The sequence below is a fragment of the Callithrix jacchus genome, chromosome 11 (assembly GCF_049354715.1).
Source record: "Callithrix jacchus isolate 240 chromosome 11, calJac240_pri, whole genome shotgun sequence".
NCBI lineage: Eukaryota > Metazoa > Chordata > Mammalia > Primates > Cebidae > Callithrix > Callithrix jacchus.
In genome coordinates, this window is record NC_133512.1 from 106,306,329 (window position 1) to 107,343,249 (window position 1,036,921).

The 1,036,921-nt window shown below is 43.1% G+C and overlaps 11 protein-coding genes, 3 long non-coding RNA genes, 5 other non-coding genes and 8 pseudogenes across 55 annotated transcripts; 14 read left to right on the forward strand and 13 right to left on the reverse strand.

Annotated features, from left to right (window-relative positions):
• Nucleotides 1-14,316: 14,316 nt before the first annotated feature.
• On the reverse strand, nucleotides 14,317-14,477 carry LOC118143896 (U4 spliceosomal RNA; annotated as a pseudogene).
• A 32,519-nt stretch (nucleotides 14,478-46,996) lies between these two features.
• MRPS33 (mitochondrial ribosomal protein S33) lies at nucleotides 46,997-59,069 on the forward strand. 2 transcript variants are annotated; one of them, XM_035254580.3, is made up of 4 exons: nucleotides 46,997-47,049; nucleotides 48,617-48,730; nucleotides 51,181-51,422; nucleotides 55,539-59,069. In XM_035254580.3, the coding sequence occupies exons 3-4, from the start codon at nucleotides 51,208-51,210 to the stop codon at nucleotides 55,642-55,644; spliced, it is 321 nt and encodes a 106-aa protein (XP_035110471.1). In that variant the 5' UTR covers nucleotides 46,997-47,049; nucleotides 48,617-48,730; nucleotides 51,181-51,207; the 3' UTR covers nucleotides 55,645-59,069. The 2 variants fall into 2 exon arrangements, with proteins under 2 accessions (XP_035110471.1, XP_002751975.1); XM_002751929.7 differs by lacking the exon at nucleotides 48,617-48,730.
• A 4,469-nt stretch (nucleotides 59,070-63,538) lies between these two features.
• On the reverse strand, nucleotides 63,539-144,739 carry LOC118143765 (uncharacterized). Of its 2 annotated transcripts, none has more exons than XR_013524210.1 (7): nucleotides 143,492-144,739; nucleotides 142,367-142,486; nucleotides 131,352-131,447; nucleotides 79,007-79,437; nucleotides 78,664-78,757; nucleotides 78,408-78,533; nucleotides 63,539-64,559 (listed from the first exon to the last, which is right to left on the reverse strand). It is a non-coding gene; the product is annotated as an uncharacterized LOC118143765 (long non-coding RNA). The 2 variants fall into 2 exon arrangements; XR_013524209.1 differs by having other exon boundaries at nucleotides 78,401-78,533.
• LOC118143889 (U4 spliceosomal RNA) lies at nucleotides 99,804-99,942 on the forward strand. Its single transcript, XR_004728378.1, has one exon. It is a non-coding gene; the product is annotated as a U4 spliceosomal RNA (small nuclear RNA).
• A 109-nt stretch (nucleotides 144,740-144,848) lies between the features above and the next one.
• Nucleotides 144,849-351,610, forward strand: BRAF (B-Raf proto-oncogene, serine/threonine kinase). 12 transcript variants are annotated; one of them, XR_013524207.1, is made up of 20 exons: nucleotides 144,849-145,191; nucleotides 226,561-226,662; nucleotides 241,256-241,519; nucleotides 273,923-274,026; nucleotides 274,878-274,980; nucleotides 276,113-276,261; nucleotides 277,274-277,393; nucleotides 282,402-282,561; nucleotides 289,219-289,255; nucleotides 293,260-293,396; nucleotides 294,366-294,483; nucleotides 297,864-297,948; nucleotides 299,131-299,307; nucleotides 316,049-316,095; nucleotides 316,886-317,004; nucleotides 321,121-321,252; nucleotides 323,076-328,290; nucleotides 329,204-329,338; nucleotides 334,773-334,926; nucleotides 344,371-351,610. XR_013524207.1 is itself a non-coding variant. In XM_078343622.1 (20 exons), exons 2-20 carry the CDS (start codon nucleotides 201,491-201,493, stop codon nucleotides 344,391-344,393), a joined length of 2,187 nt encoding a protein of 728 aa, XP_078199748.1. In that variant the 5' UTR covers nucleotides 144,849-145,191; nucleotides 201,337-201,490; the 3' UTR covers nucleotides 344,394-351,610. The 12 variants fall into 12 exon arrangements, 9 of the variants coding, with proteins under 9 accessions (XP_078199748.1, XP_078199752.1, XP_078199745.1 ...); XR_013524206.1 differs by having other exon boundaries at nucleotides 323,076-323,157; XM_078343622.1 differs by lacking the exon at nucleotides 323,076-328,290 and adding an exon at nucleotides 201,337-201,511.
• LOC128928367 (aldo-keto reductase family 1 member A1 pseudogene) lies at nucleotides 145,244-201,330 on the forward strand (annotated as a pseudogene).
• Nucleotides 183,665-183,771, reverse strand: LOC118143912 (U6 spliceosomal RNA). Its single transcript, XR_004728397.1, has one exon. It is a non-coding gene; the product is annotated as a U6 spliceosomal RNA (small nuclear RNA).
• A 5,767-nt stretch (nucleotides 351,611-357,377) lies between the features above and the next one.
• On the reverse strand, nucleotides 357,378-366,544 carry NDUFB2 (NADH:ubiquinone oxidoreductase subunit B2). Its single transcript, XM_009002966.3, has 4 exons — nucleotides 366,419-366,544; nucleotides 360,885-361,029; nucleotides 359,227-359,330; nucleotides 357,378-357,461 (listed from the first exon to the last, which is right to left on the reverse strand). Exons 1-3 carry the CDS (start codon nucleotides 366,514-366,516, stop codon nucleotides 359,256-359,258), a joined length of 318 nt encoding a protein of 105 aa, XP_009001214.2. The 5' UTR covers nucleotides 366,517-366,544; the 3' UTR covers nucleotides 357,378-357,461; nucleotides 359,227-359,255.
• Nucleotides 366,545-368,139: 1,595 nt separating this feature from the next.
• On the reverse strand, nucleotides 368,140-392,369 carry ADCK2 (aarF domain containing kinase 2). 6 transcript variants are annotated; one of them, XR_004728174.3, is made up of 9 exons: nucleotides 391,098-392,369; nucleotides 390,310-390,456; nucleotides 385,835-385,963; nucleotides 383,902-383,997; nucleotides 379,326-379,577; nucleotides 378,042-378,170; nucleotides 377,081-377,178; nucleotides 376,317-376,370; nucleotides 369,322-369,767 (listed from the first exon to the last, which is right to left on the reverse strand). XR_004728174.3 is itself a non-coding variant. In XM_002807064.6 (8 exons), exons 1-8 carry the CDS (start codon nucleotides 392,028-392,030, stop codon nucleotides 369,627-369,629), a joined length of 1,881 nt encoding a protein of 626 aa, XP_002807110.2. In that variant the 5' UTR covers nucleotides 392,031-392,369; the 3' UTR covers nucleotides 369,322-369,626. The 6 variants fall into 6 exon arrangements, 5 of the variants coding, with proteins under 5 accessions (XP_078199753.1, XP_078199754.1, XP_002807110.2 ...); XM_002807064.6 differs by lacking the exon at nucleotides 377,081-377,178; XM_078343627.1 differs by lacking the exons at nucleotides 377,081-377,178; nucleotides 385,835-385,963 and having other exon boundaries at nucleotides 368,140-369,767.
• Nucleotides 392,370-398,241: 5,872 nt separating this feature from the next.
• Nucleotides 398,242-433,125, reverse strand: LOC144578246 (uncharacterized). Its single transcript, XM_078341990.1, has 8 exons — nucleotides 433,089-433,125; nucleotides 408,261-409,178; nucleotides 407,967-408,150; nucleotides 407,657-407,801; nucleotides 404,041-404,195; nucleotides 403,308-403,461; nucleotides 399,393-399,581; nucleotides 398,242-398,373 (listed from the first exon to the last, which is right to left on the reverse strand). Exons 1-3 carry the CDS (start codon nucleotides 433,123-433,125, stop codon nucleotides 408,098-408,100), a joined length of 1,008 nt encoding a protein of 335 aa, XP_078198116.1. The 3' UTR covers nucleotides 398,242-398,373; nucleotides 399,393-399,581; nucleotides 403,308-403,461; nucleotides 404,041-404,195; nucleotides 407,657-407,801; nucleotides 407,967-408,097.
• Nucleotides 407,562-519,444, forward strand: DENND2A (DENN domain containing 2A). Of its 7 annotated transcripts, XM_078343629.1 has the most exons (21): nucleotides 408,385-408,700; nucleotides 436,493-436,594; nucleotides 436,705-436,894; nucleotides 441,570-442,706; nucleotides 454,099-454,226; nucleotides 456,535-456,656; nucleotides 466,486-466,686; nucleotides 471,275-471,368; nucleotides 472,293-472,343; nucleotides 473,494-473,681; nucleotides 482,757-482,866; nucleotides 484,186-484,255; nucleotides 486,443-486,520; nucleotides 491,371-491,511; nucleotides 493,377-493,525; nucleotides 505,665-505,842; nucleotides 507,629-507,670; nucleotides 511,597-511,714; nucleotides 515,614-515,859; nucleotides 518,127-518,213; nucleotides 519,097-519,444. In XM_078343629.1, the coding sequence occupies exons 3-21, from the start codon at nucleotides 436,845-436,847 to the stop codon at nucleotides 519,126-519,128; spliced, it is 3,222 nt and encodes a 1,073-aa protein (XP_078199755.1). In that variant the 5' UTR covers nucleotides 408,385-408,700; nucleotides 436,493-436,594; nucleotides 436,705-436,844; the 3' UTR covers nucleotides 519,129-519,444. The 7 variants fall into 7 exon arrangements, with proteins under 7 accessions (XP_035110479.3, XP_078199755.1, XP_017831071.4 ...); XM_035254588.3 differs by lacking the exons at nucleotides 408,385-408,700; nucleotides 436,705-436,894 and adding an exon at nucleotides 407,562-407,805; XM_017975582.4 differs by lacking the exon at nucleotides 436,705-436,894.
• Nucleotides 464,853-465,547, reverse strand: LOC108592931 (large ribosomal subunit protein eL21 pseudogene; annotated as a pseudogene).
• A 7,925-nt stretch (nucleotides 519,445-527,369) lies between the features above and the next one.
• On the reverse strand, nucleotides 527,370-554,338 carry LOC108592932 (large ribosomal subunit protein uL23 pseudogene; annotated as a pseudogene). The gene has a single exon (XR_013524211.1). The product of XR_013524211.1 is annotated as a large ribosomal subunit protein uL23 pseudogene (transcript).
• Nucleotides 553,830-577,626, forward strand: MKRN1 (makorin ring finger protein 1). 3 transcript variants are annotated; one of them, XM_035254592.3, is made up of 8 exons: nucleotides 553,830-554,034; nucleotides 561,966-562,094; nucleotides 571,064-571,293; nucleotides 571,764-571,990; nucleotides 573,893-574,107; nucleotides 574,857-574,967; nucleotides 575,524-575,662; nucleotides 576,031-577,626. In XM_035254592.3, the coding sequence occupies exons 1-8, from the start codon at nucleotides 553,850-553,852 to the stop codon at nucleotides 576,241-576,243; spliced, it is 1,449 nt and encodes a 482-aa protein (XP_035110483.3). In that variant the 5' UTR covers nucleotides 553,830-553,849; the 3' UTR covers nucleotides 576,244-577,626. The 3 variants fall into 3 exon arrangements, with proteins under 3 accessions (XP_035110483.3, XP_002751978.5, XP_035110484.3); XM_035254593.3 differs by lacking the exon at nucleotides 553,830-554,034 and adding an exon at nucleotides 554,067-554,366; XM_002751932.7 differs by lacking the exon at nucleotides 561,966-562,094.
• A 22,599-nt stretch (nucleotides 577,627-600,225) lies between these two features.
• Nucleotides 600,226-620,614, reverse strand: RAB19 (RAB19, member RAS oncogene family). Of its 2 annotated transcripts, none has more exons than XM_035255131.3 (4): nucleotides 620,401-620,614; nucleotides 615,873-616,085; nucleotides 610,699-610,882; nucleotides 600,226-607,079 (listed from the first exon to the last, which is right to left on the reverse strand). In XM_035255131.3, exons 2-4 carry the CDS (start codon nucleotides 616,071-616,073, stop codon nucleotides 606,811-606,813), a joined length of 654 nt encoding a protein of 217 aa, XP_035111022.1. In that variant the 5' UTR covers nucleotides 616,074-616,085; nucleotides 620,401-620,614; the 3' UTR covers nucleotides 600,226-606,810. The 2 variants fall into 2 exon arrangements, with proteins under 2 accessions (XP_035111022.1, XP_078199757.1); XM_078343631.1 differs by lacking the exon at nucleotides 620,401-620,614 and adding an exon at nucleotides 620,060-620,394.
• On the forward strand, nucleotides 620,386-623,055 carry LOC128928454 (uncharacterized). The gene is made up of 3 exons (XR_008473462.2): nucleotides 620,386-620,608; nucleotides 620,941-621,126; nucleotides 622,483-623,055. It is a non-coding gene; the product is annotated as an uncharacterized LOC128928454 (long non-coding RNA).
• A 5,143-nt stretch (nucleotides 623,056-628,198) lies between these two features.
• Nucleotides 628,199-715,956, forward strand: SLC37A3 (solute carrier family 37 member 3). Of its 6 annotated transcripts, none has more exons than XM_078343632.1 (15): nucleotides 628,199-628,295; nucleotides 646,551-646,712; nucleotides 649,062-649,170; nucleotides 658,623-658,715; nucleotides 661,735-661,818; nucleotides 664,516-664,661; nucleotides 667,638-667,734; nucleotides 671,502-671,586; nucleotides 672,196-672,371; nucleotides 674,852-674,993; nucleotides 677,588-677,689; nucleotides 678,292-678,339; nucleotides 679,881-680,032; nucleotides 711,424-711,563; nucleotides 714,471-715,956. In XM_078343632.1, exons 2-15 carry the CDS (start codon nucleotides 646,624-646,626, stop codon nucleotides 714,571-714,573), a joined length of 1,566 nt encoding a protein of 521 aa, XP_078199758.1. In that variant the 5' UTR covers nucleotides 628,199-628,295; nucleotides 646,551-646,623; the 3' UTR covers nucleotides 714,574-715,956. The 6 variants fall into 6 exon arrangements, with proteins under 6 accessions (XP_078199758.1, XP_002751980.2, XP_078199760.1 ...); XM_002751934.6 differs by lacking the exons at nucleotides 711,424-711,563; nucleotides 714,471-715,956 and adding exons at nucleotides 684,270-684,335; nucleotides 686,383-688,066; XM_078343633.1 differs by lacking the exon at nucleotides 628,199-628,295 and adding an exon at nucleotides 628,412-628,680.
• On the forward strand, nucleotides 655,496-655,599 carry LOC118144010 (small nucleolar RNA U13). Its single transcript, XR_004728480.1, has one exon. It is a non-coding gene; the product is annotated as a small nucleolar RNA U13 (small nucleolar RNA).
• Nucleotides 715,957-721,814: 5,858 nt separating the features above from the next.
• On the forward strand, nucleotides 721,815-722,571 carry LOC118143766 (U1 small nuclear ribonucleoprotein C pseudogene; annotated as a pseudogene). The gene has a single exon (XR_013524214.1). The product of XR_013524214.1 is annotated as a U1 small nuclear ribonucleoprotein C pseudogene (transcript).
• Nucleotides 722,572-790,455: 67,884 nt separating this feature from the next.
• On the reverse strand, nucleotides 790,456-790,609 carry LOC118144037 (U1 spliceosomal RNA; annotated as a pseudogene).
• An 18,682-nt stretch (nucleotides 790,610-809,291) lies between these two features.
• LOC118143870 (developmental pluripotency-associated protein 3 pseudogene) lies at nucleotides 809,292-809,783 on the reverse strand (annotated as a pseudogene).
• Nucleotides 809,784-823,251: 13,468 nt separating this feature from the next.
• On the forward strand, nucleotides 823,252-823,346 carry LOC118143952 (U6 spliceosomal RNA; annotated as a pseudogene).
• A 16,117-nt stretch (nucleotides 823,347-839,463) lies between these two features.
• LOC118143979 (small nucleolar RNA SNORA57) lies at nucleotides 839,464-839,612 on the forward strand. Its single transcript, XR_004728453.1, has one exon. It is a non-coding gene; the product is annotated as a small nucleolar RNA SNORA57 (small nucleolar RNA).
• An 18,258-nt stretch (nucleotides 839,613-857,870) lies between these two features.
• Nucleotides 857,871-954,846, forward strand: KDM7A (lysine demethylase 7A). Of its 2 annotated transcripts, none has more exons than XM_002751936.6 (20): nucleotides 857,871-858,170; nucleotides 897,883-897,968; nucleotides 903,358-903,475; nucleotides 907,318-907,478; nucleotides 909,285-909,426; nucleotides 910,076-910,262; nucleotides 912,085-912,247; nucleotides 916,010-916,097; nucleotides 917,362-917,468; nucleotides 925,163-925,254; nucleotides 929,149-929,238; nucleotides 938,506-938,715; nucleotides 940,289-940,413; nucleotides 941,283-941,437; nucleotides 942,670-942,767; nucleotides 943,259-943,407; nucleotides 943,543-943,751; nucleotides 945,378-945,460; nucleotides 947,557-947,830; nucleotides 948,433-954,846. In XM_002751936.6, the coding sequence occupies exons 1-20, from the start codon at nucleotides 857,977-857,979 to the stop codon at nucleotides 948,525-948,527; spliced, it is 2,826 nt and encodes a 941-aa protein (XP_002751982.1). In that variant the 5' UTR covers nucleotides 857,871-857,976; the 3' UTR covers nucleotides 948,528-954,846. The 2 variants fall into 2 exon arrangements, with proteins under 2 accessions (XP_002751982.1, XP_078199761.1); XM_078343635.1 differs by lacking the exon at nucleotides 857,871-858,170 and adding an exon at nucleotides 858,566-858,852.
• On the reverse strand, nucleotides 861,712-861,771 carry LOC118143984 (small nucleolar RNA Z39). Its single transcript, XR_004728457.1, has one exon. It is a non-coding gene; the product is annotated as a small nucleolar RNA Z39 (small nucleolar RNA).
• LOC144578438 (uncharacterized) lies at nucleotides 901,161-919,394 on the reverse strand. Its single transcript, XR_013524218.1, has 3 exons — nucleotides 919,201-919,394; nucleotides 903,533-903,605; nucleotides 901,161-901,296 (listed from the first exon to the last, which is right to left on the reverse strand). It is a non-coding gene; the product is annotated as an uncharacterized LOC144578438 (long non-coding RNA).
• Nucleotides 954,847-994,790: 39,944 nt separating the features above from the next.
• On the forward strand, nucleotides 994,791-1,034,020 carry PARP12 (poly(ADP-ribose) polymerase family member 12). 2 transcript variants are annotated; one of them, XM_002751937.7, is made up of 12 exons: nucleotides 994,791-995,226; nucleotides 999,308-999,443; nucleotides 1,000,232-1,000,529; nucleotides 1,002,608-1,002,709; nucleotides 1,010,427-1,010,550; nucleotides 1,015,212-1,015,407; nucleotides 1,019,289-1,019,430; nucleotides 1,022,546-1,022,642; nucleotides 1,028,902-1,028,977; nucleotides 1,030,220-1,030,350; nucleotides 1,031,272-1,031,423; nucleotides 1,032,888-1,034,020. In XM_002751937.7, the coding sequence occupies exons 1-12, from the start codon at nucleotides 994,895-994,897 to the stop codon at nucleotides 1,033,211-1,033,213; spliced, it is 2,112 nt and encodes a 703-aa protein (XP_002751983.1). In that variant the 5' UTR covers nucleotides 994,791-994,894; the 3' UTR covers nucleotides 1,033,214-1,034,020. The 2 variants fall into 2 exon arrangements, with proteins under 2 accessions (XP_002751983.1, XP_009001225.1); XM_009002977.5 differs by having other exon boundaries at nucleotides 1,000,328-1,000,529.
• Nucleotides 1,034,021-1,036,921: the final 2,901 nt, after the last annotated feature.

Consider the following 1,036,921-nt stretch of genomic DNA (forward strand, 5'->3'; position numbering starts at 1 on the left):
GTGGTATGTAGCATGTTTACATACATTATTGTAAATTTAGGGATGTTGCCTACAGCTCCTGTTTCTTTTTCCAGACATGGAAAATTCTCTCAAACCCACTACAGTTATTTAAAGGAAAAACTGCTTATTGTAGAGTCGGCCTTCGGAGGGGCCGAGCGAGCTCCCTGCGTTTCGGTTTGGGCCACCGTTGTCTTGGTATGCATTCGATCTTTTTTTCCCACAGGGGCTACCTTGCTAGCTACAGGCGTTTCCACCGAGGGCAGAGCTGAGAGCGGCCACGGAGTTAACCCGCCAGCCCCAGAGCCAGGCACCCCGACACACACCCACCTCCACCTGCCCTCCCTTCTCAGCAGGAAAAGAAAGAAGAAATTTGGCAGATCCACTCAGGACAACAAAGAGAGAAATTTAATGGTGGATGGTGGGGGGGTTGGTAGATATTTTGAAAACGCTGGAGAGCTCGAGCACTGAGGAGGGGAGGTGGGGTGAAAGGAAACCTCGATGCGGGATTTGTCATCTTGTAAGGGTGGCCGCTGGATTTAGGCTCTGCAGAGGCTCTGAGAGGTAGCGCCAGACCCCAGACCTTGAGCGGGTGGGCCCCAGGCGAGCCCCGCTTCATCCCAACCTCAGCCCCCCTGCTCTGCTCACGTGAGACAGCGCCGCAAAGGCTGGGAGCCTCCCTCCTGGCATCAAACGCTGGATTTTTCACTCTCTTGCTCACCCCTCGTTTTCACCCTCACTCCAAAGTCGAGGTCCGGCACTGCCAGGTAAAGAGTTACCCTGGGGGAAAAGAAAGTGCCCCACACCCTTCTTTGCACAACGGGGCTTGTGAGCCAAAATGAGCACACCTCCACCATATTCTTTTTGTCTTTTTTTTTTTCCTCTCTCCCCTTCCTGCATTTTGAAAACCTCGAATGAGGCATATCAGTGCCATCTAGTGGGGGAGGGGCGTGCCTCGCTTTCGCTTTTCACCCCTGGATTGATTCTTCAATGGGATTTGCCCAAGGGACAACAGAGCCTGATGCGGCCCGCTGGATTCTCGGGTGCCTGGCTGGTCGAGGGACTGCAGGTGTGCGCCCTTGGCCAGATCTCTGCCCTCTGGCTTCCCTAGGATATCAAGACAAAGCCAAGTGACTCTGGCCCCAGTGTCTTCTCACCTTTTTTCTAGCCCCATCCTTAATCAGTGCACCCTCCCCCAACCTTGAAACACTTTGCACTCATGCAAACAATATCTTAAATTTCTGAAGTTATTTTCCTCACTAAAGTCCAGAGCACTTTTAGACTAACAAGCTACCTGCATTTAATAACAGGGAGGAAGGAGAGGGGTGAAATGACATCTACAAGGTCACTTGGGAAATCAGGGCACAGAAGGCCTTCAAGAGCAGTCTCCTGGTTCCAAGATTTCCTCTCTCCTTAAACCCAGCTGAATGGGTTGCCCCTGAGACCAGTCCAGGCAGTTGATCATTCCCAGTAAATGTACCTGTTTATTTTGTCCTTATCTTTCCTCCCTCTTCCATTGTGCCACCCATCTAGTGCTCTTGATTTTAGCATTTTCTCCTGACCTGTACCTGAGAGCTGCTTCCAAGGATGTGCCTGGCCCATTCTCCAGGGTCCTCAGCAGTCATGTATTTGGGGCCCTGCTTGCAGTGGGAACCCAAACAGTACACTATCCTCTTCCTTACTGAACATCATTAAAATTCTATTTTGAAATATTTGTCCTTGATGAAATCCCCAAAATCCAATAAAGTTATGGATTTGCGGCCTCCTTTGAAGTGCAGTTATGTTGGGCAGCCCTATATCATTATGGGATGATCCTGGTCCTTGAGGCTAAGATGGTTGCATGACTATCTTTTCTTAAGTGGGTGATCTAAGTCTCTTCCCACTGTCTGCTTCCGATTCCTTCCACTCTGCTGCCTACAGCAGCATCTTTGTGTTTCCAGCCTATTTCTTCCCATTTGCACCAATGCTGTCGCAGATCATAGGATCTCAAAATCAGAAAGACTTTAGAGTTAAACACACATGTAATAATGCATGAATCTCTTTTAGAACATTTTCCAAAAAGTGAATGACCAGCTTCTGCTTGCACACTTGAAGTGATGGGGAAATCAGTTTGCAAGCAGCCCATTCCACTTTAGACTGTGTAAGTAGCTAGGCAGTTCTTCCTTATACTGAGCCTTCTCCTAAGTGTCATAACTTATACTCATTGGCCTTTGTTTTTGCTTTCTAAAGGCCCACTGATGGGGCCTGATTCATCTTCCATTTAGTGGTCCTTCTTACACTTGACATAGCCATCATGTTCTCCCTACACCTTCTTTCCTCCAGACTAAATGTCCCTTGTTCATTCTCATGCTTGCTCTTCTCTGGCTTCTGATGCCTCCCGATGGTTAGTGTTCCTTTTGGGTAATACCTCTTTGATCCATCAGTCATGCAAACCTATGAAGAAATTTTGGTAAATCTGTCATGTTTTTATGTGACTTATGTGCAGTTCTAATGGTCCTCACTTCCCCTTTTGGGAGCCCATAAGTCATCCCCTTATTAAGCCATTCCTAGAATCATACTCCAAAATGACATTAAGATCACTGATCTGTAGTTTGTGAAGTCTGTATTTTTGAAATTTGGAGTTTCATTTGTTCATACCCACCCACTCCCTGTTTTAAAGTGTCATTAACATTCTGCAGGCTCTCTCTAAAGTCGCCAACAAAGGTTGAGACATCCTTGAAAGTTCTCTCCATTTCCTGGAATACATTTCACCTGGAGCAGATGGATGTTTTCCTCCAACTTCTTCACCCATTCTGAACTGTCTTCAGTTACCATATTGTTCCACCCTCTACCCCATCTTCAGCCTGAAAATCTCTCTTTGACATTGTCAATTGTCAAAATAAGTTCATGAGGGGTGTACTTTCTCTTTGCCATCTATTAGTACAATATTACACAATTTGGCCAGGCGCAGTGGCTCACACCTGTAATCACAGCAAGACCAAGGTGGGAGGATTGCTTGAGCTCAGGAGTTTGGACAAGTCTGGGCAACATAGTGGGACCCTATGTCTACAAAGCCAGATGTGGTGGCATGCAGCTGTCATCTGAGCTACTCAGGAGGCTGAGGTGGAAGGATCACTTGAGGCTGGGAGGTCGTAGCTGCAGTGAACCATGATGGCATCATTGCACTCCAGCCTGGGAAACAGAGTGAGACCTGTCTCAAAAAAAAAAAAAAAAAAAATACACCATTTGTCCAGAGAAAAGTCTCCCCACATATATTTCTTTTTTCATAATTAACTTTGTACAATTTGGACATTATTTGTAACCCAAAAGTTATTTTGAGCTCTAGCTCTCCTGGCATAGTTCCCAAGTTAACGACATGCTGGTATTTATGGGGGAACAGGTATCCTTTTTTCTCATGCAGATCTTCTAAATCTCAGCTTTAAGACTGGGCGGGGTGGCTCATGCCTGTAATCCTAGCACTTTGGGAGGCTGAGGCGGGGGATCACTTGAGGTCAGGAGTTGAAGCCCAGCCTAGCCAACATGGTGAAACCTCATCTCTACTAAAAAATACAAAAATTAGCCAGGCATGGTGGTGGGTGACTGTAATCCCAGTTACTTGGGAGGCGGAGGCAATTGAATTGCTTGAACCCAGGAGGCGGAGGTCACACTGAACTAAGATCCACTGCACTCCAGCCTGAGCAACAGGGTAAGACTCAGTCTCAAAAAAAAAAAAAAACCTAGCTTTAGAGAGTCCTATTAGTTTGTTATTAGCTTGTTTAACTACCTTCCTTCTCTTCTTCCTCATTAAAATCATTACAGCAAAAGGCTCTTTCATCTCACCCCAGGGCATCTAAGTCCTCTCCTTTTATTTTTTTTCTTCTTCCACCACCATATTAATCTTCTAAAATTCCACAGTTATCCTTTAAAATTCTGTAATAGAGCTGAGCACAGTGGCTCATGCCTGGAATCCCATCTTTGGGAAGCCAAGGAGGGCAGATCACTAGAGGCAAGGAGTTTGAGACCAGCCTGGCCAACATGGTAAAACCCCATCTCTACTAAAAATACAAAAATCAGCCAGGCATGGTGGCACATGCCTGCAATCCCAGCTACTCAGGAGGCTGAGGCATGAGAATCATTTGAACTCAGGAGGTGGAGGCTGCAGTGAGTGGAGATCGCGCTGCTGTGCTCCAGCCTGGGTGACAAAATGAGGCTCTGTCTTTAAAAAAAATAAAATAAAATTCTGCACTAGTTTCACCTTGTCTTTACTGTAAAGCTCAGACCTTTTACATCCCTATAAAACCCTGCCCAGGGCTTTGACCTATCCTCCAAAGATGACTTCCTCACTCTCAAAGATACATGCTCCAAACATGTTTTGAAAGCTCTACATTGGCATCATTCCTCTTGCCCACATATTTAACTGCTCTGGTTTTTGTTTTTGTTTTTGTTTTTTTGAGACGGAGTTTCGCTCTTGTTACCCAGGCTGGAGTGCAATGGCGCGATCTCAGCTCACCACAACCTCCACCTCCTGGGTTCAGGCAATTCTCCTGCCTCAGCCTCCTGAGTAGCTGGGATTACAGGCACGCGCCACCACGCCCAGCTAATTTTTTGTATTTTTAGTAGAGACAGGGTTTCACCATGTTGACCAAGATGGTCTCGATCTGTTGACCTCGTGATCCACCCACCTCGGCCTCCCAAAGTGCTGGGATTACAGGCTTGAGCCACTGCACCCAGCCCGCTCTGGTTTTTAAGATTCTTACAATTACAGGTGCCTCATATCAATAGGTCAAATAAACATCATTTGATTATCTCACTAGAAGCTAAAAAGACCACCAGTTAAACCCAACAAACATTCTTGAGACGTAAAAGCTCTTCCTAGAGATAATTTTAAATTAATAAGATCATCTACTGCATAAAGAAATATTTCAAACTAGTAGGAATAAAACAAATAACACAACAGAAAAAAATGCAAAGTTTATAAAAAGAGAATTTATAGAAGAATAAATTCAGATGGAAAATTAACATATAAAAAACTTAGCTAATAATCTATGGAATACAAATGTTTTTGAAAGACTGTTTTTTTACCCACCAGATAGGGAAAATATGTACATGTTTGTTACTATCAAGTGTTGGCTGGACATAGAGAAACATACTCTCATGCACGTCTGGTGGGAGGATCAGCTGATAGAGCCACTCTACGGGGCAATTTGGAGTCACTGTTAAGATGAAAAAGATGGCTGGGCATGATGGCTCATGCCTGTTATTCCAGCACTTTGGGAGGCCAAGGCGGGTGGATCACCTGAGGTCGGGAGTTATAGACCAGCCTGACCATCATGGAGAAAGTCTGTCTCTACTAAAAACACAAAATTAGCTGGGTGTAGTGGCTCATGCCTGTAATCCCAGCTACTTGGGAAGCCGAGGCAGGAGAGTTGCTTGAACCCGGGAGGCAAAAGTTGCAGTGAACCGAGATCGCACCGAGCCAAGATAATTGCTCTCCAGCCTGTGCGACAACAGTGAAACTCCATTTCAAAAAAAAAAAAAGACACGCCTCTATGACCCAGCAGATATCCTTCTGTACTTGCCTGCCCATGTTGTCACATGCCTATCTTCTCATGAAATTCACATCACTCCTCTGTGCATCTCCATCTCCAAATTTCCCTCTGCTTATGGGGACAACAGTCATATTGATATACAGACCTACCCTACTCTGGTCTGACTTATCTTAATTAATTACATCTACAGTGATGCTATTTCTTTTCCTTTTTCTTTTTCTTTTTTTCATAGAGTCTCACTCTGTCTCCCAGGCTGAAGTGCAGTGACACAATCTCCGCTTACTGCAACCTCTTCCTCCCAGGTTCAAGTGATTCTCTTGCCTCAGCCTCCCAAGTAGCTGGGAATGTGTGCCACCACACCCAGCTAATTTTTGTATTTTTAGTAGAGATGGGGTTTCACCATGTTGGCCAGGATGGTCTCGATTTCTTGACCTCGTGATCCTTCCACCTCGGCCTCCCAAAGTGCTGGGATTCCAGGTGTGAGCCACTGTGCCTGGCCACAATTACGCTATTTCTAAAGAAGATCACATTCTGAGGAACTGGGGGTTAGGACTTTAACCGGTAACTGTACTTTTCATACAGAAAAAAATAAGGAGCATAAGAAAATATACATGTGTCTACTTATTTGTGCAAAATCAAAGGGTAAAACGTCAAGCAGGCAATAGTAAATTGACAGCAGGAAGCCACTAGCTCCCTGGGTTAAAAGCAACATTGAGATATCCCACAGCAAGCATACAAATAGGGTCCACATACCATATGCCTCAATGTTTAAATTACGTCAAATGACAGTGGGACGCAGTGGCTCACCCCTGTAATCCCAGCACTTTGGGAGGCCAAGGCAGGCAGATCATGAGGTCAGAAGTTTGAGACCAGCCATGACTAACATGGCAAAACCTCATATCTACTAAAAATACCAAAAAAAAATTAGCCAGGCGTGGTGGCGAGTGCCTGTAATCCCAGCTACTCAGGAGGTTGAGGCAGGAGAATCACTTGGACCCAAGAGGTGGAAGTTGCAGTGAGCCGAGATGGCGTCACTGCACTCCAGCCTGGGTAACAGAGTGAGACTCCATCTCAAAAGAATAAATAAATAAGTCAAATGACAAATTGTTAAAGTGTGTTCTATCCTTCTATCTAACAAATGCCGTTATGATGACAAAATTTTGAAATATATGGAAAGTTATTTTTTTTAATAGAGACAGGGTCTCATTCTGTTACTCAGACTTGAATGCAGTGATATACTCCACTGTAACCTCAAATTCCTGGGCTCCAGTGATCCTCCCATCTCAGCCTCCTGAGTATCTGGAACTACAGACGTGTGCCATCACGCCTGGCTAATTTTTGTATTTTTTTGGTAGAGATGAGGTTTCACCACATTACCAAGGCTGGTCTCAAGCTCCTGGGCTCAAGTGATCCTCCTGCCTTGAGCATGAGGATTACAAGCATGAGCCACCATGCCCAGCAAGTTATGTTTCTTATGTAAATAAAAATTGGCAAAATAGCATGTGCTGGTGAGCTATGATTGTTGAAATAAATAGTAAAATAAAAGTATTTCATAACTCATAACTAATTATACATATATTTTTGTTATTTTTCTTGAAGTTTACTCCAGAAAAATCATTAATCCTTTTGTTACAATCAAGATTTTCACATAACTTATATTCTGCTGATGGTAATGCCAAATGTTTTTAACAACTTTTGATTCATTGTAACTTTTAGATAGTTTTTTGTTTTGTTTTGAGACAGGGTCTCTGTTGCAGAGGCTGAAGTGCAGCAGTGCCATCACAACTCACTGCAGCCTTGAACTCCCAGGCTCAGAAATCCTCCCACCTCAGCCTCCTGAGAAGGTGGGACTACAGGTGCATGCCACCGCATTCGACTAATTTTTATATTCTTAGTAGAGATGGGGTTTCACCATGGTTCCCCAGGCTGGCTCAAACTCCTGGGCTTACGTGATCTATTCACCTTGGCTGCCCAGTGTGCTGGAATTGCAGGCATGAGCTACCATGCCCAGACAGATAGGTTCTTTATTATTATTAACTTCAACTTGGACAAATTTCACTCTACTGTGACGGCAACACTTTTATTGAAAGTATTGGTAAAATTTTTAAAGCATACTTATTTTGAAATTTTACATGTTATTTTCAAGCACTGTAACAGCCATATATAGAAAGTTCTTATTAGTACAGAACAATACTATATTTTACTCTTATTATATAAATCATGATCACATATACCATTATTTTTACCACCTCTTAAAGTAATATCTAGATCCATACAACATTTCTTAAGTTCTTCTTTCAAATATTCCAACGTTAGGATAAAAAAAATCAAAACACATTGCTTAATTTATTAAAATCTCTCTTTAATTAAGACCATATCTTTATCTATAATGATTGGAAAATAGTTTTTATACATATTACTTTGGGATAACAAATCTTCTCCTCAAGTCTTTCTTTTTTTTTTTTTTTTTTTTGGTTCAAGCGATTCTCATGCCCCATCCTCCCAAGTAACTGAGACAACAGGCATGCACCACCATGCTCAACTAAAGCCATAAAAACATTTTCACTTTCTTGTTCTAACGTCCTAATATTTTATTAAAATATCATTTTTATTTCACATGCAGTTCATTTCTATTCAGGAAAAACATTTTCTTTCAAATTTAAGAATATATTTTAAAAATTAAGTGAGAAATTGCCAAACAGATCTGAATTTTTACAGATTTTTGTTTCTGTACATTATTTTTTTACATTTTTTTCAATTTAATCCTTGGATTTTCTTTGGCTTATATGTTAAAAATCCTTAAAAGAAAGGAAACTAAGCTAGAAACCTTTTAAGGAAGACTCTCTTTCAGGACCTCCTACCTAGTTTGTTTACATTATTAATAACAAGAAATAGTTCATATCAAAGAATTGTGGATAGCACAAATCCAGAATTAATTTCCTTTTCCACCAAAGACCACATTTTGCTCTGTATCTGAGCATCATCTGTTGTTTCAGGTAGCTAGCACACCTTATAGCTAGTACACCTTGTGTCTTATCTAAATAAAATTCAATGGCTTTGGCAGCATTTTTTAATCAGCATTTCCATCATGTGTCTTCAGGGGGCTATAAGATCAAACCTAAATGTGTTTTGTCTGTGGATAGATCCAAGATATATCACAAATACCTATCATCTTTTAATTTCTCCAAAGAATATTATGACTATTGGCTCAAGTTGAGGCCACATCTCTTAGTAACGTATTAAACCATGTGCCATATGTAATATTAGCGTGTTTCTGTATTTTAGGCCAAAATTCAGATTGGGTTGAGAAGTATAGTTAAGAGCAACACAAATTGCTTAATATTGCAAAACAGTCCTCTGTTACCATGTACAACTGTTGCAAAATATCATCCTAATTCCTGTGTAACTCCAGAACCATGAATTGGAGCACAAAAGGAAGACAGAAAATGAATACCCATGCCTTCTGGGAAATTACACATCCTTATCCAAAAACCTACTGAACGCATGCTGTTTGGGACAAAAGATTGACAAGTTAATCATTTTGTCCTCTTTTGTGTCTAAGTGCTTCTACTCTCAGATCCTCTCAGCACGAAAGCAGTATCCATCCCCAACATCCGCAGCAGTACAACCCAAAACACTTAATGGCACTCAGATGCAGTTGTCTTTTGTTTTGAGGACATAGGCCAAGAGGCATCTCAGAGCATTTCCCTGGGGCCTGTTCTGTGTTAACCAAAAAAGCAGAAGTTTAGGGTCACAGTCCAGGCTGTGCAGCTCGGATGCAGGAACTCAACACACAGAGGCAACCATGAGATCTTCAGTTCAGTTATTTGAGTGTGTTTGGAATATGCAGAGCCCTCTAAAATGTGGAGCTGGGAAGGGACCCTCTTGCTGGGGACTATGGGCAGCCTACCTGAAGAAACAAAAAAGGCAGGAGTATTTCCTGAAACTAGGGACCAGCTTTGCCCAACAGAAGCTGGAACCACAGAGACACCTGTCTGGCCAGAGCTGAAGCCATAAAATAGATGCAGCTGCTGCTAGAGTTGCTACTTGCGGCAGAGAATAGAGAAGGAATGCCTGGGCTTCTCCCTTTCTTTTTTTCACCAATCTCTTGCCAGGACCTCCCACTGCCTGCACTCAGCGGGAAGGCAGCTGACATGGGAACCTTGGAACATGCTGATTTCAGCCTACTGCAGTACAATAGAGCAGGAAAGGGCAAGGAAAAATGTTAAGGCAAATGGGACAGGGTGGACTGGCATGCAGTGAAACTTCAGAGACATTTCCACAAAATCAGGACCAAGATAAATATGCTGTCTCACATATGTACATACATGTTGGTTTCTGAGACAGGGTCTCCCTCTGTCACCCAGGCAGGAGTTCAGTGGCACACTTACAGCTCACTGCAGCCTTCACCTTCTGGGTTCAAGCGAGGCCCCCACCTCAGCCTCCCTAGTACCTGGGACTACAGGCATGCACCACCATGTCCTGCTAATTTTTTTTGTAGAGACGGGCTTCTGCCACGTTACCCAGGCTGATCTCAAACTCCTGGGCTCAAGCGAGCTGCCCGCCTCAGCCTCCGAAAGTGCTGGGATTATAGACATAAGCCACCACACCAGGCTACTATTTAATGTATTAGAGGTCAAGAATAGGGCAGGAAACAAAAATAACTGTTATAACCTTTGGAAAGGAGGATGCGAAACTATCATTATATACAAAAATATGACTGGAAACTCCAAACAGAGTTTAATAAGATGGCTTAATATAAGAAAAATAAATAGATATCAATATTTTCCAATATAATAGCATTTAATTATTAGAAAATATATTGGAAAACTCTTCCATTCAAGATAACAACAAAAACTATAACACACTTAAGAATAACTGTTACAAAGAAAGGAGAGGATACGAAGAAAACTACAAAACCTCATTGAGAGACTTAAATGATATAAACAAAAGGTAAAAACCCGCCATGTTCCAGCCAGGTGCAGTGGCACATACCTGTAATCCTAGCACTTAGGGAGGGATTGGTAAGAAATTAGACCTGTAAGTGACTACAATTCCTCAAGATCTGGAAAAGTGATGAGTAAACGGCAGTCTCCCAGCCAGGTTTTGACCCAAGTGAGTGCACCGTGAGGCCTTCGGCCCATGCAGTGCCTCGGTGTTTCCCAATCATTGAATTCCAGGCTGAGGAGGCATGGATTACATGGACAGCATCCCATTCTGCTTCCAACCTGACTCCTCCTGAGGCTAGATCCTGAAAGTCCTAATCACCTGCTACACCATCTCCTATAGACTGAATTGTGGTCCCCCAAAATTCATATATTGAAGCACTAATGCCCAGTGTGATAGCATTTGAAGATGGGGTCTTTGGAGGTAATTGGATTTAGATGAGGTCATGAAGGTGGGGCCCTCAGGGGATTAGTGCCCTTATAAGAAGAAGAAGAGACACCAGAGTTCTCTCTCTGCTGCATGAAGACACAGTGAGAAGGCAGCTGTCTACAAGCCAGTAAGAGAGCCCACACCAGAAACTGACCATACTGGCACCCTGATATTGGACTCCCAGAACCGTGAGAAATAATTTCTGTCATTTACACCACCTGGACTGGGGTATTTTGTTATAATAGACTGAGTAGACTATGGCACCATTGCCCCCATAGCAACACAAGGAGACACAAGTCTGAACTTGTGTTCTCCCCAACATCCTGCCCAATCAAATGATATTTTCACATGTTGCAGGACAAGGTATTGACAGTTCTAGAGTAGGATAACTCTCAATTCCCCTTCTAGATATCCCGTATTTTGGGAGGGGGAGGATTTTATACAGATTACCAGGACTTCGTTGTCTCCTTTTCTTTTTTTACACCCCTACCTTGACAGCCATGGTTGCTGACCTCGATCATTCATTTTATACTTACTAGGTGCAGGTACTATTCTAGGTTCCTGGAAGATATCCATGAATAACAAACAAAGATCCCTGCCCTCCTGGAGCTTATACTCTACTAGTAAAGAATAGGTAAAAACTAACTTAATTTTAAAAAAAAAAAAATGTTTTTGAGACAGAATCTCTGTTGCCCAGGCTGGAGTGCAGTGGTGTAATCTCGGCTCACTGTCACCTCCACTTACCGGGTTCAAGCAATTCTCCTGCCTCAGCCTCCTGAGTAGCTAGGATTACAGGCATGTGCCACCATGCTTGGCTAATTTTTGAATTTTTAGTAGAGATGGGGTTTCACCATGTTGGTCAGGCTGGTCTTGAACTCTTGACCTCAGGTGACCTTCCCACCTCAGCCTCCCAAAAAGCCAGATTACAGGTGTGAGCCACTGTGCCTGGCCATATTTTAAAAGATGATAAATGCTGTAGGAAAAACAATAGAGCATAATGTAGGTGTTACGGACTGAATGTGTGCCCCACTGAAGTTCATATGTCAATGCCCTAATCCCCATTGTGGCTATATTTGGAGACAGGGTCTTCAGGAGGCAACTAAGGTTAGGTGGGTGGGGCCCTGACCTGATAGAACTGGTGACCTTATAAGGAAAAGAAGAGATTTCTCTTTCTTTCTCTCTCGACATGAGCACATGTGAGGACACAGTGAGAAGGAGGCCATCTGCAAAGAGATATGACAAAGGCCAGGAAGACACACCTTAGCAGAAACTAAACCCACTAGCACCTTGATCTGGGACTTCCAGCCTCCAGAAATGTAAGAAAACAAATAACCGTTTAAACCACTCAGTCCACAGTGTCCAAATAAAAATCATCAAAGCAAAGCAAAAGGGAAGTCATCTCAGAGAAAAAGACAAAGGGGGAATCATCTCAGAAAAGAGATAATTGTACAGTCCTCGGAGGGTGTGTGAGAATTTTGTGGTGGACAGCCTTATTGACCTATGCTCTCTCAGACACACACAGACACATGCACTCACCCACAAACACACCCTGGCTCACTACAATACAGCCATATTAGCCCAGCCAATCCCAGACTCCAGCTTGCTTGGAGTTACCCTTTGATTACCAAGGGGAATCTTGAGTGTGAGGATTTCCATTCCTCTATCACTTCCTGAAGATGCTGGCCTTACTAGGAAGTGCCCCACTCTGGAAAAGAAATTACTTGTCCTGGTATGATGGTGCACGCCTGTAATCCCAGCACTTTGGAAGACCAAGGCAGGCAGATCAAAAGTCAAGAGATTTAGACCATCCTGGACAACATGGTGAAACCCTGTCTCTACTAAAAATACAAAAATTAGCTGGGTGTGGTGGTGCACACTGTAGTCCCAGCTACTTGGGAGACTGAGGCAGGAGAATCGCTTGAACCCGGGAGGCAGAGGTTGCAGTAAGCCAAGATTGTACCACTGCACTCCAGCCTAGCAACAGAGCGAGACTCTGTCTCAAAAAAAAAAAAGAAAGAAAGAAAGAAAAAAGAAATTACTTGTCAACAAAGGCATATGCAAGCCTCAGAGGCACAGTCAAAGGCATTGCATTACAGGATGCTCACATGGCCACAGACTGCAACAGCTGACACAGGCACAAAAAACAGCTCATTCATAACAAACCAGAGGCTGGCTGAGTAACTCATAAGATCGTCATTTGATAGCATGACAAGCAGCCATTAAAATTAACGTCTTGGCGTTACATTTAAGAATGTAGTGAAACACTCAACAGATACTGCTAAGTGCAAAAAATAGGATGTCAAACTGTGGGTAAAATCTGATCCAAAGTTTGTAAAGAAAAATAAATGAAAAGGAAATATATCAAAATGTTAGGATTATTTCTGGGTTATTTTCTCTTTAAGGGTTTTTGTATTTTCTAGATTTTCTATAATGAACATGTATTACCATCTGAAAATAATGGCCATATTAAGATAATAAAGGTACTCACATTCAAAGACTTACCTGTATGATTAATTCTCCATGTAGCCAGCCTTCTTGAAATTCCTACTGAAAAAATTCATTCAAAAGCACAAAATCTATAAAGGAGCCATTCATATCCAAAATTAAAAGTACTCTCCTTAGAGATAATTCTGCTTCTAAGTGCTTTGAACTATATATTTTTTGCCTTACTCTTTTTGACAGTGAAGAGTCTTTTCAGGAGAAAAAAAAATTATTATTTTCCAAGGTTCTCTGTTCATTGCTTTCAATTCTCCATCCTTTTATGACATTTGCGAGGCAAAGGCCATCTCCTCCCTCAGCTGGTCATTATGTTTCGGTCTGATGGGCATCTGCTGTAAAGAAGCACAAGTATGGCACAGGACTTTATGTGACTTTGCCAAGTTTACAAGGCCAGCGATGGCAGGACCTGACGGGGTGGAGCTCAAATCAGAACAAGCCGGGGCAGTGGAGAGGGTAAGTCACCACTCCTGAACTAGTGGAATCACAGACAGAATCAAGAAGTAAAATAATGGGACCTCAAACATCCACATGAGGAAAGAAAAAAGGCCCGAGAGGAAGCAGGAATTATAAACAGAAGGCAAGATTCTGGACCAGTGAAAGGATAGTCCTGCAAAGAGAACCAGAATCCCTTGAACTGGCTCAGATACCTGAAAGATAGGGCAGGTCAGAAGAAAAGCAATGACCCAGCTACTAGGGAGGCTGAGGCAGGAGGATCGCTTGAACCCAGGAGACAGAGGTTGCAGTGAGCTGAGATCCCACCACTGCATTCCAGCCTGGGTGACAGAGTGAGAGTCCATCTTAAAAAAAAAAAAAGTTATGAGCATCCAGCTCACATTTGTAGTACTGCTTTTTCACAACAGTCCTATAACTGCTATTATCTTCATTTATCAGATGAAGAGAGTCAGACACTGGTTTGCCCAAATTTATCCAACTGGTAAACAGTGGGGCGGGGATTTAAAAATCTAGATGTAGCTAACTACAAATCTCACTCTCTGTGCACAATGACTCTGTTTCAATGAGCAATAATCATGCCTTGGATAAACCTCATTGGCTGTGATACTGCCACTGCACAAAGCTTATGAATCTGTTACAGGATACAGAACCAGGCAACAGTGGAAAGGAGGCTGACTCCTTAGAGTCAGAGATGAAGAAGGCATGGTAGGATTGTGGCTATGTTATCTATCATAGGCAACCAATGAAGCCCAGGAGGAAATCATCCGACATAACACGTGGTGACTTTTGAAGGATGATGATGATGAGTCTGTCTGAAGTCTTTCCTCTTTGTCTTTGACTTTCTGCAGTTTGAATACAATATGGCTACATGGAGACATTTTTATATTTATCCTGTTTGGTGTTCCCTGAGCTTCCTAGATCTGTGATTTGATGTTTCAGAAAGTTCTCAGTCATCACGACGTCACATAATTTTTTTTATTCCTTTCCCTCCTCTCCTTCTGAAAGTCTCATTTTGCATACAATACATCTTCTGTAATTGTCCTACAGTTCTTGGGACATTAAGTTCCAAGTTTTTATTATAAATATTATTATCGGGCCGGGTGCAGTGGCTCACACTTATAATCCCAGAACTTTGGGAGGCTGAGGCGGGCGGATCGCGAGGTCAAGAAATCGAGACCATCCTGGCCAACATCGTGAAACCCTGTCTCTACTAAAAAAAAAAAAACAAAAATGAGCTGTGTATGGTGGTGCGCATCTGTAATCCCAGCTACCCCAGAGGCTGAGGCAGAAGAATCACTTGAACCCAGGAGGCAGAGGTTGCAATGAGCTGAGATCATGCCACAGCACTCCAGCCTGGGTAACAGAGCGAGACTCCATCTCAAATATAAGTAAATAAACAGTATCATTTTCCTTATAAACATTAGTCTAAATAGTGCTATTATGAACACCCTTTTGCTATATCTTTACATAGATCCCTGATTTGTCCTTAAAATAAAGTTTCGTCAGAGAATTGATGGATGAAAACTTCAGATCTGTTCCACAGGGGCTTCTGAAGCTAGGGCTTTCAGTTCTTATGTTAGGACTCATTATCTTACAGTCTGCTGTTCATTTTAGTGCTGTGCTAAAACTGCAGATGAAATTACTTGTATCCTTGTCACGAAAGCCTTGGGACCTGTGATGGTTAATACTAAGTGTCAACTTAATTGGCTTGAAAGATGCCAAGTATTGTTTCTGGGTGTGTCTGTGAGGGTATTGCCAGAGGAGATTAGCATTTGAGTCAGTGGACTGGGAGAGGCAGAGCCACCCTCATTGTAGGTGGGTACCATCAAATCAGCTGCCAACATGACTAGAAAAAACAGGCAGAAGAAGGTAGGATACAGTGGCTTGCTGAATCTTCTGGCTTTCATCTTTCTCCTGTGCTGGATGCTTCCTGCCCTCAAATATCACACTCCATGTTCTTCAGCTTTTGGACTCTTGGACTTATACCAGCAGTGTGCCAAGGGCTCTTGGGCCTTCAGCCACAGACAGAAGGCTGCACCATTGGCTTCCCTATTTTTATTAGGACTTGGACTGAGCCACTACTGGCTTCCTTGCTCCTCAGTTTGCAGACAGCCTATCATGGGACTTCAGTGTGTGATCCTGTGAGTCAATTCTCCTTAATAAACTCCCTTTCATATATACATATATCCATTAGTTCCATCCCTCTGGAGGACCCTGACTAACACAAGACCCCCACAAGGTACCTATGAATAGCAGACAACTGCAAAATGGTTTTATTCCTCTTTCCAACGGGCCAACTCCTACCCCAACTACACCCCACTGTCAGCAAGAAGTTAAAGCAATCGCTAGCCTTTTCCCATCTCTGTAGCTAACAGCTCAAGAATCAGGTATGGTCAAGCTCAAAGAGGGGAGGAAAATTGTCTTTACAAAAATTAGAAAGGTGAGGGAAATCTGACATACCTGACTCCATCTTGCTTCTAACCTCTCAAACTAACCATCTTTGCTCTTTCCTTGGGCATAGGCCAAGCTAACTATGGGAGAAATTCAGTTTATAGTTTAACCTTAAAAGCAAGGATAATAATATAGTTTAACCTTAAAAGCAAGGATAATAATGGCCCCTCCTTGTTCAAGGATAGAATTGCCTTTGTAAAACTAATGACAGGCCATAAGGTTAGAATTACGGTAGGGGCCTGAATTCTGCTAAGACCCATGCATAAATGATAACTAGTCATTGTTTACTGCTCAGGAGACACACGGCATGGGCACAAAATTTGTAAGTTCCCTAATCGCCCCTATAGATAATGTTCCTATTGTAAAACCCAAGACTGGCGGTTGAGGTGTTTTTCAGACTTTGCATTCTAGGAGAATAACTAACATCTCCCAGACTGATGACCCTCACTCAGGAACTGACTCACTGCACAAAGACAGTTTTGACAGCCCTATGCTTCCATCCCCAGCCCAACCAATCAGCATTCTCCATTCCCTAGCCCCCTGCCTATCAAACTATCTTTAAGAAACCCTAGCTTTCAAATTATCTGGGAGACAGATTTGAGAATTAACTCCCATCTTTCCACTTGGCCAGCCCTGTAATTACCCTTAAACTATTTCTATGAAGAAAAAAATATATATATGGATGAAATAAATGACATGCAGAATACTAAGGCCCTTCAAACATGTACTAATAAATTTCATACCAAGTTTATAGCAATTTCCATTTCCATAGAAGATTGTGAACATTCTTGGTCCTTCCCAGCTTCCTGTGTAGGACTCACCTACCCTGAGTAAAGTATCATTTAAGAACTTTCAGAGTTCTTCATGAATCCCTAATTATTAGTTGCCTTTGCAGCATATAATTATTTCCTAAATCGGAAATGTCCATTGACACTGTGGACAATGTCTCACCTATCCTGAGTAAAATCTCTTTTTAATCTACACCAACTTGATCACTGGGGGGTGGAATCATATAAAGTATTAAACATACCATATGTTTAATGCTAAATGCTATATATACCTATTTCCCATTTCTTCAGAAAGCATGCTAAATATACCTGTTTCTCATTTCTTCAGAAAGCATGCAGGTGAACTCTCCATCACAAAAAAAAAGTGTTTCTGAAAATGTGTCTATAGAGTAGAGGGGATATGTCTTAATCAGAAAAAATAAAAGAACCCTTATCAGTTAGTTTAAACGGTATTAATAGCTCACAAAATCATTTGGAGAGCTGGAGCAACAGTCTCCAGGTTCAGCTTCGGTGCCACAGAATTGGCCTGGTGAGTCAACTTTTGCCACCACCAGTGACCAAATGCCAGCTGAAATTCCTGATTTAGAAGTACTGATGTGGGAGTGGTTGAGGAAAAGTCAGAGTTCAACTCAACTCAGCTTTGTCTCAGAAGTGGTACATTTACTGTCTCTTCCATTGACCCAAGTAAGTGACATGGCCAAGTCTGAAAATGGAATGGGGTAATGTTCTCCATCTATACAGAGGCACGAGCAGACACAGGTGACAGGCAGGGCTGTGTAATCCTCTTACAGGGACAGGAGCAAATACTCAAGAAAAGTAATATAATCTACCTATTACCAATCTACCAACTATTAGTAACCAGCCATTAGCTGGGGGGAAAAAATATATATATATGGAAAGGGAGGGAGGGAGGAAGGGAGGGGGGAGAGAGAGAGAGAGAGAGAGAGAGAATTCCTCTGTCACCCAGGCCGGAGTACAATGGCAGGATCTCAGCTCACTGCAAACTTCCCCTCCTGGGTTCAAGGGATTCTCCAGCCTCAGCCTCCTAAGTAGCTGGGATTACAGGCATGCACCACCATGCCCAGCTAATTTTTGTATTTTTAGTAGAGACAGGGTTTTGACATGTTGCCCAGGCTGGTCTTGAACTCCTAACCTCAAGTGATTCATTCACCTCAGGCTCCCAAAGTGCTGGGATTACAGATGCGAGCCACTGTGCCCAGCTGGGACAAAATATTTAACTTGTCTCTTTCCTTGACTTCCTCAAATATAAAAGTATCTTCAAGTACTCTTCTTGCTCTGAAATTCTAGACTTTTAAGTAAAATTTTATACATTAAGTCAAATAGTTAACTCACTAGGGTGAATATTAATAGGAAACATAGAGAAAGCTTTGTTTAAAGTGAAAAATAACTTTACATGCAAATAATCCCTCCTCAAATAGACAATCTTACTTCTCAAATACCAGCTTCTCTTAAATGTCTCTGCTTTCACTGTATCAACAAGTACAAAAAATCTAAAATGTAAAGGTCAATAAACGGTGGACTTTAGGGAAAGATTAAATTTCTTTTAAAATAAACCAGGAGCTAGAACATTTCCAATATTTTTGTTTTGCTTTGGTGGGTACCAAATATAGTTAGGCTACAGGCTTATTCAAGAAACTTGGATCTTAGACAAGAAGGCTTTTGAAAGAAAATTCTAGGCTGGGTGCAGTGGCTCATGCCTGTAATCCCAACACTTTGAGAGACCAAGGCAGGTGGGTTGCTTGAGCCCAGGAGCTGGAGACCAGCCTGAGTAACATGACAAAACCTTGTCTCTACCCAAAAAATACGAAAAGTACCCAGGTGTGGTAGTCCCAGCTACTCAAGAGGCTGAGATGGGAGAATTGCTTGAGCCTAGGAGGCGAGGTTGCAATGAGCTGAGATCATGCCACTGCACTCCAGCCTAGGTGACAGAGCAAGACCCTGTCTCAGAAGGAAAGATGGGTAAGGGAAAGGGAAGGGAAAGGGGGAGGGAGGGAGGGATTCTGTCTTGATGAAATGACAGAGAAAGGAAATAAATTGCAGTAGGACAAATTAACATAGTAAGGAAATAATAGTTAATGTCTGGCATCGAGGATTTAGCACTGTAGAGTGAGTCTACTCTTTATTCTGAAGTCTACATCATATAGCAATAAAAAAAAGCTGAACATTAATTTTGAGAATCCTGTGCCCCAAGTCTCTGGTGCATGACCCAAGCATCCAAATCCCACTGCAGCATTTCTGTCTTTGATTTGTTGCTGTCTCATGTGGACATTGCTGATTTAGGGAATAATTATATGCTATAAGGGTAACTAATAATTAGGGATTCATGAAGATCTCTGAAAGTTCTCAAAAATCACAAAGGTTTATTATATTTTTTAAGAAGACACAAACAAGTTTTTAAAGAAAAACAAATCTTTAGAAATGAGACATAAGCTACCATGCATGATACAAAGGTCCATAGTCCAACTGTCAGATGCAACATCAGTTAAGACTCTTCCTGTTGCAAGTGACAAAAACTCAATTCAAATTGCAGGCAAAGGGTTTGGGGTTGTTATTGAAAAGTCTCAGTGATTGTATTAACCTTCTCTCACATTGCCATAAAGAACTACCTGAGACTGGGTGAGTTATAAAGAAAAGAGGCTTAACTGACTCGCAGTTCCACAGGCTGTACAGGAAGCATGGCTGGGGAGGCCCCAGGAAACTTACAATCATGGCAGAAGGCAAAGGGAAAGCCAGCCTGTCTTATCATGGTGGAGCAGGAGAGAGAGTGTGTGAAGAGGAGGTGCTGCACACTTTTAATCCACCAAATCTCATGAGAACTCACTCCCTATGGTGAGAACAGCAAGGAGAAAATCCACCCTCATGATCTAATCACCTCCCACCAGGTCCCTCCCCCAAAAATGGGGATTACAATTCAACATGAGATTTGAGTGGGGATGCAGAGCCAAACCGTATCAGTGATTTTCAGGTTTGACTCCATCCAGGAGCCCAAATGATGTCATTAAGACGCAGTTTCTTTCTGATTATCATTCCGTTGGCAGCTCCCTCCGCTCTCATCCTCCCAGATTATATTTCAGCACAGAAGAGACGCCTTTACTCAGTGTCTCAGGTGTAAGTCCCTGGATTTATATTGATTGGATCAGTTTAAGTCACCTCCCTGCTCCTGATTAATCAGGCCTTGATCACAGGTGCTGCCTCTAGAGAAAGGAGCGAGCCCTCACCCAATCCATAATCCACAGGGATGGAGTCCTGGAGAAATGGTTCTCCAAAGGAAATTCAGGGTGTGCTAATCCAGAAAAAAATGCAAATTGTAATAGGTGATCAAAACAGTAAATGCTGCCTACGGATGCTGATATGGTTTAGCTGTGTCCCCACCCAAATCACATCTTGAATTGTAACTCCTACGATTCCCACATGTCATGGGAGGAACCCAGTGAGAAGTGATTGAATTCCGGGGGTAGGTCTTTCTTGTGCTGTTCTTGTGATAGTGAATGGGTCTCATGAGATCTGATGTTTTTAAAAACGGGAGTTTCTCTGCACAAGCTCTCTCTGTGCCTGCTGCCATCCACGTAAGATGTGACTTGATCCTCCTTGCCTTCCACCATAATTGTGAGGCCCAGCCACATGGAACTGTAAGTCCAATAAACCTCTTTCTTTTGTAAATTGCCCAGTCTCAGGTGTGTCTTTATCAGCAGTGTGGAAATGGACTAATACAGATGCTTAAGATAAAACTGAAGGGCTCGGTGGCTTCAATATACAAACGCCAGATCCTAAGCAAGTGTAGGTGCAGCGTCAAACTCTCCCTGTTTGGAAAGAAAGGGAAAGTCCCAGGACTCCGACTGAGGCAAGTATTCTAGCAACTGTGGTGAAGATAGCTTCTCCATGACTCCCCCAAAAAAACAACCTAGAAGATAGCTTCTCCATGACTCCCCCAAAAAAACAACCTAAAATTTCTGTAGTATCTGTTACCTTTCTGCCTTTGGAAGTTTAACCATTAATGTAATTGTCAGAGAAACAACACCACCAGCTCCATGTTGTGTCTGAATTAATGACCTTATTTTTCATTGAGCCAGCCTTGAGTACATCCAAATTTATTCCTTAATCTGTTCATTTTGTGTAATTACCCGGACCCAGGAGTGCTTGCATTCATCAGATGTTCATTTTTGTGCTTTTTTTTTTTTTTAGACAGGGTCTTGCTGTGTTGGCCAGGCTGGAGTGTCGTGGTGCAATTAAAACTCATTGCAGCCTCAGCCTCCCAGGCTAAAACAATTCTCCCACCTCATCCTCTCGAGCAGCTGAGACCACAGATGCAATCCATCATGCCTGGCTAATTTTTTGTAGAGACAAAATCTCACCATGTTGCCCAGGCTATTTTTGTGCTTTTAAACTTACCTTGGAATAAACAGTGCAATATATTTTGAGGGAAAAAAATTTGATTTGTGCTATTGGAATTTTTGAACTAGCGTTAGATTATGTAGAAGATAAACACTAACCTAAGTGTGTACATTCTTCTGAGGAGAGTCCACCCCTATTTCAAAGGGGTTGATGACTCAAAAACTGTTCAGGGCACTGGCCTATGCCCATGACCTGCAGAGCACATTTTGCCCATATCACTAAGATATGGAGCATGATGAGGACATTCCAAGGCAATGAAGTCAGATTCAGTTTAACCCCTGGCCCTACTCTGTGACCTCAGGCAAGTTACAGAGTCTCTCTGTGCCTCATTTTCCTCATCTATAAAATAGGGATAATAATAGCTCCTACCTCAAAGGCTTATGGTATAATTAAATGAGATAATTTATATCAAGTATTTAAATCAGTAACTGATATGTAATAAGTAATGAATAAATATTATTATTATAACTATACAAATTTGGTTTTCATATTTCTCTTCCCTAAACTTTCAAACTCAACTTGTTACAATACAATTAATCTACAGTTTATGCAACCTCAAGATGTCACTCACTCACTAAATAGTAATATATTTACTTAATAAGGACATATACACCTGGAATTTGGTACCAAAAATTTACAAATTAAATATCTTCTATTTACTACATATGTATATAGCACTAACTCTGTGTTGAGGCTGTTATTAAATACTTTACTAATATTAACCCTTTTAATCCTGAGAATAATCCTGTGAGGTAGGTTCTATCAGTATCATTCCTTTACAGATGAGGAAACTGAGGCACAGAGAAAGTAAGTAACTTCACTAAGGTTACATAGCTGGTAAACATTAGATTTAGAATTTGAACCCAAAGAATCTGGTTCCAGAGTCAAGGACTTTAACTATTTTGCCATTTGTGTTTCACTTTTGCTGCTCATTTGACAGAGAAGGAAGGATTAGAAGAGAGATAAAATAACAGTCGTCAACTTCCTGCATTTAGCAAGCACTACCATGTTGCAGCTTTCACATTTACTTTAATAATTTCATCTCTGTTAAGACTTTTATGAACAATCATAAAAATATTTTTATAGAGCACTTTAATACCAGAGTTAATCTCATTTAATATTCTAATAGCACTACAAAATAGGTGCCATTATTACTGCCATTTTATAGATGAGGAAAGTAAAGCTTAAAACAATTAAGTGATATATCCAAAGTCACATGGCGGTAAATAGTGGAACTGGGCTTCAAACCCACGGTCTGGCTCTGAAACTCTTAGGCTTAACCACATCACTCTCTCCCTCTCCTGACTCCCTAACCCCCTAGGGTACATATTATGATGCTATTATTAATAAATCACATGAAGTTGTTTGGCCTCCATTCAGAGGATACCGAGCACTGACACTGTTGTCTATCACTTTGGAAATGGGAGAGTGAAGCCACAGAGACTAAGGAGATACTAGAAAGACCCAATGAAGTGTCAGTCTTGTCACTGGGAAAGCTTACTGCAGTCCAATTTGGGAAGCAAATGAATGTTCCTCGAGGGTTTCCAAGCTCTCTTTCATACCTATCGTTTCATCCTGGAAACTCTGATTCCCCATGGTGCTGTTGGAAAATAATACATTCTCTCCAAATTCTTATGACTCGATTAAGAACTCAAAATGGGTTAGGGAAGATATGATGAAATATAAATGTGGAATTTTCAGAATGCTAATCCTATCATTAGGCTGCTCAAAGGCAGGGCATTTCCATTAAATAAGAATTTCTACCATTCTGGTGTGTATCCGAGGACAAGAACTCCCTGTCATCACCCAGGGCAGAATTGTGGAGAAACTTTGAGAAAGCTTTTGGATTAAGAAATTAAGAAATATTAAGAACATTTTAAAAACAGACTACTCAGGGGTCTGCTCTAATAGTAATAAATGCCATAAATAGAGTTTAATTTATGCAATTTCTTTCCCTTTTTTTGAGATAGAGTCTTGCTCTGCTGCCCAGGCTGGAGTGCTGTGGCATGATCTCAGCCTACTGCAACCCCCACCTCCCTGGTTCAAGCAATTCTCCTGTCTCATCCTCCTGAGTAGCTGGGACTAGAGATGTGCATGACTACATGGGCTAATGTTTGTATTTTTAGTAGAGACAGGGTTTTGCCATGTTGGTCAGGCTGGTCTCAAACTCCTGACCACACGTGATCCACCTATCTCGGCCTCCCACAGTGCTGGGATTACAGGCATGAGCCACTGTGCCTTGCCTTTTTTCTTTTTTTAAGATGGAGTCTTGCTCTCTTGCCCAAGGTGGGAGTGCACTGGTACAATCTTGGCTCACTGCAACCTCCGTCTCCTGGGTTCAAGCAGTTGTTCTGCCTCAGCCTCCCAAATAGCAAAGATTACAGGTGTGTGCCACCATACCCAAGTAATTTTTGTATTTTTAGTAGAAATGGGATTTCCCCATGTTGGCCAGGCTGGTCTTGAACTCCTCACCTCAGGTAATCCACCCACCTCAGCCTCCCAAAGCGCTGGGATTACAAGCATAAGCCACTGCCCCCCAGCCTAATTTATGGAATTTCTGTTGACCAAGTCCAGAGATATTAAGTTTCTGGTAACTCCTAGGAGGACAGTTTCAACTTTAAACTGAAAGGAATGACTAATGGCAAACACACACCATGTAGTTCACATATCATGCTTTTCAGTTTTACAATTGCTTTGCTAGGTAGCTATGACCAACCTGTTTTATTAATAAGGAAGAATATCTAAGTGTCATTGATAGGAAAGATAAGATTCACACATAGTTCTGATTCCAAAGACTTTTCTCTTTAAATGCTGCTCTTGGGTGCAGAGAGAGAATATGCCTCTCCCAGGATTGCAAAATGCACCCCAGTCATGAAGTAGAAAGGTAAACTACCAAAGACCAGGCTGAGAAAAGCAGCCAGTCTGACACAAGAGTGTGTCCCTGTAATTTACATATAGTATTATGCCCCTTAAAGGAGAGTTCTTCTACACGGTCCACTGGCTATGCTAGAATCTGCTAATTTCTGGGACACTGCCTCCTGCCCACGTGATCTAAATGCTAAGATTTCTGGATACTGATGGGGATTTTTTCCCAATGATCTCTATGACACCAACATCTTTGTCTGGATCCTTTCCCTTTGGTATTGGCAGGTGACTTTCTGCTCTGTCTGAATTGTAAGTTCCAAGATCTGAGTTGAGGTTTCGGAGTAGGCCATGTCAGCCCAAATCTTTACATTCATGAGTCTTTAGGCCAAAGTACCATGACAATGTCACTCATCAGCACTTCATTACAAGGTCCCCAATAGGCTGGGGTTTTTTGTCTTTCCTTTTGTTTTTTTTCAAAACAATACCTGTACTTCTCAAAATACACTTTATATTTTAGAACAGCTTTAGGTTCACAGCAAAATTGGGCAGAAAGTACAGAGAGTTCTCACATGGCCCCAGTCTCCCAGAGCACAACCTCCCCCATTATCAACACCCCACCCCCCACACCAGCCTGGGACATTTGTTACAACTGATGGAGCTGCATGGACATGTCATTATCACCCAGAGCCCAGAGTTTGCATTAGGGTTCACTCTTGGAGTTGTTCCTTGTGTGGGGTTTAGACAAATGTATTCACCATTGTAGTATCATAGAGAGAAGTTTCACTGCCCTAAAAATTATTTGTATTCTAACTATTTATCCCTCCCTCACCACAGCCCCTGGCAACCACTCATCTTTTGACTGTCTCCATAGTTTTGCCTTTTACAGAATGTCATATAATTGCAATCATACAGTATGTGGCCTTTTCAGATTAGCTTCTTCCACTCAGTAACATGCACTTAGGTTTTTTCCAGGTCTTTTCATGGCTTGACAACTAATTTCTTTTCAGTGCTGAGTAATATTCCATTGTCTGGATATACCACAGTTTATTATCCATTTACCTACTAAGAGACATCCTGATTGTTTTCTGGGTTTTTTTTTTTTAATGAAGAAAAAAGAGTCCAAATCATTTGACAGGTATATTGAAATATTTGTTAATGAAATTGTACTATTGTATATGATGTTTCCATGGTGTTTCTAGGACTAGCTTCAAAATAATAATCATGTGAAACAAGAAGGGCAATGGGTTGATGTTACCTGAAAGTACGTAATGAATATGTAGGGATTCATTACATTATCATCCACTTGCATATATGTTTGAAATTTTCTATAATAAAAACATTTAAATGCATTCCTGGAGCCAAGATTTTGTTTACAACATTCTCACAGACTGTTAAACACTTCCCTTCTTCTCTCTGAAAACTCAGTCCCATTTCTTTGATTATTTCCCTAGCTACTCTAGTCTCCAGGGTAGTCTACAGGGTTATCTTCTTCCTCAAAAACCATCTTTTTTTTTTTTTTTTTTTTTTGGAGATAAGGTCTTGCTGTGTCCCATAGGCTGGAATGCAGTGGCATGATCAGAGCTCACTGCAGCCTCAACTTCCTGGGCTCAAGTGATCCTCCTGCCTCAGCCTCCCCAGTAGCTGGGACTACAGGCATGCATCAGGATGCCTGGTTAAATTTTTTTTATTTTTTTATAGACATGGGGTTTCCCTGTGTTGCCCAGGCTAGTCTTGAACTCCTGGACTCAACTGATCCTCTCACCTCAGCCTGCCAAAGTGCTGAGATTACAGGTGTAAGCCACCATGCCCAGCCCATTTCTTTAAATACATGTATTAGAAAAGAAAGCCAGGCATAGTGGCTCACACCTGTAATCCCAGCACTTTGGGAGGCTGAGGCAGGCAGATCACCAGAGGTCGGGAGTTGGAGACCCACCAGACCAACATGGAGAAACTCTGTCTCTACTAAAAATACAAAATTAGCAGGCATGTTGGCAATGCCTGTAATCCCAGCTACTTGGGAGGCTGAGACAGGAGAATCACTTGAACCTGGGAAGCAGAGGTTGTGGTGAGCCGGGAACGCACCATTGCACTACAGCCTGGAAAAAAGAGTAAAACTCCATCTCAAAAAATAAAAAAGAGAGAAAGGAAGGAAGAACATTTGAAAATCAATGCACCTACATTAAGCAGTTATCAAAGAATGCAGCAAACTCAACCCAAATAGAATAGAAAGAAAATAATAAAAAGATAAAAACAATAAAATAGAAAACAAATACATAGGAGAGAAGATTATATAAACCAAAACAAGTTTTTCAAAAAGTGATTCATGGCATATTATGCCAATAAACATTAACATTTAGGTGACATCAGTAACTTTCTACAAAATATGCAACTTACCAAAATTGACATAAGAATAAGGAAAAATCCAGAATACTATTTATTGGGCAATGAATGGAATTGGGGGGGGAAATCTTAAGAATAATGATGTATCTTTTCTACAAAGGGAACTCCAGGCCCAGATGATTTCACCAGTGAATCATATCATACCAACATCTATAGAGGAAATAATGCTAATCTCAAAACTCTCAGGGAATAGAAAAAGCAGGAATATGCCCCACAATGTTTTATGAGCTAGCATAACTTTGACACCAAAACCTGATAAATACATTTTGAGAAAGTAAAATGACAGGCTAATCATACTCATCAAAACAGATACAAAATTCCTAAACAACACATTTGCAAACTAAATACAGTAATGTACAAGAAGAATAATGGGGCTGGGCACAGTGGTTCACACCTATAATCCCAGCACTTTGGGAGGTCAAGGTAGGTGAATAGCTTGAGCCCAGAAGTTCGAGACCAGACTGGTTGATATGGCAAAACCTCATCTCTACTAAAAATACAAAAATTAGCCAGGCATGATGGTGGGCATCTGTAATCCCAGCTATTCAGGAGGCTGAGGTATGAAAGTCACTTGAATCCGGGAGTCGGAGGTTGTAGTGAGCCAAGAACGCACCACTGCACGCCAGCCTGGACAACAGAGTGAGACCCTGTCTCCTTCCCCCACCCCCTGGCAAAAAAAAAAAAAAAGCCGGGCGCAGTGACTCAGGCCTGTAATCTCAAAATTTTGGGAGGCCGAGGCAGGCAGATCACGAGGTTAGGAGATCGAGATCATCCTAACCAACATGGTGAAACACCGTCTCTACTAAAATACAAAAAAATTAGCTGGGCATGGTGGTGGGCACATGGTGAAACACCGTCTCTACTAAAATACAAAAAAATTAGCTGGGCATGGTGGTGGGCACCTGTAGTCCCAGCTACTCGGGAGGCTGAGGCAGGGGAATCGCTTGAACCTAGGAGGCGGAGATTGCAGTGAGCCAAGATCGTGCCACTGCACTCCAGCCTGGCGACAGAGCAAGACTCGGTCTCCAAAAAGAAATAAACAAAACTGAAATATGCATACATTATGGAATGACTAAATCTAGCTAATGAACATATGCATTACCTAACATAGTTATCGTTTTTATGATGAGAATATCTTACATGCACTCTCTCAGCATTTTTCAAGAATATAAAATATTGTTAATGATAGTCACTTGTTGTACAACAGATCTCTTGAACTTTCTCCTATCTGAAATTCCATATCCTTAACCATCTCCCAACCCCACACTCCAACTGCCCCAGTCCCTGATAAGTACCATTCTATTCTCTACTTCTATGAGATCAACTTTTTTAGATTCGACACGTGAATGAGATGATATTTGCATTTTTGTGCCTTATTTCACTTAGCATAATGTCCTTTGGGTTCATCCATATTGTCACAAATGACAGAATTTCCTTTTCTTAGAGCTAAATTGTATCCCATTTTGTATATGTTCCACATTTTCTTTTTCCATTTATCCACTGATGGACACTTAGGTTTGATTCTATATCTTGGCTACTGTGATTAATGCTTTAATAAACATAGCAGTGCAAATATTCTTTCGAATACTAATTGCATTTCCTTTGGATATATACCCAGTAGTGGGATTGCTGCATCATATGGTAGTTCTATTTTTAATTTTTCAAAGAACCTCCATGCTGCTTTCCATAATGGCACATACAACCATTTTTTAGATCAGTTTAGTGAGCCTAATAAAGTTGAAAGTTATATCCTTTAAACCAGTGATAACATTTCTGGGGTGCCTTACCTAAAATTCTTATGCATATACTAAAGGTGACTTATAGAAAATGTTCATTGGATCATTGTTTCTGATAATAAAAGATAAAAATGGAAACAACTGTCCCCTTGGTGTAAAAAATAACTAAATAACTGTAATTTATTCATACAGTGGAATACTCTACATAAATTTAAATGGATGAATTAATCTGTATATATTAACATGGATTAATCTCAAAAACACAATTTCAAATGATTAAAGCAAGCTGCAAAAGATTCATACAGAATAATATTATCTACATAATTTTTAAATAAAAATAGTTGTATGTAAATGACTTATAGATACATACATATGTCCTAAAAGTAAAAATACCCACCTGAGAATAATACACACCAATTTCAGAACAATGCTTATCTCTGCAAAGAAAAAGTGAGAGAAAAGGGAGGAGGGATAGACCTTTAGCTCTATCTGTATCGTATTTTACAGAACAAAACTAAATTTTAAAAAGGAAAAAGTAAAGGAGGTGGATGGATTCATTCAAAAAGCTATAAAAAGAATAACTTTTTTTAACAATTCAGGTTTCTTGTGATATAATTCCATACCGTAAAATTCAGCCTTTTTAGGTATACAGTTTGATAAGTTTGGGGAAACATATACTGTTGTGTAACCACTAACATAATTGAAAAACATTTCTATTATCCAAAATGTTCCTTCATGCCCCCTTTGTGTTCGATCCCCTCTCTTCATGTCCAGCCATTGACAACCACTGATGTGTCCCTACAGTTTCCAGTCCTTACGGTATTACCTTTTCCAGAATGTCATATAAATGGACTCATACAGCAAGTAGCCCCTTGTGTCTGGTTTCCTTCACTTAGCATAATCATTTTGGGATTTATTCACATTGTGGTGATGTATCAGTTTATTCCTTTTTATTACTTAGTAGTATTCCATTGTATATAGGTACTGCAATTTGTTTATCTCTTCACCAGCTGATGAACATTTGGGATGTTTCTCAGTTTGGACTACTATCAATAAAATTGCTATAAAAATTGGGGTACAGGTTTTCCTGTAAACATATTTTTTCATTTCTCTTGGGTGAAGTGGAATTGTTGGGCCTCTTGGTAAGTATATTTTTACCTTTATAATAATCTGCAAAGTGTTTTCCAAAGTGGCTGTACCCTTTTTCAATCCCATTAGTTACACATCCACATCAGCACTTTTTATTGTCTGTTTTTAATTTTAGCCCTTCTACTCAGTATGTTGGCTTTAATTTGCATTTCCTTAATAACCTATGATTAGGCATCATTACATGTGCTTATTTCTCATCTGTACTTCTTTGGTGAAGTGTCCACAGAATTTTCCCATGGTGGTGGTGGTGGTGGAGTTTGAGAGGGAGTTTTACTCTTGTTGTCCAGGATGGAGTGCAATGGCACAATGTTGGCTCACTGCAACCTCCACCTCCTGGGTTGAAGCAATTATCTTGCCTCAACCTCCTGAGTAGCTGGGATTACAGGTGCATGCCACCACGCATGGCTAATTTTTTGCATTATTAGTAGAGATGGGGTTTCACTATGTTGGCCAGACTGGTCTTGAATTCCTGTCCTCAGGTGACCCATCCACCTCAGCCTCCCAAAGTGCTGGGATTAGACATAAACTACCACACGCAGCTTGCCCATGTCTTAGTTGGGTTAATAATCGGATTGATTATCTTCTTAATTTTGTGTTGTAAGAATTATTTATATATTCTGGGTACAAATCCTTTTCAGATATATGTTTTGCAACTATTTTCTCCCAGTTGTGACTAGTCTTTTCATTTCTTTTTAGCAGTTTATTTCAAATATCAGAAGTTTTCAAATGTTGATAAAGTACAATTTAACAATTTTTTCTTTTATGGTTTGTGTTTTTCCTGTCCTATCCAAGAACACTTTGCCTAACCCAATTTCACAATAACATTCTTATATGTTTTCTAATAGAATTTTATAGTTTTAGCTCTTACATTTAGGTCTGTGATACAGAACTGTCTGAATCAAACAAAGTTGTTAGCCTGCTAAAACAAACAAAAATCAACATTCTCTAGAGAAATTAAACAGGCCCGAGAGACCTCACAATATAATATTCAGATTTTCCAGGATATAGTCCAAAACTATTCAACATGGAACCAACAAACTGTGAACAATCTCAAGGAAAAAAAGAAATCAAGAGATCACAACCTCAAGATGACCCAGATGTTAGAAATACCAGACACAGACCATAAAGCCTACCACATCTATGTTTCATGAGGTAAAGGTAAACACTTCTTAAGTGAACAGAAAAACAAATGTTATCAGAGGTTAAGTGCAGTGTCTCATGCATGTAATCCTAGCATTTTGGGAGACCAACTGGGGAGGATCACTTGAGCCCAAGGGTTTGAGGCTCCAGTGAGCTATGAGTGTGCCACTGCACTCAGCCTGGGCAATAGAGTGAGACCTTGTCTCTAAAAAGAATAAGAAAAAAATAAAAACAAATTTTAGAAAGCTAACAGAAAAAAATAGAATAATAAATAATTGAAGATAAATTTTAGGACTAAAAAATATAATATATGAAAAAGTCATTGATTGGGCTCAATAGCAAAATGGAGATAATGACAAAGAAAAAGTCGATGAATTTGAAGGTGGATTAATAGACATGATCTAATCTGAAGGACAAAGAGGTGGGGGGAAGAAATGCATGGAACATCATCAAATGATCTAACATGCATTTGACTGGACTCCAAGATGGAGAAGAAAAGTAAATTGTTTCAGAAAGAATATTTGAAAATACAAAGGTCAGAACTTCCCTAATTTGATGAAGGACATACATTACAGATTAAAGCAGCTTAGAATCCCAAACAAGACTCCTGCAAAGAAAATCAACTGTGGCCAGACATATCAAAGTCAAACTTCTGAACACCAGGGTTTTATTATTCTTGTTGTTGATCTTGAAAACAGCCAGAAAGAAAAGTGGCACATTATATAAAGGGGAAGAACTATTCAAATTGACTGCTGATTTTACCTCAGAAATCATGGAGACCAGAAGACAGTGGAACAACATCTTTAAAGAACTGAAAGAAAAGAACTGTCAAACCAGAATTCTACACTTGATGAAAATATCCTTCAGGAATAACCTGAAATAAAAATATTTTTACATGAAAGAAAAACAACAGAATGTGTAACCAGCAGACCTGCTCTTAAAGAAGTGTTGAAAGCTGTTCAGGTTGACAGGAAATTATATGATAGGGTCACTTGAATCTTTAAGAATTAAGGAAGAACAACAGAAATGGTAAATATCTGGGCAAATATTTTTGTCCTTTAATTTTTTTTTTTCCTGAGATGGATTCTTGCTTTGTTGCCCAGGCTGGAGTACAGTGGTACAGTTTCAAATCACTGTAACCCACTCTACCTCCTGAGTTCAGCTATTCACCTGCCTCAGCCTTCCAAGTAGCTGTGAGCCACTACTCCTGGCAAATTTTTGTATTTTTAGTAGAGACAGGGTTTCACCATGTTGGTCAGGCTGGTCTCAAACTCCTGACCTCAGGGGATCCACCCGTCTTGGCCTCCCAAAGTGCTGGGATTGCAGGCATGACCACCATGTCCATCCCCTTTAATTTATTTAAAATAGATTAGACTATTAAAACAGACTGTTGAAAGCAAAAATTATCACATTCCCTGGTGGGTGTTTTAATATATGCAGATGAAATACTTAAGACAACACTAGCATATAAAGAGTGGAGGGTAAATGAAGTTTTATGGTTTTAAGTGTTTAAACAGAAACTGAGGGAACATGAGAAATAAAGTATCTATGGGGTCTGCAAAAACCCTTTGATAATGTTCTTTATATATGTACACACTGTTAAATCCTTTCACAAAAATTTGACATTTTTAACTGTGCTGATGTAAGAGAAAATGTATTTAAATTCATTTGATAAAATAATTTTTCCTACATTGCTAAGTTTTATTTCTCCTTTATTTGTCAATGTCTTTGTATAAAATAGTATGCAACAAATATATGAGAAGGGAGTAACAGAAGGAACAAGGAAGAAAAGTCACTCATAGTAGCATGTGCCACCAGAAGAAAACTTTGCTTTCCTGTGTCCATAACTTTTTTTTTTTCTTGAGATGGAGTCTCGCTCTGTCACCCAGGCTGGAGTGCAGTGGTGCAATCTTGGCTCACTGCAACCTCCACCTCCCAGGTCTAAGCAATTCTTCTGCCTCAGTCTCCCAAGTAGCTAAGACTACAGGTGCGTGCACCACACCCAGCTAATTTTTGTATTTTTAGTAGAGACAAGGGTTTCACAATATTTGCCAGGCTGGTCTTGAACTCCTGACCACAGCTGATCCACCCGCCTCAGCCTCCCAAAGTGCTGGGATTACAGGTCTGAGCCACTGTACCCGGCCTCCTGTATCCATAACTTCGATTAAAACTACATAAGGGCCAGTCATGGTGGCTCCCATCTATAATCCCAGCACTTTGTGAGGCTGAGGTGGGTGGATCAACTGAGGTCAGGAGTTCAAGACCAGCCTGGCCAACATAGTAAAACTGCATCTCTACTAAAAATACAAAAATTAACTGGGCGTGGTGGTGCATGCCTGTAGTCCCAGCTACTTGGGAGGCTGAGGCAGGAGAATCACTTGAACCCAGGAGGTGGAGGTTGCAGTGAGCCGAGGTCATACCATGCACTCCAGCCTGGGCAACAGAGGTAGACTCCATCAAAAAATAAAAAAAATACATAAGTATTCAGATACATACAAAAATGAGACAATTACAGATAAGTGACAGGTATAAAACTCTTTTCCTCAATTAGTTCTTACAAAAAGAGATACTGGAAAATTGTAATTAAGCCAAGAGAATTGCCTTAATTCTCCAATTAGTGCTTGTGGAAATATCCTTAGTAAATGTTAACATAAACTATAATACCAACTGTCTTCAAACCTTTTGCTTATGAACCACCTAAAAGAATTTGCAAAAACATATGCTCCCTTGCCCATTTTTATCTGACATGTTAAAATTTTCATCAGAAATATAAAGAGTAGCAAAGGATACAATTTCTAATATATTACCAGTATTAAAATTTAAAAATAAGACCATTATATTATTTTGTCAAGGTCTAATGGAATAGTAATTTCATAGCCATCATACACTGTTTTTAAACTACATAAAGAGGGCCAGGCACATTGGCTCATGCCTGTAATCCCAGTACTTTAGGAGGCTGAGGTGGGTTGGTAATCTGAGGTCAGGAGTTCCAGACCAGCCTGACCCATATGGTGAAATCCCATCTCTACTAAATATACAAAATAAATAGCTGGGCATGCTGGCATGTGCCTATAGTCCCAGCTACTTGGGAGGCTGAGACAGGAGAATTGCTTAAACCTGGGAGGCGGAGGCTGCAGTGAGCCGAGATCAGGCCACCATGCTCCAGCTTGGGCGACAGACAGAGACTCCATCTCAAAATAAATAAATAAAGAGGCTAGGCATGGTGGCTCACACCTGTAATCCCAGCACTTTGGGAGGCCGAGGTGGGAGGATCACTTGAGGTCAGGAGTTTGAGACCAGCCTGGCTAACGTGGTGAAACCTCGTCTTTACTAAAAATACAAAAACTAGCTGGGCATGGTGATGCACACCTGTAATCCCAGCTACTCAGGATGCTGAGGCAGGAGAATTGCTTGAACTCAGGAGGTGGTGTTGCAGTGAGCTGTGATTGCACCACTGCACTCCAACCTGGGTGACAGAATGAGACTCCATCTCAAAAAAATAAATAAAATATATGAAGAGAGGCTTGTGGGATAATGAGGAATAGGAGACAGGACTAACATGCATCTACCACTTGGACAAACAGAACAGCATGTGGAGATTCACATTGTAAACTTTTGCTCCAAGAACCACTGGAAGAAAATAGTAGAAAACCAAAAGAATTTACAGACCCTTTGAAAGAAGCAGGTTGTTGCTGCAAACTCCACAAAATAACCAAAAACCTGTGAGTTTCCAAAGTGTGAGAGGGGGGAAAAGTTGGCCCCTGAACACACATCCCCACTGGGGAACCTGAAAACCCAAATCACAGAAGGACTTAACCATACCTAGAGCTGAAACAAATTTAGGGAGCTGAGCAAAATCTAAAAGTAGAAGCAGCAGGAAGAGCCCTGTAGGCACTCCTGGTCCCCAGCTCAAGCCCAGGGAAGCCATTCCTAGCTTTATCTCCCAGGGATCCTTGGGGAAGGCAGCCAGCTAAATTGAGGAGGGGCCCTGGGGTGAAGGAAGCTTCTAGCTGAACTTTGTAATAATTTCAACTGAGCATGAATTTTCCTAAGCTGAATCCGGGTGGGAGTGGGCAAAAAGGAAGTCCAAATACAAGCACAGAAGCCACAGCTCAGACAATGGCGTGGGCAGGGAGGAGGAGCAAGTCCTGAGAGCCCTGCTCACTTTCTTAGCAGGGAGGCTAGTAGCCTGGGCCAGGATCTCAGCCTTACTTGCCAGCTGTCTGGATATAAATTCAGTGTTAGGTGGGGCACAGAGAGAGTGAGACGGCCTTGCTGGCTGCAAGGGAGCTGGGTGAGGCCTGTCACTACTGGCTTTCCCCACTTCCCTGGTGACCTATATGATCCAGCAGAGACAAATATAATTCTTCTGGGAACATAACTCTATTGACCTAAGAAGCACCCCGCTATTCCCCACAGTGGCCACAGCAAGCCCTGCCCAAGGAGAGTCTGAGCTCAGACATGCCTAACCCTGCCCCCTCCTGATGGTTTCTCTCTACCTGCCTTGGCAACCAAAGACAAAAGACATGAACTCGTGGGAGCTCTGTGGCCCCACCCATGACCTGAAAAAGCTGATTACTTATCTGGCCAACATAGGGCGAGCTTATATCCCCCTCCTACTACTGCAGATGTGGCTCTCTTGAAAGTGCCACCTCCTGGCTGGAGGTCAACCAACTCAAGCCATTACAGCAACTCATAACAGAACAATCTTGTTCCCAACAAGTAGAAAACAATAGCTAATTCCACCACCTACAACACCCTGGCTAATTAGAGGTCCCAAGTCTATGTACTACTTCACTGGTAGCATAACCAGCATTCAAGAAAACCAGCACACTAAACAAAACTACAACCAAGGACTTTAACAGATGTTAGTCTGTTTCACTTCCCTGCCACCTCCACCAGATCAGGTACCAGTATCCATGACTGAGAGGCCTGAAGATGGATCATATCACAGGACTCTTTGCAGGCTTTCCCCAGCACCAGCCCAGAGCTCAGTAGCCTTCTGGGTTGGCAGACCCATAAGAGCAATTACAATCACTACAATCTGGCTCTCAGGAAGCCCCATTCCTAGGGGAAGTGGGTGAGCACCACATCAAGGAATTACCCTGTGGAACAAAAGAATCTGAACAGCATTCCCTAAGTTCCAGATCTTCCCAGTGAAACAGTCTACCCAAATGAAAAAGAACAAGAAAGGTAAGTCTGGTAATATAACAGAACAAGGTTCTATAACACACTCAAAAGATCACACTAGCTCTCCAGCAATGGATCCAAACCAAGAAGAATCTCTAAATTGCCAGATAAAGAATGCAGATGGTTGATTATAAAGCTACTCAAGGAGATAATACAGAAAGGTTAAAAACCAATTTAACCAATTTAGAGAAATTTTAAAAAACAAGCTGGGCCAGGCACAATGGCTCATGCCTGTAATCCCAGCACTTTGGAAGGCCAAAGTAGGCAGATCATCTGAGGTCAGGAGTTCAAGACCAGCCTGAGTTCAAGAAACCCAGTCTCTACTAAAACTACAAAAATTAGCCAGGTATGATCATGGGCAACTGTAATCCCAGCTACTCAGGAGGTTGAAGTAGGAGAATCACTTGAACCTGGGAGGCAGAGGCTGCAGTGAGCTGAGATCATGCCACTGCACTCCAGCCTGGCAACAGAGTGAGACTCCATCTCAAAAAAAAAAAAAAAGAAAAGAAAAGAAATGAAATGGGAGTTATTACAGCCAATACCACAGAAATGCAAAAGATCATTCAAGACTACTATGAACACCTTTATGCACACAAACTAGAAAACCTAGAGAATATGAATAAATTCCTGGAAATATACCACCTTCATAGATTAAATCAGGAAGAAATAGAAACTCTAAACAGACCAAAACCAAGTAGTGAGGTTGAAACAGTAATTTTAAAATTTCCAACCAAAAAAAAAGGGTCCAGGACCAGATGGATTCATAACTAAATTCTATCAGACATTCAAAAAGAATTGGTACTGATCCTACTGAAACTATTCCAAAAGATAGAGAAAGAGGGAGTCTTCCCTAAATCATTCTATGAAGCCAGTATGACCCTAATACCAAAACCAGGAAAGGACATTATAAAAACAAAAAAGAAAAAGGCACTACAGATCAACATCCCTGATGAACATAGATGCAAAACTCCTCAACAAAATACTTGCTAACTGAATCCAACAGCATATCAAAAGGATAATACACCATAATCAAGTGGGTTGTATACGAGGGATGCAGAATGATTTAACATATGCAAGTCAATAAATGTGATATACCACATAAACAGAATTAAAAACAAAAATCATATGATCATCTCAATAGATGCAAAAAGCATTTGACAAAATGTAGCATCCCTTTATGATTAAAACCCTCAACAAAATTGGCATAGAATGAATATATCTTAAGGTAATAAAAGGCATCTATGACAAACGCACAGCTCATGTTATACAGACTGGAGAAAAGTTGAAAGTATTCCCCCTAAGAACTGGAACAGGACAAATGTGTCCATTCTCACCACTTCTATTCACTGGGTCCTAGCCAGAGCAATCAGACAAGAGAAAGAAAGGCCATCCAAATTGGTAACAGGAAGTCAAAGAGTTGCTGTTCATTGATGATATAATAGTATACCCAGAAAATCCTAAAGACTCATCCAAAAAGCTCCTAGATATGATGAATGAATTCAGTAAAGTTTCAGGATATAAAATCAATGTACGCAAATCGGTAGCACTGCTATACACTAACAGCAACCAAGTTGAGAATCAAATCAAGAACTCAAGAGCTGTTTTACAACAGCTGCAAAAACTAAAATAAAATAAAATACTCAAGAATATAACTAACCAAGGAAGTGACAGATCTCTACAAGGAAAACTACAAAACATTGCCGAAAGAAATAATAGACAATACAAACAAATGGAAATACATCCCATGCTCATGGATGGATAGAATCAATATTGTAAAAATGACCATACTGCCAAAAGCAATCTACAGATTGAATGCAATTCTCATCAAAATACCACCATCATTGTTCACAGAACTAGAAAAAAGCAATCCTAAAATTCATATGGAGCAAAAAGAGGAGCCCACATAGCCAAAGCAAGACTAAGCAAAAAGAACAAATCTGAAGGCATCACATTACCCAGCTTCAAACTCTACTATTAATACAAGGCTATAGTTCCCAAAACAGTATGGTACTGGTATAAAGAAAAAGGGACATAAACCAATGGAACAGAATAGAAAACCCAGAAATAAAGCCAAACACTTAACAGCCAACTGATCTTCAACAAAGCAAACAAAAACGCAAAGAAAAGAATACCCTGTTCAACAAATGATGCTGGAATAATTGGCTAGCCACGTGCAGAAGAATGCATCTGGATCCTCGTCTCTCACCTTATACAAAAATCAACTCAAGATAGATCAAAGACTTACATCTAAGACCTGAAAACAAAAACATTCTAGAGGTTAACATTGGAAAAACTCTTCTAGACATTGGCTTAGGCAAAGAGTTTATGACCAAGAATTGAAAAGCAAATGCGACAAAAACAAAGATAAATAGTTAAGACTTAATTAAACTAAAACGCTTCTGCACAGCAAAAGAAATAATCAGCCCTGTAAACAGACAACCCACAAAGTGGGAGAAAATATTTGCAAACTATGCACCTGAAAAAGGACTAATATCCAGAATCTACATGGAGCTCAAACAAATCAGCAAGAAAAAAACAAATAATCTCATCAAAATGTGGGCTAAGGACATAAACAGACAATTCTCAAAGAAGACATACAAATGGCCAATAAACATATGAAAAAATGCTCAGCATCACTAATTCTCAGGGAAATGCAAATCAAAACCACAGTGCAGTACCACCTTACTTCTGCAAGAATGGCCATAATTTAAAAATCAAAAAACAATAGATGTTGGCATAGATGTGGTAAAAAGGGAACATTTTTACACGGCCAGTGGGAATGTAAACTAGTACAACCACCACAGAAAACAATGTGGAGATTCCTTAAAGAATTTGTTTATTTGTTCTGTGTGGGAACTATTATTTGTTCTGTGTGGGAAACGCACTAGGAGAGAAGAAAAAACCCACACACACTATCTTTAAGGGTAAACAAGATTTATCCCATGTAAATGGCAATGCAGATATAATAAGCAAATGATATAATAAGCAAATGGCAATGGGAAGGGGAGAAGGGAAAATAGATACACATATTTACACTCACCAGATTATGGAGGATTTACCACCAGACTGGGAAGCAGCAGCCTGGGCTCCAGTCGGCCACTCGTCCATGCACAGACAAGGAGAGGTCTCATGAAGCTTCAGTGTAGTCTGGGACTCTAGCTCTTTTTGTAACAGGTTATTTGGCATTAGGCCCAGTCACAAGGGCCCTTAGCGACTGGGCTCAAGGAACACAAAAAGGTCAACTTGTTTTTGCAATTGTCTATTGTTTTTCAATAACTAACATAGAGGAATAGATTGAAATAGAGATTTCTCAAAAACAGCACTGGAATAATGCCTGAAGGGGCTCCCACAACCTATTCCAAGACTTGGTGACCACTGTTTGTGTCCATGTTCCATTGAGTTCAAATTTAATATTTAACTTTTCCTCCACACCCGCAATCTCATCACTGGGTATCTACCCAGAGGAAAAGAATTCATCATAGGAAAAAGATACTTGCACATGCATGTGTAATGTAAGACAATTTGCAATCGCAAAAGTATGGAACCAGCCTAAATGCCCATTGATCAATGAGTAAAGAAAATGTGATATATATATTGTATGTATATATGTGTGTGTGCGTATAATAGCATAATACATAGTCATAAAACGGAACAAAACAATGGCATTCGCAGCAACCTGGATGGAATTGGAGACTATTATCCTAAGTGAAGTAACTCAGGAATGGAAAACCAAACATCATATGTTCTCACTTATAAGTGGAAGCTAAGCTATGAGGACACAAAGGCATAAGAATGATATAATGACTCTGGAAACTCAGGGGAAGGGAGGAGTGGGGGTGAGGGACAGAAGACTACACATTGGGTACACTGTACACTGCTTGGATGAAGGGTGCACCAAAATCTCAGTTATGCATGTAACCAAACACCACCTGTCCCCCAAAAACTACTGAATTGAAAAAAAGATCTTACTGTGTTGCCTAGGCTAGTCTCAAACTTCTGAGCTCGATCCTCCTGTCTCAGCCTGTCAGAGTGCTAGGATTACAGGCATGAGCCACTGCACTTGGCCAGTTTACAACACTGCTTTTTCTCCTTGAAGTTATATTCCACTTCTCTCACAAAACATTACTTTACCTTGATATGTTTTTATGCTTGAAAGTTTTAACTGACCATGTGTCATATTTTCCTGCAACAAAATATTTGTAAATTAAATTTCAACTTTTTTAACTTCTATGACTTAAAGTATGTGCTAGAAATATTTTCTCTTTGGATTGAGTTATTACAATTTTTTGTACACGAATGATCAAAATGAATTAAATATATTATGAATTTTGATGAATGCTCACAAACAAAAATGTCTTAACATATCCCTTAACAGATGAAGTTTTCCCCATTTAGTTAATATATTCAAATATGACTTTTTAATTGCTCGAAGGGGACAGCATCAATCCTATTGCTATTTTCACTTAAATGGATGTAAACACTGAGAAAATGTGTTCACGTAAGTAGATGGAAATGGGAAAACCTGTGTTATAGCAGAATCACACAATTTTTTTTAAATCATGGTGAAAACCAGGGAACATAAAACTTAACATCTTAACCATTTTTAAGTGTACAGTACAGTAGTGTTGACTACATGCACATTGTTGAGCAACAGGTCTCTAGAACCTTTATTTATTTTTTTTTTTTTGAGACGGAGTTTCGCTCTTGTTGCTCAGATTGGAGCACAATGGCACGATCTTGGCTCACTGCAACCTCCACCTCCCAGGTTCAAGCAATTCTCCTGCCTCAGCCTCCTGAGTAGCTAGGATTACAGGCACATGCCACAATGCCTGGCTAATTTTGTATTTTTAGTAAAGATGAGGTTTCTCCATGTTGATCGGGCTGGTCTCAAACTCCAGACCTCAGATGATCCACCTGCCTCAGCCTCCCAAAGTTCTGGGATTAGAAGAGTAAGCCACTGTGCCCAGCAGCTAGAACTTTTTTATCTTGCAAAACTGTGACTCTCTCCATGGAACAACTCCCCTTCCTCTCACCCTCCACCCTTGGACAACCACCATCGGACAACCACCATCCTACTTTCCATTTCTAAGAATTTGACTACTTTAGATGCCTTAAACAAGTGAAACCATGCAATGTTTGTCTTTTTGTGACTGGCTTATTTCACTTAGCACAATGTCTTCAAGGTTCATTCATGTTGTAGCACATGACAGTATCACCCAAGTATTTGAACTCTTTAGGAGTTATATGACAAAGGTACATAGAAATCTATCACAAAATCATTTAATTATCTGTCAGCTAAAAACTTACATGCTTCCTTCTTCTTTTTCTGAAAACAAAGAATGACTTTCAATCTGACTTTTAAAAGAACGTATTATATAGTACATACACTTTCATAATGTTTAGAAAATACACCAAAAAGGCAACACCAAGATTTGCCAAATCTATACTTGTTCTGTTTTCATTTACAATCACCTTGTTTTTTTTTTATTCAATTTTCTCACTTCAGAGGACCCCAAAAAAAAAAAACAAAATAAAAAGAATCGTCTTGTTTTGTCCAGGCACAGTGTCTCACACCTGTAATCCCAACACTTTGGGAGGCCAAGAAGGAGGGATCACTTGAGCCCAGGAGTTCCAGGCAAGCCTAGGCAACATAGCAAGACCCAGTCACTACAAAAACTTTAAATAGTAGCCAGGCATGGTGGCTCACACCTGTAGTCTCACCTACTCGGGAAGCTGAGGTGGGAAGATCCTTGAGCCCATCAAGGGGTTGGCAAAATGGAGATACTGTTAATTTTGATACAAAATAGTTTTATAACATGATTTTATCTCAGCATGTACTTCATACATTTTTGCCAAACCTGAGAGCTGTAGCTATGGCTTATTTAATTTATAGAAAACACCCATTACCCACATAGTCTAATTAGTAAAACTAATCGTCATTGTCAAACCCATCATCTAGGTCAAATTTACTTTCTAACCTCATTTTTAACTCAAATGTATTAGAATATGTATTTTTAGTTTTTTTAAGCTAGGAAATTATCAAATACATCTCATAAGCTCAATTATTAAAAGCAGTCAATATTAAAATGATATCAAAACTATTAGAATTGGTTTATCCATGTTTATAATAAGTCATAAAACCAAGAATAAATCTATATGGTTTTTCTCATTGCTTACTTCATAATAATAAAACATAATGTCCAGCTGATATAAATGTTATTTATGAATTAGAGTATATGAGACAGTATTTCTTCAGTATGTCTATGTGTATATTGAACTTTGGTTTTCAGCTTTTAGGAATAACTGAAGAATAATAATATATAAATATTCTAGAATAGCTCTAAACATTTTTTGGAAATCATAATCAAAACGTTTCCTATATATTTAATGAAGAATAAAAGAATATGTTATTTAAAAAATAATTACCCCAGAAGCTACAGCGTAATTTTATTTTTGTTAATAAGAGACAGAAAAAGTCAGGATTTAAGTATTTCTCTGATTCAAAATAGAACTTGATAAACTAAGTGTATCAGATACAATAGGCTAGGTCATGCTCCAGTAACAAACAACAAATTTGTATGACTTATTAAAACAACAATGGTTCATTTCTAATGAAAGCTGTATTTTCATTATGGCGGGCGGAACAGGATCAGCCCCTCATGATGACTCAGGAGCATGGCCTGACAGAGCAATGACTCTGTCTCAGAGGGAAGGAGAGCTCTGGGAGCTTCATCAGGGAAAACAACCACCCTAATCAGAAGATGACGCTTCACTTCTGCTTGTATCTCATTGGCCAGAAAGAGTCACATGGCCCTAACCAATCTCAAAATTCCCATGAAATACAGTCTAGCCAAAGTGGAAGAAAATGGAAAAGATTTGGGGAACTGTATTAGTGATTATCACAACATATTTTAACCTTCATTGAACAACACATACCAAATCTAAAATAAAATTATGTATGACTTTTGCACAGTTTATTCCAGTGCAATGTGAAAAATATGAAGGTCCCTGAAAATAATCTGTATAATATTTATAATGATCAGTGTCCCGGTCAGGTGCGGTGGCTCACATCTGGAATCCCAGCATTTTGGGGACCAAGGCAGGTGGATCACCTGAGGTCAGAAGTTTGAGACCAGCCTGGCCAACATGGCAAAATTCTGTCTCTACTAAAAATATAAAAATTAGCTGGGCGTGGTGGCAGGTGTCTGTAATCCCAACTATTCAGGAGTCTGAGGTATGAGAATCACTTGAACCCAGGAGCCGAGATCATGCCTCTGCACTCCACCCTGGGCAACAGAGTGAGACTCCGTCTCAAAAAAACAGAAAATCTGTCAGAAAGCTCCACTACTTCAGCTGTTTAGAGCTGCTTTTCTTTCCAGATAATGACACATCCTATGGAGAAGTACTGAGAATAGCTGAAAAGAATTGCTTAGGTTTAAATACACAGGAAAAAAAAATTGGCTTTGATACTTTCTTCAATGCTGCTTTGCTCTGCTCTCGCTAAACTCTCCTTCAAAAACAGTGTATTTTTCAACAGAAGATGGAAGAGATCTGATGATTAAAGGAAAATTACTGTTGCTCTCACCACTAACATTCACACAGTATATCTGATTTCAGAAAATCACAACAAACCAATTACCGTACTTCTGACAGTCATACTTCACCCCTAAATGGAATATATGTACAATGGGAAGGGACATGGAGCCTAAGAAGGGTTGATGGTGCCTCGATTGATCATTAGAGGAAACTCCCTCCAAAACATTTTTAATTGTCCTTTTGTTTGTCATCCTGGAAGGTACATCCCTCACACCTTGGGTGATGGATATATCTTTCTTTTGCAAGCTGCAAGAACTATTGTAAATGCAGAAGTAAAAAAGAACCTACATGATGCTAAGAAAGAGTACTTACGAGCTAGGCACAGTGGCTCAAGCCTGTAATCCCAGCACTTTGGGAGGCCACGGCAGGCGGATCACAAGGTCAGGAGTTCAAGACCAGCCTGATCAACATGGTGAAACCCTGTCTCTACTAAAAATACAAAAATTAGCTGGGTATGGTGGCACACACCTGTATCCCAGCTATTCAGGAGCCTAAGGCAGGAGAATTGCTTCAACCCAGGAGGCAGAGGCTGCAGTGAGCCGAGATTGTGCCACTGCACTCTAGACTAGGCAACTGAGCAAGATCCCATCTCAAAAAAAAAAAGAGTATTTATGAAAATAAGGTATCTGGCTGGGCATGGTGGCCCACACCTGTAATCCCAGCACTTTGGGAGGCCAAGGTGGGAGGATCACCTGAGGTTGGGAGTTCGAGACCAGCCTGACCAAAGTGGAGAAACCCCATCTCTACTAAAAATACAAAATTAACTGGGCAAGGTGGTGCATGCCTGTAATCCTAGCTACTTGGGAGGCTGAGGCAGGAGAATCACTTGAACCTGAGATTCAGAGGTTGCAGTGAGCCAAGATCACACCATTGCACTCCAGCCTGGGCAACAAGAGTAAGATTCCATCACACGCAAAAAAAAAAAAAAAAAAAAAGAAAAGGAAAGGAAATAGGGTATCTGTAAATTTATTTACTTAAAGCAATAAATATTCCCCTGGCCCTTGGACTATGCCATACCATAAGAACTTAAGTTGATGTAGCTTTAATTCTTGCTCTTCCTAATGACAAAGAACATTTGCCAAAGAGTATGATGAATAATGAAATCACTTAAAGTGGAGGCTTTCCATTTTACCACAACCTACAGCAAGAAATATATTTACACTATGATTCAATATGCATATACATATTTTTTCATGAAATAATAATTACCCCTACTACATGTGATGCATTTTGATATTTTGTATCCTGTCTTTCTTTTAATGCTGATCTCTATTCACAAAATTGATTTCACAGCCAACTAATAATTCACAACCCACTAATAATTCACAGCCCATAGGACTATAGAAAACAGAAATATATAAGGCAATATCTGATTTATAGAACAATCTCTGACTATAAAGTATTCTTAAAAATACCTTATCCTGGAGGTAAAAGTGGGTAAGCCAAGGTCTGGTGAAGTCAATATCCATAGGAAGTTCGATTTTATTTTATTAATTTCATTTTTCCATCCCTAATATTCCAACTTTGCTTTTGGTCAGTAACACTCTCTGGCCAATTTCAGGGGTTTGCTCCTTCCATTCCTGTGGTAGGCTGAAACTGTTCCCAAAGATAACAGATTCTAATCTCTGGGACCTGCAAATGTTACCAAACGTGGAGAAAGGGCCTTTGAAGATGTGATTAAATTAAGGATCTTCAGATTGAGAAAGTATTTTGGATTAGCTCTGTGGGCCCTCAATGCAATTACACATATCCTCAAAAGGTGGTAGTGGGAAATCTGACACATATAGAGAAGGTAATGTGAAAAGGGAGTAGAGATTTGAAGATGTTGGCCTTGAAGTCTAAAGTGATGTGGCCACAAGCCAATGAATGCCAGTAGCAACCAGAAGCTGGAAGAGTCAAAGAACTGATTCTCCCCTAGAATCTCTGGAGGGAACGCAGCCCTGTCAGTATCTTGATTTTGGCCCAGTGATACTGGTTTTGAATTTATGGACTCTAGAACTGTGAGAGAATAAATTTCAGTTGTATTACACCACCTAGTTTGTGGTATTTTTATTACTGCAGCCTCAGGAAACTAATATGAACGCCATAAAATTGACTTAATAAAAGTGATAGTGCAAAGTACCTAACAGTCACCTGAAACTCTATATACCTAGCTATGTTTCAAGAAAGATTTATGGTAGCTTATAGTAATTCACAAAACACTAATAACACAATTCATAGGTGAAAAGGGAAAAACAAGATGGCTATACAAAACGAAGCCAACAAGGTTTATGCATACATATGTAAAATAAATATATTATGCATAATATATATATAATAGCTCTTGCCTCTAGCCAATTAAAATTTCGCTTTAAACCAGCAACTTACACGAAAAGGAAGTCTTCTTGTTTATATGATTCAGTGGCCATTAGATAAAAACAAGCCAACTCCACAGAAACTAGTACAAAAGACAAGATCAAATTTCTCCCAGGAGTTTCGTTCCTTAGGACTTCCTTTTTGAACTGTAGCCATGCAGAGTATACTCACTACCCCTTTGTAAACGTAAATGTAGTCACTAGACCCAACTTTATAAGGTTTTTTACTATATCATATAGATAAATAACATGTCAAAACTTGATAAAAGCAAATCCTATAGCATAGATTGATTAGACATCAAATTCTAACTCAAAAGTAAATTCTATAGGAGGAAAGAGGGTGTATATACAATACCCCGTAGGTAGGTATATTTTGGAATATTTATGAAATACCTTGAAGGATGCTCAGAAAACGAGTACTGTTTCCTCAGCCAAACTATCAAACATTGAGTACGTGCTGCATACAATGCCTATGGGATGTGGCTTGCTTGAAAACATTTAATACGGACTGAAATACAGTGCTTTCTACTATCTGCCCAGCGATGTCTAGATAACTACCGGGGAGGCAAATGTTCCATCCCTACTCCATGAAGAAGCTCCTGGGCCACTGGGGAAAAGTGCCCCTAACCCAGCGTAGGGGTAGTAAGGAAGGCTTGCACCAAGTGATCCTATTTAACTATTAGAGGATGAGCCGATAGATAGAAGGGAAGGGGAATGGCGCCGAAGATCGGTCAGAAAGACCACACAGCACACGCATCGCCATTGCTTCCGAGTATTTAGGGGCAGGTCTGTAGCCATTCCCAACAAAATATACTACCGAACCCTGCAAGCCCTTCCAAGACAGCCAGTCCTCCGTAACTCTCCTCAGCCCACCACCTCTCGGGGTCCACCACACAGGCGGCGGCGCTAGCTTCACTGCGCAGGCGCCAAGTGCAACTCGGCAGCCTCGAGAGGGGGCGATAGTAACCCCGGGTCGTTCACTAGGGCTCTGCTCTAGCCGCCAAGCTTCCGTTTCTCTACTGCTCCCCGTAGTAGTCGCCGGCGCGAGTTTGGCACCGGATAGGGGGCGGGTCTTCCGGGACAAGGACGCATGGGTGAGGAAGGTCAGGTTCAGGTAAGGCTGTCGGTGATTTTTGGGGGTCTGCAGTGAGGGGCGATGGCTATAGAGATCTACGGGAGTCTCCAACCTTGTAGAGTCGCCAGGAATAGGACGAATCCATTTCATTAGTGACCAGCTCGGACGGTTCACGTGCGTCCAACAAATAACTTGGCCTTTTCCTGCTTCATTTAGGGGATTTGTTAAACGAAGGACACCCGTGTTACTGCTACCGTAATTTCCTCTCAGGCGTAGTTACTCTCTTCCAGATTGGTGAACAGTAGAACGCTCAGTTTCTCTGCTCACCATACGGCCTTCTACACTGTAGCTTTGGGTGGTAGGCTGCAGATTAATTTTGTAACCACCTTAAGAAAAAGACAGTAAGGTGATATTTAGGAAAAATATTTGCGAAATGCGCTCCCAAGTCAAATGTCGGTTTACTTGACACTACTACAGTTCCCATCACATGCAGGTCGAGTCAGGTGGAGGGAGGTGAAAATTGTTCTTGCTGAACTGAATGCAGCTAATACGTTTTCAATGCCATCGATGCCTCTATGACCCCGTAAAATAATCGGTACCGGGCTTTTTAAGCATTCTGTTTAGATTGTTTTTATGTTTAGACTGTTTCTATGACAACGTGTGTACACTGTATGTGAGTTCCTTGGATCCTAATGATTATTAGGGTATGCACTGTGCCGTGAGTTTTGCACGTTAGCCTCACAGCGCAGGTAGTATGACTGTCCTCGTGTGGTCGATGAGAGAACCTGGCAGAGGATAAGCACCATTACAAAAACGTCGTGGCCATTAAAAGGCAGAAGGGAGACTCCTACCAGCTTTTTTCTTCTGCAGGTGGTGCGTTCTGTTAACCGATGTTTTTTGAGAAAATGGAGAACGCTCTCTCAGAACAATTTACGCACACACACGTACATACACATATCAGCATACCGATTTACACTTCCACAGTTTTCAAAATGCTGAAGCACACCCATATTAAGAACTCTTGCACTTCATCTTTACCTGTCAAGGAGAAAAGGCAAACCTAAAACAAAGCTACTTATTGAAATAAACTGATCTTTTCAATGCATCAGACCTATCAAAAAGGTTTGCCCTTTTATGCCAAAGTAAAAATATGGGAATTTTCTTCCCATATGGGCTTAATTTGTTTTTCTCGGCACATTTGAGTAATTTGGTTTCGCTTAGCATTTTCAGCTCCAGTTAACTATTCTTCATGATATTACAGTTTTCTTTGGTTCACATTTTAAAAAAGGTAACACTTAAAATGATTTGTATCCTCTGAGAATGGTTTCATGTGAATCAAAATGTAATTGACATGCAAATTATAAGAAAAGCTCCCTTGTCATTCTTCGTGAGAGAAATGTGTCCGTTCACTGTGGAAGGAAAGGACAAAGCAGTGTCACTGCTAATTGTTAAAACCACTTTCAGTTTCCTCCTGTTTAGCAAGTGGGCCTTTGTTTCCAGTAAGGGATTCAGGTTTTTTCCTTTGTCCAACATAAAATTTTAGGACTTGGATTTTATGATATAACCATGTTCCAGCAGATTCTAATGTGACCTTTTTACTTACAAGTTATGTGTCCCAGTAATTTGCCACATTTCCGAAATGGGCATGGAGATAACAGCATTCTGTGGTGGCTTCAGTGACTACTGCCCTACTGAGTTCCCTCCTCCTCCGGCTACCTTTGTAAGTGAGGTCATCATTCCAGGGAGGCACAGAGTTTTACTATCTGGAGTATGTCTGTCTGTCTGTCTCTTTTTAATGTGATTAAGAACAAGGAATAAACAAATTTGTCTGTGTAGAACATATGAACACCATACTTACAGTTCTAAGTTCTTTCTTTTTTTGTAAGTTACTGTTTACTGAGTGCCACTGTTACTCATTCTCACGCTAGTCCTGCAAGCTTTGTTTTCAGAAAAGGAAACTCAGATTTAGAAAGGATGAGTAACTGTTCACAACAACCCAAGGATTAAGTGACAGAGCCAGTAGTCAAACCTAGACCTCAGGATTCCTTGTTACCTCTTTATTTGCAAATAAAGTGACTTGGAATTCAGAAGATATTTTCCTGAAAACACTGTCACAAAATGATAGTTCCCAGACCAGCTTACAAATAACTAACTGTGCACATACCATGCAATTACAGCAGAAATGTATTCTGATGCCACAATGGTAATTAAGCAAAACAAAGCAAGTTGATGAAGAAACTGTTGTTTTTTAACATAGTGTTTGGAAAAAGATAACTTTAAAGGGCAAAGGAAGAGAAAAGGCATGCAAAGAAACTAGGTGACTTTCAGACATTTGCAAGGCTTTTTAGAGGTTTATGGCACTGATTTGTTTACACATTAAACTGTTAAATGACTTTCTTTCACCTTGAGAATATAACCCTAGATCGAACAACCCCACCCTGAACCAGAATTGGGAAAGAAGTGAATCAGGGAACTGAGAATGCTGAATGGAAAAGGAAGAACCGGCTTGTAGGTCATGAGATGCTGGGGAGGGAGGGGTGAACCTTGGATCTGACAGTTCTACCATTGCCAGCCTTCAGGTGGCACTATTGACCCAAGATTGCTTGGCCGGTGTTCTGAATGGTTTTGAGGTTGACAATTTGAGATCAGCCTCTGCTTTTTTTTTTTTTTTTTTTGAGACACAATCTTGCTCTGTCGCTCAGGCTATAGAGTACAATAGTGCAGTCATATCTCAGTGTAACCCTCAAATTCCTGGGCTCAAGCAATGTTCCCGCCTCAGCATCTACAGGTAACTGGGACTACAGGTGTACACCACCATACCAGACTAATTTTCTTTTCTTTAATTTTTTTTTTCTGTAGAAACAAGGTTTCACCATGATGCTTGGGCTGGTCTTGAAGGCCTGGCCTCAAGCAATCCTCCCACCTCAGCCTCTCAAAGTACTGGGATTATAGGCATGAGCTACCATGCCCAGCCTCCTCTGTTAATGGATCTTGAAATAGGCATTAAAACTTCCTTGATTTAAAAACGGTTTGTTTTCTTGCAAGAACTATTTTGAAATTCACTTGGCACCATTTTTATGTAGGAGGGTTTTTTGGTACATTCCTCCCATTGGTTTTTCAAGGTTTATGCCTTTATCCTGCTTGAATATCAGCACCTTTTCATCTCAGCTGAACTGTTTCCCAGGATAATCTTTGAGTCAGCAAAGATTCTCATCTCACTACTAAAATTTCTCATAAATTGGCATATTCTGCCAGCAGTAACCCCTACATCTGGTTTAAACTGAGTTGATATATTTATTCCACCAGCAGCTTTCTTGATTTTTACGTATCCCCTGAATACTTTTTTATATCTATTAGCTGTAATTTGTGCATGTCACGGATATCATTCTTATACCTGTTTCAGTGTTGTGTGCCTCTGAAGAAAAAGCTACTGTTTTCAGCTGATAAAAAGTTAGCTAGTTTGCATTAAAGCAGAATATATAAGATGGAAGCAACCTCACAATTCATACATGCCTTCTGTTTTTAAGAAAATGAATCTTTTGAGCTATTGGATTTATTTCTATAGGGCTACTGTCTATTTGTTTTTCCCAAATGGCACTCAGTCTCTAGGCAGAATTCACTTCAGTAACCTAGAAGCCAAATGACCTCATAACTCATTAGCAGTTCTCAGAGCCATCTGGAGCACTTGAGGAGAACAGTGTTCAAAGGACTGATAGTAAAAACAACAGCATAATTATGTCTTTGCCATGATTACACCTTTTGATGGCAAGCAGTCAGCATATTAATGCTGCAGATTGCTTAGGTGGGTGTTTTCTGAAGGTGTAATAATGCTGGACTAGGATAACTTGTTTCCCTGTCTTCTTCATCCCCAGCCTACAAATAGGTAAACAGTCAGTCAGTTAACCTGGTGAATTACAAAATAGTTGGTTGTGAAAGAGGCAGTACAGCAAGGAAGTAACAGCATATAAATACAAAATGCAAACATCGCAGATGTCAAGCATGGGAAGGAAATAGCCATTTGAACTGTGGCTATTCTCCACTCTACGGCATATCCTGCTAACACTGCACTCATCCATGAGTGGTTTGCTGTGTTTTCATTTTCTAAAGTATTCATTAGATAATCTTGGCATTTCTCACCCTAACCTGTATCTTTCTTCTCATTTTCTATAGGAACTCTAACTCCTTGCCACTCAAGAAATGTCCTCCCTTTCAGAATATGCCTTGCGCATGTCTCGTCTCAGTGCTCGGCTATTTGGTGAAGTCGCCAGGCCTACTGATTCCAAGTCTATGAAAGTGGTGAAACTGTTCAGTGAACTGCCCTTGGCCAAGAAGAAGGAGATTTACGATTGGTATCCAGATCACCACATTTACTCTGGACTCATGCGGACACTCCGACTTCTGGGACTCTACAGGTGATGACAAACACAAAGAGGGACGTATGAGAGGCTTTTTTTCAATAGATCAGAAAAGGAAAAAAAAAGCCTTTCTTATACTAGAGCCCAGGTAGTTCAAAAGGTACAGTTTGCAGGAGAATGGCTTCTTTCAAAATACCCATAATGGAGAGACCAAAAAAAAAAGAAAAGTCAGGCTTGTTGGAAGACATATTTTAATTATGTCTACAACATGACTAATGTTGAATAGATACTGAGCTGTAGAGAGGTGTTTAATTAATTGTTAATCTAAGAGCACTCTAAAAAGGATGTAGAGAGGCCAGGTGTGGTGGCTGTAATCCCAGCACTTTGGGAGGCCGAGGTGGGTGAATCATGAGGTCAAGAGATGGAGACCAGCCTGACCAACATGGGGAAAACCCCTCTCTACTAAAACTACAACAATGAGCTGGACTTGGTGACGCGCGCCTGTAGTCCCAGCTACTTGGGAGGCTGAGGCAGAAGCATCACTTGAACCTGAGAGAGGTTGCAGTGAGCGAAGATCACGCCACTGCGCTCCAGCCTGACGACAGAGCCAGATTCTGTCTCAGCGGTTGAGGGGGCAGGGGAGATGCAGTAAAAGCCCCAGAAACACCAAGGCTGCCAGGGCAGTGGGCTCTTGTTATCAGATGAACAGAGTGTCTGACCCACACCTGATGTGCTGCGTAACTGGTATGTGGAGCCTTTTTTCTCTTCTGGTAGCGTTTTTGTTGACATTGTAATTTCTTCCTCTTCTTTTCTGGCATTTTTCTTTTGTATACTTTTTGATGTATTAACTTGGTCTTGATAAGCTGTAGTTTGCCTTTAAGGATAATATGTAAATCACACAGGCTCTTAATACCATGTGTTGGTACTGGGAAGTAAGTGCTTAGGACTGTATGTTTCTCTAGAAAGAAAAAAGGTCAGGCCAGGCACAGTAACTCATGCCTGTAATCCCAGCACTTTGGGAGGCTCAGGCAGGCAGATCACATGAGGTCAGGAGTTTGAGACCAGCCTGGCCAACATGTTGAAACCCCATTTCTACTAAAAATATAAAAATTATCTGGGCATGGTGGCACGTGCCTGTAATTCCAGCTACTTGGGAGGCTGAGGCAGGAGAATTACATGAACCCAGAAGGCGGAGGTTGCAGTGAGCTGAGATCATGCCACTGCACTCCAACCTGGGCAACAAAGCAAGATTGTGTCTCAAAAAAAAAAAAAAATCAAATACCTATGTGATCGTTTTCATTAAATTATTTCTTTGGCCAGGTGTGATGGCTCACACATGTAATCCCAGCACTTTGGGAGGCCAAGGCAGCTGACCACTTGAGATCAGGAATTTAAGACCATCCTGGCCAACATGGTGAAACACCGTCACTACTGAAAATACAAAAATTAGCTAGCCTTGGTGGTGCATGCCTGTAATCCCAGCTACTTGGGAGGCTGAGGCGGGAGAATCACTTGAACTCAAGAGGCGGAGGTTGCAATGAGCCGAAATCACACCACTGCACTTTAGCCTGGGCAAGAGAGAGAGACTTCGTCTCAAAAAAAAAAAAAAAAAAAATATTTTTTTTTTAATATGTGCATTACAAAGAATTCAAATAGTACATAATTGTATAAAGTTAAAATACCTGCCATCTTATTAAAAATGAAACAAGTTGTAATTGGACTTATTTTGGGCAACAGTACTAAAATTATTTGGAACCACTTACTCTAATACAATAGAATTAATAGTACAGGATGACATTCATTCCAGATAGCGAAAGATTGGTACATTCACTATCCAATGGATATTTTTTAAGTACCTTCCATGTGCAGGCACTTAAGATGACACTAGGGGAATAGCAGTGAACAAAATAGATTTGCTTGGCTAACATATTATTATAGGATACCATCTATGATATGTTTTGAATGTTTGGAATTGCTTTGGGACTACCTCCAGGCTTAGAAAATAAAAACTAATTTTATTATAACTCAAAATAAAATATTGGGAGACGGATATCCTGAGTAGAAGATTATAACCCATGAAAAAATCAGATTCAGTTATTTTAATTTATGTTTGCTGCTGCTCTCTGTTTGTTTGAAAAAATAAAGCTTAGCTATCTTTGGAGACAGGGAAAAACTACTTTATCCATAGAAAAGCAGAATTATTTTCATGTACTCATTAGGTATGGTAAATGGCACCTCTAAGATGCTAGACCTCCTGTGGCATCAGGCGGGATGAAACTAGACAGTCTCCAATAAAGAAAATATTATTCAGAGACCTGCACAAGAGGGAGGGAAGTACCGGTTCTCAGAAACAATTGATTCACTCAGTTAACCAGGTGCCTAGCTTATATCATCAACAGAGACAGAGTCACCAGAAAGCTATCTTTCTGTCCAACGGTTGATGAGAATGAGGGAGAGGTGGAGAAGAGGGGAAGGAAAATAATAATAATAAGTAAATTTTATGATCTGTTACAAAGTTGAATGTACTATGGAAAAAAATAGTAGAGCCAACTGAGCAGGATCCAGAGTGCTGACAGGGCCTGCGGTGGGTGGGGAGAGGCCAAGTTACAGGATGAAACAGGACAGTCAGGGTCAGCCTCGTTGGGGAGTTGAGGTTTAAGCAGAGGCTTGAAGGTGGCGAGTGAGCCGAGTAGGACTTGGGGAAGAGCTGGCAAGGCAGAGGGGCAGGAGCACAGCGAAGACCTTAAGGTGCGAGTGTTCCGTTCCAGGAGGAGTGTAGGCTACTAGGAGGGTGTGGGATTAGAGACAGATTGCAAGGGGCTATGAGGCCATAGTAAGGACGATGGCTTTTTCTCTGGGTGAAATGGGGAACCATTTGCAGAGCTATGAACAGGAGTGGCATGACCTGACTTATATTTTGGAAGAATTATTCCAGCTGCACTGTTAAGAATTGTTTGGGGATACTCACCACTAATCCCAGAGAGTTGTATACTGTCCATGATGTTCATGGATAGCCTAGAGACTTAGAAATTAAGCTCAGCAAACTCCTCTCTTACATTTCATTCATGCACTGTTATTATCCATACTTTCCAGGTGAGGAAACTAAGGTGCAAGGAGGTAAAGTCACTTATTCAAGGCGACAGATCTAGTAAATGGTGGAGCTGTGATTTGAACCCAGGTTTACGTTCCAGAGCTTACATGTTTAAACATCGTACCATTCTTTTTTTTTTTTTTTTTTTGAGACGAAGTTTCGCTCTTGTTACACAGGCTGGAGTGCAATGGCGCGATCTCGGCTTACTGCAACCTCTGCCTCCTGGGTTCAGGCAATTCTCCTGCCTCAGCCTCCTGAGTAGCTGGGATTACAGGCACGCGCCACCATGCCCAGCTAATTTTTTGTATTTTTAGTAGAGACGGGGTTTCACCATGTTGACCAGGATGGTCTCGATCTTTTGACCTCGTGATCCACCCGCCTCGGCCTCCCAAAGTGCTGGGATTACGGGCTTGAGCCACCGCACCCGGCCCATCGTACCATTCTTTAGGTATCTGGGCTTAAGATGTAGACTTCGTTTACAGTAGAAGCAGTCTTCAACTTCTACACCATCCACATACTTACATAGTCCTGGGTGCCTTGATTCCTTTAGTATCTTTTGATTTGGCTTCCTTCTGCCTGAGCCTTTCCCTAGCAGCCTTTCTGTGTGAGTACCCACTGCCATTAAGGTTTCACCGTGTTGGCCAGGCTGAGCTTCCTCTGGACCTCACCCATTCTTAGTAGATACTAGTTCCTAGGGCAGTCAGGGTCTCCGTGTAGCTATTGAAACTGATAACCAGTTTTTTCTCCTCTCTGTGTTTAGTCTTAGTACTGCAGGGAAATTGGGGATAATCATTAGTGTTGTGTCATTGTTATGTAGGTTTACATGGGCTGGCCTGAGAATTTCATTGCAGCTTGTGGCACTGTTTCTGTGAGAGGAAACGTATTCATAAGCGAACTTTTGGAATGCACCGCATTTGTATGTTAGGGACCCCCTGTACTTTTTGTTCACCAAGCTGAGCATGTGGCCATCTTATAAACATCAAAGATTGATAACCAGAATGACCTAAGAGCAGTGCTAGATTGGTATACTTTTCTACTCTTGTAAAAACAACTGGTTAATTGTTTTTTCCTTCTTCATTCAGAGATGAGCATCAGGATTTTATGGATGAGCAAAAACGACTAAAGAACCTTCGTGGAAAGGGGAAACCAAAGAAAGGAGAAGGGAAAAGAGCAGCAAAAAAGAAGTAATGTTGGTCCCTCAAGAGGGAGAATTTCTTCCTCAGTGACAGAGAGAAAAAGTGCATTTATTGTCTTTCCACATATTGGAGGAATGTCATCTTCCTAAATGAAGGTTATTTGGAGGAACACAGTCGTACCCTTGTTGAAATCTAATCCAGTTAAATTGTAGCTGGTTTCTTGAACACATTCTAACTGTGCAAAATTATTTTGGCCTTGGTCATGTTATGTGATGTTTACCTAGTTCTCTAATGAAATGAATAAATAAGTTATTGTTTGATGATCTGTTTGGGGTGAGGCAGGATGATGAGGAATGGAGGGGAAACTTATATTAAGTGAGCATCCTATGGTGTTCCCATTTCTCCCTTCTTGCTTACTAACCCAGCCCTAAACTTCTTTCATCTCGGGCCCTTCAGCCACTGTCTCCACCACCAAGCTCACAAACTTTCAGTGCCCCTTTGCCTACTCCTCTGAGAAATCTATTAAGATGAATTTGTAGGGTAAATATCTTTTAAAAGGAAGTATTGTATACCTGCTCTATACAAGATACTGGTGCCCTGGTAATACAAGTGGTTAGCAAGAGAAATACTCCCTACCTCGTATAAGTTTCAGTCTTATGGGAGGGACTGAATTACATACAATTGTATGCACTACGTAATTACATATAATTGTATTACATGCTACAAAGGAAAAAGTCAGCCTTTGTAAGAGCATGGATGGATGGATGGATGGGTGGATGGGTGGAGGCAGAGGGAGATAGCCAGCAGCCCAAACCACATTAGGGAATTTAAAGAAAGCTTCCCTAAAGAAATGATATTTAAGCTGAACCTTGAAGGATAAATAAGAGGTAGCCAAAAGGAAAATAGTGAGAAAGGTGTTTGAGGCAGAGAGTACCATTTCCAAAGCCCAAAGATATGAAGAAATTGTCTGTTCAAAGAATACTGACTTGTTGGCCAGGTGCAGTGGCTCATGCCTGTAATCCAGCATTTTGGGAGGCCAAGGCAGGTGGATCACAAGGTCAGGAGTTGGAGACCAGTCTAACCAACATGGTGAAACCCCATCTTTACTAAATATAGAAAAATTAGCCAGGCATGGTGGCGCGTGCCTGGAATCCCAGCTACTCAGGAGGCTGAGGCAGGAGAACCACTTGAACCCGGGAGTTGGAGGTTGCAGCGAGCTGAGATCACGCCACTGCACTCCAGCCTCAGTGACAGAGCGAGACTCCATTTAAAAATAAAAGAACACTGACCTGTTCGTGGTTGGCCATAAGAAAATAGAGGCCAGATCATGAAGGGCTTTGCAAATTCTGTGAAAAAGCTTGAACATAACCAGAAGTTATTTCTATGAAAAATGACTGTTGTATAGATTTGAGTAGCTCACTGCTGATTTTATTGTGTTCCAGCAATGAGTTTCCAAAGAGATTGTGAGGCCTTCTCTGATTTTTTTTTTTCCAAAAGTTGTTCTGAATCTTTAGCATGTCCAGTAAATTTTTTAATAACCTTTTTTATTGTGATAACAACATAAAATTAGTGATGTTAATCACATTTAAGTGTACGGTAGTGTCAACTATATGCATGTTATTGCACTCACGTACCTTTAACCCCTGTTTCTACTTCTCAGGTAAAGAATACAAAGTGCATAGGCAGGAGTTTGTATAGTATGTATGATTTCTAAGGTAGAAAGAATTCCAGTACCTATGTTTAAATGAATGTTACTTTAAAGATACCTAATCCAGATAGTATGCCTAGGGCCTATTTTATAGCCTGTTTTTTAGAAAAAAGAATTAAACTAAAATTGGGTGGTTTGTGTCTGATAGAAGTGAATTCCTAATAGCTTGATGGTGTCTAAAAAAAATTAAATTTAAAAAGAAGTGAATTCCAGCAGAAGGCTTGAGAATTCATTCATTCAGAACTTTTTACTGAGCACCTGCTGTGTGCCTGACACATAATAGGTGTAGAGGATACAGAGACAAATAGACTTAGTCCCTAAGATTGTGTGAATGAGCATGTGTGTGTTACAGAGTATTGGCAAGATCACAGAAATATGCTTAGAAAAGTGCAGATGCACTGTTATTCTTGGCCAATGCAGCTGAGCCAGGTGTAGGTAGATGATTACCCCAGGATATTGGATTGAGAAACAAGCTCTCAGCCTGACCCCAGTGTAGCTAAGTAGACGTTTGAATTATGTGATCTCCAGCTTTTGGAAAAGATCTGAATGTAAGAGGAACTTAAGAGAATTCACATGATAATTTAGAGAGAATAGTGCATTACATTCTAACCGCAGACTTGAGTCAGAAAACAAAGAATCGATGTATTGGTTTGCCAATGAAAGAACTTCAGTGAGATCTCAGACCCTGACCCTGCAGTGAGCCTTAATAATGGTTGACAGGGAAGTTTGTAGATAACGCAGCAGTAGATCAGTGTGCCACTGCTCCAGGCTGAAAATCAGAAATGAAAGCTAAAATATATTTGTACATAAGCTATACCTTCAACTGATAGAGCAAGCTGTATGACTCAAAACAGCCTGTACAGAACTACGATGGACCAGCTAGAACATATTAATAGAAGATAAGGAACAGTTAACTCTTGAGAGCAGGGAAGTCAAATTTCAGGACACCAGTGAGCAAGGGTTAAGATGAAGACTAATCAGAAAAAATCTTTAACTCCAAGTTTAGACTAGCTAGTTTGTTTAATTGGATTTCTCTGGTCAAAACCTAAACTATTGGTGCTTTCTAAGGTTTGGGAATTAGTATGCATAGGCCATTTTGCCTTCTATTTCAGCATAACATATTAAAAAGACTGGGTTTTGGATTCAAAAGTATAGGTTTGTGACATAGTGTACTTACTGGTTATGTGACCTTAATTCAGTTACCTTCTTTGAACCTCTTTCCTTCTCTATAAAATCATAGTACTTGATTAGATTCATGAAATAAGATATTTGTGAAAAGGACTCTGTAAATTACAAAAAGTTAAAAACTTAGCCGGGCGCAGTGGCTCAAGCCTGTAATCCTAGCACTTTGGGAGGCTGAGGTGGGTGGATCGCCTGAGGTCAGGAGTTCAAGACCAGCCTGGCCAACATGGTAAAAGCCCAACTTAAAAAAAAAAGAAGTTAAAAACTTTTACATACAGTGTACTGTGTGACTAGTAAGTACTGCTGTATCTTACTAGCACGATTTTCGTAGCAGCGTTGACACATATCTGCTAAAAATATAAAGTTCCCCACAGTTACAAGCAGCATGATAGGTTCAGGAAGAGGAGGTAGATGAGAGGTAACATCTTATTATTTACGTAATTTTGGGCTCCAGAAGTTTGTTTTTTTAAGCACCATATATGTTTGTGTTTCAAGACAAACATAAGGCATCATATATTTAAACATAACCATAATGCTTGTATTTGTAAATCATCTTCCAAGAAAGAATAAATCAAAATTTGAAATTCTGCCTGCTTCACCCTGTCTCTCTTTTATCACACGCTTCTCCCAAACTCCTGTGTGCCTAATTTTAGAGATTTAGAGCAGGGAACAAACCTCAGGAGCAATAAATAGGGGGGAACATCTGTTATCCTGCCAACCCTGTCTTCATGGCTTTCCTTAAGTACTCAAGAAAAACTCAGAAGAAAGCATTTCTTTAAAAAAAAAAAAAGAGAGAGAGAATCAGCAAGACAAACAATATCACATTCAAGAAGACTTAGATAAAACAGAGAGACTGTCCAACCCTGGATATTAAGATAACTGGGAAAACAGTAAAACATTTATGCTGAAGATAAAACAGTGAAATGTTTTTTAAATGCCATAAAGGCAGCAAAATGGAGAGAAGGGTTATAAAACTACCCAGACGCAATTTTGTAACTTAATTGGAGATGTGGCAATATTACAGGTTCACATTAAAGTAGAGACTAGAGTTAAACCAAGGTAGATTCTAAGACCTTTTTCATTCTACTTAAGGAAATGTGTGTTTTCTGAAAGGACGGATTCGTTTATGGAGAACTTTCTGTGTCTCTGATGCAGAAGACTGAGCTCTACCTAGCACTGTCTCAGTAAGACAATCTAAATCAGTGCTCAATGCAGAATCATTTTCCTGATAGAGCCACACAACTATTGATTGGCTCTTTGAGTTTAGAATAAAAACTATTCTAAACAGAAATTGAAAGTTTTAGGATACAGATAAATCTAAAAAGAGCTCCAGTCTGAAAATATCTGAGAAATGGCCAGTGGGTTAAGTACTGAACTAGTAACAAGTTAATATTTAATAAGGGAGTTAGAGATAAAAGAGGTCAATGTTTGCATCATCAGGAATGACTTCCCAAGCAGGAAAGCAATAAATGCAGATAAGGCCAGCATTTCTGGAGTGTTTAATACATTGTGCTTTGTAGGCTATATCTTTTTTGGCCTCCCTCATATGATAAGTATCCCCATTTTGCAGATGAGGAGACCAAGGCCCAAGACCACACAGCTATGAATGTCTACCCCTCGAAGTCCCAGTGTCTTCATGACCTGGTGATATAGCTCTAATCTCTCTTGAGTATCATTATATCAGTATCATTTTCAAGTGCTTCACCATTTGCTAGACACCCTGCTTCACTCTTTTTTTTTTTTTTTTTTTTTGAGACAGCATCTGGCTCTGTTGCCAGGCTGGAGTGCAGTGGCACAATCTCAGTTCATTGCAACCCCTGCCCCCTGGGTTCGAGTGATTGTCCTGCTTCAGCCTCCCGAGTAGCTGGGACTACAGGTGCTTGCCACCACATCCAGGTAGTTTTTGTGTTTTTAGTAGACGGGGTTTCGCCATGTTGGCCAGGCTGGTCTCAAACTCCTGACCTCAAGTGATCCACCCACCTCAGCCTCCCAAAGTGCTGGGATTACAGGCGTGAGCCACCCGGCCTGCTTCAATCTTCAATCCCTACAACAGCCCTAAGTATTATTTTCCCCCATTTTATACACAAACAAGTTCAGAGCTGTGGTTTTCAACTCTGATTATGCATTAGAATCAAGATCCCTGTCACTTGTCGCATTCCAGACCAATCACAATAGGAGTGGACAGAGAAAAGTTCCTTAGGTGGCTCTACTGTGCAGCCGAAGTTAAGAAATATGGTTTAACACAGTATTTCTCAAACTTAAGTATTCATCAGTATCATCTTGAGGGTTTGTTCAACATAAATGGCTGAGCCCCACTCCCAGTTTCTTATTCAGCTGGTCTCCAGCAGGGCCTAAGAATTTGTATTTGTAATAGGTTCCCAGGTGTGGCTGATGATGCTGGTCTGGAGATCATGCTTTGAGAACTATGGCTTAAAGTAACTTGGCCAAAGTCCCCCTACTGGTAGATTCCTGTGCCCCCTAGCTCCCTTGCGAAATTCCATAGCCGTCCTGGAGCCTTTCCCTAACTCTAAAGGAGCAAAGCTTTGGAACCTAACAGCAAAACAAAAACAACAACAACAAAACAAAAGATGTAATACATGGAGAAAGTTTTAGTTACCATGCCCAAGTAAAGATGTTACTTGGATTATGGAGCAGGGCACCTGCCAGGGCTGCCAGCTGCTGTGTGAAAGTTGCCTTTCAGGGACATGATAAGCTGGCGGAGGTCTGGTTCAGCAACATCACAGCCAAAGCCAAATCACTGCTGCTGATTCTATTAAAACAAGCCTTGGACCAAAAGGAATGGAAAAAAGATTTGAGGTGGAAAAGGCAATGTACCACTGCAAATGCTGGCGCCACCATTCTGAAACAAATGCAAGTGTCACATCCAGCAGCAGAATGCTGGGAGAGCTGAGGCTCAAGATATAGAAGCCAGAGATGGCACCGCATCAGTAGGCGCTGTTGCTGGCTCTCATAGGTTTCCGGGCCAAGCTTCTTCAGCAAGGGATTCATCCAACCATTACTTCCAAGTCATCCCAGAAGTCTGTGGAAAAGTGTATTGAGATCCTGAGTAACCTATCTCAACCTGTGGAACTGAATGACAGAGAAACTTTGTTAAATAGTGCAACCAGTTCACTGAACTCACAGGTTGTCTTTCAGTGCTCAAGTTCTGCTTTCTTCAACGAATGTAAATGTAGTGATGAAAGTGACCCAGCCACAGCTACTGCTGTAAATCTTAGAGATATTAAAATATAGTCATGTGCCATATTAACAGTATTTCAGTCAATAACACTGCATATATGACAGTGGTTATATTTGCTGTACCTTTCCAATGTTGAGATACGTAGTATTCAGTATAGTAACATGCTGTACCCGTTTACAGCCTCCAAGCAATAGGCTATGCTACGTAACCTAGGTGTGTAGTAGGCTATACCACCCAGGTTTGTATAAGTACACTATGATGTTTGCACGACAAAATCACCTAACAATGCCTTTCTCAGATGGTACCCCATTGTTAAGCAATGTATGACTGCAGTTAAGAAAGGTGGTGGAAAAAAATTGATGACTGTGAGTTGGTGGAAGGTCTTGTTCTCACCCAGAAAGTGGTAAAATCTGGCATAACCCAATTTGAAAAGGTTAAGATTGGGCACATTCAGTTTTGCTTATCTGCTCCCAAACCAGATATGGAAATCAAGTAGCAGTTTCTGACAATGTTCAGATGGACTAAGTGCTATCAGAGAGAGAGCCTATATTCTAAGTTTAGTTCAGCAAACTTTTACAAATGAGATATAATGTCCTTCCCATATAGAACACTAAGAGATGCTCCTAGTGATCTGGCATGACATTTCCTGAACAAAATTATTATGGTGTTAAACTCTCTTGAAAAAGAAGGGCCAGGTGTGGTAGCTTATGCCTATAATCCCATCACTTTGGGAGGCCAAGGCAGGTAGATCACCTGAGGTCAGGAGTTCGAGACCAGGCTTACCAACATGGTGAAACCCCATCTCTACTAAAAATATAAAAAATTAGCTGGGCACCTCTAATCCCAGCTACTCGGGAGGCTGGGGCAGGAGAATCACTTAAACCCAGGAGGTGGAGGTTGCAGTGAGATGAGATCATGCCATTGTACTCCAGCCTGGGTGACAAGAGTAAGACTCCATCTCAAAAAAAAAAAAAAATGAAAAAGATGTTTAATTCATTTGTAAGACAATTGGAACCAAGCCAGCTGCTCATATTGACCGATTCACACTGACATGCTGGGTTTTGCTGAGTTAGCTAAGGAAGTCAGTTTAAATGGTTCTGAAAAACTGCTCAAGATTACACACTGTGCAAGTGCTGGAAAAACAGTTAAAATTGTCACAGGACTGAAGAACTGAGTCCTCCATTCATGATATACTATGTGTTATTTGCTGTTTGGTGAAGAGAGCTCTTACTGCAGAAGGTGGTGCTCCAATAGAATTGGCCGTATGGTTAACTGAATGTTTGTGAACATTCATGGTAAGGAATTGTACTGTGTTCATGTTTTGCAGATGCTATGGAGGTCATCCAATTACACTAGCTGAAAATGCTGGCTTTGAATCCCATTTCTACAGTAACAGAACTAAGAAATCAGCATGCCTAACAAGAAAAAATTGCAGGCATTAATATCAAAAGGGTGGTATTTCCATTTTGAAGGAACTGATTGCCCAACTTTTGTGATTCCATTCATTGCTCTGACCCTAGCAAATGAAACTGTCCAGAGAATTCTTAAAACTGATGATTTGGTAAATGCTTAGTAATCTGGATAACACTGACTGACTTACACTCTTATAGCTACTAGTAGTGTGGCTGAAGAGGACGATCACCTAAGTGCTCCTTATTATTTGGAAAATTGTTTCCTCTATGAATTCCTTGTCTTGGTCTTCCAATTGGCATTAGCTTGAAATTGTATTGCTACAATTTAGTGAACACATTAAATATTTGGTTTCCAGAAAAGATAATTATTTACATTTAATTTATATAATTTATTTTATAATTTTTATCCAAATTTTAATCGACATTTTTGGAGTGTGATAAAATCATTCACATTTTCAAAACCCATTTGGAAAAACAAATAGGAGAGGACACAAGAGACATTCTAAAATGCATTCTAAAATAATGTGGAGACCCATATGAGATGCTGAAAATTATGTGATTAAAATTGATTTTTAAAAATCAGACCACTGGCATTGGTGGTCTCAAAGAGATATTTGTACACTCATGTCTATAGTGGCATTATTCAGACAAATGGTCAGCTTCTGAACACAGAAGTACACACACACACACACACACTCACAAGGAAGTGAGAAAGAAATTTATCCATTTCTCTAAAAAAAAAATCAATTAAACACAAGGACAGTAATGTAAAAATTGAAAGAAAATGAGGAACTGAAAAGCTATAAGGCATGTAGAAAACAGCAAAATAACAGAAGTCCCTCCTTATCAGTAATTAGTTTAAATATAAGTGGATTAAAGTCTCTAATCAAAAGACAGATTAAAAGAATGGATAAAAACACATGATCTTGGCCGGGCAGGGTGGCTCATGCCTGTAATCCAAGCACTTTGGAGGCCAAGGCAGGGGGATCACCTGAGGTTGTGAGTTCAAGACCAGCCTGACCAACATGGTGAAACCGCATCTTTTTAAAAAAAAAAAAAAAACATGATCCGGCCAGGTACAGTGGCTCATACCTGTAATTCCAGCACTTTGGGAGGCCGAGGCTGGATCACCTGAGGTCAGGAGTTTGAGACCAGCCTGACCAACATGATAAAACCCTGTCTCTATTGTAAGAGAGACAAAATGAGTGTGTATGTGAAGAGGAAAAGAGACATAGAGACACAAAAAGCCAATCCCAGAAAATGTTAATTTGCGAATCTAAATAAAGGGCACATGTGTCTTTACAGTACTTCTTTTTCAACTTTTCTGTTTGAAGTTAAAAGTTGGAAGAATTTTTTTAAAGGCACTTGTTTATTTAGGGTGAACATGATCTTCAAATTTCTTTGCTAGATGTTGGTTTCATGTAGTTGTTAATAGTTGTTTGCCACCTGAGAAAATAAACTTTGCTCTGAAAGAAAAAAAAAAATACAAAAATTAGCCTGGTGTGATGATGGGTGCCTGTAATCCCAGCTACTTAGGAGGCTGAGACAAGCGAATTGCTTGAACCGGGGAGGTGGAGGTTGCAGTGAGCCAACATCATGCCATGGCACCCCAGCCTGGGTGACAGTGAGACTCTGTCTAAAAAAAAAAAAAAAAGATGTAACTATATGCTGCCCACAAGAGACTCACTTTAGAGCCACAGATACAAATAGAATAAAAGTGAGAAAATAGAAAAAGATATTCCACTTAGAACAGAAAAAGATATTTCATGAAAATATTAACCAAAAGCAGACATCTCCATTGCCTAGAACCTGACTCAGTTGGCATCACTAAATTTTTGTTGAATGAATGAAATAGCTAAACTCACTTGGATTAAGAATAAATGAAGTACATTTTTTTCATTATATTAGAAGAGAAAGAATAAAAAAAAAGAATGGGAGAGAGAGAAGGATGGAGGGAAGAATAAAGAGAAAGTTAGATGAATGATAATTCATTTGAATTCACAATGTAGAACTGGAAAAATTTAGTAGAACTGGTGGCAGTGTGTTTAAAGTTACTTAAAATAAATCTGGCAACATGTATGCTTAGCTGTTAGTAATAGCCATGTTTTTTGACTCCAAAATACAAGTCATAGACCTTGTTTTCTAAATACTGTTCTCCAACAAAAGAAATTGTGGCTCCTTGGGAAAATAGTGGATTCCAGAGCTGGGAGAGGTAAGACACAAATTATGCTAAAAAGTAATGAAGTGTCCCCCGCTTCAACAAAAATAGGATGGGGATCTTGTTGATCTCTCATGAAAGCCAACCTGAAAGAGCCCCTCTGGCCAAGGCTGAAACAATTTGAGTGACAAAATAAATAAGAATAGTACTGGATTAAGCATAGTACTATATTACAATAGTACTAGATTAAAATCCAATTATTAAATAAAAATCTTTGAGTCCATACAGTATAAATAAATTGAGGAGAAGGTACAAGTTTACCTTACAGAAGAATTCCAATTTTAAAATGTAAGGTATAAGGAAATAGAAAATCACAATTAGAATACCAGAGTAATAATAGCTACAAGCAGTATCCACTGATGGATGCTAAAATTGATGGGCAAAAGTTTTAGAAGAAGCAGGATATGCTCTCAAATTATCTCCCCACCAAAAAAAAAAAAATTACTTACAAAGAGAAAAGTAGTAACTTTATGGTGGAAAAAGCTGTCAGATACCACCTTAAGTAAGTAATCCAGGTTAACATCAATTGTGGGTAACACCCCCCATGGGCACCAAGGAAGGAGAACTGTCCAGACCCCAGGCACAATTAGTGCCTGAAGAATATCTTAGTTTGAAGTGTTATTACTCAGCTATTTCCTTTATATAATTCTTTATATAGAATCATATATAAGCTTATAGAATTAGTGCCTGAAGTATAACTTACTGCTTACATATATCTAGCTTATATAATCATACTTAATACTTAAAGTCTAGCATACTTAGTTCTATATAATCTTTCTATATAGTCATAGAAAGAGCTATTGTAGTCAGAGCTGTACTGACACATTTAGTGCTGATTTATAGAATTCTTCTATATAACCATAGAGTAGTTTGTAGTAGGAGAAATGCCTAGAGCAGTCACAGAACAGAAGCAGTACATGGGAAAACAGCCAGACCAGGAGGACAAGAACCAAAGACTAGTGTCCCTGCCTGAAAGGGCACACGCTATATGGCAGGCTTGGAGCAAGCGCCTCTCCTCCTGATAAAGGAGTTGTAGTACCTTGCATCCAGTTCCTGTGGAAAGTAGGCCTCAGGCCTGAGATCCTGGAAATAACCAAGGAAGAAGAACCCCTCTGGTGTGACCAGTCACGGCAGCTGTACACCCTGTCAGTCTTTTCTCACTTCTGTGCTAGCTCAAATCATCCTCCCATAAATGTCTTCAGAGAAGAGCACAAGGCTGTCAGCTCCCACTGCACGGGCTCACAGTATCCTTCTATTAGAAATCCTTTGAAGTTTTCAGCCTCCAGATAAGAAGTGTTGCGCCCAACACCTGTTGCACACAGCCCACCTCCTCGGCTCGGTGACCTAATGGGGGTGTACCCCTTTTCTGTACACAATCCTCTACTACTGCGCATGGCATAGCCCCCTACTGCCCACCTCTCTGCCCAGGTGGCATAATGGGGTGGCCCCCTCACTTGTGACTCAAGTGATGATGTACGCCCTATTACTAAGCCTATAGATGACGACCTCACTTACGACCCTGCCCCCTGCTTGTACCTAATAAATACAGATGCTTCTGGGCATTTGGGGCTCTCACCGATCTCCACTCACAGGTGGCGTGGCCTCCCGCATCCAGATGCTCTTCACCAGCTCTTAAGTGTCCTGTCTCTTTACTTCTCGGATCCTGTACCTCAGCACAGCATAAGGGACACCGCATGACCTTGTGGGGCTCTACAGCCCTACAATCAATAATTAGACATACTGACATTTTGTGTACCCCACCCTCAGTATTATGCCCTGAGAATGCTACCTCTGCTGAATTCTCTCCAGTAATCAGATCCTCTATCTTATCATGAGAAAACACTGGAAAAATTCAAATTGAGGGACATTCTACAAAATACCTGGCCAGTATTCTTCGAATATCTCAAAATCATCAATGACAAAATTTTTAAGAGTGAAGAACTGTCAGATAATTAGAGACAACTAGAAAGATGTGACAACTAAATGCAATGTGGATTTCAGATTGAGTTCCAGAAACTGAAAAGAACATTAGTGGGGAAAAAAACCAAAATGATGAAATCTGCAGAAAGTCTGTAGTTGAGTTAATAGTATTACACAAACGATAGTTTCTTAGTTTTGATAATTGTACTCTGGTTATAAGATATTAACATTGAGGGAAGTGAGGTGAAGGATATACAGGAATTCTCTCTACTATTTTTGCAACTTTTCTGTAAATCTAAAATTTTCTTTAAAATTTTTTAAACTATATTTTCAAAAAAGCTTTTTTGGCTGGGCACAGTGGTTCATGCCTATAATCCCAACACTTTGAGAGGCAGAGGTGGGTGGATCACCTGAGGTCAGGAATTCGAGATCAGCCTGGCCAACATGGTGAGACCCTGTCTCTACTAGAAATATAAAAATTAGCTGGGAGTGGTGGCACACACCTGTAGTCCTAGCTACTCAGGAGGCTGAGGCAGGAGAATCGCTTGAACCTGGGAGGCAGAGGTTGCAGTGCCGAGAATGTGCCATTGCACTCCAGCCTGGGCAATAAAGTGAGACTCCCCCTGAAAAAATAAAAAGCTGTCTTAAAAATATGTTTCAGGAAAAAAAATTGACTCAGGATCTTGCTCTATCACCCAGGCTGGAGGGCAGTGCTGCAATCATGGCTCACCACAGCCTCAACCTCCCAGGCTCAAGCAATCCTCCCACCTCAGCCTCTCAAGTACCTGGCACTACAAGTGTGTGTGCCACCACATCCAGCTACTGTTTTACTTTTTTGTAGAGACAGGGTCTTATTATATTGCCCAGTTTGATATTTAAGACTATCTTAAGACAACATAGGCCAAACATGGTGGCTCATGCCTTTTAACCCAGCACTTTGGGAAGCCAAGGTGGGAGGATCACTTAAGCCCATGAATTGGAGACCAGCCTGGGAAACAAAGTAAGACCCTGTCTCCACAAAAAATTTAAAAATTAGCTGCACATGGTGGTGTGTGCCTGTGGCTCCAGCTACTCAGGACACTGAGGTGGGAGGATCTGGGAAGTTGAGGCTGCAGTGAGCTGTGTTTGGGCCACTGTACTCCAGCCTGGGCAACAGAGACCCTGTCTCCAAAAAAACTTTTTTAAATGAATATAAGAGTTCATGTATAGAATGCTGTCAGTTATGAAAAGAAAATGCAAATGAACAAAAATACTGGAGGAACTATGCCCAAATATTAATATTTGTTGCTTATGAGAGATGAGACTATGGTTGGTTTTCTTTTCTACACTTTCTGAATTTTCTATAATGAATGTTTATTGTTTCATACTAATGTGTAAAAAAAAAATAACATTAAAGAGCTAAAGGAAGGCAGAGCGAGGTGGCTTATGCCTGTAATCCTAGCACTTTGGGAGGCTGAGGCAGGCGGATTGCTTGAGCTCAGGAGTTTGAGACCAGCCTGGGTAACATGGTGAAACACTGTCTCTAGAAAAAATACAAAAATTATCTGCATGTGGTGGTGCATGCCTACAGTTTCAACTACTTGTCGGGGCTGAGGCAAGGAGGATTGCTTAAACCCGGGAGGTCGAAGCTGCCGTGGGCCAAAATCACACCACTGCACTCCAGCATGGGTGACAAGGTGAGATCCTTATTCAAAAAAAAAATAAGGCCGTGAATGGTGGCTCACGCCTGTAATCCCCATACTTTGTGAGGTCAAGGCAGGAGTATCTCTTGAGTCCAAGAGTTTGAGACCAGCCTGGTCAGCATAGGGTGATCCTATCTCTACAAAACAAACAAACAAATTAGCCAGGCGTAGTGATATACACCTGTGATCTAAGCTATTCAAGAGGCGGAGGCAGGAGGATCACTTGAGCCCAGGAGGTCGAGACTGCACTCCAACCTGAGGAATAGAGCAAGACCTTGTCTAAAAAGAAAAAAAAAAAAAACTGAAGAAAAAGAAGGCAAGAGGGATAGAGCAAGACCTTGTCTAAAAAGAAAAAAAAAAACTGAAGAAAAAGAAGGCAAGAGGAACAAAAATGGGAGTAGAGAACATTCCAGGGTGAGGACATAACATGAGCAGAGACACAGATGTGGCATTGGAAGATGGCACAGTCCTAAAAAGAATAAGATGTTGGCTACAGCCAGAGCGTAAATCACATTGGGGGGAAGATTACAGAGAGAGAGACAGAGAGAGAGAGAGAGAGAGAGAGAGAGAGAGAGAGAGAGAGAGAGAGAGAGATCAGGCTGGTAAGATAGGGCCTTGTGGGCCATTCTGAGAAGTTTAGGTTTTACCCTCAGATAATGGGGAACTATTAAAGGGATACGGCAGGGCAATGATGTCAGTAAATCCATAGTTTAGAGAGCTCCCTCCGGCAGCCAAATGGAGGGTGGATTAAAAGGGACTAAAAGAAGCTGGAAGGAGGAAAAACAGGAGAGCACCAGGTGGTTCATAGGACAAATAAAGAGAGACTGATTTGAGCAGGGACAGTGGGAATGGCAAAAAAGATCCTCTTAGGTTGGACCCAGGACCAGGAGGACGGACCAGCAGGAGCTATAAGTGCTCCCATGACAATCAGGTTCATTTATATTTCCAGGGAAAATAGCCCATATCAGACTCCTAGAAGGCTGGTGCTCTCATGTTTTTCGAGAATCCCAGAGCCAGATAAATGGCCAGCCCCACCAGGGCAACCAGTCTGACAGGCGATGTAGGAGCTGGGTTACTCTGGGTCTCCTACTGCAAACTGACAGGTCAGCCGGGGAACAGTGAAGCAGAGCCCCAGAAGAGCCAGGCCCTCGGGCAGAGTATAATAAATTCCACACAGGGATGCAAGAACCCAGAGAAGAGTGATCCCTGAGAGATAAGAGGTCCACTCTGTCAACAAGGGGCTGGAGCTCTTGATAAACAAGAAGCTCTACTGCTGTGAAGCAAATGGCCCTGGGTGCTCTCTGTAGCTGGTTCACAGGCAGTTACATTCTGGATGGGAGGCTGGGCGTAAGAGTGGAAGAGAAAAAAAAGGTAACAAAGTCACTACCACATGAAAATCAAAAGTGGATACATTGTTAGGATTTAAGGGAAATTAAAGATTAACTCACACAAATTTGATCATACACAGCCTTTTAAAAATACCCCTCTGATGTAAACATTGAGGTTTGTCTATTTTGTGTTTTCTCTGCTTTGGATCTCTTCCCTTCTTTGTCCTTAGCTCTTGGTGGGAGACCAGCAGGGGCAAAAACATGACTTCCTTTCCTAGTGTCACCAGACCTACCCTGTTTCTTTTTTTTTAAGTGCCTTGTCAATTAATGTGAATTCACTAAGGCAATTATGCTCAGAGGATAGGCTCAATCCACCTACTGAGAATCATCAGGGGTTTCTCTGAGTCAGCAGGCTGGATTGCAGCCTAGGAATCTGCATCCCCAACAAGCTCTTCCAGGTGTTAAATATGCCCCTAAAACATGAGAATCCCTCTTTTAGGAATTCTGGTGGGAGCAAAATTCAAGGAGATAGACTCTGGTTCCAAGCTGCTGATTTACTAAGCCCCAAGATGCAAGCATCCCGATGACCTGGGCTCTTGACTTGTGCTTGGGAATATATCAAAGACGCCTTGAATTGACTTTGCATTGTGGTGTCATCACCTAGTCTCCTTCAGCCTCTGGTTTTATCATTCTCTCCAACAAGCTCAGACATCAGTCTAGATTTATTCTTGGCAAGTCCTTGGTGTTAAGAATTGTTTATCCTTCTAATATAATCTCTTGTCTCTGCAACAGTCTTTATGTGGGGATAGTTTGGGATACAGAGGTGGTAAGCCTATCCCAATTCCTGGGTGCTAAATTTTAGCCATGTGGTCTGCTCCAGGCTATCTGTGTAGGTCGCAAATGTCATTAGGGAAAGGAAGACATGACCAGAATGATCCTTCTTGTGAAAAATAATCACCTGATCTCTCCTCCTCCTTTATTAGTCTTAAGAAGACTCCGATTCCATTTCACAATCAGCATAAATAGCAGGGAAGATGAAAGTGAAAAAAAAAAAACTCAGTGACCTCATTTTGAGATCACATTTGTCTCCAGCACAACAGGCAGGCCCCCCAGCTCTTTTTCAGCTACAGAAAATTATTTACCATAGTACCAAACTCTCACTGGTGCCAACACCCCAGTGAGGGTGGGCAACTGGGTGACGTAGGGAAATCAAAGAAAGGAAATGAGTCCAAATCATCTACTGAACTATGACCACCTCAAAATGTTGTTTTTTTGTTTTGTTTTGTTTTGTTTTTTGCCGAATGTTCTGCCAAGGACAAGTGCCTACTTCTATAATTTTTTAAAAAGGTTTTTTTTTTTTTAGAAAAAAAAAACAATGTTATGAATATAAAACAAAGCAGTCAAGTGATGTAGCTGTTTTCTCACTAAAATCTAAATACCTAAGAAAGCATCATCAAAAAAACTCAAACTGGCGATTGGGTTTTTTTTTCTAATTATTATTATTATTCTGAAGGAGCTGCAACCAATTTAGATCTTGTGAAAATACTATGTGCCTGGCTTTCTTTCCCACCTCCTACCACACAGTCCCCACACACTAAGGATATCACCATTGCCCTGGATGCACAGGAACCAGCCAGGCCTGTCAGGACCTTTCCCTCACCTTTCCTGTAGTGCTTGCTCCCATGTCATCTGGACAAGAGGCCTCCAGGATGATTCATTCTATTTACACCCTGGGCTAGTTCAGGTACAGTGCAGAATCTGTTTCTGAAATACCACAGTCTCAAAAAGAGAGCCTTCAGATACTCGCTATAAATTTTTTCATGGCAAAAGACAAATGTGTGATCTCCATCTTGTTTCTAGGTTGTGCCAAGTAGCAGGCCTGGCTGAAACAGACAACAGTTTACAGTGTTTAGAGCCTTTCTGCTCAAAGTGTGGTCCATAGGCCCCTGGGAGCTTGTTAGAAATACAGAATGACAGGCTTGCTCCAGGCCTTCTGAATCAGAACCTGCATATTAATGTGCTTCAGATGGTCTGTATACACAGAAAGTGTGAGAAGCACTGGCCTAGGATTTGCATTAACTTTCAGAGTTCTTAGAAGGGATCCAAAAGCCTTTCTGCCTTCGCTCATGCAAGTCATCATTCTCTTTGCCTTGAAATGTCTTCCATTATGTCTTACCAACCTGGCAAACTCCTACTCATCCTTCAAGGCCCAGCCCAAAGATCATATCTCCATTGAAATTGTTTGGATACCCTCAGTTAAAACTAATTAGTTCTTCTTCTCTGCTCCCTTGATATTTTACATCTATATCCAGTGTATGTCAATATTACATAGCCTTCACATCATAACTACGTACTCACTTGTCTGTGTCCCACAAAAATGTATTATTCAAGGACAAGGAACATCAATGTCCTTGTTCATCTATATTCCCTAGCACCCAGCCCAGGACTTGGAAGAGAAAATCAATAATACTATTTGAACACAATCTTTACATCTTTCCTTCCAATGTTGTAAAGTCACATAATAATAAACCTTATGTTGCCCAAAGATTTTCGCATTTTAACCTGCTATACTTTAAGAACTATTCTTATATTTTTAGTATGCTAATTTACAGCAATAATTCAAAAACAATTCCATTGGCCTGGAAACAATCTCTTGAGTATACATGTCATTGGGATAACTTTTCTGCCCCCTTTCCCTCACACATACACCCCTTTCACAAAACATGACATATTCATTGCAGATGAAAAGCCAGACAATTGGATAGGACAGATATTTTTAGGGGGAATTATGGGTGGAATAATTTTTAAAAACTATTATATTTATTCATTTATAGTAAGCCTTTCTCAGTACCTCTGATATTTTCTTATAGATATATAACTGATATTACTGCATCAATTGGGACTAAAAGATGAGAAAATAGTAAAGAGAAGAAAGTAAAGTAGAGGGTAAATACCGATCCAGTGTTGCAATAATTAATAGCTGTCTGCATTCTTAAAATAAACACAACAGAAAACATGCAGGTAATTATGGGCACTTAACAGAGTTAGCATAACCCCTCCGGTTAACAATTAACTCTTGGGGGACTGTAATCACGTATGTACCAGCCTGCATGAGATAAGACATAGTTTACAAGTAATAAACAAGGGCAACTCGCCCTTCTCTGTGATGATCAGCAATGCACACATGGCTGATTGTCACTGCTCTGTGCTGGCCAGCAAGCAATGCACAGCTGTAAGCTGTGGGCCGTAAGACTCATCCAAATGACCCACAGATCTGACTTAAGTCATCGTTCACACTTGTTCCTAACATATGGTTCTGCCTGTGGTCATTAAGAGAAGCCACTTAGCTGCATTTTGTGTTTTCTACAGTGCAATGGTCCTTGCAATTTTATCAACAGGTTAAATACAATTAACCTTTGACTCAAGAATTTCACATCTATACCACAGAAAATAGATGCAAATGCACAAAACTGTTAGTTCCAGCTTTTTATAGAAAAAGAAAGCAATCCATATGTTCATCAATGGGAAAATTATTACATGAGTTATACTACATCCATACCCTAGATGGTATAGAACTACATTAATTTAAAAAAGAAAAGAGGTATATGTATATGTACTGACATGAGAAAATGTCAGTAATATAGCATTTTAAAAATCAAGCAGTAGGCCAGGCACGGTGGCTCACACCAGTAATCCCAACACTTTGGGAGGCTGAGGTGGGTGGATCACCTGAAGTCAGGAGTTGGAGACCAGCCTAGTAAAACCCCATCTCTACTAAAAATATAAAAATTAGCTGGGCGTGATGGCAGATGCCTGTAATCCCAGCTACTTGGGAGGCTGAGGCAGAATAATCACTTGAACCCTGGAAGGTGGAGGTTGCAGTGAGCTGAGATCACGCCACTGCACTCCAGCTGGGGTGACAGAATGAGACTCCATCTCAAAAAAAAAAAAAATGCAGCAGAATTCTGTTGTATAGTTGAGTATGAACCTACTAGAAATTGTGCAGGAACATACATAGATACACATACATATTCATGTATTTGTACGTGCATAGCAAAAATTTAGAAAGCTACTCACCAAATTATTCATTATGATAATATCTAAGGAAAGAATGAAACAACAGTAAGAAATCACTTCCCTTTTTTAAAGAGATACACTTTTATATTGTTTAAATTTTGTTAAATTTTTATTTTGACAAAATTTCAGATTTACCCTAAGTTACAAAAATAGTAGGAGAAGGCCAGTTGCAATGAATGGCTCACGCCTGTAATCACAGCACTTTGGGAGGCTGAGGCGGGTAGATAACAAGGTCAGGAGTTTGAGACCAGCCTGGCCAACATGGTGAAACCCTGTCTCTACTAAAAATACAAAAATTAGCTGGGCATGGTGGCACATGCCTGTAATCCCAGCTACTCAGGAGACAATTACAGCAGGAGAATTACTTGAACCCAGGAGGCAGAGGTTGCAGTGAGCTGAGATCGCATACTGCACTCCAGCCTGGGTGACAGAGCAAGACTCTGTCTGGGGGGCGGAAACAAGTGGTATAAGGAGTTACTTTGTAACCTCTACCCAGATTCCCCAAAAGTTAATATCTGTCACATTTATGACAGATATTTTATCTTTCTCTCTCTCTGATTTTTCCCCCTCTCTCTCTCTCTCTCTCTCTCTCTCTGTGTGTGTGTGTGTGTGTGTGTGTGTGTGTGTGTGTAAATTTTAAAAACTCTTTGAGGGTAAGATGCAGATATGAGTCCACTTTACCTCTAAATACTTCAGCATGTATTCTCTAAACACATTCTGTTACATAACCATAGCATAATACCAAAAGCAGGATAATTAAGACGTTAACATTGATAAAACACTATTAGCTAATCTATAGACCACATTTAAATTTCACCAATTGCCCCAATAACGACTTTTATAAAAAAAGAAAATCCCAGGTAGTGCATTGAATGTAGTTGTCAGGTTTCTTTAGTCTCCTTTAATTACAAACAGTTTCTAATTTAGTCTTTCTTTGCTTTTCATGATCTTGATATTTCTGATGAATCCAGTCCAGATATTTTGAAGAATGTTCCTCAATTTGGGTTTGTCTGATGTTTCTTCATGATTCAAGTCAGGTTACCATTTTTGGCAGCAAATCCACAAAACTGTTGTTGTGTTCTCAGTGCCTCACGGCAGGAGGCACATGATGTCCCATTATAATTAATGTTAAACTTTCAACACTATTGGCTGGCAAGGTGGCATGCACCTGTAACCCCAGCTACTCAGAGGCTGAGGTGGGAGGATTCCTTGAGCCCCAGAGTTAGAGACCAGCTTAGGCAACATAGCATGACCCCCCCCCCCCACTTCATAAACAAAAGAACAGAAAATACTTTGAACACTTGGCTAAAGGGATGTCTGCCAAGTTTCTCTACTATTAATTTGCTACTTTTTCCTTGGAAATGGTGATTTTCTGATTCCATCATTCCTTCTACATTAATTAGCTGGACTTTTACCATCAAGGAAAAATTTCCCACCATCAAGGAAAAATTTCCCCTTTCCCCATTCATTCATTATTTCATTCATTCATATCAGTATGGGTTCTTTATCCTCATTATTTACATTGATGCAGAATTATTCATTTTGATGCAGAATTCATATTGGTATGGATTCTATAACCTCATTATTTATTTTGATGCACAAATTGCCCCAGATTTGGCCAGTGGAGGACACAGTAGAGCTGGCTCTCACATCCTTTAGACATGTCCCCTCTGTCTTTGAGCACGTCATTACTTTCTGACACAAAGATGCTCTATGCCAGCGGTCCTCAACCTTTTTGGCACCAACCTGAGTCAGCCATTTCTCCAAAGGTATTTGCTTCTGTTGGAAATAGAAAGATGCTCTGTGCCACAAAGAAAAATTGGCACTGAGACAAAGGCTTTTCCAGCAGCATGAGCAGTAGCCCAGGGCAAGAGCCGCTCCAGCCAGCAAAATGCTAAAAAGAAGGAAAGTAAAGGTATGTGAAAAAAATGATAAGAGAAAGTGTGTGTGAAAGAGAGAGACAGGAAGTAAAACTAAAGAAAGAAATCATGTCAAGAGAAAAGAGAAGCTTTTTCTTTTAAAAACTCAAGTAGAACAACCAAGCCAAAACATGTTTTAAAAAAGAAAGTTTAAAAAGGAAAATTATAAAATAAAAGAGGAGGGAATTGTGGGAAGTAGAAAAGTTCCTTTTTAAAGTTACCTTTTTTTGTTTAAGAATAGTGTGCTAATAACTTTGTTAAGCCCTGTCCTACAGAGCTGTTAGACATGCCGTGCTTACAGGCACGTAGTACTTTCTATGTCCTTGTACTTTAACCAAGATATCTGTGCTGAATGGGCTCACAGTTACGTCCCAGTTCTCCATTGCTTTTACCTGTTTAGAAAAGTTTTAAGTTATTACCCAATCGGGTTTTAGTTTAGATTGTGAGATCTGGCTGCAACCAACAGAGAACAGACACAGCAGTAAGGATGACCCTAAATGTGTAAGGGATAAATTCGTCTGCTTTCCTTTATTCACTGTAGTCTCGTGGCAAGATGGCTAGTGGGAGTACCCTTCCTGCAATCCAGGAAGTAAAAATTGCGTTTCTGAAAGATCCTTTGTATGAGTGCTGATTTTCCTCTGCTGCTCCGAGCATCGATTTCCAACAGGTTTTTTTAAAATGAAGAACGACACTTGGGAGTTCATTGCTACTGGGTTTCATTGCTTTTAGGCCTCTTTTTTTTCTTTTTTGAGACGGAGTCTCTCTCTGTCCCAGGCTGGAGTGCAGTGGCACGATCTTGGCTCACTGCAACCTCCACCTTGTGGGTTCAAGCTATTCTCCAGCCTCAGCCTTCCAAGCAGATAGTTTTCCCATGTTGGCCAGGCTGGTCTTGAACTCCTGACCTCAAGTGACCCACCCATCTTGGCCTCCCAAGCTGGGATTACAGATGTGAGCTTTTTTTTTTTTTTTTAAGATGGAATCTTGTTGTGTTGCCCAGGCTGCAATGGCATGATCTCTGCTCACAGCAACCTCCACCTCCTGAGTTCAAGCGATCCTTGTGTCTCAGCCTTCCTAGTTACTGGGATTACAGGTGCATGCCACCATGCCCAACTAACATTTGTATTTTTAGTAGAGACGGTGTTTCCCCATGTTGGCCGATCTAGTCTCAAACTCATGAGCTCAAGAGATCTGCCACCTCAGCATCCCAAAGTGCCAGGATTACAGGCATGAACAACCGCACCTGGTCTGCTTTTAGGCTTTTTAGCAGACAGAGTTAAAATATATATACACAAACACCTACATAAGTTCACCCCCAACACACACATATCTAAAGTTATTTTTTTTTGAAGTTGCTTCATATTTTATTTTCTAATTGCAATAGTTTGTATCTGATTTCTTTACATCATTCCATATTATGGGAAAGGAAACCTCTAAATCAGTTAGTACTAATTAGCTATCATGAATCTACAGTAAAAGGATTCACTGAAGACTTAAAATACTTTCAGAGGTATCAATATTAATAACTACAATCTTTCTCTAAAGAAATATAGAGCAGTTGGTATTTTGTAAAGTATCTTCAAACAAATGAGAGACTTCATCTGTTAGTCGTATGCCAAATTAAATGAGGTTGGTAGCAACTTTACATACTGTGTTGTCATGAATATACGAATATATATTCTACATGTTCCTTCTATTGTAAGACTCAAAGACTGCACACAAAAGAAATGGGGAGTACAGAATATAGAAGACATGCATCTTCTATCTTACATAGTACTAGACATCAAGTGAAAAGAGGCAGACACTGCTCTAAGTACATTACATGTATAAACATCTAAATTATCAATCGTCGTAATAATTCTGCATGACAGGTACTGTTTTCATCAACCCCATCTTACAGGTGAAGAACCTGAAGCTGAGACAAGCTGGAGAATGTGCCAGTGGTCACCTGCAGGTGGAGGGCTGAGTAAGGGTAGGATACAGGCCCTTCGACCCCAGGATCCATGCTCTTCCCTCCCCAGTACATTGCCTCACAAGTACCCAGTACATTGCCTCACAGTACTTGCAGGGCTGGGAGGGTGGGATATATCTAAATTTATTTCTATACCTATTTGTCTAAATATGTAAAAAAAAAAAAAAAAAAAAGCAACAACCATAAATTCATACCTCATACCTTCCGATTCTAATCCAACACCACTGGTTCACTTGAGTCTTCCACTTTCCCTATTTGTAACTTTTATCTTTAACACTGGAATGCATGACTCCCGTTAATCACAATGTATTAACTTTGTTGCTGAATCTTAGGATACACAAAAAGTAGCTTTAGAGTTGTTTTAATTTTTTAAAAGAATGTATGACATTTACAATTTGAAAGTAAATTTAAAAGCAATGAATAACTTAGATCTGTTTCTGGAAGTATTGATTGGTACCTGTTCTTTCTTTGAGCATTTCCTTACTTTCTGATTCAAGGCAATTAGATAATGAAGTTCACTTGATCCTCGATTTTACTTCTCAGAATTTAGCCTAAGAGTAGAATGATATATGTTTACATAAATTTAGCCACAAGACTGATCATCACATTATTATTTATAATAACACTAACTTAGAAACTACCTAAGTACTCAAAAATGAGTACTTTGTTAAATTAATTATATTCAAGTAATGGGCAACAAAGAAGTGGTAGAGTATAGTGGTAAGGAGCAGACTTTAAATCCACACAGACAAGATTTGAATCCTATCTCTACCAGTTATGACAGTGGGTAATTTACTCACCTTCTGTGTGCTTCAGTTTCCTCGAGTGTTAACACGAAGCCGATAATAGTACCTTCCTTATACGGTAGCCATGACGATTAATGAGTCCAAGGCACTGCTCCCAGCCAGATACCTTCTTAAATATAAATTTGAAGGACCTTGTAGGATTAAAACTTTGGCCAGCCATGGTGGCTCACGCCTGTAATCCCAGCCCTTTGGGAGGCTGAGGTGGGCAGATCTCTTAAGCTCAGGAGTTTGAGATTAGCCTGGCCAACATGGGGAAACACCATTTCTACTAAAAATATAAAAAGTAGCTGGGCGTGGTGGTAAGTGCATGTAATCTCAGCTATGTGAGGCTGAGGCAGGAGAATGGCTTGAATCCAAGAGGCGGAGGCTGCAGTGAGCCTAGATCATGCCACTGCACTCCAGCCTGGGCAACAGTGAGACTCCAGCTGGAAAAGAAAAAAAAAAAACTAAAAATGTATCATCAGTTTTTAATTTTACTCATTCAAAAAGCTGACCCTTTTTTTTTTTTTTTTTTTTTTTTTGAGACAGTTTTACTCTTGTTGCCCAAACTGGAGTGCAATAGTGCAATCTTGGCTCACTGCAACCTCTGCCTCCCAGGTTCAAGCAATTCTCCTGCCTCAGCTTTCGGAGTAGCTGGGATTACAGGTGCATGCCACCATGCCTGGCTAATTTTGTATTTTTAGTAGAAACCGGATTTCATCATGTTAGCCGGGCTGGTCTCAAACTCCTGACCTCAGGTGAATCCACCCGCCTCAGCCTCCCAAAGTGCTAGGATTACAGCCGTGATACTTTTCTTGATACTTTTCTTGTAATTAGTCTGTGCCATCAGGTGGGAGTAGTGCCTTAATCATGGCCAGTTTCTTTGCCTAGTAAGAATTTACCATAGGAAGATGTTCTAATATGTATGTTTTTATTATTTTCAATATTTTAATTCTTTATTAAAATCTTTGAATTTAATTGAATATGATAGGCATTTCTCATACACAGTCATATTGGCCAGGCACAGTGACTCACATCTGTAATTCTAGCACTTTGGGAGGCCAAGGCAGGCACTTTGCTTCAGCTCAGGAGTGTGAGTCTAGCCTGGACAACACTGTGAAACCCTCTCTCTACTAAAATGCAAAGAATTAGCTGGGTATGGCAATGTATGCCTGTAGTCCCAGCTACTCAGAAGGCTGAGGCAGGAGAATTGCTTGAACCCAGGAGGCAGAGGTTGCAGTGAGCCAAGATCACGCCACTGCACTCCATCTTGGGCGACAGAACAAGACTCATTTCCAAAAGATACAAATAAAAAATAAACAAACAAAAACAGTCATGTGTTGCTTAACCATGGTTATATATTCTGAGAACCACGTTGTTAGGCAATTTTGTAGTTGTACAAGCATCACAGAGTGGACTTACACAAATCTAGATAGTATAGCTTACCACATGCCTAGGCTGTATGGTATACCCTATTGCTCCTAGGATACAAGTGTGTACAACATGTTACTGTACTGAAAACTGTAAGCAACTGTAACATGATGATACATATTTATGTATCTAAACATAGAGTAATATATTGTGCTACCATGTTATTACAGCTGGGATGTCACTAGGTGTTAGGAGCTGTCATTATATGTGATCCATCACTGACAGAAACATTGTTATGAAGTACATATTGTATCAAGATTTTTTATAAACAAAGAAAACAGAAAAAGCTATCTAAAAAAGAGAACCAACACAGTAAAGTCAGAGACAGCCTATTAGAGTTACTGAAAGGACTAACATAAATTTGTCTTTCTAGTATTCCTAATTAACTAAAAAGTTCTGGGCTGCTTCCTATGACTCTTCTAAAATGTCATTTTTATATAGGTAGAAAAGAAGAACAAGAAAAGCTATGCTTGTTAGATTTTTCCTAATTGCAGGATTTTTTGAAATTCAAGTTTTAGAGTTAGGTGGGACCTTAGTGATTTAGCCAAAGCCCCAATATTACAGCTAAAGAAATTGGTATACCAAGAGCTGTGTTTTGCCCACCATCTCTTGAAGATGCAGAACTGAACCCCAAGTTTTATTATAACAACCCTTGACAAGCGAGCTCAAACAGGGCACATATGTCAACTTGTGAAATTTGTGGTCACTTTATAAGGCTGAGTTTACAAAGCCAGTTCTTTACAAACCAAGCAGTTCCTTTTAGTCACTGTGCCTACAGTTCAGATAGGTTAAAGAATAAAACTGGCCAGGCACAGTGGCTCACACCTATAATCCCAGCACTTTGGGAGGCCGAGGCAGGCAGATCACCTGAGGTCAGGAGTTTGAGACCAGCCTGACCAACACAGAGAAACCTCATTTCTACTAAAAATACAAAATTAGCCAGGCATGGTGGCACATGCCTGTAATCCCAACTACTCAGGAGGGAGACAGGAGAATCGCTTGAACCCGGGAGGCAGAGTTTGTGGAGAGCCGAGATCTCGCCATTGCACTCCAGCCTGGGCAACAAGAATGAAACTCCATCTCAAAAAAAAAAAAACAATAAAACCTAGTTGGTAGCTATGAGACCCATCAGTTAGGCATTTTCCAAGTGAGAATGATTATGAGGACATATGTCATAATTTCAATTTTTAAGGAATGTGCTTGCTAAATTGGTAATCAAAACAAATATTTAAATAATCCACAAAGGTAAAACAAAAATAAACAGGTCCACAGTATAGATAAAATTTTATTAAGTATAAATTTTTACCTTTCTCATGTTGAATTTCAAATAGCATGAATGCATAATCTAATTATGATATCTCTTATTTCATGTCAAAAGGGAAACTTCCAACTTCTTCTCCCTCTGGCTTCACAACTACAGAGGCCACCTTCCGTACTGAGACTCAAGTTTTCCATTTAACAACCTGCTTCTGTTATCACAGGAAAAGATGGGAAGAGACTCCTGGGCATTCCCAGACAACTTTACTCCAGTTCTCTAACCTTTTAGTTTCTCTCAGCTTCTTTTGAAAATGAGGAACTTTGCATTCTGCAACCCACAGCTACTTTAAGTCATCAATCCTTGGATTCAAGGTTGCTACAAATTTATTCTAGAAACTAAAAAAAAAAGAGAGAGAGAGAGAGAATGGAGAACATGAGGAGGCCTCAGAAAAAAAGAAGAGAGTGGAGAACATGAGGAGGCCTAAAGCTCAATGTAAGAATGCATCTTTGCAGTCAGGAGAAGGATTCTCTAGCAGCCTCCTCTTTGTCATCCTCAACTCTTCATCAGAAGCCACTCATCCACAGTAACAAGTGTTTCTTTCAAATGCTCTTATTGAAATTTGTGGTCCAACTGGTTCTTAATAAAGGACAGCTTTAACTTCTTGGTGAATCACTACCTTTGCTTTCTTTAAGTTGATTGGTATACCCTCTGACTTTGAGGTGTATGTGTAGGTGTCAGGTACATGAGTAGGGGTGTGTGTGTGTGTGTGTGTGTGTGTGTGTTACATTCTAAATAGTTTATATAGAGCAAAAGATGCTAGGAGGAAAACTTTATTAAATTTCAGGACTGGAGATAACTTTCGAAGGTTAAAAATAATAAAAGAGGCTGCGCATGGTGGCTCACACTTGTAATCCCAGTAGTTTGGGAGGCCTAGGTGGGTGGGTCATGAGGTCAGGAGTTCAGGACCAGCCTGACCAACATGATGAAACCCTATCTCTACTAAAAATGCAAAAATTAACTGGGTGTGTGGCACACACCTGTAGTTCCAGCTACTCAGAAGGCTGGGGCAGGAGAATCGTCTGAACCTGGGAGGTGGAGGTTGCAGTGAGTGGAGATTGTGCCACTGTACTCCAGCCTGATGACAGAGCAAGACTCTGTCTCAAAATAATAATAATAATAATAATAAAAGAAAGCAAAAGATTTAAAAGTTGGACTGCAGCAAATATTTAAACTTCTATGCATCAAAAAGATAGGTAGGTTTGAAACATAAGCAATCATTTCAGGAAATAGGAAAACAAACGTTATGGACTAAGTACTAAAGATCTTACAAATGAGTAAAATTAAAACAATTCTAAATTCTCAATCATAATGGACAAAGAATATGAATACACAATGCACATGTGATTAAATGATCAACATCACTAATAATCAAGTAACTGATAATTAAAACTGCAAATATGTAATACTTTTCCTCCCTACCAATGTAACAAAGATGTACTAAAATGTGAATGCCTCAAACTGAAAGTGTACTGAAATGGTTTCTTTCATGTACTGCTGGTGGTAGGAATAAAAACTAATATCTCCTTTCTGAATAGCAATTTCATAATGTGTTTAAAGAGGCTTTACAATTGCAACAAAAACAAAAGCTGACCAAAAAAAGTGATAAAAAAAAAACCTGACAAATGGGAACTAAATTAAAACTTCTGCACAGCAAAACTATCAACAGGGTAAACAAACAACCCACAGAATGGAAGAAAATATTCTCAAACTATGCATCTGACAAAGGACTGATGTCCAGAATCTAGAAGGAACGTGCACAATTTAACAAGCAAAAAAAGCAACCCCATTTAAAAATGGGCAAAGGACATGAACAGACAGTTCTCAAAAGAAGACATACAGGCAGCCAACAAACGTGAAAAAATGCTCAGCATCACTAATGATCAGATAAATGTGAATCAAGACCACAGTGAGATACCATCTCATACAAATCAAAATGGCTATTACTAAAAGGTCCAAAGAATAACAGACGCTGGTTAGGCTGCTGAAAAAAGGGGAACATTAATACACTGCTGGTAGGAATGTCATTAGTTCAGCCACTGTGGAAAGCAGTTTGGAGATTTCTCAAAGATCCTGAAATAGAACTACCACTTTACCCATCAATCCCATTACTGGGTATATATACAAAGGAAAAGAAATAATTCTACCCAAAAGACATGTGTGCTTATAGGTTTATTGCAATTCTATTTGCAATAGCAAAGACCTGGAATCAACCTAGGTGCCAATCAATGGTGGATTTAATAAAGAAAATATGGTACATATATACCATGGAATGCTAGGCAGCCATAAAAAAGAACAAAATTATGTCCTTTGCAGCAACATGGATACAACTAGAAGCCATCATCCTAAGAGATTTAATGCAAGGACAGAAAACCAAATACCAATGTTCTCACTTATAAGTGGGAGCATTAGGCACACATAGGCAAAAACTTGAATATAATAGACCCTGGGGACTTCTGGAGGTAGGGGGTGGGGAAGAGGGGAAGGCCTGAAAAACTACTTATTCAGTATTATGCTCCCTATATGGGTGACAGGATCATTAACATTCCCAAACCTCAGCATCATGCAATATGCCCATGTAACAAACATGTACATGTACTCCCTCAATCTAAAATAAAAATTTTGACATTTATTTTAGCTTCATAGGGGGTACACGTGCAGGTTTGTTACATGAGTATATTGTTTGACACTTGAATTTATTTATTTATTTATTTGTTTGTTTATTTATTTATTTGGAGACAGAGTCTCACTCTATTGGCCAGGCTGGAGTGCAGTGGCATAATCTTGGCTCACTGCAACCTCTGTCTCCCAGGCTCAAGCAATTCTCCTGCTTCAGCCTCCTTAGTAGCTGGGACTAAAGGCGTGTGCCACCACATCTGGCTGATTTTTGTATTTTTAGTAGAGATGGGGTTTCACCATTTTGGCAGGCTGGTCTCGAACTCCTGACCTCAAGTGATCCACCCAGCTTGGCCTTCCAAAGTGCTGGGATTACAGGCATGAGCCACCGCGCTTGGCCTAATTTCAGTTTTAATAATCCATACTAAAGAAGTGACTCCAAGGAGGCACAAATATTTTGACATTAAGATGATCAATGTGGCCAGAAGCGGTGGCTCATGCCGGTAATCCGAGCACTTTGGTAGGCCGGGGTGGACAGATCACCTGAGGCCAAGAGTTTGAGACCAGCCTGGCCAACATGGTAAAACCTTGTCTCTACTAAAAGTACAAAAATTAGTCAGGGGAGGTGTCACACACCTGTAGTTTCAGGTACTTGGGAGGTTGAGGCACAAAAATTGCTTGAACCCGGGAGGTGGAGGTTGCAGTGAGTCGAGATGGTACCATTGCACTCCAGCCTGGGAGACAGAGTGATACTCCATTAAAAAAAAAAAGAAGAAGAACTTTCTATATTCATGTATTATTTTTCTAATTAGAATAAAAGATAAATTAAAATAAGAAAAAAAGCCAAAGAACAAAATATGAATTAATGAAACTACTGGGATTTCCCCATCTTCTGAAAAAAAATTCTTTAGAAGACCCTACAAAGCCACCCTCTAGGTAGTCTTTACCCTGATGTTTACAGAGAGGAGTTGGTTTATTGCAATATTAATGTGGTAAATTGAGACATGCCCTAGTTCCTGCCACATGACTTTATAGGATGTTGAGTTCTCTGCAATAACATGCATACTAATCTTTTTAGCAATCCCTGCAATTAGGGGGTTGCCAAACTGGAATTGTTACTTTATTTGAGACAGGTACACACACATATGCACGCACACACAGTACCGAAGATGCAGAACCAACTACAGCCTTGACGAAAAACAATGTAATTAGATTTCCTTTAGATGAAAAGACATTCTTCAACAGCCTACATGCAAACAGATTTCATACTTATTTTTCATTTGAAAAACACAGATCGCCAGTTTCTACCACATATTAGTGAGAGGTCAGGTAGATGACACCACATCTCATTGGTATCATAGGGGCTTTGGATCTTAGAATGACAAATTAAATTGGTGATTTATAGGACACAGAGACCCACTCAAGCTTTGAAGTTGAAGAAGCCATGAAGGAAGTTCTCAGGTTGCACCGTGAGAACCAATTTTCTCAAGCAGAACTTAATTATAACTGTACAACTATTAAAGCATTTATGGAGAATGCTAACCTTACACCCACAGCTGGGCTTCTATTAAACTGATTTCTTTGAACTGAATTATCCCCATGCAGTGTTCACATGTGTGCATGTGAGAGAGACACACAGAGAGAGAGTAAGTGACTTGGAATAACTACTGTTTCTGCTCAATATCAACAATTTGCCTCCCCTGTCTTGTTTATAGCAGAATATTTTCTTTGCTTGTCAAGAATTCAAACAGAATAATATCTTAGCACCTAGTACTAATCCAACTGTTGCTTTAAATATAAGGGAATCACTTTTGGGCAGGCACGGTGGCTCACGCCTGTAATCCCAGCACTTTGGGAGGCCAAGGTAGGTGGATCACAAGGTCAGGAGTGCGAGACCAGCCTGACCAACATGGTGAAACTCTGTCTCCACCAAAAATACAAAAAATTAGCCAGGTTTGGTGGCACGTGCCTGTAGTCCCAGCTACTGGGGAGGCCAAGGCAGGGGAATTGCTTGAACCCAGGAGGCAAAGGTTGCAGTAAGCCAAGATCACGCCACTGCACTCCAGCCTGAGCAACAGAGCAAGACTCCATCTCAAAAAAGAAAGAAAAGAAATGAAAGAAAAAGAAAACCACCTTTTCCAAAGTTCTACAGCTAATTAATTAGTGATAGTGGTTTTATTGAAACCCAGTTGTATTCCATTGTTCCATTGCTTTGCCAAAGAGAAAACTAAGATATGAATATTTAGATTGTGTTTTTGAATGCAAAGAAAAATAAAAAAGCAACACAATGAATTAAATTATTCTGTAGGGGGAAAAATAGTCATTTATGATGTGGACTCTTGCCGTTCTGGGGTGACCTTGGGGCTGATTCAGAGATGGTTCCTGCACCAAGAATTACAATCCATGCAAATGAGAAGGTCGTACCCACATAGTGGCAGGAAAGAAAAGGAGTCATGACCAGGTAGATACCAGCATCAAGGACAATCAGGTGATCTGGGAGAATGGATGGGAAAAGGGTAGACAGGGGTTAAACATTCTGTTTCAGCCCATTATTTGAACATAGAGTCATGAGTCTTTGAAAAACCATGGGAGGGAAGTGAATAAGCACCAGTTGACCTTATCAGCCTAACACACACACACACACACACACACCCAGAGCACCTCTTAGACTCACTGCCTTAGAACAGTATTGATATACAAACACACCCTTTGGCCTCTTTCCCTATGAACATGCAGTTGCTTCTACTTTACTGTTCTGACCTGGATAATTTTAAATATCCTTAAACATTTAATTCAAGCAACACTCCTCCTGGACACTGTCTCTAAGCTCCCTCATTTCCCCTGATTTCACCCAGGGTAGATTACATACTTCTCTTCTGTGTTCCTGAAACAACTTAGACATGTCTTACTAAGTCCTTTTCACACCCATGGCAATTGTCAGTCCATAGGTCTGTCACCCATAAAGGCACCAGAAGCTGTTGAAGAAGCAGGTACCCTGTCCTTCCTCTTTATATCCCAGTATAGAACACTGGGCTTGTCACATATTATTGAGTAAATGAGTCCATTCATTCAACCTGTGACCACTGAGCATCTACTCTGTGCTAGGCCCTGGGGATACAGCAGCTGTGAGATACAAACGGTCCCTGCCCTCAAGAATCTTGTTTTCTGCTACGGGACACTGGCCACTCCAAAAGCTTCTCTGAAGAAATTCTGTTTAGCCTAATGGATGAATGTCAGATTAGTCTGACATATAAATAGATAAATGTTTATTCTGCAGCACTATCCTACTTCAATTGTGAAAACAGACCCAAAGAGAAGCATTTACCGTGACTTGGGTTTTCTTAGATGTTGGAAACGGGCTTAGAAAGTTGGGAAAAATCCACAGCGAGACAATGCATCACTCAGCAAGGGTAGTTTACTCCCTGCAGGAAGGGTGCAACTCACTGGCAATCTTGCCATGAGAGCACACCTGAACAAAAAAGACAAGAACATTTATAACTTTCATAACCTGGCACAATTACCCTACTGCTGTGTCCAGTTTCCATTAGCTGGAACGGGACTGCACATTCTATGCTTGACCCGATTGGCTAAAAACTTGGAAATTTCCTGAATAGATAAGGGGGAATGGCATGAACCAGGGTTTGGAGCTTGCCCAATTCTGTTCAGACATGCTGGAGCGAATGAAGGTAGCTGACTTAAGACATAGCTGATTTAGAGAATATATACATGGGTATACGTTTATGCTAATAGGGAATAATGGCCTTAGAGCGAGAGATTGTCACCCCTTATAATGTATCTAAAATATAAAGAACTTGAAGAACTTTCCCATCTCTCACAATTCCCTCCTCTTTTTATTTCATAATTCTTCTTCAGACTTATCTAATAGGTGTGGTCTTCCAACAGAAGTAATTTCTCTGGATAGGATTGAGGAAGAGTTGGAGATAGGCTAGCGAGGGTAGTATTAATGAACCTTTGCATGAGTCCTCGAACACAGGGTATATATAACATAACATCCTACAAATAGAAGTATACCTAATACCGCTACCAGGGAGGTGAGGACTGATGTCAAAATGTCCTTCCATTTGCCAAACCAGTTCTCTAGCCAGTTTGAAATGGGGTTATTTATTCCTGAATTTTTGGCTAGTTCATTAGATAGGGCTGTAAGTCCCTGTAAGGCTCTCGTGATACTTCCATCTGGAGTTGTGTTATTTGGAATGAAAGTACAGCATTGGATCTTAATCATTATGCAAATGCCACCCTTTTTGGCTAACATCATGTCAAGAGCAATCCGGTTTTCCCATGCTGTTTGGCTGGTAGACCTTAACTGTTCTGTGATTCCCTTAACAGCATCCTTGGTATAGTTAACAAATCGTTGTTGATTATAATAAATATAATTTATCCAGTCTACATTTTTATTTGTTGTCACCCACCAGAGTAGTGTTGATTCAAATCCAGCAGCTATTTGATCTCTGGCTTTAAATTCATCTGAAACTCCTCTTGGGACCCCAATTGCATTTAAGTACACATGAGAATCAAAGGACCCATAAGGGGGTCCTCTTGTATGTAATTGGTTGGATTTCCTCTACCTTTGGCTAATGAAATGCCAGGGTAAAAGAGATAGCCAATTGGACTAGAGGGCAAGTACAACTCCAGTTATTTGGCAGTGTCTAGTAAGGGTCCCCCACAATACCACCAGACGTCTGGTCGAGGATGGCTGATGGAAGACTGCTGGGTTAGCTCTCAAAAGTGCCTTACTTCACTGCATCCTGTGAAATTTCCAAGGAATATTGAGTTCTTCTCCTCTCACGAGAGACACAAGGTGAACTTCACCTTGAGAGATGGAGGCTGTATGGCCCTTGGGGGCTGATCCCACAGGGTGCTGAAACTCGGAAAATAGCAGAGAAAGAACTTGGAACAATTTGTTATTCTAGGTGTTGGAATCCTGAGAAAGAGCTACTATGCATTCCATGTCCACTTGATTTGAGGACCATCCATGTGGAAAGGGGACAACCTGGGCCTCTGGCCTACCGTGCACACAAGCATAACAGTCACTTTTATTTAAGATGCAAATGGAATATTGAATCCATTCTAACCAGGCATTTGCATCCTTATAACCTGTTTCAATGGCTATGGTTTGCCTTAGGTCCTCTACTTCTACCATTGAGACTTTGGTTTTGTCACTGTGTCTAGGAGGAGTGATTGAGGTTGAAGGAGCAATGAAGTGTGTTTCAAAAATTTCTTTAGGATCCTTTCCTGAAATGTTGGTTCCTATACCATAAATATGACTTAATGAAGGGGAAGAGCTTTCAAATGCTGCACTAATATAGAATTACACTGGTTATATTGACAGCTAGAAGGAGTAATTCCTTTGGTGAAATAGATATATGGTTTTAAGGACTGACAAAAACCTGTGGAAGCAGTTTATCCTAAACCTTTAGTGTTCCATATGACATTAGGCTAAGCAGAAAATAGAGATTCTGTTTTAGAGGGACTAAAGTCTGATTCCTACCAATTAATACAGCTACTATTCCTTGGATTACTAGTATCCTTAGAGGAACTCATTATGTCTTCCTAATCTGAGGAAGTCCAAGAAGGACAGAGACAATATTCTGAAGCAGTAAGCTGTCTTTGGTCATGTAAATCTCCACAAGGTACAACTAAACAGGCACCAAAAGTAATAACTTGAGGTGAGTTACATTAATAACAAGATGGGGAGTAGTTAAACGGAAGACAAGAAAAAGATAAGATAGACTAAGCTTTTCTTAGCTTTAACTTGCTAGGGTCTGATCCTGGATTCTAACAGTGATGCCACTTTCTTGACTCAGGTGTGATGTGCCCATCTCTTTTCCGCTGTATGAATGGTAGTCTCAGTGGGTAGCGGCACCAGGTAGGGTAGTCTCCAGGCTGGTGCTGGTGTACTGGAAATTCTAGGAGTGGTGCCTGTGCTAAGAGACTGTTTATAATCTTTGTTAAAGAGCAGGTTAGTGTTTTTTAAAAAAAACCTGTTGACCAGGCAAGGTGGCTCAGGCCTGTAATCCCAGCACTTTTGGAGGCCAAGGCAGGCAGATCACAAAGTCAGGAGTTTGAGACCAGCCTGGACAACATAGTGAAACCCCTTCTCTACTAAAAATACAAAAATTAGCCAGGCATGGTGGTGCATGCCTGTAATCCCAGCTACTTGGGAGGTTGAGGCAGGAGAATAGCTTGAACCTGGGAGGTGGAGGTTGCAGTGAGCCGGGATCACGCCACTGCACTCCAGCCTGGGTGACAGTGTGACACTCTATCTCAAAAAGAAAAAAAACAAAAAACCTGTTGTGCTTTTACTTTAATGTCCAGTTTACAGAAAAACTAGATGATACCAGTTAACTTTAGCCAACATGTTTACACACAGAATTTCCTTTACAATTAACATTTCAAAATTTGCTTACACTTTCAAAACAAAAATTATATATTTCTTGCATAAATTCCTTTTTATAACATTTTCACAACTATCAAAGATAATCTTAACTTTCTTTGTTTTATATAACTTTCCTTACTAAAGGTGCATTCTTATATCTGTAACTTTCTTAATATGTCTTTCTCTTCTTCCTAATTTCTCTACTTTGTCTCTCCTTCTCTTTGCGTAGTGTGTGTATGTGTCTCTCTCTGCCTCTCTTTCTCTCTCTCTTTGACTCTCTCTCTCTTTCTGACTCATTTTTCTCTCTCTCTCTTTGACTGTCTGTCTCTCTCTGTTTCTCTCTCTCTCTCTCTCTCTCTCTGGCTCTCCATGTCTACCATTTCTTCCCTCAAAAAAAGAATGAAAACTGGGACTTCTGCCAAGATGGCCGAATAGGAACAGCTCTAGTCTACAGTTCCCAGCGAGAGCGATTCAGAAGGTGAGTGATCGCCTGCATTTCCAACCAAGGTACCAGGTTCATCTCATTGGGACTGGTTAGACAGTGGGTGCAGCCCAAGAAGGGCAAGCTGAAGCAGGATGGGTCATCACCTCACCAGGAAGCACAAGGGGCCAGAGAACACCCCTTCTAGCCAAAGGAAACCATTAGGGATGTTCTCCGACACTCTAACACTCTGGCTGAGATACTGCGCTTTTCCCATGGTCTTCACAACCCACAGACCAGGAGATTCCCTCTGGTGCCTACAACACCAGTGCCCCAGGTTTCGAGCACAAAACTAGGCAGCTGTTTTAGACCCTGGAGTTTTGTTTTGTTTTTTTTCTCATACCTCAGAGGCACCTGGAATGCCAGCAAGACAGAACCGCTCATTCCCCTGAAAAATGGGGCTGAAGCCAGGGAGCCAAGTGATCTGGCTTGGCGGGTCCCACCTCCATGAAGACCATCAGGCTAAGATCCACTGGCTTGAAATTCTTGCAGCCAGATAGCAGTCTGAGCTGGACCTGGGACATTCCAGACTGGTGGGGGGAGGGGCGTCTACCATTGCCGAGGCTCCAGTAGGCAGTTCTAAACTGCCTGTGTTAAACAAAGTCACTGGGAATTTTATGCAGCCACTGGGCAGAGCCCACAGCAGCTCAGCAAGGCCTCGGCAGGCATACCGTCAACTAGACTCCCTTCTTGGTGGGCAAGGCAAGTCTGAAAAAAGGCAGCAGCCCATCAGGGACTTATAAATAAAGCTCCCACCTTCCTGAAACAGAGCACCTGGGAAAAGGGGCGGTTGTGGGTTCCACTTCAGCAGACTTAAATGTCCCTGCCTGGCTGGTACCTCTGAAGGGAGTAACATATCTCCCAGCACAGCATTTGAGCTCTTATAAGGGACAGACTCCCTCCTCCAGTGGCTCCCTGACCCCCATGTATTCTGACTGGGAGACACCTCATACAGGAGAGCTCTGGCTGACATCTGGCAGGTACCCTTCTGGGACAAAGCTACCAGAGGAAGGAACAGGTAGCAACCTTTGCTGTTCTGCAGCTTCCGCGGGTGATTCCCAGGCAAGCAGGGCCTGGAGTGGACCTCCAGCAAACTCCAGCAGACCTGCAGCAGAGGGGCCTGACTTTTAGAAGGAAAACTAACAAACAGAAAGAAATAGCTTCAACATAAACAGAAAGGATGTCCACTCAGAGAACCCATCCAAAAGTCACCAACTTCAAAGACCAAAGGTAGGTAAACCCAAGAAGATGGGTAGAAACCAGTCCAGAAAGGCTGAAATTGCCAAAAACCGGAACACCTCTTCTCCTCCAAGGAGCAAGGAAACCCCCCACCAGCAAGGAAACAAAACTGGATGGAAAATGAGTTTGAAGAATTGACAGAAGCAGGCTTCAGAAGGTGGGTAATAATGAACTTCTCTGAGCTAAAGGCGTATGTTCTAACACTCCATTGTTCTAACAATGCAAGGAAACTAAGAACCTTGGACAAAGGCTACATGAAATGCTAACTAGAATAACTAGCATAGAAAAGAACATAAACAACTTGATGGGGCTGAAAAACACAGCACGACAACTTCGTGAAGCATACACAAGTTTCAATAGCCAAATATATCAAGTGGAATAAAGGATATCAGAGATTAAAGATCAACTCAATGAAATAAAGTGAGAAGGCAAGATTAGAGAAAAAGGAGTAAAAAGAAATGAACAAAGCCTTCAAGAAATATGGGACTGTATGGAAATAAACAAATCTACATTTGATTGGTGTATCCAAAAGTGACAGAAAATGAAACCAAGTTGGAAAACACTCTTCAGGATATAATCCAGGAGAACTTCCCCAACCTAGTAAGGCAGGCCAACATTCAAATTCAGGAGATACAGAGAACACCATAAAGATATTCCACAAGAAAAGCAACCCCAAGGCAGACAATCATCAAATTCACCAGGGTTGAAACAAAGGAAAAATTGCTAAGGGCAGCCAGAGAGAAAATTTGGGTTACTCACAAAGGGGAGCCCATCAGACTCACAACAGATCTCTTGGCAGAACCCTATAAGCCAGGACACAGGAGGGCCAATATTCAACATTCTTAAAGAATTTTCAACCCAGAATTTCATATCCAGCCAAGCTTCATAAGCAAAGGAGAAATAAAATCCTTTAAAAACAAGCAACTGCTGAGATTTTGTTGCCACCAGGCCTGCCTTACAAGAGCTCCTGCAGGAAGTAAACATGGAAAGGAATAACTAGTATAAGCCACTGCAAAAACACATCAAATTGTAAAGACCATCGACACTATGAAGAAACCACATCAACTAACAGACAAAACAACCAGCTAGCATCAAAATGTAGGATCAAATTCACACACAACAATATTAACCTTAAATATAAGTGGGCTAAATGCCCCAACCAAAAGACACAGACTGGCAAGGTGTATAAAAAGTCAAGACTCATCAGTGTGCTGTATTCAGGAGACCCATCTCATGTGCAAAGACACACATAGGCTCAAAATAAAGGAATGGAGGAAGATTTACCAAGCAAATGGAGAGCAAAAAAAAGCAGGAATTACAGTCTTAGTCTCTGAACAGACTTTAAACCATCAAAGATCAAAGGAGACAAAGAAGGCATTACATAATGGTAAAAGGGATCAATACAACAAGAAGAGCTAACTATCCTAAATATATATGCACCCAATACAGGAGCACCCAGGTACATAAAGCAAGTTCTTAATGACCTACAAAGAGACTTAGACTCCCACACAATAATAGTGAGACATTTTAACAACCAACTGTAAATATTAGGCAGATCTATGAGACAGAAAATTAGCAAGGATATCCAGGACTTGAACTCAGATCTAGACAAAGTGGGCCTAATAGACATCTACAGAACTCTCCACCCCAAATCCACAGCATATACATTCTTCTTAGCACCACATCACACTTATTCTAAAACTGACCACATAATTGGAAGTAAAATGCTCCTCAGCAAATGCAAAAGAATGCAAATCATAACAAACCGTCTCTCAGATCACAGTGCAATCAAATTAGAACTCAGGATTAAGAAACTCACTCAAAACCACAAAACTACATGGAAACTGAACAACCTGCTCCTGAATGACTGCTGGATAAATAATGAAATGAAGGCAGAAATAAAGATGTTCTTTAAAACGAATGAGAATGAAGACACAATGTACCAGAATCTCTGGGATACACTTAAAGCAGTGTCTAGAGGGAAGTGTATATAGCACTAAATGCCCACAAGAGAAGTGAGAAAAGATCTAAAATTGATACCCTAACATCATGATTAAAAGAACTAGAGGAGCAAGATCAAACAAATTCAAAAGCTAGCAGAAGATAACAAATAACTGAGATCAGAGCAGAACTGAAGGAGATAGAGACAGGAAAAAACCCTTCAAAAATCAATAAATCCAGGAGAACTTGATTTATTAAAAATCCTTCAAAAATCAACAAATCCAGAACTGGTTTTTTGAAAAGATGAACAAAATAGACCAATTGCCAGATTAATAAAAAACAAAAAGGAGAAGAATCAAATAGATGCAATAAAAAATGATAACAGGAACATCACCACTTATCCCACAGAAATACAAACTACCATTAGCGATTACTACCAACACTTCTATGCAAATAAACCTGTAAATCTAGAAGAAATGGATAAATTCCTGGACACTTACACCCTCCCAAGACTAAACCAGGAAGAAGTTGAATTCCTGAATAAACCAATAACAAGGTCTGAAATTGAGGCGGCAATTAATAGCCTACTAACCAAAAAAAGTCCAGGATCAGACAGGTTTACAGCCAAATTCTACCAGAGGTACAAAGAGGAACTGGTACCATTCCTTCTGAAACTATTTCAAACAATACAAAAAGAGGGAATTTTCCCTAACTCATTTTATGAAACCAACATCATCCTGATACCAAAACCTGGCAGAGACACAACTAAAAAAGAAAATTTCAGTCAAATATCCATGATGAACATTGATGCAAAAATCCTCAATAAAATACTGGCAAACCAAATCCAACAGCACATAAAAAAGCTTATCCATCATGATCAGGTCAGCTTCATCCCTGGGATGCAAAGCTTGTTTAACATATGCAAAGCTATAAATGTAATCCATTACATAAACAGAACCAAACACAAAAACCACATGATTATCTCAATAAATGCAGAGAAGGCCTTTGACAAAATTTAACAGCCCTTTATGCTAAAAACTCTCAATAAACTAGGTATTGATGGAACATATCTCAAAATAATAAGAGCTCTTTATGGCAAAGCCACAGCCAATATCATACTGAATGGACAAAAACTGGAAGCATTTCCTTTGAAAACTGGCACAAGATAAGGATGCCCTCTCTCACCACTCCTATTCAACATAGTATTGGAAGTTCTGGCCAGGGCAATCAGGTAAGAGAAAGAAATAGAGCATATTCAAATAGGTAAAGAGGAAGTCAAATAGTCTCGATTTGCAGACGGCATGATTGTATACTTAGAAGACTCCATCATCTCAGCCCCAAATCTCCCTAAGATGATAAGCAACTGCAGCAAAGTCTCAGGACACAAAATCAATGTGCAAAAATCACAAGAATTCCTATACACCAACAACAGACAGAGAGCCAAATTATTAATGAACTCCCATTCACAACTGCTATAAAGAGAATAAGTTACCTAGGAATACAACTAACAAGGGATATGAAGGACCTCTTCAAGGAGAACTACAAACAACTGCTCAAGGAAATAAGAGAGGACACAAACAGATGGAAAAACATTCCATGCTCATGATTAGGAAGAATCAATAACATGAAAATGGCCATATTGCCACAAGTTAATTTATAGATTCAATGTTCTCCCAATTGAGCTACCATTGACTTTCTTCACAGAATTGGAAAAAACCACCTTAAACTTCATATGGAACCAAAAAAGAGCCCACATAGCCAAGACAATCCTAAGCAAAAAAACAAACAAACAAACACACAAACAAACCTGGCAGCATCACACTACCTGACTTTAAACTATATACTACAAGCCTACAGTAATCAAAACAGCATGGTATTGGCATCAAAACAGAGATATAGACCAATGGAACAGAACAGAGGCCTCAGAAATAACACCACACATCTACAACCAACTGATCTTTGAACAGAGGCCTCAGAAATAACACCACACATCTACAACCAACTGATCTTTGAACAGAGGCCTCAGAAATAACACCACACATCTACAACCAACTGATCTTTGAACAGAGGCCTCAGAAATAACACCACACATCTACAACCAACTGATCTTTGGCAAGCCTGACAAAAACAAGCAATGGGGAAAGGATTCCCTATTTAATAAACAGTGTTGGGAAACTGGCTAGCCATATGCAGAAAGCTGAAACTGGATCCCTTCCTCACACCTTATGTAAAAATTAACTCCAGATGGATTAAAGATTTAAACATAAGACCTAAAACCATAAAAACCCTAGAAGAAAACCTAGGCAATACCACTCAGGACATAGGCAGAGGCAAGCACTTAATGACTAAGACACCAAAAGCAATGGCAACAAAAGTCAAAATAGACAAATGGGATCTAATTAAACTTAAGAGCTTCTGCACAGCAAAATAAACTATCATTAGAGTGAACTGGCAACCAACAGAATGGGAAAAAATTTTTGCAATTTACCTATCTGACAAAGAGCTAATATCTGGAATCTACAAAGAACTTAAATTTGCAAAAAAAAAAAAACAAAACATCAAAAAGTGGGTGAAGGATATAAACAGAAACTTTTGAAAAGAAGACATCTATGCAGCAACAAACATATGAAAAAAAACCTCATCACTGGTCATGAGAGAAATGCAAATCAAAACCACATTGAAATACCATCTCACGCCAGTTAGAATGGCGATCATTTAAAAATCTGGAGACAACAGATGCTGGAGAGGATGTGGAGAAATAGAAACACTTTTACGCTGTTGATGGGAGTGTAAATTAGTTCAACCATTGTGGAAGACAGTGTGGCAATTCCTCAAGGATCTAGAAATAGAAATACCATTTGACCCAGAAATCCCATTACTGGGTATATATCCAAAGGACTATAAATTGTTCTATTATAAAGACACATACACATGTATGTTTATTGCAGCACTGTTCACAATAGCAAAGACTTGGAACCTACCCAAATGCCCGTTAATTATAGACTGGATTAAGAAAACGTGGCAAAAATACACCATGGAATAGTATGCAGCCATAAAAAGGACAAGTTCATGTCCTTTGCAGAGACATGGATGACACTAGAGACCGTCATTCTCAGCAAACTGACACAAGAACAGAAAACGAAATACCACATATTCTCACTCATAAGTGGGTGTCAAACAATGAGAACACATGGACACAGGGAGGAGAACATCACACACCAGGTCCTGTCTGTGATAGGGGGCTAAGGGAGGGATAGCAGGGGATGGGGGGATCGGGGAGGGATAGCACTAGGAGAAATACCTAATGCAGATGATGGGGTGATAGATGGAGCAAACCACCATGGCATGTGTATATCTATGTAACAAACCTGCACGTTCTGCACATGTACCCCAGAACTTAAAGTATAATAAATACATTAAAAAGAAAAAGAAAAGAGAATACTTAGAAAGGACATTAACTCAGTCTAAATACATTACTGGGGACCTAAAACTGATCAATCTGTTCTGCTGCCCCATCAGGCTCATCTAATAATGGCTTAAGTTCTCTCTTTAGACTCGGAACTTAAGAAGCAGTTAAGGGAGCATTCAAAAGGCCAACTGTGCCTCCTCCTTGAGGCTTCACAAAACTAACGGTGCCTCCTCGATGAGGCATCTTCTTTAGAGAAAAAAAAGCTTTGAAGCTGAAGCTGATTCCTTGGAAGACGAGGGAAAAGGAAAACTCTAAATATCTCTTTTGCATTGCTCTATCTCCCTCTGGAGCTCTTTCTTCAAGGAAGAACACTCAGGCTGGCAATGATCAGGTCTTTAAGACACTAGCTCCCAAGAGCCTGGGTTATACCGAGGAGTAGGGAATTCTGGGTTGGGTTCTGGGGTGGCAGCTTGGGGAGGAGAGGGAGGAGCTGGAGCGGGAAATTAGGGAAGATGGTCTAAAGGGTCCCATTTACATGTGGTTTGCTCAGGGGTCAAAGCTCCACTCTTTTTAGGTGAGACTGCTCCTGACTTTATTCTACTCTCTTATTGTTTTCCTCCTCCTCTTAATGGGTAGAGGAGAAATGGCCCTTGCTGCCAATAGAGAGCATAATCTGTTTCTTCTTGTGAGACAGGGCTTTTGTTGTTGACATACATTATTAACAGTTGACAATCCTAATCCTCACCCGACCCAAATTTTGGCCAGACAACTGTGGTCTTGAGGATTGGTTCTTTAGTTCAAATAAAACAGTAATACTTTATCATTTGTTACAGAAGACTCAAACCCCCAAGCTGGGACTCTCTTGCCTATTCTGTTGTAAAAACTTAGAGCTTATAGAAGACTCAACTCCTCAAGCAAGGAATTTCTTTCCTTCGCTGCCCTGGGAGGTTGACCTGTTTCCTCTCTTCCCCCTTCTGAGGGTCCCTTACACTGAGGGTGCGGTCAGGACTTGTCACCATTCACACAAACAACACCACGTTCACACACACACTCCACACTTCAGAAGTTGACCACCAAGGAAGTATTTTGTTGCCCCTTTGCAATGTTTCCTACCTTGGCTCATGCACGAGATTGCCTGGCCAAGGCCCCTGGTCGCTGCGGTTAATCTGTTTCCTCTGGGTTGCTGCGTCCTGGGTCTCCGCTCCCCCACCCAACCCTGCCACCGCTGTAGGGCATGATGGTGCCTCCCCACAAGAGAGGAGCAAGGACTGCCCCAGAGGGGAAACAGAATCCCAGATTTGTTGGAAACAGGTTTATAAAGTTGGGAAAAATCCACACCAAGACAATGCATCACTCAGCAAGGGTAGTTTACTTCCTGCAGGAAGGGTGCAACTTGCTGGCAGTCTTGCCACGAGAGCACATCTGAACAAAGGAGGCAGGGACATTTATAACTTTCATAACCTGAAGCAATCACCTGACTTCTGTGTCCAGTTTCCATTGGCCAGAATGGGACCTTACATTCTATGCTTGACCTGATGGGCTAAAAACTTGGAAATTTCCTGGATAAGGGGGAATGGCATGCACGAGGGTTTGGAGCTTGCCCAATTCTGTTCAGACATGATGGAGCGAGTCAAGGTAGCTGATTTAATATGTGGCTGATTGTTTATTTTTGGTTTTTTGAGATGGAGTTTCACTCATTGCCCAGGCTAGAGTGCAATGGCGCAATCTTCTAACCATGACCTCTGCCTCCCAGGTCCAAGCGATTCTCCTGCCTCAGCCGCCCAAGTAGCTGGGATTACAGGCATGCACCACCACACCTGGCTAATTTTGTATTTCTAGTAGAGACAGAGTTTCTCCATGTTAGTCAGGCTGGTCTTGAAATCCCGACCTCAGGCCCACCTTGGCCTCCCAAAGTGCTGGGATTACAGGCGTGAGCCACTGTGCCCAGCCAAGAAGTAGCTGATTTAGAGAATATATACATGGAGCTTTGCACAGTGGCGGTATCATAGTCAATGAGGTTTATCTGAGGCGCGATAATTGCTAATTGAAAACTTTTCCCAATACCCCGCCACAACGACTTGAAATATAGTCGGCATTGGCAATTTTGGGGTCTCTATGGGGACTGAATTTAAAAAAAAAAAGAATATACACATGGGTATATGTTTATGCTAATAGTGGATAATGGCCATAGAGTGAGAGATTGTAACTTCTGATAATGTAGTCCACAATATAAACTTCAAAGAAGAACTTTCCCATCTCTCACATTAGATAAGCTAATTTTATAAGGAGTGCTCACAGAGAGATAGCACAGATAATTGGCCTGAGGCTGGCTATTAATCTTTCACAGCAATTCCTAACAAGACCAGCGTGCTACACATACAGGAGAATAAAGATAGTCACGGTCAAACCTTATTTTATTGAATTCTGCTAATTTTGAATGTTCAAATTACTCAGAAACTTGGCTGACCTGTTCTTTGACATTGCGTACAGAAAATTTGGTTTTTAGAGAAAATTAATAATAAAAACAAATACTTAAATAGCTCTTCCAAGTTTGTCTTGCATATGTGTTATTTTATTTGATAATGAGAATGTAACTACTGCCACCTTGGGAATCTTTACCTGTGAGTTTTAGCTCTTCTCAGTAGAAGATATTGAAGCAAGTGAAGTTTGATGAATCATTGTCCTCTCTGAACTGAGTTGGCCATCGCTTGGGAAGGGCACTCAGTTCAGGTGATGATCCCAGTTTCGACTTCTTCCTCACACCATTCCCAAGGATCCCAGGGGTTTGGGTTTGAAATGTTATATCCTTTTTGACTATTTACTTATTTTAATGTATTTATTTAGAGACCGAGTCTCACTCTGTCGCCCAGGCTGGAGTACAGTGCCACCATCTCAGCTCACTGCAACCTTTGCCTTCCTGGTTTAAGCAATTCTCCTGCCTCAGCCTCCTGAGAAGCTTGGATTACAAGTGCATGCCACCACACCCCACTATTTGTGTGTTTTTAGTAGAGATGGGGTTTTGCCCTGTTGCCCAGGCTGGTCTCGAACTCCTGGGCTCAAGCAATTCACCCACCTCAGCCTCTTAAAGTGCTGGGATTACAGGTGTGAGCCACAGTGCCCAGCCTATCTTTTTTTTTTTAGAAAAATGCAGGCTCATGCCTCTAAGAATAGAGCTGAAGAATCTTAACCGACCACTTATTTTCTTTTACCAGGTCCAAATCTTTGGAGAAAAGTAAAATGTAGCAAAATGTTTAAGTGGAATTTTCCCTGAGAGCCCAAGGCTCTAGATATTAGATACAAAAATGAGTTTCTTTTCTTTAAAAAAAAAAAAAAGGCATTTATTCAGTGTCATGGTCAGATTATTACATTTAGCAATCAACAGCATGGATGCAAAAATAAAATTCTACATTAAAACCCTTTGTTGGAATGTTTTACACTTTCCACAGAACAGAAAATAAAATAACCTGTTATACAATTAGTCACAAATACAGTCCTCGAGTTTTTTGCCCATACACATGAGAATTGTCTAAAACATGTCTTTTTAGCAGCTAGGCCCCGTCACCACTGTGCTTGGCTGAGTTCACAAATCTGTTGTAACCTGTAGCTTCCCTGTCACTTCTCTGGCTCTCCTCTCCTGCTAAGCTTTGTTTCCTAATTAAAATCTTCTGCCACTGCCATAGCTGCTGCTGCTACTGGAACCGCCATAGCCACCTTGGTTTCGTGGTTTGGCAAAGTATTGGCCGTCACCACCATAGGGGCCAGAGCTTCTGCCTCCAAAGTTTCCTCCCTTCCTGGGTCCAAAACTTGAAGACTGATTGTTGTAACTGCCAAAATCATTGTAGCTTCCACCACCTCCAAAATTGCTTCCATCATTACCAAATCCATTATAGCCATCTCCACTGCCACCATATCCACCACCACCACGTCTGCCACCAAAGCCACTATGACCATGACCAAAGTTGTCATTCCCACCGAAACCACCTCCACGACCACCACCAAAGTTTCCAGAACCCCTTCGACCTCTTTGGCTGGATGAAGCACTCTCCATCTCTTGCTTTGACGGGGGCTTTCCAAACTTCACAGCCGTGGCCATTCACAGTTTGGTGTTTCTGAATGACAATCTTATCCACAGAGTCATCGTCGTCAAAGGTTACAAAGGCAAGGCCTCTTTTCTTGCCACTGCCTCTGTCCATCATGATTTCAATCACTTCAATTTTTCCATACTGTTCAAAATAATCTCTTAGGTGATGTTCTTCAGTGTCTTCTTTAATGCCACCAACAAATATTTTTTTCACAGTTAAGTGGGCACGTGGTCTTTGAGAATCTTCTTTTGAGACAGCTCTCTTTGGTTCCACAACTCTTCCATCCACTTTGTGTGGCCTTGCATTCATGGCTGATTCACCTCCTCCACAGTTGCATACGTGATGAACCCAAAGCCCCTGGAGCACTTGGTGTTTGGATCTCTCATTACCACAGTCTGTGAACGTTCCCCATTGCTCAGAATGGCTCCTCAGGCTCTCATTGGTTGTTTCAAAGCTCAACCCTCCAATGAAGAACTTCCTCAGCTGTTCAGGCTCTTTAGGAGACTGACTTAGACATGGATCGCAGGGAGAAGAGAGACTTTAACGATACTTCTTCAGCATCATCCACAGGCAGAAAGGAGCAAACTGACAAACATATCTCCCAAAATAAGTTTTGAGATGAACCATCCTAAAGGAGATTTAAAGTATATATATGAAAACTGGTAACATGGCTGGTAACAACCCTTGACCTATATTGAGAACATAAATGAAGCAAATTGTTTTAAAAAGGGGAAGAACTTGTGGTACATGTACTTGCAGAAAATGGTTCTGTGTTTGTCTCTCTGCCCACCTCAGGGGAGTAGTGGAGGGTCCTTCTCACTTTACATCAAGTGAGTAGACGGGTGCCTGACTCCCACCTGGAAAGTCCTGAAGCCAGAGAAGGGCTGGCATTAGATGCCGAAGCAGGAAAAATACAAGGGAGTGAAGGGCAAGTGTCCTGTGCTCCTACAGTGTCAGAGTACAGGATGTGTGAGTGCTTTTAAGGCTCACTGAGCCCTCTCAGTAGACAGCCAGACTGCCATTTTAAATCCTGCCCCAGGGACATGAAAAGAATGAGAGGACATCTGAAGACAAGAGTCTATGTGGCATGAACTTCTGAAAAACAAGAGAGAGAATTGGCCAACCTGTTGAACCACTACTTTCACCCAAGTCACAGGAAATGCAGCCAAATGTTCCATGGACAGCCTCCAGAGAACCCACCCGAGAAGAGTCCCAGGAGAGAAAAAGTCAGCTTTAAACCCCTGCCAGATCCAGAGTTGTGAAGCCATTTTCCAAGTATACCAGTAAAATATGAACTTTCCTGCAGTACCGTGCCAAGCCTTATTGGAGCCTGAGGCCGCAGGGAAAATCTGTACCCCTATATACACACACTTACCAAAATACCCTTCCATATTGTGAACCAAGTGGAAAAGTTAATAAAGACTCTCCAATCAAAAACCATGATTCCACATAATGTCCCAGATTGCCCAATCTGTTCACATGCCATTGTAAATCTTTATAAACCCACCCATCAAAGGACACCACGGCCCTGCACCCCGTGAACCTCAGGCTGATCAGAAACACTGTTCCCTTTGAGCAATAACTCGAGGTCACAGAACAAACAGAAACAGGCCGCCTTTTTTTGTGTACATTTTTGGTATTTTGTTCATCCTGGATGTTTTTTGCCTTTAGACTTAAAGAAAAATATTGCAGGGCTGGGAGCAGTGGCTTATTCCTGTAATACCAGCAGTGTGACAGGCCGAGCCAGGTGATCGCTTGAGCCCAGGAATTCAAGACCAGCATGGGCAACATAGCACAATTCTATCTCCACAAAAAAACAAAAAAATGTAGCTGGGCGTGATGGTGCATGCCTATAGTCCCAGTTACTCGGGAGGCTGACCTGAGAGGATTGCTTGAGCCTGGAATGTCAAGACTACAGTAAACAGTAATTGCATCACTGCCCTCCGTCCTGGGTGACAGAGCAAGACCCTGTCTCAAAAAAAAAATTGCATTAATCTTTATCTTGATTCCTGAGCCCCCTTAAATTTTGCACAAGGTGAATGCTTTACTGCTGGCCCTACTTTTCTACAGTTTTCCTTCATTCATCATCTTAGCAAGGAGGAAATCTAAAATGAATAAACTCACGGAAGCACAAAGTAAAATGGTGGTTGTCTGCGACTGGGGGAGGAGAAATGGGGAGATATTGATCAAGGGGTACAAAGTTTCACTTATGCAGGATGAATATGCTCTGTAGACCTAACCCACAACAATTGCACTACGTTAAAATACTGTCTTGTATACTCGAAATTAGCTAAGAAGGGAGATTTTAAGCGTTCTCACCACACACACACACACACACACGCACACATGCACAAATAAAATAGTAACTATGTGACATGATAGATATTAATTAGCTTGATTGTGATGATTATTTCACAATGTATGCATATATCAAAACAGCAACCTGTACACTTTAAATATATACAATTTTTATTTGTCAATTATACATGAACAAAGATGGGGGGAAGGTTAGGTATGGTGGCTCATGCCTGTAATCCCAGCACTTCAGGAGGCCAAGGTGGGCAGATCATTTGAGGTCAGGAGTTCGAGACCAGCCTAGCCAACATGGTGAAACCCTATCTTTACTAAAAATACTAAAAATTAGCTGGGCATGGTGATGCTCACCTGTAATCCCAGCTACTTGGGAGGCTGAGACAGGAGACTCATTTGAACCCAGGAGGCAGAGGTTGCAGTGAGCCAAAATCATATCACCACACTCCAGCCTGGGTGACAGAGTGAGACTCTGTCTCAAAAAAAAAATGGGGTAGCTTGGAGGAAAGCCATAGTAGCTTCATTAATTTAATGGGCAATAATATGCTCTAGTTAAGTACCTTATAAACAGAAAAGTGCTAGAGAATGTTGACAATGATCATCCTCTTTGTGCTCTCCTTGCTGTTGTTCTGTTTCTGCAGGCCAAGCATCAGGGCTGCCAAGGACATTCGTGTTGGTTACTTTCTGCACACCAAGATGTGTCTTTCATATTGTAGTTTTTGTGAATGGCAGCCCCTGGAATTGGGCAGCCAAAGATAGTAGCCCTGCCAAAATTTAATTTCAATGACAATCAGTAAACCTTAAAAAGTTTCTGGTGTTTTTAAGAACATGGTAAAATATGCAAGCTTGTATTTCTTAGGCATAGGACATTGGAGTCTTCTTTGATCCCTGCACTTCCCAGCAGAAAGCAGATAAAATCTAGAGAATGGGCCTCAAGGTGCTTTGGGTCCAAGCTGCCCCTAATGAAGGGGGTCAGGTTATGAAAAGACAGGGAATGCTCGGCAGGTGAGAAACACTAGCATTTGGATTTGGCTTTCTCTTGTGGACATCCTTTAGTTTGTGCAGGGCCTGCCCATCCTGAAGGCATCTGAGCCGTGCTGTGTTGCACAGTACCTGTAAAACTGACTGCCACAGCATGTGGGTATGACCTGCTCAAAGGCATTGCCAACCCAGACGGTGTGTTAATAGGATCTGGGATGTTCACATTATCCTCATTGGACCTTCTCTTCTCCACCAAATATAATTGTCCAGAAATGAAAGACAGGGCCCAAGAAAGAATTTTAGTCCAACTTCCTCTGGGCCAACATCATGGGAGGAAGCTTGCTTTAGAGGAAAACAATTGATCTTCCTCAGTTAATCATGGTAAGCCCAAATATCATGCAAAAAATGTTAAAATGGTAACTACTAAAACTATAGAAACAGAAAACTTCTTTAAGGTAGAGTAAGAAATCTTAAAATATACAGAATGTTAGGTACACCATAATTATAAGTGAATAAAAATATGTGTGTACCTGGTTAAGGCCTAAAAGGAACACCAAACTAAAAAACTTGTACCTGGTCAGGCATGGTGGCACCTGCCTGTAGTCCCAACTACTTAGGAGGTTGAGGCAGGAAGATTACTTGAGCCCAGAAGTTTGAGGCCAGCCTGGGCAACAAGTGAGACCCGCATCTCAATTAATCAATCAATAGGATTAAAATCGTTGTATTAGGCTGCTAATGGGTATGGAGTTCCTTTCGCGGTGACAAAAATGTTCTAAAATTAGATCTTGCTGATAGTTGCACAACTCTGTGAATATGAAAATTTTATGGCACATGGATCATGTCTCAATAAAGTACTTGCACGCACACACACAAAATTTTGTCAGGGTAGTAGGATTGTGGATCTTCATCTACCTCTCTACTACCACAACTTCATCCCCACTCCTCCCCCCAAAAAGTGGATTTTGAGCCTCAGGTTCAAAAGAATGAGTGGAACATGGGAAGATGATGGGGCCACACTGACAGAAATAAAGAGTGACTAAGAAGAGCAAGTCACTCTCTTATCTCCAGGTTTGCATTCTACTTCTAGGATCCCCTATTGGGGAGAGCCTGACATGGGAGCCAGCGAGCACAGGACAAATGTGGTTTGTCCTGTGTTTGACCTACCCGTAACATAACAGGGCAGACAAAAGAAGGGTGGATTTTGAACTAACAAAAACTTTTTTTTAGGTGGAATCCTTTTGTGGTGATGAAAATGTTCTAAAATTAGATCATGCTGATAGTTGCACAACTCTGTGAATCTACTAGAAAACTAATTTTAAATTAGTTTTAACTGTTAAACATTTTAATGTTTAAAAAAATTTAAACATTTTAAATGGGAAAATTTTATGGCACATGGATCATTTCTCAATTTTGTATTTTTTTCTAATTTTGTAATTTTTGTATTGTTCTAATTTTGTATTTTTAGTAGAGATGGGGCTTCACCATGTTGGCCACATTGGTCACAAACACCTGACCTCAGGTGATCCACCTGCCTCAGCCTCCCAAAGTGCTCGATTATAAGTGTGAGCCACCACACCTGCTAACACTCAGTAAATTAAATATGACTAACTGTAATTTTAAAATAACTGATTTCTTTGTGTTTAAAAAAGATAATGCAAAGCTATTCAAAAGTTAAAAGATGGAAGAGAAAGATTATAGTTAGAATACAGAAGATCTATATTGTTTTGAGAGAAGGATAAGAATACTGAACAATTTTAGACAAATACAATACTAAACAATTTTAGCAAATGTGTTTTATATTAAACATGTGTTTAAGCATGTAGTACTGGCATAAAGACAGATATATAGACCAATGCAATAGAAAAGCTATCCCAGAAATAAACCCTTACATCTATGGTCAAATTATTTTTGAAAAGGGTGCCAAGACCATTCAATAGGAAAAAAGGTGGTCTTTTCAACAAATAATGTTGAGAAAACTGAATATCCACATGAAAAAGAATAAACGTGTATTCTCATCTTACACTAAATGTAAAAATTAACTTGAAATGGATCAAGGACCTAACTACAATAATTAAAACCATAAAATTATTAGAAGAAAACATAGGAGAAAAGCTTCTTACTGAATTTGGCAGTGATCTCTAGGGTATGATGCCAAAAGCACAAGCAACATAAGTAAAAATAGATAAATTGGACTACATCAAAGCCTAAAACTTCTGTGCATTAAAGGACACAATCAACAGAGTGAAAAGTCAATTCACTGAATGGGATAAGACATTTGCAAATCATATATCGATAAATGGTTATATCCAAAATATAAAAGGAACTCCTACAACTCAACAACAACAAAAAATAAACCCAGAGGCTCACTGCAGCCTCCGCCTCCTGAGTTCCAGTGATTCTCCTGTCTCAGCCTCCTGGGTAGCTGGGATTACAGGCACATGCCACCACACCAGGCTAATTTTTGTATTTTTAGTAGAGTTGGGGTTTCACCATGTTGACCAGACTTGTCTTGAACTCCTGACCTCAGGTGATTCGCCCACCTCAGCCTCCCAAAGTACTGGAATTACAGGCATGAGCCAATGCTCCCAGCCTAAGATGGTACATTTTACATCATGTATATTTTGCCACAATTTAAAAAATAGTTTAAAAACAAGAAAGATAAACCATGCACAAAAAATTTAAATAACTACAAGAATAAAAATATAATCTGCAATTTCCAAAACAATGGAGAAAAAATAATATAAGAAATGTTATCAATCTGAAATAAGGCAAGGGAAAAAAAAGAAAAAGGATGGTGGCTCATGCCTATAATCCTAGCACTTTGGGAGGCCAAGGCAGGAGGATCACTCGAGCTCAGGAGTGTGAGACCCGCCTGGACAACATAACAAGACCTCATCTCTACTAAAAATGTGTTTAAAAATTAGCTGGGCATGGTGATCCATGCCCATAGTCCTAATTACTTGGGAGGCTGAGGCAGGAGGATAGCTTGAGGCCAGGAGACGGAGGCTGCAATAAGCTATGATCACGCCAATACACTCCAGTCTGGATGACAGAGTGAGACTTGTCTCAAAAAAAGAAAAATAAAGTAAGAAAGAAATACAAAATAACTGGGAGAAATAAATCCACTGTTAAGATTACTCAAAGACAAACAGATTAAACATATCTACTAAGATAAAGAAATTTTGAGACTGGACTAAAAATGAAAATCCAGGTTTACTCTTTCGACAAGTAATAACCCCTAAAACAAAAGCATGAGAAAGGCTAAGAAAATTGATAAATATATATGGTGAGTCCATATTAATGGCATAAATAACAGATTTTAAATTAAAAAGCCATAATGAAGGCCAGGCAAGGTGGCTGACACCTGTAATCTCAGCACTTTGGGAGGTCGAGGTGGGTGAATCACCTGAGGTCAGCCTGACCAACATGGAGAAACCCTGTCTCTACTGAAAAATTACAAAATTAGCCAGACGTGGTGACACATGCCTGTAATCCCAGCTACTCGGGAGGCTGAGGCAGAAGAATCGCTTGAACCCAGGAGGTGGAGGTTGCAGTGAGCTGAGATTGTGCCATTGCACTCCAGCCTGGGCAACAGGAACGAAACTCTATCTCAAAAAAAAAAAAAAAAAAAAAAATATATATATATATATATATATATGTATATAAAAGATTAGCTGGGTGTGGTGGCATGCACCTGTAGTCCCAGCTACTTGAGAGGCTGAGGGAGGAGAATTGCTGGAACCCAGAAATTGAAGGTTGCAGTGAGCTGAGATGGCGCCATTGCACTCCAGCCTCGGTGACAGAGCAAGACTCCATCTCAAAAAAGAAAAAAGCCTTAATGAAAATAAAAGGGTTAATCATAATTTTTAAAACCCATCAAGAATATTCAGTCATTATGAACTTGCCTTCACTAAAACCCAACCCTCAAAACATAAAACAAAAAAGTTATAGAATTATTAGAAAAACTAACAAATCAACAATCTTCGTGGGAAAATTTAACTTCTATCAGATGAATAAATTGAGCAGGCAAAATTAGTTAAAAATATAGAATGTTGAATAATAGCAGGCTTGACCAAACAGAGATCAATACCATCTCCAAAGGGTACCAAAGTATTCCTTTATACCACAGTATCAATGGTACACTTATAAAAACTTATAAAAAGGTCACACAGGGCCAGGCGCGGTGGCTCAAGCCTGTAATCCCAGCACTTTGGGAGGTCAAGGCGGGTGGATCACAAGGTAAAGAGATCAAGACCATCCTGGTCAACATGGTGAAACCCCATCTCTACTAAAAATACAAAAAGTTAACTGGGCATGGTGGCGCGTGCCTGTAATCCCAGCTACTCAGGAGGCTGAGGCAGGAGAATTGCCTGAACCCAGGAGGCAGAGGTTGTGGTGAGCTGAGATTGCGCCATTGCACTCCAGCCTGGGTAACAAGAGCAAAACTCCGTCTCAAAAAAAAAAAAAAAAGTCACACAGTAAGTCTTAACAACAAAAAGTTTTACAAACCATTCTTTCTTAATATTGCTAAAAAATAAAAATAAGGGTCATGTTTTAGACATACTTCAAGGCCAATAGCCCATAACCATGCAGCTAAAACTTGTCATCCTGATTTCCCTGAAATGCTAACTAATCATAAAACACAAAACATATGCTTTATGTCCTTGTCAGCATAATTCAATGACATTAAACCAATCAGCTATAGACAAATCGGCTCAACCATCTCTGCTTACCTTAAAAAGAATGTTAATCTACAATAGGAAACCATGAAAAAGGTCAAAATATAATACTTCCTCCTTCATGCTTTCTCAACTGTGCTGTAACTACTGTGAGCAGGACTGTTCTTTTTGGTTTTCTTTTTCTTTTCCTCTTTTTTTTTTTTTTTTTTTTTTTTTTGAGACAGACTCTTGCTCTGTCACCCAGGCTGGAGTGCAGTGGCACCATCTCGGCTCACTGCAACCTCCACCTCCTGGTTCAAGCAATTCTCTGCCTCAGCCACCCAAGTATCTGGGATTACAGGTGCCTACTACCATGCCTGGCTAATTTTTGTATTTTTAATAAAGACAGGGTTTCACCATGTTGGCTAGGCTGGTTTTGAACTTCTGACCTCACGATCCACCCACCTTGGCCTCCCAAAGTGCTGGGATTACAAGTGTGAGCCATGGTGCCTGGCTTTTTTTTTTTTTTTTTTTTTTTTTTTTGAGACAAGGTCTTGCTCCAGCTCTTGCTCTTTTTGCTCTGTTGCCCAGGCTGGAGTGCAGTAATTATCAAAGCTCACTACAGCCTCCAACTCCTGGGCTCAAACGATCCTCCTGCTTCATCCTCCTGAATGGCTAGGACTACAGGTGCTTGCCACCTCACCTGGCTAATTTTAACTTTTTTGTAGAGACAGGATCTCACTTTGTTGCCCAAGCTAGTCTCAAACTCTGGGCTTCAACTGATCCTCCCACCTCAGCCTCCTGAGTAGCTAGACTGCATATGCATGCCACTGTACTCAACTAATATTTTAATTGTTTCTAGAGATAGGGTCTCATTTATTGCCCAGACTGGTCTTGAACTCCTGGCTTCAAGCCATCTACCGCTACTGCCTTGGCCTCTCAAAGGCTGGGATTACAGGCATGAGTCACTGCTAAGTATTGTCAAAATTATTTGTAAAATAGCTCTATTTAATTGGCTTTCATAATAATAAGCTCTTATACAAATAAATTATCCCTAAAACTCCCAGGAAAATATAAAATGACTAGAACACTTTTTAAGTTCATTTGGGAAATGACTTGGAAAACTTTGGTAAACAAAAATATTGTTGGTTTAGAAAAAAACTTTAAAAACACCAGACATCTCTTCAGAGTAATCAGCATTAAATGTAATATAGGCACACAACTTTTTTTTTTTTTTTTTTTTTTTGAGGCGGAGTTTCGCTCTTGTTACCCAGGCTGGAGTGCAATGGCACGATCTCGGCTCACCGCAACCTCCACCTCCTGGGTTGAGGCAATTCTCCTGCCTCAGCCTCCTGAGTAGCTGGGATTATAGGCACGCGCCACCATGCCCAGCTAATTTTTTGTATTTTTAGTAGTTTTACTAGTCAAAAAAAAAAAAACAGGTGGCTGGGCCTGGTGGCTCATGCCTATAATCCCAGCACTTTAGGAGGCTGAGGTGGGCAGATCACCTGAGGTCAAGAGTTTGAGACCAGCTTGACCAACATGGTGAAACCCCATCGCTACTAAAAACACAAAAATTAGCTGGGTGTGGTGGTGGGCACCTGTAATCCCAACTACTTCGGAGGCTGAGGCAGGAGAATCACTTGAACCTAGGAGGTGGAGGCTGCAGTGAGCTGAGATCACACCATTCCACTCCAGCCTGGACAACAGAGTGAGATTCCATCTCAAAAACAAAACAAAACAAAAAAAAAAAACAGGTTATCTTCATGCTATAAAACTTAACAGGAAGAAAAATAAAACGATGCTAGTTGTTCAATATCTCATAAAATTTTCATGAGCAATCCAAGCATAATTGTTAAAAATAAGTGAATTAGGCATATATAAAATTAAAGCTTATAAAGAAACTTTAAAAAATTGTTTCAGAAATCTCTTTGCTAACATATACCTTGCAGTTATAATAAATTAAATTAAATGATGGGTAGTCATTGAATATTTAGATCATTTCCAAATAAGATAAAATTCTGAAATATTAATTGCTGAGCACGTTTATTTACTGTTAGCGTTGAAGGAATTTGGAACATGCCATCCCAAATATTCCACTCTGGCATGTTGACTATTTTGATAAAAGCAGTTAAAAAATGGGAGACGCAAAAAAACAAAACAACAACAAACTAAATTTCCATCTTTTTCTTTAAAGCTAAAGAAAAATTATATTTTAAAATGCACTTTTAAATATATATATATTATAAAAATTGACTCAAGAAGATACAGGAAATTATTCACCATCAACAGACACCATGCACATAAATTTTACAAAAGAATGTTACCGAATCTCCAGGGAATCTCTATCTTCTACAAACTGTTTCAGAGAATTAAAAAAGCCCGGACTCAGAGAATGCACTGTATCATATCGGGACTGCCTACCTATCCTCAAATGTCCTGTGGCTTGAGACAAATAATGCTCCATTTAACAGTCACATTGAAGTTTTTGATTACTTGTGGATCAAAATCTTTCTAACTGATTATGAATTTTGTCAGAAATGACAAGCTGCAAGGAAAAAGAAACTAAATTGGGGAATTAGCTAAGAGAAAGTAGGCCACAGGGTACCAAGAAACCAACCATTTAAGGCTGAAGAGCTGGTGAAATTTGGTGTGTGGTGATCAAACATTTGAGCAGATTGTCATTCCAAGCCATAGCTTGGAATATATACCATATGGGCTTCTGACTGTCAGTTACTAGGGCTTCTGACTGTTAGTGAATAGTAAGAAAATTTCAGAATGTTGACACTGCAGTATTTTTTTCTTTTTAAGTTAATATTTGAGTTTCTACTATGTGCTGCTACTACCACATACCAGGCATTGTTCTAGAAACTGCAGATAACTAAATGAATGGTAAATAAAACTGACCAAGGCCCCTGCTCTCATGGAGTGCAGTGGCACGATCTAGGGTCACTGCAACCTCCATCTCCCAGGTTTAAGTAATTCTCCTCTCTCAGACTCCTGAGTAGCTGGGATTACAGGCATCTGCCACCACACCCAGGTAACTTTTGTTTGTATTTTTTAGTAGAGATGGGGTTTCACCATGTTGGCCATGCTGGTCTCAAACTCCTGACCTCTCAAGAGATCCCCCCAAACCTCAGCCTCCCAAAGTGCTAGGATTACAGGTATAGCCACTGTGCCTGGCCTCATGCAGTTTCTATTCTAGTGGGGGAAACAGGTAATAAACAAATAATATATAATCTAAGAAGTCCTATGGGAAAAAAATTTCACAGCGTAAGAGAGATAGGTAGTTCCCAAGATGAGGTTTGTTTTGTTTTGAGACGGTGTCTCGCTCTGTTGCCAGGCTGAAGTGCAGTGGCACAATCTTGGCTCACTGCAACCTCTGCCTGCTGGGTTCAAGCAATTCTTCTGCCTCAACCTCCTGAGTACTACAGGCGTGTGCGATCATGTCCAGCTCATTTTTGTATTTTTAGTAGAGACAGGGTTTCCCCATGTTGGCCAGGATGGTCTTGATTTCTTGACCTTGTGATCTGTCTGCTCTGGCCTCCCAAAGTGCTGGGATTACAGGCATGAGTTGGCCAACAATTGCTATTGTATATGAGGAGTCAGAACTCCGATAATTTGCCAGGTAAACAGATGCTTGAAGCATGCGAGAGAGGGAGCCAGGAGGAGACCTGGGTGCACTGGCTAAGCTGGGGAAATAGCAGGAGTGTCCTTGCAGTGTTCCTGAAAGAAAATGGAGAGAAACAGGATAGCAAAAAGTGATGACACGGGGTATGTCTTGGGGGAGGGGAATGAGATCTGGAAAGGCCTTTGAGGCTGAAAAGTCTTTGGCTTTTCCTCCAAGAGTACTGGGAGGCTGTGTTTCCTGCCATCTTCAACGAAGACCTTCCTAAGAAGAGCCAACTGAGACTCAAGCCAGCTGGAATTCCAGCAGAGAGAAAAGGGAAGATGGAGAACTACACGTTCAAGAGGGGCTCTTTCTGCAGAGAGCCTCCATTCCTGAAGTAGGGAGACTTGTGAGACTGAAAAAGCCTAATGCTTGAGCACCTCACCCTGAGGTCCAACCAGTGGAGCTTTGCAGCAGCAGACCTGCTAGGATGGACGCCCAGGCGCCAGGAACTTTATCCAGTACCTTCACCTTAAGATTGCTTTGCCAGGCAAAGAAGCAAGACCAGCTGAAAAAGATGGGATTAAGGATGTTGTCCTCCTGATGATAGTAAGAATGCCTCAATGCAGTGGCCATTAAATTCTGGGGGTAGGAGATTGGCAGAGCAATAAGGCCAGCCTAACAGCCAAACATTCTCATGTCTGAAGTCTGTCTAGAAAAAATTTTGGCTCTGGTTACTTGCCTGTAAAATTAAATGGAAAAAGATTATCCAAAAATCGACTGAGTTTGAGAGAAAAGTGTATTGATTAAAAAAACAAAACAAAAAAACACTGAAGCTTGTAATCTGGTTTAAAAAAAAAAACACCAAAATCTGATAATAGCCTGTGGCTATTGAACCCTAAAGAAAGCTATGGGCCCTCAAAAGTACCAGCAGGTGGAGAAGGGTACAATCTCCAATGCAATTAGGGGATGGATAATGGGCACAGGGAGAAGACTGGGGCTGCCAGATTGGCTAAGCAAGGAACTTATTTCACTACCAAGGCCAAGAGTCTTCACAGTTCTTGTCCAGCAGGATTTAGTGATTGCCCAGCAGGATTTGATAGTTTGTCAAGATTGGTAATTGCTGTAGTTTCCCATTCTCCCCTTTTCTCTAAGCAGGAGTTTTTGTTGCAGTTGTCTTCATTTTCTTTACCATTGTATATTAGGTGTCCTGTACATTGGAATTTGTCTTTAAGCCTATGGGTTGCAGGACTATGGGAAGCCAAGTTCACACCTGATAAAGAGGACAACACTCCATCCAGAGATCCCAGATGTCAGGCTGGACATGGTCCATGGATAATATCTTTTTGCTGCATAAGGGAAGAAGAGTCTGTACCGGAAGATATGAGGTAGCAATTGGAGGTGGTCTGACCCAGTCTCAATCTCTAGCCTTTTTATCTCTTGACTGCTGAACCACACAGGCTGTAAAGCTATTTCTACTGTTAAAAATTAAACTTTAGACAAATTTAACAGTTTGAACAAAGAGCAACTCATTAATCAGGTAGCACTCAAAACTGGGAGAGGTTCAAAGAGTGTTACTCTAAGAGTGTGAGCAGTGAGCTTTTATAGTCTAGATGCAGAAGTTAGGAAATTACTTAACTGGCTGTAGCTAGGCCATTGCCTTATTCGAGTATAGCCCAATGGGAGGTCACTCCCATTCTATAACCATGTGGCTGGTTGAGTTGTGATTGGCTGAGGCTGTTGTTTTGTTCTTGTTGTTGTTATTTTTAAGTCAGTTACAAGAACTGCTTCCAGGTTAAGTTTCAGTTTGCTTATGTTAAGGCTCTAGGTACAGAGATAATCTCAGGCTAATTATCTTATTTGCTTTAACACTGGTCTTTTTTTATGCCAAGGGTGGCTATGTAACAAAAATTTGACTAAGGCTTAAGTAGAAATCTTCCAGGACTTTCAGAAAAATTTTGCTTTCTTGGTACATGCATCCTGTTTCTCTTTCTTAAATGGTGTTATTAAGTAGTTGTACCAGCCTAAGACAACTTACCTATGAACTTATAGGAAAACACAACAGCAATAATGACTCCTTATATTTAAACCTAGTAAATGTATACATTCAACACTAATATTCAGGGAAACGTAAATGAAAATAGTGAGATATTCTTTTATGCTCATCAAATGGGCAGATTGGAAAGTCTGACCACATCCAGTGCTGGCAAGGAAGTGGAAAAACAAGGACTTTCATACAGTACTGGTAGGAGGGCAAATTGGTGCAACCACTTTGAACAGCAATTTGGGAGAAGCTAATATAAACCCTAGACTCTTGCTATTTCTCTCTCTCTCTCTCTCTCTCTTTTTTTTAATGGAATCTTGCTCTGTTACCCAGGCTGGAGTGCAGTGGCATGATCACATCTCATTGCAACCTCCGGCTGACAATTCTCCTGTCTCAGCCTCCTCAGTAGTTAGGATTACAGGTGCCCACCACCCCATGCCCAGCTAATTTTTGTATTTTTAGTAGAGATGGGGTTTTACAATATTGGTCAGACTAGTCTCAAACTCCTGACCTTAGGTGATCCACCTGCCTCAGCCTCTCAAAGTGCTGGCATTACAGGTGTGAGCCACCATGCACAGCCAACTCTTGCTATTTCATATGCAGTCAGTCTGTGAAATCCAAGAATCCCTTGTACTTGGGCACAAGGAGATAGAGACAAGCAATTTTATTGCAGGATTGTTTGTAATACAAGAAAAAAGGGAGACAGAAGACTTAAATACTTATCAAGAAAAAGATTAATAGATAAATGTTGCTATTACTCATTAAAAGTAAATGTTATATTCAATTAAAGTAGTAAGTATATTATTATATCATTTATATAAGCTTATAAAACTTGTAAAATCAATCTATATACTACTTATGGATATTTGTAAACATGAAGTGCAAGTATAAAAAATGCATGACTGGCCGGGCACAGTGGCTCATGCCTGTAATCCCAGAGCTTTGGGAAGTTGAGGCGGGCAGATCACGAGGTTAGGAGTTCAAGATCAGCCTGGCCAAACGGTGAAACTCTGTCTCTACTAAATATACAAAAAATTATCCAGGTGTGGCGGTACACACCTGTAATCCCAGCTATTTGGGAGGCTGAGGCAGGAGAATTGCTTGAACCCAGGAGGTGGAGGTTGCAGTGAGCTGAGATCATGCTATTGCACTCCAGCCTTGGTGAAAAGCTAGATTCTGTTTCAAAAAAATGCATGGGAATAATAAACATGAAATTTAGTATAGTGGTTGCCTCTGGAAAAGGAAGGGGATAATGTCAGAAGGGTTTCAACTATGTCTCTTTTCATTGTTTTTTAAACATAAATTTGAAGAAAATAGGTAAAATAGTAATCATTGATACAGGTTGGTCATGGGTGACCTGGTGATTTATTATGCTCTCCATTTTTCCTCTGTGATGATAATATTTCATAATTTAAAAAGGAAACTAAAAGAAAAAAGATTCAAGGCAAATACTAGAGCAGAAGCAAGGTAGTCTCAAAAAGAAAAATAAACACAGAAATATCAGATGGAGAAAAACATACTGATTAGAAAAATGACAGTCATGGCTTCAGATGCCCCTGCTTCAAATGCTTAAGTGCTGCAATCCACTGTCTGCCTTCCAATTGATACACCAAGTCTCTTTCTGCGGTTTGCTAGATCAGAAGGAAGAATAGAGGTCTTTTGATGCTAAGTTTACTTGATACTAAGAATACTTGAGGCAGGAACACACCAGGGGAGTTTTTAGATGAACTGCTTTGTTCAACAAACTCGGTAACTACTAACATTTCTTTTGTACTCACTATTTTCCAGCCACTGTGCTAAGAACTTCGTATGCATTATCTCATTCCACCCTCACGACAACCCCATGTAATAGGTAGTATTATTATACCTATTTTACGAATGAGGAGATCAAGGCCAGTCACAAGCTAGTAAGTGGTGGAGCTCTGATACAAACTGAGCAGTTTTCCTCCAGGGGGCTTCATCCTTAACCACCTTGCAATGTGCCATGAATCAGGTGCTGAGGGTCCAGGACTTCATAGAGTTGCATGCAAAAAACAATTTTATTATTTTGTCCAATTCTACATCACAGAGTCCTGCTTGTTCAATGGAATAGTTACACAAAGTATTTTTAATGTCCCCCTTTCTCTTTATTCAGTCTTATTGTAAACTCAGGGATCTAAGATACTTTTAAAAATATGATGTTTGAAGATAGTGTGAAATTGGACCAGAACAATAGAACAGAATCAAGAGCACAGGCCATAACAAAAACAGCATTAGTGAGATTTGAAAATATATATAAATGTGACTCTCTCTCTCTCTCTCTCTCTCTCTCTCTCTCTCTCTCTCTCTCTATATATATATATATATATATATTTTTTTTTTTTTTTTTTTTTGAGATGGAGTCTCATTCTATCACTCAGGCTGGAGTACAGTGATGTGATCTCAGCTCACTGCAACCTCTGCCTCCTGGGTTCAAGCGATTCTCCTTCCTTGGCCTCCTGAGTAGCTGGGGTTACAGATGCCTGCCACCATGCCTGGCTAATTTTTGTATTTTTAGTAGAGATGGAGTTTCCCCATGTTAGCCAACCTGGTCTCAAACTCCTGCTCTCAGGTAATCCACCCACTTCAGCCTCCCAAAGTGCTGGGATTATAGGTGTGAGCCACCTTGCCCAACCAATGTGACTGTATTTTTAAAAAATAAAATAAACAAGCAAAACTGTTGTTATTTGTAAGACGGTTTTAAGAAAATAAAAAGGCCAGAGTGGGAAAGGATATTTTCAACACATATAACTGAGAATGAGCTTGTATCCAAAATAAAAATACTCTTGCAAATCAGTAAGAGCCAGACAACCCAAAGAAACATGGGCAAGAGAGTTGAACAAACACTTCACCAAAAAGGCTATCCCAATGGCTGATGAACATAGGAAAAGCTATTCTCAACCTCATTAGTAATCAGGAAAATTTAAACTATTGTGATGATTATTTAAAATTTTAAAAATAGATTTAGGGGGTACAAAGTACATTAGCACTCGGTACTTATATGATTAAAATTTTTTGGCCACGCACAGTGACTCAAGCCTGTAATCCCAGTACTTTGGGAGGCTGAGGCAGGAAGATTATCTGGGGTCAGGAATTTGCAGCCAGCCTGGCCAACATGGTGAAACCTCATCTCTACTAAAAATACAAAAAGTTAGCTGGGCATGGTAGCACACCCTGTACTCCCAGCTACTTGGGAGGCTGAGGCAGGAGAATGGATTGAGCCCAGTAGGCAGAGGTGGCAGTGAGCCAAAATTGCACCACTGTGCTCCAGCCTAGGTGAACAAGCAAGACTCCATCTCAAAAAGAAGGAAGAAAAATGTAACATTAGGAAATTTGTGGATCATCAACTTAAAACTCTCCTACACTGGCATTGTAAGTCAGTAAAGAGGTTTAGAAAAGAACTTGTGTTATTCACTGAGTTTGGACATACCCAATCTTCTGACCCCAAAGTTAACATTCCTATGTACATACCCAAGAGAAATGTTTTCATAGGCACGAGAATGTTAATTGTAGCACCTAATAGTCAAAAACTGGAAATAATCCCAAAGTTTATTATCAACAGAACAGATTTTTTTGTTCAGAATATATTACTTGTGGTATCCATGCAATGGACTATTGTGCAGTGATGACAATGAACTGTGGCCACATAAAAAAATAGAGATAAATCTGACAAACAGCATTGAGCAAAAGCAAGATTCAAAAGAATCTTGTTTATTTCTCCAGTTTATTTACATAACGTGAAAGACAGATTGGGCCAGGCACCATGGCTCATGACTGTAATCCCAGGATTTTGGGGAGCTGAGGAAGGAGGATTATTTGAATCTAGGAGTTCAAGACCAGCCTGAACGACATAGTGAGACTCCACCTCTACAAAATAATAAGAATAATGTGGTAGACAGCTTGATAAAGATAGATAAATAGACAGAGAATAGGTAAATGATAGGCCAGTCCACGGCATTAAAACAGTGTGAAATTTGAAGGGATAAGAGTGCACACAGGAAGCTTTGGGGGAGCTTCTGTTGTTCTGTCAAGGTTTTATTTTTGTCTGAGGAGCCATTAGGCAGCAGAAATACCTGTGCAAGAATGGACAAGAGCCACATAAAGAGTAGGAGGAAGAACCATGACCTGCATCGGGGTGGCCCTGTGTGAGTCTAAAATTTTACTTTTTTATTTTATTTTACATTATTTATTTATTCATTCATTCATTTCTGAGACACAATCTTACTCTGTCGCCCAGGCTGGAGTGCAGTGGTACCATCTCAGCTCACAGCAACCTCCACCTCCCAGATTCAAGTGATTTTCATGCCTCATGCCTCAGCCTCCAGAGTAGCTGGGCTTACAGGTACCTGCCACCATACTTGGCTAATTTTTGTACTTTCAGTAGAGACAGGGTTTCACCATATTGGCCAAGGTGGTCTCGAACTCCTGACCTCAAGTGATCTGCCCACCTCTGCCTCCCAAAGTCCTGGGATTACAGGTGTAAGCCACAGCGCCTGGCCAAGTCTAAAATTTTAAATACCATACAATACCATAATACTTAACAATTTATTTGTGGTAATAGAACAAATAAATGCAATAAGTGAACTTCATTTAAGGTAAACTTTTTTCTCTCCCTCAGGTGATAGATGGTAGTGGGAAAAGATAATCTGGGTTGACTTCTGTTTCTCCACTTTCTCCTTCTTTTTGCTCCCTAATCAACAAGACATGGTTTCTGCCCACTCCAAATTTAGGGTAAAAGAAAGGAAGGGAAAGCCAGACACAATGGCTCACACCTGTAATCCCAGCACTTTGGGAGACTAAGGCGAGTGGACCATGAGGTCAGGAGTTCAAGACCAGCTTGGCAAGACAGTGAAACCCCATCTCTACTAAAAATACAAAAATTAGCCGAGCATGGTAACGGGCACCTGTAATCCCAGCTACTTCAGAGGCTGAGACAGGAGAATCACTTGAACCCAGGAGGCAGAGGTTGCAGTGACCCGAGATCACACCACTGCACTCTAACCTGGGCAACAGGGTGAGACTCTGTCTAAAATAAATAAATAAATATTTACCTATGCAGTTACCTTTATCAGCACCCTTATTTTTTTAATGTGGATTCAAGTTCCCATATAAGGTCCTTTTAGTTCAGCCTGAAAGACTCCTTTTAGTGTTTCTTATAGAGCAGTTCTGCTCCCGACAAATTTTCTCAGTTGTTGTTTATATAGAAATGTCTTAAAGCCTCTTTACCTCTAAAATATGTTTTTTTTAATATATAGAACTCTTGGGTGACAGTATCTTCTTTTAGCATTTTGAGTATGTGATCCCAGGATCTCTAGGTTATCTAATATGAAATCAGATGAAATTTTATTGAGGCTCCCTTGAGATGAGTCACTTCTCTCTTGTTGCTTTCAAGATTCTCTCTTTGCCTTTGCCTTTTGAGTTTGATTGTGATGTGTCTAGGTCTGACACTCTTTTAGTTTATCCTTCTTGGAGTTCATTGAGCTTCCTGAATGTGTAGATGGATGTTCCTCATCAAATTTTGGGGAAGTTTTTGGCCATTATTTCTTCAAATATGCTTTCTGCCTTTTCTCTGTCTCTTCTCTTTCTTGGCTTCCCTTTATGCATATGCTGGTGTATTATATTTCATGGGATCATAGAGATCTTTGGGAGCTCTGTTCATTTTTCTTCATTCTTTTCCCCTTTTCTTTCTCTTCTTCATACTGGGTAATCTTCATTAAGCTATGTGTATTTATTTAGAGGTAGAGTCTCACTCTGTCTCAGAGGCTGTAGTGCAGTGGTGCAATCACAGCTCACTGTAACCTCGAATTCCTGGGTTCAAGTGATCCTCCTGCCTTAGCCTCCTCAGTAGCTCAGTCTACAGGTACACACCACTACCATGTTGAGCAATTAAAAATTTTTTTGTGTGTGTGGTGACAGGTACACACCACTACCATGACAAACAATTAAAAATTTTTTTTTGAGACAGGATCTCACTGTCACCCAAGCTGGAATGCAGTAGTGTGATCATGGCTCACTGCAGCCTTGATCTCCCAGGCTCAGCAATCCTCCCATCTCAGCCTCCCTAGTAGCTGGGACCACAGGCTTAAGCCACCACGCCCTGCTAATTTTTGTATTTTTTGTAGAGAGGGGGTTTTTCCAAGTTTCCCAGACTGGTCTCAAACTCCTGGACTCAAGTGATCCACCCACATTAGCCTCTCAAAGTGCTGGGATTACAGGGGTGAGCCACCATGCCTGACCAATTTTTTTGTAGAGATCGTGTCTCTTATGTTGCCCAGGCTGGTCCCAGACTCCTGGCTTCAAGCAATCCTCCAACCTCCCAAAGTGCTAGAAATATAGGCATTAGCCACCTCACCCAGCATTAACTGAGCTATCTTTAAAAATCACGGATTCTTCTTTCTGTCTGCACAACTGCACTGTCGAGCTCTTCAAGTGAAATTTTCATTTTAGTTAGTTTACTTTGCAATCCCAGCGTTTCTAGTTGTTTCTCTTTTATTATTTCTATCATTTTATTGGTAATCTATATTTAGTGAGACATTATTCTCACACTTTCTCAAGTCTTTAGTCAGGATTTTCTTTAGTTCTTTGAACGTATTTATTTATTTATGTATTTGATAGAGTGGCACTCTGTCTCCCAGGCTGGAGTGCAGTGGCACAATCTCAGCTCATTGCAGCCTCCACTTCCCAGGTTCAAGAGATTCTCTGCCTCAGCCTCGCTGGTAGCTGGGATTACAGGCGTGTGCCAAATGTCTGGCTAATTTTTGTATTTTTAGTAGAGACAGGGTTTCTACTGTTGGCCAGGCTGGTCTCAAACTCCTGGCCTCAAGTGATCCACCCACCTCAGCCTCCCAAAGTGCTAGGATTACAAGCATGAGCCACCATGCTGGCTGAACATATTTTAAATTAGCTGCCAAGTGTTTGTCTAGTTAAAGTCCAACCATCTGGGCTTCCCCAGGAAGTTTCTATTAAATATTCTTTTTCCTGTGTATGAGCTACACTTTCTTGTTTCTCTAAATGTCTCGTAATTTTGGTTGTAAAACTGGACACTGATATAACAGAATGTGGCAACTCTGGAAATGAAATACACCACCCCCTTCCCTGGGCTTGTTTTTATTGTTGTTGCTATTGTTTAGTGACTTTTCTGAACTACGTCTGTAAAATCCGTATGTGTTGTTATGTGTGGCACTGAATTCACTTCTCAGTTAATTTAGTTTTTAGTGACTGAATGTCTATTTTTTTTAATGCCTGGAACCATTAAATCTCCCAGTGTTTGCTGAGGGGCTTTGTATAAGGGTTGGGGCATGCCTTCAACACTCAGTGAGGCCATCTGCAGTTCTTCCTTTGCCTTCATTTCATGTTTGCACAGAGCCCAAGGTCAGCCCGAGATGAGAGCCTAAGGCATTCTCAAGTCATTCCTGAACAGGCACACATCGTAGGCCATGTGTATAGCCCTACACACACTCTGACCTCTTCCCATGAATCAGAAATGTTCTTAATGGTATCCAGAATGGTGAATCCTTCCCAAAATATTTTCAATTTACTTTGCCCAGATTCATCAGAGGAATCACTATCTAGGGCAGCAACAACCTTACAAAATGTATTTCTTAAATAATAAGACTTGGAAGTCAAATTACTCCTTGATCTGTGAGCTTCAGAATGGATATTGCATTAGCAGGCATAAAAACATTCATCCCCTTGTAAATCTCCATCAGAGCTCTTGTGTGACCAGGTGCTTTGTAAATGAGCAGTAATATTTTGAAATAAATCTGCTTTTGAGCAAAGAGACTATATATATATATATATATATATATATATATATATATATATATATACACAGAGAGAGAGAGAGAGAGAGAGAGAGAGAGAGAGACTATGCACACACACACCCCACACACCCCAAGCGTTACCTATATGTGAATTACTCCTGGTTTTCATTTTCTCCATATTCTTGCTCCTTTTTGGTCAACAATCTTTTCAAACTTATTGGAAAATTTATGGGTTTGTTATTTAGTTTAGAACAAAGGTGTAATAAGTGCAATCTACTTATCTGCTGATGATAAAGATTAATTTTAGAACATCCTTTGACTACAAAATAAGAAGAACCAAACACTATTTCACACAATACTCTTAGACAAGATACCTTCACAACTGAGGAAACATTTTCTTGCTTAGTATAGGTTTGACTCCATTTTTCCTCCAAAGTGGAGTGCTCTTGGTGCATCACCTATGCTTACATGATCACATCTGTTTGCTAAAGGCATGGCGTTTATTTGAAAGTTCTTATTTTGAGTTCATAATTGATAATTAAGACTGAATTAACAAAACTTCATTTCTTGTCTTTCACCCCATTGTTTTGCTGTCTGCCATATAATTGCTTTCTTTGCATATTCTGTGGCTTTTTAAAGAAGCTTCTTTGATATTTCTCATGATGCCCTTCTTTATCATCAGAAACAATTGAGAGATGTGTAATACCTTGTAGCTTCAATTGTCCACTCTTAATAATATAAAACACATGTTCTTTGAAAAGACCAATAATATTTTTAAACTCTTACACGTCTAACTAAGGAGAAATAAAGAGAATAAACATATATCGATACAGGATTAGGAATGAGAAAGGAGACATACCAGAAATAAAGGGATTAAAAGAATTATAAGAGATACCACATAGACACACACACTTTTGTGTCAATAAATTTGAAAACAGGTGGATAAAGAGATGATTTCCTATATAAACAAAACTCACCCAAGAAAGAGAGTAAACATAAATAGAACAATAACCATTGATGAAGTTGAAAAAGTGTTAAACTCTAACACTGCAAAAATGCACCAGAGGCAGATGGGATCCCAGCTGAGTTTTATCTATTCTTTAAAGAGCACAAAAATCTCAATATGATTTATACTATTCTAGGCTATTCAAAAAAAGATTAAAAGCCTATCAATTTATTTTAAGAAGTCAGCAAACTGTAAATCTAAACCCAATAAAGACAATACAAACAAAACAAAACAAAACGGGACTGTAGATCAGTCTCGTTTATGTGTTCAGATGCACGTTTCTAAGTTTATGAATATAGATGCATGATTCCACACAATTACACTGAATCCAGAAATGTAATCAAGATTTTTTAAAGGTGGCTGACAGAAAACCTGTCAATATAACCCAATAAATATATCAACAGATTTAAAAGAAAAACTATACAATCATGTCAAGACATATATATGATCATGAAAATATAACTGATGAAATAGCCATTCCTAATAAAAAATTCTACATAAATTAGATATAAAAGAAAATTATTAATATAATAATATTTACCAAAACCCAACAGGAAATATCCTAAATAGCAAAACACCAAAAACTGTGTTATTAAAATCAACTAGTTATTGTGTTATAATAACACAATAACATGCTATATCAGCAGTGTTATTACTTAACACTGTCTTGAACAGTCTAGTACCTTCAGTAAGACAGGAAAAATGGTATAAATATTAGGGAACAAGGAGAAAAAACTTAAGAGCTACTGGTAAATTTTTTAAAAAGTATTCGCATTTCTTTATTTTTCTTTCTTTCTCTCTGTCTTTCCTCCTTTCTTTCTTTGTAAGAGACAGAGCCTTGCTCTGCTGCCCAAGCTGGAGTGCAGTGGCAAGGTCAGAGCTCACTGCAGCCTTGAACTCCTAAGCTCAAGTGATCCTCCCACCTCAGCATCCCAAGCAGCTAAGACTACAGGTGTGCGCCACCACACCCAGCTAATATTTTTTTAAAAAAACCTTTTTGTAAAGACAGGGTCTTGCTATGCTGCTCAGACTGGTCTTGAACTCTTGGCCTTGTGACTACTACAGAATTAATAAGAGAATTTAGTAAGATGACTGAAGACAGGATAAATACACTAGTTAATGACTTTTCCCTGTTCTTTTATCATGTACCTAGAGGCCAGGAGCAGTGGTTCACACTTGTAATCCCAGCATTTTGGGAAGCTGAGGTGGAAGGACTGCTTGAGTTCAGAGCTGGAGACTAGCCTGGGCAATATAATGAGCCCTCATCACTACAAAAATTTTAAAAATTAGCTGGGTTTGGTGGTTCACACCTGAGGTCCCAGCTAACTGAGAGGCTAAATTGGGAATATCACTTGAGCCTGGTAGATTGAGGCTGCAGTGAGCCATGACTGCATCACTGTACTTCAGCCTGGATGACAGAGCAAAATCCTATCTCAAAAAAAAATTAATAACAATAATATGTACCAGGCCAGGAACAGTGGCTCGTGCCTATAATCCTAGCACTTTGGGAGGCGAGGCCTGTGGATTGCCTGAGCTCAGGAGTTCGAGACCAGCCTGGGCCACATGGTGAAACCCAGTATCTAGAAAAATACAAAAAAAATTATCCGGAGGCTGAGACAGGAGAATCACTTGAACCTGGGAGGTGGAGGTTGCAGTGAGCCAAGATCGTGCCACTTCACTCCAGCCTGGGCAATAGAGCGAGACTCTGTCTCCAAAAAAAGAAAAGCATTCATGTGCTTGGATGAGAAAACTACTATGAAAAAGTGGGAAAGGACCTGGAGAGATGTAGATCAAAAGATACAAAGTGGTGGATATGCAAGATGAACAAGCTTCAAGATTTAATGTATATGAGGACTAAAGATAAAATTGGTCAGGTGCAGTGGCTCATGCCTGTAGTTCCAGCACTTTGGGAGGCCAAGGTGGGCAGATCATTTGAGTTCAGGAGGTCGAGACCAGCCTGGCCAACATGGTGAAACCCTACCTCTACTAAAAATACAAAAACAACTAGCCAGGTGTGGTGGCAGGCACCTGTAATCCCAGTTACTCAGGAGGCTGAAACAGGAGAACTGCTTGAACCTGGGAGTTGGTGGCTACAGTGAGCTGAGATCATGACACTGCACAACAGCCTGGGCAACAGAGCAAGGCACCATCTCAAAAAAACAAAAACAAATAACAAATAAAGTTAATAAAATTGTATTCGGTATGCTTGTTAAAAAAAAAAAGTAGATTTTAGCTGCTCTTGTCAACAAAAAAGAAACTGTGTGAGATTACAGATGTTAATCTGCTTCACTTTAGAAAACATTTTACCATCTATTTGTACCTCATAACATATTTAAACCTGAAATATATGCAATAACATCTATTTGTAAAAAATAGATAAGTCAATTTTCCCAAAAGGATGTATAAATTTAGTTAAATTTTAATTAGTACTCAAACAGGCATTGGGTATAGGTTGGATCTGGATTAAATATCTTTAAGAGTTACATGGACAGGACAGGCATGGTGGCTTATGCCTGTAATCCTAGCACTTCGGGAGGCCGAGGTGGATGGATCACTTGAGGTCAGGAGTTTAAAAGGAGCCTGGCCTACATGGTGAAACCTCACTTTACTAAAAACAGAAAAAAATAGCTGGGTCTGGTGGCAGGCACCTATAATCTCAGCTACTTGGGAGGCCGAGGAAGGAGAATTGCTTGCATTTGGGAGATGGAGGTTGCATTGAGCTGAGATACACCACTCCACTCCAGCCTGGGCAACAGAGTGAGACTCAGTCTCCAAAAAAACCCAAAAGAGTTACATGGACAAATAAATGACTGAGAATAGCAAGATAAAAAGTGAGGGAAGATTTGGCAGATACTAGAACAATCTGAAAAGTCACTGTTACCAAATCATTAAAGAACTCTAGAAGATTAGGCAAACATCTTGATGGAATGGAATAAGGACCAACAAAGAGAACTCAGTATATATACAAAAAGTAATATGTGATAAAGGCAGTAGTGCAAATCCTTGTGAAAAGCTGAATTATGTAATAAGTGGTGCTGGCGCAACTACCTGTATCTAAAATAAAAAAAAACTTAGATATCTAGCTTATGCCAGACACATAAATAAATTACAGATGGATAAAAAATTTAAAATCAAACAAAATCTTTGAGGGGGGAAATCCAGGAAAATATTACTTAGGCAGGAGAGACACAAAAGCCAGAAATTACACATAAAAAAAAAATTAGACTCTATAAAACTTTAAAACTTTTTTATGAGTATATGTAGAAGAGATATAGTAATCAAAATTCATAGATAATAAATGCAGATAAAATATTTATGATACACAGGAAAGGTAACTATTCAATAATAATACTATACAAGGAGTTTTTACAAACTGATGCAAAAGAGAATAAAAGACTAGTAAGAAAGTGAGCAAAAGATATAAATACACAATTCACAGAAGAGAAAAATCTAATGCCTAATAAACATTTAAAAATAGAGTAAATGGGCCGGCACAGTGGCTCACACCTATAATCCTAGCACTTTGAGAGGCCCAGGCAGGCGGAGCACCTGAAGTTGGGAGTTGGAGACCAGCCTGACCAACATGGAGAAACCCCATCTCTGCTAAAAATACAAAATTAGCTGGGTTTGGTGGCGCATGCCTGTAATCCCAACTGCTTGGGAGGCTGAGGCAGGAGAATCGCTTGAACCCGGGAGGCAGAGGTGTGGTGAGCTGGGATCGCGCCATTGCACTCCAGCCTGGGCAAAAACAGGAAAACTCTGTCTCAAAAAAAAAAAGAAAGAAAACTATTTGTCAAAAATTAAAAAGAGTGATAGTGCCTATCGTTAGCAAGACTATGGGGAGAAGGACATTCTCATACATCGTGGGTGGATACAAGAATTTGAGCCTTTTTTTAAAAACAATCTGGCAATGTCTATTCAAATTACATTTACTTGTACCCTTCCCAAGCAATGACAAACCTGCTTTATATCCCTTAGGAGTAAAAGCGTGGAGAAGTAAGATCACACATAGAAGGATGTTCTCTTTGGCTTTGTTCATAGTAGAAATAAATAAATAAAATAGAGCTCTACAAGCTGACTTTGAGGGTTATAAGATATTCCTGGTACTATAGAGTAAGAAGAGCAAGATGCCCAATGCGATCAACTTGCCATCAAGTTGCTAATGAGTCTCCTTGGTAAACAGTGCCCTATCAGGGGCTCAGCACTGGTCTTCCTAGCTGGCAGGTTAGACATTCAGTGGCAGCAGCAGTTAGAGCAGACTTGCAAAGTAGGAAGTCATGTCATTGGGCCCATGCCTAACCTCAGAATATTGTTTAACCAAATGTCTAGGCACCCCATGGTCTCACTCAGGTTGACACATTAAAATTAACCATCACAAGTATGCCCCTTGTCAAATTGGCACCCAATATATCTCCTTAAACCATATTTAATCCCCAAATAAAGACAGAACCAATGTCATAATTCCACCTAACATGACACAACTATCCTGCATACAACTGGAAACACATTAATCCTATTCCCAGAAGAGGAGGTAAAGTCCTGGAATGACATTTACTCTTGTCCTTGGTACCCATAACTTAAATACTATGATGTAAAATTAACAATCCTTAAATACTGTGATATAAAGCCAATACATCTTATGTTACATGAGAAAGGAATAAAAGAGGAAAGAAACAAAGATATTTGTCATACACATATATTCATAACAAATAAAAGGGATATATGCATGACAATTATAGTCTTCATTTTTGTACCTGGTCACATGATCGTAGTTGGTATTGATGACCACCTCCTTCCACTACCCATTGTGTATTTCTTTTGCCTTCAGTGGGCACCTTGGCTGGCTAGGGTACCTCACCAGTGGTGTGACCCAAACTTTCGATCCTGAAGGGTCTGGGCTGTTACTGCTGTCTGGATTGCATTGTTTTAGTTTTCACTGACCTTAGTCTCAGGGCATGGTAAAAAGAAGATTGCCTGTATTTCTGACATTCTTTCCCTTATCTCCATTGTGGAGTAGTAGTCCAATTTCCCCCTTAACAATCAGAATTCATTATTCCGGCCAACAGAGATACTCCCTTCTTAGTCTGTCAGTTCAGAGGCATGAGGAACCCAGAATGTCTGGGCTATAGTCTTAAATTCCAGTGGAATGGAATCATTGTTGTATCTCCTGCTGGAAACATTTCTCCCTATATCTAGGCACCCCATGGTCCAGTCAGGTTAACACATTAAAATTAACCATCACAAGTGTTCCATGTGAATACTTAACAAACCAAAAGGTAATGTCAGCAGAGGAGGATTTTAATTGAGTAAATAGAATAACCTACAAATGGATACCAGCTGTATTAGTCTGTTCTCACGCTGTTATGAAGAAATATGCAAGTCTGAGTAATTTATAAAGAAAAGAGGTTTAATTGACTCACCGTTCCTGGAGAGACCTCAGGAGACTTACAGTCATAACAGAAGGTACCTCTTCACAGGATAGCAGGAGTGATAAGGTTCCATTCATGTGGAACAACTAAAACCTCTAGGCAAGCAGAGCATAAGGTCATGGGAAGAGGTAGCAAAATTTCGATAGTGGATTACTAGAGACAACAGTGAGTGGTGCCACTCCCATTTCCACCTACTGATTCATAGATAAATGAGTCCTGGCTAAGGGAGAAACAGTGCTATGTATTGGATGCTGATTCAGAGCATATACAACTTCCTGGAGAACCTTGCTTCAGCTCTACCACCCAAATGGATCTGTAACTGTGTCTTCAAAAGGCCACTCCACCACTCAGTCAAGCCAGCTGCTTCAGGATGGTGGGCAACATGGTAAGACTAGTGAATTCCATAAACATGGTCCAATTTCTTTATCTGTTTTTCTGCAAAGTGATTTCCTTGATCAAAGGCAATGCTGTATGAGATACCATGACAGTGGATGGACATTCTATAAATTCACAGATGGTAGTGTTGGCAGAAGCATTACATTCAAGGAGGGCAAATCTGTATTGAGAATAAATGTCTGCTCCTGTAAGAACCAAATGCTGACTCTTCCATATGTCCAGTGATAACCTGCTATCAGGTAGCTGGCTGATTACCCCAGGGAATGGGACCATACATGGGGTGTTCAGTGTTGGTCTCTGCTGCTGGCAGAATGGACACTCAGCAGTGGCTACAGCCAAGTTGGCCTTGGTAAATGGAAATCCATGTTGCTGAGCCCATGCACAACCTCTATCTCTGTCATCATGGCCACTTTGTTTATGAGCACATTGGACAACAATGAGGTCTCTGGGGAAAGAGGCTCACTGGTGATATGGTTCGGCTGTATCCTCACTCAAATCTTATCTTGACTTGTAATCTCTATAATCCCCACGTGCAGTGGGAGGGACCCAATGGGAGGTAATTGAATCATGGGGACTGTTTCTCCCACACTGTTCTTGTGATAGTGAGTGAGTTCTCATGAAATCTGATGGTTTTATAAGGGGCTTCCCCCTTTGCTCAGCCCTCATTCTCATGCTGCCTTATGAAGAGGTGCCTTCTGCCATTACTGTAAGTCTCCTGAGGTCTCTCCAGCCATGTGGAACTGTGAGTCAATTACCAGTCTTGTATATTTCTTCACAGCAGTGTGAGAGAAAACTAAGTATATTTCTTCACAGCAGTGTGAGAGAAAACTAACAAGCTGGTATACATACGTGAGTTATTCTATCCACTTGATTATTAAAATCCTCCTCTGCTGACATCATCTTTTGGTTTGGTGAGCATTCACATGGAACACAAATATCTTTAGAAGTTTTTTGCCCAGAGATGCCCACTCAAATATCTCTTCCCCAAATTTCCTTGTCACCAATTTTAAAATCACGTTCTTTCCAAGTCCCTGACCATCCAGCCAAACCACTGGCCACAACTCATGAACTGATAAATAATTGCACATCTGGCCATCTCTTGTTACAAGCAAAGTGAACAACCAGGTGCACTGCTCAAAGTTCTGCCGATTGGGAATACCTTTCTTCCCCCAGTCTTTCAGGGATGTCTTAGAAAGGGACTGTAGCATAGCAGATGTACACTTTTGAGTCATACCTGCATAGAATGCAAAATCATCTATAAACCAAGCCTGAGTCTTCTCTTCCTCTGTCAACAGATTGTAAGAACTCTCTGTGAGGCCACAGGTACAGGCTGTAAGAGAGAAGGTAATTAGAAGTAGTGGGGACCATGGGCATTTTGGCCACTTCTTTTTTTAATGTTTCTTTCTTTTTTCTTTTTTTTTTTTTGAGATGGAGTCTTGCTCTGTCGCCCAGGCTGGAGTGCAGTGGTGTGATCTCGGCTCACTGCAACCTCTGCCTCCCAGGTTCAAGCAATTCTCCTGCCTCCCAGGTTCAAGTGATTCTCCTGCCTCAGCCTCCTGAGTAGCTGGGATTACAGGCGCATGCCACCACACCTGGCTAATTTTTGTATTCTTGGTACAGACAAGGTTTCGCCATGTTGATCAGGCTGGTCTCGAACTCCTGGCCTCATGATCCACCACCTTGGCCTCCCAAAGTGCTGGGATTACAGGCATGAGCCACTTCTTAAATAACTTAATTGTACCTTCAGGGCCTATATACATATATCTCTACAAGATCTATCTATCTGTCTGTCTATCATCTATCTACCTACCTACCTACCTAGAGATAAAGAAATGCAATTATGGAGGCTGAAAAGTCCCGAGATCTGCAGTTGGCAAGCTGGAGACCCAGGAGAACCAATGGTTTTTTCAGTCCAAGTCTGAAAGCTTGAGAACCAAGAGAGCCAATAGTGTAGTTATAGTTCAAAGGCTAGTAGACTAAAGACCGGGAAGAATCAATGCTTCACTTCAAGTGCAGAGGCAGGACAAAACTGGTGCCCCAGCCCCAAGTAGTTAGGCAAGTATTCAGGCAGAAACTCCCCCTTCCTGAGGGAGACTCAGTCCTTTTGTTCTAGTCAAGCCCTCAACTGACTGGACAAGGTATACCCACATTAGGAGGGCCATCTGCTTTACTGAGTATACCAAATGAAGAGATAATCTTACCCAGAAACACCCTCACAGATATACCCAGAATAATGTTTGACTAAAGTTCTCAGCACCCCGTGGCCCAGTCAAGTTGCTACATAAAATTAACTATCACATGCCTTATCTATGTTGGATGTCAACATCTGGTGGATGTTAACTTTTTTTTTTTTTTAGGAGATAGAGTCTCGCTCTGTTACCCAGGCTGGAGTGCAGTGGCATGATCTTGGCTCACTGCAACTTCCACCTCCTGGGTTCAAGCGATTCTCCTGCCTCAGACTACTGAGTAGCTGAAATTACAGGCACCTGCCACTTCCCGGCTAATTTTTGTATTTTTAGTAGAGATGGGGTTTTACCATGTTGGTCAGGCTGGTCTCCAACTCCTGATCTCAAGTGATCCATTCACCTTGGCCTCCCAAAGTGCTGGGATTACAGCCATAAACCATTGCAACCGGCCTGATGTTAACATTTTGATATAGGATCTGTACACTTTGTGCTTGCACGTGTCTCTTCACACACTTCTTCCCTAGATTTTTTTGTCTCCCATCTGTCAATCTATTACTTCTAGGCCCCTGATCACTGGCCATTGTTCAGGAATCTGCATATATTCTCATCCTGGGCAATTCTTCCTTCCACACAAGGTACATGAGCAGTTGCACCACTCACAGCTTGCCCATTGGGAAGACTTTCCCTGCTCACTATTGTTTAAGGCCACCTCCAAAAGTGCATATAATCCAGTCACATACATATTCAGTTTGCACCCATGTATCCCAGCAGACACATCTGTAAACCAGGTTTGGGCTTTTTCCACTTATGTGACTTGGCTGTATCCTCATCTAAATCTTATCTTGAACTGTAGCTCCCATAATTCCCACATGTTGTGGGAGGCAACTGGTGGGAGATAATTGAATCAGGAAGTGGTTTCCCCCTTACTGTTCTCATGGTAGTAAATAAGCCTCACAAGATCTGATGCTTTTATAAGGGGTTTCCCCTTTCACTTGGCTCTCATTCTCTCTTGTCTACCACCATGTAAGATGTGCCTTTTGCCTTCTGCCATGATAAGACGTTTCCCTAGCCACATGGAACTGTGAGTCCATTAAACCTTTTTTTCTTTATAAATTATCCAGTCTCACGTCTTTACCAGCAGCATGGAAACAGACTAACACATCCTCCTTTAGCTGGTTGTATAGGAACTCTCTCCACACACCATCATAAATAAGTGCGAGTTAGGGTAAGGGTACCTGTGCATCTGTGACAGCAGACATCAGTCCAGGCTACCTTTCCCTTCATCTTACTTGTGCCCTCTGGTCTGCTTACATTTGACCCCAAATGTACCATTTCAATTTTTTGATGAACTTCTCCTGGGCCCACCTGTCTTTATGACTTGGCAAGTCTGGCAAAACCCCTAATGCACATTTCTGGACCTATCACCCCCTGGCTCCCCATGATCAAATTTCTCCCAGTAATGTGCCAGAAAATGTTTCTATAATTCTCTTCTTCAGATGGCATGTCTTCTCTCCAGAACAATCTACACTGATTTTCCCACTAGAGCTTGCCATAAGCTTGATCCTGAACATATTTAAATTAAATATGACCTTTTGGCAGATTTATCTCAAAACCCAGGTATGAGTAGGGATGGAAAACAATCTGAATGATAGATATTATACTATTCTGAAAATCAATCTAATTAACACAGTTTCATAGTCTTTGACCCACCTACAAGCCATCCCAAACCCTCATGCAATGCATGCTGCCAGGCCTATCTCACCAGTCCTCCAAAAGCACTTGAATCTGGAACACTGCTTAGACTCCAGCTGGCCCCTATTATAAGACTACCCAACAATCTCTGATAAGAGCAGTAAAAACTAAGTAATCAGGACTCCTAGAGGTTATCAGACCATATGAATAAAATGAGGATGTATTAACTCAAAACTCAAAATCATAATGGCTTGGGTCCCTACAAGTTTGATAGCCTGAAACTCAGCAGCCCATGAAAAGCAGCCTGTAATTATTTCTGGGAGTCTCCAAAAGGCATGCTTCCCAAGACCATGCAGCCACATTGCCCAATTCCAGGATGCATGACTGACATGGCATTCTGGGTGAATGTCACTCCTAGAGCCCAACTGAGAGTTACAGTGAATAAAATGGTGTAACATGAGCCCCGAACCATTCAGGTATTCACATGCCAGTTCCTACTCAGGACTACCATGTTCCTTCTCTTCTACTTTGGTCAGCCCTGGCTACTATCAACTGCCCTTGACACTGCCTTAGGGGGGATCACTAACACTAATGCTGACAGCACCCTTTGTGGGATCCCCACTAGCAGACCAAGGTTGTAGCCCCCTGATACTTCCAGAGCCATTTGTTTGCACATTGCCAGAACAGGGCTGGGTCCTGTGTGGATACAGGGAGAAAGGCCTGTTCCCTCCATTCATGACACTTTGCTTCCCAGATGCCCAAGCCCAAACCTCACAAGGTCTCTCACAAAGTGTCCTGTCGACTTCTCCTCTCCATTCATTCATCATCTTTTGCAAGCTTCTCTTAGCACTAGCTCCCTACCAATCAGAGAGTCTGCCTTAGCCATAGAAGTAAGCAAGTGTTTTAGTATACTCTATCACCATTCCTAATAAACAACATCCCCATATGCCTTCTCCAACCTCCATCCAAAAAAACAAAGAAGCATGGACCTAAGTCAGAACACTTCATTTCTATGGTTATTTTGATGATGACTTTATTTTTTTATTTGTATTTTTTTTGAGATGAGGTCTCACTATGTCACCCAGGCTAGAGTGCGGTAGTGCAATTAACTCCTTAGCTCAAGCTATCCTCCTGCCTCAGGTTCCTGAGTAGCTGGGACTATAGGCACATACCACCAAAACCGGCTAATTTTTAAAAAACTTTTTAGAGCCAGGGATGATCTTGCTGTATTGCTGAGGTTGGTCTCAAACTCCTGGGCTCAAGTGATTCTCCTGCATCAGCCTCCTAAGTAGAGGCGCACACCACAGCACCTACCACAGTGACTATTTTCTGAGGAAAAACAGTGTTCAGTGTTTGCTTATATCTAGACCCATTCTAAAAATGAAGAGTTGTAACTTAATTTTTAAAACTCCTGAGTTTACCAAGCATAGTTCATATTTCCAAAATGATTTTCCTAGGACCGATTTTCCCATGGAGAGTAATTAAATAAATCAAACCAAAGATGTGCAGTTGCCTGTAGCTGAAAACATGACAATAAGGGACAGAGAAAACAAAACTGGTTTCACACCTCCTATAACTTGAAGTTTCCAGCACCCAGCAAGGTCAAATTACAAGGACATGTGCCTTGAGGAAAATTAAAATTAAAATGGTTCTGAAGTAGTTGTTCCAGTTCCACATTAGCAAGAAAACTTCAACATTCAGTGCTCACAAACACTTTGTAATGGACATGTCAGTTCAGCAAAGGCAATTAATGGGTATCTTCAGGCTTTGTAAAAATAAGCTAGTTAAAAAGATGAATGATCCCCACCTTGGTAGCTCAATTCTTAGCTATATTCATTCTTGAAGCATAAGGCTTTTAACTGTTTTTATTGTGTCCATTTTGCCTTTAACTTATTTATTTTTAGCTAGAGACTTCTCTAAAGAAAGCCCCAACCCCCCCGAGACAGAGCATCTGAGAAAAAAGGGTTTTTTTTAATGAGTTCTGCTGCAGCAGAATGAAACATAGCAGCCTAACAGTCCTGAATGAACAACAGAGCTCACAGCTCAGCACTTGAGGTCCTATAAAGTACAGACTGTATCCTCAAGCAGCTCCCTGACCCCTCTATATCCAGAAGACTGACATTTGGCAGGCATCATTCTGGGACAAAGATAGCAGAAAAAGAAACTGGTAGCATCCCTCACTGTTCCACAGCTGCTATAGGTGCACCCCAGACTAGCAGGGCCTGGAGTGGACCTCAGCAGTCGTACAGTGGAGGGGCTAGACTGGTAGAAGGAAAACCAAGTAACAGAAATACTTCATCATCAACAATCTGGGCATCCACTCAGAGACCCAATCGAAAAGTCAGCAACTACTCAGACGACAGGTGGATAAATCCACAAAGATGGGAAGAAACCAGCGCAAAAAGGAGGAAAACACCCGAAACCAGAACACCTCGCCTCCTACAAAGGACCAGCAAGGGAACAAAGCTGGACAGAGAATGACTGTGATGAAATGATGGAATTAGAGTTCAGAAGGTGGATAATGAGAAACTTTTGGGAGCTAAAAGAACATGTTTAACATGTTTTAAATCAATGCAAAGAAACTAAGAACCTTGAAAAAAGATTCGAGGAAATGATAACAAGAATGGATAACTTAGAGAGGAATATGAATGAATTAAAGGAGCTGAAAAACACAATATGAGAACTTCACGAAGCATGCCAAAGTTTCAACAGCCGAATTGACCAAGCAGAAGAAAGAATATCAGAAGTCGAAGATCAACTCAATGAAATAAAATGAGAAACCAAGATTAGAGAAAAAAAGCTCACAAAGGAATGAACAAAGTCTCCAAGAAATGTGGGACTATGTGAAGAGACCTAACCTATGTTTGATAGGTGTACCAGAATGTGACAAAGAGAATGAATCCAAGCTGGAAAATACTCTTCAGGACATTATCCAGGAAAATTTCCCCCACCTAGCAAGACAGGCCAACGCTCAAATGCAGGAAATACAGAGAACACCACAAAGATATTCCTCAAGAAGAGCAACCCCAAGGCACATAATCGTTAGATTTACCAGGGTTGAAATAAAGGAGAAAATACTAAGGGCAGCCAGAGAGAAAGGTCAGGTCACCCACAACAGGAAGCCCATCAGACTTACAGCAGATCTCTCAGCAGAAACTCTAAAGCCAGAAGAGAGTGGGGGCCAATATTCAACATTCTTAAAGAAAAGACCTTTCAACCCAGAATTTCATATCCAGCCAAACTGAGCTTCAGAAGTGAAGGAAAAATAAAATCCTTTGCGAACAAGCAAGTACTCAGAGATTTTGTCACCACCAGGCCTGCTTTACAAGAGCTCCTGAAAGAGGCACTACACATAGAAAGGAACAACCAGTACCAGCCATTCCAAAATCACACTAAATGCTAAAGAGCATCAACATAATGAAGAATCTACATCAACTAACAAGCAAAATAGCCAGCTAGCATCAAAATGGCAGTATCAAATTCACACATAACAGTATTAACCATAAATGTAAATGGACTAAATGCACCAATCAAAAGGTATGAAAAAATATTCACCATCACTGGTCATTAGAGAAATGCAAATCAAAACTACATTGAAATACCATCTCACGCCAGTTAGAATGGCAATCATTAAAAAATCTGGAGACAGATGCTGAAGGGGATGTGGAGAAATAGGAACACTTTTACACTGTTGGTGGGAGTGTAAATTAGTTGAACCATTGTGGAAGACAATGTGGCGATTCCTCAAGGACCTAGAAATAGAAATTCCATTCGACCCAGCAATCCCATTACTGGGTATATATCCAAAGGATTATAAATCATTCTTATATAAGGACACATGCACACAAATGTTCATTGCAGCACTGTTTATCATAGCAAAGACCTGGAACCAACCCAAATGCCCATTGATGATAGACTTGACAGGGAAAATGTGGCACATATACACCATGGAATACTATGCAGCCATAAAAAATGACAAGTTCTTGTCCTTTGTAGGGACATGGATGAACCTGGAAACCATCATTCTCAGCAAACCGACACAAGAACAGAAATCAAACACCACATGTTCTCACTCATAGGTGGGTATTGAACAATGAGAACACATGGACCCAGGGAGGGGAGTATCATACACTGGGGTCTGTTGGGGGGAAATAGGGGAAGGACAGCAGTGGGTGGGAGGTTGGGGAGAGACAGCATGGGGAGAAATGCCAGATATAGGTGATGGGGAGTAAGGCAGCAAATCACACTGCCATGTGTGTATCTATGCAACAATCTTGTATGTTCTTCACATGTACCCCAAAACCTAAAATGCAATTTTAAAAAGCTTTTAAAATTAAAAAAAAATAGAGTAGCACTACAAACAATTACTGTATACTTCATCTAGATTCTCCAATTGTTTTTCTTCCCCATTAATATTTTTTTACATTTTCTTTATTTCTCTGACTCTATTTTTTTTCTGAACTAGTTAAAAATTGAAGACATGATATTTCATCCCTAAACACTACTTCCTCATAAAATAAGGAAATGAACATTAATTAAATTAATTATCATTAATTCAAAAGTATAACTTGATATACTGGCCATATTTAAATTTCCCCAATTGTCCCAAAAATATCTCTTGGAGTTTATTTTCTATCCAGGATTCAGTTGTTTCATGCATTGTATCTGGTTCTTACATCTCTAATCTTTTTTTTCTTTCTTTTTTTTTGAGACAGAGTCTTACTCTGACACTTGGCTGGAGTGCAGTTGCACAATCTTGGTTTACTGAAAACTCCGCCTCCCCTGTTGAAGCAATTCTCCTGCCTCAGCCTTTCAAGTAGCTGGGCCTACAGGCGCGCGCCACCACGCCCAGCTAATTTTTGTATTTTTAGTAGAGACAGCGTTTCACCATGTTGGCCAGGATGGTCTCGATCTCTTGACCTTGTGATCTGCCCACCTCAGCCTCCCAAAGTGCCTGGATTATAAGTGTAAACCACCTCATCCAGCCTTAATCTCTTTTAATCTAGAATAATCCCCCTGCTTGACCTTTTTTGTTCCTCATAATATTGAATTTTTAAAGACTTCCAGTGATTTGTCTTGTCCCACATTCTGGATTTGACGATTTCCTTATGGTTATATTCAAGTTAAGCACTTTTTTTGGCCCGAATACCTCCACTACATAGGTGATGCCTCCCACAAGTACTTAAATAATGTTGAATTGTATCCCTGTTTGTGATGCTAAATTTGTTAGCTTGAGGTGACAGCCACATCTCTCCATTGTAAAGGTACCCATCTCCCTTTGTAATTGATAAGCTCTGTGTAATGGTACTATGAAGCCATGAGACTGTCCTATACCTCAAGAGCCTTTTACTCAATAATACTTTTAGCAACTCTTGATGTTTCTGACCTGGAGTAGTTATTATATTGGTGGACCACAAAGGGTGATTTTTCTAAATCCATCATTCCTTTTCTCTATAGTAACTAGAATTCATCCTTAAAAGAAACTTCACTTCCTACCTTTCTTTCAACACTTTTCTTTCACACACTCTCTTTTTCTCTCTCATCACTATGGATTTATGGATTTTAAAAAATTAAATACATTGCAACCCATTCCTGTCATTATTTTTTTTATCTTCCTATTGTCCCATTTTGGACCAATGGGGTCTTGTAGTTGGCTCCTTTTAACATGACCTGGTAGTCTTCTTTAATAAAGTCCTTGCTCTCAAGTATACCAAGGCTCATTATATGCAAGCTCAATTTGCACATTTCTTGCCCCAGATCTGGAATGAAGCCACTTCTCAAAGGAGCCCTGGTTACTTTTAGTGGAGAATGGCATTTCAAAATCAAGATGCAGGCACCAGGTGTACTTATTGTTACTCCTAAGCACCCCTTTCAGTGGGCAGAGCTAAGAATACCTGAATACACACTCTCTCTCTCTCCTATGTTCATATTGCTACCTCAAATTCAAATACAACACCAAAGTGTTCTCCCTCAATTTCCCTTTTTCTATATCTGTTTCTCACTTTTTTCACAGTAAAAACCCTGATTCCTAAGTTTGATACATGCACCCATTTGTTCTATTCCACAACAAATACAAAATTGTTTCAGAATTTGGTTGCAAGACACCAAATTTGTAAGGACCAAATTTGGAAGAGTATTAAATTTATGGGTCTACGTTTTAAGAGGAACATTGAGAAAGGTACACAGAAAGAAGAGAAAATGCTTGGAGGAGAGCACTAAAGGAAACAGTTCCCTTCAAATACTTGAAAGTAGTTACAGAGAATAAGAAATAGGCTCATCCTATGTTCCTCTAGAAGGCAAAACTCAGACCAGAATATAGATGTCATAATGAGGAGGATTGCAATTCAACTTCAGAAACTAACTGTTCATTAACGTATTTGGACACAGTCTGGAATTCCACAGAGGGGTGTCTCTGAGCATTTCTCCGGAGAGTTGTGCTGAATCAACTCTATAATTCTGTTTTCCGTTCACACCTAAATAGCTTCTGGAAGCAGCCCTCTATTAAACAATGCAGGAAGTATTGTTATTCATAATAATGACCTTGATTCACAAAGAAAATATTGAACTATGATCAGTTATACATCATTGAATCTGGTTGGAGCTGCAGAAGCTTCCTAGAGGAAGCTTATTGGTTTTCCAGTAGTTGATCATATCAGTGTGGGATCAGACCTAGCTAGGCAGGCCTGGCTGGCTGGTGGGACTCTCCAGGGTCTATTATAATAGAATGCATAATTCGAGATAGAAATGCTGGTTGGAAATAAACTCGTGTCTGGGGAAGAAAGGGTCAGACCTAGCAGTAAAGCTCTAAACAGTGTCTCGTCATCAACTGAAGCAATGCTCAGAGCAGTGCCTCTCACCTAGATTTGTTTTCCAGCTTCCTGTGAATACACGAATGCCTTAGGGCAAAAGGGGATTTTGAATAAAACCTAAAAGAGTTGTGTTGATTAAAATGTCCCTAAGACTTTAGAATGCAAGATAATGCTGCTTTGATGCCCATATGGCACACTACAACACAAAAGGGAGGTGTTCAGTTTTGGCTCAGAACACACACTGGCTTAGCTCATTACTGGCTGAAGGAACACTGTTTTGTTCAGGGTTTTTTGTAGAGGATTTCAGCACATCAACACGGCCTAGGGCAGCACTGGGGGTTTGGTGGAGGTGCTCAGAAGACAGGCTGTATCCAATGGCAAAGGCCTTGCATCTATTTTTGCATGCAGTAGAGGCCTCAGAAGCTGAAAAAATAAGGTAAGGCCTTGTTAGCATACTGTATTAGTCTGTTTTCACACAGGTGATAAAGACATACCCCAGACTGGGCAACTTACAAAAGGAAGAGGTTTAATTGGACTTATAGTTCCATGTGGCTGGGGAAGCCTCACAGTCATGGCAGAAGGCAAGAAGGAGCAAGTCAATATATTACATGGATGGCAGCAGGCAGAGAGTTTGTGCAGGGAAACTCCCATTTTTAAAACCATCAGATCTTATGAGACTCATTCACTATCATGAGATTCATTCACTATCTTCACTATCATGAGAACAGCACAAGCAAGACCTATTCCCATAATTCAATCACCTCCCACGGGTCCCTCCCACAACACGTAGGAATTCAAGATGAGATTTGGGTGGGGACACAGCCAAATACTGAGATGTGTCTTGGTGATTCCTAGTAATAAAGAGGAGAGAAAGTTGACTGGTATAGAATGCTTTAAAAGAAGGTATGTGTGTGGCTATGGAGTAGCCAGTTTATTATTCTAAACACAACCTATAGTGGTTTTGAAACATGTCTGTAAACTGTTTGACAATTCATTGAGAAGTGGGCTCTAGATTCCCTCTCCTTGAACTTGAGCGAGACTTAGTGATTTGCTTATAATATAAAATGATGCAGCAGAAATCATGCTGTGTGGCTTTGGAGACTAGATTATAAAATGCAATACAGCTTTAACCTTGTTTACTGAAACACTAACATTTGAAGCCCCGAGCTACTTCATAAAAAGTCTGACTACTCTGAGGCAGCCATGCTAGGAGGAAGCTCAGGCTACATAAGAGTAGGTTTAGGTATTCCGGCTCACTGCCCCACCTGAGGTCCCACCTTCGACCACCAGCCATGTCAGAAAATATGCCTCCAAAGGCTTTCAGTCCAACCACTGACACATTGAGTCTTCCCAGCTGAGGCCCCACACATCATGGAGCAGAGATAAGCCATCTTTGCTATGCTCATCTGAATTCTGACTGAGGGTAATTTTACACTTTTTAGAGAACAAAAGTATAGTGTTTAATCCTCACAGTGATAAAGTTAGGCAGGTTGGACTAGCATTATTATAACCTTCATTTTATAGATTAAAAAACAACACAACAAACAGGGATTTAAGCTTACCTGCTTGAGATTGTATAGCTAAGGTGTGGAGTGCTGACACTAAAATCCTGATCTTTAGAATCCAAAGTTTATGCTTTCTCTGTTGTTTCTCATCTGGATACCATAGGACTGTAGAGTGGCCTAAGGAAGTAAAATAGGATATATCCAGAATTTTAAGGCAAGGTCAGAAAATGTCGAATGAGTAGATGCTAAGAAGAATCAATATTAAATGCATGAGACCAGTCATCCTGTGGAGAAATAATCACAGAAGATCTGAACTACAGATTGATGCTGACAAATAAGGCTAGAATTCAAAATGGAACCAATGGGAGAAAAAAAATCCTTAAGACATTTAATGTTATAAGGAAGTGTTATAATGATATAACATTTTTAGTAGCTAATTTTTTTTAAATGAAATAGGACAGTTAAGAGAATAAAAAATTCTTGCCAGTTGTGTTTCTGATGAATGGGTAATGAAAGGAGAAATGGTGCCAGGACTGGCTAATGGTGCTATTTCAGTCTGCTTCTAAGTATGTCTTTATAGTAAAGAAGGGTGCTTCAGATTAGTTTAGCTTGATGACATCATCTTTTGCAATCATTTACTCTACATTTACCAAGCCACCTTTTGATTTACATTTATTTCATCTTTTTTTTTTTTTTTTTTGGAGACAGAGTCTGGCTCTGTTGCCCAGGCTAGTCTGCAGTGGCACGATCTCAGCTAACTGCAACCTCTGCCTCCCAGGTTCAAGTGACTCTCCTGCTTTGGGCTCCTGAGTAGCTAGCTGGGATTACAAGTGTGCACCACCATGTCAGGCTAATTTTTGGGGTTTTTTGAGACAGAGTTTAGCTCTTGTTGCCCAGGCTGGCGTGCAATGGTGCAATCTTGGCTCACTGCAACCTCCACCTCCCATATTCAAGTGATTCTCGTGCCTCAGCCTCTCAAATAGCTGGGATTACAGGCAGGTGCCACCACACCCAATTTTTGTGTTATTGGTAGAGACGGGGTTTCTCATGTTGGTCAGGTTGGTCTTGAACTCCCGACCTCAGGTGATCCACCCGCCTCGGCCTTCCAAGATGCTGGGATTACAGGCGTGAGTCAGCACGCCAGGCCAATTTTTTGTATTTTTAAAAGAGACAAGGTTTTACCGTGTTGGTCAGACTGGTCTTGAACTCCTGGCTTCAGGTGATCCACCCACCTCGGACTCCCAACGTGCTGGGATTACAGGTGTGAGCCACCATGCGCGGCCTACAATGTTCATCTTACAGGTTATATTTTTTCAATGTAGAGGAATATTAGTATTCGGATTCATCAAGCAGCCTCACACACCATTCTTTACCTTGAGAGTAAACATCAGCTCTCAGGCTTATGGTGACCTTAATCAATATGCAGACACCGTGTTTCAGAAGTCAGTAGGACAGTTGTTTTCCATCTCTTGAATCATCCAAAATACACTAAGGAGGTCGCTGGTGACTTCCCCCATCATGGGAAATACTAAAAGGCAGAATTCACTTAGCTTTGCCTGACTAGGTTACTTCGGTGATTCACTTCAAGCAATTGGGAGCCCACAGTAATTGTTTCTCGTTCCCATTTCACTCCTCCTTAAGCTTTTCTTTTCCAAGTATTTATTAATTTTATTAGATACATGTATTTTTAATAATGAATTGAATCCCATTCTGTAATTGAGCTTCTCAAAGATAATTGACCTCTTCTCTCCCAATTGTTTTCATGCATAGTTTGCAGAGAATGCTTGGAATGTTCTGTTCATGAAAGGCACAAAGTACATAAAATATTTTGAGTGGTTTTCTTCAAAATAAAAATGATTAGTTTTGATGCTTCAGATGTCTAGAATGCTATGTGCCTTATACAGGCCTTGCAGCATGGAAAGTGCTCAACTGTTATTTGTTAAATGAATCTGGAAAACGAAAAATACATGAAAACATTTTATTCCTCAACAGTGAAGAAAAAGCTTTTAGACTTCCATTTAGACTCATTTTAACTAGCCGAATTCTTCAATGAAAAGGAAACAAGCGTCGCACTGCTAATTTAGCTGTTCCTAAATATATTTCCATCAAATTCTGTTTGGCTGTTTCAGCCTTGGGGTTGAAGTTCTTATTTTTATGACACGGAGACGTTCATTGCAGTGAAAATAGCAAGTAGTATGGGCTTCCCCGCCTTCCTCCCTCTAGGATTTCAACTTCTCCTCGAACACGAGCCCTGCTCTTCTAGTAAATCCCACATTACAGAACAGGCTGAGGACGGAGGAGACGAGAAGAAAGTAGGAAATCGGAGCCATGGAAACGGCAGAGCGGAGGCAAAGTGTGAGAGCGCGCGCGGGTGGTTAGAAGGGAAGGAACCCTCTCCTGACGACGGCGCGAGGGCGCTCCTCCGATTACGTCACACACCGGGGTGACGTCACGACTGTGACACGCGGGTGACGCCGTTGCCGCGGCGACTTCTCGTCGTCTCCGCCCCCTTCTCCCGCTCCCCCCGCCCCACCGCCTAGCGTCCTTCCCCCTATCCCCTCAGGCTCGGCTGTGCCGGGGGCCGCGGGCCGGTACCTGAGGTGGCCCAGGCGCACTCAGCCCGCGGCGCCGCCCGGGCCGCTCCTCCCGGCGCCCCCCGCGCCTCCGCCTCCGCCTCCCCCAGCTCTCCGCCTCCCTTCCCCCCTCCCCGCCCAGCAGCGGCCACCCGGGCCCCAGTTCTCGGTTATAAGATGGCGGCGCTGAGCGGTGGCGGTGGCGGCAGCGCGGAGCCGGGCCAGGCTCTGTTCAACGGGGACATGGAGCCTGAGGCCGGCGCCGGCGCTGCGACCTCTTCCGCTGCGGACCCTGCCATTCCTGAGGAGGTGAGTGCCGGCGCCACCCTGCCGCCCTTCCGACTCCGGGCTCAGTGGCTGGATGGTGTTTATTTTGGAAAGAGGCAGCAGTAGGGGCTTGGTGCCCTCAGCCACCTTCTCCGTCCGGCTCCGCCGGCTGAGAGGTGGGCATCGCCCCCGCGTCCCTCTCCGTCATGCGGCGCCTTCCTACGTAAACACACACAATGGCCCGGGGGTTTCCCTGACCCCCCACCCCAGATGCGGGGATTGGGGCAGCGGTGGTTGAGCCGGAGGCGGGAGGCTATCAATAGGGGGCGAAACTCAGGGTTGGCCCGAGAAGGTCACGACTGGCTAAGGTATCCAGGTCTGCATCTCTTAGATGTGCTCGTTATTTGAGGGGTGGGGGCGGCGGCGGCCTCGAGGTGGAGGATATAGGTTAGCAGCTGGGGCTGGGACCACAGCCCGAGTTACTGTCGCGTGTAATTCTTACATGGTCGTGGGGATGATGGGGCGCATCATTTTCTCTCGCTACTCTCCCCGACTGCTCCCCTTTCAGGCCATTGCCCCTTTTCACTTTCTGTTTGGGGATTTCTCTTCACCTGTTTTACCCAGCAGATGATTTTGATTTTGTCTTATTTTTTCAATCCTGAATCGCAGTTTCCGTTGCCTTTTCTATTCTCTGGTCCTCTATTCCTAATGTTTGTCAGTGCTTTGTCGCTGATTAGTAACCCTCATCGCATTCCTGTCTACTGCCCGCTCATTTTCCAGTTGTCCGACCTGGCTGCCTTCTAACCCCAGCTCCCACCTAAGAGCATTTTTGCACTTCTCTTACGCTGGATCTCTCGAGGCCTTCTACTTCATCTCACCACTCCCTAACATTGTTGTCTGTTATCTTCAGAAATCCTCCTGGACACTTGGGAACTACTTATTTTCTGAGCCCAGAAGCTGTCAAGATTCCATCAGGTTTCTGTTGGCTCTTTTCGCCCTTGCACTACTGGCACTTTTTGGCTAGTCTTCCATTGTGCATTCACACCTCTTTTTTCCTACCCATTTTTATAGGTCTGATTGATTTCTTCGTGTTGTCCTCCTTTTTGTCCTATTTTTTTTTTCTCTTAGTTTTTCCTCTTCAGTCCTTGCTTCTCTCGGCCTGTTTTTGCATTACTCGGCCTCTTAGCACTGTGTCAAATTACTTAGTTTTGTTTTTTATTACATAAAATTTATTACAAGTATTTGGTATTTTATTACATAAAACAATATACATTATTATGCTTTACAAATAATATACGGTATAGTAATTGTGGTTTACAACTGTTGATTAGGTAATGTGGCTATTCTGTTGACTTTGCTCAAAGTTCTCTTTCCTACCTACTTCTAAGATCTTACTTCTCGATTCTCATAACGTTCCATTCTTCTCTATGCAGTTTTTTTTTTTTTTTTGCATCATCTTTGGAAATTCATTCAATATGCTTGCTTTATTCAGTATCAGCTTGTGTATGATAATGTTTGTTTTCTACTCTTCTAGATAAAAATTATCTTTATTTACATGCCCAGATGTGTTCTTTATCATCATTTGTTCTGTTCTAAAATTTCTCATTTTTAAGTTTCTTAAAATCATTCCACTTTCCAGTTTGTATTTCTGTTTAGATCAGTTTTCTGTAATACCTGTTCCTCTACCCCAGCTTCTTGGATTCTAAGGAGAAAGCTCTTCACTACAGTTTCCTAGTTTATTCTGTTTCCCATGTTTCCAGTTACCATTCATTTTGCCTTGTTTCCTGGCTTTTGGTACTTAACTTTCTGAAGCTTCCTCTTGTCTTCTCCACACCTCCACGTTTCTTCTTATTTATACACATCTTTGTTTCCCTTGACATCGAAATTTATTTTTAGGATACATTGTTTTTAATGGATAAATAGTAAGGGGCACATCTGCTGTCTGTTTTCTCCAGGAATCGGATATGCCTTTGTCTTAACCAGGCACAGGTTCCTCTGGGCTTTATTTTACTCTGTAATAGATGTGTAGTTTTGTTGAATTGTATCTCGTTTGAAGACTACTACAGAGTGAAACAATGAGTAAAGTAATGGGGTTATGAAATTGTAATTCTCTGATTATAACATTGTTTATATCGGGAACTTTGTTGCAGAGTTAATAGAACAGTTTGCAGTTCTGTAAAGAAGGCTTTTGTGGAGAAAAGCTCTACCATTCTATTTTATTTGAAAGGGCCAGAGTATTTGGAACTCTAGTGCCTTGAATATTCTGATTTAGTGAGAGGCCATGGGTTTCTGTATTTGGCACATGTCTTGAGCAGTTCCCATGTGCAAATGCTTGAGAGCATCTAGGCTAGCTAAATTTAAGTATAAATTGCCAGTAATTGGAAAGCATATTCATATCCCCTGAAACTATAAGGATCCTCTAATTTTATTTGGTTAAAAGACATAATGTTTCCCACTGTCCCTTCTACCCAGGTTTTAATGTTTAGCGGTGAACAGTAGTTTTCCCTCTATATTTTCTTCTGAACTGATAATAAATGTATTTGGCTGGGAGGGTGATGTATGATTAGAAAATGTTATCTCTCAAACATAACTATCAGCATTACCCATGATGACAAAATAAATTCCTCCAAGAAATCATTTTAAATTTGAAGTTGATGTTAATTCAGTGGAAACTGAAATGTACTGTGGTCTTTTATTTGAAGTCTTCATTATGTACACTTAAAGGGATCTCTTATTGCAAATTACACGGAAAGAATGAGAAGGTTTGCTTGTGTGTAATGAATGACACAGTTTATTCTGAAGATTTATTTTACCTGACAATAAAATACAGGTTTTTTTTTTTTAATAAAGTTTTCCAGAGGGAGATTTCAACTAAAAAAAAAAAAAAAAAGGTCTAATTTCAAAGGGAAAGCAAGTTCATTATCAAAATTTTTAAAAAAAAATATAAGTACAGGCTGGGCATGGTGGCTCACGCCTGTAATCCTAGCACTTTGGGAGTCTGAGGCAGGCAGATCACCTGAGGTTGGGAGTTCGAGACCAGCCTGACCAACAAGGAGAAACCCCCGTCTCTACTAAAAATACAAAATTAGCTGGGCATGGTGGTGCATGCATGTAATCCCAGCTACTCGGGAATCTGAGGTAGGAAAATTGCTTGAACCCGGGAGGCCAAGGATGCGGAGAGCCAAGATTGCACTATTGCACTCCAGCCTGGGCAGCAAGAGCAAAACTCCATCTCAAAAAAAAAAAAAGAAAGAAAGAAAGAAAATATATAAGTACAAAAAGTAAAAAATCGCCGGTAATTTTGCCACTAAGATATTATTACTATAAACATTTTGGTGCATTCCAGCTGTTATTTTTTAATGCTTGTATAACATAGGTAGTTTTGTATTTTTAAAAAACTTAATATAGTGAAACTTTTTGTGTGTTATTAGATATACCATGATTTATTTAACCAATCATTTTTTGGGGGTGTTAAGTTAATTTTTTATTGTTACCAAACATCTCGAACATAGGAAGTAGATTTTAATGTTTTTAAAATATGTTGGGAAATGAACAAATTTCATGTCCTATATTTGTAGTATTAATATTTTGTAGGTGCTCAAAATAGAATATTCTGTTAAATGACAGGTGCTTATTAAATATTTGTCAAATGAATGTACTTACACTTTTGGCATTAAACATTTACATCTGACCATTTATATTTACCTGATTTTTTTTCCCTATGGCCGTATGGTATGATATAGTAGATGGTATAATATAACCATATGGTATAATTAATACTTTTTTTTTAAGTGTGATACCAGAGTGTGATATTTACTATTATTCTTGTGCTGTTTCTGTAGAAGGGAGCTTCTCACAGTTGCATTTACAATTACAATTTTCTTATGTTCTGTGTTCAAGATCTCTGATGGTCAATCTTAGTTAAGCTGTTTAATTATAATGCATTGACTAGGGAATATTATGGCATAGAATCTCCTTTATAATGAGGTCCACTGCGTTAAAATACATCTTTGTGAACCATGCCAGGTTGGATTGCATCATAACCCTGAAAAGTGATATTCCCATTAATGTAGGTGCTTGTGCAGTTCTGGCTATTACCATTAATACTTACCAGATATATTCAAAGGTGCTCTTTTGGCAAAAATCATAAATAGCTGTTTGTTATTTCTAGCATTCCCTTTCTATATTCTTTTCTTTCTCCCTATTTACCGAACTCCCTTCTTTAGGCATCCACTCACCCCTCTTTCTGTTTAGAATACTATCTGTCAGTCTTTTATATATGCTGGCCATTAAAGGAATCAGTTGCCAGTAAACAGCTAAGAAAGGAATTTTGGACTGGGTGCTTGAATCCTTGAATGTAGTAAATGTGAGTGCAAACTTGATTTAATTGTACATGTATTTGGATAATAGGCCAGAAAAATTACATTAGGATAACAGGCTAGAAGAGTCTGACTTTTCTTGTTTTTCTATTCCTTGCTTTCTTGATTAGGATGAATAGGAGGTGGATCTGGATATAGCAGCTGGAAGCCTATGTTCCATGAGTGATGGGAAGAGAGGGAGAGAACAGGTTCCATTGCTTTTTGGCATTTTCTAAGATCTGATGCCCACCTTGTCAGAGAATGCAATGACTACTTTTGTGTTCTTCCTTTTCCCTTTTTCTTCCAATTGTAAAATTGTTTTTTCTTTCAGAACTGCAGAAGTGCATTTTGTTTCTTTGATATTTTGATGTTAATTTAACTGAATACCTATTGAACATTTTGTGTCATAATCCCCTTGTTTTCTGAAATCCGGTATCAGCTAATCACCTTACTTTTCTGCTTCATATTGCCATTAAAATAAGCTTTTTCTTGGTAGTAGCTCTTTCTAGATTTTGCCTTCATCAGAAGTTAAATTGTTTTAAGTCCTTTACTCATTCTCTATGTCTATTTTACCTACATTGGTTATTCTGTAAAGTCAGACTTGGCAGTAGAGCTGGGAGTGGTAGCCCACACCTTGTAGTCTCAGCTACTTGGGAAGCTGAGATGGGAGGATCACTTGAGCCCAGAAATTCGAGGCTGCAGTGAGCCATGATCGCACCACTGCTCTCTAGCCTGGCAACAGAGTGAGACCCTGCCTCAGGAGTGGGGGAAAAAAAAAAAGCTTTGGTTATGGAACTTCTGAATTCAAAATAGGCGAGCCTACTTGGGAGCTTTTCTGTTTTTTAGGGTGTTAAGTAGTGCTTTTTAAAATAGTATAGGAATAAAAACTATAGCCTCATTTGTTCCATTCTTTCTTACATTTTTTGTTTTTATTGCCATGTTCAATTTCTTTTGGCTACCAACTGAATTCACTATTATACTTAATTATCATGATAGAAGAAACTTTTTAATACAGTCTCTACCCTAACATTAAGCAATTATTATTTGTTCTCCCCTCTACCCTCTGAGATTATTTTTGTTTCCATGTTTTCTCTTGGGATTAAAAAAAAAAAAAACTCCAAAAGTATTCTTATTCCTTCCCGTATCAAGGCTATGCATATAGAGGGAAATCGATGCCCAGTAATTTCATTTTCTGGGCCCTGGAAATGTAGAATATAAAAATTGATACAGAACAAAAAATTGCTTTGAACTCAGTTAACTTTATATCTTCTGGAAGCTCTGTAACGTCAAATAAAACATCGTTTTTGACTGGCTGCAGTGGCTTACACCCGTAATCCCAGCACTTTGGAAGGCTGAGGTGGGTGGATCACCTGAGGTCAGGAGGTCAAGACCAGCCTGGCCAACATGGTGAAATCCCATCTCTTAAAAAAAAAAAAAAAAAACCCATCCTATTTATTCTTGTAATGTAGCTGCAGTTCGTGACAGCACTTTTGGGAAAAATATACTATGAGACGGTGGTTTTCAAATTACACAAGAGGTGGAGGACAGTTTTTCAAAAACATTCTATTGCTGTAAATAATAAAAATTTTAAATTAAACTAATACATAGGTGAAACTGTTTTTGTCTCTTTTGTACTTTTAAAATCTTCATCTAATAATACCTGGCACATAGGTACTAAAATATTTGGTGAAAGAATTAGTGGATAAAGCCTTACTAGGTATGAAGTGATCTGATTTTCTATAATATTCAGTTCTTTTTGTGTGCTAGTCATAAAATCAGCTTGTTGAATTGACAGCCAAATTGGCTGCAACAGGCAGTTTGAAAAACACTGTTTTCGGGTTTCAAGGACCTTCTTCAGAGGTTATCCCAGGGCTCTGTTTAGTGCCTCTATACCAGGGGTCCCTAATCCCCTGGCTGCAAACTGGTACCTATGAGTCTGTGGTCTGTTATGAACCAGCCTACACAGCAGGAGGTGAGTGGCAGGCAAGTGAGTATTACCTCTGGAGTTCTACCTCCTTGTCAGATCAGCAGCTGCATTAGATTTTCATAGGATCATGAACCCTGTCAGGAACTGTGCATGTGAGTAATCTAGGTTGTGTGCTCCTTATGAGAATCTAATGCCTGATGATCTGAGGTGGAACAGTTTCATCCTGAAACCCCCCACATGCCTGTCCATGGAAAAATTGTCTTCCGGTCCCTGGTCTCAAAAAGGTTGGGGAGTGCTGCTCTATACCATATAACTATTGAAGTTCTTCATTTATCTGCTTTACATGTTGGTTTCCTTGAAAAAAGGGTTTTAATGGCTGTGAAAATTTTAGAGCTACTATTTATAGAAGAGAGGTTTGTCCCGGCATAAATCTTCTCAGGTGTCACAATCTGTGTAGAAAATTTCAACAACTTGTGTCTAAGGCAGAGGTCAGCAGTCTTAAGGGTCAGATGGCAGACATTTTAGGCATTGTGGTCTAACATACAGCCCCTCTAACAATTCCTCAACAAGGCTCAGAAGTAGCTAATAGGCAATATTTAAACAAATGAGCCTGACTGTGTTCCAGTAGTCATTTTCAGAACACTGAAAGTTGAATTTTGTATCATTTTCACATGTCATGAAATATCACTTTTGATTTTTTTCAGCCACTTAAACATGTAAAAATTATTCTTAGCTTGTGAGCTTATACAAAAGCAGAATAGTGGGCTAGTTAGTTCATGGGCTGAACTGTTCTGACTCCTGGTCTAAGGGAGACAAACTATATATATTGTATTTGAGGTTCTGAAAGTAAGATGTAGGTTAGAGGTCTATAGAAAGTTCATAATTGTTTTAGTAAAAAATGAGATTTATTTATTTATTGAGACAGAGTCTTGCTCTGTCACCTAGGCTGGAGTGCAGTGGAGTGATCTTGGTTCACTGCAACTGTCGCCTCCTTCCTTAGCTTCCTTGTTGCTGAGATTACAGGCGCCCACCACCATACCTGGCTACTTTTTATATTTTTAGTAGAAATGGGGTCTCACCATGTTGGTTAGGCTGGTCTCAAATTTCTGACCTCCAGTGATCTGCCTGCCTCACCTTCCTAAAGTGCTAGGATTACAGGCATGAGCCACTGCTCCCAGCCAGAAGTTTTATTTTTTGATGAAGTCAGGTTTATCAAGTTTTCTTTTATAGTTTACGCTTTTTGTATCCTAGCTGATAAATTTTTGCCTAATTCAAAGTCTTAAAAGTTTTCTCCTATGTTTTCTTGTATGGGTTTTATAGTTTTCGCTTTTAAATTTAGGTCTGTGATCCATTTGTAGTTAATTTTGGTATATTGTGAAACAGTGGTTAAGGTTCATTTATTGTTTTACATACGGCTGACCGGTTGTTTAAGGTTTTCCAAAAGACTAACCTTTTTCTTTTGAATTACCTTGGAACCTTTATTGAAATCAATTGCTTATGTTTGAGAGTTTTGGATTCTACTGTTTTATTGATCTATATGTGTTTTCTTTTTTTAGACTAATACCCTACCACCTTAATTACCATAGCTTTATAGTTAAATTTAAAATTAGGTAGGTGCAGTTCAGAAGATTTTTAGAACTTTGACTTTTGAATTTCTTGTGTTGCCATACTTTTGGAAGGAGAAGACCCGTCATTTTCTTCTGATTTTCAAAGATGTCTTCTACCCAAAAATACTTTAGACTTCAGTATATAGTTAATATATCTCTGTCTTGAATTACATGGTGGTGAGGTTCATGAAAAGTGGCAGGTAAAAGTTGCATCAAAATTTTTTTTTTTATAAGAAAGGAGATATTGTAGTAGGTTGCAACAAGAGTCAGTCATGTCCTTTTTATCATGTTTCAAAATTATGAGGTGTAATCAAAATGTGTATAGGGAAAAATGAATATGTTAACATGTTTATTAACCAAAACTCACCTGAAGCGTCAATTAGGCTGGGAAAGACGTGTTATTCTCCATCTTAATTAGAAGAGTTCTTCCGTTTGAAACCTGTCATGTTCTGTGGTGTTTCAGAATTAGTGTCTTTATTAATCTTAGAGGCATCATTAAATCATTATGTTTCTGCTAAGGAAAGGCATATGGTAGTAGTTGGTCGTGTTTCTACCTTTTCCAGTGGCCTATAGGGCCCCTTTACTTTGTTTTAAATTGCACTGATAATAGCTTTTTACTGCTTAGCCCAGGGAGTTTCCCTACAGTATAAAATAATGTTTCTCATCATGATTTTCATTTAATAATTTAAAAAACAAAATATCAGGAAACACTTGTTTCTAGAGAAGAAGTGTAGAAAACCTGACCGGTAGAGGGTCAGGTGACAATTGGGAAGGTAGAAACTGACCAGGCTTTTGATCACGTTGCAAGGAGTATCGTTCCGGTTTTTTTTGGGTCCCCTTGCAGAGTCTTTTTTTTTTTTTTTAATTATTGGGTTTTTTGGTAGAGATGCTGTGTTGCCCAGACTGCTCTCCGACTCCTAGGCTCAAGCGATCCTTTCACCCCAGCTTCCCGTATTGCTGGGATTACAGGCATGAGCCACCTCACCCAGCCTCACCTTGCCGATTTTAAAACTGCACTTCCATGGAGGAAGTAATACAATATCTTGGCAAACTATTTTTAACTATTGTTTCAAACGTAATGTGTTTTTAAGATGTAAAAAACTGTGGATATCTTTAAAAGATACTTTAATTATATTTAAATTGGGGAATACTTTTGTTTTATGTTTTCTCTTGCACTAATATATAACCTTTAAGTTAGTAACACCGAAACATTTTTACTTTATAGTTTTAGAACTGCTTAACTAAAATAAAATGTTAGGATAGGATACTTTGAATTAGTCACTTATTTTGGAGTATTTAAAACAGTTTGGTTACTGCTTCGGGTTGTTTCTCTATTGATTTAATATTTTTAAACTGTGTTTTCTACCTTATACCATTTATTTTGCAAAATAAATTTTTTTTGAGGGTTACAGAAGTATTTTTAATATTAAAGCAGATTATTAAGTGGCAGAAGTGAAATTATAATTATGTCTTAAGTAGGTGTGATTATTATTATTAATTTTGAGACGGAGTCTTGCTCTATTGGCCCAGGCTGGAGTGCAGTGGACTATAGGCATGTGCAGCCACGCCTGGCTAATTTTTAGTAGAGACGGAGTTTCTCCGTGTTAGCCAGGGTGGTCTCAGTCTCCTGACCTCATGATCTTCCCATCTCGGCCTCCCAAAGTGCTGGGATTACAGGCATGAGCCACCTCTCCCAGCCAATTATTTTTATAGAGTTCTTGTTAGGCTAGTTTCAGGTAATGTTTTATGAGGGTAACTTAATTCCCATTATAAAAATAGCCAATCTTTTCTGTCACTAGCAAGCAGTTATTGCCTTTATAACTTTTTTTAATTGTAAAAAGATATAGTATTATTGATAATTACTCCTAAATAACTCATGACATTTTTTTACACACATTACTATATGCTTCCATGGAAATAATGTCAGAGAACATCAAATAGGGAAGAGATTATTCATAGTAGGCTTTATATATTCCTATTTCAGAGCCACTGAAAATGTTCATGTCCCTTTAGTTTTGTCTATTTTTTTTATTTTCTCCCTTTAGTTTTTACATGATTGCCTCTAACATTGATGATATTCCATTCATGTTCTTCCTGAGCATGCCTTCTCATATTAACAGTAAGGACACCGTCTCAAGTAAGTTTCATTATACATGAGAACTTAGTTGAATGCTTGCCTTTCACTGGCATCTCTTTGATTCTCCTCCTCCCTCCTTATGGTGTGCTCTGAACTTCTAGTCGGCCAAATGTGTTAAATAGATCATAGGAGTGGTATGAAAATAAAGTGAGATGATGAATATATAAAAGCCTTCACAAAATTATAGTAGTATTTTTCTGTTGATTTTTAAGACAAAAGATAAATACTATATATGTTATGTAAAATTTTCCTTTCAGAAATCTTTGTTCTTTTTTTTTTTTTTTTAATGTTGGACTAATGATTGTCCTAGAACTGTTTCAGTGTCAACTACATTCTATTAATGTTACTTGAAAACATTATTGAATTAAACAAACATGAAGTGGCAATATATTGATTCATGTGTTCAGTAAGCAATTCATGGGAAAGAGGTAAACTTTCTAAATACAGCAGTAGAAAGACTGATCATTTATAGGAAAACTGATAATTATGACTTGTATTTTGGTTTTTAAAAGCTGTGGTTACCATTTGCTTTGCCATTCATCCAAAACTACATTGATGACTTTTGTGTTGAGTCATTTCGTAGGACAACAGGTATTCATGTAGTCAGTAAATATTTGAGGGCCTGCTCTATGCCGGGTAGTGATCTAGGTGCTTAGTAGTACACTTGAGAACAAGGCCAGGCACTGTGACTCACACCTGTAATCCCAGCACTTTGGGAGGCCGAGACGGGCAGATTATGAGGTCAGGAGATCAAGACTATCCTGGCTAACACAGTAAAACCCCATCTCTACTAAAAATACAAAAAATTAGCCAGGTGTGGTGGCACGAGTCTGTAGTCCCAGCCACTCAAGAGGCTGAGGCAGTATGATCACTTGAACCTGGGAGGTGGAGGTTGTAGTTAGCTGAGATCTCGGCACTGCACTCCAGCCTGGGTGACAGAGCAAGACTCTGTCTCAAAAAAATAGAAAAAAGAAAACAAAGGTCTCTACCCTTATCTAGCTACTGTCTGGTGGAGGTGTGTGTGTGTGTTGGGGGGTGGGGCTGAGAAACTAGAGACATACAAAAAGGAAATTATATGGTATGTTCAAAGGTAATAAGTTCTGTGGAGCAGTGAAAGCTAAAACAGGATAGGGTTGGAATGGGGGTAGGTGGCAATTTAAAATAGGGAGATCGGGGTAGACCTCACTTGAGAAGTGGGGATTTGAACAAAAGCCTGAGAAAGGAGAGGCCAGCATTTCAGACAGAAGGACTCATTAGGTCAAAGGTTCTGTGTCAGGAATGTGGCTTGCCTAGTCAAGAAACAGTGGGCGGCCAAAGTTGCAGGGGCAAGGTAGAAACCAGGGGATCAGGGAAGGATCTCTTGCGGTGATCTAGGCCAGATTGGTGGTAGCAGAAATACTGAGAAGTAGTCAGATTTTGGATGTTTTGAAAGTAGATTTGGCCTGGCACGGTGGCTCATGCCTGTAATTCCAGCACTTTGAGCGGCTGAGGTGGCCACCTTACCTGAGATCAGGAGATCGAGACCAGCCCGGCCAACATGGTGAAACCCTGTCTCTACTAAAAATACAAAAATTAGCCTGGTGAGATGGTGGGCACCTGTAATCCCAGCTACTCGGGAGACTGAGGCAGGAGAAACGCTTGAACCTGGGAGGCGGAGGTGGCAGTGAGCTGAGACCTTGCCGCTGCACTCCAGCCTGGGCAATAGAGTGAGACTTCGTCTAGGGGTGAGGGAGTAGATTCAACAGTATTTGTTGATAAATTGAATGTGAGATATGTAAGAAAATGGTGTGAAGGAGGATGGGGGAGGGCACAGATCAAGAATTCAGTTCTCGGCATGCTAAGTTTGAGATACTATTAGCTGTTTAAGATGTTGAGTAAGTAGTTGGATGGATCAGTCAGGAGGTTGGAAATGAAGCCTTGTGTCAGAGTCTTCACTGTAATACATGTCTCATTTTCTTCTTGGGTATACAGCTAGACACCATTTTCCCTTGCATGAGTTGTGTTCATGTGATTGAATGGAATGTGAGCTCATGGAATATGAGCACAAGTGATGTGGGCCGCCAGTACTAGGTCTTGCCCATGCAAACGTCATCCTGTTTTCTCCTTCTGGAGGCTGGTATCTGGAACTGAGATGATTACTGGAGTATGCTGGAAGCCGTGTGTCCAAAAAATCAGCTTAGGTTCCTGAATGACTGTGTACATAAGGACCACCCTATTAACCTGTTCAGCCACCTAGTACTGTTAGATAACTAAGAAATACACTTTGTAATGTTTGAATCCTTATACTTTTTGGGTGTTATAACCATTAGCCAGCCTTTAATTTGGGCATTTAGATGGTACTTAAAGCTGCGAAGCTAATGTGTGCTCATCACGGGAATGAATGTAGATAGGAAAAAGAAAAGAACCAATGTTGGAAAAAAAAAAAAAAAAAGAAAGAACCTGAGAAGGAGCCACCAGTGAGGGAGGTAATAAAATGAAGAAATTTTATTAGTAGAGAGTGGTCAGTTGTAAAAAATGCTACTGCTAAGTCAAGTAAGATAAAAACTGAGAATTTATCATTGGAATTAACAAAGTGGAGGTCCTGGAATCTAATTAAGAGTAGAGCATTGAGATGAAATGCTGAGGGAGATGTTTTGATTGAAGTGATTTTAAGAGAGAAGAGAAGGGGACTTAAAGCTGGTGAGTAATTATCTTGTAAAGGGGAACAGAGATATGGGGCTAGAGCTAGTGAGGAAATTAGGATCATTAAATTTTTAATGATAAGAAAAATAACGGCATAGGATGATAGGAATGAGCCATTAGAGAGTAAAATATCATTTCAGGAGGGAGAGATAAGAATTGATGAAGCAATGTCTTGAAAGAGGGAAGGGGATTTAGTGTGTAAATAGGAAGGATTGGCTTTCTATAGGAGCATCTATACTTTATGGTAATAGGCCATAAAGCAGAGTATGTGGATACAAATGCTGCTAGGAAGGTAGATGTGATTGGTGGAGTCTGTACATGTTCTCTTCCAGTTGCTTTGGGTTTTTTCAGTGAAGACTTGAGGTTATCAGCTGAGAATGAGGATTGGGGATATGTTAAAGTAGTTCTTGAGAGTTAATGAATTGGGGACAAATAGTAAAATTGATAGGCAATTTTTTTTCTTTTAAAAGATGGGGGTCTCACTCTGTTACCCAGGCTGGAATGCAGTGATACAGTCATAGCTCACTGCAGCCTGCAACTTCTGGGCTCAAGTGAATTTCCCACCTCAGCTTCCCGAATAGCCAGGACTACAGGCTAATGGCAATATTAAGTTATTTTATAAGTTGCCTAGATAGCATTGTGGGTCTCCTAACTTTTTGGTACTGATCTTTAGATCAGAGTTAAATGCAACTTGCCCAGGCAGTTTAAACACTCAATATGAGTCGTTTTCATTTGGACCCATAGATGGAATCATTGGGAAATAGAACATGAATTATTACTCCTTCATAAAGTACCTACCACTATCCTGCCATGAACGTCAGCTAAATTTAGAGGGGTCTGGTAACTACTTTTCTTTTTAAAAATTTTTCTTCTTCTTTTCTGTGTCAAATACCTATTGTTTTTTCTATGTAGAATGGCATATCCTCATTATTACTTTCTTTCAAACACTCTCCAAATTTGACTTGTCTTCGCTCATGTTTTTCCTACCACCTGAAATACAGATTTTATCTTCCTCCCCACCCGCCAAACCTTCCAGACTTAGCTCACCTACCATTTATTATAGGAAGCTTTTCTTCTTTTTTTTTTTCTTAGAGACGGGGTTTCACCGTGTGGGTCAGGACAGTCTTGATATCTTGACCTGGTGATCCGTCCGCCTCAGCCTCACAAAGTGCTGGGATTATAGGCGTGAGCCACTGCACCCAGTTTACAGGAAGCTTTTCTTAACCTCTTTCCAACTCCTAGTTTGACACCTCTGCTTTGTGCTTTTGTAGAATCCCAGAGTTTACCTTGTTTTACTCACTATATCATAGTGTGGTTTTTTTTTTTCTTTTTGAGAGACTCTCACTCTGTCACCAGTCTGGAGTGCAGTGGCACGATCTCAGCTCACTGCAGTCTCCACCTCCCTGGTTGAAGTGATTCTTCTACCTCAGCCTTGTGAGTTGCTGGGACTACAGGTGCACACCACCATGCCCAGCTGATTTTTGTATTTTTTTAGTAGAGACGGGGTTTCACCATGTTGGCCAGGATGGTCTTGATCTGCCCACCTTGGCCTCCCAAAATGCTGGGATTACAGACGTGACTCACTGTGCCCAGCCAGTTTTTTGTTGCTAGGTATTTCCTTTTCCTCTAGACCTGAATTGTTCAGTCATACTTTCTGTGTTGATGAAAATGTTCTGTGTCTTCTTAATATGGTAGATAGCCATATCTATGTGGTTACTGTGCACTCAAAATGTGCATAGAAGGACTGAGGAACTAAATTTTATTTCATTTTAATTAATTTAAAATTAAGTAGCCTCATGGTTAGTGGCTACTTTGATCAGTTCAGTTCTAGACCCCTTCAAAGTCAAGAGTGTGTGGAATTCATACTTACTCCGTCATTGCTTAGCGATAGTACTGTCCGCTACTTAAATGACTGAATTCTTTTTCAGTACTCTTAGTCTGCATAGTTATTACTCACTTGGAATATGGCAGTTTTCTTCTCTAGACTTATGTCTTTAACCACAGCTTTTCAGTTTATTTTCAAGATTATGTTGATACACAGCACTGAGTTCTTCAGTCCTGTAAAGTTAGGGTTTTGGCTGGACGTGTGGCTGGCATCTGTAATCCCAGCACTTTGAGAGGATGAAGTGGGAGAATTGCTTGAAGCCAGGATTTTGAGACCAGCCTGGGCAACATAGCAAGCCCCTGTCTCTACAAAAAATTAGCTGAGTGTGGTGGCATCCACCTGTAGTCCCAGCTACTTGGGAGACTCAGGGTGGGGGGATTGCTTGAGCCCAGGAGTTCATGGCTGCAATGAGCCGTGATGACACCACCGCACTCCTTCCTGGGTGACAGAGGGAGACCCTCTCTTAAAAAAAAAGTTATTTTTTTCCCCTTTAGGACTGAAAAATTGGGTGTTACAAGATTACCTCAAGGACTGGTCTGACGACTGGCAATCAAGTGGCCAGGCTCTGGTTCGTGGGGGTAGATGGGCAATTTCTGTTTCAGCCAAAGCAGTTCTACTTCATAAATTAATATATTGGAATTGTGCTTGGGATTTTATTGGGAAGGGGGAAAGCCTTCTAAAAGATAACACTGTTAATTAAAGAGACAAACCATGCATATGGCCACATATAATTAAGCACCAAAGTGGTTGCAGAGATCAAGAAGACATAGGAGGTTGTTATGGGCTATTGAGGGCTTGATAGAAGTTAAAGTTTAATTTAGGTAGGTAGAAGGAAGACAAAAGGATGTAATAAATAGGCTGTGGGAATAGAATTTGCGAAGAATTGGAGTTGGAAGTATATATGTTAGCTTTATAGTTGAGTAAATTGTATGAAATAAAATTTGATGAAATTAGATGGGACTGGATTATAGAAAAAAGTGATAGACTGACAAAACAGTGCACTTTATATTGCATGCAAAGGAGTGAAATCCTTGGAGGTATTTTGGTTGTTGCAAAGATGGAGGAAGAGGACACTACTAGTATTTAATGACAAAGAATCAGGGAAGTCAGACATCGCACAGTGGTCAGGACAGTTTGCACATTTAAGAATTGTTCTAAATAGCCACATGACTTAGGATGACTTATTGGACTTCGATGATGTAGGTTAAAAAAAAAAGTGATCATAATGATCTGAGCATAGACAGTAACTCCATTTTATGTATGAGGCATATTGTTGTTGATGTTTTGAGATGGAGGTTTGCTCGTATTGCCCAGGCTGGAGTATTTCGGCTCACTGCAACCGAGGCACTTTTAATATACACTACAATTTTCAGGAATTCAGTTACCACAGTATTGGAGGAATGTTAAAGTATTTGTTCAGAACTTTATCAGGAGTACTTCACCACTTCAGAAAATCATGTATTGATGACCATGTCACTTGCGCAGTATGGTGACACAAATACTCTTCAGTCTGCAGTTGTAACTGCCACAGTCACAGTGCTTCTATGTGTATGTACAAACAACCCTCGATATTGTAGTAATTTATTTATTGTAATAATTGCCTAAGTATTATAAAATTGCACTAAAATAGATTATCTCTGAATTACATTTAAGGGTAGTATAGAGACTGTACAAAATAGTTGTTGTAAAAAGGGGAAATTAATTTCTGTTTTCAGTAACGGAGGACTGGATTATTCAGATGAATCCTTTTGATGAAAACAATTGAAATTCTTGGAAACAGTATTTAAAAAAAAAAAAAAAGGAATTGCAGAGCTGAAAAGATAGTGGGAGCTGCCAGGCCAGATTCTAGGAATAAACAAGAATAAATAAGAAGCTGATAAAGTAGTTTTTGCCTTAATGGCAGTTGCCAATCTGTACAAATTGGGCTTTGGTTTTGGTGGACCCTTGGGGTGAAGAGGACAGAAATCAAGGCCTAGAGTTAGTCTGAAGTGAGAGTCGAAAAGAACAAGCTCAGTTTTAAATGGGACCCCAAGGACTCTATCATTAGGTTAAGAGTGAAACAAACTGTCTGCCCACTCCCACATCCAGGTGATTGTAGGGAAGGTTGAGTGGAGCAGGAGGAGAAAAAGGAAATTAGGAAAAATAAACGCTTTAAGTTGTGACCACAGTTTTAGCCTTCACAGTGATTTGCCTTGCAGGTTTGCTCTGTCTGGGTGGTCCAGGAACCCTCCATGATAAATTGTCCACTAGTCATTTATCATGGTTACTGGTTTCAGACTAGTGTTACTTCCATGGCCTAGCAGACAGAAAGGCAAATCATCTGTGGAGAAAGGCCCTTCATTTTAGGGAATTGTTACCAGTAATTTTTCAAGGACAGTGAACAGTACATTGACACAAGTAATCAAGCATAGTAAAAATAAAATTACCTGAGAGTTATGTATTATATAATATGTAATATATGTGTAGAATTCTTTGAGCAATGTAATTAAAATTTATGTAGTTTTCTTTATGTATATATACCTAAAAGTAAGTTTACAAAGATAAAACATAACTAAGCATGCATCCAGTTGGCAGTGTGAATAAGAGAGCAGAAATAGATCTATAAAATCTTCAAATGGTGCAAATATCAGATGGATTTAAAGCAATCACTATTACATTTAAGAACTGGGTCAAACTTGAAGAACCAAAGACTCATAAAAAGTGACTTAGGACTGGCTGGGCGCGGTGGCTCACATCTGTAACCCCAGCACTCTGGGAGGCCAAAGTGGGTGGATCACCTGAGGTCAGGAGTTCAAGACTAGCCTGGCCACACATGGTGAAACCTCATCTCTACTAAAAATACAGACATTAGCTGGATGCGGTGACACGTGCCTGTAGTCCCAGCTCCTCAGGAGGCTGAGGAAGGAGAAACACTTGAACCTGGGAGGCGGAGGTTGCAGTGAGCCAAGATGACACCACTGCACTCCAGCCTGGGCTACAAGAGTGAAACTCTGTCACACACACACACACACACACACATGTACGTGACTTTGGTTCATGCCTGTAATCCCAACACTTTGGTGGGAGGGTCACTTGAGGCCAGGAATTTGGGACCAGCTTGAACCCAAGGCTGCAGTGATCTATGATGGTGCCACACTGTACTCCAGCCTAGGCAACAGATTGAGAAATTGTCTCAAAAAAGACAAAAAGGCAGGGGTGGGGAGAACAACTTAATAGAGTTGCAAAAAAATAGAAATTTCAGAAGTGAACACTTTACCAAATATACCTAAAAGAAAGGTTTAACAGATTATACCTAGTGAAGAAAGAGTTAATGACCTTGAAAACAAGACAGAATAAACCATTTAGAATGTAGCACTGAGAATCAAAAGATAGGAAATAGTAAAGAGACATGGAAGATAGGATGAGATCTAATTTATTTAATCAGAGCTGTGGAAAGAGAGGAGAAAGAGAATGATACAGAGGTAATATTTGAAAAGACATTTCTGGCTGTAAATTTTGTAGGTTCAGTGAGAAACCAGTTCATTGATTTAAGAAGCTTAATGAATTTCTAGCAATATAAATAGAAATCTACACCCAGACAAATCATAGGAAAATTGTATAAACCCAAATACAAGGAGAAAAATCTTAAAAGTAGCCAGACACAAAAAAGATGTTTTTCAAAGAAGCAACTCTGGACTGATGGTTGACTTTTCAACTGAAAATCATGTATCTTCTCAAAAAAAACTGCCAATCTAGAATTCTATAATTAGCAAAAAATATCCTCAAGAATGAGGATAAAATAAATACTTAGTTGAACAGACTCCATCGGGTCTTTCTAAAGGAAATTATGAAGTATACATTAATACTTAAGGCAGAAAGATTTCAGATAAAAGTCTGAGGTGCAAAATGGAATGAAGAGCAAAGAGAGTGGCAAATATGTGGATGTATTGAAAGATACATTGACTGTATAAAGTAGTAGTAAGAGCTAAATTAAAATATGTGACAGGAAGCTGGGCATGGTACTTTGAGAGGCCAAGGCGGGCCAATTGCTTGAACCCAGGAGTTTGAGACCAGCCTGGGCAACATAGTGAAACTCCATCTCTACAAGTAATATAAAAAATAGCTGTGGTGGTAGTTCCTGTCCATAGCCCCAGCTACTCAGGTAGGTGAGGTAGAAGGATCGCTTGAGCCCAGGAGATTGAGGCTGCAGTGATCCTTGGTCATGCCACTGCACACCAGCCTGGGTGACAGAGTGAGACCCTGTCTCAAAAAAAATAGATGACAAGTGTTCATAAATGAAAGCAGTGTTCTAAGATCTTTGTATTGTCAGGTAGAAAGTATTAATGGACTTGACTTTGATAAATCACATGTTTTGATTTCTAGGTTATCTTCTAAAAGTGTAGAAACCAGACTTTTCTAAACCCACAGAAGAGAACAAATGATTAATAAAAATTAATCCCAAAGAAGTGAAGAAAGGAAAGAACCAGTAGGACAAATAGCACAAAGTAAGATGGGTAGATTTAAATCTAAACATATCACCAGCTACGTTAAAAACAAAATGGATTCCATTATTCAGTTAAAAGCCAAACATTGTTACACTGAATTTCCAAAAAAAGTCAATTATATGGAATTTATAAGAAACATATCTGAAACCTAAGAATAAAGAAGATCAAAGTAATCATCAATATAAGACATGTCATAAATATTCTAACAGACAATATGATACAGTTAATATCAAAGGTAGACAGTAAGGCAAAAAGCATTGGCAGAAGAGTCACCTCAAATGATAAAATGACCATATCTTTGTGAAGATTTAATAGTCTTAATAATGTAGCGTAGCCTAAAAATAGCCTTAGAATATTTATAGCAAAAGTTAATGAAACTAGAAGAAAGACAAATCCACAGTCATAATGGGGTATTTAAACAGCTAAGTAACTGATTTAAGAAGCAGTTAGGTAAGTTAGGATATAAAATACTTGTATAACACAGTGAAGAAGTTTAATCCAATGGGTGTATAGAATCCGTTCTACCCAGCAGTGGCAGGCTACACATTATTTTCAAGCATGTAGGATTTTGGGGTTGGGGGCAGATTGTGTAATAGGTTGTAAAGCAAGTTTCAACAAATTTCAAAGGATTGAAATCAAAAAAGCCTTTTTTCTGTCTATAATGCATCTTTATTAAAAATCTCTATTAATAATTTTTAAAGCTTCATATGTTAGAAATTGAGCAACTGTTAATACTTTGAAATAATCCTTCCAGGTGTGGTAGTTAATGCCTATAATCCCAGCACTTTGGCAGGCTGAGGTGGGCAGATCACAAAGTCTGGAGTTCATGACCAGGCTGGCCAGCATGGTGAAACCTGTCTCTACCAAAAACATAAAAATTGGCCAGGCTTGGTGGCGCGTGCCTATAGTCCCAGCTACTCAGAAGGCTGAGGCAGAAGAATCGCTTGAACCAGGGAGGCCAAGGTTCCAGTGATCCAAGATCGCACCATTGCGCTCCAGCCTGGGAGACAAAGCAAGACTCTGTCAAAAAAAAAAAAAATGCTGGGCAAGGTGGCTCATGCCTGTAAGCCGAGCACTTTGGAAGGCCAGGGTGGGCGGATCATGAGGTCAGGAGATCGAGGTCATCCTGGCCAACAGTGGTGAGACCCTGTTTTTACTAAAATACACACACACAAAAAATTAGCTGGGTGTGGTAGCACACACCTGTAGTCCCAGCTACGTGGGAGGCTAAGGCAAGGGAATTGCTTGAACCCGGACAGCGGAGGTTGCAGTGAGCTGAGATTGCACCACTGCAGTCCAGCTTGGTGACAGAGCAAGACTTTGTCACAAAAAGAAAAATAATCCATGCATCAAAGAAGAAATCACAGTGGAAGTTAGAAAATGCCTTGAACTGGATGATTAAAAATTTTCGATTGATCAAATTCCACAACTTGGTATGTCTTAGACCATTGAAAGTGAGAGAATCTTTCCTGGAATAGGCGGTTAAAAAATAAATAAATAAGAAAGTGAGAGAATCAGATGTGATGTCCTTAGATATGAAGGTTCTTGATGCCCCCACCGCCCGAAAAAAGAAATACCCACCACCTATACAAGATTCTTGATTTGAAAAAAGCATTGAGCTGGAGTTTCATTAAACTTCTAGATCTACTGGGAAATTCACGATCATTTGATCCTTCAATGATTCATAATTGTTTTGCTGTGGACAGTCTTGCCTTGATGTTGATGGCTGCTGGCTCATAAGTGGTGGTTACTGAAGGATAGGATAGTATGGCTGTGGCAGTTTCTTTAGACAACAATGAAGTTTGCTGCATTCATTAACTTCAAAAAAGATTTCTGTGTACCAGGTGGTGCTGTTTGATAGCATTTGAACCACAGTAGAACTGCTTTCAAAATTGGCATCAGTCCTCTCAAATCTGCCAGTGCTTCATCAGTTAATTTTATGTAAGATTCTAAATTCTTTGCTGTCATTTTAACAGTGCTTGCTCACAGCATCTTCAGCAAGAGTAGAGTTCATGTCAAGAAACCACTTTATTTACTCATCCATGAGAAACAACTTCACATTTGTTCAGATTTTATCATGATATTGTAGCAATTCAGTCACATCTTTAGGCTCCACTTCTAACTGTAGTTCTCTTGCTGTTTCTACCACACCTGCAGTTTCTTCATTGAAGTTTTGAACTCCTCAAAGTCATCCATGAGGATTAGAATCAATTTCTTCCAAACTCCTGTTAATGTTGCCAGTTTGCTGCCTCCCATGAATCACAAATGTTCTTAATGGCATAAAGAAAGGTTAATTCTTTGCAGAAGGCTTTCAATTAATGTTGCCTAGACATCTGTGGCTGCTCTAGCCTAAGGAAAGGTACTTCTTAAATAAGAAGTGTTGAAAGTCAAAATTACTTCTTGATCCATAGGTTGCAAGATTATGTGTTAGCAGGTGAGAAAACATTAATCTTCCTGTATATCTCTATCAGAGCTCTTGGGTGACCAGGTACATCATCAATGAGTATTAGTGTTTGGAAGGAATCTTTTTTGCTACTGAGCGGTGGGTCTCAACAGTGGGCTTAAAATATTCAGTAAACCATGGTGTAAAATAATGTGCCGTCATCCAGGTTTCATTGTTCTGTTTACAGAACACAAACAGTAAATTTTGCAGAATCGAAAAGGGCCCTAGAAGTTTTGGAATGATAAATGAGCATTGGCTTCAACTTAAAGTCACCAGCTGCATTAGGCTCTAACAGGAGCCTGTCCTTTGAAACTTTGAAGCCAAGAATTGACTTAGGAAATGTTGTGGCTGGTTTGATCTTCTATCCATATCACTAAAACTTTCTCCATATTAACAGTTAGGTTGTTTTGCTTGCTTGCTTGCTTTTTTTTTTTTAAATTCTTGGAGAGAGGGTCTCACGGTGTTGGCCAGGCTGGTCTCACATCTTGGCCTCAAGCAGTCCTCTCACCTTGGCTTCCCAAAGTGCTGGGAATACAGGCATGAGCCACAGTGCCCGGCCTGTTTTGCTTTCTTATAATTCATCTGTTCACTGGAGTAGTACTTGTAGTTTTCTTCAAAAACTCTGCCTTTGCATTTTACAATCTGTTTGGTATAAGAGGCCTAGCTTTCAATATGCCTTCTTCACTAAGCTTAATCATTTCTATCTTTTGATTTCAAGAGAGAGACATGTGAGTCTTGGTTTCACTTCAACACTTAGAAGTCACTGTAGGATTATTAATTGGCCTAATTCCAATATTTTGTCTGAGGGAATAGGAGGCCTAAGAAGGGGTAAGGAAACAGCCGGTCAGGGGATCAGTGAGAATACACACAACATTTATTGAATATGTTAACTGCCTTATATGGGTGTGGTTTGTGACACCCCAAAACAATTATAATAGTAACATAGAAGATCATAGAACACCAAAATAGACATCATAATAATGCAAAAGTATGAAATACTGTGAGAATTACTGAAATGTGGCAGACATGAAGTGAGCATATGCTGTTGGAAAAATGATGCCAGCAGACTTGCTCGATGCAGGATTGCCACCACTCTTCAGTTTGTAAAAAACAAACAAAAACCATTATCTGCTAAGAGCAGTGAAACAAAGTGCAATAAAGTGAAGCATGCCCATACTCAATAAATAGTGTCCTTTTCCTTATAAGACAGTTTATACTTTACAGTTATTGGATAAATTCACTCATTCCTTTTAAGCATAAAAAATAAATATTTAGCTCCTTTGTGCTGAGTTGTATGCTAGGCACTGGGCTATAGAAATGAATGATAGTCTGTCTTCAGGGAGCTTACAGTTTAGTGGAAGAAGCAGACAAATAAATCAAGAATTAAGGACAGTGTACTATGATGAAAGTGCCCCAGATGCAGAAGAATCACAGAAAAGGAGCAAATTAATTCAATATGCTTTTAGGGAATGGAAGACACATTTCCTAGGAAAGGAGATACTTAAACTGAATTTTAAATACTTAAGATGTACAAAATCTTTGTAAACAATTATTAAACCTTATTTAGAGACAGACCACCTAAATAAATCGTATACACCATGTACTGAGTGTGTGGATTGGAAGACTGAGTATGTTAAAAATGTTAGTATTTCTCAAATTGATAGTGGATTTATTGAAATTCAAATGCAGATTCCAGTAGCTTTTTCTACGGAACCTAATAACCCGATTCAACAATTTCTATGGAAGTTTAAAGAGGCAAGAATAGCCAAAATGCACTTTAAAAACAATAAGGTGGGAGAACTTCCTTTAATTCCTTTTTCCACTCAACAAATTTTGAATGCTATATGGTAGGCAGTGCTCATTCCTGGTTATTACCTTGGTGAATGTGAGATCTGGCTCGCACCCAAAGCTCACATTCAAATCCACTTGTAGTGGTATCTAGGGTTTTGAATAGAGTACTTCATGAAATGTTGGTAAGTACTGGGAGTACCAACAAACAAACTTACAACTAATTTTATTATGTTATACTTGTATTTAAAATTTTTTTTGATCATGTTTTTTTCATACAAACTTTCCTTAGTTTCCGTTAATTTCTTTTTACAATAGGGAGCTTAGACAGGCTTTGTTTATAACAGATCTTTAATATGGTGTCAGTGGACTATGGCTTTGTTAGAAAGGGAGAGGAGAATCTGCTGCTGAGTGATTTCCAAAGAGCAGTTACCCGACTGAGGAGAGAGGGACGATGGATAATCTTGAGAGTCTCAGAGGCATGGTTCTTAGGTATAGCCTGTGGAGTTTCTGAGGGACTTAGAAAAAGGCATCGAGTGGGGTGGCTCATGCCTGTAATCTCAGCACTTTGAGAGGCCAAGGTGGGCCGATCACTTAAGGCCAGAAGTTTGAGACCAATGTGGCCAACATGGTGAAACCCCGTCTATACTGAAAATACCAAAATTAGCCGGGTGTGGTGGGGCATGCCTGTAATCCCAAGTGCTCAGGAGGTTGAGGCCTGAGAATCACTGAAACCCAGGAGGTGGAGGTTGCGGTGAGCCGAGATCGTGCGATTGCATTGTAGCCTGGGTCACAGAGCAAGACTCGGTCTTTAAAAAAAAAAAAAAAAAAAAAACAAAGACAACAACAAAAGGGGAGATAAATAACAAAATGGCACTAAATAATGTGAATGAATTTGATATTCTTACATAGGGGTAGCTGGATGGACACCTGCTGTATGGCAAATTAGTTGGGAAAGGATACATTTACTGGAATAATTGCCCACCATCTTAAATAAATGAAGCTAGACCTTCCCATCTGTCACACATAAAAATCAGTTTCTTATAGGTTAAAGATTAAATACAAAAGGGCAAACCATGGAAGCTGTTAGAAAAATAAAGGAGCAGGCCGGGCACAGTGGCTCATGCCTGTAATCCCAGCACTTTGGGAGGCCGAGGCAGGTGGATCACAGGGTCAAGAGATCAAGACCACCCTGGTCAAGGTGAAACCCGGTCTCTACTAAAAATACAAAAAATTAGCTGGGCATGGTGGCGCGTGCCTGTAATCCCAGCTACTCAGGAGGCTGAGGCAGGAGAATTGCCTGAACCCAGGAGGCGGAGGTTGCGGTGAGCCGAGATTGCGCCATTGCACTCCAGCCTGGGTAACAAGAGCGAAACTCCGTCTCAAAAAAAGAAAAAGAAAGCATAATTTTATGAGCTCAAGGCAGGGAAGGATTTCTTTCTTTCTTTTTTTTTTTTTTTTGAGACGGAGTTTCGCTCTTGTTACCCAGGCTGGAGTGCAATGGCGCAATCTCGGCTCACCGCAACCTCCGCCTCCTGGGTTCAGGCAATTCTCCTGCCTCAGCCTCCTGAGTAGCTGGGATTACAGGCACGCGCCACCATGCCCAGCTAATTTTTTGTATCTTTAGTAGAGTTGGGGTTTCACGATGTTGACCGGGATTGTCTCGATCTCTTGACCTCGTGATCCACCCGCGTTGGCCTCCCAAAGTGCTGGGATTACAGGCGTGAGCCACCACGCCCGGCTGGGAAGGATTTCTTAAGACTGAAAATACCAGCCATAAAAACTGGACAAATTTGACTACATTGAAAACAGAAACTTCTATTCGTTAAGCCGCATTAAGACACTGAAAAGACAAGGCAAGGAATAGAAGATACTTATAACAAATGCTATTAAATCGTTGTGTAATTATCTAAGACTTGGCAGTTTGAAATAACATTTATCTCACAGTTCTGTGGGTAAGGAATCTGAGAGTGGTTTATTTGGATGGTTCTGGCTTAGTGCCTTGAGGCTGTCATCAATCAAGGGCTGCAGTCCTCTGAAGGCCTGACTTGCTTTGTGCTCCCTCATGTCGATGTAGCAGGCCTCAGAAGATCCACTTTCAAATTTATTTAAATGGGCCTCTTCATAGGGTCACCTCATAACTGGTAGTTGGCTTTCTAGAAGACAATAAGGGAGAACACCCAAGATGGAAAACACAGTATTTTAGTCTTGGAAGTGGCATCCCATCACTTCTGCCATATTCTTTTTGTTAAAAGCAAGCCAGTAACTCCAGCTCACATTCAAGGGGAGGAGATTGTACAAGGCACGAATGCCAGGAGGGGATGATCACTGGGAGCCATTTTAGAGGCTACCTACTACAACATATAAAGAATGAACTAGTATGAAAAATAAACATAAAGAATTCCTATGGATTACTAAGACAAAGAACACAAAATTGACAAAAGGACAAAAAACCTGAGCAGGCATTTGAATTTAAAAAAAAAAAGAAATTAAATGATTAAGAAACATATGAAATGATCCTTAATCTTGTTAACAATTAGGGGAATAGGAACTAAAACAGCAATGAGATACTGTTTCATATAAAGTAGATTGGCAGAAATGAAAACACCTGACAATATCAAGCATTGGTGAAGCTATGGAGCAGTCTGAACTTTCTTCCACTGATGAATGGGAATGTAAATTGGGGGAAAATTCTTTGGAAAATAATAGGATATCCTATAACCAGGAATACCACTCACTCTTAGACATTTACCCTAGAATAGTGGTTCTTGAGTGTGCATCAGAATCATCTGGAGGGCTTGTTAAACCCGACTGTTGGGTCCACCTCTAGAGTTTCTGGTTAAGTAGGAATGGGGTAGAGCCTGATAGTTTGCATTGCATTTTTATCAAGTTCCGGTGAGGGAGGCGGGGTTGGATGTTGATGCTGCTTGTCCAGAAATCATAATTTGAGAATCAGCCATTGCCTTAGACTTAGAGAAATATGTGAATATGTGAAGTAGGAAGCATATATATATATATATATATATATGATATATATATATATATATATATATGAATTCTTATAACAGCATTATTCATTTTAACCCCAAGAGAGGAAGTTCAAATGTTCATCAGTAGTGCAGTATGTATCATTGTGTATTTACTTGCAGAACAAAAATCTAGTTCAAATAGCTAAGGAACAAACCAAACTACGGAAGCTCCTGCATCAATATGTGTGAATCTCACAAATATATTAGTCATACATTAGAACCAAGTCACAAAAGATTACATACAACATGATTCTATTCATAAACAGTTTAAAAACAAATGCAGTTAACTGTATAGGAATACACATATAGGTAGTGGAATTATAAGTAGAGATACTGGGATTATAACAAAAATCAAGGGACTAATGATCGCAAGAGTGAGTGATAGTGACTACCTGAGAGGAAAGTGGATGTGATTGAGGAAGAACAAATGGGAGGCTTTTAAGATAATTGGTAATGCTGTTTCTTACCTTGGGATGTGGTTATATAGGGTTTGCTTTACAGTTACTTTTTAATGGAATGATGTTTTCCAAACTCTTCTCTACATAGTTTTATAATAAAAAGGAAAAATTTATCTTACTTTAATTTTCATCTCTGATGACTAGTGAGGTTGAGTATGTTTCCAAATATTTATTAGCCTTCGGGTTTTTTCTTAAATTGTTTGTAGCTATCTTTTGCCATTTGTATGTAGATTATCTTATTTGTTTTTAAAACTTATTTTCAGATGTTCTCTTATGGATAGTCTTCTTTATCCATTATATGTCAAGCATTTCCTTCTAGTCGTTCATTCATTCATTCAGAGACAGGCCTCCCACTCTGTTGAGGCCCAGGCTGCAGTGCAATAGTGTGATGATAGCTCACTGCAGCCTCCTGGGCTCAAGCAGTCTTCCAGCCTCAGCCTCCTAAATAGCTAGGACAAGTGCACACCACTGTGCCCAACTAATTTGAAAAAAAATTTTGTAGAGACGGAGTCTTGCTGTGTTGCCCAGGCTGCTCTCAAACTCCTGGCTTCAAGTGATCCTCCTGCATTGGCCTCCCAAAGTCCTGGGATTACAGACATGAGACACTGTTCCTGATCCAGCCTTTCCTTATAAAGAAGTTTATTGTTGTTGCTGTTTATGTGGTCAGATTTAGCAGTCTTTTTTCCCTTATTTTTCTTTTAAGAAATCTTTCATATCCAGAGTTAAAAAGGATATTCTCTATATTGTCTTCTGATAAATTTAAAATTACAAAAAATTTTGTTTAGGTATTTAATCAGTATTTGTTATATGAAGATATCTTGGGGGAGATATTACTTTCCCAACACCATTTGTACCTATGTGCATAGTCTTTTTCTCACTTATTTATAAAGCAAGTTCTCATTTCTCCCAGATTGCCATGGACCGATGTCTGGGCTATTTCTTAACCTTTCTGTCTATAACAGCATCAAGTCCACATTACTACCTTATATCTTTGGTTTTGGTAAATGCCATTCTCTTCTCTTTGTTTGTTTTGTGCAAATATATGTTCATTTGGCCATTAGAATTAGATTGTTAGTGTCCTTGAAGTCTAGGTATTTGGTTTAAAAAATATGTGACCATTAGAATTAGATTGTTAGTGTCCTTGAAGTCTAGATATTTGGTTTAAAAAAAAAAAAAGGATTCGGTTGTGAAGTTCTGTAAAAAGTAGTACTGGGATTTTCATTGTGATTGTATTAAGTTTATATTTTAATATAGAGACATATATATTAGAGATTTATAATCATAATATTGAGTTTTCCAGTTCATGAACATGGTTATCTTCATTTATTTAGGTCTCTTTTTTTTTGAGACAGTCTTACTCTGTCATTAGGCTGGAGTGCAGTGGCACAATCTTGACTTACTGCAACCTCTGCCTCTCGGGTTCAAGCAGTTCTCCTCTCAGCCTTCTGAGTAGCCGGGACTATAGGTGCAAGCCACCATGTCTGGCTCATTTTTGTATTTTTAGTAGAGACAGAGTTTCACCATATTGGTCAGGCTGGTCTCAAACTCCTGAGCTCAGGTGATCCACCCGGCTTGGCCTCCCAAAGTGCTGGGATTACAGGCATAAGCCACCATGCTTGGCCTACTTGTTTGTACTTTTAGTAGAGATGGGGTTTTACCATGTTGGCCAGGCTGGTCTTGAACTCTGGACCTCAGGTGATCCACCCACCTCAGCCTCCCAAAGTACTGGGATACAGGCGTCAGCTGCTATGCTGTCTCTTTTTTTTTTTATCTTAAAGGTTTGTAGTTTTCTACATAATTTTTTCATCCTTTTGGATATGGAGGGTTGGTTTTATTTCTGAGAATCTTTTTGTGCTATTGTGAATGTGATGTTTAGAAAAATATATATTTGTTTTACTGGATATTCATATGCAGAAGAATGAAACTAGACCCCCCACCTCTCACCCTATACAAAAATCAACTCAAAATGGATCAAAGACCTACCTGTAAGACCCAAAACCACAAAATGAAACCACAGTTTAGTATCATCTGGCCCCAGTTAGGATGGCTGTTATAAAACTACTAGAAGAAAACTTGGGGGAATGCAAATCAGAACCACAGTGAGGTATCATCTCACCCCTGTTAGGATGGCTGTTATAAAAGAGACAAAAAATTAAAAATGCTAGTGAAGATACAGAGAAAAGATAACTCTTACACGCTTTTGATGGGGATGTAAACTCGTATAGCCACTATGGAGGATAGTATGGAGGTTCCTCGGAAAACTACAAATGGTTGCAAAGGTTGCAAAGGGTAAAACAAGAAATAAAAAATAAGAAGAAGAAAACTACAAATAGAGTTACCTGTGATCTAGCAATTCCACTACTGGCTATTTATCCAAAGGAAAGGAAGTCAGTACATTGAAGAGACATCTGCATTTCCATGTTTATTGCAGCACACTATTCACAGTAGCCAAGATATGGAATCGGCTTAGGTGTTCAGCAACAGAAGAATGGATAAACGAAGTGTGGTTATATATGCAATGGGATGCTATTCAGCCGTAAAAAGAAAAAATCCTGTTGTTTGCAGCAACATGATTGGAACTGGAGGACATCATGTTAAGTGAAATAAGCCAGCAAAAGAAAGATAAACCCTCATGTTCTCACTCTTATATGGAAGCTAAAAAGTGTTGATGTCATAGAAGTAAAAAGCAGAACAGAGGATACTTGGGGCTGGGAATAGTAGGGGTAGAGTGGAAGCCCTGGGGAGATTTGTTAATGGATATAAAATTACAGCTGGATAGGAAGAATAAGTTCTAGTGTTCTGTAGTAGTATAGGATGACTATAGTTAATAATACATAGTTTCATAAAGCTAGGAGGAGGATATTGAATGTTCCCAACACAAAGAAATAACGAATGTTTGAGATGGTGTCTGTGTTAATTACCCTGATCCAATCACTGTACATTACACATCACTATGTGTACATTACACAAAGAAGTGACAAATGTTTGAGATGGTGTCTGTGTTAATTACCCTAATCTGATCACTGACATTACACATCTGTAAATATGTACAATTATTATGTACTAATTAAAATTTTTAAAAATTTCTTATTGGTGATACGTAGGAAATCTTTTGACTCTTTAGTACATGGATGTTATATCTGATTGTTATAGAATACTTACTACTACTAAAGTTTATCAATAGATTGTCTTGGATTATTAAGTAACACTTACAAGTAAAAATAATGATTGTTTTATCTCTTTATCCTCCTATCTTTGTCTCCCCTTTGCCACCACTTACTCTAAAGCACTGGCTAGTGCCTCCATTATAATATTTGATAATTGTAATGATAACAGGCATCTTTATTTCTCCTGTCTTTAGTGAGAATGCTTCTGTTATGCTTGGTGACCTAAAGACTTCTTGTAGATACCCTATATGCAGTTTAAGAATGTTTCTTCCATTTCTAGTTTGCTGACAATTGGGTATTTTTTAAAATCGTAAATGGGCATTGAATTTTGTCAGATTTTTTTCCCTACATTTATTGAGATAATCATGTTTTTTTCCTACATTGATCTGTTCATGCAAGTAATTGTATTGGTAGACTTCCTAGTTTTGAGTAGGCAACTCTTGTGTGACTGGATACATTTTATCACAGTGTGTATTCTTTTAATTGATTGTTGAATTAGATTTGCCTAATACAGGTTTTTATTTAGGAATTTTACAGCTGTATTCATTCAAAGTGTTCTCCCAAAGATAGTTTCCATAGTTTACAATTTTGGGAAATTTTAAATGTTCCTCATTGCCTAACCTGTTGAGTTTCTAAGCCTAAATGAGGGATACCGTGTCATCTGAATCTTACTTGATTTCTGTATTTCGCATATTAAGGGATTCATCTAAAAAGTATCTGAATTGATTTGGCAAGCAACTGATACCCTGTACAATAATATATAGCTCCCCTTTTGGGGTTTCATAATTGGATATTAGCATAGTAATGGTTGAGAAGAACTGCAGTAAAGTAACTTACCTTTGTTTATTTTTTTATTTTTATTTTTTAAGACAGAGTCTCCCTCTGTCACCCAGGGTGTAGTGTAGTGTCACGATCTCAGCTCACTGCATCCTCCACCTCCTGGGCTCAAGCAATTCTCTTGCTTCAGCCTTCCAAGTAGCTGGGATTACAGGTGTGTGCCATCACACCTAGCTATAATTGTTTTTAAATATTTTTAGTAGTGATGGGGTTTCACCATGTTGGCCAGGCTCATCTTGAACTCCTGACCTCAAATGATCCACTCACCTTGGCCTCCCAAAGTGCTGGGATTATAGATGTGAGCCACTGCACCTGGCCTTACTTTTGTCTAAATTAGAATTTTATAAACTTCCTTGACTATGGAACATTGCTTCTGTGTAGTATATGCTAATATTCTCTGAAACATTTTAGGGAAATGCTGTTTAATTCCAATTAAACCCTTGCATTTTTCATGATTGTTTCCTGTTGTTTCTGTCCCTTTGTCCTAGAATGCTCTCTTCTTCATCTTTTCCCCACCACCCAATTTTTTTTTCAGTGGTTTCTGAGGTGATACTTGCCCTGCTGGGAGGCATTTGGAAATATTTTGATTGCCATGACTGGAGGATGCTATTTGGATTTAATGCCCACAGATCAAGGAACGCAATGCACTAGAAGTCCTACACAGCAAAGAATTGCCCCACCCAAAATGCCACTTTTACAGTGGCCCTCCATATCTACAAGTTCTGCATCCTAGGATTCAACCAACTGCGGATCAGAAGTATTAGGAAGACAATAAAAAGTAATACAATAATACAAATACAAGATAATATAGTATAGCAACTATTTATGTAACATTTACATTATATCAGTCATTGTAAGAAATCTGGAGATGATTTAAAGCATATGGAAAGTATAAGCTACATATAAGTACCCTCCCTTTTTACATAAGAGACTTCAGCATCCAAGGATCATGGTATTGTAGGAGAGAGTCCTGGAACTAATCCCTTGTGGATATGGAGGGATGACTGTAGACTCCTTTGGAGAATGCTGAACTCATCAACTTTTACTCATCCTTCAGAATTTAGTTCTGGTTATCTTTTCCAGAAGCTTTCTCTAAGTACTTTTGTTTTCCCCTCTACTCCACACCCTATCATCTTCTCTGCTTGGTACTCTCATAGTATTTTAGGCACATCTTGATTATTCGAAGTAACCACTTTGTAGTATAGGTGTCTCTAATACCTCTACTGTACTATGAGCTCAAATCTTTGAAGGCAAAGATACTTTGTATCCTTAGTTCATGATATATAATTAGTCTTTTAAAAAATGCATGTTACATGAATACATTAATAAATAAGTTATACTTTTAAATCAGAAGTGTGATATGCCTCTTAAAAACTGTTTCTTAGGCTGCATTGATAATCTTGGGCAATTGTGGGAAATAATCTCATTTTACTCTCATACTAGATAATTAAAATACGCTTCCTTTCATTCAGGTATGGGTGATGATGTTAGAGTAGTGTTTTATTTTGGTTTTGACCTTGGCTGCACATCAGAAGTACCTGGAGAACTTCAAAAAGTACAGATACCTGGGTCCTTTACCCACAAGTTCTGATTTTTGAGGGTGAGGCCTTGGCATCTGGATTTGTAAAAGCTTCCAAAGTGATTTTTAATCTGAGGTTAAGATGGAAAACTCATTTAGTGAGACACTGATATGTAGCATTTTGGGAAGTCAGTACACTTAAGAGTGAGAAGTTACTAAATCATTTGAAGAACAGTGAAAGGAGTAGGGATTTTTAGCTTAGAAAAAAAAATCTAAGTGGCGTATGTGAGTTCTCTGAGGGCTACAAGAACGTGTTAGTCTTGCTCATCCTCAACTCTTAGCATGAGCCTGAGCACATAGTAGGGATTTAGTAAATATTTATTGGCTAACAGAAGAGTATCTATTGTTAGGTGTTTGAAAGATAGTCGTTGTGGAACTACAGAGATTATCACCAAAAAAGTTGTATAGTAATAATGTACCACTTAATTTTATGATTAAATATAATGAACTGGATATCTAATTCATTTATTATTTCAGTTTATTATTTAATTTGTGCCAGGCACTGAGGATTCCATTTGATTCTCTGGTCAAATCTATGAAGTTTGTATTACTCAAATAATAGGGATATGTCAAGAAACTGACACTTGGGGGTTAAGTAATTTGCCTAAGGTTACAAAGCTAAGTGACAGAGCTGGAATTCTTATTTTAAAGTCTGTACTCTTATTCACTATGCCTTACCATAAATCTTCACGCAACCCTAAGAGTTAGATACTGTAATTCCCATTTTGTAGTGGAAGTAGGTTTAGAAAGGTTATGCAGCTTACCTAAGGGCACACTGCTTGAGTAGAAGATTTGGGACTTGGACCCAGACATTGTGACTCTAGAGTCCATGCCATTAACTTCCATGCTATTGGAGCCTCCTTGCTTCCTACCATATAATGTACAACCATCTGTTTTCTTGAGATTACTAACCAAAGTTGACAGCTTGTGTTGCTCTCCTTATACCTTTCAACTGATGGTTTGAATTTGGATATTGTCTTGAATCTGCTCAGTACCCTGGACTGTGGTAGCCCTAGAAAATAAAACATTGCGTTACCAGGTTCTTTTTCTTCATTTCTTTTTTCTTTTGGCTTGGATTTTAAATCTGAATTTTAATAAACTCACTTGTATTAATATACTGATATCTGTTAGCTTCAGTATTTGAGTTAGTAGTCTTCAGACTTAAAAATTTTGTGTTCTATCATTAAAAAAGTGAGCTCTTACCCCAGTATATATCTGTTTTATTTATGCTATACGTGTGCCACTGAAGAAAATGGTAATACTTTATAAAATATGAACTTGTTAACATGAATTTTTATTTTATTTTATTATTATTTTTTTTTTAGATGGAGTTTCGCTGTTGTTACCCAGACTGGAGTGCAATGGCATGATCTTGGCTCACTGCAACCTCCGCCTCCTGGGTTCAAGCAATTCTCCTGCCTCAGCCTCCTGAGTAGCTGGGACTACAGGTGGGCACCACCATGCCCAGCTAATTTTTGTATTTTTAGTAGAGATGGGGTTTCACCTTTTTGACCAGGATGGTCTCAATCTCTTGACCTCGTGATCCACCCGCCTTGGCCTCCCAAAGTGCTGGGATTACAGGCGTGAGCCACCGCGCCCTGCTGAACATGAGTTTTTAAAAAGCCAAGCTAAAAATGAAATTATAAAGTGCTTTTTGGTCTTTAGCTAATATTTCAAATTATAACATACTATTAGGCCAAGGTTGATCATTATAATAGTGTGTACAAGTTCATATTTTAAGTAATTTGGGTAATTTTTTAAACAGCCAGTTTCTTGTCAGGGATTATTAGGTTAGGGTTTCTCAACTGGTGCTGTTGATGTTTTTGAAGTGGATAATTCTTGCTTGGCGGGGGCAGGGCATTCTATGCATTGTCGGATGTTTAGCAGCTTCCCTGGCCTCTACTCACAAGATGCCAGTATTACCCCCCAGTAGAAACATAAAAAATGCTGTGAGGCATTACCAAATGTCTTGAGAGGCAAAATTACTTCTGGTTAAGAACCACTAGATTAGATCATTGTTTTTATCCTGTATTATGGATAAAAAACAAACAGCTTGTGCTAGAGTAAGGAAAGTGTTAATTTTGATTTTTTTTTTCTCTAGCAGCAATAATGTTTTCTTCAGTATGAAGTTTAAGATCTGTTTGTAGGAATTCTTTTATTCACTTGTTCATTCTACAAGATTTAGTTCAAACTTGGTAACATAATCCACATTTACTTAAATCCAACATTTACTTAAATCAGTATATGTGAGTCACAGTATGTCACAGTAAGACAAATGAAAGAGGAGAGTGCCACTGTCAAGTGTTCTGCCGTATGAAATGCCCAGTCTTCAGTAGACCTCTTGACTATATGTGTCACATCTCTGATACTAACCGTAAGTTAGGGTACCTATGTAAATATTAAATGCTGAGGCCAGGCACAGTGGCTCACACCTGTGATGCCAACACTTTGGGAGGCCAAGATGGGGAGGATAACTTGAGCCTGGAAGTTTGAGACTAGCCTAGGCAACATAGCAAGACTCCCATCTCTACAAAAAATTTAAAAAATTAGACGAGCATGGTGGCATGCACCTATAGTCCCTGCTACTTGGGAGGCCAAAGTGGGAGAATTGCTTGAGCCCAAAAGTTTGAGCCTGCAGTGAGCTGTAATCACACCACTGTACTCCAGCCTGGGCACAGAGTGAAACCCTGGATCTCCAAAAATAAATAAATATCAAATGCTGACTTTTTCTAATTTTCTAGATAAACACATTAACTAAATCATGTAGCCTACCTATATCCCCAACAAAGAGTCTTCTACAGGTCCTCAGGTGTATGTGCATACCTATTTGTAAACCACTCATTTGGCCATCACATTGTAACTTACTGTTCAATTTGTGTCATTGCAGCCATGGTACTCAAAAAGGAAAAGTAATTTTAGCTCTCTGAACTGACCTCCACCTAAGCAACTCATCAGGTTAACTGGTGTTCTCCATTGATGTGAATTATATTTAAAGGAAGAATGTTGGTCCTGTATCAAAGATTAGAGAATGAATGTTCATTTTACAGTTTTAAGTATTTAAAATGTTCAAGGCCTGTGTTTACTGTTCCTCATGATTCCCTGACCTTTTCAGTTAATTAGCCACTGGACATAATTAGACTGACTATAGAGGCTTCTTTTGCACCATACCAGTGTTGGAATTCTGATGACTTACTTGTGGAGTTGGAACTACAGTTTCTCTCAGCAGCCTACTTATTTGGTTGTCTAAACAACCAAATAATACAAAGTTTTCAAACTTTCTGTTTTGGAATGGTAATTTACTCTCAAAACTGTAGCTTCCTCCTTGCTACCTTACAGGTTTGTTGTGAGAGTATTCCTCAACAGTAGTTCAGACTCTCATTACTTCTTGCCTATAATTGTAGCATAGTTTTAATGGGATTCCCTGCCTCCAGTACCTCTCTGGCTTGTTGGTTAACATAAACATTATTGCCAGATTAGACATCCTAAAATCTAATGTCTAATCAGAGCAAAAGCCATTTATAACAATAAAAACTACATTAAAAAGTTACCTTGTCCTGGGCTTAGATGTGGTCTCTACAATCAGTTGTTCATTTAACAAATTATTTTAAAAATACATACATATACACACATGAATTCTGAATTGTGATATGTGACAAAATAAAAAATATGGGGTGATGGGAGAGCTTAATGAGAATCAAATATAGATTGGGAGGAGGATGATGAGGAAGGCTCTTTTGAAAAAGTGAGATTTAAACTATCTGAAGAAGCCGTGCTTAGTTTAGAAAGGTGCTGGGCAAAGAGTATTCTAGGAAGAAGAAATAGCATGTGTGAAGGCTCTGCTCTGCAGCTGAAGTTGTGGTTGAGCTTATTGAGTATGGCTAGAGTGAGTAGTGCCCGATGAGGCAGGAGGTAAGCTAGGATGAGATTGTTTCAGATCTTGCACTCTAAACCAAGAAGTTTAGGTTTTATTCTGAGTGACTAGGGAGACATTAAAGGGTTTAAGCAAGGGGAGTGTTGTGAATCAGTTACGTGTTTTATAGATTCCACTCTGATTACAGAATGGATGAGAGCAGAATAGGAATTAGGTCAAAAGAAGTGGGGAAAGCAGTTAGGATGCCTTTGTAAGTAGTAGTAGGTCAGAGAGAAAGGATTGATAATTTTGACTAGAGTCATGACAGTAAACAAGGTGACACATGAAGTGATTATGTCATAAACTATTACCATTACCCTGTGAAGGAGGTATGAGCAGAATAAGATTTAGAATAAACTTATCCAAGCCCATCTAATAAATGGTAGTGTGAGGAACTGAAACAATGGGTGTTTCAGGACATTTGATCCTTGTCTCTAAAATAAGATCCAAACTCCGTTGAAGATTTTTCAGTCTCCTCTTACTAACTTTGTCTCCTCCTAAACGCCTACTCACCTATGCTATAAGCATACCAAACTATTGCAGTAAGTATCATGAACATATCCTCTACCTCGATGCCACTGATGATTGGCTGAAATACTCTTGCTCCCACATACACTTAACAAAATCCTACTCATTGTTTAGGATCCGGATCAAATACAAATGAAACCTTCGAAATTTGCCTCCAGATTGATATTGCCCATTTATCTTCTTTTAACCATAGTAGTTTATATTACTGTCATAGTATAGTATATTATTCAATAAATGTCTTGTAATTGATTATGTGCCAGGTACTATGTGTAGACAATATGGACATATCCACATATAAAAATAGACACAATTGCTGCATTTGTGGAATCTACATTGTAACACAGACTTTGAACAAAATCTGGGCACAAATATGTAACTAAATATTAGTAAGAGGTATGAAGGAATAGTAAAGGGTGCCTGCAGGTTTCTGAAATCCTAATATGGCCCTTGAGGTCAAAATTATTTTTATAATCCTACTAAGATATTATTTGCCTTTTCATTATGAGTATATAATATTGAGTATTATATACTCATATGAGTATATAATGGTGATAGGATGTATGATATTGCAGCAAATTGAATACAGAAGGCACAAGAATCCAGATGTCTTTTGTTAAGGCAGACATTAAAGAAATTGGCAAAAAAATATTTTTTTTAAGCCACTTTGGGGCTGCGTGCAGTGGCTTACACCTGTAATCCCAGCACTTTGGGAGTCCAAGGTGGGCAGATCACTTGAGGTCAGAGTTCAAGACCAGCCTGGCCAACATGCTGATATCCCATCTCTACCAAGAATCCAAATATTAGCTGGACATAGTGGCACACGCCTGTAATCAGGAGGCTGAGAGGCAGGAGAATTGCTTGAACCTGGGAGACAGATGTTGAAGTGAACTCCACCCTGCATGACAAGAGCAAGACTGTCTCTCAATCAGTCAGTCAATCAATCAGTCCCACTTTGCCTTCTCATTTTTTGTTGTTTTGGAAAATGTGGTTGGTTTTTATTTTTTTAATTTAAAATAGATCACTTTTGTTAGAGTTTTTTGTTATTTTAAAATGAGTTTTAAACATTTCTTGGTTATAATTTTTAATGTGGTAAATGCTGATAGTGATAAACTATGTAGATAAAAGCTTTCTAGGGTCCTCCATACTTTTTAAGTGTATGAAGGGGCCAAGTGTGGTGGCTAACACCTGTAATCCCAACACTCTGGGAGGCCAGTGCAGGAAGAGCCAACATAGCAAGACCCTGTCTCTACAAAAAAATTTAAAAATTAGCCAGGCGTGATGGTGTGTGCTTGTTGGCTTAGTTACTTGGGAGGCTGAGGTGAGAGAATCACTTGAGCCCAGGAGTTTGACATTGTGTGAGCTGTGGTTGTGCACCAGAGTGAGACCCTATCTCAAAAAAAAAAGGTATGTCTGGTGTGTGTGCACCTGCAAGCGCATGTGCGCAAGCACAGAGAGAGAAAGAGAGAGAGAGAGAGAGAGAGCCTGAAACCAAAATGTTTGACAACCCTGTAATGGGGATCTGATTTAAACTGGGGGCTTCTGGAAAAGTAAAAGATAATCTTATGCCTCTGTTATTTCTTATGTTCTTCTAAAAATTAGGAGTATGGTTTTCTCTGTATTTCCAAAACCTACAATTCTTTTTATAAAATGGGTGTGTTGGTCGAATCTAAATTTATTTAAATTTTTTTAATTTTCAAAAAATATGGAATGCTTCATGAATTTGCATGTCATCCTTATGCAGAGGCCATGCTAATCTTCTCTGTATTATTCTGATTTTAGTATATGTGCTGCTGAAACAAGCACCAAATTTTGTTATCAAAGTCTACTGTAGATGGCCATTTTTTCTTGGATTTGTGGTTTCATTGAAACCTTTGTTGGAAATACCACCTTACTTCTGATTACTGTAGGAAATAGATCTAGATTCAATAAATGATTGAATCAAAGGAATTTAATTCAAATTCCTCTTGGTATGAAGCTGGGAAGATTACTTAACCTGCTAAACCTTACCATTATTCATCTGTAACGTGGAATACATATTATTTTACTGTGGTGTAATGATTTAATGAATGAATGTTTGTGACCTGATTAATAACAGAGACTCCATAAAATGATAGTTCTTTTATATACATAGCACATACATATTGGGGTTAGTTTCAGTTAGTGAGCAGAGAGGTCTGTGGATGAATCAGGATATAAAAATCATCATTTAAGGACATATTTACCATTCAAACAGTTTATCAGAAGGGAGAAAGCCAGAATGATCTATTGTGTGATTATTCATCTTTAGAAAAAGGAACAGAAAATATGGGCTTAGATAAATATTTTAAAGAAGTAGCTCTATGTTGCAATGTAGATGTTTTAAGGATGGGGTAGAGTTTTATATGTCTGGTAGAGGAACAATGCCTCACATTTTACTAAATGTTTGAATAATATTAACTAGAGATTCTTTAAAACACATTTTTAGAAGCCTTGAAAAAGATGTATACTACAGATTAAAGGCCAAGCCCAAGAAAGCTTACATGGCTAACTGGAAAAATAAATAAAGGTACCGTAGAAGAAAAAGAAAATTGCCCTATGGGGAGAACATGTGGTGTCATATGGTATGACTAAATAGGATCCAGTAAGATAAGACATGGTAGAGCATCTTCAGAATGATTCCATGTTCCAAGGTTAAAATATTAACTATATTAAAGATAGTAAGCCAGTGAAAGAATCCTTAAGATCCTAGTGCAGAATGTTTGACAAGAGATAAGATCAGCTGACTGTTGTGGTATTCATAGCAGAAAGCCATAGGAAACTTATCCTTTTTGATATTCTTTCTTGAAGAAGATAAGGTCCTTTTTTTTTTTTTTTTCTTTTTGAGGTGAAGTTTCCCTCTTGTTGTCCAGGCTGGAGTGCAATGGTGCAATCTCAGCTCACTGCAATCTCTGCCTCCCGGGTTCAGGTGATTCTCCTGCCTCAGCCTTGAGACACCTGCCCTGGCCTCCCAAAGTGCTGGGATTACAGGCATGAGCCACTGTGCTTAGCCGAAGATAAGTCCTTTTTTAAGATAGATAGTTAAGGCTGGGTGCTGTGGCTCATACCTGTAATCCCAGCACTTTGGAGGCCAAGGCAGGTGGATAACCTAAAGTCAGGAGTTCAAGACCAGCCTGACCAATATGGTGAAACCCCATCTCTACTAAAACTATGAAAATTAGCTGGGCATGGTGGTGTGTGCCTGTAATCCCACCTACTCTGGAGGCTGAAACAGGAGAATTCCTTAAACCTGAGAAGCAGAGGTTGCAGTGAGCTGAGATCACACCACTGTACTCCAGCCTGGGCAACAAAACAAGACCCCATCTCAAAAAAAAAAAAAAGATAGATACTTTGAAAAAGAAGTAATAGTTATTTCTCATTGAGATGAACTCAAAGTTGGCTAGAGCAACACATAGGTTTGGACCTATAACTTGCTTACATTTATAATACTAAGTTGGTGCAAAAGTAGTTGTATTTGCTACCCAATAGAAATGATTGTAGACATTTTTTTCTTTGTACAACTGTAAAGCATTGCAGAAATTATATGTAGAATTATAAGCATACTTTTATTGTGTATAATTTTATTGTACTTCAAAGATAATGTTTTCTTTTTTTTTTTTTTTTTTAACAAATTGAAGGTCAGTGGCAACCCTACATCAAGCAAGTCCGTTGGCACCATTTTTCCAACAGCATATGCTCACTTTGTGTCTCTGTGTCACATTTTAGTAAATCTTGCAATATTTCAAACTTTGTCTGTTTTGGTGTTCTATGATCTTCCATGTTACTATTGTAAAATTGTTTGGGGGTGCCACAAACCACACCCATATAAGGCAGTGATCTTCATCAGTAAATGTTGTGTGTGTTCTCACTGCTCCACTGACTGGCTGTTCCCCTGACTCTTCTCCGGCCTCCCTCTTCCCTGAGACACAGTAATTTTGAAAGTAAGCCAATTAATAACCCTACAGTGGCCTCTAAGTATTCAAGTGAAACCAAGAGTCACATGTCTCTCTCTTGAAATCAAAAGCTGGAAATGTTGAAGCTTAGTGAAGAAGGCACATTAAAAGCTATGTCTTTTGTGCCAAACAGCCAGGTTGTGAATGCAAAGGCAGAGTATTTGAAGGAAATTATAAGTGCTACTCCAGTGAATACATGAATGATAAGAAAGCAAAACAGGCTGGACATGGTGGCCCATGCCTGTAATCCCAGCACTTTAAGAGGCCAAGATGGGAGGATCACTTGAGGCTAGGACTCCAAGACCAACCTGGCCATCATAGTGAGACCTCATCTCTGTTAATTTAAAAAAAGTGAAGCCGGGCACGGTGGCTCATGCCTGTAATCTCAGCACTTTGGGAGGCTGAGGCAGGCAGATCACCTGAGATCGGGAGTTCAAGATCAGCCTGACCAACATGGAGAAACCCCGTCTCTACCAAAAATACAAAATTAGCTGGGTGTGGTGGTGCATGCCTGTGATCTCAGCTACTTGGGAGACTAAGGCAGGGGAATCACTTGAACCTGGGAGGCAGAGGTTGCGGTGAGCTGAGATTGCACCATTGCACTTCAGCCTGGGTGGTAACAAGAGTAAAACTGTGTCTCAAAAAAAAAAGGCAAGCAAATCAACCTAATTGCTGATTTGGAGATAGTTTTAGTGATCTGGATAGAAGATGAAACCAGCCACAACATTCCCTTAAGTCAATGACTGGCTTCAAAAGACAGGCTGACTCTTGTTAGAGGCTCATGCTGCTGATGACTTTAACTTGAAGCCAGTGCTCATTTATCATTCCAAAAATCCTAGGGTCCTTTGGAATTCTGCAAAATTTACTCTGTCTTTGCTCTGTAAATGGAACAATGATGCTTGGATGACAACACATTCTTTTATAGCATGGTTTGCTGAATATTTTAAGCCCACTGTTGAGACCCACTGTTGGAAGAAAAAAAGATTCCTTCCAACATATTACTACTCATTGACACCGTACCCAGTCACCCAAGAGCTCTGATGATGTACAAAGAAGATTAATGTTCTCTTTTTTGTTTTGAGACAGGGGTCTTACTCTGTTGCCCAGGGTGGTGTGCAGTGGTGTGATCATAGCTCTCTGCAGCCTTGAACCCCTGAGCTCAAGCAATCCTGCCTCAGCTTCTGGAGTAGCTGGGACTATAGGCACATACCACCATGCCCAGCTAATTTTTTTTTTTTTTTTTTTTTTAAGAGAGATGGGGTCTCACTATGCTTCCCAGGCTAGTCTCACAAACTCCTGGTCTCAGGTGATCCTCCTAGGTCAGTAAAGTTTTCTCAATAACTAATACAGCATTCATTCTGCAGCCCATGGATAAAGGAGTAATTTTGACTTTCAGTTCTTCTTAAGTATCTTTCATTAGGCTATAGATGCCATAGATATTTATTCCTCTGATAGATCTAAGCAACATTAATTGAAAATTTTCTGCAAGTAATTCACCTTTCTAGATGCCATTAAGAATATTTGTGATTCATGAGAAGTCAAAATGGCACCATTAACAGGAGTTTGGAAGAAGTTGATTCTAATGCTTATGAATGACTTTGAGGGGTTCAGAACTTCAATGGGGGAAGGAACTGCTGGTGTGGTAGAAATAACAAAATAACTAGAATTAGAAGTGGAACCTAGAGATGTGGCTGAATTGCTGTCATGACTCATGACATGAAGGAAACTACACGTGCTACTCCAGTGAATACACGAACGATAAGAAAGCAAAACAGGTCAATAGCAATGTCATGGTAAAACTTGAAACATGAGAAGTTGCTTCTTACAGATGAACAAAGAAAGTGGTTTTTTGAGATGGAGTCAACTCCTGCTGAAGATGCTATGAACACAGATAAAATGACAGCAAAAGATTTAGAATTTTATATACAATTCATTGATGAAGCACTGGCAGATTGGAGAGGACTGACTTCAGGTTTGAAAATAGTTCTACTGTGGTTCAAATGCTATCAGACCGTACTGCCTGGTACAGAGAAATATTTTGTGAAAAGAAGTCAATCAGTACAGCAAACTTCATGGTTGTCTTGTTTAAGAAATTGCTGGCCGGGCACAGTAGCTCTCCCCTGTAATCCCAGCACTTTGGGAGGCCGAGGTGGGCGGATCACCTGAGGTTAGGAGATGGAGACCAGCCTAGCCAACATGGTGAAACCCCTGCTTTACTAAAAATACAAAAATTAGCCAGACGTGGTGGTGGGTGCCTGGAATCCCAGCTACTAGGGAGACTGAGGCAGGAGAGTTGCTTGAACCTGGGAGGCGGAGGCTGCATTGAGCCAAGATTGTGCCACCGCACTCACAGCCTGGGCAACAGAGTGAGACTCCATCTCAAAAAAAAAAAAAAAAAAGAGAAATTGCCATAGCCACTCTAACTTTTAGCAAGTCCTGACTTGATCAGGCAGCAGCCATCAACACTGAGGCAAGACCCTCCACCAATACAAAGACAATAACTCATTGAAGGCCCAGGTAATTGTTAGTGGTTTTTGGCCAGGCCCAGTGGCTGTTGTCTGTAATCCCAGCACTTTGGGAGGCCGAGGTTGGGTGGGTCACCTGAGGTCAGGAGTTCGAGACCAGCCTGTCCAACATGGTGAAACCCCATCTCTACAAAAAAAAATACAAAAATTAGCCAAGTGTGGTGGCACTTGACCGTAATCACAGCTACTTGGGAGACTGAGGCAGGAGAATCACTTGAACTCAGGAGGCAGAGGCTGCAGTGAGCCAAGATCGTGCCACTGCACTCCAGCCTGGGTGACAAAGTGAGACTGTCTCAAAAAAAAAAAGTAATTGTTAGTGGTTTTTAACAACATTTTAAAATTAAGATATGTACTTTTTAAGACATATGCTACTGGACATTACTAGACTACATTATAGTCTACACTGGTTTTTTTTGTTGTTGTTAATTTTTAAATTGTGGCCAGGCACGGTGGCTCACGCCTGTAATCCCAGCTCTTTGGGAGACCAAGGGGGGTGGATCACTTGAGGTCAGGAGTTTGAGACTAGCCTGACCAACATGGTAAAACTCCATCTGTACTAAAAATACAAAAAAATTATCTAGATGTGGTGGTACATGCCTATAATTCCAGCTACTCAGGAGGCTGAGGCAGGAGAATTGCTGTAACCCAGGAGGCAGAGGTTGCAGTGAGCCAAGATTATGCCACTGTGCTTCAGCCTGGGCAACAGAGCCAGCTTCCATCTCAAAGAAAAACAATTTGATACATAATGATTATACATATTTCTGGGGTACATCTGATATTTTCGTACAGGTATACAGTATATAATGATGAAATCAGGGTGATTGGGATACCCATCACTTTAAACATTTGTCTTTGTGTTGGAAATGATACAGTTCTTCTCGCTATTTTGAAATATACAATGTATTGTTAACTATAATTTCCCTACTATACTATCAAATACTAAAACTTATTCCTTCTATCCAGTTGTATGTTTGTCCCCGTTAACCAACTTCACTTTATCCCCTTCTCCCTCCATTTCTTCCCAGACTCTGGTAACTACTACTCTACTGTTTACTTCCGTGATAACCTTTATGTATTCTGGATTCTAGATCTAATACAATTCCTGACTTGCAGCTATTTTCTTGCATTCTGTAATTTGTTGTTTTTTTTTTACTTTCTTGGGAATGTTCATTGCACAAAAGGTTTTAATTTTGTTAAAGTGTGATTTGTCAGGTTTTTTTTGTTGCTCATACTTTTAGTGTCATAGACCTAAGAATCCATTGTTAAATCCAAGGTCATTAAGATTTACCCTTTGTCAGATGGGTAGATTGCAAAAATTTTTTCTGATTCTTTTGGTTACGGGTTCACTCTAATGATTGGTTGCAGTGTGGAAACTCTTAACTTTAATTAGATCCCATTTGTCTGTTTTGGCTTTTGTTGCCAATGCTTTTGGTGTTTTAGTCATGAAGTGCTTGCCTATACCTATGTCCTGAATGGTATTGCCTAGGTTTTCTTCTAAGGTTTTTATGGTGTTAGGTCTTATTTTTAAACCTTTAATCCATCTGAAGTTGATTTTAGTGTAAGGTGTAAGGAGGGGGTCCAGTTTCAGCTTTCTGCACATGGCTAGCCAGTTTTCCCAACACCATTTATTAAACAGGGAATCCTTTCCCCATTGCTTGTTTTTGTCAGGTTTGTTGAAGATCAGATAGTCATAGATGTGTGGCATTATTTCTGAGGCCTCTGCTCTGTTCCATTGGTCTATATCTCTGTTTTGGTAACAGTACCATGCTATTTTGATTACTGTAGCCTTGTAGTGTATAGTTTGAAGTCAGGTAGTATGATGCCTCCAGCTTTGTTCTTTTTGCTTAGGATTGTCTTGGTTGTGCAGGCTCTCTTTTGGTTCCCTATGAAGTTTAAAGTGCTTTTTTCCAGTTCTGTGAAGAAGGTCAGTGGTAGCTTGATGGGGATAGCATTGAATCTATAAATTACTTGGGGCCGTATGACCATTTTCACAGTACTGATGCTTCCTAACCATGAGCATGGAATGTTTTTCCATCTGTTTGTGTCCTCTCATTTCCTTGAGCAGTGGTTTGTAGTTCTCCTTGAAGAGGTCCTTCACATCCATTGTTACTGTATTCCTGGGTATTTTATTCTCTTTGTAGCAATTGTGAAAGGGAGTTCACTCATGATTTGGCTCTCTTTGAGTCTGTTATTGGTGTATAGGAATGCTTGTGATTTCTGCACATTGATTTTGTATCCTGAGACTTTGTTGAAGTTGCTTATCATCTTAAGGAGATTTTGGGCTGAGACAATGAGGTCTTCTAAATATACAGTCATGTCATCTGCAAATAGAGACAATTTGACTTCCTCTTTTCCTAACTGAATACCCTTTATTTCTTTTTCTTGCCTGATTACACTGGCTAGAACTTCCAATACTATCCAGAATCTACCAAGAATTAAAGCAGATTTTCAAGAAAAAAAAGAAACAAACCCATTCAAAAGTGGGCAAAGGATATGAACAGACACTTTGCAAAAGAACACATTTATGAGGCCAACAAACATATAAAATAAATGCTCATCACCACTGGTCATTAGAGAAATGCAAATCAAAACAGATTGAGATGCCATCTCATGCCAGTTAGAATGGCCATCATTTAAAAATCTGGAGACAACAGATGCTAGAGAGGATGTGGAGAAATAGGAACACTTTTACACTGTTGGTGGGAGTATAAATTAGTTCAACCATTGTGGAAGACAGTGTGGCGATTCCTCAAGGATCTAGAAATAGAAATTCCATTTGACCCAGCAATCCCATTACTGGGTATACACCCAAAGGATTACAAATCATTCTGTTAGACACATGCTCACCTGTGTTCATTGTGGCACTGTTTACGATAGCAAAGACCTGGAACCAACCCATATGTCCATCAGTGATAGACTGGACAAAGAAAATGTGGCATGTACACACCGTGGAATACTATGCAGCCATAAAAAAGGATGAGTTCATGTCCTTTGTAGGGACATGTATGAATCTGGAAACCATCATTCTCAACAAACTGACGCAAGAACAGAAAGCCAAACACCACGTGTTCTCATTCATAGGTGGGTGTTGAACGATAAGGGCACAGGGAGGGGAACATCACAAGCGGGGGTCTGTTGTGGGGTGGGAGGCTAGGGGAGGAACAGTGGGTTTGGGGAGGGATAACATTGGGAGAAATGCCTGATACAGGTGACGGGAGGATGGAGACAGCAAACCACCATGGCATGTGTGTACCTATGCAACAGTCCTGCAAGATCTGCACATGTACCGCAGAACTTAAAGTACAATTAAAAGAAAGAAAGATTGACCCTTATATTTTCTTCTAAGAGTTTTATTATTTTAGCCCCTATGTCATTTATTCATTTTGAGGGTTTTTAAAATATGATGTAAGGTAGGAGTAGACATTTATAGTTATAAATTGTCCTCTGACCATTGCTTTTGCTGTATTTTATAAGTTTTGGTATGTGTGTTTTTTTGTTTTCATTTGTCTAAAAGTATTTTCTCATTTCTCTTGTGATTTCTTTTTTGACCTTGTATCTATATTCATGAGAGATACTAGTTTATAATTTTCCTTTTTTGTACAATCTTTCCTATTAAAGTAAAGGTGATGTTGGCATCATAAAATGAGTCGTAAATTATTTACTCCTCTTCTGTTTCATGGAAGGCATTTTGTAGAAGTGGTCTTAATCTTCTTTAAATATTTGATAGAATTTGCCACAAGAGATTTATTTTTAGAAAGGTTTTTAACTATGAGTTTAATTTCCATAATAGTTATAAGTTCATTCAGATTATTTGTTATATCTTGTGACAGCTTTGTTTTTCTTTGGTATTTTAGGAATTGGTTCATTTTTCTAACATTTTGAATTTATGTAGAGTTTTTCTTAGTATTCTTATTAACCTTTAAATGTCTGTGTGTAGGGCAGTCTGTAGTTTTGTTTTGTTTTTAATTATTAGTATTGGTAGTTTCTGTCTTCCCTTTTTGTCAGTCTTGCTAGAGATTTATAAATTTTATTGGTCTTTTCAACCAGCCAGCTTTTGTTTTCATCATTCTTTTTCTGTTTTCAATCTCATGAATTTCTGCTTTTTATTATTTTTGTGTTGCTTTCTTTAGGTTTATTTGTTCTTCAAGTTTCTTAAGATAGATTTGAGACTGTTTTCCTTGCTGATATAATAGTATCAATTTAAGAGCTGGGCTTGGTGGCACATGCCTGTAATTCCAGCTATTTGGGAGACTGAGGTGGTAGTATCACTTGAGCCTAGGAATTTGAAACAAGACTGCACAACATGCGAGGTGGTAGCATCACTTGAGCCTAGAAGTTTGAAACAAGACTGTGCAACATGCAAGACCGCATGTCTTAAAAAAAAAACTGAAAAATAAAATAATTGTATAAGTTTAATAATATTAATTAACTGTAGCACTACTGTAGTTGCATCCCACAGATTTAGTATGTTCTATGTTCATTCAGTTGAATATAGAACTAGCCTTGTTCAGATTAACCTTATTGTCATGTATATTATGTGTTTTAAAATTGATGGATTTCATATGCTAATATTTTGCCAATGATTATGAGGAATATTAGTATGTAGTTTGGGACTTCCACTTGACCCAAAGATTATTTAGAAATGTGTTGTTTAATTTCAAAGTGTTTGGAGATTTTCCTTTTAACTTTCTATTTCTATTTTAATTCTACTATGGTCAGAGATACTGTGTGTGTGTGTGTGTGTGTGTGTGTGTGTGTGTGTTTAAACTTGTGAAGGTTTGTCTTATGACTCAGAATATGGTCTGTTTTGGTGAGTGTTTCAGGTGCATTTGACAAGAATATGTATTCAGCTGTTAAGTAGAGTGTTATGTAAACATCGGATCAGGTGGGTTGATGATGTTCATTTCTTTCCTGTCAGTCTGCTAGTTTTATCACTGAAAGAAAAGTGCTGAAGTCATCAAATATAATTAAGAATTTATTTTCCTATTTTTAATGTTCTGTAAGTTTTTACTTCATATTCTTTGAAGCTCCATTATTAAGTGCATATGCATTAGTTATGCTTTCTATTATGTGAATTATATTTGAAGTGACTTACTTATAGACTACATATATATATAGTTGGGTTATTTTTAAAATCCCTTCTAACAATCTTGTCTTTTAATTTGTATCTATAGACCATTTACATTTAATGTAATTTTGGTATGTTTAGATTTAGCTTTAGCAGTTTCATAATTTGTTTTCTGTTTGCTTCTTCTGTTTTCCATTACTCTGTCTTTTCTGCATTCTTTTAGGCTATTTGAACAATTTTTAGCCATTCTGTTGTAATTTACCTGTCGTAGCTTAAAAAAATCTTAATTCTTCGTATAGTTTTAATGATCACTCCAGAGATTACATTAATCAGATTTAACATTTTCACCACCTGCTTAAAATAAATTTATTTCTTTAAGTGGATTATGTCCACTTAAAGAAATATTAAAACTACATAGGTCTCTTTATCTTCTCTTCCCCTTTTCTTTTATTGTTGGCTATAAACTACATTTTCATTAATTGAAATCTTCATTAGGCAGTGGTATTGGTTTTACTTTGAACTATTAAACATATTTAAGGAAACTGAGAGGAGAGGGTTAATGTATTATCTTTGTCTGCATGTTTACCATTTTGATTACTCTTCAGCCTACTCTTCCAAGTTTCCTTCTGGTATCACTTTTCTGTGTGAGGAATTTCTTTTAGCAATTCTTTTAGAACAGGTCTGCTTCTGCTGGTAGCAAATTCTCTTAGTTCCCATTTATCTGAAAATATCTTTATTTATTTGTTATTTATTTTTAGGGAGGAAGGCAGGAAGGGAGGAAAGCAGGAAGGGAGGGAGGGAGGGAGGAAGAGAAGGGAAGGAAGGAAATCAGGCAGTGAAAGAGACATTGCTGACCTGGATCTAGAGGTCTACAGTTGATTTCTTTTTTCTTTTCTTTTTTTTTTTTTTTTTGAGAGAAGGAAAGAAAAAAAAAGGAGTGAAGGAGAAGAAGAGGAAGAAAAAGAGGGAGAGAGAACGGAAATGTTGCTTTATTCTAAAAAAAAAAGGGTATTAATAATGGCCAATCAATATTTCATTTAAACCTATGAGTAGGTGTGATGTGGTATTGACAAGAATGTATATTTTGTGTATTTAAAGTGGAGAGCTCTATAAATATTTATTAAGTTTACTTGTTCTGGATCTGAGTTGGAGTCCTGGATATCCTTATTAATTTTCTGTCTCATTGAGTCTAAGTCTCTATGTATCTGGGTGTTAGGATCGTTAGCTCTTATTGTTGCATTGATCCTTTTACCACTATATCTTTGTTGCTTTAAAATCTATTTTATCAGATATGAGAATTGCAACTCCTGCTTTTTATTTATTTATTTATTTTTGCTCTCCATTTGGTTGGTAAATCTTTCTCCATCTCTTTGTTTTGAGTCTTTGTGTATCCTTGCATGTGAAATGGGTCTGGATGTAGCACACCATTGGGTTTTGGCTGTATCTTTCGATTACGGAATTTAGTCAATTTAAATTTAGGATTACTGCCATTTGATGTTAACTGGCTCTTTTATCCATTCGTTGATGTAAATTCTTCTTTATATTGATGCTCTTTACTTTTTGGTATATTTTTAGAAAGGCTAATACTGGTTGTTTCTTTCTGTGTGTAATGCTTCTTTCAGAAGCGCTTATAAAGCAGGCCTGGTGGCAATAAAATCTGAGTACTTGCTTGTTCATAAAAGATTTTATTTTTCCTTCAGTTGTGAAGCTTAGTTTGGCTGGATATGAAATTCTGGGATGAAAGTTTTGTTCTTTAAGGATGTTGAATATTGGCCCCCTCTCTCTTCTGGCTTGTAGAGTTTCTGCTGAGAGATCTGCTGTAAGTCTGATAGGCTTCCCTTTGTGGGTAACCTGACCTTTCTCTCTGGCTGCTCTTAGTATTTTCTCCTTTGTTTCAACCCTGGTGAATCTAACGATTATGTGCCTTGGGGGTTGCTCTTCTTGAGGAATATCTTTGTGGTGTTCTCTGTAGTACCTGGGGTTGAATATTGTCCTGCTTTGCTAGTTTAGGAAAATTTTCCTGAAGAATATTTTCCAGCTTGGATTCATTCTCTCCGTCGCATTCAGATACACCTATCAAACGTAAATTTGGTCTTTTCACATAGTCCCACATTTCTTGGAGACTTTTCTCAGTCCTTTTTATCCTTTTTTCTCTCATATTGTCTTCTCGTTTTATTTCATTAAGTTGGACTTCGACCTCTGATATCCTTTCTTCTGCTTGAACAATTCGAGTGTTTAAATCTGTGCATACTTCTCGGAGTTCCTGCATTGTATTCTTCAGTTCCATTAATTCACTTATATTCCTCTCCAAGTTGTCTATTCTCATTAGGATTTCGTCAAACCTTTTTTCAAAGTTCTTAGTTTCTTTACATTGGGCTACAACATGTTCTTTTAACTCACAGAAGTTTCTTATTATTTATCTTCTGAAACCTGATACTGTTAATGGGATGCGCTTGTTCTCCATCAAGCCTTGTTCCCTTGTTGATGAGGAACTGTGATCCTCTTTAGAGGGAGAGGCGTTCTGATTTTGAGTATTCTCAGCCTTTTTACGCTGGTTTCTTCCCATCATTGTAAATTTATCCACCTGTCACCTTTGTAATTACCGACTTTCAAATCAGGTCTCTGAGTGGACGTCCAAGTTGTTAATTCCCAGGGCCGAAATATAAGCAACCCACTGCGCCAGACAAAACAGCGGCGTTGAGACTGATGGTGCTTTTCTGCCCTGGAATCTCCAGTCTGGCTTCCTTCTTGAGTCCGAAATAGGCGACTCTGCCTTCCCAGAGCTCCAAACATCAGTCAGAAGGGGAACCAGTCCCGTTTACTCTGCACCAAGAGCTGCTGCACCGAGGTGCCCGCCACAAGAGTCGTGCTGGTGACCCGTGCGGCTCCTCCACTGGGAATCTTCTGCTCCATGAGCGACAAAATTTTGAAAGTATGGAGTCCTCTCGTTCTCTGCGTTTTCACTGAGAGCTGCAATCCCGAGATGTTAGCGATCAGCCATCTTGGATCGTTGGTCTATCTTTGTTTTATGATCATTCTGAAAGATACTATGTTTTAACTGGATATAGAATTCTAGCTTGATAGTTTTCTTTCTTCCAGCACTTCATAATGTTGTGTAACTTCCTTCTGGCCTTCTGCCTTTCTGCTGAGAAACCTGTTTTCATTTGAAGTGGTGTTCCCCCCTATATTTTATGGATTGTTTTTCTCTGTTTTCAGGATAATTTCTAGGTCGAGCACAGTGGCTCATGCCTGTAATCCCAGCACTTTGGGAGGCTGAGACAGGTGGATCTCCTGAGGTCAGAAGTTTGAGATCAGCCTGGCCAACATGGTGAAACCCTGTCTCTACTAAAAATAAAATGTAGCTAGGCCTGGTGGTGGGCCCCTGTAATCCCAGCTACTAGGGAGGCTGAGGCAGGAAAATCGCTTGAGCCCAGAGGCAGAAGTTGTAATGAGCTGAGATGATGCCATTGCACTCCAGCCTGGGCAAGAGAGCAAGACTCTGACTCAAAATAATAATAATAATAATTTTTTTGTGTTTCATTTGCAACACTTTATGATGTGTGGGAGTGTGGAATTCTATATATTTGTTCATTTTGGGAGTCACTGACCTTGAACCTGTAGTGTTATGTCATTTGTCAGATTTGCAGAGGTTTTTGACATTAATTCTTCAGATATTTTTAATCATCCTCTTTTTCTTTACTTTTAGAAGTTCACTGACACAGATGTTAGATCTTTTTGTTACCATCTCATAGATCCCTAATGTATTACTCCATTCTCGAATTGCTATAAAGAAATGCCTGAGACTAGGTAATTTATCAAGAAAAGAGGTTTAATCGGCTCATGATTCTGCAGGCTGTACAGGAAACAGCAGATTCTGCTTCTGGGTAGGCCTCAGGAAACTTAAAATCATGGTGATAGGCAAAGGGGAAGTAGGCATATTTTACATGGCTGGAGCAGGAGCAGGAGATGGGGAGGGTACCACATACTTTAAAATGACCAGATCTCATGAGAACCCACTCACTATCACAATGACAGCACTAAGCGGCGAGGTGGTAAACCATGAGAAATTGCTTCCATTATCCAATTATCTTCCACCAGCCTCCACCTCCAACATCGAGGATTACAACTGAACATGAAATTTGGGTGGAAACATAACTTCAAACTATGTCACCTAGGTTCTGTTCATTTTATTTCAATCCCCACAGATCCATCAGTTGGAGACCCTAGTTCTTTTCCCCCTTTCTCAGAGTATTGGCTCTTGTGAAGATTCTACGGTTGCTGCTGCCACCATGGGGTTACTTGAGGGTTGGGATGAGAAAAGTGAGGGGATAAAACTGAGACACCATCTTTGAATGTTACTTTTTTCTTTGAGCTAGAACTGGCGGGCTTCCCCAGAGCTCTCTGTACCCTAGTGTCCCCTTCTGGGTTGGCTGGGAGACACTAGCATTTCTCTTAAAAAGTAAAATCACCGATGATTTGGCATTGATTCAGATCCTTGTCCTCTATCCCAATCTGGGATAGGCTGCATTCCCAGCTACTTGCAGCTACTAGCTAATATACTGGACAGCACAGAAAATTATATTGCATATAGTGCTATTCTAGAGAAGCTGCGCTCATTAAACAAAACAAAAATAATAAATTGTAAAGAGGTCACGTGTAGTGGCTCATTCCTGTGATCCCAGCACTTTCGGAGGCTGAGGCAGGTGGATCACTTGAGATCAGGAGTTCGAGATTAGCCTGACCAACATGGTGAAACCCTGTCTCTACCAAAAACACATAATTAGCGAGTCATGGTGGTGCATGCCTGTAGTCCCAGCTACTTGGAAGGCTGAGGCAGGAGAATTACTTGAATCTGGGAGGCAGGGGTTGCAGTGAGCCGAGATCGTACCATTGCACTCCAACCTGGGCAACAAGAGTGAAACTCCATTTTAAGTAAATAGATAAATAAGTAGCACAGAACAAGGTTGAAATTTAAAATCTTTGTTGAAATAAACCTAAATGAAGAGTTAACTAGCAAAATGGACAAAGCTAAATTCCAAATGGTACTTTGAAGAAAAAGCAAAAAATAAAAAATATGAAGTAAAATGAAAGCTAAAATTGTGAGAGTAAAGTTAATATCACAGAATACACATTAAATGATCCTACATACATCTAGGAGAAATTTTATGAGAATACAAAAAAGAAGAAATAACAAAAATTTCAGAATTTCTCTTGAGTCAAAAGGCAAATAAGAGTCTTTTGAATCAAAGTTCCTTTTTTAACAAAGAAAGAATAAGAACCGGACACGGTGGTTTATGCCTGTAAGCCCAGCATTTTGGGAGGTTGAGGCAGGAGGATTGCTTCAGCTCAGTAATTTGAAACCAACCTAGGCAACATAACGAGACCTCATCTCTACTAAAAAAAAAAAAAAAAAAAAAAAAAAAGTAGGTATGGTGGCACACCCCTGTAGTCCCTGCTGCTCAGGAGGCCAAGGAGGAAGAATCATTTAATCCCAGGAGGTGGAGGCTGCAGTGAGCCATAATTATGCCACTGCACTCCAGCCTGGGTGCTGGAGAGATACAAAATTAAACATATCCTAGTAAATTGAGGGCGCAGAACCGAGCCCAGGCCACACTACACTATTCACGCTCTGTGCTTGCACCAAAGGGACAGTGGCAGCTTCCTGTGTTCTGTACACTGGGCAGAAGATGCCCCTAACTGGTCTGGGTATCTGGAAGAGTTAGCCCAGTCAGCTAAAAGCAACTGTTAAGTATACCTTTAGTGTAGGCTACTGCCACATTGACTGTGCTATCTACATCAGTGAGCCTGAGATTGGGGAGGCCCTGAAGGAGGACGTAGGACCAGGCAAGGTGGTGCCTTGGGAGGAGCTGTTTGTGACATCCAAGCTGTGGAACACCAAGCACCACCTAAGGATGTGGAGCGTGCCCTCCGGAAGACTGGCTGACCGAGTATCTGGACCTGTACCTGAGGCACTGGCCTTATGCCTTTGAGCAGGGAGACAACCCTTTCCCCAAGAATGCTGATGGGACTATATGCTATGACTCCACCCACTGCAAGGAGCCTTGGAAGGCTCTGAAGGCACTGGTGGCTAAGGGGCTGGTGCGGGTGCTAGGCCTGTCCAACTTCAACAGTTGGCAGATTGACAATGTACTCAGTGTGACTTCTGTGCCTCCAGCTGTCTTGCAGGTGGAATGTTACCCATACTTGACTCAGAATGAGCTCATTGCCCACTGCCAAGCATGCGGCCTGGAAGTAACTGCTTATAGCCCTCTGGGCTCCTCTGATCATGCCTGATGAGATTCTGATGAGCCTGTCCTGCTGGAGGAACCAGTAGTCCTGGTGTTGATGAAAAAGTATGGCCAATCTCCAGCTCAGATCTTGCTCAAGTGGCAGGTCCAGTGGAAAGTGATCTGCATCCCCAAAAGTATCACTCCTTCTTGAATCCTTCAGAATATCAAGGTGTTTGACTTCACCATTAGCCTGGAAGAGATGAAGCAGCTAAATGCCCTGAACAAAAATTGGCAATATATTGTGCCTATGCTTATGGGGATGGGAAGAGATTCCCCAGGGATGCAGGGCATCTTCTGTACCCCTTTAATGACCCATACTGAGACCACAGCTTCTTGACCTCCGTTCCAGCTCTCCAGTTAATGAGGTCCTGCTGCAATGGAAAGAGGGAGTTAATAAAGCCATTGGAGCATCCAAAACAAGCATCTCCTGCCTCAACCTCCCAAGTAGTTGAGATAGGCATGCACTACCACGACTGGCTGATTTTGTATTTTTAGTAGAGACAGGGTTTCACCATGTTGGTCAGGCTAGTCTCAAACTCCTGACCTCAAGTGATCCACCTGCCTCGACCTCCCAAAGTGCTAGGATTACAGGCGTGAGCCACTGTGCCCACCCTCTGTGCAATTTATTGTTGTTGTTTAATGAGTGCAGCTCCTTATAATAGCACTATATACAATATAATTTTCTGTGCTTTTCAGTATATTAGCCAGTAGCTGCATGTGGCTGAGAATGTAGCCTATGAGACTGAGGAACTACATTTCATATTTTATTTAATGTTAATGTATATAAAAATAAAGAACCATACATGTCTAATGACTACTAGATTGGACAGCACAGCTCTACAATTGAAAAATTCTTATACTTTTTGGCTTTTAAAAAATTCTGATGCCTTAGCTCATCTCCTCATTCAATTGCATGTCTATTTTTCTGCTCTTGGTTTTTTCTTAGGTGTCTAAAGATTAATGAATGTTAGAAATTATCAATATTGGAAGTTAGAGTAGGTTTCCTCAATTCTTAAGTGAGTTTCCTCTGGAGAAAGTGAATATTGAGTATAAAAATCCATGAATTTCTATTTCTAAGTGAACAAGACAGTCCTCGCTTTAGAGAATATGTGTACTTCTTAATATGTGTATGTGTATAGCCTGTGTCCCCATGGTGGCCAGAATTTACTATGAGTAATTCTGTCTCTGGCCGTAGTGTTCAGACAGAAATCCCTGTACACTGATTACCCTTTTCCACCAGGTTTAGACCAGATACAAATATTTGGGAGTAAAGACTGAGTTTTTCTTGAACATGTGATTTGCATCTAAACAAAATGTGTTAACAGTTTTTGTTTGTTTGTTTTTAGTGAGAAAAGGCAGTGATTTTGATTTGTAATGTCTCTTGTTAGGACAAGTAAAAGGGAAAAAAAAATACTTGAAGTGAGCCAGAATTACTGCCTAGGGAGTGGTAGTATATAGGTTCACAGTGAAGCTCAGAAATGTTTTTATGGTTCTATTTCCTCTCTCTTTTGCTTTAGCTGTGTTCAGGAAACCAAAAACTGGCAGCCAGCTAGTTGGAAGATAGACTAAGGCTTTTTTTTTATAGTTAACCTAAGAGGATATCACTAGAGACTTGGAAGTAAAGAGAGCTACCTGCAAAGACTTCTAATGCTAAGATTACCTGGAACTTGAATGCCCTGTGTTATTCTGCAGGTAGGCATTTTCCTGTTATGAAAAGACAATAACTATTATAAATAGTCTAATATTAATGAGTAAGTATGGAATTGGTGTTTTTCCTTTAAAATTTTAGCATATAATTTTGAAATGTTTTAAACATACTTTTGAAATCTGTTTCTAGTTTTGAGTTTCTCTTTTAAAAGTCAGTCTAAAGCATGTGTATCTTACATGTTAAGAATTATTAACTTGCATTTTTTCATAAAAATAAGCAGAGTTAAGACTTTCAACAGATGTCAGAGAGTTGAAGTTCTCCATCACTATCATAAGTTTCCTTTGTGACAGGTTTGTAATTCCTGTTGGGAATGTCATCTATGTTCTCTGCATCTGGTATTTTCTCCTATACTTTCATGACAAGAAAAAAAGCCTTTGATTATTTCTCTTTTCTCTCCATTCAGATGTTCACCACTGCTTTCCATGCTCAGATGTGATTTACATGCAATGATGAATGCTCTTTCCTTCCTTTCCTCCTTGCCCTCTTTTATCCTCTTTCTTCCTTTTCTTTTTTGATTGACCCTGTATGGGATCTATCAAATATACCAAGTTTCAATGAAAGTTATCTCCTTGTGTTAACAGTCATCACGTTCTCTTTTTATTTATATATAAAAATTGATTGTGTATACTTGAATTTTGATTTAATGCAGAATCATACTGTAATCTTTTGAAGGTATTTTAAAGTGGCAGTTAATCCCAACATTTGTAATGACAACAGCATGAATAGCCTCGATTAAGTTGTACATGTCCAGACGGCTACTGTGTATATCATCCCTGCCATCTGGACGACAGTGATTTTTTTTTTTTCTTTTTTTTTTTTTTTTTTTGTTTGAGACAGAATCTGGCTCTGTCACCCAGGCTGGAGTGCAGTGGGGTGATTTTCGCTCACAGAAATCTCCATCTCCCAGGTTCAAGCAATTCTCATGCCTCAACCTCCTGAGTAGCTGGAATTACAGATGCCTGCCACCACACATGGCTACTTTTTGTATTTTTAGTAGAGGCAGGGTTTTACCATGTTGGCTAGGTAGGTCTTGAACTCCTGACCTCAAGTGAACCACCCCATCTCCTCCTCCCAAAGTGCTAGGATTACAGTTTGAGCCACCTCACCCGGCCAAGTTTTTAATATGTTTTATAGCCAGAACTTATAAACTACCTGCTTCATGCTAGGTAGTATACTTAGGTGCTAGGTGTAAAACAGTGATCAAGTGCAGTGGATCCCAAATTCACACAGCTCACAGTCCTAACAGGCTGTCATGCCTCGGTTATTTGTGACAATGTTTCCCACAGACTTTTAATTTTGGGATGATAGGATGTGGTGCTCTGGAATGGTATCCTAGGGTTTTGGAGAACTGAGAGTAACTTGGGAAAGCAGGTTACAGTGAGAGAAAGTTGTGACCGGGAGTTGTACCAAAAGGCAGAAAACCAGTGTGTATATTGTTAATGGTGCATAAAAATATTTACAATTAGAAGTCCTGAACCTGTACGGCATCTATTGTTTCACATATTTCCATTCAATTTAAATCCTACTCCAGATACAGCCCCTTTTTTTTTTTAGTTCTGTGTGACAGAAATCTGATCTGTTTCACTGAAGACCCATTTGAATAGTAATTGTGAGCAATTGTTGAATTTGTAAATGTTAAGTAAATTTAGTGATTGATTTTGTGGACAGTGTGACATTATGGACAGTCATTCATGCTACTGTTTCCCCCCTACCCTTTCCCCTGCCATTCCTGGAACTTGAGGGTATAATCTGTTCTTAATTAGCCAGAAAAAAATGTTTGATCCTCTCACTCAGTTTTAGATCATTTTAGATGATTTCTAAGCTTAACTCCAAGTTAGAATAGTTTCTGCTTATTGATTTCATGAATATCACTTCTCTGTTTCTATTTCCCACCTTCTACCAGGCCAAAGGATTGTAGAACTATGATCAACAAACTCCTAAATCATCAACCTTTTCCTTAAACCTTAAAAAGTTTCCATCTTTGTAGACACTTGTCTGGCCCCTGATTACAGTTTTACCATTCTCAAATGAAACTGTTTGTTTCATCACAATCCACATACTTCAGGGCCAAGATACTATTATTAAATGACTGTAAAAATTACTAATCCCTTCGACTCTCTATTTCTTCTCTCCTTTTATTATACAGGGCTGACAATGCCAACTACCTGCCTGTACTTAGGCAGTTGAATGTAGTCCTTTAAATTTATACCAAAACTCTCAACAGGGTATCAACAATGTCTGGCAGTTCAGTTGCTTCTTCACTTTCCTGATTAAGAATGCATTTCCTGGCTGGGCCAGTGGCTCATGCCATGTAATCCCAGCACTTTGGGAGGCCGAGGCCGATGGATCACTAGAGGCCAGGAGTTCAAGGCCAGGCTGGCCAACACGATGAAACCCTGTTTTTACTAAAAATACAAAAATTATCTGGGCGTGGTAGCACATGCCAGTAATCCCAGCTACTTGGAAAACTGAGGTAGAGCACCATTGCACTCAGGCCTGGACAACAAAGCGAGATTGTGTCTCGGGGGGGAAAAAAAAAAAAAGAATGCATTTCCTCCAGTCATTGCAAACCTCCCACAGCTCCTACTCCTATCTGTGGAGTTAACCTCAAACTTTACTGAGAAATTGAATGCAGCTGTTGTCATCTTTTCACACCAATTCTACAGACCTATCTGCATTGCTTCTCTTGTTCTGTCTTCCTTTCATTTGTTATCAAAGACCACTCCCGACAATCTGATTTCTCTACTTGTGACTCAGATTTCATCTTTTCTGCATCTCACTCTTCTATATCATTTTTCTCTCCTCTATAGAATTTTCTTTTCAACCACAAACATGCTCTATTATCTCCTTCCAGTTACATCTGCAAATGTGTGTAAATATGAATGACCATATATGTACGGATATACGAATCTTACCATTCCTAATGCCTTCTAGCCACTGTTGTATGTTCCTATTCTTATCTAATAAATTTTCTTCACAAAGTGTTTTTTCCTCCTACCTCATTGTCTATTTCTTTCTTTTCAGCCATTTTTGGTTTCTCTTGTTTATGGCCCCCACGGCTGAACCTTCTAAGCCTGCACGCCCTTGTAGCTTTGCTTCCCAATAGTGACACCCAAATATGTCTCTCCTCCTGGGTTCTAAACTTGCATAACCCGCTGCCTTCTTGATCATTTAATCAGTCTCTCCTGTTGATGATGTAATACTTCATTTCTCTCCCTTATTGCATCACTGTCCACCCCTGTTACACACATCAGAATTTCAGAATGAGCCTTAATTCTTAGTTTTCTCTCTCACTCCTCCTCCATGTCTAATCCAGTAGCCCTACCTCCACTGTTTTCGCCTTGGTCCAAGCAATGATCTCTTGCTTAACAAAACCATAGTCTCAACTAATCTTCCTCCCTACATTCATTCTTGGCCCACCATAATCCATTCTCCACTAGAGGGATATTTAGAGTACTATAATATATACTGCTCTAGAGTTATATTGTCTAGAATTAAATCCTGACTTCATCATTTACCAGCTGAGTGGTCTTGAGCAGTATACTTAACACCTGTGCCACAATATGCTCATCTATAAAATGGGATAGTATATTTTTCTGTTCTTTTATTGCTATAAAGGAATACCTGAGAATGGGTAATTTATAAAGAAAAGAGGTTGAATTGGCTGGTGGTTCTGCAGGCAGTACAGAAAGCATGATGCTGGCATCTGCTCAGCTTCTGGGTAGGCCTCAGGAAACTTATAATCATGGCAGAAGGCAAAGCAGGAGGAAGCATGTCTTACATGGCAGAAGCAAGGGGTAGGGGAGATGCTACACACTTTTCATAATCAGATCTTTTGAGAACTCACTCATCACAAGGACGGCATCAGGAGGATGGTGCTAAATTACTCATGAAGGATCCACCCCCATGGTCTAGTCACCTCCCACCAGGCCCCACCTGGGGATTACAACTTGGCATGAGATTGGGTCAGGACACAGATCCAAACCATATCAGATGTTAATTGTTAGTAATTAAAATATAAATCAGATTATGTCACATGTACCTGTTTTTGAAACTTTAGATTCTCATTGCTCTTAGAATAGAATTCAAACTACCATGGATTTCAGGACCCTTCATAACCTGGCACCTTGCCTAATTTTTCTGATATCCATCTTGTTTCTACTCTCCCCTTGCTTACCATATAGCCACAATCACTATCTTTAACTTTCTAGTTAGAAACATGGCTTTTCGAGGGGTATATTTCCTATTATTTTTTCTTGGTTTTGGACCAACTTATTCATGTCAGTTTTGTGTTTGTTATATGTAAAAATGGTACCTTAAAAAATCAGTTAATTTTTTTTTAACCTGGTGAATCATTTGTTTTATCTCTATAAATGCTGGGACCAGGACCCACTCATTTTTCCAATTTTGTGAGAGAATGGTAAAATTCCTAGAAGTGGAATTCCTAGGTCAAAAAATAGGAATGTTTTCAGATAAATGGTTTCTATTGAGTTAAATTATTTGAGAACTTAACATGTCCAAAAAGTGTTTCATTTGCCCTCACACTTGTCTGGTAGTTTGCCTGGATGTAAAATTCCAGATCCAGAGTCATTTTTGCCCAGACAATGAAGACATTATTCCACTATCTTTTAAAAAAAATAACAGTTTTATTGAGGCATAATTCATATACCATACTATGTGCACTTTAGTGGTTTTTAATATATTCATAGAGTTGTATAGCCATCACCCCAGTCTGTTGTAGAACATTTTTATCACTCATTAGCAGTCATTCTCCATTCCCACCAATTCGCCCACCCTGCAGCCTTAAGGCAACAGGTCCTTTCTGTCTCCATTGTTTTTTAATGTTGCTGATGCCAAATTAATTCTAGTTACGTTATAGGAAGCTTTTAGAGTTTTCAGTTTTGAATTTCTGAAATTTAATTATGTAAACTAGGATTTATGCAGCTACAAGTCTTTCATTCTCCTTAGCCTCAGTGAATGTGTTTACTCAGAACATTGATGTTTTAACTCCAAATATTTTTAGCATTGTCTTTATTTCTTCTATTTTCTCATTTGGAACTCTTATTAAATTTATTTTGAACTTTCCAAGTGTATTTTTTTCTTTATATCTCTTCAACTTTTTACTTGTATCACCCATTTCTCTCCCCCACCTCTTTTTTAACCTGTGTACCTTCTGGGATGTTTCTTTGTATTATATATCTCTACTGTGATCTTTATCAATACTACTTCTGTTATTTACCCCTTCTCCTCAAATGTTTTCTTAATAATTTCAGTTTTCTCCTTGCCCATTTATTCTGTTTGTTCATTGCGATCTTTTTCTTTCCTCCTGTTGGATATTCATAGTTGGATATTCTTCTGATTCTTGTTTATTGGTATTTGTGAATAAGGACTAAATTTTTTTTTTTATTGCATTTTAGGTTTTGGGGTACATGTGCAGAGCATGCAATACAGTTGCATAGGTACACACATTGCAGTGTGTTTTGTTTGCTTTCTCCCCTTCACCCACATTTGGTATTTCTCACCTGGCAATCCCTCCCCACCTCCCCCTCCCACTGGCCCTCCCCTTTCCCCCCTATAGACCCCAGTGTTTAGTACTCCCCTCTCTGTGTCCATGTGTTCTCATTTTTCATCACCCGCCTATGAGTGAGAATATGCGGTGTTTCATTTTCTGTTCTTGTGTCAGTTTGCTGAGAATGTTCTCCAGATTCATCCATGTCCCTACAAATGACACGAACTCATCATTTCTGATTGCTGCATAGTATTCCATGGTGTATATGTGCCACATTTTCCCAATCCAGTCTATCATCGATGGGCATTTTGGTTGATTCCAGGTCTTTGCTATTGTAAACAGTGCTGCAATGAACATTCGTGTGCATGTGTCCTTGTAGTAGAACGATTTATAGACCTTTGGATATATGCCCAGTAATGGGATTGCTGGGTTAAATGGGATTTCTATTTCTAAGGCCTTGAGGAATCGCCACACCGTCTTCCACAATGGTTGGACTAATTTACACTCCCACCAACAGTGTAAAAGTGTTCCTTTTTCTCCACATCCTCTCCAGCATCTGTTGTCTCCAGATTTTTTAATGATCGCCATTCTAACTGGCGTGAGATGGTATCTCAATGTGGTTTTGATTTGCATCTCTCTGATGACCAGTGACGATGAGCATTTTTTCATATGATTGTTGGCCTCATATATGTCTTCTTTCGTAAAGTGTCTGTTCATATCCTTTGCCCACTTTTGAATGGGCTTGTTTGTTTTTTTCCTGTAAATCTGTTTGAGTTCTTTGTAAATTCTGGATATCAGCCCTTTGTCAGATGGGTAAACTGCAAAAATTTTTTCCCATTCTGTTGGTTGCCGATTCACACTAGAGACTGTTTCTTTTGCTGTGCAGAAGCTGTGGAGTTTCATTAGGTCCCATTTGTCTATTTTGGCTTTTGTTGCCAATGCTTTTGGTGTTTTGTTCATGAAATCCTTGCCTACTCCTATGTCCTGGATGGTTTTGCCTAGATTTCCTTCTAGGGTTTTTATGGTGCCGGGTCCTATGTTTAAGTCTTTAATCCATCTGGAGTTAATTTTGGTGTAAGGTGTCAGGAAGGGGTCCAGTTTCTGCTTTCTACACATGGCTAGCCAGTTTTCCCAGCACCATTTGTTGAACAGGGAATCCTTTCCCCATTGCTTGTTTAGTCAGGTTTATCAAAGATTGTATGGTTGTAGCTATGTTGTGTTGCCTCTGATGCCTCTGTTCTGTTCCATTGATCTATATCTCTGTTTTGGTACCAGTACCATGCTGTTTTGATTACTGTAGCCTTATAGTATAGTTTGAAATCCGGTAGTGTGATGCCCCCCGCTGTGTTCTTTTTGCCTAGAATTGACTTGGCTATGCGGGCTCTCTTTTGGTTTCATATGAAGTTCAAGGTGGTTTTTTCCAGTTCTGTGAAGAAAGTCAATGGTAGCTTGATGGGGATAGCGTTGATTCTGTAAATTACTTTGGGCAGTATAGCCATTTTCACGATATTAATTCTTCCTAACCATGAACATGGAATGTTTCTCCATCTGCTTGTGTCCTCTCTGATTTCGTTGAGCAGTGGTTTGTAGTTTTCCCTGAAGAGGTCCCTTACGTTCCTTGTGAGTTGTATTCCAAGGTATTTTATTCTTTTTGTAGCAATTGTGAATGGCAGTTCATTCTTGATTTGGCTCTCTTTAAGTCTGTTATTGGTGTAGAGGAATGCTTGTGATTTTTGCACATTGATTTTATATCCTGAGACTTTGCTGAAGTTGCTTATCAGTTTCAGGAGTTTTTGGGCTGAGGCGATGGGGTCTTCTAGGTATACTATCATGTCGTCTGCAAATAGAGACAATTTGGCTTCCACCTTTCCTATTTGAATACCCTTTATTTCTTTTTCTTGCCTGATTGCTCTGGCTAGAACTTCCAGTACTATATTGAATAGGAGTGGTGACAGAGGGCATCCTTGTCTAGTTCCGGATTTCAAAGGGAATGCTTCCAGTTTTTGCCCATTCAGTATGATATTGGCTGTTGGTTTGTCATAAATAGCTTTTATTACTTTGAGATACGTTCCATCGATACCGAGTTTATTGAGGGTTTTTAGCATAAAGGGCTGTTGAATTTTGTCAAATGCCTTCTCTGCATCAATTGAGATAATCATGTGGTTTTTGTTTTTGGTTCTGTTTATGTGGTGAATTACGTTTATAGACTTGCGTATGTTGAACCAGCCTTGCATCCCCGGGATAAATCCTACTTGATCATGATGAATAAGTTTTTTGATTTGCTGTTGCAATCGGCTTGCCAATATTTTATTGAAGATTTTTGCATCTATGTTCATCATGGATATTGGCCTGAAGTTTTCTTGTTGGGTCTCTGCCGGGTTTTGGTATCAGGATGATATTGGTCTTGTAGAATGATTTGGGTAGGATTCCTTCTTTTTGGATTATTTGGAATAGTTTCAGAAGAAATGGTACCAGCTCCTCTTTGTGTGTCTGGTAGAATTCGGCTGTGAACCCGTCTGGACCTGGGCTTTTTTTGTGTGGTAGGCTCTTAATTGCTGCCTTGACTTCTGCCCTTGTTATTGGTCTATTCATAGTTTCAGCTTCCTCCTGGTTTAGGCTTGGGAGGACACAGGAGTCCAGGAATTTATCCATTTCTTCCAGGTTTACTAGTTTATGTGCATAGAGTTGTTTGTAATATTCTCTGATGATGGTTTGAATTTCTGTGGAATCTGTGGTGATTTCCCCTTTATCATTTTTTATTGCATCTATTTGGTTGTTCTCTCTTTTCTTTTTAATCAATCTGGCTAGCGGTCTGTCTATTTTGCTGATCTTTTCAAAAAACCAGCTCTTGGATTTATTGTTTTGTTGGAGGGTTTTTCGTGTCTCAATCTCCTTCAGTTCAGCTCTGATCTTAGTTATTTCTTGTCTTGTGCTGGGTTTTGAGTTTTTTTGATCTTGCTCCTCTAGCTCTTTCAATTTTGACGATAGGGTGTCAATTTTGGATCTCTCCATTCTTCTCATATGGGCACTTATTGCTATATACTTTCCTCTAGAGACTGCTTTAAATGTGTCCCAGAGATTCTGGCATGTTGTGTCTTCGTTCTCATTGGTTTCGAAGAACTTCTTTATTTCTGCCTTCATTTCGTTGTTTATCCAGTCAACATTCAGGAGCCAGTTGTTCAGTTTCCATGAAGCTGTGCGGTTCTGGGTTGGTTTCTGAATTCTGAGTTCTAACTTGATTGCACTATGGTCTGAGAGGCTGTTTGTTATGATTTCAGTTGTTTTGCATTTGCTGAGCAGTGCTTTACTTCCAATTATGTGGTCAATTTTAGAGTAGGTATGATGTGGTGCTGAGAAGAATGTATATTCTGTGGATTTGGGGTGGAGAGTTCTGTAAATGTCTATCAGGTTTGCTTGCTCCAGGTCTGAGTTCAAGCCCTGGATATCCTTGTTGATTTTCTGTCTGGTTGATCTGTCTAATATTGACAGTGGAGTGTTAAAGTCTCCCACTATTATTGTGTGGGAGTCTAAGTCTCTTTGTAAGTCATTAAGAACTTGCCTTATGTATCTGGGTGCTCCTGTATTGGGTCCATATATGTTTAGGATCGTTAGCTCTTCTTGTTGTATCGATCCTTTTACCATTATGTAATGGCCTTCTTTGTCTCTTTTGATCTTTGTTGCTTTAAAGTCTATTTTATCAGAGATGAGAATTGCAACTCCTGCTTTCTTTTGCTCTCCATTTGCTTGGTAAATCTTCCTCCATCCCTTTATTTTGAGCCTTTGTGTATCCTTGCATGTGAGATGGGTTTCCTGGATACAGCACACTGCTGGGTTTTGGCTTTTTATCCAATTTGCCAGTCTGTGTCTTTTGATTGGTGCATTTAGTCCATTTACATTTAGGGTTAATATTGTTATGTGTGAATTTGACACTGCCATTTTGATGCTAGCTGGCTGTTTTGCCCGTTAGTTGTTGTAGATTCTTCATTATGTTGATGCTCTTTAGCATTTAGTGTGATTTTGGAATGGCTGGTACTGGTTGTTCCTTTCTATGTGTAGTGCCTCTTTCAGGAGCTCTTGTAAAGCAGGGCTGGTGGTGACAAAATCTCTGAGTACTTGCTTGTTCGCAAAGGATTTTATTTTTCCTTCACTTCTGAAGCTCAGTTTGGCTGGATATGAAATTCTGGGTTGAAAGGTCTTTTCTTTAAGGATGTTGAATATTGGCCCCCACTCTCTTCTGGCTTGTAGAGTTTCTGCCGAGAGATCTGCTGTGAGTCTGATGGGCTTCCCTTTGTGGGTGACCCGACCTTTCTCTCTGGCTGCCCTTAGTATTTTCTCCTTTATTTCAACCTTGTTGAATCTGACGATTATGTGCCTTGGGGTTGCTCTTCTTGCGGAATATCTCTGTGGTGTTCTCTGTATTTCCTGCAATAGAGTGTTGGCCTGTCTTGCTAGGTGGGGGAAATTTTCCTGGATAATGTCCTGAAGAGTATTTTCCAGCTTGGATTCATTCTCTTCATCACATTCTGGTACGCCTATCAAACGTAGGTTAGGTCTCTTCACATAGTCCCACATTTCTTGGAGACTTTGTTCATTCCTTTTTGCGCTTTTTTCTCTGATCTTGGTTTCTCGTTTTATTTCATTGAGTTGATCCTCGACTTCTGATATTCTTTCTTCTGCTTGGTCAATTCGGCTATTGAAACTTGTGCATGTTTCGCGAAGTTCTCGTATTGTGTTTTTCAGCCCCTTTAATTCATTCATATTCCTCTCTAAGGTATCCATTCTTGTTATCATTTCCTCAAATCTTTTTTCAAGGTTCTTAGTTTCTTTGCGTTGATTTAAAACATGTTCTTTTAGCTCCCAAAAGTTTCTCATTATCCACCTTCTGAAGTCTAATTCCGTCATTTCGTCACAGTCGTTCTCCGTCCAGCTTTGTTCCCTTGCTGGTGAGGAGTTTTGGTCCTTTCTAGGTGGCGAGGTGTTCTGGTTTCGGGTGTTTTCCTCCTTTTTGCGCTGGTTTCTTCCCATCTTTGTGGATTTATCCACCTGTCATCTGTGTAGTTGCTGACTTTTTGATTGGGTCTCTGAGTGGACACCCAGATTGTTGATGATGAAGTATTTCTGTTACTTGGTTTTCCTTCTACCAGTCTAGCCCCTTCGCTGTACGACTGCTGAGGTCCACTCCAGGCCCTGCTTGTCTGGGGTGCACCTGTAGCGGCTGCGGAACAGCGAGGGATGCTACCAGTTTCTTTTTCTGCTATCTTTGTCCCAGGATGATGTCTGCCAAATGTCAGTCTTATGGATATAGAGGGGTCAGGGAGTTGGCTTGAGGAGACAGTCTGTAGGAGCTCAAGTGCTGAGCTGTGAGCTCTGTTGTTCATTCAGGGCTGCTAGGCTGCTATGTTTAGTTATGCTGCAACCTAACTCGTAAGAAAACCCCTTTTTTTTCCTCAGATGCTCTGTCTGGGGTGGGGGTTGGGGCTTTCCTTGTGAGTGTCCGCCTCACTGTCCTGCCCAGCTAGGAGGCAGTCTAGTCACTTTTTGCCTGCCGAGGCTCCGCCCTGCTGGTGTGAGGTTCACCCTTTTCCTGCAGGCTCCGCCCTTCTGCTGTGGTCTCCGCCCTGCGGGGTGGGGGGGAGTCTCTCTGTTGTACCTGGTTGCCTCGGCAGCGGCAGGCTGCGTCAGCAATGGGCGTGTACCTCAGTAGGGGCTGATTGCCTCGGTAATGGCTGACGCCCCTCCCCCGGGGAGCTGCGCTTTAAAAAAAAACCTATTCACCGGGAGCCTTTGGAATCACCGTTTTGTTTGTCGCACTGCGCTCCCCCAAACGCTGAGTCCCTGGGATTTCCTGGGCTGGGTCACAGTTCAAGACCCGTTCAGTCTCAAGTTCAGCCCTCTCGGGTCTTAGTTTGCCGGTTCAACAGGGCACCCGTAACAGTGCGCTTTTGTATGGAGCGCTGTGGAGCGCCTCTGCGCTCCGGCGCGGGCCGGAGCCACACCGGCTGCCGGCTACGCCAGCGGAGACCTCTGCCTGGCGTCCCGAGTCTCTTTTATTCCTGGGAATTTCCCCATTCTGTGGGCAACTAAGATCCGTCTGGAAATGCTTCCCCAACTCACCCTCTCCGTGCGTCCAGCGAGAGCTTCAATCCTGGGTTGTTCTCACAGCGCCATCTTCGATATTTTTTTATCAGGACTAAATTGTTAAAAGAACTTTGCAGTTATATAGGTCTAGGATTCTTTTCTAAATGGTAAGTGACTACCCGTGTTGTATATTCATTGACTGGTTTTCTTCTGGGGTACAGGGATTTTAGGAGGCAGACTTAAGGCCACCCCAGTTACAAAAGTAAGGGTAATTTTAGTATATTTATTTCTAGAAGGAGCTAGCAAACTTACTTAGTATCCTTCTCCTTCAGTATCTTCTCTTTCCGTCTCCCTCCCTTTTCTTTCTACTTCAAATATATAGTAAAGTATAAGGAATAATATAATATCTATGTGCCTATTACTCAGTTTTATCGAATTGTCTTATATATGCATCAGATTTTTATAAACAAAAAAATTATAGATAGACAAAGCAGCTTATAGGCTTACTTGGATACTATTCTCTGCCTTGTGTGCCTTTTCAGAAGTAACCATTATCCTGAATTTAGTGTTTATTGTGCCTATGCACATTTTAAATATTTTTGCTGTGGGTGTATATCCATGAACAATCTAGAACATTGATTGCATGTTATTGTGAACCCCGAAAGAACCAATCCTTTAAGACAGATCCTGAGTGGCTAACAGCCCAAATTCAAAATAGAGCCAAGCGATCATTTGCAGACATGTAGAGGTCACATGTGGACCCTGCATTCCTGGAAAACCCACACACACAGTAACTTTAGGACTTTCATAGCTGTCGGTTTCTGTTTATGTCACCTGAATCAACAGCTACGGAAAATACCATTTGGCCTTTTGAACCTAACAGAGTGTGAACTGCATCAGCCAATCAGAACTGAACAAGTTTGCACCCTTCATTTGCATAGTGGACCAGAGTAGGAACCTGGCTGTGAATTTTGTTTGTAAATGACCGACCCTTTTCTTTGTTCTCTCAGAAGGCTCCTTATTTTATACCAAGGTACGTCTTTCTGGTTTGCAGACTGCTGAAATGAAGTCAGTTTCCTTTTTTAAAAGAAAATCTTTTTCAGTAGATTGTTGACATTTTAAAGTTGTATTTATCCTGAAACTTGCTTTTTCATCAATATTGTGTTTTTGAGATACATTCATGTTGATAAATATAGCGCTAGCTTTTTGTTTTGACATATTAATGTGGTATTTTGTTATACAGATATACCAGTTTGCCATTTTTTCTGTCTTGTATTTGAGTTGGTTCTAGTTTTTTGCTATTATAGACATTGCTGCAGTGAAAATGTCTTGTACATATGTGAATATAAGTAGTTACATGATAGGATATGCTCATCTTTTGCTTTATTCTCAAATATTTATATTGTACCACATGTAGAATATGGGAGTGTTTGTTGCTACATGTGCATGATAGCCAACTCTTTATATTATTAGACCTACTTTTTTTGCAGTCTCACTTGATTCTTCATATGTATATATGTATTTTTTTGAGACATGGTCTTGCTCTGTAGCCCAGGTTGGAGTACAATACTGTATTCCTATCTTATTGTTGCCTCAAACTTCTGGACTTAAACAATCCTTTCACCTCAGCTTCCTGGTAGCTGGGATACAGACATGCAGCACCACACCGAGCTAATTTTTTTTATTTTTTGTAGAAATGAGGTTTGCTATTTGCACAAGCTGGTCTCAAAATCCTGGCCTCAAGCAATCCTCGCACCTTGGCCTCCCTAAGTGCTGGGATTACAGGCATAAGCCATCGTACGAGGCCTGACTTTTCATTGCATTTCTTTGATTACTAATGAGGTCATTTATTGTATGTGTTTATTAGATATTCTAAATTCCCTATAGTGAACTACCTATTCATGAATATTTTGCCCATTTTCTTTTGGATTTTTAGTTGACCTTTTCCAAAAGGATGTCCACTTAACCCTGGCAATATCTATCATATAGTCCATTCTGTCCCCCACTAAATTATAATGCCAATGTGAACCATATGCTGTGTAAATAAATACCTTTGCCTCTGTTTCTGAGCCTTCTATTCTGTCCCTTTGGTCTTTCTGTCTCTGTGCTAGTACCATTTCTCTATAAGTTGTTTCCTGGTAACACCAGTGTTACCCTCCTTATTATTCAAAATGGCCAAAGGCTACTATCATACACTGCTTCCATAAAAATTTTAGAATCAGTTTTTCAAGTTCCATGGGGGAAACATTATTTTTGGAGTTCTGTTTATTGCACTACACTGAATTTATTTGTGGAAAATTGACATCATTATATTGGTCTTCCCATAGAAGGATATTTATGTAGGTCTTTGTGAAGTGACACATCAGCATGCACACATGCATGACATTTGGTATAAATGTGAAATAAGGTTTAGTGGAGAAAAAGAAGTATGAAAGCACATGCAATTCCCTAAGGTCTGTTATCCCCATATAGATGTGTGCATTAGCAAGACACAACTAGGACTATGTACTGTGGAAAGGGCTCCTGTGTAATAGGAGCTTTAAGGTTAATGAAATAGCTTTATTAGGAAGGAAAGTCTTCTGTACTCTGTGGCTGACCATTCTTTTCTTGCATTAAACAAACTCAGACCTGGAAGCCAGCTTGTATTTTATTATTTATTTATTTATTTATTTTGAGATGGAGTTTTGCTTTTGCTGCCCAGGCTGGAGTGCCGTGGCATGATCTTAGCTTACCTCAGCCTCTGCCTCCTAGGTTCAAGTGATTCTCCTACCTCAAGCCTCCCTGGTAGCTGGGATTACAGGCATGCACCAACACACCCAGCTAATTTTGTATTTTTAGTAGAGATGAGGTTTCTCCATGCTGGTCAGGCTGGTTTTGAACTCCCGACCTGAGGTAATCCACCCACCTCAGCCTCCCAAAGTGCTGGGATTACAGGCATGACCCACTGTGCCCAGCCTGAGCCAGCTTTTTGATAGGCTACTAAAACAGGGGTGGAAACCTCTAGAGTCATTTGAGTCTGTCTTTTTTCTTAGTAGTCTTTAATGTACTTGCACATTATTTTGTTGTTCCCTCCACAGAAGTCTTGCAAATCTTTTGTTAGACTTTTCTTCTAGATTCTTTATAGTGTTGCTTTCATGAGAAACATCTTTTTTTAATTGGCTCTGGCTAATGCGTTGGAATACCATGTAATTTTGTTTCCTTCATTTTATATCTAACAAACCTTGCTAAACCCTTCCATTAGCTTTTATAGTTAATGGGTATTAGCCCTGATGGTTTATAGATTCTCTTGGGTTTTTCTGTAGATAGCATGTTTCCTACAAATAAATTTTTTGTCTCTACAATTCTAATTCTTAGGCCTCTTTTTATGTCTTATTCTATACCATTGGCTATAACCTCCTGTACATCACAGCAATGATAACAGGCACTCTTTTTATTTTTATTTTTTTTGAGACGGAATTTTGCTCTTGTTACCCAGGCTGGAGTGCAATGGCGTGATCTCAGCTCACCACAACCTCCATTTCCTGGCTTCACGTGATTCAGGTTCAAGCGATTCTCCTGTCTCAGCCTCCTGAGTTAGCTGGGAGTACAGGCATGCACCACCACACCCAGCTAATTTTGTATTTTTAGTAGAGGCGGGGTTTCTCCATGTTGGTCGTGCTGATCTCGAACTCCTGACCTCAGGTGATCTGCCTGCACTGGCCTCCCAAAGTGCTTGGATTACATGTGTGAGCCACCACACCCAGCCTTTTTTTTTAGATGGAGTTTTGCTCTTGTTGCCCAGGCTGCAGGGCAGTGGTGTGATCTTGGCTCACCACAGCCTCTGCCTCCTGGGTTCAAGTGATTCTCCTGCCTCAGCCTCCCGATTAGCTGGGATTACAGGCATACCCACTATGCCCTGCTAATTTTATATTTTTAGTAGAGATGGGGTTTCTTTTTTTTTTCCTCTTTTTTTGAAATGGAGTCTCGCTCTGTCCCCTAGGCTGAAGTGCAGTGGCGCAATCTCAGCTCACTGCAACCTCTGCCTCCTGATTTCAAACAGTTCTGCCTCAGCCTCCCGAGTAGCTGGGACTACAGGCACAGCCACTACGCCCGGCTAAGTTTTGTATTTTTAGTTGAGATGGGGTTTCACCATATTGGCCAGATTGGTCTTGAGTTCCTAACCTTGTGATCCACCCACCTTGGCCTCCCAAAGTGCTGGGATTACAGGTATGAGCCACCGCACCAGGCCGGTAACAGGCACTCGTATCCTATTTCTAATTATTCACCATGACATTTTCCTGTGGGTTTCTTATAGACATTCTTAAGTTAAAAGATTACCTATTTCTAACATTTTAAGAGTTTCAAATGAATTAATCTTGAATTTTTTCCAAAATAGCTTCAAATTTTATTGATTGCTAAATCAATTGCATTATGGTAAGGAAATATGATCGTATGATAACTTTTCCTTGTATTTATGAAATGTGCTTCGTGGCCTAATATGTGGCCATTATACAGTATATAAAGAGAATACCAGAACTTGAAAGTTCAGTAGAAGTCAGAAAAGCAGGAAGAAGCACAGAAGGAGTGTAAGTAGAAAGCATATAGTAAGATGATAGAAATAAATCAGCTACAAAAATGTAAATGAAACAAAATCTGTCGTCAAAATACAGCCAAATATCTTTAAAACAAAACAAACTAACAACCAAAAAAATCTGTTGTTTCATTTATAAGAGACACACAGTAGTTGAAGGTAAAAGAATGAGAAAAGTCATACCAGGCAAATAGTAGTAAGACCACTGGTATAGATGGGCTAATATCAGATAAATTTGACTCTAAGAGAAAAAACACTGTTGTGGAAAAAGAAAAACACTACTTAACATTAAAAGAAAACTAAAAGGTTTTGGGGAAAACTCAACAGAAAAGTTGAAATAATAGTGCATTGAATACATATAAACACTATGCTATGAAGATTCAGTGATTGTCAACATTTTACTGTATGTATATCTCCTAAGGAACAGGAAGTTATTTAACCAAAATATTATATCTAGGAAGATTAACAACTTCATCATCTTACATCTGCTATGTGTTCAAATTTCTACGATTGTCCCAAGAATGTTTCTTACAGCTGTCCTCCATCCCTAAACTAAGAGCCACTCTGTGCATGCACTGAATTATTTGTTGTCTTTTAGTCTTGAACTGACCACCCATTGATTTGTTCTCCCATGACATGATTTATTAAAGAGTCCAGGACAGTTGTCTTAGAATGACCCAAATTTTGGACTAGTTCGATTGTCAAGGCTTTGACTTTCAAAGAGAAGGAAAATGGTTTTATAGAATGTCCCACAATGTATATTTGATTATTTCATCGTAGCAGTTTTAGCATTTTTTCTATGCCCTGTATTTCTTCTAAACTAGAAGTTAAGTATAAAGGCATGATTAGATTCAATTTAAATGTTTTGCATGTATACTTCATGGGTGATGTCTCATTTATGTTGCATCATATCAAGAGGCATATGTTAGGTTTTCCCACTATTAATGGTTCTAAGTCACTTGAAGGTATGTTTTCCCCTTTATCTTTAATATGTGGGAAAATACTTTGGCACTGTGTAAGTGTCCTGTTCTTCACCAGCTTTTCGCTTAATGATTTTAGCATCCTTTGATCCTTTCCTGAACCAATTATTTTGTATTAGCTGGCATTCTTTTGTAAAGAAGTATTTCCTCATATCAAATGGGAATAACTAATTTTTTCTAAAAAGTCAGGATACATGCATAATTTTTTTAATTTAAAGCTCAGTTTTCTAAGGATGTAATGGTCATCTACAGTGTGAGCAAATGCTCTCCCACCCTTTTAATTTTTATGGAATTAGGAAGTTTTTGTTTTTGCATACTGTCTGTTATAGTCAATTATTTGGTCAGTAGGAGTCACTTCAAGCTGGCCTCTGATGTTGTTCTGATATCTGGCACAGGATGTTCCTAGATCTCTCTTCTTGAATAATAATAGATAAGTTTTGAAATGCTGTAATGCTGGCCCTTTCCAGAATTAGTTGTAGTCATTGTTTTGTTATTTTATGTAATCTATTATACTTATATTAGAACCTAATATACTTATTGATAAACTTATCAATCAAACCTAAATGCTTATTTATATTTAGGTTTACTTTCATGTGTAGTAGTCTCTAGATTCTCCATCTTCTCCATCTGTGTTCATTTCTTACGTCTGCAATAACAAATAATAAACTTGGTCACTTACAACACCACAAATGTACTGTCTTACATTTCTGGAGGTCAGAAATCCAGAGTGAGTTTGTTTTACTGGGCAAAAATCACGGTATCAGCAAGGCTGTGCTCTCTCTAGGGACAATAAGGCAAAATCCCGATTTTTTGCCTTTTCCAGCTTCTGGAGCTGCACTCCTTTTATTTTTTGACTCCTGGCCACCTCCTCGATTGTCAGGGTCAGCAGGGTAGCGTCTTCAAATCTTTCTCTGCTAGGTTTTTAATATCGCCTAATCATCTATAGTAAAATTCCCCTTTATTTCCCTCTTATAAGTATGCTTGTGATTGCACTTAGGGTTTACCCAGAGATCCAGAATAATCTCCCTGTTTAACAATACTTAATCACATCTACAAAGTTCCTTTTGCCATAGATGGTAAAATTTACAGGTTCTTCTGGGTTTTGGTATACTGTATAGTTATCTTGGTTGGGTGGGGGGACACTATTCAGCCCTCTCATGCCATTCTTTCTTTAATATTACTTCTTGATTCAGTTTTCTTTTTCTAGATTTTTAGTTATTTTCTTCTTGCGTCTTAATATCAGTTCATTATCTTCTTGCTTCTTTTGCTGATATTGAGACGTATTGCCATCAGTCTACCTTGTCTTTGCTTTCTGGTTGACTTTAAGAACTGAATTTTTTTATTTTCACCTGTTTTGGAAAATTTATGGCCGTTTTCTGTTTTTTATCTCTCCTATTCCCTGTTTACCTGCCAGATTAACTGCTTCTGTGCTTTATGTCTTTAATATTTTCCATTCATTTATCTCTGCCTTTTGGCTGATTTTCTCAGTCACCTTCTAGTTCTTTAATTCTCTCTTCAGCAGTAATCTGTTTTATATTACCTGAGGTTTTAATTTGATGACTATATGATTCAAAATTCAGGTCTTTATAATTTCCTCATGCTTTCTCTTTATGTGTTGTCTTTAAGCTGGCTGTTGTTCCAGAGTTATCTCATTAGAAATGTACTCTTGTGTTTTGGAAATTTACTCCTTTGACTTAGGAGAAAACTACAGGAATAGCCTGAGAGATTCCAAGAAACAAATTATTGGATTCAACATTGCGGGATTCCTAGTTAATGATTATTCTTGCTTTTAATTTATATACTTATATATTGTTATATACGTTTATATTTCAGAGTTTGATGCCTTTCCTCACAGATTGGATTATTTTGTTTTGTTTGTTTTGAAATAGAGTCTTGCTCTATCACCCAAGCTGGAGTGCAGTGGCGTGATCTTAGCTCACTGCCACCTCCACCTCCTGGGTTCAAGTGATTCTCCTGCCTCAACCTCCCAAATAGCTGGGACTACAGGCACATGCCACCATGCCTGGCTAATTTTTATACTTTTAGTAGAGACAGAGTTTTGCCTTACTCCTGGCCTCAAGTTATCTGCCCACCTGGGCCTCCCAGAGTGCTGGAATCACAGGCATGAGCCACTGCACCTGGCCTGTTTTTGTTTTTGTTTTTTGTATTATCTTTCTTGAGTTTTGACAGCTAGATTTTGCTAGCTTCTTAAAAGTAATTTAGAAGATATTTATGTATCTATCTATATATTCATATATATCTATATATATATGTAGTCACCTATTGCTAATTGATATTTTAATTACATTTTCTCTAAAGGTTTGGTAGAAACCATCCTAATCTATACTGGATACCTTTTTATAGGGATGAGGGGAGCCAATGGCTGTAGCTTTTTTGTGTGTGTACCATAGCTGCTCTTCATGTCCTTCCATTACAGTTTGTCTGCATTTATATTTTAACACAGACATCTTCTAAGCTGGGATTTAAAAAAAAATTCTCAGTCTTTTTTTGGAGAGAGAGTTTTGCCATTTGTAAAGTCACTAAAAATGATCAGTTATTCACTAAGCTTGCTTGATTGTAATAGCTGTGGTCTACTGAAGAGATCAAAACAGAATAGGAAATCTTTCAGTGACTTTCTTGAAGTTTTTAGGGTTTTTTGTTTTTTTGGTTTTTTTTTTTTTTTTTGAGGTTAAGATTCATCCTCATTGTCCAAACTAGAGTGTAATGGCAGGATCTTGGCTCAACAAAGCCTCCACCTCCCAGGTTCAAGTGATTCTCCTGCCTCAGCTTCCCAAGTAGCTGGGATTACAGGTGCCCACCACCACACCCAGCTAATTTTTTGTATTTTTAGTAGACACTGGATTTCACTATGTTGGCCCGGCTGGTCTTGAACTCCTGACCTCGGCCTCCCAAAGTGCTGGGATTACAGGCGTTGAGCCACTGCACTTGGCTTGAGTTTTGTTTTTAATTTGTTCATCTCCCTTTTAAGATTATGATAACAGATTTTTCTTTTTTTCTCCAAGAAGATGTTTTAACTGTGTACCCACTGTTAGCTTTACAGTATCTTACTCTACTTTTTAGTATATCTCTATTTTATAAGAGTCATCAAAGTTCTTTCTCTAGCTGTTCTGGAGATTCTGAAAGACTTTTCTCTCCCAAACTCATTCTTTAAAATTCCAACAAGAGTCGTTGTGACTTTTGTTTATTCTTCGAATATAAAATTATTCTTCTTTGGGGACATAAGAAACCTGACTTTCAGACAGTCATGGTCTGGCCCCACTATACCTAACCAATTTTATCTTTTTTGTTATTGTTTTTTGTTTTTGTTTTTTTGAGACAGAGTCTTGCTCTTGTCACTCAGGCTAGAGTGCAGTGGCACAGTCTCAGCTTACTGCAGCCTCTACTCCTGGGTTCAAGCAGTTCTACTGCCTCAGCTGGGATTACAGGCATCTACCACCATGCCTGACTAATTTTTTGTATTTTTAGTTTCACCATGTTGGCCAGACTAGTCTCGAACTCCTGACCTCTAGTGATTCACCTGCCTCGGCTTCCCAAAGTGCTAGAATTACAGGCATGAGCTACCGCACCCAGCCCAATCTTAACATTTTCTATACTCCAGCAAGAAAATTTTATTCTAATCAGCTCATTTTCTTTATTTCCCTTCTCTGTTATTTTCCCCCCATTTTCTCTCTCCCATCGCTTGGGAAAAATAGATCTTTATGCTAACTGCATATTAGTTTTTATGGAACATTAAAAAAAGGGGGAGTATGGGTAATGTTGTCCTGAATTTACTGGACCTAAGAAAGAATCACTGAACTAGGATGACTTGTTTTCTCTCTATTACTGTGTTCTGAAAACAGCTTAAATCTTCAGGTTTGAGTACCTATTATGACTAAGACACCAAAATAAGTCATGAGGGGACAAAAAAAGAATAAAATGTTTTTGATCTTAAAGTAGCTAATAGACATGGAAAATATAATCAACTTTATGTTATCAAATTATGACTTAGAAAACAGTTTTGCCCAGTTGGTCAGTGAACACATCATAGAGGGATGCTCTAAGGAAAGATCCAGCCTGGGCAATGTGGCAAAACCCCATCTCTACTAAAAATACAAAAATTAGCCAGGTATTGTGCGCACCTCTAGTCTCAACTACTTGGGAGTCTGAGGTGGGACAGTTGATGCCAAGGAAGCTGAGGCTGCAGTGAACCAAGATTGTGCCACTGCACTCCAGCCTGGGAGACAGAGACCTTGTTTCAAAATAAATAAATAAAATATTCTTTTTTAAAACAAATAATGTTTGAGTGCTTACTATATGCTAGGCACTGTTCTAGGCCCTAGGGATAAATCAGAAAAAAATAAGACAAAAACCCATGCCCTTCTGGACTTTATTCTGTTGGGGAGTGGGGAAGATGCACACCAATAACAAAATAAAGTAAAATACATATAATAAGGTGGTCACATATGCTGTAGAACAAATAAAATTAACAAAGGGTATAGAAACTGATTCTGTTCCTCTAAGGAATGGGAGGGATCATTGCCTTTCTTTTTTTCTTTTTTCTTTTTCTTTTTCTTTTTTTTTTTTTGAGACAGAGTTTGTTCTTGTTGCCCAGGCTGGAGTGCAATGGTGCAATCTCGGCTTACCGCAACCTCCACCTCCCAGGTTCAAGCGATTCTCCTGCCTCAGCCTCCCGAGTATCTGGGATTACAGGCATGCACCACCACACCCGGCTAATTTTGTATTTTTAGTTGAGACAGGATTTCTCCATGTTGGTCAGGCTGGTCTCGAACCCCCGACCTCAGGTGATCCGCCCACCTTGGCCTCCCAAAGTGCTGGGATTACAGGCGTAAGCTACCATGCCTGCCCAATGTTAGTTGCCTTTCTAAATGAGATGGTAAGAGAATGCTTCACTGATAAGGTGACACTGGGATTAAGAGATGGATGAACTTCTTGGTGAGATAGTAAACCTTGTAGAAATCTTAGGGGAAGGGCATTCCAGGCAGAAGGAGTAGTAAATTCACAAGTCCTGCATTGGAAGTATACTTGGCATGTTCAATGAGGCCAAGTGTGATTGGAGAGGGATGGGTGATGGGAAGAACAGTAAGAAATGAAGATAGACAAATGGCAGAGGGCCAGGTCATGGCTTTGGTGATTTTTAGTGGGGAAGCCAGTGGAGGGTTTTGAGCAAGAGAATGACATGTAATCTGCAGTTCTAGTTTTGTTTTTGAAATGGTGGTCTCACTCTGTTACCTAGGCTGGGATGGCGTGATCACAGCTCATTGCAGCCTCAACTTCCAGGCTCAAGCGATCCTCCTGCCTCAACCTGTGGGACCACAGGCACGCTCCACCATGTCTGGCTAATTTTTTTTTTTGTAGAGACAGGGTCCTACTATGTTATTATCCTCCTGCCTCAGCCTTCCTAAATGCTGGGATTACAGGCATGAGCCATGCACAGCCTGTAGTTACAGTTTTTGAAGAATAGCTACTGTGCCTTTCTAGGTATGAAACAGGAGAGACCATTTCAGAAACTGTAGTGATAAGCTAAGAGGGAAATGAAGGTGGCTTAGACCAGGGTGGTAATGGTAGAGGTGGTGACTATATCTACATATATTTTGATTTGGAGATGGATTGAGATGGATTGTCAGATGTGAGAAGAGTGAAGGATGATGCTGAAGTTTTTGGTTTACTTGAAGAGCGGAGCTTGTCATTTTCTGAGGTAAAGAGACTATAGGAAAAACAAGTTTTGTGAGGTGGTAGGGGAGATCAGAAGTTAGCCTTTGATCATGTTAAGTTTGAAATGCCTATTTCAAACTAGTAGACATATTCAGCAGGCAGTTGGAGATCTGGTATTGAGAGGAAAAGGTAGAGTTGGATTTTAAATTTTGGGCATCATCAATAGGCATACAAAGATAGAAGATTGGATCAGATCACCTAGGCAGTAAGTGTTGCTAGATAAAAGAAGCCATCCAACACTTTGTGGAGATGTGAGAAATTAGCAAAGGCATCACAAAAGAAAACATTTAAATATCTGACTGGAAAAACAATCTGGAACCTCTGTCATTGCTTCTCAGACTTTTAATATGGGTATTAATCATTTTGTTAAAGTTCAGTAGATCTGAGACGGAGCTTGAGTTTCTGCTGGGGTTTTTGTTTGTTTGTTTGTTTGGCAGATTGCGGGGTGGCGGCGGTAGAAACTGAGTCTTCATTCTGTTGTCCAGGCTGTAAAGCAGTGGGGCAGTCACGGTTCACTCAGCCTCCTAGGCTCAGGTGATCCTCCTACATTAGCCATCTGAGTAGCTGGGACTACAGGCATGCACCACCATGCCCGACTAATTTTTGTATTTTTTATAGAGATGGGCTTCTACCATGTTGCCCAGGCTGGTGGTGAACTCCTGGGCTCAAGTGATCCACCTGCCTTGGCCTCGCAAAGTGCTGGGATTACAGATGCGAGCCACTATGCCAGGCCAGCTTCTACTCTCACAATCTTTAAGAAGATGCTGATGCTGCTGGTCTCTGGACCACACTTTGAGTAGCAAGATTTTATATGACAAGAGACATGAAAAACAATTGAAAAACCTTAACATTTGTAGAAGAATAAAGATTAATATCCAGAATAAAGAGTATCTCTAAATGAATAGAAAAGAAACAACTTAATAGAATAAAAGGGAGTACCGGGTAAGGGAATTTTCCAAAATCTCAAATGGCCAGTAAGCATAAAACTGCTCAACTTTGTAGGAAATACAAATTAAAACATTATTATTACCTTTTCCCTTTCAAATTGGCAAAAGTTTAGAAGTGTGATTATGCTGGGTATTGGTGAGATTGAAGGGAAAAGAGTAACTTACCTGCAGATAGGGACTTGGCTTGATACATTTCTTCTGTTGGAAGACCATTTGGCACATTTATTAAATTTTAAGTTATGTATACCCTTCAATCCTGGAATCGTATACCTAGATATCAAAAAATAAAACTTGTACCTTTACCCTGAAAAGCAGTTCAGAACTATTTTGTTGAAGTATTGTTTGATGTTGAGGAAATGGGATAATCTAAATGTTCTTTAGTAAGGGAATTATTAAATAAACCAAGAGACTTGGAACCCCCCCCTTTTTTTTTCATTTATTTCCCTGTACATTTAAAAATTGATATCTGACATTTTTTCATTATAAATTTAAATAGTTTTAAAGGCCATAATTTCTACTGTGTATTATATTTATGTTAAGTACATTTTTTGGACAAACCTTAAAACTGCAGATCTAGATCATTCAACTTAGAAATAGAATCTGCCATATAACCTAATTTTTGTAGCCAGTTCTCACTATCAAACCAGACAAATTGAACTCGGTTGTTTCCTGGATACCACTGAAGTCTGGAGACTGTTGAAATAGCAGTGCATGCTATATAACCATTAGGGAGTAAAATGTATACATATTGACGTGGAGAGACTTCTAAAGCATTATTATTCTGTGAAAAAAGCAAGTGTTGAAAGTATTTTATATATAGTATTAATTTATATTTGTATATTTCATATATATATGTATGTTTTTTCCATGAATAAAAGGGAGCCATGGAAGGCTGCACACCAAACCATAAACAGAACTTAACTTTTTCGAAAGGGGGCCTGGGAATGTGAGGAAGATTAAGAGAGATTTTCATGGTTTATTCTGAATAGTCATGTATTATTTGAATCTTTTATAGTTGAGAATAAGTTGTATTGCTAGTGTAGGAAAAAATTTAAAGATGTATAATAATAAAAGAGAAAAACCACTTACTAAATGATCTCTAAGCTCAAAATTTGAGGAACACTGGCAGTTACTATAATGTAGTTGTCTACATTAAAATATTTCTAATTTATATCCTAAGTGATTTTTGTTTAAACTCTTTTAAAATATTTTTTAGGTGTGGAATATCAAACAAATGATTAAGTTGACACAGGAACATATAGAGGCCCTTTTGGACAAATTTGGTGGGGAGCATAATCCACCATCAATATATCTGGAGGTAAGCTTTTGAGTATCATATCTGTAGTAATTTTGGAAAAAAAATGAATTTATAAAAACATTTGTACTGATAATCTTGATTATTTTAGGGGATGGGATTAGGAGTAGATTTGGGAAGAGAATTCGATTTGCCTGTATTATACTTCTTAATCTTGTTTTGTGTCACTTGTTATAATGAACGTGTATTTTTATAATTTGGAAAACACCAGAACTAAGGGGGATGTCATATAATTTTAAGATATTACTCTGAATTTAAAAATATTTTCTTTTTCTATGTGAGATGGAGTCTCGCTCTGTCACCTAGGCTGGAGTACAGTGGTGCAATCTTGGCTCACTGCAACCTCTGCCTCCTGGGTTCAAGTGATTCTTCTGCCTCAGCTTCCTGAGCTGATGGGACTACAGGCACACGCCACCATGCCCAGCTGATTTTTGTTTTTGTTTTTGTTTTTTTGAGACAGAGTTTCGCTCTTCTTACCCAGGCTGGAGTGCAATGGCATCATCTCGGCTCACCACAACCTCCGCCTCCTGGTTTCAGGCAATTCTGCCTCAGCCTCCTGTAATTTTTATATTTTTAGTAGAGACGGGGTTTCACCATGTTGGCCAGGCTGGTCTTGAACTCCTCACCTCGTGATCCTCCCACCTTAGCCTCCCAAAGTGCTGGGATCACAGGCTTGAGCCACTGCACCTGTACAATTTTATTTTTTTAAAAAAGAGAAAGCACACAGTTTTGGAGCTCAGCAAACCAGTTACCATATTGGAAAATGGGACAATTTTGTAAAATATTTTTTTCCAGAATGAGTCCCCCCAAAATTGGTTTCCGCTTCCTTATAGGAAAAATTTATAATTTTTAAATAGCTCACTCAACATTGTTTAGCTTTACTAATAGTGCTTTGAGGTTTGTGTCAAGCCTTCAGCATAATTGTAAATTTATATTCATTGCTCTTAATCCTGTGAGTTAGTAGGTGCTGTTATAATCATAGATGAGCTTTCTTAGCATTAGTCGCTTTATGTAGTCAGTCAGACTCCACAGCCGACAAGCTGTTACAGAATCTAGGTGATCAGACTCTACAGCCCACACTGCACACCACTACTGTACACAGCCTTTCTCTATAAAAACTGGCTCAGCTGTCATCACTAGTGATGCAAGGAAATGGAGAACTCTAAATTTAAAATGATCAGGTTGCCATTTGGCTCCAAATACCAGAGATTTTTAAGCCCAGGTTGAAAGACTTCTAAATTTTTAACTTAGTAATTTAATTACTTTGTGAAGGGCAAGTTAAGTCTTAAGTATTTTAGGAGGAAGTAAATTTATATTTCTAAAGTAAACTTGGAAGTTTGGGAATAATAGTTAATATGCTGTTTTCTTTCTTCTCTTCTTCATATGGCTCATCCCAGATAACACTCATAGTTAATATCAAAAGTAAGACTATAATGCTTATTTCTCATTCGTAGTTTGTACACTTCCTAATATCCTGTGCTATCTTCTAGACATATATTATTGGGAAGCTGATCAAAGGTGTCATAGGAAGCAAGTACTCTTAATGAGAATGGCAATTTTTTATTAATCAGAATTAGACAATATAACCAGCAATTTTTCTTCCAACCATTTCTGTGTCTTGGAGACTTTCACCACATACTGAGATGTAGTTCATTGGCATGAACTGTGCTTCACTATAGCAGTGATCTACTGCCTTCTCACATATCTCTTCAGGCTTTTTACTATTTGAAGATTGATCACTAACAACAACACACCTGAGAGCTTCTTATTCTGTGCCCAGTACTGTGTTAAATGCATTTTATTACTGAATTCATTCCTTATAGTTACTTTGAGCAAGATACTAGGTACTGGATATATTTGTTACTCTCATTTTACAGGTGGAAAAACAGAGGATAATTAACTAAGGTGGCACTGCTAGTTAGGGGAAGAAGGCAGGTATCTAAGTCAGAAGTCTGTGTTCTTGATCACTATCTTATTCTACCTTTATCATGACATTGTCTTTCTCTTCCTCTACCCTAACCCCCCAGACAGCTTCTCTTTTTTTGAGATGGAGTTTTGCTCTTGTTGCCCAGGCTGGATTGCAATGGTGTGATCTCAGCTCACCGCAACCTCCGACTCCCGAGTTTGAGCAATTCTCCTGCTTCAGCCTCCCAAGTAGCTGGGATTATAGGCATGCACCACCATGCCCGGCTAAATTTTTGTATTTTTAGTAGAGTCAGGGTTTCTCTATGTTGGTCAGCCTGGTCTCCAACTCCCGACCTCAGGTGATTCACCTGCCTCAGCCTCCCAAAGTGCTGGGATTACAGGCATGAGCCACCATGCCTGGCCCAGCTTTTTTTATTTGGGCTAAATATTTCTAATTCCTTCAGCTATTCTTTGTGACATGACGTACAGACCTTTTATTAGATACGGTCTTTTGGGTTGGTTCTTTTAGAATTAGACACACAAAATTGAACTACTTATTAAAATTAAATCTGACTAGGACAGCATATATCAGACCGTAACTCACAGGTTATATTATTAGCATGTGGTAAAACAAATATTTATTCTTGGGGACTTGTGCTATACAATGTGTGTGTATTTGTGTGTGTGTGTGTGTGTGTGTGTGTGTGTGTGTGTGTAGTATATAGTATGCAAATGTATGCATAGACATGCATGTACGTACACAGACTGAAGGCGGCAGTGTAATATAATGATTAAGATTAGCCATGGAGTCATACAGACTCCATGTTTGAATTCCAACTGTGGCTTAGTTTCTGTATTCAAGATATCCAGTCTTCTTACACCCCACCTGATTAGTAAAATAGGAATAATATCACACATTTGGTAATTTAAGGATTGAGTGTATAATTATGAAATAGCATAGTTCTTGATACAAATACTAAGAATTCTATAAGTAGTTTATTCATCTTGTACTGTTTTAGGCCTTGGGGAATAGCAATTTTCTCTCCCCCCACCACCCCAATGGAGTCTTGCTGTCTCCTAGGCTGGAATGCAGTGGCTCAGTCTCGGCTCACTGCAACCTCCAGCTCCCAGGTTAAAGCAATTTTCCTACCTCAGCCTCCCAAATAGCCAGAATTACAAGCATGCACCACCACACCCAGCTAATTTTTGTATTTTTAGTGGAGGCAGGTTTCACCATGTTGGCCAGGGTCGTCTCAAACTTCTGACCTCAAGTCATCCACCTGCCTTGGCCTCCCAAAGTGCTGGGATCACAGGTGTAAGCCACTGTACCTGGCCATCACCATTTTATATACTGTGAATAGGCTCTAACCAGCCCAAGAGAAAAGACCTGTACGTACTGATATTCGAAGGCCCATCAGTGAAGGGCCAGATCTACTGATTACCTACTGAGACCCACCATTCTGCAGGTTTTTAATCTGCCATTTAAGATTCCTTAACACATTTTTTTTAATTAGGGTAAAATATGCCTAACAAAATTTACCATTTAAACCATTTTTAAGTATATGGTTCTATGGTATTAAGTCCATTCGTGTTTTTGTGTAACCTTCACCACCATCCATCTCTAAAAATTTTATCCAAAACTGAAACTCTCTAGCCATTAAACACTAAATCTCTATTCTCTTCTTGTCCCAGTTCCTAGCAACCACCATTCTACTTTTTGTCTCTATGATCTATGAATTGGACTACTCTAGGAACTTCATATTATTGGAATCATAAAATATTTGTCCTTTTGTGTCTGGCTTATTTAGCTTAATGTCTTTGAGGGCTATCCATGTTGAAGCAAGGATAATACATATATCAACATTTCTTTCCTTTTTAAGGCTGAATAATAATCCATTGCACGTATTTACCACATTTTGTTTATCCATTTATCCATCAGTGGACACTTGGGTTGCTTCCCCCTTTTGGCTATTATCAATAATGCTGCTGTGAACATAGGTGTACAAGTATCTGAGTCTTTTTTACTTCTTTGGGGTATATACCCAGGAATACAGTTGCAGGATCACATGGTGATTCTATGATTATTTTTTCTGGAGTTGCCATACCTTTTTCTGTAATACCTACGCTGTTTTATCTTCCTACTGGCATTGCACAGTTCTAATTTTTCACATCCTTATCAATACTTACTATTTTCTGTTGGTTTAAAACAACATAGCCTAATGCATGTCAAGTGATACCTTCTTATGGTTCTGATTTGCATTTTCTTGATGACTAACAATGTTGAACCTTTTATTATGTGCTTATTGGCCATTTGTATATCTTTTTTGAGAAATGTCTAAGTCCTCTGTCCATTTTTTAATTGGATTTTTTGTTCTTGTTATTGAGCATAGTTCTTTATATATATATTCTAGATATGAGTTCTTATTAGATATATAATTTGAAAATGTTTTCCCCATTTTGTTGGTTCCCTTTTTACTCTGCTTATAGTTCTTAAGTCCAGATTATGTATTTTTCCTTTTGTTGCTCATGCCTTTGATATCGTATCCAAGAAATCATCACCAAATCCAATATCATGAAATTCTTCTCCCAAATGTTCTTGTATTTGGGTCTTTGATCCATTTTAGGTTAATTTTTATATATGATATGAAATAAGGGTCCAACTTCATTCTTTTGCATATGGATACCCAGTTTTCTCAGCATCATTTGTTGAAAGACTGAATGGCCTTGGCACCCTTGTTGAAAACCATTTGACTGTATATGCAAGTGTTTATTTCTGGATTCTCTATTCCATTGCTCTATGTTCGTCTTCATGCTGTCATCAAACTGTTTTGATTACACTGGCTTTGTAGTAAGTTTCGAAATCAGGAAATGTGAATTCTTCAACTTTGTCTTTTTTCAGGATTGCTTTGGCTATTCAGGATCCCTTGAGATTCCATGTGATTTTTCTTTTTTTTTTTTTGAGATAGAGTCTCGGTCTATCACCCATGTGGGAATACAGTGACATAATCTCGGCTCACTGCAGCCTCCACCTCCTGGGTTAAAGCGATTCTCTTGCCTCAAACTCCTGATTAGCTGGGATTATAGGTGCATGCCAGCGTGCCTAGCTTTTGTATTTTTAATGGAGATGGAGTTTCACCATGTTGACCAGGCTGGTCTCAACTCCTGACCTCAAGTGATCCGCCTGCCTCGGCTTCCCAAAATTGTGGGATTACAGATGTGAGCCACTGCTCTTGGCCTCCGTGTGAATTTTTAAAAGAATGTTTCTCTTTCTACAAATAGGTCATCTGGATTTTGATAGGGATTGCATTGTATCTGTAGATTGCTTTGGTTAGTACTGACATCTAAGACCTCTTAACTCTTAAATATGAATGAACAGTTAAGAATAACCAGATATTTAAGGAAAGTTTTCATCAGGAAAGACAGCAGCAGAAATGGTCAACAGAAACTCAGAAACAGTGTAGAAAGCAGAAGAAAACTTGAAAATAACTATAATTGGCATCAGAGATAAGATATATTAATTAGTCCAGTCTTGCTTCGTAGCAGTACTAAAGAAGCAAAAGTAACAGAGAACAAGAAAGACCTCTTAGAAATTAAAAATACAATAGCCAGAAAGTTTTAAAACTATATGTATATACAGACATATAGGTAATATATATGTGTATATATGTATGTGTTGTATGTATATAAATAAATATTGAAAGGTAGATAAATGTTCCAGAAAGCAGAGTAAAAGCAGAAAAATAGGAAATTTTAAACAAAACATGAGAAGAATTAAAGAATAAATCCAGATCCATAAAAATTATAAGTGCTTTTAGCTGCAAGAAACAGAACCCTTAAAGAAAATGTTGCTGGAACAAATAGGGATTTTCATTTCCTTTCGCATAGTAAGAAGCATAGAGGTAAATTATTGTAAGACTAGCTTGTAGCTCAAAGTTGTCAGATACTTGGTTGAGTCTCTATAGTCCCTTTGGCTTTTCTGTCATGACTACAGGAGATTTTAAGATCTTTCCCTCATACAACTACCCAAAGTAGAAAGCAGAAAACGGAGAGATTCTCTTGTGTACTCAGCTTTTGCTAGGAGGAAAATCTTTCTGAAAAATCCTCTGTAACTCTTCCTTTTATATCTCACTGACTAGAATGAGGTCACATATCACCCCTAGACCAGTGACTATGCTTACATTTCCTGAAATAAGAGGGGAATGAGTCAAAATTCTCCAGTGTTCACAATTTTTCTTCAGATTAGTTTGTATGCAGGGAAGTAGAAGTTGTTCTATGATTATTTTATTCTATAATTCTTCAACAGAAACCCCTTTTATGTTTCTAAAGGAAGATACATCTTCAACTACTTATTCTTCTTCTCTTCGTTGTAGCAAAACAGAGAAATTGGTTACACTACCATCAGAAATCCTCTTTATTTTCTTTTTCCTATGTACTAATTTCTTTTAAAACTATCTTTCCCGTTCTAAATGTTCCCCTACCATCGGATAACAGTTAACATTCTGTTGATTCCCTTGATGATAACTATAGTGAAATATGAGGTGCAGTACTCTAAAGTTTAAATTTCAAATTTGTCTCCTCGGTCGATCTTTGGTACCCTTTTCTCTACCGTCATCCAAAAAAAAGATAAGTTTACCCTGAAAAGTTGTTCCCCATAGTTTCTTCATTGCCTCTCTGTGTTTCTGTGTTCATTTATCCAAAAAATTATTTGAATGCCTTCTATGTGTAAGATACAATGCTGTATGCTTTTCTAGTAGTAGATTCTTTATTCTGTACTTGATTCATTCGTTGGAGCCCAGAGGTGAAGGGATACTGTTTCTGTAATTGCCCTACACCTGAGTCCTAACTGCCTTAGAATTTACGGTTGAATCATAGAGTCCCCTGTAGATTGATGAAGACAATAATCGCTCCTGGCATTTACTGAATACTTACTATATACAAGGTACCAATCATATACTAGTTCATGTAATCTTCAGCCTACCCTTTGAGTTACACTTAACTATTCTCGTTTTCATTTTATAAATGAAGCAGTTGAGGCACAGAGGGATTTAATAATATGGCCAGGGTTACACACCTTGTAAATGGTAGCCAAGGTTTGAATCCCAGACTTTCTGAATTTACAGCCGTGCTGTTAATCACTGTATCATTCTTCGGCTTGACAGCCTTTCTGATCTTTAGTCTATATAGAACTTAGAATCTAATACAGAGGCCTCGTATCAAATCTAGCAATGAAATGAATACTGGAAGCTGGATGCTTTCTGTGGAATGCAGAATAGTCCATTATATATGATATGTGGGCAGTTTGTAACATTTCATTGTATCACATTTCATTGTGAGAGCAAGAATAATAAGACTAAATTTTATTAACTAAATGATAAAAAATAAAATTTTTATTTCACTGATTTTTCTCATTACATTGAAATTAAATAGATCCCTAGATTTTTTTCCCTTCTATTTTAATTGAAAAATAATTCACATAGTATATGGTTAACTTTTTAAAGCTATGTAACTTAGTGGTTTTTAGTGTACTGACAAAATGGGGCAACTGTCACCAGTATCTGATTCCAAAACATTTTTATCACTCCCCAAAAGAAACCCTTTATGCATTAGTAGTTATTCCCTTCAGCTCCTGACAACCACTGATCTACTTTTTGCCTTTATGGATTTGCTGACTGAAATATTTCACATAAATAGAATTACACTATGTGGCCTTTTGTGACTGGCTGCTTTTACTTAATGTAATCTTTCCAACGTTTGTTTATGTAGTAGCATTTATCAGTACTTTCATTTCTTTTTATGGCTGAATATTTCATATACACACACATATCACGTTTTATCCATTCATCAACGGATGAACGTCTGGGCTGTTTATATGTTTTGGCCATTATGCATAATGCCACCATGAACATTCATGTACAAGTTTTTGTGTAGATATGTTTTCAGTTTTCCTTGCTGTATGCCTAGGAATGGAAGTATACTGGGTCTTGTGGTAACTCTGTTTTTCATTTTGAGGAACTGCTAGACAGTTTTTTAAAGATGCTGTACTGTTTTATATTCCTAACAGCAATGTATGAAGGTTAGAGTTTTCCCCCATCCTCATCAACACATTATTATCCATTTGTTTAATTAAAGCCATCCTAATAAGTAAGAATTGGTATCTCATTTGGTTTTGATTTACAGTTTCCTAATGACTAATGATAAAGAGCATCTTTTCATGTTCTTGTTAGCCGTTTGTATATCTTCTTTGGAGAAATGTCTATTCAAATCTTTTGCCCACTTAAACAACTGGGTGTGTCTTTTTATTACTGAGTTGTAAGAGTTCTTTAGGCCAGGCATGGTGGCTCACACCTGTAATCTCAGCACTTTGGGAGGCCAAGGAGGGTAGATCATCTGAGTGCAGGAGTTCGACACCAGTCTGGGCAACATGGCAAAACCCCATTTCTACAAAAATTATCCGGGTACAGTGGTGCATGCCTGTAGCCCCAGCTGCCCAGGAGGCTGAGGTGGGAGGACTGTTTGAGCCTAGGAGGCCAAGGTTGAAGTGAGCCAAGATGGCAGAGTCACCCAGGCTGGAGTGCAATGGTGCCATCTTGGCTTACTGCAGCCTCCGCCTCCCAGGCTCAAGTGATCCTCCCACCGCAGCCTCCAGGGCAGCTGGGACTACAGGTGTGCGTCACTGCACCTGGATAATTTTTGTATTTTCAGTAGAGACAGAGTTTCATCATGTTGTCCAGGCTGGTCTTAAACTCCTGGACTCAAGAGATCTGCCCACCTTTGCCTCCCAAAGTGTTGGGATTACAGGCATGAACCACCACCCCAGCCGGGAGTTCTTGATATATTCTAGATAGTAGATCCATGACTTAGAACTGTTTTCTCCCATTCTATGGTATTTTTTTTTCCACTCTTTCGATATTGTCTTTTAAAGTACAAAAATTTAAATTTGGATGGAATTCCAATTTATCTGTTTTCTACAGTTGCTATGCTTTTGGTGTATTATATGTAACAGACCATTGCCTAATCAAAGGTCAGGATAACTTCTGTGTTTTTTCCTAAGAGTTTTATAGTATTAGGTTTAGTTGTTTGCTACCTGCAGAGCTCAATTAGTAAGAGCAAAATCTAGTATAAAGTGACTATTTATTCCAAAGTTAGATTAAGGGAAGAAGCAGCACAGGCTTCCTACCTTAAGGGTACTGCTTCCCTTTTGGAGCAGAAAGTGGGCACTTTTAAAGAAGGTGTTTACACACAGGCAGAAATGAGCAGGTGGGAGATCAGCATATTCCCTTCAGTGCCTTATCTATCAGACAGTCAAGTTGGTGGCTTCATGGGCAGAAATACCTCATAGAGGTGGCTGAAAACTCTAGCAGGCATAGTTTGGGTTCTAAATTGACTGTTATCTCTTGAGGCAACCTCCTGATAGGTGAGAGTTTCGCTCTGGATTGTCTAAGCACATAGTTAGATCAACTTGCCCTGTAGGGAGTGTCTGGTGAAGAGGAGATAAAAGGCTGTAATTGTATTTCTTTTATTCTTTTATCTTTTTCTTTTTCTTTCTTTTCTATTTTTTTTTTTTTTTGAAACAGAGTCTCATTCTGTCACCCAAGTTGGAGTGTAGTGGCATGATCTCGGCTTATTGCAGCCTCTACCTCCTGGGCTCAGCTGATCCTCCCACCTTAGCCTTCTGGGTGGCTGGGACTACATGTGCATGCCACCATGCCCAGCCAAGTTTTTGTGTTTTTTTAGAGATGGGGTTTCACCAGATTGCCCAGGCTTTCCTCAAACTCCTCGGCTCAAGTGATCTGTCTGCCTTGGCCTCCAAAAGTGCTGGGATTACTGGCATGAGCCACCACCCCTGGCCTATAATTGCATTTCTAAAGAGCTAAATAGGAAGTGGGGAGGAGAAAAATGGTGGTGTTCAATTATATGATAGGCATATGACCCATTTTGTTTTATTTTTAATGTTTGTAAAGATGGAGTCTATGTTGCCCAGGCTGGTCTTGAACTCCTGGCCTCGAGTGATCCTCCTGCCTTGGCCTCCCAGAGTGCTGGGATTACAGGCATGAACCAACGTGCCTGGCCTATTTTGAGTTAGGTTTTTGAATATGTTGTTAGGTAGTAGCTCAACTTTATTCTTGTACATGTGGATATTCAGTTGTACCAGTGCCAGTTGTTGAAAAGACCATTCTTGCTTCATTGAATTGTCTTGCCAACATTGTAAAAAAAAAAAAAAAATCAGTTGACTGTAAATGTAAGATTTTATTTCTTTTTCTATTCATGTTCTATTGAGAAATAATTCACATTATTCATATAACACTATATGATTCACTTTTCTAATGTGTGTAATTCAGTGGTTTTTGGTGTATTTACAAAATGGACAATTAGCACCACTATCTGATTCTAAAATATTTTATCACTCCCAAAAAGAAACTCTCTATGCATTAGAAGTCATTCCCTCGAGCCCCTGACAACCACTGATCTACTTCTTGCCTTTATGGGATTTAGTGGTTGCAACTTGTTCTATTCTATTTTATATGCGTGTCCTTATTCCAATATTATTACACTGTCTTGAATATTATAGTTGTATAGTAAGTTTTAGAATCAGGAAGTATAAGTCTTCCAACTTCTTCTTTTTAAAGATTGTTTTAGTAATTCAAAGTCCTTTGTATTGCCCTATGAATTTTAAGATGAGCTTGTCAGTTTCTACAAAAAAAAAAAAAATTGAGATTTTGATAAGGATTGCATTGAATCTGTAGATCAACCTGGGAAGTGTTATCATTTTAATGATATTAAGTCTTCTTAGATTTTTTTTTTTTTTTTTGAGATGGAGTCTTGCTCTTGTTGCCCAGGCTAGAGTTCAGTGGCTCAGTCTCTGCTCACTGCAACTTCCACCTCCCGAGTTCAAATGATTCTCCTGCCTCAGCCTCCGAAGTAGCTGGGATTACAAGCACCTGCCACCACGCCCAGCTAATTTTTGTATTTTTAGTAGAGATGGTGTTTTACCATATTGGCCAGGCTGGTCTCAAACTCCTGACCCCAGTGATCCACCCACCTCAGCCTCCCAAAGTGCTAGGTTTACAGGCATGAGCCACTGTGCCCAGCCTCTTTTTTTGAATTAAAAAATAAGACATGGTTTGTGCCCTTAATTAGCTTACAGTTTAGTCATGACAAGAATCAACAAAGTAATAACAATGAAAAACACAACAAGAATTATGAATACTGCTTTTTTTACTACCCATTATTACTAATACCAGTGGTAGTGTCTAGAATAATCTATTTTACTTGTATTATCTCATTGAATCCTCACAAAATTATTTTGAAGCTGAGAAAAATTAGCCATATAAAGAAGAGTATGATAAATATTCCAAAGGAGATAAAGAGAAAGGATACCTCTTCTGGATTTTAGCAAGGAGAGCTTAGAATTAGATTGCTTCCGAAATAAGTAGAGTTTTGATTAGAAGGAATAGGGTTTTTGAAAAATTGTCTCCTGAAGAAGTGGTATGTGGTATCTGCAGCATTTTGAATAACCAAAAGAACTTTGGTGATGATAATTGTAAAGTTTGCACATATTTTGGAGTGGCTTGCTCAGATTACTAGAGTGAGAAAACAGAGGAAAAGGGAAAGGTAGATGATACGAGGGAAAATGGCGGGAATGGTAGACTAAGGCCCTAAACACGCAATGTTAGCACTGAAGTGAGAGTTAAAGAAGAATGGGGAAAGATGTGGAGAATTATGCAGATAAAGAAGTAAACTTTAATTTGATGACTTTGATTTTCAGAGTGGATTTGAAAGTAATATTATTTTCAGAGTGAATTAAAAATTGAGGGATGAAGTTAAGATCCAGAGAAGAATTAGGAAGGTTGGAATAACTGTTGTGACTATGATATGATGTTAAAAATAAGCATCATTTTCAGGCATAGTGTGAAGAACCAGGCAAATCTAAGTTTCATGAATAGATCATGGAACTAATTAGACTAGTTTTATTATTTTCTCCAGCAATGTGTGGTAACCTGATAGGAAAAAAATAGAATAATTGAATGGTAAGATTTACCCAAAATTTGTATCTGGCAAGCAAATTGATAAAATAACAAGAATTAGCCAGAAAAATCTAAGATATCACCAATGGCATTGTTGCAATGGTGAACCACAAAGTATATGAAGGAAGACAATGACAAAGCTTAGTAACTGTTCGAGAGGTTAATGTTGACCTTGAACAGATTAATGTAGTGAGATAGAAATTTAAGAAGGTGGGATAAATATGTGTGCCTAGTGATGTGTGAGGTTCTAAATTGAGATATTTTTATCATTTGTATTTCTTTCGTAAAGACTGTGATGCTTCTCTGTGTCTTGAAGGTAGGATGGAAATAAATGCCTTTAGAGATGAGAGGTTTAGAGAAATCTATGGCAGGAGTATTAAAAGACTAATTGAAGTTCATACTGAACGCAGCAAGGGTAGTAGGTGAAATGAGCCAGGGGCCTTGATAGATTGCAGCTTTGAGATGGAGAGAGATGGAATAAGTCGATGTTTTGTGCTTAACAAAAGGAAAAGCTGTTGATAAATGCGGTGAAGTGATAGTTTATAATCTGTCATAGAGGGATCAGTATAATTTTTTAAATAAAGTCTAACATTTTGAAAAGGAAATAATGTTTGGAAAATTGTATCTGTTAATTACTTTTCCTAAGGTTTATTTTGTGTAGTAACTATACTTGCTCAGGTGACAGTAAATAGGAATATTTTATCCATGCAGGAGGAACCTTTGTGTCCCAGACTGCATATATGTGATCTTCAAAGAGTAAGAATTGTGTCGGTCTTATTTGTGTTTGTAGTCTGAGCACTAACAGAGCCAAACATGTATATCAGTATATATTTACTGAATGATTGAAGGTTCAATAAGTGGATTGTATTGAGAGAAGTACATTTAAATAAATGAGGCCTTAGTACTGAAAGCTAAACCGAATTGCAGCTCAGAAAATTTGGCATCTATATGTTTTTAATGCCCTGATCTGCTGTGAAAAAAGGTCTTGGTAGGGCAACTAATAGGCTGTAAACAAAGAGGACATTTTGATGTAGTTTAAATCTCTTACCTCAGTAGCTATTGTTACTATTCCCCGCCCCCCTTGTTTTCTTCTACATTATGTGGTAAGATGTAGCATAGCAGAGTCCTGTGGCCTTTATTGAAATGAAATTCCTCTTTCATTCTCTGCAACATCTTATAATTCTCCCTTGCTCCCTTATGTTCAGACTTCATAGCATGGCATATACACTCTACAGTCTAATCCCTTCCACCTTTTCAGCCTTTTTGTTCTTCTATCTACCTATTTTTCATTTAAATTTCTTTCTTTTTTAAGAGAACAGGTATGCTGCTAAAGTTTCATTTAAATTTCACAAACATATATTGATCCTTTGCTGTGTCCCAGGTATTGTATGACATTGAACTATACCAGTCTGTGTCTTTCTCACCTTCATTACAGAAAAAACAGACTCTTTGTTACAGAATTTTTCCTGTATACACGACTCCCTCCTCCCCACTTCCTCTGTCCATCTAAACTGCCAACTTTTCAAGGTCGTCTTCCTTCCTCATTCTTACCCTATATCAAGAATACTGTGTATTTCTCATGTACAGCAGTTACACGAATAAAAATATATCCATCTCCTACTCCACTGCCCAATAATAAACTCCTTGAGAGATGGGACAGAGCATTTTACAATCTTTGCTTCTCCCTTTCATAAATGTTTGTAGTATTGTATCTATTTGAGATGGTAAGTAGAAATAGTAGACCATGGTGTGAGTGAGGGGATTCCTAATGCCTGAAAGAACTGTGGACTTGTATATCCCAATTCATTCAGTGTCATTCTGTTCTTTCAAAATTTGGTATCTTGTATAACGGTTGCTTGACTTTATAGCCTTCATCAAATAAAACTTCTAGGAAGATACCCTAAGTAGCCCTGGAATTTCTTGATTGTAGGGTTTAAGCCACATTTTCAAATACAATTGTTTTGTTTTTCTTTTTTCACAAGGCCTATGACTTTTCATACAAGTCCTAATCTCTAAGCAGCATTTGGTGCAGAAAGAAGTCATCAAAAAGCTGTAGTGAGAAGAATAAAATATTTTAACTGATAGCTATTTCAGAAAGAATGTGGCAGTTACACATCTTCTAAAGCCTATTGAGGAGGTTTTGGTGCCAACAGTGAGATCTGGTACTGTGTCCTAAATTTTGTGGGGGTTTTTTTGAACAAATCTTCTTTAATACCTCATGTCCTTTTCAACTTCTTTTTCTGTTGCGAGAGATAATGGAATTTATATGCTTACAGCTTTTCTGGAACAAAATAATTCTTTTAATGGGAGGAAGACTTATCCTTTATACAATGTGTTGTGTTAGACATGGTTTGGAAGGTAAATATAATTGGACCAGAAAATTGGAAATACTGTACTTTTTAATTATTCATGGACCATCTAGATATCACATATGTATAAGTCAGATTTCTCTGGTGTAATATAGTGTGGTGTCTAATAACAAAGAATTCATCAATTTAAAGGTAAAAGTATTCATTTATAGTATTTCTAGAACTTATTTTGTAATTTGAAACTTAAAATCCTATCAGCTGGTAAAAAGATTATAATCGAGGGCTAAAATTTTATATTCTCTTTTGTTAATGTCAGGGCAAAGTCCAGATTGAATATAAGTCTACTTTATTTTATAGGCATATGAAGAATACACCAGCAAGCTAGATGCACTCCAACAAAGAGAACAACAGTTATTGGAATCTCTGGGGAACGGAACTGATTTTTCTGTTTCTAGCTCTGCATCAATGGACACCGTTACATCTTCCTCCTCTTCGAGCCTTTCAGTGCTACCTTCATCTCTTTCAGTTTTTCAAAATCCCGCAGATGTGTCACGGAGCAACCCCAAGTCACCACAAAAACCTATCGTTAGAGTCTTCCTGCCCAACAAACAGAGGACAGTGGTGAGTCGGTTTTAGTATCACCATTTTGCTGTTTCTTTGTATTTTTCAGAAAGATCAGTTGTTGAAATTCAATACATTATTACTTCATAGTCAGAAGTCATGCAAATAGAGGCATCCATGCCATGCAGGAATGAAAAAGACATAATTTACTTGGTGCCAAAGTCCAAGTTCCTTAACTGAAATAAATTGTATTGTCACCAGTGTTGGATTTGACATTTAAACCTGTCTGCCAAACTTGAACCAAAGTCATATGTAAGCACTAGTTTAAAATAAATCAGGATTTTCAGACTTGAACTTGTTCGTTGTCTAATGTGCGTCAGGTAAGTTTCTTTCTTCACCCTTGAGAAATCTCCTTTCTGAGTTATATTACCAGATGTCGAACTTGCAGTGTGATTGATGTGTTTTTTTCCCTCATCTACTTAACTTTTCGTTGTTGAATATTAGTATTACCATTGGAACAATGAACCCTATAAGTAACATTTAAAGCAGAGAAATCTGTGGAATTATTGTGGGTGATCTATAATTCTTAAGTGCAACAAATAGTAGACTTAAGCAGTGCATCTATATACATCACTACTTTTTTAATGTCTATGGGTACTTTTGACAATAAAAAAAATTCATTTCCAAATACAACTGAAGTCAAAGTTTTTCATTTTTCTCTCTGACAACAGAAATTAAAAGTGCAATTGCTCATTGTTTAATGTTCCAAAAATTCCTTTCTGACTTAAGAAAAAAATGTTATTATAAAAGCATTTTACTCTCAGAAGTTAAGAATTCCTGCATATGAGTTTAGAAAATTAATGGAGTTGGCTGAGCAGGGTGGCTCATGCCTGTAATCCCAGCACTTTGGGAGGCTGAAGTGGATGGGTCACCTGAGGGCAGAAGTTTGAGACCAACCTGGCCAACATGGTGAAACCCCACCTCTACTAAAAATACAAAAATATTAGCCAGACCTAGTGGCACATGCCTGTAACTCCAGTTACTTGGGAGGCTGAGGCTGGAGAATCTCTTCAACCTGAGAAGTGGAGGTTGTAGTGAGCTGAGAATGCGTCACTGCATTCCAGCCTGGGTGGCTGAGCAAGACTCAGTCTCAAAAAATTTTTTGAAAACTAATGGAGTTAGAAGTTTTCAGCCAGTAAGTTTTTATCTTAGGAAATATGGCTTTCTAAAGACATCATGTATTGTCGGAATAAAAAGTATGACCTTCAGTCATACTTTTCCTGCCCATTTTCCGTAAACAGAGAGGGTTGGTTGTAAAAAATGGACTCTATTTATTATGCAGAATTACAAATTGAGTTCTCCTACCCTTTCTCTTTCTTCTGTTGGGTAGAATGAAATTAAAATGATTTTTTTCCACATTAAGATGGGGGAATTATCAAGCAATATCTTTCCAGGGATGCCCCACTTAAAAGGGGAATATCAGGTAAAATTATGTATGAATTATCTGTGAATAGATATTCTATCTTTGAAGCAGCCTGTGTTAACAAAACTATGGCAAACATCCCATCCCCAGTAGATCTTAAATTAATTCTTTATTGTCTGTATTCATGAGCAGAAAGGAGGAAATGTGTTCTTCAGTCCTAGGCATCTCCCTTCTCTTCATCAGGATATTCTTGTTCCTTCCAGGTACTACTAAACTTAGTAATTATATGAGTTCCTATATACAAATGTAAAACTTGAGTTGTTGGAGCCTTTCAAATTTCTCAGCCTAATGATTAAGGTTAACTAGCCTCCTCATATTTATGAGAGAGGCCAAGAGTAATTTATAAGTATCACTAAAACTTATAATTTCCCTTTTAAAAAGAAATAAAAAACAACTGAGACTCTTAACAATGTAAAATGATCATAAATGAATAACTATTAGGGAATTGACTAGGCTTACCATAATTATTCTGGCTAGGCTTAAATTAAATAAGTAACTTGTTCTGTCCATCATATTCCCAGTTTAACAATTTGCATTTAGTACTCAGAAAAACCATGTATCATAAACTCATCAGTAAATGGGTTTGTGATATTAAACTCTGTCAAGCACATTATTTTGCCATTCTCTCTTTTATCTGAATATGTTAACCCTTTACTTAACTACCTCTTCTCTCCTTTTCTTGCCTCAATTCTTATTAACATTAACAGTTATTATTTGAGCATTTGCCGTGCTGTGTTCCAAGTTCTGTGCTAAGGACTTTACATATATAGTCTCAGCCAGGATAATTCACATTCTAAGTAAAATTGTTTGTGGTAGTGAATGACAGCTCCTCCATAAAAATAAATATATTTCTGTTTGTCCTGAACACTCAGGAACAAAGGGCAATAGAACCTACCAGCAGTAAATGAAATCAAGTACCAAGGATGAGATTATATTTTTTTAAGGTGGACTTAGATTTGTAGTCCAAGATAGCACACTTGCCTTTCTATCTTTGTTCCTCTCCAGAAATTTCATTGACATGATAGTAAAGATATGTAACAAGAATAATAAAACAGGATAGGATTCTGTCAGAGAACTAGAAATTTTTAAGAATTCCTGGAAGATGGTAAATATATGAATGGATACACGAATAAGCCAAAATAGAAAACCAAACAAAATACTAGGAGCTGGATTCTTACATGAAGGGAGCCATTCTTAGCAAAATCTTGATGAAGCAGATAGCATAGTCAGCAGGTTACAAATAAGTGGATTTACCTGTTGGGTAGTCATCAGAGTAATTAGTCAAAAGTCTTGCTCTGGCAGGAAGACAAAGTCATAGGTCTTCATAAATGGGGCAGGTAATATAAATTTGAATATTTCGAAGGTGTGTGTTAGTTGTGAGTCCTGTGGAGAACCAAAGCAAACCAAACTCAATTAAAAACACTGAAATTCTGAATTCAAAAAAAGTTGTTTAATATTAGCCAGATATTTTGAGATAATGGGCTGCTGAGTCCTGAGTCCCCAGTGGCGCCTTACATTTCACGTGTCCATAGCAATGTGAATGTTGTCTCCTGGAGTTGTACAACAAGGGGATCCTGTTAGTTCGTCGTCTGCATATATGGAACAAATAATTTATAGCATTTGTTCCATGAAAAAGCTCTAAAAATTGTTTTCTAAACAAAATTTCTGCCTGGAGAGTTGTGTGTGACTGCTGTGTGTGTTTAAATGGTGGAAGTGAACATCAGCTGTCTCTGAACCTCAGATAAATCCAGTGGGGTAAAAAGTAAAAGTTAATCTACCCAGGAGTAAAAGAATACTCTGTTTCCATCTGAAGTATACCAGACTTTTTCTCACCTCTATACCCATCGGTAATCTGTTTGGAAGACAAACTGCTTTCTCCTGCTATACTGTCAACACAACACATTTTTGTGACCAGATGTATGGGGATGTTTTTCCCCACCAAGCACTCTCCAGTTCTCTGTAGGTAGCAACTAGGTTTCCATACCCAGTTGTCTACAATTGTTGTTAAATTGCCTTCAATTTAACTCATCTCTGACACTATCTACCCAGGGATAGTGTAGACCCCACAGGTTGAGAGCTCAGTCCCACAAGACTGTCCCCCTCTTGAGATGCTAGTCGCAAGTTCCAGGTTGTGACCTATACTTCTGACCAGCTGGCTATAAATCAAGGATTCCCACATCTTCTAATCTTTGATCATTTGCTGAAATAGTTCACAGAACTTAGAGAAACACTTATATTTATTTACTGGTTTGCTGTAAAGGATGTTACAAGAGGTAAAAGATGTTACGATGACAAACGGCCAGGTAGAAGAAATGCATAGGGAAAGGTATGTGGGAAGGGGTGCAGAGCTTCTATGCTCTCTTTAGGAGCCTCACTCTTCACTATCTCCAAATGTTAAGCACCCTTGAAGCTCTAGGAACCTTGCATTTCAGTTATTTTTATAGAAGCTTCATCATATAGGTGTGATATTTACTAGGTCAATCTCCAGGACCTCCTCCCTTCTCAGAGGTTGATGGATGGGGCTGAAAGTTCCAGGCTTCATATCATGGCTTGGTCTTTCTTTTGACCACCTTCCATTCAGGAACCCACCAAGAGTCACCTGATTAAACAAAAGATGCTTCTATCACCTAGGAAATTCCAAGGGATTCGGAGCTCTGTATCAGGAACCAAGGTCAGAGGCCAAATATGAGAACAAAAGATGCGCCTGGCACTCTGATCACTCAGGAAATTACAAGAGTTTTAGGACCTCTGTACCTGGAACTGGAGTTGAAGACCAGAATATATTATTATAAACCACAATATCACAGTTTGTCAATATAACAAACCACTTGCCATTTAGAGGATACATTTATTGGACTTATACAACTGTATAGGAGTAAGTCCATACCAAATCAGTCTAATTTTCATTTATAAATGTGACTAGAACACCAACAGCAACAGAGAAAACTCAAGAAATAAAGCAAGTAGAACGTGTAAAAATGTTATTGCTCAGGATGCACTTCATTCTTGAAGCCAAATCAGTTTGGTTTAAAAATTCACAGAATTCGTGAAAATTAAAAGTATGATTGTTGACTTTTGTTAAACAGAAAGGCAAAATATTAAGATAGAGTTAATGAGTATTTTGGAAAGTAGAGCTAAAGACATACCTTTTAAGATATTAGATAAAGGGGGCAAATATGAGAGAAAAGATAAGAGACATGAAGAAAGCAAAAGTTCCAACTTCTGTTTAATAAAGAAGCAAACAAAAATAGAGGGAAGATGTATTCACAGACATAATAAAAGAAAATTTTCCTGTGTTGAGGAAAATACCAGTCTTCAGATAGATTGGGGCAGCTGATTGTCAACAGAAAAAGGAAAACAGAGATTGACTGGACACTTGCTGTATAATTGAATAGTTGAAAGAGAACATCTTAAGCCCTTTCAGAAAGATAAACTAGCAATCTGAGAATGAAAATTGGATAGGCTGGGCACGGTGGCTCATGCCTGTAATCCCAGCACTTTGGGAGGCCAACGCAGGTGGATCACAAGGTCAGGAGTTCAAGACCAACCTGGCCAATATAGTGAAACCCCATCTCTACTAAAAATACAAAAATTAGCTGGGCGTGGTGGCGAGGGCCTGTAATCCCAGCTATTCGGGAGGCTAAGGCAGAGAATTGCTTGAACCCAGGAGGCGGAGCTTACAGTGAACCAAGATTGCCCCACTGCACTCTAGTCTGTGCAACAGAGCAAGATTTTGTCTCAAAAAAAAAAAAATTGGATAGTTTTCTCATTGGCAAACTGAGGGCTAGTAGGCAGTGGATCAGGGCCATTAAAGATCTGATGAAAATGAATATCCAAGCTAATATTCAAGAGTTGGGGGAAAAGTAAGACACTTTGAATCTCTAGGGACTGAAAATTATTTGTAGACTAGAAATAGATTCCAGAATTTTGGAAAATTTAATATGAAAAAATGGTTCAGTCAATAAGAAAAAAGTAAGTTATTTAGTTTTTGGTGCTGGCATATCTAGGAGTAAATAAAATTGGGCCACATTTTAGACTTCTTACAAAAGTGAATTCTATTAGAATCAAGAGATTAAATATAAAAAAATGTAAGTCTTTTGAGAAAAATCTAGTAGGTTGCATGTAAAATCTAGGAGTTGAGGTCACTATCTTAAAATTTAATTAGCTCAAAATCTATAAGAGACATTGATTAAATACAATTTTAAAATTATGTGTGCCCCCTCCCCCAAAAGCCTTAACAAAGTCAATAATCTGTAAATTTGGAAACAGCATTGATGCCTAGATAACAAGTAGTAAATAGTCTTATGTATACAAGAACACTTCAAAACTGACAAGAAAAAGACAAACCCAGTAGAAATACAGGCAAAAGATATAAATAGGCAATTCATATAAGATTAAATCCAAATGAACAGTAAAGCACATGAATACTGTTCAGTTTCAGTTGTGAGTGTACAAATTAAAACAACTGTGAGATCATTTCATCTGTCTGGCAAAATATCAATTATTATTGGCAGGGATGTAGTGAGAAAACTGCTCCCTTAGTTATGGATAGAAATGTGAAGTATCACAGCTTATTGGAAAGCACTTTGATAATATCTGTCAAAATTTACAAGAACTGTATCTTCCAAGCCAGTAGTACTCCTACTATTGGGAATTTCGTACATAAAAGCACCAATATATATATATAGGGACATTTATATAAGGATATTTGTTAAATTATTGTAATGAGGAAAAAGTAAAGAATGTCACCAGTAGGGAAATGATTGTATAAATCATGGTACAGCCATACCATGTGGTACAATGCAACCTGTGAAAAGACTTGTACCTGAAGGGTTTTCTGAGAGGTATTATAGTTGAGAAAAGGAAAGCTGTAGGAAACGGTAGTATTACTTACTTAGTCTTTATGTATACCACATTGCAGTATTCTAGTAGGTCCAGAAATATCTCTCTCAACTAGAAATTCTGAATCAAATATGTTTATTTAAATGTATAGCTGAACTCACTAGGAAGAAAAACCTATAGAGGGTGAAAACAAAGAGGGAATTGGAAAAACCAGAGAAGTATAGGGGCTGGTATGTTAAAGTATTGCTATACCTTCTATAGCCTTCAAGCCAAATCTAACCCCACCGCCTATTTTTGTATAGCCTCAAAACTAAGAATGGATTTTACATTTTTAAATGCTTGAAAAGGTCAAAGGGATAATAGTATTTTATAATCTATGTAAATTACATGAAATTCAAATTTCAGCCAGGTACAGTGGCTCACACCTGTAATGTCAGCACAGGAGGAGGTGGGTAGATCACTGGAGGGCAGGAGTTTGAGCTCAATCTGGCCAACATGGTGAAACACCATCTCTACCAAAAATACAAAATTAACCAGGTGTGATGGTGCATGCCTATAACCTAGCTACTTGGAAGGCTGAGCTAGAAGAATCGCTTGAACCTGGAAAGTGGAGGTTGCAGTGAGCCAAGATTGTGCCATTGCACACCTGCCTGGGCAACAAGATCAAAACTCTGTCTCAAAAAAAAAAAAATTAAAATTTCAGTGTCCATAGATAAAATGTTATTGGAACACAGCAATGCTAATCTGTTTACATGTTGTTTGTGGCTGGTTTCATGCTTTAGCAGCCGTGTTGAGCATTTGTACCTCACAGTGTGGTCTCCAAAACCTCTGGTTCTTTATGGAAGAAGTTTGCTGACCTCTGCTGTAGTGGCCTTCGGTGGGCCAGTTTGTCACTCTGTAACAAAGGATATGGACATCAATGTGTGGGGATGCAACACTGGGCCTTCAGCCTGTGTCACAAAGGTTGTTGGAACGCAGATTCTCACATAAAGCTGACCCTTTGGAGGACATTACCTTGAGTAAAGGGATGAAATCGATTCAGCAGAATACGTAAAGATAACAATAAACCTGACTGTTTTAGTACTCTAAATAAAGTTTCCCCTGTATCTTTTTAACTATGGACCTATTCTCATCATTTCTCATCATTGTTTGGGATTCATTTTTTTTTTTTTTTTTGAGATGGAATTTTGCTCTTGTCACCTAGGCTGGAGTGCAGTGGCGCAATCTCGGCTCATTGCAACCTCCGCCTCCCAGGTTCAAGCGATTCTCCTGCCTCAGTCTCCCAAGTAGCTGTGATTACAGGTCCCCACCACCACGCCCAGCTAATTTTTTTGTTCTTTTAGTAGAGATGGGTTTCACCATGTTGCACAGGCTGGTCTCAAACTTCTCACCTCAGGTGATCCACCCGCCTCAGCCTCCCAACGTCCTGGGATTACAGGCGTGAGTCATCGCACGAAATTTATACCACCTGCATTGTCCAGGAACCCTCAAGCCATGAAATGGACATAACAGCTGGTCTTGGAGTGGTAGTGGCACTCAGGCAGTGCACAGAAGAAATCCACACCCTTCCTCGGCCCATCTTGGTCTCTAAGAATTCACAGAGATAACGATCTCAAGATCTCAAGTTATAAGACATGCAAGGAAACAGTCTGCCATCAGTGAGTTAGCAAACTTAAAACCAGCAGGGTTAGACTCCTAAGAAAGAACCAAATAGATCTTGATTTAAACCTCATCATCTATGAAGTATTCTTTTTTTTTTGAGATGGAGTTTCGCTCTTGTTACCCAGGCTGGAGTGCAATTGCGGGGTCTCGGCTCACCGCAACCTCCCCCTCCTGGGTTCAGGCAGTTCTCCTGCCTCAGCCTCCTGAGTAGCTGGGATTACAGGCACGCGCCACCATGCCCAGCTAATTTTTTGTATTTTTAGTAGAGACGGGATTTCACCATGTTGGCCAGGATGGTCTTGATCTATTGACCTCGTGATCCACCCACCTCGGCCTCCCAAAGTGCTGGGATTACATCTATGAAGTATTCTTGCTCGGTTTAGGACTTTCTATTTTATAAGAAACACAGGGGATAGAGGAAAAAGGTAAGCACCATGAGGAAACAGACAGTTCCGAATGTTGACTTCCTGTAAGACAATAGTCCTGACTCTTTGATAAGTTAATGTCGTGAACGATAAAAAGGTTGGGGATTATTCCGCAATAAACAAAACCAAGTGCACATAACAACCAAATGCAGTGTGTAATCCTGAGGGGGGAAGAATTATTCTTGAGACTTGGGAAATTTTTAACATTGATTGAATACTAGATACTGTTATGGAATTATTAATGTTCTTAAATGGGAAGATGGTAATGTAAATATATAGGAGAATGTCCTTGTTCTTAGGAATTACATGCATAAGTATTTAGGAGTAAAGTGTTTTGAAGACAGCAACTTCCCCCCAACCCCATACTTTTTTGAGATGAAACTTATACACAGTAGAATGTACAAATCTCAAGAATATAGCTGAGTTTTTACATGTATAACTACCATGAAGATGAAAATGTAGAACATTTCCTGATGCTTTAGATGGTTCTCCTGTGCCTCTTCCAATTCACTAAAAGTAACCACTATTTCATTTCTATCTCTGTCAGTTACTTTGGAACTTAATTTCAAGTGGTGTGATGGAAATCAACATGCAGAGAAAGAGAAAAAGCAAATATGAAAAGATAATCTTAGAATCTAAGGAAGAATTTGAATGTTAATTATACCATTTATTCAGATTTTCAGTTTGAAATTTTTCATAGTAGAGTTGGAAAAATTGAAACAACATAGGAAAAAAGCAGCATAGAACATTCAGAAGAAACAGTTGTCTCTAGGAAAAGAGTGAACATACTGGTATTCATTTGAGGATGTAGCAAGATAACACTTTAAGTATGTCAAGTAATTTATAGCAAATTACAGAGCAAATGTTTAAATCTGTATAACATGTTAAATATTATATAGAAATTAAAATATTTTATTTCTTTAAAACACGCAGTGAACAAGGTAAAGCTAGCTTAAACCCAACCAAAGAATGAATTAGTGTACTCTGGAAAACAAAGGAAGAGAAATATAAAAGAGAGGTTAAGAGGTATGAAAAATGGAATGAACATTATATGCCTCAAAGGAGTTCCAAGGCTGGGCGCGGTGGCTTAAGCCTGTAATCCCAGCACTTTGGGAGGCCGAGGTGGGTGGATCACGAGGTCAACAGATCAAGACCATCCTGGTCAACATGGTGAAACCCCATCTCTACTAAAAATACAAAAAATTAGCTGGGCATGGTGGCGCGTGCCTGTAATCCCAGCTACTCAGGAGGCTGAGGCAGGAGAATTGCCTGAACCCAGGAGGCGGAGGTTGTGGTAAGCCGAGATCGCGCCATTGCACTCCAGCCTAGGTAACAAGAGCAAAACTCCATCTCAAAAAAAAAAAGGAGTTCCAAAAGGTAAGAATAGAAATAAATGATTAGAGAAAAATTTAAATAAATTAGGGCTAACATTTACAAATGACATGAATCTAATGATTTGGGAAGCCCAATCTCTGAGTTGGACAGTTTGAATCCAGTATAGACAAAATAAATCGAAATAATACTGTTTTAAAAGCACTCAGGGAAAAAATTATATACAAAAAATTATAAGTAGGAAATGTTTTATGGCAGCTGTAGAAATCAGAAGACAGTAGAATAATATACTCCAAGTGCTGAGAGGAACCTGTAAATCTCTCAGCTAAGCTATAAATTTAATTAGGTTAACTTGGACAAATGCATCATAAAGGCCTTTCCAGAGAAAGAATTTACCTTTCTTAGGCTCTGCTTGAAGGAATTGTCCAAGAAGGTTTACCATATAAAGGAAATTGAACACAGAAGAAATGAAAAGTAAAAACTAAACTTAAAATATGCGGAAGAAGGCCGGGCGCAGTAGCTCACGCCTATAATCCCAGCACTTTGGGAGGCCAAGGCGGGTAGATCACGAGGTCAAGAGATCGAGACCATCCTGGTCAACAAGGTGAAACCCCATCTCTACTAAAAATACAAAAAATTAGCTGGGCACGGTGGGCGTGCCTGTAATCCCAGCTACTCAGGAGGCTGAGGCAGGAGAATTAATTGAACCCAGAAGGCAGAGGTTGCAGTGAGCCGAGATCGTGCCATTGCACTCCAGCCTGGGTAACAACAGCGAAACTCTATGTCAAAAAATATATATATATATATGTGGAAGAAAACACAACAGAAAATTTTTGTGACCTGAGGTTTGGCAAAGATTTCTTAAATATGACACCAAAAGCACCATCTATAATGAACATTTTAATTTATTGGCTTAATTGAAATGTAAAACTTCTGCTCTTCGAAAGACAATGTTAAAGGAATAAAAAGAGAAACCACAGATTGGTAATCTTTGCAAGCCATATATTTGATCAAGGACATCTAGAATATATAAAGAACTCTGAAAACTCAATAAGAAAACAACCCAGTTAAAAATGGACAAAGGATTTGAACAGTTTCATCAAAGAGATATATGGATGTTAGTAAACACATGAGAAGATGCTCAACAACGTTAAGTCATTAGGAAAATGCAAATTAAATAGGCACAAGATACCCTTACATGCCTCCTAGAATGGCTGAAATTAGAGTGGCCATACCACATGTTAGTGGAAATATGAAAGAGCTAGAATTTCCATACATTGCTGATAGGAGTGTTTAATTGATATGGCCACAAGAGTGTTTAATTGATACGGCCACTTTGGCAGTTTTATTTAGTGAAACCTTTTCAAAATCCCAACAGCTTTTTTTTTTCCAGAAATAGAAAATCCATTCTAAAATTTAGACAGATTCTCAAGGAATCCTGTATAGCCAAAACAGTCTCAAAAAAGTACAAAGTTGGGGGCATGATGCTTCCTGATCTCAAAACTTAGTACAGAGTTACAGTAATCAAAGCTAATAGTACTGGCATACAGATAGATGAGAGTCCTGAACTAAATCTTCACATGTATGGTCAAATGATCTTTGACAAGAGTACAAAGACCACTCCATGGAGAAAAGAGAATCTCTTCAGCAAATGGTGTTGGAAACTGAATATCCTCAGGTATCCTTCCCTTAAACCATGTACAAAAAGTAACACAAAATGGATCAGAGACTTGAACATAACAGTTAAAGCCATAAAACTTTTACACGAAAACATAGGACAAAAGCTTCATAACTGGATTTGGCAATGATTTCTTGGTCATAATGCCAAAAGCCCAGGGAACACAAGAAAAATAGAAAAATTGGACTGTTTACAGAATTTAAAACTTCTGATTATCAAAGGATATAATCAACAGAGTGAAAAGCCAACCCGGAATGGGAGAAATATTTGCAAATCAAACATTTGATAAAGGGGTTAATATCCAGAATATAAAACACTCCTGTAATAGCTTACAACCCGGCTTAAAAAAAAAAAAAATGAGCAGAGGACTTGAACAGACATTTCTTTAATGAAGATATCCAGATGGCCACCCTTATATGAAAAATGCTCAACATTGTTAATTATTAGGAACATGCAAATCATAAACCACAATGAGATACCAACTCACACCCATTAGGATGTCGGCTATCAAACAGACAGAAAATAACAAGAATTTTAGACCTCTGGTACACTTGGTGGAAATGTAAAATGACACAACTGCTATGGAAAACAGTATAGAGGATCCTCAAAAAACTAAAAATAAAATTGCCATATAATCCAGTAATTCTCCTTCTGGGTATATACCCAAAATAATTGAAAGCAGGATCTCAAAGAGGTATTTGAACACTCATATTCATAGCAGCATTATTCACCATAATTGCCAAAACACAGAAGCAACCCAGGTGTCTGTTGATGGAGGAGTGGATGAACAAAATATGGTATGTATATACATCGGAATATTATTCAGCCTTAAAACAGAACATTCCTGTTTTATTCATGTTGTAGTATGAATACTGCAACATGAATAAATCTCCAGGACATTATGTTAAGTGAAATGAGCCAGTCATAAAACAACAAATACTGTATGATTCTACTTACTGAGGTACCTAGAGTATTCAGACTCAGAGAGAAACAGAGTAGAATGGTGCTTGCCAGGGGTTGGGGGAAGGGGTGATGGAGAGTTGTTTAATACCTATAGAGTGTTAGTTTTGCAGGATGAAAAGAGTTCTGGAGATTGGTTGCACAACATTGTGAATGTACTTAACACTACTGAACTGTACACTTAAAAATGGTTAAGATGGTAAGCTTTATGTTAGGTATATTTTAGCACAATTTTGTGAAATGATAGTATGGTAGTTAAGTAAAACGTTAGGCTGGAGATGGTGGCTCACACCTGTAATCCCAGTGCTTTGGGAGGCCAAGGCAAGAGAATCACTTGAGGCCAGGCCTTCTATACCAGCCATGGCACCATAGTAAAACCCTATGTCTACAAAAAAAAATGTTTAATTAGCCAGATGTTGTGGTGTACATTTGTAGTCCTAGCTACCTGTGAGGCCGAGGCAGGAGGATCACTTGTGCCCAGGAGTTAAAAGCTGCAGTGTGCTGTGTGCACCACCGCATTCCAGCCTGGGTGAAAGAACAAGACCCTGTCTACTCTTCTCCACAAAAAGTCAAACATACACTTAGCATATCAACCAGCCCTTGTACTCCTTGGTATATAACCAAGAGAAAAGTGAGCATATGTTCATACAAAGATTTGTATCAATTTACATAAAATTCTAGAAAATGCAGACTTCTATAGTGACAACAGATTTATGTTTGCCTGAGCACAGGGCTATGGCAGGATGGAAGGTTTACACAGGAGCACAAGGAACCTTTCAGAAAGTGTTGGGTATATTCATTATCTTGAATGTGATGATAGTTGCATGGGCATATAATCTCAAAATATATCAGATATCTCAAATTATATACTCTGAATCATTGCAGTTTATTGTCTGTCAGTTATACCTAGATAAATCCGTTGGTTTTTTTTTTTAGAGTTTGTATATTTTTTATAAGAAAGTACAAATAGAGTTTGTATATTTTTTAATAACAGAGTACTCTGTGAGTTCGTATATATTTTTTGGAACAAAAGAGAAAAAAAGAATGAAAGAGAGAAAGAAAGAGGAAGAGAAAGAGGGAGAGAGAAGGGGGGTCTTGCTTTATTGCCCTGGCTAGAATGCAGTCTAAAAATGGGCATTGAAAACCTCTTTTATGCCAATAATTGTGCTTAACAATGGAGACAGGAAGGAATAAGGGAGGAAGATAACAAACAAGCAGCCACCCAATATTTCATTTAAACCTGTGAAATGCTATGCAATTACTGAGGAGTGATTTACTTCCAATTATGTAGTCACTTGTGGAGTAGGTGTGATGTGGTACTGATAAGAATGTATGTTTTGTGTATTTGGGGTGGAGACTTCTATAAATGTTTATTAAGTTTACTTGTTCCGGGTCTGAGTTCAAGTCCTGGATATCCTTGTTAATTTTCTGTCTCATTGATCTGTCTAATATTGACAACATAATGTTAAAGTCTCCTACTATTAATGGGAGTCTAAGTCTCTTTACAAGTCATTAAGAACTTGTCTTATGTATCTGGGTGCTCCTGTATTGGGTCCATATATATTTAGGATCGTTAGCTCTTCTTGTTGCATCGATCCTTTTACTGTTATGTAATGTCCTTCTTTGCCTCTTTTGATCTTTGTTGCTTTAAAGTCTATTTTATCAGAGGCGAGAATTGCAACTCCTGCTTTTTATTTATTTATTTATTTATTTATGCTCTCCATTTGGTTGGTAAATCTTCCTCCATCCCTTTGTTTTGAGTCTTTGTGTATCCTTGCATGTGAGATGGGTCTGGATGCAGCTTACCAATGGGTTTTGACTTTTTATCCAATTTGCCTGTCTGTGTCTTTTGATTGAGGGATTTAGTCAATTTAAATTTAGGACTAATAATAATATATGTGAGTTTAATACTGCCATTTGATGCTAGCTGGCTGTTTTGCCCATTAGTTGATGTAAATTCTTCGTTATATTGATGCTCTTTACCTTTTGGTATGTTTTTGGAAAGGCTGATACTGGTTGTTCCTTTCTAAGTGTAGTGCTTCTTTCAGAAGCTCTTGTAAGCAGGCATGGTGGTGATGAAATGTCTGAGTATTTGCTTGTTCACAAAAGATTTTATTTTTCCTTCGCTCATGAAGCTTAGTTTGGCTGGATATGAAATTCTGGGTTGAAAGTTCTTTTCTTTATGGATGTTGAATATTGGCCCCCACTCTCTTCTGGCTTGTAGGGTTTCTGCTGAGAGATCTGCTATGAGTCTGATAGGCTTCCCTTTGTAGGTAACCCAACCTTTCTCTCTGGCTGCCCTTAGCATTTTCTCCTTCATTTCAACCCTGGTGAATCTGACGATTATGTGCCTTGGGGTTGCTCTTCTTGAGGAATATCTTTGTGGTGTTCTCTGTATTACCTGGAGTTGAATATTGTCCTGCCTTGCTAGGTTGGGAAAGTTTTCCTGAATAATATCCTGAAGAATATTTTCCAGCTTGGATTCATTCTCTTTGACACATTCAGGTATACCTATCAAACGTAGATTAGGTCTTTTCACATAGTCCCATATTTCTTGAAGACTTTGCTCATTCCTTTTTATCCTTTTTTCTCTAATCTCATGTTCTTGTTTTATTTCAGTGAGTTGGTCTTCGACCTCTGATACCCTTTCTTCTGCTTGATCAATTCGACTGTTAAAACTTGGGCATACTTCGTGAAGTTCTCGTGTTGTGTTTTTCAACTTCATTAATTCACTTATATTCCTCTCTAAATTGTCTATTCTCATTAACATTTCATCAAACCTTTTTTCAAGGTTCTTAGTTTCTTTGCATTGGGTTAGAAAGTGTTCTTTTAGCACACAGAAGTTTCTTATTATCCACCATCTGAAGCCTGATTCTAACAATTTATCACACTCATTCTCCATCAGGCCTTGTTCCCTTGCTGATGAGGAGCTGTGATCACCTGAAGAAGGAGAGGCATTCTGATTTCGGATGTTTTCAGCCTTTTTGCGCTGGTTTCTTCCCATCTTTGTGGGTTTATCCACCTGTCGTCTTTGTAATTGCTGACTTTCAGATTGGGTCTCTGAGTGGACTTCCAGCTTGGTGGTGATATTATTTCTGTTTCTTTGTTTTCCTTGGGTGGATGCCCCTCTCCCACAGAGCTGGACCTTCCCGGGTTCAGCTGTGCTTGCTGTGAAACTCAACCGTCAGCGTTTACAATTGCTGTTTTTTTGTGGGTAAGGGACCAGCTGAGCCCAGTCACCTGGCTCCCCGCCACAGAGCCCCCTTTTTTTCTTTTCCTAATTGAATGGTCAATTCTCTCCCAGGTGCCCCTGTCGCCAGCTGAAAAGGCACCAGGATCTATGCAATTTCCCGTGCAGCGACTGCACCGGCTCAAACAGCGGTGCTGAGATTCGTGGCGCTTTTCTGCCCGGGAATCTCTGGGTCTGGCTCCTGCCTTCAGTCCCCCTCTCAGTCAGCTGAATGGGTGACTCTGCCTTCTCAGAGCTCCAAACGCCAACTAAAAGGGCACCCAGTCCCGCATACTCTGCGCTGAGAACTGCTGCACCAGGACGCTGGCAAAACAGCCACGCCGGCCAAGAGAGTCGTTCTGGCGACCCATGGGGCTCCTCCATTGGGAATCTCCTGGTCTGTAGTCAACAAAAATTCGTCTGGAAGTCTGGCGTCCACTCACTCCCTGTGCCTTCACTGGGAGCTGCAACCCTGAACTGCTGCTAGATGGCCATCTTGGATCTCTCTCCTGTTTTTTTTTTTTTTAATTAGGAGCCTTTAAGAAAGCTGGTAGTACTGTGGAAATATTATATGAAATAGACTTTGAGGGAAATAATAATTATTAAAATTATTTTTTTACAACTTTTATTTTAGATTCATGTCCAGCATTGTTATCTGGGTATATTGCACAATGCCAAGGTTTGGTGTACAAATGATCCCATAATCTAAGTACTGAGCATAGTACCCAGTAATTTTTCAACCTTTGCCCTCCCCACTCTGATAGTTTCCAGTTTCTGTTGTTGCTGTCTTTGTGTCCATGAGAACCCAGTGTTTAGCTCCTACTTATAAACGAGAACATCTGGTATTTGGTTTTCTCTTCCTGTGTTAATTTGATTGGGATAATGGCTTCCAGCTGCATCTAGGTTGCTGCAAAGGACATGATTTCATTCATTTTTATGGCTGCATAGTATTCCATGGTGTATATATACATTTTTCTTTACGCAAACCACCATTTATGGGCAACCAGGTTGATTCCATGCCTTTGTTATTATAAATAGTACTGCAGTAGACATGTGGTTTTTTTGTAGAATGATTTGTTTTCTTTTGGATATATACCCAGCAATGAGATTGCTGGATTAAATGTTAGTTCTATTTTAAGTTCTTTGAGAATCTCCAAACTGCTTTCCACAGTGCCTAAACTAATTTACATTTCCAACCAACAGTGTATAAGCTTTGCCTTTTCTCTGCAGCTTTGCCTTTTCTCTGCAGCTTTGCCAGTGTCTGTTGTTTTTTGGCTTTCATAATAGTCATTCTGACTGGTATGAGATGGTATCTCATTGTGGTTTTGATTTGCATTTCTCTGATGATTAGTAATATGGAGCAGGTTTTTGTGCTTGTTGGCCATTTGTATGTCTTCTTTTGAGGTATATCTGTTTATGTCTTTTGCCCATTTTTAATGGGGTGTTTTGGTTTTTTTGCTTGTTGAATTGTTTAAGTTCCGTTTAGAGTCTCAATATTAGACCTTTTTCAGATGCATAGTTTGTGAATATTTTTCTCATTCTATAAGTTGTCTGTTTACTCCATTGATAGTTTATTTTGCTGTGCAAAAGCTCTTTAGTTTACTTAGGTTCCGCTTGTCAATTTTGGGTTTTGTCATGATTGCTTTTGAGGACTGGATTACAAATTCTTTCCCAAGACCAGTGTCCAGAATGATGTTTCCTAGGTTTTCTTCTAGGATTTTTATAGTTCGAGGTCTTACCATTAAGTCTTTAATTCATCTTCAGTTAATTTTGTATATGATGAAAAGTAGGGGTCCAACTTCATTCTTCTACAACTATACCAGCCAGCTTTACCAGCACCATTTGCAGAGTAGAGAGTCCTTTCTTGATTGTTTTTATCAACTGTATTAAAGATCAGATAGCTGTAGTTGTACAACTTTATTTTTGGGTTCTGTGTTGTGTTCATTGGTCTATGTGTTTGTTTTTGTACCAGTACTATGCTGTTTTGACTGCTGTAGCTTTATTTTATAGTTTGAAGTCAGTTATGCAATGCCTTTAGCTTTGTTCTTTTTGCTTAGGATTGCCTTGGCTGTTAGGGCTCTTTTTTGGTTCCATATGAATTTTAGAATAGTTTATTCTAGTTCTGTGGGGAAAAAATCATCGGTAGTTTGATAGGAATAGCATTGAATCTGTAGATTGCTTTGGGCAGTATGGCCATTTTAATGATATTAGTCTTCCAATCCTTGAGCATAGAAGGGTTTTCCATTAGTTTATGTCATCTAATATCTTTTAGCCGCATTTTGTAGTTCTTCTAGAGATATTTCACCCCCTTGGTTAAACGTATTTCTTGGTATTTTATTTTTGTGTGTGGCTATTGTAAATGGGATTGCATTCTTGATTGGGCTCTCAGCTTGAATGTTACTGATGTAAAGAAATGCTACTGATTTTTTATCTTGAAACTTTACTGAAGTTGTTTATCAGTTCCAGGAGCCTTTTGGCCAAGTCCTGAGGGTTTTCTAGGTAAAGAATCATACTGTCTGCATAGAGAGAGTTTGACTTCATATTTACCTATTTTGATCACTTTTATTTCTTCCTCTTGTCTGATTGTTCTAGCTAGCACCTCCAGTAGTATGTTGAATAGGAATGGTAAGAGTGGGCCATCCTTGTTTTGTTCCAGTTCTCAAGGGGAATACTTCCAGTTTTTGCCCATTCAGTATGATGTTGGCTATGGGTTTGTCAGATAGTGCTTATTATTTTGAGGTATGTTCCCTCAATGCATAGTTTCTTGAGGTTTTTTTAAAAATCATGAAGCAGTGTTGTATTTTATGGAAAGCTTTTTCCACATCTACTGAGATGATCATATGGTTTTTGTTTTTAATTCTGTTTATGGCTGGGCACAGTGGCTCACGCCTGTAATCCCAACACTTTGGGAGGCCAAGGCAGGCAGATCACAAGGTCAAGAGATCGAGACCATCCTGGCCATGGTGAAACCCCGTCTCTACTAAAAATACAAAAATTAGCTGGGCATGGTGGCGCACGCCTGTGGTCCCAGCTACTCGGGAGGCTGAGGCAGAAGAATCGCTTGAACCGAGGCGGAGGTTGCAGTGAGCCGAGACTGTGCCACTGTGCTCCAGCCTGGCGACAGAGTAAGACTCTGTCTCAAAAAAAAAAAAAAAATTCTGTTTATGTGGTGAAACATTTATTGATTTGTATATTTTGACCCAACATTGCATCCCTGGAATGAACTCAACTTGATCATGGTGAATTAACTTTTTGTTGTACTATTGAATTCAGTTTGCTATTATTTTATTGAAGATTTTTGTATCTGTGTTCATCAAGGATAATGATCTGCAGTATTTTGTTTTGTTTTGTTAATTGTGTCTTTGCCAGGTTTTGGTATCAGGGTGATGCTGGCTTCATAGAATGAGTTAAGGAAGAGATCCTCCTCTTCAATTTTTTAGAATAGTTTTATTCGTATTGGTACTACTTCTTTGTATATCTGGTAGAATTTGTGTATTCCTCTGATCCGCAGCTTCTTTTGCTTGAGGATTTTTTTTTTTAATTATTAAATTTCAGAACTTGATATTGGTCTGTTCAAGGTTCCAATTTCTTCCACATTCAATTTTGGGAAATTGTGTGTTTCCAGGAATTCATCTGTTTCTTCTAGATGTTCTAGTTTATGTACACGGAAGTATGTATTTTAGTCTCTGGGGGTCTTTTGTATTTCTGTGAGACCTTTGTCATTTCTGATTGTGCTTATTTGGATTTTCTCTCTTTTTCTTTGTTAATCTAGATAGTGATCCGTTGATCTTATTTATCTCTTAAAAGAACTAACTTTTGGTTTCATTGAGTCTGTATGGATTTTTGGGTGTCAGTTTTCAATTCTACTCTAGTTTTAGTTCTTTATCTGCTGGCTTTGAGGTTAGTTTGTTCTAATTTTTCTAGTTCCTCTGGGTATGCTGTTAGTTCATTACTTTGATAATTTTCTGACTTTTTAAGGTAGGTATTTAGCACTATAAACTTTCCTCTTAAGACTGCTTTTGCTGCATCCCAGAGATTTTGGTATGTTTTGTCTCTGTTTTCATTTACTTCAAAGAATTTTTTTATTTTTGCTTTAATTTCATTGTTTACCCAAAGGTCATTCAGCAGCAGATTGTTTAATTTCCACGTGATTATGTGGTTTTGAGACACCTTCTTGGTACTGATTTGTTTTTATTTCGCTGTGGTCCAAGAGTGTGGTTGGTATGATTTTGATTTTTTTTTAATTAATTGAGAGTTATTTTATGGTCAAACGTGGTTGGTTTTGGCTTATGTTCCATATGCTGATGAGAAGAATATATATTTATTGGTTGATAGGTGAAGTATTCTGTAGATGTCTATTAGGTCCAATTTGTCAAGTGTCGAGTTTAAGTTCAGAATTTCTTTGTTAGTTTTCTTTCTCAGTGATCTGTCTAATGCTGTCATTGGGTCATTGAAGTCCCCCAGTATTATTGTGTACCTGTCTAAGTCTTTTCATACATCTAGAAGTATTTTGCTCCAAGGTTGGATGTGTACATATTTAAGATAATTAAGTCTTCTTATTGACTTGAACCCTTATTATCATGTAATGATTGTCTTCATTTTTTTTTTTTTTTTTACTATTGTTGGTTTAAAGTCTGTTTTATCTGATATCTGATATAAAAATAGCGAATCAGGTGCTATGCCTATAATCCCGGCACTTTCGGAGTCCAGAGTCAAGGAATCACTTGAGTCCAGGAGTTTGAAATCAGCCTGGGCAACATGGCAAGACTGTTTCTACAAAAAATACAAAAAAAACATTAGCCTGGCATGCTGGCACACATCTGTAATCTTAGCTACTTGGGAGGCTAAAGTGAGAGGATCAGTTGAGTCCGGGAGGCGGAGGTTGTAGTGAACCAGGGTTGTGCCATCTCACTCCAGCCTGGGTGACAGAGTGAGACCCTGTTAAAAAAACAAAAAGCAAAACAAAACAAAAAACAGGAATCCATGTTCTTTTTCATTTTCCATTTGTGTGGTAGGTCTTTCTTCAGTCCTTTCCTTTGAGCCTATGGACATCATTATGTGTGGTATGGGTCTTGTTTTAAAATTTAAAATTTAAATTTAAAATTAACTTTCCACTGTGTGCCTTGTATGTGGGGTCTTTAGACTATTTGTATTCCAGATTAATATACATTCCAGACTGACGAATAATAACTAACAAATGAGGTTTTGATTCTGTCATGAAGTTGTTAGCTGATTGCTCTATAATTTCTTTTGTGTGGCTACTTTATAGGGTGTGTGAACTGTGCACTCAGGTGTGCTTTTGTGGTAGCAGTTGTTCTTTTGTTTCCATGTTTAGAACTCTCAAGAATCTTTTAAGGCTGGTCTAGAAGTAACAGACCTTTAGTTTTCCTTTATTTGTCTGGAAAAGATTTTATCTCTTCTTCACTTATAAAGCTTAGGTTGGAGAGAGATTAAATGGTTAGTTGGAATTACTTTAGGAATGCTGAAAATAGGCTCCCAATCTCTCCTGGCTTGTAAGGTTTCTGCTGAGAATTCTGCTGCTAGCCTAATGGGATTCCCTTGGTATGTGATCTGACTAACCTTTTACTTTATACCTAATACCCTTATTTCACATAATGTCAAGGTGTCTGTTTTTAATGATTGTTTAAGGTGATTATATCTTTATTCATGTATTATTTAATTATATCTCCTTTAGCTATTTCTTTCTTGATAGATATTTAGGTGATGTTGCATTATTTGTTTAAGTACATATATCCTGAAACATTGTGGGAATATTTTTATTGGGGAGGATAAATACCTTGAAATAATTATTGGGTCTTAGAATATACACACCGAAAACTTTGCAATAACTTAATATCAGAAAAGATTTTGATTCTCAACAAGTGTATGAGACCTCCTTTTCCCACAAGATCCTGGTAAACATAGAATATTAATAAATTTTTAAAAGCATTACCAATCTACTAAAATTTAAAGTATATTTTACCTGACCCCTGTGTTTTTTGTTTGTCTGTAAATTATGTGACAATAAAAAATTAACCAAAACAAATGTTAGACTCACCTGATTACCCTAAAAGATGGCTCGTTCTAAGCCTGCCTGTTTGGGCTTATAAACCAAAAGAAAATTTATTTAAAAAAAAATTTTTTTAATGGCTTATTGGGCTATAATTCAAAAACCATACAGTCAACCCATTTAAAGTATAAAATGTTTTTGTATATTCACAAAGTTCGGCCATAATTTATTTTAAAATATTTTTTTCACCCCAAAAAGAAACACTGTACCCGTTAGCAGTCACTTCCCATTCCTCCCAACCCTAGGTAACCACTCATTTACTCTGTCTCTATGGATTTGCCTATTCTCTGGCATTTCATACAAATGAAATCATACAATATGTGTTTATGACTGACTTCTTTTACTTAGCATAATGTTTCCAAAGTTCGTTCACATTGTACCCTGTGTCAGCCCTGCATGCTTTCTTATAGCTCAATAATATCCCGTTGGATGTACATACCACATTTTGTTTACACATTTATCAGCTGATGGACATTTGTGTTGTTTCTACTTTTTGGCTATTATGAACAATGCTGCTGTGAACATTCATGTTCAAGGTTTTGTGTGGGCATATAATTTCATTTCTGCCTCTAGTAACCTTTTAAGAGACTGGCAGAATGTTTTTCAAAATGGCTACACCATTTTACTTTCTCATCAGCCTGAGGCTTCTGTTCTTTGTTTTTTTTTTTCTCACATCCCTGCCAACACTTTTTTATTATTTGTCGTTTTTATTATAGCCATCCTAATGGGTATGAAATGGTATCTCATTTTGGGCTTTATTTGCATTTACCTGATAGCTAATAATGTGAAGCATCTTTTTATGTGATTGTTAGCTTCTATATGTCTTTTTGAAGGAAGAATTTGCTTTTATAAATAGTTTTACATGCAATTCGTAGATAAATATCAAAGACATGAGACAAGAAAAATTACAAAAGTTAGTGCTCTAATAATTGGACAGAAAAGAGAAAGTAGCCAACATTATTTACTGTAGAGGTGGGAAAATGTACATGTTCACCAAGGATCTATGACACAACAGGAGAAAGAAGTGGCGATAACAAGAATAAAACTGAATGCTCTAGGGACCCAAAAGGGAAATACCGATGATAGGTAAGCTGTCTTCAGTATAAGGTAGGTGAGGTAAGCTATCTTCAAAATAAGGTAGACTAAATGAAAGGATTGTAATATCAAAAAATGTGATAGTAGCTAGCCCCGGTTGTGGCCTTTTACATCACTAAATGAAAACCATACTTGTAAGTTGTATATAGTGTTGTAAAGAAAATTGCCTGTTTTAGGTATTTCAAAATTGGTGACTTTGGTTTAGCATTTAGAACAGATTTTTCATAAGGCTTTTAAACTTTTTATTTAAAAAAATTTTAAACACTTGGCTGGGCACGTTGACCCACACCTGTAATTCTAGCACTTTGGGAGGCCAAGGTGGGCAGATCACCTGAGGTCCGGAGTTCGAGACCAGCCTGGCCAACATGGTGAAACCCCGTTTCTACCAAAAATACAAAAATTAGCCAGATGTTGTGGTACACACCTGTAATCCCAGCTACTTGGGAGGCTGAGGCGGGAGAATTACTTGAACATGGGAGGCAGAGGTTGCAGTGAGCTGAGATCATGCCACTGCACTCCAGAGGAAGACTCCATCTCAAAAAAAAAAAAAAGAAAATTTAAAACACGTATATGGAAAAGTATACAAGACAACATATTAAACAGCTGTGTTTAGTCACCTACAATGAACAAACACGAATTTTTTTGTTATATTTGCTTCATATTATACATAGATGTACAAATTTAGGTTCCTTTACCAGTCACGTTTCTCTGCTGAGCATTCATCATCCCATCTTGTCCCCAAAAAGTCACTATGATAAATGTTAGTTACCTTCAATCATATTTTTTAATTTTATTACATATATGTGTAGCCATAAACCAGTTTTTGTTTTTTTAGTTTGTAAGGTGGTATGATACTATATGTAATGGTCAGCATCTTATTCTTTTTATTCAAAATTATAATTTCAAGGTGTATATATTTGTGTGTGGATATACAGATATATTTCATTCAATACTGTTTTCAAGTATTCCAGCTTCTTAATATACTGCAGTTTATCTTTTTCTCCATTGATGAGCATTTAGGTTATATTCAGATGTTTTTGTTATGACAAACAGTGCTGTAATATGAACATTCTTGTCCTAGTTTCTTTATACACACGTAACAAGGTGTCACAAACCTGAAAGTGGAATTCCTTGGATAGGGAGTACCATTTGAAGAGACTATCCTTTCCCAATTTATGTTCTTGGCACCTTTGTCAAAAATGAGTTCACTGTAGATGTGTTAAATTATTTCAGTGTTCTCTATTCTGTTCCATTGGTCTATGTGTCTGTTTTTATGCCAGTACCATGCTGTTTTGGTTACTATAGCTTTGTAGTATAATTTGAAGTCAGGTAATGTGATTCCTCCAATTTTGTTCTTTTTGCTTAGAATGGCTTTGGCTATTCTGGTCCTTTTGTAGTTCCATATAAATTTTAGGATTATATTACTATTTCTTTAAACAATATCTTTGGTATTTTCATAGGGATTGCATTGAATCTGTAGATTGCTTTGGGTAGTATGGACATTTTAGCAATATTGATTCTTCCAATCCATGAACATGGAGTGTCTTTACATTGTTTTATGTGCCCTCTTCAATTTCTTGCATCAGTGTTTTATAGTTTTCATTGCAGAAATCTTTCACTTCTTTGTTTTTAGGTTAATTCCTAGGCATTTTATTTGTAGCTATTGTAAATGGAATTACTTTCTTGATTGTTGTTTCAGATTGTGTGCTGTTGGCATGTAGAAATGCTACTGACTTTTGTATGTTAATTTTGTATCCTGCACCTTTACTGATTTTGTCAGTTATAATTGTTTTTTGGTGGAATCTTTAGTTTTTTCCAAATACAAGATCCTATTATCCACAAATAAGGATAATTTGACTTTTTCTTTCCAATTTGGATGGCCTTTATTTCTTTCTCTTATCCGATTACTCTAGCTAGGACTTCAAATAGTATGTCAAATAACAGTGGTGAAAGTGGGCATCCTTGTCTTGTTCTGGATCTTAGAGGAAAGGCTTTCAGGTTTTTTTCATTAATTATGATTCTAGCTGTGGGTCTCTTGTCTGACTGATGAAAAGTCTGAAATGGTACCTAAAATTACTAAATTAGTAACTGTGAGATGATTTTAGTTCAGTGAGAACAGCTTATCTATTTTGATTTACTCAGTGAGTAAAGTAGTGTCTAATACTGAGTAAATGTTCTATAAGTATTTTTGAAATAATGAGTCTTTGGGTTTACCATAGCCTGGGGTTTGTAAACAAGTTATCTCTTGATTGGTGTTAATCCTGATGGTATCCAAGGTAAAGGAAGAACAAAGGGAAAAGATAGGACAATACTGACTGGATGCTTCAAAATCATGCTCTAGTTGTGCTATAATCAAACAAGTATTTATGGAATAGAAAGATTGAGGAAAAGGTATGTTCTTGTTTTAGCCAGTCTGGGAATAAAACTAATACCAGAAACTTTTAACTTTCACTATTATAAATAAATAGCTCTAATGAAATAGGTTGAAAGTAAAGGGACATCATTAGAGTAAATGCTAGACCTTTCCTTCTCCTTTTATTTTTAACAACCGCAAAGTAGAACCTAAGATCTACAAGTGATAAAAGAAAGTGATCCATTCAATTTCTGTGTAGACAGGAAGAATAATAATACCTTTTACATAGTAGTACAGTTTGTAAACTAAAAACACTTTCACTTACTCTCATTTAATCTTCATAGCAAATTGAAATACTAGAGGAAGCAGTATTAGCTCAGGTTGGTACTTAAATTACTGTGTTTAAATTTCAGTAAAATAGCTCTGGAATCCAGAACATTCTTGGCTCCTAATAAAGTATTTTCTTTGCCAACAGTGAAAGTGCTTCTCTGTTGCTTGACAAATTTTTTCCCCTTAGAGTACTAATAGACTAATTGATTAACTTTCATTTTTATTTTGATTTGATTGGGACAGCAATTTAACAGTAAAAGATGTGACCTTTATATATCCTCTGGTTTCTGGTTCTTGGCCAGTTAAATTCAGCCTGACCAGGAGGCATGCTTAATTCTAAAATTGCTTTTACCTTCTGAAGTTTTTGTGATATAGACATCCTCCTTTTTCTATTTTAATGAAAGCATGTTATAAGCAGACCATAGCAATTTTTTTTTCTTTAAACCAATATTGTAATTAGGCCAGGTTCAATGGCTCACTCCTGTAATCCTAGCACTTTGGGAGGTCAAGGCAGGCAGATCACTTGAGGTCAGGAGTTTGAGACCAGCCTGATGAACATAGTAAAATCCCATCTTTACAAACAATACAAAAAAATTAGCTGGAGGGGATGGGTGCTGGCTCCTGCCAGTAATCCCTGCTGCTCTGCAGGCTGAGGCATGAGAATCGCTTGAGCCTGTGAAACAGTTTGCAGTGAGCCTAGATTGCACCACTGCTCCAACCTGGGCGACAGAGCAAGACCCTGTCTCAAAAAAAACCACAAAATTATAATTAATGTAATCATCCCAAAAAAGGATTTGTCATTAAGTTAAATTATCATAAAATCAGAAAGTGATATATTTAAATTGGTATTCAAAAATCTATATTGGCATGTATATTCTGTGCCAATGTTATTTAAAATGTTACTGTATCATGAAGTTTATTTAAAACATGTAATAGTCTGCACTATAAAACAAAACTACCAAATTAATGTACTAGCTCCAATAACTGAACATATAATGACCACCTGAATTTTAGAACAACTGTTTTTTTAAAAACTTTTTACATGGAAAATGTGTGTGTGTCTGTGTGTGTGTGAGATATATATATATATATTTTTTTTTTTTTTTTTTTGAGATGGAGTCTTGTTGTCATCCAGGCTGGAGTCCAGTGGCACAATCTTGGCTCACTACAACCTCCACCTCCCAGGTTCAAGTGATTCTTCTGCCACAGCCTCCCTAGTAGCCCGGGTAACAGGAGCCCACCACTAGGCCCAGCTAATTTTTTTTTTGAGACGGAGTTTTGCTCTTGTTACCCAGGCTAGAGTGCAATGGCACAATCTCGGCTCACTGCAACCTCCACCTCCTGGGTTCAAGCGATTATCCTGCCTCAGCCTCCTGAGTAGCTGGGATTACAGGCACGCACCACAACGCCCAGCTAATTTTTTTTATTTTTAGTAGAGATGGGGTTTCATCATGTTGACCAGGATGGTCTCGATCTCTTGACCTCGTGATCCACCCGCCTCGGCCTCCCAAAGTGCTGGGATTACAGGCTTGAGCCATCGTGCCCGGCCTAATTTTTGTATTTTTAATAGAGATTGAGTTTCACCATGTTGGCCAGGATGGTCTTGAACTCTAGAGTCAGGTGATCTGCCTGCCTTGGCCTCCCAAAGTGCTGGGATTACAGGCATAAGCCACCATGTCTGGCCAACTATAGAAAATTTTAAACATACACAAAAATAGACTAGTATATGAATCATGATGAGCTCATTAACAAAAGATAAATTCATTTTAAAAACTGACATGTGAAAGTTTGGACTCATACATTTTGTTTTGGTCTAAAGTTTCCTTTGGCAAATAAATATTCACATGATTCCATTGACTCTGGCTCTTTTTTAAGGTAGGATGCTTTTTTTTTTTTTTTAAAGAGAAAAATTACTGCTCTGACAGCCTAATCAAAGATATTTAATTTTGGAATTTGGAGGAAAGGCATAAACCTAGTTTATTGCAAAAGTACATCTTTTTAGTTTTCCTAGCCTTAAAATATAAGATAACCTCCCCCCTTTTACACAGGTAATAATACTTTCACATGGTATTTACATCAAGAAATCTGGTTTTCACCCCTGCCTAAATATACAAACAATTTTCCTTGAATCTTTTAGGATACACTTTCTATTTTACTTTTTTTTTTTTAATTGTACTTTTAAATTCTGGGGTACATGTGCAGATATAGCAGGATTGTTGCATAGGTACACACATGCCATGGTGGTTTGCTGTCTCCATCCGTCCCTCTACCTACATCAGGCATTTCTTCCAATGTTATCCCTCCCCAACCTCCCCACCCCACAGCTGTCCCTCACCTAGTTCCTCACTCCCCAACAGACCCCAGTGTGTGATGTTCCTCTCCCTGGGGCACTCTTTCTGAGGGAGGGAGGGAGGGAGAGAGGGAGGAAGGGAGAAAGGGAAGGAGGGAATGAATGTGTGTATGCACACGCATGTGTATATGAATTTTCAGCGTTTTTAAAATATAGATGTAATTACAAATACATTTATTTCCCCACTTTTCATATATAAGAAACAATACTGTATGTATTATTCTGCATTTTGTTTTTTGTTTTTAATGTTTATGTAGACTATTCTGGGAATTTTGTTACCATACATAAAGAATTTTTTTTATAACTGCAGTTCCATTGTATAGATTAGTTTATTTAACCAGTGCTCTGTTTATGGGCAATCAGGTTATTTCTAGGCTTTTGATATTCAATCACTACGTAGTGAATAATGTTGCACATACATTATTCTTATGCATTGCAGGCATATCTGTGAGATAGATTCCCAGAAATGTGCTTGACTAGGTCAAAGAAAAATTTGCATTTGTGACTTTGATAGATATAAATTTTGCTTCATGAGTCTTGCTTAATTATGAGATGTGTCTTTACCTATAGCTTCATCAGTAGAATATGTTGTCAGATTTTTGGATTTTTGCCAGTCTGATAAATGAAAAATATCTTCACAGGTTTGGGTTTGCTTTCCTCTGAGTGAGACCAAACACATTTTTATATGTATGAAGGCCATTTATACTTCTGCTTCTGTGAGCTTTCATATCTTTGTCCCTTTTTCCTCTTGAATTGTTGGTTTTCATCTCAATTTTTCAGGAGCTCTTTGTATATCAGGAAGCTAATATACCTGCTAAATGAGTTGCAAATACATTTTTCACCTTTTGTACTGTCTTTTGACCTCACTTTTAATGTGTTTGTTTTGCCATCCAAAAGTTTTTTTTTTAGTTTTACGTAGGTGAATTTAATATTTTTTTCTTTATGACTTACAAATTTTGCATCAGAATTATAAAGACCTTTTTCATTTGAAGGTGCCATGTTTTCTTCTAGTTCTTTTAAGGTTCGTTTCACTCTCCTTCCCTTCCTTCCTTCCAACATTTAAATATTTGGTTCATTTGCAGTTTATTCTGGTATACAGTATGAAGTGTGGGTGAACCTGGTTTTCTAGATTCATTCCAGTTGTCCCAGCATCAGTTACTTAAAAGTTTATCTTGGTGGCTCACGCCTGTAATCCCAGCACTTTGGGAGGCCGAGGCGGGTGGATCACGAGGTCAACAGATCAAGACCATCCTGGTCAACATGGTGAAACCCCGTCTCTACTAAATATACAAAAAATTAGCTGGGCATGGTGGCGCGTGCCTGTAATCCCAGCTACTCAGGTGGCTCAGGCAGGAGAATTGCCTGAACCCAGGAGGCGGAGGTTGCAGTGAGCCGAGATTGCACCATTGCACTCCAGCCTGGGTAACAAGAGCGAAACTCCATCTCAAAAAAAAAAGTTCATCTTTACCCATTTCACATGTTGCCTTTATCTTATTTGGAATTTCTTTATGTGTTAGGGTCTATTTTGGTCGTTCTGTTTTGTTCCATTGATCTCTTCATCTATTGCACAGGTACTATCATGAAAAAACAAATAGTATAAAAATTCAGCATACAAAAGTGGAATAAAGAAAGACTGATAGATAGCTTGTCTTGGTAACAGAGAAGAAAACCAAATTTTTGCTTGTCGATGAAATATACATACAACTTAGGACCAGCATATGCAGAGAAGCATGAGGGAGCATAGCCATATCTGTAGTGCACTACTGGAGTGCCTGTGGCGAATTACCAAAAAGGCAGATTTTTAGCCACTGAGAGCCTGCCTACTTTGCAGTCCACACAAAACTGCTTTGTACGCAACATCATTAGCTATAGATAAGATCAGATCCCAGGGATATGAAGATTATAAGCTGCTCCCTTTGGAGCTCTTTGATACATAGACTCCCTGCTGGGTTGTCTAGCATTGTCAGCTAGACATATGAACTCCCTCTCCTATTCCCCTCTCCCCTGAGAGTTCCCTATCCCACATCTTCTGGGTGATAGCCACTTCACCCCAGCTTCTGGCCAGTCTTGTTTTGGTAGTGGCCACTCTGCCTTAGCCTCTGGACTATATGCTGTAAGGACATCCTTTGCATGCAGACCTGTCAGTATCACCCACTAAAGATTATACATGCTACTGCCACCTTGTGGTTATGTCTTTTTCTTTGTTCAGACCCCAAATCCCTCAAATTTAAAATATAGTTAGGTTCCTACCAGCCTCTAGTCATATTTTCATGAGTCAATACATAATCTTGTTTTGTGTGTTTTTCTGTTTAAAGAAATATTGTTGATTGATTAACATTGAATTCACAGCTGACATTACTATAACTCATACCTGAAGGAAGCTGGCCTAACACATGTACTTACTCTTCCAGTGACATTACAGCCTTCTTATGCTTACCAGCCCTAAATAGCACTTGAGCACTATGCTTAGAGGATATTGTAAATAGAATCATCAACAAAAAGCACAGAAGTGAGAAAAACGTGGCACCGAATAGGCTCTGCCCAGGATACTTGTTTATAAGTGTGAAAACTGAAACAAGAAGGCATAAGGTCATTGTTAACCTCAGTTGGAGAGTTACATGCATTAGGTAACTCAAATATTTCACTACTCTGTGCAAGTCTATGAAAGCACTGTATTGACTTTAGAGTTACAAATACATTTTAGCAAGTAGAGAGATTTGCAAGTATGCACTCCACAAGTAATGAGGATCAACTGTACCAATCCAGTCTCCTCTTAAATACTTCCAGTGATAAACCCACTCCCTCCCTCTTGACAAACTTTTGTCTTGCTGGCTAGGCAAAAGTTTGGGTTTTTTGGCTTATAGCCATTATTGGAGGGAACAAAAAGAAAAAAAGGTGGGTATTGTTAGTTGGTTTCTTTGTCTGTTTGTGGCGGTGTCTCACTCTGTCACCCAGGCTGGAATTAAAGTGGCATAATTTCTGCTTACTGCAACCTCTGCCTCCTGGGTTCAAGCAATTCTGGTGCCTCAGCCTCCCAAAGTGCTGGAATTACAGACATCAGCCACTGCACCCGGCCTGGGTGGTTTTAATGGTTATATTGCACTACAGTCTGTATCCTACTATTTTAGTCACAGATCCTAATTAGGCTTTCTGGACCCCTCTTCAATATATTATTTTAATTCAGCTCTTATATTCATCTTTTCCCCCATTTTTCCTCTTTAGCGTAAAGATCCCTAATTTCTTTGGAAACTTTTGATTTGCTAAGCACCTGAATTTAAATGAATGGAACTTACTGTTACAAACTAATACTTCCCCTTCTTCTGTCTTAACCCTCCTCCCAATAAAAACTGTATCCTCTACTCTCACTGCCTCACTTTATACCTTCAGTTCCAAGTTATTCAGATTTGGGGGATGAGGCCAGAAAAAGACTAGATATGTGGATAACTTTAAATATACAGAAAGATTGCTTTTTTTTTTTCCCCTTTCCCTCTCTCTTCCCATGCCATCTCTACTTCTCCAAATGTTGGCTTCATTCTGTAACTAGATTTTCTCAGTGTGGTAGAGAATATGGCCACTGAGGGCTCCAGATTTGTATCTTCTCGTCACAGATGTAACTACAGTAGAAACAAGGACTTCTCTCAATTAATGTCCATGTGTCAGTTTAGGGAAGAACTCAGGTACAGTTTGGGTCATATATATAGCCCTGGACCAGTTGCTCTTGCCAGGGGTATGGAAAATTGATTAGCCAACCTATATCATCTTTAGTGACACAAAAGTAATAACCCTTGATTGATAGCTTTTCTAGTACCATGTGGATTTCTAGAGAAGGGAATATTCCGGAGGAAACAGGGACATTAAACAACAATGTCAAGTATACACATTAAGACAGTTATTTTCTTCCTGCTATGCTTAGAGCCAGTAAGATGTCTCTTAAGGACAATTAGTGTGATTTAAGGATTATACAGTTTTCAGCTTTGAACAATGTTGGATCAAAATTGATTTTGCTTTTAATATTAACATCTATTATTTCTCAGTGGTGGATATACTGTACTGATGGGTGTATTATAGCAATACTGTTATATTTTCTTTTTATATGTTTAAAGTATTTCTTTTTTTTTTTGAGACAGAGTCTCACTCTGTCGCGAGGCTGGAGTGCAGTGGCGCGATCTCTGCTCACTGCAACCTACACCTCCCGGGTTCAAACAATTCTTCTGCCTCAGCCTCCTGAGTAGCTAGGACTACAGGCGTGCACCACCACGCCCAGCTAATTTTTGTATTTTTAGTAGAGACGGGGTTTCACCATGTTGGCCAGGATGATCTTGATTTCTTGACCTCGTGATTCACCTACCTTGGCCTCCCAAAGTGCTGGGATTACAGGCTTGAGCCACCACGCCTGGCCTGTATTTCATAATTTTAATAAAATAGCAGAAAGTTAATTTTGCTTTGATTTAAGTTGGTGAATAATAACAGATTATTTGGGTTATAATTTCCCTTCAGCATTAAGTTAGCTGTAGAAATGGTTTATCTGACCTAGTAACCCATTTGACATTTTAAAGATGGTATACTCTAAAGGTAAATTACTAAATTTTTTTAATGATATGAAAAAATGTAATTGCTTTTTTTACCTCATATCAGTATATTTATGATACCATAGGTACCTGCAAGGTGTGGAGTTACAGTCCGAGACAGTCTAAAGAAAGCACTGATGATGAGAGGTCTAATCCCAGAGTGCTGTGCTGTTTACAGAATTCAGGATGGGTATGGTTTGTATGTGATGTGAAATTTTGTTTAAAAAGAAAATCACACATTAAACTTTGGAGTTTTCTTAGGATCTTTACCCAAACCTGGAGAATCAAAAGTCTACTTTAGGAAAAAGTATTAAATTAATACTTTTTCAGTTAGCCTGCAGAAATATTGCAGGCCATATGAGGAGTTAAATTAGATAATTTTATATGACTGTAGTGTTTGTTACTCTGATCAAATGATTTTATTTGGAATTTGAGATTCTTACAATTTTTGAACCATTGAGTGTGATTTATTTGGATAATGGACTCTTATACCCCCTCCCATTTTTAATACAAAGTCATAATTTCACAAAAGGTATATCAAAATTAACATTTTATATTGACCTACTTTTCTTTCAGAAAGAATCTAACATTGTTCCAAGACCCTCACATTTTGAATCCTGTTGCTTTTTTTTTTTTTTTTTTTTTTTTTTAATCATTTTGGGGGCATGTTGTCCTTGTCCCTTGAGTACTCTTTTTCCTTTAATGGATAGATAAGTCCGTACCTGTGATATTTTTTTTTCTTTGTTGGGGGGGACCCCAGGAACAATCCATTTTCTGCTGTTGTAGGTCTTTTCTGGAGCTGACTTGAAGAAAAGAGTACATCTCTTTACCCTGCTGTTTGTCCAAGAGTGATACATTTATTTGGGGTAAACTTAAAAATTAATTTATTGCCATTTAAATTTCTAACAATGGAATACTAGGGAGCCAAACCTCCCTCACTGTTACTAGCCCCTCGATAACCAATGTTCATTTCTTCAGCATAAGGTATATGAATATTTTTAGGTGTAATAACCAAGAAAGGCTTATGTCTACATTTTTCAGAGAGAAGAAACCAATTGGCTGGGACACTGATATCTCCTGGCTTACTGGAGAAGAATTGCATGTGGAAGTGTTGGAGAATGTTCCACTTACAACACACAACTTTGTATGTATCTTTACATTTTTTGGGAATGTCAAAAATGTTCAAATTTTAATGAATGCATTTTTATTTAGGGAATGTGAAATATAGATGAGTAATATTTTTAAAAGTAGTATGTATGCCTTGCTAAAAGAAAATACTTTTTGAATAACGCAAAAGTATATCAAATAAAAAAAGTGAAAATACCCTTCTAGAGGCCAACATTTGTGTAGATTAACAGATTATTGTTCTGTCTTCCAAATTTTTTTCTATGTATTCAAACGTGCTGCTTACACCTGTAAACCCTTTTTTCTTTTTTTCCTTTTTTCTCCCTTCCCTTCGTTACCTTTCTTTTCCCTTTCTTAAACCTAAAATGGAGCCATGTTATGTGATATTCTTTGCTTTTTTGTACACCTGGCTTTATTTTTAGTATGATTATGTGATAATTCATAAGAGTAGGAATTCAGTATATTTAACCATTTCTCTGTTGATAGACATTTAAGTTTTAGTATTTTTAAAAATCTGTTACATATAGGGCTATACAGGGTTTTCTGCATATATCTTGACACCCTTTTGCTTTTATGTTGTCAAGTTTGAAATCAGTTGCCAGCCTTTTATTCATTTCTCATTTTTTAACTTCTGAGTTTGTTTGTTTTTTGAGACCGAGTCTTGCTGTGTCACCCAGGCTGCAGTGCAGTAGCACAATCTTGGCTCACGGCATCCTTTACCACCTGGGTTCAAGCGATTCCCCTGCCTCAGCCTCCTTAGCAGCTGAAACTACAGGCGCGTGCCACCAGGCCCAGCCAACTTTTTTGTATTTTAGTAAAGATGGGGTTTCACCATGTTGGCCAGGATGGTCTCGATCTCCTGACCTTGTGATCTCTCTGCCTTGGCCTCCCAAAGTGCTGGGTTTATAGACATGAGCCACCATGCCCGGCCAACTTCTGAGTTTTTAAGTTAGATATTGGGGTGGAAAATAAATATATGTGGTCTACTATCTTGGACCCCCTAGTTTTTATTTTATAATAGTACCTTAGTGTATGAGTTTCATGATATAAATATATTAAAATTTTGTTACTTTAAACAACAGAGTAGATACATCAGTTTCTAGAAAGTTTCTTGTGAGTTTCTGAAATCTCTGTGATTTTTTACTTTGCAGGTACGAAAAACATTTTTCACCTTAGCATTTTGTGACTTTTGTCGAAAGCTGCTTTTCCAGGGTTTCCGCTGTCAAACGTGTGGTTATAAATTTCACCAGCGTTGTAGTACAGAGGTTCCACTGATGTGTGTTAATTATGACCAACTTGAGTAAGTAATCCAAAAATATCTGTCTTCTGTCTACCATTTTACCCTTAAATTTTCATAATGCGAAGCTACGATATCTTAAAGTCTGAGGGTTTTTTTCTTCTATACAATCATTACAGATAATTTTTTTTAAAGTATAGTTAGAAAATAATATGTAGAATGGCCAGTATTTCTCTCCCAAGTTGTAATTCTGGTTCAGGTATACAGTTAGTTTATATTATATTAATTATATTTATTAATTTATATTTATTTTATATTATCTCTAATTTACATTTATTTACAGTTAATTTATATTTATTTTATATTATCTTTTAATTAATCGAGACCCCTGACCCGTAGAAATCAGTTTTGGGTAGTTTCTAGGAGGAGAGGGAGAGCTGTTTTAATTAAATTAAGCATTATGATTTTGTGCCACGGATCAGGTGGTCTGATTCTGTTAGCTATTTGTAAATTACATTTATATTCTTGCTCTCTCTCTTTCATCCCCATTCAACTCCCTTCCCCTGATTTAAGATATAAAATTTTTGTATCCAGTATATATCTCTTTGTAAAATTTCTCTTTGCTGTATGCCAGTTTTTCTGATAGATTAGATTCGAGTCTATTATAATCTCTCTTTATGTCATTGTTGCTGCTGCTGCTAAAGTCTTACTTTTTTGATCACTTGAGCAAATAAAACTTAACTCTGTACTTTCAGTAAATCATAATGTCACCTAATTTACAGTACATACTTTTTCTTCTCATTCTTTAACCATAAGCCTGATTTTCATCTTGTAATATGTAGAAATTTGCTGAATAGAATGATTAGTTTTAGGTTATGAGCATGCCCTTGAAAGTGCAATATAATTTTTTTAAATAAGCTTTTAGACAAAAATGCAACTAATTGAATTTTAACAGATGTTTCTGAGAATGGAATTTGATCTCAGGTTTTTCTGTTAACTATGTGTTTTGGTATATGAAGTTTCTGGGTTTTGCACAAGTTAGGTTTGTTTTGTTTTGTTTTGTTTTGCCTCACAGTTTGCTGTTTGTCTCCAAGTTCTTTGAACACCACCCAATACCACAGGAAGAGCCTTCCTTAGCAGAGACTGCTCTTACATCTGGATCATCCCCTTCCGCACCCCCCTCAGACTCTATTGGGTATGATTTGACTTCTGCTCTTCAGTGATATGCTACTTGAACTGCTTTCTTTTGGATCTCCTGGTTAATTAGAAACCTTTCTAACATTTAATGGTTAAATTAAGGATTTTTTTCCCCAAATAACTTTTTTTATCACACCAATAAGATATTTACATGCATTTGGTACAAATAAATGGGATTAAAGCTGACATAGACTATTTTAGAACCAGTCCTGAAAAAATCAAGCAACAGTTAATTTTGGGTCTACACCTTGAATTCATCTTTTATTAGGTACTGAAGTATATGACTTCGACCTATGAAGAAGCATTGACATATGAGACAATGGCAAACAATGTAAAAATAGTATATAATTATAATCTATTTATGATGGAGTTTATTAAACTATGTGATGAGGACATAATTGTTTTCATGTTTACAGAAGGAAGAATAGTGAGAAAAAGAGTGCTCAGGAAAACTTAATGAAGAGGTGGGATTTGAACTAGACTTTAAAGAATTACTACAATCTGAATGGGCCTAGGGAATAGAAGTATGGTGAGAGGGGAATGGAGAAACAACCTATATAAAGGGAATGAGGATGTTAAGTTTAGGAGCTAGTGAAGAAAGGTTTATCTAATTTAAGAAGTACCATATATAAAACCAGATTATAGAGTGTCTTGGAATTGAGGCTGGAATTTAGACTTAAATGTCATTAAGTAGATTACTAACTTGATGAAAATGGTTTTAAAGAAAAAATCAATTAGCAGTGAAATACAGATGGATTGACAGAAAATTCGGGGTGAGGAAGGCCAACCTAGGATGTTGTTGGTAGTGAAGACTGAGAAAGGCATGAAGAGGAGTTCAAGTGGTAGAAGTGTGGAAAAGGGATGGATATTCATAAATACAATGAAAGAAAAAATGGATGGTATTATTAATCAGTTGTGGAGGATAAATTTGAGAACTGACTTTAAAAATAATGCAAAGACATCATATATTTAAGCTTTATAGTAGGAAATAAAAAGGAAGACACAATAAAGATCAGTTTAAGTGGATGTCAGTTTGCTTCGGAACATTTCTCCAACTCCTAGCCTCAGGTGATCTTCCTGCCTCATCCTCCCAAAATGCTAGAATTATAGGTGTGAGACACTGCACCTAACTAGCTTTGGAACATTTCTGACACAGGTTTGCTTATTCTTTCATATTGGATTTGGGCAATATTATTTAGGCTGCGTCCGGCCATATATGCTTAAAAAGAAAGAAAGAAAAAAAAAATACCCACATACAGTGTTCCTGAGATGTTAAGATTAGAAATACTTACTATCAGTTTTAACCCTGCTTCCTCCCACTCTACACTATGTAATGCTATTTCTTTAGATTTCTATCTAGAGAAGTTTTTTCAACATCAGTTGACATTTTCAGTACAACTTTGTAATTTTTACAAAGCCAACCTTTCTGGTGATCTCATAGGTTAGAAAAGTTTGCAAAAGAATTGTTTATTAAACAGTGGGTGTTCTTACCTATTTGGAACACTGGAAAATGCAGCCCTTGTTTTCTCTTGTCAGGTTGTAGCAGTTCTCTATTCTGCTGGAGTAATTTTATTCCTGTTGGTTTTATCACTACTTGTGTGCAGCTATGTGTTTTTTACATGGTCAAATCAAAATGTTCTTATTGTTTGTTTTGGTTTTCAATTAATCTTTTGGTTATAACATTTTCTCCTGACAGATGCTATAGACCATGATACCTTTCTAATGGCAGGTCCCAGTTCTGTGAGCAGTTATAAAACACCATAATGAAATTAGCGTGACCTCTCTGAAGGTTTATAATGGTAATGATCGAGGACATTTGCCTTCCAGTGAAGGAATGCTATCTTAAAATTAAGAAACCATTTGCCTGTGCCATGAATATTTTATTGGTAACAACTGAAATCGATTCTGATCTTGAGCAAATTGTAAGATATTCAAACTTGTCTATAATTCATTTTCCTGATGTTTTTATGACATAACTGTATATGGTTGTCTCTATAAAGATAGAAGCCAATCTTTCTCAGTACCAAACTCTTTGGCAGTTTGTTACTAGTCCTCATAACAATAATAATGGTCATGAAACAAGTGTAATAATGGATATAATCAAGAAATACTGGAGAAGTGATACATTGCCTAGTTTTAAATACAAAATGAGAGATACCTCCTTTTCTACTTTTTAAAAATGCTGTAGAATAAATAAATTTATGAAAGGTCAACATTTAAAATGTGCGTATCACCAAACCAAAGTTTTCAAAACTTTTAAATATTATAGTTAAGAATGAGATCTAAATTAATTGTTAATTTGCTGAAGGGTATTAGAATTTAAGTTTCTTTTATCTTTAATTTGATTCTGTTTTAAAGAGGTTGGCTGCAGGATAGGCACAGGTATCATTGGGAAAAAGCCAGTTTGCTGACTGCCAAGATACTTCATAGGGTATAAGTTACCCTGGTTAATGGAAAAGATTTCCCAGTATAGTAACATAATTTTATCAATTACCAGAAGTGACGAAAATAGGAGTTATATTGGTTTATATTAACCAAAATAAGAAAAATAAATAAATCAGGATACGAGGTAGTATTTTTCAGTGAAAAATATGGCTGTTATGTGAACTAGACTTCTTGTATATGCCAGCACTCACTCTTCTTTTGGAAGAGATTTGTGGGAAATCAAATTATAATCAGAAGACTGTTTTCCTTAGGCATACATAGAGTTAGGACATGGTTCAGATATTTAATGACATCAGGTTATTATCACTTCAAATGTTCCCCTGTACTTGGCCTCAAAGCTAGACAAGTTGACTTGGTGGACCAAGGCACAACTATTAGCTACCAACTACCAAGCTGAGTTTCTCTGAATTTGTATCATACAGAGATATCCTCATTTTCTAATATATGCATTCTTTAGATATGGTAATGAAGTCTGTCAGATTAAATCAGGTTTTTGTTTTTCTTCTGGACCAATGTCCTTTGCATACATATTTCTGATTTATCATCTACTACTTGTTTATGTCATATTCCTAACTTGATATGTTTCAGAAATGACTTACTGCCTTCTTTGCCTATACTAGATTAATTATACAATTGTAGTTAATTAACACTTTTTCCAATTTTAAGCCTTTTTTTTGAGATGGGAGTCTCGCTCTGTCACCCAGGCAAGTGCAGAGACATGATCTTAGCTCACTGCAGCCTCTGCCTCCTGGGTTCAAGTGATTCTTGTGCGTCAGCCTCCTGAGTAGTTGGGATTACAGGCCCTCACCACCATGCCCAGCTGATTTTTGTATTTTTTTGTAGAGACAGGGTTTCGCCATGTTGGCCAGGCTAATCTCGAACTGCTGACCTCAGGTGATCCACCTGCTTCGGCCTCCAAAAGTGCTGGGATTACAGGCAGGACCCACCATACCCGGACTGCCTTGAGACTTTAAATCAGCCTATAAATAGTTGTCTGACAGTCAGTGCCCTTTCTAAAATTTTATTGACTAATGTCATTTTTGTACTCTTTTTTCTGCTAAAATTTTCTGGCAATAGACAAATATTTGACTGCCTAAAGCAAAAATAAAGACAGCTCTGTCTCAAACCCAAAGTTTCTCAATAATCAGAAAAAATAAAAAGGACATAGGTGGAACATGCTAATTTTCCTAAAGCCTTGTTTCTTCCCTATAATTCTCATTGAGCCAATACCAATTATTTTTTTAAGTACATACTATTTTATTATTGGCATATCAATTCTAAGCAGATTCATTTCATTAATATAACACATGAAGTCAAAGCTTCTTTCCCCATCTTTAATAATGTGCTTCAAAGAAGTAAAATTGTGAACTGGTATGATTCAGATTCTGGCATGTTTTATTCACAGTCTGATTTTCACTGTTTAGCTCCCTTTGCTCTTCAAACCTTTATCCATTCCTTTCTTGCTATATATTTTTTTCCCACTCCTCTCCTCACAAAGTGTCTTTTTATTCCCTCAACATTGTTCTTCTAGCTGTGTCTTAGTAGCCACTAAATAATGCTATATATAATAATAATTAGAACATTTGCATAAAATGGGGTGGAATCATAACCAGTGTGTGAAGAGAGCTTATTAGCACTTAGCCATTCATTGATCCTGATGGAGTTAAGTGAGACAGCTTACCTCATCTGTCAAGTGACACTCACTTCCCCACTTCTAGGATACCCTTTTTGAGGGGTAGAATCCTTCCAAGTGTTTACAATATATTCTCAAAACTTTGGTGTTCTCTGTGAGTGCCAGGTTCATTTTAGGGTAAGATATCATAGACTATGTTATTTAGCTACCATACTGAAATAGGTTACCCTGGAACATATTTTGGTGGGCTTTCAAATAGCAGTTTTTAAAAATATTTGCTTTAATGGTTAATGTGTGATTCTCTTGTGCCTCTGGTATCAATAATGTACATGATAAAAATCCAGAATATGAGAGATATTGGCACTCTGAGGATCATCTTCTGAATTTGGAAAGGATTTTTCAGTATTGTTCTGGATTTTCACTCAACTCCTGTAAAGGAACAAGTACATTATTCAGGTCCTGAAACATGCACATGTGTTCTCAAAATATTTATAATTTCTTAATATGTAAAATTTTCATTTTAGTAAATTCAGATGTCAAGATAAAGTTAGAAAAAAATGGAAAATTATATTCAGTCAGTCTCAGAGCATTTTTATATAACTTAAAGAATAAACTTCTTCAGTTGACAGCCTCAGGTAATTTCTAGCCATTTGTAAATTTCCCTAGTGTCTTCTGGATAAGAATCAGTGTTCTTATCATTAATAGTTCCTGGAGGGTCTGCTTCAGCAAAGCAGCTTCGGCAGTATTAGTTGAGGCACGTATTGGATTTTTAAATTAGCACTTTTAAAAGTCATTATTGCTAGGTTTTTAATGCTTTAACAATTTTGAGAATGTAAAAACAAGAAAATCCTTTTATCTTCCTTTTTAAATATTATTACCTTTATATAGTTGCTCTGAATCTTATCTTCCAATGACTTCCTTTTTCCAGGCCCCAAATTCTCACCAGTCCATCTCCTTCAAAATCCATTCCAATTCCACAGCCCTTCCGACCAGCAGATGAAGATCATCGAAATCAATTTGGGCAACGAGACCGGTCCTCATCAGCTCCCAATGTGCATATAAACACAATAGAACCTGTTAATATTGATGTAAGTATCCAGCATTGTAGAACTAGAAATCAAGTACAAATGTCTATTTTTCTGCCACAATTATGACTTAGATCAGAAATTAGTACCATTTTTCATTTATCACATTTATTTTAAGTGATAAGCTTCTTGTGAATCACAAATCAGAAAAACCTCCTTTTATCTTCTCTGATGGCAGTAAATACTGACACCAAGTTATAGAATTACTCAGATTTTTTTTGCCTTATGATATCATCTCTGTAAAAGTCATCTTCAAATGAAAATGGTTTAAATATCAAAGGACTGATAGAAGCACTTGGTGGAATTGATAAAGTCCTTTAAAACTTTTATAAAAATGATTATGATTGTGCTATAACAGATGAATATGAAATTAAGAATTTCAGGCCAGGCATGGTGGCTTATTCCTGTAATCCCAACACTTTGGGAGGCCAAGATGGGAGGAATGCTTGACCCAGAAGTTAGAGACCAGCCTGGGCAACATATTGAGACCCCATCTCTACCCAAAAAAAAGAAAATTAGCTATGCATGATGAGGCATGCCTGTAGTGCCAGCTACTCAGGAGGCTGAGGTGGGAGGATTGCTTGAGCCCAGGAGGTCAAGGTTGCAGTGAGCTGTGAGTGCACCGTTGTACTCCAGCCTGAGCAACAGAGTGAGACCCTGTCTCAAAAAAAAGGAATTTCAATCTGTGCTATAAGCTTGGCATTATGACTAACAAAAACTTGATTTTTTTCTGTGTTTATTTTTAAATTAACATATAATTGGAACTATAAATTTTATTAAATATTAATATAAAAGAAAAACTTATAAATTTTAATTTTGTTAATGTAAGATATATTTGCAAATCAGACTTCCCACTTTTTACTAAGAAACTTTTCTCTGTTTTTATTGGGTTCATTTTAAGTACTTTTTTCCAGTACTAGTTTTCCTCAGCTAGTAAAGTTTACTTCTAGCAAGGCCTAAAAACAAAGGAAGAAAGGAGTAGGAGAGGGAAATACATGGGGAAACGGAGAGTGTGAAATAAGAAATCAAACCATATGTCTGGGTTAGGGCTTTTCTCAGTTCTTTCCAAAATGCAACCTTCATCTTTACTTTGAAAACTATCATCCTTTTAGACTATTCCCTTTTTCTTTTATTGTTACCACTGTTCCCTGGTCTGTTGGGCTTCATTTGGAGTGTCATCTCTGTATCTTGCCTTTTCATCCTCTCCCGTAACCAGTCATAAGATACCACCTTTTTATGTGCATCTCGAACTGGCTTTTACTTATTTCTGCCACCATTTGGAATCATTTTTTTTTACTTGAGTTATATACTACATTAATCTCTTAAATGGATTTTCTGCTGTTGATTTCTCTCTATTCATTTCCAATCTTTCTGCAACTGTCAGAATAATTTTTTTTTACACCTCCAGCATCGTCTGTTCTCTTGTTCCAAAACTTTTAGTGACTTACCATTGATTACAAGATAAGAGTTGAAACTGTAGCATTTTCATTCATGCTCAGTCACCTATTATTCCATTAAAAAGATTTACTGATAACTCTGGGCTCTGCATTGTGTTAGGCAATTGGGAATTACTTATGAATTAGCACACAGCCTTTGCCCTCAAGGAAGTCACAATCTAATAGTTGAATCAAACATTTAAATAGATAATTACAAAACATATAAAGTTAGTTTAGAGAAGGGAGTAAGAAACTCTATCTGGTTGGACCTAGAAATATTGAGCAGAGAAGGGACAACATTTAAGCCAGATTATGATGAATAAGTAAGAGTACAGTAGATAGGGGAGTTAGGAACGTCATTTGTTAAGGAAATAGTATGTGCGAAGGCATAGAATTACCTTTACGTGGAATGTAATTAATAGTTGATAATGAAGTGTTAGGTCCAGGAGAAGGCTTAGGGAATGGTGGAAGGTGAAACTAGGTAGGTGAAATCTACAATGAAAGGCTTCGTGTATTACTCTAAAATCTCTAAAGTAGTCCTAGGGAATCTGAAAAATTTTGTGTGAGAGAAAGTAATCAGCTTTATATTCTAGAAAAATCTTTGATGGTAGTGTGGAGAATAGATAAAACGGGAAACATAGAGGCGGGACTGTCAATGTGGCTTTTGCAGTGTTTCAGACAAGAAATGATAATGGTTTAAACTCAAGTAATAGCATTGGTGCTGAGAGAGAGAATGTGTGTTGGGGTAAGGGAGACTATGAATTAATGAATTAGTGGTAAGAGTCATAGGAATCATGTTGAAGATGGCTACAATTTATGAGTACTTATTATATGTCAGGTACTATGCTAAGTGCTTTACATAGACTTTCTATTTCCATCCTCATAAAAACTCATAGGCTATGTACTATTATCTTTATTTTACTGTTAAGAAAATTAGATTTACAGAGGTTAAGAAATATGCCCAAGATTACACTGCTGATAAATTATTGAAGTGGGTTTCAAACCTGGCCTTTCTTTCTTAACTGCTATACTGTTCTGTAGTAGAGGAGAGGAGTGAAAAACATGAGAAGTAGAGGATAATACCAGGTTTCTGGCTTATAGATACTTAACTTATAGACCAGGTTTCTGGTAAATAGCACCATTTGTTAAGATAGAAAATGCCAAAGGAAAACAAGGTTTACAGAAGCAAAAATTTTAGCTTTTGAGGGGGGATATGTTGACTTCAAGATGTCTGTGGGACTTTCAGGTTTAGAAATCTAGTAGCAGTTGGATATAAGAACCTTGAGTAGACGTACAGATTTAGGAGTAATTAGCATATTTATGTCAGTTAAAGCCTTGGATATAAATTTCTCAAAGAGCATATGTAAATTGAAAAGGGGAGAAAAGGCAACCATGATGAACATTAACATTGGAGGTACAGGCAGAGACTCTGTCTCCTTTATGGCCTGGCTCTTCCTAAGTCGACAGCTCCAGGTAACTAAGAAAAAGTTTTGCAGAAGCCAGAGGGAGAAAAGGCATTTCAAGAATACTGAAGTAGTTGGTATCAGTCACCATTAAGATTCAAATGAGTCAAGAGATGGAGACCATCCTGGCCAACATGGTAAAACCCCGTCTCTACTGAAAATACAAAAATTAGCCGGGTGTGGTGGCCTGTGCCTGTAGTCCCAGCTACTCAGGAAGCTGAGGCAGGAGAATCGCTTGAACCCAGGAGGCAGAGATTGCAGTGAGCCGAGATAGTGCCATGGCACTGTAGCCTGGCAACAGAGCCAGACTCTGTCTCAAAAAAATAAAAAAAGAAAAGATTCAAATGAAATAAAGACTAAAATGACTATTAAGTTTGGCAATTGAAGTGTCATCTTTACTTCACTGAGAGCTGTTTTAGAGGGCCAGTAAGAGGAGAAAGCAGCAAGTGAGGAAGTAGGATTAAGTGTTAATTTTGAGAAGCTTGGCTGTAAAGGAGTGACGTAAGAGGATAGATAGCTTGATGCAGAGTTGAAGTACAATTTTTTTTTTTTTTGCTGTTTTTTTGGTTTTGTTTTTTGTTTATTTGTTGTTTGAGACAGTCTCGCTCTGTCACTCAGGCTGAAGTGCAGTGGTGCAGTCTCTGCTCATTGCAACCTCCACCTCCCAGGTTCAAGCAGTTCTCCTGCCTCAACCTCCGAGTAGCTGGGATGACAGGCTCCTGCCATCACGCCTAGCTAATTTTTTTATTTTTAAAGACAGAGTTTTGCTCTTGTTGCAATGACACAATCTTGGCTTACTGTAATCTCCGCCTCCCTGGTTCAAGCGGTTCTCCTGCCTCAGTCTCCCCAGTAGCTGGGATTACAAGCATACACTGCCACGCCCAGCTAATTTTGCATTTTTGGTAGAGATGAGTTTTCTCCATGTTGGTCAGGCTGGTCTTAAACTCCCGACCTCAGGTGATCCATCTGCCTCAGCCTCTCGAAGTGCTGGGATTGCTGGCGTGAGCCACCACGCCCAGCCAACTTTTGTATTTTTAGTAGGGACAGAGTTTCGCCATGTTGGCCAGGCTGGTCCTGAACTCTTGACCTCAAGTGATCCACCAGCCTCAGCCTCCCAAAGTGTTGGGATTACAGGCGTGAGCCACTGCACCCAGCCAAGGAATAGTTGTTTTTAATGTAGGAGACATTAGTTTATTTGTAACTGGAGAGGAAGAAGCCAGTGAAGAGAAGTTGAAGATAACAAAAGAGAGAATAATTGATGGAATAAAATTCCTTGAACTTGGAAATTCTCTCAGAGACCGAAGAATTAAAGATGGACATAGCTTGCCCTATAACTGTTTACAGACTGTATGATGTTGGCCAAATTATTTAACACTGGGGCTAGTAGTGTCTACCTTCTATAGTGGTTTGAATTGCTTATTATGCAGAAATTATAACTAATATTAAAATGTAAATGTAGATATTAGAGTAGGAAAGTTGTTTGATGGCTTTTGCTTTCTCTGTTATGATGAAGGGAAGGGATATAAGAGAAGGAACTACAAAAGAGTGGAAAAAAAGTTTGAAGTGTCCAGTTTTCAAATGCCAAAAGAACTTTCATAACCTAGAATGAGTAGAAAAGATTGTCAGGGAGCTTTAAGAACACATTCGAAATTGAAGAATCTTAAGTTTATCTTGTTACTAGCAGTAACTTGTAAGAGTGGAGGAAGCGAAATTTGGTTCATCCATACTAGTAGGGAATTTCGGAGCTGATACAACAACAAAGAAAGGGATATGGCCTTTCTCCTGTAGTTCCTTCATGTAAGACTCTGCTTTGCCTTTCTACATGCCTATCTGTCTCTCAAACCCCAAGTCAGAGTAATTCTTTGACTGCTTTACTAGTGACCAAGTCCTATAGTTATACATAGCCCTAAAAATCTTATCACTCGTATCACTTAGTTGCTAATCAACTAAGCAACAAACTTCAGCATCTCTTTTATTATATTCTTATGAAGTTATTCTTAAATTATTTGATTTTCACTTACTTCCATCTTCCAACGTGTGCATCTTACTTCCAATGAGATGGTAAGCTCTCAAGAATGGAAAATTTAATGACATCACTAGGATTTTTATTTGTTGGTAACCACATAACTCCTACCACCTTGTTTTCAGGTATGTATTTGATTATTCTGTAGAAAATGTTGAAGGCTTTATGTGATACATTGAGCATAATAGAAATAAATCTTTAAAGAATTTGCTTTAGCCTCTAAACAAAAAGTTATCTATTTGCAAAGACTACTTAGAGACATTTGGGGCCATTCAATCCCTCATATTTAAGTTAAACTAAATAAGCAGGCTAATGCAAATTCTACCTATCAAGGCCCAAATTGCATTACCGGGAGAGACTGTCCCTGCTACCAACATTGTTATAAAGAGAGATACATATATTTTAATATATATTATATAAATGCTAAATTATATATTAAATATATTTATATACTACATATAAATATATATTATAAATACATATATTTATTCATATATATATATATATATTTTTTTTTTTTTTTTTTTTTTTTTTTCCTGTGACAGAGTCTTGCTCTGTCACCCAGGCTGGAGTGCAGTGGCACAATGTCGGCTCACTGCAACCTCTGCCTCCCGGGTTCAAGCAATTCTACTGCCTTTGCCTCCTGAGTAGCTGGGATTACAGGTGTTCACCACCATACTCAGCTAATTTTTATATTTTTAGTAGAGATGGGTTTCACCATTTTGGCCAGGCTAGTCTCAAACTCCTGACCTCGTGATCTGCCTGCCTCCCATAGTGCTGGGATTACAGGCATGAGCCACCATGCCTGGCCCACAAAGAGCTATATTTTAATAATAGAGATGAATTTTAGTGACCAGGAACAGTGGTCCATGCCTGTAATTCCAGCACTTTGGAAGGCCAAGGTAGATAGATCACCTGAGGTCAGGAATTCAAGACCAGCCTGGCCAACATGGTGAAACCCCGTCTCTACAAAAAAATACAAAAATTAGCCGGGCATGGTGGCATGTGCCTGTAGTTCCCAGGTACTCATGGCGCTAAGGCAGGAGGATCACTTGAGGTTGCAGCAAGCCAACATCATGTCACTGTACTCCAGCCTGGGCAACAGAGTCAAAAAAAAAAGGCCACTCAGTCAAAAAAAAAAGGACAAACTTAAGGACTGATGAAGCCATTTTTTAAAACATTTATTTCCAAAGTTCAGGGTACATGTGCAAGATGTGCAGGTTTGTCACATAGGTCAATGTGGGCCTCGGCAGTTTGCGGCACAGATCATTCCATTACCTAGGTATGAAGCACAGCATCCATTAGCTATTCTTTCTGATGCTGTACCTCCTTTCACCACCCACCTTCCAACAGGCCCCAGTGTGTGTTGTTCTCCTCAACATGTCCAAATGCTCTCATCATTCAGCTCCCACTTAAAGTGAGAAAACATGGTATTTGGTTTTCTGCTCCTGTGTTACTTTGCTGAGGATAATGGAAGCCATTGGTTTTGAATGGCCTGAAATGGATTTCAAGATTTGATCAGGACTAATAATTCTTTCATTATAGATTTACATTGGCAAGTGCTTCAAAATTTAGATTTTATATTTACTAGGTAAGTCCAAATTGTTTTATATAGTAGTTATATGACATGCTATTGTAATTATTAAAAGAATTCTGTTAATGTTAGTGGAAAATTCAGTGTTACCACTACTTTCTGACTTTATGCTTTGAATAAATATACATTACTATTTATTTGTAGGACTTGATTAGAGACCAAGGATTTCGTGGTGATGGAGGTAAGTAGTGATTTCAGTGTTTTTTTAAACTCAGGGAAAATGCAATTGCTTTGCTGCTTATCTCCTTTATACTTGCCTCTTTCATGAAACACAGACACAGAGAAAAACGTGTAGAGAAACCCAAAATTTTTTTGTTTTTCTATAGTATTTGTCATTTATCTTTAATAAAATGTTAACTAATTTATAACATGAGTAGAGAAGATGGACATAAAAGGAAGTCTTAAATGTAGTACCTACATTTTAAAATATCTTCCAGTATCAGACAAGATCGGGTACCCTCAGGATGGTATGGCCATAGACTACAGTTTTAAAATATCTTACCAAGGAGAGATCCTTCTAACCACCTCCAAAGCTATTGTTGATAAATTTCCTTTGTGAGGCTCCACTGATACTTAAAGACTGAGATTAGAATCAGATAAAACTTTACTTTGCTAAGTCATTCTGAAGAGGGGTTTGTGAGACATTATCAACCACTTCCTTTCAACTTTCTGGAAGTGTTTTAAATGTACATTTTATAGAACAGACCCATAATGGCAAGGCCCATTTGCCCTCTTATTAGTTCAGTAAATAAGCAAATGAGAAACTGAATTTAGATTTTCATCTATTATTTACTCTAGCACATAAAACAACATTGCTTCAGAAAATACTTTTTGTAAGCAATACCCCTATATAATGTTTTCTAAGAGGTGATATTTGAGACTATCTTGAAGTTTTCTTAGGAGGTCCTTTATACTTACCTTCTCTGCTGTCTTCTGTATAGTAAGGAAGACGTGTAATAACTGCTTATCATGCTTAGAGTTGATCTCTTAACTCTAACCTTTATCTTCAGAATATCTAAGCCCAGACTCAACAATATTTTATATTGAGTAAACATTGTTATAAACCTTCTTTTGTTATGTTTCTGTATACCCATGAAGCAACCAAAATAATAATAAGCCTGCATTCTATACTCTGGACTTGGTATTGATGATAGCACATAGTTACACAAGCTTTTTTTTCCTGTTTGTTTCTTCATGAACCTGCCAATTAATGTTGCTGACTTTATATGTCTTTGACTTTCATATGTCTTAATAGCTGTGGCTTTTGATAATTTTGCCTCCTAATACATCCAGCATTTAAATGTTGCCATCATGTTAGCATCGCAAAATTAACTTAGTCCTAAACACAGCCTGCTTAGTACCTAAAAACAAGTGGCATTTCTTGTTCTTTTCATGAGTCACTTTTAAAAAATATCATTGGGATTTTGTGAAAATGAGCAGATTTTTTTGGTCCAGAATTACTTTATGAAGCAGGCTTCGATTCATCTTGTTTATTCCCCATGACTTCTTTCATTTCTTCTGTGTCTGTCTTCCTGTGTTTGCCTGCCCCTCTCTTTCTCTTCTAACAGCCCCTTTGAACCAGCTGATGCGCTGTCTTCGGAAATACCAATCCCGGACTCCCAGTCCCCTCCTACATTCTGTCCCCAGTGAAATAGTGTTTGATTTTGAGCCTGGCCCAGTGTTCAGAGGTAGTTGGGCTCTTCTTTCTTGTTTTCACCCAAAGCAAACTAAATATAAAACTACAGATGCTGTTTGTGCCTCACCCTCACAGCGTGTGTTTGTAAGTGTGAAAGTTTTCAGTACTAAATTTCTGCTTGGCCTGGCTGGAATGCTCTGAATGTGCTTCTCACACATACTCACTGCCACAAGCTTTCTGTATGCTGTCTGTCATAAATTTTTTAAAACAAGAAAATACCGACCTGAGATTTCCATCTTGTTTTTTGTTATTTTATTACTTCTTGGTCTTGATAATTTCTTAAACTTAGTGGGTGGGAATAAATAAGGTGGGTGGGGAAGAGCTTATTGGATTCCTTTGATTTTAATGCATTTAAGTGATTATTCTTGGTGACTTAATATTTGTTAATAATTTTTGTGGTTTTTAAAAAAATTAAAATGTCAATGGAAACTTCTGTTAGGAGATTTTATTAGGCTTTTGGCCTTTTTTGAGATTCTGTAATACCAGCAGTGTTTTTTGGATTTTTCTTTCCCCCAATATGGGATATATATATTTTTGTCAAAGGTAGGGAGCTGTTAAAAAAGATTTATAACATATTTTAGATATTTTAGTATACTTCAGAAATTTGAGGATTTATCCTTTAATTATGTCCTAATAGAAGAAAGTTTACAGTATAATTTCATTCTCCCATTTCATCTTGCCATGTTTTATGTAGTAGTTAAACTGATTTATAAAAACTTAAGTCAGGCCGGGTGTGGTGACTCATGCCTATATTCCTAGCACTTTGGGAGGCCGAAGCTGGCAGATCACCTCAGGTCAGGAGTTCAAGACCAGCCTGGCCAACGTGGTGAAACCCCATCTCTACAAAAATACAAAAAAAAAAAATTAGCCGGGCATGGTGGTGGGTGCCTATTATCCTAGCTCCTTGGGAGCCTGAGTCTGGAGAATCACTTGAACCTGGGAGGCAGAGGTTGCAGTGAGCTGAGATTGAGCCACTGCACTGCAGCCTGGTGACCTAGCATGACTCTGTCTCAAAAAAAATAAATAAATCTAAGTGAAAATTGGGACAAATGTCTTGCTATAAATATTTTTAAAGATTTATAATTACTGACTCTTGCTAGTTAGTATCTGTTATTTATTCTGAATGTAGTAATGATGCCTTAGATTTTTGCTCTCTCAGCCCTGCTGTTTCTCAGAAAATCCATAGAATGGGATGGAAGTCGTACAGTAGTGAGTAATACAATTAAGTAATACAATAAAACTATCTGGTAGATCATAACTGTGAAGCCTCAAGCAGTTAAGGCTTTATAATGTTGAAAATTATCAGTGGAAGGTAGAAAATGGATTGTGTTCTACTTAATAGATATTCTGGGTACCATTTTATTTCAGAAAATTGCATATGAGATTATGAAAATTCCACGTGGTGATACAATATGATGTAATAATATTTTTAAATTTTTCTACGGATTTAACATTTTAAATGTGATTATTGGTACCCTTGTTAGCTGAAAGATAAAAGATAGTGGCCCTTTTTTTCCTTAAGGGTAGCAATTATTTTTTAAAAACATTTTCTTGAGGTCATTTTGTTGTTCTGTGTATAGAACTACTACCTGGACATCTCAGTCCTACTCAGCTGTACTAAGGCCTCAGTAAGAGTCACTGCCCTGAACCAGGTGCTACTATACCTTAACTCAGGATGTTTGCAATGAGAAAGGTATGCAACCCTGCCAACTGAGATCACTTCCAAAGAGTATACTCCCCAGGCTCACTCAACCTATAGAATATTTGTATTTATAGTAACTTGGCTGACAGGCCATAGCACTTACTTACAAAGCTCTCACTTACAAAGGCAGAGATTTTTTAGAAAGTCTTGAGAAATATGCTTGGCCTTATTTACATTAACTTTGTTTTGTAGGTAACAAATAATCTTTGTTTAATAGTGTAAGCCTCCAGGAACCAATGATACTGACCAATATCTCTTAAGTAGTAGAACACATAGTTTACTATTGTATTTGAATTTAGTAGTTCATGAATAAGCCAGATATTTTCAACATTATGGCCATTATTAGAAAATGTTTTCATTTAGGGTTTCGGGTTTTTTTTATATTGATTGGCTGTTGAGGTAATATTAAATAATTAATTAAAACTTTACTTGTTATGTAGGCTTTTACATTGATTTTGCTTTTTGATTTTTTTATCAAAGAAACAAACTTGGGAGGTTTTTTTTTTTTTTTGATATTTTTCTCTTATTTTAGAGAGACTGTTTTTCTCCTAGACTTTGTACCAGTAAACAAAGTATGTGTTTATTATCAGATATCTTAAAGGTCATTAAATTGGCCAGAAAACTAAAAGAAATTATAGTTCTAATCACCAAATGAGATCCAAAAGGTCTATATTTAAACATGCAGTAGATTTTAAAATTAAATGTAAATATCCCCCACCTTCTGCCCCTGATAAATTAACATACTTGCTCCTCCTTAATGGATACATTTTTCTTTTCACTAATTTAGGATCAACCACAGGTTTGTCTGCCACACCCCCTGCCTCATTACCTGGCTCACTCACTAACGTGAAAGCCTTACAGAAATCTCCAGGACCTCAGAGAGAAAGGAAGTCATCTTCATCCTCAGAAGACAGGAATCGAATGGTGATTGTATATGATATCTTTTTTTCTCTAGGTTCTTTCTTCTTAGAAGTCATAGCCAAATGTAATACTATCCTTTAGATATATTATGTCCATGTGTGACACAGAATTCCCATAATCAAATAAATTTAAGAGCTGATAGTTTTTTGCTTAAAGCATATTTCCACAGGACTGCTTTTTGCTCTCATCTGTGGTATAATTTAGTAAAAGGCAGTTTTGGAAGAGTAACAGCAGTGTTGTTAGAGAGAAAGCTAGTATTAGAAGGCATGAAAAGGCTACTCCAGAATTCAGATATCTACTGAAAGGCATTCTTCCCTTCTGTTGCAAAATGAATTCACCATGGCACATGTATACCTGTGTAACAAACCTGCATGTTCTGCACATGTATCCCAGAATTTAAAGTAAAATAAAAAATAAAATTAAAAAATGAATAGTTTTTAGCCACAGTATTGCTACTAATTGTTGAATAAGTGGATCTTTTAGCCTACCAAGTAATTTTAGAGGTTGATTTTTTTTTTAAAGACTAAATTAGATAAGACACATGAAGACATTAGCACTGATTGAAAAAGAATACTTAGATAAATTGTCAATAGTTACCATAGGTTAACTTAAATTTTTTGTGATTTGGAGTCAAAACTATTTACAAATATAGCAGCACTTAACTTGCGCCTTAAAGTCTTCCAGATGTTAAAAACATTTTTACTTTCTTCAGTAATATACATCCCTGCTCATACCCCATAAATAATTTCTATTTTTTAATATATTGTTTCCAAGTTAATACTGACTTCAATCTTAAATTTAAGTTTTGTATTTTAAGAGTCATACTTTTAACTGTTGTTCCTCCAGAATGTTTTTTTTTTTAAGGGTATCTCTTCCTATATCCCTGTCAGGCATAAGGTAATGTACTTAGGGTGAAACAAGTTTTTCTTTTTTTGTTTGGTTTAACTTGATTTTTGTACTATTTTTATCAAGAAAACACTTGGTAGAAGGGACTCGAGTGATGATTGGGAGATTCCTGATGGACAGATTACAGTGGGACAAAGAATTGGATCTGGATCATTTGGAACAGTTTACAAGGGAAAGTGGCATGGTATGTATGTAATATGGTGACATTGTGACAAATCGTAATATGATGTGTTAAACAACTTTTATTTTGTAAAAAAAAAAAAAAAGTCAAAGGAAATATTCACTGTTTGTATCAATAAGCTATTTTGGTTAGATTCAGGAATCCTCCCAATGTTTCTAACAAAAATTATGGGAAATAAAAACTGTTCACAGCAATCAGGACTCCTATTTTTATATTACAGTAATAATTTTTAAAAAGGAAATCCTCCAGGTTAGCTAGTCCTCAAAAAGATTTTTTTTTTCTTTTAGAAGTCTTTCAGCTGATTATTTGTATTATCACAAGTAAACATATTAAAAATGTACCTCATGGCCAGGCACAGTGACTCACACCTGTAATCCCAGCAGTTTGGGAGGCCGAGGTGGGCAGATCACCTGAGGTCAGGAGTTTGAGACCAGCCTGGGCAACATGGTGAAACCCCATCTCTAATAAAAATACAAAAATTAGGCCGGGCGCGGTGGCTCACACCTGTAATCCCAGCACTTTGGGAGGCCGAGCCGGGTGGATCATGAGGTCAACAGATCGAGACCATCCTGGTCAACAAGGTGAAACCCCGTCTCTACTAAAAATACAACAAATTAGCTGGGCATGGTGGCACGTGCCTGTAATCCCAGCTACTCAGGAGGCTGAGGCAGGAGAATTGCCTGAACCCAGGAGGTGGAGGTTGCGGTGAGCCGAGATCGCACCATTGCACTCCAGCCTGGGTAACAAGAGCGAAACTCTGTCTCAAAAAAAAAAAATAATAATACAAAAATTAGCTGGTCATGGTATCAAGCATCTGTAGTTCCAGCTACTTGGGAGGCTGAGGCAGGAGAATCACTTGAACCCGGGAAGCAGAGGTTGCAGTGAGCCAAGATCACGCCACTGCACTCCAGCCTGGCAACAGAGTGAGATTCTGTCTTAACAGCAACAAAAAATGTACTTACTAAAGGGAGAAATATAAGTGGCCAGCAAACATATATAAAATGTTCAGCCTCACTAGTTAACAAAGAATTACAAATTCAAAAAATAGGAATCCTTATTTGCTTCTCAGTTGGACACAAAAGCTTTTTAAATTTGATTATATTTAGAGTAATGAACATATTTTTATCAAATATTTAACATTAGTGAAAAATAAAAACATGTTTCCAACTAATAGAGAATTGGATAGATACCTTTATATATGATTATGTAGGAGTTAAAATGGCATTAGTAGGGCTATTATTGATATAGAAAGGTGTCTTTATTGATAAAGAAAATGGCATAGTAGAGCTATTTATTGATATATAGAAAGGTGTCTTGGTATATGAAATTTTACAAAGCAGTATGTATAATATGCCATATTATGAAGCTCATGGAAATATATAACAATTTTTTATATGACAGTATTTTAGTATGTGTCTTCTTAAGCTGTCTTTTCACAGATACTCATAAATATTCTCACTGCGTTCAGGTAAATGCCTAATAAGATATACATTAGTATAATGTCACTTATAAGGGAATTTTTTTATACCTTCAAAATGTCTTTAAACATTTAAGTGCTGTGTGGTATTTTAGGATACAAACAATAGAATAAGCACTGTATTACTCTGAGAAAAATCAGTGTTGATTTAACTTATTACAATTTAATATACATACAGGTTGAGTTTCTTTCCTTCCCTCCCTGTCTTCCTTCCTCTCTCTCTCTCTCTCTCTCTTTTTCTTTCTTCCCTCTATCACCCAGGCTGGAGTGCAGTAGCATGATCTCAGTGCACTGCAACCCCTGCCTCCCAGGTTCAAGTAGTTCTTCCTCAACTTCCCAAGTAGCTGGGATTACAGGCACGCACAGCCATGCCTAGCTAATTTTTGCATTTTTGGTAGAGATGAGGTTTTGCCATATTGGCCTGGCTGCTCTCAAACTCTTGACCTCAGGTGATCCACCTGCCTCAGCCTTCTAAAGTACTGGGATTACAGGCATGAACCACCACGCCTGGCCAGGCTGAGTGTCTTTAATCCAAAATCCAAAACTTTCTGAGCATTGACATGATGCTCAAAGGAAATTCTTCTGGAGGATTTCAGATTTGAATTAAGGATGGTAAGTATAATCTTAGTAAGTATACTAAATTGGTAAGTATAATCAAAAGATTCCAAAATCAGAAAAAATTTGAAATTTGAGACACTTCTGGTCCCAATTATTTCAGATAAGGGATACTCAGCCTGTGCATAAAAGTGCACGTAAATTAGCCAGGCATAGTGGCACATGCATGTAGTCCCAGCTACTGAAGAGGCTGAGGTGGGAGAATTGCTTGAGCCCATGACTACAGTGAGCCATGGTCATACTACTGTACTCCGTCCAGCCTGGGTGACAGAGCAAGACTCTGTCTCTAAAAAAATAAAATAAGCAGAACATTACTAGCACCCAAGAAACATCTCCCTATGTCCTCTTCCAGCCAGTCACCCCTCTACCAAGGGTAACCACCATTGTGATTGCAACAGGAATCGAATAGTTGTGTACTCATTGTGTCGGTCCCTTTCACTCAACAGTGTTTATAAGATTCATCTATATTGTTATGTGTAGTTGGAGGTCATTCATTCTCTTCATAGTATTTCATTGTGTGACTATAACATGATTTCTCATTTCATCTATTGCCATTGGATCCTTTCCAGTTTGGGGCTTTTGTGTATGCTGGTGCTGTAAACATTTAGATTTAGTAAACATCTTTTGGTGAACATGTATCCACTGCTGGGTATGTACCTAGGAGAGACCACAGGATATTCATGTGTCCAGTTTTAGTAATGCTGCCAACAGCGTTACAAAGTAGTTGTACCAATTTAAACACCTACTGACAGTGTTGAGAGTTACAGCTGTTTAACATAAAGTTTTTCTTTTATCTTAGTGACAATTTTAGTCATTTTCCTAATCCAAAGCATCCTAAGTAATCCATAAATTTGAAAAAAATTTAACTACTCTGATTAAAAAGTTTTATAGTTTCCTACTTTTAAGCAAAGCTCCATAGGGCCTGTTACTTGTAGTTTCAACATTACTTTAGTTTCAGTTAATAAATATTAAACCTAGTAAATATAATTTAATATTATCAAATTATTTAGAAAATACCATGGGTACTTAATCTATTTCACTGAATTTCCATGGAACAAACAAGGTTAGCTATTATTTGGATTGACGTTTTGGAATACTAGTACAGGAATATCATTGTTAGTTGAGTTTTTAGCCTTAGAAAATTAATAGAGTTTAGATCGTTAAAGTATAAGTTATTTATGATTTAATAATGGTATGGAGTTAGGACTATGATAATTAGTGAAAATACCCAAGAATGTTTTATACTTTTACATTTTAAAAATTGACACTTGGAATAACAATTGCCTTTTAGGTGACGTGGCAGTGAAAATGTTGAATGTGACAGCACCTACACCTCAGCAATTACAAGCCTTCAAAAATGAAGTAGGAGTACTCAGGTGAGCTTGTGTGAATTACTGTTTTCCAGAGAAAGAAGTTATTTTTATTAGCTCCTGGTTCCCAGTGGTAGCCCCTATTAGCTTTACAGATTTACTCAAAATGAATAAATTTGTAGAAACAGAGTATGTCTGAGTGTATTTTTGTCTTTAACCACATTCTTTTAAGTAGTATGCAATGTTATATGGTACAGATGATAGAATACTTAATCCTAGATGAATTAATGGGAGTATAATATTCTTATAATATAAAGTAAAAGTTCTACTTATGAAAAGAATGCTCTCCAGTTTTTAAGCTTATCAGAGTCCATTTAGAGATTGTATTTAGTCCTGGGCTCTGGAACTTTAGAAACATTGACAAACTAGAGTGTGTCCAGCAAGGACATCCTCTTCCACCTAAATAGGGAAGATTCTATAGGTGTTACGGGGAAAAATAAGCAACAGAACTGAAGATACTTAGTTCAGAGAAGTCTGTTTTGTTCAAGAGAGTGCAAAGTTATTCCAGAGAGCAGACCAGGGAAGCAAGCCAGAGGTGAAAGTTGTAGGAAAATGATTTTGTCTCAACATTTGGAAACTTTCTAATACCAGAACTTACATAAAATATGGGAGTCAGCTGCATACTCAGTGATGAACTTCCCATAATTAAAGATATTTAAGCAACCTCTAGTTGCCTGTCAGATATATTTAAAAAGATATTTCTGCATAAGGTAGGAGGTTAGACTTGGCAATTCTCAGTCTCTTCTAAATTATTCCTTTTGTTGCTTTTTAAAAAAAAAATACTGGCCGGGTGCAGTTGCTCACACCTGTAATCTCAGCACTTTGGCAGGCCAAGGCGGGCAAATCACAAGGTCAGGAGATCAAGACCATCCTGGCCAACATGGTGAAACCCTGTCTCTACTAAAAATACAAAACTTAGCCAGGCATGGTGGCAGCCACCTGTAATCCCAGCTACTCAGGAGGCTGAGGCAGGAGAATCACTTGAACCCAGGAGGCAGAGGTTGCAGTGAGCTGAGATCACGCCACTGTACTCCAGCCTGGCGACAGAGCGAGACGCCATCTAAGAGAGAAAAAAAACATCTTTTTCTGACAACATTTTTCCAATAGGTAGACTACTTTGGTTCTCTTTTGTAAGAATTGCTAAAATTTGTCGACATTTAACATTTACTGTCACATTTCTTTGTACAGGAAAACACGACACGTGAATATCCTACTCTTCATGGGCTATTCCACAAAGCCACAACTGGCTATTGTTACCCAGTGGTGTGAGGGCTCCAGCTTGTATCACCATCTCCATATCATTGAGACCAAATTTGAGATGATCAAACTTATAGATATTGCACGACAGACTGCACAGGGCATGGAGTAAGTTCCATTCTGTTAAATGTCTTGTCAATTATTTTTGAAAACCATTGAGGATGTTTTAAAGGTTTTGGCTGCTATTCTTTTGAATTGCATTTTAAATTACTGTCAAGGAATATAAGGATGCTAACTAATGGCTAGTAAATAATATGATATTAAATATAAATGTCTCTGTCTAGTGCAGTTTTCAGAACATATATCAAGTATTTGATAATGAATACATGACTGCAAATTTAGTTCAGCACTCAGTAATTTAGCGAAGCAATAAAGATTCAGAAGACAGAAACGGCAAAAACCTACTAAAAAGTTGTTCATGGTTGTTGAAGTAAACAAAACAGTTAATTAGTTAACCATTAATTCGTTACTTTTTTAAATCATTTTCTCTGAGTGCCCATATTTTTTGTTGCAAAATGGTCAGGTAATAAAGTGAAAAAATCTACATTCTGATGCTTTTTGAGGATTTCAAAGTGAGTTCATATCTGTTGAATTTTGCTATGAAATTTAAAGATAGAGTTATTTTAAAGTTTATCATAAGCTAATATGGGGAACTGACTTTGAAGGATAAATTTTAAATTTTGCATGGAACTCTTAAGTGTAAATGAATAGGTAAATTAAAAAGTAAAATTAAATAAATTTGAAAGCTCTGTGAGAAGTTTAAAAATAGGTGTGATCTTAATTATTTTATTTTTACACATGGCTTTCACTTGCATAGATTATTATATCATTTAATCTTTATAATGTTATATATATAATGTAGATCTTTTTATTTTCTTTTTACAAATAAGGAAATTGAGGCTTTTAAGTGCCTTGCCTAAGGGCACACATTTAGTAAGTGACAGCAAAGGTGTTTAACTCAAGATTTCTGGCTCCCAAACCAGTATTCTTTTCCCCATAACTACTGTGCTACTTTTACATTATAAAATTAGGATAAAAGAGTAAAAGGGTATATATGTCCTAACACCTACAACTCTGACTTAGTATTACTTCTAGCAAGTAAGGGTAAAGCCAAGACCCAAAACCAGATCTGACTCTTAAATCTTCCAACTATACCACCTTCTCTTTCTCGAAACTAGGTAATATATCTGTAATTTAAATTGTTTATAAGCCTGTATTCAGCCAAAATACTTATTACAGCAAATTGTTACCTTACTCAGCAACACTCCCACTTATCCCTAGACTTGAAACAATCTCGGCCTTTCTGATAAGTTAGAATCTCTTAATCTGTTCAAATCTAAAGGCTTTTAAAGAATTTAAATCTTGTGAAGAGTAAACCACGGCAAAATTGTAAACATTTGGTAAGAAACAAAGCTTAATCTCTTCCCACACCACCGGTCTCTTTGCACTTTCTTCAGCAGGCCAAGCGTGTGCCTTCTTTAGGACCTTTATGTTTGTTATATTCTCTTTAGGATACACATGCCACAAATATCCTTATGTCTCTGTTCATATGTCCCCTTTTAATAGAAACCTCTGCTCACCTTATATAACTAACATGTCTCCACATCACTCTGTTACTCTATATACCCATAGGTTTGATTTTCTTTATAATGCACAGCTCCATCTGACTTGTTTATTGTCTTTCATCCCCACTAGAATGCAGGCTGTATGAGAGCTGGGGCTTGGTTTTTTCCCTTTCATTATTCCTAATGCCTAGAATGGGACCTGCCATACTCAATACATAACTGTTAAATGAAAGAATGATTACATACAACTGCGTATTATTGATAGATTTATCTTTTAGAAGAGAGAAAAGCCGAATCCTTCTCATATCAAAACTGAGAAATGTGGCCGGGCATGTTGGCTCACACCTGTAATCCCAGCATTTTAGAAGGCCAAGGTGGGAGGATGGCTTGAGCCTAAGAGTTCAAGTCCAGCCAGGGCAATATAGGGAGACCCTTGTCTCTATAAAAAATAAAAAATTTAGCTAGTTGTGGTGGCATTTGCCTGTAATCCTAGCAGTAGGCTGAGGTGGAAGGATCACGTGAGCCCAGAAGTATGAGGCTGCAAGGAGTCGTGATCGTACCACTGCACTCCAGCCTGGGCAACTGAGCGAGACTCTGTCTCAAAACAAACAGGCTGTATGTAGTGGCTCACGCCTGTAAACCCAGCACTTTGGGAGGCCAAGGGGGATCGCTCGAAGTCAGGAGTTCAAGACCAGCCTGGCCAACATGGTGAAATCCTGTCTCTGCTAAAAATATAAAAATTAGCCAGGCGTGGTGACACGTGCCTATAAGCCCAGCTACTCAGGAGGCTCAGGTAAGAGAATTGCTTGAACACGGAGGCAGAGGTTGTAGTGAGCCAAAATTGCGCCACTGCACTCCAGCCTGGGTGACAGAGTGAGACGCCATCTCAAAAAAAATTATTTTTTAATTGTTTTTAATGCCTGTAATCCCAGCACTTTGGGAGGCCACAGCAGGAGGATTGCCTGCACTCAGGATTTCAATACTAGCTTGGTCAATATGGCAAAAACCTCGTCTCTACAAAAACAAACAAAAGAAAAAAAAAGAAGCAGTGATGGAGCAGAAGTGCCAGGATTAATTAAGATAAGCAGTGACAGTCAAGAAGAACATTATCAAATTGGAATAATGCTGCAGTCTGAAGAACAGTCAGTGAAGAGGTGATATTTTTTCAAAATGTCACTTTACAGTTTGGGATTATCAATGTAAAGTTTACAGTTACCTACTCTGAAACACTTGGCTTATTTTTAAATAGATCTCATCATTTAACATGATACAATGAGTGTATGATGCTGTGGACATAGATTATTCCATTCAGTTTATCCAAGATTTTAGTAGCTGAAAAAGTACTAATTCCAAGTTTTAAGCCCTCCAGCAGAGTGTACTTTTTATTACCGGTTTAAAATTAACCAAAGAAGATATAGTTTCTTTTCCCTTTTTGTTTCTTCTTGTAAGATGATAACATGCAACTGGTTAAATGTACCAATACATCTTCAGTTTCTGAAGGCTTTGTCAGGTTGAAACTCCTCTTATTAACAGGGCTATGTGAGTTTCAGATTAAAGTGACAGATTTTTGCTCTCTCCTGGAACTCTACTAAAACTATAATAAAGGAGTTTTTTTTAAAGCATGGACACATAAGGGTGAGGACAATAGAGAGGAAGGAGACAATGTCAGCAACATTTTGAAAGCTGGAAAGCAGGTGGAGAAGTGATCATGGACTTAGTAAACCGAAAAAGGCTAAAGCATCAGTCGGCAGTGGGGAAATGAAAGCCAACCTGATTTATGTCATAGAATCCTCAATTCTCAGGAATTGGCAATATCAGCTGCCTCAGGGAATGAAGGGGTTTAAATGAAAAGGCCTGTTTGAAAAGCTGTTATTTCTCTAAATCTCTTCTCTTACTCAGCAAGTAACTGCTCCATCCCTATCCTGGCAGTAGACTGGAAGTTTGTTCTCTAGAGAGGGGAAAACAAATATCTCTGGACTGGGAAACCCTAATCTATGTCTAGGACCTGGATATCTTTCCCAAAGCATGGGGACTGGTTGACTATGTGCTTGCTAAATGATGATGGGAGATTTCCCCAGCCCTCTCTTTTCATTTGGTTCCCAGCATGCTAGCAGCCAAACCTTACTCTTGCTGCAGGAGACTGTAAGAGTCTTGAGTGAATTTTACCAGCTTACCAGGAAAGATAAAAAAAAATTGACATCAGGGATTCCACCTAGATTACTGTATAGTTCAAAAATAGCAAGCCCATCTGTATGCTTAAAGCCTCCAGGCAGCTTGTCCTTAGTCTGAGTAAGACTGAGTATCGCTGGTTAACTAGAGATTGGTGGGGAAGTCTCATGCAAATAAGAGACTATAAAACACGTAGAGAAAAATAGGCACTGGGAAAAACACATACAATGCAATTCCCAGAGGGAGAAAAGATAATTTTGCATCCATTAAACAGGAACAGAGGTTCTTCTAAGGAACATTCCTATAACAACAACAAAAAAATGCTAAAATGTTGGTATTTATAATACACTGGAGATTATATCCTTTGCAGTTATTTAAATGTAACTTTTAAATGTTGATTTAAAAGGAAGTACATACTTTCTCAGAATTCTTTTAAGGGGTCTTCAGCAAAGAAAGTTTTAAAACTATGTTAAACACTTATGGTTTAATATTAATTTCTGTATTACGTAACATAATTCAGAAGTGATACTTAAAGTTTTTACAAACCAAGTTACATAAAATTTATATAATTAATTGGAACACCTAACCAGATGCATCAGCAAGTCTTGAAGTGGATATTCCTGTTTTCTTCTCTAGTGTCAGTGAATAAAGCACACTATTTTCACTACTTTTTTGGTTGTTTTTTTTGAGACAGGGTCTCTCCTCTGTCACCCAGGCTGGAGTGCAGCGACACAATCTCAGCTCACTGCAGCCTCTGCTTCAAGCAGTCTTCCCACCTCAGTCTCCCTAGTAGCTGAAACTACACGGGTGCACCATCACACCTGGCTAATGTTTTTGTATTTTTTATAGAGACAGGGTTTCACCATGTTGCCCAGACTGGTCTCAAATTCCCAGGCTCAACCGAGCCACTGCCTCTGCCTCTGCCTCTGCCTCCCACAGTGCTGGGACTACAGATATAAGCCAGCAGGCCCGGCCTATTTTCACTACATTTGATTGAAGTTTGTTGTGGTTGTAAAACAGAGTATGTTCAGGCTGACAGATACTAGGACAAACAGGATGGTCCTAATGATCATCAACTGGTTCTTCAAATCCTAACTGTTGCTGCTGATTTTGTAACATATTTTAAAGTATCTTTTGACTTCTTGTGACCCATTTCAGCCTCATGTTTAGTTCTCTGTTTTAATTCCCCCGTCTATTCCCATGGATCAAATGACACAGATGGAATTCCTTATATACCTAACCTTTCCTCCCTATTTCCAATGCTTGTTCATCTTGAATGCCAACCATAGTTTCATCCTGAGGGCTTTGTTTTGGAATTATCTTCATAAGTTATTCCCAGTTAGAAGCCTGCTTGGATAATTAACAGCTTCATAGCTCCCTCTGCCTCTCTTTCTTTCAGTTCCCTGGCTCTACCCTGAGCACAGATGATACTTTTCTGTGGCCATCACAGCCACCGTCTTACTGTACCTCCTTTCAACTTTTCATGTCTATGTCATTTTCCCTGACCAGCATTATCTCACAAAGGACTGACCAAGCCATATATAGTCTATAGCTGGACAATAAGGCTATAGGGTATTTACATAGCCTCTTAATAATGTACTTTTGCAAAGCCTTTATTTCAGAATAGCCTGCCCTATGTTGAAAATGATCATTTCTGATTGTTTACCAAAATTCATTCTGAAGTCTGGATATAGGCAGAATAGGAACAAACTGATTCATTGTATAAAATGCTAGGGTTGCAGTTAACTCGTAAGATAAAACCTTTAATAATTAGAAAAGTTAGGCCGGTACGGTGGCTCACAGCTGTAATCCCAGCACTTTGTGAGGCCAAGGCAGGAGTATTGCCTGAGTCCAGGAGTTCAAGACCAGCCTGGAAAACACAGCAAAACCCCATCTCTACAAAAAAGACAAAAATTAGCCGGGTGTGGTGGTATGTGCCTGTGTTCTCAACTACTTGGGAGGCTGAGGTGGGAGGATCACTTGAGCCCAGGAAGTCAAGGCTGCAGTGAGCCATGATTGTGCCACTACACTCCAGCCTGGACAACAGAGCAAGACTGTCTCAAAAATAAATAAGAATGATTGGAAAAGTTGAATCATTAGGACTGTCAAGTGTGTCACCTTTATTGGATTACAGAATATAAGCAAAAAGTACGTAGGTAACATTTTTCCCGTGTGGTTCTGTCTTTCATTTGTACCTCAGTGAAAAACTATTAATGATTCATAGATTTACCTGAAAAGAGCACAGCTATTCTAATGGTAGAATTATAAACTCACTGTGAGGAATCAGAGTTGGTAAAGTATGTTTTATCTTCTTTTCTTTTTTTTTTTTTCCTTTGAGACAGAGTCTCACTTTGTCACCCAGACTGGAATGCAGTGGCACAATCTTAGCTCACTGCAACCTCCACCTCCCAGGTTCAAGCAATTCTCCTGCCTCAGCCTCCCTAGTAACTGGGATTTCAGGCACCCACGACCACACCGGCTAATTTTGTATTTTTAATAGACAGGATTTCACCATGTTGGCCAGTCTAGTCTTGAACTCCTGACTTCAAGTGATCTTCTTGGCCTGTTTTATCATCCTCTCACCTGCCAGTCATTGATTCATCCCAAGGACCCAGGAATCCTGAGATACTGTTTACTACAGAAATTTCAGGAATGGGCAGTACATTGTGCCTTTTTTCTTTCTTTTGCAGGACTTGTAATTTCCATATAATATTTATGGTATAATTTTGAATTTAGCTTTATTGGAAAATTTAGTGTTAAAAGAGGCACATAGAAAAAGTTGCAGCCTGTTGATATATTTACAGAAGCATTATATTCTCAAAATAAGATAATTAAAAATAATTTGGAGGCTGGGGGCGGTGGCTAACACCTGTAATCTTAGCACTTTGGGAGGCTGAGGCAGGCAGATCACAAGGTCAGGAGTTCAAGACCAGCCTGACCATCATAGTGAAACCCTATCTCTACTAAAAATACAAAAATTTGCCAGGCGTGGTGGCTGGCGCCTGTAATCCCAGCTACTCGGGAGGCTGAGGCAGAGAATTGCTTGAACCCAGGATGGGAAGGTTGCAGCAAGCCAAGATCATGCCACTGCACTCCAGCCTGGGCAACAAGAGCAAAACTCCATCTCAAAAAATAATAATAATAATTTGGAGATAAATCCTTATAATTTACTTTGTTTTAAACAATGATGAGCATGCCTCTTTTACTCATAAATGAACCCAGTTGAAGATATAAGGACTAATTAAAGCTGAAACAATGGTGAACATGTATTAGTGATTGATAATAATTCTAAGCAGCCAAAGAATATTTAATTATAGTGTATATAGTTTTCTGGTGGGCAAAAATAATAATAGGATGCTGATGATAATAATAATAATAATCAGAAAATGCAAGGTAAAACAAAAAGGTACCACTTTCCACCCACTGGAATTGGCAAATATGCTGAGTTTTGACAAGATTGAATGTTTATAGTATTAGAAGAATTGCTTCCTGGGACATTTCTGATGTAACCAACCACCGTAAGGGTATTCTGGAAGTATCTGTTAAAATAGAAAAATGCTTGTTCTAACCCCAAGAAATATTAGCTTTTTTTTCCAAGTGATGTATACAGAAAAAGATGAATTATAGAAAACTATACAGTGGTGAAAAATTGGTCTGGATGCAGTGACTCATGCCTCTAATCCCAGCACTTTGGAAGACTCAGGTAATAGGATCACTTCAGGCCAGAAGTTTGAGACCAGCCTGGACAACACTATGAGATCCTGACTCTACATAAGATTTAAAACATTCTTTTAAGGAAATGTTTTTTTAAATAAAAACTTATTGAAAAATTGGAAACATGTTCATCAGGAGAAGACTTGATTGATAAATAACATGTTGGTACTTATGTGCAGTAGAATCATATATAGTTAAAAAATGAGGTATATGTGTATCAACGTAAAGTTTTAAAATATAATGTTAAGTGAGAAAAGCAAGCTGCAGCATGAGACCACTTAAAAACTTTTAAGCAGAACATTTTTTACATTTGGGCTTTATGTAAAGTACTGAAAAAAGGATTAGAAAGCAAAGATCAAGTAACAGATTATCTCCAGTAAAGATTATCTCCAGGAATCAAGTATAAACTTTGAAAAAAGACTTGAGGTGTTTTAGTCCATTTTCTGTTGCTAAAACAGAATACCTAAGGCTGGGTAATGTATTCTTTTTTGGAAAAAGAAACTTATTTCTTATAGTTCTAGAGGCTGGGAAATCCAAGGGCATGGTGCTAACATCTGCTGGGCCTCTGGCGAGGGCTTTTCTACTGCATGGTAACATGGTGGAGAAGCAGAAGGGGAAGTGGGCACGTGAAAAGGGTCAAAACACAAGAAAACACAAGGGACAACCTCTCTCTATAACAGCCACCTCTCACAATAACTGTAGAAGTCACTCCTGGCCAGGTGTGGTAGCTCATGCCTATAATACTAGCGTATTGGCAGGCTGAGGCGGGAGGTTTGCTTGAGCCCAGGAGTTTGAGACCAGCCTGGGCAACATAGTGAGACCTCATCTCTACAAAAAAATTTTTTAATTAGCCAGACGTGTAGCACACACCTGTAGTCCCAGATACTCAGGAGGCTGAGGCAGGAGTATCACTTGAGCCCAGGAGTTTCAGGCTGCAATGAGCCATGATTGAATCCACTGCACTCCAGCCTGGGTGACAGAGTGAGAACCTGACTCAAAGAAAAAAAGAAGTCAGTGACTCCTGCTTTCTTGAGGGCATCCCTCATGACCCAGACCCAAATGCCTCTTAAGGGTCCCATCAGCTCTCAACACCATTACATTGGGGACCAAGCTTCAACATGAGTTTTGTGGGGACAAACCATATTCAAACTGTAGCAGGAGACAAATGTGTAAAAGTTTTAACAGGTCTGATTATGGTAAGAATATGAGTGACATTATCCTTTGCTACTACAGTTTTTCTTAATTTCAAAATAAAACATGTTACAGGGAAATATGTAATCCTTATAGGAAATTCAGAAAATGTAAACATAAAAAGCACTAGTAATCCACCATCAAGAGATAACTGCCATTAATATTTTGATACGTATTGTGTATCCTTTCAGAATGATGTGTTTTAATACTATACACAATGGTTTCTTGTTGTTTTGAATCATACTGAGTTTGCCTTTTTTACCCTTTTAAATATCTCTACTGGTCAATAAATATTCTGATACCAGCTTTGCTACATACTGTGAACTCCCTGTCTCCCTCTTTCCTTTATACCAACTGTGTTCTGTGGGTTTTTTTGAAATATACTCTGATGTATTTATTTATGTAATTAGCAATGATATGCACTTACTGTGTGTCAGACATTCTGTGTACTTTATACACATTACCTCATTTACTCCTCAACAACCCTGTGAGATAGCAGCTTTTGTTATATCCTTGTTTTACCAATGAAGAAACCTGGGTATGGAAGGGGCAAGCCCCAGGTTCTTCAGCTCCAGAGTGTATTCCCTTAACCATTAAAGCATGTTGCTTCTCCAACTTATTCAGTCCCTTCGACAACCTCAAGCAGACCCTTAATGTTATAGGGCAGTTATACTTTCAGTTCCCTAGTTCATTCACTGTCCTCTTTCAGACGCTGTCATACCTCCTCAAAACCTCATATCCTCAAGCCTCCAAAACCTCTTCTTCAAGAAGTCAGCGATGACCTTATTTGCCATGTCTTCAAGAAAGTTGGAAGTAACCATTATGACATCTACCCACCTACCTGCATTCATACCAGGTTCCTCTGCCTTATCACTAGTAAAAGCCAGTCCCTCCATTTGTACACTAGATTCCATGCCCTTACTCCTACCTAGAGTAAATCTCCCATCTTGTTAATCAGTTTTTCCTTACCTGCTGAATTTTCTCCTATTTTGAAACATCTTTTGGCTGGGAGTGGTATTTCACGCCTGTAATCCCAACACTTTGGGAAGCTGAGGCAGGTGGATTGCTTGAGCTCAGGAGTTCAAGATCAGCCTAGGCAACATAGTGGAGCCCATCTCTACCAAAAAACACAAAAATTCGCCAACTGTGGTGGTGTGTGCCTGTGGTCCCAATTACTTGGGAAGCTGAGGCTGGAGGATCTCTAGAGCCTGGGAAGTTGAGGCTGCAGAGAGTCAACATCGTGCCACTGCATTCCAGCCTGGGTGACAGAGCAAGATGTCTCAAAAAAAAAAAAAAATTAAAACATCTTTCAACAAGCACAGTGGTTTGCACCTGTACTCCCAGCACTGTGGGAAGCTGAAGTGGGATAATCACTTGAGCCCAGGAGTTTGAGACCAGCCTGGGTAACAGAGTGAGTCCTTGTCTAAAAAAACTAAAATAAAATTTTAAAATAGTCCAGTTGTGGTGGCTCAGGCTTCTAATCCAAGCACTTTAGGAGGTTGAGGCAGGTGGATGCTTGAGCCCAGGAGTTCAAGACCACCCTAGGCAATATGGCAAAACCCTGTCTCTACAAAAAATACAAAAATTATACAATGTCTATGGTCCCAGCTACTCAGGAGGCTAAGGTGGAAAGATCACTTAAGCCTAGGAGGCAGAGGTTGCAGTGAGCGGAGACTGAACCGCTGGGGGACAGAGTGAGACCCTATCTCAAACAAAATTTAAAAAATTAAAAAATGAAACATCTTTCTTACACACATTTGGCAGAATGTTTACAGTTCTTGAATCTAGGTAGAAGGTTTATTTTCATAATAAAAAACTTGTGGGGTTCCTCCCTTAATCCTGCTTCCCTCTTCAGTTATTACTTCATTCCTGTTCTTTCTTCTACAGTAAAACTTCTCAGAAGAGTTGTTGGTATTTGCTCTCTAATTGCTCTCTTTCCTTTTTATTTTGGAACCCGTTCAAACCAGGCTTTTGCCCCTGCTGCTCCAAGAAACATTTTCCCCCCCACATCCCCCTCCCCCCACCCCACCCCAAGACAGAGCCTCACTCTGTAGCTCAGGCTGGAGTGCAATGGCACGATCTCGGCTCACTATGACCTCCGCCTCCCAGGTTCAAGTGATTCTCCTGGCTCAGTGTCCCTAGTAGCTGGCATTACAGGTGCATACCACCACACCCAGCTAATTTTTGTATGTTTAATAAAGACAGGGTTTCACTATGTTCGCCAGGCTGGTCTGGGACTCCTGACCTCAAGTGGTCTGCCCATCTCTGCATCCCAAAGTGCTGGGATTACAGGCGGGATCCACTGTACCCGGCCAGGAAACAGCATCTTAATATGATAGTTACTGATGGCCTCCATGTTGCTAGATCCAGCAGTAAAATTCTCAGTGCAGTTATTTAACCTGTCAAAAACATAAGATACAGTTGATCACACACTTCTTCATTAAACAGATTCTTAATCCCTCATTTAATTGTGTTCTTCGTTTCTTACTGCTCCAAATGTGGTCTGAGTAGCATCTGTACCACCTGGGAGCCTTTTAGAAATGCTAAGTTTTAGATACCACTCCAGACCTAAATCAAAGACTGCATTTTAACAAGATCACCAAATGATTCATGTTCATATTGAAGTATGAGAAACACTGCTTTCAAACATATTCTCCTGATTACCCTACTACTCACGTTCTGCTCCTCAGCTGGTTCCTCCTCTACTTTGGTGATCTCATCCTGTTTCATGGTTTGACAAGTCATTTAAAATACCTGTAATCAGGGCTGGGCATGGTGGCTCATGCCTGTAATCCCAGCACTTTGGGAGGCCAAGGCAGATGCATCGCCTGAGGTCAGGAGTTCAAGATCAGCCTGACCAAAATGATGAAACCCCATCTCTACTTAAATATATAAAATTAGCCAGGCGTAGTGGTGCATGCCTGTAATCCCAGCTACTTGGGAGGCCGAGACAGGAGAATTGCTTGAACCCAGGAGGCAAAGGTTGCAGTGAGCTGAGATCACGCCATTGCACTCCAGCCTGGGCAACAAGAGCAAAACTTCATCTCAAATAAATAAATGAATAAAATACCTAAAATCAGAACCAGCAATACAGAGTGTTATTAAGGATGAAGAACAACTGAAACTCTCATACATTGCTGGTAAAGATTATAAATTATACGACCATTTTGGGGATTAGGTTGGCAGTTTCTTTTAAAGTTAAATTTACCATTTGAGCAATTCTAATCCTAATTACCCGAAAGAAGTGAAACCTTCTGTCAACGACAAAGACTGGTAAATGAATACAGTATCTTTTTCATATTTGTCACAAGCTAGGAACAACACATTGTCCAATAAGTAAATAGATGAGTTGTGATATAGCCATACCCTCTAATACTGCATGCAGCCAGCGTGTGACTCTCAGAATTGTTATGCTGAGCAAAAGAAGGCAGGTGATTCTGTTTATATGAAATTTGAGAAAAGGCAAAATTAATCTGTAGTGACAGAAGTCATTATCAATGGTCGCCCGAGCCTAAGGAGGTATTACTAATTGCAAAAAATGTATGAAGAAACTTTCTGGGGTTTTGGATATTCTTTATATTGATTGTGACTGGTCATTACACATGTGTGTGTGTGTGTGTGTGGAAACTTTTAAAACTATCCATGTAAAATGGGTGCATCTTGTGTTGTATGTAAATTTACCTCTGTAAATGTCATTTTTTAAAAGTGAAAAATACTTGATGGCTTATACCTATAATTCCAGCACTTTGGGAGGCCGAGGTAGAAGGATGGCTTGAGCCCAGGAGTTCAAGACTGGCCTGGGCAACATAGTGGGATCCATCTATACAAAACAGTTTTTTAATTATTTAGGCATGATGGGGCTCACCTATAGTCCCAGCTACACAAGAGGCTGAGGTGAGTGGATTTCTTGATCCCAGGAGGTTGAGGCTGCAGTGAGCTGTGATTGTGCCACTGTACTCCAGCCTGGGCAAGAGAGCAACACTCTGTCTTTTAAAAAAAAAAAAAGGAAAAAGAAAAGAAACTAAAAAGTCAGGGTAAAAATCTAATTTAGGCCACTATGGAGCACAACTTTAAAATGTGTGAACTTTACCTATAGGAGATTTTAATTATTTCTAAAGTGAGAAATGATTACTGACTACAGAGAAGTAGCAGAATGTCATTCTTGTTAATCTTACCTTCCAGGTTTGTAATAATGAAGGGAGCAGAGGGCATCAAAGTAGAAAGAATGCCGTAATTAGGCACTGTCACCACTATCACACCTCCCAATCCAGGGTGTCACCCAAGGAGAGATTCATCTCGCTGCCTAAAGTCTGATGAAACTTTGTGAAATTGTGCAGTATTAGGTGAAAGACGGCTGATATGCAAATGTCTAAGTAGGTCAGTTCTCTGTTTTTAGAAACAGTTCAAATGCTTGAAAATCACAGCAGACTTAAGTGAGAGATACTAGGGAGTTTTACAAATAACTAAGCTGGCTGGGTGCGGTGGTGCACACCGGTAATCCCAGAACTTTGGGAGGCCAAGGCGGGTGGATCATGTGGTCAGGAATTCAAGACCATTCTGGCTAACACAGTGAAATCCCGTCTCTACTAAAAATACAAAAATTAGCCGGCATGGTGGCACGTGCCTGTAGTCCCAGCTACTCGGGAGGCTGAGGCAGGAGAATCACTTGAACACAGGAGAGGTAGATTGCAGTGAGCCCAGATCGCACTCCAGCCTGGGCGACAGAGCAAGACTCCATCTCAAAAAAAAAAAAAAAAAAAAAAAGAATAAGCTAAGCTGATAAATTAGCCAAATGGTGTGGCAATATTACCAGCAAGGCATTTTAATGATAATCTCTCATTGTACTCTTAAGGATAAGATTAAGAGATGTAACATGAATGACAGGATTTAACTGGGTTCATACTGGATGAATGATCATACCTGAAGACAGCAAACTAATGAGATTCCTGTCCTCAGTCCTTTCCTGAATATGAGAGCATAGTTAGAAGTAACTTATGTGAGGAATTATTAGCATGCTGATCTTTTAAAATCTCCTTTTTTTCAGCTCTCATGTAAGACTCTTGAAACAAGAAAATAAAAATATAAAGTATTTTTATGAAAGAAAAATGAAGTAGGCAAGAACAATTTTTTTTTAGTGAAAGCTAAAGTTTTAATCTGAAATTATAGGCCATGTCTACAAAATTAAAAATCCTAGCCAAGTCCAAAAAAGAGAAATATACAAGTGTAAGAGGGGGGAAATGTTTTATAGGAGCAATTCAGGAATAATTATTCTAGGATTGTAATTGAATGTAATCTTTTTTGTGTCCTTGTTTGTTTTTTTGTTCTATTGTTGTAAATTTTGACCCATCAGCAGAAAGCATATAATTGAAATATAATTTTAATTGGACTCACTAGAGTGACTTTGGCTGCCATAACAATCACAATAATGTCTGATTTAATAATGTTTTATGCCCACCATGAGGGAGATGAAGATGAGGATCTCACTGTGGTTTGTGTTAGTCAGATCCAATCTGAAGTATTGCTTTTAATTTGGGGCACCACATTATGCTCTATAAAAATGTGAGAAAGCTGAATCTTGCTTGGATAAGAGCTTAAAGTAGTGTAGAGAAGGAATTTTGCTAGATGATTTTGTAGCTCTAAGGTTAAATGGTTCTTCAGGTAAACACTTTTTCTTCAAGGAATGAGACTGTAAGACCTGTCAAGAGAATGTGTTGTTCATTTGGTTGATAGCATGTTTGTTCTTTCCTAGTACTTTTGTAAACCTGTAATGCTCTCCTTAACATCTTACCAAGGAGAGAGGGAGGTCTAATCTAATTATCCTAATTAATGGATTGACTTCTGTATCATCTGTAGCCAAAGTAAAGTTGATTTATTCCTGTTCCCTTTCCTACCCCTAAACAGTTTTGTGGGTTTTTTGTTTTCTGGAAGTTTTTTTGTTTGTTTGTTTGTTTTTGGCATTTTTCATTGTAACTGGGTGAAGCTTAGGAAATTATGTTTTATGTCCGCCTGTATAGAATTATTTAGGATAGTGATTACTGTGAAACATTATCTTATGTAGGGATTAGGTTGTGTCTTATCCCACTTCTCTATCTGGAGGATGAGAATCCCTTTTCCTTCCAGACTTTCATTCTACAGACCTGGACTTCTACTTTTTGTTGCTTTTTATTACAGAAGGATTACAGAAAGAGAATTATTCAATGAGATAAAAATTAAGAAAGCAGTTTGTAAGTTACAAAGGATTACACGAACATAAAGTGTTATTTCAGGTTGCAGCTATACGCAACTCAGCCTATAATAGATTTATGTTATGTAACTTCTATGCTGGTTATATCACTAGCTCCCCAATCACATTTTTATCTTGTTAATTATCTAGTACTTTCCTGGTCAGAAAATTTCTCTCCTCACCCTCCCCAGTTAACATTTCTATCTACTTTATTCTTGATATATTCCTTTACATCAAATTTGTTGAAAGCATTAACAGCATCCCATGGAGAACACCTTTATCTTCCCGTCTTTTAACTTCAGCATGCTTCTATATTTTCATATGGGTGAAGCCCATTTGTTTTTGTTTTTAAGTCTTACAGGAAAAAGAACCTCCTTTCAAAGACCATTGCTGTGCACTAGATCCCAGGTCTCTTGAGTGCAGGACTTAGCTCCACCAACGAACCCCGTCATCATTTATCCCCCTTTCTTTCTAATGGAGACAAGATCTCCCCATCTTAAAGCTTCCACCAGTTTTTAACTTCGTGTGTCACTGCAGAACTTTTTAAGCAGTGAGACCTATAACCGACATCACATTTTCTTTCGATGAAAGAGTGACAGTGTGATGTAGAACACTGGGTCTAAAGTCATAACAAGATAATTTTCAATTGTAGTAAGTGCTATGAAGAAAATAAACTGATATGAAATAGTAATTGGAGAAGGGATTACTTTGGATAAATAGTAATTTGAAATGAAAATTTAGAAAATACTTCTAAAATTTTGATGTTGGTAAGAATAAGGAAGTTTAAATGAAGATGAGAAAGCATGAATAATTTCAGTTATTTGCAAATCTTTCATTTTTAACAGTGTTCGTTGCATGATTTTGATTATGCCATTTGGATTTTAAGTTCTCATTTTAAGGTAAAATTTTCTAATGATCGTTGTCAGATTTCAGAAGTGTCATATATCTATTCTCTCCAGTATTGAATTAAGAAAAATAATCTTGACTAGCACATTATATGTATCTTATTATAGTTTATTCAATAGACATTTATTGAATAATTACCACACATACTAAGCACTGGGTATACAAAGAAATAAACAAGACACCGCCCTTCTGAGACAGGAGGATCGCTTGAGTCCAAGAGGTGGAGGTTGCAGTGAGCCAAGGTTGTGCCACTACACTCCGGCGTGGGTGACAGAGTGAGACTTTGTCTCCAAAAAAAAAAAAAAACATAGCCCTTTGCTTCAATGAATGTATGTAGCTAAAGCAGTTTTTAGGGGTAACATAGATGATTTTAAAGTTATCATTGACCTTAAAATAGACCCACTATGGCCACTTTGAGAAAGAGTTCTCCTCAGTAGTTTTAAGAAGATATTTTAAGAGTATATGACAACAACTCTTTCATTTTAATTATCAAACTGTGTGTTCTAGTAGTTTACATTCCAAATGGAAGTGAACATAGGCACATTGAAAAAACACATTAATCAAGCCATTATTATGATGATTACTACATAAGCTGAACAGTGAAAGATCTCTTTCAGTTGGGTTAGTCATGGGAAAGCTTCACTCAGGAGTTAGAATTTGTATTCAGTCTTAAAGGATGGATATAAATAGGTGGAAAATAGAATGAAAGCTAATTTGGAAGGTTGGGTGTAGGAGGGGAGCATTGAATACAGTGGTGGGATTAAGTATCAAGGTATATTTAAGGGACATGGATAAAGAGGCTTGACTGGAATGAAAGGTTTGTATTGGTAACTAGTAAAAGATAAAACAAAGTCTTTTAATAGAAAACAAGATTTTGACTGTACCATTATAGTGATATGTTCCTGTAATCTTAAATTCATTTATAGCTACTTTAATATTCTGTGAAGGGTTTATCACAATGTACAATTTTCAGTTGTATCATGATTCTAAATAAGTCTTTACACCCCTAAGTATGTTCTATAGATTTTGAGGCCAGAGTCCTTTAGCCCTACTCAGGTTAAAATGATGTTTTGTTTTTCAGTTACTTACACGCCAAGTCAATCATCCACAGAGACCTCAAGAGTAATAGTATCCTTCCTGAAATTTGTCTGCGAAGTTTGAAAGCATCCTGACTTTTTCTTCTGCATTTTGTCTTCACATTATGTAAAAACAGTTTTCATGCTACGTTTGATATACTGTAAAGAGAATTCATAAAGGATTGTGTATGCATGTATAGGAGAGCAGGATAGTACAGCCTGCTTTTGGTTTCTCGACAACTGAACATTGCAAGAAAATCTATCAAAAGCCTTTCCAATAGTAGGATTTTTTGATCACTTGCTTACATTTTATCAGCACTATAAAACTGATAGTTTCGTAGCTATCTACTAGTCCCTTTCAGACCTCTGACTTTGCTTAGTGGTAGTTGAAATATAGCTGAAGGTTCTAAATTATCTAACAATGAGGTGAGAAAAATATAATATGTCTTCTTCTCTAAGTGCAGATTAAGATACTGTCTGCCAGCATCTTCATTCCAATGAAGAGCCTTTATAGCTTGTCCAGCAGTGCCAAGAGAATATATGGGCCTACATTGCTAAAATCTAATGGGAAAGTTTCATGTTCTCTCTTAAACTTAGGAAAGCATCTCACCTCATTCTAGCACATTTAAAGCCCAAAAATCTTAAAAGCAGATTATATAGGCTGAATAGAACTAATCATTGTTTTAGACATACTTACTTTAAAAGGAAAGATGAAGTACTATGTTTTAGAGAATATCATATTACAGAATTAAAGAAATTAGATCTCTTACCTTAAATCTTCATAGTGCTTGCTCTGATAGGAAAATGAGATCTGTTGTTTTCCTTTACTTACTACACCTCAGATATATTTCTTCATGAAGACCTCACAGTAAAAATAGGTGATTTTGGTCTAGCCACAGTGAAATCTCGATGGAGTGGGTCCCATCAGTTTGAACAGTTGTCTGGATCCATTTTGTGGATGGTAAGAATTGAGGCTGTTTTTCCACTGATTAAATTTTTGGCCCTAAGATGCTGCTGAGTTACTAGAAAGTCATTGAAGGTTTCAATTACAGCATTTTCATAGTTCCTAGTATTCACAAAAATCAATGTTCTTATTTTTTATGTAAATAGATTTTTTAACTTTTTTCTTTATCCTTGAATATTACGAAACCAGTTTCAGTGTGTTTCAAACAAAAATATATGTCTTATAAACAGTGTTTCATATTTTATTCAAAATTGTTTAAAATATTTTGTGTTCAAAATGTTCTGTGTACCCTATTCAAAAAAAAAAACAGGTGTGGAATTTAAGGCAGGTGTGATCCATAGCCATTATTCTGGTTTTGCTTAGAGAACTACTCCTTTTAGCAGAGAAGCTATTTCACAATCTTATTTAAGCCTAAATTGGAAAGTTACTTCCTTTAGACTAGAAAGAATCTCATAATTATGGGGCATCTGGAAAAGACAAATGAGAGGTAGATTAACAGTCAGCCTTGTGCTGTCTTGGCATAGCTTTTTCTTTCTCTTTCTTCCTGCTTTTTGCTTTTTGGAAAAGAAGAAAGAGAAGTTCTAAATGAAAAGAACTAAAACTTCTGTGCAGTGGTAGCAAGCTGTGGAAAGGTCAGTCATATAAATCATTCCCTGAAACAGCATTCTTAAAAGGGTCCCTCGTACCATTTTAGAGGGTCAGCAAGGTCTTCCCTTTGTGAGACCAGGTTCTTTTTATATCCTTCAACCAAAACAAGACATTGCAACAGATTGAGTGCAGAAGCAAATATGAGAATCCAGTGGGCTGCTGTTAAGCTAGACATTGAAGAGAATCACAGGCCAGGCATGGTAGCATGAGCCCATAGTTCCAGCTACTTGGGAGGCTGGGGCAGGAGGATCACTTGATCCCAGGAGTTTGAGCCCAGCCTGGTCAGCATGGTGAGACCCCGTCTCTAAACCGTAAAAAGAGGATAATTGTAGTACTATTCTTAGTAAACTTTTTTTTGTTTTTGATAATAGTTGTTTTTCATTAAAAATGGATGATTAGTGTTAACATCTGCTTGTTATTATTTTAGTAAATGAATTAATAGTTTAGTTTCTCCATTAAATTTTAATGATAACTATCCACAGGCGTAATCCACATAAACAAAAATTCTTTATGGTCCTTAATAATTTTTAAGAGTGAAAAAGAGTCCTGAGACTGAAAAGTTTGAAAACCACGGCTCTAAGCTGAATATAAGCTTTCCCAAACGTCATAGTGCAATTCTAAGCTTTAAATAACTTAATCTGCACGAAGACATTCAGGGTACCCTGCTGGAAACAGAATAGTTGTAAGGGCTTTTAAAGCCACAAACTGTGTGTAGCAGATTCTTTTTTTTTTTTTTTTTAATTGAGATGGAGTTTCGCTCTTGTTACCCAGGCTGGAGTGCAATGGCGCAATCTCAGCTCACCGCAACCTCCGCCTCCTGGGTTCAGGCAATTCTCCTGCCTTAGCCTCCTGAGTAGCTGGGATTACAGGCACGTGCCACCATGCTCAGCTAATTTTTTGTATTTTTAGTAGAGACGGGGTTTCACCATATTGACCAGGATGGTCTCAATCTCTTGATCTCGTGATCCTCCATCCGCCTCAGCCTCCCAAAGTGCTGGGATTACAGGTGTGAGCCACCGCGCCCAGCACTGTGTGTAGCAGTTTCTAAAAAGGGAAGTCCAACTTAGGACTCCAAGTTTGTCAAAATAAACCTAGAGTTAAATTGAGCTATGATTTCTTACGACAATAAGTGGAATTAGGGCAAGTGGCAAGATGGAACATTGAACTTCAAGTTAGAAGATCTGTATTCTGGTACCCTATTTGGCCATTAACCTGCAAGTTTCTTAACCTCCTCTAAGTCACTTAATCTGAAATGTTGAGTTGGACTAGTAGATTTCAAATGCCCTTTCTGTTTCTAAGATTTGGTGATTGGAGTTAGCTAGATTTTTTTCATTATTTAACATATGTTTAACTTTTAATTAATAATTATAAGTGATACGAAAATTAATAACTATAATCTGATGTCTGGCACCTTTATTAAGGCATACACATTTTGTGAAAAAGATGGCAGTATATCCTAAAAAGATGAGGGAAAACAGATTTTCTGTGTTGAAATTGTGACACCTAAAATTATAAACAATGTCACATGCCTTTAAAGTATGTTAATTTTTAACTAGTATGTGAAAGTTATGCTGAATCAGGTCTCCAGTTTTGTCCTTACTTTTTCAAAAATCTTAGTTTATACAGTTTGTAGCTTGTTATACATAAAGTTTTATATTTTCTTATTATTTTTTGTTGATACTGTGTAGATGGGTTTTTCCTTTATTCTTCCATGCTGAGTTTTAGACAAGAGAATAATAGCCAACAGTACCCTTCATTGTTAAATCAATCCTGGATTGATACTGCCCCTCAGAAATGAATACGGAACATCAGTATCATAGGAGAGAAGAGTTTGGTCATAACTAAGGCTATGTGGTCCTCTGAATTATATACAACATTCTTCTCAACTTTGTTTTATTTATATCTTAGAAGAGAAAGAAACTTTTGTGAGAGCTTTTACAAATTAAATCACTAAATTGAAGATTCATCGTGCACTTCTTAAAATAGGTGACATGCAACTTTTCATCAAACTCTCTACCAACAACAGTATAAGATAAAACTAAATTTTAAAAAAATTCATCTGATTTCTACTTCATCTCTCACAAAAATTGGTTCAGGCTTTGAAAATTATGCCTTTGCCATACCAACCTCTCAGTGTTCTGGCTCGCTCATTACTTCACAGTTACATGTGTTTTGTTTAGTAATACAGTACACTGTATTACTAAAAGCAACTATGAACAAAATGTATGACAAAGGCAAGTAGACACAACCTTCTCCTTCACTTCCATCCTCTCGCTTTCTTCAGGATATCCCACAGATCTTCCATCAGTGGTTCTCAACTTTGGTTGGACATTAGAATTATCTGGAGAGCTCTAAAGACTAATTAATGTTTGAGTCTGACCCCCAGACTCTTATGCTACATGATTGGACCGGAGTGTAGTCTGAATGTTGAGGGGTTTAAGGCTCTACAGGTCATTCTCATTTGCAGCTGTTGCTGGGTGCCATTATTGCCTCTCCTTGTGAGATGCCTGCCTTACCCAGACCAATAACCAGGAATCTTGTCCCAGGTCTCTCAGCCATTTTTGCATAGTTAGTACCATTTTTGCATAGTTTGAAAGCGAGTACTTTCACTGTCAAATTGACATTGTCACAAACGTTTCATTAATATACTGCCATTTCACTTCCTTCCAAATGAAACAATACAGAAGACTCAAGGTGAAAGAAGAACACTTTTTAGTTAATATTTAACCAACTGTTTGTTGCATTTTATGTAAATAAGAAGTCTGTGCAATACAGTGACTAAAATATAGAAAATATGATTGTTTCATTGCACCAGAAGCAGCAGCCAAAAGATTCTCTATACCATCTTCTACTAAATCTACCCACTGTCTTGCTTTTAATAAAGTATCCATGGCATGTTTATACCATATGCTTATTCAATAGATTGAAAGGGGATTTGAGTTTATCAGTCTTGAAATTCTATCATTATTTTCTAAGGTGTCCTGAGATGAGAAAAGTTGTTTGTACCAGTGAGAAAACTTAAATTCTAAGACAGTTACTACAGTAGTTGTGCTGCTTCCAAGCATCTCATAACCACAAGTTTAATATTTCTTTGCTGAGTCAGGAATGGGAAGTGGGAACTGATTCTAATAGGGTAAGTCATAGGAATAATTCAAATGGCACTTAATAGTATTTTGTGCAGAAAGAAAATTGCCTCAATTAATTACTAAATTATAAAATCTTAGTAATACAAGACAAAATCTCTGCTAATACTGTCTCTTTCTGAGTTTATAGAGCAGAGGGGTTTTTTTTTTCTTCATCTTAATCAGTTGTATTTCTTTGACTATCAAGAGAATTGATTACATATTAGACAGGTGTTTTAATGATAAAAGCATTACTCTAGGAATTACAGTCGTGTGTTTTTTCAGTCTTTATTCAGTTGAGGGAAGAATTAACTAGAACATTTTTCTTTGTATGTTCTAATAGGCACCAGAAGTCATCAGAATGCAAGATAAAAATCCATATAGCTTTCAGTCAGATGTATATGCATTTGGGATTGTTCTGTATGAATTGATGACTGGACAGTTACCTTATTCAAACATCAACAACAGGGACCAGGTAAATATTTACCACCTCTTGGTATTTATTTTACCATCTGTATACAAGGCTCCAGTTAGTTTTAGAAAATAAGTGGTAAGTCGTGGGTAAGCATGAAAATAGATTTCTTGGTTTTGGGTTTTGTGTCTTTTTTTTTTTTTTTTACCAGTTTTAGAAATCATTTGTATACTTGTATACTTTTGGCAGTAATAGCAACATGTAAGTCCTTTTCTCAAAATATCAGCCATAAATGTTACAATGGAATAAAATTCCTGACTTTCTGACTAGAAACTACAGATACAACAATGGGTATTTCTTGACTATAGCACAGTTAGAAGAATGAGCTCTGCTACTGTAGCTTCTGGGCTTGAAACTTTTCACTGTATCACAAATTGTGCTGTCAGAACAGGTACTCAGCTATGAGCTTTTTTTATATTAAATTCTTTTAAAATTATTAAGATTTCTTGAATTCTTTAATTTTTAAAACTAGGTAAATGGAAGGAATCATGCTTTGATTTTTTTTCTATGATGAGAATTCTAGTAGGAGGGTAATTTTTTACTTCTTTCCTTCCTAAGTTCCTGTTCCCTGTCCCTTACCTTCCAAAAGGTGCTAACATAGCCTCATGGAGCTCTTAGCTTTTTCTCTCTCTGACTCAGTAAGCTTGCTTAGACTTAAAATTGGCTAAGAAAAGTGAATTGTCTTTACTAAAATTACCTTGGATAACTGTATTTTAAAAGGTTTGTGTGTGTAGAGAGATTACAGGAGTTATACTGTTAATAGAAAACACCAGTTGACCACATAAACTTTGATTAAAGAGTACTTAGACTTTATGCTGTGATTTGCCCCAGAATCACTGGGAATTTTGTTTAAAAATGGAGATACTAGAGCAGATTCTAATTAAATGGGGAAGGATCCACTCACCTGCATTTTTTTTCTGTTTCCCAGGTGATTCCAATATAGACCAAAGTTGAGAGTCACCAATCTAAATAATTTTTTTAAGTGCAAGCTTTTTAGGTATTTCATCATGGCTTCCCAACCTGATGAAATTGTATTTTTTGTATATAAATGTGTGGCTGTCATTTTGATGCTAGCTCTGAGTAGCTTTCTCACTTCAACTATAGTGATATTGGAGAAATTATCTCTTAAGTCACCATGAACTTTGTGTGTGTGCTTATTGAATCACCATATGGCCCTTACACAACAATGATCTTGACTGTGTTTGATGATTTTTAAAAATGGCTACATTTCTGCCCAGTTCATTATAAAACTAAATTTTAGTTGCTGTTGGCCTTTCTAACTACTTCATAGCTTTAGAATGTTGAGTCTTAGCTTTGAGTATGAAATAACATGACTTTGGATCTGATGTTTTAAGCCTGCATGAAACTAAGATTCAGGATGGACTGAAATTTCAGCTAAAGAACATAATTGAAACATTGTACTTACTGTACTTGTGATAGATATAGATCACTGAAATGATTGATTTGACGATGGAAGCCTGGGTAGCCAAATGGTCTCTGATTTACAAGCTTCATATGCTCTACCTCTTACAGTCTTATTAATTCAATCATACAGCATAACATCCTGTACCATGTTCACTTTTCCTGTACATAATATTTTTCTGGAGGAATTACTATGGATTTTCAGTTTAGTTTCAGTTGATTTATCATATAGACTACAAATTAATAAAAATTTATGAACCTAAAATCTGGATGAAATTCATTTGTCAGTGAATACGTTTATTTTAATACAATAATCAAATTATAATATAGAAACAAGTATTATCTCCAAAATACAGATAAAAGCATCCCAGAGTTCTACACTCATCCACTTCTTGGCATTTTAGGTGCTTTGTCCTCCATGGGAGTATAATAAATGATGTGGCAAGGGCTTACTCTCCATGAGAGGAGTGTGTGACCAACAGAAGGGTAAGGCCTTTACTAGTTAATTCTTTCTAATAGTATAGTTAGAACCTTCTGGAATTTGCTAGTCTGAAACCAAGTTAAGTATTTGATGGAGATGAAGGAGGTAAAAGAATGATATCCTCTTACAGCTACCCCCATTCTGCTTCATTACCCTCTAGTTGACTTTCGTCAAATAGTACTTTCTATGAAACCCCACATTTTGAAGGGTTAACTATGGCCATCCTCAATGAAGTTGCCCCAGGTATTGTTCCATTCATCCTTTGATTTTTCTTTTGCTGTCTCTATACTTGGATCTTTATGGCTCTCAGATTAGATATCTGTTTAAGAATCCAGGAATATTCTTTACTGTGCAATGTGAATACCATTCCCCTAGACTCTCATGCCCATAATCTGAGGTGGCAGATTTTGCCTGTAAATTCAGAGCACAGTTGATAAAGCAGTTTGATGTAATGGCAGGCCTTGGACTCCAGATTTGCATGACCCGGTCTACCTACCTCTCTGGGTGTCTTTTTTTTTTTCCCCTTTCTTCTTTCTTTCTTTCTTTTTTTTTTTTCCAAGACGGAGTCTTACTCTGTCACCCAAGCTGGAGTACAGTGGCCTAATCTCAGTTTACTGCAACCTCTGCCTCCCAGGTTCAGCAATTCTTCTACCTCATCCTCCTGAGTAGCTGGGGTTATAGGCATGTGCCACTTTGCCTAATTTTTTTGTATTTTTGGTAGAAATGTGGTTGCACCACATTGGCCAGGCTGGTCTCAAACTCCTGACCTCATGATCCATCCACCTCAGCCTCGCAAAGTGCTGGGATTACAGGCATGAGCCTGTACCCAGCCTTTTTTCTTTTTTCAGTCACCCCAAAAATAAGAGAATTTGGCTAAAGAATTTCTTCCAGTTTCAAAAATCAGATTCTTTTCTAAAATAGATCTCTTAGCCCTTTGTAAAGCAGTTTGCCTTTTTACCTTTATTTACCCTAGCACTAAAAGTCTGGTAAATCACATTGTCATCCCCCCACCCTCTTTATCATTCCAATATTTTTCTCTCTAATCACCCTATTCTTCCCTCCTTCAGTGCGCTTTCTCTTGTAAATTGGGATTAATAATGTGCTCATTTAAGTTAGGTATATTGACTATACCTTCGTGGTTTTCTTTTCTTGGAGCAGAATTGCTGTGTCTTCTTAGAAGAATAAATAACATATATCCATTATTTCAAGTGTATTCCAGTTATAATTGCTGTATAACAAACCACCCAGAATGTGGTAGCTTAAAATATTAATCTGTAGGTTCGGCTGTTCTCAGTGAGGAAGGTTCTAATCTGTTTCACACCGTATTGACTAGAGTAGATTGACTCGGTGTTAAAAGAATCTACTCTAGAGTGGCTCATTCACATACCTGGCAAATTGGTGCTAGCTAGAAGCTCAAAGCTCAGTTATTCTCCACACGAGCCTTTCCTTGCAGACCTCTTCGAAGGTCTTAAAGGACCTCTTCATTGGTCTTTCTCACAGCATGGTGGCAGGTTCTAAGCACAAGATCTGAAGAAACAGGAAGCAAGTACCAGTCTCTTATCAACAGACAAATTATTTTAATAGAAAATGTTTTTAATGCCAACTAATGCAAAGTAGTATGGGATATAGAGGGATTCAAAATGAATAAAACAAAGCATAGGCTCTGCTCTTAATGGCATGGGCAGTTCTGTTGAGGTCGTGCTGGCGGTGATACTGAAAGTGAGCACACATGTGCTCCAGTGATACCATGGAGTGAATGACAGGGTCAATATGCCAGGAGTGCTGAGCGTGGGTTGAAAGTATAAAGAACCAGTCCTAGAATTTCAAGCCAAGGTATTGATTTCATAGTATATGTGCCACATGCATCTTCTATCCATGAATATCTAGGAAAAACGTTGCCTTTTTTCTTCTTTCTGTTTCTTCATCAGTCAGCTTCTGCACCCCACCCCAGCAGATACTGAAGGTTGCCTGCTTTGTGCTCTGCCCTAACTAAATTCTGTGGGATCTATAAAAACATGAGAGTTGTCTTCAATTTTTTTTCTCACATTCCTCCTGAAAGAATCTTGAAAAAACTACATACCTCCTTGTACATTTTTTAAGTTGGCATTTAAAGTTTTTACCTTAAGTTTAAATAATTGCAAATAATGTAATTTCCAGTATATTCTATTAATGTTTTAAAGTAAGACTATAATATTAGATATATATATATCTTTTTGAAATGTATGTATTCAAATCTAAAAACCATACTGATTTTATGCCTCTTAAAAAATACTGAACTTCTTCATTAATTTCTGGAAGTTTTACATGGTTCTTTTTTTCTCCTCAAACTATTTGTATTGTTTGTCTTACAGAACTTCATCCTAATATAACATATTTGTATGTTTTAAAGCCTTTTATCGATTAAGTTACAACTCTGCAATAAAAATATGTATGTAAGTTTAAATTTAGAGTTTTACAAAATTGTTAACTTCAAGCTCTGATTAATTTTTTTTAATTCTGAATTACGTTATTGTTACAAGTAACATATAACTGATGAAAGTAACATGTAAGTTTTTATATATGGAAAATTAGAAGGTAAAATTATATTGGAAATATGTATCTTAATGAATGACATGGACTTTTCTTTTCCCTTCAATTAATGTATCTATCTGTGGATAAATACAACTCTTCTGTTAGGACACTAGATACTAGGACTTAGTATTGATCCTTTCCTTATTTCATTTCTAAAGAGGTAAGTACTGAGAAATTGTATTTAAATTCTAAGATGAGAAAGGCAGGAGTTTTGTTACAACCACACGCAGTTTAGTGGTCCCTAAGACCCAGCTTCAGATTTGTTAAAGGGACTCCCTGAAAACTCAGTGAAAGCTGCTCAAGACCACTGACAGCTGTTACGGTTACAGTTACAGTTTATTACAGTGAAAGAGTGTATATTAAAATTAACAAGGGAAGAGACTTACAGGACAAAATTTGGGAGTGTTCTTGTAAGAAATTTATAGGACAAAATTCAGGAACTTTTTGTCACCCTCTCCCAGTGGAGTTGTGGACAGAGCTTCCAGTAGCAGTGTGTGACAAGATACATGGATTATTGCCAACCAGGGAATAATCACCTGACTTGGAATCTAGAGTTTTTATTGCAGTTCAGTCACATAGATGTGGTTGACCACCTGCAGAGCTGACCTTAGTTTACAGCTCCTGTAGAGATCAAGCTGATGCCACATGCTCCAGAGCCCCTCTGTAAATCACATTGTTAGCCTAGACTATCTCTCATGGCTCATGGCCCATGGCCCCCAGATAAACAGACACTGATCAGGCAGAACATTTCAAGGGCTTAGTGATTACCTCCCAGGATCCAAGAGCAAAGGGTAGCTCTGTCTTTGGGCAAGGTTAATTTTAATTCTTTACTGCACATGGTATCACTCAATCATTTGAGTGATACATTCCTATAAAGTACCAAAATTTACATAGTAACTTGTCATTAAAAATGTTTTAAAAGCTCAACTGACATTTCAGTTAATATTTTTGAAAGTAAAGAATTGGAAACGAACAGACTTGTTACCCATTCGTTTGAGCCCAGTTGACACCAGTATTTGGAAATGTCTCTTCATTGCCCCAGAGGTTTTTACACCTTGGGACAATGTGTACTATAGTTAGGTTACATATGGGTAAAAGGTGTGGCTTGTGTAAAGTGGTAGAAGGGCAGTTATAACAGAGAGAATGGGAAAAGAAGATAGGTGTTACACCTCCACTTGAGTGGTTCTCTGGCAAATCAGTTTTTTAAAAGGGGATATGAGTAGGTTGATGGTTGTAGAAATTAATTCCCTTAAAACCACCATGTTGGCTGGGCATGGTGGCTCACGTCTGTAATCCTAACACTTTAGAAGGCTGAGGTGGGTGGATCACTTGAGGTCCGGAGTTTGAGACCAGTCTGGCCAACATGCTGAAACCCCATCTCTACTAAAAAAAAATATACAAACATTAGATGGGCGTGACAGCACACACCTGTAATCCCAGCTTCTCAGGAGGCTGAGATAGGAGAATTTCTTGAACCCAGGAGGGGGAGGTTGCAGTGACCCAAGATTGCACCACTGCACTTCAGCCTCGACAACAGAGCAAGACTTTGTCTCAAATTAAAATAATAAAAAAAAACACACCATGTCTTTATACCTTTGGTAAAGTCTTCATGTAACCCTGGTGATACTTGACCCTAATTTAAGGGCTATAGATATATGACATGGCTAATCAACTAGCAAAAAGTTATCACTCACCTTAATGAATAAACATTGAAAACCTCTTGTGTCCACAAGGTTATGTTAAATACTGGAGGTGTTTAACTAAATACTATAGATATTTTTTAAGAATATTTTTTTAAATATGTATGTATGAGTCACAATCTCTCTGCCTTACAAGCACCCATAGTCTCATTGGAGAACTTAGATAAGATACCTATCACAAAAAGATTAATAACCATACAAGGCAGTAAATGATTATCATAGCTAGTTGTAGGAAGGAGAACCATTATTACTTCTCAGTATGTAAAGAAAGGTATGATAAGCATGATTACCTTTCAGTTAGGCCTTGATTCATCTGGATTTCAGGTAGCTAGAGCAGGGTCAGGGAGGGCATTACAAGCAGAGTAGGAACAGCAGCAGTAAAAAAGTTAAAAGTAGCTTTGTATTGGGATAGATTTCTCTACAAATCCTATTATCTCAGGCAAGTTAATTTATTTGAGCTTTGGATTCCTTATCTGTAAAATGGGATCAATACCAACCTTGTAGAATTCCTTTTTTGAGGATTAAATTAGATGACATCTAGTATCCAAGTGTCCCAAAGTTTTTTTGCCTTTCAGAGCTACCTTTTCCATTGATAGCCAAGTAAGAATACCTGAATTGCTGACCATAATATATGACTATAGGCACTCCAGATCCTTTCTCTCAACTTAGAAGACCCCTGTTTGAAGTACTTTACATTCTTCTGGGTGTTGTTTATCAACTGTTGCTCCAAGGTATTATTCCAGGTTGCTCCCAGAAGTCTAAGACTGCTGTCTTCCATTAAAATGATGATGATATGATGGTGTGGCTTCAGTAGGGGACATTGTGGAAGAAAACTGTACTCCCCTCAATTCAGTATCTCTTTCCAAGGTACATCCTTTAACCTCTACCATATAGAGACCACATTGCAATCAAAGCTTTACTAATGGCTGGCAGTTAAGAGTCACAACAGCAGCAAACAGGAAATAACACAATATATCAAGCTTGACCGTTTCTAAAATTCATCAGCTCTGCCCTGTAGCAGGGATCTCTTACAGGCTTTCTCCACTTTAGCCTCTACTCTGCCCCTGTTGGACCTATTCCCTCTAAGATCAAAAGCCCTTCTTTCAGGCTATCCTCCCTGAGTCTCAAGACTCTTAACATCTATCTCTGCCTGTCAAAAGAGGCAAAATATTAGGAAATTAAGAAATTAGAAAAAATTATAAATCTCTGAATACAGGGAAGACAAGCATTTGTACTTCATTAAACAGAAGATTTTAGCTCCTAATGGCTTCTCCTTCCCTCCTCTGGGGGAGGAAACCAAATGGCCCATTAGCGTTTCCACAGTGAAAGGGCTTAAAATGCAGATGACAAAACAACTGCTAAAATGTTAACCTCCTTCGTTTTCCCTTCACATGTATAAAGGGCTTACCACAATGTCCAACAGCAAGATGTGCTGAATAAATTATTTCTTTAAAGAAGATAATCTTTAAAAAAGATCTGTTTTAGATGGTTACCCTGTGAGTGGGAAAATGGACTGGATAAGGAGAGATCAAAAGCAGGGGAGCAATTAGAGAACTTTTGCCACAGTCCAGGGATCCATCAAGATTTGAGCCTGCAGCTACTTGTATTGGGGACACAGTCATGATGTGGCATTAGTTTTTTAAAACTTTTTCTTGAGGTGTAATACATACATCATAAACTGTAAGTGTACAGCTTATTGTGATTTCAGTGAATGTGAAGTATATTTTTCAACTTGTTTACAAGGTTGAATTATTTGCCTTTTTTTTTTCTCTCTTTCCAGATAATTTTTATGGTGGGACGAGGATACCTATCTCCAGATCTCAGTAAGGTACGGAGTAACTGTCCAAAAGCCATGAAGAGATTAATGGCAGAGTGCCTCAAAAAGAAAAGAGATGAGAGACCACTGTTTCCACAAGTAAGAGAAAGCTTCATGCTACCCAAAAGAACAGACTAATATTCATAGACAGATTTCTGAGCACTTTTTTGGGCACACAGTCTGTATTTCATGTGTTTAGATTCTATCTGCAGACTCCAGACAAGTAAACACATTAAGATGGTTTCATGAGGGTTGAGCAGTGGTACACCTAGAAATTTGGGGTCCCAATACAAAATATTCAGAAAGACTTTGCATTTATCCGGCATTCTCAGACTTCTCAGTCTTTGAACCCTTTTACACAATTAAAAATTATTGAAGAACTCTACTTATGCTTGTAAAATAATGACAGTAAAAAAGGCAATAATGTCTTAGTTGTTATTACAAAAATAGTTTGACTTCGTGGTTACCCTCGTGGTCCACAGACCAGATTTTGTGAACCAGCAACTGCTTTATTTCTTCTTCGTGGTAAAATAAAGATTCTAAGCTTTCCTTTAATACTAGGTCTTTTTGAGGGGCATTTCTGCCTGGGCACAAAAAAGAAAAGGCAGTAAGGTAGTTGTCAGCTCAACCTGCCTTTACCTAACTCTTGATAACTCATTGCTTTTTTTAATTCCATATTGGAAAGATAAAGCCTTAAATTAATAAGTCTCACAAAGAACCGTAACTAAGGCCAGGCACAGTGACTCACACCTATAATCCCAGCACTTTGAGAGACCAAGGGGGGCAGATCACCTGAGGTCAGGAGTTTGAGACCAGCCTGGCCAAAATGGTGAAACCCCATCTCTACGTAAATACAAAAATTAGCTGGGCATGGTAGCAGGAGCCTGTAATCCCAGCTACCTGGGAGACTGGCATAAGAATCGCTTGAACCCAGGAGGTGGAGGCTACAGTGAGCTGAGATCACGCCACTGCACTCCAGCCAGGGCAACAAAGCAAGACTGTCTCCAAAAAAAAAAAACACACACACACACAACTGTAATTAAATACCTCAACTAGCTTACAGAGTTAAGCTTTAGTAGATATTGTAATATAAATGCAGTGTTTTCTGATACTTAGGGAGCTCCTGATAGCACTGGGTAAATATTCCTTGGACTGGGCACAGTGGCTTATGCCTGTAATCCCAGCACTTTGGGAGGCTGAGGCAAGCAGATCACGAGGTCAGGAGTTTGAGACCGGCTTGGCCAACATGGTCAAACCCCATCTCTACTAAAAATATGAATATTAGCCAGGCGTGGTGGCAGGAGCCTGTGAATCCAGCTACTTGGGAGGCTGAGACGGAGAATTGCTTGAACCCAGGAGGTGAAGGTTGCAGTTGGCCGAGATTGCGCCACTGTATTCCAGCCTGAGCAACAGAGTGAGACTGTGTCTCAAAAAAAAAAAAAAAAAAATGCCTTGATAAATTGATAAATCAGTACAGTTTCTAGTGAGAAGTCCTGTCTCCCGTAGTAACCCTTCTACCATAATTACTGGAGTGTTCATTTATGAACTCTTAGGCGTTTGAATACCCAGTCCTGGCTAACTCAGACAGAAGTCACTGTTAAGGAATGAGATTCACTCATCCTTTATTTTTAAATCTAAAAAATTTTATTCTTCTCTAAAGAATTAAAGAAGATAGAATTGATGGTTTTAACAAGTCTCTCAGGTTGTTGCCTAAGAGAAGAAAAGGGAACCTAAGTGGTTGGGTGGGTAGATAAAAGTTTCATTTACCAGGGTTCAAAGTTACTTTTCCTTTGAGGAAGAGTTTTTATTTTTTGTTTTGTTTGTTTGTTTGTTTTCTAAATCAGGAAACCTCTGGGTTGAGCCTGTCCTGATGAGAGACCAGTGCTGCTGACCAGTTTCAGCACGACCCTGTCCCATGTTCTTTTTTCACATCATGGTGCTCAGGTTTCTTACTTAGCATGGTTGATTGACATTAATAATGCAAAGTACATCCTTAGGCCCACTTTTTAAATGATATTAAAAGGGGCAAAATGCTTAGCTCCTACTTCTAATTATAGCATTTCATTAATTACATGGTTTCAAAAAAGGAAGTCCATATATGAACTTTCCAGATTATTGGAGTCTATCCCTTTTAAGTGTTATTTTAAGATTTTTATTACAGGATCTTTTCACACCATACTGTTATGTGCCACATAAATTTTATATGGCTAAAGATCTATATGTTTTAAAAAACAATAAAATATGAAATCTTTTTATAGTTTTGAGGTAGAAAAGGCTTTCTTAATAGACAAAATTCAGAAGGTATACAAGAAAAAAATTAGCAGATGTGAGTATGTTAAAAATTTTTTAACTTCTATATAGAAAAATAACATTGAAAGATAAAAAGAATAATTGTAGCATATAGAACCAAAAGTAAATGTTTATAATATACAAAGGACTCCTACAAATCAATACATAAAAGACAATCAATAGAAAATGGGCAAAGAGAATATGAAAGGTGATTCACATAAGAAATACAAATAGTGAATGAAAAGGTGTAAAGATTTCCATGGCAGTCAGTAAAATGCAAAGACACACAACAGTGAAATACATTTTAATTTTGCCTCTCAGGTTGGTAATATCAGCACTGGTAACAATGTTGGGAAGTGAGGAAGAGCATACTTTCTAAAATGTTAAAGATTTGGTGGGAGTGTAAATTGTTCAGCATTTGGAAGAACTTGGTAGAATCCATAAATTCAAAATAATTCTAAAAATCTGTGCTTTATAACCTATTTTGTAAGTATTCAGATATATATAACAACGTTTACTATAATAAGAAAAATTAAAGACATTAAGAGTAAGTTAACCGTAAGATGACATGGATATTGGTGAGAGAAAAAGAAGACAAAACAGAAAACAAAATGTAGTATGATACCTTTTTTTTTTTTTAAATAGGGAAGGTCTGTTCTGTTGCCCAGGCTGGAGTGCAGTAATATAATCATAGCCCACTGCAGCCTCAAACTCCTGGGCTCAAGCAATCCTCTCACCTCAGCCTCCCAAGTAGCTGGTACTGCAGGTGCTCAGGACCACACCCAACTAATTTCTTTTTGGGTTTTGGGTTTTGTTTTGTTTTTTTTTTTTTAATAAACATAGAGTCTCACTATGTTGCCCAGGCTGGTCTTGAACTCCTGGGCTCAAGTGATCGTCTTGCCTTGGCCTGCCAAAGTGCTAGGATTACAGGCATGAGCCCCAGTGCCCAGCCTGATACTTTAAAAGGTTGTACAAGTAGGCTCTATTTTCATACATTAAAAAGTTACAGAAGAGGCTGGGCATGGTGACTCACACCTGTAATCCCAGCACTTTGGGAGGCCGAGGTGTGCAGATCGCCTGAAGTCAGGAGTTTGCGACTAGCCTGGGCAACATGGTGAAACCCCATCTGTACTGAAAATACAGAATTAGCCAGGCATGGTGGCTTATGCCTGTGATCCCAGATACTTGGGAGGCTGAGGCAGGAGAATCGCTGGAACCTGGGAGGCGGAGGTTGCAGTGAGCTGAGATTGCGTCACTGCACTCCAGCCTGGGCAATAGAGTGACACTCCATCTCAAAAAAAAAAAAAAAGGTACAGAAGCAAGTATAGACTCTTAACAGTGGTTATCCCTGGAGGGCAGGATTTAAGAGCCTTGTACTCTTTATACCTTTCTGTACTATTTTAATTTTTATTTGCACGCTATACTTAGAATTTAAAATTTTTTGTAACTGCTTCTTTGTCATGTATTAATCATCACAAAGATTACTTTTTTTAAAAAAGTTTAATTTAAAAAAAAATTTTCAGCCGAGTGTGGTGGCTCACACCTATAATCCCAGCACTTTGGAAGGCCAAGGCAGGAGGATCACCTGAGGTCAGGAGTTTGAGACCAGCCTGTCAAACATGGTGAAACCCTATCTCTATTAAAAATACAAAAATTAGCCGGGTGTGGTCACGGGTGCCTGTAATCCCAGCTACTCGGGAGGCTGAGACGGGAGAATCACTTGAACCCAGGAGGTGGAGGTTGCAGTGAGCTGAGATCACACCACTGCACTCCAGCCTGGGCAACAAAGAGTGAAACTCCATCTTAAAAAAAAAAAAATTTCACCCAGGCAAGTGGCTCATGTCTGTAATCCCAGCACTTTGGGAGTCCAAGGCAGGCAGATCAGCTGAGGTTAGAAATTTGAGACCAGCCTGGCCAACATGGCGAAACCCCATGTTCAATCTCTACTAAAAATACAAAAAATTAGCTGGGTGTGGTGGTGTACACCTGTAATCCCAGCTACTTGGGCAGCTGTGGCAGGAGAATCGATATAACCCAGGAAGTGGCAGTTGCAGTGAGCTGAGATTGCGCCACTGCATTCCAGCCTGGGTGGCAAGCAAGACTCTGTCTCAAAAAAAAAAAAAAAAAATTGGTAGATCAGGACAATAACAAAAGTAATAATAATAGCTGCTGAAGTTTTGTTGAGTACTTATTATAGGCCAGGCATTATGCCAAGCCCTTTAAACATGTTTCATGATTATGAACATGCATTATGCTGTATGCCTTCAAGGATATAACCTGTTTCTTTATACCTTAAAATATGTTAATTTCTACATTTTATGTAGAGTTCACCTGTCTTTGATCTTGGGTTGTCACCTGTCAGTTCTCATGTGCTGCTAGCACTCTGGGTCCCTGGGGTTCTGCTTTTAATTAAGTGTATATAGCCAGGCACAGTGGCTCACCCCTGTAATCCTAGCACTTTGGGAGGCCAAGGCAGGTGGATCACGAGGTCAGGAGATTGAGACCATCCTGGCTAATATGATGAAACCCTGTCTCTACTAAAAATACAAAAAAAAAAAAAAATTAGCCAGGCATGGTAGCATGCACTTGTAGTCCCAGCTACTCAGGAGGCTGAGGCAGGAGAATTCCTTGAACCCAGGAGGTGGAGGTTGCTGTGAGCCGAGATTGCGCCACTGCACTCCAGCCTGGGCAACAGAGCCAGACACTCTCAAAAAAAAAAATTAGGTGTATGTAAAACATTCCCCATTGCTAGGTTTCTTTAAAGGGCAAGTAGCTGTGATAGTTCTGTTTAGAGACAGTCATATAGTGCTTTGCTTTACTTATTTGTACTCTATCTTCTTCCCAAAAGAGACTCATGGTCTGTAACAAAAAGGTGTAAGATTTGTTTTAAATTCTTGTATTATTTACTGTTTCCAGACTAACAAATGATCTAAAATATAAATAAAAGTTAACTGTGAATTACTCTCCCAATTTAATTTACAGAGATAATTTTCTTTTTAAGAAAAAATACCAGTTTCTTTACATATATTTTTGCAAGCATTTATGACAATACTGAAAACTGTGTAAGATTTCAGGTGCTTTCTGGTAAAGTGTGATGGGACTCTTAAAAATTTATGCCACCCAGATTTTCATTCTTCTTTCTGTTTTTTCTTTTTCTTTTTTCTTTCTTTTTTTTTTCTTTTTTCTTTATTTCTTTTATTTTTTTCTTTTTTTTTTTATTTTTATTATTTTTTTTTTTTTGTAGATTCTCGCCTCTATTGAGCTGCTGGCCCGCTCATTGCCAAAAATTCACCGCAGTGCATCAGAACCCTCCTTGAATCGGGCTGGTTTCCAAACAGAGGATTTTAGTCTATATGCTTGTGCTTCTCCAAAAACACCCATCCAGGCAGGGGGATATGGTGCGTTTCCTGTCCACTGAAACAAATGAGTGAGAAAGTACAGGAGAGTAGCAACAAAAAAAAGAAAATAAATGAATATATGTTTGCTTATATGTTAAACTGAATAAAATATTCTTTTTTTAAGGTAAACCAAATAACATTCGTGTGGTTAAAGACTAGATGTAATTTTTCCCCAAACTAAAATTTATACTTAACATTGGATTTTTAACATCCAAGGGTTAAAATACATGGACATTGCTAAAAATTGGCAGTGCCTCTTCTAGAGGCTTTACTTTCTGTTCCGGGTTTGTTTTGTTCACTTGGTTATTTTAAGTATTAAACTTCAGTTTTTCTCATGCAAATTTTATTACTAGCTATCACATGTCCACTAGGGACTCCAGAAGAAGAGCATACCTGTTCCTATGTTTGCAGGTGGGAAGTTGTCAGTAGGTTAACCTGGGTTAGATAAGGCAAACTGAACAGATCTGATTTAGGAAGTCACTAGAATTTAATAATTATATTTTTATTCTTAATACTTTTTCTATAACTCTTTTTATAACAGTTTGGAAAATGTGGATGTCCTTTATTTTCTTGAAGCAATAAACTAAATTTCTTTTTGTAAATTGTGAGTGCAGGTGACCAAAAATATTGCTGAGGAGTGGCATGTTTGACATGAGTAAAATGTCTTAGCTTTGGATTTTTAGTGGGAAAGTGTTATAAATTGGAGTTCTTTTTAAATAACTTTAAAAAAAATACATTAAAGATGTCTTGCTCATGTAGAAGTCAAACTTCGTTGCAAGTGCATTGCCCCTTTTGCACTCAGTCCCTCCCCTGCAAAAAATCTTCACAGAATTCTGTGAGAACTTTTAGGTATGTTTTTCTTTGAGATAATTCTAGTTGCCAAACACCAGGTAATAGATTTTTTTGAAGTGATTATTAGATCATTCTTACCTCTCATAATGCATATTTAGTAATCACCTTATCATTGTGTCTCATGAAATTTCTGTCCTCCGTATATTCTTTGACCAGCAAGATTCTACTTATGATGAAAAGAATGCTGTTCTTTTTGCATTCCATGGTATGAAGTATTTGTTAGCACTCTCTAATACTTAAACTTTGTTGTATAGAAAAATGACTCTAATGTGGTGGTCAGTGTATTCTTATTGCGATTCAGATGGAATCAAAAATAGAAAGCAACAGCATGTGGTCCTGTCAAAGATTTGGCCATCTCTACTTCATCATCAGCCTCTTAACTATATCTTCACATACTCAATTTGATTTTGTCCTGATTTTTAAATGTAGCCAACAGTTAGTTCAAGGTTCTTCCAGTCAGCAGACATCTGTATAAATGCCTCTTTGAAGTCAATAAAGAACAAATTGAGAAGACTTTAAATTAATGATAATTTAGTTTTTAAGTACCCACAAATAAATTTTTTAAACATTTTCTTTATTTGAATAGTTAGATGTCATTCAGGAAAATCACTCAATAATAATTATGGCAAACCTTTAGCCCCTCATTTGGGTAGCTTAAGTAATGCCATTATGATTTCAGAACTGATTTATGACTTTCAGTTTAGTTAAGAAAATGAGCCAGGCATGGTGGTTCACGCCTGTAATCCCAGCACTTTGGGATGCCGAGGCAGGTGGATCACCTGAGGTCAGGAGTTCGAGACCAGCCTGACTAACATGGTGAAACCCCATCTCTACTAAAAGAACAAAAATTAGCCTGACGTAGTGGTGGGTCCTTGTGATCCTAGCTACTCAGGAGGCTGAGGCAGGAGAATCGCTTGAATCTGGGAGGCAGAGGTTGCAGTGAGCCGAGATTGCGCCATTGCACTCCAGCCTGGGTGACAGAGCAAGACTTCGTCTCAAAAAAAAAGAAAAGGAACATTTCTCATATTTTAGAAGTGAGACTAAGAAAGGAATAAGGACATGTAACTATTGGAAAATATCAAAGTATATGATTTTTAAATCCTCCAGTAGCACTAAAGATGTGATTATTAGTGATTGTTAAATAGGGTTTTATTCATTCACAAACAGAAGACTAGCAGGCATATAACAAAGTTTTTACAAAATTGACTTTCTCTGTGGAATGCTCCAGAGGTTTGGCCATTTTGAGGCACAAAGTTAAGGGATCTGTTTATTGATAGAGCTCTTTCTAAAATTTCCCAGCATACCTGCCTCACTGTTACCTTCCTTTTTTGTTCACTCTTTTTCTTCTCAATGCCATCCTGCCTAGGCTCCCATCCCCTGCATCTGATGCCTTTCCTTTCTTTACTAGTCTCCTTTGCAATGGGGCATGGATAAGCTCGGTAGAGCTGCTCAGAAACTCATTGTCCCATCCTGTAGCCAGTAAAAGATTCCTCCGAAGTATCACACAGTAATTCTACACTCCCTTCCAAATTAGACCCACTGGAAATGTTGGTAAAAGGACATTAAAAATGTGACAGGTGACATGTTTAGCTAACATATATCTGGAGAAGTAGGAAGCAGTAGAATTAAATGTTTACTTTTCAGGTTCAATTGTATTTGTTCTTGGGTTTTGTTTTACAGTGAGTTTTAAATATATTCTCCAAATAAAAACATTATTTTTTTTTAACCATACACAGAGTTACTCCTTGACTAAGTAATTGAAACAAAAGAACATTTGTTCTTTTGTTACTGCTTTTTTTCCTAAAGCCTGAGCCCTCATATGTATATGTATATAAAATATATATAATAAATATATATATACATATATATATAAAATAAATATGTATATATATTTTTAATACATATATATATATACATACATATACGTGTGTGTGTGTGTATATATATATATTTTTTTTTTTCTTTTTTTTTTTTGAGACAGAGTTTCGCTCTTGTTACCCAGACTGGAGTGCAATGGTGTGATCTGGGCTCACCGCAACCTCCGCCTTCTGGGTTCAAGCAATTCTCCTGCCTCAGCCTCCCGAGTAGCTGGGACTACAGGCACGCACCACCATGCCCAGCTAATTTTTTATTTTTAGTAGAGACGGGGTTTCACCTTGTTGACCAGGATGGTCTTGATCTCTTGACCTGGTGATCCACCCGCCTCGGCCTCCCAAAGTGCTGGGATTATAGGCGTGAGCCACTGCGCCTGGCCTATTTTTATTTTTATTTTTTTTGAGACGGAGTTTCGCTCTTGTTACCCATGCTGGAGTGCAATGGCGCGATCTCGCCTCACCGCAACCTCTGCCTCCTGGGTTCAGGCAGTTCTCCTGCCTCAGCCTCCCAAGTAGCTGAGATTACCATGCCCAGTGAATTTTTTGTACTTTTAGTAGAGACGGGGTTTCACCATGTTGACCGGAATGGTCTCGATCTCTCGACCTTGTGATCCACCCGTCTCGGCCCCCCAAAGTGCTGGGATTACAGGCTTGAGCCACCGCGCCCGGCCTATTTTTTTAATTGAAGTTGATTTCCTTCTTCAGTAAGGAAGCCTTTTTATAAAATTTGTTTTACATTTTAAACGTTTTACTAATCATGAGGAAAAAATCTGTCTTTTATTTTAAATAGTTTTGGGATCTCAGTTTGTAATCATATGCTTCCAGTTTACTTATTTTCAGGTATTATACTAGCCATTTAATCTTTTTTGTTTATTTTCTTCCTGCCCCTGAGATGGCATTTACTAGACATTTAGATACTAAACTCTAATAATTAACCCAATCGTTAAATTGTCCTCTGTAAAGCAGTGGCTATTTAATATGCCAGCTTAAATGGCTTTTCCCTCAAGTGAGTAACTCTGTTTAAGAAAATTGTGTGCCTTTTTAAAAAATACTATGAAATGGTACTTCATGACGGAAACATTTTATCAGTTACAGTCTTATTTGATTGAAAATCATTGAGCGTTTCTGTAGAACTTTTTATTTTACTAAATATTTCATCTCTCCTGTGACTGTTTTGTCAAAGAATTTAAAAGACCCAATGTGTCTATGCCAGAATGTTTCTCATCCATTTGAAACTGCTGGTCCAGACATGGTGGCTCACACCTGTAATCCCAGCACTTTTGGAGGCCAAGGTGGGCAGATTGCATGAGCCCAGGGGTTTGAGACCAGCCTGGACAACATGGCAAAATCCTGTCTCTACCAAAAACAAAAAATTAAAAATTAGCCAAGCTTAGTGGTGAACGACTGTAGTCCCAGCCACTCAGGAGGATCACTTGAACCTGGGGGGTGGAGGCTGCAGTGAGCCTTCGTCATACCACTGCACTCCAGCCTGGGCAGCAAAGCAAAACCCTGTCTCAAAAAAAGAAAAGAAAGAAACTACTTGAAAGTCATGACAAAGAAGGTCAGGAGGGGACTTACTCTGGCTTCAGTTGACTTTCTCCTTAAACGTCAAGGAGTGATTTATTTGGGTAAGAAGTAACCTGTTATATTTTTCATAACATACTTTAAGGAATTTACCAAATTCTGTGTATAATGGCCATTAAAAATATACTCAATTCTGGAATAAAGGGTAATTGGTAATATTTTTAACTAGTTAATAAAGTCCTTAGCTTTTACATAAATCATGACATTTGAGGTGTCTAAAATCACAGGGTCTTATTTTTTGTTTGTTTTTCTATTTTTTTTTTGGTGGGGGGGGTTGTTTGTTTAGTCTTCCCAATTGTTCTCTGCTCTATTCCTAAATAAAGTTGAAAATGCATGGCCAGGTGCAGTGGCTGTAATCCTAGCCCTTTGAGAGGCCTGGGCAGGTGGATAGTTGAGGCCAGTTTGAGACAGACCTGGCCAACATGGTGAAGCCCCATCTCTACTAAAAATACAAAAATTAGCTGGGTGTGGTGGTGCGCCTGTAGTCCAGCTACTTCGGAGAATGAGGCACAAGAACCCAGAAGGTGGAGGTTGCAGTAAGCCAAGACGGCACCACTACACTCCAGCCTGGGTGATAGAGCCAAGACTCTGTCTCTAAAAAAATTTAAAAATGCAGCTGAAGTTATCCTCAACCTCAAGGGGAAAGAAAATATTTCAGTTTGGCCTCAAATTGATTTTTTTAATCAATTACTATACCAAGATTTTTTTAAGGCACAGAATAGGTATTTCACTTCAAATAACTTCACACAAGCAGAGTTGACTCTTCAAATAAAGTCGAGTAGGAAGTAGAATAGTAGAGACTTCTAGATATGCAAGAAGGAATAATTAAGAAAAGAAACTTTCTCCGAAAGCAAATTCATCACCTGTTACTCCCATGTTTTTCTTTAATTCTCCATTATTTTAGGGACATTTTAAGTGTCTTATTTTATTGATTTCTAAACTATGGATTCTTTTTTTTCCCCAGAACCCTAAGTGTGACTATGAAAAGGACTGCATTCTATTAGAAGACTAGACTTAGCTGGGCGCAGTGGCTCATGCCTGTAATCCCAGCACTTTGGGAGGCTGAGGTGGGCGGATCACAAGGTCAGGAGCTCGAGACCAGCCTGGCCAACATGGTGAAACTCTGTCTCAACTAAAAATACAAAAAATTAGCCTGGTGTGATGGCTCGCACCTATAATCCCAGCTACTCTGGAGGCTGAGGCAGGAGAATCGCTTGAACCTGGGAGGTAGAGGTTGCAATGAGCCAATGTCCATCTCAAGGGAAAAAAAATAGAAACTACATTCTGTTAGAAGCACTGGACTGTTTCTTTTTTTTTTTGAGACAGAGTCTTGCTCTGTCACCCAGGATGGCGTACAGTGGCGCAATCTCAGCTCACTGCAGCATCCACCTCCCAGGTTCAAGCGAGTCTCCTGCATCAGCCTCCTGAGTAGCTGAGATTACAAGCACCCACCACCACACCGGGTAATTTCTGTATTTTTTTTTTTTTTTTTTTAGTAGACACAGGGTTTCACCATCTTGGCCAGGCTGGTCTTGAACCCCTGACCTCATGACCCTCCCACCTCGGCCTTCCAAAGTGCTGGGATTACAGGCATGAGCCACCACACTTGGCCTGGAAGCACTAGACTTTTGATAGAGTGATCTTTAGTGTTTGTTTTGTTTGTATTTTATTTGGAGTTTGTTGGTAAGATTGTGTTCTTTGTGGAGTTGTTTGGTTTATTTCTTTTTTTTTTTTTTTTTTTTTTTTTTTTTTTGCACACAGAAAATGATTTGGTTCCAATGCATTATTTCTATTTTTATTTTGAGACGATCTCACTTTGTCATTCAGGCTGGAGGGCAGTGGTGCAATCTCACCACCACACCCGGGTATTTTTTTTGTTTTTGTTTTTGATGGTGGTGATGGTGGTTGTTTTTTAGACAGTCTCATTCTATTAGGCTGGAGTGCAGTAGTGTGATCTCAGCTTACTGCAATCTCTGCCTCCTAGATTCAAGTGATTCTCCTGCCTCAGCCTCCTGAGTAGCTAGAATTACAGGTATGCACCACCACACCTGGCTGATTTTTTTTTTTTTTTTTTTTTCGGTAGAGACAGAGTTTCATCATATTGGCCAGGCTGCTCTCGAACTTCTGACCTCAGGTGATCTGCTCACTTCAGCCTCCCAAAGTGCTGGGATTACAGATGTAAGCCACTGTGCCTGGCCCTAATTTTTGTATTTTTAAGTAGAGACAGAGTTTTGCCATGTTGGCCAGGCTAGTCTTGAACTCCTGGCCTCAGGTGATCCACCCCTATGTGCCTCCCAAAGTGCTGGGATTACAGGCATGAGCCATCATGCTGACCTGGTTTATATTTTAAGACTAATGCTTAAGTTTGTGGAGTGTAACACTTCAACAAAATGAAGTTTCTTTTTTTTTTTTGAGACGGAGTTTCGCTCTTGTTACCCAGGCTGGAGTGCAATGGCGCAATCTCGGCTCACTGCAACCTCCGCCTCCTGGGTTCAAGCGATTCTCCTGCCTCAGCCTCCTGAGTAGCTGGGACTACAGGCACGCGCCACCATGCCCAGCTAATTTTTGTATTTTTAGTAGAGACGGGGTTTCACCACGTTGACCAGGATGGTCTCGATCTCTCGACCTCGTGATCCACCCGCCTCGGCCTTCCAAAGTGCTGGGATTATAGGCGTGAGCCACCGCGCCCGGCCAACAAAATGAAGTTTCTAATTGTTATAATGAATAGAAAACATCTGAAATTTTTTGTGTGTGTGTTTTGTTTTTGAGACAGGGTCTTGTCACTCACGCTGCAGTGCAGTGGTACAATCCTGGCTAACTACATCCTCAACCTTCTGATCTCAAGTGATCCTCCCACTTCACCCTACTCTGTAGCTGGGACTACAGACATATGCCACCACACCCGACTGATTTTTTTTTCCTTTTTTTATTTTTGTAGAGACAGGGTCTCATTGTGTTGCCCCTAGCTGGTCTCAAACTTGTGGGCTCAAGCAATCCTGCTTCGGCCTCCTGGAGTGCTGGGATTACAGGCATGAACCACCATGCCCAACCTTATATGAAGATTTTTTAAAGTATTTTTTTAATGTGATACATAAAATTTGGCTTGGATATTAGCATTTTCTGATATTTTTTTATTTAATCGATGAATTCTAGCCATTTTTATAAAGATTCCTTTTCTGTAAATCTTATTTTTACATTGACTTTCTTAATGAGATTTGGATTCTCTGCTAGATACATGACTACTCATAAGAATGTTACAAGTCACTTTAAAGAAACACGAAAATACTAAAAGTAGCAGCCTTAAAATTATAAGTACTCAAACTGTAAGCAACAATAGTAAGAATGTTTGTATATTTCTAGAGTCTGTTACCATAATAGCCTCCTGTGATTATACTCCAAATGTTTTAGTCTCCAAGGTCTCAGTAGTTTAATTTAGCCTTTAAAAAAAAAAAAAAAAAAATCAGTGCCAAATTCCCCAATCCTTTTAACTTTAAATATGAGTCAATGATTCTTTTACCCTTTCTTGATCTTTGGACTCACAATACCTTAGTTAATTGCTTGTTAAAAGGGATCATACATGGAAAGAGATAGTATGACTATCTGCAGTTCCACTAGTAGTCATATTCAGATGTGAAAACAGTGTTAATTACTGAAAGTTGTTTAGGGGACTGCTGGGTCTTGGAGTCAGCTCTTGGGTTTGCATTTCTTCTCTGCAGTTTTCTGTATATGGCCGCTCTAAACCCTGGCTTCCTCATCTGTATAATAAAGATAATAGCATCTGCCTCCTAGGGTTATTACGAGGATTGGATGCAGATGTGTACAAGGTGTTCAGTGAGGCATCAGGCAGGCAGTCAGTCACTAATACTATCAGCTTATAAAGCTGAGGATTCAGTCAGCCAGTCATTAGCAATCTGTTGTTTGTTGGGATCTGCCAGCATTATCTAGCAACCAGTTGGAATCTGATAGCAATCAGAAATTAGATAGGTTATTCTTGGGTTAAACAGTATATCAATACAAGTGATTGCTTGGATCCTCCTCAGAAGCTGCTATTGAAAAATAGTGGTATGCCTGACTAAATTCTGATAATTATCAGTTAGTAACTAATCCTCAGAAATTAACTATAGTGTATATAACAGGAACTGGTCTTTAGTTACAAGCAGAAACTATGGGAAAAAATGGTAGATGAAAAATAATGGCATGAAGCCATTATTTTTAGTGGCTTCAGTAAGTTAAAGAAACATGATACCACAAAGGTACTTTGTGGCTTAAAGAATTCCTTTTGCTGGCCACGCACAGTGGCTCACACCTGTAATCCCAGCACTTTGGGAGGCTGAGGCAGGTGGATCACCTGAGGTCGGGAGTTCGAGAACAGCCTGACAAACATGGAGAAACCGCATCTCTACTAAAAATACAAAATTACCCAGGCATGGTGGTGCATGCCTGTAATCCCAGCTACTTGGGAGACTGAGGCAGTAGAATCGCTTGAACCCAGGAGACAGAGGTTACAGTGAGCCAAGATCATGCCATTACACTCCAGCCTGGGCAACAAGAATGAAACTGAAGTCTTTATGCTGATAATTACATTCAGTGACGTGTCTATATTTAATTTTTTGTTAGTTAAAAGGTAAAATTAACTAGAAAATAGGAGGTCTGGATTTTCTTTCTCTCTTAAATGTGTGATGTGGACAAATCATTTGACCTCTTAATCGTAACTTGCAAAATGAGGATAACTTCTGCCTCTCCCTTTCTAATGGCATTATGATAATATGATAGGTGAAATGGGTTGATAATTCAGAGGTGGAAGTATTCTACAAATTGACATTACTACTTTACAACTAGTGTCTGAAAAATTAAAACTGTTTTCAGCTTGATTAGAACCATGACACATAAAACCCAACTAGGAAATTCTCTGCAGACTTGCTATTTAATTAACATAGCTGAACCATATTCTGCATACTATATATGTTGTGTCCTTCCGTGGGTTTCAGCCAGTTTTGCTTTTAAATTAGTAATGTTGTTGCTAGATTTGAAATATATGTCTAGTCACTTTTCAGTGAAACTCAAATGAGGCTTTTCTGTGTCTAGGTTATTTGAGATGACTTTTTTAAAATTAGCTCTTGTCCTCCCCCTACAGGAGAATTTGCAGCCTTCAAGTAGCCACCATCATGGCAGCATCTGCTCTTATTTCTTAAGTCTTGTGTTCGTACAATTTGTTAACATCAAAACACAGTTCTGTTCCTCAGATCTTTTTTTAAAGATACAAATTTCCAATGCATAAGCTGATGTGGAACAGAATGGAATTTCCCATCCAACAAAAGAGGAAAGAATGTTTTAGGAACCAGAATTCTCTGCTGCCAGTGTTTCTTCAACAAAAATACCACGAGCATACAAGTCTGACCAATCCCAGGAAGAAAGAGGAGAGACCCTGAATTCTGACCTTTTGATGGTCAGGCATGATGGAAAGAAACTGCTGCTACAGCTTGGGAGATTTGCTATGAAAAGTCTGCCAGTCAACTTTGCCCTTCTAACCACCAGATCAATTTGTGGCTGATCATCTGATGGGGCAGTTTCAATCACCAAGCATCGTTCTCTTTCCTGTTCTGGATTGTTGTTGTGGAACTCTTTCCCCTAGCAACCACCAGTTAATTTCTGAGGAATGGAACAAAAATGCAGCTTGCCCTTGTCTGTGTGGTGCGTGTTCAGGCCTTGACAAATTTTATCAAAAGGAAGCTATTTTATTTAAATGGATGCTGAGCAGTGAGAAGTAGATGTGTCTTGGTATGGAGGAAAAGGGCATGCTGCATCTTCTTCCTGACCTCCGGGGTCTCTGGCCTTTCATTTCCTTGCTCACTGAGGGGTCTGCTTAACCAAACAGGCTAGATAGTGCTGGCACATACTGCCTTCTTTCTCATTGGGTCCAGCAATTAAGATAAGTGTTTGAGGATTTTTTTTCCTCCACAATGTAGCAATTCTCAGGAAATACAGTTTATATCTTCTTCCTATGCTCTTCCAGTCACCAACTACTTATGCGGCTACTTTATCCAGGGCACAAAATGCCATGGCAGTATCTAACTAAAAGCCTACAAAACTGCTTAATAACAGTTTTGAATGTGAGAAATTTAGATAATTTAAATATAAGGTACAGGTTTTAATTTCTGAGTTGCTTTTATATTTTTATTAAAAAATAATTTTCAGATTTAACTGAGTTGGAATAAAATGATACTTCCCAGCAGAATTATATATCCTGAAAATTGTATTTTTGTTATATAGACACCTTTTAAGAAAGATCATTATCCTTTTCTCTACCTAAATATGGAGAGTCCTAGCATAATGACAAATATTTATAATTTTCAGTTAATGGTACTTGCTGGATCCACACTAACATCTTTGCTAATAATATCATTGTTTCTTCCAACTTATTCGTAACACTACATCCTACATCTTCTTCCTAGTCTTTTATCTAGAATATGCAACCTAAAATAAAAATGGTGGTGTCTCCATTCATTCTCCTTTTTCCTTTTTTCCCAAGCCTGGTCTTCAAAAGGTTGGGTAATTTGGCAGCTGAATTCCCAGGCAGAGAACAGAGCAATTTTAGGCATATTGGGACTGAGGGCGGGTGTGGGAAACTTATCATCAGTTGTTTTTATAGAAAGAGCTGGTGTTAAGAACCTAAATCTTTCTTATCTTTGCACAAATGGAAAATATGACCTACTTATAGCTTCCTTTGGCCTTTATTAAAGGGTAATATCAATTACAGTCATAGCAAAGAAAGTGGATTTATTAATGGCAAATTAATGGAAAACCTCCCTTAATCAGGAATCTAGACTCAGAATTTAGGAATGTAAATCAAATCAGATATACTTAGACCAACCAAGCTAGAGCCAAGGATTTGAAAGAAATTAAACAGGACCCAGAATAAATCAACAAATTGGAAATTGTTATTTAAAATTTTCAGATTGTAACTCCAGGACCTGCTATCTGTATTTCAGCCTACTAAAAGCTCACTACCGTTAGATGATTTTTGCTAATATACATGTGTTCAGAAGAAAGCCTATTGAAATTTTCATGGACTTGTAAAAAGCTGTCCTTGTAAAATGCAAAAGATCCTTAAGCTGTTAATCGGTTTGAAAAGCAAATTGTTTTTAAGTTTTGTATCAGCAGGGCAATGTCTTAAAAATTCAGAAATTGCAAAGGTGGAAATAATTCACGCTGATTTGAAGAGCATCTTCTGTGCATAATACTGCCTCTCTTGAGAAGGGCTATTTTTTCTTTTTAAATATGTCTCTAGATGCTTTTTATATGTGGCTGTGTTCCCTTTACCAAGATTGGCTTCAAGTTTCTGCAGGTTGAGAGAGACCTGGGCTTGAACAGAGGATGTGTTTCATGTCCTGCTGAGGAGGCAGAATGTGTGCATGGCTGGGAGCGGGACTGCCTCAGCCAGGCAGTGGCAGCACCGTTAGGAAGCTTAGCGTTTGAATTTCCTAAACAATATCAGGGTGATACACTGTTTCTTCCCTTGCATTCTAGAAAAGGCTGATATCTCATTTGAACAGGGAGAGCAGACTTGATCTCAAATGAAGCTGTGCCCAGGAGCCAGGCTCAGCATACTGAGATTTTTTTATAGAGACCTTATAAAAATATTTAGCTTCTCTTTTCTTCCTTTTTCCATGAAATAGTTTTTTTCTCTAGTTTACAAATGACATGAAAATAGGTTTTATTTGTGTTTTATCTGCTTTATTTTTTGATGCTTCGATAACACTTATACTGAGCTCCTAAAAAATATACGAGGAAGAAGTCCTTATTTATGAAAGCACTTTATGAGTAATTGCATAGACAGTATGTGGCTGCATCACTGACCATCTTGTAAGGGTGTAACAGTCTTATCTGTAAAGTGGCTGCAGTGCCTTCTGTAGTGTATTAGTTTTGGTAGGGAGAGGTGAAGCCTTCTCAAAGGTTTGAGAGCAACTAAAGCAGACTGTTTTTAACTGTGTAGTATTCCTGATGGACTTTTCTCATCATTAGAGTCTAGGACCTAGACTTTTGCCACTGAAATAATATTGACCCAAAAAAGTAGTTTATAAAAGGGATTCGTGAATAGAAGATTCAATGTGATTGTTTGTCGTTAATGTGCACCTTAAAAGAAGATTCTGTCTAGCTGTCAAATTTGGGTTCCTGAACATCCCACCCCTGATTGTATTTGAGATCTAGTAGGGCATACTGGGGCATTCTAGAAGATAAAATCCCATACAAATGATCTGTGCTATATTTATGTTGGTGTTGGAGAAGAAAAAGCAGTATATAAAGAAATAAGATGGCAGCACTGTCAGCCTGAAACTCTGTAAATATTTCCTACCTTCTGCTTTGGTGCAGTGGCAGCACTTTCATCACAGGATGTTACCTTGTATTCATCAGTGGAGTGCGAGCTGCTGCACACCCTCCTCAGATCTCACCTGTCCCCACTCTACACCCACCTCGCCAGCCGCTTGGAAACCTCATAGTTTTAGTTTGAAACCACATTGCAGGGTTCAGGTGACCTCTTCAAAAAACTACCTCCTCAGAATGAGGTAATGAATAGTTATCTGTTTTAAAATATGAAAAGTCAGGAGCTCTAGAACATGATGATTTAAGGTTTTAACTTTCTTGTGTACTTGTATTTGAGCACTCTCATTTTGTCCTAAAGGGCATTATACATTAAAGCAGAAACACCGTAAAAAACAAAATATGTTGCTCAGAATAGCTGAATGTTGTTGAAAGTGGTGCCAGAACCTGTTTAGGGGTACGTTTCAGAATCTTAACCTTGAATCAGTTGCATGAAAATAAATAGCTATGGTATCACTTCATTACTAGTGATGTAATTTTAATTTTCAGTAGGCTTGGCAGACAGTACCTCCTCATTATAATGAGTTAGCTGCAGCTTTGTCACGTGCACAGGAATTCATAGACTGCCCAGCTAAGAGGTATAATGATTACTCCTTTTGCAAGATTCTCTTATTTGTCCAAGTTGGCATTGTCAGTGCTAGGATACCAGCACCTTGAGACTAGCAGATTGCAACCATTAGGCTGTTAACACCATAGCCGGAGATGGAAGGTTTACTGTGAGTATGAACAGCAAAGAGCTTACAGGTCATGTGTTGAAATGGTATAGGTGAGGCTCTAGAAAAATACCTTGACTATTTGCCAAATGATCTTACTGTGCCTTCTTGATGCAATAAAAAAGCTAAAATTTTAGCAGAAATCAGTGATTTGTGAAGAGAGCAGCCACTCTGGTTTAACTCAGCTGTGTTAATAATTTTTAGAGTGTAATTTAGACCGCATAGATAAATGCACTAAAGAGTTTATAGCCAAAATCACATTTAACAATGAGAGAACACACAGGTAAATTGTCAGTGAACAAAATTATTTTTTTAAAGCACATAATCCCTAGTATAGTCAGATATATTTATCACATAGAGCAACTACGTTGAAAATACAGTTCACTGACATTTCTAGAGAAACTTTTTCTACTCCCATAGGTTCTTCAAAGCATCAAACTTTTATACAACAGAAATGTTGACAGAAATTTCAAGAAATTGCTGTAGTTTAGGGTTGAAGTACTGTATGATGGGCAGCAATCATGTATTAACTTAGAAGGGGAAATTGAAATACAGGACAGAATTTGGTTTTATCAGTTTCCAGAGTACTGCTGCCAACCTAGACACTGATTTTTCAAAGTTTGAAATGTAAATTTCCTCCCAGGACTTACTTGCACGTGAAGCTGGACTGCACTAGTCATCCTGCCCCAAAGCACTGTGGGGTCTGGGGTGGAGGTCTCTCAAGGCGTCCTTTATGACGTGGCAGTTGGATGTAAAAGAAAACATATTCCATGGTGTGGTTCTTGTATCTTGTTTCATTCCTCGCCAACAAAAGAGGAAGCCCATGTATTGTCTCCAGTGCATCCTTGAAATGTTACACAGGGATGGATTACTGATGCCTGTCAGCAGTTGAGCCCTAGAAGAGGGTAGTAGCATCTCTGCCTCAGGCGATGATTTGTAGCTTGACCAGAGGCGAGTGGAGTCACCAGTGTATTTGTGGTCCATGTTGCTAGCTCGGGTAAAATTGAAAATATTGGTAAGATGTTTATTTTATTAATACGCTAGATAGCCTGTTTTGTTGTGTTCAAATAAGCTATTTTCACTTTTGTTTGGGCAAGGACATTTAAATCGAAATTCAGTTCTAATTTTTGTTAATTGGAAAGAGTAATTAACAGTTCCTATCAGGTGTTTTTAAGGTGGAAGAGGACAGAAACCCAAGTCCTAAAGTCTTAAGATAACAGTGCTTAAAAAAAAAAAGGCATAGGGGCAATCAGTTCCCAACTCAATGAAGGGATTAAAGTACTTTTATTTAACTTCCACAAATTCAACTAAGTTTTAGTAATTAATTACTAAATCAGTTTTATTAAAATGTTGACGTTTATTTAGCTATTTTGAGTAATTACAGGGACACAAAACAATGAGGACACAGCCAATGCAAGCCAGTGTATCCATTTTTTAGAGGTGCATTTTTTTTAAAGAATTCTGTAGATTGAAGCGCTCTGAAAACAACTAAAATATGTTTATTCATGTTAGTATCAAAAAATGTTTTGTACAAACCATCTGCTTCTCCCGGCCGGCCAAGTTCATTCTCTAGCACCATGACTGCTGGTTCTCACATACAGCATGTGTGTATGCGGGAGAGTTGGCAGAAATTTTGTGAAGAGATGCCGCAAAGGAAGGATCTATTTACAGGGGTGGGAATGGGGGTTTGGATGAAATTGCTTAGTCCTGGTTTTGTTTTGAATATTACTGTGTTGCATTTTTGTATTAAGTTTTTGAATGCACATGTATTTTGGTGGAGTATGAGTTAGAAGACACTGCAGACTAGCATAAACAACAAAGCTCAGAGAGTAGTAGGCACAGATGCAGAGAAGAGACCAAAATGGGGTGAGATGGCAGTAAGTCTAGGATAGGGAAAAATTAATGTGAGGGTGGGAAATAAGCTGTCATTACCTGAAATCAAATGTAAGAGTGCAATAAGTATGCTTTTTATTCTAAGCTGTGAAAGGTTTGAGAATCATTCCTTCCTAATACATTTGTGTATGTTCCATAGCTGATTAAAACCAGCTATATCAACATATAATGCCTTTTTATTCATGTTAATGACCAACATAAGTGGCTAGCCTTTATGTCTTATTTATAGTCATGTTATGTTAATTTACATGCAGGGGTGTGTGTCTGTGCTGTCCCCTTCTCTTGCCGTTTTAATTTATTCTTTTTTATTCTTTTTTGTTGTTTTGTTTTCTTAATCGGATTTGGACCTGAAGAAAGACCACCTTCATTTTAAAATGCACCCATGGGTCCTCCGTGTTTCCTTTGGCCATTGCCACATAGTTTAGTCTCGGTTTGGCCTTAATGATGTCACTTGATTTTTGAGGACTGTATCACAGTGATATGTATTTGTGGTAATCTAATTCGTTGGTTGCACATCTGATCCTTTGCTCAACACGGCAATTGCTGCTTTTCCTAAAATAGGATCATGTAACTGATCAGAGGATTGAATTTGATCATTTATTAAAAATATGTGTCTTTCTGAATTTTATTCATTAGTTGTGATTGCTCTTTGGTTTAGACCAAGAAAAAGGAAATACCCCCTCTTCATGTATTCCTTGGCTTGAGGACATGTCTCCCATAAGGGAGAGGAAAGGGAGATGCTTCCTGTTTGAACTGCAGTGAATTCATGGTTCCTGTTTCACTACTCCAAACCTTATGGCAACTCACACACACATTCCTCTTTTCTGTTATTGCCAAAGGTTCGGGTTTAGTACCCTTCAGTTCCACTCAAGCATTGAAAAGTTCTCATGGAGTCTGGGGCATGCCCAGTGAAAAGATGGGGACTTTTTAATTGTCCACAGACCTCTCTATACCTGCTTTGCAAAAATTACAATGGAGTAACTATTTTTAAAGCTTATTTTTCAATTCATAAAAAAGACATTTATTTTCAGTCAAATGGATGATGTCTCCCTGTTGTCCCCTATTCTTAATGTTTGCTTGAATCTTTTATTATTTTTTTAAATTCTTCCCCATACCTACTTCCTGATACTTTGGTTCTCTTTCCTGCTCAGGTCCCTTCATTTGTACTTTGGAGTTTTTCTCATGTAAATTTGTATAACAGAAAATATTGTTCAGTTTGGATAGAAAGCATGGAGAATAAATTTAAAGATAGCTGAAATTCAGATTGAAGAAATTTATTTCTGTGTAAAGTTATTTAAAAACTCTGTATTATATAAAAGGCAAAAAAGTTATATGTACTTGATGTGAATATGCGAATACTGCTATAATAAAGATTGACTGCATGGAGAAGTCTTCATCAGGACTGTTTTTCTAACATCATTACAGTCAGTAACAAAAGTAGTCAGCAGTTTTAACAGTTCCTCTAGACAATGGAGAGACTGAGAAATGTACATTTTGTTTCATAATGTGTGTTACTGCTTAGTGGGTAGAAGCTGAAGTAAGTTGTCAAGATTGTGCCTGGTCCATGGACATGTTATACAACTTGTAGTGGCATCAGCCTTTTGTCAGGTGTTGGTGATGACCCTTAAGTATTTTAGATGTTGACCTGATGTATCTTTAGTTTCAAATGACTGCTCTCCATGTGGTTCAACTGGAGTGTGTGCTCCATTTTAGTCATGTTTAAAGTTTATCATCTGCAGAAACTCACCTTAGAATTGTATTTTTTCAAACTTTTGACACAGCTTGTATTTTCTATAGTAACACAGAACATGCACACTAACATTTATTGGAAACTATGCACTCATGTTTTCTACTTTTTTTATGTGGTTACCTCAGTGAGTTGATTTTGTGCATTTGATTTCATGGCCCGCCCCCAAATAAAATTCACAGAAGTGTGAAAAACACCTAGAGTGTCTCCAGACAAAATATATCAAAGTACTGGGCAAGGTTTCCAGAAAAGAAGTAAACAGTTTTAAAACTCACCTGAAGTACTATACACACACACACATTTAAAAGAAACAAGTGCAGCCAAACACTGGCTCACACCTGTAATCCTAGCAATTTGGGAGGCTGAGGCAGGTGGATCACCTGAGGTCAGGAGTTTTGAGACCAGCCTGACTGACATGGTAACCCGTCTCTACTAAAAATACAAAATTAGCCAGACGTGGTGGTGCATGCCTGTAATCCCAGCTATTCGGGAGGCTGAGGCAGGAGGTTCGCTGGAACCCGAGAGGCGGAGGTTGTGGTGATCCGAGATCACGCCATTGCACTCCAGCCTGGGCAACAAGAACAAAACTCCGTCTCAAAAAATATACAAAAATTAGCCAGACATCTGTAATCCCAACTACTCAGGAAGCTGAGGCAGGAGAATTGCTTGAATCTGGGAGATGGAGGTTGCAGTGAGCCGACATCCCGCCATTGCTCACCTGGGCGACAGAGCAAGACTCCATCTCAAAAAAAAAAAAAAAGTTACCTGCAAAAGTTATGTCTGAGAATAATATGAAGGAACAGAAAAGTCTAAAGAGAGCTTGTGCCTGAGGAATCTGGTTTCACCCCTCCTCCAAAACCAGAAAATGTTATCAAGACTTAAGAGGCTAAGGCAGAAGGATTGCTTGAGCCTAGGAGTTGGAGGCAAGCCAGGACAATATAGCAAGACCCCCATGCTACAAAAATAAATGTCAAGACAATATCCAATGAACTGCACTTTTCTCATCCGAAAAATGTAATTCTATAATATAAACATTATAGAAACTCATTTTCTAAACCTTCGTGCATGATTACAACAGAGTAGTTGTGGCTTTAAGTACACCATAATATATGAGGTTTTCCTTAAAATTTCGCCCAGAACTATGGATGCTTTAGTTATTGTAAAGCACTCTATACACTAGCTCTTCTGAAACTTTATCAGGGGCTGTGACAATCAGACCTACTGTCTTTTGAGTTACACAGTTCTAGACTCAAAATGTTAGGACAAAAAGTTTTAAAAATTGAGCTGGGCTCAGTGGCTCACACCTATAATCCCAGCACTTTGGCTAAAGTGGGAGGATCACTTGAGGCCAGGATTTCCAGACCAGCTTGGGCAAAAAAAAAAAAAAAATTTATATATATATGTTTTATTAGCTGGGCATAATGGTATGAAGCTGTGATCCCAGCTGAGGCGGGTGGAGACTGCTTGAGCCTGGGAGGTCAAGGCTACAGTGAGTTGTAACAGCACCACTGCTTTCCAGCCTGGGCAGCAAAGCAAGACCCTGTCTCAAGAAAAACTGGTCCAACTCCTCTCATATCAGTTGCTGAATGTGCAGCCCCAAAGGATATGACTCTGCTAAGCTTATGTAGGCAGGACCCAAGATCTGTTCCATGCATTTTACATAGGTATATGTTACGTATCTATCATTTTGTCATGGTGATTTGTAATGAGATTTAGATAGAAATGGGTACTGACTCCATGACAGTGTTTGTAGCCAGAAATGGATGTTGTGCTAGGCATACGCCACTTGTCCCTACTGTTATCACCAATCCGGAAAGATACTCCTAGTGCAGGTGACAAAAGGCAAAGTCCCAGCTGCTGTGGGTCTACACACTAGCTCAGGGAGCTCCCATTTCCTTGACACTGCACAGTGGCGTCCCACCACTGCTCCTGATGACATGGCTGCAGCAGGTGACAGGGTCAGCCTCTTCTATAAAATAGTTCTAGGGGCAACTGGAACCAAGATGCCTTCTGTATCTTCCTGTAACATTCATGTAACAGCTGTTCCTTCTGTAGCACCTCTCATCTCAAACTTTATTAGACAACTAATTTTGGTTTTTACATTAAAGATTCCCTAGGAAACAGTAAAGTTGCGAACTTGTGTGCTAAAATTTGACAGCTGACCTCTGTTGCCATTTTAGGCCATACCCTAAAACTTCCTTCAAATGTACCTGTAACTGCTCATCATGAAGAGGAACAGATACCCTAAATGTGTCTGTTCTGCTTCAGCGTATTTTTTACAGGGTGGGGATGGCACCACCTCTGTTGGAGTATCTATCTGTTTACTAACTGGTCTATCTGCAAGTTTTTCTATAAAAATCAAACTGGGATTCCAGGGTCACGACCCTTAGCTGAGGCCCAATGGTCTAGAAATAACAACCGCTTCTAGTTAGAGAGGATTTCATTCAAGCCAAGCACAGTTCTAAGAGCTTTATCTAACTCATTTAATCCATTCTACAAATTAGGACACTGAGGTACAGATCAAAGGGATTTGCCCAAAGTCATAGCAAGCAAATGGTGGTGTTCCTAGTCAGATCCAGCAAGTCTGACTCCAACAGCCTGAGTTCTGGAAACATAATACCAGCTTTTCAAAAGTCAGACCGAGACAAATTAGTAGGCTGTAAAATCAGTTTAGGAGGTCTCAACTGGCCATTCTTTCTTAAGTGTGTAGAATCAAATCGGAATAGTGTGCATCACAGATACTGTTTCATGAACTGTTGGTTTGATGTATGTGTATACAAGCATATTTATATGCCAGGTAACATGAAATTCTTAAACTGTGATCAAAAAGGCTGACACCATGCTGAGTTGACTCAGATCATCTGACTCCACCTAGAACAAGAGTGCAGGATCTGAATCTCAGGTATGAGCTTGGCAAAGCACCTAACCCATCTGTAGCTCAATTTCTTCACCTACAAAGTAGAAATGATAATGTGAGTATGTGACAGATTAACACGTTAAGTGCTAACAACAGTGCCTGGCTCATGGTAAGTTTTCATTGTTATTTCCTGTAACTATCTATTGCCATCAGTCAAATGTTGTACTTAACATTCTTTTGGGACTCCTCCCACCTAAGTATTTTCCCATATGCTATACAGGGGGTGGAGGCCCATTCCTTTAAGAAGGCTGGGAACAATTTCCTGCATGGCCCACATGTGGAAGAGGATTCCAATGTGGCCTCCATATTCTTTAAACAAAAGAATGCTCTTTTTAAAGTTATCTTTTAAGTCAAGCAACTGATTCCTAAGGAATGAGGCTACTGAGACTACTTGAGTTCACTGTTGTAGAGTGTATTCTTTCAAAAAAAACCTTTATTGATACTGGGAGGCGGGTGGTCACGAGGGGTAGGATGGGGATGAGTGGAGGACAAGAAAAATGAAACCTGTAAAGTACAAAGAGATCTGATGGTTTTAAAAGTAAAGACCCGAAGTGTGCCTTCCTAAGCTCAGGCAGCTCACACACAGGTGAGTAAACACAAAACCAAGGAAGAATCCCCAGCACCCCTTACAAGAGGGGCAGGACTGCTGAAGCTGTCAGCAGGGGAGGGTGCAACTGGTCCACTTGCTTCAGCTTTTCCTGCCATGGTGCCAGCTCTGTGACAGCCAGAGAAAATCAAAGTGGGGATGGAAACCCAGGCACTAGGGAAGCACGTAGGACTACACCCCAGCTTAAAGCCTGCCAGAGGCTGCTCGCTGCATTCGACCAAAATCTAAACCTGCAGCCCTGATCTGCTCACAAGATCTAGGTCCACCCTCTCCTCACCTACAGGAGGTGCCCTGGACTTGATGTTTCTTAAACACAGTAGCGACCGAGGTCCCATCCAAGACCTTGATTCTGGCCGTTTCTTATTCGCCCTCGAACAAATATGGCTTCTCCTACTTGTTCAGGTTTCAGCTCAAATGCCTTCCCTCACCAGTCGAAAGTTCAATTTGCCTTCCTTGCCCATCTCTGGCACCTCACCCAGTGGCATTTCCTCCACAGCACTTAGTCTCACTTGGTTAGTGACTGTCTACCCTTTCTAAAATCTTAAGTTCTCTGAGAACAGAATCTTATCTTCTTTAGTACTAGATTCCCAATGCCTAGGTGGTCAAAAACCTAAGCTGGAAAAAAAGGGAGACCAGGCACTGTGGCTCACACCTGTAATCTCAGTACTTTGGGAAGCCAAGGCAGGAAGATCACTTGAGGCCTAGAGTTCAAAACCAGCTTGGGCAACATAGCAAGACTCTTTGTCAACACACACACACACACACACACACACACACACACACATTAGCCGAGTGTGATGGCACACACTTGTAGTCCCAGCCACACTGGGGAAACTGAGGCAGATCACCTGGGCCCAGAAGTTTGAGGCTGCAGTGATCTAGGATCGCCCCACTCCACTCCAGCGTGGCTGAGACAGATCTTATCTCTACAAAAAATAGATAGAGATTTAGATCTGTGGGTTGAGATTTCTGTCCAGTCTGAGAGCTGAAAACTGCTTTGCAACAAATTTTAGAAAAAGTAAAAATGCCTGCCTCACTCGTCTCCCACTCCTCTGGCCCTAAAAACTCCTAGTTAGAAGTGTGAGTTAAGAGTTCCAAAAGATGTTACTGGAAGGCAAGTCTTCAGTGAACAAAAAGAAAGAAGAAAAAATCATAAAAAATAAATAAAGAGCTCCACAACAGCCCTGCATCACAACTGCCCAGTTCACAGAAGCGACTTAATTAATAGACTGCACTGACCTCTAACCTCTGTCTACGCAGGGCAAGAATCCACTGTGGTGGATACAGGGCCAGAGTTTTCACAGGAACTGCTGACACAGCTGAAGAAGACACCAGCCGAGGAGACGGCGGCACAGCGCTGCAGCTAAGGGTGAGCTTTGAAGTCCTCGCCTCACTGGTAGCGTGCTGACGCTAAGCAAGTAACTCCATTTCCATGAACCCTGCTGTCTTCACTGATAAATGAAGCTAATGCCTATTATGTCAGTGGGGTACCCAAGAGGGTCAGCTGAAAGGGCACTAAACCACTAAGCGCCAGAGTAAGAAAAACTAATAATCCATAAAGGGTAGCTGCCATTATCGGAAAGATCCAGGGCGGGCGCAGTGGCTCACACTTGTAATCCCAGCCCTCTGGAAGGCCAAGGAGGGTGACTCACCTAAGGTCAGGAGTTCAAGACCAGCCCTGACCAATATGATGAACCCCGTCTCTATTAAAAATACAAAAATCAACCAGGTGTGGTGGCGGGCACCTGTAGTCTCAACTACTTGGGAGGCTGAGACAGGAGAATCGTTTGAACCCAGGAGGTGGAGGTTGCAATGAGCTGAGATTTCACTCCAGCCTGGGTGACAGAGTGAGACTCAGAAAAGAAAAAAAAATCCATTAACTCCATTCTCATTCTTGACCAAGCCATTTTAATTTGTAACTTTAATGTACAATATGAAGTCGATAATCCTTGAAATCCTCACCTGGATCCTGCAGGAAACAAAAGTAGAAAGCTTTAAGTACTTTTATAGTCACTAATTCAAATCCATAATTATTCAAGTATTTCTCGAGCACTGATCAAGTATTTCTCGAGCACTGATCCTTCCAGAGGAGAGAAGCAAAATCACTGTTCCTCCGAGGGTTTACAGTCCAGTCGTTAAAACAAATCTGTGGCTGGGCGTGGTGGCTCAGGCCTATAATCCAAGCACTTTGGGAAACCAAGGCAGACAGATAACGAGGTCATGAGTTTGAAACCATCCTGGCCAACATAGTGAAACCCTGTCTCTACTAAAAATACAAAAAAATTAGCCAGGCATGGTAGAGGGGACCTGTAATCCCAGCTACACAGGAGGCTGACGCAGGAGAATCGCTTGAACCCAGGAGGCGGAGGTTGCAGTGAGCCAAGATAGGGCCATTGCACTCCAGCCCAGACTATAGTACGAGACTCCAACTTGAGAGAGAGAGAGAGAGAAAGAAAAAGATTTGTTTGTCAGGTGCAGTGTCTCACATCTGTAATCTCAACACTTTGGGAAGCCAAGGCAGGTGGATCGCTTGAGTCCAGGGATCAGCCTGGGCAAATGGTGAAACCTCAGCTTTACAAAATATAAAAAATTAGCCAGGCACGGTCGTCCCAACTGCTGGGAAGGCTTAGGTGGGAGAATCACTGGAGCCCAGGAGGCTGAGGTTACAGTGAGCCACTCCTGCCTGGGCTACTGAATGAGACCCTGTCTCAAAATAGAATAAAATAATTAAATTAAAATAAATTAAAAGCATGTTAAATAAGGACATTTTAACTCCTAGGGATTTGAGGGGAAAGGGAACCTTCTTACTACCTCCCTTTTTAAAGAAGCAAAACTCTTCACTTCCTGACCTGGAAAATGAAAAAGCCATAACCCTTTACTGTTTAAAGAGTTAATTTTCATATAGTTCTATATAGTAATATTCCCACACGCTGGATATATTTAAATGCTGAGAGCAGGACACTATTTATTACAGCTACATACTGTAAGCTCCATCTGTCCTGTTAACCACTCTATGCCCGTGCTTGGCACAGAACTGGTCTTAATACATCTTTGATCAGTGGATTGATCAATGAAACCCAAAAACTGTAACCTAAGAAAAAATCAATTTTTAAATATACAATGGGTCAGGTGCGATAGCACATGCCTGTAATCCCAGAACTCTGAGAGGCCAAGGCGGGAGGATCATTTGAGCCCAGGAGTCGGAGACCAGCCTGGGCAACATAGTGACACCCTGTCTCTACAGAATAAAAAATGTAAAAAAAAAAAACAATGAAAAGAAGACACCAAAGCAAATGTGAAAACTTAAAAGACAGAATCAGATACATGGCCGGGCACACTGGCTCACATCTGTAATCCCAGCACTTTGGGAGGCCGAGGCAGGCAGATCACTTGAGATCAGGAGTTGGAGACCAGCCTGGCCAACATGGCAAAACTGTCTCTAATAAAAATACAAAAATTAGCCAGGCGTGGTGGCATGTGCCTGTAATCGCAGCTATTCAGGAGGCTGAGGCAGAAGAATCACTTGAACCTGGAAGGCAGAGGTTTCCCTGAGCCAAGACTGTGCCACTGTACCCAGGCCTGCGCGACAGAGTGAGACTCCATCTCGACATGGTTAACTCGGCTTCATGCTGTTCGAATATGCAGTTTCTTCAAGTCCATCATAGGCACAAAGTAAAAATTACTGTTTATGAAAAAAGGGAAATATAAAACTTGAAGGAATCTGGGGAACCCACCTGTAAAGAGTGAGTCTGCGTCCACACCTTCAGTCTTCATCATCAGGAGGGATACCCAGTTCTTCATCTGTCCACTGGGAAGGATCAGGATACGGAAAGTGACCCTGGTGACAAATATTTAAAAGAAAGAAAAGTCAAGAATTTACATTCCATGCAACTAATTAAATTTTTAAATAAATCTTGGAAAGAAGAAAACACTATGGCCAACTGCCATCTACAGAGCGCCTCCCACAGGAACAAATTCTACTTTGATTATTCGAAGGCCCACCTGTTCTTTAATTTGTTCATTATATGGGCTCTGGCCTGAATTTTAAAAGCCTCCCGATTTGGAGGTACCAGCCTAAGCCAATGGTATGTGTTTGTGTTGGAGGGAGGGTAGGGGGAAGTGGACGCAACAGATTTGAAAGGCACCCACAGCCTGGCGAAGCCTGGCAAAATAGGTTTCAGACTCTCCTAACATTACTGCTGTGGAATCGAGAGGCCTCAGGTGGACTTGCTCATCTTCAACCCTGACCTACGGGCTTCTCTGGCTGCATCGGCATCATCTCAGGTCTAACAGCTATAAATACTATGCACACTCTGGACAACCGACCTACAGTGAGGAAGAGGCATCTCAAATAGCAAAGGTGCTGCCATTTACAGACACTAGGCGGCTCCTTGCTGAAGGACAGCAGCACAGAGAAGTTCTAAGAGAAATGGGATATGAGGCAACCTGATGCTTCGAAACTTGCATTCTGCTTAAGATATTTTTCCTATCCTGGAAACAGACCCAAATTTACTAAAATTCAAAGTATTCTAGACCAACAAGCACAGATTTCGATGTCTTAAAGGTGTAATTTTCTAGAGGACAGTCTGCAAATGTGGTAAAACCTCAGTTGACGCTAAGGATATGTGAGAAAATCACTAATACTAACTTCCCTTCTAAAGACAAATTTACGCACACCCATCCCACCCAAACCTGGCTGCCCTGGGTCTCTGGACAGACTAGAAAACATTTATCATTTAAAGGACTTTAAGTGTGAAACTTAACCCACCAATGAACAGCTAGTTCAGAAGGTAAAAGAATTAGTTCCTAGAAAATAAATAAATAAATAAGAAAAAAAAAAAAGAATTAGTTTCTGGCTAGGCATGGTAACTCATACCTGTAAATCCCAGCATTTTGGGAGGCTGAGGGAGGCAGATCACTTGAGGTCAGGAGTTCGAGACCAACGTGGCCAACATGATGAAACCCCATGTCTACTAATAATAAAATTAGCCAGGTGTGGTGGTACACACCTGTAGTCCCAGCTACTGAAGGGGCTGAGGCGGCACCAGAGTCACTTGAACCCAAGAGGCAGAGGTTACAGCAAGCCAAGATGGCAACACTGCACTCCAGCCTGGTGACAGAGTGAAACTGTCCCCCAAAAAAAAAAATTAGTTTCTAGCCTCCCTTCCTAAGATGGCAACCTAACAGAAACCATAAGAAATGGACCAACTAAATATACATCCTTGTGTAAAAAAAGGTCAGAAGATAACATGTTTCATTAAAGAACAGGACTCTTGTACAGACATCTGGATAACATGGTGGCAAAGGGATATGTCCAGATAGAACAACGGTCTACAACAGAAAAATAAACAAGCTAAGCTATTATACAACCTCCTCCCCTACCCACACTTACCAGCACAGCTTCTGAGTCATGCCAAAAGCGCCACAGAATCCAGAACCACATGATTGCACTTAAGGTCTCGCCCCAGATCACCTGGGTTCTGGTCAGCTGGGGGAACTGTCTGTACCGGGGCTCAATGTGCACACCACCACCAGCACTGCAAGACAGAATGCAATGGCAGACAGCATGCTACATTCTCAAAGTGTTAAATCATCCAAAACTTTGAGTTACATCCTAGAACCAAAGCTAACATTTCTCATCTTCTCCACTGAAATACAGACAGAACAGAGGTTCACAATCCCTTGAAATACTCATTTTTCACTAAGCTTGCTTCATGTGTAGCAGCAAATACTGACTCGAACTGACAAGAGGCTAATTTTGGTTTTCAATTAGTGGATATTCATAATTTTGCACTAGAAATTCGAATGTGTTGCTTACAGGGGGCTGGTCCCAAAGGCTTTAAAGGACTGTGAACTCGTTAGTAGGTCACTAACTTACTCAGAAGAATACATTAATTGTATTCTGTTCAGCTGTCTATTTCAGAGGCAAATTGTGTCCTCTACCTACTACAATCTTTATTAAATCCAACCATATGGGAAAGAGGACTCTCCTATTAAATATGCTAATGGCTCTGAACAAAGAACTTTAAACAGTAAGTTTGAATACGTTTTTCTTTCATTTAGACACTTGACAAGTTGTGGCACACGGTCCATAACAGCCACAGTCAATGTATCCAGTTGGGAGTATAATTATCATACATTGCATCTAACTTAAATTCTTTGCACCTACTGGGGCAATGCCTAAAACCTATTCAGCAGCTATACATACACTAATACACAGAAGTAGATAAAAATTTTAAGAAAATTCCTATATATGTTTACGAATTTCATCTAGGTAACAATCGGCTCATAAACCATATTCTCTGTTGTGCAGCACAGAAATTAGTACCTGTACGCAAAGTGCATTAAAAACTTCATAATGTGCAGATTCATGAACGGTAACGTGAAAATGATTCTTGATACACGTTAGCTAGGACTGCCTGTTTTGTTTGAGTCTCACTCTGTCACACAGGCTGAAGTGCAATGATGCAATCTTGGCTCACTGCAACCTCCGCCTCCCAGGTTCATGTGATCCTCCCGCCTCAGCCTCCCAAGCAGCTTGGACTACAGGCATGCGTCACCATGCCCAGCTAAGTTTTGCATTTTTTTAGTAAAGACGGGGCTTCACCATGTTGGCAAGACTGGTCTCAAACTCCCAACCTAAGGTGATCCACCCACCTCAGCCTCCCAAAGTGCTGGGATTACAGGCGTGAGCCACATGCCCCGCCAGTAAGAGCCTTCTTCTTTGACAGCTTTTTGATACAATCTAAGTATAAGTGCCCAGCAGTAAAACTCATTAGAACAATATCTGAGTGGCCAGGTGTGGTGGCTCAAGCCTGTAATCCCAGCACTTTGGGAGGCCGAGGCAGGTGGATCACAAGGTCAACAGATCGAGACCATCCTGGTCAACATGGTGAAACCCCATCTCTACTAAAATTACAAAAAAATTAGCTGGACATGGTGGCGTGTGCCTGTAATCCCAGCTACTCAGGAGGCTGAGGCAGGAGAATTGCCTGAACCCAGGAGGCGGAGGTTGCGGTGAGCTGAGATCGCACCATTGCACTCCAGCCTGGGTAACAAGAGCGAAACTCCCGTCTCAAAAAAAAAAAAACAAAAACAATATTTGAGTAATGCTGATGCCAGCATTATAGTTCAAACCCATCTTAGCAACTCCCCACACGTCGTTTATTGCCAAAGTGACATGTTTTAATTATGACTTGAAGTAGGGACTGCAAGGTAGAAACCTTTTGGAACAAAGATCTGAAAGACTACAATCATTGGCTGGGCGCGGTGGCTCAAGCCTGTAATCCCAGCACTTTGGGAGGCCGAGGCAGGTGGATCACGAGGTCAAGAGATCAAGACCATCCTGGTCAACATGGTGAAACCCCGTCTCTACTAAAAATACAAAAAATTAGCTGGGCATGGTGGCATGTGCCTGTAATACCAGCTACTCAGAGGCTGAGGCAGGAGAATTGCCTGAACCCAGGAGGTGGAGGTTGCGGTGAGCCAAGATCACGCCATCGCACTCCAGTCTGGGTAAGGAGAGCAAAACTCCGTCTCAAAAAAAAAAAAAAAAAAAAAAGACTACAATCACAGCAAAGGAACAGATGACGATTGTCATGATTAAGGACTGCAAAGACCTAATTCACAACGTTATGTTCCAAACCAGGTTGTGAACGGCACTGTGGCAGACCAGATGTCCTGAACGAGTCTCCAAATTAAACAACTCTGATGCCAGATGAGATTTTTAAGATTTTTACAAACATCACGGACCAGGCACAAAAGGAAGGAATCCACGAAGGGCCAAATCCAAGTGAAAAGAAGGCCTGGAAACTAAGCAATCACTAATGCTGCATTCATTCACCGGAAGTCCCTGAACCTCCACGGGATGGGATAGCCACATGAGGTGTGGGGACAAGAGACGAAGCCTGGGGCCCACCCAAAGTGGGAGGTCTAATTAAGAGATCTCTGATTACAGCTGCAGCCCCAGGGTAAAAGGGAGAAGAAATAAACCTGCCATGGAGAAGGGAACAAGTATTTGTTATCAGAAGCCAGCCCTCAGGTAGGTTTGCACCCAAATCCACACTACCTGAGTTGGACCTGTGTGGACCAAAAATCCCAAGCCGAGAACTTAAAGTGAGCTTGAATTGGTGGCACCCTCAAGAGACTAAGAGAAGGAAGATCTCGAAAGAAGTTCCAGGGAAAACGAGCTCAAGATCAAAAAATATAAGCAAACAAGGCACTATGAGCAAGTCCTATAAGAAAGAAAGAGAATGGGGAATAAACATCCGAGGATATAATGGCTGTTCCAACTTAGAATGCTTGAGAGTCAAGTTTAAAAACAAAAATGCACCATAACTCCGTTAAAATTACATTTTTATTTTTATTTTTTTGAGACAGAATCTCACTCTGTTGCCTAGGCTGGAGTGCAGCAGCAAGATCTCTGCTCACTGTAACCTGGCCTCCTGGGCTCAAGCAATTCTTCTGCCTCAGCCTCCCCAGTAGCTGGGATTACAGGCGCACACCACCACACCCAGCTAATTTTCGTATTTTCAGTAGAAACAGGGTTTCACCATGTTGGCCAGGCTGGTCTCGAACTCCTGACCTCAGGTGACCCACCTGCCTCAGCCTCCCAAAGTGCTGGGATGACAGGTGTGAGCCACTGCACCTGGCCAAAGTTACATTTTTTTTTCTTTTTTTGAGGCGGAGTTTCACTCTTGTTACCCAGGCTGGAGTGCAATGGCACAATCTCGGCTCACCACAACCTCCGCCTCCTGGGCTCAGGCAATTCTCCTGCCTCAGCCTTCTGAGAAGCTGGGATTACAGACACGCACCACCATGCCCCGCTAATTTTTTTGTATTTTTAGTAGAGACGGGGTTTCACCATGTTGACCAGGATGGTCTCGATCTCTTAACCTCGTGATCCACCCGCCTGGGCCTCCCAAAGTGCTGAGATTACAGGCTTGAGCCACCGCGCCCGGCCCAAAGTTACGTTTTTAAAACATAAATCAGACTACATTACTTTCCTGCTTTAAAACTCCAATGGCTCCCCATGATTCTTAGAATAAAATCCAGAGTCCTCCAAAGCCCTCTCTAATCCACCCTTGTCCCTGTGACCTGGACTCTCCCACTCTTCCCTTGGCTCCATTCCAGGCTGGCCTCCTGCCAACCCTACCCTTTATGTCCACCAGCCTCTTCCCTTGAGGTCTCTACACATCTGACTTCTCATCCTCAGGTCCCGGTTCAAATTACACTCCCAGGCATTCCCCCACCATCCCCAAATACAATATCCTTTCTATTCCCACCCACGCACTCTCCATATTAATTCCCGGCTATATTCTCTTCATAACGCTTATAGTATCTAAGTAAGGTCTTTCCTTTCTACTTGTGTCTCTACTCCCCAGAATGTACGCTTCATTCTCTCTCTTGTATTCTGCTATATCCTCAGCACCTGAAAGGAGCTGGCATAGAGAATATGCTCCATAAACACTTATGCACTTAATTATCACACACTGAAATAAGTGTGTTATGAACCCGCCAGTACCTCAGGGAAGAGCAGCGTTCCCCCATCTCAGCCAGGATCAAGAGCTATCACTCGTGGCTCCCTCACTGTCTTTGCCCAAGTCACACAGGGCTTTGCCTTCTGCTCACCCCACACCTGCCCCAGCTCCAAATTCTTAGTCCACATGGGACTTCGGGCAAGTCACTCCTTTCATTTACTGAGCCTCAGTTCCTTAATAACAACAGTTAAAGACTACTTGTATGGTCCTTAGCAAGCACCAGCAACTGTTTTAAACACTTTAGAGAGGCCAGGTGCAGTGGCTCACTCCCGTACTCCCAACACTTGGGGAGGCCAAAGCTGGGGGATCACTTGAGCCCAGAAATTAGAAGCTGCAGTGAGCTAGGGATCGCACCACTGCACTCCAGCCGGAGCGACACAGTTAGACTCCATCTCTTAAAACACACACACAAACACCACGCCTTCGAGAACAGTAATTCATTTAGTTCCTTGCAAATGGACGCTAAATGGGTGAGGAAACTGAGGCATGAAGAGAATAAGAAACTCTTCCAAGGACCCACAGCTGGTGTGTGGCAGAGGTAGGAATTGAACCCAGCCATTCTGGGGCCAGAATCCCGCTTGAAATCACGACCCCATACTGCCTCTTGGTAAACTGTTGCTGATGATCTAAGGGACCTGGAACATCATCTGGAATCATCCACTACTTTTTCGCAGTCCTGCTCTTACGGAATCTCTGCACACCACTAACTCGGCTTCGGCAGCTGCTCCCTGCGCCCGGCGACCTGGGCCCTTCGGTTCGCCTCTCGTGCCACCTCGCGGGCGGCTCTGCCTGTCACTTTCCTAAACCCCGCCGCTGCCCAAGCGTTGGCTTCTCCTCCCGGCGTTCCGGCGTTCTCTCTGGGTCATCGCCTCCACTCCCTGCAGCCGGAGTGATTTTTCAGCATTAAAAAAGTGGTCACGTGATATCTCTAATTAAAGCCTGGCTAACTGACTCTACCCTAAATTCCGCAGCCAGGCACCCGGACCCTGGACCCTCCTCGGCCTCACCGCCGCCGCCCCTCGCCTCGCTCCAGTCGCGTCCACACCCTGCGCGCAGGCTGCTTTCTCCGCCTGTGTCGCCCGCACCGGCGCCAACCCGCTCAGACGGCTCCGAACTCACGCGTGCGTCTCCCGAGGGCAGGCGGTCCCTACGACCACGACGGCCCCGCACAAGGAGTCCCATCTGCCCAACGAAGTCTCTCCCTCACTCCCTCCGCCCCGCAGGGTCCCTCTCCCCTAGCCACAGCATCTGGGGACGGGCGGACTACAGGTCCCAGCATGCCTCGGGGCGCGGCCTCTCCAGGCCCCCAGTAAAGGTGAAGGCGTCCCGGAGACCCGCGCCGTCTGCTACAGGCCAGCGAGGCTCCCATCCCTAGCCTGACACTCACTGACGGACGCCACCTTCTCCAGCAGCCCGTGCGCGGCCACTTCTGAAAAGGCGGCCACCAACGGCAGCGAAAGACGCCAGCCGAGTTAGAGCCGACATGCTCGCCTTCGTCCACCCAGTCGTCCCCGGCAGCACCGCCCCCTGCATACGTCACTTCCCCGGCGCCCCGCCATGCGCCTCTCGTGACGTCACTGAGTTGCCCATCTCCCGGATTGCGGTAGCCGGCAGCCGCTCCCGACCTAAATTAGCTGTGAGTCCCTTCGCTGCAAGAAACCTCTCTGCTGAGAGCAAAGCCCACGCATAGCTTATGGTTGCTGAGCTGCCCCGTGGCCTCTGAAACAGCATGTTAGCTGTTTCAGATCCTGAAGGACTCTCCCCCTGTTCTCCAGCCCCTCCTAAAACTGAGTGGTGTATAATGTATTTATTTTATTTTATTTTTTTTTTTTTTTTTGAGACAAGGTCTTGCTCTTGTGCAGTGCAGTGGCACGATTTCGGCTCATTGCAACCTCTGCCTCCCAGGCTCAAGCGATTCTCCTACCTCAACTTCCCAAGGAGCTGGAACTATAGGCGTGCGCCACTGCCCCCGGCTAATTTTTGTATTTTTAGTAGAGTCGAGGGTTTCACCTTGTTGACCAGGCTGGTCTCGAACTCATGAGTTTAACTGATCTGCCCGTCTCGGCCTCCCAAAGTGCTGGGATTACAGGCGTGAGCCACTATGCCTGGCATAAATGGTGTATAAATTAGAGGAGAGCATCCGCTATTTTCTGCCTGAAAGTTGACTTTCCAGTCGACATGGAATAGTGTGGCTCTAACACTGAAGCATATCTATTTGTTTTCCAGATACTCGCTAAGAACTCCAAGGACAAATATCCCTTCCTGCGTTTTGCAGACTGCCTCGTGGCCCTCTTTTGGTTATCAGATGAACACCCTATTTGAGCGGACATATTTCAGATGAGGGAAGGGATGCCAAGCCCCAGCACTGAGCACTCAACTTCTAAATGCAAATCAGATTCCCATTCAAATTTTAAGAAACTGTGAGGACAGACTCTAGGTGACCTAACATACAGGGATCGCCCTCAGCGGCGCTGATCTAAGCCCAAATCAAAAAGCTACTCTAGATCTGGAAGTAGAAAACAGAGATGAGGGAAAAAAAAATTGTTCACAAAATTTTATGTTGACTTAATTACCTACTCTGAAAGCTTCACTTGATTTCCCCAGCCCTATAGGTTTGTTTCATTTTGTTTTGTTGAGACAGTCTCACTCACTCTGTCGCCCAGGCTGGAGTGCAGTGGTGTGATCTGGGCTCACTGTGATCTCCATCTCCCATGTTCAAGCGATTCTCCTTCTTCAGCCTCCTGAGTAGCTGAGATTACAGGCATGCGCCACCATGCCCAGTTAATTTTTGTATTTTTAGTAGAGACAGGGTTTCACCATGTTGGCCAGGCTGGTCTCAAACTCCTGACCTCAATGATCTGCCTGCCTCTGCCTCCCAAAGTGCTGGGATGATAGGCATGAGCCACTGCGCTGGCCCATGTGTCCCTTTTCTATTGCTGCTCCTAGGAACTGAGGTCCTGGGCCCAACACCCCCCAAGCCCACCTGGCATCAGACCCACTCCAGTGAAGCCTGGAGAGCCCGCAGCCTTAGGAAAGACCCTGAGCCGGAGGACCCAGCCTAGCTGCACCCAGATTTCTGACCCACAGAAATTGAGAATCAATAAATGCTACTGTTTTAGGCCACTCTATTTTGGGATGGTTCGTACCCAGCAATAGACAATACAGCCACAAATGGCTTGATTCGATCCACTGGCTTTAAGGAAAGGCCCAGCTGTGTTGGCATAGGTTCAGGAGTGTGCCATCTTTTGGTCCCTCTCCTGCCTCCACACTGTACCTGAATGTGCACTGGTACAAGGGGCTGCATGACCAGCTGGGGTGCCTCCTCCCAACCATCTGGAGCCGTCCCAGCCCCTCTACCTGCTCTGAATGCCCCCTCAAGACCTGGGAAGGAAAAAATAACGTCACCTCCCTGGAAAAAACTGCACCAAAGGAATCTCTGTGCACCTAAACCATACTGCTTCCTAAGAGACAGGAACCAGCAACTCTATCCTGGAGAAGGGAAGAATGGAAGAAACTAGTCCTGTGGTCAGGGCAGGACTTTCAGGGAGCACCATGGCCTGACTCCATTCTCTGCCTAGTGATCTCTAAGACGAACGACATAATCTATGAGGATGCAGGGATAAAATGAGATTTTACCTAAAAAAAAAAAAAAAAAAAAAGCGAGCGAAATTAAGCTTTACAAATATCCCCCTCCAGGCTGACCCCAGGGCCCTCCTGGTCTGCAACCCAGTCACATCAGCTCAGCTCTGAGAAGAAAGCCCAGGGTTGGGCCTGGCAGAGAGGGGCGGGCGGTGGTCACCGCAAGTGCGTCGCCAGGTGCTGCCATGGAGAAGAGGACGTACTGGTTATATTAACTCTGTTCATATTCAGGATTAATGCTTGCATGGGGACAGGCGCAGACACTGTGGCAGAGAAGCTTTGAGACTAGCATGTGAGCCCAGGACAACATTAAGGAAGTGGCCAAGCCATTCTGCCCGTGTCCCCACTGTGTCAGCCACGTTCATCAGTTTTGTTTTACCTTGTATTAAGTTAGCAAGGAGTTGTCAAAAACTATTAAAAATTACCTAGAAGATAATTTGAAGTATAATCAAATTTGCCCTAAGTGTATATTATGCTGGCAGGGAGCACTTGCATGACATTTATACATAAATTGTGGGGGAGGCGGGCGGCATGTACCATGGATCAATAGGACTTCATGGCATTTTCTAACCTGAATATCAAAGTCTGGGAACTACCAGCAGGACCCACCTGACCAGGGAGTAGAGCAGGTCAAGAAAAGAGAAAAACAAGAAAACAAAATAAATGTATTCATCCTCCTCTGCAGAACATTTTCCCTGAACCAGAATGTCCCTGGCACGTGGCCCAGCTTCCACAATGGAATGGATAGGCCCCTTCCCTTTTACTCCCTAATTGGCCCAAAGCTTTTGAAGACACCCTCAAACCAAGCAGAGGAGAAGACACGGTGTGTCTTCCACCGCTGGAGGGCCACATTTGGAATTGGTGTCCCACTTTTAAAACATCCCAGCTGCCACAGGAGAGGCTCTTGGGAGAGGCCTTCAGCTCTTGACAAGGGCCCACAGAGGCCCACTGCCCCATCACAGGGGGCATGCTGGGCCTTTGAGGAGGAAGGGCCTTGCTGCCTCCAGGATGTCCAGTTTGGGGTCCAGTGAGCGGCCAAGCCCCTCCAGCACCATGATGGCAAACACAATGGAGGCAAAGTTGCTCTCAAGCTTTACCTGGAACAGAAAACATAACAGTTCATCTCGGAACCTGCTGATACAGGGACGTGTGTCCTGGATAATCACCTTGCTATCCACTCACAGCCTCCCTCAGACCTGCCCACAGGATGTTTACCATTTACCTGACATTCTCTTCTCTACCATATCATCTTCCCAACCATCGCTACTTGCCCAACCTCCCATCTACTAGATACACTAAGGAAAAATCTAGGGGTGCGGCACATACTTTTCTAGGTTTGCGTCTGTGTGTGTATGAACGAAGACCAAATAAATCTTTCACACACATCCCAGAAACCATACATTTAAATACAGGTCATTCTTCAAAATCTGCAGTAACCTTTATGTATATATATATATATATATATATTTTAGAGACAAGGTCTAACTGTCACCTAGGCTGGAGTGCAATGGCAAGATCATAGCTCACTGCAGCCTTGAACTCCTGGACTTAAGGGATCCTTCTGCCTCAGCCTCCTGAGACTTGGACTCTTTTTTTTGTAGACAGAGGGTCTTGCAATGCTGATGAGGCTGATCTTGAACTCCTGGGCCCAAGCAATCCTTCCACCTTTGCCCCTTCAAGGGCTGGGATTACATGTAGGAGCCATGTCAGCTGGCCTACAATAGCCTTTTTAAGAGACAAGACACAATTGACTGCTCAAAAAGGGCACAGCTACCCCTTCAGAGCCAGATTAGTAGCAAAAGCAATTGACATGGATTATTCAACTATTCTTCAAAAGTATCATCATTGGGGGAACGATCCAAGATGGCTGATCGCTAACATCTCGAGATTGCAGCTCCCAGTGAAAGCACAGAGAACAAGAGGATGCCACACTTTCAGACAAATTTTGGCCACTCATGGAGCAGAAGATTCCCAGTGAAGGAGCTCCACGGGTCGCCAGCGCGACTCTTGTGGCCGGCGCAGCAGTTTTGCCGGCACCTCGGCGCGGCAGCTCTCGGTGCAGAGTAAACGGGACTGGTTCCCCTTCTGACCGAGGTTTGGAGGAGCCACACGGGTCGCCAGCGTGACTGTTGTGGCCGGCGCAGCAGTTTTGCCCGCACCTCGGCGCGGCAGCTCTTGGTGCAGAGTAAACGGGACCGGTTCCCCTTCTGACTGACGTTTGGAGCTCCGGGAAGGCAGAGTCGCCTATTACGGACTCAAGAAGGAAGCCAGACTGGAGATTCCAGGGCAGAAAAGCACCATCAGTTTTAACACTGCTGTTTTGGCTGGCACAGTAGGTTGCTCATATTTCGGCCCTGGGAATTAACAACTTGGATGTCCACTCAGAGACCTGATTTGAAAGTTGGTATTTACAAAGATGACAGGTGGATAAATTTACAATGATGGGAAGAAACCAGCATAAAAAGGCTGAGAATACTCAAAATCAGAACGCCTCTCCCTCTAAAGAGGATCACAGTTCCTCATCAACACGGGAACAAGGCTTGATGGAGAACGAGCACATCCCATTAACAGAATCAGGCTTCAGAAGATGGATAATAAGAAACTTCTGTGAGTTAAAAGAACATGTTGTAGCCAAACATAAAGAAACTAAGAACTTTGACAAAAGGTTTGACGAAATCCTAATGAGAATAGACAACTTAGAGAGGAATATAAGTGAATTAATGGAACTGAAGACTACAATGCAGGAACTCCGAGAAGTATACACAGGTTTAAACACTCAGATTGTTCAAGCAGAAGAAAGGATATCAGAAGTCAAAGTTCAACTTAATGAAATAAAACAAGAAGACAAGATTAGAGAAAAAAGGATAAAAAGGAATGAGCAAAGTCTCCAAGAAATGTGGGACTATGTGAAAAGACCAAATTTACATTTGATAGGTGTACCTGAATGCGACGGAGAGACTGAATCCAAGCTGGAAAATATTCTTCAGGATATTATTCAGGAAAATTTTCCTAAACTAGCAAAGCAGGACAATATTCAACCCCAGGTAATACAGAGAACACCACAAAGATATTCCTCAAGAAGAGCAACCCCAAGGCACATAATCGTTAGATTCACCAGGGTTGAAACGAAGGAGAAAATACTAAGGGCAGCCAGAGAGAAAGGTCAGGTTACCCACAAAGGGAAGCCTATCATACTTACAGCAGATCTCTCAGCAGAAACCCTGCAAGCCAGAAGAGAGTGGGGGCCAATATTCAACATCCTTAAAGAACAGAACTTTCAGCCCAGAATTTCATATCCAGCCAAACTAAGCTTCACAACTGAAGGAAAAATAAAATCTTTTATGAACAAGCAAGTACTCAGAGATTTTATTGCAACCAGGCCTGCTTTACAAGAGCTTCTGAAAGAAGCATTACACACAGAAAGAAACAACCAGTATTAGCCTTTCTAAAAATATACTAAAAAGTAAAGAGCATCAACATAAAGAAGAATTTACATCAACGAATGGATAAAAAAACCAGTTAACACCAAATGGCAGTAACCCTAAATTTAAATCGACTAAATCCCCCAATCAAAAGATACAGCCAAAACCCAACGGCATGTTACATCCAGACCCATTTCACATGCACGGATACACAAAGACTCAAAACAAAGGGATGGAGAAAGATTTACCAACCAAATGGAGAGCAAAAATAAATAAATAAATAAATAAAAAGCAGGAGTTGCTGCAATTCTTGTATCTGATAAAATAGATTTTAGAGCAACAAAGATATAGTGGTAAAAGGATCAATGCAACAACAAGAGCTAACGATCCTAACACCCACATACATAGAGACTTAGACTCAATGAGACAGAAAATTAATAAGGATATCCAGGACTCGAACTCAGATCTGGAACAAGTAAACTTAATAAATATTTATAGAGCTCTCCACTTTAAATACACAAAATATACATTCTTGTCAATACCACATCACACCTACTCATAGGTTTAAATGAAACATTGATTGGCCATTATTAATACCCTTTTTTTTTAGAATAAAGCAACATTTCCGTTCTTTCTCTTTTTCTTCCTCTTTCTTCCTCTCCTTCACTCCTTTTTTTTTTCTTTCCTTCTCTCAAAAAAAGAAAAAAAAAGTATCATCATTATCCCCATTCTATAGAGAAAGAAGCTATGGCTCAGAGAGGTTCAATGACTTGCTCAAGGCCACTGGGTGAGGAGGAATAGAGGCAGATTTAAACCTAGAACAGGAATCTGCTCTTTAAGTGGACAGAAGGTCAAGAAATGGAAGGTTGACTGATGGGAAAATATTCTTTGTTAGAAATTAAAGAGTGTTTGTCTCCACTAAGGGCTGGAAGGTTGTCGGGGGTCAGGCTGATCCGGGAGAAAGCAGCATGCTCCCATGAGCAGCTGTGGAGTTACAGCCTGGCTCCTGGGCCACACAGGCTCTGGTCCAGGTGGGAATCCAGGGCTCCAGCACCTCTGGGAATGCTTTCATTCTGAAGCTGGGTGGTGAGTTCTTGGTGTGGATTATTAGATTCTTTTACCTCTATGTTACTGTCAAATACTTTATTTTAAAAAATTAAGTGCTACCTGAATAGAGATTTCTTCTAAGGAAGATATACAAATGGCCAGCTAGCATATGAGAAGATGTTCAACACCATGAACCAGTAGAGAGATGCAATGAAACCACAATGAGACAGCACCTCACACCCATTAGGATGGCCACTACCAACAAAACAGAAAAGGACAAGTGTTGGTGAGGATGAGAGAAACGACCCCTTGTGTACCGTTGGTGGGCATGGAAAAGGGTACGGCTCTTATGGGAAGTTCCTCAAAAACTAAAAACATACCATATGATCCAGAAAACCCACTTCGGGGCATATGTTTAGAAACTGGAGGCCAGGCGGCCAGGCACAGTGGCTCATGACTGTAATCCCAGCACTTTGGGAGGCTGAGGCAGGTGGGTCACCTGATGTTAGGAATTCAAGACCAGCTTGACCAACATGGAGAAACCCCATCTCTACTAAAAATACAAAATAAGCTGGATGTGGTGGTGTGTGCCTGTAATCCCAGCTACTAGAGAGGCTGAGGCAGGAGAATCGCTTGAACCCAGGAGGCGGAGGTTGCAGTGAGCCAAGATCGCACCACTGCACTCCAGCCTGGAGCGAGCGAAGTGCTCAGAATGCAGTAGCTGTGCTAGGGCCTCTGTCTGCTCTTCGGTCCTGGGAACAGCAGCAGCAGCAGCAAACATACAAGGCCCGTCACTCACCGTGCCTCAAACTGTGTGAGAAGATGTTGAGAGTGAGCCACAGAGGCAGGAGGAGCCAGCAGCAGTCAGGGGCTTGGGCCACTTGGCCACAGGTGAGCTGCTCAGCCTCTCGGCTTTGGTGCCTGCGTCTTGGAACACCGAGGGGATAAACTGGATACTAATAAATGTTACATAGCTAAGTGAGGTACCATAGGGCAAGCAGAGAGGGTGACAGCACAGCCCTATAAGTGCAATCCCCATGCCCTCTGTGGGCTGAGAGGCCCTTGAGGAGGCCCCGCGGACTGGGAACGGCTGGCACAGGTCACCGCTGCTGGGCAAAGGGGCTGATTCGAGCCTCGTCTACCTGCTCCAGGCCCTGTGCTCTCAGCTACCAAGAGTGCACAATCATTCCTGTTCCTCTCTGAGCCGCTCGCTAGCAATGGTTGAGGCTTTCCCCTAAAGACAAAGGCAACGCTTAAGCTCTTTTTACAACAGAACTTTGTCAAATGTTTTGGAAACCACAAAAAAGTTTTTCACCAAAAACTAAAAACAAACAAAAAAACCCCACCAAAAAAGCTAACCCAAGCTCTGGAGTGACAGAAATGGGGGTCTAGACCGTGGCTTTCCCCACGCACAGGACGTGGGTAGTTATTTAACCTCCGTCCTCCATCTCCTGGTAGGGACAAAACAGTGGGCTCCTACCAGCCTGTGGCACTGTCCTGAGGTTGAGCTGTGTGTGGAAAGCACCTGGCCTCTCCCAGATGGTGAGCTTCACACATGCACCAGTGGCACCCCTAACTGTTCCTGACGCTCCTGAGGGCCCTAACTGCTCCCATCACTCCTGGGGCCCTAACTGTTCCCGTCACTCCTGAAGGCCCTAACTTCTCCCATCACTTGTTGGGGGCCCTTCAGTCTGTGTCTCAGTTTAGTCCCAAGAGTGTGGCTATTGCAGAGTGCTGTGGGAGCAGCAGAGCCAGCACCTGGCCTCAGTCCTGGGTCCTGTAACGAAGCCTGGCTCTGCTGTGAGGTCAACCAGATGAGCTGCCTGCCTGCCCTCCAGCACACCCACTGCAGGATGAAGGGGCCAGAGCAGACAGGAAGCTCCTTTCTGGCCCTTACTTCTATGTTATGATTCTTGCCAAATGCTGCCACTTCCATGAAATGTCTCCTTCTTGGATTGTAAAACCTCAAGAGATACAATGGAAAAGGCCATCTTCGGATGAAGTCCTCCCTTCTTCACCACAGCACTGCTTGCCCTTGGCCAGCAGCCTTAGTTTAAAGAGTGCCCAAGACTAGGCTCCATGACAAGGCGACAGAGCTGGGGCACAAGCTAACATGAACCATGAGGTCAGCTCCCTCTAACAGATGGCAGCAGACAGGCAGGGGCCACAACAGTCCCACCAGGGCCTCTAAAAGCACCAGGACATGAGGCATGACCCTCTCAAGTGGCCCGTGGACCCCAGGACTTCATTCTACCAGGAAAGAGCTAAGCATGACTTACATTAACACAAGTATCATGAATGTGAACCAAGGAGGGAAGGACATGAAAAGCCAGGGGTAGGATGTTTCTACAGTTTTAAATACGTCACAGATATTTAGACTGCACTGACTTGACAGACACACAGACTAACTGTGCCACAAAGCACTTGTTGCAAATGACTTGTTACTATAAATGCTTTTAAAACATATGGTAGGCCAGGCGTAGTGGCTCACATCTGTAATCCCAGCACTTTGGGAGGCCGAGGAGGGTGGATCACCTGAGGTCAGGAGTTCAAGACCAGCCTGGCCAACATGGTGAAACCTCATCTCTACTAGAAATACAAATATTACACCAGGCGCGGTGGCTCACACCTATAATCCCAGCAGTTTGGGAGGCCGAGGCAGGTGGATCACGAGGTCAAGAGATCAAGACCATCCTGGTCAACAAGGTGAAACCCCGTCTCTACTAAAAATACAAAAATTCGCTGGGCATGGTGGTGCACGCCTGTAGTCCCAGCTATTCGGGAGGCTGAGGCAGGAGAATTGCTTGAACCCAGAAGGCAGAGGTTGTGGTGAGCCGAGATCATGCCATTGCACTCCAGTCTGGGTAACAACAGCGAAACTCCGTCTCAAAAAAAAAAAAAAAAGACATACAAAAATTAGCCGGGTGTGGTAGCATCTGCCTGCAATCCCAGCTACTCAGGAGGCTGAGGCAGGAGAATCACTGGAACCCGGGAGGCAGAGGCTGCAGTGAGCCGAGGTTGTGCCACTGCACTCCAGCCTGGGGACAGGGCAAGACTCCATCTCAATAAAATATATGTATGTATATAATAGAAGCACCTCCCACTACCCCATGTCCACCCATCCCATCCTGCCCCATCCCAGCTTCCCCAGACACCCCCCCTCTGACTGGCCCTCACCTTGTGAGTCATCAGCAACTTAAAGACACTGGAGAGAAGGCTGGACACATGAAGCTGGAAAAACAAAATAAAGGTGAATGCAGACCACAGAGCCTTCAGACACTGCTTCTTTCCCGCAGCCCACACACTCTCATCCCCGTCATCCCACCCTACCCTCCTGCCAGGGCACACATACACCAGTGAGCACAAAAGGGACCATCTGACAAACTAGGAAAGGACTACTCCAGCATAAACCCAACTCCCGCCTCAGGACTCAGTCACAGAGGCCTTCAGAGGACAAGCCTTTGAGCACCGTCCACCCCAACCAGCAGCAACCACAAAAAAATCACACCTGCCTGTAATCCCGGCACTTTGGGAGGTAGAGGCAGGCAGATTACCTGAGGTCAGGAGTTTGGCCAGCCTGGCCAACATGGTGAAACCCCATCTCTACTGAAACTACAAAAATTTGCCAGGCTGGTGGCAGGCACCTGTAATCCCAGCTACTCAGGAGGCTGAGGCAGGAGAATCACTTAAACCCAAGAGGTGGAGGTTGCAGTGAGCCAAGGTCTCACCACTACACTCCAATCTGGGTGACAGAGCAAGACTCCATCTCAAAAATATTTTTAAAAAGGGCAGGCGCGGTGACTCACACCTGTAATCCCAGGACGTTGAGAGGCCGAGGCTGGCAGATCATGAAGTCGAGAGATTGAGACCACCCTGGCCAACATGGTGAAACCCCATCTTTACTAAAAATACAAAAATTAGTCAGGTGTAATGGTGCACACCTGTAGTCCCAGCTACTGAAGAGGCTGAGATAGGAGAATCACTTGAACCGAGGAGGCGGAGGTTGCAGTGAGCCAAGATCGTGCCACTGCATTCCAGCCTGGGGACAGAGCAAGATTCCATCAAATCAATTAATTTAAAAAATAAATTTAAGAAGAAAACACACCTGGATAGACTAGATCAGCAGGGCCAGTGTACCAGTGGCCATTCCTTGTCTGACTCATTGCTGCTAATGTGGCCACACACTTGGGGAGAAAACAGTCACATTTGCTAGAACTATGTGTAAAATACAAAGCAGGCTCTGGCTTGGGTTTAAATAAGGGACATGCACATTGGGCACATCATTTGGCTGCTTGGAGACCACAGTCCTCACTCTCTGTATGCTTGGCTGTCCCCAAATGAACAGCTACCTCTGGATGAGGAAGGAATTGCAGCCCCATAAATGCCGCTGGACAAGGAGGCACCCTTGGGCGCCAGGAACTTCACTGGCCCACTGATTACTGGGCCTCCTCATGCCTGGAAGATGTGAGGTGTTTGTTTTCTGCTTTAAAACTCATACGCGGGCCGGGCGCGATAGCTCAAGCCTGTAATCCCAGCACTTTGGGAGGCCGAGGCGGGTGGATCACGAGGTCAACAGATAGAGACCATCCTGGTCAACATGGTGAAACCCCGTCTCTACTAAAAATACAAAAAATTAGCTGGGCATGGTGGCACATGCCTGTAATCCCAGCTACTCAGTAGACTGAGGCAGGAGAATTGGCTGAACCCAGGAGGCGGAGGAACAGTGAGCAGAGATCGCGCCGTTGCACTCCAGCCTGGGTAACAAGAGCGAAACTCCATCTCAAAAAAAAAAAAAAAAAACCTTACACACTGCATAAAGAGGTCTCCCTTAGACTCAGGATTTGCTCTGCCCCAGGGCCAGGCATGGACACCCCAGCCCCTGTCCACAAGTGATCTGCCCACCTTTTCCAGGGTGATGGTGTTCTTCCTGGCCTGGGTCACCAGCGTGGCCATCTCGGTTTTGAACCCCTCCACATCCCTGCACTCGCTTGCTCGGGCATGATGCAGGATGAGCTCAGCCACTCTCTGGCCCTGGAAGATGCAACAGAAAAGGGACTTGAGTGGAGCGAGCATAAACCTAAATGCACTGCCCAAGCGTCTTCTCATTGCAGCACACTTTACCCTGACTTTTCTGCCATCTTGCTTTCGGCTCTTCCTCATCAGACTCTGACTTTTTCCTTTTGCCCAAACCTATACAGAGGTTTGGCACCCCCACCCCCACTGCACTACTCCTCAGCGTTTAACCTTGGCCCAGGGGACATTTTCAAACCAGCTTAAGGCCCCAGCTTTGCATTGGCCTTCTTGGAGGTAGAGACTGCCCTGCATTTTGCTATTTTATTTTATTTCTGAGACAGAGTTTCACTCTGTCTCCCAGGCTGGAGTGCAGTGGCGCGATCTCGGCTCACTGCAACCTCTGTCTCCGGGGTTCAAGCAATTCTCTGCCTCAGCCTCCCGAGTAGCTGGGATTGCAGGTGCCCGCCACCAAACCTGGCTAATTTTTGTAATTTTAGTAGAGAGAAGGTTTCACCATGTTGGCCAGGCTGGTCTTGAACTCCTGACCTCAAGTGATTTGCCTGCCTCAGCCTCCCAAAGTGCTGGTCTCAAACTCCCGACCTCAAGTGATCCACCCATCTCGGCCTCCCAAAGCGCTGGTTACAGATGTGAGCCACTGCGCCCAGCCTATTTTCTAATTTTTTATAGAGGAAGCGTCTCCCTATGTTGCTCAGGCTGGCCATGAGCTCCTGGGCTTAAGCAATCCTCCCACCTCAGGCTTCCAACATGCTCAGATTACAGGTGTGAGCCACCATGCCTGGCCCTTTTTTTTTTTTAATAAGAGACAAGGTCTCACTATGTTGCCCAGGCTGGAGTGCAGTGGTTATTCACAGACGCAATCACACTACTGATCAGCATGGAGTTTTGACCTGCCCAGTTTCCCACCTGGGCTGGTTTACCCCTCCTTAGGCAACCTAGTGGTCCCCTGCTCCCAGAGGTCATCATATTGATGCCGAACTTAGTGGGAACACCCGATAGGCATAGCACACTATAGCCCAGAACTCCTGGGCTCAAGTGATCCTCCCGCCTCAGCCTCCTGAGTAGCTGGGACTACAGGCACTTGCCATGCACCCAGCCCATTTTTTTAATTAAAGGAAAATTCATGCCAACTTCTGTGGTTCCAGTGAGTCTCACCTGCCCCATCACCACAGCCATGAAAACTGCCCGGAAATTCCTCAGGTCAGGGGCCTGCAGCTCTGCCACAATGCCAGCATCCAGCAGCACCAGTCGCAGCGGGCGCAGGGCAGACGGCATGGCTACTGCCAGACTGTCACAGACGTCTGCCTGCTGCAGCTGCGCCTCTTGACTCAAGAACAGGCCGTCAGCGCCCTGGACCAGGATGTTTCCAGGGTGAAGGTCTGCATGTACAAAGTTATCCACAAATATCTGGAAGGAGATCACACTGCTCATGACTGAGTCACCCCCACAGCACCACCAAGCCACACAGAAAGAAAGTTGCCAGGGTGACAATAATCTCCCAGTAATCTATCACAGCCGCAAAGAGGTGCATGTCCTATAGACCCTCTTGTTTAGATGTCAGCTCAGAATTTGTACAAAGAGAAGCTAAGTTAAAGTTTTCAAAAGAAAAGTTATTTCAAAGTAAAAAGCATTTTTAAAATTTTGAGATGGAGTTTCACTCTTGTTGCCCAGGCTAGAGTGCAATGGTATGACCTCAGCTCACTGCAACCTCCACCTTTAGGGTTCAAGTGATTCTCCTGCCTTACCCTCCCAGGTAGCTGGGACTACAGACATGTGCCACCATACCTGGCTTATTTTTTATATTTTTAGTAGAGATAGGGTTTCACCATGTTGCTCAGGCTGGTCTTGAACTCCTGACCTCAGGTGATCTGGTGCCTTGGCCTCCCAGTGCTGGGATTACAGGCGTGAGCCACCATGCCTGGCCTGGTGTATTTTTTAAAATTCACTGAGCATAATTTAAGATCTATGCACTTTATTGAATGGTGTTATAATTCAATTTTTTAAGTTAAAGTTCTGAATCTTCTGGAATCTTGCCCTCAGTCCTACCTAGGGTCTCATGCCCGGATCCTGACCCCAGAGCTGGAGGCCCCTCACCCTCTCTCCACTCCTGGTGCTGCTTCATGCTGCACCCTGGCTACTTTCCCCTTGTCCCCCGTGGAGCCCTGTTCCTGCAGGCAAAGTCCTCTTGCCACCAGGTTCTCACTGCAATTACTTAACTGAAACCTGGATGTGCCCCAACAATCCCACTTCTCCAGGAGCCAGCAGGGTGGGAGCTGCTGACCCTCCATCCCACAGGCCCTGGGATTGGAGTAGAGTTACCTGAGCCCACCCCCAGCACGGCTCTCAGCCTTGGGCGCATGTGCCTGCCTGCTGTCAGCCTGCAGGATGCCACCTGCTCTGAGCAACCTTGCTGTGGGGACTCCAGACGTGCCTCCACCCACAGCTCTATCTCTGACTCCTGATTCATTCTCCGGCTCTCACCATATGCCTGGGTCCTCCCGACCTCAATTCTTTGCCTCTGAGATTTGGTTATTCTTCCTCCCTATCTGCCTCAACCCTGTTATCTGTCCACCCATTCCTGTTATCTGTCCCTTCAACTACTGTCCTCTGTCCCAACCACCAGGAAGACCAGACCCCCGACAATCTAAGATCTTCTTTTGCTCCTGCATGGGAGCTGCTGACAATGCTGGGTCACGATTACTACCAACCATGGCCACCATAACCAGCGTGGCTTAGGGCTCACTGTGGCTTCTTAGGAATTTCCACTCCTTTACCATCATGGTGACCCTATGAGGAAGTCACTTCTTATCCTCTTTCGAAAGATAAGAAGCTTGAGGACAAAGGTTAAGTAGCTTACCCCAGACCCTGGTCTCTGCCCCCAACTAGTAAACTGGAAGCTGAGATTTGAACCCAGACAAATCCTGCTCTGGGCTCCTAACCCCCAGGCTACACTGCAGATAGGTAAAATACCCCTCTGCCTCTCCAACTCCAAGATGGCTTGTTGCCTCCTGACAACCTTTCACATTTCCTGAGTAGCTCTTTTTTTTTTTTAATAGAGACAGGGGTTTCTCCATGTTGGGCAGGTTGGTCTCGAACTCCCAACCTCAGGTGATCCACCTGCCTTGGCCTCCCCAGGTGCTGGGATTACAGGCATGATCCACCATGCCTGGCCCCGAGTAGCTCTTTCTAGTCCCAGGGCAGCAATTTCAAACCTCTCTGTTCTCTTTAAATCTCGTGTCCCGGCCGGGCGTAGTGGCTCACACCTGTAATCCAAGCACTTTGGAGGCCAAGGCAGGTGGATCACCTGAAGTCAGGAGTTCAAGATCAGCCTGACCAACATGATGAAACCCCGTCATTTTTTTATTAAAAAAATAATAATTTTTAAAAATTTAAAAATTAAATTAAAAAAAAAACCTCATGTCCCATGACCCTCTGCATCCTACTCTCAGCAGAGAACAATGGCCCCTCTTAGTTCACAAGGAAATAGAAGATTTTTCACGGAAGTACCACCAAATCCTGTCCCTGTGCCTTTAAGTTTCTCTATCCCTCCAGCCCAGGGTTTCTCAGTCTATCTGGTAGTGAGAATGGCTGTCCCTGCACTCTGGGGTGGTAAGCTTCTGGCATCTTCCCAACAGGTGACAGTAGCACCCCCACCCCTAACTATAACAACCAAAAATGTCCCCAGACATCAGCTGGGTGTGGTGGCTCACGCCTGTAATCCAAGCACTTTGGAGGCCAAGGCAGGCAGATCACCTGAGGTCGGGAGCTCAAAATGGTGAAACCCCATCTTAAAAAATAATATTAATAAAGAAAAGAAAAAAAAGAATGTCTCCAGACATCGCCAGGTGTCCTCAGTAGACAAAATCTCCCTGTGGTAAACCACAACTCTGGCCTTTGTGAAACAAAGAATTCCCTCCAGATGTGGCCAGGCTCCTCTTCAGCTGGGGAGGCCTTCAGAATCCTCATGGTAGATACGGGAAAGACAAAACCTACTAAGAGTTCCTAGGAGGTGGGAACACTTGAACATGTTTAAATGTCCAAGAATCAAATCTACCTTTTGGCTCCCCAGCCTCTCGTCTCCCCCTCCCCCTCCAACTCCACATCGGACATGAGGTTGTGACAGCCCTCCTAATTAGGGGATTCCTCAGCCTAAAACTCTCCTATGTCCTTTTTTTTGTTTTTTGTTTTTTTGAGACAAGGTCTCACTGTGTCTCTGAGGCTGGAGTGCACTGGCATGATTTTGGCTCACTGCAACCTCCACCTCCCAGGCTCAGGTGATCCCACCTCAGCCTCCCGGGTAGCTGGGACAAAAGGCATGCTGCCACCACACCCTAATTTTTGTATTTTTTTTTTAGTGACAGGGTTTCGCCATGTTGCCCAGGCTGGTCTCAAACCCCTGGGCTCAAGCTATATCCCCACCTCAGCCTCCTGAAGTGCTGGGATTACAGGCACGAGCCACTGCGCCTGGCCAAAACTCTCCTATGTCTTCATCTGGGCACTGGGATGCTTTTTAAAAATTCACTAAGCATCATTTAAGATCTGAGCACTTTATATTTAAATATTATTGGATTTCAAAAGTTAAGGCAAAAAGTTTCAAAATAAACTTATCTGCCCTTGGATTAAAGTCTAAACTCTTTCACAGACTGATAGATCCTTTGTAATCTATCACAAAGGATAGATCACACCTCCTCTCACCTCCTCAGCCTCAGCAATCACTGTCTCTTCCTTCAAACTCTCTTTCAAACCATACAAAGTGCTTTCATCTCTCCAAGGGCACCATGCAGTGGCTCACCCCAGGCCTCAGCACAGGCTGTTCTCTCTGGACAACTCCCTGCCGCCTGTCCTTAGGCAGTGACACCTAGACCTTCACACTGCAGCTGAGATGGAGCCACTTCCTGAGTGAATCCCTGGGTTGGCACAGGCCCCTCCTAAATGACCCTTTGGCACCCTGGGCTTACTCCTATACATCATTTACTTTGTCGTCACTGTGTTCCCAATGAACAGTATGTCATGAGCATTGTAATTGTGTCTGTTTTGCTCACTACTGTAACCCCAGACCTTAATTCAGTGTCAGGCACCTGGTAGGTGCTCAATAAACATTTGCTGAGCAAATGAACAAAGCAGCATTTAAAATATGATATTGTCTCAGCTGTTTGCTAAACTACAGGTAACACTGGCAGAACTGGGTCATGGTTACCCTTCTTCCCACAGCACACAGAGCCTGAGTCACTGACAAAGTACTTAAGAGGCTGGGAGCAATGGCTCATGCCTATAATCCCAACACTTTGGGAGGCCAAGGTGGGAGGATCACTTGAGCCCAGGAGTTTGAGACTGCCCTGGACAACATACTGAGACCCTGTCCCTACAAAACAATTTTTAAAATTAGCCAGCCTTGGTGGCTCATGTCTATAGTCCCAGCTACTCAGGAAGCTGAGGAGTGAGGCAGAAGAATCACCTGAGCCCAAGAGGTTGAGGCTGTAGTGAGTTGAGAGTTTGCCACTGCATTGTAGCCTGGGTAATAGAGTGAAACCGTATCTCAAAAAAGGAAAAAAAAAGTACTTAACAGACACAGTGGACATATGGACATTTATGGAAGGCTCCACTAACAGACTTAACCTGGCAGCTTGCTTCTTGGCTCTCCTTCCCACCCAGATAGCCAGAGTCCCAGACCACTCCCCATCTGCAAGCTGACTGCATGCTGGGCCTGAGCCTGCTCCAGCCACAAGCTCACCATCTTCAGGAGCATGTTGATCCCCAGCCGTGCAATCTTCCTCTTCAAGTCCACAGGAATTCCTGCCTGCTGGTAACTGGACACAGGCACGCTCTCCTTCGGAAAGACCAGGGAGAGAACAGCTTCATCCTAGCCAGCCTGTGAGGCCGGCTCCTCCTCCCACATGGCATCACAGCACTGCCTTCCCCCTGACTGAGAAGTAACCTGAAGAGTTTCTCCTTTCCTAGAAACCCTTATAAATCTGTGATTCAGCCATGTGCAGTGGCTCACACCCATAATCCTAGCATCTTGGGAAGCCAAGGCAAGCGGATCATGTGAGCCCAGGAGTTCAAGACCAGCCTGGACAACATGGTGAAAGAAAAATTAGCCACGTGTGGTGGTGTACAACTGTGGTCCCAGCTACTCAAGAGGCTGAGGTGGGAGAACCACCTGAGCTCGGGAAGTCAAGGCCTCAGTGAGCTGAGAGTGTGCCACTGCACTCTAGCCTGAGTGACAGAGACTCTGTCTCAAACCAAAACAAAAATCTGTCATCCATGCATTGATTTGAACTTATTTACATTCCCTTCTACAAGAGCTATCAGAAGGATGACAAGTCACATAGGTTTATTGGAAAGGAAACCTATCAACTCTGCTACTGACACTGAGATGTGATGTCCCAAAAAGATAGGGATGGGCACTGTGGGGCCAGTTTCTGGGCAAGAATCAGCCAATAGGAGCCTGGGCAATGTAAGGAGACTGCCATCTCTACAAAAAAAAAAAATTAGCCAGGTGTTGTGGCTCACACCTAAAATCCTAGCACTTTGGGAGACCAAGGCAGGAGGATTGCTTGAGCTCAGGAATTTGAGAACAGCCTGGGCAACAGGTGAAACCCAGGCTCTACAAAATAATACAAAAATTAGTTGGACATGGTGGCTCATGCCTATGGTACCAGCTACTCGGGAGGCTGAGGTAGAAGGATCACTTGAGCCCAGGAGGTGAAGGCTGCAGTGAGCTGAGATCATGCCACTGAACCCCAGCCTGGGCAACAAAGCAAGACCCTGTCTCAAAAAAAAAAAAAAAAAAATTGTCAAAGCAACCCATGGAGATAGATCTCATTATCCCTAATTAACAAATAAAAGAACCAAAGCCTAGAGAGGTTAAGTAACTTGCCCAAGGTTAAGTTTGCTAAAGAGGTTAAGTAACACAGCTAGGAACACTGGGCAGTTCATGTCACTTCCCTGAATCTCATGTCACCATCTGTAAAAAGGAGGCTGGGCTGGGTACAGTGGCTCACGCCTGTAATCCCAGTACATTGGGAGGTCAAGGTGGGCAGATCACTTGAGGTCAGGAGATCGAGACCAGCCTAGCCAACATGCCAAAACCCCAACTCTACTAAAAATACAAAAATTAGCCAGCTGGTGTGGTGAGACGCACCTGTAATCCCAGCTACTTGGTAGGCTGAGCTACGAGAATCGCTTGAACCCGGGAGGTGGAGGTTGCAGTGAGCTGAGATGGCGCCACTGCACTCCAGCCTGGGCAACAGAGCAAGACTCAGTCTCAAAAAAAAAAGAAAGCCAAATGCTGAACTAGAGTAGAGGATAGCTAGAGACATAACACAAGGTTGTTGAGTGCTTTCTCTGGGCCCAACTCCTCCTTTTGCATTCAATGTGTCATTTCCTCCTGAGACAGTCCTCTAAGGCAGGAACTACTGCCTGTTTTCTAGGTCACCAGGTAATAAAATGGCAGAGCAGATTTTCAAATCTAGGGGGTCGGGCCACACCCAGTGCTCTCAGCCACCTCACTACAACAGACCTCCCCTCAAGGTCCCAGCTCCTCACAGCTTTACAGACACAAATCCCATCCTCTCTCCAGACTGAAGCCTTTCTGTGGGCTGGAGATGGGCCCACTGCGATGGCAAGTGAAAGGCATGTCCAGGCAAAGTCACCACTCTTACTTCGTATGTTTCTACCAAGACTTCCCTGGTGACAAAGGGGCGCAGAGGGGTGGGGAACTTGACGGCTTTCACATTCCGGAAGTTGACCTGGAAGTGTTCTAGATTCTGAGCTTCGTAACGCAGGTCGATCTACAGAGAAATGGACAGAAAGGATGAGGGCTAGTCTGGGCACAGGACAGTGACATCTGAAATGCCAAGGAGCTGGCAAGTCATGCGATCCACCCCACCTTCCCCACCAGCTTGCCCCTCAGGACTCACCCAGAAACTCAGGAGGCAACATCCATGGGCTACACCCTGCCCCAGCAATCCCAGATCTGTGTGAACTCCGGGAGGGTGCAGGTAGCAGGTGTCCTAGTGGGCTTTGGGCTGCACTGCTTCTCTGCTACTCTCTCCCTTGCCACTCACCTGCCTCACAGCAGCCCATTGGTCCCTTCCCTGTCTCTCTGGGGTCTGGCTTCTCCAGGCCCAGCCCCCAGCCCTCTCCTTCCATTGGGGCCAGCGCACTGTGGTCACTTCCACACAGGACTGCCCTTCCATCTCACGGCCAGCTCTGCACCTACTGCACTGACACTCCCACCACTACCCTCTCCAACCACCATTCGCCAGACACAAAGGACCAGTTCCAGGTTTACCATCAACCTCTGAGGGCATCTGGGGCTGGTGCCACTGCTGACCCAGCTCTTTGTGGTGGCTCTTCCCCTGGCGCCTGCCTTCACTCGCCTGGCGCCCCTGCTGCCTCTCAGTGTCCTGTCTTGGCCAGGTCTCCTGTGCCCCCAGGAGCTGATGCCCTTGCTCCTGACCACAGCCAGCATGTGCATCCCCTTGACATCCACCAAGCCCTCAGCCAGTGCCTCCTCTCACAGCACCTTGATCCCCATGCCAGACCTCAATGCCAGCCTCCAAAGTGACATATCCAACAACTGGATGTGGCCCAGTGAGAGCCCAGAGACCCTGAAGCTCTATGTCTAAATGGAATTTCCCTTCACCGTCCCCACACACTCAGTCACCTTTGAGTCCTCAGATCACACCTTCTCTCTTCCCCTCTGCGCACAGCAACGGCCCAGTGCCATCAGATCTGCAACCCTCATCGCCCTCAGATCAGTCCCTCTCCCCCAGTGCCACTCCCAAGGCACTTACCCTCATGTCCAGTCAGCTGAGCACAGAGACGCCCAGGCTGTGCTCCTTACTTGACCCATCCTCCCTTTCCTATCCCTCAGCTGCATGGTAAAGTCTGCACTCCTTAGAATGGCATCCAGGTGGGTCATGATTTGGCCCCTACTTCTCTGTCCAGGTCCATCTCTCGTGGCACCTTCCCCTTCCTTTACCACCTAAGATCTGGCCTCACCCAACTCCATATAGTGCTCAACGTCCCAGATTGGCTAATACCTCCCTGGGTTCAAGCGATTCTCCTGCCTCAGCCTCTCGAGTAGCTAGGATTACAAGTGTGCACCGTACCTGATTAATTTTTATATTTTTAGTAGTTTTACCATGCTGACTAGGCTGGTCTCAAACTCCTGACCTCAAGTGATCCACCTGCCTCTGCCTGCCAAAGTGCTTGAATTACAGGTGGGAGCCATTCACCCAGTCCTGACTGTCTTTCTTTCTTGTTTTCTTTGTTTACCAGTTTCTCACAGAGGTTTTTTTCTTGTCTTTTTTTTTTTTGAGATGGGGTCTCACTCTGTCACCCAGACTAGAGTATGGTGGCATGATCATGGTTCAGTGCAAACTCTGCCTTCTGGGTTCAAGCGATTCTCTGACCTCAGCCTCCTGAGTAGCTAGGACTACAGGCCAGCGTCACCATGCCTGGCTAATGTTTTGTGTTTTGGGTATAGAGATGAGGTTTCACCATGTTGCCCAAACTGGTCTCAAACTCCTAACCTCAAGCAATCCAACCCACCTCAGCCTCCCAAAGTGTTGGGATTATAGGCATGAACCACCATTCCCAGCCCTAACAGCCTGCCTGACTGCTGCCTGCCTGCCTTCCTTCCTTTCTTCTTTCCTTCTCTTTCTTCTTTCTTTCTTTATTTTATGAGATGAAGTTTTTGCTCCTATTGCCCAGGCTGGAGTGCAATGGTGCAATCTCAGCTCAACGCAACCTCTACCTCCCCAGTTCAAGCAAGGGCTGTTTTAGTCACTGTTACATAAATTTATAAATGAACAGAGACACTCATATACTATACCCAGACCCAGAGCTTTAAGGTTTCCAGCCTAAGAACGTGATACTGATGAAGATGAAGAGAGGGTTAGTAGGAAGAGCTGATTTTTAAGACAAATGGGGTGTGATTCAGAGATGTGAGTTTGAATGATGGAACCACACCATGTCTGCCAGATTTCTGCAAGGAGAACTGAAACTCAGATGAGTGGCAGGACTGAGAGGAATAAATGCAGAGATGATTGTTGGAATTGATGCTATTTTCTCTGTCTTAATTTGCTTTTATTATCAAATTACACCGCTCTGTAGCTATGGTCTGAATGTTTGAGACCAGCTATGGTCTGAATTTTTGAAACCATATATCCCCCCAAAATTTTTGAGACCATTATATTCCCCCAAAATTCCTGTGTTAAAATGCTAAGCCCTAGCTGGGTGTGGTGGCTCACACTTGCAATCCCAGCGCTTTGGGAGGCCAAGGCAGGTGGATCATGAGGTCAGGAGTTGGAGACCAGCCTAGCCAACAGGGTGAAACCCAGTCTCTACTAATAATACAAAAAATTAGTCAGGGGTGGTGGCAGGTGCCTGTAATCCCAGCTACTCGGGAGGTTGAGGCAGAGGAATTGCTTGACCCTGGGAGGCGGAGGTTGTAGTGAGCCGAGACCACACCACGGCACTCCAGCCTGGGCAACAGAGAGAGACTATGTCTCAAGAAAAGAAAAAGAAGAAAGAAATGCTAAGCCCTAAGGTGATGGTATTAGGAGACAGGGCCTTTAGCAGCTGATGAGGTCATGAGAGCAGAGCCTGCATTGATGGATTAGCGGCTTTAAAAACATGGGACCCAAGGCAGAGCCCTTGCCTCTTCCACCACGCGATGACACAGAAGGGCCAATTATGAACCAGAAAGTGGGGCCTCACCAGACACAGAACCTGCCGATGCCTTGATCTGGAATTTTCAGCCTCCAGAACCTCAAGAAATACATTTCTGTTGTTTGTAAGCTACTTAGTTTATGGGATTCTGTTTGAACAGACTAAGAGACTTTCTAAACATTAAAATGAATCCCTAGGACTTAAAATCTTAAATCAGAGGCTCTAAACAAAGACTTAGCAGGTTGCTTTTGAAAACCTGCCAATTCCTGCACTCCCCACCAAGAAGCCAATAGGTGCCGACATGGAGCCCCGACCACCCCAGTGTGTTTGCTAAGTCTGGCCCCTTATACAAATGTCCCCAGGGCCCTGAGCATGAAGGAGGTCCTTGTTGACTCAATTTGCCCTGGAATCAAAGCAAAACAAAGGCACAGTGTGTGACTTTACTAATTATTTTCTCACTCTGGAGTCATCGATTATGGCAGAAATAATGCTAGACATTCTCCACCAGAATCATTTCCTTTTCCTCCCCAGCACAAGAGAAGACAGTGTTTCCCAAGTTCTCGGTTAACATTGGGCCCATGTAGTTAAAGCTCTGATCACCGGACAGGAAATAAGTGATGTTTGCCACTTCCAGACCTAGCCACAAAATCTCTTAAGTGACCCTCCCTGGCCTCTTCCTCCAATCCACACTGACCCCAGATGACACATATTGAAGAAGGCAATGCCAAACTTGGGAAGAAATTGAGTTCCCTGAAACTAGGGAGTAGAGCTCCCTCTCTTGACCACGTGCAGTGGCCTAGGTCTGTCATCCCAGCACTTGGGAAGGCTGAGGAGGGAGAATAACAAGCCCAGGAGTTCATGGGCAACATGGCGAGACTCTGTCTCTATTTTTAAAATAATAAAACAAAGAGCTCCCTTTCTATGCTTCAGTTCACCTGCATAGAACTTTGTTTTTTGTTTCTGTTTTGTTTTTGAGATGGAGTCTTGCTCTGTTGCCCAAGCTGGAGTACAGTGGCATAATCTCAGCTCACTGCAACCTCCACCTCCCAGGTTCAAGCAATTCTCATACCTCAGCCTCCTAGTAGCTGGGATTACAGGCACGAACCACCATGCTGGGCTAATTTTTGTATTTTTAGTAGAGACAGGGTTACACCATGTTGGCCAGGCTAATCGGGAACTTCTGGCCTCAAGTGATCCACCCACCTCAGCCTCCCAAAGTGCTAGGATTGCACACATGAGTCACCATGCCCGCCAGAACTTTGATATAAGCAAGAAATGACCTTAATCCATAAAGCCACTGAGGTTTTGGTGGTGGTGTTTTACCAGCTAGTGTTACCTACTCTAACACACCACACGAGCTATGACATACCGGAAAATTATTCAACATTTACTAAGCAGCAGCTAATGGCAAAAACGGTGTTAGGTGCTATTTACAACTGAGGGAAGGAGAACTCACCTGTTGGACCATCAGCTTCTCAAATTCCTCCACAATCTCAGGCAAGCTAAGCCACTTGATGCCTGGCAAAAGTCCAAGGACTCGGCTGCCAATCTTCATCAGCAGCAGGTCCATATGCACCTGAGAGAGCAGGCCAGGGTGCAACACCTGTAGGAAAGAGGAACCGTGAGACAGGAAGAATCCACTGGACACATTTTACCCAGCCGGGGCTGGGTCCCACCATCCAAGGAAGAACCAGGTGGCTTCTCATCAAAGGAAGGAAGATGTGGTCTCAACACCCAAGCAGTTAGTTCACTCCAGACCCTGTTCATTTTCTATCAGACTATTCACACCTCCACTTCAAGCCAAGAAATGAAACAGCTTGCTTGAAATAAGCACTCAGAGCCGGGCATGGTGGCTCACGCCTGTAATCCCAGCACTTTGGGAGGCTGAGGCAGGTGAATCAACTGAGGTCAGGAGTTCGAGCCCAGCCTGGCCAACACAGCGAAACCCCATCTCTACTAAAAGTACAAAAAATTAGCTGGGTTTGGTGACGGGTGCCGTAATCTCAGCTGCTAGGGAGGCTGAGGCAGGAGAATCCCTTGAACCGAGAGGGGGAGGTTGCAGTGAGTTGAGATCGCGCTATCGCACTCCACCCTGGGAAACAAGAGCAAAACTCCATCTCAAAAAAAGAAAGAAAGAAACAAGCACTCAGATATTGGTCAGGCAAATATTAATAAACATGGCGGGTGTTTCTGATCTGGGAACGCTCAGTGGGTAGGTGAGCTGTGAGCTCTCAGAGCACTTACTTTCACTGCCACGGGGATGAGGTGACCTGGCTCAGGGTGGTAGCCAGGGACGGGAGCCTGAGACGCCCCTGCATTTGATCCAACCAGGTCAGCATTAGGGAGGAGCAGCCTTTCTAGAAACGACTGGTCTGCAAGATTTCCTGGAGGTTTCCGGCCATTTCCAAGGTATCCAAAGAGCTCTCTCAGCCCCTGGACTGCCGGAGCTTCTGAGGAGGGCGGCAGACAGGAGGCCCCGCCAAGTCTCTGGACGCTGTCAATCTCCAGGAACGCAGTGTTGGCGTATGCTTTGTACACCTGGGCCACACAGCCTGAGCCCACAGGTTCCCGTTTCTCAAAAGAGAGGATGTCCCCCCATTCCTCCCCAAAAGCCTCCCGGAGGAAGCGCTCAGTGTGAGTCCATGGGTGGGGGTTCACTCGAACATGCAGCTTGGAAAACTGCGCACAGAAAGCCTCGGAAAACAGATCGCGCCGGGTGCTGGCCCACTGGCCCAGTTTGATGTATGTTGGGCCTGAGGTCTCGGTGGCTTTCAGAAGCAGGTGGAGCCAGAGCGTGGAGACGCTGGGAGCCAGGTAGGTGAGGGGGTAGAGGAGAAGGAGGGGGAAGAATTTCACCAGCAGGGCGCCGGCACGAAGCCAGAGGCGGAGATGCAGGAAGACGCCGCCCAGCGGTCCAGCTCGGGGGAGGCTCTCCGCGGGCCCCGCGCCAGCCGCGCCGCTCCAGCGGACCCTTTGCCGACCCAGGACGTCAGGGGCCCCCTCACCCACGTCCCCGCAGGTGGAGACGAGCTTGGGCAAAGTGCCCAGCAGAAGCCAGCAGAACCTGGCATCGCGAGGGCACTTGGAGAGCCTCAGGAGGCCGAGTCCCTGTCTGAGCTCGAAGCACCTCAGGTGCGACAGGAAAACCCTGACGGAGACGCGCCAGGGCGCCACCATCCTCCAGAGGCCTGCGGCCCAGGCGGCCCGCCCTCCTCTGCTGGAGCGCCCGCTCAGGAGAGGCTGCGGTGAGGCCGAAGCCCGGCCCTGCCCCCGCAGACGGAGCTACCCATCCGCGCGGGCTCCCGCCCCGATCGCACCCACACCTCTCCAGGCCTCAGGCCGGAAGCGCCCGCCCGACACTCGCCGCGCTGCGCCTAAGGGGCTGTCAGGCGGCACCGACTGCGGAACGGGAGGAGCCAGGACCCACGCGAAGCCAGGCCCCGGGCGCGCGCGACGAGCGAGGGGATCGCGCGGGCGGAGGCAGAGGCCGGGCAGTCGCAGGGTCACCGCGCGCCCAGGGGCCAGTGCGAGATTCCCGGGGTGGCGGGCAGGCGGGGGCGGGGCGCTGGGCGGAGCGTAGGGGCGGGGCATAGGGGCGAGCGAGGGGGTGCAGGTGCAGGGAACCCAGGCACCGAGGACTGTGGTGGAGGGGAAGGGCACGGGAGATGGCTGGGACGAGATCAGCCACCGGGTTGAAACCGCCATGGCAAAATTATAACCGAGACAGTGAAAGAGATCTGACCTAACCAACTCCATCTTGCTTCTAACCTCCAAGCTGTGCTTGTTTATTCCTGGGCGTAAGCGAAACTAACTTTGAGAAGAACTTAGTTTATACTTTATACATTAAAACAAAGACAATATCAACGATAACAGCCTTTTTTTTGTCGTTGTTGTTATTTTTTTGAGACGGAGTCTTACTCTGTCGCCCAGGGTGGAGGTGCAGCGGAGCGATCTCTCCTCACTGTAAACTCTGCCTCCTGGGTTCAAGGGATTCGCCTACTTCAGGCTCCAAGTACCTGGGATTAAGGCGCTTGCCACCGTGCCCGGCCAATTTTTGTAGTTTTTAGTAGATACCAAGTTTCATCATCTTGGCCAGGTTGGTCTTGTACTCCTGACCTCTGATCCACCTGCCCCGGCCGGTGTGAGCCACCGTGCACAGCCCGTAACAGCCCTTTCTTAAACCTCCTTCTTGCTCGGGGAATAGTTTGCCTTTGTAGGACTAACAAAGCCACAAGATTAGAAAGTATGATTTAGGAGTCAGGCAGCTGGAGGCTACAAGATTCTGACCCTCCCTAAACTATTCCTAAGATCAGTGCTCAAGATATTTTGCAGACCCTGTATTTGATGGATCAGCTGGCACCAACCAGATGAATAAACTGGCTCATCTGATCTTGTGGCCCTCCACTCGGGAACTAACTCAGAGCAAGAAGACAGCTTCAATTTCCTAGGATTTCATCTCTGACACAACCAATCAGCACTCTCCACTCACTGGCCTTCCCCCACCCACCAAGTTGTCCTTAAACACTCTGCTCCCCACAGAGTTGCAGGCGCAGTGGCTCATGCCCGTAATCCCAGCACTTGGGAGGCACAGGTGGGCAGATCATGAGGTCAGGAGTTCAAGACCAGCCAGACCAACATGGTGAAACTCTGTCTCTACTAAAAATACAAAAAACAAAAAAATATTAGCCGGGTGTAGTGGCACAGGCCTATGATTCCAGCTACTCAGGAGGCTATGGCAGGAGAATCACTTGAACCCGGGAGGTGGAGGTTGCAGTGAGCTGAGTGAGCTGAGGCCACTGCACTCCAGCCTGGGCAACAGAGCGAAAACTCCATCTCAACAACAACAACAAAAAAACTTTGCTCCTTGAATGCTTGGGGAGACCGACTTGAGTAATAAAACTCCGGTCTCCCGCGCAGCCAGGTCTGTGTGAATTACTCCTCTATAGCAATTCCCCTGTCTTGATAAATCGGCTCTATCTAAGCAGCTGGCAAGGTGAACCTGCTGGGCTGTTTCAGGATGGCCGGTGGAGGCAGAGGGCTGGGTGCTGGGCGGTGAGGCTCCCGGGGAGCAGAGGGCCGGTGGCAGAGGCCTGGGCAGCCAGGATCTTCTGGGAGCGCCCCAGACCCGCCCCTTAAAGAGGACAGCGACCCCAGGCCAAGATGGCCCTGCTCTTGAGTCCTCGGTCCTGGGTAACAAAATGCAAAGGCGCCCTCCATGTCCCCCTCCCCACTGACTTCTTCGTATCTTTCATTATTCCAAAGAGCATGGATGAAAACTGTGCGAGCTGAAGGCAAGTTCTGAACACAGGTCCACTTTTCAGCAAGGGTAGGGATGGTGGGTGGAAGGAGGGGCCTGGGCTGGGGGTAGGAGTTGCTGGCTGCTATGTCCTCAGCTGCATTAATTCAGCGATTGTGTTGGACCTTGGGGAGAGGCTCCAGAAAGGCCATGTTCATTCAATAATACTTATTGAGCCTGATAAATATTTGAGCCCAATCTCATATTTGTTGAGCCCTAATATCTACTGATCAAGCTAGGTCATGTGCTGGCCCCTGGGGAAGTGGACACAAACATCTTACCCTTACTGGTTGAATACTAATTAGGGGGACCTAACTAGGAACATATAAATGCTGGATTTCAACCTTTTTAAAAACACCCTTGATAAGAAATTAAAATGTGCAGTTTCAAAGTGTGGCAAAGCCATAAAAGAAATGACAGGGTGGAGTGGCTCACACCTGTCTCGAGCGCCTGACCTCAGGTGATCCCCTGCCTCCCGAAGTGCTGGGATTACAGGCGTGAGCCACGTCGCCCAGGTTTTATCTCCATGTGAATGAGAGGCGTCCACAAAAATCTGCCCAAGGCGCCAGGCGCGGTGGCTCAGAATTACAGAATCCCAGCACTTTGGGAGGCTAAGGCAGGCAGATCACAAGGTCAGGAGATCGAGACCATCTCTACCAACATGGTGAAACCCTGTCTCTACTAAAAATACAAAAATTAGCCAGGCGTGGTGGCGCTTGCCTGCAATCTGAGCTACTCAGGAGGCTGAGGCAGAAGAATGGCTTGAACCAGGGAGTCAGCGGTTGCAGTGAGCCGAGATTGTGCTATTTTACTCTAGCCTGGCAACAAGAGCAAAACTCTAAAAAAAAAAAAACCTACAGGTTCTCTAGATGTGCATTTATGATTTTGGAATACATTTAACCGTAGTTAAGAACGCAAATTATGGTGCTAAATAGGTGTGGCCTCAAATCCTAGTTGCTTAACTTCTCTGAGCCTCGTTTCCCATTTGTAACCACTGGAGGTGTGGTAAGGAGTAAGCAGGTGTCTGTGATGTGCTTAGCCCCGTGATTCGATAAATGGTAGCAAGTGTTGTCATTTTAGTACCTAAAAGTTGTTCTGTTTCTCTCATTACTTCATAAGACAGGCAAATCCCAAATTTGGAGCACATATTGTGGAAGGTCTGACTTAAAATAAGGCCCTTGGCAGGGCACGGTGGCTCACACCTGTAATCCCAGCACTTCGGGAGGCCGAGGCGGGTGGATCACGAGGTCAACAGATCGAGACCATCCTGGTCAATATGGTGAAACCCCATCTCTACTAAAAATACAAAAAATTAGCTGGGCATGGTGGCGCGTGCCTGTAATCCCAGCTACTCAGGAGGCTGAGGCAGGAGAATTGCCTGAACCCAGGAGGTGGAGGTTGCGGTGAGCTGAGATCGTGCCATTGCACTCCAGCCTGGGTAACAAAAGCGAAACTCCTTCTCAAAGAAAAAAAATAAAAATAAGGCCCTTGTGAGGCTGGGCGTGGTGGCTCACACCTGTAATCCCAGCACTTTGGGAGGCTGAGGCGGGTGGATCACAAGGTCAAGAGATCGAGACCATCCTGGCTAATATGGTGAAACTCCAACCCTACTAAAAATACAAAAACATAGGTGGGAGTGGTGACCCGCAGTTACTTGGGAGGCTGAGGCAGAAGAATTGCTTGAATCCAGGAGGTGGAAGTTGGACTGAGCCGACATCAGGTCGCTGTACTCCAGCCTTGGTGACAGAGCAAGACTCTCTCTCAAAAAAAAAAAAGAAAAAGAAAAAAGGCCCTTGTGGGGCCTTATTTATCTAAAAATTTATCTAGAATTTTATCCTAGAAATTTTATCCTAGAGATGGTGGCTCTCAAACTTTAGCATCCATCAGAATTACCTGGAGGGGTGACCCCACCCCATTGCTGATTTTTGTCGGTCTAGGGTGGAGCCCAAAAATTTGCATTTCTAACAGTTACTATGTGATGTCAATGCTGCTGGTCTGGGGAAAACATTTTGAGAACCACTGACCTTGCAAATAGTCGTCGTGGTAAATACGGTCGTGGTAGTGGTGGTGGTGGTGGTGGTGGTGGTGGTGGTGGAGATAGTGACAGTGGGGGTCATGGTGAAGACGGTGGTGGTGGTGGTGGTGGTGGGAGATAGTGACAGCGGGGGTCATGGTGAAGACGGTGGTGGTGGTGGTGGTGAAGGTAATGGTGGTGAGTGGTAACAGTGGTGGTGGTGACAGTGGCAATGGTAATGGCATTGATATTGGTAATGGCAGTGGTGGTGGTGGTGGTGGTAGTGATGGTGACAATGGTGGTGGCCATCATGATACGGTGGTGGTAATGGTGACAGTGACAGTGGTGACCCACAATCTCTGCAGTATCAGGCCCATCATGACCATCACCGCCATCATTACCACCACTGTTACCACCCATCACCATTAATTTCACCACCATCACCACCACCCAATGACTGGTGATAGTGGTGGCGGTGAAGGTATAGCATTGTAAAGAGCTAGAGTCAGCTCCCACATAGGTGAAGTTGAGGGAGTATTACTGAGGCCCATGTCAATTAGGAGAATTATATCATACATATGAAGGCACCATGGGCAGTAAAAAACAGTTCTATCACATATGGGCCCTAAATCAAAGTCTATAAGGGCGGCCACTGAAAATCACAGATGCTGGCTTGGAGTCAATCTGCTGCTTACGTGGGTAACTATGCAGTCCGCTTCAGGAGTAGTAACGGGGGGATGGATATATTTAGAATGTTTAATGAATTAAGAGACCGAATATGCAAAGGAACAATGGCCATATATAACACTCTGCATTTCTAGGTATAGTGTCATGTATGGTCATTGTCCCTTTGCGTATTCAGAGGCCGTGACCCACAACCTCTGCAGCAATAGGGCCAGGAAGCCAAGCCACAGCTTCTACAGCAATAGGCCCAGAACGTCAGGATCTGCTCAATGCCTGCCTGCTGCCCTAATTTTCACCTACACTTCCAAATCAGAACCAGGCCAAGAAAGCCAAACATCCTCTCCAAACCCATCACATGAGATGCTCCTGCCTGTGCCCTCCCCCTACCAACATCTTCCAATTACAGCCCACCTAAAATCTTTTCATTTTTCCTATAGAAATCTTTCCCTCTAGCATTTGAGTCTCCAGTTATATCTGACTCTCTGCCAAATGCAAGTGATGATGGCTGACTGGCCATAGAAAGCGCTAAATAAATAGCCTCTGACTTCCTCATTTGGGTGGTTTTCGTTGATTCCCATGGAATCTTCTCAACAGTGGAAAGCCAGCTAAGTTTTAAGTTTCCAGGTGTATGCAATCCTCCTGCTGGTGTTGTTCGCTCCATTCCCACTAAGTGGCACCATTCACTCGGGAAGTGTAACTCATGCTTCCCCAGGGGTTCCCAGACCCAGCCGGGAACCAAGGAAAGGGCAACTGTGCAAAGGCCCATCTGGCTGTGCTTCTCTTTCCATGTGAACCACGTGACCCGATTTTAGCAGCTCGCATGTAACATTGCTACCCAGCAGATGTGATGCGGGGCAAGTACTAGTTCAAGGGGAAGAGAGTGGCGGTGGGAAATGGGCTAGCTCTGGGCTTCCTGGCCTCTGCATCTTCGGCATTCCCGAAGGATTCTTCCTTGTGTGTGGAGCGGGAGGCTGTCCTGTGCATTGCAGGATGTTTGGCAGCATGTGTGGCCTCTACCCACTTGATGCCAGAAACATTTCCTGTCTTAGTTCGTTGGAGCTGCTATATAACAAAATACCGGCTGGGAGCAGTGGCTCACGCCTCTAATCCCAGCACTTTGGGGGGCTGAGGCAGGTGGATCACAAAGTCAGGAGTTTGAGACCAGCCTGGCCAAGATGGTGAAACCCCGTCTGTCTCTACTAAAAATACAAAAATTAGCCAGCGCAGTGGTGGGTGCCTGTAATCAGGAGGCTGAGGCAGGAGAATCACTTGAACCCAAGAAGCAGAGGTTGCAGTGAGCTGAGATTGGGCCTCTGCACTCTAGCCTGGGAGAGAGAACAACACGCTGCCTTAAAAAAAAAAAAAAAAAAAAAAAAAAATTGTCATGAACTGTGTGACTTAGAAACAGCAAATCTTTATTTCTCAGTGCTGGAGGCTGGGAAATCAGGATCCAGGCGCAGCATGGATGAGTTCTAGTGAAGGCCTGCTTCTGGGCTGCAGACTGCCGTCTTCTCACCGTGTCCGTGCTGGAAAGAGGGTGAGAGCTTTCTCTGGGGCGTCTTTGATGGGGACACTAAACCCATTCATGAGGGCTCCACTCACCTCCCATCATTTTGGGGGTTAGAATTTCAACATATGGACTGGGAGCAGTGGCTCACGCCTATAATCCCAGCACTTTGGGAGGCTGAGGCAGGTGGATCACGAGGTCAAGAGATCAAGACCATCCTGGTCAACAAGGTGAAACCCCATCTCTACTAAACAATACAAAAATTAGCTGGGCATGGTGGCGTGCACCTGTAATCCCAGCTACTCGGGAGGCTGAGGCAGGAGAATTGCGTGAACCCAGAAGGCAGAGGTTGCGGTGAGCCGAGATCATGCCATTGCACTCCAGTCTGGGTAACAACAGCGAAACTCCGTCTCAAAAAAAGAATTTCAACATATGAATTTCGGAGGTGGGCACATTCGAACCATAGCACTCCCCTTTCCCAGATATGGCGATAAAACGTCTTCAAACATTGCCAAATATCAGCTAGGCATGGTGGCCCATGCCTGTATTCTCAGCACATCAGGAGACCAAAGTGATGCTTGAGCACAGGACTTTCAGACCAGCCTAGGCAATATAGCAAGACTCTGTCTCTACCAAAAAAAAAAAAAAATTACTGGGCTGGGCATGGCAATGAAGCACACCCATCATCCTAGCTACTCAGGAGGCTGAGGAGGGGCGATGGCTTGAGCCCAGGTATTTGAGGTTGCAGTGAGCTGTGATTGTGCCACTGCACTCCAGCCTGGGGGACAGAGTGAGATCTTGTCTCTTTAAAAAAAAAAAAAGAAAGAAAGAAAAAGAAAAGAAAAATTGCCAAATATCCCCTGGAAAAGCAAAGAAGCAAAGTTGTCCCTGCTTGAGAATCACTGGTCTTAGGTCCTTGTGGAGGACAGTTCTCTCCTGAGACCCTTTCAGCACCTCCTGGCCTCCTACCCCTCTTCCCACCCCCCACACCCACGTTCTTAGAACAGAATAGAATAGAAGGGAATCCCCTGCACTTACCTGCTGCAGCTTCAACTTCTGTGTCTCCCCTTGAGCAGGCTCTAAACCAGTGTGTCTCTGGTGGGGACTTGAGCCACCGCCACCAAAAACACCTGGGTGGCTGGGCACAGTAGCTCACACATCTGTAATCCTAGAACCTTGGGAGGCCAGAGCAGGAGGATCTCTCAAAACTAGGAGTTCAAGATCAGCCTGGGCAACAGAATGAGACTCTGTTGCTACAAGCACGCACACACACCTGGGGTGCTTGTAAAACTGCACGTTCCTGGGGCCCATCCCAGACAGACCCCTTGCATCAGTATCACTCAAGGAAGGCCAGGATCTGTCCTTTTTTCTCATTTTTCCCCGTAAATCCAATGGGATTATCAGGCAGATAAGAAGTGTGAGAAAGGCCAAACATGGTGACTCACACCTATAATCCCAGCACTTCGGAAGGGTGAGGCAGGTGGATCACCTGAGGTCAGGAGTTAGAGACCAGCCTGCCAACATAGTGAAATTCCGTCTCTGCTAAAAATAGGAAAAATAACCAGGCCTGGTGGTGGGAGCCTGTAATCCCAGCTACTCGTAAAGCTGAAGCAGGAGAATCACTTGAACCTGTAGGGGTGGAGGTTGCAGTGAGCCGAGATCATGCCTTTGCTCTCCAGCCTGGGCAACAAGAGCAAAACTGTCTCAAAAAAAAAAAAAGAAAGAAAGAAAAAGAAAAAAAAGGGAGCCTCGGTAGCTCAGGCCAGTTGTCCTAGCACTTGGGGAGGCAAGGCTACACGTTTGAGGCCAGGCTGGTCAACATAAAAACCTCTCATTCATTAAAAAAAAAAAAAAAAAAGTGAGAGAAGGCCTGGCCCTGCCCCTCCCCCAGGTCCTGCTTGGTATCTCTGGCCTGCAATTCCTTCCTAAGAGAGTTGGGCACTGGCGTGTAGATTTTGGCCCAGGGCCACCCATATCTACTCCCCAAGCTGGCAGAGGAGAAAACATCAGAAATAATACTGAAAGAAGCAGGTAAGGGAGGAGGCTGTTGTGTGCCTGTGCCTGCGGCAATGAGCCATCACTTTCCTGGGAGATCATACCCGGGCCTTCTCCCTTTCTCTTTTTCACTCTTCAGTTGAACTGTCCCCGTCACTCCTCATCGAGAGAACTTCTCCTCTAGTTCCTGCCTTCTGGTTTTCTAGGTGGCTTGCTCCAGACACCCTTCTCCCGGTGCCATGGAACTGGCACTACTCACGTGCAGCCCCTGTGCTAACCCTGTGTGGCCCAGGCAAGTCCCCTCCCCTCCGCCTGCCTGGAGGCCTGGGTTGCTCCTCTCTGCGGCCACTCCCCACTCTGACATGGTATGCCCCTGGGCCCTATTCAGTTTTTTTTTTTCTTGAGATGGAGTCTTGCTCTATCACACAGGCTGGAGTGCCGTGGCGTGGTCTCACTGCAACCTTCACCTTCTGATTCAAGCGATTCTCCTGTCTCAGCCTCCTGAGTACCTGGGATTACAGGCAGGTACCACCACGCTCAGCTTATTTTTGGTAGAGATAGGTTTTCGCCATGTTGGCCAGGCTGGTCTCAAACTCCTGACCCCAGGTGATCCACCCGCTTCAGCCTCCCAAAATGCTGGGATTACAGGACTGAGCCACCGTCTCCTGCCGACCCCGGTTAACTTCTCTGCTCTAAAGCCTGTCCTGGCCACAAAGCCATGATGCTGGTGCCCGGGGGTCAGGCTGCCTGGGCCCATCTCAGCCCTGGTACTCCCTTGCAGTGGCCTTGGGAGCACCACTCTTTGGTTGCTTCTTCATCTCTGGAAGAGGCTAATATGAACCTTCCTACTAGGTAATCTCCATGATGTATTAACACTGCCCAGCACATATTCAGGAAAATGAGAACAGACCACTGCTCTTGTGCTCTTTTGTTTTTGTGAGAAGGCTGGTGCTGGGAGGGACCTGACAGCCCCTATGCCCCTATGATCTCGTCTCTGCAGGAATCTGACACCCAGAAAGGGAAGCTGACTCACTGCCAGCAAGAGCAGTAGTATATCACCTGGCTTGCCTTTGGCCAATTTTTTTTTTTTTTTTTTTTTTTTTTTTTTTTTGAGATACAGTCTCACTCAGTTGCCCAGGCTGGAATGCAGTGGCAGGATCTCAGTTCATTGCAACCTCTGTCCCCAGGTTCAAGCAATTCCCCTGCCTCAGCTTCCTAAATAGCTGGGACTACAGGCATGTGGACCACGCCTGGCTAATTTTTTCTATTTTAGTAGACACGGGGTTTCACCGTGTTAGCCAGGCTGGGTCTCAATCTCCTGATCTCGTGATCTCCCCGCCCTGGCCTCCCAAAGTGCTGGGATTATAGGCATGAGCCATGGCGCCCAGCCTGGCCAATATTTTTTATTTTGATTTGATTTAATCTGAGAGATGTAGGAAGTGGATAGATATTAGAGCTTCCAAAAGTATGTTCCCTCAAGCAAGGTGCGGCCTCTGAGAGGCAGTACTGTGCTGTTCAGTCATTTGGAAGTCTGAAGGCTGACCTTGGGCCTGGGTGGATTTTGAGAGAGAAAGGGTGATCTGGCAATGAGGACACAACTGTAATCCCTACCTCATAACCTGGTGTGATTAAAATATTTTCTTCTTTTTGCCAGGCGCAGTGGCTCACGCCTGCAATCCCAGCATTTTGGGAGGCCGAGGTGGGCAGATCACCTGAGGTCAAGAGTTCGAGACCAGCCTGGCCAACATGGTGAAACTCCATCTCTACCAAACCCCATCTCTATTAAAAATACAAAAATTCACCAGGCGTGGTAGACAGCACCTGTAATCCAGCTAGTCAGGCGGCTGAGAAAGGAGAATTACCTGAACCTGGAACTCGGAGATTGCAGTGGGCCAAGATTGCGCCATTGTACTCCAACCTAGGTTACAGAGTGAGGCTCTGTCTAAAATAAAATGTTTTCTTTTTCTTTTTCTTTTTTTTTTTTTGAGACCGAGTTTCACTGCTGTTACCCAGGCTGGAGTGCAATGGCACGATCTCGGCTCACCACAACCTCCGCCTCCTGGATTCAGTCAACCTCCACCTCCTGGATTCAGGCAATTCTCCTGCCTCAGCCTCCCAAGTAGCTGGGATTGCAGGCGTGTGCCACCATGCCCAGCTAATTTTTTGTATTTTTAGTAGAGATGGGGTTTCACCATGTTGACCAGGATGGTCTCGATCTCTTGAGCTCATGATCCACCCACTTCAGCCTCCCAAAGTGCTGGGATTACAGGCTTGAGCCACCACGCCCGGCCTTCTTGAGCCACAGCGTCCGGCCTTATTTTCTCTTATTTTTGTTTTGGTTTGTTTTTTGAGAGAGGTGAGACGGGGTCCTGTTATGTTGCCCAGGCTGGAGTGCAGTGCTGAGATCACGGCTCACTGTGGCCTTGACCTACCTAGTGTGTGCCACCGCACCCAGTTAATTATTTATTTTTTGTAGAGATGGGTTGGGGGGGTCTCACTATGTTGCCCATTCTGGTCTTGAACTCCTGGCACACACCTGTGATCAAGCACAGACGTGATCAGGTGATCACGCTGCCTCAGCCTCCCAAAGTGCTGGGATTGCAGGTATGAGCCACTGACTAAAATTGGCCTAAAATCTTTTTTTTTTTTTTTTTTTGAGACAGAGTCTTGCTTTGTTACCCAGGCTGGAGTACAGTGGCACAATCTTGGCTCACTGCAACCTCCACCTCCCAGGTTCAAGCAATTCTCCTGCCTCAGCCTCCTGAGTAGCTATGATTACAGATGTGTGCCACCATGCCAAGCTAATTTTTGTTTTAGTAGAGATGGGGTTTCACCATGTTAGTCAGGCTGGTCTCAATCTCCTGACCTCGTGATCTGCTCACCTCAGCCTCCCAAAGTGCTGGGATTACAGGCATAAGCCACCGCACCGGGCCTGAAATCTTTAATGAAGAGTATTACCTCACTCCTTCTCCCGAGTCTGAAGATACTGCCTCATTGGGCCGGAAAATAGGCAAGCAAGGCTCTCAGAAGCAGGAGGTACGTGCCTTGCATCCTGTGCACAGAAGTCTACGTAGAGGAGTTGGACTCACTGGACTCACTGTCCTCCTGTGTTCTGAAATCACAGTGACCACAAAGAGCCACACAGCTTAAACACGGAAAGCCATGCCTCTAAAAAGTATCCAAATCACCACATTCTTGTTCCTTTTTTTTTTTTTTAACTGTTCAACTACATCGTCCAAAAGCAACAGAAAGAATGTAAGTATAGCAGGTACTTGGCGTGACAGGCTTCATGTTACCCCATGAAGCCTGTGAGCATCGGCTCTGCCCAGGGCCAGCTCTCTTTTGTCTTATTACCACTTGCCTGCTCTCCTGGGTTCAAGCAATTCTGCCTCAGCCTCCCAGTAGCTGGGATTACAGGCGCCCGCCACTATGCCTGCTTAATTTTTGTATTTTTGGTAGAGACGGAGTTTCACCATTTTGGCCAGGCTGGTGAAACATCTGCCCTCAGGTGATCCACCTGCTTCAGCCTCCCAAAGTGCTGAAATTACAGGCATGAGCCGTCGCATCCAGCCTGGTTTCTTTATTTTAATCTTTATTGGAGGGCAGTCAGAGCCTAGAAGAGAGGGTCTGTTCCATCCAAACACTGTCAGAGCAAGAGACAGAGTCGCGGGCCCACTGAATGCACCACTACCTTGGCTAACGGCTGAGATAAAGCCAGCTCCATTGCCTTTGCATGCTGGTGCTGGTAGACGGTCCTGGGTCTGTAAGTGGTGGGGAGAGAGAGGGAGTTGAGCACTGATGGGGAAGAAGAAAAATGGCCTCCTCCTGTTCTTCAACCTTGACACTCTGTGTTCATGGGGAGAAAAAAGCAAAAGGAGATTAGGAAAAGAATAACCAAGAGGAGGCATCTGTGAGTCCTCCCCATAGGCGAAGCACCCTCACAACAGCCCTCTTAGGAAGTCACAGCCATTGCCATTTCCACCCTACAGACGATGGGTTTACAAGCTGGGATTTAGAGGCTGAGCAACTTGCTGCAGCGCTGAATGTGCTCCTCCAATCAAAGCCTACACTCTTCAGCAGGATGCTGGAGGAAGACAAGGGAGAGGAAGGAAGAAATGTTCTGCAGTGGTCCAAGGCTGCTCTGTGTGGAAGAAACAGGATTACTACTTGGGAGGCTGAGGCAGGGAGTTTGAGGCCAGTCTGGGCAACATAGCAAGACCCTGTCTCAAAATAAATAAACTAAAATTATTTCTTTTGTGGCTCATGCCTGTAATCCCAGCATTTTGGGAGGCTGAGGCGGGCAGATCACCTGAGGTCAGGAGTTCGAGACCAGCCTGACCAATATGGTGAAGTCCCATCTTTTAAAAAAATAAAATTAATTTTTTTTTTGAGATGGAGTCTTGCTCTGTTGCCCAGACTGGAGTGCAGTGTTGTGATCTTGGATCACTGCAACCTCTGCCTCCTGGGTTCAAGCAATTCTCATGCCTCAGCCTCCCGAGTAGCTGGGACTACAGGCACATGCCACCATGCCTGGCTAGTTTTTTTTATATTTTTAGTAGAGACAGGTTTCACCATGTTAGCCAGGATGGTCTCGATATGCTGACCTCATGATTTGCCCATCTCAGCCTCCCAAACTGCTGGGATTATAGGCACGAGCCACCTCACCCAGCCTAAAATAAATTTTAAAATGAAATTTAAAAGGCTGGGCACAATGGTTCATGCTTATAATCCCAGCACTTTGGAAGGCCGAGGTGGGCGGATCATCTGAGGTAGGGAGTTGAGACCAGCCTGGCCAACATGATAAAACCCCATCTCTATGAGAAATACAAAAATCAGCCAGGTGTAGTGGTGCACACCTGTAATCCCAACTACTCAGGAGGCCAAGGCATGAGAATAGCTTGAACCCAGGAGGCGGAGGTTGCAGTGAGCCGAGATTGTGCCACTGCACTCCAGCCTGGGCGACAGAGCAAGACTCTGTCTTAAATAAATAGGCTGGGTGCGGTAGATCACGCCTGTAATTCCAGCACTTTTGGAAGCCGAGATGGGTAGATCACCTGAGGTCAGGAGTTTGAGACCAGCCTGGCCAACCATGGTGAAACCCTGTCTCTACTAAAAATACAAAACTTAGCTGGGCATGGTGGTGGACTCCTGTAATCTCAGCTACATAGGAGGCTGAGGTAGGAGAAATCACTTGAACTTGGGAGGCAGCGGCTGCAGTGAGCCGAGACCACGCCACTGTATTCCATACTAGGTGACAGAGCGAGAGTCTGTCTCAAAAAAAAAAAGAATAAAAAAGATGAGGGAGTGGAAGAAAGTGGCAGCCTGTGGTTCAGGAGTTGTCACTAATGGGCTCCCCAGCTTCCTTTCTATCATGTCCACCTAAGATGCGACTAGAAATTTCAAAGCCACAAAATCCAAGGCAACTGAGCCATTTGTGCCTGGGGTTGGGGAAGGCAGCCAGCTGGGCTCTCTGCTCAACTGTTCTCTCTTGCATCTTCCCAGTTTGCTTTCTCTCTCTCTCTTTTTCTTTTTTCTATTTTTTTTTTTTTTTTTTTTTTGAGATGGAGTTTTGCTCTTGTTGCCCAGGCTGGAGTGCAAATGGCGCAATCTCGGCTCACTGCAACCTCTGCCTCTTAGGTTTAAGTGATTCTCCTGCCTCAGCCTCGCAAGTAGCTGACATTACAGGCACGTGCCACCACGCCCGGCTAATTTTTTATATTTTTAGTAGAGACAGGGTTTCTCCATGTTGGTCAGGGTGGTTTCAAAATCCCGACCTCAGGTGACCCGCCTGCCTCAGCCTCCCAAAGTGGTGGGATTACAGGCATGAGCCACCGTGCCCAGCAGTTTGCTTTCTTTTATGTTGTAGCCCTGGAAATAATTAACCCTCAAGAAGTCAAGTCTTGGCCAGGCATGGTGGCACACACCTATAATCCCAACACTTTGGGAGGCTAAGTCAGGAGGATCACTTGAGACCTGGAGTTCAAGACTAGCTTGGGCAACATAGCAAGACCTACAAAAAATAAAAAAGTTAGCTGACTATGACGGCACACATCTATAGTCCTCCCTACTTAGAAGGCTGAGGTGGGAGATTGCTTGAGCCCAGAAGTTCGAGGCTGCAGTGAGCTATGATCGCACCACTGCACGCCATTTTGGTGACAGACTGAGACTCTGCCTCAAAAAAAGAGGCAGCCAGGCCTCTGATCTTTATTTAGAAAGTGAAAATTTCACTGGCAAAAAAAGAAAAAGAAAGCGAAAACTTATGGAATAACGTTTCAGCAAACAAAACAATAATTTAAATACTTACACTTAAAAAAAAAAGCTTGCACTTTGCAAATGCATGTTCTAAAAGTTGACTATGCTTAGTTAAAATGGGTATGTCAGGCCGGGCGCGGTGGCTCAAGCCTGTAATCCCAGCACTTTGGGAGGCCGAGGCGGGTGGATCACGAGGTCAAGAGATCGAGACCATCCTGGTCAACATGGTGAAACCCCGTCTCTACTAAAAATACAAAAATTAGCTGGGCGTGGTGGCTCACGCCTGTAATCCCAGCTACTCGGGAGGCTGAGGCAGGAGAATTGCCTGAACCCAGGAGGCGGAGGTTGCGGTGAGCCAAGATTGTGCCATTGCACTCCAGCCTGGGTAACAAGAGCGAAACTCCGTCTCAAAAAAAAAAAAAAAAAAATGGGTATGTCATGAGGAGTTTAACGAACAAGCCCTAGAAAAGCTTCAGAGAGCTCCCAGAACGCGTAAACCTCAGCTGAGAAGAAAACAGAGCTTTTTTTCCTGTGACTTTGAACTAGTCCCTCAAATTTCAGGTGCCCAGTCTGTAGGCACTGCCTGGGAAGTATTACGTCATTACATCCAGTCTTTGATTTGTCACTGTCTCCCTCCTGCCTTTCCCTCTCGTGCACTCTCCTGTGGATTTGTAAGGCTAAGCTTCTCCTCTCTTTCTTCCCCCTTTGCCTGAACTTTAGGCCTCTTTGCCATTCCTCAAACCGTGGCTCCCAGCCCTTCTGGAAGTCCCTGAGCTAAAGCCGAGGATGGCCTTCTTCTGGTGTAGACACGGACCTGAAGCTTGCTCCCAACGCCTGCAGATCACCCTGCCAGGCCGCCCTCCCAGTCATCAGGTCACTGCTCTGCTCAAAAACTTAACGTCCCCCCTCTTGAAATCCAGCCAAGCCTACCCATCAGACCTGATTCACCACTTGGTCCTCACTCAGCTGTTTCTGAAATGCCTGGCCTCTGCTTCCGGCCTCTGCTGGTGCCTTTCCCTTCTCAGAACCCTTTCCTTTCCCCCACTTTCCCCCACCTATGTAGATCTGTTCAGCGTTCCTGGCCCGGTCAAAGCTCCAGGGAGCTTCCTCGAATGCCCCAACCGGTATTCCAGAGCGCCTTCCCGGCAGGACTTCTGCTGGGCACCCCGCATCGTGCAGTCTGCGTTCCTTGACAGTGTCCTGCGTGAGTGGGGACAGCGGGTCTATGGAGTCACTTCTCCTCTTGGAAGCTTTTCCTGACCACCTCCCTCCCCACCCGGTCTGGGAGCCCTTCAGCAGGTCGCTGGGCCCTGGGCCCTCCCCGGCCCCCATCACCCTCACCGCCCGTCTCAGGACTGTCATTACCCCGGCCCGACGGCAAGCTGCCTGGGGCAACGGCGGCGCCAGCCTCGCTGTCCCGGGTGCCCCGGCCCGGGCTCAGGGCCGAAAGTGTGTTCACCGCCTGGAGTGAGCGGGGCCGGGCGTGGGGCAGCCGCTCAGAGTCCAGGTCTCAACCCCGGGCCGGGCGCACCTCGCGAATCCGCCGGGCCTGGGTGGAAAGGAGCCGGCGCGCGGCGGGCATCCTCCCTGGAAGGGTTAAGCCACCTCTCCCCCACCCCGGGAAGCGAGGGGGCGAGTCCGGCAGAAGGTCCTGTTTACCGCGGCTCCGCGCGGGGCCCGGCCCTGGGAGAGGGGTTGCTGTGGCAACAGGCCCGGGCGCCCGCCAGCTGCGGATTAGCTCACTGGGCCGGGCGGGATGGGTCGGGAGGAGGGGGCGTGCGTCGCACAGATCGTCGCGGAGCCGCGGGAGGAGGAGGAGGCCGGGGCGGCGGGCGAGCCTGCGCTGAGCCGACCGAGGGAAGCGCGCCGCCGGGGCCGGGGGCGGGGGGGACCCCACGGGAGCGCGTGCGCGGCGGGGACCCCAGGGGCTTGCGGGCGGCAGTGGGAGGCTCGGCGGACAAAAGGGCGGAGGGCGGAGGGCCATGGCGTCCCCTGCCCCCGCCGCCGCCCGCCCCCGCGCCGCGCCGCCAGCCGTCCCAGCCCGCCCCAGAGACCCCGAGATGCGCCCCGGAGCCCGCGGAACCGCTGTTCGCGGGGAGGTAGGGCCGGCCGGGCCGGGCAGGGGGGTGCGGGGTCGAGCTGGGGAGGGAAAGGGGACGAAGGAGGGAACGCACGCGGAGGGAGGAAACGGCTCGAGCGGTCCGAGCCCTGACGGGGGAAGCGGCTCTGCGAACGGGAGCCCGAGTTCCCGCGTGCGGCCGGGGAGCCGGGGGCCGTCCCGCCTGATCCTGGGACTTGTGCAAAGCGCGGTCCAGACGTCCCTCTCGGGCTGACTCCCGGGGCTGAGCCCGGACGCCGCCGTCCCGCACCTCCGGGACCTGCAGAAACTTGGCAGACCCCCGCCCTGCGCTGTACTGGGTCCCCCGGGGCGCGAGAGTGTGTGTGCGCGTGTGCGCGCGCGCGTGTGTCTGAGCGACTGTATGTGTGTGTGCTCGCGCGTGTATCTGTGTGCGAGTGTCTGTGAGTGCCTGTGTGTGTGCGAGTGTGTGTGCGCGTGCAAGCGAGGGGAATCGGCGGCTGAGCACCCGAGCCCCCTTTTCAGCCGTCAACATTTGCAGCCTTGAGAAAGCAAGAAGGTAAAGATGACTGAATGCTCTTACTTCTTCCACTTTGTCCCCAAGGGTGGAGTTGGGAGAAGATGGAGCCCAGGGGAAGTCTCTTATCAACACAGGACACAGTCGTATTAGGAGAGTCACAGAGATCAGGGTGAGACCACGCAGTAGAGCCAGACCTCAGCCGTGGAATCTTGTCCTGGGGGGGCCTGGGACAGGAAGCAGGAGGGCTCTCCAGGGGCGTAGATTGGGTAAGGGAAGTGCAGTGACCCTGGCTTAACCAGCTGGTGCTGACTTCCAGCTGCTGTTCAGATGCGATTCAGGGATGTGGCTTCCGCAAGGTTCCAAATGACATGGGGGGTAAACAGTGTTCTAATAGGCGTGCTACAATAATCGTGTTAGTAAACTCTTACACCCTCTGTGGTTACCACATAAAAGAAGAGAAAGAAATTCCTTCTCTTTACATCATCAAATACCAGATACCAAAAGAGTGGAGTAGACAGTCTTTGGGTGGGCAGCATGGAATGGAGCAGAGCTCCGAGAGGAAGTGTGTGTGAGTGTGCAAATGTCTGTGTGTGAGTGAGTGGATGTGTGTCAGAGACAGTTTCTGAGGCCCGGTTATGAAAACGCTGGCAGGAGGCTGGCTTCCAGTTTTTTTGTTTTTTTATTTTTATTTTTTGAGACGGAGTCTTGCTCTGTCACCCAAGCTGGAGTGTGGTGGCTCAGTCTCGGCTCCCTGCAACCTTCACCCCCTGAGTTCAAACGATTCTCCTGCCTCAGCCTCCCCAGTAGCTGGGATTACAGGCACCTGCCATCACGCCCCGATAATTTTTGTATTTTTGGTAGAGACAGGGTTTCACCATGTTGACCAGGCTCCTCTCAAACTCCTGACCTCAGGTGATCTGCCCCTTGGCTTCCCAAAGTGCTGGGATTACAGGCGTGAGCCACTGTGCCTGGCCTCCCTTTATTCTGGAAGATTAATAAAATCCTGTGTCATGTATTCTATTCATCCCTTTAAACAGCTCTGTGTGCTAGGCGTGCGTGCTAGACATCAGTGGCACAGAGAGGAATGAGACTTCCCTCATCCTTCCAGAAACACCATCCTAGCTGACTAGTCAGACAAAAAAGCAAAACCAGTCCTGGCCCAGCATGGCTGTGAGGGCTGCATAGCATAGAGCTAGGTCAGCCCAGAGAGGAGCTGCTGTAGGGAAGCCCCACAGAGTAGGTGATGCTTGAGCTAAGCCCTGAAAACTGCCTCACCAAGGAAACAGCAAGGAAAGTTATTTCAGGCTGAAAGAACAGCAAATGCAAAGTCACCAAGAGGGTCTAGCAGAGGCCAGTGAGTGAGTGGCCGCAGGTTGCTGAATGTTAGTGTATCCTGGGAAGAGGTGAGGCGGGGGCTGTTAGGGCAGAGGCATAGGGAGGGAAGGACTCCTTCTGCTTGTGGGGTGGGGAGGCCTGGAGGAGGAGTAGACCAAGGCCTTTTGCAACACCCAGGCCAGAATTATTGAGGAGCAGGAGAAGCTGAAAGGATGCCAGAGATCAAGAGGCAGGACCTGGTGACTAGTTTGGGCACAGAGTGTGATAACTTAGACTAAAACCAACTCAGAAATGCTCAGGAGAAAACAAAACAGAGTGAAAGGAATGCGGACCTTCCGAGCAGCCTGTGTATAGCAGATTACAACACTTGGACAACACATTTGGCTGTAAGTTTTCTGGCAGCTTAGGGACAAACAAAAATACACTGGGTTGCATGGTTTGGGATTTTGGACAACAGAAAGCATACAAATTAATTCTCAGAACAAAATTGTTCCTGGAATTGAAATCAACTGGGAATTTATCATGTGGAACTTTATGTGAAGACTAAAGAGTGACATAGAAAAAAAATCCTCATTGCTGGTGTTGCAAAAGATGGGAAGATAAAACCCCCATCACTGCCTTCCTCTACCATCCTCTTATGTCTAGGGGACTGAACTGCACTTCCATGAGGGCTGGGTGTCATCTTAGGGTGTGGAGTCAGGGGAATCCTGTACAGAGGAGACAGTGGTCCCTCGAGTATGGGAAGAGCTGACACCCATCTCCGTGAATGTAGAGAGCAAGGCATCCGGGGTGCTCAGCCATGAAAAGAAGGCTCATCATAGTATAGCCCAGAGAGGGGTGGGCTGGGACTCTGGTCTGGAGAAGGGGACGGGTAGGGCATAGCATGTATGGAAGAGCCAGCATCCAGGAATCCTGACCCCCCCAGGGAAACAGGCAGGGAGAATGGGCACAGCATTGTAGGATTCCATTCATATGGGCAAGTCCACTCTCCAGGGTGGTCCCGGTCTTTCTGCCTCCGGAGTTTATGTAGAGCCTCCATCTAAAAGGGTAGGTAAAGGGTGGGACACAGGAGACCAGAGATCCTCTTCAGGAGACCATGAGGAATTTGCAGAGGAACCAGGAGTGGGAGCTGAGAACTCGGGGGTCCTGCAGACTCAGGCGCAGATCTCCTGGGCAGGCCCTACCCTTTGGTTTCTGCGGAAGGCAGAGAACCTACAGAATCTGCATCCATACACTGCTAATGTGTTTTAACTCTCAACTTTAAACTACTTCTTACAAATTATAGCTGTCTTAAATTAACATTCAGTAGGTGTGGGATTCTACCCCTTTAATCACATTGCTTAACGTTTTTATCTTGGGGTGCACATTAAAATATACATTTAAATGCTGGGAGGAGAGTTTGAGACCAGCCTGGGCAACATAGCAAGACACCATCTCTACAAAAAAATAAAAGAGATTGGCCAAGCACAGCGGCTCATGCCTGTAATCTCAACGCTTTGGGAGGCCAAGGCGGGCAGATCACTTGAGGTCACAAGTTTGAGACCAACCTGGCCAACCTGTCTCTACTTAAAATACAAAAATTAGCCAGGCGTGGTGGTGCATGCCTATAATCCCAGCTACTTGGGAGGCTGAGGCAGGAGAATTGCTTGAACCTGGGAGGCGGAGGTTGTAGTGAGCCAAGATTGTGTCACTTCATTCCAGCCTGGGTGACAGAGCAAGACTCCATTTCAAAAAATAAATGAATAAAAGAAATTAACCACACAGTGGCACATGCCTGTAGTCCCAGCTACTCAGGAGACTGAGGCGGGAGGATCACTTGAGCACAAGGAGGTTGAGGCTGCAGTGAGCTATGATTGTGCCACTGCAGTCCAGCTTGGGTGACAGTGACACCCTATGTCAAACAAAGACAAAAAACAAACCAACCAAAAATGCTGGGGGAGGAGATTTAAAAACAACTGATACCCGAGGCCAATTAAATCAAATCTCTAAGAGTGGGTCCTGGTGCCAGTATTCTTTTAAGGTCCCCAGATTGATTTTAAGGTACAGCTGAGATAGAGAGTGGCTGCTCCAGCAGTCACCTCTAAAGAACCCATCACAGGGAGGGACAGAAACCCAGATTCCAAAAGATCCCGGATGGGGTACATGGGATGCCTCACAGATCCTCAGAAATGGACAAGGCTGGCCCTGCTTGTGCCTGGTGTTCCACATAGTCTCCTGGGCTCCTGGTCTGGCTGCTTCTCCCCTGAGGTCTTTGCCGGCCCCTCCTCTGTTCCTTCTGGCAGTCACCTTGCTGAAGACTGGGGATTAGGGGTTGCTTCCCTGGAGCTGCCCTGGATTGCTCTTTTTTGGAGAGATTCTAGTGAAACTGCTTTTCCATGGGTTCGTTGTGCAGCCCCTTTCAGGCCATGACCTCTCACTGTCCTCACCACTGCCTCTCTGCCCACACAAATTGTTGCTCTGTGACCCCAGGAGCCTGGCCCTGGGCGCTGGCTGTCAGCCTCATGTGTCCAAGCAGAGGCCCTTCTTCTGCCACCTGAACCAGACCACCTCCACTTGTACCCCCGGCTCTCTTGAAAGTCCCTGTGCTGGTTACTTAGGGAGAAGAATGCCAGGCCCCACTGCCCCCTTTAATGATAGGTGGCAAGCACTGCCTGGAAGTAGGGCAAGCCATGAGCTAAGTTCTCTACTTTCGATGTGCAAAAGACAGCAACATTTTGGGAAGTCGGAGTCAGACTCTCCTGTACCCTCGCCTTAAAATCAGTGTCTGATGTGGGCAAAAGTTCACTCTGTGAGCCCTCAGTTTGCCTGGAAGTTAAGCTCTTTGCCAGTTGGGCACATAAGTGCCACTCTGTCTTCAGCTTCTCTTTGGTACGTTTGTCACTAGCTTGCAGTTCAGAGGGGCTAAAAGACAGATAAGCCCAAGACCCACTTTTCCAACTGGCTGAACTATGGGAAACCAAGTGATTGTTTTTTTCCCTGGCTGTGAGGGAAGGAAGGGGTGAGTCACCCTTGTAGCAAGCTTAGGGAAGAGGTTTTCTCTCAGTGGCAGGGAACCAGGAGGTTATAGGCACTCCTGCAGAAGGAAATGAAAGCAGGGATCATCAGCAGGAGAGTGGGACCAGGACAGGGAGCGGTGACCTTGGCCATGACCCCTCCTCCCGGGATCCCCAGGCCTTCCAGACACTGTGGATCTTATCTGAAGGGCTTGTCAGACCACTTCAAGCAGAGTGCCAAAAGCGTTTCCTTTTGTGGTTTTGTCCTTTAAAAAAGTACACTTAAACATTGTAGGTTTACTTGTAAACTTTATATGTAATCTATAACATTATTTATTTAGACAGAGTCTTGCTCTGTTGCCCAGGCTGGAGTGCAGTGGTATAATCATGGCTTACTGCAGCTTCCGCCTCCTGGGCTCAAGTGATCCTCCTGCCTCGGCCTCCTGAGTAGCTGGGAGTATAGGCACACACCACCATACCCAGCTAATTTTTGTGTTTTTAGGAGAGACAGATTTTCCCCATGTTGTCCAGGCTGGTCTCAAACTACTGGGCTTAAGCAGTTCACCTGCCTTGACCTTCTAAAGTGCTGGGATTACAGGCATGAGCCACTGCACCTGGCCAAAAAAAAAAAAAAATTTTTTTTTTTTTTGAGATGGAGTCTTGCTCTGTCACTGAGGCTGGAATGTAGTGGCATGATCTTGGCTCACTGCAACTTCTGCCTCCTGGGTTCAAGCAATTCTCCTGCCTCAGCCTTTCAAGTAGCTGGGACTGCAGGTGCCCACCACCTTGCCTGGCTAGTTTTTGTATATTTTAGTAGAGATGAAGTTTCACCACATTGGCCAGGCTGGTTTGGAACTGCTGACTTTAAGTGATCTGCCCACCTTGGCCTCTCAAAGTGCTGGGATTACAGGCATGAGCCACTGTGCCTGGCCAAAAATTTTTAATTTCTAAGTATAATATGCTTTCTTCTAAAAGTAAGCAAAACTCAAAATATAATACATTGCCTCTATGCATGTGCCACAGTATGAATTTTAATGTTCACATTCACTTCAATAGAAATTCATAAAATATTCAGGGCAAAACCAGTGTGGATACAATTGAGTTAAGGAACAGAGAGGTACTGTATCTTATTATTGTTTTAAGAGTGAGTATTAGAATCTCATTTTCAAAATAACCATCACTTGGCACAAATAGATTCAATAAGCATGTGGCTTTGAAATCTATTTTAATCTAGCAATTCCACTTCTTGGAATTTATCTTACAAAAATATTGGAACAAGTGCTCGAGAGTATTTGCGGTAGTATTGTTGGTAGTATCGGAGGTTGGAGGCTGGAGTGGGAGGATCACTTGAGCCTGGGGGGCAGAGATTGCAGTGAGCCAAGATCACGCCATGGCACTCCAGTCTGGGCCACAGAGGCCTCAAAAAATATAATAGATTGTCTTCCATGTTGTCCCAATTTTGTCTCTTGCTGTTGGTTTCATGTTTCCATAACCTTGGTCGCACATCGCCACAATTCCACACGTTGTGTAGAAAAGAGCCAACCCAGCAAAGCAATCTCAAGGGCTTCTCTTTCTCTCCCTTAAACTTGCCCACTTCTCAGAAGAGAAGATGCAGTAATAGTCAAACTTGATTTGATTTTTTTGCAAGTTTTTAGTAGGTAATAGAGTAACCATATACATACAGTGGAACAGTAGTGAAAGTAAAAAGGGAGCACTAGGCTGGGCGCAGTGGCTCACGTGTGTAATCCCAGTACTTTGGGAGGCCGAGGCAGGCAGATCACCTGAGGTTAGGAGTTCGAGACCAGCCTGGCCAATGAAACACCATCTCTACTAAAAATTAGCTGGTTGTGGAGATGGGCACCTGTAGTCCCAGCTACTCGGGAGGCTGAGGCAGGAGAAGTGCTCAAATCCAGGAGATGGAGATTGCAGCGAGCCAAGATCGCGCCACTGCACTCCATCCTGGGTGACAAGAGCAATGAAACATCTCCTCAAAAAAAGAGAGAGCACTAAAAATAAGTTAGTTGGTGTCCAATAGGCCTAACCTGGACTGTCCCTCCTAACCGCACCTTGTGGCCACGCTGGTAAAGGCTGAGAGTTGGATGTGCTCATTCTTTCTCTTTGCTGGGACAGGTGTGTTGGCCGAGCCAGAGGTGATTGGGGACCATCCCTCTGTCTATCCCCCGCCACCTTTCTTACCCACATCTAGAGTTGAGTCTTGAGTTTAGGGAAAGGAAGGGGGGCCAGGTGGGTTGCATGTGAACTTCCTTCTTGCTCCCATTCAGTGAATCAGTGGAGACAGATACTACTTTCACTGCCTCTCCCAGCTTACCATGGAAAAATAACTGCCTGTCTTCTTCCAGCAAACTTTAAAGCGTTAAAACAGGACGCTTCTATAATTTTATTTGGGCATTTCATGTGCATGGGAAATACAGGCTAAACATCCCCAGACAACCAGGCAGAGGCATTTGTAAGGGATCACACAGCAAATTACTGTGCATGGTCCAGAGTGAAGCTGGCTGGGGGCGAAGACACATGCGGTGGTTTAGTTACTAGATAGAAATGATGGGACACCCTAAGACATAGAACTAGTGTCCCCCACATTTGGAGTGAGACTAGTCTCTCATCCGCAGACTTGGTGGTGACCTCAGAGATGGAAAGGAACTTCCCGAAGCAGCTTGCCTCGTGCTCTGGGATCTTCAGCCAGGGCAATGTCTCCAGCACCCTGGAGACTCAGAGGGATTCTCTACTTCATACTCTGAGCTGCAGATGAGCTTTATTCAGATTTGTCAGGAAGTGTGTGGTCATCCAACCCCAAATGTAACTCCCTGGCATCTTGTGGTTACTGTCATCTGTCATCTGTAACCAGTCTGGTCCATTTCATCATCTGTATTTGTGACAATCAACAAACATACACAACCTTCCAGGATATCAGAAGGCGACCAGTGCCCTCTGTTTACCCTCCAGCTGACAGATGTGTCTAACGGGGTGGAAAAATGTCAGAGAAGAGAGAGCTTCTCTTAACGCCTCTCCAAACAATCAGACTGGAAGATTCCAGCACTGCAGAGAGCCTCTTATTCCAGGCTCTTCTTTAACTGGAACATAGGACAGGGTAATTCCTGGTCTGGGATGGAACTGAAAGAGATGGGGATAGGGGCTAATAGGCTGGTTCTAGGTACACACAAAACCCCAAGGTTCAGTCTGCCAATTTATCAGAGAAATCAAGGAAGAGAAAACTCCTCTTGGGACCAAGAGAGAAGCAGAACAGATGCAAGAGTCCCATGAGGCAGATCCACGTGTTCCTTCCCCACACCCTGAAATCTGGCTTCTATTCCTAACCATCTGCTGAAACCATATCTCAGGTTACTAATGGTTCATCCATGGCCAGTTCCCTGTTCTCACGCTTCTTCATCTCACTAATGCTCGTGACACACCTGATCCTTCCTTCTTGAAACCCAAGTCAAGGTGGATGTAAAATGGGTGCAGTGATATATCTGCACCACTTGTCAAAATATTGAAATGCTTCTATTCTGGTGGGTGAATAGGATGTCCCACACTCCCAGGACCACTAACTCTCCCCGCCCCCCCCCCCCCCGCCAAGATCTGGCCATTAAAGGGTTAACAGTAAGGCCATTCTGATTGTTGGGCTCCTGCACACCTTTGTTATAATTCTCTTTTTGTTTTCTGTTTTGTGGTTTTTTGGTGTTTTTTTTTTTTTAAGACAGAGTCTCACTCGGTCGCCCAAGCTGGAGTGCAGTGGCGCGATCTCGGCTCACTGCAACCTCTGCATCCTGGGTTCAAGTGATTCTCCTGCCTCAGCCTCCCAAGTAGCTGAGATTACAGGTGTGCGTCACCACGCCTGGCTAATTTTTCGTTTTTTTTTTTTTTTTTTTAGTAGAGACAGGGTTTCACCATGTTGGTCAGGTTGGTCTCAAACTCCTGACCTCCTGATCCGCCTGCCTCAGCCTCCCAAACTCCTGGGATTATAGGCACGAGCCACTCACTGCCCCCAGCCCCCTCTCCTTCTTCACTGTCTCCCTCCGCTCATCATGCTCAGTTTCGTCGCTCCTTCCCGAACTGGACCTCTGAGTTCTTTGTACAGACCGTTAGCTCATTACCCCTCACTGCCTCTTGAATGTACCACTCTCTCCTTAGTGTATCCAAAAGAGAACATATTTTCATTATATTCCATGGCCTCCTTATTTCCTGGGGTTAGCAAACCTTCAGTCGTCCTTATTTCAGAACACATCAACCTCTAGCCTGCTGCTGGGTCCGCTTCCCCCGGCTCCCACGTGAGTCCCGGGGCTCCCATTCTACCAGGCCATCTTCATGCTGCTCAGGGCCTTGCCTTCTTTACTCCATGTGTTGGCCTCCTCGGGCACATTTTCCCTTCCCAACTCTAGGAATCCAATGGAGTATTTCTTGGCCACCAGACTCTACCACTTTGAAGCAGTCCCTGGCTCCCCTTTCATTGCCCTCCCCTAAATTTCTCCAGTTTATATTCTTAACATTTGCCGCTGTAGTTCAAATGTATTCCTCCCCTCATCTGTTAGCGCTCCTACATAGCTCTGCGATTCATTTTGAATACTGCCTTTCACTCTAGACACCATTCTGTTTTGGTTGTCCTGATTGTCTTTCGAAAAATAGATCTTCATAGATCCCTCTTTTGAGTTTCCTCTGAGTTTTATTAAGGGTGTTTCAGGCATTCCCTGGACCAACCTTGTCTTTCTGTTTTGAACAACTGCAATCTTTTATTGTCATTTGGTTGATAGGGTTTATATCTTTCATCTCTAGCTTTTTTATACCTGTGTATTACCAACAGCACCTCACAGAGGTCTGTCTTTAGCTTGCTGATTAATTGTATTGATTAGTTGTAAATGGATCAATGCTGGCTTAGATTAACTAAATGAAATTACAGACCAGGTGCAGTGGCTCATGCCTGTAAGCCCAGTACTTTGGGAGGCCGAGGCGGGCGGATCATTTGAGGTCAGGAGTTCAAGACCAGCCTGACCAACAAGGTGAAACCCCTGTCTCTACTAAAAATACAAAAAAATTAGCCGGACGTGGTGGCATGTGCCTGTAGTTTCAGCTACTCGGGAGGCTGAGGCAGGAGACTTGCTTGAACCTGGGAGGTGGAGGTTGCAGTGATCTGAGATCGCACCATTGCACTCCAACCTGGGTGACAGAGCGAGACTCTGCCTCAACAACATTAAAAAAATAAAAAACTTATGGGCGAAAGGGGATTTCCCATATCTTGAAACTTAGCTAAATAAAAGTGAACACATTTCCAGGTACTGCACAACTGCAGAAGTAGGTCTCAGGTCAGGCAGAGCAGGCTGCACTGGTCTTAAGGGCGACCTCCGCCTTCCTTTCACAGTTGGCACCATAGCCAGTGCAACTGAGGACTGATAGGTCACTGTGCACCCTGGATTCTGCTGCAGAGGGATGGGGATCAGGTCATCTTCTAGTTCCAAAACCAGCTTTTACAGATTATAACAGCACTTAAATGTTGGAGAGTAGTTTAGAGCTTGCCCACACTTGCAAACAGGTGGCTCTGCAGGTGAGTTGAGGGCATGGTATTGTTACTAATTCATTAAGAATTAATGTATGCTGGCTGGGCGCAGCGGCCCACACCTGTAATCCCAGCACTTCGGGAGGCCAAAGCTGGTGGATCACTTGAGGTCAGGAGTTCGAGACAAGCCAGGCCAACTTGGTGAAACCTCATCTCTACTAAAAATATAAAAATTAGTTGGGCATGGTGGTGCACTCCTGTAGTCCCAGCTACTTGGGAGGCTGAGACAGGAGAATTGCTCGAACCCAGGAGACAGAGGTTGCTGTGAGCCGAGATCATGCCATTGCACTCTAGCGTGGGGGACAAGAGCAAAAGTCTGTCTCAAAAAAACAAACAAAAAAAAGAATTAATATATGCTGGGCATGGTGGTTCACACCTATAGTCGCAGCAATTTGGGAGGCTGAGATGGGACAACTGCATGAGCCCAGGAGTTTGAGTCCAGCCTGGCCAACTAATCGAGACCCTGTTTCTATGTCTCTACAAAAAAACACAAAAAATTAACTAGTTGTGGTGGTGCACGCCTGTGGTCCCAGCTAATTGGGAAGCTGAGGCAGGAGGACTGCTTGAGCCCAGGAGTTTGAGGCTGCAGTGAACTGTGATTGCACCACTGCACTCATCCTGGGTGACAGAGTAAGACCCCATCTCAAAAAAGAAAAAAATAATTAAAAATAAAAATAGGCCAGGTGCAGTGGCTCACACCTGGAATCCCAGCACTTTGGGAGGCCAAGGCAGGCAGATCACTTGAGGCCAGGAGTTCAAGACCAGCCTGGCCAACATGGTGAAACTCCATCTCTACCAAAAGTACAAAAAAAAAAAAAAAAAATTAGCCAGGCGTGGTGGTGCAGGTCTGTAGTCCCAGCCACTCCAGAGGCTGAGGCACAAGAATTGCTTGAACCCTGGAGGCAGAGGTTGCAGTGAGCTGGGATTGCACCACTGCACTCCAACCTCGGTGACAGAGCAAGACTCCAATCTCAAAAAACTAAACTAAAAATAAATAAATATAAATTTAAAATAATAGAGTATTATTACTTATTAGTATTATTTGGCAGGGTTAAGTTCAGAATAATGGGAAACATTTGCTGACCGCTTTTTCTGGGCTGTGCACCATGCCAAATGCTTTACAGGTGCAATCTCATCTAATCCTTACCAGTCTTTTAAAGTAGGTGCTACCATTATCACCATTTTACAGAGGCGAGAACTAATGCTTAGAAAAGTAACTTGATCAAGGTCCCGGAGCTCTCCAAGTTCACTGGAATTTAAACCTGGGTCTGTCTGATTCCAAACCCTAATGATATACCCTTTCTCAAGCTTTTTCTCAGAACCCAGGAGCAGCTGCAGGAGTGGCCTCAGCTCCATTCTCTTGTGCTGGCCCCAAGCAAGGGGATGGGAGATGACGTCTCCCTCTAAGACTGCTGCCTTTTGTCCAAATGTGCTGGCGGGGAGCCAGTCCTGGAAACTCTCTGCTCATGGAAAGAAAGAACAGAAGCCAGCAAAAGCGGGTGGGAAGAGTCTGAGGGGAGGAAAGGAAGAGGAGGACAGGAAGGCAACAGGGAGAAAGGAGGTGGAAAAAGGAGGGTTCTGCGGGTAGCGCAGCTGGAGAGGGAGATGCTGTGCCAGGAAGCAAGCGAACGTGACCTCCGCATGCATTCCATCCCAGTGGGCTGTTCGGTGGTGCAGCATGAGCCTCCAGCCCTGGGAGGCTCAGGCCCTGGGCCTGTCCAGGTGCTCAGAGACCAGGACAGATCACACCAGGTGGTCCTTCCTCCCATTCTCAGGATTACTGTTAAGTGAGGTCAGATCAAAACCACCAGCAGGAAAGCCTTCAGAGGGAAGAGCACCACACAATGGCAGCCTGAGGGCTCTCTCTGGAGGTGGAGGAGCTGGCCAGGCAGGGCCTGGTGTCACAGCATATAGAGTGTGCAAAAGAGGGAAAGGGGGAAGGGAGGAGACTGGGTGCTGGGTACTGTGAATAAAATCAAGTCATAAGAATTTCCGGAGTTTCTACTCTGGAGTGAGGCCTGAAGGCCCGCACCCTGCCCCCAAGGTTCACATGTAGGCGTTAGGCACCTGGATGCTGGAGTCAGACAACCGGAATCATTCAGCATCCAAGCAGCCTTGGGAAAAGCTAACCCCTCCAGGCCTAAATTTCCACATCTGAGAAGGGGAGGCAGTAGTAAGCTTCCCGTGAGCATAAAGCTAAATGACCTGTGTAGAATCTTGCTTAGGGAATGGTAACTGCTCAGTTAGAATCAGCTGTTCAATCATCACTGCAGCTTAATTTGAGGTGTCAAAACATAAATATGTGAAACCTTCAATAAAAAATGTATGAATAACATGTGAAGCCAACCATAGAAGACATAACACAGGGTTATAGACATTCAGTTAGAAAAAACTTTTTCTTCTTTTCTTACAACTTTTTCTCCTTTTTTTTTTTTGAGATGGAGTTTTTCACTCTTGTTACCCAGGCTGGAGTGCAATGGCATGATCTCGGCTCACCACAACCTCCGCCTCCTGGGTTCAGGCAATTCTCCTGCCTCAGCCTCCTGAGTAGCTGGGATTACAGGCACGTGCCACCACGCCCAGCTAATTTTTTGTATTTTTACTAGAGACAGGGTTTCACCATGTTGACCAGGATGGTCTCGATCTCTTGACCTCGTGATCCACCCTCCTCGGCCTCCCAAAGTGCTGGGATTACAGGCGCTAGCCACCACGCCTGGCCCTTCTCCTTTTCTTTTTGTAAGAAAAGAAGAAAAAGCATTCAGTAGGAGCCCATGACTAATATTTTTTGTTTTTGTTTTTGTCGAGGCAGAGTCTCACTCTGCTGCGCCGTCCCCTGAGTCCCCTGGAGTACAGTGGCACAGTCTTGGCTCACTGCTAACTCTGCCTCCCGGGTTCAAGTGATTCTCCTGCTTCAACCTCCAGAATAGCTGGGATTATAGGTGCATGCCACCATGCCCAGCGAGTTTTTTTGTTTTTTTTCTCTTTTTAGTTGGCAAACAGGATGGAAAGTCAACAGATTTTTTCTGTGTGTGTATTTTTAATAGAGATAGAGTTTCACTATGTTGGTGAGGCTGGTCTCGAACTCCTAACCTCAGGTAATCCGCTTGCCTTGGCCTCTCAATCTCAGCCCACTGCAACCTCTGCATCCCAGGCTCGGGGCATTCTCCTGCCTGAACCTGCTGAGTAGCTTGGATTACAGGCACATCCTACCACACCCAGCTGATTTTTGTATTTTTAGAAGAGACGGGGTTCCACAATGTTAGCTAGGCTGGTCTCCAACTCCTGACCTCAGGTGATCCACTTGGTTCAGCCTCTCAAAGTGCTGGGATTACAGCTATATGGCAAATGTGTTTTGTTTGGTTGGGTTTTTTTGAAAATCCCCAGGCTGGGCATGGTGGTACACACCTGTTATTCCAGCTACTTGGGAGGCAGAAGCAGGAAGATCGCTGGACATAAGGTTGAAGCTGTATTCACACCACTGTACTCCAGCCTCGGCAACAGAGACACTGTCTCAAAAAGCAAAAAAAGAAAACCTCAACAACCTAATAATAACAAAGAACATTTCTCCCTTCTAAACACACACACACACACACACAACACAAACTTCACAAATCTCTCTGGGTTTCTGAAGAAGTGGGCTCTTCAACTAAAAGAAAAAAAGAAAGAAAGAAAGAAACACTTTCAAGAACATGTAACTGGCAGATCCAGGTTCTCCTGTGACAGCTTCTCAGTGGAAACCTGAGTCCCCTGAGGCAATGGAAAGGAGGGTGAGGAGGTGAATGAGCCCTAGGCAGGGTAACAGGACCCCTGGGTTCTGCTTCTGCCTCTGCCACCTTGTGGCCAGGTGACAGGGTAGGTGAGCCACAAAACCCCGGGGCCACAGTGTTGTCACATGCAGCCCTGGTGCCCTACCTGTCCCCTCCCTGTGTCAGTGTTCGGGAGCATCTCCTTGCCAGGAGCTTTTCCAGCATCATTATGTATCTTTTTTTTTTCCTTTCCTTTTTGAATTTCCTCACTAGACTGGGACCTCTGGGAAGCACTGTCATTTACAGGCTGGGTTCCCAGTGACACACACTGGGTCACAAGGGGAGAGCTGCTGAGGCCAGGAGGAGGATGTTGGAAGGCTGGGTCAGCCAGTGCAGGCGTCACTCCCAACAGGGTCCTGGGAGAAGGGATTCAGCATTTCCTGAAGGCAGATGACTCCATAAATAGACCAGGGGATGGGAAAAGGATTTGATCATCCCTTTCCTCCTGTCAGATCCGGACTCTGCAGCCCCTCGTAAATGTTTTTCACTCACATAGGCCCTGCCGGGGCGTTAGGAGTGAAAGTGGGGGCATGAGATGGACTTTCTCCTATGGTGTAGATCCAAACAAGAACTGAAGAAGGTGTACATGCCTTTTCTTTATTCATTTACCCACAGAAACTTCTTCCTCGTCCATCTCAGTATAAGGCCAGAGTTTTTTTCAGTGGGGTTTTATTGGAAGGAAGCAAGTGAGGAAGAAAACCGTACGCTTTCTGATGCCGTTGCTTAACGTCAAAGGTTCGGCAGATCTTCCTATTGTGATGCTTTCCGTATGCTCTTCAGGTCTTCAGAAAGGTTAGGTCTCCTGACATCAGCCTTACTAAGACTTCAGGTGTTCCTACACTTTCAGTGTCGTAAGAGTCTCCTCTGAGAGGGAAAGGGACTTTTTTTTTTTTTTTTTGAGACAGTCTTTGTCACCCAAGCTGGAGTACAGTGGCATGATCTTGGCTCACTGCAACCTTCGCCTCCCAGGATCAAGCAGTTCTTCTGCATCAGCCTCCCAAGTAGCTGGGATTACAGGCACCCACCACCACACCCTGCTAATTTTTGTATTTTTAGTAGAAGACAGGGTTTTGCCATTTTGGCCAGGCTGGTGTAGAACTCCTGAGTTTAGGTAATCTGCCCGCTTTGGCCTCCCAAAGTGCTGGGATTACAGGCGTGAGCCACCATGCCTGGCCAGAAAGGGACTTCTTGAGGGCTGCTTTTATGGCCTCCATAATGCAGAGAATGATCAGTTCACTCCCAACTTCCTGGGCCAGGCTGGAGGCAAACCTAACAAGGGCTTTAGTTTCCTTAGCAGCCAAAGTATACTCAGCTCCAGTGTATGATTACAGATCCGTGTTTAAAACAATCAGGGGCCTGGGGTAGTGGCTCACACCTGTAATCCCAGCACTTTGGAAGGCCAAGGTGGGCGGGTGCCTTGAGCCCAGAAGTTCTTTTTTTTTAAATTTGAGATGGGGTTTCACCATGTTGTCCAGGATGGTCTTGATCTCCTGACTTCATGATCCACCCACCTTGGCTTCCCAAAGTGCTGGGATTACAGGCATGAGCCACCAGGCCCAGCAGAGCCCAGAAGTTCTAAACTAGCCTGGGCAACATGGTGAGACACCATCTCCACAAAAAATAAAAAGAAGTATTCAGTGACCTCCTGGAGGGCTGGTGGAGGGTCGGTGGATGGTTGGGGCTCGGATGGGGGTTGAATTGTCTCTCGGACCTGGACATGTTTGCTTCAGTACACTGGTTTCGTAAAATTCTGTGTTCTTTTATATTCATGAGCACTGAAGGCTTCTAATGGCTGGATAGCTCTCATTTCCACTGAGCCTCCAAAAGAGCATTTTAACAGTCTGAGGGGGAGGGGATGTGAAAACTTTGTGAATTTGGATAAAGAGTATATAAATTTTCTGTACTATTCTTGCAACTATTCTGTAAACTTGAAATTATTGCGAAATTATTATTATTTTTTTTAGATGGAGTCTTGCTCTGTCACCCAGGCTGGAGTGCAGTGGCGCAATCATGGCTCACTGCCACCTCTGCTTCCCGGGTTCAAGCAATTCTCCTGCCTCAGCCTCCTGAGTAGCTGAGATTACAGGCATGTACCACCATGCCTGGCTAATTTTTGTACTTTTATTGGAGATGGGGTTTCACCATGTTGGCCAGGTTGGTCTCAGACTCCTGACCTCAAGGAATCTACCCATCTCGGCCTCCCAGAGAACTGGGATTACAGGCATGAGCCACCTCACCCAGCCCAAAATTTCAAAATTTAAAGGTCGGTATGCTTCTGGTATCATCTTGGCAACAGCTTTCAGAAAGTCTACACAAGTTGTGTTCACAGATTCTGCCTTGGTTTCTGTGTTGCTTGACCCCTGCAAAGAAATCCTAAAAATCATCTGGACATCTCCTCCTTACCGAACCAGTGTTGCTTTTCATTCAGTGGTTGGTGCTTCCTTAAATATTAGCCATTCTGAGATTATGCAGATATCTGTGCCTTCCAGCCGTGTACCCCAAAGGAAATCAGCCCAATCTTCAAGCCTAGCTCAGGGGCTGCCATTTCACAAATGGCTTTCAACTTCATCTGTTTTGCTTATCATACTGTGTTTTGTATTAGAGACCTTCATGTGCATCTTATTTCCTGTATGAGAATGGAAACTGTCTGAGGGCAAATTAATCTATTTTACATTTCTCCTGAGTTTCACCCTGTTCCCTGAGAGAAGGAGGCACAACTGTTAGTTTGCAAGAATGAATTACATGACTGGGCCGGGCATGGTGGCTCACGCCTGTAATCCCAACACTTTGGGAGGCAGAGGTGGGTGAATCACCTGGGGTCTGGAGTTTGAGACCCACATGGAAAAACCCCTGTCTCTACTAAAAAATATATATATATACAAAATTAGCTGGGCCAGGTGGCACATGCCTGTAATCCCAGCTACTTGGGAGGCTGAGGCAGAGGTTTCAGTGAGCTGAGATCATGCCCATCATATTCCAACCTGGGGAACAAGAGCGAAACTCTGTCTCAAAAAAAAAAAAAAAAAAAAAAGAATGAATTACATGACTATAACAGGCTCTTTGTCTCTGTGAGTTCCATATCTAAGGATTCAACCAACCCCAGACTGAAAATACTCAGGAAAAAAGAATTCCAGAATGTGTTACGGGGCAGATGTACACAATATAGTTACGCCTAGGGTGTTTGCATTTGTACTGAACATGTACAGACGATTTTCTCTCATCATTATGTCTTAAACAACACAGATAACAACTATTTAAATGGCATTTAAGTTGTATTAAGTTTTTGTGTGTGTGTTTTTTTTAGGCAAGTCTCTGTCACCCAGGCTGGAGTACAGTGGCGTGATCTTGGCTCACTGCACCCTCTGCCCCCCAGGTTCAAGAGATTCTCCTGCCTCAGCCTCCCAAGTAGCTGGGAATACAGGTGCCTGCTAACATGCCTGGCTAATTTTTGTATTTTTGGTAGATATGCAATTTTACCATCTTGACCAGGCTGGTCTTGAACTCCTGACCTCTTTGTGAGCCACCTGCCTTGGCCTCCCAAAGTGCTGGGATTACAGGCATGAGCCACCGTATCCAGCTTGCATTAGGTATTATAAGCAATCTAGAAATTATTCAAAGTATGTAAAAGGGCCAGGCCTGGTGGCGGCTCACATCTGTAATCATAGCACTTTGGGAGGCTGAGGTGGGAGGATTGCTTGAGGCCACGAATTCAAGACCAGTCTGGGCAACATAGCAAGACCCTGTTTTTCCAAATTTTTTAAAAAAATTAGCTGAGCCTAGTGGATCACACCGGTAGTCCCAGCTACTGAGGAGGCTGAGGCTGGAGGATCACTTGAGCCTAGGAGGTTGAAGCTGCAGTGAGCCGTGACGGCATCACTGTACTCCAGCCTGGTGACAGAAGGAGACCTTGTCTCTTAAAAAAATTTTTTTTAAATTAAATATATGGGAGGATGTGCATAGATTATATCCAGATACTATGCCATTTTTATGGGACTTGAGCATCCTTGGATGTTGGTATCTGGGTAGCATCCTGGAACCAGTCCCCCTAGGATACCAAGGGATGACTGTATTTCCCTCTAGCCATGGGTTTCCATATAATCACTCTTTGGACCCATTGAAACATCGGTACTGGGATGTGGTTACTGTAGACCAGGATCTAAATCTTGGTGGTCTCTAAGGGAAAGGAACTAATGAGAATAAAGTATCACTTAGCCTCCCTTCAGGAGAAGTGATGGCAAAGCAAAACAGGAGCAGAGTGATGAACTCAGCTGAGCTGGCTGCCCTGCAGCTGTGGGGCTTGCTGGGCACCGCGGGGCAGACACAGACACCAACAGACAACAGCAGAGGGGGGTTACATTTCCCCTTTTCTCCCCTGTATTTGTAATAGCAATATTAATATGTGCTTATTATAGAAAATTTGGAAATCTGGGGTGGGATTTTTGTTGTTAAAAATATAGATGTTAGAGAATGGCAAAAAAAAAAAAAAAAAATCAAAGTTTCTTACCCAATGGCAACTTCTGTTACTCCTTCATTACATTTACTTCCAGTCATTTTCTTCTGTGTACAGTTTTGAATAGTAATAAATTCCTCCTCCCCCACTCCTTTTAAATATTGTTTCATTCATTTTGGACACAAGCTTTTGGATTCTATTTCTTTTGGCTGACATTACAACATGAACATTTTTTCCATTTAATAATAGTCTTTTTTCTTTTTAGCTTGAGTTTAAAAAAATTTTTTTTCTGAGACGGAGTCTTGTTCTGTCGCTCAGGCTGGAGTGCAGTGGCGCAATCTTGACTCAATGCGACCTCCACCTCCTGGGTTCAAGCAATTCTCCTGCCTCAGCCTCCTGAGTAGCTGGGACTACAGACTCCTGCCACCACACCCACCTGACTCCTAATTTGCTGATCTGTAATACACAAAAGAAACAAAAGGAAGTGTATACATTTTTCTGAATTGAGACTGTTAAACCATATTTTAGCTGTATTAGCATATTTCATAACTTTGTAACTCATGCTTTAATGATTTGTAGCAAACTCATACTAGCCTTTATCAGAGAGGTGACCCTGGCAGTTCTCAAGCATTAACTCTGGAGGACTGACACCACTAAAACTTTCTACACACTGTAATTTAGTGTTCCTATGCAAAATGGCCACGAAATTGCACTTCCTCTGTTTCTACCCTGTAGAAAATGGTCAAAAAAGCATGATCGCAAATACTGTCAAGTCCAAAGTGTGTTTCTATCCTACTAAGGTAGCCAAATGCATCTCTGTATGTTAGAATGTTCTGCAGATGTGAAAAAGCCCTTCCTGGGTTTATGAAAGTGAGAATGATATGCCTCTTTTGCTACCTCTGGCAACCAGCATATCACAGAGTGTGGTCAGACCAGTCTGCAGTCTCAGACTGCCCGAGCCACAGATTCCCAGTGGCTTCATCTGTCAGACAAACTGACAGGTGTCAGTCAGGAAAATACTGATCAAGTTGTTAAAAAAAAAAGTATTATTGTCAGTCACTGAATATTTATAATGACAGAAATTCCTGAAATTGGTGATGATCCTGGTCATCTGGTGATGATCCTTTAGAGTACAAGGGAGCCTTGATATTGAAGGTGGTGGAGGGAAGAATCGGCAGGGCAGAATCTCCAAGCATCAGCATCTGGGTTTAAGGAAAAGGTGCACGCATTTTGTACTGGTAACACCTGCGTCAGATTCCCAAGATGCTCTGAAATATACTGGATTAAAATACAGCCTTACAGGCCAGGCACGGTGGCTCACACTTGTAATCCCAGCATTTCAGGAGGCTGAGGCAGGCAGATCTCCTGAGGTTGGGAGTTCGAGACCAGCCTGGCCAACATGGTGAAACCCCGTCTCACTAGAACTAAAACTACAAAAATTTGTCAGGCATAGTGGCACGCAGCAGGAGTCCCAGGTACTTGGGAGGCTGACGCACGAGAATTGCTTGAACCCAGGTGGCAGAGGTTTCAGTGAGCTGAGGTGGCACCACCACACTCCAGCCTGGGTGACAGACAGAGTGAGACTCTGTCTCAAAAAAAAAATTAATTAATTAATTATTATTATTTTTTTTAAAGACAGGTTTTCACCATGTTGGTCAGGCTGGTCATGAACTCCCAACCTCAGGTGATCCGCCCGCCTTGGCCTCCAAAGTGCTTGGATTACAGGCGTGAGCCATCTCACCCAGCCAAATTAATTAATTTTTTTTAAAAAACTGCCTTACAAAGGAGAATGCAAATTAGTATTTCCGATGCTGACTGACAATGCAAGTGACATGAAAATAAGCCGTGTGATTCAACTCTAGACCAGCAACTCTTTTCTCACAATGCTTGTGAACTCCCTGGGAAACTTAGAAATGTAAATTCCTACATCCTACTCTGGCAGTCTGCTTCGGTTTGGTCTAGGGTGGATCCAGGACTCCTCACTTTGGGTAATTGTCCCTGCTGATTTTTTTTTTTTTTTTTTTGTAGAGATGGGTTATTGCTATGTTGCCTAGGCTGGTCTTGAACTCCTGGGCTCAAGCTATCCTCCTGCTTCAGCCTCCCAAAGTGCTGAGATTACAGGTGTGGGCCACTGTAACCAGCCTATTTTATATTTAAATCACTTCTTGCTTTAAGATTTAAGGAGAGCCCAGGCGCAGTGGCTCACACCTGTAATCCCAGGACTTTGGAGGCCTACGGGGGTGGCGGATCACCTGAGGTCAGGAGTTTGAGACCAGCCTGACCAACATGGAGAAACCCTGTCTCTCCTAAAAATACAAAATTAGCCAGGTGTTGTGGCACATGCCTGTAATCCCAGCTACTTAGGAGGCTGAGGCAGAAGAATCAATTGAACCCAGGATGTAGAGGTTGCGGTGAGCCCAGATTGCACCATTGAACTTCAGCCTAGACAACAAGAGTGAAACTCTATCTCAAAAAAAAAAAATTTAAGGAGAATCAGGTTGTTAAATTTTTTTCCCCTGTGGCTTAAGCATGTCTAGATTTCTTTTTTCCAGCAGTCTCTAAAGCAGTAATATCCAAACTTCTTTTTTTGGGTGACTTTAACAGCAAAGTTTCTATGGACCATGTATCATCTCCCGTGTTGCCACCATAAAAACCCCACCAGACCAGGCACAATGGCTCACACCTGTAATCCTAGCACTTTGGGAGGCTGAGGCGGGGAGGATCACTTGAGCCCAAGAGTGCAAGACTAGCCTGGGAACATGGTGAGACCCTCATCTCTACAAAAACTAAAAAAGCAGTTAGCTGGGCATGGCAGTGCACTCCTGTGGTCCCAGCTACTTGGGAGGCAGAGGTGGGAGAATCACTTGAGCCCAGGAGTTAGAAGCTGCAGTGAGCCGTGATCACACCATGGCACTCCAGCCTGAGTTAGCAATACGCTATCTAAAAAAAAAAAAAACCTATCAGAGTTAATAGAAAAAATGTTACTACTACTGTTGATGAGATCTCAATGGCACTTTTTAAATTGTCTGATATCATAAACACATAATTAATGCTCAGAATAAGATATGAACAGTGTGGCCAGGCACAGTAGCTCACACCGGTAATCCCAGCACTTTGGGATGCTGAGGCAGGCAAATCACCTGAGATTGGGAGTTTGAGACCATCCGGACCAACATGGAGAAACCCCATCTCTACTAAAAATACAAAATTAGCCTGGCATAGTGGCACATGCCTGTAATCCCAGCTACTCAGGAGGCTGAGGCAGGAGAATCACTTGAACCCAGGAGGTGGAGGTTGCAGTGAGCCAAGATCGCACCACTGCACTCCAGCCTGGCCAACAAGAGCGAAACTCTCTGTCTCAAAAAATAAAAATTAAAAAATATGAACAGTGCTCTGTTATCAAAAGCAGCAGTCTGAGAGGCCAGTCCTCAGACCACTAGGCATTGTCTTGCTTTAAGGTCTAGCCCTTAAGGTTGTGCTGGCTTCACCAGGCTGCTGTTTCCGGATTGCCTTTGCAGGATTCCCAAAAATGGCAGCAGAAGAAAGAGAGCAGTGGGCAGGCAGGCCAAGCAGGATTCTAAAGGAGGTGCCAGGTCCCCTGAGGGCTCCTCTCCCCTCAGGCACAGCCCGCTTCTCCTGGTCCTCCTCCAAATGCCACAGGTCCGAAGCTGCTCCTGTGAGAATTGCCCTTGGGACCTGATCTTGCTTACTTCCTCTTCCTGCTTGTGGGAAAACACTTTATATCTGTTTTAAATTCTTGACCCTTTTTCTGAGAGCTATTTGTTGTGTCATTAATGATTTGACATTTTAGAATTCTAAGCCCCTTTAAAAAGCAAAAAATAGTGTGTTCAGAGATAAGGCTGGAAGGAACTGTAAAATTATGTATGTATAAAATCTAGCAGTGTCAGTTTGGAGCAACTAAGTTTTCTGTGGGCTTTTGAGACTGATCAGAAGGATCTCACTATAAGATCTCTTGATCTCTCTATCTCTCAAAATTAAAGGTAATTCAGAGATGTGATTGGGAGTAAGAGCATCTCTCAGCAACAGCTGGCCAAGAGAGTAAATCCCAGTTCCTAACAGGATTAAAAACTCAGGGAGCCCAGTGTGGTGGCTCCCGCCTGTAATTCCAGCAATTTGGGAGGCTGAGGCAGGCGGATCACGAAGTCAGGAGTTAGAGATCAGCCTGGCCAATATGGTGAAACGCATCTCTACTAAAAATACAAAAAAAAAATTAGCCAGGTGTAATCTGTAATCCCAGCTACTCAGGAGGCTGAGGCAGGAGAACTGCTTGAACCTGGTGGGTAGAGTTTTCGGTGAGCTGAGATCACGCCACTGCACTCCAGCCTGGGCAACAGAGCAAGACTCTGTCTAAAAAAAAACTGACTAGTTAAACAAGGCTGAGCACAGTTGCTCATGCCTGTAATCCTAACACTTTGGGAGGCCAAGGTGGGAGGATTGCTTGAGCTCAGGAGTTCAAGACTAGCCTAGGTAATATAGTGAAACTCCATCTCTATTTAAAAAAATTTTTTTAATTAGCCACTCGTGGTGGCGCATGCCTGGTGTCCCAGCTACTCAGGAGGCTGAGGTGGGAGGATTGCATAAACCCAGCAGATTAAAGCTTCAGTGAGCCACCATCGTGCCACTGCACTCCAGCCTGGGTGACAGGGCAAGACCCTGTATCAAAAAAAAAAAAATGTAATTGAAAAAGCCCCACAAAGACACTAGTCAAATGCAGTAGTGAGAAGAAGGGAAGAGTAGAATAAGGAGTTGGATGCGTAACTGACTGTGAACAATCGATTGCGTTAATGCACGGCCTTCAGACCAGTCCCGCCCAGTTTCTTAACTTCTGAACCCTCAGTCAACATCAGCATGTCAGTGCCCAAACAAAACTCCTGAGCCAAGAAGAGATTTTGCAGCATTCCCTTTAGCAAGAAGAACAACAGGGTTAGATTATGAACTGGGTTGATAAGCATAATCTGCTAGAGATGTTAGAATTTTAAAAATATTTTTCTTCAGTTTGTAGGACTTAGTTTCTAAAACTTGTGTTCAAGCCTACAAAAAAAAAAAAACAACTGTATGAACTCTTGTGTACTCATCAGCTAGCTTCAAAATTTTGTATGATGCTTTTAGTCTAATTAATTTTTAAAAGAGTCAGCTCTGTTGCCCAGGCTGGAGTGCCATGGGGCGATCTCAGCTCACCGCAACCTCCATTTTCTGGGTTCAAGCGATTCTCCTGCCTCAGCTGGGCTTACAAGTGCCTGACACCACACCCACCTAATTTTTGTATTTTTACTAGAGACAGGGTTTCAGTTACACCATGTTGACCAGGCTGGTCTCAAACTCCAGACCTCAAGTGACCCTCCTGCTTCGGCATCCCAAAGTGCTGGGATTGCAGGCAGGAGCCACCACACCCATACAGGCTAATTAAAATTTTTAGTAATAAGCCCATCTGTTTAATGGGAAGTTCTATTTTTATAGAAAGCAGTTGAGTGGGAAAATGTGTTATTACATCAAACATTCCATTATCTCTCTTGGAATATAGTCTATTTGAATCACAAGACCAAATTGCCTAAAAAGAAATAAGGAACCTTGGGTTGTATAAGCTGCCTTGAAGCCCAGTCCTTTGGTTTCTTGGGAGCGAGAGCTGCTCAGGCCAGGACATTGGCATCTGAGGCCTTCGATTTACCATATTTAAATGCAGATTCCAGAGCAGCCCTCAGACACTTGGTTTCCGTACCTCTCGGTACATCGGAGAGGCGCCCAGGAATCTGCATGTCTGATAGGCTCCCCAAGTTGTCTGGAGCAGATCCCCCGTTGACCACACTTTGGAAAATAGTTCTGTCTCACAATCCCAGACCTGTAAAGTGATAATGAAGTTAATCATGGTAATTTAAGTCACAGAGCACTCCCAACTAGCAAATTCAGCTGGGTTCGTTACTTAATTTTTTTTTTTTTTTTTTTTTTTTGAGACAGGCTCTCACCCTGTCACCTGGGCTGGAGTGCAGTGGTACAGTCTTGGCTCACTGTAACCTCCATCTGCCGGGCTCAAGCGATCCTCCCAACTCAGCCTCCCAAGTAGCTGGGACTGCAGGTGTGCACCACCACAGCCGGCTAAATCTTGTATTTTTTGTAGAGACAGTGTTTTGCCATGTTGCCCAGGCTGGTTTTGATCTCCTGAGCTCATGTGATCAGCCCACCCTGGCCTCCGAAAGTGCTGGAATTACAGGCATGAGCTACCATGCCCGGCCAGTTAACAATTGCTAATCACCAGAGACAAAAAGGGAAAGGTCAATTTTTTGTAGTAGTATTTTTTTTTGAGACCGAGTTTCGCTCCTGTTGCCCAGGCTGGAGTACGATGGCACGATCTTGGCTCACCACAACCTCTGCCCCCCGGGTTCAAGCGATTCTCCTGCCTCAGCCTCCTGAGTAGCTGGGATTATAGGCATGTGCCACCATGCCTGGCTAATTTTGTATTTTTAGTAGAGACGGGGTTTCTCCATGTTGGTCAGGCAGGTCTCGAACTCCTGCCCTCACATGAGCCACCCATCTTGGCCTCCCAAAGTGCTGGGATTACAGGCATGAGCCACCATGCCCGGCCTTGTAGCAATATTTTTAATATCTTTGTGAATTCAGAAAAGCTGGTGGGCTGGTTGCTGAGTGTGCGGGGGGGGATTCTGTGCCCCCTCAGTGCCAGCCTCTGAAGCCCTGGCACTTGCTTCTCAGTATATGGCATCAGCCATTTCTCTAGAGATGGTGGTTTTTATGCTGGAAGTTATTACTTCCTGATGGGAAATGAGTTCACTTAAGTACTGTGTTGTTTAAGTGCTTCTTGTGATCTTTGACCTCCAAGTTCATATGTGCATCTCTGTGCATTAGACACAGTGGAGTTCTTCCTTTTGGAAAAGCTGTGCTTCCTGAGAACTAGAGGGAAACTGCTTTCCTGCGGGCATGAGGGGAGGTACAGGGTGGATTGTGACCCAGGTACAGTCCTGGTGCTCTCGATGATGGCAGAGACTGTGTCTTACACACCTTTGAGCCCCCCGGTGCATCCTGCACATGGCCTGGCACCTTGTCCTAGTGCCAATGAAGGGATGCCAGCTTAGAGGAGAGCTGCTAGCTCATATGGAACAAGGTTGGATTCTTGTGGGTTTGGTCTGTGTGGAGGGTGGTGGCGGTGGTGGGGAGGGGCTGTTCTCCCTGACGTCCACTGGGGCCCTCTGCCAGATGCTAGACAGAAGAGTAGTGTCTGTGGGCCCAGCCAAGTGGAGGGATTCCAGGAGCTTTCAGCTCTGCAGAGCTTTGTGAGAGGGACAATGAGTTCCTTCCTGTCCCTGAAAGGCCTTTCAGGGCTACCCTGCATAATGGGATGGGCAAGCCCTGGGACCTGGCTTCTTTAAAGAAGTAGGCTTGATTACAGCACAGATCTAGCCCCACAATGTGTGCTTCTGAGTTGCTGGGTAGGGGAACAGCTGAGCTCCATGGACAAATCAGAGCTCCATGCCCCTGTCCACCCACACACACAGTTGGCAGACCTGTCTGTCCCCTTCCTTGTTCCTTCAGCTCATGTTCCCCAGCCCTGCTCTTGTTGCCCATGTCCACTCTCCTTTTCTTTTTCTCCTTCTCTCTGGACTTTCTCCCTTCCTCTCCTTGTTGCTAAGAGCTATCTGTATGTCTTGAAGTTCTGCCCTTTGATTTCTTGGGAGGGAGAGGATGCCCAGGCCAGGGCATCAGGCAGCCATCCCATTACCTAGCAGGGAAGCCATTCTGGGAAATAGGGTAGGAATCTGGGAAACTGCAGAAGGAGTAGGGAGAGGGCTTCCCTGGAAAAGTAACATAAATACCCAGTGTCTTGATATGCCTTGAGCTCTAGTCAAGGAGGTGGCTCCTCTCCACTAGGGAGGACCAGCCATCTGGTGTTCATGTCTTACAGAAGAACCGCGTGGGCATCCTGTTGGCCTTCTCTGATGGGCCTCATCTTGCCAGCACCTCCACCTGAGCAATGTTCGTTTATGCTTGTGTTGGGACACACTTCTTCCCACAGAGTTCTGCAGGACTTGCTATGAAGTAATAAAGATTAATCAGTGACTTCAGTTCATGTCGGGGCCAGGCCCCAGTCTTTAACTGCTACTTCCGAGCTGAGATTGCTGCCGTGGTATCCACGCGGGCCTTGCTACTGGGGGCGTTTAAGGAACTCAGTGGGATTCCTGGGTTTGCCAAGACTAACTCCTGGTGTTCTTAGACCAGACAGATGACCTTGTGACTGGGTGTTTCTTCCTCCTGGGTTTGGAGCAGCTGGGAGGGGCTCCCGTGGGGGGCTCTGCAGACAAGGGCAGCATGGGTTTACACCCAGTGTCAGGGCTTGCAGAAGGGTAGAGTATCCCTGTGAAGACAACTCCACTCTGATGTGTGGTTTATGGCTTGTGTCAAATAAAGGGGCAACTACTCTCTTCTTTGGGGACTCCTAGCTCATCACAGTAGTTCTCAGAGAGCCTGAAAAAGCACTGGGTCTCATTGTTATTTATGTTTTGCTTTCTAAGTTTGTATATTTTCTTAAAATTGTTGGTGACCTCAGCAAAAAGATATATACAAAGAGGACCAGGCACAGTGGCTCACACCTGTAATCCCAGCATTTTGGGAGGCTGAGGCAGTCAGATTACTTGAGACCAGGAGTTCGAGACCAGCCTGGCCAGCAGGTGAAAAGCCATTTCTAATAAAAATGCAAAAATTATCCAGGTGTGGTGGTTCACCCCTGTAAACTCAGCTGCTGGAGAAGCTGAGGCACAAGAATTACTTGAGCCCAGGAGGCGGAGGTTGCGGTGAGCCAAGATCATGCCACTGCATTCTAGCCTGGGAGACAGAGCCAGACTCTGTCTCAAAAAAAAAAACAAACGAACAAAATATATATATACAAAGAGGTTGGCATGAGTTTTGAATCCAGGTGGACCTCAGGATTGCACCCTTGCACCACTTGCTGGGCTGGGGATTCTGAATAGTATGTTCTTTCTACCCTCCACCCCCCACCCCACTCCTGAGTGGAATCTATCAGGAATTAATAGCTTGGGGTATGAGCCCTAGGTTTGCTCCCCTCCAAGGGAGGCCCAGTTGTCATGGCTCACTGGGTGTGCATCTTTGTCCCCGCAGGTGATCTGGAGCTCCCCTTGGTGCTGACATGATGACAGTGTGCAGGCCGGCCAAGGGCAGCCACAGCCAGACTGAAAACCTGAGCTACACATTGGCTGACAAGTAAGAAGGCTTTTCCCCTAGGAGTGTAGATGCTGGCCCAGCTTCTTATTCTCCTATGCCTTTCTGTCTTCACCGATCCTACTTCCTTGAGCTAAGGAGCCCTTTTCCAGGTCATTCTAACGAGCTTCCTCCAGACCACCTCCATGCATGGCACTCATTTAAGGCTACAGGCTAAAGGGGTCAAGAGAGACTCTGACTAGTTCCCGGTGTGTGGAAAGGATGATCCCCTGGCGACGTCAGCCCTATCCTGATGATGCATCCCAATCCCGGGTTTATCTTCCTAACTACTAGGATGTTCAGGTATTTTAATTATGTTTGAGCCCTAAGTCTTTGCAGCCGTACCTGTCCACAGTCAGTTTTCCCATCTAATATCAGTGTGGTTGTTTCCTTCTCCCCAGATGGAGCCCTTTCTCTGATCCTCTCACATTCCACACAAAGCAGTTGGCAGACACTGAGGGGTTCTCAGCTCTGTGCCCCAGACCCTTATGGGGCAAGAGAATCCTTATGGCCCTCATGGGGCAGGATAATCCTGGAAATAGGAACTCTAGAAACTAGCAACCACGTGGAGCAGGAACTCTGTCCTTGGGGACTCGTAGAACGATGGCGGCATCCTTGCCTCTGTTGCTTGAGTTTTGTAAATCCAGTGTGATCTTTCAGCAAGCCATTTTTTGTTCCTTCCAAGTTTTCAGACAGAGCTTCCATGATTACAAAGTCACTCCATGGGTTTAGGCTCTTAGACAACAACTATGATACTTACAATAACAATGGTTACCATTTATTGATACCAAGATTTATAATGTATGCTGTACTTTGGGCACATTACATATGTTAACTCATGAATTCATTCATTCATTGAATAAATAGTTGTTGACTAGCTGCTATGCACCAGGCATAGCAAACAACATAAACATGGCCTCTGACTCATAAAGTTTCAGTCTACAGAAAACAGATGAAAAACTCAGGATTCAAGTCTCAAGTCCCTCAATCCAAAGCCCATGTATTTAGCTACTAGGCAGTAGTGCCTTACAGCACACATAACATTAATAACTATGTTGTAGGTCATCAGTCATCCCCATGCAGGCACTAACCTGGATTGTTGTGTTTTTATTATTTATTTATTTACATATATTTTTTGAGACGGAGTCTCACTCTGTCACCAGGCTGGAGTGCAGTGGCGTGATCTCAGCTCGCTGCAACCTCTACCTCCCAGGCTCAAGCAATTCTCCTGCCTCAGCCTCCCAAGCAACTGGGACTACAGACAAGTGTCACCATGCCCAACTAATTTTTTGTATTTTTAGTAGAGATGAGGTTTCACCATATTGGCCAGGCTGGTCTTGAACTCCTAACCTCATGATCCACCTGCATTGGCCTCCCAAAGTGCTGGAATTACAGGCATGAGCCTTGTTGTGGTTTTTTTTTGTTTTTTTTTTTTTTTGAGATGGAGTTTCGCTCTTGTTACCTAGGCTGGAGTGCAATGGCGCGATCTCGGCTCACTGCAACCTCCGCCTCCTGGGTTCAGGCAATTCTCCTGCCTCAACCTCCCGAGTAGCTGGGATTACAGGCACGCACCACCATGCCCAGCTAATTTTTTGTATTTTTAGTAGAGATGAGGTTTCACCATATTGGCCAGGATGGTCTCGATCTCTTGACCTCGTGATCCACCCTCCTCGGCCTCCCAAAGTGCTGGGATTACAGGCTTGAGCCACCGCGCCCGGCCCCTTGTTGTGTTTTTAATGTGTGTCTGTCCTCTCTCTTCATCTTGCCTCTAGTACTGTGAGAGCAAGGACTGTCACTTCCACCTTTTGAACCCTCAATGAAATGACAAACTGATTCTGATTCTGACTAAAATCTGAATTCATGCTAATGTCCCCAGTGACGGAACAATTTAAAAATATTTTCCCTTTTGTAAACACACTGTTATGAATCCTCATTGCTTATTTAAATAAGGAATTCTGCCTTGATAGCCATCTTTAAAATAGGAAAATGTGTTTGCATTTTCTCAAGTTTCTAATTTATGCTGTGCAGCTAACAACAGTGGCATAATTTATGTGCTAATGTCTCCATTGAGGAAGAAGTCTTTACACAAGCAACCTTTGGAATAGAAAGCTAACTAATAATAGGATCCATGAAATTGCTAATTATTCATTCCTCACAGTGAACCTTAACTGGAGTTTCAGAATTTCCATGCAGTCAGATCTATACATTCAGAAAATGGGCACCATGAGGTATTAGCTAATGTTGGCACATCTAAAGTCACTGTGTTCAGTCCTAACCTTTGCTGGTGGAAGAATGTTTACATTTGAAAATGCAGATACTCTCATTCTTGTTAGGCTAATTTTAAAATGTTTTTCTTTCAAAATATATACATATATATATATATATTATTATTTTTTTTTTTTAGACAGAGTCTCACTCTGTCGCCAGGCTGGAGTGCAGTGGCGCAATCTTGGCTCACTGCAACCTCTGCCTCCTGGGTTCAAGTGATTCTCCTGCCTCAGCCTCCTGAGTAGCTGGGACTACAGGCACCCACCACTACACTCGGCTAATTTTTGTATTTTTGGTAGAGATGGGGTTTCACCATGTTGGCAAAGATGGTCTCAATCTTTTGACCGCATAATCCACCCACTTTGGCCTCCCAAAGTGCTGGGATTACAAGTGTGAGCCACCATGCCTGGCCTCAAAATAATTTTTAATATCTTTATGGCACTACCTAATCTCCTCAAATTACATTTGGAAGCATGTATCATTACATATATGTTCTAGGCCAGAACTTTCCTCAATGATGGAAATATTCTTCTTCTCCATCCAGTACAGTCACCATCAGCCACATGGCGCTTCTGAATCCTTGACTTGTGACAGGTGCAGCTGAGGAACTGAAGCTTGAATTTCATTGGATTTAAGGTTAAATAGTCACATGTGGCTGGTGGCTACTCCATTAGACAGTGCATTTCTAGGCCAAGTGTGAAATCTGAATCTGCCTCTTTATTCATGCATTCATTCATATAGCAGATATTTATTGACCACCAACTCTCCCAGGCATTGTTCTGGGTGCTAGGGGTACAGCCTTGGCCACAACAGGCCAAAATAACAGAACAATCCCTGTGCTGGTGGCAAGGCTCATAGAGAGCTCACTGTAGTGAGGCTCCATTCCAGAGGAGGTTCTGTTCAGATGCACCCAATCATTGTGGCTTTGCCCACTTGAATCAGACAATTTGTCAAGTTCAGAGGTGGCACAAACCTCATGACTTGCGATGTTGTTTTAGTTTTTACTTAGTCATTGCAAAGAACTTCCTGCAGATAAGAAAAGCAGGAAAGGCTGGGCGAGGTGGCTCACGCCTGTAATCCCAGCACTTTGGGAGGCCGAGGTGGGCAGATCACCTGAGGTCAGGAGTTCGAGACCAGCCCGGCCAACATGAAGAAACCCTGACTCTACTAAAAATACAAAAACAATTAACCAGGCGTTGTGGTGGTCACCTGTAATCCCAGCTACTCAGGAGGCCGAGGCAAGAGAATTGCTTAAACCCAGCAGTTGGAGGTTGCAGTGAGCCAAGATTATGCCATTACATTCCAGCCTGGGTGGCAGAGTGGGACTCCGTCTCAAAAAAAAAAACCAAAAAGGAGGAAAAACAACCTATGTAATTTTTACCTCATGAAATTACTCCTATTTTCTTTTTTTCTTTTCTTTTTTGAGACAGAGTCTCACTCTGTTGCCTAGGCTGGAGTGCAGTGGCTCAATCTCAACTCACTGTAATCTCTGCATCATGAGTTCCAGCAATTCTCCTGCCTCAGCCTCCTCAGTGAGTGGCTGGGATTATGGGACCTGCCACCACACCCAGCTAATCTTCTTATTTTAGTAGACATGGGTTTCACCATGTTAGCCAGGGTGGTCTCAAACTCCTGACCTCAAGCAATTAGCCCACCTTGGCCTCCCAAAGTGCTGGGATTTCAGGCGTGAGTCATCGCATCTACCTCCTATTTCATCAAAGAAAAAAAATTTATAACAATGATAGCCACCATTTATTGTATACTCATAAGATACTGGATATTTTGTGTGGGCTGGCTTCTTAAATATTTACGGTCACCTTATTAGATGCTTATTATTATTATTATTATTATTAGAGATGGATTCTTGCTGTGTTGCCCAGGTTGGAGTGCAGTGGCATGATCTCTGTTCACTGCAAAATCTGCCTCCCAGGTTCAAGCAATTCTCCTGCCAAAGCCTCCTGAGTAGCTGGGACTATAGGTTTGCACCACCACACCCAGCTAATTTTTGGATTTTTGTTTTTGTTTTGTTTTGTTTTTAGTAGAGACAGGGTTTCAGGCCAGTCGCAGTAGCTTACACCTGTAATCCCAGCACTTTGGGAGGGCGAGGCAGGCAGATCACCTGAGATCAGGAGTTCAAGACAAATAGAGATGGGATTTCACCATATTGACCAGGCTGGTCTCAAACTCCTAAACTTGTGATCCACCCACCTCAGGCTCCCAAAGTGGTGGGATTACAGGCATGAGCCACTGTGCCCACCCATATTATTATCTCCATTATACAGAGATGGAAACTGAGGTTTAGAGGACTTAACTTGCCTAAGGTCATGTGGCAGAATTAGGATTTAAACCCAAGCCTATCAGACTCCAAAACTCAATTGCTCCTTTCATTCCACCATGCTGTCTCTCCAAGAAAAGTACAAAATGGATTTGTAATTTTTTTTTTTAGAGATGGGGGTCTTGTTATGTTGCCCAGACTGGTTTTGAACTCTTGGCCCAAAGTGATCCTCCCACCTCAACCTCCCAAAGTGCTGGGATTACAGGCGTGAGCCACCATACCCTGCTCACAAAGTGATTTTTTTAAAAATAGGGGTTTCAATGTTTGTAGTTTGTAAGATTTGCATATAACATTTATATCTAAGTTCTAGCAAATCTCTATGACCAGCCAAGAACAGTAAGAATCACTCACCTGCTGTTTGTCCTTCTTGTGCAGGGTCAAGGTGGAAGGTCCAAGGACTGAGAAAGACCCTCGAAGGCATCCACTTCAGTTCTCCATTCCTTTCCTAGAGACTGATCAGGAGTCGGGCTTCAGAAGGTACCCCCTGGAAGGTCTTCGCAGCCTCCCGCTAGAGTCAAGAATGGACATGTTCAGCTTGGATATGATCATCAGTGACCCAGCTGCAGAAGCCAGCAGGGCTGGGAAGAAGCAGCTCAGAGGCGTTCAGAACCCCTGCCCATCCGCCAGAGCCGGACCCCGGCACAAGCCCCTCACCATAAAGGACAAGATATCAGAATGGGAAGGGAAGAAAGAGGTGCCCACTCCTGCACCCAGCAGGAGAGCAGACGGACAGGATTATCTGCCGTCCTGTGTGGTGGAGAGGAGAAGTAGTGATGGGGTGAGAACTCAGGTCACAGAGACTAAGAATGGAATGAAGCCAGAAACAGAGAGCACAGAGAAGGAGAGCAAAAAGGGAGCAGTGAAAGTCGGGGGACAGGACCCACAGCCCGGGCAACACCTGCGCCAGCCAGACCAGGAAGTGGATTCTAGCTGGGGCCGAGGCCGAGAGCCAGGACTTGGCAAGCTACGCTTTCAGAATGATCACCTCTCAGTGCTGAAGCAGGTCAAGAAACTCGAGCAGGCTTTGAAGGACGGGTCGGCAGGGCTGGATCCCCAGTTGCCAGGGACCTGTTATTCCCCACACTGCCCGCCTGACAAGGCAGAGGCAGGGCCCACCCTTCCTGAGAACCTGGTAGGTGGCAGTGGCTCAGAAGTCAGCCAGAGGGTCCATTCCTCGGACCTGGAAGGCAGGGAGCCTGCCCCCGAGGCTGTGGAGGACAGGAAAGGTTCATGCAGAAAGCCCTGGGACCGGAGCCTTGAGAATGTGTACAGGGGCTGGGAGGGCTCCCTCACAAAGCCCTGCATCAACCCCCCACCAAAACCCCGTAGAACGTTCAAACATGCTGGAGAAGGGGACAGAGAGGGGAAACCTGGCATCGGCTTCAGGAAAGAGAAAAGAAACCTGCCTCCTCTGCCCTCTGTACCTCCCCCGCCTCTGCCCTCCTCTCCCCCGCCTTCCTCTGTGAACAGAAGACTGTGGACTGGGAGACAGAAATCCAGTGCAGACCACAGGTAGGTGCCGGTGTGGCCGGGCAGGGCATCACCACCTGACACTTAGTGCTTTATGTCCCATCATAACTGTCTGTTCTCTGAATGATTTGTTTCATTAAACTGATGGGTCCTGTAGTCCCGAGGGTTCATAGCTTAAGATACTTTGTTAATTAACCTGGAAACTTGGTAACTGTTGCATGTATTTTGTGTTTGTTCTCAGTCCTCAAAAAAGAAGACTATTTGCTTTTTAAAAATTAGCCTTTAGAGGCTGGGTGCAGTGGCTCACACCTGTAATCCCAGCACTTTGGGAGGCCAAGGTGGGTGGATCATGAGGTCAAAAGACAAGATCATCCTGGCCAACATGGTGAAACCCTGTCTCTACTAAACATACAAAAATTAGCTGGATGTGGTGGTGTGCACCTGTAGTCCCACCTACTCGGGAGGCTGAGGCAGGAACCCGGGAGACGGAGGTTGCAGTGAGCCGAGATCACGCCACTGCATTCCAGCCTGGTGACTGACCGAGACTGTCTCAAAAAAATAAATAAATAAAACCCTTTAGACTAATAAGGACTTGGAATTGGGGACAGTAACCAACAGTTAAATGAAGAACTCCTGTTAACCCTGCAGTCTACAACCTGCTAGTCCCTGCTAACTACCAGTGCTTGAATTTTTCTCGGTATGGGCTTTAGAAACACATTGCCTGGCGTCCACACTGGCCCTATCATTGTCTATTATGTAACCTTAAACAAGTTATTTAACCTCTTAAAGCCTCAGCTTTCTTTATACATGTGGATGCATGCACTGAATATTTTATAACATTAAAATAACACATTAAATAATAAAGCATGTTAATGCTTAAAAATAAAATCTGAGCTAGGGGTGGTGGCTCACGCCTGTAATCCCAGCACTTTGGGAGGCCAAGGCAGGCAAATCACAAAGTCAGGAGTTCGAGACCAGCCTGACCAACAAGGTGAAACCTCGTCTCTACTAAAAATACAAAAAAATTAGCTGGGCATGGTGGTGCACACCTGTAATGCCAGCAACTCAGGAAGCTGAGGCAGGAGAATCGCTTGAACCCAGTAGGTGGAGGTTGCAGTGAGCTGGGATCATGCCACTGCACTCCGTCCTGGGTGACAGAGCGAGACCCCACCTCAAAAAACATAAAAATAAAAAAAATAAATAAAGCAAAATAAAATCTGGGCTTTGAAAACAATTTTTCTATTTTGCTACTTAATCTCTAGTCCATTTCTGTAACATGCTAGTTGGTCTGATACCCACTAATCTAAGAAACCAGCTTTAGAACAAAACTCCTCAGGACAGTTGTACTTTCTCTCATCACTTCACCTCCTGTTTTCTCTTGACCCACCCCATTGAGCTTTGGGAACCTCCTCCTAAAACTACCCTGGCGCAGGGCCACCAGTAACCTCCATCTGCTAAATTCAGTTGCCAGTTCTCCATTCATTTCTTAATTGACCTCTCTCAGTATTTGAGAAACACCTGTTGACTCGCTTCATCTTGACATACTTTCTTCGTTTGGCTTCTGGGTCACCCATGTCCCTGGAAGTCCTGCTTCCCTGGGTCCTCTGCGTTCCATCCTTTTCTCCTTCTATCTGTCAGAGTACACCCTGAACCCATCCCCACCTCAGCCCAGGGGTGGGGATGGGTTCAGGGAGAACCCTGACAGATAGAAGGAGGTGTACTTTTGTACTTTTCAGGTGTACTTTTGTACACCTGAAAAGTCTCAGGTGTACAAAAGTACACCTGAGACTTTTCTTCTCCATCTATACTCACTCCCTAAAGGATCTCATCCAGCCCCATGGCCTTAAATGTCAAGGTCATGCTTATAATTTCCAAATGTAGGCATCCAGCCCCAACTCCCTCCCCCAGCTTAAGATTTGTGTGGTCATCTCCTGCTTGGATCTCCATTCGGTTATCTGACCATTTGTACCTAACGTGTCCAAACCTAAATTCTCCTTCCAGGCCACCAGTAACCACCTCCTCCTAAAGTAATTGTCATCCCACTAAACGGCATCCCCCTTTGTTTAGTTGCTTTAGGCCACAAACCTAAAACGTCATCTCTGCTTCTCGTTTTCACATATCCCTTCCTAACTCAACACCACGTCCTTTGGTTGTAGTTTCAGAACTTCATCCCAAACCTGTCCACATCTCCTCCACTGCTACCATCTTAATCATCTTCGATTCACCTCGCACCCCCAGAACATTCCTCCGTCAGCAGCCAGAGGAGTCTTCTAAAAATAGAAATTAAATTATAAATTCAGTCTTGTCACTCCGCACTCAACATGGTCTGTCATGTAGGATGATTCTTTTGGCTATAAATTGCATAATTTCTTTTTTTCCCACTTTCCCCTGCCCACAAATAGCATGATTTCTTATGTTCTCTTCAAGGGGAAAAAAGTTTGCATATTCTAGAATTTACTTACGTATATATGTACATATATATAAGCTTTTCCCAGTTTACAAATAATGCTATGATAAAGAGCATATAGCACTACTAGGTTTGCTACTTACTAGCTGTGTGACATTGGACGAGCCACTGAATTTGTGACGGCCTCATTTTACTTATCAGTAAAATGTTGATAATTACAGTAACCACTTCACAGAGTTGTTGTAAGAGTAAATGAGTTAGTATGTATAAACATAAACTTAGTACAGAGCCTGTTCAATATGTTATATGTGTTAGGTGTTTTTTTTCCTCTGGCTCCATTCTGTTTAATTAATTAGGCAATTTCTTTTTCAGTATCAAACTTTAACTTCATAATGTATTATTATTATTATTCTTATTTTGAGACAGAGTCTCGCCTTGTTGCCTAGGCCGGAGTGTGGTGGCACGATCTCGGCTCACTACATCCTCCATCTCCCGTCTCAGCCTCCCAAGTACCTGAGTGTACACCACCACCCGGCTACTTTTTGTATTTTTAGTAGGGACAGCTTTCACCATGTTGTCCAGGCTGGTCTCAAACTCTTGACTGAAAGTAATCCACCTACCTCAGCCTCCCAAAGTGCTGGGATTATAGGCATGAGCCCCAATCCCAGCCCATAATGTATTTTAATAACTAGTAGGGCTTGTAGAAATTTCTTAATGTTACTAATAGTCAGTTGATCCTCTTGGACTTCCTGTATATATGATCATGTCATATGCAAAAAAAAAAAAAAAAACGTTTTGTCTCTCTCCTTTTTAGTAATTGTAAACCTCTTATTTGTTTATTTACTTATTATTCATCCTTTCCAAAAATGTCTTGAGCATTTCTGCCTGTTTTTCTTAATATTCTATGTATTACTGTCAAATTTCAAATACACAACATATGTGGGGGTTTTTGTAATTGATACGTAATTATTTGGCATGCTATGTATTTGCTATGTTTATTTCTAAGTCTTTTCTCTTTTTGATGCAATTGTTAATGTAGTCTTTTTTCTCATATGGTCTTTATAGTTAAGAAAACTTGGCCTTGAAGTGGCTCACGCCTGTAATTTCAGCACTTTGGGAGGCCAAGGCAGGTAGATCACAAGGTCCATAGATCGAGACCATCCTGGTCAACATGGTGAAACCCCGTCTCTACTAAAAATACAAAAAATTAGCTGGGCATGGTGGCGCATGCCTGTAATCCCAGCTACTCGGGAGGCTAAAGCAGGAGAATTGCCTGAACCCAGGAGGCAGAGGTTGCGGTGAGCCGAGCTCGCGCCATTGCACTCCAGCCTGGGTAACAAGAGCGAAACTCCGTCTCAAAAAAAAAAAAAAAAGAAAGAAAACTGTGTGTGTGTGTGTGTGTGTGTGTGTGTGTGTGTGTGTGTGTATTTTAAGACATCCTAAAGAAATTTCTTACTATTTCTAATAGTCCATCAGTTGATTCTCGGGCTTTCTATGAATATAACCATATTGTCTGCAAAGAATCCTCATTTTACCTTTTTCTTTTTAATTTTTACCTAATTCTCTTACCACGTTGCACTGGCCGAGACTCCAGAACAGTGTTAAATCATGGTGCTGAAAGCAGTGCGCAGCCTACCTCGCCCCTAACTTTCACAGTAATGCGTCTCGGGTTTCACTCGAAGGCACTCTTATTTGAGATGTGTTTCTATGCTATCAAGTCATGTCCATTTATATTTATGTTTTTCACTTCGAGATTTAATTTTTGTTAAAGTACTTTTCATAAGCTCCAGATATTCATGATTCTTCTCCTTTAGTCTATTCATAGTGAATTTATATCTTAATATTAACCCATCCTTAAATTTGGGGTATGAACTCCCATTCGGGCCTGGTTTATTATTCTGTTAATGTATTATTGAATTTTATTTGCTAATATTTTAAGATTTTGTGTCAGTAAATAAATGAGACTAGTCTATACTTGGCTTTTATTACACTATCTTTTTTTCGTACAGAATACATACAGGATGATTGCACTATCTTTACCAGGTTTGGTTATCAGTGTTATGTGAGGTCTGTAGAAGAGCTTAGATGCTTCCTTCTTTATGTTCTGAGAAAGTCTGAATCCATCCAACAATAAATCCTTTCTCCAACCAGTGCCAGAGCCCAGGTCCCGAGCACTCCCAGACTTTCCTGCTCCTGCCCAGAGCTTCTCACAGCAGCCTTTCCACACCCCTTCTGGCTGTTCCTCCAAGGAGGCCCACACCCCCAGGGGCAGGTTGGTTCTGGGAAACTGGAATCCTTCATCTGTGTCATCATTGGGCAGGCCAGTCAACCTGGGGAACAGTTATTCCCATTATCTTTTCTCTCTTAACTACCAGCTGCGCTTTTCAGTCTTTCAGCGTTTTCTTTATAACCAGCTAAAGTTACTTATTTCAGTGCAAAGATGAAATTTTTCTTGGCCAGTTTGAACATGGTTGCATCAGCTGTATTTTAACAATTTTGGCTTTTGGTTTTTCATTTTGTTTAAAATAGTACAATGGAGGTGATTAGGGCAAGATATTCAGTTTCTACTCTTAAAAAAATAAAGTCTGCTCTTTATTGTGGTCCTATCTCTTAAAAATAAAAAGGACTCTCCCATGAATTTGGCAGACGTACCACCCTATTGGAGGCAGGAAAGCCAAACCAAGGTTGCAGAAAGAAATGATTAAGGATTTGGAGGTTCTGAGGGTTTAGAATTTCACGGCCAGGCTGTGTGTGCCTTAGAGAAATGTATTCGGCTTGTTTCCATAGGCCGATTAGTTCACCTCCTTAAGAGCCAAACCAGTGGACTCAGATCCTCGGTTTAAAAAGACTGCTTTTCTTTTTCTCTTCCTATTTCTCTCTTCTATTTTTCTTTTTTCCTCTTCTCTTTCCTTCCTTTTCCCTCCTTTTCTCTTTCCCTTTCTATTTGCTGTCTTCTCTCTTCTTTCTTCATTTCTTTAAAGCCCCAGGAAATTAAATGCAAGGACTTCTGCCTTCAATCCTGCAATGGAAAATGAGAAACCCTCAAATGTCAGGAAATTCCAAAGATAAGGTTCCTACAGCAGCATTCACTCGGTTCTATGTGTTTTATGGCATATATCAAATAGCTTTGGCAGGAACGTAACAAGAAAAGTTTATTACTTTTTAAGTGTGAGCAACATCCTGAAATCACGTGTATCTACATACTCAAAATAACTGGAATACAGATTTTTAAAATTTAATTTGGTCATGTGACAGCTTGTAGATCTTTATGAAACCAAATAACTGCATTGACCAGAATTTCAACTTTTCAGCTGATTGTTTTGGCATCATATAGATTTGGCCTTTCATTGGGGTGTTCGTGTGAGACTTTGAGAACTTCTTGAGGATGTGAAACCTCAGTCATTATATGGCTACCAGATCACACTGTGGTGTTATTGATTCCATAATTTCCATCTTCTATGGGACTGATACAGATCCCCACAGCTGTCTGGGCAGCAACCCTCGGCTCTCACAGGTTAACTTACCAGCCAAGCTGCGGTCTGTCTCAGTCAGCAAGACATCCCTGAGACAACTCGGAAGTACCACGTCTAAAAATGGAATGTTTCAAATCTTCAAAGGGCACATTGTTTGATTAAGTTGATGTTTACAGCAAAAGCTACTCTGGAAGCTTCTGAGAAACTCGATGTAGTAAAGCCGTTTATTTCAATATGCGTTGCATTGGAAAACAGAGAGATGGTGTTTGCTCTTCTAAGGTTGCTATTGTCCATTACAAGAGTGATTTTCATGTCAGTTCTCATTGAAAGACGGAAATGGTTGGATATTAGCCACAATGAGGGACAGAAATAGTTTTTCCTTCTGACATTTCGGGGTTGGATCCAGGATAGAGAAAAGCAGAAACCCTGTGAGTGGTCCTAGTATACAGTGGAGAAGCTGCCTGATAACAGAATGCAAGCTGAGAGCTCACGGAAGCCTCCTCCTGCCTAGCCGCCTGCCCTCAGCACCTGGTGGTAGAAATGCCCTTTCTGGGGTGTGGTGAGCCATGGGGAAGAACTGCCCGTGGCCACTCAGGATGGACAGGCAGAAAGACTCTGGCAGCTGGAGGATGATGGACGTCAGTGGGTGTCATCCTTGACCCAACTGGATGGTGTTTTTTGTTTGTTTTGTTTTTTGTTTTTGTTTTGTTTTGTTTTGTTTTTTTGAGATGGAGTCTTGTTCTGTTGCTAGGCTGGAGTGCAGTGGCGTGATCTTGGCTCACTACAACCTCTGACTCCCTGGTTGAAGCAATTCTCCTGCCTCAGCCTCCCGAGAAGCTGGGATTAGAGGCACGTACCACCACGCCCAGCTAATTTTTGTATTTTTAGTAGAGATGGGGTTTCACTGTGTTGGCCAGGATGGCCTCAATCTCCTGACCTCAAGATCCGCTTACCTCAGCCTCCCAGAGTGCTGGGATTACAAGCGTGAGCCATGGCGCCCGGCCCTGGATGATGTTTTAAATGGTTGCTAGGTGCCAGGCTAGCCAAGCTTTTTTTTTTTTTTTTTTTTTTTAAGACAGTTTCTTGCTCTGTCATCTAGGCTGGAGTGCAGAGTTGCAATCTTGATTCAACTGCAACCTCTGCCTCCTGGGCTAAGCAATTCTCCTACCTCTGCCTCCCAAGTAGTTGCGACCACCAGCACATGCCACCACACCCAGCTAATTTTTGTATTTTTTGTAGAGGCAGGGTTTTGCTATGTTGTCCAGGCTGGTCTTGATCTCCTGGATTCAAGCCATCTGCCTGCCTCAGCCTTCCAAAGTGCTGAAATTACACGTGTGAGCCACTCCGCCTGGCCTGTAGCCAAGCTTTTTAAATCTATAGATGAAAATGATCCTTTGAGTTTTCTTTGCATGTATCATTTTTGTTTTATATTTTGGGAGGGGAAACATTTTCCATTAAGGAAAGTTGTTGCCAGTGGTTTTGACCCCAAGGGTCTAGAGTGTCATGGTGAGGGTAGAGGGGATGCAGGGTGATTATTAGCTACTGAGCCTCCACAAAGAGCATGTGGCGCCTCTGCCTTTGGAAGGATATTTTGCTCTCTTGTTACTTTTGTAGGCAACCTTGGATTCGCTGTTGAGTTGCTGTTAAGAAATGGAGACCAGAGTTGTTTTTGCCTCTCGTTGGTTAGGTTTTCTGAGTTTTATAGTCTCTTATTAGATCTTATTAGGTCACATCTCTTTACCCAGAACAAATGCTTCCCTGTCTTCTGACTGGCAGTACTCCAGTGGCTCTGTGTCTTGCCCCATTTTATTTTCTTCAGCCTTGAATGCCCCTTTCCACATGCACTGACGTCCACTCGTGTACCTGGTCCCTGAAGCCTCCCAAAACCTGTTCTGTTGCATCCCCAAGGCATGGGACTTTGATCTGTTCTGCTGCCCTTGCTAGGGCAGGTTCTCCCTGGTGACTTACAGCTTTGTATCAGTCTCTCTGCCCCTCACAATTGTAATGGTGGATTTTTACCTACTCTAATTCAATGATGCTAATGAGAATTATACATTATTCCCCTTACATATATAGGGACCATATAGTCTTTATCTTTTTGTTGTGTGTATATATGGTATCTGGCAAACGGCTCTGTGATTACCAGCCTGACACCAACAAATCCCCTCAGTTAGGGTGTATAGATTAAACAAAGCTTTGAAAAGCTCATATGCTGTGACCTCAAGGTTGTTAACCTGATCATCTCGTGGTAATTAGAAACTCTGATTGGCAGCTTTATATTTCTTGATTAAAAACCTAAATAAACTGATTAGGATTTAGGTATTCTTTCAGAGAGGTTCGTGATTAAAAGATTGAGAACTATCCTGTTTGGTGCTTAGTGAAAAGATTTTGAACTACTGTATGTAACAGTTATTGCCATTTCTTTATTAAATTCAGAAGCTTTTTTGCCAAATAATAATTTTTCAAAAAAAAATGATCCTTGGGGAAATGGATTCAAAACAATTTATTAAAAATTAACTCAAGAATACAGCTGCTTTTTTAAAATCTTGAAGTAGGGATAAATTATAAACAGTAAATGTGGCACTTAAAACCAGCTTTTAAAATATTCATTCACTGGGCCAGTCTCAGTGGCTCATGCCTATAATCCCAGCACTTTGGGAGGCTGAGGCAGGCAGATTGCTTGAGGTCAGGAGTTCAAGACCATCCTGTCCAACATGGGGGAACCCCGTCTCTACTAAAACAAAAATTAGCTGGGCATGGTGGCACACGCCTGTAATCCCAGCTACTTGGGAGGCTGAGGCAGGAGAATCGCAGGAACCTGGAAAGTAGAAGTTGCAGCGAGCCAAGATCGCACCACTGTACTCCAGCCTGGGTGCAGAGCGAGACTCCATTTCAAAAAAATAAAATAAAATATTCACTCACTTATTCAACCAATAAATATTTACTGTGCACCTATTGAGTGTTAGACATAGGAATGTAGTAATGTGCAAGATAGACGGGGACTCTGTTCTCATGGAATTTGCAGAATAGTAATAGTTAGAAGGACACAGCTGGTTACGTGATCATAACTGCTGTCAGCGCTGTGAGGAATCCTGGTGCCATGGGAACATTCAACAGGGGTGTGTAGCCTATCATGGAAGCCAGGTGGGATCAAGAGGAAGTGATGCTCAGGCTAGTGGGAGGGTGGGAAGTGGGTATTCAGTTTTGGTTTTTGTGTTTTTTTGAGATGGAGTCTTGCCCTGTCACCCAGGCTGGAGTGCAATGGCGAGATCTTGGCTCACTGCAACCTCTGCCTCCCGGATTCAAGCGATTCTCCCGCTTCCACCTCCTAAGTAGCTGGGATTACAGGCATGCACCACCACACCCATCTAATTTTTTGTATCTTTGATAGAGATGGAGCTTCAGCGAGTTGGCCAGGCTGGTCTCAAACTCCTGACCTTGTGATCCGCCCGCCTCAGCCTCCCAAAGTGCTGGCATTACAGGCGTGAGCCTGGCCGTGGGTGTTCAGTTTGAGGGAACAAATAGGTGAAAGCCCTGTGGCAGGAAAGACGGCATCCTGTCAGAGGAATGGCAAGGCAGGAGTGTGGCCCTAGGGGCCCGAAGGGTCTGGGGTGAGACCCAAAGGTCTTCTGAACCTGTACACAAGGTATGGATTTGGGTTTATTACCAAGGGCAATGGAAAACAGGGACGTTTTTAAGCAGGGGAGAGAGATTATCAGATTTGCATGTTTAAGGCTCCCGCCTATAATCCCAGCACTTTGGGAGGCTGGGGGGGCGGGGTGGATCACCTGAGGTCAAGAGTTCGAGACCAGCCTGGCCTACATGGTGAAACTGGTCTCTAGTAAATATACAAAACATTAGCCAGGCATGGTGGCAGGCGCCTGTAATCCCAGCTACTTGGGAGGGAGGCTAAGGCGGGAGAATCGCTTGAACCCAGGAGACAGAGGTTGCAGTGAGCCAATATTGGGCCATTGCACTCCAGCCTGGGGAGCAAGAGCAAAACTCTGTCCCAGGGAAAGAAAAACAAAGATTTGCATGTTTAAGAGACCATCCTGGCAGCAGCCAGGAGACTGGGTAGGCACCAGTGGGCAGGTGGGGAGAGGCGACAGGGAGGAACAGCAAGGTCTTGTGGTTACCCTGTGGTGTAGCTGCCATGGGGACTGAGAGAAGTGTGTGGGTTCAAGGGATGCTTTGGAGGTAAAACTTGGGTTAAGTGGTTGGAAGTAGGCAGTAAGAGGGAGGGAGGTCAGGAGCCTTGATTTCCAGGTTTAAGACCTAAACCTTTGGATGGCAGCACTGGACGAGGAGCTGGTTCTCATCGGGGAGAGGCAATAGGATGACGAGTTCAGTTTTGAAATTCTTGGGCATTGTCCAAATGGGAGGAACTCTCAGTTAGCATTTCATTTATAAAAATATGGAGAAGTCGTGAAGAACATTCAAAACACGACTCAAAATCACAGTGTTTGGCATTGGCTGTGAAATTGGGCTATTACATAGGTTACGTGCCCCTCAGCAAAGTTCTTTGGAAAAACCAGCTCATTCTAACATCTCTGAAACTCAGAAGTACCAAATATCAAACGATCGTGGAGGGCCTGGAAAGTAAACTCAGGCTGAGTGGAGGTTACAGCCCTTCCCAGGCTGTGGGCTCCCCAAAGGCAGGGTCTTCTCCCTTTGTATCGCCCACTTGAAGCACAGTGTTTACTTATTAAATGTGCAGGCAGGATGTGGAATGAATGTTGACAATGTTTAAATTAGAGAGAAGCCTATTTGGATGTGGTTATCATTCGTGAACCTTTCACAGTTTCCTTTCTCTCAAAGTTAATGTGTAAATGAAGGTACTAAAACTTCAGAGTTCAAAAAATATTTGTAGAGAACGGAATTAGCTTAGTGGCTGGAGGATCAGTGTGATCACATTTCTCCTCCTCAGGGAGCCTAATCACCTACCTGAACCTCAGAAGGGGAGGACTGTTGTCCCTGACTATGGAAATAATGCTAGAATGTCCCAGCACAGTGGCTCACACCTGTCATCCCAGCACTTTGGGTGGCCGAGGTGGGTGGATTGCTTGAGCCCAAGAGTTCAAGACCAGCCTAGCCAACGTGGTAAAACCCCGTCTCTACTAAATTACAAAAATTAGTCAAGTATGGTGGTACACACCTGTAATCCCAGCACTTTGGGAGGCCAAGGCAGGTGGACCACCTGAGGTCAGGAGTTCAAGACCAGACTGGCCAACATGGTGAAACTTTGTCTCTATTAAATATACAAAAACTAGCCAGGCATGCTGGTGCATGCCTGTAGTTCCAGCTATTTGGGAGTAGAGGCACAAGAATTCCTTGAACCCAGGAAGCGGAGGTTGTAGTGAGCCAAGATCGCACCACTGCACTCCAGCCTGGGTGACAGAGCGAGACTCTGTCTCAAAAAAGAAAAGAAGGTGATTTCAGTAACATTTTTCTAAGAAAAAGAAAATTTGGGCAAGGGGATATATTAATATATTCTCTGAACCAGCCTAATTTGATTCAAATTCTTTGTTTTTTCCTCATATCTTGCACAACCCAGAAAGTCCTATGAGTTTGAAGACTTACTGCAGTCTTCCTCTGAGAGCAGCAGGGTGGACTGGTACGCGCAGACTAAGCTGGGGCTGACACGCACTTTATCGGAGGAGAACGTCTATGAAGACATTCTAGGTAAGAGGCCACACCGTCTGTGTGTGGGTCTGAGTCTGGGAGAAAGGGGAGGGGAAATGGGACTGGCTGCTGGAAACACACGTGCACACACACACACACACACACACACACTCTCTCTCTCAAAGACGCCGGTGTACTCAGATGAGAGAGCAGGCTGGGGGAGAGTGGGAGAGTGAGTTGAGCCGCACGGGATATGTGAGAGACCCTGGGGCTGGAGGAGGAAGCCTGGCTGGTGATGCGTGGCCGAGGAGCCAGTGTGGCAGAGTGGCGGAGCGAGAAGCGTGGGACCTGGAATCTGAAGATCCAGAACCACATCTTGGCTCTGCTGCTTATTGGCCGCAGGACATTGAGCTGGTGACTTCCCATCTCTGAATGTCAGTTCTCCCATCTGTATGATGAGGATGCAGCTAGCTCCCTTGCAAGGTTAACGACTGGAGAGAATGATATGTCAACTACCTGGCTTATGACGGATGCTCAGTTGTCTGCAGAGATTACTGAATGAAAGAAAACACTACACACCAGAGCCTCCTTCAGAAACTGTCAGAGTGTGGCACTAACAGGGCATCAGAATGCAGGCTAAATGCATGTCTGGTATTTAAAAAGTAACTTTGGCTCTAATGCATCCTCCGAGATTTCAGAGTGGGTGTCAGATTCAGAGTTTGGTGAGTTCAGTCATCTTCGGGGAGTTTGATGATTTTAGTGAAGTGTGAGCTCCAGCTGCTCTCTGCTTGTTGGAAATAGATGCTCAGTGCTGCAAAGAAAAATCAGCACTGAGACAAGGGATCATTCAGCAATGCAATTTTTACTTCCTGGACTGCAGGAAGGGTAACTCTCACTAGCCATCATGCCACGAGAGTACAATGAACAAAGGAAAACAGACAAATTTATCCCCTATGCATTTGGAGTTATCCTTCCTGCTGTGTCTGATCTCCATTGGCTGGAGCTGGACCTCATAATCTGAACTGAAACCTGGTTGGCTAACAACTTAAAACTTTTCTAAACAAGTGAAAGCAATGGAGAGCTGGGACATGCCTGTGAGCACGTCCAGCACAGATATCTTAAAGTACAAGGACATAGAATGTACTACATGCCTGTAAGCATGGCATTTCTAACATGCTTATGGTGGGGGTAGGGGAAGACACAAGCTGATAAGAGGGAGAAACCCATATGTGTGTGCAGGTGAGGGACAGGTATGGTGGCTATATATAGACATATGTGCATGTAATCATCAATATTAGAAAACACAGGAGGAGGAAATAGAAGACTTCAGGAAGGGCAGATATTTAGCTAAGCAATTGGAATTGCACCTGTGTCCAGGATACTGGCGATGGGCTCCTGCCAATAGCAGGATTCCCAGATCTAAAATGGGAGAGAGAGAGATATGGACTTCTTTTAGCAGTGACTGCCTAAGAGGATGCTTTCAGTTATAAGAAACAGAAAACCAAACCATCGGCTTGTGTGACCAGAACTACTGGCGGCTTTTCTTTCTTCTATTTCTTTCTTTCTTTTTTTTTTTTTTTTTTTTTTTAGACAGGGATTACAATCTCAGATCACTGCTTCCTCCACCTCCCAGGTTCATGTGAATCCACTGCCTCAGCCTCCTGAGTAGCTGGGATTACAGGCACCTGCCACCACACCCAGCTAATTTTTGTGGGTTTTTTTTTTTAAGTAGAAACGGGATTTTGCCACATCGCCTAGGCTAGTCTCAAACTCCTGGGCTCAGGTGATCCACCTGCTTCAGCCTCCCAAAGTCCTGAAATTACAGGTGTGAGCCACCGCACCCAGCCTCCTTCCTCCGTTTCTTACCTCTCAAGTTAGCCTTATTCTCAGCAGGCTTCCCAGGGCACAGTGGCTGCCACCAGCTCCCTGGAATCCAAATCTTCCTGGTGGAGAGAAGAGCTTTTCTCCTGCAGGTCCCAGCAGAGATCCTGAGGTTCACCCTCCCTAGACCAGTGGAGGCCCTTTGTTCACCTTTGGAACCCAGGGGTGCCACGCTGTGATATCCTCTTAGGCTTAGAATATGAGCCCTCCCCTGAACTGATCACTGAGGCAGGTACTGGGATACTTAGACTAGCTAAAGCACTGGAACTGAGAGTGCAGCTGATCTCCTGTGGCCACGAATGAGGAGATGGAGAGGTAACCCAGTGAAATCAGGGACTACTACAAGAGCAGGGGCGCATGGATGGCAAAACAGCAGCTCTCACTACAAGGACAGACACAGGAGGGACCAAGATGCTGACCTCAGCGTTCCAAAAAGGAAAATGTCCCCAGTGTTCCCAGGTTCCTGACGCATTGCCTTTGAACACAGATCCACCAATGAAGGAGAACCCTTATGAGGACGTCGAGTTACATGGTCGCTGCCTGGGGAAGAAGTGTGTCTTGAACTTTCCTGCTTCTCCCACTTCTTCCATCCCTGACACAACCGCCAAGGTAAGAGTCACCTGGGAGTGGTGGCAGGAGAGGGGGCCCCAGCACAGTGGCTTTGAGCACACTGGAGTTCTGACTGGCACTGGAATTCTAGGCTACCCCTGCCCGCCCTGCCAGGCTCCTGGATTTGTCTATCGTTAGCTGAGTGGTCTTCCTGTCTCTAGTTCTCTTGGAGCCCCTATGCTCAAAAAAGCTTCCTTTTATATATATATATATATATATATATATATATATATATATATATATTTTTTTTTTTTTTTTTTTTTTTTTTTTTATCGTACTTTAGGTTCTAGGGTACATGTGCAGACTATGCAGGATTGTTGCATAGGTACATACGTGGCAATGTGGTTTGCTGCCTCCATCCCCCCGTCACCTATATCTGGCATATCTCCCTATGTTATGCCTCCCCAACTCCCTACCCCCATGCTGTCCCCTCTTAGTCCCCCACAACAGACCCCAGTGTGTGATCCTCCCCTCCCTGTGTCCATGTGTTCTCATCGTTCAACACCCGCCTATGAGTGAGAACATGCAGTATTTGATTTTCTGTTCTTGTGTCACTTTGCTGAGAATGATTTCCAGATTCATCCATGTCCCTATAAAGAATACGAACTCATCATTTTTGATGGCTGCATAGTATTCCAATGGTGTATATGTGCCATAATTTCCTTGTCTAGTCTATCGTTGACGGGCATTTGGGTTGGTTCCAGGTCTTTGTTATTGTAAATAGTGCCGCAGTGAACATACATGTGCATGTGTTTTTATAATAGAACAATTTATAATCCTTTGGATATATACCCAGTAATGGGATTGCTGGGTCAAATGGAATTTCTATTTCTAGGTCCTTGAGGAATCGCCACACTGTCTTCCACAATGGTTGAACTAATTTACACTCCCACCAGCAGTGTAAAAGTGTTCCTATTTCTCCACATCCTCTCCAGCATCTGTTGTCTCCAGATTTTTTAATGATCGCCATTCTAACTGGCATGAGATGGTATCTGAAAGTAGTTTTGATTTGCATTTCTCTTATGACCAGTGATGATGAGCATTTTTTCATATGTTTTTTGGCCTTATATATGTCTTCTTTTGAAAAGTATCTGTTCATGTCCTTCGCCCACTTTTGAATGGGTTTGTTTGTTTTTTTCTTGTAAATCTGTTTTAGTTCTTTGTAGATTCTGGATAAAGCTTCTTAAAATACCGTTGAGCTTCTGGCTCAGAAACCTCTTCAAACTGGATAAATAAAAGATGGTCCATATGCCTCATACGACTGTTAAAATGTCCTAACATAGAGCAAACTCTAAGATACAAGAGCAGTAGTTTTAAAGTAATTTACCATTTGTGGGGTTTTGTTGTTTTAATTGAGCCTGGGTGTTGTCGCTCTGTCACCCAGGCTGTAGTACAGTGGTGTAATCGTGGCTCACTGTAGCCTCAAACTCCCAGACTCAATCAGTCCTCCCACCTCAGCCTTCTAATTACTGGGATACAGGCACATGCCACCAGCCCAGCTAATTTTTGTGGTTTTTTTTTTTTGAGACTGGGTTTCACCATGTTGGCCAGGCTGGTCTCGAACTCCTGACCTTAAGTGATTCACCTACCTCAGCCTCCCAAAGTGTTAGGATTACAGGCGTGAGCCACTGCGCCCAACCTGGACGCTGAAATTTGAATTTTGTATTAATTGTCACTTGTCATGAAATATTATTTATTTTTCCAACCATTTAAAAATGTAAAAGTTATTCTTAAGTCATGGCTTGTACAAAAACAAGTGGTGGGCCAGATGTGGCCCACAGGCCAAAATTTGCCAACACCTGTGCTAGGTCATTTTTACCTCTGCCCTTGGCTCTCGCCCGGACCTCTCCCCTTCCTCTGAGGCCCGGTTCAATCATGCATCCTTGAAGAAGCCTCTCCAGCCTTCCCAATCCCTGGGGCTTCTTCCTCTCTGATCATCTTTAACACTCAGTGGGTTAAACCATTTCTCACCAAACTGTATACTGCATTATGACATATCTTAAATTGAGTTGAGTTGTGATTTGTTATCTAATATCTAATATCTCTCTCTTTCTTGTTTTGTTCGTATTTTGAGACAGAGTCTTGCTCTGTCGCCAGGCTGGAGTGCAGTGGTGCAATCTCGGCTCACTGCAACCTTCACCTTCTGGTTCAAGTGATTCTTCACCTTAGCCTCCTGTGTAGCTGAGATTACAGGCATGTGCCACCATGCCCCGCTAATTTTTGTATTTTTTGGTAGATATGGGGGTTTCACCATGTTGGCCAAGCTGATCTTGAACTCCTAACCTCAAGTGATCCACTCACTTCGGCCTCCCTAAGTGCTGGGATTACGGGTGAGAGCCACCATGCACAGCCTTAATATATCTTAAAAACATCTCCCCAACTAGATTATAAATCCCTCAAGGCCAAAGTGAATGTATTCTAGATCTAAGAAGAGAGAAGGAAAGAAAAGGAAGGAAAGGAGGGAGGGAAAGGAAGGAAATGAAAGAAGAAAGATAGAAAGAGGTATATATTCTGTTTCTTTGGTTTTCAAAAGGTATATATTCTAGATCTAAAAAGAAAGAAAAAGTGAGAGAGATGAAAGAAAGAAAGAAAGAAAGAAAGAAAGAAAGAAAGAAAGAAAGAAAGAGAGGTATATATTCTATTTCTTTGGTTTTTCCATAAGGCCTAGCATATATTCTAGATCGAGAGAGAGAGAGAAGAGAGAGAAAAAAAGAAAAAGAAAGAAAGAGAAGAAAAAAAGAAAAAGAAAGAAAGAGAAGAAAGAAAGAAAAAGAAAGAAAGAGGGAGGTACATATTCTATTTCTTTGGTAGTTTTACAATATTTGGTAGAAGAACTTAAATTAAGGAAGTCCAAGTAGTAGCTGCAAAGATCAAGTTAAATCTCCTTGCAAGGCTCTGTTTCCAGCCTAAGAAAAGCAGTTGTCTTCCTGTCTCAGCCCCACAGGGGCAGCATCACTGGCAGGGGGGCTGGCTCCACCTGAGCCTGTCTTCTGTGCTTGATGGCCATAAAGGGCTGCTTCCTGCCACCAGCCTTCTGGAAAAGGTGAAGGAACAACCTGTCCCAAAGATGGATCTTACAGACCCAGATAAATCACTCCAATACTTGTCTGCACTGTAACAGTTAACTGCCATTTCCCTTCTCATATGGAAAAGGGTGTCATCATGAATAATCCATGGCAACTGACAATTAGCAAATACTTCCTGCTTGCCTTGGAAATGTGCTGTTCGTGTTTTCGTTAGAATAGAGATGTCTTCAACATTTAGGAAATCCTTCATTTCCCATGGCAGAGAAGCCTGACTTAGAGGAAGAAAGCAAACGGTCACACCTGGTCTGTCCCCTTCAGGTCCTACCTGGCTCCCCACTTCATGCAGCGAGTGAACTGCATCACCCCTGAGGAACAGTGAAAAGCATCTGCCCAGGCCAAGCGCAGTGGCTCACGCCTGTAATCCTAGCACTTTGGGAGGCCAAGGCAGGTGTTTCACCTGAGGTCAGGAGTTTGAGATCAGTCTGGTCAACATGGTGAAACCTCGTCTCTACTAAAAATACAAAAAATTAGCTGGGCATGGTGGTGCGTGCCTGTAATCCCAGCTACTCAGGAGGCTGAGGCAGGAGAATTGCCTGAACCCAGGAGGCAGAGGTTGCAGTGAGCCGAGATCGTGCCATTGCACTCCAGCCTGGATAACAAGAGCGAAACTCCGTCTCAAAAAAAAAAAAAAAAAAAATATCTGGGCATGGTGGCAGGCGCCTATAGTCCTAGTTACTCAGGAGGCTGGGGCAGGAGAATCACTTGAACTTGGGGTACAGTGTTGCAGTCAGCCAAGATCAGGCCACCTCACTCCAACCTGGGTCAAAGAGCGAAACTCCCTCAGAAAACAAAAGCAAAAACATTTGCCTAAGGCAGTTCTGCATTCCTGGCGCTCCTCCCTGATACCAGGAAATAAAGGCTTACCAACCCTTTTCTTCCTGTCCCTGCTGGGTTGGAAAAAACCTAGAGCATCTGCCACCAAAGCAGCTAAGCCCAGGAGGTGAGAATGTCAGCAAGAACTTAACATCCGGCTCTATCTGAATCTGTCCTGAAAAAAGAGGATCCAGTTGTCCAAAGCCCATGTCTGATTGCCAGTTATCCTTGCAGACCCTCAGCGGGACACTGTGTCCATGCTCATTACTCTGCTCGTTCACATCTGGGTGTCTGCTGTGTGCCCCGTTCTGGGGGACAGCCACAGCCTTCATCACTTCCTCCATTAGCTCATCAGATATTCATGGAGCATCTGCTGCATCTGGCCTGCATCTGGGACCCTAGAACTTGCAGGAGCAGTCCCTCCACGTGACCTCCCCTACCAGCCGCTGAGAGATCCTAAGCCATCTTCGGGATGTTCATTTCATTAGGCCACGCCTAGTTATTCCAGTCACTCGAATTTCCATTGGAGAGGGAAGGGCTGGTTGGATAGACTCTCCTTAGAAAGGACCAACTGTGCAGCTGGAGACAGATACTACTGCTGCTGAACGCAAAGTGCAAGCTCCTGAAAGGGACTGTTTTCTTTTCTTGCTACACATCACCCACCATTTCTTTTCTTTTTTTTTTTGAAACTGAATTTCACTGTTGTTACCAGGCTGGAGTGCAATGGCGCGATCTCAGCTCACCGCAACCTCCGCCTCCTGGGTTCAGACAATTCTCCTGCCTCAGCCTCCTGAATAGCTGGGATTACAGGTACACACCACCATGCCCAGCTAATTTTTCATATTTTTAGTAGAGACAGGGTTTCACCATGTTGACCAGGATGGTCTCGATCTCTTGACCTCGTGATCCACCCGCCTCAGCCTCCCAAAGTGCTGGGATTACAGGCTTGAGTCACCATGCCCGGCCCATTTCTTTTTTTTTTGAGACACATTCTCCCTGTTGCCCAGGCTGAAGTGCAGTGGCGTGATCTCAGCTCACTGCTCACTACAAGGTCCGCCTCCCAGTTCCAAGTGACTCCCGTGCCTCAGCCTCTAAGTAGCTGGGATTATAGGCACAGGCCACCACCAGCTAAATTTTTTGTATTTTTAGTAGAGGCAGGATTTGACCTTGCTGGCCAGGCTGGTCTCGAACTCCTGACCTCAAGTGATATCTGCCCGCCTCAGCCTCCCAAAGTGCTGGGATTACAGATATGAGCCATTGCACCCAGCCTATATTTCTCAATATATGTTCTTTTTAAAAATAACGGCTGGGTGCGGGGGTCCATGCCTGTAATCCTAGCACTGTGGGAAGCCAAGGTTGTAGGATTCCTTGAGGCCGGGCATTCAAGACCAACCTGGTCAACATAGTAAGACCCCATCTCTACAAAAAAATTTAAAAATTAGACAGGCATGGTGGTGCACACCTGTAGTCTTAGCTACTCAGGAGGCTGACATGGAAGATTCACTCTAACCCCAGAGTTCAAGGCTACAGTGGGCTATTTTTGTGCCACAGCTTTCCAGAATGAGAGCTTGTCTCCAAAATTAAATAAATAAATAAATAAAAATAATCTTTTTTTCTGAAAACATTCTAATTATAAAAGTTTTTCACCGGGCACGGTGGCTCATGCCTGTAATCCCAGCACTTTGGGAGGCCGAGGAGGGTGGATCACGAGATCAAGAGATCGAGACCATCCTGGTCAACAAGGTGAAACCCCGTCTCTACTAAAAATACAAAAATTAGCTGGGTATGGTGGTGCGCGCCTGTAATCCCAGCTACTCAGGAGGCTGAGGCAGGAGAATTGCTTGAACCCAGAAGGCGGAGGTTGCGGTGAGCCGAGATCGTGCCATTGCACTCCAGCCTGGGTAACAACAGCGAAACTCCGTCTTGAGAGAAAAAAAAAAAAGAAAAGAAAGTTTTTCTAGTTACATGATACAGAATAAATGTTTCAATTACTGAAAAGTGTAATGAAGAAAATATAACTCATCCACAATTGGGGAATTTTACTTTTCTTTGTGCTTGTATTTTCTAATTTTTCCATATTACATTTTTTATTGATTCACATTTTTTCTTGAGACAGAGTTTCACTCTTGTTCCCCAGGCTGGAGTGCAGTGGTGTGATCTCCACTCTCTGCAACCTCTGCCTCTCAGGTGCAAGCAATTCTTGTGCCTCAGCCTCCCAAGTAGCTGGGATTACAGGTGCCCACCACCACACCCAGCTAATTTTTTTGTAATTTTAGTAGAGAGTTTCACCATGTTGGCCAGTCTGGTCTCGAACTCCTGACCTCAGGTTATCCACCCACCTTGGCCTCCCAAAGTGTTGGATTACAGGTGTAAGCCACTATGCCTTGCCCAGATTGACATTTTATGTATGTGTATTTATGTGTGTGTGTTTTAAAGATCTTTTTAAAATGTGCTGTAATCCCAACACCCACCGCTGACACTTTGGTTTATTTTCTCTCCGATTTTCTCACACACATTGTATGTGGTGTGTGTCCATGTGTTTGTGTGCATGTGTGTATACATTTTTTAAAAGGATTTGTGATCTTGGGAGGCCGAGGTGGGCATATCACCTGAGATCAGAAGTTTAAAACCAGCCTGGTCAACATGGCAAAACCCTACCTCTACTCAAAATATAAAAATTAGCTGGGTGTCGCGGTGGGGGCCTGTAATCCCAGCTACTCAGGATGCTGAGGCAGGAGAATCACTTGAACCCAGGAGGCAGAGGTTGCAGTGAGCTGAGATCGAGCCATTGCACTCCAGCCTGGGTGACAGAGCGAGACTCTGTCTCAAAAAATAAAGATGTGTGATCATATTGTATATGCAGTTTGTTTGTTTGTTTGTTTTTAGACGGAGTTTCGCTGTTGTTACCCAGGCTGGAGTGCAATGGCACAATCTCGGCTCACCACAACCTCCGCCTTCTGGGTTCAAGCAATTCTCCTGCCTCAGCCTCCCGAGTAGCTGGGATTACAGGCATGCGCCACCATGCCCAGCTAATTTTTGTATTTTTAGTAGAGACGGAGTTTCACCATGTTGACCAGGATGGTCTCGATCTCTTGACCTCGTGATCCACCCTCCTCGGCCTCCCAAAGTGCTGGGATTACAGGCTTGAGCCACCGCGCCCGGCTGTATATGCAGTTTTGATGCTTTTTTTATATTGATCATGAGTATTTTCCCATGTCATTAATTTTGTTTTTAGAAACAGTTTCATTGCCTGCATGGTATTCCATGTCATTTGTCCCCATTGTTAGAATGTCCTTGTATGCCTCTCTGTTATTTATTTATTTACAGAGTCTCACTCTGTTGCCCAGGCTGGAGTGCAGTAGCACAATCTTAGCTCACTGCATCCTCTGCCTCCTGGGTTCAAGTGATTCTCCTGTCACAGCCTCCTGAATAGCCCAGGCACCCACCACCACGCCCGGCTAATTTTTGTATTTTTAGCAGAGACAAGGTTTCCTCATATTTGTCAGGCTGGTCTGGAACTCCTGACCTCAAATGATCCACCCGCCTCAGGCTCCCAAAGTACTGGGATTACAGGCATAAGTCACCGTGCCCAGCAAGTACATTAAGATTTTTTAAATAATTGGATAGTATTCCCCTGTGTGGGTATATCACAATTTGTTTGACCAGCCTTTATTGTTGGATATCTAGGTTATTTCCAGTATTTTGTGATTACAAACCATGTTGCAATGTAAAATATCCTTTGCATAATATGTTTCCTTATAAAAAAAAGTTGCACAAATAAGAGCATATCAACAGGGTAAATTCCTAGAGGTAGAATTGCGGGGTCTGAACTATATGCATCATAATTTTGTTAACTCATACTAGACTGCCCGCCGTAGCACTGTGCCATGTGATACTCCCACCAACCATGTGTGACAGTGTGGGAGTGACTTTTTTCCCTCACTTTCACCAACAGAGTGAGCTATCAAATTTTCTTATCTTATCTCTGAGCAAAAAATGTTTCTTTAATGGAGTTTTAATTTTCTTTTCTCTTGGGACTGAAGCTAAGAATCTTTTTATATGTCTTAAGAATCATTGTATTTCTTTTTCTCTACATTTTCCATTGTTATGCCTGTTTTTCTTTTGAGTCGTTAGTCTTTTTCTCATTAATTTACAGTGTATTTTAGGAAAATGAGTTGATTTCTGCAGGTTATTTTCTATGGGTTGTAAATTTTTTTAGCAAGTGTTTTGTTTGCCTTTTGACTTTGTTTTTTGTTTCATTTTGTTTTGAGACAGAGTCTCACTCCATCACCCAGGCTGTAGTGCAGTGGCACAATCTCAGCAATCTCCACCTCCCAGGTTCAAGCAATTCTCCTGCCTCAGCCTCCCAAGTAGCTGGGATTACATGCAGGCACCGCCACACCCAGCTAAATTTATATATATATATATATATATATATATATATATATATATATATATATATATAATGGTACAGAGGTGTTTTATTTATTTATTTTTTAACACCTATTATGCCATGAATTCATAGAGAATAGGTTCCAGCAGCTCAGGCTCCTTCCCATTGGCTCTCACACAGTGCGCTTCTCTGGGTGGAGCAGGCTGTCGCTTCAGTTGGACCCAGGTACCTCTCTCTTTGGCTTCCTTCTTTTTCTGATCATTTTCCTTCGCACGTTTTAGGAAGCTATCTCGGCTCTTAGAGTGCTTGATGTGCTCAATACGCACATTAATTCTCTTGGCAAGAACCTTGCCCTTAACTTGTTTGTTTACAACAATGCCAACAGCATGCTGGGTAACATTGTAGACTCTTCCAGTTTTTCCATGATAACACCTGTGGGGCATTCCTTTGTGAACAGTACCCATTCCCTTGATGTCTACAATATCACCTTTCTTATAGATTCGCATATACGTGGCCAAAGGAACAACTCCAGGTTTTCTAAAAGGCCTAGGGAACATGTATGGAGTGCCTCTCCTCTCTCCCTTTGTATTCGTCATTTTGGCGAATGACTGGAAGATGGCGGTACCGGCCAAAAGGACTAAATTTATATTTTTATTAGAGATGGGGTTTCACCATGATGGCCAGGCTGGTCTCAAACTCCTGACATCAAGTGATCCGCCTTGGCCTTCCAAAGTGCTGGGATTATGGCATAAGCCACCACACCTGGCCAGCCTTTTGACTTTGAAGAGGCCTGTTTTAGAAATAAGATATTAAGACTCAAAGAAACACAATTCCTTGTATAAAAGGCACTCAGCAGCCAGGCGTGGTGACTCACGTCTGTAATCCCAGCTCTTTGGGAGACCAAGGCGGGCGGATCACCTTCAGTCGGAAGTTTGAGACCAGCCTGACCAACATGGAGAAACCATAAAGAAACATACATAAAGTATGTCTTACTCAAAAAAACATAAAATTAACCAGGCATGGTGGTACATGCCTGTAATCCCAGCTACTCGGGAGGCCGAGTCAGGAGAATCGCTTGAACCCAGGAGGCAGAGATTGCGGTGAGCCAAGATCACGCCATTGCACTCCAGCCTGGGCAACAACAGCAAAACTCTCTCAAAAAAAAAAAAAAGAAGGCACTCAGCAAGCCTGCAGCAAGGCCAAAGTGAGGCTTAGGCCTTGTAACTCCCAGTCCGTGTGTCTTGGGTTGTCAGAAAGCCTCAGCTTTAACATCTAGGGATTGAGGCAGCTGACCTCGCACTTGTCTAAAGAGAGAAACTGGATTAGATTTACATCTCTCTTCAGCACACCCATTTTCTGTAATTTGATGATGCGTGAACTCACTGAACACCTGCTGGCATAACCAAACTCCACCTGCTCTGGGAACACAGGCTGGATCCCTTCTCAATTTCCTTGTCTGGTCCCTGGCACCACCAGCTATCCCCTGGTTAGTTTCCTTTGAACTCATTTACTCTTCTTTTCTCCTTTTCCCTCACAGCAGTCATTGTCCAAATCTGCTTTTTTCCGACAAAATTCAGAGAGAAGGAACTTCAAGCTGCTGGACACTAGGAAGCTGAGTCGGGACGGAACCGGGTCCCCTTCGAAAATCAGTCCCCCCTCCACTCCCAGCAGCCCTGATGACACTTTCTTTAACCTTGGAGACCCCCAGAACGGCAGGAAGAAGAGGAAGATACCTAAGGTAATGCTGGCAACAAGCTTCATGCTCCGATATGCGTGACCCCTTCTCTGTGAAAGAAGACTGCAGAGGGGTCTGAGTGGAGAGTACGTCACTGGGCCTCTGCCACCTGTGTTGCTGCAAGCCAGGTGGCCACAGTGAAGCTAGCAGGCTGGAATATCTGGACCTTCATCCTGATAATTTCTCTGGTCCTGTATGTTCCTCTTAGCCACTCTTCTCCCAATCTTAGCTGCTTGTCTGATCCCAGACAAGGTTTTAATGCCCAAGCTCAAAAAGCCACAGCTCCTTCCTTCATCGCCTCAAAAAACAGAACTCCATCCGTCATGCTCTGACCTGAGACTTGGCTGACACCCACTACAGAGGCAGGTCCCAGTCTGTGCTCTGAGACAGCGCCTCTCAACAATACCTCTTGTGGCTCCTTGCAGCCAAAAAGGTAAAACATGGCCGGGCTTGGTGGCTCAAGCCTGTAATCCCAGCACTTTGGGAGGCCAAGGTGGGTGGATCGCCTGAGGTCAGGAATTTGAGACTAGCATGACCAATATGGTGAAATCCCGTCTCTACTGAAAATACAAAAATTAGCCAGGCATGGTGGTGTGTTGTCCTAGCTACTTGGGAGGTTGAGGCAGGAGAATTGCTTAAACCCAGGAGGCGGAGGTTGCAGTGAGCCAAGGTCAAGCCACTGCACTCCAGCCTGGGCGACAGAGAGACACTGCATATCAAAAAAAAAAAAAAAAAAGGTAAAACGTCCCCAGGGGCTTGGGTATACACATCTTTATGCATCTGTTGTTGGTCACGTTTCCTTTCGCTCCGTTTCAGTGCTATAGTGCTGGTCTCTCTTCATTGCCCAATTTGGTAAGGTAGGGTAGGCAAAATTTCTCCTTAACCCTCTTAGGGTCTCCTGCTGAGCCTTAGATTTAAACTGACATAAAACAGATTAACAGGAGAAATGCATACGAATTTTATTTACAAGAATGTGGGAGCCCTCAAAAGAAAAATGTTAAGACCCACGGAAATGACTGAGTCTATGTGTTTATATACTAGGTTGAACAAAGAGTGGCCATTGTGGAAAAGCAACCAGGAAGATAAGGGTTAAACAAGGTTTGTTTGATTAGATTTCTCTTGGCCTCGACTGCCCATTGCTGGTGATAATGTTTCTTTCCTCCTGTTAAAAGGAGGGCCTCTTTTACATGGGAGTTCTATCTCCTGTTTTTAAGAAGAAAAGAGAAGGTCAGAGCGCCCTTTCTGCACCTGCAGTTTTTCAAGTGTCTTTTTTTTTTTTTGAGACAGAGTCTTACTCTGTCACCAGGCACAGTCTCGGCTCACTGCAATCTCTCCTCCTGGGTTCAAGCAATTCTCCTGCCTCACCCTCTCAAGTAGCTGGGATTACAGGTGCACACCACCATGCCCAGCTAATTTTTGTATTTTTTGGTAGTGACGGGGTTTCACCATGTTGCCCAGGATGGTCTCGATCTCTTGACCTCGTGGTCTGCCTGCCTTGGCCTCCCAAAGTGCTGGGATTACAGGCATGAGCCACCGCGCCTGGCCTTCAAGTGTCTTTAGTTAAAAATAATTAACATGCCAAAGTGGCATATTTTGATGTGCCATGTCTTGAACTACTTCAAGATCAACTTCTTACAGGAACTTTTAAATTAGGGATTCAGAGTTCATGGATGGGCTTTAGGAGGTCATGAAACTCATAAAAATGTAAAATTTTATGCAGATAAGTTTTGGTGTGGGACACTGTAGGTTTCATGGATTTCTTCCTTTCTTTTTTGAGACAGAGTATCGCTCTTGTTGCCCAGGCTGGAGTGCAATGGCACAATCTCGGCTCACTGCAATCTCCACCTCCCAGGTTCAAGCAATTCTCCTGCCTCAGCCTCCTAACTGGCTGGGATTACAGGCACGCACCACCACGCCCGGCTACTTTTGTATTTTTAGTAGAGACAGGGTTTTACCATGTTGTCAGGCTGATCTCAAACTCCTGACCTCAGGTGATCCACCAGCCTCAGCCTCCCAAAGTGCTAGGATTACAGGTTTCCTGGGACCGGTCGGTTTCCTGGGATTTCTCAGAGTGACCCGTTGACCTGAAAGAAAGTCAAGGGAGGCCAGGCGTAGTGGTTCACACCTGTAATCCCAGCACTTTGGGAGGCCAAGATAGGAGGATCACTTGAGCCCAGGAGTTCAAGACCAGCCTGGGCAGCGTGGTAAAACCCCATCTCTACAAAAAAATTAAAAATTAGCCAGGCATAGTGGTGCATACTTGTAATCCCAGCTACTTGGGAGGCTGAGGTGAGAGAGAACTGCTTGAGCCCAGGAGTTAGAGGCTGCAGTAAGCTATGATCGTGCCAGTGAACTCCAGCCTAGGTGACAGAGCGAGATGCTGCCTCTAAAAAGAGAGAGAGGGGGCGAAAGAGAGAGAGAGAGAGAGAGTGTGTTCTGCTGAAGCCCACAGAGGGAATATGCCGTAGTGGTGCCTGTTGAGTGACTCACCTTGGCAGCACTAGGAGAGGTTATGAAAGGACTTGGCAGGTCTGAGGACAGCTAAGAACTTTTATCATAGAAACCAGAAAGGTGTTGGAGGAACCTCACATAAGTGAAGTCATACAGTATGGTCCTTTTGTGATTGACATTTCACTTTGTGTAGTGTCTTCAAAGGTTAAGCATAGTTAGCATTTTCTGCCTTTTTTAAGACTAAGTGGTATTCCATTGTATGTATATACCACATTTTGTATATCCATCTATCTGTCTGTGGACACTTGGCTGTTAGAAAGTTGGAGTATTTCAGCAGAAGTGACTGTTGAAACATGCCAGATAAGGACATTTGAGCCCATAGAGGCCAACAAGTGGTCCAGAGACACCCAGCCAGAGGCAAAGGGGGCCAGACAATTTTTAAATATTAAAAGTAAGAATTAAAATATTCAAGCCAGCGCGGTGGCTCACACCTGTAATCCCAGCACTTTGGGAGGCTGAGGCGGGCAGATCACTTGAGGTCTGGAGTTCAAGACCATCCTGGCCAACATAGTGAAACCCTGTCTCTACTAAAAATACAAAAAAAATTAGCTGGGCATGGTGGTACACACCTGTAATCCCAGCTACTCAGGAGGCTGAGGCATGAGAATCGCTTGAACCTGGGATACGGAGGTTGCAGTGAGCCAGGATCACACCACTGCACTCCAACCTGGGCAACAGAGCAAGACTCTCTCTCAAAATAAATAGATAAATAAAATAAAATACTCATCGAACATGGAAATAGGTTACCATCCTATGTTTTTGTTTACTGACATATACAGATAAAAGCATTATATAACATTTAACATAAAACTACGAGATAATAGGATTAATTTTGTAAGCACACAGAACAACTAATTTTAGAGTTCCTCCACATGTGGGATTCTAAATCACATGTGCCATGAATGTGTGTGCTCTTTGACAGCAAGCCCCAGGGGACCCAGCAAAGCAAAATGTGTAAATCCGCGCTCACCAGCTTCTCACGCAACAAGAGGGAAAACAAACATATAGGAAACACCAGACTTTTTTGGTCTGAAATACAAAAAACATTTTCTTTGGATGCAGGTCTCCTTGAAAATGCATCAGACAACTAGGCTGGCCTGGGTGGTGGGGAGGGGGCCGGGCACAGGGCATCTGGCAGTGGTGATGGGGGAGACCCATCTGGGCTGAATGGCCTTGTTGGAGGCTTGTTCTGTGAACATATGAAGGGTGCATGACGTCTGGGGTGCAGGTCCATCTGCAGATGGGGCAGCACGCTTGGGTGCATGGCACTGCTCCCCACAGTCCCAAGCAAGGGCTCGGGAGCCGGTCTAATCCCAGTTCCCACCCCACTCAGGGCTGCTCTAACATTCTTTGGAATGGTTCCCATGAAGGGAGCCCTGCCTGGGAACGTTTTTTTTCCGTCTCTTTCTTTTCTTGTTTTGTTTTGGGAGGAAAAGCTCCTTCCCGAGCTGCAGTGACATCATAGCTTCAGAGGGAGAGCAGCCATCTCACCGTGAGCAATAGGCTGTCTCCCTATGGGTCTCCGTTACTCATGTACAGATCCAGATAACAGCCACCCAGAGGGCAGTGAGGCTGGCAGCCTCTTTTAGTTTCATTGACAGTCACAGTCCTGTGTGGTAGAAAAAAAATGACTGGGCTGGGCACGGTGGCTCACACCTGTGGTCCCAACACTTTGGGAGGCCAAGGTGGGGGATCACCTGAGATCAGGAGTGGGAGAACAGCCTGGCCAGCATGGCAAAAACCAGTCTCTACTAAAAATATAAAAATTGGCTGGTCGTAGCAGTGGGTGCCTGTAATCCCAGCTACTCAGGAGGCTGAGGCAGAAGAATCTTTTGAACCCAGGAGTTGGAGGCTGTGGTGAGCTGAGATTGCACCACTGCTGCACTCCAGTCTCAGTCCACAAGAGCAAAACTCTGTCCCAAATAAATGAATGAAAGACACCCCCGAGCCCATGGGAGGTGTGTCCCACTCTCCCTGGCCCTGGCCCTCCATCATCCTAGGAGAGGGGCAGTGAGAGAAGCCCAGCCACCACAGAGATCAGGCTGCTAACACTGGCTGTTTTTCTTCTGGTGTCTGGCAGCTGGTGTTGCGAATCAATGCCGTTTATGAGGCCCGGAGAGGAAAGAAACGGGTGAAGAGGCTGTCCCAATCAATGGAGAGCAACTCAGGAAAAGGTAGAACCCCCACCAGCAGCCTTCCTCCTGCAGGAATCAGAAAAGTGGCTTCCTGCTTTTTCTGATTGGTTCACCAAGGAGAACAAGCTGATGCTTTATAAATGTCCTGCACTGTCTTCGGGACAGTGGCAGAGCAAGGAGCTCAGCCTGGGCAGCATGTCCCCTTCCTCCCTGTCCTTGTCCTTGTCCTCATCCACCACCAAGTCAATCCAGCACTGCAGGCCCTGGCCTGACTGTGGAAGCAGCCTTCCTTGCTTCGCCTGCATAAAAGGGACCAAGACCTTCGGCTGTATTATCTCATATAGGTACCATCTGGTACCATCTGAACTAGAGTCAAATTAATTTGGCAGTACATTGAGTTAGACGAGACGTGGTTTGTGCAGTACAATTGAAAGAGACAACAGAGGCCGGGGGCCGTGGCTCACACCTATAATCCCAACACTTTGGGAATCTGAGACAGGCAGATCACCTGGGGTCAGGAGTTCAAGACCAACATGGTGAAACTTTTGTCTCTACTAAAAATATAAAAATTAGCTGGGGGTGGCTGGGAGCAGTGGCTCACACCTGTAATCCCAGCACTTTGGGAGGCTAGGCAAGCAGATGATGAGGTCAAGAGATCGAGGCCATCCTGGTCAACATGGTGAAACCCCATCTCTACTAAAAATACAAAAATTAACTGGGCATGGTGGCGCATGCCTGTAGTCCCAGCTACTCAGGAGGCTAAGGCAGGAGAATTGCTTGAACTCCAGAGGTGGAGGTTGCAGTGAGCCGAGATTTCACCACTGCACTCCAGCCTGGGTGACAGAGCGAGACTCTGTCTCAAAAACAGAGAGAAACAGCAGAACACCCGCTCTGAATTAGAAAGAGTTGCCTACATGAGAAGAATTCACATTTGCAACTTTCTTCCTTGTTCTTTTCTTCTAGTGACAGATGAGAACAGTGAGTCTGACAGTGACACAGAGGAGAAGCTGAAAGGTGAGGAGAGCCATTGCTGAGCAGGACGCAGGCAGGCAACTTGGAAGCTGCAAAGGTGGCCCCTCCTCCTCAGTATAAGGGACAGAAGCATCCTGCTCGAGCTTGCTTGGCGAGGCATCGGGGGGGCGGACAGTGGGGCCACAGAGTGCTCTGGGCCAGTCAGTTAAGGGTATCATCAAAATGGCACTGCAGTCGCTGAGAGCCAGGGTGGCTACAGTTACGGCCATGACCCCTGCTCCCATGCCTCTCCCTATGTCCTGAGTGTTTTCACACTTTGAGGCTTGACACTGCAGCCCCAAGGCTCCAGAGACCTGGAGCTCCTGCCCCACTTCTGTTCAAATTACTGTGTGATCTGGAGGAAATCACTTAAGATTCAGGGCTGCTAGTTCCTCATCTGTCTGATGAAGTTGAAATAATTGGTCCTGTGGGTCTAAAATTAGATGGTCCAGGCCTAGGCTTTAGTGACTTTTCTGCAGTTTTTCAGACCCCAGGGAGAAGCCAAAGGAAGCAAGTGCAGGTTGCTGAACAAGGTGACAGGGACCTGTCTGCTCAGTGACCCTGCCGTATTCGCCTCTGACACCCAGCTGCTCCCAGACCCACCTCTAGAATGAAGCAAGGCAATTTTGTTGCAGAGTTAGTGGCAGGAGGGGAGGTGGACAGGAGTTCCTGAGTTAGTGGGGTCTCTGCCAGTTGAGTCACACAGGATGTTTACAAAGCTCCCAACTCCAAAAGCCCTATGGTCTGGATTCTGTCACATCTCACAAACTGAAAGACAAGGGAAATGGGTGAGGGGAGGAGTCCCTGTCCCCACCCCATCAGACAGATGAAGGCAAGGACATCAGCCACTGCCCAGAGTCCAGACAGCAAAACCATGGCAGAGCAGAGCCACAGTTCCAGACTCCAGCACCCTGATTGGTCCGGTAGCCAATGAATGTTGCTTCTCCCAGAACTTTGGCGGAGATCCCAAATAAAGTTTCCTACCATTTTGTTAGACACAGAAACACTTTGGGGATGAGAGAAAAGTACTTGAGCTGAGAATTACGTAACCTATTGTCAGTTCAGTTCCACATGCGCTCATGGTCATTTCAGTCTCCTGCGCTCTCTCTGTGACTCTGTCTCTCTCTCCTCTCTCCCCGCGTCCCTTACCCAGCTCACAGCCAGCGCCTGGTCAATGTGAAGTCCCGCCTGAAGCAGGCACCTCAGTACCCATCACTTGCCCGGGAGCTCATCGAGTACCAGGAGAGGCAGCTCTTCGAATACTTTGTGGTTGTGTCTTTGCACAAGAAGCAGGCCGGGGCTGCCTATGTGCCAGAACTCACCCAACAGTTCCCTCTGAAGGTACGGGGGGAGGGGCCAGGACCCTGTGGCCTGCCAGGGTTCTAACCATCACCTTGTTGGGACTCATGAATTCAGGGAGGTGTGGGAGTCTGAGGAACCCCTAGCATCTAGAATCTTGAAACTGGATCCTAATTAGGGTATATCAGATGGGAAAAAAACCGGCTGCTGCTGCAGAATTTGGGAGAATTTGGGAGGTCCCAGAAAGGAGAGATTCAGGGACTCAAAAAGTATGGCCAGACAAATGCAAACATTATCAGGGCAAGGCGGCACGCGGCTGTAGTCCCAGCTACTCGGGCTGGGACAGGAGAATTGCTTGAACACGGCAGGCGGGTTGCAGTGAGCTGAGATTACGCCACTGTACTCCAGCCTGGGCAACAGAGCAAGAATCCGTCTCAAAAAAAAAAAAAAAGTATGGCCAGAAATGCTTTCTCATTTCTTGTGGTCCCTGTACTGGCCATGCCATCTCCTTTGTCCTCCCCTTCCACCTCCTTACCCAGCCAGCCACATCTCTTCCTAACCTAGCCTAGAAGCCTCTTTCCCTCAAAGCCCCAGCGTTTCTCCCTAAGCGGCATCATGCTTGTGTATGTGCTGAACATCTGCTTCACTTATACACTATGCATCTCTGTGTATGTGCAGGAGAGTCCTTTTGTTACAGGAAGGGAATCTCAATCCATACCCCTAGAGAGGGTTCTTGGATCTCCCGCAAAAAAAGAATTCAGGCCGAGTGAGCAGAGTAAAGTGAAAGCAAATTTATTAAGAAAATAAAGGAGGCCGAGTGCGGTGGCTCACACCTGTAATCCCAGTACTTTGGCAGGCCAAGGTGAGCAGATCCCTTAAGGTCAGGAGTTCAAGACCAGCCTGGCTAACATTGTGAAACCCGTCTCTACTAAAAATAAAAAAACTAGCCGGGCGTGGTGGCAGGCACCTGTGGTCCCAGCTACTCGGGAGGCTAGGCTGGAGAATCGCTTGAACTCGGAAGGCAGAGCTAGCAAAAAGTAAAGGATCAGCCGGGCGTGGTGGCTCACACCTGTAATCCAAGCACTTTGGAGGCCAAAGCAGGCGGATCACCTGAGGTCGGGAGTTCAGGACCAGCCTGACCAACATGATGAAACCCTGCCTTAAAAAGTAATAATAATAAAAATAAATGGGGCCGGGCACGGTGGCTCAAGCCTGTAATCCCAGCATTTTGGGAGGCTGAGGCGGGTGGATCACGAGGTCAACAGATCGAGACCATCCTGGTCAACATGGTGAAACCCCATCTCTACTAAAAATACAAAAATTAGCTGGGCATGGTGGTGCATGCCTGTAATCCCAGCTACTGAGGAGGCTGAGGCAGGAGAATTGCCTGAACCCAGGAGGCGGAGGTTGCGGTGAGCCGAGATCGCGCCATTGCCTTCCAGCCTGGGTAACAAGAGCGAAACTCCATCTCAAAAATTAATAATAAATAAATAATAAAAAGTCATCTTCAAAAAGGATGTAAAGGATCAAAAGAATGGCTACTCCATAAACAGCAACCCTGAGGGCTGCTGGTTGCCCATTTTTATGGTTATTTCTTGATTATATACTAAACAACAGGTGGGTTATTCATGCCTCCCTTTTTAGATCATAAACTGTCATGGTGCTGGTGAGAGTGTAGCAGTGAGGATGGCCAGAGGCACTCTCATCACCATCTTGCTTTTGGTGGGTTTTAGCCGGCTTCTTTACTGAAACCTGTTTTATCATCGAGGTCTTTATGACCTGTATCTTGTGCTGACTGCCTGTCTCATCCTGTGACTTAGAATGCTTTAACCATCTGGGAACGCAGCCCAGTAGGTTTCAGCCTCGTTTTACCCAGCCCCTACTCAAGATGTAGTTGCTGTGGTTCAAACACCTCTGACACTTTTATGTCATGGACCATAGGTGTGTGGATTCAGCTTTACCATATGTTAAATCATGACACCTAAAGTAAAATAAATAAAATGGCACTTAATATAACCTGAAGCAACATGGCCAAGAATTTATAAATTATTCTAAGGCTTTGGCATTGGTATTAAAGAGGTTTTTACCATATTCTAATTCAATTCAATCAGAATTTACTAAGAATATATTATGTTCAAGCAATTTTCTGCTTGGCCCTGGGGGAGTGACAGTGATGAGCAAAACATGTCTCCTGTCCTCAAGGAGTTTAAACTCTGCCAGGAGGACATAAAATAACCATCTTCCCCCACCCTCAGAAAAACATGCAAAGATTCACCAGGTAGAATCTGATGGTCTCTGGACAGACCCATGCCTCAGGGAGTGCAGAAGGGAGGGAGCGTCTGTCCTTGCCCATTCAGGGCATCCCTTTGCCATCACCACCCAGGCATAACCCCAGCATCTTCCAAGGCCCAGATCCCACTGTTCCCTGACCTCGGCTCCTTTCCCAGGCCAGCCTTCCTTCTATACTCCCCACTGTGTTCCAACACCACAGTCAAGCCCTATTTTTGGAGTTTAGGATAGCAATTATGTAGACGGAAGTAAACCATAGGTACTGGCCTTCCAAAGGTGACACTCACACCCTCTAGGTGTCACACCTCTAAGGAATGAGCCCTTCACACCCCACTGCCACAGGTATGCCCAGATTTTTTTTGCTGCCCCGTGGATAAGAGAGGCCGCTGGGTATGCTCACGTTGACTCACAACAGAGAGCACCGAGGCATGAAGGGCTGTCATTACCCTGTTCATTGCCTCGGGGCCCAGCACAATGCTGTTCACATGGCAATGCTTGATCAGTGTTCCAGGAATCAAGTTAATTAATGACTCACCATACGATCATATGATGATCATTTCCAGCCCGGAGTCACCCACATTACATTTTTTTTTTGTTTCTAGAGCAAAGTTGCACAGTTACTGTTGAAAAGGAAACTGGGCTGGGCCAGGCGCTCACACCTGTAATCCCAGCACTTTGGGAGGCTGATGTGGGAGGATCACAAGGTCAAGACATCGAGTCCATTCTGGCCAACATGGTGAAACCAAAAATACACAAAATTTGTCTCTACCAGAAATACACAAAAATTAGCTGGGTGTGGTGGCACATGCCTGTAATCCCAGCTACTTGGGAGGGTGAGGCAGAAGAATCGCTTGAACCCGAGAGGCAGAGGTTGTGGTGATCCGAGATCGCGCCACTGCCCTCCAACCTAGGAGACAGAGTGAGACTCTGTCTCAAAAAAAAAAAAAAAAAGAACAAACAGACAGGGAACTGATCCGGAAATGTATTAGGAAAGAAATCACTAGTAATTCCGCCACACAGAGACCATCACTGTTAACATTTCCTTTCTCTTCCAGTCTTTTCTCATGGTGTAATTTCTTACAAAACTGGAATCATACACTGCAGAATTTTTGTATCATGTTGCATATACTCTTTTGTAAACCTCTCATTATTTATAAGCATATTTAATACAAATTCTAAAACGTTATTTTTCAAGTTATATATAATGCTCCAATATGTGAGTATCTCCTAGTCTATCTACTTAACCAGTCCCCTTCTTTTGGAAATGTATCTGGCTATCAGTGTTTCTGTGGTTTTTTGTTTTGTTTTGTTTTGTTTTGTTTTGTTTTTTGAGACAGTCTCACTCTGTTGCCTAGGCTAGAGTGCAGTGGCACAGTCTTGGCTCACTGCAGCCTCCACCTCCCAGATACAAGCAATTCTCCTGCATCAGCCTCCCGAGTAGCTGGGGTTACAGGCATGCACCACCACGCCCAACTAATTTTTATATTTTTTGTAGAAATGGGGTTTCACCATAATGGCCAAGCTGGTCTCAAACTCTTGACCTCAAATGATCAGCCTGCCTCAGCCTCCCAAAGTGCTGGGATCACAGGCATGAGCCAGCATGCCCAGCCTGTGTGTGTATTTTTGAGACAGGATCTCACTCTCAGTCTTGTCATCCAGGATGTCATACAGTGGCACAGTCACAGCTCGTTGCATCCTCAACCTCCTGGGTTCAAATGATCCTTCCCGCCTCACCTTCCTGAGTAGCTGGGACTAAAGGAGCATGCCACCATGCCCAGCTTGTTTATTTTTTGTAGAGACGAGATCTTCCTCTGTTCCACAGGCTGGCCTCCAACTCCTGGGTTCAAGTGATCCACCTACCTCGGCCTCCCAAAGTGCTGTGATCCACTGTGCCTTGACTTTTTTTTTTTTTTTTTTTTAATGCTGTGATGAGGCCAGGCACGGTGGCTCATGCCTATAATCCCAGCATTTTGAGAGGCTGAGGTGGGTGGATCATGAGGTCAGGAGATCAAGACCATCCTGGCTAACACGGTGAAACCCCATCTCTACTAAAAATACAAAAAAATAGCCAGGTATGGTGGCACGCCCCTGTAGTCCCAGCTACTCAGGAGGCTGAGGCAGGAGAATCACTTGAACCCAGGAGGAGGAGGTTGCAGTGAGCCAAGATCGCACCACTGCATTCCAGCCTGGGAAATAGAGTGAGACTAAGTCTAAAAAAAACATAATGCAATGGTGATCATCCTTGTACATGCATTTTTTTTTTTTTTTCTTGAGATGGAGTCTTTCTCTTTCTCCAGGCTGGAGTGCAGTGGCACAATGTCGGCTCACGGCAACCTACGTCTCCCGGACTCAAGCGATTTCCCAGCCCCAGCCTCCTGAGTAGCTGAGACTACAGGCGCATGCCACCACACCCGGCTAATTTTTTGTATTTTAGTAGAGATGGGGTTTCACCATGGCCAGGATGGTCTCGATCTCCTGACCTCATGGTCCGCTCACCTTGGCCTCCCAAAGTGCTGGGATTACAGGTGTGAGCGACCACGCCTGGCCTATACGTGCATTTTTACATGTCAGCCTAGTTTATATCTCCTTGCCTTTCCTCCCTTGCTCCCTCTGTAGGAAGGACCTTTTCCTCCTTCTCTCTCTTCTCCTTTTAACCTTTTTTTGTGTGGGTTTTAGCCCTCACTTGTGTCAAGTCACCTGAGTCAAGGCACAGTCCCTATTTGCATGCTAATGTTCCATTAAAACGTTTCCTATCGCGTATTTGTCTTTGACAGCTCAAGGAGCCTGGGCTGTTTTCCAGCCATCTGTGATTGGCCGTATTTGTGGGAGATTTCTGTGTGCAGCTTTCTGTAACTGTGTTCCTGTGCATCTATGAGCCTGTGTGCATATGCACTGATACCTCATAGGTTGATGACAGTGTGGGTAGGCACATGTGCACCTGTATTTATGTGTGTCATATGTGTGATCTGGGGTGGGTGCATGCAAGTGGTGACTGGGCTGTTGAAAAGGGCTGGAACTTGTTTTCCCACAAGGTCTGCTCTTTGGTCCTGAATGATGTTTCCTTTGTGGGGAAACTCCTTTGGAATTCTTCTTCCGTCCTTTGGTATTCTTCCTCCCTGTGGTATTCTTCCTCCCTTTGGTATTCTTCCTCCCTTTGGAATTCTTCCTCCCTTTGGTACTCTCCTTCCCTTTGGAATTCTCCCTCCCTGTGGAATTCTCCCTCCCTTTGGTATTCTTCCTCCCTTTGGAATTCTTCCTCCCTCTGGTATTCTTCCTCCCTCTGGTATTCTTCTTCCCTCTGGTATTCTTCTTCCCTTCGGAATTCTTCCTCCCTTTGGTATTCTTCCTCCATTTGGAATTCTTCCTCCCTCTGGTATTCTTCCTCCCTCTGGTATTCTTCTTCCCTCTGGTATTCTTCTTCCCTTTGGAATTCTTCCTCCCTTTGGTATTCTTTCTCCCTTTGGTATTCTTTGCTGGTCCTTTCTTTGGTATCCTTTATAATTTAAGTCATTTACTCAGTGATGATTAATGACTCCTTTCTACAATTACACCCAGCTGGTATTTGCTTCTTTGCATGACTGTGCAAGAACAGTCAAAATTACTGTTTAGGGGACAGTCTGGGCTTGTGAATTACCAACTCAAAGACTGTTCCTTGGCCAGCTGGGTTTATCTGTGTCATGGATGGAAGAGAGAACTGTTATATAGAAAAGAAATCGTGACTATTCTGAAGAAGAACAACTAAAGGACAACTAAGTCTATAAATGGTGACTGTGTTTTACTGATTGATTGCTGTCTCAACCACTAGTATCAGTGGCACCCCCATGTCTTCAATTAAATTTGGCCTAGCCTGAGGGGAATCATATTGGAAGCAGTTTTTAAAGTTGGAAACAATCAGTCTGGTGCTGCTCTGTGCCTTTGGATACTCTTCTTCAGAGACCTCCTCTCTCTGATACAGGATGACCTTGGGAAGGCTCGTTGACCCTCAGGAGCAGTGAACAGGACTGCTGGCCTGCCAACTCCAGAAACTGTCTGCAAGGGTGTTTTAAAGTGGAGCTCAGGCTGGGCATGGTGGCTCATGCTTGTAATCCCAGCACTTTGGGAGGCTGAGGCAAGTGGATCAATTGAGGTCAGGAGTTCGAGACCAGCCTGGCCAACATGGTGAAACCCCATCTCTATTAAAAATACAAAAATTAGGCGGGGCATGGTGGCTTCATGCCTATAATTCCAGCACTTTGGGAGGCCGAGGCAGGCAGATGACCTGAGGTTGGGAGTTCAAGACCAGCCTGACCAGCATGGTGAAACCCCATCTCTACTAAAAATACAAAAATTAGCTGGGTGTGGTGGTACATGCCTGTAATCCCAGCTACTCAGGAGGCTGAGGCAGGAGAATCACTTGAACCTGGAAGGCAGAGGTCACAGTGAGCGGAGGTCATGCCATTACACTTCGGTCTGGGCAACAGGGTGAGACTCCGTCTCAAAAAGAAAAAAAAATACAAAAATTAGCCAGGCATGGTGGCAGGCACCTGTAATCGCAGCTACTCAGGAGGCTTGAATCACTCAAACCCAGGAGGTGGATGTTACAGTGAGCAAAGATTGCAGCATTGTACTCCAGCCTGGGTGACAGAGCAAGACTCTGTCTCAAAAGAATAAATAAAAAGTGGAGCTCACTAGGAAGCAATTGGAAACAAAGAAATCGATGCAAATTACTGCAGAAAAAATTTAGCTTAGGGCCGAGCGCAGTGGCTCATGCCTGTAATCCCAAAACTTTGAGAGGCCAAGGTGAGCAGATCACTTGACGCCAGGAGTTCAAGACCAGCCTGGCCAACATGGTGAAACCCTGTCCCTACTGAAAATACATTTTAAAAAAACAAAAAATAGGTGTGGTGGTGCCTTTCTGTAATCACAGCTACTTAGGAGGCTAAGGCAAAAGAATCACTTGAACCCAGGAGGCAGAGGCTGCAGTGAGCTGAGATCACGCTACTGCACTCTAGCCTAGGCAACAGAGTGAGACTCTGTCTCAAAAAAAAAAAAGAGAGGAAAAAAAATGTAGGTTAGACATTGTATTTAGGTTAGATGTTATAAACTCCTAACCTCAGATATTCAGATGTGTGATATTTCAAATTACTGTAGACAACTTTAGCATGATGTATTTTTCTTTAACTTTTTTTTTTTTTAAAGATGGGGTTTCATCATGATGGCCAGGCTGGTCTTGAACTCCTGACCTCAGGTGATCCACCCACCTCGGCCTCCCAAGGTGCTAGGATTACAGGCGTGAGCCACCACACCCGGCCCTCTTTAACTTTTTATGAAGGAAATTTAACAAGCATAAGCATAAACCTATTAACAGCAACAAAGCCTACAATTCTCCTCACATGAAAAAGTACCCATTTATAAGCAAATATGAATAATAGATACATAATTAGAAATTATTCTTTTGTGTTTCCCACTCTTGTATCTGGGGTGTTTTTAAAAGTAGATTTATGGCTAGGTGCAATAATATGCACTTGTAATTCCAGCTACTTAGGAGGCTGAACAGGAGGATTGCTTGAGCTCAGGAGTTCAAGTGAGCCTGGGCAACATAGTAAGACTCTGGCACTAAAAATATATATATGTATGCATAGAAAGATAGATGAAAAAAATCACAAATTTCTGTTCATAAGCAAAATAAACTCATGACTTTATTAAATATAATCTCTAAACCAGACTTCATGAATTCATCCTGTTCTTTTTCTTTTTTTTAGACAGCATCTTGTTCTGTCACCCAGGCTGGAGTGCAGTGGCGTGATCTTGGCTCCCTGCAACCTTCACCTCCTGGGTTCAAGCAATTCTTGTGCCTTAGCCTCTCGAGCACCTGGGACTACAGGTGCCCACCCTATGCCCAGCTAATTTTTTTGTATTTTTAGTACAGATGGGGTTTTGCCCTGTTGGCCAGGCTGGTCCTTAAACCTGACCTCAGGTGATTCACCTTGGCCTCCCAAAGTGCTGGGATTACAGAGGTGAGCCACCACGCCCAGCTCCTGTTCTTTTTTTTCTTCCCCCCATAGAGATGGGGTCTCGCTAGGTTACCCTGGCTGGTTTTGAACTCCTAGCCTCAAGCGATCCTCCTGCCTTGGCCTCCCAAAGCGCGCATCCTGTTTTTTAATAAGATAACATTTATCTAGTCTTTGATATGTCAGATACTGCATGATGTGCTAGAATATCAGAGAGAAAAAAGATTAAGATCACTTTTCTTCCTAGTTTGAACATTAACTCCTATGACTGGGACACGTCACTTCACATCTCAGGGCTTATTTCTTTCTCTCTGAAATAAGAATGTCAGGCTATATGGTGTCACTCTCCTTTGTAGTTCCAATGCTCAATGACTGTCTGAAATTAGTTGAATTTCCCAGCATAATATGATTTTACTGCATTTATTCACTGAGAATGTTGTAACAGTCTGCCTGGACTGAGAAGGGACAGCTTTGCCTGGGCCCAGAGATAGAAAGGCCTGGTTGGAGGCTCTCTGTTCCGGATTCCTGAGCCTCCTATTTGGAAAGGATTGCTGGCAGTTCATTCTTATTCATAGTTACAGTCTAGAATGTCAAGCATGGAGAACGTTTCTCTAAAGCATACTATTTTTTCCTCCTGACTTCTCCCAGGAGTTTATAGTTGGAAGTGCCCAGGGGGGAAACGCCCCATCAGACAGAGCTGCAAGCCTTTCCCAAGGGAAGAGGTTAAGGTGGCAGTCACAAGTGCCGAAAGGTGGGAAAGGCCATCCTTGCCATCATCTACCTCACTCTCCCATATTGGGGTTTGTTCTTGAACCTTCTCTCACCTTTCTCCCTGCAGTTGGAAAGGTCTTTCAAGTTCATGAGAGAAGCTGAGGACCAATTGAAAGCCATTCCCCAGTTCTGTTTCCCCGATGCCAAGGATTGGGTTCCTGTCCAGCAGTTCACCAGGTATGAGCTGGCATCTCCCGTTCCCAACCCCAAAGACTAAGGAGAGACTTAGAGATGGGGTTACAGGTCGTAGACCCCATGAGTCAGTCCTACCATTAAGCAGTCCTAGTGGGCCCTGGCCTAGAGCTTTCCCCCAGGGGTGTTTCTAAAGCTTCCCTGATGGTGGGAGTCACCTGCCCAGCATGCAGGCCTCCCAGGCCTCCCACTCAATCTGGGGATGTGTTTGTTTCAGAAGCCCCCCAGGAAGGTAACTTTTCTTAGGCTGGGAAAAGTTAGGGAAACATTGCCCTTCCCCGTCCTCATCCTGAAGCGTCTCTTCAGTAGCCTATCCAGCTGTTTCTTGGATTGGGATCTGTTTACATTTCTGCTTCATCCCGTGTTATTAGACACCAGTGTTTTTATTACCAGATGTTTCAGCATTTGGCCAGACTCAGTAGGCTGCGGGTCCTGTGTTTAAGGGGTACCACATTCCTTGAGGGTGGCTCAGCAGTCTTTAAGGACTGTCCAGGCCTCGGGGCTTCTGTGTCCAGACCATGCCCTGAGAGAGCTGCCCTGGAGCAGTTCCAAGAGGGGCAGAGAAGTGTCCCACTCTTCAGCTGCTCCCTTGCTGAGTCACATCCCTAGATGAGCAGACACCACTCACACATGCTCGGCTCCCTGAGGGCAGCACCCAGGCTCTTCCCTGCTTCAGCCACCAGGGTGAATGACAGTTGTGTTTTGTACAATGGGGCAGCTCAGGTGATGGAATGACAGACAGCCCAGGGTGGAAACAAAGCACTGCATTTCCTTTCAGGCCACAGCTACACTTTGGTCTCAGTCTCATGACCCTTTTTTTTTTTGAGGCAGAGTCTTGCCTCTCCACCCAGGCTGGAGTGCACTGGTGAGATCCTGGCTCCCTGCAACTTCCACCTCCCGGTTTCAAGCAATTCTCCTGCCTCAGCATCCCCAGTAGCTGGTATTACAGGCATGTGCCACCATGCCTGGCTAATTTTTGTGTTTTTAGTAGAGACGGGGTTTCACCCTGTTTGCCAGGCTGGTCTCGAACTCCTGACCTCAAGTGATCCACCCTCCTCGGCCTTCCAAAGTATTGGAATTACAGGTTTGAGCCACCAGGCCCGGCCCAGTCTCACTGACATTTACTGTGAAGGTATGGGTGACCAGTGTCTCAGCACAGACATGGACAAGAGGGACAGGGAGTGGCCTTTCCCACAGCTTCCTCAATGTGTCCCCTGGCTGCTCACTGCCACCCCTTGCTGCAGAGTGATGAGGTGTCTGGTTTTATTTTACTTTGTGATGCATTTGTGTTTTTCCAACCACAGTGAAACATTCTCATTTGTCTTAACTGGAGAAGATGGGAGCAGAAGGTTCGGTTATTGCCGAAGACTACTGGTGAGTACATTCTGCTTTCAGCTGGCAACAGCCCCATGGACAGCCAGATCTGGCTTCCTAGTCCCATGAGACTGAGATTCCCCGATGGGCCACAGGAGGAGAAGGAGCAGGGGGAGTGGCAGGTTAATCAGCATAGTTAAAATCACAGAGAAAAGCCAGCACGGTGGCTCATGCCTATAATCCTAGCACTTTGTGGGGCTGAGTGGGACAGATCACTTGAGCCCAGGAGTTCAAGACCAGCCTGGGCAGCAAAATGAGGTCTCGTCTCTATTTTATATATATATATATATATCAGGAATTGGGGGGAAATCACCTGAGTCTTATTGGTAGGTGGGATTGTCTGTTTTCATCAGAAAGACTTTTATTTGAGCCAGGGTCTCACTCTGCTGCCTGGGCTGGAGTGCAGCAAATCATGGTTCACTGCAGCCTCGACTTCCCCAGCTCAGAAGATCCTCCTGCCTCAGCCTCCTGAGTACCTGGGACCACAGACATGTACCACCACCACACATGGCTAACTTTTAAATTATTCGTAGAGACAGAATCTTGCTCTGTTGCCCAGACTGGTCTCGAACTCTTGAGCTCAAGCAATCCTCCCACCTCAGCCTCCCAGTGTGCTGGGATTACAGGCATGAGCCACCGCACCTGGACAAAAATACTTTCTCCATTATTTTTCCTGCCAACTAAAAGGCCTTTCTCTCTTTAAGCGAAATATTTTTTTTTCTTTTTATTTTAAGATGGGGTTTCACCATGCTGGTCAGACTGGTCTTGAACTCCCGACCTCAGGTGATCTGCCCACCTTGGCCTCCAAAGTGCTTGGATTACAGGCGTGAGCCACCATGCCCGGCTGACAAAATATTTTTTCTAATAAGACATGCCAAACAGACCCTGATCACTTAGAACATTTAGAATGGATGCTAAGGAGAGAAGACTCAATTCAAGAATGTCCCCTTCAGGATAGTCACCTTTAAAAGTCAGAAGCATATTTCAGTGCAATGATCACAGTAAAGCATTTTGGAACTTGTCATTTTGAGGCCCACTCTTTTGAAAATCTTCAGTAATGGTGATTCTTTTTTCACTGAGAATATATTTGAGTCTGAAATAAGCTGAAAAAAACTTGAGTCAAGTGTAATGCATGACACATAGTAGGTGTCCAAGAAACATTTTTTAAATTAACTAGTAAAGTAAAAAGCATGATTAATTGAAAAAGTTAAGTGAGATAATCATATTGTTGCCCAAATTACTTTAAGCTTAAAGTATTGAGATTGAGGTTGGGCACAGTGGCTCACACCAGTAATCCTAGCACTTAGAGAGGCCGAGGTGGGCAGATTGCCTGAGCTCAGGAGTTCAAGACCATCCTGGCCAACATGGTGAAACCCTATCTCTACTAAAAATACAAAAAAGTAGCTGGGCATGTGGCACACGCCTGTAATCCCTGCTACTTGGGAGGCTGAGTGATAAGAATTGCTTGAAGTCGGGAGGCAGAGGCTGCAGTGAGCTGAGATCACATAATTGCCCTTCGGTCTGAACAACAGAGCAAGACTGTCTCAAAAAATAAATAAATAAAAATGTTGAAAAGTATTGAGATTGTGCAGGGTACAGTGGCTCACATCTGTAATCCCAGCACTTCGGGAGGCTGAGGTGGGCAAATCACGAGGTCAGGAGTTCGAGACCAGTCTGACCAATATGGTGAAACCCAGTCTCTACTAAAAATACAAAAAATTAGCCAGTGTGGTAGCATGCATCTGTAGTCCCAGCTACTTGGGAGGCTGAGACAGGAGAATTGCTTGAACCCAGGAAGAGGAGGTTTCAGTGAGCCCACGTCGCGCCACTGTACTCCAGCCAGCAGAGCAAGACTCCATATCAAAAAAAAAAAATTATTGAGATTTGATTTTTCTTTTTTTGGTTTGAAAATTAGCTTAAAACTGAGTTTTCAGAAAGATCTTTGGAAATGATTTCTCACTTGAAATATTGTTATAATAAACATATAGGAATAAACACATAGGGATAACAAACAGTTATAACAGACATTATAACAAGCTGCAATGGGATAACGACTTACCTTATGGGTTTTCCAGAGCTACGATCTGGAGACATCTGACACATGATAGCCTCCCAAAAAACATGTGGGTTCTTTTCTTCCCTGAGGATGTCAACACCCATAATTCCCTTGTGTTTCTCTCCAAAAAGCCTGGAGGCAAAGGCAAGCGCCTTCCTGAAGTTTACTGCATCATCAGCCGCCTGGGATGCTTCAGCCTCTTCTCAAAGGTGAGAACTTGGACCTCAGAGAAAGAGGAAGGGTCGGAACTGGGGGGCTCTAGAGGGGTCCAGGGAATACCCCCATCTCCTGGGCCTTCCATCATCTTATTCTCTACCTCTACTTCCCTTCCCATTTCTTCATTTCTCTGCTTATCACTCCTCTATTCTCTCATCGTTAGTTCAGGAAATGAGAGTTGATAGGCCAGACACGGTGGCTCATGCCTGCAATCCCAGCACTTTGGGAGTCTGAGGCAGGTGGATCACTTGAGGTCAGGAGTTCGAGATGAGCCTGGTTGACATGGTGAAACTCTGTCTCTACTAAAAATTAAAAAAAAAAAAATTATCCAGGTGTAGCAGCATGCAACTATAGTCCCAACTACTTGGGAGGCTGAGGCAGGAGAATCACTTGAACTCGGGAGGCAGAGGTTGCAGTGAGCCAAGTTTATGCCATTGCACTCTACCCCGATGACAGAAACTCCTCCGTCTCAAAAAAAAAAAAGAGTTGATGAAGGGCCAGGTTCAGAAAGTGTGTGTGGTACAGAGAGGGCAAGATAATTGAAGTTGAGGAATGGAGGGGCACGATCTCAGCTCACTGCAACCTGCACCTCCCGGGTTCAAGCAATTCTCCTTCCTCAGCCTCCTGAGTAGCTGGGACTACAGACGTGTGTCATCTTGCCCGGCTAATTTTTTGTATTTTTATTTATTTTTTTATTTTTTTAGACGGAGTTTCGCTCTTGTTACCCAGACTGGAGTGCAATGGCGCGATCTCGGCTCACTGCAACCTCCGCCTTCTGGATTCAAGCAGTTCTCCTGCCTCAGCCTCCCGAGTAGCTGGGTCTACAGGCGTGCACCACCATGCCCAGCTAATTTTTTTGTTGTATTTTTAGTAGAGACGGGGTTTCACCATGTTGACCAGGATGGTCTCGATCTTTTGACCTTGTGATCCACCCGCCTCGGCCTCCCAAAGTGCTGGGATTATAGGCGTGAGCCACTGCACCCTGCCATTTTTTGTATTTTTAGTAGAGACGGGGTTTCACCACGTTGACCAGGCTAGTTTTGAAATCCTAACCTTAGGTGATCCATCTGCCTCAGCCTCCCAAAGTGCTGGGATTATAGGCGTGAGTCAACATGCCCAGCCTGTTTTCAATCTTCAGTCTTGAGTATATAGATCCGTCCGAGCTTCCTTTCGGGGAATTGCAGTTCCTGCACCTGTAGTCCCAAGTCCTTGGGAGGCTGAGGCAGGAGAATCACTTGAACCTGGAAGGTGGAGGTTGCAGTGAGCCAAGATCACACCACTACACTCCAGCCTGGGCAACAGAGTGAGACTCTGTCTCAAAAAATAAAAAAATAAAAGAAGGCCAGGTGCGGTAGCTCAGACCTGTAATGCTGCTACTTTGGGAGGCCAAGGCAGGTGAATCACTTGAGCCCACGGGTTCAAGACTAGACTAGGCAACATGATGAAACCCTCTCTCTACAAAAAATACAAAAAATTAGCCAGGCATGGTAGAGTGCACCTGTAGTTCTGACTGCTTGGGAGACAGCTAGGAGGATTGCTTGAGCCTAGGAGTCTGAGGCTGCAGTGAGCCATGTTCACACCACTGCACTCCAGCCTTGGCAACAGAGTGAGACCCTGTCTAAGAAAGAAAAAAAGAAGGAAGGAATGGAGGGAGAGAGGAAAGGAGGGAGGGGGAGGGAAGGAAAGAAACAAAAGAAGGAGGGAAGGAAAGGGAGGGAGGGAGAAAGGGAGGAAGGCAGAGGAGGAGGGAAAGGAAAGAAGGGAAAAGGAAAGAAAAAGAAAGAAAGAAAATGAATGCTATCAATGTACCTCCCCTCCAGCAGAAGTGGTCATCATTTTGTGCTGGGGGTTGGCCATTGGCGAGGTCTAGCTGTCTGGGCATTGCTGCTCGGGCCAGTCTTTCATGTGATTTGTTTAAATATGAAATAAGGTTATAGGTCGTAGCCTTTGTTGTTATCAGAATGCTTATGAACACTAGAAGTAAAACAGCTCATTGGGAGTTGGGCCAGCTTCCAAGTGGAGGCTTTGAAGTTCAATAAGCTTCATTGCTATATCATGGACGGGCGTGGAGCAAGAAAATGTGCTATAATCCTTCTGTGATGCACAGTCCTTTGTCTTCATGTCTGTTTTCTGACCAGGGATATTTTAGGAGTGCAGAGTGGGATGACTTGCCGAAGACCACACAGCAGATATTCGGGACAGAACCAGAGCCAGAGCTTTGGCTAACTAATCCAGCTATTTCTAGGTGTGAGGCAAGGGTAGCCACAATGGCATATTGTCCTCTAGAACAGAAAGGAGTCATGGAGAAGAGCAGTGCTCAGAATTTCTCAAGGAAGGAATACCAGTTACCTACTGCTATAGTAATGCTGTCTAATGAACCACAGAGGCTTCCAGATTCAACCATTTGTTTCCCCAGCCGTGAGGTCAGCTGGGGTTTGGGTTCAGCACATGTCGTGAAGAGGCTGGGTTGGCCGATCTACCTGCCCTAGAGGCTGCAAGTCTGATCACAGGCCTGGTCCACATGTGTCCCGCGCTCCTTAGACAGTGGGATAGCCCACATGTGCTCTTCTCGTGGCAATGGCAGGAGAGGGCACGCAAAACACGAAGGCAGGCCTCCTAAGGTCTGGACGGAGAACCCCATGGCAACACTTCTACACTGCCCAGCGTCCCACAAGCTTTTATTCTTTCTTGTTGTTGCCCAGGCTGGAATGCAGTGGCATGATCATAGCTCATTGCAGCCTCAAATTCCTGGGCTCAAGCAACTCTCCTGCCTCGGCCTCCCAAGTAGCTGGGATTACAGGTGTGTGCCACCTCACCCAGCTTCATGAATGGCATTTTAATTTAGACTCTTTGTTTTATAATTAGATTGTGGAGAGTTTAGATTTTTTTGTTGTTTAGTAGTAGCTTTATTGAGATATAATTCACATACCATACAATTCACTCATTTAAAGTTCACAATTTGCTGAGCACAGTGGCAAGTGCCTATAGTCTCAGCTACTCAGGAGGCTAATGTAGGAGGACACTTGAGCCCAGAAGTTGAAGGCAAGCCTGGGCAACCTAGCAAGACCACCATGTCTAAAAGAATAAAAATAAAAAATATACATAGTCCAATGGCTATTAGTATATTCACAGAGTTATACAACCATCACTACAATTTTACTTTTTTTTTTTTTTGAGACAGAGTCTTGCTCTGTCGCCCAGGTTGGAGTGGAGTGGGATGATCTCGGCTCACTGCAACCTCAACCTCCAAGGTTCAAGTGATTCTCCTGCCTCAGCCTCCTGAGTAGCTGGGATTACAGGCATGTGCCACCACACCCAGCTAATTTTTGTATTTTTAATAGAGATGGGGTTTCACCATGTTGGTCAGGCTGGTCTCAAACTCCTGACCTCATGATCCACCTGCCTCAGCCTCCTAAAGTGCTGGGATTCCTTTCTGAGGTTGAGGTGGGTGGATCATGAGGTCGCTGCACCCGGCCAATCACTACAATTTTAGAACATTTTCATCACCCCAACTCTAAGCAATCTCCAGTCCACTTTCTGTTTCTCTGGATTTTTCTATTTTGGACATTTCATCTAAATGGAATCTTTTTTTTTTTGAGATAGAGTCTCACTCTGTCACTAGGCTGGAGTACAGTGGCACAATTTCAGCTCGCTGCAACCTCCACCTCCTGGGTTCAAGTAATTCTCCTGCCTCAGCCACCCGAGTAGCTGGTACTACAGGTGCACGCCACAACGCCCAGCTAATTTTTGCATTTTCAATAGAGACAGGGTTTAACCATGTTGGCCAGGATGGTCTCGATCTCTTGACGTTGTGATCCGCCCACCTCGGCCTCCCAAAGTGCTGGGATTACATGCTTGAGCCACTGTGCCTGGCCCTAAATGTAATCTTATACACTAGATGGCCTTTTACGACTGGCTTCTTTCACTTAGCACAATGTTTTCAAGAGTCATCCAAGTTATAGCATGTATCAGCGCTTTGATGGCTAAATAATATTCTATTACATGGATATAGTGCATTTCTTTTATCACTTCATCAGTTAATGGACACAAGTTTTGTCTGTGTTTTGGCTGTGATGTATAATGCCACTACAAACAATCATGTACAAATTTTTATGTGAACATATATGTTTTCATTTCTTTTGGGTAGGTACCTAGGAGTGCTATGTGCAGGTCATATGGTAACTCTATGTTAAACCTTTTGAGGAACTACCAGACTGTCCTCCAGAGTGGCTTCACTATTTTACGTTCCCATCAGCAGTGTATGAGAGTTGTAATTTCTCCATGTCCTTGCCAACACTTATTATTATCCATCTTTTTATTAGAGTCATCCTAATGGTGTGAAGTGGTATCTCATGGTGCTTTTGATTTGTGTTTTCCTGATGGCTATCCCCTCCCATGACATTTTAATTTCATAAATAAACCATGTATCTGTTTATGCACTGTAACCCATTAGAAGGCTACAAACCATTATAATATCTTAAGATTTTTCATTCCTCCCAAAAGCCAGTTCTTACCCCCTTTGGGTGATATTACCCCCATTGGGAATGGATGTATTAGCACGGCCAGTCACATGACCAAATCCTAAGTGAAAGGGGCAAGGAACGAGACTTCACTCCTTGAGTAGAAGGAATTGCAAGGCTGCATGGCAAAGGGTATGGACGCAGCAGGGAGAAGAACTGGGGACAATCACACGTAGGGTCAGAGGGCCTGTCATATAAGTTTTGACCTCATGGGGAAAGCAGAGCTTCTTGAGTCACGATGGCAGGCCCACTTCTTATAGAACTGAGCTACACCTTCGTGCCCTGGCTTCAGAATAGCTAAGCTGCCTTTCTGACCCTTGCAGATCTTAGATGAGGTGGAGAAAAGACGAGGAATCTCTCCTGCCCTGGTTCAGCCACTCATGAGAAGTGTCATGGAAGCCCCTTTCCCAGCCCTGGGCAAAACCATCCTTGTCAAGAACTTCCTGCCAGGTTCGGGAACTGAGGTAAGTTGTCAGACTCCTTCCTTCTCCCTGCGGAGGTAGTAGTTGAGGTAGCCAAGTCCCTGTGCTCAGAGGGGCTGCCTTTCAGTGAGCAGTCTAATTCCAAGGTGTCCTCTCCCCACCCCTCAGGCTGTCCCAGATCACTCATCGTAAGTTCCACCCTTAATCCATCCAGCCTGGGACTCTGCCCAAGATGGCAAGCCCAAAACTGTGCCATGGCAGCTGGGTTGTTCCTTTGCATGACGTTGGCCTCAGGTTAGGGACCTGCACTGAACATGCTAGTTTCTTTTAATAGCCCATTTTCATTCATTTATTTTATTGAAATCTGTTTACATTTCAAGTCTGTGTCGCCTCTATAACTTTATTTTTGAGCTGGAGTCTTGCACTGTCGTCCAGACTGGAGTGCAGTGGTGCCATCTTGGCTTACTGCAACCTCCGCCTCTCAGGTTCAAGCTATTCTCCTGCCTCAACCTCCCCCTCCCGAGTAGCTGGGACTACAGGTGCCTGCCACCACACCCAGCTAATTTTTGTATTTTTAGTAGAGACGGGGTTTCACCATGTTGGCCAGACTGGTCTGGAAACTCCGACCTCAAGTGATCTACCCGCCTCGGCCTCCCAAAGTGCTGGGATTACAGGTGTGAGCCACCGCACCCAGCATATCACCTCTATGAGTTTATCATGTAAGGTAGATTCCCAGGGAAGACAAGCTTCGGCACTGCTTATTATTCATCTTAGACTTTGAAGCCTGTCCTTTCCACGCCTGTAATCCCAGCACTCTGGGAGCCGAGGCGGGCGGATCATGAGGTCAAGAGATTGAGACCATCCTGGCCAACATGGTGAAATCCCATCTCTACCAAAAATAAAAAATTAGCCAGGCATGATGGTGTGTGCCTGTAGTCCCAGCTACTCAGGAGGCTGAGGTGGAGAATCACTTGAACCCGGGAGGCAGAGGTTGCAGTGAGCCAAGATTGTGCCACTCCACTCCAGCCTGACAACAGAATGAGAGTGAGATCAAGACTCCATCTCAAAAAAACAAACGGGCCAGGAGCAGTGGCTCACGCCTATAATCCCAGCACTTTAGGAGGCCGAGGCGGGTGGATCACAAGGTCAAGAGATCGAGACCATCCTGGTCAACATGGTGAAACCCCGTCTCTACTAAAAATGCAAAAATTAGGTGGCATGGTGGTGCACGCCTGTAGTCCCAGCCAGGAGAATTGCTTGAACTCAGGAGGCGGAGGTTGCGGTGAGCCGAGATTGTGCCATTGCACTCCAGCCTGGGTAACGAGAGCAAAACTCTGTCTCAAAAAAAACAAAACTAAACAAAAAAAAACCACCTTCTTGAGGTGGCATCGAGTCTCCAAAGTGCTGCTCAGGCCTGCTGGGCATTCCATACTAGCCTGGGATTTCCTGATCACCTGAGGTCAGGAGTTCAAGACCAGCCTGGCCAACATGGTAACAGTCCCTCAAGAGACAGAGATGCTCTCTGCTGGGACTCTCAGGGACAGAAGTTTTCAAAAGTCCTGCAAACTCTCCATGGAGAGTATAGACATGCTGTTGCCAGGGACAGCCCCCCAACCATTTGGGGCCAAAAACCATTGATTTTGCCATCCTCTCTCCTCCCCTTCATCCACACCGTCCTCAGTCTCTTAGCTGAGTGTGAGACACTTGCTTTCCTACCTCCTCCCCCAACTTCTGGCATCTTTCTTTTCCCCCAATCCTTTTGCTTTGCTTTTTTTTTTCCCCCCCTTTTCCCCCTGCCAGTGGGTCACCCCTGCTGAGGACCTCAGAGCCCCGGGACTGCGGCACCCGTGAGAGGCCTGGCTGCATAGCTGGGCCTCTCTTTCATGGCTGCTCCTGTTCCCTGGCAGGTGATTGAACTGTGCCGCCCGCTGGACTCCCGGCTCGAGCACGTGGACTTTGAGTCTCTCTTCTCCTCTCTCAGCGTCCGCCACCTGGTCTGTGTTTTTGCCTCCCTGCTTCTGGAGAGGAGGGTCATCTTCATTGCAGACAAGCTCAGGTACCCTCTTGGCTACTTCTGCTAAAGCGTTTGAATGACAAGTCGGTCTTGCAGCCTAGTCTGTAGAGCAAGTAACTGCCTAACATTGGAGAGTAAGCCCTTCTAAGGATGGAATCAGGCTGGGTGTGGTGGCTCATGCCCGTTACCCCAACATTTTGAGAGGCTGAGATGGGCAGATCACTTGAGGCTAGGAGTTCGAGACCAGCCTATCCAACATGATGAAACCCCCACCTCTACTAAAAATACAAAAATTAGCTGGGCGTGGTGGCCCCTACTGTTATCCCAGCTACTTGGGAGGCTGAGGCATGGGAATCAATTAAACCCAGGAGGCGAACACTGCAGTGAGCTGAGATCTCACCACTGCACTCCAGCCTGGGCAACAGAGGGAGACCTTCCCCTTCCCCCACCCCCTCCAAAAAAACTGATGGCCAGGTGCGGTGGCTCATACCTATAATCCCAGCATTTTGGGAGGCCAAGGCTGGTGGATCATCTGAGATCAGGAGTTCAAAAACAGCCTGGCCAACAGGGTGAAACCCTGACTCTACTGAAAATACAATAATTAGCCAGGCATGGTGGCTCATGCCTATAATACTAGCTACTCAGGAGGCTGAGGCATGAGAATCGCCTGAACCCAGGAGGTGGAGGCTGCAATGAGCTGAGATTGGACCATTGCACTCCAGCCTGGGTGACAGAGCAACATTCCATCTCAAAAATAAAAATAAATTTGAAAAAGGATGGAATCAGTTGGCAGCTGAGACTAGAGATCTGGGAGGCACAGCACTGTGTGCTGCTGTGTATGACTTTTCTGGCATTGGGGGGCTTTCCACTCATTCTGCCATGTGTCAGACACTCTGCTATGTGGTAGGAAAACAGAGAAAAGACACAGGTTGTCCTGGTGGCTCACGCCTGTAATCACAGCACTTTAGGAGGATGATGTGGGAGGATTGCTTGAGTGAAAGAGTTCAAGACCAGCCTGGGCAACACAGTAAGACCCCCATCTCTACAAAAAATGCAACAACAGAAAAAAAATTAGCCAGGTACGGTGGCTTGAGCCTGCAGTCCTTGCTACTCAGGAGGTTGAGGCAGGAAGATCACTTGAGCCCAGAAGTTCAAGGTTCTAGTGAGCTATGGTCACGCTACTACTGCATTCCAGCCTGGGCAACAGAACGAGACCTCGTCTCAAAAAAGAAAAAAAATAAAAGACACAGACTTGTCTTAGTGCAGTAGGGTAACAGAGACAAAAGCAGACTATCCAGGACCACATGAGAGGCAGGTGGAGGCAGTGAGTTCTGGAGACCGAGGGAGGGCACTCACTCCCAGGGAGGCGAGTTCAGAGAACCAACACTCAGAGCAAATAGCACGTTGCAGGCAAAAGGAGCTGTCCTGCAGAGATTCGGGGATGGGGATGGGGATGGGGAGACCTAGCCGTCACCTTCAGAACTGCAAAGTAGGCCAGGCATGGTGGCTCACGACTGTAATCTCAGCATTTTGGGAGGCCAGGGCAGGTGGATCACTTCAGGTCAGAAGTTTGAGACCAGCCTTAACAACATGGTGAAACTCTGTCTCTACTAAAAATACGAAAAAAAAAAAAATTAGCTGGGTGTGGTGGTGCACACCTATAATCGCAGCTACTGGGGAAGCTGAGGCAGGAGAATCCCTTGAACCCGGGAGGCAGAGGTTGCAGTGAGCCATGATTGTGCCACTGCACTCCAACCTGGGCAACAAGAGCGAAATGCAAAAAAAAAAGAAAAAGGAAAAGAAAAAGAAAGAAAGAACTGCAAAGTAGTTCACTAAGCTGGCGCAGAGAGAGGAAGGTGAGGGACGGAGAGAGGAGCCAGTAGTGGTGGACAGAGACCAGCCAGAGGAGCCACAGGGCCATGCTCCAGAAAACAGACACAAATCCCCGCCCATCACACACACAAACTCAGTGCCCCATAGGATGCCACCCTTGTCCCAGGCACATTCAGTGATTTGCAAAGGCCACGTCACAAATCAAAGACGATCCGGAAGGAAATGCAGACAGGGATTTGTGTTCGTTCTGAGCTTCTAAAAAGAGAATTCCTTACATTTTCATCATTTTTGAAACACTGAATCAGAGCCCTCTTTACTTTGGAACGGGGGGCACAGAAGCGTGAGGGATGGCTGCAGCCGCAGGAAGGGCTGGGACCCGGGACCAGCCGACTGAGTGGCGCAGATGAGGCCACCTGAGAAGTCCATCTGGAAAGAAGCATTAGTGCCAAAACCAAAAAAACTGAAGCACTGTGGTTTGGAGAGGAAAGCTGACTCCGAACAATGGAAAACAAAGGCGGTGGGGCGGGGGGGATGCCGTAGAAGAAGGGAAGGGACAAACTCGGTCGCCATTGTGGGATTCCTCAGGAAGTGGGGTGGGAAGCGGCCCCACCTCTTCCCTTATGCAGCGCATCTGGTCACCTTTCTGATGCACCTTTTTGGACAGCAGCCATCTGGCTGTTCCCAGCCTGCTCCCACCCTGTGTTTCAGCTCGCTATTCACTTGTAAATGTCAGGGTGATTGCGCTCCCAGGGTACTTTTGTCAGCCCTGGAAGCGGGCCCTGTCTGTAAGCCTGCAGCTGGTGCTGGGCGCTGGGGAGCTCTCCAGGCTCCCGGGCACTGGGGGCATGGGGGAATTCAGCCGAGGGAGTTCTCAAGGTTGGGGCCCTGGAAGCCAGGATGAGTAATAACCCTTCAGTGGCCAGGATCAGATTTCATCAGCACCATAGTAACTGCCTTTATCCTCCTCGTCCCCTCTCCCTCCATCCCCTAGAGGTGGAATTCTCAGGCTTGGATTTGGGGGAGGGGGAAATGATGGATTTCAGAAAGGCCTGAGCTACAAGTTGAAAGCCAGCTGAGGAAACACAGCGCCCCCCAGGAGTGGTGGTTGGGGGAACAGAGTCCCCAGGGAGTGTGCCTGTGTGGTGGAGATGCTAGACTTAGGGAGGACACAGCCTAAGAAGATGTCGGAGAAGGACACAGCCGGAGAGGAGCCTCGGCCCACCTCACACGCCCCAGCCTCCCGAGACTCCCTCCAGGAAGAAGAAAACCAAGCATCACCGATTTTTCTGGTCAAAGTACAGTGAGACACCACTGCACTCTGGTGACAGAGCAAGATTCTGTCTCTAAAAGTGAATTTTTTAAAAAGTGCAGGGAGAGAAAAGGTGGGAACAGAAAAGGGAAGGGGCCTTGAGTGAGAGAAAAACACATCCCCGAAGGCAGTGCAGGACATGTCAGAAGGCTCAGGGCACAAAGAGCCCTGGAAACGCCTGTCCCGGGGATGTCTGGGAGAGGACTGGACGCCTCCGCCTTTTCACAGGACAGATTTCTTGGGGGACAGGTTGGACGCTGAGCCAGCCCTTCCCACAGAGCTGCTGTCATGAGAGGCGGACAGAAATGAACAAAGCCCACCGGCCAAGAGTGGACCCCACCCAGATCCCTAGGTCTTGGCTGTTCCCTGGCCACCCTCCCTGCCCTGATCTCAGGCCCCCCCGACGGAGGAGACAGTCACCAGTGTGGTCCACAGGAGAGGCATTGGCGTTTCTCTCCCTACCCAGCCTTCCACAGTGCCTGGCATTCTGCCCTTGGAGATTTAGTCTTTTCAAACGACACATGCCATGAGCGGGTCAGACACCAGCTGTGGCCGCCGCAAGCAGGTCTCCCCACAGGCATGTCGTGCCCATCAGGGGTTTTCTTCTGCAGCAGCTGCCAGATGTCAGGCGCTGCGAAAATGGGATTTCTGTGGGAGAAGAGAAGGCAACAGGAACGTAGATTATTTTGGTGCCCTCGGAGCCGGAGCCAGGCAATGGTACAGTCACGGTGTGCGTGTGTGAGAGAGACTGTCATGGGTCTTTAGACCCTTTATAGCTTTCAGAGGTACACGTCCCTCCCGCATCACCCAAGGAGGCTTCCCAGAATAGGGCGGACACCTGAGCATCCTTAGCCGGTGGCCCTGGGTCTCCTTGTTCATGAGGCGCGGCCCCGCAGGGCTCTGACTTTCCAGGACTCCACTGTCTTGTTTTCTCTGAAAGCAGCCCTCGCTTTTCCGTTACAAATGGCTCCACATGCTCTCCCCTTGCCTCATAAATCATCTTTCCATCCTCCACGGGTTCCATGCAGACCTGAAGAGATGGAAATACGCATGAATAGAGGCCCGAAGAGCTCTGAGGCAGGAAGAAGGGAAAATAAAACATGAGCGAAGCTGATGAGAATGACACAGCGACAGGATGCGGAGTGGCCTCTGTGCCTGCACCTTCTGAGGGTCTGACCTGCGTCATTTCACACACCCCCACAGCCTGTCACATGGGTAACTAACAGGCGCGCAGAGGATCATCATTCTGCTCAAGGAATTGGGAGTGGGAGAGCTGCTGGGCTTTGGAGAGGACCGAGGGAAACCAGCCAGGATGGAGGGAAGCCAGCCGGGCCGCAGGGTCTAGGGGTGGGTGAAGAGCAATGACTGGGGCCCTGTCTGTCTACAGAAACGTATAAGGAAAGTCTCCCTAACACAGGCCCTCTGGCCGCGCTTCGTGCTGGGCAGTCAGGCAAACACGGTCATGGGGAAGTCTGTGCTTTTCTCCTCAGGGTCTCCCCGCCTCCCTTACTTTGGCCTTCCATCAGGGTTCTAGTGAGAGAGGTGTGATTCGGTGACCTCCCCTAGCTTTGAAACTCTCTGACTCCATGGGCCAGGTGGAGGAATCCGTATCCACCTTGATCTGTCTGGTTTACGGGAAAGTAGCCATAAGGAATTAAGCTGTTCTTTGGCCAGACCATGACAAACAAGGGTTTGGGACCAATGGTTGGCTGCAAGTTGCCTGATCTGGAAAATTCTGGAAAGTCTTCAGGCCGGGCGAAGTTGCTCACTTTGGGAGGCCGAGGTGGGTGGATTGCTCAAGGCCAGGAGTTCTAGACCACCCTGGCCAACATGGTAAAACCCCGTCTCTACTAAAAATACAAAAATTAGCCATCTGTGGTGGCGGGTGCCTGTAATCCCACCTACTTAGGAGGCTGAGGCAAGAGAATTGCTTGAACCTGGGAGGCGGAGGTTGCAGTGAGCTGAGATCAAACCACTGCACTCCAGCCTGGGAGACAGAGTAAGACTCTGTCTCAAAAAAAAAAAAGAAAGTCTTCAGGTTAAGTTATAGCTGGTACCCTCATCCCCCATACTCCTGGGGGGCCGCACACACTCAGATGAGCCCTGCTCCAATAACATGGAAGAAAGCCTCCTTATTCTCCTGATTTCCGACTGTAGCCACTAACTTAGTGAGGGCATGAGAACAGGACGTCATGTCACAGGCTGAGTGTGTGGCCCTGTGACATCCCAGAGGGGACCTTCGCCCACTCTAGATCGGTAGCCACCCCTGCAGCACCCTCCCCCACAAACACCATTTATTCTCTCCTCATCGCTGTGAGCCTCCCACTGCAAGAGGAAGCTTCAGGGAGTTACGGCCAATATTGTATGAGTTATAAAATGGTTTTAAGTTGAGCCAAAAATCCATCAAATTTAGAATAACATTTTTGCTCTGTTTCATCTTTAGGGTGGACACTGAGTGTTCTAATGGCTCTGTCAAGCCGGAGTTTGACAGATGGAAAGGAAAGAATGCTGTTGTCACGGCTTTTCTGTGGTCAATAACAACACGGAGAAATATTTCTCTACACCCTCGTCTTCATTTTTCTGATGATAAACATTTTGTTTTTTAGTTTACTAATTTCAGTTCCCCGTAGTTTTGGCAAAACCTACAGACCAGGCTGAATGATAAAGCTTCCACATAAAAAATTTGTCCAAGTTTTAGAGGGAGGCTAAAACTTTTGCGGCTCACACCTCTAATCCTCGCACTTTGGGAGGCCAAAGCGGGAGGATTGCTTGAGCCCAGGAGTTTGAGACCAGCTTGGACAACATAGCAAGACCCCATCTCAAAACTAACAAACAAAAAACTTTATGGGGGACAGAGTTTTTAATATTCAAGAAATTTATGAGCTGGGCATAGAGGTACATGCCTATAGTCCCAGTTGAGGAGGAAGGAGCCTGTGAGCCCAGGAGTTTGAGGCTGCAGTGAGCTACGACTGCATGACTGCTGTCCAGCCAGGGTGGACCCTGTCTTTAAAAAGTAAATTAAAAAATAAAACAGGATATTTACTTATATTTTTGTAGTGCATTAAACCATAAGCTAAATGATAGACTACTGGCTAATGATAAATAGGATTAGGTGGGCAAATCTTGACACATATAGGAGTTTGAACCTTATCTTTGACATATAGGTAACTACACAAATAAGTTCATATGGAGCTGTGCATTGGCATCCCCTTATTTGTTGGTTCGGGTTCATTTTTTATCAGTTTACACAAGCTGAAATGAGAATCCCATGTCCTCTCTAGAATTGGTTGCACACAGCAACATCTGCCATTTCAGGAGGTTGGGCTTCTCACCACACCCTCTCTAGGGAGATGAGGCTGTCACCAGGCTGGAGTGCAGTGGCTCACGCCTATAATCCCAACACTTTGGGAGGCCAAGGTGGGTGGATCACCTGAAGTCAGCAGTTCGAGACCAGCCTGACCAACATGGTGAAACCCATGTCTACTAAAAATACAAAAATTAGCTGCACATGGTGGCACATGCCTATAAAGCCTGTAATGTACTTGGGAGGCTGAGATAGGAGAATCGCTTTAACCCAGGAGGTGGAGGTTGCAGTGAGCTGAGACCACACCATTGCACTCCAACTGGGGCAACAGGAGCAAAACTCCGTTTTAAAATTAAAAAAAGCTGGCCAGCCACGGTGGTTCATGCCTGTAATCCCAGCACTTTGGGAGGCCAAGGTGGGTGGATCACGAGGTCAATAGTTTGAGACCAGCCTGGCCAAATTGTTGAAACCTCATCTCTACTAAAATACAAAAATTAGCTGGGCACGGTGGCAAGCGCCTGTAATCCCAGCTACTCAGGAGGCTGAGGCAGGAGCATCACTTGAACCTGGGAGGTGGAGGTTTCAGTGAACTGAGATTGCGCCATTGCACTCCAGCCTGGGTGACAGAGTGAGACTCCGTCTCAAAAAAAAAAAAAAAAAATCTGGAAGGACATCCGCAATGATCTAGTGATGATCTAGTCTCTGTTAGTTATTTCACAAGTGAAGAATCTGAGGCCTGGAGCAGTTAAGGGCTTTACCTGAGATCACACAGAGAGTAACAGAACTAGTTGTCTTGAAGCCCAGCCAATGTTCATTTTCAACTTTGTGGCGCACAGCCTCAGGGTTTGTAAGTACAGGGATGGAAACCGGGCAGCCACTGCATGGTGACTCGCACCTCCTGGTAGGTTTCATCAGGCACCAGACCACACCTAAGTACCTTTCACTCATGTTCCTGGGAGTGATGCACCAATAGGAGAGCTACTTTGCTTGGGATGCTGAAGGATATTCATTGAACCAGCCTTCCAGTTCCTGGAGTATTCCTCTAATTCGGGAAACTCTTCATTTACTTTTTTGGTAGCATCTTAGAGGAAGCTCTGTGCTGGATCCTTACAGGTTTATAGAGAGTTGGAAGCCTGCTGAGCATAGGAACACCAAGTATGGAGCAGAGGCTTGGTAGCAACCAGAACTGAAGAGTCAGCTCCAGGAAAACTTTGGCATTCCTTACAAGTGTGTCCTGACGTTCTGGAATACTGCTCCAACCCTCAGGAACCACCACCCAACAGCAAAACATCCTTGGACCCAACCCTTCTCACCCCTGCCCAAACTTTTAACCCTGCAGCCCAGCCAACCTCCCACTGGGGCCTTCTCTTCCCTGCCCCACTTTTGTACAATTGATCACAGCTGTGAGTGCTGGCGTGCCTTTCCTCCGCACTACTGTAATGCAAGCCAGCTGCGAGCGAGGCCGCTCCTTCTCCGGCTGCCTTCAGAAACACTGCCTCTCCTCCAGCCCCTCCACCTCCACACTCTGCAGCAAGCCCCCTTGACCAGTCATCCTTAGCATCCCCAGAACCACTGCCTGTTGGCATGTTCCTAAGAGACCACCAGCCCTAGCAGTGCGTACCTCCCCTCCTCCTCCACAAGGGCTCCTCTGGCCTTCACAAGTCAGGGAATAAAATCTCATTACCACTTGCATCAGGGATTGAGAAAAACAAGCTCCATTCAAAATAATCCTCTCATCCTCTATCATTTATTTTGAGGGAAAAGCTGCCACTCACGGAATTATGCGTAGAATTTGACCTTTCCTTTTACTGTTTAGGATTATAATTGTTTTTAGAACATTGGTGTGGGTCAGGTGCAGTGGCTCACACCTGTAATCCCAGCACTTTGGGAGGCCAGGGTGGGCGGATCACGAGGTCAGGAGTTCGAGACCAGCCCAGCCAACATGGTGAAGCCCCATCTGTACTAAGAATACAAAAATTAGCCGAGTGTGATGGCACGCGCCTGTAATCCCAGCTACTTGGGAGGCTGAGGCAGGAGAATCACTTGAACCCAGGAGGCTGAGGTGCCAGTGAGCCAAGTTAGTGCCATTGCACTCCAGCCTGGGTGACAGAGCAAGACTCTGTCTTGAAAAAAAAATTAGCCAGTAATCCTGGTAGAATCTAATTGGTAGAACACGCCTGTAATCCTAACTGCTCGGGAGGCTGAGGCAGGAGAATCGCTTGAACCTGGGAGGTGGAGGTCTCAATGAGCCACTGGATTGCAGTCTGGGCAACAGAGCAAGACTCCGTCTCAAAAACAACAACAACAAAGAAAAACCATTAATGTGGGCTAGAGAGCAAGAGGAATGAGACCCCTTCAAGAAACTGCCTGCTCATTGCCATATTGTCTCCAGCACCTGTGCTCCATGGGCTCCAGCTAACGAGGTGTTCATGATACACAGGTGCCAAAACCTTCACTGCAGCTACAACAGTGGGCTCAGACTACTCAAAACAACACTTGCTGCGGGAGACAGTCAAGAAACAGTGGAAGCCTCTCCCACGTGGCCAGCTGGTTCCCCAGCCAAGTTGTCATCATTTGCTCCATCAAGTCTGAACACTGCTGTCCTGGAGCGCCGTGCACCCAGTTCACTGAGTGGACTCTAGCTTGCTTTCTGCCACATTTCTCCACCACCCTCTGCATTTAGCACCGGCATGGCTGGTCATCTTCCCTGACCTTGCTCCCACGACCTTCTCCTCCAGATGGTTCACACTCACTGCAGCTGAACCATGGCCTCCCACCACTGCAGGCAACACAGGGCTTTAACTGGGGAGTCCCTAGGACAGTGCAGCAAGGAGAAGGGAGCTGGCCCTTGTACTTCTTCTAGGAATGAGACCACAAGAAGATCAAAAGGCAGGCAGCCTTTTCTTTGAGTTGGGAAAAAAAGTTAAACGTGTGTTTGTTTTTCTGTTGCAATGATTGCAAAAAACAAAACCCACATAGGCTATCCTCCCTGTGCCTCCTTTTTATATACAGGGAGTTTTTGTTTCAGAGATGGGGATCTAACTCCATTGCTCAGGCTGAACTTGAACTCCAGGGCTCAACAAGCCCTCCCACCTCACCCTCTGGGACTTAGTAGCTGGGACTGCAGGTACATGCCACTGTGCCTGGTTAGTAGGGTGTCTCCTAACACCTGAAGTCAGCCTCTGAAGTCAGCAACCCTGCCTCCTCCAGTCTACAGGACCCTTCTCTTCCTACTCTGCCCCACCTTACATTCAGAGGTTACTTTAGCCTCATTTAGCCTCACTTTTCCTACCTTTAAAATCTGAAAGAGGCTGGGCACAATGGCTCACGCCTGTAATCCCAGCACTTTGAGAGGCCAAGGCAGGCAGATCATCTGAAGTCAGGAGTTTGAGACCAGCCTGGCCAACGTGATGAAACCCCATCTCTACCAAAAATACAAAAATGAACTGGGTATGGTGGTGCGTGCCTGTAATCCCAGCTACACAGGAGGCTGAGGCAGGAAAATCACTTGAATACAGAAGGTGGAGGTTGCAGTGAGTTGAGATCATGGCAGTGCAACTAGCCTGAGCCACAGAGTAAGACCCTGTCTCAAAAAAAAAAAAAAAGACCTAGAAGTCACTTCACCCTAAGCTCTGGCTGAATTATTGATATTACTCTCCTTAATGTATGTCCTAACATCGTTATTCTCTCTTTTTTTCTTGGTATCTTCCAAATGCAATGTCTTACTCTTATCCAGCTAATAAAGAAGACAGTATAGTGATAAGAATGAAATCTTGGGGTAGCGTTTCTCTAATTTGGGGGTGATCATTTGAAAGAAAAGACAATGACCAAATATCAGTGCAATACATGGATGCCATGCTACCAAGAGGTATTTCATGGCTCCAGTGTATATCAGGAGAATGATTATTTGCAAAGACAGGGAACAGGAAGGTTAAGAGACTTAGGTGATAAATGAATAAGATTCAGTACTACCGTTATTAGTCCAAGGGCCCCCAAATTGGGGAATGAAAAAGGCTATGTGTACATATATTTTTTATTTTTAATTATTTTTAATTGTTGTATAAAAATTGCATGTATTTGCTGGGCATGGTGGCTCATGCTTGTAATCCTAGCACTTTGGGATTAGCTGGGCGTGGTGCTAACATTTGTATTTTTACACATACAAATTTTTGTATGTGTAAAAATACAAAATTTACAGATACACGCGCCTGTAGTCCCAGCTACTCAGGAGGCTGAGGCAGGAGAATTGCTTGAACCTGAAAGGTGGAGGTTGCAGTGAGCTGAGATGGTGCCACTGCACTCCAGCCTGGGTGATAGAGCGAGACTCCGTTTCCAAAAAAATCTGCGTGTATTTATCACGTACAATGATGATTTTGTTGTTGTTGAAACAGGGTCTCCCTCTGTCACCATGCTGGAGTGCAGTGACACAATCACAGCTCACTGCAGCCTCAATCTCACAGATTCAAGTGATCTTCAGCTTCCTGAGTAGCTGGGACCACAGGCACCTCCACCTCCCAGGCTCAAGAGATTCTCCTGCCTCAGCCTCCCAAATAGCTGGGACTACAGGCACCCAGCACCACACCCAGCTAATTTTTGTATTTATAGTAGAAATGGGGTTCCACCATGTTGGCCAGGCTGGTCTCGAACTCATGATCTGCCAATATCTTTTAATTCACATATTTTCTCCTCAAGTAAGCCAGAGCTAATTGATTTTTTTTTTAGGGGTCAGGAGACTTTTATGACAATGAGATTATAGGCGCCTGATGTCAGGGGTATCTGCTTAGATTCATCTTCATTATTCATAAACTTTTTTTTTTTGAGGCGGAGTTTCGCTCTTGTTACCCAGGCTGGAGTGCAATGGCACCATCTTGGCTCACCACAACCTCCGCTTCCTGGATTCAGGCAATTCTCCTGCCTCAGCCTCCTGAGTAGCTGGGATTACAGGCACGCGCCACCATGCCCAGCTAATTTTTTGTATTTTTAGTAGAGACGGGGTTTCACCATGTTGACCAGGATGGTCTTGATCTCTTGATCTCGTGATCCACCTGCCTCGGCCTCCCTAAGTGCTGGCATTACAGGCTTGAGCCACCTCGCCCAGCAACTTTTCTCTTTTTTTTTTTTGAGACAGAGTCTCAGGTCTCACTCTGTCACCAGGCTGGAGTGTAGTGACGCAGTCTCGGCTCACTGCAACCTCCACCTCCCAGGTTCAAACGATTCTCCTGCCTCAGCCTCCTGAGTAGCTGGGATTACAGGCATGCGCCACCACACCCAGTTAGGTTTTTTTTGTATTTTTAGTAGAGACAGGTTTTCACCATGTTGGCTAGGATGGTCTCGATCTCTTGACCTCATGATTGCACTCCAGCCTGGGCAACAGAGCGAGACTTCTCTCAAAAAAATAAAAGTAAAATAAGAAAATAAAAACCTTACAAGAGTATAGCTCACAAAAAGGTGGGCTGGGGGTAGGGTTTGGGGAGTATAGCTCACATGTGAAAGCACACTTGTAAAAATTATCCAGGACATTAAACTACGTTCAACTCGGCCCCGTAGCTGTGCTCCAAGCCTTTCGCATAGCTCTAAGTGCCTGGCCTGGCCTGTGCTGAGACTGTCGTGCACTCTACCCGATCCAGGTGTGTCCCTTCCGAATCATCCTGCCTCTGGGAAGAGGCTTCTCCCCTGAGGGCTCCCCTGGGCCCTCGCTGAACCAGCCTCTCTCCCTGTTCTCTCCCTGGCTGCAGCACCCTGTCCAAATGCTGCCACGCGATGGTGGCGCTGATCTACCCCTTCACCTGGCAGCACACCTACATCCCGGTGCTGCCGCCGGCCATGGTGGACATCGTGTGCTCGCCGACACCGTTCCTCATCGGGCTGCTCTCCAGCTCGCTGCCGCTGCTCAGGGAGCTGCCACTGGAAGAGGTGAGCTTCCGCTCAGGCTGGTCCCCCTCCCTGCAGGGTGCAGAGGACAGAGCATGGTGCCGGCCCTGCAGGGCGTCTCGGAGTGGTTCTCAGGGCACGCAGTGTCAGGGAGCAGGGCGTGGGGGCCACCAGGGCTTGTGTGCCATGAGTCCTGCCCAGAGGCTTACTCACTCAGATCCTCAGTGACTGCAAACAGTTTTCCCTTCCAAGTGGAATGTGTGGTATGAGCACCCCTTGAGAAGGGCAGCAAAGAGCAGTTTAGCCAGATATCAAAACTCTCAAGTCATTCATAGCCTTCTCCCCTCCCCCACCTCCCGCCCACTCCTCCACACTGCGGAGCTAGCAAGCTCCTGTCCTTTGTCATATCCATTAATAATGTTTTTAATCCCCAAGTTCTGGCTGTCCAGTTTGGCATCGAAGTGGGCAAAGTCCTGCTTGGCACTTCTGGAGGTATTTAGCCCAACCCCTTCCTCTAAATGGTTTCCAACCAAGGACTGGAAGCTTCCAGCCCTCAGAGAGGGAAGCTTAAATAATGCTACTCAGTCCTGAAGCACCAGGAGGAACACCTGTCCCTCTGTCCTGCAGTTCTGCTTGGGTCCCTTGAAGCTGCTCCTCTCATTGCTCAGATAGTCCTAACACCTCATTAAACATCGCCCACCAGCCTTAGGGCTTTCAGTGCAGATTTGAAGACCGCCAGGAGTGTCTGGTGCCCTGTGCGGTGGCTCGTTCAACCCTCAAGAGTATGAGAGGCAAGGAAGTAGAGGCAGCCCTCCGCTCCTGGGCAGGTCTCTGGGATATGGGAGAACCCACATGTTTCCAGCTGTTGTTATGGTGACCATCCAGGCCCCGGGCTCCTCCCCCTTTATGGCCGGTGGCCTTGGCTGGCATCTGAGTGAGGGTCTCCGTCTTGTCTGAGTGAGGGTCTTGTTTCCTGTGACCTTTGTCACTTGCCCCACCCAGGTCCTGGCCCCAGGTCTCATTCTCACTCTGAGGAGTGCGGCGCCCTCGGGGGTGGGGAGGGGAGTGCTTTATCCCAAAAGCCTTCAGCAATGAAAACCCAAAGCCTAACCCAGTCTCCAGGTGAGTTTCTCTCCTCTCCCTTGGAGAGAAATTACATGGCTAAGTGGGGAGCTGGGGGAAGGACGAGGCAGGAGCCCTCGGGTGGGAACCACGGAGGCCTGCAGTGTCTTTTGCCCACCTCAGTAGCTCACACCCAAAAAGCAGCCTGAGAAGCTCTGCCTCAGCCAGGGTGAGAGCCAGCCAGGGAGTCCCACCCACAGCACACATGCTGCGGTGTCGGTGTTGAAAGCATTCAGTGGCCAGGCACAGTGACTCATGCCAGATCACGAGGTCAGGAGTTCAAGACCAGCTTGGCCAATATGGTGAAACCCCATCTCTACTAATAATGCAAAAATTAGCCGGGTGTGGTGGCATGTGCCAATAGTCCCAGCTACTCAGGAGGCTGAGGGAGGAGAATAGCTTGAACCCGGGAGACAGAGGTTGCAGTGAGCTGAGGTCGTACCGCTACACTCCAGCCTGGGCAACAGAGCAAGACCCCATCTCAAATAAAGAAAAAAAGAAAGAAAGCATGCCGTTCAGAACAGACCCTCCCCAGTCCCTCCTCACCATCTGTGGCTACGGTGGCAATATCAGGAAACCACAAATGGCTCACCCCCAGCCCCGCCCCAGCTGCCTCTCTGAGTGCCAAGAAGGAAGATGGCTAAGAGTCCATCCCTATCCCGGAAGCCCCGGAGACAGTAACAGCCCCTTTCCTCTCATCTCACAGGTCCTTGTGGTTGACCTCGTCAATAGCCGGTTCCTCAGACAGGTGAGTAAAAGGCCAGCGGCGGCCTCCTGCTCCCTTTGTCTTTACCTGTTTGTTGTTTGGGGCTCAGCTCTCCAGCCTTGGAAAGGCTCCGGGATTGCAGAGCAGGGTGGCAGAGCTGTGTGACCCCAGGACTGAGCTAGGCTGAGGATAAGCCAGAAGGCAAGGGGCAGAGAGGAAGGGTTTGGGCAAAGGATTGATATCCACGTGTTCTGACACAAAATGGTTTTCTAACTATTAGAATCTTCGTACTCTTATAACTATAGGCACCTCAATTTTTCAATATGCTTTTTAATTTTTTAAAAAGTTGGGCGCAGTGGCTCACGCCTGTAATCCCATCACTTTGGGAAGCTGAGACGAGTGGATCACTTGAGGTCAGGAGTTCGAGACCAGCCTGATCAATATGGTGAAAAGGGTTTCACCATACAAAAATACAAAAGTTAGCCAGGCGTGGTGGTGGGGGCCTGTAGTCCCAACTACTCGGTAGGCTTAGGGGAATCGCTTGAACCCAGGAAGCAGAAATTGCAGTGAGCTGAGATTGCACCATGCACTCCAGCCTGGGTGACAGAATTAGACTCCATCTCAAAAAAAAAGAGAGAGATGGGATCTCACTTTATTGCCCAGGCTGGTCTCAAACTCCTGGCCTCCAGTGATCTTCCCACCTCAGCCTCCTGAGTAGCTGGAGGTGTGCATGACCATGATCAGCTTCAACATGCATTTAAATAATATTTGGCCCAGCCTGGTGTCTCACACCTATAATCCCAGCACCTCCAGAGACTGAGGTAGGAGGATCACCTGAGCCCAGGAGTTAAAGATCAGTCTAGAACAACATGGTGAGACCCTCATCTCTACAGAAAACTTGTAACATTGGCTGGGCACGATGGCTCATGCCTGTAATCCCAGCACTTTGGGAGGCTGAGGCCAGTGGATCACCTGAGGTCAGGAGTTCGAGACCAGCCTGGCCAATATGACAAAACCCTGTTTCTACTAAAAATACGAAAAAGCTGGGCATAGTGGCACACACCTGTAGTCCCAGTAACTCGAGGGACTGAGGCAGGAGAATAGCTTAAACCTGGGAGGCAGAGGTTGCAGTGAGCCAAGATCGTGCCATTGCCCTCCAGCCTGGGAGACAAAATGGAACTCCATCTAAAAAAATATAAATAAATAAAATTTTAAAAATTTAAAAATAGCCAGGCACAGTGGCTCACACCTGTAATCTCAGCACTTTGGGAGGCCCAAGCGGGCAGATCACCAGAGGTTGGTAGTTCAAGACCAGCGTGATCAACATGGAGAAACCCTGTCTCTACTAAAAATACAAAATTAGCCAGGCATGGTGGCACATGCCTGTAATCCCAGCTACTCAGGAGGCTGAGGCAGGAAAATCGCTTGAACTCGGGAGGCAGAGGTTGCAGTGAGCCGAGATCACACCATTGCACTCCATTCTGGACAACAAGAGCAAAATTCCATCTCAAAAAAATACATATATACATAAAATAATTACCCAGGCCTGCTGGTGTGCACCTGTAGTCCCCGTAGCTACTCAGGAGGCTGGGGCAGGAGGATTGCTTAAGCCTGGGAGGTCAAGGCTGCAGTGAGTTGATCATGCCACTGTATTTCAGCCAGAGTGATAGAGTGAAACCCTTTCCTGAAGAAAAAAAAGGGAGAGAAAAAGAGACAGGGAAAATATATATGTGTGTGTGTGCGTGTGTGTGTGTGTGTATGTGCGTGCGCACGCGCGCACGCGTGCATATCTTAAAAGGACTGACAGGAAAACTCACTAAAACATGAATGCTTGTTGTCTTGGGGAGGGAGACTGAAAGGGGACAGATTATGAGTGACTTTAAATTGTTTTAGTACATTCATATATTTTGATAATCATCATCAGTTAGTACTATTAGCAGAGGAAGTAACACACATGTATTTTCTTTTATTTTTTTTTCTGAGAGAGTCTCGCCCTGTCACCCAGGCTAGAGTGCAGTGGCACAATCTTGGCTCACTGCAACCTCCGACTCCCAGGTTCAAGCTATTCTCCTGCCTCAGCCTGGGACTACAGGTGTGCGCCACCATGCCCAGCTAATGTCTTATATCTTTAGTATAGACAGGGTTTCACCATGTTGGCCAGGCTGATCTTGAATTCCTAACCTCGTGATCTGCCCACATCAGTCTCCCAAAGTGCTGGGATTACAGGCATAAGCCACTGCGCCTGGCCCACACACATGTATTTTCTTTTTATCATTAGCTAGAGAGGCCTAACTTCTTCTTATTTATTTATTTATTTATTTATTTGAGACGGAGTCTCACCCTGTTGCCCAGGCTGGAGTATAGTGGCACAATCTGGGCTCACTGCAACCTCTACCTCCCAGGTTCAAGCGATTATTTTGCCTCAGCCTCCTAAGTAGCTGGGATTACAGGCATGCGCCACCACACCCAGCTAAATTTGTATTTTTAGTAGACAGGGTTTCTCCATGTTGGTCAGGTTGGTCTTGAACTCCTGACCTCAGGTCATCCGCCCGCCTCGGCCTCCCAAACTGCTGGTATTACAGGCGTGAGCCACCACACCTGGCCCAAGAGGCCTAACTTCTATCAGATCTTGCAAGAAGTAATTAAAGTAATCACAGAAAATTTCTCTGGGCATTCTGATGGATTACTTCTAAATGTTGCCACATTGCTGAAAAGTTTAGTAGCATTAATGCTGGTTTGTGTTTTGTTTGTTTGTTTGTTTTTTGAAACAGAGTGTTGCTCTTGTTGCCCAAGCTGCCGTGCAATGGTGCAATCTCAGCTCACTGCAACCTCAGCTCACTTCAACTTCCACCTCTCAGATTCAAGTGATTCTCCTGCCTCAGCCTCCCAAGTAGCTGGGATTATAAGCATGCACCACCATGCCCCGCTAATTTTTTTTCTTTTTTTTTTTTGTATTTTTGTATTTTTAGTAGAGACGGGGTTTGATCCCAAGCCAGCCTTGGGTCACGCAGGCTGTCTGCCCTGGCTAGAATCCCCTGGTTAGCACTGGCTACCCTACAGGATGGGGAAGTGGAAATTATGTATTGAATATCCTCTCAGTGCCAAGCCCTTTCACAGGGTAATTGTACTGCATTTTAGCTTCACAACAAGGTACAGATTGATTGGTTGTCCATTTTACAAGTGGGGAAAATGAGCCTCCCCGTTGCTTGTAAAAAGTAGGCTCAGCCTGGCGAAGTGGCTCACCCCTGTAATCCCAGCACTTTGGGAGGCCAAGGCGGGCGGATCACTTGAGGTCGGGAGTTTGAGAGTAGCCTGGCTAACGTGGTGAAACCCTGTCTCTACTAAAAATACACGAAAATTAGCCAGGCGTGATGGCACATTCCTGTAGTTCCAGCTACTTAAGGGCTTCAGGCAGGAGAATTGCTTAAACCTGGGAGGCAGAGGTTGCAGAGAGCCAAGATCGCGACGTTGCAGTCCAGTTTAGACTACAAGAGTGAAACTCTTGTCTCCAAAAAAAAGTAGGCCGGGCACAGTGGCTCACGCTTGTAATCCCAGCACTTTGGGAGGCCAAGGTGGGCAGATCACCTGAGGTTAGGAGTTTGAGACCAGCTTGGCCAACATGGTGAAACCCCTTCTCTACTAAAAATACAAAAAAATTAGCCTGGTATGATGGTATGCACCTGTAGTTCCAGCTACTCAGGAGGTTAAGGCAGAATTGCTTGAACCTGGGAGGTGGAGGTTGCAGTGGACCAAGATCACGCCATTGCACTCCAGCCTAGGCTACAAGAGCGAAACTCCATCTCAAAAAACAAAAAACAGTAGGCTCAAGATTGAAACCTCAAACCTCTGGCTCTCAGTTGTGTTCCTTCCATGAAACTGGGGACTGAGCCAGGCCTGCCCTGCCAGTGTGACCTGCGGTCTGGACGCAGCCACCATCCACAAGCCCACCTGCTGCTTCTGCTTTCCAGATGGACGATGAGGACTCCATCCTGCCCCGGAAGCTTCAGGTGGCCCTGGAACGCATTCTGGAACAGAGAAACGAGCTGGCCTGTGAGCAGGACGAAGGGCCCCTGGAAGGCAGGCACGGTAAGCGTTCAGCCACCTCTTATGCGTCCCTCCCTTACACTCTCAGGGTCAGGGAACAAATGGGCAGTGCCTTCCCTTCCTCTTGGTCCTGGGCCAAGTAGGAACATGGATGAGGGAGATATAAGGAGAGAAACCCCAGCCTCGTTTTCTTTGTCTGGATTTCATTCTCACTATGAATTGTGGGAAAAATTTCCCACCTCCCCCATTTTGGTCCTAAAGTACCTGTTTAAAAGGGGTGTGTGGAAATTATCTGGGCATGGTGGCACAAGCCTGTGGTCCCAGCTACTCGGGAGGCTGAGGCAGGAAGATCCCTTGAGCCCAGGAGGTTGAGGCTGCCATGAGCCACACCACTGCCTGGGCAACAGAGTGAGACCCCATCTCAAAAAATCAAAAATTAAAAACTGTGGCTAGGCGTGGTGGCTCACGCCTATAATCCTAGCATGCTGGGGGGGCCAATGCAAGTCGATCACCTGAAGTCAGGAGTTCAAGACCAGCCTGGCCAACATGGTGAAACCACATGACTACTGAAAATATAAAAATTAGTTGGAAGTGGTGACAAATGCCTGTAATCCTAGCTACTTGGGAGGCTGAGGCAGGAGAATCGCTTGATCCCAGGAGGAAGAGGTTGCAGTGGGTTGAAGAGGATCCAAGATGGCTGATCGTTAACAGCCTGGGATTGTAGCTCCCAGTGAAAGCGCAGAGAACGAGAGGACGCCACACTTTCAGACGAATTTTCGTCACCCACGGACCAGAAGATTCCCAGTGGAGGAGCCCCACGGGTCGCCAGCGAGACTCTTGTGGCCGGTGCAGCAGTTTTGTCGGCACCTCGGCGCGGCAGCTCTTCCTGCAGAGTAAATGGGACTGGTTCCCCTTCTGACCGACGTTTGAAGCTCCGGGAAGGCAGAGCCCCTTATTACGGACTCAAGAAGAAAGCCAGACCGGAGATTCCCAGGCAGAAGAGCACCATCAATCTTAACACCGCTGTTTTAGCCAGTGCAGTGGGTTGCTCGGATTCCAGCACTGGGTATCAATAAACTGGACGTCCACTCCAGTTTAGAAAGGCGGTAACCTATTTAGAAAGGCGGTAATTGTAAAGACGACAGATGGATAAATTTATAACAAAGGGAAGAAACCAGCCTAAAAAGGCTGAGAATACCCAAAAGCAGAACCCTTCTTCCTCTACAGGGGATTGCAGTTCCTCGTCAGCAACAGAACAAGCCCTGATGGAGAAGGATTGTGTTCCATTATCTGAAGTAGGCTTCAGAAGGTGGATGATAAGAAACTTCTGGGAGTTAAAAGAACTTGTTCTAAACCAATGTAAAGAAACTAAGAACTTTAAAAAAAGGTTTGATGAAATGCTAACAAGAATAGACAATATAGAGAGGAATATAAATGAACTAACGGAGTTGAAAAACACAACACGACAACTTAGCGAAATATGCACAAGTTTGAATAGCCAAATTGATCAAGCAGAAGAAAGGATATCAGAGGTCAAAGACCAACTTAATGAAATAAAATGAGAAGACAAGAATAGAGAAAGAAGGATAAAAAGAAATGAGCAAAGTCTCCAAGAAATGTGGGACTATGTGAAAAGACCTAATTTACGTTTGATAGGTGTACTTGAATGCGATGGAGAGACTGAATCCAAGCTGGAAAATACTTTTCAGGATATTATTCAGGAAAACTTTACCAATCTGGCAAAGCAGGACAATCTTCAACCCCTGGTAATACAGAGAACATCACAAAGATATTCCTCAAGAAGAGCAACTCCAAGGCACATAATCGTCAGATTCACCAGGGTTGAAATGAAGGAGAAGATACTAAGGGCAGCCAGAGAGAAAGGTCAGGTTACCCATAAAGGGAAGCCTATTAGACTTACAGCAGATCTCTCAGCAGAAACCCTACAAGCCAGAAGAGAGTGGGGGCCAATATTCAACATCCTTAAAGAACAGAACTTTCAGCCCAGAATTTCATATCCTGCCAAACTAAGCTTCACAATTGAAGGAAAAATAAAATATTTTATGAACAAGCAAGTACTCATATTTTATTACCACCAGGCCTGCTTTGCAAAAGCTTCTGAAAGAAGCATTATACATAGAAAGGAACAACCAGTATTAGCCTTTCTAAAAATGTAAGTAAAGAGCATCAACATAAAGAAGAATTTATATAAATGAATGGATAAAATAGTTAACATCAAATGGCAGTAACCCTAAATTTAAGCTGACTAAATCCCCCAATCAAAAGACACAGCCAAAACCTAACGGTATGCTGCATCCAGACCCATTTCACATCCAAAGATACACAAAGACTCAAAACAAAGGGATGGAGAAAGACTTACCAACCAAATGGAGAGCAAAAATAAATAAATAAATAAAAAGCAGGAGTTGCAATTCTCACATCTGATAAAATAGATTTCAAAGCAACAAAGATATAGTGGTAAAAGGATCAATGCAACAATAAGAGCTAACGATCCTAACACCCAGATTCATAAGACCCATAAAGAGATTTAGACTCAATGAGACAGAAAATTGATGAGGACAACCAGGACTTGAACTCAGATCCGGAACAAGTAAACTTAATAAATGTTTATAGAGCTCTCCACTTTAAATACACAAAATATACATTCTCCACTTTAAATACACAAAATATTGATTGGCCATTATTAATACCCATTTTTAGAATAAAGCAATATTCCCATTCTCTCTCCCTCTTTTTCTTCCTCTTTCTTCCTCTCCTTTACTCCTTTTTTCTCTTTCTTTTCTTAAAAAAAAAAGAGAGGGAGAGAGATCATACCACTGCACTCCAGCCTGCGTGACAGAGCAAGACTCCATCTCAAAAAATATATAAAAGTCCAGGTGCAGTGACTCACGCCTATAATCCCAGCACTTTGGGAGGCCAAGGTGGGCGGATCACTTGAGGTCAGGAGTTCGAGACCAGCCTGGCCAACATAATGAAATGCCATCTCTACTAAAAATATAAAAATTAGTTGGGTGTGCCAGGCCCTGTGGCTCATGCCTATAACCCCAGCTCTTAGGGCAGAGGCAGGAGAATAGCTTGAGCCCAGGAGTTTGAGCCCTACATGGGCAATATAATGAGACCCCCGTTCTCGACAAAAATGAAAAAAACAAAAAGACAAAAATTAGCTGGGTGTGGTGGTGCATGCCCATAATTGCAGCTATTTGGGAGGCTGAGGCAGAGGAATTGCTTGACCCATTGAGCCAGGATTGTCTCAGCCTGGGCAGCAGAGTGAGACTCCATCTCAAAAATAAATAAATAAACAACATTTTAAAAATTTTAAAATTAGGCCAGGCGAGGTGGCTCATGCCTGTAATCCTAGCACTTTGGGAGGCTGGGGTGGGCAGATCACAAGGTCAGGAGATCGAGACTATCCTGGCCAACATGGTGAAATCCCATCTCTACTAAAAATACAAAAAAATTAGCTGGGTGTGGTGGCGCATGCCTGTAGTCCCAGCTACTCGGGAGGCTGAGGCAGGAGAAGTGCTTGAACCCAGGAGGTGGAGACTGCTGTGAGCCGAGATCATGCCACTGCACTGCAGCCTGGGTGACATTGCGAGACTCCATCTCAAAAAAAAAAAAAAAAGTTTTTTAATTGAAAAAATGTAGGGGAGGCTGAGTGCGGTGGGAGACCAAGGCAGGAGAATCACCTGAGGTCAAGAGTTCCAGACCAGCCTCGCCAACATGAAGAAACCCCATCTCTAAAAAATTAAGTGGGGAAAGAAATGTCTTAATAACCTAAGGTAACCTTCCTCCTGGATAATCACAGTTTCCATCGAGGGAACTAGCAATTACTGTATTTTGATCACTAATTGGCTTGTCTTAAAGGCTGTGGCCCAGCCTGTCTGCCCTCACCGTTCCTGGCCCTTCCTCCCCTTACTCAGGTCCAGAGTCCAGCCCCTTGAATGAGGTGGTATCTGAAACCTTTGTCCGCTTCTTTGTGGAGATTGTGGGACACTACTCCTTGTTCCTGACATCGGGCGAGCGTGAAGAGAGAACCCTGCAGCGGGATGCTTTCCGCAAAGCTGTCTCCTCCAAGAGTGTCCGCCGCTTCCTAGAGGTCTTCATGGAGACTCAGATGTTTCGAGGGTTCATCCAGGAGCGGGAGCTGCGCCGGCAGGATGCCAAAGGTTAGGGGCGTCTTCTCCATTGGCACCGAGTCAGCTAGAGGTGCCCATATTCCAGGTGGCTGATGAGCAGGGAGAAGGATCACAGGGCAAGGGCACAGACAGGACAGTGTCCCCATCCCCCTGGAGGGCTTGCAGGCATGCCCTGACTGAGCTGGTGGAAAGGCCCCCTCCCCTGCCTCCTCTGTTCCCTCTGCTGGCCTCTCCCCGAACCATACTCCAGTGTCTATGGCAAGGTCTCCTTCTATCAAATTCTTTCCAAATTGGTGAAATTATCAGGCTGGGCGCAGTGGGTGACTTACACCTGTAATCCCAGCACTTTGGGAGGCCGAGGCATGAGGATCACCGAGGTCAGGAGTTTGAGACCAGTTTGGATAACGTGGCACAACCCCTTATCTACAAAAAAAATTTTTTTTTTTTTTTTGAGACAAGAGTCTCATTCTGTTGCCAGGGGCCAGGCTGGAGTGCAGTGGTGCGATCTCCACTCACTGCAACCTCCGCCTCCTGGGTTCAGGCAATTCTCCTGCCTCAGCCTCCCAAGCAGCTGGGACTACAGATGCGTGCCACCACGCCCAGCTATTTTTTTTTATATTTTAGTAGAGACGGGGTTTCACTATGTTGGTCAGGATGGTCTTGATCTCTTGACCTCGTGATCCACCCGCCTTGGCCTCCCAAAGTGCTGGGATTACAGGCGTGAGCCACCGTGCCTGGCTACAAAAAATATTTTAAAAAAGTAGACCGGCATGGTGGTGTGCACCTGTGGTCCCAGCTACTCAGAGGCTGAGGCAGGAGGATCACTTGAGCCTGGGAGGTGGAGGTTGCAATAAGCCAAGATCATGTCACTGCACTCCAGCCTGGTTGGGAGAGTGAGACTGCATCTCAAAAAAAAGAAAAACTAGGCCGGGCGCGGTGGCTCACGCCTGTAATCCCAGCACTTTGGGAGGCCTCGGCCTCCCAAAAGGGGAGATCGAGAACATCCTGGTCAACAAGGTGAAACCCGTCTCTACTAAAAATATAAAAATTAGCTGGGCATGGTGGCACGTGCCTGTAATCCCAGCTACTCAGGAGGCTGAGGCAGTAGAATTGCCTGAACCCAGGAGGCGGAGGTTGCGGTGAGCCGAGATCATGCCATTGCATTCCAGCCTGGACGACAAGAGTGAAACTCCATCTCAGGAAAAAAAAAGAAACCTACCTGGAAAGGCCAGGTGCAGTGGCATGCGCTTGTAATCCCAGCACTTTGGGAGGCCTAGGCAGGCAGATCATCTCAGGTCAGGAGTTCAAGACCAACCTGGCCAACTTGGTAAAACCCTGTCTCTACTAAAAATACAAAAATGCCAGGTCTGGTGGCAGACGCCTGTAATCCCAACTACTCAGGAGGCTGAGTCAGGAGAATCGCTTGAACCCGGGAGGCAGAGCTTGCAGAGAGTCGCGATCCAGCCATTACACTCCAGCCTGGGCAACACCACTAAACTCTGTCTCCAAAAACAAGTCCAGCGCAGTGGCTCATGCCTGAAATCCCAGCACTTTGGGAGACTGAGGCAGGTGGATCACCTGAAGTCAGGAGTTTAAGACCAGTCTGACCAACATGGTAAAACCCTGTCTCTACTAAAAATACAAAAAAAGTTAGCTGGGCATTGTGGCAGGTAACTGTAATCCCAGCTATTCGGGAGGCAGAGGCAGGAGAATCGCTTAAACCCAGGAGATGGAGGTTGTACTCCATTCTGGGTGACAAGAGCAAAACTCAAAAAAAAAAAAAATCCTGGAAAGAACCCTTTGTCCATGAAAGATCAGTCAGTAGTGAAGACAGAGTGCCTGAACCTCAAATCCTAGGGGTCTGAGAAGCTGCCTAGGAGATGGCCTGTCCAGCCATCCTCCCTCCACAGAGGGACTCTGGGAAAACTAAGCCACCTGGCCAGGGCCCTCTTACGGGAGAATACAGGGAAATGGGAGCTCACAGGTGCTCCTCCCAAGCCAGATAAGTCCGGTTCATCTTTAAAACCACCTGCCTGGCACAGTGTAGATGCTCGAAAGGCGTTTGTTGAATAAAAATAGGATTTCATCTATGAGGTGACTTTACAGCCTGCCAAAGACAGTTACTGCACAGGTGGGGCAACGATAAGGGCAGTAAAACCCTTATACATCTCCTGATTCACAGCATGTTTACAGGAGCAGCTTACTCTCAGGAAGAAGGTTTCTGTTTTCTCTGGTAGGGAGGAAATGGACATGCAAAGACCAAGACCTGAAATGGCTGGGATTTCTCTGGTTAACAGGTCTGTTTGAGGTCCGAGCCCAAGAGTATCTGGAAACCCTCCCCAGTGGAGAGCACAGCGGCGTCAACAAGTTCCTGAAGGGACTGGGTAAGGCCCGGGCTCCAGGTCCCCAGCCTGCGTGCCTCTGAGCTGTCTGTCACGGAGTCCCAGCCAGTTCCCTCCACTGGAGCCAGCGCCCTAACACAGAGCCCTATGGCCTGCCCTGGGCAGATGCTACAGGCATTTTAACTCCCGGTTCTCATCTGTCCCCAAAGAGGAAACAAAGGAAGCAGTGCCCCCAACACCCCCTTTTTCTGGGCCCCTGGGCTTTCTTGCTATCTTCTTTCTCCGTGATCTACACTCTAAAACCTCAGTGGAACTAAGCCAAGGGAGCATGGCAGGAACCCGACAAGGATGTCTGGCAACAAAGACTGGCACTGGTGTCCAAAACGCCCCTGGAAAGTAGCAATGTGAGACTTACAAGGACTGCAGTTTAATCAGTAGAGAGGCCCTGACAGGGAGGGGGGATGAAGAGGACAACAGGAAAACAGGACGGAGGACCCAGTAGGGAAGGTCTGCGGCAGTGAGGCCCTCCCACAGGGCCTGCAAGGGGTGCCATGCCATGTCTCTGCCTCCTGCAGGACGGAGGGCTGCGTGGAAGTGGAGTGTTTTAAATATACACACATTGCTGTGCACTTCTCTTCCCTTGGCTCCTAAGGGATGTGTTGATTCCGTGCTTCCTTTACTACTGCAGCAGAAGCCAGCCCTCCTAAACAGCTCTGACAGTCTTCCTTTCAAACCCCCCAAGTCTGAGGAAGACCCCAGGGGAATCTCTGGAAAGAAAAAGCCCCCTTCAGTTTCTCCAGAGCAAGGGATGAGGCTCCCTGGGGCGGCATGGGGGCCCCATTAACCACACCACTTCTGGGTAAAAGGGCAAGACTGGTGTCACCGTCCTTTGCCTTGTGAAATGTTCTCATTTTCTTTCTTTTAGGCAATAAAATGAAATTTCTCCACAAGAAATAACTCTCAGCTCAACCTCAAGGAAAACTTCCTCCTTGTGCAGCCACATGCTTTAAAGACAGTTCCTGGTGGCCTTTCTGCAAGGCTGGTTCCCAGGTTGTCTCGGTGCCGAAGGAACCGGAGACGGTTCCTTCCGTGAACTGGAAGCCACGGTGGCTTCCGGCCAAGGATGGGCTCTCCCTGGGACAAGGGCCTGAGAGCCGCCCGGAGGACAGCCCTGGAAAGGGAGCCTGAGACCAGGCGTGTCGCCGACATGCAAATGGATTGTTTTGGTGGTTGGGTTTTTTTTATCTTAGATATTAAAAGTAAGAAAAACGTGTGGATTTTCTGTTTATTATGCCAAGGCCAAAAGGAGCCTGTCTGCCATGTGTTTCCCTCCTTCGTCCTATCGCCGCTCCGCCGTAAAGCCAAGAGGAGCGGTTATGGGCAACAGAAATGAGGTGCTCTGACCAGGTGCAGTGGCTCTCACCTATAATCCCAGCACTTTGGGAGGCCAAGGCAGGTGGATCACCTGAGGTCAGGAGTTTGAGACCAAGGCAGGTGGATCACCTGAGGTCAGGAGTTGTGAGTTCAGGAGACTGGCCAGCATGGCAAAACCCCATCTCTATGAAAAATACAAAATCAGCCAGACGTGGTAGCACATGCCTGCAATCCCTACTCAGGAGGCAGGAGAATCACTTGAACCCTGGAGGTGGAGGTTGTGGTGAGCTGAGATTGTGCCACTGCACTCTGGCCTGGACAACAAGAGCGAAACTCCGTCTCAGGAAAAAAAAAAAAAAAGAAATGAGGTGCTTCTCCCGACGGGACTGAGGACACACGAGGACTAAGAGGGGAGCAGGTGGGGCCGGTGCCTCGGGTTCATGGCGCCAGGCCTGCTGGTGAAAGGCTGGGCCCTGGTCCTGGACTGGACGCTGGGGAGGAATGGTGGGGGATGGGGGCTATAAACGGATATGACTTCCCACACACACTGCTCCTCCAGAAGGGTCAGTGATGCCACCTGGTGGCCGAGGCCATGGACATCTCACTTCCCAAATGGACCTGACTCTTCATGACTGCATTTTTCTCGTAGAAGCTATGAAACTGTCCATTGCCTGAGCAGTCCCTGGCTTTTAGAGGCACACACAAGAAGAGGAAGTCTGGGCCTGGCATAATCCCACACTTTGTGTATCCCATACTTTGGGAGGCCACGGTGGGTGGATCACGGAGTCAGAAGTTCGAGATCAGCCTGGCCAACATGGTGAAACCCCATCTCTACTAAAAATACAAAAATTAGGCCGGGTGTGGTGGCTCATGCCTGTAACCCAAGCACTTTGGAGGCCAAGGCAGGTGGATCACTTGAGGTCAAGAGTTCAAGACCAGCTTGACCAACATGGTGAAATCCCATCTTTTTAAAAAAGAAAAAAAAAAAAATACAAAAATTAGCCAGGCTTGGTGGTGGGTGCCTGTAGTCCCAGCTGCTCGGGAGGCTGAGGCGGAAGAATTGCTTGAACCCAGGAGGCGGAGGTTTCAATGAGCCAAGATTGGGCCACCACACTCCAGCCTGGGCTACAGAGCGAGACTCCATCTAAAAAAAAAAAAAAATGGGGTTCTTGGGGTCTTCAAGTTTATGATACTGCCTACAGGCCACCTTCCGACACATCACCATGACTCCAACCCCATTCCCATCTCATTCTAGGGCCCAGGGCAGCATTCATGCAACAGTGGAGCTGCACTGCGGGCACACGTGGGGGACTTTTGCAGCTGATGGTAACAAGACGGAGGGTGAGAACTCTGGGGCAGCATCATTAGCCTCGTGCAGCCAGAGGCAGCTTGCATCCTCTGGACCAGAAGCAGGGAGAGTGCAGAGAAGGCCAAAACCTCAGGGTAACCCAAGAGCTGTCCTGCAACGGGGATGGTGGGGGGCAGGAAGAGCACTGCATGCAGCACAGGCAGGTTATCCAACCTCAGCAATGACCTGGGGGGAGCCCTGTTCTGCCTGGCAAGGGGTCTCAACCTTCAGGGAGTGGGAGGAAGGGGCCTTATCAGAGAATAAATATAAACAAGAGGAAATAAGGGGAGGTGACCTCTCATCCTTCCTCTTAGCTGGAGTTATGGACCACTCCTCCCCTCCAAGTTCTACCCAGGCTTTGGTGTGTCCATTGGGTTTTCAGGGACGAGGATCCACAGTTTACATCAAATTCTCCAAGAAGCCCCCAGAATGGTAGAAACCAGGCTGTGCATAAAAATTAACCTGGCTGGCAGGACGCAGTGGCTAACACCTGTAATCCCAGCACTTTGGGAGGCCAAGGTGGGTGGATCACCTGAGGTCAGGAGTTCAAGACCAGCCTGGCCAACATGGCAAAACCCCATCTCTACTAAAAATCCAAAAAAAAAAAAAAACATTAGGCAGGTGTGGTGGTGCACGCCTGTAATCCCAGCTACTTGGAAGGCTAAGGTAGAAGAATCACTTGAACTTGGGAGGCAAAGGTTGCATTGAGCCGAGATAATACCACTGCACTTCAGTCTGGACAACAGAGCAAGACTCCTTCTCAAAAAAAATAAAAGCAGGCCGGGCGCGGTGGCTCAAGCCTGTAATCCCAGCACTTTGGGAGGCCGAGGCGGGTGGATCACGAGGTCAAGAGATCGAGACCATCCTGGTCAACATGGTGAAAACCCGTCTTTCCTAAAAATACAGAAAATTAGCTGGGCATGGTGGCGCATGCCTGTATTCCCAGCTACTCAGGAGGCTGAGGCAGGAGAATAGCCTGAACCCAGGAGGTGGAGGTTGCGGTGAGCCGAGATCGCGCCATTGCACTCCAGCCTGGGTAACAAGAGCGAAACTCCGTCTCAAAAATAAATAAATAAATAAATAAAAGCAAAAACCTGGCTGGGTGTGTGTGGATGGGGACTGGGGATGCCTGAATGAGAATCCCTGAATCCTTGAGTGTGGGGCTCAGAAATATGTATGTAACAAGCTCCTCACACTAGTCAGCTTTGTTAATAGTCTACATATTTTTATATTGCCCAGAAAGGATCACTTTTTGGAGTAACTTTCTTTTAACTTATTTCACATTATATTGTTTACTTAATAACTTCAAGTGAATAAATACACATCTTTATCAGCATTCCTTTTTTTTTTTTTTGAGACGGAGTTTCGCTGTTGTTACCCAGACTGGAGTGCAATGGCACGATCTAGGCTCACCACAACCTCTGCCTCCTGGGTTCAAGCAATTCTCATGCCTCAGCCTCCTGAGTAGCTGGGACTACAGGCGTGCACCACCATGCCCAGCTAATTTTTGTATTTTTAGTAGAGACGGGGTTTCACCTTGTTGACCAGGATGGTCTCGATTTCTTGACCTCGTGATCTATCTGCCTCGGCCTCCCAAAGTGCTGGAATTAGAGGCATGAGCCACCGTGCCCAGCCTCAACATTCCTAATGACTGTATAACATTCCATTTTGTGGGGATACTAAAAGCTATGAGTTCATCAGTCTTTGGCTCCTTATAGCATGCAGGACGTTTCCCATTTTTAACATCATAACATTGAAAAAAGCATCTTTGTACAAGTATCTTAACACACTTCCCCCATCTTCATTTTCATGTTTGCTTAAAGTAAAATATACATACTTTTAAAATACACATACAGGGCCAGGAACAGTGGCTCACACCTGTAATCCCAGCACTTTGGGAGGCAGAGGCGGGCAGATCACGAGGTCAAAAGATCGAGACCAGCCTGGCCAACATGATGAAACCCCATCTCTACTAAAAATACAAAAATTAGCTGGGCGTGGTGGCAGGCACCTATTATCCCAACAACTTGGGAGGCTGAGGCAGGAGAATTGCTTGAACCCAGGAGGCGGAGGTTGCAGCGAGCCAAGATCACACCACTGCACTCATACCTGGCAACAGAGCGAGACTCCATCTCAAAACATTAAAAAAAATTTTTTTAATTTTTACAAAGACACACATAGTACAGCCTAACAAACATATAAAAATGGAGACACACACACAAAATACTTGTGTGAGAACATCTGCCCAGCAACTGCCTGTCCAGCCTCAGACTGGTGCCAGCCTCGTTATGGATCCTTACAGCCAAGGATAAAGATCTCAGAACAATTATGTAATCCTACCTACTTTTCCTTTAAAAACCCTGTCTTGGTCGGGCATGGTGGCTCACACCTGTAATCCTAGCACTTTGGGGGGCCGAGGCGGGCAGATCATGAGGTCAAGAGATTGAGACCAACGTAGCCAACATGGTGAAACCCCATCTCTAAAAAATAAAAATAAATTTAAAAAAATAATAATAATTTTAAAACCCTGTCTTCTTTACCTCCCTGAATATGCAGCATATAGTTTACTATGTTCCATGTATTCCCATTGCAACGGCTATTCTCAAATAAACACGGTTTTCTCTTAGGAAAAAGAAGAAGGTGGGCACAGTGGTTCCAGCTTATAATCCTAACACTTTGGGAGGCTAAGGTGGGAGGAACACTTGAGACCAGCCTGGGCGTCATAGTGGGTCCACCCCATCTCTACAAAAAAATTTAAAATTAGCCTGGCTAATTTTAGCCTAACACTTTGGGAGACCAAGGCAGGTAGATCACCTGAGGTCAGGAGTTCGAGACTGACCTGGCCAAAATGGCAAACCCCATCTTTCCTAAAAATACCAAAATTAGCCAGGTGTAGTGGCAGGCACCTGTAATGCCAGCTACTTGGGAAGCTGAGGCAGGATAATCACTTGAACCCAGGAGGCAAAGGTTGCAGTGAGCCGAGATCGCACCACTGCACTCTAGCCTGAGAGACAGAGCAAGACTCCATCTAAAAATAATTAATTAAATAAATAAAATTAGCCTGGCAAGGTGGCACACTCCTGTAGTCTCAGCTACTCAGGAGGCTGAGGCAAGAGGATCACTCCAAGCTGCATCACTGCACTTCAGCCTGGGTGACAAAGACTTTGTCTCAAAATGAAACAAAACAAAAAAACAGAAGAAACAGGTGCAGTATACTTATATTACAAATCTGCACACATACCCTCTGAATCTCAAATAAAAATAATAGGCTGGCCTGGTGGCTCACACCTGTAATCCCAGCATTTTGGGAGGCAAAGGTGGGAAGATCACCTGAGGTTAGAAGTTCAAGACCAGCCTTGCTGACATGGTGAAACTCCATCTCTACTAAAAATTACAAAAATCAGCTGGACGTGGTGGTGCATGCCTATAATCCCAGCTACTCGGGAGGCTGAGGCAGGAGAATTGCTTGAACCTGGGAGGTAGAGGTTGCAGTGAGCCAAGACTGCACCATTGCGCTCCATCCTGGGCAACAAGAGCCAAACTCTGTCTCAAAAATTAAAATTAAAATTAACCTTTTGTTTTATTTTTTGAGACAGTGTCACACTCTGTCACCTAGACCGAAGTGCAGTGGGACAATAGTTCCCCCAAATGCCTGCATTTACAGTACGTCTTAGGTAGCTCATTTCCTCAGGCAACCGATAGCCTCTCTTAGAGGCAAATTCTCCCTTAAGTTTCACTGACAGAGCGTGATGTCAGAGCTAAGTTTTGGAAACAACTCTTTAGTCCCCCATGTCCTAAATTCAGCATTACCTAAGAGCTTCTAACGTGCTTCGAAGAATAGAAACATTAAGCCTGTAATGCCGAGGCAGGTGGATCCCCTGAGGTCAGGAGTTCAAGAACAACCTGGCCAACATGGAGAAATCTCATCTCTACTAAAAATACGAAAATCAGCTGGGCATGGTGGCAGATGCCTGTAATCCCAGTTACTGGGGAGGCTGAGACAGGAGAATTGCTTAAACCCAGGAGGTGGAAGTTGCAGCGAACCAAGATCGCACCATTGAACTCTAGCCTGGACAACAGAGAAAGACTCCATCTCAAAAAGAAAAAAAAAAAGAAAAGCAAATACCACTTTTCTGCTTATCAGTGGGAGCTAAATGTTGAGAACACATGGACACAAAGAGAGGAACACCACACACTGGTGCCTACTTGAGACTAGAGGGATGGAAGGAGAGGGAAGATCGGGAAGAAATCACTATTGGCTACCAAGCTTAGTACCTGAATGATGAAATGATCTGTACAATGAATCCCCATGACACGAGTTTACTTTTTTTTTTTTTTTTTTGAGGCAGAGTCTCACTCTGTTGCCCAAGCTGGAGTGCAGTGGAGTAACCGTGGCTCACTACAACCTCCACTTCCTGGGTTCAAGAGATTCTCCTGCCTCAGCCTCTCCAGTAGCTGGGACCACAGGCACCTGCCATCACACCCCGGATAAGTTTAGTATTTTTAGTAGGGGTGGGGTTTCACCATGTTAGCCAGGCTGGTCTCAAACTCCTGACCTCAGGTGATCTGACCACCTCGGCCTCCCAAAGTGCTGGGATTTCAGGCATGAGCCACCTTGCCCAGCCATGAGTTCACTTATATAACAAACCTGCACATGTATCTCAAACCTAAAATAAAATTTAAAAAAAAGTAAAAGGCAAGTGAGCAGGCCATGTACCTGTGGGCACCTATTAAGGCCAATTAGCTTCAGTCCATGCTCGTACAGCGACCACACCCAGCCCTCACCCAGCCCTCACCCAGCACCAAGCTAGAGTTCAGCAGCCCGACCTCTGACTGCTTTCTGGCGTTAACAGATGCTGGCAGCAGGCCAGAGAGCAAACCGTCTGACCTTTGATCAGCCCTGGGGTCCTTACCGGTTCCTCTTGCTCTCCTCGTCTTCTGCCCATCACCACTTCCCCGCCCAGGATAATCCTAAAAGACCACAAAGTTAAGGTCCAATACTGGAACCTCACGGCAGGTTGTCCCTCCCGCTATAGAGCTAATTCCAGTACCCCTCACCCTGCCGCCATCCCCCACCCTCGCCCCGGGGGAATGTGGACCGGGTGTGAAACAGCTATCCAATGGTGCTGTGGGTGAGAGAAGAGGACTCCCTGCAGGTTGAGGCTGCAGTGAGCCCTGATTGCACCACTGCACTGCAGCCTGGGCAACAGCCTCCGTCTCAAAAAAAAAAAAAAAGAATTAAGAGACGGGGCTAGGAGAGCAAAGGGTTGAAGCCACAGATGCCCCATATCTGGAGATGGGGGACATTTGCCCTCTGAGGAAGAAGGCCAGATGAGGGTCTGCCACACCAAGCAGAGGCATCACCGCCTGCACTTCCTGGCCTTACCAAATTAAAAGCAAAAAGCAGAGCTGAGCTCAGTGGCTCAGGCATGTAATCCTACAGCATTTTGAGAGGCCCAGCTGGTGAATCATTTGAGGCCGCAAGTTCCAGACCTGCATGGGCAAAATAACAATACCAAGTCTTAAAAAAAAGGTCAGGTGCGATGGCTCACGCCCATATTCCCAACACTTTGGGAGGCAGAGGCAAGCAAATGATGGAAGTCAGGAGTACAAGACCAGCCTGGCCAACACGGTGAAACCCCATCTCTAATAAAAATACAAAAACTAGGCTGGGTATGGTGGCTCACGCCTGTAATCCCAACACTTTGGGTGGCCGAGGCAGACAGATCACCTAAGGTCGGGAGTTCAAGACCAGCCTGACCAAACATGGAGAAACCTTGTCTCTACTAAAAATAAAAAATTAGCTGGGCGTGGTGGCACATGCCTGTAATCCCGCTATTTGGGAAGCTGAGGCAGGAGAACTGCTTGAATTCAAGAGGTGAAGGATGTAGTGAGCTGAGATTACACCATTGCACTCCAGCCTAGGCAACAAGAACAAAACTCTGTCTCAAAAAAAAAAAAAATATATATATATATATATATATATACACACACACAAATTAGCTGTGTGTGGTGGTGAATGCCTGTAGTCCCAGCTACTCAGGAGACTGAGCAGGAGGTGGAGGCTGCAGTGAGCCGAGATTGCACCACTGCACTCCAGCCTGGGTGACAGAGCGAGACTCTGCCTCAAAAAAAAAAAAAAAAAAAGAAGAGGCCGGGTGCAGTGGCTCACGCCTATAATCCCAGCACTTTGGGAGGCCGAGGCGGGTGGATCACGAGGTCAAGAGATCGAGACCATCCTGGTTAACAAGGTGAAACCCCGTCTCTACTAAAAATACAAAAGTTAGCTGGGCATGGTGGTGCGTGCCTGTATTCCCAGCTACTCGGGAGGCTGAGGCAGGAGAATTGCTTGAACCCAGAAGGCGGAGGTTGCAGTGAGCCGAGATCGTGCTATTGCACTCCAGTCTGGGTAACAACAGCGAAACTGCATCTCAAAAAAAAAAAAGAAGAAGAAAGTTTAAATTTAAATTTTTTTTTTTTATGGTGAAAAGATATACATATATTTAGAATTAGCCAGCTGGACTGTTTAGATGATCCCAATTTTGTTTGCAACATTCAAAGCATCGTAATCAGGAGCCAGTCGAACATATGCCTTCTTCTCTCCATCAGGCCGAATCAGGGTGTTGACCTTGGCCACATCAATGTCATAGAGCTTCTTCACAGCCTGTTTGATCTGGTGCTTGTTGGCTTTAACATCCACAATGAACACAAGTGTGTTGTTGTCTTCTATCTTCTTCATGGCAGACTCAGTGGTCAGTGGAAACTTGATGATCGCATAGTGGTCAAGTTTGTTTCTCCTGGGGGCGCTCTTCCGAGGATATCTGGGCTGCCTCCGGAGTCGCAGCGTCTTGGGCCGCCGGAAGGTGGGTGACGTGCGGATCTTCTTTTTTTTGTGGCTGTGGACACCTTTCAACACTGCCTTCTTGACCTTTAAAGCCTTCGCTTTGGCTTCGGCTTTAGGAGGGGCAGGAGCTTTCTTCTTCGCTTTCGGCGCCATCTTGTGAAAAGGGTCCAAATTTAAATTATTTTATTTCACTGAGATAGAGTCTCACTCTGTCACCCAGGCTGGAGTGCAGTGGCACAGTATCAGCTCACTGCAACTTCCACTTCCAGGGTCCAAGTGATTCTCCTGCCTCAGCCTCCCAGGTAGCTGGGATTACAGGTGTGCACCACCACGCGCAGCTAATTTTTGTATTTTTAGTAGAGACAAGGTTTCACCATGTTGGCGATGCTGGTCTTGAATTCCTGATCTCAAGTGATTCGCCTGCCTCAGCCTCCCAAAGTGCTGGGATTACAGGTATAAGCCATTGTGCCCAGCCACAAAAAAAATTTTTTTTTTAGACAGAGTCTCACTCTCTTGCCAGGCTGGAGTGCAGTGGCACAATCTCGGCTCACTGCAACCTCTACCTCCCGGGTTCAAGCGATTATTCCGCCTCAGCCTCCTGAGTACCTGGGACTACAGGCATGTGCCAAACGCCAGGCTAATTTTTGTATTTTTCATAGAGACAGGGTTTCACCATGTTGGCCAGGATGGTCTTGATCTTGACCTCGTGATCCACTCGCCTCGGCCTCCCAAAGTGCTGGGATTCCAGGCGTGAACCACCGCGTCCAGCTGATGACGGAACTCTTTATCTTGGTTTATGGTTACGTCGTGGGTGTACATGATTGTCAAAACTCACTGAACAGGCTGGGCAGAGTGGTTCACACCTAAAATCCCAACAGTTTGAGAGGCCAAGGCGGATGGATTACTAGAGCTCAGGAGCTTGAGACCAGCCTGGCCAACATGGTGAAACCCTGTCTGTAAAAAAAATACAAAAATTAACTTGGCAAGGTAGCACACACCTGTAATCCCAGCTACTTGGAGGCGGAGGCTAAGGTAGGAGGATTGCTTGAGCCTGGGAGGTCAAGGCTGCAGTGAGCCTTGAGTTCACCACTGCATTCCAGCCTGTGTAACAGAACCTAAAAAAAAAAGAAAGAACATCGCTGAACATGTAAGATCTGTGCATGTTATTGCATGTAAATTATTATTATGTATTTTTTGAGATAGAGTCTCATTTTGTCGCCCAGAGTGGAGTGCAATGGTGCAATCTTGGCTCACTGCAACCTCCGCCTCCTGGGATCAAGCAATGTTCCTGACTCAGCCTCCTGAGTAGCTAGGATTACTGGTGGGGGCCACCATGCCTGGCTAATTTTTGTATTTTTAGTAGAGACGGGGTTTCGCCATATTGACCAGGTTGGTCTTGAACTCCTGATCTCAAGTGATCTGCCCACCTCGGCTTTCCAAAGTGCCGGGATTATAGGAGTGAGCTACCGAGCCCCGCTCCCCTTATTTATTTTTTTTCTGCAGATACACTGGCTGAAAATGTAAATTATTTCTCAATTTGATAAATGTAATTGGAAAACGTACTGGGGGAAAAAATCACCCCATCAAAAAATATCATTAGGAGAGTGAAAAGATACATCATACACTGGGGAAAGATATTTGTAACACATATACCCAACAAAGGATTAGTATCTTTTTTTTTTTTTTTTGAGACGGAGTTTCACTGTTGTTACCCAGACTAGAGTGCAATGGCACGATCTCGGCTCACCATAACCTCCACCTTCTGGGTTCAAGCAATTCTCCTGCCTCAACCTCCCAAGTAGCTGGGACTACAGGCACGCACCACCATGCCCAGCTAATTTTTTTGTATTTTTAGTAGAGACGGGGTTTCATCTTGTTGACCAGGATGGTCTCGATCTCTTGACCTCGTGATCCACCAGCCTCGGACTCCCAAAGTGCTGGGATTACAGGCATGAACCACCACGCCCGGCCTCTTTTTTTTTTTTTTTATTAAAGACAGGGTTTCACCATGTTGGTCAGGCTGGTCTTGAACTCCCGACCTCAGGTGATCCGCCCGCCTCGGCCTCCCAGAGTACTAGGATTACTGGCGTAAGCCACCGTGCCCGGCCAGGATTAGTATCTTTTTTATTTTATTTATTTATTTGCTTATTTATTTATTTTTAAGACGGGGTTTCACCATGTTGGTCAGGCTGGTCTTGAACTCCCAACCTTAGGTGATCCGCCTGCCTTGGCCTCCAAAGGGCTTGGATTACAGGTGTGAGCCACCATGCCCAGCCATTTTTTTATTTCTTAAGACAGGATCTGGCTCTGTTGCCCAGGCTGGAGTGCAACAGCACCATCACAGTTCACTGCAGCTTGGACCTCCTGGGCTCCACCCCACCTCAGCCTCCCATAGCTACAAGCACACACTACCATATCTGGCTAATTTTATGTATTTTTCTTTCCTTTCTTTCTTTTTTTTTTTTTTTTTTTTTTGTTTGTGTTTTTCAGATGGAGTCTCACTCTGTTGCCCAGGCTGGAATGCAATGGCTCGATCCTGGCTCACTGCAACCTCTGTCTCCTGGGTTCAAGTGATTCTCCTGCCTCAGCTTCCCAAGTAGCTGGGATTACAGGCACCTACCACCACACCTTGCTAATTTTTGTATTTTTGATAGAGATGGGGTTTCACCATGCTGGCCAGGCTGGTCTCAAACTCTCAACCTCAGGCAATCCACCTACCTCGGCCTCTCAAAGTACTGGGATTACAGGCGTTGAGCCATGGTGCCCGGCCAGCATAAATTTTTAATTAATATTTATGTTCACAGGAATTCACAGAAAATTGAAACTCAAAGAAGGTCACTTAGAGTCTTTTTTTTTTTTTTTTTTTTGAGACAGAGTTTCGCTCTTGTTACCCAGGCTGGAGTGCAATGGCGCCATCTCAGCTCACCACAACCTCCGCCTCCTGGGTTCAGGCAATTCTCCTGCCTCAGCCTTCTGAGTAGCTGGGATTACAGGCACGTGCCACCATGCCCAGATAATTTTTGTATTTTTAGTAGAGACGGGGTTTCACCTTGTTGACCAGGATGGTCTCGATCCCTTGACCTTGTGATCCACCCGCCTCAGCCTCCCAAAGTGCTGGGATTAGAGGCGTGAGCCACCGTGACCGGCCCTCACTTAGAGTCTTATATACCATTTTAACAAAAGAAAGTGGGTTTGGGCTTCAAGGGTTGATTGATTACTTGGGGGAAAGTGACTAGGAATACAGGAGAAACTAATAGCAGACGAGGGTTATTTTCGTCAGGCTTGTTTATGCAGACTCATCTTGCTGCCAGCTGTCTGTCTCTGGTGATAAGAGCTGCTCTCCTCCTTCTGGTACAAGAAGTGGGGGCACCTTCACAGGGGAAATTTACGCCACCTTCACTGAGGGAAATTTCTGCTCTGCTCTTAGTTGGCTAAGAAGAGGGCAGAGAACCTTCTTGCATCTGTCAAGCCTCAATTGCCTTCAGCTCAAAATAATCCTATGCCAAAGTGCACCTCTTGGGGGTGGCACAACCCGATCCCCTTCCATTTAAACTGTGCACAATGCTTAGAAAAAGCCATCACCGTCCAGACGCAGTGGCTCACGCCTGTAATCCCAACACTTTGGGAGGCTGAGGCAGTCGGATCACAAGGTCAGGAGTTCAAGGCCAGCCTGACCAACATGGTGAAACCCCATCTCTATTAAAAATACAGGCTAGGCACAGTGGCTTATGCCTGTAATCCCAGCACTTTGGGAGGCCGAGTTGGGCAGATCACCTGAGGTCTACAGTTCCAGACCAGCCTGACCAACATGGTGAAACCCCGTCTCACTAAAAATACAAAAAATTAGCCGGGCATGGTGGTGCATGCCTGTAATCCCAGCTACTTGGGAGGCTGAGGCAGGAGAATCACTTGAACCTGGGAGGCAGAGGTTGCAGTGAGCCGAGGTTGCGCCATTGCACTCTAGCCTGGGCAACAAGAACAAAACTCCATCTCAAAAAAATAAATAAATAAAAACAAAAGTAAAAAAATTAGCCAGGCATGGTGGCACTCATCTATAATCCCAGTTACTCTGGAAGCTGAGGCAGGAAAATTGCTTGAACCTGGGAGGCAGAGGTTACAGTGAGCCATCATCTTCAAAGAAAAGAAAAAGCCATTATCTTAAAAAAAAAAAAAAAAAAGTCATCATTCCCCTTCCATGTTATGTCAAGCCCAGCCAACTAGCATCTTTTTTTTCCTTTTTTTTTTTTTTTGAGTTGGAGTCTCGCTCTGTCACCCAGGCTGGCATGCAATGGTGCAATCTCGTCTCACTGCAGCCTCTGCCTCCCAGGTTAAAATGATTCTCATGCCTTAGCTTCCCGAGCAGCTGGAATGACAGGTGCATGTCACCATGCCTGGTTAACTTTTTTGTATTTTTAGTAGAGACAGGGTTTCACCATGTTGACCAGGCTAGTCTGGAACTCCTGACCTCAGGTGATCCACCTGCCTGGGCCTCCCAAAGTGCTGGGATTACCAGTGTGAGCCACAGAGCTCAGCCCCAGCTGGCATCTCAAAGGCAAACTGATTATCTTGGCCTTTCCTGGGAGAGGGGAGGAGACTTATGCCAGCCATTACTCCAGACTCTTACCTTACCTTACCAAAGGGGCCAAGGGACACAGGAGAGAGCGAGGCACGGAGCAGCTTCAGCAGCACTGCCACCTGCTTACTGTGGAACCTGGAATATGACTCCTCCCCTCCCGGCCTCCCACTGCCCCATCTATACAACAGAATAGGTCCCTCCTGTCCCCAGCCTTGTCTGACGGCTGGCACACCTGTGGCCATACCCAAGATGGGTGACCTGGAAGCCTGGTCCAGGGCCTTTAGTGATGGTAACATTGTCAGATTCAGGAGACAGGGAGGAACTGGCACCCTGTGCAAAACAAGGGGGTGCTTGAGGAGGGAGGAGGCAAAAGTTAGCTGTTGCCCCCATGTCTGCCAAGCAGCTAACAGCTGAGCTGACCTTAAAGTCAGGGCATGCCTCAGCCTGTCTTAACAACTATTTATAGCTCCAGTGCCTCCTTATTTGGTAGCTGACTACACTGCAGGCTGTGGGCCTTTCTCCACAGGATGCCTGCCTTCCTGACAAGCAGCCGGGCTCCTGATGCAGCTCTGTCTCCTGCAGCCTTTACACAGAACAGGCTTGCAGCTGTGTGAGCCTTACCTATTCCAAATGCCCTTTCAAGCCATTTATACATCTGTTACATGCTTAATTATATTAAAATACACATAACATAATCCCAGCACTTTGGGAAGTCGAGGCCAGAGGATCATTTGAGAGGCCAGGAGTTTGACACCAGCCTGGGCAACATAGCAAGACCCCCATCTATACTTTAAAAAAAATAGGCTCGGCCGGGCATAGTGGCTCACGCCTATAATCCCAGCACTTTGGGAGGCCGAGGCAGGTGGATCACGAGGTCAAGAGATTGAGACCATCCTGGTCAACAAGGTGAAACCCCGTCTCTACTAAAAATACAAAAATTAGCTGGGCATGGTGGTGCGTGCCTGTAGTCCCAGCTACTCGGGAGGTTGAGGCAGGAGAATTGCTTGAACCCAGGAGGTGGAGGTCGCGGTGAGCCTAAATCGTGCCATTGCACTCCAGACTGGGCAACAAAAGTGAAACTCCATCTCAAAAAAAAAAGAAGAAGACGATAATGGGGTTTAGGGTGCCCTCTGTGACTGGTCAGGGTTTGGAGGTGATCACTCTGGCCTATCTACTCTCACCAATTCAAGACAGCTGATAGCCTCCAGAACCTTTAAAGGACCACCCTTTAAATGGGGATCCATCTCTCTTCTCCCATGTGTTATAGGCTGAACTGTGTCCATCCCAAAATTCATACGTTGAAGTCTCAACTTCCAGTACTTTAAAATGTAACTGCATTTGGAGATAGGGGCTGGAGGAGGTAATTAAGTTAAAATGAGGGCTCATGGATGGCCTCTAATCCAACGTGACTGGTGTCCTTATAAGAAAGAAAACTGGGCCGGGTGCAGTGGCTCACACCTGTAATCCTAGCACTTTGGGAGGCTGAGGTGGCCCGATCACCTGATATCGGAAGTTCAAGACCAGCCTGACCAACATGGAAACCCCCCGACTCTACTAAAAATACAAAATTAGCCACACATGGTGGTGCATGCCTGTAATCCCAGCTACTTGAGAGGCCGAGGCAGGAAAATCGCTGGAACCCAAGAGGTGGAGGTTGCGGTGAGCCAAGATCAAGCCATTGCACTCCAGCCTGGGCAATGAGAGCGAAACTCCATCTCAAAAAAAGAAAGAAATTTGGACACAGACACACTGAGAGAGAAAACTGTGTGAGGATATGGGAAAGCAGCCATCTACAAGCCAAGGAGAGAGGCCTTAGAAGAAATCAACCCTGCCATTCAATACCTTGATCGTAGACTTCCAGCCTCCAGAACTGGAGGAAGACCGGCTTCTCTGAGTTAAGCCACATGGTTTGTGGAACTTTGTAATGGCAGTCATAGCAGACGTTTATGCCTCCCCTCCTCTGTTCTCTGATTTTACCAAGAATATTCTGAGCTGGATTCCTCTTCAAATTTGATTTTTGGGGCAAAGAGAGGTTCAAATGTCAAAGCGCTGGCTTGGCTTTTGAGGCTCACCCTCCTTAATCCTCCACAGTACAGACTCAGCAGGACTCCTGGGCCATCTGGACAGACACCTCTTCCCATAGGCTCCTGCTGGTTTCTCAAAGAGCCATTGTCACCGCCACCCTCTCCCAGCTCTGACAGCCTTCCAACTTGCCCACCTCACAGGGCCCCACCTCAAACCAAGCTTCCCAGGCCTCATTTTAGCCATGACACTCTCCCCAGTAGAGGCTGTGGCCCGTGAGGCAGCATTTAACATAGACACATTTAGTATAGACCATGAACCAAGACACAGTGCTCCACAGGCCTTAGTCCTTCCGCCCTCCGCAACTCACAGACCATCCCTAAAAGAATTATTCATTTAGATTCCACTCAACACACGCTCCTTTAGTATCTTCTATGGGCTGGAGACTCCAGCAAGCAAATGGCACAAGATAAATGAGCCATTCCTTGTCCTAGGGAGACATCCCACCTAATGGGGAAGATTTTTGTTTGTTTGCGACAGAGTTTCACTCTTGTTGCCCAAGCGGGAGTACAATGGTGCCATCTCAGCTCACTGCAACCTCTGCTTGCTGGGTTCGGGTGATTCTCCTGCCTCCCAAGTAGCTGGGATTACAGGCATGTGCCACCACGCCTGGCTAATTTTTGTATTATTAGTAGAGATGGAGTTTGCCACGTAGGCCAGGCTGGGCCTTGGGTTGGACAAGCTTGGTCTAGGTTCTGCTGTTCGCTGCACAGAAAGACAATGACTGAGGCTACAAGTATTGCCAAGAAGAAGGTTTTAGTTTAGTCAGGGTTGGGGTACGGGTAGGGGGTAGGAGGGGCGCTACAGCCCAGGAGATGGGAGCTCAGTGTCTAATCCATCTTTCTGAGGGACTAAAACCAGGGGTATATATGCAGGGAAGAAATGTAACAATGTGTGAAAAAACAGGAACTAGGGAGGGGCAAGGAAGCAATCATGATAAATGAAGGATCAGGTACCTCATTGTCTGGACAGAGTGACCTGGTGAGTTTCAGTTCTCTGATACATTTTTTTTTTTTTGAGACAGAGTCTTGCTCTGTGGCCCAGGCTGGAGTGCAGCGGTGTGATCTCAGCTCACTGCAACCTCTGCTTCGCAGGTTCCAGCAATTCTCCTACCTCAACCTCCCGAGTAGCTGAGATTACAGGCATGCGCCACCACACCTGGCTTATTTTTGTATTTTTTTTCTTTTTCTTTTTTTTTTTTGAGACAGAGTTTCGCTCCTGTAACCCAGGCTGGAGTGCAATGGTGCGATCTCAGCTCACCGCAACCTCCGCCTCCTGGGTTTGGGCAATTCTCCTGCCTCAGCCTCCTGAGTAGCTGGGATTACAGGCACGTGCCACCATGCCCAGCTAAGTTTTTGTATTTTTAGTAGAGACAGGGTTTCACCATGTTGGCCAGGCTGGTCTTGAACTCCTGACCTCAGGTGATCCACCTGCCTCGGCCTCACAAAGTGCTGAGATTACAGGCGTGAGCCACCACGCCCGGCTTTTTTTATTTTTTTGTTAATTTTTGTATTTTTATTAGAGAGAAGGTTTCACCATGTCGGTCAGGCTGGTCTGGAACTCCTGGCCTCAAGTGATCTGCAATGCCTCAGCCTCCCAAAGTGCTGGGATTACAGGTGTGAGCCACTGAGCCTGGCCCGATTCTCTCTCTCTTTCTCTCTCCTGGTCAGCCAGGTGCACTGGCTCACACCTGTAATCCCAGCACTTAGGGAGACTGAGGTGGGCGGATCACCTGAGGTACACAGTTCAAGACCAGCCTGACCAACATGCAGAAACCCCATCTCTACTAAAAATACAAAAATTAGCCAGGTGTAGTGGCCCATGCCTGTAATCCCATGCCTATAATCCTGCCTGAGGTCACGAGTTTGAAACCAGCCTGGCCACCATGGTGATACCCCATCTACTAAAAAATACAAAAAATTAGCCAGGCGTGGTTATACGCCTATAGTCCCAGCTACTCCAAAGGCTGCGGTAGGAAAATTGCTTGAACCGTGGAGGCAGAGGTTGCAGTGAACCAAGATTGAGCCACTGCACTCTAGCCTGGGAGACAGAGCAAGACTCTGCCTTAGACAAAAAAAAAAAAAAAGTATGGCAAAAACTGCAATAACTTTTGCACCGACCTAATACAGCAATCACTATCCATCTCCAAAACTTTTTCATCTTCCCAAATTCTTTACCCATTAAACCACTCCCCATTTGCCCTTTCCCCAACCCCGGGCAACCACCATTCTACTTTTTTGTCTCTATTAATTTAACTATGTTTTTTCTTATTTTATTTTATTTTGAGACAGAGTCTCACTCTGTCACCCATACTGCATGGAGTACAGTGGTGAGATCATAGCTTCCTGCAGTATCAACCTCCTGGGCTTAGGTGATCCTCCCGCTTCAGCTTCCCACAGTAGCTGGGACTGCTGTGCCACCCACCATGCCTGGCTAATCTTTTGGTTTTTTTTTTTTTGTAGAGATGAAGTCTCACTGTATTGCCCTGGCTGGTCTTGAACTGCCGGGCTCAAGCGATTCTCCCACCTCGGCCTCATAAAATGTTGGAATTACAGGCATAAGCCACCACACCCAGCCCACATGTGGACTTTAAAGATGCTCAGCATTTTGATACGGCTTGGCATAAATTACAAGGCTGGTGCCAAGGTCTCCCCGTTAAATGGTCAGGACTTCTTTACTTGACTCAGTTAACAGGGTTGATTTGTTTTTCAGAACAGCTGTGTGTAGAAACCTTGAGTAGAACTTGGAAATACCCCACTTAGAAGGGTAGATAACGCCAGCAGAGCTGGCAGCTGCAGGGCTCAGAGCTACCTTTCTTCCATAGCTAGAATGTAATCTGACCATGCCAGTCCACTCCCGAAACCATCCAGGGGCTCCCCATGGCCTGCAGGACTAAGTCCAGCCACCAGTTGAATGCAAGTTGCCCTGACTGTCTTGGCCTTTATGCTACAACAATAAATGCACAGTTTGGGCTGGGTGCGGTGGCTCATGCCTGTAATCTCAGCACTTCGGGAGGCAGAGGTGGGTGGATCACGTGAGGGCAGGAATTTGAGACCAACTTGGCCAACATGGTGAAACCCTGTCTCTACTAAAAATACAAAAATTAGCCGAGCGTGCTATTGGGCACCTGTAATCCCAGCTACTCAGGAGGCTGAGGCAGGAGAATCTCTTGAACCTGGGAGGCAGAGGTTGCAGTCAACTGAGATCGGGCCACTGTAGGCCAGCCTAGGTGACAGAACAAGACTCAGTCTGAAAAAGAAAAGACTGGGCGCCATGGCTCACGCCTGTAATCCCAGCACTTTGGGAGGCCAAGGTGGGCGAATCATGAGGTCAGGAGATAGAGACCATCCAACATGGTGAAACTCCAACTCTACTAAAAATACAGAAAAATTAGCTGGGTGTGGTGGTGCATGCCTGTGGCCCCACACTCAGGAGACTGAGGCAGGAGATTACTTGAACCCAGGAGGTGGAGAATGCAGCGAGCTGAGATTGTGCCACTGCACTACAGCCTGGGTGACAGCGTGAGATTCCATCACACACACACACACACACACACACACACACCAGTCAGTTAAGTCAGATCTCTTTCACTGTAATAATTGTGTCAGTTATAATTTTGGCTAAGGTAGTTTTATTGGCAGGGCCAGTGTCCCCTAACACCTCTTTCCTTGGCTTGCAGAGGAGTCTTCTGTGTCCTCACATGGCCTTCCGTTTATGGGTATCTATGTCTTAATCTCTTCTTCTAAGGAGTCATGTTGGATTAGGGCCCATCCTAATGAGCTCATTTTAATGTAATTACCTCTTTAAAGACTCTGTCTCCAAATACAGTCCCATTCTGAGGTTCTGGGGGTTAGGACTCTGACACACGAATTTGGGGGTGTCTGATACAGTTTAGCCCATAACAGGGTCAAATTTTTTTTTTTTTTTTTTTTGAGACAGAGTCTTGCTCTGTCACCAGGCTGGAGTGCAGTGGCAAAATCTCGGCTTACTGCAACCTCCGTCTCCTGGGTTCAAGCAAATCTTCCGCCTCAGCCTCCTGAGCAGCTGGGACCACAGGCGTGTGCCACCACGCCTGGCTAATTTTTGTTTTGTATTTTTAGGAGAGACGGGGTTTCACCATGTTGGCCAGGATGGTCTTGATCTTTTGACCTCGTGATCTGCCCATCTCGGCCTCCCAAAGTTCTGGGATTACAGGTGTCAGCCGCTGTGCCTGACAGGGTCAAGTTTTGTGATGCTCTGTAGATCATGCTAAGGATTTTAATTTTAACTTTAAAATTAATCAGAGGCTGGGCGTGGTGGCTCACACCTGTTATCACAACACTTTGGGAGGCTCAGGCGGGAGGATCACTTGAACCCAGGAGTTTGAGACCAACCTGGCCAACATAAGGAGACCCTGTCCCTACAAAACAAAACAAAAAAGTAGCCAGGCATGGTGGTGCGTGGCACAGTCCCAGCTGCTTGGGAGGCTGAGACAGGAAGATTGCTTGAATCTAGGAAGTCAAGGTTGCACTGAGCCGTGATCTTGCCACACTACACTTCAGCCTGGGCAGCAGAGAGACCATTTTATTTATTTATTTATTTGTTTGTTTGTTTGTTTTTATCTTTTTTTTTTTTTTTTTGGAGACAGAATCTTGCTCTGTTGCCCAGGCTGGAGTGCACTGGCACGATCTCGGCTCACTGCAACTTCTGCCCCCAGAATTCAAGCAATTCTCCCTCAGCCTCCCAAGTAGCTGGGACTACAGGCACCTGCTGCAATGCCTGGCTAATTTTTTTTTTCTTTTTGTATTTTAGTAGAGATGGAGTTTCACCTTGTTGCCCAGGCTGTTGTCAAACTCCTGAACTCAAGCAATCCACCCATCTCAGCCTCCCAAAGTGCTGGCATTACAGGCATGAGCCTCCATGCCTGGCCTATTTATTTATTTATTATTTATTTTTTTATGTTTTTGAGACGGAGTTTCGCTGTTGTTACCCAGACTGGAGTGCAATGGCACGATCTAGGCTCACCGCAACCTCCGCCTCCTGGGTTCAAGCAATTCTCCTGCCTCAGCCTCCCGAGTAGCTGGGACTACAGGCACGCACCACCATGCCCAGCTAATTTTTTTGTATTTTTAGTAGAGACAGGGTTTCACCTTGTTGACCAGGATGGTCTCGATCTCTTGACCTTGTGATCCACCCGCCTCGGCCTCCCAAAGTGCTGGGATTATAGGTGTGAGCCACCACACCCGGCCTTATTTATTTATTTAAAGATGTAGTTTAACTCTTGTCACCCAGGCTGGAGTACAATGGCACAATCTCAGCTCACTGTAACCTCCACCTCCCAAATTCAAGTGATTCTCCTGCCTCAGCCTCCCAAGTAGCTGGGGCTACAGGTGCATGCCACCCACTTGGCTAATTTTTTGTATTTTAGTAGAGACAGGGTTTCACTGTGCTAGCAAGGATGGTCTTCATCTTCTGACTTCGTGATCCGACCGCCTCGGCCTCCCAAAGTGCTTGGATTACAGGCGTAAACCACTATGCCCGACCAAGAATTTTTTTTTTTTAATAAATAAACAAAGAGCAAGAACTAGCACTATGGGCATGCGCCACCACACCCAGCTAATTTTTTATAAATTTTACAATGTTGCCCAGACTGGTCTTTAACTCCTGGTCTCAACTGATCCCCCTCCCTCCTCAGCCTCCCAAAGTGCTGGGATTACAGACCTGAGCAACTGAGCCCAACCCCTAGAGTTTGGCTCTTTTTATCAACACGTTTTGATAGATTACATCAATTTATCAAAATTACATCAATTACAATTTTATGTTTTGGACAGTAGGCATAGGACACTGAGCTCTATGTTAACTAATTACCAAATCCAGAATGTACTGCTGCAGTCCCTCAGACTGGAGCCCCCAGACAAATAGGAGGCCAGGACCAGCAGCAGCCATGAAGCCAGAGAGACACAGTGCACCTGGGATTATCCAAGTGTGGAAAATGTTCTCCCTCTCCACCACTACTTAGGACACTCCCATCCCCGCCCTGGGAGTCTGGTGCAGTCTCACTAGGTCTGATAACTTCTGCATGGCTGGTAGAGAAACAGCCAAAGATACTCTAAAGCATGCTGTGAACTGGGGAGGAATCTGCTCAGTAGAAACACTAGCTCTCACTGTTTCTCTGTGCCTTTGAAAAATTATGACACTAGGCCGAGTGAGGTGGTTCATGCCTGTAATCCCAGCACTTTGGGAGGCCGAGGTGGGCAGATAACAAGGTCAGGAGTTTGAGACCAGCCTGGCTAATAAAGTGAAACCCCATTTCTATTAAAAATACAAAAATTAGCTGGGCATGGTGGTGGGCACCTGTAGTCCCAGCTGCTCGGGAGACTGAGGCAGGAGAATTGCCTGAACCCTGGAGGCTGAGGTTGCAGCCTAGGCAATAGAGCAAGACTCCATCTCAAATATATATATATATATATATATATATAATGACACTAAAAGAAATCTGACATTGTTGCCTCTATCTTGCTTCTAATCTCCAAACTGTCCTTGGTCATTCCTGGGAGTAGGCCTAACTAACTTTGGGAGAAATTTAGTTTATAGTTTAACCTTAGGTCTAGGCTTGGTACAATGGCTCACACCTGTAATCTCAGCACTTTGGGAGGCCGAGATGGGTGGATTACAATGTCAAGAGTTTGAGATCAGCCTGGTCAACATGGCAAAACCTTGTTTCTACTGAAAATACAAAATTAGCTGAGTGTGGTGTCACATGCCTGTAATCTCAGCTACTCAGGAGGCTGAGGCAGGAGAATCGCTTGAACAAAGAAGGTAGAGGTTTCAGTGAGCCAAGATTGTGCCATTGCACTCCAGCCTGGACAACAAGAATGAAACTCTGTCTCAAAAAAAAAAAAAAAAAAAAATCAGCAAATTTTTGTATTTTTACGATCTGAAGAGAAACCAGAGTATAAATTTTTGTATTTTTAGTAGAGATGGGGTTTCATCCTGTTGGCCAGGCTGGTCTTGAACTCCTGACCTCAGGTGATCCGCCCGCCTTGGCCTCCCAAAGTGCTAAGATTACAAGGGTGAGCCACTGCGCCCCGCCGTATTTTTTAATTCTTTAGCTTAGACAGTGGAAGATATGATTTATTGTATGGTTGCTACACTTGGCCACAAGTGGACACAGAAATAATCCAGAATGTCACAGGTCCAGGGCAAAAAACCCACATGGACAGTTTTGGTTATGAGCAAGGTAGGTCTCAGAGGTGGTCTTGGCCATCAGATGGCGATAAAGTCCTAGATCCATTGAGAAAGCTCTCGATAGTAGCGTGCAGTCCAACAGCTTGTACCAGCATCCCCAGCCTCTGGCATTCCATGTTTCTGCTTCTGTGGCCTCCATGGGTGCAACAAGCTAGTGGTTTACTTCGAACTCTGCCTTACCTTTCTTTTGTTCTTCAGCTTCCTCATTTGCTGCTTCCACCACTTGGCTTTTGTGGCACAAAGGTTTCCAAGAAGATGGCACTAAGCCCAATAACTCATTTTTGTATTTTTGGTAGAGACAGGGTTTCACTATGTTGGCCAGGCTGGTCTTGAACTCCTGACCTCAAGTGACCCACCCGCTTTGACCTCCCAAAGTGCTGGGATTACAGGAATGAAATGGGGTTTTGCCGTGTTTCCCAGGCTGGTGTTGAACTCCTGGCCTCAAGCAATCATCCCACCTTGGCCTCCCAAAGTGCTGGGATTATAGGCATGAGCTACTGCTCCTGGCTTCCGTTAATTTTCTGGCTGGGCATGGTGGCTCACCCTTGTAATCCCAGCACTTTGGGAGGCCAAGGTGGGTGAATCACCTGAGGTCGGGAGTTTGAGACCAGCCTGGCCAACATGGTGAAACCCCGTCCCTATTAAAAATACAAAAATTAGCCAGGCATGGTGCTGTATGCTTGTAATCCCAGCTACTCAAGAGGCTGAGGCAGGAGAATCGCTTGAACCCAGGAGATGGAGGCTGCAGTGAGCCAAGATTGCACCACTGCACTCCAGCCTGGGTGACAAGAGCGAAATTCTGTCTCAAAAAAAAAAATTATACAGTGGTTTGGAGGATGCCAGACAAATCTCTTATCCTTTAACTTTGTAGCACTTAATGTGATGTGTCTTGTTTGTGGTCTTCCCTTTCAAAGGAAAAGCTTCTTTAGGGCAAGGCTTAACTTCCAGCACCAGCCAGGCAAGCAATAGAGCAGAAGCTTAAATTCCTCAAGCTCCAAGCTCACTTAATGGCCTTTTTTTTTTTTTTTTTTTTTTTTAAAGACAGGGTTTCACCACATCAGTCGGGCTGGTCTTGAACTCCCGACCTCAGGCGATCCGCTCACCTTGTCCTCCAAAGTGCTGGGATTACAGGCGTGAGCCCCCACGCCCGGCCTCACTTATGGGCTATGTGGTTACGGGCAACATTTGTGCATGACTCTACAACCTCATTTTCCGGGCTTGAAAGTTGCAAAGTACTCTTTACTTGTCCTACGTCTAAAGGCCATTGTGGGACTCAAACTAGATAATGTAGGTAAAAGACCTTTGAAAATTGGCGGGGCGCGGTGGCTCACACCTATAATTCCACTCCTTTGGGAGGCCAAACCTCTACTAAAATACAAAACTAGCTGGGCGTGGTAGCACTGGCCTGTAGTCCCAGCTACTCGGGAGGCTGAGGAAGGAGAATTGCTTGAACCCAGGAGTTGGAGGTTGCAGTGAGCCGAGATCGCCCTATTGCACTCCGGCCTGGGTAACAAGAGCGAAACTCTGTCTCCAAAAAAAAAAAAAAAAATCATCAAATATGGTCTTTTTTGTTTGTTTGTTTTTTGTTTGTTTTTGAGACGGAATTTTGCTCTTGTTGCCCAGGCTGGAGTGTAATGGCATGATCTTGGCTCACTGCAACTTCTGCCTCCCAGGTTCAAGCAATTCTCCTGCCTTAGCCTCCTGAGTAGCTGGGATTACAGGCATGCACCACCACACCTGATTAATTTTTTTTTTTTTTTGAGACAGCATCTCACTCTGTCACCCAGGCTAGAGTGCAATGGCGGTCTCCGCTCATGACAACCTCTGCCTCCCGGGTTCAAGTGATTCTCCTGCTTCAGCCTCCTGAGAAGCTGGGATTACAGGCACGTGCCACCACGCCCAGCTAATTTTTGTATTTTTAGTAGAGACGGAGTTTCACTATGATGACTAGGCTGATCTTGAACTCCTGATCTCGTGATCCACCCACCTCGGCCTCCCAACGTGCTGGGATTACAGGTGTGAGCCACAGCGCCTGGCCCAATTTTTGTATTTTTAGTAGAAGCAGGGTTTCTCCAAATTGGCCAGGCTGATCTCGAACTCCCGACCTCAGGTGATCCGCCCACTTCGGCCTCCCACAGTGCTGGGATTACAGGCATAAACCATTGCACTCAGCCTCAGAAGGTTCTTGATGACATGTGTCCAAGGTGGTCAGAGCACAGCTTGCTTTTATGCATAATAGGGAGACATGAACCATCAATCCACATATGCAAGATGACATTGGTTCAGTCTGGAAAGTTAGCACAATTTGAAAAAAAAAAAAAGGAAAGACCCCAAGCAGGGAGGAGTTTTCCAGGTCATCGGTAGATAAGAGACAAATGGTTGCATTCTTTTGAGTTTCTGATTAGCCTCTCCAAAGGAGGCAATCAGATATGCATCTATCTCAGAGAAGTGAGTGACTTTGAATAGAAGGGGAGACAGGTTGGCCCTAAGCAGTTCTCAGCTTGAATTTTCTCTTTAGCTTAGTGATTTAGGAGCCCCAAGATTTCTTTTCCTTTAACACTAGTTATGTATATACACATATATATATACCACTTTGCCACTTTAAAGCCCGGAAAATGATATATATATATATATATATACATATGTACACATATATACCTATATACACACACATATATATAAATATATATGCACACATACATATACATATATAGGTACACATATGTATATACACAGATATATATGTTGTTGGATTTTTTTCTGAGATGGAGGCTTGCTGTGTTGCCCAGTCTGGAGTGCAGTAGTGCGATCTTGGCTCAGTGCAACCTCCACCTCCTGGGTTCAGGTGATTCTGGTGCCTCCGCCTCCTGAGCAGCTGGGATTACAGCATGCACCACCAGCAGGCCTGGCTAAGTTTTTTTGTATTCTTAGTAGAAATGAGGTTTCACCATGTTGGCCAGGCTGGTCTCAAACTCCTGACCTCAGGTGTTCCACCCACCTTGGTCTTCCAAAGTGCTGAGATTACAGGTACGAACCACGTCACAAGGCCAACGCACTAGTTATATTTTAATTTCATTTTTTTATCCTTCCCCTCCTTCTCCTATATTTTAATTTCAGATAAACAATACTTTTTAAGTATATCCCATGCAATATTTGGAATATATTTATACGAAACACTGATTATTTAGCTGAAACTTAAATTTAATTTGGCATCCTGATTTTTTTTTTTAATTTTTATTTTGTAGAGACAGGGTTCTCACTATGTTGCCCAGGCTGGTCTAGAACTGTTGGCCTCAAGTGATCCTTCTGCCTCAAAGGGCTGGGATTACAGATGTCAGCCAGGGACGCCTGCCATTCTATATCTTTATTTGCTAAAGTTGACAACCCTATTCTAATGTCATATAACAACAGCAGTGAAAACAATAGCAAACCTGTATCTAGCCGTTTTTTTTTTTTCCCGAGACGGAGTTTCGCTCTTGTTACCCAGGCTGGGGTGCAATGGCGCGATCTCGGCTCACTGCAACCTCCGCCTCCTGGGTTCAAGCAATTCTCCTGCCTCAGCCTCCTGAGTAGCTGGGATTACAGGCACGCGCCACCACGCCCAGCTAATTTTTTGTATTTCTGGTAGAGACGGGGTTTCACCATGTTGACCAGGATGGTCTCGATCTCTTGACCTCGTGATCCACCCGCCTCAGCCTCCCAAAGTGCTGGGATTACATCTAGCAGTTTTTAAATGAGGTGGATGTCCTTTGAGTTTTGCTGCCATTAACTCCTTTAATATTTACAAGGAAGGTGTTTTTGTGTATGTTTGCGTGTGGTTTTTTGTTCGTTTTTGGCTTTATTTCTGAACTTGATCTTAGCCAAAAGGCCAAGAAGCGATTCTTGGCTTTATTTCTTTTCTTTTTTCTTTTTTTAGAGATGGAGTCTAATGCCCAGGCTTAAGTGAAATGGTGTGATCTCGGCTCACTAGCTGAGATTACAGGCATGTGCCACCACACCCTGCTAATTTTTGTATTTTCAGTAGAGACAGGGTTTCACCATGTTGGCCAGGCTTGTCTCAAAGTACTGACCTCAAATCATGACTGAGACAGTGAAAGAGATCTAATGTGACTGACTCCATCTTGCCTCTAACCTCGAAGCTGTCCTTGTTCATTCCTGGGTGTAGACTGAACTAACTTTGGGAGAAACTTAAGTTTATAGAGTTTAAACAAAGACCATAGCAGCCCTTTCCCAAAGCAGACCTCCTTCTTGTTTGGGGACTAGATTGCCTTTATAGGACTAACAAATTAGCCACAAGATTAGAAATGATGGTTTATATGGACTCATTTATTGATCTTAGTTAAAAAAAAAAAAGAAGAAGTTATGGTTTAGGAGTCGGGCAGCTGGAGGCTACGAGATTCTGATCCTCCCTAAACTGCTCCTAAGATCAGTGCCCAGCACTTTGAGAGCGGGAGGATTACTTGAGGTCAGGAGTTCAAGACCAACATGGCCAACATGGCAAAACCGTGTCTCTACTAAAAATACAAAAATTAGTCAGGTGTGGTGGTGGGCATCTGTAATCCCAGCTACTCTGGAGGCTGAGCCTGAGAACTGCTTGAACCCAGGGGTAGAGGGGAGGGCAGAGGTTGCAGTGAAGCAAGGTCACACCATTGCACTGCAGCCTGGGCAATAGAGAAAGACTCAGTCTCAAAAAAGAAAAGAAAAAAAAGATCAGTGCTTGAGATATTCTGCAGGGCCTGCACTGGATGGATCAGCTGGCACCACCCAGACCAATAAACTGGCTCATCTGATCTTGTGGCCCCCACCCAGAAACTGACTCAGCACAGGAAGACAGCTCCGACTCTACATGATTTCATCTCTGACCAATCAGCACTCCTGGCTCACTGGCTTCCCCCAGTCCCACCAAGTTATCCTTAAAAACTCTGCTCGCTTAATGCTCTGGGAGACTGATTTAGGAAATAATAAAACTCTGGTCTCCGGCACAGCTAGCTCTGCATGAATTACTCTTTCTCTATTGTGATACCCGTCTTGATGGAGCCGCTCTGTCTAGGTAATGGGCAAGGTGAATTACTTGGGCAGTTACACGACTGGTTTAGCCTCCCAAAGTACTGGGATTACAGGCGTGAGCCATCACACCTGGCCTGTTTTTGGGTTTATTTCATCAACAAGGAAACTGAGGTGCTAACTTGCCTAATGTCACACAGCCACTAGTGCAAAACAAAAGTGCCCATGTGACTCCTACATAGTTCAGATTTTCTGCACAGTCATGATTTTAAGTTTTCTGTTATCCCGACGAGATCCACTGCACACTCCTTGCCAAGCCATGTAACGTTTTGTTCTAATAAATATGATCACCACACTCAGAAAATGACTAGTTTCATGCAAAGTTGTGAAGGAGATCCCCACTACCACCTCTGTTAATCTTCCTTTCTCTACCAAGTGTCCCTGCTGAAAAATCAAATGACACACACAAATGAATGGAGAAAAGGCATACACATTTATTAGCATGCACAGGGTATGGGTGGGGTGAATCACACAGTAATTACCCAGTATCCCAGTGGGGCCCAGATAATTGGGAGGGAGAGATTAGAAATGTGGTAATTCTGTTAAGGGTAATAAATGATTACCAGGCAGAATGAATGGATAAGGAACAGAGACTAACTTGTAAATGGTTCTCTTTGGAAACTGAATGAGCCTGAAAGACAGACATTGTCTTGTAAAAGAACCTGTTCTGGTGTGGTTACATTCTTGGTCTTCTTTCCTGCCAGAGATCATAAGATAATAGGCCGGGGGAGGAGAAACAATTGTTCTTGCAGGGTCTTGGGATCTTCATGTAGATTGAGGCAGTGTCTTATAACCCTGTTGTTGACCTCTAGGGCATTTAATTCGAAACACTCATTACACCAGGGAGTCATATTTTGGGGTAAAGTTCCCTGTGTTTCTTCACTGGCACTGGCCTTAACCCCAGTCAGTGAAGATGGATGGGACAAGGATCTTCTGCTCTTACTACTGGAGTCATTCCTAGCATAGAGGCATCCCCTTCTGGACTTTGGCATCTGAGAAGGCATTAGTAATCGGAGAAAATTTGGGTACCCTCACTTCACACAAAGTCTTTACTCCACCTATAACTAAGAACCTGGACCAGGCACCGTGGCTCAAGGCTATAATCCCAGCACTTTGGGAGGCCAAGGCTTGGAGAGGAAAATGGAGGATAAGACCAGCCTGATCTTTATTTAAAAAAAAAAAAAAAGAGGCCGGGCGCGGTGGCTCAGGCCTGTAATCCCAGCACTTTGGGAGGCCGAGGCGGGTGGATCACGAGGTCAGGAGATCAAGACCATCCTGGTCAACATGGTGAAACCCGTCTCTACTAAAAATACAAAAAATTAGCTGGGCACGGTGGCACGTGCCTGTAATCCCAGCTACTTGGGAGGCTGAGGCAGGAGAATTGCCTGAACCCAGGAGGCGGAGGTTGCAGTGAGCCGAGATTGTGCCATTGTACTCCAGCCTGGGAACAAGAGCGAAACTCCGTCTCAAAAAAAAAAAAAAAAGAAAGAAAGAAAAGAAAACACAGGCCAGGTGCTATGGCTCATGCCTGTAATCCCAGTATTTTGGGATGCTGAGGCAGACCAATCACTTGAGGTCAGGAGTTCGAGATCATCTTGACTAACATGGTGAAACCCCTTCCGTACTAAAAATACAAAATTTAGCTGGGCATGGTGGTGGGCACCTGTAATCCCAACTACTTGGGAGGCTGAGGTAGGAGAACCACTTGGACCTGGGAAGTGAAGTTTGCAGTGAGTCGAGATTGCATTACTCCACTCCAGCCTGGGCCACAGAGAGAGATTCCATTCCACAAACACATACACACATATACACACATACAACAACAGCAATAGCAACAGAAAACACCTGGCTATGTAGTGTTGGCACAGTAGGGTCCCTAATAAATAGTTTGGCAGTAAAGAAATGCATGAATTGCCCCCTTGCTGCATGTTTACCCCAGCACACTAGAGAGATTGGCTTTTATTTTGTTTCCTTTTAATACAACACATTGTTATTTTTGTTTGGTATGGATGGGGAGTCAAGGCATAGTGTTGCTGGGTAATTTTGATAACATCAGAGATTGAGTACCTACTATATGCCAGGCACTATTCTAGGCACTTGGGATACATCCCTGCAAAGACGCCAGTCCTCCAAGACCCTGTAATCCTAGTACTATGGGAGGTCGAAGCAAGAGGACTGCTTGAGCCCAGGAGTTCGAAACCAGCCAGGGCATCATGGCAAAACCCTGTCCCTACCAAAAAATGCAAAAATTAGTTGGATGTAGGGGTGTGTGCCTGTGGTCTCAGCTGCATGGGAGACTGAGGCAGGAGGATCACTTGAGCCCAGGAGGTGGTGATTGCAGTGAGCTGAGATGGCACCGCTGCACTCCAGCCTGCACAACAGAGTGAGACCTTGTCTCAAAACAAACAAACAAAGAAAAACCCTGGCAGATTAACTAGTGAAAAGGCTTACACATTTATTTTTATTTTATTGTTTTTTTAGAGATGGGGTCTCTCCATGTTGGCCAGGCTGGTCTCAAACTCCTGACCTCAGGTGATCTGCCCACCTCGGCCTCTCAAAGTGCTGGGATTATAGATGTGAACCACCGCACCCGGCTGGCTTACGCATTTATTAATGTGCATAGGGATAACAACAGAGTGATGACCCTGACCCCTCAATGGGGTAGGGAAGCTTATATTCCTTCTTGAGGTTACTAAAAGAATGGGGAACATTCCCCAAAACAGGATATAAGGGTAAATCACAGGATGGCAACACAGGTTATGGAATGGAGAGAAGCGGAGGCCTGGCTAGCCACAGTGGTCTTGTTAGGTAGTTGAAACCATACAGATAGCAGCCTTCAGAAACACAATAGGTGGTACATGTTTCTTAGTTGTTGGATTCAGCTAATCTTTTCCTAGATCTGGGGAAGGAAGGGCTCCAAAGAAAGCCAGGCTGCATCCGTGCAGCTTTTCTCTACAGATGCAAATCTTTCCCACAAAAGACAGCTTTCCTTCTATTCTTGTACTTCCAACTCTTCTGAAGAAGTATCTTACTTGTTTTTTTCTTTTTTTTTTTATGATGGAGAGGTATCTTAAAATATGTCAAATAAGTTTGTTTAATTAGTCAATTTATTTTTGAGACAGAATCTCACTCTGTTGCCCAGGCTGGAGTGCAGTGGCGTGATCTTGGCTCACTGCAACCTCTGCCTCCCGGATTCAAGTGATTCTCCTCCCTCAGTCTCCAGAGTAGGAATTACAGGCGAATGCCACCATGCGGAGGTAACTTTTGTGTGTGTGTGTGCGTATATATATATATATATATATATATTTTTTTTTTTTTTGGAGACAGAGTTTTGTTCTTGTTGCCCAGGTTGGAGTATAATGGTGGAATCTCGGCTTACTGCAACCTCCACCTCCCTGGTTCAAGTGATTCTCCTGCCTTAGCCTCCCAAGTAGCTGTGATTACAGGCATGCACCCCCCCACCCCCCACCTAATTCTGTATTTTTAGTAGAAAGGGTTTCTCCATGTTTGTCAGGCTGGTCTCAAACTCCTGACCTCAGGTGATCTACCCACCTCGGCCTCCCAAAGTGCTGGGATTACAGGTGTGAGCTAACACACCCAGCCAATTTTTGTATTTTTAGTAGACATAGGGGTTTTGCTATCTTGCCCAGGCTGGTCTCTGACCTCATATGATCCGCCCACCTCTGCCTTCCAAAGTGCTGGGATTATAGGCGTGAGCCACCTATGCCTAGCCAGAAGTGTATATTTTGAGGCGAAGTGAATGAAATATCATAGTTATCTTGCTGCGGTGTGGCCTTGGGAGATGCATTCTTTCCTCTTGTTTTTGCCACTGTCCTTGTTTGCTTGTGTTGGGTACATCGTGGTCTGATGATCAATAGGCTGATTCTCATTTTCTCAAAGTAGAGATTACAGAAAAGTTGAATTTAAGGGATTATGGAAAACTGCCTATGGAAGCTCAGGGTTTAATATGCTGTGTCTGAGTGGACAGTAGGCCTTAATGCGGAAATATAATTAAATACACTCTAAGGCCCAGCGTGGTAGCTCATGCCTATAATCCCAGCACTTTGGAAGGCCAAGGCAGGAGCATCACTTGAGCACAGGGGTTGGAGATCAGCGTGAGCAATACAGTGAGACCCCATCTCTAAACAAAATAAAAAATTAAGTACAGTTTACTTTTCATAGTTTTAGAAGTAATCCTCAGAAGCTAGATATTCCTTAATTCTCAGCCTTAAAATAGAAGGCTGTATTTAAAAGAGACTTCTGGCTGGGCACGGTGGCTCATCCCTGTAATCCCAGCTACACGGGAGGCTGAGGCAGGAGAATCGTTGAATCCAGGAGGCAGAGGTTGAGGTGAGCTAAGATCGTGCTACTGCACTCCAGCCAGGGGTCTCAAAAAAAAAAAAGGGGTCTTCTTTGAGGCCCTCCCTTCCCTAGATCTAGGAGAGGTTAACTGAGAGTGTGACAACTTTAAAAGTCTGAAAGAAACATTTACCATCTATTATGTCTCTGAAGGTTACTACCTGCATGGTAGCCTTTATTTACCACAACATGGATAAACTGCAGGACATTATGCTGCATGAAAAAGCCAGACACAAAGAATAATTTACATTATCTCACTTACACAGGAAGATGTGAAAAAGTTGAATGCATAGAAACAGAGTAGAACAGTGGTGTTTTTGGGAGGGGACAGAGTTTTGCTCTTGTTACCCAGGCTGGGGTGCAATGGCACCATCTCGGCTCACCGAAACCTCCGCCTCCTGAGTTCAGGCAATTCTCCTGCCTCAGCCTCCTGAGTAGCTGGGATTACAGGCACGCACTACCATGCCCAGCTAATTTTTTGTATTTTTAGTAGAGACGGGGTTTCACCATGTTGACCAGGATGGTCTCAATCTCTTGACCTCGGGATCCACCCGCCTCAGCCTCCCAAAGTGCTGGGATTACAGGCGTGAGCCACCACGCCCGGCAGAACAGTGGTTTACCAGGTGTGGGATGGGGAATGGGGAGATCTAGGTCAAAGGGGACAAAGTGGCAGCTGCGTGGGATGAGTAAGTCTAGAGATCTAACATACCACATGAAGACTATGATTAACGATGTGATAATTAATAGATAATATTGTATACTAGAAAATTGCTAAGAGTAGAGCTTGGGTTTTTTTTGTTTTTTTGTTTTTTTTTTTGAGATGGAGTTTCACTCTTGTTTCCCAGGCTGGAGTGCAATGGCACGACCTCGGCTCACCGCAACCTCCGCCTTCTGGGTTCAAGCAATTCTCCTGCCTCAGCCTCCCCAGTAGCTGGGACTACAGGTGCGTACCACCATGCCCAGCTAATTTTTTGTATTTTTAGTAGAGACAAGGTTTCACCATGTTGACCAGGATGGTCTCCATCTCTTGACCTCGTGATCCACCTGCCTCGGCCTCCCAAAGTGCTGGGATTATAGGCGTGAGCCACTGCGCCTGGCCAAGCTTGGGTTTTTACCACAAACAGGTACATAAATTTTTCCTTCAAGATGATATGCTAAATCTGCGGTAATCACTTCACTATGCATATGTATACTCAAACAATATTTACACCTTAAATATATACAATTGTAAAGACACATTAAAAAAAAGCTAGGATATTCCAGATATCTTTTGTTATTCATTATGTGTTCACTGCAGTGTGAAGCACAATGCAAAGCGTTTTAAATGGCCTCTCATTTAATTTTCACAGCCATCTCTGGAGTAGGTTATATTATCTATTATTATTTTTTCTCCTCCTCCTCATCCTATTATTATTATTATTATTAAAGAGTCTCACTCTGTTGCCCAGGCTGGAGTGCAGTGGCCTTGGCTCACCGCAGTCTCTGCCTACTGGGTTCAAGGGAATCTCCTGCCTCAGCCTCCGGAGCGGTAGGGATTACAGGTGCCTGCCACCACTCTCGGCTAATTTTTGTATTTTTAGTAAAGATAGGGTTTCACATTAGCCAGACTGGTCTCGAACCCATGACCTCAGATAATCCACCCTCCTCGGCCTCCCAAAATGCTGGGATTACAGGCATAAGCCACTGTGCCTGGCCTGATCATTATTACTATTATTCTGATTATTATTATTATTTTTTACAGATGAAAAAGCAGGAGCACAAAGAGGTAAAATAATTTGCTGTAAGACACAAGTAGCTTAGAAAGGGAAGGCGACAGATAAAGGGACCAGCCCTCTAGTCAAAATACTTGGCCAAGATCACATCTGAGATACCAGGAATGAGATAACCTCCCTCCTTTTTTTTTTTTTTTTTTTTTTTTGAGACGTTGTCCTGCTTTGTTGCCAGGCTGGAGTGCAGTCAGGCTGGAGTGCAGTGGTGCCATCTCGGCTCACTGCAACCTCCACCTCCCTGGTTCAAGCGATTCTCCTGCCTCGGCCTCCCAGTAGGTGAGACTACAGGCGCTCACCACCAAGCCCGGCTAGTTTTTTTGTATTTTAGTAGAGACGGGGTTTCACCATGTTGGCCAGGATGGCCTGGATCTCCTTACCTCATGATCCACCCTCCTCGGCCTCCCAAAGTGCTGGGATTACAGGCGTGAGCCACCGCGCCCAGCCGAGATAACCTTTATTAAGTGTTTACCAAGTACCATTAAGCTCAGTGATTTTTAAGGATATCATGTAATCCTCACAGCAACCCAGTGCGGCGGGGTCTGTGCCATCTGTATTTGAGAGAGGATAAAACTCAGGCTGAGACAACAGGTACTTAGCTCAAGATCTCACTAAAAAATGGGAAAGTGCAGATTCAAACCAAGGTCTTCAGTCTGCAGGCCCCTAGTCTCCAGCTCACGCTCTACCATATCAACCTCTGCTAGGAAGAAAGCCTCTGAATGACTGTGGACTTTCGTCGCCGGGGTCTCCACGGGAGACACCTGTACAGACCCTGCTAGCCCCGCCCCTTTCCCCGAAGGAGACGTCCCCTCCACCAATCAGCGGCGCCGTGGGCGTGCCGCGGGCGTGCACGCTCGGGGCACTCAGTTCAAGTGGCGAGAGCGCTCGGAAACGCGACGCGGAGCAGGCCGGTACCGAGCGGGTACCTCAGTGTTCTTCCCCTCCCCTCGCCTGGCCTCGCCGTCCTTTACCCGCAGCCGGACCGGAACTATGTGATCCCGGAAGTTCCGGGGCCTTTGCTGTGTGGGATAAACAGTAATGGCGGAGGCTGCAGCTCCCGGAACAACAGCCACAACATCAGGAGCAGAAGCGGCAGCGGCGGCGGCGACAGCGGCCTCCCCCACCTCGATCCCCACAGTCACCGCCCCGTCCCCGGGGGCGGGCGGAGGGGGCGGCGGCAGCGACGGCAGCGGCGGCGGCTGGACTAAACAGGTCACCTGCAGGTAGGACGTTGGGCGGCGGAGCGCCAGCTCGGGGAGGGGGCGGCGGGCCGCGCCCGCGGCGCGGGAGGGAGGAGGGCTGCCGGCCGGCGGCGAGCGGCACGGGAAGGCGGGGACCGGCGTTGTCTCGACCCCCGCAGCCCTCGCTGTTGCCGCCGCCGCCGCCGCGTCCCCCCACTCACTGCGTCCTCCCAGTCACTGCGTCAACCCCCGCTGGGCCGCGGATCCCTCTGCGCCGTCCGCGGAGGCCTGGCGGTGCGCGGTCGCTGCGGGGCCGGGGGCTGCACCTCCGCCTACCGTTCTCTCTGCGCTGGCTGCGAGCGCATCGTGGAGAGGTAGGCTGGCTCCTCCCCTGCCGCTGGAAGGATGCCCCCGCCGCTACCTCCGCCTCCCGGGGCTCCGGAGGTGGTGGTCGCTTCCAGCCGGTCTCCCAGCCATCCTCTCTGGGCCTAGACACCCCGCCGAGGGCCCCAGCGAGCTGGCCTGGCTCCTAGCCCTCTCCTCCTTCCGTGTCATCCGTTTGTAACGTTTTTTCACGTCCCTCCGCCCCCCGGTCCTCCGCCCAACCGTGAGAAGAAGCTTTTGTATATCTTCTTTGTATGTTTGTCGAGGTTGGCGGTGCTGAGCTTTGTCTTAGAATCAGGCAAACGGGGGCCGGGGTCGTCTAATCCACCCGCGGTTTTTAGCAGCGACTATTACCCTCCCCCAGCGCTATGTTCCTCTTTTGAAATTTAACGCATCTTCTTAAGGGAGTGCAAGGGCTCTTTGCTCCCGGAAGAGAGGTTTGGTTTGGTATGGGAGACTAAAATTTTAGAAAAATTAAGGGATGGCGGTTGTACTGGTGTGTACGCTTGTAAAAACTTCGTAGCTGTACGCAGAAGAGGGCATTTAATTATATGTTTTTTATATTCCGGCTTCTAAATAGTAATCAGTATCGACTGTAAGCTTATCTTTTTCTATGGGTTGAAGAAATCAAGTGAAATGCCGATTTTCATCTGGATGGTATTGATACGCAATTATTTAAAAGTAATTCCTAATAAGAGCTTGTATTATTAAGGGTGAAATTTGAAACCTTGCCAGTCTTTGTGATACATTTCTCCTGGCAACAATGAAGCTCTCAGTTTTCGATACGATACATTTAAGGTGTGAAGAATAAGCTTAATTATTTTATATAATGGGATAAGGCACAAACGCAATTTCAGGTCACTTGTCTTCTTCATCGGTGGATCATAAAAGTGAAATATCACAAGGAATAATGATTTAAAAGTTTTTGCTCTTTGACAGAGTTGTTTGAATATCTGTTTCCCTTTTACAATGTTACAGTTAATCTATTTGTGCCAGTTAGAGCTTTTAAAAATTAAAACTGACCGGTTGGGGTGGCTAGGCCGGCGCGGTGGCTCATGCCTGCAATTCCAGCATTTTGGGAGACTGAGGCTGGCGGACCGCCTGAGGTCAGGAGTTTGAGAGCATCCTGGTCAACATGGTGAAAACCCTGTCTCTACTAAAAATAGAAAAGTTAGGTGGGTGTGATGGTGGGCACCTGTAATCCCAGCTACTTGGGAGGCTGAGGCAGAAGAATGACTTAAAACCTGGAGGCAGAGGTTTCGATGAGTTGAGAGCTGGCCACTTCACTCCAGCCTGGGAGAAAGAGGAAAGAGTATAAAACTCGGTCAAAAAAAAAAAAAAAGAAAAGAAAGAGGAAGGCGGAGATTTACTAGTTTTTGTTTTTTTGCTTGAGGCAGTTTTTGTTCTGCGGATTCCTTGCTAGGTTTTGAGTTTTAGTGTTTGACATTGTTTTCGGTTGTTCCAGGTATCAACATGATCTCTTAAATTACTTTTCTCCTTTAGATAAAGAAATGTCAGGTATAATTTTTTTTTTTTTTTTTGAGGCGGATTTTCGCCCTTGTTGACCAGGCTGGAGTGCAGTGGTGCCATCTCTCCTTACCACAACCTCTGCCTCCCGGGTTCAAGCAACTCTCCTGCCTCAGCCTCTCCAAGTACCTGGGATTACAGGCATGCGCCACTGGGCCCGGCTAATTTTGTATTTTTAGTAGAGATGGGGTTGCTCCGTGTTGGTCAGGCTAGTCTCAACTCCTGACCTCAGGTGAGCCAGGGTGCCCGGCCTAACTGTGGTCTTCATTGTACACTTTGAGCTCTCTGAGAAGAGTAGGGCTCTAGTTTACCTCTGCAGGGCTTTCCCCAGTTCCTGGCATAAGCAGATAGTAAATGCTTCAATGATGTTGATAGAGTCATACCTAGAATTACCCACTTTAATGGGAACTTTGTAAGATTCCTCTGCTTTTATTAAAAAACACACACACACTTGTAAATTCAAGGATGAAGTGCTTGACAGAGCACATGTATATTTTTCCTTTTGTTCTTTTTTTTTTTTTTTTTTTTTTTTTTTTTTGAGACAAAGTCTCACCCTGTTGCCCGGGCTGGAGTGCAGTGGCTCGATCTCTGTTCACTGCAACCTCCGCTTCCCGGGTTCAAGTGATTCTCCTGTCTCAGCTTCCCTAGTAGCTGGGATTACACTGGACACACGTACTCCAGCCATAACTACCTTATTCAGTCATTCAGTAAGTAAACATGGCATACCTGCAATGGGAGAAACAATATTAGTTGTGCGTGAGACAGTGCAGATGTATATACTGTATTATAAATAAACATTTTCAATGTTTGCTAGGTAAACATCCTTTAAAGAGAATCGGGTACACGTGTGTTTTAGTGTTTGTGGTGATTTCTTCTATAGCACATCACTCCTGTGTTTTGACTAAGGCTGTATTCTTCTTAGCAGGGTAATCCTCTTAAGTTAGAAGTTTTGATAAGAATGTTTCTAATTCTCAGAATCACCTGTATTTTCTTTCCAGTTACATTTTTCCTAATGTTTCTCCTGAGGTTTTCATTGTGTTATTTCTGCAGCTTAAGTAAAACCTAAGAATACTTTCCTAAGAAACTGTTATGCTGCCACCATCAGGCTGTTTTTCATATTTTTTTGTTAGAGGAATACTAAGAAATGCTCATTGCATCTTCTAGTTCCTTTGAGTGAGAACAGTTAATATTTAAAGAAAAGTTGTAATTTGAATTTAGAGCCTGCTTTATCAGAGTGCTTCTATAATGGTAGATGAGTGTTCTGGTGGTTGAAATAATACACAAAAACCATTTTTTGAGATGGAATCTTGGTCTGTCGCCCAGCCTGGAGTGCAGTAGTGTGTTCTTGGCTCACTGCAACCTCCGCCTCCGGGGTCCAAGCAATTCCCTAGTAACGGATTACAGACACCTGCCACATTCTTAATAGAGAAGGGGTTTCATCATGTTTGTCAGGCCAGGCTGGTCTCGAACTCCTGACCTCAGATGATCTGCCCTCCTCAGCAGCCCAAAGGGCTGGGATTACAGGGGTGAGTCACCACACCTGGCCTTTTCTTCTTTATTTTTATTTATTTATTTAATTAAGATGGGGTCTCATTCTGTCTCCTACACTGGAGTGCAGTGGCAGTGTCTTGGCTCACTGCAGCCTCCACTTCAGGCTCAAGCAATCCTTCCACCTCAACCTCACCAGTAGCTGGAACTACAGGCATAAGCCACCATGCCCGGCTAGTATTTTTTGCATTAAAATGTTAGAGGCAGGGTCTCACCCTGTTTCCTGGGCTGGTCTTGAACTCCTAAGGTCAAGCATTTTACCCACCTCAGCCTCCCAAATTTCTAGGATTACAGGTGTGAGGCACCATTCTTGGCCTCAAAAGCGTTGTTTTGAGACTGAGTCTCTCCTTCTGTTGCCCCGGCTGAAGTGTAGTGGCGCGATATCAGCTTACTGAAATCTCCACCTCTCAGGTTGATTCTCATATCTCAGTCTCCCTAGGTGTTGGGATTGCAGGTGCTCGCCATCAGCAAATTTTTTTGTATTTTTAATAGAGATGGAGTTTCACCATTGCCTGACCTCAGGTCATCCACCTGCTTCAGTCTCCCAAAGTCCTGAGATTACACACATGGACTACCCTACCCAGCCTCAAAAGTTGTTTTTTTTTTTTTTTTTTTTTTTTGGTACGGGGTCTCACTCTTGGCCAGGCTGGAGTACAGTAGCATGATCTCAGCTCACTGCAACCTCCACCTCTGGGCTCAATTAATTCTACCACGGCCTCTCAAGTAGCTGGGATTATAGGCACTCACCACCACGCCTAAATAATTTTTGTATTTTTAGTAGAGATGGAGTTTTACCATGTTGGTGAGGCTGATTTTGAACTCCTAACCTTGTGATCCACCTGCTTCAGCCTCCCAAAGTGCTGGAATTACAATTATGAGCCACCATGCGGGTTCAAACATTTTAAAAATGTGGCTAATGTAACTTAAGGAAGGAAGTTACCTGGGCGTGGCCACAACACCTGATCTGCTCCTCTTAACACCCTTGGGCTTCCCAGCGTCCTCTCTGATGAGGATGCTGGATGATCCAGCAGTCTCTCTCAGTCCCCCTTTCCCTGCTCCACTCTTTTTCTTTTAAAATGGAGTTTCGTTTTTGTTGCCCAGGGTAGAGTGTGATGGCACCATCTTGGCTCACTGCAACCTCCGCCTCCTTGCTTCAGCCTCTCGAGTAGCTTGGCTAATTTTGTATTTTTAGTGGAGACAGGGTTTCACCGTGTTGGTCAGGCTGGTCTTGAACCTTGGCCATAGCCTTCCAAAGTGCTAGGGTTAGAGGCATGAACCACCACGCCCAACCTTCTACCTTTTCTAAACAAGTACATATTATGTACACAGATAAAAAGGGTAATAAAACAGTCTTTACCCATCGGGAATTTACCATCTAGTTTAAGAAACAGTATACTCAATATAAGTTAAATATCAGGGCCGGGTGCGGTGGCTGAAGCCTGTAATCCCAGCACTTTGGGAGGCTGAGGCGGGTGGATCTTGAGGTCAAGAGATCGAGACCATCCTGGTCAACGTGGTGAAACCCCGTCTCTACTAAAAATACAAAAAATTAGCTGGGCATGATGGCGCGTGCCTGTAATCCCAGCTACTCAGGAGGCTGAGGCAGGAGAATTGCCTGAACCCAGGAGGCGGAGGTTGCGGTGAGCCGAGATGGTGCCATTGCACTCCAGCCTGGGTAACAAGAATGAAACTCCGTCTCAAAAAACAATAAATAAAAATAAGTTAAATATCAAAGTAGGAAATGTCACAGCAGATGACATTTGATTAAATGCCATATATCTATTTTATAATTTATAGAAATTCCTAAAGAGGTTAAGATGCCTAGAGAGATACTCTGAGGGAACAGTTTGGTTCTCTTGTACCCTTACAGGCTAACTTGCAGTTTACTGTTCTCTATCTTGGTGACACTATTAGGTTTCTAAGAGGTACAGCCGTAGGGGGATTCTAGTGAACTTTATTTGTCTTTATTACTGGACAGTGTCTCATGGAGTCAGAGACTGCACAGTGGAGGGAACTTTAGAAATGAAATGTGGCCCAGGGCTTCCACTTAAAGGCAAGCTGAACTTGGGCAGTGACATTAAGGTGAATTTGGATGACGGTTTGTTTTTTTTTTTTTTTTGGTGGTAGCATGTAGAAACAAAACGCATATTTACGTTCATAAACGGTCAAAAAAATTGATATGAAACTCAACCGGTTTTAAAGCTTACAGAAATATTTATTTATTTTTGAGATGGAGTTTCGCTCTTGTTACCCAAGCTGGAGTGCAATGGCATGATCTCGGCTCACCGCAACCTCTGCCTCCTGGGTTCAGGCAATTCTCCTGCCTCAGCCTCCTGAGTAGCTGGGATTACAGGCATGCACCACCATGCCCAGCTAATTTTTTGTATTTTTAGTAGAGATGGGGTTTCACCTTGCTGACCAGGATGGTCTCGATCTCTTGACCTCATGATCCACCCGCCGTGGCCTCCCAAAGTGCTGGGATTATAGGCGTGAGCCACCGCGCCTGGCCTTCTTTTACTTTTTTTTTTTTTGAGATGGAGAGAGTCACTCCTGTCCTCTGGCTGGGGTGCAGTGGTTCGATCTTGGCTCCTGAGTTCAAGTGATTCTCCTACCTCAGCCTCCCAAGTGTCTGGGATTACAGGCATGTGCTACCGTGCCTGGCTAATTTTTTTGTATTTTTAGTAGAGGCAGGGTTTCTCCATGTTGGTCAGGCTGGTCTTGAATTCCCAACTTCAGGTGGTCTGCCTGCCTCCCAAAGTGCTGGGATTACAGGCATGAGCCGGCTGGTTTGGCTTTGTTCTGAGGCAGAGTCTTGTTCTGTCACCCAGGCTGGAGAGTAGTGGTGCAATTATGGCTCACTGTAACCTTGACATCCCTGGGCTCGAGATCCTCCCATCTCCGCCTTCCAAGTAGCTGGGACTACAGGTGTGTGTCACCATGCCTGGCTAATTCTCTTCGGTATTTTGTAGAGACTGTCACTGTGTTACGTAAACTCTGCCATAATGTCCCTCCTTGACTTCCCAAGTGCTGGGATTATAGGCAAGAGGAGCCATTTCCCATCTAATTTTAAAAAAATTAGGCTGACCACAGTGGCTCACACCTGTCATCCCAGCACTTGGGGAGGGAGGCCTAGGCGGGCAGGCAGATCATGAGGTCAGGAGATTGAGACCATCCTGGCTAACAAGGTGAAACCCTGTCTCTACTAAAAACACAAAAAATTAGCCGGGTGTGGTAGCACGAGCCTGTAGTCCCAGCTGTTCAGGAGGCTGAAGCAGGAGAATAGCTTGAACCCAGGAGGCAGAGGTTGCAGTGAGCTGAGATCACGCCAGTGCATTCCAGCCTGGGTGACGGAGCTATCGATACTCTATTAAAAAAAAAAAGAAAAGAAAAAAAATTAACCATATTTTTGTAGAGAGACTCTCAGCTATGTTGCCCAGGGTGGTTGCTAAATCCTGGCCTCCAGTGATCCTCCCGCCTTAGTCCCCCATAGGTATGAGCCATAGTACTCTGCCTTAAAAATGCTTTCTTGCTCTGTTGCTCAGGCTGGAGTGCAGTGGCACGATCTCTGCTCACTGCAACCTCTGCCTCCTGGGTTCAAACGATTCTCTTGCCTCAGCCTTCCAAGTAGCTGGGATTACAGGCACTTACCACCAAATGTAGCTAATTTTTGATTTTTAGTAAAGATGGGGTTTCACCATGTTGGCCAGGATGGCTGGATCTCCTGAACTTGTGATCCCCCTGCCTTAGCCTCCCAAAGTGCTAGGATTACAGGCGTGAGCCACTGCCCCCAGCCAAAAAGGCTTTCTTGAGGAAGTAAAATATACACAGTAGCTTGACCCTTTCCAGCACACATTGTTTCTTGACTCTTTATCTTTGATTGTTTTTGACAGATCTGCCATTGTTGCTAAAGTTAGTGGAAAGCAAGAAGCCACCTCCCTAGGACTGTAAAACGACATCAGTGGTCAGACTTAATCTGCAGTAACAAGATGAATGTTTGGAAAATTGGTGCCTGGGTCTATGAGCAGCCTTCCTGTAGTGCCCAAATGGATTATTCTATGATCAGTCTAGTTCCACTTTTTTTGTGTTTATTTTTATTTTTATTTTGTTTTCAAGATGGAGTCTTGCTCGGTCGCCCTGGCTTGAGTGTAGTGGTGCAATCTCCACTTAACCACAGCCTCCGCCTCCCGGGTTCATGTGATTCTCCAGCTTTAGTCTCCAGAGTAGCTAGGATTATAGATGCTCCATACCACTTCAGGCTAATTTTTGTATATTTAGTAGTGATGGGGTTTCCCCATATTGGCCAGGCTGGTCTCTCAACTTCTGACCTCAGGTGATCCGCCCACCTTAGCCTCCCAAAGTGCCAGGATTATAGGCATGAGCTACTGTGCCCAGCCCTTTGTTTTTATTTTATGTTTATGTATTTGCTGGTTGAATATATTAGTCATGAATACTAATTAGTTTTAATCTTTTTAAGGATTGGATTTAATCCAATTTTGTGGTCCTTTGTTTCACAGGTATTTTATGCATGGGGTTTGTAAGGAAGGAGATAACTGTCGCTACTCTCATGACCTCTCTGACAGTCCGTATAGTGTAGTGTGCAAGTATTTTCAGCGAGGGTACTGTATTTATGGAGACCGCTGCAGGTAAGAATTTGCTTATAAATTTGTTCATGGGTGGGTTGGAGGAAGAATGTCAAAGTAAAAGACATAATTCTAACCCCTTATATGTATGTAATCGATGAAAAATAATGCTTGAAAATAACTCATGGCTGGGTGCAGTAGCTCATGCCTGTAATCCCAGCACTTTGGAAGGCTGAGGTAGGAGGATTGCTTGAGCCTGGGAGTTCAAGACCAGCCTGGGTAACATAGTGAGACCATGTGTCTACAAAATACAGAAAAATCTCAACTGGGCATGGTGGTGTTTGTTTGTAGTCCCAGCTACTTGGAAGGCTGAGGCAGGAGAATTGCATGAACCCAGGAGATGGAGGTTGCAGTGAGCCAAGATTGCGCCACTACACTTCAGCCTGAATGAAAGAGGGAGACTCCATCTCAAAAAAAAAAAAAGGAAGTACAGTAGCTTCCAAGTGCAGTAGCGCAATCTCAGCTCACCGCAACCTCCACCTCCCAGGTTCATGCAATTCTCCTGCCTTAGCCTCCTGAGTAGCTGGGGTTACAGGTGTGTGGTACCACACCTGGCTAATCTTTTATATTTTTGGTGGAGACGGGGTTTCATCATGTTGGCCATGCTGGTCTCAAACTCCTAACCTCAAATGATCTGCCTGCCTCAGCCTTCCAAAGTGCTAGGATTACAGGCGTGAGCCACCGTGACTGGCCACCAGGATTGTTAAGTGTGCTCACTCTTAACGGCTGTTGGCAGGAGACCTTAGTTTCTCACCATGTGGGCCTTTTTTTTTTTTTTTTTGAGATGAAGTTTTGCTCTTGCTTCGCAGACTGGAGTATAATGGCATGATCTTCGCTCATCGCCACTTCCGCCTCCTGAGTTCAAATGATTCTCTGGCCTCCGCCTCCTGAGTAGCTGAGATTACAAGTGTGCAACACCATACCCGGTTAATTTTTGTACTTTTTGTAAAGGTGGGATTTCACCATGTTGGCCAGGCTGGTCTCAAACTCCTGAGCTCAGGCAGTTTGCCTGCCTTGGCCTCCCAAGTGTTGGGATTACAGGTGTGATACCTGGCCCATGTGGGCCTTTTCATAGTGATGCTTTAGTGTCCTTAGAGCTTGGCAGCTAGCTTTCCCCAGAGCAAGCAGTTCAACAGAGAAGGCAAGGAGAAGCCACAGTGTCTTTATGACCTAGTGTCAGAAGTGATGTACTGTCACTTCCACTGATTCTGGACTAAGTTACTGAGTCAGCCCACATGTAAAGGGAGAAGAATTGGGCTCCACCTTTTGAAGGGAGGCATGTCAGAGAGTTCTGGATGTACTTTAAACCACTACCCTCGGTAAGACTTTTGACAGTGTTATAGTCATTTTTAGTATCATTATCAGAAAATGTGTGAGCCGCTGGGTTCAAGTGATTATAGAGTTCAGAAGAAACTGAAATTATTGATGGGGTGGAATATTAATGTTAAGTCATTGCGCATCTGTTTATTAGAGCATCCAGTAAGGATGGAGGGGAAAGAGAAGATCTTTTTCACATGACTCTATAGGAGCTCAGAAGTTGATTCCATGAAAACTTTAAGTTGTTATTCATTTGCCTTCTGCTAATTTTTCATTGCAGTATTGCTGAAAAGGTAAAAAAAATGACACGATGACATTCTTCTCAAGAAAACTCTGCCAGACATGTCTTTTGCAGTCCCAATATAAAAGGCAGAAAAAGTTGTGAGAACTTCTCCTACAATGATGAATGGGCAATTCTTTGTAGTGGTACAGTCTGCAGGTGTTGAGGCTAATTTGTAGGGGAGCTGTGTCCTTGAACTGGGTTCCAGTCTTTTGAGAGTTACTGCCAACTGTGACTAGGCAGGAGGAGTTGAATATTGATGAGAGTGAGGAATCCAAGCTCTCAAGCAGAGGGATGAGAATAGACTTTGAGATAGAATCGGAAAGTTACTGTTAATTAGCAGTTGGTCCTTATTTCAGAAGTGCTCTTCTGAATGGACTGTGTAGACAGAGTGAATGGAAAAAATTGAAGGTTAAATTGAAGAAATCTGTGCTAAGCCGTAGGCTTTGAATATTAACCAGCTTATTTTTCAGGCAATTTGCCAGTCCCAAATAGTTTGAGACCAGAAAGAATTAGGTAGGTTCCCTATTTTGGTGAGCCTCTAATATTGAGGCAGATGCAAACACCTCAACTTAAAAAAGTTGAAAGGGACTGGGCATAGTGACTCACCACTGTAATCTCAGCACTTTGGGTGGCTGAGGTGGGCAGATTACTTGAGGTCAGGAGTTCAAGACCAGCCTGGCCAACATGGTAAAACCCCATCTGTCTGTCTCTCTCTTTTTTTTTTTTTTTTTAAATGAGGCGGGATTTTACCATGTTGGTCAGGCTGGTCTCGAACTCTGAACCTTAGGTGATCTGCCCGCCTTGGCCTCCCAAAGTGCTGGGATTACAGGCATGAGCCACCTCGCCCAGCCCAACCCAGTCTGTCTCTACTGAAAAACAAAAATTAGCCTTGTGTGGTGGCGTGTGCCAGTAATCTCAGCTACTTGGAAGCCTGAGGTGGGAGAATCACTTGAACCCAGGAAACAGAGGTTGCAGTGAGCCGAGATCATGCCATTGCACTCCAGCCTGGGCAACAGAGCAAAAATAATAATAATAAAATAAGGCCTGGAGCAGTGGCTCATGCCTGTAATCCTAACACTTTGGGAGGCTAAAGTGGGCAAATCACGAGATCAGAAGTAGAGACCGGCCTGGCCTGACCAACATGGTGAAACCCCCTCTCTACTAAAAATACAAAAAATAGCTGGATGTGGTGGTGTATGCCTGTAAACCCCGCTACTTGGGAGGTTAAAGCAGGAAAATGGCTTGAACCAGGGAGTCAGAGGTTACAGCGAGTGAGATTGCACTATTGCACTCCAGCTTGGCAACAGAGTGAGACTGTCTCTAAATAAATAAATAAATAAAATAAAATTTAAAAAAGGTTTGGGCACGGTGGCTCATGCCTGTAATCCCACTGTAGCTGCCACATCCAGCTAATTTAAATTTTTTTTTTTTTTTTTTTTTTTTTGAGACAGAGTTTTGCTCTTGTTACCCAGGCTGGAGTGCAATGGCGCGATCTCAGCTCACCGCAACCTCCGCCTCCTGGGTTCAGGCAATTCTCCTGCCTCAGCCTCCTGAGTAGCTGGGATTACAGGCACATGTCAGCATGCCTAGCTAATTTTTTGTATCTTCAGTAAGACGGGGTTTCACCATTTTGACCAGGATGGTCTCGATCTCTTGACCTCGTGATCCACCCACCTCGGCCTCCCAAAGTGTTGGGATTACAGGCTTGAGCCACCGTGCCCGGCTAATTTTTAAATTTTATTTGTAGAGACAGGGTCTCCCTATGTCATCCAGGTTGTTCTCAAACTCCTGGCCTCTTAGTTTTCTTTTTAATAAGGATGTAGCTGCCTCTTTTCTTTAGAGAATGAGCCAGAACAGAGCTGGGTTTAGATCTCTTAGCACAAAGTAAAAGGAATTAGGGGAACTATAGTAGTAGTCTACTTGAAAGTTTGGTGATAATTACTGAGGACAGGCTGATATAGGTGATTATTAAAAGCTTGATTATGGACTAGCTAAAGAAGGAATCTTAAAGAGAGGCTTGCTCTATGACTGCTTGTTTTCCTGTTAAAATTGTACCTAGGAGGCCAGGTGTGGTGTCTCATGCCTGTAATCCCAGCACTTCATTTGGGAAGCCGAGGTGGGTGGATCATGAGGTCAGGAAATCCAGACCAGCCTGGCCAACAAGGTGAAACCTGATCTCTACTAAAAATACCAGAAATTAGCTGGGTGTGGTGATAGCATGCCTGTAATCCCAGCTACTTGGGAGGCTGAGGCCAGAGAATAGTTTGAGGCCAGAGAATAGCTTGAAGCCAGGAGGCAGAGGTTGCAGTGAGCTGAGATCGTGCCACTGCACTCCATTCGGGTGACAGAGCAAGACTCTGTCTCAAAAAAAAAAACAAGAAAAAATGAAAAGTGAGATTACTAAGGATACTTGCTGCTGTAACATTTTAGAATACTGCCATCCAGTAGAACTTTGTGCAATACTAGAAATGTTCTTTGGTTACTTTCTATTGGTAGTCTTCTAGCTCCATGTAGCTTTTGGACACTTGGAGATACAGCTGAGGAAAGACTGGGGGAACTGAGTTTTAAATTGTATTTAGGTATAAAGATCTAGATTTGGCCAGTGATTGCTGTACTGTGTAGAGCAGCTTTAGTCCCATTAGACCTAGAACTATCGCTTAAGTGGACCGTGAGGTCATCATCTTATGATAGAATACTTCCCCGCAGTTTTTGAGTGAAGTGAGATGATACAAGTGAAAGAGCATATTCATGGTAGCTTCTTCTCCTTATCCTTCAGCATACAGGATTCTATTTCATAGAACGATGCACTGGGTTTTTGTAGATGATAGCAGGATACTCAGCTTACTTTTGCTGCAAGGCCAGGTGATTTACCTAAGGCTTACGAGAAGGAATATGAATGTCTTTGGAGAAGGGGTTTCACCATGTTGGGCAGGCTGGTCTCAGACTTCTGACCTCAAGTGATCAGCCTGCCTTGGCCTCCCAAAGTGCTAGAATTACAGGCATGAGATGCACCACACCTGGCCTTTTTTGTTTTTAAGATGGAGTCTAACTCTGTTGCCCAGGCTGGAGTGCAATGGCGTGTTCTCGGCTCACTGCAGCGTCTGCCGCATGGGTTCAGGTAATTCTTGTGCCTCAGCCTCCTGAGTAGGTGGGATTACAGGCACCCATCACCACACCTGGCGAATTTTTAAATTTTTGGTAGAGCTGGAGTTTTGCCATGTTGCCCAGGCTTGTCTCAAATTCCTGAGCTCAGGCAATCCATCTACCTCAGCCCCACAAAGTTCTAGAATATGAATGTTTGAGGGAATATTGCAATGATTAAAGGCCAGCTCAGTAAAATGTTTGCCATAAGCTGGAGTGTAGAGCCTTTAGATTTTACTTTATTTTTAAATGTAAACAACAGGCACCTATAACACAGGTTACCCATGGTTAGTACTGTTTTATAAGAACCACTCGATACCAAAAATAGTTAAATTTACTACAAACATAATTAATACATTAAGTCTGAATAAAATTCTCAGTGTGCTGGGCATGGTGGCTTATGCCTAGCACTTTAGGAGGCTAAGGCAGGAGGATTGCTTGAGCCCAGGAGTTGGAGACCAGTCTGGACAACATAGGGAAACCTGCTCTCTAAAAAAATAAAAAAATTGTTAGCCAAGGTGGTGGCACACAGCTACTCAGGAGACTAAGGCAAAGAGGATTGCTTGAGCCCAAGAGGTTGAGGCCACAGTGAGCTGAGGTCACACTACTGCACTCCAGCCTAGGAGGTAGAGTGAGACCCTGTTACTCAGTCAGTTTCTTAGTGTAAAATGCTGAAAGAATTGTGAGAATTTGCTCAGGCAGAAAGATGCTGCATTTTTGTTTTCTTTTTTTTTTTTGAGACAGTTTTGCTCTGATGCCCAGGCTGGAGTGCAGTGTCCTTATCTTGGCCCACTGCAACCTCTGCTTCCCAGGTTCAAACAATTCTCATGCCTCCACCTCTCCTGAGTAACTAGGATCACAGGTATGTGGCACCATGCCCAGCTAATTTTTTTTTTTTTGAGACGGAGTTTCACTCTTGTTACCCAGGCTGGAGTGCAATGGTGCAATCTCAGTTCACCGCAACCTCTCCCTCCTGGGTTCAGGCAATTCTCCTGCCTCAGCCTCCTGAGTAGCTGGGATTACAGGCACGCGCCACCATGTCCAGCTAATTTTTGTATTTACAGGCGTGAGCCACCGTGCGCAGCCCTAATTTTTTTTTTTTGAGACGGAGTTTCGCTGTTGTTACCCAGACTGGAATGCAATGGCGCGATCTCGGCTCACCGCAACCTCCACCTCCTGGGTTCAAGCAATTCTCCCGCTTCGGCCTCCCGACTAGCTGGGACTACAGGCGTGCACCACCATGCCCAGCTAATTTTTGTATTTTTAGTAGAGATGGGGTTTCACCTTGTTGACCAGGATGGTCTCGATCTCTTGACCTCATGATCCACCCGCCTCGGCCTCCCAAAGTGCTGGGATTATAGGCGTGAGCCACCGCGCCTGGCCTAATTTTTGTATTTTTAGTAGAGATGGGGTTTCACCAGGCTGGTCTTGAACTCCTGGCCTTAAGTGATCTGGCCTTGTCCGACTCCCAAAGTGTTGGGATGACAGCTGTGAGCCACTGTGCTAGGCAAGAGAGATTTTTTTTTTTTTTTTGAGATGGAGTTTCGCTCTTGTTACCCAGGCTGGAGTGCAATGGCGCAATCTTAGCTCACCGAAACTTCTGCCTCCTGGGTTCAGGCATTTCTCCTGCCTCAGCCTCCTGAGTAGCTGGGATTGCAGGCACGTGCCACCATGCCCAGCTAATTTTTTTGTATTTTTAGTAGAGACGGGGTTTCACCATGTTGACCAGGATGGTCTCGATCTCTTGACCTCGTGATTCACCCGCCTCGGCCTCCCAAAGTGCTGGGATTACAGGCTTGAGCCACCGCGCCCGGCCCTGTTTTTTGTATTTTTTAGTAGAGACAGGGTTTCACTGTGTTAGCCAGGCTGGTCTCTATCTCCTGACCCTCTGATCTGCCCACCTTGGCCTCCCAAAGTGCTAGGATTACAGGCATCAGCCACTGCACCTTGCTAGAAAGACGGCTCTTGAAGGAAAAGGAAGTTTCTTCCCCATGTATTTGGAGATGGTGACGGTTTAATGTTTCCTGATGAAAAGAAAAGAATGTGTAATGGGGAAGTTTGGAAGGGGAAATAGTGAATAGATGGATTTAGAAACAATGTACATATTGTGTGTGTTTTGGTTTGGTTTGGTTTATTTTTTGAGACCGAGTCTTGCTCTATTGCCAGGCTGGAGTGCAGTGGTGCAGTCTCGGCTTACTGCAACCTCCGCCTCCTGGGTTCAAGCGATTCTTCCGCCTCAGCCTCCTGAGTAGCTGGGACCACAGGCGCGTGCCACCATGCCCAGCTAACTTTTGTATTTTTAGTAGAGACTGATTTCACCATGTTGGCCAGGATGGTCTCGATCTCTTGACCTTGTGATCCGCCAACCTTGACCTCCCAAAGTGCTGGGATTTACAGGCATGAGCCATTGCGCCTGGCCCATATTGTGTGTTTTGTAAATATTGTCTGTACCTTTTAATATTGACAGCATTTTAACCGATGTGTTGGTAAAATGTTCTACATGTCTGCTTGTTGACTTTGTGTTAACCTTGCTTTGAAATCAGTCCATTTTGCCTGCAGGGTTTCTGGCAGAGTTAGCATGGGAATTATAGATTGTCAAACTGTGTGAAACTCCTGATTAGAGTGGAATGTGAAGTCATAAGTGGTATATAGCAGGAGTATGTAGCCTACAGGCCAAATCTGGCCAAAGGCTGTTGTCATAAATCAAGTTTTATTGGAACAGTTACACATATTCATTTAAATAATGCCCATGCCTGTTTTTGGACTGCACTTGCAAAGGTGAATAGTTGTGACGTTGACTGTAGGATCTACAAACCTAATATGTTTATGTATTTGATGCTTTAAAGTTTGCAGATACCCTGGTCTATTGCCTTGCTACTCAGGAGTGTGGTCTCTGAACCATCAGTCTTGACATCACACTTGGTATAACTAGACATGCAGAATCATAGGCTTCTCTCTGCACTCAAAAATCAAAGAGAAGGCCAGGCGCGGTGGCTCAAGCCTGTAATCCCAGCACTTTGGGAGGCCGAGGCGGGCGGATCACGAGGTCAAGAGATCGAGACCATCCTGGTCAACATGGTGAAACCCCGTCTCTACTAAAAATACAAAAAATTAGCTGGGCATGGTGGTGCATGCCTGTAATCCCAGCTACTCAGGAGGCTGAGGCAGGAGAATTGCCCGAACCCAGGAGGCGGAGGTTGCGGTGAGCCGAGATCGCGCCATTGCACTCCAGCCTGGGTAACAAGAGCGAAACTCTGTCTCAAAAAAAAAAAAAAAAAATCAAAGAGAATCCAAGGAATATATTGGGAATATATAGCCAGACGTGGTGGCTCACATCTGTAGCCCCAGTACTTTGGGAGGCCGAGGCAGGCAGGTGGATCACCTGAGGTCAGGAGTTTGATACCAAACTGATCAAATGCCATCTCTATTAAAAATACAAAAATTAGCCAGCTGTGGTGACAGGCGCCTATAATCCCAGCTACTTGGGAGGCTGAGGCAGGAAAATCACTTGAACCCAGGAGGTGGAGGTTGTGGTGAGTGGAGATCATGCCACTGCACTTCAGCTTGGGCAACAGAGCAAGACTCCATCGCCAAAAAAAAAGAATATATGAAGTTAGGCAGTGCCGGGCGCGGTGGCTCAAGCCTGTAATCCCAGCACTTTGGGAGGCCGAGGCGGGTGGATCACGAGGTCAACAGATCGAGACCATCTTGGTCAACATGGTGAAACCCCGTCTCTACTAAAATTACAAAAAATTAGCTGGGCACGGTAGTGCGTGCCTGTAATCCCAGCTGCTCAGGAGGCTGAGGCAGGAGAATTGCCTGAACCCAGGAGGCGGAGGTTGCGGTGAGCCGAGATCGTGCCATTGCACTCCAGCCTGGGTAACAAGAGCGAAACTCCGTCTCAAAGAAAAAAAAAAAAAGAAGTTAGGCAGTGATTGCTTACCTTTTTTTTTTTTGAGACAGAGTCTGACTCTCTTGCCCAGGCTGGAGTGCAATGGCTTGATCTCCGGCTCATCACAACCTCCATCTCCTGGGTTCTAGCAATTCTTCTACCTTAGCTTCCCAAGTATCTGGGATTACAGGCACCCACCACTACACCCAGCTAATCTTTGCAGGCTGGTCTCAAACTGCTGACCTCAGGTGATCTGCCTGCCTCGCCCTTCCAAAGTGCTGGATTACAGGCGTGAGCCACCACACCTGGCCGGCTGCTTACTTTACATTTTTTTCTTAGGTATGAACATAGCAAGCCAGTGAAACAGGAAGAAGCAGCTGCTACAGAGCTAACTACAAAGTCGTCCCTTGCCACTTCCTCAAGTCTCTCATCAGTAGTTGGACCACTTGTTGAAATGAATACAAGTGACGCTGAGTCAAGAAATTCAAACTTTGCAACTGTAGGAGCAGGTTCAGAGGACTGGGTGAATGCTATTGAGTTTGTTCCTGGGCAACCCTACTGTGGCCGTAGTAAGTATTCTGAAGAAGAAAATAAGAGAGGGCTAGAGAGCAGTACATCCATTTGCTCAGCTTTGACACCTTTCCCCTTTCTGCTTCCATTCCTTTTTTAGTTTAATCTTAGTAAAATTGGATTACCTGAGATTTACAGATGGGGTGAAGGAAACTTTGAATCCCAGTAAAATGAATTCAGAATGTTTTGAAAAACTGAATCCTCTCTTTAATTAGTACTTTTTGAAATTAAATTTCAACGACCCAAAACATATATAAAAAATCAGTGTTTTTTTAATAAGCCTAATCTTGGAAATGCCAGCATTAGAAAGAATTCCTTTCTTTCACATGAATAAATTAGTTCAGTAGACTGTTATGGTATTTAATTGCAGTTTTATTTTTATTTTTTGCTGTTAGGTTCTAAGTTCCCTTATAGTTCATGTATCTGCCTTATCCTTTTGGACCTTTACCACCCTCTTATACATTTTCAGCTGCGCCTTCCTGCACTGAAGCACCCCTGCAGGGCTCAGTGACCAAGGAAGAATCAGAGAAAGAGCAAACCACCGTGGAAACAAAGAAGCAGCTGTGCCCCTATGCTGCAGTGGGAGAGTGCCGATACGGGGAGAACTGTGTGTATCTCCACGGAGATTCATGTGACATGTGTGGGCTGCAGGTCCTGCATCCGATGGATGCTGCCCAGAGATCAGAGCATATAAAAGTAAGTCTTCAGGGAGATGCATGTGTTATTAGGTGTGAGAATCAATATTTGCCCTTTCACAGCATTGTGGGTTTATTTCACAGAAACATTGGATGAATTGAATAGTTACCAGTGAGTAGGGAATTGCTTTTCCTTGGGCTTCTTGGATGCTTTATCAAGAAGTCATTTCCAGCGAACAAAATTAACTGGCCATGAAGCTGCATGCCTGTAGTCGCAGCTACTTGGGGGCCTAAGGTGGGAGGATTGCTTGAGCCCAGGAGGTTGAGGCAAAAGAAAAAAAAGTCATACTTCCAGAACCTCAGGCTATGGACTTAATATTTTTTTCCCCTCTTTTAAAAAGTAATGTTTCTGAGATTGACATTCAGTATACTTAACCCTTGGAAACACACATTTCATTGCTTTTTAGTATATTTACAGAGTTGTGCAGCCGTTAATCATTTTACTAATTTTAGGACACTTTTTTTTTTTTGAGATGGAATTTCACTCTTGTTACCCAGGCTGGAGTGCAATGGCACGATCTCGGCTCACCGCAACCTCCGCCTCCTGGGTTCAGGCAGTTCTCCTGCCTCAGCCTCCTGAATAGCTGGGATTACAGGCACACGCCACCGTGCCGAACTAATTTTTTGTATTTTTATTAGAGATGGGGTTTCACCATGTTGACCAGGATGGTCTCGATCTCTTGACCTCGTGATCCACCCGCCTCAGCCTCCCAAAGTGCTGGGATTACAGACGTGAGCCACTGCGCCCAGCCCTTTAGGACACTTTTAAAAATTATTTTTTATTTCTATTTTTTAGAGACAGGGTTTAAGCATCTTGGCCAGGCTGGTCTTAAACTCCTGACCTCGTGATCCACCCACTTTGCCCTCCCAAAGTGCTGGGATTACAGGCGTAAGCCACTGCCCCTGGCCAGGACACTTTCTTCACCCCACACCCTTTAGTCACTCTTGATTCTATCCTTCCTCTAGTTCCTGGCAATAACAAATCTGGCTTGTCTCTGGATTGGACTATTCTGGACATTTCATATAAGTGGAATCCTGTAATGTGGTTCTTTGTGACTGGCTTCTTTCACTTAGCATACTGCTTTCAAGGTTTTCCACATTGGATGTAGCAGTTCTTCATTTTGACGGCTAAATTGTTGTGGTATGGCTAAGCCACATGAGTTGACGGACACAGGTCAATTCCAGTTTTTGGCTGCTGTTAAGAATAAGGCTGCTCTGAACATTTGTATATAAATTTTTGTGTAAAGATATGTTTTCAGTTCTCTTGGGTGGTATATAGTTTTAAATTTGGTTGTAGGGAAAAAGGCATGGTATAAGGTAGACAGAATTTGATCCCTAACTTCAGCATACTTCTGTGAATTTAGGCAGGTTAAACTATATGTTAGGCCAGGTGCCCAAATGAACATCAATCTGTCGAGCTGAGTAGTTGAAAAATCTCAATGAAAAAATAAAAGACAAAAAAGAAAAAATAATCTCAATGAAAAAGCTCTTTTTCCTTAAAGACATAAGAGAGTTACGTGCCTGTTGCCCTTATTTTCTGACAGGTTTTAACTAGGGCCTTAACTTAACATAGAAGCCAGAAATAACAACAGCAGCAAACGGTATGGAAACTGTCTTTAATATAGTTGAGCTACAAGTTTAGGGCAGGGAAAATTCGGTAATTTTTCAGTTCCCGAAGTTGAGTCCTCATAGTTTGATTTTCTAGTATTGTAAAGTATCACCGCCAAAAACAAAAAACCCCACTGCACCTGTGTTCACTTGTAATAAAAGCTGATTTGCCTGTCAGCTTGGGAACATTGTTTCAGTTGACTATTTGATCCTCTGAATGTGAATCATTAACTGTTGCTCAAGTTTTTCAGGATTCAATAACTGGATTCCACTTGTTCTCTCCCACCTTCTCTAGTCGTGCATTGAGGCCCATGAGAAGGACATGGAGCTCTCATTTGCTGTGCAGCGCAGCAAGGACATGGTGTGTGGGATCTGCATGGAGGTGGTCTATGAGAAAGCCAACCCCAGCGAGCGCCGCTTCGGGATCCTCTCCAACTGCAACCACACCTACTGTCTCAAGTGCATTCGCAAGTGGAGGAGTGCTAAGCAATTTGAGAGCAAGATCATAAAGTGAGACTCCTCCCCAGTCTTCATTTGTGCTTTCTCTTTTGGGGAAGAATTTAGTAACTTGTGCCAACTTTCAACCAGATGGACCGCATTTAAATGCATGCATTTTATCTTGAAACTGGGATATTCTAATGGGGATTTCTTCTTTGTATTTCAGCTAGCTTCTAGGTTAGTTGGTCTATCTACTTTTATTTGAATGAGGAAACCCTGTGTATCAGTTAGTAGAATCTTCGTGCTTTTTCTGAGGAGATTGTGTTTAATGGATTATTAGCCAGTTTAGGCTCAGTGAACAAACTGATCTAGCTCTGAATGTATGTTTCCTGACGTTTTACATTTGCCACTTTCCTATTCCATCCATTAAGCTAGCCAATAATCCACCATCCTTTAAAGATTGTTCTCATAACTGAACAAAAACTACATAATCTAAACAGAGCAAAGCTACAAGAAATAAATTTATTTAAACGAAAGAAAAAGGAGTCTGTGTGAAATGTCTTCTTTTGTTTTTGTTTTTTACCTAAGTTATTTTAAAAAAAGAAAAATGAACTGGCTAGCCCTTGAGTTGGATTTATAAAGGAGGTTGTCTTGCTTGAAAGAAATGGTCAGTTGTGTGACAATATATGGAACCCTTTTAGGAAATGCCCACGTGCCTTTCAGTTAAGTCTTTAAATCTGGAGGCTACACACCAGGGTGTGTCCTTGAATAGTGGGCCTGTAAAGGGGAATTTGCATTGCAGCCTGTTCATTGTTTCTTAGGTCCTGCCCAGAATGCCGGATCACATCTAACTTTGTCATTCCAAGTGAGTACTGGGTGGAGGAGAAAGAAGAGAAGCAGAAACTCATTCTGAAATACAAGGAGGCAATGAGGTATGAGCACTGCAGCCTTTTCTCAAGCGAAGAGCCCAACAGAGCTTGGGTTCACTTTGAAAAGAATGGTGCTGCATTATACACTCCTACCTCCTTCCTACCCTTCTTTTACTTCCCAGGACAGTTTATTTTGTCACCCTGATAGCACTTACCTAGTATGTATCTTGCTATAACACAGTCCTTGGGGTACATACCAAGGGACTGTGTTATAAAGGAGTCTCTACTGCTGACAAGTGAGGCCTCACAAGTGGGGTTCTACCTTATTCTGTATCCATGTCGTAGCTGTCCTATATTCTTGTGTTTTGGCTTTCTAGAAGATTTTCTCTACATGGCACTTGGTTGTGCTAGAGCTATTAATCAGCATAGACTTGAACAGAGTTACCGGTTTCTAGTGTTTCAGGGATTGGCACACACATGTTTATAAGAACACACCTTGGGGAGGGCTTTAAGCTGACATACTGGTTCTATCCCTACCTGTTTAAAGAAACCCTGGATGATAGTCAAATACAGACCTGAAATCCACTGTGAATAAGGGTTGCGATATTTTCCTTTCCAGCAACAAGGCGTGCAGGTATTTTGATGAAGGACGTGGGAGCTGCCCATTTGGAGGGAACTGTTTTTACAAGCATGCGTACCCTGATGGCCGTAGAGAGGAGCCACAGAGACAGAAAGTGGGAACATCAAGCAGATACCGGGTAACTCTCACTGTTTTTTTAAAAGAGGGGAAATACCAAGATACCAGTTGAGTCCTGCACATAGTGGGGCAGGGGAAGGAGAAGGTTAACACTCAGGTCTGGGAGTGAAATTATGGAGTATTAAAGAAGGAAGGAAACCTCAGAAAACTGGGAGGGCTAGGAAAGGAAAAAAATGTGCGTTAAAGCTCTAGCCTAAACAATATATTTCCGTCAAGTAACCATAGGGGAGGAAGTGGTAAAATGGAAACCCTAACTAAGAAGTCTGGTTCGTCATGCCCTCTGGTGTGCTGGACGTTTTGCCTTATAAACAACAGGATAGAAGATACTGCTCGACAGTGCCATCCCTATCACGGCCTTGTTTTTTACAGGCCCAACGAAGGAACCACTTCTGGGAACTCATTGAGGAAAGAGAGAACAGCAACCCCTTTGACAACGATGAAGAAGAGGTTGTCACCTTTGAGCTGGGCGAGATGTTGCTTATGCTTTTGGCTGCAGGTGGGGACGACGAGCTGACAGACTCTGAAGATGAGTGGGACTTGTTTCATGATGAGCTGGAAGATTTTTATGACTTGGATCTATAGCAACCTTGCGTGGCATGTGAACTGGTCTGCTGACCCCAGACAGCAGCTGTCCCCTGTGGTGTGACAGTGCCTGTGTTCTCTCCTAGGCAGGCCTTTCAACTCCAGGTGCTGTCGTAAGAATTTTTACCCAGGGCCTGTCTTCTCAGCCCCTCACCTTTCCCCGAGGAGTGTGTTTTCCCTGTTGAAAAAAGTTAAAACATAAATCTTAAAGTTAGTTTTTTGTAACACAAATATAACTGTCAGACAGTTAGTGTAGGTGTGTTGCGTCATCTGTTTTCAACCAGATTGCGTTAATGGACTTTTCACACACTTCATTTTGAGGACCCCAGGTTCAAAAGTAAAACCAGTGGCCCTGCTTTGGGGTCCAAGAATAGGAGTGATGAGTGAAGGGACCTAAGCTGGCCGACAGCCTTCTGCTGCAGACATGGGATGTGGACTCTCGAGGTTTCTGGTGAAATCTGCACATCTGTGTTTATATCTGTTTCCTACCCTGAAATCCCTGCCACGTGCACTCGTTCTGTGGTTTTGGTCTCTTGTTTAATTGCACACAAGTAATAATACTACTGGGTAACCAGAGCCAGGTGCGAATGTGTTGAGATTTCTACTGTTTTGCATGATAGGAAAGTTGTGAAAGAATACACATAAAGATATAGAGGCGTAACATCAATGCAGAGTTGGAAGTGGACTCCCAAGGGCTGACATGATGTGTGTGAGTGTGGGTGTGTGATAAGCAGCTTCTCATCCCTGCATAGATGCAGTATTCTTAGCCTTAGAAAAACTTGGTTTAGTGGTTTAAGCCTTGTGTGGCAGATAGATCTTAAAGGACAAAGCAGTATATTGGTAGTTGTCAATATAGCAGTGCTTGCTCTGTCTTTATAAATAGAGAAATGGGATTAGCCATAGAGGCTGAAACTACCTGGTTATCCCATATATTAACACAAACTGGGTCTTGGATGCACAGTTGTATTTAATGTTTTACGATCTAGCCTTTCCAGTACAGGCACTTTCTAAGAAACCTTTGTCCTCATTTGGGGCATTTTGTTGTCAGGTTTTTGTGTTTGTTTTTGTGGATATTTGCCTCATTCCACCCTTGAGCTTTCAGGTAGACAGATGCGATTCAAAACTCTGTTCTAAGGTGTATATTGTAATGGAGTAATGGGTTTGCGGTAATAAGTTATACTTTTCCACCAAAGGGGAGGAGGGCTTAGGAATCCCTGAGACTAGCTGAAGTTAAGTTGTTGGAAGTATTCCTTGATTGGAAATTTTACCTGTGTGTTTTGTTGCTCTGTTTACTGAAAATGACTCGGGGATGCTCCTGGTTTGTCCATCTACCACTTTGAATCTTTGGATCCCACCCATTCTTTCACTTTAAGAAAAAACAAATAATTGTTGCAGAGGTCTCTGTATTTTGCAGCTGCCCTTTTGTAAGAAGCACTTTTCCCAAATAAAACAATTAAAAAAAACAAGTTGGCTCTTCTGTGTAATGAGCTGTTTTGAAATGTGCCGATGTTGAAGAAGAATAATGATTTTCTTTCACTCACTCTTTGATCGATCCCTCTGTCAGATGTTGTGGGGATAGGTACTTAGAGAAATGTATGTGAGAGAGAAAGGAAACCTTAACCAGCCTGGATCATCAAACAGTTCTACTTGAAAATGTTGAAGACTCACGCTGGGCCACCTGATCAGCAAAAGGCACCAGCAGTTTTCTGCTACCATGCAGTGGTTGAACTTGCTTCATGCCCTCAGATAAGGGGGAAGGTCATAACATAATTGTATTTTGAAAGCTTATTGTTCTGCATAATTATTTTGTGAATTTTTAAGAATTTTCATCACTGAATTTTTTGTGGGTAAGAACCATTCTGCCACTCCCATGGAAGACCTTCAGGTGACCTTTTTCCCACATTTATTCGTAAAAATAACTGCTGTTATAATATTTACGTTAAGAATTTATGGCTGGGCACAGTGGCTCACCAGTCTCAGCCCTTTGGGAGGCCGAGGTGGGTGGATCATGAGGTCAGGAGTTCAAGACCAGCCTGGCCAAGATGGTGAAACCCCATCTTTACTAAAAATACAAAAATTAGCTAAGCTTGGTGGTGTGCACCTGTAATCCCAGCTACTCAGGAGGCTGAGGCAGGAGAATCACTTGAATCTGGGTGGCAGGCGGAGGTTGCAGTGAGCCAAGATTGCACCACTGCACTCCAGCCTGGACAACAGAGTGAGAGACTCTGCCTCCAAAAAAAAAAAAGGTATGCTATCCATGTTTCCACATGTAGGCATCATTTCTGAGTGCGCTTAGTGTAACAACTGGAGATCCACTAGAAGTCTGTTTCTGTAAACTTATGGACCAGCAGCACCCCCCTCCCTCAGGAGTAAAGTCCACCCTTAGCTGCTGACCCCCAGAGGGATGCCAAAGAGCCTGAGAGATGTGTTGGGAGTGCTGGAGCTAGGAGGCAGAGAGAGCCTTGAGCACTTTGGAAAGTAAGAAGCAGCACCCTGTTTGCATAACTGAATCTGCAACAGGGAGAGGGGTATATAGTAAGGTCCAGGGAGTGGCCATTGGTCACTTCAGGAGTGAAGAGAAGTCTATTTTGGAGCAACTTGTATCTTGGAAAAGGCAGTGGAGGGGTCTGACCTAGTCTTGAGTAATCTGTAACGCGGATTGTTAACCTCACCGGCTGCATTGAGTTCTCTTCTTTCTCCAAGTGCAGTTGCCTGTTGCGAAAGAAGCTGAGGTGTAAACACTGATGGGTGGGACATCTCACTTTCTTACTTGCACAAAACTATAACCTCTTTCCTGCCACCGTACACAATAAGTGATTTCCTAAATGTCCACAGTGTGACAGTGAATACTGCCAGTGATTTGGGGGAGGGAAAAGGCTTGTCAACAAAAATATTCACAGTCAAAGTACTGTCAACTGATTTCCAGCCCTGCAAGGATTCGTGATTCAATTGCAAGGCCCATCTGACTTTTTTAGGCTGAAATGTGAGCAGAAGTGTCATTTCTACTCCAAGAGCCCACAGGTGATCTTCTCTCCATGGCAATTAGTAAATTTTGAGAAGGTGGCTGTTGTACCAGCCTGGGTCACCATGCCAGGCCACCCAGCTGGAACACTCAGCTGACCCATGAGGGACATGGAATGTGAGCAACTGATAAACCTTTGGGGTGAAAAGCCACTGAGCTGAACAGCCTGCCCTGTATTGAAATCTTGTTTAAGCAAAATACTTTTTTTTTTCTCAGAGACCAAGTCTGTTGCCACTCTGGAGTGAAGTGGCAGAATTTCAGCTCAGTGCAACCGCTGCTTCCTGGGTTCAAGCAATTCTGCCTCAGCCTCCCGAGTACCTGGGACTACAGGCGCGTGCCACCATGCCTAGCTAATTTTTGTATTTTTGTTGTTGTTAATCAATGAGAGCTTCTTATGTTGCTCAGATTGGCCTTGAACTCATAGCCTAGCCTCCTCAAGCGCCAGGACAACTGGCCGGAGCCACCGCGGCTCCCGAATTTTTGTATTTTTAGTAGAGACGAGATTTCACCATGTTGACCAGGATGGTCTCCATCTCTTGACCTCGTGATCTGCCCGCCTCAGCCTCCCAAAGTGCTTGGATTACAGGCGTTAGCCACCACGCCCGGCCAGAAATTTTTAAAAACAGTAAGCCCAGTTACTGACATACTTGTTCATATCAAGTGGTTAATCCAAACTCACTCTCAAGCAGTGGCTGTGTTTTATTTTCTGTGTCCAGCACTTACTTCACAAACCTTTAAACAAGTTTACATTGTTGATAAGGGAAGTGCTGTGTCGTAAATTGTCTTCACAAGACAGAGCTTATTTCTTTGTACTGAATGACAGGAAGAGATCCATTGCTGATAACAGAATATGCCTTAGATCTTAGTTTACCAGAACTATCCTGGGCTCTTTGTTTAGGTCACTGGGTCTTTATCTCAGCCCCCTTATCAGTGCACAGAAGAAATAACACCACATAGTACCTGAGCAAATAAAAGCATTCTTAGGTTCTAGTGATGTGCCTTTTTTTTTTTTTTTGAGACAGCCTTGCTCTCTCTCCCAGACTGGAGTGTAATGGTGCGATCTCTGCGCACTGCAACCTTCTCCTGGATTTAAACTATTCTCTGTCTCCTAGGTTCAAACTATTCTCCTGCCTCAGCTTCCCAAGTAGCTCGGATTACAGGTGCCCACCACTATGCCTGACTAAGTTTTGTATTTTTAGTAGAGGCAGGGTTTTGCCGTGTAGACCAGGCTGGTCTGGAACTCCTGACCTCAGGTGATTTGCCTCCCAGAGTGCTGAGATTACAGGTGTGAGCCATTATGCCCAGCCTAAAACTGTTAATGGATGACATTCTTAGTAAAATGAAGGTACTCACGTATTTTACAGATACTTGAGTTTTTGTGCATGTGGACACTACATAGTGCTGGAGATGCTGTGAGCAGAGCAAAGGTGACAAACAGTGCTCATCAAACTAGCCCATGCGCTCCCCTCCACTTCCCAGGCCCTTTGCAGTTCAGTTGGTGCTGTGTGGCTAACTCACATCAAGTGCAGTGTGCCTTCCTTGTCCCTCTGTTTCATGGAGGTATTGGAAGCCATGTGTTAAAGTGGCAGTCACAAGATGGGGGAGATCTGGATTTCTGTGTCATGGATAGAGGGAGAGCTCCCAACCCCAATATCAGTTTGCATAAACGAGATAAATTGAGATTTGGGAGGTTTTTGTTTTACCAGTAGCCTAGCATGAAATATCCTCATGGAAGTTGTGATCCTTCATAAAACTGAAGACTGCGATACAGGTGTGAAATGAAATGATGGCTTTGGATAGGGGCCTGGGCTAGTCCCTGAATTGAGATCTGAATGGGAGAAAAGATGCCCTGCAGATAGAAGACATTGTGTGTCAAAGCCCTGAGGCAGGCGAAGGCGGACATCCAACAGCTCTTCCTGGACATTACCATTAATGACACTCGATGGCCTGCAGGAGACATTCAATTTCCTATGTTAGGTATAACTTTTACTTTCAGAAAAGTATGTACATGCAAGTTAGTAACGTACAATGTCAGTAACATTTATAGGAATAGCGTTGGATTGCCTTAAAATATCAAAAACAGTCTTCCGGCCCAGCGCGGTGGCTCACACCTTGTAATCCCAGCACTTTGGGAGGCCGAGGGAGGCAGATCATGAGGTCAGGAGTTCAAAACCATCCTGGCCAACATGATGAAACCCCGTCTCTACTAAAAACAGAAAAATTAGCTGGGTGCGGTGGCATGCGCCTGTAGTCTCACCTACTCTGGAGGCTGAGGCAGGAGAATCGCTTGATGAACCTGGGAGGCAGAGGTTGTAATGAGCAGGATCGCACCACTGTACTCCAGCCTGGGCCACAGAATGAGACTGTCTCAAAAAAAAGAATATTTCAGGCGGGGTGCGGTGGTTAACGCCTATAATCCCAGCACTTTGGGAGGCCGAGGCGGGTGGATCACGAGGTCAAGAGATCGAGACCATCCTGGTCAACAAGGTGAAACCCCGTCTCTACTAAAAAATAGAAAAATTAGCTGGGCATGGTGGCACGCACCTGTAGTCCCAGCTACTCAGGAGGCTGAGGCAGGAGAATTGCTTGAACCCAGGAGGCGGAGGTTGTGGTGAGCCGAGATCGCACCATTGTACTCCAGCCTGGGTAACGAGCGAAACTGTCTCAAAAAAAAAAAAAAAAAAAGAATTTTTCCTACAATTTAGTGCTTTGATAAACTGTAACACACTCAACTGATCATGACCTGCTGCAGTTGGAACCAGTCTCTAGCGCAGGGCTTCTCAGTCCTTAATATGCAAATGAATGGGGGGAGTTTCTTGTTCAAAATGTAGATTCTGGTTCAGTAGGTCTGGAATAGGCACAAGACATTTATTTTTATTTTTTGAGACTGGGTTACTCTCACCCAGGCTGGAGTGTAGTGGCATCATTGTGGCTTGCTGAGGCCTCGACCTCCTGGGCTCAAGGGATCCTGCTGCCTCAGCCTCCTGAGTAGCTGGGACCACAGGTACATGCCACCATGCTCAGCTAATTAAATTTTTTTTTTGAGAAATCTTGCTCTGTTGCCCAGGCTGAAGTGCAGTGGCGTGATCTCAGGTCACTGCAACCTCTGCCTCCTGGGTTCAAGCGATTCCTCTGCCTTAGCCTAGGGAGTACCTGGGACTACAGGCACACACCACCACGCCCAGCTAATGTTTTATATTTTTGGTAGACACAGGGTTTCACCATATTGGCCAGGCTGGTTGGTCTTGGACTCCTGACCTTGTTATCCACCTGCCTCAGCCTCCCAAGGTGCTGAGATTATAGGCATGAGCCACCGTGCCTGGCCAAATTCACCCTTTTAAAGGGTACAGTTTTAAAATTGTTTTAGTGTTTTAAAAAAAATACAATGTTGTGGCTGGGCACGGTGGCTCATGCCTATAATCCCAGCACTTTGGGAGGCTGAGGCAGGCAGATCACCTGAGGTTGGGAGTTTGAGACCAGCCTGACCAACATGGAGAAACCCCGTCTCTACTAAAAATACAAAATTACTCGGGCGTGGTGGCGCATGCCTGTTATCCCAGCTACTCAGGAGGCTGAGGCAGGAGAATTGCTTGAACCCGGGAGGTGGAGGTTGCGGTGACTTGAGATCACACCATTGCACTCCAGCCTGGGCAACAAGTGCAAAACTCTTTCTCAAAAAAATAATAATAATAATAATAAAAAAGTACAATGTTGGCTGGGTGCAGTGGGTCATGCCTGTGATTCCTAGCACTTTGGGAGGCTGAGGCAGGCAGATCACCTGAGTTCAAGAGTTTGAGACCAAGCTGGCCAACATGGTGAAACCCCATCTCTGCTAAAAATATACAAAGATTAGCCAGGTATGGTGTCACATGCCTGTAGTTCCAGCTACTCAGGAGGCTAAGGCAGGAGAATTGCTTGAACATGGGAGGTGGAGTCTGCAGTGAACTGAGATTGCACCACTGCACTCCAGCCTGTATGACAGAGTGAGAATCTGTCTCAAAAAACAGTGTGCAATTCTTACTACTAATTCAAGAACCTTTTTATCACCACCCCCGATCCCACCACGAAACCTCTATACCCATTAGCAGTCACTCCCCATTACTCCCTTTCCCTAGCCCCTGGCAACCGCTAACCCATGCTTCTACTCCATAGAGACAGGATTTCTGTCTGGATTTGCCTGTCCTGGACATTTCATACAGATGGAGTTCTATGTGGCTTTTTGTGGCTGGTTTATTTGACTTAGCATAATGTTTTCAAGTTTCATCTGTGCTGTAGCATTTATCAGTACCTCATTTCTTTTAATGTCTGGCCAGTGTTTTATTTCAGGGGTTCCCAAGCCCCTGGGCTGTGTACCAGTACCAGTACCAATCCGTGGCCTGTTAGGAACCGGGCCTCACAGTAGTAGGTGAGTGGCAAGCAAGCAGTACTGCCGTAGCTCTGCATTAGATTCTCATAGTGTGAACCCTTTTATGAACTGTGCGTGCGAGGAATCTTGGTTGCGTGCTGCTTATGGGAATCTAATTAATGCCTAATGATCTGAGATGGAACAGTTTCATCCTGAAACCATCTCCGCCACCCACTGTCCATGGAAAAAATTGTCTTCCAGGAAACCAGTCCCTGGTACCAAAAAGTCTGGGGATTGCTGTTGTATTGCATGGATAGACCACATTTTGTTTATTGATTCATGGCTTGATGGACACTGAAGTCATTTCCACTTTTTGGCTATTAGGAATAATGCTGCTACGGAACATTTGTTTACAGGCTTTTGTGTGCAGATATGTTTTCAGATTCTGTGGGGTGTATACCTAGAAGTAGAATTGCTGGGTCGTATGGTAACTGTTTTAATGTTTTGAGGAACTGTCGTATTGTTTTCCAAGTGGCTGTACCACTTTTCATTCCTGCCAGCAATGTGTGAGGGTTCTAATTTCTCCACAGTCTTTTTTTTTTTTTTTTTCCATAAGATGGGGTGGCCGGATGCGGTGGCTCAAGCCTGTAATCCCAGCACTTTGGGAGGCCAAGGCGAGTGGATCACGAGGTCAAGAGATCGAGACCATCCTGGTCAACAAGGTGAAACCCTGTCTCTACTAAAAAAATACAAAAATTAGCTGGGCATGGTTGTACGCAGCTGTAGTCCCAGCTACTTGGGAGGCTGAGGCAGGAAAATTGCTTGAACCCAGAAGGTGGAGGTTGCAGTAAGCCAAGATCACGCCATTGCACTCCAGTCTGGGTAACAACAGCGAAACTCTGTCTCAAAAAAAAAAAATGATGGGGTTTCACCATGTTGGTCAGGGCTGGTCTTGAACTCCTGACCTCAGCTGATCCACCCGTCTTGGCCTCCAAAGTGCTTGGATTACTGGCGTGAGCCACCAAGCCTGGCATTTTTTATTTTATTTTATTTTTTTTTGAGACAGAGTTTCGCTCCTGTTACCCAGGCTGTAGTGCAATGGCGCAATCTCGGCTCACCGCAACCTCCGCCTCCTGAGTTCAGGCAATTCTCCTGCCTCAGCCTCCTGAGTAGCTGGGATTACAGGCACACGCCACCATGCCCAGCTAATTTTTTGTATTTTTAGTAGAGACGGGGTTTCACCATGTTGACCAGGATGGTCTCGATCTCTTGACCTCGTGATCCACCCGCTTCGGCCTCCCAAAGTGCTGGGATTACAGGCATGAGTCACCGTGCCCGGCCCTTTTTTTTTTTTGAGATGGTTTCCTCTTGCCCAGGCTGGAGCACAAGGTGCCATCTCGGCTCACTGCAACCTCTGCCTCCCAGGTTCAAAAGTTTCTCCTGCCTCAACCTCCCAAGTAGCTGGGATTAAGGTGCGTGCCACCATATCCAGCTAATTTTTTTATTTTTAGTAGAGATGGGATTTTACCATGTTGGCCAGGTTGGTCTCTATCTCCTGACCTCAGGTGATCTACCCGCCTTGACCTCCCAAAGTGCTGGGATTACAGGTATGAGCCACCATGACCAGCTTGTATTTTTTTTTATAAAGACAAAGTTTTACCATGTTGGCAAGGCCGGTCTTGAACTCCTGACCTCAAGTGATGCACCCACCTCAGCCTTCCAAAATGCTGGGATTCCAGGCATGAGCCACCACACCTGGCCTTACACCACTGTCTTCAAATGAGAATTTTCATGGTGCTTTATAAATTATTTTCACGGCTGTCTTATTTGATCCTCGAACATCTGTAAAGAAGTTAAGACCCTATTAGTCTTATTTTGCAAATGAAGAAACTAAGGTTTAGAAGAAGTTAAACAACTAACCCTGTCTAACAGCTAGTGTGTAAGTGCTACAGCTTTGGACTCCAAATCTATGTTTCTTTACATAGATCTGCTACTGTTGGCTGCCTTTGTGGACCTGTCTCATGTTTCTGGGTGACGTCTGCATATTTACATTCTTCCTCACTGTGCTATGCCCCGTTATCAGTTGCCAATGGCTTATCTGTTTTCTTTTGACCCTGTGGAGTCCTAAACCTCAATATTTCAGGGGATGGGAAGGCGCAGTGGTCTGTAATCCCAGCTACATGGGAGGCTGCGGTGGGAGGATAACCTGAGCCCAGGAGTTTGAGGCCGCAATGTCCTATGATCACACCTGTGAATAGCCATTACACTTCAGCCTTGGCAACATAGTGAGACCCTGTCTCTTTATTTGTTTTTTGTTTTTTCTTTTTTTTGTTTTAACCCTGTCTCTTTAAAAGAAAACTGTTGTGTTTGGGGGGGTGCTGACCTGCTCTATTTGTTTTTGTTTGTTTTGAGACGGAGTTTCGCTCTTGTTACCCAGGCTGGAGTGCAATGGTGCTATCTCGGCTCACCGCAACCTCTGCCTCCTGGGTTCAGGCAATTCTCCTGCCTCAGCCTCCTGAGTAGCTGGGATTACAGGCATGCATCACCATGCCCAGCTAATTTTTTGTATTTTTATTAGAGACAGGGTTTCACCATGTTGATCAGGATGGTCTCGATCTCTTGACCTCGTGATCCACCTGACTCGGCCTCCCAAAGTGCTGGGATTACAGGCTTGAGCCACTGCACCCGGTCTGTTTGTTTGTTTTAAGACGGAGTCTCGCTCTGTCGTCCAGGCTGGAGTGCAGTGGCTCACTACAACCTCTGCCTCCCAGATTCAAGCAGTTCTGCCTCAGCCTCCAAAGTAGCTGAGATTACAGGTGTGCTCCACCATGCCTGGCTAATTTTGTATTTTTAGTAGAGATAGGGTTGCGCCATGTTGGCCAGGCTGGTATCGACCTCCTGACCTCAGGTGATCCACCCACCTTGGCCTCCCAAAGTACTGAGATTACAGGCATGAGCCATTGCACCCGGCCTCACCAAAGAAACATTTTAAGCAACTTCTGTATATAAGGCACAATGGTAGGGACACAAAGCTAATGACAACATACTTGCCTTAAAGGAGGAGCTCGAGGCAGATACACAAATAGCTGTGTCCAGTGCTGTTTTCACTGAAACAATAATAATCCCCAGTCTCATGACTTCACATTTTTCCTCAATCCTGGCCTTCTATCTCTAATTTTATTTTTATTTATTATTTGAATTGAAGCTTGGCTCTGTCTCCCAGGCTGGAGTGCAGTGGTGCGATCTCGGCTCACTGCAACCTCTGCCTCCCAGGTTTCAGCGATTCTCCTGCCTCAGCCTCCCGGGCAGCTGGGATTACAGGCACCCACCACCACACCTGGCTAATTTTTGCATTTTGCCATGTTGGCCAGGCTGGTTTCAAACTCCTGACCTCAGGTGATACCCCACCTTGGCCTCCCAAAGTGCTGGGATTACAGGCGTGAGCCACCATGCCCAGCCACAACCTCTAATATTAATAGCTTGCTATTAATATTAATAACATTAATATTAGCCGGGCAGGGTGGCTCAAGCCTGTAATCCCAGCACTTTGGGAGGCCGAGGCAGGTGGATCACGAGGTCAAGAGATCGAGATCATCCTGGTCAACATGGTGAAACCCCGTCTCTACTAAAAATATAAAAAATTAGCTGGGCATGGTGGCACTTGCCTGTAATCCCAGCTACTCAGGAAGCTGAGGCAGGAGAATTGCCTGAACCTGGGAGGCGGAGGTTCCGGTGAGCCAAGATTGCGCCATTGTACTCCAGCCTGGGTAACAAGAGCGAAACTCCGTCTCAAAACAAACATTAATATTAATAGAGAGATCTGTGATACCCCGGGATCACCTCAATATTAGTTTCTGCAACTGGAAACCATCCTCATCTCAGATTTGGCCCCACTCCTTGCCTTCATGTATTTCTGTTAATAGCAATCGTATAATTCCCTTCCTTCAAATCCTTGGATACTTTGTGTTGTCTGCAGGACTAAAATCAGATCCATGAGCCTCTTCATTCTGCTTCTTCAGAATGGTCCAGCCCCAGTGCATTCCAGCTCCAGCCCTACCTCACCTGGAGCACTGGACTGTGTCCTTCTCCTCTTCACCTTCATGTTCATATCTCAGGCATTTAGTCAGCCTTCGTAGTCCTTTCTGTCATAGGACCCCTTGGGGTCCCAGTTTCTCGAAGACATTTTCCCAGACTCTGCTGCCAGCGCTGGGGTTTTTTCCCTACCCTAAACTGCCCTGTGATTCCGTGTTGGCCCCTAACCAGGTCACATTTCCCCTTCTGGGTATGTCAGCTTCCTTCCTGCTAAATGCTGAGAGTTCTTTTAGGTCAGGAAACTCCTTGATAACTTTATCTCTCACATCTCCCAGGAGAAAATATATAGTAAGGCTTAACTTGAGCAGAAGGTACACATTCTTTGATTAGCAATAGCTTCTAGAAAGCAGTGGACTTCTCTGGCATTTCAATTTATGCTTTAGATCTCTGTGGTCTCTGGCTGCTAAGGCTTTGGGTACAGAAGCTCTGAGAGCTTAGAACAAGAGAGGTCAGTATTAATCTAATGATTTCCAAATGTCAGTCTGTGGATTGGCTTGTGAGAATGTGCTTGTGAAGAGACTTATAGAAAGGGCCAGACACGGTGGCTCACGCTTCTTACCCCAGCACTTTCGGAGGCCGAGGTGGGCAGATCACTTGAGGTCAGGAGTTCCAGACGAGCCTGGTCAGCCATCTCTACTAAAAATACAAAAAATTAGCTGGGCCTGGTGGTGCATGCCTGTAGTCCCAGCTCTCTAGGAGGCTGAGGCATGAGAATCACTTGAACCTGGGAGGCAGAGGTTACAGTGAGCCAACATTGTGTCATTGTACTCCATCCTGGGCGACAGCGCAAGGACCCTGTCCCCGCCCCCGCAAAAAAAAGAGACTTATAAAAAGGTACATATGGTCCCTACTTCAGACCTACTGAAGCTGATCTTTAGGGCTGGGACTAGGAATAGGTACACGTAGCAAACTACTGTAGCCTGTCACTACACAACTACAGTCAAGATGGAGAACCATTCTCACTCTTTTTCTTTTTTTTTTTTTAAGACAGAGCCTTGCTCTGTTACCCAGGCTGGAGTGCAGTGGCTTGATCTCAGCGCACTGTAACCTGTGCCTCCTGGGTTCAAGTGATTCTCCTGTGTCAGCCTCCCAGAGTAGCTGAGACCATAGGTGTGCGCCACCACGCCCAGCTAATTTTTGTATTTTTAGTAGAGACGGGTTTTGACATGTTGATCTGGCTAGTCTTGAACTCCTGACCTCAGGTGATCTGCCCACTTTGGCCTCCCAAAGTGCTGGGATTACAGGTGTGAGCCACTGCACACAGCCTGGAGAAGCATTCTCTAGTCTAGTCACCTCTTTTCTCAGTTGAGAATACTGAGATCCCCAAAATGGAAATGACTTGCCAGGTTCATATTGTAAATGACATGGGCACGACTCAAGTCCCTTGGGAACTACCTTATAGCTAATTCCTGTGCATGTCAAAATATTACAGAAAGTGAAGGTTTAGAAAAAAAGAACATATGCACATGATCAAGTTGGGAAAGTCCCTCTGCATGAGATCCCGGGTGATTTAATATTCTTTTTTTTTTTTTTTTTTTTGAGACGGTGTTTTGCTCTTGTTGCCCAGGCTGGAATGCAATGACACGATCTTGGCTCACTGCAACCTCTGCCTCCCAGGTTCAAGGGAATCTCCTGCCTCAGCTACCCGAGTAGCTGGGATTACAGGCCCTCACCACGATGCCTGGCTAATTTTTTTTCTTTTTTTTAGTAGAGAGACAGTTTCACTATGTTGGTCAGGCTGGTCTCAAACTCCTGACCTCAGGCAATCTACCCGCCTCAGCCTCCCAAAGTGTTGGGATTACAGAGGCATGAGCCACCGTGCCTGGCCCTCCCCTCCCCTCCCCTCACTTCCCCCGAGAGTCTTGCTCTGTGGCCAGGCTGGAGTGCAGTGTCGAGATCTTGATTCGCTGCAACTTTAGCCTCCAGGGTTCAAGCGATTCTCCTGCCTCAGCCTCCCGAGTAGCTGGGACTATAGGTACATGCCACGATGCCCAGCTACTTTTTTGGTATTTTTAGTAGAGACAGGGTTTCACCATGCTGGCCAGGATGGTCTCAATCTCCTGACCTGGTGATCCACCCACCTCGGACTCCCAAAGTGCTGGGATTACAGGTGTGAGCCACCACACCCGGCTTTTCTTTTTTTTCTGTGAATATAGTTGTCCAGGCTGCTCTCAAACTGCGTGCTCAAGTGATTCTGCCATCTCAGTCTCCCAAGTAGCAAGGGATTACAGGCATTATCCACTGCACCCAGTAGATTTTAATTTTTTTTTTTTTGAGACAGAGTTTCACTCTTGTTGTCTAGTCTGGAGTGCAGTGGGTGAGATCTTGACTCACTGCAACCTCTGCCTCCCAGGTTCAAGCAATTCTCCTGCCTCAGCCTCCCTGGTAGCTGGGATCACAGGCATGCACCACCACACCCCCCTAATTTTGTATTTTTAGTAGAGACAGGGTTTCTCCATGCTGGTCAGGCTGGTCTTGAACTCCTGACCTCACATGATCCACCTTCCTTGGCCTCCCAAAGTGCTGGGATTATAGGCATGAGCCATTGCGCCTGGCGGATTTTAATATTCTTAAGATTTTCTGTAATTGAAAATTTTTTCTGCAATGAGTAGCATAAGAAAAAAATTCTAAAAAATGCTACATTAGAAAAAAAATTGAAGGCGACTCTGTTTCTACAGTTTTGTTTTTTTTTTTAAACAGACTCTGTTTCTACAATTTTTTTCACCATGTTGGTCAGGCTGGTCTTGAACTCCAGACCTCAGGTGATCCACCCACCTTGGCCTCCAAAGTGCTTGAATTACAGGCATGAGCCACCATGCCCGGCCCAATTTTTTTTTTTTTTAGTAAACCTGGTGTAGTGAGTGGCTCATGCCTGTGGTCCCAGCTACTCCAGAGGCTGAGGTGGGAGGATGGCTTGAGAGGTGGAGGCTGCAGGGAGCTGCAATATACTACTGCACTCCAGCCTAGGCGACTCTGTCTCTACAAAATAAAAAATAAATCCATTTCCTTTTCTTTTTTTTTTTCAATATTGTTCCCTAGGCTGGAGTGCAATGGCATGATCTTAGCTCACTGCAATCTCCACTTCTCAGGTTCAAGTGATTCTCCTGCCTCAGTCTCCCAAGTGGCTGGGATTACAGGCATGTGCCACCATGCCTGGCTAATTTTGTATTTTTAGTACAGATGGAGTTTCACCACGTTGGTCAGGCTCATCTCGAACTCATGACCTCAGGTGATCCACCTGTCTTGTTCTCCATAAGTGCTGGGATTACAAGTGTGAGCCATGGCACCCAGCCAAAAATTGATCATTTTAACCATTGTGAGTGCACAACCCAGTGGCATTAATTACATTCACAATGCTGTTCAACTATTACCAAGAGTGGAGTTTTCTTTCTTTTTTTTTTTTTTTTGAGAGGAAGTTTCACTCTTGTTACCCAGGCTGGAGTGCAATGGAATGATCTCGGCTCACCGCAACCTCTGCCTCCTGGGTTCAGGCAATTCTCCTGCCTCAGCCTCCTGAGTAGCTGGGATTACAGGCACGCGCCACCATGCCCAGCTAATTTTTTGCATTTTTAGTAGAGACGGGGTTTCACCATGTTGACCAGGATGGTCTCGATCTCTTGACCTCGTGATCCACCCGCCTCAGCCTCCCAAAGTGCTGGGATTACAGGCTTGAGCCACCACGCCCGGCCCACAGTTTAGTTTTAATTCATGTTAAACATTGCTTGAATTTTATGATTTTTAAAATTTTTATTTTTATTTATTTATTTATTGAGACGGAGTTTCGCTGTTGTTACCCAGACTGGAGTGCAATGGCACGATCTTGGCTCACTGCAACCTCCGCCTTCTGGGTTCAAGCAATTCTCCTGCCTCAGCCTCCCGAGTAGCTGGGACTACAGGCGTGCACCACCATGCCCAGCTAATTTTTGTATTTTTTTAGTAGAGACGGGGTTTCGCCTTGTTGACCAGGATGGTCTCAATCTCTTGATCTTGTGATCCACCCACCTCGGCCTCCCAAAGTGCTGGGATTATAGGCGTGAGCCACCGCGCCTGGCCTATTTTTTTATATTTTTGAGACAAAATTTCCCTCTTGTTGCCCAGGCTGGAGTGCAATGGCGTGATCTTGGCTCACTGCAACCTCTGCCTCCAGGTTCAAGCGATTCTTCTCTCTCAGCCTCCCAAGTAGCTGGAATTACAGGCATGTGCCACCACGCCTGACTAATTTTTGTATTTTTAGTAGAGACAGGGTTTCACCACGTTGGTCAGACTGGTCTCAAACTCTTGACATCAGGTGATCTGCCCGCCTCTGCCTCCGCCTCCGCCTCCCAAAGTGCTGGGATTACGGGCGTGAGACTGTGCCCATGCTACTAATAAATCTTTTTTTTTTTTTGGTGCCATGACTCAGATGCGAACTAATAAATCTTAAAAGTAAGAAAGTTGGCTGGGCTCAGTGGCTCATGGCTGTAATCCCAGCACTTTGGGAGGCTGAGGTGGGCAGAACACGGGGTCAGCAGATCAAGACCATCCTGGCCAACATGGTGAAACCTCATCTCTACTAAAAATACAAAAAAATTATCTGAGTGTGGTGGTGCATGCCTGTAGTCCCAGCTACTTGGGAGGCTGAGGCAGGAGAATTGCTTGAACCCAGGAGGCTGAGATTGCAGTGAGCCAAGATCATGCCACTGCACTACAGCCTGGGTGACAGTACAAGACTTCGTCTCAAAAAAAAAAAAAAGGAAGAAAGTTGGGGCTAGGCGCAGTGACTCACGCCTGTAATAAAGCACTTTGGAAGGCTGAGGCGAGCGGATCACCTGAGGTTGGGAATTTGAGACCAACCTGACTAACATGGAGAAACCCCGTCTCTACTAAAAATACAAAATTAGCCAGGCGTGGTGGTGCATGCCTGTAATCCCAGCTAGTTGGGAGGCTGAGGCAGGAGAATTGCTTGAACCTGGGAAGCGGAGGTTGCGGTGAGTCAAGATGCACCACTGCACGCCAGCCTGGGCAACAAGAGCAAAACACCGTCTAAAAAAAAAAAAGTGAGGAAGAGATTCAGGAAAAATGTATGAACACTGATATATTAACTGAAAGATTCCCTCACACATGAAAGTGCATTTGATGCCGAGAGACAAAGTAAAATATTGAGATGTTTTATAATCTTTTTATTCTTCCAAAATGTCCTTTTTGTTCAGACATATTTGTGTTGGGTTAAAAAGTAAACAAAGTCACACATGCACACAACAAAACACCAAAAATGTTCCTCTTGAAACTTAAATTTTGTTTTCTTTTTTTTTTTTTTTGAGACAGGGTCTTGGTCTCTTGCTCAAGCTGGAGTGCAGTGGCAGGATCATGGCTCATTGCGGCTTCGATCTCCTGGGCGTACTCCTGCCTCAGGCTTCCCCCACCCCAAGTCACTGGGATTATAGGTTCATGCCACTATGTCCGGCTAATTTTTAATTTTTTATAGAGATGGGGTCTCACCATGTTGCCCAGGCTGGTCTCAAATACCCGGGCTCAAGCCATACTTCCACCTCAGCCTCCCAAAATGTGATTACAGGTGTGAGCCACCATGCTCAGCCCTCACTTAATTTCATATCATTTACTTGTTACCAACTATACAATTTTGAGGATGTGAGAAAAATGCCAGAATTAATTAACCCATAGTACCATATCTATAAAGCAAAGCCTGCCTGAGGCAGTTTCATAGTGCCAGTTACGGGATTGGGGTAAACTTCAGAGAAGTCGTTTCTATGTTTACGGCAGACAAGACCCTTGGAGCCTCTAATTCAGGGTAATTGGTCAACTTTATGGGTCCCTTTCAAGTGCACACTATAATTTCAACAGAAGCAAAAGGTGGTTAATTATATGTCTGTGGTTTTCAGGTGACCGTGTTCTCCTGTTTGGTAACTTGTTGGTAGGACAATTGCAATGGTAAAGAATCCCCTAGAGTGGATGATCCCAGAAAATGAGATTTTCAGAGTACTGACTGGGATTGATGTGCAGATAAATGCAGGAAGATTGATGTGTGTCATTAGGGTTGTATTTTTTCCTCAAGTTTTCTGTTCCTTCTTTTCAGTGTGTAGTTTTTTTTTATTTTTTGAGATGGAGTCTTGCTCTGTTGCCCAGACTGGAGTGCAGTGGTGTGATCTTGTCTCATCGCAACCTCTGCCTCCCAAGTTCAAGAGATTCTCTTGCTTCAGCTTCCCAAGTAGCTGGGATGACAGGCGCCTGCCACCACGCCTGGCTAATTTTTGTATTTTTAGTAGAGATGGGGTTTCACCATGCTGGCCAGGCTGGTCTTGAACTCCGCACCTCAGGCGATCTGCCCGCCTTGACCTCCCAGAGTGCTGGGATTACAGGCATGAGCCACAGCGCCTGGGCTTGAGTGTGTAATTTAAACATACAGTTTTGTCTGGGTGCGGTGGTCAAATCCCAGCACCTCGGGAGGCCAAGGTAGGCGGATCACTTGAGGTCAAAAGTTTAAGACCAACCTTGCCAACATGGTGAAACCCTGTCTCTACAAAAAATACAAAAATTAAGGCCGGGCGCGGTGGCTCAAGCCTGTAATCCCAGCATTTTGGGAGGCCGAGGCAGGTGGATCACGAGGTCGAGAGATCAAGACCATCATGGTCAACATGGTGAAACCCTGTCTCTACTAAAAATACAAAAAATTAGCTGGGCACGGTGGTGCGTGCCTGTAATCCCGGCTACTCAGGAGGCGGAGGCAGGAGAATTGCCTGAACCCAGGAGCTCAAGGTTGCGGTGAGCAGAGATCATGCCATTGCACCCCAGCCTGGGTAACAAGAGCGAAACTCCGTCTCAAAACAAAACAAAACAAAACAAAAATTAGCCAGGCATGTTGGCACACACCTGTAATCCCAGCTACTCGGGAGGCTGAGGCCGGAGAATTGCTTGAACCTGGGAGGCGGAAGTTTGAATGAGCCAAGATGGTGTCACTGCACTTTAGCCTGGGCGACAGAGTGAGACTCTGTCTCAAATAAAATAATAAAATAAAATAAACATACATTTTAGTCTCTTAGATTGTTGAGTCATCTGAAGTTTATTGTCCAGAGACGCACCTCAATTTCAGCTGCCTGCTCATAGAAACTGAGGACCTCTTTTGTCCCAGGGTGGGCCATATACTTCAAAGCCTTAGTTTTCCTCAATGAGCAAATCATCCTGCCTCCAACATTAAGACCTCAAGGCAACATATACAGAACTTTGCTTTTAAAAGGAAAAAAAAGTATAAAAAAGAAAAAAGAAAAGCCGGGTGCAGTGGCTCATGTCTATAATCCTAGCACTTTGGGAGGCTGAGGTGGGTGGATCACCTGAGGTCAGGAGTTCAAGACCAGCCTGGCCATCATGGTGAAACACCATCTTTATTACAAAAGAAGAAAAAGTATAAAAAAATAAGAATTTTACTTTTTTTTTTTGATAGGGTCTCCCTCTGTTACCCAGGCTGGAGTGCAGTAGCGTGATTTTGGCTCACTGCAGCCTCAACCTCCCAGGCTTGAGCAATCCTCCTGCTTCAGTCTGCCGAGTAGCTGGGACTACAGGTGTGCACCATCGCACCCAGCCAATTTGTACTTTTTGTAGAGAAAGGGTTTGCCATGTTGCCCAGGCTGGTCTCAAACTCCTTGGCTCAAGCCCTCCTCCCACCTCAGCCTCCCCAAATGCTGGGGCTACAGATGTGAGTGAGCCACCATGCCGGGCCTTACCGCTTCATTCTCAGCCCCTAGGGATCTCCTTAACTTTCTTATGAGTTTGACTATGAATTTATAATGATTTATAAATATTTTATCCCATGTTTTTAGGTACTTACGGTAAGAGGATTTCAGGTTACCCAATCAGCAAAATCCTGGAGCCAAGAGTCTTCTGCCACTTACTGGACTGTTACTTTGGGCAAATTATTTAACCTTAATCTCTTTGTAAAATTTGAATAGTTGCTATCTCAAGTGTCAGTTCTGAAAATGAAAAACAGCTTTACTTCTAACTAGGCACGTAAATACGACATGTTAGCGCCTCTGTGGTTCACTCCCAATTGATGAGGGAAAAAGCTCTTTTTTACAGAAGAGTGACAGTTAACAAATGTAGCAGAAATGATAGAATTTGAAAAGCACCATTTTATAGCCCTTGATGAAAGTGATTCAGACAAGTATCATCAGTGGGTGGTGACACCAATTAGTGAAATGTCAGTATTACCATAGTCCAAAGTATCAGCTCAATGAGGACATCTTACTGCAAAGTAGGAAATGTGCTTTCTCACAGAGAAATCCAGTCTCCACTTCCAACAAGTGAGTGAACCCAGCATCTCCAAGAAGAGATGGCCTTCAGGCCTGATACAGCAGCAAGTGCAGAGCAGCCCCCCAGGTCATGGTCTTGCCCAAAATGTTTAGCCCTGATCTCAAGCCTTCGACCTGACTTCCAGCAGAAGGGGAAAGTAGTGGGTAGAAGAAATGAACCTTGGCTAGCCCAGTGGCTCACGAGGCCTGTAATCCCAGCACTTTGGGAGGCTAAGGCAGAAGGATCCCTTGAGCTCAGGAGTTCCAGAGCAACCTGTGGTCTCAGCTACTCCCGAGGCTGAGATGGGAGGATTGCTTGATCCCAGGAAATTGAGGCCGTAGTGAGCTATGATGCCCCACTGCACTCCATCCTGGGCAACAGAGCAAGATTTTGTCTCAAAAAAAAAAAAAAAAAAGAGAGAGAGAGAAAGAAATTAACCTTGAAGAAACAAATTCAGAATTCTAAAAGATAATGCCTTTTATCTTCAAATAGCCAATGTCATGGAAAAAAGTGGGGAGTCTAAAGAAACATTACAACTAAATGTAACAAGTAAAAATGTGACTGGATCCTGGTTATTTTTATTAAAATATTTTTAATTGAAAATCATAATTATATACATTCCTAGGACACAATGTATTGTATATAAAATGAAATGATTAAATCAAGCTAATTAACAACGATCTCCTCACTTCCTTTACTGGTGAGCAATTTGAAATTTACTCTTAGTGGCTGGGCACAGTGCCTCACACCTGTAATTCCAACACTTTGGGAGGCCGAGGTGGGTGAATCACCTGAGGTTGGGAGTTTGAGACCAGCGTGATCAACATGGAGAACCTTGTCTCTACTAAAAATACAGAATTAGCTGGGCATGGTGGTGTGCACCTGTAAACCCAGCTACTTGGGAGGCTAAGCCAGGAGAATCGCTTGAACCCAGGAGGGTGTGTGCCACCACGTCTAGCTAAATTTTATACTTTTAGTAGAGATGGAGATTTACCATGTTGGCCAAGCTAGTCTTAAACTCCTGACCTCAGGTGATCTGCCTGCCTCGGTCTCCCAAAGACCTGGAATTACAGGCATGAGCCACTGCGGCCAGCCTGAAATATATATTAACTGTAGTCACCAGGCTAGGCAATAGATCTCAAAAACTTACTTCCGTCTAACTAAAACTCTGTATGCTTTGACCAACATCTTCCCATTCTCCTTTTCCCTGTTCACCCCGCTTCTAGCCCCTGGTAACCTCCATTTTACTTTCTACTTCTATGAGTTCAACTTTTTCAGATTCTGCTTATCAGTGAGAGCATGTGGTATTTGTTGTGTGCTTGGCTTATTTCACTCAGCCTAATGTCCTCCAGGTTCATTCATGTTGTTGCAAATGACAGAATTTTCTTATTTTCAAGGCTGAATAGTATATATATACCATATTTTCTTTATCCATGTATCTATTGCTGGGCCCTTAGGTGACTTCCATATACTCTTATGAATAATGCTGCAATGAACATGGAAGTGCAGATAACTCTGCAACATATTGATTTTGTCTGGGCGCGGTGGCTCACACATGTAATCCTAACACTTTGGGAGGCTGAGATGGGTAGATCACGTGTGGTCAGGAGTTCAAGACCAGCCTGGCCAACATGGTGAAACCCCCTCTCCACTAAAAATACAAAAATAGGCCAGACTTGATGGCTCATGCCTGTAATCTCAGCTACTCAGGAGGCTGAGGCAGGAGAATTGCTTGAACCTGGGAGGTGGAAGTTGCCGTGAGCCAAGATCACTGCACTCCAGACTGGACAACAGAGTGAGACCCTGTCTCAAAAAAAAAAAAAAAAGAGCCAGGCGCAATGGTTCATGCCTGTAATCCCAGCACTTTTTGAAGCCAAGGTGGGGAGATCTCCTGAGGTCAGGGGTTCGAGACACGCCTGGTCAATAGGATGAAACCCTGTCTCTACTAAAAATTAGCTGGGCATGGTGGCGAGTACCTGCAGTTCCAGCTACTCAAGAGGCTGAGGCAGAAGAATTGCTTGAACATGGGAGGTGGAGGTAGCAGTGAGCTGAGATCGCGCCACTGCATTCCAGCCTGGGTGACAGAGCAAGACTCTGTCTCGAAAAAATCATATTCATAAATTTAAGAAAAAAACAATAAATACAATAAGTAAATGAAAATGAAAATACAAAAATTAGCCAGGCATGGTGGCGGGGGCCTTTAATCCCAGCTACTCAGGAGACTGAGGCAGTTGAATCACTTGAACCCAGGAGGCAGAGGTTGAAGTGAACTGAGGTTGGGCAATTGCACTCCAGCATATGCAACAGAGCAGGACTCTGTCTCAAAAAAACCCATATTGATTTCACTTTCTTTAGATACCTACCCAGAAGTGAGACTGCTGGATACCGTAGTTTATGTCTGGGTTTTTGAGGCACCTCCATACCATTTTCTATAGTAACTGTGCTAATGTGTATTCCCACCAATAGTGTACAAGGTCCCCGTTTTCTCCACATCCTTGCCAATGCCTGTTATCTTTCATCTTTTTTTTTGTAATAGCCCTTCTAACAGATGTGGGATTCTGGGTTTTTGGGGTTTTTTGGGGACTGAGTTTCACTCTTGTTGCCCAGGCTGGAGTGCGATGTGCAATCTTGGCTCACTGCAGCCTCTGCCTCCCAACCGATTCTCCTGCCTCAGCCTCCCGAGTAGATGGAATTACAGGCATGTGCCACCATGCCCAGCTAATTTTTTGTATTTTTAGTAGAGACGGGGTTTCACCATGTTGACCAGGATGGTCTCGATCTCTTGACCTCGTGATCTACCCGTCTCGGCCTCCCAAAGTGCTAGGATTACAGGCGTGAGCCAGAATGTTCTTTTATTTTTAAAAATATTTTTGAGACAGGGCCTCACTGTGTTGCCCAGGCTGGAGTGCAGTGGCACGATCTTGGCTTACTTCAACCTCCACCTCCTGGGTTCAAGTGATTTCCCACCTCTGCCGCCCAAGTAGATGGGATTATAAGTATGTGCCACCATGCCCAGCTAATAGAATAATGCTCCTATTTGTAGGAAATGCATGTTAAACCTTTGGGGGCTGAAGTGTGATATCTACTATATGTCAAATATGGGAAAATTATAACAAAATTCAAATCTAGGTATGTGGGTGATGGGTAGACATTCATTGTTCTGTTATTTCAAGTTCTCTTCAGTATTCTGTTATTTCAACTTCTCTGTGAAGTTTTTCATCTTTTTTATTTTTTATTTATTTATTTTTTTGAGATGGAGTCTTGCTCTGTGGCCAGGTTGGAGTGCGTGGTGCGATCTCAGCTCATTGTAACCTCTGCCTCCCAGGTTCAAGTGATTCTCCTGCCTCAGCCTTCTGAGTAGCTGGGACTACAGGCGCGTGCCACCATAGCCAGCTAATTTTTTTTTTTTAAGGTGGGGTTTCACCCTGATGGCCAGGCTGGTCTTGAACTTCTGACCTCAGGTGATCCATCTACCTTGGCCTCTGAAAGTGCTAGAATTATAGGCGTGAGCCACTATGCCTGGCCTAATTTTTGTATTTTTAGTAGAGACAGTGTTTCACCATGTTGGCCAGAATGGTCTCAATTTCTTGACTTCAGGGGATCCACCTGCCTTGGCCTCCCAAAGTGCTGGGATAACAGGCATGGGCCACCTCGCCCAGCTGATGTTTTTCGTAATAAAAAGTTAGGAGAGGTTAGGTGTGGTGGCTCACACCTGTAATCCCAGCACTTTGGAAGACTGAGGCGGGCAGATCACTGAGGTCAGGAGTTTGAGATCCCATCTGGTGAACTCCTAATGGCGTTCAGATGAAACCCCGTCTCTACTGAAAATACAAAAATTAGCCAGGAATGGTGGCAGGCACCTGTAATCCCAGCTACTCAGGAGGTTGAGGCAGGAGAATCACTTGAACCCGGGAGGCAGAGGTTGCAGTGGGCTGAGATCGAACCACTGCATTCCAGCCTGGGCAACAAAGAGAGACTCCACCTCAAAAAAAAAAAATTAGGAGAGAAATATTATTTTTTCAGGTCTCACTAGGTATCTAGAATACAGTCAGGAAGGGAAGAAGCGTTGGGAAACTGCAGTCTGTGGCAGCAGAAGGCACTGAGGGACTGGGGAATTTAGAAGGATGGTGTATGTGTGTATATAGGTCGGGGGGGGTTGCTACATAAAAGCCAGGGAAATGAAGAAATCCAAGGATGAAGTGCTGGCTGATACAAGCCAAGTCAGCATTTTATTACAAATAGTAATCAAAGAGAATTAATGGTGGCCACCAGATTCCCAGCTCTCTCATCTCAAGCTTCTTGTGTGACTACATGAAGCACCTCATCCTGCTGAAGAAGAACCTCATCTTGAACCACCTCATTCTAACAGTCTGAGAAGCACAGGAGTACATTGTGGTGCCACAGTAAACAGTGCCAAAGCCAGGTGCCCTGGTGCCACCTGCGATCCCAGCTACTGCTACTCAGGAGGCTGAGGCTGGAGGATTGATTGAGCCCAGGAGTTTGGGACCAGCCTGGGCATCTTAGCAAGACCCTGTATTTATTTATTTATTTGAGACAGAGTCTGGCTCAATCACCCAGACTGGAGTTCAGTTGTGGATCTCAGCTCACTGCAACCTCCACCTCCCAGGCTAAAGCGATCCTCCCACCTCAGCCTCCCAATGAGCTAGGACCACAGACTCCCACAACCATACCTGGCTAATTTTTAACAATTTCTGTAGAGATGGGGGGTCTTCTCACTATATTGCCCAGGCTGATGTCCAACTCCTGAACTTAAGTGATCCTCCTGCCTCGGCCTCCCAAAGTGGGATTATAGGGATGACCCACTGTACCTGGCCTGAGACCCTATTACACACACACACACACACACACACACACACACAGTGCCAACAACACACTGCTACCTGGGCTGAGACCCTGTTATACACACACACACACACACACGGAGTACCAGTGACACACTGCTGCACGGGCCTGTGAGGAATGGGACCACAGGGTGGCTGGATGTTCCAAGCTGCATGTTATGAGGTTGTAGAAATAACTGATACTAGTGCTCAGCCGGTAGCCCGTGCATCTTAGCCGGGCATCACAGGAGGCTTCTCCTGGTCCCCTGTGCTGTGGGTGTCCCTGTGGCCTGCAGTCCCCGGGCCGAGCCTTCATTTGCCCAGCTCAGGAGGGCCCTCCTGGACCGGGGAGCGACCCTGGTCGCAGTGAAGCCAGATGGATCTGGCGCAGTGGCAGTTTATCGGAGATGGGATCCACGCTTTGAGGGGCAGCTTCAAGCTGGTGGGGATGAAGACGCTGCAGGTGCACCACGTGTCCCTGCGTCCTTGCAAGACACCACGAGCGCCTGCCGAGGAAGCCTTGCTACCCAAGGCCTGCGAAGGGTCCAGTGTGGTCCCTCACCCGAAGTCTCAGGACCACGAGGTGGCTGTACTCCAGCCTGGGTCAACAAGAACCCAGGCCCACACCCATATTTGTCTCTCCCAAACCACTTCCCTGCTCACCTCTGCCCTGCTCCAGCCCAGAGGAGTCTGAGCCACCAACTTTACTACCTGTAATCTCAGCTACACGGGAGGCTGAGGCAGGAGCATCCCTTGAGTCCTGGAGTTCAAGACCAGCTTGGGCAATGAAGCAAGACTAGACTCCATCTCTAAAATAGGATTTTTTTTTTTTTGAGATGGAATTTTGCTCTTGTTACTACCCAGGCTGGAGTGCAATGGTGTGATCTCGGCTGACTGTAACCTCCTTTGCCCGGGTTTAAGTGATTCTCCTGCATCAGCCTCCCAAGTATGTGGGAGTACAGGTATGCACCACCATGCCCGGCTAATTTTGTATTTTTAGTACAGAGAGGGTATCTCCATCTTGGTCAGGCCGGTCTCGAACTCCTGACCTCAGGTGATCTGCCCTTCTCAGCCTCCCAGGTGCTGGGATTCCAGGTGTTAGCCATCACACCTGGCCTTTCTGTTTTTTTCCCCCACAGATGTGCACCACCACTCCTGGCTAATCCTAAAAAAAAATTTTTTTGTTTTTGTTTTTGTTTTTTTTTGAGACAGAGTTTCGCTGTTGTTACCCAGACTGGCGTGCAATGGCGCGATCTCAGCTCACCACAACCTCTGCCTCCTGGGTCAATTCTCCTGCCTCAGCCTCCCAAGTAGCTGGGACTACAGACGTGCACAACCATGCCCAGCTGATTTTTGTATTTTTAGTAGAGACGGGGTTTCACCATGTTGACCAGGATGGTCTCGATCTCTTGACCTCGTGATCCATCTGTTTTGGCTTCCCAAAGTGCTGGGATTATAGGCGTGAGCCACCACGCCCAGCCTCCTGGCTAACTTTTGTATTTTTAGTAGAGATGGGGTTTCACCATGTTGACCAGGCTGGTCTCGAACTCCTCACCTCAGGTGATCCTCCCAAGAATTTCTTCATGTCAGCAACAGTATTTGTGCCAACACATGGAATAGAGAAGGGCTTTATCGCCAAGGAACTAGTAAGCCACAGGGAAAATGCACCCTTTCCCACCTCTTCTCAGGCAGTAAATCCTTAAATACCAAACCCGGCATCCAGACACTGAGCCGCAGTTCCCTGGTGGCAGCTGAACAACATGACAATGATTCCCTATTGCCTTTGCCTTGCTTTTACATTTTTGAAGCATTTTCACAGCCATTCCCTCTCTTGATCCTCACAAGAGTTTAATTAAGCAACTGTATCATATGCATGAGCAAAGGAAATTAGCAGCGGTGTGTGACTTGCCCAAGGATGTGTAGTGCCCAACCCCGGGGGTTTGAGTCTCACACCGTCACCCTCTGTCTCCCTCTATCATGGGCCAGGTCCGCCCAGGTGGGTCATAGAGAGCTGGGGGCCCCTGCCTTGGCTTGTTGACTAAGTGGGTGAAGCTGGGCACACATGCTGCCCAGTACCTGTACCCGAACACAGGAGGCCGCTCTATTGGTGGCAGACTCAGGAAGTTGGTCTTTCTGGTAGAAGTTGTCCTGGTGGAGACAGTTGATTGACTGAGGAAGGACCCGTGGATGCGGCTGCGGTACTTCTCAGAACTTCAGTGCAAATTCTTTTTTTTTTTGAGATAGAGTCTTGCTCTATTACCCAGGCTTGAGTGCAGTAGCTTGATCTTGGCTCACTGAAACCTCTCCTTCCTGGGTTCAGGCAATTCTCCTGCCTCAGCCTCCCGAGTATTTGGGATTAGAGGTGCACGCCTGGCTACTTTTTTTTCTATTTTGGTAGAGGCAGGGTTTCACTGTGTTGCCCAGGCTGGTCTTGAACTCCTGACCTTAGGTAACCCCACGTAATGCAAATTCTTTTTTTTTTTTTTGAGATGGAGTCTCCCTTTATTGCCCAGGCTGTAGTGCAGTGGCACAATGTCGGCTCACTGCAACCTCCTCCTCCCGGGTTCAAACAATTCTCCTGCCTCAGCCTCTGGAGTAGCTGGGATTACAGTTGTATGCCACTACACTCAGCTAATTTTTTGTATTTTTAGTAGAGACAGGGTTTCACCATGTTAGCCAGGCTGGTCTCAAACTCCTGACCTCAGGTGATCCACCCGCTTCTGCTTCCCATAGTGCTGGGATTACAGGTGTGAGCCATCGTGCCTGGCCTAATGAAAATTCCTAACTGGACCACGGAAGCCAGGATTTGGCAGCTGGTCTCAGAGCTTGTCCTTTGTGAACAAAGTGAGGAGAGGAGTGTTCTGTGAGGAAGGGCAGATGCTCCAGCAAAAATGAGGTACTCACATGACTCCTTTGGGCTGTGGCTTATTTAGGGGAGCTACTCAGGCAGCTCGTGTCTTTGTGTGGCGCTCTCTCCTCCCAAAGCCAGCCCTAGAGCCCTTCCTTCACCTGGTGCCAAGCAGCCATCTTCATTCCCTCAACACCTGTCTGGGAGGCCTGGAGTGGTGGATGCCTGTGCGTAGAAAAACAATCTCCCAGTGGGGATGTCTCACACTAGGACAACGGGTACCCCAGTGGTGGTCTCAGGGGTTCCCAGAAGGCCACCTTCTCCCCAGATGCCTTTCTTTTCCTGTGATCCTGTGAGCTGATGTCTTGGCTACTGTCCCAACCTTACAACTTTATCTGTAAGTTTGTGTCTTGATTCCCATGAAAATACAGATGTCTCAGGGAAGACTAGTATCCCAGGCTGCCATTGGTCTCTGACCTCAGATCTCACTGTGAATGGAGGAGAAGGGGACAGAGGGGGAGGTTTGCTTTCAGGGGAGGCTGCGTGGCTGCTGCTCAGAATGGAGAGGGCTAGCCCCCATGGGAGCTCAGCAGGCCGTTCACCTTCAATGGTGCTCACCCTGAGCCTGCATCCTGGACTGGGACACACACTGAACAGATGGATGGATCCATGCCTCAAGAATAGACTAATCAATAAGGAAGGATGCAAGTTTCTAAAAGGGACCTTAAGTGAGAAAAATTGAGTGCTTTCTGAGGTGAAGGAGGGCTGGGAGAAGACTCGTGTGCCATAGGTCTCCTAGCTTTGCCTTTCTTCTCTGTGGTTGGCTTAGTTTATGGATGTGTTCTGAAGGTCAGAATTTAAGTTCTGGCTCCAACCTAAGGACTCCTGGGGGACCAAGAAATGTAAAAGGGAGCAGGAGAATAACTTAAGGCCAAGGAGAAGACCAGCCCAGGGAAGGAGCCCTAAAGACTGCCTTCCTCTCGCTGAAAGGCAGATGGGCTGTGATTGGGTCCCTGATGCCCAGGAAGCTAAGAGTGGAGCAGGGGCTGGGTGCAAGGGCTTACCCAGCTCTTTGGGAGGCCGAGGTGGGTGGATCACCTCAGGTTGAGAGTTCAAGACCAGCATGAACAACATGGATAAACTCCGTCTCTACTAAAAATACAAAATTAGCCAGGTATGGTGGTGCATGCCTGTAATCCCTGCAACTTGGGAGGCTGAGGTAGAATTGCTTGAACCTGGGAGGCGGAGGTTGCAGTGAGCTGAGATCACACCATTGCACTCCAGCTTGGGGAACAAGAGTGAAACTCCATCTCAAAAAAAAAAAAAAAGAGTGGGTCAGGGAAAGGGGAGACTGAAAGTGACTGCTACATGAGAGGACGCTGAGAAGTCCAAGGGTGTTAAGAGGAGCAGCAGGCTGGGCGCAGTGGCTCAAGCCTATAATCCCAGCACTTTGGGAGGCCGAAGCAGGTGATCACCTGAGATCAGGAGGTCGAGACCAGGCTGACTAACATGGTGAAACCCTGTCTCTACTAAAAATACAAAAAGCAGCTGGGTTTAGTGGTGTATATTTGTAATCCCAGCTACTCAGGAGGCTGAGGCAGGAGAATTGCTTGAACCCAGGAGGCAGAGGTTGCAGGGAGCCAAGATTGCTTCATTGCACTCCAGCCTGGGCGACAGAGCAAGACTCCATCTCAAAAAAAAAAAAGAAGCAGCAGAATGTGGCTGGTACCTCTTTTCCCCTCCACTGGCATCACAAACCAAGGGGACCATTCACTTCCCACAGACCTCACACAACTTCTGGCCCTGAGAAGCAGCTCAGTAAATGGCAGCTGCAGTCATAAGTGGTGTTTGTTTTCTGGAAGCCCCAGGTGAGTGTCCACAGCTCTCCAGGACCCTAGAGGGGCTCCCTAGCCTGCTCCTGCTGCTTGCCCTGATGTCCCCTAACACTGTCCTGGAGACGAGGGTGCCTGGTGCCTTCCAGCCTCCTATGATGTGTTCAGTTCTGAAAACTGGGGTCACTCCATCCCAGAAGGCACCAGCTGCTCTCTGGCCACATCTTACAGAAGGGACGGTACAACTCTGGCTTGATATTCATGTATCAACCTATTTAATTTCAATTCAAAAATGACTTCTGATCTGGCAGATGATGTGGAGTTCTAGAAAGAAACTGGGCCAGGCATGGTGGCTCATGCCTGTAATCCCAAGCAGTTTGGGAAGCCAAGGCAGGCAGAGTACTTGAGCTTAGGAGTTCAAGATCAGCCTGAGCAACATGGTGAAACCTTGTCTCTACACAACATACAAAACTAGCCAGGTGTGGTGGCGTGTGCGTGTAGTCCCAGCCACTTGGGAGACTGAGGTGGGAGAATCTCTTGAACCCACCTCAGGAGGCGAAAGTTGCAGTGAGCCAAGATCTGACACTAATACTCCAGCCTGGGTGACAGAGTATGACCCTGTCTCAAAAAAAAAAAGAAAGAAAAATTGCAGGTGTCTGCCCTATCCCAGGAAGGTGGGCAAGTCAGCCCTGCTATAATAGAGGGAATTCCATTTTCATCTGCATCAGACAGTTCCTGACCATTTGGCAAGATGGTACTTCTGGTATTTCTTCTAAAAGGCTTCGCTCCCCAGAGTGAAGACCTGAGCTGTGTATATCAGGGGCAAAATGACAGCAGCATTCTGGTTTCTCATTGCGGGCTTTTGTTCCATTCTTCCTGCCTGAGCTGTTTCAAGCTATTCCAGAATGTTCCGAACAGCCTCTTCCCTCTCTTGCTGTTTCTCCTCCCTCCTCTCCTGCACTACCCTCTTCTTTGAGCAAGAAACAAAATTCAGTAGAAAGCAGCGGAAGCGTTGGGGAGACAGAAAATTGAAAGGGGAGAAGAATACACTTCGTTCTGAAGTCCTGGTTTCTCCGGGAGTCAAGAGTCGACGAAAACAATGGTGTTGCTTTTCCTGAGAGTCAGCAGCTACGACCTGTGGTCTGAGTCAAGGCAGAAGTGCGGCCCACCCAGACGAGGAGGATTAGGGGTGAGCGGCCAGTTCACGCTGGGGTCTGAAGTGCCACTGGGGCAATACGAGGGTATCCTGGCTACCTTTGGTTTCAGAGGCTGCCTCTTTGGTGGGTGTGGCTGGCTTTGCAAACATCTTAGCAAGTGCAGTGGGTCTTTTCACTTGGACTCTGGGCCATAACAACTGGACTGGAGTCCAGTGGGAGGCCGTTCAGGGCACTTTCCCCATAGAGGTGCAGGCTGTTGCGGGCGATCAGCTCCTTGGCCATAAGCACAAAGACTTCGTCTATGTTCTTGGACTCCTTGGCAGATGTCTCCAAAACAGCCAGGAGGCCGTACTTCTCAGCCAGTGTGCAGGCATCCTCGAACAGGACATGCCGCTTTTCCCAGAGGTCACATTTATTTCCTGGAAGGAAAAGATAAGCAGATATTTCATTGCATAACTTAATCTGGTTTCTTTCAAAATGAACTTTTTTTTTTTTGAGACAGAGTTTTGCTCTTGTTGCCCAGGCTGGGGTGCAATGGCGCAATCTTGGCTTACCGCAACCTCCACCTCCTGGGTTCAAGCAATTCTCCTGCCTCAGCCACCCAAGTAGCTGGGGTTACAGGCATGTGCCATCATGCCTGGCTAATTTTTTGCATTTTTAATAGAGGGTTTCACCATGTTGGTCAGGATGGTCTTGATCTCTTGACCTGGTGATCCACCTCGGCCTCCCAAAGTGTGGGATTGCAGGCGTGAGCCACAGTACCCGGCCCAAAATGAATTTTACCAATAACATTTTTGTTCCTTGATAGGCATGCCTGCATTCATTTGCAAATGGTAATTGCGGACAGTTTTTTTTACTTTTTTTTTTTTTTTGAGACGGAGTTTTTTTCCTATTGTTCAGTCTGGAGTGCAGTGGTGCAACCTTAGCTCACTGCAACCTCCGCCTCCTGGGTTCAAGTGATTCTCCTGCCTCAGGCTCCTGAGTATCTGGAATTACAGGCACCTGCCGCCCATGCCTGGCTAGTTTTGTATTTTTAGTAGAGATGGGGTTTTGCCATGTTGGCCAGGCTGGTCTGGAACTCCTGACCTCAGGTGATCTGCCTGTCTTGGCCTCCCAAAGTCCTGGGATTACAGGTGTGAGCCACCATGCCCAGCGGTTAAGGGCATATTTGCTGAAATGAAACCACTGGTGAATGGGGACAGGGAAACCCCTACATTCTTTGGAGGGACTGTCATTCGTCTCCCCACAAGTATGACAAGGTACAGCCTGTGCCAGAGTGTTGCACTAAGACTTCTCTTTCCTTCCTTCAAATTTTGCTTCTCTCTTTTTTTTTTTTTAGACAGAATTTCGCTCACATAGCCCAGGCTGGAGTGCAGTGGTGCGATCTTGGATCACTGCCACTTCCACCTCCCAGGTTCAAGCGATTCTCCTACCTCAGCCTCCTGAGTAGCTGGGATTACAGGCAGCTGGCACTACGCTCAGCTGATTTTGTATTTTTAGTAGAGATAGGGTTTTGCCATGTCAGCCAGCCTGGTCTCGAACTCTTAACCTCAGGTGATCTACCTGCCTTGACCTCCCAAAGTGCCAGGATTATAGGTGTGAGCCACCTCGCTCAGCCCTTGCTCCTCTTTTTACTCTCCCCCCACCCCTAAACAGCAAAGTGGGGCATGCTGTGTAAGATGGGGCTTGGTTAGCTGAGTAGACCGTGATCAGGATTTGGTGCATAATGGAAGACTTTCTTTTTTTTTTTGAGACAGAGTCTTGCTCTGTCACCCGTTAGAGTATAGTGGTGCAATCTCGGCTCCCTGCCACCTCCGCCTCCCAGGTTCAAACAATTCTCGTGCCTTAGCCTCCCAAGTAGCTGGGATTACAGGCCTATGTCACCACGCCTGGCTAATTTTTGTATTTTTAGTAGAGACAGGGTTTCACCATGTTGGCTAGGCTGGTCTTGAACTCCTGGCCTCAAGTGATCTGCCAGTCTTGGCCTCCCAAAGTGCTGGGATTATAGGCATGAGCCACCACACCCGGCTTAAATAACTTTCTAAGAAAGCTATAATTTATATACTATAAAAGTTTGCCTTTGATTTCCCCGAGGCAGGAATCTAAAGATAAAATTACTTTTCCACAGGTTTTGTTCTACCACATATCAAGATTTCAAAACTGCAGTAATTAGCTGGGTGCAGTGGCTCAAGCCTGTAAACCCAGCACTTTGGGAGGCCGAGGCGGGTGGATCACGAGGTCAAGAGATCGAGACCATCCTGGTCAATATGGTGAAACCCCATCTCTACTAAAAATACAAAAAATTAGCTGGGCATGGTGGTGTGTGCCTATAATTCCACTCAGGAGGCTGAGGCAGGAGAATTGCCTGAACCCAGGAGGCAGAGGTTGTGGTGAGCCGAGATCGCGCCATTGCACTCCAGCCTGGGTAACAAGAGCAAAACTCTGTCAAAAAAAAAAAAACTGCAGTAATTAAGACAAACCGGACTAGTGTTTTTCAACCTGGTTTTCATTATTTTCCCCATAGGAGCCTCTGTAGGTATTTTTTCTCCTTCTTTTCCCTTCTTCCATAAAACATGTTTAATTATAGATATATGGGAAGTCATTATATATATATGACACACACACAGAGACATATATACACATATACATATATAAACACATATATGTACGCGCACACACACACACACACAGACACACATATGTAGAGCGAGAGAGAGAGAGAGAGAGATCCACTGTACCCTTCACCCAGTTTCCCCCAATGGTAATATCTTGTATAACTATAGCACATCATCAATACCAGGAAATTGACACTTGTACAATCCACAGACTTTAATCAGATTTCTTGTCATGAGGCTGGGCTTGGTGGCTCACGCCTGTAATCTTTGCACTTTGGGAAGCCAAGGTGGGTGGATCACCTGAGGTCAAGAGTTGACCAGACTAGCCAACATGAAGAAACCCCATCTCTACTAAAAATACAGAATTAGCTGGGTGTGGTGGTGCATGCCTGTAGTCCCAGCTACTTAGGAGGCTGAGGCAGGATAATTGCTTGAACCCAGGAGACAGAGAGATTGCAGTGAGCCAAGACTGTGCCACTGTACTCCAGCCTGGGCAACAAGTGCAAAATTCCATCTCAAAAGAAAAAAAAGATTTCTTGTCATGAAATTAATAAATGTCCCAGGTACTTATTTGTGTGTATGTTTATAATTATACACAATTCGATCACATGCATAGATTCCTATAATCACCATCATAGTCTAAGCACTGAACACCTCCATACCCACAAAGCTCTCTTTCATGCTATTCTTTCTGACTCTCACCACCCCTCGTCCTCAGCCCCTGCTAACCAGGAATCTATTCTAGTTCCAGAATATTATGTAAATGAATTCATATATGTAAACTTTTGAGATTGGCTTTTTTCACTCAGCATAATTCCTCCAAGAATCCATCCAAGTTGTTGTATAAATCAGTAGTTTGTTTTCTGCATATCACTAGCAGTCTTTATTGCTGAGTAGTATTCCATAGTATGCATGGACCAACGGTAGGCTGAGGCAGGAGAACTGCTTGAACCTGAGAGGTGGAGGTTGCAGTGAGCCGAGATCATGCCACTGCACTCCAGCCTGGGCAACAGAGTGAGACTCTGTCTCAAAACAACAACAACAACAACAACAAAAAAAAAAAAACGAAAACAAACCAAGCTCACTTGTTCACTCTGCAGTAGAGATTGTCAAAAATAAAAATAAGGGACCAGGCACAGTGGCTCATGCCTGTAATCCCGGCACTTTGGGAGGACCAGGCAGGAAGATCACTTGAGCACAGAAGTTCAAGACCAGCCTGAGCAACATGGCAAAACCTCATCTTTACAAAAAATTTTAAAAAATGAGCTGGGTGTGGTGGCATCCAGCCTAAAGGCACTTTCTGAGGCCCCATCCATGACTTTCACTTTTAGGATTCATTTTCCACTGCCCTTAGAAACAGGCAGAGAGCTGAGCATCCTCAGAGGAGAGTAAACAAAAGTTAAAAACTTCAAAAATGCCATACCGATCAGCATAATGACCAAATTTGCAGCTCCATATTTCTCTATCTCGTGAATCCAGTGAGGGATGGACTCAAACGTGGACCACCGGGTGAGGTCATAGGCGATGATGGCCGCGTGGGCACTCCGGTAATAGCTTTGGGTGATGGTGCGGAAGCGCTCCTGGCCAGCTGTGTCCCACACCTGCATCTGGAGAAGGGCAGGAATGAGAGTCCAAATCAGGGGACCCCACAGGTAGTAGGAACTCCTTCACTTACATTATCTTAAAAACACAGTTTCCTGGCTCTCACTTCTAAATACTCAGACCCAGTAGATCTGGGGTGGGACCCAGGAATCTATTCTTTTTTTTTTTTTTTAGAGAGAGGATTTCACCATATTGGTCAGGCTGGTCTTGAACTCCGAATCTCAGGTGATCTGCCAGCCTTGGCCTCCCAAAGTGCTGGGATTATAGGCGTGAGCCACTGCGCCTGGCCCTTTTTTTTTCTTTTTGAGTTGGAGTTTTGCTCTTATTGCCCAGCCTAAATTGCAATGGCAAGATCTCAGTTCACCACAACCCCCACCTCCTGGATTCAAGTGATTCTCCTGCCTCACCCTACCGAGTAGCTGGGATTACAGGCACAAGCCACCATGCTCAGCTAATTTTGTATTTTTAGTAGAGGCGGGGTTTCTCCATGTTGGTCAGGCTGGTATTGAACTCCTGACCTCAGGTGATTCGCGTGCCTTGGCCTCCCAAAGTGCTGGGACTACAGATGTGAACCACCACACCCGGCCAAATCTATTCTTTCAGTTGCTCCCTGGGTGACTTGGCTATCCTCCTTGGTTTGGGAATGACCATCTAAGACAAACTTGTACAACCCGCAGCTTGTGTGTCACATTTGGCACATGACAGCCTTGAATGTGGCCCAACACAAATTCCTAAACTTCCTTAAAATATTATTAGATTTTTTCACAATTTTTTTTTTTGAGATTTTTTTCACAATTTTTTTTTGTAGTCCCAGAGTAGCTGGGACTACAGGCGCGTACCACCATGTCCAGCTAATTTTTTTTTTGAGACGGTGTTTCGCTTTTGTTACCCAGGCTGGAGTGCAATGGCACAATCTCGGCTCACCGCAACCTCCGCCTCCTGGGTTCAGACAATTCTCCTGCCTCAGCCTCCTGAGTAGCTGGGATTACAGGCATGTGCCACCATGCCGAGCTAATTTTTTTTTTTTTAGTAGAGACTGGGTTTCACCTTGTTGACCAGGATGGTCTCGATCTCTTGACCTCGGCCTCCCGAAGTGCTGGGATTATAGGCGTGAGTCACTGCGCCCGGCCTTCACAAAATTTTTTTTTTTTTTTAGCTCATCAGCTATCATCAGTGTTAGCATAATTTATGTGTGGCCCAAGATAATTCTTCCAACGTGGCCCAGGGAAACCAGAAGCTTGGACAGCCCTGACCTAAGGCATGCTGCTATCAGAGAGGTGGACCTATTTTATCCTGGGGTCTCGTGTTCTTTGCCTTTTCACCTCATTCATCCTTTGGTCCAGATTTGGGGGCTCATCTTTTGAGTCTGCCCATGGATCTGAATACTGGCAAAGATGATAATATTGGCTAAACTGTTTTTTTTTTTTTTTTTTTTTTTTGAGACAGAGTCTCACCCTATCGCCCAGGCTGGAGTGCATTGGTGAGATCTCAGCTCACTGCAACCTCTGCCTCCCCATTTCAATTCTCCTGCCTCAGACTCCCAAGTAGCTGGGATTACAGGCATGCGTCCCCATGTCCAGCTAATTTTTTATATCTTTAGTAGAGAGGGGGTTTCACCATGTTGGCCAGGCTGGTCTTGAACTCCTGACCTCATGTGATTCACCGGCCTTGGCCTTCCAAAGTGCTGGGATTACAGGCGTGAGCCACTGCCCCGGCCTAAGCTGTTTTGATTTTAAAGGAACACTCAAGTTGCTCATGTTTGGAATGTCCTCACAATAATACCTCCCAAATTGCCACCCAAGCAGCAGCACCAATTCACGCAGCCCCTCACAGTTCCTGAGGGTAACTGTTTCTTCATATTCTCATACTATTTACATAACATTTATTTTATTTTTGAGTCGGAGTTTTGCTCTTGTTACCCAGGCTGGAGTGCAATGGTGCGATCTCGGCTCACTGCAACCTCCGCCTCCTGGGTTCAGGCAATTCTCCTGCCTCAGCCTCCTGAGTAGCTGGGATTACAGGCACGCGCCACCGTGCCCAGTTAATTTTTTGTATTTTTAGTAGAGACACGGTTTCACCATGTTGACCAGGATGGTCTCGATCTCTTGACCTCGTGATCCACCCGTCTCGGCCTCCCAAAGTGCCGGGATTACAGGCGTGAGCCACCGCGCCCGGCCCATAACATTTATTTTTTAGAGAAGGTTTGCAAACATACACCAAAAATAGAGATAACATAAAATTGAGGCTGGTTGCAGTGGCTCAATGATCCCAGCACTTTGGGAGGCTGAGACGGCAGATTGCTTAAGCTCAGAGGTTTGAGACCAGCCTGGGCAACAAGGTGAAACTCCATTTCTATAAAAAATACAAAAATTAGCTGGGCATGGTGGCGCATGCCTATGTCCCAGCTACTTGGGAGGCTGAGGCAGGAGGATCTCTTGAGCCCAGGTGGTCGAGGCTGTAGTGAGCTGAAATTGTGCACCACTGCCCTCCACCTTGGCAACAAAGTGAGACCCTGTCTCAAAAAAATTAAAAAAGAACCCTCATACATCTATCACCCAGATTCAATGACTAATGAGATTTTGCTACCTGCTTCATCTAGCCCTGTCTGTTATTTCTTTGAGGTATTTTTAAAATTTTTAAATTTTTATTTGTTATTTTATATTTTTGAGACAGAGCCTTGCTCTGCCTCCCAGGCTGAAGTGCAGTGACGTCATCTCAGCTCACTGCAACCTCTGCTTCCCAGGTTCAAGTGATTCTCATGCCTCAAGCCTCCCAAGCAGCGGGGATTACAGGCACATGCCACCACACCTGGCTAAGTTTTTGTATTTTTAGTAGAGACAGGGTTTCACCATGTTAGCCAGGCTTGTCTCAAACTCTTGACCTCAAGTGATCCACCTGCCTCAGCCTCCCAAGTGCTGGGATTACAGATGTGAGCCACCTCACCCGGCCACTAGAAAATTTGATCTTTTAAGGTCACACATGGTGGTGTATGCCTGTAATCCCAGCACTTTGGGAGGGTGAGGTGGAAGGAGCGTTTGAGCCCAGGAGTTTGAGATTGGCCTGAGCAACCCAGGGAAATCTTGTCTCTACAAAAAAATTTTAAAAATGGGCTGGGCGCGGTGGCTCACGCCAGTAATCCTAGCACTTTGGGAGGCTGAGGTAGGTGGATCACCTGAGGTCAGGAGTTCAAGACCAGCTTGGCCATCTTGGTGAAACCCCATCTTAAAAAATAAATTAAAAATTAATAAATAAAAATAAAAAATGAGTGGGGCATGGTGAGGTGCACCTGTGATCCCAGCTATTCAGGGCTGAGGTGAGAGGATTGCTTGAGCCGGGGAAGCAGAGGCTGGAATGAGCTATGATTGTGCCACTGCACTCCAGTCTGGGTGACAGAGCAAGACCCTGTCTCAGGCCAGGCACAGTGGCTCACACTTGTAATCCCAGCACTTTGGGAGGTAGAGGTGGGTGGATCACTTGAGGTCAGGAGTTCAAGATCAGTCTGGCCAACATAGCGAGACCCCCTCTCTACTAAAAATACAAAAATTAGTCCTTTCTTCTCCTCCTCCCTCCTCTTCCCCACCTTCCTCCACTCCCTCCCTTCCCCTCCCCTTAAAAAAAATTAGCCAGGCATGGTGGTGTGCACCTGTAAATCTAGCTACTTGGAATGCTGAGGCATGAGAATTGCTTGAGCCCAGGAGGCAGAAATTGCAATGAGCTAAAATTGTGCTATTGCACTCCAGCCTGGGTAATGGAGTGAGAGTCTGTCTCAAATAAAAAAAAAAAACAAAAACAGGCTGGGTGCTGGAGCTCCTGCCTGTAATCCCAGCACTTTGGGAGACCAAGGCAGATCATGAGGTCAGGAGAACGAGACCATCCTGGCTAAGACAGTGAAACCCTGTCTCTACTAAAAATACAAAAAATTTGCTGGGCATAGTGGTATGTGCCTGTAGTCCCAGCTACTCAGGAGGCTGAGGCAGGAGAATCGCTTGAACCTGGGAGGCAGAGGCTACAGATTGCACCACTGCTGAGATTGCACCACTGCACTCCAGCCTGCACGACAGAGCGAGACGCTGTCTCAACAACAACAACGACAACAACAAAAACCCTGTCTTCCTTCCCGCCAAAAAAGCAAACTTGACCTTTATATAGTTACATAGAAAAGTATAAAGTTGACCTTTATAGTTAAATTCAGCAGTATTTTCCTTTATGGCTGCAGGGTTCATGTCTCATTTAATACTCCTATGTTTTTCCAAATCCTTATTTCTATGATTTCATGTTTTGTCCTGAAATCTTTTTTCTTGTTTTGGGATGGAGTTTCACTCTGTTGTGCAGGCTGGAGTGCAGTGGCGCCATATCTGCTCACTGCAACCTCTGCCTCCCGGGTTCAAGTGATTCTTCTGCCTCAGCCTCCCGAGTAGCTGGGAGTATAGGTGCACACCACCATGCCCGGCTAATTTTTGTTTTTGTTTTTTTTTTTTTTTTTTTTGAGACGGAGTTTCGCTCTTGTTACTCAGGCTGGAGTGCAATGGCGCGATCTCAGCTCACTGCAACCTCCGCCTCCTGGGTTCAGGCAATTCTCCTGCCTCAGCCTCCTGAGTAGCTAGGATTACAGGCACGTGCCACCATGCCCAGCTAATTTTTTGTATTTTTAGTAGACACGGGGTTTCACCATGTTGACCAGGATGGTCTTGATCTCTTGACCTCGTGATCTACCTGCCTCGGCCTCCCAAAGTGCTGGGATTACGGGCTTGAGCCACCGCTCCCGGCCTAATTTTTGTATTTTAGTAGAGATGGGGTTTCACTGTGTTGCCCAGGCTGTTCTTGAACTCCAAGCTCAGGCAATTCGCCTGCCTCAGCCTCCCAAATTGCTAGGATTACAGGTATGAGCCCCCATGCCCAGCCTGTACTGAAATCTTTTATTTCTCAGACATGTGCTTTGTGTTGGGAATTCTGGCTGAAAAAGGTGGAACCAGTCCTGTCCCAGCGCCTTCTCACCTTTACTTTCTTGCCATCGATATCAAGAGAGCGTACGGTGAAGTCCACTCCAATCGTGTTCTGCTGTGTCTCGGTGTAGACTCCAGACTTGAAATGCTGCACCACACATGTCTTCCCCACATTGGAATCCCCAATGAGGATAATCTTGAACAAATAGTCAAAGTTCTCATCTGCTGCCCAGGCTGAGCTGGAGAACTGCATGGCTCTTGCCACCTAGAACAGAGTTAGGAAGAAAGGATGGAATTCAGCACCAGGAACTGGGGATCCAGTAGATGACAAGACAGAGGGAGGTCATTACCTTCACAGCGCTACATCCTTGTGGAGGACAATGCTAATGATGTTAGCTAGTCAGGCACAGAGGAGTTGCCTGCATAAGCTGACATCTGCCCTACGTGTATTGATCTTACCTTAGGGGTCCCCTTAGAATAAAGAGGTTCTGTTGCCATTCTCTGGTGGGTCTAGTGGATGGTCAACACCATCAGATAAATGCACTGATGTGGCCGGGTGTGGTGGCTCACGCCTGTAATCCCAACACTTTGGGAGGCTGAGGCAGTTGAATCACAAGGTCAGGAGATTGAGACCATCCTGGCCAACATGGTGAAACCCCATCTCTGCTAAAATACAAAAAGTTAGCTGGGCATCATGGTATGCAGATGTAGTCCCAGCTACTTGGGAGGCTGAGGCAAGAGAATTGCTTGAACTGGGAGATGGAGGTTGCAGTGAGCTGAGATTGAACCACTATACTACAGCCTGGTGACAGAGCAAGACTCAATCTCAAAAAAAAAAAAAAAGTACTGATGTATCCTAGACCTGGAGATGAGGCGCCACATGCTCTATCAGAGTGCCCGCAGAACAGGAGGATGGCAGAAAAAATTCCCATAGCAGTGACTCACCTGCTATTGGAGGTCCTACCAGTGTCAATTTCACCTGGGAAAAAAGACTCCCAACTGCTATAAGACTGACCATCCAGGCCGGGCACAGTGGCTCACACCTGTAATCCCAGCACTTTGGGAGGCTGAGGTGGGTGGATCACCTGAGGTCAGAAGTTTAGGACCAGCCTGACCAACATGGAGAAATTCTATCTCTACTAAAAACACAAAATTAGCCAGATGTGGTGGCGCATGCCTGTAATCCCAGCTACACGGGAGACTGAGGCAGGAAAGTCACTTGAACCTGGGAGGAGGAGGTTGGCGGGGAGCCAAGATTGCACCACTACATTCCAGCCTGGGCAACAAGACTGAAACTCCGTCTCATAAAATAAAAAAACAAAAAAAGGTTTCTAATGACAGTGTTTCACAAACTAATTGATTATCAGAATTATCTGGGAGTATCATTGAAAAAATATATATATACTTTTTTTTTGAGCTGGAGTCTCGCTTCGCTCTGTCTCTAGGCTGGAGTGCAGTGGCATGATCTTGGCTCACTGCAACCTCCGTCTCCCGAGTTCTAGTGATTCTCCTACTTCAGCCTCCTGAGTAGCTGGGACTACAGGTGTGCACCACCACGTCTGGCTAATTTTTGTATTTTTTAGTAGAGACGGGGTTTCACCATATTGGCCTGCTGGTCTTGAACTCCTGACCTCCCAAAGGACTGGGATTACAGGCATGAACCATGGTGCCCAGCCTTAATTTTGTATTTTTAGTAGAGATGGGATTTCACCATGTTGGCCAGGATGGTCTCAATCTGTTGAACTCGTGATCCGCCCACCTAGGCCTCCAAAGTGCTAGGATTACAGGCATGAGCCACCATGCGTGGTCTCTTTTTATTTGAGATGGAATTTCACTCTTCTTGCCCAGGCTGGAGTGTAATGGTGCAGTTTCAGTTCACTGCAACCTCCACTTCTGGGGTTCAAATAATTCTCTTGCCTCAGTCTCCCAAGTAGCTAGGATTACAGGAGTCTGCCACCATGCCCGACTAATTTTAGTAGTTTTAGTAGAGATGGGGTTTCACCATGTTGGCCAGGCAGGTCTCAAACTCCTTACCTCAGGTAATCTGCCCACCTCGGCCTCCCAAAGTGCTGGGATTACAGGCATGAGCCACCGCGCCTGGCCAGAAAATGAAGGTTTCTAATGACAGTGTTTCACAAACCAACTGATTATCAGAATTATCTGGGAATATCATTGAAAAATATATATTTTTAGAGCTCATCCCAGACTTACTAAACATTTTATGTTGTTCTTTTAAAAATTATTTCTTAGTATTTTTTTCTTTTCTTTTCTTTTTGAGACAGAGTCTTGCTCTGTCACCCAGGCTGGAGTATAATGGTGCAATCTTGGCTCACTGCAAACTCTACTTTCTGTATTCAAGGGATTCTCCTGCCTTAGCCTCCCGAGTAGCTGGGATTACAGGTGCATGCCACCATGCCTGGCTAATTTTTTTGTTTGTTTGTTTGTTTGTTTGTTTTTGAGATGGAGTCTTGCTCTGTTGCCGAGGCTGGAGTGTAATGGTGTGATCTCGGCCCACTGCAACCTCTGGGTTCAAGTAATTCGTTGCCTCAGCCTCCCAAATAGCTGGGATTACAGGCACTTGCCACCACATCCAGCTAATTTTTGTATTTTTAGTAGAGATGGGGTTTCACCATGTTGGCTAGGCCAATCTTGAACTCCTGACCTCAAGTGATCCACCTGCCTCGGCCTCCCAAATTGCTGGGATTACAGGTGTGAGCCACTGTACCTGGCCTATTTCTTATTATTTTAATAGAGACAGGAAAGTCCTCGCTATGTTGCCCAGACCACTTCCAAACTCCTGGCATCAAGTGATCCTTCTGCCTCAGCCTCCCAAACTGCTGGGATTATAGGCATGAGCGACTGTGTCTGGTGTACTAAACATATTTTAAAGTTAAAAACACAAAACCAAAACCTCTCTCTCTTTCCTCTCTTGCACTGTCTCTTCCCCAGGTGATTCTGATGATGAGCCAGATTTGGAAAACAGCAATCGACCAAGTCACCTACCTGAAACTTGACTCCCACCATCAGCATCCCTGGCTTAAATATCCACCTTTGCTTAATTATCTTTGATCACAAGGAACTGACTATGTCCTGAAAATTTTCCATTTTGCACTGGGCAGCTCTCACTTCTGTGGGATTGACACCTCCCTCCGTGAGGTTTCCATCTGTCTAGCTCAGTGCTGTCCTGACTCTGCCAAAACACATCACATTCCTGTTCCTCATGGCAGTCCATCAGATACTTGAAGCAGCAAAAATAACCCCGAAGAGAATATCCCCCGCCTGGTTTTTTTTGTGGGGAGGGACGGAGTCTTGCTCTGTCGCCAGGCTGGATTGCAGTGGCATAATCTCAGTTTACTGCAATCTCTGCCTCCTGGGTTCAAGCAATTCCCCCTGCCTTAGCCTCCCGAGTAGCTGGGACTACAAGCATGTGCTACCACACCGGGCTAATTTTTTTATTTTAGTAGAGATGGGGTTTCATCATGTTGGCCAGGATGGTCTTGATCTCCTGACCTCATGATCTGCCCTCCTCGGCCTCCCAAAGTGCTGGGATTACAGGCATAAGCCACCACACCTGGCCTCCCCACCTCTTTAAAAAAAATTTTTTTTTTTTAGGCCGGGTGCGGTGGCTCACGCCTATAATCCCAGCACTTTGGGAGGCAGAGACGGGTGGATCACGAGGTCAAGAGATCGAGACCATCCTGGTCAACAAGGTGAAACCCCGTCTCTACTAAAAATACAAAAATTAGCTGGGCATGGTGGCACGTGCCTGTAATCCCAGCTACTCGGGAGGCTGAGGCAGGAGAATTGCCTGAATCCAGGAGGCGGAGGTTGGGGTGAGCCGAGATGGTGACAGGTGACATTGCACTCCAGCCTGAGTAAGAAGAGCGAAACTCCGTCTCAAAAAAATAAAATAAAGAAAATAAAAAAAGTTTAAAAAATTTTTTTATTTTCTTTATTTTCTGCCCCCGCCTCTTGAACTGTTTTTCAAGAGGGTGTGATGTCTCCTCATCCAATAGCTCTAAAATAGCTGAAACCTGATCCCATTTAATGATTACATTTAATGTGCTGCAAATTGCTCCAGCCTTGTGGCATCCTTCTCCACCTCCCCGTCTTACTCTGGTTTTCCCTCAAGTCATAGAAAAGGGCCGTCTGTCTCATCACACAAGGTAAAACGCACTCAAATGTCCAATCTGCATACAAAAACCCAGGGTCTTAAGACAACAAAGAAGGATCCCATACCTTTCTTGGACCTCTCTGAAATCACATAGGGGTAGATATATAATCCAGCAGACAACAGACACAATGAAACCACTTTTTTCCCTCTCTGACTTTTCAACTAAAGACAGCCATTCCACTTCCGGTGTCTTGGTCTTATCACAGTAACTTGAGCTGAGACTTTATTTCCACATCTCCCCTCGCCCTCTGGAGTCCTCAGGGTTTCCACGAAAGCCCCCTTTAATTTAGTCAAAAGCCTTGCAAGGACACACAGGCAGCGTCCACCCCGAGGATGCCCTCCCTCTGAAATCCCGCAGCCTTCTCCTTCCTGGTTCACCTGTCGCTTATCTGTCTCGCTCCCTCACCTCTGGCGGTCAGCAGGTAATGTTTCCTCTTTCTTCTGGTTTTCCTTTTCGGCCCTCAGTGCCCCCTTCTTCCTCCTGCCTCGATGCTTGGTGGGAAGTGTAGTTCTGGCCCCAGGTGTCAGGTTTGGTGGCCTGAGAAAGTGAAAGGAGAGTGCAATCCCTCCCACCTGCCCTGAGCCCCGGACTGCTGCAAGGTACAAAGCGCCAGGTGAGTGCTGGCCAGCACGGGGCAGGGCGCAGAGCTGGCTTTCTCCCCACCCTTCGCATGCCTAGCGGAAAGCCCTCAAGGGAAGGAACAGCCGGTGACCTCAGCCAGCGCTGACCCATGCAACACTGCCCCTGCTCCTTCCTTCTACTCTCTCTTGTGTGTTCTTGCGTCCTTTGCTCTCAATGTGTCCTGGTGTCCCTTGACAGGAAAAAATTTCAGAGTGTAGCTCATATAATAACAGTGATTATTGTTTTGCAAAATGTTTGGGTCAGTTATACATGTGGATATTGTATTGGATGATATAAAAAAAGTATTTATTTATTTTGGAACAGGGTCTTACTCTGTCACCCAGGCTGAAGTGCAGTGGCACCATCATGGCTCACTGTAGCCTCGACCTCCTGGTTTCAAGCAATCCTCCTGCCTCAGCCTCCTGAGAATCTGGGACCACAGCTGGCCTGGGAGTTGTTAGTTGAGAGAACATCTAACATCTAACAACTAAAGGAGGATACAGATCTTAAGTAATTTATTTTATTATATATACATATTTTCCCCCTTTCCTCCCTTCCTTCCTTCCTCCCTCCCTTCCTCCTTCCCTCCCTTCCTGCCTTCCTCCCTTCCTCCCCCAAAAAAGAATATATGTATATGTATATATACATATACATATTTTTTAGAGACACAGTCTTACTCTGTGGCCCAGGCTGGAGTGCAGTGGTGTGATCATGGTTCACGGCAGCCACAGCTCCCAGGCTCAAGCAAGCCCCCACTTCAGCCTCCCAAGTAGGTGGGACTATAGGCACACACCACCATGCCCTGCTTATTATTTATTTCTTTTAGACATGGGGTCTCCCTATGTTTTGCATGGTGGTATGAAACTCCTGGGATTGGCTGTGCGCAGTGGCTCATGCCTTTAATACCAGCACTTTGGAGGCTGAGGCGGGCAGATCACCTGAGGTCAGGAGTTCAAGATCAGCCTAGCCAACATGGCAAACCCCATCTCTACTAAAAATGCAAAAATTAGCCAGCTGTGGTGGCACGCCTACAATCCCAGCTACTTGTGCGGGAGAATTGCTTGAGCCTGGGAAGTGGAGGCTGCAGTGAGCCAAGGTTGTACCACTGCACTCCAGCCTGGGTGACAGAGTGAGACTCCTTCTCAAAAAAAAAAAAAAAAAAAAAGAAACTCCTGGGTTCAAGTGATCTTCCTGCCTTGGCCTCCCAAAGTGCTGGGATTGCAAGGCATGAACCCCTGTGCCTGGCCAGATCGTATGTAATTTTTTTTTTTTTTTTTGAGACGGAGTTTTGCTCTTGTTACCCAGGCTGGAGTGCAATGGCGCAATCTCGGCTCACCCCAACGTCCGTCTCCTGGGTTCAGGCAATTCTCCTGCCTCAGCCTCCCGAGGAGCTGGGATTACAGGCACGCACCACCATGCCCAGCTAATTTTTGTATTTTTAGTAGAGACGGGGTTTCACCTTGTTGACCAGGATGGTCTCAATCTCTTGACCTCGTGATCCACCCGCCTCAGCCTCCCAAAGTGCTGGGATTATAGGCGTGAGCCACCGTGCCTGGCGATCGTATGTAATTTAAGTCTTTGGTAATTTAATTGTTTCCTGGATCAGAATATCTTTTTGTGAGGAGACAGAGAAAGGAGATGATGCAATGAGAAGGAAACAAAAACAAAACTAAAGGAACTTTGAACGTGTTTGGGAAGAAAGAGCTGAAGAAAATGTCTGCCTCACCCCCTCAAAAATTCTACCATACAGCAAACGTTAACTTCCAGAAAACCTCAAGTTTATCCGTCCCAGATGCTGGCAGTAGAATCATAAAGCCTAGGCAAATTTTCCTTACTATTTTTTCTTTTTCTTTTTCTTATTTTTAGAGACGGGGTCTCCTATGTTGCCAAGGCTGGAGTGCAGTGGCTATTCACAGGCACGATCCCACTACTGATCAGCACTGGAGTTTTGACCTGCTCCGTTTCTGACCTAGGCTGGTTCACCCCTCCTTAGGCAAACTGGTGGTCCCCTGCTCCCAGGAGGTCACCATATTTTTTTTTTTGAGAAGGAGTTTCACTCTTGTTACCCAGGCTGGAGTGCAATGGTGTGATCTCGGTTCACCGCAACATCTGCCTCCTGGGTTCAGGCAATTCTCCTGCCTCAGCCTCCTGAGTAGCTGAGACTACAGGCACGCGCCACCATGCCCAGGTAATTTTTTGTATTTTTAGTTGAGACGGGGTTTCACCATGTTGACCAGGATGGTCTCGATCTGTTGACCTCGTGATCCACCCGCCTCGGCCTCCCAAAGTGCTAGATTACAGGCTTGAGCCACCACGCCCGGCAGGAGGTCACCATATTGATGCCAAACGTAGTGCAGACATCCGATCGGCATAGCGCACTACAGCCCAGAACTCCTGGGCTCAAGCGATCCTCCCACCTCAGCCTCCCCAGTAGCTGGACTACAGGTACGTGCCACCACGCCCGGCTTCCTTACTATTTTTCTCCCCAGAGTCTAGAACAGTAACTGCCTCTCAATGTCTATCACAGTGACTAGATTTTGTCCACTACATAGGATGTGATATGTAGGCAGTCAAACAGCATTAGAGACCTAATAAGCAAAATTGAAATGGAAACATTCTGTTTGATAAAATATTTACATTGGTGTCCCATTTCCAGACTGTGGGCTGAGACCTATAAATGAGTCATGAAGTCAGTTTTAGGGGATTGCAAGCAGCATTTTCACAAGAAGGGATTCGGAAACAATTTCAGAATGTATCCCATGAGGTAACAGTGACCACTGTTTTGTAAAATGTTTGGGTCAGTTGTACATGTGCATATTATACTGGGAGATTAAAAAACAATGTTTTTTTTTTGAGATAGGATCTCACTCTGTCACCTAGGCTGAAGTGCAGTGGCACCATCATGGCTCACGGCAGCCTCAACCTCCTGGGCTCAAGCAATCTTCCTGCCTCAGCCTCCTGAGTATCTGGGACTACAGATGTGCACCATCATGTCCAGCTATTTTTTTTTTTTTTTTTTTTTGAGATGGAGTCTCGCTCTGTGGCCCAGGCTGAAGTGCAGTGCTGCAATCTTGGCTCATTGCAACCTCTGCCTCCTGGATTCAAGTGATTCTCTTGCCTCAGCCTCCCAAGTAGCTGGAATTACAAGTGTGCACCACCACGCCCGGCTAATTTTTGTATTTTTAGTAGAGACAGGGTTTCACCATGTTGGTCAGGTTGGTCTCAAATTCTTTTTTTTTTTGAAACGGCGTTTCACCATGTTGGTCAGACTGGTCTTGAACTCCTGACCTCAGGTAATCCATCCGCCTCGGTCTCCTGGTCTCAAATTCTTGACCTCATGATCCACCTGCCTTGTTCTCCCAAAGTGCTGGGATTACAGGTGTGAACTGGGCCTGGCTATTTTTTTCACTTTTTTGTAGAGCCAGGGCCTCACTCGGACTGGTCTCAAATTCCTGGGCTCAAGCAGTCCTCTCATATCAGCTTCCCAAAGTGCTGGAATAACAGGCGTGGGCCACTGTGCCAGGCCTGAAATGTATTTTTTACTGTAGGCTGGGGTCCAAAATGTTTGGGAAGCACTGAAATACAGGGCAATTTATTCACTGCCCACGAACATTACTTCTATGATGTCTTCAGGTAACCTGGAAAAATCTGTCTTACCCAAAACTCCAGTTACCTCTCCATATTCAGGATACTCTCTTCTGAGTGAGATAAACTCAACACTGGCAGGTGCAGCAAGAAAACAACAGATCCTGCCAAACATGACTGCAGGCTGAGAGCCACCGGCACATGTCTGCAATGTGGAAATCCAGTGCAGGTCAAGATTCACTCCAAATGTGTGACTAGGGCCAGGAAATAAAACCTGTTAGGTGTCAATGTCATAAAGTTAAGGGTCCAAATGTTGTGTTTCTTCTGGTAAAGGTTACTTTTTTTTTTTTTTTTGAGATGGAGTTTTGCTCTCGTTGCCTAGGACAGAGTGCAATGGTGCAATCTGGGCTCACTGCAACCTCCACCTCCTGGGTTCAAGGGATTCTCCTGTCTCAGCCTCCCACGTAGCTGGGATTACAGGCACCCACCACCATGCCTGGCTAATTTTTGTATCTTTAGTAGAGATGGGGTTTCACCATGTTGGCCAGGCTGGTCTCGAACTCCTTACCTCAGGTGATCCACCTGCCTTGGCTTCTCAAAGTGCTGGGATTACAGGCCTGAGTCCCTGCCTGGTTACTGTTTTTCAAAAAGTCACCTGATGCAGACCCACTGAGCACTTGGAGAACATCTACAGGTAGAAAACAAATATTACAAAAATTTTTTTTCTTTCTTTTCTTTTCCTTTTTTTTTTTCACCTGAACATAGCAGTGAAACAAATATTTAAATATCCTGATGGTTTCGGAAGTCAAGGAGAGAGAGAGATCCTGCCTCTGTCTACCACCTGACCCTCTCCACCAAGGTCACTATGAATACAAAGAGCATAGCTTGGGCTACCAGGAAAGAAGGCATTCATATGTATACGTGTGTATATATGTAAGGCGGGTTGCCTCGCCGGGAGGTTGGACACACCCACCTCTGCACCCAGCACCAGCCTCTGCACTTGGCACCTAGCTCTGCCACATGGCTCCCCTGGAAGGCTCCAGCGGATGCAAGGCTCCTGGCCGGCTCTCCTACCGGAAAACCCGCCCAACAACCCGCCAACCAATAGCGACCTGCTCCATCTTAATCCCGCTCCCCTGGAGTTAATCAGAGCACCCAGCTGTTGCTCGTTCAGTCTAGCCATAAAAACCCCACGCCCCAGGAAGTTGGCGCGACTTCCTTGGCCCCTTTCCCCAGGACCATGGAAACTCGCCCGGGAGCTGAATAAATTGGATTTTCATTTTCTTATACTGGCTTCAGTTTCCTCATTTTAAACTCGGCAATAAACCTTACAATATAGATACTTTTTTTTTCGTTTTTAAGAGACTGGGTCTCCCTCTGTCACCCAGGCTGGAGTGCAGTGACACGATCATAGCTCACTGCAGCCTCCAAAGGTGGGGTTGAAGTAATCCTCCTGCCTCAACTGCCCTAGTAGCTGGGATTACAGGTATACACCATCACGTGGCTAAGAAGGCATTATAGCCCTGAGTGGTGGTGACACACGTTATATACTTGATAGTATACACACACATATGTACACACCCCTATGTATATATAACACAAAATATATATTTTACCATTTTAACCATTTTTAAGTGTACAATTCAATAGCATTAAATCCATTGTTGTGCAGCCAACATCACCATCCATCTCCAGGACTTTTTTATCATCCCAAATGGAAACTTCATAGTTATTAAACAACAATTTCTCCATTCCTCTTCCCTCCAGCCACGGGCAACCACCATGCCACTTTCTGATTCTATGAATTTGAATTTGACTATTCTGGCTGCCCCATGTAAGTGGAATTGTACTGTACTAGTCCTTTTATGTCTGACTTATTTTATTTTATTTTTGAGACAGAATTTCACTCTTGTTGCCCAGGCTGGAGTGCAATGGCGTCATCTTGGTTCACCCCAAACTCTGCCTTCCAGGTTCAAGTGATTCTCCTGCCTTAGCCTCCAGAGTAGCTGGGATTGCAGACATGTGCCACCATGCCTGGCTAATTTTGTATTTTTAGTACAGACAGTGTTTCTCCATGTTGGTCAGGGTGGTCTCGAACTCCCAGCCTCAGGTGATCTGCCTGCCTGGTCCCCCCAAAGTGCTGGGATTACAGGTGTGAGCCACCGCACCTGGCTGTCTGACTTATTTCACTTAGCATAATGTTTTTTAAGGTTCCTTTATGTTGTAGCGTGTGTCAGAATTTGCTTCCTTTTTCAGGCTGAAAAATAAATGATTCACAATATATGTTTAAAAATAAAAGTAACATATTTGGCTCATTTATTTTGCTCACCCTGACATCATATTTCCCCTTCGATGCCTACAGACAAAACGACTGCCCTGTAAGGGCTAGAAACAAAACTACCATTGTATAAGGGCGAATAAAAATGAAAAATAACAGGCTTCATTCCTCTGCTGAAAATGAAGGAAGAGACTTCTCAGCCTTCTCACTTTCAAAATTTCTTTCTCTGTCCTTTTCAAATGCATACAAATCTTTATAATGGTGAAATAAGCTTCTTGCCAGTATCACAACTCAGAAGTGTGTCCTCAAGGTCTTGGGGGTCATCTTTTTGAAATGCAGACACGGAGTTCCTTTATCTCCCAGTTCCTACAGGAGGCTAAGAGGACTGACTTCCTGGGCGTGGGCGCCTTGCTCCAATTTGCAAAACTACCGCCTGCTGTGAAGATATGTGAAGTTTAACAGGAAAAAGATATGCGAAGTTTGTTTGGCTTCTGGATAAAGACAGCGTGATGGAACTGTTTGACAAAAGCTGTTGTCAAGTTCTGTTATTTGAAAAGTAGTGGTTGTTTATCTTGAGAACAGGTATGTAATGGTTGCTGTGGAGATTTTCTGGGTTAAGAGCAGTTTTCTTTCAAATTCAAACAAGTGTCTGTATTTTATTTATTTATTTATTTATGAGGTGGAGTCTTGCTCTGTTCCCAGGCTGGAGTGCAGTGGCACGATCTCAGCTCACTGCAACTTCCACCTCCTGGTTTCAAGCAATTCCCCTGCCTCAGCTTCCCAAGTAGCTGTGACTGCAGGCGTGGGCCATCACACCCAGATAGTTTTTTGTATTTTTAGTAGAGGCAGGGTTTCACCATGAGGGCCAGGACGGTCTCAATCTCCTGACTTCGTGATCCACCCGCCTCGGCCTCCCAAAGTGCTGGGATTACAGGCATGAGCCACCCGCGCCCGGCTATTTATTTTTTAAAGAAACAACAGCGGGGGAGGAGGGCGCTCAGTATCTTGCCCAGGCTGGTCTCAAACTCTTGGCCTCAAATGATGCTCCTTCCTCGGCCTCCCAAAGTGTTAGGATTGCAGGTGTGAGCCACTTGTGCCGGATTTTTTTTTGGAGGTAGGATCTTGTTCTGTTGCTCAGGCCGAAGTGCAATGGAGCGATCACAGCTGCCAGCCCCAAACTTTTGGGCTCAAGCGATCCTCGCGCCTTGGCTGCCCCAGTAGTGGAGACCGTAGGCACGTGCCACTACGCCTGGCTAATTTTAAATTTTTTTTGTAGAGACGGGGTCTGGCTTTATTTCTCAGGCTGGTTCTGAACTACTGGGTTCAAGTGATCCTCCCTTCTCGACTTCCTAAAGTGTTAGATTACAGGCGTGAGCCCACTGTGGCCGGCCTGCATTTAATTAACTTAGACACCTAAAATTACGGCAGGTCAGTGGCACACTTAGTTGTGTGTTACCGTTTATAAAAACAAAGACCGAATACAGCTCTTTTGAGAAAAGTATGTACCACTTCTCCCCATATCATTCTCTCCGCCTCTGGTCTTTCGCAGCTAACGTTCCTGGCTGGGTCCTCAGCGACTGGCTTCACTGGGGCCTCCCCTCTCCCGCCCTCTCCCGCCCTCTTCCGCGCGAGCAGGTGAGGCCGCGCCGCGGGACTACAACTCCCGGCGTGCCCCGAGACGGGAGGGTCACGTGGGCGCCCGGAAACCCTGGCCGCGGCGCCAGGGGTGAGCTGGCGGCGGGGGCGGCGGGCAGCGGAGCTCAGCGGACCAGGCGAGCGGACGGGGCTGGAGAGCGGCGACCACTGAGTGTCTCGGGTGCGCGAGCCGTGATGCGTGGGGCCGGAGCCCTGTTAAGGGCGGAGGCGGGTCCAATCCGAGGGGCTTCCCTGGTCGGGAGGGCGGTGCAGAGATGGAGGTGGCGGCCCCCCCCCGTGGGTGGGGTGCCCGGGCAGGATCGGCCGCTCGCGCTGTCCATCCGCGCCCCGGGCCCGGGTCTGGGGTCCCGGCGGCCACGGGGGGATCGCGAGGGGGAGGATGGGGAGGAGAAGGACCCCCGGGGGACCCTGTGGCCTGGCCGGGACCCACGCGGCGGCGGCTTTTGTGCTCCTAGCCAGCCTGCTCTCCAGCTGTGGGTCTGGGAGATTCTGATTTTCCCAGAAAAGGGCTTGTCGTTCGGACCAGGAGAGGAGATGCTTTTCAGGTAGGTGGGGAGGCTTTTTGGGAAGGATGTATAGAGGTCAGAGAAGGAGAGTGGTCTCAGTGGAGTAACTGGCTTTGTTTTCTGGTAACTACCATGATCTCCGTCAAGGAATTTGGTCAAATTATTCGTCATTCCCTCCTTATTCTTTGCAGAGTGTGTTCTGTTTATTCTCGGTTTTGACGGGCGATAATGGGAATGTGTCCCCGGAGTGTTTAGTGTTTTCTTGAAGTGTAAGATTGTAGGCTATCTCGTGGTAACTCTTACTGAAAGTTCATAGGGAGGAGTGGTTCCTGGATTGAGCAAAAGCATTCAATTGTTATCTTTTTGTCCACCACTTTATTTCTACCTTTACACAAGTTTATATACGCGTGTGTTTATAACTTATATAAAATAGTAGTTGTTGAAGGGAATGTCTTCAGTGCTTTGGTGCTTCAATGATTTTTCTTTTTTTTTTTTGAGACGGAGTTTCGCTGTTGTTACCCAGACTGGAGTGCAATGGCACGATCTCGGCTCACTGCAACCTCCGCCTTCTGGGTTCAAGCAATTCTCCTGCCTCACCCTCCGAGTAGCTGGGATTACAGGCGCGCGCCACCATGCCCAGCTGATTTTTGTATTTTTAGTAGAGACGGGGTTTCACCTCGTTGACCAGAATGGTCTCCATCTCTTGACCTCGTGATCCACCAGTCTCGGCCTCCCAAAGTGCTGGGATTATAGGCGTGAGCCACCGGGCCCGGCCAGCTTCAGTGATTTTTCAATTTGTCGAATGTTTCTTGTATACCAAGCTCTATACTAAGAACTCCAAATAAATTATCTCATTTAATCAATACATGAGGAAATTGAGCTTCAGGTTGGGTGTGGTCTCTCGTGCCTGTAATCCCAACACTTTGGGAGGCCGAAGCAGGTGGATCACTTGAGGCCAGACGTTCAAGAACAGCCTGGCCAACATGGTGAAACCCCAACTCTACTAAAAAGAAAAAAAAAGAATTAACCGGTTGTGGTGGTACACACCTGTAATCCCAGCTACTTGGGATGCTGAGGCAGAAGAATCACTTGAACCCGGGAGGCGGAGGTTGCAGGGAGCTCACGATCATGCCACTGCATTCCAGCCTGGGCAGCAGAGCCAGACTCTTTCTTTAAAAAAAAAAAAAAAGAAAGAAAGAAATTGAGATTTAGAGAAGTGACTTAAGTGGAGGGTCTTGAATATCATTCCTGTCTTGCCTCTTGAGAGATGCCATTCTTCTGTTAGTTTTTGATTTCCAGTCTCTGCCTAAGAAGGTGACCCGGAAACAATGCTTTTATAAAAGTTAGGTCAGCAGCTGGTTGCTGCTTTCTAGCTGTCAGAATCAACTGCCTTGTTGATTGTTTAAGGTTCTGACTTGTCTCTGCTCATTAGTGGTAATGATATGTCACTGCAGTGACCATTAACTTGTTTATAAATCCTTTGTGTGGAAGAGGGAAAGATCTTCATCTTGAAAACTAGTTGCCTTTGGAACATGTCCAAAAACAGGGAAGAGGAATGTGGTTTTGGAAACCCTGGAATAAGAGATTTTTATAGGTAAATGCCAGGTATTTTATGTCTGGTAATGAGACAATTTAAGAAGACAGAAAAATTACAGGAAGACTTGAGTTATGAATAAAAAGGATATAGGTGGTACAAGTAAATGGCTTCATATAAGATAATGTGGGATAAAAAAGATGCTTGTGGCTGGGTGCGGTGGCTCACGCCCGTGATCCCTGGGCTTTGGGAGGTCGAGGCAGGAGGATCTATCTCTTGAGACCAGGAATTCAAGACCAGACTGGGTAGCATAGCAAGACCCTGTCTCTACAAAAGCTAATAAAATTAGCCAAGTGTGATGGTGCCCACCTGGAGTCTTAGCAACTCTGGAGGCTGAGGCAGGAGGATCACCTAAGCCTAGGTAGACTGCAGAGGCTGCAGTGAGCTATGATCACGCCACTGCAGTCTAGCCTGGGTAACAGAGTGAGACCCTATCTCTGAAGAAAACCAAACAGATATTTGTGTGAGTGTGAGCATTGAGATGCTAAACTGCCACAGTATGCGGTAGTGTAAAAATGGTGAACTCAACTATCCATTTAATAATTTCCCACATTCTTCTTTACATTTTGAATACACATAATCTTTTTACTGTGCACATATAAAAACTGAAGTCTGAGAGGTGAGTAATTGCCCATCTAATGCCATCTAATGCCCGTCTCCTTTGAGTGTGTAAGAGAACCACTCTTAACCAGTAAGATGTTTCTTTTTCCCCAACCTGGATGTAAACCTCTGAATTTAAGGTGTGCTAGTTCTTTTATTTTTATTTATTTATTTATTTGAGACAGAGTCTCACTCTTGCCCAGGTTGGAGTACAGTGGGGGAATCTCGGCTCACTGCAACCTCTGTCTCCCAGGTTCAAGCAATTCTCCTGTCTCAGCCTCCCAAGCAGCTGGGACTACAGGCACCCACCACCCTACCTGGCTAATTTTTGTATTTTTAGTAGAGACAGGTTTTGCCATATTGACTAGGCTGGCCTCGAACTCCTAACCTCAAATGATCCACCTGCCTCAGCCTCCCAAAGTGCCAAAGTGCTGGGATTACAGGCGTGAGCCACAGTGCTTGGCCTGTTTTAATTTTTTTGTAGCTCTTTTTTAATGTATGAGGGTGTGATAGTTCTAACTACTGTGTTTTACCCAGCTTGGAGTATTTTCTTTCTTTTTTTTTTTTGAAACAGAGTCTCGCTATATTGCCAGGCTGGAGTGCAGTGGCATGATCTCGGCTCACTGTAACCTCCACTTCCTGGGTTCAAGTGATTCTCGAGCCCCTGCCTCCTGATTAGCTGGGACTACAGGCGTTAGCCACCACACACAGCTAATTTTTGTATTTTTAGTAGAGACAGGGTTTCACCATGTTGGCCAGGATGGTCTCGATTTCTTGATCCGTTCGCCTTGGCCTCCTAAAGTGCTAGGATTACAGGCATGAGCCATTGTGCCAGGCTGGAATATTTTCTATTTTAACCTTTCCTCTTAAGTGATATAATATAGGATCTAGAATCAGGTCTGAGTTTGAATGTGCACTCCATCTCTTAAAAGATTGCCTTTTTTAATTTTTTTTTTTTTGAGACAGAGTTTCGCTCTTGTTACCCAGGCTGGAGTGCAATGGCGCGATCTCGGCTCACCGCAACCTCCGCCCCCTGGGTTCAGGCAATTCTCCTGCCTCAGCCTCCTGAGTAGCTGAGATTACAGGCACACGCCACTGTGCCCAGCTAATTTTTTGTAATTTTAAGTAGAGACGGGGTTTCACCATGTTGACCAGGTTGGTCTCGATCTGCCGACCTCGTGATCCACCCGCCTCGGCCTCCCAAAGTGCTGGGATTACAGGCTTGAGCCACCGCGCCCGGCCGCCTTTTTTAATTTTTTGAGACAGAGTTTTGCTCTCGTTACCCAGGCTGGAGTGCAATGGCGCCATCTCGGCTCACCGCAACCTCTGCCTCCCAGGTTCAAGCAATTCTCCTGCCTCAGCCTCCTGAGTAGCTGGGATTACAGGCATGTGCCACCATGCCCAGCTAATTTTTATATTTTTAGTAGAGACGGGGTTTCACCATGTTAGCCAGGGTAGTCTCGAACTCCTGACCTCAGATGATCCACCTGCCTTGGCCTTCCAAAGTGCTTGGATTACAGGCGTGAGTCACCATGCCTGGTGACGTTACTTTCCTTTTTTCTTCTGAGACGGAGTCTCACTCTGTTGCCCTGGCATGTGATCTTGGCTCACTGCAACCTCCGTCCCCTGGGATTCTAATTTTCCTGCCTCAGCCTCTGAGTAGCTGGGATTATAGGAGCCTGCCAACATGCCCAGCTAATTTTTGTATTTGTAGTAGAGACAGGGTTTCACCATCTTGGCTGGGCTGGTCTCGAGCTCCTGACTTCTTGATCTACCCACCTCGGCCTCCCAAAGTGCTGGGATTGCAGGCGTCAGCCACTGCACCTGGCCGATTACTTTCTAATATCTGTTTTCTCATCTGTAAAATACTGAGAGAACTAAATGCAGTAATGTATGGTAAGTACCAAGCATGATGCCTGGCACTTTGTAAGCATTCAGTGTTCTGCCATCAGTCAACCAATTTATTCATTCAAAATAAACTTTTTTTTTTTTTTGAGAAGGAGTTTCGCTCTTGTTACCCAGGCTGGGGTGCAATGGCACGATCTTGGCTCACTGCAACCTCCGCCTCCTAGGCCCAGGCAATTCTCCTGCCTCAGTCTCCTGAGTAGCTGGGATTACAGGCACACGCCACCATGCCCAGCTAATTTTTTTTGTATTTTTTAGTAGAGACAGGGTTTCACCATGTTGACCAGGATGGTCTCAATCTCTTGACCTCGTGATCCACCTGCCTCAGCCTCCCAAAGTGCTGGGATTACAGGCTTGAGCCACTGCGCCCGGCTTTTTTTTTTTTTTTTTTAAAACAGTCTCCCACTGTCGCCCAGGCTATAGTGCAGTGGTGCAATCTTGGCTCACTGCAGTCTTCGCCTCCTGGGTTCAAGCAATTCTCCTGCCTCAGCCTCCGGAGCAGCTGGGAGTACAGGTGTGCACCACCATGCCCAGCTAACTTTTTTGTATTTTTAGTAGAGATGGGGTTTCACCATGTTGGCCAGCATGGTCTCGATCTCCTGACCTCGTGATCCACCCACCTCAACCTCCCAAAGTGCTGGGATTACAGGCATGAGCCACTGTGCCTGGATATTTTTTTTGTTTTGATATGGGATCCCACTCTGTTGCCCAGGCTGGAGTGTAGTGGCACAATCTTGGCTAACTTCAGTTTCCACCTATGGGGTTCAAGGGATCCTCCCACCTCCACCTCCTGAGTAGCTGGAACTACGGGTATACACCATCATGCCCTACTAATTTTTGTATTTTTTGTAGAGACAGGGTTTCACCATATTGCTCAGGTTGGTCTTGAACCCCTGGGCTCAAGCCATCTGTCTGCCTTGCCTCCCAAAGTGTTGAGATTACAAGTGTGAGCCATCCCGCCTGGCCCAAAAAATCTTTATTGATCATTCTCAATGCTCTGCTGGGTCCTGTGAGTGTAGGTATGGGACTCAGGACAGAGAGAGCCACTGCTTTTATGGAGCTTACAGAGAGGATCAGTAGACATGGAAACAGTGAATCCAGATAATTGAGAGAAATGCTCTGAAGGAAAGAAATAGTGAAAGGAATGAGAGAGGTAGTAACCAGGGAAGACCATTTTAGATAGTATGGTCAGGGCAGGTCACTCTAGGGGGTGACATTTCATTGACTAGCCAAGAAAAGGAAGGAGCAAGCCATTTGCTGAGAACCAGGACAAAAGCACTTCTTTTGTACAGCAGCAAACACCAAGCCTAAAGCAAGAGGAGGCTTGATGGGTTCAGGGACAGGAAGGGATTTGGTGTGGGGAGACAGCAGTGAGCCTGAGGAGTGGCAGTGGTGAGGGTGGGAGGTAGGTGGGCAAAGTAGAAAGGAGATGGGCTAGATCCTCACCAGGTGGCCTGGCAAAGGATTGGGAACCACCCAGCTGCCCAGTGGGGGACTTCTCTTGTGCAGAAGATATTTAGATATTTAGTGGCCGGGTGCGGTGGCTCACGCCTATAATCCTAGCACTATGGGAGGCTGAGGTGATTGGATCACCAGGTCAAGAGATCAAGACCATCCTGGTCAACAAGGTGAAACCCCATCTCTACTAAAAATACAAAAATTAGCTGGGCATGGTGGCGCGTGCCTGTAATCCCAGCTACCCGGGAGGCTGAGGCAGGAGAATTGCTTGAACTCAGGAGGCAGAGGTTGCGGTGAGCCGAGATGGCACCATTGCACTCCAGCCTGGGTAACAAGAGCAAAACTCTGTCTCAAAAAAAAAAAAAAGATATTTAAAAGATTCATTCATGTCAGGGAGGACTGTGCACATGTTCAGAAAAGTGCAGCAGTTCCGCAGCTGCTGATATGGATGGACCTCCAACCTCTGATAAGTGAAGAAAATGCGCAACAGGTAGTGTATCCTTTGTGCTCACATGTGTGATCGCGGGGGCTCCACCTGGCACGTGTGCAGAGGTACAGATAGGGCCCCTGAAGGGAAGACGTGAAAGAAACTGGTTAGGAGAGGCTGGGCGCAGTGGCTCACACATATAATCGCAGCACTTTGGGAGGCCTAGGCGGATAGATCACAAGTTTAAGAGATCGAGACCATCCTGGTCAATAAGGTGAAACCCCATCTCTACTAAAAATACAAAAACTAGCTGGGAATGGTGACACACGCCTGTAGTCCCAGCCACTCAGGAGGCTGAGGCAGGAGAATTGCTTGAACCCAGGAGGCGGAGATTGCGGTGCGCCAAGATCGTGCCATCGCACTCCAGCCTGGGTAACAAGAGCGAAACTCCGTCTCAAAAAAAAAAAAAAAGAAAGAAACTGGTTAGGAGATTAGGGTGGACTAAGGACACAGGAGGGAGTTGAATCCTTTGAGTTTTTTGTGTTGTTGAGATGGAGTCTCACTCTGTTGCCCAGGCTGGAGTGCAGTGGCATGATCTCAGCTCATTGCAACCTCCAATTCCTGGGTTCAAGTGATTCTCCTGCCTCAGCCTTCTTAGTAGCTGGGATTATAGGCACATGTCACTGTGTTTGGCTAAGTTTTGTATTTTTTAGTAGAGGTGGGGTTTCCCCATGTTGGCCAGGGTGGTCTCAAACTCCTGACCTCAGGTAATCCACCCACCTCGGCCTCCCAAAGTGCTGGGATTACAGGCGTGAGCTGCCGCACCCGACTGTATCCTTTGACTTTTATACCTTAGGCATATAATATTAGTTGGAAAGTAATGAAATAAAGCAAAACCCAACCTCTGCAGTTTAGTTAGCTCAGGCAGCCTCCTCCTCCATCCATAGCCTCCTGTTACCAACCCATCTATCAGCCCTGCCCCTCCCCAGCCCTAAGCATCTATTTACCTACAGAGGTTAGACAGGCTTTGAAGGCTGTAGCAAACAATCTGTATTTTTGTCTGAGTCTTGGGAAGCCAGAAAAGGGTTTTAAGCAGAAACTGTCAAGGTAGGCACGTGGGAGATGCTGCTGGTGGTTTATCTTAGGGTGGTGGCAGTGAGGATGGAGAGAAGAGGGTGGTGGTGAAGAGGGCCAGAACTTAGAGACTGGGGAATGAGCTTATCAATATGGATGTTGGGATTTGGAATATATTTTGGAAGTGAAAAGGACTGGATTTAGTAATGGATTGCAGGCAGAAGTTAAAGGAAAAGAGGTAAAGGATATCTTGTAGTTATTTTGGTTGACTGTAAGGAATGGCAGTGCCTTAGCTGAGGTGGGAATACCAAGGGATGTCACAGGTGATTAGCGACTATCTGGGCTGGACTGGAGGAGGTTAGTCGCTTTCACATGGACACCTTTCAGTCCCATTGGAGTGTAGCTCCAGCCAGAGACCTTAAGTTGTCTTCGCGCTTAGATGCTGTCCACTGAGGGTTCCAAGTTGGGAAAAAGAAAGGGAGGGAGAGGGTTCTCTGTAAGGAGGGTTTCCTGTACAGGTCACCAAAATGTTGCAGGTGATCAGTGACTATCAGGGCTGGTGGTACAGGCAGTCAGAAGAATTTACCAAGACAGTTTTAGGTATAGAAAGGCAGATTTAGTAGAGAAGGTATGAGAGTGTGTTTGCAAGGAAGCAGCAGGCAGGTTAGCAAGAGAGGAGCTGACTGCAAGGAGATAAAGGCTTGCTGGAGATGTTATGGGATGGTGCTGTGTGCTGAAGAGGGCTTTGTGCAGTACAGATAACGCCAAGGTTGCGGTGAGCTGACTTGCATTTTTCTATCAGCTGAGTGTCTGGTGCTTATTGGGTGCAGGAAGATTGTGAGTTACTTGTGCAGGAGGCAAGTGTGTCCTGGACCACGAAGAAAGGCAGACTTAGAACTTCTCTGCTTGCTCTTTTTGCTTTCCGTTGCTCCCACCAGCCTGACTCTTTTTCTCTAATTAGAACTCCATAGGGGAGGGATAGATTTGGAGGGAGAAATGAAGAGTTCTGTTTTATTTTATTTGAAATGGAGTCTCACTCTGTTGCCCAGACTGGAGTGCAGTGGTCTGATGTCGGCTCACTGCAACCTCTGCCTCCCCGGTTCAAGTGATTCTTCTGCCTTAGCTTCCTGAGTAGCTGGGATTACAGGGTGCCTGCCACCATGACCAGCTACTTTTTGTATTTTTAGTAGAGATGGAGTTTCACCGTGTTGGCCAGGCTGGTCTCGATCTCCTGATCTGGCCTCCTGAAGTGCTGGGATTATAGGCGTGAACCACCATGCCCAGCCTAAGAGTTCTGTTTTAGATCCATGGAGGGGTATTAAGTGATCATTTGGATCTTGGAGGATCTAAGTTAGAGTTGTGAATCTGGGATTTTTTTTTTTTTTTTTTTTAAATAAAGACAGGGTTTCACCATGTTGGTCAGGCTGGTCTTGAACTCCTGACTCCGTGATCCACCTGCCTTGGCCTCCCAAAGTGCTGGGATCACAGGGAATCTGGGAATTGTTGACTTAAAGGCATGATACTGGCGGAAGGAGGAGAAAAAGATGTTGGAAGTTTAAAAAGCGAAGTGTGAAATTGCTGTCTCAGATTCAGAAAGCACAATTACTGGGAAGTAGTAATTGCTTGCTGGGCAGTGCTGCATGCCCTTTTGTGGTTTGTGGTTTGAATCTAAAAAGTGAAATCAGCCTGCTTGTGTGATTTTTCTGTGGCAGAACTCAGCTGCTTGGGTGCAGGAAAGGAGGTGAACAGAGACAAGGAAGGGCACTATAGATTCTAAGTTGCCGAGGAAGAAAATGAGGACAAGGGGGGATGGATAAGGGAAAAGTGAGGTTACTGCACTGGGAGACTTGTTGAGGTCAAATGACTGTTGAGGTGTGGTGGATTCAGGTAGTTGATCTGCAAGGACAGGAAGTAGGAGGTTTGAAAAGTTTTCAGCCTTGCCTGCGTTTTTATTGAGGGATGGAGGAGAAGGGTGGTGGTGAAGAGAACCGGAACTGAGAGGCTGGGGTAGAGCTTATCCACCTGTCTGAGGGATGGCGGCACAGGAGTGCTGGGGAGATCAGTCCCTGATTTCTATAGGGAACAGTAGCCTGGGTCTTGCCAGGAAGACAAAGATCTGGAAATGGCTTCAGGGAAACAGAGAAAAGGACCCCTTGTGTCCTTGAGGCCTGTAGGTTGTGGGAGGAAAGATTGCTCCTCTTGAGACCCTTAGGGGAAGTGAAGGTATCAGGGGAGCGCCAGGAGTCTTGTAAGGATATGGTACTGCTGACCATGTAACTAAGTTTCCAGAGAGTAAAGATATGGGGTTTGCTAACTATGTATCTCTGTTTCCAGAGAGCATGGTCAAAAGGGCCAGGGGTGGGTGTGTGGGAAGACTGGGCAGATGAGATGAATGGGGCAGAGTGGGTGTGTGGTGGCTTCATGTATGTCATCTCCTTTCCTACTAACCTCTCCCCTGCCCACTCTGCAGTAGACTTTCTCTCTTTACAGAGTTTCTTTTCTTTTTTTTTTTGGGGGGACAGAGTTTCGCTCGTTACCCAGGCTGGAGTGCAATGAGGCCATCTCGGCTCACCACACCCTCCGCCTCCTGGGTTCAGGCAATTCTCCTGCCTCAGCCTCCTGAGTAGCTAGGATTACAGGCACACGCCATCATGCCCAGCTAATTTTTTTGTATTTTTAGTAGAGACGGGGTTTCACCATGTTGACCAGGATGGTCTCGATCTCTTGACCTCGCGATCCACCCGCCTCGGCCTCCCAGAGTGCTGGGATTACAGGCATGAGCCACTGCACCCAGCTACAGAGTTTCTAATATAAGACAGTCAGTTTTTCTTTTTCTTTTGTTTGGAGGCAGGATCTTCCTCTGTCACCTAGGCAGGAGTGCAGTGGCATCATCATAGCTCACTGCAGTCTTGAAGGCCTGGCCTCAAGTAATCCTCCTGCCTCAGCCTCCCTAGTAGCTAGGACTACAGTGCATGCCACCACATCTGGCGAATTTTAAAATTTTTTGTAGAGTCGGGGTCTGTTGCCCAGGCTCATCTTGAACTCCTGGCCTCAAGTGATCCTCTTGCCTTGGCCTCTGAAGTACAGCTTTATATTTGGGTTTTAAAGGACTCTAAATTAGAAATTAGAAATAATAATTGAGGGAAATTTTATATCTCAAAACAGCATTGTAGAAAGCAACATTGTTGCCAGGCGAGGTGGCTCACGCCTGTAATCCCAGCACTTTGGGAGATCGAGACCATCCTGGCCAATGTGGTAAAACTCTGTCTCTACTAAAAAAATACAAAATAATTAGCTGAGCATGGTGGTGCACTCCTGTAATCCCAGCTACTCGGGAGGCAGAGGCAGGAGAATGCAGTGAGCTGAGATTGCAGTGAGCCAAGATCATGCCAGTGCACTATAGCCTGGACGACAGTGTGAGACTATGTCTCAAAAAAAAAAAAAAAAAAAAAGGCAACATTGCCTTCCACCTGGACATGTTGCTGCAGTGAGAAGTCATTTTTTACTTAGCAGTGATTGCACACTGTTGTAACCACCCAATGGGTTCACCTCGCCTGCTGCCTAGACAGTGCCAGTTTATCAAGATGGAAATTGCAATGGCGAAACAGTAATTCACACAGATCTGATTGTACAGGAGACCGGAGTTTTATTATTACTCACATCAGTCTCCCTGAGGGAGATCAGAGTTTTGAAAGATAATTTGGTGGGTAGGGCTTGAGAAGTAGGGAGTACTGATTGGTCAGGTTGGAGATGGAATCATAGGGGGTTGAAGTGAAGTTTTCTTGCTGTGTCTTCTGTTCCTGGGTGGGCTGGTAGAACTAGTTGAGCCAGATTGGTGGTCTGTGTGGTGTCAGCTGATCTATTGAGTGTAGGGTCTGCAAAAGACCCCAAGCACTGATCTTAGGTTTTACAATAGTGATGTTATCCCTAGGAGCAATTTGTGGAGGTTCAGAGTCTTGGAACCAGAGGCTGCATGACCACTACATTTTTCTTTCTTTTCTTTTCTTTCAACAGCCTCACTCTGTGGCCCAGGCTGGAGTGCAGTGGTGTGATCTCGGTTTACTGCAGCCTCTGCCTCCTAGGTTAAGTGATTCTTGTGCCTTGACCTCCTGAGTAGCTGGGAATTACAGGTGTGTGTCACCACTCCTGGCTAATTTTTTTGTTTTTTAGTAGAGATGGGGTTTTGCCGTGTTGGCCAGGCTGGTCTTGAACTCCTGACCTCAAGTGATCTGCCTGCCTCAGCCTCCCAAAGTGCTGGGAGTACAGGTGTAAGTCACTGCACCCAACCTGGCTAATATATTTTTAAAATTTTTTTGTAGAGATGGGGTTTTGCTCCCCATCTCTACTAAAAAATACAAAAATTAGCTGGGCGTGGTGGCAAGCGTCTGTAGTCCCATCTACTCAGGAGGCTGAGGCAGGAGAATTGCTTGAACCCAGGAGGTGGATGTTGCAGCGAGCTGAGCTTGCACCACTGCACTCCAGCCTGGGCAACAAAGCAAGACTCCGGTCTCAAAAAAAAAAAGAAAGAAAGAAAAAGGCTGGGTGATGTGGTTCATGCCTGTAATCCCAGTACTTTGGGAAGCTGAGGTGGGCAGATCACAAGGTCAGGAGATGGAGACTATCCTGGCCAACATGGTGAAACCCCGTCTTTACTAAAAAAAAAAAAAAAAATTAGTTGGGTGTAGTGGTATGTGCCTGTTGTCCCACCTTCTTGGGAGGCTGAGACAGGGGATTTGCTTGAACCAAGGAGGCGGAGGTTGCAGTGAGCCGAGATCATGCCACTGCTGTCCAGCCTGGTGACAGAGCAAGACTCCGTCTCAAAAAAAAAAAAAAAAGACCAAAGATGGAGTATTGCTCTGTTGCCCAGGCTGGTCTCAAACTCCTGAACTCCGTCAGTCCACCCGCCTCAGCCTCCCAAAGTGCTGATATTACAGGGGTGAGCCACTGTAGTTAATATCAATGTACTCTATTTTGAAAATTGCTAAAAGAGTAGATGTTAAGTTTTCTCACAACAAAAAATAAGTTGGTGAGGTAATGCATATATTAACTAGCTTGATTGAGCTATGTGCACTTATTTTAACACATGTACGTGATGAATATATGCAATTTTATTAGTCAATTAAAAATACTGTAATGTTAAAATTCTTGTTGCTGTCAACTCTCAGTTGATAATTGTGTATTTAGTATTCATTGATAGCGTCTCCAATCATACCTCTGTAACACCCTGAACATGGCCAGTGTTCTCTGACTTTGGAAGCTAAGTGTGATGGGGCCTGGTTAGGGCTTGGATGGGACACTGCCTGGAAATGCTGCTTGTTGTGGGCTTTAAACAAAAAGATCACTGACTGAGAAAATACTAAATGACAAGCTGCGGTGAATTCAGAAACACTGAATGAAATTGGGTTTTATTAATTATAACAGCATTTACATATACTTGAAAAATGTTACACATTTGTTCGGTGTGTATTTAGAGTGGTAAAGAGAGCATTCTCCAGAAAGTAGGATGTGCTCAATGGACACAGACTTGACTAAAACTCCTGTACACCCCAGGGTCCCTGAGCTCAAGGATGGTTGGAAATCACTTCTGTGATAGGTAATAGGATACATGTGCAAGGTATTATTATTATTATTGTGATTGCATAGAACCAAATGTGATAGTATTTTCCTTAAATACCATTATGTCCATGGCAGGTGAAGGTATTAAACTGTTTTCCTTGGTCAGGTGGCTCACGCCTGAAGCCCCAGCACTTTGGAAGGCTAAGGTGGATAGATTGCTTGAGGCCAGGAATTCAAGACCAGCCTGAACAACATGCCAAAATCCTGACTCTACAAAAAAAAAAAAATACAGAAAATTAGCTGGATGTGGTGGTGTGTGTGCCTGTGTTCCCAAAGGATTGCTTGAGCCTGAGAGGTCAAGGCTGCAGTGAGCTGAGGTTGTGCCACTGTGCTCCAGTCTGGTTGACAGAGTGAAACCCTGTTCTAAAAAATAAATAAATAAGGCTGAGTGTGGTGGCTCATGCCTTTGATCCCAGCACTTTGGGAGGCCAAGGTGGGCAGATCATCTGAGGTCAGGAGTTCGAGACCAGCCTGACCAACATGGTGAATCCCCATCTTTACTAAAAATACAAAAATGAGCTGGGCATGGTGGTGGGCACCTATAATCCCCACTACTTGGGAGGCTGAGGCAGGAGAATCTCTTGAACCCGGGAGATGGAGATTACAGTGAGCTGAGATTGTGCTATTGCATTCCAGCCTGGGCGACAGAGCCAGGCTCCATCTCAGGGGGAAAAAAAAGGTCACTTTTCCAGTGTACTTATTAAGGCTTTTCTCCCCAATCATTGTAGCTTAGGAAAAGATGGTCTATTTAGAAACTAAGTCCAAATGTTTGGATTTATTTTGGTAGTTATTTAAAGCTGTTAATATAACCATACAGCCCTAGATTATGAACTCTATTGCCAATGTGCTGTAATCTCAATCTATTGGAGCATTTATTTTTAGAATCATGATTTTACATGATACAGTTTTGCATTTCATATTCCATGCCCTTTCCTGGAGTACATACTACAGTGTTTTGAGGTGTGAAGGTGTCCAGTTCAAAGAGCTACGATTCATAGAGAATTATTAAAGCTTTGAGTTTTTCCACTTGGGTTTCATGTTTAATTATTTTTTATTTATTTATTTATTTATTTATTTATTTATTTTTAAGGTAGGGTTTCACCATGATGGCCAGGCTGGTCTTGAACTCCTGACCTCAGGTGATCCACCCACCTCAGCCTCCCAAAGTGCAAGGATTATAGGCATGAGCCACCGTGCCCGGCCTGTTTAATTTTTAAGATAGAAGTAAATTTAGTCATAATACCAGTAGCTCTTGTTTTTGTAACCTGGAATTACAGACGGGAAGTTTATTTACATTTTATGAGTGGAATTTTATAGTCTTACTCTGCACATAATTTTATTGACATTTTCCAAGAAGAATGACTTTAAAATGAAATTAGTTAAATTCTACTGATTTGGAATTGATCCTTGGCAGATCAGTGGCTAAAATCATTATCTGAATACATCAAATACATTGTTACTTTTAGCCTTACAACTCTCAAGTGAGATAAGCCATTTTATGGATGACCACTTGTGAGTTAATTGAGCATGACTGGTCTAAGGGCTAACAGCTAGGAATGAAAACAACGGTAAAGTGTACATAATTGTAACCACCTCAACTTTGTTTCTTTTATCTACAAGTTGCCAGAATGGCCTTTCTGCTGGGTCTCTTAGGCTTTAAGGTTTCGGTGTATCTATTGAGCTGTGGCTAGTGAAAGTAAGTAGTATAACAGTTCCAGTGAACGACATCTGAGAGCCAAGCCCTGTGGCTCTCTCTTTAGTATTGGGAGCTCTTGAATGTGTTCCCTACCTTGACTACTGTTGTATATTTATCCTACAAGCCATTTTGTGGATTTTTTCCCCTGTGTATGCAGATAAATTACGTTACATTTTTTGGTGCTGGGGGGCAAGCAAGGTCTTACTCTGTGGTACAGACTGGAGTGCAGTGATGTGATCATAGCTCACTGCCCCTTTGAACCCCTGGGCTCAAGCGATCCTCCTGCCTTAGCCTCCTGAGTATCTGGGACCACAGATGCGAACTACCACACTTGGCTATTCTTTATTTTTAGTTTTTGTAGAGGTGGGATCTCACTCTACAGCACAGGCTGTTCTCAAACTCTTGGGCTTAAGTGATGCTCCTGCCTTGGCCTCCCAAAGTATGGGGATTAGAGGCATGAGCCACCATACCTGGCCTACCTTATAGTAGTTTTCTAATGCTGTGGCTGTTTCCCTTCCGTTATAAAAATTATATAAATGTTTGTTGTAGCCTTTTTAAGAAAGTATTTAGAAGAAAATCAAAATTATCTATCATTTCACTACCCAGACAGAACTGATAGATTCCCTATTTATTTGTATTATATAAACATAGTTGAGTTGATTAGATTTATAAGCTCCCACTTCTTTGCACTTGACATTTTCTCATGTCATTACAAAGTCTTTTACTTCATGGCAAATGATTATAAATGATTTAGCCATTTGGACATACCGTAATTTATTAAATTCCTCTATTACTGTATATTTAGATTGGTTCTGGAGACTCCTAACTGGAGTCATTAACTTTAGCTGCTTACTTTATGCTTAATTGTTCCTGGATATCATGGGTGCAGCTTTCAGAGAGTGCAGTCAAATGAAAAGGCACTGGGGCTGGGCACGGTGGCTTATGCCTGTAATCCCAGCACTTTTGGAGGCCAAGGTGGCAGATATCTTTGAGCTCAGGAGTTCGAGACCAGCCTGAGCAACATGATGAAACCATGTTTCTACAAAAATACAAAAATTAGCGAGGCATGGTGGCTCATGCTTGTAGTCCCAGCTACTTGGGAGGCAGAGGCTGGAGAATTGCTTGAGCCCGGGAAGCAGAGGTTGCAGTGAGTCAAGATCGTGCCTCTGCACTCTAGCCTGGGCAACAGAGTGAGAGCCTGTCTCAGAAAGAAAAATTTTGAAAAGCTACCAGAAATAGTGGAAGGAGATGCAAAGGAGTGGCCTAACCTCTTTCTCTGTTCCTTTGACACAAACTTTTTCATTTTGGGGGGATACTCAGGGGCAGATAAGGGTTAGGCAGCTGGCCCAGAGTCTTGGAGTGGGACCTCACCTCAAGGCAATAGAAATCATTTAGAACATTGTATTTAATCATTTTGTTTTGCTTTGTTTAGAGTCAGGGGTCTCACTTTGTTGCCCAGGGTCGAGCAGTGGCATGATCATAGCTCACTGTAACCTCTAACTCCTGGACTCATGGGATCCTCCTGCCTCAGCGTCTCCAGTAGTTGGAGGACTACAGGTGTGAGCCATTGTGCCCAGCTCCTTCTTTCTTTTAATATTAAAAATATCCTCCAGTTCACATGAGCTATAAGGAAATTAAATTAAAAAAAGAAAAAAAAAATCCTCGAGCACTTTCGCTTATAGGTCTAAATATGTCTTGCCTTTTTTTTTTTTTTTTTTTTTGAGACGGAGTTTCATTCTTGTTACCCAGGCTGGAGTGCAATGGCGCGATCTCGGCTCACTGCAACCTCTGCCTCCTGGGTTCAGGCATTTCTCCTGCATCAGCCTCCTGAGTAGCTGGGATTACAGGCACACGCCACCATGCCCAGCTAATTTTTTGTATTTTTATTAGAGTTGGGGTTTCACCATGTTGACCAGGATGGTCTCGATCTCTTGACCTCGTGATCCACCCGCGTCGGCCTCCCAAAGTGCTGGGATTACAGGCGTGAGCCACTGTGCCCAGCCTATGTCTTGCGTTTTTTTAAGGAATAGATCCCTGGAAATTCATTTTTTTAAGTGAAAGCAAGTTTATTCAAAAGTAAAGGAATAAAAGGATTGCTGCTCCATAGATAGAGCAGCCCAGAAATTGACTTTTTGTGTCAAATTCTCTTGATGAACATTGCTAGATTGTCTTCCTATAATATACGCATTTTTACTTCTTTCAGTAGCATATGGGAGTTCAGGAACCATTATACTCGTAAGCTGCATTGAGCACAATCTTCTTTAGCTATGCAAATGTTTTCTTGCCTTAATTACATTTCTTTTTTCTTTTTCTTTCCTTTTTTTTTTTTTTTTGAGACAGAGTCTCACTCTGTTGCCAGGCTCGAGAGGTGTGATCTTGGCGCACTGCAACCTCTGTCTCCTGGGTTCGGGCAATTCTTGTGCCTCAGCCTTCTGAGTAGCTGCGATTACAGGCATGCACCACCATACCCAGCTAGTTTTTGTATTTTTAGTAGAGATGGGGTTTCACCATGTTGGTCAGGATGGTCTCGATCTCTTGACCTTGTGATCTGCCCGCTTAGGCCTTCCAAAGTGCTGGGATTACAGGCATGAGCCACTGCGCCCAACCATTTGTTTTATTTTATTTGAGATGGAGTCTTGCCTTATTATCCAGGTTGGAGTGCAGTGGTGTGATCTTGGCTCAACTGCAACCTCTGCTTCCTGGATTCAAGCGATTCTCCTGCCTTAGCCTCCTGAGTAGCTGGGATTACAGGCATCTACCACCATGCCCAGCTAATTTAAAAAATATTTTTGGTATATTTCACCATGTTAGCCAGGCTGGTCTCGAACACCTGACCTCAAGCCATCGCCCTCCTTGGCCTCCCAAACTGCTGGGATTACAGGCATGAGCCACTGCGCCTCACCAATTACACTTCTAATATTACTAGTAGGATTGAACTTTTACTTCTTAGGGGTTTTTTTTTTTTTTTTTTAGACGGAGTTTCGCTCTTGTTACCCAGGTTGGGTACAATGGCATGATCTTGGCTCACCGCAGCCTCCACCTCCTGGGTTCAGGCAATTCTGCCTCAGCCTCCTGTATTTCTTAAGTTTAATAGCCATTTCATTTCTTCCAAGTTGTCTGTTTATTTCCTTTGCTCATTTTTTCTATGAGAGTGAGTGATTTTCCGCTGGTCGTGGTGGCTCACAACTGTAATCCCAGCTCTTTGGGAGGCTGAGGTGGGCATATCACCTGAGGTCAGGAGTTCAAGACCAGCCTGACCAATATGGTGAAACCCCATCTTTAAAAAAAAAAAAGTGAGTGATTTTCTTATCAGTTTTTATTAGCTCATTCTATTAAGATATAATCTGTTCTCCAAGATTTTTTTTTAAGGACTACCTAATCTCTTTAACATAATTATCAATCCAATTTTCTGGTGTCAACTAGGTCATGAGATTTTTCTCACAAGGTCTGATTATATGGTGACTATAAATCTAAATAATTCAGTTTTTGGATAATCTGCCTATGTTTAATAATGTCCATAATGTATTTTGTCTTTCCAGAAAGAAGAAATGATGTAAATTACTCACTCTGCAAACTTTAAGGTCAAAGGTGAGAAGGGAGGTCAGGAAGAACATGGCCTGGCCAAATGTTTTTCAGCGAGGATCTCTGCTGTCCCGGTTCAGCCATCATCATGTCGTAGTGTTCCTGCTCACCTTCTTCAGGTAAGCACATTGCTAAAGCTAAAGCTGCTCTCCTGCTTGTGTTTTTTCCTTTTTTTCTTTTCTTTCTTTCTTTTTTTTTTTTTTAGACGGAGTTTTGTTCTTGTTACCCAGGCTGGAGTGCAATGGCACCATCTCGGCTCACTGCAACCTCCGCCTCCTGAGTTCAGGCAATTCTCCTGCCTCAGCCTCCTGAGTAGCTGGGATTACAGGCACGCGCCACCATGCCCAGCTAATTTTTTGTATTTTTAGTAGAGACGGGGTTTCACCATGTTGACCAGATGGACTCGATCTCTTGACTTGTGATCCACCCGCCTCAGCCTCCCAAAGTGCTGGGATTACAGGTGTGAGCCACCGCACCCGGCCTTGCTTGTGTTTTTTCTTTCTCTTTTGAGGGAGATACTGCATGGCAAGTGTCAGATGCATTGATGGGCATACAGTTGTGGTGAAATAGATTAGTTATTCGTTCTATTTTAGTCTTGATAGCTCTAACACAGTAGTTCTTGAGGGCTATTTTGCCTTCCCAAGGACATTTGTCAGTGTCTCAGGCAGTTTTGGTTGTCACAACGGGGGAGGGGAGACCAGGGATGCTACTGAGCATCCTCCCATGCACAGGACACATCTCCACAACAAAGAGCATTTTGGCTGCAAATATCAATAGTGTGGAGGGAGAAGCCCTGATCTGTTTTTTTTTTTTTTCTTTTTATTACTTTTGTACTTTTTTAAAAAAAAAATAAACATGTCTCACTTCTTTTTATCACCCTGTTTGGAGAGAAGTCCCGTGCCTCCTTGAGCAGTAAAGGTGATAGAGGCAATTGTAAGGAACCTGTCTTAGTAGCACTTTTGTGAGTCATCAGTGTGACTGAAGAAATCATCCACGCTTGTGATTTGGCAGCCCTAAGCGGTTCTCTTAGTAACATAGCGTACATCAGGTCGTTGCGTATTGGGGCATGCTGCAAGTGACCCTGTTACTCAACTTTATTTCTGCTGAGAAGTTTTTGTTATTAATATTTATGACAGGCACCAGAAATATTTATTTATTTATTTATTTGAGATGGGATCTCACCCTGTCACCCAGGTTGGAGTGCAGTGGTGTGCTCACGGTTCACTGCAGCCTCAAACTCCCAGGATCAAATGATCTACCTGCCTCAGCCTGTTGAGTAGCTGGGACCAGAATGATGAGCCAGCATGTCTGGCTTTTTTTTTTTTTTTAATTATTTGTAGAGACGAGGTCTTCTTTTTTTTTTTTGAGACGGAGTTTCCCTCTTGTTACCCAGGCTGGAGTGCAATGGCAGGATCTCGGCTCACTGCAACCTCCGCCTCCTGGGTTCAAGCAATTCTCCTGCCTCAGCCTCCCGAGTACCTGGGACTACAGGCGTGTGCCACCATGCCCAGCTAATTTTTGTATTTTTAGTAGAGATGGGGTTTCATAGATGAAGTCTTTTTATGTTGCCCAGGCTGGTCTCGAACTTCTGGGCTCAAGCAGTCCTCCTGCCTCAGCATCCCAAAGTGCTGGGGTTACAGGTGTTGGCTACCATGCTTGGCTCATCCTTTTTTTTTTTTAAAGAGAAGAATTCTTGGCCAGGCACAGTGGCTCATACCAGTAATCCTAGCACTTTGGGAGGCTGAGGTGGGGGTGTCACCTGAGAGCAGGAGTTTGAGAACAGCCTGGCCAACTTGGTAAAACCCCATCTCTACTGAAAATACAAAAATGAGCCAGGTGTGGTGGCACATGCCTGTAATCCCAGCTACTTGGGAGGCTGAGGCAGGAGAATTGGCTTGAACCCAGGAGGTGGAAGTTGCAGTGAGCTAAGATCTCGCCACTGCACTCCAGCCTGGGCAACAGAGCAAGACTCTGTCTCAAAAAAAGAAGAATTCTAAAATTGAATAAACACCCTGTTTGGTGGCTCATGCCTGTAATCCTAGCTATTTGGGAGGCCAAGGAGGATCTCTTGAGCCCAGGAGTTTGAGACCATCCTGGACAACATAGCAAGATTCTGTCTCTATAAAACATACAGAAATTATCATAGTCCTAGCCTGAGTAGCTAAGATTACAGGCACACTGGGTATGATAGAGTGCACCTGTAATCCCAGCTACCCAGGCTGGGGTGGGAGGCTTGCTTGAGCCCAGGAGGTCTAGGCTAGTGAGTTATGATTATAACTGCGCTCCGGCTTGAGTGACAGAGCGAGATCCTATCTCAAAAAATAAAAATAAATAAAACTGAGAGAGTCTTTCTGAATCTATTTTGGTTTAGGGGAATGCCCCCAAAATAAAAGAAATGGACTTATACATGTGATTTTATTGAATGCTCTTTCTTTTTGCTGTTCATTCACCTATATTCTATTTTGTAGTTATTCGTTGCTCCATGCTTCACGAAAAACATTTAGCAATGTCAAAGTCAGTATCTCCGAGCAGTGGACCCCAAGTGCTTTTAACACGTCAGTTGAGCTGCCTGTGGAGGTAAGAACAGAGTGCTGGGACGGATTGAAGAAGACCGTGCCCACCCTGGATTCCTAAGTTCTTTTTAGCATCTTTTACTTGCCTAGGACTCTGAAATAACTCACTGTTTCCTATCACGTAAGAGCCAGACTATTTTACTAATTTCAAAGCCTGGTCCAACTCAGGCCCATTTTACTTCTGCACCCGGCTTATTTCTTAACTGTTTTAAAATCACACCTTCTGATAAAGCTATTTTTTCATTAGCTTTCATTAGTGCTGTGTTCGTTTCTGTCTTTGAGATTTTGCACATTATCCCTTTTTTTGTTTTTGAGATGGAGTTTCGCTCTTGTTGCCCAGACTGGAGTGCAATGGTGTGATCTCGGCTCACTGCAACCTCTGCCTCCTGGGTTCAAGGGGTTCTCCTGCCTCAGCCTCCTGAGCAGCTGGGATTACAGGCATGTGCCACCATGCCTGGCTAATATTTGTAATTTTTTTTTGAGATGGAGTCTCGCTCTGTCGCCAGGCTGGAGTGCAGTGGTGCGATCTCGGCTCACTGCTACTTCCGCCTCTCAGGTTCAAGCAATTCTCCTGCCTCAGCCTCCCGTGTAGCTGGGACTACAGGTGTGCGCCACCACGCCCAGCTGATTTTTGTATTTTTAGTAGAGACAGGGTTTCACCATGTTGGTCAGGATGGTCTCGCTCTCTTGACCTCATGATCCACCCGCTTCGGCCTCCCAAAGTGCTGGGATTACAGGCGTGAGCCACTGCGCCCGGCCTAATATTTGTATTTTTAATAGAGATGGGGTTTCCCCATGTTGGTTAGGCTGGTCTCAAACTCCTGAACTCAGTGATCTGCCCACCCCAGCCTCCCAGAGTGCTGGGATTACAGGTGTGAGCCACCGTGCCTGGCCTTGCACATTATCTTTTATGTGCTCTTTTGTCCTTTTCCTCCTATCTAAAGTTTGCCTTTTTCTTTGTGTCAAGATAAAATGCCACTTTTTTTTTTTTTTTGAAACAGGGTCTCTCTCTCTCTCTCTCACCCAGGCTGGAGTGCAGTGGCATGATCTCTCAGAAAGCACCTCTGCAACCTCCACCTTCTGGGCTCAAGCAATCCTCCTACCTCAGTCCTCTGAGTAGCTGGGACACAGGTGCACACCACCATGCTTGGCTAATTTTTTTTTTTGTAGAGGTGGGGTTTCACCGTGTTGCCCAGGCTGGTCTTGAACTCCTGAGCTCAAGCGATCCACCCACCTTGATCTCCCAAAGTGCTGGGATTATAATGTGAGCCATAATGCCTGGCTAAAATGCCACATTTTCAATCAAGTTTTTTCCCAACTTCTAATTTTTCCCTTCACTAAACTCTTGTACTCTTTGTATTGCATATTGTAATATCTTGGTATTTCAATATTTTCTAATTATTATTATTAATTATTTTAATTTTAATTTTTTTGTAGAGACAGGGTATGCTGGGTTGCTCAGGCTGGTTGTGAACTCCTGGGCTTAAGTAGTCTTCCTGCCTTGGCCTCCTAAAGTGCTAGGATTACAGATGTGAGCCACTGCTCCCAGCCTGTTATATTTGTTTGTATCTTGCTTACATGCCTTATGTAAGGGATTATGTATCCCGGTTCCTTATTTTCATTATGGACCAAGCAGCTTCTTTGATGACTGACACAGAGATGCCATCTTTAACAGTCCCGTTTCTTAGCACACATATCCACTTCACTCAAGCTTGACCACATTCCTCAAGTTCTACTTCTGTGGCATTAATAGATATCCTTTTAATAGTCTTAGCATGTTTAATGCTTTTTTTTTTTTTTTTTTTTTTGAGATGGAGTCTCGCTCTGTCTCCCAGGCTGGAGTGCAATGGTGTGCTCTTGGTTCACTGCAACCTCCGCCTCCCAGGTTCAAGCAATTCTCCTGCCTCAGCCTCCCAAGTAGCTGGGACTACAGGTACCTGCCACCACACCCAGCAAAGTTTTATATTTTTAGTAGAGACAGGGTTTCACCATGTTGGCCAGAATGGTCTTGATCTCTTGACTTAGTGATCCACCCGCGTTGGCCTCTCAAAGTGCTGGAATTACAGACGTGAGCCACTGTGCTGGGACCAGAATCATAAATCTTAAAGATGGAAGTGGCCTTGGAGCAGTTATGCACCCTAACCTCCCAGGATGGAACCTTTCTTTATCATTCTTGGAAGATAACCATCCAGCTTCTGCTTCAGTAGTTCTAGGCAGAAGAAACACGCTGTTGTGTGAGGTGGATGCTTAAATTTTTATTCAACTCTGGAGAAAATTCCCCCCATCTACCTAAGTTTCTGTTGAGGCAAAACATTCCTGGCTCCTTCAGCTGTAGTTTAGTTACACTGCACTCCAAATGAGGAATTTCAGGTGCATCCTGAACAATATACAGAAAAATAGGATTTGATTTAGGCACTAGATTTCCAGTTTTACTGCCTAAGGCTGCCTTTATTTTTAAGGTAACTGGATTGGGGTTTCCCAGGACCATCCCCAGTTTGGTGATTAACTAGGAGGGCTCAACATAGAGTACGTGTGGCTGTGATTTATTCCAGTAAGAGGATGCAAGGTAAACTCAGCAAGGGGAAGAGGCTGGCACAGTGTGAAGTCTGGAGGAGGCCAGGCCAAGCTTCCCAGAGACTGCTCTCATTAATTTTTAATTAAAAAAAATTTTTTTTCAAATTATTTTTTAAGAGATGGAGCTGTTGCTATGTTGCCCAGGCGGTACTTGAACTCCTGGGTTCAAATGATCCTCTTGCCTCAGCCTCCTGAGTAGCTGGGACTACAGGTGTGTGCCACCATGCCCAGCTAAAAAAATTTTGCTTATATATATTTTTTAAACATTTCCAGCCAGGTGTGGTGGTTCACACCTGTAATCTTAGCACTTTGGGAGACCAAGGCGGGAGGACTGCTTGAGCCCAGGAATTTGAGACCAACGTGGACAACATGGCAAGACCCTGTCTACAAAAAATTTTTAAAAAGTTGAAAAATTAAACAAAAAAACCTTCCTTCCTTCCTTTCTTTCTCTTTCTTTTTCTTTCTTTCTTTTTTCGATATGGAGTCTCTGTTGCCTTGGCTGGAATGCAGTGGTACGATCTTGGCTCACTGTAACCTCTGCCTCCCAAGTTCAAGCGATTCTCCTGCCTCAGCCTCCTGAGTAGCTGGGACTACAGGTGTGCACCACCATACCTGGCTAATTTTTGTGTTTTTAGCAGAGATGGGGTTTCACTATATTGGTCAGGTTGGTCTTGAACTTCTGACCTTGTGATCCACCCACCTCAGCCTCCCAAAGTGCTGAGGTTATAGGCATAAGCCACCGCACATGGCCAGAGAAACACTTCTTAAGTGCTTTAAATAGAATCCTAAAAAGTACTTTTTAAAAAAAATTTATATATTTATTTATTTTTTTATAATTGAAAATTCTTGGCTCAAGAGGTGGACAAAAAGCTTTTTATAGCTTTTATTAGCTTTTACTTTTATACATAGCTTGGTTGGGTGTTTTACAGAAATAATTCAGCAGACACAGTCTCTGTTACCTTTAGAACTTATAATGGAACCACTGATGTGGACAAACATTGGAAGCAGTGAGGAAACACCAGAACATAAAATCACGTTCTGCACATGTATCTCAGAACTTAAAGTATCATAATAATAAAAAGAAAGATGAGTTGTAAAGGTTTGCCTGCCCAAAAGCTGTTTTGTTTCATATTTACATTTTTAGTTCTTTCTCCATCAAGGAAATGAATAGTAAAATGAATGGGGGGAAGAAACCAAAATCTATGTCTATATTAGATAATAGATAATCATTAGATCTAATATTTGAGAACAACTCAGCTAAAAACTGTAATAAAAATTTGTAGTTTTTTTATGAGAATAGTGTTAGAGAATCTAAAATTATCTCCAGGAGAAGGAAGCAGGATTTAAAGTGTCTTGGGTCAGGTGCAAGGTCTCAGGCCTGTAATGCCACCATTTTGAGAGGCCTAGGGAGGAGGATTGCTTGACCCCAGGAGTTTGAGACCAGTCTGGGCAATATAGAGAAAACACCATCACGACAAAAATGAAAAAATAAAAAAAAACCCTTTGGGAGGCCTAGGTGGGCAGATCACTTGAGGTCAGGAGTTCAAGACCAGCCTGGCCAACGTGCGACACTCTGTCTCTCCTACAAATACAAAAATTAGCTGGGTATGGTGGCACATGCCTGTGGTTGCAGCTTCCTGGGAGGCTGAGGCAGGAGAATGGCTTGAACCCGAGAGGCGGAGGTTGCAGTGAGCCAAGATTGCGCCATTGCATTCCAGCCTGGGTAACAGAGTGAGACTCTGTCTCAAAAAAAAAAAAAAATTTGCTGGGTGTGGTGGCACATCCTTGTACTCCCAGCTCCTTAGGAGGCTAAAGTGGGAGGATCACTTGGTCTCTGGAGGTCAAGGCTGCAGTGAGCCATGTTTGTGCCACTGCACTCTAGCCTGGGTGACAGAGCAAGACCCTGTCTCTAAAAGTAGTGTCTTTGGACATTCCATCTCAACCTTATGCACAGCTATGTGGTACTTGCCTTATGCAAAGAACCTTGTGTGTAAGGTGGCCTGTCGACTATCCTCTGCTCACCACTTTGAAGAAGCCCTTCCGTGTTAGGGAGCCTCCCCTGTGCCCCTGCATAGCTCTTGTTCTGTTATAAACATTCTCACCTAGGAAACTACACAGGGAACTTTAGTGTGTGCACAGGAAGTACCTCGACATCTAGCTTATACACTTCCCCCGCACACCACCAGAAAACCCTCCAGTACATTCAGGCCGATAAATTCACATCAAACGTATGCTCAGACCAGGTTGAATCACATTTAGCATGTTGACTTAGTTGTGCTGGTGACTTTCATTTAACATTGGATGGTTTATTATGAATACTTGGAACATTTCTAACCAAGTAGTGTAGTCATCCTGATCTGAGCTGTGTTACTGAAGTTAACTTTCTTCTCTAGGCTATTTTTTTCTTATCCTGTTTTCTGAATCTGTTTGTTAGTTCTAGTTTGTTCTTTTAGTTTTGGTTTGGTTTTGTTTTCCACTTAAATAGACAGTCAAAAATTATATTTCAGCTAAATTCTGGCAGTGAAACAGAAAAAAGCTGTTTAAAAATCTGTTACTTCTTGCAAAAGCCATACCTGCAGGGAGTTTTTGGTAACTTCTTGGAGGAGTGAAGAAAACCTACAACTTTTCTTTTTTTTTAAATGGATGAGAGGTTTCTATGTTGCCCAGGCTGGCCTCATAAGCATACCCTCACCTCCTTAAGTGCCCCACTGGCCTGAGCCACTGCAGCTCCCAAACCTACAACTCTGAGCAGCTGCTTAAGGTCCCTGTCTCTAGCTCACACTGGTGTGTGTACCCAGCAGGGCTTAATCATGGGTCCTGATGAGCCTGGTGTGCACACAAGGATGGCAGACTGTGGTTGCAGGGAAAATGTGGCAACGTATAACTCTAAATGAAGACATTTAGGGCCCCAAACTGGCATTGCTGAAAATACTGTTTGATGTCAGCTATGCGAGCCTGCACTGCTTTCTCATCTTCAATAGAATGCCTCATCACAATATGTGTGAGGTAGCATTAAAGTAACCAGATTGGTGCTGGAAGCCACTTACAAATGAGTTCTGGTGCTTTGGAATCACTATTTATTTATTTGACATGGAATCTTGCTCTGTCACCTAGGCTAGAGTGCAGTGATGTGATCTTGGCTTACTGCAACCTCTGCCTCCTGGGTTCAAGTGATTCTCTCTGTCTCTTTTTTTTTTTTTTCTTTTTTGAGACGGAGTTTCGCTCTTGTTACAGGCTTGGAGTGCAATGGCGCGATCCCGGCTCACCGCAACCTCCGCCTCCTGGGTTCAAGCAATTCTCCTGCCTCAGCCTCCTGAGTAGCTGGGACTACAGGCGTGTGCCACCATGCCCAGCTAATTTTTGTATTTTTAGTAGAGACGGGGTTTCACCTTGTTGACCAGGATGGTCTCGATCTCTTGACCTAGTGATCCATCCACCTCGGCCTCCCGAAGTGCTGGGATTATAGGCGTGAGCCACCGCGCCCGGCCCAAAGTGATTCTCTTGCCTCAGCCTCCTGAGTAGCTGGGGTTGCAGGCATGCGCTATCACACCAGACTAATGTTTTTGTATTTTTTGTAGAGATGGGGTTTCACCATGTTAGTCAGGGTGGTCTTGAACACCTGACCTCGTGATCTGCCTGCCTTGGCCTCCCAAAGTGCTGGGATTACAGGCATGAACCACTGCGACTGGCCCAAAATCACACTTTATTATTTATGATTTGGGGATTTTATTTTTTGTTAGAGATATATTTCTTTGATTCTTTTGTGGTTCATAAGCTGGATTATTGGGTATTCACATGCAAGTGTGAGATGTGCCACCCTAGAACCTTGTTAGAAAGTGTACACATTACCCACCTGACGTGGATTAAAAATAAAAAAGATGTGCTGGGTGTGGTGGCTCATGCCTGTAATCCCAGCACTTTGGGAAGCCGAGGTGGGCAGATCATGAGGTCAGGAGTTCGAGACCATCCTGGCCAACATGGTGAATCGCTTTTTCTACTAAAAATACAAAAATTAGCTGAGCTTGGTGGTATGCACCTGTTATCCTAGCTACTTGGGAGGTTGAGGCAGGAGAATCACTTGAACCCGGGAGGCAGAGGTTGCAATGAGCCGAGATTATGCCATTGCACTCCAGCCTGGGTGGCAGAGCAAGATTTCGTCTCAAAAAAAAAAAGATGTTGCTTTAAAATTGCTGATTGTGATTTTTCTCTTCAATAGTCTTTAAAAATTTAATTTTTTTTTTGAGAGTGTGAGCCAATGCACCCCACCTTTTTTTTTTTTTTTTTTGTGACGGGGTCTCACTCTGTTGCCAGGCTGCAATGTGGTGGCATGATCTTGGCTCACTGCAACCTCTGCCTCCCAGGTTTAAGTGATTCTGTTGCCTTAGCCTCCTGAGTAGCTGGAATTACAGGCAAACGCCACCATGCCTAGCTAAGTTTTGTATTTTTAGTTGAGATGGGGTTTCACTATGACAGCCAGGATCGTCTCGATCTCTTGACCTCATGATCTGCCCACATCGGCCTCCCAAAGTGCTAGGACTACAGGCATGAGCCTCTGCGCCTGGCCTGACATTGGCTTTTTAAAATCGTTTTTTTGTTCTTTTTTCTGTGAGCATGTTACAGTGAGCAATGCAGTGATCCCTAGTGCTATTTGGCATTACTGCCTTGGTTTATGCGAAGGCACGGCAGTTTCTCTCCACTGCTCTTGCACCATCAGTGCAGAAGGGAACAAAGTGTAAAGGATAAATCACATTTTAGTGTGGTACAAATAATTTTGACCTTGCAGACCCCCTTGGAGCAAGGCTCTGGAGGCCTCTCCGTCTCCGTGAGTTCCATGGACCCCAGTTGGAGGGCTTTGATCTGGTTTATCTCCCATCCAGTTAAAGAATCCCTTCTGTATCTTTGAGAAATTACCTTCCTGTTTCCCTCAGGGATGTCTATTGCAGGGGAAATTCACTACACTGTGAAGCAGCCTGTTACATTTTTGACAGTTCTATAAACTAACTCAGATCTTTTTTCCACTGATGACCCTTGATAAAGTTGAGGAAAACTCACAGATCCTTGTCTCTCTTTTTCAGCATAAATTTATATTTCCCAGTTCCTTCAGTGGTTCCTCTCACGGCCTGGTTACACATATCCTGCTCGTCTTTAAAATGAAAATGGATGGACATTATTGAATTCATGACAAAAGATATTGACAAAATAACCATGGGTTCTTTTCACTGTTAGACCATATGTGTGTGTGTGTGTGTGTGTGTGTGTGTGTGTGTAAGACTTGGTTCTTATCCTAAAGGAATGAGAAGAACTGGATCCATTTAAACACAGCTGAAGAATATAAACCTTGCCTATAGTATCATACATGGCATTTTGCAGTTAGAAAGAACCTAACTCTTGGCTAGGCGCAGTGGCTCACACCTGTAATCCTAGCAGTTTGGGAGGCGGAGGTGGGCAGAACACTTGAGGCCAGGATTTCAAGACCAGCATGGCTAACATAGCAAAACCATGTCTCTACTAAAAATACAAAAATTATCTGTGCATGGTGGTGCATGCCTGTAATTTCAGCTACTCAGGAGGCTGAGGCAGGAGAATCGCTTGAACCCAGGAGGTGGAAATTGCAGTGAGCCAAGATCATGCCACTGCACTCCAGCCTGGGTGACAGAGTGAGACTCCAGCTCAAAAAACAAAAAACAAAAAAAAAACAAATAGAACCTAACTTGTTTCATGGTTCTGTCAACTGGCCACTGAGAGGAGTTGTGAGAGCCACCCAGCTGCTTTGTCCTGAATAGGTTGTAGGTGGTCTGTGATACCCCTTCCCTAAGCTCCTGGGATTGCTAGGTGGGGCTTGGGATGGCTTTCTTCTGATTTTAGGCTGGTGGATATTCCCAGGCTAATCAACTCTGACCTTGAACAGCTTCTTCAGTTCACCCCAGTGTGTTGTACAAAGATCGTTTTCTATATGTGCCTATGAAGAAGTTGAGAAGTATTGGGATAAGTGGCCTCTGAAGGGCAACAAATATTTAGGACTAGAGTTAAGTTTTCTGAGTACTAGACTAGAAGGGTAATAAAGTTGGCAAGACATTGCGATTTGATTGAAGTGGTTAATGAAAGATACTTCTTTCCATTTTAAAAATTAAGATGTGATTTTTAATTCCCATTTTAGTATATAGTTCTACAAGTTTTGACAAATACATATAGTGTTCTAACTATTCCCAGTGAAGATATAGAACATCACCCCCCAGATTCTCTTGCACCCCTTTTTAGTCACCCCTTCTTGCTTTCCTCAGCCTTAGGCAACCAATGAGCTTAGGAAATTATTTTTGAAGAGTATTGTAAAATGTTCCTTAGATGGACTTAGACATAATTTCTCCCATCCAAGTACTAACTGGGCCTGACCCCACTTAACTTTCTGTATCAGATGAGATTGAGCTTTCAGGGTAGTATGGCCCTAGATGGTAGACATAATTGCTAATTGATTGGATATTGAATTCTGCCAAACACAAAGATTATAATCAGAATTTATTTCTTCTAAATGTCTGCTTTTAAACTTACTGCCCTACTTTCTCACCGAATTGACTTAGTCACTAACGTTGGAGCATTCCAGTGATACCTGTTGGAGGTGATAGGTTAATTGCCCCGATTTGATCATTCCACATTGAATATATGTTGAAATATCACGCTGTACTCCCTCAATATGTACAATTATTATGTGTCAATTAAAAACAATAAAAGCAAGAAAATAGGTACTAGGTATTTCTAAATGCATCAGAAGTAAAAGTTGGTCTTGAGCATGGCTGGTGTTTTGGCAGTATTTGCGAAGGGGCTTTGAGAAACAGAAAACCCTAGCAGATCCCACAGGGGCTGACCTGTTCCTGTGTCTTACTGTAGATCTGGAGCCACAACCATTTGTTCCCCAGTTTGGAGAAAGCGACTCTTTTCCTCGGAACCCTGGATACCATTTTCCTCTTCTCCTATGCTGTGGTAAGTTTTGGAACTCTAGGGTTTAAAGGTAAAGAAAAATGTAAAAGGAAATGACTCTGAGCCTTACAGAGTTTGTAAGGGATTTTGAATTTGCTGACTGAGGCAGAGTTCAGTATTTTTGAAGTTTGTATTTTTTTGTTCTTCCCATTCATTCATTTGTTCATTCGTTAGACAGATATTTATCGTGCATCTAGCGTAGGTCAATGGGAATTTACTCTGAACATCACTAAAATGCCCTGCCTTTATAGAGCCTATATTCCTGGGTGCGGAGCTACGGGAGATAGACAGTAACCAAATGCTATAAATAAATTATAGGGTATATTTGAAGGTGATAAGTGCAATGGAGAAAAATAAAGCAGAAAAAGGGGACTAAAGGGGCCTGAGTGAGGTTGTAATTTTACATAGCACAGCCGGGAGACCTTAGGAGGCAGCAGGCATTTGAGTGAAGACCTGAGCAGGTGAGTGAGGTCAGTGTGCTTGGATCAGAGCTGTAAGGACTGAGGCCAGATACATGGTGGGGCTCAGATCTGTAGGGCTTTGGTGCCTTTGTTGGGCCTTTGGCTTTAATCTTGAGTGAGACAGGAGCTACTGGAAGGTTTTGTGCAGAGCAGTGGCAAGATCTGACTTACGTTTGGACAGGAGCCCTTGCTGCTCTGGGAGTTGAGTTCTTTTGAGGTGAAGGATGATGGTGGCTTGGGTCCAGCGTAGCAGTAACAGAGGCTGGGGGGAAGTCGATTTTAGCAGTGTTTTAGAGGTAAAGCCAATAATGTTTTTTCCCTCTTGAATGTGGAATGTAAGAGAAGTGTCAAGAATACCTCAAGGGTGGAAGTGTCATGGCAGAGTGGAGACTGGGGAGAGAGAGAAGGCTTTGAGGACTCAGTTTTGGATGTGTTACATTTGACCACTACTGCTTAGATGGTAAAGGGCAGACACTTGGTCATTGAGTCTGGAGTTGAAGGTGAAGGTTCAGGCTGGAGATACAAGTTTTTGGAGTTCTTGGCCTATGGATGATTTATAGATAAAAACTGAGGCTGCATGAAGTGATCAAGAGAAAAGGTGAGGGCAGGGAAGAGGTGTGAAGACTGAGCCCTAGGGCTTCCAGTCCTCAGAGATGGGTGAGGAATGGATCAGGTGGCTGGGGTGGAGTGGTAAGGAAGGTAGGGCTGGGTGTGGTGGCCATGCCTGTAATCCTAACAGTTTTCGAGGCTGAAGCAGATGGATAACTTGAGGTCAGGAGTTCGAGACCATCCTGGCCAACATGGAGAAACCCTGTCTCTAATAAAAATACAAAAATTAGTTGAATGTGGGTGCCTGTAGTCCCAGTTACTCAGGAGGCTTCGGCAGCAGAATTGCTTGAACCCGGGAGGCGGAGGTTGCAGTGAGCTGAGATTGTGCCATTGCATTCAGCTTGGATGACAAAATGAGACTCCATTTCAAAAAAATAATAAAAAAAAGAAAGTGGGATGGTGGGATCTGTAACATCCTGGGAGACATTCCACGGTGGCAAGGAATAACTCGACTGGCATCTCTGGCTGGCTGTAGGAACGCTGTGGTGGCTGCCACATTAGAGTTGCGGAGCCAATAGTAGCAGCAGCTGGAAGGTGGACTGTGAGAAGAGGCTTCCTTTTCTCCCCAGCATCTTACTTTGTCTTTAAGTGTGCCTTATTAAAAATGCCTTTTAATTCTCAGTGTCCAGGCAATGTGAAATACTGGGTGAAAGTTCTGAAGTAGTTTCTAAATGTTCACTTGGTTAATTATTTTTATTTATTCATTTTTTTGAGACGGAGTCTCACTCTGTCACCAAGGCTGGAGTGCAGTGCCATGATCTTGGCTCACTACAGCCTCTGTCTCCTGGGTTCAAGCAATTCTCCTGCCTTGGCCTTCTGAGTAGGTTGGGATTACAGGCAACTGCTACCATGCCTGGCTAATTTTTGTATTTTTAATAGACATAGGGTTTCACCATGTGGTCAGGCTGGTCTTGAACTCCTAACCTCAAGTGAGGTTTGCCCACCTTGGCCTCCCAAAGTGCTGGGATTACAGGCGTAAGCCACTGTGCTTGGCCGATTTTTTTTTTTTTTTAGAGATGGGTTCTTGCCGTGTTGGCCAGGTTGGTCTTGAACTGTTGGCCTCAAGCCATTCTCCCACCTTCCAAAGTTCTAGGATTACAGGTATGAGACACCATGCCCAGCCAAGTTTTTCTAATGTAGAGATAGTCAATTTATTAGAAACACCTGGTCCTAACTGAATTTAGGTTTTAAGTCAAGACATTTTATATATTGATGGAAGAAACCTAAAATATGCTGCCCTTAAGGTCTTCAGTCTCACTTCCTGCCATGATCTCAGCATTTTAATTCCAGCCACTCAGTGGGAGTAGAGCAGAAGGCAGAACCTGTCTCCAGCTAATTATTGTCTCTGCCTTCCTATTCTCCCTGCCTTGGGATGTCATGAAACCAAGGGTCAGATTAAACAGGCAGGTAGTGTGCCCCGAAGCTTCTGTTCCACTTTTTGCAAGATTGGAGCAGAAACTGCGGGGTGTGGGTAACACATGTTAACCCAGAGTGCAGCTGGCTAAGAGGAATCCCTGAGGGAGAGCTTACACCTGATGGGTAGGGGTTAATCTAGTCTAGAAAATGAAGTAGATTTGTGTGCTTGTTTTATTAGAGTCATTCTTATTTATTAATTTTTTTCCAGTTAGGGAATCAAGTAAAACCAGTTTGCCCTGAATTTTGGTATGTATGTGGCAGGGTATGCAGAAGCCCACTGCCATTTCTTTTCTTTTTTTCAATCTTTTCTTCCTTTTATTTTCATAACTTTTAAATTTTACTTTATTGCTGACCCTGTTATCCAGCCCACGGCCATTTCTTGAAACATTTGTGAAATCCCCATAGACAGCTAGTCTAGGCATGTGAATAAGAGTTTTAAATAATATTTGTGTTTGTCTCATTTGCTTTGCAATGCATGTTACTTTTTCATTCTGTGTTATCATTTAGAGCTGTGAAATAAAATGCTTTATTTTTAGGGCCTTTTCATCAGTGGCATCGTTGGGGATCGGTTGAATTTACGATGGGTTCTGTCTTTCGGCATGTGCTCTTCTGCCTTAGTGGTAAGTTGAAAAGGTCTTACTATTATTACTATTTTGGTCAGGTATTTTAGAATCCAAGTAATCCCCTTAATTCTCTGTAGAATAGAATAGTAAGATTAATCCTCATTGTTTGAATCCCTCATTTGCCTTTTCACTTAGATGAGTCTATTTTTTTTGCATGACAGAATCTTGCTCTGTCACCCCAGGCTGGAGTGCAGCGGTGAGATCTCAGCTCACTGTAAACTTTGCCTCGGGTTCAAGCAATTCATTCTCCTGTGCAGCCTCCTGAGTAGCTGGGACTATAGGTGCGTGTCACTACCTGGCTAATTTTTGTATTTTTAGTAGATATAGGGTTTCACCATGTTGGCCAGGCTGGTCTCCTGACCGCAAGTGATCCTCCCGCCTCAGCCTCCCAAAGTGCTGCAATTACAGGCGTGAGCCACTGCGCCTGGCCAGATGAGTCTTTTAAAAGGAAGTTTCTAATCGGGTTTCTTTGTTGTCCCTCGGGCACCAGCAGAGTTAATCAGTAGTCTGAATAAATGGCCTGGCATTCACTAGACCCTGGCCCCAGCCTGCCTTCCCGTCATAATTGTGACTCTGCTTCATCCCTTTGCTCCAGACACACCGGATTGCTTTCCAGGCCCCTAGCATCCTCCTCTCTCTCTCGGTGCTTTTGTTCCTGCTGTTCTGCCTGCCTTGGATGGTCCCCTTTTCAGCTCTCCGTAGTCCAACTCACTGTCTCCTTAAAGCATTGGCCAAAGGACACCTCTTTGAGAATGTTATTCCCTCTTCTGAGCTCCCGTGCCTGTTTCTTTGCAGGCACTTGACACAGTCCACTGCTTAGCCTGGTTATTTCTCTTTCAGTCTTGCTTTCCCTTAGGGTGGGTGTGCAGTGGTTAAAATCACAGATTCCCTAGACCAGGAAAGCCTGGGTTTCTGTCTCTCTTCTGTGGTTTCCTAGCTTATGATTTCTGTGAACTTCAGATGGAGATATGCATTTTACCTCTCCCCGGGTGGCAGTGAGGACTGTGAGTTCCTGTATGTGAGGTACTTGAAACAAGTGCTGTATAGGGCAGGATCCATATCCAATTAATTTTTTTTTCTTTTTGAGACAGAGTCTCGCTCTGTTGCCAGGCTGGAGTGCAGTGGTGCAATCTTGGCTCATTGCAACCTCCGCCTCCGGGGTTCAAGCGATTCTCCTGTCTCAGCCTCCTGAGTAGCTGAAACTACAGGTGTGCACCACCATGCCCATCTAATTTTTGTATTTTTAGTAGAGTCGGGGTTTTACCATGTTGGCCAGGCTAATCTCAAACTCCTGACCTCGGATGATCTACCCTCCCCAGCTTCCCAAACTGCTGGGATTACAGGTGTGAGCCACCGCGCCTGGCCTCCATACTGGCCTCCATATCTGATCAATTGTCGTTGCTTACTAACTTCTAGTCAGGAATTTTTGTTGATTAAATGAAACCATGGAGTTTATTTAGACCCTACTTTATTATGATTATTATTTTCTAGAGATAAGATCTTGCTTTGCTGCCCAGGCTGGAGTGTAGCTGTGTGATCCTGCACCCTTGAACTCCCAGGCTCAAGCAATCCTCCCACTTTAGCCTCCCAAGTAGCTGGGACTGTAGGTCTGTGCCATCATGCTCAGCTAATTTTTAAATTTTTTAGACATGGGGTCTCGCTGTGTTGCCCAGGTTGGTTCTTGAACTCCTGGCCTCAAGTGATCCTTCCTCCTTAGCCTCCCAAAACACTGGAATTACAGGCACAAGCCCCTGCACCTGGCCTACTATTATTTTTCACTGTTTGTCACTTGAGTGTAAATAAAACCTTTTTTTCCCCTTGAAATTTTAGAGATGGAAGCACTTTATTTATTTATGAGTTGCTCACCCACGCATATAAACATACTATTTTAAAACCTGTATACATACTTTTTTGCTTTTTATATATATTTTAAAAACTGCAGTATGTACATAAGCTTGCCCTCTTTAAGCATATTGTGCAGACTTTCGACAAAGGAGTAGTTTCGTGACTGTCCCTCCTTTCTCCAGCCCCTGGCAACCCCTGCTCATTTTTCTGTTCTTACAGTTTTGCCTATTCCAGAATGTCTTATAACTGGAACCAGACAGTATTCTACATACTATTTTTTAATCATGCAGAGTATTCTCAAAATAAGAGTTTGACTGTAGATAAAGTGCCCACTTGAACAAAATGCCTGGAAAAAAGCAACCACGTGATGAAAGCTGCTAAATGATTCAGCAGATCACAAGTTCCATAGGTTTCACTTTCATTGATTAACTCAGGAGCTGCAGCCGTAACACTGGCTAGCACTCACCCCGTGCCTCTGCCCAGAGCAGCGCCTGGTACTGTTCCGGGAGGGTGGCCTCCCTGGGCTCATTCTGTCCTCACAGTGGCCCTCTGGAGGTTGGTGTTCCCTCCACATGCACAGTCTGAGGGTGAGGAGATGGAAATAGATGTAAAATGAGGAATTCACTTTTTAGCCTTGAAGATGTCAGTTGGATGTCTTTGGCATTTCCTCCTCTCTGGTGGGCAGTGATTGGGTGGCCGCCTCCTCATTGCCGCTGTGAGCAGGACCTTCGTGATGCCGGCCACATGACTTACAGGCTGTGTGAGTGTATCACGTGGTCTCTGAAGCAAGCGTGGGGAGTGGCTTCCACTGAAATTGTTACATATCCCTTCTGTTTCCTCCTCTCCAAGGTCTTTGTCTTTGGAGCGCTCACAGAATGGCTGCATTTCTACAACACGTGGCTGTACTGCTGCCTGTGGATTGTGAACGGCCTGCTGCAGTCCACTGGTTGGCCCTGTGTGGTTGCTGTTATGGGCAACTGGTTTGGGCAAGCCGGGTAGGCCACTTCCTTCCTCTCTGATTTCTCTGTTTAAGTGGTTTCCATGTTGGATTTTTCAGACTTGTCAAAGCCAGTTACTTCGATGCCTTAGATACCACCCACGTCTTTTGTTAGCAAGCCAAGAGTTTAGGGAGAGAGGGTTTCACGTTCGCGTCCGGCCCAGGACACACATTACTGCCACTCTTTGGGCTGTGGGCAGATTCTGAGTGTGGGCTAAGGCAGGAGGTCTCAATCTTTTTCTTAACTCATTTCTTTAGGGAACATAAAAATCTCATTTCTGCCGGGCGCAGTGGCTCACGCCTGTAATCCCAGCACTTTGGGAGACTGAGGCGGGTGGATCACAAGGTCAAGAGATCGAGATCATCCTGGTCAACATGGTGAAACCCCGTCTCTACTAAAAATACAAAAATTAGCTGGGCATGGTGGCGTGTGCCTGTAATCTCAGCTACTCAGGAAGCTGAGGCAGGAGAATTGCCTGAACCCAGGAGGCGGAGGTTGTGGTGAGCCAAGATCGCACCATTGCACTCCAGCCTGGGTAACAAGAGCAAAACTCCGTCTCAAAAAAAAAAAAACAAAAAAAAAAAACACCTCATTTCCTATCCGTTGCATATCTTCCTTTGGGTTTTGCCTTCCCTGCCTTTTTTGAGAGTGATCTTATTTAACCTTTTTACATTAAATCAAGATAAGGAAAAAGAGGTCTAAGGTTGTTCACCTGCCCAAGGTCGCATAACAAGGGGTCTAATAAGATTCAGATGAAGAATGCCAGACTTTGGGGCTTGATCAAATGGGATGTTTTTTTCCCCTAAACCTTGAAGTAGTTTTTTTTAGACGGAGTCTCACGCTGTCTCCAGCCTGGAGTGTCATGGCACAATGTCAGCTCACTGCAACCTCCACCTCCCGGGTTCAAGCAATTCTCCTGCCTCAGCCTCCCAAGTAGCTGGGACTACACGTGTGCACCACCATGCCCAGCTAATTTTTGTTTTTGTTTTTTTTTTTTTTTGAGATGGAGTTTTGCTCTTGTTGCCTAGGCTGGAGTGTAGTGACACAATCTCGGCTCACTTCAACCTCTGCCTCCTGGATTCGAGCTATTCTCTTGCCTCAGCCTCGTGAGTAGCTGGGATTGCAGGCATGTGCCACCACGCCTGGCTAATATTTTATATTTTTAGTAGAGATAGGGTTTCTCCATGTTGGTCAGGCTGCTCTCAAACACCCGACCTCAGGTGATCTGCCTGCCTCGGCCTCCCAAAGTGCTAGGATTACAGCGTGAACCACCACGCCCAGCCAAAAATGCAATCATACAGTATGTACTCTTTTTTTAAATCATCTTTTTTTTTTTCCTGTAAAGAAAGGGTCTCACTATGTTGCCTAGGCTGGTCTCAAGTTCCTGGCCTCAGGCTGTTCTGCCTCCTGACCACCTCGGCCTCCCAAAGTGCTGGGATTACAGGCGTGAGCCAACATGCCCAGGCTTTGTGCCTTCCTTTATTCAGGATAATTAGAAATTTATTCATGTTTATTCATTCACCTGTGGATGAACATTTGGGTTGTTTTCAGTTTTGGGCTATTGCAGATAAAGCTCCTGGGAACATTTGTATACAGATCCTTGTGTGGACATATGCTTTCATTTCTCTTGGGTAAATACGTAGGAGTAAAGTGGCTGGATCACATGTCAGGTGTGTGTTTACCTTTTTAAGATACTGGCAGTCTCTTCTAAAGTGGTAGTACCATTTTACATTCCCATCAGCAGAGCATAATGGTTTGATTTTGCTCTGTGTCCTTCCTAACACTTGGCGTGCTTGGTGTTTTTTTATTTTAGCCATTCTAATAAGCGTGTAATGTTATCTCATTGTGACTTGAATTTGCATTTTTCTAATGTCTAATAATGTTGAGCGTGTGTTGTTTTTTTTTTTAATTTTTGCTTTGTTTTGTTTTCGAAACAGGGTCTCACCCTGTCACCTAGTCTGGAGTTTTGTGGCCTCATCTCGGCTCACTGCAACCTCTGTTTCCTGGGTTCAAGTGATTCTCTGGCCTCAGCCTCCCAGTTAGCTGGGATTATAGGTGTGCAGCCACCATGTGCAGCTAATTTTTGTATTTTTAGCAGAGATGGGGTTTCACCATGTTGAGGTCACTCTTGACCTCAAGTGACCCACCTACTTCAGGCCTCCCAGAGGCTGGAATTACAGGCCTGAGCCACCTCGCTGGCCAGTTGAGTGTTTTTTGTATTACATCGTTTTATATGAAGTATCTGTTAAAATCTTTTGCCCACTTTTCAAAGACTTTTTATTTTGAGATGATTGTAGATTCATGCTTTTTAACATTCAATCGCATTGTCTGTTGTCATGTTATACTGAGTTTCAAGAGTGATATTGCCTTATATTCTGGATATAGTTTTGGTTTTGGAGACGGAGTCTTGCTCTGTCCCCCAGGCTGGAGTGCAAGAAGGCAATTGCCTGATCTCGGCTCCCTGCAACCTCTGCCTCCCGGGTTCAAGCAATTCTCCTGCCTTAGCCTCTCGAGTAGCTGAATACAGGCACCCACTATCATGCCTGGCTAATTAAGTAAAGATGGGGTTTTGCCATGCTAGCCAGGCTGGTCTCAGGTGATCTCCTGACCTCAGGTGATCTGTCTGCCTTGGCCTGCCAAAGTGCTGGGATTACAGGCATGAGCCACTGCGCCCAATCTGGATAACAATTTTTTATCAGATAAGTGATATGCAAATATTTTCTCTTTTGTGGCTTGTGTTTTTAAATTCTCTGAACAGTGTCTTTCTATGAGCTCTAAATTAAATTTTACTGAAATCATAGAGTTAGAAGAGACTTGACATTTTGTCATTATGGTGAATTTTAAAAAGCTTTTTAAATAGCCTGTTTAGTCTTGGTAGTATGCACCTTGGTTGTTTTGGCTGTTTTGTATTTTGAACTGCCCAGACTGTCTCTTCTGACCATGGTCCTTTGTCTCCACTGTTTTGCATCTTAGACGAGGAGTTGTTTTTGGTCTCTGGAGTGCCTGCGCTTCAGTGGGCAATATTTTGGGAGCGTGCCTAGCTTCTTCTGTTCTTCAGTATGGTTATGAGGTGGGTATTGTTTTCTAACTCTCGCATTCTGTGTGTGTGTGTGTGTGTGTGTGTGTGTGTGTATTGCTTTTTATGTATTAAATAATGTGGCCACTTAAAACTTCATAGAACTGTGTCTGGATCGGGCAAGACTTGTATTAAAAGTAGGCAAACTTCTGGCCAGTCATGGTGGCTTGTGCCTATAACCCCAGCACTTTGAAGGCTAAGGCAGGAGGATCACCCGAGGTCAGGAGTTTGAGACCAGCCTGGCCAACGTGGTAAAACCCTGTCTCTACTTAAAAAAGATGCAAAAATTAACTGGGTGTGGTGGTGCATGTCTGTAGTTCCAGCTACTTGGGAGGCTGAGGCAGGAGAATCACTTAAACCCAGGAGGCAGAGGTTGCAGTGAGCCAAGGTCACACTACTGCACTTTAGCCTGGGTGACAGAGTAAGACTCCATATCAAAAATAAATTTAAAGGGAAAGTAGACAAACTTCTGATATATTCAAACACAGAAAAATTATTTATAACAAAAACACTACAGAGAGACTAAAGACATATAAACAGTTGAGAAGAATTTGCAACTTATGTTACAGGTAAAGGACTATCTGGGCCAGGCACAGTGGCTCACACCTATAATCTCAGCACTTTGGGAGGCTGAGTTGGAAGGATCGCTTGAGCCCAGGAGTTTAAGACCAGGCTGGGCAATATAATGAGACCTCGTATCCACAATAAACTAAAAAATTAGCTGAGTGTCAGAGTGCATGCCTGTAGTCCTGAGCCTGGGAGCAGGAGGGTACAGTGAGCCAAGAAATACCACTGCACTCCAATCTGGGTGACAGACCCTGTCTCAAAAAAACATAAAAAAATGAAGAGCAATTCCCATAATATATAAAGCGCATCCATGAATTGATAAAAACAAAAACACCAGCAACAGAAAGCTACAGAATTTGAATGTATAGTTCATGGAAAGGATATAGAAATGGCTTGTAAACATATGCAAAATATTCTACTCACTGCTTATTCATTTAATAAATACTGAACTCTCTGTACATGCTCCTAGGCACTGTAAATAATAGAACTGGCCAAAAGAGACAAAAATCTCTGTTCTTATGGAAGTTAGTCAACAGCGAAATGCAAATTAAAGCTATGCTGTTAAAAAAAAAAAAAAAGAAAAACTATACTGTATACTTATTAGACTGGCAAAAATCCAAAAGTTTGAAGACAAACTTTTCTTAAAGTCGTACTTATAAGAACCTGAAGAGACAGGCACTGCAGTTGAAAGAATACGAAGTCACTAACTCCTGGAGGGGTCAGTATGGCAGTGTCTATCAAAATTAGAAATACTCACCTGAGCAGTTCCACCTCCAGGAATCATTCACCAGATGAATAGACTGAAATACATACAAGTGATGTATCTACAAGATTCTTTATTTTGGCATTGTTTGTAATCGCCAAAGACTGAAAGCAGGTGTCAGCGAAGAGGGACATAGTTCAACCGTGATAAACCTGTTCAGAGCAATGCTGTGCAGCTGTGAAGTCGAATTAGAAAGCTCTCTGTGTGCTGAGAGAGGAGTGCAGTGCAACAATCTCAAAAGGGTGCTAAGTGAAGACAGCAAGAGTGCAAAACTATACTGAATGCCATTTGTGTAACAAGGGAGAATGAAAGAGAATCTGCTTGCATTAGCTTGTATGTTTCCAAAACAATTTCTGGGCAGTGAAAATGAACAGCAATGGTTATGTGTTGGGAAAATTGGGAGAATTGAGCAGATGGGGAAGGCAGGGTGGGAGGGAAAGTTTTTACTGTACATTAAAAAAAATTTTTTTATTATACCCATCTTTTTTTTTTAGATGGAGTCTCACTCTGTCACCCAGGCTGGAGTGCGATAGTGAGATGTTAGCTCACTGCAACCTCTGCCTCCTGGGTTCAGGTGATTCTCCTGCCTCAACCTCCCAAGTAGCTGGGATTACAGGTGTATGCCACCACACCTGGGTAATTTTTGTATTTTTAGTAGAGATGGCATTTTGCCATGTTGGCCAGGCTGGTCTCGAACTCCTGACCTCAAGTGATCTGCCCACCTTGGACTCCCAAAGGCTGGGATTATAGGCATGAGCTATCGCACCCAGCTTTACTGTACATCTTATTCCTCTGTTGTTTGAATCATGTGAATATATTACCTACTCAAAAACCTAAATTATTAAAAGTAAGTTGCTCTTTTAAAAAGTTGATACATTTTTGGCCAGGCATGATGCTGCATGCCTGTAATCCCAGCCCTTTGGGAGGCTAAGGTGGGCAGATCATGAGGTCAGGAGATCAAGATCATCCTGGCCAACATGGTGAAACCCCATCTCTACTAAAAATAACAAAAATTAGCTGGGTGTGGTGATGCATGCCGGTAATCCCAGCTACTTAGGGGGCTGAGGCAGGAGAATGGCTTGAACCAGAGAGTTGGAGGTTACAGTGAGCCGAGATTGCGCCACTGCACTCCAGCCTGGTGACAGAGTGAGACTCCATTTCAAAAAAAAAAAGGGAGAAAGTAGATACATTTTTAAACAGCTCACCACGAATTTTGGTATAGTTAGGGTCGTTGAGAAGTCCTTCATTTATGACCACCTTTATGCTAGGCTTCTTAGCCTCACATCTGGATTGTATAATTGGTTCAGATGAGAATTTCAGTTCACTTTCTGTGCTGCTCTCAGATTTGACTTCTGGAAACACTGCTTTAATTTTCTCACTCACTAGTTAAAAAATTTAGAGTGTCTACATCAGGCTCCGTTCTCTGTTAAATCAGCCGTGCAGCCTGCAGGTGGAGAGGCTTTCCTCTAGCTGTCACCTTTTCACATCGGTTTTCTTCCCTATTATCCCCTAGCGGAAGCCCTCTCCTTGAGTTGGGCAGTAGGCTTTCTGTCCCCTCCACCCTGTGCCTTTGCTTACTGTGTGCCTGGAAAGATGGGCAATTGGCTTCGCTTTTCCATTCTTCCCGAAGACGTTGTCTTACTGCCTCAGCCTCTTCAGCTCTTTCCTTCTTCTGGATTCCTATATGTGTTTCTTGGTAGGACTGGGCCTTCTCATTTATTCAACTATATGGTGCTTTATAATATTGTTTTGGGTATCGTTTAATCCCCTCAACTGTATGTAATATCTTCAAGAGCAGATACTGTCTTTATTTTTTTGAGATGGAGTCTCGCTCTGTTGCCCAGGCTGGAGTGCAGTGGTGCGGTCTCGGCTCATTGCAACCTCCGCCACCCAGGTTCAAGTGTTTCTCCTGCCTCAGCCTCCTGAGTAGCTGGGATTACAGGCGCGCACCACCACGCCCAGCTAATTTTTGTATTCAAAAATCCCAGGGATTCACCAGGTTGGCCAGGCTGGTCTCGAACTCCTGACCCAGGTGATCCACCCACCTCGACCCCCCAAAGTGCTGGGATTACAGGTGTGAGCCACTGCACCCAGCCCTGATAGTCTTTTATGGGAGGCTGTGTGATGCAAAGAACTAGATTTTTGGAGCTAGTTCTGATTTCACAATCATAACAGTGCCACTTGGTATCCAGGGGACCTTAATTCTCCTCTCTGAGCTTCATAGAATCACTAGGAAGAATTAAATGAGAAAACACGAGTAGAACACTTTGCACAGCGCCTGGCCCAGTAGAAGCACTGGGCGCTTCCTTGCTTCTCAGTCTCCCTTCCCGCCTTTCCCCAACCCCCACCTCCCCCCATGCGCCTTTAATGAATGTGCTTCTGATGACTGTCCCCAGATGTGTAAGGACCACCTTTCCCCCCTCTCCTCCAGTATGCCTTTCTGGTGACGGCGTCTGTGCAGTTTGCTGGTGGGATCGTTATCTTCTTTGGACTCCTGGTGTCACCAGAAGAAATTGGTGAGGAGAAGCCGTCCCTTCTATTCCGAATGTCTGACTATTATGGCCAAAAGGAAATCTGAGGCCAAGAAATCAAATCTCTTTTTTCCTAGGAAAACTATGAGCTCCTTTTAGTGAGTGAAAGGAGAACAGTACTGCCGTTTGAGTCCTGTCGACATTGTAGCCAGCCCCTGGCACAGCTGCACATGTTTGAGGGGAGTGACGCACGTCTTTTATAGATACAGGAAAATCTTCGCGTTTGCAGATGATTTTTATACTTGAGACATTGGCTAGGAATCAGCGTGGATGTATTTCTCATTTCACTTCTGGAAACATTTCTTTTCATCCATAAAAGTGATTCATAAAAACGATACTTACCTGTAGTTAAATTCAGATTACGTACAGGCGAAACCACAGAAGCAAACAGATGTACAGTTCTTGTATCTTTTAAATATTTTTAGACAGACTGTGTGACTTTAATTGACCTTAGTTGACCTTGGTCTCTGAGCCTTTGTTGCCGCCTCTGTAAAATGGAAATGAAAAAAACATGAACCCCATAAGTAGTGGTAAATGCAGAGCCTTCGCACATGGTGGGGACTCCATAAACAGTGGCTGTCGCTGTTGTTTTAGGTCTTTCAGGTATTGAGGCAGAAGAAAGTTTTGAAGAAGACTCACACAGGCCATTAATTAATGGTGAAAATGAAGACGAATCTGAGCCGAATTATTCAATCCAAGATGATAGTTCTGTTGCCCAAGTCAAGGCAGTAAGCTTCTACCAGGCCTGTTGCCTTCCTGGAGTCATACCGGTAAGGACCACTCACATCTCACCACAGCCAGCGTGGTACGAGAGCCCTTGACATCTCCTCTGCCTGGGATAAAGCTTCCTTAAGTATTAAGCCTCTCTTGGACACTTTATTTTAGGAATATATGTTCTGAGGAGTATTGTCTAGTGCCCCTCAGCTTATCTGATCTCTAACACAGGGGTTGACAAACTTTTCCATGAAGAGGCAGAGAGTAAATATTTTTGACTTCGGGGAACCGTACAGTCTCTCCCACAACCACTTAGCTCTGTAGAGCAAAATAAGCCACGGAAAACATGGGACAGTTAGGCGTGGCCAGACTTGGCCAAAGAGCCCTGCTTTCCTGACCCTGATCTAGCCTGTGATTAAAAAGGCAAAGTTGATTATTTTTTAATGTGTACTTTTAGGCCTTTTGAAGTGTTATAGAATTATATGTGGACCGAGAAGAAGGGTTGTGAATGGTTCCTAAGCCTGCCTTGCCCTCATTCATTCATTCATCTATTTTAGACAGAGTCTTGCTCTGTCGCCCAGGCTGGAGTGCAGTGGCGTGACCTCGGCTCACTGCAACCTCTACCTTCCAAGTTAAAGTGATTCTCCTGCCTCAGCCTCCTGAGTAGCTGGGATTACAGGCGCGTGCCACCATACCTGGCTAATTTTTTGTATTTTTATAGAGATGGGGTTTCACTGTGTTAGCCAGGATGGTCTCAATCTCCTGACCTTGTGATCCACCTGCCTCGGCCTCCCAAAGTGCTGGGATTACAGGCGAGAGCCTCTGTGCCCAGCTTGTCTCCTTTTAAAGGGTCCAGAACAGAGCACTCCACAGTCTTTCTTGGTAATGCATTCCAGTGTTTCCCCAGCCTGTGCAGTCAGGAAAGCCTTCTAACGTCTACACTAAATCCCTTCTGCTGCAGTTTTTCTGTCTTGATGTTTTGGGCGCTCTAGCAGTGCAGTGGAAGTTAAGAGGCCTAGGTTATGTTTCCAGCTTACCCACTAACTTTCTGTGACACCTGGGATAAGTCACGCAACCCGTCCGTGTGTCTCAGTTCCCCTTCCCCCGGAATAGAAATTATTCCAGTCTTCCCCAGAGCCTGTAACACTGGGCTCTTGTGTTTTGATCAAGCACCTGTTGTTACTTCATTTGTCAGTGGTGCTTTATGAATGCAATCCCTCAGGTAGAGTGATCTGTAGGCCACGTGCCTGTCAATCCCCTTCTGCCGGTGCCCCCAAGCTGAGAGAACTAACATTTCCAACAAGAGTTAATTCTGAGTTAAAGTGTAAGTGTCATTTTCCACAATTAACCCAGTGATGATATATATAATATAAGAGAAATGCAGGTTCCTTTAGGCCTGTTCTTATGCTATTGATTATTATCTTTTAACTGGTTTTAAAGACACTCTGCCGGTAGTAGTTTAATTTTTGAGAAGGAACTTTGTCGTGACTAAATATGGACCTCTTTTGCTGTTCCTTTGTTCTTCACTGGCTGTTGTTCTCTGACATGGGCAGGGACGTGAAGGAAATCTAGTTAACTTAATTCCTTTGTCTTTGTAGCAGCCTGTCTGGTCAGAATGCACTCGTGATTGGGATTTGGCTCTCTAGGGGGTGGCTGTTGCCTGCCAGGGAAGCTGTTTTAAAACAAGTGATACCTAGGGAATAACTGGCAGCTCTAGGGAAAAGAATATACTAGCCAGACACCCTTTGAAGTCAGCCCCTCTGTTCCCCCCGCCTTTTCCTTTGATGCTAAATGTCAGGATTTCCTGGTAGTAATGTGTTGAATATAGGCGTCTCAGCCCCACCACTGTCTCCATGCAGCTGCAGCGTTTTTTCCCCTCAAGGGAGAGCCACAAGGCTGATGATGATGACATGTTCTTTCAGTTTTGACTTGCCAGAGAGACTCTCTTCTTTGCCACTGGACATGGGAATGTGGAGCTTTTGGAAAGTAGTGTGAAAGGAGTGATCATGCTGCTTCTTTTCTTAGACCTTGGAACTGTAGTGTAGCCCCCTTGCTCTTCTCTGTTGACGGTGTTGCCTTGGCAAGGGGTAGAATAACCAAGCCCGTCTGGCTGCTCCCAGTAGAGGCTGGGTTGCTTCCGGGACTTCTTTGCCTATGGTTAACGCTGGTTAGTGGCATGAATACCACTCATCTTTGTGTGAATAAAGAAATGTAGGCATGTGCCCTGCCTTGTAGGTTCAAAACACTGGTTTGCTTCTACCAGAGAACTGATACGAGGAGAAACTGCAGACAGTTAAGAAGTAGCCATTTGTGTTTTTTATTCCAAAGACCTGCTGTACATGAAGTGAACAGGGATGAAGAGCAGAGGGAGACAGGGTGAAGTCAGGCATGTGGGACTTTATAGAGATGTTTAATTATAAAATCAGGTCCTATTCATCCTAAATTCTTTATTTGGTTTTGCTTTTTAATGATATTAAAAATTGTGGTCATGCTGTGCTCTTTGCCTGTCGCTGAGAGTTGAATGCTTTTATTGTAGTACTCACTGGCCTACGCCTGCTTGAAGTTGGTGAATTACTCCTTCTTCTTCTGGCTGCCCTTTTATCTGAGTAACAACTTCGGCTGGAAGGAGGCGGAAGCCGACAAGCTGTCCGTTTGGTACGACGTTGGCGGGATCATAGGTATGCCAGTGATGCATCTTTTCCATAAATAGTCAGTCACTAGTGATCTTTTACTGGGTTGTGAAATCTGGTCTCACTTAAAGTTTTATTACTTATTCTACAGCCATTTTCCCTAAACTGTCCTACTAGTAAACAGCCAAACTCTTAAAAAATAAAAAAAAAAAGGAAAAAGAAAAAAAAGACGTCCATAGAAAGAAGACCCAGCCTAAGGCAGCACTGTGATTTATTGGGCTCTTTTTTCTCAGTCCTTTGTTGATGGAGCTGTTCTTTTGTCTGGGGAAGCACATGGGAATCTCTTTAAATACAATCCTTTCATATGCTTTCTCAGTGGTTTCTTAGCTCTAAAGCTAATTGTATGTCAGGGATTCAAGTTAGAATGTGAACGTGTTCATTGTATCTCTCTCCCACCTTCCCCACCACCCCTGGCCTAACCAGGGAGAATACAGCAATATCCCCTTATGTGGTGTCACTTATATATAATAAGATATTTTCAGAGAGAGAGAGAGAGACCGTTCATATAACTTATGTTACAGTATATTGTTATCTATTTTGTCAATTTCTGGGCCTAACTCATAAATTAAACTTGATCATGGGTATGTATGTATAGAGAAAAACGTAGTATGTACAGAGTTTGGTACTGCCTTGGTTTCGGGCATCCATGGGGGTTGTGGAACGCATCGCTGAGGATAAAGAGGATGCGTTTAGTGTGTAGATCGTCAGGTCATAGAGGCTAGAGTAACAGCAGGGATTAACTTTTGTGAATGTTTTTACAGTCGTTTCATTGTAAACAAAGATTTTAATAGTGGATTTGTGCTATAGCTAGAAGTATGAACAAGGAAGTAAGGCAGATGAGCAGAATGCATTTTAATGGGTATTACTTACATGGCTACTACCCAGATCTTAACAACCTTCAAAATGTTAACATTTAGAATTGTGGAGGCACACAGTCTATCCTAGCTGATCTGCTATTACTGTATTTGAACTTGGCTGCCCATATTCTTAAATCCAGACCCAAAGGTGAGGTTGCCACCTTTCGACCTCACCAAACTTCTGTGTCCTCTGAAGTTAAAATTGTCCAGCTGCCTGCTGTCTGATGAGGACTCACCAGATGTCCTGTAGCCCCTAGAACTCAGAGTAGTGCAGCATGTGACATTGTTGCTTGAAAGATTCACATCCCTGCTTCGTAAAGATCATGTCCTATTACTAAACCATAACTGCTGAATTGTATTTTAGTGAATATTTACTAGCCACCTTTTTTTTTTTTAGAGATGGGGGTACTGCTCTGTCACGCATGCTGGGGTGCAGTGGCACAATGTTGGCCCTCTCACCTCAGCCCCCCAAGTAGCTGGGACTATAGTCGTGCACCACCACACCCAGCTAATTTTTTTGTATTTTTTGTAGAGATGGGGTTTCACTATGTTGCCCAGGCTGGTCTCAAACTCCTGAGCTCAGGCAGTTTGCCCACCTCAGCCTTCCAAAGTGCTGGGATTACAGGTGTGAGCCACTGTGCCCAGCTACTGGCCTGCATAGACTGTAAGGCACAGTTTGTTTTTTTTTTTTTTTTTTTTTTTTGAGACAGAGTCTTACTCTGTTGCCAGGTGCCGGAGCACAGTGGCATGATCTTGGCTCACTGCAACCTCCATCTCCTGGGTTCAAGCAATTCTCCTGCCTCAGTCTCCCGAGTAACTGGGACTGTGGGTGCGTGCCACCACACCCAGCTAATTTTTTTTTTTATTTTTAGTAGAGACAGGGTTTCACCATGTTGGCCAGGATGGTCTTGATCTCTTGACCTCGTGATCCGCCCACCTCAGCCTCCCAAAGTGCTGGGATTACAGGTGTGAGCCACCATGCCCAGCAGTTTTTTGTTTTTTAAGAAACAGTCTTGCTCTGTTGCACAGGCTAGAGTGCAGTGGGACGATACAGCTCACCGAAGCCTCAGATTCCTGAGCTCAAGTGGCATGATATGATTCACCACAGCCTCAACCTCCTAGCTCAAGTGATCCCCCCACCTCAGCCTCCCAAGTATCTGGGAATGTAGGCATGTGCTACCACACCCATTTAATAATATGTTTTTAGACTGGCTTTGAACCCCTGGCCTCAAGCAATCCCCTAGCCTTAGTCTCCCAAAGTGCTGGGATTATAGGCGTGAGTCACCGTGCCCAGCGAGGCATAGTTCTTAATTCATTATCTTTTAAATTAAAAAGAAAAATCAGAAATAACATTCACAGCTTATTTTTTTAAGGGATAGAGGATGGCTTTGACAATTTCATGTTTTGCTGTCTGATTTGTGGTATCCTGTCCCCTTCGGTCATCATGGCTATTTAACAAACAGTTTATCTTCCTAAAAGGAAGTTATGGAGGACCCCTTTTCAGGGAGTCAGCCATATGTTTTGATAGACCAGTGTTAGGATCCCGTTATTGAGACTAGAGGGTGAATGGGGAGCATGCCTCAGACGACCGAGAGTCAGCCGTATGTTTTGATAGACCAGTGTTAGGATGCTGTTATCAAGATTAGAGGGTGGATGGGGAGCAGGCCTCAGACGACTGAGCTGCATTAGAAGTGATTTTGATTGCTTTTCACTCTGTGCTTGCAGGTGGGACTTTGCAGGGCTTCATCTCTGACGTACTACAGAAGAGAGCACCAGTTCTTGCCCTGAGTCTGCTTCTGGCAGTTGGGTCCCTCGTAGGGTATAGTCGTGAGTATCCCTTTGCAATTACTAATTCATTTGCTTTCTTAATCTGATACGAACAAGGCATTTGCCTGGAGTCAGTGATCAGTGCCGGGGAGAGCCTGGAGACCAGCTTCGAGGCCCGACATGCCACCTTTGTATTGTCCTGTGAATGCCTGGGAAACCTGTCATCACATCGTTTTATTTGTGTTGGGAGGAAACTGGCATGTCTTTTGCTTTGTTAATATGCTTAAAAGCTGCTTGGGAGAGTATATGCTTTGTTTGGAGAGGCTCCAGAGGCACAGCATTATAGCCAATAAAACAATAAAAGGGGAACAGGTTTCAAAAGCAGAAAGATGGTAATTAGTAGGTTAGTATATGTCCCGTAAGATGCTGTTGAGACAGGAGTAGAGCTTTTCTTTAGCTTTTAGAAGTCTCTTAGCTTGAGCACCAGCAAGAGGCAGACGTTACAAATCAGAGTTGAAAGAGGCAGAGAGAGTTGTGTCTCTTTGTTGTCTCTGGGAGTGATTTGTGAGGTCACAGAGATTCAGATCTTTGCGTGCTGTTGGCGGAGGCACGTGGTGTCTGCTTTTCAAGTCACTGTGGTTTGTCTGTGTCTTCCCTAACAGGTTCTCCAAACGATAAGTCCATCAATGCCCTTCTGATGACTGTTACAGGTACGGCATATGCCTCTGCTCCACTGTTCTTCTGTTACTCTGTCATTCAGAGGAAAAAGAAAACTCTTTTTCTCCTTCAATTTGAGTAGTACTGAAACCTTAATTACAGAGAATTCAAATTTTAAAATGAAAGATGTCTCCTTTTCCAGATTTCTTTTTCTCTTTCTCTTTCTTCTTCTGCTCTTACTTGTAGAAGTGACTTAGAAAGATGCCACATGGGAGACCAATTCACCAGCTTTCAAGAAAAAATCCACTGTAGCTCAGGTGTTCTCCTGTGTTGGAATTGGTCAGCATTTTTCACATGAACACTAGATAAAATAGTTGGGTGCATTCAGGAAGTATGTTATAGAAAAATTTGAAATGGAGTCTTGCTCTGTTGCCCAGGCTGGAATGCAGTGGTGCAATCTCAGCTCACTGCAACCTCTGCCTCCTGGGTTCAAGTGATTCTCATGCTTCAGCCTCCCAAGTAGCTGGGATTATAGGTGTGCCACCACCATGCCCGGCTAATTTTTGTATTTGTAGTAGAGATGGGGTTTCACCATGTTGCCCAGGCTGGTCTTGATCTCCTGACCTCATGTGATCTGCTGGTCTTGGCCTCCCAAAATACTGGGATTACACGCATTTGCCACCATGCCCAGCCAGAAAAATTACTAATTTTAAACTTTACTTTCATTTTTGAGAAGGAATCTCGCTCTTGTTGCCCAGGCTGCAGTTCAGCAGCACAATCTCAGCTAACTGCAAACTCTACCTCCCGGGTTCAAATGATTCTTCTGCCTCAGCCTCCCGAGTAGCTGGGATTACAGGTGCCTGTTGCCATGCCTGGCTAATTTTTGTAGTTTTAGTAGAGACAGGATTTCACCATGTTGCCTAGGCTGGTCTTGAACTCCTGACCTCAGGTGATCTGCCCACCTCAGCCTCCCAAAATGCTGGGATTACAGGCATGAGCCATTGTGCTCAGCCAGAAAAATTATTTATTTTAAACTTTAGATCATGCTTGGGAGAATGAGCTGCTTATGCTACTTGAGACACATGGAACTGATTCCAGCACGTGGGTCACATGGGCCAACTCATGCCCGATTTGTGGGCGGCCTCACTGAGAGCAGTGGCAGATAGAGTCACCTGCTCCATTTCAGTGGCTTTTTCCTCTTTGCTCTTTTTTCCCCAGTGTTCCTGGTTGAATTTGTGCAGTGGAATGATCATATGATGCAACTCTACTGTAGTAGAATTTGACAAGCCAGTGCAGTTAGTTATTAATGCATATAAATGTCACAGGATTAGAAAGGCTGTGTGTTTCAGTATATTTTTGCATCTTTGGGTTCTACAAAATATACTAGAGTGCCACATAATTCAAGAAGGGGTTTCAGGAACGTGGATGTTCCTCAACAGTTCAAATTATTAATAGTTTGAACATGGTATGATTCGGCGGAGGGGGGGGTTCCTTTTTTTTCCCACTTCTCTCCAAGGGATTTTTATTTTGCCTTATGCAGTACATTACTAGTGGTTGTGAATTGTGTTTTAATAAGAACCTGTTCTGACTTCAGGATTTTTTATTGGTGGACCTTCGAATATGATTAGCTCTGCAATTTCTGCGGACTTGGGTCGCCAGGAGATCATCCAAGGGAGCAGTGAGGCTTTGGCCACTGTCACAGGAATTGTTGATGGTTCGGGGAGCATCGGAGCTGCCGTGGGCCAGGTGAGAGAACAGGACCAGGGTTGGGATTCTACTGTCTTCCCTCAAAGGTGGCTGAACATGAACCTGCCCTCAGGGCCTCAGTAGGTGGCAGTCTTGTGCTGTAGAACGCTGTACTGAGAGCGCAGGGGCTCCTGTCTCCTCTCAGGGCCAGCTAATGTGTCCCATTGTGGAAGGACCCTCCATTTTTTTTCAGTCCTTTTTATTACTTATACTTCCAAATTCTGTCTACAAATAAGCTAAGACCTCATGAGACGGACAGATCATTCTGCCCCAGTTCACTACCCCCTTCTTTTCAGGCTGAACTTGGTATTCCATGGCAGCGGGTGCTTCTTGTTATCCCCACCTGGCATGTGGACCCCACCTTTGCTGTCTCCCGTCTCCCTCTCCCAGACACTCCACTGCATACACGTTCCTTCCTGGGCCCCACCAGACATGACCATGGACTCTGCAGCTGCTTCTGAATCACTTGCTCTGCTTCCTGTGTGTCCAGAAATCTATGACTGTATCTCAAGGGGTGGCTCATGAATGTCAGCTATCAGAATCATCTGGGATACTCATTCAAGTACAGAACACTGAGTATACTAGAGACTCGCTGAGTTAGAACCCACGGATCTATATTTTCAACAAGCCTTCCTGGTAATTGTTCTGCACTTGGATGTTTGAGATCCCTGTGCTAAGATTGGCCTGCTATACTTAGTCAGAACTATTTACATTGACCTTTTTTTTTTTTTTTTTTTTGCACAAATTGAGGCTTTCTCTGGGACAGGTATCTCTTTTCTGGGACAGTCGTGAATCATGCCTCTTCTAGGATATACCACTCAGATCAGAGTGAATTTTGCAAAAATATGGATTTGAGAGTCATCTGTATGGATAAAAATAGTTGAACCTATGGAAGTGGGTTTTTTATGTAATGGGAAAAAGAATGCTGGCCAAGCCTCAGGGAATGCCCAGTGGTCAAAAAAGAGGAAGACAGCAGATTAACCTGTAGTCAAGAGGGTTGCATTTGAGAAGGTGTTAGTAAGGTCATGGACGTAGAGAGGTCAGGAGAAGGAGAACTGAAGGATTTGTCTCTTAGGTGCTTAGTTGTGACATCTAGGAGGTCATTAATGGCCTTGAAGATTGTTGTTGCTTCCTTGGTGGGGTGAATTGCTGATGTCTGATTGCTAGTGGTTAATGAGAGAGCAAGTATTGAGGTAAAGTAAGCCACCTTAATACTTTACCTGGCCGTGTTTGAGTAGTCTGTGTACACTTGCTAATGTCTGTTCTTCCCGCTGTAATGTAAGCTTCCTGAGTGCATCATTTCGTTGTATGTTCTTCCATGGCCTTTGTACTTAGAGCAGTGCCTGGCACACGGTAGACATTACTTGTGGAATGATTGTAGAATGAATGACTGATAGGCTTAGCATATTTTACTGTAAGACTAAAGGGCAAAAAACCCAGACAAACAAAAATCTTAGCAAAGGCTTGAGAAATGTGCTTACCTGATCATGCTCTGGAGTGGGAATCAAAAAATGCTCCTAGCCATCAGTTCTGACGGCTTCGTCTATGGGGTAGAGAGTGACTGCCTTGGGCACCCTTTTTCAACATTATATTATTTGAAGTTACCTTTCTTTATGAATGTTTTCTTCACAAACTAAATGGGTGGATTTTAATGAGTATTTCAGGGAGCTTGCTTTTATTTAGATCGCCTCACCTGCCAGTACCTAGATCCCTCACTGTGAACTTGGGTCCTAGACTGACCTTCACGGTTGGGGAAGCATGTCCCGAGTAGATCATTGTTAGCTTTACTCCATTCCTCTTCCATGGTGGGTTTTGAATGATTTCCCGTTGCCTAAGGGGTGAAATCCCAAACTCTGTGACTTAGTGTTAGCCAGTGTACTAACTTACCCTGAATAACTTTGTTGCCCCCATCTTTCCCTGACTTCCCAAGTAAAGAATTGTTTCTCCTTCAGGTTGCCATAGCAGTTGATGTGGTCCTCTAGTAGGCACCTGTCTTGGTGTAAAGGTGATGCACCATGGCAAGTGCTCTGCTTGTTGCCTTCATTTTTGCGTTTCTAATGCTTAGTGCTTTCTTTTTTGACACATACTGGGGGTTCAGTAAGATTCAATTGCAGTATCTGCCCAAGAGAAATGAGAACAAATGTCCACATTAATGCTTGTATATGAAGCTGAGGGTGGTGGCTCATGCCTGTAATCCCACCCAGCACTTTGGGAGGCCAAGGCAGGAGTATTGCTGAGGCCAGGGGTTCAAGACCAGCCTGAGCAACATAGTGAGACCCTTATCTCTACAAAAATATAAAAAGTTAGCTGGACATGGTGATGTGTGCCTGTCCCAACTACTTGGGAGGCTGAGACAGGAGGATTGCTTGAGCCTGGGAAGTCAAGGCTGCAGTGAGCCATGATCACACCACTCCACTCCAGCCTGGGTGACAGAGCCAGACCCTTTTTTATTTGTTTTTGAGACAGGGTCTGGCTCTGTCGCCTAGGCTGGAGTGCAGTGGCACGATCTTGGTTCACGGCAACCTCTGCAATCTTGGTTCACAGCAACCTCTGCCTTCTGGGGCTCAAGTGATTTTCCCACCTCAGCCTCTCAAATAGCTTGGACTGCAGGTATGCACCACCACACCCAGCTAAGTTTTGTATTTTTTTGTAGAGATGGGGTTTCACCGCATTGCCCAGACTGGTCTTAAACTCTTGGAATGAAGTGATCCTCCTGCCTCGGACTCCCAAAGTGCTAGGATTATGGGAATAAGCCACCTTGCTTGGCCAAGACTCTGTCTCAAAAAAAAAAAAAAAAAAAGGCAAAGTTGTAGTCAGAGTTTGGAGCACCCCTGTGCTTCCTTTAATGGATGATTAGACCTCTGCTTTTTTGCTTCACATGATGTGATCTAATATAAATCACACAGTTGTTCTGCATTAATTTTTTTCATATGTACATTTCAGTAATAATGTGATCAAATAACATGGGTTCCCCTTTTGTGTCTGTGACCAAACGGATTTTCGACAAAGGTACCAGGACCATTCAATGGGGAAAGGATGGTCTCTCAGTAAATAATATTGGGATAACTGGTATCCACGTGAAGAGAATGAAGTTGGAGCTGAGGAGGAGGGGAGGAAAGAAAAGAAAAAAGAATGAAGGGCTGAGCGCGGTGGCTCATGCCTGTAATCCCGGCACTTTGCGAAGCCAAGGCAGGTGGATCATGAGTCAGGAGCTTGAGACCAGCCTCACCAACATGGTGAAACCCTGTCTCTATTAAAAATACAAAAATTAGCCAGGGATGGTGGATTGAGCCTGTAATCCCAGCTACTTGAGAGGCCCAGGCAGGAGAATCGCTGGAACCTGGGATACGGAGATTGCAGTGAGTGGAGATTGCCCCACTGCACTCCAGCCTGGGCGACAGAGCAAGACTCCATCTCCAGAAAAAAAAAAAAAGGAGTGAAGTTCTAATGCAGTCTACCTTGAAAGCATTATGCTAAATGAAACAGACCAGACATAAAAGGACAAATACTGTTATTCCATTTACACAAAATATCTACAATAGGCCAATCCATAGAACCAGAAAGAAGAGGTTACCAGGGGTTGGGGAGATGGGCAGTTAATTGCTTAATAGGTACAGAGTTTCTGTTTGGATGATGAAAAAGTTTGGAAATAGATGGTGGTGATGGTTGTATAATATTATGAATGTAACTGATACCAATGCATTGTACACTTAAACATGGTTAAAATGGCAAATTTTATGTCAGTTATATCTTAACCATAATAAGATAAAAAAAGACAATGGGTTAAATAAGTGCAATTAGATCCTTTTCAATAATTGAAGGAAAAGTAAAAGAATATGCTGCAGAATGCGAAGGTAGTGTAGCAGTATTCTAAGCAGACAGCGTAATTGGAAAATGAGTGGCATACTCAAAGACAAACTGTTTTGGAAGCATCAATTATGGTACCTTTCATTAGAAGAAAGAATGAGTAAAGGGGAGTGGCTTTCGGATGTTCATCTTCCTCTCTAAATAGCAAAGTGAATAAAAATAACCCTGAACTGACAACTTCTGTTATACAGTTTTTCCATTTGGACTCTGCATGCTTACAAAATGAGGCCATTGATCACAGCAGGCACATGTATGTGGAAGAGCTTTGTAAACTTCAAAACATACAAACCCTGCTCCCTTCTTATTTTCTAAAATAGCCATGTTTAATCTACTTATAAAGAATTATACTGTATTTTTGTCTCCCTTTTAGTATTTAGTGTCTCTGATCCGGGACAAGCTAGGATGGATGTGGGTTTTCTACTTTTTCATTCTCATGGTAAGTGTGTGCCCTTTAAAAAAAAAAGTCATTTTTCTTACTAAGTTGAAAGCATTTACTTAAGTCATTTCTTGAAACCAGCAAAACTGCTGATTGCTTTAAAAGGCCCCTTTATGAAAAGTAACATTTTATTAATCTAAAAGACACATTGTTCTTTTTTTTTTTTTTTTTTTTTGAGACAGAGTCTTGCTCTGTCATGCAGGCTGGAGTGCGGTGGTGTGATCTCGGCTCATTGCAGCCTCCACCTACCAGGTTCAAGTGATTCTCCCACCTCAGCCTCCTGAGCTGCTGGGATTCCAGGCACCTGCCACCACTCCTGGCTAATTTTTGTATGTTTAGTAGAGATGGGGTTTTACCATATTGGCCAGGCTGGTTTTGAACTCCTGACCTCAGGTGATCCACCCGCCTCATCCTCCCAAAGTGCTGGGATTACAGTGTGAGCCACCACACCTGGCCTCACATTCTTCTTTTTAAGAAAGAAAAAAGGCTCTCAGTTTGCTCTTGACCTGTGTCTAATGAATATTGCCATTTATTATTTCAGAAAAACAAGAGACTTATTTAAAGAATCAACAGCCCCTAATCAGTATACTCTTCTAGGCTACCCTCTATCTGCAGAATATAATTTGGAAATTCTGAAGCAAATTACAATGTACACTAAGCAACACAGAGTTAAAACAGAAGCATTGCTGTAATTAACACTGTTATATATCTTGGTTCTAAAATAGTGGGGGTTTCTTGAGGAAATATTTACTATGCCCTAGACATTCTTGGCTGGGATTCTGTACTTTCTTGGAAATAGCCAATACAGAATAAGGCCTTGTATTTATTTATTTATTTTGAGACAGGGTCTCATTCTGTCATCCAGGTTGGAGTGCAGTGGCACAATCACAGCTCACTACAGCCTTGACCTCCTGGGCTCAGGTGGTCCTCCCACCTCAGCCTCCCGATTAGCTGGGACTACAGGTGTGTGCCACCACGCCTTGCTAACTTCTTCAATTTTTTGTAGAGGGGGTTTCGCCATGTAGCCTAGGCTGGTCTTAAACTCCTGAGGCTTTGTGCTTTTAAAATGTTGCTCTCTAGGCTGGGCGTGTTGGCTCACGCCTATAATCCCAGCACTTTGGGAGGCCAAGGCGGGCAGATCACGAGGTCAAGAGATCGAGACAATTCTGACCAATATGGTGAAGCCCCATCTCTTCTAAAAATATAGAAATTAGCTGGGCATGTTGGCATGTGCCTGTAGTTCCAGCTATTCAGGAGACAGGCAGGAGAATCACTTGAACCCAGGAGGCGGAGATTGCAGTGAGCTGAGATGGTGCCACTGCACTCCAGCCAGACTCTGTCTCAAAAAAAAAAAAAAAAGAAAGAAAAAAAGAAGTTGCCCTCTGTTATGAGCGGTGACATACTCAGGCATGTTATTGATGGGACAGTGCTCAAGACAGGATGACTACCTGAGAGAGTCTGGAATACACCAGGGTGTGTTCAGTATCGTGTCCTCCAATCCAGGGTGGTGTAATTGAAGGCAGCTTCTGCCACCCCTACTCCAGGCAGCTATCCTCTTGCCTTGTTCAAGGAGCCCTGGGATAGTCCAACTCCAGGAATTCCTCGTAGCTTTCATCTAATTCCCATCTAGCTTCCAAAGACCGGGCCATATAACTTGTGTTCCATTTATGACATCCATGCTAAGTAGAGGGAAGGATCTTCTGATGAGCTTTCTGGTGTGATCATACTAGGAATTGTGGTAGAAAGAAACTTGATCTATGATAAGGATCGTTGTTAATCTGGGCCTCTGGTCTCAATTCTCTCCTCTGCCTGTGGCAAATTATTTGTGCACTTCATTCTGTTTTTGGCAATTGAAATGTGATGTTAAGTGTTTTGTACTATTAGCCCTAATTTTGAAAATCATTTTCTAATTCATTGAAGATTAAACGTTATCTTTGTATGAAGTCAAAATGAATGTAATTGTCCAAATCTGTTATTATGTTCAAAACATGACGCTCTAACAGAAATAAATTGTTGCTGCATATGTAATACAATTTTCTCTTCACAGACAAGTTGTACAATTGTGTTTATATCGCCGTTAATAGTGAAGGAAATATTCTCTCTCATGCGAAGGAGACAAGCTCACATATTGAGGGAGTGACTGGTGCCCGAGAGACAGAACTATGTCAGCCACATCAGGACCATTAGGGCTTCGAATCTGCCCTATTCAGGGTTTGTCCAGGAGCTCCAGCATGACCTTGGACTGTCAGACCTTCTCAACACTGCCAGCCACCTGAGATCTGACCAGCCGTGAAGGCTGCGCTGGTTTTTTACACTACAGGAATTACTGCTGACGATTTTTGTTGTTGTTTCATGAATGTGCCGAATGACCTCTGACTCTGCCATCATCTTTGTTTGGCGTGTTGAGGTTTATCCTTAACTGTTGTTTTGGACTTGGACTTTCTCTAGCCTGGAAAATTGAGTGAACAGAAGGCAAAGCCACCCGTGGTTTATAGTGGTGATTTGTTCCACAAATGGAAGAGATCATTGCATTTCGCTTTGGTAATGAGTTTATATAGAGTGGCTCATCTTTCAAGCATCAAATCCTGATAAAATGCTCAAGCTGGACCAAGCTGCAAGCTTGTCTTGGACAAAGAATCCCTCTGTTCACTGTGGTGGGAAAGCTTTCACTACATGCCTCCTGACTGGCTCAGCCACTCTGTGTCTGATCTCAAAGCCATTCAGCCCAGAAGCACAAAATATCTTCAAATTATTGTCAACTTGTTCTCCTCCATCTTCATTCAAACGAGCGTGGACTCCTGGGAGTATTTAGTCTTCCTTTCAAGGACATTAGTTATCTTGAACATTCCGATGTGTAACTTGCAACTCAAGCACGCAGCCCCAGATTTGTTGTCTGGGAACCTTAGGATCCTCTAGGATGCTAATCTGCTTAGTCTATTTTTAAAGGATTATCTCTGGCACAGCTGGGTTCCTGGAGTTACCTCAGCAGAAGACTAGAATTAGAGAAAAGGGAAAGACCTTTTGTTCTAGTAAGTGTCAAGTACAGATGCGCTATGTACCTATGATACCTATGTACCCTATGATGGGGTTATGTCCCAGTAAACCCATCGGAAGTCAAACGTATTTCATACACCTGACCTACTGGACATCATAGCTTAGCCTCACCTATCCTAATATACTCAGAACACTCTGATCAGCCTACAGTTGGGCAGAATCATCTAACACAAACTCTATTTTATAATCAAGTGTTGAATATATCATGTAATTTATTGACTGCTGTACATTATGTTGAAATTGCAACCATTTCTCACCACTGTAAAGTCCAAACATCAGAAGCTGAGGACTGTCTGTGACATTGAATCACATTAATGGATTACTAGGGCCTGCGGGGTATTCATTCTTTAGAGAAATATATATATCTTCAGGGCTGTGAATTCTGTACTAGTGAATTCTGATCAATATTTTAAGATCATTCTGTATATATATATATATATATATTTTAAGTTATATAAGCAAGCTAGGAGGAGAACGTGCAATTTTGAGGGATTCCTAATTTGCATTGGGTTAGGGAATATTTTTCAACCTCTTGCTTTATACTCTTATATGGGGTGTGTTTATGAACTTGTTAATGTTATTTAATCATGCAGATTTCCAATCAGTGTATTGCTTATTTACTGACAAAAAGGGAAAATACGAAACACGGAAAGGGACAATAAACTGACTTTCATAAATCTCCATTTCGTTATTGAAATCTATATACCGTGAGGGCTGAGATTCAGAATGTGATCGGTGCCATAGTGTTTCCCGAACCTGAGTGCTCCCGGGTGAGCTCACGTGACCCCACAGCATTGCTGGGTCACATGCTCCTTCACCTGAGGCCCTGGGGTGGCTTCATTTCCATCTGTTCTGTGAAAAGTATGCCCTTTTCCATTGTGGAAGACTGTGCTGCGTGTGGATGAATCGCCCAGTTGTAAGTTGAGAGCCACCTGTTTTCTCATTGAACCTCTTGTCTGGCGTTGGCCTCGGAGTTTTCTTTCCACTTGCACTGTGGGTGTGGTCTCATCTTAGTGTCCCCAAGCTAGCCAGTGTTTTCTTACCCAGTTGAACCTTAGGTTGGTGACTGTTCCCCTGACCTTTCTATGTTCCCTGAGGTGTACTGAAATGAAACATTTCTACAATTTGTTTTTTGAGACAATTTTGAGACAAAAGTCTTGCTCTGTCACCCAGACTGGAGTAAAGTGGCACGATCACAGCTCATTGCAGCCTTGACCTCCTGGACTCAAAAGTAATCCTCCTGCCTCAGCTCCCAAGGAGCTGGGACTAGCCTCCCATGTAGCTGGACTGTGTGCCACCATGCCCAGCTAATTATTTTTAGTTTTTTTTTATTTTTTGAAGAGACAATGTTTCACTGTTACCCAGGCTGGTCTCAAACTTCTGGGCTGAAACGATCCTCCTACCTTGGCCTCCCCAAGTGCTGGGATAACGGGCATGAGCCACTGTGCCCTGCCTGAAATGAAATTACAAATAAATGCTCAGCACTGGACAAAATGAAATAAGGATATACTTCCTTATTCTAGTTCTGCCAGTCTGCACTGGATTTAGCTTTTTGGGTTTTTTTTAGATGGAATCTCAATCTGTCGCCCAGGCTGGAGTGCACTGGCATGATCTCAGCTCACTGCAACCTCCACCTCCTGGGTTTAAGCGATTTTCCTGCCTCAGCCTCAGAAGTAGCTGGGATTACAGGCACGAGCCACCAAGCCTGGCTAATTTTTATATTTTTAGTAGAGACGAAATTTTGCCATATTGGCCAGGCTGGTCTTGAACTCCTCAAGTGATCTGCCCGCCTTGGTCTCCCAAAGTGCTGAGATTGCAGCCCTGAGCCACCACGCCTAGCCAGGATTTAACTTTAATGAACACCTGAGAGTTCACTTTATTTTCTTCTTAATATCTTCTCCCTTGAAAAAGGAAGAGAAAGCCGTAGTGAAAGCTAATTTGAAAATGTATCCTTTCCTCGCAGCCAGATCTCATGCTCCCTAGGTTGAGATAAAATGTTGCATTTTGCCTTTTCTTTTCAGAAGGTGTTTTTTTTCCTTGCAGTTTCAAAGGAGGAAATGTCTCTCCTCACTCCTGTTTATTCCGTCCTTTCCTGTTTCCCAAGGAACTGGAGTGCCACCGTCAGCATCCATGTAGAAGCTCTGGAGGAGCTGCTGTGCCTCATGATGTTCTGTGGGGTGGAGAATATGCAATGCCCTTTGCCCCTTCCCTTTTCCTTTTTTTTTTTTTTTTTAATTTGAGACAGGGTCTTTGTTGCCCAGGCTGGAGTGCAGTGGTATGACCATGGCTCACTGCAGGCTCAACTTCCCGGGCTCAAGCAATTCTCCCACCTTAGTCTCACTCCGAGTAGCTGGGGCTACAGGTGCATGCCACCACACCTAGCTAATTAAAAAAATTTTTTTGTAGAGAAGGGTTTTCGCCATGTTTTCCAGCCTGGTCTCAAACTCCTGAGCTCAAGTGATCTGCCCACCTCAGCCTCCCAAAGTGCTGGGATTACTGGCATGAGCCACCGCACCCAGCCCCCTTCAAAACCTCCAGAAGTCCTCCTGCCTCCCAAATCAATATGTGGTAAAGCCTTTTCTTTTCCCTACTGGCTTTTCTGACTAATGTCCTAGTTTGCTTTTGGCAGCTAAACCCTTTGAGTTAACAGACAGTGTCGGCTGCCTTCCTGTCTATTCTACTGATTTCCTCCTCAACAAGGTAACTTTATCTGTTGGCCCAGGACAGTCCTGGTTTATGCCTGTCATTCACTGTAATCATCAGTGGCACTTTCTTTTGCTCTCCAAGTGTCTTGATTTGAACCCCTTATCCCTAGCCTCTGGCCTCTTATCACCCCACAGAAACCATGCATTGAGGGTCATTGAATTTTGAGACTTTTTCCCCCTCATCCCTTATTTGTGCTTGACACCTGTAACCACTTCATCTTTCTCAGGATTTTTTATTCTTTGGCTTCTCTGGCATTCTAATTTATCGAATCTTCTTACCGACTATCCCTTTTCCTGAGTTCTCTCCTCTGCTCCCCCCTGTGCTGGTTTCCTTTCTACTTTCCCGGATGAGCTTTTCTTTTTCTTTCCCGAGACGAGTCTCACTCTGTCGCCCAGGTTGGAGTACAGTGGTGAGATCTTGGCTCACTACAAACTCCGCTTCCCGGGTTCAAGCGATTCTTCTGCCTCAGCCTCCTGAGTAGCTGGGATTACAGGCTTGCACCATCATGCCTGGCTAATTTTTGCATTTTTAGTAGAAACAGCGTTTCAGCGTGTTGGCCAGGATGGTCTCAATCTCTTGACCTTGTGATCTGCCCTCCTCAGCCTCCCAAAGTGCTGCAATTATAGGCATGAGCCACCACACCTGATTGCAATGAGCTATTTTTGTAATCCACCATAACTGTCAAATACTTATTGAACAAGAAGCCACTAGAGAGAGGAATGGCATCTGTTTGTTAATGACTGTCTGGTGTATAGTTAAGAAAGCCCGTCTCAGGGGAGGGGAATGGGCTCGACTTATATAATCCCAACCTCTTCTCCCTTCCCCACACAGACCACTCCGCCAATTGCTGCATTGGTGGTTTTCAACTCTTTAGGTCATAAACCCTTTTGAGATTCTGAAAGCCACTTAACCTCTCCCCAGACTGAAATGCCTATATGAGAAAATATTCACGATTTTCTTACTGAGTGTTCATGGCCAAATCTTGAGGTCCATCACTGGACCACAAAGTTAGAAACCTTGGGCAGGAGAACCAAATGCCTGGGATTGAGATTCTGCAGAATTCAGTTTCACTCGCTTTCTGTACTGACTCTCCCATTGGCTGTCTACATGAACCTTCCACAGCATCAGACCAGTTAGTTCATTACTCACTGCAAATGGCAGTTCTGCATTCATACCTTCTTGTCTGATTGACACCTAGAGAGGTGTCATACCCCATCTTTGCTCCCAGCTTTGTGAATCTTAATGTTTCCCTCAAGGCTTGGCCAAGCACCATTTTCTCTGAGGAACCTTCCCCAACCAGCCTCGCTGGCCCTTCCTTCTCTACCATCGTTCCTTCCCTTGGTGGTAATGTCAGTGTTGCTTATTTGGTGCTCAGCTGTTTCTGTCTTCCCTATTTTTGTATCTAACTCCCCAGGGAGACTGCTGCACTTTTTCTGCAGTGCCCAGCTCCTCACATGGTTGGAGCAGAATAAATGTGGAGCGTGTTGGGAAGGGTGGAAGGAAGATTCGAGAGTGGAAGGTGGGCAGAGCAGACCAGGGCAAAGTGCCTCCCTGACCCTGTTACGCACTGCCCCGCCACCTGCCTTACACAGGACGCCTCACACCTGCAATGAATGGCCGCCCACTGTCAGCACTGCCCGGGTTCTCAGCTACGTGGCTTCTGAGTGCATTCACCTCTCCTCTGGCTCTTGGCAGCCTTGCCAGCTCTCCCTGAGGGCTCAGCAGCAGTGAATAGTGAGTTCTTTTGCTCCAGTCTGAATCTCCATGTTATTCAAGCTGCTCTCTTTATTCCTGCTGGTGTTTTTACTTGGCCTGTCCCTTCCAAGCATTCAAACTCTCTTCATCCCTCATAGTCCCCTTCAGTGCCCCGCCTCCATGAAGCTTTTCCTGATAGCCATACTACTAATGCTCTTTTCCTTCTGGAAACCTCTCTGGAGAGTCCTTATCCATAGACCACACAGTCTGCCCCAGGCTGATTGGTTTTATTGCCTTATTTTGTTCTCCATTGTTTCTGGCTAAGTTGTCATTTCCTCAATTAAATTGCGAGAGTCACATGAGTGAGGACCTGGCCCTGGACACAGCACCCATTTCATCACTGGCTGATTTTCCTTCCCACCTTGTCTCTTCTCTCTGTGCCTTTAGAGTCAATGTCATTTCCTTGTGCTTTTCTTTAGGTCATTTCTGGTGACATAAAGTTTGTTTCAACTTATATCTAGAATAAATCAAATTAAATGTGAAATACTGGCTGGGCACGATGGCTCATGCCTGTAATCCCAGCACTTTGGGAGGCTGAGGTTGGCGGATCACTTGAGGTTAGGAGTTCAAGACTAACCTGGCCAACATGATGAAACCCTGTTTCTACTAAAAATACAAAAAATTAGCTGGGTATGGTGGTGGGCGCCTGTAATCCTAGTGACTCTGGAGTCTGATGCAGGAGAATCACTTCAACTCAGGAGGCAGAGGCTGCAGTGAGCCGAGATTGTGCCACTGCACTCCAGCCTGGGCAAAAGGGTGAGACTTGTCTCAAAAAAAAAAAAAAAGTGAAATACTGATATTTACATATACATGGTCATAGATAATACAAATCACTTCAATGGTTTTATATTTGTATGTGTGTATTATGTGCAGCATAAGAGTGATGTGTTACTATGTGGCTTTTTGGAAGTGAGAACATATGCATGTTACATAGTTAATTGAATAAGTCTCATACTTGAAAAGTTCTGTACCAGGACACCCAAGGTGTGGTCTTCCAGCCATTAGTGAAATAATGCTTCATCGGTGGATGCATCTTTAAAAACTGCTGTTATTCACCACTCTGTTTTATCCCCGCCACATTCTGAGGTCTGCAGGTGTTTCTGTAGTTTACATGTAAGAACCAAGATTTAGAGAGGGTAAGTGACTTGCTGGGAGTCCAATCATCTAAATAACAGAACCAGGACTGAATTAAAACCCAATTTTAAAAATTTAACTTCAGTGGCTTTTTTTCTGCCACGCAGCCTCTCCTTTAATTGACTCTTCCCCTAGGCTTACTTACAAGGTGTAAATTGGGTGACCAGTTCTCATCTTTCTCTAGGGCCAGAGTCCCACGGGTGAGCAGAACTGTCATACCTGTGCCTTTGTGTGGAAACCACCTGTGCCCTGCTCCTGCTGCTGGGCTATGGCCCCACGGGGATGTCCGGGCCACCCTGGCTGACTGGCCTTGGCCTCTCTTTAGGGGGCCTTCTGCACTAGATTTGCCTTATTATTATTATTATTTTTTGAGATGGAGTTTCACTCCTGTTGCCCAGGCTGGAGTGCAGTGGCACAATCTCAGCTCACTGCAACCTCTACCTCCTGGGTTCAAGTGATTCTCCTGCCTCAGCCTCCCGAGTAGCTGTGATCACAGGTGGCCACCACCACACCCAGCTAATTTTGTATTTTTAGTAGAGATGGGGTTTCACCCTTTTGCCCTGGCTGGTCTTGAACTCCTGACTTCAGGTGATCCACCTTGGCCTCTCAAAGTGCTGGGATTATAGGTGTGAGCCACCACACCAGGCCTAGGGTGGCCTTTTTAAATAGCACCTCTTCACTCTTTTTCCTGCATCTTCTGTTTGAGTGTAAGAGTTGTACCACCTACTTCATAAACTGCTGCGTTAGTGTTTCTCCCCCATTCCGTGTATGCACGGTCAGAAGAGGTGTGACTGTCTCTTGTGCCTGGCTGACCCAGGTCTGACTTGGGTCCCTGCTCAGGCACCCCTCTTTCTAACAAATGTTGAATTGACCTTGAATGAGATTGTTGCTTCTAAAATGCTGTTGGTCAGCTTTTTTACTGGGCTTCTTGCCCTCCATTTACGGAATTTTTGTTTTCTTTTTGTCCTTTCATAAATTAAACAAAAAGTACAGAATTGTTCGAAACTGTTTTTAATCCCCTTTATCACTGTGGCACAGGAAGCTGTCATGAAACAGATAAAAGCGCTGCCCTGTTGGACAGGAATGTTCTTTTGGATTTAATGGGATAATTGTATTAGGTAAAACCTTTCATCTGAGCACTTCAAAGGCCTTTACCTTGTTTAGTAGTTATTATCACACCCTACAGAGTGACATTAGGATATCACACTCCTAGATTTTGTGTGCGTGTGTGCGTGTGCGTGTCTCTGTGTGCGCGCGCGCGCGTGTGTGTGTCTGTGTGTGCATTTGCTTATTTATTTAGCATTTCGTTTGTTTTCTTAGGCTCACCATGGAGTCTCAGGAACCTAACAGCATTGCAGTTGATTTCCATTAAAAAAATCTACCTAACAAATAGCAGACACAACTGGCCTCTGTGTCCTGGAATGAAATGTTAATGAGGTTATAAAATAAAGAGCAGCCATTCTGGAGCCAGGAAGGCGGGGCTGGGAGGGGCAAGAGTAGTGACCCAGGTACCGGAGGCAGAGAGCGCTGCTTCCCCACCTGCCCCTGGTGGGTTTTACTTTTATTGCTTCTACTCGGGTTCCGAAAAGAGATTCTTCTGTGAATAGAGAGTCTAGAGCCACATACTCCCCCTTAACAGATTCCTTTTTTCTTTTTTTGAGACGGAGTCTCGCTCTGTTGCCCAGGCTGGAGTGCAGTGGCACAATCTCGGCTCACTGCAGCCTCTGCCTCCTGGGTTCAAGCGATTCTTGTGCCTCAGCCTCCCGAGTAGCTGGGAGTACAGGCGTCTGCCACCACACCCAGCTAATTTTTGCATTTTTAGTAGAGACAGGGTTTCACCATGTTGCCTGGGCTGGTCTGGAACCCCTGACATCAGGTGATCCTCCTGCTTCAGCCTCCTAAAGTGCTGAGATTATAGGCATGAGTTACTGCACCTGACCAACAGATCTTTTGAGTATGCCTGTGTCAGAAGCTGAGGAAGGATTAAGTTAAACTAAGGTCAACCCCCGCCCCACCCTCCCAGCCCCATTCTCTGCAATCCGTTAGAGCCCATTGGCACAGCCTCTGGATAAAGGGGTTGGATCAGTGGTGAAGGGAAGAAGCTTTCAGAGAAAAGCCTGGTAAGAGTGGCCGTGGGATGCCCAGTACTGTCCCCTTTGTGGTCCCCTTCCATGTGTTTCTGGTCTTGAGCTGTGGCCCAGCCATGTCACTTTCTACCAGCTCCTTTAATGCTGCAGGGTCGTGGTGCTAGTGAGAGAGGAGTTTTGTTTTTGAGATGGAGTCTTGTACTGTCGCCCGGGCTGTAGTGCAGTGGCGCAGTCTTGGCTCACTGCAACCTGAGAGAAGGAGATTTTTATACCATCGGTTATATTTTCCTTCCCAAGGAAGCAGTTCCTGCCCTGTGAAAACCTTTTCCCCGTGGCAGGCCCTACACACCTCCTGGCTCAGCAGGGGGAGACAAAGTCCCGGACACTGCCTGCTGCACTTGTCTGAAGGAAAGTGCCATGCGCTCTTATTTCAGTCTCAGTTTATATCCGTTTATTTAGACGCCCTCCTGGCTAGTTATTCTGTTTCCCCTCTGTGTAAGTCCTCAGTTCCCTCCCCTGGCCCCCTATGTCTGCTGCTAACTTCCTAGTCCCTCGTACTGGAATATGCAGAGGACCTGGAGATTGTCCACTGAGGCAATTCAGCCTCAGAATCCCCTGGCTCAGCCTGTGCTCACATGAGGAGCCTTAACTTCACTCGAAATCTCACTCCCTTAAATTAGCTCTGCCCACCTTTTTTCTTCAGCCTTGATGTCTCCAGACCTCTGAACTGAGGCAGCTGGGAAAGGAGAGAACTTCAGTCACCCCCTTCACCCCTCACAGCTGGGATCCCTCTACCATGAAAGCTGAACAGAGTTTCTGAATGGACGGTCCACCTATGCAACCCACATGATCTTCCACCAACTCTTCCTTCTATCATCTGGAATCCAGCTTTGAATTGAGTTTAGAGCTCAGTTGGCTTCCTCCCTCCCTGGTGTGTGAATTCCTTTGTGTCATCTCTACCAGCTGACCACTAACCTGTCCATGGAAACTGTCCCCTTTCAGGGACAGAGCATGCCCTCCCGGGGAGGCCGTCGCATTGTTGGAGAGCTCCGACGGTTAGAATGGTCATTATCCTATTCACTGAGAATCTCATGATTTCTTCCATTGGTCATAGGAAGAAGCAACACAAATATGTATTTTCTCTTGAGATATATATGTGTGTATATATATATTTCCTTATTTACATTGAAGGACTCAATATCTTTGAAGTAAACTTTTTTTTTTTTTTTTTTGAGACAGAGTCTCACTCTGTGCCCAGGCTGGAGTGCAGTGGCACTATCCTGGCTCACTGCACCTCTGCCTCTCAGGTTCAAGCAATTCTCCTGCCTCAGCCTCCCCAGTAGCGGGGACTACAGGTGTGTGTCACCACGCCCAGCTAAATTTTTGTATTTTTAGTAGAGATGGGGTTTCACCATGTTAGCTGGGATGGCCTCAATCTTCTGACCTTGTGATCTGCCTGCCTTGGCCTCCTAAAGTGCTAGGATTACAGGTGTGAGCCAAGGCCCCCGGCCCTAAAAAGCTTTTGAATGGGAAAGATGAAAGTAGAGATGGGATTTTGCCCTGTTGGCCAGGCTGGTCTCTAATTCCTGACCTCAAGCAATCTGCCTGCCTGGACGTGGTGGCAGGTGCCTGTAATCCCAGCTACTCAGGAGGCTGAGGCAGGAGAATTGCTTGCATCTGGGAAGCAGAGGTTGCAGTGAGCCAAGATCATACCTCGGCACTCCAGCCTGGGTGACAGAGTGAGACTCTGTCCCAAAAAAAAGAAAAAAAAAAGCTTTTTCCAAATGTTATTGAAATACTTTTTCAGCTCTTGCTCTCTGGTCAAACCAGGAGATCCCAGTTTTTCCCTTTTGAACTTGTTGGGTACCCTCTCGTTCTTTGAACTCTATGGATCTTTCCCACCTGATTTCTCCTTTCCTCCTAATCCTCAATCCCAGGAAAGTCTGTAGGCAAAATTCTTTTGTTTTTTGTGTTCCAGAGATTCTTGTTTATATTTGAGCTTGTCTTCACCAGTCTACAAAACTCTAGAAAGGTCTACATTCTAATCGTTTAAAAAAAAAATCTAGTACAGTGCCTGATAAGGAGGTAGAACATTGCTGAAGGTTTCATTTTCTCTGTTCTTGTTCTAGCACTTCCTTAGAAAGTGCACTTTTTAATATAGGTTTTAAAAATCTACAGATGACTACCAAATATTTAGCCCTAGCCCCAATTTGTTACTCATTTTCCAATCTTACGTTCCCTGGAGGTCACTAGTGTGTCCCAGTTTAATATAGCTAGTTTTCTCCACTGCCTGCAAACCTGCTGCCCGTATAAATTTCCTAGTGGTCTTTGTTTAGTAAGCTGCTTGAAACCATTTTGAGGAATCTTAGGAATCCAGCCATGTCTGGATTCTCATTCATGAAGTCGTTCTGATTCCTAGCCCGTGGACCCTCAGCTGTGCCGTAATTCTCACACTTTCCGGTTTCCCTAACTGTCGCGGGCAGCCCAGTCTTTCGATTCCCCCAGACTCTCAGCCACAAGGATAATTTTTGGTGCATCTCTCTCTTCTCATGTAGTCAAGCTCCAGGTTGCTGATTCTTTCTCCTCACTTTTCCCATTCATCTTTCATTTTTCCTTCCAAGCCACCATCCTGTGCCTGGGTGACTGGGCGACAGTGTCCTTGCTGGTGCTCCTGCTCCCAGCCTTGCCTCGCTTCCCTCTGCCCCGTGCTCAGCTCTTAGAGTAGTTTTGCTAACTGTACTTTTGCAGTGTTATTCTGCTGCTTAGACATCGAGAGTGACTCTTTTACTTCTTGGATTAAGTGTGAGATCTTACATGAATCCTCATCTCTAGCTAGAAAATCTGAGACCTGTTGCAGAGGCTGCTCTTTTCATCTAAGGATGTACTGTTTGTCATTAATAGTATTGAACAACGCTCTTCCTTTGCCTTTCTTTTTAAACAACTTTATGGAGACATATTTTATACATGCCATACAAGTCATCCATTTAAAGTGCACCAAAGTCTCGGGGATGTTCACAGAGCTGTGCAGCCATTACCACAATCAGTCGTAGAACCTTTTCATCATCCCCCCCAGGACACCCCACACCTACTAGCAGCCGCTCTCCATTTGCTCCAAGCCCCTGACCCTTGGCGTCCATCTCACTCAGTCTCTACAGATTTCAGGACATTTTTTCTAAATGGAATTGAACAGCACGTGGCCTTTTGTGACTCGCTTCTTTCACATAGTGTAATCATTTCAAGGCTCATGTGTGTTGAAGCATGTATCAATACTTAATTTCTTTGTATTGCATAAAATATTTCCATTGTATGGATATACCACTTTTTTTTTTTTTTTTTTGAGATGGAGTCTCACTGTGTCGCCCAGGCTAGAGTGCAGTGGCAGGATCTCCCCTCCCCTCACTGCAACCTCCGCCTCCCAGGTTCAAGCTATTCTCCTGCCTCAGCCTCCTGAGTTGCTGGGATTACAGGTGCCTGCCACCATGCCTGGTCAATTTTTGTATTTTTAGTAGAGACTGGGCTTCACCATGTTGAATTCCTTGCTCTGTGAGTGGTCTCGAACTCCTGACCTTGTGATCCGCCCACCTTGGCCTCCCAAAGTGCTGGGATTACAGGCATGAGCCACAGCTCCCGGCCTCGGATATACCACGTTTTATAAACGCAGTCATCAGTTGATGGACATTGGGTTGTTTGTCTTTATGTAATTCACATAGTCAAAACTCCACCCCTTTACAATGTGAAATTCCTTGTTTTTTTTTTTAGTTTATTCACAGAGTTGTGTGACCATCACCACTATCTAACTTTAGAACATTTTCGTCACCCTAAAAAGGAACCCTAGCCCATTAGCAGTCACTCCACTCTCCCCACTCCCCTGCCTGGGGCAGATACTGCTTTCCATTTTATGTGGATAGCTTTTCCCATTCTGGACATGGCACATGAATGGAATGATGCAATATGTGCTCTTTTGTTATTGGCGTCTTCTACTTACGTCATGCTTTCTGTGTTTTCTTAGATTCTGTATTTGTCTATTTGGCATTCATTCATCATGGGCCTATAGATTAACTGTATCTTCTTATTTTCTGTAATTTTGATGTCTTGTCATTTGTGGTCTGGCTGACTGGGGCAACGCTGCCCCTCCCAGAGCGAGCCAGTTCTTAGGCATAACCAAGGGCTGGCCCAGAAGAACTCCTTCATTTGCCAACTAATCAGTGGTCTTCTTTATCAAGCTCTCACACCAAGCCAGTATTCCTCTGCCCTTAATTAACCCAGGGACAGGCACCAGGAACTAGGGAACAGCCCCTACCCCCCCAAAGCCTGGCAAAATTACTTACACTAGTTAGTCCTTTACTGTTTACGCGGACCTGTCTTGCCTTTCCTGCACAAAACACAGTAAAGTCTCTGGCCCCGGCTCTTCCCTTACCTTTCTGCCTCCTGCCCCAAATTGGTGCTTCCCCATGTGGCTCTGTCTGGCCTGGCATCCCCTCCTCTCAGGAGCTGTAGGTCATAAAGGCCTTCTTTCAGGCCAGGTGCGCTGGTGGTTCATGCCCGTAATCCCAGCACTTTGGGAGGCCGAGGTGGGAGGATCACTTGAGGTCAGGAGTTCAAGACCAGCCTGACCAACATGGTGAAATCTCATCTCTACTAAAAATACAAAAATTAGCGGGGCTTGGTGGCACATGCCTGTAATCCCAGCTACTTGGGAGGCTGAGGTAGGAGAATCACTTGAATTTGGGAGGTGGAGGTTGCAGTGAGCTGAGATCACGCCATTGCACTGCAACCTGGGCATGAAGAGTAAGACCCCAACTCAAAAAAAAAAAAAAAAAAGCCTTCTTTTAGTGGCATGGACCCCCATGTAGTCACATGGTTACCTCCATAAATTAAAATCTTAGTACAATTGAGCCAAAGGCTTGTTTAGATTCTAGAATGTATCAGTTCTTCATTGCTTTTTTTTCAATGTGTGTGTGAGACAGTCTCACTCTAATGCCCAGGCTGGAGTGTGGTGGTGTGATCCCTGCTCACTGCAGTCTCTGCCTCCCACAGTCTCCTGAGTAGCTGGAGCTACAGGTAAGCACCCGAATGCCTGGCTAATTTTTGTGTTTTTAGTAGAGACAGGGTTTCACCATATTGGCCAGGCTGGTCTCAAACTCCTGACCTCAGGTGATCCACCCACCTTGGCCTCCCAAAGTGCTGGGATTACAGGCATGAGTCAGCACGCTGGGCCTCTTCATTCACTTTTATGGCTGGATGATATTGCATCGTGTGGCTTTGCCACATTTTTGTCCATTCATTCATCACTTGATGGACATTTACATTCCCACTTTTTGGCTATTTTGAATAATGCTTCTGTGAGCATTCATGTGCAAGTTTTTGTGTGAACATATGTTTTAAATTCTCTTGGGTAAACACCTAGTTGTGGAATTGCTGCATCGTATGGTAATTCTATGCTTAACATTTTGAGGAACCATCCAACTGTTTTCCAAGGTGGCTGCATTATTTTACAATCCCACCAGCAGTCTGTGAATTTCCAGTTTCTCTGTGTTTTCACTGATACTTGTTATTGTCTATCTTTTAAACATTTAATAATCCTGATAGATTTGTAGTGGTGTGTTATTGTGGTTTTGATTTGCATTTCTCTGATGAATAATGATGTTGAGCATCTTTTCATATGCTTATTGGCCATTTGAATATTTTTTTTTTTTTGTGAAATATATTCTTTGCTCTTTTTTTTTTTCTTTTTTGAGACAGAGACTCTGTCGCCTAGGCTGAAGTGCAGTGGAGCGATCTCGGCTCACTGCAACCTCTGCCTCCCAGGTTCAGATGATTCTTGTGCCTCAACCTCCCAAGTAGCTGGGATTACAGGTGTCACCACCATGCCTGGCTAACATTTTTGTATTTTTAGCAGAGACGGGCTTTCACCATGTTGGTCAGGCTGGTCTTGAACTCCTGACCTGAGGTGATCTGCCCGCCTCGGCCTCCCAAAGTGGTGGGATTACAGGCGTGAGCCACAGCACATGGCCATTTAAAAAATTTCTTAAATTAGATTATTTGTTCTTTTATTGTTGAGCTGTAAGAGTTCTTTATGTATTAATGTTTTGGATATAAGTCCCTTTTCAGATGTAGGGTTTGCAAACATTTTCTTCCATTCTGTCGGCCGTCTTTTCACTTTCTTACTGGTGTCATTTGAAATACACAAAAAAATAATATGGAGTCCAATTTATTTTTCCTTTTGTCACTTTTGGGTTTGGTGTCATATAAAAGATATCTTGGCCTAATCCAGGGTTACAAAGATTTATTCCTATGTTTCCTTCTAAGAGTTTCATAATTCTAGCCCTTACTTTTAGGTGTATGATCCATTTGGTGTGGAGTTTTGCATATGGGATGAAGTAGCATGTGAATATGCAATTGTCCCAGGATAATTTGTAGACAAGATTATTTTCACCTCCACTGAAATGTTTTGGCAGCTTTGTTTAATATCAATTGACCATGTATGTAAGGGTTTATTTCTGGACTCTCAATTCTATCAGCTTGATCTGTATGTCTATCTTTATGTCAATACCATTCTGTCTTATCTTAATTACTATAGCTTTAGCTTTGCAGTAAGTTGTTTTTTTTTTCTTTTGGGACAGGGTCTTGCTGCCCAGGCTGGAGTGCAGTGGTGCAGTTTTGGCACATTGAGACTTTTGTGTCCTGGGTTCAAGTGATTTTTTTCTGCCTCTGGCTCCTGAGTAGCTGGAATTATAGGTACCCACCATCATGCCTGCCTAATTTTGAATTTTTGTATTTTTTCAGTAGAGGCGAGACTTCACCATGTTGGCCAGGCTGGTTTTGAACTCGTGACCTCAACTAATTGAGCTACCTTGCCCTCTCAAAGTGCTGGGATTATAGGCATGAGTCAACATACCTAGCCTGTAGTAAGTTTTGAAATCAGCAAGTGTGAGTCCTCTAACTTTGTTCTTTTTTTTGAGACAGAGTTTCACTCTTGTTACCCAGGCTGGAGTGCAATGGCGCGATCTCGGCTCACCGCAACCTCCGCCTCCTGGGTTCAGGCAATTCTCCTGCCTCAGCCTCCTGAGTAGCTGGGATTACAGGCACACACCACCATGCCCAGCTAATCTTTTGTATTTTGAGTAGAGACGGGGTTTCACCATGTTGACCAGGATGGTCTCGATCTCTTGACCTCGTGATCCACCCACCTCAGCCTCCCAAAGTGCTGGGATTACAGGCTTGAGCCGCCACGGCCGGCTAACTTTGTTCTTAATTTTCAAAATTGCTTTGGTGAGTATGAGTCTCTTGCATTTCCATATGAATTTTAGAATTAGCTTGTCAATTTCTACAAAACAAGATAGCTGGGATTTTGATAGGGGTTGTGTTGAGTCTGTAGATCAATTTGAGTAGTACTGTCATCTTAACAAGATTAAATCTTCCAATCCATGAATATGGGATGCCTTTTTATTTATGTCTTTAATTTATTTCAGTGATGTTCTGTAGTTTTTGGTGCACAAGTCTTGTTACTTCTTTTGTTAAATGTATTTTGTATTTTTTTGTTGTTGTTGAGACAGAGTTTCACTGCCATCACCCAGGCTGGAGTGTAAAGGTGTGATCTTGGTTTGCTGCAACCTCTGCCTCCCAGGTTCAAATGATTCTCCTGCCTCAGCCTCACTAGTAGCTGGGATTATAGGTGCCCACCACCACGCTCATCTAATTTTTGTATTTTCAGAAGAGGCGGGGTTTCACCATGTTGCACAGGCTGATCTCAAACTCCTGACCTCAGGTGATCCATCCACCTCGGCCTCCCAAAGTGCTGGGGTTATAGGCATGAGCCACTGTGCCCAGCCATTTTTTTCTTTTAAATTTTAAGTGGAATTATTTTCTTAACTTCATTTTGGATGGTTCAACACTAATATATAGAGATATACAATTGAGCTTTGTATATTGATCTTGTATCCTGCGATCTTGATGAACTTGTTTATTTGTTCTAATAATTATTCTGTGGGTTCCTTAGGATGTTTTCATATATAAGATCATGTCATCTGGGAATAGAGATAGTTGAACTTCTTTTTCAATCTGGGTGCCTTTTATTTCTTTTTCTTTCCCAATTTCCCTGGTTAGAGTCTTCAATGCAGTGTTGTATAGAAGTGGTGACAGCAGACATCCTTGTCTTGCTCATGATTTTAGGAGGAAAGCATCTAGTCTTACACCATTAAGTATGACGTTAGCTGTGAGTGTTTTGTGGATGGCCTCTTGCCTTTTTGTCATCTTACACTATCCTGTTTCTCTTTCTACTCTGAGTAGTGGGAAGAATGTGAACCTCAGAATCAGACTTAGATTTTAATTACTTAGTTCGTTAATTTCACCAGAAAATACTGAGTGTTAGATACAATGAGATAAATTGGATTTATTCATATAGATTAAGTTGTAGTGTGGTAAGAGCTGTGATGGGGGTATGGCCAAGGCAGTGAAGGGTACAGAAAACAGGTCCCTGGGAAGATTTGAACACCTTGAGGGTGTGATGCTTGAATTGCTCCTAAAAAAAAGTAGAAGACAGTCTTTTTTTTTTTTGAGACAGGGTCTCTCTCTTGTTGCCTAGGCTGGAGTGCAATGGTGTGATCTCTGCTCACTGCAACCTCTGCCTCCCGGGTTCAAACAATTCTCTTGCCTCAGCTTCCCGAGTACCTGGGATTACGGGCATGTGCCACCACACCCAGCTAATTTTATATTTTTAGTAGAGACAAGGTTTCTCCATGTTAGTCAGGCTAGTCTCGAACTCCCGACCTCAGGTCATCTGCCCACCTCAGCCTCCGAAAGTGCTGGGACTAGAGGCATGAGCCACCATGCCTGGCAGGAGATAGTCTTGAAAAAGAGGGATCATGTGCAGAGATGGGAAGGTAGGTGTATTTTGCGAGCCACAGATAGTTCTGTGAGGGCACAGTATGGGATGCCTACAAGTGAGTGGCTTGAGGTGATCCCAGAGAGTGAGCAGAGCCACCTCACCAAGGCCCTTGCTAGCTTCTGAAGGTGTTGTGAGAACTGGATTTGTGTGTTGGAACCCTTGGTGGTAGAGGAGATGGAATGGTAATGAGTAAGACCAGGAACAGAGAGCCTTGGAGATAGGAAGCTATTGGCTAAGAAGGGAACAACTGAGGACCTAAAGTAAGGCTCTAAAGTAGGGCTGGAAGAAGGGAATTGAGTCAAGAAGGATTAGGAGGTAGGTGTGTTGCAAATGACTGAGAGGTGGGGGACATGATTTGTGGAGAATGACTCTTGGATTTCCGATATGGAGTTTGGGCTGTTGGATGAAGTAGGAGACGGAGATTTAGTTTTCTCATCTATAAAATGGAAAAAATACTTTGCAGGTAACATAGGCACATCCCTTAGCACAAGCATATGGTTGTGAGTCAGTCCATACTGGTTCTTTCTGCTTTCTCACTTTGTTTGTTTCCTCCATTCTCTCAGTGCAGGTCTTTGTTTGGTTAGTTCCATCTTTGGGATGCTTTTCTTTGCTGTGTCCCATGCTTCCCACTATAACTGCCACGTGGGTGATTCCCAGATCCCTCTCTCCAGCCCTGATCACGCTTGGATGCATTTTCGACTGTGTTCTGGCCATCTCCACGGCCTCTCACCGTCATGAGCGAGAACCGCTCCCAAATCTCTTTTTCCTCTTGAGGTCCATATGCCTGTTAATGGCACTGTCATCTTCTCAGTCAATTTGGCTACAAATCATTTTCTCTAGTTGAGAAAACACATCCACCTCTAGTGGTTTTGAGTGTTTCAGAGTCGTTTTGATGTCTTTCTCTTCCTCTTTCATTTCTTCACATTTGGTGAATATTTGACCTGTTTAATCACCTCCGTAACATTGTATACACCAGTTTCTTTTTCTCATTGTTACTTCTCTCGTCAGGTCTTTCCTAGTTCCCATCCGAACTATGACACTGGTTCCCTATCTCTGGTTTCCCTTCCTTTCAAGCCATCTTGCCACAACTGCCAGACCGAGCTTCTGGAAGCTCTGATTGGATCACCCCTGTCGCCTTGTGGGTTCTCCACACCCACTGGATCAAGCCCAAGCTCCTAAGCCTGTCATTTAAGGCACTGCATGTCTAAACCCCATGTACCACTCTGATTTTATCTCCCCACATTCTTGCAGAAAGATGGGGCAGTTCTCTGTACCTTCAGTATCATGTCTGTGTCTTCCCCGGAGGAGACTGTGCTTATTCTCTAAGGCACAGTCGCGAATCTGGCCTAACTTTCACCAAACCAGGTAATTCTTTCTCATATTACATAGGACTCAGTCCTTTTTTTTTAATTTTGTTGACACAGAGTCTTGCTCTATTGCCCAGGCTGGAGTGCAATGGCATGATCTCGGCTCACTGCAACTCTGCCTCCCAGGTTCAAGCAATTCTCCTGCCTCAGCCTCCACAGTAGCGGGGACTGCAGGCACACGCCACCATGCCTGGCTAATTTTTGTATTTTTAGTAGAGACAGGGTTTCACTGTGTTGGCCAGGCTAGTCTTGAACTCCTGACCTCAAGTGTTCTTCCTGCCTCGGCCTCCCAAAGGGCAGGGATTACAGGTGAGCCACCTTGTCTGGCCAGTGCTTATTTAAAATGATCTGTGTAGACATCCTATCTCTCCTACCACATTTAACCTCCTTGAGGTGCCTCCATTTCTGTAACCATCACAATGCCTTCTTCATAGTCAGTATATGTTTGTGGATGGAACGTATTACACTCTTCATCTTCCTAAGGCATAGAGGCATGACCTTTGCTTTTCCAAATGCCCATTCCCAAGGGTCTGTGACACAAGACAATGAGAAGGTGGAGGACATCTGACTTTCCCCTGTGGAGCCTCTTGCAGTTTAATACACAGCAGCGTGAGGATGTTACACAGGCAGGTTCTTATTTAAATTCCTGGTAACTGAGCCCAGCAGCACGTGGTGGGTTTGATTTAGTCTGTACAGCACTTAACTCTTTCTATGGATGAAAGTGGATGAAAGTTCATGGACTGAATGGGAACTAGATAGATTGAGAAATTAACTCATGTTTTGTGCAGTTATACAGAGCTCTAGGCACCAGTCTGATTTTTCCTTATAGAATCTAGAACTTTTTTTTTTTTTTGAGATGGAGTTTTGTTCTTTTGCCCAGTCTGGAGTGAAGTCGTGCGATCTCAGCTCACTGCAACCTCCACTCCCCGGGTTTAAGCAATTCTCCTGCCTCAGCCTCCCAAGTAGCTGAGATTATAGGTGCCTGCCATCACACCCAGCTAATTTTGTATTTTTAGTAGAGACAGGGTTTCACCATGTTGGCCAGGCTGGTCTCAAACTCCTGACCTCAGGTGATCCACCTGCCTCGGCCTCCCAAAGTGCTGAGATTACAGGTGTGAGCCACTGCGCCTGGCCAGAATCTAGAACTTAACTGACATACTTCTTGGGTACTTTCAGACATGTAGCCAAACACGAAGTCAGGTGATTTATTTGGTAAATTCCATAAGCTCTGTCCTGCCCTGGAATGGCTTCTCAGCTAGGCTGGGAAGGAGGTGGCTCTCGGTTCCGGTTTCCAATCAGTGACTTCCAAGAACTGGTTAAGAAGCAGGAAGAATAGAAAGAGTTAGATGTTTCTATGTTGGGCTAAAAAAACCCACTCAGATACCCGGTTTCTACAATGCATGTGTCCTGGCAGCCAGACAAGGAAGGAGAGAAACTGTGAAGGGTGCCAGGGTGCCAACAAGAGCACCCGCATTCTTGGCAGAGCTCAGAATAGCGTTCACAGCTCTCAGTGATTCATCATCTGCAGGCCTGCCCACCCATGATCCGAGTGACTGAGGATGGGGTGAGTCAGGCGGCTCCCTCTCCCCATCACCCTTCTTCTCTGGCTCACTTCTGTGTCCTCCTTGGGCCCTATGGGCTGCCGAGCAGAGGGGAGGCTGATGTGGTGGTGGGCACTGCCAGTGAGGAAAGGGTTCCTGCTCTGGGTCTGTGCCAGGGTGAAGCCTTCGTGGTTTCTTGAAGGACTTCCGGCTCCCCTCTGCATTCAGCCCTAGGCACATTTGGAGAAGAGGGGACTCTTCACTGCTAGCTCTAGGGACCCATCTGAAGGTGGGGCCTGCTTAGCCCCTGGGAGCTACTCAGTGCTTCTTTGTTGATGTAGATGCCACCCCTCATCATCATATCTGCCCCTCTTAAATCTAATCTGCATTCTCTTCTCTTTCTTCCCACTCTTTTCTGTTTATTCTTTTCTTTCTTCCCTTGCTCAGCAAGAGTGATATTTATTTAAGACATCATGGCTGTTAAATGTTTGCCTCTGGAGATAATTTTTCAGCCAGGTGCCCCTCTGCCTGTTGGCTGGTCCACAGTGATGGCTGGCCATGATGGGAGGGGATGGCCTGCTACCCTCAACACTGAACTCCCTAACGTGGGTCCAGGCCCAGGGCTCATCACAGCTACCCGCTTTGACCTGCAACAGAATCATGAGTTGAAAAACCATCCTAGTGCCATAATAGGCTCAAACAGGGATCACTCTTCATCTGGTCAACCAGAGCCAGGCCACAGGCTGCATGGCTTCTCTCAGTGAGGCTCTCATTCTCTGATCAGTGCGTGGCTCTTGCTGGGTGTCCCACTTTACTTCTATAGCAAAAAAGCCATTTTACCTCTGTTGCCACTTTCACAAAACATTCTCTTGTATCCACTCAAGTGAAAGCTGTGAAGTGTCCTCGTTCCTCCCTCACAGAGAGAGCTCCTAGCCTTGCAGCCCTGCGTGTGTCTGTCACTTACCAGCAGCATGCCAGGACACTGCAGACATCCAGGTTCGGAGACTCGTCTAGGAAGCCATGCCCTGTGTGGGTGAGGACAGGAGAGTGCTGCCTCCAAGTGTTCCTGTTTTCCCTTCCCCGTGGCCGCCAGGCACAGATGCTGCGGGGAGAATGCAGCTTTAGCAACAAAACATCCAAATATACTTATTTCCAAAAAGAGCAATGCAAGATGAAGAACAGAGCGCTGTGTGGATGATGTCCTGTGTGAGGACAGAACACAGGAGGAGGTTGAGTGGAAATAAGGTTTCACTTCTTGTCCAGGAGTCAAAACTTAGTAAACACGACCAGGTCTCCAGATCACAGTGAATTCCAAATCCCAGTGGACGACCCACTTATTTCAAACATGTTTGTAACATTATAAAGCACAAGGGATGGGTGAAATGCACAACCCTGGGACAATTTGGGGCACTTAGATGTGAAATGTTTGGAAATTGCTTTCATTTTTCTCATCAGAGCCATCCCGCGGAATGGGTAGTAAAGAGACTTAGCCCCATTGAGAGGCGAGGACACTGAGGCACAGTGAGATGGACATTCGCATCGATTCCAAAGAGCACAGACTTGGTTAGCACAACTGGGCTTAGCCCCTTGATCTGTGTGTGATTTCTGTCACACTGCCCTTTTTTCACTAAACCTCTTTCACGTGAGAGATGAAAACAACACATCACCAATAGGACCCGTGCTCTGGGCTGTTGAATTAAAGTCGGAATGAAGTTTACTGAATTTACATGCCCTCCCCTAGCACTCTGTATATCCCATTTGGAATTTGTGCAAGTCCTAGGAGCAGGCTCCCTCTCTGCAATTGCTCAGGACTGAACTCCGCTGGTGCTACCCACACCTTCCCAGACCCATTCCTGCCAGCATCTGCTGCACTTCCCCTTGACCATGTCACTTCCCATCAGACTGTCTCTTCTTCTCACATCTCCCTGACTATGGGTTGGGAAAAGGGAATGCTAGGCCCTGGGTTCCCTGAATGTCCTGCCCTTCATGCCACATAGTATGGAGTGCCTACCACATGTTAGGTTCTTTGCTAGACCTGAAGATACAAAGAGAAGGCACAGCTGGGACCACACCACCCTGGATGTGCCTGGCTTCAGAAGCCAGGCGGAGTTGGGCCTGATTAGTACTTGGATGGGAAGAGGCATAGGTCCTGCCCCTGAGGACCTGGAGTTTAGTGCTGGAAACAAATTAGATTCCATCACCCTCATTCAGCACCCCCTCTTCTCTTCTCTTCTAAGTCCTGAACTGTGATTCTTTTTTTTTTTTTTTTTTTTTGAGATGGAGTTTCACTCTTGTTGCCCAGGCTGGAGTGCAATGGTGCAATCTTGGCACTGCAACCTCTGCCTCCCAGGTTCAAGCAATTCTCCTGCCTCAGCCTTCCGAGTAGCTGGGATTACAGGCATGCACCCCCATGTCCAGCTAATTTTTATATTTTTAGTAGAGACAGGGTTTTTCTATGTTGATCAGGCTGGTCTCGAACTCCTGACCTCAGGTGATTCGTCTCAGCCTCCCAAAGCGCTGGGATTACAGGCGTGAGCCACCATGCCTGGCCCCTGAACTGTGATTCAGTTCAGTAAACCTCTTTGATGTAAGAGGTTTACGTGAAAACCTCTCATTGTCTCTTCCATCTGCCATCTTCTGGGAAGCACTCCCTCGTCCAGCGAGTTGAGCACTGGCTGATAGATACATTCCCACCCTCTTCACTGCCATCTCTGCATCAAGGAATTGCTCAGCCATGTTCAGTTCTTAGTGAAGGTGCCTCCCTTTGCAGGGCAGTGATGCTTACTGGACTTTAATCATAAGAGGCTGTGCCTCCTCCAACCTTCCTGCTCAAAATCCCTCAAAATCTCCATCTCTCATCCTCCAGTCACTCTGAGGCTACCTTCTCCCCATGGCTGGCCATTTCAAAGATGTGCCTTATGTTAATAATAATGTATTGTATATTTTAGAAATGCTAAGAGAATACATCAGGTGCGGTGGCTCACACCTGTCATCTCAGCACTTTGGGAGGCCGAGGTGGGTGGATCACTTGAGGTCAGGAGTTCAAGACCAGTCTGACCAACATGGTGAAATCCTGTCTGTACTAAAAATACAAAAATTGGCTGGGTGTGGTGGCGGGCACCTGTAATCCCAGCTACTTGGGAGGCTGAGGCAGGAGAATCACTTGACCCCAGGAGGTGGAGGTTGTAGTGAGCCCATATACCATTGCACTCCAGCCTGCGCGACAGAGGAAGACTGTCTCCAAAACAGTATTGGAGGTGATGGAAATGTTAATGGGATTGATGTAATCATTCCACAACATGTATATATCTCTCAGAACATTACATTATACCCATAAATAACTGTCAGTTTAAAGAAGGATATTTTGGGGGGAATTTTAATAAACAAAAACCCCACAAGAATGTGCCTTGTCTGATGGAGACTCCCTTTCCTGTATTTTCTTACACTGCTCCCAGGCCTGCTTGGCCATCGCTGCCCATGCTGCATGCCTTTTCCACTCTCCCTTTAGCGTGTGAGGCAGGGCAACCAGGTCACATGTGGGGCTGCTCTGGGCCTGTGCGCTCCAGCCTCAGCTAGGCCCTGTGACATTCAGCAGCCACTGAATTCTTCCTCTGTGACATGCCACTGTTGAGCCGTCAGAGTCGCTCCTGGTCCTCTCTTTCAAAGCAGATGACTTCCTTTACTATCTTTTTGGGCGAGTGTGGAGCCATCTTCCTTCCTCACCCTAGAGACTCTGCTCTTTTCTCTCTCTCACCCTCCCCTCACTTCTGTCTGCATCATCCTCACCTTGCCGGGCCTCTGCACTCTGTTCCCTCAGTCCCTTCTGCTCAGTGATCCCTCTGCATCCTCTCCCCTCTTCAGTCCCTCCAGAGTTTCTCTCTGTTTTCCAGGCTGGAGTGCAATGGCACCATCTCAGCTCACTGCAACCTCTACCTCCCAGGTTCAAGCAATTCCTCTGCCTCAGCCTCCCGAGTAACTGGGATTACAGGCATGTGCCACCTTGTCAGGCTAATTTTTGTATTTTTTGTAGAGATAGGGTTTCGCCATGTTGGCCAGGCTGGTCTCGAACTCCTGACCTCAATTGATTTACCTGCCTTGGCTACCTAAAGTGTTGGGATTACAGGCATGAGCCACTTCACCTGGCCCCTGCCATTTATTTCTGCTGCCTCAAGCTCCTCTAATCTAAAAGACAAAAGCCACACATCCAAAGGAAACCCCAAACCTTCCCCCTCACTCCAGCCCTCTCCCTTCATCATTGTGGCCACCACTATAGCCTCATTTGGACCCTCCCTTTGTGGCCTTCAGCTTCTGGCTGTCATCCATCCTGGCCCCTCCACTAGCCTTCCAGGGGGTCCCTGTCTCCTCTCAGATGCTCATCATTCTCAGGAACAGCTTTGAGAACGTCACTTGTTCTGCTCAAAATGAAGTGGGAAGTCCTCAATTTGGCTTGGTCTCCTCATCCCAGTCCCCTCCTCTCCTTCCAGCTGCTTCTCTAATTGAACTCTGCTCCTGTCAAACTGGCTCTGTCCTTACATATACCCTATGTTCTTCCCCCAGACCTCTGCCCGGGCAGGGAGTATCCTTGCCTTCTCATCTGAACTTCAGTGCGCAGCTCACGTGCCAGTGCCTTCACGAATCCTTCAGCGATCCCCACAGCCAGGTGCGATGCATGCCATCTCCTCTCCAAATTTCTCCAGGTATGCTTTTGGAAGCCCCTGAAAGCATGTGGCTGTATTACTACTGTCAGGTCTATTTCTAGCTTTAATCTCCTCAAGGATTGGAAATATGTGTTTTTAATTTTATCTACCTCCCCGGCCCCACTCCACTGTCTAGCATATAGCTGTGCATTACCGCTGGTCCGTGAGTCTGAAGGGGCTTAGTGGAGATGGTGCTGGCTGTCACCACTGGGCACAAAGGCCCAGACTGCTGGCCCACAGCTCACAGAGCCACTCCTGGTATGTTTTGTCTAGCCACTCTAGAGGTTTTGGGTTTTGTTTTTTCAGTAGTAAGATATATACAACATTTAGTTTTCGTTGTTGTTCGGTTTTTTTGAGATGGAGTCTCGCTTTATCACCCAGGCTGGAGTGCAGTGGCATGATCTCAGCTCACTGCAACCCCCACCTCCTGGGTTCAAGTGATTCTCCTGCCTCAGCCTCCTGAGTAGCTGGGATTACAGGTGCATAACACTACACCACCTAATTTTTGTGTTTTTAGTAAAGACGGGGTTTTGCCATGTTGGCCAGGCTGGCCCCAAACTCCTGACCCCAAGTGATCCTCCCTCCTCGGCCTCCCCAAGTGCTGGGATTACAGGCGTGAGACACTGGGCCTGGCTGTTAGATATATATAACATTTTAACCATTATTAAGTATACAACGCAGTGGCATTAGTTATATTTCAAATGTTGTGCAAACATCACCGCTGTCTATTTCCAAAACATTTTCATCACCCCAAGAAGAAACTGTGCCATTAAGCAAGAACTCCTAGGCAACTCCACCCTCTCCCTGCCCCACCCCGTGCTAATCTCTTATCTAATTTCTATCTGTATGAATTTGCCTATTCTAGGTATTTCCATAAGTACAATCATATAAGTACAATCCATAAGTACGGTCCTTTTGTGGCTGGCTTATTTTGCTTAGCATAAGATTTTTCAAGGTTCGCCCATGTTGTAGCATGTGTTGGAACTAATTTTTTTTCGAATTGCTGAGTATTGTATTGCATGGATATATCACATATTATTTATAAGTTATTCTAGACACTTGGATTGTTTCCACTTTGGGTTGTAGTGAACATTGGCCTACAAATATTTCTTTGAGTCCCTGTTTTCGATTTTCTGGGGAATATACCCAGAAGTGGAATTGCTGTATTGTATGGTAATTTTATGTTTAGCTCTTCGAGCAACCCACTGTAGAGTTTTAAAAATTCAAATTAATTAACCACTTTCAAAAATGAGGAATTTCACACAAAAATTAGATTTTTTTCAATTTCTTTTTTTTTGAGGTGGAGTCTTTCTCTGTAGCCCAGGCTGGAGTGCAGTGCAGTGGCAGTGGCATGATCTCAGCTAACTGCAATCGCTGCCTCCCGGGTTTAAGTGATTCTACTGCTTCAGCCTCCTGAGTAGCTGGGACTACAGGTGCCTACTGCCACACCTGGCTAATTTTTGTATCTTTTGTAGAGACAGGGTTTCACCATGTTGGCCAGGTTGGTCTGGAACTCCTGACCTCAGGTGATCAGCCCACCTCAGCCTCCTAAAGTGCTGGGATTATTGTCATGAGCCACTGTACCTGGCTGAGATTTTTTTTCAACTTCTCTTGACACTCCTGGGTTCACCTACAATGATATGATCTGCTGGGGATGAGTGGGAACTGCCGCCTCTAGATGGGGCATCTGGTATCCAGCTCGACAAGGGCCTTACCCAGCCGGCATCAGACATTGGTTCCTGCCTGGGCCCCGCTCCGAGCCTTTGCCTCAATCTCCTTCTTTCATGAGGTCTTCCAGTCCCTTCACACAATCACTCCTTCCCTATTATGTTCATACGCGCTCATTATTTGTTTACATCCCAGACCTCTCTCCATCTCGACTGTGATAGTCTGAGGGCAGGGCACTTGTCTTTTCATCTCTGATTTACCCAGGATCAACAGACGCGTTGTTGGTGCTCAAAGTCTTTGTCAAATTGAAGTTTTAAATTGGATAGCTGAAAGCCAGGCATCATGGTTCATGACTGCAATCCTAGAGACTCAGGAGACTGAGGCAGGAGGATCTCTGGAGGCCAGGAATTCAAGGCTACAGTGAGCTAAGTTTGCACCACTGCACTCCAGCCTGTGTGACTGAGTGAGACTTCAACTCTAAATACATAGATAAATAGATAGATAGATAGATAAATAGGTAGATAGGAATGGGATAGAATAGAATACTGAAGGTTAGGGCAGGACTAATTGGTACAGATACCATTGACTGAATCAAGCAAGTACTAAATTGCATTGTAAAATATAAGAAAAGGGGAAAAAACTAAAATTGGGGAAATGAGTTATAGATTACAGGCAATGAAAGAAGGGCTAACCACTTCCTCATATGGAATATTTCTTCATTTAGGGTTTTTCTTTTAATCACTCTTGGTGTAGTCTCATCAAAGACGTGTAAAAAGTGATTTGTCGAATTGTGCGTTATGTGCCTGTAGTGCCAGCTGCTCTGAAGTTTGAGGCCAGAGGATAACTTGAGCCCAGGAATTTGAGTCCAGCCTGGGCAACATAGTGTGACCCCTGTCTCTAAATAAACAAATTAATTTTAAAAAGGTAGTTTATGGAAAACAGGTACAATATCATAGAACAAATTAAAAAAATAGGATCAAAATGTAATATCTATATACAAATGCAAAAGAATGAGTTTGGATCCCTACCTTACACCATATATTAAAAATTACTCAGAGTGGATCATACATCTAAATGTAAGAGCTAAAACTAAAAATCCCTTTGAAGAAAATGTAAGACTAAATCTTTGTGATAGTGAGTCAGGCAGTGGTTTTTTGGATCCCCACCAAAAGCACAAGCAACAAAAGAAAAAACAGATAAACTAGACTTCATTTAATTGAAGACTTTTGTGTTTCACAGGGCACCAGCAAGAAAGAAAAAAACAGCTCATAGATGGGAGAAAATATTTGCAAATCACATATCCAATCAGGGACTCCTGTCTAGACTATTTAAAGATCTTTAACAACTCAACAACGACAAAAAAGACATGACCCAGTTGAAAAACAGGCAAAGGATCTGAAGACACATTTTTCCAAAGAAGGTTTAGAAATGGTCAGTCAGCACATGAAAAAGCTCAACATCGTTAGTCATTAGGGAAATGCAAACAAAAACCACAATGAGGTGTCACTTTACCCCCACCAGGATGGCTATAATAAAAGAGGTGGAGGATAAGAAGTGCAGTGAATGTATGGAGAAATTGGAGTCCTCACACATTGCTGGTAGGATAGTAAAGTGGTATAACCACTGTGGAAAACAGGTTGATGGCTCCCGAAAAAGTTAAACATGGCTGGGCATGGGAGTTTACACCTGCAATCCCAGTACTTTGGGTGGTGGAGGTTGCAGTGAGCTGAGCTTGCTCCACTGCACTCAGTGGAGCAACAGAGTGAGACTGGGCAACAGTCAGTCTGGGCAACAGTCAGTCTGGGCAACAGAGTGAGACTCGGTCTCAAAAAAAAAAAAAAAAGTTAAACATAGAGTTACCAGGTATGGCATGGTGGCTCACACCTGTAGTCCCAGTAGTCCCAGTACTTTGGGAGGCCAAGGTGGGCAGATTGCTTGAGTCCAGGCATTTGAGACTAAGCCTGAGCAACATGGCAAAATCCTGTCTCTACAAAAAAATACAAAAGTTAGCCAGGCACGTTAGTGTACACCTATGATCCCAGCTACATGGGAGGCTGAGGCAGGAGGATCATTTGAGCCCAGGAGGTCAGGGCTACAGTGAGCCCTGTTCATACCACTGCACTCCAGCCTGGACAACAAAGTAAGACCCTGTCTCAACAAAACAAAAACCCAAGACATAGAGTTATCATATGTTCAAAACACTTCTACTCTTAGGCATATATGCAAGAGAAATGAAAACGTATGTCCACACGAACACTAATACGTGAGTGTTCATTGTAGGATTATTCCTAATAGCCAAATGGCCGAAACAACCCAAATGTCCATGAACTGATAAGTGGATAAATAATATGTGGCATATCCATGCACTAAAATATTACTTAGTTATGAAAAGGATTAAAGTGCTGATACGTACTACAGCCTACACCCACCTTGCAACATTTTGCCAAGTGCGAAAAAAGCCAGTTATAAACGACTACATATTGTATGATTCCTTTTGTATGAAATGTTCTAAATAAGCAAATCTATTGAGACAGAAAGCAGATTCGTGGTTGTCTGAGGCTGGGGTGTGGGGGAGGAGGGAAATAAGGAGTGACTGATGATGGATACAGGGTTTCTTTTGGGGGTGATGAAAATGTTCTAAAATTAGATTGTGGTGATTCTTGCACAACTGTGTGAATATGTTTAAAACCACTAAATAAAAAATTGTAAAAAAGAGAAAACAAAACAAGCAGATAAAAATCACTGAACTGTAAAAGAACAGAAAGAGGACCAGAGAGAAAATGCTACTCATTCCTTTTACATAAATAATAAAATACACAATCCTCAGAGGTGACTGAAAAATGCGCCTGAAGTCATTTACACTAAAGCTTTACAGATGACCTGGCATGGTGTGTTGTTTGCTTTAAAATGCTCCACATACCACCCCGTGCAAAGTGACCTTGGCTGGGGGCGAGATGAAATACAATAGGCAAAACTCTTCATAAAAGCTGGCGATGGGCACATGGGTATTCATGGCGCCGCTCTATTTTTGTGAATGTTAAAGTTTTTGTCCATAATAAAAGTTTAAAAAAGAGAGAGAATGAAAGCATCTGTAATCTGCAGTTCAGCAGTTACGCATCAAATACGATCTGTAGGTGTGCGTGCCTTTGGGGAGCTGTGTGTGGGGGTCTGTGGCTGTTGACAGACACACCTTGGTTTCTGTGAACCTGCATTTCTATGGATGAAGGCAGGGAGGGATTCCTGGAAGGGGGTGACAAAGCCATCTGGGGATGTGTGACTTTGCTAGGGCTATGTAAAAATGACCACAACCTGGGGAGCTGAAAACAACAGCAATTTCTTTGTCTTTCTTTCTTTCTTTTTTTTTTGGAGACCATCTTGCTCTGTTGCTCAGACTGGACTGCAGTGGCATGATCTCAGTTCACTGCAACCTCTGCCTCCTGGGTTCAAGTGATTTTCCTCCCTCAGCCTCCTGAGTAGCTGGGATTACAGGTGTGTGCCACCATGCCTGGCTAATCTTTTTGTATTTTTAGTAGAGACGGGGTTTCACTGTGTTGGCCAGACTGGTCTTGAACTCCTGACCTCAGGTGATCTACCGCCTCAGCCTCCCAAAATACTGGGATTATAGATATGAGCCACTGCGGCCAACCAACAATAGTGATTTCTTCTCTCATATTCTGGAAGCCAGAAGTCTTCAGTCAAGGTGTCTGTCGGGCCAGTCTCCCTCTGAAGGCTGCGGGGTGGGGATATCCTTCCTTGCCACTTCCAGCTTCTGGTGTCATTGACAGTCCTGGGTGTCTGTTGCTTGTAGACTCACCACTGCAATCTCTGCCTCATTACAGGACATTCTCCCTGGATCTCTTCACATATTCTTCCCCCTGTGTGTGTCTGTCTCTGTCTCTGCTTCCTGATCTGATAAGGACCCCCATCATATTGGAGCAGGGCCCACTCTAATTAAGTATGACCTCGTTTGAACTTGATTATATCTGCAAAGATCCTATTTCCAAATAAGGTCACAGTTACAGGTAGTGGGGGTTAGGATGTCAATATTTCTTGTTGGGGGACACACTTTTAACCTACGAAAGAGCAGAAGGCAGGATAAGCAGAGATAGATTCTTGGAGTGTAAATCCAGAGAGATGAAGCCCCAGCTGCCCCCTAGGCAGGCTGCAGAGCACAAATTTACAGTGATTAGACTTGACCTTAACGCATCATTCGCTGGCCAACTTTATTTTTTCCAAACGGAGACAAGCCTTTTCTGGGACCCATTTCCCACTCAGCAGTTTGGACTGAGGAGTGACACATCTAGACCCTTCCATTCAATCAACTCTTTTCACCAGAAAGCTTTTGGGGATAATTCTAATGCGTATTCACTTAAGAAATGTTTCAGAAAAAGCTAGTTTCTTACTCTTTGACACAGACATGCACATTTAGAGTTTATCTTCTGAGCTGGCTGCTAAAGTTGTTTTAGACTCTACAGTTAAATTGACCCAGAAATAATTCCTCGTTTGAAATTCCCTTTGCAATGTTTCTCACTCTGACTCTGACTCCAGGTTACATTGTGCTGTTTTTGCTCTTTAATCTCACACTGGCCTTTGACCAAAGGCAATAAAATCTGACTTCTGTATTAAATGGTACTTGAAATATATATAATGTTATTTGAGTAATCCGGATGTCTGATAATTGCAAATGTATTTTCATATGATTGTTTGAAGAGTTTCATGGGAAAAATGCAAGCTGCTCATACTTCCTGAACCGTGTGAGCTGTTTACTGCTGAGAACTTTCCAGAGGAGGTTGGAGGGAGCAGAAAGCTGAAGAGAAGGGCTGGATTTGGGCTTTGTTTGCCTGGACTCTCTCCACAGTTATCGTCAACCTACATTTCAGCTCCAATCCATAGGAGTCATTTGCAACTCATCTGTTTTCATCTCTTTGCTCCCAGGAGTGTGGAAAAGACAGGAGCAGAGAGGAGCTGAAGTTTTGCAGAGGATAGGGAGGAGGTTGGCTTGACCCAAGTGGAGAGAGGAGGTGGGGGTTGAGAGCAGCTGGAGAGAGCTTTGGCTGCTGGTGTGGGTAGCTGGGATTTTTATTATTTATTTATTTATTTTTGAGACAGAGTCTTGTTCTGTCACCCAGGCTGGAGTGCAATGGCGTGATCTCGGCTCACTGCAATCTCCGCCTCCCAGGTTCAAGCAATTCTCCTGCCTCAGCCTCCTGAGTAGCTGGGATTACAGGGCACCCACCACCATGCTTGGCTAATTCTTGTATTTTTAGTAGAGACAGGGTTTCACCATGTTGGCCAGGATGGTCTCACTCTCCTGACCTCATGATCCACCCACCTCGGCCTCCCAAAATGCTGGGATTAGAGGCATCAGCCACTGCGCCTGGCCAGGGATTTTTCTTTTTTTCTTTTGAGATGGAGTTTTGCTCTTGTCACCCAGGCTGGAGTGCAGTGGCATGATCTCAGCTCACTGCAACCTCTGCCTCCTAGGTTCAAGCGATTCTCCTGCCTCAGCCTCCTGAGCGGCTGGGATTACAGGCGCCTGCCACCATGCCCAGCTAATAATTTGTATTTTTAGTAGAGACAGGGTTTCACCATGTTGGCCAGGTGAGTCTCAAACTCCTAGCCTCAAGTAATGCACCCGCCTCAGCTTCCTAAAGTACTAGGATTACAGGCATGAGTCGCCGCCTCTGGTCAAAAGCTGGCATTTGAACCATTGTCAGTTCCTGAACAGAGATTTAAGAGATTGATGAGCACTGGATGAAATCTTAATCCTCTGTCATCACTGGTACTTATGTAGACGTGGGAGAATAGGAGGATAACAGTATCCAAACAGGCTGATAGTATTTCAAGACCGTCCATGTGTTGCTTGAGTCCTAAGGGCTGGGCATGGTGCTAACAGCTTTATGTGTGTGGGGCACCTGCCAGCTGCCCTGCTTCTCTAGCCTATGTGTGATGGGAATTCATTCTTTTACCTGCATGGGCTTTTCCATTTTGCTTTTCAAAAACCCACATTTACAGCAGACTCCCATTCTCACAGTAAAGCGCACCATAGAATCACTTTACATCGCAAGTCCTCCCCTCTCCTACAGTGCAATTAATCTACTCTATACAGCTGGCAGAAAGTCTGTTTACAAAGAGCTCTGTGAGAGGACCCTTTTCTTCAAAGCGCAGAAACAGAAATCAGAAAGGCTCAGGTTCATTGATGGCCCACTTACCACAGGCAATATTTAATGCAATAGAATTAATTGTACTGCTAGAAAAGACTGGAATGAGGTCCTAGGAGCTTTTTATAACCGATTGAAAGACACCATAGACTCTGCCCCTGACATCCAGCCAGAACCCGCCCCTAGCCCACAGTACAGCCAGGATTTTTTTTTTTTTTTAAACTATCATTAAAAAAAAAAAAAAGATTTTCCAAGGTGAGAACATTATTTCCTTTGTCAGTTTGGATCAGAGTCATATCCCTAACAAGTCAAAGTTGTTCTTTTTAGCCCTTCTGATGATTTGAGTCCGTTCCTTTGAAGCTGTGCTCTCGGTGGAGATGGAAGAGACTCGCCTTTCAGTGTATGGAAACCCTGTTCCCTTCCTGTGAACTGCTGTTCATGCGCACATTTAAATCATTGCTACTTTCTTTTCTGGTGTTACTTTCTGACCTCTTGGTTATTTTCTGTTTTCCGTTGGACTTTTGAATTGCTCCATGTTTTTTTTTTTTTTTTTTTTTTTAAATAGCACCTCAGCCTGTTCACACTAGAAAATGTTTGTCTTATTTTGCATGTCCCTTTTCTCAAAGGATAAAGGGAAGAACTGGCCAGGTATGGTGGCTCACACCTGTAATCCCAGCACTTTGGGAGGCCAAGGTGGGCGGATCACCTGAGGTTAGGAGTTCAAGACCAGACTGACCAATATGGAGAAAACCCGTCTCTACTCAAAATACAAAATTAGCCAGAATGTGGTGGCGTGTGCCTGTAATCTCAGCTACTTAGGAGGCTGGGCAGGAGAATCGCTTGAACCCTGGAGGCAGAGGTTATGGTGAGCCAAGATTGTACAATTGGACTCAAGCTTGGGCAACAAGAATGAAACTTTGTCTCAAAAAGAGAGAGAGAGAGAGAGAGAAAGAGAGAGAGAGAGAGAGAGAGAGAGAGAGAGAGAGAGAGAGAGAAGAACCATTTCTATGAATTGCTGACATCTCTGTGGAGGCTAGCTGCTAAGTGAAGGAAAGCATGGCAATGACTTGGAGGAGATCAGAGGCCCCCAGCCTCCTTCATGCCAAACAACATCCAGATGAGGGCCTCTTGCTTCTTTTAGATCCACGCTCCGAGCCCAGATTATGGTCTTGGATGGCCGTTGTAGTGAGGAGTCTGGCCAACCTAACCCATGTGCCTTATGTTAACTTACAGTATTGAGAATGATCCAAGATGGCCGATCGCTAACATCCCAGGATTGCAGCTCTCAGGGAAGGCGCGGAGAACTAGAGGACGCCACACTTTCGACAAATTCTGGTCTCTCACGGAGCAGAAGATCCCCCAGTGGAGGAAACACACGGGTGGCCAGCACGACTCTCGTGGCTGGCGCAGAGGTTCCACCGGCTCCTCGGCGCAGCAGCTCTCGGAGCAAACAGGTTCGGAGGACCCACACGGGCCCCCAGCATGACACCAGAGCCCGGCAGCGGCTGTGATGGCACCTCAGCGTGGCAGCGCTCAGCGCAGAGTAAACGGGACTGGTTCCCCTTCTGACCGAGGTTTGGAGCCCCGGGAAGGCAGAGTCACCTACTACGGACACAAGAAGGAAGCCAGACAGGAGAATCCTGGGCAGAAAAGCACCATCAGTTTTAACGCCGCTGCTCTGGCCCTGGGAACTAACAACCTGGACGCCCACTCAAGAGACCTAATCTGAAAGTTGGTAATTTCAAAGACGACAGGAGGATAAATTTACAATGACGGGAAGAAACCAGCGTAAAAAAGCTGAGAATACTCAAAGTCAGAACGCCTCTCCCTCTAAAGATGATCACAGTTCCACATCAACAATGGAACAAGGCTTGATGGAGAACGAGCGCCTCCTGATGACAGAATCGCTCTTCAAGGAATGGATAATAACAAACTTCGGTGAGTTAAAAGACCATGTTGTAGCCCAATGTAAAGAAACTAGGAACTTTGAAAAAAGGTTTGATGAAATCCTATTGAGAATAGACAACTTAGAGAGGAGTATGAGTGAATTAATGGAACTGAAGAATACAATACAGGAACTCCGAGAAGTATGCACAGGTTTAAACACTCGAATTGTTCAAGCAGAAGAAGGGATATCAGAGGTCAAAGTCCAACTTAATGAAATAAAATGTGAAGAAAAGATTAGAGAAAAAAGGATAAAAAGGAATGAGCAAAGTCTCCAAGAAATGTGGGACTATGTGAAAAGACCAAATTTACGTTTGATAGGTGTACCTGAATGCGACGGAGAGAATGAATCCAAGCTGGAAAATACCCTTCAGGATATTATTCAGGAAAATTTTCCTAAACTAGCAAAGCAGGTCAACATTCAACCCCAGGTAATACAGAGAACACCACAAAGATATTCCTCAATAAGAGCAACCCCGACGGAATGGAGTGGCCAACGGCTTGCAGAGCAACATGCCCAAGTTTTATTGTGACTACTGCAATACATACCTCACCCATGACTCTCCATCTGTGAGAAAGACACACTGCAGTGGTAGGAAACACAAAGAGAATGTGAAAGACTACTATCAGAAATGGATGGAAGAGCAGGCTCAGAGCCTGATTGACAAAACAACGGCTGCATTTCAACAAGGAAAGATACCTCCTACTCCATTCTCTGCTCCTCCTCCTGCAGGGGCGATGATACCACCTCCCCCAAGTCTTCCGGGTCCTCCTCGCCCTGGTATGATGCCAGCACCCCATATGGGGGGCCCTCCCATGATGCCAATGATGGGCCCTCCTCCTCCTGGGATGATGCCAGTGGGACCTGCTCCTGGAATGAGGCCACCCATGGGAGGCCATATGCCAATGATGCCTGGGCCCCCAATGATGAGACCTCCTGCCCGTCCCATGATGGTGCCCACTCGGCCTGGAATGACTCGACCAGACAGATAAGGATAGAGGGGAGGCCTCATTCTGTCAGTTTTATATTACCTGTTCGGCTTCACCAGGAGATCATGCTGCTGTGATGCTGGGTTTTCTAAACAGCATAAGGAAGACTTGCTCCCCTGTCTGATCAAAGAGAATAGTTTTGGAGGGGAGAGGTGGGGCAAAAAGATGCAGTTTTCATTTGTATTGGGAAATGTGAAAATAAAACTGTCAACTCTTTTAGTTAAAAAAAAAAAAAAAAAAAGAAGAGCAACCCCAAGGCACATAATCGTTAGATTCACCAGGGTTGAAATGAAGGAGAAAATACTAAGGGCAGCCAGAGAGAAAGGTCAGATTACCCACAAAGGCAAGCCTATCAGACTTACAGCAGATCTCTCAGCAGAAACTCTACAAGCCAGAAGAGAGTGGGGGCCAATATTCAACATCCTCAAAGAATAGAACCTTCAGCCCAGAATTTCATATCCAGCCAAACTAAGCTTCACAACTGAAGGAAAAATAAAATCTTTTATGAACAAGCAAGAACTCGGAGATTTTATTACCACCAGGCCTGCTTTACAAGAGCTTCTGAAAGAAGCATTACACACAGAAAGAAACAACCAGTATTAGCCTTTCTAAAAATACACCAAAAAGTAAAGAGCACCAACATAAAGAAGCATTTACACCAACAAATGGATAAAACAGCCAGTCAACATCAAATGGCAGTAACCCTAAATTTAAACTGACTAAATCCCCTAATCAAAAGACACAGCCAAAACCCAATGGCATGTTACATCCAGACCTGTTTCACATGCAAGGATACACAAAGACTCAAAACAAAGGGATGGAGAAAGATTTACCAACCAAATGGAGAGCAAAAATAAATAATAAATAAATAAAAAGCAGGAGTTGCAATTCTCGTATCGGATAAAATAGATTTTAAAGCAACAAAGGTATAGTGGTAAAAGGATCAATGCAACAACAAGAGCTAATGATCCTAACACCCAGATACGAGACTTAGATTCAATGAGACAGAAAATTAATAAGGATATCAAGGACTCGATCTCAGATCCGGAACAAGTAAACTTAATAAATATTTATAGAGCTCTCCACTTCAAATACACAAAATATACATTTTAGTCAATACCACATCACACCTACCCATAAGTTTAAATGAAACATTGATGGGCCATTATTAATACCCAATTTTTTTCAAAATAAAGCAATATTTCCATTTACTCTCCCTCTTTCTTTTCCTCTTTCTTCCTCTCCTTTACTTATTTTTTTTTTTTCTTTCTTTCTCTCAAAAAAAAAAAGAAATCAACTTGTAAACCTTTAGATCCAGGTTGGCAATGTCTCTCTCATTGCTTGATTCCCTTCCTTCCCTTCCCTCCCTCCCTCCCTCCCTCCCTCCCTGCTTCTTTCCTTCATCCTTTCCTTCCTCCCTACCGTCCTTCTTCTCTCCCTTCCTGCCTTCCTCCCCCCCCCCAAAAAAAATAACTTACAGTATTAAGCAAACATTTGCTTGGTAATCTACAATCATCTATCTGTCTGTCTATCTATCTATATTTATTTATTTAGAGATGGAGTCTCACTCTGTAGCCCAGGCTGGAGTGCAGTTGCATAATCTTGGCTTACTGCAGCTTCTGCCTCATGGGTTCAAGCCATTCTTCTGCCTCAGCCTACTGAGTAACTGGGATTACAGGCATGCGCCATTATGCCCAGCTAATTTTTGTATTTTTAATAGAGACAGGGTTTCACCATGTTGACCAGGCTGATCTTGAACTCTGGACCCCGAGTGATCCGCCTGCCTCAGTCTCCCAATGTGCTGGGATTACAGGTGTGAGCCACTTTGCTCTGCCTAATCTATGGCCACTATCTCAAGTTCTTGCCACTACCCTTAAGCAGGTTCTGTGTGAGCGGTCCTCCTGATCAGCAGTGGATAGCTGCTTTAACTTGCCTGAATAACAACTGTTATACCACATCCTTGTGTCCTGCAATGCAGTTTAGACACATAAGAAAATAGTACGAACCTCAGCCTGGTGCAGTGGTTCATGCCTGTAGTTTCAGCCTTTTGGGAGATGAAGGCAGGAGGATCACTTGAGTCCAGGAGTTCGAGACCAGCCTGGGCAAGATAATGAGACTCTGTCTCTACTGGAAAAAAAAAAAATTGGCCAGCCATGGTGGTGCATACCTGTGGTCCTAGCTACTTGGGAGGGAGGATTGGAGGTGGAGGCTGCAGTAAGCTGTGATCATGTCACTGCACTCCAGCCTGGGTGACAGAGCAAGACCCTGTCTCAAAAAGAAAAAAAAAGAAAAAATAAAGGCCAGGCACAGTGGCTAACACTTGTAATCCCAGCACTTTGGGAGGCCGAGGTGGGTGGATCATCTGAGGTCAGGAGTTCGAGACCAGCCTGGTGGTTTCATCAACATGGTGAAATCCCATCTCTACTAAAAATACAAACATTACCTGGATGTGGTGGCAGATGCCTATAATCCCAGCTACTCGGGAGGCTGAGGCAGGAAGATCGCTTGAACCCAGGAGGCAGAGGTTGCAGTAAACCGAGATCGTGCCATTGCACTCCAGCCTTGGTGACAGAGTGAGACTCCATCTCAAAAAAGAGATATAGAACCAACCTTGTACATTTTGTACCAGCTCTCAGGGGACTTCCTGCACCACTTAGACTATCATTCTTCCAGAGCAGGTGTCCCCAGGGATCGTCTGTAGCAGTTGCAAACAACACTTAACAAAATGTTAATAGCCATGAATCTATGTGTATTAGAAAAAATATGGCTGGGCCTGGTGGCTCATACCTGTAATCCCAGCACTTTGGGAGGGCAAAGTGGGTGGTCACTTGAGCCCAGGAGTTCAAGACCAGCCTGGATGACATGGTAAAACCCTGGCTCTACAAAAGCACAAAAATTAGCCAGATGTAGTGGCGCACACCTGTAGTCACAGCTACTTGGGAGGCTGAGGTGGGAGGATGGCTTGAGCCTGTGGGGGCAGAGGTTGTCATGAGCTGAGACAGAGCCACTGCCCTCCAGCTGGGGCAATAGAGTGAGACCCTGTCTCAAAAAGAAAAATTATAACATGCACATAAGACCTGAGACATGCACATCCTTTTCAAAAGTCATCAAAGTTAAAAAGTGAGTCATATTTAAAAACGATTAGCTAGGTAACTCTAGGAGACAGTGTATGACTATGGAGAACACCCTGAAGGCCTAGAACCCTTTACGGGGAGGCTCTGAAGGCTGCCCTAAGCCCTTTCATTTTTCACTCTTCCATCTTCATTATTCCTTCTCTCTTTTCTCTTTAAGTTCTTCATCTTCTGGGCCTGTGTCTCCTTCTCTTCCTCCCTTTAAGCTTCTCTGGTGGTGGAAAGAGGGTCACATTTAGTGATCATGTATTACTTGCTAGAAGGTCACAGATGTAAGGCAGATACTCTCTACTAGCGGGGCTTTGGGTGATTTCTCTGGAGTACTTTTTGAATTTGCATGTGCTTACCTTTGGGAGTCACCTGGAGATCTGGTTAAAGCGTAGATTCTTGCCCAGGCAGATTAGAGTAGGGCTGAGATGTTTGTATTTCTGGCAAGCTCCAAGTGATGCTGCTGTGGTTGGTTCATGGGTCACAATTGAAGTCATGAGGGTTGATCATGGAGCTCTATTTCTTTTCTTTTTTCTTTTCTTTTTGAGACAGAATCTTACTCTGTCAGGCTGGAGTGCAGAGGCACGATCTCAGCTTACTGCAACCTCTGCTTCCCAGGTTCAAGAGATTCTCCTGCCTCAGCCCCACAAGTAACTGGGACTACAGTCACATACCACCAAGCCCGGCTAATATTTTGTAATTTTACTAGAGATGAGGTTTCACCATATTGGTCAGCCTTGTCTCTAACTCCTGACCTCAGGTGATCCACTTGTCCTGGCCTCCCAAAGTGCTGGGATTACCAGCACTGTGCCTGACCACTGTGCCCGGCCATGGAGCTCTATTTCTTTAGAGAATTAAGAACAGAGAAATACATATTTTAGGAAGAGGATGAGTCTAAAACCACCTCTTTCATCTGCAGTGAAGCCAATTATTAAGAACACTTTAAGAGTCTAGTATGTTTTGCTCTCTGGAAGAAATCTAAGATGGTTCCTTTATACTGACCAAGGCAGTTTGTAATAAAAACTGTTGGCTCAACTTGTTGCTAGGGTACCGCCAGGGAACCAGCACAAAGAAAATCTGTAACTTAATATCATCGCGTGGGAACTAACGAGCTCTGGACATGCAGGAAGGGAGGGTTCTGCTTCCCTCCTTTGCTCAGGTGATGGGCTAGCACCCATGTCCAACTAGGCAAACCTGCAGGTATAGCCATTCGGGGCTGCTGCAGAGCTGTTTCTCTGGGTAGAGAAAATTGGATTGTTGAATTGTTCCAAATATATTGGTATGCTCCCATCTCCCATCCATTTGGTTATGAGAACCGGACCTGCAGACATGTTCTGAGGGTTATAATAGCTACAGCATTTAGAAAACAAGCCAGCCAAGTACAATAGGACCCAGATTGAGGACCACAAAACTGACGGATGTGATTCAGGACCTTGCTATTTTCAAATGACCTTCACGTGGAGAGATCAGAGGGGGATGCTATTAAGAGGTGCTGCACGTTTACAGTATTCTTTCTGTTAGGGCAGAAAAACTTATGGAAGGAAAAAGGCAAAGGGAATCACCTTTTCTTAAGATTCAGCTGGAACCAGACACTTAGCAAAAAATGAAGCTCTGTAGCTAATACAAGTAGCCACATGATTGCAGAATGATGTGCTAAAAAATGTTCTCGGGGGCTGGACTTGGGGGCTCACACCTGTAATCCCCACAAGTTTGGGAGGCCAAGGCAGGCACATCACTTGAGGTCAGGAGGTCAGGAGATTGAGACCAGCCTGGCCAACATGTTGAAACTCGATCTGTACTATAAATACAAAAATTAGTCAGGTGTGGTGGCAGGCGCCTGTAATCCCGGCTACTTGGGAGGCTGAGGCAGGCTGAGGAAGGAGAATTGCTTGGACTGGGAGGCGGAGGCTGCAGTGAGCCAAGATTGCACCACTAAACTTCAGCCTGGATGATGGAGGGAGGCTCTGTCTCAAAAACGAACAAAAAATTTTTGGGGATTACTGAAAATGATGGTGTTTGATTTGGTGGAAGGGGGTACAGGGGTTACTCTGGACTCCCTTCCCCTCAAAAACACACATGCATAATCTTCCATATAATTTCCAGGGATTAATGGATTACCTGGCAGATCCAGGGATTTCAGGTGAGAAATCTCTGATGTAGACATTTCCTCCTTTTTAGAGATGAGAAAATCAAGGCCCAGAAAGCTGACTGACTGTTGGGCTCATAGCCACGCCAACAGTGAACAAATTGAAAAAGAGGGCCAGGTACGGTGACTCATGCCTGTAATCCCATCATTTTGGGAGATGGAGGTGGGGGGATCATTTAAGCCCAGGAGTTCAAGACCAGCTTGAGGAACATGGCCAAACCCTGACTCTACAAAAAACACAAAAATTAGCCAGGTGTGGTGACGCACATCTGTAGTCCCAGCTACTGGGAAGGCTGAGAGGTGGGAGGATCACTTGAGCGCTGGATACTGAGGTTGCAGTGAGCCAGGATCGCACCACTGCCCTCCAGCCTGGGCAACAAAGCGAGACCTTGTCTGAAAAGTACTTTAAAAATTTAAAAATTAAACAATTGGCCAGGTGCAGTGCGCATGCCTGTAATCCCAGCACTTTGGGAGGCTGAGGTGGGTGGATCACGAGGTCACGAGTTTGAGACCAGCCTGGCCAACCTGGTGAAACCCCGTTTCTACTAAAAATACAAAAATTAGCCGGGCATGCTGGCAGGTGCCTGTAATCTCAGCTACTTGGGAGGCTGAGGCAGGAAAATCGCTTGAACTCAGGAGGCGGAGGTTGCAATGAGCTGAGATGGTGCCACTGCACTCCAGCCTGGGTGACAGAGTGAGACTCTGTCTCAGGAAAAAAAAAAAAAAAAAAATTAAACAATTAAACAAGAGGGCTTAAGTGCCACAACCATCAATTAGGACAGTATCTGTGCATAATTTATTTCTGGAAGCCCTGAGAAGAACAAGCATCAAGGGCTTTCTGAGAGAGTTATAACTTTTAGCTGAGAGAATCTCAATATTTAAACAAATGAGATTTGAAAAAAAGTAGAAATCATTGATACAGAAACTCCTGGGAACTAGATTTTATGATGTGTTCTGAAGACATACAGGAGAAGCCTGCTGTCACTTGGTAGCTGTGTGCTAAACTGCACTTTGCGGTGTTTTTTAGGGCAGGTAATAAATTCCTTTCAGAGATTGAATTCACATAGTAATGTGAATCTTCCATATCTGAAAACTACTTAGGTGAAATGCTTCACATGAAATGGAGCTCTCAATTTGGCAACATGTTTTGGGGTTTAGCCCCCCTACGGTCCTGGCACAGTGTGAGTGCTTGCTAAATATTTATTTGGTTAAAATGGGCTTTCCTTAACTTTACAGTTTTCTGGAGATGGAAGACGAGGGAGAGAGCAGTATGAAATAGATAAGCCAGGGTTCTTGGTGAGGGATTTTGAATCTCACAAACAAGAGCAGCCAGGCACCATAAAGATGTACAATATGATTCCATGTATATGAAGAACAAATGTGGATCGAATTAACTTACGCTGTTAGGAGCGAGAATATTGGTTACCTTTGGGGACCAGGGTCGGGGATGAGTATCTGGGAAAGAGAACTTCTCGGGAGCTGTTAACCCTAACCCTAATCGATTTCTTAATCTGGGGGCTGGATGGTTCAGTGGATTCACTTTGTGATAATTTACCAAATGGTTCTGTATGTGTGTTATATTTTAATAAAAACATGTATTTAAAAATACACATACAATGAAAGATGTAGGTCAGTCCTTCCCAACCTTGAACGTGGGTACAAGTTGCCTGGGATCTTATTAAAATGCAAAGTTCAGGCCAGGGGCAATGGCTCATGACTGTAAACCCAGCACTTTGGGAGGCCGAGGCAGGAGGATCACTGGAGCCTAGGAGTTTGAGACCAGCCTGGGCAACACAGGGGGACCCTGTCTCTACAAAAACTTTAAAAATTAACCGGGCATGGGGGACGCATGCCTGTAGTCCCAGCTACTCAGGAGGCTGGGGCGAGAGGATCTCTTGAGCTCTGGGGTTGCTGGGGGTGGGTGTTGGCTGGTGGGGGTTGGTGGAGCTGCAGTGAGCTATTGTGTAATATAATTGCACCACTGCACTCCAGCCTGGGCGAGAGGGAGACCCTATCTTAAAAAAAAAGCAAGATTCAGTTTCATTTGTCCTCCGGTAGGGCATTTGATTCTGTATTTCTTCTTTTCTTTCTTTCTTTTTTGTTTTTTTGAGATGGTCCTGCTCTGTCTCATAGGCTGGAGTGCAGTGGCGAGATCTCAGCTTACTGCAACCTCTGCCTCCTGGGTTCAAGTGATTCACCTGCTTCAACCTCCTAAGAAGCTGGGATTACGGGTGCCTGCCACCACGCCCAGCTAATTTTTTGTACTTTTAGTAGCGATGGGGTTTTACCGTGTTGGTAGGGCTGGTCTTGAACTCCTGACCTCAGGTGATCTACCTACCTTGGCCTCCCAAAGTGCTGGGATTATAGGCATGAGCCACTGTGCCTGGCCAATTCTGTATTTCTAAAAGAATTGAGAGACTGGTATCATCAGGATCTTGTTTTAGAGAGATCCAGGTATCTGGTAAAAGTAGCTTAGGCCTATCCCGTTAATCTACTGGGTTATTAACCAACAGAGCAGCAGTTCCCAAGTCCAGCCCATGCTCTCGTGTGGGTCTGTGAAGTTCACCTGCTCACAGCACCTTTGAAGGTGATTTTCCCACCACTGGGTGGTGACTGAAGCCTGAAGTTGGGCTACCCCAGTGAGTGATCAGCTGGTGATCATCCCTTGCTGCCCACATGGGGGTCCCTGGACTGCCTGCCCCATAGAAACCACTGGAGACCTGGAGGCTGCTATGCACAAGGCATGAGGAGCCTTGCTTCCCTCTCCATCCACAGGTGTGGGTGAACCTGGGTTTTCAGCAGTGACTGCTGCATAAATAAAGTGGCCATTCTAGCTCCTCCTCGAAGGGCTCTGGAAGATACAGATGCCTGGAATTGTCTGAATGTTTGTGTCCCCCACCAGATTCATATGTAAAAATCCTAGCCCCCAGTGTGCTGCCTTACCAGTTCTGCCATGTGAGGATTCAGGGAGAAGCTGGCAGTCAGTGAACCAGGAAGAGAGCCCTCACCAGGCACCAATCTGCCAGCAGCACCTTCATCGTGGGCTTCCCTGTCCCAGAACTGTGAGAAATGAAGATTTGTTGTTGAAGCCATCCAGTCTATGAGATTTTTTGTTAAAGTAGCCTAAGCAGACTAAGACAATCCCCCAAAACCAAATTTGTATCAAGAAAACCATTATTTTGAGTGGGGGCTGGGTGCGGTGGCTCACACCTGTAATCCCAGCACTTTGGGAGGCTGAGTTAGGTGGATCACCTGAGGTCAGGAGTTTGTGACCTGCCTAGCCAACATGGTAAAACGTTGTCTCTACTGAAAATACAAAAATCAACTGGGGTGAGCGCCTGTAGTCCCAGCTACTCTGGAGGCTGAGGCAGGAGAATCACTTGAACCTGGAAGGCGGAGATTGCAGTGAGCTGAGATTGTGCCACAGTCTGGGAAATAAGTGAGACTCTGTCAAAAATTGAAAAAAAAAAAATGAAAGAAGAAAACCATTATTTTGAGGGGGGAACAAAACAAGTCCTACACAACGTGATTCCTTTCAGAGAAATAGTAAAAATAAGCTGGGTGCGGAAGTACATGCAAGCAGTCCTAGCTACTCAGGAGGCTGAGGTGGGAGAAGTGCTTGAGCTCAGGAGTTCAAGGCTGCAACGAGCTATGATTATGCTGATGGGCAGCCACTGGGAAACATAGCAAGATCCCATCACTAAAACAAACAACAACATGGCCGGGTGCGGTGGCTCATGCCTGTAATCCCAGCACTTTAGGAAGCCAAAGTGGGTGGATCACCTGAGGTCAGTAGTTCAAGACCAGCCTGGCCAACATGGTGAAACCCCATTTCTACTAAAATGCAAAAATTAGCTGAGCATGGTGGCACATGCCTGTAATCCCAGATACTCGTGAGGCTGAGACAGGAGAATTGCTTGAACCTGGGAGGTGGAGGTTGCAGTGAACGGAGATCACACCACTGCACTCCAGCCCGGGCAATAAGAGGGAAACTCTGCCTCAAAAACCAAACAAACAAAAAACAGCAACAGTAAAAAAAGGGCAAACTAATCAGCGCCTTGTTCCTGGGTGGACCTAGGTAGTAAAATATAAAGAGAGGCTGAGCATGGTAGCCCAGGCCTGTAATCCCAGCACTTTAGGAGGCCAAGGATCAAGAGGTCAGGAGTTTGAGATCAGCCTGGCCAACATAGTGAAACCCTGTCTTTACTAAAAATACAAAAATTAGCCTGGTGTGGTGGTGTGCACCTGTAGTCCCAGCAACTTGGGAGGCTGACGTAGGAGAATCGTTTGAACCTGGGAGGCAGAGGTTGCAGTGAGCTGAGATGGCACCATTGTACTCTAGCCTGGGTTACAGAGCAAGACTCTGTCTCTAAATAAATAAATAAATAGAGTACACAAAGTGATTAATAAATATACAGGATGGGAGTGTCCTCCAGGAGCTGGAGAGGAAGATGGGGAGGAGCACCAGGACCTTCCAAGGTACCGGGAGAGTTCTGTATCGTCTGTTGTGCATTTATTTTATTATGACTCTTTAACACTAGATATCTACATCATATGCACACTTTCACTTGTATGCAGTGTTCACAATTTAAAAATGAATATGCAATGCAACATCTTAGGATATTATTTTATGCTGCAATTCTTTTCCTTTTTTTTTAGGATATTCTATATTTAAAAAATTTTTTGACATGTTAGAGTAAGTTGCCAATTATGGTGTTTATTTGCAAGGACATTTTATTCTGAGATTCTGCTCCTCTTATTATTTTTGGTGGTAAGATGCCCTTTCTTTTGATGGCATTTTAATAAAATGTTGGTGGTAGTAATAGTATATTTGAGATTTAAAAATGAAAACCCCCCTTTTGTATTAAATAACAAATTGGCAACTAGAATTGATCCCCAGCCCGCCTACTTATTTTTTTTAAATTTTTAAAAATTTTTTGCAAGCAAGTGGAATTCAATCCCTTCCTTTTTAAAAAGGTGACATTTAAAAGACTGGGAACCACAGGTGTAGGCAACTTTTCCTTTGGGAAAGGAAGATATACAGCTCTAAGGAGTATGGAAAGAGAGAGAGAGACAGAGAGAGAGGGAGAGGGAGAGAGAGAGAGAGAGAGAGAGAGAGAGAGAGAGAGAGAGAGAGAGAGAGAGAGAGGACTATGGTGGCCTGGAGAAGATGAAGGGATGTGTGGAATCTTCTCAAGCTCTTCACATTCTTGGATACATTGCATGTTATTTTGACAATCTTTCTTGTGGTTGGTTGGTTGTTTCTGAGACAGAGTCTCACTCTGTTGCCCAGGCTGGAGTGCAGTGGCATGCTCTCGGCTCACTGCAACCTCTGCCTCCTGAGCTCAAGTGATTCTTCCACTTCAGCGCCCCACCTCAGCTGGGACTGCAAGCATGCACCACCATGCATGGCTAATTTTTGTATTTTTTGCAGAGATGGGGTTTCACCATGTTGCTCAGACTGGTCTCCAAATCCTGAGCTCAAGTGATCTATCTGTCTTGGCCTTCCAAAGTGTGAGCCACCACGCCTGGCCCTCTGTGGTCTCAAAGGAGAGGGGAGGAGGGCAGGTGAACAGAAATGTCACATGTCATATTCAGTAAGACACCAGCAAGAAGAGCTGTGCTGCAGCTTCATTCTCCCCAAAACTGAAACTGTAAGTATACCACCACCAAGTAGCAGTGCTCATAGAATCTGAGAGGTGGAAGAGTCTGGAGGCAACTCTTATTATGACCTGCATTTATTGACCTTCTTTTTTTTTTTTTTTTTTTGAGACAGAGTTTCACTCTTGTTACCCAGGCCAGAGTGCAATGAGATCTCAGCTCACTACAACCTCTGCTACTGGGTTCAAGCAATTCTGCCTCAGTCTCCCGAGTAGCTGGGTTTACAGGCATGCACCACCATGCTTGGCTAATTTTTGTATTTAGTAGAGACAGGGTTTCGGCATGTTGGTCAGGCTGGTCTTGAACTCCTGACCTCAGGTGATCCACCTGCCTTGGCCTCCTGATGTGCTGGGATTACAGGTGTGAGCCACTTCATCTGGCCCATATAATGATCTTTTAACCACATATTGTGTGAGTGTTTTAACAGACACCAGCTCATGGAATCCTCTCATCAACCTAAAAGGAGGTATTTATCCCCATTTTATTTTATTTTAGATTATGACTTATTATTTTGTGAAAGATACGTATATAAGGTTTTAATCTTGGAAGTTATTTTATTTTAAATAATTTTTTACTGATGCATAATAGATGTACATGATTTTGGGGTGGGAATAATTTTAGATATGCAGAAAATTTTCAAAGACGGTATAGAGAGTTCCTATATGCTCTTCACCCAGCTTCCTCTAGTGCTCACATCTTATATAACCATGATACAGTTGTCAGACCTAAGTGATTAGTATTGATATGGTGCTCTTAACCAGAGACTTTATTAGGATGTCACCTACAACTCCTGTGCCCTGTGATTATTCAGACAAGACTGCTAATGGCTTAGACCCTTCAAGAATGAAGGTTTGGGTGACTCCACCAGGCAGGAGGCCATGACCTGCTGAGAACAAAGGAAATGAGGAATGGGTGGTGGAAGGTAACTACCGATGTTGACTACAGACACGTGACCAATGGCAGAAATGAGGACTGTAGTAATGATTTTGATATGAATATGTTTGTATTTATGAATTAACTAAATATTTTCATTATCTTCCCCTCTTCCGTTCCCTTAACATCTAACATAAGGCATGTTAATAGAAATTAGCTTTCTCTCTCATTATTTCAGTTATAGGGTCTCAAAGGGGGAGTGTGAATCAGCGAGGAAGAAGCTTATGATGTGTTATATATAGTTTAAGGAGTGATAATTTTAAAATGCACAAAAAGGGAGTGTGAATCAGCTAGAAGAAGACAAAAAGGGAGTTTGCTTCTCTGCTGGCGAAAGGGTGCGTGTGGATTTGTGGGATAGCTGCATTCCATTAGGAGGAGGCATCGCTTTGTTACTCTCCAACTGGAGGATAAATATGGTGGAAAGAGGAGTGTGTGGGTGCCAACTCGACAAGGGAGGGGTTGTGCTGACTTTAAAATGTATCAGCTGGCTGGGTGCAGTGGCTCACGCCTGTAATCCTAGCACTTTGGGAGGCCGAGGCAGGCTGATCATGAGGTCAAGAGATCAAGACCAACCTGGCCAGCGTGGTGAAAAACTATCTCTACTAAAAATACATAAAGTAGTCCTTGCTACTTGGGAGGCTGAGGCAGGAGAATTGCTTGAACCCGGGAGGTGGAGGCTGCAGTGAGCTGAGATCACGCCACTGCACTCGAGCCTGGTGACAGAGCGAGACTCTGTCTCAAAAAATAAGAAAGAAAGAAAGGAAATACAGAAAGAGAAAGAGAGAGAGAAAGAGAAAAAGAAAGAAAGAAAAAGAAAGCAGGCAGTCTAGCTCCGTTGAACTCCCTTCTCAGGATCCCTTCCTGCTGTGTCTCCAGTTAGGGGACCCACAAGAGAGAACTGGAGGGTGGAAGTGAAGCAGTCACCATTTTGTATTTACCTGTCGTCACTGAACCTGCAGGCTTCCCTCATCAGCATGGATGGCAGCCCTGACTGCAGCTACTCAACCTTCCCCTGATCCTCCCTCAGCGTCTTTAACTCCTGGGCTAGATGGGGCAGCTCCAAGACAGTGGGCACTGGCTTCTTCAGGACAGCCAGACCCTCAAGGTCAGGGAGGGTGAGACTGACACAGGTTCCAGTCCATGCTGCTGGGTTCCAGCTTGTGCTTGCGCGTTACAGGCTGCCCTGCTCTTCGCTATTTATATCTATTTCCCTCCTAACCACCTGCCCTGTGGGCTTTGTGCTCCAGCATCAGACATCCTGTCCAAGAGGACAACATACACACATACTTGCTTAACCAGCCCCACAATTACTAAGATCAAATTTGCACAAGAAATGCACACACACACACACACACACAAACATGTATGCTAGTGGATGTGCTTCTCCGATTAAACCCTTAATTGATACACTCATTCTGTGGATGTCATTCAGTCTTTTTTCTCTAGCTACTCCATCCTTGCTCAATGAACTCACAAACAAAGGGGACATAGCAGCAGCGATAGAAGGGATACATGGGGCTGAGCACGGTGGCTCATGCCTGTAATCCCAGCACTTTGGGAGGCTGAGGCTGGAGGATCACCTGAGGTCAGGAGTTCAAGACCAGCCTGGCCAACATGCTGAAACCCTGTCTCTACTAAAAATACAAAAATTAGCCGGACACAATAGCACACGCCTGTAGTCCCAGCTACTTGGGAGGCTGAGGCATGAGAATCACTTCAACCTGGGCCAGGGAGGCGGAGGTTGCAGTGAGCCAAGATCACGCCACTGCACTCCGGCCTGGGCAACAGAGTGAGATTCCGTCTCAAAAAAAAAAAAAAAAAAAAAGGGCGGGGGGGATGCATGGTGCATGGGCTTAGCAGAGCCTGGTTTTCTACCCTCCAAGCCTGAACTGGCAACAGATTATAGCCCACACTGAGGCCCTAATATGGCACCATTCCCCAAGAGAACCAATCAGCAGCCTGCTGGCAGGTTGATTACATCAGGTCACCTCCGTTATGAAAGGGAAATGCTTTGTACTTGCTGGAACACTTACTCTGGACACGAATTTTCCTTTCCTACCCACAATACTTCTGCCAGAGCCACAGTAAGTGGACTTGTAGAATGCCCTACCCACCATCAAGGTAGACCGTATGGAGTTACTTCTGACCAAGGAAGTCATTTCACAGCAAATTAAGTGGGTCAGTGGGCTCATGCTCATGGAATTTGCTAGTCTTACCATGTTTCCTACCACCTTGAAGCAGCTGGCCCAATAGAACAATGGAATGAGCTTTTGAAAATTCACAGGACCATCTACCACCAGGATGATGACACCTTATAGAGCTGGTATGTGGTCTATGCTTTTTTGTGTGTGTGAGTTTAACCGGATAATTTATTTGTGGGGGGAAAACCTAGTTCTGATGAGAGAAAATTCAGTCCTTTCCTTGTAAAGGCAAAGAAACGCAACAGGAATTTTAATGGTTACAGTAGGCCAGAAAATGCAACAGTAACTCTTATAATCCTTTTCAAATTAAACAGACAATCAAGTTGAAGACAAGTGTTAAAATACTATTTAGCCCAAATATTTATCAGCCTATATATCCTGTTCAACTGGCTTTTGATTTAAAAAACAAACCAAACTTTATAAGAGCTACCACCACATTTAGAGTGATGAAAATAAATTCGTTCCCCCCAAATATATTGTTTAACCTCAAAAGCATAAAAAGCTGTATAATTTTTTTTTAAAGCTGTGTAATTTTTTTTTTTTTTTTTTAGACGGAGTCTTGCTCTATCGCCAGGCTAGAGTTTAGTGGCGAAATCTTGGCTCACTGCAACTTCCACCTCCCAGGTTCAAGCGATTCTCCTGTCTCAGGCTCCCAAGTGGCTGGGATTACAGGTGCCCACCAGCATGCCCAGCTAATTTTTGTATTTTTAGTAGAGACAGGGTTTCATCATGTTGGCCAGGCTGGTCTCGAACCCCTGAGCTCAGGTGATCTGCCTGCCACCTCCCAAAGTACTGGAATTACAGGCGAGGCCACCATGCCTGGCCAAAAGCTGTATAATTTCTTATACAAATTGACCAGTGTTCTTACAAAAGTAACGCAGTTTAGGACTAATGATATTACACCGTATTTGTGGTAAAGTACTCAGCACAAGAATATATATATGAATTAGGTGTTTTCACTCTAATCCGTCTCTAAGGTTATCATTTAATTCTTGGTGATGTATAATCATTGGTATGCATTTTGGTACTTAAGTCATGAATTGTGGAGAACAAGAAGCAATGCATTATAGTAAGTGGGTTTATATCTAACAAACGATAGCAGCATTGAACCAATCACTTCTGTGAACCTGGTGACTTGTTTTGCCACTGGTCGCTTGTAGGAGGTCCTTTGTTTTGATTCTTCCTTATTCATGCTTTCTCCATCTGTAGCCCCTAACGTTTCTTCATCTTTGTCATCATGATGTAGGTCTTTGGAAATTAGTTGTCTAGCTAATTTAATATTGAGTCCTTTGTTGAAGTGAAGCTTTCTTTTCATTTCAAATTGTGGCTTTTTTTTTTTCATTCTTCAGGTGAGAGGTCACTGTCCTCTTGACTGCGTTCTTGTTCCTAACCCCACACTTTGGCTGGGAGCTTCCAGCAGCAGCAGCAGCAGCAGCAGCAGCAGCAGCAGCAGCAGCAGCAGCAGCAGCTAATTTCTTAGCTGAGCTTTCTGGTGCCAAGGCCTCAGTGGTTTCTGCATCACTACACGGATCGCCGTCATCGCCCATCGCACTATGGTAGGGAGTGCTTGGTTCACCTATTTTCATGAAGCCATAGTCTTTGTCTGCTAAATGATATGTCGCCAGGAGATTCCTTTCATCCCACTTCTGGGGTTTTTTTGCTCACCTCCTCTTTGACACTGCTGCGGGGCTGTTTGGCCAATGCCACCATAGAGGAAGTCATAGAGGTCTTGTTCTTCAGGATCCCCTTGATGGGCCGGTGCCCCGCGCTCCGGTTCTCAGCTTGGGGTTGCTGCTTGGGCCGGGCTCCGCGAAGAGAAGGATCAGGAACTAGCTGAGTGCGCCAGGCAGCCGCAGAGCCCGCTCAGGGCTAAAGTGGTCTCACATGCTGTATCATAAACGGCTACTGGAGTGATTGTCATGACACCACGACCCCGACGCCAGAGCCAATGCTGAGCGGGTGGCGGCTCCTCGCATGCCCTTTTCGGCCAGCACTTTACCCGTGGTCTATGTTTTAAATCAGTGACCAAGATATGACAGTATTTCACCCACAGCTGGGTTTTCTAGGGCCAGGGGTCAGGGGATGGAGAAGAGAGGGGTGTCTCTTATCACTGCCTGTAATTATACACCTATGGTATTTTTCTTTCCCATGCCTACAACTTTAGGTTCTGCTGGGCTTGAAGTCTTAGTTCCCAAAAGAGGAATGCATCTATCAGGGAACATAGCAATGTTTCCATGAAACTGGAAGTTCAGGCCAGGCCCAGTGGCTCCCACCTGTAATCCCAGCACTTTGGGAGATCAAGGCGGTTGGATCACCTGAGGTCAGGAGTTTGAGACCAGCCTGGCCAACATGGTGAAATCTCATTTCTACTAAAAATACAAAATAAAAGGCCACCATCCCCAGCCTGACCTTGGCACTTTTGAAGAGTACAAACCAACTAGTTTGTAGAATGTCCCTGTACTTGGATTTTTAAAATGTGTCCTTAGGTTAAACTCAGGTTCTATGTTTTGGGCAAGAATACTAGAGATCTGATATGGCTCCCTTCTCAGTGCATCCTGTCAGAGATGTCTCCTTCCTGGACTTGGCTGACTTTGGTTCCCTGGATTAGGTGACATCTCCCAGAGTTCTCCACTGCAAAGTCTTTATTTTTCCCCTTTGGAATCAGTAAGTATCTTACGGAGAGATTCTTTGAAACCCTGCAATTATCCTGTTTCCCACCATGCTTGTCCGCTGCTTCTGGCATCGGTGGATGGTTCTTGAGCAGGCCCTATTTCAGGCACTGGGCATTAGCAACTCCAGCTGTGGGTTTCTGCTGTCCCTTTTGAGACCTTTTTTTCTTTTCTCTTGTTTTTTTTTTTTGAGATGGAGTCTTGCTCTGTTGCCCAGGCTGGAGTGCAGTGGCACCATCTTGGTTCACTGCAACCTCCACCTCCCAGGTTCAAGCGATTCCCCTGCCTCAGCCTCTTGAGTAGCTGGGACTACAGGTACCCACCACCACGCCTGGCTAATTTTTGTATTTTTTGTAGAGACGAAGTTTCACCATATGGGCCAGGATGGACTTGAACTCCTGACCTTGTGATCCACCCACCTCAGCTTCCCAAAGTGCTAGGGTTACAGGTGTGAACCACCATGCCCAGCCCTTTTCAAGAACTTATGAAGTGTGGGTGACCGAGTTGGCTGTACCTAACCAGGCCAACAGCCCTCATTTGCAGGACAGTGGCTACAGCTGCTCCTGCCATTCAGCACCTGGTTGTGGGATAAGGCCTGTGGGGTGGGGGTGGGGGTTCTTTGGAGGGCACTCATGGGCTGAGCTGCAGCTTTACTCCCATCTGCCCCAGGACTGGGAGCTCCCCATGGGACCTCTAAGAGTTTTGTCCATTTTCCTGCCTGTCCTGGTGGAGTAAGGATGGGATTAGGAATCGTGTTCTTCTTCAGCACCTGCCCTGCCCTGCCCTGCCCTGCCCTGCCCCACCTGAGGGTCTTTTCCTTCTTGGCCATCCCTCTCTGGTGTCTAGAGCACATCGTTGTTAATGGTATCTCAGTTCCCTGTTAGGCTGTTGCTAGTGAAATTGTGGACCCAGCATAACTCCATCTGCAAATTTCATCCATTTATTGGGAAAGGCTGTGTATTTCCAGGTTCCAGGAGTTCAAACGTGGGAATCTCTGGGGAGGCCATGATACTGCCCACCCACAAGTGATTGGGGCTGGGCCCAGTGGCTCATGCCTGTAATCCAACACTTTGGGAGGCCGAGGGCAGTGGATCACTTGAGGTCAGGAGTTTGAGACCAGCTTGGCCAACATGGTAAAACCCCATCTCTACAAAGAATACAAAAATTAGCTGGGCATGGTGGTTGGTGTGTGTGGTCCCAGTTACTTGGGAGGCTGAGGCATGAGAATGGCTTGAACCTGGGAGGAGGAGGTTGCACTGAACCAAGATTGAGTTACTGCATTCCAGCCTGGGTGACAGAGCAAGACCTTGTCTGAAAAAAAAAAAAAAAAAGCAAGTGGCGGGCCAGGCGCAGTGGCTCATGCCTGTAATCCTGGCACTTTTGGAGGCCGAAGCAGGCAGATCACATGAGGTCAGAAGTTTGAGACCAGCCTGGCCAACATGGTGAAACCCTGCCTCTACTAAAAATACAAAAATTAGCCAGGCATGGTGGTGAGCACCTGTTATCCCAGCTACTCGGGAGGCTGAGGCAGGAGAATTGCTTGAACCCAGGAGGCAGAGTTGCAGTGAGCCAAGATCGTGCCATTGCACTCCAGCCTGGGCAACAGAGTGAGACTCCATCTCAAAAAAAAAAAAAAAAAAAGGTAAGTGACAAAATCAGGATTCAAACCCAGGCAATCTGGTCCCAGCCTGCTGTTGGTCACCACACTGTACTGCCTCTCAGCCCTTAGAAGGCTCTTCCTGGGATGTCCCTGAGAAATGGCCAGTCTCAGCATGAACACCCCTCTGCAGGGAGTGTTCCCCTAGGAACTAGTGCATTAGTTCAGGGTGCTCCAGAAAAACAGAACCAATAGCATGTATGTGTGTTCTCTGTATAGTTACACAACACACACACACACACACACACTTCTTTGGAATGGGTAATAAGCCTCACTACCCATCATAAAAGGCTATAACTAAAGTCCTGTTGAGTCGGGGTAGGGATAGGGTGTGGAGAATCTAGCACAAGCAATTTTGTTCCAGGTGGTCTTGACTTATGCAGTAACTGGTATCCTAAATCAGTGCCCGTGAATGAAATTTTAGAAAGCAATGCAGAGAAGTTCTTTTGCAACATGAATAAAACCTGAATTTTCAAGTGCCCAGCATTGAACCCGCCTGGATTATCACCTCAAGGGATTTCCACTATTTCACTGCATTCAAGCTAGGCATAATAGTTCATAAGTGCATTCTGAAAATGACTTTTTATTGTCACAGTTTAAAAAACAAAAGGAAAGCTTAAAGTATATTAATAAAAATACTACCACTAGGCTGGGCACAGTGGCTCGCGCCTGTAATCCCAGCACTTTGGAAGGCCAAGATGGGAGGATCACGAGGTCAGGAGATCAAGACCAGCCTGGCTAACATGGTGAAACCCCATCTCTACTAAAAATACAAAAAATTAGCTGGGTGTGGTGGCAAGTGCCTGTAGTCTCAGCTACTCAGGGGGCTGAGGAGGAGAATCTTTGAACCTCGGAGGCAGATGTTGCAGCGAGCTGAAATCGCGCCACTGCACTACAGCCTGGGTGACAGGGTGAGCTCCCTCTCAAAAAAAAAAAAAAAACTGGGCCAGGCGCGGTGGCTCAAGCCTGTAATCCCAGCACTTTGGGAGGCCGAGGTGGGTGGATCACGAGGTCGAGAGATCGAGACCATCCTGGTCAACATGGTGAAACCCCATCTCTACTAAAAATACAAAAATTAGCTGGGCATGGTGGCGCGTGCCTGTAATCCCAGCTACTCAGGAGGCTGAGGCAGGAGAATTGCCTGAACCCAGGAGGCAGAGGTTGCGGTGAGCCGAGATCGCGCCATTGCACTCCAGCCTGGGTAACGAGAGTGAAACTCCGTCTCAAAAAAAAAAAAAAAAAAAAAAACCTACCACGATCAGTGGGAAAACTGTTAAGATTTTGGTGTATTTCCTCCCTCTTATTTCCAGCCCCAAATAATTTTTAGGGAAATGGGAAACACATGGAATGGGCGGTTTCACACCCTGCTTCGTTTACGGTGTCAGTGTATCACAAGCAGTTTCTAGGATTATGAAAGTAGGTTATTGCGGGATAGAGGAGGGCTGCAGTGTGAGGTGTCTCTATGAACCAGGGTGGCACGGGATCCCAGGTCACAAGAACAAGTTAGACCACACAGGGGTTCTTTGGGCCACTCTGCACACATAGGAATGGGCCAGGGGGCCTTGGAGTCGGCTGAGTTTCAGGTTATAACCAATATTGGGCAGAGCAATGTGCGAGACAAAATTAAGTTGGAGACTGTATGGCAGCCAGAGGGAGAATGAAGTGTCAGTTTAACGAAGTGGCTTGCAGAGTTGGAGCAAGCCGGGGAGAAGATGGCCAGGTGGCTGTGGATACAGAGAGGAGTCTCAGGAAGGGTGAGGAAGAGGGTTCTGACCTGTCCCCAAGACCTTGGGATGCTCCTTCACTCCCCTGGTGTTCCCCGAGTGCCTGTCATGCACCTCCTGGGGCCAGGCGCAGAGGCAGTAGAGAAGGAACAAGAGAAGCCCTTCCAGGCACAGAGGAGGTAGTGGATTTTGGCAAGTTCTTATTCCAAAGCCTGAAAATTCCTTTTGAGTCCTTCAGGACCCTTCCTGATCTGCCCCGGGTTGTTCCCTTTTTACTTCATCTCCTCTCTCTGCCTCCCTCATTCCTTCTACCCAGCTCCACTGGCCTTTTTTTTTTTTTTTTTTTTTGAGTCAGAGTCTTGCTCTGTTGCCAGGCGCCAGGCTGGAGTGCGATGGTGCAATCTTGGCTCACTGCAATTTCTGCCTCCTGGGTTGAAGCGATTCTCCTGCCTCAGCCTCCCAAGTAGCTGGGATTACAGGCACGTGTCACCACACCTGGCTAATTTTCATATTTTTAGTAGAGACAGGATTTTGCCATGTTGGCCAGACGGGTCTCAAACTCATGACCTCAGGTGATCTGCCTCATGACCTCCCTAAGTTCTGGGATTACAGGTATAAGCCACCGTGCCTGGCCCACACTGGCCTTCCTGTGGTTCCTGGGAAGCACCTGACCAAATCCACCTCGGGACTTTTAAATTTGCTGTTACCTCTGCTTGGACACTCACTCCCACTTTCTCGTAGCTCGCTGGCTCAACAGCAGCTTCAAGCCTTTGCTCCACAGCCACCGTTCAGTGAGGGTTTCCCTGGAGTCCTGTGTTGAATTGTGTCTTCCCCAAAAGATGTTGAAGTCCTAACCCCTCCTACTGATGAATGTGACTTTATTTGGAAGTAGGATCTTTGCAGATAACCAAATGTAGATGTGGTCACACTGGAGTAGGGAGGCACTGATCCAGTATGACCGGTGTCCTTATAAAAAGGGGAAATTTGGACACAGAGTCAGCCACACAGCAAGAACACTATGTGAAGATGAAGGTGGAGACTGGGGTGTTGCTTCTACAAGCCAAGGAACCCCAAAGATTTCCGGCAACCGCCAGCAGCTCGGGCGAGGCCTGGAACGGATTCTCCCTCACAGCTGCACAGGGAATCAACCTGCTGACACCTTGATTTTGGATGTCTGGCCTCCAGAACTGTGAGACAGCACATGTCTTTTGCTTTAAGTCAGTCTGTTGCATTTTGTGATAGTAGCTCTTGTGAACTTATGCACTGAATGTTATTCAACGTTTCAGTTTCTCTAGCACTCTCTATCCTTCTCTGCTTTTTTTTCTTTTCTTTTTTCTGTGTGTGTGTGTGTGTGCTTTTTAATTTTTTTTTAAACGGAGTTTTGCTTTTCTTGTCCAGCTTGGAGTGCAGTGGCACGATCTTGGCTCTCTGCAACCTCCGCCTACCAGGATCAAGTGATTCTCCAGCCTCAGCCTCTCGAGTAGTTGGGATTACAGGCCTGCACCACCACACCCAGATAATTTTTTTTGTATTTGTATTTTTTATTTTTTTGAGCCTGAGTTTCGCTCTTGTTGTCCAGGCTGGAGTGTGGCACGACTCAGCTCACTGCAACCTCTGCCTCCCAGATTCAAATGATTCTCCTGCCTCAGCCTCCCGAGTAGCTGGGGTTACAGCCATGCGCCACTATGCCAAAGCTAATTTTTTGTATTTTTAGTAGAGACAGGGTTTCTCTATGTTGGTCACAGGCTGGTCACAAACTCCTGAGCTAAGGTAATCCATCCAGCTCGGCCTCCCAAAGTGCTAGGATTACAGGCGTGAGCCACTGTGCCTGGCCTGTATTTTTAGTAGAAATGGGGTTTCACCATGTTGGCCAGGCTGGTCTCAAATTCCTGGCCTCAGGTAATCCGCCTGCCTTGCCTCCCAAAGTGCTAGGATTACAGGCGTGAGCCACCGCGCCCAGCCGTCGGATTTTTTTCTTTGCAACCTTTCCCCTTCCAATATACCAAGTAATTTTACTTATGTCTTTTGTTTATTGCCTGCCTCCTTCACTAGAATGAGGGCAGGGATTTTGCTTTTGTTCATTGATTTATCTCCAGGACCTACCACATAGTAGAAACTCAGTAAATGGTTGCTAATGAATACACACAACCAAATTTGACACCCAGCCTGTGCTTAGAAACAAACCAGTGTTAGGCCTATCAGGAACAAATGAAATCAGATTGACTACTGCATGAAGATTTTTCATCAGATGTCTTTGGATTTATTCATCCATTCAGAGAATATGTACTGAGGGCTTTCTATGTGCCAGGTACTGCTCTCAGTGCAAAGAGCTTAGCAGTGGCCAGGCACAGTAGCGCACACCTGCAATCTCAGCACTTTGGAAGGCTGAGGCAGGTGAATAACCTGAGGGCTGCAGTTCGAGACCAGCCTGACCAACATGGAGAAACCCTGTCTCTACTAAAAATACAAAATTAGCCGGGCGTGGTGGTGCATGCCTGTAATCCCAGCTACTTAGGAGGTGGAGGCAGGAGAATTGCTTTAACCTGGGAGGCGGAGGTTGCGGTGAACCTAGATGGTGCCACTGCACTCCAGCCTGGCAACAAGAGTCTAGTAGTAAGTAAAACCAAGAGAGAGAAAGAAACAAGAAACAAATATCTTATAATCTAATGTCAGGTGATGATAGTGCTATGAAAAGTTAATTAAACAAGTAAATGTACCAGGTAACTGTTGCTGTGAAACACACCACCCTGAAACTTAGTGGCCTAAAACAACAAGTCAGTTTCATCTCTTATGGCTCTTTGGTTGACTGGGTTCAGCAGGGTGGATCTTGGGGGTTTTGCATGTGGTTGCCATCAGATGCTGGCCAGGCCTTGAGCCATCTGAGGAACCTGCTGGCTGGACATCTGAGTGGCTCACTCTGTGGGCTGCAGACGTGGACTTTCAGCTGGGAGCCAAGCTGGGCTGTCAACCTGGACACCTACTTGTGGCCTCTCCATGTGGCCTGGGCTTCTCAACATGCCAGCTGGGATCTGGAAGGAGCTCTTCAAAAGGAAGAGCTTGGCCGGGCATGGTGGCTCACGCCTGTAATCCCAGCACTTTGGGAGTCCAAGGCAGATGGATCATGAGGTCAGGAGATCAAGACCATCCTGGCTAACACGGTGAAACCTTGTCTCTACTAAAAATACAAAAAATTAGCTGGGTGTGGTGGCAGACATCTATAGTCCCAGCTACTCAGGAGGCTGAGGCAGGAGAATTGCTTGAACCCAGGAGGTGGACGTTGCGGTGAGCCAAGATTGCACCATTGCACTCCAGCCTGGGAAACAAGAGCGAAAAGCCATCTCAAGAAAAAGAAGAAGAGTGTTCCAAGAAGCAGGAAGCAGAGGCTGTCAGGCTGGTTGAGGGCTGTGTTTGGAACTAGCACTGTGTTTAGCACCATATTCTGTTGGTCCAAGCCGTCACAAGGTTCCTGGAGTCAAGGGGCTGGAGAAAGAACACGTGGGACAGAAGAGATTGCTGCAGTACCCCTGGGAAACCTCTCCATGGGAAGGGGATGGTAAGTGGTGGGGAAGGTCTCTGAAGGGAAGACCTCTCTGATAAGGTGGCCTTTGAGCACAGGCCTGAGGGGAGTGAGGAAATGAGTCCTGGGGGTATCTGGGGAAGAGGCTCTAGGCTAAGGCAGAGCAAGGACAAAGGCCCTGAGGCGGGAGCATGCTGACCCCATGAGGAGCGGCGCCATGCTGGTGCTGGGACCACTGTCGATGCCCATCCATGTGGCATGCCCTTTCTTTCCCTGTCCTGAGACCACTGGTGCTCTTACCTACACATGTGTCCTTTTCTCCTTGATCTCTACTAACCATGAGTCCTTACCAAGAAGTCACTCTTCTCAATCCAGAAGGCAGGTGCCAACCAGGTCACCTGCATTGCTGTGTCTACCGCCATCTAACTCAGTACCCGTATCATAGCCCTGAGGACACAGCACTCCTGCCTCTCAGGTGAGGCCATCAGGGCCCCAGCACATAAACTGAGCAATAGCTCCGAGCCCAGGAGGCCCAGGTGCCCTTTGCTGGGACTGTAGCTGGTCCCTGACCCCTGCCTGGCTCTGAACAGGCCCGTTCTCTGGGGCTGAACTTGAGGCCCACAGTCCATCTCACTGGCTGCTGAGCCCCACCCCTCACAACTGGATGATTACAAGCCATAATGGACCCCAGCCAGGCTCTGGGCTCCCTCGGGTCCCCAGCCACCTGTCTAATTTGCCACCCAAAGGTGAACCTCTGTAGTGGGGGTTGTATAGTGGTGAGGGTGCCAATTTCAGAGCCTGACTTTCTGTATTTGGATGGAGCTCTGCAACATACTTGCTGTGTTATCTTGAACAGGTAATTTCACCTCCATGTACTGCTTTTATCTTTAATAGAGGGCTGTTATTGCATCTTGAAAATATTACAGAAAGGTCTTAAGAATCACCTGCTATCTTGTTTCCATAGCTGGTCAACTCAGATCTTCATCAGCCTGCTGAACTTTTCTTTCTGTGGAGATTTAGATAGCATCCAAAACTTTCTTCTGTTCTTGTTGTGACCTGTGGAATCAAAGTAGCAACCTGACTTTGATAAAAATGCTTAATGTTGTTTCCTTCAAGAATTAACTGATCACTCATCTTTCTGGGCTTAAGATGTTGAAAAAGCAGTGCCTGGTCTCATGCAAACCCTGATGATGTATTGGAAGCCTGGGGGAGCACCCCGACTGCAGGCAGTGTCGCCAGTTCCTTCCTATCTCCCACCGTTTGTCAGCCCGGAGCCTCCTCCTTTCCTTTCCAAGGAGACCAAGTTCAGCATTGACATGATGCAATCCCTCCACAGGGTCCTTCTGGGACCCTTCCCAATCCCTGTCTGTCCCTTCCTAGTGAGGCTGACGGTTTCTGGAATGCTGATGGTCTGATTGCTGAGAATGACCTTCATTCTCACCACAGATGGGGTCAACGGAGAACTCCTGGTTTTGCCTCTGTTTCTCCATCCATAAAATGGGACTTATCAGTTCTGATCTCATAGGCTTTCTGGGAGAATTCATTGAGTTCATGTATGTGAAGAGCTCAGAAGGGCTCCCACAGGCAGAAGGTGCTGCTTCATCTCTGATGATGCTGCTGGATGAGAGTCTGTGACTCTTGGGCAAACTTTGGATAGTCTTCTGCTGACTCAGAGCTGGGCCCTGCAGCCAGACCCCACCTCAAGGCCCCATGTCCTCCTGGGCCTCTCAGGTGGCTTTCCCTTCTTGGTTGGCCCCACCAGCTGGATCACCCCCATGGACCACCTGCTTCAGCTCACTGCAGGCTCCGCCTCCCAGCTTCAAGCAATTATCTGGCCTCAGCCTTCCAAGCAACTGGGACTACAGGTGTGTGCCACTGCATCCGGCTAATTTTTGTATTTTTAGTAGAGACTGGGTTTAACCATGTTGGTCGGGCTTATCTTGAACTCCTGACCTCAAGTGATCCACCCACCTCAGCCTCCAAAAGTGCTGGGATTACAGGTGTGAGCCACCGTGCCCGGCCCATCTAACTTATTCTTAATGAAATCCCACTAAAACTATAGCAAAAGGATTTAAAAGTTAATGTGCAAACCCATAAGGAGGGTGAAAAGGCAGACCTGGGAAACTGAGTCATAGTTGGCCAGTGGGAGGAGGAAAGAACCAATGTCATTTACCCTGCTGAATCTTCAAGAGGTACGAGAACAGGCAGGACTAGGGACCTCTGAAGGTGGGGTGAAGTTGAGAAGGGGGAAGTGCTGGGGGCCATCTTGGAGGCTGCTGACCCAAACCACGTGAGCAAATGCAGTGCAGTTACCCAACCCTCTCCCTTTGGTGGGCCCAATGTCTCGCCTACATAGGTGCCCTAATCCAAGTGAGTCCTGGGTTTCCCAAGACTTGGTGTACCCCCTGTCTTTCTCAGAAGGGGCTCTGAACACGCTCAGGGAAGCTGAAGCCATTTTGTGACCTGAGACCCCATTGGAATATCTTATCCTGGAAGCCTTCATCTTGAAGTGGCAATGAGGCTCTGACCTCATTTAACTGGCCTTGTTGATCATACCCAGCTTTTCAAAACTCAGCATTGTTTGGTTAGGTGTATATATAAGTCAGGTGATTAAAAAACAAAACAAACGAAAAAGCCGATTTCAAATGTAAGACAACGATTAACACAAAAGTAGCGCAAGTGATCGCCTGTTTGGGAAGAGAGGAGGATGTCATTGAGGAAGAACTCACGTGGGAACCTGCAGCAGGTTGGACTATGCCCCCGCAAAGATATATTCAAGTCCTAACCCCTATGTATTAGGCTGTTCTTGCATTGATATAAAGAAATACCTGTGACTGGGGTAATTATTTGTTTATTTATTTATTTGAGACAGAGTCTTGCTCTGTTACCCAGGCTGGAGTGTAATGGCAACTCCATCTCTGCTCACTGCAACCTCTCCCTCCCAGCTTCAAGCAATTCTCCTGCCTCAGCCTCCCGAGTAGTGGGGATTACAGGCACGCAACACCACATCCAGCTAATTCTTGTATTTTTCTAGAGGTGGGATTTTGCCATGTTGGCCAGGCTGGTCTTGAACTCCTGACCTCAGGTCATCCACCCGCCTCGGCCTCCCAGAGTGCTGGCATTACAGGCATGAGCCACCGCACCTGGCCTGTTGTTCCCTTCTTTGTGTTCATGAGTTCTCATCATTTTGCTCTGACTTACAAATGAGATCATGTGGTATTTGGTTTTCTAACAAAAGAGGACTTTCTGGGGTCAAGCTTGAATGTTGCAGACAGTAAGTTACAGCAGACAGCAGGGGGTCCTGAGCTTGGTCTCTTCCAAGCTAACATTTCTAGTGATCATGGGCCAGAAAACATCCTCGCCAGCATGACCTCCAAAAGAAGATTAGATGCTGTTCCATCCCAGGGCCAGCAGACTGTGCACCCTCATGGGGAAGATTCTGGACAGGGTAGCTGTCCAGGGTTGGGTTGCTCGGTGTCCCTCAGAAAGTTCTCTAGGAGCCTGCGTGAACTGCAGTTCTGGGGGCTCCTGCATTCCTATACAGAAGGCAGCCAGAGGTTATCTTTATCTGGCCTGATAGGGGGTGCTTTGGGAATAGCTAAGAGTCCCAAATACACCAAAGTGGGCATGATCTGAGCAGCTCACCATCTGCAAGATGCTCACTACAACCTTGGACCTTATCTGGATGTCTGCTGATGACCATGAGGCCAGGAGGGTGGCCTCACCATTGGCCAGAGGCACTCCTTTAAGAAACTGATACAGGCCAGGCATGGTGGCTCATACCTGTAATTCCAGCACTTTGGGAGGCTGAGGCAGGCAGATCACTTGAGGTCAGGAGTTCAGGACCAGCCTGGCCAAAGTGATGAAACCCTATCTCTACTAAAAATACAAAAATTACACAGGTGTGGTGGCATGCACCTGTAATTCCAGCTACTCGGGAGGCTGAGGCATGATAATTGCTTGAACCCCAGAGGCAGAGGTTGCAGTGAACCAAGATCATGCCACCACCCTCCAGCCTGGGTGACAGAGTGAGACTCTCTCAAAAAGAAAAGAAAAGAGCCAGGTGCGGTGGCTGATGCCTGTAATCCCAGGACTTTGGGAGGCTGAGGCGGGTGGATCACGAGGTCAGGAGTTAAGACCAGCCTGGCCAACATGGTGAAACCCCATCTCTACTAAAAATATGAAAAATAGCTGGGCGCGGTGGTGGGCACCTGTAATTCGTCACCTGTAGGCTGAGGCAGGGAATTGCTTGAACCTGGGAGGCGGAGGTTGCAGTGAGCCAAGCTGAGATTGCACCATTGCACTCCAGCCTGGGCAACAAGAGCAAGACTCTGTCTCAAAAAAAAGAAAAAAAGAAAAGAAAAGAAACTGATATAGACCCAGGAGCCTGCAGTAGGGACGGAACCCTCATCCCATCCTGGTGTCATGGGACTTCATCTCGACACGCCTCCTTCAAAACCCTGTTGGCTTATGATAACTGACCTCCCAAGTTAACTTTCCTCTTCTTTTTCTCGTCCAGAGGTAATCAGGACAATGTGAGATTTCCCAGTGATTTTTTTTTCTCCAGTTGGTTTCCTGCCTCGTAGATAGAGGAGATAACAGCCATCCCAGGAATTCTCAATATATGTATATTACTTTAGCTGAGAAAAAAAATGTATAAAGGATGGGAAAGTGAATATTGAGCACCTCATAGTACGATTCTCAACAAATAGATTGGTTCTATAAGAAAAAGTAAGGTCAAAGTGTAAGATAAAAGTACACTCGGAAAAATGACTAGAGATTGGAGAAAATCACTTTATATCTCTTTCTCTTAAAGCTGTGTTAAGTTCTCTTTAATGGAGATTCTGGGAAAAGGATCTAATTCCTTTAAAAGCTGGGCTGCCCTGCAGCTAAAGCCAAGTTGTAAAACTGTTTGGGATGTAGAAAGGTTAGTAAAGAGACAGACTATGTGGCCATTTCTAATAATGCGATGGGAGGGGTGTTTGGAATGGTCTCAATGCTGGCTGCGGAAAGCAATGATCGGAAAAATAACATCACGGGGCTTTTTATATGGCCCACTGGTATCATGATGCAATGTGATTATTTTTCTGACTTTCTGTTTTTACCACAGGAAAAGGAAGAAACGAGGGAATCAGAGGAATGCTCAGATGCCTAATTACCAGTGTTGCTCTCAGATAAATTATAAACAGGCAGTTAAAGATTTCTACTACAGCTAGGAAACAAAACAGCCTTTAAACACTTCAGATGTCAACATGCCCTAATTTTGAAGGCACGAGAGCTGTGTATAACCCCAGAAATAATTTTTCTCCAAGGAATGATTCAGCAAAGTTAAAAAAAAAAAAGTAACTCCCACCTCCCCATTCCTGCGCGCATGGCAGACATCATTAATCAATAAAGGCAGATTTTCTTTTTTTTTTCTTATGGAGCCTATATACTACCCCAGAATTATTCTCAACAATGTGTGCTGAAGAACTACTATAAATGGATCAGAATTGGCATATGAACAGAACCAGCACCTAGAACAACAGTTAAAGTGTAGTCTCTAAAGTTCAGCTCAGCCACTTAAGCATTCAGGTAAGTTTTCTTTTCTTTTCTTTTTATTTTTTTTGAGACTGAGTTTCACTCTTGTTACCAAGGCTGGAGTGCAATGCGTGATCTCGGCTCACTGCAACCTCTGCCTCCTGGGTTCAGGCAATTCTCCTGCCTCAGCCTCCTGAGTAGCTAGGATTATAGGCATGTGCCACCGTGCCCAGCTAATTTTTTGTATTTTTAGTAGAGACGGGGTTTCACCATGTTGACCAAGGTGGTCTCAATCTCTTGACCTCGTGATTCACCTTCCTCGGCCTCCTCAAGTGCTGAGATTACAGGCTTGAGCCACCGTGCCCCGCCAAGTTTTCTTATCTGTAAAATGTAGATGACAAAAGGACCTACCTTATAGTATTGTTGTAAGAATTAACTCACCACACCTAAAGGGTTTGGAGCAGAGACAAATAGTAAATATTCAACAAATAGTATTTAAAATGTTTCTAGAATGAAGAGCTAAAGAAGGTCATTTACTGTTTAACCCTGAAGGAAGTATTAGATTAAGATTTAGAAGCAACTGATGAGTTGAAAATTTATTCAACAAAGATATTTAGCAACTACTATTATTTGCTGAGCTTTGTACAAAGTGCTGGGGAGTCTACATAATATAGGTACCAATATATAAATCTGGGTCAAAGTTAACCTTTTGAGGGGTGCAGTGGCTCACACCTATAATCCCAGCACTTTGGGGGGCCAAGGCGGCAGATCACGAGGTCAGGAGATTGAGACCATCCTGATCGAGACCTGGCCAATATGGAGAAAACCCATCTCTACTAAAAATACAAAAATTAGCCAGGTATGGTGGCCTGTGCCTGCAATCCCAGCTACTTGGGAGGCTGAGACAGGAGAATTGCTTGAATCAGGAAGTCGAAAGTTGTAGTGAGCTGATATTGTGTCACTACACTCCAGCCTGGTGACAAAGCAAGACTTCAGCTTAAAAAAAAAAAAAGAAAAACAAACAACTTTTTTAAAAATTTTGAGACAGGGCCTCACTCTCTCACTCAGGCTGAAATGCTGTGGTGTGAACATGGCTCACTGCAGTCCTGACATCCTAAGCTTATGATCCTCCTGCCTTAGCCTCCCAGGTAGCTGGGACTACAGGTGTGCACCATTATGTCTAGCTAGTTTTTATATTTATTGTAGAGATGGGGTTTTGCCATGTTGCCTAAGCTAGTCTTGAACTCCTGAGCTCAAGTGATTGGTCCATTTTGGCCTCCCAAAGTGCTGGGACTACAGGTGTGAGCCACCATACCGAGTCTGGCCTGGCCTCCTTTTAAATGTAATAATATGCTGACAAGTTATTTGTTTATATTCAGTGGTTTTACATAAAATTTCAATTTACTAAAAAAAGGATAATCAGAAGATAAATAACCAGTTAATTAAATATGGAAAGCTACTCAATTTTGTAAATAACCAGGGAAACAGTTAATACAACAATGGGAATGGGGGATGGAAGATTTGAGAAATAGAAGATCAATCTAGACATTTAACATCCAGATATAAAGAAATCTGAGAAGAGGCAATTAAGAGGAGAAAATCATCAAAGAAAGAATATAAAAGTATTTCTAGACCTGAAGGGCAGGTATTTCCAGATAAAGGTCCACTGAAGTCTTTGGCAAAATCAATGAAAAGACCTCCATCAAGGCATATGATCATGATACCTCTGAATCCCATGTAACTGGGGTTCAGAATTCCAGCTTGAATCCCAGGGATAAAAGAAACAAAAACAAAACCCATTGTTGAGGGAGGGCAGGAAACTAATCATATGCAAAGAAACAGGAGGGAAAAATAGCATTAGATATTTAAGCTATAATTTTATACCCAGCCAATCTATCAATCAGATGTGAAAGTAGAACAAATATGTTTTCAGACTGTAATGACTCAAAAAATATTCTTCAGTTAAAGGATAATTTTTTTTTATAAAAAAGGTAAAACCATTATTCTCATACAGAAATTAAACAAACACATTAAATATCTTAATATATAAAGTCGTTATTAATGAAGAAACCAGTAATGAGGTTACAGCCAGTTTAAAGGAGAAGTTAGGTCATGCATGGTAGCTCCCACCTATAATCCTATAATCCCAGCACTTTGGGAGGCCAAGGTGGAAGGATGCTTGAGCCCAGGAGTTTGAGACCAGCCTGGGCAACATAGTGAGGTCTGATCTCTAAAAAAAAAGGAAGAGAAGTTAAAGAAGTACAAATTTATTTAATAATTGATAAATTTGCTGGGTGTGGTGGCTCATGCCTGTAATCCCAGAGCTTTGGGAGGCTGAGGCAGGCAGATCACCTGAAGTCGGGAGTTTGACACCAGCCTGGCCAACGTGGTGAAACCCTGTTTCTATTAAAAATACAGAAATTAGCTGGGTATGGTGGCACACACTTGTAATCCCAGGTATTCAGGAGGCTGAGGCAGGAGAATCACTTGAACTCAGGAAGTGGAGGTTGCAGTGAACTGTGCCATTGCACTCCAGCCTGGGCAATAAGAGCAAAACTCCATCTCAAAAAAAATTGATAAACTTATAAAGGAATTTTGAAACAAATTTGCAAATAGAGATAAACTATTTTTTGTGAGTGGTGGGGAGAGGGATGTGGATTGTTTGTTGCATGTCTGTAGATAAGAATTGGTTGTAAAAAAAAAAAGAAGGGTTTTGCATTGTTGCCAGTTATCTACAATTTACAGAGTTTCAAGGGCAAAGAAAGGGACAATGCCCCATATAATCAGAATTGGAATGCATAGTTTTCCACTGAAACACAAATGCTCCGAGTACACTCCTAAGTAACTTTTGTTAGGACAGTAGTAGAGAATATGCAATCTTTAAAAAAGAAGAGACCTGGGAGCCCTGAGATAGGGTATAAGGTATTCAATACCAGGGTGTGGTGAATCCCAGGACTACAGGAGAGCGTCAGGCCAGAGCCCAGCCAGCCCACACTCCAGGAAGAACGTGCCTCCTAAGAGGGTTCCAGAAAAGGAGAAATTGAACTGCTGTGCTTGAGCATATGGAAACATATCATGGAAAGGCCTTGGCAGACACGTTAAACTTTCTAGGGAACACTAATGATAAGTAATAGGAAATAAAATCAATTTTAAAATGAGGCCATTGGCTGGGTGTGGTGGCTCACACCTGTAATCCCAGATCTTTGGGAGGCTGAGGCAGGTGGATCACCTGAGGTCAGGAGTTCGAGACCAGCCTGGCCAACATGGTGAAACCCATCTCTACTAAAATTACAAAAGTAGCCTGCTATGGTAGTACACCCCTGTGATCCCAGCTACTTGGGAGGCTGAGGCAGGAGAATCTCTTGAACCCGGGAAGTGGAGGTTGTGGTGAGCCCAGATAACATCATTGCACTCCAGCCTGGGCAATAGAGTGAGAATTTGTCTCAAAAAAAAAAAAAAAAAAAAAAAAAGATATTGCTGTAAATGTTCAGTGAAAGAGGAATGGCAGTACAACAATAGCAAACCAAAACAACATCGTGGTTTTATACTGTGTGTCCGACCTACTGATAAGGCACAGCCCCCCAGACATGGTTTGGCTACAACCACAGGTTTCAAAACAACATTTATGTTAAAGTTGCAGTCACATTCACACAAAATGCAACAGTGTATGTTTATATACTGTATAACAGTATATGTTCATACTACACTTGCACAGTATGTGTATACATAGGGAAAGTTCTGAAGCATGTGTATACACATCAGCTGGTAACAGTGATCAAGTGGGAACTTATCTGTGCTATTTTTTATTTTGAAATGCAAAGCTTTTAAAATGTTGTTAAAAAATTTTAAACTGTGATAAAATACACATAACATAAAATTGACCACCTTAACTTTTTTTTTTTAATTGAGATGCAGTCTTGCTCTGTGGCCAGGCTGGAGTGCAGTGGTGTGATCTCAGCGCACTGCAACCTCCTCTTCCTGGGTTCTAAGGGATTCTCCTGCCCAGCCTCCCGAGTAGCTGAGACTACAGGCACACACCACCACACCCAGCAGAGCTTTGTAGTATTAGTAGAGATGGGGTTTCACCATGTTGGCCAGAATGCTCTCCATCTCTTGACCTCGTGATCCACTCACCTCAGCCTCCCAAAGTGCTTGGATGACAGGGGTGAGCCATCACACTTGGCCTTTTTTTTTTTTTTTTTTTTTTGAGATGGACTCTCACTTTATTGCCCAGGCTGGAGTGTAGTAGTGCAATCTCGTTTCACTGCAACCTCTGCTTCCTGGGTTCCAGCGATTCTTCTGCCACAGCTTCCCAAGTACCTGGGATTATAGGCACATGTCATCACAATCAGCTAATTTTTGTATTTTTGGTAGAGACAGGGCTTCACTATGTTGGCCAGGCTGGTCTTGAACTCCTGACCTCAGGTAATCTGCCCGCCTCGGCCTCCCGAAGTGCTGGATTACAGGCATGAGCCACTGCATCCAGCCCATCTTAACCATTTGTAAATGTATAGTTCAATGGTGTTAAGAACATTTACATTGTTGGGCAACCAGTGTTTCTCATCTTGCAAAACTGAAACTGTACCCAAACAACAACTCCCCATTCCCTTGCCCGAAAACCCCTGGCAGCGACTATCCTATCTTCTGTCTCTATGGATTTCACAACTCTAGCTACTTCATACAAGTGGGTCCTTTTGTGACTGGCTGGCTTATTTCACTTAACATAATGCCCTTAAGGTTCATCTATATTGAAGCCTGTGTCAGAATTTCCTCCCTTTTGAAGGCCAATTTATACTTTTTTTTTTGAGATGGAGTCCTGCTTTGTCACCCAGGCTGGTGTGCAGTGGTGCCATCTCGGTTCACTGCAACCTCTGCCTCCCAGGTTCAAGCGATTCTCCTGCCTTAGCCTCCTGACTAGCTGGGATTACAGGTGCCTGCCACCACACCCGGCTGATTTTAGTATTTTTTTTTTTTTTTAAATTTTTTATTGGATTATAGGTTTTGGGGTACATGAGCAGAGCATGCAAGACAGTTGCATAGGTACACACATGGCAGTGTGCTTTGCTTTTCTTCTCCCCTTCACCCACATTTGGCATTTCTCCCCAGGCTATCCCTCCCCACCTCCCCCTCCCACTGGCCCTCCCCTTTTCCCCCCAATAGACCCCAGTGTTTAGTACTCCCCTTTCTGTGTCCATGTGTTCTCATTTTTCATCCCCCACCTATGAGTGAGAATATGCGGTGTTTCATTTTCTGCTCTTGTGTCAGTTTGCTGAGGATGATGTTTTCCAGATTCATCCATGTCCCTACAAATGACACGAACTCATCATTTCTGATTGCTGCATAATATTCCATGGTGTATATATGCCACATTTTTCCAATCCAGTCTATTATCAATGGGCATTTGGGTTGATTCCAGGTCTTTGCTATTGTAAACAGTGCTGCAATGAACATTCGTGTACATGTGTCCTTATAGTAGAACGATTTATAGTCTTTTGGATATATACCCAGTAATGGGATTGCTGGGTCAAATGGAATTTCTATTTCTAAGGCCTTGAGGAATCGCCACACTGTCTTCCACAATGGTTGAACTAATTTACACTCCCACCAACAGTGTAAAAGTGTTCCTTTTTCTCCACATCCTCTCCAGCATCTGTTGTCTCCAGATTTTTTAATGATCGCCATTCTAACTGGCGTGAGATGGTATCTCAATGTGGTTTTGATTTGCATCTCTCTGATGACCAGTGACGATGAGCATTTTTTCATATGATTGTTGGCCTCATATATGTCTTCTTTCGTAAAGTATCTGTTCATATCCTTTGCCCACTTTTGAATGGGCTTGTTTGTTTTTTTCCTGTAAATCTGCTTGAGTTGTTTGTAAATTCTGGATATCAGCCCTTTGTCAGATGGGTAGACTGCGAAAATTTTTTCCCATTCTGTTGGTTGCCGATCCACTCTAGTGACTGTTTCTTTTGCTGTGCAGAAGCTGTGGAGTTTCATTTGGTCCCATTTGTCTATTTTGGCTTTTATTGCCAATGCTCTTGGTGTTTTGTTCATGAAGTCCTTGCCTACTCCTATGTCCTGGATAGTTTTGCCTAGATTTCCTTCTAGGGTTTTTATGGTGCCAGGTCTTATGTTTAAGTCTTTAATCCATCTGGAGTTAATTTTAGTGTAAGGTGTCAGGAAGGGGTCCAGTTTCTGCTTTCTGCACATGGCTAGCCAGTTTTCCCAACACCATTTGTTAAACATGGAATCCTTGCCCCATTGCTTATTTTTGTCAGGTTTATCAAAGATTGTATAGTTGTAGCTATGTTGTGTTGCCTCCGGTGCCTCTGTTTTGTTCCATTGGTCTATATCTCTGTTTTGGTACCAGTACCATGCTGTTTTGATTACTGTAGCCTTTTAGTATAGTTTGAAATCCGGTAGTGTGATGCCCCCCGCTGTGTTCTTTTTGCTTAGAATTGACTTGGCTATGCGGGCTCTCTTTTGGTTCCATATGAAGTTCATGGTGGTTTTTTCCAGTTCTGTGAAGAAAGTCAATGGTAGCTTGATGGGGATAGCGTTGATTCTGTAAATTACTTTGGGCAGTATAGCCATTTTCACGATATTAATTCTTCCTAACCATGAACATGGAATGTTTCTCCATCTGTTTGTGTCCTCTCTGATTTCGTTGAGCAGTGGTTTGTAGTTCTCCTTGAAGAGGTCCCTTACGTTCCTTGTGAGTTGTATTCCAAGGTATTTTATTCTTTTTGTAGCAATTGCGAATGGCAGTTCGCTCTTGATTTGGCTTTCTTTAAGTCTGTTATTGGTGTAGACGAATGCTTGTGATTTTTGCACGTTGATTTTATATCCTGAGACTTTGCTGAAGTTGTTTATCAGTTTCAGGAGTTTTTGGGCTGAGGCGATGGGGTCTTCTAGGTATACTATCATGTCGTCTGCAAATAGAGACAATTTGGCTTCCACCTTTCCTATTTGAATACCCTTTATTTCTTTTTCTTGCCTGATTGCTCTGGCTAGAACTTCCAGTACTATATTGAATAGGAGTGGTGAGAGAGGGCATCCTTGTCTAGTACCAGATTTCAAAGGGAATGCTTCCAGTTTTTGCCCATTCAGTATGATATTGGCTGTTGGTTTGTCATAAATAGCTTTTATTACTTTGAGATACGTTCCATCAATACCGAGTTTATTGAGGGTTTTTAGCATAAAGGGCTGTTGAATTTTGTCAAATGCCTTCTCTGCATCAATTGAGATAATCATGTGGTTTTTGTTTTTGGTTCTGTTTATGTGGTGAATTACGTTGATAGACTTGCGTATGTTGAACCAGCCTTGCATCCCTGGGATGAATCCTACTTGATCATGATGAATAAGTTTTTTGATTTGCTGTTGCAATCGGCTTGCCAATATTTTATTGAAGATTTTTGCATCTATGTTCATCATGCATATTGGCCTGAAGTTTTCTTTTCTCGTTGGGTCTCTGCCGGGTTTTGGTATCAGGATGATGTTGGTCTCATAAAATGATTTGGGAAGGATTCCCTCTTTTTGGATTGTTTGAAATAGTTTTAGAAGGAATGGTACCAGCTCCTCCTTGTGTGTCTGGTAGAATTCGGCTGTGAACCCGTCTGGACCTGGGCTTTTTTTGTGAGGTAGGCTCTTAATTGCTGCCTCAACTTCAGACCTTGTTATTGGTCTATTCATAGTTTCAGCTTCCTCCTGGTTTAGGCTTGGGAGGACACAGGAGTCCAGGAATTTATCCATTTCTTCCAGGTTTACTAGTTTATGTGCATAGAGTTGTTTGTAATATTCTCTGATGATGGTTTGAATTTCTGTGGAATCTGTGGTGATTTCCCCTTTATCATTTTTTATTGCATCTATTTGGTTGTTCTCTCTTTTCTTTTTAATCAATCTGGCTAGTGGTCTGTCTATTTTGTTGATCTTTTCAAAAAACCAGGTCTTGGATTTATTGATTTTTTGAAGGGTTTTTCATGTCTCAATCTCCTTCAGCTCAGCTCTGATCTTAGTAATTTCTTGTCTTCTGCTGGGTTTTGAGTTTTTTTGATCTTGCTCCTCTAGCTCTTTCAATTTTGACGATAGGGTGTCAATTTTGGATCTCTCCATTCTCCTCATATGGGCACTTATTGCTATATACTTTCCTCTAGAGACTGCTTTAAATGTGTCCCAGAGGTTCTGGCACGTTGTGTCTTCGTTCTCATTGGTTTCGAAGAACTTCTTTATTTCTGCCTTCATTTCGTTGTTTACCCAGTCAACATTCAAGAGCCAGTTGTTCAGTTTCCATGAAGCTGTGCGGTTCTGGGTCGGTTTCTGAATTCTGAGTTCTAACTTGATTGCACTATGGTCTGAGAGGCTGTTTGTTATGATTTCAGTTGTTTTGCATTTGTTGAGCAGTGCTTTACTTCCAATTATGTGGTCAATTTTAGAGTAGGTGTGATGTGGTGCTGAGAAGAATGTGTATTCTGTGGATTTGGGGTGGAGAGTTCTGTAAATGTCCACCAGGTTTGCTTGCTCCAGGTCTGAGTTCAAGCCCTGGGTATCCTTGTTGATTTTCTGTCTGGTTGATCTGTCTAGTATTGACAGTGGAGTGTTAAAGTCTCCCACTATTATTGTGTGGGAGTCTAAGTCCTTCTGTAAGTCATTAAGAACTTGCCTTATGTATCTGGGTGCTCCTGTGTTGGGTCCATATATGTTTAGGATCGTTAGCTCTTCTTGTTGTATCGATCCTTTTACCATTATGTAATGGCCTTCTTTGTCTCTTTTGATCTTTGTTGCTTTAAAGTCTATTTTATCAGAGATGAGAATTGCAACTCCTGCTTTTTTTTGCTTTCCATTAGCTTGGTAAATCTTCCTCCATCCCTTTATTTTGAGCCTTTGTGTATCCTTGCATGTGAGATGGGTTTCCTGGATACAGCACACTGATGGGTTTTGGATTTTTATCCAATTTGCCAGTCTGTGTCTTTTGATTGGTGCATTTAGTTCATTTACATTTAGGGTTAATATTGTTATGTGTGAATTTGATACTGCCATTTTGATGCTAAGTGGCTGTTTTGCCTGTTAGTTGTTGTAGATTCTTCATTATGTTGAAGCTCTTTAGCATTCAGTGTGATTCTGGAATGGCTGGTACTGATTGATCCTTTCTATGGGTAGTGCCTCTTTTAGGAGCTCTTGTAAAGCAGGCCTGGTGGTGACAAAATCTCTGAGTACTTGCTTGTTCGCAAAGGATTTTATTCTTCCTTCACTTCTGAAGCTCAGTTTGGCTGGATATGAAATTCTGGGTTGAAAGTTCTTTTCTTTAAGAATGTTGAATATTGGCCCCCACTCTCTTCTGGCTTGTAGTGTTTCTGCTGAGAGATCTGCTGTGAGTCTGATGGGCTTCCCTTTGTGGGTGACCCGACCTTTCTCTCTGGCTGCCCTTAGTATTCTCTCCTTTATTTCAACCCTGTTGAATCTGACGATTATGTGCCTTGGGGTTGCTCTTCTTGCGGAATATCTTTGTGGTGTTCTCTGTATTTCCTGCAATTGAGTGTTGGCTTGTCTTGCTAGGTGGGGGAAATTTTCCTGGATGATGTCCTGAAGAGTATTTTCCAGCTGGGATTCATTCTCTTCGTCCCCTTCTGGTACACCTATCAAACGTATGTTAGGTCTTTTCACATAGTCCCACATTTCTTGGAGACTTTGTTCATTCCTTTTTGTGCTTTTTTCTCTGATCTTGGTTTCTCGTTTTATTTCATTGAGTTGGTCTTCGACTTCAGATATTCTTTCTTCTGCTTGGTCAATTCGGCTATTGAAACTTGCGTTTGCTTCGCGAAGTTCTCGTATTGTGTTTTTCAGCTCCTTTAATTCATTCATATTCCTCTCTAAGGTATCCATTCTTGTTATCATTTCCTCGAATCTTTTTTCAAATCTTTTTTCAAGGTTCTTAGTTTCTTTGCATTGATTTAATACATGATCTTTTAGCTCACAAAAGTTTCTCATTATCCATCTTCTGAAGTCTAATTCCGTCATTTCGTCACAGTCATTCTCCGTCCAGCTTTGTTCCCTTGCTGGTGAGGAGTTTTGGTCCTTTCTAGGAGGCGATGTGTTCTGGTTTCGGGTGTTTTCCTCCTTTTTGCGCTGGTTTCTTCCCATCTTTGTGGATTTGTCCGCTGGTCGTCTGCGTAGTTGCTGACTTTTCGTTTGGGTCTCTGAGTGGACACCCAGAATGTTGATGATGAAGTATTTCTGTTGCTTGGTTTTCCTTCTACCAGTCTAGCCCCTTCGCTGTACGACTGTTGAGGTCCGCTCCAGACCCTGCTTGTCTGGGGTGCACCTCTAGTAGCCGTGGCACAGCGAGGGATGCTATCAGTTTCTTTTTCTGCTCTCTTTGTCCCAGGATGATGCCTGCCTAATGACAGTCTTTTGGATATAGAGGGGTCAGGGAGCTGCTTGAGGAGACAGTTTGTACTTTATAGGGGTTTAATTGCTGAGCTGTGCACTCTGTTGTTCATTCAGGGCTGTTAAGCTGCTATGTTTGATTCTGCTGCAACACAGCTCATTAAACAACCCTTTTTTTTTTCTCAAATGCTCTGTGTTGAGGGGTTTGGGCTTTATTTTTGGATGTCCGATCAGGTGTCCTGCCCAGCTCGAAGGCAGACTAGCCACTGTTTGGCTGCCGAGGCTCCGCCCTGCTGTTGTGTGATTCGCGCTGTTCCTGCCGGCTCTGCTGTGGTCTCCGCCACGCCCTGCGGCGGAGTCTCTTCGTTGTAGCGTGTTGCCTCAGCAACGGCAGGCTGCGTCAGCAGTGGGCGTGTATCTCAGTAGGGACGGGTTGCCTCGGCAACGGCTGGCTGCGTCAGCAGTGGGCGTGTATCTCAGTTGGGGCGGGTTGCCTCGGCACCGGCTGGCTGCGTCAGCAGTGGGCGTGTATATCAGTTGGGGCAGGTTGCCTCCGTAGTGGTGGACGCCCCTCCCCCACAGAGCGTCTCGGACCGTCTGCCCGGGATAGTTTGAAATCGCGGTTTTGTTCGTCCCACTGGGTATCCCAAACGATCTGTCCCTGCAATCCCCTGGGCTGGGCTACTGTGCAAGTCTCGTTCAGTCTCAAGTCCAGCCCTCTCAAGTCTCAGGCTGCCAGTTCAACAAGGCACCCGGACAAGCGCGCCCTGTGGGGATTGCTGGGTAGGGCCGGCCGCCGCCGACCCGGCTGCCGGCTTCGCCAGGCAGACCTACTGCCTGGCGTCCCGTGTCTTTTTATACTTGGGAGTTTCCCCGTTCTGTGGGCAACAAAGATCAGTCTGGAAATGCAGCCCTGACTCACCGTTTGCGGATTCAACGCGGGCTCCAATCCTGGGTTGTTCTCACAGCGCCATCTTGAGTCCCCTCTGATTTTAGTATTTTTAGTGGAGACAGGGTTTCACCATGTTGGCCAGACAGGTCTTGAACTTCTGACCTCAGGTGATCTGCCTGCCTCGGCCTCCTAAAGTGCTGGGATTACAGGTGTGAGCCACTGCACCTGGTCCCCACACCCCCGTCCTTTTTTTTTTTTTAGGAGAATGTGTACTCATATTTGCAATGAAATAAAAAATAAATACAGTTTTTGAAAGACAAAGCAAATACACACTTAGAAAAAAACTGGAAGGAAATACATGAAACTATTACTCATTTATTTCTGGGTCAGACATTTATGGTCATTTTAATATATATATATATATATATATATATATATAATCTCATCATTTTTTTGGGATCATATGTTATTTTAAAAATAGAAAAGAGAAAAGAACACCTAAGCATAAAAAGAAAGTCTGGTTTTGGTGTGTCACCCTGGGAAGCTCCACCATTTGGAAAAAAGAGTGCATCTGGCCTGGCACCTGGGGACAGAGTCAGTGGGCCCTGGAGATACAGAATGACATGCCTAAGTCCTGGGTTGTGGGCGTGGTCCACCGTCAGGTCTCACTGCCTTCCCCCAAGGGGCCTACAGCCCTGGGCACCAGGCAGGGCCTCCAGGTTCCGTGGTCAGTACTGTAGCAGCTGTGGCTATGGCTGTGGCTGTAGCTGTGGACACCACTACCACTGTGCTGACTCCAGCCACCACCCATGTATGGGTCTGAGGTTGCTTGGAAGGTTGAGGTTCCTTCCAAGATGGATGGACTGGAGGTCCTGGCCACCCTGTACCTTCTGTGACTGAGCTGGATGTGAGCTGGGCAGCAGCAGCTGTTGGGGGAGGAATCCTTCAAGACACCTGCAACCTCAGCAGACGGGGCTGGACTTGGTCCTCTAAGCAGGGCCAAAACTCCCCACTCGCATCCAGATCAATAGGAACCTTTTTAATTCAACAAACTGATTCTAAAGTTCATATGGAAAAACAAATAACCAGGAACATTCCAACCAGAAGAGCAATGATAAGAGACTAATTCTACCTGGTATTTGAACAACTTTTAAAGTTACATGGATTTTATGCTATTTTACTATTTTATTTTTGAGCCAGGGTCCCACTGTGTTGTCCAGGCTGGAGTGCAGTGGTGCAAACACAGCTCACTATAGCTTCGACCTCCTGGGCTCAACAGATCCTCCTGTCTCAGCTTCCTGTGTAGCTGAGCCACAGATGCATGACACCATGCCTGGCTACGTTTTTTATTTTTTTTTTGTAGAGACTGAGTCTTACTTCATTTGCTAGACTGGTCATGAACTCTTGGACTCAAGCAGTTCTTCCACCTCAGCCTCTCAAAGTACTGGGATTACAGGTGTGAGCCACTGTGCCTGGCCTTTATTTTATTATTTTTATTTAATAGACAGGGTCTTGCTTTGTCACCCAGGTTGGAGAGCTGTGGTGGGAACACTGCTCACTCCAGCCTTGATATCTTGGGTTCAAGTGATCCTCCTGCCTCAGCCTCCCATGTAGCTGGGAACGCAGGAGTATACCATTCATACCCAGCTGATTTTTTTTGTAGATAATAAAACACGCAACCATGTTGATTTTAAAAATGTGGTACTAGCCTGTAAATGGATAGACAACTCAGTGAAATAAATCCGAAGTTCCAGAATAGACCTAAATGTATATAGGAATTTTGTTTCTAAGCAGGATATTAGTTTATAAAATGGGTTAGACACTTGGAATCACACTATTCAATTAATGGTACTGAGATTGGCTACCCATCCGGAAAGAAAATAGAATCTCTTCTTCACATCCTCACCTAAAATAAGATGCATTTTAATTGATATTAAAATGCCAAAAGGGAAACCATAAAAGCAGTAGTAAAATACGGGGGATTAAAAAAAATCGTGTAGTGGAAAGGCCATTACCCAGAAATCATAAAAGAAAAGGGCAAATTTTTAATTTAATTTTATTATTATTATTATTTTTGAGCCAGAGTCTTGTTCTTGTGCCCAGGCTGGAGTGCAGTGGTGCGATCTTGGCTCACAGCAACCTCCACCTCCTGGGTTCAAGCGATTGTCCTGCCTTGGCCTCCTGAGTAGCTGGGGTTACAGGCATGTGCCACCAGGCCCGGCTTTTTTTTTTTTTTTTTTTTTTGTATTTTTAGTAGAGACGGGGTTTCTCCATGTTGCTCAGGCTGGTCTCAAACTCCCTACCTCAGGTGATCTGCCCACCTTGGCCTCCCAAAGTGCTGGGATTACAGGAGTGAGCCAGCGCACGTGGCAAGGTTGAAAATTTTGACAACACAAAAATAAAACATGTCTCTGACATTGTAATCACACTGAACTGTACACCTAAAAATGATTTATGGTAAGTCTTACGTTTTGTATACTGTACTACAATTTAAAAGTCCATTTAGGTAAAAACGAAGTCAAAAGACAGCGTTGAAAAATGTGTTTATAATCCAAGACTAATATTCCTAATACATATGTAAGAATTCCCAGGTGGCTCACGCCTGTAATCCCAGCACTTTGGGAGGCCGAGGCGGGTAGATCACGAGGTCAAGAGATCGAGACTATCTTGGTCAACATGGTGAAACTCAGTCTCTACTAAAAAATACAAAAAATTAGCTGGGCATGGTGGCATGTGCCTGTAATCCCAGCTACTCAGGAGGCTGAGGCAGGAGAATTGCCTGAACCCAGGAGGCGGAGGTTGTGGTGAGCTGAGATCTCGACATTGCACTCCAGCCTGGGTAACAAGAGCGAAACTCTGTCTCAAAAAAAAAAAAAAAAAAAAAAAGAATTCCCACAGGTCTATATCCTAATGGGAAAAAAATTAAAAGGATAACGGTAATACCTACACTAGATAGCACTTTCCCATGCCCTATGTACTCTTCTAAAAATGCCTTAAGTAACTTATTTAATCCTCTCCGAAGCTCCATAAGGAACATACTGTTATTGTCCCCAAGAGAAATCAGGCGTAGACAGGGTGGGTCATTTGCTAGTCATAGCGGTTAAACAGTGAAGCTCAGATTCAAACCCAGATGTTCTAGTAGCTCCAGAGTCCACAATCCTAACCACCAGGCTAAATTATCTAACTGTGACTTTTTTGAAAAGGTGCATGCCCCTTAAACATGTGAAATGATACTTAACTCAGAATATGCAAAATGACAGTTTAAAGTGCAATGAGAGGACCGGGCGCAGTGGCTCACGCCTGTAATCCTAGCCCTTTGGGAGGCCAAAGTGGGCAGATTACTAGAGGTTAGGAGTTTGAGACCAGCCTGGCCAACATGGTGAAACCCCGTTTCTACTAAAAATCTGAAAATTAGCTGGGTGTGTTGGCACACACCTGTAATCCCAGCTACTTAGAGGCTGAGGCAGGAGAATTGCTTGAACCTGGGAGGCAGAGTGAAGTTCAGTGAGCTGAGATCACACCACTGGCTACTGCACTCAGCTTGAGTGACAGAGCCAGACTCAGTCTCACACACACACACACACACACACACACACACACACACAGAGTACAATGAGAGGCAGGAGGATGGGGAATTTTTTTTTTTTCTGAGACTCTGTCACCTGAGCTGGGGTGCACTGGCGTGATCTTGTCTCACTGCAACCTCTGCCTCCCACGTTCAAGCAATTCTCTAGCCTTAGCTTCCCGAATAGCTGGGACTTGAGGCACATGCCACGATGTCTGGCTAATTTTTGTAGTTTTAGTAGAGACAGGGCTTCACGGTGTTAGCCAGGATGGTCTCCATCTCCTGACCTCGTGATCCGCCCTCCTTGGCCTCCCAAAGTGCTGGGAGGATAAGGAAATTTAAAAAAAAAATTATAAAAAGAAAAAAAAGGAAAGTACAATGAGGTTCTGTATTTTCTGCCTATCACTTTGGCAAAGTTTGATAATGCTTTGTTGGTGTATTGGTAAAGATATGGACAAACAGGTGGTTTCAAACCTGGTTGATGGGAATGCAAATTGTGAACCAATTTATTCCATTGTTGTCTATCCATTTATAGGCTAGTACCACATTAAAAGAATCAACATGGCTGGGTGTTTTCTTTTTTACCAAAAAAAAAAAAAAAAGTCAGCTGGGCATGATGGTATACATAGAAAAATTCTCCATTGATTGATCAATATTTGTTGCAGTGTTGTTTACACTAGCAAAAGTTTGGAAACAGCCCATAGAGGATTGGTTAAAGAAACCCTGGACATCAATATGATGAAACACTGTGAAGGCATGAAGATTGGCGGCTGTGTCCTAATCTGAGATAATCTCCAACACGGAGTTAAAGGGAAACATTTGAGAAGTAGAATAGTGTGCTACTGTGTAAGACTTTTTAAAAGCAGAAGGTATACAGACACATGTAATAGGATGTGGTCTTAAATTTTCAGCAGTGCCCCCAAAGGAAGATAATGCAAGATAAACACCCACACTTCTAAGGAGTGACTCTAGATTTGTCCTTGGTAGGTGTATTAGTCTGCTTTCACACTGCTGATAAAGACATACCTGAGACTGGGTAATTTATAAAGGAAAGAGGTTTAATAGACTCACAGTTTCATGTTGCTGGGAAGGCCTCACAATCACAGTGAAAGGTGAAAGTCACGTCTCACATGGCGGCAGGCAAAGCAAAAGGGGTTTCCCCTTATAAAACCATCAGATCTTGGGAGACTTACAAATTACCATGGGAACAGTATGGGGGAAACTGCCCCCACGATTCAGTTATCTCCTGTTGAGTCCCTTCCACAACACATGGGGAATTATTGGAGCTACAATTTAAGATGAGAGTTGGTTGGGGACACAGCTGAACCTTATCAGTGGACTTCCTAAAAGGCAGTCAACCTCTCCTGCGACGCTCCCCCATCACCTACTGCCTGCCTCTAGAAAGGTAGGCCAGAGATTCATTAGGAAACAGGGGCTTTCTACCCAATGTGGGGTTGGGGAGGACTTGGCTTCCCTGAAGCTGAGAGATAAGGGCTTTATGAGACCCAATCACAAAGAGCAGGGGTGTACAACAGGAAGGGAGACCAGAATTTTCCACCCTGGCTGGCTGTTACTAAGTGTCTGAGTCCTAAGTCTTGGTGCTGCAGGTGGACAAAAGTTCCTGGGGGCTGTGGAGTGTTTCCCAGTGGTGGGGGAAGGCAGGATGGCAGGGTGACTGGGCAGAGGTGGGCCCAGATGGGTGGGGACAGCGGAGCTGAGCTTCCTCCTGGGCCCAGTGTGTGCCATGGGGTGCAGCTGCCCCAGAGCTGCCAGGGTGGGGGTTCTGGAGCTGGGAGAGAGCCACCCGGGCATGGTGCCATGCAAAGCCTTCAGGGGGTGCTCCAGAAATCCCACTCAGCTTCCACAAGGGTGAGAGTGATGGGCTGAATTGGGACCCATCTCCCCAATTCATATGTTGAAGTCCTGAGCCCCAGAACCTCACAATGTGACTGTAGTTAGAGATAAGGTCTTTAAACAGACAGTTACCTTTAAGTAAAGTTTTAGGGTGGGTCCTAATCCAATCGGACTGATGTACTTATAAGAAGAAATTTGTGCACAGACCAGTAGAGACAAAAGGCAATATGAAGACAGGGAGAGGGCGGCCATCTACAACCAAGAAGACAGGCCTCAGAAGATACCTTAATCTCAGACTTCCAGCCTCCAGAATGGTGGGACCTTAAGTTTCTGTTGTTTAAGCTGCCATATCTGTGGTTCTGTGTCATGGCAGCCCCAGCCGACCAACACCATGAGCCAGCACTGATAGCCAGAAGCACTCGGCCAAGAACAGAAACCTTTCCACCTCCACAGCTGCCTGCTCCTCCCCATCCCAGAGAATTCGGTCATGCTGGGAGTGGGGGATCACTCAGCATGGTGGTGGTGGTCATGGGGTCAGGAGTCAAAAGAACAGGCCATAGCTCCACCCATTGCTGGGGGCTGCAGGGTCTTTCCACCCAGAGCTGGCGCTCACAGGAAGGCAGAGACTTTGAACTGGATATAAATTTGAAGTTTTGATCTACTTTTTTTCTTTTTCTTTCTTTTTTTTTTGAGACAGAGTTTCACTCTTGTTGCCCAGGCTGGAGTGCAATGGCGCCATCTCGGCTCACTGCAACCTCCGCCTCCTGGGTTTAAGTGATTTTCTTGCCTCAGCCTCCCAAGTAGCTGGGATTACAGGCATGTGCCACCACACCTGACTAATTTTGTATTTGTTTTTAGTAGAGACAAGGTTTCTCCATGTTGGTCAAGCTGGTCTCAAACTCCTGACCTCAAGCGATCTACCTGCCTCAGCCTCCCAAAGTGCTGGGATTACCGGTGTGAGTTTTTTTTTTTTTTTTTTTTTTTTTTGAGATGGAGTCTTGCTTTGTTGCCCAGGCTGGAGTGCAGTGGCACGATCTCAGCTCATTGCAACCTCCATCTCACCCCCCATCACGTCTCTGTTTGTCAACAGAAGAAAGAAACAGGAGAGGATGAAAGGGTGACCACTTCCTTGCAAGGAACTTTCTAGTCAGTAAAACGTAAGCAGAAGTATCAGGAGTGTCCCTCAGATTTCTGCTTACATTTTACTGGCTAGAGCCTAATCACAAAGCTACACCTGGCTGCAAGGGGGATTGAGAAATTAGGTCTTAATAAAATCAAAGTTCTTGGGTGATGAAGTTCTGAACTAGATAGCGATGCTGGTTACACAACCTTGTGAATATGCTGAATGCTGAATGCTTTAAATGGGTTAAAATGGTGAATTTTGTGATGTGTGAATTTTACCATGATAAAAATGAAATCAAAGTTCTGTTAAAAAGGAATAGGATGGCCGGGTGTGGTGGCTCACGCCCATGATCCCAGCACTTTGGGAGGCTGAGGCGGGCAGAGCATGAGGTCAGGTCCTTGAGACCAGCCTGACCAACAAGATGAAACCCCATTTCTACTAAAATAAATACAAAAATTAGCCTGGCGTGGTGGCACGTGCTTGTAATTCCAGCTACTCAGGAGGCTGAGGCAGGAGAATCACTTGAACCCGGGAGGTGGAGGTTGCAGTGAGCTTAGATTGCACCACTGCACTCCAGCTTGGGCAACAGAGAGAGAGACTCCGTCTAAAAAAAAAAAAGGATTGGATGCAAATGAATATTGGGGTAGGCACCCAGTGGTCTTGTTATGCCTGTTTTTTAAATTCCAACCATTTAACGGTATCAGGTATCTCGGGATTGTGTGCATACCCTGCAGTCAGGGGCCAGGGTCTGTAACTCAGAGAAGCTGGGGAGGGTTGCTGGCTAGGCTAATCTTCATCATTAGTATTTAGCAAAGAAGCTTCCTTCAAGTGAGGGATACCTGTATTGGCAACTGGAGGAGCGTGGAATCACATGCCATGACCTGAAGCAGTTTGGTTACAAGTGGGCTTTAGGATAAATAAATATTCTTCTTTTTCTCTTTCTTCCTTTCCCTCCCTCCCTCCCTCCCTCCCCTATCCCTCCCTCCCTTTCTTCCTTCCTTCCTCCCTCCCTTCCTCCCTCTCTCTCTCTCTCTTTCCTTCTTTTTACTTACGTTTGAGACGGGATCTCACTTTCACCCAGGCTGGAGTGCAGTGGTGTGAACGTGACTCACTGCAGCCACAACCCGCTGAGATCAAGCAAACCTCCCACGTCGGCCCCACAAGTAGCTGGGACTACAGGTATGTGCCACCCTGGTCGGCTAATTTTTTAAAGCGTAGACACAGAGTCTCTTTATATTGCCTGGGCCAGTTTTGTTTGTTTGCTTGTTTCTTTTTAGACAGGGTCTTGCACTGTACCCAAGCTGGAGAGCAGTGGCTTAGACACAGATCACAGCTACTCCATCCTTGACCTTCCGGGTTGCATGATCATCCCACCTCAGTCTCCCGACTGGCTGGGACTACAGCTGTGTGACCCTATACCTGGCTAATTTATTTTATTTGTAGGGATGGGGTCTTGCTATGTTGGCCAGGCTGGTTTCAAACTCCTGGCTGCAAGCAATCATCCTGAGCCAGACTCCCAAAGTGCTGGGATTACAGGTGTGAGCCACCACACTGGGCCCGAACAAGTATTCCTTTTTTGAGACAGAATCTTGCTCTCTTGCCCAGGCTGGAGTGCAGTGGCGTGATCTTGGCTCACTGCAACCTCCACCTCCTGGGTTCAAGTGATTCTCCTGCCTCAGCCTCCCGAGTAGCTGGGATTACAGGCATGTGCCACCAGGCCCGGCTAATTTTTGTATTTTTAGTAGAGACAGGTTTCATCACGTTGGTCAGGCTGGTCTCAAACTCCCCACCTCAGGTGATATGCCTGCCTTGGCCTCCCAAAGTGCTGGGATTACAGACATGAGCCACTGCACCCGGCCTCAAACAAATATTCTTATATGGCGTCTTAATCTGTGTGGGCTGCATTAACAAAATACACAGATTTATGGCTTAAACAGCAGAAATTTCTCACAGTTTTAGAGGCTGGGAAGTCCAAGATCAAGATGCCAGCCACTTCAGTTTGTGGTTTGTTCTCTTCCTGGCTTGTAGACAGCCGCCTTCTTGCTGTGTCTCCACATCACACACACACACACACAGAGAGAGAGAGAGAGAGAGAGAGAGAGAGAGAGAGAGAGAGAGAGAGAGAGAGAGAGAGAGGAGTGGGGAGAGTGAGCACTCTCTGGTGTCTCTTATGTGGACACTAATCCTATCAGACCAGGGTCCTATTATTCTGACCTCTTCTAATGTTTGTTAGCCCCTTTAGGTCCTGTCTCCAAACGCAGTCACGTGGGGGGTTAGGGCTTTGATATGGTTTGGATCTGTGTCCCCACCCACATATACTGTCGAAGTGTAATCCTCAGTGTTGGAGGCAGCTGGTGGGAGGTGACTGATCATGGGGGTGGTTTCTCATGAGTGGTTTAGCACCATCTCCCTTGGTGCTGTCACCGGGATAGTGAGTTCTCATGAGATCTGGGAGTATCCCCCTCTCTTTCTTCCTCCTGCTCCACTCATGTGAAGTGCTGGCTTCCTCTTTGCCTTCCGCCGGGATTGGAAGCTTCCTGAGGCCTCCCCAGAAGCAGAAGCTGCCATGCTTCCTGTAGAGTCTGGGGAACTGTGAGCAAGTTGAACCTCATTTCTTTATAAATGACCTAGTCTCAGGTACTTCTCTATAGCAGTTCAAGAACAGACAATACAGGCTTCAACAGATGAATTTTGGGGGAACACAAGTCGCTCTATAGTGTGTGGTCAGGATATGACTTAACAATGTGGAGAAGAATGAATGTACAACCCCCTTAGCCAGCAACCCCCTTAGCCAGTGTTCTAGAGGCAGTCACAGAGCTCTGTTATCCACCTCCCATTCAATGACCATTTTCTTTTCTTTTTTTTTGAGATGGAGTTTCACCCTTGTTGCACTGGCTGGAGTGCACTGGCGTGATCTCAGCTCACCACAACCTCTGCCTCCCGGGTTCAAGCGATTCTCCTGCCTCAGCCTCCCGAGTAGCTGGGATTGCAGACATGTGCCACCACACCCAGCTAATTTTTTATTTTTAGTAGAGATGGGGGTTTCTCCATATTGGTCAGGCTGGTCTGGAACTCCCGACCTCAGGTGATCCGCCCACGTCAGCCTCCCAAAGTGCTGGGATTACAGGCATGAGCCACCACACCCGGCCTCAGTGACCATTTTCTCCCATTGTTTTCCTCAATAGTCCAGGCCAGGCCAAGTGTTTGCTTCTGAACTTGGTCTGATAGCTCTTTGTAATCCACAGCCCACATTCAGGATTTCCCTGTTTCTGAAAATACGAGGGAAAGCTTTTGTCCAGATGGCCTGCATTTTTGCTACACCCCCAAAATAAAGGGGATGGTCGCCTGCCTTGCATGAAACATTACCTAGGAAAGAAAAGGGGGAGGATATTGCAGAGACCAAAGAGGGGTATATGACCAAAAAGTGGCTTGGCCACCTCTCCTGCCTCACCTGTCCCCAGAGGACTGAGTCTGGCCCATTTGTCTGGGGCAAGGAACAGGATGGGAGAGAGGGGGAAGCAAGAGGGTTAAGTCTGCCTAAGTCCTCCAATGTGATGAGACAAGCCTGGAGTGTCTGCCAAGAACAGGTCAAGTTCAAAACAGGAAAACCCAGGGTAGCCATAAATGAACACTTCTCTTTCGATTTTACGAAAGAGATCTCTAGGGAAAGTGCTGGAACTGATCTCATTATATATATATTTGCAACTCAGATTGAGAGGAAGGACACAATGAGCTCTGCAGCCTTGCCAGTGATGCTAATCTCTTCCAGGTGCTGAAACGCTAAGGTAATGGGGAAACACTGCAGGAAGCTCTGACCGTCCTTGCTAGGAGGCCAGGAGAGTGGGCCTGAGGGGTCACGAGGGAAGTGGGGTACCCGAGGGCAGAGCCAGGCTCTGCTGCCCTTATTCTCACAAGCTGCAGCAAATGCTCTCCCTGGGTTCCTGCCACTCCCAGTGTTGGTATGGGTAGTGGGTGAGAGGAGGGATGGAGTGTTGGGGGCCCAGACCCACTTGGGAACCCCTGTAGTAGTCCTGCCTCCTTCCTGAGCTGCGCACAGAAGCTGGGCTTTCCTGGATGCTCCTGGGTTCTCCCTTCCTATGCAGAGCTTGGCTCATTGGGTTCCTCCTACCTGCTGTGAGAATTGATTACCTTCCCTGGCTTCCAACCTCAACCCTCCTCTCTGCTCAACTGGAGCTTGGTGCCAACCTAACCTGTTCCACTCCTACGTATTGCACCTGAGGCATCATTTGGTTTCACCCACTCCTTCCAATAAGCCTGGCCCAGGGGACAGCCCCTTGTCCCCTTCACCCCGACCCCACTCCACTCCAACAAGCATTTGTTAGAACAGAGAAGCCCCACCCCCAAGGCTTTTCCTGGAACCCAGCAGGTGTTCTCCATGTCACCTTCCCTGATTCAACCTGCTGGGATCTTAGCCTCAGCGCCAGGCCTTCGGTGTAGTCTGCTGTGATTTCAGGTATATTTATTTGGTTTGTTTGATTTCACCTTGGGACTTCCCCTTCCACCTGCAAGTGGTTCTGATCCTTGCATTCAGGCACCACCACCAAAGATAACAAATGTTCTCCTGGCACCAGGGAACCTTCCAGCCAGGACTGTTCTCCCCAGACTGAGAGGTTATGTTAGATGATTTGTAGGAAAGAGAAAGCCTTCTAAGGGGAAGAGATTTAGCTTTGTTCTACTGTAATTATGTTATTATATACTAAGCTATTCATGTGCTATATCTTAACATATACTAATACACACACACACACACACACACGGCTATTGCCGGCCGGGTGCAGTAACTCATGCCTATAATCCCAGCACTTTAGGAGGCTGAGGCAGGAGAATCACTTGAACCCGGGAGGCAGAGGTTGCAGTGAGCCAAGATGACACTACTACACTTCAGCCGGAGTGACAGGGTGAGACTTTGTCTCAAAAAAAAAAAAAAGGGCTATAGCCTTATGAGGTCTAAATTTTCCTAAGTTTCAGTTGCTAGGAGGGCAAGCACTGAAAGAATTGATTGAGGCAGGGACCCTCAGTGAATAGCAAGACCATTAGGTGAAAACGAGCTGAGAAACAGGGTATTTGCATGGTGCCAAAATATCGCCCTGAGGAGCTACTTGCTAATTCACAGATTTCTTCATGAAATAAAAATCTACAATCAAGTGACCAAATTTAGCATCATTAATAGAGGGTCTACAAGACATTATGGGATTCCTGACGTCATACAATGTGACATGCTCCTGCCCCAAATGCTGACCTTGATCTGTTCACCTTAATTTCTTCCTTCCTTCCTTCTTTTCTTTTCTCTCTCTCTCTCTTTCTCTTTCTTTCTGTCACCCAAGCTGGAGTACAGTGGCACGATCTTGGCTCACTGCAGCCTCCACCTCCCAGGCTTAAGGGATTTTCCGATCTCAGCCTCATGAATAGCTGGGACTATAGGCGCCCGCCACCACACCCAGCTGATTTTGTGTTTTTAGTAGAGACAGGGTTTCACCATGTTGGCCAGGCTGCTCTGGAACTCCTGGCCTCAAGTGATCTGCCTGACATGGCCTCCCAAAGCACTCGCAGCCTGATCACCTTCATTTCTCAACTATGGTCTGGGAGAGAAATAAGCCCCAATGCCCCAAGACAGTCTCCATATCTCTTTTCTCTGGATTTTAATACTAAGCCCTTTTCAGACACACAGTAAGAACCAGTAAATATCTATTTAGTGATTTCACATGTTAGAGTGCATGTGTTTCCTCGGGCTGCCATAACTAAGCACCACAAGATTGTTGGCTTAAAACAGCGGAAAACTGACCAAGTGTGGTGGCTCACGCCTGTAATCCCAGCACTTTGGGAGGCCAAGGCGGGCGGATCACAAGGTCAGGAGTTCGAGACCAACCTGGCCAATATGGTGAAACTCTGTCTCTACTAAAAATACAAAATTTAGCCGGGCATGGTGGCAGGTGTCTATAATCCCAGCTACTTGGAAGGCTGAGGCAGGAGAATCGCTTAAACCTGAGAGGCGGAGGTTGCAGTGAGCTAAGGCTGTGCCACCAAACTCCAGCCTGGGTGACAGAGTAAGACTCCGTCTCAAAAACAAACAAACAAACAAACAAACAAAGACAGTGGAAAATTCTCTTTCACCGTTCTGGAGGCTGGAATTTGGAAACCAAGTTGTCAGGAGAGCTTTGCTCCCTCTGAAGGTTCTGAGTGGGGCCTTCCTTGCCCCTTCCTGGCTTCTCGCGGTCCAGGCATCCCTTGTCTCATGGCAGCATCACTCTGCCCTCTGTCTCCCGCTTTGTGTGGCCAGATGCCCTGTGTCTTTGCGTCTCTCTGTGACATTCCCTTGTTGTATAAGGACACCAGTGGTTAGATTTGGGGCTCACCTGGATAATATTCATAATGATTGCATCTCAAGGTCCTTAACTAATCTTATCGGCAAAGACCCTTTTCAAAACAAGATCATATTATAAAGTTTTAAAGTTCTGGGTAGATGTGAATGTATTTTCTGGGTGCCGGGAGGGAGGGTGAACACTATTCAACCTGCTACACAGAGCTTCTTCAGTTGCAAATGACAGGAAACCCCATCTAAGAAGCTTAAATAAATTAATACATTCATATCTACCCAGAACTTTAAAATTGCTAGTATATCTAGTATAGTATACTAGATACACTAGCTAAGTGTATCTAGTATGTTACCCTGAACAATATCAGGCTTTGGTGAGATTGCAAGTCCATCTCTAAACTAATCACCATAGCTAGGCCATGGGCTGTCTCTGAGCTCCTGAGCCAGGGGTAGATTCAGTTTTACTGAAAGCACACAGACTGGGGAGGTTATCTGCAGGAGAAGCGGAGCAGGTGCCAGGTGGTAAAAAATGTGACCACCTGCTAGCATGGTCTTCTTCCACAGTCAGAGAGCTCTCAGGAAGCAGTGAGTCTTGTCATGTCTGCATTCCAGGGCCTTGAAGACGAGCAGGCTTTCAAATAAGTATTTGCTGAGTTGTTTTTGAATTTTTAACATGAGTCAGTTTCCAAGGGCTTTATTCATGGTAAATCTGCGATCCGGCGTCTGATCCCGAGTGAGTTTTCCCCATTGAGGCGCTGTCCTTTGTAAGGCCCTTTCTAGGTAGACCAGCTGGCCATCTGTTGTATAACCATTCATTCTTCAAAACTTCCATAAAAGAGAAGCAAGAAAGAAGGGTTTGGCTCCTGTTAGGGTCAAAGAAGGGCAGGAGAGAAACACAAGTGATAGATGAAACTGAGCATCAAAGAAATGCATCCCCACCTTTCCCTTTGTTCTGACACGTACACACAAAGCTGCCGGGTTGGAGTACTGTTACCCTCACATACCCTGGAGCCCTGGTGGGGAATACAAGATTCCGGGTTTACACATGTGTCATCTAGTGGTTTAGGCCTGAAATACTGTGTCTTAAACACCCACAGAGGGGCCTTGTGTCCCAAACACCAGAAAAGCCAATTCCCAGAGGGTGAAATCAGACAGGCCTTTAAGTTAGATGAAGCTAGAATCGGTAACCACACGGTGGAGTTTAATTTGCTGACCTAGATGTAGTTTGCAGCCCACAAAACCTCATACCACAGCAAAGCTTTTTCTTGTGCTGAGACAGCTGGCTGAGCGTGATGTTGCAATGACTCAGTTCTCAGTAAAGGGTCTGAAGAAATTAGAGGCAGAGCTACAGTCCCAAGACCACAGCCCCAAGAGACCTTCCTGTTTATTCCATGGGTGAGAGAAGGGGAACCTTCCGTTTGTGGGCACTGGTATTTCATCAGAAGAGACAAGGCGGGGATCTGGGTTTGAGCTGTGTGTACAAAGTCAACACATGACAGTCAGACAGTTATACTCAGAGTGAGAATTCAGACCTAGCCACAAAGTCCAAAGGCATCTCTAAAAGCTGTTCTCAGGCTGGGCGTGGTGGCTCACGCCTGTAATCCCAGCACTTTGAGAGGTCGAGGCGTGCGGATCACCTGAGGTCAGGAGTTCGAGACCAGCCTGGCCAACATGATGAAACCCCATCTCTACTAAAAATACAAAAATCAGCTGGGCATGGTGGTGCATGCCTGTAGTCCCAGCTACTCAGGAGGCTGAGCCCGGAGTATTGCTTGAACCCAAGAGGCAGAGGTTACAGTGAGCTGAGATTGTGCCACTGCATTCCAGCCTGAGCAAAAGAGCAAGACTCCATCTCAAAAAAAGAATAATAAATAAATATACAAAAACTGTTCTTAAAACTATGTGAATCGGCCGGGCCTGGTGGCTCAACCTGTAATCCCAGCACTTTGGAAGGCTGAGGTGGGTGGATCACGAGGTCAGGAGATCGAGACCATCCTGGTCAACATGGTGAAACCCCATCTCTACTAAAACTACAAAAAAAAAAAAAAAATTAGCTGGGCATGGTGGTGTATGCCTGTAATCCCAGCTATTCAGGAGGCTGAGGCAGGAGAATTGCCTGAACCCAGGAGGTGGAGGTTGCGGTGAGCCGAGATCACGCCATTGCACTCCAGCCTGGGTAACAAGAGCGAAACTCTGTCTCAAAAAAAAAAACTATGTGAATCAGATCACATTTCTCCTTGACTTCCATTTTAAAACTGGGCATAGGTTTATATGAGGAGGCCTCCTTCAATAAAATGAGAGTTGAAAACTGTGGGCTCGGAGGACGTCCCATTAAACATAGCAGATTCAACATGTGCATACGCCTGGGCCTCCTCCCAAAACCCCACTCAAATGTGAGTAAAGAGACTTTTTATCTAAAAATAAGCCTAAGTCCATAAGAGAAGAGCAGAGAGAGGGTTCAAAAAATTTTTTAAGCTGGAAATTTGAGAGATAACGAACCTCACACACCAGAGTAAAGGGTCTCAAAATGGGGAAGCCAAGAAAACAAGCCAATCCATGCCTCTGAAACACCCCCAGGAATTGCAGGCACCAGACACTTCTGAAAAGAAGTGCTGTGACTGAGAACTAGAGCACTGATTAAAAGTTTTTTCCAGCCTGCGTGGGCAACATCATGAGACCCCATCTCGACAAAAACACAAAAATTAGCCAGGAGCGGTGGTGCACACCTGTGGTCTCCCAGCTACTCAGGAGGCTGAGGCAGGAGGATCACTTGAGCCCAGGAGGTTGAGGCTGCAGTGAGCCATGATCAGGCCACTGCACTCTAGCCTGGGCAATAGAGGAAGAAAATAAAATAAAATAAAGTTTTCTTAAGAGATAGATAAGGGTGTGCACAGTAGCTCATGCCTGTAATTCCAGCACTTTGGGAGGCCGAGGCAGGTGGCTCACTTGAAGTCTGGAATTTGAGACCAGCCTGTCCAACATGGTGAAAACTTGTCGCTACTAAAAATGGTGGAGAGGCCTGGAATCCCAGCTACTCAGGAGGCTGAGGCACAAGAATTGCTTGAACCTGGGAGGCAGAGGTTGCAGTGAGCCGAGATAGTGCCACTGCACTCCAGCCTGGGCCGCAGAGTGAGACTCCAACCCACCCCGCCAAAAAAAGAGAGAGAGAGATGATAGTTAATCCCTGCGATTCTTCCCTTAACCTTTGCAACAAGCTACTACCTTCTCTCAGCCTTGATCAGAGACTGACCAGTTATTGTATGGCGAGTTTGAGTTAGAGGAACTTTGGACTTAGGAACAACTGAAGGTGGAAGATTAGTACAAAGAAAGGGGATGGGCCGGGGTGCGGTGGCTCACACTTGTTATCCAAGCACTTTGGAGGCCAAGGTGGGCAGATCACCTGAGGTCAGAAGTTCAAGACCAAAGAAGGGGGATGAAATGAAGGTCAATGTGCCAGCCAGTGAACCCTTGTTCTACTCACATTTGACTCCCAGACACTGGCAGACATGTTTATAACTATGGGGAGGGAGTTCAGAGAACTCCCCTAGAAAAATGACCACCAGAAAAAGAGACATGGAAATGTTTCATAGGGAGTTTCCTCAGAATGAGTGGCCCCTGTCTGATCACCCCATTCTAAAATCACCCCATCATACATGCAAATCTTTTTTTTTTTTTTTGAGACCGAGTCTTGTTACCCAGGCTGGAGTGCAGTGGTGCAATCTCGGCTCACTGCAACCTCTGCCTCTTGGGTTCAAGTCATTCTCCTGTCTCAGCCTCCTGAGTAGCTGGGATTACAGGCATGTGCCACCATGTATGGCTAATTTTTGTATTTTTAGTAGAGACAGGTTTTCATCACATTGGTCAGGCTGGTCTCCAACTCTTGACCTCGTGATCCACCTGCCTGGGCCTCCTAAAGTGCTGGCATTACAGGCCCGAGCCACTGCACGTAGCCTGTTTTGTTTTTTTGAGACGAAGTTGCACTCTTGTTGCCCAGGCTGGAGTGTAATGGTGCAATCTTGGCTCAATGCAACCTCTGCCTCTCCAGTTTCAAGCGATTCTCCTGCCTCGGCCTTGGCCTCAGCCTCCCAAGTAGCTGGGATTGTAGGCATGCGCCACCATGCATGACTAATTTTGTATTTTTAGTATAGATGGTGTTTCACCATGCTAATCAGGCTGGTCTCGAATTCCTGACCTCAGGTGATCCACCCTCCTCAGCTTCCCAAAGTGCTGGGATTACAGGTGTGAGCGATAGCACCTGGCCACAAATCTTTTTTAAATTAGGTTTTTAGTATGTAATTCTTAAATAGGAATAGACAACAAAAAACAGTGAGATAATTTGTGAAAAGTCTCTATCATGAGACACAGAGATCAAAACTAGCAAACAGATAAAAAGAAGAACCCACACAGAAGAGAACCAATAAAGGGAACAGAAGAAGAAGAAAACACCAACAATACATATGCTCAGAGAGATAAAAGCAGATTTTTGTGTCCATGAAAAATAAGCACAGTATTATTTCCGTTGGATTCTGCAGAAGCAAATGCTTGAACGGTTTGCAGTGCGGGATATTTCTTAGGGATCAATTGTTACAGAAAGGGTGAAGAGGAAACAGAATCAGGCTTAGGGGAAGTTAGGTTACGATGCAGGACTCATGAAACCCCGGCCAAATCATGAGAGGCACTGGAGCATACAGGGACATCAGGGTTGTTCTGGGTTGGGCCAAAATGACCAGGTGTTTGTATCCTGGCTTTGATCTGTTGTTTGGCTAGGTTGAGGTAGGTGTGCCCTTAAGCAGGGCAGCTGCAGCCAAGACAGTCCCAAGAGAGCTGACAGCAAGGTCAACCTGTGCTCCCTGAAGGTGAATCTGAACAGTGTATCCCCATGCCCAAGGATATTGTTTCTGTTTTTTCTTTTTTAGAGATGGAGTTTTGCTCTGTCACCCAGGCTGGAGTGCAATGATGCAATCTTGACTCAATGCAACCTCCACCTTCTGGGATCAAGTGATTCTCCTGCCTCAGCCTCCTGAGTAGCTGGGATTACAGGTGTGCGCAACCATGCCCAGTTAATTTTTGTGTTTGTAGTAGAGACAGGGTTTTGCCATGTTGGTCTGGCTGGTCCCAAACTCCTGACCTCAGGTGATACAATCACCTCGACCTGCCAAAGTGCTGGGATTACAGACATGAGCCATTGCATCCTGCAAATATTGTTTCTTAAAACGGAATATTTAAAGAATGAAAGAGCATTCATGGAAGGTTGGGCTCTGATAGTAGAAACTAAAAATTCAAGAGGTCAGGTGTGGTGGCTCGTGCCTGTAATCCCAACCTGTTGGAAGGCCGAGGCAGGAAGATCTCTTGAGCCTAGGAATTCGAGACCAGCCTGGACAACATAGTGAGATTCTGTCTCTACGAAAAAAAAAAACTTGCCAGGCATGGTGGCACACACCTGTTGTCCCAGCTACTTGTGAGGCCAATGGAGGAGTATCGCTTTAGCCTGGGAGTTCAAGGCTGCAGTGGGCTATGATCACAGCACAACACTCCAGCTTAGGTGACAGAGTGAGACCCTGTCTCAAAAAAAAAAAAAAAAAAAAACAAGAAAAGAAAAGTCAGAAGGTTGCAGAAAGTAAGGAAAAAGGGGTCAGAAAATAGGAGAAAGAACAGTCAGCACCCTTCCAAATCAGTTTAGGAGGTCTGACATTTGAGCAATTGGAGTTCCAGAAAAAGATAATACAGAAAATGGAAAGGAGGAAATAATGTTTTAAAAAATAACAGTAATTCAAGAAAAAATTCTAAAATGGAAGACCATATGTTTCTAGATTGAAAGGGCCTACCCGAGTATCCAAGGCAATGAATGGGAAAAAAGTCCCCTACCAAGGCACAACACTGTGAAATTTCGGAACAGCTATGAATAAGAAGATCTAAAAATCTTCCAGGATAAAAAAAAATATAACAGGTTTACACTATGGATCAGAAATAGGAATAGCTTTGCTCTTCTCCAGCACAACGCTGGAATCTGGAATCTGATGAACTCGGTGCTAACGTGCAAGTGTGAATGTAGGATAAAGACATTTTCAGAAATGTAATCTTTCCGAATTTTAATTTCCCAAGCAGCCTTTCTTTTTTTATTTATTGTTTATTTTTTATTTGGGACGGAGTCTCACCCTGTCTCCCGGGCTGGAGTGCAGTGGTGCAATCTCTGCTCACCGCAATCTCCACCTCCTGGGTTCAAGCGATTCTCGTGCCTCAGTCTCCCAAGTAGCTGGGATCACAGGTGTGCACCACCATGCCTGGCTAACTTTTGTATTTTTAGTCAAAACAGGATTTTGCCATGTTGGTCAGGCTGGTCTTGAACTTCTGGCCTCAAGGGATCCACCCGCCTCAGCCTCCCAAAGTGCTGGGAAGACAGGCGGGAGCCACCACACCTGGTCCAAGCAGCCTTTCTTAGGAAACTATAGGATGATATATTCCATGGAAATGAAGGAATAAATAAAGAGGAAGACTTGAAGGCCAGGAAATGGAAAGAGAGCAGAGCTGGGAGCAGGATGATAGCAATGGAGGACTTGAGGATGCCTTCTAGAAAGATACATGAAACCAGCAGACAACCTGGTATGTCTAAATACAGTGAGAGATTTACATTTCCAGTGGAGTCTGGAGAAGAATTAGCAGTAGGTACATAAACAGTTGAACAAATAGAAAATGAGGCAATATTTATCTTCAAGGAAAACAAGAAAAAGTTTGTACCAGATAGGAAATATAATCATGTTACACTCCACAGCTCAGCTGTGAAGAATGGTGGCATTGTCAGAATAAACACTGGCTACTGATTAAACCAGAAATTGCAACACAAGCAAATTAGGAGGCTAGGGGAAGAGAAGATATATGATAGCTAAATCCTTGTTTTCTAAAGAAGGAAGACGGCAGACAATAAGTGCAATGGAGAAAACCAGAGAAGCTGGTAAAAGCTAAAAAGAGGCTGCTTCAGAAAATCGAGGGTGGGAATAGTGGCGAAGGAATTGCTTGCTTTAAGATTTTCAACATTATTTTACTTTTCAAATAATGCAAATGTGTTATCTGATAAAAACAGTAACTGAAAAAAAGATGATTATTGAATTATGGAAGAAGTTAAACTAGTAGTGGCTATTATTAGTTGTGTGCTTGCAATATGCCAGAAACCACGGTAGGCATTTTACTTAGAGTATCTTATTTATTTATTTATTTATTTGAGACAGTGTCTCGCTTTGTCACCCAGACTGCTGTACAGTGGGACAGTGACAGTTCACTGCAGCCTCAGCCTCCTGGGCTTAAGCAATCTTTCCACCTCAGCCTCTGGAGTAGCTGGCACTACCTATGTGCACCATCAAATTGGCTAATTTTCAATTTTTTTGTAGAGATGGGGTTTTGCCTTGTTGGCCAGGCTGGTCTTGAACTCCTGGCCTCAAGTGATCCACTCACCTCAGCCTCTCAAAGTTCTGGGATTACAGGTGTGAGCCACTGTGCAGACCTTTAATTTAGTCTCTAAATAAGCAAGTATATATAAAAACGAGACGTCCCATTAAACACTGTATAGCAGTGATTCCCAGCTTTTTCTGCAGTTTTGAGTGAAGGACAATGATCATGTACGTCCGTTACTCCCATGTGGCAGTCCAGAGTTACACATAATTCCTCTCTGTAACTTCATCCTTTTCTCTCCTATACAAGTAAGAATATCTAAATAAATTAGTTAAAGTGACATTATTTTTGGAATAACCTAAAATCTTCTCAAATGTAATTTTTTAAAAGTAAATCATCAGGCACAGTGGCTCAGGCCTGTAATCCCAACACATTGAGAGCCAAGACAGGCGGATCACCTGAGGTCAGGAGTTTGAGACCAGCATGGCCAACATGGGTGAAACCCCATCTCTACTACGAAAATACAAAAAAATTAGCTGGGCTTGGTGGCACACAACTGTAATCCCAGTACTTGGGAGGCTGAGGCATGAGAATCACTTGAACCCGGGAGGCGGAGGCTGCAGTGAGCTGAAATTGCACTACTGCACTCTAGCCTGGATGACAGAGTGAGACTCAGTCTCAAAAATAAATAAATAAATAAAAGTAGATATTACAAACCCCAGGATCTTACTAGTGTTAGTGAGTCCATTTTGCCCCACTCACAACCACTGGAGGAAATGCAGCCACAAGGGCCTTGGAAGCTCGTTTGGGTCTCCACACTGAGTTGATGGCAGAGCCCAGAGCCCCTGCCTTTCACAGTCTGTGTTGACAGAACTGTCTAGGAGGTACTTCCACAGATGATGGCGAATGCATGAGGCTTGACCATCTGACCAAGCTTGTCATGAGGCCAGAGCACTCTCTTTCTTTCCCTGTCTGGGCTGCTCTTTACAAATGTATCAAACAAGCATTTTTTTTGAGATGGAATCTCACTCTGTTGCCCAGGCTAGGGTGCAGGGTGCAATCTCGGCTCATTGCAACCTCTGGCTCCAGGGTTCAAGCGATTCTACTGCCTTAGCCTCTTGAGTAGCTAGCATTACAGGGCTGTGCCACCATGGCCAGCTAATTTTTGTATTTTTAGTAGAGATGGGATTTCACCGTGTTGGACAGGTTGGTCTCAAACTCCTGACCTCGTGATCTGCCCGCCTTGGCCTCCCAAAGTGTTGGGATTATAGGTGTGAGCCACCGCACCCGGCCCAAACAAACTTACATTGTCAGAAAAAAATCATTCAGTTTTGATTTAGATATTCTTTGGAGTCCATTCCTTCAGTAAACATTTTATTGAGTATCTATTATGTGTCAATCAAGGCAATAACTAGGCTGGGTGTGGTGGCTCATGCCTGTAATCCCTCCTCTTGGGAGGCCGAAGTAGGAGCATTGCTTCTGTCCAGGAGTTGAGACCAGCCTGGGAAACATAAGGAGACCCTGTCTCTATAAAAAATAAAAAATTAGCCAGTCGTGGTGGTGCAAGCCTATAGTCCCAGCTACTCACGAGACTGAGGCAGGAGGATTGCTTCAGCAATCCAGGAGGTTGAGACTGCAGTGAGCCGTGACAGCGCCATTGCACTCCACTCCAGCCTGACCAGCACAGTAAAACCCTGTCACAGAATAAAATAAAATGTAAAAGGCAATACTAGAACAGTGGTGTAAGCAATTTTTTTTTTGAGACAGAGTCTCACTCTATCACCAGGCTGGAGTGTAGGGTGTGATCTCGGCTCATTGCAACCTCCGCCTTCTGGGTCCAAGCAATTCTCCTGCCTCAGCCTCCTGAGTAGCTGGGACTACAGGTGCATGCTACCACACCCAGATACTTTTTGTATTTTTAGTAGAGACAGGGTTTCACCATATTGGCCAGAATGGTCTTGATCTCTTGACCTTGTGATCTGCCTACCTCAGCCTCCCAAAGTGCTGGAATTACAGGTGTGAGCCACTGCATGCGGCTAACAGATTTTTTTTAAGAACAAAATCCTTTTATAAGAAAACAAACACAGTATCTGACATAGACATGAAATATTACAATGGAGGTGAAAATAGGGCTGCAGCCACTGGAGGTGGTAGGTAGGGATGGAAGAGACTCATCCTGTCCACTGTGCTTTCTCCTCAACACCATCTGGGATCCCACCTGATGCTTTGGAGACTACACTTAAAAAAAAAGCTGCAAAGCATTCTACTGACAACTAGCTGGAGCCCGTGAATGTTCAATATAAATAAATTGACTTTGGATATAATTCCCTTTTGTGACATATATGTCTGATAATTGCTAGACACTGTTACACTGATAAGTGCTCACTGAAATATTTGTAATCTTCGTGAGTTTGTATGTGTGTGTTGTGTTGGTTGATTTCGTTTTACATACATTTGTACTGTTTTTTAAAAGAACTCATTTTATAGTTAGGGTCTGTTGGCACAAAAAAGGTTGCAGGGGATTTGAATATATCCTTTTGGGTTTATAAGATTAACCAGTATTTATAAACTTTTGCAGAGCATTAGCAGGACCTGCAAGTGCCTATTAAAAAATAGTAATGCTTGTTAAAAATACATATTCTTGGCCAGGTGCAGTGGTTTACATCTGTAATCCCAGCACTTTGGGAGACTGAGGCGGGTGGATCACCTGATGGGAGTTTGAGACCAGCCTGGCCAACATGATGAAAACTTGTCTCTACTAAAAATACAAAAATTAGCTGGGTGTGGTGGCAGGTACCTGTAATCCCATCTACTCAGGAGGCTGAGGCAGGAGAATCGCTTGAACCCAGGAGGCAGAGGTTGCAGTGAGCCGAGATTGCACGACTGCACTCCAGCCTGGGTGACAGAGCAAGACTCCGTCTTGGGGGGGAAAAATAGTAATGCTTCTTAAAAATACATATCCTTGAGCCTTGCTCCAGACATATGGAAACAGAAAAGGGCTGTGGATGGGGGAACTACCAGGAAGCTATGTTTTTCCTTCAACCTTTTATTTTGAAAATATTCAAACTTACAGAAAAGTTGAAAGAATACAATAGCCACCCTTATACCTTCCAAAAGATTCCACAATTAACATTTTACTAGGTTGAGTTTTTTTTCCCTTTCTCCTTATCTCCTCCTTCTTTGCTTCTACAGAATTTCTTATTGAGACCTTTGAAGGTACATTTCAGACATCATGACACATCACTCATGTTGTGGGTTACACTGTGTCCCAAATAAAAGAAACGTTGACGTTCTTGCCCCTGGTACCTTGAATGTGACCTTATTGATACAGGGGGTCTTTGCAGAGGTACTCAAGATGAAGTCATACTGCATTAGAGTAGGTCCTACATCCAACACCTGCTGTCCTTATAAGGGACAGAGAGATTTGAAGAGCCCAAGAGACACACAGAGAAGAAGGCTACCTGACTGTGGAGACAGAGATAGAAGTTTATGTTGTCACAAACCAAGGAACGCCATATCCAAAGCTGGAAGAGGAAGGAAGACTCCTCTCCAGAGCCTTCACACAGAGCATGGCCCCATCAACACCTTGATTTTGGACTTGAACTGTGAGAGAAGTAATTTCTGCATTGCAAACTACCCGCTTGTGGCAATTTATTACCACAGCCTTAGGAAACTAACACAGCCCCTGAAAACAGATGGGCATTTAGTGGGACTTGGGGTATTCTCCCCATAACCAGTATCATTAGCACACCTAAGAAAAGAAACAATAACTTTATGATATCCAATCCATAATCAAATATATCCAATTGTTCTCAAAATATCTTTTTTTTTTGAGATAGAATCTCATTCTGTTGCCCAGGCTGGAGTGCAATGGTGTGATCTCAGCTCATTGCAACCTCTACCTCCCAGGTTCAAGCGATTCTCTTGCCTCAGCCTCTTGAGTAGCTGGGATTACTGGCATATACCACCATGCTGGGCTAATTTTTGCACTTTTAGAAGAGATGGGGTTTTACCTTGTTGGCCAGGTTGGTCTTGAACTCCTGAACTTGTGATCCCAAAGTGGTGGGATTACAGGCATGAGCCACCACACTTGGCCCCTCAAAATATCTTTTAGATTTTTTTTCCTTTTTTGATCCAGGATTCAATCAAAGTATCTTACATGCATTTGATTATTATGTCTCTCTAATTTCTTTTATTCTAAAATAATTCATCTTAAAAAATGACTTCTTGATGTGTCCAGGTTTTAAAGAAAAACTTATTCTCAAACAGAAAAACTTTATCCAAGACTACTGCAATAGGAGTGCTGGGATAGGGGAGTGTGATCTGGCTCAACCCCAAGTACAAGGACAAGTGGGGATTTACAGCCAGAGAGCAGGAGGAGGGGTCGGTGGAAGGGAAATGACTAATGGGAGACATCAAGCATAGGTAATTCTTGCTAAGACAGGCTAAGGGCTTAGACGTCAAGGGAGCGAGGTGAGGTACTTGATCAGATACAAAGGGTGCAGAGATGACTTGGCAGGATTCTTTGCTAAGATTGACTGAGCAGACCGAAGATAAGATGGGGCCAAGGTCTAGGCCTGGTTGAAAAGAGGGCTCGGAGGAGCCTGACTAAAGCATGGTCAGGGAGAGAGCTTTGTCACAGGTTAGTTGCCTTATAGTAAATTCCACACTGTGCATTTGTCTTTTCAGTTCCTTTTGGTGTGATTTAACTTGTTCCTCTGTCACCAGTAAGTCATCAGGCTTGATTAGATTCATGTGTATCACATATGGCAGGAAGAATTCATAAATGGTAGTATTGAGTATTTCAGACGACATCACATCAGAAGGCGGGTAAGTGCATAATAGCTGCACTATTAGCAATGCTTAGTTGTTGTTGTTTTTATTTTTATTTTTGGAGACAGGATCTTTCTTTGTTGCCTAGATGGGAGTGCAGTGGCATGATCATAGCTCACGGCAGCCTTGAACTCCTGGGCTCAAGCAATCCTCCCACCTCAACCTCCCTAGTAGCTGGGACCACAGATAAGTGCCACTCATGCCTGGCTAATTTTTTATTTTTTGGTAGAGGCAGAGTCTCACTATGTTGCCAAGGCTGGCCTCAAACTCCTGGCCTCAAGCAACCCTCCTGCCTCAGTCTCCCAAAGTGGTGGGATCACAGAGATGAGCCACTGTGCCTGGCTGAGTCTGATCACTTGGATAAGGTGGTGACCACCAGCTCTCTCCATTGTAAAAGGAAATTTTCCCCTTGGTAATTTGCAAGTTACCTGCAGGTAATACTTCAGCCCAATGTGAATATCTTGCTCTTCAATAATCTTTTGTCCAGGGGTTTCATGAATAATCTTTATTTAATTGGAGGTTGCCAAATAGTGATTTCCAATTCTATTGTTCTTTTGAGTTTTATTAGCTGGTATTTCCCTTCCTTTAGTCCTCATTTTAAATATTACTAGAGATTTTTTAAAATTGTGTTATCAACTATAGTGACTATTTATTTTGATGTTCTGATTGACCCAAATTTGGCCAGTAAAGTTTCCTTTAAGCTGCTTGCTGTCTTGGACACTTCTTTGTCTTCTGGTACAATTTCATGTCCAGGCTCACTTTCCCTGCCCGACTGGGGACCCACCATTTCTCCACGGGGTAGAAGACATGGTCATCCTCTCAATAACCTAGAATAATGGTATCACATTCCACCAGCCTGGCCAACATGATAAAATCCCATTGCTACTAAAAAAAATACAAAAATTATCCATGTGAGGTAGTGGTGCCTGTAGTCACAGCTAATCGGGAGACTGAGGCATGAGAATTGCTTGAACTCAGGATGCAGAAGTTGGATGAGCTGAGATCGCGCCACTGCATTCCAGCCTGGGGTGACCGAGCAAGACTCTGTCTCAAAAAAAAAAAAAAAAGAATATGGGTATCACCTTCCTTACCCATTCGAAATTAGCTTAATAGTAGCTAATGTTTATTAAGAGCTGGGTACTGGGCCACACATTTTCATACATCCTCATTTAATTCATGTGTTAATTATTTACAGTAGATAATGTTACTTATCCCTATTTTACAGATGAGGAAATCAGGGCGTGGGGAAGTTAAGTAAACTGCCCAGGTCCTCTCAGCTGGCAAGAGTAGGAGCTAGCAATTGGAACTGTACTCATTCTGATGCCAGAGCCCAAGCTTGGAACCACCATAATCTATTGACAATTTGGTTACAGAAGAAGAAAACTCCATAAACAGCACAGCACTCAACTTGATATCTTTTTTTTTTTTTTTTTTTTGAGATGGAGTCTTGCTCTGTTTGCCAGGCTGGAATGCAGTGGTGCAATCTTGGCTCACTGCAACCTCTGCCTCCTGGGTTCAAGCGATTCTCCTCCTCAGCCTCCTGAGTAGCTGAGACTACGGACGTGTGCCACCACACTGGGCTAATTTTTTGTATTTTTAGTAGAGATGGGGTTTCAGCATGTTGGCCAGGATGGCCTCAATCAATCTCCTGACCTCGTGATCCACCTGCCTCGACCTCCCCAAGTGCTGGGATTACAGGTGTGAGCCACCAAGCCTGGCTGATAATATCTACATTTGTAAAAAAAAAAAAATAATAATGCTTTAAGATAATAGGTATTAAGTAAAATTTAGAGAAAGAAATCCTTGAGCTGCTACGATTATGCAACTATGCCAGGTTGTCTTTGTGCTAGGGAACGGGATGGGGACATTTGCCAAGTTGGAGGCTGTGACTGCGTGAACAAAGGAGCCCCTTTTTCTAATCCACACAGAGGTGCAGATGAGCACTGCAGGCTGGCCGAGGCCCTAGCTGAGTCAAGTTCTTTCAGTATGAAGTTGACTGTTCTAGGTTCAAGGGTGAATGACTTCCTATCATCTCTTAATGAGAGAAAACTTCCTCCTCCTAACAAGAATTTCCAGTTGTGGTTATTAGCCTAGGTGTAACAGAAATTGAAAAGCAATTATATTTCTCTTAGCAGCTAAGGTCACCCACAGCAACCTGCCCGTTTCCTGCTTTTACTCTTAGGAGGAGAGCCTTTTGCCTTTTATTCTTTTTTCCCTTCTCCACATTGACTTTAGGGTCCAGTTTTAAGCCCCAGACCGGTTTAGTGACTAGCCTTAATCCCAGGGCCCCAAGTCTCTGGCCTGTTCAGTCTTCCTCCTTCTGTCCCTGGGTTGTAGGTGGGGCAGGGAGCAGTACCTACCTGAGTACTCAGAGCAGTGGTGAGAGGTGTCCCAGGGAGCCATCGTGGGGAACCCATTAAGATAAAGGGGAAGAATAAACAGAAGCAGCTGTTCCTTCAGCCCAGGTGCCCAGCCCACTGAAAAACAGGAAGCTGGGATGGCAGCTGATAAGGCCTGTCTCCAGGGCTGGGCCTGGACTCACTGGAGCCAGGGACTGGGTTGGGCTTCTGTCCTCATATCTCCAGGACAGTCTCTTTTTTCTTTTCCTTCATTACTAGGGGAAAGCACAAACACAGTCCCCTGCTACCACAAATTAGTTCCCACGTTTGGGAAAATTGCAAGGGTCAGCCCATCTAGAGTGCAATGGATGAGCCTTGTCCTGGGAAAAGCATTTTTGTGATCATGATATCTCCCCCACCAGATAAGTATCTCCAGGCCAATATTACTTCCCTTCCATGGGGACAGGTCAGAGGCACTTTCCCCTCCATATGAATACAAATCAAGTGTATTCACATTCTAACATCAATACCAGCAGCCACTCAAAATTCAAAAGATGGGGCCAGGTGTATCTCAGTCTGTAATCCCAGGACTTTGGGATGGAGGCCAACGTGGGTGGAACATTGAGGTTGGAAGTTCAAGACCAGCCTGGCCAACATAGTGAAACCCCATCTCTACCAAAAATATAAAAAATTAGCCCAATGTGGTGGCAGGCACCTGTAATCCCAGCTACTTGAGAAGCTGAGGCAGGAGAATTGTTTGAACCTAGGAGGTGGAGGTTGCAGTGAGCTGATATCATGCCACTGCACTCCAGCCCAGCCTGGGCGACAGAGTGACACTCTGTCTCAAAAAAAAGAAATTCAAAAGATGTAAACTTTCAGATGCACACGCACACATCTACAAACATGCGCGCACATGTACACAGACCCACACACATGCATGCACACTATACATGTGCATACACACGCACCCACGTGCCATATACATACAGGCACACACGTGCCATACACATCGGCACACGTGTCACACATGCATGTACCTGCGTATCATGCACACACACATACCAAACACACACCTGCACACACAAGCCCTCATCTAGGCTGAGCTCTGAAAGCCCTTGGTGACTCCGTTCCCCAGTAGTTATCGTTCCCCAAAACTCCACAGTTCACCCTCCATAAAAGGGGTTGTCCAAGCTTGGAGCTCTCTGGGTCTGGGGTTTCCCCTAATAAAGTGAGGAGAGTGAACAAGGAAACTTCTAGGATCTCTTCCTGTGCTCCAAATCCTCTGGCCCTAAGGGCTGTTTTCAGCTCCCCATTCCCAATCCCGAAGGAATCTGACCTTCAGGCTGTGGTGGCTGCACTGGAGTGGACGGTGCTTTGGGATGCACCTCTGATAGATCATCCTACAGCAATGTTTCCCTTTCAAAAGAAAAAACTATTGTAGACCCCAAGCTGCAAAATCTTTAGTATTACCCAAATATGTGCGTATTAAAACCTTGGTATGAACACCTTGTGTTGTTAGGTAGCCTATCATCAGAAACGTCTAGCCGAAAGGGAAGGAGAAGCTGGGGTGTCACTTTGGACCCCCAACTTCAGGAGTGTTTCTGTCACAGGCTACATTTCCCCTCATGACAGATCCACCACAGCTCTGGCTTTGCTGGGTGGTCCCTGGGTGCAGGGAAGCCGGACCCCTCCTTCTGTCCCTCCAGCCCGTTGTAAGTTCTGGGTTGCCTCACCCTCTACTTTTTGGATTTTTGGTTTATTTGTCCCGGGTCCTAGGAAGGAGGAGAGGAAGTATTTCCTAAGGACGGGGAATGCAGATGGCATAGGTAAGACGCCTGCAGAGTTGGTCTGGGCGTGTGGTAAGCACAGCAGCTGTAAGAGGCAGGAAAGCAGGGCTGGGCCGAGGGAGAAGGCGAAATGTGGTGCACTCGCCACCAAAGCCCGGCATCCATCCCATGAGGAGTTACAAAGCCCTTCAGAGTTGTCCTGAGTGGAAGTAAGGGGCCGGATTTTTGCACCCTACTCCCTACACCTCACCCCTACAGAGCTGAGTTGAATTCGGGCTGCCCTGCAAGGAAGGAGCCACCCTTGGGCCAGGCAGCCCCCTACAGGCAGGGCTATTCCTGGGAAGACACTGGCGGTGAGCAGTCATTAATCCTGTGCCAAAGAGGAACCTGGGCAGTGGCTGCAGAGCTGGCCACGGTGTCAAAGCCCAGCTCTGCTTACTAGCTGCGTGACCTTGACCCAGTTCCTCATCTTGTTTAGCACGCAGTTGAGTTTCCCCATCTGTAAATAGGGAAGCTGTGAAGATGAAATGAGACCATGTTCTCGTAGCAGGGAAAATGCCCACACCTAGGCTGGCTTCCCTCCAGGGAACTGCCGCCAACAGCTTCAGTCAGGATCCGGGACTGCACTTCAGCCACCTGTAAAAAGGGGCAGGGACCCTGTGTGATAAGGTCTGTGCCAAGGAGTGGCCTTCCCTTCCATGTCCTGTTCTCAGGGGTGGGTGGATCTTGCTCCTCTCACTGGCTCCTCCAGCTCTGGGGACAGAACAAGGATCTGAACCAAGGTCCTCTTGGAGCCTGTCCTTCTGGCTGCCCTCATCCTCCCGACATGAGCACTGGCGGGTAGGGCCCAGCATGGCCAGGGAAAGGAGGGCCTCTGGATCCTGCAGTTCCCAGTCTCAGCTGTGCCAGCCCAGAGCCCTGCCTGGAACAGAGTGTCAGGCTCTGCACCATTTGCCTTTATCCTCTGTGCGTGCCAATCCCCAGGAACCCCACATGAAGGAAGGAGTGGAAGAGCCAGGGCAGAATTCCGGCATTCCTGAGTCCCCTAAATCCCACCTGCACTCTCAATAATAGAAAAGATGGGAAGATATAAATAGAAAGCATTGGGGTATGAGGGAAGGTCAGTGGTACCTCAAACTGCTTCAGGGCCCCCAGGGACGCAAGGAGACTTGATGTGAATTGGAAGGTCCCTCCTCTGGGTGGACGCACACCCGTGATATGCAGCTTAGCTCACAGATAGCGCCTTTGTGCAAATTAGAAAAAGCCCCCAGCCCTCCCTGCGTGGTTGAAGTGCAGCACACAGCCTGAGTAAAGTCTCCACGGGATGTCACGGGCCTCTTGCACTGCCAGTTTCTCAGCACACACCAAATCGCAGGTATAGCCTTGGGTTCTGCACATTTGGTGTGGCTTATGCGCCAGCTGGGACAATCCAGTCGTATGCCACGGAGCCCATCTTCCCAGACATCAAACATCTCTTCACACCTTTGAGCCTTTGCTGTTGCTCTCTACAATGACATTCATAGAATCCTGGACCGGCCAGAGGCCCAGAGAGATTACTAAGCACCGCTGAAAGGCAGGAGACCCACTTCTAGACACAGGCAACCCAGCACGGCAGCCTTTGCACCATGTGTGTCCAGCCAGGCTCCCTGCTGCTCTGAGCCCACAGCTGGTAGCTCATGTTTTCCATGGACATGGACAACAGCACCCTGCCTGTAAGATGTGCAGGGTGGTGTGAGTATAGCAACCATCAGAGCTGGGCAACCTCAGTCTGCATTTAGCTGGATTTGTTCCATCTGCCCAGTGTTGATCTTTATCGCTTTTCTTAAAAAAGTGCATATGGCCACAATGGGTCTGCACTCCTTCCTGGTAACTGAATGGCAGGAGGGGAGTGGTGTCCTCTCTGGTAGCACCATAGGAGTGGCGGTAACCCCAGGCTAATGGAGAGATCGTTCATTATGTACTCCAGAGGCTTCCGGCCTTCATTTGAGTTCTGTATCATTTATTGCCTGTTAGACTCCGAAAGAGCTACTTCTCTGTGCCTCGGTTTCCCCATTTATCAAACAGGATGCTGAAATAATAGCACCTACCTTACAGGACTGCTGTCAACATCAAATAGTGTGTATAACAGCACATAGTTTGTAATCATAATCACTAAATGTCAGCTCTCATAATGACAACAGGCGAGGTCCCTATGGATAGAGTAGACATTTAGGCAAAACGTTCACAAACACCATTTCATTGTTTTGATGACCCTCGAATTCCCAGCAATAGATGGTAGCTGGCCTAAGGAAAACTGAGTTGGGAAAGTCAATTGTTCTTGTATGAGGCCTCCACCCAGTCCCCCCAGTTCTGAGCTGGGCAAGACGAGGAGCCAAGGCTGCCACCCACAACCCCTGGCAATCTGGAAGTTTTTTTGCAAGGGGTTGTGGGTGGCAGCCTTGGCTCCTCGTCTTGCCCAGCTCAGAATGCTGTCTCTGAGACAGGCATGCAGGAACGCACTGTGGACAACCAGTCATGCTCCTAGTCAGCAACTTCAAAGAGCATTGCCCATACCCCAAGGCCTCCATAAGTCATTAGGGGTCTGTCAACGGCTAAGTCCCCCAAGACTTTTTATTTCCAGCTTGACTCCTGCTTGGGATAATGAGTTGCATGATCCTACCGCCCACCAAGTGAAGGAACATTTTATTTGAGTATTCCTCAACATAACTCTCAAGCTTTAAGCAGAGCCCCCACTTCTCCCCAGTCCTCTTTCAGGATTTGGTGAATGAGTTCAAGACCACCCTAACTATAACATCCATGATTAAACAGATGTTTCTCCTTGTTAGCCTTTATCTTTCCAGATGGAAGAACCCTTAACACATGACTCTGTATTTTTATGGCAACTTCACTATTTCCTTGACAATTTTGGCTGCTTCTTTTTCAAGTTTCCCATGGTCTTTCTTCAAGTATAGTAAGCACACAGGACAGAAATCCCTCTCTAACCACAATCCCCCTCCATCTGATCAATTTTTTATGTTTTTAGTAGAGATGAGGTCTTGCTATGCTGCCCAAGCTTGTCTCCCTTATGTCACATTCTAGTCTGCTTGGATGAGCTTCCAAGCACAAACTGAGAATTTCAGTTCAATATATGCAAATCACAGTCATTGGGTTGAAAAGAACTGGAAAGAGAAGGGATTGGGAGTTGGTGAGAGAAAAGGGTAAAGCTGTAGGCAGAGTGCTAGCAGCAACATTTTTCAGAGAGGTGTGGGAACAATAAAAGCAGGGGAGGTCTTAGAACTCCAACTCAGCACTCTATCCCAGAGCCAGGGCACGAAACTGGGAAGGAGTCCCACCCAAGAACGCCCTCCAGGGGGGAAGAGGCAGGGGCTGAAATTCAGCCCTCACCTGCTCACCGTGGTCCTGGGTGCTGAGCTACAGCAGCCAGCAGGAGTGACCTTTTTCTGATTTGCACAAAGACACTGTGGACCAGCAGCAGCCCTGTTCGTTCCTGCATAGGTCAGTATGGGGGCAGCTGTGTCCCACAGACAGAGAGGACAGAGAAACCCAGGTCAGAGCTAGACACTGGGTCCTGATGTGCTCTGGAATAAAGTTTTCATAATCATTTATCCAGTGAATATTTATTGGACAGCTACTATTTGCCTGGCACTTTTTTTTTGGTTTTGTTTTTCTTGAGACAGGGTCTTGCTCTGTCAACCATGCTAGAGTTTGGTGGCATGATCATGGCTCACTGCAGCCTCAATCATAGGATCAAGTGATCCTCCCACCTCAGCCTCCTGAATAGCTTGGACTACAGGTACACACTACCGCATCTGACTAATTTTTTATATTTTTTGTAGAGATGAGGTCTTGCTGTGTTGCCCAGACTGGTCTGAACCTCCTGAGCTCAAGTGATTCTCCTGTGTAGCCCTCCCAAAGTGCCAGCACTGTTTTAGGTGTGGAGAAGACAGTGGTGGATAAGACAGACCTGGTTCCTGGTCTCAAAGAGCTTTTATTATAATCAGGGGAAACAAGTCAGCAAGGTCAATGTAGACACCACAAGTATCACAATGATCCAGATCAGTGGTTGGCAAACTATCCTCTTTGGGCCAAATCTAGCCCTTGATCTGTTTTTATAAGGCCCATGAGTTAAGAATGGTGTGTGTGTGTGTGTGTGTGTGTGTATTTTTTAAGACACAGTGTTACTCTGTCGCCCAGGCTGGAGTGCTGTGGTGCAATCTTGGCTCACTGCAACCTCCACTTCCTGGGTTCAGGCGATTCTTCTGCCTCAGCCTCCTCAGTAGCTGGGATTACAGGGATGTGCCACCATGCCTGGCTAATTTTTTAAATTTTTTTATTTTTAGTAGAGACGAGGTTTTACCATCTTGGCCAGGCTGGTCTCAAACTCCTGACCTTGTGATCCACCTGCCTTGGTCTCCCAAAGTGCTGGGCTGACAGGTGTGAGCCACTGCACCCAGCCAGTTTTTATATATATATATATATATATATATATATATTTTTTTTTTGAGATGGAGTTTCGCTCTTGTTACCCAGGCTGGAGTGCAATGGCGCGATCTCGGCTCACCGCAATCTCCGCCTCCTGGGTTCAGGCAATTCTCCTGCCTCAGCCTCCCGAGTAGCTGGGACTACAGGCACGCGCCACCATGCCCAGCTAATTTTTTGTATCTTTAGTAGAGACGGGGTTTCACCATGTTGACCAGGATGGTCTCGATCTCTTGACCTCGTGATCCACCCGCCTCGGCCTCCCAAAGTGCTGGGATTACAGGCTTGAGCCACCGCGCCCGGCCAGTTTTTATATTTTTAAAGGATGTAAAACAAAATTCAACAAAAGAACTCTTAGGAGGCATGTGAAGCCTAATCATCTACTATTTAGTCCTTTACAGAAAAAGTTTGCTGAGCCCTGGTCTAGGTAGTGACTTGCAATAGTGGGGTAATCTAGCAGACACTGCTGTTTGTCAGCTTCAAAGAACCCACTCACATCTCCTGAATACATGGCAGCCTTGAGATTTGTGTAGGATGGGGCCTTAGCTGCTTAAGCCTAATCAGGGTTCTTTTTTTTTTTTTTTTTTTTTTTTTGAGATGGTGTGTTGCTCTGTCACCCAGGCTGGAGTGCCGTGTTTCCACCTCGGCTCACTGCAACCTCCACCTCCTAGGTTCAAGAGATTCTCCTGCCTCAGCCTCCTGAGTAGCTGGGATTACAGGCACACACCACCATGCCTGGCTAATTTTTAGTAGAGACAGGTTTTCACCACATTGGTCAGTCTGGTCTCAAACTCCTGATCTCGTGATCCCCCCACCTCGACCTCCCAAAGTGCTGGGATTACAGGCGTGAGCCACCTCGCCCAGCCTCATCAGGGTTCTTTTAGCAGCGACTGCGTGCTGCTCACTAGCACATTTTAGGGATGCACCAGTGAGCATGTGAGATTCCCCTGGGCGAAATGATTGGTTAGGTGAAAGCTAATATTTTTCTTTGAGCGTTTGGGAGGCAAGAAACTTTCTTTCTCGATGGGGTGGGATGTGCATGTGAGGCCAGGGATTCCTGCAGCCATTTTGCTCTTGGGAGGGAGTTCAGCCTGAGGATTCAGTGACCCATGGAGGGGATGCCCAGAGAATCACAGAGAAAAGGATCCAGGTCTCAACCATACCCTGGCTGGAGCCTGATTATCTTTTGGACTTTTTAGTTCCCAAGCCAATAAATTCCATTCCATGTTTATACCAGCTGGAGTTTCTTGTTTTTTTTTTTTTTTTTTTGTTGTTGTTGTTGTTGCTTTGTGTGTGTGTGTGTGTTTTGTGTTTTTTTTTTTTTTTTTTTTTTGAGAGGGAGTTTCACTCTTTTTGTCCAGGCTGGAGTTGCAATGATGCAATCTTGGCTCACAGCAACCTCCACCTTCTAGGTTCAAGCAATTCTCCTGCCTCAGCCCCCTCAGTAGTTGGGATTACAGGCAAGTGCCATCACATCCAGCTAATTTTGTATTTTTAGTAGAGACAGGGTTTCACCATGTTGGCCAGGCTGGTCTTGACCTCAAATGTTCCACCCACTTTGGCCTCCCGGAGTGCTGGGATTACGGGTGTGAGCCACCGCACCCAGCCTGTACTGTTTAACTTTTAAACTGACTTTTATTTACATACAGCAGTAAAGTACAGAAAACTTAAGGTCACAGTTTGATGAATTTCAACACCACACACACACACACTCTCTCTCTCTCTCTCTCTCTCTCTCTCTCCCCATTATCCAGATCAAGAATGTCCCCAGCCTCCGCAAACCAAATATGTAATTGAAAATGTTCTACTAGGTACATTAAAACAATAAAAGTTAAAAGCTTGTGTGTGGTGGCTCATGCCTGTAGTCCCAGCTATTAAGGAGGCTGAGGTGGGAGGACTGCTTGAGGCCAGGAGTTTGTGGCCACCTTGGGCAATACAATGAGACCTCACCTCTAAAAAAAATATAGCCAGGTATGGTGGCTTATGCCTATAATCCCAGCACTTTGGGAGGCTGCAGCGAGCAGATCATGAGGTCAGGAGTTCGAGACCAGGCTGACCAACATGGTGAAACCCCAACTCTACTAAAAATACAAAAAAAATTAGCCAGTTGTGGTGTTTGCACTCCAGCCTGGGTGACAGAGCGAGACTCTATCTCAAAAAAAAAAAAAAAAAAAAAAAAGTGGCAGTATCACAGCCAATGAGATTTGGGAAAACTTTTCCCAATACCCTGCCATGACGACTTGAAATATGGTCGGCATTGGCAATTTTTGGCAGTCTCTACAGGGACTGAATAAAAAAAAAAAACGGGATGGTGGGGCGTGCCTGTAGTCCTAGCTGCTTAGGAGCCCGAGGCAGGAAGAACACTTGAGCCTAGGAGTTCCTGGCTGCAGTGAGCTATGATTGTGCCACTGCATTCCAGCCTGGGAGACAGTGAGATGAAAGAAAGAAAAAGAAGAAAGAAAAGGGAAAGGGAAGGGAAAAGAGAAAGGGAAAGGGAAAGGAGGAGGGAGGAGGGAGGGAGGGGAGGGAAGGGAAGGAAGGAAAGAAGGGAGAGAGAAGGAGCTGAAATTAATTGTAATAATGTATTTGACTTAGCCCAACAGTTCCAAAATATTATTTTAATCATAATATGTTGAAAGTATTAATGATTACATTTTTTTCTGAGTCTTTGGAGTCCAATGTTTGTTTGACACATATAACACATCTCAGTTTGGATGGGCCACACTTCAAGTGCTCAATAGCCCTATGTGGCTAGTGGCTAATGTACTGGACAGTGCAGGTATAGAAAGCAAGGCCTGATAAATGAAACCGAAGCAAACAGCATCCACTGATAGGAATATAAGTTATATAGGATGTAAGCCACCGACTTTGAGTGCCGATTTTTAGTTTTATTGTAGTGAAAATAAAGTCAGTTCACGCCCAGTATCAGTTCCCTAACCCTTTATTCCCCTAAGGCCCTAGATTACTCAACATAGGATATTCCTACCACCAAGGGTTTTAGTTCCCTTTTGGGTCCTCTTATGAATAGAACTGTCATTATTCACATTCTTAGGCGTGATAGACCTCTGAATGACCAGTTTCCGTCTGACCAAAAAGCCTCCAATGTCAGCTTCGAGTTATTTCAGACTTTTCAGATGGAAGTCATTTTTCATCCATCTTAACCTGACTGGTCATCTAAATCACTTGAGTATTTAAAAAAAAAAACAAAACATAACATGCGCCCCACACCTCCTGAATCCCAATCCGAGATGCACTCAGTGATGGGTATTTTTAAAAGGCTTGACAGATGACTGTGATAGGCATTCAGCCTTGGGAACCACTGAGCATCATCTGCTTTGCCGAAAAGACCCAGAAACTTCATCAGGCACCATGGCAGAGACACCAAGACCCCGACTGACAAATCCTCTAGAAGCAACACTCCTATTAAAAATGTTGTAGCCTTGGCCAGGCTCAGTGGCTCATGCCTGTAAGCCCAGCACGTTGGGAGGCTGAAGCAGGAGAATCACCTGAGGTCAGGAGTTCGACACCCCCCTGGTAAACAAGGTGAGACCCTGTTTCTGCTAAACATACAAAAATTAGCCTGGTGTGGTGGCATGTGCCTGTAGTCCCAGCTACTTGGGAGGCTGAGGCAGGAGAATCACTTGAACCCAGGAAGAGGAGGTTGCAGTGAACTGATATTGCACCCCTCCAGCCTGGGCAACAGAGCAGACTCAAAATAATTAAATAAATAAATAAACAAATAAACAAATAAAATGTTGTAGCCTTGAGGGAGGGAAGGGGGTGTTTATTTCCTCAGGGCCGGGATAATGGCAGTGGTGGAGGAAGAGGCTTAAAGGGATAGTCTAGGGTGCAGCCTTTTTTAGGCAGGCCAAGCCCAGTCTATGGAACAGGAAGCAGCATCTGCAGGTGGGGGACCAACATGAGAGAGGACCACGGGTCTCCAGTTGGCCTGAGGGTGTGGGTAAGGAGGAAATGCACAGTGGGTAATCCATCCGCCCCCACACGCATTCTGTTTTTACTTCTGGCTTTTCTGGCAGTCAGTGGGCTCTCTTCTTAACGCATGGTGTCTAACAGCAGAGCAAACCTGTGTGGCAAAGGGGCAACCTGAAAGAGGATGATGGGGGTGGGGGTGGGGGGGAGGGGAATAAAACCCAGTCCTTCTGGATTTCATTTTAATCACTGGGTGTGCCCTTGACACCAGGATCATAAAACAGGCCTGGCTTCCTTCCTTTGATGTATTTAAAGAGCCCTGGATTTGTAGTCGGGGTACCTGAGTTCGAGTCCCAAACCTGTACTAAGCAGCTGTGCCACTGTGTGCATAGCATTCAACTTATCTGAGCCTCACTTCCCCTGCTGGTAAAATGAGTAATCAAGCCTATCTTGTGGGTTCCAGTGATGGTAAAGCAACTCATGGGAAAGCAATTTAGAAATGATCAAGTTCGCCACAAAGGCAAGACTACCGTTTACAGAAGGGAAAGTGACGCAGGACCCAGAACAGCGGGAGAAACCCTTCGCCAGCTCCTAGATTCCTCACCGCTGCCCTCCTCCTGTCCTTCCTCCCCCTCCAACTGCCAAGGCAGGGGCCTTACAAACAGCAGGCGCTCTAATCCGTCTGGGTACACACTTGTTCTGGGCTTCTGGGAAGACGCCCCCCTCCACCCCAACACACACACAGATTAGTCTCCCGGCCGGGACACCAGAAACGTTTCTAATGTCAAGTCCTCACTGCTCGCGGTCTCCCATTGGCTCGAGAACCCCTGAGCCTATTTTTCATTGGCTGGCTGCTGCTGGGATGAGCAGAGGCAGCCTCAGCCGAGGTTCACAGCTGAGAGTCACTTAGGGCTGCGTGCCCTTTGCTGCGCACGCCCCCAAAGCGGCCCGGGGAGCCCCACTGCTCCCTGCGCGCTCCCGGCGAGTCCTGGCCGCGCGCCTGCGGGTCCTGACCGCCCGCAACAGTAGCCTCCGCTCAGATCGGTCCCTTCATCGCCCAGTCCCGCAATGTACATCTTTCTGGTCCCCCACCCAGAACTGAGCGTCACTCCCCCGGCCACACGGGAGCTCGCTTCTGTCACCTTTGTCACTCAGTCCCCTTCCTCACTCCTGCCCCCGCCCCGCAGGTTGCAGGGTGCAGTGGCCTCTTGGCTCAGTATCGAAGAACGCTGGGGTTCAAGTGCATTGGGCCCCAGTTGACAACCGAATAAAGTGAAAACACGTGCGCACCACTCACAGAAAGTGCTTCCACTCTTCAGGACCAGCGCTACGCCCCCCACGCCCCCCAGCTCCAGGCCAGAGAACCGGCGCTCTCGGGAAGACGCCACCCTTCCCCATCTGGCTGTCATTGTTCCCGGGCCGCTCTGGGCGGCGACCCCCTGCCCGCGCGCCCCGACTGCCCCCGACAGCCTGACCTGCCCGCGCTGCAGTGCTCGGGACGCCCTTTCCCCGATGGGCGGGGTGGGGTGGGGGCGGAGCTGCCAATCGCCGCGCGGCGCACGTGCTGCACGTCTGCGCATCCGACCCCGCCCTGCCGGCGCGGTGTGGGGTGTGGGGGCGCTGGGCGCAGTGTAGGTGTGGACGCGCGGGGGTCGGGGGATGCGCGCGGTGGAGGGGTTGGTGCTCAGGGCCTGGAGGCGGTGAGAACGTGCCGGGGGGCAGTGCGAACGCCCAGGGGTGGGGGTGCGCAGAGACCTGGGGGTGGCAGGGGACGTGCGCGCCAGTGGGAACCACGGAGGGACCCGAGAGCCCACAAATGGGTCTGTTGTCTCTGCCGCCTTCCTAGGCGATTGCAGAGCGCGGGGAAACTCCCCAGCCGGTGTCAGCGTGGCTCTGTCCCTCTCTTACTGGAAATTGGGCGTCCACCGCCAGATCCGCCCAGGGCCCGCGCCCGGAGGTGAAAGCTCGGCCTCCTGACACCTGCCCAGGAGAAAGCGGATCTCGTTTGAGGGCCCTCCTTCCGCACCCCCCTCCATCTCGCCTCCAGCCCAGAAGAGGAGTATTTCAGGTTGCGATTGTCAAACAGAATCATCAAATGTGTAAACTAAAGGGCAGAAGCCCAGGAATCAAAATAGCTGTGGTGTGGTCTTGACAGAGGGCAGAGAGGGGTGCCATCTGCTCAGGGCCAGACGCTGATTAAGGACGCGCCCTGGGAGAGGCGCTTTCTGGTGCTCGTTAGTGGAAGGGTGAAATGGGAAGGCAGCAGGGTCGACTTGCTCTCGGCAGAGCGACATTTTCTTTCTTGGGTGTGTGGTTGTCGTAACCGCCCCCCCCCCCCCGCCCCCCGCCGCCGCCTCAGAGCTCCACGTCCCAGCGTGGAGGGCAGCTGTTTTGTTGTTTACTCTCCTTGAAAGGTATGCTGTAACAGCTTCCGGAAGAGGAGCCACTTTGAAGTGTGTGCAGGATTGGGGTTCTTCTGACTTCACGGGTGTCTCGGTGACCCCTTTGATGTGGTGGTGACAGGGCTTAGCAGAGACTGGCTATGGGGCCAGCAGATCAAACTCCAGTCCAAGGTCACCTCTAACGGGATAGACATATTGAAGGGCAGATTGAAACAGGCCAAAAAGAATCTCAAAACTTTCCCTTTCCTGGTTTGTTCATGTTTTCATTAATGCAGTACCTACTTTTCAAATGTGTTATTTGATTCTTTATGCCTACGAAATGACATTGGAAAACCTTGGGTGAAAGTGCTATACCTACATTTATTTGGTTTAATTCTCACAATAATGATTAGGTGGCTATTATCCCCACTTTATAGAAGAGAAATTGAAGACCTAGGGTCATACAGCTATGTCACTGAACGCCTTCTTGAACTGCTCCTTCTCTAAAAGTTAATTGGTTGAATTAAATGAGTCAAACCACACAAAACACATGAGTGCCTGGCACACAGTAAATGTGCAATGAACAGTTAGCTGTTCTTGTCACTTTTTATTACAAATAAGCTTAAAAGTTCTCTGTATTGCTGTGGCAAGTTCTGCAAGGATCTTAGGCAGCAGATCTTAAAGAATTCTTTTAGAACTGTTGTAGGGTTTTGCTTTTCTCTGGTTAGAACTGACTCCAAATGGTATTGGAGTTTCTGAGTAAGATGCTTTCAGTCAAAATATACAATGTCTTGGCCGGGCACAGTGGCTCATGCCTATAATCCCAGCACTTTGGGAGGCTGAGGCGGTGGATCACGCACGAGGTCAGGAGTTCAAGACCAGCCTGGCCAAGATGGTGAAACCCCATCTCTACTAAAAATACAAAAAATTAGCAGGGCCTGGTGGCAGCTGCCTGTAATCCCAGCTACTTGGGAGGCTGAGGCAGAAAACTGCTTGAACCGGGGAGGCAAAGGTTGCAGTGAGCTGAGATCGTACCACTGCACTCCAGCCTGGGCAACACAGTGAGACTCCATCTGAAAAAAATATATATAATGTCTGTCCCTAGAGATCCACTCCCAGGCTTTATGTTCCTCCCTTGCCCACTGTAGAACATTATTGAAAACAAGCTGCTGAGCCCTCGGCTGGGTGCTTGGGTATCCAAGAGTTTAAAATGGAATGGAATAAGGGATTCTCTTTTTGCTTTTGTTTTTATGGCATGGGTAATGTAACTTGACTTTGTCTTTAAAATTTTCACAAAACTTATTTACTAAGTCCCTTTTTAAACGTGTTTTAAAAGTGCTGCTTTTGGGTTGAAGGGTGTCCTCCCAAAGGCCCTGCTGAGTTGAGTCTAATAGGAATGTGAGTGAGGCAGAGTGGGATGAAGGCTGTTCCAGAGACAGATGTGCCCTGGGAGGCCAGGAGGAAAGCAGGCAGCTTGAGCTGCCCTGCTGAGTGTTAGCAGGACAGAAGCAGGAGGATGCAGAAGCATTGATAGCTGAGATGCATGGCACAGCCCTAATGGGGGCCTCTACCTTTTTTTTTTTTTTTTTTTTTTTTTGAGATGGAGTCTCACTTGTTGCCCAGGCTGGAGTATAGTGGTGCGATCTCGGCTCACTGCAACCTCTGCCTCCCGGGTTCAAGGGATTCTCCTGCTTCAGCCTCCCAAGTAGCTGGGATTACAGGCACCAGCCACCATGCCTGGCTAATTTTTTTTTTTTTTTTTGTATTTTTAGTAGAGATGGGGTTTCACCATATTGGCTAAGCTGGTCTTGAACTCCTGACCTCATGTTATCCACCAGCCCAGTCTCCCAAAGTGCTGGGATTACAGGCATGAGCCACCGTGCCTGGTTCTTTCTTTTTTTTTTTTTAATTAAATAGAGACAGGGTCTCCCTGTGTTGTCTAGGCTGGTCTCGAACTCCTGGGCCCAAGGGATCCTTCTGCTTTGATCTCCCAAAAGGCTAGTATTACAGGTGTGAGCCCCCACGCCCAGCCCAGCCCAGCAGGGGGCCTCTTTTTCTAGTCAAAGGCTGTTGGGAGGTCTGGCATAGCCAGGCTTTGCTCTGGACATGATACAATGAAAGAAGATAAAAAGGAATAACACCTGGTAATAGTAAAATAGTAACAAATGGTATGTATTGAATACCTCCTGTGTTCTAGGCACTGTGCTAGGAGATTCACGTGCTTTATGTCATGTAAGCCTATGATGTGGGTTGTTATTATTATTAGATTATTAGTTCCACTTTACAGGTAGGGAAACAGGCACAGGGAGGTTAAGTCGTCCATTACCTAACTTGTTAAAGTGAGCAGAGGACTCAGGCTCCTAGTGTGCTCAGCCACTGGAGGATGACCCTTTTGTGCTGAGATTCAGTTTACAAGTTCTATTATGGGGGAAGTTAGGGACTTCCTGGTCTCAATTCATCTAAGGCAAGCTTCTCCAGCCCATGAGCTACATGCGACCCAGGATGGCTTTGAATGCAGCCCAACACAGATTTGTAAACTTTCTTTAAATGTCATGAAACTTTTTTTTGGTGATTTATTTTTATTTATGTTAGTTCATCAGCTATTATTGGTGTATTTTATGTGTGACCCAAAACAATTCTTCTTTTTCCAGTATGGCTCAGGGAAGCCAAAAGATTGGACACCCCTAATCTAAGGAGAAGAAGCTTTTGGAAAGGACTGGCTGGATCAGTGGGCGAGGGAGAACAGATAAGCCTCAACTGGCAAGCAGGGATCTGTGCAAAGGAATCAGCACACAGGCACAGCAGCACCCCAGGGCGACAGGTATTAATATGGGGGGCTGCAGGAGGGAGCAAGAGTACCTTTCAGTATGTGTGTTCAGGGAGAAATGAAGAGAGTTGGGGCTGTGGCAGAGTTGAATTGGGATCTCTGGGGGCCAGTGTACCAGTCAGTGTTGTAGGAAGGCAGCCGGGCTAAGTAAGACACAGGACCTGCAGGGTGGCCAATTTGTTTTAAAGTATATAACAATAACACTCCACAGTTTTAACAGTTTGATGGGCTCAATTGTGTTCCTCCAACTGCCACCCACCTCCCCCAGCACATTCATATGCTGAAGTCCTTGCCCCCAGTACCTCAGAATGTAATGTTATTTGGAAATAGGGTCATTGCACATAGAATTAGTTAAAACAAGGTCATACTGGAGTAGGGTGGCCTGATCTATTAGGCCAGGTACAGTGTCCCATGCTTTGGGAGGCTGAGGTAGGAGGCTTGATTGGCCCAGGAGTTTGAGACCAGCCTGGAAAATATAGTGAGACCCCATCTCTACAGAGAATACAAAACTTTTTTAAAAAACTAGCCAGGTGCCACTGGGCACAGTAGCTCATGCCTGTAATCCTAGCACTTTGGGAGGCCGAGGTGGGCAGATCACCTGAGGTCAGGAGTTCGAGACAGCCCGGCCAACATAGTGAAACCCTGTCTCTATTAAAAATACAAAAAATTAGCTGGATGTGCTGGCAGGCACATGTAATATACCACCTACTCAGGAGGCCGAGTCAGGACAATCGCTTGAACCCAGGAGGCGGAGGTTGTAGGGAGTCAAGATCACGCCATTACACTCCAGCCTGGGTGACACTCTGTCGCAAAAAAAAAAAAAAAATCAACCAAAGAAACAAAAACACTAGCCAGGTATAGTGTCATGTGCCTGTGGCCCCAGCTAACTCAGGAGGCTGAGGCAGAAGGATCGCTTGAGCCAGGGAGATCAAGGCTACAGTGAGCTATGACTGGATCACTACACCCCAGCCTGGGTAACAGAGTGAGACTCCATCTCAAAAATAAAAATCGAAACTAAAGAAGGAAATTTGGGCACAGATATGCACACAGGGAGAATGGCATGTGAAGATGAAGGCAGAGATCAAGGTGCTGCTTCTACGCGCAAAGGAACCCCAAAGATTCCTGGCACCACCAGCAGCTCAGAGAGGCCTGGAACAGATTCTCGCTCATAGCGCTCTGAGGGAACCCATCCTCCGACATCTGGACTTCAGCTGTCCAGCCTCCAGATCTGTAAGACAATGCTTTGCTGTTGTTTAAGCCGCCCAGTCTGTGGTACTTTGTTACTTTGCTCTAGGAAAGTAATACACGTGGTCACCTATCTGACGGCAGCCTTAGCTGTGATAGAGCCCTGAGATTTTTGAAACCTGCCTTTGTAGAGGCTGAGAGAATCTGTTTTCTTTCATTTTCTTTCTTCTTTGTTTTCTTTTTTTGAGACAGGGTCTTGCTCTGTCACAAAGGCTGGATTGCAGTGGCGTGATCATGACTCATTGCTGCCTCTATTTCCTAGGCTCCTGAGTGGCTGGGACTGCAGGCAGGCATCACCATGCCTGGCTAACTTTTTAGATTTTTTTTTAGAGATGGGGTCTTACTATGTTACCCAGGCTGGTCTTGAACTCTTGGGCTAAAGTGATCTGCCCACCTTAGCCTCTCAAAGTGTTGGGATTTTAAGTATGAGCCACCATGCCTGGCCAGGAGCTGTTTTATATAAAATCATCTTTTTAACAGAATGCTGCATGTACATAGCTTTAAAAAGCAAAGTAGAATAAGTATATAAAAATTATAATGAAAAATTACAATTGCTCTCAGCCTCTTATTCCCCAAAGCTCTCTTCCTAGGGGTGGGCACTGCCAACTCTGCAGCCATTTTTCTTGTATTTTCCACCATTTTTCTTAACAATGTGCTTACATTACTATTCTTTTTTTTTTTTTTTGAGATGGATTCTCACTCTGTTGCTCAGGCTGGAGTACAGTGGCACGACCTTGGCTCACTGCAACCTCCACCTCCTGGGTTCAAGCAATTCTCCTGCCTCAGCCTCCCAAGTAGCAGGGATCACAGGTGTGCACCACTCTGCCTGGCTAATTTTTGTATTTTTAGTAGAGACAGGGTTTAACTATGTTAGCCAGGCTGGTCTCAAACTTCTGACCTCAGGTGATCCATCCGCCTTGGCCTCCCAAAGTGCTGGGATTATAGGTGTGAGCCACCGCTTCCAGCCACATTACTATTTCTTGATTTTTGAGTTTGCACATTACTTATTAACTTCCAATCATGGTAGCGGAGGAGATGCTCTCCTTCCCATACCCCCTTCTGTATTCTTGCATCCCAGTGTTTTATGAAATAAGTGACTACTGTTCACATTATTGGGAGGCAAACTGCTCACCCCTGAGCCACGCAGTGTTCGCAGACGACACTCCATGATTAAAAAGCCCTTTTCTCCCTCTGGACTTAAAGCCAGCTCTTCTTTTTTGCATTTGTCTGATTTTCTCTAAACCTACATGTTCCCCCAGTGCCCTAGCACCTCTGCCATGCTGCGATCAGCAGTATTTTTCAGCTCTCCACCCTTTATTTTTTCCCTAGGCAGTCCCTCTGGCCCCTCCCCCAGCGTGGACAGAGGTGGCTTAGGCTGCAGCATGGCCCAGCTCCTGGGAGGGAGGAGAAGGTGTCTTTTGAAAGTGGCCAGCAGTTTTCTCTTTCTTTTTTTTGAGGGAATCTTGCTCTGTCTCCCAGGCTGGAGTGCAGTGGTGCGATCTTGGCTTACTGCAACCTCCGCCTCCCAGGTTTAAGTGATTCTCCTGCCTTAGCCTCCTGAGTAGCTGGGATTACAGGTATATACCACCATGCCTGGCTAATTCTTTTTGTATTTTTAGTAGAGACAGGGTTTCACCATGTTGGTCAGGCTGGTCTCAAATTCCTGACCTCGTGATCCACCCGCCTTGGCCTCCCAAAGTGTTGGGATTATAGGCGTGAGCTCCTGCGTTTGGTGAAAGTGTCCAGCAGTTTTTTGGGTTTGGAGGTGAACGTTTGAGTTCACTATGGGGTGAAGTCCTTTGGTTTCATGAAGGCCTCCGGGACAGGCGGCTGCGTTCCCCCGTGAGGGGCTTCACGGTTCTGGCTTGGGCGTGTTAATCGGACATTCAGGCTGAGCCAGCACTGAGTCCAGGTGAGATGTTGCTGAAGGTGTGAAGGACTAAGCTCACTCCTGTGGAAGTTTTTTTTCTTTAAAGTACTCAAATGTCAACTTCGTTGTTTCTATATATATACCTTTTTGTACTGAAAACTGTAAAAATAACATAAAGTTTCCTCTTACTGCAATGCAAATTTTTGAAAGTCAGAAATTCTAATTATTATGCTCTAGCCAAACTACCTAATGCTTCCTTTATCCACAAGTAACTTTGCTTCAATTTCTTGATGTTGGGTTTCAGCTCACTGACTTTGGGCTTCTGAAACACATGGGAATACTTATATCCTCTTGGCTTCTTTGGGTCAAATAAAACAGTAGAGCTAAAGTTATATACATTCAAACTACACAGATCCCTTATAAATTACAAGTATCATAGCAGGAAGAAAAAGGTACGAGAAAAATATATCCTAGAATTCATGATCAAAATTATTGGTGTATAGTCTATACTAGTCTAGAGTAGCCTTCTCGGTCTGCTATATAAAATTACCAGCAAGAAAAAAAAAAGTTCAAGAATACAGTTTTCCAATGTCTTATGGGTAAAGTGGCTTGGTGTCACAATTCCCTATTCTAGCATTTTCAGAAGGATCCCATCCGCTAGACACGCAGAAACTGCAGGGACATTTGAATATTCCTCTTCTTGATGCATTCTTAACTCCCTTAAGCCCAGTGTTCCTTAGTGTTCTTTCATGCTGCCTAGAACCTCTGCCGAGTAACATGTATGTGAATCTTGCCATTCTTTCTCTCTGCACAGACAGTAATGATGTTCTTACTCCTCCCCTCCTGTAAGACGAGTCATCTCTGATTTCCCTGAGGATTGCTGCTCCTGTAGACTGTCAAAGTGACCCTTCTGGTAGAGGGGAAGGGAATTCAGTACTAGCATTGAGAGTCAGCTTACTAAGGTTCTTTATCAATATCTTGGAGAAGTTTCGAGAGGCTCCTGAATTATCCCGGGAATTTTCTTTGGTGAGTATTTGTGAAGACTCTGGGATAAAGGTTGGATTAGACTTCTGTGTTGGGTCCATCCTGGTCTTGACAAACACTAAGCTTCTCCTAGATCTTTGAAACCCAGCAGAAACTGAGGATGGACCTTCAAATTGCTACAAGGTATCCTGGAAAGAGGTTGAAAACCAGAGCTCCAATGAATGGTGGGAAGTTGGTGTTTTTGTGAGTGGTTGTTTTTTCGGTGGGGTGTGGGAGTTGTGCTGAAAGTTGCTTGCAGGAGATAAAGGAGTGGCTGAGTGGGGGAAGGTGCATCAGCCCTGCTGGGTCACACAGGGCGTAGGGGTCTAGAGCACTGACGGAGCCTCTGACCTGGAACCTGGTAGCTCCATGGGCCCTGTGCCATTAGAGACAGTGGCCCCAAAGCTGGAGGTGGACCTCAAGCCACAGAAACCAGGGCAGAAGAAGGATATGATGATGACTTGAGGCTAATTGGTTCAACAGATGTAGGGGAGCCTTTCGAGGCCCCCCTGAAGGAACCAGGGAAGACTTCTGCAGGGCTGGGGGCTGAGGGTCTGTGTTCATCTGGGTCCTCAGAATCACTGTGGCTTGGGGTATCAGTGCAAAGGGATCTCATGTCTCCCTAGACTGCTGGAAACTGGGTGTCTGAGCATATTGCCTTCAGAGTGATTCACAGTGATAGGCAGGGTATTTTTACCCACATTGACAGCCAAGGAGTCTGAATCTCAAAGAGGTTTTGGTCACTAAGTGGGAGGAGAATGAGACCCTAAGTCACGTGCTTTCCCACTTGCATGGAATATGGAAGTCACGTTGCTGGAAAGTAACAGGGGAAGTAACGGCCCCATTGGATCATTTAGGGCCCTTGGAATGAAGTAATTATCATGTTCAGTTCTGGGAACTGCATTTTAAGAGAAACAAGAATAAAGGAGAGCACTTACTTCCTAGAGGGAGATCAGCTTCGTGAAACAGACGGGGTGTGCCTTTTTTGGCTTTTGTAATGTTAGAGCGTCCTCCCTGGTCAGTGTTAGCAGACCTGGGAAGCAGAGTTCTCTATGGCTTCCACACAGCGAACCAGTGTTGTCACCGGGCGCCGTGGTATGCTCAGTGGCATGGGCTAGTGTGGCTGTTGTCTGCCCAGGGCCATCATCCATTAGCTAACGTCCTCTGCAGACAAGCATGCTTCTGTTGCAGCCTGATAAGTGAGGTGACTGTAGATGTCATGCATGACTAGCTCACCCTTCTCAGGAAGTGAACTTCTTTTTGCCTCAGTTTCACAAATATGGGGTTCATGAAGTCTCCCCTCCCATCCCAGCTAGCTGCCCTGATGGTGGGAAAAGATGCTGACAATTGGCCATGTTCCTTTTGCGAACAGGGACAATGTCCCCTTGCCCGCTCCCTTCCCAGCTCTGGGGCTAGAGTGTGAAAGGCAGGGTAGTGCTTTAGTACTAGGGGGCTGTTGATCTTAGACACCAGCTGCTGTGATTCCTAGGACGCTTCTCATCAGTGGGATGCGAATGGGGGTCTCCCACATTCTAGTGTCTCCGGGCAGGTTGAATTTGTTGTGTTTTGTTTTTTTGAGATGCAGTCTGGCTCTGATGCCCAGGCTGGAGTACAGTGGCTTGATCTCAGCTCACTGCAAACTCTGCCTCCTAGGTTCAAGGGATTCTCCTGCCTCAGCCTCCTGAATAGCTGGGATCACAAGTGCCTGCCCCCATGCCTGGCTAATTTTTGTATTTTTCATAGAGATGGGGTTTCACCATGTCAGCCAGGCTGGTCTTGAACTCCAGACCTCAGGTGATCTGCCTGCTTCACCCTCCCAGAATGCTGGGATTGCAGCCACCACACCCAGCCAAATTCATTGCTTTTTAATAGGAAGGTCCTTACTGATGTTTCAAGATCCCCATGTTCTAATGGTTTTTAAATTCCTGTTGAATTCTAACCTCTTTATATTTACAGATTTGTTTTTGCCTCACTCACAGCTACTATCTGTATTTTTACTGAGCTTTTTTTGGGCAAGGTAAATGAGCTGCTTTTTTCTGATTTCTTTTGATTTTTGGTGCCTTGCGATTTGAGTTCATAATTATACAACCTCAGGGATTTTCTGGGGTTAGGGGAAAACGGCAGCGTAAAGGCCCAGGAAGTGGCTGGACTGGGAGTTCTGGAAATAGAGTCCAGAACATAGACTTAGAAAATCCTGATGGGCCGGGTGCGGTGGCTCACGCCTATAATCCTAGCACTTTGGGAGGCCGAGGTGGGTGGATCACGAAGTCAAGAGATTGAGACCATCCTGGTCAACGAGGTGAAACTCTGTCTCTACTAAAAATACAAAAATTAGCTGGGCATGGTGGTGCGCGCCTGTAGTCCCAGCTACTCGGGAGGCTGAGGCAGTAGAAAGCGGCTTGAACCCAGAAAGCGGAGGTCGTGGTGAGCCGAGATTGTGCCATTGCACTCCAGTCTGGGTAACAACAGCGAAACTCCGTCTCAAAAAAAAAAAAAGAAAAGAAAAAGAAAACCCTGATGAACCTGCGTGACCTAATCCTCTGAGGACTGAGCTATATGGCCTCTCCTGGCCCTGGAAATACAGCACACAGGAAGCAGGAAGTTGCAGCCATACCTTCCCAAGCCCCAGAGCTGCATTCAGGCTGTATATTTGAGGATTGTCATTGAGGTTTAGAGAAAATTGTTGAAGCTATTCCCGATTTGTACCAGTTAGTTTAGATTCAGCTGCAACAACTACAACTTAAACGAGATATATGAAATTGTTTCTTGTGTATGTAGTTGAAGCCTATCATGTCAGCTTCCCTATTAATCAGGTTCTTTCCAGTTTTCTGGCTGCCTTCCCTAGGCTGTGTCTCATCCTCATGGTCCAAACTGACTGCTGGAGCTCCAGCCACCACATTTGACTTCCAAGCAGCAGGACAGAGGAAAGGGAGAAGAAGGACCTATGTTCTTTCTCCTGGAAGAACCATACTGTATTTTTGCTTACATCTCATTGGCTAGAACTTAAAATGGCCATTCCAAATTGAAGAGAGGCTGAGAAATATAGTCCTTTGGCAGGGAGCAGTGTTACTCTGAATAAATTTGGGGTTTGTTACTAATGGGAGAAGGGGGCGTGGCTACTGGGTTGGGTTAAGCAGCTAACAGATTATAGAAAGCTGGGTTTAGTAGCTGTGAAATATACAGGTTATTGAGGTTTGTAATTCATTTACGCTCTTTGTAACCCTAAGCAGATCACTTTACTTTTTTGAGCTTCAAAATTTTCATTAAAGAAAAAAAGACTGTAATTAATAGCTGTGGTAAAGTGTGTTCAGAGAAGTTCTGGAGTTTCTTGGAGGCGACTCAGAGTTTAATGGGAATAACCAAAGCTGAGGTGAGAGTCCAAGTAAGGACTTCCCGGTCCCCCTCCCACCCCTCCAGCCAGACCAGCTCTCTTCTCTCTGCTTTTTTACGTTACCATGGCTCTCAGCAGCTCTAAAGCTCCATGCCAGGCGAGAAACTTCAGGACCAACTGTGGAAAGTTTCTGGTTTCGAGAGAAGCAAGTTGGACAGGTTATGTAGGTTCAGGTTTCTGTGGTTCCGGAGGTAGAGGACCATGTTTCTGTAATTGCGAAAATCTAGGGCAGTATCAGGAAAAAGCCTGGTCATCTTTCCCTAATTCTGGAGGCATTGGACATAACTTTCTTGTCTCTGGGGGCTTTAGAATATATTCCCTGAGGTCTGGAATGAAAAGAAAATGAATGCTGGAGTACCATCCAGGTTGGTTTCCCTGTTCCGCCTTTTATTGCTTGTTGTAAAATTTCTCTGAGCCTTGGCATCCTCATCTATACAATGGGAATAGTAATGCCTACTCAGGACTACTGTGAAAATGAAACATAAAAGTATGTAAGCTTAGTAGGCTGTGAGTAAACGTTCATTTACTGTAATGTCACCTGTTCATCAGAGGGCCCCACACCCCGGGGTGGGGTGGGTACAGTAGGGAGGCCTGGGCTTAGTCATTCAGCCACCTGGTTCATGAGGCTCAAGATAAAATTGATGCCCTGGGACTCCAGAGCATCGCCCTGAGCAGGTGTGTGGGCTGATCACCTGTCTCATGCGGGTGCTGTTGAAGAACCAGCCAAATCCTGCATCTGGGCTTTGGTTGGGAAGGTGTTGTCACTCTGAAATCTTTACTCTTTTCCTCCTTAATGTGTTTTTTTTTCTCATTGTCAATTAATACTCTGAATACTCTGAAATCTTTTCCATCTTGAAACAAAAAAAACCCTCTTTCCCTCTAGGCAGATGACTCTTTCTACCTATGTCTTTTTTTTTTTTTTGAGACAGAGTCTTACTTGGTTGCCCAGGCTGGAGTGCAGTGGCGTAATCTTGGCTCACTGCAGCCTCTGCTTCCTGTGTACAAGTGATTCTACCTCAGCCTCCTGAGTAGTTGGGATTACGGGTGTGCACTACCACGCGTGGCTAACTTTTGTATTTTTAGTAGAGATGGGGTTTTACCATGTTGGCCAGGGTGGTCTTGAACTCCTGACCACAGGTGATCCACCTGCCTTGGCCTCCCAAAGTGCTGGGATTACATGTGTGAGCCACTGCGCCCTGTCCCGCCTATGTCTTTTTTCATTGCTAAGAACTTTGACTAAGTTGTTTACACCCAACGCCTCTGCCTTCTGCCCACCTGTGCTCCTGTGAGCTGGTTTGTGCCAAAAAATTTCCACTGAAACTGCTCTTGCCAAGGTCTCAAACAACCCCAATAAGCAATTTCAGTTCGATATGACCTGAATGTCCCTGATTTATTGGGCTTCCTGAGGTCACCCTTTAATAAAGTTAAAGTTCAGTGTGTATGTAAGTCCAGTGTGATCCCCAGTACTTCTGAGGATCCTCTGCCTCAGAGGGGATATGGGTTGATGTAGATACATGTCTTTTTTTTTTTTTTTGAGATGGAGTCTTGCCCTGTCGCCGAGGCTGTCACCCAGGCTGGTACAATCTTGGTTCACTGCAACCTCCACTCTCGAGTTCAAATGATTCTTGGGCCTCAGCCTCCTGAGTAGCTAGGATTGCTGGCACCCACCACCACACCGCCTGATTTTTGTATTTTTAGTAGAGACAGGGTTTCATCATGTTTCCCAAGCTGGTTTCAAACTCCTGAGCTCAGGCAATCTGCTCACCTTGGCCTCCCAAAGTGCTGGGATGACAGGCATGAGCCCCTGCGCCCAGCGGGTTGTATGCCTTTCCATTTTCTCTCTCAAGTCCTGGTCTTATACCTATTTCTGAATCACCTGTGGGCTGCCCAAGCTCTCTAATTCACATCACCCTCAGATGTAAACATACCCCCTTGTCTTCATACCCAAGGACTACCCCATGCCACTTCATATCACTCACCTACACCATGCCACTGGGTGAGAGAGACCATTAAAGTCTCTGAAAAATTCCAAAGAATTATAGAAGAGAAAGCAAAGGTAACAAGACACCACCCGCATGCTTCTGAGGCTTTGGCCACCTAGCCCCAGGGAGCCTCATACCAGCAGCTCTTCTTCCTGGCCACCGCCTCCTGCCCCCTTGCTTCCTACATGAAATTTCCTACAATTATCTTAGCTTCTTTTAATCCTAAGGCCCACCCCAGAGTCCTATCTCTGAAGTCACTGCAGGCGCATGAAAGTAACTCTTTCTCTCTATGCTGGAGCCTTTGGACTCACGTTTACCTTTCAGGGGAAGGCAAGGGTGGGTGTTGGGGAGCCTCTCCCGTACATACCCAGTGGGTCCATGAAACGCCTTCCCAACCAAAGCACAGCCCACCCTGTGGTATCTACCTCAGCCACACGTGGAGTTAATAGTTTCCAAGAATATTCTAGGCTTCCCTTCTGTATTAGTTCATTTTCATACTGCTATGAAGAAATACCAGAGACTGGGTAATTTATAAAGAAAAAGTTTAATGAACTCACTGTTCCACATGGCTGGGAGGCCTTAAATCATGGCGGAAAGTGAAGGAGGAACAAAGGCAGGTCTTACATGGCAGCAGGCAAGTGAGTATATGTAGGGGAACTGACTTTTATAAAACCATCAGATCTCATGAGACTTATTCACTATCACAAGAATAGCACAGGAAAAACCTGCCCCCATGATTCACTGACCTCACACTGGGTCCCACCCACACTACCTGGGGATTATGGGAGCTACAATTCAAGATGAGATTTGGGTGGGGACACAGCCAAACCATATCACCTTCCTACCCTATTATATTTTTCTCTGAATCATAGATAATAAGTTATAGATAATTTTCATTTCCTCCTAAATAGTTCCATTAGTATTACCTTAAAAAGGCATTTTCTTGGCTGGACTCAGTGGCTTACACCTGTAATCCCAGCACTTTGGGAGGCCATTATGGGTGGATCACCTGAGGTCAGGAGTTCGAGATCAGCCTGGCCAACATGGTAAAACCCCATCTCTACTAAAAATACAAAAAGAATTAGCCAGGCATGGTGAACTATACCTGTAATCTACTTGGGAGGCTGAGGCAGGAGAGTCACTTAAACCCAGGAGGCAGAGGTTGCAGTGAGCCAAGATGGCACCATTGAACTCCAGCCTCGGCTACAAGAGTGAAACTTCATCTAAAAAAAACAAAAAGCATTCTGTTACACAGTGCAATGATCAAAATTAGAAATATCACTGTGATATAGTACAATTGTCTAATGCATAAACTTTATTGCAAGTTTTGCTAATTGTCACAAAGGAATTGTAGCGAAAAAAAAAAAAAAACCTCATTTTTTTCTGGTCCAGAATCAAATCTAGGATCATACATTGAATTATTTAGCTGTCATGTTAGTTTTTTAGTCTCCTGTGATGCAGAACAGTTCTTCAGTCTTTCTTTTTTATGACCTTGATATTTTTGAAGAGCACACCCCATTTATTTTGTATATATGTCCCTATTTATTTTGTATATATGGTTTTGTCTGATATCCCCTCGTGATTAGACATATATTATCATTTAGAGTATACATTTTTGGCAGGAATGCTACAGAAGTGATGTTGTGTCCTATCAGAAGGCACATGATGTCTACCTGTCCCATTACTCCTCATAACTTTGATCACTCAGGGAAGGTGGTGTCTACCAGGCTTCTCCACTGTAAACTTATTTCTTTCTTTGTAATTAGTAAGTGTCATGTATGGAGACACTTTGAGATTACGTCAATTTCTGTCTGTCTCTTAGCCGATGTTTCCTTGGACTCCATAGACCGCCATCTGCTCTTCTCGTTCTGTAGAGTTCATGGCTTTGTGGATATCTCTCAGACTTTCTCATTGGCCAGGATCACTTTGGAGATACACAGCCCCCTCACAGGATGTCCTGTAACTACCTCAAACTCAACACTGCCCTTCCTGTCTGAACCTTGTCTCTCATCCCCCATGCCCACAAATCCTCCCCTCTTCCCCTATTCCCTGGTGACAGTTCACAGCACCACCTTGCTCCAGGTCATCCATCAGCCTAGCTTCTTGGCATTGCTACAGTCTCTTCCCTTCCCCTTGCAGGGGATGCACAATCAACTACCAAGTCCTGTCAGTCTTAGGCTCCCAGTATTTCGTATTACTCCCATGGTTTGGGCTGTTATCATCTCAGTCTTGGTATCCTGCCGCAGTCTTCTCTGTTCTTCCTGCTCAGGACCTTGCTTTCCTTCTCATTCTTTCTCCATCATGATACCACAATGAGTTTCCTAAAGCATAGATCCCATTGTGAAGAGAAGAATAAGTGGGGTGGGTACTGTTTAGAACCCCAGTGGCCTCCCACTGTCCTCAGATGCCAACCAACTCCTTCCTTTCGGGCGAGGCCCCACTTACTTCTCCCACTGCCCCAGTTATGTTGACGTTTGCAGTTTCCTATTTTTAGTTGCTTTCTCTCCTTGAGTTTTCAGGCATGAAATCTGGAGCACCCCCAAACATTTACCAGCTCTTGCTGCTGTTTTTGGATTCAGCTTAGATTTCACATCACTCATCTTGCAGACATTCCCTGACCCATGGGTGTGAGTGAGATGCCCTTCCCAGGTGTTCCCCTGGTACTTGCTCCAACCCTGCTGTGACCCTTTTCATATTTTGAAAGGGATTATGTTTATTCTGATGCCTCCACGTTGCCTGTGAGCTCCTCTATGCCAGGAACCATGTCTTGTCCATTCCTCATTGGGAAACTTCAACTCTCACATTATCTGGCTCCAAAACGCACACTCCACAAACATTCGTTGAATGAATAAGTGGACAGGTGGGTGGAGGGGGTGAATGCAGGCAGGACTGCGGTATAGCTCTGGGTTTTTGTTGAACTAGGGAAAGTTACCAAGACTCTGCTGACTCAGACTTGGGTTCTGGGGACAGGGTTGCCAGTGTTTGGAGGCCAGCTGTTATAGGCCAAGGACATCCAGGAGGAACACCAGCACAGAGATCAAAAGAATGAAGGCAGGACCTCATCAGATAGTTAAGGTGCTTGTGACCTAGAAGGGCTGGAATTCCAAAGGAACAGGTTTCTAAGGCCCAGGTGACTCAGACAGGGTTGGGCACCAAGGCTCAGGAAGGGGAACTACCAGATAAGGCAATCAGCAAGGCTTCTGCCCAGGTGGCTAACCACATGGCTGAAACCCTCCATTGACTTGGCAGCCAGTCCAGCCTACAGTTTCCTAGGGAACCAATAGCCAAGCAATCTGTGGCACAACTTGGCATGGAGCCTGGGACATTTTATGAGGGCCAGATGGCTGGACTCCGTGCATTGTCAGTGTTGCAGGGTAGGTGGCTGAGGGTCTCAGGGTTAGGACTCAGCACTAGGGCTGGGAGTGTCTGAAGGCTGGAAACTCACATAGGTGAGAAGGACAGGAACAGACAGTTGAAAGTCAGGAGAGCATAGAATCATAGCTTGGTGAGAGGTCCAGAGCCAGGGGTCATTGGTTCTAAGAGTCAAGATAAGAAAGTAAGTTAAAAAGAGACTAGAAGTAGCCACATGGTTAGAATCTGGGTCAAGACTATTATTCACGCCTTGAGAGCAAAATCTGGTCTCTCTTTCTCTGCTGTCTCCATGCTGCCTAAAGCGCTGCCTGAAAGAAAAGAAGAGTCACCCAGATCAGACTGAGTCAGGAATCTCAGGGGGGTTACTTGAAGGTCAGGGCTCAATCATGGAAGAATAAGCTCTTTCCACCCCAGGAGATAGACATAGTTCCAATAAGAGAACTGACTGATCAAACACGGTGGGTCACGCCTATAATCCTAGCACTTTGGGAGGCCGAGGTGGGCAGATCATGAGTTCAGGAGATCAAGACCATCCTGGACAACATGATGAAACTCCGTCTCTGCTAAAATACAAAAAATTATCCAGGAATGGTGGCATACGCCTGTAGTCCCAGCTACTCAGGAGGCTGAGGCAGGGAAATTGCTTGAACCTGGAAGACGGAGGTTGCAGTCAGCCAAGATCGCACCACTGCACTCCAGCCTGATAACAGAGCAAGACTCTGTCTAAAAAAAAAAAATTTTTTTAATTATTTATTTATTTTTAAGACAGGGTCTCACTCTGTCACCCAGCCTGGAGTGCAATGGTATGAGCATGGCTCACTGCAGTCTTGATTTCCTAGGCTCAGGTGATTCTCCTGCCTCAGCCTCCCAGTAACTGGACCACAAGTGCACACCACCACATCCAGCTAATTTGTTGTAGAGATGGGTTTTTGCCATGTTGCCCAGGCTGGTCTTGAACTACCAGGCTCAAGAGATCCACCCGCCTTGGCCTCCCAAAGTGCTGAGATTACAGGTGTGAGCATGGGATTGCAGATCATGCCCGGCCTTCTTAGTTTACTTATAGGATTCATTCCTGAGTGGAACATTCATGGGAAAGCAAAGCAAAACATAAGAAAAAACATTGAAATAATCCTGGTACTAGGCAGAAGGTAATCTTTGCTAAGCGCTAGATTCCCCAGCACCTTGGACACCCTAGCCCAGGTGTGAGAAGGCAGGGTAGCTTGTTGGGTATGTCCCATTGTTAAGCCGACCTGGAGCAGGAAGGGGGTTTCAAAGTGGGAAGCCGAGGGACTAGAAATGAACCTCTAGACCTGACTTGTCCTGAGAAGGCAAGAAGTGACAGAAACGAAACCTAATCAACAGATATTTTCTGTCTTGATCTTACTCAGTAGAAACTTAGATTGAAGCAGTTCAGAGCATGTACACTGGCAGGCTGAGTTATATAACAGGGAGGGGAAACTATCATATATATTTGCAGATGGGTGCACAATGCTCCATGGGTTGTACTTTTTCCTGGTGGCAGCAAAAACTAGGATGTAGGCACACCTGGGCAGTGATTGAAGGAGCCGTTGGACAAGTAGAAAATTCTGGACTGCTTATGGTGGGGAACGTGGGCTAGAAGTCTGGCTGGGCAGTAATCTCCAGCCACCAGCAACAGGAGCTCTGGGCTCTGAGGCTCCTGGTGGCTTTAGGCAGGAAGCCTGTTACACATGGGGCCTGGGGCCAGGCATTTGTCTATGGGTAAGGAGCAGGGATAGGCCTAGGGTGGAGGCAGGCATGTGAAGGCAAGGGAATGGGCCCAGAGTCTGCACAGGTGTGTCCTTTTTCCTAGTCTCATCAGTGAGTCTACATGCTCCAAGGCTTATCGTCGTCATCATCATCATTATCATCATCAAAGTAGCATGTATGAATCACTTCCCATTTGTTCAATTACCTCACTTACTCTCACAAAACCCTGTAAGTCTGGAATTGCTATTATTCCCAGAAGGGGAAACCAAGGCTCAGTGCAGTTAAGTGACTTGCTGAAGGTCATACACCTAAGAAGTGGCAGAGCCACACTCTGGCTGGATCAAGGACTGATAGACCCCAAACTCTGGTTATAGCCTAGAGGGTTAGGAGCACAGACTGTGGAAACAGACGTGCCACTTGCATGGCTGTGGTAATTCTGTAACTCAGTTTTCTCACCTGTGAAATGGGGGTGATGGTGGTAAGAGAGCTGCCTTATAGGGAGTGCTGAGGATCAAGTGCACAACTGTAAAATATAACTGCTCCAGGAGGAGGGTGGCTTGGTTTAGCAAATCAAATACAAGATGCCTACGTAAATCTGAATTTCAGTTAAACAATGGATAATATTTAAATTAATTAATTATTGAGATGGAGTCTCGCTGTGTCACCCAGGCTGGGGTGCAATGGTGCGATCTTGGCTCACTGCAACCTCTGCCTGCTGGATTCAAGCAATTCCCCTTCCTCAGCCTCCCTAGTAGCTGGGATTACAGATGTGCACTGATACGGCTGACTAATTTTTATATTTTTAGTAGAGATGGGGTTTTGCCATGTTGGCCAGGCTGGTCTGGAACTCCTGGCCTCAGGTGGTCTGCCCACCTTGGCTTCCCAAAGTGCTGGGATTACAGGTGTCAGCCACCACACCCAGCCTATTTTATTTATTTTTTCGACAAAGTCTCACTCTATTGCCCAGGCTGGAGTGTGACAGTGCAGTCATGGTTCCCAGCAGCCTCAACCTCCTGGGCTTAAGTGATCCTCCCACCTCAGTGTCCTGAGTAGCTGGGACTACCAGCGTGTGCCACCACGCCCACCTACTTTTTGTATTTTTATGTAGAGATAGGGTCTCAGCATGTTAACCATGCTGGTCTCAAACTCCTGGACTCAACTGATCCTCCTGCCTCGGTCCCCACAAAGTGTTGGAATTTCATGCATGAGCCACCATGCTCAGCCAGATATTTTAGAAAAAAAGCCTCGAACTGTTTGAGGTGTACCTGTGGTAAACATTATTTACTGATTAGCTGAAATTCAAATTTAACTGAGCATCTTGTCTTTTTTTTTTTTAAGACGGTCTCGCTGTGTCATTAGGCTGGAGTGCAGTGTCTCGATCTTGGCTCACTGCAACCTCAGCCTCCCAGGTTCAAGCGAGTAGCTGGGATTACAGGCGTGCACGACCACACAGCTAATTTTTGTATTTTTTTTCGTAGAGATGGGGTTTTACCATGTTGGCCAGGATGGTCTTCATCTCCTGACCTCGTCATCCACCCTCCCAAAGTGCTGGGCAAACGTGCCCGGCCTCATCTTGTCTTTTATGTGGCAACTATGTTGAGGGGGCTTCTAGAGGGAGCCTCGACCCGTGTGCCTGGCTCAGGTGCAGGGCTCTAGCGATGCTGGATATTTGTTGTCTCTGTCTCCAGGCTTCTGTTCCTGCGGTTACATACCCCACCCCCACACCACGCCCTCTCCTGGCCTCTGAATCCTTTCCTCACTTCTGGCCTCCTCTTTGTGATCGTCGGGGGTCTTCATGCTGAGTTCTTCCCCAACAGACTGCACCTTGAGACTGGCTCACACAATGTAGCCCCTATTTATACAGGTTAGGTCCATTTGCTGTTTTTTTCAGGTGAGTTACTCTCCTCTCCTTAACTAGGCTCCAGTGCCTTTCAGGCAGGGACTGTGTCCTCTGGGACCTGAGCATGGATCGGTTTCAATAAATCCCTGCTGCTCGAGTGGTTGTAGAAATGGAACCATTCCTCTTCCAGGAACTGGCTAATGAGAGAGCCACTTTGGTTTTTTTAGTAGCTGTTGTGCTGCCGGAGTAACCCAGCAAAGCCTTGGCATCTGCAGGTCGCTCGCAGTCAGCCTCCTGTTGCCCAGCCCACAGCCTCTTTCACTTCTCTTTCTCACAGAGGGGAGCGGCTTGGGCTGCAGCTTGTTGTTTTCGCAGCCAAGGAAGTAGCACCCAGAATGAAAGGGAGTGCACCTCCTTTCAATTACAAAAAGGAACTGACAGCCGGCACAGAGACCCTTAGAACAGAGTGGAGGAGGGTCGCCGACAGGCACCTTTGTCACACCTCTGGTGGCATTGGTATTGCGGCTGTGCTGAGCAGCAGGGTCTGCCTGGCTCCTCCCCCTTGTCCCCTGGCCAGGACTTGCTCTTGGATGGACACACTAACCTCTGATACTCTTTTCTTCCTGCTCTTGTCCTGTTCCTTGCCTTGCCCAGGCAAGGGCCAGTGCAGAGCCATGGCTCCCAGGCTGCCCTTGCCCACACTTGTGCCGCTTTGCTGAAGCCTAACGTCTCAAGCTAGTGAGTCCCCTTGAGAGAGCTGTCAGAACAGATTGCCCATCCCACCCTAGGAGTTTCTGGCTCAGTAAGTCTGGGGTGGGGCCTGGGACTTTGCATTTCTATCAAGTTCCCAGGTGATGCCAAGATGGCTGGTTCCAGGAACACTCTCTGAGACCCACTGTGCTAAAGGTTCTGGCTCAGCAGTTGGTGGGGATTCTGAGTGCTCTGTGGCCCTCAGCTCCTGATTTTCAGCAATCTAGAAAGACAAGGGATCCCAAGCCAAGATGACGCTCCTCTGCAGCCTTGTTTATTATGCTGGCATTTCTGTGGCAGGAAGGATGTTAGCTATGGGCATTACAGGTGCAGCTGGTAATCCTGTCTGGGGAGGCCCTGATCTTATCATGAGCAAGTGCATTGTAAGGGATACGTGAGTTGGAAGAGCAAGTCTTTCCCTCAACGCCTTTTTCATCTAATGTGAAACAAGAGCTCGCTTTGACAGCACGTATACATGTACTAAAAAACTGGAAGGATACAGAGATGAGCATGGCCCCTGTCCAAGGATGACATGCAAATTTGTGAAGCATTGCATTAAAAAATTAAAATAATGTGAAACAAAATGAGAACAGGCAACCACTGATCCTTTGTTATGTAAATGACCCATCCTCAGTATTGGGTTCTGTGGGTGCTCATTCTGCCAGCTGCTGGGGACATTGGTGGCTGATGGCTGCTATTAGTTGAGTCCCTTTCCAGGAATTGCCTTCCTTGCTGAAGGTCACCCCTTCCCTCCAGGGCAGCCCATATTAAGGTCAATGCCTGGGTATGGTCTCCTAGCTCCAATTCAGGACAGCTCTGAAGGGCCATCCCAGCTCCAGAGCTCCCTGTGGGATCCTGGGACTGACTGAGGCTCCTCCCTCTGCCCCACCTGTTCCCTTCACTCCCCATCAGTGACAGATCCTGGAGCCATGCTCTGCATCCAGTCTCATCTCAGAATCTGTTTCCTGTGGGAACTGAAGACATCTATTTGTCCCTAAATCTGGGGACACTAGTGCAGAGACACTAATACTTCTGGAAGTCTGTGGAGTGTTCATATGGAGAAAGAGGTGGATCTGGCAGTAAAGGGGTCTGACTTCTTTTTCACCCTCTCTGCCCTGGCTCTCTGCTCCTGGAACCCAGGGAGCCCACTTGGAGGGCATAGAGCTTTGATCCTGCCTATTTGCTCATCCCCCTTCCACCTGCACTTGGCATTTCCACACCAATTCATGAACCTTCACATCCTTCCTGTCCTAACTAATTTCTAAGCTGTGACCTTTTGTCAGTCCCATAAAAGTCACTTGGGTAGATACCATCTTCAAGAAGAGATAAAAAGAGGAGTCTGGGTGTGGTGGCTCATTCCTGTAATCCCAGCCCTTTGGGAGGCCAAGGCAGGCAGATCACCACGTCAAGAGATCGAGACCATCCTGGCCAACATAGTGAAACCCCATTTCTACTAAAAATCCAAAAATTAGCACATGCCCAGCTACTTGGGAGGCTGAGGCAGGAGAATCACTTGAACCCAGGAAGCAGAGGTTGCAATGAGCCAGATTGCACCACCGTACTCCAGCCTGGCAACAGAGCAAGACTCTGTCTCAAGAAAAAAAAAAAAAAAAAAAAAAATAGAAGCCAGGCACAGTGGCTCATGCCTGTAATCCCAGCACTCTGGGAGGCTGAGATGAGAGGACTACTTGAGCTCAGGAGTTTAAGGCTAGCCCTGTCTCCACCAAAAGTTAAAAAAATAAGCTGAGTGTGATGGCTTACACCTGTGGTCTCAGCTACTTAGGAGGTGGAAGCGGGAGGATCACTTGAGCCCAGGAAGCTGAGGCTGCAGTAAGCTGTGATTGTGCCACTGCACTCTAGCTTGGGTGACACAGCTGAGACCCTGTCTTGAAAACAAAAGCAAGGCCAGGTATGGCGGATCATGCTTTTAATCCCAGCACTGTGGGAGGCCAACGCAGGCAGTTCACCTGAGGTCAGGAGTTTGAGACCAACCTGGCCAATGTGGGGAAACCCCATCTCTACTAAAAATTCAGAAAATTAGCTGGGTGTGGTGATGCACACCTGTAATCCCAGCTACTCAGGAAGCTGAGGCATGAGAATCACTTGAACCTAGGAGGTGGAGGTTTCAATGAGCTGAGATTGTGCCACCGCACTCCAGCCTGGCAACATAGCAAGACTCCATCTCAAAAACAAAAACAAAAACAAAAACAAAAAAGATATAAAAATAAAAGAACATCTGGAATAAAAATGGCACTGAAACTCTGTATTGAATCTTGGTAGTGATCCCCTATTAAGGTGCTGTGAGAGTTAATTGCAAGCAAAGAATCTTTAAACATGAAATTCCCTAAGGAGTTCTGGATGTCAGAACCATTGTCCTTAATAAGAATGACTTGTAGGTCCAATATAGGGAACTCACTGAAGGTAATCAGGATAATTCTAAGTTATTCTAATGGCATAATTCCATTTGGTTGGGCAAATAGTAGGCATGCAACATATACTGAGAGAGGAAATGGGTGGGTGAGGCTCAACGTTTCTGTCAGGTGTTTCTTAATGAATAACACAGACGGTATCAGCTAATATTGAGATTGTAAAGTTATTGCTACCATGTTTGGGTGAGACTTTTGCAAGTCATAGCCCCTAACCACTTCCAAGTCCCCCAGGTCCTACAGAATATGAAAAAGAAAGGTCTATTTGGAAAACATATTGTAGCTCAAATGTGCCCCGAAAGTTCTTGACCCTCCCAGTAATCAGTTTCTTCTCCCTTGGGAAGGGCACTGTCCCTGAGCACCCTTCTCTCTCAAGGTCGGCCATGGCTCAGTCCACTCACCTCTCTACAAGGCTTTCTCTACCAGGGCAGGGACCACGTGTCTTTATGTCCCCAACCACAGGTCCCGGCACCCTGGAGGTTCTTCATAAATATTTATTGAGTGACCAAATAAATTACATAGCATGGGAATAATGGTGATTAATTTTAATTTGGAGAAAATGTCATTCTTCCAAAATCCTTGAAAGTGATCAAAATGAAACAGAAAGCCAGGCATCTATGCCAGTGGCAGCACACAAAACAAGACTGATTAGACAAGTGGAAAAAAAAAGACGTTTTCTGCGAATCTGGGTTCATTTTATTCTCATCTTCTTTTCTGGAAACTGGGGCTTTCTGTATCTTTTTGACAGAGTGGAGGGCACTGAGTACAAAGAGCATAATGACTTACTTTGTTTTACCGTAAGGCTGACTTCTTCCCCCTGCTTTTAGATTTTGCCTGATTCTCATAAATAGGCGAAAACTGACAACTTAAATTTCCTCAACATCTTAGCTATAGCTCCATTTACAAGAATTCAAACTGTATAACAGTAAGTCAACAGAAAAACTCAACTGATTGATTTAGAGTTAATGCTTAGGTAAGACAGACTTTTACATTCGTTTTTATATAATATCTTCTATGAGCAAGTTACATACCTTTTAATGTTTCCAAATATCAAAGTAATTTCAAAATGACATTTATGTATATTTCATGGTTAATATATTTTAATCCCTATATTTCTCAGTTCCCTTCCCCACCCTCCCCCCACCCCCCAGAAACATCTGTTTCATCATAGCTTCAACTTTTTGCTACAATCAAAAACTCTGGCCCTCATAATTTCTTTAAAAATCATCAAATATGCAAAGAAAAAGTTCTGGAAAAGAGAATAATAATAGCTAACATTTACTAACATTATTGAGATTTACTGAGTACCAGAGACATTCTAAACATTTCCCTCATGTTTTCTTTGAGATGGAGTCTTGCTCTGTCCCACAGTGGTGCAATCTCAGCTCACTGCAACCTTCACTTCACAGATTCAGGTGATCCTCCTGCCTTGGCCTTCCGAGTAGCTGGGACTACAGGTGCATACTACTAATTTTTTGTATTTTTATAGAGATGGGGTTTCACTCTGTTGGCCAGGCTGATCTTGAACTCCTGACCTCAACTGATCTTCTCACCTTGGCCTCCCAAAGTGCCGGGATTACTGATGTGAGCCACTGCTCCCAGCTGCCACCTCATTGAATCTTCACAATAACTTCATGAGGCAGATGCTGTTTTTTTTTTTTTTTTGAGACGGAGTTTCGCTCTTGTTACCCAGGCTGGAGTGCAATGGCGCGATCTCGGCTCACCGCAACCTCTGCCTCCTGGGTTCAGGCAATTCTCCTGCCTCAGCCTCCTGAGTAGCTGGGATTACAGGCACGTGCCACCATGCCCAGCTAATTTTTTGTAATTTTAGTAGAGACGGGGTTTCACCATGTTGACCAGGAGGGTCTTGATCTCTTGACCTCGTGATCCACCTGCCTCGGCCTCCCAAAGAGCTGGGATTACAGGAATGAGCCACCACACCCAGACTCCTCTTTTTATCTCTTCTTGAAGATGGTATCTACCCAAGTGACTTTGGTAGGGTGCGGTGCAGTGGCTCAAGTCTGTAATCCCAGCACTTTGGCAGATGCTATTAAATTCACACCCCCACCCTGCAGGTGAGGCTCTTGCCCAAGGCCATGCTGGTATCAGGGGCTGGAGCTGGGATGAGAACTCTAATCTGTACTGCAGAGCCTGTGCACTCAATACCCCAGGATCCTGCCTGCCTCCCATGAGATAAGAGGGGGACATAGGAGTTCTTGCTTTAGCTCTGTCAATAAGAACTCAGATCTTATTATTGCCTGTAAGATTTTCTCCTGTGTTTGGCTGAGGCTGTTTGATCTGAGGTTGCTTGGCTGTGTTCATCCTCTGTGTTCAATGGTAAAGAAGACTGCTGCTTTCTCTCCTCTCTCTTTTTCTTTCTCTCTTCTGTATTTTATTGCTATATATTTTTAGGCTTATTATTGGATTCTCATCAAAAGAATATTTCTTCTACTTCTTCTTGGTAGACACTTGAGCTTCCTTCCATCCCCTACTCTCCCCCACTACTCAGAGAACGCCACCAAAAGCAATCAGAGGTCAGAGGTCAATGACATGAATCAAAAGACACCAGCTTGGTCACCTAGACAATAGTTGTAGGTCAGATAATTGAAAACTGAAAGGCTAACAAAAACTTCTGCATCTGTTAATCAATTAATTCGGCCCCTGTGTCCCTATGGAATGCATGCCAAACATCTCAGATTTGGTGTGGGCAGAGCTGACAAAACACTTTGCTAAGGTAAAACCCTCACAGACAAGCAGAGCTTTCCAGAAAAAGACTTGGCATCTCAGAGACCTTCTATTATCCTATTCATGTATTCCATTTACTCTTCCAACCAATGTTCGTGGTGTGCTTGCTGGGAGCAGGGCACACACTCCTGTAGGGAGTGAAAGGTATTTTACCCATGAAGTCAGGGGACTCTAAAGATGGCCTTTTCTCCACTGGGGTAAATGGCGCATGACCTCAGTGAGGCTGGGTGCCTACACCCTGTCACCTGTTCTCCCTCTTTCCATCGGCCATTCAAACTCCACTCACTCGGCATGTAATCAGATACTCTCTCTACTTGCCTTTCCTGGACAAGGAGTAAATTTTGTTCTGGAAAGAGAGGCTTTGTGCCCTGTCAACTTAGGGCAACCCCCACGCCAAAAGTTAATCAGGTTTGGGGTCTGTATTTAGACTTTGCTTGTCCAAACTCCTTATGTAACCTCCCATAGAGCGGCTTCCTTATTAAGCAGCAGTCTCTACCTGCTAAGTAGCCTTTTGTTTCCCACCTAAGGGTTAAGGGGACTCTCAGAATTCCTGTGCATGGTACCTAACTCTTTAGCGCCAATTCACTGGTATCCGTTCAACAGTGTTTACTGAGTAAATAATAATAATAATAAATATATTCATATGTGTATTCATAAGACGAACAATATACTTATAAAGAAAGGGAGATCATACAGCAAAACATGGAAGGTTATGTGTGAACTGGTTTTTTTGTTTGTATTTCTCTGTAGTTAAAAAGTGTTCTGTGCTAGATTAATTTTAAAATTAGAAATAAAAAATTGCATTTTATTTTTTGAGACAAAGTCTTGGTCCGTCACCCAGGCTGGAGTGCAGTGATGTGATCAAGGCTCACTGAAGCCTCAAACCCCTGGGCTCAGGTGATTCTCCTGCCTCAGCCTCCCAAGAAGCTGGGACTGCAGGTGTGTGCCACCACACCCAGCTAAAATGCTATTTTATAGTATTATTGATCACTTAGATGAACAAAGCATGCTTCGTAGTATTATGTAGAGATACACTTCTGCTTCTAGCCATAATAGAGAAGCAGGGACCAGATTTTCCCTCCCACCTAAAACAATTTGAAAACCAGACAAAATATACGAATGAACTGTTTTCAGACATTGTGCAACAGGCAGTGCAGGACAATGAAAACTGAAAGAATGGAAATATATGAGCGGAAGCTTGCAATTCCCCCGGATTGCTACCTGGAGAGAGTTTCTGGTTCTTAGTGCAGGGAGGAGGAACTCAAATGGAGCCCATTGGTGTCCTTGAGGAAGAAGACTTCAGGGTTTGGAAAAGTCAAGGTGGCTGGAATTTGCAGGGTAGAGTAATGGAGAGGAGAAAGCATCGTGCACACACACATACAGCTTGAGAAAGAAGACTCTGAAGACCTGTAGAGGGCTCCTCATGAGTTCTTCATCTGAGTATTGATCGGTTATTGTTTATGAGGAAAACAACTAGAGGCTGGGAAGAGAATGACTCGAAAAGAACAGGAGGAACAACCACCAGAGCCCACACAGAGCTGGGAGTAGTTTCTGCTCTTGCCAGCCAGAGCAGAAATACAGGCCACTGAGTAGAGTTCTCAAACAGGTATTATCTCAGGGGCCAAATCAGGTCCAGCTGAGATAACAGCTGTTCTGAACCCTGTGAACAAAACTTCTAACCCAGCCTTGAAAGAATCAAACTCTTTCTCAATAATTTAACTGCAACTCAGAGCAAAGTGAAAAAATATTTAAAGAAACACAAAAACTCCAGCACCCAATAAAGTAAAACTGATAATGTCTAGCATCCAAGCAGAAATTACCAGTTACATGAAAAAGCAGGAAAAGATGCCCCATCATGAGGAGAAAAATCAGTCAATAGAAACAGACTCAGAAATGACACAGATGAGGCAATTTGTAGACAAGACTATTAAAACAGATATTGTAAGTTATAAATATACTCCCAGTGTTCAAGAACATAGAGAAAAATATGAGCTTGACAAAGACATGGAAGCTATAATAATGACCCACATTTGAACTTTCAGAGATGAAAAACATAATGTCTGAGATGAAATGATTATGTAGGAATAGAAAAATTAATTAGGATTTTCTGTCCTTACGGGCCAAAGACAATCCAGTGGCATAGACAGACACATTACTCATAATAATAGGCGTAAGATGGGAAGCACTGGGAAAGAAGCCACACTAACACTTCCAGCTGAAGAGACTTAAATAGGGCTTCATGGAGAAGGTAGCATTTGAGTTTGACCTTAAGGGCTTTCAATCAACAGAGACAAGGAGCAGTGTGGGCATTTCTTGTGGACAGGTTCACATAGGCAAAGCATAGGAAGGGAAAAACCCCGAGCAGGTCAATTGGACTGGTAGGTGAAAAGATTCATGTCTGGGAGCATTGGGAGAGCAGGTTGAGAAATAATGCTAGCCACCATTTATTGAGCAATTACAATATGCCAGGCATTGCTCTGACTGCTTCATCTACATATGCTTGCCTATCCTCGGCAATGTTATTGTTCAGCCTCATTTTGCAGCTAAGGAAACTGAGGCCCAGAGAAGTTAGATGATTTGCTCAACAACACACTACTAGAAAGTGCAGTCTGGCTCTAGAGTCCAAGTCCGAGCTCTTAGGCACTGCATTCTTCTTCCAACGCTGCTGACCAAATAGGTTTGGGCTGGATTTATTTATAATGTTTTGTTGTTTTTTGTTGTTGCCGCTGCTTCTGCTGGGGGAGCTTGAATACTAGGCTAAGGAAATACATTTTATTCTGGGAGGATGGGGTCCCACCGAAATGTCAAGGGTAGTGCACAGCAGATCTGTGAGGTGCTTTGGGCTCAACTAGAGGAGGGAAAGTCTCAAACTCAGGAGACAGTGCTGGGGGTGGGGACTGCAAGAATCCAGATGAATGGCAGGAAGTGCCAGAGTTGGGGGTGGGGGATGTGCAAGGGATGGGAGACAGGGGATCTACGGGAAAGCAATTTTATCTATCATCTATCTATCTATCTATCTATCTATCTATCATCATCTATCTATCTATCTGTATATCTATTTTGAGACAGAGTCTCACTCTGTTGCCAGGCCGGAGTGCAGTGGTTTGATCTCGGCTCACCGCAACCTCCACCTCCCAGGTTCAAGCGATTCTCCTGCCTCAGCCTCTGGTGTAGCTGGGACTACAGGTATGCACCATCACATTTAGCCAAAAAAAAAATTTTAGTCGAATTTTAGTAACATATTGGTATTTTTAGTAGAGACAGAGTTTTACCATGTTGGCCGAGATGGTCTCAATCTCCTGACCTCATGACCCACCCACCTTGGCTTCCCAAAGTGCTGGGATTACAGGTGTGAGCCACTGCACTCAGCCTGGGAAAGTGATTTTAAAGAAAGCTGAGGAACAGGGAAAGACTGTATCTTCTGCATATGACTGGGATGAGGGTGTTTGTTGTCCAGGTCAGCAAGGCCTACATTAGAGTCAAAAAAGATGGGAGGTTGATTCCATGTGACAGGAAGAAGAGAGGTGCTTGCTATGGGATTAAGAAAGTGGAGCAGCCTCAGTTATGGGCAAAGATGAAGACTGTAGGAAGAGTTTGTGGGGCTGAGGGCAAAGCTCTGGGGACAGCGAGAACGGACCTGGGAAGTGGGGGATTTGGGCATCATCAGCAGGACCAAGTAGAGGCCTTGAGGGGAGAAGAGGAGGTCTGCAGTGTAGAGAAAGTGGAAATAAAGAGGAATCAGCAAAGACAGGACAAAGGGGAAGATGATGCCGTGAAAGGGCTGTGCAGACATCAGCTGGTAGAATTACAAGGAGAACCAGAGATGCTCCATCAGGTGAAGAATTCTCAGAGAGAATGAATGGGTTGCTGTTGCTGTCCAGTGCTGCAGAGAGGAGCTGAAGGAAGCCAGGTACAAGGCTCCAGGAGGCCATTGGTGCCATTTGGGAGCCATCTCAGTGATGTCCCTCTCGGTGAAGGATTGGGGAGTGATGGAGAATGAGAAAACTGGAAGCACCAAAATTCCTCCGGGAAGAAATGGGGAGGTGACTGGGTGTGGTGGCTAACGCCTGTAATCCCAGCACTTTAGGGGGCTGAGGCGGGCGGATCACATGGTCAGGAGTTCAGAGACCAGCCTGGCCAATAGGGTGAAACCCCCTATCTACTAAAAATACAAAAATTAGCTGAATGTGGTAGCTTGTACCTGTAGTTCCAGTTAGTTGGGAGGCTGAGGCAGGAGAATTTCTTGAACCTGGGAGCAGAGGTTGCAGTGAGCCAAGATTACGCCACTCTACCCCAGCCTGGGCAACAGAGCAAAACTCCATCTCAAAAAAAAAAAAAAAAAAAAGGTGGGGAGACTAGGTCTGTTCCTTTAGGAGTAACAGGCTCAGAGACAGCTTATGTAGAATTTATTTTTTTTGTTGTCATTTTCTCCAGTCAAACATTCACCCAGCTGTTACTGCCATCAGACACTCTGCTGGGCAATGCACAGGTAACCTTAAGCTTGTAGGAAGAAGCAGAGAAGAGTCTGGCCAGAATTGTTGGTTCATGCCTGTCATCCCAGCATGTTTGGAGGCAGAGATGGGAGGATCAGTTGAGGCCAGGAATTCAAGACCACCCTGGGCAACATGATGAGATCTTGTCTCTTAAAAAAAAAAAGGTGGTTTTATTATTATTATTATTTTTGAGTCTCACTCTGTCACCCAGCCTGGAGTGCAGTGGTGCCATCTTGGCTCATTGCAACTTCTACCTCCCATGTTCAAGTGATTCTCTTACCTCAGCCTCCTGAGTAGCTGGAATTACAGGTGCCTGCCACCATGCCCAGCTAATTTTTGTATTTCTAGTACAGATGGGGTTTCACCATGTTGGTCAGGCTGGTCTCAAACTCCTGACTTCCAGTGATCTGCCCATCTCAGCCTCCCAAAGTGTTGGGATTACAGGTGTGAGCCACCGTGCCCAGCCAAAATTTGTTTTTTAATTATCAGGGCATGGTGGTACATGCCTGTAGTCCTCAGCCTGGGCAACACAGCAAGACCCTGTCTCAAAAAAAAAAAAAAAAGAGTTCATGGGGAGCACGAGATAAAAGGAACACAAGCAAGGAAAAGGGATATGAGATAGAACAGGGCTGGCCAGGAAGAGGGAGGGAGGGAGTTGTAAAATCACAGATGGAGGGTTAGGCTGTTGCTTCTGACATTAGAAAAGACTGCAGGACAGGGTGCTCAGAGTGGATGAGGAAGGGCCTCCTTTGGTCCTGTGGGCTGTGAGGGTCTCTGGGAAGCCTTTCCCGCCCACTGGCCTCGCCAGAGGACTGTTGATAGAGTCCTAAGCACTGCTCGATGGATGTGTGGCTGTGCTCCCCGTGAATGAATGACGTCACCCACTCAGCGCAGCCTGCTCCGCATGTGATGTTTGTTGTTCTTGGGAGAGAGGGCGGTATCCAGCCCTAAGGTATTCCAGGGTGCAAGGAAAAGGCTTGTCTGGGGCTGGAAAGAGCCTGTCATTGCAAAATTTTCCTTGGTATGTGGGATTAAAAAACTTTTGTCACTGACAAGAGTTTGCTCCTAATTTTCCAGAATGACTCAAATGTTTGCTTCAGACAATGACAGAGTGTATCTCGCTTGAATCATTGGATTTCTGTTATTTTTGTAAGATGTGGGTGGGCAATATGACTCAGTATTTTTCCAAGAGATGTGAAAATTATGTTGCCTATTTTGGATCATTTCATACTGAGACCTGGAACATTTTTCTTGAATTTCAAATCTTGGAGCTTGGGGAATTTTTGTTTTTGTTTTGTCTTTCAATCATGTCAGATCTTTTCCAGATAAAATTTTAAAGGAAAATTACTTAGCAATAGCTCTAAGTTATGAAGTATATTTTGAATGATAATTTAGTTTTACATTGTTAAAATAAAAGATGTGTTAAAGCTGGTGGTGTGTTTGCCATCCTAACAGTGAAAATATTAGAGAGCGTGGGATTAGGTGGAGGCTTAAAGTCATCTAATTCAGAACTTTATCCGGTGTGTGAATGAATATCCTCAGACTAGTTTTCTAGTTTCTGCTTGGACAAACTGAGTTGGTTTTTTTCTTTTTTTATGCATCAGATGATGGAGTGCTTGTTCACACCAAATTAAAATCTTCCTCCCTGCAGCTTCCAAACCTGGGTTCCAGTCCTGACCCCTATTCTATGTGAATCCCTATAGAAGAATTCTGTAGCTGAATGATCATTTTTGAAATACAGCTGTATTTTCCTTCTTGATAAGTCAGTAAGGATTCTTTTCCATAAGTTTTTTTGGGTTGTTTTTGTTTGCCATTAGTGCTAGGACAAGAGACTGGGGCTTAATGTCTCCAGAAGGATAGGGCACCTAGGAAAAAGAAAGATGAGGCCAGGAAAAGATAAGGAAAAAGAAAGTGCCTGTAATTCCAAAGCCCCACTTTGGAAGGCCAAGGTGGGCAGATCACTTGAGGTTAGGAGTTGGAGACCAGCCTAGGCAAAATGGCGAAACCCCATCTCTGCTATTAATAAAAATACAAAACATTAGTCAGGTGTGGTGGCACAGGCCTGTAATCCAGCTACTCAGGAGTCTGAGGCAGGAGAATCGCTTGAAACTGGGAGGTGGAGGCTGCGGTGTGTTGAGATCACGCCACTACACTCCAGCCTGGGTGACATAGCAAGACTCCAAAAAAAAAGCAAGATGAGCACAAAACTGTAATTCTTTTCCGATAGGGAGACTGGTTTTAGTTGATAATGGTATTGTGGTCATGTTTAGAAAAGAGTTCTTATTGGACCAGGCACAGTAACCCACACCTGTCATCTCAGCAGTTTTGGAGGCTGAGGCAGGTGGGTACTTGAGGTCAGGAGTCCGAGACCAGGCTGGCCAACATGGCGAAACCCTGTCTCTACTAAAAATACAAAAGTAGCTGGGCATAGTGGCACACACCTGTAATCCCAGCTACTCGTGAGGCTGAGGCAGGAGAATCAATTGAACCCAGGAGGCTGAGGCTGTAGTGAGCTGAGATTGTGCCACTTCACTCCAGTCTGGGAGACAGAGCGAGGCTCCATTTCAAAATAGAAAAGAAAGATGACTCAAGAGTATAACTCTTTTCCAATAGGGAGATTGAATGAGGAAATGCAAAGTCCTTGTTCTGTATGTTTATTGGTTTATTGAGACTCCCAGAGTGAGCACAGAGAAGCCATCCCCCCACCCACTTTCCCCTAAACCTTGGGTTCAACCCCAGGTGGGAGTCATTGAGAATGGTGGAAACACCCGGAGAGGGCGAGGGCAGAGGCAGAGGCACCACGAGCTAATGAAGCGTAGGTTTCAGGGCCTCTCACTTGCTGGGGCTTCTTCCCGTGTCCTAGGAGGGGTCCGAGCAATGAGGTTACATAATCTCATTTTAAAAAAGCAATTCAAAAGGCAGTGTAACTGCCATTGGCTAAAACGGCTATCTCCTTCCTGTCTGACTTATTCTCCATCCTATTTATCCTCCTCCTAGCACTGTATGAGTAGCCATAGGTACTGTGGGCATCCAGCTAAGGAAATTAGAGTGGGGTTTCGTTTTGTTTGGCTTTTGTGGGACGCATTTGTGTGGACTGTCATCAAATCTGTATAGACATGTCATGGCCTCCCAGAGCAGGAATGACTGAGCCAGTGGCCACTAGTAGATATTTCACAACCAGATCTATAGTGTTTGCTCATTTCCATGGTGTAAATACTCCCACCGTGGCCTATTCCAAGCTGTCCATGGCCACTGAAGATGAAGTTGGGAAGAGCAGCACCCCAGGGTATATAGCATTTCACATGAATACAATAGAATGTAAATAATCCCAGGAGCACAGTGACAGCAAAGTATAGTGAAATAATTGGGAAGAGATGAGTTTGGAGTATTGTCATTTGTCATCTTCATTTTTAGTATTACTTATTTAATTTTAAGTTTGCAAAATTTAATGAATAATGGCTGTGTTTAACAACTGCCTCCCAAAATTTCGGAAATGCTAATAGTGGGCGCTCATGAGCTAGAACAAGCCAGCTCCCGCACACCTGGGAAAGCCAGGACCGCTCCTGCTCATATGGGACTCACCCAGGACATGGAAGTGGAGGGCAAGAGTTTGTAATCAGAGGTAGTAATGAGTCATTAGAAATGAAGAATGTGAACAATGAAGCAGAAGCAAGTTTTTAGATGTATGAGCCAAAAGCTTGCCTGTGGGAAATCCTTCCAAGCATCAGGTATGTAAATTTGTACACAGCAGGTTTGATTCTCATTGGCACCTAATCAAATTGATGTTCTTGTCCATCAAGATTTTGCTTGATAATTAATTCTGGGCATATAATTACAAATGCCCTATATTAAAGCTTTTTTCTAATCCCAGCACAGATTTGTTTTAAAATTTTGTCAGTGGTGTCTTAGTTATTACTGTGGTTTAAATGACTGTCCCCTCCACACGTCTTGTTGAAATTTGGCTGCCAGTGTTGCAGGTGGAGCCTAATGGGAGGTGTTTGGGTTATGGGGCAGAGGCCTCAGGAATAGATTAACACGCTCTCCATGTATTTATTTATTTTTTGAGATGGAGTTTCGCTCTCGTCTCCCAGGCTGGAGTGCAATGGCATGATCTTGGCACACTGTAACCTCCACCTCCTGGGTCCAAGCGATTCTCCAGCCTCAGCCTCTCGAGTAGCTGGGATTACTGGCGTATGCCACCATGCCCAGCTAATTTTTGCATTTTTAGTAGAGGCAGGGTTTCATCTTGTTGGCCAGGCTGATCTCAAACTCCTGACCTCAGGTGATCTGCCCACCTCGGCCTCCCAAAGTACTGGGATTACAGGTGTAAGCCATGGTGCCTGACCAATTAACACCCTCTCTGGATGGGGGAGTGAGTGAGTTCTTGCTGTTTTAGTACCTAAAAGAGCTGGTTGTTTAAAAAGAGCCTGGCACCTCCCCACCTACTCTTTCCGGCTTCCTCTCTCAGCATGTGATCTCTGTACACGACGGCTCCCCTTCACCTTCTGCCATGAGTGGAAGCAGCATGAGGCATGCTTCTTACACAGCCTGTGGAACTGTGAGCCAAAGAAATCTTTTCTTTATAAATTACCCAGCCTCACTTATTCCTTTATAGCAACACAAATGGACTAAGTCAGTTATCTATTGCTGCATTACAAATTACTCCAAAATTCAGTGGCTTGAAACCACAAATATTTATTATCTCACAGTTTCCTTGGGTTAGGAGTCTGGGCGTGGCTTAGCTGAGTCTTCCAGCTCAGGGGCTCTTGCAGTCACATGTTTGCTGGGGCTGTCATTGGCTTCATGTGGGGTGTGGAGTTCTTATCCAAGCTCATTCAGTGGTTGTTGGCAGGATTCGGTTCCTCACGGGTTGTTGGACTGAGGGCCTCAGTTCCTCACTGGCTGTTGGCTTCATTTCCTTGCCATGTGGGCCTCTCCATGGGACGTCTCACAGTGTGGCTGCCAGCTTCTATCAAAGTGAGAAAGCAAAAGAGGAAGAGAGAGAAAGCAAGATGGAAGCCACAGTCTTTTTGTAACCTAATCTCTTGCCAACTTGTTCAGAATAAAACCACAGTCCTTCAAAGAGCCAAAAGCCTGCCCCATGTCCTTCCCTGTCTGACGTCATCCTTTGTCATACTTCCCTTGGCTTTCTCCATTCCAGCTACTCTGGCCTCTTTGCTGTTCCTGAAACTCACCAGGCACACTCCTGCCCCAGGACCTTTGCACTTGCTATTCTGTCCGTAATACTCCCTCCGGATATCCACGCGGCCACTCCTTCATCACTTTCTTACCTTTAATCATTTAGTCACTTTCTTGGTGATGCCTTCCCTGGTCACCCAGTTTTTAACAACAACATGTCATTCCCCTAGCCCTGGGCGCTCCTTTGACTCATTCCCTGTCTGAAATATCTTTAGGACTTAACCACCTAGGATGTCAGCTTTCTGAGCTGGGATGCAAGTATCAGGAGAACTGTTGTTTTGTTTCATTTTGCTTGTTAAAGTTTATGGCTAAACCCCTAGCTCCTAGAACAGGGCCTAGGACACAGTAGCAATTAATTCCTTTGATTTGCCAGTTTAGTAACCAGTAGATCATGAAACGAAGTCAAGTTCATCCTGCCATACTGTATACTACTGACCCCTCTCTCTCTTATTTTCTTTCTTGCTCAACTTAGTTTTAGTTTTAGAAAGAATGTGTGCACACAGAAAAATTAAAATAATGCAGAAAAGTATAACATGCAAAAGAAACATCACAATCCCCTCCCCAAATTCTTCCCTTAGTCCCACTTCCCAGAAGTTTCTGTTTTCAAGATTTCCTGTTTTAATTTTTTTGATGGTTATTATAGAACCTGAAATTTGCTTATTATACCTTTCTTTCTTGATTTATCAATGCAGAATGTGTCTATTAATTCCCTGCCTTAAAAATGAAGAATTTAGGCCAGGTGCGATGGCTCACGCCTGTAATCCCAACACTTTGGGAGGCCAAGGAGGGAGGATCACTTGAGCTCAGGAGTTCAAGATCTGCCTGGGTAACATGGAAAAACTCCATCTCTACAAAGAAAAACAGAAACAAAAAAAAAAAATTAGTCTGGGGTGTTGGTGCGTGTCTGTGGTCCTGGTTACTTGGGAGGCCAAGATGGGAGGATTGCTTGAGCCAGGGAGGCAGAGGTTGCATTGAGCTGAGATCATGCTACTGCACTCCATCCTGGACAATAGAGTGAGACCCTGAAAAAAAAATGATAGGAAGGAAGGAAGAAAGAAAGGAAAGAAGGAAGGAAGGAAGGAAGGAAGGAAGGAAGGAAGGAAGGAAGGAAGGAAGGAAGGGAATTTAATGCATCTGTAATGTCACTCATTTTCCCTAATCAGTTTTTATTAGATATATTATTTTGGTTCTTTTTTAGTTCTTCTATGGGATATTTTACAACTTCAAATAAAATACTAAGATCTTTATTTCTCAGTGTATCAAATTCAGGCAGTTCCGACTGACTCCTGTGGTGGATGCAGTTTGCACTTTTATTTTATTTCTTTTTCACCTTCCATTTCTTTACTAGACTTTTAAAAAATGTTATCATGGTTTATAGTATTTACATTATGTTCTGTAACCATAATTATACTTTCCTGTGATTTGACTATAGATCGATTCTAAGAATAAAAATAATCTTAAAAGCTATTACAATATTATAATAATTACTATTTTTCTTTTTTTTGAGATGGAGTCTTGCACTGTTGCCCAGGCTGTAGTGCAGTGGCACAATCTCATCTCACGGCAATCTCCACCTCCTGGGTTCAAGCAATTCTCCTGCCTCAGGCTCCCAAGTAACAGGGACAACAGGCGTGTGCCACCATGCCCAGCTAATATTTCTGTATTTTTAGTAGAGACAGGGTTTCACCATGTTGGCCAGGATGGTATTGATCTCCTGACCTCGTGATCCACCCACCTTGGTCTCCCAAAGTGCTAGGATTACAGGCATGAGTCATGGCGCCTGGCCAATATTATAATTATTTAAATATCATTCAACCCTCCTTTTCTTGGCAGGGACCGGGCTTGTGGTCCCGCTCTCCGTAATATATGGAGGAAGAGGGAAAGGACTCTGGCCCCCTTGGCATCATGTCTTCGGTGCCGGTGGCTTCTCATCCCCTGGTTCTATCCTCAAGTGCCGAGACACCAGAAAGAAAAGAGAGAGAGAGAAAAAAATCATTCACCATTGAACCAACCATGACTGGCTCTATAGAGAAAAATGTAATTCAATGCCATTAAAACTTAGAAGTTTAAAAAAAAACACTGACACATTAATACCTCAATATCTCCTATTTCCTTTCATTTTTCTTTATTTCTAGGTCATTTTCAGGTACCACTGCTTCTGGTATTTCATGCCACTTTCTTTCTTGGAGTCATTCATTTTTCTGGAAACTGCCAAAATAATTTTTCAAGTAAATTTTCTAAATCTGTACAAGTCCAAAAATGTCTCCCGTTATCCCCTTGCCTTGATGGATAGTTTGTCTGAGTGTAGAATTCTAGCTTCAAAGTCTGCTTCTCAGAACTTGGAAGCAGGGCTGCCTTTATTGGCATGAGAGGTGTGCACTCCAGGACAGAATGTGGCATGAAATACAACAGGCACTGGTGGCTGAGAATGACCTAAAAATAAAGGGGTAAAAGAAAATAAGTAGCCTCATTCTTAGAAAGGCCCCATGCTTGGTTTAATGCCCTGTTATTATCATCTTGAACTACTTATTAAGTTTTGAACGAGGGGTACCACATTTTCATTTTCATGGAGCCCAACAATGTATAAAGTAGCCCTGTTTGAAAGACATTCAAGCATCTAGTTATGTAAAAGTCTAAAGTAGGTAACGTGCTTTCTCCTGGAAACTTTTGATGTGCATACACATATACATTTTTATCGTTAGGATTCTGAATTTTCACTAAGATGTCTCTGGCTATGGGGCTTATTACCCTGTTCTTGGCATTCAGTGGGCCCTTTTACTTTGAAACTATTCATTTCATTCTTAAGCTTAGGTATTTTCCCCTCTAATCTTTCTTTAATGTTTTATTCCCTTTCTCTGTTTTCTTTCCTTGTAGAATTAATGTTGGACTTCCTTCATCTTTCATTGTCTCAATTTTTCTCTTGTATCTTCTATTTTCTTGCCTTTTTGAGTTATGTTCTGGAAGATGTCCTTGGTTTTATTTTCCAAATCACTAATCTGGCCTTTAGCTTTGTTTATTCATTACTCAGCTCATTCACTTAAAAAAAAAATTTTTTTGACAGTCATATTGTTTAGGTTCCTCAAACTTCATGGGGAACAATCAAGTCTTTCAAGTCTTCTTTTTCATAACAGCTTATTCTTGTTGCTTGAAATTTGTGCTCGTTTCTCTGAGGTTGTTCATTAGAATTAAGAAAAAAATATCTTGCTTTCCTGGATCGTATTTCTTCCAGGGTGAGCTATTTCTTATTGTGTCTGTTTATCATGTTAGTCCTTTGTTTATACTGCTGATTTTCCTCACGTCTTTTTTCATACTTTCATATTGATGATATAAGTTTCTGCTTATTAGTATGTAGTTGGGTTGGGCTTTTGCTGCAGTTTATCAACACGATTCTTCCCTGAATGGGAATTCTGATTGTGGGATTTAGGTAATTGGGTGAAGAGTATTTATAGGCATTCTTCTAGTGCAGTACCTGGGCAGTCAGCTGGCAGGTTGGGGAACTCAATTATCAATGTAAGAAGGGCTTTATTCTGGAGAATGGAACCTTAGTCTATTTCTATCCTTGTCTTTTACTCCTCCTTCCTCTCTTCATTCTTTATCTACTTGATATCTGTTGTGGAGCCCTGGAGTTACCTAAAGCCCTGCTGTATTTCTCTTCCGGGTCTCAGCACCCTTAGGAGCACCCCTCAGACATGTTACCTACTTTCTATAGAAAGCAGTTCCAGCCTTTGCCTAGACCAGTGTTTTCAGTGTGATTCCAGACCAGTAGCTTCAGCACCAGCTGGGAACTTAGAAATGTGAATTCTCTGCTTCGCTGGGTTCTCCTAGAACTCCTGGGGTGGGGCTGAACAATCTGGGTTTGAATAAGCCCAAGAACAAGACCAGTGGCTTGAGAACTGGCCCCAGGCAAAGCCCACTGCAGCTATAGTGGCTCTGTTTCCGAGGCAGAGAGGGGAAGCACACTTGCTGTGGGTGGTTCTAGAAGAGCTGTTTAATGAGCTACCCTACTGCTTGCCCTGTGGCTCACCCCTTGCCTTTAAATGCATTGGCTGGAGTTTGACGTTTTTCTAAGGCTTTCTTTTCTTTTTTTTTTTGAGACAAGGTCTCATTCTGTTGCCCAGGCTGGAGTACAGTGGCATGAACACTGCTTGCTGCAGCCTCCACCTCCTGGGCTAAATTAATCCTCCTGCCTCAGCCTCCCAGGTAGCTGGGACCACGGGAATGCGTCACCATGCCCAGCTAATTTTTAAATTTTTTGTAGAGACAGGCATCTCACTATGCTGCCCTTGCTTGTCTTGAACTCCTGGGCTCAAATGATCCTCCCACCTCAGCCTTGCAAAGTGCTGGGATTACAGATGTGAGCTACCAAGCCCAGCCCTGTGAGGCTTTCTTGAGAAGACTCACAATTAGTTTTGGTGTGGTTTCTCTTTTTTTTTTTTTAAATCGTTCAAATTTCATCTGCTTTTTAAAAAATAGCAATTTAGCCATAATAATAGAAGGACATAATTCATAAATTCAATAGTACTAAATGACTTCGAATAAAGAAAGCAGTTGCTGCTTGCACACTGCACCCTTGCCCAGCCTCCTCACCCCCATGCCACCCAGACCCACTCCCCAGTGGCAACGAGTTTGAACTCCTTTAGCCACTTTCTTTCTTTTTCTTTTTTTTTTTCGAGACGGAGTTTCACTCTTGTTGCCCAGGCTGGAGTGCAATGGCACATTCTCGGCTCACTGCAACCTCCACCTCCTGGGTTCAAGAGATTCTCCCGTTTTAGCTTCCCAAGTAGCTGGGATTACAGGCATGTGCCACCATGCCTGGCTAATTTTTTGTATTTTTAGTAGAGACAGGGTTTCACCACGTTGGCCAGGATGGTCTCAATCTCTTGACCTCGTGATCCACCCGCCTCAGCCTCCCAAAGTGCTGGGATTACAGACATGAGCCACCGCGCCTGGCCCTTTAGCCACTTTCTTATTATTTAACTCCATACTTCTCGATGAACTATTTATATGGCTCTTTCTCAATGTCTCAGTCTTGGACATTATCTATTGACTTCCAATGATCGTTATTGAAGATTTCACTCTTTCACACCCTCTTCTCTTTCCATCATTCTTGGTACGGTTATATTACATGTTTTTGTGTGTGGGGGTTTAAATTAATAGCCACAGTTTAAATGGGATTCACTAACAGACCCCGTAGTGTGCTGGGATTGTTTCCTTTCTCTTACAACTTTAATTTGTCCCAAAGTTAAAATTGACTTTTAAAAATTTGCAGCCAGGTGTGGTAGCTCACCCCTGTAATCCCAGCACTTTGGAAGGCAGAGGTGGGTGGATCACAAGGTCAAGAGATTGAGACCATTATGACTAATACGGTGAAATCCCGTCTCTCCTAAAATCCAAAAATTAACTGGGCATGGTGGTGCATGCCTGTAGTCCCAGCTACTCGGGAGGCTGAGGCAGGAGAATCACTCGAACTCAGGAGGCAGAGGTTGCAGTGAGCTGAGATCACGCTACTGCACTCAAGCCTGGTGACAGAGCAACACACTCAGTCTCAAAAAAAAAAAAATTGCTTACTTTTTAAGTGCTTCTTCATTAATATCCCCCCAAATGCTCCTATGTATCTGTCACACTGTTATTATTTTTTTTCTAATGGCAAAAAGACTATATCAAACAATTTATCAGTTTTTATCATCATCATTATCATTATTTTGAGATGGGGTCTCACTCTGTCACCCAGGCTGAAGTACAATGGTATGATCATGGCTCACTGTAGCCTCCAACTCCTGGGCTCAAGCAGTCCTTCTGCCTTGGCTTCCCAAAGCACTGGGGTTACAGACATGAGCTGCCACACACTGTCTGTTTCATTAGTTTTCAATCCCCGGAGACCCGCTTTTTGGAACCTTCTATCCTCTCCAATCCGAGAGATTATTCTCTAGGCCTCTGCTCGGCTCTGGTCCTGGGGATTCTTTTTACCATTCTCCCATGTTTCATGAATCTTTGCAGGAAGTATTTAAGCAGCTCAGCATAAAATCGCCCTTCCTAGAATTGTACTACTAATTCCTGACCTTCTGCCCTAATCTCTGTGAGTAGGTCATTGTTTTGATATGTACAAGACAATTTACACCTAGTACCTAACTTCGTTCTTTTCTTAAATAGAAAAACAGCTCTACTGAGGTATAACTGATACACAATAAACTGCATGTATTTAATATGGACAAGGTAATGAGTTTCATATGCATACTCCCATGAAACCATCACCACAATCAGGGTAATAGACATATCCATCACCTCCAAAACTTTCCTTCTGTCCCTTTGTTCTTCTATCTTCTTGCCCAGGGAAGGTCATCCTACCACTGACTTCTAGCCCCATGAGAGGTCTCTCATACCTGCTCACAGACTTCCTTGATGCCAATGGGCACCTCCGATTCTTGAATTTATTGTCCCTTGGATTCCACATCACCGTGCCCTCTTCAGCATATAGAGGAAAAATGTAGACTGTAAAGTCACACAGACCTGGGGTCATATCTCACCTGCTCCCATTTCTAGCTGAATAACATTTGGCAAGTCAAGTCTTATTTTCTATGTTAGAGAAGCCCAGGGATCATAGTACCACTTGCATGAAGATTGTTGTAAGGATTAAATGAGACAAGATATACTAAGCATCTTGGAGAGTTCCTGGCACAGAATACTAGCTCTATTTTCCATTCTCTATTATATTGTCTCTGATCCCACTGCCAACACAGCTTTTTCTGCAGTGTCATCTGGTTTTACAATTTCCTTTGGACAATGGGCTTTTTTTTTTCATTTTTGTGACAGACTCACCCTTCTCCATGCATCCGCCCCTTGGTCTGATTCTCCAGCCCCACCTGCCTCCACGTCTCCCATACTTTGATACTTCCTTTGGCCTCATTCAATAACTTGGTCTAATTTTTTTTTTTGGACAGTCTCTCACTCTATTGCCCAGGCTGGAGTGCATTGGCACAATCTTGGTTGACTGCAACCTCCACCTCCCAGGTTAAAGCGATTCTCCTGCCTCAGCCTCTGGAGTAGCTGAGATTACAGGCGCTTACCACTATACCCTGCTAATTTTTGTATTTTTAGTAGAGACAAGGTTTCACCATGTTGGCCAGGCTGGTATCAAACTCCTGACCTCATGATTTGCCTGCCTTGGCCTCGCAAAGTGCTGGAATTGCAGGTGTGAGCCACTATAACTGGACTGGTTTAATATCAAATGGAGAACTTTTCTAGTCTGCCCAATCCTGCTACAAATAAGTGGGTCAAATCAATATGCAATCACATGTCCATCTTTTTCGGTAGAGATTATTTTCTAGCTCAAAGACGTCCACTAATAAGAGAGATGGAAACAAAAGAGAAATGGAGCAATTTTGCTTTATCATCTGTCGGTATCACACCATCTGCCCCAAGCATCATGCCTACACCTCTCTTGTTCTTTCTTCTCTTTCTAAATATAGATGAAAGAGTCCTTTTAGTTGTCCTTCACTTATTTTGGCAAGGCCTGGCTCATCCTAGGCTTTCATCTTCCTGACACCTTTTCTACAAGTCTGTGCTGCAATTCCATATTTGTTCTTGATAGAATGTCCTTTTCTCTAAGTCCTCTAAAAACCTTGGCTCTTCAGAACTCCCTGTGTACTTCATGCTTAACTCTATGCTCACCATCTTACTAATTACTTTCTTACAAGCAGGAATAATTTTTGCTTTTCATCCTTCCCTCCCTTCCTTCTTCCTTTATTTATTTATTTTTTTTTTGGGGAGGTGGAGTCTCACTCTGTTGCCAGGCTGGAGTGCGGTGGTGCAATCTCAGCTCACTGCAACCTCCACCTCCTGGGTTCAAGCGATTCTCCTGCCTCAGCCTCCTGAGTAGCTGGGACTACAGGCACGCACCACCACACCCAGCTAATTTTTGTATTTTTAGTAGAGACAGGGTTTCAGCATGTTGGCTAGGATGGTCTTGATCTCTTGACCTCGTGATCCACCTGCCTTGGCCTCCCAAAGTGCTGGGATTATAGGCATGAGCCACTGCACCTGGCCTCTCTCTCTTTCTTTCCCTCCCTTCTCTCCTCCCTCCCTCCCTCCCTCCCTCCCTCCTTCCTTCCTTCCTTCTCTCTTTCTCTCCTCTTCTCTGATGGAGTGCCATTCTGTCGCCCAGACTGGAGTACAGTGATGCAATCTCAGCTCACTGCAAACTCCACCTCCCAGGTTCAGGGTATTCTTGTGCCTCAGCCTCCTGAGTAGCTGGGACTACAGATGCCTGCCACCATGCCTGGTTAATTTTTGTATTTTTAGTGGAGATGGAGTTTCATCATGTTGGCCAGGATGGTCTTGGATTCCTGACCTCAAGTGATCTGCCATGCCTTTTATTTTTTCCATGGCATTCGGCATAGTGCCCTACCTTAAACAGGCCTCCATAAAATCCTATGAATACAGCTTTTTTTTGTTACTACATGATAAAGTTGTCCTTTTCAATACACTTTTAAAACATCTTTAAAGCTATTCTTTCTCAAATATATGGGAATACCAACTTCTTTTTCATAACTACCCCGAATAATAGGGCTGACTATATATTAATGATGATTTTGAAGTACTTAAGCAAAAGATAGTTGGGAATTCTGAACTCTATCTCCTATGATGAAGAAATATATTAATATTTAGTGGTATTTTACAGCTTTTGTGAAAATTAGAAAATAAAGTTAAAACTTTGAATTCCTTTTGGTTTAATCTCTTAATTAGAACCTATAAAGGAATAAATCTGTGAGACAATAAAATGAAGAGATAGGACTCACAATTTAATTAAATCTATAGATTTATTAGGCCATAATTAGTTATCCATGGGTAAAAAGGTTTATAAGACATATATGAGGATTTGAAAGACAATGCACAGTATCTGAAGTTATTACAAATATATTTAGTGCTGCAATTTTCAAGTCACAAAAGAATTACTTGGCTAGGCACAGTGGCTCATGTGTGTAATCCCAGCACTTTCTGAAGCTGAGGCAGGAGGATTGCTTGAGGCCAATAGTTCAAGACCAGCCTGGACAACACAGGGAGACCCCCGTCTCTACCAAAAATAAATAAATAAATATAGCTGAGCATGGTGGTGTAAGCCTGTAGTTCCAGCTACTCTGGAGGCTGTGGTTGGAGGATCACACCACTGTACCCAAGCCTGAGGAACAGAGCAAGACCTTGTCTCTAAAATAAAAAAAAAAGAATTATTCATCATTTAGATTCAATTTGAAAGGAGTCTTTGCATTTTAAAAATATTGGCCAGGTGCAGTGGTTGATGCCTATAGTCCCAGCACTTTCGGAGGCCGAGGCAGGTGGATCACCTGAGGTTGAGAGTTTGAGACCTGCCTGGCCAACATGGCGAAACCCCATCTCCTACTAGAAATACAAATATTATTTGGGTGTGGTGGCACATGGCTGTAATCCCAGCTACTTGGGAGGCTGAGGCAGGAGAATCACTTGAACCCAGAAGGTGGAGGTTGCAGTGAGCCGAGGCACCACCACACTCTAGCCTGGGTGATACAGTGAGACTCTGTCTCAAAAAGAAAATTGTTAATTCATCATTAGGAGTGACTGTTGACTGCCATCAGTCAGAACCAGGGATGAATCACCCCTGAAATAAAAATGGAAAAAAAAATTATTAGAACATGCACATAATTCTCCATTACAGTATTTATCAACTTTTACTTTATGCTTATAAAAGTGCGAAACACACTACTTTCAGTGCTTAATAAATGTCTGTAATTGTTGATATACTAGTCTCTCATTCAATCCCCTTTAAAGATACAGGTCTCAGCCTTATTTATCGATAAGTACTACCTTAATGATTTTATGTTTGCCTCTTATAATGTGAAAAACGAAACACCTACCATTAAAAAAAATCAACACAAAAATCTATTTGAGTTGGGAGTAAACTTTTCTTACATTTCTTGGAAGGTAAAATTGTTCCCATTTCATAAATGGGGGTGGTGAAGGGCATATAATTTATTTCATTGTTTCATCCTTTAGGATAAAACATGCTCTGATCAGCCCCAGTCTGGGTGAGGTGTCCCTCCTCCATGCAGCTGCAGCTCTTTGTGTTTTTCTCCACCACAGGACCGAGTACATTAGGTTGCAATTTCATATTTAATTGTCTATCTTTTTTACAGAATGGGAACCCTTAGAGGACAGAGAATGTGTCTTTGATCCCTGTGTGCTTAGCAACTATCATGTTTATAGTGGACAGTGATCAGAAATGAATGGATGAGTGAATGCATTTTACTTTTAAATGTAGCCAAACCCTCAGGCTAATAACAGATACACACACACACACACACACACACACACACACACACGCACAGAGAGAGAGAGAGAGAGAGAGAGAGAGAGAGAGAGAGAGAAAGAGAGAGAGAGAGAGAGAGAGGCATATTTCTTTGGATTTAACCATTATTAACAACATGTTATTTACCCCACCAGGATTTTTCTTTTTTTTTTTTTGAGACAGAGTCTTGCTCTGTCACCCAGGCTGGAATGCAGTGGCACAATCTTGGCTCACTACAACCTCCGCCACCCAGGTTCAAACAATTCTCCTGCCTCAGCCTCCTGAGTAGCTGGGATTACAGGTGTGTGCCATCACACCCGGCTAATTTTTGTATTTGTAGTAGAGATGGGGTTTCAACATGTTGGTCAGGCTGGTCTTGAACTCCTGACCTCGAGATCTGCTCGCCTCAGCCTCCCAAAGTGCTCAGATTGCAGGTGTGAGCCACTGTACCTGGCCTCCCACCAGGAATATCCCAAGCTACACTACATTGCCAGAGAATTCAAAATGGGAAGCCATGACTAGGACCCACATAACTATTTTTCAGTAACTGAGCTGGCATTTGAAACACAGAGAGTTTGTAGATAATGTATGGAACGGTGTTTTGACGATGAAGGCAATATAGATATTCAAAGCATTTATGACCATAGGATAGCTCTAAGCTTTAGGTCCCTAACAGGTGAAACCTAAAAAAATGGAATATTCTTTATTTTTAGAACAGTTTTACATTTACAGAAAAGTTAAGAAGATAGTGCAGAGTCTGCAATGGACGTATCCAGTTGCCCCATTATTAATAGCTTACATTAGTCTGATATATTATTTGTTATAATTAATAAACTGATATTGATACATGTTCATAACTAAAGCCCATAATTTATTTGGATTCTCTTAGTTGTAACGTAATGTCCATTCTTTTTTCCAGCGTCCCATCTAGGACACCACATCACATTTGCCATGTCTCCTTAGGTGATTCTTGGCTGTGACAATTTCTCAGATTTTTCTTGTTTTTCATGACCTTGATAGTTTGAGGAATACTGATTGGATATTTTGTAGAATGTTCCTCTATGGAAATTTGTCCAGGGTTTTTTTCATGGATAGACTGGGGTAAATGTGGAACTTTTTATAAGAAGACAGTGGTTCTCAGATTTTTTTCTACTTCCACACTGATCACCTGTGCAACATACTCCTATGAGTAGCATGTCTCATTAGATTAGGGATAGAGGGATGAGGGCACAGCTTTCAGAGGATTTAGGAGACTCTCTGGGTGTATATATATTAGTCTAAAAAAGTACCCTTTCCATCCCCATTTATAAGAACCAGTCAGGCATGGTGGCACACACCTGTATTCCCAGCACTTTGGGAAGCTGAGGCAGGTGGATCACTTGAGGTTAGGGGTCTGAGACCAGCCTGGCCAACATGGTGAAACTCCGTCTCTATTTAAAATACAAAAATTAGCCAGGTGTGGTGGCGGGCACCTGTAGTCCCAGCTACTTGGGAGGCTGAAGCAGTAGAATCACTTGAATCTGGGAGGTGGAGGTTGCAGTGAGCCAAGATCGCGCCACTGCACTCCAGCCTAGGTGACAGAGTGAGACTCCATTAAAAACAACAACAACAACAACAACACATTTTACATCTTTATTTCATAATCCATTTGGGTTATACAACTTAACAAAATAGTGGCCCCATAACATTTTGATCTCTGGAAGATGTGCAACTCTAGAAGATATTATAACAAGAGCATAAACTATTGAGATTTCTGGCCAGACTCAAGAAAAAAAATCTATATTTTGAAACTATTATGAAAAATTTCAAATAGTGCAATAAACACCCATAGACACATAATTATCTAGATTTAACAATTGTGAACACTATTGTATTAGCTTCATTCATCTTTCTCCTCATCCCCTTTTTGCTGAATCTTTTAAAGCAAGTGCTGACATCATGTTTTACCTTTAAAAACTTCAACATGAGTCTTTTAAAAAGACATTCTACGAACCATGGTAATGTATCATGCCAAAGAAAAATAGTATTTCCTCAATATCACCTAACATCCAGATTTCAAAAATTATCCCTCAAACTGTCTTTTATAGCTGATGTTTTAGAATCAGGAGCCATCAAGCTTCATGAATTGTATTATTTAGTTATGTTTCTTAAGACTTTTATATAGAAGAACGTTCCTCCCCTCTCCTGCCTTCTCTCTCTCTCTCTCTCTCTCGACAGGATCTTGCTCTGTTGCCCAGGCTGGAGTGCATTGTCATGATCTTGGCTCATTCTGTTTTTTTTGTTTTTGTTTTTTGACTGAGTCTTGCTCTGTGGCCCCATCTGGAGTGTAGTGGTGCAATCTCAGCTCACTGTGCAATCTCCACCTCCCGAGTTCAAGAGATTCTCCTACCTCAGCCTCCCTGAGTAGCTGGGACTACAGGCATGCACCACTACATCCGGCTAATTTTTGTATTTTTTTTTGAGACGGAGTTTTGCTCTTGTTACCCAGGCTGGAGTGCAATGGCGCAATCTCGGCTCACTGCAACCTCCGCCTCCTGGGTTCAGGCAATTCTCCTGCCTCAGCCTCCCCAGTAGCTGGGATTACAGGCACGGGCCACCATGCCCAGCTAATTTTTTGTATTTTTAGTAGAGACGGGGTTTCACCATGTTGACCAGGATGGTCTCGATCTCTTGACCTCGTGATCCACCCGCCTTGGCCTCCCAAAGTGCTGGGATTACAGGCTTGGGCCACTGCACCTGGCCTAATTTTTGTATTTTTAGTAGAGATGGGGATTCAGTGTGTTGGCCAGGCTGATCTCAATCTCCTGACCTCATGATCTACCTGCTTGGTCTCCCAAAGTACTGGTATTATAGGCATGAGCCACCATGCCAGGCCAGCTCATTCCAGCTTTGACCTCCCAGGCTTGATTCGCCTGCCCCTGCCTCCTGAGTAGCTGGGACTACAAGTGCCTGCCACCACGTCTGGCTAATTTTTATTTTTTGAAGAGATGGGGTTTTGCCATGTTGCCCAGGCTACTCTTTTAAATTGCATTTTAGGTTTTGGGGTACATGTGAAGGACATGCAAGATTGTTGCATAGGTACACACATGGCAGTGTGATTTGCTGCCTTCCTCCCCATCACCTATATCTGGCATTTCTCCCCATGCTATCTCTCCCCAACTCCCCGCCCCCTGCTGTTCCTTCTCTATTTCCCCCCAACAGACCCCAGTGTGTGATGCTCCCCTCCCTGTGTCCATGTGTTCTCATTGTTCAGCACCCACCTATGAGTGAGAACATGCGGTGTTTGATTTTCTGTTCTTGTGTCAGTTTGCTGAGAATGATGGTTTCCAGGTTCATCCATGTCCCTACAAAGGACACGAACTCATTGTTTTTGGTGGCTGCATAATATTCCATGGTGTATGTGTGCCACATTTTCCCTGTCCAGTCTATCATTGATGAGCATTTGGGTTGGTTCCAGGTCTTTGTTATTGTAAACTGTGCTGCAATGAACATTCGTGTGCATGTGTCCTTATAATAGAATGATTTATAATCCTTTGGATATATACCCAGTAATGGGATTGCTGGGTCAAATGGAATTTCTATTTCTAGGTCCTTGAGGAATCGCCACAGTCTTCCACAATGGTTGAACTAATTTACACTCCCACCAACAGTGTAAAAGTGTTCCTATTTCTCTACATCCTCTCTAGCATCTGTTGTCTCCAGATTTTTTAATGATCACCATTCTAATTGGCGTGAGATGGTATCTCAATGTAGTTTTGATTTGCATTTCTCTAATGACCAGTGATGATAAGCATTTTTTCATATGTTTGTTGGCTTCATGTATGTCTTCTTTTTTTTTTTTTTTTTTTTAAATGACAACTTTTAAAAGAAACGAAGCTAGTGGTTTTGTGGAATGTTTCACATTTTGGATTAGTCTTATTTCCTTGTAGTATCATACAACTTGTTGCTCTATCTCCTGAATTTTCCAACTGGACATTAAGTCTTAAGGTTTAATTACATTCAGGTTAAACTTTTTTGGCAAGGATACTTCCTAAGGGATACTATGTACTTTATATTGTATCCTTTGTAATGCCTGGCTACATTGTGATTCATTGTCCTTACTGAGGTCATTTATCTGCTTTGCTTTTGTTTATACTTTCTCACCACTTTCATTAACATTTAGGCTTTGAATGTGTTCAACATGACAGTCCTCCTTTAATAACATCTTAACCTCGGGCTGTCAGTTTAGAATCTCCCCAGCTCCTGTTCTAGAAGCAAAAAAAAAAAAATTGGGCTGTGAATAAAGCTGCTGAACTCGTGTGTTGGGTCCTGCATCCCCTACTGGGATCCGCTTTTCTTCCTTCCAGCACTATGATACATTCCTTCAAGATCTACTCCCCACAGCGAGTCTTTTCCACCCAGACATCATCTTTTTCCCTTCAGCTCAGTAAAATTAAAATTGCCCTGTCTTCCTACCACAACTTTAGCCAGGCTAGTTAATTTGTGTAGTTAATTCCTGTTTTGTTAATCTGATGAACAGGTTATAGGGAGGATCAAGTCATGTCAAGTGCTATGTAAGAACAAATCACTCTCATTTAATGCATGTCAATGGTTTAATGTAGCATTCCCAAAATATGTAATTTTTTTTTCTTTATTTATTTTTTTTGAGATGGAGTCTTGCTCTGTTGCCCAGGCTAGCGTGCAACGGCACGATCTCGGCTCACTGCAACTCCTGTCTCCCAATTCAAGCGATTCTCCTATCTCAGCCTCCTGAGTAGCTGGGATTATAGGCACCTGCTATCATGCCCAGCTAAATTTTGGATTTTTGTAGAGACAGGGTTTCACCATGTTGGCCAGGTTGGTCTTGAACTCCTGACTTCAGGTGATCTGTGTGCCTCAGCCTCCCAAAGTGCTGGGATTACAGGCCTGAGCCACTACACCTAGACAGTATGTTTGTTTTCTAAGGAAGAGAATAGCAGATGCAGTTGTGGGGATAGACCAGTATCATTACTAGTAGGAAGGAGAATTGTTAGTTTGGAGGAAACCATTCCTTGTCGGAGAAATGAGGTTATATGAAGAAGCGGAGTGTTAAAAACAAACAGAACAGCCTAGATGTGATATGAAAATTAAGGGAGAGCTGTCAGTATTGGAGAAACCACAAAGGAGAAAGGGAGAGGGAGTCCCACAGTCATTGTCAACTGATGCTGGCATGGAGCTGGGTGCCTTTCTTCAAGATATTTTTCCTTTTGTAATTCTATCCTCCCTTGTTTTTGAGACAATATTCTCCTGGTCTTCTCTCCTAACTCTTCAGCTGCTCTTCATAATAGAGCTGTCCTATTATTATTAATGAACAAGTAGCAAAATAATTATTCATAATTACAGTTAGTAGCTACATGGCTTATCATATGCTAAGAATTGTGCACAGTATGTTATCTTAATGTGCCCAGCCCTGTAAAGCAGATATGCTTACCATTCCCATTAAAATGAGAAAACTAAAATCCAAGTGTTAATAAGTTGTCACAGAGGTAGTAGGTTGTGACTCTAAAATCATGAGCTTAATTACAACGTATGGGCCTTGCCACTAAAATGTTGGCATTATACAGAGTTCTAGCCTTAATCCCTTCCTTCCCCAAATCAAATCTTAGTGTTTACAATTTTACAGACTTGTGTGCTTTACAGTGTGTTTATTCTTTGCCGATCTCTTCATGTACTTTTAAAACTAATGGTATTTCCAAACTGGAGATTAATTAAATAGACTGGGCAGAAATGCACAGTATTCTCCCCAAATCCTATCAGATGGCGTGTAATCTTGATTTGTCCAATTTTTGATAGCACTGGAGCATTTGATTAAGATAGTGTCTGCCAAGCTTCTTAACACTGAAAAGTTACACTAGTTCCCTTTGTAATTAATCAGAATTTTGTTGGGAGAGCCTTTAAAGTATGAAAATATTCCAGTGCTTATCAAACTTTCAATTAACGTATTTCTTTACAGTGGTATAGTTTCCTATGTTATTCAATGGGTTTTAATCCATGATTGTTTTGTTTAATGTTGAAGTACAAATTGTCTCTGATTTGGATGGTGTCCTTTAGACATGCCTCATTATTCTTTGAGCATGTCCTTATTTTCTGGTACTACAAGAAGCTCCAGGCTCATCCTGTACCTTCTCTTCTCCAGTCCTGGAATCAACTATTTTGCCAAGAAGAAAAATGAAGTGGAGAATGGTTTTAGAAGCTAAGACCTGGGCTAAATGTTCTCATTGTTTTGTGCTGTCACTACTCCCAGGTCTTCTCAATGGAGAGAGTATGTATGTACATATACACTTATTATCTATTTCTACAAAGAGTGATAGATTGATACCTCCATTACCAGTCCACCACAAAAGTTTTCTCTTTTCTTATTTGTAATTCTCTTCCTGAACAGTGAGAAACCTGGCTCCCATTTTCCTTAAAATATTGCCAGTCAGGTGTTGCATAATGACATTTCCATCAATGATGGACTGCATATTATGATGGTGCCCCATAATATATTTTTATTCTCCCTTTTCAAAGAAACACAATTTCTTACCATTGTTATAAATGCCTATGTATTCAGCACAGTAACATGCTCTACAGGGTTGTAGCCTAGGAGTGATGGGCTACATCATCTAGCCTAGGTGTATAGCTAGCTATACCAAACAGGGGTGTGCAAGTACACTCTATGGTGTTTGCACAACAATGAAATTGACTAATGATGCATTTCTCAGATCGACCTCTGTTGTTAAGCAACACGACTGTATTTCATCAGTCTTCTTGTACATATCTGTACCAGTTTGTTCTTGTGTTGCTATAAAGAAATATCTAAGGCTGGGTGCAGTGGCACACAAGTGTAATCCCAGCACTTTGGGAGGCTGAAGTGGGTGGATCACCTGAGGTCAGGAATTCGAGACCAGCCTAGCCAACACGGTGAAACCTTGTTTCTACTAAAAATACAAAAATTAGCTGGGCATGGTGGCAGGCACCTATAATCCCAGCTACTCAGGAGGCTGAGGCATGAGAATCACTTGAACCTGGGAGGTGGAGGTTGCAGTGAGCCGAGATCGCACCATTGCACTCCAGCCTGGGTGACAGAGCAAGAATCTGTCTTTAAAAAAAAAAAAAAAAAAAGCAAAGAAAAATCAAAGACTGCAATTTGTAAAGAAAAGAGGTTTAATTGGTTCATGGAAGGCAGGCTGTACAGGAAGCATGATGCTTGCATCTGCTTGGCTTCTGGGGAGGCCTCAGGAAAGGTACAATCATGGCTGAAGACAAACTGCATCACATGGCTAGAGCAGGAGCGAGAGGGAAGAGGTGCCGCATACTTTTAAATGACCAGATTGAGAGCTCACTCGTTATCACGGGGACAATACCAAGCAGATAGTACTAAACCATTCATGAGAAATCCACCCCCATGATCCAGTCAGCACCCACCAGGCCCCACCTCCAAAACTGGGGATTACAATTCAACATAAGATTTGGGTGGGGACACAGATCCAAATCATAATGATAACCAATCTCTCATTGTTGCTGCTGCCTCCTTCTCTGCTTGGCTGCCTTCTTCATACCCCTGCCTACCCACTCCATGTTAAAATCCCAAGGCCAGGTGGCCCCAGAGGACACCCTATGCCAAACTGATTTGGTACCCTTTAACCAGATTTCAACAAGACAGCTTTGCTTGCCTTCTCTTCTCTGCTGTACTGTCCCGACAACACACACCTTCTACAAAGCACATTTAAAAAATACATCGTCTTGGCTGGGCATGGTTGCTCATGCCTGTAATTCCAGCACTTTGGGAGGCCGAGGCGGGTGGATCATGAGGTCAGGATATCGAGACCATCCTGGCCATGAAACCCTGTCTCTACTAAAATACAAAAAATTAGCCAGGTGTGGTGGCACGCGCCTGTAGTCCCAACTACTCAGGAGGCTGAGGCAGGGGAATTGCTTGAATCCGGGAGATGGAGGTTGCAGTGAGCTGAGATCGTGCCACTGCACTCCAACCTGGCTAAAGAGCAAGACTCCATCTCAAAACAAAACAACAACAGCGTCTTTTTGCTCCTTATAAAACCTCTGTGAGGTAATGAAGGTATAATTTTTCTTTCAACAGATCATCAGGGATCTAGTGGAGGAGAAATGGAGTAACTGGACTGAGGTCACACAGCTTATAGAAAGCAGGACTTGAGTGCATGACTCTTTCCACTCCAGCAATATGTGATGCCTATGCCAAAATTACAGTAACTTTTTCTCCAGTAATAGTATGTTTCAAACTTATTCAGTGGTGATAGGCTATGATTTCCAGCCCTTCCTTTTCCTGCTATATATGTGCCAAACAGTGGTGTGGTGGAAAAACGAATGGTTGCACAATTGAGAAACTTCAACACTTCAGGTAGAGCTCTAATCTATGAGACTTCAGGCAAGTTACTAGCTTCCCTCAACTATAAAAAGATTAGGCAGGACGCCTATAATCCCAACACTTTGTGAGGCGGGCCTGAGACTCCTTTGTCAGGAGTCTGAGACCAGCCTGGCCAACATGGTGAAACTCCTCTACTGAAAATACAAAAATTAGCCGGGTGTGGTGGCACACGCCTGTAATTCCAGCTACTTGGGAGGCTGAGGCAGGGTGATCCTTTGAACCCGGGAGGCGCAGGTTGTAGTGAGCCAAGGTCGCGGCATTGCACTCCAGCCCAGGCAACAAGAGTGAAACTCCAAAAAAAAAAAAAAAAAAAAAAAGATTTAGAATAGATCAGCGACTCTGCCTGGGGGTGGGTGACAGGACACCTCTTCCTCCCCTAACAAAAGTTACCTAGGAAGCTGTAAGGCTTTCCCCACTGATAGAAATGCCAGCAGAAATTCAGCTACAAATACTCAATTCAATAATCCTTAACATCCCTTCCAAGCCACATAGTTATGATTCTAAAGGAATGTTTCCTCTTATTTGTCTGCTGTTTTTATCCTTCACTTTATCATCTTACATTTGGCTCTCAATTTCACCCATACAAAAATTATTGATGGCCAATTATGTGCCAAGTACCCTGCACTCCACTTTTTGTGGTATCCCTCTTCCGAGAGAAGTCACTTAGAATTTTAACCCTGTCTTCCCAACTTGCGAATCGGAACGGTTTGGAGCTACGTCTTGTTATTTCTAAGCACGCCGGCTCTTCTCCATCCCTTTCTCCACCAACCCCATTTCAAGGTTGGTCCCTCCCAGAGGACGGTAGCGTTGGATTCCTCTCGGGGACAGTCCTCCCGCAACTAACAGTGGCCCCATCAACGCTCTGGTCTCCTCGCTGCTCGGTGGGAATTCGGGTGGGACGTTTTCCAAAGTTTAAGTGGATTCCACGGCACGTTCCTCCCCTCGAAAGACACAACCGGCTTGGCGTGTCAGCGAGGCTGGATCCACGCCGGGTGCGGGGCCGCAGCTCCGGTTCTCGTTGGGCGGCTGCGGAGGGCTGAGAGAGTACCCCAGCGAGGCGAGGCGACCCCGGCAGGAGGAGACTTCCCCGCTTGCCCTCCTCGGGACGGGGCGCTTCGTCTGCCCTTGTGCACTCCGCAGGAACTTCCTCGGCCTCGGCTCTCGCTCCGAAATAGCCGAGCCGGCTACTCGCACGCTCCCGCCGTCCTCCTCTGGCTGCGGCCGCACGCCCGCCGCCGCCGCCGCCACCGTTACCGCCACCACCGCGAGTGTCCTCACGGGGCCCCGGTTCCCTCCGCCTCCGCTGCCGCCGCCCGCGTGCCCTTCAACGGCTCCCTCCGCCGGGCCGCCGCGGAAGGGAGCGAGAAGCGCGCGCCGGCGCCAGAGACGTGCGCTAGACGCACGGCCCCGCGCCGAGCGCCGGAAGCAGCCGGGCCCGGGCCTCGCGCGTCGCGCGCGCCGCCTCCTCCCCCTCCACCAGCCGCCGCGGCCTCGCGCGCGCGCAGAGGTGCCGCCGCCGCGGCTGCTGCAGGAGGCGGCGCTGGCTGGCGGCTGCGCTCGCTCCAGTCGGCGAGCGAAGCAGCGAGCGAGCGTGTGTGTGTTTTTTAAAGATGGCCGGAGCGGCGGCGGCGGTGGCCGCGGGAGCAGCAGCTGGAGCCGCCGCGGCAGCCGTGTCGGTGGCGGCTCCGGGCCGGGCCTCGGCGCCCCCGCCGCCCCCGCCCGTATACTGTGTGTGCCGGCAGCCGTACGACGTGAACCGCTTCATGATCGAGTGCGATATCTGCAAGGACTGGTTCCACGGCAGGTAAATAAACCCCCTCCACCCCGCAGCCGCCGCCGCCGGCCACGGACCAACCGCCACCGCCGCCGCCGCCGGCGGCCGTCCGCGCCTCCCTCGGGCCCGGCCGCCGCGCCGCCGCGCCGCGCCCAGCGTCCAGGGGGCCCCGGCGCCAAGCCCCCGGGCCGGGCAGCGGTGCGTGCGGGGTCTCGGGCTCGCCGGGTGCCGAGCGGGCTCCAGAGGGGAGCCGGTGGGCTCGCCTGGCCCGGGCGAAGAGTCGCGACAACAAACAGGAACAAAGGGGGCCGGCGGAGAAGTTGGCAGGGGGAGCCCGGGGCGAGGGGACGCGGCCCGGCGGGCGCGGCGGGGGCGGCGGGCGGAGCGCCGGTCGGGCCATTAGCCTCTCGCCCGCCCGGGCCGCCGCCGCCCCGCCCCGCCGCGCCCGGGGCTCCGGCCCGGAGTCGCCGGCCACTCGGCCGGCCGCCGCGCCTGCCTTCCTTCCGGGCGGCGATGGGCTTGCCCGGGCTCTGCGTCTCTTCCGCGCCGCTAGTCCCCGTCGCGCACCCTTCCCCGTCTTTATGAAACTTCCTGGGGCTGTGGGACGGGGGCGGCGGCGGGCCCGGGAGGCGACCGCGCCAGTCGGGCTCGGCGGGTCTCCGCGGAGTAAACAGAGCAACAGATGAGGCACTCGCTCTCGGGGACTTGAAAGGTGCCGGGGGAGTTGGGGCTGGGCCCCCGGCGGGCGGCAGGTTGACCCGGGTCTCGGCCCTGGGCCCCCGCACACCCCGCGGTCGCTGGGGCTGGGGCATATGGAGTGGGCGGCGGGGCCCGAAGGGAACGCTTCTCCGGACCCCCTGGATCGCCCTAGCGCCGCGGCTCAAACTTTACAAAGAGTGCAGTTGCTGTCGCCTGACGACGGCGACACCGGGACCGCCCGCGGCTGTGCCCCGGGCGCCGGTGCCGGCGAACTTGAGTCCGCTCGGCGGACGCTGATGGGCCGGCTGGCTGCGGCGGCGGCGGACGCTACCCTCTGATTCAACCACCGCTGCGCTCCGGGTTTGACGTTTGAGAGCTCGGGCCGCCTCCGCAGCCAGGCCGCCGACTCGTGTGTTTTGTAATCAAAGTGTGAGGCTAATAAAGGGCGGCGCCACAGCCTCTTGACTCCGGCGTGGGAGGGATTCGCAGGCATTTAAACAAAGAAACTAGTTGGGGTTGGGCTCCGAAAGTCCTTATTTGGGTGTTGTGGCAAAGCCTGCGGTCACCTTTAGGTGAAGCCGGTTTCCCGGGCCCCGTTTGGTGTTGTCTCTTGGCGAGAGCACGCTCACGAGTAACAGCAGATATGGTGACTGTGATTGTAGGAAGTGTCTTTTGATTGACAGCAGGACATTTAAATACAGCCTCCGCTCCCCCCTCCTCAATTTTACAGAAACACTACACGACCAGGCCAGATGTCTTAGTCTCCCTCTACTGGTCCAGGGAGAGAAAACCATGTAAATCACAATGTTCTTTGCAGTGTTTAGTGCTAGGTATAGTTAAGTTTTACTTAATTTTCAAGTACAGTTTTACTTAATCAGTTTTCAGGCTAGCCGATTCTGACAACAAAAAACTAGACACAACAAATTATCACTTAAAAAAAAAGGCAGCGTCCTTGTTTCGTATAAAAATAATCTTTAGCAGTCTTGTATATTCAATTGTATTTCAACATCCTCTGTTTCCGTAACATATTGTACGTAACTAGAATAAAGATTATCTGAATATTTAGCTTCTATATAGAATAAAATCAGAATCCTTGGTGATTATGTAAATGCTTATTTTTTTCAAAGAACTATTTTTTGAAATTTGAGGCGGTTTAAGCTGCATAAGAAATTTGTCCCATTATGCAGTGGCAGATTTGATAGGCTACTAAATTTTAGACTGGAATTGTTTTTACCTTAATTTAGGTTACTTAACACTGTAACCATGAAAAGCCTCAGGTATTTGATGAAGAATTTTGTAATGCATTTAAGTATACACTTGTAAATAGGAGAATTAAAGAAATACAGAGGGCTTACAGGAAGGAGGGAGAGCAAGACTGAAACAAATATGCTCTCTCTGCTTTGACATATAAATTTGCATATGTCAAAGTTTAATTTTTTTGAATTATTATTTTTTATTTTTTTAAGTAAAAAAGTAGACGGGGTCTCGCTATGTTGTCCAGGCTGGAGTGCAGTGGCTATTCACAGGCACGATCCTACTACTGATCAGCACGGGAGTTTTGACCTGCTCCGTTTCCTACCTGGACCGGTTCACCCCTCCTTAGGCAACCTGGTGGTCTCCCGCTCCCTGGAGGTCACATATTGATGCCGAACTTAGTGCAGACATCCAATCGGCATAGCGCTTTACAGCCCAGAACTCCTGGGCTCAAGCTATCTTCCCACCTCAGCTTCCCGAGTAGCTGGGACCACAGGCACGCGCCACGGTGACCGGCAAAGTTTAAATTCTTAAGTACTGGTGATTGGTCTCTGTATGTTTTTCTCATGATCAATATGTAAGTTTAATTCTTAAGTACTGGTAATTTGGGCTCTGTATGTTTTTCTCGTATTTACTCTGATGTTTACCATGAAATGAGTGTTTTTTTTTTTTTTGAACACTCATAATTATCATAAGTAACATTTTGTATTATTAAATATCATTTGCTTCCATCATAATTGACCCTTAAAGGGCTAAGTTGTGTCTTTACCATGCTCAGATTTAATTGGACAAGAGGCAGTCCATCATCTGTAGAGGAAGGAGGAAGAAGTTGGATACAGAGAATTGCCATTGCCTGGATAATTTCTTGTTAACTTTATTTCTTCAAGTAGAAGGACTTTAAGTTGGGGAATTAGTAAATTTTGATATATATTATTTTTAGTTACTGTGCCTGGCGCTTCTAACATAAGGAAATCTGAAAAGTTGTTGCCCTCATTACTTGTGACAGAGAAGGAAGGCCTGTCCTTGATGCGTTTCTGTCAGGCTGTAGGATGGATGGAACCAGCTTCTTCCAGGTCTGAGGCTGTCAGGCTTTAGTTGCATCCTGAGTATGCAGGAATTCCCATCCGTCCATCTGCCTGAGCCTTTTTGGAAGTGAGAAGAGAACACTTGCCAGGCAGAGTACTGTGTATGATTGAACTCTAGGGGCAGTGAACTGAGGAATTAACAGGATTTTGCTGGGAATGTTCTGTCTAACCTAGAGATGGAGTTCTTTCTCCCTGAGTTCTTGGTGGACACAGTGAACATGTTTCTTGATAAGGCCCATTCCCTTATTTATCTCTAGGCTGGATGTCTTTCTATAATACTTTAATATCATCCTACGCAAAACTGCCTCAACTGCCCTAACTGAATTGTATTACAGTTTGTTTTCTTCCTGTTAAATGTAAACCCCATTGTTTAGTAGCCTTTAATCACATTTTTTAGTTGATAAAAGCAATATATTATAGAAAAGTTGGAAAGTACAGAAAAGTATAAAGGATATGCAAGTACTCATGTCTTCAGTGATTACCATTTTATTAATAACGTGGTATGTATTTACATCCTTTTAATTTAATTTTATTTCATCAGAAAGCATTTACAGTATCATGACATTCATCCTGATTTGCTTCATCACATGCATACATCCTTTTTAAAAAAACAAAACTGGAATTCTTTCTATGCATTCCACTGTTACCTTTTTTTTTTTATTAATGTATACTTTTTCCTATATCTTTAATGTTCTTTGAAAACATTTTTAGTGGCTAGTGTTTAATTTCATTTGAAAATAATTTTCCTGTTATTAGCTTGTTTACTACTTTTTCTTATGTTTACTAATGATGGTATGATTGACATTCTAAATAAATTATTGTGGGCATTAAGTTATTTCCTTAGAATAAATACAATGAGTTAATACATATAAAACACTCAGAAGAAGACCTGGCATGTACAATTTCTCAAGAAATTTCCTTGAACTAGTATTATTGGTCAAAGAGTATAGATGTTTTTAGGCTGCTTGTGCCTATTGCCAGACTGTCTCCCAGAAAGGTTATGCCAATTTATATTCTCACCAGCGCTTTCTAGTTCCCTGCATCCTCCCAATCTAAGGTAGTATTAACCAGCCCCTGCCAAAACAAACAAGAACTGCTAATCTGTAGATAAGTCAGTATTACCACCAAAAGACATACCCAAGCCTGTTCATGACAGGATTATTCATATTGTCCCTAAACTGTAACCTAAATGTTATCAACAGTAGATTGGATATATTGTAGTACAGTCATAAAATGGAATACCAAGCTGTAAAAAAGAATACACTGTGGATGCACACAACATGAATGGATCTCACACATATAAAGTTGAACACAGAAGCCTGGTACAAAAGAGCATACTGTTTGATTCTGTTTATGTGAAGTTCAAGTACAGGCATAATTAGGGCTAGGAGTCAGAATAGTGTTTACCTTTTTGGGGGGTATTGACTGACTTTCTGAGGTGCTGAACATATTATTTTTTTGAGACAAGAGTCTCACTCTGTTGCGCACTCACTGCAACCTCCGTCTCTTGGATTCAAACGATTCTCCTGCCTCACCTCCTGAGTAGCTGGGATTTCAGGCATGTGCTACCACACCTGGCTACTGTTTCATTTTATTTTTTATTTTTAGTAAAGACGGGGTTTCACCGTATTCACCAGGATGGTCTCGATCACCTGACCTTGTTATCCGCACACCTCGGCCTCCCAAAGTTCCGGGATTACAGGGGTGAGCCACTGTACCTGGCCATATTCTTTCTTGGGTGGTGGTTGTATGAATGTGTGCAGATAGAAAGATTTGTTGAGCTGCATGTGCACTGTAGTTTTTTGTTTTTAGGGGATGGGGGTCTCACTAGGTTGCCAACCCAGGCTGGTCTTGAACTCCCGGGCTCAAGCAATGCTCCTACCTCAGTCTCTCAAGTAGCTGGGATTATGGATGTTCCAGGCACCCTAAATATTTGCCAATTTATTAACTGACACAGTATTTTAAAATTTGTTTCTTAATTCTGTCTTGTATGAGATTCTTCTTATGTTTTGTCATTGAGTATGATGTTGATTTTTGCCAAGAGTCTGTAGTATACCAGGTGCTAGGAATATAGCAATGAATAAAACAAAGTCCTTGCTCTCTTGTGACTTATATTCTCAAAAGGAAAGAGAGGCAAATATATATGAGAAATAAATGATAAATGCTATGAAGAAAGATTGAGTTGAGGGTGAGAAAGAGATGTGGTGGTAATAATGCTACTTTCATATGGTGTAATTATAGAAGGTCTTGAGGAGACATTTGTGCACAAGGAAGAGACGGCCGGGCCAAAGGAAAAAGAAGTACAACAGCCTGAGGCTGGTCTATGCTGTCACGCTCTAGGAAGAGCAGTAACACCCGTGGAGTGAAGTGGTCAGGTCATTGATGGATGTTGTAGGCCAGGGTTAATATTTTGGATTTTATTCTGAGCAAATAGTTTGCACTGGGTGGAGGAGTAAATGAGTTGACAAAACCTTTTAATGGATTGCCCAGGCTGCTACATGGAGAACAGATTGGAGGAGGCCATGTGGCACATCACCTGAGGTCAGGAGTTCAAGACCAGCCTGGTCAACATGGTGAAACTCCGTCTCTACAAAAAATACAACAATTAGCTGGGCACAGTAGCACACACCTATAATCCCAGCTACTCAGGAGGCTGAGATGGCACAATTTTGGTTCACTGCAACCTCCACCTCCCAGGTTTAAGCGATTCTCCTGCCTCAGCCTCCCGAGTAGCTGGGACTATAGGCATGCACCACCATGCCCGGCTAATTTTTGTATTCTTAGTAGAGACGAGGTTTAATTATGTTGGCCAGGATGGCCTGGAACTACTGACCTTGTGATCCACCCACCTTGGCCTCTCAAAGTGTTGGGATTACAGGCGTGAGCCACCACACCTGGCCTTAGAGAGGATTTTATATATAGTATGGTGTAAGTCTGGTAAGGCCTGTCCCATTCTTGTAGTTTATTATATTTGTTTTCAGTGTTTTTCTGGCTATTCTTATAGATTTAATTTTCTATATGAACTTTAGTATCAGCTTGTCTAATTTCATTCAAAAGCATTGTTGGGATTTTTATTAGGATTACATTAAACTTATGAGAACTTATTTATTTATTTGTTTTAAGATGGAGTCTTGCTCTGTAGCCCAGGCTGCAGTGCAACCTCTGCCTCCTGGGTCCCGGTTCAAGCAATTTTCCTACCTCAACCTCCCAAGTAGCCGGGATTGCAGGCACAAGCCACTTTGCCCAGCTAAGTTTTGTATTTTTTAGTAGAGACAGAGTTTCACCATGTTGGCCAGTCTGGTCTTGAACTCCTGACCTCGTGATCCACCCACCTCAACAAAGTGCTAGGATTACAGGCGTGAGCTACTGTGCGCAGCCTGAGAACGGATAATTTCATAATCTTGAGTCTTTCTCTCTGAGAATAGTATTATCTCTTTATTTACATCCACTTTTGTGTCTTTCAGGTATGTTTTGATTTTTCTTTGTATAGATTTTACACATCTTAAGATTATTCCTAAGTATTTTTCTTTGTTAGTATTATAAATGGGATTTTTCTCTACCATTTGTTTCCTGTTGGTTATTGTTTGTGTATATGAAAACTATTGCTTTTTTAAATGTTACTTTTATATCCTACTACCTTACTGAAAAAATTGAGTTAGTTGTATTATCATTTAGGGAACTAATATATGATATGCAAATAGAGAATTTTACTACTACTTTGTTCATTCTTATGCCTCTGTTTGATTTCACTTATATAAGCACAGGCTCTAGTATAGTGTTGAATAGTGGTAGACAGTGGGTATGCTTGCTTTGTTCCTGATCTTAGTAAAAATGCCTCTAATATTTCCTCATTAAGAAAGATACTAGCTTTAGAACTAATTTGTCATATTAAAACAGTATTCCACTAGGTGCAGTGGCTCATGCCTGTAATCCTAGCACTTGGGGTGGCCAAGGTGGTTGGATGGCTTGAGTCCAGGAGTTTGAGACTAGCCTGGGCAATATAGTGAGCCCTGTCTCTACAAAAAATACAAAAATTAGCTGGACATGGTGGGGTGTGCCTGTAGTTGAAGCTACTTGGAAGGTTGAGGCGGGAGGATTGCTTGAGCTTTGGAGGTTGAGGCTGCAGTAAGCCATGATCCCACCAGTCTACTCCAGTATGAGCGAAACTCCGTCTCAAAAAAAAAAAAAAAAATGCCTCAAAGCACAAGAGCAGTGAGGCTGGTGTGATGCTGGCCATGCAGATATGCCAAAAAGAAACCATAAAGTGCTTCCATTAAGTGAAAAGTAAAAGTTCTTGATTTAAGGGGGGAAAAAAAACCAGTATGTTGGGTTGCTAAGATCTACAGTAAGAACAATTCTATCAGCCAGGTGTGGTGGCTCACACCTGTAATCCCAGCACTTTGGGAGGCTGAGGTGGGTGGATCACAAGAGAAGTTCAAGACCAGCCTGGACGAGATGCTGAAACCCTGTCTCTACTAAAAATACAAAAAAAAAAATTAGCTGGGTGTGGTGGTGCATGTCTGTAATCCCAGCTACTCGGGAGGCTGAGGCAGAGAATCACTTGCACCTGGGAGGTGGAAGTTGCGGTGAGCCAAGATCGCACCACAGCACTCCAGCCTGGGCGGCAGAGCGAAGACTCCATTTCAAAAAAAAAAAAATACAGAACCATTCTATCTATAAAATTGTGAAGGAGGCAAAAGAAATTGTTGCTAGTTTTGCTGCTGCACCTTAAACTGTAAAAGTTACAGCCACACTGTATGATAACTTTTATTACAGTACATTGTTGTAATGTTTTATTGTATTATCAGTTATTGCTGTTCATCTCTTACTGTGTGCCTCATTTAGAAGTTGAACTTTGTCATGGGTATGTATGTATAGGAAAAAACATGGTATATTTAGAGTTCAGTACTATCTGTAGTTTCAGGCATCCACTGGAGGTCTCAGATAAGGGGGGACACTACTGTATATGCACATTAATAGCTCTAAGGAAGAAGACTATATGATTCTCTCCACAGATGCTGAAGAAGCCTTCGATAAAATTCAACATCCATTCATGATAAAAAAAATACTTAAATTGAGGAATACTTTTTTTTTTTTTTGAGGCAGGAGTTTTGCTCTTGTTACCCAGGCTGGAGTGCAATGGCGAGATCTTGGCTCACTGCAATCTCCACCTCCTGGGTTCTGGCAATTCTCCTGCCTCAGCCTCCTGAGTAGCCGGGATTACAGGCACGCGCTACTATGCCCAGCTAATTTTTTGTATTTTTAGTAGAGACGGGGTTTCACCATGTTGACCAGGATGGTCTCGATCTCTTGACCTCGTGATCCACCCGCCTTGGCCTCCCAAAGTGCTGGGATTACAGGCTTCAGCCACCGCACCCGGCCTGAGGCCATTGTTAAGTAAAATAACAGTTACCTGAACGCAAGCATTGATACCATGACAGTTGATCTCATAACTCAGAGACTTGTGGGCAGGTAGTGTAAACAGTCTGGATACATGAATAGAGGGAAGATTGACATCCTGGATGGGATAGCGCAAGATTTCATCATGATGCTCAGGACGGCAGGCAGTTTAAAACTTAAGAATTGTATATTTCTGGAAGATTTCATTTAATATTTTTGGACCTTGGCTGACCACTGGTATCCGAAACCTTGGAAAGTGAAACCACAGATAAGAAGGGGACTACTGTAACATACTTTTTTTTTTGAGACGGAGTTTCGCTCTTGTTACCCAGGCTGGAGTGCAATGGTGCTATCTCGGCTCACCGCAACCTCCGCCTCCTGGGTTCAGGAAATTCTCCTGCCTCAGCCTCCTGAGTAGCAGGGATTACAGGCACCCACCACCATGCCCAGCTAATTTTTTGTATTTTTAGTAGAGACGGGGTTTCACCATGTGTAACATACTTTTAAGTGTAGCTTATCATTAGCTACTGTGAAGAATCAGCCTAGTGGGAAAACAGCCTTAACTACTTGGTTTACTATTAGATCATTAAGTTGTGTCTTAAGGATGCTTTGTAGCTAAATTTAAAAATATTATTATGTATCTAAATTTAAAAAAATCACTGCCTCCAGTAGTTTTTAGAATAAAGCAAAATTGGTAATTATCAGTAACATAGTGTAGCAAACACTGAGCAGGCAAATGTATATAATAGGAGTCTCTAGAGCAGCAATGATCCAGGAATTTGCCGAAAGCAGCATTTTCTAACTTGTGTTTTGTGAACCCTAGGGATTTAAAGTATCCTGGGGTTCATTTATTTTAATTTGTCTTTTAAAAACATAGTGATTATTTTCCTTTTAAAATCGATTAGTTTGAGAGCCTCTGAAGGCCTATGAGCAATCATACATAGCATCGTTTGTGGAAATTAGTCACCTGATTGGTTTATCATTCAGTTGAGTGTTACCAGCCACCATGGTCTTCTTGACTTTAATTTTTTTTCAAAGAGAAAATATCAAACATATGCAGAAGTAGACTGAATATATCTTGTGCTTCCAGGTTCCATAAGCCTGCTTCACAGTGAGTATCAATTCACTGCCAGTTTCATTACTACCCCCTTACCTGGCTATTTTGAAGCAAATGTCTGACATCATATCATTATATCGATTCAGTATTTCAGCATGTAAATCTAAAAGATAAGGCCTCAGTTTTAAAAACCTGTAATACTTTTATTATAATTAAAAATAGTTAATTTCTTAATAACATCAATACCTAGTGTCCAGATTTCTAGTTCTCTCAAAAAGTCATAATTTTTTTTGAATCAAGATCTAAATAAGGTTCACACAGTGTGATTAGTTGCTATATCTTGTAAATTTCTTAGTATATACCAGTGATTCTCAATTTGATGAGATTTTGTCTCCCAGGGAACACTAGTCAATGTCTAGAGACATTTTTGATTTGGGAGTGGCAGAGTGGTTGCTACTGGCAGCTAGTAGGTAGAGGGCAGGGATGCTACTAAACATTCTGCACTGGTTAGCCCCCACAAGAAAGAATGATCTGGTCTGAAATCTCCATAGTGCTATTGTTGAGAAACTCTGATCCGTAGGTTTTTCTTTCAGGTCTTCCCTCCACCCCACCCGCCTTGCAAACGGTTTGTTGCACAAAGTGGTTGTTTATCCTGAAAATTTCCACGTTCCGGATTTTGCTGATTACATCCCTGCAGAATCTTTTAACATGCTCCTCTCTTTCCTATAAATTGGTAGTTGGCTCTAGAGAAGCTTGATCTGATTCAGGTCCCCCCAGACTCCCAAAAGTTTCATAGGAGAGTGCTGCAGCGTTCTGTCAGGAACCTAAGCAGAAGGCATAAAATGTCTGGTTGTTTCTCTTTTTGTCATGTTGGCTGCCAGTGATCAATGCCAGTATCTATTCATTCATTAGCAGTTGCAAAATGATACCTCTAGCATTATAATTATAAAATTTTATTACTGATAGTCATAAAATTCTTTTTTCATTTGTTACTTGTAATACTTATAGAAAGAGAAAATTTTCCGTTAGTCTTTGGTTACCTAGTTGTACAGTGTAGGAGAGGCAAAATTAACTGCTTGATTATTTTCCATTATCAGTAATTTTTTAAATGGTTTTGTTAGCATCCTCATTGATTAAAAGATGAGAACTATTATTTAAAGGAATATAATTTAATGTGTACTATTGAGCAATATAGAGAAGTAGAAAAGCAAATACATAAAAAGGTCCATGTCTCCTTTGACCATATAAACTGTCATTAAAAAAACAAACAAAAAACAGAACAAAACAAAAAAGATGTGGTAAGAGGGCCAGCCACTGTGCTTCACACCTATAATCCCAGTGCTTTATGAGACCGAGGAGGTGGAAGGACCACTTGAGGCCAGGAGTTTGAGACCAGCCTGGGAAACATAGCAAGACCCTCATCAATACAAAAAATAAATTAGCTGGTTGTGGTGGCATGTGCCTGTAGTTCCAGCTACTCAGGAAGCTGAGGCTTTTGAGTGCAGGAATTCGAGGCTGCAGTGACCTAAGATTGTGTGATCTTGCCACTGTACTCCAGCCTGGGGTGATAGAGCAAGACTGTGTCTTAAAAGGACCTGGCAAGAAATTCAAGCAATATAGAAAGGTTAAAAAAAGCAAAAATCTTACTCTTTTTTTATATAAAATATCCTGGATATCTCAGAGAGCTTGTCATATCATCATGTACAGATGTCTCATTTTTTTTTAATGGCTGTATAGAATTCCATTCTGTGGATTTACTATAATTTAACTGGTCCTCTCTTGATGACCGATTCTTCAGTTGGTTTCTCTTTTGTTCTTACTACTTAACAATGCTGCAGGATATATATTTGTGTGTGTATGTTTATCTTTGTTCTTGGTGAGCATTTTGAAACTGTTTTTATCTGTAGTCACATTTTAAAATTCATGTTCTGAAGGGACTGTTGATCAAAGACAAGTGTAAAGAACACTGATAATGAAATAGAAGTTTGAGCTTAAATATATTATAGAAATGTAAGATTCTTATGTACTGGGGCTGTAAGTTGCATTCATCTTAACACAAAAATCAGTGTCAGAGAAAATACAGTGATCTTATGTTCAATTTATATTTTGTTATGGGGAAGAGGGCTAAAACACTTTCAGAATGTTTTGTTAACATTCTCTTCTTTTATAATTTAGAAATGCAGTTTTTCCTTGAGCACAAAACACCCAACATGGAATTTCAAACACCCAACATGGACTTCTGTTTATCAGTTAGTAATCTTAACAGTTTGATGTGTGTAGTAAAATCATGAAGTTGTGAAAGCTGGGGGAACTTACACCATTGTAGATAATATGGTATTTTTAATGTGCAAAAGCTGTTGTCAAGTGAGTGTTCACTATTTCACAAAGAAACTGGAATGTGGTCCAGTGTAGACCTTTTGATTTATGCAGTATTCCTTAAAACTTTAATATTAATAAATATTTAAAAAGAAAATAAAATGGCCATGGAGATGTGATCTGAAGATATTTTCATTGTCTGGAATCCTACAGAATAGTTTTTTAAAAAATGAACAAAGGTCAGAACATGAAACAGTTTTGATAGCATTTTAACTGAGCTGATCAGTGATGGTATGGGACCACTGGTATCCTTGAAACAGGGGCTTTCTGGACAATTTCCATTAATTGCTTTGGAAACTTTCTGTGGTGACCACATGGGAGCTTTCCTCTGAAAGGTTGGGTTTGTGGGTTCATGGGTTTTTCCTCTTCTTTGTGAACTGCCAGAGTGCCTCCCCGTCACATTTGCTAAAATGTAGACATGTGGTTAGTCCTTTTTACTTTACTACGTTTTGAGGGAATCATGGGGTGTAAACTATATGCAGATTATAGGAATATTAGTCTTTTTACTGAATTTAACTTGTCACAGGTCTGATTCATATTTCACATTTTTCCTATTTCAGTACTTCTTTTTTTTTAAATTGCATTTAGGTTTTGGGGTACATGTGCAGAACATGCAAGATAGTTGCATAGGTACACACATGGCAGTGTGATTTGCTGCCTTCCTCCCCTTCACCCATATCTGGCATTTCTCCCCATGCTATCTCTCCCCAACTCCCCCCCGCCGCTGTCCCTCCCCTATTCCCCCAATAGACCCCAGTGTGTAGTGCTCCCCTCCCTGTGTCCATGTGTTCTCATTGTTCATCACCCGCCTATGAGTGAGAACATGCGGTATTTCATTTTCTGCTCTTGTGTCAGTTTGCTGAGAATGATGTTCCCCAGATGCATCCATGTCCCTACAAAGGACCCAAACTCATCGTTTTTGATTGCTGCATAATATTCCATGGTGTATATGTGCCACATTTTCCCAGTTCAGTCTATCATCGAAGGGCATTTGGGTTGGTTCCAGGTCTTTGCTATTGTAAACAGTGCTGCAATGAACATTAGTGTGCATGTGTCCTTATAGTAGAACGATTTATAGTCCTTTGGATATATACCCAGTAATGGGATTGCTGGGTCAAATGGAATTTCTGTTTCTAGGTCCTTGAGGAATAGCCACACCATCTTCCACAATGGTTGAACTAATTTACACTCCCACCAGCAGTGTAAAAGTGTTACTATTTCTCCATATCCTCTCTAGCATCTGTTGTCTCCAGATTTTTTAATAATCGCCATTCTAACTGGTGTGAGATGGTATTTCAATGTAGTTTTGATTTGCATCTCTCTAATGACCAGTGATGATGAGCATTTTTTCATAAGTTTGTTGGCCTCATGTATGTCTTCTTTTGTAAAGTGTCTGTTCATACCCTTTGCCCATTTTTGAATGGGCTTGTTTGTTTTTTTCTTGTAAATCTGTTTTAGTTCTTTGTAAATTCTGGATATCAGCCCTTTGTCAGATGGGTAAACTGCGAAAATTTTTTACCATTCTGTTGGTTGCCGATTCACTCTAATGACTGTTTCTTTTGCTGTGCAGAAGCTGTGGAGTTTGATTAGGTCCCATTAGCTGTGGAGTTTGATTAGGTTCCATAAGCTGTGGAGTTTGATTAGGTCCCATTTTCAGTACTTCTTTAAAGGCTAACTGTGTGTGCCTGATGTTTTGAGTCACTTTTTTTGTGCCAGCCTGTCCTTATATCAAAGGATCAAAGTTTTCTTTAGAGCCCATGGTGACTGGGTGAACTCAGTCCCTTCTGTTTGTTTCAGGGACCTCTTTCCTCATACCTGCTTTTCCAACCATCCAAATGTCAAGTTCTCAGTGCTGGACTCTACCCCCTTAATTTTTCTCTTCTTATCTTTGCCTTTGTGGGCATCCAGCCTGTGGTAGGGAGAGGTCATAACCCCAGTCTGAACCTAATTTCTCAGTTTTCTCATTCTTTACCCCTTATGCAATTGATTATCCTCTTAAAGCTCCAAAGTCTCACACCACTCTTTCTCAGATTCACTTGGGGCCACCCATCTCTTCAGGAATGTTACCACCTTGCTCCAGGGGAAGCACTCCTTGATTTACCGTTGTGCTACATCTTGATAACCCCATCATAAAACCAAAAAATCCTAAATAGAATTATTGTAAATCAGAGACCGTCTTATGCTTCTCTCTTGCGGGTCTGCACAGTGTTTTGTTTTGCAGCCGTACCCCTCACCCTAGGGCTGCTGCTTATTCAGTCACCACCTCAGACCCTCTGAGAGGACAGAACAAAGGAAGACCTTGATACAGGCTTCTTAGGACTTCAAGTAATATTAGGATATGAGTGACTTTTCTTCCCTTTCCATCCCTTCCTCTCCACCATATCAGTAATTTTTTTGTTTCATTTACCACCATCACATTTCAGGCTTTCATTGGCCACTGTCACAGTTTCTGCCATATCAGTGTAACACTTTTCTTTAAAATTGCTTTAAATGAATTTTATTTTTTAAAATTTACTTGCCGTAAACAGAGGTATCTGCTAAATCATGTTAGTGATGCTCACGTCACATTTTAATAGGTAAAGAAAATATATATTTATTGAAATAAAATTATCTAAAATGTGTACCTATAAGATTGTCAGAAGAGTAATGATGATTCATAGGCTAGTAGACACACAGAAAGGGTTCCGTTTTTTTTTGGTGGAAGTTAAGGATTGAAGAACTTAAATAAGCAAATGAGAATGGCTATACAAAGCAGGAGGCTCCCTGGGCGCGGTGACTCACGCCTGTAATCCCAGCACTTTGGGAGGCTGAGGCAGGCGGATCACAGGTCAGGAGTCCAAGACCAGCCTGGCCAACATGGTGAAACCCCATCTCTCCTAAAAATACAAAAATTAGCCAGGTGTGGTAGCGGGTGCCTGTAATCCCAGCTACTCCGGAGGGTGAGTTAGGAGAATCGCTTAAACCCAGGAGGTGGAGGCTGCAGTGAGCTGAGATTGTGCCACTGCACTGGGTTATAAGAGCAAGACCCTATCTCAAAAAAAAAAAAAAAAAAAGATAAAAGCAGGAGGCTCAGCAGAATTTGTCCCACTGGCAGGACAAACTTGCTTGGCTTTCATTTTCCCATAAAGCTGCTCTGTTGCCATTGGTAGTGCTGATTACATCTGGATCCCATCAGATCCAGCCATTCTTGTGGTTATACAGGTCCTGAGGTCCTCTTGATTCCTCCCTATTTTAGTGGTGACATTGCCTACCCAAGGGATGTGAGAAACTGCTCACAGCTTAAGGACATTCCTCAGTATGAATGGCAAGACTGGGAGAATTGATGATCAGCTCCTCAGGAATCTCATCTTCCTAGCAGGCCTCAAGTCAGATATGCATAACAGCTACACTTTGGACCAAAGTTTGCCTTAGTGTGGAAATATCTGTGTTCAGATTTAGGAAATTTCTGAACTGTTGAAGCCAAAAGAACTTTTCATAAAGAAAAGGCAACTGCTAAGTCATGTAGATTGTAGACCTGGCTTCAACAGTTGTATCCCTACCTTATCATTTTTTTTTCAGCATGCAAATTGTATGCATATATCCTTTATTTTAATTTTTTTTTTTTGAGATGGAGTCTTGCTCTGTTGTCCAGGCTGGAGTGCATTAGCATGATCTTGGCTCATTTCAACCTCCACCTCCAGGGTTCAAGTGATTCTCCTGCCTCAGCCTCCTGAGTAGTTAGGATTACAGGTGTATGCCACCACGCCTGGCTAATTTTTTTGTATTTTTAGTAGAGACAGGGTTTCACCATGTTGGCCAGGCTGGTTTTAAACTCCTGACCTCAAGTGATCCACCAACCTTGGCCTCCCCAAGTATGGGATTACAGGCATGAGTCACAAAGCCTGGCCTATATCCTTTATTAAAAAAAAAAAAATACAAAAACCCCTTTTCTTGACTTGACATCTCTTTTCAGCTGCAGCCCTGTTTCATTGCTTACCTTTATAGCAAAATTCATCAAGTTGTTCCTACTTGCTGTGTCTAGCCTTTTCTTCTCCGAGGAAATGAGAGATCCTGTTTTCTTTTGTGCTCAATCCAATCAGGCCTTTATTGTTACCACTCTATTGAAACAGTTCTTGTCAAAGTTACCAGTGAGCATCACCTACCTTGGGATCTCGGGAACCCCTGTGCTCATTTTCCCTCTGCTTTTGCAACTCTGCCTTCTCAGGGTAGCAATTCCTTATTATCTCCCTGATCTTTTACTGCAGGGTACCCCTCCTTAACTCAGTAGTTTTTCCAGCATGCATCTGATCTTTTTCGTAGCTCTCTTCCCCTGAGCTCTAGTCTTGAATATAAATTGCTGACTTCATATCTCCACTTGGATGAATATAGATAGGCCAACCTTGAGTGTATGCAGAATCGAACCTCACATCTCCCTCCCTTCTTGATCAGACTTGCTCTTCCTCCTGTAGTCCTCTTCATCTCACTTAATGGCAGTCCTTTGTGTTGTTCAGGCCGGAATTTTTGGCCAGAATCTCACTGCTACTGGTTGCCTTCATCACTATCCTTGTGTAGGATGGGCTTACTGAAGTAGCCTTCTAACTGGTCCCCCTCCTTCTGCCCTCCAGAAACCAGAGTAGTGCTTTTAACATGTAAGTTGTAGGTCAGTACTTAAATGAACTTTAGTGGAACACTTGTCCTCCTAAGGAAAACTTCTCTGAAAATTCCCTGCTCATTACCACAATTTCTTTGTTTTTAAATAGTTTCTGAAGTGCTTTTTTTCTCTGGGGGATGTCTCTTAAGATAGCTAAGATATTTCAATCCCTTTGGTCAAAAAGACTCTTGCCCTTTTCCCACCTGCTTCAATGTTTCAATTATTATTATTATTTGAGACGGAGTCTTGCTCTGTGGCCTGGGCTGGAGTGCAGTGGAGCGACCTTGGCTCACTGCAACCTCTACTTCCTGGGTTCAAGCGATTCTTCTGTCTCAACCTCCATAATAGCTGGGATTACAGGTATGCACCACCACGCCTGACTAGGTTTTTTTTTTTGTTTTTTTTAAATTGTATTTTTAATAGAGATAGGGTTTCACCATATTGGCCAGGCTGGTCTTGAACTCTTGACCTCAAGTGATCCACCCACCTTGGCCTCCCAAAGTGCTGGGATTACAAGCATGGGCTACTGTGCCCTGCTTCAGTTATTTATTTATTTCTTTGTTTAATTAATTAGAGTCTCTCTCTGTCGACCCCAGGCTGGAGTGCTGTTGCATAATCACAGCTCACTGCAGCCTTGATCTCCCAGGCTCAAGTGATCCTCACACTTCAGCCTCCAAAGTAGCTGGGACTACAGGTGTGCACCAACACGCCCAGCTAATTTTTAAATATTTTTGTGGAGTCAGAGTTTCAATATGTTGCCCTGGCTGGTCTTGAAGTCCTGGGCTCAAGTAACCCTCCCACCTAGGCCTCCCAAAGTGCTAGGGTTACAGGCATGGGCCACCGTGCCTGCCCTCAGTGTTTTACATAATGGTCCAGTCTCACAGAGATTCATGATAGCTGAGCCTACCGTGTTCAGCCTAAAGCTGAGGCTACCCTCAGTGGTGGGACAAAATTTGTCTTAAAAATCCATCGATTTTATTCATGTTTTTAGAACTGTCACACAGTTGCTTGGAATGATTATTTTTCCCTCTGGAGAATTCCTAAGATCTGAAGATGGTTCTTTTCCTCCTATACAAATCAATTGTGGATTTCCTTATCAAGTTGGACAATTTCGTCCTTAATCTTTTTTTCAGTAATCAAGTATTAAATATTACCTAGGTATTATGTACTTAATCTGTACCTATTTACCTATAAGTATTTATTATACCATTTTATGTATATTCTTGTTCCGTGTTTATCCCTGAGAGGTTGCTGGGATAAGAGAATAGAGAAGACAGTGAGTATGAAGATGAGCATATCTGTACAAGAAATGAGCAAGTTAAGGGTGTGTGCATTAGAGGTTTGTGAGACTGGGCTTGTCCATATGCAGCAGGGACTGTAGGAGCCCCATGCGGACCCCCTGGCTTTCTCTGTTTCCATCTCTGTCTGTCCATCTCTGTCTCTGTCTGGAATACTTCTTGCTGAAAACACCTGATACTTGGCTTGAGGGCGTTCTCTGACTGCTGGAGCTCAACAGCATGTACTTGAAGCAGGTTGGAAACGCTGGGATATTATGCCTCTGGGACAGCCCTCAACCATTATCTAATGGGAGATGGTAGATAATAAATACCTAGCTTCCTCTTATTTTGGGTGAGGCCACTTTGAAGCCCCTTATACTTAGTCTTCCATTTGTCCCCAGAGCTGCCTCCCTTTCCTTGTCTCACTTTTCCATTCACTTACCAGTGCTTCCAGGGCTCACTTCCCATGTGAATGCCTGCAATCCTGTCTCAGGTTCTGCTTATGGGGGATTCTAACCCTAAACCAGTAGGCAAATTGTTAATGAAAAGAAAGGTCATAGCAAGAGATATGGGTTTGAAAATAGAGTTTGGGTTTGAAAAATCACAGATTTTTCATGACATGATTGTGTTTGTGTATTAATGCCTGTATAATGATGTGATTTAATTGACCTGTACCTGTGTGCAGACACATTGTGAACATGGCTCTTAAGGTAGAATATGAAAGCTGCTTTCTTACCTCATTGAATAGTTCTCCGATCCTACTACCTTGAAAAAATACACTGCCTTGAAGGTTACTTGTGATATGATTTTCATTTGAATCTGTTTGTTGCTGTTTTAACTTATTTCTTCCTTCCTTTAGAATCCCTTCTTTTTCAGAATACTAGAAACCTCCCATTATGGTAAGTAACCTTTAGCATGAGATCTGTTGCAATGAAGTGTTAACATTTCACAGATTAATTGGCAAATAAGAAAACTAGCAACCACTTTACCATCTTTGGGGAATGATATGGTCTCCATACGTAAGATTTTCCTATAACTGAAAGTTCTACTTGTGAGATGTAACTGTCCTCAGAAAAGTTACTCAGGAGATTAAATTGCTTTAAATAGAGTAGTATTCTATTAAGAAAAGCATAACATGTCTGTCAAACTCCTTCTAAAAATAGTTGACATATAATTTTGTTGACTAAGTATTATGGACCTTAGTTATCTTCTGTGCCTTGTGGGCTGCTGGACTGTTTGTACACTAAATTGCCCCACACCAGTGGCCATTTATTGATAGTGTTTTATCTCCTTCCTTGTGATTCTCTTTTCCTGTTGCCTCTTGGTCTGCTTTGACCAGCTCCCATTGCCTCCTAATTTTGTTTTCTTAACTAGAGCAAAACAAGATTTCCATGTGGGATTAGGCAACAGTTCTTAAATTGCTCACTCTGTATTCTGATACACTGGTGACAAAAGGATGACCCTAGCCAGAAATGGAGTCAAGCTGTGCAAAAGGGATTTGGCAAATATCACTTAAATAAATCTGACAGGCAAGGTTGGAATTACTGAAATCAGAGTGCTTGTGGTGCTAGATTATAGCTTTGAATTCTTACCCTAGGATAGAAGCTATGCTTGGTGGAGTAGCCCTGGCTTCCAGGTAATTTTATCTAGAAGAAAATCATATGGCTGGCTTAGAGATACGTTATATCTTGCTTCTTATGTATTTTGCTTCTTGTATTTTGATCTATGTAAGAAGATTTGACTCAGTAATTAGGCTTCAACCTAGAAAGAGCCCTACAAATACTTGTTAATGATATTGTAATAAGGGTAATCGGAGACAATCTGTTTGAGGTTAAAAAGAGTTTTGGAAAGTTTTAGCGTATGTATGATTAGTTATTGACTTCTTTGGTTCATATGCATTCATTAACGTGCTTTGTTAGTATTCAGTAAATGCTTGGTAATACTATCACCATTTTAATCTCCTGTGTTGTTAAGGGAGTGATTTTACAAAACACTTGGTTTATTGCTACTTTGTACCAATTGTAAAATTGCAAAACATTAAAAATGTTTTAATTTTGTAAATTTAAATTGTAAAATTGTAACAGTTATAAAAACAAATAAACTCTTTACATCTGGTGTGTCTGAAAATTAGCTTCTAAGGCAATTTTCTAAGGTGGAAAATAATAACCCATGAGGTGTTTTGTCAGGGAGCAGAGGGAAGAGAGAGAGACCTGAGATTGGGTACAGTATTTATCACTTACGCTTGATCCCCAACATGGAAATTCAAAGTGCTTATTAACTTGTTGAATTCACTGAGAAGTTCTGCTGGTAAATAAAGGTGATTTGATCTCAGCCCAGGGTCTCCCTTATGTCTCTCTTATAATTATGGAATCTTTTTGTGAATAACTTTGACTCCTGCAGGACACTCTTTTTGTCTTTTTTTTTAATGTTAAGAGCCGGAGTCTTAACCTTGTCTCCTAGGCTGGCGTGCAGTGGTGCAGTCATAGCTCACTGCAGCCTCAAACTCCTGGGCTCAAGCCATCTTCTCACCTTAGCGTCCTGCGTAGCTGGGACTACAGGTACGTGCCACCATACCTGGCTAATTTTTAAAATCTTTTTTTTTTTTTTTTTTTTTTGGGTAGAGATGGGGTCTCATTTTCCCCAGGCTGGTCTTGAACTCTTGGCTTCAAGAAGTTCTCCTACCTTTAGCCTCCCAAAGTACTGGGATTTTAGATGTGAGCCACCATGCCTGTCCAGGACACTTTTAAAAATGCTTTTTAAGAGAATGCTGTATAGGCAGGACTTGGTTTGCAGGGTTCTGATGTACACTGATTTCAATTACCATAAGATAACAACACTAGTCACCTAGGATTCAAATTTCGGTCACCATGGTATATTACCTATGAATGCATGAAGTACAGATTCTTCTGCCAGCTATTCAGTATGCAGATCAGAAGTCACTGTAAAAACAACAGCTACGTGTCTGTTCTTCAGTTTACACACAGACAGGAGAGTGTGTTTTGCTGTCTCCTTGCCTCTTAAGTAATAAACTTACATGACCTTTTGGCAAAATAGATAATCAAAAGTGGGAAGTAGACAGTAAAGATGAAAGAGCAACAAAGAAACCAAAAATGGTAACTCTAGAAGTAAAATCCAATTGAGCATAAATGGAGTAATAAAATAAGTAACGGACAGTGGGAACACTGCCACTGCCACCATTTGCGGAACTCGAGACAGGCAGCCAGAGGCATTTAGTGAAGGCACACTAAATGGCATAATGTTTTAAATTATAGTGTACTAAAGTATTAGTTTTACTGTTTTTTTCATTTTTCTATACATTGTAACCAACAGTAAGAGTTTTTAATGCTTTGACAAACATTTTTAAAGGACACCAGAACAACTGTAATTTCCCCCATTGATCATTAAAATCACTTTGCATGATTCAGCTTGCCTGGTTATTTTTGTGGTCCTGCACTACCATGCAAAGCAAGGACTGCCTGTATTTTTCTTATACTTGCCAGTCATTGATGATGTGATCTTTAGTGGAGATTAAAAATGACAAAATGGCCAGCACTTTGGGAGGCCAAGGCAGGCAAATTATGAAGTTAGGATATCAAGACCATCCTGGCCAACATGGTGAAACCTTGTCTCTGCTGAAAAATACAAAAATTAGCTGGTATGGTGGCACATGCCTGTAATCTCAGCTACCTGGGAGGTTGAAGCATAAGAGTCGCTTGAACCCAGGAGAGAGGTTGCAGTGAGCCAAGATCTCACCACTGCACTCCAGCCTGGCAGCAGAGGGAATTACAAAATGGACTTTAAGGAACCTATAATGACAGATTATCTTTTAAATGGATTCAGTATGTGAATAGGTTAAAAATACTTCTTACAGGCCAGGTGTGGTGGCTCACTCCTGTAATCCCAGCACTTAGGGAGGCCAAGGTGGCCAGATCACCCGAGGTCAGGAGTTCGAGACCAGCCTGACCCAAACGGAGAAATCCTGTCTCTACTAAAAATACAAAATTAGCTGGGCATGGTGGCATATACCTGTAATCCTAGCTACTAGGGAGGCTAAGGCAGGAGGATCGCTTGAACCCAGGAGGTGGAGGTTGCAGTGAGCCAAGATTGTACCATTGCACTCTTGCCTGGGCAACAAGAGCAAAACTCTGTCTCAAAAAAAAAAAAAAAAAAATCCTCCTTATACTTTATGTACTTTAGATATTGCCTTGCCCTGGCTTGGCTTGTATGTTTTGAAATAGAAAGGTCCAGTGCTTGCTGTTGACCTTTTCTAGCAACTCAGTGCTACCTATTTTGCTAGTGAAGGATACTTCTGATTTATAATTGTATTAAAATTCTTCTTTTGGAGACAGAGTCTTACTCTGTTGCCCAGGCTGGGGAGCAATCGGACGATCTCAGCTCACTCTGCGATCTCTGCTTACTGGGTTCAAGTAATTCTCGCACCTCAGCCTCCTGAATAGCTAGGATTAAAAGCATGTGCCACCACGGCCAGCTAATTTTTGTATTTTTAGTAGAGGTTGGGTTTTGCCTTGTTGCCCAGGCTGGTCTTGGGTCATATATAATGATCTCTGGGTCATATATAAATATCCATGTAGGATATTTGTTATGAATTATGTCAAGATTTCTGTGGTTCAGACCCTACTCTAACTAATCTTTGATCAAGAATGAAAAAGCATGCTAAGGATATTGTCCCCCTTAGAATGCTGCTTTAGTTTCTGTTCCAACAGAAAGGTCTTTAATGTGAATGCTTTCTCGTGGCTTGGCTTGGTTTGAAATGTGTTCATTCCCCTTAGATGCAGGTCCTGAAGACTTATTTATGAGATGAGAAACGTTAGTAGGAAAACTAGATCTACTTGATTTGCCTTAGTTGACTCTTGCCCTTTGTACCCGATTCATCATGAAATGATCTAGATACGTAAGTTTTTGCTATTATCTTTTATCCCAGGGTGTGATCTCTTATTTCTGTATATATTCAATCTTCTGTAGGTGTCATTAGGCCTTAGAAAATATAGTTTTCCCTTCTGTACTTGCAATGGGAAACAAAACTGTCAGCTGGGTTTTGGAGAGTTTTAGATGACTATTTGTTCATCTTTTAAAGATCAAATTTATTTTGTTTATGATCCATTTGTCTTCTTCTTTATTAGAAGACTGTCCCTATCTTAATCTGACATTCCAAATGTACATGGAAGGAAAGGGAAGTAAATGGGCATTATATATAAATTGGTGATGAATAAAGATACTTTTTTTCCTGTACAAGAGGATTATACTTACCCGAACCTAAATAGTCAGGAATACTGTGTCCTTTTTCATTGACAAAATGTATGGGCATTTCAGAATAAAATCTCGAACAAAAAACTCATCATATTTACCCTCATATTCATTTTCTATCCCTTTATATTTATAAAATTTATATTTAAACAGGCTCCAAGATGGTAGCCCACACAAATGTCTCTCTGATGTTCTTGGCATTCCTGCTTTGTGTCAATCAGGAAATATTTTGTGAGAATCTATTATGTAATCAGCTTTAGGTAGATCTGTGGGCAGTGAGAAGTTATGATTTAAATATTACCCATGTCTTTCAGGAGCTTAAAGTCCAACTGGAGTAACAAAGCTTTGAGAGGAAGCAGCTGTAAATTTGGTGTTGCACTAAGCCGTTATGCTAGAGTTTTAGATCAATAGTTCCACAATGCCATTTCTCACTGAGATTGCTGCAAAAGAATCACCTGGGAAACTTGTTAAAAACAGAGATTATTGGCTGGATGAGGTGGCTCACGCCTGTAAACCCAGCACTTTGGGAGGCCGAGGAGGGTGAATCACCTGAGGTCAGAAGTTCAAAAAATGAGCCTGGCCAACATGGTAACCCGTCTCTACTAAAAATACAAAAAATTAGCCGGGTGTGGTGGTGCATGCCTGTAATCCCAGCTACCTGGGAGGCTGTGACGAGAGAATTGCTTGAATCTGGGAGGCAGAGGTTGCAGTGAGCTGAGATCACCCCATTGTACTCCAGCCTGGGCAACAGGAGATTTTGGGGCCACACTCATTAACTTTCCCTGCAGATCAAGGGTGGGGCTCAGGAATGTGTTTTCCTTTTTTAGAATCAACAATGTACACTGCCGATTTCAAAAGGTATAGAGAAGATTCTGTGGTGAAAAGCAATTCTCCTCTTCTCCATTTCTTTCCCAGAGGCAACTGCTGTTACCAATTTCTTGCATGTCCATCCAGACATATACCTTGCATTTACAAACATAGGGATAGGGGAGATCACATACAAACTGTTCTGTACCACCTGGCTTTTGTTGCTTTACAGCAAGCAAACCTGGAGATCTTTCCATATTCCTGCTTACAGAGCTGCTGCATTCTTTTTTGAAAGGCTGTCTTGTAGCAGCTTATAAAAGCTCTATAGGGGATTCCAATGCACAGCCAGCTTTGGGAGCCACAGATAGACTGAATATTAAAGGAATTTAGAAAGTCTTGCATTTCATGAAGAACTGGACACGGTAAAGATTTCATTGTACTTCTAGGTACTAATAAGCTTTTGTATAATGTTTCATCTTATAGAATTCATCAGTCAAAGATACATGAAGGTAGTAGGGTGTATTTATTTCTTTATTGATGAGACCCTGTATGATGGTCAGAGCAGCTAGAAACAGGAAGCTTTTCTCATTTTCCATCTCTGGGCTCAAGGTGCTTAGTGATGTTTGACCTTTCCTTAGTGTTAAGGGAGGTGGGAATGGACAGAGAAGAAGACAGAAAGCAGGTGGTAAATTATACCATAAAACTTGCCATGCCAAAGGAATCATTTTTCTCTACGTGACTTTCACTCTCTCTCTCTTTTTTTTTTTAAATATGTCTACTAAAAAAATTAAAATCACATATGTGGCTCACATATATATATTTTTTTCCTTTTTTATTGCATTTTAAGTTTTGGGGTACATGTGCAGGATATGCAAGATAGTTGCATAGGTACACACATGGCAGTGTGATTTGCTGTCTTCCTCCCCTTCACCCACATCTGGCAATTCTCCCCCTGCTATCCCTCCCCAGCTCCCCCCTGCTGCTGTCCCTCCCCTATTCCCCCCAATAGACCCCAGTGTGTAGTGCTCCCCTCCCTGTGTCCATGTGTTCTCACTGTTCATCACCTGTCTATGAGTGAGAATATGCGGTATTTCATTTTCTGCTCTTGTGTCAGTTTGCTGAGAATGATGTGCTCCAGATTCATCCATGTCCCTACAAAGGACACAAATTCATCGTTTCTGATTGCTGCATAATATTCCATGGTGTATATGTGCCACATTTTCCCAGTCCAGTCTATCATCGAAGGGCATCTGGGTTGGTTCCAGGTCTTTGCTATTGTAAACAGTGCTGCAGTGAACATTCGTGTGCATGTGTCCTTATAGTAGAACGATTTATAGTCCTTTGGATATATACCCAGTAATGGGATTGCTGGGTCAAATGGAATTTCTATTTCTAGGTCCTTGAGGAATAGCCACACCATCTTCCACAATGGTTGAACTAATTTACACTCCCACCAGCAGTGTAAAAGTGTTCCTGTTTCTCCACATCCTCTCCAGCATCTGTTGTCTCCAGATTTTTTAATGATCGCCATTCTAACTGGCATGAGGTGGTATCTCAATGTAGTTTTGATTTGCATTTCTCTAATGACCAGTGATGATGAGCATTTTTTCATAAGTTTGTTGGCCTCATGTATGTCTTCTTTTGTAAAGTGTCTGTTCATGTCCTTTGCCCATTTTTGAATGGGTCTGTTTGTTTTTTTCTTGTAAATCTGTTTTCTTTGTAAATTCTGGATATCAGCTCTTTGTCAGATGGGTAAACTGCAAAAATTTTTTCCCATTCTGTTGGTTGCCAATTCACTCTAATGACGTTTCTTTTGCCGTGCAGAAGCTGTGGAGTTTGATTAGGTCCCATTTGTCTATTTTGGCTTTTGTTGCCAGTGCTTTTGGTGTTTTGGTCATGAAGTCCTTGCCTACTCCTATGTCCTGAATGGTTTTGCCTAGATTTTCTTCTAGGGTTTTTATGGTGCCAGGTCTTATGTTTAAGTCTTTAATCCATCTGGAGTTAATTTTAGTGTAAGGTGTCAGGAAGGGGTCAAGTTTCTGCTTTCTGCACATGGCTAGCCAGTTTTCCCAACACCATTTATTAAACAGGGAATCCTTTCCCCATTGCTTGTTTTTTTCAGGTTTATCAAAGATCATATGGTAGTAGGTATGTTGTGTTGCCTCCGATGCCTCTGTTCTGTTCCATTGGTCTATATCTCTGGTTTGGTACCAGTACTATGCTGTTTTGATTACTGTAGCCTTGTAGTATAGTTTGAAGTCCGGTAGTGTGATGCCTCCTGCTGTGTTCTTTTTGCTTAGAATTGACTTGGCTATGCGGGCTCTCTTTTGGTTCCATATGAAGTTTAAGGTGGTTTTTTTCAGTTCTGTGAAGAAGGTCATTGGTAGCTTGATGGGGATAGCGTTGAGTCTGTAAATAACTTTGGGCAGTATGGCCATTTTCACAATACTGATTCTTCCTAACCATGAACATGGAATGTTTCTCCATCTGTTTGTGTCTTCTCTTATTTCATTGAGCAGGGGTTTGTAGTTCTCCTTGAAGAGGTCCTTTACATTCCTTGTTAGTTGTATTCCTAGGTATTTTATTCTCTTTGTAGCAATTGTGAATGGCAGTTCGTTCTTGATCTGGCTCTCTTTAAGTCTGTTATTGGTGTATAGGAATGCTTGTGATTTTTGCACATAGATTTTGTATCCTGAGACTTTGCTGAAGTTGCTTATCAGTTTCAGGAGTTTTTGGGCTGAGATGATGGGGTCTTCTAGATACACAATCATGTCGTCTGCAAATAGAGACAATTTGACTTCCTCCTTTCCTATTTGAATACCCTTTATTTCTTTTTCTTGCCTGATTGCTCTGGCTAGGACTTCCAGTACTATATTGAATAGGAGTGGTGAGAGAGGGCATCCTTGTCTAGTGCCAGATTTCAAAGGGAATGCTTCCAGCTTTTGCCCATTCAGTATGATATTGGCTCTTGGTTTGTCATAAATAGCTTTTATTATTTTGAGATACGTTCCATCAATACCGAGTTTATTGAGGGTTTGTAGCATAAAGGGCTGTTGAATTTTGTCAAAGGCCTTCTCTGCATCAATTGAGATAATCATGTGGTTTTTGTTTTTGGTTCTGTTTATGTGGTGAATTATGTTTACAGACTTGCGTACCTTGAACCAGCCTTGCATCCCCGGGATGAATCCTACTTCATCATGGTGGATAAGCTTTTTGATGGGCTGTTGCAATCGGCTTGCCAGTATTTTATGGAAGATTTTTGCATCTGTGTTCATCATGGATATCGGCCTGAAGTTTTCTTTTCTTGTTGAGTCTCTGCCGGGTTTTGGTATCAGCATGATGTTGGTCTCATAAAATGATTTGGGAAGGATTCCCTCTTTTTGAATTATTTGAAATAGTTCAGAAGGAATGGTAACAGGTCCTCTTTGTGTGTCTGGTAGAATTCAGCTGTGAACCCATCTGGACCTGGGCTTTTTTTGTGTGGTAGGCTCTTAATTGCTGCCTCAACTTCAGACTTTGTTATTGGTCTATTCATAGTTTCAGCTTTCTCCTGGTTTAGGTTGGGAGGACACAAGTGTCCAGGAATTTATCCATTTCTTCCAGGTTTACTAATTTATGTGCATAGAGTTGTTCGTAATATTCTCTGATGATGGTTTGAATTTCTGTGGAATATGTGGTAATTTCCCCTTTATCGTTTTTTATTGCATCTATTTGGTTAGTCTCGCTTTTTTTTTGATCAGTCTGGCTAGTGGTCTGTCTATTTTGTTGATCTTTTCAAAACATCAGCTCTTGGATTTATTGATTATTTGAAGGGTTTTTCGTGTCTCTGTCTCCTTCAGTTCTGCTCTGATCTTAGTTATTTCTTGTCTTCTGCTATGTTTTGAGTTTTTTTTAGCTTGCTCCTCTAGCTTTTTAGGGTCTTCGTCACATTCAGGTACACCTATGAAACGCAGATTAGGTCTCTTCACATAGTCCCACATTTCTTGGAGACTTTGTTCATTCTTTTTTGCGCTTTTTTCTCTAATCTTGCCTTCTCGTTTTATTTCATTGAGTTGATCTTCGACCTCTGATATCCTTTCTTCTGCTTGGTCAATTTGGCTGTTGAGACTTGTGCATGCTTCATGAAGTTCTTGTGTTGTGTTTTTTAGCTCCATCAATTCACTCATATTCCTCTCTAAGTTGTCCATTCTTGTTATCATTTCCTCAAATCTTTTTTCAAGGTTCTTAGTTTCTTTGCATTGAGTTAGAACATGTTCTTTTAGTTCACCGGTTTCTCATTACCCACCTTCTGAAGTCTGATTCTGTCATTTCATCACACTCATTCTCCGTCCAGCTTTGTTCCCTTGCTGGTCAGGGATTGTGGTCCCTTGTAGGAGGCGAGGTGTTTCCCTTTTGGGTGTTTTCCTCCTTTTTGCGCTGGTTTCTTCCCATCTTTGTGGATTTATCCACCTGTCGTCTGAGTAGTTGCTGACTTTTCGATTGGGTCTCTGAGTGGATGCCCAGATTGTTGATGATGAAGTATTTCTGTTTCTTGGTTTTCCTTCTAACAGCCTAGCCCCTCTGCTGTAGGACTGCTGAGGTCCACTCCAGGCCCTGCTTGCCTGGGGTACACCTGTAGCAGTTGCGGAACAGTGAGGGATGCTACTAGTTTCGTCTTGTTATCTTTGTCCCAGAATGATGCCCGCCAAATGTCAGTCTGATCAGTCTTTAGTGAGGTGACTCTTTGGATATACGGGGGTCAGGGAGCTGCTTGAGAAGACAGTCTGTATTATAGGAGCTCAAGTGCTGAGCTGTGAGCTCTGTTGTTCATTCAGGCTGCTAGGCAGGTACGTTTAAGTCTGCTGCAGCAGAACTCATAAAGCCCCTTTTTTTCCTCAGGTGCTCTGTCTCAAGGAGTTAGGGCTTTATTTATGAGTATCCATTGCACTGTCCTGTCCAGCAAGGAGGCAGTCGAGTCACTACCTGCCTTCCGAGGCTCTGCCCTGCTGCCGTGGGCTCTGCCCTGCTGTTGTGGGCTCTGCCTTGTTGCCGTGGGCTCCGCCCTGCTGCCTGGGTCTTTCACTCTTAATACCTATATTTAAGAGATGCATATAAATATTCACATCTGTGGTAGAACTGCACATACATACTATTATGTATATACACACTTTAGATCTATATTACGGATAGCATACTTCTTTCCCTTAACTTAAAAACATTGCCAAGCAAACCTTTATGAAATTGATACTCTTTATCCTTTATCATGGCAAGTTTTTTCTTCCCTAAGATGATTTACAAAGTTCTTATCAAATTCTTACATCATATGCATTTTGGGATGACCGTTATTTGATGTTATCACAGTTTATAAATAAAAGAATAGTCTATTGCCACAAAAATAGCAGATCTACTGGGCACTGTTTGTATCCTGACTTTTTTAGTCTGTGTAGACATTCCCCATACCCAGTCAGCTAGGCACAAAGTAGGCTGAGGAGTAAGAGAGTATTAATTTGAGAGTTTTACTGTTCTTTGCACACAGGACAGTTAAAAGTAAGTATATTTAGCTTCTTGAATATTTCAGAAATGTAAAACACCTCTTCCTTCTTTAGTACATTTAAATAGATATTATTTCCTTCATGAAACAATTTGTGCTTATTCGTAAAGATGCATTTACTATTTATTTGCATTGCCAGTTACTCTGCATCCAAGATGTCAGCCAGTGAAGAGCAAAATAACAAGCATTTATGTACTTGAAGCAAATAATGTATCACCATGTAAATCCGATTGATGTATCTATTTCATATATTCATTGTCAGACAAATTTAATTAGAAGCTTGTCAATAGGATTTTTAGCTTTTTGGGGGTATGTTTTGTACCACTGAATGCACATCTTGGTTCTTCAACCCTCTTATTTACCCCTCATGTTCTTTGATCAGTTCCTTTTTATACTGTCTTTCTCTCTTAGCCTTATTAACATAGATTCTTTTTATCAGCTGGTTGGAAATAATTCTGGCAGCCCTGGGACAGTTGGAAGCATGAGTCCTGTTGCTGGAGGTAGGAAAAGTGAACCATACATGAATATTATGAGATTATTGTGAACCAAAGGAATTTGGTTCAGAGTATGCATTCAGTTCAGACCCCTTAAGCATATAGTATGCCAGTACACAGCTTTAATGTGTCAAATATATAATCTTCACAAAAGTGGAAGTATGCCATGCTCAGTTTATAAAGAAAACATTTAATTTTGTGAGAACAGTTTTATGTTAGCAAGAAAACAATAGAAGGTGGGTTTTTCTGAGCCACAAATTTAATCATATATTATCAGTTTGATTTTTCACTGGAAATATTTCATATGTACAAATTATAAATTTTTACCTTAGCTGATATCTGGTAATAAAGTGAACTGTGAAAATGCATGTTGGCATCCTAGTATTTTTAGTAAGAATGTCAACCTTCTAAGCTGATTAATAAGCTTTATTTTTACTGGCTAGCAAAATAAGATTTTGGACAACAAAACCATTGTTCTATAGTTTCATTCTAAACATTTTATGTATATTAATTTTCTTAAAAATGCTTTGAGAGAGTTACTGTTACCATTTCCTATCGTTACAGATGAGGGGACCAAAAAAAAAGCAGGTAAAGTAAGTTACCAAAGTCACACAGCATACTAAGTGGGTTAGCTGGGATTCTAACACAGGCACACTGACTCTAGAGAGGGAGATTTTTCTCAACTCCACCATCTAAAATTAATTAAAAATTGAAAACAAATTCACTTTTTTTTTTTCTTGAAGCATAGCCATTTGAGTACCTGGTGTATGCTCTAAAGAGACATTATTGAAGAAAAAAATATTAAGCCCAATCATAAAAGCTCAGTTCCTATTTGGGCTCAAGCCTCAAAGCTAATAAGCTGTTGATTAGGGTGGTGTTGGCTGACTGGAACCTGGTGGAGCTGTGATAATAATATTAATAGCTGCTGTTTAGTATGTTTACTGTGCCATTGCTTACTATAGGCTTAGTCCATTGCTTTACATACTGAAATACACTGTCCTACTTAATCCTTGGGGAATGCCTGCTCCTCAGGCAGATTGAGAAACTTGCTCCAAGACAAAACAAGTAGAGCTGGAAATCAAATCAAGTCTTTCTAATTATTCAATCTGTGCATCCCACTGAAGCCAGTTAATTCATGCTTATCGGTGGCATGGAAGTAGTAGACTGGGGAGACTTTGCCTCTTCTATAGCTGTTCCTAGATGTAAACTGACCCCAGAGTTAAGATAGAAAATCAAACATGAAGAGCAAGTTGTCAGCTATCCTCTGTATTCCTGGAATTAATTTACCTCAAAGGCCACTCCCCATGCTCCTTTGTTAATATTGGTGTGGGACTTTAGGGGTATACAATGACTCAGTCCTCTGATTATGTCAGATGTCACAGTGAAGAAAGTAGTTAGGTGCTTTGGATGAGAAGGTGAATTTCTGATATACAGGTGAAAACTTGAACTGAAGCAAAATTTCAGATGTATAAATTTCATTACCACAGCCTTCTACTGTATAAGGAAAGATGAAAATTGTAATTTACATGTTAAAAGATCTTTCCCTTTTTACCAACTGTTGCCTTTAGTTGCTGTACCTAATTCTTAAAAAAATGCAAACTGAATAGAATTTTTAAAAACTTTGCCATAATATATTAGTTTTCAAGTAAGTTTGCAGCACAGGTAATAGTCAACAAAAATTTTTTGTGATCAATCATCTTGTACTTACTATTGAGAGAGAAGTCGTAAGGAGTGCAGTTCAGGGAATAGGGTATAAAAATTGCTCAATATTAAACAATGTTAGGCCATAAATCAGTGGAAAGGTTTTTCTTTTTCCTTCTGCCCTTTTGTTTTGATAGAAATGTGTATCAGTAAAATGTCAGAGGACTTTCTGTGGTGTGATCAAGTGCAGTATCACCAAGGAGGAGGAATTTGAATGGGGCTTTGAAGACTAGGTAGTGTAAGATTGTTTGGTGAAGAATTGGGGAGAGCATCTGAAGCAAGAGGAATATGTAATGAAGTCCACTGACAGTAAGATCTGAAAGAATTTGGCCACCCACTCTCCTAACACCGAGAGTAGAGAATATAAATGAGAGTATTATCTGAGAGGAAAAAAGAGAATGTTTGGCTGATCCTAGGGAATTTTGGTTAGTCATTAATTCAATTCAGTTCTCATCAAGTGTCAAAAAATGCCAGCTAAGCAACCATTTCAGAAGATTAAGACAATGGAAAGTGCTAAAGTTGTCACTGCCTCACTCACCAAATGGCAGTGAGGGTGTTCTATAGATGGAAGCTATTTGCAAAGGTCAGATTGTCACCCTGTAGGAAAACACCTCCCCCGTTCCCCCGCACCCGAAGTGGTCTAATAAACTGAACATTTTGCTGTTAGGAAGTGTGACAATCTGTATTTGAAGGAACGTTTTACAAGAGAAATAAGTGGAGTGGAAGAGACTAAAGGTTATGTGCCAGGGTTGAAAGTGATTCTTAGAAAATTTGTTTTTGGAGTTGTGCATTTTGTGTGTCCTGCTGTATTTGCTCTTAACATGTCTGTTAAAACTATCACAATTCTAGCATTTTTTTAGTTGGGGGGCAGTGAGTGAAGGATGGAGTGGGTGATAAAGGGTAGAGAGAAGTTATACCTCCCTCTGAGAGAGAAACGTAAGTATAGGCAATAGTTCCTTTTGGTTCCTTTTAAAGACCTGAGATAATTATTGGTTTAGGAATGTTAACTTTTTGTGTTTAGTTTAATTTTTTAAAATTATATTTTGTATGGTTGATTTAAATGGAGTGTTTTTCAGATTTACTGGTTTGCCAAATTTAATGTTTTTATTGATATACCAAATTTACTATTGTGTTGAAATTTCAAAACAAATGTAGCCAAAAATGTTTTACTAGTTGATTAGAACTGGCCCAAACCTGCAGCCCTCACTGACATTTAATAAAACAGATTATATGGGGTGAGGTAGGGGTGAGAGTAGACACTAGAGAAAGGAACTCATGGATCATTGAAGATTAATAGTCATGTTTAGCCTGAGGTGTTCTTAACCAATTGAAATGTCCCTGTCTCCCTCTTTTTGCCCTAACCCTCATGGGAGTCATCCTGATTTTTGTATCTTAAATGTTCATGGAGAGTTTATTATATGCTGGTTTTGGTTTTTCAGGTCACATCTAACTTTTTTTATCTGATTCTTTTGGTGTCACAGTCACTTCTTAGGAGTGGGGAATGTGGCCATGGTCAAGGTGAGACAAGACAAACCAGGGGTTTCTACAGAAAAAGTGCCAGCTTGGCATCTGTTAACATTGAGTTTCTGTTTTGGTGGGAGTACAGCACCTAATTCTTTTGACACTTAATGAACTGTACTTGTTCTATTGAATTCAGAGGTAGCTCTCATGCATCTTACCACTTGTCTGCAGTGATCTTTTTCTTGCTCCATTTTAGCTACACACTGTTTTCACACTTGGATCTTATCACTGTTATAGATGATGCTACCTCAGAAATGTCAGATTCCAAACATTCTACTCTTTGGGCATCATCTCTGCTCCTTCTGGGTCACTTGCTCAAGGCTGTCCACCGACCCAGTGCTGGGATCCATTGAGACCCCTCAGATGATCTCACCATTTTCTCACTACCTTCTGTTTTCACATCTTTTTTGACTGCTTACATTTTACAAGTCATCCTTTAATTGCCTTGTAAATATCAGGAACTCCTTTTTGGTCTTTACCTACAAAAACCCCAACTCTGGATGAACTCATTTTTCTACTCTGGGTCTGCACTGCACAGGTGAAGACTGCTGAAAAAATATTACATAAATACATAGAAATGGTTTTGTATTAGGCTGTTTTTGCATCATTATAAAGAAATACCTGAGGCTGAGTCATTTAGAAAGAAGAGGTTTAATTGACTAATGGTTCTTTAGGCTGTGTTGCCTATAGAACAGAAAGCGTGGTGCTGGCATCTGCTCCTGGTGAGGCCTTAGGAAGCTTTTGATCATGGCAGAAGGTGAAGGGGGAGAAGGTGCTCCCATGGCTAGTACAGATGCAAGGGAGTAGGAGGGAGGCACTATGCATTTTTAAACCAGATCTCATGAGAACTCACTGACTATCCCTAGGACAGCACAAGACATTCCTGAGGGATCTATCCCCATGACCAAACAATTCCCACCAGGCCCCACCTCCAGTATTTTGATTATATTTCAGCATGAGAGAGAGAAAGAGAGAGAGAGAGAGAGAGAGAGAGAGAGAGAGAGAGAGAGAGAGAGAGAGAGTGTGTATGTGTGTTGAGGACAGATATCAGGTATGGAATTCACTGTCTGGAACCTCAGGTGGACTCAGACTCTCAACATTAGCTAGCAATGTTACTGTGTTTTTTGGTCTTTCATTCTCCAGATCAACCCTTTTATACTTCTTTTCCTCATACCTCTACTTTTTTTTTTCATACTTAGCTGAGTGTCTCACACTAAACTTAGCTGAGAAAAATAGAAGCCTTTAGACTGTAGTGTGAAGACCAGTTTATTTTTTCTTTTGTCTCATGTGCTTTTGGTGTCAGATCTAATGATTCAAGGCCTTGAACACTTATTGTTATGCTTTATTTCAAGAGTTTTATAGTGTTCTTACCTTTAGGTATATGAGCCATCTGAGTTAATTTTTGTATATGGTGTGTGGTAGAGGTCCAAACACATTCTTTTTCATGTATATTGTTTCATACCATTTGTTGAACAGACTATTTTTTCCCCTTGAATGATCTTAGTACTCTTGCCAAAAATTAGTTGGCCACCAATGTAAGAGTTTATTTCTGGACTCTCAGTTCTATTTGGTTTGTCTGTCCTTATGTCAGTACCACACTGTGTTGATTACCGTAGCTTTGTTAAGAGGGTTTGAAGTTGGGAAGTGTGAATCCTCCATCCAGCAATTCTTAACCCTTTGGGTGACAGAAACCTTTTTGAGTTTTTTATAGGAAACTATGGACCAAGGGAATTGTATGTACAGATATATAAAATTTTATATAACATTAACTTCATGAATTGGAAATTTGTAGTCTTTCAGTTAAAAAGTAAATTTTTAAACAATTAGCATATTTACCTTTTGCTTTTTATGGGGAAAATGATGTAAATCCAAATTGGACAAATAAACTTGTGTTGTACTCAAAAGCAAATTGTAATAGTTTGATTTATACATGGATTCAGTATTCAAACAACAGTGTCATGTTATTTGTTGATGTCTTTTGGGTTTGACCTTTTGGGACTGCAGCAAGCTCTACTCAGACTCTCAAAGACTTTATTGTAGCAAGTGTACTAGAGTTCTCTCAGGTGAGAGTAGGCTTGTTTTCGGGTATCTGGAGGTCTCTGATTCATTGCTTTTGATATTTTGTTTTAGTTATTAGATTAATGCATTTCAAGACTTTTTTGACCTAATTTTTTACATGGTTGTGGGTAGAATTTTAATTATGAAATTTAGTATTTTGTGTATTGTGTGTTTTTATTTGATATTTAATTATGGAATAATAATAGAAGAAAAGTACCTAAAACATAAATCTACAGTTTAACCAATAATCATAAAATATGGACCCATGTAATAACAATCATCTAGAACCCCAGGATACCACCTGCCATCCTTTCCAGATTACAGTCCCCAGAGGAAAGAAACCACTGTCCTACTGTCAAGATCCTTCTCTTCCTTGCTTTTAAAGATAGTTTTATTATCCCAAAGCAATATACTTCAGCTTTCCCTAGTTTTGAATTTTCTATATAAATACAATATACCATATGTACTCCTCCTTTATGTCTTTTTAAAATTTAACTCAATGTTGATTAACTGGTACAATTCATTCATTTATTGTACGATTCTTTTGTTTTCATTACCATATAGAGTTCTGTTATGATAATATGCTGTATTTATCCATTTTACTATTTATAGACTCACAAATAGTGATTCTGTAAGCGGTTCCGTATAGGTAGTGCCTGAGTTTCTCTAAGGTGTGCTTACCTAAAAAAGATTTTGCTTGGTCATAGAATAATCATAGAGTATACGATTCTTCAGTTTTAATGCCAAATTATTTTCCACAGTGGCTGTATCAGATTATCAGTTTAAAGTTCCTATTGCTCCACATCATCTTCAACATGTAGTATCATCAGGCTTTTTAGTTTTAGCTGGTCTTTTGTGTATGTTGTACTTATTGTGCTTTTAATCTTTATTTCCCCCAGTTACTTACGAGGTTGTACACCTTTTTATGTGTGATTCAGCCATTTAGAGTTCTTTTTATGATGTGCCTGTCCAAGTATTTTGTTCATTTTTCTACTGGGGTTTTTTTTTTTTTTTTTGTATTCATTTGTAGGAGTTCAGTATATTCTGGGTGTAATTCCTTTGGTGGCCACCTGTATTGTAATGTCTTCTGCTACTCTGGCTTATTTCACTCTTTATAGTTTAATGAATAGGAGTTTGTTTTAATATGGCTGAAGTCACCGCTTTTCCCCCTTATGGATGGTGCTTTTTGTGTTTTAATTAAGACAGTCCTTCCTGCCATAACGTCATAAAGATATTTTCTATATTATGTTATACAACCTTTGTACTTTGTATTTTATGTGTGTTTAGGTTTATGATCTACTTTGGAATAAGTTTTTATGTTATGAGATAGATGTCTAATTTTATTTTTCTTTTATTAAAAAATATATTTTAATATATCATAAAATTATAAAATACAAAATAAAGTATCTTAAAAATATGATATTTTATCTTTTATAAGATAGTTTATAAAAGATATTTATACATTTATATATAAATGTATAATGTAAATAAAATATATATAAATACCTTTTACATAAATGTTTATTTTTAAAAAGATAAATATATATATATATATATATATATATATATTTTTTTTTTTTTTTTGACGTGGAATTTTGCTGTGTTGCCCAGGCTGGAGTGCAGTGGTTTGATATTGGCTCACTGCAGTCTCCACCTTCTGGGTTCAAATGATTCTCCTGCCTCAGCCTCCCAAGTAGTGGGATTATAGGCATGCACCACTATGCCTGACTAATTTTTGTATTTTTAGTAGAGATGGGGTTTTGCTATGTCAGTCAGTTTGGTTTCTAACTCCTGACTGCAAGTGATTCGCCTGCCTCTGCCTTCCAGAGTGCTGGGATTACAGATGTGAGCCACTGCCAGGCAGATATATCTTTTTAAAAATAAAAATATACATATATATAAGATATTTATTGACAGTGTTTCGCTTTTGTTGCACAGGCTCGAGTGCAATGGCACGATCTCGGCTCACCACAACCTCTGCCTCCTGGGTTCAAGCAATTCTTTTGCCTCAGCCTCCCTAATAAGTAGCTAGGATTACGGGCATGTGCCACCACACCTGGCTAATTTTACATTTTTAGTAGAGACGGGGTTTCTCCATGTTGATCAGGCTGGTCTTGAACTTCTGACCTCAGGTGATCCACCTGCCTCAGCCTCCCAAAGTGCTGGGATTACAGTCATGAGTCACCATGCCCAGCTATATAAAATATTTATATAAATGTGATTATAAAAGGTGTCTAGGACCTTATATTGAGAAGTTTATTTTTGTGTGCTCTTGCATGTCTCCTGTTACACATGAGTGTCCACATATGCATAGATCTGGTTTTGGGCACTGGCATCTGTTTCATATTGCCTTGATTCCTAGCACTTATAAGTCTTGATACTTGGTAGAATTTTAGGGTGGGGGGTTTGTTTTGTTTTTATTTTCTGTGAATGCTTTGCATATTCTTGGCCCTGTACATTTCCATATTAATTTTAGAACTAGCTTGTTGGGTTCCACAGATGTTGATTGGAATTAAATTGAATCTATAAATCACTTTGAGGAGAATTAATATCTTTACATTACTGAACTTCAAACCCATGGTCCTGATGTATATCTCCCTTTATTTAGGTTTTCTTTAAAGTCACTCAATAATATTTTATGTTTTTCCTTAAAGAAGTCTTGCATAATTTTTGTTAAATTTATTCCACTGTACTTGACACTTTCATGCAGTTGTACATGGTATGTTATTTCACTTTTTAGCTTTATCTTGTTGGTTTATGGAAATAGGGTTTTTTATATACTAATATTTAGCAATCTTTTTATTGATTCTTATGATTTCTCTATAGATTCTTTTGTATTTTCTGCATGTGTAACTATAGCATTTGCAGATGATAGCTTTTTTTCCCCCTAACCCCTACACCTTTTAATTATTTTCCTTATTTTACTGTACCAGTCCATCCTCCAGCATAGTGTTCACCAGAAGTAGTAATAGCAGGTGTTCTTGCTATGTTCTTAATCTCACAGTGATTGCTTTCATGTTATTTGCATAAGATATTTTAAAAGTACCCTTTTCCAGATTATGGAAGTATCCTCTAAGCTGGCTAAGAGGTTTGTTTACTTTCTAATTATACATAAATGTTGAGTTTTATCAAATACATTTTCTGCATCTTTTTAAATGGTCATATGATTTTTTTCTTTTTTTTTTTTGAGACGGAGTTTCGCTCTTGTTACCCAGGCTGGAGTGCAATGGCGCAATCTCGGCTCACCTCAACCTCCGTCTCCTGGGTTCAGGCAATTCTCCTGCCTCAGCCTCCTGAGTAGCTGGGATTACAGGCACGCGCCACTGTGCCCAGCTACTTTTTTGTATTTTTAGTAGAGACAGGGTTTCACCATGTTGACCAGGATGGTCTTGATCTCTTGACCTCGTGATCCACCTGCCTCAGCCTCCCAAAGTGCTGGGATTACAGGCTTGAGCCACCGCACCCGGCCGATTTTTTTTTTCTTTTAATCTAATAATGTGGTAAGTTTCACTGATTAAGATTTTTAGTGTTAAAAGCCACCTTGTATTCCTGGGATAGACCCAACTTGATATTTACATGTTTGCTCATAAAAAAACCTATAATTCTTTCCAAGTTTTGGTACCAAGGTTATGCTGTCATGAATTGAGTTAGGGAGCAACTCCTTTTTTCCTGCTCTCTGGAATAAATTTGATATTAGATTTATTTATTCCTTGAATATTTGACAGAACTTGCATGTGAGGTCATGTGGGCCTGGAGTCTTTTTTGTGTGTCAATTTTTAAAATTACTAAGTGATTGTTCAGGACTATTCAGATAGTCTGTTTCCTCATGACTCAGGTTTGCCCATATCTAATATTTTAAAATCTCTTAGCATAAAATTTTTAATAATATCCTCATTTATATCTAATATTCTTAGGATCTCAGTTTGCCTCCCTTTTCATTCCTAGAATGGGTTATGCCTTCTGTCTTTTATTGTGGCCTTATTAGAGGTTTGCCAATTTTATAAATCTTTTCAAACAATCAATTTTTGTCTTCAGTGCTCTATTACATCTTTTCTGTGTCACTGATTTCTTCTCTTTGTTTTTCTTTCTATCTCTGTTTTTAAGGTTTTTTTGGCTATTATTTTTGTAACTTCTTGAGATAGATACATAGCTCATTAATTTCAGCCTCTTTTTTTCTAACGGATGCATTTAAAGCTATATGTTTCTAAGTTCTTCATCCCACAAATTTTGTCATACAGTGTTTTCATTGTTCACATTTTAATGTGATTTATCTTTTGTCTCATTTTGTTAATATTTTATAACAAGTGACATTATATAATGGTTGAGGATTTTATGGCTTATAATTGTATTGTTTCCGATGTCTCTACTCCTGCTAGGAGAGAATTACTTTGAATATAGTATGTTCCCCATACTCACTTAGCAAGTTTGTAGAGAACAGAATAAAATTTATCTTTATATGTGTTTCTGTGCTCTACAAAAATGTGTTGGTGAGGTGGTTGTACATTTCTCAGCTAAATTCCAACCACTGTATTAGAGTTAAGTGAAGATTTTCAGCTTACTTACACATTGATTTTTTTCTTTGTCTTAGCTGTGTTGGAGTAGAAGAACATCATGCTGTTGACATTGACCTGTATCACTGTCCGAACTGTGCAGTTTTACACGGTTCCTCCTTGAGTAAGTACTAGAAGCTCAAATAAAAACGGACATTTCAGAAAAAAACCCTAGCATTTCAAACTTACATGTACATGGCAATACTTTAATGGTACCCCTATCAGTTATATATTACACCCATCAAGAATTGTAAGGAAAGATTTCGCTCAAGGTATTTTGGATGTAGTTTTTGTCTGAGTTGTTAAGTCAAAAGATTAAGGGGGAAAAATATGCTATCAGTCTTCATTGCCAGTGCAGAGTCCCCTAACTCAACCACATAGTTTTATATTGTAGTTAAGTAAAATTTTTCGGTTTCTGGAAACTGATTTCACTTGTTTTGCTCTCTTCACAAATAGAAGATCTTTAGTAGCATTTTGGGACAGTATACAGAATAAGACTTCAGTGCACTCATATGCCTTATATTTTAAGGAGAAAATGAGAGCATTGATACACTAAAATATTACTTATCTTTTCTGAATTTGGTTGCTATATTGTGTATGGCCTAGAGTCCTGCCCAACCATCCCCTCTGCCTGAAACCCCTTCCTGAGATCTGAGGAAGTAGAAGTACAAAGATACACCAGACAGGTTTCTGACCACATTCTTCTTAAGAAGGGAGGGCAAAGGCAGGGAAGCCCCAGGCATCTACTGGAGTGGACCAACATCGTACCTAAAATGATATCTATTTTCAGCCTTTTACAGATGCTTCGGAAGAATACATTGGAAAATTGTTATGCAAATGGGAGAGAAAATATTTAAAAGGCTTGGATTATGTTATATATATATTTTTTAAATTTGAGACAGGGTCTTGCTCTGTGACCCTTGCTGGAGTGTAGTGGAGCTATCAGAGCTCAATGAAGCCTTGACCTCCTGGGCTCAAGTGATCCTTCTGCCTCAGCCTCTGGAATAGCTGGGACCACAGGCATGCTTCACCATACCCAGCTAATTTTTTGATATTTTGTAAAGACAAGGTCTCATTTTGTTGCCCAGGCTGGTCTCCAACTCTGCCTAGACTCCCAAAAGTACTGTGATTACAGGCATGACCCACCACGCCTGGCCTGTAATAACTATTTATTTTGAAATTTTAGGCTGTGGGCTAGCATTTTTATGTTCGCAAATTTTTAAAAAGAAAACTCTAGGCTTTGTCATTTTAAAACACTCATTTTAAAACCTTTGCCTGAACACACCTTGATAGACACACTTGGGTTGGTTGTATATGACCTCTTTATTTTACATGCAGCTTTTTTTCTAGTACTTTTTTCCAGTGGAGTAGACGTTTTGTTCTATTTTTTTCAAGGGACTTACTGGCAACTGACTGCCCATTTGTTTTGTTAGAAATATTAGTAATTTTTCTAATTTCTTTATATTTAAAAATTTAAGCTACATGAATGCATTAAAATATTTCCTTGTAAAATAGAGGCTATTCCTTTTGTTATGTATACAGTATTAAAGTTGAGGTTAGCAAATTAGTGGCGCTGTTACAAGTGTAATTGACTAGTTTATTGTCATAAATGTTTTTTAAAGGATCTTTCTCTGGCTAGCACTGAGTATGTGATAAATAACTTGAAATAATTGTTGACTGGAGTAACTCTTGGAGAAAGTAAATAAATAATATGGTGTTATCTTAAGGGAAACTTACCTAAAATTTATAGCAGTTTTAGTTTAGAATTTAAGTATGTAGTCCCAAAATGAAATAATTTGAATTCAACTTCTATGAAATATTACGTTGTTGTGAGGCAGAATGATGTGATATACTCTTTTTATTTTTCCCGTATGATTTAATTTGTTAAAAAACATGTTATGCTCACTAAATTGATTACACAATTCATAATGGATCACGGCATCACTTTGATAATTATGCTTTGGAGAGAAGCTTCCCTTTGCTTCTCAATTGGCTATCTTCTGGGCAAACATCCAACTCTGAGTACTTACAGGGAAAACACCCAAGATCCAGTCATCTGTTTTATCTTGATTTAAGGCTCACCTTCCCTACTCCTTACTTTCTACCCCAACTTGGTTAATCCCTTTTGATCCCTTTCCCTCTTAAGCCTCTCTCTTTTTTTTAATTTATTTTTCGAGATGGACTCTTTTGCTGTCGCCCAGGCTGGATTGCATTGGGGCAATTATGGTTCACTGCAACCTCCACCCTCCTGGATTCAAAGCACTTCTCCTGCCTCAGCCTCCCGAGTAGCTGGGATTACAGGCGTGTGCCACCATGCCTGGCCAGTTTCTGTATTTTTAGTAGAGATGGAGTTTCACCATGCTGGCGAAGCTGGCTTCACCTTGGCCTCTCAAAGTGCTAGGATTACAGGTGTGAGCCACTGCTCCTGGCCTATTAAGCCTCACTTATTTGCTACCCTGGTTTCTTGTTCGTTTCAGAGATACCCAGGAGTCCTTATTATTGATACCATTTAGCCAGTATAACACCTACTTAATATGGTGAATGTAGACTTTTTACCCTCTTAATGGGAATTAAGAACTCTGTTTGAGTGCAGGTATCAAAAAACAGCCCACAGATGACTTAAGTATATATATATATTATTATTTTTTTTTTTTCTGTCTTCTTTAGGCACATATAATCCAAACAAAATTTTCTCCTTTCCCTGTAACCATTACTAAAATATTCCTTCACTGGCCTCCTTCCTTTAAGAAATTCAGTCAGCTGTTATACAGTGGCTGATTTTATGGTTTAAGCATGTTAGCCCAACAGCACAATTGTATACTTCTTTTAACTTCCTACAAGTCAGCACATTTAAAAGGAAATGATAGTGATTGGCAGCTTATTACATGCTGGGTACTATAGTAGGTAAGTAAGTACTTACCTATGTTATCTTCTTCAATATTTATAACAATTCCATGTGAGAAATGAGAAAAATGATCTAGCTAGCCCTTCTATGTAGCTATTTGGCAGAGCTGGAGTTTGAACCCTTAGCAGTCTAATTCCAAAGTTGAAGCACTTCACTGATTAATCTGTTCTGCAAAAATGAAAATTAACTACTGGGGTTGCTGAGGTAGGAGGATTGCTTGAGCCCAGGAGTTTGAGGCTGCAGTGAACTGTGATTGCGCCACTGCACTCCAGTCTGGGTGACAGAGTGAGACCCTGTCTTTAAAAAAAAAAAAAAAAAAATTTTTAAATGCGATATCATACTTTAGCTATCAAATGGGCTGCAAAAAAAAAAAAAAAAAAAAAACTAATGATGCCCATTGTTGACCCAGGTCTATGAAATAGGCTGCTTGTGTAACACTGGTAAGGAAAGTAAGTTACTAGTACCACTTTTCTGGAGACAGTTTTGTGATATGTAGCAAGTCTCTTAAAAATCTTGATCTTTCTTCTAGCATTTCTTGGAGTTTATTCTGAGGAATTAATCAGGGAAACATTAATATATATAAACATTAATCTCAACTTTGAAAGATTCAGAATGAACTAAGTGCTTAATAATCAAAAAATGATTATAATATGGTACATCTACATCTTAAAATTGTAGTCTGTTTTAAATTGGTTTTAAATATTTAATAAGGAGAAAATGCTCATGACAGAAGAAAGCAGGATAAACATTGTGATCCCAGTTGAAAATAAAATGGAGTCATATATCTATATATAGTAGAAAAATCTGGAATGAAATACCCTCAAATTTTAGGAGTGATTTTAAATGAGAAAAAATAACACACGAAGGATGCCATAGTGGAATTTCCTAGGAAGTTTGCTTTGTGATTCTATTTTCTTGTGAGTTTTTTTTTTTTTTTTTTAATGGGACTTTCCCTCTTCCATAGTGAAGATTTGGCTGCCCTAAGTTACTTGGGAATCTTGTTTTAGACTCTTAGATAGGAATAAGCCTGATTTCCATGTATGTTAATTATTGTGACTTCTCCTTATCCACATGAAGACCCAATGCTGTTGTATTACTATGATCTTTGTAAGGCGGGAAAGGTTTAAAATAACTTGGAATCAAAAAGTTGTTTTCCTCAAAACATTTTGTTATGAAAATGTTCAAACATATAGGAAAAATTTACAGCAAGCACCTATAAGCCTTACCATCTAGATTCTACTGTTAACATTTTCATTACATGCTCTACCACATGTCTATCCATGTAACTATTCCGTTTACCCATCTTATGTTTTTGAATGCATTTCTAAATAAATTGCAGACATCAGTACATTTTCCAGAATCATGGAGGTTTTAGGCCTAAGAGTAATTTTCAAACTTAAAAAAAAAAAAAAAAAAAAACAGGGCCAGGCGCGGTGGCTCACGCCTGTAACCCCAGCACTTTGGGAGGCCGAGGCGGGTGGATCACGAGGTCAAGAGATCAAGACCATTCTGATCAACATGGTGAAACCCCATCTCTACTAAAAATACAAAAAATTAGCTGGGCATGGTGGCGCGTGCCTGTAATCCCAGCTACTCAGGAGGCTGAGGCAGGAGAATTGCCTGAACCCGGGAGGCGGAGGTTGTGGTGAGCCGAGATCACGCCATTGCACTTCAGCCTGGGTAACAAGAGCGAAACTCCGTCTCAAAAAACAAAACAAAACAGATTTAAAACTGAAATTGTACATTGATAGAATGTACAAGAGCTGTAGGTGATGCCACTCTAGTGGAAAGAGGAATGAGGTCCAGAGATCATTCCCTCGCTTTTTCTCCATCTCTCCTTTGTGAAGGGTTTTTCCACACAGTTTGAAAATTTAGCGGCTTAACCCACCCTGTCATTCCTACATCGAGGAGTCTGGATCCAGAAGTGTTAAGTGACCTGCCCAGGGTTGCAGAGAAAGCTATTGGCTGAACTAGGAATCAAATCCAAGTCTTCTGATTTCGATTGTGGTGACTACTGAAGGTCATAGCTGTAGAATTACAGGGTCTTAACGTTGGAATGAATGATGAAGTTATTTTGTCATCCTACCCGTCTTTCTTTAATTATGACTCAGTCACCTGCTCTTCTTTGTGTCAGTGTAACTGCTTATTTGGGGAGTAAGTCTTCACAGAAAGAGGAAGGAATTATGCTATTAGAATAGATTTCTGATGTGAGATAAAAGGCCCTGTCCTGAGAAGAACATTTGGATGGTCTGGATAATCATATTAGGACCTAATGTTCTGATGAAAATCATAATTGTATATAATTTGGAAATTGTATAGTATCTGTAAGTGTAGACATTACAAAAGGCTTCACTGCTGATTTGAATTCCTTGATTTAATTTTAAATATTTTGAAATAAAAAGAGTAGGTTTTAATCCACACTTAATTGTCTGTAATTGCAGCATTACATTAAGCAAAATTCTCAGGCCTCGAACTGCATTAAAAACTTGAGTGTTTTTAATGTACTTAGAATTGTTATTGCTGATTTTGTCAAACATAATGATTAGAAAGCACATAGTATCACCAGTTACCAAAATCATTTTCTTTTTTTAATCTTCTAAAAATCCAGTGAAGAAGAGGAGGAACTGGCACAGGCATGACTACACAGAAATTGATGATGGTTCCAAACCTGTGCAAGCTGGAACTAGAACTTTCATTAAGGAATTACGTTCTCGAGTCTTCCCAAGGTATGGAAACTTACTCCGATAAAAGAAAATGTAAGATATCTGTTACAGTGACATTACCTAAAGGCAATGTTTTCAAACTTAGGCTGCAACCCATTCTTGTCCTCAGCCAGCTTTTCACCATTTTTTCTTCCTTAATGAAACAGAAAAGTATCAGTTCATTCCAAGTAGCAGGAGTAAGTAAGCATATTTTCATGGAATTTTCATTACGTGTATGTGCACACTGGGTCACCCTGTAAAAATGTTTAAGTGTGGGTCACAGTCCAAAAAGTTTGAAGTACACTAATTTAAGGGAGCTGTTCCCAGCACTTGGTTCCTTATGATATGCAGCTGCTGCCTATTTTTTTCTTTCGCCTTACCTTCTCCCGTTTCCCAACTCTGTTTTTTTCTTCATTGCTTTTATGTGCATCTCTGCCCTGGGTCCAGCAGAAACACATACAACCACTGCAAGACTAGGCTTTTTGAGTTTTTAAAAATAATGGAATATATTTGAATTGTCTGGCTCAAAGAGAGTCGAAAGCATTATAAAGCATTTAATCATGCTAATGTAGATCATTTCCTACTCACTGCCTGACATCTATTTAAAGTGATAATGCTTAATAGGCTTTTACACAAGATCATAGCCAGGCTTGTTAAAGAGGGGAAGCTCAATTTAAATTTAAATCACAGTATCACATGCAGCTTATTATGGAATTATTTCAGATCCTGAAATGATAAAACCCCTGCTATTTCTCCTCAGTCTTTAAAATTCCTCTTTAGCCCCTTGCCCCTTACACAGAAACATATAATGAGAAGCATCTATTCTTGGCTCCCTCAGGTCTGTCAAGAAACAGAAAGAACACATATTTAAAATGTAGTGTTTCCACATGATTTTTGTGATGTTAAATACCCTATTTTCAGATTTTTAAAAAAATCAGTTTCCAAGCTGTAGGAGAAATGTTTGCTTGTTTGTTTTCTTTTTTATTGTCTCATGCTTGATTGGTTTGGCACTTAGGTACAAAGTTTTCAGTCTGGTTCCATTGGTGGGCCTAAGACAGGTTTGTGAGCTCCCTAAAGTGGTATGTATAATTTAATGTCAGTTGAGAATGTGCATTTCTCAGGGAGAGGCGTATAGCTTTCTTTCTTTCTTTTTTCCCAAATAGGTTTCTGACACAAAAATGTAGTGTTAAAAACACTGGCCTAATAATTTATATGACTTTATTGCCACAGTGACCACAAATGAGAACAGGTTATAGGGATGATCGCATATGTCCAAAATGTAATTACCATTAGTTCAGGATGTTTGGGTTTTAACGCCATAAACTTTTGCAACATTTAAAACCATAGTAGAGTAACAATAATTACTAAATTACATATACTTGATATGATTAACACAGAAGTGTATAAAACAAAGTGAATTTTAAGACTTAGTATAGGCCGGGCGCAGTGGCTCAGGCCTATAATCCCAGCACTTTGGGAGGCTGAGGCGGGTCAAGAGATCGAGACCATCCTGGTCAACAAGGTGAAACCCCGTCTCTACTAAAAATACAAAAATTTGCTGGGCATGGTGGTGCACGCCTGTAGTCCCAGCTACTCGGGAGGCTGAAGCAGGAGAATTGCTTGAACCCAGAAGGCGGAGGTTGCGGTGAGCCGAGATTGCGCCATTGCACTCCAGCCTGGGAAACAAGAGCGAAACTCCATCTCAAAAAAAAAAAAACAACAACAAAAAAAACTTAGTATAAGTTTTTTGAGACCTTTTTCTACATAAAAACATTTATGTATATGGATGTATGGATATATATAATTTTAAAATAAAATAGTGTTATGCATAGTGTACAATTTGCCTTCTTTATTATAATATAGTTCATAGATATCCTTCCATATGTATGCATAGGTTTACCTCCCTCCCTAAATGCTGTATAGTATGCAGTAATACTATAACTTGCTCAACCATCCTCATATGATATATGGTTAGTTTGTCTCCTGTTTTTCCTCCTGCAAAAAATGTTGTACTATATTTTAAACACTTGTCATTATGCATGTTTGATCAAAAGGGGAAGTAAAACACCAAACATTTGAGATCAGGGAATAAAGGTTATTTAAAGTTCTCCCTTAGATGTTGAAGGAACTATTTAATCCTCAGAGGTTGGGGGAAGGAGGGACAATTGTGGATGCTTACTGGGGAAACTAAAAGGTAATAGAGAGCTCCAGTTTAGTAGATGAGTCAAATGAAGATCTAAGCCATCCGCTTACCAGACTATCTAGGAAAGGACTCTCAGTTTTCTTATGCCTCAGACTTGCCCTTGCCTTATCGAGAGGATTGGGAGATCGGAGTCCAGTAATTCAGAAAATCATCATCTCCTTTTTCTCCTGTCTTCTCCTTGCCACCTAGGCAGCAGATGACATCCTATAGTTAAGATCTGATTGTGTAAGTGGAGACTATTGTGTTTTAACCTTTAAGGCAAGTGTTGCACTTAATTTTGAATATATAGCAGCCGTATCCTTCGAGCAATTGGGAGATAAAATCTGGAATGTCCCATTGGAAGAGATCTGGCAGGCAAAGGGACAAACCACATTTATGTTAATGTAATGCATGTAAGTGTTGATCAACAGAGAGGGCAGCTGGAAGTCCAACCCTTCTTGGCTTAAAGTCACTACCTGATATTAAGACTTATTAAATACTGGTTGTAACAGGTCATTTAAATCAGTAGTTGTCAATGGGAGCATTTTGGACACTTGTCTCAGTGGGGAGGGACCAGGGATGCTAGTCATGTTCCAATATGGAGAACAAGAATTAATTGTTCTGTGTTCCATCAGCCTTGAGATAGTTGTATAGAATTTTATAGTCAGATAAAATCTGACTAGTTTTTATTTTATTTTATTTTATGTTGAGATGGAGTTTTGCCCTCATTGGTCAGCTGGAGTGCAATGGTGTGATCTTGGCTCACTGCAACCTCCACCTCCCCAGTTCAAGCAATTGTTCTGCCTCAGCCTCCCCAAGTAGCTGGGATTAAAGGCGCCCAGCACCGTGCCCAGCTAATTTTTGTATTTTTAGTAGAGACAGGGTTTCACCATGTTGGTCAGACTGGTCTTGAACTCCTGACCTCAGGTGATCCACTCAGCTTGGCCTCCCAAAGTGTTGAGAATTACAGGCGTGAGTCACCGTACCTGGCTTGACTAGTTTTTAGTCTAATTAATGCACACTCTACCTTTTTTTGCTCTCCAAAATTCCTATGCAGTTTGTATCAAGTGGCTTCTGATGTTTCTACTTCACTTAAATCTAACCATTTATTACAACGAGTTTTAAGCATCCTATTATTTTATTATGTCTTCTAGTGTAGTTTACATGCTGAAATACAGGTTGAGTATTCCTTATCCAAAATGCTAAGGACCAGAAGTGTTTCAGAAACGATTTCAGATTCTTTTTTTTTTTTTTTTTAAATATTTGCATTATACCTAGCAGCTGAGCATCCCTAATCTGAAAATCTGAAATGCTCTAATGAGCACTTTAAGCACTATATCAATGCTCAAAATATTTTGGATTTTTGAGCATTTTAGAGTTTGTATTTTTGAATTAGGGATACTCAACTTGTACATACTTTACTACAAACAAGGTTGTTTTTTTCTTTTTGCATTTAGAGCACTTTATATATTTTTCTAATTATATGTATTGAATTATGTACATTACATTATCTATGTAAGGAGATTAATAAACCATTGCTCATTAGAAGAAGAATGAGATATGATAGTTTAAGAGCCACTGATACAACATGATCCAGTATATGAATTAACCCATCACCACAGTATGTTTTTAAAACTGAACTTACCAATAAAAATGACATTTTTATTCTTATGTTTTCCCTAAGTGCCGATGAAATAATTGTAAAGATGCATGGCAGCCAGCTGACACAAAGATATCTGGAGAAACATGGATTTGATGTTCCTATTATGGTTCCTAAATTAGATGATCTGGGACTCAGGCTCCCTCCACCTATGTTTTCTGTGATGGATGTGGAACGTTATGTAGGTACGAACTTAATTTCTTTAAGTACCTCGGAAAATATGGTAAAAGTAAAAATGATAGTCCTCGTAATATTAAAGGTTAAATGAAGAAATGTCAATTTAGTTTCCTGCTCAGAAAAACAGAATGACACATTTTGCCTGTTCTTATTTACTCAGCTTCATCCTACTGCTTTCTTTTGGGCCATTACATTTTCTGATACTTGCTTAGGGAAAATCATTACTGAGGGATAGATATAGAAACCAGGAAGGAAGATATTGGAAAATTGGATTGGTTGGAGTGGTAGAATACAGGTGCAAAATTTCCAGATCCCAGTATACCAGCTGCACAGTTAGTTCTCTGGAGTCTGCTTTGTGACCTGCTGCTGCTTAGAGGAGAGGTGGTAAAACATTTTCAAACCTGTTTTAGAGTAATGACTAGGAATATTGCTATTTAATGATGTCTGGTCTTAATTTGTAATTTTGCAAATTCACCAAAGAGAAAGACCTGAGAAATAAGGGAGAAACACTTTACCTCTTGCCATGTTGTTGACATTTTCAGTCATTTCATTCATTCTCATGATATTTACAGATAAAGCTGACTATATATAGATGTCATTCCTTGTCAGCAGTAAATAGAGACTATTTGAGATTAGATCCCAAATCTATTTTGACTCAAAATTGCATATATACTACATTATCTCCTCAGCATGGAATATCTGAGAACTTGTCCCTTTATTGAGCCATTGGTTGACAATTCTCATTGATTATTGTTTCACTGAGGAAATCTAAATGTCATAACTTCGTATTCAACTAAATTTGAATATTTGATAAGTTAGAGGATGAGGCTAAGGCTTTTTACTTCAACCTATTTGCATAGATAGCAATTACAAAACAAATAGCTAGTGCAATACATGTGCAGAAAAAAAATGCTCAAACTGCTTGATAGCTAACTTTTTAGTACTGCAAAGCACTTTAATACTATTAACAGAATTTGTGTTACCTTCTGAAGATAAAGAAGTCTACAAAGCAAGACTTAACCTATATGAAGTTGCATTAAAGAAAGAAAATGGCATTTTGTTTTCTATTTCAGATTGGTTAAGTATTGCCATATTTTGAATTCTACCTTATCCCATAGTCCATTGTGAAATGAATTATGCTTCCTAGTGTAGCAATGCTGTGGTCTGCAAACATCACCTCATGGGTTTATATGAAATATGTAAATTAATCACAATTTGGAACTCAGGCTTTCAGACACTGGCACTAATGTGAACTGATTTTTGCTTCCTAACCACTAATTTTTTCTTGAAGGAGAATATTAGAAGACAATACCAGAAGGGCAGAAACTATCCTGGTCAACTTGCATGCTAATTCTCCAATGAGTGATCTGTTTTTTTTGAAACGATAGACTTTGAATATTTTAGGTGCTATAAAAGTGAAAGGGAAAAGTCAGTCCCCTTGTTTTATGCCTGAGAAACCTGAAATCCAGAAAATGTTGCACAATTTCTACATACCAATATAATGTATTTTTTGTCATTATGCTACACACCAAGATATCACTGTATACAGAAAGCTTTGTAAGCCAAATCATTTTTATATTCAGTGTAAATTATGCAGCCTTGTCTTATTGCTTTCCTTTTCCTCTGAAAAATTATCTGTTTTCCTGAAAAGTCCAGTTGAACTTTAGAAATTAAGAGTATAGGAAAAATCTTTGTCTAGGCTGCATAGTTTTATAGTTGGTTTAATTATCATGCCAAGTTAAAATATTTTTGATTAGAGCATCTGCTGATGTAACTCTGAAGTCCAATAATAAGACTGTAATTTTTCTCTGCAGGTGGTGACAAAGTGATAGATGTCATTGATGTGGCGAGGCAGGCAGACAGCAAAATGACACTTCACAATTATGTTAAATACTTCATGAATCCTAACAGACCAAAAGTGTTAAATGTGATCAGCCTTGAATTTTCAGATACAAAGTGAGTAGTTCTGGGCATTCTGGTTTTGCATTCTGAGTGTTAGCTAAATGTAGTTTAATGATGTATTTATTTTAGGAAGAAACATAGTTGTGACTTCTAAAGTTGTCCAGTGGTAACAATGTTATAAATTTTACATCGGGGTGCTTAGAGATATTTAGAAATAAGATATATTTTAAACTTCTGGCTGGGCTTGGTGGCTCACAAAGTGCCTGTAATCCCAGCACTTTGGGAGGCCAAGGTGGGTGGATCGCTTGAGGTCAGGAGTCAAAACCAGACTGGCCAACATGGCATAACCCTATCTCTACTAAAAATACAAAAATCAATTGGGTGTGGTGGCACACGCCTGTAATCCCAGCTACTCAGGGAAGCTGAGGCACAAGAATCACTTGACCCTGGCAGGACGGATGGTGGTTGCAGCAAGTTGAGATCACGCCACTGCATTCCAGCCTGGGTGACAAGCAAGACTCTGTCTCAATAAAAAAAAAAAAAAAGAAAGAAAAGATGTGTTTTAAACTTTTAAGTGTTGTTGTTAACCTTAAGTTCCATTTAATTATTTGGTTTGGGTATAGATGGGAAAAGCAATTTTTAAGAATTTTAAAATTTCATGATGTGAGTGTGGGTGTCTGTGTATATGTTTGTTTTTTAAAAGGATGTCTGAATTGGTGGAGGTCCCTGATATAGCCAAAAAACTTTCCTGGGTGGAAAACTATTGGCCAGATGATTCAGTCTTTCCCAAGCCATTTGTTCAGAAATATTGCTTAATGGGAGTTCAAGACAGCTATACCGATTTCCACATCGACTTCGGTGGAACTTCAGTCTGGTACCATGTCCTCTGGGTAAGACTGGGGTATTTTTTGTTCTCTCGCTGACAAAAACATATAGCCCTAGTTTTCAGTGGTATATTCATTTATTGTAAAAATGCTACTTGTAAAGGGGGAGGGGTGTTTTTTTTTTTAACTTTTTAAACATTGCCTTTAAACGTTGTGATTTTTTTTTTTAAATCTCAAGTAATGGAAGAGCCATGACTTTTAAATTTATATTATATTAGATTTACTTTTGCCCTTGTCTTTTAAGTTGGTTTCTTTTAACCTTTTGTCTCTTTTTGATTCTTTTCCCCCTTAATTATTCTTTAATTAAATATCCTGAATTAAATAAGAAGGAGCAAAATTACAGTAATAACTGCTTCTGGCCTTAATGTTGGGCTTGGATAGTTTGTTGGATAAGTCAGGAATGCCTTTAAAAATACTTGTTCTTGACTGGGTGCAGTGGCTCACACCTATGTTCCTACCACTTTGAGAGGTGGCCAAGGTGGGAAGATTATTTGCTCCCAGGAGTTAAAGACCAGCCTGAGTAACATAATGAGACCCTGTCTCTAAAAATAAAAATAAAAAAATTAGCCAGGTTTGGTGGCTCATGCCTGTAGTCACAGCTGTTCAAGAGGCTGAGGCAGAAGGATCACCTGAGCCCAGGAATTTGAAGCTGCAGTGTGCTGTGACTGCATCACTGCACTCCAGCCTGGGCAACAGAGCGAGACCCTATCTCAAAAAACAAACAAACAAACAAAAAATTCTTTTTAATTTATATTCATCTTGCTTTATCTAGAGCTGCATTGTTTAAAACAGTAGTCACTAGCCATGTGTGACTAAATTTAAATAATTAAAATGGAATGTAATTAAAAATTCAGTTCCTCATTTATACTAGGCACATTTCAAGTGCTCAGTAGCCACATGTGGCTAATGACTACTGTATTGGTTAGCACAGACACAAAACATTTCCATTATCACAGAAAGTTCTATTGGAGAGAACTGGTATTGAAACTGAGTCTTCATCTATATCAAATGCTTGTGCCTCAGTAATGTTCTGGGCTATATTTGATGCTGGGTCCTTGGGTTCCTGTTTTTTTTTTTTCTTCATGAAGAAGCAAGGAGTAGTTTATTAAAGGAAGCTTATTTATTTATTTTTATTTTTTATTTTTTTGAGATGGAGTTTCGCTCTTGTTACCCAGGCTAGAGTGCAATGGCGTGATCTCGGCTCACTGCAACCTCTGCCTCCTGGGTTCAGGCACTTCTCCTGCCTCAGCTTCCTGAGTAGCTGGGATTACAGGCACATGCCACCACTCCCAGCTAATTTTTTGTATCTTTAGTCGAGATGGGGTTTCACCATGTTGACCAGGATGGTCTCGATCTCTTGACCTCGTGATCCACCTGCCTCGGCCTCCCAAAGTGCTGGGATTACAGGCTTGAGCCACCGCGCCTGGCCTAAAGGAAGCTTATTTAAAAATAATCATTATGCTGTGGATCTTAGTAGAAAGGGCAAAGCTTGCAGAGATGACTGTGGGCCTGTCAACACATACTTACCTCTCTACTTAACGGTGAGAGGAGGTCAGTGGGATGTTTGTGGTTCTCTGCCCTCCTGTCTTGCAGCTATTTCTTCAACACTACTTTATTGATTCCTTGTCAGTTGAGGAGGGGAAGCTTTAAACATGAAAATGTTTACTAAGGGCAATAGCTACTAATAAGCTGTGTGAAATATGTCTTTGAACTTAAAAAAGTCTGATAATTATCTCAATTTTATCATTGTATTGGGAAATTGCATCATTGTAGGCTATTCTAAGAATGGCTTTTGCTTTTTCAAAAATAGTATAATATTTCCTTTTAGGGTGAGAAGATTTTTTATTTAATAAAGCCAACAGATGAAAATTTGGCACGTTATGAATCTTGGAGTTCATCTGTGACCCAGAGTGAGGTGTTCTTTGGGGATAAGGTGGATAAATGCTACAAATGTGTGGTAAAGCAGGGACATACCTTATTTGTTCCTACAGGTAAGGTTTTCATCTCACCCCCTACTCACCATGAATGATAGTCACATGGAGTTGGCTTTTAATTAGAACCTTTGGCTTTAACATGTTTGGAAAGTAGTTTTTATGACATTTGTTAATAAATAATTCTGATCTTGGACATTTTACTTTTTGTTCCTTAGAGAGTTTCTCTTATAGTTAGGACTTCTTTTGGCATCGTATTTATGTCATTTGCCTCCATTTTTATTTTTATTGAGATAAAATTCACATACCATAATATTCATCCTTTTAAAGTATACAACTCAGTGGTTTTTAGTAGATTAATAAAGTTGGGCAGACATCACCACTATCTAATTCTAGAACATTTTTATTGTCTCAGAAAGAAACCCTGAACTCTTCAGCAGTCACTCCCCATTCCTGCCTCCCCTGAGCCTCTGGCAGCCACGAATGTACCTTCTGTCTCTGTGGATTTGCCTCTTCTGGATACTTTATGTAGATGGAATCATATGATATGTGGGCTTTTGCATCTGGCTTCTTTCACTTAGCATATTATTTTCTGGGCTTGTCCAGGTTGTAGCCTATATCAGTACTTCATCTTTTCATGGCCCAGTAATGTTCCATTGTAGGATATACAGGCTGAGCATCCCCAATCCAAAAGTTTAAAATCTGAAATGCTCCAAAATTTAAACCTTTTGAGCATCTGCATGATCTTCAAGAGGAAATGTTTATTGAAGCATTTTGGATTTTGGATTTTCAGATTAGGTACGCTCAGCTGGCAAGTATATAATGCAAATATTCCAAGATCAAAAAAAAAAAAAAAAAATCTGGAATCTGAGTGCTTCTGTTGCCAAGCATTTTGGATAAGGGGTCCTCAACTTTACTGTATTTCGTGTATCCACTCACCAGTTGATGGACATGTGGGTTGTTTCCACATTTTGGCTATTTGAATGGTGCTGCTTTGAATGTTTGTATACAGTTTTTAATGTGGAGGCATGTTTTCAGTTCTCTTGGGTAAATATAGCTTGTAGTGGAATTGCTGCGTTACATGGTTTAACTACGTTTAACTTCTTGAGGAATTGCTGAACTGTTCTCCAAACGGCACCATTTTACATTCCTGCCAGCAGTGTATTTGGGTTCCAGTTTCTCTACATCCTTACCAGTGCTGTAATTGCCTTCTAGTCTAGTGGATGTAAAGTGATATTTCATGATTTTGATTTACATTTCCTTAATGAGTAATGATGCTGAGCATTTTTCTTGTTGGGCATTTGTATACTCACTTTGGAGAAATGTCCATTCAAACCCTTTGTTCATTTTGAAATTGGGTTATCTGTCCTTTTTAATTGAGTTTGTAAGCGTTCTTTATATATTCTCTATACTAGACCCGTATCAGTATATATGATTTGCAAATAATTGCTCCCATTTTGTGGGTTGTCTGCTCACTTTCTTGATAATGTTCTTTGATGCACAGAGTTCTTAATTTTGATAGTCTGAACTATGGTCAGCTCTCCATTGCTGTTAAAGACCAAACCTGTAAGAATCTGAGCTGCTGTCCCTGGACAGTTAGGAGGCAAAGGGTGTGTCTTGAGAGACCCTCAGAAAAGGACTGAGTATCAGTCTTAGCTGTAGCCCCAAGCATAGGTATCAGGTCTGTCATTTTGAGATGTGAATGAATGTATGGACTGTCCAGACCAGTGGTTTTGAGAACTGTGTGCTGGTTTTGGTGACCCTAATGACTAGAGTTCATGGGGATGTGTTCCCACAGTCCCTGCTTTCTCGCCTTGCCTCTGGTGTATAATATTAAATGTGTGTTGAATAAATGAAGAAATACCTTAGAACTATTTGCCTAGAGAAGTTAATTCACATTGTGAATGCCCCTCCCTTAAATACTTCCTACTTCTTGCTTTTATAATAAGTATTTTGTTGTACCCTCTTCAAAATCATAAATTGACATTCATAGAATAATTTTTAAAATAGATTTAATGTCCTAACTATAATATAAAGAGGAAAAAAAAAGGTAATTTAAAATGAAATGCTATTTCAGTATGTGCCTGTCTAGGCACAGCAGCATTAGAGAACAGAATGAAATGGTAATTGCATAAGGAAGGAACTCAATCTAGGTGTGTGTCAGTGGCAGCACAAATTCTGTCAGTAGCACTGATATAGGTACTGATACTTCCTAGAGTATCAGAATCACCTGGAGGTCTGGTTACAATACAGATTGCTGGACCTTATGGCCAAGGTTTGGATTCTGTGGATCTGGAGTGGGCCTGAGAATGTGGATTTCTAACAAGTTATTGGCTGATGCAAGTGCTGCTGGGATGGTGACCATATATGGAGAACCACTGCTGTAGGCAATGTGATTTTTTTTACCCAAGGTAACTGGAAACTGACAAGCTCCCAAACAAACTACTGTACAGTTTTCATATTTCTGGAAATTGTGCCAAGACCAGGAAAATATACCGTGTGTGTGTGTGTGTGTGTATATATATACACGCGCGCGCGCGCGCACACACACACACACACACAAACAATAGAGTTCTAATTTCTAGGCTCAGATAGTTAATAGGACAAGCTTTGTTGTACCTATATGAATGCTCAGGAAAAGTTGACAGTCCTGAGTGATGCAGGACAATTTCATTTTGTGTGGAACTCTCTCCTATGTTGCACTTATGGCTCCCACTCACAAATTGCCAGTAGTGCTCCCAGATCATTGTGACAATCAGAAAAGCCCCTAAATGTTCCAAAACATCCTGAACAGGCAGTACTGCTGCTATTGAGAGCCACTGATGTGTGGGATTTGTAGTTGGCACAAACTTCTAATTTGTGGTTTCAAGGTCAAGCTCAAGGCTTTGTGCTTTTGAGCACAGGAATTGGCCCACTTGAAAGTGAGTCCTTTGAGGGTTTTTTGTTATTGTGTTACAGTACAGTGAGGGGTCAAAAGATGAAAAATATAAATAAAATGGGATTTGTATATTTTAAAAGCTAATTTGCATACAAATATGTGTGTATATATTTCTGGTGAAGTCTTTAAGCCTGTCAGCATTTGTTTTCAATAGTTAGGTGTCATGTCTTAGAAATGATTGTCACTTTGTAAACATTTTTATGGGAATACATATTATCATTTTTATCAACAACGCCTATATTTATAGGACCATAACGCTTCATAATTAAATGCGGGTAATGTACCTTTTCCTTCTTACAGTGTCAGGTCTCAGATTAACTCCTGTGGTTCTCCTCTGCTTAGTCCTTTCAGGACCTAATTTCAGGGTGACACCAGGGATGTGAGGTGCCCTACCAATCCTAGTGTTCTCTAATGGAAAATGTGCTTTTCTAATTCAAACCAGATTTGGCTGGTCTCATAGTAAAATCTTTAATATAAAGTTGGGTTGTGTTTTTAAACTGGAAAACAAAAACAGGCTGGGCACAGTGGTTCATGCCTTAATTCCAGCACTTTGGGAGGCCAAGGTGAGAGGTTCACTTGAGGCCAGGAGGTTGAGACCAGCCTAGGCAACAAAGGGAGACCCCATCTCTATTTTTAAAAACAAAAAGACAAATACAGTAACAACTACAAGAAACCTTTCTTAAACTCAGCACAGAGCCTAGCATATAATGGGCATTTAATAAATAATTAAATTAATCTATAGCTTGTAATAAATATTAACTTTTCTAGTACTGGAATATGAAATAAACAGATATTGATATATTGAGTTACTTCACAGGTAGACATCATATTTGTTTGGTTTACATATTGAAAAATCACTGCTTTCGTCTTTTTAACCATTTCAGGGTGGATTCATGCTGTGCTCACTTCTCAGGACTGTATGGCTTTTGGGGGAAACTTCCTGCACAACCTTAACATTGGCATGCAGCTCAGGTTTGTGTCATCTGCATTTAAATGACCTTTTGTCCTTTTTAAAAATAGGATACTCTTTTTTTTTTAAACTTAAAAAAAGTGATTTTATTTGAGATTCCATGGAAATACTATCAGGAATAGGCGCTTTTAACAACAGTAGTATTTTAAAATTTTGCCAGGAGGATACTTTGCATTTCAAATCTAAAACAACAAAAAAGGAACTTAATCAGGTAATATCACAAATTTCAAAATTTTATGAAAATATATGTCTTCTCCTTTGGCTATTTTTGCAGTGAGGAAAATGAACACAATCTAGTCAGACTCAGATGTGACATACGGTGCTAAAAAAAAAAAAAATGTAACCCTAAGTCAGGACTGCCGTCAAAACACCTGCTTTAATTTTGCTGCAGGTAAAGGATTAATAGTTGTTTCCTCTCTGTCTGAGAATTTGATCTTTGCATTACTCACTTCCCTTAGTAGTCTAAAGAGTGTAGACTTTTACTAGGTAACAATGCTTATGGTAAAAATGATTCTTGATTGATAAACTGCTTCAGTACTGGGAGAACTAGAAATACCTAATACCTAGTAAGAAGCAATATCTGTGGATTTGCCTGAATGTGGTAACTCTTGTAACTTGGCACACTCATAGAGATTCCCTAGAAGCTACGCATCTATGCGTGGAGTTATTACAGGAGATAATGGCTCTTACAGGGCATAAGGCTTTAAGCAGCTTTAAACAGCTATTATGGGAGATGGTGGCTCTTACAGGGCATAAGGCTTTAAGCAGCTTTAAACAGCTCCCACACCTACCAAGTGTGGGTCTTCTCTCTTGGTATCTGAGCTGTCCCTGAGGGAGGGATGGCTCCTGCTATTCGTGCCAAATGTGGTCTTGAGCTGGAATGCTTAGTTGAGCCTAAAGAAAACTTTTGGGTGAGTATTGCACTGTTGTCTTACACATGGAGCTGTTTTCTAAGACACATACTTTTATGTATTATAGTAGAACCTTTGTAAAAATCTCTTTTGTTAAAACTAGGATACAAATCCCAAGGTATGATCTTGAACTTCTGTGAAGTTCAATACAATTTTTTAGTATACCGTCAACTTATAGTTAGAACCTGGATAAGATCACAATTCAGTCTTGTCCAAATGTGATGGTGCTAAGAAGTGTAAAACACTTCATTGGTCTTAAATATCATGACCTGCTTATTTTATTTTCAGGTTGGTTACTTTCATTTAACTTTGAAATGCTAATATTAATATTAAATATTTCTTCAAATTCATTTAGGTGTTATGAGATGGAGAAAAGGCTAAAAACACCAGATCTTTTCAAATTCCCTTTCTTTGAAGCCATATGTTGGTTCGTAGCCAAAAACTTGCTGGAAACCCTGAAAGGTAATTAACAATTTGCATATTTTTATATGATAATCAATAATTTGCATATTTTAATATGATATGATGCATAATGTTTGTAAATTCACTCATAGCCACCTGACAGAAAGAGTCCCTTTTCTAGTAGAGTATGGATGTCTCTCCTCTTTTGTTTTTTAAATATGTGGTTTCCCCCAATTCAGAAACCTTTTCAGCAAGTTAGAGTCTCTAGTCTGTAACCTGACAATCCATGTTCTTAAAAGGCTTGGATCAGAACAACGTAGGTAACATTAGAAATGTTCATTCCATCTAGTACTTTAGAAACCTGCAGATATTATCAAGCATGTAACAGTGCCTGACTCTTAAAAATGCAGTTTATGTGAAGAGACTTACCTAATGTACGTTCCTAAAATTTGCTTTTTTTTTTTTTTTTTTTTTTGAGACAGCGTTTTGCTTTTGTTACTTAGGCTGGAGTGCAATGGCGCGATCTCGGCTCACCACAACCTCCGCCTCCTGGGTTCAGGCAATTCTCCTGCCTCAGCCTCCTGAGTAGCTGGGATTATAGGCACGCACCACCGTGCCCAGCTAATTTTTTGTATTTTTAGTAGAGATGGGGTTTCACCATGTTGACCAGGATGGTCTCCATCTCTTGACCTTGTGATCCACCCGCCTCGGCCTCCCAAAGTGCTGGGATTACAGGCATGAGACACCGTGCCTGGTCCCTAAAATTTGCTTTTAAAAAAGCAAACTAGGCCGGGCATGCTGGCTCACGCCAATAATCCCAGCACTTTGGGAGGCTGAGGCAGCCAGATCACCTGAGGTCAGGAGTTCAAGACCAACCTGGCCAACATGATGAACCCCATCTCTACTAAAAATACAAAAAAATTAGCTGGGTGTTGTGGTGTGCGCCTGTGGTCCCAGCTACTCGGGAGGTTGAGGCAGGAGAATTGCTTGAACCCAAGGTCACGCCACTGCACTCCAGCCTGGTGCCTGGTGACTGAGTGAGACTCTGTCTCAAAAAACAAAAACAAAACAACAAACAGTAGCCAGGCATGTGTGCCTGTAATCCCAGCTGCTTGGGAGGCTGAGGTAGGGAGAATCACTTGAACCCGAGAGGCGGAGATTGCAGCCAAGATCATGCCATTGCACTCCAGCCTGGATGACAGAGCAAGACTCTGTCTCAAAAAAAAAAAAAAAAAAAAAAAAAGAAAAGCAAACCAGAGGGAATAATTTTCATGTCCTGAGAGAATCAGGTAATGTCTGTGCTATCACCATTATGACCACTATGCTGGCTAGTATTTAAGTCACCCATTAGCGTACAGACCAGCTGAAATGATTCTGTAGTTGAAGAAAAAAACCTTTTTTAAATACATCTTTATATTTGAACTTAAAAGCTACTTTTTTAAAAGATAGAATTTTGATGTTTTAATATTTCGATTTAATCTTTGAACAGTCAAGTTGGAGACTGTCACTTGCTTCTATTGTCTGCCTCTCATGCCCATGTGCTAGTGAGAATAGTTTGTCTGCTTTTCTAGTCGGTTTGCAAATAGTGCTACTATTATAATTTGCAATTCTCAGAATAGACATAAACAGATTAGACAGTAAAGTTCTTTCTGAACATTTGCTTCTTTTTCCATTTTAAAGTTAAGAAGAAAAGGTAAAATGAAAAGAGAAATAACCAAAACTTTACTTCCCAAGATAGGATGTGCAGAACTAAAATGATAAAACTCATATAACAATGGTACCCTAAACCCACCTCACAGCACAGTGCAGAGATGTCCTGGCAGTGCTTCTGGTGTACGGGATGGAGGTAGAAGCCCATGTGTGAGAAGGGATAGGTCCTTTTTCCACAAGACCAGTCTTTGCTCCAGAAATGAATCCTTATCATGAATCCCTGACACGTTCAGTGTTCCCAAATATTTTCCGTGGCTGTAGGAATGTCACAGTGGACTGCAGAGTTGCCATACATAGTTTTCATTAAAATACTGGACAAAAGAGTTTATAGTCTTCTATTTAAGTGCAAGCCTAGACAGACAGGAACACTTTTTAATACTTTTTAAAACACTCATAAATTTCCTCATTTTGTGGAAATAAATCCCAAGTATTGAACCTTCTGGTTAAGAGGCTGGCAATTCTATACTTGTTCAGGGTGTTTTCTCCCCTCTTTTCTCTCTTTCTGTCCCAAGACTCCAAGTTTCTGACAAACACACACACACACCCACTCGCGCGCCTGTACCCCTGGGGTTATGCACAGTGATCTTTTTTTCCACTAACGTCTAAGAGAGGCTTATCCTTTAACTTTTTAAAACTAATTTAAAACTTTTTAAAACAAATTAAGAGTTTATTTGAAAGACAAAATCTTGCCATTGCTCATGAAGGCACAGGAGCAATACTTCGTCTTAGAACTGTTTCGTCTTTGTGTTAGGCCATCGAAAGTTCAGAAACATTGAGTTCTGATTGAAGGCATGACTCTACATTAAAGACTTTTTTTAAAGAATTATTAGAAAAGGGTATTTGTAGGTTGTTATGTTTCATTTCATTATCCAGATTAGTATAGAATACCTGGCAATCATAGTGATTCAATCCAGTGTCATCAAGGCAAAAGCCAAATGATCATTATAGCAATTGGCATTGTTTTAAGCATTCATCCTGGCAACATGAATGGTGGGCTTGTGACCCCAAATTATGTTGTTCTATCATCCCTAACGTTTTTACTTTACATTGCGGTCTGTTGTTTGCCAACTCTCAGACTGTTCTAAAGCTTATATGGTGGGTTAAATGAGGTTTAATCACCTGAAACTCTTTACTGTGTTTGATGTCAGTGATAGTAAAACAATGAACCAGTTTGGATTTGTGTAAGGAAATTCGCCACTGTGCAGAGTCGAAATCCTTTGTTTCAACCTAGCTGAGTTTTGGACCACATTTAATAGATTTTGTTTTGGTTTTAGATTATCATAATTTGATTAAAAAACTCAAGGCATTTGTGTTTATGCGTGTTTATATATACTTTACCATCACTTATTAAAATAGTTGATTATATAGCTCACACACATGCTGTTTTAATAAAGCTGTTATTACTCAGGTAATAACAAATTAAACAAAATTAAATAAATAACAAGTAAACCCAAATTAAACAAAAACAGCCTTGCCAACACCTTAGAAATGCTCTGTTATCTTTCTCATTACACCTTTCTGCTTCCTTTCTAGATACAACCATTATCTTGACTTTTGTGATAATCCTTTTCTTCAGTTTTATCACCTGTGTTATAAACCAAAATAATTTTCTCCATTTGCAAACTTCACATGAATAAATTCATACTGGTCTTCTCTTGTAACCTTTTGCTTAGCATTGTTTTGAGATTCATTCATGTTTTTGTGTGTGGCTGTAGTTCTTTTTCATTGCTAGAGTGTTCTGTTGTATGAATATACTATGGATAACACACACACACACACACACAGATTCTGCAGTTTGACATTCTGGAGTTATTTTTGGGTTTTGGCAATTATGGAAAATGTTGCTAAGAAGTTCTTGTCTTTGTCACCTAGTGCAAGAATTACTCCAGAAAACAGGCCCAACTGTCAGGTCATAGACAGAATTAAGTAGTTGTTGCCAAATGGTTTCCAATTTTCCATTTCCAAGGCAGGGCATGAGAGTTCCCAAACCTTTGTGCTCTGGCCAACGCTTGATATTGTTAAGTTATATTTTTTGCAAACCTTATGGATATGAAGTAGTATTCTTTGTGCTTTTAATGTGCATTTTCCTTATTATTAATGGAATGGGGTATTTTTTTCATATGTGTATAGGTTTTTTTTGGATTTTCTCTTTACTGAAAGACAACATTTCTTAAATTTAACATAGTTTTTTTTTTTTTTCAACTTCTAATGGTTAGTGCTTTCTGTGCCTTATTTAAGCGGTTCTTTCTTATCCCAGGGTGTTGCAGATATCCTTGTTTTCTAAAAGCTTTTACTGTTTGTGTGTGTGTATGTGTGGGTGGTGGGAGTGTATTTTCACTTGCTTTTATATAAATATCCCCTTGTCCTAGCACCATATTTTAAGTAATCCATTCTTTTCCTTTTCCTCATAAACACCACAACTCTCCTTTATCTTGTGTTAATATCTGTGCAGGTCCTGTGGTATAAACACACATACTCACCCACCCTCCTGTTCCAGTGGGCTAGCACCAAGCACACTATCTTACTAACCTTTTGATAAGAACTAGTGTCTGGTAGGTCCTCCTCCTTCAAGTATGTCTTGGCTTTTTTTCCCCCTTTTATTTTTATATAAATTTTTGAGTTACCTCATTACAAGCTGATACCACTCTACCAAAAGCAAGCAAACAAGTATTGTGGAGATTTTTATTTTGAACATGTTAACTCTAGAGATAAATTTGGGCAAAATTTGATGCCAATAAATACTGAGTATTCTAAAAATGACCTGGAACATCTCTCCTTCATTTAGATCTTTAATGTATTTTGGCATTTCTTTTTTGGTAAAAATTTTACGTATGTATCTCTTGCTAGATTTACTCCATCTACTTTTTAGTGCTGTTATAAAAACATACTGTATTAGTCTGTTCTTGCATTGCTATAAAGAAACATCTGAGACTGGGTAATTTATAAAAAAAAAGAGGTTTGATTGGCTCAGTGTTCCTCAGGCTGTACAGGAAGCACGATGCTAGCATCTGCTCAGCTTCTGGGGAGGCCTCAGGAGACATAACCATGGTGGAAGGCAGAAGGGGAGCAGGAGCAAGTTAGGGTGAAGGGAGAGATGCTATATACTTTAAAACAACCAGACCTCGTAAGAACTCACTTGTCACGAGAACAGCACCAAGAGGATGATGCAGAACCATTCATGAAGGATCCAGCTCCTGATCAAACCACCTCCCACCAGGCCCCACTTCCAATAATTAGGGATTACAACTGAACATGAGATTTCAGTGGGGACACAGATCCAAACCATATAAATCATTCCTATGTATTTATATACATATGGTTGAACTCACATGAAATTTGTTTTTGTACTTCAAAAATAGTCAAATATTAGCAATTTCATATGTTTCAACTTACCATGTGATTCTGGAATACAAAAGCAGTTAATTTTTATACTGATTTTAGCAACCTTCTTAAAAATGATTATTTGACTGGGCATAGTGGCTTATGTCTGTAATCCCAGCACTTTGGGAAGCTAAGGCAGGTGGATCACAAGGTCAGAAGTAAGAGACCAACCAGCCTGGCCAATATGGTGAAACCCCACCTCTACTAAAAAAAATACAGAAATATTAGCCATACATGGTGGTGCATGCTTGTAATTCCAGCTACTCGGGAGGCTGAGGCAGGGGAGTTGCTTGAACCCTGGAGGCAGAGGTTGCAGTGAGCCAAAATAGCGCCACTGCACTCCAACCTGGGCAACAGAGTGAGACTCCATCTCAAAAACAAAACAAAACGAAAAACTATTATTTAATCATCTGAGGCTTTTTTTGATTCTCTAATATACAGTCATATACAGCCTCAGTGAATAATGACAGTTTTGTTCCTTCTTTTCTAATATTTGTATCTTTTTTTTTTTCATTGCTTTACCAGGTTATCTAGGACCTCCAGGGAAATAGTGAATAGAAATGGCAAAGGTGGGCAGCTGTATCTTTGTTCTAGGTCTCAGAAGGAAAGCTTTCAATCTTTTGCCATTATTACCTTTGTTGTAGGCTTTTTGTTGATAACCTTTATCAGGTTTAGGAAGTCCTTGTCTATTCTAAGTTAGCTAGAAGGGTTTTTTTTCCTTTCTTTTTAAAAATGATCAGTTGTAGTTGAATTTTACGAAAAGCTTTGCCTGCATATATGAAAAGTTATTTCTTCTTTAACCTTTTAATTTAGCGGTTATATTAATTGATTTTCTAATATTAACCCAACCTATAATTTTTATATACTACTAGGTTAGTATATTGTTTATATTCTATATATTTTATATGTTCTATATATTTACATATTACATAGACTGTATGCATTTTGGCACGTGAGTGAAATTTGTTTTCCCATACTGTCCTTGTTAGATTTTGATATGAAAGTTATGCTAGCCTCAGACAAAATGTTGAGATTGTTCCTTCTGTTTCTGATCTCTGGAGAAGTGTTTGTACGATTGGAATGAATTCTTTCTTGAATAACAGTAGAACTCACTGATGATCTGGATCTATGGTTTTCTTTGTGGGAAGATTTTTGACTGCTGAGTCAGTGTCTTTAGTGATTAAAGGACTCTAAAGCTTTACTGGCTAATTATTGAGTTCATTTGTATAAATTATTTTCTTATATATCTAGAAATTACATCTAAAATTTGACATTTGTTGGCATAAAGCTCTTTTTCAAAAATTATTTTTTATTTTTATTACCGGATTGGTGCAAAAGTAATAAAGTTCTTCATGTTACCTTCTTACCTACTGAATATCTGTGGCATTTGTAATGACATTATTTCTATTCTCCATACCTGGATATTTGTGCCTGTTTTCTCTTTATATTAATTTTGTTACTTTTTTAAAGACCCCGTTTGAGGCTCTGTTTACTGTTTTGTTAATTTATGCTTATTATTTTTATCAGGTTTTTTGGTATTAAAAGTTTTATGTGGGTCTTCAGCTCATTAATTTTTAGCCTTCTTGTCTAACATAAGTATTTAAAGCTATACATTTCTCTGCATGTATAGTATATAACACATTTTGATATGTTTTTATTATTGTTTAAGCAACATATTGTCTGATTTCCAATGTTTTTCTTTGACCTGTATGTTAGCAGGCTATTTCATAATATCTGCATTCTTAATTTCTAAACATATAGGCTTTCTTTAGCTTACCTGCATTATGAACATATATATGATTTAGATCTTGGACTTTGATGAGACTTGTTTATGGTTCTGGAATATGGATGAATTGTGTAAGTGTTCTGTGTGTGTTTGAAAAGAATGTGTATTCTGCAGTTGCTGGGTATAATATCCTATTTATGGCCATTTAATCAAGTTTTATGTTGTTCAAATTGAATATATGTCTACTGATTTTTTTTAGTTCACCTCCTCTATCTCTTACCAAGAGAAATATTTGAAAATCTTCCACTGTGATTGTGGAGTTATTTCTCCATGTAGTTCTGTCTAGTTACTGCTTTGTATATTTTCATACTGTGTTATTGAGCACAAATTCTAAATGGTTACATACGTCTTTCTGGTGAATTGAATCCTTGGTCATTATGAAATAACCCTTTATATTAATGACAGTTACACCACCTTTCTTTTGGAAGCTTGGTATCTTTTGCCCATCTTTTTATTTGAAACCCTCCTATATTTTTTAATATGGTATGTATGCATATTTAGCTTATTTTAAAATCTGGCCAGATACAACGGCTCACGCCTGTAATTCTAGCTCTTTGGGAGGCCAAGGCTGGAGGACTGCTTGAAGCCAGGAGTTTGAGACCAGCCTGGGCAACATACTGAGACCCCATCTCTACACAAAAAATTAAATCCAATGAAATGGTCTTTCTTTTAACTGGAGTAGTAAATGAATTACATTTAATGTAATTCTGTTTCTTTGTCTTTTTGAATTGATCATTTCATATTTCACTTTTTTATCTTTTTAATTTGGAAGTTGTATAGTTTTATATTTGGTGGTTACTAAAAATCTGAAGTTAATCCCTTTAACTTTAGAACATTTTAACGTTTTTTTTTTCCATCCCCATTTCCATTCCTACAGAACTGAGAGAAGATGGTTTCCAGCCTCAAACTTACCTAGTACAAGGAGTGAAAGCACTGCATACTGCTTTAAAATTATGGATGAAAAAAGAAGTAAGTTGTTTCAATAGTGAAATCACTGTTTTATGTGGCAAGATCACGAAAATAGAGTACTTGTGCTATTTTGGCAGCACTTGTGAGTGCCAATAGTAGAGGGAATAGAAATCATGCTTTATGGCCAGGCGACGGCTCACGCCTTTAATACTAGCACTTTGGGAGGCCGAGGCAGGTAGATCACCTGAGGTCAGGAGTTTGGGACCAGCCTGACTAACATGGTAAAACCCTACCTCTACTATAAACAAAAAAATTAACTGGGCATAGTGGCGGGTGCCTGTAATCCCAGCTACTCGGGAGGCTGAGGCAGGACAATTGCTTGAACACAGGAGGCGGAGGTTGCAGTGAGCCAAGATCATGCCATTGCACTTCAGCCTGGGCGACAGAGCAAGACTCAGTTCTCAAAAAGAAATCATGCTTTATATAAACCTGCATTTTATTATGCAGTATATACAAATGTACTGGTTTCTGTTATGAGAATATAGTATTTAGGTATTTCTTTAATCGTTGATCTGGAAAAGAAAGTAATTCAAGTATATTTAGGAAATTGACTAAGAAATGAACATACAGATATAGAATAATAATAAATAACATTGAGCCCTTATAATGTGCTGAGAGCACTGTGCTTAGTCTATATACACATGATTTCACTTAATCCTCAAAGCCAACTGTATGAGTCTGGGTGCTATTGGTACCACCATTCTGCATATGGGAAAGCTGAGGTTCAAAGAGTTAAATAACTTGCCCAAGAGAACTGGTGAAGCTAGGACTTAAAACTTAAATCTGTGGGATTTCAAAGCCTATACTCCTTACCACTCTGCTAGATTTATATAAAAGCTAAGGAAAGGAGAGTCCAAATTTCAAGCATGAGCTTTCTATTTTCACTAAAATATGAGCTAGTTGTTTGCATTTGAATCCCACCACCTCCAGATTTCCATTTGGAGTTAGTGTTTCCTTCCCTTATGCATCCATGCTGTATTTCTGGTGCCGCTGGGCTTAAAACAAATGTTTATAAGGTAATAAATATATCTATGTTTCCTTCAGCTGGGTCTGTGAGCTCTTGAACAGGGACTGTCTTTCTCATCTTTATTATAATGAACCTTTGCACATAATGCTTTAATAAGTGATACAGCTATATGTGAGCTGATGAAAATACATGTTCATATTAATTTCTTCTATTATTTTTTACGAGTCTCGATCTGTTGCTCAGGCTGGACTGCAGTGGTGTGATCCTGGCTCACTGCAACCTCCACCTCCCAGGTTCAAGCAGTTCTTCTCCTTAGCCTCCCAAGTAGCTGTACAGGTGCATGGCACCACGCCCAGCTAATTTTTGTATTTTTTGAGAGAGATGAGGTTTTGCCAAGTTGGCCAGGCTGGTCTTGAGCTCCTGATCTCAGGTGATCCACCCAAATTGGCCTCCCAAAGTGCTGGGATTTCAGTAATGAGCCACTGTACCCGGCTGTGTCCATATTAATTTCTTGAATGTCCCCTTGACATAAAAATCTTGCTTTTAGGTTGGGCATCGTGGTTTATGCCTGTAATTCCAACACTTTTGGAGGCCAAGGCTGGCAGATCATGAGGTCAGTAGTTTGAGACCAGCCTGGCCAATACGGTGAAACCCCATCTTTACTAAAGATACAAAAAATTAGCAGGTGTGGTGGCCCAGGCCTGTAGACCCAGCTACCCAGGAGGCTTAGGCAGGAGAATCACTTAAATCTGTGAGGCAGAGGTTGCAATGAGCTGAGATTGCACTACTGCACTCTAGACTGGGCAACAGAGCGAGACTCCATCTCAAAAAAAACCAAAACCTTGCTTTTAAGAAATACTGGGAGACAGTAACTAATGTTACTGTACCAACGATTTTATACTCTCTCTTCACTTTATTATGATTGCTACATATCTACTAGAGCACAACACTGTGGAAGCATTCAGGAAAATAAAAATCATGTCCTCCACTGTGAAAGGCCTTACTGTCTAAGTGACAACAAAAGCCATAAGCAAATTTAAAACTGTTTAACAAGATAATAACAAAATAAAGCATATGTTGCTAAAGCTGCATAATTTCCTACTGAAGTCTTTATACATGTGGTTCCCAAATTCGTGACTTTATCAGAATTGCCTTTAGAGCTTTTTTTTGTTTTGTTTTGTTTTTTGTTTCTTTTGAGACAGAATCTTGCTCTATTGCCCAGGCTGGCATGTAACTGAGTCTCAGTTCACTGCAACGTCTGCCTTGCAGCTTCAAGCATTTCTCCTACCTCAGTCTCCTGAGTAATTGGGGTTACAGGCGTGCACCACCATGCCTGGCTGATACTTGTTATTTTTAGTAGAGACAGGGTTTCTCCATGTTGGCCAGGTTGGTGAACTCCTGACCTCAGGCGATCCACCCACCTTGGCCTCCCAAAGTGCTAGGATTACAGGCATGACCCACCACGCCCAGCCTAGAGCTTTTATAAAAATAAAATCCCTGGATCTTCCTCTAAAGATTCTATTTAATAGATTTGGGTTAGGATCTGAACCTCTGTTTTTAACAAACTTCTTAGGTGATTTTGATGCATAGTAAAATTAGTTATCAATAATAAATTCTTTAATACATTTGCAGTGCATTTTACCAAATATATTTACATTACCTATCTTATTAAATTTGTTTTTAAGATGAGAATCAGCTCAGCATAGTGATTAAGAGCATGGATTCTGGAGTAGATGTTTGGAATCAAAGCTCAGCTTTGCTACTAATAAACTAGCTTCATGACTTTGGGGAAATTACCTGACTTCTGTGCCTTAGTTCTGTCGATTATAAAATGGGAATAATAGTACTATCCATGTCATAGTGGTATTTAAAGGTTTAAATGAGTTAATGCTTGTAATATACTTAACAGTATCAGAGCACAGCATTAGAAATATTATATTACTTTTGTTTTAACAAATGATGCTAAAACCAAGTAGAATATATAAAGCAGAAGCAGAAACTAGCATGTTGAGAGTGTCTAAAAAATTCATATTATTCTTAGATCTAGATATTAGAATTTGGAAATAGACATAATAATGGCATTAGTTTGCAATTCAGTAGATATGGTAACCCACCAATTAATTCCACTCCTCCCTCCCCCCCTTTTTTTTTTTTGAGATGGAGTATTGCTCTGTCACCCAGGGTGGAGTGCAATGGCAAGATCTTGTATCACTGCAGCTTCTGCCTCTTGGGTTCAAACAATTCTCCTGTCTCAGCCTCCCCAGTAGCTGGGATTATAGGTTTGCACCACTATGCCTGACTAATTTTTCTATTTTTAGTAGAGACAGGTTTCACCATCTCTGCTACTGGCCAGCAGGCTGGTCTCTAACTCCTGACCTCAGGTGATTGACCTGCATCAGCCTCCAAAGGGCTGGGATTATAGGCATGAGTCACTGTGCCCAGCCTTCCCCTTTCCTGTTGATGGGATCTTTTTTCTCTTTTAGGTTTGACTATTAAAAGAAAAAAAAAAATACAAAGATTTATTCAAATTAGATTTCGTAAGAGAAACTAGGATTATGTTAATGCCTGTGTTCTCCTTAAAAATCCTTATGCATTATGAATTAAATGTTAAGCTTAATTTGTTACTTTACTAATAAGTAGTAGTAGTTAGAATTACAGTAGGCTTTGAGGAGTAGAGTACAAGGTTACTACTCAATGTAAAGCAAAATTCACTGTGAGACAAGTCTGTTTTTAACACAATCTAAGAGGGTTTTATATGTTAATGAGAATCTCCTTAGAAGGCATTATACCAGCTACACAAACTCTGAAGCCTGGCTTACTAGTGTATGAAAATGATGTCTATAAAGTCTAGAGAACTGGTTAAATTTGTTTTACATATTAAAGTGTAAGTAAATTTGGTTTTCTTATTTTTGTTAATCCAAATACAGCTTGTATCTGAACATGCCTTTGAAATTCCAGACAACGTTAGACCTGGACACCTTATTAAAGAACTTTCTAAAGTAATTCGAGCAATAGAGGTAAGAGTAGAAACTGTCATGTAAATGTTTGATTACTACCTGCTTTGAGAAGCAAATGAATCTCTTCTCACCCTACAAATATCTGAAAACCCTTATACACCTAGAAGAAATATAATGAGCTGAGTCTTTGGAGGTTTCTCAGGTTTTCAGGCCTCTAAAATCCTAGAGAGAAATTTATAATATTGTATTCTGATTAAAGAAACAGTTATCAGTTTACTTTAGGATACTTTAAAAAAATAAAAAATACGGAGAATAAACAGTAGACTTTCAGATCCAGTTAATTTCAGCAACCCAGAGATGAATACATATTTAAGTAATTAGAACAAGAGAAGAAATGTAAGGTGGGTCAAGCTAGGGAAGCTGGGGTGGAGAGGGGATGATAGTGAAATGAGGCAGGGAGATGGTTCAGTAAATGCCCTTTATTAAAAGTTCATAAAATCTGATTAGGTTTATTTTAATTTTTTAATTAAGAGCTATCCTCAGTGTTAAAGAGTGTTTTAAAGTAATTATTCAAGAACATGGTTCTGTTAGTGTCTAGCTTAAGTTGACAGGAAATTAGGTGGAGGAATGGAGGCCAACTGATGATTTAACAACTTATAATAGGGCTGCATTTGGAGAATGGAAAGAGGTATACATTTACAAAATATTCAAATGCTGGGTTTAATATCCATGGTTAGAATAGTTTGTGTAATTCTCAATGTGTTCAGATGTAGTTGAAAACTATCTTGTTTTTAAAGTGTTATAATAATCACATTTAAAGTGATTTAGTATCAAAAGTCATATCTGATTTTAAATATATATGTAAGTTTATACATATATAAATCCCATGCATGATAACCAAAACTAAGAATAAACTTACTAAAATGGCTGATTAGGAGCAGCTCAGGATTGTAGTTCCCAGCAAAAGCGTGGAGGGTGTGGATGCCGCATTTCCAGACGGATTTTTTTTTTTTTTTTATTTAAAGATGGGGTTTCACCATATTGGTCAGGCTGATCTTGAACTCCTGACTTCAGGTCATCCACCCACCTTGGCCTCCCAAGTGCTGGGATTACAGGCGTGAGCCACTGTAGGATTTTTATTGCCCACAGACCAGGAGATTCCCAGGTGGAGGAGCCCCACGGGTGTCCAGCATGGCGTGTCTCCACACAAAATACACAGGTCCGGGTGCCGTTTTAACTGGCGATTGGAGCTCCTGGGAGACAGAGTCGCCCATTTAACTGATAAAAAGGGGACTGAAACATGGAGCCAGGCCAGAAGATTGCCAGGCAAAAAAGCACCACGAATCTCTGCGCGACTGTTTCAGCCAGCGCAGTGGGTCACCACACGGGAAATCACACAGATCCCAGCGCCTTTTCAACAGGCAACTGGAACAACTGGGAGACAGAATCACTAGTTCAACTGAAAATAAATAAATAAATAAATAAATAAAAAGGGTTCTGAGGCAGGGAGCCAGGTGATCAGGCTCAGCTGGTCCCACCCCCACAAAAAAAAGAGCAATCTGAAATGCTCTGGATTGAGAGTTTCACAGCAAGCACAGCTGAACCTGGGATGGTCCAGCTCTGTGGGGGAGAGGCGTCCGCTGTTACCAAGGCAGTCCACCACTATGGAGGTACTCCACCATGGCTGAGGCAGCCTGCCATTGCCGAGGCAGTTCTAACAATACCCATATAAACAGGACTGCAGGGAAGTTCACACGGCAGCTGGGCGGAGCCCACAGCAGCTCAGCCAAGTCTCTGCAGGCAGACTGTGACTAGGCTGCCTCCTCACTGGACAGGGCAGCCTGGAAAAAAGGACGCAGCATGACAGAAACTTATAAATAAAGCCCTAACTCCCCGGGACAGAGTACCTGGGGGGAAAAAAAAAGGCTTCTGTGAGTTCTGCTGTAGCAGACTTAAATGTACCTGCCCAGCAGCTCTGAATGAATGGAGCTCACAGCTCAGCACTTGAGTTCCTATAAAGGACAGAGTGTCTCCTCAAGCAGCTCCCTGACCCTAGTATATCCAAAGAGTCACCTCATAAATTAGAGCTCAGACTGACGTCTGGCGGGTATCCTTCTGGGACAAAGATGGCAGAAGAAGAAACTGGTGGTTTCTTGCCAGGTGGTCCCCAGGCAAGCAGGGCCTGGAGTGGACCTCAGCAGTCTTACAGCAGAGGGGCCTGACTGTTATAAGGAAAACCAAGAAACGGAAAGAAGTAACTTCATCATCAACAAACTGGACGTCCACTCAGAGACCCAGTCTGAAAGTCAACAACTACAAAGACAACAGGTGGATAAATCCACAAGGATGGGAAGAAACCAGCGCAAAAAGAATGAAAAGACCAAGAACCAGAACCCCTCTCCTTCTACAAGGGATCACAACTCCTCACCTGCAAGGGAACAAAGCTGGATGGAGAATGAGTATGATGAATTGACAGAAACAGGCTTCAGAAGGTGGGTAACAAGAAACTTCTCTGAGCTAAAAGAACGTGTTCTAACCCAATGCAAAGAAACTAAGAACCTTGAAAAAAGATTTGACAAAATGATAACTAGAATAACCAGCTTAGAGAAGAACATAAATAACTTGATGGAGCTGAAAAACACACAAGAACTTCGCAAAGCATACAAAAGTTTCAATAGCCGAATCGACCAAGCAGAAGAAAGGATATCAGAGATTGAAGATCAACTCAAAATAAAATGAGAAGGCAATATTAGACAAAAAAGAGTGAAAAGAAATGAACAAAGCCTCCAAGAAATACGGGATTAGTGAAAAGACCTAATCTACATTTGATTGGTGTACCTGAATGTGACGGGGAGAATGAATCCAGGTGGAAAACACTCTTCAGGATATTCTCCAGGAGAACTTACCCAACCTAGTGAGATAGACCAACATTCAAGTCCAGGAAATACAGAGAACACCACAAAGATATTCCTCAAGAAGAGAAACCCCAAGGCACATAATTGTCAGATTCACCAGGGTTGAAATGAAGGAGAAAGTGCAAAGGGCAGCCAGAGAAAAAGGTTGGGTTATCCACAAAGGGAAGCCCATCAGACTCACAGCAGATCTCTCAGCAGAAATCCAACAAGCCAGAAGAGAGTGAGGGCCAATATTCAACATCCTTAAGAAAAAGAACTTTCAACCTAGAATTTCATATCCAGCCAAACTAAGCTTCATAAGTGAAGGAGAAATAAAATCCTTTATGAACAAGCAGTTAAAGATTTCATCACCACCGGGCCTGCTTTACAAGAGCTCCTGATAGAAGCACTAAACATAGAAAGGAACAATCAGTACCAGCCACTCCAATTACATACCAAATGGTAAAGAGCATTGACACATTGAAGAAACTGCATCAACTAACAGGCAAAACAGCCAACTAGCATCAAAATGGCAGAATCAAATTCACACATAACAATATTAACCCTAAATGTAAATGTGCTAAACGCCCCAATCAAAAGACATAGACTGGCAAATTGGATAAAAAGCCAAAACCCATCGGCGTGCTGTATCCAGGAAATCCATCTCACATGCAAGGATCCACAAAGGCTCGAAATAAAGGGATGGAGGAAGATTTACCAAGCAAATGTAGAGCAAAAAAAAAAAAAAAAAGCAGGAGTTGTAATTCTCATCTCTGATAAAACAGATTTTAAATCAACAAAGATCAAAAGAGACAAAGAAGGACATTACATAATGGTAAAAGGATCAATGCAACAAGAAGAGCCAATGATTCTAAATATATACATACCCAATACAGGAGCACCCACATACATAAAGCAAGTTCTTAATGACTTACAAAGAGACTTAGACTCCCACACAATAATAGTGGGAGACTTTTAACACCCCATTGTCAATATTAGACAAATCAACGAGACAAAAAATTAACAAGAATATCAGGACTTGAACTCAGACCTGGGCCAAGCAAACCTAATAGACATTTACAGAACTCTCCACCCCAAATCCAGAGAATATACATTCTTCTCAGCACCACATCACACCTACTCTAAAACTGACCACATAATTGGAAGTAAATCACTCCTCAGCAAATGCAAAAGAATAGAAATCATAACAAACAGTCTCTCAGACCACAATGCAATCAAGTTAGAACTCAGAATTCAGAAACTAACTCAGAACTGCACAACTTCATGGAAACTGAACAACAGGCTCTTGAATGTTGACTAGATAAACAATGAAATGAAGGCAGAAATAAAGAGGTTCTTTGAAACCAATGAGAACGAAGACACGACATACCAGAATCTCTGGGACACATTTAAAGCAGTCTCTAATAGAGGAAAATATATAGCAATAAATGCCCATATGAGAAGCAAGGAAAGATCTAAAATCGACACCCTGTTGTCAGAATTGCAAGAGCTAGAGGAGCAAGATCAAAAAAACTCAAAAGCTAGCAGAAGACAAGAAATAACTAAGATCAGAGCAGAACTGAAGGAGATAGGGACACAAAAAACACTTCAAGAAATAAATCCAGGAGCTGGTTTTTCAAAAAGATCAACAAAATAGACCACTCGCTAGATTAATAAGAGAGAATAATCAAATAGATGCAATAAAAAACAATAAAGGGGATATCACCACAGATTCCACAGAAATACAAACCATCATCAGAGATTATTACAAACAACTCTATGCACATAAATTAGTAAACCTGGAAGAAATGGATAAATTCCTGGACTCTTGCATCCTCCCAAACCTATACCAGGAAGAAGTCAAAACCCTGAATAGACCAATAACAAGGTGTGAAGTTGAGGCAGCAATTAATAGCCTACCACCCAAAAAAAGCCCATGTCCAGATTGGTTCACAGCCGAATTCTACCAGACACACAAAGAGGAGCTGGTACCATTCCTTCTGAGACTATTCCAAATAATCCAAAAAGAGGGAATCCTTCCAAATCATTTTATGAGACCAACATCATCCTGATACCAAAACCCAGCAGAGACTCAACAAGAAAAGAAAACTTAAGGTCAATATCCATGATGAACATAGATGCAAAAATCTTCAATAAAATACTGGCAAACCGATTGCAACAGCACGTCAAAAAGCTTATCCACCATGATGAAGTAGGATTCATCCCAGGGATGCAAAGCTGGTTCAACATACGCAAGTGTATAAACGTAATTCACCACACAAACAGAACCAAAAACAAAAACCACATGATTATCTCAATTGATGCAGAGAAGGCCTTTGACAAAATTCAACAGCCCTTTATGCTACAAACCCTAAATAAACTAGGTATTGATGGAATGTATCTCAAAATAATAAAAGCTATTTATGACAAACCAAGAGCCAATATCATACTGAATGCGCAAAAACTGGAATCATTCCCTTTGAAATCTGGCACTAGACAAGGGTGCCCTCTTTCACCACTCCTATTCAATATAATATTGGAAGTTCTACCAGAGCAATCAGGCAAAAAAAAAAAAAGAAATTAAGCGTATTCAATTAGGAAAGGAGGAAGTCAAACTATCTCCATTTGCAGACGACATGACTGTATATTTAGAAGACCCCATTGTTTCAGCCCCAAATCTCCTGAAACTGATGAGCAACTTCAGCAAAGTCTCAGGATACAAAATCAATGTGCAAAAATCACAAGCATTCCTATACACCAATGACAGACTTAAAGAGAACCAAATCAAGAACGAACTGCCATTCACAATTGCTACAAAGAGAATAAAATAGGAATACAACTAACAAGGAATGTAGAGGACCTCTTCAAGGAGAACTGCAAACCACTGCTCAAAGAAATAAAAGAGGACACAAACAGATGGAGAAACATTCCATGCTCATGGTTAAGAAGAATCAATATTGTGAAATTGGCCATACTGCCAAAAGTAATTTACAGATTCAGTGCTATCCCCATCAAGCTACCAGTGACCTTCTTCACAGAACTGGAAAAAACCACCTTAAACTTCATATGGAACCAAAAGAGAGTTCACATAGCCAAGTCAATTCTAAGCAAAAAAGAACAAACTGGAGGCATCACACTACCAGACTTCAAACTATACTGCAAGGCTACAGTAATCAAAACAGCATGGTACTGGTACCAAAACAGAGATATAGACCAATGGAACAGAACAGAGGCCTCAAAGGCAACACCACACATCTACAGCCATCTGATCTTTGACAAACATGACAAAAGCAATAGGGAAAGGATTCCCTGTTTAATAAATGGTGTTGGGAAAACTGGCTAGCTATGTGCAGAAAGCAGAAACTGGACCCCTTCCTGACACCTTACACTAAAATTAACTCCAGATGGATTAAAGACTTAAACATAAGAACTAACACCATAAAAACCCTAGAAGAAAATCTAGGCAAAACCATTCAAGACATAGGCATAGACAAGGACTTCATGACTAAAACACCAAAAGCATTGGCAACAAAAGCCAAAATAGACAAATGGGACCTAATCAAACTCCACAACTTCTGAAAAGCAAAAGAAACAGTCATTAGAGTGAATCGACAATCACCAGAATGGGAAAAAAATTTTTGCAATCTACCCATCTGACAAAGGGCTAATCCACAAAGAACTAAAACAGATTTACAAGAAAAAAACAAGTCCATTTAAAAGTAGGTGAAGGATATGAACAGACACTTTATAAAAGAAGACATACATGAGGCCAAGAAACATATGAAAAAATGCTCATCATCACTGGTCATAAGAGAAATGCAAATCAAAACTACTTTGAGATACCATCTCATGCCAGTTAGAATGGCGATCATTAAAAAATCTGGAGACAACAGATGCTGGAGAGGATGTGGAGAAATAGGAACACTTTTACACTGTTGGTGGGAGTGTAAATTAGTTCAACCATTGTGGAAGACAGTGTGGCGATTCCTCAAGGACCTAGAAATAGAAATTCCATTTGACCCAGCAATCCCATTACTGGGTATATAGCCAAAGGATTATAAATTGTTCTACTATAAGGACACATGCACATGAATGTTCATTGCAGCACTGTTTATAAGAGCAAAGACCTTCAATGATAGACTGGACAGGGAAAATGTGGTACATATACACCATGGAATACTATGCAGCCATCAAAAAAGATGAGTTCGTGTCCTTTGTAGGGACATGGATGAACCTGGAAACCATCATTCTCAGCAAACTGACACAAGAACAGAAAATCAAACACTGCATGTTCTTACTCATAGGTGAGTGTTGAACAATGAAAACGCAGGGAGGGGAGCATCACACACTGGGGTCTGTCGGTGGTGGGGGAAATAGGGGAGGGACAGCAGAGAGTGGAGAGTTGGAGAGAGAGCTTGGGGAGAAATGCCAGATAGGTGATGGGGAGGAAGGCAGCAAATCACACTGCCGTGTGTGTGCCTATGCAACAGTCTTGCATGTTCTTCACATGTACCCCAAAACCTAAAATGCAATTAAAAAAATAAAAATAAACTTACTATAAAAGTTATGATTCTGTATGAAAACTATAAATCTTGACTTACAGAAGTAAAACAATAATTAAATGAGAGTGTCATCTCTGAAAATATCAGTCAACTCTAAATCAATATTACAGATTTAAAGTGGTAAAATACACTTGGAAGAATAATTAGACTGGCCCAGAGAGCAGCCAGTTCAGGATGGGTCAGGAGAATGAAAGGATCCATATTTGTTATGACCTGAAGTTCAAGTTTAACTGGGTATCTTATACTTTATCTGGCAGTCCTATTCAGGAAGGATGTCTCCCGAGAAAAATAGAAAATTGATGGATTACCAAATGTGTTTGAATGTTTTCATTCTTCTAGTGGATAATTTTTGCTGAGTCCAACTTACAGAATATTGAAGGAAAGGGAGGTATGTGCATGTTTAAGAGAGGTGTGTGAGGATTAAGACTTCATCATGCATGATAGGAATTCAGTAATATCTGAAGCTGAAAACTGTATAAACATGTCATTTTGTAATTTGAAGGCAAATAACTAGAGGGAAAACCATTTAGAAGAGTTGGATAAATACCTGGCTAAATACCTAAAAGAATTGATAGCAGGGACTCAAACAGGTATTTGTACACCTGTGTTTATAGCAGCATTATCCACAGTAGCCAAAAGGTAGACCAAGTAACTGAAGTGTCCATCAGCAGGTGAATAGACAAAGTGTGATATATACAGTGGAATACTACTCAGCTTTATAAAAGGAGATGCTGACACATGCTACAGCATGGATGAACCTTGAAGATACTTTGCTAAGTGAAATAAGCCAGTCACCAAAGGACAAATTTTATAAAATTCCACTTATATGAGGTTCCCAGAAGTGTCAAATTCATAGAGAATGCAAGAATAGTAGTTGCTAGGGGTTTGGCGGGAGGGGAGAATGAGAAATTATTGTGTGCTGAGTACAGTTTCAGTTTGTGCAGATGAGAAGGTTCTGGAGATGGATGGCAGTGATGGCTGCACAAGTAATGTGACTCTACTTAATGCCACTAAACCGTACACTTACAAATCGTTAAAATGGCAGATTTTATGTTTATGTTACCACAGTAAAAAAAAATATAGCAAGGGGTTGCCTCTGGAGATTGGGAGTCAGGAATGGGGAAGAGGAAAAGCATAACTTTTCATGATATGCTTATAGAATATTTAAGTTTTAAAACTATGTAGATGTATAATTTTGGTTTAAAAAGTAATTATTGATTTATACAAACATGTATGTGAAAAGAATGTTTGTTGTTAGAAAGAACAGCAGCCTAAGTAAGTATTTGGTCAGAAAATTAAGCTATATCTATACAATGGAATGCAACACAGCCTTTAATAAGATTGAAAATCCAGGCGAGGTGCAGTGGCTAAAACCTGTAATCCCAGCACTTTGGGAGGCCGAGGCAGGTGGGTTGCATGAGGTCAGGAGTTCTAGACCAGCCTGGGCAACCTGGCAAATCCCTGTCTCTAAAACAAATAAAATAAGCTGGGTGCAGTGGCATGCACCTGTAGTCCCAGCTACTTGGGAGGCTAAAGTGGGAGGATTGCTTGAGCCCAGGAGGTGGAGATTGCAGTGAGGCAAGATTGCACCACTACACTCCACACTCCAACCTGGGCGACAAGAGCAAGATCCTTCCTATCTCAAAAATAAATAAACAAACTAATGTTCACAGTATATTATGTTGGAGAGAGAAGGGAATAAAGGTCTCATCAAAACTGTTTGAAGCTTAGGATGTCCTGTCTTTTTTCGTTGTTTATATGGTTAAACTGAATGGTTTTTGTTTTCTAAAATATTTTTATGAATGATTATTTAGTCAGGTATATATATAATAGTCTTCTCATAAAAATACTCTGATTTTAATTCTTAAAAGGAGGAAAATGGCAAACCAGTTAAATCTCAGGGAATTCCTCCTGCGTGTCCAGTTTCACGGTCCTCAAATGAAGCAACTTCCCCATACCATTCCCGAAGAAAGATGAGGAAACTTCGAGATCATAATGTCCGAACTCCTTCTAACCTAGACATCTTAGAGCTCCATACAAGGGAAGTCCTCAAAAGATTAGAGATGTGTCCATGGGAAGAGGCAAGTATTATGTTTCATGACAACGAAAAGAAACTTAGTTCTTTAAAGGGATAATAACGAGAGAAGAATCTGACTATTGTTGGTGCCTAATCTTTGCTGCAGCATTGTAGGGATCAACTAGTAGTTTTGCCTGTGACAGGGAGTGGTGCTTAATTTCTCTAGCTTTTAGTGTAGAATTTGAATGAACAGACCTCATTCGATTGCTGATATGTTTACTGAGTCTTTAGCAAGTACCACTTCTTCTGCTAGGCTCTGGAGAAGATTGTGAGCAAAACTTAAGTCCCTACCCCTCATGAAGCTTCCATCCTTGTTCAAGAAGGATGGGGGGACAGAGACATATATTAAAATAATAAATTTCAGATTATAAGTGTTATTAAAAAAACAAAACAATAGAACAACAGAATAAAGGGGGATGGGGTAGAGCTGGCTGATTTAGCTCAGGTGGTCAGAGAGCCTCTCAGGTTTGAACTGACAGTTGAATAACAAATAGGAGGAAGTCAAATGGTTACAAGGTGATTGGAGGAACAGCATTACAGGCAGAGGAAAGAGCAAATGCAGAAAGCCTCTACTTGATCCCACAGTCATCCTGGAGGACTGTTAGACTGGGAGACTGTCAGAAGAAACTCATTGAACTTTGTGAAGTGCTGGCCTGCTGCACAAAGGGGAGAGTGGGAGGCAGTAATGAGATCTGTGTAGCGCCTTTGAAGAACATGGCAATGACTTTGTATTGAGCTCTGCATCATCCATAATTTTATATCCCAAGTAGTGGATAAGCAACAATTTTAAATGAATAAGATCGAAGAGCCAGGTGCTGTGGTGTTGGCCTACAGTCTCAGCTACTAGGGAGGCTAAGGCAGGAGGATCACTTGAGCCCAGGAGTTTAAGGCCAACGAAGCTAGATCCTGGCTTAAAAAAAAAAAAAAAAATTATACACACACACGTGTGTGTGTATCTTAAATATTTTAAATTGTATGTAATTATATTGTTTTAAGATTATGTTGTTCTAAACTAATCAGAGAAGATTAAGTTTATTATGAAAGGTTCTATTTATTACTAAGGGGAAAATCACTGTGAAAAGGAAATCTTTTTTATGCATTAAAACTCAGCTACTACCTTTATGTTGCATGGTGGCCTTTGTTCCTAGTGATAGCAGTGTGGTGACCTGTAAGTTGCTGACTATAGGTGGAGGATGGGTGAATGGAAAGGCAGTAGCTAGCACTTTAGCAGGAAGAAGCAAGGGGAAGAGAGATAAAATACCCTGAGGCAGTGCTGCTCGTTTTTAGCTTTCTGTAAGAACGAAATTTCTTTGAATTCATTTTATGCATATTTTATGTTTTACTTTCTATGATGTATTTCATAGTTAATGGTCCTCCAGAAAGATGAGCTATACTCTTGCTTTGGCTCTAGGAACTCTGGAGTGCCAATACTGCTGCATATCCCCAAGCCCAGGTGGCTGTCTGTATCTTTGAGATGCAGGGCCGTGGTGGCAGTGGTGGTGGTATACTGTATTCCTTCAGTTAAGCAGGGCTACCTGAGGGCGGATGGGAAGTAAGTTCTGCTTTTATACTTTCAGGACATCTTGAGCTCTAAACTGAATGGAAAATTCAACAAACATCTCCAACCATCTTCCACAGTACCCGAATGGAGAGCGAAAGATAATGATCTACGATTACTGCTGACAAATGGAAGAATAATTAAGTATGTAAAGTAAACCAGAGTATCAAATAGATTAATTTTCATTGGGTTCCCTTTGTTCATTTAACCCAGGGGTCCTCTACCTTTCTAGCACAAAGGACTGGTTTTGTGGAAAACAATTTTTTCACAGCCAGGGGATGGTTTTGGGATTACCTCTTCTGCCTCAGATCATCAGGCATTAGTTTCTCGTAAGGAGTGTGTAACTCTTGGACATGTGTAGTTCACAATATGGTTCACGTTCCTGTGACAATCTAATGCTGTTACTGATCTGACAGGAGGTGGAGCTCAGGTGGTAATGTTTACTCACCGACCACTCACCTCCTGCTGTACAGCCCAGTTCCTAACAAGCCACGGACTGGTGCCAATCTATGGCCCAGGGGTTGGGGACTCCTGTTTAACCCGTAGTGAGCCCAGTCGCTCACATCTGTAATCCCAGGTTGATTTGGGAGGCCAGTATGGGAGGATCTTTTGAGGCCAGGAGTTCAAAACCAGCCTGGGCAACTTAGCAAGACTACATCTCTACAAAAAAATAAAAATAAATTAGCTGGATGTGGTGGACATGCCTGTAGTCCTGGCTACTTGAGAGTTGAGGTGAGAGGATCACTTGATCCCAGGAGTTCAAAGTTACAGTAAACTATGATTGTGCCACCGTACTCCAACCAGGGCAACAGAGCAAGACCCCGTCTCAAAAAAACAAAAATAAAACAAACCTTAGATCCCTACTGCATACTGTTACACAATTCATTGAAATATGGGGACAGTGTCTCAATTCTCTATACTTTTTGTAAATTAAGGGAAAGGGGAATAAATACTGTTTGGCTACAGAGTCTTGCACTATATTCTAACTTGATTATTTTTCCTTCATGATACAGAGATGAAAGACAGCCCTTCACAGATCAGAGTCTTTATACAGCAGATAGTGAAAATGAAGAGGATAAAAGAAGGACAAAAAAGGCAAAAATGAAGATAGAAGAGAGTTCAGGAATAGAGGGGGTGGAAAATGAAGAATCTCAGAAACCACTGAACAGTATGTTTGTTTTAATGGTTATTTTAAAGATAGTTTTATTACTAATGTGATAATATGTGAAATAACTTGCTAATTTTGAAGTTCTTAAGTTTATAATAGCAGAAAACCTTTGTGTCCCTAAAACTGTCTTGAAAAATCTGAAGTATGTCTCAGTAGTTCATCCATCAGAGAAGTGCTGAATGTGAATGCCCAGTGAGGAGTAGTGGCCAGGGGTGGTGTTCTCGGTGATGGGATGCATGTGGGTTAGAGATGTGCTGCTCTAGTCAGCTTTTACAGAGTCACATGAAAGCTCATGCATGTTACAGTCCTCTACTCCCCAAAATAAAAGTTTCCAGTTTAATTTATATATAATTTCAGTTACCATGTAGATGGTTTTCAGAATTAGGAAATGTATATGATTGGCTAATCTGAAGCTGTTAGTAATCTACCTATTGTGGTTTTAATTGATTACCTGTTGATAAGAAGGCCTCTACTGGGTTATTAATCGGTTATCGTCAGTATGGCAAAATGGTAACACCTCCTTAAGATCTTTTTTCTTTGAATTAATCCTTAATTTCTCAACATATTTCAGGATCTCTGTATTCCTTTTTATTTTAAAAAGTAGTTCAAATAAATATTTTGATACTTGATAAGTAAATGTTTCAGATAACTAACATTATTTAATCCATGTTGAGCACCCCAGTTCCTGCTAATCTGGGTAAAACTGGCACTGCTGTAGTTGGTGACTCTGCCTATGCACACATGCCAGGAAAAAGGTGCTAGTCAACAGGAATCCATCAAACCACTGCTTTATGACAGTGCCTCATGAAAGAGAAAGCCCAGTTTATAAGCTTATTGAATTCACTCTACATGAATGCTTTTTACGTTTGAGAAAATTATCTTTTTGTTTTCTAATGATATAACTAATGCAAAAGGAGAAATGTGAAAAGCATCTAGTAGCTGTTTAGTTTCAGCATTTTTTAGCTATCAATATAAGGAATATATAATTATGTTTAGTAAATACCACACTTTTATTTGAGAATATACTTCAGTCTGTATCTTGGCCAATTAGTGAGAAGGACGGACCTTGAGAGGAGACAGAAACGAAGAAAATAAAAGTGAAAAAGAAGGAGAGAACAAGAGAGATTGAGAGACATCACAAAGCTGGATGGACTTTAAATATCACCTTGTCACCTTGTTCATCATAGTCGAATGACTTTCTCTTTTTCTCTCAACCTTTCGTTCTTTTTCAGGGTTTTTTACACGTGTGAAATCAGAACTCAGGAGTAGATCATCAAGATATTCTGATATTTCTGAGTCAGAAGACTCTGGACCCGAGTGCACTGCACTGGTACGCCTGAGACCCCGTGGCTTGTACGTTATTTGATCGAAAGATGAGCACCCACGTAACTTCTCCTGGAAGGAAGGCAAATGAGAGCTTTTCCCAAAGCTTTTCTCCTGACTTACTGTAGCACAGGGTCTTCCTGTGGTGGTCATTGTACACACACACCATCATGTGACCACTCACATTTGAGAAATACAGCTTTTGTCTGATTTTGGAAAGGGTAGAGGGAAAGACTCTTCTGCTTTTACTATTCTTGTTTCATATTTCTCATAGATTTTATTTTACCTTAAAGAAACCTTGTACTGTGGATTTTTTAAATCAAGGTGGTATGTTCATGTAGTTAATATTTTGATTTTTTTCTCATGTGAAATACAGAAATAACTCCATGATAATTAAGTTTCTGACTTTCCCTAGATGTATGAAATCTTTTTGAATTAATTTGTACAGACGTGGTCAATTTCTTATGTAGCTTTGTTTCCATGTAATTATTATCTCAGAAAAATAATTTTACCACTGAAGAGTCTGAAAGTTCAGGTGATGAAAAGAAACAAGAAATAACATCCAACTTTAAGGAGGAATCTAATGTGATGAGGAAGTTCCTTCAAAAGAGCCAGAAGCCATCTAGAAGTGAAATTCCAGTTAAAAGGTAGGCTTGCTGATAGCAGTAGTCTTATTATACTGTAAAATAAATACTATGAAATTTTTTTTTTTAGTTTTAAATTTTACCAAAACTGTCATCAGAAAAACTAGACTCTTGTGTTTTGGATCATCTCCTCTTTAGGGAATGTCCTACCTCGACGAGCACAGAGGAAGAAGCTATTCAGGGCATGCTATCTATGGCAGGGTTGCACTATTCCACTTGTTTACAAAGGCAAATACAAAGCACAGACTGCAGTGGTGAAAGAAGCTCTCTCCAGGATCCCAGCAGCTGCCATAGCAGTAACCTTGAGGTTAGGCAGTTGTATCGCTATGATAAACCAGTGGAATGTGGTAAGAAACATAAATTGTCAGTTTCTAAAAAGTAACATATGTTCCCCAACTTAATGGCTCAATAATCCTCATTTAGGTTAGAGATTATAAGTAAGGCATGTTCATTACACATCTTTAGTTGGAAATGTGTTAAGAAGGTTGACCAAAAAAACCGCAATTCTGATATACCATGTAAGATGGAAGCAGAAGAACTCAAAATGTAAATTACCTGGGATTGACAAATGTGTTCACTGGCATCATTCTACCATTGCTATTGCAAGCCAGTTAGTATTATTTCCCTTTTACAGATGGGTTGATCACAGTGGAAGGAGTGTTTTAGTGCTTTAAATGGTCAGCTAAACTTGAACAATCAACCCTTTTTCCTTTTATGAGAAGAAAAACAAGTTTTGAACTGTCTTTCTGATTGAGGCTATTCTTTCGCTACTTGAAAAGAAAGTATTAGGAAGAGAGATTTAACTTGTGGCAATGTTAGGCATACCATATAGTGTTTTCTTCTTTGTGCCTTTAGAGAAAATGTTTGTATCCCAAAAAGCCTGAGGAGGACTGGGTAAAAGATAGTACTGTATTAAAATTGAATGCCTATATAATAATTGTGTTTGATCCTACATAATTATCAACTGTGTACCAGGAGCTTGACATCCATTTCACTTAAGTAATTTTTTTTTTTTTGAGATGGTCTCAAATTGTTGCCCAGGCTGGAATGCAGTAGCACAAACACGGCTTACTGTAGTCTGAACCTCCAGGGCTCAAGCAGTCTTCCTGTCTCAGCCTCCTAAGTAGCTGGGACTACAATTGCATGCCACCAAACCTGGCTAATTTTTTGACTTTTTGTAGAGATGAGGTCTCAACTATGTTTCCCAGGCTGGTCTCCAACTCTTGAGCTTGAGTGATCCTCCTGCCTCTGCTTCCCAGAGTGCTGGGATTATAGGTGTAAGCCACCGTGCCTGGTTATTTCACTTAATTGTTACAACAATAATTGTAGGTTAAAATTTACTCCCGTTTTACAGGTAAAGGAAATAAGACTTAGTGAAACTAATGTAACTTGCCCACACTTCACATAGATATTAGTCAGTGGTATTGGAATTGGAAGCCAGGACCATCTGATCTCAAATTCTTTGCTTATTACCTGCTTTTATTCTATGTAGAAAAATACACCATTTTTAGAGAGAATTATTGCATTGGTTTTACATATACAATAGGTGGCCATAGAATTTGATTCTAGATCTTCCAGCATCTAGTCCAAAACCCATTATAATAAAGATAGTCTTCGAGGCTGGTCTGAGTGTGGTGTGGTGTTTATAACTAATTGATCACGAACAGTTACATATTTCTTTGTTCCTTCTCCATCTCACTGCTTCACTTGACTAGCAAATGAATGAATGAATGAAGACAATATTTGAGAGAATTGAAAGGATTAGCATAATAGGTTATGAGCTGGTGACTTTTTGTTTTTGAGAGGGAAAGGCATATAGTGAAGGTAAAAGTACACAAATGAGTATCTAAAGAGTTAATATGTTTTTAAATAAAATGTCAACATAAATTTACTTTCACTTTTAAGCATTAAGCTAATTTTGTCATTTCAGATCAAGTTTGTACAAAGTTAATTAAACTTAAACTTCTCTTTAGGATACCATGTCAAGACTGAAGAACAAGACTTGAGGACTTCCTCCTGGATTAAACAGTTTGATACTTCTAGATTTAATCCTCAGGTATGTTCAGAGTTTGAAACCTTAAAAGGAGATTTAAAATGGTCATTAACTTTGTTTTTGCTTTCTTTTTAAAAATTATATCAACTGGTTATCAAGTGCTATATCTAGGCAGCCAAAAAATTATAATTAAATCCACATTTGAACAACTGTCCATTTTGAGAGTTGCTGAAATGATGACTAACATAAGGCCCATGGATAGAATGCGATCTGGAAAAGAATAATTTATTCACGGAAGCAGTTAAAAAACCACTGGCTGCCAACCCCTGTAGGTTATATCCAGTTAGAATGAAATATTAAAGGAAAAGAAGAATATCATGAAGTTCTCTTTTTAATTTCTGATGTTGTTTCTTGAACGGTTTTGGATACCAAATTTCTTTGAGCATTTCATGAAAGTTACAGATTATCTTTCTAGAAAAAACATTCATGATAAACACGACTTTTGCTTACATTACTCACTATTTGTGCTACTACCACCCCCTCTTGCCCCAGACCATCCATTGGCTCCAGATTAAGAACCTTTGCTGTAAAAGAAAAACCTGGATATTTAGGAACCCAGAATATTAATGCTTATGCCAAACAAAATGAACCCAAAATAGCAGTTTTGAAAAAAGTAAAACGTTACCAGTAGCAGCAAACAAGAAAAGTAATACAACCTTTTGCTGCAAACCTTGGAAAATGGCAGCCAGCGAAAGAATCAAAGTTTTCATGTGACAGTGGGGCCCAAACCTCTCTAACTGAAGCACACTTAGGAAAGAAAGTAAATCAGCAAAGGCAGGAATATTGCCTCTAGTTCTCCTTCATGTGAAGAAACATTTGTTGGGGGGGAGGGGGAGGCAGAGGAGAACATGAGTAGACTGTTTAAGAAGTGAAGGGAAAATCTCTTGTGAATAAAGCTTTCACATAGCACCGAAAGACCTCAGCAGAAGTGAAAAGGGCCTCTTAGGTTTTGCCATCTTCCATAGCTCTGGGTTAATTGGAGGAATGGACTAAAACCTCTGGAGGAGGAGATATCTGTTTATATAGACAGAATAGACTCTACCCATAAATATGGAAAATCATTAATCTCTGAGTAGTGGAATTATGGGTGGTTTTTATTAATACTTTATTTGGCTTAGCTTAACTACTTTCTAAATATTTAAGCAATTACTTTTATAATAAAGAGAGGCAAGTTATTTTTTTAAAGGAAGTCTTTGTGAGTATACATTCTTTGACTAGAAGGATACATTCCAGAGTCAAAGGTCATAAGACATCTCATTATAATTTACTTTTCAGTATATGATTTTATAGTTTCTCACTGTAGCTGGTCATAAAGTTTATCACTTATTAGCACTATAAGATTCATTATGTAATATAAGCTATTATTTAAAATCAGGCTGTTCATTTTATAATTGTTTTTGAAAATAAATGAAGACATAGAGAATAGATAATTAGCATAATGAAAACTGGTTTCATGAAACATTCACACTATGGTGGACTCTGTTGACATCTAGTCTGTTCCTTTCTTTTTTTAATGCTGGTTATGACCCTCTCAGTTAATTTCAAGACTCACCAATCAGTAGCCTTTTTTTCCCCTTGAAAGTTGAGTCAGTAGTGTTAAGAGACTGAAACAATAGTTGTAGTAAAAGGAAAACATCAAGCTTGGGACTCTGGATCTAAGGATTTTCTAAGAAACAAATACAGTGGAGATGAACCTGACAGAAGATAAGTTCTAAAAAAGAACATCACATATGAGAGGTCGGAGGGAACTATGATATGCCAAGGAAGCGGGGGACCCATTCCCCCAGCTCAGGCTCCCTGCATGGCACAGGAGTGTAGTAGCAAGTAGGACGCAGTGCCTGTTTCCATTGTTCTTTCTCACTCTCTCTTTTTTTTCCCTTCTTGTGATACAACTTCAAGATCCAAGTCCTTCAGAGCTATTAGGTCAATGGACTGAGATGACATCGTGCAGGAGTGGTCATCTGTGACTAACAGATGTTAAGAAAATCAGAATTCAGTCGTTTGTTTCTTCTCACTTGACTTTGCCAGTGTGTGCAGAGAGCTTAAATACCTCATTTAAACCCTAAAAATTCAGCCTCATTTCCTTCCTCCTCCTTCAGGATCTAAGTAGAAGCCAGAAATGCATCAAAAAGGAAGGTTCATCAGAAATTAGTCAGAGGGTACAAAGTAGGAATTACATGGACAGCAGCGGCTCAAGCCTTCAGAATGGAAAGTATATGCAGAATTCAAACCTGACTTCGGGGGCGTGCCAGATAAGTAACGGCAGTCTAAGCCCAGAAAGGCCAGTTGGTGAAACTTCCTTCTCATTGCCCCTTCACCCCACCAAGAGACCGGCATCAAATCCACCACCTATCAGCAACCAGGCAACAAAAGGTAATTTTCACACATGTCTAGAGGAAGGACATTTCTGACCGTATATGATGGTCATCGTGGCAGTTTAGGTGTAGTCTCTGCACTCAAGTTGTTCAACATTTCATGCATCATGGACAGTAAAGTGATGGCATTATATACAGGTTACTATGGGAACAAAGAAAAAGGATACCCAAGTTAGCTCTGAGGAGCAGGAGACAGATCCCAAAATCAGATGCACAGGGGTTAGCCAGGCTGAGCTGGGAGAAGTGACAGAATAGACAGCTTTGAAGGCAGAGGAATGAGCCTGAGCCATAGCACAAAGGGGAGAAACAGGATATGGGGTATTTGTGAAATTGTAGTCGGTTTTGTTGCCAAAGCACAGTTTAATGCGGGATCGGAAAGAGCCCAGGCTGAAGAGTAGGCAGACCAGACTGTGGGAAGGCCTTTATCGATAGTTTGATGAAATTGAAGGGTTTTAAATGGCAAAAGTCCAGAAGTGCGACTTTTTTCATGTTCATGAACACCTAAGGGTTTACTTGCCACAAAGCTCTCCCTGTAGTCTTCCAGGTGCTTTCTTAAGTGTACTTTTCATTGTTATTTACATGCCTTTTGGTGTTTTATAGGTAAACGTCCAAAAAAAGGAATGGCAACAGCCAAACAACGTCTTGGGAAGATACTTAAGTTGAACAGAAATGGCCATGCACGTTTCTTTGTGTGACAGAGCTGCTGTTGTAGCCATTCTTCCCTTTGGAGACCAGTCTAGGGGTGCAGGAGCCTGGAGCTTCTGCCATCCCCCTGCCTGGAGCAGTTTGCGTAAATAGTAAGAACACTGCCTGAAGAACAGAATGAACCTGATGCTGCATTTTCACTGTGCCACACCCACTCAGCAATAACCATTTTGGACCTGGTGGGGGAGAGGAAGGAGGAGGGTAGAACCTTAAAAAGAGACCTTGAACTGGAAAGGGTCTCTTGTCAGGGCTTGAATTTTATTTTGTTGTTGGTAGTGTCTTGATGTATTTTCAATGGTAGGGTAAAGAATTATCAATAATTTATTTAACAGATTTTTTTTAAAGTTAACAGCTTTTAAATTCTTTTTTTAAAGCTATTTATTTGGAAGATTTCTGGAGAAATATCTCACTAATTTAGATGTAAGAATGTGATGGTTTTTAAATTATTTTTGATAGCGTGTGTGTTACATGTGGGGAAGAGCCACGGTAACAGTAACTAGTCTGGACTCTTAAATTTGATATTCAGGTTAAAGTCTTAAACAGGGATTTGATGCATTAATTATTTTAAATTAAGATGTATATGAAAATCATTTTATTTTATATATTTCATGTGTTTTTTATAAGCTATTAGCTTCGCTTTTGCTAACATCCAAGGTGCATACCGTTATCCAGGTTGATTAACTTATATCCCACTTCCCTCTGCACTCCCATCATTTTGTGATAACCCAATGAGACTCTTCTCTTTGCAGGGAAACACTTTGATAGCCAATGTGTAAGAACTCCATAAAAGATCCCTCATTTCGTTTGACATTGTGATTTTCTTCTCAATATTAAAAAAAAAAATAGGCATTTGCATTTTCATTTCTGCTGATAATATCTGGGTCCCAAAGAGAACAGCTTTAATATCTTTTTCCTATTTTAGGGAAAAGTATTATAAGTTTGGTTAAATTGTCACGTTTATAGTTTTTCCAAATACATTTGTAACTACAGTGGGCCTTCTTCATACTGCTGGTGTTGGACAACAGGACCGACACCTGCTGCAGAGGTTATATCTTATGATGCTTTTATTCTCCATATCTGATTTGCTGAGAATGTTTTTGACTTAGCATATTCAAATCTGCATAATAAGCCGTAATATATAGGATTAATACTACATTAATTTGTTTAGACGCAAGCATGTTGGAATAGATTTTTTGTGTGTATTTACTTTTTCATTTCTTAATTTTCTAAAGAATTATTTAAGATATGGATTTGGAGTAAAATGGGTGCTTTTGGCAGTTTATTCCATCTATCCTAACCTGACAAGTGCATACTGCAGTTAGGTATCCAGTTAAACTTTAATCATTTATCTCCTTTATGTATAATTTTTACTAAATGCAGTTTGCAGTTGCTTGTGGTACCCATTTTCCCTTTTTTTCCTTTCATGGCATAAAAATAAGTGGGGGTGGGGTGGAAATGTTCCCAACTCTGACAATAGAGCATTTTACAAATTCCTACAAAGAAAATATAGGCAAATAGATAAAATTTATTTTTGTGGAGAAGAAGTATGGCCATATTATGGATTTGACTTTTTTTACTCAGCAAGATCACAGGACTTCCCCTTCTGTATTATCACTTGAATTACTAATAAGAAAAAAGTCTATACCATCATCTTTCATGGTTGCATTCAAATGTTTATTTTCAAAGAGAAATATTTCTTAGTGTCCACATTCCAAAATTTCATGGGATAAATATCAAATAGTTTATGAAGTAGCCTTGCTGGTTTAGAGTGACTGGACCAAAGTCTGAATCTTATCTGGGTATCAGGAAGAAGACTTTTGTGGAAATCCTCAGTGTCTGTAAACAACCTGTGTAAACCCTGTCTACACTATGCCAAAACCAGTGGGAAGATGGGTACAGTCATCTTATCTCAGGATGTCAAAAATCTGGGTTTGACTGATTCCCTTACCTTCCCATACAGTATATTCTTGTGATGTGTTGGTTTTCTGTAGATCCTGAGTTGGTGTTAACAACAGTCATGTTTTTATTTTGGTTTCAAGAAATAGGAGGTGTAACAGCTATAATTTCCTTTTCCTGTAATATCATGATCTGGTTTTTTTCTTTATGTTTTTCACAACTCTGAGTATTTTCAGTTTTTTTCTTTCGCCACAAAAATTAAAATGAAACTTTATTTTTGTGAATTAAAATGAAATTTATTTTATTTTTATGAATTAAAATTGTGGCCAATATCCACTGTGTCCTTAGGCTGAGGAAAACTAATTTAGAATAGCCCATATGTGGAATTAATTCTAAAGTGAAGGTACTGTGTATTCATTGTTAGTAATTTTAGCTCATTAAGGGGCTAAGTTAGAAAACTTTCGGCAAGGTAATAGAACCATTAATATAATCCATGTATCTTTTTCTGAATTGGTGAAAATTCGGCCAGTGATCCAGTGACTCTTAGTTAAATCTCTTGTAACATTACTGGCTGTGATGCATCCCTATAGCTCATGGAAATAGCTGAACTTTGTGGTAGCTGCTGCCAGTACCTGGGCTTAACAGTAATAGAGAACCTCATTCGTACCATACAGACACAACAACTTAGGAAGACAGCACTGATAGCATTTAGCTAGTTGTAAGCAAATACAAATATGTAAAATTGAGAATTATGAGTTAACATATGCAACTTTAGTAATAGTAATAGATAATAATTTTCCTGCATTGTTTCAAATAAGTGACTCTTCAGCTGGGATCCATTGGATTGTAATTCACAATGTCACATAATATGCTTTTTAATATTGATGAATGATGTAAACAATATAAAGTTGGCAGTTTGTAGTAGTTCATTATGCTAGAAATAATTGAACTTCATAAGTATCAGTTGATTTTTAAGCATACAGAATTGAAGATTCTGGCTGAAATCATAAACTCAGAGGAAACAAGTCCATCTTTATCCCTAATTAGCTTGAATACTTATCTATTTTTAAATAATCCTAATTACTGCCTTTTCTATATAGTCTACTGTATTTATTCATATGGGATCAACAGGTATTTATCAAACATCTGCTGTGCACCCAGCACTACCTACTACTGTGGGGGAATATAAAGTTGCAGTTGTGGTCTCTGCCCTTGAAGGTCTTCTCCAGGAAATTAAAACTATCATTTTCACTTCTAAGCAAACGAGCAAAAGAGGACCTGTTCATTAAAAAACATCCCAAATTTTTTAGTTTCAACTGAGATATGCCACTGTAGAAGTGAAAGTAATTTCACAATTTAAGAAACACTTCAAGTTGGTAATTTAATATGGTCATACAGGGACTTGGTGTAGCATGCCAGGAAGCAGAAGACCTGGGTTTTTGTCCAAGTTCTGCCGTTTAGGTATCAGCTGTATAACCTTGAATAAGTCACTTATTCTTTCTGAGTCTGAGTTTTCTCATTTGTAAATTTGGATTAAAATGTTTATTATGATAATTAAGAAAAACATAATCTTATTAACACTTCATACTTACAGAGAGCTTATTAAGTGAAAACTGGTAATTAATGAATGCACCTTTATATATATATTTTTAATGAAAACTAATATTATTCATGATTGTTTTATATCAAATATATGCCCAGGGCATGCTACTATAAAAATCCGAAGAATCTCCAACAAGGTGCTGGATTAAAATCAGATTTCGTGCTTGAAGTGGAAAAAAAAGAAATGAGGTTGTTTATGGATAAGAGAGTGAGAATGTGTATCCTCAAGTATGTTAAGATGATTTAACTGAAAGATGGCTTTTGGTTTTTCTGGAAGAATTAGGCAAGTACCATCCCCACAGGTTCAGCATACTCTTCAGGTACTAGATAAAGGTGAAGTCATGGAATTAAATGACTTAGCAACTCCCCAGGGAACTTGTGGGGCGAAATGAGGTGGTTAGAAAGGTGAGACTGCACAGACAACTCTGGGTTGGGTACCAACAGCTTGCTTGGTAGAGAGAAATCACTGTAGGAAAGGAGACTCCACCAGACATCTTTGACAGACAAACAGGATTCTTTCTGTCTTTTTCAAAAGATGGTCTCTGCAGCAGTAAGACTATAGAGTTGATTAGAATAATCATGTGACCCAGTATGCTACTGCTAGGTGTAATTATCAAAAATTCATTTTTTCTCATTAAATGTTAAGTTAATTGCTTGCCACATAAAGAGAAGCTAGAGCTCACCAGTCTTTTCTTGGTGTCCTAGACCTTCCTCTAAAGCAGTCTTGAGAAGGTTGAGCATCAGATCTTTAGCCTAGACAGAGTGTCACTGGTAAATAAAGGAGACAGGAAACCCAGAGTGGGCAGTGATTTGCCTGGGGATTCACAATGGATATGGGGCCTCTGATGCCTGCTTCCTAAAACAGCCCCTGCTTTGTGATGCTTTGCAGCCTTGGCTTGTCCTGTGGGATGATGTTGATGTGCTTCCTTGAAACCAGGTGGAAAGAAAGGGGAAGAATTTTCTTATTCTGTTGCTGTTCAGAACATAATGTAATTTTAATACTATAGCCTTCCTAGAAGCCCTTCCCTTTTTTTCATGCTATAAAGTCAAATATTTGATATCCTTAACATAAATTTTAAAAATTAAGGTCATTAGGAAGTAAATGTCTATTTCCAAAGCAATTAGCTTGTTGTGATTGACTGATTTTATCCTTCTATAGTATTTTTTTCCTCATTTTAATTGAGGAGAAAATAATACTTTTTTGCAATATCCTTAGATTCTTCCCTTCACCCTGGTGCCCCTTCTAGTGTCTTAACACTTTGACTTAACAAGTATAACATTAGATTTTTTTGTTAAACCTTTTTGAAACTGTATTCAGTGATTCTTCTAAGTTTATCTGCTCTGCACTATTTCACTAATAAACCCTGGCTACCACGTAGCCCTTGGCCTCCAAGTAGTTTACCTATGCAAGACCTGTGACATTCTGAATTCACTTTTGTTTTTAATTTCAGAAAGTAGTCATAAATGGAGCTTAATTATAAAGGTAAAACTGTCTCCAACCAGTTTTATTTTGACGATTTCCTTTTCAAAATGTCAGCTGTTTTCCTCCAAGATTTTTCACCAAAACAATGATCATAAGTGCTGGAATATATAATGCTTCACAGGCATAAAATAAGCCAGACATAATCTCATATTTCTTTGGTGTATTTTGGTTGGTAAAACTTACCAGCATTAAATGTAAAGTATAAGGAGGAGTTAACTCCTTGCCTAGAATCATTTCTTCCCTCTCAGATTCATAAGTAACCTTTTATTTTTACGAAGCTACGTATAACTTCCACATTATAGTCAGGGACCTGAGGTATAACTTGCTAAGTGAACCCCAAGGTTATTTTATCTTTCAAAAGAAACCTAAACCAAACTAAGGGCCTTACAGTTTATGGTTAGACTGAATCAAAAGCTATAACCTCAATTTTTCCAAAAACAGCTTCTGACTGCAAAAGTAAGTCATACAGTTGTTAGGTATGAAATAGCACTGATCAGGAAATGCATCTTCGCAGATTGTATTTCCTTCAGAAAAGACTTTTCTACTTTTAATATAAATTAAGCCATAACAGTTTCATGCTGTGGAAAGAGGGTGAAAAGGTTCATTTTAAGAGATTATATAATGTGAACTTTCACATTTACTGTGAAATGTCTAACTTTGCCAGTGCTTCAGCAAGTTTTTTTGGGGAGGGTGATAGGGAGGGGTAGTATTGGTTTTAGGGGTTTTAAATCTGTGAAATTTGGAGAGGGGACAGTTGTTGGCTCTGGTATTTACTAGTTTTGTAGTAATGTTTTGCTAGCCTGACTTTTCTTACTGGTTTTTACGCCCACGGTCTGAGGAGACTGTTCTTGTTTGGGGTGTCTGCGGAATAGCGTCTCGTCTGTTTGTATAGGCAGTCAGTGTGTGTGACACATGTGTCCTTTCAGTCCGGAAGCCCACTGTGTGACAATGGTGTGGGGTGTGGCTGGGAGGTGGGGTGCTGAAGCTTGAAGAGCATTTCTTTGCTGATTCATAACAGTATTTCCCATCTTTTGCCTGCAGGCAGGGAAAGTGTACAGTATTTATTTTGTTTCTGTTTTACTTTAAATTTGTAAGTCTTTAAGTAGCTTACATTGATTATTATAGGGGAGGACAAGTGACTTGTTTAAAGTTGTATTTAGTATTCTTTCCAATTTCTGTATTTCAAAATATTGAAATTAAAATTGTATTACTTGTTTTGATTTTTTTTAGCACTCAGTGTATTTTTTGCCCATTGTTTGAAAGTATAAATGTTGAAAATTGTATAAAATGTGTCCTTGAAAGAAAAAGAATCTGAATTCTATCTCCAATTCTGACTTTCTGCTCCCTTTTTCTGCTTACTGAATCGTGGGAAATTATTTAAGAATGTGAAAAACTGGGTTCAGCATCTGCTCCTTACTACTTCTGAAGACTTTAATGTGAAAAGTAACATGTCCTATTTTGTTAGTATTGCTGGGGATGAGTGAGGGAAGAATACAAAAGTGTAATTGGCAAGATGAGGCTGAAATGTAGAATGGACGTGGGCACTTAATGATGAACAATTCAGACCATTCATAGTCCCCTACCCAGGCATCCCACAAATGTTCCGAACCACCTGCAGTACAGCAGGCACTGTTCTAGCACCAATGCTGCAGGAGTGAGCAAAACCAAGTCCCAGGCCTCAAGCAGCCTGTGTGAGACATGAAAGGCAAGGGACAGCCAGAGGCTGTGGTGGCCTGGCTATCTGGTGAAGGTAGGAGTATAAGTGCTCTGTGAGGAAGATGAGCTTGGTTTTGGATCCAGGGTCTGAGAGACAGGTCAGGGATGATAAGGACCAGGAAAAAGATCTGGCCTTTTGAGGAGATGACAGAGGAACTCTGGACCAAGAAGGAAGGAGCCCTATAGGCATCAGTTCCAGGGCAGAAGAGAAGCCTGGGAAGGAGACAAGTGGGCAGGAAGTCTGTTCCCAAGGAGGAACTGAGCTCAGAGTCCCAGAAATCTTCTGGTCTTTGGACCAGAAGGACCCAAGACCATACATACCCTCCTTCCCCCTAATACCTGCAAAAGAACAGGGACACCAGAGCATGAACACCTAAACACACCTTGACAGCTGCTTCCACCACTAGAAAGGTGACACCAAAAGCAGTTTGCATGTCCTCCATCTGCTTTCATGAAATTGATTGGCACCTAAATCTGAACAAATCTGTTCCTTTTGTGAAAATCCATATTCTACTTGTAAATCGGTGGGTGGTTTGCCCTTCCTGAAGCTCACATGTTAATGAAACAATGCAGGACCTGCTCTCCTTAGACTTTTAAACTGATACTCGTGGTTCCACAACAGTGAGATGGCATGAGATACCATCACTGTTGGACGCTGATGATAAACACCAATGATTTTAGAGTAAGATTAAGTGCTATGTTACAGACTGGATTTGAAATAGGAGCCCTTACTATATTTCATTCCATTTGAGTACTTATATGTGCAAGGATATTTTTCTTTTTTTTCTTTGATACGGAGTTTCGCTGTTGTTACCCAGACTGGAGTGCAATGGCATGATCTCGGCTCACCGCAACCTCCACCTTCTGGGTTCAAGCAATTCTCCTGACTCAGTCTCCAAAGTAGCTGGAATTACAGGCACGCACCACCATGCCCAGCTAATTTTTGTATTTTTAGTAGAGATGGGGTTTCACCTTGTTGACCAGGATGGTCTAGATCTCTTGACCTTGTGATCCACCCGCCTCGGCCTCCCAAAGTGCTGGGATTACAGGCGTGAGCCCTACCGTGCCCGGCCTTGGGTATTTTTCTTTCTTTCTCACAATAACCCAATGTGTCAGGTAACATTTCTCATCCTACAGATGCAGCCGAGGCTCAGGGCAAATGACACTTCCAGGTTCACACAAATATAGACATTTTCAATCTCTCTAAAGACTATTCTAAATGGGTTTTCTCTTAAGCATTTTTAATTACATACTTTTAATTCTTAAGAAGGAATAGATGGTCCTTAGGAATGGTTTGTGTTCTAAAAATTTCTTCCCAGGCAAAACCCTCTTTGGATTGAAAATAGTTTCTTGTGGAGGTTTTTTGTCACTCAGCTAACCTCTCTGAGTCCACTTTCCGGGAGCTGGGCACACGGAAGAAACACTGGTCATCATCTAGAATTGAGCTCCACTTGTAGTGAATAACATAGACTGTAAAAAGTGACATGTGACAAATGCTGTTAGGATATGGGAACCAAATGTGAATTTCCAAAGGCAGAGCTGGCATATGAGTAGAGGCCCCGCCCAGTGCACCCCTTCTGCTGGACCTCACTGTGGCCCCATGGGGCAGCGCAGCAGCCTCCCTAGCAGCCTTGCCCACCCAGGCTGCTCCCTCCTCTCCAGCCCTCCACGCTGAAGCCACATCCTGCCACCATCTTCTGCCCCAGCGCCGTAGGTGGTTACCCAGATAAGGAAGGAGAGGAAAAGGTCGTGCTCACCCTGCCATCTCTGATACTGGGGGCTGCCTTCCTATGCCTTGCAGAAGCACCATCCACATCTTCCTCTTCATGCACTCCTGGGCTCAAGTCTCTCCTTGCCTTGTGCAGGCTTTTCCCAGCCTCTGTCTCCAAAATGCCTTTACACTTTGTGAAGTGCTTATTGTGAAATTTTGTAAATTCAAAAGTATACATAAGTCCTATGCCAGAGTTGAGAAAAGAAAAAAAAAAAGCCTCAACAAGTGGAAAGTAGTATGTGTAAATTCCCTACATTTTTCTATAAGGCAAATATAACCTGGGACAAAAAATTAGCAGTTAATAGTAGGAAATGGTATTTGACCCTCTCTTATGCTTATTTACTTACTTGAGACAAAGTCTCACTCTGTCGCCCAGGCTGGTGAGATCTCGGCTTACTGCAGCCTCCACCTCCCAGGTTCAAGTGATTCTCCTGCGTCAGCCTCCCAAGTAGCTGGGACTATAGGCATGCAATGCGACGCCTAGCTAGTGTGTGTGTGTGTGTGTGTGTGTGTGTGTGTGTGTGTTTCAGTAGAGATAGGGTTTCACCATGTTGGCCAGGCTTGCCTCAAGCAGTCTACCGACCTTGACCTCCCAAAGCGCTGGGGTTACACGTGTGAGTCACCAGCCCCAGCCTCCTATGCTCTTATTCTAGAAGCTACCCTTCTGCTGTTTCTGGGTGCCCTGGAAGAGTCTCATATATCATATATCCCAGCACCATCCTCTCAGCTCCCACTTACCAAAATCTCCAATTTCAGTTTTCCCATTCAACCTCTAATCTTTGCAAATTTTTGTTTTTTTTCTGGCAACAAGATCTTACTCTGTTTCCCAGGCAGGAGTGCAGTGGTGCAGTCACGGCTTACTATAGCCTTGACCTCTTGGGCTCAAGCCATCCTCTCACCTCAGCCTCCCAAAATGCTGGGACCACAGGCGTGCACCACCACCCACAGCTAATTTTTAAATTTTTGTAGAGATGAGGCCTTACTATATTGCTCAGGCTGGTCTCGAACTCCTGGGCCCAAGCAATCCTGGCTTGGCCTTCCAAAGTGCTGAAATTACAGGTATGAACCTCTGCGCCCAGCCCAAATTTTTGTCTCTTACCCTTTGGGACATGTATTAGGGTTCTCCAGAGGGGATAGGAGGGAGGGAGGGAGGGAGGGGGGGAGAGAGGGAGAGAGGAGAGAGAGAGAGAGAGAGAGAGAGAGAGAGAGCGCCTGTGTGTGTATATACACACACATATGGGAGTTTATTAAGTATTAACTCACACTATCAAAAGGTCCCACAATAGGCCATCTTCAAGCTGGGGAGCAAGGAGAGCCAGTCTGAGTTCCAAGACTGAAGAATTTGGAGTCCAATGTTAGAGGGCAGGAAGCATCCAGAAAAGGAGGAAGATGTAGGCTGGGAGCCTAGGCCAGTCTATTCACATTTTTCTGCCTGTTTTATATTCTAGTCATGCTGGCAGCTGATTAGATGGTGCCCACCAGATTAAGGATGAGTCTGCCTATCACCTTTGATCTTGTGAGTCTTCATTCTAACCTGTTAGACACCATGGCATCTGAGGGCTAGAACAGACTGAAGCCAGAGTCAAATGGGTTAAATTCTGGCTCTGCCATTACCAACTGGTCTTGAGCAAGTTATATAACCTTGCTGTGCCTCAGTTTTCTGTGACATACTTATTTACCTCACTAGGCTGTTGAGGTATTAAATAAATGAAAACATGGCACACTCAACGATGGTGCCTGGCACAAGGAGACACTGACTGCTAGCCATCAGATCAACCTCTCTGTGCTGCTGTATAGAATGCCATCCGAGTTCCACCAGCTGCCAACCAATGTACTTGCCCAAGTTACTGCAATGAGTGTGAACAAGATTAGACTAAAGGCAGGGAGACTAAAGACACAAGAGAGTGAAGAGGGCCTAAGGGGACAGAATCCTACTGGAGAAGGAAGTCAGAGTCCAGACAACCGGCTAGGAAGCTTGAGGTATATTTAAGTTTCTGGAATAAGCCTACCAGGTGGTTAACAGTGACTGGTCACCTCTGGAAGGATGGGAATCGGAAGGAGAGATCACTGAGGTTGGGGATTTTCACACACTTGAATGTTTTTGTGTAATTAAGAGAGAAAAATGTGTTCTACTGTGAGGTACGTGTTAATTGTGCCCAAGACACATTAATCACACTATCATCCCTGTGTACAGCCCGTGAGAAATCAGGCCTGCCTGCTCCTGGTGTGATGCACTGACAGCCAGGTGGGATGGGGTGGGTCAGGGCTGGTGAATGGGACATGGTAAACCCCAGGGAGCTTGGCTGCAAAGCGCTCCCTCCTCCCTTCCCTCTCTGCTGTGTTTGGCTTCCATTCCTATACTTTTCACTTTTTCGGTTACTTTTCCATGTTTTGCCTGTCTTTCGAATCAGCCTGAGTTTTAAGGCTAGGACTGTGGTATTCTCTTATCACCAGCACCTCCCACATAGTTTAGTACAAATCTCAAATAAAACAACATTTAGTAAACTCATGAACATGACATTCCTCGTGCTCTCTCTCCCTCTCCTCACCTCCTGTGCCTCCTCACTCTCCCTCTGGCAGCCATATGGGATGGGGGGGAGTAGAAGAGTTAGATAGGGTAAGAGAGAAATGCAGACAATGGGGAAAGAACCCTTTCCAATTTGAGAATTCTGCCAACTATTAAGAACTGTAGAAATTCATCAATATGCCATTAAAAGGAATGAGTGTTTCAAGTTTCTGTAAAATAAGAAAAAGGAATAGATTTTCCTTTAATGAGACAAATTGTGTGAATGAGCTGGATTTAAAATATATATTTTATTTTATATAATTAAAATTAGAACCTAAAACTTGTATTTTGTGTTATAATTGCTTTGTAAACTTTATATAGGTGTGCTTCATTTTGAAAATGTAAAATATAGTCATGGTTAATATGTAAAACTATAAAACAGATCAATAAGGTGGTACCAAGTTATGAAAGGACTTTGGCCACCCGCAGATGACACAGAACAGTATTTTCAGAGCTCGTGAAGAAGACCTCCATGGTTGCTGGGTTCTGCCTTCACTTCTGGGCAGTGTGATGTTTGGGGAAGCAGTTGCTCAGTGGTGTGGGAGGGCTTGCCTCATAAGACCAAGCACACAGGCAGCCCCAGAGTGAACAAAGATGTGAGTGTGGGCTGGTCAGGGAGAGGGGCCTGGCAGAATGCGGGGTGAGCGAACACAAGCTCCCGCCTCGGTTCCTGCAGTCCACCCGAATGGAGGCAGCCTGCACTTTAGTATCCAGTTCCAACTCCCCACCTTCAGTCCAAAATGTGCTTCCCTGTGAATGGGCCTTGACAGTCTTCAGTTGCCCAGGCCACAAGCCTGGGTGATCGCAAATGCTCCCTCTTCCCACCACGACCAGTGACTCTCAAAGGTTTGCTGGCTCATCCTCACATGCCTCAGTCTACCTGCTCCTGGCCTCACTTTAGCTCTCACTGGAGCTCTCTTGGGATCAAGACCAAAATCCTTAATGTGGTGAATGAGTCAGATGTAGATTCGCCTGTGAGGGAGAGAAAACCCAGAACACAAATGGCTTAAACAATATAGATAGGTGTTCCAGGACTGAGACCACCTCCTGAGGAGGTCAGGGCCAGGATCTGCCCTCTGCTGGCCTGCTGTCATTGGCACATGGCTGCACCTCACCATCCCAGGTGGCTGCATGCAGCTTGCAGCCTGCAGGGGAAGGAAGGGTGAGCCTGTAATCACTTTATTGTATAGTTTCTCTGTTCCTGAGAGGCTTAAAAGCCTGGACTTTGGAGGCCACAGGATTCAAGCAACCTAATGTCTGGCTGGCCTTGACAAGTTACTTAATCTCTCCTGATTGAGTCTTTCTTCAGCTCTGATATAGGTATAATAGTAATTTATACTAAACATGGTGGTTATGAAAAGTAGGGAGATAATCCAGAGTTTAGCATTGTGCCTGGCACATGTACAATCAATGTAGCAGTGATTATTTTTATTCTTTTTTCCTGCAGGTCTGTGAATTTTTTTTTTTTTTTTTTTTTTTTGAGACAAAGTCTTGCTCTGTTGCCCAGGCTAGAGTGTGGTGGTGCCATCTCAGCTCACTGCAACCTCTGTTTCCTGGGTTTCAAGTGTTTAATATTTGATATTTGTCACCAAGATGCCCCGGTTTGTCTGGGATGGAGATGCCATCCTGGCCTGCTGCGGGGTTTGTCTGGAGTGGAGACGCGGCCCCATGGGTGCTGTGGGATCGCCTCTTGGTAGCTGCATCCTGTTGCTCTCTGGGTCACTACACACTTTACATCAGGTCTCTTCATAGAGCTCTGTGACACTGCTATCTGCAGTGCCGCTGCCACGCTGGCCATAGGTGAGAGGTGGGAAAGGCCACACCTCTCTGCCTGCTCCTCCCCAAGTTCCCAAGGTGCTCCCACAGAGTGAGTGCGCCAGGCCTCTCCAAAGGGTCTGAGCATTGAAAGGACTTGTGAGAAAGTGTTTAACTGTCCACTCAATCAGATGATTCCTCACAGTCTAAGGGAAAATGAACTTGCTTAAGAACAGCCCAGGCCCTGGCCTTGCTTCTTTTTCAGGACCTTCTCTCTTCTTTCGGTTTGTTCTCTGCCAGGGTTCCCTGGAATATGCAGATGGTACCTCCAGCTGTCTGACTGGGGAGTTTAAGATAATTTACAATGTAGTGAGCAGGGGTTAGAGAAAGCAAAAAAAGATGGGCGGCATCCTGGGGTTAGCAGCAAAGAGGAGCCCTTACCCCCGCTGAAGGTCTGGGGAAAGGAGAAGTTACCACGATGCTGAGGAAGAGCTATGTGGAGCTGGCCTCCAGACAGGAGCTGTGGCCTCTGGCACAAGGAAATGACCAGCCACTCAAGGAAAAGCCCGGGTTCTGCGTGCCCATCCACATTCTCCTCTCCTCTCTGATCACCTGCCAGCTCCTGGCATAGGTGGTCTCCCTGGAAGATGGTCAGCTGGGGATGTTTCTGACCCCATCCATCGAGGTCAGCCTCTGGGAGCACAGAGCAGGATGGAGGAAAGTGGAAAGTGGACCTAGCGGGGCAGATGGAAACTACCCAACACAAATCCTCCACTCCTCAAAATCTCCACACCACCTCTTATTAGAAAACCAACCCCTTCTACCAAGGACTGATTTCACTCTAGGGCACAGCCTTCAGTTGACGGCTCAATCACCCAGCGATTCTCCCAAAGCCTGTTATTCAGTCATGAATAATAATGTTGGAGGGTGGAGGGCAGGAAGATTAACTTTGGCCAGTCTGTGGGGTAGGGGAGGGACCCTGGCACTCCAAAGACTGGTTCCTTCTCAGCTCTTCTTGCCAATGGGAGGTGAAGATCTGCCTGTTCTTCTGATCTCAGCTCACTGCAACTTCCGCCTCCTGGTTCAAGCAACTCTCCTGCCTCAGCCTCCTGAGTAGCTGCTATCACAGGCATGCACCAGCACACCTGAATAATTTTTATAGTTTTAATGGAGATAGGCTTTTGTTCTGTTGGCCAGGCTGGTCTCGAACTCCTGACCCCAAGTGATCCACCTGCCTCGGCCTTCCAAAGTGCTGGGATTACAGGTATAAGCCTGGCCCGAATTTCCTCTTCTTACAGGGACACCTGTCATTGAATTACTTCTTACCCACTCTAATTACTTCTTTTTAATTTAATTACATCTTTATAGACCCCACCTTCAAATACAGTTATATTCTGAGGTACTAGGGGTTGGGACTTCAACATAGGAATTTTGGGGGCAGGGAACACAATTCCATCTCTAACCCGACTGGCTCAAGTATACATGTGTACATTCCCCAGATTGACAACTAAGTTGATAAAGCCATGTTAAAAACAAAAACGAAAGCCATGTTTCTTTCTCCCACATTATCTATGGAGATCCCCCAGCTACGAGAGTGATGGCCAGTGTGTGAGAGACAGGGCTCCTTACAGAGCCGTCAGCCTGCCTGCAACCTCCGAACGATCACTTCACCTTAGGCTACATGCAATCTGCAAGCAGGGCTTCTAACCCACTCAAGTCCAGAACAAATCCCCAGGGATGAATGTGGGCTCCATGTGGGTGGTGGGATGATCGGTGATGGTTGTGATTTTTTTCTTTCCTCAAATATTTACTAAATATCAAGTACTGAAGTAGGAAGGCCAGGGGTGGGGGTCCATGGAAAAAAGGCAGGGTCCTTTCTGTCAGAGTGGAGACTGCAGCCAAGGAAACAAGTAATGTGCTAGAGTCATCACTGCAACAGCTCTGAAGTCTGGTGCAAGGGGTCACATACTGTCCCAGTCCTGGCATCAAGCCTCGGGCAGCAGCACAGACTTCCCCTTCCCTCTGTGGGGATTATCTCCACCCATGAGTGATGTTCCTGTGACTTGACCCACAGTGCACACTTTGGACATCATCTGCTCTGCCTAGATGCCTTTGGTGTCCTTTTTCCCTGAGGGTGTGCCCGTTTGCAAGCTTTGCTTCAAAGGCCTATGTCAAAACTCTTCAGAGGGCTGCCCTTGGGCTACTGGATGCACTTTGTCCAGGTGCAGAAGCAGCTGCAGAGCCCGAAGGACCTAGGACCTTACTTCTGCCCCCGTGCACACTAGCCTGCAGACCTTTGCCAGTGCTGGAGTAGCATGACAGCCTAGAGGAGGGACAGACTCAGAGAAAAATTTACAGTCAATCCCCATTATTTGCAGATTCTGTATACGCAAATTTGCCTAAGCACTAAAATTTATCTGTAACCCCCAAATCAATATGTATGGTGTTTTCACTGTCGTTTTTGGATGTACCCAGAGCAGTGAAAAAAATTGAGAGCACTACAGCAGCCGAGGCTGAGCAAGGCAACCTTCTTGCCTTGTTTCAGCTCTCACAATAAGTGTCCTTTTTGAGGTCTATTTAGTGCTGCAGTTTTTGCATTGCTGTGTTTTTTGTGGATGATTTTGCTGTTTGCAATGGCCCCCAAGACCAGTGCTGAAGTGCTGTGTCGTGTTCCTCAGTTTGAGCAGGCTGTGATGTACCTCACAGTGAAAATACATGTGTTGGGTAAGCTTTCTTCAGGCATGAGTTATAGTACTGTCACCCGTGAGGTCAATGCTAATGAGTTAACACTACTAAAGTGTCTTTAAATAGAAACACACATAAAACAAGGTTGTGTATCGATCAGTTGACAAGTATGTGATCAGACACTCATAGGAACCTAGCCCTGTATTTCCCCTAGGAGCAATGTATCAGTTTCACTAAATGTCCACAGCAACTTTACAGAACACAACTGCTGTCAAGAAGAGGAGTCCACTATACATTCCAGAGGTCCCCTTTGTGTTCAGGTAGAGGCTGGGACGTCGCTTGTCTTCTTCCTGTTACCTCCCTGGCTTCTCCGACACTTATACCAGCTTCTCCCGGGAGCACTTCCTTAATAAATAACTTGCACAAGAATCAACATCTCAGTCTGCTTTAGAGAACTGGACCTGAAATAGAAAGGAAGCATGCTTCTCTCTTTGCTCCAGGAAGTTCCTTACCCCCTTTTAAAACTGATCCCTGCTCTTCCTCAGAGACCAGCCCTGTACAATGTGAGTTACTACTGAGGAAGGAGACCCAAGCATCTAAGATCACCTCCCCCTTAACTTCCACACTGCATTTCAATAGAAGTAAAGGCTGGCTGACCAGGTGCCACCTTAATTGCCTTCCTATAGATAGCAGGCATGGTATGGGGGAATCTTTCCGGAAGGCATTGTTTTTACCTAAACAAGATCAAACCCCCACCCCATGCCTACTCCATGGACCAAGAGGCTTTTCACATGTAATCTCTAAAACTGTAAACTCAAGAATCTTTCACGTGTAATATCTAGAGGTGTAAGCCTTATATAAAGGCAGAGCTTCTCTTTGTTAGGTGAGCTTGGCTATTGGACATCTATGTGCCTTGCTCCCGGCCGAAATGAATCACTCCTTCCTTCCTAGCTCGGTGTCCGAGAGGTCTTTCTTGTGGCTGCTCCTGCTTCATTTTGGTTCCCCGACTGGAAAGCGAGTTTCGGTTAGCAGACAGCCAGCATAGCCTTTCAGGCAGTTTGCCTAGCCCTTCGGAGCATCCCTGTGGGGGGCTCCCACCTGCTTGGGTGACACAATTCCTGAGAGCGCTCCCGGGCAGGTACTGGCCTGGTGGAAAGCCTCGTCAGACCAGAACTAGGAAGCCCACCCAGTGGCTGAACACCAAGAAGGAATGGGTACTGGACAGTCTGGACAAAGAAACACGGTAGGATCAATCCAGGGAAACTTGCCCACCTCCTTTAGGGGGAAGCATGGCCTGATCACCCATTTGTGCCAGATTTGGCACTCTTGAACTTGGCCCTTTCTCTCTCTTTCCATAACTAATCTTGTAAGTTTTGATTATGATTTTGATTTGGGTGGAGGGAGGAGAGCAATTTTGTGAGTAAGTGGAGGGGTTCAACTGGACTGATCAGCCGTGGGAGCAGCAGGCCCATTAGAGGGGGCTCTAAGCTCCGAGCAACTTGTGGGGCTGGTTGGAATTAGAGATGTCCACATAAGACTAAACGGAGGAGCTCTCGCAATCTAGGTGTTGTGGGAGGGCTAACAGTTTCTCTTATACCAAGTGGCGCCTGAAATAAGAAAGGCGATTCTACCAACCTGAAGTGAATGTGAATCAGAGAGTGTGTAGTGTGTCTTGCTGGGTGGGAACTGCTGTGAGAAGAGTAACACTCTCTTAACCGTGAGGACTGTTCTTCTGTGCGTAAACATGGGTCACACTCATAGCAAGCCCACTCCTTTAGGGACCATGCTGAAAAATTTCAAGAAGGGATTCAGTGGGGACTATGGAGTAACTATGACACCAGGGAAGCTAAAAGACTTTAGGTGAGGTAGACCGGCCAGCATTTGGGGTGGATTGGCCCTCAGAGAGGACCCTAGATGGGTCTCTTGTCTCAAAGTATGGCATGAGGTTATATGCAGCTAACCAGAACACCTAGATCAATTTCCGTACAGTGACTTGTGGTTACAGTTAGTTTTAAACTTTCTGCAGTGGTTAAGAGGACAGGCAGCAACTGTGCTGGTGGTGAAGGGACAGACAGCTAGGAAAAAACCCCACTCTACCCGCCAAGAGACAAGGACTCCCAAGGTCCTGGCAGATTCAGTAACAGAGACACCAACTCCTAAGGTCCTGGCCGATCTGATGGTAGAAGAGTTTTTGCCAATAATGCCCCCCCCTCAAGGACTCCCTGCCCTTGGGCCTGAAGCTTCAGCACCTCACTAGACTTGCACACCCTAAACCATCCAGAGTAGACAAAAGAGAACGCTAAGGAACTTCTCCCATTGCCACACACTTCCTGGGAGGAACTCCTCCTCTGGCAGCCTGTCTGCCACCCAAGGCAGGGGTGTAGAGGCCTTTAAAGAGCAGAGGTATATGGGAGTAGATGAGGATGGCCACATGGTAGAAAGGCAGGTTTTCAGGTACCTGCTGTTCACCTCGGCTGATCTTATCAACTGGAAAAATAACAACCTGTCTTATACTGAGAAGCCACAAGCTCTCATTGACCTACTGTAAACTATTATTCAGACTCATAACCCCACTTGGGCTGATTGTCACCAGCTGCTTACGTAGCTTTTTGACACGGACAAAAGGTGGAGCGTACTCCAAGCTGCTTCCAAATGGTTGGAGGAGCATGTTCCTGCAGATTACCAGAACCCCCAAGAATAGATCAGGGTCTAGTTACTGGGAACTGACCCCCAGTGGGATCCAAACACTCCAGAGGGCATGCAGAGGCTAATCTGGGACAGAGAGGCCTTACTGGAAGGATTTAAAAAGGGAGCCCAGAAGGCTACAGACATTAATAAAGTCTGAGGTTCCTCAGGAGAAGAGGAAAGTCCTGGGCAATTTTATGAGGCTGTGAAGGCCTGTAGCGTGCGTACTCCTTTAGTCCTGAGAGCCTTGAAAACCAACGTGTGATAAATGTGACATCAGTCAGTCAGTGTGCAGAAGACATCAGGAGAAAGCTACAGAAACAGGTGGGATTTGTGGGCATGAATACTTCACAGTTATTGGAAATAGCTAACCAGGTGTTTGTGAACCGAGACGCAGTTAAGCAGTAGAGAAAGTCGTAAAGAGAATGAGCGTCAGGCTTGAGGAAATGCTGACTTGATAGCTGCTGCTATTAAAGGAGCGCCCCCAGGAGGGTGGGAAAAGCTGCTCAGTCTGCTCACCCAGGCCCCCAGGAGGGTGGGAAAAGCCGCTCAGTCTGCTCGCCCAGGCCCCCAGGAGGGTGGGAAAAGCCGCTCAGTCTGCTCGCCCAGGCCCCCAGGAGGGTGGGAAAAGCCGCTCAGTCTGCTCGCCCAGGCCCCCAGGAGGGTGGGAAAAGCCACTCAGTCTGCTTGCCCAGGCCTGCAGCATGACCAGTGCGCTTACTGTAGGGAAGTGAGACACTGGAAGGACAAGCGCCCCCAGTTAACAGGAAAACAGGGTGATCCTAAGCATGAGGATTCAGATGAAAGTGGAGGAGCTCTGTTCAGTCGAATGGAAGGGCCACTGGACTGAAGGGGGGCTGGGCTCATATGTCCCCAAAGAGCCCATAGTCTGGATAACAGTCCTGTACCCACACACCGCCCCCCCCACCATCACAGGAAATAACCAATATTGCTGGAGCTACTGGGGTGTTAGAGAAAGTCTTTCTGTTTGCTTTGGACCTGTTCGGTGGGAGGCCATAAAGTTATACAGAAGTTTGTACTTGCCAGACTGCCCCTAGACCCCTTAGGGAGAGACTTGTTATGCAAACTAAGGACTACTGCTAAAACTGCCTCGGGCAGGGATTATCAAGGCTCTCACAGTCCCTCTGGAGGTGGGGTGGCGACTCCTTCTAACCAAAACAAAAATTAACCCCTTGCTCTAGCCAAGCAATGGCCACAGGTCCGGGCAGAGGACAGTTTGCCAGGCCCCTGTGCTCATTAACAGTCAAGCCTGGGGCTCAGCTGGTTAGGCAAAAGCAATATCCAGTTCCCGGAGAGGCCCTAACAGGCATTCAGGTCCACCTAAAGTGCTTAAGGGACTATGGAATTACAGTTCCTTGCCAGTCTCCATGGAACACCCCCTCTTGCCTGTTCCTAAACCAGGGACCAGTGACTACAGGCCAGCACAGGACTTGCACCTGGTTAATCAGCCTAAGGTGACTTTGTTCCCAACTGTGCCTAACCCATACACACTGCTGGGATTATTGTCAGCAGAGGATAGTTGGTTCACCTGCTTGGACTTAAAGGATGCTTTCTCTAGCATCAGGCTGGCCTCAGAGAGTCAGAAACTATTTGCTTTTCAATGGGAAAATCCAGAAACAGGTGTAATCACCCAGTACATCCGAACCTGGCTCCCCCAGGGGTTCAAGAACTCTCCCACCATCTTCGGGAAGGCACTAGCCCGTGACCTCCAAAAGTTTCTTGCTAAGGACTTAGGATACATGCTGCTCCAATATGCTGGTGACTTTATACTGGGACACCCCAAGGCAGTTGGGTGTGCTGAAGAAATGGATGCCTTACGTTGGCACCTGGAGGACTGTGGGTATAAAGTGTCTAAAGAGAAAGCCCAGATTTACAACAGCAAGTGAGATATCTGGAGTTCACTATCCAGCAGGGAGAGTGCAGCCTAGGAGCAGAGAGGAAACAAGTCATTTGCAACCTGCCAGAACCCAAAACTAAAAGGCAAGTGAGAGAGTTCTTGGGAGCCATGGATTTCTGTAAATTGTGGATCCAAACTTCACGGTACTGGCCAAACCCCTACAAAAGATGACAAAGGAGGGGAAGACATAAACCCCTTAAATGAGGACCCCAGCAGCAGCAAGAACTGAAAGCGAAACTTTTGCCAGCCCCGGCTTTTGGGGCTACCTGACTTAGAGTCTCTCACACTGTATGTGTAAGAAAGAGAAAGGTGACAGTTGAAGTTCTAACATCAACCTTCGGGCAAAATTTAAATATCAAAGCACCCCACACAGTAGTGACTCTAATGAATACCAGTGGACTTCATTGGTTAACAAATGCTAGGCCAACTAAATACCTGAGCCTGCTAAAGTGAAAATCCCGCATCACCACTGAGGTCTGTGTAACACCTTAAACCCTGCCACTTTGCCCCTGGTGCCAGAAGGCCCATGAAGTAACCCGTGTGCTGCTTTGAGACCTCATTCCCAGGTTTGAACTGCCACTGCACATTGGATCAGACAACAAACCAGCATTTGTGGCAAATTTGGTCCGGAAAAAAGCAATAACCTTGAGTATTAGCTGGAAACTGCATGCTGCCTACCAACCACAGAGCTCCGGAAAGGTGGAGAGAACGAACCAGACCATCAAAAATAACTTAGGGAAAATGTGTCAGGGAACAGGAATAAAGTGGGTGCAGGTACTTCCCTTGGTGTTATTTAAAATTAGATGTACTCCCTCTAAGAAGACAGGATATTCCCCCTGCAAAGTCTTATATCATAGGCCGCCTCTCATACTGTGGGCATTTCTGGGAACTCCTCAGGAGTGGGGAGAGACTGAGCTAGAATGACAGTTACAAGTTCTAGGGAAAATCACTCTGGATATTTCAACCCGGGTAAATGAGAGATGCCCTGTGAGCTTATTCTCCCCAGTTCACCCTTTCTTACCAGGTGATTGCGTGTGAATAAAGGACTGGAATGCAGTCCCTCTGAAGCCATGGTGGAAAGGACCCCAGACCGTGATCCTGACCACTCCCACAGCCGTGAAGGTAGAGGGAGTCTCAGCCCGGAAAGGACCCCAGACCGTGATCCTGACCACTCCCACAGCCGTAAAGGTAGAGGGAGTCTCAGCCCGGATCCACCAGAGCCGCATCAAACCAGCAGCAGCTGAAACTTGGGAAACTAGACCAGACCCGGACAACAATCACTTTAAGAAAGACAACAAGCTCTGCTCCAGCCACATCCTGGAAGCTGACTGGTCCACGCAAGGCCGAAGCATGAGAAAATTCATCGTGGGACTTATTCTTCTTAATATTTGGACTTGTACAGTAGGGACATTAACTGATTTTGAAGAATGCTCTCAGTGTGTGCACCAGGTTAGTGAGGTAGGACGTAAAGTTCCTGCCATTGTTTCATTCTACAGTTGCTATGAATGTACAGGGACACAGAAGGAACCTATTTACATAATGGTACTCAGTATAAGGTGTGTAATCCAGGGGATGAACAGCCTGATGTCTGCTACAATCCATTAAAGCCCCCTACGCATATGACTTTTGAAATTAAACTCCTAACAGGGCAATGGAACAGCCCTACTAATAGCTAAAACAGAGGAGAAGGGAAGCCCAAAACAGATCACCCTAAGGTTTGATGCCTGTGCGGCCATCGGTGCCTATCATTCCAGTTGAGGGGGCTGTGGTTCCCTTGGATGGGAACAAAGTTACACAAAAGAGCATAAGTATATCTGCCAGAGAACCTACTGGGGCAGTAAATGCATTTTTGGGTCACGTGTCATCTGGGCCACTTGGAAAAATAATAAAAATAATCTTGTTTGCCTTGTAAAAGGGAAGGACACCATTCCAGGGAGTAATGTCCCATGTCTCGGGATATTGTAACCCAGTAGAATTAATAATCACAAACCCCCAAGACCCTAAATGGGAAAAACGGTAGAGTGTAATGCTAGGAATTGATGGGAAAGGGCTTGATCCCAGAGTCAGTATCCAGATTCAGGGAAAAATCCAAAAACGCCCAGCCCAGCCAGTGTACCAGCCCTTCTAAAATATATTAAATAAGCCAGTGCCCAACTTCCGAAAAAGACAAAGAACTTGTTCCTCCAACTTGCTGAAAATGTAGCCCATTCCTTTAATGTCACCTCTTGCTATGTATGTGGAGGAACTACTATGGTCATCGGTGGCCATGGGAAGCCCGTGAGTTAGTACCCTCTGATCCTGTCCCTGACCTGACCTCAGTTCAAAGAATTCAAACCAACAGTTTCTGGGTTTTAAAGGATCTGATTATTGGACAATACTGTTTGAACAGAGAAGGAAAAGATCTCACTGTTGCGGTAGGAAAGCTTAGCTGCCTAGGGCAGCAACTATATAATGGAACAGTGGACACTGCAACCTGGAGGGGCTCGAACTACACAGAGAAAAACCCCCTCCTAAAATTCCCATAATTACAGGATGCTTGGAACCATCCTGGGAATCGGAGAGACTGGATGGCCCGGGCTGGCTTGTACTGGATATGTGGACATAGAGCATATGTACCACGGCCGGAAAGATGGACACGTAGCTGTGTCATAGGCACCATTAAGCCTTCCTTTTTCCTATTGTCTGCCAAGACAGGTGGGCTGTTAGGACATCTAGTCTACTCCGCCCAGGAGAAAATAAGTTTAAAGATAGGTGAATGAGAACATAATAAGTGGGCACCAGAAAGAATCATTGAGTACTATGAGCTGGCCACATGCGCGGGGAATGGGTCATGGGGACACCGGACTCATATCTATATATTCAATCATATCCAGTTGCAGGGTGCCTTGGAAATACTTCTTAATGAAATGGGCAAAGCTTGGTCCATTTTGGTCGGATAAGAAAAACTTAAATAAGAAATGCGATTTATCAGAACCGGTTGGCCTTAGATTATTTGCTAGCAGCTAACGGAAGAGTCTGTGAAAAATTCAGACTGACTGCTGTCTACACATAGACGACCAGGGTCACACAGTTAAGAATATGACCAAACTGGCACACGTGCCTGTGCATGTATGGCACAAATGCAACCCTGAGTTCTTATTTAAAGAGTGGTTCTCAACCTTGAGAGGATTAAAGATCCTCATCATAAGTGTGGTAACAATAGTAGGTGTTTGTTTGCTACTCCCCTGTTTTCCCCACCTTGTCCCTCTCAATGGCTAAGAAATTCTTTACTACTGTCTCTAATAGCTAAAACCCCAATCCATGTTGAACCTAACTGCTTTGCAACTCAGAAGCAACTGACCTCTGTTGGGAAAAAAGAATCAATCACATAATTGGCTGACTCCTTTAAATTTAATGTATGAGCTTCAAACTTAAACAGGACTTACCATTGTCTGGTAATCCTTCGTTTTGCTGGCAGACTTGGTCTTTTCATCAGAGACAACTGGATCATGTCTTCTCCTTTCCTACCCTCACTGTAGGCCCACCTTCAGCTGGTGATCTTCCTTCACATCTAACTGAGAAAACAGAAAGGTGAATTAGTTAGATAAGCCTGCTGTGATGCTTTATACTGAGTATCAACTTGACTGGATTGAAGGATGCAAAGTACCTTGATTGATCCTTCAATTTGCATATCAATATGTATGGTGTTTTCAATGGCTAAATTCAACATTAACATTTTAGTCAGTGGGCTGGGGAAGGCAGACCCACCCTTAATCAGGTGGGCACCATCTAATCAGCTGCCAGCAAATATAAAGCAGGCAGAAAAACGTGAAAAGGCGAGACTGGCCTAGCCTTCCGGCCTACATCTTTCTCCCATGCTGGATGCTTCTTGCCCTCAAATACTGGACTCTAGGTTCTTCAGTTTTGGGACTCAAACTGGCTCTCCTTGCTCCTCAAGCTTGCAGACAGCCTAATGTGGGACCTTAGGATCATGTTAGTTAAAACTTAATACACACACACACACACACACGTTATTAGTTCTGTCCCCCTAGAGAAACATGACTAATACAGTTCTTGTAACAAATTCCCATACACCTGACTTGCCACAACAGAAATTGATTCTCTTACAGTTCTGGGGCTAAAAGTCCAAAATCAAGGTGGTGGCAGGGCCATTCTTCCTCAGAAGGCTCCAGGGAAAAATCCTTCCGCACCTCTGCCAGCTTCTGGTGACTGCCATCGATCAGTCATCTTCCTTGATTTATATGCTTCATTCCAGTCTCTGCCTCTATTGTCACCTGGTCTTTGTTCTGTGTGCCTACCTCTGTGTCCAAATTTCCTCCTTCTAAGGTACCCATTACTGGATTAGAGTTCACTCTAATACGGGATAACCTCACCTTAACTTGATTACACCTGCAAAGACTCTACTTACAAATAAGGTTACATTCACGATTTCAGGATGGACATGAATTTGAGGAGGGGGGCAGATTTTAGGAGATTAACACTATTTAACCAAATATAAAGGCCCTCCCTCATCTTCATGCAAGGCTAAATACAAACCTACTCACAAACGCTACACCTTTCCTGTCCTACCTGTGTTATAGAAAATGTAGGTGCCTACTAACAAGAGGGCAGGTCCTTGTCCCTACCAACATGAATCCCCCAATTTACAGGCAGTATGTTCTCTCTTTGTTGCTGCAGTTATCCCCTCACCTAATGTCAACAATGTCCCCACTAGATTATTTCCAGGAGAATGAAACTATACAATAGCATCTCTCATCTTAAGACAAAAGATAGGACAGGCGCGGTGGCTCACACCTGTAATTTCAGTACTTTGTGAGGTTGAGGCGGACGGATGACCTGAGGTCAGGAGTTCAAGACCAGCCTGACCAACATGGCAAAACTCCATCTCTACTAGAAATACAAAAATTAGTGGGGCATGGTGGTGGGCACCTGTAATCCAGCTACTTGGGAGGCTGAGGCAGGAAAATCACTTGAACATGGGAGGTAGAGGTTGCAGTGAGCCAAGATTGTACCACTGCACTCCAGCCTGGGTGACAGAATGAGACTCCATCTCAAAAAAAAAAAAAAAAAGATAAAAGATAAACAAATCCTTGATTCCACATACCCTTCTCGTTAGTGATTTCCACCACCTTACCCTGTTACCCTTTGTAGAAAAACTTGCTACTAACTGAAGCACAAGTTGGCATCTGGAAGAGGAGAGCTGATGTAACAAAAACCTATAATATGTGACACTGGTTTTAGGACTGGACTGTAGGCAGAAGCCTGAAGGGTGGCCAGGGGACTGCTGGTGGAGGCTGGAATAGCAGTCAGGAAACTTTTATTGCAAGCTGAGAAAGGGGGCCTTTGTTACAGAGACTGTCACCTTTGTTTACCTGGAAGATAGAAAATGTTGCAGAGAAACTTGTGGCTCTAGCTAAAAAGATTTTTAGGCTTAAGTAAGACAATTGCCTTCTCTTAGCTGCGCATAGCAAGGTATTGTAAGAAAGAAATGTTACAGAAAGAACTGTTAAGCAGAATTTAGAAAAAATATTTCCAGCACTTGCTAGGTTAGAAAACAAAGCTATTTTTATTCCAGCCTCTCTAGCTAGCAAAAAAGTAAGAAGTGACCTCGGAAAAGATCAAGTCCAGGGTCTGCCAGTAAAATATGGCCTGTCATTCAAGATCAAATGAAGAGTGCAGCTATCACACCCTTGAAGACATCAGAAAGATTTAAGGTGGTATTTTATAGACTTTTCAGGACTTTCTTTTCTAGGAATCTTAATGGCATTCCAAGTTGTACCAACTTGGAAAAGAAGGGATACAGACAGTTCCAAAATAAAGAAAAATTTGCTCCCAATTTTCTATGGGCAGGAAGTAGGCTGACAAATCTACTTAACTGCCAATATGAGCCATTTCTTATAGGAAAAAGATGACTCTGAGAGTCAAGAGCTGGCATGAAAAATGAAGAACCTTGATAAATGCTTACACAGAGGGGCTTGTTCTCTTGGGAGCGATCCAATACCCTATAAAGCAGCTCAGGATGAAATACTAAATAATGAGAGCCATAGAGTGAGAGACTGCAGGATGAGGGACCATCTTGAAGATGCTAACTGCAGCTGAGTTGCCAGCTGAATGTAGCCACTGGAGTGACTTTTGCTATATCATATGAGACAGAAGAACTGCCCAGCTAAGCCCAGTTAACACACAGAATCATGAAAAATAAATCATTATTTTTAGCCACTAAGTTTTAGGGTGGTTGTTATGCAGCACAGATAAAACATTTTTCTATCTTTACTCAGTCTCTTGATAGTGCACTCAATGTAGCTGATCATCCCTTCTTATTGAAAAACTTAAATATCTGGCATTTATGACTCCATGACTTCAGGCTTGCCTTTTACTCCACTGGCTTCTCCTTTAAACTTTAGCTCTATCAGTCTCCTCCTCCTCTTTTAGAGGGGCAGGTCCTTGGAGTTCTCATTGATACTCACTTCTAGGGGGATCTCATCCAGTTGTATAGGTTTAAATACCATCTATATGTTCATAACTCTAGTACTGACCTCTTCTATAAATGTCAGACTCACAGATCCAGTGTCGCTGGGCATTTTTCCACTTGTGTGTTTTTATAGGTTTCTTCTAACTATGCTTCTGCCTTAAAACCCTTAATAACTTACGTTTTAAAAGCGGTGCAATCTCGACTCACTGCAACCTCTGCCTCCTGAGTTCAAACAAATCCCAAGTAGCCGGGATTACAGACATGTACCACCCCAACCAGCTAATTTTATTTTTAAGTAAAGACGGGGTTTCATCATGTTGGCCAAACTGGTCTCGAACTCCTGGCCTCAAGTGATCCACCTGCCTCAGCCTCCCAAAGTGCTGGGATTACAGGCATGAGCCACCACACCCGGCCCCAGGATTTGTTTTAATCAGGTATACCAAGACACGCAGACACAGAAATGACTATGATGAAGGAAGGTTTTATACTCACAAATCTCTAGAAACAGGAAGGCACAGCATGCCACACAGGGCCAAACAGGGAGGCACCAGTACATGTCTATTGTTTGCCCCTACTGTTACCTATCACCTCAGCCAGTCATGATGTTAAAATATTTGACAAATAACTCCCTCTTCAGGTAGAAAAACCTTTAGGACGGAGCTAGTTCCAATGAGGTTGAAAAAAGGCAAGCCTTTTCATGGGTTTTTCCAGGGATGCACTTGATAGGTCAAACAATGACTCTTCTTTGGGAATGAGACTTTGAAGTAACTCCAGCCATGTCTACTGTCTCTGGTAGAGGTACTAGCTACATGGGCTATAAGTTTTCAAGGCTACCATGGAACTACAGATGAGGGGTGATAGGACTACACCTTAAAATACCACAAAGATTGCTGTTCTCACTGAGAGATTGCTGTTTTTCTTCACTAAATGCTAGATGGGTTGCTGCAGGCCTTTCACTAATTTCCATTGCCCTAAGAAAGGTGACTCTGATGATCGTCAGTTTTTTCATTGCTTTTATGGAAGGGAAAACTTTCTGGCATCCTTAATCCACCATTTTCAGAGACATTACTCTTAATTTTTAAAAAATGTTATTTTATTGCAAAACACTTTTATTGGAAACCACAACTAAAATTAAAAATTAACTTTTTTTTCTGTCACCCAGGCTGGAGTGCAATGGTATAATCTTGTCTCACTGTAACCTTCACCTCTTGAGTTCAAGCAATTCTCCTGCCTCAGCCTCCTGAGTAGCTGGAATTACAGGCACCCACCATCACACCTGGCTAATTTTTGTATATTTTAGTAGAGATGGGTTTTCACCATGTTGGCCAGGCTGGTCTCGCACCCCTGACCTCAGGTGATCCACCCACCTTGGTGGATCCTGTTAGGCCTCTGAGTCCAAGCCTGGCCATTATAGCCTTGGTGACCTGCAAGTACACCTCTGGATGGTTCCCAGAAGCCAAAAAGTCTGAGGTAACCACAAGTAACCAGGTGGCCACAGAAAGAAGTGAAACACACTTGTTCCTGCCTCAACTAATTGCTTTCCCTCTGCAACCTGCAACCATTGTTCCTGCTTAGCCTTGCAGAATTTCCCCAAGAAATTACTGCAAATTTTCTTTTGCAATACCGCTTGGCCACAATATATATTGGACAATAGCTCTAAATGGCCAGAAAACGGTACCTTTGATTTTTCTATCTAGACAACTTATGTCATAAAATGGGCAAATGGTCTGAAATTCCCTACATCCAGGCATTTTTTTTACACACCAATCCCTCCCTAATCTCTGCTCCTTCTCTCCCTTCCACCTGCCCAGAATCCTTCTTGTCTATCAACCCTTCCGACCTTTCTCCTCCCTGCCTGTCCAAACCAGGCCCTAATCCAGAAGCTAACCCCCCACTTAGATCCCTCCTCCTCTTCCACTGCCCACAACCCACCTCCTTATGCCCCTCCTGTCACTTTCCCACCTCATACCTGGTCAGGCTTGCAGTTTAGTCCTGCCACTACCTCCTCTGCCCCTGCCCAACAATTCCCCCTTCAAGAGATGGCTGGTGCCTAAGGCATAGTTAGGGTGCATGTTCCTTTCTCTTTACCTGACCTTTTCCAAACTGGCCAACAGTTAAGCTCCTTCTTATCAAATCCTCCAATATTTAACCCAGTCCTATAATCTCACCTGGAGTAACTTAAATGTCATCATTACTGCTACTCTCACCACTGAAAAATGTTGATCACCCAATCAGCCCCTAACAATAAAAAGCCACAGAAAAAAATCTGGCCCTCAAATCCCACAACAGGAATTAATTAACCTCACCTTCAAGGTGCTTAACAACAGGGAGAAAGCCAAGCAGCAACACATTTCACAACTGCAAATGCTTGCCTCCGCCATAAGACAAACCCCAGTCACACCACTGACTCACAAAGACTTCAAAGTTGGTACCTTGTGTCAAATGTCAGAAACCTGGCCCCTGGGCCAAGGAATGCCTGCGGCCTGGGATTCCTCCTAAGCCCTGCCCCATCTGTGTAGGGCCCCCACTGGAAGTTGGACTGTCCAACTCACATCGCTGCTTCTCAGCTTAGTGGCTAAAGATGAATGCTGCCTGAACATCTCGGAGGCCCCCTGGACCATCACGGATGCCAAGCTTTGGGTAACTCTTACGGTGGGGCGTTAAATCCGTCCCCTTCTTAATCAATATGAGGGCCACCCACTCCACACTAAGCTGTCTCCTTGGCCTCCATAACTGTTGTGAGAATTGATGGCAAGGCCTCCAGGCCTCTCAAAACTCCCCAAGTCTGGTGTCAATTAGGCCAGCACTCCTTTCGACATTCTTTCCGAATCATCCCCACTTATCCAGTCCCATTACACCAAGATATTCTAACAAAATTGTCTGCCTCCTTAACTGTTCCTGGGCTACAGCCACACCTTTGCCACCCTCCTCCCTCAATAGCTCCCCTTATATCCCCCTACCTTAACCCTAGGGTGTGAGATACCACCTCCCCATCCATCCTGTAGTGGCAAACCTCTATACTCTCCCCAACTTCTCTAAAACTCACCCGAATTCCTAAGAAAACTTCTATCTTGCCATTTCACTCTCTTCCTCCGTTCTGTGTACCAAGACATTTCCTGGTGTCACCCCTGGATGCCAACCTTAACCCATTCTTTGTTATGCCAATCCAACCCAAACCCTATTTCTCATACACTGCTGAAATTCAGGGTTGCGTCATTGGAGTTCTTACACAAAAGCCAGGTCTGCGTCCTGTCGCCTTCCTCTCTAAACAACTTGACCTCACTGTCCTAGGTTGGCCCTCATGCCTGCATGTGGCAGCTGCCTCTGCTCTACTCCTTCCTGAGGCCTTCAAAATCGCAGGCTCTGCCTCACTCTATACAGCTCTCACAACCTTCAGGCTTAGTATACTCTTCGCATCGTCCACATCTGTTATCTGCCCCACTTCTTATCCAACTCTATTCACTCTTTATTGAAACTCCCACTGTGACTATTGCACATGGCCCCAATTTTAATCCAGGCTGTCATTTAATACCAAACAAAAACACAAGCCCTGAGCCCCATGACTGTATCTCCCTAATCCATATAGCATCCTCCCCTTTTCCACATATTTCTCTCTTTCCCATTCCAGACCCAGATCACACCTGGCTTATTGATGGTAGTTCTTCAAAGCCCAGTCAGTTAGCACAGGCTAAAGCTGGTTATGAGGCTGTAACCCATTCATCTATCATTGAGACTGCCACACTCCCTCCCTCTACCACTTCTCAGCAAGCTGAATTAATTGCTTTAACCCATATTCTTACTCTTGTGAAGAGACTATGTGTAAATATCTATACTGACTCTAAATATGCCTTCCACATCCTACACCACCATGCTGCCATATGGGCAGAAAGAGGCTTCCTCACTATACAGGGATCTTCTATTATCAATGCTCCCTTAATACAGGCCCTCCTTAAAGCCGCTCTCCTCCCAACCAAGGCCAGAGTTGCCAACATAAAGGTTACCAAAAAACTTCGGATCCCACTGCCCAAGGAAATGCTTTTACTGATGATACAGCAAAAAAGTCAGCAAACCCACCAGTATCCCCTCCTAGCAGACAATATTTTTTATTTCTCATCGATCACCCCTACTTATTCTCCTTCTGAATCTTTAACCTACCAGTCACTTCCCACTTAAGGAAACTGGTTTTGGGATCAAGAAAAATTCCTTCTTCCTGCCTCACATGCCCATTCAATTCTCTCTTCCTTCCATAACTGTTTTCATGTGGATATAAGCCTTTAACCCATCTCTTAGAACCTTTTATCTCCTTCCGTTCATGGAAGTCCATCCTTAAAATAATTATATCTCAGTGCTCCTCTGCCATTCTACCAACACCCAGGATTTTTAAAACCTCCTCCCTTCCCCACTCACCAAGCATGGGGATTTACCCCCATGCAAGATTGGCAGATTGATGTTACTCATATGCCCCATGCCAAGAAATGTAAGTATCTTCTTGCATGGTGGATACCTTTACAGGGTGGATTGAAGCCTTCCCTATTGGAACAGAAAAGGCCACTGCTGTTATTTCTTGTCTGTTAAATGAGCTCATTCCCTGATTTGGCCTGTCTACTTCCATACAATCTGACAATGGCCCCTCTTTCATGAGCCGAATCACCCAAGCAGTCTCTTAGGCCTTTAGCATTCAATGCAATCTCTATACCCCTTAAGCCCTCAGTAATCAGGAAAAGTAGAAAAAGCTAATGGCCTCCTAAAAGCACATCTTACAAAGCTCGCTCTTCAACTAAAGAAGGACTGGGTATCCCTTCTTCCTATTGCTCTTCTCTGAATTTGTTTCACTCCCCGAGAACCCACAGGTTATAGCCCCTTAGAACACTTATATGGCCGTACCTTTCTGCCTAGGCCTAACTTTCTCCCAGACACTAGTCCTCTTGGAGACTATTTTCCAGCTCTCCAACAAACTAGGTGGGAAATTCGTCAAGTTGCTAACCTCCTCTTACCCACTCCAGATACTTGGCCTTACAAAGACACCTTAGCCATACGATCAGTGCTGGTCAAGGATCTAACCTCTCCAGCTCTACAGCCTCGATGGAAGGATCCCTACCTAGTTGTCTACAGTACCGCAGTGGCTATCCATCTACAAGACCACCCCCATTGGGTTCACCGGTGCCAGATTAAACTGTGCCCATCAGACGACCAGCCTAGCCCATCCACCTCCCCTTGTAAGTCGCAAGTACTCTCTCCTACTTCTCTTAAGCTAACTCGAATTCCTGAAGAGTAAATACAAACCACACTTTACATTCCTGTAAATTCTAACATTAACAGGAATCCTGAGAGTCAAGAAAAGATGGCCAAATAGGAACAGCTCTGGACTGCATTTCCCAATGAGAGCTATGCAGAGGGCAAGTGATCTCCGCATTTTCAAACGAGATGCCAGATGCATCTCAATGGGACTGGTTGCATAGTGGGTGTAGCCCAAGAAGGGCAAGCCAAGGCAGGGTGGGGCGCTGCCTCACCTGGGAAGTGTAATCCCCAGAGGACCCCACTCCCTACCCAACAGAGGCCATTGGGGGCTTTTCTAGCCACTCCAGCACTCTGGTTCAGATACTGCCCTTCTCCCACAGTTTTTACTGCCCACAGACCAGGAGATTTCTGGGCCGAAAGGCACCATGAGTTTCCAGCATGGCTGTTTCAGCTAACACTGCGGGTTTCTGCACAAAAACTCACACAAAGCTGGGCGGCTGTTTCAACTGGTGCCTAGAATGCCTGGGAGACACAGCCGCCCATTCAATTGAAAAAGAGGGGCTGAAAGCAGGGAGCCAGGGGATCTGGCTCGGTGAGTCCCACCCCTACTAAGACTAGCAATCTGAAACACTTTGGCTTGAGTGTTTCGCAGCAAGTGCAGCAATTTGAACTCGACCTGGGATGGTTGAGCTCTGTTGGGGGAAGGGCATCTGCCATTACCAAGGCAGTCCACCATTACTGAAACAGTCCACCACTACTGAGGCAGTTCTAACTGTACCTCTTTAAACAAAACTGCAAGGAAGTTTACACAGCAGCTGGGCCGAGCCTGTGGCAGCTCAGCAAAGCCTCTGCTGGCAGACTGTGACTAGACTCCCTCCTTGCTGGGAGGGAGTCTCTGAAAAAAGGGCATCTCTGAAAAAAGGCAGCAGCACATCAGGGACTTATAAATAAAGCCCCTCCTTCCCAGGATAGAGCACCTGGGAAAAGAGGCAGTTATGAGTTCTGCTGCAGCACACTTAAATGTACCTACCCAGAAGCTCTGAATGGAACAACGGACTTCCCAGCACAGCACTTGAGCTCTGATAAGGGACAGACTATCTCCTGAAGCAGCTCCCCAACCCCTATATATCCAAAGAGGTACCTTATAAAGGAGAGCTCTGGCTGACAGCTGGCAGGTACCCTTCCAGGACGAAGATAACAGAAGAAGAAACTGGCAGCAACCCTTACTGTTCTGCAGCCCCCATGGGTGATCCCCAGGCAAGCAGGGTCTGGAGTGGAACTCCAACAGTCCTGTAGCAAAAGGGCATGACTGTTAGAAGGAAAACTAAAAAACAGAAAGAAATAGCTTCAACATCAACAAAAAGACGTTCACTCAGAGAACCCATCTGATAGTCACCAACTTCAAAGACCACAGGTAGATAAATCCAAAATGGGAAGAAACCAGCACAAAAAGGATGAAAACACCAAAAACCAGAACGGCTTTCCTCCTCCAAGTGATCACAACTCCTCACCAGCAAGGGAACAAAGCTGGATGGAGAATGAGTCTGATGAATTGACAAACAGGCTTCAGAAGCTGAGTAATAATAAACTTCTTTGAGCTAAAAGAACATGTTCTAACCCAAAGCAAAGAAACTAAGAACCTTGAAAAAAGGTTAGATGAAATGCTAACTAGAATAACCAGCTTAGAGAAGAATATAAACAACTTGATGGAGCTGAAAAACATAGCACAAGAACTTCACAGACAGGATCCAAGATGGCGGTTTAGGAGCAGCTCAGGATTGCAGCTCCCAGTGAAAGCACAGAGGGTGAGTGGACGCTGCATTTCCAGACAAATCTTTATTGCCCACAGACCAGGAGATTCCCAGGCAGAGGAGCCCCACGGGTTGCCAGCGCAGCTATTTTGGCCAGGGTGGCTATTTTGTCAGCACCCCGGTGCGGCGGTTCTCCGTACAAAATATACTGGTCTGGTTGCCCTTTTAAGCTGGCGATTGGAGCTCCAGGAAGACAGAGTCACCCACTGATCTTATTTAACAGTGGACAGAAACAGGGAGCCAGGCCAGGAGATTCCCGGGCAGTGCTGTTGTTTCAGCCGGCACAGTGGGTTGCAGCATGGGAAATCACACAGATCCCTGTGTCTTTTCAACAGGCGACTGGAATACCTGGGAGAGGGTCAACTGTTCAACTAAAAAAAAAAAAAAAAAGGCTCTGAGGCAGGGAGCCAGGTGATCAGGCTTGGCAGGTCCCACCAACCCCCCCACAAAAAACAGCAACTGGAAACGCCCTGGGTTGAGAGTTTCATGGCAAGCACAGCTGAACCCAGGACGGTTCGGCTCTGTGGGTGAGGGGTGTCTGCCATTACTGAGGCACTCCACCCCTATAGAGGTAGTTCACCATTGCTGAGGCAGCCCGCTGTTGCTGAGGCAACCTGCCACTACAGAGAGAGTCTGCCATTACAGAGGTGGGCCACCATTGCCGAGGCAGTTCTAACCACACCCATATAAACAGGACTGCAAGGAAGTTCACACAGCAGTAGGGCGGAGCCTATAGCAGCTCAGCTAAGCCTCTGCAGGCAGACAGTGACTAGGCTGTCTCCTTTCTGGGCAGGGTGGCCCTGAATAAAAGGCAGCAGCACAATGGAAACTCATAAATAAAGCCCTAACTCCCGGGACAGAGCTCCTGGGGAAAAAAAAGGGGTTTATGAGTTGTGCTGCAGCAGACTTAAATGTACCCGCCCAGCAGCTCTGAACAACGGAGCTCACAGCTCAGCACTTGAGCTCCTATAAAGGACAGACTGTCTCCTTAAGCAGCTCCCTGACCCCCATATATCTAAAGAGTCACCTCACAAAGGACTGATCAGACTGGCATTTGGTGGGCAACATTCTGGGACAAAGATAGCAGAAGAAGAAACTGGTAGCAACTCTTACTGTTCTGCAGCTGCTGCAGGTGATCCCCAGGCAAGCAGAGCCTGGAGTGGACCTCAGCAGTCCTACAGCAGAGGGAACAGACGGTTAGAAGGAAAAATAAGAAACAGAAATAACTTCATCATCAACTGGACATCCACTCAGAGACCCAATCTGAAAATCAGCAACTACAAAGATGACAGGTGGATACATCCACAAAGATGGGAAGAAACCAGTGCAAAAAGGAGGAAAACACCCAAAACCAGAACACCTCTCCTCCTACAAGGGATCACAACTCCTCACCATCAAGGGAACAAAACTGGATGGAGAATGAGTGTGATGAAATGACAGAATCAGACTTCAGAAGGTGGGTAATGAGAAAATTCTGTGAGTTAAAAGAACATGTTCTAACCCAATGTAAAGAAACTACGAACCTTGAAAAAAGATTTGACGAAATGCTAATGAGAATGGACAACTTAGAGAGGAATATAAGTGAATTGATGAGCTGAAAAACACAACATGAGCACTTCATGAAGCATGCACAAGTTTCAACAGCCGAATTGACCAAGCAGAAGAAAGGATATCAGAGGTCGAGGATCAGCTCAATGAAATAAAACAAGAAGGTAAGATTAGAGAAAAAGGCGTAAAAAGGAATGAACAAAGTCTCCAAGAAATATGGGACTATGTGAAGAAACCTAATCTACGTTTGATAGGTGTACCTGAATGTGATGAAGAGAATGAATCCAAGCTGGAAAACACTCTTCAGGATATTATCCAGGAAAACTTCCCCAACCTAGCAAGACAGGCCAGTATTCAAGTCCAGAAAATACAGAGAACACCACAAAGATATTCCTCAAGAAGAGCAACCCCAAGGCACATAATCGTCAGATTCACCAGGGTTGAAATGAAGAAGAACGTGCTAAGGGCAGCCAGAGAGAAAGGTTGGGTTACCCACAAAGGGAAGCCCATCAGACTCACAGCAGATCTCTCAGCAGAAACCCTACAAGCCAGTAGAGAGTGGGGGCTGATATTCAACATCCTTAAAGAAAAGAACTTTCAACCCAGAATTTCATATCCAGCCAAACTAAGCTTCATAAGTGAAGGAAAAATAAAATCCTTTGTGAACAAGCAAGTACTCAGAGATTTTGTCACCACCAGGCCTGCTTTACAAGAGCTTCTGAAAGAGGCACTACACATAGAAAGGAACAACCAGTACCAGCCACTCCAAAAACATACCAAATGCTAAAGAGCATCAACAAAATCAAGAATCTGCATCAACTAATGGGCAAAACAGCCAGCTAGCATCAAAATGGCAGTATCAAATTCACACATAACAATATCAACAACCCTAAATGTAAATGGACTAAATGCATCAATCAAAAGACACAGACTGGCAAATTGGATAAAAAGCCAATACCCATTGGTGTGCTGTACCCAGGAAACCCATCTCACATGCAAGGATACACAAAGTCTCGAAATAAAGGGACGGAGGAAGATTTACCAAGCAAATGGAGAGCAAAAAAAAAAAAAGCAGGAGTTGCAATTCTCATCTCTGATAAAATAGACTTTAAAGCAACAAAGATCAAAAGAGACAAAGAAGGACATTACATAATGGTAAAAGGATCGATGCAACAAGAAGAGCTAACGATCCTAAATATATTCGCACCCAATACAGGAGCACCCAGATACATAAGGCAAGTTCTTATTACTTACAAAGAGACTTAGACTCCCACACAATAATAGTGGGAGACTTTAACACCCCATTGTCAATATTAGACAGATCAACCAGACAGAAAATTAACAAAAATATCCAGGACTTGAACTCAGACCTGAAACAAGCAAACCTAAAAGACATTTACAGAACTCTCCATCCCAAATCCATAGAATATACATTCTTCTCAGCACCACATCACACCTACTCTAAAACTGACCACATAATTAGAAGTAAATCACTCCTCAGCAAATGCAAAAGAACAGAAATCAGAACAAACCATCTCTCAGACCACAGTGCAATCAAGTTAGAACTCAGAATTCAGAAACTAACTCAGAACCGCACAACTTCATGAAAACTGAACAACTGACTCTTGAATGTTGACTGGATAAACAATGAAATGAAGGCAGAAATAAAGATGTTCTTTGAAACCAATGAGAACAAAGACACAACATACCAGAATCCCTGGGACACATTTAAAGCAGTCTCTAGAGGAAAATATATAACAATAAGCGCCCACATGAGAAGCAAGGAGAGATCCAAAATTGACACCCTATCCTCAAAATTGAAAGAGCTAGAGGAGCAAGATCAAAAAAACTCAAAACCTAGCAGAAGACAAGAAATAACTAAGATCAGGGCAGAACTGAAGGAGATAGAGACACAAAAAACTCTTCAAAAAATCAATAAATCCAGGAGCTGGTGTTTTGAAAAGATCAACAAAATAGACCACTAGCCAGATTAATAAAAAAGAAAAGAGAGAATAACCAAATAGATGCAATAAAAAACGATATAGGGGATATCACCACAGATTCTACAGAAATTCAAACCATCATCAGAGATTATTACAAACAACTCTATGCACGTAAACTAGTAAACCTGGAAGAAATGGATAAATTCCTGGACACTTGCCTCCTCCCAAGCCTAAACCAGGAAGAAGCCGAAACCCTGAACAGACCAACAACAAGATCTGAAATTGAGGGAGCAATTAAGAGCCTACCACACAAAATAAGCCCACGTCCAGATGGGTTTACAGCCGAATTCTACCAGAAGAGGAGCTAGTACCATTCCTTCTGAAACTATTCCAAATAATCCAAAAAGAGGGAATCCTTCCCAAAATATTTTATGAGACCAACATCATCCTGATACCAAAACCCAGCAGAGACTCAACAAGAAAAGAAAATTTCAGGCCAATATCCATGATGAACATAGACGCAAAAATCTTCAATAAAATACTGGCAAGCCGATTGCAACAGCACATCAAAAAGCTTATCCACCATGATCAAGTAGGATTCATCCCGGGGATGCAAGACTGGTTCAACATATGCAAGTCTATAAACAGAGCCAAAGACAAAAACCACATGATTATCTCAACTGATGCAGAGAAGGCCTTTGAAAAAATTCAACAGCCCTTTATGCTAAAAAACCCACAATAAACTAGGTATTGATGGAATGTATCTCAAAACAATAAAAGCTATTTATGACAAACCAACAGCCAATATCATACGGAATGGGTAAAAACTGGAAGCATTCCCTTTGAAATCTGGCAGTAGACAAGGATGCCCTCTCTCACCACTCCTATTCAATATTTCTTGCCAGAGCAATCAGGCAAGAAAAAGAAATAAAGAGTATTCAAATAGGAAAGGAGGAAGCCAAATTGTTTCTCCTTGCAAATGACATGATTGTATATCTAGAAGATCCCATTGCCTCAGCCCAAAATCTACTGAAACTGATAAGCAACTTCAGCAAAGTCTCAGGATACAAAATCAGTGTGCAAAAATCACAAGCATTCCTATACACCAATAACAGACTTAAAGAGAGCCAAATTAAGAATGAACTACCATTCACAATTGCTACAAAGAGAATAAAATACCTAGGAATACAACTAACAAGGAATGTAAAGGACCTCTTCAAGGAGAACTACAAACCACTGCTCAACGAAATAAGAGAGGACACAAACAGATGGAGAAACATTCCATGTTCATGGTTAGGAAGAGTCAATATCGTAAAAATGGCCATACTGCCCAAAGTAATTTACAGATTCAATGCTATCTCCAATGACCTTCTTCACAGAACTGGAAAAAACCACCTTAAACTTTTTTTTTTTTTTTTGAGATGGAGTTTCGCTCTTGTTACCCAGGCTGAAGTGCAATGGTGGGATCTCAGCTCACTGCAACTTACGCCTCCTGGGTTCAGGCAATTCTCCTGCTTCAGCCTCCTAAGTAGCTGGGAGTACAGGCACGTGCCACCATGCCCAGCTAATTTTTTGTATTTTTAGTAGAGATGGGGTTTCACCATGTTGACCAGGATGGTCTCAATCTCTTGACCTCGTGATCCTCTCAAAGTGCTGGGATTACAGGCATGAGCCACTGCGCCCAGCCACCTTAAACTTTATATGGAACCAAAAGAGAGCCCACATAACCAAGTCAATTGTAAGCAAAAAGAACACAGCAGGAGGCATCACACTTCCAGACTTCAAACTATACTACAAGGCTACAGTAATCAAAACAGCATGGTACTGGTACCAAACCAGAGATATAGACCAATGGAATAGAACAGAGGCCTCGGAGGCAACACAACATATCTATAACCATCTGATCTTTGACAAACCTGACAAAAACAAGCAACAGGGAAAGGATTCCGTTTAATAAATGGTGTTGGGAAAACTGGCTAGCTATGTGCAGAAAGCAGAAACTGGACCCCTTCCTGACACCTTACACTAAAATTAACTCCAGATGGAATCAAGACTTAAACATAAGACCTAACACCATAAAAACCCTAGAAGAAAATCGAGGCAAAACCATTCAGGACATAGGAGTAGGCAAGGACTTCATGACCAAAACACCAAAAGCATTGGCAACAAAAGCCAAAATAGACAAATGGGACCTAATCAAACTCCACAGCTTCTGCACGGCAAAAGAAACAGTCATTAGGGTCAATAGGCAACCAACAGAATGGGAAAAAATTTTTGCAGTTTACCCATCTGACAAAGGGCTGATATCCAGAATATACAAAGAACTCAAACAGATTTACAAGAAAAAAACAAACAAGCTCATTCAAAAGTGGGCAAAGGATATGAACAGACACTTTACAAAAGAAGACATACAGGAGGCCAACAAACATATGAAAAAATGCTCATCATCACTGGACATAAGAGAAATGCAAATCAAAACTACATTGAGGGGCCGGGTGTGGTGGCTCACACCTGTAATCCCAGCACTTTGGGAGGCCGAGGCAGGCGGATCACCTGAGGTCAGTAGTTCAAGACCAGCCTGGCCAACATGGTGAAACCCCGTCTCTACTAAAAATACAAAAAATTAGCTGGGCATGGTGGCGCATGCCTGTAATCCCAGCTACTCAGGAGGCTGAGGCAGGAGAATTGCCTGAGCCCAGGAGGCGGAGGTTGCGGTGAGCCTAGATTGCGCCATTGCACTCCAGCCTGGGTAACAAGAGCGAAACTCCATCTCAAAAAAAAAAAAAAACTACATTGAGATACCATCTACCATCTCATGCCAGTTGGAATGGGGATCATTAAAAAATCTGGAGACAGCAGATGCTGGAGAGGATGTGGAGAAATAGGAACACTTTTACACTGTTGGTGGGAGTGTAAATTAGTTCAACCATTGCGGAAGACAGTGTGGCGATTCCTCAATGACCTAAAAATAGAAATTCCATTTGACCCAGCAATCCCATTACTGGGTATATATTCAAAGGATTATAAATCATTCTACTATAAGGACACATGCACATGAATGTTCACTGCAGCACTGTTTACAATAGCAAAGACCTGGGACCAACCCAAATGCCCATCAATTATAGACTGGACAAAGAAAATGTGGCACATATACACCATGGAATATTATGCAGCCATCAAAAACGAGGAGTTCATGTCCTTTTTAGGGATGTGGATGAACCTGGAGACCATCATTCTCAGCAAACTGACACAAGAACAGAAAATGAAATACCGCATGTTCTCACTCATAGGTGGGTGTTGAACAATGAGAACACATGGACACAGGGAGGGGAGCACCACACACTGGGGTCTGTTGGGTGTTGTTAGGGGAGGGACAGCAGGGGGTAGGGAAATTGGGGAGGGATAACATGAGAAGAAATGCCAGATATAGGTGACAGCCGAATGGAGGCAGCAAACCACCTTGCCAAGTATATACCTATGTAACAATCCCACATGATCTGCACGTGTACCCCAGAACCAAAAGCACATTAAAAAAAACAAAAACAAACATCAAGTTGTATGCATTAAATATATGCCATGTTAATTTGTCAATTATACTCCAATAAAGCTGGAAAAAAAACAACAGGAATCCTTGTCTTAACTTTGCTATTTGCAACAGGCTCTATGCAGTCACCCCTAAAACTTGGTCTACACTTCACAAGCTCTCTATTCCATTGCTGCCTAATCATATTTCTAATTGCCCTTCTCGTCCACATTTAAATGCCCTATACTTGCTTGCCTTGCCAGTTCACTGCTTTCCTCCAGACCATTTTAGCTGACATCTCGTGGTTCTACTCACAAACTTCCACCCTCGACTCCTTTCTTGAATGGATAAATAACCTATGTGGCAAGGGACACTCTAATTCTTTCACTGTGATGAAGTCCTCTTCTTTACTTTTCTACTCATTCTTATTCTCAGTCCCATTCTGTCACTCCCTATCCCTTCCTAATTACCTTCAGCATACCGTCAGTCTAACCCATTACCTCCTCATTAATTCTAACCCACTGCTGGCAAAAAACAGCTGGCTCTGCATCTCCCTTTCTTCCTCCTCTTATACCACTATTCCTGCCCTGACAGCCGACTGGGCTACCTCTTCCATCTCCCTGCATCAACACACCTCTTTTAACAGTCCCCATCTCTGCCCTCCCATAGAGATTCTCTACTTCTTAGATAAGTTTGGCAAAAATTCCTCAGACATTTCATACCAACAAGCTGCTATACTTCTCTGCAACTATTACAGCAACTCTCACCTCATATTATCTCCACTCCGCCCATATTAGGACCCCTTACTACACCCCTTATCCCACTCCTGCTCCTCTATGCACTTCCTATCAACAAGCCACTGGAATTCCCTTGGGTAATCTTCCACCTTCTAAGTGCTGTCTTATTCTTCATCTCCAAAGCCCTGACACACACTAATACGCCTTTAGGAGCAGAGTCACTTTGCTTCACCAACAAACGCTCTATCACTACTGATAACCTAAAAATATTAACAGTCATTATTGTCTAGGTCGGCACCTCCCTGTCTCTCGCTCCATCCTTGGCTACCCTCTCCCTGTTCCTCAGATTCTCCTCTTAGCCCCTCTTCATGCTTACTCATACCTGGCCCTACAAATGTTAGTGACAGACTATTTGTTGATACCACATGCTTCCTCATACAGTATGAAAACCAAACTGCCCCCACCACACAGTTACCATCAATCTCCCTTTCAACCCCCCAACTGCTGCTGTTCTTGCTGGATCTTTAGGAATTTGGCAATCTGACTCCCCTTTCAAGGATCCCTCCCACCTTTTCACCCTGCATTTTCAATTCTGCCTTCCTCCAGGTCTCTTCTTATGTGGCTCTTCCACTTATATGTGTCTACCCACTAACTGGACAGGAACCTAGGCCTTAGTCTTCCTTATTCCTAAAATTCCATTTGCCAGTGGTAATGAGCAACCGCCTGTCTCCCTAATGACACCTACTCGACAAAAAAGAGTCATCCAGCTAATTCCATTACTTGTGGGAACAGGGCTTGCAGCCTTCACTGTAGAGCTTGGAACTGGCATAGTGGGGGTCACCACCCCTGTCACAACATTCCACAGCCTGTCTACTGACTTCTCTGCCAGCATTACAGACATATATAATACCTTGTCTGTCCTTCAAGCTCAGATACACTCTTTAGCTGCAGTCATCCTCCAAAACCGTCGTGGTCTCGACTTACTCACTGCAGAAAAGGGAGAACTCTGTATATTTCTCAATGAGGAATTTGGCTTTTACTTTAATCAAACCAGCCTAGTTTATGATAATATCAAAACGCTCAAAGACAAGGTTCCAAAATTTGCTAATGAGGCAAATAATTATGCCAAACTTGGTGTATATTATCCCATCCTAGCTGGATGTCATGGCTCTTCCCACTCCTTACTATGGCTCCCTTATTAGGGGCCATAGGAAAATGGCCCCTAATACCCATCTTTCTCCATCTCTTATTCAGACCTCACATTTTCCAATTAGTCTCTCAATTCCTACAAAACCATATCCAGGCCATCACTAATCACTCTATGTGGCAAATGCTACTTTTAACAACATTACCCACTGTCCCAGGATCTCTCAGCCGCTTAAAGCAAAACGCCTTGCCAACCTTCTCCGTTCATTTGCCTGTCTTTCTCCCCAACCCTATTTCACAGTGTTCACCCTTCCAGGAACAACCAGAAACACCAATCCATCACTCATGAGCTCCAGGCAACACCCGGCTAATGTCAAGATGCAGCATGACCTCTCCAGAACCTGCACATCTCTTTCAATCCAAGTCTTCTGAGACCACCCCCTACACTGGACACTATTCAAACCTTGGCCCAAGGTTTCATCACTAAAGCTATTATGCTTCCAAGGACTTCGCCAAACACTTACTAAACTACACAAATCACAGACTTTTCTTTTAGGTGTCTGTGCAGTCCTGTCACGTTCATAGAAACCATGAGAAACATCGCCCCTACTCCCTTCTCCAACTTTTTTAATACATATATAAAAAGATGGGAATGTTAGGCCTCTAAGTCTGAGCCTGGCCATTACAGCCTTGGTGACCCGCAAGTACACCTCTGGATGGTCCCCAGAAGCCAGAAAGTCTGAGGTAACCACAAGTAACCAGGTGGCCACAGAAAGAAGTGAAATGACTTGTTCCTGTCTCAACTAACTGCTCTCCCCCTGCAACGTGCAACCATTGTTCCTGCTTAGCCTTACAGAATTTCACCCCTGGACACTGGGTTTCTCAAGACCCCCCACCCCTGTAACTAAGTAATTTACCGCACCCTCCCCTCTGCTTGCAATCAATAACCCCAACCATTACGATCATGCCTATTTGTAATAGATAACCCCTACCCTTGTGACCATGCATCCCGTGATGCCCTTCCTCTCCCTAAAATAGATTACCACTTTTAACTGACCACTTGCCTCAACCTATAACCAACTCCTATCCCACCACCATCTGCTGACGCCCTTTCCAGTGTCAGCCCACCCGCATACAGGTGAATAAACATCCATGTTGCTCACACAAACCCTGTTGGGGGTCTCATCATTCAGGGTGTACGTTTTAACAGATCCCTCCCCAGGAGCTGGAATTATAGGTGTGAACCATTGTGCCCAGCCTAACATTTTTTATTAAAAATTAACATTTTAGCCAGGTGCAGTGGCTCATGCCTGTAATCCCAGCACTTTGGGAGGCTGAGGCAGGCGGATCATGAGGTCAGGAGTTTGAGACCAGTCTGACCAACATGGTGAAAGCCTGTCTCTACTAAAAATACAAAAATTAGCCCAGCATGGTGGTGCACACCTGTAATCCCAGCAACTCAGGAGGTTGAGGCAGGAGAATCACTTGCACCTGGGAGGCAACGGTTGCAGTGAGCCAAGACTGTGCCACTGCCCTCCAGCCTGGGTGACTGAGCAAGATTCTGTCTCAAAAAAAAAAAAAAAAAAAATTAACATTTTAGGCTGGGTATGGTGGCTCACTGTAACCCCAGCACTTTAAGAATCTGAGGTAGGAGGACTGCTTGAGGCTAGGAGTTCAAGACCAGCCTGGGCAACGTATGAGACAGTGTCTCTACAAAAAATTTAAAAATTATCTGGGCATGGTGGCACGTGCCTCTGGGCCCAGCTACTTGGGAGGTTAAGGTGGGAGGTTCACTTGAGCCCAGAAGTTCCAGGTTGTAGTGAGCTACGATTATATTGTTATGCTAAAGCCTAGGTGACACACTAAGACCCTGTCTTTTTCATTTGTCCATGTTACTGTCTAGTCTTTATCCATATGCTTATTGTTTACATTTTTGTAGTAATACTACAGGTAAGATTTTTTTTTTAAAATATGGAGTCTCACTGTTACCCAGGCTAGCGTGCAGTGGTGTGATCTTGGCTCATTGCAACCTCTGCCTACTGGCTTCAAGCAATTCTCCTGCCTCAGTCTTCTGAGTAGCTGGCCACCCGCCACCATGCCCAGCTAATTTTTACATTTTTAGTAGAGACAGGGTTTCATCACATTGGCCAGACTGGTCCCAAACTCCTGACCTCAAGTGATCCACCAGCCTTGGCCTCCCAATGTGCTGGGATTACAGGCGTGAGTCACTGCACCGGCTTATAGTTAAGATTTTTAGGCCGGGCACGGTGGCTCACGCTTGTAATCCCAGCACTTTGGAAGGCGAGGCGGGTGGATCACGAGGTCAAGAGATCGATACAATCCTGCTCAACATGGTGAAACCCCGTCTCTACTAAAAATACAAAAAATTAGCTGGGCATGGTGGTGCACGCCTGTAGTCCCAGCTACTCGGGAGGCTGAGGCAGGAGAATTGCCTGAACCCAGGAGGCGGAGGTTGCGGTGTGCTGAGATCGCGCCATTGCACTCCAGCCTGGGTAACAAGAGCAAAACTCCGTCTCAAAAAAAAAAAAAGATTTTTATATTCATTTTTAGTCAATGTTATACCGTAAGTACTCTCCCCCACAATCCTTCTGCCCCCATCTTCCCTTTTACACTTTCCGAGTACCTCCTGCTGCCTCCTGCCAACCACCCTTGTGTTTCTTCCACATCTTTGTCCGTGCTTATTCAAAAATGTCCTGAAACACACACATACACACACACACACACACACAGGCTTTTCTTTTGTTAGACATTTAAAAAAATTAATTCTTGATCATTCAACTTGATTAGACATTTCTGTACAGCCATCTTTTCTCGTTTAGCAACACATCATGGCTGTCCTTCTAGATCCGCAAAGAGATTTAACGCACGCTTGTTAAATAGTTTTCCTAACAGTCTTTAAAGATTGGTCACACAGTTCCCACTAACGCTACCTCCCAGGTGGGGTTCCCCCAGTAACACTTTCACACATAACTTATTTACTGTTCCTTTTACTTCTGGAAGATTCCGAGAGGAAAGATCGCTGTGTCAAAGGTCACACGCGATTTCAATTTTAATAGCTATTCCTGGATTACTTCCCCAAACGACTCTCACAACTCGCATTGCCCTCAGCATGTGTGAGGGTCTTTGCTCTCAAGGGTCTTCTAAAATATTTGCTCAATCGTTACTTAGCAGGGGCTGGGAGTAACGGATTTGCTCTTTTAAAGGACATACCCGTTTATGTTTACATGAAGGAACTCATTGATGCACCGAGGCGAAAGGAACATTTTAGCCCGTCTTCCTAAAGCGGAGTGATCGCTTTTGTTACTTGTTCGAGGGGTGGGGGCCCCATCAGTCGTCCGTTTCTGTGAGTCATCTACGAAGACGGGGCTTGGCCCGGGCGACGCCGAGCGGCTTTAACGGGCGGCGTCCAGCCCGCTCCGCCAACGCTCCCGCCGCCCTCCAGGCGCCCTCTGACTGCAGGCGCTCTGAGCGTCGCAGAGTTAGGGGCTTCTGGTCCTTCAAACGTCAGGGAAAGTCCTTTTCGGGGCCTAGTGACAAGCCCCCGTGAGCCGCCACTGGCCCCGCCCGAGCGCCGAGCACTAGCGTACGAGCGCACGAGCGCACGAGCTCCCGTCCCGCAGCTGCCGCACAGCTGGGGACCCTGAGGCGTAAGGCGCCGCCACTCAGCTGCGGGCTGGGGGGCGTGGCGAGGCCGCACAGGTTCTGTTTTTCGCCGGCCCGTGGCCGCTTTCGGTTTCGTTTCCCGCCGGCGCCTCCACCCAGCGAGAGCCGCCCGCCAGCTAGCGTCCGCCACCGCCTGCGTCGCGCCACCCGTGGTCCGACGGGCGCAGTCCCCGCGGCCATGGCCCAGGCTAGCCTCGTCGGTGAGGTGACTCAGGTGCTGTGCGCGGCCGGGGGCGCCCTGGATCTGCCCGAGCTGCGGCGCCGCTTGCGGGTGGGCTTGGGCAGCGACGCGCTAGAGCGGCTGCTGCTGGAGTGTGGCCGCTTCGTGGTGGCGGCGCGGGCGGGCGCGGGCGGCGCGACCGCGGTCCCGGAGCGCGTGGTGCTGGCCGCGTCGCCGCTGCGCCTGTGCCGCGTGCAGCAGGGCTCCAAGCCGGGCTGCGTGGGGCTCTGCGCGCAGCTGCACCTCTGCAAGTTCATGGTCTACGGCGCCTGCAAGTTCCTGAGAGCCGGGTAAGGCGCGGCCTCCGGCCCGGGGCAGAGGCCCCGCGCGCCCCTACGCGCTTCCAGTCAGCTTGGGGTCCTACTTGAAGTTTGAGCAGACAATTCGGTGGCTCTGCCCCGGCCTCGCCCCATCATTCATTAAAGCGAGCGTTTATTGAGCACCTGCTGAGTACCTGGCACAGTGCGAGGGACTCGTCGATTGGAGTCCTTCAGACTCCTGGGTAGAGAGAGTGACTTACAGAGAACGCGGTAGTGCCGGGTGGAACATCCGGTGGTGGCCGGGTGGGGTGGGAGAGAGGGAGGCGGTGGCCTAGGGGAGCTCCACGACGCCGTGGGTTCCCCTTGCCAGCTTTGAGGGTAGACAATGAAGGCTTTCTCTGCCCAGCAGCCGGAAGGGATCTTTAAACCCCGTTCAACCCTATTTATCTGCTTACAAACTGGAAACTGCAAGCTCCCTCCCATCGCCCACAAGGTCCTGGGATACTGGTCCCTGCCCACCCAGTACCTTTCTGTGCCTGGAACACCCCCCAGCCTCGGCATTTCTGGGAACCTTTGTTCTGCCTGGAGTGCCCTTCCTGCTTCAGGCCTCAACCTAAAGATCACATCCCATTTGAGGGCTTTCCTCTCCTTGCTCTTGGTCACAGGGAGCTGTTTATTTTTCTCATGGTACCCAATTCCCAGTAGAATGGAAACTCCCTGAGGGCAGAAGACCCAGCTGTCTCCCCAGCACTTAGCACCCATGTTCTGATCATAGCACATGGTCAGTGGGATGTGTGGAAGGGATTGCTGAGGTTTATGCTGAAGGATTTGGGCCTCACCCTGAAGGTGATGGGGCGAGTCAAATGGCAGGAGAGAGTACCCATCAGGTTTGTATTTTAGGAAGTCCTAGGTAGTGGTGTGGATGCCAATTTAAGGGAGAATGTCATGGGAACTACTGGGAAGCTAGTCCAGGAGAATTCCTTCCTCCCCTGCTCCCTCCTTTCTTGCTTGTTCCCTGGTGTGTGTGTATGTATGTGTCTTAATAGAGTAGATATTTCTTGCTCATGTCAGGCCAACAGTGAGCATGGGGTGGGAGCCTTGATCCATACAGTCATCCAGGGATCCAGGCTAACTGACCTCTGCTCTGCACTCCTCAGCACATGGCTCTTGAGGCCAGCATAGGTATCAAGTTCCAGTAGAGGATTGCATGGGAGGTTTTTATTTTATTTTTATTTGTTTTGAATCGGAGCCTTGCTCTGTCGCCCAGGCTGGAGTGCAATGGTGTGATCTTGGCTCACTGCAACCTCCCAAGAAGCTGGGGTTACAGGCACTTGCCACCACACCTGGTTAATTTTTATATTTTTAGTAGATACGGGGTTTCACCATATTGGCCAGGCTAGTCTTGAACTCCTGGCCTCGTGATCCACCTGCCTCGGCCTCCCAAAGTGCTGGGATTAGAGGCGTGAGCCATCACATGGCCGAATGGGAGGTTTTTATACGCCAGGTCTAGAAGTGGTGGATTTCTTTTCATCCACATCCCATTGACCAGAAGCTGTCTTGTGACCCTGTCTAGATGCAGGGTGGCTGGGAAATGTCTCTAAGAAGCAGCTTTTTAGAAATATCTAGATTAGAACTTTCCAAGGGCTATGTGAGAAATTCTGGAGAGTTGAGTCGGTGACTGTGTGGTGAGAGGATTTGAGAGAGGTGAACTTTCTCAGAAAACTCTTCAGATTCTGCGCCTACTGTGGCCTGGGTGTTGTAGACTGAGAAAACAGGAGAGAGTTTTAGTTTCGAAGCATGCCCAGGAGGCAGCTGTCCAGGTCAGAAACTTGGGAGGAAGGCCAGGGGCCTGAGGTGCTGGACTGGTATGGGAGATGTTGGGTGGTATAGCCGTGGCTACAGCCCCGGGAGTGGATCAGATCTGAGGTAGAGCCTGAGACCTGAAAGGAGGCTGAGGGCGGAACTCTGGGGAAATCAGCCTTCAGGGATGAGCCAGTCCAGGGGAGGTTGGGGAACAGCAGCCCAGGAGGGAGAAGGCACACAGCAAAAGGTGGTTGGATGGAGCCTCTCATGGGAGTAACTGGTGGATCTGTTTAATGTTCATATTTTGTAAAATAAAGATGGCAGCCCTGTTCTTAAGCTAGCTCTCAAAACTAGTTTCTCTTCCTTGTTTACACAGGTGAATTTCTTGAACCTTCCATTTCTGACTCACTTTAGGGAGAGTGGGTGTGGTTGGATGCACTTCTGTGATTTCCCTGTGTCTCTGCTTGTCTTCCTGAGCCTCAGGGTCAGTGCTTTTAGAAATAGGTCATCAGTCCTGCTGCAGAGGTGGTACTTAGTCCTGGTTCACTGACTCAGTCCTATGCTCAGGAGGTGGTAAGCCCGGTGGTCTAGGGCACAGTCACGAGAACCAGCCCAGCTTGTTTCAATCTGGGCTCTGCTCCTTGCTAGCTGGTGGCTTTGGGCAAATGACTTTATCTCCAGGTCTCAGTTCCCTCATCTGCGAAGTGGGGTTAATGATATTTCTCCCCTCACAGGCTGCTTCAGGACTGAATTAGTTAATTCATAAAACATTTTGGCCGATACTTGGCAGTTGCTCATTAAATTTTAGTAGTCATTGTCGTCATTACAGTTATTAGATATATTTGGCTCTGGCAGCATGTGCCCCTCTTCTAGGATGTTCTTCCTTTCTCCTCTTGCTGTCTCCTCCTCACCCTTTATTCCACTCAGGCTTTGTGTTGTCCAGTACGCTCCCCTGATTTCTTCCCCAGTTCTCTCCCATCCCAGCCTGACTCACGTACCTTCCGCTCTGCACTGACGGAGTCTGACCACAGCTGACGTTGCACTTTCCACTCCATATCAGAGTCCTCTCTGTCTGTCACCTCCACTAGATGAGGGAAAGGCAGCAGTCAAGGATGGCTTCAGGGCTTTTGGTCTGTGCAGTGGGAGAGGGAAGTTGCCTTTTACTGAGCTGGGGATTCCGTAGGAGGTACGGGTTTGGGGTGGATCCAGGTTTGGCATTCTCCTGAGATGTGCATTACAAGCGTGGCATAGGCGGCACGGCGGTGTCTGAGTCAAACAAATACTTGACTTGACTCTTCTGGGTCCTGGTGACTCAGGCAGTCATTTAAAGGTTTATCTTTGGGTTCTCAGGGCATGATGCCAGCGTCTGGCTCACCCTGGGGCTTATGGATACTGCTTGTGGATGGAAAGAATGAAGGAAGAGAGCAGAAAAAAGAGCTGGGTTCAGGGCTGTGTGTGTGCATGCCTGCATGCATGCACGTATGTGACCTATAATGATAAGATGCCATGCTCATTGATTGAGCCTGTGGTTAACTGCTTACCGACTGCTGTGCAGTGACTCCTCTTTGTCATTCTCATCAAATGCCTGCTGAGAGGTGCCGTCCTGGGCCATAGACCTTGAAAGCCCTGTCTCTTCCTTGGTAAATACACATTAGATTTTTTGTTGTTGTCTTGTAGACATGCTGGTTTTTCTCTGGTGCTTGTAAACACTGTCAGGAAGTGTTTCTGAGCGATTGTCATGAAGATTGATTTTATCAGTTTTCAGTTTGCCAGCACAGCCATGACAAAGTACCACAGACTACGAGGCTGAAACAGCAGAAATCGGCTTTCTCACAGTTCTGGAGGCTAGAAGTCTGAGATCAAGATGGCTACTCTTAGGATGTAGCCATTTGATTTGCATTGTCTCATGAAAGGAGCAGCTCTATTCCCTTTGAAGTTCTTGGATTTTCCCAGTGGAAGGGCTGCTTCTGTGCGGTCTCCTTTCCACTTGGTTCCCATTTTAGCCAAGGTGTTGGCAGGGTTGGTTTCTCTCCTTGGCTCTCTCCTTGGCTTGTAGATGGCCGCCTTCTCACTGTGTCCCTGCATGGTCTTCTCTCTGTGCATGTCTGTGCCCCAATCTCTTCTTATAAGGACAGCAGTCATGTGGGATTGGGGCCCACCCTGTTGACCCCTTTTTAACATAATTACCTCTCTAAAGACCCTCTCTCCAAATAGAGCCATATCCTGAAGTCCTGGGAGTTAGGACTCCAACATAGGAATTTTGAGGAGACTCAATTCAACATGTAACACCAGCTCTGCTTCTTTGTAGGAAGAACTGCAGGAATAGTCACAGCTTGACAACCAATCACAACCTGAGTGTGCTGAGAACTCATGGCGTTGACCACCTGAGCTACAATGAGCTATGCCAACTCTTGTTTCAGAACGACCCCTGGCTTTTGCCAGAAGTGAGTGCCAGGGGAAGTCTGGGTTCCACACCTCCCTGGGGACTTTCCTATATCTTGGGAAATGTAATGACTGAGTGGAATGGGTGGGCCCTTGGTGGTCTCTGGTCTGGTTTACACCTGCAGGAATTTGGAATGTGGAGCAGAAGGAGCAGTTGATTGAAGTTCAAGGCCAGCTTTGCCAACAACCCAGTTCCTCAAACATCATGTATACCAGATGCCATGGATAGCTGTCGGACTAGGGCTGGCTCTTTAACCTCTCTGAGCCTCTCATTGTGCTCCACTGAAAAATGAAAGGGTGGTGTTTGGCCTTCTCTGAGATGCTTTAAGCCTCAGAGCCTCTTTGACTTTGAATTGTAGAAAAGAGAGTCCAGAGAAAATGGGCCTGGGGAAGGGAGGGAGAGTTGGTAAGTCAGTGGGGGAAGAGTGTAGGTAGATTTTAGAGGCTCTTAGGATATAGCCATTTGATTTGCATTGTCTCATGAAAGGAGCAGCTCTAGTCACTTTGAAGTTCTTGGATTTTCCCAATGGAAGGGCTGCTTCTGTGCAGTCTCCTTTCCACTTGGTTCCCATTTTAGCCAAGGGCATTTGTTAGCAGCCATCATCGAGAGTTGTTATCACAGGGATGTTATCACAACATCGAGAGATAACACAGGGATGTTATCTCTGTGTTCTGTGTGGATGATGGAATCACAGATTGTGAAGGCCTTTTCTCACCAGTGGACTGGTCACTGGGGAGGTGGTATCATGTGAGACCTTCCTGAACTGGTTTTTTCCCTCTCTGTCAACAGATTTGCCAACACTACAATAAAGGAGATGGACCCCATGGCTCTTGTTCCTTTCAAAAGCAGTGCATCAAACTCCATATCTGCCACTATTTTTTACAGGGGGAATGCAAGTTTGGCACTAGCTGTAAGAGATCCCATAATTTCTCTAATTCTGAGAATCTGGAAAAATTGGAGAAGTTGGGTATGAGCTCAGACCTGGTGAGCAGGCTGCCTTCCATTTACAGAAATGCGCATGACATCAAGAATAAGGGCTCTGCCCCCAGCAGAGTGCCTCCTCCTCAGGGCCCACAGGGTACTTCTGGTAAGGCTGGTGGGGTGCACAGGAGGTCCTGGGCTGGCATGCTCAGATTCCACCTAGCCAGTACACAGAATGTGTGACTTTGGGCAAGTCTTGTGCTGCTTTTAGTAAAACGGAGTTGGCGATGCTTTCCTAATAAGGCAGGGGGGTCGGGAGGTTAGGATAAGTTGAAATCAGACATGATCAATCAAGCCATCCTAAACAAATGTGAATTGGTATTGATGGTGAGTGAATTCCTGATGGGCCTAGTCTACAATGAAATGGGAGACTTGGCTCCTCCCCCATGCAGTCACCCCCATCTTCACCCCAAGAGAGCATGCCCCTCAGGGAGCAACCCAAAGTTAAGAATGCTGTGCTGCACAGCTCTGGGGAGCATCCCTTGCATTGTGTTGTTTTGATTTTACAAAATTTGTGAAAGAAGCATACCTTAATTTTGGCATTGGCCATATTCCTGACATGAATAAGTAGAGATTTTGAGCCATTGTAATTTTGTCTGCTCCCTGCTCTTCTTTGGCACCTAGACAGTGCCTGGCCCACAGTAGGCACTCTGACATTTGTTGAATGAATGAGTGTGCTAGGATACTTTTTTTTTTTTTTAAGGACTGTCAGGCTTAGTGACAGGCAAATTTTGAGTATCTCTCGTGGGGCAGATGAATAATGTGGTCCGTCAGGGAGATCATAATACACTGGCGTCCGTTGGATTTCACAGTACCAGCCATTGGCTGGCTATTCTGTTATCCACTCTTTCATTCAGCACCTTAGTGTGATTGCCACATGCTGGGCACTGTCCTGGGCCCTGGTTATTCCTTGGTGAAGCTGAGACATGCCTCCCTGCAGAGCAGAATCAAACCCACTCATTTAGCTATAGTGGTGGCTACAATTTTAATAGAATGCTTCCTAGAATGTAATTTGCATTCTAGGACTACCTGCAAATAAATGTACCACTCTTATTGTAGCTGACTTTTCTATTTAAAAATTGTCCTCACTGTATTTGTGTTTTTTTTACACTGTTTTCAAACATGTTTTGTTAATTTCTTTCAGCTGTAGGAAGCCTAGAAGTAGGCAGGTTATTAAATAGATCTTTAAGAGTATCTTCATCCTTGGATACAGTTGGATTACAGCCTTGTCAGAAATGGAGGAAAATCCACTGCCCAATGATACCAGGTTCAAGAGCGGTCACCATCGTGGGGAGAGAGGGAGATGACCTTCGCGGTCCCATAGGCTTAGGTTTGGAGACCCAGTTTGTGAAGTATCTCAGGGGCTTAAAGAAAGAAAAGGGAAGATGAATAACAAAATGACAGGTAACACTAAATAGGGATTGCAAAGTAATTTTATGTGCTCATTTGAGGGTAGCTGAGTGAGGGTAAATGTCATAGGTAAAAACTCATTAGCATGATGCTAGTAAAGGTAAACTGGAAAGGATTTATGTGCCCTTTTTATATTAAGATCCTGATAATTAACTGAAGATTAATTAAGGAGGCTTCATTTTGAAATGTGGATTTTCTATTTATTATTTTTTCCTTGGCATTAGTACCCAATTATGATGGCTCATTAGTGAATATTTGCTCTATAGCCTCAAATCTAGTTTATAAAAAGTAGCCCTCTGTTTGCCTTTGAGGGTCATCACAGCCTTAGGCATAGAAGGAATTGTGAGATGCCTCAACATGTAAGACAGTGGTTCTCCCTTTATTACAAAAGTGTTCCAAGCTTCACCCCTGGAGATTCTGATTCAGTCATTCTGGGGTGGAATCAGTCTAGGGCAGAATTGGGCACTTGTATTTTTAAATGGGTCTCTTAGTGAGTTGGGTGGACAGCCAGAGTTGAGAAAAGAGTCCCTTCATGGAGTCCTAGATTTGGCAAGCAGCTGTGTGGCCTCAGGCTCCCAGCCTGTCCCTACAAAGTAGAGGATCCACCTGTATAGGAGCACTTTCACCCCAAACACTGCAGGGCTTGTGAGCTCGCCTTGGCCACTTTTGTTTTGTGCAGAGAGCTGAATGAATCCTCTTTAACTCTCCTTTGTACCTTGAACTCCTTTGACCTGATATCAGAAGCTGACATATCTTTGTGGTGTTTCTTTGCAGAAAGAAAAGACAGTTCGGGTTCTGTGTCCCCAAACACTCTTAGCCAGGAGGAGAGTGATCAGATCTGTTTGTACCATATCTGGAAAAGTTGTAGCTTTCAAGGTAAGTTGGAGGAGGCTCCTTCATCCCACTTGTAGGAGGGTAACTGCTTGTCATTCCCAGAGCTATGCTCTGAAGTCACCCCCCTCCCAAACCCCTTCCCCATCCTGGAAGGATCAGGGCTTGGCACTTTGGCCAATGCTGAAGCTCTTTCGTTGGGCAGTAGAAGATGGTAGCAATTCTTTGAGTTTTCAGAAATCAAATGTGGATGATTTTTGGGAACATAACTGGTTCATACACCAAATGAATGTTAAGTATTGAGACTTGGTCAGCTTAGCATGAGGTCACAGACCTGCACAGGACAGGGAAGTGCTCAATCTGGTGGGAACAAAGATAAGGGTGATGATAGGCTGAGAGCTGCCTTAGAAACTGGGAAGGACTTCATTGAGACAGAAACACTTGTATTAGCTCCTAGAGGATGAGTAGTTGTTTAAATTGGGCATTTCTTCTGTATTGATCCAGTGAACAATCCAGTGATCTTTTATCAGAAGCAGCAATTCTGGTGTGCATGTGTGTGTCTATTTTCACTAAACCTTTGTTTTCTTCTTAAATACTGTCCTGGGCTTTGACTAAAGAAAGGTTTGTTCTCAAATTTGGTGACTCCCCTTAAAAAACAACCACCAAAACTTCTTGTTTCGTTTTCAGTTTTTAAAACTTACCCAAGCAATTTATGAATACTTTCACTCCATAAGAGAGTTTGGTCATACACAGTGAGGCATGAAGTCCCTTCGTCCTTGCCCAAAGGTAAACACTGTGTGGTTGTGATAATTGTTTTACATATTTTTAAACAGATGGGAATATGTGATAATGTTATTATTCAACCTGCATCTTGACATTGTGTCTTAGAAATTTTTTTCCATGTCAGTATGTGAAAGTCCACATCATTTTAAAAACAAATGTGTAGTATTTGATTATAATGATGTTCCATTGAGCATTCAAGTACATATATGTGAGTATTTCCATAGATAGATTCCAGGGAATGGAATGATAGCTTAAAGAATATGTGCCATATATATGCATATATATGTATTCCTTCAAAGCAGTATTATCGAGCTAGTTTACACATGATAAAGTGTACCCATTTTAAATATATAGTTCTGAGTTTTAATAAGTATATATGCTCATGTAACCATCTCTACAATCAGGATATGGAACAGTTCCCTCCCTCCAAAAACATTGTTTTATGCCCCTTTATAATTAATCCTCACCCCATAGTTTGTCACCCCCAGGAAGTCCCTGATCTACTTTTTGTCCCAGTAGAGTAGATTTGCATTTTCTAGAATTTCACATAAAGGGACTCCTACAGTGTGTTCTCTTGTGCCTGGCTTCTCTCATCAGCATGTTTTTGAGGTTCAGTCATGCTGGCATATCGATCATTTGTTTCTTTTTATTGCCCAGTAGTATTCCATTGCATGATTGACTGCAATTTGTTTATACATTCGTATGTTGATGAACATTTGGGTTGTTGCCAGGTTTTGGCTTTTACAAATAAAACTTATATTAGTATGTACAAGTTTTCATGTGGATATATGTTTTCATTTCTCTTGGGTAAAGACCTAGATATAGTTGCTGGGTTATGGCATGTGGTTGATTTTGTAAGAAACTGCCAAACTGTCTTCCAAAATAGATAATAATATTTTATGTTCCCACCAGCAATGTATGAGAGTTTCAGTTATTGTATATTCTTGTTCGCACTTGGCATTGTCTTTTCAATTTTAGACATTCTGATCAGCGAGTGATGATGTCTTACTGCATTTCCCTGATGATTAATGATGTATAACATTGATTTACATGTACTTTTTGGGCATTTGTGTATTTTCTGTGAAGTATCTACTCAGATCTTTTGCCTTTTTTTAAAAATATAAAAGCTTTACACACATACACACACACATACACACACACAAAAGGGGTCTTCAAAAAGTTCATGGAAAATGCATATTATGAAAAGATTAAACTTTTTGCATCAAAATAAATTCATACTAACTTGTAATAACATATCTGAACAGGATCTAGTTTGAGGCATTAAGAAGGATAAGACATCAGTTTGGAAAGAGCCCCTATCAAAGCAACATAAATTTTGCTGCAGTTGAAGCAAGAAAAAATATCAAATTTATGGTGAATCTTGGGTGGAAGAATGACAAAATCATTGATGCTTTACAAAAAAGTTTATGAGGACCATGTCCCAAAGAAATCAGTTTATACATGAATAAGTCATTTTAAGAAGGGATGAGAGAATGGTAAAGATGGAGCCATCCACATCAATTTGTGAGGAAGAATTTAAGTTTGTTTGTTCCTTAATTGAAGAAGACCCATGATGAACAGCACAAACAGTAGCCAACGCTAGACATCTTGATTGGTTCAGTTTATATAGTCTGCCAGAAAAATTAAATATTGAGCAAACTTTCCACTCTATGGGTACCAAAACCATTCTGCCTGGATCAGCTGCAGACAAGAGCAGAACTTTCCATGGAAATTTTAAACAAGTGGGATTAAGATCCTGAAGCATTTCTCTGAAGAATCGTAATAGAAGATGGAACATGTCTTCACCAGTAGGATCCTGAAGACAAAGCACAAAGCAATGGCTCCCAACAGGAAAGTGGCCCAGCACAGCAGTGGTCAGGAGCAGAAGTCACAGCAACAGTTTTTCGGGATGGTCAAGGCATTTTGCTTGTTGGCTTTCTAGAGGGCCAAAGAGCAATAACATCTGTTTATTATGAGAGTGTTTTGAGAAAGCCAAAGCATAGCAGTAAAATGTCCGGGAACGCTTCACCAGAGGGTCCTTCTCTACCACCACAAGGCTACTGCTCATTCCTTATCAATCAAGGGAAATTTTGCAAGAGTTTCAATGAGAAATCTTTAGGCACCTACCTTATAGTCCTGATTTTGCTCTTTCTGACTTCTTTTCATTTTCTAATCTTAAAAAATCTTTAGGCCAGGCATGGTGGCTCATGCCTGTAATCCCAGCACTTTGAGAGGCTGAGGCAGATGGATCACTTGAGGTCAGGAGTTTGAGACCAGCTTGGCCAACACGGTGAAACCTCGTCTCTACTAAAAACACAAAAATTAGCCAGGCGTGGTGGCACATGCCTGAAATCACAGCTACTAGGGAGGCTGAGGCAGGAGAGTTGCTTGAATGTGGGAGGCAGAGGTTGCAGTGAGCCGAGACCGTGCCATTGTACTCCAGCCTGGGCAACAAGAGTGAAACTCTATCTAAAAAAAAAAATCTTTAAAGGGCACCCATTTTTCTTCAGTTAAAAATGTAGAAAAGACTGGATTGACATGGTTGAATTTCTAGGACCCTCAGTTCTTCATGGATAGACTAAATGGCTGGTATCATCTTTTACAAAAGTGTTCAGGACAAAAGTATCAAAGATGATACCAGCCATTTAGTCTATCCATGGAGCTTATGTTGAGAAGTAGTTTATAGTTTTGTTTTTATCTTTTAATTCAATTTTCCATGAACTTTTGAAGTCTACTTATATATGTAATATTAACGCAGAATTGGGCAGCCATCATTATAGGCAATATGAAAACCTTTCAACAGCCTCAGAGTAACCCAATCCTCATTAGCAGTCAACTGCCATTCTTCCCTCCCCCTAGTTTCTGATGACTACAGATGGAGGTTCCATCTCTATAGATTTGCTTGGATATTTCATATAAATGGAACCATACAGTATTGGTCTTTTGTGACTGTTATACCCGGTTTTATTGGGTTATTTGATCTCTTACTATTGAGTTGTGTTTTGCATATGATTTATATTGAAGATAGAATCTCCCAGTCTTTCATGTTTATTTCCTTTTTTTTTAAAATTCATTTATTTAACTTTAGGTGCATACTATATCTGGCATTTCTCCCCATGTTATCCCTCCCCATCATGTTTATTTCCTTTCTAATGTATTTTGAAGAACAGGTATTTTAATAGTGATGTCCAGATAATATTTTTTTCTTTTATGCTTTGTGTTTTTTGTATCCTAAAAATACTTGGCTATTCTAAACCTATGAAATGTTTCTCCTATAGTTTTTTCCTAGAAGTTTTAGAGGCTAGGCTTGTAGGTTAAAATCTAGCTGTGAATGCTTGTTACCTTAACTCTGATCATCCTCTCCTTAGGTACCACTGCTTCTGTGTGAGTTGCTGCCTCTCTTCAAATTGTTTTCCTCATGTGTTGAGTGATTCTTGGTTGTCTGTCACATTGGTGCTTGAGAATCCCATATGCCTATTGGTTGATTTCCACAGGGCTGATTTGGATTCGAGGCCCTCATTCTAGTGATGGTGGGGAAGAGGTAGAAGGCCTTGCTTGGTGGAGTGGGCAGCTGGCATGCAGCCTTGGACTGGAGTGGGGGCTTTGGTGATCATCTCATTTGCTTTTCTCTGTCTCTAACCCTTATATTCACACTTAGTTTAACTGGGAAGCACATAGCAACTTGCTTCACACAAGCAAATCAGGACAAGGGAGTACCTGTGCCGGGGCTCCCATTATTCTCACTGGGATTGGCCTGGGTATCTTTCTTGCTCCTATTTCATCTGACTCTGAATCTGTGTTGACCCCAGATCTTTTCTACTTCTGTGCTGTCTTCTGCATATTTTGTCTGCATTTTTCTCTCTCCTTTTTATATTGATTTGATTCTCATTGCTCCACAGTTATAGCAATTCTTGAATAATTCTGGTCTTTTGATGCTACTTTTTATTGTTTTCCAGTGCTTTTGGATTTATTTTTCTCTCTGGCCTGTTATTTCAAGGACAATAGGGAGGAAGGGCAGGAGTGGACGTGGTGTTTTGTCTGCCAAATTGATTTGATTTCAGTGACTCATCTCTTAGAAAGCCTAGATTCTGGAATGCCAGAGTGAGGTGGGGAACATTAGAAGGAGGAAAAAGAAGTTGAGAAAGGGGACAGGAAGACCAGGACAAGGGAAGGGACCTTATGTCTCTACCGCTGTACTGGGACTAGGCTCTCACCAGGCTGCAGTGGCCTATGTGGTGCCTCCTTTCCTGGACACATTCCAGCTGTGAACAGTGTGGTCTGTAGCTCAGCTTCGATTTGGAATGGAAGCCTCAGGCCTGCTGTTTGATTATAGTGCCTTCCCCTGGTCCCCATATCCTTCCCAGGGAAGCATCCACCTGGAGGGCCCTATGGAGTGTACCTTCCCCAGGATGTGCCTGCTTGCAGGGAGAGTCTGTCTCAGGCTGTTCATAGTTCACCTGTGCCTGGGGTTTGTAGGTATAGCATGTGAATACTGGGATGTCCTGGGGAGGCCTTCTGTTCTCATCCCTGATCATTTCCTGTAGTGTCTTCCAGGGAGAGAACAGGAATCTGGTTTGTCATGACCTTGGACCATAACTATAGTCTTATCTCCTCTGGCCCAGCCCTTTAGTTATCTGTTGTGTACACACCTGGTTGAGAGAGTCCAAGAGGTTCCCTGACCTAGTAAGCTGTCTATGTTCAAGTGGGACAAGTCAGGAGATCTTCAGTCCCCGGTGTGGCTGTGTCCAGCCTTGTTGAATTTAGAGGAGATTTTCCTTGCTTGAGTGTCCCCACCTTGTTCCCTCAGTCCTCTCAGCCTGGCACTCTCTTCTGCCCTGTCTGCTTGGCCCCATGCCTGGTCAATGACAAGCCCAGGCAGCCTCCCACCCTCTTCCATGATACTTCCCCCATCATGGTGCTTTTGCAGAGCCTGGGAGAGAAGTGACATTGAGATGTGCCCGAAAGAATGCCCACAATTTTAGAAAATTTTGATTTTTTTCAAGTATCAAATTAGTTTGGTTATTTTGAAATATGAATTTAAAATGTATAAAGGATGCTCAGTAAGAAATAAGTTCACCTCACACCTGTTTTCTCTAGAACTCAGGTCCCCTCCAAGAAACAGCTGTAATTATCCATTCCTTGAATATTCTCCCATCAAGAATTTATACCTATACAAGGATATGTGTCTGTTCAGTTTCCTTCTTACACAGGCACACTAGCTTGGCTTTCTTTTTTCATTTCAATTTGATATGAAATTTTTTGGAATTTATTATATCTTCTTGTGGTTCAAAGTTCAAAACATGCCAAAATGACAGAAGTCTTTGCTCATAACTTTGTCTCTAGCTACCAACTTCCCTCTGCAAGAAATAATGTGCATATGTGTGTCTTTAGTCAGAATATCTCTAATCTTATTTTTTTTCTATTTTTTACCCAAATACAGGCATTCTGCACCTTGTTCTCTATCTTTCTGCCTTAAAGCATATATCTTGGAGGTAGCCGCATGTCACAGTGCAAAGAGCTTCTCATTCTTTTTCTCTTCTCCCTGTCCTCTCCTGACGCTCCTCTGTGTGGATGTAGCAGAACCTCATATAGGCTGTTGACAGGTAGGGAGAGATGTGGGTGGCGTTTCAGGTGGTGGCGGGCACCAGCAAAGGCAGGGCAGGCAGCATGTGCTTGGAGTGATGGGATAAGTGAGGATCTGGCTGCCCAGGAGGAAAATGGGGATGGTGAGGGGAGCAGCTCACCCGAAGCCGTAGGTCTGGGCCATTATGTGGATGTTGGTGGGAGTGTGTTGAGGAAAGAGGGAGCATGTTGTTAGCCAGAAGAGACCCAAGAAGCCTATAACCATGCTGCTGACCTGCCTTCATTTGGATGTGTTGGGGTTGGGATGGATTTCTGGTAGAGATGAATCTGGTTCCATCTTTGATGTGATCTCTGCCCATCCACCTGCCATATGGAGAGTGACACTGAGCAGTCACACTGCCCCCTGCATTGATGAGACCTTTGACCTTCTTGTGATCAGCATCTTACTCTCATTAAATAACATTCATAGATGATACAAACCACCAACATACATATTTCTAAAACATTACCAGGTGTGGTGGCTCATGTTTGTAATCCCAGCACTTTGGGAATCCATGGTGGTTGGATCACTTGAGGCCAGGAGTTCAAGACCAGCCTGGCCAACATGGTGAAACCTTGTCTCTACAAAAAATACAAAAATTAGCTGGGTGGTGGTGCATACCCACAATCCCAGGTACTCAGGAGGCTGAGCCTGGGAGGTTGAGGCTGCAGTGTGCCATGATTATGCCACTATGCCCAGCCTGGGTGACAGAGTGAGACCCTGTCTCAAAAAACAAAAAAAAAAAGTAAGATCCCGGTAAAACCTGAGGCATAAGGAAGATGTATGTCTTAGTCCATTTTCTGTTGCTTATACCTGAATACCTGAAACTGGATAATTTATAAAGAAAAGGAATTTGTGTCTTACCTTTATGGATGCTGAGAAGTTGAGGGTCAAGGGCCTGCATCTCATGGAGGCCTTCTTGCTGGTGGGACTGCAGAGGCCTGAGGTGCTGCAGGGCATCACATGGCAAGGGGGTGACCATGCTAGCTCAGGGCTTGCTTCCTCTTATAAAGCCACCAGTTGCACTCTCATGGTAACTTGTATACCAGTTACTCCATTCATCTATGACCCAGTCACCTCTTAAAGGCCTTAGCGCTCAATCACATCACATTGGGGATTAGGTTGTAACATGAGTTTTAGAAGGGACAGACATTTAAATGATAGCAATGTACATAATAAAATACAAAAAGTGTATCCATATCTCAATACTCAGGCAGGCCTGCACTGAAAAAACAGACTCCACCACACATTTCCAGAATGTTCCCAGGTCAGTGGGCAGGACCACACCTGTTGACAATGACAAGGCTAGGGCATGGTATGTATTGCCAAGCTACCTAACTCCTTTGTTTTTTATAGATAAATGCAATAGAGTTCATTTCCATTTGCCCTACCGATGGCAATTCTTGGATGGAGGCAAATGGAAGGATTTGGACAAAATGGAGCTTATTGAAGAGAAATACTGCAATCCCAGAGTAGAAAGGTAGGAAATATGTGTCTTGTCTGCTTTGTGCCTGGCCTTCTGTGTGCAGTGAAGGCTTTTAGTGGCTCTGTTCTCCCGCTTCTCTCCTTCCACAGAGGAGCAGTGGGAAAAGGAGAAGATGGTACCAAGACCGAGTATTAAGTTCTCAATTATTTGGTGCTGGAATTTATCATGTACATATGTACTCATTATTACAGAAAAGTGAGAGGTGATCATTTCTATTTATGAAATTTTAGCCTTTGGCCTATATAGCCATATTGCTGAACTGCTATATGGTTTAACCTTTAACTTTTTTGATTTTTCCAGTCATGTCCTAGTATTTTCCCTCAATTCAGAGGAAATAGGGAATTCCCAGATAGCCTTCTTTTCAAATACTTAACCTATTTTGCATTGAGCTTGCTGAAATATATTGCCAAGAAGAGAATTAGAGCCTACTTTTTGAGTGTGTAAAGTAAATTTGCACTTAGAATGCAATTATGTGCAAATCGCTATTGGTAAAGTATGTGAAACCAATTTCTCCCATTAGGAGGATTAAATGGCTCACATTCCAACCCTAGTCTTTCTTTTTGAGACAAAATTTACACACAGTGAAGAGCCCAGATATTAAGCATACAGTTCAGTGAGTTTTGACAAATGCATACACTTATGTAGCTAGCATTCTGATTGAGGTACGGATCATTTGCCCTACCCCATCTCCTCATGCCCCCTTCCAGTCGGTGCTCACTCCCATCCTTCACCACTGTTCTGACCTCTGTCAGAGAGACCTCTGTCTTGCCTTTTCTTGAACCTCATATAAATAGAACTATACAGTATGTACTGTTGTGTCTGGCCTCTTTCACTCAGATTCTCCACCCTCCAAATGGGCAAACTGTAAGCACAGATACTTCCCGGCAGAGGAAGCACAACTGGCCAGTAATGGGTGGATCTGAATTTATATCTGCCACTCATCTTAATTGTCGCTGTGATCCACGTTTTGTATATTTCTTTTCTCTTTTTGATCTTCTGTTAGATTTTTTTCCTCCTTTGGCTTTTTCTCCTTTATTTGTTTGGAAATTATTTACTGAATTTTTATTTTTTCAGTGGCTGCCCAGGAAATCTAGACTCTTTATCTTAGCAGACTTCTAGTGTAACAACTTAATCTAATCAGTGCCTCTTGTCATTCTCTCAAACAATGAAAACCTTGGACACTTGAATTCTGACTAGTTTCATTCAAACTTATTTACTAATTACATGCATTTGACCAGATTATTTAACCTTATGTTACCTCAGTTTTACTATATGTTAAGTGGATAAAATAATGGTTTCTACATCATCAGGTTATTTTGAGAATTAAATAGTTAATATACATAAAACACTCAGAACAGTGCCAGGCACATAAGATGTGGGTCGAGGGCAGCAGCTCACGCCTGTTATCCCAGTGCTTTGGGAGGCTGAAGTGGGCGGATTGCTAGAGGCTAGGAATCCACGACTAGCCTGGGTGACATAGAGAGACCCTGTCTCTACGAAACATTTTTTTAAAAATTAGCTGAGCATGGTGGTGCATGCCTGTAGTCCCAGCTATGCAGAGGGAACTCCATTTGAGCCCAGGAGTTTGAGGCTGCAGTGAACTGTGATTGCATCACTGCACTCCAGTCTGGGTCACAGCTAGATCTTGTCAATATTTAAAAAAAAAAAAAGATGCACTGTATGTATTATTGCTATAGTATTTTTAATTTCAGAGGTTAGAAATTCATAGTGTTTTAGGCAGTCAGTATTTATTTGAATTTATACAATTATCATTTTGTTTCTTACTCACCATTCCTTTGCTCACACTTCTCCTTGTTTATCATTTTCCTTCTTTAAGTTCCTCTGTTGGAGGTTGCTTTAGTGCGAGTCTGGAGGTAATTGTGTTTTTTGTTAGTCTGAAAGAGTTTTTATTTCCTTCTCATTCTTGAAAGATAGGCTTACTGGGTATTCTCTCTCAACTCCTCAAAGATTATTTCATTGTTGTCTGGATTCCATTGCTTCTACTTAGAAGTTAGCTATCAGCCTAAATTGAGATGGTGTTAGTTCATTTCTTAGGGCTGCTATAACAGATTACCATGAACTTGATGGCTTAAAACAACAGACATTTATTTTGTCACAGTTCTGGAGGCTAGAAGTCCAAACTGAAGGTGTTAGCAGGGCCATACTCTGTCTGAAGGTTTTATACGCAGATCCTGTCTTGCCTCCTCCAGTATTCTGATGCTTAGAAATCCTTGGCATGCCTTGGTTTGTAGACACATCATTCCAATCTCAGCCTCTGTTGTCACAGGACATTCTCCCATGTGTCTGTGTTCAAATTTCCCTCGTCTTAAAATTACCTCAGTTTTGGATTAGGGCCCACTCAAATCCAATATGATGTCATCTTAACTTGATCACATCTGCAAAGACCCTGTTTCCAAATGAGATCACATTCACAGGTACCAGGGGTTAGACCTTTAACATGTCTCCTTGGGGACACAATTCAGTCCAGTATAGTTGATAGTCTGTTTCTTCTCTCCAGTTGCTTTTAATATCTTGTCATTCTTTGGTGCTGTGCAATTTCACTAAGATCTGTGTGTGGATTTAAAGAATTTATGCTACTCATATTTTGTTGTTGTTTCTGAGTTCCTCAGCCATAATCTCCCTAAGTATTCCTTCTCTGGAATGATCATTAGATATATGGTGAGGTCTTCTCACTTTATCTTTTATGTCTTCTAACTTCTCTTTTATTCTCTTTCTAAACTCTGCTGGATTTCTTCCCCTCAGGCCCTCAGTTCATTAGTTCACCCTAATGAGATGTAGTGTGTCCTGTCAAAGTATGATTTTAAAATCTTAATTAATTTACTTACTTTTAAAAGTTCTAAGGCCAGGCATGGTTGCTCATGCCTGTAATCCCAGCACTTTGGGAGGCCGAGGAGGGTGGATGGCTTGAGGCCAGGAGTTCAAGACCAGTCTGGCCAACATGGTGAAACTCTGTTTGTACAAAAAAAAAATACAAAAATTAGGCGTGGTGGTGCATGCCTGTTATCCCAGCTACTCCTTGGGAGGCTGAGGCAGGAGAATTGCTTGAATCTGGGAGCTGGAGATTGCAGTGAGCTGAGATTGTGCTACTGCACTCCAGCCTGGGTGACGGGGTGAGACTGTCTCAAAAAAATAAAAAATTAATAAATAAAAAAGGAAAAGAGAAAAAAAGTTTTGGAGGGAGTGGGAGGAGAAAGAAAATAATAATGAAAAAAGTAAAAGCTCTATTTTTTTCTTTAAATTTACCCAATTTTGATAGTCTGTTGATTCTTACTCATACTTTTGATGCTCAATTCCTTTTTAAAAGACACATCACATATATTTGCGTCTAGTTCATGGTGGTCTGATTTTGTTTTTGCTGACTTTTGCTCATAGTGTCTCTGTTTCCACATTTTGTGACTTACTTGATTTTGACCTCATGTTTGATGGAAATTTCTTTAGAAATTCTTTTGAGGCCTGAGTCGAAGGTCAGTTCCTCCAGAGGGATTTGTGTTTGCGTCTATGAGAACTGCTACCCTGGGTTGTCTTTGCAACTAATTATCACAAAATGTGAATCAGGCTAAAACTTCTGTGAGGCTTGAATGATTTATGAGTTCTCGGAGGAATTTTTTCCTCCTTTATCCAGAACCAACATTAATATAGGCAGGTTTCCTTGCCAGATGTCTTCGCAAGGCGAGTCCCCTCTCCAGTCCCCCTTTTCTAAGGTGGGTCATATTTTAGGGTCCTGGTTTTACGCAGAGATACCTCTTTTGAGATTCAGCCTCCTGCCTTACTCAGACCCCACATTTGTTTCCTGTTTCCCCTTTGTGGCTAAAGCCCAGGCTCCCTGTCATTACTCATAGACACTGCCTTGGGACAGCTCCTGGCTCTTGCCCTCCCCTCCCCTCCCCTCCCCTCCCCTCCCCTCCCCTCCCCTCCCCTCCCCTCCCCTCCCCTCCCCTCCTCTCCCCTCCCCTCCCCTCCCCTCCCCTCCCCTCCCCTCCCCTCCTCTCCTCTCCCCTCCCCTCCCCTCCCCTCCCCTCTCCAGTTTCCTACCTTCCCTTTGGTCTTCAGGCAGTACTGCGTTTATTTAAAGATGTGTCCTGGTGGCTCAGGTACAGGCTGTGCAGCCCAACTGCCCACCCGAAAGGCCAGCTGTCCCACTGACTAGTTTGACCTTGAACGGTTTTCTTCACCTTCCTGAGCTTCTGTTTTCCCATCTGTGAAGTGGAGATAATAGTCTCAATCTCATAGGGTTATGAAAATGTCATCTCCTAATACATATAAGATACTTAATGCAGGGTCTGGTTCACACAATAAACAGTATGTGTTAACTGTTGTTATTTTTGGCTTCTAAGGACTTCCCTTTCTTGCCAGCTCAGCAGTGCATTTAAAAAAAAACGTTTTAACCAGCGTCTTCTGCATTTTGTACTGAGAGCAGTTTTCATCATAACCAGTCTTCCACATTGTCTTGATTTTGATATTTTTATACCTCAAAACTGATCTGAAAAAGCAGTTTCCCCTGCCTCTGGAAACTTTTTCTAAAATGCACATGTCATATTTACCATTTGCACCTCCCAGCTGTGTGTTCTCAAGCCGAGGGACCTGTGTCTGCTTGGCTGGTGGGATATTTTAGCTGCTTCTGCTTTCTTTTGTAGGATCCTGTGCCCTGAGTTACCGGGTGCCATTCATATCAATTGTCTGAACTTTAATTCCATGACTTTCGGTGCTACCCAGGCTCGCCGCCTCTCCACGGCCTCCTCTGTCACCAAACCTCCACACTTCATCCTCACCACTGAGTGGATTTGGTACTGGAGTGATGAGTTTGGTTCTTGGCAGGAATATGGAAGGCAGGTAAGTGTGATGGAAAGAGGATGAATGTTTTGTCCTAAGGATCTGTAAGGGAGGAGCCAAACAAGAGCCCAGTACTGTTGCCTGGGGCATCCGTGAGAGAGCCGAGGATCCCCAGGTCCCAATGTGACTCACTTGCTTTGGGAGAATTACGGCAAAAATAGGTAAGTTGGAGTTTATTTGTATGAGCTTTCATCTTTGAAGAGCTTCCATCTGTTGGCCCATGAGAACTGAATGACAAATTTGTGGCACGATCAAGTTTCTTCATTGGTTTGATTAAATGGGATAGAAAGATCCTTCTCTTGTTGAACAGGTAACTTAACCCCAGAGCTGGTGCGTGTGTGTGCAAGTATGTTTGTGTAGCTATCATATAGAGGTAAAGGCTTTTCAGACCGGTTGTCTGCCATTTCTGCAACTTTAGAGAAGGTAGGAAAATATAAGAAAATTGATTTATATCATATATAGATTTGGAATTCAAGTCAAATAACAAAAACTAGCTGCTGTCAATTCACAGGTGTTTGTGGATGGGTCAGATTAAAGGCAGTCCCCTGCTCACTTACAGAAGTACAGGTTTAAGCTGAGCATGGTGGCTCACACTCATAATCCCAGCACTTTGGGAGGCTGAGGTGGGTGGATCACTTGAGGTCAGGAGTTCAAGACCAGCCTGGCCAACATGGCAAAACCCGTCTCTACTAAAAATACAAAAATTGGCCAGACATGGTGGTACACACCTGTGGTCCCAACTACTCAGGAGACTGAGGTATGAATGCAAATCACTTGAACCTGGGATGCAGAGGTTGCAGTGAGCAGAAATTACACCACTGTACCCCAGCCTGGGCAAAAGAGTGAGACTCTGTCTCACTTCCCTAAAGTATAACTTTAGGGAAGGCACCATTGATAACACCCCCCTCCAGAATGAAAATTGGTAGGTATTTGTAATCTTCTGGGCTGTAAGAGGCTATAATGAAGCTTTAGTTTCTTGCTCTTAACTGCACTCAGAATGCCTTTTTCCTCTGGTGACACTTTAAGCTCCATGAGGGCAGGGACTTTTTCTTTTGCCCCATTGTATCCTTTGTGTAGAATGATGCATAGCTGGTCCTCAGGAAATAGACATTGGCCTTTGGAAGGGGGAGGGTGTTGCTGACAGTGTCTGTTGGTCAGCTGGAGATGGTCACTCTCAGCGATGGCCTCGCTGCCTCACACTCCTTCCTCTCCCCTCTGCTCACCTGCTCCCCTCCTGCCAGCACCAGCCTCTCCTTGCTTGCTGCTCTGTCCTGCCTGCCTTTCCTACCTGTTTCCCTCTCATAGGTGGCCTGGGACTCTCTCTGACCTGCCCTGTGGGCCTTGTCCAGGTAGGCTCTCTGGGTTTGGTCAGGAGCGTGAGGGGAAGAGGCTGTGGCCTGGCATGGAGGAGGGAGAGAGGACAACTGCCCCATCATGCTCTGTGAATCCTGGCTTTCCTTGTGACGAGATGGAGGGACAGATGGCAGGCACAAGGCACTTAGCACATGTGACCATCACTTTCATTTTGTTTGGTGATCTGTCTGGCTTCTTGGGGAAGACCTCTGGTTGCTGAATGAGATGACACAGGGCTCTGGGCAACCCATGCAAAAGTAGGGTTCCCTGGTAGTGGTTTCAGACCCAATCGTCACAGCTCTGGGGGGTGGGGCCTTTCTCCTCCAGCCAACCAACACCTGGAGCTTCCCCCTTTCTCTCCTGTGCTCCTCCTCCTTTGTGGCAGTGCAGAAACTCATCACAAGCAGTTTGAGAATCTCTGGGGAGGAACAGTGTGTGGATGTTATGGATATGCCACGTGGTGGTGGGGGCGTAGAGACACGTGTAGGCCTGGCAGCTTCAGGCCGGACGGCCTAGGATGATCTGGTTCTCCTCGTCCTCCCTTTCCTACACGTTTCTGGTGTAGCTACACATTTGAGTTTCTTTTTTAGTTTTCTGCTAATTGCGACTTCAAAACAGTTTTCTCTTGATTCCCAGAAAAGCTAAGTTTTTTCTGTCTTGAGCCCAGGAAGTACTCCAACATCTCACATCAAAAAGAGATACCTGCTGGTCCTGCCACAGGACCCATGGGAATCTGTCATTCCTTCCACGTCTCACTGGTGCCTCCAGGAGCTAAACCCAGACCTTTCTCAGCCTGACACATAATGTGGCTGCTGTTGTTAGTTTCTCCTTCCAAACCTCCCGCTGGGGGCAAAAAATCCTTTGCTTTTTGCTTTCAGCTCATCCACCTGTATCTTCCCTCCCGCTGTGACCACCCATCTGCAGCGATTTTGACTAGAGGCCTGGGGGCGGGGGGGGGGGGGGGGGGGGGGGGGGGGCAGGATGCCTGCCTCTGACTGCTGCTTCTCCTCTCTGTTTCGCTGACTCCCCACTTCATTTCCTCAGGCCTAAAGGGGAGGGATTGTTTTCTTTTCCTTTCCCCTTGTTGTCTGAAAGGGATTTTTATGCCACATCCTTTTCCTCCCAGACTCTAGTCTAATGGTTTGGTTTTGAAGGAGGACAGAGTTCAGAGAGAGAAACTTAGGCACCTTACAAACCATTAGGAGGCTGCTTTACAAATCATTATACCTCTTACACCCGCCCCTCATGGCCCTCATGGGGCCAACTCATTGTTGTCCCTTGGGCTTGGGCCTGGCTCAGGTGTCTTTCTTCCAAGAAGCCTTTGCTGGGTCTGACCCTTCCTTGGTCATTCTTAGTTGCCCCACTCAGAGTCAAGAGCACCTGTGAGACCTGTGTGGGACCTTGTGTTTGATGCTTTGAAATGTCTGCATACTTTTGTTCCTCTCCTCCATTGCTGGGCTCAGTTGCCCAGAGGCATGGGTGAATCTTGTCTCACTTATTGTTTGGCTGGTAACACCTAAAGCCTGTGACCTAGGAGGACTAGGATGGTAGCAATAGGGGGAATAGGAAAATTGACAGGGACAGAGGGAGTTAGTTACAGGTTCAATAACTTTGATTTTAGTTGTCAACATAATGTCAAATTTAATAAGAACAGTATGATAGTAACATTTATTGAGTATGTTTTGTTCCGGGCACTGTACTAAGTGCTTTTTTTTTTTTGAGATGGAGTTCCGCTGTTATTACCCAGGCTGGAGTGCAATGGCGCAATCTCGGCTCACCACAACCTCTGCCTCCTGGGTTCAGGCAATTCTCCTGCCTCAGCCTCCCGAGTAGCTGGGATTACATGTACTAAGTGCTTTGCATGCCTTACTTAAATAATTTCTCCAACCCTGTGAAGATGATGTAGTCCTGCTGTATAAAGGGTTGAATATGGCCTAAGTATTATTATTATTCACATTACAGGCTTGAGGTAACAGAGGCTCGGGGGGGTTAAGATAACTTGCCAAAGTTATAGAGCCAGCAGGTTTGGGAGCCAGAATTTAAACTCAGTCTAACCCAAGATTTGAGATTTCCTGTAGGTAATTATAGAAGGAGAGGGATTGAAATAATGGATAATTAAAAAAAAGAAGAGTTCTTCTAGGGACCAGAAAAAGAAAACCACAAGGAAGAGGACAGAATCCCACTCTGATTCAGGATGGTGGGAACATGAATAGACGGGTAAGAGCAGCCTGGCCCGGGCTGCTCAGTCAGGCAGCACTCGGGAAATCGCTGTTGCTCTTCCACCGGGATTTGAGCGGCTGCTGCGTCCTCCGTCCTAGGTGACTTGAGCGCCCTCCCTTCTGTTGTTCCCATCCCTGTTGTCCTGCTCGGCAGGACCCATATTTACTGCCTTGTGTTTGCTAGGGCAGCTTCAGGAGACAGTCAGGGTCCACGATGAGCATGTCTGAAATGTGGCGTGGGTGCCACCAGTGTCTTTCCTTATCCCCGCAGGTTCTTGCCTTCATAAAGTGTCTGGCTTTCCCTCACAGGGCACAGCGCACCCCGTGACCTCTGTCAGCAGTACCGATGTGGAGAAGGCCTACCTGGCCTACTGTGCGCCGGGGTCTGCCAGTCAGGCAGCCACCCTGAAGTTCCAGGCTGGAAAGCACAACTACGAGTTAGACTTCAAAGGTATCCTCTGCCCCTGCCGTCACCCCACAGAGCCTGTCTGTGTTGGTGCTGTCCCTCCACCTTAACCCTGGAGGAGCTGTGTGTACACACCGAGGGCCTGGGTGGGTACAGGAAAGAAAAGCAAGGTACACCCATGTAGAAGGGGAGACAGACCTGGAAACAGATGACACCTGGCCCTGTGCAGTTGAGGAAGAGCTGCATCGAGGGTGTGAGGAGAATGGATCCCAGGAGGAACAGGAGCCCCAAGTGTGGAGGACAAGCAGGGTCAGCATGCATGCAGTATGGTTGTCCTGCTGTGTCCGAGGACTAACCTTAGTTTCTGACACGTGTCCCAGCAGCTCCTCTGTGCAGTGTCTGCTTTTCACTGCCTGCTGTGGCTGTGCTGCTGCCATCTTTTTTTTTTTTTTTTTTGGGACAGAGTCTTACTTTGTTCCCCAAGCTGGAGTGCAATGGTGTGATCTCAGCTCACTGCAACCTCTGCCTCCTGGGTTCAACCGATTCCTGTGCCTCAGCCTCCCCAATAGCTGGTATTACAGGCATGAGCCACCACACCTGGCTAATTTTTTGTATTTTTAGTGGAGATAAGGTTTCACCATGTTGCCCAGATCTAGAATTCCTGTCCTCAAGTGATCTTCCTGCCTCAGCCTCCCAAGGTGCTGGAATTTCATGCCCGAGCCACCGCACCTGGCTTCTGCCATCTTTTCTGTGGGCGACTTTGACATTGATGAGTTTAACGCAGGGTAGGACACAGAGTAGTTAAAAGTCCCTGGGAAACAGATTTCATGCACTCATGGTGTCCTGAGGCTGGGGCTGAAATGTTTGTCCTAGTTGCCTTAACAGACAGAAATAGGCCACCCTTTGGCCAGTTCCTCCAAGTGTCTGATTTGTGAGAATTTTTTAAGTTTTACTTCTACTGTAGTTTCTCTTAAGCCATTTCCACATGAGTATATTGGTCCAGCTTTATTCAGTTCCATTTTGCCTGTATTTCACGTTTTAAACTGAGTCCTTCTGAAGGTTCAGCATTTTATAAGGGAGTAAGTGGCCTTCCTTTAAACAGTTTATGGTTTTCTTTATTTTTGCAGACCTTTATTCTATGTGGAGTGTAACGAAGTGTCTGGGAATTACCCTAAAACTACTTTGGCTGCCTGTATTTGGCCTTGGTTTTGCTTGTGGTTTTGTGGCACTTGTGGTTTTGCTTAAGGTAGATCACTGCCCCCTTGACATGCCTTTACAAAGTTTCTTCTCTAGAGTGCGAACTGCTTCTGCTGGAGATCGCCAGCCATATGTGGTCTGGTTTTCTTTCCAAGGCCTGACATACACCAGTGCATGAAAGGGGACAGTGACAGCATACACCGTAATCAAATCAGGACTGCCCTGGAGGTTGGGGCTGTGTGGCAAGCACACATCTGACTGCTGCTGACAGCAATCTAAAATATTTCTTTGAAATATCTAGAAAATATCAAAACAGATATGTCACAAATGTCACATACCACCTTTATCATTCTCAACCTGGGCTGCACCCTGGGGACATAACAGAACCTCATGATAGGGATGGGGAAGAGCACAGTGCAGTTTATGATTCCTGCAGACTGACCACAGCTAATTTGAGTGGGCACAATTTTTTTTTTTTTGGTAGGTAAATAACAGAATCCACAAAAGAAGCTTGAGATGAATTGGCTTCTTCCCCCACAACTTGACTACTAAGTATAAAGCAAGTCTCAAAGCAAACTGCCACACACATTAGCTATTTACGAGGAAGCAAGTACATTTAAAACACAAAATAGCCAAATGACTTGTTCTGAAATTTCAGGGACAGTTCAGTTCTGTCCTTTTAGGGATTCTTGTCACAAATGATTCACTCAAGGCAAATGCCAGGGTTCCAGAGGTAGAATTCTAGCATCCTGTTAGCTGGTGTCAGGCAGGGCAGAATCTCCCAAAGGCAGGCCATAGCCTAGGTTATCCTCTGGAAGGGTAAATTACGGAAAAGGCCTCATTTTACCCTGTCCATAGAAAAATGTGTCTAACACACATTTAGCCAGCCCACATATCTTGGCTCACTTAATTTCACCAGTGAGAGCAATTCAAGATTCATCACAGTTGGCCAGTTGACCAGTATCACCCATTTAAATATGCCAGTGAGAATGGTCTTGATGGGCAGGTGAGTAGTGGGTAATGGAAGGGGTCATGGTTGCTGCATCTGGATCATGGGCTCTGAATGAGAATGTGGGTGGACCTCCAGGAGTGATGACCATCTGGGCTGCAGTGTAAGACACACACACTTGGATAGCCATACAGTTTATGCTCAAGTGCAGTAAGGCTAATTCTGGACATATTAAAATGTTTTTTAAATGAAAATAAAATTAGCTGGGCATGGTGTCACACACCTGTAGTCCCAGCTACTTGGGAGGCTGAGGTGGGAGGATTACTTGAGCCAGTGAGTTGAAGGTCCACTTGGGTAACAAAGCAAGACCCCATCTCTTTAAAAAAAAAAAAAAAAAAAAAAAGTAAGACTTGAAAGGGTGTTTCTGGTGGGCAGGAGCATGACAAACACTTCTAGGTATTTGTCATTTTCAACTTGAGGGGTCAGTTCCCCCAATTCCAAATCCTCAGGTTGAATATGGGATTCTTGAGGGTGGGGAAGCAAGACATTTGTTTATTAACGATATTATTGGTTTAGAAAGGTTGATGAATCCTGCCATCGTTTTAAAAAAAGTCATAAAACTTATATTCATTCTGAATCTCCCTCTAACTCAAAACGTGGTAGTTTGGTCTCAGGCTGGGCTGAGGCTTTTTTATATCCAAGCTGGGAAAAATTGCTAAGCAAAATAATGATTTAAACAAGACTGGAAGCAACAATTTAAAAGCACTCATGTATAATTGACATGTCAATTACTAATCATTCCTCTATTCATTAAACCCAGTCTCCTAAGGATACCTATTTTCTTTATGAATATTTGAAATGTGTAAAATGGCCCTTTTTTTTTTTTAACAGATTGATTCTGGGCTTTACACATTTGGATAAGTTTTCAAATCTAACTTGTGTTTATAAAACATTGCCATCCTGTGTGTATGTATACGTATATGTATATTTTTTCACTGGTTATGTTTTTTTCAGCCTTCATTCAGAAAAACCTGGTCTATGGCACAACTAAAAAGGTTTGCCGCAGACCCAAATACGTGTCTCCCCAGGATGTGACGACCATGCAAACCTGGTAGGTGGCAATGAGGGGCATGGTACTTAACATGTAATCAGCTGGGGTGTGCTCTGCAGCGGCCACAGAAAGCTTGCCTTAGACAGCACTCGAGTACTTGTTGGCTTGTACAGAGAAGAGCTCCTGTACTCTGTTACCGTTTTGTCTTCTATTAGTTGGACCAGAGAGGGAATTACCCTGTGGGTCGAAGCTTTGTGATGCATAATTAGAAGGCTGCCTGTTGTGATCCACAATAATTCCATGGAAAAGACAGACTCTGAAGGCGAGTCGAGACTTGAAGCCAACCCATCAGTTTGTCTTTTCCTTGAAATCACTGAGTCATAGACTAGAATTTTTTAAATGTTGAAATAATGAAGTAATGGTGGAATTACACCATTGAAAACCCATGTAATTCAGTATTTGAATATCGCAGACTATCAAAATTCTAAAAACAGATATTGCAGTCACTAATGGGCAAGCTTTATCAGGGTGAGTTTCAGTCACAAGATGGCTGCCAGGAGCCACCAGGTTAGCCTGTGGCCTGTCAGCCCCTTGGAGGGAGGAAAGAAACCTCTATCGCAGATGAGGGGACATTCTTGTTCTTTGCACTGATCAGACCCCATCTCAACCACTGGTGTTATTTTAGGCTTGGGGAGGTGGGATGGGATTGGAGCTGAGAGGATGGGGTCAGTGTTCTCCAAACCACGCAGCTGTATGGTGGGAGAAGGTGGCCTGCGTGGTGGAGAAGGGACCACAGTGCCCATGCAGCTTGGGTTTGCTACAGCCAGTGCTGGGACTTTAAGCAATGTTGCTATTAGCTGACTTTGTTACACCTTCTGTTCCCGTGAGAGGTCTGACTTGCGTCTATTTTATGGAGAATTTACAGTATCTCTGTTGGTTATTTTGTTTTGTGAAGCATGCAAAGGTCATTTTTAAGAGTTTGGTACAAGATAGAGGAGAAAGGTATTACCAGTCCACAGAACTGCCTTGTGAGTAAGACCTAGCAAAGTAATTTCCTGGGAATGTGCCTTACTTTTTTCCTTTTTAAATTAAAATTTATTTTTGGGCTGGGTGCAGTGACACACCTGTAATCCCAACAGTTTGAGAGGCTGAGGAGGGTAGATTGCTTGAGCCCAGGAGTTCAAGACCAGCCTGGGCAACGTGGTGAGACACCATCTCTATAAAAAATACAAAAATTACCCAGTCGTGGTGGCATGCGCATGTAGTCCCAGCTACTCAGGAGGCTGAGGTAGGAGGGACACCTGAGCCCAGGGAGGTGGAGACTCTGGTGAGCTGAGATCACGCCACTGCACTCCAGCCTGGGTGACATAGTGAGACCCTGTCTCAAAAATAATAATTATTATTATTACTGTGTAAAACCTTTGTGATTAAAAGTCAAAACTATGTAAAATGGATCCTCAGTAGTTTGTAACTTCTTCCGTGTTATCTCTACCCTGTTCCCACTGTGGGTAACATTAGTTTCTGGTTTCTCTTTGAAAAAATAAGCATTTGCATACACACATGTAAAAGTATTTTCTTCTCTTCTCTTCTTGCATGAAAGGGAACATGCTATGTATACTGTTGTATACCTTTTTTGTTTCACTTAAAAATAGATCCTGATAATCACTTTGTTTCAATTCATTAACTTCCTCAATCTGTTTCTTCCTTCTTGGTTCCCCATAATATGTACGTGTCACTATTTATTTAATATGTCCCCTTTTCATGGGTGTTTGTGTTTTTTTCGGTCTTTTGCACTTACAAAACAGAGTGCTGTGATGAACCATTTGATGTCGTGCTGTTTCAAATTTTGGAGGTATGGCTGGGCGCAGCGGTGTACACCTATAATCCCAGCACTTTGGGAGGCCAAGATGGAAGGATTGCTTGAGCCCAGGAGTTTGAGACCAACCTGGGCAACATAGTGAGACCTTGTCTCTTTTTTCTGTTTTGTTTTAATAAAACAAATTTTGGAGGTAGACTATTAGGTCAGAGTTCTAGAAAGTGAAGCAAGTTCCTTTCCATGGGCTGGAATCATTGTGCACACCCCCAGGATGCATGAGATGTCACAGAGTGAGTTGTCAAGCTCTTGGGCTTTTGCGGTTCTCAGGGCTCAAAGACGGATCAGTGGACCTCATTTTGCTTTCTCTTAGAAGTGAGGTTGAATATTTTTTCTAACAAGTAATTACTATTTTCACTTCTTTTTCTGTAGACTGTTGGTCTTTTTTATCCATTTCTCTATCAACTTTCTGGTGTTTTTCTTAATTATCAAGAGCCTTTTATCTATTAGGGAGCCTGGCCCTCATTTCGTTGTATAAATGGCAAATCTTTTCTCTTAGTTTGTTGTTTGCCTTTTGACTTTGCCTATGAAGCCTTTTACCATAAAGATATATTTCTTATTCTTATTTTAGTTAAACGTACCAGTCTCTTACTGATTCTGGATTTGGAATTTTGGTTGATTAAGACCCTCCTATTTTGGGAAGTCACATTTTATTCTTTTCTATCCAGAGCCTACCCTAGACAAGGTTTGGAAGTGTCTGTTTTCTTAGAGTAGATCTCTCTTGTTGTCATTCTTACTTAGTTTTCAGGGGGCCACAAGAAGATGCCAAATGTCCAAACTAAAAGTGATTCAGACTAAGATATGAGTGATTCAGAGTCTCCTCCTCTCACTCCTGTAAGCGGAGTATCACACATTGTTCACACAGACGAAGTGTTCAGTTCTTCCCTCCGACCCATGTGCCAGCAGCTGGTTGTCATTAACTCCAGTAAGGAAGTCTGCTTGGGTCTGCATGGCCAACTGGGAATCTGAGGGTAGATCACTTTCAGAAAGAACTTTTCTATTTACACAGTTAATGGAGTCTTAAAATGTGATATCCATATTCAGAATTTATAATACAGGAGTCTCATGTAAAAATTATTTGTTTACAAATAAATATCCTGGGTCGCTCTGTCACCCAGGATGGAATGCAGTGGTGTGATCACAGCTCACTGCAGCATTCCATCTCAGCCTTCCAAGTAGCTGGGACCACAGGCATACGCCACCATGCCCAGCTAATTTTATTTTCTGTAAAGACAAGATTTCACCATGTTGCCCATCCTCCATGAAAATGTTTCATTCATGTGATTAGGTCTTATTTTTTCTTTTCTTACCTTCATATATATATATATATATATATGTATGTGTGTGTGTGTGTGTATATAAAATTTTTATATATACATATATATTTTTAAGGCTATGGTAGGAACTACATGTTCTTCACTTATGTACAAGTAAATCAGTATCTTTGCCCTCCTATCTTTTTTTCCATTTGCCTTCCTTTCAACATTTTTAAACATTATTTTTTAAATTGTACGTTAGGTTCTGGGGTACATGTGCAGATCATGCAGGATTGTTGCATAGGTACATACATGGCAAGGTGGTTTGCTGCCTCCATCCCCCCCATCATCTATATCTGGCATTTCTCCCCATGTTATCCCTCCCCACCCTTCCACCCCCTGCTGCCCCTCCCCTAGACCCCCTCAGCAGACCCCAGTGTGTGATGCTTCCCTGCCTGTGTCCCTGTGTTCTCATGTTCAACACCCACCTATAAGTGAGAACATGCGGTGTTTGATTTTCTGTTCTTGTGTCAGTTTGCTGAGAATGATGGTTTCCAGATTCATCCATGTCTCTACAAAGGACACGAACTCATCATTTTTTATGGCTTTGTAGTATTCCATGGTATATATGTGCCACATTTTCTTTGTCGAGTCTATCATTGATGGGCATTTGGGTTGATTCCAGGTCTTTGCTATTGTAAACAGTGCCACAATGAACATACATGTGCATGTGTCTTTATAATAGAATGATTTATAGTCCTTTGGGTATATACTGAATAATGGGATTGCTGAGTCAAATGGAATTTCTATTTCTACGTCCTTGAGGAATACCCCATCTTCCACAATGGTTGAACTAATGTATACTCCCACCAACAGTGTAAAAGTGTTGCTATTTCTCCACATCCTCTCAACATTTTTTAAACCTCAAGAGGCATTGTTATTTTATACTCTAAAGGTTTCATTAAATTTACTCACAATTTTATTACTTTGTCCTTTCAGATTACCTTAGATCAGGGTTGTCCAATCTTTTGGCTTCCCTGGGCCACATTAGAAGAAAAATAATTGGACCACACATAAAATACACTACCACTAAAGATAGCTGAGCTTAAAAAAAATAGCAGAAAAATCTCATATTTTAAGAGAGTTTACAAATTTGCGTTGGGTTGCATTCAGAGCTGTCCTAGGTCATAATGCAGTCTGTGGGTTGCAGGTTGGACAAATCTTCTTTGATGAAGATTTGTTGGAAAACTCTGTTTTTGGTTTGTCTTAATATTTATTTATATATTTTGAGATGGAGTCTCACTCTGTTGTCCAGGCCAGAGTGCAGTGGCTGATCTTGACTCATTGCAACCTCTGCCTCCTGAGTTCAAGCAATTCTCCTGTCTCAGCCTCGTGAGTAGTTGGAACTGCAGGCATGCACCACTGTGCCCGGCTAATTTTTGTATTTTTAGTGGAGACGGGGTTTACTTATATTGGTCAGGTTGGTTTTGAACTCCTGATCTCAAGTGATCTGCCCACTTTGGCCTCCCAAAGTGCTGGGATTACAGGCATGGGTCACTGGCCCTGGCTGGTAGGTATTTATTTTTCCCTGAATCTTGAAAGATATTTTCACTGGGTATAGAATTTTGGGTTGTAGAGATTTTCTCTTGGATCATTGATGATGATCACTGTCTTCCACTCTCAGTGGAAGCCAGAAGACAGTGGAGTCCTGTTGGTCTAATGGGCGCTTCTTCAACAGTAATCACTCTTTTTTCCTTTGGCTGCTTTCAAGAGCTTCTGTTTGTCTTGAGTTATGCATCCTTACTAAAGTGTGTCTAGGAATGTGCTTTTATTGATCATGGTTGAGATTCTTTGGGCTTCTTAAGCTGTGGATCGGTGCATCTCAGTTCTCTTTGAAAATCACCTCCACTCTGTTCTCTCTCCTTCTAGAGCTTCCCTTAGGTTCTCATCATATTCCAGAGGGACCTTCTCACTGTTCTCCATGTCTCGACCTCTTTCCCACATTTTCCATTTCCTTGTTGCTGTAGGTCACATTCTGGACAATTTCATTTCACATACCTTTCAGCTTACTGATTCTTTCTCCAGCTGGTTTAATCTGGATTAAGCTGGTCCATTGCACTTTTGTTATTAGGATTATCCTTATCATTTCTGTAAGTTCTGCATGGTTCTTTTTTAGATCTTCCAGGTCCTTTTATAGTTTCCTGTTCCTTGCATATATTTTTAAAGTTTGTCTTTCTTTTTCTTTAAACATAGGAAGAATAATTGTTTTGTAATCTGTCTGATAATTGCAGCATCTTAAGTCTTCATGGGTCTGTTTTTGGCTGATTCTTGCTGGTAGGACCTTGCTTTGTTATTTTTGAACTGTCATTTTCCTGGGAAAGTTATATGTGGGAGTTCTTTGAGGCTTAGGATGAAGGTAAGTGTCTCGTGCCAGCAGAAACAGAAGGTAGGTCTATTTAGAAAGAACAGTGTGTTCTGAAACTTAATAGGAATGATTTGTAGTTACAGTTTCACAGCCCTTGTTCCTGAACCCTTGAGCCATATGTCTTTTGAACTGCTTTTATTTATTTTCAGAAAGATAATGTGATGCCTGTATCATGTGACACTCTGTATTTTAGCACATTAGTATTTCCGCAGTAAAAAATATGCATAGTCAGTTTAAGAAGGACAGATACAGACCACAATGGCCTCTTACTAACTTAAGTCAAATTTCTACTGCCAAATGAGTTTTGACATCACTTTTATGTTTTTTAAAGAATGTTTTATTTCTTTTTTTCCCCTGCTTTTCCTGAGCTATATAAAACAAGTTTTACAATGTTAATTGTATCTCATCGAGGCCTTAAAAATGTCTTGAGAGCTCTTAGACTTTCAGAATTGTGGGTAAAGGTTTATGGCCCTGGGTGTGCTCCTTTAACCACGCGCTCCATCACTTTTCTCCCTTTTGTGTGGTAGTTGGGACACAGGTGAGAAATAGATGTCTCAGGACTGTTTGGAGTTTGCTAGATAGGCAAAGATGAAAGCGCTCTCATGTTGTGAATATGTGTGAACATGTTTCCTTGTCTTCTACCTGCTCCTAAAATATGAGATGCTGAGACTCAAGACTGGTGACATTGGCTAGCAGAGACCACCCCTGGTAGATTTGCTTTGTATAAGAATAAAATGTCTACGTGTTTTTGTTTACATTTTGTAGCAATACCAAGTTTCCAGGCCCAAAGAACATCCCAGACTATTGGGACTCCTCTGCCTTGCCAGACCCAGGCTTTCAGGTAGGCGACGCATGTGCCTGGGGCTGGACAGGAAGGTGTTCTGTAGAGGTGGGTGTGTGTGAACAGACTATGCTGTTCCTCAACACTGAAGAAGCTCTAAGGCTGGGGCTCACTGGGGCGGGCAGGAGGGCAGTGACAGATGTGGGCTTTATTTTTGTTTTTGCTTTTTTTTTTTTTTTTTTCCCAGAAAGTTTTGTTTTTTTTACCACCCAGGAGATGGCTGTAGCTCTGAGGGAGGGGATGTCTTGTGGGGGGAGGATGAGATGTGAAATTTGCTGGAAAGGGCAGAAATAAGGAGCTTATGGGCTGGGCTTAACCAATAAATTCCAATTTTACTAAGTGAGAAAAGGAAAATAAGCCCAGGAAGGACCTGAGTCCGTTGTACATTTGGAGGAGGGGTTACTGTCAGAAAGGAAGGCATTTATGACTAGCAGACAGGAGAATGGACAGTCAATTCAGCAGCTTGTTGAGGGGCTCTAACCAGTGGGGACTGCTGAGTACAGGAGAGTAAGCAGACTAACATCTGATGCTGCCCGTCTGTGTGAGCAGCTCGTCACCTGGCTGCTGGGCACTGTGCAACTCAGCTTCATAACATGATGGTCCCTGTCCTGGCAGAACTTACTCAGCTTGTACAAGGCACATGCAGATGCCAACTGTGTAGGCAAGAAGTGCTAAGGACCTGAATGGGTCAGACACGTTTGCCCATTCAACAGCTCTCTGGTCCTTAGACCATGTAGTCCAACCTGTGTCTTCAGCCTGTGTGGGACAAAAGAGCAGGGACAACCAGGGGATACCCAGGACAGTGGCTTAAGCATCACGTGTCTGTACTTTAGATTGGTTTCACAGTGATGAGGAGGAAAGTGACTACAATTTGCAAACATAGTAAATCCTCCACATCATCAATAGGTTCTTGGAAACTGACTTAACGTGAAACAACACACTGTCTAATGAAACCAATTTCCCATATGCTAATTGACATAAACAAGAGTTAAGTTCCGAATGGCATGCAGTTTGTTGTTTTACTTAAAGTTGCAGTTTCTAAGAACCTATCAACGACGTTCCATGAGGACTTACTGTCTTCTGTTCCTGGAGAGACCACATAATCGGGGGAGATGGGAACGGGCCATTGCTCTCTGGGCATTTGTGCTTCTGCAGTTCTAGTATTTAAAGAAGCCTTGGGAAGGGGTCAAGTTCTATTCTGCACTTTGACGAAAATGCATTAAAAACATTTGCCCCTTGCAGAAGATCACCCTTAGTTCTTCCTCGGAAGAGTATCAGAAGGTCTGGAACCTCTTTAACTGCACACTGCCTTTCTACGTTGTTCAGAAGATTGAGCGAGTGCAGAACCTGGCTCTCTGGGAAGTCTACCAGTGGTGCGTTGGGGCTCGCTCTTGGTGGGCTGGTGGCTCTGTCCCTTCACACCGCTGGCTGCTTGCCACATGTGGCCTGGGCCTCCAGGAAAAGCAGAGTGGCAGTTAGGGCTGCTGTGTGCTAGGAGCTGTGTGTCTGTGCTCCTTCATCTGCTCCCCCAGAGCAGTGTGGTGGCACATTCCATTGTAGAGATGAGGGCACCGAGGCTTCCTGGAGCATACCACCTAATCCTGTTCATGAGCAGTGGCAAAGCCAGCACTCTCACTTGTCCATTCTGCCTTCCCAGAGACCAATGGGCTGGGTTGGTACAGCCCACCACACACGTATCCCCAGGAACATAGTCTGTGGCTGGAGAGCAGGGGTCTCAGGTTCATGCATGAGGACTGGCAGGTCCTTGGGCACCCAGTCACTTGTCTGTGTGAGGAGGAATCCCACAACAGGTCACCGGGCAGGCTGGGTCTTGCTGACCTGTCCCTACATGGGGTTGGGGCAGTGTGCACTCTGCACAGTGATGAAGTCTGGGAACGGGAGAGGGGAGAACAGGCCCCCTGACCAGCATCTTCAAAACTCTCCTATAGCGTCCCAGGGCTCAGTTCCAACCAGAAGCAAGGTGGGGGCGGGGTTGGGGGAAATGGTGCCCGCTTTCCAAGGGCTGTTCTGCTTTTGGAGTTCAGGGAGCCGCAGCAGTCTGGAGCTGTGGAGGGAAGGTTTCACCCAGCTCCCATGACCCCCCTTCTTTCCCACTCCCTGGTTTGTGGCTAGAACCTCACAGGCCTAGCCAGGGTAGCCTGTGACCTGTGTCTCTTGGTCTCAGGACACTTGATATTTGGGAAAAAAATGTTTGTTGTTTTTTTTGCATCAGGCCGGCTGTATTTGGTGGCTGGCACACTCTGCCCCCAGCACACATTCTTTTGCAATTCTAGGCAAAAAGGACAGATGCAGAAGCAGAACGGAGGGAAGGCCGTGGACGAGCGGCAGCTGTTCCACGGCACCAGTGCCATGTTTGTGGACGCCATCTGCCAGCAGAACTTTGACTGGCGGGTCTGTGGTCTTCACGGCACTTCTTATGGCAAGGGTAAGGCAAGACTGGCCTCCACCAGCAGAACCCATGTTGCTTTGCGTCTGCCTGGGAACAGACTGAGAGAGGGCATAAGGGGACCAGCCTGAGTTCATGAGCACCTGGGCATGGCTACCAGCCGCACCTTTGCTGTCGCTCCTCTGGGCACCGCCAGGAGCTTGGCCTCAGGTGTGGGCAGGGTGGCCTGCCTAGGCTGGGGTGTTGCTTCCCTGTGGAGCAGAGGCCCTGGGAGAGCAGTGTGCACTCTGCACAGTGATGAAGTCTGGGAACGGGAGAGGGGAGAAGGATGGGCTCCCTGACCAGCATCTTCAAAACTCTCCTACAGCGTCCCAGGGCTCAGCTCTGGTGACAGATGGGAGAGGAGAGGGCATACCTTCCCAGCCCTGATCAACTCCCTGACTGTGCCTTTAATGTTGATTTCCTTAGAACAGAAACCAGAAACCCTCAGAGATATTCATGTAAACTTGTATTCTGGGTATTGTGTGAGTGATCTTAGTGTTTTCTTGTCTCTTAGTTATTTTTAAATTTTCTAAAGGGAGTTTTAAAATATTATTTCTTTGGAAATAATTCCAAATTTAAGAAAGTGGCAAGAATAATATTAAGCTCTTGGGTAAATTTTACCTGGATTCATTGGTTTAACATGTTGCCACTTCTCTCTCTCCCTCTGTCTCGGAACGTTTTTCAGGTAGGTGACATATATTGTCTCCTTTCACCCTTTAACACATCCCAAGAACAGAACATTATCTTCTGGAAGCACCACATGCTTACCGCGTTGAGAACATTCTCTGCACTTTGACAATAATGCTTTAAAAACATTTGCCCCTTGCAGAAGATCACCCTTAGTTCTTCCTCGGAAGAGTATCAGAAGGTTCTCTTCTGACGTTCCATGTTCCAGCAGCCCATGTTCCAGGCCCATCAGTTCTTTGTCAGTCAGTTTCCGTCTGATGTAGCGAAGGTGTTGCGTCAAGATGGACGCAGCCAGTGGTAGACTTCTGAATTCAAATGTATAGGTGACAGCTTCCACCTCAGGTTCCCATTTGACAGGGCTCATGATTCTATGCACTGGGCTGCTGGAGTCTACAGACTGCTTTCATATATGGGATCTCATTTATTTTCCATGTCAACCCTGCAAGGTTGGGCTGAACATCCCCATTTTATGCCTGAGGAAACTGAGGTTTGGCAGATTAAGTAGTGGTGTGTCTAGAGGCCTTTAGGTTTTGTGTCTCAGTTTGGCAACTCCTCAGATCCTGCCATTCAGAAGGGTGTTGGTGTCACTGATCCATGTGTCTTCATGAGGGAGAGTGGAGACATGGCATGGAGGGAAGGCGGGAGATGCGGGGGTGGAAGAGTAGAGGCCCCTGGTGTTGTGTGTCACCAGGACGCTATCCACAGTGGGTTGACCCTTCCTGGCTGCGGGCCCTTCCACCAGGCGCCCAGCTGAACCCTCGTGTATCATTTCAGGAAGCTACTTTGCCCGCGATGCTGCGTATTCTCACCACTACAGCAAATCCGACACGCAGACCCACACGATGTTTCTGGCGCGGGTGCTGGTGGGCGAGTTCGCCAGGGGCAATGCCTGCTTTGTCCGCCCCCCAAACAAAGAGGGCCAGAGCAATGCCTTCTACGATAGCTGCGTGAACAGCGTATCCGACCCCTCTATCTTCGTGATCTTTGAGAAGCACCAGGTCTACCCAGAGTATCTCATCCAGTACACCACCTTCTCCAAGCCCTCGGTCACGCCCTCCTTCCTGATGGCCTTGGGTTCCCTGTTCAGCAACCGGCAGTGAGCGCACCAGAGTGTTCTGGGCCTTTTGCCTGCTCTGCCTTGAAATGGTTGTTTGGGCCTTTCTTTTTCTTTTTAAACAGGAAACTTTTAATGAACTATTCGTTTAACATTGACTTCTCAATGAAGTTACGTTCTTAATCTCTTGCTAATAATGATTTTTACTTTTAAGTCACGTTTGGGCTCACTAGTGGACTAACCAGAAGTGATTGCAGTCGAGTCCAGTTTTGATTTTTAATAATGTTGTCGAAGTTTTATTTTTTACTCTTTGTTGACTTTGCTGCTTATTGGCACCAGGCAGAGTTTCTAGACACAATTTTATGGATTCGTTTTAATTTTAAGCATGTGTCTCTGCAACGATTCAGATTTTCAGTCTCAGGGCATCTTAGTTTTACTTTTTATCAGAATGACATAGTAGCCACCAGTGGAGGACAGCCAGGGGCAGCACAGTCATTTCTGCCTGTTGCTCTGGCACCAACCCAGTCAGCTCTGCTGTGGCTTCTCCTGGGCACTAGTTGGCCTGTGTCACATTGTCAGAACAGGTGGCTGCTGTGTGGTGCCATCGAGTCCCTGGTAGTTCCCCTTGTCCTGGTGGGGTCACCCGTTGCCCAAGGAAGCCCATCTACCTGGCAGGTGACCTGGAGGAGTAGCTTCCCCGAGGACTCTTAGGCTTGGCCTATGAGTGTCCAAATCCACGACTCCTAAGCACTCTGGACACCCTCCAAGTGTGGGTTTTAACATCCCTGTGAGATTGAATACCTGTGCCACAAATGTCACAAAGAGTATGGAAATAAAAGAATATTTATCTGCAGTGGATGAAGACTGAAGCTCGTTTTTCTGTGTCTATTGAGCACCTGCTAGGTGCCAGGCGTTTTTCCGAGAATCAGGGATTGCCTTTGTTCATTTGGGCTGCTATAACAAAACACCATTGACTGGTGGCTCATAAACAGTAGATGTTTATCTCCCAGGTTTACAGCCAGAAAGTCCAACCTCCTGTTTCCACATAGATTCAGTGTCTTCCCACTGTATCCCCACACAGTGGAAGGGCCTCTTTTAGAAGGCACTGAATCCTATTCGTGAGGGCTCTGGCCTGATGGTCTAATCACCCCTATTTTAAATATCACCTAAGGGGTGAGGATTTCAACATTGGAATTTTGCAGGGGACAGAGCTCATGTCACTGGGCATGGTGAGCTATGTGTGGATTTATTGTGAAGACAATGAAGTTGAAGGTTCAGGGCCCCTTACTTGCTGGAGCCCCTCTCCAGGCTCCAACAATATGGGCACATGGTTGTAGGTTTTGATGACATTTGCAAATGTTACATATCTTTATTCTGTTTCCTTCAATTCATACGTTTTAGGCCCCATAAGACCCAGGTTCACCATTGAGCAGTGTGCTGTGCATGTGGAGAGTGTGTTGTGTGTGTTCCCCACACATGGCAGTTTACAAGAGCCTCCCTTACTGGGCATCGGCTGGTTCTGGTCCTGCTGGCAGAGGGGCTGGCAGGGCCGCTGGTGTCACCAGGCTGTCAGCCCTCCCAGCTCAGTCCTCACTGCCTGCTTCTTGCCCAGCCTCCACTTTCCTGAGTACATGTGCCTACTGGTGACTTGCTGCTCAGGCTTCAGTTGGCTTGCCTGTATTTCTCAGGTCCAAGGTGAGTGAATTAATTTTTCCATCTTTGGAGTGATCTGAAACCTTACACAGGCAAGTGCAATCAGGCCAGAGGAGAGCCAAGTTAAATGACCAGAGAAACAGCAAGGACAACACAGCTTCTCCCACCAGCGGGGTCAGTCATATGGTTGCCTGTGGTATGATTTTCAGACCCCCACCAAATTTCCCTCACAGCCCGACTGATCCTGCCATTTCATTCATTGCTGCTTCATTAAGTGGTCCTGCTCCGGTGCAGTTGGGCAGGGGGCAAAAAGGTGTCAGAGAAAACCATTAAATCCGTTGTATGTCTGTTAAGGTCTCACATGTAAGTGAACTGATTCTATGCTTCCGAACCATCTGGGAGCTGGGGAGATTTGGGGAGCAAAACTCACTTATTGGGGGTGTAGATGGGGAGAGTGGACAGAAGGATCCAGTGGGAGGTCCTCAAATGCTCCTGAAAAGTCCACTGAGCTGTGAGGACTGCGACAGCCATGACTGGATGACCTGGGAGAAAGCAGGTTAGGAAGAGCAACTCCTTACACGAGTAGTTCTAGGGAGAGTGGGAGCCATGTGGCCAGACTGCCTGATGATGGGGATGGGGCTGTTCCTGCCAGTGCAGAAGGGGTGGGTGTTGTGATGGGAAGGGGTTGAAACGACCATGACTCTCAAGATATTTGGTGCCAGGAGGTAGTAGAGTCCGGGCCATGGGTGTGCCTGTGTGGGACTGGCCAGAATTTTTGTGAGGACCTGTAACCGGGTGTTCCAGGTTCTTGGCTTCCCCTACCCCAGGAATTGGGGAAGAGGCCTGGAGGTGCGGTGGGCTCGTTCAAGTAAATATCGGACCCAAAGAGTTTTGCAGAAAAGCAATTTATTAGGCAGAGAGAAAGAGAAAGCACGAGAGTGAGAGCACAGGTGAGTGCTCCCACGCTGTCGCGGGAGAGGATCCAGAGATGGAGTCTGCACGGGTGAGGGTCAGGGGAACTTTTAATCTGGGAGTTATTCCCGCCCCATTCAAGTTCTTGTCTCCAGAGGAGTTCCTTCACTTCTGCTGGAGGGAGTGATCTGACTTTGATATCGGATTGGCTGCCAGGCTCACAGTCCTTCCATAACTTTTCGTGGGCTTTTTAAACAAAGGGAGCTCACCTGGGCAGTCTACCTTTCCCACGTTCTTGAAAGTTAGACAAAGGACTCGGCTCCCGGATGGAGACGTGAAAGAAGTCAGGTTGGGCATGTTGCTGGGAAATTTCTGCTTATGAAACCATGCCCCTTGTGGACCTGGGAAGTTAATACAGTCCCTCAGACCCAGTTGGGAATCTAGCAAGGTTTTTTCGGAGGACCGGGCAATGCAGTTCCCTGTCCTGTGATAGCTGGTGTTGGACATGTACTGTGGGATTCAAGCAGAGGTGGGGTTGGTGGGTTCACACAGTAGAATAGGACCGGAGTCCAGTGACCCCAGCACATGAGGAAGCCTCTAACACTATGTCTGAAGGTGGTGACCACCTGAGCTGGGAAGGTGAGGGAAGCCAGATGGAGCTGATGGGGTGGGGGTGGGGGGAGAGGGCCCAAGGGTGGGCTTAGGTTGTGGGGCTGTGCTCCAAGCAGGGAGCCAAGTGCTCCACTGTGCCTGTCTGCAGGCTGAGGTTCTATGGTGGCAGTGGCCGTGGGCAGGTCAGGGATTGTGGGACAGGCAGGGAGTCAGCTCCCCAGGAGCAGATACTTTTCTCCAGCGAGTCTCAGTCCCAGGCTGAGCATTGCAGAGGGGCCAGGTGATGGAGAAGGGCAGGTGGTGGCTACAAGGATGTGAGGAGGGCCACAGGAAGCCCTGCACCTCCAGGAGGACAGGCAGTCGATATATTTTGATTCTCCCTCTATATTTTGATTCTTTGATCAAAATGAAGATATGGCGTTCTTAAAAAAGTATATCATTTTTCAGACTCATTTTTCTGTCGATTGAAACTTGACTATAAAGTTGGTACTACCTACCTAGGAAAATCAAAACATAATAAAGCTATGGAGCCACTTTTGAGGTTAAACTTCTGATAAATGTCATTCTCTAAAACTCC

What these genes read in the sequence shown, in the direction of transcription:
- MRPS33 (XM_035254580.3), top strand. Translation starts at nt 51,208, where the DNA reads ATGTCCTCCCTTTCAGAATATGCCTTGCGCATGTCTCGTCTCAGTGCT. An exon ending in CGACTTCTGGGACTCTACAG is followed by an intron (nt 51,423 to 55,538) that starts GTGATGACAAAC and finishes TTCTTCATTCAG; the next exon opens with AGATGAGCATCAGGATTTTA.
- BRAF (XM_078343626.1), top strand. Translation starts at nt 145,060, where the DNA reads ATGGCGGCGCTGAGCGGTGGCGGTGGCGGCAGCGCGGAGCCGGGCCAG. An exon ending in CCAACAAACAGAGGACAGTG is followed by an intron (nt 241,520 to 273,922) that starts GTGAGTCGGTTT and finishes ATGATACCATAG; the next exon opens with GTACCTGCAAGGTGTGGAGT. An exon ending in CAGAAGACAGGAATCGAATG is followed by an intron (nt 293,397 to 294,365) that starts GTGATTGTATAT and finishes ATTTTTATCAAG; the next exon opens with AAAACACTTGGTAGAAGGGA.
- NDUFB2 (XM_009002966.3), bottom strand. Translation starts at nt 366,516, where the DNA reads ATGTCGGCTCTAACTCGGCTGGCGTCTTTCGCTGCCGTTGGTGGCCGC. An exon ending in GGAGAAGGTGGCGTCCGTCA is followed by an intron (nt 361,030 to 366,418) that starts GTGAGTGTCAGG and finishes TCTGTCTTGCAG; the next exon opens with TGCTGGTGGTGGTGTGCACA. An exon ending in ATGACTCAGAAGCTGTGCTG is followed by an intron (nt 359,331 to 360,884) that starts GTAAGTGTGGGT and finishes ATTTGTCACCAG; the next exon opens with GGTCACTTTCCGTATCCTGA.
- ADCK2 (XM_002807064.6), bottom strand. Translation starts at nt 392,030, where the DNA reads ATGGTGGCGCCCTGGCGCGTCTCCGTCAGGGTTTTCCTGTCGCACCTG. An exon ending in TCATCCCCGTGGCAGTGAAA is followed by an intron (nt 390,457 to 391,097) that starts GTAAGTGCTCTG and finishes TCTTTCCTACAG; the next exon opens with GTGTTGCACCCTGGCCTGCT. An exon ending in TGGCTGTGGTGATGGGGCAG is followed by an intron (nt 378,171 to 379,325) that starts GTGAGACTCACT and finishes TGCATCTTCCAG; the next exon opens with GGCCAGAGAGTGGCTGAGCT.
- LOC144578246 (XM_078341990.1), bottom strand. Translation starts at nt 433,125, where the DNA reads ATGCAGATTCCTGGGCGCCTCTCCGATGTACCGAGAG. An exon ending in CCTCTCCGATGTACCGAGAG is followed by an intron (nt 409,179 to 433,088) that starts GTACGGAAACCA and finishes TCGGGTGCTCAG; the next exon opens with CCGCCGATTCCCCTCGCTTG. An exon ending in GGGCCCCGCGCGGAGCCGCG is followed by an intron (nt 408,151 to 408,260) that starts GTAAACAGGACC and finishes CTTTCCACCCAG; the next exon opens with GCCCGGCGGATTCGCGAGGT.
- DENND2A (XM_035254588.3), top strand. Translation starts at nt 436,521, where the DNA reads ATGATGACAGTGTGCAGGCCGGCCAAGGGCAGCCACAGCCAGACTGAA. An exon ending in CGTCTATGAAGACATTCTAG is followed by an intron (nt 454,227 to 456,534) that starts GTAAGAGGCCAC and finishes CTTTGAACACAG; the next exon opens with ATCCACCAATGAAGGAGAAC. An exon ending in CCTGTCCAGCAGTTCACCAG is followed by an intron (nt 482,867 to 484,185) that starts GTATGAGCTGGC and finishes TTCCAACCACAG; the next exon opens with TGAAACATTCTCATTTGTCT.
- MKRN1 (XM_035254592.3), top strand. Translation starts at nt 553,850, where the DNA reads ATGGCGGAGGCTGCAGCTCCCGGAACAACAGCCACAACATCAGGAGCA. An exon ending in ATTTATGGAGACCGCTGCAG is followed by an intron (nt 562,095 to 571,063) that starts GTAAGAATTTGC and finishes TTTTTTTCTTAG; the next exon opens with GTATGAACATAGCAAGCCAG. An exon ending in AGAGATCAGAGCATATAAAA is followed by an intron (nt 571,991 to 573,892) that starts GTAAGTCTTCAG and finishes CACCTTCTCTAG; the next exon opens with TCGTGCATTGAGGCCCATGA.
- RAB19 (XM_035255131.3), bottom strand. Translation starts at nt 616,073, where the DNA reads ATGCAGTTCTCCAGCTCAGCCTGGGCAGCAGATGAGAACTTTGACTAT. An exon ending in TCGATGGCAAGAAAGTAAAG is followed by an intron (nt 610,883 to 615,872) that starts GTGAGAAGGCGC and finishes GCCCTTCTCCAG; the next exon opens with ATGCAGGTGTGGGACACAGC. An exon ending in TTTGGTCATTATGCTGATCG is followed by an intron (nt 607,080 to 610,698) that starts GTATGGCATTTT and finishes TTTTCCTTCCAG; the next exon opens with GAAATAAATGTGACCTCTGG.
- SLC37A3 (XM_078343632.1), top strand. Translation starts at nt 646,624, where the DNA reads ATGGCCTGGCCAAATGTTTTTCAGCGAGGATCTCTGCTGTCCCGGTTC. An exon ending in CAGTTGAGCTGCCTGTGGAG is followed by an intron (nt 649,171 to 658,622) that starts GTAAGAACAGAG and finishes GTCTTACTGTAG; the next exon opens with ATCTGGAGCCACAACCATTT. An exon ending in TCGGAGCTGCCGTGGGCCAG is followed by an intron (nt 680,033 to 711,423) that starts GTGAGAGAACAG and finishes TTCTTCCCCCAG; the next exon opens with ACCTCTGCCCGGGCAGGGAG.
- KDM7A (XM_002751936.6), top strand. Translation starts at nt 857,977, where the DNA reads ATGGCCGGAGCGGCGGCGGCGGTGGCCGCGGGAGCAGCAGCTGGAGCC. An exon ending in AACATTGGCATGCAGCTCAG is followed by an intron (nt 916,098 to 917,361) that starts GTTTGTGTCATC and finishes AAATTCATTTAG; the next exon opens with GTGTTATGAGATGGAGAAAA. An exon ending in TGATAAACCAGTGGAATGTG is followed by an intron (nt 943,752 to 945,377) that starts GTAAGAAACATA and finishes ACTTCTCTTTAG; the next exon opens with GATACCATGTCAAGACTGAA.
- PARP12 (XM_002751937.7), top strand. Translation starts at nt 994,895, where the DNA reads ATGGCCCAGGCTAGCCTCGTCGGTGAGGTGACTCAGGTGCTGTGCGCG. An exon ending in GAAAAGTTGTAGCTTTCAAG is followed by an intron (nt 1,002,710 to 1,010,426) that starts GTAAGTTGGAGG and finishes TGTTTTTTATAG; the next exon opens with ATAAATGCAATAGAGTTCAT. An exon ending in TGCAATCCCAGAGTAGAAAG is followed by an intron (nt 1,010,551 to 1,015,211) that starts GTAGGAAATATG and finishes TTTCTTTTGTAG; the next exon opens with GATCCTGTGCCCTGAGTTAC.